The sequence below is a fragment of the Phyllobates terribilis genome, unplaced genomic scaffold (genome assembly GCF_046119375.1).
Source record: "Phyllobates terribilis strain yellow unplaced genomic scaffold, ASM4611937v1 Scaffold_7__3_contigs__length_470593459, whole genome shotgun sequence".
In the NCBI taxonomy this organism is placed as follows: domain Eukaryota; kingdom Metazoa; phylum Chordata; class Amphibia; order Anura; family Dendrobatidae; genus Phyllobates; species Phyllobates terribilis.
Window position 1 is genome coordinate 189,233,749 of NW_027362767.1, and position 1,153,433 is coordinate 190,387,181.

General features: G+C 48.9%; 4 protein-coding genes across 11 annotated transcripts in view; 1 reads left to right on the forward strand and 3 right to left on the reverse strand.

The window, feature by feature from the left end:
* Positions 1–222,491: 222,491 nt before the first annotated feature.
* Positions 222,492–744,064, reverse strand: NHSL2 (NHS like 2). 6 transcript variants are annotated; one of them, XM_073639614.1, is made up of 9 exons: positions 348,909–349,118; positions 348,387–348,435; positions 297,019–297,156; positions 282,095–282,246; positions 280,039–280,234; positions 253,494–253,679; positions 236,835–239,102; positions 223,677–223,806; positions 222,492–223,593 (listed from the first exon to the last, which is right to left on the reverse strand). In XM_073639614.1, the coding sequence occupies exons 1-9, from the start codon at positions 349,101–349,103 to the stop codon at positions 223,281–223,283; spliced, it is 3,627 nt and encodes a 1,208-aa protein (XP_073495715.1). In that variant the 5' UTR covers positions 349,104–349,118; the 3' UTR covers positions 222,492–223,280. The 6 variants fall into 6 exon arrangements, with proteins under 6 accessions (XP_073495715.1, XP_073495714.1, XP_073495717.1 ...); XM_073639613.1 differs by lacking the exons at positions 348,387–348,435; positions 348,909–349,118 and adding an exon at positions 743,800–744,064; XM_073639616.1 differs by lacking the exons at positions 348,387–348,435; positions 348,909–349,118 and adding an exon at positions 644,241–644,325.
* Positions 744,065–918,995: 174,931 nt separating this feature from the next.
* Positions 918,996–1,153,433, reverse strand: part of RPS4X (ribosomal protein S4 X-linked) — a 528,117-nt gene continuing 293,679 nt past the window's right edge. The window contains exons 1-7 of one of the 3 annotated variants that reach the window (XM_073639623.1): positions 927,089–927,170; positions 925,952–926,029; positions 925,619–925,799; positions 924,469–924,566; positions 922,977–923,148; positions 921,534–921,691; positions 918,996–919,133 (exon numbers count right to left, since the gene is read on the reverse strand). In XM_073639623.1, coding sequence (XP_073495724.1) covers positions 919,032–919,133; positions 921,534–921,691; positions 922,977–923,148; positions 924,469–924,566; positions 925,619–925,799; positions 925,952–926,029; positions 927,089–927,091 — 792 coding nt within the window. In that variant the 5' untranslated portion in view covers positions 927,092–927,170 and the 3' untranslated portion in view covers positions 918,996–919,031. Of the gene's footprint in view, positions 919,134–921,533; positions 921,692–922,976; positions 923,149–924,468; positions 924,567–925,618; positions 925,800–925,951; positions 926,030–927,003; positions 927,025–927,088; positions 927,171–1,153,433 lie in introns of those variants that run through there. The other 2 variants (XM_073639624.1, XM_073639625.1) reach the window with 2 other exon arrangements.
* On the forward strand, positions 972,927–992,306 carry BMP15 (bone morphogenetic protein 15). The gene is made up of 2 exons (XM_073637738.1): positions 972,927–973,191; positions 991,438–992,306. Exons 1-2 carry the CDS (start codon positions 973,161–973,163, stop codon positions 992,244–992,246), a joined length of 840 nt encoding a protein of 279 aa, XP_073493839.1. The 5' UTR covers positions 972,927–973,160; the 3' UTR covers positions 992,247–992,306.
* Positions 1,071,915–1,098,333, reverse strand: ERCC6L (ERCC excision repair 6 like, spindle assembly checkpoint helicase). The gene is made up of 3 exons (XM_073639619.1): positions 1,098,136–1,098,333; positions 1,085,933–1,088,504; positions 1,071,915–1,074,501 (listed from the first exon to the last, which is right to left on the reverse strand). Exons 1-3 carry the CDS (start codon positions 1,098,228–1,098,230, stop codon positions 1,073,248–1,073,250), a joined length of 3,921 nt encoding a protein of 1,306 aa, XP_073495720.1. The 5' UTR covers positions 1,098,231–1,098,333; the 3' UTR covers positions 1,071,915–1,073,247.

A 1,153,433-nucleotide genomic window follows, 5' to 3' on the forward strand; every position in this document is an offset into this window, starting at 1 on the left:
CACACAGGGTATAGACTGCTGAGGACAGCGATCCCTGTATGTTTCATAACAGATAAAGTATTATTATGGGCACACAGGTTATAGACTGCTGAGGACAGCGATCCCTGTCTGCCTCATAACAGATAAACTATTATTATGGGCACACAGGTTATAGACTGCTGAGGACAGCGATCCCTGTCTGTCTCATATCAGATAAACTATTATTATGGGCACACAGGTTATAGACTGCTGAGGACAGCGATCCCTGTCTGTCTCATATCAGATAAACTATTATTATAGGCACACAGGTTATAGACTGCTGAGGACAGCGATCCCTGTCTGCCTCATATCAGATAAACTATTATTATGGGCACAGAGGTTACAGACTGCTGAGGACAGCGATCCCTGTCTGTCTCATATCAGATAAACTATTATTATGGGCACACAGGTTATAGACTGCTGAGGACAGTGATCCCTATCTGCCTCATATCAGATAAACTATATTTATGGGCACACAGCTTATAGACTGCTGAGGACAGCGATCCCTGTCTGTCTCATTTAAGATAAACTATTATTATGGGCACACAGGTTATAGACTGCTGAGGACAGCGATCCCTGTCTGTTTCATATCAGATAAAGTATTATTATGGGCACACAGGTTATAGACTGCTGAGGACAGCGATCCCTGTCTGTCCCATATCAGATAAACTTTTATTATGGGCACACAGGTTATAGACTGCTGAGGCAGCGATCCCTGTCTGTCTCATATCAGATAAACTATTATTATGGGCACACAGGTTATAGACTGCTGAGGACAGCGATCCCTGTCTGCCTCATATCAGATAAACTATTATTATGGGCACACAGGTTATAGACTGCTGAGGACAGCTATCCCTGTCTGCCTCATATCAGATAAACTATTATTATGGGCACACAGATTATAGACTGCTGAGGACAGAGATCCCTGTCTGCCTCATATCAGATAAACTATTATTATGGGCACACAGATTATAGACTGCTGAGGACAGGGATCCCTCTCTGCCTCATATCAGATAAACTATTATTATGGGCACACAGGTTAAAGACTGCTGAGGACAGCGATCCCTGTCTTTCTCATATCAGATAAACTATTATTAAGGGCACACAGCTTATAGACTGCTGAGGACAGCGATCCCTGTCTGCCTCATATCAGATAAACTATTATTATGGGCACACAGGTTATAGAGTGCTGAGGACAGCGATCCCTGTCTGTCTCATATCAGATAAACTATTATTATGGGCACACAGGTTATAGACTGCTGAGGATAGCGATCCCTGTCTGCCTCATATCAGATAAACTATTATTATTGGCACACAGGTTAGAGACTGCTGAGGACAGCGATCCCTGTCTGTCTCATATCAGATAAACTATTATTATGGGCACACAGCTTGTAGACTGCTGAGGACAGGGATCCCTGTCTGTCTCATATCAGATAAACTATTATTATGGGCACACAGGTTATAGAATGCTGAGGACAGTGATCCCTGTCTGCCTCATATTAGATAAACTATTATTATGGGCACACAGGTTATAGACTGCTGAGGACAACGATCCCTGTCTGCCTCATATCAGATAAACTATTATTATGGGCACACAGGTTATAGACTACTGAGGACAGCTATCCCTGTCTGCCTCATGTCAGATAAACTATTATTATGGGCACAAAGGTTATAGACTGCTGAGGACAGCGATCCCTGTCTGCCTCATATCAGATAAACTATTATTATGGGCACACAGCTTATAGTCTGCTGAGGACAGCGATCCATGTCTGTCTCATATAAGAGAAACTATTATTAAAGGCACACAGGTTATAGACTACTGAGGACAGCTATCCCTGTCTGCCTCATATCAGATAAACTATTATTATGGGCACACAGGTTATAGACTGCTGAGGACAGTGATCCCTGTCTGTCTCATATCAGATAAACTATTACTATGGGCATACAGGTTATAGACTGCTGAGGACAGCGATCCCTGTCTGCCTCATATCAGATAAACTATTATTATGGGCACACAGATTATAGACTGCTGAGGACAGAGATCCCTGTCTGCCTCATATCAGATAAACTATTATTATGGGCACACAGATTATAGACTGCTGAGGACAGGGATCCCTCTCTGCCTCATATCAGATAAACTATTATTATGGGCACACAGGTTATAGACTGCTGAGGACAGCGATCCCTGTCTTTCTCATATCAGATAAACTATTATTAAGGGCACACAGCTTATAGACTGCTGAGGACAGCGATCCCTGTCTGCCTCATATCAGATAAACTATTATTATGGGCACACAGGTTATAGAGTGCTGAGGACAGCGATCCCTGTCTGCCTCATATCAGATAAACTATTATTATGGGCACACAGGTTATAGACTGCTGAGGACAATGTTCCCTGTCTGCCTCATATCAGATAAACTATTATTATGGGCACACAGGTTATAGACTGCTGAGGACAGCGATCCCTGTCTGCCTCATGTCAGAAAAACTATTATTATGGGCACACAGCTTATAGACTGCTGAGGACAGCGATCCATGTCTGTCTTATATAAGATAAACTATTATTATGGGCACACAGGTTATAGAGTGCTGAGGACAGTGATCCCTGTCTGTCTCATATCAGATAAACTATTATTATGGGCACACAGGTTATAGACTGCTGAGGACCGCGATCCCTGTCTGCCTCATATCAGATAAACTATTATTATGGGCACACAGACTATATACTGCTGAGGACAGTGATCCCTGTCTGTCTCATATCAGATAAACTATTACTATGGGCATACAGGTTATAGACTGCTGAGGACAGCGATCCCTGTCTGCCTCTTGTCAGATAAACTATTATTATGGGCACAAAGGTTATAGACTGCTGAGGACAGCGATCCCTGTCTGCCTCATATCAGATAAACTATTATTATGGGCACACAGGTTATAGACTGCTGAGGACAACGATCCCTGTCTGCCTCATATCAGATAAACTATTATTATGGGCACACAGGTTATAGACTACCGAGGACAGCTATCCCTGTCTGCCTCATGTCAGATAAACTATTATTATGGGCACAAAGGTTATAGACTGCTGAGGACAGCGATCCCTGTCTGCCTCATATCAGATAAACTATTATTATGGGCACACAGCTTATAGACTGCTGAGGACAGCGATCCATGTCTGTCTCATATAAGATAAACTATTATTAAAGGCACACAGGTTATAGACTGCTGAGGACAGTTATCCCTGTCAGCCTCATGTCAGATAAACTATTATTATGGGCACACAGGTTATAGAGTGCTGAGGACAGCGATCCCTGTCTGTCTCATATCAGATAAACTATTATTATGGGCACACAGGTTATAGACTACTGAGGACAGCTATCCCTGTCTGCCTCATGTCAGATAAACTATTATTATGGGCACAAAGGTTATATACTGCTGAGGACAGCGATCCCTGTCTTCCTCATATCAGATAAACTATTATTATGAGCACACAGCTTATAGACTGCTGAGGACAGCGATCCATTTCTGTCTCATATAAGATAAACTATTATTAAAGGCACACAGGTTATAGACTGCTGAGGACAGCTATCCCTGTCAGCCTCATATCAGATAAACTATTATTATGGGCATACAGACTATATACTGCTGAGGACAGTGATCCCTGTCTGTCTCATATCAGATAAACTATTACTATGGGCATACAGGTTATAGACTGCTGAGGACAGCGATCCCTGTCTGCCTCATATCAGATAAACTATTATTATGAGAACACGGGTTATAGACTGCTGAGGACAGTGATCCCTGTCTGCCTCATATCAGATAAACTATTATTATGGGCACACAGGTTATAGACTGCTGAGGTCAACGATCCCTGTCTGCCTCATATCAGGTAAACTATTATTATGGGCATACAGGTTATAGACTACTGAGGACAGCTATCCCTGTCTGCCTCATGTCAGATAAACTATTATTATGGGCACACAGCTTATAGACTGCTGAGGACAACGATCCCTGTCTGTCTCATATCAGATAAACTATTACTATGGGCATACAGGTTATAGACTGCTGAGGACAGCGATCCCTGTCTGCCTCATGTCAGATAAACTATTATTATGGGCACAAAGGTTATAGACTGCTGAGGACAACGATCCCTGTCTGCCTCATATCAGATAAACTATTATTATGGGCACAAAGGTTATAGACTGCTGAGGACAGCGATCCCTGTCTGCCTCATATCAAATAAACTATTATTATGGGCACACAGGTTATAGACTGCTGAGGACAACGATCCCTGTCTGCCTCATATCAGATAAACTATTATTATGGGCACACAGCTTATAGACTGCTGAGGACAGCTATCCCTGTCTGCCTCATGTCAGATAAACTATTATTATGGGCACAAAGGTTATAGACTGCTGAGGACAGCGATCCCTGTCTGCCTCATATCAGATAAACTATTATTATGGGCACACAGGTTATAGACTGCTGAGGACAGCGATCCATGTCTGTCTCATATAAGATAAATTATTATTAAAGGCACACAGCTTATAGACTGCTGAGGACAGCGATCCATGTCTGTCTCATATAAGATAAACTATTATTAAAGGCATACAGGTTATAGACTGCTGAGGACAGCTATCCCTGTTAGCCTCATATCAGATAAACTATTATTATGTCCACACAGACTATATACTGCTGAGGACAGTGATCCCTGTCTGCCTCATATTAGATAAACTATTATTATGGGCACACAGGTTATAGACTGCTGAGGACAGCTATCCCTGTCTGCCTCATGTCAGATAAACTATTATTATGGGCACAAAGGTTATAGACTGCTGAGGACAGCGATCCCTGTCTGCCTCATATCAGATAAACTATTATTATGGGCACACAGGTTATAGACTGCTGAGCACAGCTATCCCTGTCTGCCTCATGTCAGATAAACTATTATTATGGGCACACAGCTTATAGACTGCTGAGGACAGCGATCCATGTCTGTCTCATATAAGATAAACTATTATTAAAGGCACACAGGTTATAGACTGCTGAGGACAGCTATCCCTGTCAGCCTCATATCAGATAAACTATTATTATGGGCACACAGACTATATACTGCTGAGGACAGTGATCCCTGTCTGCCTCATATTAGATAAACTATTATTATGGGCACACAGGTTATAGACTGCTGAGGACAACGATCCCTGTCTGCCTCATATCAGATAAACTATTATTATGGGCACATAGCTTATAGTCTGCTGAGGACAGCGATCCATGTCTGTCTCATATAAGATAAACTATTATTAAAGGCACACAGGTTATAGACTACTGAGGACAGCTATCCCTGTCTGCCTCATATCAGATAAACTATTATTATGGGCACAAAGGTTATAGACTGCTGAGGACAGCGATCCCTGTCTGCCTCATATCAGATAAACTATTATTATGGGCACACAGCTTATAGTCTGCTGAGGACAGCGATCCATGTCTGTCTCATATAAGATAAACTATTATTAAAGGCACACAGGATATAGACTACTGAGGACAGCTATCCCTGTCTGCCTCATATCAGATAAACTATTATTATGGGCACACAGGTTATAGACTGCTGAGGACAGCTATCCCTGTCTGCCTCATATCAGATAAACTATTATTATGGGCACACAGATTATAGACTGCTGAGGACAGAGATCCCTGTCTGCCTCATATCAGATAAACTATTATTATGGGCACACAGGTTATAGACTGCTGAGGACAGCGATCCCTGTCTGTCTCATATCAGATAAACTATTATTATGGGCACACAGGTTATAGGCTGCTGAGGACAGCGATCCCTGTCTGCCTCATATCAGATAAACTATTATTATGGGCACACAGGTTATAGACTGCTGAGGACAGCTATCCCTGTCTGCCTCATATCAGATAAACTATTATTATGGGCACACAGATTATAGACTGCTGAGGACAGAGATCCCTCTCTGCCTCATATCAGATAAACTATTATTATGGGCACACAGGTTATAGACTGCTGAGGACAGCGATCCCTGTCTTTCTCATATCAGATAAACTATTATTAAGGGCACACAGCTTATAGACTGCTGAGGACAGCGATCCCTGTCTGCCTCATATCAGATAAACTATTATTATGGGCACACAGGTTATAGAGTGCTGAGGACAGCGATCCCTGTCTGTCTCATATCAGATAAACTATTATTATGGGCACACAGGTTATAGACTGCTGAGGATAGCGATCCCTGTCTGCCTCATATCAGATAAACTATTATTATGGGCACATAGCTTATAGTCTGCTGAGGACAGCGATCCATGTCTGTCTCATATAAGATAAACTATTATTAAAGGCACACAGGTTATAGACTACTGAGGACAGCTATCCCTGTCTGCCTCATATCAGATAAACTATTATTATGGGCACAAAGGTTATAGACTGCTGAGGACAGCGATCCCTGTCTGCCTCATATCAGATAAACTATTATTATGGGCACACAGCTTATAGTCTGCTGAGGACAGCGATCCATGTCTGTCTCATATAAGATAAACTATTATTAAAGGCACACAGGTTATAGACTACTGAGGACAGCTATCCCTGTCTGCCTCATATCAGATAAACTATTATTATGGGCACACAGGTTATAGACTGCTGAGGACAGCTATCCCTGTCTGCCTCATATCAGATAAACTATTATTATGGGCACACAGATTATAGACTGCTGAGGACAGAGATCCCTGTCTGCCTCATATCAGATAAACTATTATTATGGGCACACAGGTTATAGACTGCTGAGGACAGCGATCCCTGTCTGTCTCATATCAGATAAACTATTATTATGGGCACACAGGTTATAGGCTGCTGAGGACAGCGATCCCTGTCTGCCTCATATCAGATAAACTATTATTATGGGCACACAGGTTATAGACTGCTGAGGACAGCTATCCCTGTCTGCCTCATATCAGATAAACTATTATTATGGGCACACAGATTATAGACTGCTGAGGACAGAGATCCCTCTCTGCCTCATATCAGATAAACTATTATTATGGGCACACAGGTTATAGACTGCTGAGGACAGCGATCCCTGTCTTTCTCATATCAGATAAACTATTATTAAGGGCACACAGCTTATAGACTGCTGAGGACAGCGATCCCTGTCTGCCTCATATCAGATAAACTATTATTATGGGCACACAGGTTATAGAGTGCTGAGGACAGCGATCCCTGTCTGTCTCATATCAGATAAACTATTATTATGGGCACACAGGTTATAGACTGCTGAGGATAGCGATCCCTGTCTGCCTTATATCAGATAAAGTATGATTATTGGCACACAGGTTAGAGACTGCTGAGGACAGCGATCCCTGTCTGTCTCATATCAGATAAACTATTATTATGGGCACACAGCTTGTAGACTGCTGAGGACAGCGATCCCTGTCTGTCTCATATCAGATAAACTATTATTATGGGCACACAGGTTATAGAATGCTGAGGACAGTGATCCCTGTCTGCCTCATATTAGATAAACTATTATTATGGGCACACAGGTTATAGACTGCTGAGGACAACGATCCCTGTCTGCCTCATATCAGATAAACTATTATTATGGGCACACAGGTTATAGACTACTGAGGACAGCTATCCCTGTCTGCCTCATGTCAGATAAACTATTATTATGGGCACAAAGGTTATAGACTGCTGAGGACAGCGATCCCTGTCTGCCTCATGTCAGATAAACTATTATTATGGGCACAAAGGTTATAGACTGCTGAGGACAGCGATCCCTGTCTGCCTCATATCAGATAAACTATTATTATGGGCACACAGCTTATAGTCTGCTGAGGACAGCGATCCATGTCTGTCTCATATAAGATAAACTATTATTAAAGGCACACAGGTTATAGACTACTGAGGACAGCTATCCCTGTCTGCCTCATATCAGATAAACTATTATTATGGGCACACAGGTTATAGACTGCTGAGGACAGTGATCCCTGTCTGTCTCATATCAGATAAACTATTACTAAGGGCATACAGGTTATAGACTGCTGAGGACAGCGATCCCTGTCTGCCTCATATCAGATAAACTATATTTATGGGCACACAGGTTATAGACTGCTGAGGACAATGTTCCCTGTCTGCCTCATATCAGATAAACTATTATTATGGGCACACAGGTTATAGACTGCTGAGGACAGCGATCCCTGTCTGCCTCATGTCAGAAAAACTATTATTATGGGCACACAGCTTATAGACTGCTGAGGACAGCGATCCATGTCTGTCTTATATAAGATAAACTATTATTATGGGCACACAGCTTATAGAGTGCTGAGGACAGTGATCCCTGTCTGTCTCATATCAGATAAACTATTATTATGGGCACACAGGTTATAGACTGCTGAGGACCGCGATCCCTGTCTGCCTCATATCAGATAAACTATTATTATGGGCACACAGACTATATACTGCTGAGGACAGTGATCCCTGTCTGTCTCATATCAGATAAACTATTACTATGGGCATACAGGTTATAGACTGCTGAGGACAGCGATCCCTGTCTGCCTCTTGTCAGATAAACTATTATTATGGGCACAAAGGTTATAGACTGCTGAGGACAGCGATCCCTGTCTGCCTCATATCAGATAAACTATTATTATGGGCACACAGGTTATAGACTGCTGAGGACAACGATCCCTGTCTGCCTCATATCAGATAAACTATTATTATGGGCACACAGGTTATAGACTACCGAGGACAGCTATCCCTGTCTGCCTCATGTCAGATAAACTATTATTATGGGCACAAAGGTTATAGACTGCTGAGGACAGCGATCCCTGTCTGCCTCATATCAGATAAACTATTATTATGGGCACACAGCTTATAGACTGCTGAGGACAGCGATCCATGTCTGTCTCATATAAGATAAACTATTATTAAAGGCACACAGGTTATAGACTGCTGAGGACAGCTATCCCTGTCAGCCTCATGTCAGATAAACTATTATTATGGGCACACAGGTTATAGAGTGCTGAGGACAGCGATCCCTGTCTGTCTCATATCAGATAAACTATTACTATGGGCATACAGGTTATAGACTGCTGAGGACAGCGATCCCTGTCTGCCTCATATCAGATAAACTATTATTATGAGCACACGGGTTATAGACTGCTGAGGACAGCGATCCCTGTCTGCCTCATATCAGATAAACTATTATTATGGGCACACAGGTTATAGACTGCTGAGGTCAACGATCCCTGTCTGCCTCATATCAGATAAACTATTATTATGGGCACACAGGTTATAGACTACTGAGGACAGCTATCCCTGTCTGCCTCATGTCAGATAAACTATTATTATGGGCACACAGCTTATAGACTGCTGAGGACAACGATCCCTGTCTGTCTCATATCAGATAAACTATTACTATGGGCATACAGGTTATAGACTGCTGAGGACAGCGATCCCTGTCTGCCTCATGTCAGATAAACTATTATTATGGGCACAAAGGTTATAGACTGCTGAGGACAGCGATCCCTGTCTGCCTCATATCAAATAAACTATTATTATGGGCACACAGGTTAAACCACTGCTGAGGACAGCGATCCCTGTCTGTCTCATATCAGATAAAGTATTATTATGGGCACACAGGTTAAACGACTGCTGAGGACAGCGATCCCTGTCTGTCTCATATCAGATAAAGTATTATTATGGGTACACAGGTTATAGACTGATGAGGACAGCGATCCCTGTCTGCCTCATATCAGATAAACTATTATTATGGGCACACAGGTTATAGACTGCTGAGGACAGCGATCCCTGTCTGTCTCATATCAGATAAACTATTATTATGGGCACACAGGTTATAGACTGCTGAGGACAGTGATCCCTGTCTGCCTCATATCAGATAAACTATTATTATGGGCACACAGGTTATAGACTGCTGAGGAAAGCGATCCCTGTCTGCCTCATATCAGATAAACTATTACTATGGGCACACAGGTTATAGACTGCTGAGGACAGCGATCCCTGTCTGCCTCATATCAGATAAACTATTATTATGGGCTCACAGGTTATAGACTGCTGAGGACAGCGATCCCTGTCTGCCTCATATCAGATAAACTATTATTATGGACACACAGGTTACAGACTACTGAGGACAGCGATCCCTGTCTGCCTCATATCAGATAAACTATTATTATGGGCACACAGGTTATAGACTGCTGAGGACAGCGATCTCTGTCTGCCTCATATCAGATAAACTATTATTATGGGCACACAGGTTATAGACTGCTGAGGACAGCGATCCTTGTCTGCCTCATATCAGATAAACTATTACTATGGGCATACAGGTTATAGACTGCTCAGGACAGCGATCCCTGTCTGCGTCATATTAGATAAACTATTACTATGGGCATACAGGTTAAAGACTGCTGAGGACAGCGATCCCTGTCTGTCTCTTATCAGATAAACTATTATTATGGGCACACAGGTTATAGACTGCTGAGGACAGCGATCCCTGTCTGCCTCATATCAGATAAACTATTACTATGGGCACACAGGTTATAGACTGCTGAGGACAGCGATCCCTGTCTGCCTCATATCAGATAAACTATTATTATGGGCACACAGGTTATAGACTGCTGAGGACAGCGATCCCTGTCTGCCTCATATCAGATAAACTATTATTATGGGCACACAGTTTATAGACTGCTGAGGACAGCGATCCCTGTCTGCCTCATATCAAATAAACTATTGCTATGGGCATACAGGTTATAGACTGCTCAGGACAGCGATTCCTGTCTGCGTCATATTAGATAAACTATTACTATGGGCATACAGGTTAAATACTGCTGAGGACAGCGATCCCTGTCTGTCTCATATAAGATAAACTATTATTATGGGCACACAGGTTAAACCACTGCTGAGTACAGTGATCCCTGTCTGTCTCATATCAGATAAAGTATTATTATGGGCACACAGGTTAAACGACTGCTGAGGACAGCGATCCCTGTCTGTCTCATATCAGATAAAGTATTATTATGGGTACACAGGTTATAGACTGCTGAGGACAGCGATCCCTGTCTGCCTCATATCAGATAAACTATTATTATGGGCACACAGGTTATAGACTGCTGAGGACAGCGATCCCTGTCTGTCTCATATCAGATAAACTATTATTATGGGCACACAGGTTATAGACTGCTGAGGACAGTGATCCCTGTCTGCCTCATATCAGATAAACTATTATTATGGGCACACAGGTTATAAACTGCTGAGGAAAGCGATCCCTGTCTGCCTCATATCAGGTAAACTATTACTATGGGCACACAGGTTATAGACTGCTGAGGACAGCGATCCCTGTCTGCCTCATATCAGATAAACTATTATTATGGGCACACAGGTTATAGACTGCTGAGGACAGCGATCCCTGTCTGCCTCATATCAGATAAACTATTATTATGGGCACACAAGTTATAAACTGCTGAGGACAGCGATCCCTGTCTGCCTCATATCAGATAAACTGTTACTATGGGCATACAGGTTATAGACTGCTCAGGACAGCGATCCCTGTCTGCGTCATATTAGATAAACTATTACTATGCGCACACAGGTTATAGACTTCTGAGGATAGCGATCCCTGTCTGTCTCATATCAGATAAACTATTATTATGGACACACAGGTTATATACTGCTGAGGACAGCGATCCCTGTCTGTCTCATATCAGATAAACTATTATTATGGGCACACAGGTTATATACTGCTGAGGACAGCGATCCCTGTCTGTCTCATATCAGATAAACTATTATTATGAGGACAGCGATCCCTGTCTGCCTCATATCAAATAAACTATTATTATAGGCATACAGGTTATAGACTGCTGTGGACAGCGATCCCTGTCTGTCTCATAGCAGATAAACTATTATTATGGGCACACAGGTTATAGACTGCTGAGGACAGCGATCCCTGTCTTCCTCATATCAGATAAACTATTACTATGGACATACAGGTTATAGACTGCTGAGGACAGTGATACCTGTCTGCCTCATATCAGATAAACTATTATTATGGGCACACAGGTTATAAACTGCTGAGGACAGCGATCCCTGTCTGCCTCATATCAGATAAACTATTATTATGGGCACACAGGTTATAGACTGCTGAGGACAGCGATCCCTGTCTTCCTCATATCAGATAAACTATTACTATGGACATACAGGTTATAGACTGCTGAGGACAGTGATCCCTGTCTGCCTCATATCAGATAAACTATTATTATGGGCACACAGGTTATAGACTGCTGAGGACAGCGATCCCTGTCTGTCTCATATCAGATAAACTATTATTATGGGCACACAGGTTATAGACTGCTGAGGACAGCGATCCCTGTCTTCCTCATATCAGATAAACTATTACTATGGACATACAGGTTATAGACTGCTGAGGACAGCGATCCCTGTCTGCCTCATATCAGATAAACTCTTACTTTGGGCACACAGGTTATAGACTGCTGAGGACAGCGATCCCTGTCTGCCTCATATCAGATAAACTATTATTATGGGCACACAGGTTATAGACTGCTGAGGACAGCGATCCCTGTCTGCCTCATATCAGATAAACTATTATTATGGGCACACAGGTTACAGACTGCTGAGGACAGCGATCCCTGTCTGTCTCATATCAGATAAACTATTACTATGGGCATACAGGTTATAGACTGCTCAGGACAGTGATCCCTGTCTGCGCATATTAGATAAACTATTACTATGGGCATACAGGTTAAAGACTGCTGAGGACAGCGATCCCTGTCTGTCTCATATCAGATAAACTATTATTATGGGCACACAGGTTATATACTGCTAAGGACAGCGATCCCTGTCTGTCTCATATCAGATAAACTATTATTATGGGCACACAGGTTATATACTGCTGAGGACAGCGATCCCTGTCTGTCTCATATCAGATAAACTATTATTATGGGGACACAGGTTATAGACTGCTGACGACAGTGATCCCTGTCTGCCTCATATCAGATAAACTATTATTATGGGCACACAGGTTATAGACTGCTGAGGAAAGCGATCCCTGTCTGCCTCATATCAGATAAACTATTACTATGGGCACACAGGTTATAGACTGCTGAGGACAGCGATCCCTGTCTGCCTCATATCAGATAAACTATTATTATGGGCTCACAGGTTATAGACTGCTGAGGACAGCGATCCCTGTCTGCCTCATATCAGATAAACTATTATTATGGACACACAGGTTACAGACTACTGAGGACAGCGATCCCTGTCTGCCTCATATCAGATAAACTATTATTATGGGCACACAGGTTATAGACTGCTGAGGACAGCGATCTCTGTCTGCCTCATATCAGATAAACTATTATTATGGGCACACAGGTTATAGACTGCTGAGGACAGCGATCCTTGTCTGCCTCATATCAGATAAACTATTACTATGGGCATACAGGTTATAGACTGCTCAGGGCAGCGATCCCTGTCTGCGTCATATTAGATAAACTATTACTATGGGCATACAGGTTAAAGACTGCTGAGGACAGCGATCCCTCTCTGTCTCATATCAGATAAACTATTATTATGGGCACACAGGTTATAGACTGCTGAGGACAGCGATCCCTGTCTGCCTCATATCAGATAAACTATTACTATGGGCACACAGGTTATAGACTGCTGAGGACAGCGATCCCTGTCTGCCTCATATCAGATAAACTATTATTATGGGCACACAGGTTATAGACTGCTGAGGACAGCGATCCCTGTCTGCCTCATATCAGATAAACTATTATTATGGGCACACAGTTTATAGACTGCTGAGGACAGCGATCCCTGTCTGCCTCATATCAAATAAACTATTGCTATGGGCATACAGGTTATAGACTGCTCAGAACAGCGATTCCTGTCTGCGTCATATTAGATAAACTATTACTATGGGCATACAGGTTAAAGACTGCTGAGGACAGCGATCCCTGTCTGTCTCATATAAGATAAACTATTATTATGGGCACACAGGTTAAACCACTGCTGAGTACAGTGATCCCTGTCTGTCTCATATCAGATAAAGTATTATTATGGGCACACATGTTAAACGACTGCTGAGGACAGCGATCCCTGTCTGTCTCATATCAGATAAAGTATTATTATGGGTACACAGGTTATAGACTGCTGAGGACAGCGATCCCTGTCTGCCTCATATCAGATAAACTATTATTATGGGCACACAGGTTATAGACTGCTGAGGACAGCGATCCCTGTCTGTCTCATATCAGATAAACTATTATTATGGGCACACAGGTTATAGACTGCTGAGGACAGTGATCCCTGTCTGCCTCATATCAGATAAACTATTATTATGGGCACACAGGTTATAAACTGCTGAGGAAAGCGATCCCTGTCTGCCTCATATCAGATAAACTATTACTATGGGCACACAGGTTATAGACTGCTGAGGACAGCGATCCCTGTCTGCCTCATATCAGATAAACTATTATTATGGGCACACAGGTTATAGACTGCTGAGGACAGCGATCCCTGTCTGCCTCATATCAGATAAACTATTATTATGGGCACACAAGTTATAAACTGCTGAGGACAGCCATCCCTGTCTGCCTCATATCAGATAAACTGTTACTATGGGCATACAGGTTATAGACTGCTCAGGACAGCGATCCCTGTCTGCGTCATATTATATAAACTATTACTATGCGCACACAGGTTATAGACTTCTGAGGATAGCGATCCCTGTCTGTCTCATATCAGATAAACTATTATTATGGACACACAGGTTATATACTGCTGAGGACAGCGATCCCTGTCTGTCTCATATCAGATAAACTATTATTATGGGCACACAGGTTATATACTGCTGAGGACAGCGATCCCTGTCTGTCTCATATCAGATAAACTATTATTATGAGGACAGCGATCCCTGTCTGCCTCATATCAAATAAACTATTATTATAGGCATACAGGTTATAGACTGCTGTGGACAGCGATCCCTGTCTGTCTCATATCAGATAAACTATTATTATGGGCACACAGGTTATAGACTGCTGAGGACAGCGATCCCTGTCTTCCTCATATCAGATAAACTATTACTATGGACATACAGGTTATAGACTGCTGAGGACAGTGATACCTGTCTGCCTCATATCAGATAAACTATTATTATGGGCACACAGGTTATAGACTGCTGAGGACAGCGATCCCTGTCTGCCTCATATCAGATAAACTATTATTATGGGCACACAGGTTATAGACTGCTGAGGACAGCGATCCCTGTCTTCCTCATATCAGATAAACTATTACTATGGACATACAGGTTATAGACTGCTGAGGACAGTGATCCCTGTCTGCCTCATATCAGATAAACTATTATTATGGGCACACAGGTTATAGACTGCTGAGGACAGCGATCCCTGTCTTCCTCATATCAGATAAACTATTACTATGGACATACAGGTTATAGACTGCTGAGGACAGCGATCCCTGTCTGCCTCATATCAGATAAACTCTTACTATGGGCACACAGGTTATAGACTGCTGAGGACAGCGATCCCTGTCTGCCTCATATCAGATAAACTATTATTATGGGCTCACAGGTTATAGACTGCTGAGGACAGCGATCCCTGTCTGCCTCATATCAGATAAACTATTACTATGGGCACACAGGTTATAGACTGCTGAGGACAGCGATCCCTGTCTGCCTCATATCAGATAAACTATTATTATGGGCACACAGGTTATAGACTGCTGAGGACAGCGATCTCTGTCTGCCTCATATCAGATAAACTATTATTATGGGCACACAGGTTATAGACTGCTGAGGACAGCGATCCTTGTCTGCCTCATATCAGATAAACTATTACTATGGGCATACAGGTTATAGACTGCTCAGGGCAGCGATCCCTGTCTGCGTCATATTAGATAAACTATTACTATGGGCATACAGGTTAAAGACTGCTGAGGACAGCGATCCCTGTCTGTCTCATATCAGATAAACTATTATTATGGGCACACAGGTTATAGACTGCTGAGGACAGCGATCCCTGTCTGCCTCATATCAGATAAACTATTACTATGGGCACACAGGTTATAGACTGCTGAGGACAGCGATCCCTGTCTGCCTCATATCAGATAAACTATTATTATGGGCACACAGGTTATAGACTGCTGAGGACAGCGATCCCTGTCTGCCTCATATCAGATAAACTATTATTATGGGCACACAGTTTATAGACTGCTGAGGACAGCGATCCCTGTCTGCCTCATATCAAATAAACTATTGCTATGGGCATACAGGTTATAGACTGCTCAGAACAGCGATTCCTGTCTGCGTCATATTAGATAAACTATTACTATGGGCATACAGGTTAAAGACTGCTGAGGACAGCGATCCCTGTCTGTCTCATATAAGATAAACTATTATTATGGGCACACAGGTTAAACCACTGCTGAGTACAGTGATCCCTGTCTGTCTCATATCAGATAAAGTATTATTATGGGCACACATGTTAAACGACTGCTGAGGACAGCGATCCCTGTCTGTCTCATATCAGATAAAGTATTATTATGGGTACACAGGTTATAGACTGCTGAGGACAGCGATCCCTGTCTGCCTCATATCAGATAAACTATTATTATGGGCACACAGGTTATAGACTGCTGAGGACAGCGATCCCTGTCTGTCTCATATCAGATAAACTATTATTATGGGCACACAGGTTATAGACTGCTGAGGACAGTGATCCCTGTCTGCCTCATATCAGATAAACTATTATTATGGGCACACAGGTTATAAACTGCTGAGGAAAGCGATCCCTGTCTGCCTCATATCAGATAAACTATTACTATGGGCACACAGGTTATAGACTGCTGAGGACAGCGATCCCTGTCTGCCTCATATCAGATAAACTATTATTATGGGCACACAGGTTATAGACTGCTGAGGACAGCGATCCCTGTCTGCCTCATATCAGATAAACTATTATTATGGGCACACAAGTTATAAACTGCTGAGGACAGCCATCCCTGTCTGCCTCATATCAGATAAACTGTTACTATGGGCATACAGGTTATAGACTGCTCAGGACAGCGATCCCTGTCTGCGTCATATTATATAAACTATTACTATGCGCACACAGGTTATAGACTTCTGAGGATAGCGATCCCTGTCTGTCTCATATCAGATAAACTATTATTATGGACACACAGGTTATATACTGCTGAGGACAGCGATCCCTGTCTGTCTCATATCAGATAAACTATTATTATGGGCACACAGGTTATATACTGCTGAGGACAGCGATCCCTGTCTGTCTCATATCAGATAAACTATTATTATGAGGACATCGATCCCTGTCTGCCTCATATCAAATAAACTATTATTATAGGCATACAGGTTATAGACTGCTGTGGACAGCGATCCCTGTCTGTCTCATATCAGATAAACTATTATTATGGGCACACAGGTTATAGACTGCTGAGGACAGCGATCCCTGTCTTCCTCATATCAGATAAACTATTACTATGGACATACAGGTTATAGACTGCTGAGGACAGTGATACCTGTCTGCCTCATATCAGATAAACTATTATTATGGGCACACAGGTTATAGACTGCTGAGGACAGCGATCCCTGTCTGCCTCATATCAGATAAACTATTATTATGGGCACACAGGTTATAGACTGCTGAGGACAGCGATCCCTGTCTTCCTCATATCAGATAAACTATTACTATGGACATACAGGTTATAGACTGCTGAGGACAGTGATCCCTGTCTGCCTCATATCAGATAAACTATTATTATGGGCACACAGGTTATAGACTGCTGAGGACAGCGATCCCTGTCTTCCTCATATCAGATAAACTATTACTATGGACATACAGGTTATAGACTGCTGAGGACAGCGATCCCTGTCTGCCTCATATCAGATAAACTCTTACTATGGGCACACAGTTTATAGACTGCTGAGGACAGCGATCCCTGTCTGCCTCATATCAGATAAACTATTATTATGGGCACACAGGTTATAGACTGCTGAGGACAGCGATCCCTGTCTGCCTCATATCAGATAAACTATTATTATGGGCACACAGGTTACAGACTGCTGAGCACAGCGATCCCTGTCTGTCTCATATCAGATAAACTATTACTATGGGCATACAGGTTATAGACTGCTCAGGACAGTGATCCCTGTCTGCGCATATTAGATAAACTATTACTATGGGCATACAGGTTAAAGACTGCTGAGGACAGCGATCCCTGTCTGTCTCATATCAGATAAACTATTATTATGGGCACACAGGTTATATACTGCTAAGGACAGCGATCCCTGTCTGTCTCATATCAGATAAACTATTATTATGGGCACACAGGTTATATACTGCTTAGGACAGCGATCCCTGTCTGTTTCATATCAGATAAACTATTATTATGGGCATACAGGTTATAGAATGCTTTGGACAGCGATCCCTGTCTGCCTCATATCAGATGAACTATTATTATAGGCATACAGGTTATAGACTGCTGTGGACAGCGATCCCTGTCTGTCTCATATCAGATAAACTATTATTATGGGCACACAGGTCATAGACTGCTGAGGCAGCAATCCCTGTCTGTCTCTTATCAGATAAACTATTATTATGGGCACACAGGTTAAAGATTGCTGATGACAGCGATCCCTGTCTGTCTCATATCAGATAAACTATTATTATGGGCACACAGGTTATAGACTGCTGAGGCAGCAATCCCTGTCTGTCTCATATCAGATAAACTATTATTATGGGCATACAGGTTATAGACTGCTGAGGACAGCGATCCCTGTCTGTCTCATATCAGATAAACTATTATTATGGGCACACAGTTTATAGACTGCTGAGGACAGCGTTCACTGTATGTCTCATATCAGATAAACTATTATTATGGGCACACAGGTAATAGACTGCTGAGGACAGCGATCCCTGTCTGCCTCATTTCAGATAAACTATTATTATGGGCACACAGCTTACAGACTGCTGAGGACAGCGATCCCTGTCTGTCTCATATAAGATAAACTATTATTATGGGCACACAGGTTAAACGACTGCTGAGGACAGAGATCCCTGTCTGTCTCATATCAGATAAAGTATTATTATGGGTACACAGGTTATAGCCTGCTGAGGACAGCGATCCCTGTCTGCCTCATCTCAGATAAACTATTATTATGGGCACACAGGTTATAGACTGCTGAGGAAAGCGATCCCTGTCTGTCTCATATCAGATAAACTATTATTATGGGCACACAGGTTATAGACTGCTGAGGCAGCGATCCCTGTCTGTCTCATATCAGATAAACTATAATTATGGGCACACAGGTTATAGACTGCTGAGGACAGCGATCCCTGTCTTCCTCATATCAGATAAACTATTACTATGGACATACAGATTATAGACTGCTGAGGACAGTGATCCCTGTCTGCCTCATATCAGATAAACTATTATTATGGGCACACAGGTTATAGACTGCTGAGGACAGCGATCCCTGTCTGCCTCATATCAGATAAACTATTATTATGGGCACACAGGTTATAGACTGCTGAGGACAGCGATCCCTGTCTGCCTCATATCAGATAAACTATTATTATGGGCACACAGGTTATAGACTGCTGAGGACAGCGATCCCTGTCTGCCTCATATCAGATAAACTATTACTATGGGCATACAGGTTATAGACTGCTCAGGACAGCGATCCCTGTCTGCGTCATATTAGATAAACTATTACTATGGGCATACAGGTTAAAGACTGCTGAGGACAGCGATCGCTGTCTGTCTCATATCAGATAAACTATTATTATGGGCACACAGGTTATATACTGCTGAGGACAGCGATCCCTGTCTGTCTCATATCAGATAAACTATTATTATGGGCACACAGGTTATATACTGCTGAGGACAGCGATCCCTGTCTGTCTCATATCAGATAAACTATTATTATGGGCACACAGGTTATAGACTGCTGAGGACAGCGATCCCTGTCTGCCTCATATCAGATAAACTATTATTATGGGCACACAGCTTATAGACTGCTGAGGACAGCGATCCCTGTCTGCCTCATATCAGAAAAACTATTATTATGGGCACACAGGTTATAGACTGTTGAGGACAGCGATCCCTGTATGTCTCATGTCAGATAAACTATTGTTATAGGCACACAGGTTAAAGATTGCTGATGACAGCGATCCCTGTCTTCCTCATATCAGATAAACTATTACTATGGACATACAGGTTATAGACTGCTGAGGACAGCGATCCCTGTCTGCCTCATATCAGATAAACTCTTACTATGGGCACACAGGTTATAGACTGCTGAGGACAGCGATCCCTGTCTGCCTCATATCAGATAAACTATTATTATGGGCACACAGGTTATAGACTGCTGAGAACAGCGATCCCTGTCTGCCTCATATCAGATAAACTATTATTATGGGCACACAGGTTACAGACTGCTGAGGACAGCGATCCCTGTCTGCCTCATATCAGATAAACTATTACTATGGGCATACAGGTTATAGACTGCTCAGGACAGTGATCCCTGTCTGCGCATATTAGATAAACTATTACTATGGGCATACAGGTTAAAGACTGCTGAGGACAGCGATCCCTGTCTGTCTCATATCAGATAAACTATTATTATGGGCACACAGGTTATATACTGCTAAGGACAGCGATCCCTGTCTGTCTCATATCAGATAAACTGTTATTATGGGCACACAGGTTATATACTGCTGAGGACAGCGATCACTGTCTGTCTCATATCAGATAAACTATTATTATGGGCATACAGGTTATAGACTGCTTTGGACAGCGATCCCTGTCTGCCTCATATCAGATGAACTATTATTATAGGCATACAGGTTATAGACTGCTGTGGATAGCGATCCCTGTCTGTCTCATATCAGATAAACTATTATTATGGGCACACAGGTCATAGACTGCTGAGGCAGCAATCCCTGTCTGTCTCTTATCAGATAAACTATTATTATGGGCACACAGGTTAAAGATTGCTGATGACAGCGATCCCTGTCTGTCTCATATCAGATAAACTATTATTATGGGCACACAGGTTATAGACTGCTGAGGCAGCAATCCCTGTCTGTCTCATATCAGATAAACTATTATTATGGGCATACAGGTTATAGACTGCTGAGGACAGCGATCCCTGTCTGTCTCATATCAGATAAACTATTATTATGGGCACACAGTTTATAGACTGCTGAGGACAGCGTTCACTGTATGTCTCATATCAGATAAACTATTATTATGGGTACACAGGTAATAGACTGCTGAGGACAGCGATCCCTGTCTGCCTCATTTCAGATAAACTATTATTATGGGCACACAGCTTATAGACTGCTGAGGACAGCGATCCCTGTCTGTCTCATATAAGATAAACTATTATTATGGGCACACAGGTTAAACGACTGCTGAGGACAGAGATCCCTGTCTGTCTCATATCAGATAAAGTATTATTATGGGTACACAGGTTATAGCCTGCTGAGGACAGCGATCCCTGTCTGCCTCATCTCAGATAAACTATTATTATGGGCACACAGGTTATAGACTGCTGAGGAAAGCGATCCCTGTCTGTCTCATATCAGATAAACTATTATTATGGGCACACAGGTTATAGACTGCTGAGGCAGCGATCCCTGTCTGTCTCATATCAGATAAACTATAATTATGTTCACACAGGTTATAGACTGCTGTGGACAGCGATCCCTGTCTTCCTCATATCAGATAAACTATTACTATGGACATACAGATTATAGACTGCTGAGGACAGTGATCCCTGTCTGCCTCATATCAGATAAACTATTATTATGGGCACACAGGTTATAGACTGCTGAGGACAGCGATCCCTGTCTGCCTCATATCAGATAAACTATTATTATGGGCACACAGGTTATAGACTGCTGAGGACAGCGATTCCTGTCTGCCTCATATCAGATAAACTATTACTATGGGCACACAGGTTATAGACTGCTGAGGACAGCGATCCCTGTCTGCCTCATATCAGATAAACTATTATTATGGGCACACAGGTTATAGACTGCTGAGGACAGCGATTCCTGTCTGCCTCATATCAGATAAACTATTACTATGGGCACACAGGTTATAGACTGCTGAGGACAGCGATCCTTGTCTGTCTCATATCAGATAAACTATTATTATGGGCACACAGGTTATAGACTGCTGAGGACAGCGATCCCTGTCTTCCTCATATCAGATAAACTATTACTATGGACATACAGATTATAGACTGCTGAGGACAGTGTTCCCTGTCTGCCTCATATCAGATGAACTATTATTATGGGCACACAGGTTATAGACTGCTAAGGACAGCGATCCCTGTCTGCCTCATATCAGATAAACTATTACAATGGGCATACAGGTTATAGACTGCTCAGGACAGCGATCCCTGTCTGCGTCATATTAGATAAACTATTACTATGGGCATACAGGTTAAAGACTGCTGAGGACAGCGATCCCTGTCTGTCTCATATCAGATAAACTATTATTATGGGCACACAGGTTATATACTGCTGAGGACAGCGATCCCTGTCTGTCTCATATCAGATAAACTATTATTATGGGCACACAGGTTATATACTGCTGAGGACAGCGATCCCTGTCTGTCTCATATCAGATAAACTATTATTATGGGCACACAGGTTATAGACTGCTGAGGACAGCGATCCCTGTCTGCCTCATATCAGATAAACAATTATTATGGGCACACAGCTTATAGACTGCTGAGGACAGCGATCCCTGTCTGCCTCATATCAGATAAACTATTATTATGGGCACACAGGTTATAGACTGTTGAGGACAGCGATCCCTGTATGTCTCATATCAGATAAACTATTGTTATAGGCACACAGGTTATATAATGCTGAGGACAGCGATTCCTGTCTGCCTCATATCAGATAAACTATTACTATGGGCACACAGGTTATAGACTGCTGAGGACAGCGATCCTTGTCTGTCTCATATCAGATAAACTATTATTATGGGCACACAGGTTATAGACTGCTGAGGACAGCGATCCCTGTCTTCCTCATATCAGATAAACTATTACTATGGACATACAGATTATAGACTGCTGAGGACAGTGTTCCCTGTCTGCCTCATATCAGATGAACTATTATTATGGGCACACATGTTATAGACTGCTGAGGACAGCGATCCCTGTCTGCCTCATATCAGATAAACTATTATTATGGGCACACAGGTTATAGACTGCTGAGGACAGCGATCCCTGTCTGCCTCATATCAGATAAACTATTATTATGGGCGCACAGGTTATAGACTGCTGAGGACAGCGATCCCTGTCTTCCTCATATCAGATAAACTATTATTATGGGCACACAGGTTATAGACTGCTGAGGACAGCGATCCCTGTCTGCCTCATATCAGATAAACTATTATTATGGGCACACAGGTTATAGACTGCTGAGGACAGCGATCCCTGTCTGCCTCATATCAGATAAACTATTATTATGGGCACACAGGTTATAGACTGCTGAGGACAGCGATCCCTGTCTGCCTCATATCAGATAAACTATTATTATGGGCACACAGGTTATAGACTGCTGAGGACAGCGATCCCTGTCTGCCTCATATCAGATAAACTATTATTATGGGCACACAGGTTATAGACTGCTGAGGACAGCGATCCCTGTCTGGCTCATATCAGATAAACTATTATTATGGGCACACAGGTTATAGACTGCTGAGGACAGCAATCCCTGTCTGCCTCATATCAGATAAACTATTACTATGGGCATACAGGTTATAGACTGCTCAGGACAGCGATCCCTGTCTGCGTCATATTAGATAAACTATTACTATGGGCATACAGGTTAAAGACTGCTGAGGATAGCGATCCCTGTCTGTCTCATATCAGATAAACTATTATTATGGGCACACAGGTTATACAATCCTGAGGACAGCGATCCCTGTCTGTCTCATATCAGATAAACTAATATTATGGGCACACAGGTTATATACTGCTGAGGACAGCGATCCCTGTCTGTCTCATATCAGATAAACTATTATAATGGGCACACAGGTTATAGACTGCTGAGGACAGCGATCCCTGTCTGCCTCTTATCAGATAAATTATTATTATGGGCACACAGCTTATTGACTGCTGAGGACAGCGATCCCTGTCTGCCTCATATCAGATAAACTATTATTATGGGCACACAGGTTATAGACTGTTGAGGACAGCGATCCCTGTCTGCCTCATATCAGATAAACTATTATTATGGGCACACAGGTTATAGACTGCTGAGGACAGCGATCCCTGTCTGCCTCATATCAGATAAACTATTACTATGGGCATACAGGTTATAGACTGCTCAGGACAGCGATCCCTGTCTGCGTCATATTAGATAAACTATTACTATGGGCATACAGGTTAAAGACTGCTGAGGACAGCGATCCCTGTCTGTCTCATATCAGATAAACTATTATTATGGGCACACAGGTTATATACTGCTGAGGACAGCGATCCCTGTCTGTCTCATATCAGATAAACTATTATTATGGGCACACAGGTTATATACTGCTGAGGACAGCGATCCCTGTCTGTCTCATATCAGATAAACTATTATTATGGGCACACAGGTTATAGACTGCTGAGGACAGCGATCCCTGTCTGCCTCATATCAGATAAACTATTATTATGGGCACACAGCTTATAGACTGCTGAGGACAGCGATCCCTGTCTGCCTCATATCAGAAAAACTATTATTATGGGCACACAGGTTATAGACTGTTGAGGACAGCGATCCCTGTATGTCTCATGTCAGATAAACTATTGTTATAGGCACACAAGTTAAAGATTGCTGATGACAGCGATCCCTGTCTTCCTCATATCAGATAAACTATTACTATGGACATACAGGTTATAGACTGCTGAGGACAGCGATCCGTGTCTGCCTCATATCAGATAAACTCTTACTATGGGCACACAGGTTATAGACTGCTGAGGACAGCGATCCCTGTCTGCCTCATATCAGATAAACTATTATTATGGGCACACAGGTTATAGACTGCTGAGAACAGCGATCCCTGTCTGCCTCATATCAGATAAACTATTATTATGGGCACACAGGTTACAGACTGCTGAGGACAGCGATCCCTGTCTGCCTCATATCAGATAAACTATTACTATGGGCATACAGGTTATAGACTGCTCAGGACAGTGATCCCTGTCTGCGCATATTAGATAAACTATTACTATGGGCATACAGGTTAAAGACTGCTGAGGACAGCGATCCCTGTCTGTCTCATATCAGATAAACTATTATTATGGGCACACAGGTTATATACTGCTAAGGACAGCGATCCCTGTCTGTCTCATATCAGATAAACTATTATTATGGACACACAGGTTATATACTGCTGAGGACAGCGATCACTGTCTGTCTCATATCAGATAAACTATTATTATGGGCATACAGGTTATAGACTGCTTTGGACAGCGATCCCTGTCTGCCTCATATCAGATGAACTATTATTATAGGCATGCAGGTTATAGACTGCTGTGGACAGCGATCCCTGTCTGTCTCATATCAGATAAACTATTATTATGGGCACACAGGTCATAGACTGCTGAGGCAGCAATCCCTGTCTGTCTCTTATCAGATAAACTATTATTATGGGCACACAGGTTAAAGATTGCTGATGACAGCGATCCCTGTCTGTCTCATATCAGATAAACTATTATTATGGGCACACAGGTTATAGACTGCTGAGGCAGCAATCCCTGTCTGTCTCATATCAGATAAACTATTATTATGGGCATACAGGTTATAGACTGCTGAGGACAGCGATCCCTGTCTGTCTCATATCAGATAAACTATTATTATGGGCACACAGTTTATAGACTGCTGAGGACAGCGTTCACTGTATGTCTCATATCAGATAAACTATTATTATGGGCACACAGGTAATAGACTGCTGAGGACAGCGATCCCTGTCTGCCTCATTTCAGATAAACTATTATTATGGGCACACAGCTTATAGACTGCTGAGGACAGCGATCCCTGTCTGTCTCATATCAGATAAACTATTATTATGGGCACACAGGTTAAACGACTGCTGAGGACAGAGATCCCTGTCTGTCTCATATCAGATAAAGTATTATTATGGGTACACAGGTTATAGACTGCTGAGGACAGCGATCCCTGTCTGCCTCATCTCAGATAAACTATTATTATGGGCACACAGGTTATAGACTGCTGAGGAAAGCGATCCCTGTCTGTCTCATATCAGATAAACTATTATTATGGGCACACAGGTTATAGACTGCTGAGGCAGCGATCCCTGTCTGTCTCATATCAGATAAACTATAATTATGGGCACACAGGTTATAGACTGCTGAGGACAGCGATCCCTGTCTTCCTCATATCAGATAAACTATTACTATGGACATACAGATTATAGACTGCTGAGGACAGTGATCCCTGTCTGCCTCATATCAGATAAACTATTATTATGGGCACACAGGTTATAGACTGCTGAGGACAGCGATCCCTGTCTGCCTCATATCAGATAAACTATTATTATGGGCACACAGGTTATAGACTGCTGAGGACAGCGATTCCTGTCTGCCTCATATCAGATAAACTATTACTATGGGCACACAGGTTATAGACTGCTGAGGACAGCGATCCCTGTCTGCCTCATATCAGATAAACTATTATTATGGGCACACAGGTTATAGACTGCTGAGGACAGCGATTCCTGTCTGCCTCATATCAGATAAACTATTACTATGGGCACACAGGTTATAGACTGCTGAGGACAGCGATCCTTGTCTGTCTCATATCAGATAAACTATTATTATGGGCACACAGGTTATAGACTGCTGAGGACAGCGATCCCTGTCTTCCTCATATCAGATAAACTATTACTATGGACATACAGATTATAGACTGCTGAGGACAGTGTTCCCTGTCTGCCTCATATCAGATGAACTATTATTATGGGCACACAGGTTATAGACTGCTGAGGACAGCGATCCCTGTCTGCCTCATATCAGATAAACTATTACTATGGGCATACAGGTTATAGACTGCTCAGGACAGCGATCCCTGTCTGCGTCATATTAGATAAACTATTACTATGGGCATACAGGTTAAAGACTGCTGAGGACAGCGATCCCTGTCTGTCTCATATCAGATAAACTATTATTATGGGCACACAGGTTATATACTACTGAGGACAGCGATCCCTGTCTGTCTCATATCAGATAAACTATTATTATGGGCACACAGGTTATAGACTGCTGAGGACAGCGATCCCTGTCTGCCTCATATCAGATAAACAATTATTATGGGCACACAGCTTATAGACTGCTGAGGACAGCGATCCCTGTCTGCCTCATATCAGATAAACTATTATTATGGGCACACAGGTTATAGACTGTTGAGGACAGCGATCCCTGTATGTCTCATATCAGATAAACTATTGTTATAGGCACACAGGTTATATAATGCTGAGGACAGCGATTCCTGTCTGCCTCATATCAGATAAACTATTACTATGGGCACACAGGTTATAGACTGCTGAGGACAGCGATCCTTGTCTGTCTCATATCAGATAAACTATTATTATGGGCACACAGGTTATAGACTGCTGAGGACAGCGATCCCTGTCTTCCTCATATCAGATAAACTATTACTATGGACATACAGATTATAGACTGCTGAGGACAGTGTTCCCTGTCTGCCTCATATCAGATGAACTATTATTATGGGCACACAGGTTATAGACTGCTGAGGACAGCGATCCCTGTCTGCCTCATATCAGATAAACTATTATTATGGGCACACAGGTTATAGACTGCTGAGGACAGCGATCCCTGTCTGCCTCATATCAGATAAACTATTATTATGGGCGCACAGGTTATAGACTGCTGAGGACAGCGATCCCTGTCTGCCTCATATCAGATAAACTATTATTATGGGCTCACAGGTTATAGACTGCTGAGGACAGCGATCCCTGTCTGCCTCATATCAGATAAACTATTATTATGGGCACACAGGTTATAGACTGCTGAGGACAGCGATCCCTGTCTGCCTCATATCAGATAAACTATTATTATGGGCACACAGGTTATAGACTGCTGATTACAGCGATCCCTGTCTGCCTCATATCAGATAAACTATTATTATGGGCACACAGGTTATAGACTGCTGAGGACAGCGATCCCTGTCTGCCTCATATCAGATAAACTATTATTATGGGCACACAGGTTATAGACTGCTGAGGACAGCGATCCCTGTCTGGCTCATATCAGATAAACTATTATTATGGGCACACAGGTTATAGACTGCTGAGGACAGCGATCCCTGTCTGCCTCATATCAGATAAACTATTACTATGGGCATACAGGTTATAGACTGCTCAGGACAGCGATCCCTGTCTGCGTCATATTAGATAAACTATTACTATGGGCATACAGGTTAAAGACTGCTGAGGATAGCGATCCCTGTCTGTCTCATATCAGATAAACTCTTACTATGGGCACACAGGTTATAGACTGCTGAGGACAGCGATCCTTGTCTGTCTCATATCAGATAAACTATTATTATGGGCACACAGGTTATAGACTGCTGAGGACAGCGATCCCTGTCTTCCTCATATCAGATAAACTATTACTATGGACATACAGATTATAGACTGCTGAGGACAGTGTTCCCTGTCTGCCTCATATCAGATGAACTATTATTATGGGCACACAGGTTATAGACTGCTGAGGACAGCGATCCCTGTCTGCCTCATATCAGATAAACTATTATTATGGGCACACAGGTTATAGACTGCTGAGGACAGCGATCCCTGTCTGCCTCATATCAGATAAACTATTATTATGGGCGCACAGGTTATAGACTGCTGAGGACAGCGATCCCTGTCTGCCTCATATCAGATAAACTATTATTATGGGCTCACAGGTTATAGACTGCTGAGGACAGCGATCCCTGTCTGCCTCATATCAGATAAACTATTATTATGGGCACACAGGTTATAGACTGCTGAGGACAGCGATCCCTGTCTGCCTCATATCAGATAAACTATTATTATGGGCACACAGGTTATAGACTGCTGAGGACAGCGATCCCTGTCTGCCTCATATCAGATAAACTATTATTATGGGCACACAGGTTATAGACTGCTGAGGACAGCGATCCCTGTCTGCCTCATATCAGATAAACTATTATTATGGGCACACAGGTTATAGACTGCTGAGGACAGCGATCCCTGTCTGGCTCATATCAGATAAACTATTATTATGGGCACACAGGTTATAGACTGCTGAGGACAGCGATCCCTGTCTGCCTCATATCAGATAAACTATTACTATGGGCATACAGGTTATAGACTGCTCAGGACAGCGATCCCTGTCTGCGTCATATTAGATAAACTATTACTATGGGCATACAGGTTAAAGACTGCTGAGGATAGCGATCCCTGTCTGTCTCATATCAGATAAACTATTATTATGGGCACACAGGTTATACAATCCTGAGGACAGCGATCCCTGTCTGTCTCATATCAGATAAACTAATATTATGGGCACACAGGTTATATACTGCTGAGGACAGCGATCCCTGTCTGTCTCATATCAGATAAACTATTATAATGGGCACACAGGTTATAGACTGCTGAGGACAGCGATCCCTGTCTGCCTCTTATCAGATAAATTATTATTATGGGCACACAGCTTATAGACTGCTGAGGACAGCGATCCCTGTCTGCCTCATATCAGATAAACTATTATTATGGGCACACAGGTTATAGACTGCTGAGGACAGCGATCCCTGTCTGGCTCATATCAGATAAACTATTGTTATGGGCACACAGGTTATAGACTGCTGAGGACAGCGATCCCTGTCTGCCTCATATCAGATAAATTATTACTAAGGGCATACAGGTTATAGACTGCTCAGGACAGCGATCCCTGTCTGCGTCATATTAGATAAACTATTACTATGGGCATACAGGTTAAAGACTGCTGAGGACAGCGATCCCTATCTTTCTCATATCAGATAAACTATTATTATGGGCACACAGGTTATATACTGCTGAGGAAAGCGATCCCTGTCTGTCTCATATCAGATAAACTATTATTATGGGCACACAGGTTATATACTGCTGAGGACAGCGATCCCTGGCTGTCTCATATCAGATATACTATTATTATGGGCACACAGGTTATAGACTGCTGAGGACAGCGATCCCTGTCTGCCTCATATCATATAAATTATTATTATGGGCACACAGCTTATAGACTGCTGAGGACAGCGATCCCTGTCTGCCTCATATCAGATAAACTATTATTATGGACACACAGGTTATAGACTGCTGAGGACAGCGATCCCTGTATGTCTCATATCAGGTAAACTATTATTATGGGCACACAGGTTATAGACTGCTGAGGACAGCGATCCCTGTCTGCCTCATATCAGATAAACTATTACTATGGGCATACAGGTTATAGACTGCTGAGGACAGCGATCCCTGTCTGTCTCATATCAGATAAACTATTATTATGGGCACACAGGTTATATACTCCTGAGGACAGCGATCCCTCTCTGTCTCATATCAGATGAACTATTATTATGGGCACACAGGTTATATACTGCTGAGGACAGCAATTCCTGCCTTTCTCATATCAGTTAAACTATTATTATTGGCCCACAGGTTATAGACTGCTGAGGACAGCGATCCCTGTCTGCCTCATATCAGATAAAGTATTATTATGGGTACACAGATTATATACTGCTCAGGACAGCGATCCCTGTCTGCGTCATATTAGATAAACTATTACTATGGGCATATACGTTAAAGACTGCTGAGGACAGCGATCCCTGTCTGTCTCATATCAGATAAACTATTATTATGGGCACACAGGTTATATACTCCTGAGGACAGCGATCCCTGTCTGTCTCATATCAGATAAACTATTATTATGGGCACACAGGTTATATACTGTTGAGGACAGCGATCCCTATCTGTCTCATATCAGATAAACTATTATTATGGGCACACAGGTTATATACTGCTGAGGACAGCGATCCCTGTCTGTCTCATATCAGATAAACTATTATTATGGGCACACAGGTTATAGACTGCTGAGGACAGCGATCCCTGTCTGCCTCATGTCAGATAAACTATTATTATGGGCACACAGCTTATAGACTGCTGAGGACAGCGATCCCTGTCTGCCTCATATCAGATAAACTATTATTATGGGCACACAGGTTATAGACTGTTGAGGACAGCGATCCCTGTATGTCTCATATCAGATAAACTATTATTATAGGCACACAGGTTATATAATGCTGAGGACAGCGATTCCTGTCTGCCTCATATCAGATAAACTATTACTATGGGCACACAGGTTATAGACTGCTGAGGACAGCGATCCTTGTCTGTCTCATATCAGATAAACTATTATTATGGGCACACAGGTTATAGACTGCTGAGGACAGCGATCCCTGTCTTCCTCATATCAGATAAACTATTACTATGGACATACAGATTATAGACTGCTGAGGACAGTGATCCCTGTCTGCCTCATATCAGATGAACTATTATTATGGGCACACAGGTTATAGACTGCTGAGGACAGCGATTCCTGTCTGCCTCATATCAGATAAACTATTATTATGGGCACACAGGTTATAGACTGCTGAGGACAGCGATCCCTGTCTGCCTCATATCAGATAAACTATTATTATGGGCACACAGGTTATAGACTGCTGAGGACAGCGATCCCTGTCTGCCTCATATCAGATAAACTATTATTATGGGCACACAGGTTATAGACTGCTGAGGACAGCGATCCCTGTCTGCCTCATATCAGATAAACTATTATTATGGGCACACAGGTTATAGACTGCTGAGGACAGCGATCCCTGTCTGCCTCATATCAGATAAACTATTATTATGGGCACACAGGTTATAGACTGCTGAGGACAGCGATCCCTGTCTGTCTCATATCAGATAAACTATTATTATGGGCACACAGGTTATAGACTGCTGAGGACAGCGATCCCTGTCTGCCTCATATCAGATAAACTATTATTATGGGCACACAGGTTATAGACTGCTGAGGACAGTGATCCCTGTCTGCCTCATATCAGATAAACTATTATTATGGGCACACAGGTTATAGACTGCTGAGGACAGCGATCCCTGTCTGTCTCATATCAGATAAACTATTATTATGGGCACTCAGGTTATAGACTGCTGAGGACAGCGATCCCTGTCTGCCTCATATCAGATAAACTATTACTATGGGCATACAGGTTATAGACTGCTCAGGACAGCGATCCCTGTCTGCGTCATATTAGATAAACTATTACTATGGGCATACAGGTTAAAGACTGCTGAGGACAGCGATCGCTGTCTGTCTCATATCAGATAAACTATTATTATGGGCACACAGGTTATATACTGCTGAGGACAGCGATCCCTGTCTGTCTCATGTCAGATAAACTATTATTATGGGCACACAGGTTATATACTGCTGAGAACAGCGATCCCTGTCTGTCTCATATCAGATAAATTATTATTATGGGCACACAGGTTATAGACTGCTGAGGACAGTGATCCCTGTCTGCCTCATATCAGATAAACTATTATTATGGGCACACAGCTTATAGACTGTTGAGGACAGCGATCCCTGTATGTCTCATATCAGATAAACTATTATTATAGGCACACAGGTTATATAATGCTGAGGACAGTGATTCCTGTCTGCCTCATATCAGATAAACTATTCCTATGGGCACACAGGTTATAGACTGCTGAGGACAGCGATCCTTGTCTGTCTCATATCAGATAAACTATTATTATGGGCACACAGGTTATAGACTGCTGAGGACAGCGATCCCTGTCTGCCTCATATCAGATAAACTATTATTATGGGCACACAGGTTATAGACTGCTGAGGACAGCGATTCCTGTCTGCCTCATATCAGATAAACTATTACTATGGGCACACAGGTTATAGACTGCTGAGGACAGCGATCCTTGTCTGTCTCATATCAGATAAACTATTATTATGGGCACACAGGTTATAGACTGCTGAGGACAGCGATCCCTGTCTTCCTCATATCAGATAAACTATTACTATGGACATACAGATTATAGACTGCTGAGGACAGTGTTCCCTGTCTGCCTCATATCAGATGAACTATTATTATGGGCACACAGGTTATAGACTGCTGAGGACAGCGATCCCTGTCTGCCTCATATCAGATAAACTATTACTATGGGCATACAGGTTATAGACTGCTCAGGACAGCGATCCCTGTCTGCGTCATATTAGATAAACTATTACTATGGGCATACAGGTTAAAGACTGCTGAGGACAGCGATCCCTATCTGTCTCATATCAGATAAACTATTATTATGGGCACACAGGTTATATACTACTGAGGACAGCGATCCCTGTCTGTCTCATATCAGATAAACTATTATTATGGGCACACAGGTTATAGACTGCTGAGGACAGCGATCCCTGTCTGCCTCATATCAGATAAACAATTATTATGGGCACACAGCTTATAGACTGCTGAGGACAGCGATCCCTGTCTGCCTCATATCAGATAAACTATTATTATGGGCACACAGGTTATAGACTGTTGAGGACAGCGATCCCTGTATGTCTCATATCAGATAAACTATTGTTATAGGCACACAGGTTATATAATGCTGAGGACAGCGATTCCTGTCTGCCTCATATCAGATAAACTATTACTATGGGCACACAGGTTATAGACTGCTGAGGACAGCGATCCTTGTCTGTCTCATATCAGATAAACTATTATTATGGGCACACAGGTTATAGACTGCTGAGGACAGCGATCCCTGTCTTCCTCATATCAGATAAACTATTACTATGGACATACAGATTATAGACTGCTGAGGACAGTGTTCCCTGTCTGCCTCATATCAGATGAACTATTATTATGGGCACACAGGTTGTAGACTGCTGAGGACAGCGATCCCTGTCTGCCTCATATCAGATAAACTATTATTATGGGCACACAGGTTATAGACTGCTGAGGACAGCGATCCCTGTCTGCCTCATATCAGATAAACTATTATTATGGGCGCACAGGTTATAGACTGCTGAGGACAGCGATCCCTGTCTGCCTCATATCAGATAAACTATTATTATGGGTCACAGGTTATAGACTGCTGAGGACAGCGATCCCTGTCTGCCTCATATCAGATAAACTATTATTATGGGCACACAGGTTATAGACTGCTGAGGACAGCGATCCCTGTCTGCCTCATATCAGATAAACTTTTATTATGGGCACACAGGTTATAGACTGCTGAGGACAGCGATCCCTGTCTGCCTCATATCAGATAAACTATTATTATGGGCACACAGGTTATAGACTGCTGAGGACAGCGATCCCTGTCTGCCTCATATCAGATAAACTATTATTATGGGCACACAGGTTATAGACTGCTGAGGACAGCGATCCCTGTCTGGCTCATATCAGATAAACTATTATTATGGGCACACAGGTTATAGACTGCTGAGGACAGCGATCCCTGTCTGCCTCATATCAGATAAACTATTACTATGGGCATACAGGTTATAGACTGCTCAGGACAGCGATCCCTGTCTGCGTCATATTAGATAAACTATTACTATGGGCATACAGGTTAAAGACTGCTGAGGATAGCGATCCCTGTCTGTCTCATATCAGATAAACTATTATTATGGGCACACAGGTTATACAATCCTGAGGACAGCGATCCCTGTCTGTCTCATATCAGATAAACTAATATTATGGGCACACAGGTTATATACTGCTGAGGACAGCGATCCCTGTCTGTCTCATATCAGATAAACTATTATAATGGGCACACAGGTTATAGACTGCTGAGGACAGCGATCCCTGTCTGCCTCTTATCAGATAAATTATTATTATGGGCACACAGCTTATAGACTGCTGAGGACAGCGATCCCTGTCTGCCTCATATCAGATAAACTATTATTATGGGCACACAGGTTATAGACTGCTGAGGACAGCGATCCCTGTCTGGCTCATATCAGATAAACTATTGTTATGGGCACACAGGTTATAGACTGCTGAGGACAGCGATCCCTGTCTGCCTCATATCAGATAAATTATTACTAAGGGCATACAGGTTATAGACTGCTCAGGACAGCGATCCCTGTCTGCGTCATATTAGATAAACTATTACTATGGGCATACAGGTTAAAGACTGCTGAGGACAGCGATCCCTATCTTTCTCATATCAGATAAACTATTATTATGGGCACACAGGTTATATACTGCTGAGGAAAGCGATCCCTGTCTGTCTCATATCAGATAAACTATTATTATGGGCACACAGGTTATATACTGCTGAGGACAGCGATCCCTGGCTGTCTCATATCAGATATACTATTATTATGGGCACACAGGTTATAGACTGCTGAGGACAGCGATCCCTGTCTGCCTCATATCATATAAATTATTATTATGGGCACACAGCTTATAGACTGCTGAGGACAGCGATCCCTGTCTGCCTCATATCAGATAAACTATTATTATGGACACACAGGTTATAGACTGCTGAGGACAGCGATCCCTGTATGTCTCATATCAGGTAAACTATTATTATGGGCACACAGGTTATAGACTGCTGAGGACAGCGATCCCTGTCTGCCTCATATCAGATAAACTATTACTATGGGCATACAGGTTATAGACTGCTGAGGACAGCGATCCCTGTCTGTCTCATATCAGATAAACTATTATTATGGGCACACAGGTTGTATACTCCTGAGGACAGCGATCCCTCTCTGTCTCATATCAGATAAACTATTATTATGGGCACACAGGTTATATACTGCTGAGGACAGCAATTCCTGCCTTTCTCATATCAGTTAAACTATTATTATGGGCCCACAGGTTATAGACTGCTGAGGACAGCGATCCCTGTCTGCCTCATATCAGATAAAGTATTATTATGGGTACACAGATTATATACTGCTCAGGACAGCGATCCCTGTCTGCGTCATATTAGATAAACTATTACTATGGGCATATACGTTAAAGACTGCTGAGGACAGCGATCCCTGTCTGTCTCATATCAGATAAACTATTATTATGGGCACACAGGTTATATACTCCTGAGGACAGCGATCCCTGTCTGTCTCATATCAGATAAACTATTATTATGGGCACACAGGTTATATACTGTTGAGGACAGCGATCCCTATCTGTCTCATATCAGATAAACTATTATTATGGGCACACAGGTTATATACTGCTGAGGACAGCGATCCCTGTCTGCCTCATGTCAGATAAACTATTATTATGGGCACACAGGTTATAGACTGCTGAGGACAGCGATCCCTGTCTGTCTCATATCAGATAAACTATTATTATGGGCACTCAGGTTATAGACTGCTGAGGACAGCGATCCCTGTCTGCCTCATATCAGATAAACTATTACTATGGGCATACAGGTTATAGACTGCTCAGGACAGCGATCCCTGTCTGCGTCATATTAGATAAACTATTACTATGGGCATACAGGTTAAAGACTGCTGAGGACAGCGATCGCTGTCTGTCTCATATCAGATAAACTATTATTATGGGCACACAGGTTATATACTGCTGAGGACAGCGATCCCTGTCTGTCTCATGTCAGATAAACTATTATTATGGGCACACAGGTTATATACTGCTGAGAACAGCGATCCCTGTCTGTCTCATATCAGATAAATTATTATTATGGGCACACAGGTTATAGACTGCTGAGGACAGTGATCCCTGTCTGCCTCATATCAGATAAACTATTATTATGGGCACACAGCTTATAGACTGTTGAGGACAGCGATCCCTGTATGTCTCATATCAGATAAACTATTATTATAGGCACACAGGTTATATAATGCTGAGGACAGCGATTCCTGTCTGCCTCATATCAGATAAACTATTCCTATGGGCACACAGGTTATAGACTGCTGAGAACAGCGATCCTTGTCTGTCTCATATCAGATAAACTATTATTATGGGCACACAGGTTATAGACTGCTGAGGACAGCGATCCCTGTCTGCCTCATATCAGATAAACTATTATTATGGGCACACAGGTTATAGACTGCTGAGGACAGCGATTCCTGTCTGCCTCATATCAGATAAACTATTACTATGGGCACACAGGTTATAGACTGCTGAGGACAGCGATCGCTGTCTGTCTCATATCAGATAAACTATTATTATGGGCACACAGGTTATATACTGCTGAGGACAGCGATCCCTGTCTGTCTCATGTCAGATAAACTATTATTATGGGCACACAGGTTATATACTGCTGAGAACAGCGATCCCTGTCTGTCTCATATCAGATAAATTATTATTATGGGCACACAGGTTATAGACTGCTGAGGACAGTGATCCCTGTCTGCCTCATATCAGATAAACTATTATTATGGGCACACAGCTTATAGACTGTTGAGGACAGCGATCCCTGTATGTCTCATATCAGATAAACTATTATTATAGGCACACAGGTTATATAATGCTGAGGACAGCGATTCCTGTCTGCCTCATATCAGATAAACTATTCCTATGGGCACACAGGTTATAGACTGCTGAGAACAGCGATCCTTGTCTGTCTCATATCAGATAAACTATTATTATGGGCACACAGGTTATAGACTGCTGAGGACAGCGATCCCTGTCTGCCTCATATCAGATAAACTATTATTATGGGCACACAGGTTATAGACTGCTGAGGACAGCGATTCCTGTCTGCCTCATATCAGATAAACTATTACTATGGGCACACAGGTTATAGACTGCTGAGGACAGCGATCCTTGTCTGTCTCATATCAGATAAACTATTATTATGGGCATACAGGTTATAGACTGCTCAGGACAGCGATCCCTGTCTGCGTCATATTAGATAAACTATTACTATGGGCATACAGGTTAAAGACAGCTGAGGACAGCGATCCCTGTCTGTCTCATATCAGATAAACTATTATTATGGGCACACAGGTTATATACTACTGAGGACAGCGATCCCTGTCTGTCTCATATCAGATAAACTATTATTATGGGCACACAGGTTATAGACTGCTGAGGACAGCGATCCCTGTCTGCCTCATATCAGATAAACAATTATTATGGGCACACAGCTTATAGACTGCTGAGGACAGCGATCCCTGTCTGCCTCATATCAGATAAACTATTATTATGGGCACACAGGTTATAGACTGTTGAGGACAGCGATCCCTGTATGTCTCATATCAGATAAACTATTGTTATAGGCACACAGGTTATATAATGCTGAGGACAGCGATTCCTGTCTGCCTCATATCAGATAAACTATTACTATGGGCACACAGGTTATAGACTGCTGAGGACAGCGATCCTTGTCTGTCTCATATCAGATAAACTATTATTATGGGCACACAGGTTATAGACTGCTGAGGACAGCGATCCCTGTCTTCCTCATATCAGATAAACTATTACTATGGACATACAGATTATAGACTGCTGAGGACAGTGTTCCCTGTCTGCCTCATATCAGATGAACTATTATTATGGGCACACAGGTTATAGACTGCTGAGGACAGCGATCCCTGTCTGCCTCATATCAGATAAACTATTATTATGGGCACACAGGTTATAGACTGCTGAGGACAGCGATCCCTGTCTGCCTCATATCAGATAAACTATTATTATGGGCGCACAGGTTATAGACTGCTGAGGACAGCGATCCCTGTCTGCCTCATATCAGATAAACTATTATTATGGGCTCACAGGTTATAGACTGCTGAGGACAGCGATCCCTGTCTGCCTCATATCAGATAAACTATTATTATGGGCACACAGGTTATAGACTGCTGAGGACAGCGATCCCTGTCTGCCTCATATCAGATAAACTTTTATTATGGGCACACAGGTTATAGACTGCTGAGGACAGCGATCCCTGTCTGCCTCATATCAGATAAACTATTATTATGGGCACACAGGTTATAGACTGCTGAGGACAGCGATCCCTGTCTGCCTCATATCAGTTAAACTATTATTATGGGCACACAGGTTATAGACTGCTGAGGACAGCGATCCCTGTCTGGCTCATATCAGATAAACTATTATTATGGGCACACAGGTTATAGACTGCTGAGGACAGCGATCCCTGTCTGCCTCATATCAGATAAACTATTACTATGGGCATACAGGTTATAGACTGCTCAGGACAGCGATCCCTGTCTGCGTCATATTAGATAAACTATTACTATGGGCATACAGGTTAAAGACTGCTGAGGACAGCGATCCCTATCTTTCTCATATCAGATAAACTATTATTATGGGCACACAGGTTATATACTGCTGAGGAAAGCGATCCCTGTCTGTCTCATATCAGATAAACTATTATTATGGGCACACAGGTTATATACTGCTGAGGACAGCGATCCCTGGCTGTCTCATATCAGATATACTATTATTATGGGCACACAGGTTATAGACTGCTGAGGACAGCGATCCCTGTCTGCCTCATATCATATAAATTATTATTATGGGCACACAGCTTATAGACTGCTGAGGACAGCGATCCCTGTCTGCCTCATATCAGATAAACTATTATTATGGACACACAGGTTATAGACTGCTGAGGACAGCGATCCCTGTATGTCTCATATCAGGTAAACTATTATTATGGGCACACAGGTTATAGACTTCTGAGGACAGCGATCCCTGTCTGCCTCATATCAGATAAACTATTACTATGGGCATACAGGTTATAGACTGCTGAGGACAGCGATCCCTGTCTGTCTCATATCAGATAAACTATTATTATGGGCACACAGGTTATATACTCCTGAGGACAGCGATCCCTCTCTGTCTCATATCAGATAAACTATTATTATGGGCACACAGGTTATATACTGCTGAGGACAGCAATTCCTGCCTTTCTCATATCAGTTAAACTATTATTATGGGCCCACAGGTTATAGACTGCTGAGGACAGCGATCCCTGTCTGCCTCATATCAGATAAAGTATTATTATGGGTACACAGATTATATACTGCTCAGGACAGCGATCCCTGTCTGCGTCATATTAGATAAACTATTACTATGGGCATATACGTTAAAGACTGCTGAGGACAGCGATCCCTGTCTGTCTCATATCAGATAAACTATTATTATGGGCACACAGGTTATATACTCCTGAGGACAGCGATCCCTGTCTGTCTCATATCAGATAAACTATTATTATGGGCACACAGGTTATATACTGTTGAGGACAGCGATCCCTATCTGTCTCATATCAGATAAACTATTATTATGGGCACACAGGTTATATACTGCTGAGGACAGCGATCCCTGTCTGCCTCATGTCAGATAAACTATTATTATGGGCACACAGCTTATAGACTGCTGAGGACAGCGATCCCTGTCTGCCTCATATCAGATAAACTATTATTATGGGCACACAGGTTATAGACTGTTGAGGACAGCGATCCCTGTATGTCTCATATCAGATAAACTATTATTATAGGCACACAGGTTATATAATGCTGAGGACAGCGATTCCTGTCTGCCTCATATCAGATAAACTATTACTATGGGCACACAGGTTATAGACTGCTGAGGACAGCGATCCTTGTCTGTCTCATATCAGATAAACTATTATTATGGGCACACAGGTTATAGACTGCTGAGGACAGCGATCCCTGTCTTCCTCATATCAGATAAACTATTACTATGGACATACAGATTATAGACTGCTGAGGACAGTGATCCCTGTCTGCCTCATATCAGATGAACTATTATTATGGGCACACAGGTTATAGACTGCTGAGGACAGCGATTCCTGTCTGCCTCATATCAGATAAACTATTATTATGGGCACACAGGTTATAGACTGCTGAGGACAGCGATCCCTGTCTGCCTCATATCAGATAAACTATTATTATGGGCACACAGGTTATAGACTGCTGAGGACAGCGATCCCTGTCTGCCTCATATCAGATAAACTATTATTATGGGCACACAGGTTATAGACTGCTGAGGACAGCGATCCCTGTCTTCCTCATATCAGATAAACTATTACTATGGACATACAGATTATAGACTGCTGAGGACAGTGATCCCTGTCTGCCTCATATCAGATGAACTATTATTATGGGCACACAGGTTATAGACTGCTGAGGACAGCGATCCCTGTCTGCCTCATATCAGATAAACTATTATTATGGGCACACAGGTTATAGACTGCTGAGGACAGCGATCCCTGTCTGCCTCATATCAGATAAACTATTATTATGGGCACACAGGTTATAGACTGCTGAGGACAGCGATCCCTGTCTGCCTCATATCAGATAAACTATTATTATGGGCACACAGGTTATAGACTGCTGAGGACAGCGATCCCTGTCTGCCTCATATCAGATAAACTATTATTATGGGCACACAGGTTATAGACTGCTGAGGACAGCGATCCCTGTCTGCCTCATATCAGATAAACTATTATTATGGGCACACAGGTTATAGACTGCTGAGGACAGCGATCCCTGTCTGTCTCATATCAGATAAACTATTATTATGGGCACACAGGTTATAGACTGCTGAGGACAGCGATCCCTGTCTGCCTCATATCAGATAAACTATTATTATGGGCACACAGGTTATAGACTGCTGAGGACAGCGATCCCTGTCTGCCTCATATCAGATAAACTATTACTATGGGCACACAGGTTATAGACTGCTGAGGTCAGCGATCCTTGTCTGTCTTATATCAGATAAACTATTATTATGGGCACACAGGTTATAGACTGCTGAGGACAGCGATCCCTGTCGGTCTCATATTAGATAAACTATTATTATAGGCACACAGCTTATAGACTGCTGAGGCAGCGATCCCTGTCTGTCTCATATCAGATAAACTATTATTATGGGCACACAGGTTATAGACTGCTGAGGACAGCGATCCCTGTCTGTCTCATATCAGATAAACTATTATTATAGGCACACAGGTTATAGACTGCTGAGGACAGCGATCCCTGTCTGTCTCATATCAGATAAACTATTATTATAGGCACACAGGTTATAGACTGCTGAGGATAGAAATCCCTGTCTGCCTCATATCAGATAAACTATTATTTTGGGCACACAGGTTATAGACTGCTGAGGACAGCGATCCCTGTCTGCCTCATATCAGATAAACTATTATCATGGGCACACAGGTTACAGAATGCTGAGGACAGCGATCCCTGTCTGTCTCATATCAGATAAACTATTATCATGGGCACACAGGTTGCAGAATGCTGAGGACAGCGATCCCTGTCTGTCTCATATCAGATAAACTATTATTATGGGCATACAGGTTATAGAATGCTGAGGACAGCGATCCCTGTCTGTCTCATATCAGATAAACTATTATTATAGGCACACAGGTTATAGACTGCTGAGGACAGCGATCCCTGTCTGTCTCATACCAGATAAACTATTATTATAGGCACACAGGTTATAGACTCCTGAAGATAGAAATCCCTGTCTGCCTCATATCAGATAAACTATTATTATGGGCACACAGGTTATAGACTGCTGAGGACAGCGATCCCTGTCTACCTCATATCAGATAAACTATTATCATGGGCACACAGGTTACAGAATGTTGAGGACAGCGATCCCTGTCTGTCTCATATCAGATAAACTATTATTATAGGCACACAGGTTATAGACTGCTGAGGACAGCGATCCCTGTCAGCCTCATATCAGATAAACTATTATTATGGGCACACAGTTTATAGACTGCTGAGGACAGCCATCCCTGTCTTTCTCCTATCAGATAAACTATTATTATGGGCACACAGGTTATAGACTGCTGAGGCAGTGATCCCTGTCTTTCTCATATCAGATAAACTATTATTATGGGCACACAGGTTATAGAATGCTGAGGACAGCGATCCCTGCCTGTCTCATATCAGATAAACTATTATTATGGGCACACAGGTTATAGACTGCTGAGGCAGTGATCCCTGTCTTTCTCATATCAGATAAACTATTATTATGGGCACACAGGTTATAGAATGCTGAGGACAGCGATCCCTGCCTGTCTCATATCAGATAAACTATTATTATAGGCACACAGGTTACAGACTGCTGAGGACAGCGATCCCTGTCTGTCCCATATCAGATAAACTATTACTATGGGCACACAGGTTATAGACTGCTGAGGACAGGGATCCCTGTGTGTCTCATATCAGATAAACTATTATTATGGGCACACAGGTTATAGACTGCTGAGGACAGCGATCCCTGTCTTTCTCATATCAGATAAACTATTATTATGGGCACACAGGTTATAGACTGCTGAGGACAGCGATTCCTGTCTGCCTCATATCAGATAAACTATTACTATGGGCACACAGGTTATAGACTGCTGAGGACAGCGATCCCTGTCTGCCTCATATCAGATAAACTATTACTATGGGCACACAGGTTATAGACGGCGGAGGACAGCGATCCCTGTCTGCCTCATATCAGATAAACTATTACTATGGGCACACAGGTTATAGACTGCTGAGGACAGCGATCCTTGTCTGTCTTATATCAGATAAACTATTATTATGGGCACACAGGTTATAGACTGCTGAGGACAGCGATCCCTGTCTGTCTCATATTAGATAAACTATTATTATAGGCACACAGCTTATAGACTGCTGAGGCAGCGATCCCTGTCTGTCTCATATCAGATAAACTATTATTATGGGCACACAGGTTATAGACTGCTGAGGACAGCGATCCCTGTCTGTCTCATATCAGATAAACTATTATTATAGGCACACAGGTTATAGACTGCTGAGGACAGCGATCCCTGTCTGTCTCATATCAGATAAACTATTATTATAGGCACACAGGTTATAGACTGCTGAGGATAGAAATCCCTGTCTGCCTCATATCAGATAAACTATTATTATGGGCACACAGGTTATAGACTGCTGAGGACAGCGATCCCTGTCTGCCTCATATCAGATAAACTATTATGATGGGCACACAGGTTACAGAATGCTGAGGACAGCGATCCCTGTCTGTCTCATATCAGATAAACTATTATCATGGGCACACAGGTTGCAGAATGCTGAGGACAGCGATCCCTGTCTGTCTCATATCAGATAAACTATTATTATGGGCATACAGGTTATAGAATGCTGAGGACAGCGATCCCTGTCTATCTCATATCAGATAAACTATTATTATAGGCACACAGGTTATAGACTCCTGAGGATAGAAATCCCTGTCTGCCTCATATCAGATAAACTATTATTATGGGCACACAGGTTATAGACTGCTGAGGACAGCGATCCCTGTCTACCTCATATCAGATAAACTATTATCATGGGCACACAGGTTACAGAATGCTGAGGACAGCGATCCCTATCTGTCTCATATCAGATAAACTATTATTATAGGCACACAGGTTATAGACTGCTGAGGACAGCGATCCCTGTCAGCCTCAAATCAGATAAACTATTATTATGGGCACACAGTTTATAGACTGCTGAGGACAGCGATCCCTGTCTTTCTCCTATCAGATAAACTATTATTATGGGCACACAGGTTATAGACTGCTGAGGCAGTGATCCCTGTCTTTCTCATATCAGATAAACTATTATTATGGGCACACAGGTTATAGAATGCTGAGGACAGCGATCCCTGCCTGTCTCATATCAGATAAACTATTATTATAGGCACACAGGTTACAGACTGCTGAGGACAGCGATCCCTGTCTGTCCCATATCAGATAAACTATTACTTTGGGCACACAGGTTATAGACTGCTGAGGACAGCGATCCCTGTGTGTCTCATATCAGATAAACTATTATTATAGGCACACAGGTTATAGACTGCTGAGGATAGCGATCCCTGTCTGCCTCATATCAGATAAACTATTATTATGGGCACACAAGTTATAGACTGCTGAGGAAATCGATCCCTGTCTGTCTCATATCAGATAAACTATTATTATGGCCACAGAGGTTATAGACTGCTGAGGACAGCGATCCCTGTCCGTCTCATATCAGTTAAACTATTATTATGGGCATACAGGTTATAGACTTCTGAGGACAGCGATCCCTGTCTGCCTCATATCAGATAAACTATTATTATGGCCACAGAGGTTATAGACTGCTGAGGATAGCGATCCCTTTCTGTCTCATATCAGATAAACTATTATTATGGTCACACAGGTTACAGACTGCTGAGGACAGTGATCCCTCTCTGCCTCATATCAGTTAAACTATTATTATAGGCACACAAGTTATAGACTGCTGAGGACGGCGATACCTGTCTGTCTCATATCAGATAAACTATTATTATGGCCACAGAGGTTATAGACTGCTGAGGACAGCGATCCCTGTCCGTCTCATATCAGATAAACTATTATTATGGGCACACAGGTAATATAATGCTGAGGACAGCGATCCCTGTCTGTCTCATATCAGATAAACTATTATTATGGGCACAAAGGTTATAGACTGCTGAGGACAGCGATCCCTGTCTGTCTCATATCAGATAAACTATTATTATAGGCACACAGGTTATAGACTGCTGAGGACAGCGATCCCTGTCTGTCTCATATCAGATAAACTATTATTATGGGCAAACAGCTTATTGACTGCTAAGGACAGCAATCCCTGTCTGCCTCATATCAGATAAACTATTATTATGGGCACACAGGTTATAGACTGCTGAGGACAGCGATCCCTGTCTGTCTCATATCAGATAAACTATTATTATGGGCACACAGGTTATAGACTGTTGAGGACAGCGATCCCTGTCTGTCTCATATCAGATAAACTATTATTTTGGGCACACAGGTTATAGACTGCTGAGGACAGCGATCCCTGTCTGTCTCATATCAGATAAACTATTATTATGGGCACACAGGTTATAGACTGCTGAGGACAGCGATCCCTGTCTGTCTCATATCAGATAAACTATTATTATAAGCACACGGATTATAGTCTGCTGAGGACAGTGATCCCTGTCTGCCTCATATCAGATAAACTATCATTATAGACACACAAGTTAGAGACTGCTGAGGACAGCGAACCCTGTCTGTCTCATATCAGATAAACTATTATTATGGCCACAGAGGTTATAGACTGCTGAGGACAGTGAACCCTGTCCGTCTCATATCAGATAAACTATTATCATAGGGACACAGGTTATAGACTGCTGTGGACAGTGATCCCTGTCTGCCTCATATCAGATAAACTATTATTATAGGCACACAAGTTATAGATTGCTGAGGACAGCGATCCCTGTCTGCCTCATATCAGATAAACTATTATTATGGGCACACAGGTAATATACTGCTGAGGACAGCGATCCCTGTCTGTCTCATATCAGATAAACTATTATTATGGGCACACAGGTTATAGACTGCTGAGGACAGCGATCCCTGTCTGTCTCATATCAGATAAACTATTATTATGGGCACACACGTTATAGAATGCTGAGGACAGCGATCCCTGTCTGTCTCATATCACATAAACTATTATTATGGGCACACAGGTTATAGACTGCTGAGGACAGCGATCCCTGTCTGTCTCATATCACATAAACTATTATTATGAACACACAGGTTATAGACGGCTGAGGCAGCGATCCCTGTCTGTCTCATATCAGATAAACTATTATTATAGGCACACAGGTTATAGACTGTTGAGGACAGCGATCCCTGTCTGTCTCATATCAGATAAACTATTATTATGGGCACACACGTTATAGACTGCTGAGGACAGCGATCCCTGTCTGTCTCATATCAGATAAACTATTATTATGGGCACACAGGTTATAGACTGCTGAGGACAGCGATCCCTGTCTGTCTAATATCGGATAAACTATTATTATAGGCACACAGTTTATATACTTCTGAGGACAGCGATCCCTATCTGTCTCATATCAGATAAACTATTATTATGGGCACACAGGTTATAGACTGCTGAGGACAGCGATTCCTGTCTGCATCATATCAGATAAACTATTATTATGGGCAAAAAGGTTATAGACTGCTGAGGACAGTGATCCTTGTCTGTCTCATATCAGATACACTATTATTATGGGCACACAGATTATAGACTGCTGAGGACAGCGATCCCTATCTGTCTCATATCATATAAACTATTATTATGGGCATACAGTTTATAGACTGCTGAGACAGCGATCCCTGTCTGTCTCATATCAGATAAACTATTATTATGGGCATACAGGTTATAGACTGCTGAGGCAGCGATCCCTGTCTGTCTCATATTCGATGAACTATTATTATGGGCACACAGCTTATAGACTGCTGAGGCAGCGATCCCTGTCTGTCTCATATCAGATAAACTATTATTTTGGGCACACAGGTTATAGACTGCTGAGGACAGCGATACCTGTCTGTCTCATATCAGATAAACTATTATCATAGGGTCACAGGTTATAGACTGCTGAGGACAGTGATCCCTGTCTGCCTCATATCAGATAAACTATTATTATACTCACACAAGTTATAGACTGCTGAGGACAGCGATCCCTGTCTGTCTCATATCAGATAAACTATTATTATGGGCACACAGGTTATAGACTGCTGAAGACAGCGATCCCTGTCTGTCTCATATCAGATAAACTATTATTATGGGCACACAGGTAATATACTGCTGAGGACAGCGATCCCTGTCTGTCTCATATCAGATAAACTATTATTATGGCCAGAGATGTTATAGACTGCTGAGGACAGCGATCCCTGTCTGTCTCATATCAGATAAGCTATTATTATGGGCACACACGTTATAGACTGCTGAGGACAGCGATCCCTGTCTGTCTCATATCACATAAACTATTATTATGGGCACACAGGTTATAGACTGCTGAGGACAGCGATCTCTGTCTGTCTCATATCACGTAAACTATTATTATGAGCACACAGGTTATAGACTGTTGAGGACAGCGATCCCTCTCTGTCTCATATCAGATAAACTATTATTATGGGCACACACGTTATAGACTGCTGAGGACAGCGATCCCTGTCTGTCTCATATCAGATAAACTATTATTATGGGCACACAGGTTATAGACTGCTGAGGACAGCGATCCCTGTCTGTCTCATATCAGATAAACTATTATTACAGGCACACAGGTTATATACTTCTGAGGACAGCGATTCCTGTCTGTCTCATATCGGATAAACTATTATTATGGGCACACAGGTTATAGACTGCTGAGGACAGCGATCCTTGTCTGTCTCATATCAGAAAAACTATTATTATGAGCACACAGGTTATAGACTGCTGAGGACAGCGATCCCTATCTGTATCATATCAGATAAACTATTATTATGGGCATACAGTTTATAGACTGCTGAGGCAGCGATCCCTGTCTGTCTCATATCAGATAAACTATTATTATGGGCATACAGGTTATAGAATGCTGAGGCAGCGATCCCTGTCTGTCTCATATCAGATAAACAATTATTATGGCCACACAGGTTATAGACTGCTGAGGCAGTGATCCCTGTCTGTCTCATATCAGATAAACTATTATTATGGGCACACAGGTTATAGACTGCTGAGGACAGCGATCCCTGTCTGTCTCATATCAGATAAACTATTATTATAGGCACACGGATTATAGTCTGCTGAGGACAGTGATCCCTGTCTGCCTCATATCAGATAAACTATCATTATAGACACACAAGTTAGAGACTGCTGAGGACAGCGAACCCTGTCTGTCTCATATCAGATAAACTATTATTATGGCCACAGAGGTTATAGACTGCTGAGGACAGTGAACCCTGTCCGTCTCATATCAGATAAACTATTATCATAGGGACACAGGTTATAGACTGCTGTGGACAGTGATCCCTGTCTGCCTCATATCAGATAAACTATTATTATAGGCACACAAGTTATAGATTGCTGAGGACAGCGATCGCTGTCTGCCTCATATCAGATAAACTATTATTATGGGCACACAGGTAATATACTGCTGAGGACAGCGATCCCTGTCTGTCTCATATCAGATAAACTATTATTATGGGCACACAGGTTATAGACTGCTGAGGACAGCGATCCCTGTCTGTCTCATATCAGATAAACTATTATTATGGGCACACACGTTATAGAATGCTGAGGACAGCGATCCCTGTCTGTCTCATATCACATAAACTATTATTATGGGCACACAGGTTATAGACTGCTGAGGACAGCGATCCCTGTCTGTCTCATATCACATAAACTATTATTATGAACACACAGGTTATAGACGGCTGAGGCAGCGATCCCTGTCTGTCTCATATCAGATAAACTATTATTATAGGCACACAGGTTATAGACTGTTGAGGACAGCGATCCCTGTCTGTCTCATATCAGATAAACTATTATTATGGGCACACACGTTATAGACTGCTGAGGACAGCGATCCCTGTCTGTCTCATATCAGATAAACTATTATTATGGGCACACAGGTTATAGACTGCTGAGGACAGCGATCCCTGTCTGTCTCATATCGGATAAACTATTATTATAGGCACACAGTTTATATACTTCTGAGGACAGCGATCCCTATCTGTCTCATATCAGATAAACTATTATTATGGGCACACAGGTTATAGACTGCTGAGGACAGCGATTCCTGTCTGCATCATATCAGATAAACTATTATTATGGGCAAAAAGGTTATAGACTGCTGAGGACAGTGATCCTTGTCTGTCTCATATCAGATACACTATTATTATGGGCACACAGATTATAGACTGCTGAGGACAGCGATCCCTATCTGTCTCATATCATATAAACTATTATTATGGGCATACAGTTTATAGACTGCTGAGACAGCGATCCCTGTCTGTCTCATATCAGATAAACTATTATTATGGGCATACAGGTTATAGACTGCTGAGGCAGCGATCCCTGTCTGTCTCATATTCGATGAACTATTATTATGGGCACACAGCTTATAGACTGCTGAGGCAGCGATCCCTGTCTGTCTCATATCAGATAAACTATTATTTTGGGCACACAGGTTATAGACTGCTGAGGACAGCGATACCTGTCTGTCTCATATCAGATAAACTATTATCATAGGGTCACAGGTTATAGACTGCTGAGGACAGTGATCCCTGTCTGCCTCATATCAGATAAACTATTATTATACTCACACAAGTTATAGACTGCTGAGGACAGCGATCCCTGTCTGTCTCATATCAGATAAACTATTATTATGGGCACACAGGTTATAGACTGCTGAGGACAGCGATCCCTGTCTGTCTCATATCAGATAAACTATTATTATGGGCACACAGGTAATATACTGCTGAGGACAGCGATCCCTGTCTGTCTCATATCAGATAAACTATTATTATGGCCAGAGATGTTATAGACTGCTGAGGACAGCGATCCCTGTCTGTCTCATATCAGATAAGCTATTATTATGGGCACACACGTTATAGACTGCTGAGGACAGCGATCCCTGTCTGTCTCATATCACATAAACTATTATTATGGGCACACAGGTTATAGACTGCTGAGGACAGCGATCTCTGTCTGTCTCATATCACGTAAACTATTATTATGAGCACACAGGTTATAGACTGTTGAGGACAGCGATCCCTGTCTGTCTCATATCAGATAAACTATTATTATGGGCACACACGTTATAGACTGCTGAGGACAGCGATCCCTGTCTGTCTCATATCAGATAAACTATTATTATGGGCACACAGGTTATAGACTGCTGAGGACAGCGATCCCTGTCTGTCTCATATCAGATAAACTATTATTACAGGCACACAGGTTATATACTGCTGAGGACAGCGATTCCTGTCTGTCTCATATCGGATAAACTATTATTATGGGCACACAGGTTATAGACTGCTGAGGACAGCGATCCTTGTCTGTCTCATATCAGAAAAACTATTATTATGAGCACACAGGTTATAGACTGCTGAGGACAGCGATCCCTATCTGTATCATATCAGATAAACTATTATTATGGGCATACAGTTTATAGACTGCTGAGGCAGCGATCCCTGTCTGTCTCATATCAGATAAACTATTATTATGGGCATACAGGTTATAGAATGCTGAGGCAGCGATCCCTGTCTGTCTCATATCAGATAAACAATTATTATGGGCACACAGGTTATAGACTGCTGAGGCAGTGATCCCTGTCTGTCTCATATCAGATAAACTATTATTATGGGCACACAGGTTATAGACTGCTGAGGACAGCGATCCCTGTCTGTCTCATATCACATAAACTATTATTATGGGCACACAGGTTATAGACTGCTGAGGACAGCGATCTCTGTCTGTCTCATATCACGTAAACTATTATTATGAGCACACAGGTTATAGACTGTTGAGGACAGCGATCCCTGTCTGTCTCATATCAGATAAACTATTATTATGGGCACACACGTTATAGACTGCTGAGGACAGCAATCCCTGTCTGTCTCATATCAGATAAACTATTATTATGGGCACACAGGTTATAGACTGCTGAGGACAGCGATCCCTGTCTGTCTCATATCAGATAAACTATTATTACAGGCACACAGGTTATATACTGCTGAGGACAGCGATCCCTGTCTGTCTCATATCGGATAAACTATTATTATGGGCACACAGGTTATAGACTGCTGAGGACAGCGATCCTTGTCTGTCTCATATCAGAAAAACTATTATTATGGGCACACAGGTTATAGACTGCTGAGGACAGCGATCCCTATCTGTCTCATATCAGATAAACTATTATTATGGGCATACAGTTTATAGACTGCTGAGGCAGCGATCCCTGTCTGTCTCATATCAGATAAACTATTATTATGGGCATACAGGTTATATAATGCTGAGGCAGCGATCCCTGTCTGTATCATATCAGATAAACAATTATTATGGGCAAAGAGGTTATAGACTGCTGAGGCAGTGATCCCTGTCTGTCTCATATCAGATAAACTATTATTATGGGCACACAGGTTATAGACTGCTGAGGACAGCGATCCCTGTCTGTCTCATATCAGATAAACTATTATTATAGGCACACGGATTATAGTCTGCTGAGGACAGTGATCCCTGTCTGCCTCATATCAGATAAACTATCATTATAGACACACAAGTTAGAGACTGCTGAGGACAGCGAACCCTGTCTGTCTCATATCAGATAAACTATTATTATGGCCACAGAGGTTATAGACTGCTGAGGACAGTGAACCCTGTCCGTCTCATATCAGATAAACTATTATCATAGGGACACAGGTTATAGACTGCTGTGGACAGTGATCCCTGTCTGCCTCATATCAGATAAACTATTATTATAGGCACACAAGTTATAGATTGCTGAGGACAGCGATCCCTGTCTGCCTCATATCAGATAAACTATTATTATGGGCACACAGGTAATATACTGCTGAGGATAGCGATCCCTGTCTGTCTCATATCAGATAAATTATTATTATGGGCACACAGGTTATAGACTGCTGAGGACAGGGATCCCTGTCTGTCTCATATCAGATAAACTATTATTATGGGCACACACGTTATAGAATGCTGAGGACAGCGATCCCTGTCTGTCTCATATCACATAAACTATTATTATGGGCACACAGGTTATAGACTGCTGAGGACAGCGATCCCTGTCTGTCTCATATCACATAAACTATTATTATGAACACACAGGTTATAGAAGGCTGAGGCAGCGATCCCTGTCTGTCTCATATCAGATAAACTATTATTATAGGCACACAGGTTATAGACTGTTGAGGACAGCGATCCCTGTCTGTCTCATATCAGATAAACTATTATTATGGGCACACACGTTATAGACTGCTGAGGAAAGCGATCCCTGTCTGTCTCATATCAGATAAACTATTATTATGGGCACACAGGTTATAGACTGCTGAGGACAGCGATCCCTGTCTGTCTCATATCGGATAAACTATTATTATAGGCACACAGTTTATATACTTCTGAGGACAGCGATCCCTATCTGTCTCATATCAGATAAACTATTATTATGGGCACACAGGTTATAGACTGCTGAGGACAGCGATTCCTGTCTGCATCATATCAGATAAACTATTATTATGGGCACACACGTTATAGACTGCTGAGGACAGTGATCCTTGTCTGTCTCATATCAGATACACTATTATTATGGGCACACAGATTATAGACTGCTGAGGACAGCGATCCCTATCTGTCTCATATCAGATAAACTATTATTATGGGCATACAGTTTATAGACTGCTGAGACAGCGATCCCTGTCTGTCTCATATCAGATAAACTATTATTATGGGCATACAGGTTATAGACTGCTGAGGCAGCGATCCCTGTCTGTCTCATATTCGATGAACTATTATTATGGGCACACAGCTTATAGACTGCTGAGGCAGCGATCCCTGCCTGTCTCATATCAGATAAACTATTATTATGGGCTCACAGGTTATAGACTGCTGAGGACAGCGATACCTGTCTGTCTCATATCAGATAAACTATTATCATAGGGTCACAGGTTATAGACTGCTGAGGACAGTGATCCCTGTCTGCCTCATATCAGATAAACTATTATTATAGGCACATAAGTTATAGACTGCTGAGGACAGCGATCCCTGTCTGTCTCATATCAGATAAACTATTATTATGGGCACACAGGTTATAGACTGCTGAGGACAGCGATCCCTGTCTGTCTCATATCAGATAAACTATTATTATGGCCAGAGATGTTATAGACTGCTGAGGACAGTGATCCCTGTCCGTCTCATATCAGATAAACTATTATTATAGGGACACAGGTTATAGACTGCTCAGGACAGCGATCCCTGTCTGTCTCATATCAGATAAACTATTATTATGGGCACACAGGTAATATACTGCTGAGGACAGCGATCCCTGTCTGTCTCATATCAGATAAACTATTATTATGGAAACAGAGGTTATAGACTGCTGAGGACAGCGATCCTTGTCTGTCTCATATCAGATAAACTATTATTATAGGGACACAGGTTATAGACTGCTGAGGACAGTGATCCCTGTCTGCCTCATATCAGATAAACTATTATTATGGGCACACAGGTAATATACTGCTGAGGACAGCGATCCGTGTCTGTCTCATATCAGATAAACTATTATTATGGGCACACAGGTTATAGACTGCTGAGGACAGCGATCTCTGTCTGTCTCATATCACGTAAACTATTATTATGAGCACACAGGTTATAGACTGTTGAGGACAGCGATCCCTGTCTGTCTCATATCAGATAAACTATTAATATGGGCACACACGTTATAGACTGCTGAGGACAGCGATCCCTGTCTGTCTCATATCAGATAAACTATTATTATGGGCACACAGGTTATAGACTGCTGAGGACAGCGATCCCTGTCTGTCTCATATCAGATAAACTATTATTACAGGCACACAGGTTATATACTGCTGAGGACAGCGATCCCTGTCTGTCTCATATCAGATAAACTATTATTATGGGCACACAGGTTATAGACTGCTGAGGACAGCGATCCTTGTCTGTCTCATATCAGAAAAACTATTATTATGGGCACACAGGTTATAGACTGCTGAGGACAGCGATCCCTGTCTGTCTCATATCAGATAAACTATTAATATGGGCACACACGTTATAGACTGCTGAGGACAGCGATCCCTGTCTGTCTCATATCAGATAAACTATTATTATGGGCACACAGGTTATAGACTGCTGAGGACAGCGATCCCTGTCTGTCTCATATCAGATAAACTATTATTATGGGCAGACAGGTTATAGACTGCTTAGGACAGCGATCCCTGTCTGTCTCATATCAGATAAACTATTATTACAGGCACACAGGTTATAGACTGCTGAGGACAGCGATCCCTATCTGTCTCATATCAGATAAACTATTATTATGGGCATACAGTTTATAGACTGCTGAGGCAGCGATCCCTGTCTGTCTCATATCAGAAAAACTATAATTATGGGCATACAGGTTATAGAATGCTGAGGCAGCGATCCCTGTCTGTATCATATCAGATAAACAATTATTATGGGCAAAGAGGTTATAGACTGCTGAGGCAGTGATCCCTGTCTGTCTCATATCAGATAAACTATTATTATGGGCACACAGGTTATAGACTGCTGAGTACAGCGATCCCTGTCTGTCTCATATCAGATAAACTATTATTATAGGCACACATGTTATAGACTGCTGAGGACAGCGATCCCTGTCTGCCTCATAACAGATAAACTATTATTATAGGCACACAGGTTATAGACTGCTGAGGACAGCGATCCCTGTCTGTCTCATATCAGATAAACTATTATTAAGGGCACACAGGTTATAAAGTGCTGAGGACAGCGATACCTGTCTGTTTCATATCAGATAAACTATTATTATGGGCACACAGGTTATATACTGCTGAGGGCAGCGATCCCTGTCTGTCTCATATCAGATAAACTATTATTATAGGCACACAGTTTATAGACTGTTGAGGACAGCGATCCCTGTGTCTCATATCAGATAAACTATTATTATGGGCACACAGGTTATAGACTGCTGAGGCAGCGATCCCTGTCTGTCTCATATCAGATAAACTATTATTATGGGCACACAGCTTATAGACTGCTGAGGCAGCGATCCCTGTCTGTCTCATAACAGATAAACTATTATTATGGGCACACAGGTTATAGACTGCTGAGGCAGCGATCCTGTCTGTCTCATATCAGATAAACTATTATTATGGGCACACAGGTTATAGACTGCTGAGGACAGCGATCCCTGTCTGTCTCATATCAGATAAACTATTATTATGGGCACACAGCTTATAGACTGCTGAGGACAGCGATCCCTGTCTGTCTCATATCAGATAAACAATTATTATGGGCAAAGAGGTTATAGACTGCTGAGGCAGTGATCCCTGTCTGTCTCATATCAGATAAACTATTATTATGGGCACACAGGTTATAGACTGCTGAGTACAGCGATCCCTGTCTGTCTCATATCAGATAAACTATTATTATAGGCACACATGTTATAGACTGCTGAGGACAGCGATCCCTGTCTGCCTCATATCAGATAAACTATTATTATAGGCACACAGGTTATAGACTGCTGAGGACAGCGATCCCTGTCTGTCTCATATCAGATAAACTATTATTAAGGGCACACAGGTTATAAACTGCTGAGGACAGCGATACCTGTCTATTTCATATCAGATAAACTATTATTATGGGACACAGGTTATATACTGCTGAGGGCAGCGATCCCTGTCTGTCTCATATCAGATAAACTATTATTATAGGCACACAGTTTATAGACTGTTGAGGACAGCGATCCCTGTGTGTCTCATATCAGATAAACTATTATTATGGGCACACAGGTTATAGACTGCTGAGGCAGCGATCCCCGTCTGTCTCATATCAGATAAACTAATATTATGGGCACACAGCTTATTGAATGCTGAGGTCAGCGATCCCTGTCTGCCTCATATCAGATAAACTATTATTATGGGCACACAGGTTATAGACTGCTGAGGACAGCGATCCCTGTCTGTCTCATATCAGATAAACTATTATTATAGGCACACAGGTTATATTCTGCTGAGGACAGCGATCCCTGTCTGTCTCATATCAGATAAACTATTATTATAGGCACACAGGTTATATTCTGCTGAGGACAGCGATCCCTGTCTGTCTCATATCAGATAAACTATTATTATGGCCAGAGATGTTATAAACTGCTGAGGACAGTGATCCCTGTCCGTCTCATATCAGATAAACTATTATTATAGGGACACAGGTTATAGACTGCTGAGGACAGCGATCCCTGTCTGTCTCATATCAGATAAACTATTATTATGGGCACACAGGTAATATACTGCTGAGGACAGCGATCCCTGTCTATCTCATATCAGATAAACTATTATTATGGCCACAGAGGTTATAGACTGCTGAGGACAGCGATCCTTGTCTGTCTCATATCAGATAAACTATTATTATAGGGACACAGGTTATAGACTGCTGAGGACAGTGATCCCTGTCTGCCTCATATCAGATAAACTATTATTATGGGCACACAGGTAATATACTGCTGAGGACAGCGATCCTTGTCTGTCTCATATCAGATAAACTATTATTATGGGCACACAGGTTATAGACTGCTGAGGACAGCGATCCCTGTCTGTCTCATATCAGATAAGCTATTATTATGGGCACACACGTTATAGACTGCTGAGGACAGCGATCCCTGTCTGTCTCATATCACATAAACTATTATTATGGGCACACAGGTTATAGACTGCTGAGGACAGCGATCTCTGTCTGTCTCATATCACGTAAACTATTATTATGAGCACACAGGTTATAGACTGTTGAGGACAGCGATCCCTGTCTGTCTCATATCAGATAAACTATTATTATGGGCACACACGTTATAGACTGCTGAGGACAGCGATCCCTGTCTGTCTCATATCAGATAAACTATTATTATGGGCACACAGGTTATAGACTGCTGAGGACAGCGATCCCTGTCTGTCTCATATCAGATAAACTATTATTACAGGCACACAGGTTATATACTGCTGAGGACAGCGATCCCTGTCTGTCTCATATCAGATAAACTATTATTATGGGCACACAGGTTATAGACTGGTGAGGACAGCGATCCTTGTCTGTCTCATATCAGAAAAACTATTATTATGGGCACACAGGTTATAGACTGCTGAGGACAGCGATCCCTATCTGTCTCATATCAGATAAACTATTATTATGGGCATACAGTTTATAGACTGCTGAGGCAGCGATCCCTGTCTGTCTCATATCAGATAAACTATTATTATGGGCATACAGGTTATAGAATGCTGAGGCAGCGATCCCTGTCTGTCTCATATCAGATAAACAATTATTATGGGCAAAGAGGTTATAGACTGCTGAGGCAGTGATCCCTGTCTGTCTCATATCAGATAAACTATTATTATGGGCACACAGGTTATAGACTGCTGAGTACAGCGATCCCTGTCTGTCTCATATCAGATAAACTATTATTATAGGCACACATGTTATAGACTGCTGAAGACAGCGATCCCTGTCTGCCTCATATCAGATAAACTATTATTATAGGCACACAGGTTATAGACTGCTGAGGACAGCGATCCCTGTCTGTCTCATATCAGATAAACTATTATTAAGGGCACACAGGTTATAAACTGCTGAGGGCAGCGATACCTGTCTGTTTCATATCAGATAAACTATTATTATGGGCACACAGGTTATATACTGCTGAGGGCAGCGATCCCTGTCTGTCTCATATCAGATAAACTATTATTATAGGCACACAGTTTATAGACTGTTGAGTACAGCGATCCCTGTGTGTCTCATATCAGATAAACTATTATTATGGGCACACAGGTTATAGACTGCTGAGTCAGCGATCCCTGTCTGTCTCATAACAGATAAACTATTATTTTGGGCACACAGCTTATAGACTGCTGAGGCAGCGATCCCTGTCTGTCTCATATCAGATAAACTATTATTATGGGCACACAGGTTATAGACTGCTGAGGCAGCGATCCCTGTCTGTCTCATATCAGATAAACTATTATTATGGGCACACAGCTTACTGAATGCTGAGGTCAGCGATCCCTGTCTGCCTCATATCAGATTAACTATTATTATGGGCACACAGGTTATAGACTGCTGAGGACAGCGATAGCTGTCTGTCTCATATCAGATAAACTATTATTATAGGCACACAGGTTATATTCTGCTGAGGACAGCGATCCCTGTCTGTCTCATATCAGATAAACTATTATTATAGGCACACAGTTTATATTCTGCTGAGGACAGCGATCCCTGTCTGTCTCATATCAGATAAACTATTATTATGGGCACACAGGTTATAGACTGCTGAGGACAGCGATCCTTGTCTGTCTCATACCAGATAAACTATTATTATGGGCACACAGGTTATAGACTGCTGAGGACAGCGATCCCTGTCTGTCTCATATCAGATAAACTATTATTATAGGCACACAGGTTATAGACTGCTGAGGACAGCGATCCCTGTCTGTCTCATATCAGATAAACTATTATTAATGGCACACAGGTTATAAACTGCTGAGGACAGCGATACCTGTCTATTTCATATCAGATAAACTATTATTATGGGACACAGGTTATATACTGCTGAGGGCAGCGATCCCTGTCTGTCTCATATCAGATAAACTATTATTATAGGCACACAGTTTATAGACTGTTGAGGACAGCGATCCCTGTGTGTCTCATATCAGATAAACTATTATTATGGGCACACAGGTTATAGACTGCTGAGGCAGCGATCCCTGTCTGTCTCATATCAGATAAACTATTATTATGGGCACACAGCTTATTGAATGCTGAGGTCAGCGATCCCTGTCTGCCTCATATCAGATAAACTATTATTATGGGCACACAGGTTATAGACTGCTGAGGACAGCGATCCCTGTCTGTCTCATATCAGATAAACTATTATTATAGGCACACAGGTTATATACTGCTGAGGACAGCGATCCCTGTCTGTCTCATATCAGATAATCTATTATTATAGGCACACAGGTTATATTCTGCTGAGGACAGCGATCCCTGTCTGTCTCATATCAGATAAACTATTATTATGGCCAGAGATGTTATAGACTGCTGAGGACAGTGATCCCTGTCCGTCTCATATCAGATAAACTATTATTATAGGGACACAGGTTATAGACTGCTGAGGACAGCGATCCCTGTCTGTCTCATATCAGATAAACTATTATTATGGGCACACAGGTAATATACTGCTGAGGACAGCGATACCTGTCTATCTCATATCAGATAAACTATTATTATGGCCACAGAGGTTATAGACTGCTGAGGACAGCGATCCTTGTCTGTCTCATATCAGATAAACTATTATTATAGGGACACAGGTTATAGACTGCTGAGGACAGTGATCCCTGTCTGCCTCATATCAGATAAACTATTATTATGGGCACACAGGTAATATACTGCTGAGGACAGCGATCCCTGTCTGTCTCATATCAGATAAACTATTATTATGGGCACACAGGTTATAGACTGCTGAGGACAGTGATCCCTGTCTGTCTCATATCAGATAAGCTATTATTATGGGCACACACGTTATAGACTGCTGAGGACAGCGATCCCTGTCTGTCTCATATCACATAAACTATTATTATGGGCACACAGGTTATAGACTGCTGAGGACAGCGATCTCTGTCTGTCTCATATCACGTAAACTATTATTATGAGCACACAGGTTATAGACTGTTGAAGACAGCGATCCCTGTCTGTCTCATATCAGATAAACTATTATTATGGGCACACACGTTATAGACTGCTGAGGACAGCGATCCCTGTCTGTCTCATATCAGATAAACTATTATTATGGGCACACAGGTTATAGACTGCTGATGACAGCGATCCCTGTCTGTCTCATATCAGATAAACTATTATTACAGGCACACAGGTTATATACTGCTGAGGACAGCGATCCCTGTCTGTCTCATATCAGATAAACTATTATTATGGGCACACAGGTTATAGACTGCTGAGGACAGCGATCCTTGTCTGTCTCATATCAGAAAAACTATTATTATGGGCACACAGGTTATAGACTGCTGAGGACAGCGATCCCTATCTGTCTCATATCAGATAAACTATTATTATGGGCATACAGTTTATAGACTGCTGAGGCAGCGATCCCTGTCTGTCTCATATCAGATAAACTATTATTATGGGCATACAGGTTATAGAATGCTGAGGCAGCGATCCCTGTCTGTCTCATATCAGATAACAATTATTATGGGCAAAGAGGTTATAGACTGCTGAGGCAGTGATCCCTGTCTGTCTCATATCAGATAAACTATTATTATGGGCACACAGGTTATAGACTGCTGAGTACAGCGATCCCTGTCTGTCTCATATCAGATAAACTATTATTATAGGCACACATGTTATAGACTGCTGAAGACAGCGATCCCTGTCTGCCTCATATCAGATAAACTATTATTATAGGCACACAGGTTATAGACTGCTGAGGACAGCGATCCCTGTCTGTCTGATATCAGATAAACTATTATTAAGGGCACACAGGTTATAAACTGCTGAGGGCAGCGATACCTGTCTGTTTCATATCAGATAAACTATTATTATGGGCACACAGGTTATATACTGCTGAGGGCAGCGATCCCTGTCTGTCTCATATCAGATAAACTATTATTATAGGCACACAGTTTATAGACTGTTGAGTACAGCGATCCCTCTGTGTCTCATATCAGATAAACTATTATTATGGGCACACAGGTTATAGACTGCTGAGGCAGCGATCCCTGTCTGTCTCATATCAGATAAACTATTATTATAGGCACACAGGTTATAGACTGCTGAGGACAGCGATCCCTGTCTGTCTCATATCAGATAAACTATTATTAAGGGCACACAGGTTATAAACTGCTGAGGGCAGCGATACCTGTCTGTTTCATATCAGATAAACTATTATTATGGGCACACAGGTTATATACTGCTGAGGGCAGCGATCCCTGTCTGTCTCATATCAGATAAACTATTATTATAGGCACACAGTTTATAGACTGTTGAGTACAGCGATCCCTGTGTGTCTCATATCAGATAAACTATTATTATGGGCACACAGGTTATAGACTGCTGAGTCAGCGATCCCTGTCTGTCTCATATCAGATAAACTATTATTATGGGCACACAGCTTATAGACTGCTGAGGCAGCGATCCCTGTCTGTCTCATATCAGATAAACTATTATTATGGGCACACAGGTTATAGACTGCTGAGGCAGCGATCCCTGTCTGTCTCATATCAGATAAACTATTATTATGGGCACACAGGTTATATACTGCTGAGGGCAGCGATCCCTGTCTGTCTCATATCAGATAAACTATTATTATAGGCACACAGTTTATAGACTGTTGAGGACAGCGATCCCTGTGTGTCTCATATCAGATAAACTTTTATTATGGGCACACAGGTTATAGACTGCTGAGGCAGCGATCCCTGTCTGTCTCATATCAGATAAACTATTATTATGGGCACACAGGTTATAGACTGCTGAGGACAGCGATAGCTGTCTGTCTCATATCAGATAAACTATTATTATAGGCACACAGGTTATATTCTGCTGAGGACAGCGATCCCTGTCTGTCTCATATCAGATAAACTATTATTATAGGCACAGAGTTTATATTCTGCTGAGGACAGCGATCCCTGTCTGTCTCATATCAGATAAACTATTATTATGGGCACACAGGTTATAGACTGCTGAGGACAGCAATCCCTGTCTGCCTCATATCAGATAAACTATTATTATGGGCACACAGCTTATAGACTGCTGAGGACAGCGATCCCAGTCTGTCTTATATCAGATAAACTATTACTATGGGCACACAGGTTATAGACTGCTGAGGACAGCGATCCTTCTCTGTCTCATATCAGATAAACTATTATTATGGGCACACAGGTAATAGACTGCTGAGGACAGCGATCCTTGTCTGTCTCATACCAGATAAACTATTATTATGGGCACACAGGTTATAGACTGCTGAGGACAGCGATCCCTGTCTGTCTCATATCAGATAAACTATTATTATATGCACACAGGTTATATACTGCTGAGGACAGCGATCCCTGTCTGTCTCATATCAGATAAACTATTTTTATGGACACACAGGTTATAGACTGCTGAGGACAGCGATCCCTGTCTGTCTCATATCAGATAAACTATTATTATGGGCACACAGGTTATAGACTGCTGAGGACAGCGATTCCTGTCTGCCTCATATCATATAAACTATTATTATGGGCACACAGGTTATAGACTGCTGAGGACAGCGATCCTTGTCTGTCTCATATCAGATAAACTATTATTATGGGCACAAAGGTTATAGACTGCTGAGGACAGCGATCCCTATCTGTCTCATATCAGATAAACTATTATTATGAGCATACAGGTTATAGACTGCTGAGGCAGCGATCCCTGTCTGTCTCATATCAGATAAACTATTATTATGGGCACACAGGTTATAGATGGCTGAGGACTGCGATGCCTGTCTTCCTCATATCAGATAAACTATTATTATGGGCACACAGGTTATAGACTGCTGAGGATAGCGATCCCTGTCTGTCTCATATCAGATAAACTATTATTAAGGGCACACAACTTATAGACTGGTGAGGACAGCGATCCCTGTCTGTCTCATATCAGATAAACTATTATTATGGGCGCACAGCTTATAGACTGCTGAGGACAGCGATCCCTGTCTGTCTCATATCAGATAAACTATTATTATAGGCACACAGGTTATGTTCTGCTGAGGACAGCGATCCCTGTCTGTCTCATATCAGATAAACTATTATTATGGGCACACAGGTTATAGACTGCTGAGGACAGCGATCCCTGTCTGCCTCATATCAGATAAACTATTATTATGGGCACACAGCTTATAGACTGCTGAGGACAGCGATCCCTGTCTGTCTTATATCAGATAAACTATTACTATGGGCACACAGGTTATAGACTGCTGAGGACAGCGATCCTTGTCTGTCTCATATCAGATAAATTATTATTATGGGCACACAGGTTATAGACTGCTGAGGACAGCGATCCTTGTCTGTCTCATACCAGATAAACTATTATTATGGGCACACAGGTTATAGACTGCTGAGGACAGCGATCCCTGTCTGTCTCATATCAGATAAACTATTATTATGGACACACAGGTTATAGACTGCTGAGGACAGCGATCCCTGTCTGTCTCATATCAGATAAACTATTATTATGGACACACAGGTTATAGACTGCTGAGGACAGCGATCCCTGTCTGTCTCATATCAGATAAACTATTATTATGGGCACACAGGTTATAGACTGCTGAGGAAAGTGATTCCTGTCTGCCTCATATCAGATAAACTATTATTATGGGCACACAGGTTATAGACTGCTGAGGACAGCGATCCTTGTCTGTCTCATATCAGATAAACTATTATTATGGGCACAAAGGTTATAGACTGCTGAGGACAGCGATCCCTATCTGTCTCATATCAGATAAACTATTATTATGAGCATACAGGTTATAGACTGCTGAGGCAGCGATCCCTGTCTGTCTCATATCAGATAAACTATTATTATGGGCACACAGGTTATAGACGGCTGAGGACAGCGATGCCTGTCTTCCTCATATCAGATAAACTATTATTATGGGCACACAGGTTATAGACTGCTGAGTACAGCGATCCCTGTCTGCCTCATATCAGATAAACTATTATTATAGGCACACAGGTTATAGACTGCTGAGGATAGCGATCCCTGTCTGTCTCATATCAGATAAACTATTATTAAGGGCACACAGCTTATAGACTGGTGAGGACAGCGATCCCTGTCTATCTCATATCAGATAAACTATTATTATGGACGCACAGCTTATAGACTGCTGAGGACAGTGATCCCTGTCTGTCTCATATCAGATAAACTATTATTATGGGCACACAACTTATAGACTGCTGAGGCAGCGATCCCTGTCTGTCTCATATCAGATAAACTATTATTATGGGTACACAGCTTATTGATTGCTGAGGACAGCGATCCCTGTCTTTCTCATATCAGATAAACTATTATTATAGGCACACAGGTTATATACTGCTGAGGACAGCGATCCCTGTCTGTCTCATATCAGATAAACTATTATTATGGGCACACAGGTTATAGACTGCTGAGGACAGCGATCCTTGTCTGTCTCATATCAGATAAACTATTATTATGGGCACACAGGTTATAGACTGCTGAGGACAGCGATCCCTGTCTGTCTCATATCAGATAAACTATTATTATGGGCACACAGGTTATAGACGGCTGAGGACAGCGATGCCTGTCTTCCTCATATCAGATAAACTATTATTATGGGCACACAGGTTATAGACTGCTGAGGACAGCGATCCCTGTCTTCCTCATATCAGATAAACTATTATTATAGGCACACAGGTTATAGACTGCTGAGGATAGTGATCCCTGTCTGTCTCATATCAGATAAACTATTATTAAGGGCACACAGCTTATAGACTGGTGAGGACAGCGATCCCTGTCTGTCTCATATCAGATAAACTATTATTATGGGCACACAGCTTATAGACTGCTGAGGCAGCGATCCCTGTCTGTCTCATATCAGATAAACTCTTATTATGGGCACACAGGTTATAGACTGCTGAGGACAGCGATCCCTGTCTGTCTCAGATCAGATAAACTATTATTATAGGCACACAGGTTATAGACTGTTGAGGACAGCGATCCCTGTCTGTCTCATATCAGATAAACAATTATTATAGGCACACAGGTTATAGACTGCTGAGGACAGCGATCCATGTCTGTCTCATATCAGATAAGCTATTATTATGGGCACACAGCTTATAGACTGCTGAGGCAGCGATCCCTGTCTGTCTCATATCAGATAAACTATTATTATAGGCACACAGGTTATAGAATGCTGAGGACAGCGATCCCTGTCTGTCTCATATCAGATAAATTATTACTATGGGCACACAGGTTATAAACTGCTGAGGACAGCGATCCCTGTCTGCCTCATGTCAGATAAACTATTATTATGGGCACACAGCTTTTAGACTGCTGAGGACAGCGATCCCTGTCTGCCTCATATCAGACAAAGTATTATTGTGGGCACTCAGGTTATAGACTGCTGAGGACAGCGATCCCTGTCTGTCTCACATCAGATAAACAATTATTATGGGCACACAGGTTATAGACTGCTGAGGACAGCGATCCCTGTCTGCCTCATGTCAGATAAACTATTATTATGGGCACACAGGTTATAGACTGCTGAGGACAGCGATCCCTGTCTGTCTCATTTCAGATAAACTATTATTATGGGCACACAGGTTATAGACTGCTGACTACAGCGATCCCTGTCTGTCTCATATCAGATAAACTATTATTATGGGCACACAGGTTATAGACTGCTGAGGACAGCGATCCCTGTCTGCCTCATATCAGATAAACTATTATTATGGGCACACAGGCTATAGACTGCTGAGGACAGTGATCCCTGTCTGCCTCATATCAGATAAACTATTATTATGGGCACACAGGCTATAGACTGCTGAGGACAGCGATCCCTGTCTGCCTCATGTCAGATAAACTATTATTATGGGCACATAGCTTATAGACTGCTGAGGACAGCGATCCCTGTCTGTCTCATATCAGATAAACTATTATTATGGGCACACAGGTTATAGACTGCTGAGGACAGCGATCCCTGTCTGCCTCATATCAGATAAACTATTATTATGGGCACACAGGTTATAGACTGCTGAGACCAGCGATCCCTGTCTGTCTCATATCAGATAAACTATTATTATGGGCACACAGGTTATAGACTGCTGAGGACAGCGATCCCTGTCTGCCTCATATCAGATAAACAATTATTATGGGCACACAGGTTATAGGCTGCTGAGGACAGCGATCCCTGTCTGCCTCATGTCAGATAAACTATTATTATGGGCACATAGCTTATAGACTGCTGAGGACAGCGATCCCTGTCTGTCTCACATCAGATAAACTTTTATTATGGGCACACAGGTTATAGACTGCTGAGGACAGCGATCCCTGTCTTTCTCATATCAGATAAACTATTATTATGGGCACACAGGTTATAGACTGCTGAGGACAGCGATCCCTGTCTGCCTCATGTCAGATAAACTATTATTATGGGCACATAGCTTATAGACTGCTGAGGACAGCGATCCCTGTCTGTCTCATATCAGATAAACTATTATTATGGGCACACAGGTTATAGACTGCTGAGGACAGCGATCCCTGTCTGCCTCATATCAGATAAACTATTATTATGGGCACACAGGTTATAGACTGCTGAGACCAGCGATCCCTGTCTGTCTCATATCAGATAAACTATTATTATGGGCACACACGTTATAGACTGCTGAGGACAGCGATCCCTGTCTGCCTCATATCAGATAAACTATTATTATGGGCACACAGGTTATAGACTGCTGAGGACAGCGATCCCTGTCTGCCTCATGTCAGATGAACTATTATTATGGGCACATAGCTTATAGACTGCTGAGGACAGCGATCCCTGTCTGTCTCATATCAGATAAACTATTATTATGGGCACACAGGTTATAGACTGCAGAGGTCAGAGATCCCTGTCTGCCTCATATCAGATAAACTATTATTCTGGGCACACAGGTTATAGACTGCTGAGGACAGTGATCTCTGTCTGTCTCATATCAGATAAACTATTATTATGGGCGCACAGCTTATAGACTGCTGAGGACAGCGATCCCTGTCTGTCTCATATCAGATAAACTATTATTATGGGCACACAGCTTATAGACTGCTGAGGACAGCGATCCCTGTCTGTCTCATATCAGATAAACTATTATTATGGGCACACAGGTTATAGACTGCTGAGGACAGCGATCCCTGTCTGTCTCATATCATATAAACTATTATTACAGTCACACAGGTTATAGACTGCTGAGGACAGCGATCCCTGTCTGTCTCATATCAGATAAACTATTACTATGGGCACACAGGTTATAGACTGCTGAGGACAGCGATCGCTGTCTGTCTCATATCAGATAAGCTATTATTATGGGCACACAGCTTATAGACTGCTGAGGAGAGTGATCCCTGTCTGCCTCATATCAGATAAAGTATTATTATGGGCACACAGGTTATAGACTGCTGAGGACAGCGATCCCTGTCTGTCTCATATCAGATAAACTCTTATTATGGGCACACAGGTTATAGACTGCTGAGTCAGCGATCCCTGTCTGTCTCATATCAGATAAACTATTATTATGGGCACACAGGTTATAGACTGCTGAGGACAGCGATCCCTGTCTGTCTCATATCAGATAAACTATTGTTATAGGCACACAGGTTATAGACTGCTGAGGACAGCGATCCCTGTCTGTCTCATATCAGATAAACTATTATTATGGGCACACAGCTTATAGACTGCTGAGGACAGCGATCCCTGTCTGTCTCATATCAGATAAACTATTATTATGGGCACACAGGTTATAGACGGCTGAGGACAGCGATCCCTGTCTTCCTCGTATCAGATAAACTATTATTATGGGCACACAGGTTATAGACTGCTGAGGACAGCGATCCCTGTCTGTCCCATATCAGATAAACTATTATTATAGGCACACAGGTTAGAGACTGTTGAGGACAGCGATCCCTGTCTGTCTCATATCAGATAAACTATTATTATGGGCACACAGGTTATAGACTGCTGAGGACAGCGATCCCTGTCTGTCTCATATCAGATAAACTATTATTATAGGCACACAGATTATAGACTACAGAGGACAGCGATCCCTGTCTGCCTCATATCAGATAAACTATTATTATCTGCACACAGGTTATAGACTGCTGAGGACAGCGATCCCTGTCTGCCTCATATCAGATAAACTATTATTATGGGCACACGGGTTATAGACTGCTGAGGACAGCCATCCCTGTCTGTCTCATATCAGATAAACTATTATTATGGGCACACAGGTTATAGACTGCTGAGGACAGTGATTCCTGTCTGCCTCATGTCAGATAAACTATTATTATGGGCACACAGGTTATAGACTGCTGAGGACAGCGATCCTTGTCTGTCTCATATCAGATAAACTATTATTATGAGCATACAGGTTATAGACTGCTGAGGCAGCGATCCCTATCTGTCTCATATCAGATAAACTATTATTATGAGCATACAGGTTATAGACTGCTGAGGCAGCGATCCCTGTCTGTCTCATATCAGATAAACTATTATTATGGGCACACAGGTTATAGACGGCTGAGGACAGCGATGCCTGTCTTCCTCATATCAGATAAACTATTATTATGGGCACACAGGTTATAGACTGCTGAGGACAGCGATCCCTGTCTGCCTCATAACAGATAAACTATTATTATAGGCACACAGGTTATAGACTGCTGAGGATAGCGATCCCTGTCTGTTTCATATCAGATAAACTATTATTAAGGGCACATAGCTTATAGACTGGTGAGGACAGCGATCCCTGTCTGTCTCATATCAGATAAACTATTATTATGGGCGCACAGCTTATAGACTGCTGAGGACAGCGATCCCTGTCTGTCTCATATCAGATAAACTATTATTATGGGCGCACAGCTTATAGACTGCTGAGGCAGCGATCCCTGTCTGTCTCATATCAGATAAACTATTATTATGGGCACACAGCTTATTGATTGCTGAGGACAGCGATCCCTGTCTTTCTCATATCAGATAAACTATTATTATAGGCACACAGGTTATATACTGATGAGGACAGCGATCCCTGTCTGTCTCATATCAGATAAACTATTATTATGGACACACAGGTTATAGACTGCTGAGGACAGCGATCACTGTCTGTCTCATATCAGATAAACTATTATTATGGGCACACAGGTTATAGACTGCTGAGGACAGCGATTCCTGTCTGCCTCATATCAGATAAACTATTATTATGGGCACACAGGTTATAGACTGCTGAGGACAGCGATCCTTGTCTGTCTCATATCAGATAAACTATTATTATGGGCACACAGGTTATAGACTGCTGAGGACAGCGATCCCTTTCTGTCTCATATCAGATAAACTATTATTATGGGCATACAGGTTATAGACTGCTGAGGCAGCGATCCCTGTCTGTCTCATATCAGATAAACTATTATTATGGGCACACAGGTTATAGACGGCTGAGGACAGCGATGCCTGTCTTCCTCATATCAGATAAACTATTATTATGGGCACACAGGTTATAGACTGCTGAGGACAGCGATCCCTGTCTTCCTCATATCAGATAAACTATTATTATAGGCACACAGGTTATAGACTGCTGAGGATAGTGATCCCTGTCTGTCTCATATCAGATAAGCTATTATTAAGGGCACACAACTTATAGACTGGTGAGGACAGCGATCCCTGTCTGTCTCATATCAGATAAACTATTATTATGGGCACACAGCTTATAGACTGCTGAGGCAGCGATCCCTGTCTGTCTCATATCAGATAAACTATTATTATGGGCACACAGGTTATAGACTGCTGAGGACAGCGATCCCTGTCTGTCTCAGATCAGATAAACTATTATTATAGGCACACAGGTTATAGACTGTTGAGGACAGCGATCCCTGTCTGTCTCATATCAGATAAACAATTATTATAGGCACACAGGTTATAGACTGCTGAGGACAGCGATCCCTGTCTGTCTCATATCAGATAAGCTATTATTATGGGCACACGGATTATAGACTGCTGAGGACAGCGATCCTGTCTGCCTCATGTCAGATAAACTATTATTATGGGCACACAGCTTTTAGACTGCTGAGGACAGTGATCCCTGTCTGCCTCATATCAGACAAACTATTATTATGGGCACACAGGTTATATACTGCTGAGGACAGCGATCCCTGTCTGTCTCACATCAGATAAACAATTATTATGGGCACACAGGTTATAGACTGCTGAGGACAGCGATCCCTGTCTGCCTCATGTCAGATAAACTATTATTATGGGCACACAGGTTATAGACTGCTGAGGACAGCGATCCCTGTCTGTCTCATTTCAGATAAACTATTATTATGGGCACACAGGTTATAGACTGCTGACTACAGCGATCCCTGTCTGTCTCATATCAGATAAACTATTATTATGGGCACACAGGTTATAGACTGCTGAGGACAGCGATCCCTGTCTGCCTCATATCAGATAAACTATTATTATGGGCACACAGGCTATAGACTGCTGAGGACAGCGATCCCTGTCTGCCTCATGTCAGATAAACTATTATTATGGGCACATAGCTTATAGACTGCTGAGGACAGCGATCCCTGTCTGTCTCATATCAGATAAACTATTATTATGGGCACACAGGTTATAGACTGCTGAGGACAGCGATCCCTGTCTTTCTCATATCAGATAAACTATTATTATGGGCACACAGGTTATAGACTGCTGAGGACAGCGATCCCTGTCTGCCTCATGTCAGATAAACTATTATTATGGGCACATAGCTTATAGACTGCTGAGGACAGCGATCCCTGTCTGTCTCATATCAGATAAACTATTATTATGGGCACAGAGGTTATAGACTGCTGAGGACAGCGATCCCTGTCTGCCTCATATCAGATAAACTATTATTATGGGCACACAGGTTATAGACTGCTGAGACCAGCGATCCCTGTCTGTCTCATATCAGATAAACTATTATTATGGGCACACACGTTATAGACTGCTGAAGACAGCGATCCCTGTCTGCCTCATATCAGATAAACTATTATTATGGGCACACAGGTTATAGACTGCTGAGGACAGCGATCCCTGTCTGCCTCATGTCAGATGAACTATTATTATGGGCACATAGCTTATAGACTGCTGAGGACAGCGATCCCTGTCTGTCTCATATCAGATAAACTATTATTATGGGCACACAGGTTATAGACTGCAGAGGTCAGAGATCCCTGTCTGCCTCATATCAGATAAACTATTATTCTGGGCACACAGGTTATAGACTGCTGAGGACAGTGATCTCTGTCTGTCTCATATCAGATAAACTATTATTATGGGCGCACAGCTTATAGACTGCTGAGGACAGCGATCCCTGTCTGTCTCATATCAGATAAACTATTATTATGGGCACACAGCTTATAGACTGCTGAGGACAGCGATCCCTGTCTGTCTCATATCAGATAAACTATTATTATGGGCACACAGGTTATAGACTGCTGAGGACAGCGATCCCTGTCTGTCTCATATCATATAAACTATTATTATAGTCACACAGGTTATAGACTGCTGAGGACAGCGATCCCTGTCTGTCTCATATCAGATAAAGTATTATTATGGGCACACAGGTTATAGACTGCTGAGGACAGCGATCCCTCTCTGTCTCATATCAGATAAACTCTTATTATGGGCACACAGGTTATAGACTGTTGAGGACAGCGATCCCTGTCTGTCTCATATCAGATAAACTATTGTTATAGGCACACAGGTTATAGACTGCTGAGGACAGCGATCCCTGTCTGTCTCATATCAGATAAACTATTATTATGGGCACACAGCTTATAGACTGCTGAGGACAGCGATCCCTGTCTGTCTCATATCAGATAAACTATTATTATGGGCACACAGGTTATAGACGGCTGAGGACAGCGATCCCTGTCTTCCTCATATCAGATAAACTATTATTATGGGCACACAGGTTATAGACTGCTGAGGACAGCGATCCCTGTCTGTCCCATATCAGATAAACTATTATTATAGGCACACAGGTTATAGACTGTTGAGGACAGCGATCCCTGTCTGTCTCATATCAGATAAACTATTATTATGGGCACACAGGTTATAGACTGCTGAGGACAGCGATCCCTGTCTGTCTCATATCAGATAAACTATTATTATAGGCACACAGGTTATAGACTGCTGAGGACAGCGATCCCTGTCTGCCTCATGTCAGATAAACTATTATTATGGGCACACAGGTTATAGACTGCTGAGGACAGCGATCCCTGTCTGCCTCATATCAGATAAACTATTATTATGGGCACACAGGTTATAGACTGCTGAGGACAGCGATCCCTGTCTGTCTCATATCAGATAAACTATTATTATGGGCACACAGTTTATAGACTGCTGAGGACAGCGATCCCTGTCTGCCTCATGTCAGATAAACTATTATTATGGGCACACAGGTTATATACTGCTGAGGACAGCGATCCCTGTCTGACTCATGTCAGATAAAGTATTATTATGGGCACACAGGTTATAGACTGCTGAGGACAGTGATCCCTGTCTGCCTCATATCAGATAAACTATTATTATAGGCACACAGGTTATAGACTGCTGAGGACAGCGATCCCTGTCTGTCTCATATCAGATAAACTATCCGGCCAGGGGAAGATATCACCAGGATGATTAGCCCTAGAAGCCGGCCTCCGGCCTGGGGAAGATGTGACCAGGATGATTAGCCATAGAAGCTGGCCTCCTGCCAGGGGAAGATGTGACCAGGATGATTAGCCCTGGAAGCCGGCCTCCGGCCTGGGGAAGATGTGACCAGGATGATTAGCCCTAGAGGCCGGCCTCCGGCCAGAGGAAGATATGACCAGGTTGATTAGCCCTAGAAGCCGGCCTCCGGGCAGGGGAAGATGTGACCAGGATGATTAGCCCTAGAAGCCGGCCTCCGGGCAGGGGAAGATGTGACCAGGATGATTAGCCCTAGAAGCCGGCCTCCAGCCAGTGGAAGATGTGACCAGGATGATTAGCCCTAGAGGCTGGCCTCTGGCCAGGGGAAGATGTGACCAGGATGATTAGCCCTAGAGGCTGACCTCTGGCCAGAGGAATATGTGACCATGATGGTTAGCTCTAGGGGGGAAGATGTAACATAGTAACACAATAAAGTAGGTTGAATAAAGACATAGGTCCATCAAGTTCAACTTTCCTCCCCCAATTGTACTTCCTACACTAACACTACACTAACTTACTAACCCTCTGGGACTAGGCCTCACAAATGTATTATTAACATATAAAGTAGCACTCTGCAACGCTAAGTATGCTAACATTAAATATATGAAATGTGAATAGCATTACTGCTCTAAAAAATAGAAATAACTGAGAAATCTTAGCACATAAATTGGCCAATTCATGTGAACCTGGTAGCCACGATAAGGCGATTCTTGATACCAGGACCCTGCCAATGTGAACTCCTCTCTAAGAGACTAAAATCTGTAGAAATTGAAAAACGCCTTACTGTGGCTACGAAAAAAACTGATTGGCACATATATTTTATGTTTCCATACTTACTGTTACACAGTGCTACTTTATTTGTTAGTTATATATGGAGATGGCTACTCTTAGTAAGCACCTGTACACACCAGTTTTCTGTTTTGAATGTGCCAGTCAGTTTTTTCATTTATATACTTTGAGTACTTAGTAATGAAGAGCGAGCACTAAAATGCTCGGGTGCTTGTTGCTCGAGTCGATGTGAGTCAGTGAAAAACTCAAGCATTTTTGTGGCGCCACTCCCCTCCTGGAGGTTTGGAGGGGGCCTAAAATTGGCCAAATCGATGGAAACAGTGCTCAAATGACATGGGAACAGCAACGGGAAGACCCCTGGAAGCATCTCTGACCCCCAGGTCACTGCTGTCAACAACGTTGTCAGAGTATTACACCACTTTGATGGACTCACAATAAAACATACAAAAACTAAACCAAAATGGATTTTCCTGGAAAAAATGTTAAGGAACATCCTTTCCAGGGTAATGACTTGTATGTAAGGCAAAATAAATAGCCAAAACCAAAAATACTCCTCCACACCTTGGGCTATGTTCACACGTAGCGGTTTTGATGCGTTTTTGCACTTTTGCATTGCTTTCAACCAAGACAAATGCATTCACCAGGAAATGTAATTTTAACATTTACAACCTTATCTGGCCATGTGGTATGTGACACATCATCAGACACATCCTGTTTCATTTATGAAGGAGGGACTCTGAAAGTCACAAAGCCTATTTTTACAGGGACATCAGGCGGCCTTTACTATTCATAGAGAGCCATCAGCCGGCTACGCTTTGTTGTTACCATTATTAAGGAGTGGGTCTCCTATACTGTTATTGCGTATGCAGTGACTGCAAGGGCTGCCAAAAATTTGGACGCACCCCAACACCCCTTTGAAGAGACGTACAGTAGGTCCTCATTCAAAAAATGGTTCCCATTATTAAGAAGTGGGTCTCCTATAGTGGTATTGCCCATGCACTAAGTGAAAAACATTTACCCCTGGGGGGTATACATGAACACAGTGGCGTACCACCAATGGCAGCAGGCCACGCGACTGCTATGGGGCCCGTGAGCCGGGGGGGGCCCCATAGTAGTCACCTCCCTTGTGCACCACCCACTCCGCTGTTTGATTGCCGCCGCCGGCACTGTGTTCAGGTGTTGCCGCACGTTGTTATCTTGTAGTAATGACGACAGGGGGGACACTGCACCATTAATTGTGCTTGTGCCCTGTTGAAGGGAGGCCCCGATGGAGGGGGGCCCTGTTGAAGGGAGGCCCCGTGGGGTCCCTTTTGAAGGGAGGCCCCATGGGGGGCCCTGTTGAAGGGAGGCCCCATGGGGGTTCTTGATGAAGGGAGGCCCCGTGGGGGTTCTTGATGAAGGGATGCTGAGAGGGGGGCCCTGATGAAGTGCCAGCAATTAAGCAGCGTTGGCGGAGCGAGGGGTGCAGGAGGGGGGCCCCGATGAAGTGCTGGCAAACACGCCGGAGGTCCTCCCTTCAGAGATGCTGGGGGAGCGGTCTGGGCCCCAACGGCGAGTGGGCCCCTCTGATGGTCCAGAGCCTGTGATAGCCATCAGACACGCCGACGGCCTTGCATAACTGGACCGGACACAGGACAAGGGGCAGGTAAGTGAGGCTTTTTGCCAGATTCTCTATTAAATAGATTTCTAATGTGTCTTGTGTGCATGTCAGTGTGTATGACTGTGTGTGTGTATATATATATATATATATATATATATATATTTATGTCTGTTTTACGTATCTGTGTATGTGCAATTTATGTGTGCATATCTGTGTGCCATGTGCATGTCTGTGTACTGTGTGCGTGCATGTCTGCGTAATGGGTGAGTGCGTGCATGTTTGCGTACTGTGTGTGTGTGCATGTTTATGTACTGTGTGTGGGTGTGTGCATGCATGTCTGCGTACTGTGTGCGTGCATGTCTGCGTTCTGTGTGTGCGCGTGCATGTCTGCATACTGTGTGTGCGCATGCATGTCTGCGTACTGTGTGTGCATGTGCATGTCTGCGTACTGTGTGTGCATGCATGTCTGCGTACTGTGTGTGGGTGTGTGCATGTGTGGGTGCGTGCATGTGTGTGTGCATGCATGTCTGCATACTGTGTGTGTGCGTGCATGTCTGCGTACTGTGTGTGCGCGTGCATGTCTGCATACTGTGTGTGCGCATGCATGTCTGCGTACTGTGTGTGCATGTGCATGTCTGCGTACTGTGTGTGCATGCATGTCTGCGTACTGTGTGTGGGTGTGTGCATGTGTGGGTGCGTGCATGTGTGTGTGCATGCATGTCTGCGTACTGTGTGCGTGCATGTCTGCATACTGTGTGTGTGCGTGCATGTCTGCGTACTGTGTGTGCGCATGCATGTCTGCGTACTGTGTGTGCGCGTGCATGTCTATGTACTGTGTGCGCATGTGCATGTCTGTGTACTGTGTGCGTGCATGTCTGCGTAATGGGTGAGTGCGTGCATGTTTGCGTACTGTGTGTGTGTGCTTGTTTATGTACTGTGTGTGGGTGTGTGCATGTGTGGGTGCGTGCATGTGTGTGTGCGTGCATGTCTGCGTACTGTGTGCGTGCATGTCTGCGTACTGTGTGTGCATGTGCATGTCTGCGCACTGTGTGTGCATGCATGTCTGCGTACTGTGTGTGTGCATGCATGTCTGTGTATTGTGTGTGTGCATGTATGTCTGCGTACTGTGTGTGTGTGTGACTCACCCCCTGGGCCAGTGCTGTAGTGCGGCGCGCGTGCGCGCGGGGAATACCCGGAGCCGGATCCGATGGGGGTAGTAGTCTTCGTGTAGCGGTGACCCGGTCGGCGCCCAGGGTGGTCAAACTAAGTGGCAGTTATTGGTATGATGGTATTAGTGTCCGACTACGCCACCCGTTGAATGCGGTTATCAAACCGCCGCTGCAGGGCAGACCGCTGAGGCCGGTGGTATAGGTGTGCAGCAATGTTGATATAACCCCCAACGGGAGAGGTATGGCCTCAGGGCAGCGGATGTGGGTAATGTTGGGAGTGATGGTGTGGATTAGTGTTGAGCCACCCCCGTAGTGTTCGAGTTCGGTTCGGTTCGTCGAACACCCGTGTGTTCGCCGAACTGTTCGTCGAACTGTTCGTTGGACACCTTCGAACACCGTTAAAACCAATGGCAGGCAAACAAAAACACATAGAAACACATAGAAAACACCTTCAAAGGTGTCCAAAAGCTGACAAACTGCTCAGAAGACATAACTAACACATGAAAAAGTGAAAAGTACATATAGTCATGCGAAAATAAAAGAGGTGGAGGAGTAAAAGGAGGGGGAGACACAGATATAGGCATGTCATGCCCTTCTAAAATCCAAAAAGTGAGAAGCCGACACGGCCAGTCCGCTCCTGCCCGTGCCACCTCCGTGTCGCCGGGTTTGTGCCAGAGCCGCGGTGAACCCTGACGGCCAGCCCCCCTCTCCCAATACTGGTGCCTGTCCGCTGGTGGGTCGAGCGAGCCCCCCTGTGGTGGAGGCAGCTCTAAGCTTTTTAATTTAAATTGTCTCTCTAATTTGAATGAATACACTTTAAATCCATTTACAAGGATCTATTGGAGGGCAAGTCTCATGCCAGCAGCCGCGGTAATTCCAGCTCCAGTAGCGTCCACTAAAGCTGCTGCAGTTAAAAAGCTTTTATAAGGATCGAGCTCGGCTGTCCACCGCAAGGCATCCTACTGCCAGTCCCAGCCCCTATGCCTTGGGGTGCCTCCTGATGCTCTTCACTAAGTATCCCATGGTCCCGAAGCATTTCCTTTGAAAAAATTAAGTGTCTAAACTACAGGTGGTGCAGCTTGCTTAACAGCCGGGATAATCCGCTCACTAGCAGACACTGCTACTAGGCACAAAGTATTTCCTGGGCTAGATGCAGTTAAAAATTTGTAATTAGATACTCTCGTTGGATGCTGAGAAAGCATTCCATAGAGTCTCCTGGCACGCCATATATGATTCTCTTAAAAAGCTTGGGGTAGGGGTCTAGGGGACCCTTTTATAGCCAAAATCACGGCCCTGTATCGCAATACGTCACCTAGGCTGAAGATAAATGGAACTGTAGCACCCTGAGGGCTCGGTTGCTACAGACGTATTGCACCTCACCCAGAGGTGTGATATCTCACTCTCAGGTAAGGATGGAGTGTGGATCAGGACCCGACACCTGCATGCATTACACCACATTGCCGTGGGGCAGGGCGACCAATATGCCCCTGAGATGGGCACGACAGTCCCTGTCCCTGGCTGGAGTGGGGGGAGGGAACACTGAGGAAGGGGAACCCTGTAGTGCAGGAGCAGGGAGGAAGCAGTTCCTGGGTGCATTGAGAAGGGAGTATAAAAGGTGGGCACCATCTTAGTTCAGTGCAGAGAAGTCTGAGCAGAAGTGGCAGGGAGCAGGGGCTCTGCATGAGCTCTGCTCCGGAGGCGGGCCTAGTAACAGAGGCCCAGGCCTGCAAGAGGGAGAAGGAAGGAAGAGGAGCGGAGAAGGCTCCAGGAACGAGGAATGAAGGGATCCCAGGGGTGCGGACGGGCGAGTCGCCACCGCACGCCCGAATCCACCTGCGTGGAGGGGTCAGGCCAAAGGGGGAGACCGGTCCCCGAACTAGTGGAGGCAGGAAACGACCCTCAGCTAGAAACCGGAGGCTCTGACATTTTATGTGGCGCAGCCCCTCGCTACACCCGCTAGGAAGGCACCACATAGGGTCAGGGAAACTGGCGCCAAGTTTACCAAGAGGAGGCCCGAGGCAGCCAGACAGAAGTGTTGGTAAGAAAGGCCAGACAAAGGACACACAAAGGGGGTCCTGTGAAGTGCTCCAAAGTTATCTGGGAGTTGTCTGAGCCCCTCACCTGGTGAGCACAGTACGACGTGGGCAGCCGTTACCTGCAGACGTGGTCTGGATAATAAGAACTGTGAGTAAAGGCCCTGAACTGCATCACTGACTCCGTGTCGTTACTGCTGCTGCCCTTCACCATCACCCCCATCCTCCGCATATACTGCCCTGAGGCTATACTCCTCCCGTGGGGAGTTATGCTACGCTCTGCTGCACCCACAACACCAGCCTCAGTGGTCTGCCCTGTAGCGGCGGTTCACTCTGACCGCAATCCACGGGTGGCGTAGTCGGACATTTAAACATGAAAACCACATAAATAGTTCCGCCACTGGTTTGACCGCCCTGAGCCACGGAACCGGGTCGCCGCCACGAAGACTACAACCACCAGCATCCACCAAAAAGGGTCCGGCTCCGGGTGTCCCAAGGCCCAGGGGGCGCGTCAGAACATTTTCATCACCTTTCACAATCACCAATGGGACAAGGCAGTGATGTCCTCTGTCCCCTTTCTTATACATCCTAGTGACGGAGCACCTGCTCTCATCAATTCGCCATAACCCCAATATTAGGTGGATTGAGGTGGGAGGCACCGAGTACAAGTGCTCTCTATTTGCTGATGATGTCCTAGTATATATCACTCAATCACATATATCCATCCCTGCTGTTATGGCTGAAATAGATCACTTTGTTACATGGTAAAATTTTAAAATCAATGCAGCGAAGTCTGAGGCCCTCGATGTCTCCCTCCCCAAATCCATATAGGATTCCATCCAGTCCAACTTTCCCTTTGCCTGGCCCTCACAGGGTATCAAATACTTAGGAATTCCTATTCATAGAGACCTCTCCCATCTATGTTATCTTAATTTTGGGCCCTTTATTGAACAACTCCATACAGACCACGGTTGGCAAGTTAGAACTGTAAGATTCACTATGTGAACCACTGGTGTTTTGTGGTAAAGCACATGTACACTGCGTTCCAAATTATTATACAAAAAGTGTTTAGGAGTGATAAGGGAAGAATTTGTTTGTTTGTCAGTTAAACTCATTGATGGTGATGTGTGTCAGGGCTCTTTATATCACTGTAAGCAATTGCAGACACCTGTGCTAATTAGTTTGGCAGGTGTGTCCAATGAAAGGCAAGACTACTTAAGAAGGCTCTCTCACATTATTAAGCAGCCTACATTTTCTGCCAAAATGGGAAAGAAAAAGGATGTGTCGGCTGCTGAGAAGCAACAAATTGTGGAGTGTTTAGGTCAAGGCATGACTACAATCAACATTGTGCGATGATCAGGATGAAGTGTCTTGGCAATCAAGAAGTATGTAGCTGATTCACAGTACACACGTGTGCGTGCTGATAAGGGCAAATTGAGGACTCTTTCCTACAGGCAATTACGTCAGGTTGAAAGAGCAGCGGCAAAAAAGCCTTGTCATAGCAGCAGACAAGTTTTTGAAGCTGCTTGTGCCTCCAACGTCCCCCGAACAACAAGATGCAGGGTCCTTCAGAGGTTTGCAGCTGTGCATGCGCCATCCTGTCGACCTCCTCTATCCACTTCACACAAGCAGAAACGGCTCCAGTGGGCCAAACATTACATGAAGACTGATTTCAAAACTGTTTTGTTCACGGATGAGTGCCGTGCAGCGCTCGATGGTCCAGATGGATGGAGTGGAGGATGGCTGGTTGATGGACACCCCACGCAAACACGGCTACAGCGCCAACAAGGAGGAGGTGGAGTAATGTTTTGGGCTGGAATCATGGGGAGAGAGATTGTCGGCCCCTTTAGGATCCCTGAAGGCGCTAAAGATGAACTCCATAATGTATGTGGATTTTCTCAAACAGCACTTCCTGCCATGGTTCAAGAAGAAGAACCGTGTATTTCACAGCAAGATCATTTTTCTGCATGATAATGCACCATCTCATGCTGCACATAAAACATCTGCATCTCTGGCTGATATGGGCATAAAAGGGGACAAACTTATGGTGTGACCCCCATGCTCCCCTGACCTCTACCCCATTCAGAACCTTTGGAGCATCATTAAAAGGAGTGTCTATGATGGCGGGAGGCAGTTCACATCTAAGCAACAGCTCTGGGAGGGTATTCTGTCCTCATGCAAAACAATTGAAGCAGAAACCATCCAAAACCTGACAAATTCAATGGACGAGAGAGTTCAGAAGCTCCTTTCGAACAAGGGGTCCTATGTGAAAATGTAACATCACCTAGAATAAAGTTTTGAGTTGAAAACTGTTTGATTTCAGTTTCTAACAACCTGCTAATGCTTATAATTTCAAAAATGACCATTTTTTTGGTCTTTATTAAAATGAAAAGGTTGATCGAAAAGTTTGGGGGATCTAAGAGTGTGGCAACCCAGTAGTCATGATTACTTCGAATTCTAACAATATGAGGGTCATGCTGCAGGTAGTGCAGCAAGAAGGCACTTATGTGCCTTGCGCATCTCGGAGCCCCAAAATTATTTTCCGGGCTAGATGCAGCTAAAAATTATTTTTAATTTTAAATCTGGTGAAGCTTATTATAGATGGCCTAATAGGATCAGTGCTGCACACTGCTACAAAGCCCAAATTATTTTCCAGTCAAGATACAGATAAACATGATTAGTAATTTGAAAGCTTAAAACGGTTGGTAGGGTGATTTTAACCAATCATCAAGCTTTTACTCTCCCCAGGATGACACAGGGGTAGAAAAGTCGTTTCGGATCCATGATTTGTTCATCTTTATGAACGTGAGTCTGTCTACATTATCAGTGGAGAGCCGCGTGCGCTTATCTGTCAGCACACCACCAGCAGCGCTGAACACACGTTCAGACAGAACGCTGGCTGCGGGGCATGACAAGATCTCCAAGGCGTAAGTGGCTAGCTCCGGCCATTTATCCAGATTGGAAGCCCAAAAAGAGCAAGGGTCCAGTGACACAGTCGTGGCTTCAATGTTTACTTGGAGATACTCCTGTACCATCGTCTCTAGGCGTTGACTATGTGTCAGACTTCTTGTCTCCTGTGGCCTTGCAAAGGATGGGCTAAAAAAGTGGTGAAATGATTCCGCAAAATTGATGTTACCAGCAGATACTGTGGTTCTGTTACGGTTTGAGTGCTGAACACTTGACGGTCCCACGGTTGGCAAGTTGGAACTGTGAGATTCACTACGTGCACCACTGGTATTTTGTGGAAAAGCACATGTAAGATTCTGCAACAGTCTCTGCTGATACTCCTGCATGCGTGCATCCCTTTCTATGGCAGGAATAATTTCTGCAAATTTACTTTTGTACCGGGGATCTAACAGTGTGGCAACCCAGTAGTCAGGATTATTTCTAATTCTCACAATTCGAGGGTCATGTTGCAGGTAGTGCAGCAAGGAGGCACTCATGTGTGTTGCGCATCCAGGAGCACCAAGTCCCTGTTGTGTTGGTGGCGAGGTAGCAATCATGCTTCCTTCCTCTGTCCTCTCCCCCCAACCTCGCACAACAGAAATGTGATCAAGGTCTCCCTCATCTGATGAGTCTTCCATCAGTTCGTCCTCCACTTCTTCCTGGGCTCCTGCACCTTCCTCACTAGTTTGGCTGCTACCATGCGCCCTGGTAAAACCATCTCCCCCACCCTCACATGCCTGCCGCCTTGGTGCTGCCGACCGTCTGGACCTTGCAGATGTTAGCCCTTCCGCATACAACTCCTCCTCCTCTACTTCCTCCACCTCCTCTTGTGCCACCACCTGACTCCGAATTCTGTTTAACATGTGCTCCAGCATGTAAATCACCGGAATAGTCATGCTGATAATGGCATCGTCAGCACTAAACATCTTCGTCGCCATTTCAAAACTGTGCAGAAGGGTGCATAGGTCCCTGATCTAAGACCACTCCTCCAGCGTGATTTGCCCCACCTCTGAATCTCGTTGGCCCAGGCTATACGTCAGAACGTATTGCACCAGGGCTTGTCGGTGCTGCCACAGTCGCTGCAACATGTGCAGAGTTGAATTCCACCGGGTAGGCACATCGCATTTTAGCCGGTGAAGTGGCAGGCCCAACGACTTCTGTAGAGATGTAAGTCGCTGAGCTGCGGGATGCGAACGGCGGAAGTGAGCACACAGCGACCGTGCCCTCTGCAGAAGGCCATCTAGTCTGGGATAGTGGGCTAAAAATTGCTGGACAACCAGGTTCAACACATGAGCCATACAAGGCACGTGTGTGACATTGCCCCGGCGAAGGGCCGCACCCAGGTTTGCAGCATTGTCGCACACGGCCTTCCCTGGTTTCAGGTCCAGTGGAGACAACCATTCATGAAATTGGTTCTCCAGAGCTGACCACAACTCCTCAGCTGTGTGACTCACATTTCCCAGACATTTCAATGTAAAAACCGCCTGATGACGTTGAGCCCTACTGCCAGCATAGTAAGGAGGTGTGCAGGATCCCTTCTGCGCAGTTAGAAAGCTTGTGGCATGACCAGACAGGCTTTGGGTGCAGGTGGAAGACCGAGAGGAGGTTGAGGAGGCAGAAGCAGTGGAGGAACTTTGACATAAAGAGGATTGACGCACAACTCGTGGGGACGGCAAGACTTGGACAGCAGCCCCTTGTCCTGCTGTCACCATAGTTACCCAGTGCCCAGTCAGCGACATGTAACGCCCCTGTCCATGCCTACTCGTCCAAGTGTCTGTGGTGAAATGCACCCTGTCACACACAGAGTTTCTCAAAGAAGCGGTGATGTTGTGTGCGACATGCTGGTGGAGCGCAGGCACACCTTTCTTTGAGAAGTAGTGCCGACTGGGCATCTGGTACTGGGGCACTGCGACGGACATAAGGTCTCGAAAATCCTCTGTGTCCACCAGGTGGAAAGGCAGCATTTCTGTAGCCAAGAGCTTGCAGATGGTGAAATTCAACCTCTTAGCTTTCTCATGGCTAGGAGGAAATGGTCTTTTACTTGTCCACATCTGAGGGACCGAGGGCTGGCTATTGTGCTTAGACGGGGTTGATAAGGGTGTCCCCGGCAAACTGCCGGTCTGTGAGGAAGATGCAGGCGGACATGTTAGGTTGCCTTGATCCAAAGGTGGTGCTATCGATGTCGGACAGCGCTCAACACCAGCTGGTGTTACCACCTCCAAAGAAAATGATGACCTGCCAATCACGCTGGCTGTTGCGGGTAAAGAGGTGGCAGGTCTGCGCCCCAAAACAGGTGTGACTGCTGTCCCCCCAGTCACAGAGGATGAAGAGGCCGCGGATACACAAGATATGGCAGACGGTGATTGGCCCGGCCGGCTAGGCCGCATTGTAGCACACTGAGCTTCCCACTGCAACTTATGCTTCATGTCCATGTGCCGGTTCATGCATGAAGTACTCAAACTATGTATTTTTTGGCCTCTACTTAGCTTTTGCTGACAAATGTTACAGATAACACGAGTTGGGTCATCTTTATCGATCTGAAAAAATGCCCAGGCTATGCAAGGCATAGCACCCATGCGACCTGAAGAGCCACCACGACTTGTGGTGAGAGGCAGAGTTGTGTTTGAGGATGCAGTTGTTGACGTGCTTCCAGTACTACGTCTCTGTCCAGGAAGGCGCAACCTGACCTCGTCGTCACTAGCATCTTCCTCCACCTCCTTTGCTGACCTCATCTCTTGGCTGACTGTGGGTTGACAGTAAGTGGGATCTCCGACCTCATCATCATCACCCTGTGCGTTATCACACCCGTCGTCCTCAGAGCCAACCTGTTCCTGCCCTGACAAAAACTAAAGTTGTCGCTCCAATCAGGTATTTGAGTCTTATCATCGTCTTCCTCATTGTCTCCACCAACAGGAGTTACAGTTTGGGAATGAGGGTCTACATTATGGTCAGAACCTTCTGCGTCTGGTCCTGGATCCGACTCATAAAGATTCTGGGCATCAGTGCAGATCATTTCCTCGTCTGGATTCACAGAAGCGCTGGAGTCGACCTCTGATTCCCAGGCTATAGTATGAGTAAACAGCTCTGCAGACTCAACCATCTGTTCTACCTCATACTCAGACGGGCAGCTGGAGATTTGGGAGCTGTGAGGAAGCAAGTGCGATTTGGGTGACACCTTTGAGGACTGGAGTATTTGTGATGTTGAAGTTGATGTGGAGGAGAGCCCACTTAAAGGAGCACTTGATATCCGTTGAAGCACCTGCTGTTTTTGTGCCTCATCTGGAATTTGTAGCGATTGGCGTGGCCGTAAGAAAGGGATCTTATCACATTGTCCGCTAAAAGAAGTAGACATTTTAGTTTGGCTGGAAGATGGTCTTTCTTCTGCAGATGTTACTGTTGCTTTAACACCTACCCCACGGACACAACCTTTTTTCCCCTTCCCAACACGCCTATTCCCCTTTCCACCAGCAGCAGGCCTTTTTCCACTCATTTTGGTGGTTAACTAATTCACAACTCTGGAGTTGTTTGCACAAAAAAACAATGGATGGTAACCGAGCAGAGCTGAGTGGCCAAACTGTGGTATTAGGCCAAAACTATTGGCTGGGTTAGATGCAGAAAAAAAATATTTTGAATTTGCAACCTGATGGAGGTCAGTATAGATGGACTAATAGAGAAAGTCCGACACACCGCTAGAAGGCCAAATATTTTTTCAGAGGTAGATGCAGAAAAAAATATATTCAGTTTGCAACCTGATGGAGGTCAGTATAGATGGACTAATACAAATAGTCCCACACACAGCTAGAAGCCCAAATATTTTTTCAGAGGTACTGTAGATGCAGATAAAAATTATTTTTAATTTGCAACCTGATGGAGGTCAGTATAGATGGACTAATAGACCAAGTCCCACACACTGCTAGAAGGCCAAATATTTTTTCAGAGCTAGATGCAGAAAAAAATTATATTCAGTTTGCAACCTGATGGAGGTCTGTATAGATGGATTAATAGAACAAGTCCCACACACAGCTAGAAGCCCAATATTTTTTCAGAGCTAGATGCAGAAAAAAATATATTCAGTTTGCAACCTGATGGAGGTCAGTATAGATGGACTAATAGAATGATGCTATGCCCAAAAGATTTTACTTCACTAGGTGCAGTAAAAAAATTGGTATTCTATACACAGGTGGTATATCTTGCAACACAGATAGGCTACTCCACTGACTAACACACTCAGACTAACAAAAAGGATTAGCTTTGCTAGATTCAGCCAAATGCTGTGAAAAAAACTTGCACAGCACTGGCACAGACCTGCCTGGCAAAAACTGATAGGAACTCATGTAACCTAGTCCTGAAAAGGACTCCAATTACAATTAGTCCTGTGTGTGCGAGCATGTCTGCGTACTGTGTGTGTGCATGTCTGGGTACTGTGTGTGTGCGTGCATGTCTGTCTACTGTGTGTGCATGTCTGCGTACTGTGTGTGCATGTATGTCTGCGTATTGTGTGTGCATGTCTGCGTACTGTGTGTGTGCATGTCTGCGTACTGTGTGTGTGTGCATGTCAGCATACTGGTTGTGTTTGCATGTCTGCATACTGGTTGTGTGTGCATGTCTGCATACTGTGTGTGCGTGCATGTCTGCGTACTGTGTGTATGTGCATGTCTGCCTACTGTGTGTATGTGCATGACTGCGTACTGTGTGCGTGCATGTCTGCGTGCTGTGTGTGTGCATGTCTGCGTGCTGTGTGTGTGTATGTCTGCGTACTGTGTGTGTGCATGTCTGCGTACTGGTTGTGTGTGCATGTCTGCGTACTGGTTGTGTGTGCATGTCTGCGTACTGGTTGTGTGTGCATGTCTGCATACTGTGTGTGCGTGCATGTCTGCCTACTGTGTGTATGTGCATGACTGCGTACTGTGTGCGTGCATGTCTGCGTGCTGTGTGTGTGCATGTCTGCGTGCTGTTTGTGTGCATGTCTGCATACTGTGTGTGCGTGCATGCCTGCGTACTGTGTGTGTGCATGTCTGCATACTGTGTGTGTGTGTGCATGTCTGCGTACTGTGTGTGCATGTCTGCGTACTGTGTGTGCATGCCTGCGTACTGTGTGTGTGCATGCCTGCGTACTGTGTGTGCATGTCTGCGTACTGTGCGTGTGCATGTCTGCGTACTGTGTGTGTGCATGTCTGCGTACTGTATGTGCATGTCTGCGTACTGTGTGTGTGCATGTCTGCGTACTGTGTGTGTTCATGTCTGCGTACTGGTTGTGTGTGCATGTCTGCATACTGTGTGTGCGTGCATGTCTGCGTACTGTGTGTATGTGCATGTCTGCGTACTGTGTGTGTGCATGTCTGCGTACTGTGTGTGTGTGCATGTCTGCGTGCTGTGTGTGTACATGTCTGTGTACTGTGTGTGTACATGTCTGCGTAGTGGTTGTGTGTGCATGTCTGCGTACTGGTTGTGTGTGCATGTCTGCATACTGTGTGTGCGTGCATGTCTGCGTACTGTGTGTATGTGCATGACTGCGTACTGTGTGCGTGCATGTCTGCGTGCTGTGTGTGTGCATGTCTGCGTACTGTGTGTGCGTGCATGCCTGCGTACTGTGTGTGTACATGTCTGCGTACTGTGTGTGTGTGCATGTCTGCGTACTGTGTGTGCATGCCTGCGTACTGTGTGTGTGCACGCCTGCGTACTGTGTGTGCATGCCTGCGTACTGTGTGTGTGTGTGCATGTCTGTGTACTGTGTGTCTGTGCATGCCTGAGTACTGTGTGTGTGCATGCCTGCATACTGTGTGTGCATGTCTGCCTACTGTGTGTGGGTGCGTGCGTGTCTGCATACTGTGGATGCATGCGTGTCTGCGTACTGTGTGTGTGCGTGTCTGTGTACTGTGTGTGTGCGTGCATGTGTGCGTACTGTATGTGGGGGCGTGCATGTGTGCGTACTTTGTGTTTGCACTTGTCCATGTGTATGTGGTTAGGTGGACCTTCCCAGTAAGTGCATTGTTGAGGGCATGGGTAATGTTCTGGGACATGTGCTTGTGTAAGGCAGGGATGGCGCACAGGGAGAAATAGTGATGGCTCGGGACAAGGACCGAGGGACGGCCACCGCCATGAGGTTGTGGAAAGCTTCCATCTCCACGAGCCTAAAAGACAACATTTCAAGAACAAGCATTTGAGAAATGTGGCAGTTTAGTACTCTGGACTGTAGGTGGTTGGCTGCGTATTTGCGCTTGCGTTCAAAGGAGTGGGGACAACTGAACACTGCGCTGGGACAAAGACATGGTTGCTGATGGTGGTGGTTGCAAGTGTGCAACGACAGGTGCAGGGCGGAAGACATCTTCGCCTGTGCCCTGGACAGTGGATTGGCGTGCACGCACAACAGCAGAACAGGCATTGTTGTCACCCTCAGACAGTTTCTGGACCCTGCCGTTCGGCCCAACTAGTCTGGTGCTTTGCTGTCATGTGCCTGAGCATGCTGCTGGTGGTCAGGCTGGCAGTTTTGCTGCCCCTGCTGATGCTGGCCTGGCAGATGTTGCATATGGCCTTTTTGGGGTTATCTGCACAGTCTTTAAAAAAGAGACAGATTCTGGAAGACCTAACAGTTGGACTGGCAACTTCCCTCATGTTGGTGTTCCAGGGAACAGTTTCCCGCCTTGTGTCTGTGGCCACCCCACCGCTTGTTCCTGCCTGTTGTGGCGCTACGTCTCCCTTACCCTGTGTGCTGCTGTCCTCGCTATGCATGTCACCTTGCCAGGTTGGGTGAGTGACTTCATCGTCCGACACCTTGTCTTCCACGTACGCACCCTGGGCCTCCGTCTGACTTGCTGGTAATTGTGTCTCATTCATCATCATCCACCTCTTGCGACAGTAATTGCACTTTCCCACTGTCATCTTCGTGTGACCGTGGCTGCTCAAATATTTGGGCATCGCTACATGCGACCTCCTCTTGCCTCGCTTGAAGCGGGCTGAGCGAGAGGCCCAAATCTATAAATGGAAAAGTGAACAGATCTTTGGAGTGTCCAAGTGTGGGATCACTTGTCTCTGGGCACTCGGCATGGTGGGAGGAAGGAGGTTCAGGGTGAGGAATATGTGGTTCAGACTCACAGCTACTGAGACTGGACTGTGTGGAAGACAGGGTGGTGGTTGCAAACTGACTGGAAACATTATCCGCTATCCAACCAACAACCTTTTCACACTGCTCTGGCTTCAATAGTGGTGTTCCGTGGCCCCCTACAAAGTGGGACAGGAAGGCAGGGCGACATGATGTGGGTGCTTGTTGTACTCTCTCAGCAGGCACAATTTCAGCTTGTCCACGGCCTTTGCCTCTGCGTGCACCATCAACATCATGTTCACTTCCCCGTCCTTTGCCATGTGCCTTGCCCATTTTAAATGGAGTACAATATTTGGCACACTTACAAAAATGTCACGATTATTACCGCAGTAATATCGGATCACGTCTGATGGCCACGGTTTTAGGCAGTGGCCTTGTAGTATAGTATTGGTCAGCGACCAAATGTGAATAGGAAGAACAACACACAACTGACAGACTTTAAATGGAGTGTAATATTTGATACGCTCCAAAAAAATGTCACGATTATTACCGCAGTAATATCGGATCACGTCTGATTATGGACAAGTTTCTCTGCTTCCACAATACAGCAATGTGAATAAAATCAACCAGCATTCTGCTAACAAGTATATGGAACAGTTAGAATGGTGTATTATATTGCTTTTTAAGAAAATAATCAGGATTAAGAGCAATAAGAATAATAGTCCTGATATCTAGAGCTATGGATATCTGTAATAGCAGCAGACAGAACGAGCAATGGACCCTATTCTGCTCTATACAGTGTCCACAAACCCTGCCTGCCTAACTCCTGCTATCACCAGGATTAATATATGCAGCTGGATTAGTCCTTAGAAGGACTGTTAGTTTAAATGTGTATGTATATATTGCGGTGGAATACCTATTACCTAACTAAATAAATTGCCAATTCTCTCCCTAGCTCAGCAGCACCTTTCCCTACTTTGTCTGTTTCCGGGGTACACTGTCACGACAATAGGGTCACCAGGTCTTATATAGACCTGATGACGCTATGCGGCCAGCCAATCACTGTAATGCCACAACCAAAATGGCTGTAGCATTTCAGTGAGTGGCAGGCAATCCCCGCATGTTTATTCGCTGAGTGGCCAACGCCAAAAAACATGAAAGAAGTCCAACGATTTGTGGGCTTTGCCAATTTTTACAGATGTTTCATTAAGAATTTTTCAGGTATAATTGCACCGAATTAACAAAGAAAGGCATATTGTTTGTTTGGTCTCCTCAAGCACAAGATGCTTTTTCTTGCCTAAAGACGAAGTTCTCAACAGCTACTATACTAATTCATCCCAATCCTGATCATGCCTTTATTGCCTGGATGCTTCATATGGTGCAATAGGGGCTATACTATCACAAAGAAAAGGAACAAAAGATTTGATACATCTTTGTGCTTATTTCTCCAGAAGTTTGACTGTGTCAGAAAAGAATTATGATGTGGTGAACAAAAAGCTTTTAGCTATCATTGTTGCTTTCAAGAAATGGAGACATCTAGAAGGAGCAGCTCAACAAGTTGTTATTTTAGCTGTCTATCGTAACCTTCAATTTATCAGGTCTGCTAAATGTTTGTCTCACTGCCAAGCTTGTTAGAGTCTTTTTCTTAATCAATTCAACTTTGATATCTCTTACAGACCTGGCTCCCCTAATGGTAAAGCGGATGCTTTATCTAGGATCTTCTCAAAATATCCTTCTACAGCAGTACCACCAACAACAATTCAGTCCAACTTCCTGGGGGTGATCCATAACAAAGACTTGCTGGAAGATATAAGGGAATCATATGAGACAGACCCAATTCTTCTGCATCCACCAGATGATATATCTCCTACCTTTCAAAATAAAGTATAGACTCATAATCATTAAATCTATGTTCCAGAAACTGTGAGACTAAAGGTATTAAAACTGATCCATGACTCCAAGTTAGCAGGACACAAAGGAATTTAAAAAAACACAAGAATTTCTGTCTCGTTTCTTTTGGTGGCCCAATTGCCAAAAAGATGTTAAACTATATGTATCTTCATGTAACATCTGTGCTATGTATAAAGCATCACCAATGCACGTCACTAATGGGATTATTGCAGCCTCTGAAAATTCCATCATGTCCTTGGGGCTTTATATCTATGGACTTTATTGTGGATCTACCAGTTTGAAAGGGAAAGAGTTCAATTAGTGGTGGACCGACTTACCAAAGCAGCACATTTTGTCTCCTGCAATGGTTTACCTTCTGCTAAAGATGCTGCTGATCTTGTAATTGAAAATGTGTTTCGTCTTCATGGGGCCCCAATGGTGCACAATTTCCTCACTTCTATGGAAATTGAAAGCCATCTTCGGAAGATAGGGTAGCTCCAGAACCGGCCCATCTTCTAGGATCTGTATAAACAGAGGATTAACCGACGAAGCTTGAATGTCACTAACTTACCATGCTGAAGTCAGGGCCACCGGGATAATAGTCTTTAATGTGAAGACCCTGAATCCATGGGTTCAAGCGAAGGCTTGTTAGAGTCATAAGTAGCGATGAGCGAGCACTAAAATGTTCGGGTACTCGTTGCTCAGGTCGAGCACATTGGAATACTCGGGTGCTCGACCCGAGCAACGAGGCCAATGTAAGTCTATGGGAAACTCGAGCATTTTTCAGGCGGCCCCCCCGGCGGTCTGCAGAGGGCCTAAAAATTGCCCAAATCGATGGGAACAGTGCTCAAATGACATGGGAATAGCATGGGGAAGACCCCTGGAAGCATTTCTGACTCCCAGGTCACTGCTGTCAACAATGTGGTCAGAGTATTACGCCACTTTTACGGACTCACAATAAAACATATAAAAACGAAACCAAAATGGATTTTCCTGGGAAATATATTAAGGAACATCCTTTCCAGGGTAATGACTTGTATATAAGGCAAAATAAATAACAAAAAGCAAAAATACTCCTCCACACCTTGGGCTATGTTCACACGTAGCGTTTTTGATGCGTTTTTGCACTTTTGCATTGCTTTCAACCAAGACAAATGCATTCACCAGGAAATGTAATTTTAACATTTTACAACCTTATCTGACCATGTGGTGTGTGACACATGCATACAGTGCTGAAAAGACATGGGAACAGCATGGGGAAGACCTCTGGAAGCATCTCTGACTCCCAGGTCACTGCCTAAAAGTGTGCCCATCATAAGTGATCCTTGGCGCATGCAAAGATGCCTCCCGCCATGCACCTGTTGTTGCAGACTTGCAACAATCACCATCCCACATCCTTACGCCCCCTGAAGAAGGTAACGCCGAAACGCGCGTCGGGGTGGACGCGCGGTCCACGTGAGAGTATCCCCACACACAGCCCTCTGCCCAGGTATATGTTCGTACAAAAAATTTTTAGTGGTCACCAATATACTTATATTGCCAAGCACTTAGGCTGAAGGAAATATGATCGCTTGACAAATATGACTTGGGACATATAGTGGAGATCATTGGATGAGGAATGCTGGAGTCTAGGATTATGGACTTTTTGGGTCTCTCATTTTGTGGACCTTGGTGTCCATTGAGTATGATGGAATTTTAGATATGTATGTCTTGCTTTGTCTCTGCCAAATATTTATCTTGTATATCTATTTTCTATTTTTATTATATATTCAATAAAAGTTCATTTTTATGATTAAAACACCTGTTGGGTTGTTCCAATCGCATTTTCTTCTTCGCTGTATGTCCTTGTCCCACTGCAGCATTCAGTTGTCCCTACCCCATTCCTTGGAATGCAAGCGCAAGTATGCAGCCAGCCACCCACCCACCCACCCACAGGCTGCAATACTAAACTGCCAGATTTCTGGGCAGCTCTTTGCACTTGAAATATGGCCTTCTAAGCTCGTGGAGGCGGAAGCTTTTCACAATCTCATGCCGGCGGCGGCCGGGTGTCCATACTCGGTCCCCAGCCGCCACTATATTTCCCGGTATCGTCTCCGCTTTCCACAAGCACGGGTCCCACAACATTACCCGTGCCCTCTCCAGTGCACTTACTGGGAAGGACCGCTTAACCACAAATACGTGGCCAGGGACGGTACGGAGCCAGTCCACAACTTTTTTTGCTGAGAGTTGTATTTAGCTAGGTGAAAGGACTGGCATAGAGGGAAACCGTATCTACCCTGCATGTCATTTCTCACAGGAAGTCCTGTAATTGAGCTTGTTGCAGAAGCAATGGCAGCCCGTCCAACATCAACTCGCACTTGTCAGTGGTGCTTTGACACACACACATCTTTCTTTGTGCATTTCATTTCTTGAATACAGAGTTGGACAATGGCCTGATCTGTAATGCGTTTTGAGAAATAACATGCATAAGCATGGCCGATCCACATTAAAAAAGCAGCCATAGAGTGTCTGGGAACCTTCCCCCACACTTTTCTTAGCCAGGGCTGCTTTTCGGCAGGGTTGGACAAGCCCACCAGAGAACCAGAGACTCCTCCGGCGGGCCATGGCTTCTCCTTCAGGAGAGTTCATAGTGCTGAGGTGAGGCCGTGATGATGATAGAGGCCACCATCTGCTTAGTTTTCTGTTACTTGGAATGCAAGCGCAAGTATGCAGCCAGCCACCCACCCACAGGCCGCAACACTAAACTGCCAGATTTCTGGGCAGCTGCTTGCACTTGAAATATGGCCTTTGAGGCTCATGGAGGCAGAAGCTGTCCACAATCTTATGGCTGCGGCGACCGGGTGTCCATACTCGGTCCCCAGACGCCATTATTTTTCCCGGTATCGTCTCCGCCTTCCACAAGCACGGGTCCCACAACATTACCCGTGCCCTCCCCAGTGCACTTACTGGGAAGGACCGCCTAACCACAAACACGTGGACAGGTGAATGTGACCAGGGATGGTACGGAGCCAGTCCACAACTTTTTTTGCTGAGAGTTGTATTTAGCTCGGTGAAAGGACTGGCATAGAGGGAAACCGTATCTACCCTGCGTGTCATTTCTCCCAGGAAGTCCTCTAAAGCTGCTTGCACTTGAAATGTGGCCTGAACATTACTGCTGGTACTTTAATATGGGAATTTGCTTGCCTCCTACCAGCCTGGAATATTTCCAGCAAACTATAGTACGACGCCATGGTATTAGCACTGCCCCCAGTACCAGTAGCGAAGCCATCCCCAATTTCCTTCTCAGGAATTTTATTTGGTAGACTGAGTGGCTACCCAAATACATTTTCTCACAAAGGAGCTGAAGATAGAGTGGCAGTAGGTGCAAGTTTCTCCAGCCTGTTAGATATTAGAGGGTGAACGGCAGCACATTGGATCAGTGGTTAGCACTGAAGACTTGCAGCGCTGGGATCCTGGGTTCAAATCCCAGCAAGGACAACATCTGCAAGGACTTTGTATGTTCTCCCCATATTTGCATGTGTTTCCTCCTCAGTAAAAAAGCAGCCATAGTGTGTCTGGGAACCTTCCCACACACTTTTCTTAGCCATGACTGCTTCTCAGCAGGGTTGGAGGGTCCCACCAGAGTGGACCCTGGTTTCTCCATCAGGAGAGTTCATGATAGAGCTAACTTTGCAGCTGCTATGGGGCTCTTGAGCGGGTGAGAAAGGTTACCCCTCAGAATCAAGTCCTCTGGTGGGCACAATGTTTTTCAATCTGAAACAGCTTCTCAGTGGGAGTTGTATTTCACCACAGCCATATTCTTTAGCTCGGTGAAAGGACTGGCATAGAGGGAAACCGTATCTACCCCGGCTGTCATTTCTCCGTCACCAGGTTCCGCCCATTGTCACACACGACCATGCCTGGCTGTATGTTCAGAGGTGAGAGCCACAGATCAGGCTGCTGTGTTACAGCTTTCAACAACTCTGCAGCGCTGGGCGGTTTGTCAATTAAGCATTAAGCATGTTATCTTCAGCACAGCCTGTTGCCGCTTGGCCAAGGCAGTGCTGTCAGCTTGTGACTGATGTGGTCATTTCGGAGATGGAGGAGGAGGTGCATGAGCTGAACAATGTGATTACATTGAGGTTAAATTGGTGACGCTGTTTTTATACTAAAGAAAGATCCTATTGTTTTGTTTTTTTATGTTATTTTTTAAGACAAATGCATTCACCGGGAAATGTCATTTTAACATTTTACAACTTTATCTGGCAAGGTACTCCCTTAGCATCTTCCCAAACTTTCCACTCCTAGTGAGAGTACCCCGCGCCTCAGGGCCTGTGCGATGGGAGGGTCTGAGAAAACTCTCCCAGAACTTTGACAGTGTTCCCCTGCCTCTGCTGGATTGAAGTTGTGTCTTTCTCGTCTGTACTCTTTGGTTGTCCAACGAAGTGTGCCCTCTGCCGCCAGCATTTTCAGATGGGAATTTTTTTAATAGTTCCGCAACAAGGGCCTTCTGGTACTGCCCCATTTTTGTACACCTGTCCGCCTCAGGAATAAGAAATATAAAGTTCTCCTTGTAGCGTGGATCTAGAAGTGTCACCAACCAGTAATGACTGTCGCCCAAAATTTTGAGAACGCGAATGTCATGGGAAAAGCAGCGTAACATAAACTCAGCCATGCGTGCCAGACTACTAACAGGCAAGACTTCCGTGTCCTCACCAAGAGGATGACTGATCATGCTCTCCTCCTCCTCCTCTCTGTCCTCTGGCCATCCACGCTGAACAGACGGTATGACAGCTGTGCAGATAGTACCGTCTATAGTGCATGAAACTAGCTCCTGTCCTTCCTCCTCCTCCTCCTCTTCCTCATTGTCATCCAATCCACGTTGGGATAAGATGAGGCTTGGCTGTGTGTAATCACCCCGTATGGTTCCTTGCTCCATCTCATCGTGCTCCGCCTGCAATGCATCCTCTTTGATTGTGAGCAGAGAGCATTTCAGAAGACAGAGAAGCGGGATGGTGACGCTAATTATGGTGTCATCGCCGCTCACCATCTTGGTGGAGTCCTCAAAGTTTTGGAGGATGGTACATATGTCTGACATCCATGTCCACACCTGAGGTCTTATGTGTGGAGTCTGAACTGAATACCGATGGCCTTGTTGATGCTGGTACTCAACAACTGCCCTCTTCTGCTCACAAATCCTTCCCAACATCTGCAGTGTAGAGTTCCAACGCTTGGGGGCATCACCCACCAGTCTGTGAGCCGGAAGCTGCAAACACTGCTGAAACACTGCAAGGGTGGTGAAAGCTGTAGCTGACTTTCTAAAATGGGCACACAGGCAGCGTACTTTAACAAGCAGATCCATCAGCTCCGGGTAGGATTTGAGAAACTGCTGAACCACGAGGTTAAGCGCATGGGCCAGGCATGGTACGTGTGTGAGCTCGCCTCGCCTCAGAGCCGCCACCAGGTTCCGGCAATTGTCACACACGACCATGCCTGGCTGTAGGTTCAGCGGTGTCAGCCACAGATCTGCCTGCTCTTTCAGAGCTGTCCACAACTCTTCAGCATTGTGCGGTTTGTCACCTAAGCTTATTAGCTTCAACACAGCCTGTTGCCGCTTGGCCGAGGCAGTGCTGCAGTGCTTCCAACTTGTGACTGATGTGGTCATTTCGGAGATGGAGGCTGAAGAGGAGGAGGAGGCTGAGGAGGAGAAGGTGCAGGAGCTGTAGACCGTGGGGGCAACCCTGATTGACCTAGGGCCCGCAATCCTTGGCGTCGGGAGGACATGTTCCATTCCAAGATCCGACTGGGTCCCGGCTTCCACTATGTTAACCCAGTGTGCCGTCAGCGAGATGTACCATCTCTGCCCACAAGCACTTGTCCACGTGTCCGTAGTTAGGTGGACTTTACCGGTAACTGCATTGTTGAGAGCACGGCTAATGTTTTGGGACACGTGCTTGTGTAATGCGGGGACGGCACACCGGGAGAAATAGTGGCGGCTGGGGACCGTGTACAGAGGGACGGCCGCCGCCATCAGGTTGCGGAATGCTTCTGTCTCCACGAGCCTAAAAGGCAACATTTCGAGCGCAAGCAGTCGAGAAATGTGAGAATTTAGTAGTGTGGCTTGTGGGGCGTTGGCTGCTTATTTTCACTTGCGTTCCAAGGACTGGGGTATGGACAACTGAACGCTGCGCTGGGACAAGGACATGGACGTGCTTCCTGATGCTGTTACTTGAGAGTGTGCAATGACAGTTGCAGGGCAGGAGGCATCTTCGCATGCACCATGGACAGGGGATTGGCTTGCATGCACAACAGCGGAAGAAGCAATGGTGCCACCCGCAGACACTGTTCCTGGACCCTGGGGTTCGGCCCACAAAGTCAGGTGCTTTGCTGCCATGTGCCTGATCATGCTGGTGGTGGTCAGGCTGGTCGTTTTGCCACCCTTGCTGATGCTAGCCTGGCAGGTGGTACAAATGGCCTTTTTGAGGTTATCAGCAGAGTCTTTAAAAACAACCAGACTCGGGGAGACCTAACAGTTGTACTGGCAACTTCCTTCGTGTTGGTGTTACGGGGAACGGTTGCCTGCCTTCTGTCTGCGGCCACCACACTGCTTCTTCCTGCCTGTTGGGGTGCTCTGCCTCCCTCCCCCTGTGTGCTGCTGTCCTCGCTCTGCATGTCCTCCTGCCAGGTTGGGTCAGTTACTATATCATCCACCACCTCGTCTTCCACTTCCGCACCCCGGTCCTCCTCCTGTTTTTGTGGCAATTGTGTCTCATCATCGTCCACCTCTTGTGACACTTTCCCACCATCGCCTTCATGTGACTGTGGCTGCTCAAATATTTGGGCATCTCTACACGCGATCTCCTCTTGCCCCGCTTCAAGTGGACCCGGCGAGAGGCCTGAATCTATAAATGGAAAAGTGAACAGCTCTTCAGAGTGTCCAAGTGTGGGATCAGTTGTCTCCGGGCACTCGGCATGGTGGGAGGAAGGAGGATCAGGGTGAGGAATATGCGGTCCAGACTCACGGCTACTGATACTTGACCATGTGGAAGACAGGGTGGAGGTGGTGGTGGTGGCTAAGTGACTGGAAGCATTATCCGCTATCCAACCAACAACCTTTTGACACTGCTCTGGGTTCAATAGTGGTGTGCTGCGGTCCCCTAGAAATTGGGACAGGAAGGTCAGGCGAGAAGATGTGGGTGTTTGTTGTGGCATAATTTCGGCTTGCCCACGGCCTTGTCCTCTGCCTCTGCATGCACCATTACCATCACGTCCAGTTCCCCATCCCTTACCACGTGCCTTGCCCATTTTAAATGGAGGACAGTATCTTCCACGCTCACAAAAAATGACTGAGTTTGGAGCGAACTTATATGTGATTCATGTGACGGAGAAAGCACAGTTTTAAATACCTGGCCTGTAGGTAACTATTTTGAACAGCAAACTGCTGTGAATTGCTTCACTGACACACTAAAGGGAATTTTTAATGGAGGCCAGAAATGGGAGTATTTTCTGACAACGTATATGTGATCCGTGTGACGGAGAAAACACGGTTTTGAATAGCTGGATTTCTAGAGCTGTAATATGGAAAGGACCTGGCTGTATTCTGCAGTGCCAACAAGCAAATGGCACAGAAAAACTGTGTTCTCTGGATTGCTTTTTAAGCAAATAATGAGGATTAAAATCCAAAGAAAAGTATTCCTGGCCCCTGAGACCTGGGCCTTTGTATAGAAATATCTAACAGCAGCAGAAGGCAGAACTGGAATGGAGCCTCTTGTGCTATATGCACTGCAGTCTGCTATATACACCACCTGCCTATACACCCTGCTTGATATCTCTGCAGATGGATTAGTCCTCAGAAGGACTGTTTGTTAAGATGGATATGTGTAATGTACGGTTTTTCTCCCTACACTAACTAGAAACAAGCAAATCTCTCCCTGACACAGCAGCAGCTCTCTCTACACTGTCTGATCCGGAGTGACTGTGACGAGCATGGCGGCGCCAGGTCTGATATAGACCTGATGACGCTGTGCGGCCAGCCAATCACTGTAATGCCACAACCAACATGGCTACTGCATTACAGTGCATGGCAGGCAATCCCAGTATGTTCATTGCCTCTGTAAAGAGCGCCAAACATGCAAGGAGGGGACCTGAGTTCCCGCCCGAGCAACCCGGAAATACTCGGTGAGCGTTGAGCATCTCGAGCAGTGAGATGCTCGGGCGAGCACTTAGCAGTAGCGAGCACGCTCGCTCATCACTAGTCGCAAGCACTGGATTCAGATCCCAGATGCCATCTTTGGACTGGAAATGGGCCTAGATCCAAAGCTCACTTTCACATTCCTTGTTTGTTCAATGCAGGTTGGACACTGTTCCAGTAGTCTACGGCTAAAAAGGTCCACTTGCAATTCTTTTCCTGTTTATATGAGGTGCTGTTAAAGATAAAAGGTGAGACTTCGCCATCTGAACTGATTAGACAGTGTCATTAGGGATCTTGGCTGAGTTCCTCCATAATGGTTTATGTAAGCTAAAGCTACTCTGTTGTATGACAAGACCTTTAAATGGTGACCATGTATAGATGAATGGAGCTTTCCTATATACTGCCTAAAGTTTCTTTAGATTAGAGGAACCGGATCTTTAGAGACATCTGAATGGAAGGACTCAAACTGAAAGTCTAAATCCTCATTTTATGACAAGAACTATTCTCAAGAAATTTGATGTTTCATGAGAATTGGAACCTGATTTTATACCTCCTTAAACGCCTATACTACTATATAGCAATCTGGAACTGCAGATTTAATAGCAGATCTTATAGAGTCCATTTCCAATGATCTAACTCTCAGGTTGTAGCAAAACCAGGTAGGACTAGGATAAACAATAGCTTTACAGGTCTTGACTAGGGCACCTGGAGAGCTAAGCACAAGAGCAGGCTAGGCATTCACCTTATTCAGACTGCTGGAAAGCAGAGCAGACTGTATGTGTCTTGGAGCAAATCAGAGACACAGGCCAGACTCCACCTGAGCTGAGTCTGCAAGAATCAGTGGTTGCCCTGGATAAATGCTGTTTTGTTTGATCAAGCTGGGTTAGCTCAGCTGTGTATGAGTAGTCAGAGTCTGTCCTATTTAGTCAGCGCTTGGACAAGACCAGTAATATTATGTTTATGACTTCTGTGCAACCTGTAAAAAGCAATAAAACTGTACTTGTATGTTCCAAACACACAATGGCTGTATGAGTATGAGCATTACGTGATGCCTCCTACCTTTCAGAGTGAAACCCTACAAGATTTATTATTAACCTGCAAAACTAAGGATGCTCTCTTATTTTCACCTGCCTCCAACCGGCATCCCACCGAGCCAGCTCAGCGCCAGCCAGGAATACTGCCACCCTCTGTCTCAAAATAGAGGCTAGGATATTTTTCCCCCTGAATTCGGTAAGCTTGCCATGCACAGTTTACAGTCGCTGAACTGGTTCTGTCAGACATAAACTTAGTTGTGCAACCAGTACCTTTACAAAGAGGGACTATGAGGCACAGGGGCGCTACAAGGCACAGACACTCTATAAAGCACTACTAGGCACAGGGGCATCCTGACCGAGAGACACTATGAGGCCCCATGAGGTATTAACAGGCACTGAAGCACTGTGAGGTACTAACAGGCGCTATACAGCACTATGAATGCACCATGAATGCACCATAAGGCACTATGATATGCTATGAGTCACTATGATATGTTATGCTATGAGGCGCTATGAAGAGTCATGAAGAGCCATGAGGCGCTATGAAGAACCATGAGGCACTATGAAGCGCTATGAGGCACTAAGAAGCACTATGAGATGCTATGCGGCGCTATGATGTGCTATGAAGTGCTATGAGACACTTTGAAGGGCTATGAGAAACTGTGAAGTGCTATAAGGCACTATGATGCATTATGAGGCACTGTGAAGTGCTATGAGGCATTGTGAAGCGCAATGATGTGCTAAGAGGCACTGTGAAGCGCTATGAGGCACTATTCTATGATGTGCCATGAGGCGCTATGAGGCACTATTATGTGCTATGGAGCGCTATGCTATGAGACACTGTGATGTGCTATGAGACACTGTGATGTGCTATGAGACACTATGCTATGATGTGCCATGAGGTGCTAAGAGGCACTATGATGTGCTATGAAGCGCTATGCTACAGTTATATGAAAAAGTTTGGGCACCCCTATTAATCTTAAGCTTAATGTTTTTTAAAAATTGGTGTTTTTGCAACAGCTATTTCAGTTTGATATATGTAATCACTGTTGGACACAGTAATGTTTCTGCCTTGAAATGAGGTTTATTGTACTAACAGAAAATGTGCAATCTGCATTCAAACAAAATTTGACAGGTGCATAAGTATGGGCACCCTTATCATTTTCTTGTTTTAAATACTCCTACCTACTTTTTACTGACTTACTAAAGCACTTTTTTTGGTTTTGTAACCTCATTGAGCTTTGAACTTCATAGCCAGGTGTATGCAATCATGAGAAAAGCTATTTAAAGTGGCCACTTGCAAGTTGTTCTCCTGTTTGAATCTCCTCTGTAGAGTGGCATCATGGGCTCCTCAAAACAACTGTCAAATGATCTGAAAACAAAGATTATTCAACATAGTTGTTCAGGGGAAGGACACAAAAAGCTGTCTCAGAGATTTAACCTGTCAGTTTCCACTGTGAGGAACATAGTAAGGAAATGGAAGAACACAGGGACAGTTCTTGTTAAGGCCAGAAGTGGCAGGCCAAGAAAAACATCAGAAAGGCAGAGAAGAAGAATGGTGAGATCAGTCAAGGACAATCCTCAGACCACCTCCAGAGAGCTGCAGGATCAACTTGCTGCAGATGGTGTCACTGTGCATCGGTCAACTATACAACGCACTTTGCACAAGGAGAAGCTGTATGGGAGAGTGATGCGAAAGAAGCCGTTTCTGCAAGCACGCCACAAACAGTCGGCTGAGGTATGCAAAAGCACATTTGGAGAAGCCTATTTCTTTTTGGAAGAAGGTCCTGTGGACTGATGAAACCATGATTGAGTTGTTTGGTCATACAAAAAGGCGTTATGCATGGCGGCAAAAAAACACAGCATTCCAAGAAAAACACTTGCTACCCACAGTAAAATTTGGTGGAGGTTCCATCATGCTTTGGGGCTGTGTGGCCAATGCCGGCACCGGGAATCTTGTTAAAGTTGAGGGACGCATGGATTCCACTCAGTATCAGCAGATTCTTGACAATAATGTTCAAGAATCAGTGACAAAGTTGAAGTTACGCAGGGGATGGATCTTTCAACAAGACAATGATTCAAAATACCGCTCCAAATCTACTCAGGCATTCATGCAGAGGAACAATTACAATGTTCTGGAATGGCCATCCCAGTCCCCACACCTGAATATCACTGAATATCTGTGGGATCATTTGAAGAGGGCTGTCCATGCTCGGCGACCATCAAACTTAACTGAACTGGAATTGTTTTGTAAAGAGGAATGGTCAAAAATACCTTCATCCAGGATCCAGGAACTCATTAAAAGCTACAGGAAGCGACTAGAGGCTGTTATTTTTGCAAAAGGAGGATCTACTAAATATTAATGTCACTTTTCTGGTGAGGTGCCCATACTTATGCACCTGTCAAATTTAGTTTGAATGCAGATTGCACATTTTCTGTTAGTACAATAAACCTCATTTCAAGGCAGAAACATTACTGTGTCCAACAGTTATTACATATATCAAACTGAAATAGCTGTTGCAAAAACACCAATTTTTATAAAACATTAAGCTTAAGATTAATAGGGGTGCCCAAACTTTTTCATATAACTGTATAAAGTGCTCAGTGCAATAAATGGACAAAATAATCCAATATGATATAAGGATATATATCTGTATCAATATTTTAACAATACAGTTGCCTGGCCACTGAATTTAGATATAATACATGATTAGTAGTATATAGTCATAATTTAACATACAAAGTGCTTAGTGCAAGCAATAGATCAAACAGTCCATGTAAATATCTCCAATAATATAGTAGAAGAATGTACCCCTAGAACAGAGATGGGACAATAAGATATCCTGGACACTAATATGAGTCAACGTCTAGAAGAGGCACATAGAATCATAGAATGGTAGAGTTGGAGGGGACCTCCTGGGTCATCTGGTCCAACCCTCTACTCAAAGCAGTATTCACTAAATCATCTCAGACAGATGTCTGTCCATCCTCTGTTTGAAGACGTCCATTGAAGGGGAACTCACCACCTCTCGTGGCAGCCTGTTCCACTCGTTAATCACCCTAACTGTCAAAAAGTTTTTTCTAATATCTAATCTGTGTCTCCTCCCATTTAGTTTCATCCCATTGCTTCTAGTCTTTCCTTGTGCAAATGAGAATAAAGATGATCCTTCTACAATGTGACAGCCCTTGACATATTTGTAGACAGCTTTTAAGTCTCCTCTCAGTCTTCTTTTTTGCAAGCTAAACATTCTCAAATCCTGTAACTGTTCCTCATAGGACATGGTTTGCAGACCGGTCACCATTCTGGTCGCTCTTCTCTGAACTTGCTCCAGTTTGTCGATGTCTTTTTTAAAATGTGGTGCCCAAAACTGGACGCAGTATTCCAGATGAGGTCTGACCAAAGAGGAGTAAAGTCCGATAATGACTTCACGTGATCTAGACTGTATGCTTCTGTTAATACATCCCAGAATTGTATTTGCCTTTTTTGCTGCTGCATCACACTGTTGACTCATGTTCAGTCTATGATCTATTAGTATACCTAAGTCTTTTTCACATGTACTGTTGCTTAGCTCTATTCCTCCCATTCTGTATATGCTTTTTTCATTTTTATTGCCCAGATCTAGTACTTTGCATTTTTCCCTGTTAAAAAACATTCTGTTAGTTGCTGCCCACTGCTCCAGTTTATTTAGGTCTTTTTGAAGCCTCTCTCTCTCTTCTCTAGTATTAGCTATCCCTCCTAGCTTTGTGTCATCAGCAAATTTAATCAGAGAATTGCACCGATCCCCGACAGCAAGAAAGTCATAACCAGGCACGAGACAGATTTATTAGATTGGTGGGTCCCGGGCAGTACTCCATCCTTACCTGAGAGTGGGGCACCACACCTCTGAGTGATATGCAGTACCTCTGTGGCGACTGAACCTGTAGGGGCGCCACACATGTGTCTGTGCCATCCAATCCAACACATGGGGCTGACGTCATCCACAGACAATCACATGGCACAGACGTCATCAGGAGGTAGTCACACCGTAACTCTGCATGCAAGCTCCCAGCAGCACATAAGAACGCCGCTCTGCCGTACCATAGCAACAAGGGTCACATCACCCAGTTATAACTTCATCTAACAGATGGACATTATATAGGGGACATTACCTTGTATCATTGCATCAGAACATGTTATATAGACATATATAGAGTCACCAGCTTTGGACATGGTGCCAACGATGTGAACTGTACACATATCTGTCCACGAAGACAGCCTTGTAGATGTTAGCATATGTGGGTGCCACATTGGACCCCATGGCTGTTCCCCAACGCTGTAGGAAGTAGTGAAAGGGGTGATAATGATTGTTGACTGACAGCTTAGGATTGTTAAAGAGAAAGGAGCTCCAGTGGATACACAAGCTCAACTGTCCTCAACCAAAACGCTGAATATTCATTATAATGTACATAGATGACTTTATGGATAATTTTTCTGGATTGTCTTATCACAGCTTTATTGTGGTTTTAACATGTTTGTGATTTTCTTTTATTTTTAGGTTGCTCCTATGAGGGTAGTGATTGAAGACAGAGACCATGAGGGCGGTGTCTATTTGGCTTGTTATTATGGAATTTGTTTGTCCCTTATCTGCCTTTCTTTGGCTCCCTCCTCTCTTTTTCCTTATTTTTTTGTGTGTTTAAGTTTTTATTATATCTAGTGATTTATTTGGTATTTACACTTTCTATTATGAAGGGATATGTAATAATTTATTTGCTGTTTCTACCTTAATATACTATATTTCTATGGGATATATCTATGTAACATCATGCCATCTAATTTGGGGGGTGGAGATGCTTCTGATTGTGATGATGTGCACTATATAAACCCGGCATGTTATACCATCTTGTAAGCTTGAAAAAACCCTATGTCAGGTCGAAACGTTGCATCTATGGCGGAATAAAGACGTTTTGGGGATTTTTTCACCTGATTTTGGATGCTGTCTATTTGATTTATTGATGTGTTCTTTCGGAAATCAAAGTGCTCAGAGGTTAACCATGGCATGAATCTAACACTCATCTTCTCTTTATACAGGTTCTGCTGTTAACCCTTGTAAAGCTTAATCATCTTTGCTTTTTACCGTTATAAAAAGTGAATCACTTCTTCGACCTTTGCAAGGTTTAATTAAATTCAGTTGATTGATTGCTTAACAAGTTAAATTTGACCTAAAACGAAGCACAATCTGCAGTATAAATTTAGATACGGCCAAGAGGTTTCCAATCTGCAGAATTTGGCTTAGTGCCATATTTTGTCAAAGTGCACAGCACGTAAACATGGCAGTTAGGGCAGGAGACAGGTAAGAAATGCAAAATATTAACCAGTTCAACACTGGGTCATTTACCCCATTCCTAACCAGGCACATTTTTGTGTTTTTCTTCCATGTGGTATGAGAGCTATAACATTTTTTTCGTTCAGATATTCAAGTATTTTTTTTTGTGTCTTCTTTCATGAAATGTGGGGCTTAATTTGTATGTCACTGTCATATTCTCTTTTTTTTTGCTGATATTGGGCGATATCGGTTGAAAATAAGATTTTTTTTCCCCCATGTTTTTGTTTTAATTGTTTTCATGACCACACAGGACCACTAAAATACATTTAAAAACTTGTTCCCCTTTCTGTAACAATTTTTTTATATATCCGCTACTTTTTTGGACGGTACAGAAGCAGTTAAAAAAACTTGTTTCTTTGTTTCTACTTTACTTGTGCTGCAAAATTTATTTTCCAGATCTATTTGCTTGATCTATGTTCTACCTGCTGTTACCTTTCAAATCTACTGTCCATTCCCACACTCTGCACTCTATCCACATAAATCTCTTCTCCTCCCCTCTTCCATGTACAGCTCACATCCTCTTCTCACACTCAAATTCAACCTCTTCCATTGTAAAAAGCATGAAATGCTCTCACAAATTACTGAGACAACCCTTCACTCTCTGTATTCTTCTAGTCACAGGAGATATCTCTCCTAACTCTGGCTCACTTTGTACTAGTAAATTTAACTACTTTTACGCTGCACTTGTAGTAGAGAGCAACGAACCAAGCAATGAACCAGCAGGAGGATTCTTGCAGGATGTGCCAGAGATGAGGAAAGATTGCCATCTGCTGGCCAGACAAAATCAAGCGAAACCAAGTTATGCTAGAAGAGTTGAAGGGGGAGTAAATTCAGATGCTGGACCTGATCAGGTGACCTCCAGGAAGGGTTTCCTGGATATAAAAGTCCAGTGTGCCAAGACACAGGCAGGTTTGGCACTAGGCTGCAGAGTGGAGCAGACGTGCTCCAGAGGGACAGCAGAGCCCAGCGCGACAGGCTTCAGCCAGAGGCCTGCACTGCAGCAGAGTTGGACATCACCTGCGAGGCTCCAGACTCCTCACAAAAGCACCCTGAGCCCTGTGCATATTGGTCAGAGTCAGGACCTGCGCCCCACACTGAATAAGTTCCTAAGATCCGACGCCACCTGTCAAGAGCCAAGGTCTGGACCCCCTTACCCCAAGCGTGAGACACTACCGTTGACGGTCAAGCCGAGAAGAGCTGAGACAGGAGACACGTGCCAGCAACCGCGAAGGGATTGCACATGTGAACAGAGCCGTCACTTCCAATTCTCACTCTTGGTACCGGGGACAGTTGGGATTAGGATCTCAGGTTGGGTGGGGGCCAGTTGGTGCGTGGAGGCTAAATGGGATCTGATAGACTTTATCCAGAAGAGACTTGCAGCCTAGCGGGAAGAACCGGTGACCCCCCGCTAGGGCCATATAAAGAGAAAGAGAACTCATGTGGTGTCTCCCACGACTGGGTGCATAGGCGGATAATGAGGGCAATCTGGGCTACCGCCCGGGGCCCGGAGCTCCGGGGGAGGGCCCATGGCCAGACTGCCCTCATTATAATGTTATGTGTGCCGCCCGAATGACAATGTAGCAGACATGAACATGCAGCACACTCTGCATGGCCACGTCTGCTCTACACACGCGCAGAGCCCCTGCCCCCTGAGATTCTCAGCCATTGGCTCCTGCACTGCAGCTCCCTGTGATGTTCAATGCTGGCTTCATCCCCTGCTCGGCTTGTGCTGCCTTTCAATACTTCCTGTTCCCTCCTGCTGGCAGCTCCTGGTGATGGTAAGAAGCAAATAGCTGCTTTCTGTTCTGTGAGAGAGTGACTTCGGCATGTCACCCTGTGGGCTGCAGGGTATGTGACCATGGGGGCAGCAGGGTATGTGACCATGGGGGGCCACAGGGTATGCGACCATGGGGGGGCTGCAGGGTATGTGACCATGGGGGGAGCCACAAGGTATATGACCATGGAGGGAGCCACAAGGCATATGACCATGAAGGGGGGGGTATGTGATCATGGGGGGGGCAAAAGGTATGTGACCATGGTGGGTAGCATGGTATGTGACCATGGGGTGCCTGCAGGGTATGTGACCATGTGGGGGCTGCAGGGTATGTGACCATGGGGGGCTGCAGGGTATGTGACCAAGGGGGGGCTGCAGAGTATGTGACCAAGGGGAGGTTGCAGGGTATGTGACCATGGAGGGCTGCAGGGTATGTGACCAAGGGAGGACTGCAGGGTATGTGATCATGGGGGGCTGCAGGGTATGTGACCATGGGGGGCCTGCAAGGTAGGTGACCATGGGGGGTCTGCAGGGTATGTGACCATGGAGGGCCACAGGGTATGTGACCGTGGGGGCTGCTAGTGGCTGCATAGTATATTATCTTGGGGGCTACAGATTAATGATGTCCTGTGGGTTTGGGGGCTGCAAGGAGCTATGTGGGGGCTCATACTATATAGAGGGTTCTTACCGTAGCTATGTAGGGGACTCATACAGTATGTAGGGGGCTATGTTGGGGGCTCATACTGTATATTGGGGGACTGTGTATGTAGGGGACTTTGTGTGGATTCATACTGTATAAAGGGAGTTATGTTGGAGCTCATACTGTATCTATGGGGCTGTGTGAGAGCTGTTACCGTATCTAGGTAGCTATGTAGGGGCTCATATTGTATGTAGGGGGCAGTGTGTGGGTTCATACTGTATATGGGGGGCTGTGTGGGGGCTCATATTGTATGTAGGGGGCTGTGTGGGGGCTCATATTGTATGTATGGGGCTGTGTGGGGGCTCATATTGTATGTAGGGAGCTGTGTGGGGGCTCATATTGTATGTAGGGGGCTGTGTGGGGGCTCATATTGTATGTAGGGAGCTGTGTGGGGGCTCATATTGTATGTAGGGGGCAGTGTGTGGGTTCATACTGTATATGGGGGGCTGTGTGGGGGCTCATAAGCTAAGTACACAAGTGTTCAGGCCCTATAGGGTCTATATATATAGTGTTGTATCTGCTGTTAGATGCAACACATGCGGTATTGCCTGTTTGTTAAGTGTTGTGGTTGTCTAACAGACAAAAACAAAACATGCAGCCGCAGGGACTCGAATATATTATCCGAGCACTACAAGATCCTCGGATAACACCGGGGCGTGCAGGGATAACAAGTCATCTGAGCACATTCGCTCATCACTAATGTCTTTATGAATTGAGTTTTTAAAATAAAGAGAATTTTTTTTTTTTTTATGGTTTACATGTATGAAGGCCCCATAGGTTGATTGCTTTGGTTGTTGATTGAGGGGGCTTTGTGGGGGCTTGTACTTTGTGGGGGCTTGTACTGTATATAGGTTCTGCTCAATATTAAGTGATGCAAATAATATTAAAAATAATTATAATTAATATGTTAATATTGAGCAAAATTAATTTCAGCCTTTTGTTCGGCCTCCACAACAGTCACGGTCTCTCATGTGGCCCCTTCTGAAAATTAATCTCCCACCCCTGCCCTATTATGTATGGCGCTATGTTATATATAGTTCTGTACATAAGGGAAAAATGTGTGCGCCGCGATACGCTCACCGCTATTTCTGTCAGCGGGAGAGGGCCCACGCCTTCTCAACTGCCCGCGCCCTAGCTACTCTTAATCCACCCCTGACAGGGTGCATCACACTTTTGTAAAGAAACTTTACTGTTATTCACTGAAACAGTTTCTCATTGTTATTTCAATTTGCTGTTCATTATCCCTGTTACTAACCCCCTTCTATAATACTTGTTATACATATGTGACGCCCTGCGGCTGCAGGCTGTTACAGAACTTTTGGGTGTTGCACAGATGGATTCTCCCCAGTGGCCTCAATACATGCAGATATCTCCACCCAAGTCCACTAGATGGAGCCCTGTCAGGTATACAGTACAGCCCAAAAGTTTGGACACACCTTCTCATTTAAAGATTTTTCTGTATGTTCATGACTATGAAAATTGTACATTCACACTGAAGGCATCAAAACTATGAATTACCACATGTGGAATTATATACTTAACAAAAAAGTGTGAAACAACTGAAAATATGTCTTATATTCTAGGTTCTTCAAAGTAGCCACCTTTTGCTTTGATGACTGCTTTGCACACTCTTGGCATTCTCTTGATGAGCTTCAAGAGGTAGTCATCGGAAATGGTCTTCCAACAATCTTGAAGGAGTTCCGAGAGATGCTTAGCATTTGTTGGCCCTTTTGCCTTCACTCTGTGGTCCAGCTCACCCCAAACCGTCTCGATTGGGTTCAGGTCTGGTGACTGTGGAGGCCAGGTCATCTGGCGTAGCACCCCATCACTCTCCTTCTTGGTCAAATAGCCCTTACACAGCCTGGAGGTGTGTTTGGGGTCATTGTCCTGTTGAAAAATAAATGATGGTCCAACTAAACGCAAACCGGATGGAATAGCATGCCGCTGCAAGATGCTGTGGTAGCCATGCTGGTTCAGTATGCCTTCAATTTTGAATAAATCCCCAACAGTGTCACCAGCAAAGCCCCCCCACACCATCACACCTCCTCCTCCATGCTTCACGATGGGAACCAGGCATGTAGAGTCCATCAGTTCACCTTTTCTGCGTCGCACAAAGACACGGTGGTTGGAACCAAAGATCTCAAATTTGGACTCATCAGACCAAAGCACAGATTTCCACTGGTCTAATGTCCATTCCTTGTGTTCTTTAGCCCAAACAAGTCTCTTCTGCTTGTTGCCTGTCCTTGGCAGTGGTTTCCTAGCAGCTATTTTACCATGAAGGCCTGCTGCACAAAGTCTCCTCTTAACAGTTGTTGTAGAGATGTGTCTGCTGCTAGAACTCTGTGTGGCATTGACCTGGTCTCTAATCTGAGCTGCTGTTAACCTGCGATTTCTGAGGCTGGTGACTCGGATAAACATATCCTCAGAAGCAAAGGGGACTCTTGGTCTTCCTTTCCTGGGGCGGTCCTCATGTGAGCCAGTTTCTTTGTAGCGCTTGATGGTTTTTGCAACTGCACTTGGGGACACTTTCGAAGTTTGCCCAATTTTTCGGACTGACTGACCTTCATTTCTTAAAGTAATGATGGCCACTCGTTTTTCTTTACTTAGCTGCTTTTTTTGCCATAATACAAATTCTAACAGTCTATTCAGTAGGACTATCAGCTGTGTATCCACCAGACTTCTGCACAACACAACTGATGGTCCCAATCCCATTTATAAGGCAAGAAATCCCACTTATTAAACCTGACAGGGCACACCTGTGAAGTGAAAAACATTTCCGATGACTACCTCTTGAAGCTCATCAAGAGAATGCCACGAGTGTGCAAAGCAGTCATCAAAGCAAAAGGTGACTACTTTGAAGAACCTAGAATATAAGACATATTTTCAGTTGTTTCACACTTTTTTGTTAAGTATATAATTCCACATGTGTTAATTCATAGTTTTGATGCCTTCAGTGTGAATGTACAATTTTCATAGTCATGAAAATACAGAAAAATCTTTAAATGAGGATGTGTGTCCAAACTTTTGGTCTGTACTGTATATATATACTGGGGGGTGGCGTTCAGGAAGTCAGTCAGTGGGAAGCAGTGAGTGTGACAGGATGCTGCAGCACCAGACAAGCTGAAGTCTGTGTGGCTAAAAGCCAGGCTAGGCTGAAGCTGCGGGCTAGTCTGGCCAGTGAGAGCCTAGAGTGGGCTAGAAGGTAAGGAGAAGAGAAGAGCCATGAGGGACAGAGGAACCACAGAGTGTTCGTCCCCTGATGCAAGCCGGGCACCGGGCCCAAGCCTATTGGGATCTCTATGCCCAGTAGGGAATCCTGCATACTGAGGAGGATTTCATATCCCTCAGTCCACCCATGAATACCGCACATTTAGAGGACTAGGTACCACTAAGGCCCCAGCATCCAGGGATCATGGTAACCAGTGGGAAAGCCCTCGCCGCCAAGCAAGACGGGTGAGAGAAACATCAAGGAAGCTAGACCCTGTTCCAGGCAGGTCAGAAGCTCCAGGGAGAGAGACAGGAGGATACAGGCAAGGAGGCCTTAAACCCGCTCACTGGGGAGCAAGTCCAGAAGTGCACACCACCTACAAGTACCCCGGACCGTGCCTGACTACCATCATCAGTAAAAGTACTTAAGCGAACCCCTGTGTGCGGCGTGTCTGTTCTTCCTCTGACCCGGCTGGGTCCCCTCTCTCCTGCATCCCTTCGCACCACCCTGCCCCGGGGGCCCGCTCCACCTGTGGAGAGCAGAAACACCTCAGCTGCCATCCCAACACCCCCGGAGGTCTGAAGCAGCGCTGGTAATCATTACCAGGTAACACAGGTGGCGTCACGAACTGTTTATTTATTTTCTATCCAAGTTCCAATCCCCTTTTTCAAGAGTGACCCCAGGGTACGGGCCCGGGAGCCGACCACCGCGACATCCCCGAAACCAGGCAAAGGCCTGGGTACCGAGTCATCCCCATCCCCGAGTCATACTCTTCCTGGCGTCACGAACAGGATTTCATGCCCGTTGCCACCGGGTACTGTGTGCCTTAAAAGACTGTAACACTTACCGTGGTGAAGATTTCCCACCATTCCAAAGGTTTCCCGCCATTATCCGCCATTTTCCTGTTGACTCGTGGGAAGAAGAGGGGCGTGACCGCGCGAAGTCCAGGCCCCACCTCACGCACTGACGCAGCGTCAGGTCCTGGAAGGAGACCGCCGTGCCAGGAAGCGCACGCCCTGACGTCAGACGCAAGGGGACGCCAGGTCCTGCACCGGGAATTGCTAGTCGAGCAGTTCTCCTCTTCCCGTCCGTGGGACCGCAGCCGGCTCTACAAGCAGGAAGGTAGGCCGCAGTTAACTAGGGGGGCGCAGCGATGGCGGATGATCAGCAGAACGCAGCGATCCTCGACAACACCCCCGCAGGAGTATCTTCGTCCAGTGCTGCTTGGGCAGGAGCAGTCGCCGCACCAGCAGGAGCTGTGGCATGGATCATGCCCTTGGCTGTGCCGTATGCCCTAGATGTTCAGAGGGTGACGGAACTTCTGCAGGAGGACACCCTGACTGAACGGGAGGATGACCAGGACGGGTCACCTACCTCCCATCCCCAGGCGCATCCCAGGAGGGGGCGCCCTTGAGCTACGAGTTCCCCGGTAGCTCTCATGTTAAGTATAAGTTAACCTGAACTTGGAGTCCGTGAACTATGAGCAGTCCCACCATTGTACATAGTTTGCACCTCCTGAGGTGCCCCCTGGTGGTTTTCACAAGACCACCACCACTAAAACCTGCTTGGCGTGGCCAAACCAGTGGTCCTACACCAGTCCTGCAGCTCGCCCAGGACCTTCGTTGGGGGTTTGGAGCAGGTCCCCCACAAGCCAGCTTACCCGGATGAGAGGGACACACCCGAGGAGGGATCTCATCAAAACTGGTCGCTGCAGAAAGTAAAGTTGTGTTGCTGCTAATGTGCGTGTGCTCACTTGTTATAAAAGTATTTTATATATATTAAAAAGAAAGAAAATATTTTCGCTACAGTAAAGCATAAATAATGTTTATTAAATCTGTTATTGCAACGTTCAAGCCAAGTGCCTCCCATAAAGGGAAGAAAAATAGTTATGTTCATAAAATTGTTATTGATATCATTGTAACCTGTTTTAAAAAGAAATTTGTTTCAGTCCGGGAGTACTTACTTTTACTAGGGGGGAATGTGACGCCCTGCGGCTGCAGGCTGTCACAGAACTCCTGGGTTTTGCTCAGATGGATTCTCCCCAGTGGCCTCAATACATGCAGACATCTCCACCCAAGTCCACTAGATGGAGCCCTGTCAGGTATATATATACTGGGGGGTGGAGTTCAGGAAGTCAGTCAGTGGGAAGCAGTGAGTGTGACACGATGCTGCAGCACCAGACAAGCTGAAGTCTGTGTGGCTGAAAGCCAGGCTAGGCCCAAGATGCGGGCTAGTCTGGCCAGTGAGAGCCTAGAGTGGGCTAGAAGGCAAGGATAAGAGAAGAGCCATGAGGGACAGAGGAACCACAGAGGGTTCGTCCCCTGATGCAAGCCGGGCACCGGGCCCAAGCCTATTGGGATCTCTATGCCCAGTAGGGAATCCAGCATACTGAGGAGGATTTCATATCCCTCAGTCGACCCGTGAATACCGCACATTTAGAGGACTAGGTACCACGAAGGCCCCAGCATCCAGGGATCGTGGTAACCAGTGGGAAAGCCCTCGCCGCCAAGCAAGATGGGTGAGAGAAACATCAAGGAAGCTAGACCCTGTTCCAGGCAGGTCGGAAGCTCCAGGGAGAGAGACAGAAGGATATAGGCAAGGAGGCCTTACACCCGCTCACTGGGGAGCAAGTCCAGAAGTGCACACCACCTACAAGTACCCCAGACCGTACCTGACTACCATCATCCGTAAAGGTACTGAAGCGAACCCCTGTGTGCATGTCTATTCTTTCTCTGACCCGGCTGGGTCCCCTCTCTCCTGCATCCCTTCACACCACCCTGCCCCGGGGGCCCGCTCCATCTGTGGGGAGCAGAAACACCTCAGCTGCCATCCCAACACCCCCGGAGGTCTGAAGCAGCGCTGGTAATCATTACCAGGTACCACAGGTGGCGTCATGAACTGTTTATTTATTTTCTATCCAAGTTCCAATAACCTTTTTCAAGAGTGACCCCAGGGTACGGGCCCGGGAGCCGACCACCGCGACATCCCCGAAACCAGGCAAAGGCCCGGGTACCAAGTCGTCCCCATCCCCTGGGCGCGTCACATATAAAGTGGTTATACACTGTGTGCAGAATTATTAGGCAAATGAGTATTTTGATCACATGATGCTTTTTATACATTTTGTCCTACTGCAAGCTGCATAGGCTTGAGAGCCAACTACCAATTAAGTAAATCTGGTGATGTGCATCTCTGTAATGAGGAGGGGTGTTGAATAATGACATCAACACCCTATATAAGGTGTGCTTAATTATTAGACAACTTCCTTTCCTTTGGCAAAATGGGTCAGAAGAGAGATTTGACGGGCTCTGAAAAGTCCAAAATGGTGAGATGTCTTGTAGAGGGATGCAGCAGTCTTGAAATTTCCAAACTTTTGAAGCGTGATCACCGAACAATCAAGTGTTTCATGGCAGATAGCCAACAGGGTCGCAAGAAGCGTGTTGGCCAAAAAAGGCGCAAAATGAATTGAGGAAAATCAAGCGTGAAGTTGCCAAGATGCCATTCGCCACCAGTTTTGCCATATTTCAGAGCTGCAACGTTACTGGAGTATCAAAAAGCACAAGGTGTGCGATACTCAGGGACATGGTCAAGGTAAGGAAGGCTGGAAAATTACCACCTTTGAACAAGAAACATAAGATAAAACGTCAAGAATGGGCCAAGAAATATCTTAAGACTGATTTTTCAAAGGTTTTAAGGACTGATGAAATGAGAGTGACTCTTGATGGGCCAGATGGATGGGCCAAAGGCTGGATCAGTAAAGGGCAGAGAGCTCCACTCCGACTCAGATGCCAGCAAGGTGGAGGTGGGGTACTGGTATGGGCTGGTATCATCAAAGATGAACTTGTGGGACCTTTTCGGGTTGAGGATGGAGTGAAGCTCAACTCCCAGACCTACTGCCAGTTTCTGGAAGACAACTTCTTCAAGCAGTGGTACAGGAAGAAGTCGGTATCGTTCAATAAAAACATGATTTTCATGCAGGACAATGCTCCATCACATGCATCCAACTACTCCACAGCGTGGCTGGCCAGTAAAGGTCTAAAAGAAGAAAAAATAATGACAAGGCCCCCTTGTTCACCTGATCTGAACCCCATAGAGAACCTGTGGTCCATCATAAAATGTGAGATCTACAGGGAGGGAAAACAGTACACCTCTGGGAGCAGTGTCTGGGAGGCTGTGGTGGCTGCTGCACGCAGTGTTGATCGAAAACAGATCAAGCAGCTGACAGAATCTATGGATGGAGGCTGCTGAGTGTCATCATAAAGGAAGGTGGTTATATTCATCACTCATTTTTTGTATTTTGTTTTTGCATGTCAGAAATGTTTATTTCTAAATTGTGTGCACTGATATTGGTTTACCTGGGGAAAATAAACAAGTGAGATGGGATTATATTTGGTTCTTATTAAGTTGCCTAATAATTCTGCACAGTAATAGTTACCTGCACAAACAGATATCCTCCTAAGATAGCCAAATCTAAAAAAAACCCACTCCAACTTCCAAAAATATTAAGCTTTGATATTTATGAGTCTTTTGGGTTGATTGAGAACATAGTTGTTGATCAATAATAAAAATAATCCTCTAAAATACAACTTGCCTAATAATTCTGCACACAGTGTATATATATCCCCAACTGTTCCTGCCTCGTGATCTCTGCGCGTTGCGTTCGGCACCTGTGTTACACACTCAGAAATCCTGCTAATCTCATTAAGATTCATTGCATTCCTTCTCCGGTCTCCTTTACTGTGCCCACTGGAGCTCTTGGTCACTGTGTAACCAACTCCCTTAAAAGAAATCTGTCTGAAGGATCATCCCTTCTTAGCCGTCTACATGGGCATGCAGGTCATAGGAAGCTAAATATAAAGATACCTTGGTGTCTGCAATCTGACGACTTCTTCCAGAGAAAATCAAGTTTGTCACAAATGGAAATGAGCTGTTCAGGACTATGGGCCGGACATAGATCTCCCCAAGAATATGCCTCCAGAACTTAGTAAAAATGAAAGGGGCCGATATCTGATCACTTGCTAGCTAATGTCACATGAATCTCAAATTAATCTCATCATCTAGGATCCTACCTTTCCTGATCTTTGACTCTGCAAATGCTTTTATGGTCGCTCTGATTAATTCTCTTCTGGACTACTGGAAGTTTCTATTAATTGGAAGTTTCTACTAAACTATCCCTTCTCCAATCTATCTTGAATGAAGTAGCCAGAGTAATTTTTTTTGTCCACCTGATACACCTATGCCTCTATTCTATGCCAGTCATTAAACTTGTTGCCCATCCACCAAAGAGTACAATATATATTTAACCATCTCATCTTTCAAAGATCTCCACAGTTCTACGCCGCCCTACCTCTCCTCCATTATCTCTGTCTGCCACCCTACCCACGCTCTCCATTCCACTAATGACCTGAGACTAACATCCTTTATAATCTGAACCTCCTATTCCCGTTTCCAAGACTTCACTCTTGCTGCTCCAGTCCTCTGAAATGCATTACACCAGACAATTCGGTTATTTTCCAGTATCCAAAGATTTAATTGTGCTCTAAAATCACATTTCATTTGACTGACCTATTGTCACTACACTGTTGTTTGATATCCCTAAAGCTAGGGGCACTCTAGCTATCCCTGCTCCCCGGATTACTTCTAATGGAGAAGACGCTGGGGCCACATGCCTTGCTGAGCTCCTAAATCAGACCTTACCTGTCTTCTCCCCCAGCTAGGGAAGTGGGGAGTAGTAGTGTATAAGAATACACAAACCAGACTATCAAGGGAAAACGTACAGGGATCAATGAAAATACCAATCGTACAAATATGCACTCACAAACAACAGAGTGGAGGGAAGGGAAAACCAAATAGGAAAGGATGAGTGTCAGGCAAAATGTATTTTTGTCCTAGTTTTAAAAATGAGAGATGGCTTAAATCTCCACCCCCTGCTTATTTGGAAGGGACATCCATAGAACTCTTCTCTTGCTTTCCCCAAACCTCAGGAATTTTTATACCCACCATAAAAAATCTCAGCCCAAGAGAACAAGCATTCTGGCGTAAACTGGAAATTCCCTCCAAGATTCCATTGTTTAACTGCACAAACTTTTAATGTCAATTTTAATAATGCACATGACTGTCACAAACACCACCAGGAGCCTGGGAAATGGATTCTGAGCTTCTGAGCGTCATAGAGATATCATATTTGATATCCATCTTCATGAATATTGGTGACGGCAAACATGATGTCTCCACCTTGGATGTGAGACCCCCCCACACCAAGATATGAAATCTGAAGGATTTCTATGTCTTATGCACCTGGGAGGGTTCACAAAACCGAGCCCCCGTGTGAGGTAAACACCATGGGTGTCTCCTAAGGTTTTGGCCCCTTACTAAAAACAAGAGCGGCCATTTTAAGTCATTCTTGCCAGGGACGTCAGACGCATGCACACCTCGCTGCGTGGAAGAATCACATCTAATTTCCGGGGAGCCGCCCCCCCCCCCCCCACAGAATCTGAGACCATCACCTCGTGGCGCAGGTTTTGCTATTACTTATCCCTTTTATTTTAATAACTGTTTTATGCATATATGTAAATTGTCTCCTTTATAATATCTTGTATATCTTTTATAAACACTGCCCACTTTTGGGAGTAAATCATTATTATTTACCAGCTTTGTTCTTCTTGTCCTATGTCGAGCAAACACGTTCCTGACCCGCTAATTCACGTTACCTAACGGGCACCCGATCCACCTGTTAAGCGATCGGTGGTGGCAGTATACCAGTATTTATGTGATATTGTGGTTTGAGGGTGGCTGGTCGGAGGTATATATACGTTCCTGGAAGGAACTGGTGGTATATATACGTCCTGTCACATCAAGTGCCACATAAATTAGAGCAGCTGCACCTGTGCTTATCCTCAGTCAATACCGTGCTTGACCAGCAGGATAAGGGGGCGCCAGAGGGCTGCAAGGTCTGACCAAGTGTGTTTTCCTGACAATTGGTGGCAGCGGTGGGATCATAGGAATTAGTGATCTGGTTTGAGCAATCATTCCTCTCACTAAAAACTTGCACGGTTCTTACCTGGACCCTGCACAAAAGTTTTGAAGATCGAACTCAGTGTTTATTAGATCTGAGACAATACTGTATGTGTAGCAGTTACCCCTACCCTTCTTCGTTTTTTCTTTTCTATCTATATTTTAGTGATCATGGTCATCGTTGGGGAGCACTGGTACAGCCAGCAGAAAAAGGACACTCTTATTGAAATATGTATAACCAAAGGCATTGACCCCCTCGGAAAAAACAAAGAACAACTGGCTGCAGCACTGGCGCAACTGGAGATCGAGCAAGCCCGTCTCCAGACCTCAGCAGGGCCAGGGGTCAGCCGAGATATGGACAGTACTGCTGCAGGGGTCCCACCTGTAGATGCACGCCGCGTCATCGACCAGGGCAGCGTGGACCCCTATCTGCAGATGGCTCTACAGCAACTACCTGCAGAGGATCATGAAGGACGGCTGAAAGTAATTCAGCAGCACCAGGAGGCTGAGAGAGCCGAGCGAGCCCAGCGAGAGGACGAGAGAGCCCAGCGAGAGGCCGAGCGAGAGGCCGACAGAGCCCAGCGAGAGGCCCAAGCCCAGAGGGCCCATAAACTGCAGATGGCCCAACTCGGGATCCCAGAATCCACCTCACGGAACGGTGAGACCAACAATGCGACCCTGTTTAAGCCCCGTCCAGAGCATTTTCCTGTGATGGAAAAGGACAGCGACCTCGATACCTTTCTGAGGGGTTTTGAAAAGACTTGCAGACAGTACCAGCTGCCTGAGGGCCAGTGGGCCCGATACTTAACTGCAGGGCTGCGAAGCAAAGCTCTGGATGAGTTTGTGGCTCTTCCTCCGAGCCTCGATGGGAACTATGATGCCATTAAGCAGGCCCTAATCCAGAGGTTCCAACTGACTCCTGAGGTGTACCGTAAAAAGTTCCGGAACCTCCAACGTGGACCGCACGACAGTTACAGCGATGTGGTGCATGGGCTCAGAACCAACTTTGAGCAGTGGATCCAAGGACTGTCAACGACCACCTTTGAGCAGCTAAAGGATCTGATGGTGAAAGACCAGTTCCTGCATCTGTGTCCGACTGAGGTACGGCAGTTCGTGATGGATCGGAAGCCACCAGATGCCAATAAAGCAGCGCAGATCGCAGACACCTACGAGGCCAACCGGAGACCAGAGGTGCGGAAGCCGGTCGTCGACAGCTGGAAAGGGGGTAAGCCATCAACCACCATCCCTGCCCCTGCCAGCCGACCTTCCGGAGGCCTTTTTACCGTTACCAATGCCCGGCCTGCATCTGATGCCCGCAGGTGTTATTACTGCAACCAGACTGGTCATCTCAGCGCCACTTGCCCAGAGAAGCAGAGGAAGAACCCCCCATCCAAGGCCCCAGGGCCTAATGCATCAGTTCTTTTGGTGGGTGGGCCGGTTGGGAGGGCCTGTGAAAACTTGCAGTCTGTCAGGGTGGGGGACACTGTCACTGTAAGCCTCAAGGATACTGGGGCCGAACGAACCCTCATCTGACCCGAACTGGTGTCCACTGAAGAGCTTATTCCGGGAAAGACCCTGACTGTCACCGGGATTGGGGGCGTCTGATGCCCCTTGCCCATGGCCCGGGTTTTTTTTGATTGGGGTGCGGGGAGTGGGGTGAAGGAAGTGGGAGTATCCAAAAACCTACCTGCAAATGTTTTGTTGGGAACTGATTTGGGGAGGATGTTTGCTTATTATGTCCCTGACACCCCTCCTCGATCTGATACGGTTGGTAAGGTTAATGCTGATACTGTGAATGTCAATGCTTTAACTGATGATGATGATGATGTTGATGAGGATGATGATGTATTGGAAGGTACAGGAGAACTCAGCCATGTCACGCTGCGGGGTGATATTGCTGAGGATCCCCTAGCAGGAACAAGTGTCAGTGCTAAGGGTAATGGGGAGAGGCACGGGGACCATGAAGCAGGTGGTGCTGTGCCAGCGGCCAGTGTCACAACAGATGGTGACCTGGCTGATGGTAGCTGCCCCATACGTAGCACTGTGCCTGAGGTAATGGGGGAGGATGGGGAAGTAGTACTCATAGCCGCACAGGCTGATGGGAGGTGTTATTCCCCGGGGAGACAGCCTATATAGCCGCTGTTACCCGCAGTCAGAGTGCCCAGAATGCAAGTAACACCCTGCCTTCTGGACCCTCCTCGGGCAGAGGAATAACAGGATCAGGTATGGACCCAGAGCCGGTCCCAGTGGGTCCCAGTGAGGACGTGGCCTTAACCTCACTTCTGGCTTCCACCAGCCAGGAGTTTCAGGCAGCTCTGCACTCAGATGCTAGCCTGGAGATGTTAAGGGGCCTCGCTGAGATACCCGCCTCCGAGTCGGATAAGGAGAGGGTATTCTGGGACCAAGGGAGGTTGTACCGGGAGACAGTTCCCTGTACACCCCAACAGGAGTGGCTGAGGGAAAGACAGCTGGTCATCCCCTACCAATTCAGGGATGAGTTGTTGCGGATCTCCCATGAAATTCCACTCGCTGGACACTTGGGGGTCAGCAAAACCAAGGCCCGGCTGTCTCACCACTTTTATTGGCCCAAAATGAGGACAGATGTGGTGAACTACTGTCGCTCCTGTACCACATGTCAAAGAGTGGGAAAGTCAGGGCCGGCTCCCAAAGCCCCCCTGATCTCTTTGCCAGTGATAGAGGAGCCTTTCCAGAGGATTGCTGTGGACATTGTGGGACCACTGGCCATACCCAGCAGCTCTGGAAAACGTTTCATCCTTACCATGGTAGACTATGCTACCCAGTATCCGGAGGCAGTTGCCCTGTCCTCAATTAGGGCGGATAAGGTGGCGGACGCCCTCTTGGCCATCTTTTCGTGAGTAGGCTTTCCCAGGGAGATTCTTACCGACCAGGGGGCCCAGTTCATGTCACGCTTAATGGAGGTCCTATGTAAGAAAATGCAGGTGCAGCGTCTGGTATCGAGCGCGTATCATCCCCAAACCAATGGTTTGTGTGAGCGATTCAACGGTACCCTCAAACAGATGTTAAAAATGTTGGTTGAGACCCAGGGACGCGACTGGGAGCGTTACCTCCCACACCTGCTATTTGCTTACAGAGAGGTTCCACAGGCCTCGACGGGGTTCTCCCCCTTTGAGCTCCTGTATGGCAGGCGTGTCCGAGGACCCCTTGGGTTGATAAGGGAATTCTGGGAAGAAGAGCCGAGCTCCCCAGGAGTGTCCATCGTGGAGTATGTCATGCGCTTCCGTGACAAGATGCAGACCTTGACGCAGTTGGTGCATGACAACATGGCGCAAGCCCAGGCTGACCAGAAGCATTGGTACGACCAGAACGCCCGGGAGCGGACCTACCAGGTGGGTCAGAAGGTGTGGGTGCTGGTTCCCGTACCAAAGGACAAGCTTCAGGCGGCCTGGGAAGGCCCATACGTCATTCACCAACAGCTCAACCCGGTCACCTACGTGATCACTCTTGACCACGCGCGGGGTAGGCGGAAGGCTTTTCACATTAATATGATGAAGGCTCATCAAGAAGGTGGAGCCTGCATCCTACAGGTCTGCAGCATGCCCGAGGATGGGGAGGACGACCCCCTCTTGGACATGCTGGCGCAAGCGAAGGCCCTCGGGTCCCTAGAGGATGTAGAGATAAGCACCTTGCTATCCGCAGACCAGAGGTCTCAGATGCGAGCAGTGCTGAAACCCTTCCAAGCAGTGTTCACCAACCTGCCTGGCAGGACTGAAGTGGCGGTCCATGAAGTGGACACCGGGAATCATGCCCCACTCCGGCGGACAGCCTATCGAATCTCCGATGAGGTGCAGCATGTCATGCGCCAGGAGGTCGAGGAGATGCTGAGGTTGGGGGTGATTAAGCAGTCCAAAAGCACGTGGGCCTCACCTGTAGTCCTGGTGCCAAAGAAGGACCGGACCACCCGGTTCTGTGTGGACTACAGGGGGCTCAACGCTATCACAGCCTCTGACGCACAACCAATGCCACGCATTGAGGAGCTGCTGGAGCGGTTAGCCAGCGCGAGCTATCTCTCCATTATGGATCTGACTCGGGGATATTGGCAGATTCCCTTGAGCCCCGGGGTCCAGGAGAAGTCCGCCTTTATCACCCCCTTCTGATTGTATGAATCCACGGTCATGCCTTTTGGCATGAAAAATGCCCCTGCCACGTTCCAGCGAATGGTCAACCACCTGCTCCAGGGACTGGAGAGGTACGCAGTGGCGTACCTGGATGATATTGCCGTCTTCAGTCCCACCTGGGAGGATCACCTCGAGCATCTGCAGCAGATGCTTGGGCGCATTCACCAGGCGGGCTTGACCATTAAGCCAGGAAAGTGCCAGATGGGCATGAACGAGGTCCACTACCTGGGGCACCGGGTAGGTGGGGGTACTCTAAAGCCAGAGCCAGGGAAGGTGGACGCTGTCGTGTCCTGGCCCACCCCCAGGACCAAGAAGCAGGTGCAGTCCTTCTTGGGCACTGCAGGGTACTATAGACGCTTTGTACAAGACTATAGTAGCCTTGCGAAGCCCTTGACAGACCTCACTAGGAGGAGCCTACCCCATTCAGTTAAATGGACAGATGAATGCGAGGTGGCCTTTCGTGCTTTGAAGACTGCCCTGAGCAGATCTCCTGTGCTAAAGGCGGTCGATGGCACACGGCCACTCTTCGTACAGACTGATGCCAGTGAGTTTGGCCTCGGTGCTGTGCTCAGCCAGGTTGACTCGGGGAACCAAGAACACCCCGTGTTGTACTTAAGTTGGAAACTGCTGCCGAGGGAAGAGGCCTATTCCACCATAGAGAAGGAGTGCCTGGCCATTGTATGGGCCCTCAACCGTTTACAGCCTTACTTGTACGGGTGCCCCTTCACTGTCGTGACTGACCACAGCCCCCTGAGTTGGCTGCACACCATGTCCGGTGCCAACGGAAGGTTGTTACGCTGGAGCCTCCCCCCCCAGCAGTACGACTTTACCATTCAACACCGCAAAGGCAGCGAGCATGGCAATGCCGATGAGTTGTCCCGGCGAGGGGAGCCTCCAGAAATAAGCCTGCAGGCGTACCAGAAGGTCCTACCTCCATAGCGCAGTCTAAAAAGGGGGAGGTGTCAGGAAAAATGTATTTTTGTCCTAGTTTTAAAAATGAGAGATGGCTTAAATCTCCACCCCCTGCTCATTTGGGAGGGACATCCATAGAACTCTTCTCTTGCTTTCCCCAAACCTCAGGAATTTTTATACCCGCCATAAAAAATCTCAGCCCAAGAGAACAAGCATTCTGGCGTAAACTGGAAATTCCTTCCAAGATTCCATTGTTTAACTGCACAATTTTAATAATGCACATGACTGTCACAAACACAGGGACCACATTTTTGAGATGTTCACCTTTTTCCAATTGTGATGGTGTGGTTTTCGTGGCTGGGAGACAATCAGGAGCCTGGGAAATGGATTCTGAGCTTCTGAGCATCATAGAGATATCATATTTGATATCCATCTTCATGAATATTGGTGACGGCAAACATGATGTCTCCATCTTGGATGTGGGACCCCCCCACACCAAGATATGAAATCTGAAGGATTTCTATGTCTTATGCAGCTGGGTGGGTTCACCAAACCGAGCCCCCATGTGAGGTAAACACCATGGGTGTCTCCTAAGGTTTTGGCCCCTTACTAAAAACCAGAGCGGCCATTTTAAGTCATTCTTGCCAGTGACGTCAGACGCATGCACACCTCACTGCGTGGAAGAATCACATCTAATTTCCGGGGAGCCGTCCCCCCCACAGAATCTGAGACCATCACCTCGTGGCACAGGTTTTGCTATTACTTATCCCTTTTATTTTAATAACTGGTTATGCATATATGTAATTTGTCTCCTTTATAATATCTTGTATATCTTTTGTAAACACTGCCCACTTTCGGGAGTAAATCATTATTATTTACCAGCTTCGTTCTTCTTGTCCTATGTCGAGCAAACACGTTCCTGACCCGCTAATTCACATTACCTAACGGGTACCCGATCCACCTGTTAAGCGATCGGTGGTGGCAGTATGCCAGTATTTATGTGATATTGTGGTTGAGGGTGGCTGGTCGGAGGTATATATACGTTCCTGGAAGGAACTGGTGGTATATATACGTCCTGTCACATCACGTGCCACAATAGTCGACATATATTAGAGCAGCTGCGCCCGTGCTTATCCTCAGTCAATACCGTGCTTGACCAGCAGGATAAGGGGGCGCCAGAGAGCTGCAAGGTCTGACCAAGTGCGTTTTCCTGACAATGAGGATATGCACACATGCAAATCACCAAGCAACAGACTTTAGAACAACACTCCAAATGCCTTTTCATACATCAAACACCTCCAACTCCAGAACCAGGCAGCATGAAACTAATAATGGCAATCCATGATTGCCGGAGGCGAGTATATCTGGCAGAGGGGAGTGGCCAACAGCTGAGACGCTCAAAGCAGGAAAGCTCCAGAAGCTTTCAACTGAACAGATTAACCCCTAAACTGCTAGCAGAAACCTGCACTGTTTAATATGATGGTGAAGTGCTTCTAATCAGTGCAGGAGTATGTCAAATCAGACACCGCAGTCTTCTGGCCCCTTTCTGTTGCCCAAACCTGTGACAGTACCCTACCTCCTAGGAGAGACCTTAGGAATCTCAGGGCCAGGTCTATCAGGGTGTGTCACGTGAAAAGTCCAGACCAACCTGACCGCATGGACATCAGATACAGGTAGCCAAATTCTCGCTTCAGGACCGTAATCCTTCTAGTGTACCAGATACCGAAGAGACTGATGACCCAAGTGAAAATCAACAAGCTTAGCAATCTGAAACTCCAAATTCCCATCAACGATGACCAAAGATGGAGGTGGTGTTGATGATTCAGAGGACGCCACATATTTTTTGAGTAGAGAGCAGTTAAACACATTATGAATCCTAAAAGTGGGTGGCAAAGCAAGACTTAATGCTACAGGATTGACGATGGCCACAATCTTTAAGGACCAATGAACTTGGGTCCCAGTTCCCAAGAAGGAAGCTTCAACTTAATGTTCCTCAAGGACAAACATACCAAATCACCAACACACAGGTCTGGATCCAGCAAAAGTTTCCGATCGGCCACACTCTTATTTTTGGACCCCATCTTTTTCAATTAATTAAGAACCCCTTGCCACATAGAAGTAATAGATGATGAAAACCGTTCTTCTTCAGGTATTCCTGAAGAATGATTCCTATTAAAAGAGCTGAACTAAGGATGAAACCTGTATGCCCCGAAGAACGGGAACTTAACAGCAGACTCATGCCGACGATTATTCATCGTAAATTCAGCTAGAGGTACGTACAGGTGCATCTCACTAAATTAGAATATCATCAAAGAGTTAATTTATTTCAGTTCTTCAATACAAAAAGTGAACCTCCTATATTATATAGAGTCATTACACACAGAGTGATCTATTATATAGAGTCATTACACACAGAGGGATCTATTATATAGAGTCATTACACACAGAGGGATCTATTATATAGAGTCATTACACACAGAGTGATCTATTATATAGAGTCATTACACACAGTGGGATCTATTATATAGAGTCATTACACACAGAGGGATCTATTATATAGAGTCATTACACACAGAGGGATCTATTATATAGAGTCATTATGTAATGGATCTGGGAGGTGGAACCTCTGAGCTACTATACAAAGGGGGCAGTCCTTGTAAGGAAGCGGTTGGCTCCCAGGGAAGGCGGGCAGGTAGTCATCGCAAGTGACAGGGACAGTCTCTGGGTAGAAGGGCAGGAGGTCACGGCAAGTGACGGGGACAGTCTCTTGACAGGCGGGTGGTCACGGCAAGTGACAGCAGGGTATGAGTTTCTAGACAGGCAGGTGGTCACGGCAAGTGACAGCGGGATAAGAGTCTCTAGACAGGCGGGTGGTCACGGCAAGTGACAGCAGGGAAAGAGTCTCTAGACAGGCAGGTGGTCACGACACGTGATGGCAGAGCCTCCAGGTAGGCTAGCAGGCAGGTAGTAGATGAGCGCTCCCAGGTGAGCGGGCAAGAGTCTCTGGACAGGCAGGTGGTCACGGCACGTGACGGCGGAGCCTCCAGGTAGGCTAGCAGGCAGGTAGCAGATAAGCGCTCCCAGGTGAGCGGGCAAGAGTCTCTGGACAGGCAGGTGGTCACGGCATGTGACGGCGGAGCCTCCAGGTAGGCTAGCAGACAGGTAGCAGGTGAGCGCTCCCAGGTGAGCGAGCAAGAGTCTCTGGACAGGCAGGTGGTCACGGCACGTGACGGCAGAGCCTCCAGGTAGGCTAGCAGGCAGGTAGCAGGTGAGCGCTCCCAGGTGAGCAGGTAGACTGATCCATAGACAGACTGGCAGGGCTGGTAGGCAGACTGTCGGACCGCAGGAATGAAAGCAGATAGATAAGTATCAGGCAGGTATCAAGCAGGAATCTGGCAGGTGACTGGCAGGTAACTGGTAACGGGACCTGAGGGCTGAAGCAGAGTTAAAAGGCTTTGCAACAACATTGCTCGGGCACCTCCATTTTGGAGGAGGTGCCTTATATATGGTGAGGTCCTCCGGCCATTGGCCGGGGACTCCTTAGGACGGCGCGCGCGGCCCCTTTAAGAGAGGGGGAGCGCGCGTGCACCCTAAGCACAGTGGCCGGGAAGCAGTGTGCGCTGCCAGCAGAGCGGGAGGAAGACGCCGGGCACGGAGCGGAGAGGTGAGGGGAACGGCGTCCCTGCCTAGCAGGAGGCAGGGACGCCGACGCTACACTACCCCCCCCCTTTAGGCCCCCCTTTTTTAGGCCAGAATGAAATTTACCAAGGATGAGAGGGGCATGGATGTTCTCCCGGGGCTCCCACGTTCTCTCCTCAGGACCAAACCCCTTCCAATCCACTAGAAAAAAGGTCTTTCCTCTTACCCTTTTGGTGGCCAGAATGTTCTCTACCTCAAACTCGTTTTCAGCAGAAACCGGAGCAGGAGGCGTACCTGTAGACTTGGAAAAAGAGTTAAGTACCACGGGTTTGAGTAGAGATACATGGAAGGAGTTAGGAATCCGCAAGTTGGCTGGGAGTTTCAATTTATAGGCCACCGGGTTGATTTGTTTGATAACTTCCAGTGGGCCGATGAACCGAGGCCCTAACTTGTAGGAAGGAATCTTGAGCCGGACATACTTGGACGAGAGCCAGACTTTATCTCCAGGACGGAATTGTGGAGGATCCAGGCGTTTTTTGTCAGCGTGTTTTTTCATCCGCTCGGACGACCGAAGAAGTGCGGATCGGGTACTCTCCCAAATGGAGGAAAATTCGCTAACGAGAGATTCCGCAGCCGGATTGTCCACCGAGGTGGAGACGGGAAACGGGATCCGAGGATGCTGACTGAACACTACAAAAAACGGGGATTTGGAGGAAGATTCGCTCTCGTGATTATTGTAAGAGAATTCGGCCCATGGTAATAGATCCACCCAGTCCGAATGATGGGCATTAACGAAGTGCCGGAGGTAACTGGTCAGGATCTGATTGATCCGCTCCACTTGACCATTGGACTGTGGGTGGTAAGCGGAGGAGAAGTCCAGGGTGACGTCTAGCAGCTTACATTTGGCTCTCCAGAAGCGTGAGGTGAACTGAACCCCACGATCCGACACGATGTGGAGGGGCAGGCCATGGAGACGGAAGATGTGGCGGATAAAGTCTTTAGCCAGCTCGGGTGCAGACGGGAGACCCGGCAGGGGAATGAAGTGGGCCATCTTGGAAAAGAGGTCAGCGACCACCCAAATGACCGTACAACCGGCAGAGACAGGGAGATCCGTTATAAAGTCCATAGCTATATGCTGCCACGGGGCTGCAGGTACTGGAAGAGGAAGGAGGCGACCGGCTGGCAGGTGTCTCGGAATCTTGTTGCGGGCGCAGGACACACAGGCTGAAACAAAGTCTATTACGTCCTTGTGCAGGGTAGGCCACCAGTAATGCCGGGTAATAAGCTGGAGGGTCTTTTTCTGACCGGCGTGGCCAGCTAGCTTAGACGAGTGACCCCAGTGTAGGACCTTCTCCCGATCAGGTACTGTTACGAACGTCTTACCGGGAGGGAGACGATTTAGATTCACGGGAGCCACCTGCATTACTCTGGCGGGATCAATGATGTGCTTAGGTTCCTCCTCTAGATCAGAGACCAGAAAGGATCGGGACAAGGCGTCAGCTTTGATGTTTTTGTCTGCCGGGCGAAAATGAAGAACGAAATCAAAGCGGGCAAAAAACAAGGACCACCGGGCTTGGCGCGGGTTAAGTCTCTGGGCGCTCTGGAGGTAAGCCAAGTTCTTGTGGTCCGTGTAAATTATTACTGGGTGAAGAGCCCCCTCGAGCAGGTAACGCCACTCCTCCAGTGCCAGCTTAATGGCCAATAACTCTCGGTCTCCTATAGAATAATTGCGCTCAGAAGGGGAGAAGAGTTTGGAGAAGAAGCCGCAAGTTACCATTCTTCCGGAAGGCGACTTTTGGGTAAGTACCGCTCCAGAGGAGGAGGCGTCAGCTTCCAGGAAGAATTGTTTGTTGCCGTCCGGACGATGCAGCACCGGGGCGAAAGAGAAAGCCTGTTTTAAGGAAAGAAAGGCTTCCTCTGCTTCGGCGGCCATTCTCTGGGATTAGCGCCCTTACGGGTGAGCGCAGAGATTGGGGCAGTCCGGGAAGAGAAGTGCGGTATGAAGAGGCGGTAGTAGTTGGCGAAGCCCAGGAACCGCTGAATAGCTTTCAACCCCTCTGGTCGGGGCCACTTCTGGATGGCAGACAGTTTCTCAGGATCCATTCGTAGGCCGGTCTGAGAGATTATGTAGCCCAAAAACGGAAGCGAGGTCTGCTCAAAGAGGCACTTCTCATATTTAGCGTAGAGGTGGTTCTGCCTGAGCCTGAGCAGGACCTGACGAACATCCCTCCGGTGAGTGAGAAGATCCAGAGAGAAGACCAAGATGTCGTCCAGGTACACCACTACGCAGGAGTAGAGAAGGTCCCGGAAGATGTCATTGACCAACTCTTGAAAGACGGCGGGAGCGTTACAGAGACCGAATGGCATTACAAGGTATTCATAGTGGCCGTCCCGGGTGTTGAATGCCGTCTTCCATTCATCCCCCTGACGGATACGGACCAGGTTATACGCCCCACGGAGGTCCAGCTTGGTGAAGATTCTAGCCCCCCTCAGACCGTCAAATAATTCAGGAATGAGCGGAAGGGGGTATTTATTTTTCACCGTGATCTGGTTAAGGCCTCTATAGTCTATACAGGGACGGAGTGAGCCGTCCTTCTTCTTGACGAAGAAGAAGCCTGCTCCCGCCGGGGAGGTAGATTTCCGGATAAATCCCCGGGCCAGATTCGCCTCAATATATTCAGACATGGACCGGGTCTCAGCAGCGGACAAAGGGTAAATACGCCCACGGGGAGGAGTAGCGCCGGGTATCAGGTCGATTGGGCAGTTGTATGGTCTATGAGGGGGTAATGTCTCTGCCTCCTTTTTATTAAAGACGTCCGCATAAGACCAATAGGGAACCGGAAGACCAGGTAGATTGGCTGGGGTAGGAGAAGGACGGACAGGATGGACGGGAACTAGACAATCTTATGGCAGTCCTGTCCCCAGCGAAGGACTTCTCCGGTCTGCCAATCAAGCACCGGTGCATGTTTCTGAAGCCAAGGTAGGCCTAGCAAGAGGGCGTGAGAGAGTCCAGGCAGAACATGAAAGAAGATGCTCTCAGAGTGCAGCATTCCCACCTGCAGAGTTATGGATTCGGTGATGAGTTGGATGGGATGTGGTAAGAGGCCCCCATCCACGGCAGCGACAGATAAGGGTACAGCCAGAGGTTTGGTGGGAATGCGGTATTTCTCTACCAGGGACTGAGAAATGAGATTTCCGGCAGCTCCAGAGTCAAGTTGAGCTAGTTCAAAATAACGGTTCTCCCCGCAGATGATAGAGACCGACAGCAACAGAGATGGAGAGGGTTTACTCTTGTCTAGGACGACCTCTCTGAGCGATCCTAGACACAGGCGTTTCCCGACCTCTCCGGGCAGGAACGGATCCGGTGCTCCTTACTGCCACAGTAGAAGCAGCTCCCCTCGGCACGGCGTAACTCTTGACGGGTTTTGACCATCTTGGTCTGGTCGACCTGCATAGGCTCGGGTGAGTGCGCCTGGGGAGTAACAGAGTCATTACACACAGAGGGATCTATTATATAGAGTCATTACACACAGAGGGATCTATTATATAGAGTCATTACACACAGAGGGATCTATTATATAGAGTCATTACACACAGAGGGATCTATTATATAGAGTCATTACACACAGAGTGATCTATTATATAGAGTCATTACACACAGAGGGATCTATTATATAGAGTCATTACACACGGAGGGATCTATTATATAGAGTCATTACACACAGAGTGATCTATTTCATGTGTTTATTTCTGTTAATGTTGATGATTATGGCTTACAGCCAATGAACACACAACAGTCACTATCTCAGTAAATTAGAATACTTTAGAACAACAGCTTGAAAAATGTTTCTAAAATTTGAAATGTTGGCCTACTAAAATGCATGAATGAATGAAATTACAGCATCAATGCGGCGTGGCATGGAGGCAATCAGCATTTTGGTCAAAATATTAACTAATACCTCATATGATATTTTTGCACTTTTCTATTTGCCAGGGTGCAGCCAGGCCCAGTAATGGTGACCTTGTGAGTTGGGGCCTTTGCACCTCTGCGATAGGGTGCCGGGCATCCTGCCTAATCGAATAATAGGGGCATGCAATAGGATGCTGACCAGGCATGGTGCCGCGAGTGTGTGAACTGCACCCTACTGCAAGTTTCATCTGTGTGCAGCTTTAGTGCTGGGCAGTCGCTCCTTGTTCATCAGCATTCTGCACCTGTGTCACCTCCTTCTAACAAAAGGGGGCCGGCTGCGTCCTTGTGGGGATCTTTCTTGAAACTTTGGCTGGTGAGTACCATTGCCTTTTGCTATTTTCTTATTTACAAATTGCCATAAGGCAAATAAGCCCTAACTATAGGTTCTGTGATTATTAAAAAGGTCGTCTTTATTATCCATTTATTACCTTATCAGTTTGTGCAGTTTAAAATCACAAGTTTGTGTTGGTCCTACCTTGACGCAATTTTCAAATACTGGGTTAAAGCTTTTTGTTAATACGTCTATTAGCCGATCACTTAGGGAAACTCACGGCCAGAGAAGGAGACAGATATTATTGGTATGAAATAACTCCTAATGGACAAACGTCTCACAGTTTCATCATCACTGGCGTCATCATCGGATCGAGGCCACAATGAAAAGTGGGCAGAACCCCAAGGTTTATAGAACACAGGTTAGTGATGTCATACAGGTCCTGCAAAGGAATTCCTCCTTAAATCTAACAACATTGGCAGACACACATGTCAATCACAAAAACAGAGCTCAATAGGTTCACAAGATGATAGGGAGGTTCCTGACCGGTCCAATGCTTCTGTCCGGTCACCATCAGCACCAATGATTGGATTCTTCCAGGTTGAACGTGTTAGTAATGGTCCAATCATTCTTTTGGTGCCAAAATTCACAGAGCCAATAATAAAGTCCTTCCGGGTTAAGCAGAATCTGTATAGTAAATAGCTTGATGTTTAAGGACCTTCCGGTCACATGGTATTAATTGCGCATGCTCATATGTGCTCCAAACATGAAGTAAAAAAAAGGACCTGTTATTTTCTAGCCGCAGTCGTTACACAATTGTGAAGGACCTGTGGCATCACATGATTGCTTCCGCTGCCCTTATTGGTAGATGAATATTACATCACGACAGGACCTTTTAGTCAGCATTATCTATGCTATAGCGATCTTATGACAGGACCTTAGATCACATGATCCGTATCCCTACTGTTACTTATTTTTGTCAATGTTGCTTATTATTAGCATCATTAAACATTATGAAATTGATTTCAATTATACATTAACCATTTTTAATATTAGAATCCAACGTTATGGTTGTTAGATTGCATCAACTAACCTTCACAATTACATAATTAATTTATGGTCCCATAAATAATAATACACAATTTTTACTTATAATATATATTATTGATATATTATATTGATATACATTACATTAGGTCAGTATTTGATTAATGATACATAGGTATATCAACTCAATGGTGGGTCTTCAATGACAAAAAGCGATCGCCTCTACTTATCAATGAAGGCTGTATAAGAAAAGCCCTCATTGAGTCCAATAGGACTCCTAGAGTTCAGGCAGATTATCCATGTAGATTCCTCTTGGAGGGGCAACCTGTCTAGATAGCCTCTTCGTGGACCTAGAGTCATTTGTCTAATTCCCCAAAAACACAAGTTAAGGGGATCTGTAGGGTGTTTAGATCTCATGTGTAATGATAAAGGTGTGTCTACTTTTGTATTTATGGTACTGATGTGTTTGGATATTCTTCGTCTGAACTTCTGACACTTCGCTGCATAAATTATACCTAATAACTGATAACACACTCGCGCTACACTTATTGGAATATATGTAGCTGCTGGCAGTAGGGTAGGCTCTGGATGAACACCTTAATAAACAGACTGCGACCCGCATAGTAAATAATGTGGTCAGGGGTCTCCAAAAGAATTCGGACCCCGTCTCCACATAGCCCACTCAAAACTATATATAAAACTAAAAGAACAACTGAGTGGAATGGCATAGAAAAACTTTATTGTATAAATAGTACATTAAAAAACAATACATCACATTAGTAGTTCTGGCACATAATTAAGACAAGCAGACAAATGGTCACGCATATTGTAAGTGGGTCTCTCCAGAGGGTTCGCCCCTGGGATCAAAAGGTGCATGCTCATACCAGAGCAGGGAGAGGGACACATAGTCAAAACAATCAGAAATCACTCCCATATGGACCATGCGGTCCAAACAAACCCAAAGGTCATATTGCAACTAACTTACCCTGGTGTAAGAGGGCCCCAAACCTGTAAGAGAGCATACAGGGACCGGACACTGGGTGGGATAAGCCTCGACGCACGTTTCGCCGGTGGTGTAGTTTAGCTTTATCAAGAGGCATGAACGCCTATCTAAAGGGAGTGATAATCCCAAGAGGACAGCGCCTCCTTCGAAGCGCGTCGGTTTCTGTGGCCCATTCCAGGTCCTCTAGCTCTCCAACAGTGACGGCACTCTTTTTGAACACCCCCATTCTCCGTGCTCGGTGAGTAGCGGAACTCCGGCTATCAGCTCGCCACCTGATACACACGGTGAGAGGGCACTTTCGGGAGGACGCTCCCGCATTACACCCCAGCAACAGGACCCAATCTTCAACTCAAGTGACGCACCCCTGGGCCTGTGTCGCGCTGCGTTGCGCACGCGGGAGCTTACCCGGAGCCGGATCTGTTGAGGGTTGTAGTCTCGTGGCGGTGACCCGGTCCGTGCCCAGGGAGTCAAACTGAGCGGCGATGTATCAGCGGTAGATGTTGGACGACTACGCCACCCGTTGAGTAAAGCTAAGGAGCTGCTGCTGCAGGGCAGACCGCTGAGGCCGGTGGTAGGATTGTGCAGCGTGATAGTATAACCCCCAACGGGAGGGGTATGGCCTCAGGGCAGCCGACGTGGATGATGGGGGTAGCAGGAACCACTCGGAGATGGTACGGTGTAGTTCAGGGTCTTTACTGGTGACAAAGATAGACCCTCCCGGAGTACTGGCTAGCGATTGGGGCCTGGTCAGTCCTTGAGCAGATGGGATCTCCCCTGGCCAGGCGGAGTTGTAGGCCTCCCAAACTAACTGTACTCTTCTGGCTACCTTGCTAGAGGCGGGTATAAGTAGCCCACGTCCCTGAGTGTACCGTGTGGTGCTCACCCGTATGACCGGTGACTCGGGGCCTTCTAGTAGCTTCCGCTCCACGACGGCGGTGCTGGTCCCATGCGTGTGACCGTGCCTTCGGGTTTCTTGGCCAGAGGACCTGGAATCCCCTGCCTGACGGATTCTGCTGCTGGGTAGGAGTTAGTCCCCACAGCCTCGGACTCCGGGTCCGGTAAGAAATCTTCTCAGTCAGGGCGAGCTCTGCAGCTGCCAGCCCCTGACTCCTTGTAACACTGCTCCCACAGAGCTCCTGATGTTCTGTTCCTATATTTGCTTCTTTTCTCTGTCTCTACTTCTTCTCTACTCACTAACCCTGCCTCAGCCCTAGGTTTATATAGGGGAAGTCCTTCCCCTCCCAGGACTGGGCAGGAGGTGTGGCATGCATAGGATTCCTGACCAAGAGACCTCCCACCTGCTCTCAGACATAACATTGCTGTTACTGTGGAAACCAGATCCCTGGGGTGCCACATTCCCCCCTAGTGAAATTTAGTACTCCGGGACTAAACATATTTTAGAAAAACATAACAAGATATAACAATAACAATACAATAAAGAAACACATAAAGGTGGTCACGGCATGTCCGTAACCGGGTGCAGTCTTTGAAGAAAGCAAGGTGTCCATTTCACCAAAACAGGGAGACGTAACCAGGTAGGGGTCTGTCCTGCCCCGAGTCCTTAGCAGTCTTTAGTCCGTCCTGGGTTACGCTCCAACTATGTACACAGGATTCCCGGTAAATCCACCAAAGACTCCTATAAACAACTAGAAACACATAATTATACACAAGCAACAAGAAAAACAGGTAACCACAAATAAAACAATTTATACACTTCAAGTCCTCCAACGTGCGGGTAACTGGCCTCTAGTGGCCCTAGTGGACCTACGGAGCTGACTGTCTGGCCCTGAACTACAGGGTGTAGGAGCTGTTAAGGGTAAACTGGGCAGCGGTCTACGGGCCCTTTGGCTCACTAGGGATATGGCAGGCTCACTGCAAGCAGAGGGTTGATCCTCCGGGTCTGCTGGTGTGGGGTCTTCTGCCTCCTGGACCGGCTGTTCTTCCAGCTCTACCTGTTGCTCCGTAGGTGCTTGGGATGCTGGTTGGAGGAAGGTGAGTACGGGTACCACAACTGCACCATTGACTTGAGTCCAAGACCGAGGGAAGTCTCCGAGCACAGTACTAACCATATCTTCCCTTTCCTCTACGGGTCGATGGTCTTCTTGTTCCTCTTCAGGGTTCCGTAGCTGTTCAGGACACTTCTTCAGGTGATCCCGGGATACAATGGCTGTGGTCTCCCCTCCGTCTTTACTGATGGTACAGACCTTCGGGTTCTCGTGGCTTGAGGGCTGTACGGTGTACGGGTCCTTCTCCCACTGGTCGTCCAACTTGTGGAGCCGTCTTTTCCTCTTCAAGACCTGCTCTCCGGGCACCAGGGGAACAGCGGGAGCATACTGGTTGTAAGTTTTCTCTTGTCTCTCCCTAGCCTGACAGAGACTTCGCTCCACGCTCTCCTGTATTTTCCGGTACTGCTGCTGCCTCTCTGTGTCCCAGTCTGCTTCTGGTGAAGTGTCCTCGGGTGTCAGGACTCCCATTTCCAGGTCAACAGGTAACTTACCAGGTCTCGCCCTCATTAGGTAAGCCGGGGTACAGTTGGTGGAACCTACCGGGATGTGGTTGTATAGGTCCACCAGATCGGGCAGCTTCTCAGGCCACAGACTGCGTTCTTCCAGGGGCAACGTTTTCAGAAGATCCATTACCACCTGGTTCATTTTCTCACAAAGTCCATTAGTTTGCGGATGATAGGGTGCAGAATTCCTGGAAGACCTCCGCTTCAAAGGCAGGTCCCTGGTCCGTCAGCACTTGGTCCGGGTACCCGTGTGGACGGCAGAAGTGCTGCTGGAAGGCTCTAGCTGCTGTTTGAGCCGTTAAGTCCTTGACGGGGACGACAACCAAGAACCGGGAGTAATGATCCACGATGGTTAACGCGTAGACGTAGCCACTTCTGCTTGGGGTCAGTTTTACATGATCCAAGGCTACCAGTTCCAACGGCTGCCGGGTGACGATGGACTGCAGGGGAGTCTTCTGGCTGGCACGGTCCTTCCTCCTCAGGTTGCACGGGCCACAGTCTCTGCACCACCTCTCGATGGTTCCCCTCATGCCTACCCAATGGAACCGCCCGCGCAGCAGGAACTCCAGCTTCTTCCATCCGAAATGCCCAGCTCCATCGTGGTATGCCTCCATCACCATGGCTGCGTCTCGTCGTGGCACCACTACTTGCCAGATTAGTTCATGCGTCCGGGAGTTAACCATCCTGCGGCACAACTTCCCCTTGTAAAGGAACAGTCTACTCTTTTCTGCCCACAGTTGCTTGGCTTCCTCCGGAGCGTCTGGGTCAAGGCGAGCCTCTGGCTGAGTCAGCATCTCCTTCACCAGCCGGACAGCAGGGTCACTGTCTTGCGTTTCCGCCCAGTTGTAGTGAGGTAAGGGGTTAAGCGTAGCGCCTTGCTTACTCCTTACCCTATGGGAATACTGGATAGTCCCATGACGGTGAAACGCGGGGAGTTCGACTTCTTCCAGTCCCTCTGGATCTTCTCCTACGTCCGGTAGGTTTGGCATCCTGGACAGGGCGTCCGCGTTGGTATTGGAGCGTCCTGCCCGGTATTTGATGGTGAACTCGTAGTTGGACAGGCGGGCCATCCATCTCTGCTCTAGGGCACCGAGTCTTGCCGTGTCCAGGTGTGTCAACGGGTTGTTATCCGTGTACACGACGAACCGGGAAGAAGCGAGGTAGTGCTTAAAGCGTTCGGTGACTGCCCACACCACTGCCAGGAACTCTAGCTTAAATGAGCTGTAATTCTCAGGGTTTCTTTCGGTGGGTCGCAGTTTTCGGCTGGCGTAAGCGATTACTCGCTCTTTCCCCTGCTGGATCTGGGACAGCACGGCTCCTAGCCCGATGTTACTTGCGTCGGTGTAGAGGATAAAGGGCTGGCTGTAATCCGGGTACGCCAGGATTTCATCCCCCGTGAGGGCCATCTTCAGCTGGCGGAAGGACTCTTCTTCCAACTTCTCCCATCTGAAGGGCGGCTTCTGGTTCTTGGCCTTCCGGGACTGGCCTATCAGGAGGTCCTGCATAGGAGCTGCCTTTTTGGTGAAACCGGGGATGAACCTGCGGTAGTAGCCTACCAACCTGAGGAACTGCCGCACTTCCTTTACACTGGAGGGACTTGGCCATTCCTTAATTGCGCTGATCTTATCAGGGTCGGGAGCCACTCCGTCAGCGCTCACCACGTGTCCCAGGTACTGCACCGTTGGTTTCAGGAGGTGACACTTGGAGGGTTTCACCTTTAGGCCGTAGCTTGCCAGAGCTTCGAACACTTCCGCCAGGTGTTTCAGGTGGTCCTCATAAGTCTTAGAATATACGATGACATCGTCCAGGTACAACAGGACCGTCTCGAAGTTTCTGTGGCCCAGACAGCACTCCATTAATCGTTGGAAGGTTCCTGGTGCGTTGCAGAGTCCGAACGGCATGCAGGTAAACTCGCTAAGTCCCATTGGGGTGGTGAATGCGGTCTTCTCCCGGTCCGCCTCTGCTACAGGAACCTGCCAGTACCCACTAGTGAGATCCAAGGTAGAGAAGAAGTTAGCAGATCTTAAAGCAGCCAAAGACTCCTCTATCCTTGGTAAGGGGTACGCATCCTTGTGTGTGATACGGTTGATTTTCCGGTAATCTACACACATCCTCATGGTGTTGTCTTTCTTTTTGACTAAGACTAGTGGAGCTGCCCAGGGGCTACAGCTATCCCTGATCACCCCAGCCTCCTTCATGTCTCTAAGCATCCCCTTGGCGTGTTGGTAGTGTGCAGGGGGTACGGGTCGATACCTCTCTTTTATGGGAGGATGGTCTCCCGTGGGGATGTGGTGTTCTACCCCCTTGACTCGCCCGAAGTCTAACGGGTGTTTACTAAACACTCTCTCGTACTCTTGAACCACCCGATAGACTCCCTGTTTCTGGTGTGAGGGAGTGGAGTCAGTACCCAAATGTAGTTGCTGACACCAGTCCTCCATTGTTTTCTTAGAGCCGTTACCTTCCTCCGGGTGAGATGGAGGCAAGGGTTCCACAGATTGTATAGCATTTTGGTTAATGGTATATAATTTGGCTAGCGTGGCATACCGGGGCAGGTACACTTCCCTCTTCCCGATATTGATTATGCGAACGGGCACCCTCCCATGGCGTACATTAACCACCCCCCGTGCTGTCAAGATGGTGGGCCTACTGTCTGAGTAAACTGGTTCTACCATTGCCTGGTAATCTCTACCTCTCAGACCAATAGCTGCCCGGCACCAAATCATCATTTCACTTTTTGGGGGCATGGCAATAGGGAAAGGGTCACACATTCTTACGCTACCAATCTCACCGCCGGAGAGTTCCACCTGTTGCCGTCGCATCAGTGCCCGGATCTCTTTTTGGAGCACTCGCTGCTCGCCGGAGCTGGCGTTCTTGGCAACCTGCTGTAAAAGGAAAATCACCTCTGCAAGACAATTTTCAATTACATTAGTTCCTAGAGTTATCTTTGGGTGACTCTCGTGTTTGTCAATGTCTACAATGATCAGTCCCTGTGCTGCCAGTTCAACTCTACCAATTTTAATGGTCACCTCTTTAAATCCGATCTGTGGCACGGGCTGACCATTGCTGGCGATGATACTCAAGTCGTCGTCAGGGTAGCGGGTAATATCCGAGTCATTCCAGTACTGCTTGAAGAGCACGTACGGGATGGTGGTGACCTGTGACCCGGTGTCCAGTAGGGCACTCATAGGAATGCCATCCAGTACCACAGGCAAGACTGGACGTCCTCCCACATATTTGTCGCGCCAGTTCGATGGGCCTGATGATCTTTTTCCTAGGGGTTGGCCCTCTACCCTAGGTTGTGCCAGTTTAAAGGACAGTACCTTGCCATATGTCCGGGTTGATTACAGCGGCAGCAGATGGGTCGTCCGTCCTCGTTGTATCGGTCGCTGGGTCTTCCTCTGGCCGGTGGGGTCCTCCTTGGTCGACGCCACGGGATGTCCTCCGGTCCGGATGCCAGCTGGATCTTCCCTGGAGTAGAAACCTGTAAAGACTGCACAGTTCGGGTTAGCGCAGCAACGCTTTTAGCTAGCTCTTGGACCTGATGGTGCAGGTCTGGAGCCGGGTCATTGCTCAAAGCCTGCGCATCAGCTCCCACAGGCCCTGCCGACAAGGGCGCCGCCTCCTGGTGGTAAGTAGTAGTGGGGCGTCTGTGGGTCACAACGCCACCTGGTGCCGGTTCTCGGAGCACCCGGATGGCTCTGTCCTTGAACTGTGCAAATCCCAGATGAGGGTCCTGTAAGGCCATTGCCCGCAACTGGGTTCGGTGGGCATTGCAATATAAACCCTCTATAAATTGTTCAGTCAACAGCCTGTCCTCGTCTCCCACGCCGTCAGGGTCGGTCTGCTTAATGGCTCTCAGGGCCTCTTGTAGGTTCAGGGCATAGTCCCTTATACTCTCATGTGCCCGCTGTTTGCACCCGTAGAATCTAAGCTTGATCTCGGCTGAGGTGCGGGTATCAAAGGTGTCCCTCAGCCGGGTTAGTATCCCTGCGACAGTCCTCCCCCCAGGTGGCCAGGACTTTACCTCCCTTCGGGCTGCCCCAGTTAATTGGGCCACCAGGATGCTCACTTTTTGCTCTTCTGTGAGGGGGTACACCTGGAAGAGGCTATCCAGCTTTTCTCTAAAGTCATGCAGGGTATGTGACTCCCCTGAGTACTGGGGTAGCCAGGCCGCTCCCGGGATATAGGGCATGGTGAAAGGCATGACTGCAGCAGCGATGGCGCTGGCGGGGGTTGAGGCAGTGAAGCTCTCCTCCGTATCCGACATCCTCCTCCCCCCTAGTGGACCGTGGCCTACCTTGCGATGATCCTCTTCCGTAGGCCGCGGCTCCGCAGTAGATCGTCAGGGTTGAGGACCTTCCGTCGCGCTCCTGTGACGTCGGCGTCTGCTGGGCTCCTTCCAGGACCTTACGCGACGTCCGGACGTGAGGCGGGGCTTCAGTTCTCGCGCGCTTTCGGAGTCCACGCCCCTCTTCTTCCCGCGCGACGTCTTCAAGATGGCGTCCAACGGCGGGAAAACTCCACGGAAGGCGGGAAGAAGGCTGAAAATGGCGCCGGATGGCGGGAATCTTCACCGATGGCGGGAAGAAGGCTGAAGATGGTGCCGGATGGCGGGAATCTTCACCACAGGTAAGTTTGAACAGTCTCTTTCAGGCACGCAGTACCCGGTGGTTGCGGGCACGAAATCCTGCCGACTACGCCAAAAGTTGACGCGCCCCTGGGCCTGTGTCGCGCTGCGTTGCGCACGCGGGAGCTTACCCGGAGCCGGATCTGTTGAGGGTTGTAGTCTCGTGGCGGTGACCCGGTCCGTGCCCAGGGAGTCAAACTGAGCGGCGATGTATCAGCGGTAGATGTTGGACGACTACGCCACCCGTTGAGTACAGCTAAGGAGCTGCTGCTGCAGGGCAGACCGCTGAGGCCGGTGGTAGGATTGTGCAGCGTGATAGTATAACCCCCAACGGGAGGGGTATGGCCTCAGGGCAGCCGACGTGGATGATGGGGGTAGCAGGAACCACTCGGAGACGGTACGGTGTAGTTCAGGGTCTTTACTGGTGACAAAGATAGACCCTCCCGGAGTACTGGCTAGCGATTGGGGCCTGGTCAGTCCTTGAGCAGATGGGATCTCCCCTGGCCAGGCGGAGTTGTAGGCCTCCCAAACTAACTGCACTCTTCTGGCTACCTTGCTAGAGGCGGGTATAAGTAGCCCACGTCCCTGAGTGTACCGTGTGGTGCTCACCCGTATGGCCGGTGACTCGGGGCCTTCTAGTAGCTTCCGCTCCACGATGGCGGTGCTGGTCCCATGCGTGTGACCGTGCCTTCGGGTTTCTTGGCCAGAGGACCTGGAATCCCCTGCCTGACGGATTCTGCTGCTGGGTAGGAGTTAGTCCCCACAGCCTCGGACTCCGGGTCCGGTAAGAAATCTTCTCAGTCAGGGCGAGCTCTGCAGCTGCCAGCCCCTGACTCCTTGTAACACTGCTCCCACAGAGCTCCTGATGTTCTTTTCCTATATCTGCTTCTCTTCTCTGTCTCTACTTCTTCTCTACTCACTAACCCTGCCTCAGCCCTAGGTTTATATAGGGGAAGTTCTTCCCCTCCCAGGACTGGGCAGGAGGTGTGGCATGCATAGGATTCCTGACCAAGAGACCTCCCACCTGCTCTCAGACATAACATTGCTGTTACTGTGGAAACCAGATCCCTGGGGTGCCACACAAGCATCACGCAGGAGGAAGGACCAAACCACACAGGTACTCCAGCACTTGGGTTCCACCTAATTTTGATATTTATTACCTTTGACTGTACCAAGTCCTCGGTCTTGTGCTGGTGCTTTGTCCCTGAAGCAAGCTGCCCCCACCCATGTCCTTCTTCCTCCTAGGTATACCCACTCCAACTTTAGCAGGGGTCCACTTGTCAAGAGCCCCACTCTGAATACAGGAGTCTGGACATTTTTTCACCTTGTGAAAAGTGAAAGCAACTTGTGGGCAGCTTTTAATATTCTTAGACGCTGGGGTTCACATTTCTATGCTCTAGATGTAAGCGCGGCAGTACACCCTATTATTATTATAAATTATACCTCTCGATCTGCAATCGATCCTGTCTTTAAGACAAATTTACGACTATTATGTGGGTTAACAAATTCATTAATATCAGATAGGTATTTGCAAAATGTACAGTACGGTAATTGCATGGATGAGAACCTGTTTGTAATTTGTGGAGCCAGTTGGACTTTGGTTGAGATTTAACATCAGATGTAAAATGACTATGAACTAATTGTTCCAGTAAATTTGGACCTCTACGGTAAGTTACCGATGGTGTTATGCCAATCACCTCCTTCAAGTCTGGATCGGCTCTGAGAATTGACCAGAATTTTTTAAGGATATTTACAGCTTCTGTTGCTTGCTTATCATACGTATCAATGAATCTGATTACCGGATTATCTTTTTTCTTTTTCTCTCCTTGATCCAATAAGGTATCTCTATCAGTTGCTTTTGCTCTATTAAATGCCCTGTATAACACTTTTTTTTACTGTATCCCCTTGCTACAAAGTGTTTAAAGAGATTACCTCATTCTCTACCTAAACTTTCGTTGTCCGAACAGTTCCGGCGAGCTCCCAGGTACTGTCCTACAGGTATCCCTGCGTTAAGGGGCGAGGGTGCCAGCTATTCAAGTGAAGAAAGCCGTTTGTGGCCGTGGTTTTCCTGAAAATTTCCGTATGGATACAACCACCGTCCTGAATATATGTATCTTTAAATACAACAAATCAATATTTTTATTCCCAATTTCGTATGTAAAATACATACCAATTTTTTTTCTACTTAGAATCATAATGAAATCAAGGAATAACTGTGCATCACCGTCCCACAGGATAAATACATCGTCAATGTACCTACCCCAAAATAAAATGTGACTTGTGTAAAAAAGGATGAGGATATGCACACAGACGAATCGCCAAGCAACAGTCTTTAGAACAACACTCCAAATGCCTTCACAAACAACAAACACCTCAAACTCTAGAACTAGGCAGCATGAAACTAACACTGGCAATCCCTGATTGCCAGAGGCGAGTATATATAGCAGAGGGGAGTGGCCAACAATGAACTGCTGAGACACTCAAAGCTGGAAAGCTCCAGAGGTTATCAACTGAACAGATTAACCCCTGCACTACCTACAGAAATCTGCACTGTTTAATATGATGGTGAAGTGCTTTTAATCAGTGCAGGAGTACGTGAAATCAGACACCATGGTCTTCTGGCCCCTCTCTGTCAGGGTGAACCTGTGATGCCTATCACCTCACCTCACTAATATATAACTATTTACTTTCTAACTTTTCCCCAAAATCTGGTTCCTTCTATCATCTGTTTCCACACCCTCCATGTACTTCATAGCACTTTGTAAAAATATTTATGCAGATTCCGACAGCTTAATTTGAATGCCTCTATTTATTTTCTCCCCTATTTCCTCAAAAGCATGCGAGCGAGTCCCTCACTCCTCCTGTTTAATTATGTGTTACTAATTGTAAAGTTCTATGGAATATGTAAATAAAATGATTATTCTTAGATGCCTTGAGCCCTGATCCCATGGACATCTGGGTTAGCAGATTGGAGCAGTGGTTTGATATCGGTGTACTATCATAGCCAGCCTCCAGCGTAATGTCCGAGAGAGTATTCAGCATAGCCGGTGGCTTTGTCACACCCAAGCGGACCAGGTTATCCACAACTACTACCATGTTTCCCCAAAAATAAGACTGGGTCTTATATTATTTTTTGCTTCAAAAGATGGGTCAGGGCTTATATTCAGGGGATGTCTTATTTTCTCCATGAAAACAATCTACATTTATTCTAGAACAAAAAAAATCAACATTTATTCAAATATAATCATGTCATCACATACACATGTATATTCACACACTGCACATACAAATATATATACACGCATAAACAATGCACATACATATGTGTATATATATATATATATATATATATATACACACTGTGCATACAGTACAAACCAGCCTGTCCCCTCTTCAATTACTCTAGACTCCGACAGTTAAAGGACCTTTGGTGACTTCATGATGACCGTGATGTCATCCAAAGTCCTGGAGCAGTCTTAACCTTGTAATAGAAATTCTTGGGGCCCCAAAGATAGTGGGGGCCCTGACAAATTGCCCGTCCCCCACAATGCCGGTCTTAGGGCTTAATTTTAGAGTAGGGTTTATATTTCAAGCATACTCCAAAAATCCTAGAAAATTATGCTAGGGCTTATTTTTAGGGAAATACGGTATGGAAGACCTTACATTTATCTAAATAAATCAAGCATGGATGAGTGCCAACTTTCATTCACCTACAGCTGATGCCAATGATTAAATCATCCATATCGTGTGCCTGGCTGACTGGCCATTGTCTGTCTTCTCCCACCCCCTTCTGCTGCCGCCAATGCTCCTGGCCTACACTTAGCAGGGCATCTACTTTCTGTCTATCAGGTCATCTATTAGCTCTGCTGCTGCCGGGGCTGCTGTTACTGATCCTACACTGCCACACATCTCCTTGCCCACCTTCGTCCTAACTCTCTACCATGCGGCTTCTACCGCTGCCACTGTCATTGCACAAACACACATCTCTTGGCCGCACAATCTGTTTTATCATCATAGACTATAGCTAAACAAGAAGCTCACAAAATAGTCCCAATATTTTGAACGGCTTATTGACAACAAGGATAATTTTTGGAAGGTTTGTAATCGTTTCCTCATTTTAGAATAGTAAACCTATTGCGGATCCCAAAAAAGGGATAATTTTTACTTCTAGTTAAGAAGCTATCAAAAAAGCCCAACACATCTAATTTGCTTCCTAAATAAAGGGACAATTTTTGGATGCCTTGTGAAAAAGCATTAGCTCCTTTATTAACCCTTTCGCGCCAGAGCCTGTTTTCGCCTTCGTGACCAGGCCAATTTTTTCAATTCTGACCACTGTCAATTATGAGGTAATGGCTCTGGAACGCTTCAACGGATCCCCCTGATTCTGGGACTGTTTTTTTGTGACATATTGTACTTCATGATTGTGGTAAAATTTCTTCTATATCAATTGGGTTTATTTGTGAAAAAATCAGAAATTTGGCAAAAATTTTGAAAATTTTGCAATTTTCAAACTTTGAATTTTCATGCCCTTAAATAAGAGAGATATGGCACACAAAATAGTTAATAAATAACATTTCCCACATGTCTACTTTACATCAGCACAATTTTGCAACCAACATTTTTTTTTGTGAGGAAGTTCTAAGGCTTTAAAGTTGACCAGCGATTTCTCAGTTTTCCAACAAAATTTACAAAAACATTTTTTTAGGGACCACATCTTATTTGAAGTTACTTTGAGGGGCCTTTATGACAGAAAATACCCAAAAGTGACACCATTCTAAAAACTGCACCCCTAAAGGTGCTCAAACCACATTCAAGAAGTTTATTAACTCTTCTGGTGCTTCACGGGAATTTTTGGAATATGGAAGAAAACAATGAACATTTAACTTTTTTCCACAAAAATGTTGCTTTAGACCCAATTTTCTTTATTTTCACAAGGGTACCAGGAAAAAATGGACTGCACAATTTGTAGTGTAATTTCTCCTGAGCATGCTGATACCCCATATGTGAGGGAAAACCACTGTTTGGGCGCACGGCAGGGTTCGGAAGGGAAGGAGCGCTATTTGACTTTTTGAATGTAAAATTTGTTTGAATAATTAGCGGAGCCCCTGATGTGCCTAAACAGTGGAAACCCCCCACAAGTGACCCCATTTTGGAAACTAGACCCCTTAGGGAACTTATCTAGATGTGTGGTGAGCACCTTGTACCCCCAGGTGCTTCACAGAAGTTTATAATATTGAGCTGTAAAAATAAAATTTTCACATTTTTCCCACAAAAATGTTTTTCATCCCCTAATTTTGCATTATTATAAGGGTAACAGGAGAAATTGCACCATGAAATTCGTTGTGCAATTTATCCTGAGTACGCTGATACCCCATATGTGGGGGGAAAACCACTGCTTTGGTGTACGGCAGGGTTCGGAAGAGAAAGGAGCACTTTGTTGGCTGGGATAGGTTGCAGACAGCATGTCACATTTGAAGAGTCGCTGACATGCCGAAACAGCAGAAACCCCAACAAGTGACCCCATTTTGTAAACTACACCTCTCAAGGAATTCATATAGGGAAGTAGTGAGTATTTTTTAATTTTTTAATTTATACCATTGGGCAGTGAAGAAAACATAATAATATTTTTACCACAAAAAAATGTTTTAGCCTCAGATTTTACATTTTCACACAGGGCAATGGATAAAAATGGTGCCGAAATGTGTCACACAATTTCTTCTAAACGTGACAATACCCCATATGTGGCTGTAGTGTACCGCTTAGCCATTCGGCGAGATCCGGGAGGGACGGAGCGCTATTTGACTCATGGAGAACAAATTATTGTAGAATAGTTTGCGGACTCCATTTATACAGCCCCTAAGTGCTAGAAGAGCAGAACCCCATTTTGGAAATTATACCCCTTTGGGAATTTACCTACATGTGTAGTGACGATTTTGACTCCATGGGTCTTTTCCAGAAACAAGAAGGAGTGGATGTTGCTGAGTGAAAATTTCAAACTGCCATTGAAGTGACCAGTACGCTGTAGTGACCAGTACATTGTAGTGACCAGTATGTTGTAGTGACCAGTACGTTGTGCCCAGCTTGTGCTTCAGGAGACATGCACCTGTAAATTAGGCAAACTCTTATCGCTACAGGAATGCCAAACATGTGGACCCTAAATGTAGTTTAGGCACATTGTGGGGCTCAGAAGGGAGGGAGGCATTTGGATTTGGGAGCACAAAATTTTCTGAATTTCTTTTAGGGGGCAAGGGCCATTTTCCATAGCCTTTCGGCTACCAGTAACTTGGAAGTCCCTTATATTTTTAACAGATAATGGACCTGAGTGGGGACTAGCTTTTTTTGAGGACTGAGATGAAGCTTTTATTGGGAACATTTTCCGTAACATTTATCCGGCGCTCAAGGCTGAGCACTTACATCGGGGTTTCCATCTAAATTTCCAAGTGATATAATTCAGATGAAACCCCTGCAGGATCCATTCATTATAATGAGGCAGCAGAATTACTCTGGACTCCATCTGGCCTCTGTTTAGCAGTGTCCTTTTTTTCAGAAGTGCACAAAACTGTGACCAACCGCACTTTTATGCACGCCTAAAAAAACTGACACCGTGGGATCACAGGCCAGACAGCATCCACAGTGGCCTATATCTGCCTCATTACAGAGAATCTTCCGTCATGGGTTCCATCTGAATCACGTATTTCAGAGATTTACACGGAAACTCTGGTGTAAGTGCTCAGCGCAGAGCACAGGATAAGTGTGAGCAGAGCCTTACTGCGATCTTTAGGAGGCATAATAAACAAATCAGTAGCAGGTGAAGAATTGGTTTTATTTATTTTTTACGCCGTTCCTCGTTCGGTATAAGTGATGAGATTACTTTATTCTTCTGGTCGGTGCGATTACAGAGATACCAGATTTATATCGGGTTTTTATGACTGACAGCTGTCACACACTAAGAGACGCTTTTTTTTGCAAAATCTAGTTTTTGCATCACCATATTTTGAGAGCTATAATTTTTCCATATTTCTGCCGACAGAGTTATGTGGGGGCTTGTTTTTTGCGGGACGAGTTGACATTTTTATTGGTACCATTTTTGAGTATGTGACATCTTTTGATCGCTTTCTACTCCGTTTTTTGGGAGGTAAAATAAACAAAAAACAACAATTCCGGAATTGTTTGTTGAGGGTTTTTTTTATGCCGTTCTGCGTGTGGTAAAATTGATAATGCAGCGTTATTCTTCGGGTCAGTACGTTTACAGCGATACTACACTTATATCTTTTTTTATGTTTTGACACTTTTACACAATAAAACTATTTTATAGAAAAAATAATTTTTTTGCATCACTTTATTCTGAGAGCTATAACTTTTTTATTTTTTGGCTGATGGAGCTGTATGGCGGCTTTTTTTGGGGGGGAACAAGATGATGTTTTCAGCGGTACCATTTTTATTTCCATTTGGCTTTTTTATCGCATTTTATTCCACTTTTTGTTTGGCGGTATGATGAAAAAGCATAATTTTTTGCTCGTTTTTTATTTATTTTTTTTACGGTGTGCACAGAAGGAGTTAATTAGTGTGACAGTTTTATAGATCGGGTTGTTTCAGACGCGGTGATACCAAATATGTGTCTTTTTTTGTGTTTTTGCATAAATATACGGATTTATTGGTTTAATATTTTATTTATTTATTTTTATTTATTTTGTTACTTTTTTAACAGTTTGAAAACATTTTTTAGACTTTTTTTTTACATTTTTACTTAGTCCCCGTATGGGACATTAATTTTTATTTTTCTAATCACTGTTCTCATGCAATGCAATAGACATGTATTGCATTGCATGAGAGCTCGGCTGACTGTGTAAAACTGTCAGTGCATGGCAGACCCGGAGGCGGTCATGGGACCTCCGGCTGCCATGATAATGCCAGGTCCTCTTTGACATCAGGGGGGCCGTTGGAGAGGTAAGTGGACGACCCCCGCTCCTCTCACTAGCTTCTAAATGCCACAATCGCTATAGATCGTGGCATCTAGAAGATAGCAAAGGGTTAACATCATTGGGACGTGATCCAATCAGGTCCTGATGATGTCCCATGTCAGAGCTGTCGCTCTGCACCGCACCCGCAGAGCTTTCAGGAACCTGGGGGTCCTGATCGCTGCGGGACCACCGACTGTTTATAAACGTCGGCGCTGCACAGAGCACAGCAAGCGCCGACGTTTATGTACAGTGGGCGGTCGGGAAGTGGTTAAGCAAAGAAAAAAGCTCTTCAAATTTCTTAAAGAGGGATTCATTTTGTACCACCACATGTGAAAAGCTATGACTTCTTCCGTTTGCACTGCCTGTGTATAACTACCAGCAAAGCAGGCAACTGTCCCAAAAAAGATTCATTTTTGGATTATTTTTACAAATTAACGGGGTTTTCTCACGAACAAAAGTTCATTTTAATCAATGGCCGTGTCTGACCATGTACGGAACATGGTCTGATCATACCACAGCTCCTGAGCAGGGGACGAAGCAAAAGAGTATACAGACATTACAGCAGGTGAGGACACCGGAGAGTATACAGACATTATAGCAGGGGAGGACGCAGGAGAGTATACAGACATTACAGCAGAGGAGGACGCAGGAGAGTATACAGATATTACAGCAGGGGAGGACGCAGGAGAGTATACAGACATTACAGCAGGGGAGGACGCAGGAGAGTATACAGACATTACAGCACGGGAGGACGCAGGAGAGTATACAGACATTACAGCAGAGGAGGACGCAGGAGAGTATACAGACATAACAGCAGGGGAGGACGCAGGAGAGTATACAGACATTACAGCACGGGAGGAGGCAGGAGAGTATACAGACATTACAGCAGGGGAGGACGCAGGAGAGTATACAGACATTACAGCAGGGGAGGACGCAGGAGAGTATACAGACATTACAGCCAGGGGAGGACGCAGGAGAGTATACAGACATTACAGCCAGGGGAGGACGCAGGAGAGCATACAGACATTACAGCAGGAGAGTATATAGACATTTCAGCAGGGGAGGTCGCAGGAGAGTATACAGACATTACAGCAGGGGAGGACGCAGGAGAGTATACAGACATTACAGCAGGAGAGTATACAGACATTACAGCAGGGGAGGACGCAGGAGAGTATACAGACATTATGACTCGCCCCCTGGGCCGTGGGGCACTCGGATCCGGGCAGTAGGGGAACGATGGGAGTAGTGGTGGCAACCCGGTTCCGTGGCTCAGGGTGGTCAGGCCAGTGGTAGTCCGTTATGTGCTATTGATTATGTCCGACTACGCCACCCGTGGATTTGCGATCATTAGGAACCGCCGCTGCAAGGCAGACCGCTGGGGCTGGTGATGTATGCAGCTGGGATGGTGTGACTCCCCACGGGAAGAGTGCCGCCCCAGGGCAGTGTAGTGGATGTTGGGAGTGATGGTAGTGAGAGTCCCAGTGCTGATAGTGCTGGAGGAGCAAGGAGCACACAGACAACAGGTTGCAGTCCAGGGTCTTTACTAGAACAGGTAAACTGACCCACAAACAGTCCTGGCTAGGAGGGGACCTGGATGTCTGAGAGCAACGGGGAAATTGGCCCTGGTCAGGGTGAGGGTGTAGGCCTACCGTGCTTTCTGCGCTCCTTCTGGCTATCTCCTCGTTATAGGGTAACAGCCCACGTTTCCGAGCTTTCCGTATATTCTCGCCTGTATGGCCTGCGACGTGGGTTCCTTTCTGCTCCCAGCCTTGTACGGCTTTACTGGTCCCTTCGGTTGTGGTAGGGCCTCCAGGCTTCTTAGGCCAAGGAATATACAGTCCCTTGCGGACTGGTTCTCTGCTGGGGGATGTAGAATCCTCCCAGCCTCAGACACCAAAGTCTGGTAAAGTAAGTCTTTTATCTGCCAAGACAGGCTCTCTTCGCCTCTTGTCTCTGGCTTGTGGTTCTCCTCCTGCCACACTTCCTCTTAGGTGCTATACAAAACTGTCTGTCCCTGCTCTGCTCTGGGACAAGTCTCAGTCCTGAGACAGGCCTTCAAGTTCTCTCTAACCCTGCCCCCAGTACCAGCTTTTATAGGGGCAGCCAGCCTGGCCTGAGACAGAAGGCATTGCATGCTAATGTTCCCCTGACTAGAGAACCTCCCCCTTGCTCTCAGACACAGCTTTAATACATTTTGTGGCATCCAGGCCAGGGTGACACATTCCCCCCTAGTGAAATTTAGTACTCCGGGACTAAACAGTAAATAAAGAATAACATGCATAACTATAAAACATTAATAGACAGACGACGCACAGATTGAGTTCTTAAGGTCACAGTGTGGCCTGTGACCGGGTGTCCATATCACCAGCACAACGGGGAGCCTTAACCAGGTGGGGGTCTGTCCTACCCCAAGTCCTTTACAGTCTTAGTTCATTCCTGGGTTAGGCTCCAAACGCAGTCCATACAAGGTCCCGGTTATAAAAAGTCCATAACCTTTGAGTCCTTACGGTAGCTGCAAGAAACTGAAACACAGAATTACCAAACATGCATGTAACTTGGCAAACAATTCAACATTTGGCAACAGGGTTATTTACAATTTTAGTGCACCCTATATTCTCCAGCGAGGGGGTATCTGTCCCTTTGTGCTCCTGGTTGACCTCCTTAACCCACTGTCTGGTAGTGGACTGACTTGGCTTTCCCCACTAGCGTTAGGGGTGCAGCTACCAGCTGGGTGTACAGGTAGGGCAGGCAGCTGTCTGCAGGTTCTTTGGCTTACCGCAGGCATGGCAGGCTCACTGTCAGCAGAGGGTTGACTCTCCTGGGCAGCTGGTACAGGCTCTTCTGCCTCTGGAACCGCTTGCTCCTCTTCACCTTCCGGCTCTGGTGTTGGTTGTTGCTGTGCCGGTTGCAGGAAATGCAGGACGGGTACCACTATGGCATCATTTATGCGAGTCCAGGACTGAGGGAACTCTCCGAGAACGGTGCTGATCATTTCTTCCTTGTCCTCTGCGGGTTAAAGGTCACTCTGATCCTCTTCTGCACTACGGAGTTGCTCGGGGCATCTTTTGAGGTGGTCTCTGGAGACGACACTAGTGGTTTCTCCTCCGTCCTTGGTGATTACGCACACCTTTGGGTTGTCGTGGTCAGACTGCAGTACGGTGTAGGGTTCCCTTTCCCACCGGTCGTCCAACTTATGTAGCCTTTTTTTTCGCTTTAGGACTTGCTCACCAGGTTCTAGGGGACCAGCAGGGGCGTGTTGATTGAAGAGTTTTTCTTGCCTCTCTCTCACCTGGGCCAGGCTCTTCTCCACACTCTCCTGTACCTTCTTGTACTGCAGTTGCCTTTCCGTATCCCAGTCCGCATCCGGGGAGGTGTCCTCAGGTATTAGGACTCCCATCTTCAGGTCTACGGTCTGGCTCGCATCAGGTAAGCCGGGGTGCAGTTTGTAGCATTCACCGGGATATTGTTGTATAGGTCTATCAGGTCCGGCAGTTTTTCTGGCCACAGGCTGCGTTCCTCCACGGGCAACGTCTTCAGGAGATCAATGACTATATTGTTCATCTTCTCACACATCCCGTTGGTTTGGGGGTGGTAAGGCGTTGTACGAATCTTCTTACAGCCATAGAGGTTGCAGAACTCCTGGAAGATTTCAGCCTTGAATGCTGGACCCTGGTCTGTCAGGACCTGTTCCGGATACCCGTGTGGACGGCAGAAATATTGCTGGAAGGCTCTGGCCGCTGTTTGGGCTGCCAAGTCCTTTACCGGGACCACCACTAGAAAACGGGAATAGTGGTCCACGATTGTCAGGGCATAGATGTATCCAGACCGGCTTGGAGCCAATTTGACGTGGTCCAGAGCTACCAGCTCAAGAGGCTGCGTGGTGACGATGGGCCTCAAGGGTGTCTTCTGGCTGGCACGGTCCTTCCTCCTTAGGTGACAAGGGCCACAGTCTCTGCACCATTTTTCTACAGCTCCTCTCATGCCGACCCAAAAGAACCTTCCTCTTAGTAGGAACTCCAGTTTCTTCCAACCGAAGTGTCCAGCTCTGTCATGGTAAGCCCCCAGGACCATAGCTGCATCCCGCCTTGGGACCACGACTTGCCAGGTCAGCTCGTGCGTCCGGTGGTTGACAATCCTTCTGCACAACTTGCCTTCGTAGAGGAACAGCTTGCTCTTCTCCTTCCATAGCTGCTTGGCTTCCTCTGGGGCATCTGGATCTAAGCGGGCGTCTTCCCGGGTCAGCAGATCTTTCACCAGGCGGACTGCAGGGTCACTATCTTGGGTCTCGGCCCAGCTGTGGTGAGGTAGGGGATTGATCATCACAGTTGTTAGATCCTCCTCCTTCACGCGGTGAGAGTATTGAGCGGCTCCATACCGGTGAAATGCGGGGAGTTCTACCTCCTCCAGCTCTTCTGGGTCTTCGACACCTTCAGGTAAGTGAGGCATCCTTGATAGGGCGTCCGCGTTGGCATTGGTTTTGCCTGCCTGGTACTTGATCACGAAGTCATAGTTGGAGAGATGGGCCATCCACCGCTGTTCCAGGGCACCCAGTCTTGCATTGTCCAGGTGTGTCAACGGGTTGTTGTCCGTGTACACGGTGAACTTTGCGAAGGCCAGGTAATGCTTGAAGCGTTCGGTCACGGCCCACACCACCGCCAAGAATTCTAGCTTGAAGGAGCTGTAATTCTCCGGGTTCCTCTCGGTGGGCCTCAGCTTCCGGCTGGCGTATGCGATTACCCGTTCTCTGCCCTGTTGGTTTTGGGACAGTACGGCTCCCAGTCCCACATTACTGGCGTCTGTGTGGAGAATGAAAGGCTGGCCATAATCAGGGTAGGCCAGGATCTCATCCCCCGTGAGGGCTATCTTCAACTGGCGGAAGGACTCCTCTTCCGGTTTATCCCACTTGAAGGGTGGCTTTTGACTTCTGGACTTAGACTGTCCAATCAGGAGGTCCTGCATTGGAGCTGCCATCTTGGTAAACCCGGCGATGAATCTTCGGTAGTAGCCTACCAACCCGAGAAACTGTCTCACCTCTTTGATGTTCGAGGGGCTTGGCCAGCTCTTGATTGCCGTGACCTTGTCAGGGTCGGGGGCCACTCCTTCCGCGCTTACCACGTGCCCTAGGTACTGGACCTTTGGTTTCAACAGGTGACACTTCGATGGTTTCACCTTCAGGCCGTAGCCTGCCAGGGCTTCGAACACCTCGGCCAGGTGCTTTAGATGGTCCTCATAGGTTTTCGAATAGACGATCACGTCGTCCAGGTAAAGGAGGACCGTCTCGAAGTTTCGGTGCCCTAGACAGCATTCCATCAGCCGCTAGAAGGTCCCAGGTGTGTTGCAGAGCCCGAAAGGCATACAGTTGAACTCACTCAGTCCCATCGGGGTGGTGAAGGCGGTCTTCTCCTTGTCAGCCTCTGCCACAGGAACCTGCCAGTACCCGCTAGTAAGGTCCAAAGTAGAAAAGAAGTTAGCTGATTTTAGTGCGGCTAAAGACTCCTCTATTCTAGGCAGCGGATATGCGTCTTTGTGGGTGATACGGTTGATTTGTCTATAGTCCACGCACATTCTCATGGTGCCGTCTTTCTTTTTGACCAGAACCAAGGGGGCTGCCCAGGGGCTACAGCTGTCTCTAATGACCCCAGCTTCTTTCATCTCTCTTAGCATGCCCTTTGCGTTCTGGTAGTGTGCAGGGGGTACAGGTCTGTGTCTTTCTTTTATCGGTGGGTGGCTCCCTGTGGGGATGTGATGTTCTATCCCCTTTACTCTGCCGAAGTCCAGCGGGTGCTTACTAAAGACTCTCGTACTCCTGTACCACCCGGTAGACTCCTTGTTTTTGGTGCAGGGGAGTGGAGTCAGCACCCACATGGAGTTTCTGGCACCAGTCCTCCTTTTGTTTCTGGGAGCCATTACCCTCCACCTGTGGAGATGGAGGCAAGGGTTCCACGGCCCTGATAGCTTTGTGTTCGACAACAAACAGTTTGGCGAGTGTAGCGTACCTGGGTAAGTGTACTTCCCTCTTCCCAATGTTGAGGATGCGGACGGGCACCCTCCCATGACGGACATCAACCACCCCCCGGGCTGTCAAAATGGTGGGCCTGCTGTCTGAGTACACGGGTTCTACCATGGCTTGGTAGTCTCTACCTCTCAACCCGATTGCAGTCCGACACCAGATCATCTTTTCACTTTTGGGAGGCATGGAAATGGGGAATGGGTCACTCATTCTTACGCTACCGATCTCACCACCAGACAGTTCTACCTGCTGCCGTCTCATCAGGGCTTTTATCTCCTTGTTGAGGACTCTCTGTTGGCTGGAACTAGCATTCATCGCCACCTGTTGTAGAATTACAATTACCTCTGAAAGACAATTTTCAATTACATTAGTACCCACAGTTATTTTAGGGTGACTTTCACGACGGTCAATGTCCACAATAATTACTCCCTGTGCCGGCAGTTCATCTTTACCAATTTTAATGGTCATCTCCTTGAACCCCATCTGCGGCACGGGTAAGCCATTACTGGCGATGATGCTCAAGTTACTGTCTGGATACCGTGTGATATCAGCATCAGTCCAATACTGCTTAAAAAGTACATAAGGGATAGTGGTTACTTGCGACCCAGTATCCAGCAAGGCGCTCATGGGGATACCGTCCAGCACCACAGGTAAAACCGGGCGCCCCCCAACGTACTTATCACGCCAATTATAAGGGCCTGGTGATCTTATGCCTGGGGGTTGGCCCTCTGCCCCAGGTTGGACCCGTTTAAATTACAGTACCTGGAAATGTGTCCGGGCTGGTTGCATCGACGGCAAATGGGCTGTCCATCCTCTGCGTAGCGGTCTGTGGGCCTCCCTCGGAACGACGGGATCCTCCTCTGTCGACTCCACGGGACATCCTCCGGACTTGAAGCCAGCTCGATGGGTCTTGATGGGTCCACTTGCAACGCCTGGACGGTCCTGGTCAACGCTGCGACGCTCCTGGTCAGCTCCTGGACTTGGTGGTGCAGGTCTTTCGACGGGGCTTGTTTCAGGGCCTGTGCATCGGCCCCCACGGGGTCCATAGAGGAGGGCGCCGCCTCCTGGTGGTAGGTGAGAGCAGGGCGCCGGGGGTTTATAGCGCCACTGGTTGCAGATTCACGGAGCACCCTTATGGCCCTGTCCTAAAATTGGGCAAAGGTCAGGTCGGGGTTCTGAAAGAACATGAGGCGCAGTTGGGCCCTGTGGGCGCTAGACAGCAGACCTTCTATGAATTGTTCTGTTAGCAGCTTATCCATTTCCTGCACACTGCCAGGGTCAGTTTCTTGAATAGCCCTCAAGGCTTCCTGCAGATTTAGGGCATAGTCTCTGATACTGTCCTGTGCCCGCTGCTTACATCCATAGAACCTCATTTTAATCTCAGCGGAGGTACGTGTGTCAAAGGTACCCCGCAGCCGGGCCAGAATACCCTTCACAGTCCTTTTCTCCTCAGTGGGCCATGACTTTACCTCCCTTTGGGCTGCGCCAGTTAACTGCCCTGTCAATATGCTGACCTTCTGTTCCTCTGTCAGGGGGTAAACCTGGAACAAACTGTACAGCCTTTCTTTAAAGTCAGTTAGGGCATGGGGCTCCCCTGAGTATTTGGGCAGCCAGGCCGCTCCAGGGATGTAGGGCAGGGAAAAGGGCATCACCGCTGCTGCAGCTGCGTTGGTGGTAGTGGGCGCCTCTGTGTCCGACATCTTCCTCCCCCCTAGTTAAGCGTGGCCTACCTTCCGACGATTATCTTCTGTAGGCCGCGGCTCCGCTGCTGCTGCTCTGGACGAGGACCTTGCGTCGCGTCCTGATGACATCAGCGTCGCTCTCTCTCCCTTCCAGGACCTTGCGCAGCGTCGGTGCGTGGGGCGGAGCTTCGGGTCTCGCGCGCTTTCGGCGCCCACGCCCCTCTTCTTCCCACGCGGCGTCCTGAAGATGGCGTTCGATGGCGGGAAACAGCTGCGGATGGCGGGAAGACGACAGAAGACGGTGGGAAACGGTCCAAGATGGCGTCTGATGGCGGGAATCGGCTCCGGATGACGGGAAACGACTCCGGACGGCGGGAAACTTCGCCACAGGTATGTTACAAAAGTCTTTTTCAGGCACGCAGTACCCGGTTGTTGCGGGCACGAAATCCTGCCGACTACGCCAAAGCTGACTCGCCCCCTGGGCCGTGGGGCACTCGGATCCGGGCAGTAGGGGAACGATGGGAGTAGTGGTAGCAACCCGGTTCCGTGGCTCAGGGTGGTCAGGCCAGTGGTAGTCCGTTATGTGCTATTGATTATGTCCGACTACGCCACCCGTGGATTTGTGGTCATTAGGAACCGCCGCTGCAAGGCAGACCGCTGGGGCTGGTGATGTATGCAGCTGGGATGGTGTGACTCCCCACGGGAAGAGTGCCGCCCCAGGGCAGTGTAGTGGATGTTGGGAGTGATGGTAGTGAGAGTCCCAGTGCTGATAGTGCTGGAGGAGCAAGGAGCACACAGACAACAGGTTGCAGTCCAGGGTCTTTACTAGAACAGGTAAACTGACCCACAAACAGTCCCGGCTAGGAGGGGACCTGGATGTCTGAGAGCAACGGGGAAATTGGCCCTGGTCAGGGTGAGGGTGTAGGCCTACCGTGCTTTCTGCGCTCCTTCTGGCTATCTCCTCGATATAGGGTAACAGCCCACGTTTCTGAGCTTTCCGTGTATTCTCGCCTGTATGGCCTGCGACGTGGGTTCCTTTCTGCTCCCAGCCTTGTACGGCTTTGCTGGTCCCTTCTGCTGTGGCAGGGCCTCCAGGCTTCTTAGGCCAAGGAATATACAGTCCCTTGCGGACTGGTTCTCTGCTGGGGGGTGTAGAATCCTCCCAGCCTCAGACACCAAAGTCTGGTAAAGTAAGTCTTTTATCTGCCAAGACAGGCTCTCTTCGCCTCTTGTCTCTGGCTTGTCGCTCTCCTCCTGCCACACTTCCTCTTAGGTGCAATACAAAACTGTCTGTCCCTGCTCTGCTCTGGGACAAGTCTCAGTCCTGAGACAGGCCTTCAAGTTCTCTCTAACTCTGCCCTCTGTACCAGCTTTTATAGGGGCAGCTCCCCCTACTGGCCTGAGACAGGAGGCATTGTATGCTAATGTTCCCCTGACTAGAGAACCTCCCCCTTGCTCTCAGATACAGCTTTATTACATTTTGTGGCATCCAGGCCAGGATGACACAATTACAGCAGGGGAGGACGCAGGAGAGTATACAGACATTACAGCCAGGGGAGGAAGCAGGAGAGTATACAGACATTACAGCAGAGGAGGAGGCAGGAGAGTATACAGACATTACAGCAGGGGAGGATGCAGGAGAGTATACAGACATTACAGCAGGGGAGGACGCAGGAGAGTATACAGACATTACAGCAGGGGAGGACGCAGGAGAGTATACAGACATTACAGCAGGGGAGGACGCAGGAGAGTATACAGACATTACAGCAGGGGAGGATGCAGGAGAGTATACAGACATTGCAGCAGGGGAGGACGCAGAAGAGTATACAGACATTACAGCCAGGGGAGGACGCAGGAGAGTATGCAGACATTACAGCCAGGGGAGGATGCAGGAGAGTATACAGACATTACAGCAGGAGAGAATACAGACATTACAGCAGGGGAGGACGCAGGAGAGTATACAGACATTACAGCAGGAGAGGAGGCAGGAGAGTATACAGACATTACAGCAGGGGAGGACGCAGGAGAGTATACAGACATTACAGCAGGGGAGGATGCAGGAGAGTATACAGACATTAAAGCAGGGGAGAACGCAGGAGAGCATACAGACATTACAGCAGAGGAGGAAGCAGGAGAGTATACAGACATTACAGCAGGGTAGGACGCAGAAGAGTATACAGACATTACAGCAGGGGAGGACACAGGAGGGTATACAGACATTACAGCAGAGGAGGACGCAGGAGAGTACACAGACATTACAGCAGGAGAGGACGCAGGAGAGTATACAGACATTACAGCAGGGGAGGACGCAGGAGAGTATACAGACATTACAGCAGGGGAGGACGCAGGAGAGTATACAGACATTACAGCAGGGGAGGACGCAGGAGAGCATACAGACATTACAGCAGGGGAGGACGCAGGAGAGTATACAGACATTACAGCAGGGGAGGGCGCAGGAGAGTATACAGACATTACAGCAGGGTAGGACGCAGGAGAGTGTACAGACATTACAGCAGGAAAGGACACAGTAGAGTATACAGACATTACAGCTGGGGAGGAGGCAGGAGAGTATACAGACATTACAGCCGGGGAGGACACAGGAGAGTATACAGACATTACAGCGGGGGAGGACGCAGGAGAGTATACAGACATTACACAAGGAGAGTATATAGACATTACAGCAGTGGAGGACGCAGGAGAGAATACAGACATTACACCAGGGGAGGACGCAGGAGAGTATACAGACATTACAACAGGAGAGGACGCAGGAGAGTATACAGACATTACAGCAGGGGAGGACGCAGGAGAGTATACAGACATTACAGCAGGGGAGGACGCAGGAGAGTATACAGACATTACAGCAGGGGAGGACGCAGGAGAGTATACAGACATTACAGCAGGGGAGGACGCAGGAGAGTATACAGACATTACAGCATGGGAGGACGCAGGAGAGTATACAGACATTACAGCAGGGGAGGACGCAGGAGAGTATACAGACATTACAGCAGGGGAGGACGCAGGACAGTATACAGACATTACAGCAGGAGAGTATACAGATATTACAGCAGGAGAGGAGGCAGGAGAGTATACAGACATTACAGCAGGGGAGGACGCAGGAGAGTATACAGACATTACAGCAGGAGAGGACGCAGGAGAGTATACAGACAATACAGCAGGGGAGGATGCAGGAGAGTATACAGACAATACAGCAGGAGAGGACGCAGTAGAGTATACAGAAATTACAGCAGGGGAGGACGCAGGAGAGTATACGGACATTACAGCAGGAGAGGACGCAGGAGAGTATACAGACAATACAGCAGGGGAGGATGCAGGAGAGTATACAGACATTACAGCAGGAGAGGACGCAGGAGAGTATACAGACATTACAGCAGGGGAGGACACAGGAGAGTATACAGACAGGACAGCAGGGGAGGACGCAGGAGAGTATACAGACATTACAGCAGGGGAGGACGCAGGAGAGTATACAGACATTACAGCAGGGGAGGACACAGGAGAGTATACAGACATTACAGCAGGTGAGGACACAGGAGAGTATACAGACATTAGAGGAGGGGAGGACGCAGGAGAGTATACAGACATTACAGCAGGGGAGGACGCAGGAGAGTATACAGACATTACAGCCGGGGAGGAAGCAGGAGAGTATACAGACATTAGAGCAGGGGTGGACGCAGGAGAGTATACAGACATTACAGCAGGGGAGGACGCAGGAGAGTATACAGACATTACAGCAGGGGAGGACGTAGGAGAGTATAAAGACATTACAGCATGGGAGGACACAGGAGAGTATACAGACATTACAGCAGGGGAGGATGCAGGAGAGTATACAGACGTTATAGCAGGGTAGGAGGCAGGAGAATATACAGACATTACAGCAGGGGAGGACGCAGGAGAGTATACACACATAACAGCAGGGGAGGACGCAGAAGAGTATACAGATATTTCAGCAGGGGAGGACGCAGGAGAGTATACACACATTGCTGCAGGGAAGGACGCAGAAGAGTATACAGATATTACAGCAGGGGAGGACGCAGGAGAGTATACAGACAGTACAGCACGGGGGGACGCAGAAGAATATACAGACATTACAGCAGGAGAGTATACAGACATTACAGCAGGGGTGGACACAGGAGAGTATACAGACATTACAGCAGAGGAGGACGCAGGAGAGTATACAGACATTACAGCAGGGGATGATGTAGGAGAGTATTCAGACATTACAGCAGGGGAGGACGCAGGAGAGTATACAGACATTACAGCCGGTGAGGACGCAGGAGAGTATACAGACATTACAGCAGGGAAGGACGCAGGAGAGTATACAGACATTACAGCAGGAGAGGACGCAGGAGAGTATACAGACATTACAGCAGGGGAGGACGCAGGAGAGAATACAGTCATTAAAGCAGGGGAGGACGCAGGAGAGTGTACAGACATTACAGCAGGGGAGGAAGCAGGAGAGTATACAGACATTACAGCAGGAGAGGACGCAGGAGAGTATATAGACATTACAGCAGGGGAGGACGCAGGAGAGAATACAGTCATTAAAGCAGGGGAGGACGCAGGAGAGTGTACAGACATTACAGCAGGGGAGGAAGCAGGAGAGTATACAGACATTACAGCAGGGGAGGATGCAGGAGAGTATACAGACATTACAGCAAGAGAGGATGCAGGAGAGTATACAGACATTACAGCAAGAGAGGATGCAGGAGAGTATACAGACATTACTGCAGGGGAGGATGCAGGAGAGAATACAGACATTAAAGCAGGGGAGGACGGAGGAGAGTGTACAGACCTTACAGCAGGGGAGGACGCAGGAGAGTATACAGACATTACAGCAGGAGAGGACGCAGGAGAGTATACAGACATTACAACAGGGGAAGAGGCAGGAGAGAATGCAGACATTACAACAGGGGAGGAGGCAGTAGAGTTTACAGACATTACAGCAGGGGAGGACGCAGGAGAGTATACAGACAATACAGCAGGGGAGGGGGCAGGAGAGTATACAGACATTACATCAGGGGAGGATGCAGGAGAGTATACAGACATTACAACAGGGGAGGACGCAGGAGAGTATACAGACATTACAGCAGGGGACGACGCAGGAGGGTATACAGACATTACAGCAGGGGAGGAAGCAGAGGAATATACAGACATTACAGCAGGGGAGGACGCAGGAGAGTATACAGATATTACAGCAGGGGAGGACGCAGGAGAGTATACAGACATTACGGCAGGGGAGGACGCAGGAGAGTATACAGATATTACAGCAGGGGAGGACGCAGGAGAGTATACAGACATTACAGCAGGGGAGGATGCAGGAGAGTATACAGACATTACAGCAGAGGAGGACGCAGGAGAGTATACAGACATTACAGCAGGGGAGGACGCAGGAGAGTATACAGACATTACACCAGGAGAGGACGCAGGAGAGTATACAGACATTACAGCAGGGGAGGACGCAGGAGAGTATACAGACATTACAGCAGGGGAGGACGCAGGAGAGTATACAGACATTACAGCAGGGGAGGACGCAGGAGAGTATACAGACATTACAGCAGGGGAGGACACAGGAGAGTGTAAAGACATTACAACAGGAGAGGATGCAGGAGAGTATACAGACATTACAGCAGGGGAGGACACAGGAGAGTGTAAAGACATTACAACAGGAGAGGACGCAGGAGAGAATACAGACATTTCAGCAGGGGAGGACGCAGGAGAGTATACAGACATTACAGCTGGGGAGGAGGCAGGAGAGTATACAGACATTACAGCAGGGGAGGACGCAGGACAGTATACAGATATTACAGCAGGAGAGGACACAGGAGATTATACAGACATTACAGCAGGGGAGGACGGAGGAGAGTATACAGACATTACAACAGGGGAGGACGCAGGAGAGTATACAGACATTACAGCAGGGGAGGACGCAGGAGAGTATACAGATATTACAGCAGGTGAGGATGCGGGAGAGTATACAGACATTACAGCAAGTGAGGATGCAGGAGAGTATACAGACATTACAGCAGGTGAGGACTCAGGAGAGTATACAGATATTACAGCAGGGGAGGATGCAGGAGAGTATACAGATATTACAGCAGGGGAGGACGCAGGAGAGTATACAGACATTACAGAAGGGGAGGATGCAGGAGAGTATACAAACATTACAGCAGGGGAGGATGCAGGAGAGTATACAGATATTACAGCAGGGGAGGACACAGGAGAGTATACAAACATTACAGCAGGGGAGGATGCAGGAGAGTATACAGACATTACAGAAGGAGAGTATACAGACATTACAGCAGGGGAGGAGGCAGGAGAGTATACAGACATTACAGCAGGGGAGGACGCAGGAGAGTATACAGACATTACAACAGGGGAGGACGCAGAAGAGTATACAGACATCACAGCAGGAGAGTATACAGATATTACAACAGGGGAGGAAGCAGGAGAGTATACAGACATTACAGCAGGGGAGGATGCAGGAGAGTATACAGACATTACAGCAGGGAGGGACGCAGGAGAGTATACAGACATTACAACAGGGGAGGACGCAGGAGAGTATACAGACATCACAGCAGGAGAGTATGCAGATATTACAACACTGGAGGATGCAGGAGAGTATACAGACATTACAGTAGGGGAGGAGGCAGGAGAGTATACAGACATTACAGCAGGGGAGGACGCAGGAGAGTATACAAACATTACAACAGGGGAGGACGCAGGAGAGTATACAGACATCACAGCAGGAGAGTATACAGATATTACAACAGGGGAGGATGCAGGAGAGTATACAGACATTACAGCAGGGGAGGATGCAGGAGAGTATACAGATATTACTGCAGGGGAGGACGCAGGAGAGTGTACAGACATTACAGCAAGGGAGGACGCAGGAGAGTATACAGACATTACAGCAGGGGAGGACGCAGGAGAGTATACAGACATTACAGCAGGGGAGGACGCAGGAGAATATACAGACATTACAGCAGGGGAGGACGCAGGAGGGTATACAGACATTACAGAAGGGGAGGAAGCAGGAGAGTATACAGACATTACAGCAGGGGAGGACGCAGGAGAGTATACAGACATAACAGCAGGGGAGGACGCAGGAGAGTATACAGACATTACAGCAGGGGAGGGCGCAGGAGAGTATACAGACATTACAGCAGGGGAGGACGCAGGAGAGTATTCAGACATTACAGCAGGGGAGGACGCAGGAGAGTATTCAGACATTACAGCAGGGGAGGACGCAGGAGAGGATACAGACATTACAGCAGGGGAGGACGCAGGAGATTATACAGACGTTACAGCAGAGGATGACACAGGAGAGTATACAGACATTACAGCAGGGGAGGACGCAGGAGAGTATACAGACATTACAGCAGGGGAGGACGCAGGAGAGTATACAGACATTACAGCAGGGGAGGACGCAGGAGAGTATTCTGACATTACAGCAGGGGAGTACGCAGGAGAGTATTCAGACATTACAGCAGGGGAGGACGCAGGAGAGTATACAGACATTATAGCAGGTGAGGACCCAGGAGAGTATACAGACATTACAGCAGGGGAGAACGCAGGAGAGTATACAGACATTACAGCAGGAGATGTCGCAAGAGAGTATACAGACATTACAGCAGAGGAGGGCGCAAGAGAGTATACAGACATTACAGCAGGGGAGGACACAGAAGAGTATACAGACATTACAGCAGGAGAGGACGCAGGAGAGTATACAGACATTACAGCAGGGGAGGACGCAGGAGAGTATACAGACAATACAGCAGGGGAGGACGCAGGAGAGTATACAGACATTACAGCAGGGGAGGACGCAGGAGAGTATACAGACATTACAGCAGGGGGGAACGCAGGAGAGTATACAGACATTACAGCAAGGGAGGACGCAGGAGAGTATACAGACATTACAGCAGGAGAGTATACAGACATTACAGCAGGGGAGGAGGCAGGAGAGTATACAGACATTACAGCAGGGGAGGACGCAGGAGAGTATACAGACATTACAACAGGGAAGGACGCAGAAGAGTATACAGACATTATAGCAGGTGAGGACCCAGGAGAGTATACAGACATTACAGCAGGGGAGAACGCAGGAGAGTATACAGACATTACAGCAGGAGATGTCGCAAGAGAGTATACAGACATTACAGCAGAGGAGGGCGCAAAAGAGTATACAGACATTACAGCAGGGGAGGACACAGAAGAGTATACAGACATTACAGCAGGAGAGGACGCAGGAGAGTATACAGACATTACAGCAGGTGAGGACGCAGGAGAGTATACAGATATTACAGCAGGGGAGGATGCAGGAGAGTATACAGATATTACAGCAGGGGAGGACACAGGAGAGTATACAAACATTACAGCAGGGGAGGATGCAGGAGAGTATACAGACATTACAGCAGGAGAGTATACAGACATTACAGCAGGGGAGGAGGCAGGAGAGTATACAGACATTACAGCAGGGGAGGACGCAGGAGAGTATACAGACATTACAACAGTGGAGGACGCAGAAGAGTATACAGACATCACAGCAGGAGAGTATACAGATATTACAACAGAGGAGTATGCAGGAGAGTATACAGACATTACAGCAGGGGAGGATGAGGGAGAGTATACAGACATTACTGCAGGGGAGGACGCAGGAGAGTGTACAGACATTACAGCAAGGGAGGACGCAGGAGAGTATACAGACATTACAGCAGGGGAGGACGCAGGAGAGTATACAGACATTACAGCAGGGGAGGACGCAGGAGAATATACAGACATTACAGCAGGGGAGGACGCAGGAGAGTATACAGACATTACAGAAGGGGAGGAAGCAGGAGAGTATACAGACATTACAGCAGGGGAGGACGCAGGAGAGTATACAGACATTACAGCAGGGGAGGACGCAGGAGAGTATACAGACATTACAGCAGGGGAGGGCGCAGGAGAGTATACAGACATTACAGCAGGGGAGGACGCAGGAGAGTATTCAGACACTACAGCAGGGGAGGACGCAGGAGAGTATTCAGACTTTACAGCAGGGGAGGACGCAGGAGAGGATACAGACATTACAAGAGGGGAGGACGCAGGAGATTATACAGACGTTACAGCAGAAGAGGACACAGGAGAGTATACAGACATTACAGCAGGGGAGGACGCAGGAGAGTATACAGACATTACAGCAGGGGAGGACGCAGGAGAGTATACAGACATTACAGCAGGGGAGGACGCAGGAGAGTATTCTGACATTACAGCAGGGGAGGACGCAGGAGAGTATTCAGACATTACAGCAGGGGAGGACGAAGGAGAGTATACAGACATTATAGCAGGTGAGGACCCAGGAGAGTAAACAGACATTACAACAGGGGAGAACGCAGGAGAGTATACAGACATTACAGCAGAAGAGGACGCAGGAGAGTATACTGACATTACAGCAGGGGAGGACGCAGGAGAGTATACAGACATTACAGCAGAGGAGGGCGCAAGAGAGTATACAGACATTACAGCAGGGGAGGACGCAGGAGAGTATACTGAGATTACAGCAGGGGAGGACGCAGGAGAGTATTCACACATTACAGCAGGGGAGGACACAGGAGAGTATACAGACATTATAGCAGGTGAGGACCCAGGAGAGTATACAGACATTACAGCAGGGGAGAACGCAGGAGAGTATACAGACATTACAGCAGGAGATGTCGCAAGAGAGTATACAGACATTACAGCAGAGGAGGGCGCAAGAGAGTATACAGACATTACAGCAGGGGAGGACACAGAAGAGTATACAGACATTACAGCAGGAGAGGACGCAGGAGAGTATACAGACATTACAGCAGGGGAGGACGCAGAAGAGTATACAGACAATACAGCAGGGGAGGACGCAGGAGAGTATACAGACATTACAGCAGGGGAGGACGCAGGAGAGTATACAGACAATACAGCAGGGGAGGACGCAGGAGAGTATACAGACATTACAGCAGGGGAGGACGCAGGAGAGTATACAGACATTACAGCAGGGGGGAACGCAGGAGAGTATACAGACATTACAGCAAGGGAGGACGCAGGAGAGTATACAGACATTACAGCAGGGGAGGATGCAGGAGAGTATACAGACATTACAGCAGGGGAGGACGCAGGAGAGTGTAAAGACATTACAACAGGAGAGGATGCAGGAGAGTATACAGACATTACAGCAGGGGAGGATGCAGGAGAGTATACAGACATTACAGCAGGGGAGGACGCAGGAGAGTATGCAGACATTACAGCAGGGAAGGACGCAGGAGAGTATACAGACATTACAGCAGGGGAGGACTCAGGAGAGTATACAGACATTATAGCAGGGGAGGACGCAGGAGAGTTTACATACATTACAGCAGGGGAGGACGCAGGAGAGTATACAGACATTACAGCTGGGGAGGACGCAGGAGAGTATACAGACATTACAGCAGGGGAGGACGCAGGAGAGTATACAGATATTACAGCAGGAGAGGACACAGGAGATTATACAGACATTACAGCAGGGGAGGACGGAGGAGAGTATACAGACATTACAACAGGGGAGGACGCAGGAGAGTATACAGACATTACAGCAGGGGAGGACGCAGGAGAGTATACAGATATTACAGCAGGTGAGGATGCGGGAGAGTATACAGACATTACAGCAAGTGAGGATGCAGGAGAGTATACAGACATTACAGCAGGGGATGACACAGAAGAGTATACAGACATTACAGCAGGAGAGGACGCAGGAGAGTATACAGACATTACAGCAGGGGAGGACGCAGGAGAGTATACAGACAATACAGCAGGGGAGGACGCAGGAGAGTATACAGACATTACAGCAGGGGAGGACGCAGGAGAGTATACAGACAATACAGCAGGGGAGGACGCAGGAGAGTATACAGACATTACAGCAGGGGAGGACGCAGGAGAGTATACAGACATTACAGCAGGGGGGAACGCAGGAGAGTATACAGACATTACAGCAAGGGAGGACGCAGGAGAGTATACAGACATTACAGCAGGAGAGTATACAGACATTACAGCAGGGGAGGAGGCAGGAGAGTATACAGACATTACAGCAGGGGAGGACGCAGGAGAGTATACAGACATTACAACAGGGGAGGACGCAGAAGAGTATACAGACATTATAGCAGGTGAGGACCCAGGAGAGTATACAGACATTACAGCAGGGGAGAACGCAGGAGAGTATACAGACATTACAGCAGGAGATGTCGCAAGAGAGTATACAGACATTACAGCAGAGGAGGGCGCAAGAGAGTATACAGACATTACAGCAGGGGAGGACACAGGAGAGTATACAGACATTACAGCAGGAGAGGACGCAGGAGAGTATACAGACATTACAGCAGGTGAGGACGCAGGAGAGTATACAGATATTACAGCAGGGGAGGATGCAGGAGAGTATACAGATATTACAGCAGGGGAGGACGCAAGAGAGTATACAGACATTACAGAAGGAGAGGATGCAGGAGAGTATACAAACATTACAGCAGGGGAGGATGCAGGAGAGTATACAGATATTACAGCAGGGGAGGACACAGGAGAGTATACAAACATTACAGCAGGGGAGGATGCAGGAGAGTATACAGACATTACAGCAGGAGAGTATACAGACATTACAGCAGGGGAGGAGGCAGGAGAGTATACAGACATTACAGCAGGGGAGGACGCAGGAGAGTATACAGACATTACAACAGGGGAGGACGCAGAAGAGTATACAGACATCACAGCAGGAGAGTATACAGATATTACAACAGGGGAGGATGCAGGAGAGTATACAGACATTACAGCAGGGGAGGATGCAGGAGAGTATACAGACATTACAGCAGGGGAGAACGCAGGAGAGTATACAGACATTACAACAGGGGAGGACGCAGGAGAGTATACAGACATCACAGCAGGAGAGTATGCAGATATTACAACACTGGAGGATGCAGGAGAGTATACAGACATTACAGCAGAGGAGGAGGCAGGAGAGTATACAGACATTACAGCAGGGGAGGACGCAGGAGAGTATACAGACATTACAACAGGGGAGGACGCAGGAGAGTATACAGACATCACAGCAGGAGAGTATACAGATATTACAACAGGGGAGTATGCAGGAGAGTATACAGACATTACAGCAGGGGAGGATGCAGGAGAGTATACAGACATTACTGCAGGGGAGGACGCAGGAGAGTGTACAGACATTACAGCAAGGGAGGATGCAGGAGAGTATACAGACATTACAGCAGGGGAGGACGCAGGAGAGTATACAGACATTACAGCAGGGGAGGACGCAGGAGAGTATTCACACATTACAGCAGGGGAGGACACAGGAGAGTATACAGACATTATAGCAGGTGAGGACCTAGGAGAGTATACAGATATTACAGCAGGGGAGAACGCAGGAGAGTATACAGACATTACAGCAGGAGATGTCGCAAGAGAGTATACAGACATTACAGCAGAGGAGGAGGCAGGAGAGTATACAGACATTACAGCAGGGGAGGAGGCAAGAGAGTATACAGACATTACAGCAGGGGAGGAGGCAAGAGAGTATTCACACATTACAGCAGGGGAGGACGCAGGAGAGTATACAGATATTACAGCAGGGGAGGACGCAGGAGAGTATACAAACATTACAGCAGGGGAGGATGCAGGAGAGTAAACAGATATTACAGCAGAGGAGGAGGCAGGAGAGTATACAGACATTACAGCAGGGGAGGAGGCAAGAGAGTATTCACACATTACAGCAGGGGAGGACGCAGGAGAGTATACAGATATTACAGCAGGGGAGGACGCAGGAGAGTATACAAACATTACAGCAGGGGAGGATGCAGGAGGGTAAACAGATATTACAGCAGGGGAGGATGCAGGAGAGTATACAGACATTACAGCAGGGGAGGAGGCAGGAGAGTATACAGACATTACAGCAGGGGAGGAGGCAAGAGAGTATACAGACATGACAGCAGGGGAGGACGCAGGAGAGTATACAGACATTATAACAGGGGAGAACGCAGGAGAGTATACAGACATCACAGCAGGAGAGTATACAGATATTACAACAGGTGAGGATGCAGGAGAGTATACAGACATTACAGCAGGAGAGGTCGCAAGAGAGTATACAGACATTACAGCAGAGGAGGGCGCAAGAGAGTATACAGACATTACAGCAGGGGAGGACACAGAAGAGTATACAGACATTACAGCAGGGCAGGACGCAGGAGAGTATACAGACATTACAGCAGGGGAGGACGCAGGAGAGTATACAGACAATACAGCAGGGGAGGAAGCAGGAGAGTATACAGACATTACAGCAGGGGAGGACGCAGGAGAGTATACAGACAATACAGCAGGGGAGGACGCAGGAGAGTATACAGACATTACAGCAGGGGAGGACGCAGGAGAGTATACAGACATTACAGAAGGGGAGAACGCAGGAGAGTATACAGACATTACAGCAGGAGATGTCGCAAGAGAGTATACAGACATTACAGCAGAGGAGGGCGCAAAAGAGTATACAGACATTACAGCAGGGGAGGACACAGAAGAGTATACAGACATTACAGCAGGAGAGGACGCAGGAGAGTATACAGACATTACAGCAGGTGAGGACGCAGGAGAGTATACAGATATTACAGCAGGGGAGGATGCAGGAGAGTATACAGATATTACAGCAGGGGAGGACACAGGAGAGTATACAAACATTACAGCAGGGGAGGATGCAGGAGAGTATACAGACATTACAGCAGGAGAGTATACAGACATTACAGCAGGGGAGGAGGCAGGAGAGTATACAGACATTACAGCAGGGGAGGACGCAGGAGAGTATACAGACATTACAACAGTGGAGGACGCAGAAGAGTATACAGACATCACAGCAGGAGAGTATACAGATATTACAACAGAGGAGTATGCAGGAGAGTATACAGACATTACAGCAGGGGAGGATGAGGGAGAGTATACAGACATTACTGCAGGGGAGGACGCAGGAGAGTGTACAGACATTACAGCAAGGGAGGACGCAGGAGAGTATACAGACATTACAGCAGGGGAGGACGCAGGAGAGTATACAGACATTACAGCAGGGGAGGACGCAGGAGAATATACAGACATTACAGCAGGGGAGGACGCAGGAGAGTATACAGACATTACAGAAGGGGAGGAAGCAGGAGAGTATACAGACATTACAGCAGGGGAGGACGCAGGAGAGTATACAGACATTACAGCAGGGGAGGACGCAGGAGAGTATACAGACATTACAGCAGGGGAGGGCGCAGGAGAGTATACAGACATTACAGCAGGGGAGGACGCAGGAGAGTATTCAGACACTACAGCAGGGGAGGACGCAGGAGAGTATTCAGACTTTACAGCAGGGGAGGACGCAGGAGAGGATACAGACATTACAAGAGGGGAGGACGCAGGAGATTATACAGACGTTACAGCAGAAGAGGACACAGGAGAGTATACAGACATTACAGCAGGGGAGGACGCAGGAGAGTATACAGACATTACAGCAGGGGAGGACGCAGGAGAGTATACAGACATTACAGCAGGGGAGGACGCAGGAGAGTATTCTGACATTACAGCAGGGGAGGACGCAGGAGAGTATTCAGACATTACAGCAGGGGAGGACGAAGGAGAGTATACAGACATTATAGCAGGTGAGGACCCAGGAGAGTAAACAGACATTACAACAGGGGAGAACGCAGGAGAGTATACAGACATTACAGCAGAAGAGGACGCAGGAGAGTATACTGACATTACAGCAGGGGAGGACGCAGGAGAGTATACAGACATTACAGCAGAGGAGGGCGCAAGAGAGTATACAGACATTACAGCAGGGGAGGACGCAGGAGAGTATACTGAGATTACAGCAGGGGAGGACGCAGGAGAGTATTCACACATTACAGCAGGGGAGGACACAGGAGAGTATACAGACATTATAGCAGGTGAGGACCCAGGAGAGTATACAGACATTACAGCAGGGGAGAACGCAGGAGAGTATACAGACATTACAGCAGGAGATGTCGCAAGAGAGTATACAGACATTACAGCAGAGGAGGGCGCAAGAGAGTATACAGACATTACAGCAGGGGAGGACACAGAAGAGTATACAGACATTACAGCAGGAGAGGACGCAGGAGAGTATACAGACATTACAGCAGGGGAGGACGCAGAAGAGTATACAGACAATACAGCAGGGGAGGACGCAGGAGAGTATACAGACATTACAGCAGGGGAGGACGCAGGAGAGTATACAGACAATACAGCAGGGGAGGACAAAGGAGAGTATACAGACATTACAGCAGGGGAGGACGCAGGAGAGTATACAGACATTACAGCAGGGGGGAACGCAGGAGAGTATACAGACATTACAGCAAGGGAGGACGCAGGAGAGTATACAGACATTACAGCAGGGGAGGATGCAGGAGAGTATACAGACATTACAGCAGGGGAGGACGCAGGAGAGTGTAAAGACATTACAACAGGAGAGGATGCAGGAGAGTATACAGACATTACAGCAGGGGAGGATGCAGGAGAGTATACAGACATTACAGCAGGGGAGGACGCAGGAGAGTATGCAGACATTACAGCAGGGAAGGACGCAGGAGAGTATACAGACATTACAGCAGGGGAGGACTCAGGAGAGTATACAGACATTATAGCAGGGGAGGACGCAGGAGAGTTTACATACATTACAGCAGGGGAGGACGCAGGAGAGTATACAGACATTACAGCTGGGGAGGACGCAGGAGAGTATACAGACATTACAGCAGGGGAGGACGCAGGAGAGTATACAGATATTACAGCAGGAGAGGACACAGGAGATTATACAGACATTACAGCAGGGGAGGACGGAGGAGAGTATACAGACATTACAACAGGGGAGGACGCAGGAGAGTATACAGACATTACAGCAGGGGAGGACGCAGGAGAGTATACAGATATTACAGCAGGTGAGGATGCGGGAGAGTATACAGACATTACAGCAAGTGAGGATGCAGGAGAGTATACAGACATTACAGCAGGGGATGACACAGAAGAGTATACAGACATTACAGCAGGAGAGGACGCAGGAGAGTATACAGACATTACAGCAGGGGAGGACGCAGGAGAGTATACAGACAATACAGCAGGGGAGGACGCAGGAGAGTATACAGACATTACAGCAGGGGAGGACGCAGGAGAGTATACAGACAATACAGCAGGGGAGGACGCAGGAGAGTATACAGACATTACAGCAGGGGAGGACGCAGGAGAGTATACAGACATTACAGCAGGGGGGAACGCAGGAGAGTATACAGACATTACAGCAAGGGAGGACGCAGGAGAGTATACAGACATTACAGCAGGAGAGTATACAGACATTACAGCAGGGGAGGAGGCAGGAGAGTATACAGACATTACAGCAGGGGAGGACGCAGGAGAGTATACAGACATTACAACAGGGGAGGACGCAGAAGAGTATACAGACATTATAGCAGGTGAGGACCCAGGAGAGTATACAGACATTACAGCAGGGGAGAACGCAGGAGAGTATACAGACATTACAGCAGGAGATGTCGCAAGAGAGTATACAGACATTACAGCAGAGGAGGGCGCAAGAGAGTATACAGACATTACAGCAGGGGAGGACACAGGAGAGTATACAGACATTACAGCAGGAGAGGACGCAGGAGAGTATACAGACATTACAGCAGGTGAGGACGCAGGAGAGTATACAGATATTACAGCAGGGGAGGATGCAGGAGAGTATACAGATATTACAGCAGGGGAGGACGCAAGAGAGTATACAGACATTACAGAAGGGGAGGATGCAGGAGAGTATACAAACATTACAGCAGGGGAGGATGCAGGAGAGTATACAGATATTACAGCAGGGGAGGACACAGGAGAGTATACAAACATTACAGCAGGGGAGGATGCAGGAGAGTATACAGACATTACAGCAGGAGAGTATACAGACATTACAGCAGGGGAGGAGGCAGGAGAGTATACAGACATTACAGCAGGGGAGGACGCAGGAGAGTATACAGACATTACAACAGGGGAGGACGCAGAAGAGTATACAGACATCACAGCAGGAGAGTATACAGATATTACAACAGGGGAGGATGCAGGAGAGTATACAGACATTACAGCAGGGGAGGATGCAGGAGAGTATACAGACATTACAGCAGGGGAGGACGCAGGAGAGTATACAGACATTACAACAGGGGAGGACGCAGGAGAGTATACAGACATCACAGCAGGAGAGTATGCAGATATTACAACACTGGAGGATGCAGGAGAGTATACAGACATTACAGCAGAGGAGGAGGCAGGAGAGTATACAGACATTACAGCAGGGGAGGACGCAGGAGAGTATACAGACATTACAACAGGGGAGGACGCAGGAGAGTATACAGACATCACAGCAGGAGAGTATACAGATATTACAACAGGGGAGTATGCAGGAGAGTATACAGACATTACAGCAGGGGAGGATGCAGGAGAGTATACAGACATTACTGCAGGGGAGGACGCAGGAGAGTGTACAGACATTACAGCAAGGGAGGATGCAGGAGAGTATACAGACATTACAGCAGGGGAGGACGCAGGAGAGTATACAGACATTACAGCAGGGGAGGACGCAGGAGAGTATTCACACATTACAGCAGGGGAGGACACAGGAGAGTATACAGACATTATAGCAGGTGAGGACCTAGGAGAGTATACAGATATTACAGCAGGGGAGAACGCAGGAGAGTATACAGACATTACAGCAGGAGATGTCGCAAGAGAGTATACAGACATTACAGCAGAGGAGGAGGCAGGAGAGTATACAGACATTACAGCAGGGGAGGAGGCAAGAGAGTATACAGACATTACAGCAGGGGAGGAGGCAAGAGAGTATTCACACATTACAGCAGGGGAGGACGCAGGAGAGTATACAGATATTACAGCAGGGGAGGACGCAGGAGAGTATACAAACATTACAGCAGGGGAGGATGCAGGAGAGTAAACAGATATTACAGCAGAGGAGGAGGCAGGAGAGTATACAGACATTACAGCAGGGGAGGAGGCAAGAGAGTATTCACACATTACAGCAGGGGAGGACGCAGGAGAGTATACAGATATTACAGCAGGGGAGGACGCAGGAGAGTATACAAACATTACAGCAGGGGAGGATGCAGGAGGGTAAACAGATATTACAGCAGGGGAGGATGCAGGAGAGTATACAGACATTACAGCAGGGGAGGAGGCAGGAGAGTATACAGACATTACAGCAGGGGAGGAGGCAAGAGAGCATACAGACATGACAGCAGGGGAGGACGCAGGAGAGTATACAGACATTATAACAGGGGAGGACGCAGGAGAGTATACAGACATCACAGCAGGAGAGTATACAGATATTACAACAGGTGAGGATGCAGGAGAGTATACAGACATTACAGCAGGAGAGGTCGCAAGAGAGTATACAGACATTACAGCAGAGGAGGGCGCAAGAGAGTATACAGACATTACAGCAGGGGAGGACACAGAAGAGTATACAGACATTACAGCAGGGCAGGACGCAGGAGAGTATACAGACATTACAGCAGGGGAGGACGCAGGAGAGTATACAGACAATACAGCAGGGGAGGAAGCAGGAGAGTATACAGACATTACAGCAGGGGAGGACGCAGGAGAGTATACAGACAATACAGCAGGGGAGGACGCAGGAGAGTATACAGACATTACAGCAGGGGAGGACGCAGGAGAGTATACAGACATTACAGAAGGGGAGAACGCAGGAGAGTATACAGACATTACAGCAGGAGATGTCGCAAGAGAGTATACAGACATTACAGCAGAGGAGGGCGCAAAAGAGTATACAGACATTACAGCAGGGGAGGACACAGAAGAGTATACAGACATTACAGCAGGAGAGGACGCAGGAGAGTATACAGACATTACAGCAGGTGAGGACGCAGGAGAGTATACAGATATTACAGCAGGGGAGGATGCAGGAGAGTATACAGATATTACAGCAGGGGAGGACACAGGAGAGTATACAAACATTACAGCAGGGGAGGATGCAGGAGAGTATACAGACATTACAGCAGGAGAGTATACAGACATTACAGCAGGGGAGGAGGCAGGAGAGTATACAGACATTACAGCAGGGGAGGACGCAGGAGAGTATACAGACATTACAACAGTGGAGGACGCAGAAGAGTATACAGACATCACAGCAGGAGAGTATACAGATATTACAACAGAGGAGTATGCAGGAGAGTATACAGACATTACAGCAGGGGAGGATGAGGGAGAGTATACAGACATTACTGCAGGGGAGGACGCAGGAGAGTGTACAGACATTACAGCAAGGGAGGACGCAGGAGAGTATACAGACATTACAGCAGGGGAGGACGCAGGAGAGTATACAGACATTACAGCAGGGGAGGACGCAGGAGAATATACAGACATTACAGCAGGGGAGGACGCAGGAGAGTATACAGACATTACAGAAGGGGAGGAAGCAGGAGAGTATACAGACATTACAGCAGGGGAGGACGCAGGAGAGTATACAGACATTACAGCAGGGGAGGACGCAGGAGAGTATACAGACATTACAGCAGGGGAGGGCGCAGGAGAGTATACAGACATTACAGCAGGGGAGGACGCAGGAGAGTATTCAGACACTACAGCAGGGGAGGACGCAGGAGAGTATTCAGACTTTACAGCAGGGGAGGACGCAGGAGAGGATACAGACATTACAAGAGGGGAGGACGCAGGAGATTATACAGACGTTACAGCAGAAGAGGACACAGGAGAGTATACAGACATTACAGCAGGGGAGGACGCAGGAGAGTATACAGACATTACAGCAGGGGAGGACGCAGGAGAGTATACAGACATTACAGCAGGGGAGGACGCAGGAGAGTATTCTGACATTACAGCAGGGGAGGACGCAGGAGAGTATTCAGACATTACAGCAGGGGAGGACGAAGGAGAGTATACAGACATTATAGCAGGTGAGGACCCAGGAGAGTAAACAGACATTACAACAGGGGAGAACGCAGGAGAGTATACAGACATTACAGCAGAAGAGGACGCAGGAGAGTATACTGACATTACAGCAGGGGAGGACGCAGGAGAGTATACAGACATTACAGCAGAGGAGGGCGCAAGAGAGTATACAGACATTACAGCAGGGGAGGACGCAGGAGAGTATACTGAGATTACAGCAGGGGAGGACGCAGGAGAGTATTCACACATTACAGCAGGGGAGGACACAGGAGAGTATACAGACATTATAGCAGGTGAGGACCCAGGAGAGTATACAGACATTACAGCAGGGGAGAACGCAGGAGAGTATACAGACATTACAGCAGGAGATGTCGCAAGAGAGTATACAGACATTACAGCAGAGGAGGGCGCAAGAGAGTATACAGACATTACAGCAGGGGAGGACACAGAAGAGTATACAGACATTACAGCAGGAGAGGACGCAGGAGAGTATACAGACATTACAGCAGGGGAGGACGCAGAAGAGTATACAGACAATACAGCAGGGGAGGACGCAGGAGAGTATACAGACATTACAGCAGGGGAGGACGCAGGAGAGTATACAGACAATACAGCAGGGGAGGACGCAGGAGAGTATACAGACATTACAGCAGGGGAGGACGCAGGAGAGTATACAGACATTACAGCAGGGGGGAACGCAGGAGAGTATACAGACATTACAGCAAGGGAGGACGCAGGAGAGTATACAGACATTACAGCAGGGGAGGATGCAGGAGAGTATACAGACATTACAGCAGGGGAGGACGCAGGAGAGTGTAAAGACATTACAACAGGAGAGGATGCAGGAGAGTATACAGACATTACAGCAGGGGAGGATGCAGGAGAGTATACAGACATTACAGCAGGGGAGGACGCAGGAGAGTATGCAGACATTACAGCAGGGAAGGACGCAGGAGAGTATACAGACATTACAGCAGGGGAGGACTCAGGAGAGTATACAGACATTATAGCAGGGGAGGACGCAGGAGAGTTTACATACATTACAGCAGGGGAGGACGCAGGAGAGTATACAGACATTACAGCTGGGGAGGACGCAGGAGAGTATACAGACATTACAGCAGGGGAGGACGCAGGAGAGTATACAGATATTACAGCAGGAGAGGACACAGGAGATTATACAGACATTACAGCAGGGGAGGACGGAGGAGAGTATACAGACATTACAACAGGGGAGGACGCAGGAGAGTATACAGACATTACAGCAGGGGAGGACGCAGGAGAGTATACAGATATTACAGCAGGTGAGGATGCGGGAGAGTATACAGACATTACAGCAAGTGAGGATGCAGGAGAGTATACAGACATTACAGCAGGGGATGACACAGAAGAGTATACAGACATTACAGCAGGAGAGGACGCAGGAGAGTATACAGACAATACAGCAGGGGAGGACGCAGGAGAGTATACAGACATTACAGCAGGGGAGGACGCAGGAGAGTATACAGACAATACAGCAGGGGAGGACGCAGGAGAGTATACAGACATTACAGCAGGGGAGGACGCAGGAGAGTATACAGACATTACAGCAGGGGGGAACGCAGGAGAGTATACAGACATTACAGCAAGGGAGGACGCAGGAGAGTATACAGACATTACAGCAGGAGAGTATACAGACATTACAGCAGGGGAGGAGGCAGGAGAGTATACAGACATTACAGCAGGGGAGGACGCAGGAGAGTATACAGACATTACAACAGGGGAGGACGCAGAAGAGTATACAGACATTATAGCAGGTGAGGACCCAGGAGAGTATACAGACATTACAGCAGGGGAGAACGCAGGAGAGTATACAGACATTACAGCAGGAGATGTCGCAAGAGAGTATACAGACATTACAGCAGAGGAGGGCGCAAGAGAGTATACAGACATTACAGCAGGGGAGGACACAGGAGAGTATACAGACATTACAGCAGGAGAGGACGCAGGAGAGTATACAGACATTACAGCAGGTGAGGACGCAGGAGAGTATACAGATATTACAGCAGGGGAGGATGCAGGAGAGTATACAGATATTACAGCAGGGGAGGACGCAAGAGAGTATACAGACATTACAGAAGGGGAGGATGCAGGAGAGTATACAAACATTACAGCAGGGGAGGATGCAGGAGAGTATACAGATATTACAGCAGGGGAGGACACAGGAGAGTATACAAACATTACAGCAGGGGAGGATGCAGGAGAGTATACAGACATTACAGCAGGAGAGTATACAGACATTACAGCAGGGGAGGAGGCAGGAGAGTATACAGACATTACAGCAGGGGAGGACGCAGGAGAGTATACAGACATTACAACAGGGGAGGACGCAGAAGAGTATACAGACATCACAGCAGGAGAGTATACAGATATTACAACAGGGGAGGATGCAGGAGAGTATACAGACATTACAGCAGGGGAGGATGCAGGAGAGTATACAGACATTACAGCAGGGGAGGACGCAGGAGAGTATACAGACATTACAACAGGGGAGGACGCAGGAGAGTATACAGACATCACAGCAGGAGAGTATGCAGATATTACAACACTGGAGGATGCAGGAGAGTATACAGACATTACAGCAGAGGAGGAGGCAGGAGAGTATACAGACATTACAGCAGGGGAGGACGCAGGAGAGTATACAGACATTACAACAGGGGAGGACGCAGGAGAGTATACAGACATCACAGCAGGAGAGTATACAGATATTACAACAGGGGAGTATGCAGGAGAGTATACAGACATTACAGCAGGGGAGGATGCAGGAGAGTATACAGACATTACTGCAGGGGAGGACGCAGGAGAGTGTACAGACATTACAGCAAGGGAGGATGCAGGAGAGTATACAGACATTACAGCAGGGGAGGACGCAGGAGAGTATACAGACATTACAGCAGGGGAGGACGCAGGAGAGTATTCACACATTACAGCAGGGGAGGACACAGGAGAGTATACAGACATTATAGCAGGTGAGGACCTAGGAGAGTATACAGATATTACAGCAGGGGAGAACGCAGGAGAGTATACAGACATTACAGCAGGAGATGTCGCAAGAGAGTATACAGACATTACAGCAGAGGAGGAGGCAGGAGAGTATACAGACATTACAGCAGGGGAGGAGGCAAGAGAGTATACAGACATTACAGCAGGGGAGGAGGCAAGAGAGTATTCACACATTACAGCAGGGGAGGACGCAGGAGAGTATACAGATATTACAGCAGGGGAGGACGCAGGAGAGTATACAAACATTACAGCAGGGGAGGATGCAGGAGAGTAAACAGATATTACAGCAGAGGAGGAGGCAGGAGAGTATACAGACATTACAGCAGGGGAGGAGGCAAGAGAGTATTCACACATTACAGCAGGGGAGGACGCAGGAGAGTATACAGATATTACAGCAGGGGAGGACGCAGGAGAGTATACAAACATTACAGCAGGGGAGGATGCAGGAGGGTAAACAGATATTACAGCAGGGGAGGATGCAGGAGAGTATACAGACATTACAGCAGGGGAGGAGGCAGGAGAGTATACAGACATTACAGCAGGGGAGGAGGCAAGAGAGTATACAGACATGACAGCAGGGGAGGACGCAGGAGAGTATACAGACATTATAACAGGGGAGGACGCAGGAGAGTATACAGACATCACAGCAGGAGAGTATACAGATATTACAACAGGTGAGGATGCAGGAGAGTATACAGACATTACAGCAGGAGAGGTCGCAAGAGAGTATACAGACATTACAGCAGAGGAGGGCGCAAGAGAGTATACAGACATTACAGCAGGGGAGGACACAGAAGAGTATACAGACATTACAGCAGGGCAGGACGCAGGAGAGTATACAGACATTACAGCAGGGGAGGACACAGGAGAGTATACAGACAATACAGCAGGGGAGGAAGCAGGAGAGTATACAGACATTACAGCAGGGGAGGACGCAGGAGAGTATACAGACAATACAGCAGGGGAGGACGCAGGAGAGTATACAGACATTACAGCAGGGGAGGACGCAGGAGAGTATACAGACATTACAGAAGGGGAGAACGCAGGAGAGTATACAGACATTACAGCAGGGGAGGACGCAGGAGAGTATACAGACATTACAGCAGGGGAGGACGCAGGAGAGTATACAGACATTACAGCAGGGGAGGACGCAGGAGAGTATACAGACATTACAGCAGGGGAGGACGCAGGAGAGTATACAGACATTACAGCAGGGGAGGACGCAGGAGAGTATACAGACATTACAGCAGGGAAGGAGGCAGGAGAGTATACAGACATTACAGCAGGAGGGGACGCAGGAGAGTATACAGACATTACAGCAGGGGAGGAACCAGGAGAGTATACAGACAGTACAGCAGGGGAGGACGCAGGAGAGTATACAGACATTACAGCAGGAGAGGACGCAGGAGAGTATACAGAGATTACAGCAGGAGCGGATGCAGGAGAGTATACAGACATTACAGCAGAGGAGGACGCAGGAGAGTATACAGACATTACAGCAGGGGAGGACGCAGGAGAGTATACAGACATTACAGCAGGGGAGGACGCAGGAGACTATACAGACATTACAGCAGGGGAGGACGCAGGAGAGTATACAGACATTACAGCAGGGGAGGATGCAGGAGAGTATACAAACATTACAGCAGGGGAGGACGCAGGAGAGTATACAGACATTACAGCAGGGGAGGACGCAGGAGAGTATACAGACATTACAGCAGGGGAGGACGCAGGAGAGTATACAGACATTACAGCAGGGGAGGACGCAGGAGAGTATACAGACATTACAACAGGGGAGGAGGCAGGAGAGTATACAGACATTACAGCAGGGGAGGAACCAGGAGAGTATACAGACATTACAGCAGGGGAGGACGCAGGAGAGTATACAGACATTACAGCAGGGGAGGAGGCAGGAGAGTATACAGACATTACAGCAGGGGAGGGCGCAGGAGAGTATACGGACATTACAGCAGGGGAGGACGCAGGAGAGTATACAGACATTACAGCAGGAGAGGACGCAGGAGAGTATACAGACATTACAGCAGGGGAGGAGGCAGGAGAGTATACAGACATTACAGCAGGGGAGGCTACAGCTCGGGATCACAGAGGATTCATTTTGGGCTGTGTTTGCACTAAAGGGCATCAATACATCCTAGAAGACCTCAGAGTATTATACACGTTGTCATGGCAGTAAGAGACTTTGTAATATTGAGATCTACGGCAAATTTATTCAGTAAAATTAGGCAAACCAGGTGAATTTGATCATCTCTAATATGAACCACATATGTTGGTGATCAGATTCATGGTCAGGCTATAATTTTTGCATTATTGATTAGAAAACTGGCTGCACTATTTAAGTATCCAACAGCTATTCTTTTCGTAACCCCTATAGAAATGTACACATAACTTGTTTGAGAGTGCATGTGTTCTCAATAGGTAAAGTGGAATAAGCCCATGCCAAGCTCTTATCGCTGCGACTGATGTACCTTAAGATGTACCTTGAGAAAAAAAATGGATCAGTCATATTAAAATACAACAAGCCTGACCTATCTTTTAGTTGACATCTGCTGAGAGACTCTACCTACACTTTAGATGGTTGACCAGTCTGTTTATTTTCCATTTAGCTGACATTCCTCTAGTAAGGGGATGTAAGGGGGTGGTGAACAGAAGATGCACCCAGTCAACATCCCACAGCACTTGCAAGTAAATACCTCCATCTGCCGGTTGGACTGGAGAGGCCGGAACTGAAGGGTGGAGAGTGTGTTTCCTGAAGGGAAGAGTTTGAAAGGGACACCTGGTCAGGTGATATCTGTGGCACAGCTGATAAATATAAAAGGCCAGGATGGTGAAGCAGGGCACAGCAGGCATAAAGGTGTGTAATGAAGAGGATGAATAAACAGCGGAGAATGCTCGTCGCCACCTCTAAAGCAGAAGCACCTGAGCGTGATCTGATCCCAGAGCAGTCCAGACTTCGCAGGTCAAGTACCGTAGACCAGAAGCTGATTACCAAATAGAGAGGGATGCATGCCATCTTTAAAGGAAGGTCTGAGTGAACCAGGCCGTTGCTTCTGGCGCAGACCTACGGTACTAACTGAGGAAAGTTGCTAACGTGAATTGGACTCGTCACATACCGGATTGTACCATAGCCCCGGTTGGCCCTGTATGCTGATATTTTGAATCATCTATTTGTATATTGAAGAAGTGGTGACCAGTTGGGATGACACTGACGTTTCCCTGACAGAGAGACTGGGATTAATTAACGTTGCCTTTATACTTCATATCCTACCGGCTGTGTATTGATCCGCCTGTTGATAGTCATCCGGACTGTTTCCTATTCATCTCTTGTCACTGCAAACTCTTTACTTGTTTTGTAAAATAAATCCCCGTTGTGAGTCATCACTGAGTCGCCCTTTAGTGGTTGACCACACAAAATAACGAAAAGAACCTTCAAATGCTAAAATGCATAGCACACACAGTTCTGACAGGAGCTTCCTGAGGGGAAGAGAAAATGAAAGCAGCTCAGGAAGTGAGACATGATGAATAATGCTATTGACCTGCATATATAGGGTTAATCAGCAGGTTGCAAGCGTTAGGAAGATGCCTGGCTGCTGTTCTGAAAGTGCAACGCCCGGGAAAAGGTTTTTTTTTACCAGGAGCACTGCCAGCTTTCAGTCATACAGGCGTGCCAGAGCAGCTACAACTGGCAGTCACAGCACTGAGAGCGGCGGCGGTATATGCGCCCGGGATTGTAACTGACAGTTGGCTCTGCACTGATGCACTGCAGAGCGAGCTGTCAATCAAAGTGCCGGGGGAGGTGCGTTTACAGCTGCGGCTGTGAGCAGTGACTGTAGCCGCGCCGGCACACCTGTATGACTTACAGCCGGTGGCTCCTGAGAGGAGTAAAGTTCATTTTCTCCTGGGTGCCGCGCAGGGTATGTGTGCCCACGATGCAGAAATGAAGCAGAAAATTTCTGCAGCGTTTCTGCATGTAAAAACGCTTGCGGATTTTACACACGTTTTTGCAGCGTTTTTACATGCGGACTTGACTTGCGTTTTTCAAATGCATTGTGACCTCAAATCAGCATGCAAAAACGCACAAATAATGGAAAATTCCGCAGCATGGGCACAGAACATGCAGATTTTCATTGGGGATCATGGGGCACAGATTAACAAGCGTTTTGCAAGCATTTACGCTGCGGAAAATCCGCATCAAAAAAGCTTGAAAAACGCATAGTGGGCACACAGCCTCAGTATAGTTTCCGGGAACCTTCCTAATGTTATTAATCTGCGAGTTAACCCTATTTCTTTAGGTTAATAGCATTATCCGACCTGACAGATTCCCATTAAAGTGATCATGTCGTTTTGCTGTTTGTTGTACTTTGTAAAGCTAACTAGTGACATAACAAAATAAACAACAGTGTATATAATGTAAGGTGGCTAATTGTGGTGTAATCAATGGGAGATATGTGTCACAGGGATGGCTGGTCTCTGTGATGTAGCCCGGAGTGTTTTCTCTAGTGCCCACCTGCACTAAGAGGATTAATTGTTCCACCTGGGACCAGGTTACGGGTAGCTAGGAGAGATGGGAGGGTCCAGCAACCCACATACCTCACCTCTGGGTGTGGTTAACAGCCTATAAAATGGAGGCTGTTGTTTGGCACATGGTCTGTGTGTGTGGAGGGAGAAGGCCTCCTGTGTGTTGTTGTCTCCAGGACACTGGACGCTATCCAGCCTGTGTGACCACAGCCCTGTCCATCCTGAGACTTGATAAAAGGACTGTTATCTTTGTTTTGCCTGCACTAAAGGCTGTTTTGTTTGTATTTTCCTTGCATTTAAAGGAACATGCCTCCTGTTTGCCTCAAACCGCACCTGAGTGAGTACCATCCCTACAATATATATATATATCTTTAGTAAGCCAATACATTTTATTACCTGGATGCAAATTAAAGGCAGTATGAATGAATACATTAATAAGTAGACACAAATTCACATCCTCAAATCTGAAAAACAATCCTGGAGTAAGCGAAGATAAGCCCCTTGAAGTGTCCCCCCCCAGGAACCGGACACGGGGAGACAGTGGCTGAAGAAAGTGTATGACACCCAGCGAGTGCTGACTACCAGCGAGTGCTGACTACTAGCGAGTGCTGACTACTAGCGAGTGCCGACTACCAACGAGTGCCGACTACCAGCGAGTACTGTGCAGGGTTCGGCTCCTACTCGGCTCCATCCGGTGCCATTGCACCAAGCTGATGAATGTGCCTTTCCTGGCGCAGCCGTCTCCCAACTCCTCTCTTCCTGGCCGTTGGAGGCAGTCTCTTAGGCCGTGGATAGGGAGGCCCAGACCTCGTCTTTCGGCGGGCGACGTCGGGTTCCGAGAATTCACTCAGCACCGCAAGCAAGTTCCGACTCTTTTCAGTAGGCTCAGCACTCGGGGCACATCTGTGAGGGATCCGGAGCTCATCCACCAGTGTCCGGCTGTGGCACCTCGCAGGCCTTTGGCTTAGGCCTGCCACGTCTGCTCCTCTCTGCTGCTTGACGCCAAAACCACCTCAGGCTTAGCGCGCTGGCCTCTTATACCCTGGAACTCCTTCCTGGAAGTCACCTGACTGGGTCCAGCATCTAAATCTGCTCCACCAAAATGTTTCCCTTGCACATCTAGGTTCCGCTTGACTGTGCCTGACCAGCAGATGGCAATCTCTCTCCATCTTTGAAGCATCCTGTAAGAATTCTCTTAAAGGCTCTCTTGCCTCTACTACATTCCTCCCTCCTTTTTGTTCGCCAGTCCTCGAGCGAGTGGATTTGTTGCAGGATTGATGTCTCTTTCCAGGCACTGCAAGTTCAGACAGGAGTTGGGCACACTTCTCCAATTGGATCTGAGACCAGATAAACTCTTCTTGAGCATACCAGTTAGGACGAATTCCGGCATTAGCCCGCTCAGTTCTTCGGGGCTCCTCCTATGGAGGTGACTCCGGGATATCCGATAAATCAACCACTGGGAATTGCAAGTCACTTCCCGATTTATTCTGGGTCCCTCTCGGGGTTGGCATTGACGGTTCTGACGGGCCTAACTGCATTGTGGCCCATCCTTCTTCATCTCCCGAGTTTCCTGTATGTGGCACTCAGCCAATTAGTTTGAAGGCCCAACTCCGTTACAGGCCTCTGCTTCAGAAGAGCAAGGTCGCAGCATGTTACGGTGCAACACCCTGGTGCATCCCCTTCGGGCCTAACCTCATAGACTGGGTTGTCTGGGTGAATCTTCTTCACAACACGATATGGTATCGCCTCCCAATGATGGCCCAGTTTACTCCCAAATCGTTTGACCCTTACCAGCACACGGTCTCCTGGCTGGAGCGATCCACCTGAGGTCTACATGCTCTACTTCCTGAAACTTCTGCGCAACCAATCTTCTCACTGTATGAAGCCGGCGCTTGTGTTCTGGAATCCAGGTACTTGGGCTACTGCCTGGGCCGGAGTCTTTTGAGTCTAGCTCTAGTTCAATAATTTCTTGCCCACTCCTTCCAAACAGCAACATGTAAGGGGTGTAGCCAGTAGTCGCATGAACTCGATTATTATACACCCACACCAGCTCGGACACTAATTTGGGCCACTTCATCTTTTTGTCCGCTTCCAGCGTTCGCAACATTTGCAACAGGGTTCTGTTGAAGCGCTCGCATGTGCCGTTCCCTTGAGGGTGGTAGGGCGTTGTTCGGGATGGGTCGATCCCATAGATATGGTATAGTTCATCCATCACTCGTCCTTGGAAGCAGGCCCCCTGGTCAGAATGTATTCGCTTCGGGCTTCCATAAATCCGGATGAAATCCTGACAGATGGCCTTAGCTGCAGCTTCTGCTGTCTGGTCTAGTGTAGGCGTCACCACTGCGAACTTGGTAAAGTGATCAGTCATTACCAAACAGTGTCCGTAACCATTGTATGAAGTTCCGATCATCAGGTAGTCAATCATCAGGACTTCCAAGGGTGCAGAAGTTCAGATGGTCTGAATGGGAGCTCTTTGTTCCGGGGGCTTATTCAACTCACACTGGCAACATGTTCGGCAGACCACTTCGACTTCTTGCCGCAGTTGAGGCCAATACACCAGCCGTTGTAACCACCGAAAGGTCTTCTCAACACCGAAGTGAGCACCTCTTCTATGAGCTTCCTGGGCTAGCTGCGTTACCAGCACTTCTGGAACTACTACTTGGCAGGTAAGATCAAACTCTCGAGGTAACATCAAACTCACATCAAATTCTTCAGCATAGCAAGCCATCCTTCAGGAAGAGCCTCTCCCACTGGCCTAGGATTTGTAAAGTAGTTGGAAGTGAAGTGGCCCTGGCTTTGTGGTTGGGTCTTTGACCCAGTGCGACCCATTCTCTTAGCTTTGCCAGCTCTGGGTCGGATTGTTGCAGAAGTATCCACTCATCTCTTGAGCAGCCCAGAATTTGAGGGCTCCTCTCTGATCTCCTGGGCGTCAACCACGGCAGCGGCGAACTGGCTGAAATCCGGAATCTCGTCGTCTTCGAGCTCCTCATTTCTGTCCCTCTTAGGCACTGTTTGAGTGACCCGGGACAGTACATCTGCCTGAGTGTTCAGGGCCTTGGACCATTGGCGATTTTATACTGGTATTTGGACATTCTTGTGACCCACCTCTGCTCTAACACGCCCAGCTTGGCATTCTCCAAGTGGGCCAAAGGGTTGTTATCTGTCCGCACTTGCACTTCTGACCCCAGCAAGTACTCAGCAAATTTCTCGGTCATGGCCCAAACCAGTGCCAATAGCTCCAGCTTGAACAAACTGTAGTTGTCTGGATTCTTCTCCATATCTCGGAGCGACCTGCTGGCATATGCAATCACCCTCTCTTTTCCTCTTTGCACTTGAGCCAGGACTGCTCCCAGTCCATGCATGCTTCTGTCAGTGAACAACACGAAAGGCTGCGAAAAGTCAGAGTGGGCCTATTAGCTCCATTTTCAATGCTTGGAACACCTCTTCTTGTCATGGGTCCAACTGAATGGGCTGCCGCTTGGCTCCCCCAGCCGTTCCTCTCAGCAATTCATTGAGCGGGACTGCAATATTAGCGAAGTCTTTAATGAATCTGCGGTAGTATCCAGCGAGCCCCAGGAATGCCCTCAGTTCTCTCAGATTGGCGGGTGTGGGCCACTTCTGCATGGCAGCTACTTTTTCCGCAGTGGGGTGCACTCCCGCACTGGACACAGTGTGCCCCAGATATTCAATTTCTCGCTTGAAGAGACGACACTTACAAGGCTTAATTTTCAGGCCGTGCCTCTGAAGCCGTTCTAACACTTGTTCCAGTCGGCGGAGATGATCTTCAAACGTAGCGGAATAGATAATTATATTGTCCAGATATATTAAAGTGGCTTCAAAGTTGAGGTCCCCGAAGCATCTCTCCATGAGTATTTGGAAGGTTCCCGATGCATTTGTGAGCCCGAACGGCATCCGATTGAACTCAAACAAGCCCATAGGGAGGGCAAAAGCTATCTTCGCATGATCCTTCTCAGCTACTGGGACCTGCCAGTAGCCACTGGCCAGGTCGAGGGAAGAGAAGAACTTGGCGCTTCCTAGTGCAGATAGAGACTCTTCAATTAGGGGGAGAGGATAGGAGTCCCGCACTGTACATGCATTCAGCTTCCGATAGTTTACACAAAATCTCAGGGTACCATCCTTCTTCTGGACCAGCACGATAGAAGCTGCCCAAGGACTCTGACTTTCGCGGATCACGCCGTTCCGCAACATGTGGGCCAACAGTTCTTTCACCTCCTGGTACATTTGAGGTGGGATCTGTCGATATCTCTTTCATATGGGAGCAGAATTTCCTGTGGGTATTTTGTGCTGAATGTCCCGAGTGCACCCGAAATCATCTTCATGTTGTGCAAACACTCCCTGATACCACTGTAGAAGTTGTTCGATCTGTCTGACTTGTCCAGCAGAAAACTCAGCAAGATTAGCCTCCATTTTCTCCAAGAGATGGCGCCCAGCCAACGGTTCTCTTCCATTCTCTTGACAGTTGAGGGACACCTCCAGGGTCCATGGCTCTCCTTCCACAGGTGCCAGCCCTATTGCATCAGCTCTAGTAAGGGCCTCTGGCATTATGCAAACTCGCACCACCTCTTGTCGGGGCAACAACTGTAAACTCGTGCCACTTAGATTGATGCAGCGCACGGGCACTCGGCCCTGCCGCACGGTGGCCAGGGTCCGAGCAACCAGGAGTCCAGAGGGCGCATCCTCTCCCTCCATTGGTTCAATTTGAATGTCCACGCCTTCTAAGGACACATGTGCCAGCACCGGTAATGTGAGTGCAGTCTGTTCCAATGGCAGTGTCATTGTGGCTTCGGGCGGTATCGATACCTTACCAAGGTACTGAGTTGTAGCGGGCAATTTTTGAATTTGACTGACCCGCACGGGATGCTGGAATACTCTCTTGTTAGCTGTGTCACAAGTGGAGCGGGTCCAGCTGTTTCTGTTAGAGCCCTCAGCCAGGAACTGTCCGACCTCCTTCAGCACATTCATGCCCAGGGTTACAATGGGCCCATCGCCTGCAGGCTCTGGGGTCCGTACTATCCCTTTCCGACCGAGGTCCTTTCCGTATGCCCGCCATACTACTCCCCCTACTGGGATAGGTAGTTGATTAGCCGTCACGAGTTTAACAGTGGGTTCCTGCCAGGAACAAGCAACTTCAGGAAAGTGACTTTGGAAATACGTCATAGTGGTCACCTGAGACCCAGTGTCCATTAGACAGTGGATCAGCTGCCTATTAATTTCAGCCCAGTCTCGGCCTCTCGGAAGCAATGTCTTCAGAGCTCCCTCTTCCACTCTCTGAAGCTCGAGACCCCACGGTATGCTCCACAACTGTGGGGCATCTTAATTTAACGGCATCTCCCGCCTCAACTTTTCTCGGTTTGAACAGTCTTTGGAGATATGCTCCCTACCGCCGCAGGTCCAACATTCTGGTCCTCGTTCTACCGATAGGTTGGGTACATGATGTGCTGGGGCGTGGTAGGAACGTCTTTCTCTCTCTAGTCTCTGTCCATGTGGGGCAGTATAGTCCATTGGCAAGGGGGCAGCAGTTGTCTTTCTAATAGTGTTCAGTTCACCCCTAATATCTCAAATTTACTGATGTATCTCCCGTATCCAATCAGGCTCTTTGTGAGTGAATCCAGGGGCAATTGCCTCATGACTTCTAACTGTGGCCTTGAGAACAGGAACTTCTTTCTCCGGGACTCTAGCTTCAGCCCCAACCTCCAGGAAGCCCAGATCAGGGCTCAAACGCAGCCGCTCCTTCAAGATCTGCTTCAGGGAAGGGTCTTTCCAGCCAGCAATCAGTTGGTCACGCAACACCTCATCCAATGGTCCCAGTCCTCGGTTCCCATCTCGAGCCTTCTTAGTGATATGAGCCGTCACTTCCTGTAATGCATTAAAATACTGATTTATGGTCTCATTTCCCCCTTGGACCCGCTGAAATAACCATAGGCGCAAGTATCCCAGATCCGTTGTGTCACCGTGCATGTCCTCTAGAATTTTTATCACTTTGTCCAAGGTGTCACGGTCCCCAGGTGGGCGGTACATCACAGTTTGCCGGGCCACTCCATCAAGGGTTAGGAGGGCCAGTTCCGCCTGGGCTAGTGGATCGAGGGGATACATATGTAGCATACTTCTCAGTCTTTCTACCCAGTCCCACAGTGACATGCCATCCCCCGTGAACTTGGGAAGATGGCTGAGAATAGCCCCCAGAGGTATATGGCTGCGGCCGGACCCAGCCACAGACTGAGCTGACTAGCCCAGGGGATGGGGATGACTCGGTACCCGGGCCTTTGCCTTTAGGGATATCGCGGTGGTCGGCTCCCGGGCCCGTACCCTGGGGACACTCTTTAAAAGCGTGGATATGTGTTAATTTTATGAAAGTTCGTGACGCCACCTGTGGCTTCTGGTGAGACTTACCAGTGCTGCGCTGTCCACTGAGGCCGATGATAAGGCAGCTTGATGGTATAGCTCCCCACAGGTGGAGCTAGGCCTCAGGGCAGCGTATGGAGGGGGATGCAGGACAGGCGAGACCCAGCCGGGTCAGAGCAAGAACAGGGACAGACAAGATAGTCACTTCAGTACCTTTTACTGATGGAAATTCAGGCACGTCCCGGAGCACTGTAGGGTGAAGGGTGCATATCAGGATCCTCCCCAATGAACGGGTGTAGGGCCTCCTGTTTCTTGCCTCTGCATAGTAAGTTTCTGACCTGCCTGGAGCTAGGCTTAACTTTGTCTCATTCCTGCGCTGGCTGACCTTGTGGTAGGACCTTTTCTTGGAGTACACGCTCCTCAGCTTGTGGGGCCTATGTGTCTCCTGGCTCTGTTACGTATCAGCACTTTCAGCGTATCAGCACGATCCTGGGACTTGTAGTTCTCCAGGGATTCCGGTTATTCCTTACTGGGTCGTAGAGATCCCGGTAAGCTTTGGACCCGGTGTCCGGTAACTGCTTCGGGGTGAGCTGGTTAAGCTCCTCTGCCCCCTATGTACTATCTCTCCACTCGCCTTCGGCCTACTCGGGCCCTCACTAGGCTATACACACTAACGGCAGCTTGCCGCGCTTCACCGATCTTATGGCGCCGGCACACCTAAGCTCCCTATTCTGAGCTTCAACTGAGTCTGGGCTGTGCTCCACTGCAGACTAACCTCTCTCAGGCTTCTCTACTGCAGGAGCTCCTCAGAGGAACTGCTGAATCACTCTCTGTCGACTGCAGACTAGACCAGACTGAGCTACCTAGCTCCACCTTCCCTTCTTATATATCCCTAACGGGCTCCCTCTGGTGGTCTGAGGCGGAAGGCGGAGATGCATGAATGGTTATGGGGGCCTCTTGTGGAGGAATCCATCAATGCACTCTTCCAGGATCTGTGATACCAAGCGCAGCTGGGCGTCACAGATCCGCCAGCTCTGCGTCTGAATGTTGCATCCTGCCGACTATGCCAAATGTAATGCAGGTGCCGGAATGCAACACACAGACACAAGGTGAGAAAAGTCAGAGATGAATATAAACAGTTTATATATAGATATAACAGGTATTTTGAACAAGGGAATGGCAACAGGGGTAATTAACAGTAATTTGAAATATTAATAAAATGCGAAGTCTCTCAAGGTAGTGTGGTGCACCCAATCATGGGAGTCACCACGTCAGTTCCTTAACTCTGTATATGGCCCTAGCGGGGGTCACCGGTTCTTCCCTCTAGGCCGAAAGTCTTTTCTGGACAAAGCCAATTAAATCACATTTAGCTTCTTCTGCCCCAACTGTTTTCCCCCCAGCCTGAGTACCTAAACCCAACTGTCCCCGGTACCGTGAGTGAACAGTAGAAGTGACTGCCCTGTTCACGTATGCAGCTCCTCTGCTTTCACTGGTGTGACTTTCGTGGCGCAGCCATCTCCCAACTCCTCTCTTCCTGGCCATTGGAGGTAGTCTCTCAAGCCGTGGATAGGGGGGCCCAGACCTCGTCTGTCGGCGAGCGACGTCGGGTTCCGCGAACTCACTCATCACCGCAAGCAGGTTCCAACTCTCCTGAATAGGCACAGCACACGGGGCACATCTGTGAGGGATCCGGAGCTCATCCACCGGTGTCCGGCTGTGGCACCTCGCAGACCTTTGGCTTAGGCCTGCCACGTGGGGCTTCTCAGCACGTAGGGAGCACGTCTGCTCCTCTCTGCTGCTTGGCACCAAAACCACCTCAGGCTTGGCGCGCTGTCCTCTTATACCCAGGAACTCCTTCCTGGAAGTCACATGACTGGGTCCAGCGTCTAAATCTGCTCCCCCTTCAACTTCTCTTGCACATCTTGGTTCCGCTTGACTGTGCCTGGCCAGCAGATGGCAATCTCTTTCCATCTTTGAAGCATCCTGTAAGAATTCTCTTAAAGGCTCTCTTGCCTCTACTACACAGGCATAGAGAAGGTGGAGGTGGGGGCAGGCGGGGACAGATTATAAGGCCGAAAAGGGGAGTGGCCTGGTCTTTCTCTCCTCTCTTCCCGGCATGACTCAAGTCTTACCTGGACCTGGACCATGTCAGCAGAGCAGCTGCTTGAGGCCCTGTGGATTGCGACTACAGATGACCCCTCTGGCTGGCTCAAGTGGCCCGGATCGTCAACATGGGACCTGGAAATCCGGTATCGAGGGTGCTGCGGCCGCGATGCTCCAGGCCACCTGTGAGGTTGTCTCCTGACTGGTCACCGAAGCCCAAACGGCATAGGGAGAGTCCTTCTTTGGGCCACCTTTTAAATCACATTGCCCCCAACCCCTCTGCACGCGAGTACCCTTGCAACCTGCCCACTCCTGCCCAAAACCACTCCTCAAGTTCCCAAGGGTCCCAGGGACCAGATGCAGGGCCCCCCACTACTAAATCACAGAATCGTGCCCAGTCAGCATGGCCCAGAGCCAAAGTAGGGAGGCAGGCCCATGCCAGCAGAGTGAGCAGAGCCTTCGTTGGACGGCGTGGATGCGGCTGGGGGCTGTGGGGCGCCAGAGGCAAGCGGTGCATCGGTGCAGGCCGGGCAGCCGCTCATGCTCGACTAAGAAGGATCAACTCACGACGGAGCAGGCAGCGCGGCGGTATTAGGAAGCCCGCGGTCACGTGGCCAGAAGGACCTGGGGTCACATGACCACGGGAGGGGACACAGGAGCAGGGAGGCCCCACTATGAAAACTTACAGTGGTGGGGCCGGCGCAGTGCTGACCGGGCGTCCTCTTGGGCATGGCTGCGAGCACTTCACTCACAGCACAGCGGGCACAGTGGAGCGTTTAGCGCATGGGTCACAGCAGCGCCCGCGGTCACATGACCAGGAGGACCTGCGGTCACGGGACCGCGTTGAGGGGCCTCACTCATATGGGCCATCACTTCCTGTAATGCATTAACATACTGATTTATGGTCTCATTTTCCCCTTGGACAATTCTAGTAATGGGGAGAGGCCCCATTACTATACAGCACAGCAGCAGCGGCACAGTGGGGGGTGTGGCACACTGGTCGCAGCAGCGCCTGCGGTCATGTGTCCAGGAGGACCTGCCTTTGGGGTGGGGCCTCACATGCAAATCCCCATTACATTACAGTACAGCAGTGGCGGCACAATGGCGGCCGGGTACCCCTTGTTGCCCGATCTGGAAAGTCATATATTCAAGGCGGGGTTCCAGCTTCCAAGGACTGCTGAAGAAACATGGGCGCAGGACACAGGATACCCCCTTACACCTCATAGCCCCTACCAGACAGCGGTCTCTGCGACAGCCGCGCCCATCCCCCTGCCTCCGCAAATTCCAGACCATCAGCAGCACGCAACCCCCTCTCACCACCCCTTATATGGGGTACATAACCCAGGTTTTCCCACCACAATGACCCCCCCTTCCCGCTACCCTGACTCTGACTCCCGGGCTTTCCCGGGGCCCGCCCATGACGATCACCACCAGAGAATCTCGTACCCCCCCCTCCCCAATCAACGGCAGTGAGGGAAGGTGTCATCGCGGCGGGAAGGACAGGATGGCCATGCGACCGGGAAGGACATTGGGAGACCGGGTTGTCGGCCAGCGGGGCGGGACCGCTCGCACGGTCCGGTGAGTATGAATCAGTGTCGTGTCCATGTCCACCTACACTAATGTCACAGGGCTTGGGACACAGTCAGAGGGCAGGAGAGTTAGATCGGGTAACAAGGGGAGGGGGCAACATGGAGGGAACAAGCAGGCAGGACACACTAACTGTCCTAAAAAATCTTGTAGCCTCCCTAGAGACACAAAACCAGCAGCAGGCGCCAGCGCCAGTCTGGGTCACACTGGGAAATGAGGTTAGGATGGGCGAGGGCGTAGCGCTAGAGGAAGGTGATTTACCGCTGGTGGCCAGGACAGAGCAGAACACGAAAGAAAAAGGGGACAGGATTCACCTGGATGACAGGGCACTGGGCGAGGTCTACGTTTGCTACGAGGGTCCCCTGGGGGCGCACTTTAAAAAGGAGGTAAAGGAAAAAATTTGGAGGGATGAGTACGAGGAGATATTCTCCTTAGTGCCATTGGAAAAATTTAATTCAATTAAGAATAGGAACGAAGACAACAAAAAAGTAGACGAGAAAAAACGGAGGTGGCGTCTAATCCCACAAACATTTGCAAGTTGGACACAGGCGTTCCACATCCTAGCAAGTGTCATAGGTGAGAGGGAACCAGAAAATTACAAGGCCCTATTCGGTTACATAGACGCCATTGGGGAAGCATACAGAGTGTACGGGGGGGCCAAACATGGCTTAGATACGACAAACAATTTTGTCAAAGAAAGGCAGTTCGACCAGCAATAAGATGGGACCAGAAGGATATAGGCCTGTGGTTGAGGGTAATGGCCCCGGCTAGGTTCAGGCATTCCTTTCCATGAGGGGCCGGGTCATCTGGCCACTACAGAGCCAAAGGAAAAGATAGGGGACAGGGGCACATGAGCGGACAAAGGTCAGGAGTATGCTGGCAGTTCAACGATAGCCAGTGCAAATATGGAGCCGAATGTAAATACAGGCACGCCTGCTCCTTCTGTAACGGAACATCACACGGGGTGGACAAGTGTTATAGGAAAGGAAGAGGGGGGGGGGCAACTCCCGGCAATTCCCAAATGAACGACGCCGGTGAAGTTAGCAAAAATGCTTCCCTTCCTAAATAGGTTCCCAAACAGGGAAATAGCGCTGCTGCTGGCGGCAGGCTTCGAGGTGGGCTTCAAAATTCCCTGTCGCGGTCGAGGTCCCCATCACCAATAAAAATCTAAAATCAGCCTATCAATATTCGGCGGTAGTTTCAGAGAAGTTAAAAAAAGGAGGTTGCCTTGGGCAGGTTGGCAGGACCATTCAAGGAGTTACCATTAAGAAATATGGTGGTGTTCCCACTCGGGGTTGTTCCTAAAAAAGAACCCAAAAAATTTAGACTAATCTACCATCTTTCATACCCGAGAGGTGGTTCAGTGAGCGACGGCATACCCACTGAACTCAGCTCAGTGGTCTACACTTCCTTTGACAAGGCGTCAGGTGGGTCCAAAAGTTAGGAAAGTGTGAGCTAATGGCCAAGACAGACATTGAGAGGGCGTTCAGATTACAACCGGTACACCCAGACAGTGTCCGGTTGCTGGGTTGTTTTTGGGAGGGGGCATACTCTGTAGATCGCTGCTTGCCCATGGATCATTCCATTTCCTGCTCCCTATTCGAAGCTTTCAGCCAGTTCCTTGAATGGGTTGTAAAAGACGTGTCTGGAGGGGCACCAATTATACATTACCTCGATCATTTCCTGTGCCTCGGTCAAAAAGACTCGCCGCAATGTAAATCCACATTAAACGTTATGCAGTGGGTGGCAGAGTTATTTGTGGTTCCCCTTAGCAATCGAAATAAACGGAAGGCCCAGCCACGCAAATGCGCTTCCTGGGGATTGTCATAGACTCTGAGAAGTGGGAACTGCGGTTACCTGATGATAAAGTATTGGCGTTAAGAGCTGAAGTAGGAAGAGCCAGGCAACTTAAAAAGGTGACTTTGAGGGAGACACAATCGCTATTAGGCAAACTGAATTTTGCATGCACGGTGATGCCCATGGGAAGCATCTTCTCCCGAAGGTTGGAAGGGGCGACGGCGGGTGTAAGGGTCCCACATCACTACATCAGGCTGACAAAAGACCATAGGGAGGACTTGGCGGTGTGGGCGACATTCCTAGAACAATATAACGGACGTTCGTTGATAATGAAGGAAGCGACAGATAATGTTGATTTAGAGCTGTACACGGACGCTGCAGGTAGCACAGGGTTCGGCGCTTACTTCAAAGGCCCATGGTGCATGGGGGTATGGCCCGACGATTGGAAGGAGACAGGGCTAGTAAAAACCATAGCGCTGCTCGAAATCTTCCTAATAATGGTTGCGGTAACATTGTGGGGCCAACAGCTGCGAAACAAACGGATTTGTTTCCGCTGCGACAACATGGGAGTAGTAATGGCAGTTAATAACTTGTCCGCACCAGTGATAAGGGTCTTAAGGCAATTAGTTTTGGAGTGTTTAATGATAAACACCTGTATAACGGCCTCTCACATACCAGGCGAAAAGAACGTGATGGCTGACGCACTTTCTCGCTTTCAGTGGGATTGTTTTCGGTCTGTGGCCCCGGAAGCGGAGAAAAAGGGGCTCAAGTGCCCACAACACTTATGGAAATTGGCATCCACGCAACACAACCCTTAATTAAGTCATCCCTATCCCTTAACACGTGGAAAGCATACCAGGCAGCCTGGGGGCTGTGGGAGGACCGTAAGAGGGAAATAAGTCATGCTTTATCCAAAGACAATCAGGTAGGTTTGTTACTCATATGGTTAAGCGAAGGAGCTCGGGAGGGGTGGTCACCCGCCAAGGTAAGCCGGGTAATGGCGGGCATAGGATTTTGTTTCATGTCCCGGGGACTTAGAGACTTAACAAAGAACCCATTAGAAAAACAGGCGATAAGGGGGTTTTGTCGTAGGCGGGCGCAGAAAGATGGTCGGTGCCCGGTTTTGTTCAAACTTCTGGAACGGTTAGGTAAAGAACTACTGGAGATCTGCAGCTCAGAGTATGAGCTAACACTCTTCCGTCTAGCTTTCTCCTGGGCTTTTTTCGGAGCTCTACCAATTGGCGAGCTCGTAGCCCCATCAAGAAAACAAAATGGGGGGATATTAGTGACGCGCCCCTGGGCCTGTGTCGCGCTGCGTTGCGCACGCGGGAGCTTACCCGGAGCCGGATCTCTTGAGGGTTGTAGTCTCGTGGCGGTGACCCGGTCCGTGCCCAGGGAATCAAACTGAGCGGCGATGTAACAGCGGTAGATGCAGGACGACTACGCCACCCGTTGAATGCAGCTATGAAGCTGCGGCTGCAGGACAGTCCGCTGAGGCCGGTGGATGGATGGTGCAGCGTAGATGGTATAACCCCCAATGGGAGGGGTATGGCCTCAGGGCAGCAGATGTGGATGATGGGGGTAGCAGGAACCACTCAGAGACGGTGCGGTGTAATTCAGGGTCTTTACTGGTAACAACGATAGACCCTCCCGGAGTACTTGCTAGTGAACGGGGCCTGGTCAGTCCTTGAGCAGATGGGATCTCCCCTGGCCAGGCGGAGTTGTAGGCCTCCCAAACTGACTGTACTCTTCTGGCTACCTTGCTAGAAGCGGATATAAGTAGCCCACGTCCCTGAGTGTACCGTGTGGTGCTCACCCGTATGGCCGGTGACTCGGGGCCTTCTAATGGCTTCCGCTCCACGATGGCGGTGCTGGTCCCACGCGTGTGACCGTGCCTTCGGGTTTCTGGGCCTGAGGACCTGAAATCCCCTGCCGGTCGGCTTCTGCTGCTGGGTAAGAGTTAGTCCCCACAGCCTCGGACGCCGGGTCCGGTAAGAAAGCTTCTCAGTCAGGGCGAGCTCTGCAGCTGCCAGCCCCTGACTCGTAGTAGTATTGCTTCTGCTGTTTCTTGTCTCTACTCTCCTTGACTGCCTAACCCTGCTTCAGCCCCGGGTTTATATAGGGGAAGGTCTTCCCCTCCCAAGACTGGGCAGGAGGTGTGGCATGCACAGGATCCCTGACCAAAGGACCTCCCACCTGCTCTCAGACATAACATTACATTACTGTGGGAAACCAGACCCCTGGGGTGCCACATTCCCCCCTAGTGAAATTTAGTACTCCGGGACTAAACATATTTTAGAAAAACATAACAAGATATAACAACAATAATAGTACAATAAGAAGAAACATATAAAGGTGGTCACGGCATGTCCGTAACCGGGTGCAGTCTTTGAAGAAAGCAAGGTGTCCATTTCACCAAAACAGGGAGACGTAACCAGGTAGGGGTCTGTCCTACCCCGAGTCCTTAGCAGTCTCTAGTCCATCCTGGGTTACGCTCCAACTAATTGTACAAGGATTCCCGGTAGATCCACCAAGGATTCCTAAAAATAACTGGAAACACAAAATTATACACAAGCAACAATACACAGATAAACATAAATAAAACAATTTATACACTTCAAATCCTCCAGCGTGCGGGTAACTGGCCTCTAGTGGCCCTAGTGGACCTACGGAGCTGACTGTCTGGCCCTGAACTACAGGGTGTAGGAGCTGTCAAGGGTAAACTGGGCAGCTGTCTACCGGCTCTTTGTCTCACTAGGGGTACGGCAGGCTCACTATAAGCAGAGGGTTGATCCTCCTGTTCTGCTTGTGTGGAGTCTTCTGCCTCCTGGACCGGCTGTTCTTCCAGCTCTACCTGTTGCTCCGTAGGTGCTTGGGATGCTGGTTGGAGGAAGGTGAGTACGGGTACCACAACTGCACCATTGACTTGAGTCCAAGACCGAGGGAAGTCCCCGAGCACAGTACTAACCATATCTTCCCTTTCCTCTACGGGTCGATGGTCTTCTTGTTCCTCTTCAGGGTTCCTCAGTTGTTCGGGACACTTCTTCAGGTGGTCCCGGGATACAATGGCTGTGGTTTCCCCTCCGTCTTTACTGATGGTACAAACCTTCGGGTTCTCGTGGCTTGAGGGCAGTACGGTGTACGGGTCCTTCTCCCACTGGTCGTCCAACTTGTGGAGCCGTCTCTTCCTCTTCAAGACCTGCTCTCCGGGTACCAGGGGAACAGCGGGAGCATACTGGTTGTAAGTTTTCTCTTGTCTTTCCCTAGCCTGACAGAGACTTCGCTCCACGCTCTCCTGTACTCTCCGGTACTGCTGCTGCCTCTCTGTGTCCCAGACTGTTTCTGGTGAAGTGTCCTCGGGTGTCAGGACTCCCATTTCCAGGTCAACAGGTAACTTACCAGGTCTTGCCCTCATTAGGTAAGCCGGGGTACAGTTGGTGGAACCTACCGGGATGTGGTTGTATAGGTCCACCAGATCGGGCAACTTCTCAGGCCACAGACTGCGTTCTTCCAGGGGCAACGTTTTTAGAAGATCCATTACCACCTGGTTCATTTTCTCACAAAGTCCATTAGTTTGTGGATGATAGGGTGTCGTCCTTATCTTCCGGCAGCCATACAGAGTGCAGAATTCTTGGAAGACCTCCGCTTCAAAGGCAGGTCCCTGGTCTGTCAACACTTGGTCCGGGTACCCGTGTGGACGGCAGAAATGCTGCTGGAAGGCTCTAGCTGCTGTTCGAGCTGTTAAGTCCTTGACGGGGACGACAACCAAGAACCGGGAGTAGTGATCCACGATGGTTAGTGCGTAGACGTAGCCACTTCTGCTTGGGGTCAGTTTTACATGATCCAAGGCTACCAGTTCCAACGGTTGCCGGGTGACGATGGACTGCAGGGGAGTCTTCTGGCTGGCACGATCCTTCCTTCTTAGGTTGCACGGGCCACAGTCTCTGCACCACTTCTCAATGGTTCCCCTCATGCCTACCCAGTGGAATCGCTCGCGCAGCAGGAACTCCAGCTTCTTCCACCCGAAGTGTCCAGCTCCGTCGTGGTATGCCTCCATCACCATGGCTGCGTCTCTTCGTGGCACCACTACTTGCCAGAGTAGTTCATGCGTCCGTGAGTTAACCATTCTGCGGCACAACTTACCTTTGTAAAGGAACAGTCGACTCCTCTCTGCCCATAGTTGTTTGGCTTCCTCCGGAGCGTCTGGTTCAAGGCAAGCCTCCGGGCGAGTCAGCATCTCCTTCACCAGTCGGACGGCAGGGTCGCTGTCTTGCGTTTCCGCCCAGTTGTAGTGAGGTAAGGGGTTCAACGTAGCAGCCTGCTTACTCCTTACCCGGTGGGAGTACTGGACAGTCCCATGACGGTGGAACGCAGGGAGTTCAACTTCTTCCAGTCCCTCCGGATCTTCTCCTTCGTCCGGCAGGTTGGGCATCCTGGACAGGGCGTCCGCGTTGGTATTGGAGCGTCCGGCCCGGTATTTGATTGTGAACTCATAGTTGGACAGACGGGCCATCCACCTCTGCTCCAGGGCACCGAGTCTTGCCGTGTCCAGGTGTGTCAACGGGTTGTTATCCGTGTACACGGTGAACCGGGAAGAAGCGAGGTAATGCTTAAAGCGCTCGGTGACTGCCCATACTACGGCCAGGAACTCTAGCTTAAATGAGCTGTAATTCTCGGGATTCCTTTCGGTGGGTCGCAGCTTTCGGCTGGCGTAGGCGATTACTCGTTCCTTCCCCTGCTGGATCTGGGACAGTACGGCTCCTAGCCCGATGTTACTGGCGTCGGTGTAGAGGATAAAGGGCTGGCTATAATCCGGGTACGCCAGGATTTCGTCCCCCGTGAGGGCCATCTTCAGCTGGCGGAAGGACTCTTCTTCCAGCTCCTCCCATTTGAAGGGCGGCTTCTGGTTCTTGGCCTTCCGGGACTGGCCTATCAGGAGGTCCTGCATAGGTGCTGCCTTTTTGGTGAAACCGGGAATAAACCTTCGGTAGTAGCCTACCAACCCGAGGAACTGCCGCACTTCTTTTACGCTGGAGGGGCTTGGCCATTCCTTAATTGCGGTGATCTTATCAGGGTCGGGAGCCACTCCGTCAGCGCTCACCACGTGTACCAGGTACTGCACCTTTGGTTTCAGGAGGTGACACTTGGAGGGTTTCACCTTTAGGCCGTAACTCGCCAGAGCTTCGAACACTTCCGCCAGGTGTTTCAGGTGGTCCTCATACGTCTTGGAATATACGATGACATCGTCCAGGTACAACAGGACCGTCTCGAAGTTTCTGTGGCCCAGACAACACTCCATTAGTCGTTGGAAGGTTCCCGGTGCGTTGCAGAGTCCGAACGGCATGCAGGTGAACTCGCTAAGTCCCATCGGGGTGGTGAATGCGGTCTTCTCCCGGTCCGCCTCTGCTACAGGAACCTGCCAGTACCCGCTAGTGAGATCCAAGGTAGAGAAGAAGTTAGCAGATCTTAAAGCAGCCAATGACTCCTCTATCCTTGGTAAGGGGTACGCATCCTTGTGTGTGATACGATTGATTTTCCGGTAATCTACACACATCCTCATGGTGTTGTCTTTCTTTCGGACTAAGACTAGTGGAGCTGCCCAGGGGCTACAGCTATCCCTGATCACCCCAGCCTCCTTCATGTCTCTAAGCATCCCCTTGGCGTGTTGGTAGTGGGCAGGGGGTACGGGTCGATACCTCTCTTTTATAGGAGGATGGTCTCCCGTGGGGATGTGGTGTTCTACCCCCTTGACTCGCCCGAAGTCTAACGGGTGTTTACTGAACACTCTCTCGTACTCCTGAACCACCCGATAGACTCCTTGTTTCTGGTGTGCGGGAGTGGAGTCAGTACCCAGATGTAGTTGCTGACACCAGTCCTCCATGTTTTTCTTAGAGCCGTTACCTTCCTCCGGGTGAGATGGAGGCAAGGGTTCCACAGATTGTATAGAATTTTGGTTAATGGTATATAATTTGGCTAGCGTGGCATACCGGGGCAGGTACACTTCCCTCTCCCCGATATTTATTATGAGAACGGGCACCCTCCCATGGCGTACATCAACCACCCCCCGTGCTGTCAAAATGGTGGGCCTACTGTCCGAGTAAACTGGTTCTACCATTGTCTGGTAATCTCTACCTCTCAGACCAATAGCTGCCCGGCACCAAATCATCATTTCACTTTTTGGGGGCATGGCAATAGGAAAAGGGTCACACATTCTTACGCTACCAATCTCACCGCCGGAGAGTTCCACCTGTTGCCGTCGCATCAGTGCCCGGATCTCTTTCTGGAGCACCCGCTGCTCGCCGGAGCTGGCGTTCTTGGCAACCTGCTGTAAAAGGAAAATCACCTCTGCAAGACAATTTTCAATTACATTAGTTCCTAGAGTTATTTTTGGGTGACTCTCATGTTTGTCAATATCTACAATGATCAGTCCCTGTGCTGCCAGTTCGACTCTACCGATTTTGATGGTCACCTCTTTAAATCCGATCTGTGGCACGGGCTGGCCATTTCTGGCGATGATACTCAAGTCGTCGTCAGGGTAGCGGGTAATATCCGAGTCATTCCAGTACTGCTTAAAGAGCACGTACGGGATGGTGGTGACCTGTGACCCGGTGTCCAGTAGGGCACTCATGGGAATGCCATCCAGTACCACAGGCAAGACTGGACGTCCTCCCACATATCTGTCGCGCCAGTTCGATGGGCCTGGTGATCTTTTTCCTGGGGGTTGGCCCTCTACCCCAGGTTGTGCCCGTTTAAAGAACAGTACCTTGCCATATGTCCAGGTTGATTGCAGCGGCGACAGATGGGTCGTCCGTCCTCGCTGTATCGGTCACTGGGTCTTCCTCTGGCCGGTGGGGTCCTCCTTGGTCGACGCCACGGGATGTCCTCCGGTCCGGATGCCAGCTGGATCTTCCCTGGGGTGGAAGCCTGTAAAGACTGCACAGTTCGGGTTAGCGCAGCAACGCTCTTAGCTAGCTCTTGGACCTGATGGTGTAGGTCTGGAGCCGGGTCATTGTCCAAAGCCTGCGCATCAGCTCCCACAGGCCCTGCCGACAAGGGCGCCGCCTCCTGGTGGTAAGTGATAGCAGGGCGCTTGTGGGTCACAACGCCACCCGGTGCCGGTTCTCGGAGCACCCGGATGGCTCTGTCCTTGAACTGTGCAAAGCCCAGATGGGGATCCTGTAAGGCCATTGCCCGCAACTGGGTTCGGTGGGTATTACAATACAGTCCCTCTATAAACTGTTCGGTCAACAGCCTGTCCTCGTTTCGCACTCCATCAGGGTCGGTCTGCTTAATGGCCCTCAGGGCCTCTTGTAGGTTTAGTGCATAGTCCCTTATACTCTCATGCGCTCGCTGCTTGCACCCGTAGAATCTAAGCTTAATCTCGGCTGAGGTGCGGGTATCAAAGGTGTCCTTCAGCCGGGTTAGTATCCCTGCGACAGTCTTCCTCCCAGGTGGCCAGGATTTTACTTCCCTTTTGGCTGCCCCGGTTAGTTGGGCCACCAGGATGCTCACTTTTTGCTCTTCTGTGAGGGGGTACACCTGGAAGAGGTTATCCAGCTTTTCTCTAAAGTCATGCAGGGTATGTGACTCCCCTGAGTACTGGGGTAGCCAAGCTGCTCCCGGGATATAGGGCATGGTGAAGGGCATAACTGCAGCAGCGGTAGCGCTGGCGGGGGTTGAGGCAGTGAAGCTCTTCTCCGTATCCGACATCTTCCTCCCCCCTAGTGGACCGTGGCCTACCTTGCGATGATCCTCTTCCGTAGGCCGCGGCTCCGCAGTAGATCGTCAGGGTTGAGGACCTTCCGTCGCGCTCCTGTGACGTCGGCGTCTGCTGGGCTCCTTCCAGGACCTTACGCAACGTCCGGACGTGAGGCGGGGCTTCAGTTCTCGCGCGCTTTCGGAGTCCACGCCCCTCTTCTTCCCGCGCGGCGTCCTCAAGATGGCGTCCAATGGCGGGAAAACTCCACGGATGGCGGGAAGAAGGCAGAAGATGGCGCCGGATGGCGGGAAACTTCACCGATGGCGGGAAGAAGGCTGAAGATGGCGCCGGATGGCGGGAATCTTCACCACAGGTAAGTTTGAAAAGTCTCTTTTTCAGGCACGCAGTACCCGGTGGTTGCGGGCACGAAATCCTGCCGACTACGCCAAAGTTGACGCGCCCCTGGGCCTGTGTCGCGCTGCGTTGCGCACGCGGGAGCTTACCCGGAGCCGGATCTCTTGAGGGTTGTAGTCTCGTGGCGGTGACCCGGTCCGTGCCCAGGGAGTCAAACTGAGCGGCGATGTAACAGCGGTAGATGCAGGACGACTACGCCACCCGTTGAATGCAGCTATGAAGCTGCCGCTGCAGGACAGTCCGCTGAGGCCGGTGGATGGATGGTGCAGCGTAGATGGTATAACCCCCAACGGGAGGGGTATGGCCTCAGGGCAGCAGATGTGGATGATGGGGGTAGCAGGAACCACTCAGAGACGGTGCGGTGTAATTCAGGGTCTTTACTGGTAACAACGATAGACCCTCCCGGAGTACTTGCTAGTGAACGGGGCCTGGTCAGTCCTTGAGCAGATGGGATCTCCCCTGGCCAGGCGGAGTTGTAGGCCTCCCAAACTGACTGTACTCTTCTGGCTACCTTGCTAGAAGCGGATATAAGTAGCCCACGTCCCTGAGTGTACCGTGTGGTGCTCACCCGTATGGCCGGTGACTCGGGGCCTTCTAATGGCTTCCGCTCCACGATGGCGGTGCTGGTCCCACGCGTGTGACCGTGCCTTCGGGTTTCTGGGCCTGAGGACCTGAAATCCCCTGCCGGTCGGCTTCTGCTGCTGGGTAAGAGTTAGTCCCCACAGCCTCGGACGCCGGGTCCGGTAAGAAAGCTTCTCAGTTAGGGCGAGCTCTGCAGCTGCCAGCCCCTGACTCGTAGTAGTATTGCTTCTGCTGTTTCTTGTCTCTACTCTCCTTGACTGCCTAACCCTGCTTCAGCCCCGGGTTTATATAGGGGAAGGTCTTCCCCTCCCAAGACTGGGCAGGAGGTGTGGCATGCACAGGATCCCTGACCAAAGGACCTCCCACCTGCTCTCAGACATAACATTACATTACTGTGGGAAACCAGACCCCTGGGGTGCCACATTAGCAAAGGACGTATTATCAACAAAAGAAGGAGTGGAATTTTGGATAAGGCATTCTAAGAGGGACCAGCTGGGGAAAAGAAAGAAAGTGTGGTTAGGAGTGGTGTAGGGATCAGAAATGTGTCCTGTTAAAACCTTTGAGTGTTTCAAGAAGCTTGGGGGGATCCGAGCGGCCCCCTCTTATGTCACGCAGATAGCAATTCACCAGCATTTTCAGAGAAAGCCTGAAGAAGGTAGGGCTGGATCTGCTCAGTTTTGCCCCCCACTCTTTCACAATAGGGGCTGCCACAGAGGCGGCGGCATGTGGTCTAAGCGCGGAGACCATCAAACGCATAGGTAGGTGGGAATCAAAACGTTTTTTATCATACGTGCGTCCCCAGGCAAAAGTTCACTTGCAATAAATGTGTGTGGGGTGTGGTCGCTGTTTTTTAATAGCGATATTACTTTCCACTTAGGTTTCCAGGGCTCACACAGATATTGGCCCATTCCCACGTTAACCGGGGGCATCACGAGCAGACGTGAGGCGATTCAGAAAGCAACTCGGCATCCCAAGCGACACAGCCACTATCAACGGACACAGAAATTGTATGTCTATTGGGGTCTAGAGGGAAAAGGGGGAGCAGGAGATTACAGGTAGAAACAACATAAGGCCGCACCCCCCCGCCCCTGTTAAATACTGTATAATGGTTCCGCGTGAGGGGGGTCTCAAATACTTAAGGTGTCAAGTACTCTCGCGGTGGTGAGTTTAAGGTCCTTGAAGTTGGTTTCTAAATTGGTATGGGAGTGTCCACAGGACATGGATCCCTCAGTTATACATGCGGCTTGGAGGTCTGGTGATTGGTGAGACTTCGACAAATGGAGATCAAGTCCTGGGTTTGGCGGATTGAGCCCGCTTGGACCATCCCCCCACGGGGCGGGGGAGGGTCCTTGGTGCTCCTGGGCTGGTGATGGGCGGCTGGGAGCAAGTGGAATTGTCATCAGGATCACAAGACCCCTTCTTAGCTTCAAGGACCTTAACGCGTCTTTATGGCTAGGAACACACAATGCTTCTTAACCACGCGTCAATAAAGGCCACTGCGGCCAATTGCATCCAAGCCATGGTGTCTGTCGTTTTTGGGTGGTTATAGGGGGAAGATGACCGACACACCTCAGATTGACGATACCAGCGTCATGCTTTACTCAAAACGTACTGGGATGGGTCAAATATTAAGAGCATTTGGATAAACACAAACTGTATAAATGTTGCCATTACTTTTCTTGGGGCTGCTGCTTTAAATGTAATCCCCGGCCCCCTGTCTGATCCTCTCCTGTCGCCGCCTTCATCCTTTTCCAGCGTCGCTCCCATCGGTCTCTGGCAAAAGAGAGCTGCCTGCAGCTCCAGTGTTTCATGGAGCGGCGCAGAGGACACTTTTCAATACAAGTCTATGAGAGCCTTGTTCTGACCTCGTTCTAACTCTCATAGATTTATATTGAGAATTTTTCACTTCCGGTCAATCAGAAGTTCCGAGCACAAAATGACGAAGGGGGACGGAAGCGGCACTGAAAAAACTATGAAGATGCTGGAGGGTGACCATATGACCATGGGCAGGGGGCTTACAGCTTGCAGGGGGCTTACATTTAAAGCGCCACTCCAGCACTGAAAAAACAAAAACGCTTAAGTGGTGCTTTATATTATAATTTTTAATGCTGCCAGTTGGCAAATGGATGTTCCTGATGTGTGGACACATGGACCTGAGAAATGAGCTGCTTTACCTTCAGGCTTGAGATTTAGCGTACATTTGTCTTTCTTGCTCATTTTATTAGAATGTAAAACTGTATCTGTTAGGCCTCATTCAGACGTCCGTAATTTTTGTTGTACGTGAAAAAAAAAAAAAACAGATAGATTTTCATAAATTTGCTGGATCAGATTTCCATCATTGTTTGCTCATTTTTTTTATCAGTTTTCTCATATGTTATAATAGTGAAGGAGGTTTCCCACCGCTTCTCTTAGACACAGTAGGTGTAAAGCAGCACTCGGATGACTCTTGAACGTGCCGCCTGAATATTTCTGCCATCAGTGTGCTTTATGAATTTTTCACAGAACTATAGTCCTTTTTTAAAGGATACTTGGTGATCAAAAAAACACAGATATTTGAACTGTCACGTAGACTATAATAGGTCCACGTTCTATTTGTGAAAACACAGAGAGAACACTTATGCACAAAGTCAGGGATTATAGTCAGGAGTAGGAATAATATATTATGCCACACAGGTGATAATGAGCATCAATTCGATTGAAACACTGTCGTTATCTAAATCAGAAACAGCTGCGCAGGTGGCTTTAAACTGGGTGAGGAACAGCTAAACTTTGCTACAAAGGTGAGGTTGTAGAAGACAATGTCTAATCACAGGTTAATCTCCATGGCAAGACTGAGCACAGCAACAAGACACAAGGTAGTTATACTGCTAAGCAAAGTATCTCTCAGACAAAGATTTCAGACTGGGATTTCAAGATGTGGTTTTCAAACATATTTGAATAAGTAACAAAGAATGGGAAACGTTCAGGACCGTAGACGCAGTGCTCAGCCAAGGAAACTTAATGTAGCAAATGAAAGACATCTCATTCTCATGTCCCTTTTGGAAGATGTCCAGCAGTGCCATCAACTCAGAACTGCCAGCAACCAATGGGACACAGATACATTCATCTACTGTGCGGAGAAGTCTGGCCGGAAGTGGTCTTCATGGAAGATTTATGGTCAAAAAGTCATACCTTCGACGTGGAAGCAAAATAAAGCTACTCAACTATGCAAAGAAATATAGATATTAGGGTGCAGAAAAATAGCAGCAGATGGTCTGAACTTATGAGCAAAATGATGAAATATTTGGCTGTAACCAAAGGCAGTTTGTTAGATGAAGGACTGGAGAGTGGTACAATAATGAATGTCTGCAGGCAACAGTGAAGCACGATGGAGGCTCCTTGCTAGTTTGGGGCTGTATTTTTGCAAATGGAGTTGGGAATTTAGTCAGGATTAATGGTGTCCTCATTGCTGACAAATACCGGCAGATACTTCTCCATGATATACCACCAGGGAGGCGTCATCTCCAAATTTATTCTGCAGCAGGACAAGAACCCCAATGATAAAACCAATGTCTTCAAACCCTATCTCTGGTCTAAAGAAAAAGGAGTCCTGGAAGTGATGATCCGGCCCGACAGAGCCCTGATCTCAACATCAAGTCTGTCTCAGATTACAAGAAGAGACAAAAAGATTTGCACAAGTGACATCCACAGAAGATCTGGGGTCAGGTATTTAAAATGTTTGGAACAACCTCCTGCCGAGATCCTTCAAAAACTGTGGAAGTACAAGTGAATCTAGAAGAAATGATATTGTTTTGAAAGCAAAGATTATTGGGATTTAGATTTCTCCTTTGTTCATTCATTTTGTGTTTTCTTAATTCATAACAATGATCGATTAGCATTTCTATCAGTGGAAGCACTCTTGCTGTACAGCACTCGTTCCACCGTTGCCTAAGACTTTTGCAGAATATTGTACAAAAAAAAACGAACGTCTCAATGAAGTCTAACTGTGTAAGCTGATGGTAACTTTGGACTAATGGGGTTATCGAGTAGGTAAAATCACTTTATATTTCCTATTAAGATTCAGAGCAGGAATTACCTATCTCAGAGTGGATTGTGGTTACCAAGAGCATCTTTTGCTTACGAGGACCGATCCTGTTCTGCATCACACTGACAAGACATTGAATAGGCACTAGGTAATGCCTAATTTCTCCAGGGAACATGAACACTTACAGTGAGGTTTACCTAAATATTATAGATCGTTGGGTTTTTCCTTGTGATCACCTTGTTGCCAAGCATCAATAATTCCAATTAGGGATTTTCCAAAGCAAATAACACTTTTAACAAAAGTCTTGAATGTCGGGTTTTACTGCAAGTCCAGGTGAAGCACATGAGGCCCAATTCATCATCTGTGGATTTTTTGTAAATCATTTTTTTTTGCCTTGCAATATTCATTGACGTTCTTATTCCAAATTCTTCAAAATGACGCATGTGCTCCATGAATTTTGTGCAAAATAAAAAAATTTCTTTATTTTTATTTTTAACTGGTTTTGTGACTTTTTAGAACAGAAAGTAACACTAAAGTCTAAATTAACTAAAATATCTGGTGTATATAAAATCACTACAGAGGGGGACTAGTGTACATTTGCAACAAATTTTGTGACTTTTTTAAAAAAAATTGCAATTGATGATGGGCTGAAAACATCTGGAAACCACAAACCCTGTCCACAATGGCGAACAAAAAAAAATGAGTGAACACATGTGAAATAGATTTTAAAAAGACGCAAATTAAAATAAGAATAAGACTCAAATGAAAAAACTTCAGAAACCAGACAAAAAAAAAGGTGCAAATGCAATAATGAATCAGGCCCATAGGTTCTTTTTATTGTGCCTCACCTGAACTTGCCTTGATAGGTGCAGTAAACACTTAGGGCACAAACAACCCATGAGAGGCACCTAGTTGTCAGCATTATTCTCAGGGTGTTACACGGCTCGGTCGTTCGTCCATAAGAGGACAAGTGACATCGTCACCTCCGCCTGTTCCATAACATTTCTGTTTCAGTATATACATTTGACTCGCCCCCTGGGCCGTGGGGCACTCGGAACCGGGCAATAGGGCAATAATGGGGGTAGTAGTGGCAACCTGGTCCGTGGCTCAGGGTGGTCAGACCAGTGGCAGTCTCCTATATGTTTTGCAATGTCCGACTACGCCACACGTGGATTGCGGTCAGAGTGAACCGCCGCTGCAGGGCAGACCGCTGAGGCTGGTGTTGTGAGTGCAGCAGGGAATAGTACAACTCCCCACAGGAGGAGTGTAGCCTCAGGGCAGTGAGTGTAGATGGTGGGGGTTGTAGTGCAGGGCGTCCCAGTACTGTTAGTGCTAGCGCGGTAAGAAACACAACGACAACGTGCTGCAGTCCAGGGTCTTTTACTCACAGTTCGTATACTCCAAGTCACTTCTGTACAGGTAATGACTGCCCAAGCCGTGCTGCGTCCACCAGGCGAGGAGCTCGGTCAACCCCCAGGCAATTCAGGAGTATGGCACAGGACTCCCTTCTGTCCTCTCTCTGGCTCGTGCTCCACCAGTGACCAAACTTCTGTCCAGCTGCCGCAGATCTATGCGGGCAAACGTGGGCCCCGTTTCCCGCTATCCTATATGGTGCCTTCCTAGCAGGTTTGGCGGGGGGTTGCACCAATAAATGATCACGACCTCCGGTTCTTGGCTGAGGGATCATTTACCTCCACCAATTTGGGATCCGGTACCCTTATTCTGCCTGACCCTTCACCCGATATCTCGTGGGTTCTTAGGGTCCCTTCTGCCTTCTTGTTTCTGAGCCCTTCTGCTTCTCTGTCACTTCTCCTCCTCTCCTGTTCCTTCTTCTCCTCCTTCCTCGGCCTCTTCTCTAGGCCTACTTCTCCTTCTCCTCTCAGGCTCCGGCCTTCACCCTAGGCCTGCCTTTGAGCAGAGCTCCTACAGAGCCTCCACTCCCTGTCTTCTCCTCTCACTGACTGAACACACTCGTAAGATGGCCCCCACCTTTTTATACTCCTCCTCTGTGTGTGAGCTCAGGTGACCTGCACCCAATGAGCTCCTACCTATGCTCCAGAAACCGTCACCTTCTGCTCCTACATCACTGGGTTCTCTCCCACCTCACCACTCCAGCCAGGGACATGGTCAGATGTGCCTGCATAACTATATAAATGGGAGCACTGTAGAGCTGTCCCCCGGAAATGGGGTGTGTGTGCTGTATGCAGCTAACTGAGCCCTGGTCCATACTCCATCCTTACCCGGGAGTGGAATATCACACCTCTGAAGTGCAATACCCCTGTAGCAACCGAACCCTCGGGGCGCTACACATTCAATGTGCTCTATTTGTCAGAGGTCAAAATAGTGTCCTCCTGACCTCCTCTGACTGGAATATATCAGTATAATACAAAAATGGCCCAGAATACCATAGCTTGGACTATTCTAACCTGCGGTACAGTAAGTTTACCATGCAGTACATGTCTATTGTTTTAACGTGGCATTCTTCGGTGTTGGGCGCCATTGGTTGGCATTCATTAAAAGTATATTTTTTGTGTTTTTCAATAGTTTTTCATGACATCCATTAAACTTTTGCCATTATGGTCTATAGATGATGGTTACATTAAGCCGATGTGTTAGTGGCCACCTTCACCCATAATCTGTTATGGCACGAAATGCTGATGACGTGACTGATATCTGATACCATTACCCCCTGGATATAATGGCAGTATATCTGATACCATTACCCCCTGGATATAATGGCAGTATATCTGATACCATTACCCCCTGGATATAATGGCAGTATATCTGATTCCATTACCCCCTGGATATAATGGCTGTATATCTGATACCATTACCCCCTGGATATAATGGCTGTATATCTGATACCATTAGCCCCTGGATATAATGGCAGTATATATGATACCATTACCCCCTGGATATAATGGCAGTATATCTGATACCATTACCCCCTGGATATCATGGCTGTATATCTGATACCATTACCCCCTGGATATCATGGCTGTATATCTGATACCATTACCCCCTGGATATAATGGCTGTATATCTGATACCATTACCGCCATTATATTATTAGTATTATTATTTATTATTATAGCGCCATTTATTCCATGGCACTTTACATGTGAAAAAGGGGTATGCATAGCACAAACAATTACAATAATCTTGAACAAAATGTGATGGCAACTGGTACAGGAGGAGCAAGGACCCTGCCCCCGAGGGCTCACAGTCTACAAGGGATGGGTGAGGATACAGTAGGTGAGGGTAGAGCTGGTCGTGCAGGGGTATAGTGGAGCGATGGTTAATGCAGGTTGTAGGCTTGTCGGAAGAGGTGGGTCTTCAGGTTCCTTTTGAAGGTTTCCACGGTTGGCGAGAGTCTGATATGTTGGGGTAGAGTTCTAGAGTAGGGGGGATGCACTGGAGAAATCATGTATGCGATTGTGGGAGGAGGAGATGAGAGGGGAGTAGAGAAGGAGATCTTGTGAGGATCGGAGGTTGCGTGCGGGTTTGTACCGGGAGACTGGGTCAGAGATACAGTAGGTACGGAAAGTACTCAGACCCCTTTAAAATTTCACTCTTTGTTTCATTGCTGCCTTTTGGTAAATTCTAAAAAGTTCATTTTTTTCTCATTAATCTGCACCTCATCATAAGCAAGGTAGTTAAAATATAACGTTTATTAGATATATATTAAAATTTCTTTATATAAAAAAACCCCAAAGAGCCATATAATGAACCCTGGGTCTTCTGAATTACCATCAACAGCTTCTAGCTGTATATACATGCAAACCACATCTCAAAATGCCAAGTACCAAGTATATAGAGTTTAAAAAGTCAGCCTCAGTTCATCCAGAACATAGAGGATCATATAATTAAATATTACCCTTACTAGTGTTGGTTGACATTTTTAGTAACAATCATATAGAGATACCATGCATGTGCTCAAAAAGGTGTATAATAGGTCAAGATAATATTCTCCAACCTAGCACATCTATAAATCCTGCGACTCATCTCACAGGAGTGTGCAATACATTATCAATAACCTTAGGTATACAATGAAATCCCACATGCCCTTTAACAAAAAGGTACCATGGACTATACAGTGAAATCCCACATGCCCTTTATTCAAAAAAGGTACCGTGGACCATGTCAGGGAAAATCAACAAAGCCTCACTAAAAGAATCCTTCGGGTTATTGTTGTACAAAGCATAATGAAACAATCTCACCCAATCCTATAGTGCATCATGGCTTGATTCATCCTGGTGTAATGTCATCCTATTATTCAAGGCCAAGGAGTATTGGAGGTATCCTGCTCCCAACGCGTTTCCTCCCAAATAGTTTCATCAGGGGAGACTGAAAACAGAGCTGAGGGTCTCCACCATTACAATCAGCCCTTATCCTCCTCTCAGAAGACCCAGGGTTCCACCTCTCACTTCCTACACGATGTCTCCTTTAAACGGCCGCGCTCACAACGCGCCACTACGTCACATCCGGTCACGTGGGCTGGTATATCCGGTATTTGGACCGCATCCTCCATCCAGGTGGAACGCATACAGCATCTCGCTGACATCACATCTGGTGACGTCCTCCCTATTTCCAGCTACTGGAACGCACATATGCATTAATGAGACGCATCCTGAACACTACACTGGCGCTTCATAGAAACCAAAACCGCCGCTCTGCAAAATCCAGATTAGGAACGGCGGTTTTGGTTTCTATGAAGCGCCAGTGTAGTGTTCAGGATGCACCTCATTAATGCAAATGTAGCACCCTGAGGATTCGGCTGCTACAGGGGTATTGCACCTCAACCCAGAGGTGTGATATTCCACTCCCGGGTAAGGAAGGAGTGTGGAACTGAGCTCGGTAGGCTGCATGCACTACACACACCCCATTTCCGAGGAGCAGACCGACGGTACTCCCACTTAGAAATGTGCAGGTACGACCGAGTCTGTTCCTGGCTGGAGTGGGAGGGGGGGTGGTACATCCCAAGTAGTGTAGGGGCAGATAGGGGGAGCAGCCTGGGTAAAGATAGGAGCTCATTGGGTGCTGGTCACCTGAGCTCACACATAGAGGGTGTATATAAGGTGGGCACCAACTAAGAACAGGGTCAGTTGCAGAGAGAAAGTCAGCGAGCAGAGGAGAAGAGAGACCCAGAGTGAGAGAGGAGAGAGAGAGACCCAGAGGGGGAAACAGAAGAAAAGGACTCCAAGAACCCAACTTAAATCCCCGGGTGAAGAGTCGGCACAGGGTACCGGAACCCAAGCTGGTGGGGGCAAAAACAAACCCCAGCCAGAGACCGGAGACCGTGGGCAGCGTTTGCCACGGTCACCCACCACATCCACCACGAAGGCATACCACGTGGAGGGTCAGGGAACCCAAGGCCAAGGGTCTCCCAACAGAAGGCCCGAGGGAGCTGGACCTGGGTGGATCAATAGTGGGGACGGCCAGAGAAAGGACAGAAGGAGAGCTCAGGGTCACGCTCCGGACTTATTTGGGGGTTGGCTGGATCCAGAACCTGGTGGACGCAGCACGGCTCGGGAGGTCACTCGAAGCTGGAGTGACCAGAACATCAGCAGTGAGTAAACATCCTAAACTGCATAACCCGACTCTGTCTCTGATTGCCGTCTACACTGCATCACCACAACTCCCATCCTCTGCACCTGATCCCCCTGAGGCTATACCCCACCCGTTGGGGGTTATACCATCAATAGCTGCACCTACACCATCAGCCTCAGCGGACCCTGCTGCAGCGGCGGCCACAGTGACCGCAACACAACGGGTGGCGTAGTCGACATTAAGAACTTAATAACATCTGTAGGACTGCCACATACAACTCAGTTTGACACCCTGGGCACGGACCGGGTCACAGCCACTCGGAAGACTACAACTCCCATCTGATCCGGCTCCGGATATTCCCCCTAAAGAATATGGCCCAGGGGGCGCGTCAACTTTGGCGTAGTCGGCAGGATTACGTGCCCGCAACACCCGGGTACTGCGTGCCTGAAGGAAAGTGCAAGTTTACCTCAAGAAGAAGTCTCCTGCCGGTTCCGGAGGGTCCCCGCCATCGGACCCCATCACCAGTCGATTCCCGCCGGTTGTCCGCCATTAACAACTTTTTCCCGCCATCTGCAGAGTTTCCCGCCACTGGGAAGCGATTCCCGCCATTTCCAAAGGTTTCCCGCCTTGGAAGAGCGGACGCCATTATGGGCGTGCCAGAGGGTGGCGAGAGGCCACCTCCCATCGTGGGCCAGGACCGAAAATGGCGCCAAAAGTGGAAACCGCCCCCACCAACAGAGACTGTGATGCTAGAGGTGTCTGTCAGCGTGAAAGAACCGCCCCTGGAGCTGACAGTCACCCAGTGGCCCCGGGACCGCCCTCGAAGTGGGAGGAGACGAAAGAAAAGAACGAAGATGGGTGCCGCCTGGAGGAGTCTGGAGCGAGCGCACCCGGAGGCAGGAAGCCTGGAGAGGAGTAGCGGAGGAGCTTGCCCGGAGATGGCGAGAGAGCAGAGCAGCACCGGCCCGCTGGCCAGGAGCCTGCTGAAAGAAGAGCAGAGCAGCACCGACCCGTTGGTCAGGAGCCTGCTGGAAACCACGACCCCACTAGGCCTAGTGGAGGTCCTTGCACAGCTCCCCCGAGACCGGGAGTGTGCACAGACTGCCCTGGAGGGCCTCGCACGGAGGATGGCCCGGGTACAGCGAGAGACATTGGCGGAGTGGAGCCGAGAGATGGCCCAGCAAACCAAGACCCGGAGCACGCCAGCCAAGATGAGGAGACAGACCGCCTCTGAGGATGGCGCGGGAGGACCCAAGGCCGGAGACGGCGCCGAGAAGGGAGCCGAACGCATGGAGGCAGGTAAAGGGGACGTCTATACCCCAAACCGGGACACCGCTTACCTGCCCCAGCTCCCCGTCGCAGAGCCCGAAAGTCCCCCTGCTGTGCCTGAAAACGCCATGTCACCGACGCAGACTAGGCCCCAACCGGAAGCCGCCGCCGCGACCCCTGTGACGCCATGCGCAACGACCCCGAGCGTGGCAAAACAGGAAGTACCACCAGCCTGGTCGCAAGGCCTAGTACCCCCGGGCGTCGCATCACCAACAGCGCCCCCTACCTCCGCGGAGCCTCCGGTCTGGCCGCAAGGCCAGGTAGCCCAGGGCGCCGCCGTTCTAACGGTGCCCTTCACCTTCCAGGTGCCCCAGGCCTGGCCGCAAGGCCTGGGCAACCCGGGCGCCACCACCACCGCGCCCGTAAAACCAAGGGTGCCGCGTCTGGGAGAGGACTTGTTTGCCCAGCACACGTGGCCGGACGGGCAGCCTTTCATCTGGCCCCAGAAATATTATGAACTGGAGCACCAGAGGAGAGTTGGGGCCATGTGTGCACCCCTGATTCCGGCTCCGAAGCCCGTGATAAGGATCTCGCCCCCGCTTGAAGAGACCCAATTTGAGTGGGACCCCACCGGAGAAGACCTAATGGGGTTCACTCAGGAAACCAGGGCAGCTGCAGCGGAGCGTGCTGAGTGCTGCCGACAGCAGCTCGAGGAGTTTGCGAGGGAGCGGAGAGAGAGGCGGGTCCGGGAACAACAGGCCCAAATAAGGAGCGCCGAGCAGAAGAGCCGAACCAGGAGGGACCCCCGTGCAGCGCACAGTCCCCGCACCACCGGGACTGTAATTAAGTTCAATATGCAGCATGGGTGGGGCTTCATCAGAGACCACAACACCCCCGGCGACGTCTTTGTCACGCGCAGAGATGTGGAGTCCCATCTGCCGGAGGGGCACAGAGGTCGTGACCTTTATATCGGGGACGAGGTCACCTTTACCCGGCACAAGTGTGCCAAAGGACCTTACGCCCTCCATGTGCATCGCCTGACAGAGGAGGAGCTGCGATGTGAGGAGGAAGAGCAAGAGGATCCGGACGGGTCTGAAGCTGAGATCCCCAAAGAAGGAGCAGGAGGAAGACGTTGTTGAGTACAGCGGAGTAGGTGCTGTAAATAGTTACCCGATCGGGGTATAAAGAAACTGTTATTGCTAATATAGTCCCCGTTGGGACCAGCTGAGTGAACTGTTTACCCGTTTACCTTAATCCCACAGGCTGAGGACTGTGAGCAGCCATTCCCTTTCCCTCCTTAACTGGCCGAGGACTGAGAGCGGCCATATCCCTGTATATAGTTGCGCGTCCTAAAGCGCCCCCTACCGGTTTTATAGGAAAACCATTTTTCTAGAAAGACTGTCGCACTTTGCCCGGTCAACAGTTGCCCAGTGACCGAAGGAGGAACAAGAGACGACGAGAATGTTTATTATAAAAAGTTTTATTGATGCTGCTAATTTATATGATGTTTTATATGTTCTATATGTTTATGAAAAAAAAAAAAAAATGTATGTTTGTGGTGTTGTTTATGTCTTACAGCCCGAGGACGTGCTGTGATTTACCAGGGGGGAATGTAGCACCCTGAGGATTCGGCTGCTACAGGGGTATTGCACCTCAACCCAGAGGTGTGATATTCCACTCCCGGGTAAGGATGGAGTGTGGAACTGAGCTCGGTAGGCTGCATGCACTACACACACCCCATTTCCGAGGAGCAGACCGACGGTACTCCCACTTAGAAATGTGCAGGTACGACCGAGTCTGTTCCTGGCTGGAGTGGGAGGGGGGGTGGTACATCCCAAGTAGTGTAGGGGCAGATAGGGGGAGCAGCCTGGGTAAAGATAGGAGCTCATTGGGTGCTGGTCACCTGAGCTCACACATAGAGGGTGTATATAAGGTGGGCACCAACTAAGAACAGGGTCAGTTGCAGAGAGAAAGTCAGCGAGCAGAGGAGAAGAGAGACCCAGAGTGAGAGAGGAGAGAGAGAGACCCAGAGGGGGAAACAGAAGAAAAGGACTCCAAGAACCCAACTTAAATCCCCGGGTGAAGAGTCGGCACAGGGTACCGGAACCCAAGCTGGTGGGGGCAAAAACAAACCCCAGCCAGAGACCGGAGACCGTGGGCAGCGTTTGCCACGGTCACCCACCACATCCACCACGAAGGCATACCACGTGGAGGGTCAGGGAACCCAAGGCCAAGGGTCTCCCAACAGAAGGCCCGAGGGAGCTGGACCTGGGTGGATCAATAGTGGGGACGGCCAGAGAAAGGACAGAAGGAGAGCTCAGGGTCACGCTCCGGACTTATTTGGGGGTTGGCTGGATCCAGAACCTGGTGGACGCAGCACGGCTCGGGAGGTCACTCGAAGCTGGAGTGACCAGAACATCAGCAGTGAGTAAACATCCTAAACTGCATAACCCGACTCTGTCTCTGATTGTCGTCTACACTGCATCACCACAACTCCCATCCTCTGCACCTGATCCCCCTGAGGCTATACCCCACCCGTTGGGGGTTATACCATCAATAGCTGCACCTACACCATCAGCCTCAGCGGACCCTGCTGCAGCGGCGGCCACAGTGACCGCAACACAACGGGTGGCGTAGTCGACATTAAGAACTTAATAACATCTGTAGGACTGCCACATACAACTCAGTTTGACACCCTGGGCACGGACCGGGTCACAGCCACTCGGAAGACTACAACTCCCATCTGATCCGGCTCCGGATATTCCCCCTAAAGAATATGGCCCAGGGGGCGCGTCACATACATGCGTTCCAGTAACCGAAAATAGGGAGGACGTCACCGGATGTGATGTCAGCGAGATGCTCCCATCTCCCTACTGCATCTATGAAGCTCAGCTACAGTGATCTTGGGGTTCTTCTTTACCTCTCTCACCAAGGCTCTTCTCCCACGATTGCTCAGTTTGGCTGGACGGCCAGGTCTAGGAAGACTTCTGGTGGTCCCAAATTTCTTCCATTTAAGGATTATAAAGGCCACTGTGCTCTTAGGAACCTTGAGTAATGCAGAAATTCTTTTGTAACCTTGGTCAGATCTGTGCCTTGCCACAATTCTGTCTCTGAGCTCCTTGGGCAGTTCCTTTGAGCTCATGATTCTCATTTGGTCTGACATGCACTGTGAGCTGTGAGGTCTTATATAGACAGGTGTGTGCCTTTCCAAATCAAGTCCTATCAGTTTAATTAAACACAGCTGGACTCCAATGAAGGAGTAGAACCATCTCAAGAAGGATCACAAGGAAATGGACAGCATGTGACTTAAATATGAGTGTCTGAGCAAAGGGTCTGAATACTTATGACCATGTGATAGTTCAGTTTTTCTTTTTTAATAAATTTGCAAAAATTTCTACATTTCTGTTTTTTTCAGTGAAGATGGGGTGCAGAGTGGACTTTAATGAGAAAAAAATGAACGTTTTAGAATTTACCAAATGGCTGCAATGAAACAAAGAGTGAAAAATTTAAAGGGGTCTGAATACTTTCTGTACCCACTGTATATGGAGGAGACAGGTTGTGAATGGCTTTTTATGCCATGGTTAGGGTTTTGAACTAGAGTCTCTGAGTAATGGGGGGCCAGTGAAGAGATTGGCAGAGAGGAGAAACCGGGGAATAGCGGGGGGACAGGTGGATTAGTCAGGCAGCAGAGTTTAGGATAGATTGGAGGGGTGCGAGAGTGTTAGAGGGGAGGCCACAGAGCAGGAGGTTGCAGTAGTCAAGGCAGGAGATGATGAGGGCATACACTAGTGTTTTTGCAGATTCATGGTTGAGGAATGTGCGGATCCGGGAGATATTTTTGAGTTGGAGTCGGCAGGAAGTGGAAAGGGCTTGGTAATGTGGTTTGAAGGAGAGTTCAGTGTCCAGGGTTACCCCAAGGCAGCAAGCTTGAGGGACTGGGGAGAGTGGGCTGCCATTTACGCTGATAAATAGGTCAGTTGGGGGGGTTGAATGAGATGCCGGAAAGATGATGAATTCTGTTTTGTCCATGTTAAGTTTTAGAAATCTAGCAGAGAAGAAGGATGAGATGGCGGACAGACATTGTGGGATTTTGGTTAGTAAGGAGGAGATATCGGGTCCAGAGAGGTAGATCTGTGTCATCAGCATAGAGGTGATAATGAAAACCATGAGACTCTATGAGCTGTCCCATGCCTAAGGTGTAGATGGAGAAGAGTAGGGGTCCTAGAACTGAACCTTGGGGGACACCGAAAGATAGGGGGGTGAGATGAAGAGGTGGTGTGTGAGTGGGAGACACTGAATGTCAAGTCTGTTAGGTATGAGGAGATCCAGGATAGGGCCAAGTCTGTGATGCCGAGAGATGAGAGAGTCTGAAGTAAGAATGGTCCACTGTGTCGAAGGCAGATGACAGGTCCAGGAGGAGGAGGACAGAGTAGTGTCGCTTGAAATTGGCGGTTAGTACGTCATTGGTGACTTAAGTCAGGGCAGTTTCAGTAGAATGGTGCGGTCGGAAACCAGATTGTAGGCGGTCAAAGAGGGAGCAGGAGGAGAGGTGTGAGGACAGTTCAGAATGGACGTGTTGTTCCAGTAGTTTTGAGGCATAGAGGAGAAGTGATATGGGGCGATAGCTAGTCAGAGAGGATGGGTCAAGGGAGGGATTTTTGAGGATGGGTGTGATCGAGGCATGTTTGAAGCATGAGGGTCAGACACCAGTTGCTAGTGACAGGTTGAAAAGGTGGGCTAGGGTTGGGATAAAGATAGTGGTAATCTTTGGGATGAGGTGGGATGGGATTGGGTCAAGTTCACAGGTGGTGAGGTGTGATTTGGAGAGTAAAGAGGAAAGTTGATCTTCCCTAATAGTGGAGAAGGTGGTTATGGAGGAGGAGGAGGATTGAGTAGGTCTGGGAGGGGCTATGGGGACTTTAGGCAAAAGCTTTGCCTGATGGTGTCAATCTTTTGCTTGAAGAATAAGGCAAAGTCTTCTGCTGAAATAAGAGGAGAGGGAGGAGGCGCTGGGGGATGGAGGAGAGAATTGAAGGTGTTGAATAGCTGTTTAGGGTTGTGAGATGGGGAGGATATGAGAGATGAGAAGTATGTACCCCCTGGATATAATGGCTGTTTATCTGATGCCATTACCCCGTGGATATAATGGCTGTATATTTGATACCATTAACCCCTGGATATAATGGCTGTATATCTGATACCATTATCCCCTGGATATAATGGCTGTTTATCTGATGCCATTACCCCCAGGACATAATGGCTGTATATTTGATACCATTAACCCCTGGATATAATGGCTGTATATCTGATACCATTACCCCCTGGATATAATGGATGTATAACTGATACCATTACCGCCTGGATGATGGATAGTTATCTGTCATAGCTTCCATTTTACATACTGTTAAAATCAGATGTTTCCATACACTATATATAAAGACTCATCTGCATGCTTTTCTCTATATCTGACATGAAATCAGAATAAACCTTTCCCATTTTAGGTTAATTTGGATTACCATAATTTTAATATTTGCCAAATGCCAGAATAATGAGAGAGAGAGAGAATGTTTTAAGGCATTTTTATTACTTACTGCAAAGTGAAAAGTTTACATCCATTTCATTAGTTTTTGGTACCATTGCCCTTAAACTGAATAACTTGGGTCAAACGTTTGGGATCTCCTTCCACAATAGTTGGTCGGAATTTGGGCCGATTCCTCCTAACGAAACTGGTGTAACTGATCCAGGTTTGTAGGTCGTCTTGCTCGCATCTGCCTTTTCAGCTTTGCGTATAAATTTTCAATAGGATTGAGATCAGGGCTTTGTGATGGCCACTCCAAAACATTAACTTTGTTATTCTTAAGCCACTTTGTTACCATTTTGGCAGTATGCTTCGGGTCATTGTCCATTTGGAAGATCCATTTCCGCCCAAGCTTTAACTTCCTGGCTAATGTCTTGAGATGTTGCTTCAGTATTGCCAAATAATCTTCTTTTCTCATAATGCCATCTTTTTTGTGAAGTGCATCAGTTCTTCCTGCAGCAAAACAACCCCACAATATGATGCTGCCATCCCCATATTTCACAGTTGAGATGGTGTTCTTAGGCTTCCAAGCTTTTCCCTTTTTCCTCCAAACGTAACAATGGTCATTATGCCCGAAAAGTTCAATTTTCAGACCACAGTACATGTCTCCATAAATTAAGGTCTTTGTTCCTGTGTGCATTTGCAAACATTAATCTGGCATTTTTTTATGTTTCTTTTGGAGTAATGGCTTCTTCCTGGCAGAGTGACCTTTCATCTCAAGTTGATACAGTACTCGTTTCACTGTGGATATTAACACAATCTTACCAGCTTCCACCATCATCTTCACAAGCTCTTTTGCTTTTGTCCATAATTCTCTTCCTGATATCTTGGCTGATTTCTTTAGACTTTCCCATGATGATACACAAAGCAGCAGTGTGTTTCAGGTGTGCATTAAAATACATTCACAGGTGTTTCTCGAATTAACTAAGATGTTGTAAAAAAAATATATATATATCAGAAGCTTTCAAACACATGACATCATCATATGGGCCATCCAGAATTGTTTAAAGGCATAGTAATCTTAGTATATGTAAACTTTTGACTTTGCAGTAAGTAATAAAAATGCCTTAAAACATTCTCTCTCTCTCATTATTCTGACATTTGGCAAATATTAAAAATTTTGGTAATCCTAATTGATCTAAAACAGGAAACGTTTATTCTGATTTCATGTCAGATATTGAGAAAAACATCCATATGTGTCTTTATATATAGTGGATGTAAACTTCTGGTTTCAACTGTATATATTGGGATTTTTTTATCCCAGGCCATGAGAACAGAACATATTTATACTCTAAGGGATTGATGTAGAAAGTGAAAGCCCGCCATATTACAATGTACCCACATGGGTGGCATTACCAACTTTGAATCAAGTGTCCGGGGAATGATGAAGCGCACGCCATGTTCTTATAATGTCATCCTTTATAGTCCATATCCATACAATACACGCCGTACAGTATATACATGCCCCTCCATGATCATGATATCACCAGCACTATCTCACACTTATGATTGTCAATTCACAGATGATATTATATTCACATCGCTGTCCTGGCAAATGGTTCTGGAACAACGTTGAACGGCCGATGTCGTGGCTCCTGCGTGGGGTAAATGGATAGAGGAACGTGTAATACATGACAATGTTATAGGAGGCGCTCACGGTATCTACATGTCCTGTACATGAGCGCTACCAGGATCGTCATACAAGCTCCGACACGGAATAGTTACAGGCGCATCGCTCGTCCAATATCGCCCACATTATATCCCTTTACTGTATATAGATTAAAAGGCCACTAAATCTAGAGACTGAGCCATGATACAGTGTAACACGCCAGCATGGAAAGGACCACCACTATTAAGATGTATATTAAAGTGAGTAATGGCTACATTCATAGATGCATACAGTATGCCGAGGAAACCCTCATCTCATGACGTTTGGACTTTACTAGATGGCTCCAAAATGTTTCCATCAGGTAATTTTTTTTTTTCAATTTTTAAAATGTTGAATGTGTTTCATAATAAGTCAATAGTACACATGAAAATAAGACACTTTGTAATCTATCTTATCAGAGAAATCTATTTCTTTCTACTCCTGGACTGATCTTTAATTCTCAATCTATTTTCAAAGAATAAAGATTATCCCATTTCTGTGATTTGATATGACAGTTGGTGCTCAGGAAGTTCTATGGAGACCTGTGTTTCTTGTGGAATGTCTGTATCTGTCTCCAGCTTCTCTCCCCTCTTCGCTTTCTTCTCCATAGAATTTTACAAGCACCAACTGTCAACTCTTGAGAAAATCTGTGTTCACTGAATACAGATTTGACACATTTTACCCATGAATTGAGAGTGAAATATCCTGATTATTCTCATAAGATACATTACAAAGTTGCTTATTTTCTCATTGTCCTACTAGTCTATGAGATAAATTGAACATGATGGTTCCTCTTATAAAGTCGGTGACAGTATTGGTAGATTCATAGTAAACTACTGATATTTTGGGTAGATGGATTTCTGCAATTCCAGTCTGTTATGTTCCATAAAACAGAAGGCTGTCGTAGCGCGGTAATAATTGTTCACAATCTCCCGCTTTGAATGGGAGAAATACATAGAAAATAAAATACATACTACAAAATGCAAAGCTCATAGTAATTGCAAAATAATATCTGGATTCCATGCGCAGATTCCTGTACAATTCCGGAAAAAATGTATCGGCGGCGTATCACAAGATGGATTACAAACTGCGCTCTGTTCTTAGTATTTTAGATCCCTTAAGTTAGATTCAGAAAGACCCGGATTTGTTTCCCGTGACGCTGTACAATCAGCTATCAGTTCATGCAATGTGCCAGGCCAGGGGTCCGGGCCAGGGGTCCGGGCCAGGGGTCCAGGCCAGGGGTCCACACATGGTCAGCACGTCCCGGCCCGACCTCCTGGGATGCAGATTTGGCATATTGTCTCATATTCAAGCACAAGTTCTTCCAGACTTTGAGAACATTATCAAGGTAATGTTTTTGTGTTGCCACTTTTTTCTATTTCTGGGGCAAATTCATTAATCACCCTTCTTGCCAAAGGATTTGTGGTTTTCAGCAGCTCGGCGGCCGATGGGCGACTACCCAAGCTGCTTTTGCTGCCTTTCCTTTGGAGAAGAGCCTTAAAGTCTTCATTTTTGCTGGAAGTCCGACATAAGCTCAAGGTGCCGTATGAAGAGTCACTGGCTGAGCTCGGTGAATTTTTCACTGGTGACACGGAGCTTTGTCTGCTACCAAACGAATCTCCGGAGTCTTTCCAACCCAGTAACTTCCTTTTTGATCTGAGAAAAGAAGCAAAGTTCACGTCATCCATATATCAGGAATGGCTGGGACACATTCTGACTTGTAGGACTAGAGCTCATACCTGTGAATGACTGTGAATAAATCCTCGGTGGTCCGGGAACTCACAAACACCTCATCGTCATCCTCAATGATGGAGTCTGCCGTTTTACTTGACACGCATTTGCTTTCTTCTTGCATTTCCAGGTGGTTTCCTATAATACACAGTGGAATGAAGTGTTATACCCGGCAAAGTCAAGCTGTAACCATATAACTATACAGCGTGCGATCTGCGTCAGCAGTGGGGGCCTGCATGCTGCGAAAGACATTGTAGTAGGGTATGGAACCGGGAAAAAAATTCTAAGTGCCTTGAAATAGCAAAAAAAAGTGCAATTCCACAATTTTTTTTTTGGGGGGGGGGGGGGTTCATTTACCATGTTCACTATATGGTAAAACTGACCTGCCATTATGATTCTCCGAGTCAGTATGAGTACGCATATACCAAACATGTAGAGTTGTTTTTTTTTATTTAAGTGGTGATAACAAATTCGGAAATTTGTAAAAAAATATATATATATTTTTTCCTTGTGTTGCCGTTTTCTGAGACCTTTACCTTTTTGTGATTTGGGTTTTGTGATGGATTACTTTTTGCTCTTTTGCGCCCTGAGCTGACGTTTTCACTGATACCATATTGGGGTTTTGATCGCGATGTTGCAGAGGCCAAAAAAAAACATAATTTTGATGTTTTAATTTTTTTTCTAATTGGATTAATTTATTTTAAATTTTGATAGATTTGACTTTTATGAACGCAGAGATACCAAATATGTGTATCTTATTTTTTTAAGGGGGCAAAAGTGGGGTGATTTGAACTTTTGTGATTTTTTTTTTTTTTTTTTATATATTTTTAAAAACACTTTTTTTAATTTATTACTGTATTTAATAGTACACAGGAGATGCCCTGACAGATTTGTAGAGATACTGCAAGGAAGCACGGGCATAGATTGCCAATTCTAGATGTCCTCCTACCCAATAAGACTCAAAGGGGCCCTGAATAAAGAGCAGAAGTGGACACTTCCTCCATGGCAGTTGGATGTAGATCATGCAGATCATCCTTGGAGGTGTCCGTTCCGGGATGGTTTTCCTTTAATAATCTCTTCCTCCACTACATACATCATCATGAGCGTTGACTGGTACCGTGTAGACCCGCTGTCATGTTTTTATCACGGTGCGGAGTCACCTAATCTTCAGTGTCCTCCCAGGACCCGACCTTCAGCTCCCCGTGCACCTCACCCCTATAGATAGCCTCTTACTCCTCTCAGCCCATGATATACACCTTACTGTTTTGAATTTAGGTCCTTCAACAACGTACTAGTGTAAGGGAGCCCTATTATTTTACTTCATTTTTCTTTTTCCACCTGAAAAGATTCCAGCTGAATTGTACAGATTGCGGGGGACACTGAAGGTGGAAGAAGATCTAGGATTTTTTTTACATGACAAAACCTACAATATTAACAGGGGTGTGAAGACTTTTTATATCCAGTGTAGCTGGAGGAATCTCAGAGTGGTTTTTACCAAGCAACATCTGGAATTTGAGGAAATCATGAAAGGTCCTGCTTGGTAACCGAAATCTGCTGGGGTCATTACGTACTGGAGGCTTACTCAGCATACTCAGTGCTTCCTTACTGATGACCGCCGCTTCTGCAAACTTCTGGTCCCCACCGCTTCTTTCCATGGTTTTATGGAGAGCGTTCTGACACTTGTCCCCTCCCCTCCCTTGGTGCCCTCCCTTGGTGGGTTCGGCAATGACATCGGTAATGCCCCAAAGCTGTTGTGTATGTACCTTTAAGATGTAGCAGAGTCAGCAGCCGCCTCATTATGTTTGCACTATGTTCATATTTCCCCTTTGCAGATAATATACAAGATGTTTTACTATATTGAGGTGGTTTAACTATGCATATGTGGCACCCCTGAGGGTTCAGTCGCCACAGAGGTACTGCACCTCACCCAGGGGTGTGGTGTCTCCTTCTCTCAGGTAAGGAAGGAGTGCAGCCTGGAACCCCAACAACCGCATTCAACACTACACTGCTCCAGGCCGGCTGGAAGGGCAAGATGCACAGTGTTTCTGCTGAGCCCTGTCCCTGGCTGGAGTGGGGGGGAACCAAAGAGAGGGGGAACCAGTAGTGGGTGTGGGTGGAAGATGTAGAGTAGGGGAACACTATGATAGAAGGTATATAAAGGGAAGCCATCTTAGGGTGGTAGAACAGAGAGTGAGTGTGATTCAGTGAAAGGAGAGGAGGGGAGCAGAGTCTCTTCAGGAGCTCTGCTCCACAAGTGGGGCCTAGTAATAGAGGCCCAGGAGGGGAGCAGAGGAGGAAGGCTCCGTTAACAGAAGGGATCCCAGGGGGTACGGTGAGTGCAGGATGGCACCCGTACTCCCGAGTCTGCCAAGTGTCAGAGGGAACAGGCCGCAAGAAGGGAACCGGTCACGTCACTGGACCAGGCGTGTTACTCCAGGTCTCGGCTGGAAAATCGGAGGCTTCTGCACTTCCATGGTGCAGTTGCCACAGCCTCACCCTAGTCTCCACGAAAGGCATCAAGTAGGTCCGGGAACTTCAGGTTGCCCAGAGGGACTTCAGAGCACCGGACCGGGACTGTGTGTGGGGAGCGCAGGGCAGAAGGGAGAAGACCCAGCGTGAGAAGTCGGTCTAGTAAGGAACATAAAGAAAGCGGGGTTCCGTCAAGCGCGCCTGATAGACTTTGAGAAAGTGCTGGACCCCTTGTCTGGTAGACGCAGTGCGACGCGGGAGGCTGACACCCGTACAGTGTACCTGAAGAAACTTGAACAGAACTGTGAGTAAAACTCGGATGACTGCACTCCACTGCCTCCGTCAGTTATTTCCACTGCGCCATCTCCCCTACACCACAAGCCCCAGCATCTCCATCATCTTTACTACACTGCCCAGGGGCCCGCTCCACCTGTGAGGAGCCGTTCCAACCCAGCTGCCCTATTAACCGCCACAGAGGTCTGAAGCAGCACTGGTACCTATTACCAGAAACCACAGGTGGCGTCACGAACACTTCCTAAGAACTACAAATCCCATATAAATATTTTCCTTCCCCTTTTTGTTGACCGCCCTGGGCCACGGACCGGGCCACCGCCACTGTGACAGATCCCTTTCTTCAGCGTCTATAGGCCCGGCACCGAGTACCCCATGGCCCTGGGGGCGGGTCACATAAAGTGATGTAGTTATTATGTTCTGCTATCAGGAGATTACTAAAGAGTTAACTATTCAGCCCTGCTTTCCATATATGGCAATGAGGTCACATGGTTAGACCACATCACCAGGTTCTGGGCTTATCACTGAGAGAGAAGGAGACATTTTTAAGGTGTGGTGTTGTCTCTTTGCCTGGAAGCTGAAGGAGCAGGTATGAAGCTCAGAGCTCCTGTGTATGAGCGACCACAACCTCAGCTGCAGTCAGCAGAAGCTAGGACTCAGGAATCACTGCACCATGTATGTATCTGCATTACTATACTGGAGAATAACTCTGCTTACTGAATTGGAATTGAAACTCTGCTAAATGATAGTTTGTCTGGATGTACCTGTGTTTGTATGCAACAAGTAAAGCTTATCAATAGCCTATTGGCCTCTCTGTGTTCTGGACAATCGGGACACTACATACCATCACGGAAACAGAAGTTAATACAGTGCACCCTGGAGGCACAAACTACATTTTCTTTTACTTTAATTCCTGCCGTAGTGAAGTTGTAACGTCCGCACACCGCAGGGTGCGGGATCTATGGTAGAGTAGTGCATCGCTGGCTTTACACATCATCCTATTAACGAGCAGTGGTTGGCGAGGGGATGTGTCTCCCACCTAGCAGAACGTTCCTGATGAAACTGCAGGGGGGAGAGTTCTGCAGCCCCGCCACCTTGGTTTGGGAGCTGGGCCTTGCTATGTCCAATATATATTTGCCACGTATATTGACTGGAATGCCTCTTTGACTCCTTAAAGAAGTTGTCCACAACTTTTTATTATCCCCCCAATGTATTCAGCCGGCACCCATAAGTGTTTTACTAATTACCTCCTGCTGTCCTTCTTGCCTGTGAGCAGCGCTATTGTGGCGCCCCTGAGGGTTCGGTCGCCACAGAGGTATTGCATCTCATTCAGAGGTGTGGTACCTCACTCTCAGGTAAGGAAGGAGTACAGCTCAGGACGCTAACACCTGCATTCACTACACCACATTTCCGGGGGACAGGGCGAGATTGCTCCTACGGGATAGCACAGTCCCTGATCCCTGGCTGGAGTGGGGGGGGGGTCCACCTAGAGAGGGGGAACCATGTAGTGGATGGGGTGTAGGAAGTAGATCCTGGGAGAACTTGAGTAGGAGCAGTATAAAATAGAGACACCATCTTAGATCAGTGTGGAGTTCAGTCAGTCCAGTCAGAGGAGGAAGGTGACAGGAGCAGAGGCTCTGTATGAGCTCTGCTCCAGAGGTGGGCCTAGCCTGTGAGGCCCAGGACTGAAGGAGAGAAGAGAGGAGTGGGAGCAGGAAGGCTCCAGGAACCGAAGGGACCCTAGGGGTACGGGCCGTGCAGAAGGCCACCCGTACTCCCGCTGCTACCAGGAGGTAGAGGGGTCAGGCCAGATAAGGGGAACCGGTCCCTCAACTAGCGGAGAAACAGCAAGGCTCAACTAGAAGCCGGAGGCTGCAGCACTTTATGTACCGTAAGACAAAAGTCGACACCAGTCTCACTAAGAAGGTAGCCACATAGGACCCAGGGGACGGAACACACGTCGCCCACCAAGGCCCGAGTGTACCGGATAGAAGTGTGACTGGGTGTGAGGTACAGGGAGAAGGCCAGAGAAAGGACACACAGAAGGGGGTCCTGCTAAATACTCCAGAGTTACCTGGGGGTCGGCTGAACCCCTCACTGAGTGAGCACAGAACGACGAGGGCCGTTACATGGGTCCCTGTAACAAGAACTGCAACAACTGTGAGTAAAGATCTTGGGACTGCATCACACGGACTCTGTGTTCATTACTGACTCCCTGCACTACAACCACCATCATCCACACACACTGCCCTGAAGCTACACTCTTCCTGTGGGGAGCTATACCACCCTTGCTGCCAAACCACCAGCTTCAGAGGACTGTTCCGCAGCAGCGGCCCCTTTTGCCGCACTCCACAGGTGGCGTAGTCGGACATTATATAACCTATGTACATCTACTACCCTTGGATTGACCGCCCTGGGTCACGGACCGGGTCACCTCCACTGTGACTACAACCCCCAGCGTCTACTGGCCCGGCTCCGGGTACCCCACGGCCCAGGGGGTGCGTCACTATCATTGGCTGATGTCAAGTGAGGCGTGACATCAGTGACGCGGTCCCCGCGGTGGATGCCAGGCTGTGGGTGGGGTTACCCCCCCGCGTCACACCCAGCATCCACCGCTCGCTTTCCTAGTGAATGAGGAGAGGGAGAGCGTGCGGTGGAGCGCGCCCACAGCCCAGCGTCCACCGTGGAACGCAGAAGAGAGACCCCCGGCTGCAGCCAGAACTTGACATGATGTCAGCGGATGTCAGAGCCGGCAGCAGCCGGGGGTCACGTGATGCCTGTCAGCGGCCAGTGATAGCGCCGCTCACAGGCAGAGGAAGGTAATTGCAATAACCCTTATGGGCACCGGCTGAACACATTGGAGGGATAATAAAAAGTAGCAGACAACTCCTTTAAGGACCTGGTTGATTTTTCATTTTTACACTTTCGTTTTTCCCTTCCCTTAACTCCCTTCCCCATAACTTTTTATTTTTCCGTTGACATAGCGGTGTGAGGGGTTATTTTTTGCAGGACAAGTGGCACTTTTGAACTTCACCATCCATTTTATCTTCTGATGCACTGGTGGAAAGAGGGAAAAAATCCAAGTGTTGGAAAATAGCAAAAAAAACAAAACTATTTTGTAATTATTATTATTTTTTAATTATTTATAGCATTTAATTGACAGTAAAACTGACCTGGTAATATGATTCTCCAGGTCAGTACAATTATGGAAATACCAAACATTCATTGTTTTTGTTTTATTTTAGTGATGAAAAAAATTCAGCGATTTGTAAAAAAGAAAAATTTGCTTGTGTCTCCATTTTCCGAGAGCCGTAACGTTTTACATTTTGGGGATCTGGGGCTGTGTGAGGACTTGTTCTTTGTGCTCCGAGCCGATCTTTTTTTGATATCAGTTAGGGGTAGATACAATGTTTTGATCGCCTCTTTATTACATTTTTATCTTGATGCGGCGGCCGAAAAAACGCAATACTGGCATTTTTTTTTCTCATTAATCCGTTTGCCGATTAGATTAGTTTATTTTATATTTTGATAGATCGGACTTTTACGAGCGCAGCGATACCACATTTATTTTTTTAATTTTTAATGAGGAAAAAAGGGGATTATTTGAACTTTTATTTTTTTATATTTATTTCCATATTTTTAAACTTTTTTTTTTTTTACTTTCCACTGTATTTGTCAGTCCCCTGAGTGGACTTGAACCTGCGATCATCTGATCGCTTGTGCTATATACAGCAATGCCACAATATTATCTGGTTTGATAGAAGAGCAGTTAAATGGGCAGTGAGGGGGTTAAATGCCTTTATCTCATTGTGCGCCCCCTAGTGCTGATCGGGGGCACTCTGGCTACAGCCACTACACAAAAACTACTTGGCCACTTACTAAATACTTTTCCAGCACTGAGCACCCATTTTCATCCATCTTATTTTTGTGTTTTGTTAGTGATTTGTTCGCTCATCAGTTCCTTCTCAGGTATCTATTCCATTCAGTGACCGCATCTCAGGGGCCTTGGACCATTGTTCTTTCAGCCAATGGACCAATGGATGTAGATGGAAAGAGTGGACACAGTGGAGCCGTCACCACAGGGGGTCTCACATGCAGTCTCATGTTAAAGTAAATGCTTAAGGGGGAGGGTGTCATCACTTCTGAGCTGGGAGGGGGCTGACCCCAGGGAGGAAAAGAGACACATAGTGAGGAGTGATGTGGAAGGATTGAAGGAAGAGGATGGATGGAGACTTGGAAGGATGGATGGATAAACACGTTACCGTTATGGATTATGTCGTTTGGATTTAAACTTTCTTAAAAGGACTGCGGCAACTGGATACCTGCGCTTTCATCGTTTTATCTGCCGTCTAGAGGATCATGGACTGTGGCTACAGACTATACTGGCTGGAGATACGAAATCTGTGGGCCAACCAAAAGTTTGGAGACAGTGAGTATGGCCTTATACAAAGCCAGTGGAACTACTGAACCCAGATTGGGAACTTGAGGACTGAGAGAATTGTATTTTGGCCATTTACCTGGAATTGCTTTATGGCTGTGATCAATAAAATATTGTTTCATTGTTAACCTGCCTAGGTGATTACTTACAACTCACAACCTCAGATCTTTACACTAGTTTTTATTCCAAATATAATAATCTGAGCAATGATTAGTTAATAATAACAATATTGCAGCCAAAAAAGCATAAGGCCTCGTTCACACTAGTGTATAACTCAGACAAGTGCAAAAATGGTACAAAAATCAGATTGTACTCGGACCAACGTTATTTACTGACGCCGCGCAGATCGGACAGTATGCGAACAGCACACAGACAGTATACGGACAGCACACAGACATCACACTGACAGTATACGGACAGCACACTGACAGCATATGGACAGCACATGGACAGTATACGGACAGCACACTGACAGCATATGGACAGCACATGGACAGTATACGGACAGCACACTGACAGTATATGGACAGCACATGGACAGTATACGGACAGCACACAGAGAGTATACTGACAGCACACGGACAATATACGGACAGCACACTGACAGCACATGGACAGTATACGGACAGCACACTGACAGCATATGGACAGTATATGGACAGCACACTGACAGCATATGGACAGCACATGGACAGTATACGGACAGCACACTGACAGCATATGGACAGCACATGGACAGTATACGGACAGCACACTGACAGCATATGGACAGCACATGGACAGTATACGGACAGCACACTGACAGCATATGGACAGTATACGAACAGCATACTGACAGTATATGGACAGCACATGGACAGTATACGGACAGCACACTGACAGCATATGGACAGCACATGGACAGTATACGGACAGCACACTGACAGCATATGGACAGCACATGCACAGTATACGGACAGCACACTGACAGTATACGGACAGCACATGAACAGTATACGGACAGCACACAGAGAGTATACTGACAGCACACGGACAATATACGGACAGTACATGGACAGCACACGGACAGTACATGGACAGCACACGGACAATATACGGACAGTACACGGACAGCACACGGACAGTACATGGACAGCACACGGACAATATACGGACAGTACACGGACAGCACACGGACAGTATATGGACAGTACACGGACAGTACACGGACAGCACACGGACAGTATATGGACAGCACACGAACAGCATACGGACAGCACATGGACAGTATATGGACAGCACACGGACAGTATACGGACAGCACACGGACAGTATACGGACAGCACACGGACAGTATACGGACAGCACACAGAGAGTATACTGACAGCACACGGACAATATACGGACAGTACACGGACAGCACACGGACAATATACGGACAGTACACGGACAGCACATGGACAGTATATGGACAGCACACGGACAGTACACGGCCAGCACACTGACAGTATATGGACAGCACATGGACAGTATACGGACAGCACAAGGACAGTATACGGACAGTATATGGACAGCACAAGGACAGTATACGGACAGCACACGGACAGTATATGGACAGCACACGGACAGTATATGGACATCACACTGACAGTATACGGACAGCACACGGACAGTATACGGACAGCACATGGACAGTATATGGACAGCACACGGACAGTATACGGACAGCACACGGACAGTATATGGACAGCACACGGACAGTATACGGACAGCACACGGACAGCACACTGACCGTGTATGGACAGCACACGGACAGCACATGGACAGTATACGGACAACACACGGACAGCACATGGACAGTATACGGACAGCACACGGACAGTATACGGACAGCACACGGACATCACACTGACAGTATATGGACAGCACATGGACAGTATACAGACAGCACACTGACAGTATACGGACAGCACACGGACAGTATACGGATAGCACATGGACAGCACATGGACAGTATACGGACAGCACATGGACAGCACACGGACAGTATATGGACAGCACATGGACAGTATACGGACAGCACACTGACAGTATATGGACAGCACACTACCAGTATATGGACAGCACACGGACAGTATACGGACAGCCCACGGACAGTATACGGACAGCACACGGACAGTATACGGACAGCACACGGACAGTATATGGACAGCACACGGACAGTATGCGGACAGGACACGGACAGTATACGGACAGCACACGGACAGTATACGGACAGTATATGGACAGCACACGGACGGTATGCGGACAGGACACGAACAGTATACGGACAGCACACGGACAGTATACGGACAGCCCACGGACAGTATATGGACAGCCCACGGACAGTATATGGACAGCACACGGACAGTATACGGACAGCACACGGACAGTATATGGACAGCACACGGACAGTATACGGACAGCACACGGACAGTATATGGACAGCACACGGACAGTATACGGACAGCACACGGACAGTATGCGGACAGGACACGGACAGTATACAGACAGCCCACGGACAGTATATGGACAGCACACGGACAGTATGCGGACAGCACACGGACAGTATACGGACAGCACACGGACAGTATATGGACAGCACACGGACAGTATGCGGACAGGACACGGACAGTATACAGACAGCCCACGGACAGTATATGGACAGCACACGGACAGTATACGGACAGCACACGGACAGTATACGGACAGCCCACGGACAGTATATGGACAGCACACGGACAGTATACGGACAGCACACGGACAGTATATGGACAGCACACGGACAGTATGCGGACAGGACACTGACAGTATACGGACAGCACACGGACAGTATATGGACAGCACACGGACAGTATACGGACAGCACACGGACAGTATACGGACAGTATATGGACAGCACACGGACAGTATACGGACAGCACACGGACAGCACACGGACAGCACACGGACAGTATACGGACAGCACACGGACAGTATACGGACAGCACACGGACAGCATACGGACAGTATATGGACAGCACACGGACAGTATACGGACAGCACACGGACAGCGTACGGACAGCATACGGACAGCACACGGACAGTATACGGACAGCATACGGACAGCACACGGACAGTATACGGACAGTATATGGACAGCACACGGACGGTATGCGGACAGGACACGAACAGTATACGGACAGCACACGGACAGTATACGGACAGCCCACGGACAGTATATGGACAGCCCACGGACAGTATATGGACAGCACACGGACAGTATACGGACAGCACACGGACAGTATATGGACAGCACACGGACAGTATATGGACAGCACACGGACAGTATACAGACAGCCCACGGACAGTATATGGACAGCACACGGACAGTATGCGGACAGCACACGGACAGTATACGGACAGCACACGGACAGTATATGGACAGCACACGGACAGTATGCGGACAGGACACGGACAGTATACAGACAGCCCACGGACAGTATATGGACAGCACACGGACAGTATACGGACAGCACACGGACAGTATACGGACAGCCCACGGACAGTATATGGACAGCATACGGACAGCACACGGACAGTATATGGACAGCACACGGACAGTATGCGGACAGGACACTGACAGTATACGGACAGCACACGGACAGTATATGGACAGCACACGGACAGTATACGGACAGCACACGGACAGTATACGGACAGTATATGGACAGCACACGGACAGTATACGGACAGCACACGGACAGCACACGGACAGCACACGGACAGTATACGGACAGCACACGGACAGTATACGGACAGTATACGGACAGCACACGGACAGCATACGGACAGTATATGGACAGCACACGGACAGTATACGGACAGTACACGGACAGCATACGGACAGCATACGGACAGCACACGGACAGTATACGGACAGCATACGGACAGCACACGGACAGCACACGGACAGCACATGGATGACAAGTGAGAAAAAATCATCCCACTGTCCTGGATGAGAATGGTAGCCCTCCCTTTGAGAGAATACAAGAGGGGTCTCATGAGAACTCAGACCCCATAAAAAAAAAGGGGTTATTTATTATGGGTTTTCTAGCTTTAACAGTTACGTTGGAAGGGTTATATTTGAGAGTAAGCTGTGCTCCCGCATGAGCGGGTTTCTCTGGCTGTCTTGCCGCCTTTTTTCCTGACATTCTACTTTATGGACTTTATTATATTAAATTATTATTTTTGAGTGATTAATAAAAAGCTTAAGGTGACCCGTAAATAAACGCCACGGCCATTTTATTCCATGAACTTCAGTGTTGTGTATTTATTTTGGCATAAGTGGGTCTTGTGTTACCATGGGACAGATATTTTATACGGCAGTGTGAGAGCCCTTAGCTAACACTGTGCAGGAATAGCAGCTACACTATCATAATGGACTAAACAACTATTCGGACCTTCAATGATACATGCAGGAAGTTAAGTACTTTGATGGAAAATGGACTGCAAATAATTGTTGTGGAGGTAATATTACCAGTGTGAGATGAGGAGAGCGGACTGTCAGTCATTACATGGCTCACACTGGTAACTCCCCATCATTTACAATAATCTCTGGAGGACGATCCTCAGGGAGATCTATGTCCGGCCCATAGATCCTAACAGCTCATTTACATAGAAAGAAAAAAATGGATTTCTCTAGAATAAGGCTATGTGCCCACGTTGCATTTATGAAGCAGAAAATTTCTGCTTCATTTCTGCAAGTCCTCTCCCGGAAAAACGCATGCGGAATTCCGCACGCGTTTATCGCGCATTTTTCGCGCGTTTATCACGCATTTTCCACATGCGGAATTGCCTTGCGTTTTTTATGCATTGGACAAAGGCAATTCTGCATGCGGAAACGCAAAATTAAATGACATGCTGCGGATTTTTGAACGCAGCATAAACGCTGCGGAAAAATCCGCAGCATGGGCATTGACATTGCGGAATGCCATTGGGGACCATGGGGTGCGGATATACATGCGTTTTTCAAGCGTTTACGCTGCGGAAATTCCGCAGCATATACGCTTGAAAAATGCTACGTGGGCACACAGCCTAAGACATCTCTCTACAGTCTACATGCCCCTATACACGGCTTAGGGGGGCTGAACAGACTGTAAGCTCTTTTTCTGCCAGTGTGGGGCCTAGTGAGCACAAGATGCATCCAGGTTGTCAGGTTGGACGCAGTGTACAGAACTAAAGACCGGCCGCCATGGATGACCAGGCTAGATGCAGGACCAGAGCAACGCAAATCCCATTGCTCATTTCTAAGTGTACCTATTTCTTAGATCAACTTTTAATTTTTGTTTTTTTGTTTATTTTTAATATCACAACAATCTATGCACAATAGTAATGATCTCTCAGACCCATACATAACGCTATAGACAGATAGCACTGGATCAGAAACGGATGAAACGCGAGAAATACCGCAAGGGTGGACATACTGTAGCATGGAAATATTCCTTTATGGAGTCCCAGTGCAGCCATAATTCTCCTTCCTCTTAACCTCACATTATAGAAAAATTTATACGAGCCATCAAAATACAGGCAATCTCATTTACCAAGCTTCCAGAGCTGTATCATTGAAGTCAACACAGGCCAATTCTTCCTCTCCGACCCCAAAACTATTGGAGATTTACTTGTAGAAATGCTACTGTAAAGAGAAGTGTTCTAGTTTGTACATGTATATATGTATCTGCATGCTAGCCATGCTTGCAGATACGTATACATGCATATATTGGCCTCACATCTCCCTATGTGTTTCAGTCTGTTTGCTGCTGCTGGGGGGAGGATCAACAGAATGTCCAGCCATGTACTAAAACAGGTTTGGCTGGACATGAACAAAGACCTTAGCCAGTGGGCGGGGAATAATACCTAATTTCCTGTGCTGGACTTAAAACTTCAATCTTTCTTTAGCAATTTTGCTTACCTGTGAAAGTGTCACCTGATACCAAATCTGGCTGAGAAGCGTGAATGACTCCCTCATTACAATATTTCTGGAACTCAATAATATCAGGAAATGAGCTGGCTCCGAATCCCATAGTGACGACAGGAGATAATCTTTGTTCAGAAGAAGATGATGGCATTTGATTTGGAGGTGGTGGACTGGCAACTGGCAAGTGTATCCCACAAGGTTTTTTTGGAATAGGTGGTGGGACCTTTACTCTTTTTTTATCCACATATGTCAAGCTATGAAGAGATATTCTTTCTGAAAATAGTTTTCCCTTGATGAATTCTTCTTCATCTGCACTGTTCTGTGAGAAACTTCTAATTTCTGCTCTTTGAAAGTAACTTTCTGGGGGTGGGGATGGGTCTAAAGAAGGTGGTGTTTCCACACGAGTTTCATATTCATAATTCTTTTTAGGGCGCATTGTTCCAATCACCATGTATGCATCTTGGGGAGATACTTGATCTCTAAGGTATTTTCCAGGTGAAGATGGAGACATGACAGGTGATTCTGGAGTCACAGCAGTAGATCGGTAGGAAAGGCTATTAGGTCTTCTTGACATTGGAGGTTTTTCAGCAACTGGTGGCTTTGACTTTTTTTCTGGCAAAGGAAAAGCCTCATCTGTCAATTCATCAATGTGATCTACAATATCCAACATGTCTTCTGTTTCTGATTTGCTGACAGATCTAAGTCGAATTGAGCGTAGATCAGACTGAGTTACCATTGGCATTATGGGTTGCACTGGGCTTGTTTTCTGATTTTGAGTTTTAGAGCTAAAAGTTGACTCAGATTGGTTTCTGCTAGTCCTCCCCTTATTCTTTGAAGACTTTCTTCCACCAGTCAAATCCAGATGTGTGGGTGGCGTTAGAGGCAAATCAAAAGACTGTCGAAAATTCGGACTTCTATCTATTGGAGAAACAGCAGGAAGAGATGATTTTCTTTCAGGTACCATGGGCCTTACCTTGTTGGTTTGATAAGGAGAGTGCCCTAAAATTAATGATGTTGGTATTGCAGTTGGAGTCTCTGACTGGCTTGAGTAACCACTAGATGGGGACATCAAGCCTGGAGGCTTCCCAGGTGATGACATCTTGGAATCAGTCTCTGTGGAGACCTGGGAAGGAGTTGTGGCCCTCGAATTATATAAAGATGAAAGTGACTCTGAACTCCCTTGTACCCTTTTGCATTCTATCACTGTGGTACCTGTTGCGGTACTAGAGCCAGATAATGTCCTATGCAAGTCGTTGGATCTACAGTCGTTGAAATTCCAGTTCTGATTAAGATGCATGCTTCTTGAAGTGGGCATAGTGGCGTTACCTTGCATTGACGTTTGGACATAGCTATTTCCTTGACTATCATATGCAATGCAGAGGCTTTTAGGTCTTTGGTCCTTTGGCATCGTAGCAATGGGCTGTAATTTTTGACCGGACATATCTTTTATCAAGGAAACACTACGTGCAGGAGGAGAAGGCTTTTTCTTTGGCTTTCTCAGGGAGATACTTCTGGATCTTCTACGCTCTGGGTTGTCGTCAGCTACAGCAGAAACATTTTCGGTACTTGTGCTTTCCTCAGAGCTTCCACTGGGATAGTTAAGAGCATAGTCTCCGCTCCCTCTCCTGTTTTCTGTGTAAGTAATGTCTACTGAAGACATTGAGCCAGAATCTGTGGGCATTGACAGTGACCTTTCTCTGAATGTGCACTCGTTTGAAGATGTTGGCAAAGTTGAAGAGTTAGTCATGTTACTTACTACTGTATGGCTGGGATAAAAAACTGATTTTGATTTCTCTGTCTTTTTTTGTTCAACAGACGGTGATGGAAATGTTCCAGTTGAGCAAGAGCTTACTAAATTGGTCCTTACAGTGTCTTTCCTTATTTTAAAAGAGCCACTTTTAGTAACTCCAGAGGATGCCATGGTTGTGGTGGAACATTTTGCCAGCTCCGCGGAATGGGCCTGTTGCATTTTTACGGGACTAGACGGTGTCATATAGTTGAATAAATTTCCCTGATAATTTCCAGTGTCCTTGGATCCATTACACGGAGCATCAGAATATACCATACTTGCATTATCCATACTGCTTGGCGATTGTAATATATGGCCAAGATCACTGAAAGTCTTTCTTAATGGCAACTGCTGAGGATGAGGTGTTGCTGCTCTTCCTCCTGGGTGTCTCCCATGGGAGGACTCCGATTTTGTAGGTGGAGAGTCTGGTTGAACGGGAGATTGTTCACTGCTTGTCACTCCATTGATATTTCCTATAGAATGGAAAATAATACATCATTTATAATGACTAAAAAAGTAAAACATGATTTTAGATGTGTATTTATCTTTACAAACTAATTAATAACCAACTGACCTAAACTCCATGGATGGAATTTACATAGAAACGACTGCAATGTGTGAACCTAGCCTTATGTCGAAATTCCCATATCAGAATAGCATGCAAAAACTAGACTGAGTTTTATCAATCTGCTGGATCTGATCCTCACTGTTTCTTTTCTTGTGCTCATTATTACCATCAGTGTTTTATCTCATTGAGGTGTTCCAAGCTTCTCCTAGCATTAATCAGTAAAGAAACACAAGGGATTGCATCCATCTGCTCTTCCTTTCTCTGTGGACCTTAGGGTGGGAATGGTGGGGCTGCAAGCCTAACCAGACTAGGGCATGTCAACATTTTCATTTTGCGAATCATTGCTTGACATAAATAGGTGGAAATGGGAAAAGGCCCATAGATTAATATAAGTACAAGTTCTATCAGCAAAAAAACAAACAATTGAGCAACTTAGATGTGTGAATGGAGCCATGTGGGAACATTCAGACATCAGTGACTTTTCGCAAATTTTCAAATTTCGCAAACTTTCAAATTTCGCAAACTTTTCGTGTTTTCATTTTTTCTCCCTTTCCTCCAAGAGCTATAACGTTTTTATTTTTCTGTCCACATAACCCCGTATGAGAGCTTTAGTTTTGCGGGGCAAGTTGTAGTTCTGAATGACTGCAATCATTTTACCACACACAGTGCTCAGAATAAATGAGTACACCCCAACAGATTTGTCAGAAAACTTTTAGTTTCTATGGGAAGCCATACAATAAAATACACCCGTGGGCCATTAATTGCAAACAAAATGTGTTATTATTTTCACTCAAAAAAGTAATTTTCCTAACAAAATCATTCAAGACCATGTTGTAAAAATGAGTACACTCAAACAAAAGTCTTAGAAGCAAAGCTAAAGTTTAGACTGCAAAATTCTAATTAACAAGAATTCAGCCACAGGTAAGTCTAATTTTTCATTACACAGGTGTCAAGCAGGCGCGCGACTATAAAAGGGTGTTAAAGGAAACCCCTTCACATTTCCTGTTATCAGCAATGGCACCACATGGAAGAGAAATGTCACAAGACCTGAGAAAGAAAATAATCATCGCGCCCATCACATAATCGTGGGTCACTGGCATGACAACCCAGGGTCTACAGGAGACCGAGCACTATGCCGATGCGCGTTTCGCGGTAGCTTTTTAAAAAAGCTACCGTCAAACGCGAGTCGAGATCGTGCTCAGTCCCATGCAATATTGATTGACAAAATATGGGTTAGCATCTCAACTAATTTATTATTGATATACATGCTCCTACATTTGTATGCAAAAAAATGATTGGAGGTTACATCCTCCAATCTTTGAATATAAATGAATTATTCCTTTTTTGGTAGAATTTGACTATCTATAATCATGTTACACTATAATTAGGGGTTCATTACCCAGCACTGTCCACTGTGACTGTTCAGGGTGTCTCTCATGCAAGGCAATATTAGGCTGTCGTTCTTTTTTATTGACCTATGTCTATATTTTATAATGTATTTTGCATAATAAAAAGTTAATGTTTTATTGAATTGTATAGTACTCAGTTTTTCTCTTTTTTGTTGATATATATCATTGGAGTTTACAATTATTACTACAGTTACTTTATAATCCAAAGATATACTACATGGAGGATCATAGGTTTCGCTTTATATAAAACCATGTTCCTAACCATATGCAGTAATGATATTCCTGGCGGTACACTATTAATGTTACATGCATTTCTCGTCCCTTCCTTTGTCGTAAAGGCCCAGGAGGGCATCATTTTTTTTTAAACGTTAAAATATTTTACAATTTTGGAATACCAGTTTTAATAGACCAATTTAGCCACTGTGCACCCCACAATAATACTGCATGCTGTTGATGTATGTGAAGCTATATCACATCATAGCAGTTTACTGTTATGATGCATTTTGGTCAAGGGAGGGATAAATGAAAACAAAAAACATTTTAAAATAAATATAAAAAAGGTTAAGGTTTTTACAAATGTTTTAAAAGTCCAATTTTGACAACTGTACACAGCATAACAATACTGTAGGTTGTTACCGGAAATTTCGTTCCTTGCCCATCCAGCAACACAGCTTTTAAGGGTTACTGAATTTTTGTTGCAGGGTTATGGATTTTAACAATAAAAAAATAAATCTATATATATGTATAAAAAAAGGAGCAAAAAAAAAAGTTAAAGGGGTTGTCCACTACTTGGACAACCCATTCTTAATCTAAATGTTTAAGCTGCCACTTCCCTCCTGTGCTGGCGCCATTCCAGCGGTGTCGGCACTCGCTCTCCCCGGGACTCCCGTGCTGTTGTAGTGACACATGACGTCGGCACCCAATTCCGTCAATAACACCTGTTTCTGATCTGCCCCATAGTCCCCTAACCTGGAGTCGTCAGAACAACTTCTGCTAGTTTATTTACTGGTAGAGATGAGCAGTCGGTCTTTCTACTCAGGTGACATGAGCCCCGATGAGACGGAGGTCTTCTGATGTTTCTGCAAGCTGTGGTGGTAGGGGCATTGGCAGTGTTGGTAGCATTCTGAGCCAGGACAACTCTCGAAGGATGAGGCAAGGAGCTCAGATCATTTCCCACAGAGAGGCAACTTTGGATATCTTTACGCGTGTCCACACATCTCCGTGCTTCCACATGCCATCAGCCGTCCAGGTGAGCTGGTCTATTTCTTTTATGGATATCTATACAGTGCTACTGCTGCCAGGGCTGTCACTGCTAGCCCTACACTGCCAGACAACTCCTGTCCTGACCTCTCATACCTTTCTACCCTGCAGTTTTTACGATAGACACTTCCACTGTAAAGCCACGCTCGCCATATAACGTCTGGTTTGCCATTGTGTTTATGTTCCTATACTGTACTGCTACTGCTGTCCCAACACAGAAAGACATTTCCTTGCCTGGCCTGTGCTGCTGTCACTGCCCAGCCGTGCTAGCCATTAATCCCACAGCTGTCCATTGTATTTTACAGTGCTATACTATGCAGCTACTGCTGGGGCTGCCATTGCTGGCCTGTATTACCACAATGCTGGGGCTACCATTGCTGGCCTGTATTACCACAATGCTGGGGCTACCATTGCTGGCCTGTATTACCACAATGCTGGGGCTGCCATTGCTGGCCTGTATTACCACAATGCTGGGGCTGCCATTGCTGGCCTGTATTACCACAATGCTGGGGCTGCCATTGCTGGCCTGTATTACCACAATGCTGGGGCTGCCAGTTGCTGGCCTGTATTACCACAATGCTGGGGCTGCCATTGTTGACCTGTATTACCACAATGCTGGGGCTGCCATTGCTGGCCTGTATTACCACAATGCTGGAGCTGCCTATTGCTGGCCTGTATTACCACAATGCTGGGGCTGCCATTGCTGGCCTGTATTACCACAATGCTGGGGCTGCCATTGTTGACCTGTATTACCACAATGCTGGGGCTGCCATTGCTGGCCTGTATTGCCACAATGCTGGGGCTGCCATTGCTGACCTGTATTACCACAATGCTGGGGCTGCCAGTTGCTGGCCTGTATTACCACAATGCTGGGGCTGCCATTGCTGGCCTGTATTACCACAATGCTGGGGCTACCATTGCTGGCCTGTATTACCACAATGCTGGGGCTGCCATTGCTGGCCTGTATTACCACAATGCTGGGGCTGCCATTGCTGGCCTGTATTACCACAATGCTGGGGCTGCCATTGCTGGCCTGTATTACCACAATGCTGGGGCTGCCAGTTGCTGGCCTGTATTACCACAATGCTGGGGCTGCCATTGTTGACCTGTATTACCACAATGCTGGGGCTGCCATTGCTGGCCTGTATTACCACAATGCTGGAGCTGCCTATTGCTGGCCTGTATTACCACAATGCTGGGGCTGCCATTGCTGGCCTGTATTACCACAATGCTGGGGCTGCCATTGTTGACCTGTATTACCACAATGCTGGGGCTGCCATTGCTGGCCTGTATTGCCACAATGCTGGGGCTGCCATTGCTGACCTGTATTACCACAATGCTGGGGCTGCCAGTTGCTGGCCTGTATTACCACAATGCTGGGGCTGCCATTGCTGGCCTGTATTACCACAATGCTGGGGCTGCCATTGCTGACCTGTATTACCACAATGCTGGGACTACCATTGCTGACCTGTATTACCACAATGCTGGGGCTACCATTGCTGGCCTGTATTACCACAATGCTGGAGCTGCCATTGCTGGCCTGTATTACCACAATGCTGGAGCTGTCATTGCTGACCTGTATTGCCACAATGCTGGGGCTGCCATTGCTGACCTGTATTGCCACAATGCTGGGGCTGCCATTGCTGGCCTGTATTACCACAATGCTGGAGCTGCCATTGCTGACCTGTATTGCCACAATGCTGGGGCTGCACGTTGCTGGCCAGAATTACCACAATGCTGGGGCTGCCATTGCTGGCCTGTATTACCACAATGCTGGGGCTGCCATTGCTGGCCTGTATTGCCACAATGCTGGGGCTGCCTGTTGCTGGCCTGTATTACCACAATGCTGGAGCTGCCATTGCTGACCTGTATTACCACAATGCTGGGGCTGCCATTGCTGGCCTGTATTACCACAATGCTGGGGCTGCCGTTGCTGGCCTGTATTGCCACAATGCTGGGGCTGCCGTTGCTGGCCTGTATTACCACAATGCTGGGGCTGCCGTTGCTGACCTGTATTACCGCAATGCTGGAGCTGCCATTGCTGACCTGTATTACCACAATGCTGGGGCTGCCATTGTTGGCCTGTATTGCCACAATGCTGGGGCTGCCGTTGCTGGCCTGTATTACAACAATGCTGGGGCTGCCGTTGCTGACCTGTATTACCACAATGCTGGAGCTGCCATTGCTGACCTGTATTACCACAATGCTGGGGCTGCCATTGCTGGCCTGTATTACCACAATGCTGAGGCTGCCATTGCTGGCCTGTATTACCACAATGCTGGGGCTGCCATTGCTGACCTGTATTACCACAATGCTGGAGCTGCCATTGCTGGCCTTTATTACCACAATGCTGGCACTGCCATTGCTGGCCTGTATTACGACAATACTGGGGCTGCCATTGCTGGCCTGTATTACCATAATGCTGGGGCTGCCATTGCTGGCCTGTATTGCCACAATGCTAGGGCTGCCATTGCTGGCCTGTATTACCATAATGCTGGGGCTGCCATTGCTGGCCTGTATTGCCACAACGCTGGGGCTGCCATTGCTGGCCTGTATTACCACAATGCTGAGGCTGCCATTGCTGGCCTATATTAACACAATGCTTCGGCTGCCCATTGCTGGCCTGTATAACCACAATGCTGAGGATGCCATTGCTGGCCTATATTACCACAATGCTTGGGCTTCCCATTGCTGGCCTGTATTACCACAATGCTGGGGCTGCCATTGCTGGCCTGTATTACCATAATGCTGGGGCTGCCATTGCTGGCCTATATTACCACAATGCTTGGGCTGCCCATTGCTGGCCTGTATTACCACAATGCTGGGGCTGCCATTGCTGGCCTGTATTACCACAATGCTGAGGCTGCCATTGCTGGCCTGTATTACCACAATGCTGGGGCTGCCATTACTGACCTGTATTACCACAATGCTGAGGCTGCCATTGCTGGCCTGTATTACCACAATGCTGGGGCTGCCATTGCTGGCCTGTATTGCCACAATGCTGGGGCTGCCATTGCTGGCCTGTATTACCACAATGCTGAGGCTGCCATTGCTGGCCTATATTACCACAATGTTTGGGCTGCCCATTGCTGGCCTGTATTACCACAATGCTGGGGCTACCATTGCTGGCCTATATTACCACAATGCTTGGGCTGCCCGTTGCTGGCCTGTATTACCACAATGCTGGGGCTGCCAGTTGCTGGCCTGTATTACCACAATGCTGTGGCTGCCATTGCTGGCCTGTATTACCACAATGCTGAGGCTGCCCGTTGCTGGCCTGTATTGCCACAATGCTGGGGCTGCCATTGCTGACCTGTATTATCACAATGCTGGGGCTGCCATTGCAGGCCTGTATTGCCACAATGCTGGAGCTGCCATTGCTGGCCTGTATTACCACAAAGCTGGGGCTGCCATTGCTGGCCTGTATTACCACAATACTGGGGCTGCCATTGCTGACCTGTATTACCACAACGCTGGGGCTGCCCGTTGCTGGCCTGTATTACCACAACGCTGGGGCTGCCGTTGCTGGCCTGTATTACCACAATGCTGGGGCTGCCATTGCTGGCCTGTATTACTACAATGCTGGGGCTGCCATTGCTGGCCTGTATTACCATAATGCTGGGGCTGCCATTGCTGGCCTGTATTGCCACAATGCTAGGGCTGCCATTGCTGGCCTGTATTACCATAATGCTGGGGCTGCCATTGCTGGCCTGTATTGCCACAATGCTGGGGCTGCCATTGCTGGCCTGTATTACCACAATGCTGAGGCTGCCATTGCTGGCCTATATTACCACAATGCTTGGGCTGCCCATTGCTGGCCTGTATTACCACAATGCAGGGGCTGCCATTGCTGGCCTGTATAACCACAATGCTGAGGCTGCCATTGCTGGCCTATATTACCACAATACTTGGGCTGCCCATTGCTGGCCTGTATTACCACAATGCTGGGGCTGCCATTGCTGGCCTGTATTGCCACAATGCTGGGGCTGCCATTGCTGGCCTGTATTGCCACAATGCTGGGGCTGCCATTGCTGGCCTGTATTACCACAATGCTGAGGCTGCCATTGCTGGCCTATATTACCACAATGCTTGGGCTGCCATTGCTGACCTGTATTATCACAATGCTGGGGCTGCCATTGCAGGCCTGTATTGCCACAATGCTGGAGCTGCCATTGCTGGCCTGTATTACCACAATGCTGGGGCTGCCATTGCTGACCTGTAATACCACAATGCTGGGGCTGCCATTGCTGGCCTGTATTACCACAAAGCTGGGGCTGCCATTGCTGGCCTGTATTACCACAATACTGGGGCTGCCATTGCTGACCTGTATTACCACAACGCTGGGGCTGCCCGTTGCTGGCCTGTATTACCACAACGCTGGGGCTGCCGTTGCTGGCCTGTATTACCACAATGCTGGGGCTGCCATTGCTGGCCTGTATTACTACAATGCTGGGGCTGCCATTGCTGGCCTGTATTACCATAATGCTAGGGCTGCCATTGCTGGCCTGTATTGCCACAATGCTAGGGCTGCCATTGCTGGCCTGTATTACCATAATGCTGGGGCTGCCATTGCTGGCCTGTATTACCACAATGCTGGAGCTGCCATTGCTGGCCTGTATTGCCACAATGCTGGGGCTGCCATTGCTGGCCTGTATTACCACAATGCTGAGGCTGCCATTGCTGGCCTGTATAACCACAATGCTGAGGCTGCCATTGCTGGCCTATATTACCACAATGCTTGGGCTGCCCATTGCTGGCCTGTATTACCACAATGCTGGGGCTGCCATTGCTGGCCTGTATTGCCACAATGCTGGGGCTGCCATTGCTGACCTGTATTACCATAATGCTGGGGCTGCCATTGCTGGCCTGTATTGCCACAATGCTGGGGCTGCCATTGCTGGCCTGTATTACCACAATGCTGAGGCTGCCATTGCTGGCCTATATTACCACAATGCTTGGGCTGCCCATTGCTGGCCTGTATTACCACAATGCTGGGGCTGCCATTGCTGGCCTATATTACCACAATGCTTGGGCTGCCCGTTGCTGGCCTGTATTACCACAATGCTGGGGCTGCCAGTTGCTGGCCTATATTACCACAATGCTGGAGCTGCCATTGCTGGCCTGTATTACCACAATGCTTGGGCTGCCATTGCTGACCTGTATTGCCACAATGCTGGGGCTGCCCGTTGCTGGCCTGTATTACCACAATGCTGGGGCTGCCAGTTGCTGGCCTGTATTACCACAATGCTGTGGCTGCCATTGCTGGCCTGTATTACCACAATGCTGAGGCTGCCCGTTGCTGGCCTGTATTGCCACAATGCTGGGGCTGCCATTGCTGACCTGTATTATCACAATGCTGGGGCTGCCATTGCAGGCCTGTATTGCCACAATGCTGGAGCTGCCATTGCTGGCCTGTATTACCACAATGCTGGGGCTGCCATTGCTGACCTGTAATACCACAATGCTGGGGCTGCCATTTCTGACCTGTGTTACCACAATGCTGGGGCTGCCATTTCTGACCTGTGTTACCACAATGCTGGGGCTGCCATTGCTGGCCTGTATTACCACAATACTGGGGCTGCCCGTTGCTGGCCTGTATTACCACAATGCTGGGGCTGCCATTGCTGGCCTGTATTACCACAATGCTGGGGCTGCCTTTGCTGGTCTGTATTACGACAATGCTGGGGCTGCCATTGCTGGCCTGTATTACCACAATGCTGGGGCTGCCATTGCTGACCTGTATTACCACAATGCTGGAGCTGCCATTGCTTGGCTGTATTACCACAATGCTGGGGCTGCCATTGCTGACCTGTATTACCACAATGCTAGGGCTGCCATTGCTGACCTGTATTACCACAATGCTGGGGCTGCCATTGCTGACCTGTATTACCACAATGCTGGGGCTGCCATTGTTGACCTGTATTACCACAATGCTGGAGCTGCCCATTGCTGACCTGTATTACCACAAAGCTGGGGCTGCCATTGCTGGCCTGTATTACCACAATGCTGGGGCTGCCATTGTTGACCTGTATTACCACAATGCTGGGGCTGCCATTGTTGACCTGTATTACCACAATGCTGGGGCTGCCATTGTTGACCTGTATTACCACAATGCTGGAGCTGCCCATTGCTGACCTGTATTACCACAATGCTGGGGCTGCCATTGCTGACCTGTATTACCACAATGCTGGGGCTGCCGTTGCTGGCCTGTATTACCACAATGCTGGGGCTGCCATTGCTGACCTGTATTACCACAATGCTGGGGCTGCCATTGCTGGCCTGTATTACCACAATGCTGGAGCTGCCCATTGCTGACCTGTATTACCACAATGCTGGGGCTGCCATTGCTGACCTGTATTACCACAATGCTGGGGCTGCCATTGCTGACCTGTATTACCACAATGCTGGGGCTGCCGTTGCTGGCCTGTATTACCACAATGCTGGGGCTGCCATTGCTGACCTGTATTACCACAATGCTGGGGCTGCCATTGCTGGCCTGTATTACCACAATGCTGGGGCTGCCATTGCTGGCCTGTATTACCACAATGCTGGGGCTGCCGTTGCTGGCCTGTATTACCACAATGCTGGGGCTGCCATTGCTGACCTGTATTACCACAATGCTGGGGCTGCCATTGCTGGCCTGTATTACCACAATGCTGGAGCTGCCCATTGCTGACCTGTATTACCACAATGCTGGGGCTGCCATTGCTGACCTGTATTACCACAATGCTGGGGCTGCCATTGCTGACCTGTATTATCACAATGCTGGGGCTGCCGTTGCTGGCCTGTATTACCACAATGCTGGGGCTGCCATTGCTGACCTGTATAACCACAATGCTGGGACTGCCATTGCTGGCCTGTATTACCACAATGCTGGGGCTGCCATTGCTGGCCTGTATTACCACAATGCTGGGGCTGCCATTGCTGACCTGTATTACCACAATGCTGGGGCTGCCCATTGCTGACCTGTATTACCACAATGCTGGGGCTGCCATTGCTGGCCTGTATTACCACAATGCTGGGGCTGCCAGTTGCTGGCCTGTATTACCACAATGCTTGGACTGCCATTGCTGACCTGTATTGCCACAATGCTGGGGCTGCCATTGCTGGCCTGTATTACCACAATGCTGGGGCTGCCATTGCTGGCCTGTATTGCCACAATGCTGGGGCTGCCATTGCTGGCCTGTATTGCCACAATGCTGGGGCTGCCATTGCTGGCCTGTATTACCACAATGCTGAGGCTGCCATTGCTGGCCTATATTACCACAATGCTTGGGCTGCCATTGCTGACCTGTATTGCCACAATGCTGGGGCTGCCCGTTGCTGGCCTGTATTACCACAATGCTGGGGCTGCCAGTTGCTGGCCTGTATTACCACAATGCTGGGGCTGCCATTGCTGGCCTGTATTACCACAATGCTGAGGCTGCCCGTTGCTGGCCTGTATTGCCACAATGCTGGGGCTGCCATTGCTGACCTGTATTATCACAATGCTGGGGCTGCCATTGCAGGCCTGTATTGCCACAATGCTGGAGCTGCCATTGCTGGCCTGTATTACCACAATGCTGGGGCTGCCATTGCTGACCTGTAATACCACAATGCTGGGGCTGCCATTGCTGGCCTGTATTACCACAAAGCTGGGGCTGCCATTGCTGGCCTGTATTACCACAATACTGGGGCTGCCATTGCTGACCTGTATTACCACAACGCTGGGGCTGCCCGTTGCTGGCCTGTATTACCACAACGCTGGGGCTGCCGTTGCTGGCCTGTATTACCACAATGCTGGGGCTGCCATTGCTGGCCTGTATTACTACAATGCTGGGGCTGCCATTGCTGGCCTGTATTACCATAATGCTAGGGCTGCCATTGCTGGCCTGTATTGCCACAATGCTAGGGCTGCCATTGCTGGCCTGTATTACCATAATGCTGGGGCTGCCATTGCTGGCCTGTATTACCACAATGCTGGAGCTGCCATTGCTGGCCTGTATTGCCACAATGCTGGGGCTGCCATTGCTGGCCTGTATTACCACAATGCTGAGGCTGCCATTGCTGGCCTATATTACCACAATGCTTGGGCTGCCCATTGCTGGCCTGTATTACCACAATGCTGGGGCTGCCATTGCTGGCCTGTATAACCACAATGCTGAGGCTGCCATTGCTGGCCTATATTACCACAATGCTTGGGCTGCCCATTGCTGGCCTGTATTACCACAATGCTGGGGCTGCCATTGCTGGCCTGTATTGCCACAATGCTGGGGCTGCCATTGCTGACCTGTATTACCATAATGCTGGGGCTGCCATTGCTGGCCTGTATTGCCACAATGCTGGGGCTGCCATTGCTGGCCTGTATTACCACAATGCTGAGGCTGCCATTGCTGGCCTATATTACCACAATGCTTGGGCTGCCCATTGCTGGCCTGTATTACCACAATGCTGGGGCTGCCATTGCTGGCCTATATTACCACAATGCTTGGGCTGCCCGTTGCTGGCCTGTATTACCACAATGCTGGGGCTGCCAGTTGCTGGCCTATATTACCACAATGCTGGAGCTGCCATTGCTGGCCTGTATTACCACAATGCTTGGGCTGCCATTGCTGACCTGTATTGCCACAATGCTGGGGCTGCCCGTTGCTGGCCTGTATTACCACAATGCTGGGGCTGCCAGTTGCTGGCCTGTATTACCACAATGCTGTGGCTGCCATTGCTGGCCTGTATTACCACAATGCTGAGGCTGCCCGTTGCTGGCCTGTATTGCCACAATGCTGGGGCTGCCATTGCTGACCTGTATTATCACAATGCTGGGGCTGCCATTGCAGGCCTGTATTGCCACAATGCTGGAGCTGCCATTGCTGGCCTGTATTACCACAATGCTGGGGCTGCCATTGCTGACCTGTAATACCACAATGCTGGGGCTGCCATTTCTGACCTGTGTTACCACAATGCTGGGGCTGCCATTTCTGACCTGTGTTACCACAATGCTGGGGCTGCCATTGCTGGCCTGTATTACCACAATACTGGGGCTGCCCGTTGCTGGCCTGTATTACCACAATGCTGGGGCTGCCATTGCTGGCCTGTATTACCACAATGCTGGGGCTGCCTTTGCTGGTCTGTATTACGACAATGCTGGGGCTGCCATTGCTGGCCTGTATTACCACAATGCTGGGGCTGCCATTGCTGACCTGTATTACCACAATGCTGGAGCTGCCATTGCTTGGCTGTATTACCACAATGCTGGGGCTGCCATTGCTGACCTGTATTACCACAATGCTAGGGCTGCCATTGCTGACCTGTATTACCACAATGCTGGGGCTGCCATTGCTGACCTGTATTACCACAATGCTGGGGCTGCCATTGTTGACCTGTATTACCACAATGCTGGAGCTGCCCATTGCTGACCTGTATTACCACAAAGCTGGGGCTGCCATTGCTGGCCTGTATTACCACAATGCTGGGGCTGCCATTGTTGACCTGTATTACCACAATGCTGGGGCTGCCATTGTTGACCTGTATTACCACAATGCTGGGGCTGCCATTGTTGACCTGTATTACCACAATGCTGGAGCTGCCCATTGCTGACCTGTATTACCACAATGCTGGGGCTGCCATTGCTGACCTGTATTACCACAATGCTGGGGCTGCCGTTGCTGGCCTGTATTACCACAATGCTGGGGCTGCCATTGCTGACCTGTATTACCACAATGCTGGGGCTGCCATTGCTGGCCTGTATTACCACAATGCTGGAGCTGCCCATTGCTGACCTGTATTACCACAATGCTGGGGCTGCCATTGCTGACCTGTATTACCACAATGCTGGGGCTGCCATTGCTGACCTGTATTACCACAATGCTGGGGCTGCCGTTGCTGGCCTGTATTACCACAATGCTGGGGCTGCCATTGCTGACCTGTATTACCACAATGCTGGGGCTGCCATTGCTGGCCTGTATTACCACAATGCTGGGGCTGCCATTGCTGGCCTGTATTACCACAATGCTGGGGCTGCCGTTGCTGGCCTGTATTACCACAATGCTGGGGCTGCCATTGCTGACCTGTATTACCACAATGCTGGGGCTGCCATTGCTGGCCTGTATTACCACAATGCTGGAGCTGCCCATTGCTGACCTGTATTACCACAATGCTGGGGCTGCCATTGCTGACCTGTATTACCACAATGCTGGGGCTGCCATTGCTGACCTGTATTATCACAATGCTGGGGCTGCCGTTGCTGGCCTGTATTACCACAATGCTGGGGCTGCCATTGCTGACCTGTATAACCACAATGCTGGGACTGCCATTGCTGGCCTGTATTACCACAATGCTGGGGCTGCCATTGCTGGCCTGTATTACCACAATGCTGGGGCTGCCATTGCTGACCTGTATTACCACAATGCTGGGGCTGCCCATTGCTGACCTGTATTACCACAATGCTGGGGCTGCCATTGCTGGCCTGTATTACCACAATGCTGGGGCTGCCAGTTGCTGGCCTGTATTACCACAATGCTTGGACTGCCATTGCTGACCTGTATTGCCACAATGCTGGGGCTGCCATTGCTGACCTGTATTACCACAATGCTGGGGCTGCCATTGATGACCTGTATTACCACAATGCTGTGGCTGCCATTCCTGACCCTTATTGCCACAATGCTGGGGCTGCCATTCCTGACCTGTATTGCCACAATGCTGGGGCTGCCATTACTGACCTGTATTGCCACAATGCCATGCCCTCTGTTATTTTTGTACTGTTCAGCTTTTGCCACTGCCTCTAGATGCCTACACCTATATCTCCTCTGCTTGTTCAGTGTGTTGTATGGCTATGCGATACGGCTGGTGGGTAACATACTCTCTTCAGGGTACACAAATATGAAACAACTCCAAATATAAGGATATTTCTTACCAGCATGGTGACAAGCCATTGCTTCTTCATTTTGAAAACCGCTAACCTGTTTCTGTTTTTTAAATAAAGGGACAATTTTTGGACGCTTGATAAGCCATTATAATTTTTAAAATATTTTGAGAATAGCAAACCTGTTGCAGATCCCAAAAAGTGAGATTTTTTTAAATTCCTAGTTGAGAAACAGCACACCTGATTCTGCTCCCTAAATAAAGGGATAACTTTTGGACAGCTTGAGAAAAAGCAAAGAAGAAATCTCTTAATTCATCCCAAACATGGATAATTTTTGCCCCCTTTATGACAAAGTCATTGCTCTTTCGGTTTGCACTACCTGTGTATAAAACACCAGCAAGGCCAACATCTGTCCCCGAAAAGGGATATGTTTGGACCAACTACGTAAGTAACCTAAGTAGTCTGATACTGCCATATGCTGTTAAATAGGCTGCTGGTTACCATCTTGTTTTCTCCTAATCAGATAGGTTGATGTTTCTTGAGGCTGTGTTTGCATTAAAAAACTCAAAAAGGGGTTGAATACAGTTTTTTTCAGGCAGTTAGAGTCTTTGCAGTATTAAAATTTTTGGCAAATTTTTCAAACAATTTGCTCATATCTATTCACCCTGCATGATGTAGAGCTACACCACTGTCTGGCCTCACTATTTAATGAAAGCTCCTTTAAATCCTAGCAGTTTTCTTTATAGAAACTATAACAGAATGAATAGGAGTGGGAGGTGTGGGGGCATACCTGATGTGGACTTTTTGGGGGTTGACTCAGAAAGTGCAGATGTCTTATGCTCTTCTTGATCTTGGGTCTGATGATGAGAGAAGCCAATTATAGTCCTTCTTCGTCTCAGGGTTGTCTTCGGGTTCACAGCAGTCTCTGTGTTGAACAGTGAGTGGTGGGAACTTGCATGCTTATCAAATAATTCTCCTGCATGGAAAATAATAAAAAACCCACATCATATATTCCATCTCAACAATGATAAAATAAGACAAAAACCAGAAAATATAAAGCTGCATTGTAAGCAAAGTGAGCACATCCTTGGCCACAGCTACGTCTGCTAATTATGGAACGTCCGGTCATTAAATAGTTTATTAGTAAAATGCACCTGTACCTGCCACCGGCATCTAGGGTCAGCACCGGATTTGTGCTGCTCTTTTATTACCTTCCGGTACTAATCGCAGCCATCGAGAAATCTTTTACTCTATAATATTTGGCACAGGCGTCTTGCACATAGAGACGGAAAAGCAATAAGAAAATTAGATAACGATCTGTGTAATCAAACAATGAAATGTCTAAAAGGGAAATGTCAAGAAAATCCATTTCTAAGAATAGTACTACAAAATCAGAACCGCTGCTGGACTTCATACACACAGATGTTTGTGGTCCAATGAGAACTCAAACTCCTGGAAAGAAGAGATATGTTCTCACATTTATCCATGATTATTCAAGATATACAACTGTCTATTTGCTTCACAGTAAAGATGAAGTTCCAGAGAAACTTGAAATATATCTCTCTGAAGTACAGTTGAAACCAGAAGTTTCCTTCCACTATATAAAAAGACACATCTGCAGGTTTTTCTCAATATCTGACATGAAATCAGAATAAACCTTTCTCGTTTTAGGTCAATTAGGATTACCATCATTTTTTAGATTTGCCAAATGCCAGAATAATGAGAGAGAGAGAAGGATTAAAGGCATTTTTTATTACTTACTGCAAAGTCAAAAGTTTACATACACTAAGATTACTGTGCCTTTAAACAATTCTGGACTAACCGTATGATGATGTCATGTGTTTGGAAGCTTCTGACTACAGTGAAACGAGTACTGTATCAATATAGGCTGAAAGGCCGCTCTGCCAGGAAGAAGCCATTACACCAAAAGAAACAGAAAAAAGCCAGATTAATGTTTGCAAATGCACACAGGAACACAGACCTTAATTTTTGGAGACATATCCTGTGGTCTGGTGAAACTAAAGTTGAACTTTTTGGGCATAGTGACGTTTAGAGGAAAAAGGGAGAAGCTTGGAAGCTTAAGAACACCATCCCAACTGTGAAACATGGGAGTGGCAGCATCATGTTGTGGGGTTGTTTTGCTGCAGGAGGGAATGCTACACTTCACAAAATAGATGTCATCATGATAAAAGAAGATTATGTGGCAATATTGAAGCAACATCTCAAGACATCAGCCAGGAAGTTAAAGCGTGGGCGGAAATGGATCTTCCAAATGGACAATGACCCACAGCATACTGCCAAAATGGTAAAAAGTGGCTTAAGAATAACAAAGTCAATGTTTTGGAGCGGCCATCACAAAGCCCTGATCTCATTCCTATTGAAAATTTTTGGGCAAAGCTGAAAAGGCTGCGAGCGCCGAGCAAGGCGACCTACAAACCTGGATCAGGTACACCAGTCAGGAGGAATCGGCCCAAATTCCACCAACTATTGTGAGAAGCTTGTGGAAGGAGATCCCAAATGTGTGACCCAAGTCATTCAGTGTAAGTGCAATGGGACCAAATACTAATGAAATGGATGGAAATGTTTGACTTTGCAGTAAGTAATAAAAATGCCTTAAAACATTCTCTCTCTCTCATTATTCTGGCATTTGGCAAATATTAAACATTAAGGTATAATCCTAATTGTCCTAAAACGGGAAAGGTTTATTCTGATTTCATGTAAGATATTGAGATGTGTCATTTTGTATAGTGTATGTATACTTCTGGTATCAACTGTATATGACAAATTTCAGAGAAAGCCAAAAATTCTGCGTGCAGATAATGGAACTGAATATTCAAGTAATGAGACACAAAGCGTTTTAAGGAAAAATTGAATTGTATTTGAGATCACTGTACCATACAACCCTGAACAAAATGGTGTCGCGGAAAGAGGAAGCGGGCACTTTGTGAAAGTGGAAGAGGCATGATATTTGACACAGATCTGCCAACATTTTGGGATGAAGCAATCATTACAGCTTGCTATCTTCAAAACAGACCACATTCAGGACTCTAATGCCAATATCTACTGTATAAAAGATGTTTGTTGGACATTTGGACATCAAAACTGCCCTTTTAAATGGTGACATTGAAGAGGACTTGTACTTGACTCAACCTGAGGGTTATATCAAAGAAGGTGAAGAGAATCTCATTTGCAAACTACAAAAATCTCACAGACTATGTGGATGCCTACAGGGCTGATGATTTAAGCGATCGTAAATTTATAAGCGGCTATTTGTTCAAGCTTGGAGAAAGTTCAATTTCTTGGTCTAGCAGAAAACGGGTGTCTGTAGCCTTGTCATCTACAGAAGCAGAGTATGTGTCTGCAGCCGACACAAGTCAAGAAGTAATTTGGTTAAACCAATTTAGGCGATCTTGATAAGCCACCAACTGAACTGATGGTGATTTATTAAGACAACCAAGGATGCATTAAACTTGTATGCAGTGAGAAGATCAATGCGAGAACCAAACACATTGACGTTAAACATCATCACCTGCGTGATTTGATAGAACATGGCAAAATTAAGTTTGTTTATTGTGAGACTGAGCATATGATAGCTGATATTATGACAAAGCCACTTTCAAGAGCCAAATTTGAAGAATTCAGAACCACTATGGGACTAACAGGATAAGTAGTTGTTGACTGGGGGTGTTGGAGTAATGCTTATTATTCTATATATTGCAACAACTACCATTTACTACTGTCTAATAGTGCATGGTTTTCAGTATCCAGCAATAGTGTTATGTTGCCAGTAAAGCACTGTGAAAAAAAAAGAACTAGGAAGTTCCTGCTCACTGTGTGTGGAGCTGGAGCACATTTTACTTTCACTTTGCAAGCTGACAAACAAGATGCTAGGATCCTAAGCTATACGAAATACCAGTTGTAAGTGGTGTTATCTTTGTTCCTGAATAAATATATATTCACTGTTGAATGGCTGGACAGTACAAAGATTAATCTGAATCTGAAGCGGAAGTGATGACTGACAGCAGGGCTGGTGCCAGAGCACAGGAAGCGAAGCAGAAAGGCATAAAACAACATGAAATTTGGCGGAAAAGGAATATGGGCTTATTTAGGGGCATTATCCTTAACCATTTATGGCAAAATCAGCAACTGAGTCAGGGTAAGGGATAACTGGACAAACGATCTATAACAGATCAGTGTGGCTCCGACACCCTGCATCCCCACCAATAAGCTGTTATTCGCTCTGCCAGCAGCTGAATGTAAAGATTGAAGGTAACAGTGGAGAGGCACAGATCTGTCCATAGAAGAGGTGCTGATCTGTAGCTCCTGGCAGCGACTGCAACACAAAGAGCAGAACTCGGCTGTTCAGCTCCGTTCAATGGTGAGATTCAGCTGCTGCTAGAGATTTTAGCTAATCAGTAGGGATGCAAGGTGTTGGACCCCCACTAATCTGATATTGCTGATAAGGATAGGTAAATGATATTATATGAACAGACAGCCCCTTTTATGTGTAGGGCCAGCTTAAATAAGGACAGCTCTCAATGCAGCAGATTTACTGTGGATTATTTGCAAATCAAAGTACAATATAATACACATGAATTGAGTTTAAGAACCCCCATGCACATGCAGTGGAAAACATGAAGGCTTATTCTATACACCATTTTGTTTTTTTAATTGCTTTTTGTATAGGGTGAGGTCCACCTCAAAACTTCCTCTAAACTTTCCATGCATCCCATTCAGATTTAGCCAGACTTTGGCCTCAATCAGACGTCCGTACGTACAACAACAGACTACGTTTTTTCAGTGTTTCAGATCAGATATTCATCGTTTGGTCAGTGTGTCAGTTTTTAAAATGACTCTTATCTATGATTGACTCATATGCAAACAAAAGAATCAAAAAGCTTCTCCCAACCATTGCAATGTAGAAAATGAAGGGTATCTGGACTGCACACAGATGACCCACAGTCTTGTATGGGCAATTTTGGTGTCTTAGACATGTCTCTGTGATTTAGTTGTGGAGAAACAGTCTTGTGAACAGCACCATAGACTCTAATGGGCATTTGTAATTCCATGAAAAATGTTAATTTGCTATGTGGACACAAGGCCGAAGACTGCTAGTTTTATATATATACTTAAGTTGAGATACAGACATCAATTGAGTTGCAGGATTGGAAGGAAATTTATGTTGTGTACTGTAGCAAAGCCAGATAGCGCTGGGTTAGATCCTAGTACTGCAGGTCATGATTGGATGAACCGGATTTGTTTTGGCTAAGAATCAGGACCTGTGTTCACTAGGTGTTTGTCAGTCTGTTGGATGTTGTGCAGAGTCGAGTGCGCTGCTGGTGAGTGGCCAACCAAAATGTGAGCTGTAGCTGGGAGAGAGACATGCCAGAGTCTCTCTCTGAATGTAGACTGCACGGGTCAGCTAGGAGAGCTGAGCAGTCTGTGTGTTGGAGCTGCAGAGTAATGTGTGGAAGCTGCAGCCTGTCCAGTGTGAGCTGTGCATTTAGATGAACACTTCTGTTTGGCGCTGGAAGCTGCTGGAGCTCAGGCTGAAGGGTATACTGAGACTAGTGGGAGCGTACCTCTTCTGTGTATGAAGTTTGCTCTGGGAGAGGACTGTAATCTGTTCAGGTGAGTCCATAATGACATATGTGCTCTGCTACATGAATAGTTATTTGCTGTGATATCTTTGTGCCCATAAGAGGCTATTTTTGGTTTTATGAAAGCAATAAAACTGCATGTTTGGACCAAACCGCATTGCCTGTGTGAATGCTACCTAATGCCTACCTGAGAGTGTGAGAATCCCTACAGTACTCAAACACGCAAAATTAGTAGTTTTCTTGAATAATTTGTAGCAATAATGTATCTTTAAACTGATGTAAAATACATTATACATCTATACAATGTATATGTTGTGTTATGTGTAAGGGACTTTGAATGGCCTTTTCTTTGCAGGTACGGGAGGCTGTGGAGTGGTAACCACGTTGCTCCGACATGTCCCAATGGTTTCAGAACTGCAATCTGTACATTGTAAAAGAAAAGCTGGACAGGACCTCAAGACTCTGTGGCCTAATTTAATCCAATGGGAGGCTGGAGAAAGTGCTGTACGTAATAATGTATAAAAGTCTCAGAGCTGTAATTATTGTAGCCTGGAGCCAGCAGAGACAATTCATACAATATTCATAGAATACGCTTCATATCATGGACCCCGAGAGAACAAATATGATGGTTCTAGTAAACTGTCCGTCAGCTGATATTATCTGAAAGACAGGAAGGTATTTTCATTACATCTGGATTGTGTTTCAGGAAACAGTACAAGTTTCCTAATAATAACTATTTTATGTTTTCTCCTGAAAGAATAACAGGAAAGGTAAAAGAATGCCTAGGTTATGCCGAGTCTCTTCTTTTTGGCCAAAGATCTGTATAATATGTTACATTGGAATATCATGGCTTATTTTCCACATCTGACAGCTTCGCCAATGTTACCTAAAATGACCTTTAAATGAACAAAAAATGGCCCACCTTATAAAGCTGACCAGTCTGCGGTGTCTGGTCAAGAGTGCCAGACCCTTGGCCAGTTTTTGCATACTCATATAGCAAATGTTTTTGAAAAAGGAGAAAAAATGAGTTTTACAGCATAAAGAACATAGTTTTATTAGGTAAGATTTGCAAAATAGCACATACAAAATCATTTCATATAAATCACAATACAGGGGAAATAAGGTGTGTAGTGCCAAGTGTCAGGGTGACACGCGCCTCTTGGGAAAGAGTCTTGCGAAACGCGCGTCGGGGCGCGTCATCCGCATCATCACCAGTGGTGTGGGGGTCCCATTTTCTCCTTTTTCTAAAATAACCTTTGTATATTTAGAAGGTACAAACAGTAGGTATATTTTATAGGATAATAATTTATATCTTACAACTTGTGTTTTTACCATGACACAGACTACTGTAGAGTGTCTCCAGCGAATAGCATTAGGATGGATGTGATTAGCGTACACACAATGTAACACATAAATAGTATATTCTGGGGGAATTACTAGAGACTATTGAACCTTTTGAAGTTTTTTTCCAAAAAAAATCAATTTGCAGTGAAATGATTTGCTGCAAACAACAAATACTGCAAAACCTCCAATTCCTTGAAAAGACACGTGTAATCCTCTGATGTCTCCTAGGACTGTATCCAACCCCTTTTAACCTGTTTAACATAAACACAGCCTTATAAATGTCAAAGTGACCTCACCATAGAAACAGATGGTAACCCGGTAGTAACCAAAAACCCATTCAATAACATAGTCCACGGACAGACTTTTCCTACTTTTTAAAATAAAATAAACACTCTCAAAAAATTATCCCTCATAGTCATTTGTAATCAGGTAGATGGTTCTATACAGAACACAAACTGATGGTGTTGCTGTCAGAGGCAACATCTGTGACAGAGACAAAGTTATATGCAATATATTCCAAAACACCCTCTATTCCTCCCCATAAATACACTTGTCAGAGGAAAATGAGTAGACAAAAAAGAAAAATTCTCAGCTCACCATTGTAGGAAACTCCGACTGAGTTTCATTGCTGAAGCATGGGATACCGTTCCTGCTTAACGTGGAATGAACTTGCACAAAAGATGGAAATCCAGCTTCAGCGGTAAAATATAGGAAAACTTTATTTCATCACTTTAAAAAGTGTTATTGGAAAGAGGATATAACCAAGAGAGTGAGGAAACCGAACGCGCTTCGTACGCTACTTGTGTTCTTAGACTCGGGACAGAGTCTATGTTCTTATATCCTCTTTACAATAACATCTATATAGATGTATAATTACACCATGAAGTATTTTTAAGGTGATGAAATAAAGTTTTCCTATATTTTACCGCTGAAGCTGGATTTCTATCTTTTGTGCAAGAGGAAAATTAAGCCAAATGTGACCTGAGTTTGGTAGAATTACTACCTGGATGGTTGGTTCCAGTGGTAGTACCCAGGGTATCTTTTAGACGTGTGCGCACCTGCCAAGGTGTCTCATGACACGTTGGGGTTTTTATACGGACACATCTTTTCAGTCCTTTTTTTTGTGACACCTATGACTGTCAGCCTATTTTAAAACTTGAATAAACTTCCAAATTGCCTGAAGGTTAAAACCGGAAGCAGTTGAAAATCTGAAGTAGATAAAAGAAGTTGGAAAGACTGCACAGCAAATGTTTTTTACATTTCAGTGCATATGTTTATGTTTTAGTGTTTGCTTAGTGCTTTTTCAGGCAGGTTACAAAGTGAGTCCACCTAAAAAAGATGATGTGTGCACAAACCCTAAGACTTTAGCTAGTGGCTCACACAATCTTGGCTGTGGTATAGGTTTAATTTTTCTTTTAAACTACCCAGGCCATTGCCATTGTTACTTTTTCTTTTTCCCATATATTTATGTGGCTTAGAGAAAACGGATGGTAACGAGTAACCAACAGTCCACTTCATAACAAACTGCACTAACAGTTTTTTTAGGCTACTGAAATTTAAAACCGTCCAAAAATTATCCCTTTTTGTCCGCAGATGCCTGCCTTGCTGGTGGCATCTACCGGTGTAATATTGGATGATTACAACAAGGAAGGCTGCAAAAAATATATTTCTTTTTTTACAACATTTACACTTTGTGAGGTAGTCAGTCGTGTTTATGTTTCTTGAATGTGGATTTTTTTCTTTTGCCTTTAAAAATAAAATTAAGCCAGGAAGCGCACTCTATGACACAAGCCTGGTTTCAAAATTTTTCTAAAGAAGCAAAATTAGGACAGAGGGGTAATAAATCGCCCTCCTTGTTTGCAGTGTGTGAACAATAAAAACCTTCTGTTTTTTAAGTGCTGAATATCTCATATCAATCACTTCACAGTCATACTGAGTCACTATAGCACCTTCCTATACCACTTAAATCTTTGTATAATAATTCACAGACTGACACTACCACTCCCATTCTTAATGTGCTTCAGCATAACGCCACAATCATCAGAATTCGAATCAAAGTCGTTCCGCAGCAGATCCATCTGCTCATCACTGCTTAACACTTAGGCCCCAATTCATGAAGGTATTTACACCACAATTCTAACGTAAAACACTTTCAAAAGATATAAAAGATAATATTCAGCTAATTGCCATCACTATTTTATAATACAATTTATTTTGAATTGCAGTCAAATGTTATATGGATGTTGAGAAATTACAGATCAATAATATTCACGATGGCAAATATATTCAGGACACATTAAATTATGAATTTATATCACCTCGATTTCTGACTAAATGTTAATTTTAGAAACAATTGTGGAAATAGCAGGGAATACTAAATAATGTTTAGTATAAATGGAAGATTTTTATCGTGGTCCCTTTTATCTTCTCGAATAAAATCAATTGATTTAACTCAATGTACAAACAGCGCCCATTGCGGTCCCTTTTAGTTTATCAAAAAAGGGACCGCAATGGGCACTGTTTGCACAGCGAGTTAAACCAATTGATTTTTGGAGTGGTAGGAACATTAATATGTTTTCACATATGAACTTACTTTTTATAACAGTCGCATTTTTTTTTGGGAGTCGTTTCAGTTCCCGAATTCTAATTTTTTGGAAAGAAGAAAAATACCCTTTTGAGGACTTTATGTTCATTTTTAAATCTAAATCAATGTTGTATGGGATTTACATTTGAAATACACAATATTTAAATTAATTTTCTTCATTTGAAAATGTGGGTACATCTTGACGACTACATCCAAAATGGTATACACAGAATGCTTACTTTTACGACCAACCTGTTACTATTGGCAAACTTGGCACCTTCCAACCCTCAAAAACGGAATTTCTGTAGGTTCACATACAAGCCATACCAGATACCAAAAATCAGCATAACAGTCACTAATGTGATAATATGTGACAGAATTCCTGAATGATGACAAATGAGAAATAACATGCCCCATCCTATTCTAATGAATGCTGGAGACAATGAAATTACTTGTGAAGATTGATAATTAACTGTGTGGAATATCAGCGCTTCAGAAATTTGTGTCAGGACTGAAAGACTCCAATGGAGACTGGACTGTACCTTCATCTGTTGTTCCAACAAGACATCTACATAATATGTATAATGGTGGCTAATATAGGAATGAAGTTGACGCACCCCTGGGCCTGTGTCGCACAGCGTTGCGCATGCAGGAGCTTACCCGGAGCCGGATCTGTTGAGGGTTGTAGTCTCGTGGCGGTGACCCGGTCCGTGCCCAGGGAGTCAGACTAAGTGGCATTGTATTAGCGGTAGATGTTGGACGACTACGCCACCCGTTGAATGCAGCGAAGGAGCTGCCGCTGCAGGGCAGACCGCTGAGGCCGGTGGTAGGATTGTGCAGCGTGATAGTGTCACCCCCAACGGGAGGGGTATGGCCTCAGGGCAGCCGACGTGGATGATGGGGGTAGCAGGAATCACTCAGAGACGATGCGGTGTAGTTCAGGGTCTTTACTGGTGATAAAGATAGACCCTCCCGGAGTACTGGCTAGCGATCGGGGCCTGGTCAGTCCTTGAGCAGATGGGATCTCCCCTGGCCAGGCGGAGTTGTAGGCCTCCCAAACTGACTGTACTCTTCTGGCTACCTTGCTAGAGGCGGGTATAAGTAGCCCACGTCCCTGAGTGTACCGTGTGGTGCTCACCCGTATGGCCGGTGACTCGGGGCCTTCTAGTAGCTTCCGCTCCACGACGGCGGTGCTGGTCCCACGCGTGTGACCGTGCCTTCGGGTTTCTTGGCCAGAGGACCTGAAATCCCCTGCCGGTCGGTTTCTGCTGCTGGGTAGGAGTTAGTCCCCACAGCCTCGGACTCCGGGTCCGGTGATAGCTTCCCAGTCAGGGCGAGCTCTGCAGCTGCCAGCCCCTGACTCCTTATAGCACTGCTCCCACAGAGCTCCTGATGTTCTTTTCCTATATCTGCTTCTCTTCTCTGTCTCTACTTCTTCTCTACACACTAACCCTGCCTCAGCCCTAGGTTTATATAGGGGAAGTTCTTCCCCTCCCAGGACTGGGCAGGAGGTGTGGCATGCATAGGATCCCTGACCAAGAGACCTCCCACCTGCTCTCAGACATAACATTGCTGTTACTGTGGAAACCAGACCCCTGGGGTGCCACATTCCCCCCTAGTGAAATTTAGTACTCCGGGACTAAACATATTTTTAGAAAAACATAACAAGGTATAAACAATAATAATACAATAAGAAAAACACATAAAGATGGTTACGGCGTGTCCGCAACCGGGTGCATTTTTGAAGAAAAGCAAGGTGTCCATTTCACCAAAACAGGGAGACGTAACCAGGTAGGGGTCTGTCCTGCCCCGAGTCCTTAACAGTCTTTAGTCCATTCCTAGGTTACGCTCCAACCAATTGTACAAGGATTCCCGGTAAATCCACCAAGGACTCCTAAAAATAACTAGAAACACATAATTATTTACAAGTAACAGACAGGTGACCACAAATAAAACAATTTAAACACTTCAAATCCTCCAACGTGCGGGTAACTGGCCTCTAGTGGCCCTAGTGGACCTACGGAGCTGACTGTCTGGCCCTGAACTACAGGGTGTAGGAGCTGTCAAGGGTAAACTGGGCAGCTGTCTACGGGCTCTTTGGCTCACTAGGGGTACGGCAGGCTCACTATGAGCAGAGGGTTGATCCTCCTGTTCTGCTTGTGTGGAGTCTGCTGCCTCCTGGACCGGCTGCTCTTCCAGCTCTACCTGTTGCTCCGTAGGCACTTGGGATGCTGGTTGGAGGAACGTGAGGACGGGTACCACAACTGCACCATTGACTTGAGTCCAGGACCGAGGGAAGGCTCCGAGCACAGTACTAACCATATCTTCCCTTTCCTCTACGGGTCGAGGGTCTTCTTGCTCTCCTTCTGGGTTCCGTAGCTGTTCGGGACACTTCTTCAGGTGATCCCGGGATACAATGGCTGTGGTTTCCCCTCCGTCTTTACTGATGGTACAGACCTTTGGGTTCTCGTGGCTTGAGGGCAGTACGGTGTACGGGTCCTCCCACTGGTCGTCCAACTTGTGGAGCCGTCTCTTCCTCTTCAAGACCTGCTCTCCGGGTACCAGGGGAACAGCGGGAGCATACTGGTTGTAAGTTTTCTCTTGTCTTTCCCTAGCGAGACAGAGACTTTGCTCCACGCTCTCCTGTACTTTCCGGTACTGCTGCTGCCTCTCTGTGTCCCAGTCTGCTTCCGGTGAAGTGTCCTCGGGTGTCAGGACTCCCATCTCCAGGTCAACAGGTAGCTTACCAGGCCTTGCCCTCATTAGGTAAGCCGGGGTACAGTTGGTGGAACCTACAGGGATGTAGTTGTATAGGTCCACCAGGTCGGGCAGCTTCTCAGGCCACAGACTGCGTTCTTCCAGGGGCAACGTTTTCAGAAGATCCATTACCACCTGGTTCATTTTCTCACAAAGTCCATTAGTTTGCGGATGATAGGGTGTCGTCCTTATCTTCCGGCAGCCATACAGATTGCAAAATTCCTGGAAGACCTCCGCTTCAAAGGCATGTCCCTGGTCCGTCAGCACTTGGTCCGGGTACCCGTGTGGACGGCAGAAGTGCTGCTGGAAGGCTCTAGCTGCTGTTTGAGCTGTTAAGTCCTTAACGGGGACGACAACCAAGAACCGGGAGTAATGATCCACAATGGTTAACGCGTAGACGTAGCCACTTCTGCTTGGGGTCAGTTTTACATGATCCAAGGCTACCAGTTCCAACGGCTGCTTGGTGACGATGGACTGAAGGGGGGTCTTCTGGCTGGCACGGTCCTTCCTTCTTAGGTTGCACGGGCCACAGTCTCTGCACCACCTCTCGATGGTTCCCCTCATGCCTACCCAGTGGAACCGCCCGCGCAGCAGGAACTCCAGCTTCTTCCATCCGAAGTGTCCAGCCCCGTCGTGGTATGCCTCCATCACCATGGCTGCGTCTCTTCGTGGCACCACTACTTGCCAGATTAGTTCATGCGTCCGGGAGTTAACCATTCTGCGGCACAACTTCCCCTTGTAAAGGAACAGTCGACTCTTCTCAGCCCACAGTTGTTTGGCTTCCTCCGGAGCGTCTGGGTCAAGGCGAGCCTCTGGCCGAGTCAGCATCTCCTTCACCAGTCGGACGGCAGGGTCACTGTCTTGTGTTTCCTCCCAGTTGTAGTGAGGCAAGGGGTTAAACGTAGCGGCTTGCTTACTCCTTACCCGATGGGAATACTGGATAGTCCCATGACGGTGGAACGCGGGGAGTTCGACTTCTTCCAGTCCCTCTGGATCTTCTCCTACGTCCGGTAGGTTTGGCATCCTGGACAGGGCGTCCGCGTTGGTATTGGAGCGTCCTGCCCGGTATTTGATTGTGAACTCGTAGTTGGACAGACGGGCCATCCATCTCTGCTCTAGGGCACCGAGTCTTGCCGTGTCCAGGTGTGTCAACGGGTTGTTATCCGTGTACACGGTGAACCGGGAAGAAGCGAGGTAGTGCTTAAAGCGTTCGGTGACTGCCCACACCACTGCCAGGAACTCTAGCTTAAATGAGCTGTAATTCTCAGGGTTTCTTTCGGTGGGTCGCAGTTTTCGACTGGCGTAAGCGATTACTCGTTCTTTCCCCTGCTGGATCTGGGACAGTACGGCTCCTAGCCCAATGTTACTTGCGTCGGTGTAGAGGATAAAGGGCTGGCTGTAATCAGGGTGCGCCAGGATTTCATCCCCCGTGAGGGCCATCTTCAGCTGGCGGAAGGACTCTTCTTCTAACTTCTCCCATTTGAAGGGCGGCTTCTGGTTCTTGGCCTTCCGGGACTGGCCTATCAGGAGGTCCTGCATAGGAGCTGCCTTTTTGGTGAAACCGGGGATGAATCTGCGGTAATAGCCTACCAACCCGAGGAACTGCCGCACTTCCTTTACACTGGAGGGACTTGGCCATTCCTTAATTGCGGTGATCTTATCAGGGTCGGGAGCCACTCCGTCAGCGCTTACCACGTGTCCCAGGTACTGCACCTTTGGTTTTAGGAGGTGACACTTGGAGGGTTTTACCTTTAGGCCATAGTTTGCCAGAGCTTCGAACACTTCCGCCAGGTGTTTCAGGTGGTCCTCATAAGTCTTGGAATATACGATGACATTGTCCAGGTACAACAGGACCGTCTCGAAGTTTCTGTGGCCCAGACAGCACTCCATTAATCGTTGAAAGGTTCCTGGTGCGTTACAGAGTCCGAACGGTATGCAGGTAAACTCGCTAAGTCCCATCGGGGTGGTGAATGCGGTCTTCTCCCGGTCCGCTTCTGCTACAGGAACCTGCCAGTACCCGCTAGTGAGATCCAAGGTAGAGAAGAAGTTAGCAGATCTTAAAGCAGCCAAAGACTCCTCTATCCTTGGTAAGGGGTACGCATCCTTGTGTGTGATACGGTTGATTTTCCGGTAATCTACACACATCCTCATGGTGTTGTCTTTCTTTTTGACTAAGACTAGTGGAGCTGCCCAGGGGCTACAGCTATCCCTGATCACCCCAGCCTCCTTCATGTCCCTAAGCATCCCCTTGGCGTGTTGGTAGTGTGCAGGGGGTACGGGTCGATACCTCTCTTTTATGGGAAGATGGTCTCCCGTGGGGATGTGGTGTTCTACCCCCTTGACTCGCCCGAAGTCTAACGGGTGTTTACTAAACACTCTCTCGTACTCTTGAACCACCCGATAGACTCCCTGTCTCTGGTGTGAGGGAGTGGAGTCAGTACCCAAATGTAGTTGCTGACACCAGTCCTCCATTGTTTCCTTAGAGCCGTTACCTTCCTCCGGGGAAGATGGAGGCAAGGGTTCTACGGACTGTATGGAATTTTGATTGATAGTATACAATTTGGCTAGCGTGGCATACCGGGGCAGGTACACTTCCCTCTTCCCGATATTTATTATGCGAACGGGCACCCTCCCATGGCGTACATTGACCACCCCCCGTGCTGTCAAAATGGTGGGCCTACTGTCTGAGTAAACTGGTTCTACCATTGCCTGGTAATCTCTACCTCTCAGACCAATAGCTGCCCGGCACCAAATCATCATTTCACTTTTTGGGGGCATGGCAATAGGAAAAGGGTCACACATTCTTACGCTACCAATCTCACCACCGGAGAGTTCTATCTGTTGCCGTCGCATCAGTGCCCGGATCTCTTTCTGGAGCACTCGCTGCTGGCCGGAGCTGGCGTTCTTGGCAACCTGCTGTAAAAGGAAAATCACCTCTGCAAGACAATTTTCAATTACATTAGTTCCTAGAGTTATCTTTGGGTGACTCTCGTGCTTGTCAATGTCTACAATGATCAGTCCCTGTGCCGCCAATTCGACTCTACCGATTTTAATGGTCACCTCTTTAAATCCAATCTGTGGCACGGGCTGACCATCGCTGGCGATGATACTCAAGTCGTTGTCAGGGTAGCGGGTGATATCCGAGTCATTCCAGTACTGCTTGAAGAGCACGTACGGGATAGTGGTAACCTGTGACCCGGTGTCCAGTAGGGCACTCATGGGGATGCCATCCAGTACCACAGGCAAGACTGGACGTCCTCCCACATATTTGTCGCGCCAGTTCGATGAGCCTGATGATCTTTTTCCTGGGGTTTGGCCCTCTACCCCAGGTTGTGCCAGTTTAAAGGACAGTACCTTGCCATATGTCCGGGTTGATTGCAGCGGCGGCAGATGGGTTGTCCGTCCTCGTTGTATCGGTCGCTGGGTCTTCCTCTGGCCGGTGGGGTCCTCCTTGGTCGACGCCACGGGATGTCCTCCGGTCCGGATGCCAGCTGGATCTTCCCTGGAGTGGAAACCTGTAAAGACTGCACAGTTCGGGTTAGCGCGGCAACGCTTTTAGCTAGCTCTTGGACCTGATGGTGCAGGTCTGGAGCCGGGTCATTGTTCAAAGCCTGCGCATCAGCTCCCACAGGCCCTGCCGACAAGGGTGCCGCCTCCTGGTGGTAAGTGGTAGTGGGGCGTCTGTGGGTCACAACGCCACCTGGTGCCGGTTCTCGGAGCACCCGGATGGCTCTGTCCTTGAACTGTGCAAATCCCAGATGAGGGTCCTGTAAGGCCATTGCCCGCAACTGGGTTCAGTGGGCATTGCAATATAAACCCTCTATAAATTGTTCAGTCAACAGCCTGTCCTCGTCTCCCACGCCGTCAGGGTCGGTCTGCTTAATGGCTCTCAGGGCCTCTTGTAGGTTCAGGGCATAGTCCCTTATACTCTCGTGTGCTCGCTGCTTGCACCCGTAGAATCTAAGCTTGATCTCGGCTGAGGTGCGGGTATCAAAGGTGTCCCTCAGCCGGGTTAGTATCCCTGCAACAGTCCTCCCCCCAGGTGGCCAGGACTTTACCTCCCTTTGGGCTGCCCCGGTTAATTGGGCCACCAGGATGCTCACTTTTTGCTCTTCTGTGAGGGGATACACCTGGAAGAGGCTATCCAGCTTTTCTCTAAAGTCATGCAGGGTATGTGACTCCCCTGAGTACTGGGGTAGCCAGGCCGCTCCCGGGATATAGGGCATGGTGAAAGGCATGACTGCAGCAGCGGTGGCGCTGGCGGGGGTTGAGGCAGTGAAGCTCTCCTCCGTATCCGACATCTTCCTCCCCCCTAGTGGACCGTGGCCTACCTTACGATGATCCTCTTCCGTAGGCCGCGGCTCCGCAGTGGATCGTCAGGGTTGAGGACCTTCCGTCGCGCTCCTGTGACGTCGGCGTCTGCTGGGCTCCTTCCAGGACCTTACGCAACGTCCGGACGTGAGGCGGGGCTTCAGTTCTCGCGCGCTTTCGGAGTCCACGCCCCTCTTCTTCCCGCGCGGCGTCTTCAAGATGGCGTCCAACGGCGGGAAAACTCCACGGATGGCGGGAAGAAGGCAGAAGATGGCGCCGGATGGCGGGAAAACTTCGCGGATGGCGGGAAGAAGGTAGAAGATGGCGCCGGATGGCGGGAAACCTCCACGGATGGCGGGAATCTTCACCACTGGTAAGTTTGAACAGTCTTTTTCAGGCACGCAGTACCCGGTGGTTGCGGGCACGAGATCCTGCCGACTACGCCAAAAGTTGACGCACCCCTGGGCCTGTGTCGCACAGCGTTGCGCATGCAGGAGCTTACCCGGAGCCGGATCTGTTGAGGGTTGTAGTCTCGTGGCGGTGACCCGGTCCGTGCCCAGGGAGTCAGACTAAGTGGCGTTGTATTAGCGGTAGATGTTGGACGACTACGCCACCCGTTGAATGCAGCGAAGGAGCTGCCGCTGCAGGGCAGACCGCTGAGGCCGGTGGTAGGATTGTGCAGCGTGATAGTATCACCCCCAACGGGAGGGGTATGGCCTCAGGGCAGCCGACGTGGATGATGGGGGTAGCAGGAATCACTCAGAGACGATGCGGTGTAGTTCAGGGTCTTTACTGGTGATAAAGATAGACCCTCCCGGAGTACTGGCTAGCGATCGGGGCATGGTCAGTCCTTGAGCAGATGGGATCTCCCCTGGCCAGGCGGAGTTGTAGGCCTCCCAAACTGACTGTACTCTTCTGGCTACCTTGCTAGAGGCGGGTATAAGTAGCCCACGTCCCTGAGTGTACCGTGTGGTGCTTACCCGTATGGCCGGTGACTCGGGGCCTTCTAGTAGCTTCCGCTCCACGACGGCGGTGCTGGTCCCACGCGTGTGACCGTGCCTTCGGGTTTCTTGGCCGGAGGACCTGAAATCCCCTGCCGGTCGGTTTCTGCTGCTGGGTAGGAGTTAGTCCCCACAGCCTCGGACTCCGGGTCCGGTGATAGCTTCCCAGTCAGGGCGAGCTCTGCAGCTGCCAGCCCCTGACTCCTTATAGCACTGCTCCCACAGAGCTCCTGATGTTCTTTTCCTATATCTGCTTCTCTTCTCTGTCTCTACTTCTTCTCTACACACTAACCCTGCCTCAGCCCTAGGTTTATATAGGGGAAGTTCTTCCCCTCCCAGGACTGGGCAGGAGGTGTGGCATGCATAGGATCCCTGACCAAGAGACCTCCCACCTGCTCTCAGACATAACATTGCTGTTACTGTGGAAACCAGACCCCTGGGGTGCCACATCATTATTAGAGATGATCGAATCGATCCCCTGTGAATTAACCTTGAATCTGAAATACACAGATCATGGCAACTTTGAACAATTTAAAAGCAAACTAAATCATAAATACATAGATAGGGCCTAATTAAGCTAGACAACCAAAAAGGAATTAGACCCCTAAAAATCAACTTTTATTAATATTTCTAAAAGCACATTGGACTTATTATGGAATAATATCAGACATACATCCTATAGGGTGTACACAATATGGAGGGTTGCTCTTTGTTCAAAAATGAAGGGTTTCAGCCAGGAAACAGTGCACAGAGATCTATCAAATCCCTGGTTGTTCCTTCGTCCTGTCCCTTCCTGGCAGCGGAGGTTGGCACCCTAATTTTTACTGCGTGGTGCCCCCGCTCAACCTCGGTATCCCTTATTGCCCTAGTATATCCTATTCTAATTTGAGGACACAATACAGATCATTTGAAAGATAGAAAAAAGTCATTAATGATGAGTGAACCTGCTGGCCCCTGCTCAGTACTCGCCTGACCATCTCACTGCTCAACAAGCTCGGCGAGTATTTCCGGGGCTGCTCGGCGGGAGCTCGGGTCCCCTCCCTGCATGTTTGGTGCTCTTTACAGAGCCAATGAACATGCAGGGATTGCCTGCCACTCACTGTAATGCCGTAGCCATGTTGGTTGTGGCATTACAGTGATTGGCTGGCCGCACAGCGTCATCAGGTCTATATCAGACCGGGCGCCGCCATGCTCCTCACAGTCACTCCGGAATCAGGCAGTGTAGGGAGAGCTGCTACTGAGTGAGAGACAGAATTAGCGGTGTAATAGTTAGATATTATATGAGCCCCATATAATGCTCCACACAGAATAATGGACCCCATATAATGCTCCATACAGAATAATGGACCCCATATATTGCTGCATATAGAATAATGGACCCCATATAATGCTCCATACAGAATAATGGGCCCCATATAATGCTCCATACAGAATAATGGATTCCATATAATGCTCCATACAGAATAATGGGCCCCATATAATGCTCCATACAGAATAATGGACACCATCTAATGCTCCATACAGAATAATGGACCCCATATAATGCTCCTTGCAGAATAATGGGCCTCATATAATGCTCCTTGCAGAATAATGGGCCTCATAAAATGCTCCATACAGAATAATGGACCCCATATATTGCTCCATACAGAATAATGGACCCCATATAATGCTCCATGCTGTATGGGCCCTATAAAATGCTCCATACAGAATAATGGACCGCGCTCACGGGTATCAGAGCGCGCCGGTGTGCCAGACGGTGAGTGGGCCCCCCCGCCTGCTCAGGGCCCCGGCATTTGCCTGGGTGCGCCGGGCGCTGACGCCGGGCCTGGTCATGGCAGTGGAAACTCGTATGTGTGGGAGTTCTTTCGCATGTTGCAGCCAAATTATTCTTAGCTGCAGGCTTTTCTGGAGGAAAATAAGATATGGCCATGATGTCTTGCATAAAGTAGAAGCTACAGCTCTCCGTCACCCCATGATGCAACATCACCCGCCCATTTGGGAAAAGAAAGCTGAACACCAAGCTTCCCGGCAAAAGCTCTGACATCTCAGGAATCGGATGCACATGCTTGGTTTTTTTTTTCCTAACTGAATTTGAGGCCTGCAGCGTTTTTGTAATCTGCAGCAGTCACTTCTTTCAGCTTTTTTTTCACCCATAGAAAGCAATGAAAAAGTGCAAAAGACGATGCAAAAAACACTCAAAAACAGGTTTACTGCATTTTTGCACCATTTTTACCTGTGTTTTTGGCAAATAAATGTAACTTTATTTAACATGCACTGTAGACAAAGCACACAAAAAAACACAGCTAAGAAACGACAGAAAAATGCAGGAATACTCTTGTTTTGAATGCAGTTTTTTAACTGCCAAAAAATACTGTACAAAAATATGCTGCAAAAAAGCTGCATGTGAACATAGCCTAAGAGCTGATAGATTATTAGGGAAATAGCATAGAAAAATAAAGGCACAGTCAGGGCCGGCCTTTGGGGCGTGCCAGCTGTGCAACTGCACAGGGCGCCTCAAACTTGAGAGTGAAGGGGGGCGCTGCGCTGGCTCCCTCCCCGTCGGTATTTTTCTTATGGAAGAGCAGAGAGGGAGCGCCCAGCGTTTCTTCTGTGCTCAGGCGCCGGCGCCCCCTCTCTGCTCTGAAATGTCCGGCCGGGACCCGGGCGCGCTGCACTCTCTCCTCCTCACACACAGGGGCGGAACTACCGCCCGTGCAGCCGGTTCATTGAACGGGGGCCCCGAGGGAGAGGGGGCCCCTTCAGCCTCCAGCAGGGCCGCCATCAGGGCATGACTGCCCTGACTCCAGTATGGGGCCCGGCCGGTAGGGGCCCCCTTGGGGGCCCCCCTCTTGTGTGTCTCTCTCCTCATGGGGCCCCCGGCCCCATGCTAAGCGCCGGGGCCGGAACATCTCTGTCATGATTTCTCTGACTTCCGGTCATGTGACGGCACCGTCACATGACCGGAAGTCAGGAGAACCTGGTGTCATCGATTTGGACGAGGATTCTGCAGGGATCGCATGGGGGTAAGTATAACAAGTTTTTTTTTTTTTTTAAATACAATTTACTAGGAGTGGGGGGAATGGGAGGTGCACATGTGGGGGAGGGGAATGAGAGAGGTGCACATGTGGGGGAGGGGGATGAGAGAGGTGCACATGTGGGGGAGGGGGATGAGAGGTGTGCACATGTGGGGGAGGGGGATGAGAGAGGTGCACATGTGGGGGAGGGGGATGAGAGAGGTGCACATGTGGGGGAGGGGGATGAGAGATGTGCACATGGGGGGGATGAGAGAGGTGCACATGTGGGGGAGGGGGATGAGAGAGGTGCACATGTGGGGGAGGGGGATGAGAGAGGTGCACATGTGGGGGAGTGGGATGAGAGAGGTGCACATGTGGGGGAGGGGGATGAGAGAGGGGCACATGTGGGGGAGGGGGATGAGAGATGTGCACATGGGGGGGTGAGAGCTGCACATGGGGGAATTGGGAGAAAATGAGCTGCACATGGGGGAATTGGGAGTAGGGGGATAATGAGCTGCACATAATGAATGTGGGGTGGGGGACAGTAAATGATGATGGGGTGGGGAGAGCAGGACATGATATAATGAATTGGGGCAGGGGGTGCATGTAAATAATGAATGCGGGGAGCAGGAAGTATAGAGTAGGGGGCGTTGCGGATGCAGGAGTGTAACTGGTAACAAATTGGCGGAAAGAGTAGAGGTTCTAATTAAATTATATATTAAGTGCCTATTTACAGTTAATGGGGGCACCGTGGTGGATTACAATTTATATTTGGAATGGTAGGTTGTATAATAACTAACCATATATTGATGGTGGATACACGTCTGTATTCAGCTGCGTAATGTAGAAGTTGGGGAATGTGCTCTAGATAACTGTGTTATTTTATGCAGAGACGAGTCCTGGCTGGAAGACGTAATGGCGGTCTGTGCTGGATGAAGGAGAAAAGCGTAGCTGAAGGACTTCACCTAGAGACGTCACCAGTGAGTCAGTGTATTACATGTACACTTACACTATATACTATGTACCGGGCTCCTGTGTATAATGTCACTGGTGATCACTGTATTACCTGTACACTGACACTATATACAGAGCTCCTGTGTATAATGTCACTGATGATCACTGTATTACCTGTACACTGACACTATATACAGAGCTCCTGTGTATAATGTCACTGGTGATCACTAGATTACCTGGACACTTACATTATACATACCATGTATAGAGCTCCCGTGCATAATGACACTTATGGTAATATTAGTAATGTGGTGGTAATATTAGTAATGTGGTGGTAATATGTGGTCTGGTCATGGTGTGGCAGTTTTTCCCCCTTCTGTGTGGTATTATTCGGTCACTATGTTGTGGTAATATGTGGTCTGGTCATGGTGTGGCAGTATTCCCTGTATGTGGTATTATTGGTCATTTTTAAAAAAAAATGTATATGACACATTCCCTTAAAGAAAACTAAATAAAAATATATCTAAAAAGAGTATTGGATATTTTAAGAAAATTTTAATAGGTTAGAGTAGGGCCCTGCCAGAAGAGTCTACCTTATCGTGGTGGCGGCTTTAAAACTTTTCAACTTTTGTTGCTTGTTATTACTTGATCATTTGATTAATAAAAAATGCACTTGTTGTTTTCACCTACATGAGTTTAATTTTTTTTCTTTGGGGGGGGGCGCCAAGAGGGATTTCGCACAGGGCGCCATATACCCTAAGGCCGGCCCTGGGCACAGTAAACTCCTCTATTTGTCTGGTTGTACGGTGTGATCCCAGAGGACCTCAGATGTGTAGATAGGAAGGGGACACATCGAAGAACTGTCTCCAGCCGAACATTAAGCTAAATCTGCAGGTCCTATCATGCTTAATGTGACTCTGGCTCAGTTTAGGCAACTTGCAGAAATACTGAAATGTGGGGAAGTAAGAAGCTGTACAGACCATGCTATGGCTATTCTATGTGCATTACGTATAGAGCATTGGCAAGAGCTGTAACATCATAATGGTCCTTACAGTTTTGAGAATGGAAACTGCATCTTGCTTTCACTGACACACAGCAGGTGAAATAAGTATTGGACACGTCACCAATTCTCTAAGTAAATCTATTTGTAAAGGTGCTATTGACATGAAATTCTCAACAGATGTCAATAACAACACATCCAATCCACACAGGCAAAGAAATCACCACCATAGATGTCCAGAAATTATGTGTAATAAAGAGAAATGACACCGGGAAAAGTATTGAACACATGTAGAACGAGAGGAGCAAAAAGCCCTGGAAAGTCCTGGCACCGGCTGAGATCTGTCAGTCATTAGAATGCGATCCGGCCCCTTACTGACCAATAATATCAGCTGGTTCATCTGATGGCCAATAAAAGGGTGTCTCATTACCAAGGGGCCACACAAGAAACATCTCATGATGGATAAAACCAGTAAGCTGTCTCAAGACCTTTGCAACCTTATTGTTGAAAAACATACTGATGACATTGGTTACAGAAGAATTTCTAAACTAATGAAGGTTCAGTGAGCACTTATTTCACACACTGTATCTGTCCAGTGGTGCACAACAGTCCCTAGCTGAGGACTCAGAAGATTTGAGGGGGAAGGGCAGAGTACCAACTAGAAACATTTGCTTCCTGTCATTACTAGGATTATGCTTGCAGCTGCCACCAGAGGAGAACCTTACTTACAAATATGTACAAGTAGAGAGGTTGGTCATTTTCTCTTGTTAGTGCAGCTTTCTCACACACACTGATCAGCACTTCTGTCTGTACAATGGCTGCTGATAGAGAATCATGTGACCAGACCTGTCCATCAGCCTCATTCAGTAGAAACTTAGCTTTACTATGTGTGTTTTACAACTGGAGGAGTTGATGCACAGGCCTAATTACTGCTCCTCCACCAGCAGCCATTGGAGGAGGCATATGAACATGCCTGGTCACTGCTCCTCCACTACCATCAACCATTGGAGGAGGCAGATGGACAGGTCTGGTCACTGCTCCTCCTCCACCAGAAGCCATTGGAGGAGGCAGATGGACAGGTCTGGTCACTCCTCCTCCACCAGAAGCCATTGGAGGAGGCAGATGGACAGGTCTGGTCACTGCTCCTCCACCAGCAGCCATTGGAGGAGGCAGATGGACAGGTCTGGTCACTGCTCCTCCTCCACCAGCAGCCATTGGAGGAGGCAGATGGAGAGGTCTGGTCACTGCTCCTCCTCCACCAGCAGCCATTGGAGGAGGAAGATGGACAGGTCTGGTCACGGCTCCTCCTCCACCAGCAGCCATTGGAGGAGGCAGATGGACAGGTCTGGTCACTGCTCCTCCTCCACCAGCAGCCATTGGAGGAGGAAGATGGACAGGTCTGGTCACTGCTCCTCCTCCACCAGCAGCCATTGTATGGACAGGTCTGGTCACTGCTCCTCCTCCACCAACAGCCATTGGAGGAGGCAGATGGACAGGTCTGGTCACCGCTCCTCCACCAGCAGCCATTGGAGGAGGCAGATGGACATGCCTGGTCACTGCTCCTCCACCACCAGCAACCATTAGAGGAGGCAGATGGACAGGTCTGGTCACTGCTCCTCCTCCACCAGCAGCCATTGGAGGAGGCAGATGGACAGGTCTGGTCACTCCTCCTCCACCAGAAGCCATTGGAGGAGGCAGATGGACAGGTCTGGTCACATACTCCTCCACCAGCAGCCATTGGAAGAGGTAGATGGACAGGTCTGGTCACTGCTCCTGCACCATCAGCCATTGGAGGAGGCAGATGGACAGGTCTGGTCACTGCTCCTCCTGCTCCTCCACCAGCAACCATTGGAGGAGGCAGATGGACAGGTCTGGTCACTGCTCCTCCTGCTCCTCCACCAGCAGCCATTGGAGGAGGCAGATGGACAGGTCTGGTCACTGCTCCTCCACCAGCAGCCATTGGAGGAGGCAGATGGACAGGTCTGGTCACATACTCCTCCACCAGCAGCCATTGGAGGAGGCAGATGGACAGGTCTGGTCACTGCTCCTCCACCAGCAGCCATTGGAGGAGGCAGATGGACAGGTCCGGTCACATACTCCTCCACCAGCAGCCATTGGAGGAGGCAGATGGACAGGTCTGGTCACTGCTCCTCCACCAGCAGCCATTGAAGGAGGCAGATGGACAGGTCCGGTCACATACTCCTCCACCAGCAGCCATTGGAGGAGGCAGATGGACAGGTCTGGTCACATACTTCTCCACCGGCAGTCACTGGAGGAGGCAGATGGACAGGTCTGGTCACATACTCCTCCACCAGCAGCCATTGGAAGAGGTAGATGGACAGGTCTGGTCACTGCTCCTCCACCAGCAGCCATTGGAGGAGGCAGATGGACCGGTCTGGTCACTGCTTCTCCACCAGCAGCCATTGGAGGAGGCAGATGGACAGGTCTGGTCACATACTCCTCCACCAGCAGCCATTGGAGGAGGCAGATGGACAGATCTGGTAACATCCTCCTCCACCAGCAGCCATTGGAGGAGCTGATGGGACAGATCTAATAACATCCTCCTTCACCAGCAGCCATCGGAGGAGGAAGATGGACAGGTCTGGTCACTGCTCCTCCTCCACCAGCAGCCATTGTATGGACAGGTCTGGTCACTGCTCCTCCTCCACCAACAGCCATTGGAGGAGGCAGATGGACAGGTCTGGTCACCGCTCCTCCACCAGCAGCCATTGGAGGAGGCAGATGGACATGCCTGGTCACTGCTCCTCCACCACCAGCAACCATTAGAGGAGGCAGATGGACAGGTCTGGTCACTGCTCCTCCTCCACCAGCAGCCATTGGAGGAGGCAGATGGACAGGTCTGGTCACTACTCCTCCACCAGCAGCCATTGGAAGAGGTAGATGGACAGGTCTGGTCACTGCTCCTGCACCATCAGCCATTGGAGGAGGCAGATGGACAGGTCTGGTCACTGCTCCTCCTGCTCCTCCACCAGCAGCCATTGGAGGAGGCAGATGGACAGGTCTGGTCACTGCTCCTCCTGCTCCTCCACCAGCAGCCATTGGAGGAGGCAGATGGACAGGTCTGGTCACTGCTCCTCCACCAGCAGCCATTGGAGGAGGCAGATGGACAGGTCTGGTCACATACTCCTCCACCAGCAGCCATTGGAGGAGGCAGATGGACAGGTCTGGTCACTGCTCCTCCTGCTCCTCCACCAGCAGCCATTGGAGGAGGCAGATGGACAGGTCTGGTCACTGCTCCTCCTGCTCCTCCACCAGCAGCCATTGGAGGAGGCAGATGGACAGGTCTGGTCACTGCTCCTCCACCAGCAGCCATTGGAGGAGGCAGATGGACAGGTCTGGTCACATACTCCTCCACCAGCAGCCATTGGAGGAGGCAGATGGACAGGTCTGGTCACTGCTCATCCACCAGCAGCCATTGGAGGAGGCAGATGGACAGGTCCAGTCACATACTCCTCCACCAGCAGCCATTGGAGGAGGCAGATGGACAGGTCTGGTCACTGCTCCTCCACCAGCAGCCATTGAAGGAGGCAGATGGACAGGTCCGGTCACATACTCCTCCACCAGCAGCCATTGGAGGAGGCAGATAGACAGGTCTGGTCACATACTTCTCCACCGGCAGTCATTGGAGGAGGCAGATGGACAGGTCTGGTCACATACTCCTCCACCAGCAGCCATTGGAAGAGGTAGATGGACAGGTCTGGTCACTGCTCCTCCACCAGCAGCCATTGGAGGAGGCAGATGGACCGGTCTGGTCACTGCTTCTCCACCAGCAGCCATTGTATGGACAGGTCTGGTCACTGCTTCTCCACCAGCAGCCATTGGAGGAGGCAGATGGACAGGTCTGGTAACATCCTCCTCCACCAGCAGCCATTGGAGGAGGCAGATGGACAGATCTGGTAACATCCTCCTCCACCAGCAGCCATTGGAGGAGCTGATGGGACAGATCTAATAACATCCTCCTCCACCAGCAGCCATCGGAGGAGCTGATGGACAGATCTGATAACGTCCTCCTCCACCAGCAGCCATCTTTTGGACCGAACTGCAGATCAGTTTGTCAGGAAAACTGCACTAACAAGGGAAAGTGGAAAATCCCTTAAATATTGACTTCAGTCAAAACCATATAACTATAAATATAGTGAGGTCTAATCATGGGATTGTAGGGAGAAAGAATTTAAGCTTTAAGTAGCAGATCCCAGGTGTTAATTGACCTGAGGCCAGAGAACTGTTCGTCCATATAGACACCTGCCTACAAGTCCACAGAAGGTAAGTTTCCACCAGACGGTCCCTACCCACATTGTGAACACAGATACTCTCAGAAGAAAGTTCTTGTATATTGGGAGGTTCCTTATACCAGTCAGCCACTTGATTGTTCTACTAACAGTTGTGAAATTCCCATTACAATTCTGAAAGTGAAGGTAAGGCTGATGGTGGTCTATTGGATATTGCTTTCTTTTCTTTGCCATACTTGATGCTTTCGAACAATTTCATCAATCTCACAACCCAAGCAAACTCTTCCCAAAAGTTCCTGGTCATTGCTGGGAGTTTTGGTCTTTTGGGGGGGCCTTTTCTGAGCCAGGGTTAAATATCCTGATTTTGATCTTTAAAATGAAAGCATATATGTTAGCCTTGTGCAAGTCTATTTCTACTCACTCTATCACAAGAAATTTTTTAACAAAAATGGCGGCAGGAAATTGACATAGAACTGTAAAGAGATACATTTTAAATCACTGTGAGATTTTTGTAACATACCAGATACATTAATGGGCACAATATTAGTCTGGATGGAGTTGGACTGATGCCACCGTCTCTCTTCTGGGATAGGAAATGGGAAAGCTTTAATCCAGGCCACCTGCTTATCCGGGGTGGTGGGCAGACTCAGACACGTCTCCCGGGGTCTCACTCCTACACTCGTCGTTTCATCTTCACTTACTCTTCTGTTGGTTGGCTGTTGATATAACACATAAAGTCTTAAAACAAGGGCCAAAATGTAATTGATTTTACGCCAATATCGCACTTAGCTACCATATCTCACAGCTAATAGCCTAGACACCGATCTATCATTACAAAATTATAGATAGAAAAGTTTTAATCCTTTCCCAATTAAAAATAAAGAAATAACAATAATAACAATTATTATTATTATTATTAATAATATTATTATTAATAATAATAAAAACATATATGGTATCTCCGGGTCAGTTAAGGTCTTATCTATCAAATTATAAAATTAATTAACCAAAATGTCAAGAAAATCTAAATGGCAATATTGCAGGGACCAGAGCCAGGGCCGGGACCGGGGCCGGGACCAGAGCCAGGGCCGGGACCGGGGCCGGGACCAGGACCGGGGCCAGGACCAGAGCCAGAGACAGAGCCGGGGCCGGGACCAGAGCCGGGGATGGGGACAGAGCCGGGACCAGAGTCGGGGCCGGGACCAGAGCCTGGGCCAGAGCCGGGGCCGGGACCAGAGCCAGAGACGGGGCCAGAGCCAGGGCTCAGGCCGGAGATGGAGCCGGGGCCGGGACCAGAGCCAGGGCCGGGACCAGAGCCGGGACCGGGGCCAGGACCAGAGCCGGGCCGGGACCAGAGCCGGGGCAGAGCCGGGGCTGGGGACAGAGCCGGGACCAGAGTCGGGGCCGGGACCAGAGCCTGGGCCAGAGCCGGGGCCGGGACCAGAGCCAGAGACGGGGCCAGAGCCAGGGCTGGGGCCGGAGATGGAGCCGGGGCCGGGACCAGCGCCAGGGCCGGGACCAGGGCTGGGACTGGGGCCGGGACCAGAGCCAGGGACAGAGCCGGGGCCGTTACAAGAGCCGGGGCAGAGCCGGGGCTGGGGACAGAGCCGGTACCAGATTCGGGGCCGGGACCAGAGCCGGGACCAGAACCAGGGCAAGAGCCAGGGCCGGGGCCAGAGTCAGGGCAGGGACCAATGCCGGGGCAGAGCAGAGGCCAGAGACAGGGCCGGGACCAGAGCCGGGGCTGGGGCCAGAGCCGGGAGCAGAGTCGGGGCCGGGACCAGAGCCGGGGCCGGGACCAGAACCAGGGCAAGAGCCAGGGCTGGGACCAGAGCCGGGGACGGAGACAGGGCTGGGAGCAGAGCCGGGGACAGAGACAGGGCCGGGACCAGAGCCGGGGCCGGAGACAGGGCCGGGACCAGGGCCGGGGCCGGAGACAGGGCAAGAGCCGGGGCAAGAGCCAGGGCCGGGACCAGAGCCGGGGCCGGGACCAGAGCCGGGGACAGAGCTGGGGCCGGGACCAGAGCCGGAACCAAAGCCAGGGTCAGAGCCAGGGCTAAAGCCAGGGCCGGGGCCAGAGACAGGGCCAGAGACGGGGCCAGGACCAGAGCCGGGGCCAGAGCCAGGACCAGAGCCGGGACCAGAGCCGGGACCAGAGCCGGGACCAGAGTCGGGGCTGGGACCAGATCCAGAGCCGGGACCAGAGCCGGAACCAGAGCAGGAGATTATCACTAGAGGACTAGTCAACCTGTTGTCAGGTGGTCATACATATCCATGAGCTCTGTATAACCCCGCCCCCACCACTGATTGGCAGCTTTCTGCCTATGCACAGTGTACACAGAAAGCAGCCAATCAGTGGTGTGGGCAGGGTTATACCAAACTCAGCAGTCAGAGAAAACTGTGATTTTATCAAAACTACAGCAGCCCAGTAACTGGCAGATCGCTAGAATAAGTGTCCCTGCCCCTACATCATGCAGCTCCAACATAGGGAAGGAAAACCTGCTTTGTTCCCTGTAACACTGCTTAACGTGATCGCACAGCCAATAGGCTATATGGAAACTATTTTGGCTACTTACCAGGTAGACAAACTCCAGCCGTCTGGGTGTACTTCTCGTGGGAGTGTCTGGCGGAAGTGTTGTAGATTGGGACAGAGCAGAGTAGCGGAAAGTCTGACCAGTAACCTTAGTATCTACATAACGGTCTTCAAATTCTTCTGCAAAACAATCCCCTGTAAGATAAGAGCAGCGATACAGATAATTATGGCCTAATACTGTGGGGTTAGTTACTCCGGTCAGTCTGTATTAGTCAGATCCTTCTCTGGGTGCAGCCGCCCGCAGAGCGGCGGGTATCGGCGTCATCAGATCACTCCCCTTTACAATATTGGGAGTTCTCTGCTTCACGCTGATGGCTGGTATCTCGCCTGTCCTACAATCTGTAAGAAGTGTCTTTTGTTTCAGTAAGGGGAGGCAATTGGGTAATTTGTGATAATAGGAACAGCCGGCTCACCCCTATAACTGAGATCCTCGGGGGGAGGCCACTCCTGCTAGACTCCAATAGAAAAAACTCCTCCAGCCGAAAATCCAGGGAACAAATAGAACTTTATTCCAGGGAGATTAAAAGATGAATGACAGCTTCAATTTCATCCAGCAAGGCAATAGAAATTTCTGATTTTAAGGCCCAGTCAGAAACTCATAGGAAATGTATATTACATTGCTGGGTGGAATTTAAGATGTCATTTATCTTTTAATCGCCCTGGAATAAAGATCTATTTTTTCCCTGGATTTTCAGCTGGAGCAGTTTTTTTCTATTGAATTTGGTACTTTGTCCCAATAGACATTGTTTATATATATTTATTAATAGTAATGGATTGGGTCTGGTCACTCTCCGTATATGCACTGCTTTTCCTTACTGAATAATAGTCATTTTACCAAAGTTATACAAGTCTCACAATACTCTTAACAATGAACAGGTCTCTGCTACAGCCATTACTGAAAAAATAAAAGTGAATATCAGAAAGAATTTACTTTATGGGATGTATAACAGCGAGCCATAGGTTTCCTGCTAACATAAGAGTGAACAAACAGAAATGCAGAGGGTCACCAACGCACTTAGGTAAAGAAAATCAGTGTAGAGGACTTCGAGAAACACTAAACCATGGCAAATATTATCACACTCAATTCTATATGTAATGGAAGAACTTTAGATATGTGGGATAAGGAGGCTCAATCTGTAGTCGCTTGGCAGCTCTAAAAATGGGTTTAGTGCTAGTCGCTCCTTTTACCAGGCCTCAGGGGTTGCTCAGGCCTTCACCCTTTAACCCCTGTTAAAGGATCTGGACATAAATAGGTAACCCTAGGGAGGGGCAACAGCATGGCCTGGAGGTTGCAGGCTGGCCAGAGTGGTCAGATCACTGGTCAGAACCAGAAGGCCAGACAAGGTATAAAATCAGAACACAGAAGAACAGTCAGTAAATGGGCCAAGGTCAGAGCAAGAAACTAACAGACAAAACAGGAGCTGAGAAGCAGAAGCAAAACCAGAGGAATAACTGCAGCCAGAGATGCAGATGTGTTATGTGCAGCATGAGACGGGGCATTATCATGCATGAAATGATCTCGATGGTCCAGATGGATGGAGTGGAGGATGGCTGGTTGATGGACTCCCCATGCAAACACGGCTACGGCACTAACAAGGAGGAGGTGGAGTAATGTTTTGGCGCTGGAATCCTGGGGAGAGAGATTGTCGGCCCTTTTAGGATCTCTGAAGGGGTAAAGATGAACTCCATAATGTATGTTGAGTTTCTCAAACAGCACTTCCTTCCATGGTTCAAGAAGAAGAACCGTGCATTCCGCAGCAAGATCATTTTCATGCATGATAATGCCCCGTCTCATGCTGCACATAACACATCTGCATCTCTGGCTGCTATGGGCATAAAAGTGGACAAACTTATGGTGTGGCACCCATGCTCCCCTGACCTCAACCCCATTGATAACCTCTGCAGCATCATCAAAAGGAGTGTCTATGATGGTGGGAGGCAGTTCACATCTAAGCAACAGCTCTGGGAGGGTATTCTGTCCTCATGGAAAACAATTGGAAGCAGAAACCATCCAAAACCTGACAAATTCAATGGACGAGAGAGTTCAGAAGCTCCTTTCGAACAAGGGGTCCTATGTGCAAATGTAACATCACCTAGAATAAAGTTTTGAGTTGAAAACTGTTTGATTTCAGTGTGTAATAACCTGCTAATGCTTATAATTTCAAAAATGACCATTTTTTTGTTCTTTATTAAAATGAAAAGGTTGAAAACTCTGCTGTGCATAATAATTTGGAACATGCATTTTGAGTGCAGTTTGAGTTTTTTATTTTTTAAAAAATATCCTGTTATCATAGACAGTTTGTACAAAAACCTTTCAATTGTACTCTAATAGTTATTTGACTGGAAAATTACAATGACTGCAATTCATATAGGTAATTTGGGAAAATCTGAGAAAATATTATTTGCATAATAATTTGGAACACAGTGTAAATCTGGCAACTCTAAGCAGTAAGCTGGGAGTTCTAGTAGGGTGTGGTGCTGTCCTATTGGTCAAAGCAGGGAACTGAGGACTCCTGATATCACACACACCCATACTGCCAGACTGGTGCCACCATCTACTCCATTAATAGCGCCTGATGACAGAAGCAGATGTCGCAATCTGACCTGCTTCTGGGAAGTCTTGTTGTGGTGGGAGATAATCACAGGGTAGTATTAAATTCCGATGGACTATTCTGGTTTTCTTGTCCCCTCTTTCAAATCGGATTTCATATACTGGACTGTCATCGGCTTTCCTCTTTACGACCACATACACCCTTCCCAGCACGAACAAAGTTTTCCTGGACCGCCTTTCTCACGTACATTCTTGACTAGCACCCGGCTTCCCGGTGCCAATTCTGCTCGCAACGCTCTTTGTACAGTTATAGGCATGTACCCCTTTTGACAGAGCACTCTTCCAGTCTTTCTTCTCGTCAGCTGTTAAAGTGCACAACTTCGACAATAATGTCCGGTTAAAATGTTCCACTTGTCCATTACCCTCTGGGTGATAGGGCGTTGTGTGGGATCTCTGAATTCTACAGTACTTTCCTAGCTTGGCAAAGAGCTGGTTCTCAAATTCTCTTCCTTGGTCATGGTGTAACCTCGTAGGGAACCCAAACCTCAAAGCAAAATCATTGAAGATCTTCTCTGCCGCTGTTCGACCCGATTTATTGGTGGTGGCATATCATAGAATCATAGAATCATAGAATGGTAGAGTTGGAAGGGACCTCCTGGGTCATCTGGTCCAACCCCCTGCTCAAAGCAGGATTCACTAGATCATCTCAGACAGATGTCTGTCCAGCCTCTGTTTGAAGACGTCCATTGAAGGGGAACTCACCACCTCTCGTGGCAGCCTGTTCCACTCATTAATCACCCTAACTGTCAAAAAGTTTTTTCTAATATCTAATCTGTGTCTCCTCCCATTTAGTTTCATCCCATTGCTTCTAGTCTTTCCTTGTGCAAATGAGAATAATGATGATCCTTCTACAATGTGACAGCCCTTGACATATTTGTAGACAGCTATTAAGTCTCCTCTCAGTCTTCTTTTTTGCAAGCTAAACATTCCCAAATCCTGCAACCGTTCCTCATAGGACATATGCTTGAGAAAATCGAGTGAAATGGTCAATCACCACCAAGATGGATTCTTTGTAACCACCCTTGCATGTCTCAAGATGTAAAAAGTCTATTGAAACCATCACAAACGGATACGTAGTTTGGATGTTGCCCATAGGTGCCCGGGTTGATGTGTTGGGACATTTATCTTTCAGACACCCACACTCCCTTATCACGTGCCTCTCAATTTCTCTCTGCATGTACGGTCAGAAGAAACGTTCACGGATCAAATTTGTTGTCCTTTCCACTCCCAGGTGTCCCATGTTTTCATGGAGTTCTTTGAAGACCAACCTACGGAATATTCTGGGTAGTACCAACTGCCGGTTTTGTCCTCCTTTACGATACAGGATGCCGTCTTCACTGAGGTAGAGCTTCGTCCATTCTTAATTAAAACAGATACTGCTGGTGACTCATTGTCTCCCTTCCGTTTACTTGGAAACCGATTTTGGTCCACATAAAGTAGTATTCTACCAATTATCTGATCTTCCCGTTTGCTCTACGGATTTTCCCTTTTGGTAGTTGTTGAATAGATGGCGGGTGATCTTTTTCTCTTGCTTTTATGGTGGTTTCCACCGTCAATGGACACCACAATTGTGTGTCTTCCTCCTGATAAGCTTGTACTGCTTGGGTAGAGCTCTCAATTGCTTCCAAACTGACGAACATTTTTGCATGAACTCCTCAGGCTCTAGTGGGATTCTTGACAATCCATCAGCATCCGCATTGCATTTTCCTGGCCTGTACTTCATGCTGAAATTGAAGTCAGCAAGTTCAGCGACCCATCTCTGACCCGTTGCATTCAGTTTGGCTGTAGTAAGGACATAGGTCAAATGGTTGTTGTCAGTGTATACCTCAAACTCTTTGCTGTAGTAGAGATAATCTCTAAATCGTTCACAGATAGCCCATTTCAATTCCAGGAACTCCAGTTTTCCAGAATGTAGATGGTAATTCTTCTTGGCGTCTGTCAACGTTCTAGAACCGTAACCGATGACTCTCATTTTTCCATCTTGATGCTGATACAGGACAGCTCCCAGTCCAACTTGAGAAGCGTCACAATGAAGAACAAATGGTAAGTTGAAATCAGGATATCCCAAGATGGGTGGTTTTACCAGGTAGTCTACTAGTTCTTCCAATACCTCCTGGTGGTCTGCTGTCCCGAGGATGGGCTGTTGAGACGAAACGACGTTGTTTCTTTTAAGTCCGGTCCTATCCGCGTTCTTCTTTTTCTCCATGGGTGTTGTTGACTCTGTCGTCCCCCCCAAGAGGAGGTATAATGGGAGAAGTTCCGAACGTAAGTAAGACAGTAGGAGAGGAATCCTAATATCTGCCTCAACTCCCCGACGGTAGAGGGCCGCTTGTCTTTTAAGGCCAGTACCGGAGCGATTTCTGCTGGGTCCATGATATATCCTTCTCCGGACACAATTTTCCCTAGAAATCGGACTTGCCTTTTGAACAGTTCACACTTCTTTGGGGTCAACTTAACTCCGTGTTGTTGATACCATTGTAATACGGTCCTCACGTGTTTAACATTCTCCCGGAAGGTTTTGCTGTGTACCACATTGTCATCCAGGTACGGCTGGCAGATATCGTCCCTCAATCCTTCTAAACATGTCTCCATGCTCCTCTGGAATTCTGCTGGAGCTGAACTGAGCCCAAACGGTATGCAAATCTACTCATGTAATCCCCACGGTGTGATGAATGCTGTTAAGGGTCTACTGGACTCTTCGTCAAACCCTTGGTGGTATGCCTTACCCTGATCGAGGACAGAGAACCAGGTGCTTCTTGATAGGCTATCTAGCATAATTTGGATCTTTGGTATCGGGTGTCGATCAGGTACTGACTTTCAGTTTAGTTCCCAGTAATCACAACAGAGTCTCAACGTATTGTCCTTCATCCTAACACAGACAATAGGAGAAGAATACTAAAGACGACTTCGACTTTTGGACCCAACCTCTTGATGAGATCTTGTAAATATTCTTTCACTTTATGATGTAATGGTTTTGGCACAGAAATGTAACTTCTGGTTACTGGGGTCGTGTCTTTGAAATTGATTTTCAAATGCAAAGATGGGATACAGCCTATATCAGAGTCATCTTTGGAGAACGCATGACACTCTTCTCTCAGCATCAGTTTTGCTACCGCTAGATATTCAGTGTTCCAGGGGTACTGGGGTATCCCAGGACCCCGAGGTGGGTTGCCAATTTCCTCTCCTGGGCAACTCCTGTTCCTTGGTGGGGAGACTGAATTCACTGTAGACCCCTGGGCTGGTCTCACACTGGCTGGATATACCGTTTTAACAGTTTTGATGTGACCTAACACAATCTTTGAATCCAGTCTAATTTCGTGTTTCGTAGTATTCATCACCGGTACTGTCACTCGAGCAAACACACCAGTAACTATCGTAAGCACAGTCTCACCTTGAACTAGGCCTTCTGGAAGTTCTGAGGAGTCTTTTGGCACGAACAGTATTTTCTGGACTTTTCTTCTCGGTTCTACCTGGACTCCACACCTCACCCCTACCATTTGGTTTGCAGGGATGATGGCTGGGTGCAAGCCTACCTTGACTTCTTTTAGGTCCATTGTATTCTGTGCTTTCTTTACTCTATGAATAACGTTTTCTGCCACGGCGTTGAGTATGGCGAGCAATGTGGAGATTGCATCCACCCCCAACGCCCCTGTCTTGTGTTTCGTGATGACCTCACTGATTACATTATAACCAAGGATAGGATCCTCTGCCACGTTCTGATCACTGATCACGAGAAAAGGTACCAATAGCTCAATGGTGTTGCTGGTCTTCATGGCCCTGAGTTGGAAAGTCACTTCCACCCAGCCTATGAAAGGGATTTCGGTCTGGTTGACGGTTTTGCCGTGGAGTTCCACTGGTCCCAAGAGTTCTTTTAGTGACCGAAGGCAAGTGTGCGGCAGGTAGTGCCTTCTCCATTCTTCATTTAAAAGTCTCGCTTGGGCTCCTGTGTCCCACAGTACTTTTACTAGAAGTCCATCTTGCTGGCACTGTATAAAGCACCTTTCACTGATTAGGCTGATGAGGCTATCTTTACTGACTGAGGAATCCTCCTCGCAGGAGTACATCATTTGACCTCCGCACTGGGCATTAAGTAACTGATGCCCCTGTCTCCCTTGCAGCTGTTGTAGACGGGAACACACTTGGGGATAGTACTGACGCAGCCGTTTTACCTCACGTGCCGTTCTGGGGTTTGGTGAGATTTGGATTTGCTTCTGGGGCCTCTTCTGTGTCGCGGTTACCAGTTGCCCCACACTGATAACCTCCTGTGTTTTAACCCAAACGACCGTGACCCTTGGCATTTCTTGGCATAATGTCCTTCCTCACCACATCTTAGACAGTGGACACACACCGTACTCTGATTTGATGATTGGCACGCTTCACAAGCCGGGTATCTTCTGTTTTGGAACCCACTCCTGGGTCTGAGGGATACCGGTGCTGGCCTGGAACGAATCAACTTTTTCACCTCAATCAACTCGGCTCGCAGTTCTCCTATTACTTCCTCCCAGTCAGCGCTGGGGGTCCTCTCTTTTGTTGGAGATTTAAGGTTCCCTCTCGGAGGTGGCACTGGAGGGTCTCTATGATGATCTTCGGACTGGCCACTGGGGGTCTCCAACTTCAGCTGACTCATCTTGGTGATTTTAGGAGAAGATCCTTTCTTTAACTTCTGTACGCTCTGACTCTAAACTAGCGGCCTCATTCATTTTTTCAATTAGGACTTCGTCTAAAATGCCAGGATCTTCTAGGTACTGCTTCAGCTGCAACTTGATATCTTTGCTGATTAATCCCATTCCCAATGATCTCAAGAACTTCTTCTAGCATCAAACTTCTCTTCCGCTTTTACATCTCTGGATGCAAACAACAGTCTATCCTTCAGTTCAATTGCTCTGAACAAGAAATTTTGTGGTGATTCATTACTTTTCTGTGAGAGGTTAATGAGTCAGTAGAACAATTCTGAAGTATTCTCTTCTTTATAGTGCCCTTTTAATATCATCTTCAGCTGTGGCAAGATCAATTGACTTTTCATTTCTAGCATACTATGGAGGTTCAGTCCTGGGCTGATCGCTTTCACCACCCCCTCAACGATCTCATCTGGCTGGTAGCCTTTCTGTAAGCCTGCATTGATCTGGTGCAACAAGTTCCTATAAGACAGTCTCTCTTTCTGTTCACACTCTCCAATCTGTCCCAGGATCTTGAATTCTTTCCTTATGGTGATTTGTTGTGTTAGAGAGGACTGTCTCCCTGATTCATCTAACCCAAGCAGGTTAAAGGTCCTATCTGAATCTATCAGAGGTTTTGGTGCAGGGCTGTTGTTAGGGCTTTGAATGGTTCTTTCAATACCTGTAGTTCAGTCTGTGGACGGAGATTCCCGCTTTTGGTAATTGATGAAACTATGTTAGCTCCTGGAGGAACGTCCCCATGACATCTGCAGCTTCTTTCTCCCCCAGCTCATCCATTTTTGCATTAATGTTAGCTAACAGTTGCCTGCGGTTGTGTGCTTTGGAAATCTGTTCTACGGACATCTTTATATGTTCTGTTACTGTTCTCAATTCTTCACAGGTTAACTGAAGAAGCAGCTCACTAATTCTGTCCATTTGTATTTCCACATCCATTGCTGCTAGTGAGTTTTTCTTTAGGGCTGGTCCCCTTTAACTGGTGTAGCAGAGTTGAGTTGAGGTGCTGTGCTGCTGTGTTTTTCCTGACGCTTTTCCTCTTCTCCCTCTACATGCTAATTCCCCCTCAGGACTCCCCGTATGGGTCACCAATGTTACACGCACGCCGCTAGGTTCAGATAGGGGCGGGACAGGTTACATGAATTCTTTGGAATCCTGGGGGAACCGTTACTCAGGGCGACCATAGACCATGTGCTGCAACTTCTCTCAGGCACACAGGGGTATTGACCCACAGGCACAGACACATAGGTTGTTTCACTTGCTGACCAGACACACTTGACAAGAGTCCTCATAAATGGTAGAACAGTAGCATTTAATAAGAAGCCGCACAGCCAGTGCAAGTTAAGCCTTATGAGCAAGAGGCTCCAGTGACAAACAGTACAGCTTCCTTAGCAGCACAGCAGTTCACAGTCTTCCCAGTAGTATAGGACAGCACAGTGAGATGGAGGAGGGGAGAGGGTTTTGCTGAGGGAGATGATCTCTGTGACACCATTTCTTCCAGTCCTTATTTTTCTGCCTGACAATACTCTGCGCTGCTAGTTCAGGAAATCTACCTGACCTGTGCTTAGCTTCACTCCTGACTTGAATCCTTTTCACTTGCAGGGGCACTTCTGTGAGATACAGAACACACACACCACCTTTCTCTTCAGCTCTAGCAAGACAGTAAACAATCCCCCTGGGGCTCTGCTAAAATACTCCCCTTCTCCTGTGACTGTGTTAAACCCTCTAGTTGCTGGATGGTTCTGGAGCACAACACTTCCTGTCTCCTGTGCTTGTGTTACTTTTAATAGTTGCTGAATGCTTTTAAAGCAACAGCCCTACTTCTGCATGCCACATATACCCCTTTTTTCACATGTAAAACGCCATGAAATAAATGACACTATAATAATAAATAATAATAATTATTTTGTATGTTTGTCACACTTACACTACCATTCAAAAGTTTGGGGTCATTTAGAAATTTCATTATTTTTGAAAGAAAAGCACATTTTTTTCAATGAAGCCAACATTAAATGAATCATAAATACACTCTACACATTGTTAATGTGGTAAATGACTATTCTATCTGCAAATGTCTTGTTTTTATTGCAATATCTACATAGGTGTATAGAGGCCCATTTCCAGCAACCACCACTCCAGTGTTTTAATGGTACATTGTGTTTGCTAACTGTGTAAGAAGCTAATGGATGTTTAGAAAACCCTTGCACAAGTATGTTAGCCCAGCTGAAAACGGTTTGACTGATTTGAGAAGCTACAAAATTGACCTTCCTTTGAGCTGGTTGAGAATCTGGAGCATTACATTTGTTTGTTCTATGAAAGTCTCAAAATGGCCAGAAAAAGAGAACTTTCATGTGAAACTCGACAGTCTATTCTTGTTCATAGAAATTAAGGCTATTCCATGCGAGAAATTGCCAAGAAACTGAAGATTTCCTACAACGGTGTGTACTACTGTACTCCCTTCAGAGGAGAGCACAAACAGGCTCTAACCAGAGAATTGGGAGCCCCGCTGCACAACTGAGCAACAAGACAAGGACATTAGATTCTCTAGTTTGAGAAATCGACGCCTCACAGCTCCTCAACTGGCAGCTTCAATAAATAGTACACGCAAAACGCCAGTGTCAACGTCTACAGTGAAGAGGCGACTCCGGGATGCTGGCCTTCAGGGCAAAGTGGCAAAAAAAAGCCATATCTGAGACTGGCTAATAAAAGGAAAAGATTAATATGGGCGAAAGAACACAGACATTGGACATAGGAAGATTGGAAAAAAGTTTTATGGACAGACGAATCAAAGTTTGAGGTGTTTGGATCACACAGAAGAACATTTGTGAGACGCAAAACAACTGAAAAGATGCTAGAAGAGTGCCTGACGCCATCTGTCAAGCATGGTGGAGGTAATGTGATGGTCTGGGGTTGCTTTGGTGCTGGTAAAGTGGGAGATTTGTACAAGGTAAATGGGATTTTGAATAAGGAAGGCTATCACTCCATTTTGCAACGCCATGCCATACCCTGTGGATAGCGCTTGATTGGAGCCAATTTCATCCTACAACAGGACAATGACCCAAAGCACACCTCCAAATTATACATGAACTATTTAGGGAAGAAGCAGGCAGCTGGTATTCTATCTGTAATGGAGTGGCCAGCGCAGTCACCAGATCTCAACCCCATTGAGCTGTTGTGGGAGCAGCTTGATCGTATGGTACACAAAAAGTGCCCATCAAGCCAATCCAACTTGTGGAGGGGCTTCAGGAAGCTTGGGGGGAAATTTCTCAAGATTACCTCAGCAAAATAACAGCTAGAATGCCAAAGATCTGTAATGCTGGAATTGCTGCAAAGGAGCATTCTGTGACGAAAGCAAAGTTTGAAGGAGAAAATTATTCTTTCAAATAAAAAACATTATTTCTAACCTTGTCAATGTCTGGACTATATTTTTTAATCATTTTTCAACTCATTTGATAAATAAAAGTATGAGTTTTCATGGAAAACACAAAATTGTCCGGGTGACCCCAAACTTTTGAACGGTAGTGTAAATGTTTCAGATCACAAAACACATTTAAATATTAGACAAAGATAACACAAGTAAATACAAAGAGCAGTTTTTAAATGAAGGTCTTTAATATTAAGGGAAATAAAAATCCAAACCTACAGGGCCCTGTGTGAAAAGGTGATTGCCCTCATCCCATCTTAAAACATAAATTAACTGTGGTTTATCACATCTTTGGGAAGCGGAGTTCAATTTCCCGAGCCACACACAGGCCTGATTACTGCCACACCTGTTTTCAATCAAGAAATCACTTAAATAGGACCTGCATGACAAAGTGAAGTAGACCAAAAGATACTCAAAAGCTAGACATCATACTGCGATCCAAACAAATTCAGCAACAAATGAGAAAGAAAGTAATTGATATCTATCAGTCTGGAAAAGGTTATAAAGCCATTTCTAAAGCTTAGGGACTCCAACGAACCACAGTGAGAGCCATTATCCACAACTGGCGAAAACACAGAACAGCGGTGAACATTCCCAGGAGTGGCCAGCCGACCAAAATTACCCCAAGAGCCCAGTGATGACTCATCCAAGAGGTGACAAAAGACCCCAAAACAACATCCAAAGAACTGCAGACCTCACTTGCCTCAGTTAAGGTCAATGTTCATGACTCCACCATAAGAATGAGACTGGGCAAAACTGGCATGCATGGCAGAGTTCCAAGATGAAAATCACTGCTAGGCAAAAAGAACATAAGGCTTGTCTCAGTTTTGACAGGAAAACATCTTGATGATCGCCAAGACTTTTGGGAGAATACTCTGTGGACTGACGAGATAAAAAATGAACTTTTTGGAAGGTGTATGTCCCATTACATCTGGCGTGGAAGTAACAGCATTTCAGAAAAGGAACATCATACCAACCGTAAAATGTGATGGTGGTAGTGTGATGTGGTCAGCAGCTGTTTTGCTGCTTCAGGACCTGGAAGACTTGCTGTAATAAATGGAACCATGAATTCTGCTGTCTACCAAAAAATCCTGAAGGAGAATGTCCGGCCATCTGTTTGTGACCTTAAGCTGAAGCGCACTTGGGTTATGCAGTAAGACAATAATCCAAAACGCACCAGTAAGTCCACTTCTGAATGGCTTATGAAAAACAAAATTAAGACTTTGGAGTGGCCTAGTCAAAGTCCTGATCTTAATCCGATTGAGATGCTGTGGCATGACCTTAAAAAGGTGGTTCATGCTCAGAAATCCTCCAATGTGGCTGAATTACAACAATTTTGCAAAGATGAGTGGCCAAAATTCCTCCAGAGCTTTGTAAAAGACCCATTGCAAGTTATCGCATATGCTTGATTGCAGTTGTTGCTTCTAAGGGCCCAACCAGTTATTAGGTTTAGGGGGCAATCACTTTTTCACACAGGGCCCTGTAGGTTTGGATTTCTTTCTCCCTTAATAATAAAGACCTTCATTTAATAACTGCATCTTGTGATTACTTGTGTTATCTTTGTCTAATATTTACATTTGTTTCGTGATCTGAAATATTTTAGTTTGACAAACATGCAAAAGAATAAGAAATCAGGAAGGGGGCAAACACTTTTTCACACCACTATGTGACTTAATCCCTGCTTCACTTCTATAATGTCTTTTCTTCATGGCAGATGACAAAGTGAAACTATAACCTGGTTTATCTGAAAGCCAGCCACCATTATTGTAGGAGAATGTCAATTTTATGGTTTTTATAGAGTCACAGATAAAAAGATCTGCCACCAGCAGTGCTGTGTGAACCAGGGGTCATCAGTACACAAGAGCTGAGGGCTTCAACCCACCACTGACTGACAGCTCTCCCTAGTACTCTGCAGAAATAAAACGCTGTCAATCAATGTTAATGGCCCTCAGTACTCATGAGCTGAGGGCTTCCACACACCACTGATTGACATCTCTAGTACTGTGATGAAGAAAAAAGCTGTCAATCAATGTCAGGGGTGTTATGCGCTTTGCACAGGGACCCAGCAAGACTGGCACCAAACCAGCAAAATGGCAGCCACAGACGCACTTGGCACAAGTTGTCCAGCTAGGCAAGCCTTTGAGGGCCGGGAATACTCTTCACCCTGCTCCCAGTAAATGGCAGGGCGATTTTGGCAGAGCCCTTCACAGGCCCACTGTTGCCGGACAGCTGGCATCTGGTGATGCGGCTGGTGCCTAGTCAAGAATCAGGTGAGTACCTCTGCAAGAACCCCAGAAAGTGAAACCAGAAGGGAAAATGAGAAAAACCCTGAAAAGATAGCAACACTAATGCTAACACCACTCACCACCAAGAACATAGGAACTGCAATAAACAGCCAAGGACTGAGCAGGGAGCAGGATTATATAGCCTGCCTAATGATCAGGTGTTGATTATCTCCCAATCATCCCCAGACAGCCACTCCCTGCTGGATTCAACAGCAGACTGGACAATATCCCACCATTGCTTAGTACCAGACAAAACAGCGTCTTGTGTTGCCTGCAACCGGAGAAGACAGTGTCCCATCTTACCCGGGCCTTCCGCGTCCTCATACATCCTACAACACCAGAACGCTCCACAAGATTGGGACAGTTTCCCTGCATGCATAGTTACGCCTCCTCCAGGGTCAGGACAATGGCGGCACATGCGACCAGAGTAGTGAAGCACCGGACCTGCTCCATTCCCAGGTGGGAGCACAGAACCACGATTGGTAACAAGGGTCCTCGGTACACATGAGCTTCCACCACTGATTGACTTCTCTCTCCCTGGTGCTATGCTGAAGTAGTAATCTATCAATGTGACGTGGGCACGGCGAGTCCTCCGGTCATGAAGGCTGAGGGCTCCACAGCACATGCTCATCATTGAGAGAACTTTTCTCAAGATGAGCTTTTCAGCTATGATTTTATGAAAATTACAACTGCTAAATAAGTCACATACCCCTATAATAATCAGGGTTTATGTCATTTTTTTTTTAAAAAAAGGGCAGAACAAATTTGGTGACAGATCCCCTTTAAGTGACCCCAACACACTGCTGACATCTGTTATTAACTAACACATATGGGAATTTTGCAAAACAGAAATGAGAGAATTTATTATGGCTGTCATTTCATACATCTGTCCTATTATAATGTTAGCTGCAGTAATATATGCCTAATTTATAAAGGCTCTGGTGCCATCGCGGGTCACTGATGGGCTGCTATAACTGCTGAGGACCTCAATGAAAGATTAAATCCCCTTCCTTTTCCCCATTAAAAATAAAGAGAATGAAAAAAATACCGTATGTCGTATTGTTGAGTTCAGAAAAGTCTGATCTATCAAAATATAAAAATAATTAACCCTATCAGTAAACATCATAAATGAAGAAAATTTAAGAGCGCCAAAATCACGTTTTTTTTTTGTCACAAAAAATGCTGTAACAACCGATTAAAACGTCACATCTATCGCAAAATGGCATCAAGAAAAACGTCATTTCGCGCTGCAAAAATTAAGCTGTCACACAGCTCCATTGATGAAAAAAATCTAAATGTTATGAGTCTTGGAAAATGACAACACAACCCCAAATTTTTTTTTCTGCAAGCGTCTGATTTTTTTTTTTTTATCATTAAAATGATAAAAAGAACTGGACAAGACTTGGAATTTTTTCTCCATTTTCCAGTTCACTATGTAGTACAATGAATGGTGTCATTCAAAAGTAAAACTTGTCCCGCAAAATACAAGCCCTCATATGTCTATGTGGACAGAAAAATAAAAGAGGTATGGCTGTGGGAAGAAGGTGAGGAAAAAACGAAAGAATGGAAATTGGCTGCATCGTGAAGGGGTTAAATCTACACGAGCTTAGATTTGTCCAATAATTGACCCAAATATTTGGGATAATTCCCAGTTATTATTGTGTCAGATCGTGGGAAGTTTCAGCTCTTTCATGAAACCTTACCTATTTTTTTAGAAAAAAGCATCAGGAAACAGCAGAAAGCATCAAACTATTACACAGACTTGGCGCTTGTGAAGAATGAGCCAAGATCAGGCACAGGGTCAATCGTATAACTTTTTTAATGTTCCCCCAAGAGTCAACGGATGGAGGAAGAAATGTTGCTACAACAATATATGACTTGTATAAGATGAAAGCTGGTTGCGGGTGGGGACCATACCTTGAAGTAGACTCTGCAGGTTGAGCTCGGCCTCCTGATGAAGCTCCTCTACGCAGGGTGGGCGCTTGGAGGACAGGAATACATTTACAGGCTGCTGTTGCCAGTTACTCAGCTTGGAGTGGTCTAAAGTCGAGGCAGCTACAGGAAGAAGAAAAGATACAGAAATCCGTTATTAGCAGGGCATCACTGTAACATATATCTTTCCATATAGTTTCTATGTAAAGCATTTGTAGACTGCATGGATTTCATGTCCTTCAGGCAGAATGAATTATACAATAATCCTAAAGGTTCACATACTTTTGCCACTCACAGAAATCTGATATTGTATCATGGTTAATCTATCCATGATCCAATATCCAATGTCTGTGAGTGGCAAAACTATGTGAACCTTTAGGATTACTTGATAATTTGAAGGTAAAATAAAAGTCTGATGCAGTCAATCCATGGCATGTCAATCAGGTGTGATTGCGCCTCCTATTTTATTTCGATAACAGGAATGTATTAAAGTCTTATTTTCACAACACATTTGTGGAAGGGCTTCATGGCACAAACAAAGGAGATTGCTAAGGGTCTCAGAAGAAAGATTACTGATGCTCATCAGGCTGGAGAAGGAACAAAACCATCTCCAAAGAGCTTTGTCTCCATCAATCCATAGTCAGACAGATTGTGTGCAAATGGAGCAAATTCAGGACCATTAAGGAATGGCCGAACAACAAAGGTCACTCCAAGATCGAAGGAACAACAAAGGAACTCAAGATAACTTCTAAGTAACTAAATGAGAAGGAACAGCAAAGGAACTCAAGATAACTTCTAAGTAACTAAAGGACCTTACATTAGCTAATGTTAATGGTCATTAGTCCACCATTAAGAGGACATTGAACAACAAAGGTTTACATGGTAGTATTGCAAGGTGACAACAACTGCTCTCCATCTACAGTTTGCTAAAGATTACCTGATCAAACCAGAAGGTTACTAGAACAATGTTTTGTAGCAGAATGAGACCAAAATAATACTTTTTGGTTTAAATAAGAAGTGTTATGTTAGGAGTAAGAAGAACACTGCATTACAGCACAAAAACCTTGTACCACCCATGAAATGTAGTGATGGTAGTATTATGGTTTGGGCCTGCTTTGTTGCTTCTGGGTCAAGATGGCTTTCCATGATGCATAAAACAATGAATCCTATTAGAAAATCCCAAATGAAAATGCTAGAACATCTGTTAGCTTGAACTTCAAGGGAACGACCCAAATCTCACAAGAAATTTTTGAAAAGAATGGTTAAAGGAGAATAATGGTAATGTTTTGAAATGGCCAAGTCAAAGTCCTGACTTTAATCCTATAGGGTGGTTTGCACGTTAATGACCAGGCCAATTTTTACAATTCTGACCACTGTCACTTTATGAGGTAATTACTCTGGAACGCTTCAACGGATCCCCCTGATTCTGAGACTGTTTTTTCGTGACATATTGTACTTCATGATTGTGGTAAAACTTCTTCGATATCACTTGCATTTATTTGTGAAAAAAATGGAAATTTGGTGAAAATTTTGAAAATTTTGCAATTTTAAAAATTTGAATTTTTATGCCCTTAAATCAGAGAGATATGTCACACAAAAGAGTTAATAAATAACATTTCCCACATGTCTACTTTACATCAGCACAATTTTGGAACCAAACTTTTTTTTTTATTAGGGAGCTATAAGGGTTAAAAGTTGACCAGCGATTTCTAATTTTTCCAACAAAATTTACAAAACCATTTTTTTAGGGACCACATCATATTTGAAGTCACTTTGAGGGGTCTTTGTGACAGAAAATAACCAAAAGTGACACCATTCTAAAAACTGCACCCCTCAAGGTGCTCAAAACCACATTCAAGAACTTTATTAACCCTTCAGGTGCTTGACAGGAAAATTTGTTGTGCAGTTCCTCCTGAGCACGCCGATACCCCATATGTGGGGGAAAACCACTGTTTGGGCGCACAGCAGGGCTCAGAAGGGAAGGAGCACCATTTGACTTTTTGAATGTAAAATTTGCTTGAATAATTAAGGGACGCCATGTTGCGTTTGGAGAGCCCCTGATGTGCCTAAACAGTGGAAACCCCCCACAAGTGACACCATTTTGGAAACTAGACCCCTCAGGGAACTTATCTTGATGTGTGGTGAGCACCTTGAACCCCCAGGTGCTTCACATAAGTTTAGAACATTGAGCTGTAAAAATCAAATTTTCACATTTTTCCCACAAAAATGTTTTTCAGCCCCCAATTTTGCATTTTCATAAGGGTAACAGGAGAAATTGCACCATGTAGTTTGTTGTGCAATTTCTCCTGAGTAAGAAGATACCCCATATGTGGGGGAAAAGCACTGTTTGGGTGCACGGCAGGGTTTCGGAAGGGAAGGAGCGTCATTTGACTTTTTGAATGTAAAATTTGCTTGAATACTTAGCAGATGTGCCCCTGATGTGCTTAAACAGTGGAAAACCCCCACAAGTGACACCATTTTGGAAACTAGACCCCTCAGGGAACTTATCTAGATGTGTGCTGAGCACCCTGAATCCCCAAGTGCTTTACAGAAGTTTATAACATGGAGACGTGAAAATAAAAAAAATCAAACTTTTTCCACAAAAATGATGTTTTAGCCCCAATTTTTTTATTTTCACAAGGGTAAGAGGAGAAAATGGACCCCAAAAACTGTTGTGCAATTTCTCCCGAGTACGCCAATACCCCATATGTGGGGAAAATACAGTGTTTGGGCGCACGGCAGAGTTCAGAAGGGAAGGAGCACTGTGTGACTTTTTGAACGCAAAATTGTCTGAAATCGAGAGCGGACGCCATGTCGCGTTTGGAGAGCCCCTGATGTGCCTAAATAGTGGAAACCCCCCACAAGTGACCCCATTTTGGAAACTACACCCCTCAAGGATTTTATAAAGGGGTATAGTGAACATTTTGAACCCAGAAGTACAACACAGAATTTGATAACATTAGGTCATCATATTGAATAAGTTGTCATTAATCTTGAGCGCAAGTGCTCACTACTTGAGTTTGCATCGGGTACTGAGGTATGCACCATGTATCGCGAGTGCTGGAGTGACATGCTCGAGTCCCCGCCTGCATGTTTCACGGTTATTAGACACCCAAAAAAAAACATGCGGGGATCGCTCGTGCATGGCAGGTAATCCCCGCAAGGTTTTTTTGGCCACGAAGCATATGGGGTGGAGACTAGAGCTTGTCACTTGAGCACCCGCGATACTCAGTGCATACCCGAGCACCCAATGCAAACTCAAGTGGTGAGCACTTGCACTCAACACCATATCGTCATCTTTTTTTTTTTCACTTTTGAAAAAAATCCCAACCCTAATACAACCCCAATCCTAACTCTAGCCTAACCCTTGCCCAACCCTAACCCCAACCCTAGCCCGACCCTAACCCTATCCCAACTCTAGACTAACCCTAGCCCAACCCTAACCCAACCCTAGCCCAACCCTAACCCCAACCCTAACCCTAACCCTAGCCCAATCCTAACCCCAACCCTAACCCTAGCCCAACCCCAACCCTAACCCAACCCTAGCCCTAACACAACCTTAACCCTAGAGTTTATTTTTTACGCCGTTCCTCGTGCGGTATAAGTGATTAGATGACTTTATTCTTCGGGTTGGTGCGATTACAGCGATACCAGAATCATATCGGCTTTTTATGATTGACAGCTGTCACACACAAAAAGACGCATTTTTTTGTATAATCTAGTTTTTGCATCGCCATATTTTGAGAGCTATAATTTTTCCATATTTTGGCCGACAGTCATGTTACGGCTTGGTTTTTGCGGGATGAGTTGACGTTGTTATTGGTATTATTTTCAGGCATGTGACATTTCTGATCGCTTTCTATTCCGATTTTTAGGAGGCAGAATAAACGAAAACCAACAACTCAGGAATTGTTTTTATGTTTTTTTTTATTCTGTTCGCGTGTGGTAAAATTGATAAGGCGGCTTTATTCTTCAGGTCAGTACGTTTACAGCGGTATCACATTTATATCGTTTTTCTATGTTTTGGCGCTTTTACACAATAGAAGCTATTTTATAGAAAAAAATATTTTTTTGCATCGCTTTATTCTGAGAGCTATAACTTTTTTACTTTTCAGCTGATGGAGCTGTATGGTGGCTTGTTTTTTGTGGGACAAGATGAAGTTTTCAGCGGTACCATTTTTATTTCCATTTGGCTTTTTGATCGCGTGTTATTCCATTTTTTGTTTGGTGGTATGATGATAAAGCATTGTTTTTTGCTTCGTTTTTTATTTATTTATTTATTTTACATTGTTCACTAAAGGGGTTAACTAGTTGGACAATTTTATAGGTCAGGTCGTTCCGGACGCAGCGATACTAAATATGTGTACTTTTATTGCTTTTTTTCATAACAATATTTATTGATGGGTACATTCTATTTTTATTTTTGGTGGATTATTATTATTATTTTTAAAAAAATATTTTTTTACAAATTTTTTATTTATTTTTTCTCATTTTTTAACACTTTTTGGACTTTTATTCTGTGTCCCACTATGGGACTTTCACTTTTTTTATTCTGATCGCCTGTATAGCACAGGGATGGAGCACCATCCCTGTGCTATGCAGGCTGTCAGCGCTGCAGATGCAGAAGACATATTGGTCATGCACTGCGCATGACCAAAGTATCTTCCTGCTGTCTGGTGATCCGGATGTTGTCATGATGACATCGGCAGACAGCGCTGGAGGCCGGAAGAGGAGGTGAGTATTGCGATCACCTCCCCTTGCCACCGCAATCCTGTGATCGACTTGGATTGCAGCATTGCAGGGGTTAATGTGCCGGGAGTGGTGCGGGAACGCCGCTCCCTGCACATAGAACCGGGTGTCAGCTGTGACTATCAGCTGACACCCGGCGGCGATCGCCCCGCACCGCTTGTGTGCGGGTGCGATCGCCATATGACCTAATAGTACGTCATTGGTCCAATCGGCCCGGGTCACCATGACGTACTATTAGGTCACACGTCAGAAAGGGGTTAACTAATTTTCTTCAATAAAAAATAAAGATTCTAATATGTCTGAATCATTTGTCTGATTTGGTTCTTTATCTACTTGTAGAACTTGTGGGAAAAATCTAATATAGTTTTAACCCCTTCCTGACGTGTCTATTTTCCTTTTTTTCCTCCAAGAGCTATAACTTTTTTATTTTTCTGTTCACATAGCCGTATGGGGTTTGTTTTTTGCAGGACGAGTTGTACTTTTGAATTACATTATTCATTTTATCAAGTTCATTGAACTTGGAAAAAAAAAGTGCAATTCCACAATTTGTTCAATATAAAGTAAAACTGACCTGCCATTATTATCATTCCCCGGGGCAGCACGAGTATGCAAATACAGAACCAAACATGTATATTTTTTTTTTATTTAAGTGGTGAAAAAACGACTCCATTTTTCGTTATCTGGTGCAGGCTGGGGCTTATTTTTCGCGCACTGAGCTGATGTTTTTACTGATACCACTTTGGGATAGATCTGATGTTTTGATCGCCTCTTATTGCATTTTATTGCACCGTTGACACGGCCAAAAAAAATGTAATTCTGGCATTTCGATTTTTTTTCTCATTTTACCGATCAGATTTATATATTCTATATTTTGAAAGATCGGACTTTTACGAACTCAGCAATACCAAATATGTGTATTTTTTATTTCTTTTAATTATTTTATTTTTAAATGGGGAAAAGGGGGGTGATTTGAACTTTTTTTTTTTTTTTTAAATAATTTTTTTTTTCACTTTTTAAGTGTATTTAATAGTCCCTTAGGGGACTTGAAGCTGCAATCATCCGATAGCTTCTGCTATACATAACAGTGCTTCAGCCCTGCTTCAGTCCTGCTCACCATTATTGGTGACGCGCCCCTGGGCCTGTGTCGCGCTGCGTTGCGCACACGGGAGCTTACCCGGAGCCGGATCTGTTGAGGGTTGTAGTCTCGTGGCGGTGACCCGGTCCGTGCCCAGGGAGTCAAACTGAGCGGCGATGTAACAGCGGTAGATGTAGGACGACTACGCCACCCGTTGAATGCAGCTATGGAGCTGCCGCTGCAGGACAGTCCGCTGAGGCCGGTGGATAGATGGTGCAGCGTAGATGGTATAACCCCCAACGGGAGGGGTATGGCCTCAGGGCAGCAGATGGATGATGGGGGTAGCAGGAACCACTCAGAGACGGTGCGGTGTAATTCAGGGTCTTTACTGGTAACAACGATAGACCCTCCCGGAGTACTTGCTAGTGAACGGGGCCTGGTCAGTCCTTGAGCAGATGGGATCTCCCCGGGCCAGGCGGAGTTGTAGGCCTCCCAAACTGACTGTACTCTTCTGGCTACCTTGCTAGAAATGGATATAAGTAGCCCACGTCCCTGAGTGTACCGTGTGGTGCTCACCCGTATGGCCGGTGACTCGGGGCCTTCTAATGGCTTCCGCTCCACGATGGCGGTGCTGGTCCCACGCGTGTGACCGTGCCTTCGGGTTTCTGGGCCTGAGGACCTGAAATCCCCTGCCGGTCGGCTTCTGCTGCTGGGTAAGAGTTAGTCCCCACAGCCTCGGACGCCGGGTCCGGTAAGAAAGCTTCTCAGTCAGGGCGAGCTCTGCAGCTGCCAGCCCCTGACTCGTAGTAGTATTGCTCCCACTGAGCTTCTGCTGTTTCTTCCTGTGACTGTTTCTTGTCTCTACTCTCCTTGACCCCAGGCTCAGGCCCCTGGACAGGGCCTGCCTGTGGAGCAGAGCCCATAGAGCAGCTCTGCTCCCTGTCTTCTCCTCTCAGAACTCCCTACCCTGCCTCAGCCCCAGGTTTATATAGGGGAAGTCCTTCCCCTCCCAAGACTGGGCAGGAGGTGTGGCATGCACAGGATCCCTGACCAAAGGACCTCCCACCTGCTCTCAGACGTAATATCTCTATCACTGTGGCAACCAGACCCCTGGGGTGTCACATTGGCACCCCTTCATTTTTTTTCAGAGACTGAACAATATCTTCAGAAATAAATGGAAATGTACCAAAGTTATATCCTCAGGATTTTTTAATTAGTGATCCAAAGTAATACAACAATAAAACATTGTTTTTCAACTTCCATGTTGCAATTTCAAAGAAGAAACAGAATAAACAGCATGTGCAGCAATAAAGGCCCACCTAATTAATACTTGGTTGCCAACCTAATTAATACTTGGTTGACCACCTAATTAATACTTGGTTGCCCCCCTAATTAATACTTGGTTGAACACCCTTTGGCATTGCTGACGGCCTCCACACGTTTCTTGTAGCCATCTTTAAGCTTCTTGCTCTTCTCAGCTGGAGTTTTCTCCCATCATCCTTTGCAGTTTGTTCAAGCTCTTGAATGTTTGCAGGTTTCTTTTTCCCAATGGCAGATTTCAGTTCACCCCAAAGATTTTCAATGGGGTTGAGGTCAGGACTCATTGCTGGCCATTTTAAAACAGTCCATTTTTTTCTTTTTCAACCATTCCTGTGTACTTTTGGATGTGAGCTTTGGGTCATTTTCTTGCTGGAGGACCCATGATCTTCAACTCAAACCAAGTTTTCTTACACTGGGTAGGACACTTCGCTCTAAAATCTCTTGATAATTCTCTGATTTTATTATTCCTGTGATAAGGTTAAGGCCCTCAGTACTAGATGCAGCTAAGTAACCCCAAAGCATTATGGATCCTCCACCATGCTTAACTGTTGGTAAGGTGTTCTTTTCCTTCATTGCGTCGCCTGTAAACAAACTGTTGCTTTGCATTGCCAAAAAACTCTATTTTTGTTTCATCTGTCCACAGAACATTTTCCCAGAAGGATTGTGGTTTGTCAAGGTACACTTTGCCAAAGATCAGTCTTTCCTTTTTATGTCTTTTTATCAGCAATGGTTTCTTCCTTGGTCTTCGCCCATAAAGCTCTGCTTGGTTTAGTGTGCAGCGTATGGTACTCTTTGAAACCATGACCCCAGACTGTTCCAGGTTGGTCTTCAGGTCTTTGGATGTTTGACATGGTGTTTTTTCCACCATTTGCACCAACCTTTGAAGACATTTCTTGTCAATTTTCCCCTTTCCCCCACGTCCAGGGAAGTTCTTGATGAATCTGACGCGCCCCTGGGCCTGTGTCGCGCTGCGTTGCGCACGCGGGAGCTTACCCGGAGCCGGATCTGTTTAGGGTTGTAGTCTCGTGGCGGTGACCCGGTCCGTGCCCAGGGAGTCAAACTGGACGGCAGTCTGTTAGCGGTAGAAAATGGTTGATGACTACGCCACCCGTTGAATGCAGCCAGGGGGCTGCTGCTGCAGGGCAGACCGCTGAGGCCGGTGGAAGGATGGTGCAGCGTGATAGTATAACCCCCAACGGGAGGGGTATGGCCTCAGGGCAGCCGACGTGGATGATGGGGGTAGCAGGAACCACTCAGAGACGGTATGGTAGCGTTCAGGGTCTTTACTGGTAACAACGATAGACCCTCCCGGAGTACTTGCTAGCGAACGGGGCCTGGTCAGTCCTTGAGCAGATGGGATCTCCCCTGGCCAGGCGTAGTTGTAGGCCTCCCAAGCTGACTGTACTCTTCTGGCTACCTTGCTAGAAGCTGATGTAAGTAGCCCACGTCCCTGAGTGTACCGTGTGGTGCTCACCCGTATGGCCGGTGACTCGGGGCCTTCTAATGGCTTCCGCTCCACGATGGCAGTGCTGGTCCCACGCGTGTGACCGGGCCTTCGGGCTTCTGGGCCAGGGGACCTGAAATCCCCTGCCTGGCGGATTCTGCTGCTGGGTAGAAGTTAGTTCCCACAGCCTCGGACTCCGGGTCCGGTAAAGAATCTTCTTAGTCAGGGCGAGCTCTTTAGCTGCCAGCCCCTGACTCCTTGTGACTCTGCTGCTTCCTATGCTGCTCTTGTCTCTACTGTTCCTGGACTCCCTAACCCTGCCTCAGCCCCGGGTTTATACAGGGGAAGTTCTTCCCCTCCCAAGGCTGGGCAGGAGGTGTGGCATGCACAGGATCCCTGACCAAAGGACCTCCCACCTGCTCTCAGACGTAATATCTCTATCACTGTGACAACCAGACCCCTGGGGTGTCACACTCCCCCCTAGTGAAATTTAGTACTCCGGGACTAAACACTTTTTAGAAAAATATAACAAGGTATATCAAAGAACAATAAAATACAATAAGGAAACACAATAAGATGGTCACGGATGTCCGCAACCGGGTGCAGTCTTTGAAGAAAAGCAAAGGTGTCCATTTCACCAACACAGGGAGACGTAACCAGGTAGGGGTCTGTCCTACCCCGAGTCCTTAACAGTCTCTAGTCCATCCTGGGTTACGCTCCAACTATATACAAAGGATTCCCGGTAAATCCACCGAAGACTCCTAAAAACAACTAGAAACACAAAATTACACACAAGCAACAATAAACAGGTAAACATTGTAAAACAACTTAAACATTTAGATCCTCCAACGTGCGGGTAACTGGCCTCTAGTGGCCCTAGTGGACCTACGGAGCTGACTGTCTGGCCCTGAACTACAGGGTGTAGGAGCTGTCAAGGGTAAACTAGGCAGCTGTCTACCGGCTCTTTGTCTCACTAGGGGTACGGCAGGCTCACTATAAGCAGAGGGTGGATTCTCCTGTTCCGCTTGGGTGGAGTCTTCTGCCTCCTGGACCGGCTGCTCTTCCAGCTCTACCCGTTGCTCCGTAGGTTCTTGGGATGATGGTTGGAGGAAGGTGAGTACGGGTACCACAACTGCACCATTGACTTGAGTCCAAGACCGAGGGAAGTCCCCGAGCACGGTACTAACCATATCTTCCCTTTCTTCCACGGGTCGATGGTCTTCCTGTTCCTCCTCAGGGTTCCTCAGTTGTTCGGGGCACTTCTTCAGGTGGTCCCGGGATACAATGGCTGTGGTTTCCCCTCCGTCTTTACTGATGGTACAGACCTTCGGGTTCTCGTGGCTTGAGGGCAGTACGGTGTACGGGTCCTTCTCCCACTGGTCGTCCAACTTGTGGAGCCGTCTCTTCCTCTTCAAGACCTGCTCTCCGGGTACCAGGGGAACAGCGGGAGCATACTGGTTGTAAGTCTTCTCTTGTCTTTCCCTAGCCTGACAGAGACTTCGCTCCACGCTCTCCTGTACTTTCCGGTACTGCTGCTGCCTCTCTGTGTCCCAGTCTGTTTCTGGTGAAGTGTCCTCGGGCGTCAGGACTCCCATTTCCAGGTCAACAGGTAACTTACCAGGTCTTGCCCTCATTAGGTAAGCCGGGGTACAGTTGGTGGAACCTACCGGGATGTGGTTGTATAGGTCCACCAGATCGGGCAACTTCTCAGGCCACAGACTGCGTTCTTCCAGGGGCAACGTTTTTAGAAGATCCATTACCACCTGGTTCATTTTCTCACAAAGTCCATTAGTTTGCGGATGGTAGGGTGTCGTCCTTATCTTCCGGCAGCCATACAGATTGCAGAATTCCTGGAAGACCTCCGCTTCAAAGGCAGGTCCCTGGTCCGTCAGCACTTGGTCCGGGTACCCGTGTGGACGGCAAAAGTGCTGCTGGAAGGCTCTAGCTGCTGTTCGAGCCGTTAAGTCCTTGACGGGGACGACAACCAGAAACCGGGAGTAATGATCCACGATGGTTAACGCGTAGACGTAGCCACTTCTGCTGGGGGTCAGTTTTACATGATCCAAGGCTACCAGTTCCAACGGTTGCCGGGTGACGATGGACTGCAGGGGAGTCTTCTGGCTGGCCCGGTCCTTCCTTCTCAGATTGCACGGGCCACAGTCTCTGCACCACTTCTCGATGGTTCCCCTCATGCCTACCCAGTGGAACCGCTCACGCAGCAGGAACTCCAGCTTTTTCCACCCGAAGTGTCCAGCTCCGTCGTGGTATGCCTCCATCACCATGGCTGCGTCTCTTCGTGGCACCACTACTTGCCAGAGTAGTTCATGCGTCCTGGAGTTAACCATTCTGCGGCACAACTTCCCCTTGTAAAGGAACAGTCGACTCTTCTCTGCCCATAGTTGTTTGGCTTCCTCTGGAGCGTCTGATTCCAGGCTAGCCTCCGGGCGAGTCAGCATCTCCTTCACCAGTCGGACGGCAGGGTCGCTGTCTTGCGTTTCCGCCCAGTTGTAGTGAGGTAAGGGGTTCAACGTAGCAGCCTGCTTACTCCTTACCCGGTGGGAATACTGGATAGTCCCATGACGGTGGAACGCAGGGAGTTCAACTTCTTCCAGTCCCTCCGGATCTTCTCCTCCGTCCGGCAGGTTGGGCATCCTGGACAGGGCGTCCGCGTTGGTATTGGAGCGCCCTGCCCGGTATTTAATTGTGAACTCGTAGTTGGACAGACGGGCCATCCACCTCTGCTCCAGGGCACCGAGTCTTGCCGTGTCCAGGTGTGTCAGCGGGTTGTTATCTGTGTATACGGTGAACCGGGAAGAAGCGAGGTAATGCTTAAAGCGCTCGGTGACTGCCCATACCACGGCCAGGAACTCTAGCTTAAATGAGCTATAATTCTCGGGATTCCTTTCGGTGGGTCGCAGTTTTCGGCTGGCATAGGCGATTACTCGCTCTTTCCCCTGCTGAATCTGGGACAGTACGGCTCCTAGCCCGACGTTACTGGCGTCGGTGTAGAGGATGAAGGGCTGGCTATAGTCCGGATACGCCAAGATTTCATCCCCCGTGAGGGCCATCTTCAGCTGGCGGAAGGACTCTTCCTCTAGCTCTTCCCATTTGAAGGGCGGCTTCTGGTTCTTGGCCTTCCGGGACTGGCCTATCAGGAGGTCCTGCATAGGCGCCGCCTTTTTGGTGAAACCGGGAATAAACCTTCGGTAGTAGCCTACCAACCCTAGGAACTGCCGCACTTCTTTTACGCTGGAAGGGCTTGGCCATCCTTTGATTGCGGTGATCTTATCGGGGTCGGGAGCCACTCCGTCAGCGCTCACCACGTGTCCCAGGTATTGCACCTTTGGTTTCAGGAGGTGACACTTGGAGGGTTTCACCTTTAGGCCGTAACTCGCCAGAGCTTCGAACACCTCCGCCAGGTGTTTCAGGTGGTCCTCATAAGTTTTGGAGTATACGATGACATCGTCCAGGTACAACAGGACCGTCTCGAAGTTTCTGTGGCCCAGACAGCACTCCATTAATCGTTGGAAGGTTCCTGGGGCGTTGCAGAGTCCGAACGGCATGCAGGTGAACTCGCTAAGTCCCATCGGGGTGGTGAATGCGGTCTTCTCCCGGTCCGCCTCTGCTACAGGAACCTGCCAGTACCCGCTAGTGAGATCCAAGGTAGAGAAGAAGTTAGCAGATCTTAAAGCAGCCAATGACTCCTCTATCCTTGGTAAGGGGTACGCATCCTTGTGTGTGATACGGTTGATTTTCCGGTAATCTACACACATCCTCATGGTGTTGTCTTTCTTTTTGACTAAAACTAGTGGGGCTGCCCAGGGGCTACAGCTATCCCGGATTACCCCAGCCTCCTTCATGTCTCTAAGCATCCCCTTGGCGTGTTGGTAATGTGCAGGGGGTACGGGTCGATACCTCTCTTTTATGGGAGGATGATCTCCCGTGGGGATGCGGTGTTCTACCCCCTTGACTCGCCCGAAGTCTAACGGGTGTTTACTAAACACTCTCTCATACTCTTGAACCACCCGATAGACTCCTTGTTTCTGGTGTGAGGGAGTGGAGTCAGTACCCAGATGTAGTTGCTGACACCAGTCCTCCATGTCTTTCTTAGAGCCGTTACCTTCCTCCGGGTGAGATGGAGGCAAGGGTTCCACAGATTGTATAGAATTTTGATTAGTGGTATATAATTTGGCTAGCGTGGCATACCGGGGCAGGTACACTTCCCTCTCCCCGATATTTATTATGCGAACGGGCACCCTCCCATGGCGTACATTGACCACCCCCCGTGCTGTCAAAATGGTGGGCCTACTGTCTGAGTAAACTGGTTCTACCATTGCCTGGTAATCTCTACCTCTCAGACCAATAGCTGCCCGGCACCAAATCATCATTTCACTTTTTGGGGGCATGGCAATAGGAAAAGGGTCACACATTCTTACGCTACCAATCTCACCGCCGGAGAGTTCCACTTGTTGCCGTTGCATCAGTGCCCGGATCTCTTTCTGGAGCACCCGCTGCTCGCCGGAGCTGGCATTCTTGGCAACCTGCTGTAAAAGGAAAATCACCTCTGCAAGACAATTTTCAATTACATTAGTTCCTAGAGTTATTTTTGGGTGACTCTCATGTTTGTCAATATCTACAATGATCAGTCCCTGTGCGGCCAGTTCGACTCTACCAATTTTGATGGTCACCTCTTTAAATCCGATCTGTGGCACGGGCTGACCATTGCTGGCGATGATACTCAAGTCGTCGTCAGGGTAGCGGGTAATATCCGAGTCATTCCAGTACTGCTTGAAGAGCACGTACGGGATGGTGGTGACCTGTGACCCGGTGTCCAGTAGGGCACTCATGGGAATGCCATCCAGTACCACAGGCAAGACTGGACGTCCTCCCACATATCTGTCGCGCCAGTTCGATGGGCCTGGTGATCTTTTTCCTGGGGGTTGGCCCTCTACCCCAGGTTGTGCCCGTTTAAAGAACAGTACCTTTCCATATGTCCGGGTTGATTGCAGCGGCGGCAGATGGGTCGTCCGTCCTCGCTGTATCGGTCACTGGGTCTTCCTCTGGCCGGTGGGGTCCTCCTTGGTCGACGCCACGGGATGTCCTCCGGTCCGGATGCCAGCTGGATCTTCCCTGGAGTGGAAACCTGTAAAGACTGCACAGTTCGGGTTAGCGCAGCAACGCTTTTAGCTAGCTCTTGGACCTGATGGTGTAGGTCTGGAGCCGGGTCATTGTCCAAAGCCTGCGCATCAGCTCCCACAGGCCCTGCTGACAAGGGCGCCGCCTCCTGGTAGTAAGTGGTAGTGGGGCGTCTGTGGGTCACAACGCCACCTGGTGCCGGTTCTCGGAGCACCCGGATGGCTCTGTCCTTGAACTGTGCAAATTCTAGATGAGGGTCCTGTAAGGCCATTGCCCGCAACTGGGTGCGGTGGGCATTGCAATATAAACCCTCTATAAATTGTTCGGTCAACAGCCTGTCCTCGTTTCCCACTCCATTAGGGTCGGTCTGCTTAATGGCCCTCAGGGCCTCTTGTAGGTTGAGTGCATAGTCCCTTATACTCTCATGCGCTCGCTGCTTGCACCCGTAGAATCTAAGTTTAATCTCGGCTGAGGTGCGGGTATCAAAGGTGTCCTTCAGCCGGGTTAGTATCCCTGCGACAGTCTTCCTCCCAGGTGGCCAGGATTTTACTTCCCTTTTGGCTGCCCCAGTTAGTTGGGCCACCAGGATGCTCACTTTTTGCTCTTCTGTGAGGGGGTACACCTGGAAGAGGCTATCCAGCTTTTCTCTAAAGTCATGCAGGGTATGTGACTCCCCTGAGTACTGGGGTAGCCAAGCTGCTCCTGGGATATAGGGCATGGTGAAGGGCATAACTGCAACAGCGGTAGCGCTGGCGGGGGTTGAGGCAGTGGAGCTCTCCTCCGTATCCGACATCTTCCTCCCCACTAGTGGACCGTGGCCTACCTTGCGATGATCCTGTTCCGTAGGCCGCGGCTCCGCAGTGGATCGTCAGGGTTGAGGACCTTCCGTCGCGCTCCTGTGACGTCGGCGTCTGCTGGGCTCCTTCCAGGACCTTACGCAACGTCCGGACGTGAGGCGAGGCTTCAGTTCTCGCGCGCTTTCGGAGTCCACGCCCCTCTTCTTCCCGCGCGGCGTCCTCAAGATGGCGTCCAATGGCGGGAAAACTCCACGGATGGCGGGAAGAAGGCTGAAGATGGCGCCGGATGGCGGGAAACTTCACCGATGGCGGGAAGAAGGCTGAAGATGGCGCCGGATGGCGGGAATCTTCACCGATGGCGGGAATCTTCACCACTGGTAAGTTTGAACAGTCTTTGCTTTTCAGGCACGCAGTACCCGGTGGTTGCGGGCACGTGATCCTGCCGACTACGCCAAAGTTGACGCGCCCCTGGGCCTGTGTCGCGCTGCGTTGCGCACGCGGGAGCTTACCCGGAGCCGGATCTGTTTAGGGTTGTAGTCTCGTGGCGGTGACCCGGTCCGTGCCCAGGGAGTCAAACTGGACGGCAGTCTGTTAGCGGTAGAAAATGGTTGATGACTACGCCACCCGTTGAATGCAGCCAGGGGGCTGCTGCTGCAGGGCAGACCGCTGAGGCCGGTGGAAGGATGGTGCAGCGTGATAGTATAACCCCCAACGGGAGGGGTATGGCCTCAGGGCAGCCGACGTGGATGATGGGGGTAGCAGGAACCACTCAGAGACGGTATGGTAGCGTTCAGGGTCTTTACTGGTAACAACGATAGACCCTCCCGGAGTACTTGCTAGCGAACGGGGCCTGGTCAGTCCTTGAGCAGATGGGATCTCCCCTGGCCAGGCGTAGTTGTAGGCCTCCCAAGCTGACTGTACTCTTCTGGCTACCTTGCTAGAAGCTGATGTAAGTAGCCCACGTCCCTGAGTGTACCGTGTGGTGCTCACCCGTATGGCCGGTGACTCGGGGCCTTCTAATGGCTTCCGCTCCACGATGGCAGTGCTGGTCCCACGCGTGTGACCGGGCCTTCGGGCTTCTGGGCCAGGGGACCTGAAATCCCCTGCCTGGCGGATTCTGCTGCTGGGTAGAAGTTAGTTCCCACAGCCTCGGACTCCGGGTCCGGTAAAGAATCTTCTTAGTCAGGGCGAGCTCTTTAGCTGCCAGCCCCTGACTCCTTGTGACTCTGCTGCTTCCTATGCTGCTCTTGTCTCTACTCTTCCTGGACTCCCTAACCCTGCCTCAGCCCCGGGTTTATACAGGGGAAGTTCTTCCCCTCCCAAGGCTGGGCAGGAGGTGTGGCATGCACAGGATCCCTGACCAAAGGACCTCCCACCTGCTCTCAGACGTAATATCTCTATCACTGTGACAACCAGACCCCTGGGGTGTCACAAATCCATACATGGCAATCTTCTTAATAACATTGTGCACTGTTGAAACTGGGATACCAAGGTCTTAGGAGGTGGCCTTATACCCTTTGGAAGTCTTGTGTTTGATAACAGTTCTGATGTCCTCAGACAGCTCCTTTGTCTTCACCATTGTGACAAAGGATCAGGGCCTACCATGTGGCTTTTTAAAACAGTGAAGTCATCATTAATTGTCTAATTCATGTCACATGGGCATCAACAATTAATCCAGCCGACATAGGACATATTGGTACGTCATATGTCGATAAGGGGTTAAGCCATGTTGGTGCCAGTCAAGGAACAAGGGTGCAGAAATTGATGAAAAACAAGTTGGGAAGGTACACTGAACTGTTTATCCACACCAGGGGTGCACTAAGTGTCTCTGCTTGGTTACTAAAGTCATTTCTGACACTCACTTTTAGCTACATTTTCTGTGAATGCAGCAGCGCAGAACAGTCAACCATGGTTGGTAATGATCCATAGACCTCTCGCCAAGCCATGCCGCCGCCGTCTGAGCAGCATCACCTTAACAAGTCTCCCTAAAGAAACTTTGTGGATAGCTTGAAAAAATTTTTTTTATTTTAGTGTATTATTCCTTATCAATAACTGTCTTTTAGCTATATCCTAATATCTAAAAGGATTTCTAACAATATAAATAGTAGACATTTCTTAACATTAAGTTACCGAGCAAGTTCTATTTCATAAGGGCATCAGCTGGACTTTGCATGCAAAATGCAAGAATTAACGTGGTGGTCCACCCTTTTTAATTTTATAAAGTCACCGGAGAATGGAATAATCAGGACAAATACCTGTACTTACCTCCCGCCGCTCCTCTGTACACTTCCTGGGTTTCCCTGCCGGTCTCTGTGCTCCATCTTCCAGCAGGTAACCTCTGGTCTCAGCTGTCTTCACTGCAGCAACGCTGGTGGATCCTTGCCTTGTGCAAAATTGTGCTGCGGTTTTCTATTTTATGCCATTCTTGGCACTATATAAAGGGTGGTTGGGGATTTTGGGGGGCCAACCACAGCCCACCATATTTATTATTAATTATTTATAATTTAAGCCAGAAAGAAGCCAAAATGATAGCAGAATTCTAGATTTCACTTTGTGTTGGTAGAAAACCCATGATGCACTAAATGTTTTAGAAATGAAGAAAGGAAATAAAGAGGGAATTTGGAATTGGAGGAACCATGACAGAAAGAGTAAAAAGAAGAACAGTCAGTATTATAACTGTGCGATATGCATTAAATGTAATTTTTTCACCATGAACCAGAGAGTTATCCTAATAGATTTAATAGGTTCAACAAGAAGAGAAAGAGAGCGGGCTTCGTGGGATAAGATGTTTGGAAGGAGGCTACTCACGGATTCCCTGTCGATTCCCCGATAGCTGACTGCTCACTTTGTGGGGTTGTGTACAGGACACTACACTTGTGTGAGTGGTGGAGGCTCGAGATGTTGCTGGAATCCCTCGTTCCAGAATAGTGTGCAAGGTGTGAAATTACGGATGCTGGAGCTTCACTGCTCCTCTGGAATGAAAATCGTGAGATTTTGGAAAGACACAGATGCTTCATTGGTATTATTCTCTTTAGGGATTTTTTAGTTTACGAGGTATTGTTACACATGTGTTCTGTCAGCCATGGTGCCAGTCCTACAGGACAGAGTAACTGTTGTTTCCCCTGTAGGAGCAGCTACTGTCTCATACCCAGATATAAAGTTGTTGCGGACATCAATAGTCACTCCCAAGCTACGACTTGCCTACTTTGGACACATCATGTGAAGACAGCAATCACTGAAGAAGGACATCATGGTCGGAAGGATAGAAGGAACAAGGCGAAGAGGAAGACCAGCAACCTGATGGCCTGATGCAATCAAGATAACGGCAGAGAAGACCCTGGTGGACCCATCTAGACCTTGGTTGACCTATCTAGGCTTGCACCAGATTTATCCTGCTACAGAGCGTTAATCCATCAATTCGCCATGGCTGGAGATTGAGCTGAAGGCCGTTAAGTAATAAATAGTCACTCCTGCCCCTTCACTGCTTTCCTCATCACGTCACGAGACAGCCCTGCCTCACACAGCAGTTTCTTCTAGTTGGGCCAGCGGTGGAGCCTTGTGTTACTGCAGTTGTTGTTCCCCACCCATTTCAGAATCAGTGACGTTCCATCTGAGCAACAATACACTGGATTCAGCATAAAATACAGCAGCTAACAAAGCTCAGTGTCTTTTCTTCCATTAAAACCTTTAAGATGCTGATCTTTGAACCATCGATGATCCCAGACCAGTCACAGCCTCAGGTGACCCATAACACCCTTTTCTCAATGTTACCACTGCAGCCAATCATGTCCTGGCTACTGATTGATGGTCAGTCTATAGAATGATATGGACTGATCGAGTCCTCCCGTTGTGGATTACAACCTCCTACAAGGAGATGGTCGCCTCTTATCCGATGGTTGAGTTTTTCTTTCTGCTGCTTTACTCCTATGGTTTCTTTGCCATATTATGACTAGAAGTATCGTAATACAGAACATGGGGTAATATCAGTGTTTCCGGTAGTCGTGCACTTGGGTCGGTCCCTCTACATTGCTTATTGAGAAACTGTTTCACAATCTTATTTCCTTCCTAAATTAGTTTCCTGAGATCTGAGCAACGGGCAACAGAAAACAATTAGTTCCCCTTTTGCTTGATTAATTTATTACTTAAATATATAGTTATATTTTTACAGCACAACTTACAGTACCGAATACTATACAAGTGACATAATATGGACGCCATACGGCAGACATGGGCAGTGCGTGCGGACGAGAAGGACCGGACCTGTCACTAGCACCAGACATCAGATATCATGGTGGAGTCTGAGCACAGCTGTCTGTTAGGGCTTTGATATTGGATTTGCCGCAGTTGTATTTGGTCCATTGATCAGTAGATTTTAATCGAGAATGTTATTAAATTGTTTTTTTCAGTTCTGTTTTTATCATCTGTCTTTTCTCATATGCAAATAAAAATATATAAAAACATCTGATGGTTTCTCCAGTTTCTTCTAGCAACCTGTGCTCCCGTTTCCTCTACTTCTGACTTCACTTGAACGGATGAGTCCTGTCTATAGAACGGACCCGAGTAGCGCGGGCCTGCTTTTTCATGGACAATATCAGTGTAGAATATACTTGTGTGTGAATAGCGCTATAGAATATAATATTTCCATGAGCTGTAAGTGGGAAAAAACAGACAGCACACGTACGACAAACACTGACGTGCGCGTACACATAAGCTGCTATAATGTCACTACTGAAAAAATATCAGAACATTTAGAAAACCCTATTTTTAACCTCAGATCGCTACGTAGGTTGAAAAACGACTCCGGTCCATCAAGTTCAACTTTCTCCACCAGTTCTGAATTCCCTATATCACGATTATCTATAACCCACAATGCTCTGTACTGAGGAAATCATCCAGTATATAAAGCTGTTATAGTGTCGGCCCCTGTATAAAGCTGTTATAGTGTTGTCCCCTGTATAAAGCTGTTATAGTGTCGGCTCCTGTATAAAGCTGTTATAGTGTCGGCTCCTGTATAAAGCTGTTATAGTGTTGTCCCCTGTATAAAGCTGTTATAGTGTCGGCTCCTGTATAAAGCTGTTATAGTGTCGGCTCCTGTATAAAGCTGTTATAGTGTCGCTCCTGTATAAAGCTGTTATAGTGTCGGCTCCTGTATAAAGCTGTTATAGTGTCGGCCATCTCTACCTCTTGTGGTCGGTATTCTGCAGTCTCTGCTCTGACTGTAGAGAATCCTTTCCTGTTTAGCTGCTGGAATCGCCTTTCTTCCACCGGTAATGAGCCCCCTGGTCCTTAGTGAGGTCTTTGGAAGGAATAAGTCCTGTGCCGTCCTTTGTACTGACCCCACAGATATTATAAATGTAATGAGATCCCCTCTGAGGAGTCGTTATTCTAAGCTAAACAGACTCAACTTTATCAGTCTCTCATCATAGGAGAGGCCTCGGCCCCGTGTATTGTAGGGGGGGGGGCCTCCGGCCCCGCGTAGTGTAGGAGAGGCCTCCGGCCCCGCGTAGTGTAGGAGAGGCCTCCGGCCCCGCGTAGTGTAGGAGAGGCCTCCGGCCCCGCGTAGTGTAGGAGAGGCCTCCGGCCCCACGTAGTGTAGGGGGGGGTCTCCACCCCGCGTAGTGTAGGGGGGGCCGCCTCCACCCCACGTAGTGTAGTGTAGGGGAGGCCTCCAGCCCCGCATAGTGTAGTGTAGGGGGGGCCTCCGCCCCGTGTAATGTAGGAGAGGCCTCCATCCCATGTAATGGAGGAGAGGCCTCCATCCCGTGTAGTGTAGGAGAGGCCTCCGTCCCGTGTAATGCAGGAGAGGCCTCCGTCCCGTGTAATGGAGGAGAGGCCTCCGTCCCGTGTAATGCAGGAGAGGCCTCCGTCCCGTGTAGTATAGGAGAGGCCTCCGTCCCGTGTAATGCAGGAGAGGCCTCCGTCCCGTGTAATGCAGGAGAGGCCTCCGTCCCGTGTAATGCAGGAGAGGCCTCCATCCCGTGTAATGCAGGAGAGGACTCCGTCCCGTGTAATGCAGGAGAGGCCTCCGTCCCGTGTAATGGAGGAGAGGCCTCCGTCCCGTGTAATGTAGGAGAGGCCTCCGTCCCGTGTAATGGAGGAGAGGCCTCCGTCCCGTGTAATATAGGAGAGGCCTCCGTCCCGTGTAATGCAGGAGAGGCCTCCGTCCCGTGTAGTGTAGGAGAGGCCTCCGTCCCATGTAATGCAGGAGAGGCCTCCGTCCCGTGTAGTGTAGGAGAGGCCTCCGTCCCGTGTAGTGTAGGAGAGGTCTCTTTCCCGTGTAATATAGGAGAGGCCTCCATCTCGTATAGTGTAGGAGAGGCCTCCGTCCCGTGTAATGCAGGAGAGGCCTCCGTCCCGTGTAGTGTAGGAGAGGCCTCCGTCCCGTGTAGTGTAGGAGAGGCCTCCGTCCCATGTAGTGTAGGGGAGGCCTCTGTCCCGTGAAATATAGGAGAGGCCTCCGTCCCGTGTAGTGTAGGAGAGGCCTCCGTCCCATGTAATGTAGGAGAGGCCTCCGTCCCGTGTAATGTAGGAGAGGCCTCCGTCCCGTGTAATGTAGGAGAGGCCTCTGTTCCGTGTAATATAGGAGAGGCCTCCATCGCGTGTAGTGTAGGATAGGCCTCCATCCCATGTAATGCAGGAGAGGCCTCCATCCCGTGTAATGCAGGAGAGGCCTCCGTCCCATGTAATGCAGGAGAGGCCTCCGTTTCGTGTAATATAGGACAGGCCTCCGTCCCGTGTAATGGAGGAGAGGCCTCCGTCTCGTGTAATATAGGAGAGGCCTCCATGATGTGTAATTTAGAAGAGGCCTCTGACTCGCCCCCTGGGCCAAGGGGCAACCGGAACCAGGTCTCTGGGGGGTTGCAGTCTCCGTGGCGGCGACCCGGTCCCGTGGCTCAGGGTGGTCAGGCCAATGGCGGTATTTTGTGGGGGTTTTACGGATTAATGTCCTTCTACGCCACCCGTAGAACGCGGTCAGTGCGGACCGCCGCTGCAAGGCAGACCGCTGGGGCTGATGGTGTATGCAGCTTAGATAGTGTGACTCCCCACGGGAAGAGTGCAGCCCCAGGGCAGTGTCGTGGACGGTGGGGGTGATAGTGCAGATAGTCCCAATACTAATAGTGCCAGAGGAGCAAGAAGTCACAGACAACGTGTTGCAATCCAATGTCCTTTACTCACAGTTTGTATTCTCCAGGTCACTCTCGCGAAGCAGTGACCACCCAAGCCGTGCTGTGTCCACCAGGCAGGGGACTTGGTCAACTCCCAGGACTTTCTGGAGTATGTCTCAAAGCTCCTTTCCGTCCTTCCTCCGGCTCATGCCCCACCAGTGACCAAGCTTATGTCCAGCTCCCGCGGGCCTTCTCTTGGGAGGGCTACGTGCCCACGTCCCTGACCCTATATGGTATGCCTTCCTAGCAAGGTGTAGCGAGGGGTCGCACCAAGGGCTGGTCATGACCTCCGGTTTTTGGCTGAAGATGATTTGCTTCCACCAATTTGGGATCCAGCACCCTGTTCTGCCAACCCGTCACCCGCAGTCTCCTGGGTCCTTAGGGTTCTCTCCTCCTTCTCGTTCCTGAGCCTTTCTGTTTCACTTCTTACTTCTGTTCTGGTCTTGTCCCCTTTCCTTTCCACTGTTCCTTCTCCTCTCTCTCTGGCCCCGGCCTCTTCTCAGGCCCGCCTTTGAGCAGAGCTCTTACAGAGCTTCTGCTCCCTGTCTTCTCCACTTCTCCTCACAGACTGCACGAAAGAACGAACGAGCCCAGATCTAAGATGGTGCCCACCTTTTATACCTCCCTTTGACCATGAGCCCAGGTGACTAGCAACCAATGGGCTCCTACCTATGCTCAGGAACCAACCCCTATCTGCCCCTACAGCACTGGGTGTTCCACCCCCCTCCCCACTCCAGCCAGGGACAGATGCTGTTGTGCCTGCACTTCTGTCTAGTGGGAGCACCGTTGAGCTGTCCCTCGGAAATGGGGTGTGTGTGGTGCATGCAGCCTACTGAGCCTTGATCCATACTCCATCCTTACCCGGGAGTGGGATATCACACCTCTGGATGAGGTGCAATACCTCTGTAGCGACCAAGCCCTCGGGGCGCTACACCTCCATCATGTGTAATTTAGGAGAGGCCTCCGTCCCATGTAATAAATGAGAGGCCTCCATCCTGTGTAATATAGGAGAGACCTCCGTCTCGTGTAATATAGGAGAGGCCTCTGTTCCGTGTAATGTAGGAGAGGACTCCGTCCCGTGTAATGTAGGAGAGGCCTCCGTCCCGTGTAGTGTAGGAGAGGCCTCCGTCCCATGTAATAAATGAGAGGCCTCCGTCCCATGTAGTGTAGGAGAGGCCTCCGTCCCGTGTAGTGTAGGAGAGGCCTCCGTCCCGTGTAATGTAGGAGAGGACTCCGTCCCGTGTAATGTAGGAGAGGCCTCCGTCCCGTGTAGTGTAGGAGAGGCCTCCGTCCCGTGTAGTGTAGGAGAGGCCTCCGTCCCGTGTAGTGTAGGAGAAGCCTCCGTCCCGTGTAGTGTAGGAGAAGCCTCCGTCCCGTGTAGTGTAGGAGAGGCCTCCGTCCCGTGTAATGCAGGAGAGGCCTCTGTCCCGTGTAATATAGGAGAGGCCTCCGTCCCGTGTAATGTAGGAGAGGTCTCCATCCCGTGTAATATAGGAGACGCCTCAGTCCCGTGTAATGTAGGAGAGGCCTCCGTCCCGTGTAATGCAGGAGAGGCCTCTGTGTAGTGTAGTGTAGGAGAGGCCTCCGTCCCGTGTAATGCAGGAGAGGCCTCCGTCCCGTGTAATGGAGGAGAGGCCTCCATCCCGTGTAGTGTAGGAGAGGCCTCCGTCCCGTGTAGTGTAGGAGAGGCCTCTGTCTCGTGTAATATAGGAGAGGCCTCTGCCCCGTGTAATGCAGGAGAGGCCTCCGTCCCGTGTAATGGAGGAGAGGCCTCCATCCCGTGTAATGCAGGTGAGGCCTCCGTCCCGTGTAGTGTAGGAGAGGCCTCCGTCCCGTGTAGTGTAGGAGAGGCTTCTGTCTCGTGTAATATAGGAGAGGCCTCTGCCCCGTGTAATGCAGGAGAGGCCTCCATCCCGTGTAATGGAGGAGAGGCTTCCATCCCGTGTAATGCAGGTGAGGCCTCCGTCCCGTGTAGTGTAGGAGAGGCCTTTGTCCCGTGTAATGCAGGAGAGGCCTCCGTCCCGTGTAATGGAGGAGAGGCCTCCGTCCCGTGTAGTGTAGGAGAGGCCTCCGTCCCGTGTAGTGTAGGAGAGGCCTCTGTCCCGTGTAATATAGGAGAGGCCTCCGCCCCGTGTAATGCAGGAGAGGCCTCCGTCCCATGTAATGGAGGAGAGGCCTCCATCCCGTGTAGTGTAGGAGAGGCCTCCGTCACGTGTAGTGTAGGAGAGGCCTCTGTCTCGTGTGATATAGGAGAGGCCTCCGCCCCGTGTAATGCAGGAGAGGCCTCCGTCCCGTGTAATGGAGGAGAGGCCTCCATCCCGTGTAGTGTAGGAGAGGCCTCCGTCCCGTGTAGTGTAGGAGAGGCCTCTGTCTCGTGTAATATAGGAGAGGCCTCCATGATGTGTAATTTAGGATAGGCCTCCATCATGTTTAATTTAGGAGAGGCCTCCGTCCCATGTAATAAAGAAGAGGCCTCCATCCTGTGTAGTGTAGGAGAGGCCTCCGTCCCGTGTAGTGTAGGAGAGGCCTCCGTCTCATGTAATATAGTAGAGGCCTCTGTTCCGTGTAATGCAGGAGAGACCTCTGTCTCGTGTAATATAGGAGAGGCCTCCATCCTGTGTAATATAGGAGAGACCTCCATCCCGTGTAATATAGGAGAGGCCTCCGTCTCGTGAAATATAGGAGAGGCCTCTGTTCCGTGTAATGCAGGAGAGGCCTCCGTCCCATATAGTGTAGGAGAGGCCTCCATCCCATGTAGTGTAGGAGAGGCCTCCGTCCCGTGTAATATAGGAGAGGCCTCCATCCCGTGTAATGTAGGAGAGGCCTCCGTCCCGTGTAATGTAGGAGAGGCCTCCGTCCCATGTAGTGTAGGAGAGGCCTCCGTCCCGTGTAGTGTAGGAGAAGCCTCCATCCCGTGTAGTGTAGGAGAGGCCTCCGTCCCGTGTAATGCAGGAGAGGCCTCCGTCCCGTGTAATATAGAAGAGGACTCCGTCTCGTGTAATGTAGGAGAGGTCTCCGTCCTGTGTAGTGTAGGAGAGGCCTCCGTCCTGTGTAATGCAGGAGAGGCCTCCATCCCGTGTAATGCAGTAGAGGCCTCAGTCCCGTGTAATGCAGGAGAGGCCTCTGTCCCGTGTAATATAGGAGAGGCCTCCGTCCCGTGTAGTGTAGGAGAGGCCTCTGTCCCCTGTAATATAGGAGAGGCCTCCGTCCCATGTAGTGTAGGAGAGGCCTCCGTCCCATGTAATGTAGGAGAGGCCTCCGTCTCGTGTAATGTAGGAGAGGCCTCCATCCCGTGTAGTGTAAGATAGGCCTCCATCCCATGTAATGCAGGAGAGGCCTCCGTCCCGTGTAATGTAGGAGAGGCCTCCATCCCGTGTAGTGTAGGATAGGCCTCCATCCCATGTAATGCAGGAGAGGCCTTCCATCCCGTGTAATAATCTAGTTGCCGCCTTTGAACTGACTGTAACGTCTGAATATCCTTTTTAAAATGTGGAGTCCAAAACTGGATGCCATGTTCCAGATGTGGCCTCATCAGTGATTTATAAAGGGGTAACAAGATGTTGGGATCACAGAATTTTATTTCTCTTTTTACACATCCTAAAATCTTGTTTGCTTTTGCGGCTGCTGCCTGACATTGAGCTGCTGCTCAGTTACTTGTAACCAGAATCCCCCGTCCTTCTCCTGCTCTGTAGTTCCGAGTATCCTCCCATCTAATGTATATGCAGCAATAGGATTACTCCAGCCGTGGTGCATCAGCTCTTGATTCCCTCTTTGAGCCATTTTTATACTAATCCAGTATGCTTTGTTCAGAAAGTCAAATGACTATTTCAGGAGTCACCGATTTGAACATTTTTGTCAACGCAGGATACAATGTTTTGATCCTTGAAAACTCACGAGACCCACCTGGGATTTGGGTGTAACTGTACAGTTTTCTCCGCTGTCACCGGTTCTTCCTCTTTTCTAGGGTATATTCATCCCAGCTCTTTAAATCTAAGCTTAAGTTTTTCAATATGTATTATAACCTGGTAAAGAGCAATTCTCTCACGTGCTATTAGCTGAACTGCCCATGAAAGGTGGAGGAACCAGTTATAAATATGGTAATGATTAGAGGAGGATTTCAAATATATCAGATCTTCAGCAAATTACTGATTGTTAGATTTCTACATCAATATTAACACAAGGAGATTCATTGGAGGAAACAATGTTGCATGGAAGCCTTACATCACCAAGCACAGTGCCAAGCTTTGGAAGGAAAGCTGCCACCACTGGACTCTGGAGCAGTGAAACCGAGGGGGAAATCTTCATGCTTCAGAATATCAAGACATTTTGGGCAACTGTACGCTTCCATCTTTGTGAGAACAGTTTGATGAAGGCCTTTTTCTGTTCCATGTTCCAGAATGGCTGTTCCTCAGTGCATAAAGCCAAGGTAAAAAGTTATAATTGGGTGATTTGTTATGAAAGAAATTGGCTGGCGCGTCAGCCCCAACATACACCTTAGGGTCCAATGAAAATGGAGATTGCTGCGCCAAAGACCCTCTCGTCCAAATCAGTGTCTGACACAAATGCTCTTCCGGATGAAGGGCACAAGTTTTCACAAACAATACAAAATCCTGTGGAAAGCTGGAGGGACCGACTGAAATGAGTGACTGCAGACTTAGAATGGGATAAAGCTCCGGTGGGTGTGATGTGGAGGTTTCCGAGACATAAGTCCTTAGATTTCAACCAGTGGTGATCTAAAGGATGACGAAGACCCCATGACTCCAGTATTGTAGAGACTGTCCTACAACCACCTTCAAATACATCACTTTTGACTCCTGGCCAAAGTCGGCCTTTCTTATAACGAATATAACAATCAATAATCATTTTAGGCTGTAAGAGTTCTTGGAGCTCCAAAGGCCCCTCAGTCCCCTGAAATTGTAATGTTCAGGCATTCCCCTCAGCCACGACCACCAGCTTGGGGGTACGTCCGTCGCCAGAAAACCTTCTCCGTATTACCAACTCCCCAGGGAACCCAACCTGAAGAGTCAAAAAACTGTCAGGCCATTACCAAATTCCAAAAATTAACAATTGGGGGGTGCCATCTACTTGATGTACAACCCACCACCAGAATTTTTCACCAACTCCAAGAACCCGTTTGCACCTCCAAGGTGAAATGACACCAAAAACAACCCTACCTACATCCATTGTTGCTTTGAGAAAATGTAGTTAGTTATTTAATTATTAAAAAAAATATATATATATATATTACAAGGTGGGCGGGTGGGTCCTTTTGCTGTGGTACCCCTGTACTGAAAAAAAAAAATTCCAAGCGCGGTGAAATTGAAAAAAAAAGTGCAATTCCACAGATGTTTTTTTTTTTTTACCACGTTCACTGAATGCTAAAACTGAGCCGCCATCATTATTCTCCAGGTCATTACGAGTTTGTAGACACCAAACATCTATAGGTTCTTTTTTATTTAAATGGAGAAAAAAATACAAAGTTTACTTAAAAAAAAAAAAAATGGCGCCATTTTCCAAGACCTGTAGCGTCTCCAATTTTCGGGATCTTGGGCCGGGTGAGGGCTTATTTTTTGAACGCCGGGCTGATGTTTTTATTGATACCATTTTGGGGTAGATCTGATGTTTTGATCGCCCGTTATTGCATTTTATTGCAATGTTGCGGCGACTAAAAAATGTAATCTTGGTGTTTAGAATTTTTTTCTCGTTACGCCGTTTACCGATCGGATTAATTCTTTTTATATATTGATAGATCGGGCGATTCTGAACGCGGCGATACCAAATATGTCTATGTGGGGTTTATTTTTTATTATTTTATTTTGAATGGGGCGAAAGGGGGGGGATTTAAACTTTTATATTTTTTAAATATTTTTAAAAACATTTTTTTACAATTTTTGCATGCTTCTATAGTCACTATAGGAGACTAGAAGCAGCAATTGTCTGATCACTTCTGCTACATAGAGGCGATGAGCAGATCACCTCTATGCAGCAGAAATTCTCCTATACTATGAGCGCCTACCACTAGGTGACGCTCATAGCGACACTACATGACAACCACAGGGGTCTGCTGCAGACCCAGGGTTGTCATGCCCACCCATCAGTGACCCGCGATCACGTGATGGGGTCATCGATGGGCGGGGTAAGTGACGCGCTTCCGGTGCAGCGATGTTAAATGCCGGTCAGACATTGACAGCGGCATTTAACTGGTTAACAGCCGCGGGTGGATCGCGATTCTACCCGCGGCTGTTGCGGGCACATGTCAGCTGTAAGAATCGGCTTACATGTGTCCGGTTCAGTGCGGGCTCAGCGCCGGAGCCTGCGCTGAACTGGGGGTGACAGCCTGGTGCGTACTAATACGTTCTCCTCCAGGACATCAGTGAGAAACTGAAGAATATTCACTTGTCCACTTTTGTAAAAATACAGTTTATAATAGCATTATACCGTCATGGCCAAAAGTGTTGGCACCCAAGAAATTATTCCAGAAAATGAAATATTTCTCCCAGAAAAGTATTGTAATTAAACGTTTTGTTATACACATGTTTATTTCCTTTGTGTACATTGGAACAACACAAAAAAGAGGAAAAAAAGGCAAATTTTACACTAGATCCCAAAAATGGGCCTGACAAATCTGTTGGCACCTTTCCAAAACTGTGGGTTAATAAATTTGTGTCCAGCATGTGATACTCGTTCAAACTCACCTGTGACAAGTAACAGGTGTGGGCAATGTGAAGATCATACCTGAAACTATATAAAAATGGGAAAAGTCCACTCAGTCTTTGCATTGTGTGCCTGTGTGTGTCACACTAAACATGGAGAACAGAAAGAGAAGAAGAGAACTGTCTGAGGACTTGACAACCAAAATTGTTGAAAACTATCAACAATCTCAAGGTTACAAGTCCATCTCCAGAGAACTTGATGTTCCTTTGTCCACAGGGTGCAACATAATCAAGAAGTTTACAACCCATGGCACTGTTGCTAATCTCCCTGGATGTTGACGGCAGAGAAAAATTGATGAAAGGATAGTCTGGATGATGGACAAGCAGCCCCAATCAAGTTCCAAAGAAATTCAAGCTGTCCTGCAGGCTCAGCATGCATCAGTATCAGCGCAAACCATCGGTCGACAATTGAATGAAATGAAACACTATGGCAGGAGACCTAGGAGGACCCCACTGCTGACACAGAGACATAAAAAAGCTAGACTGTAGCTTGCCAAAATGTACGTGAGTAAGCCACAATCCTTCTGGGGAAGCGTCTTGCGGTAGATGAGACCAAGATAGAGCTTTTTGGTAAAGCACATCGTTCTACTTTTTACCGAAAATGGAATGAGGCCTACAAAGAAAAGAACACAGTACCTACAGTAAAATATGGTGGAGGTTCAAAGATGTTTTGGAGTTGTTTTGCTGCCTCTAGGTTTTGGGTGGCATGACTTTGTGCAAGGCATCATGAAATGTGAAGATTCCCAAAGGATTTTGGGTCGCAATGTAGTGCCCAGTGTCAGAAAGCTGGGTTTGCGTCCAAGGTCATGGGTCTTCCAGCAGGATAGTAACCCCAAACATACTTCAAAAAGCCCCAGAAATGGATGGAAACAAAGCGCTGGAGAGTCCTGAAGTGGCAGCAATGAGTCCGGATCTAAATCACATTGATCACCTGTGGAGGGACCTTAAATTTGCTGTTGGGGGAAGACACCTTCACATATGAGAGACCCGGAGACGATTGTAAGAAGAGTCCAAGATTCCAGCTGAGAGGTGGAAGAAGCTGATGGTTATAGGAAGCGACTGATTGCAGGTAGTTATTCCAAAGGGTGCAAACAAATATTAAGTTGAGGGTGCCAACAATTTTGTCCTCCCCACTTTTGAGTTTTTGTGTGAAATTATATTAAATTTGCCGTCTTTCTCTTCTTTTTTTGTATTGTTCCAAAACACAAAGGAAATGAACATGTATAACGAAACAAGTGTAATTGCAATAATCTGCAATAATTTTCTGGGAGAAATAATTCATTTTCTGGAACAATTTCTATGGTGCCAACACTTTCGGCCATCACTGTACTGGGGAATCAGAATATTGGAAAATTAGAAATTTTTCGAAAGGTAAATGGAAATTATTCTAATTGTTTAGAATATTATTTCAAAGAAGGACAATACTTTACATTTTTGACTTTGAGAGACACTATTATCCAATCTAAACAGGATGAAGGCAGGCGAGGACATACTATTGGTACAACCTGTGCAGCTCCACAGGGGCCCAGTAGATTAGGGGGCCACAGTTATCTTAAAGAGTCACTCCTCCCATCAAAGTTTCTATCCTCTTAACATATTGCAGTCAACATATTATACAGCACTGTGCACTTACAATTGCTCATTTTGCTCTTCTACCCAGATAATTCTTCTCTTTTCTCTGCTCTATGCAGAAACAGGAAGTCTCTGGTCCTTGCAGAAATCATTCCCCTCTTGGACTCCTGACCCAGCTGCTCCCTCCTTCCCCTGCTGCCATAGACTTTTGCAATGACTCATGACTCATACAGGGAAAATTTACATCCTTTTTCTACATAGAGCTTAGAAGGATTCAGCTGGTCAGTGTTTAATCACGTGATATCAAGTGACTGACCATCACTTCCAAAACAGAAAACTGGTGTGTACAGGTGCTTGTAAGGACACGGGGTCAGTGGGTGCTCTCGTCCGCTGGCCCAGCCGCCTTTAGAAACACAACGTGGACCAGGGCTCATCCCCAACTGAACGCCCGAACTCCTCAACCGTGGGCAGAACACTACTCAGACAACACAGGGTGAGGGAATCACAATATTAAGGCTTTATTGGATCCCCAACAACTAACAGCATATAACACATAACCAGCACAGCACAATTTGTAACAGGCAACAGAATCTAACCCTTCCGCTGGCTCACTAGGGTTTTAGATTCTTCGTATCTCACATCTTCCAGGACTATTTACTCCAAACCAGTGGTCCCCTTCTTTTGGCAAGCACCCGCCCAGAAAGAAATAATGCTGGAGTTTGGAACTGAGACAGCACGGCAAAGTCTGTAACCAGGTGACCGAAATGTCCCAAACTGGGTTGCGTCCTAGGCGGTCGTTGTTCTCCCATTCAAATCCGAAGATCCTAAATTAGCTGCCTGTCTTCAAGTTAGTGCACCTGCAGTCGGGACCGACATCCCTAGGCTGAAGGCAGTAGACAAAAAAAATCTCCTGGTCAACTGAACAGTCCTCCTGATATACCCTGAGCCCTCACTGCAGGATACCGGGGACTTCACGATTGGTGGAATAAGACTGTCTTTTCATTGGCTGGATCTCAAGTCCCATATAACCATTTTTGGTCGTATTGCAGTCCAGGCAAGGGAGAGCCACATACTGATTGATATAGTCCTACAATGGAATGCTAGTAGGAGACATTCGGTTTGCAAGTTATGACATTAGAACAATGGTGGCTGAGGCAATTTACATAGAGTCAACAATCCACATGGTAATACAATGGCATTCTAATAGGATTAAATTCCTCTGACCTTACAGAAGAGAGATAATGGCATTACCTAGATTAACATCACCAACATCAACAAGACTCTAGAAACAATGGGTATACAAAATAGTGTCCAGCTAGATTGTAAGAACTTAACGCATGAGTGGCATATGAGTTCGCCACAAAATATCAAATTGTCCGGATAAATAAGAAATCATCCTATGTTGTATATAAAAGGAGTCCATTTCGTCACAGTGCTTATGAAGAGTAGCCATCTCCATATATAACTAACAAATAAAGTGCCACTGTGTACCGCTATAGTATGCAAACATGAAATATATGAAATGTGAATAGCATTACTGATGTACAAAATAGAAATAAAGGAGAAATCTTAGTGCATAAATTGGCCAATTCATGTGAACCTGGTAGCCAAGATAAGGCGATTCTCAGTGCTAGGGAATCCTCTCTTAGATACTAAAGTCTACATGTATATGGGAAGAAAAGATCCTGCTATAATTAAAATTGGCGGAGACTTGGAGGCGGAGTGCTAAGTCAGAAAGCTTATTCATTATCCATAGGGTGGCTGACCTGTCACTCACAACACTGACAGCCTTACACACCCCTGCTATCCATTGGGAAGCTGAGCTGTCACTCACAGCACTGACAGCCTGACACACCCCTGCTATCCATAGGACAGCTGAGCTGTTACTCACAGCACTGACAGCCTGACACACCCCTGCTATCCATAGGACGGCTGAGCTGTCACTCACAGCACTGACAGCCTGACACACCCCTGCTATCCATAAGACGGCTGAGCTGTCAATCACAGCACTGACAGCCTGACACACCCCTGCAATCCATAAGATGACTGAGCTGTCACTCACAGTACTGACAGCCCTACACACCCCTGCTATCTATAGGACGGCTGAGCTGTCACTCGAAGCACTGACATCCTGACACACCCCTGCTATTCATAGCACGGCTGAGCTGTCACTTACAGTACAGACAGCCTGACACACCCCTGCTATCCATAAGACGGCTGAGCTGTCACTCACAGCACTGACAGCCTGATACACCCCTGCTATCTATAGGATGGCTGAGCTGTCACTCACAGCACTGACAGCCTGACACACTCCTGCTATCTATAGGACGGCTGAGCTGTCACTCGAAGCACTGACAGCCTGACACACCCCTGCTATCTATAGGACGGCTGAGCTGTCACTCGAAGCACTGACAGCCTGACACACCCCTGCTATCTATAGGATGGCTGAGCAGTCACTCACAGCACTGACAGCCTGACACCCCCCCGTTATCTATAGGACAGCTGAGCTGTCACTCACAGCACTGACAGCCTGACACACCCCTGCTATCTATAGGACGGCTGAGCTGTCACTCACAGCACTGACAGCCCGACACACCCCTGCTATCTATAGGACGGCTGAGCTGTCACTCACAGCACTGACAGCCTGACACACCCCTGCTATCCATAAGACGGCTGAGCTGTCACTCACAGCACTGACAACCTGACACACCCCTGCTATCTATAGGACGGCTGAGCTGTCACTCACAACACTGACAGCCCAGCACACCCCTGCTATCTATAGGATGGCTGAGCAGTCACTCACAGCACTGACAGCCTGACACACCCCTGCTATCTATAGGACGGCTGAGCTGTCACTCAAAGCACTGACAGCCTGACACACCCCTGCAATCCATAAGATGACTGAGCTGTCACTCACAGTACTCACAGCCCGACACACCCCTGCTATCTATAGGACGGCTGAGCTGTCACTCGAAGCACTGACAGCCTGACACACCCCTGCTATCTATAGGACGGCTGAGCTGCCACTCACAGCACTGACAGCCTGACACACCCCTGCTATCCATAGGATGGCTGAGCTGTCAATCACAGCACTGACAGCCTGACACACCCCTGCTATCCATAAGACGGCTGAGCTGTCACTCACAGCACTGACAGCCTGACACACCCCTGCTATCTATAGGATGGCTGAGCTGTCACTCACAGCACTGACAGCCTGACACACTCCTGCTATCTATAGGACGGCTGAGCTGTCACTCGAAGCACTGATAGCCTGACACACCCCTGCTCTCAATAGGAAGGCTGAGCTGTCACTCACAGCACTGAAAGCCTGACACACCCCTGCTATCCATAGGATGGCTGAGCTGTAACTCACAGCACTGACAGCCTGACACACCCCTGCTATCCATAGGACGGCTGAGCTGTCACTCACAGCACTGACAGCCTGACACACCCCTGCTATCTATAGGACGGCTGAGCTGTCACTCACAGCACTGACAGCCTGACACACCCCTGCAATCTATAGGACGGCTGAGCTGTCACTCACAGCACTGACAGCCCGACACACCCCTGCTATTCATAGGATGGCTGAGCTGTCACTCACAGCACTGACAGCCTGACACACCCCTGATATCTATAGGACGGCTGAGCTGTCACTCACAGCACTGACAGCCTGACACACCCCTGCTATCCATAGGATGGCTGAGCTGTCACTCACAGCACTGACAGCCTGAAACACCCCTGCTATCCATAAGACGGCTGAGCTGTCACTCACAACACTGACAGCCCGACACACCCCTGCTATCTATAGGACGGCTGAGCTGTCACTCACAGCATTGACAGCCTGACACACCCCTGCTATCTATAGGATGGCTGAGCTGTCACTCACAACACTGACAGCCCGACACACCCCTGCTATCTATAGGACGCCTGAGCTGTCACTCACAGCACTGACAGCCTGACACACCCCAGCTATCCATAGGACGGCTGAGCTGTCACTCACAGCATTGACAGCCCAACACACCCCTGCTATCCATAGGACGGCTGAGCTGTCACTCACAGCACTGACAGCCTGACACACCCCTGCTATCTATAGGACGGCTGAGCTGCCACTCACAGCACTGACAGCCTGACACACCCCTGCTATCCATAAGATGGCTGAGCTGTCACTCACAGCACTGACAGCCTGACACAGCCCTGCTATCTATAGGACGGCTGAGCTGTCACTCACAACACTGACAGCCCGACACACCCCTGCTATCTATAGGACGGCTGAGCTGTCACTCACAGCACTGACAGCCTGACACACCCCTGCTATCTATAGGACTGCTGAGCTGTCACTCACAGCACTGACAGCCTGACACACCCCTGCAATCCATAAGATGACGGAGCTGTCACTCACAGTATTGACAGCCTGACACACCCCTGATATTCATAGTATGGCTGAGCTGTCACTCACAGTACAGACAGCCTGACTCACCCCTGCTATCCATAAGACGGCTGAGCTGTCACTCACAGCACTGACAGCCTGACACACCCGTGCTATCTATAGGATGGCTGAGCTGTCACTCACAGCACTGACAGCCTGACACACTCCTGCTATCTATAGGACGGCTGAGCTGTCACTCGAAGCACTGATAGCCTGACACACCCCTGCTATCTATAGGAAGGCTGAGCTGTCACTCACAGCACTGAAAGCCTGACACACCACTGCTATCCATAGGATGGCTGAGCTGTAACTCACAGCACTGACAGCCTGACACACCCCTGCTATCCATAGGACGGCTGAGCTGTCACTCACAGTACTGACAGCCTGACACACCCCTGCTATCTATAGGACGGCTGAGCTGTCACTCACAGCACTGACAGCCTGACACACTCCTGCTATCTATAGGATGGCTGAGTGGTCACTCACAGCACTGACAGGCTGATACACCCCTGCAATTCATAGCACAGCTGAGCTGTCACTCACAGTACAGACAGCCTGACACACAACTGCTATCCATAAGACGGCTGAGCAGTCACTCACAGCACTGACAGCCTGACACCCGCCCGTTATCTATAGGACGGCTGAGCTGTCACTCACAGCACTGACAGCCTGACACACCCCTGCTATCTATAGGATGGCTGAGCTGTCACTCACAGCACTGACAGCCCGACACACCCCTGCTATCTATAGGACGGCTGAGCTGTCACTCACAGCACTGACAGCCCGACACACCCCTGCTATTCATAGGGTATCTGAGCTGTCACTCACAGCACTGACAGCCCGACACACCCCTGCAATCTATAGGACGGCTGAGCTGTCACTCACAGCACTGACAGCCCGACACACCCCTGCTATTCATAGGATGGCTGAGCTGTCACTCACAGCACTGACAGCCTGACACACCCCTGCTATCTATAGGACGGCTGAGCTGTCACTCACAGCACTGACAGCCTGACACACCCCTGCTATCTATAGGATGGCTGAGCTGTCACTCACAGCACTGACAGCCTGACACACCCCTGTTATCTATAGGACGGCTGAGCTGTCACTCACAGCACTGACAACCTGACACACCCGTGCTATCTATAGGATGGCTGAGCTGTCACTCAAAGCACTGACAGCCTGACACACCCCTGCTATCTATAGGATGGCTGAGCTGTCACTCACAGCACTGACAGTCTGACACACCCCTGCTATTTATAGGATGGCTGAGCTGTCACTCACAGCACTGACAGCCTGACACACCCCTGCTATCCATAGGACGGCTGAGCTGTCACTCACACCATCCCTAGTACACAGCGAGTGGTGAAACTGTGACAAAAAGCTATTAAAAGTCAATTATTTAATCACAATTATTGGAGAATTGTTAGAGGAATAATTAGGAGCTTGATGATGAGCTGTGGGTTAGCGGGGTCCTGTAATATCTGTGTGCACCACTAGTTAAAGAAGGTAGGTAAGGGGCACCAAACCTAAATCTTGGCATTGTTTTAGCTTTAGTATGCACAGTAAGGGTGTGTGCGCACTGTTTTTTATAAGCTGAATTTTCCTGCAATAAACGCTTCCGGAAATCGCTGTCAGCGTCTCCTGCAGGGTCTTTCCTGACAGTTTTCCTAACGTCTTTTCAGGCAGCGTTTTTTATTCCCTATTATTAACAGTGAGCGACTTCCAAGTAGAATCCAGCAGAACAATCAGCCGGTCACTTCTTTTAATACCTTTGCGGCTTTTCTTCTAAGGCTTCTGTTTTTATTCGGTGATATGTTCTCACCCCTGGATGGAGTCACTGTGATCTAAGCAGGGCAGTTATGTTATTCCCACTGCTCCGCTAGAATAGCAGTAATAAGCGGTGAGCAGTGGTCCGGCACCTGGCCGTGACATTATCCACTGGATTAAATCGCCAACAAAGCACTGGTTCCTGGACTTGTGCTCACTGGTTATTACAGTGATCTGAGCAAAGCAGTTGCAATGAAGTGACGGCTGTGCTCAGATCATAGTCATTACAGGTGACAGAGGGAAATTATAGCTAGCGCTTAGTGCTGGACTACAATGAATCCGCACTGGCACTCCCCACACCCCAGGGGATTGCCAGTTCACAGATGATATGGTCATAGCATATAAGATGGGGTCAGACTACCACAACAATTTTTTATTGCCTAAGGCTGCTGTATGATAAGAGTTGTACCAGCAAATAATCAGCCTCCAGTGGCTCAGTTAAAAATGTACAAAAAAAAATTACACCATTTCATTTCATAAACTACAAAACTTTTTAGCAAAGTCCAAACAGTAAAAATTAGTGACACATTCGCTTTAAGCCAGATAGCACACAAAGACGTTATTAAGTGACATCTACCATATGCCTAGTTCACGTCTGCATCACTTATCGAATGCCCTTTTATTTTGTTAGGACATTAGACGGCTTAAAGTTTTAGCATCAATGTTGAGGAAATTTACAAAGCTTACTTTTGTAGGGACATATTCAGTTGAGCAGAGACTTTGGTGGGACTAAATAATGGAAACCCCCCAAAAGTGATACCATTTTCAAAAGAGCGCCCCTCAATGTATTCAAAACTACTGTCAGGAAGTTTGTTAACCCTTCCATTTGTTAACTCTTAATGTGCTTCACAGAACGTAATGTAAATTAGAATGAATGGAATGAAAAATTTCATTTTTTCCAATAAAATGTTGCTTCAGCCCCAAATTTATCATTTTCATAAGAGAAATATGACAAAATTGACCACAGAAATTGTTAGCTAATACGCAATTTGCCCTGAATGCAGCAATACCTCATATGTGGTCAAAAGTTACTATTTGAGCACACAGCAGGCTCAGAAAGGAAGGAGCGCTATTTGATTTTTGGAGCGCTAATTTGGCTGGAAAAGATAGCCAACATCTTGTCACATTTGCAGAGCCCCTGAGGAGCCAAAACAGCAGACACTCCCTACAAGTGACCACATTTTGGAAACTATATCTCTCAAGGAATTCAATTAGGAGTGTGTTGCGCATTTTAAACCCACAGGTGCCCTACAGAGCATTATGACATTGGAACAGGGAAAGGAAAATTTATTTTTTTTTCCACTAAAATCTAGCATCAAATGTTTACATTTCACAAGGGGTAATAACAAAAAATGGACGATTCAATTTGGTACCCAATTTCTTCCGAATGCAGGGATACCCCATATATGGAAAAACCTGAGAGTCTGAACTGAAACGTAAATTGATATGCATGCAAAATGTAAATGCATGTTCACATAAGGCCACTGGACAGAGAAAAAACCAAAGACAAGCAAAATACCCAAATAACTGGAAATAAATGGATAAATCGCACAGTGCAAAAATAATAATAAATAATAAATGGTATTTAGCTAACATAATTTTGATCAAAATAATGTAAAAGACATCCCACCACGTCATGGTAACCCTTATGGGACAGTCCTAACTCTAATATTAAAACTTTACCATTTGACAAGTGACATACATATGGATAAGGGCAGAATTAACTAAATACCCTTTATTATTTATTATTATTTTTGCACTGTGCGATTTATCCATTTACTTCCAGTTATTTGGGTATTTTGCTTGTCTTTGGTTTTTCTATACCCCATATATGGTCAAAAACTATGACCTGGGCTTGGACGAGAAGGAGCGCTTCTTGATTTTTGGAGAGCAAATTTGCTGCAAGAGATTGCAGATGTAATATGACATTTCTAGAGCCCCCAGAACAATAGAATGCCACCACCAGAGACAACATTTTGGAATCTAGACCCCTCAAGGAATTCATCCTCAGGTGTCAGTCATAAGCATGCTGAACCCAGAGGTGTTTCACAGAATTGAATAACATTGGTTCAGAAAAATAAAAAATTATATTTTTTCCCCTAGAATACTTTTTTAGCTTCAAATTTTCATTTTCCCAAGTTTTAATAGAAAAAAATGGACCCCAAAATTTGTTATGCAATTTGTCCTTATCTCATGATCAGAAGCTACTGTTTGGACACATGGGAGGGCTGGGAAGGGATGGAGCACAATTTGGTTTTTAGAAGATTTTGTTTTGTTAATATCTTGAGTGCCATTTGCTGAGCCCTTGAGATCCTTGAACAGCAGAATCCAACAAGTGACCACATTTTTGAAACTACATTCCTCGACGAATTGTTGTAGGGGTGCACTGAGTATTTTGACAACATAAGGTGCCTCACACAATGTATTAATGTTAAGATTTTCACATTGCACCTTTAAAAGTTTTTTTTTTACATTTTTACCATTGAAATGTAAAATTAGTCATAAATTTTTCATTTTCGAAAGGGGTAGGTAATAGTGTTGGCATATGCAACAGATTAGGACTTATTATAAGTGAAAGGAGGACTTTATACTAACCAGACAGCAGATGGTGATAGTGTGTAAAGTTATATGCTTGCTGTAATGTGGGGGAGGAAAGCTCTCAATTGTTGGTTGTTCTTACTTCCTGTGTTTTCTTTCTCTTTCCTGAATGTGTTATGTCAGCAGCACACGGACTGTGTGACACTGAATTGTATCTCATGTTTAACCAGTATGAAGTAAAGACTGTTTACTCAAGATATCTTGCTGATTGAAGCTCTCGTAAGTACAGTGGTGACTGTAACTCTGCGACAAATAGGAGAAAATGGATCCCACAGTTTATTATGCAATTTCTAACAAAATTAAAAATGACTTCTGTAGCGCAGATTATGCTGGAAAATGTGGAGCTCCTGAGGTGCTGTCGTGATTCCACCACTCACAGGGTCCTAAGGACGCAGATTTTGCTGGAAAAGTTTATGAACAACATTTGCAGAGACTCTGTGGTTCCAGAACAGTAGAAAAACCCCAATAGCATTTTGGATATTACGCACTGCCATGAATTATTTCTTTTTTGGCCCCACAAGTTTTTTCAAGAAACAAGCATGCAGTGGATGTTGCTTAGTGAAAAAAATTGAAAATATGCTATATTAGTGCCCAACACACTGTGCCGAGCTTGTACTTCTGGAGACACACACCCCGTAAATTGTTAAGTGGGTTCTTCCCACTACACTATTTCCATACATGTGGATGCTAACTACGGTTTAGGCGCACAACGGGGCTGAAGGAAGGCATATAGATTTGGTTACATTTTTCTGCTTGGTGGGGGTGGCATGTTGCTTTTCCAGAGACATAGTGCTACCAGTAATGTGGAATCCCCTTAACATCCTACCGTAGTGGCGTTTCTTGCAGAATCAGATGAAGGTTTTATTGGTGCCATTTTGGGGTACATAATTTGAAGCTAGGTTCACATTTATCCTTTGCTCTATACTGGGCACTTACATCAGGATTTATATCAAAACCCCCAAAAAATGTGGTTCGCACCAGCCCCCCCACAGAACTATTCGTTATTGTAACGGATCTGGGAGGCGGAACCTCTGAGCTACTATACAAGGGGGCGGTCCTTGTAAGGGAGCGGGTGGCGACCAGGCAGGCAGTCACAGCAGGTGACCGGGACAGTCTCTGGAAGAACGGGCAGGAGGTCACGGCAAGTGACCGGGGCAGTCTCTGGATGAACGGGCAGATGGTCACGGCAAGTGACCGGGGCAGTCTCTGGGTAAAGGGTTGGTACGACCTGTGGCGGCTGATGGTAGACGTGAGCTCCCAGGTGAGCAGGCGAGAGTCTCTGGATAAACGGGTGGTCACAGCATGTGACGGCGGAGCCTCCAGGAAGACCAACAGACAGGCGGCAGATGAGCGCTCCCAGGTGAGCGGGCAGAAGTCTCTGGACAGGCGGGTGGTCACAGCACGTGACGGCAGAGCCTCCAGGTAGGCTAGCAGACAGGCAGCAGATGAGCGCTCCCAGGTGAGCGGGCAGGAGTCACTGGACAGGCAGGTGGTCACAGCACGTGACGGCGGAGCCTCCAGGTAGGCTAGCAGGCAGGTAGCAGATGTGCGCTCCCAGGTGAGCGGGCAAGCTGGATCCATAGACAGACTGACAGAAGTTGGAAGGCAGACCGTTCGGACCTCAGGCAAGCAGGCAGGTAGCTGATGTGCGCTCCCAAGTGAGCGGGCAAGCTGGTCCTTAGACAGACTCACAGGAGTTGTAAGGCAGACCGTCGGACCTCAGGCTAGCAGGCAGGTAGCAGAATATCAGGCAGGAATAAGACAGCAAGCTGGCAGGAATCTGGCAGGTATCTGGCAGGTAACTGGCAACGGGACCTGAGGGCTGAAGCAGAGTAGTGAACAGTGCAACAACATTGCTCGGGCACCTCCATTTTGGAGGAGGTGCCTTATATATGGTGAAGTCCTCCGGCCATTGGCCGGGGACTCCTTAGGACGGCGCGCGCGGCCCCTTTAAGAGGGAGGGAGAGCGCGCGCGCCCTAAGCACAGAGGCCGGGAAGGAGCGCGCGCTGCCAGCAGAGCGGGAGGAGGATGCCGGGCACGGAGCAGAGAGGTGAGGGGAACAGCGTCCCTGCCTAGCAGAGGGCAGGGACGCCGGCGCTACAGTACCCCCCCCCCTTTAGGCCCCCCCTTTTTTAGGCCAGACAGAAATTTAGCAAGGATAAGAGGGGCATGGATGTTCTCCCGGGGCTCCCACGTTCTCTCCTCAGGACCAAACCCCTTCCAATCTACTAGAAAAAAGGTCTTTCCTCTTACCCTTTTGGTGGCAAGAATGTTCTCTACCTCAAACTCGTCCTCAGCAGAAACCGGAGCAGGAGGCGTACCTGTAGACTTGGAAAAAGAGTTAAGAACCACAGGTTTGAGGAGAGATACATGGAAGGAGTTAGGGATCCGTAAGTTGGCCGGGAGTTTCAATTTATAGGCCACCGGGTTGATCTGACTGATAACCTCCAGAGGACCGATGAACCGAGGCCCTAACTTGTAAGAAGGTATCTTGAGTCGGACATATTTAGATGAGAGCCAGACTTTATCTCCAGGACGAAATTGTGGAGGATCCAGGCGTTTTTTGTCAGCGTGTCTTTTCATCCGTTCAGACGACTGAAGGAGTGCGGATCGGGTACTCTCCCAAATGGAGGAAAATTTGCTAACGAGAGATTCCGCAGCCGGGTTGTCCACAGAGGTGGAGACAGGAAAAGGAATCCGAGGATGCTGACCGAAGACTACAAAAAACGGGGATTTGGAGGAGGATTCGCTCTCGTGATTGTTATAAGAGAACTCGGCCCATGGTAGGAGATCCACCCAGTCTGAATGATGGGCATTAACGAAGTGCCGGAGGTAACTGGTCAGGTTCTGATTGATCCGCTCCACTTGACCATTGGACTGTGGGTGGTAAGCGGAAGAGAAGTCCAGGGTGACGTCTAGCAGTTTACAAGTGGCTCTCCAGAAGCGTGAGGTGAACTGTACCCCACGATCCGACACGATGTGGAGGGGCAGGCCATGAAGACGAAAGATGTGACGAATAAAGTCTTTAGCTAGCTCAGGTGCAGACGGGAGGCCTGGCAGGGGAACGAAATGAGCCATCTTGGAGAAGCGGTCAGCGACCACCCAAATGACCGTACAACCGGCAGAGACTGGGAGGTCAGTTATAAAGTCCATTGCTATATGCTGCCAGGGGGCAGCAGGTACAGAAAGCGGAAGGAGGCGACCGGCTGGCAGATGTCTCGGAACCTTGTTGCGGGCGCAGGACACACAGGCAGAAACAAAGTCTATTACGTCCTTGTGCAGGGTAGGCCACCAGTAGTGCTGGGTAATAAGCTGGAGGGTCTTTTTCTGACCGGCGTGGCCAGCCAGTTTAGACGAGTGACCCCAGTGAAGGATCTTCTCCCGATCAGGTACTGATACGAACGTCTTTCCAGGAGGGAGACGATTTAGACTCACGGGAGCCACCTGCATTACTCTGGCGGGATCGATGATGTGTTTCGGATCTTCCTCGAGATCAGACACCAGAAAGGATCGAGACAAGGCGTCCGCCTTGACGTTTTTGTCAGCCGGGCGAAAATGAAGAACAAAATCAAAGCGAGCAAAAAACAAGGACCACCGGGCTTGGCGCGGGTTAAGTCTCTGGGCATGCTGGAGGTAAGCCAAGTTCTTGTGGTCAGTGTAAATTATTACCGGGTGAAGAGCCCCCTCGAGCAGGTAACGCCACTCCTCCAATGCCAGTTTGATGGCCAATAACTCTCGGTCTCCTATGGAATAATTGCGCTCTGAGGAGGAGAAGAGTTTAGAGAAGAAGCCGCAAGTTACCATCCTCCCGGAAGATGATTTTTGAGTAAGTACCGCTCCGGCTCCAGAGGAGGAGGCGTCAACTTCCAGGAAGAACTGCTTGTTGCCGTCCGGGCGATGCAGCACCGGGGCGGAAGAGAAGGCCTGTTTTAAGGAAAGAAAGGCCTCCTCTGCTTCGGGTGGCCACTCTTTGGGATTAGTACCCTTACGGGTGAGCGCGGAAATTGGGGCAGTCCGGGAAGAGAAGTGTGGTATGAAGAGGCGGTAGTAGTTGGCGAAGCCCAGGAACCGCTGAATGGCCTTCAATCCCTCCGGTCGAGGCCATTTCTCGATGGCAGACAGTTTCTCTGGATCCATTCGTAGGCCGGTCTGAGAAATAATGTAGCCCAAAAACGGAAGCGAGGTCTGCTCAAAGAGGCACTTCTCGTATTTAGCGAAGAGGTGATTCTGCCTGAGCCTGAGCAGGACCTGACGAACGTCCCTCCGGTGAGTCTGAAGATCCGGAGAGAAGACCAAGATGTCGTCCAGGTACACCAGTACGCAGGAGTAGAGAAGGTCCCGGAAGATGTCATTGACCAACTCTTGAAAGACGGCAGGAGCGTTACAGAGACCAAAGGGCATTACCAGATATTCATAGTGGCCGTCCCGGGTGTTGAATGCCGTCTTCCATTCATCCCCCTGACGGATACGAACCAGGTTGTACGCCCCACGGAGGTCCAGTTTGGTGAAGATTCTAGCCCCCCTCAGACGATCAAATAACTCCGGAATGAGCGGAAGGGGGTACTTATTCTTCACCGTGATCTGGTTAAGGCCTCTATAGTCTATACAGGGACGGAGAGAGCCGTCCTTCTTTTTGACGAAAAAGAAGCCTGCTCCCGCCGGGGAGGTAGATTTCCGGATGAATCCCCTGGCCAGATTCTCCTCAATATATTCGGACATCGACCGGGTCTCAGCAGCGGATAATGGATAAATACGCCCACGGGGAGGAGTAGTACCGGGTAACAGGTCGATAGGGCAGTCATATGGTCTATGAGGGGGTAGTGTCTCTGCCTCCTTTTTATTAAAGACATCAGCATAAGACCAATAAGGAATCGGAAGTCCAGGTAGATTAGCTGGGGTAGGAGAAGGGCGGACGGGATGGACGGGAACCAGACAGGTCTTATGGCAGTCCTGTCCCCAGCGAAGGACTTCTCCGGTCTGCCAGTCAAGCATGGGTGCATGTCTCTGGAGCCAAGGTAGACCTAGCAAGAGGGCGTGAGAGAGTCCAGGCAGAACATGAAAGGAGATACTCTCAGAATGCAGCATTCCCACCTGCAGAGTAATGGATTCGGTGATGAGTTGGATAGGGCGTGGTAAGAGACCCCCATCCACGGCAGCAACAGACAAGGGTACAGCCAGAGGTTTGGTGGGGATGCGGTATTTCTCTACCAGGGACTGTGAAATAAGATTCCCGGCTGCTCCAGAGTCAAGTTGGGCTAGTTCGAAATAACGGTTCTCCCCGCAGACGATTGAGACTGACAGCAGCAGAGATGGAGAGGATTTATTCTTGTCTAGGTCGACCTCTCTGAGCGAACCTAGACACAGGCGTTTCCTGACCTCTCCGGGCAGGCACGGATCCGGTGCTCCTTACTGCCACAGTAGAAGCAGCTCCCCTCGGCACGGCGTAAGTCCTGACGGGTTTTGACCATCTTGGTCTGGTCGACCTGCATAGGCTCAGGAGAGTGTACCTGGGGAGAGACGGAGGAAGTGACGGGTTTCTGAAAAGTAGGAGCTAGACGTGGAAACCTCCTCTCACGGGTGACTTCTTTGGCACGCTCCTGGAACCGTAGGTCAATCCGGGTGGCAAGAGTTATTAGGTCATCGAGAGTGGTAGGAATGTCTCGACCGGCAAGTTCATCTTTAATACGGCCGGACAGACCCACCCAGAAGACAGATACCAGAGCGTCGTTATCCCAGGCCAGCTCCGAGGCAAGGGTACGGAACCGTATGGCATATTGGCCCACGGTGAGACTTCCCTGACGGAGGCGTAGCAGAGATGATGCGGATGAGGTCTTCCGTCCAGGTTCGTCGAAGACTTTCCGGAAAGCCGTGAGAAAGGCAGGCAAGTCGGACACCAGGGGGTCTCCTCTCTCCCATAGAGGATTTAGCCAGGCCAGGGCCTCCCCGGTGAGATGGGACATGATGAAGGCAATTTTGGCCCGGTCGGAGTTAAACTGGTGGGACAGGAGTTCAAAGTGCAGGGTGCACTGATTTATAAAGCCCCGAGCCTGAGCGGAGTCGCCTCCGAAGCGAGGAGGTGCAGAAAGCCGGGGTCCGGGGTAGGATACCATAGTATTGGTGGGCAGCGGAGCTGCCGGATTGCGAGTCATGGCTCTGGCGGTGGTTGCTGGTGGAGCAGTTAGAGTGTCCAGGCGAGTATTGACATTCCGCAGGTGACCCAGGATGGACTCCTGTTGGGACCTCTGACGGGACAGTTCATGACACAGGTCCGAGAGTGAGGGAGCTTGGGTGCCACCGGGTTCCATGGCCCGAGCAAACTGTAACGGATCTGAAGGTTTTATTGGTGCCATTTTGGGGTACATAATTTGAAGCTAGGTTCACATTTATCCTTTGCTCTATACTGGGCACTTACATCAGGATTTATATCAAAACCCCCAAAAAATGTGGTTCGCACCAGCCCCCCCACAGAACTATTCGTTATTGTAACGGATCTGGGAGGCGGAACCTCTGAGCTACTATACAAGGGGGCGGTCCTTGTAAGGGAGCGGGTGGCGACCAGGCAGGCAGTCACAGCAGGTGACCGGGACAGTCTCTGGAAGAACGGGCAGGAGGTCACGGCAAGTGACCGGGGCAGTCTCTGGATGAACGGGCAGATGGTCACGGCAAGTGACCGGGGCAGTCTCTGGGTAAAGGGTTGGTACGACCTGTGGCGGCTGATGGTAGACGTGAGCTCCCAGGTGAGCAGGCGAGAGTCTCTGGATAAACGGGTGGTCACAGCATGTGACGGCGGAGCCTCCAGGAAGACCAACAGACAGGCGGCAGATGAGCGCTCCCAGGTGAGCGGGCAGAAGTCTCTGGACTGGCAGGTGGTCACAGCACGTGACGGCAGAGCCTCCAGGTAGGCTAGCAGACAGGCAGCAGATGAGCGCTCCCAGGTGAGCGGGCAGGAGTCACTGGACAGGCAGGTGGTCACAGCACGTGACGGCGGAGCCTCCAGGTAGGCTAGCAGGCAGGTAGCAGATGTGCGCTCCCAGGTGAGCGGGCAAGCTGGTCCATAGACAGACTGACAGGAGTTGGAAGGCAGACCGTCGGACCTCAGGCAAGCAGGCAGGTAGCTGATGTGCGCTCCCAGGTGAGCGGGCAAGCTGGTCCTTAGACAGACTGACAGGAGTTGTAAGGCAGACCGTCGGACCTCAGACTAGCAGGCAGGTAGCAGAATATCAGGCAGGAATAAGACAGCAAGCTGGCAGGAATCTGGAAGGTATCTGGCAGGTAACTGGCAACGGGACCTGAGGGCTGAAGCAGAGTAGTGAACAGTGCAACAACATTGCTCGGGCACCTCCATTTTGGAGGAGGTGCCATATATATGGTGAAGTCCTCCGGCCATTGGCCGGGGACTCCTTAGGACGGCGCGCGCGGCCCCTTTAAGAGGGAGGCAGAGCGCGCGCGCCCTAAGCACAGTGGCCGGGAAGGAGCGCGCGCTGCCAGCAGAGCGGGAGGAGGATGCCGGGCACGGAGCAGAGAGGTGAGGGGAACAGCGTCCCTGCCTAGCAGAGGGCAGGGACGCCGGCGCTACAGTTATAATGAGGCAGATGTAGTCCCCTTGGAACATTTTCCACTTTCATTCCTGCCTAGACCTGTCAGTTCTGTACCTAGCAGGCCACCGTAGCTGCCAGACCCTGAGACTATCACTTGGCCTTGGGATGTCATGGCAGCACCCCATATTCCCATTGTGATGGTGCTAATGGAGTTAAAAAGGTAGCCCCTCCCTCCTTTACCTGCCCATTGACAGTGGCATTTGGGGGGTTAAATGACTATGATAGGGGGGATGCAGCAGGGTGTCCTCTGTAGTATGCATCTGACACCCTCTCAGCCTGTACCCACTGGGGAGTGTAATATTCCCATTCTACAGCACAGGATGAAGGCGGTGTTGAGGAATAAGACCCTTAAAGTGGTTGTCCGGTTAAAGCAAGTTATCCACTATACACAGGATGGAGGAGAACTTGTTGATCGATGGGTTCAACCGCTGGCAGAACGGTGAACTTGTATCCCCGTCAGAATGGACGCTCAAATGCCGTTCTATTCGTTCTCCCCTTGGTTGACGAGCGCTGTGCTCCGCTTTTTCTGGAAGCCCCACAGAGAATGAATGGAGTGACGTTTGGGGGTCCCGCCATTACTTTGTAATGGGGATAAAAGTTCCCCATCAGAGATAAAATTTACCAGATCTGCCAACTGGTCATAGGTCACAGTGGTGCGACACCAAACCATCGGGAAGTCATCAGCCAACTTAATGATACATGATAACTGGTTTTCACTGGACAACTCCTTCAATGACCGCTGTAAATAGGCGTATTGAAAGGGTTAATATAAGATGCCCCCTCCTGATAATCCAGATTCTGATCACATAATCACTTGGTAACACAGGGAGGTTCTGGGAAAGGCTTCGTCATACAAGCCGAACAGCAAAATTAATGGGAGTGCCGAACCCCTTACTTGCCAGATGACAGTGACTATAACGGGATGCGTCAGATTATTGTCATGCACCCAGGATTTTACCAGACAAAATAGCACAACATGTCAAATGGAGCCTTGACTGCAAATGTGAACATAGCCTTATAGCTTAAATGGTCACTGCCCTCTCCACAAATTATTCACTAATCAATAGTAGATATAGGAAACTTTGTAATTTATCTTATTACAGAACTATACTTCTTTCTCCACTTCTCGCCCCCCAGGCCTCCTGAAGTCATCATTCACTCTTAAAACCCCTAAAATGTGATATGGTCAAACCAGGATGGACCACCAGGTCACCGAGATGGAAAATTACAGCTGCCTATTGAAGTCTATGGAGGGTGACATGGTGAAAAGAGGCACAGGCACTGCCAAATGGGGAGTCTACTTCCTAGTAAGTGGTTATCTCACTGCAGTACTGGATTCACAGCTACGCTGCTAAGTACAACTGTGTAATGTCTTCTGTGTAATGTCCTTCATACAGACACAATAGAAGAGGCCCCTGTTCAATAACAATATATGGGCCCTTTGCAATCCAATAGCTCATAATACACAATGTCATCTACTTTCTAGGTGGATGTGGGGCCCTTCCTCATGGGCCCCTGTGTGGCCGCTCAGGTTGCCCCTGTTCTCTATGCTGCTTCTGATTATGTGCAGCGACAGGACAGCAGGAATCCCTCATGTCTGTGTGTGCTGTGTATGGGAGGATCCACCCACCAGCTGAGAGACAACTGTAGATTAGAGATAGAGCCCGCATGGGGAAAACTGGTGAAAAATGCAGGATACAAGTCATATAATGGCCAGAAAGTGTTATTCCACATGTACACGGACAACAGATTATTCTAAAAAGTCACCTAAAGTGACAGGTGCTCTGTAAGTAACTGTCACGTGATTGATCTCTGATACTTTATTATAGCCGGCGCCTTCTATGCTGTTATTACACCACTGAGCCCAATGTGGTGGAGATGGAGCACGGCTCACTGACAGTCAGATATGTCCTATGTTGGTCAGTCCATATGGGGGCTTCTCTTGCAGGTTATCCACTATATTCTTCAGTACCAGATACCTGGGTGGGCTGCGCACATCTCGCTATTCCACCATTATCCTGGCTCTCAGTTCCCATAACAACCCCAGCTTCTGCATTACGCCCGCATACTCCGGGAGTGCGGATGGGGTGGTTTCTATGTGAACAGAGCACAATGTTTCATTAGCAGCAAATGTACATTTCTTCTAAATAGTGTCATCGTACGGTTAACTATTAAATGTACAGATTTAGGAGCCACGACATCAAATTCTGCAAGCATAGTCTCATCACTTGCATGTTAGACTCCCCTTGTAATTTAAAGGGAACCTGTCACCAGATTTTCCCATATAACCTGCGGCCACCACCTCTCAGCCCCATGTGACAGCAGTCTATAATGCTGCACATAGGACTCCAATTCATCCTGCAAGGCAAAAAAATAGGGTCTGTAGGATCCGATGGGCCTCGCTGGATCCAGTCCGGTGCCTGCTCGCTGGTCCCGGTCCGGTGCCTGCTCGCTGGTCCCGGTCCGGTGCCTGCTCGCTGGTCCCGGTCCGGTGCCTCCTCTTTTCTTGTGATGCCATCCTCCTGCGCAGGCGTACTCCCCTCTGCCGAGAGCAGTCTACAGAGCCCCGACACATGTGCAGAACAGTACGTCTGCGCAGGAGCGCGATGGGGAACACTGTGTGGATGACATAGGATGTGCCATCCACACAAAGCTGAGGAGGATGGCAAAGCAAGAAGAGAGGAGGCACCGGACCAAGACAGCAACTTCCATCGGACCCGACCCCCCAGGTGAGTATAATGAAAGGGTAAATTGGAGTCATATATACAGCATTACAGAATGCCATCACACGGGGCTGAGAGGTGCTGGCCGCAGGTGGCAGGTTCCCTATAATGTTTGCTATGGGAGCCCTGAATAGCTGCTAGCCCATTATATCTGACACAGTGATGAGAACCGTATCATTAGTACAGATCACTAAACCCAAACTAGGGCTGCCGGGGTCCTCTGTGCGGCTTGTGACTAGCTATGTAGGTGCGATGCCATCTGTGCACCACGGCAATGAGGATGCCATGCCGGCCAGGCTAGTGAAAAGGATCCCAGAAGGTAAGAGATTCGCGGCACTCTACTCTGGTGGCCAGACACTGCTGACCTGGACAATGGACCTTAGTCCCTTAGATTGTTCTGCCCATCTCTACCTGACTCACATGTGCTGTCAGAGGGACAGAAGGATCCGACTTTGATACCAGTACTGCCAATCACTTTGCTATCAGGATAAGTAAGTATCTACTAAGTATCTGGCATTGCCTTAATCGCTCAGAACACGTGCAGAGCATGCGCAATGGAGGCCGTGCAGAGCATGTGTGGCGCCCTGCTGCGCATTGGTGCCACAGAACCCAGAAGGGTGCATGTATGGACTTCTCCACAAGAGGCCCTCACACATTCACACACCTCCACCTTACCACCTCAGACCAGCAGAGGGAGCCCGTTAGGGATATATATAGGGAGGGTGGAGCCAGGCTGTTGAGTCTTTAGTTAGGTCAGTTGCCAGACAGACAGAGAGAGTCTGAGAGCGTGCTGACGCTCAGAGAGCAGCGAAGAGGCAGCGCGCTGGCTGCAGTGCTTAGGCGAGCCAAGGCCTACAGCACGTGTGGAGGCCTAGTGAGGTCCTTGAGTGGGCCGAAGGCGAGAGGAGAAGGAAGAAGTAGCGAGGGGGCAGAGGAGCATACCAGGCTCACCCCGAGATATATATACCAGACACCGGGTCCGCGCCTACAGGGACCCTTTATACCCAATAGGAGCCACCGGAACCCCTGGAGGACTACAGGGCCCAGGTTCACCAACCGCTGATTACAGTACCAGAGCTAGGAGTCACGGAGGTCCCAGCGTCCAGGGAGAGTGATCTCCAAAGAGAAGGCCCTACCACCAGGTCAGCAGGTGCAAAGAGAGACAGTAACCAAGCTAGGCCTAGCTCCAGGCAGGTCAGAAGGTTAGAGAATAAAGCAACGGATCAGGAGGCCCTATACCCGCTCACTGGGGAGAGTCCAAAAGTGTGCCCTTCGCCTGGAGTACCCTGGACCGTGCCTGCACCATCACCAGTAAAGGTACTGAAGCTAACTCCCGTGTGAGTGTCCGTCTTTCCTCCGGGACCGTCCTGCCGTCTCTCCCCTGCACCACCATCCATTACACCCCACGCTGCCCTGGAGCTAGCTCTACCTGTGGAGAGCCACACCATCCCTGCTGCTGTAACACCAGCTCCAGAGGACTGCTCCGCAGCGGGGGCTCCCCTAGCCGCAATCCACAGGTGGCGTCACGAACACTTTCCCAAATCCCCTATAACCTATTCCTTGAAGCTCATCAAGAGAATGCCAAGAGTGTGCAAAGCAGTCATCAAAGCAAAAGGTGGCTACTTTGAAGAAGCTAGAATATAAGACATATTTTCAGTTGTTTCACACTTTTTTGTTAAGTATATAATTCCACATGTGTTAATTCATAGTTTTGATGCCTTCAGTGTGAATGTACAATTTTCATAGTCATGAAAATACAGAAAAATCTTTAAATGAGAAGGTGTGTCCAAACCTTTGGTCTGTACTGTATATATATATATATATATATATATATATATATATATAATCAGGATGGAGGACATTAGTACAGAATTTGGGGACATTACCCCTATAACAGTGCGTCATGACCACATTTTTTGCTTCAATTTTTTCCTATTTTCCTCCTCTAAAACCTAGGTGCATCTTATGGTCCAAAAAATATGATACTCAACAAGTGCAGAAAATCTGCAACATCAAAATCTCACCAAATACTCATCGTGTGAACGTAGCCTCAGAGATGTGATCTACTCCAGCTTCATGGACCATAGACAGGACTTGACTCATTGACATGTAATCTTTTCTAGCTATGCTCTGTGATATGTGCAGAGGTCACTGCGCAGGGAGGGAGAGGAGGTGACCAGTGAGTGACAGAAAATAATACCTTACATCGTAATCTTTCCTGTGATGATAATGTAATGACTGCTGAAAAGTGACTCTGTAATGAAAAGAAAATGGGAGCCTAATATTAACTTTAATTTCTGGAGTGAAAATTGCATTGAAAATGTTACGTTTTAATGATTTTTTTTTAAAAAAGTAAATAATATGGAAATAGTAAATTAATATTCCCAAAATGTTTTTTTTTTCAAATATGTTACAATACAAATGCTTGTTTAAAACAATAGTTGTTTTTTTTTAATGATGTTACAATCGATTTAAAACTATGCAGGGGATTTTCAGCTCTGTATCAGAATAAAGGGGTCCTCAACCCAATAAAGATATTTTTTTAAAATGAACCATACGAATATAAATAGGATTTTCTGTGCAAGAAATATTGGCGATAAGTTCTTTGTCGGTGTGCTCAGTACATGGAGCGGTCCGCACATCGATAAAGCAGAACTCCTGGCATTACGTCCCGACCGCTTACACTGAACTTATACACTCACACATCATTCATTATTTACCACTGACCTTCTCATTAGGCTGCGATAATTGACTCCCTAATTGTCTATATGGCGACACTGGTGGAAGATATTGCTGAGCTTCGGTTATTTTACGCCATCGGCTTGCTGTAAAGGAGTGAACGTTCTCCTCATTAGCAGAAGTCCTCCCTTTCTCGAACGCTTTCCCCTCGATCTGACATTTCCTAAACTTGAATACGCTCATTATAACTTACCACAACCCACCGCCCTCACTTAGGGAAGTGGTCGGCCCTGTCTTGGTTATCATAGGGTGAGCTTATTTACTTGTGCTTACTACAGTTGTTTGGTGTGCCATGAGTCATACATACATATAAAGGCATAAATCTTAGATTATTAACACTAAATCTCCAGTATTCGGCCATATATTGTTCAAAAGATCGCAGTGCAATTTAAAAGTGATTTCTGCTACTATCACAAAAAATCCAATACTCTTATATTTATTGCAATTGTCACAAGAATTAAACTTAAGTTGCAAAAAAATGGCAAACTCCTTTCTAAATGTAATAATGATAATGGTTAGGAAACCAGGAATAACCTGCAGGACCGCACACTAACATGTTATGTTATAATGCGCCGGACCAACCGCCCTGTATGATGTGGGAATAGGAACAACAGTATGTGATGTAGGAAACAAGGTGCTTAGCTCTACGGGGTCCGGAGTGATAAATGAGGACGTGACAAGGCTCATGGTCAGAAGAAGGACAAGTCAGACAAAATTTGCGACAGAGTGCTATCAGTCATAGGGAGTGCCTGTCAACAGATTACTGAGGCCATGAGACCTACTCCAGACTGCTGCACCGGTAGAGCCCACATACAGAGGGAGACCATGCTCTGAATGGAGAGAGTGGTTACAGATGGCCCCCTGATAACTACCTGTTGGCAACTTAAATTTAGGTCAGGGCATTCCTCCAATATTGAAGACCCTGGACAAGTGCAGTGTGTCATATCCTAATGTGACCTGAAGTGGTTGTCTCCGCCAGCCTCCCTGCCCTAACAACACCTGGCAATAATGGGTCAAGACAGTGATAAAAACGGTGATATGTAATATAAAGAGGTGCTGAAGATTGGACAGTGTAGAGGCCATAGTTCATAAGACAGGAACAGTGTTGGGGGACAGCCGTAGTACATTAAGGAGAAGAGTGTGACAGTTAAGAGGGAGATGTGTGCTGTATTCATGTACTGATTATGGTTCTGGTACTGTATTCATATATGGATGTGGTGCTGCATTTGTAGCACCCTGAGGATTCGGCTGCTACAGGGGTATTGCACCTCAACCCAGAGGTGTGATATTCCACTCTCGGGTAAGGATGGAGTGTGGAACTGAGCTCGGTAGGCTGCATGCACTACACACATCCCATTTCCGGGGAACAGACCAACGGTACTCCCACTTAGAAATGTGCAGGTACGACCGAGTCTGTTCCTGGCTGGAGTGGGAGGGGGGTGGTACATCCCAAGTAGTGTAGGGGCAGAAAGGGGGAGCAGCCTGGGTAAAGATAGGAGCTCATTGGGTGCTGGTCGCCTGAGCTCACACATAGAGGGTGTATATAAGGTGGGCACCATCAAAGAACAGGGTCAGTCTGTGAGAGGTCAGTCTGTCAGAGTCAGGAAGAGGAGCAGAGCAGACCCAGAGAGAGAGAGAGGAGAAAGCCAGAAAGACCCAGAGGGGGAAACAGAAAAGGAACTCTGAGAACCCAAAGTCCATCAGCGGGTGAAGAGTTGGCAAAAGGGTACCGGAACCCAAGCTGGTGGGGGCAAAAGCACACCCTAGCCAGAGACCGGAGGCCGTGGGCAGTGTCTGCCACGGCCACCCACCACATCCACCCCGAAGGCATACCACGTGGAGGGTCAGGGAACCCAAGGCCAAGGGTCTCCCAACAGAAGGCCCGAGGGAGCTGGACCTAGGTGGATCACTAGTGGGGACGGCCAGAGGAAAGGACAGAAGGAGAGCTCAGGGTCACGCTCCGGACTTGTTTGGGGGTTTGCTGAATCCAGGACCTGGTGGACGCAGCACGGCTCGGGTGGTCACTTGAAGCTGGAGTGACCGGAACATCAGCAGTGAGTAAATACCCTAAACTGCACAACCCGACTCTGTCTTCACTTAACATCTACGCTGCACCACCACAACCCCCATCCTCTGCACCTGACCCCCTGAGGCTATACCCCACCCGTTGGGGGTTATACCATCAAACGCTGCACCTACACCATCAGCCTCAGCGGACCCTGCTGCAGCGGCGGCCATAGTGACCGCAATACAACGGGTGGCGTAGTCGACAATAAAGAACTTAATAACATCTGTAGAACTGCCACATACAACTGAGTTTGACACCCTGGGCACGGACCGGGTCACAGCCACTCGGAAGACTACAACTCCCATCTGATCCGGCTCCGGATATTCCCCCTAAAGAATATGGCCCAGGGGGCGCGTCACATTCATGTACTGTTGGTGGTTGTGTTGCTCAATTCCTGTACTGTAGTGTTTCTGGTGCTGTATTCATGTATGTTCCTTTATTGGTTTTAATAAAGATGTATTGATGTATGCACAGATGTAGTAAACCATAAGTTGTCAGATGAGAAGCTAAATAGCTATTTTAATAAAGTACTGTGCTGTCTGTCAAGTTTAGGATTAGTACATCTGTATTTTTGTTAAGAGCTTTAAAATGTTGCATTTAGTGGTGGTAGGGGTGAAAAATATGGGAACCCTACTTTGGTATGCTGCATAATCTGTGTAGATTTTGTAATCTTGTGTAATATCTACTACAATAATCAAAGTTATCACTCTGTGTTTTTTTTGGTGTTACATAGGACTGCAGTAAAATGTGCTTTTAATTTTGGTTATGATGTAAAAAAAGGGGCTGTGATTTTTAAGTTGTTCTTAAAAATTGGAATCCCAATAAATTGGGTAAATTCTACTGCAAGTGATTCTGTGATGCCAGCCCGCTGGCAAGGTAACTGCAAAGCAGTGAGACACTGTAGTAGTGTAACCACCCAGCCCTGCATCAGAGCTTTGTGGTGTCACCGCCAAGCTTCGAGACTGAAATTGTCATGCTTGCACTTTAATATTGATATGTAACCACTGAAGGGGCTGTCTGGAAAAAGTTTGTCTTATAAGGTTGCAGACATTGAAAATAAACACAGCTATTAATCACCTTTCCCAAGTCCACCGCTGCTTTAGTCTTTTTTTCACAGGCTGCAGCGGTGATGTTAAGACAACAGTGCACTTCACCACTGCAGCCAATCACAGGGCTCAGCGGCTCATGACGTCTGCATTGGTAGAGCCGCTATAGCTACTCACTTATCTGCCTCACTTGGAGTAAATCTGTTTGAGCTAAACCCTACCCTGTCTGTTTCCGTCACTGGTCAGGAGACGCTGCTTTGTGCTAATATGACCACACTGATGACCACACTGATGACCACACTGGTGACCACACTGATGACCACACTGATGACCACACTGATGACCACACTGGTGACAACACTGGTGACCACACTGGTGACAACACTGATGAACACACTGGTGACCACACTGGTGACCACACTGATGACCACACTGATGACCACACTGGTGACCACACTGGTGACCACACTGATGACCACACTGATGACCACACTGGTGACCACACTGGTGACCACACTGGTGAACACACTGGTGACCACACTGATGACCACACTGATGACCACACTGGTGACCACACTGGTGACAACACTGGTGACAACACTGGTGACCACACTGGTGACCACACTGATGACCACACTGGTGACCACACTGATGAACACACTGGTGACAACACTGATGACCACACTGGTGACAACAAGGATGACCACACTGGTGACAACAAGGATGACCACACTGGTGACCACACTGATCAGTCATGCTGTGATTGGTTGCAGTACAGGTGTCAGGACGCCATATTATAGCCTCCGTGTTGTAGCAATGGGGGTCACAGAGCTGTCGGCACAGATGCAGTGGGGGATTTATGCAATGTGTAAATATTTATTTGATATTTTAATAAATTTGGTTGATCTTGATGGACACGGGTCTATCTTCAAGAATAGTAACTATGTTTCCCATATCCCACGGACCTTCACAACTAGAACTGCCCTTATGTCCCTCAATGAAGGGAACAGAATAGTTATTCACAATGACCAATGAGCAGAGCATCAAACGCGGAGCGTTTCCACAACACAACCCCTAATATCTGCTTTCGGGGCCCCTGAGGCCGATACATGTTGAGAACTTCAGTCACATCTGAATTTTCCACATTTTTCACTCAGCATGAAGACTGAATCTGCATCAAATAGCTTACAACTTGCCAGAGAAATTGATTTAGAAATTAGTAAGGTCGTAGCCTCCAGTTACTGAATGGGTCATTAGTAGGGTACTACTGTCCGCCTACTTGGTGCCTACACACAGCACTTTTGGAAAAAGTGCTGCATTCTTAGTAGCATTTTTGCTGTGTGTTTTGTAGAAAAATGTTGCAGTCAGATGTTAACATGGTATCAATACAGCAATACTGAATACAATACACTGGTTTTTAGAGCTTTTTTAGTGCTTTTTTGTATTTTGGGGGTCATTTTTCCCACTCACAACATGCTCATGGTATGAGTTTTTTTCAGGCAGTTTGTAGCATTTTGTGTGCTACAGACATTTTTTTTCTCAGTGAACGCATGAAATAACTAGTATTGCTTTTTCTTTGGCTGATTTCATTGCTTTTCTCACATTACACATTTTTATAAACACCAAAAGTTTTCTTCTAAATGCAGAAGCAGATGAGCCTCTCCCGCTGTCACAATCTATCTTTTCGTAACGTATCCTGTTTTCTTTAGTTACTTGTGTTAGTATCATAACAACCCATCTCTGCTCATAACGTATCTATGAGGCAATGGAAAATAACGTGTGCTGGCACCACAGTGGTGGCGATCGCTCGCAGGATACAGCACTATGGAGGCCATGCTCATCAGGGGATTCGGGACATTCGTGGCCTCTCCATAGAGACCAATAGACCATGCCTCACACTACACTCACTAAACAGTACCAAGATAACAATGGTACTAACCTGACACAGAACAACCTGAAGAGGATAAAACACACACGCCATGTCTGACTGGAAGTTACACCCACTATACAGGGCAGGAGGAGTGGAACTGTGCAGTGTATATATACAGGAGGAGTGGTACTGTGCAGTGTATATATACAGGACAGGAGGAGTGGAACTGTGCAGTCTATACATACAGGGCAGGAGGAGTGGAACTGTGCAGTGTATATATACAGGACAGGAGGAGTGGAACTGTGCAGTCTATACATACAGGGCAGGAGGAGTGGTACTGTGCAGTGTATATATACAGGGCAGGAGGAGTGGTACTGTGCAGTGTATATATACAGGACAGGAGGAGAGGTACTGTGCAGTGTATATATACAGGACAGGAGGAGAGGTACTATGCAGTGTATATATACAGGACAGGAGGAGTGGAACTGTGCAGTCTATACATACAGGGCAGGAGGAGTGGAACTGTGCAGTATATATACAGGGCAGGAGGAGTGGTACTGTGCAGTGTATATATACAGGACAGGAGGAGTGGAACTGTGCAGTCTATACATACAGGGCAGGAGGAGTGGAACTGTGCAGTGTATACATACAGGGCAGGAGGAGTGGTACTGTGCAGTGTATATATACAGGGCAGGAGGAGTGGTACTGTGCAGTGTATATATACAGGACAGGAGGAGAGGTACTGTGCAGTGTATATATACAGGACAGGAGGAGAGGTACTGTGCAGTGTATATATACAGGACAGGAGGAGTGGTACTGTGCAGTGTATATATACAGGACAGGAGGAGTGGAACTGTGCAGTCTATACATACAGGGCAGGAGGAGTGGAACTGTGCAGTGTATACATACAGGGCAGGAGGAGTGGTACTGTGCAGTGTATATATACAGGACAGGAGGAGTGGTACTGTGCAGTGTATATATATACAGGGCAGGAGGAGTGGTACTGTGCAGTGTATATATATACAGGACAGGAGGAGTGGTACTGTGCAGTGTATATATACAGGACAGGAGGAGTGGAACTGTGCAGTCTATACATACAGGGCAGGAGGAGTGGAACTGTGCAGTGTATATATACAGGACAGGAGGAGTGGAACTGTGCAGTCTATACATACAGGGCAGGAGGAGTGGTACTGTGCAGTGTATATATACAGGGCAGGAGGAGTGGTACTGTGCAGTGTATATATACAGGACAGGAGGAGAGGTACTGTGCAGTGTATATATACAGGACAGGAGGAGAGGTACTATGCAGTGTATATATACAGGACAGGAGGAGTGGAACTGTGCAGTCTATACATACAGGGCAGGAGGAGTGGAACTGTGCAGTATATATACAGGGCAGGAGGAGTGGTACTGTGCAGTGTATATATACAGGACAGGAGGAGTGGAACTGTGCAGTCTATACATACAGGGCAGGAGGAGTGGAACTGTGCAGTGTATACATACAGGGCAGGAGGAGTGGTACTGTGCAGTGTATATATACAGGGCAGGAGGAGTGGTACTGTGCAGTGTATATATACAGGACAGGAGGAGAGGTACTGTGCAGTGTATATATACAGGACAGGAGGAGAGGTACTGTGCAGTGTATATATACAGGACAGGAGGAGTGGTACTGTGCAGTGTATATATACAGGACAGGAGGAGTGGAACTGTGCAGTCTATACATACAGGGCAGGAGGAGTGGAACTGTGCAGTGTATACATACAGGGCAGGAGGAGTGGTACTGTGCAGTGTATATATACAGGACAGGAGGAGTGGTACTGTGCAGTGTATATATATACAGGGCAGGAGGAGTGGTACTGTGCAGTGTATATATATACAGGACAGGAGGAGTGGTACTGTGCAGTGTATATATACAGGACAGGAGGAGTGGAACTGTGCAGTCTATACATACAGGGCAGGAGGAGTGGAACTGTGCAGTGTATATATACAGGACAGGAGGAGTGGAACTGTGCAGTCTATACATACAGGGCAGGAGGAGTGGTACTGTGCAGTGTATATATACAGGGCAGGAGGAGTGGTACTGTGCAGTGTATATATACAGGACAGGAGGAGAGGTACTGTGCAGTGTATATATACAGGACAGGAGGAGAGGTACTATGCAGTGTATATATACAGGACAGGAGGAGTGGAACTGTGCAGTCTATACATACAGGGCAGGAGGAGTGGAACTGTGCAGTATATATACAGGGCAGGAGGAGTGGTACTGTGCAGTGTATATATACAGGACAGGAGGAGTGGAACTGTGCAGTCTATACATACAGGGCAGGAGGAGTGGAACTGTGCAGTGTATACATACAGGGCAGGAGGAGTGGTACTGTGCAGTGTATATATACAGGGCAGGAGGAGTGGTACTGTGCAGTGTATATATACAGGACAGGAGGAGAGGTACTGTGCAGTGTATATATACAGGACAGGAGGAGAGGTACTGTGCAGTGTATATATACAGGACAGGAGGAGTGGTACTGTGCAGTGTATATATACAGGACAGGAGGAGTGGAACTGTGCAGTCTATACATACAGGGCAGGAGGAGTGGAACTGTGCAGTGTATACATACAGGGCAGGAGGAGTGGTACTGTGCAGTGTATATATACAGGACAGGAGGAGTGGTACTGTGCAGTGTATATATATACAGGGCAGGAGGAGTGGTACTGTGCAGTGTATATATATACAGGACAGGAGGAGTGGTACTGTGCAGTGTATATATACAGGACAGGAGGAGTGGAACTGTGCAGTCTATACATACAGGGCAGGAGGAGTGGAACTGTGCAGTGTATACATACAGGGCAGGAGGAGTGGTACTGTGCAGTGTATATATACAGGGCAGGAGGAGTGGAACTGTGCAGTGTATATATACAGGGCAGGAGGAGTGGAACTGTGCAGTGTATATATACAGGACAGTAGAAGTTGTACTGTGCAGTGTATATATACAGGACAGGAGGAGAGGTACTGTGCAGTGTATATATACAGGACAGGAGGAGTGGTACTGTGCAGTGTATATATACAGGACAGGAGGAGTGGAACTGTGCAGTGTATACATACAGGGCAGGAGGAGTGGTACTGTGCAGTGTATATATACAGGACAGGAGGAGTGGTACTGTGCAGTGTATATATACAGGACAGGAGGAGTGGAACTGTGCAGTGTATATATATACAGGACAGGAGGAGTGGTGCTGTGCAGTGTATATATACAGGACAGGAGGAGTGGTACTGTGCAAGGTATATATACAGGAGGAGTGGTACTGTGCAGTGTATATATACAGGACAGGAGGAGTGGTACTGTGCAGTATATATATACATACAGGGCAGGAGGAGTGGTACTGTGCAGTGTATATATACAGGACAGGAGGAGTGGTACTGTGCAAGGTATATATACAGGACAGGAGGAGTGGTACTGTGCAGTGTATATATACAGGACAGGAGGAGTGGTACTGTGCAGTGTATATATACAGGACAGGAGGAGTGGTACTGTGCAGTGTACAGTACAGACCAAAAGTTTGGACACACCTTCTCATTTAAAGATTTTTCTGTATTTTCATGACTTTGAAAATTGTACATTCGCACTGAAGGCATCAAAACTATGAATTAACACATGTGGAATTATATACTTAACAAAAAAGTGTGAAACAACTGAAAATATGTCTTATATTCTAGGTTCTTCACAGTAGCCCGCGACCTCCCAGAGGTTTAAAGCCCTCAGAGACGAGGTGGTCAGGTTAGTGCTCCTCCGGGAGGGGATTGAGAAAAGCGCAGGTCCCTTCCTGGAGAGGTTTAAGAACCAGCGGCGGTTCTCAGAAATGAAGGGGTTAAACACCTCAGGAGAACCGCCAGCCGGCGTCCTTAGTGAAGAGGAGGGGGAGGATGAAGAGGTGACTGCAGTTGCTGGAGCCAGTGAGGGGCAGAGCCGGAGTTCCAGTGGTCTCCCTGCAGGGCAAAGGACTCAGACAGCAGAGGCTGAAGTGTCGGGGGAGGAGGAGGAAGGAGGACTGCTGAGGGAGATCCGACTGCTGGAGTCTCCAGTGGACCTGACACGGTTTTCTTTTGGTGAGGACAAACCAGTGGAGGAGACCAAGAGGAGGAAGAGGAAGACCGGAGGAGCCGCACAGGAGGTGGTGAGTTACAAGTATGTACCAATGTCTGATGTTGCGCCTGCCACCTTCTGTGTAAACCCCACCAAACCTAAAGGCACGGGCTCTGCAGTGGGCTCGAGGCAGAGGCAAGGTGGGGAGAGGAGGAGGACGTCCGGCGATGCTGCCATCTGTGCGGGGAACAGTGCAGGGGGCGAGGCTGTGGAGGTACTCACAGTGCCGGACATAGGAAGTTCTGTGGAGTTTCCCTCTCTGCCCTCTGCGGCTAAGCCGGTTATCACCGGGGCTGGGGGGGCAGGGAGGGATGTGAAAAACACCTCTGCGAGGAACACTGGGCACACTGCTGTGACAGGGGGGCAGTGTGCCCCAGCGCCCAAAAAGGACACTAAGACCTCAAAGTCTGTGGGTGCAGGGCGGGCAGAGGTGCCGAGAAAACAGTCTGCCCAGCACAAGGACCAAAATTCTGCAGTAGGGGGGCGGGGCGCTCCAGCAGACGACCTGCAGAAAGCCAGCAGCAACCAAAGGGAAACGGGTGTGGTGCTGCAGGGAAAGGAGTCTCTGGGAGTGCTCCCCTTCCCCGGCCCAGCAGGTGTGAGTGCAGAGACACCAGACACAAAGGAGGAAGGAATGGAGGTGACTGTGGAAGGTGCAGAGAACAGCAGAGGTAATGGGGTGACAAGTAAAGGGAATGGAAATAGTGGTGCAGTGAATGATGGGAGTAATGGTGGAGCAGATGGTGAGAGTAATGGTGGAGCAAATGATGAGAGTAGTAGGAATGGTGGAATTAGTGGTACAGTGAATGATGATGCAGCAAATGGTGGGGGTAGTGGTGCAGTGAATGATGATGTAGCAAATGGTGGGGGTAGTGGTGCAGTGAATGATGATGCAGCAAATGGTGGGGGTAGTGGTGGAATGAATGCTGGGAGTTGTGGGAATGGTGGGAGTTGTGGTGTAGCAAATGTTGGGGGTAGTGGTGTAATGAATGGTGGGAGTAATGGTCCTGCGAATGGTGTGAGTAGTAGTGGAGTGAACGATGGGAGTAATGGTCCTGCGAATGGTGTGAATAGTACTGGAGTGAATGGTGGGAGCAGCACTGGTGTTGGTGGGGGGGAAGTAGGCGCTGGTCCCGCTGCCCCCCCCAGCATTGGCGGGGGCTTCAGCCCAAAGCTATTCAGGAGCAGTCAGTGCTGGGGGTAGTAGTGCGCCCTCGTCTGGTGGCCCTGGGGATGGTGACTTGCAACAGCAGCTCCTGGACGCCCTGAGGAGAGGGGAGAGCTCCATCACTGTAGAGGGGAGGGAGGTTGATCTGTCTTTCTGGATAGAGAGACATGGTCTTTCAGCCTTCCGAGATAGAGGGGCAGAGACTGTCTGGTCTCTGCCGACAACGGGGCAGAGGAGTAACCGTAGGAACGTGGTCCGTCTCCAGTGGGTAAGCAAGGATGCCTGTCCTGATAAGTCGAAGGTGGTTGAGCTCCTGCTGGGGATGGGCTTTGCGGCATATGACATCTTTGCCTTGATCCATCCCTACGGGACCTCCTACTTCGATGTCAGCTTCGTGAGACCGGAGGGCCTTGAGCTTTTCTGGTCTCGCCATGAGCTGGCTCGGAGTCGCCCCGAATGGCATGGTCTCTTTCCCCTGGCAATAACCCGCCAAGATTCAGTCAGGAAAGTGACCGTTTTGACTAGTAACGAATCGCTTTCCTGTATGGACATTACCACCTGGGTGAGTCGATACGGAGAGGTCACCAATATTCCCGAAAATAATCTGGATGACCATGGTATCTGGTCAGGGGCCTGGACCTTCATGGTGAAATTGAAGGTTTCGGGAAACACTGTTACCCATATCCCCTCCTCAACCTTTTTGGGGAGGGATAGGATCTTGATTTTCTACCGGGGGCAGCCTAAGGTCTGTCACAGGTGCGGTAGCCCCACACACTTCAGTGCGCAGTGTACCACCCAGAAATGCGCACTGTGTGGGGACCTCGGTCATCTTGCTGCTGCCTGTCGCAGGATTAGGTGTAACTTGTGTGGTGACCTCGGTCACCCGTTCAGTCGCTGTCCGCGTTCCTTCGCCAATGCGGTCCTGAAAGCGGCGAGTGTGGGACAGGCGCAAGCCGGGACTAATCTTGCCGGTGAAGGGACCAGTAGGGGCAGGGGAGGCAGGGATCCAGTGAGGAGCAAGCTGCCGCCATCCACCATCAGGCGGCAGGAGAAGCGCCGTGGGGACAGGGGGCAGGGAGTAATGTCCCTAAACTCTGACCCAGGTACTTCACTTGCAGCTGAGGATCCTAAAGACAGTGAATTGAGCGAGGAAGTCAAGAGACTTGAAAGGGAAGAGCGAGAGGACGCCACGTCTTCCCAGGAACCCTCTTCTGGTGACAGTCTAGATGAGGGAGAGGGGGAGTGGTCACAGAAAAAGAAAAAGGGTAACAGGAAAACGGCCAGAGGTAGGAGGGGGACCAGGTCTCGAGCTGCCTCTTTGGAGTGCGACCCCTCTGACTCTCTGGCCATGATCCAAGCGCCATTGGAGGGTTCAGCCGCCCCCCCTCTGGTGGATCTCTCCAACCGGTTCGGGGCTCTCCAGGACCTCCCTCTGGAGGGGGGAAGTGGGGACCCGGGGCCGGAGGTTGCGGACAAGGTGGTTGGGGCTCAGGAGATGGCTGGGTCTTCCTCTCGGGGGGCAAATACAAAGCCCTCTGGGGGGACGACTAACCCAGGACCACCAGACGAGGGCAAGAATCTATGTAAGGAGAGAATGGATGAATCTGTTTGTCTTAAGCGCACTAAAAACCCGTCATTATCAGAGGAAGAGGTTGGGACTGTCAGTGGTGGGAAGAAAAAGGCTATCTAATTCAATCAATCATGATGGCGGCACCCACCCCGTTGACGCTGGCAACTATTAATGTTTGCAGCATAAAGTCAGATGCGGCAAGGTACACGGCCTTTCATTTTCTCGGCCAACTTGACGCCGACATTTTGTTTTTGCAGGAGACCAGGTTGACCGATATATCAACCTTGCATAAAGCAAGGCGGGAGTGGAGGCATGGGCCCTCCTACTGGTCTCTTGCGGCCGAGCCGTATAGCGGGGTGGCGGTCCTTTTTAAGACCGCAGCGGTTGAATGCAGACGAGTGATCGAATTAGAAATGGGGAGATGCTTGATCCTAGATGTCTCCATGGGGGGACAAGAGCTTCGGCTCATTAACATCTATGGTTCCCAGTCCAAGTGGGACCGCAAATGTCTCTTCCTGAAGATCAAACCTTTTTTATTTTCGAGTCGGCAGGTGGTCTTCGGAGGGGATTTCAACAATGTCACGAGATCCTGTGATAGAGGAGGTTCCGGAGACCGGCTGGCTTATGACTGCGTCGCGTTAAACAGGATAGTGAGTGAGGCTCGCCTGGTGGATGTCCACATCCGGCACAACCCGGGCGACACGGGATTCACCTTTTTTAGAGGTAGTCAGTGCAGGTCTAGGCTAGATAGGTTTTATTTGAAGGAGGAGGCCGTCTCTTCGCCGTTGTCGGTTGTGGAGGTGGAGTTCTCCGATCACTGTTTGATTATGTTTTCTCTCAACGTTACAGAGACTCCTCGGATGGGAAGAGGCTATTGGAAGCTGAATTCATCACTCCTTGAGGAAGAAGCTGTAAGACGGTCTTTTGAGGAATTCTTTCAGAGCCAGGTACCATTGCTGGGCCTAAGTAACACTAAGTCGGAGTGGTGGGAGATGTTCAAACATCGGGTGGCGAGATTCTTCCGGCAGCTCTCGAACCTCAGAAGCCTGAACAGGGATCGCCTGTATCAGAGCCTGAGGAGGAAACTCGAGCATCTTGTCTCGACTGGAGGTAGCCGCGAGGAGATCTCCAGAGTGAAGTCCTTGCTGAAGAGGTGTCAGTACGATAGGCACGCATCTTTGGTTTTCGAGAGGGACTACGGGAAGTACTGCTCGCCCGACCCTTACAGAAACTGTAAGATGTCAGTGAATAGTAAGATAGTGACGGGGCTGGTGGACAGTACAGGGTCCCTGAGAAGGTCCAGATCAGGGATCTTGGAGGTTGTCAGTTCCTACTACTCGCACCTCTTGGGAAGGAGGGAGCTTGATCGTGACGGGATGTCGGCTTTCCTGGCTGAATCTGTTCTGAGCCAGGGGCTGACCTCTCGCTGGGCGATTTGGCAGAAGCGATCAAAGAAGAGGAAGTGAGACTGGCGATCGATGGGCTTAGGCCCAAAAAGTCGCCAGGTCCGGATGGCTTAACATCCGAGTTCTTTAGGACCTTTAGGGACTCTTTGGTCCCCCTCTTGACTCAGGTGTTTAACGAGTGTCTCTCCTCGGGCACTCTGCCGAGATCATTAAGGAGGTCAGCTTTGATCATTTTGTCAAAGGGTAAGGATCCGTCACGCATTGAGAACTGGCGTCCCATAGCGCTTCTCAATGTGGACAGGAAGATTTTGGCTAAGATACTTTTCAACAGGCTGGTGAAGTTTGCACCCCGGCTCCTTTCGGAGGTTCAGCACTGTTGCGTTCCTGGCCGTAGCACTTTTAGTGCTGTTCTAGGTGTCCGAGAGGCCGTGGAGCAAGGCAGGGCGGGCCTCTGGAAGGGGTTCTTGCTGACCCTGGATCAGGCAAAAGCCTTTGATCGGGTTAACCACGAGTACCTCTGGTCCACTCTTTTGAGGTATGGTCTGCCTGGAGGGTTTGTGGACTGGCTTAAGACCTTGTATACAGGGGCTGAGACTTTCCCTCTGGTGAATGGGTGGATTGGACGACCTTTTGGGGTAGGATCCGGTGTCCGTCAGGGCTGTCCTCTTAGCCCTTTGCTTTACGCGTTTGCGATCGATCCCTTCCTCAGAAGGATCGATTGTAGACCGTTGGCGGGGGTGCGGATGGGCGGGGCGGCGCCGGAGACTATCCTGAGGGTGGTGGCCTACGCGGACGATGTCACCGTCTTTGTTTCTTCGCAAGAGGAGGCAGCAGCGGTGATGTCAGAAGTGGAGCGCTACTCGGAGGCATCCGGGTCCAAGGTCAGCCAGGATAAGTGTGAGAGTCTCTGGCTGGGAGGCGGAGATCCCGGGTTTGATCTTCCGGACACCCTCCCCGAACCCCAAGAACATGCCAAAGTCCTGGGCATCGAATTCGGCCAGGGTGATTACCCCACGAAAAACTGGGAAGGCAGAATCAAAGGTGTCGCCCAAAGAGTGGACCAATGGAGGGGTTGGTCTTTGACCCTGAGGGAAAGGGTTGGCCTGTGCAAAGCTTTCCTGCTCCCCTTGCTAATCTACCTGGGCAGCGTCTGTGTCTTGCCAGAGCCTCTCTGGACACGGGTCTACAGTCTGTTCTTCCAGATGTTATGGGGGAACAGACTGAACCTAGTCAAGCGGGAGGTCACTTACCGCACGAGGAGACTAGGGGGTTTGAATATGGTGAACCCCGTGGTGTTCCTAGTGAACACTTTCTTGAAGGTGAACGTGGCAAACCTCTGGAAAGAGAGGGCTCCTCCGTGGGTATTCTCCTGCAAGGGATGGTTTCAGCCTTTCTTCCAGGAATGGGAGACAGGGGGAAGATTGAAGGATCTTCGCACACCACACGGGCATCTCCCGGCTTATGTTACCCCGGTTCTGAAAATGATCCGCCGGTGGGGTCTGGGAATGTGGGAGGTGAGGTCCCTCCCGAGGAAACTCCTCGATATGAGGGTCTTGCTTTCTCATTTTCAGAGTCCATTGGCCCTCAAAGACTGCCCAAGTCGGGATCTGGAGGTTGGGTTGAGTTTGTTAAATTCTACCAGGATCCCCGAGAAGTACTGGGACTTGACTTGGCGCTGCTTCCATGGTAAGCTGTATGTGAGGGACAATTTGAAGTACAGGAGCTCCGAGGACAGGAATTGCCCCCGTGAGGCTTGTGCTAACGTGCTGGAAAGCATGGAGCACTTCCTGCTTCATTGTCCCTTTAATACAGAGGTGTACAACAGGGTGGGGGCTTCCATTGGTTGGCCGCGGCTGGCTACTCTGTCCTACGCCGGGTGGGCCTATGGAGCGTTCGGAGACCTTGGGAGAAGGGACCGAGACACTTTATTCATAGTCAGCGCAGTGGTGAGGTATTTCACGTGGAACGCACGAGTTTTAGTCTCGACGCAGAGTAAAATCCTCCATGTAGATGAAGTCTGTAGGAACATCCTGACTGGTGAAGGTACGTTCTCTGGAGTATGAAAGACTGGGTGCCCGGAGGGCGGCCCGTCTCTGGAGGGGCTTTTCCTTCAGGGTGCCTTAGTCCGGTAGTACTCCTATATCCTGGTGGTGGGCTGATGTCTTTTCACCCTAGATTTTTGTTTTGTATTTCTGTCTCCTGGATAGAAGGTTTGCCGGCATCGAACTTGAGCCTTGGATGGTGAGTGTGTAGGTTGTGTTCTGTGTATATTGTATATTGTATATAATGTATAATGGGGGTTTTAGTTAGGTTGGGTGGGGGATTTGGGGGGGTTTTCATCGGCGGTGATAAGAGGACTGATCTGGCCTGGTCCAGGCCCCGCCTGGGGAAAAACTTTGGGGCCTGATCCTAGCTCGGAGTAATCCTGAACTTTGTGGCCAGAGCTAGATCAGGGGTGGCGGGATAGTTAGTGTAGGTCTGTGTTTTATATATATATTAAAAATTACAAAAAAAATATAAAATATAAAAAAAAAAAAAAAAAAAATTGTCCATGTCACTATTGTATATATTGTTATTTTTGTTTTTCTGTGGTGTGAATGAGGTGCGGTAAGGGGGTGACTAAGGTCAGGCAGTGGGACCAGTAGGTTAGTGTTAGTTCCCGGTTGTATATACGTTATATTAGGTTTAGTGTTTTATTGTATATAATCTTGTATATAGGATGGTGTTTTATGTGTATATAGGACGGTGTGAGCGTTGTGTGGGATTGTATATAGTAGTATGAATGAAGCTGGGCCGGGGGTTTTATAGGTTTTATAATATTTATTTCCTGTATATATATATATATTCCTGCGGTGATTTATTTTGTTTCTATTTTCTGTGATTTGTCGTCTTGTTTTGTTCTTATGTTCGGTGTCCTGTAATGTATTATTGTTCTGTCATGTACTGTACTTATTCTATCAATAAAAAAAAAGACCTGCAGTGTATATATATACAGGACAGGAGGAGTGGTACTGTGCAGTGTATATATACAGGACAGGAGGAGTGGTACTGTGCAGTGTATATATACAGGACAGGAGGAGTGGTACTGTGCAGTGTATATATACAGGACAGGAGGAGTGGTACTGTGCAGTGTATATATACAGGACAGGAGGAGTGGTACTGTGCAGTGTATATATACAGGAGGAGTGGTACTGTGCAGTGTATATATACAGGACAGGAGGAGTGGTACTGTGCAGTGTATATATACAGGACAGGAGGAGTGGTACTGTGCAGTGTATATATACAGGAGGAGTGGTACTGTGCAGTGTATATATACAGGAGGAGTGGTACTGTGCAGTGTATATATACAGTAGGAGTGGTACTGTGCAGTGTATATATACAGGAGGAGTGGTACTGTGCAGTGTATATATACAGGAGGAGTGGTACTGTGCAGTGTATATATACAGTAGGAGTGGTACTGTGCAGTGTATATATACAGGAGGAGTGGTACTGTGCAGTGTATACAGTAGGTCCATTAGTGGTGATCATTGTACTTCAGTAGCCATAGAAACATCTCATGAAAAGATCGGAAAACTCTGAAGGAGAAAAAAGTGAAATCCACCATTTGTGTCAGTCTCAGAACTTTTGGCCACGACTGCTGTAACGCATTGCAGTATATGGGAATCAAATGATCGCAGCTGGACGTGGGGACCAACAAGATCAGTAACTGAAGAGAAAGGAGGAGAAAAAGAACATTTCAGATCACGTTCCTTTTCCAACAACAATAGTGAATAAAATACAGATGTTTTGTAGTGCCGCATCTATAAAAGCTTGATCTATCAAAATATAAAATTATTAACCATTTACGGTAAACACTGTACAAAAAAAACCCTAAAAACAACAAAATTGCTTTTATTCACCTCCCAATAAAAAAACAATTAAAAGAATATACGTACCCCAAAATGGAGCCAAAAACCTCCAGATCACTCCAAGAGATGGTGTGAATGGATACATAGGGCCCGTGCCAGCATCCGCATCTGCAATCTGTGACCTGGATGAGAGCCCAGCAAACTGCCTCCTACCTGCCAGATCCACCGCTCTTCTTTTGTGTGTCACACTATAATGATGACGTTGTGCCAGGTCAACTAGCAAGGGAGCAGCTAGGGACGCCATTATGCAAGATGCGCTCCGTCCTCTGCGCTAGACTGACAGGTCACTCCCTTCATGTGTGTACAGGGAGAGACCCATCATTCAAGGCCAGCGGGCGGGGAGAAGCTACCGGGCACCCGCCTGTCTGAGTAGTGTACAGGGGAGAAGCTGCCGGGTACCCGCTTGTCTGACTAGTGTACAGAGGAGAAGCTGCTGGGTACCCGCTTGTCTGACTAGTGTACAGAGGAGAAGCTGCCGGGTACCTGCCTGTCTGACTAGTGTACAGAGGAGAAGCTGCCAGGGATCCGCCTGTCTGACTAGTGTACAGAGGAGAAGCTGCCGGGTACCTGCCTGTCTGACTAGTGTACAGGGGAGAAGCTGCCGGGGATCCACCTGTCTGACTAGTGTACAGCGGAGAAGCTGCCGGGGACCCGCCTGTCTGACTAGTGTACAGAGGAGAAGCTGCCGGGTACCTGCCTGTCTGACTAGTGTACAGGGGAGAAGCTGCCAGGGATCCGCCTGTCTGACTAGTGTACAGGGGAGAAGCTGCCGGGTACCTGCCTGTCTGACTAGTGTACAGGGGAGAAGCTGCCGGGGATCCGCCTGTCTGACTAGTGTACAGCGGAGAAGCTGCCGGGGACCCGCCTGTCTGAGCAGTGTACAGATGAGAAGCTGCCGGGGACCCGCCTGTCTGAGCAGTGTACAGAGGAGAAGCTGCCGGGGATCCGCCTGTCTGACTAGTGTACAGGGGAGAAGCTGCCAGGTACCTGCCTGTCTGACTAGTGTACAGGGGAGAAGCTGCCGGGTACCCGCTTGTCTGACTAGTGTACAGAGGAGAAGCTGCCAGGGATCCGCCTGTCTGACTAGTGTACAGGGGAGAAGCTGCCGTTTACCTGCCTGTCTGACTAGTGTACAGTGAAGAAGCTGCCGGGGATCCGCCTATCTGAGTAGTGTACAGAGGAGAAGCTGCTGGGGACCCGTCTGTCTGTGTAGTGTACAGAGGAGAAGCTGCCGTGGATCCGCCTATCTGAGTAGTGTACAGAGGAGAAGCTGCCAGGGATCCGCCTGTCTGAGTAGTGTACAGGGGAGAAGCTGCCGTTTACCTGCCTGTCTGACTAGTGTACAGAGGAGAAGCTGCCGGGTACCTGCCTGTCTGACTAGTGTACAGGGGAGAAGCTGCCAGGGATCCGCCTGTCTGACTAGTGTACAGGGGAGAAGCTGCCGGGTACCTGCCTGTCTGACTAGTGTACAGGGGAGAAGCTGCCGGGGATCCGCCTGTCTGACTAGTGTACAGCGGAGAAGCTGCCGGGGACCCGCCTGTCTGAGCAGTGTACAGATGAGAAGCTGCCGGGGACCCGCCTGTCTGAGCAGTGTACAGAGGAGAAGCTGCCGGGGATCCGCCTGTCTGACTAGTGTACAGGGGAGAAGCTGCCAGGTACCTGCCTGTCTGACTAGTGTACAGGGGAGAAGCTGCCGGGTACCCGCTTGTCTGACTAGTGTACAGAGGAGAAGCTGCCAGGGATCCGCCTGTCTGACTAGTGTACAGGGGAGAAGCTGCCGTTTACCTGCCTGTCTGACTAGTGTACAGTGAAGAAGCTGCCGGGGATCCGCCTATCTGAGTAGTGTACAGAGGAGAAGCTGCTGGGGACCCGTCTGTCTGTGTAGTGTACAGAGGAGAAGCTGCCGTGGATCCGCCTATCTGAGTAGTGTACAGAGGAGAAGCTGCCAGGGATCCGCCTGTCTGAGTAGTGTACAGGGGAGAAGCTGCCGTTTACCTGCCTGTCTGACTAGTGTACAGTGGAGAAGCTGCCGGGGATCCGCCTATCTGAGTAGTGTACAGAGGAGAAGCTGCCGGGGACCCGTCTGTCTGTGTAGTGTACAGAGGAGAAGCTGCCGGGTACCTGCCTGTCTGAGTAGTGTACAGGGGAGAAGCTGCCAGGGATCCGCCTGTCTGAGTAGTGTACAGGGGAGAAGCTGCCGTTTACCTGCCTGTCTGACTAGTGTACAGTGGAGAAGCTGCCGGGGATCCGCCTATCTGAGTAGTGTACAGAGGAGAAGCTGCCGGGGACCCGTCTGTCTGTGTAGTGTACAGAGGAGAAGCTGCCGGGTACCTGCCTGTCTGAGTAGTGTACAGGGGAGAAGCTGCCAGGGATCCGCCTGTCTGACTAGTGTACAGGGGAGAAGCTGCCGTTTACCTGCCTGTCTGACTAGTGTACAGTGGAGAAGCTGCCGGGGATCCGCCTGTCTGAGCAGTGTACAGAGGAGAAGCTGCCTCGGACCCGTCTGTCTGAGTAGTGTACAGAGGAGAAGCTGCCGGGTACCTGCCTGTCTGACTAGTGTACAGGGGAGAAGCTGCCGGGGATACGCCTGTCTGAGCAGTGTACAGAGGAGAAGCTGTCGGGGACCCGTCTGTCTGAGTAGTGTACAGAGGAGAAGCTGCCGGGTACCTGCCTGTCTGACTAGTGTACAGGGGAGAAGCTGCCAAGTACCTGCCTGTCTGACTAGTGTACAGGGGAGAAGCTGCCGGGGATCCGCCTGTCTGACTAGTGTACAGGGGAGAAGCTGCCAGGGATCCGACTGTCTGACTAGTGTACAGGGGAGAAGCTGCCGGGTACCTGCCTGTCTGACTAGTGTACAGGGGAGAAGCTGCCGGGGATCCGCCTGTCTGACTAGTGTACAGGGGAGAAGCTGCGGGGACCCGCCTGTCTGACTAGTGTACAGAGGAGAAGCTGCCGGGGACCCACCTGTCTGACTAGTGTACAAGGGAGAAGCTGCCGGGGATCCGCCTGTCTGACTAGTGTACAGGGGAGCGGCCGGGGATCCGCCTGTCTGACTAGTGTACAGGGGAGAAGCTGCGGGGATCCGCCTGTCTGACTAGTGTACAGGGGAGAAGCTGCCAGGGATCCGCCTGTCTGACTAGTGTACAGGGGAGAAGCTGCCAGGGATCCGCCTGTCTGACTAACTTACAGGGGAGAAGCTGCCGGGGATCCGCCTGTCTGAGCAGTGTACAGAGGAGAAGCTGCCGGGTACCTGCCTGTCTGAGTAGTGTACAGGGGAGAAGCTGCCAGGGATCGGCCTGTCTGACTAGTGTACAGGGGAGAAGCTGCCGGGTACCTGCCTGTCTGACTAGTGTACAGGGGAGAAGCTGCCGGGGATCCGCCTGTCTGAGCAGTGTACAGAGGAGAAGCTGTCGGAGACCCGTCTGTCTGAGTAGTGTACAGAGGAGAAGCTGCCGGGTACCTGCCTGTCTGACTAGTGTACAGGGGAGAAGCTGCCAGGTACCTGCCTGTCTGACTAGTGTACAGGGGAGAAGCTGCCGGGGATCCGCCTGTCTGACTAGTGTACAGGGGAGAAACTGCCAGGGATCCGACTGTCTGACTAGTGTACAGGGGAGAAGCTGCCGGGTACCTGCCTGTCTGACTAGTGTACAGGGGAGAAGCTGCCGGGGATCCGCCTGTCTGACTAGTGTACAGGGGAGAAGCTGCCGGGGACCCGCCTGTCTGACTAGCGTACAGAGGAGAAGCTGACGGGTACCCGCCTGTCTGAGTAGTGTACAGGGGAGAAGCTGCCGGGGATCCGCCTGTCTGACTAGTGTACAGGGGAGCTGCCGGGGATCCGCCAGTCTGACTAGTGTACAGGGGAGAAGCTGCCGGGTACCTGCATGTCTGACTAGCGTACAGGGGAGAAGCTGCCGGGGATCCGCCTGTCTGAGCAGTGTACAGAGGAGAAGCTGCCGGGTACCTGCCTGTCTGAGTAGTGTACAGGGGAGAAGCTGCCAGGGATCCGCCTGTCTGACTAGTGTACAGGGGAGAAGCTGCCGGGTACCTGCCTGTCTGACTAGTGTACAGGGGAGAAGCTGCCGGGGATCCGCCTGTCTGAGCAGTGTACAGAGGAGAAGCTGCCGGGGATCCGTCTGTCTGAGTAGTGTACAGAGGAGAAGCTGCCAGGTACCTGCCTGTCTGACTAGTGTACAGGGGAGAAGCTGCCGGGGATACGCCTGTCTGAGCAGTGTACAGAGGAGAAGCTGCCAGGTACCTGCCTGTCTGACTAGCGTACAGGGGAGAAGCTGCCGGGGATCCGCCTGTCTGAGCAGTGTACAGAGGAGAAGCTGCCGGGTACCTGCCTGTCTGAGTAGTGTACAGGGGAGAAGCTGCCAGGGATCCGCCTGTCTGACTAGTGTACAGGGGAGAAGCTGCCGGGTACCTGCCTGTCTGACTAGTGTACAGGGGAGAAGCTGCCAGGTACCTGCCTGTCTGACTAGTGTACAGGGGAGAAGCTGCCGGGGATCCGCCTGTCTGACTAGTGTACAGGGGAGAAACTGCCAGGGATCCGACTGTCTGACTAGTGTACAGGGGAGAAGCTGCCGGGTACCTGCCTGTCTGACTAGTGTACAGGGGAGAAGCTGCCGGGTACCTGCCTGTCTGACTAGTGTACAGGGGAGAAGCTGCTGGGGATCCGCCTGTCTGACTAGTGTACAGGGGAGAAGCTGCCGGGGACCCGCCTGTCTGACTAGTGTACAGGGGAGAAGCTGCCGGGGACCCGCCTGTCTGACTAGTGTACAGGGGAGCGGCCGGGGATCCGCCTGTCTGACTAGTGTACAGGGGAGAAGCTGCGGGGATCCGCCTGTCTGACTAGTGTACAGGGGAGCGGCTGGGTACCCGCCTGTCTGACTAGTGTACAGAGGAGAAGCTGCCGGGGATCCGCCTGTCTGACTAGTGTACAGGGGAGCGGCTGGGTACCCGCCTGTCTGACTAGTGTACAGGGGAGAAGCTGCCGGGGATCCGCCTGTCTGACTAGTGTACAGAGGAGAAGCTGCCGGGGACCCGCCTGTCTGACTAGTGTACAGGGGAGAAGCTGCCGGGGACCCGCCTGTCTGACTAGTGTACAGGGGAGCGGCCGGGGATCCGCCTGTCTGACTAGTGTACAGGGGAGAAGCTGCGGGGATCCGCCTGTCTGACTAGTGTACAGGGGAGCGGCTGGGTACCCGTCTGTCTGACTAGTGTACAGGGGAGAAGCTGCCGGGGATCCGCCTGTCTGACTAGTGTACAGAGGAGAAGCTGCCGGGGACCCGCCTGTCTGACTAGTGTACAGGGGAGAAGCTGCCGGGGACCCGCCTGTCTGACTAGTGTACAGGGGAGAAGCTGCGGGGATCCGCCTGTCTGACTAGTGTACAGGGGAGCGGCTGGGTACCCGCCTGTCTGACTAGTGTACAGAGGAGAAGCTGCCGGGGATCCGCCTGTCTGACTAGTGTACAGGGGAGCGGCTGGGTACCCGCCTGTCTGACTAGTGTACAGGGGAGAAGCTGCCGGGGATCCGCCTGTCTGACTAGTGTACAGAGGAGAAGCTGCCGGGGACCCGCCTGTCTGACTAGTGTACAGGGGAGAAGCTGCCGGGGACCCGCCTGTCTGACTAGTGTACAGGGGAGCGGCCGGGGATCCGCCTGTCTGACTAGTGTACAGGGGAGAAGCTGCGGGGATCCGCCTGTCTGACTAGTGTACAGGGGAGCGGCTGGGTACCCGCCTGTCTGACTAGTGTACAGAGGAGAAGCTGCCGGGGACCCGCCTGTCTGAGTAGTGTATAGGGGAGAAGCTGCCGGGGACCCGCCTGTCTGACTAGCGTACAGAGGAGAAGCTGCCGGGTACCCGCCTGTCTGAATAGTGTACAGGGGAGAAGCTGCCAGGGATCCGCTTGTCTGACTAGTGTACAGGGGAGAAGCTGCCGGGTACCCGCCTGTCTGACTAGTGTACAGGGAAGAAGCTGCCAGGGATCCGCTTGTCTGACTAGTGTACAGGGGAGAAGCTGCCGGGGACCCGCCTGTCTGACTAGTGTACAGGGGAGAAGCTGCCGGGGACCCACCTGTCTGACTAGTGTACAGGGAAGAAGCTGCCAGGGATCCGCTTGTCTGACTAGTGTACAGGGGAGAAGCTGCCGGGGACCCGCCTGTCTGAGTAGTGTACAGGGGAGAAGCTGCCGGTGACCCGCCTTTCTGAGTAGTGTACAGGGGAGAAGCTGCGGGGACCCGCCTGTCTGAGTAGTGTACAGGGGAGAAGCTGCCGGGGACCCGCCTGTCTGAGTAGTGTACAGGGGAGAAGCTGCCGGGGATCCGCCTTTCTGAGTAGTGTACAGGGGAGAAGCAGCGGGGATCCGCCTGTCTGACTAGTGTACAGGGGAGAAACTGCCAGGGATCCGACTGTCTGACTAGTGTACAGGGGAGAAGCTGCCGGGTACCTGCCTGTCTGACTAGTGTACAGGGGAGAAGCTGCTGGGGATCCGCCTGTCTGACTAGTGTACAGGGGAGAAGCTGCCGGGGACCCGCCTGTCTGACTAGTGTACAGGGGAGAAGCTGCCGGGGACCCGCCTGTCTGACTAGTGTACAGGGGAGCGGCCGGGGATCCGCCTGTCTGACTAGTGTACAGGGGAGAAGCTGCGGGGATCCGCCTGTCTGACTAGTGTACAGGGGAGCGGCTGGGTACCCGCCTGTCTGACTAGTGTACAGAGGAGAAGCTGCCGGGGATCCGCCTGTCTGACTAGTGTACAGGGGAGCGGCTGGGTACCCGCCTGTCTGACTAGTGTACAGGGGAGAAGCTGCCGGGGATCCGCCTGTCTGACTAGTGTACAGAGGAGAAGCTGCCGGGGACCCGCCTGTCTGACTAGTGTACAGGGGAGAAGCTGCCGGGGACCTGCCTGTCTGACTAGTGTACAGGGGAGCGGCCGGGGATCCGCCTGTCTGACTAGTGTACAGGGGAGAAGCTGCGGGGATCCGCCTGTCTGACTAGTGTACAGGGGAGCGGCTGGGTACCCGTCTGTCTGACTAGTGTACAGGGGAGAAGCTGCCGGGGATCCGCCTGTCTGACTAGTGTACAGAGGAGAAGCTGCCGGGGACCCGCCTGTCTGACTAGTGTACAGGGGAGAAGCTGCCGGGGACCCGCCTGTCTGACTAGTGTACAGGGGAGAAGCTGCGGGGATCCGCCTGTCTGACTAGTGTACAGGGGAGCGGCTGGGTACCCGCCTGTCTGACTAGTGTACAGAGGAGAAGCTGCCGGGGATCCGCCTGTCTGACTAGTGTACAGGGGAGCGGCTGGGTACCCGCCTGTCTGACTAGTGTACAGGGGAGAAGCTGCCGGGGATCCGCCTGTCTGACTAGTGTACAGAGGAGAAGCTGCCGGGGACCCGCCTGTCTGACTAGTGTACAGGGGAGAAGCTGCCGGGGACCCGCCTGTCTGACTAGTGTACAGGGGAGCGGCCGGGGATCCGCCTGTCTGACTAGTGTACAGGGGAGAAGCTGCGGGGATCCGCCTGTCTGACTAGTGTACAGGGGAGCAGCTGGGTACCCGCCTGTCTGACTAGTGTACAGAGGAGAAGCTGCCGGGGACCCGCCTGTCTGAGTAGTGTACAGGGGAGAAGCTGCCGGGGACCCGCCTGTCTGACTAGCGTACAGAGGAGAAGCTGCCGGGTACCCGCCTGTCTGAATAGTGTACAGGGGAGAAGCTGCCAGGGATCCGCTTGTCTGACTAGTGTACAGGGGAGAAGGTGCCGGGTACCCGCCTGTCTGACTAGTGTACAGGGAAGAAGCTGCCAGGGATCCGCTTGTCTGACTAGTGTACAGGGGAGAAGCTGCCTTGGACCCGCCTGTCTGACTAGTGTACAGGGGAGAAGCTGCCGGGGACCCACCTGTCTGACTAGTGTACAGGGAAGAAGCTGCCAGGGATCCGCTTGTCTGACTAGTGTACAGGGGAGAAGCTGCCGGGGACCCGCCTGTCTGAGTAGTGTACAGGGGAGAAGCTGCCGGTGACCCGCCTTTCTGAGTAGTGTACAGGGGAGAAGCTGCGGGGACCCGCCTGTCTGAGTAGTGTACAGGGGAGAAGCTGCCGGGGACCCGCCTGTCTGAGTAGTGTACAGGGGAGAAGCTGCCGGGGATCCGCCTTTCTGAGTAGTGTACAGGGGAGAAGCAGCGGGGATCCGCCTTTCTGAGTAGTGTACAGGGGAGAAGCTGCCGGTGACCCGCCTTTCTGAGTAGTGTACAGGGGAGAAGCTGCGGGGACCCGCCTGTCTGAGTAGTGTACAGGGGAGAAGCTGCGGGGACCCGCCTGTCTGAGTAGTGTACAGGGGAGAAGCTGCCAGAGAGGCCACAGTGTGGTCGAACAGGTGTCGAGACCAAAGTAACCATCTTACCCTAAGCTAATACTGACAGGCAAAGTGAAAGAAGGAGAGATGTCCCTCCGTCACACTACATTACATTCTTTTTGTCACCCTTCTGCCTTTGTTACCTTGGTTACTAACACTACAACACACAGCTTTGACCTTGTTTCGTCTCCATTGTCATCAAATTACTTGTACATTTATTCGATCGGTTGCAGGAACAATAATGTCTATGCCCATTTACAGTAGAACATGAAGTGTGTCGGCCATGGAGATGTCGTTACACTGTAACTCTCTAACGGTGTGATGAGAATCTGGACCTGCACAAAGCTGAAAAGGGAAATGTTTTGTGGCCAGTGTGAAAACGAAGATTTCAGGATATTTGTTATATGGTTGGTCACATATAAAGTGTATTTATCTTATAAACATGATTTTAATAACATATTCTCTAGTGATACACAGCCTTAAAGTGGCTCTATACCAGAGCTTTGCTTTAAATCCAATGTGCACATGACGTCTTTTTCAGGCAGATTCCACCAGAAAAATCACTCAGAAGATACTCAAAAGAATGAAGATATTCATTTCTATGTAAGGATGGCTCGCTGTGCAGATGTTCAGGATTTTGAGCGTCTTTTGACCGCTTCAGGTTTCAGAAGATCCAAAGTGGCTAAAATACAAGTGAACTGACCATTCTTCAAGATTACGCTCTGTACCATCCAAAGCACGTCGATGGGAAGGCTCAAAAGATGCCCAGTGTCTTTTTGAGAGTCTTCCTGGTGTTTTCTGGTTTCTTCATTGTTCAATGGAAAAAAAAACAACCAGAACATGCCAGTAAAAAACGATGGAAAAACACTTGAGAAAAACTCAGGCAGTCAAAAATAGTAAAGCAAGGGCTCAGGAAACGACCAAGAAGACGCAAGAAAGATGCCTCAGCAGAGAAAAAAAGCCGACGTGTCCTGAAGCATTTCCCTGTTGGAGTTTGCCCGAGTTTAAAAGACGTTGTGTGTAAATGCCCTAAAGTAAACTTCTGGCACAGGAAACTCCCGGGAACAGAGAGACAGAATCCATGTGGAAAACATCCTACACAACGGACGCAAACCGAGGCAGAAGCATGCTGGAAGCAGGGACAAGACATGGCATACAAGCGCTGGTCCTGTGCACTGGGACAATCAGTATTCTCTTAAGGGTCACATGGCCGTTAATTGTCTCTTGCGAGAGAATTGGGCGATAATCAGAATGTCATCATGAGTGTGATCCCATTCTCACACAGGAAAGAATTGTATCACAGTTGCAGAGAAGATGGAGAACTTAACTTCTCCATCTTCTCCATTGTTTCTGTGCGCGGCAATCGGACTGCACTAGGGTGACATCGGAGTGCAGTCCGGTGTGTCACACGCACCCATAGACTTGTATGGGTGAATGCGATCGGATTCTCGGATGCACTTGCAGCGTGATGCCGAATTGAATGAGAAAATAATCACAGATCTGCACTGCCCCAGAGTATGACACTGGTCTGAGTGCTGTCTGATAAAACATGAGACCGCACTCGGCCGTGTTACACGTCAGTGTGAACGAGCCCTAATGAGAGAAGAAGTAGGCTGCAGACATGAAGCTGCATGAGTCGGCACCAGGCTAACGCCTGTGTATATATAGGGGATGCCGTGGGGTCATACACATATGTACGGGCGCTCCCACAAGCTGAGGGGCTGAGCTACAAGCTACTTTTACATTAAAATGTTTTGCACTTCCCAATGCTTCTCGTCCCTATAATTTATCCTATTACCGCTCATGCATTAGGTTTTCTTACTGTGCCCGGCACATAGAGAGATGACAGTGGCTGCGATCAATAGGAATGACATGACGGCTGGCACAGCTTATGGAGGATGGCATTATAAAAGACGTTCCTATCGCTAGGAAAAAATAAATAAAAAACTGTTTTTTAGACCTACATCACATAGTGTATTTAGTACCAGCTCACATTATAAAAACACTTTTGTGCTAACCGGGTTTTAGTTATATTGTTACTTATATGTAGATATAGACATAGACTAGGCAATGAATTGTCCCCATTGACACCAGGACATTACATTCAGGGCAGAATCTCCTCCTGCTTCACAACCAGGAAATATTTCTTACAAAAACACTTTTAACTTCCTTAAAGTAATTTTTACCATATGGTAACAATGTTATTTTCTGTGGTTTTACACTCTCATTAAAAAGTAACTTTCATTGCGTTTTTCTATTCCCTGCTTCTTTTCTATCTTTCATTGCAAATATGCAATAGCTAATAGTGACAGACGTGGGTTCTCAACGAGGGAATAGTGGCAGACGTGGGTTCTCAACGAGGGACTAGTGGCAGATGTGTGCTCTCAACGAGGGACTAGTGGCAGACGTGGGCTCTCAACGAGGGACTAGTGGCAGATGTGTGCTCTCAACGAGGGAATAGTGGCAGATGTGTGCTCTCAACGAGGGACTAGTGGCAGACGTGGGCTCTCAACAAGGGACTAGTGACAGACGTGGGCCCTCAACGAGGGAATAGTGGCAGATGTGTGCTCTCAACGAGGGACTAGTGGCAGACGTGGGCTCTCAACAAGGGACTAGTGACAGACGTGGGCCCTCAACGAGGGACTAGCGGCAGACATGGGCTCTCAACGAGGGACTAGTGGCAGACGTGGGCTCTCAGTGAGGGTCTAGTGACAGACGTGGGCTCTCCCAACGAGGGTCTAGTGGCAGAAGTGGGCTCTCAGTGAGGGTCTAGTGGCAGACGTGGGCTCTCAAAGAGGGACTAGTGGCAGACGTGGGCTCTCAAAGAGGGACTAGTGGCAGACGTGGACTCTCAGCGAGGGTCTTAGGACTCTAACATAATTAGCTCAAACCTCTGGTCCAAAATACTCCTGATGTCCCGAGAGATAGTGTGGAGCCCCTGAGGGTTCGGTCGCCACAGAGGTACTGCATCTCACCCAGAGGTGTGGTGTCTCACTGTCTACAGCCCGGGACCCTAACACCTGCATCCAACACACCACTCCAGGCAAACAGGGGAGGGCAAGATGTCTCTGGCTCTTGCTGAGCCCTTCCCTTAGCTGGAGTGGGGGCAACCCAGAGAGGGGGAACCACATAGTGGGTGTGGGTGGAGGAAGTAGCTTAGGGGAGCACATGAGAGGGAGGTATAAATTGGGAAGCCATCTTAGTGAGTGAGGTCAGTCAGAGGAGGAGAAGTGAAGGAGCGGAGGCTCTGCAGGAGCTCTGCTCAGGAGGAGGGCCTGGTGAAAGGCCCAGGACTGAAAGGAGAAGAGAGAGAGAAGCAGAAAGGCTTCAGGAATCAGGAAAGGACCCCAGGGGTACGGGCCATGCAGAAGGCCACGCATACGCCCGCATCGGCCAGGCGGAGGAGGAGTCAGGCCATCTAAAGGGAACCGGTCCCTCAACTAGTGGAGGACTTTATGCCCAACAAGAAATCGGAGGCTGCAGTACTTTATGTCCTGTAGCCACAAGTCCACGCCAGTCTCACCGAGAAGGTAGCCATATAGGACCCAGGGGATGGAACAGACGTCGCCCGCCAAGGCCCGCAGGTACCTGATTGGAGATACTAGGTGTGAGGTGCAGGAAGAGGCCCAGAGAGCGAGGACACACAGAAGGGGGTCCTGCTAAGTAGTCCGGTGTTACCTGGGGGTAGACCGAACCCCTCCCTGAGTAAACACAGGACGAAGAGGGCAGTTACATGGATCCCTGTAATCTAGACAGCAACAACTGTGAGTAAAGACCCTGGGACTGCACTTCCTTGTCTCTGTGTTACTTGCTGCGCCATCAACCCCTGCACTACAACGCCCAGCATTACCTACAACATCTACACTGCACAGGAGCTAAGCTCTACCTGTGGAGAGCCACACCATCCCTGCTGCAGTAACACCAGCTCCAGAGGACTGCTCCGCAGCGGCGGCTCCCCTAGCCGCAATCCACAGGTGGTGTCACAAACTTTATACAATCACTATAAATCCCCTATCAATAACCCCTTTTTATTGACCGCCATGGGTCACGGACCGGGTCACCGCCACTGTGACATCCCCCAGCATTTACCGGCCCGGCACCGGGTACCCCACGGCCCAGGGGGCGCGTCAATAGCAAGGAGGTCTTAAAGACATTTGTTGATCTTGAGTCGCAAGATGAATACACACAGGGCCGGCTCCAGGTTATTGTGAGTCCCGGGCGCAAAGTCTCAGTCGCCCCTTTAACACATACATTCATGATGCACAGATACGGCAGAGAAATATATATGAAGTACAATGCAAAGATTTCACTGACTGCTTACATTACATGAGCGGTATCTATTGTAAATTTTACAATAACATATATATATGTATATATATATATATATATATATATATATATATATATATATATAGTATAAAGCATCCCATAGTCCTCCAAATAGTATAATACACTCCCCATAGTCATCCATGTAGTATAATGCACAGATCATAGTCATCTATGTAATATAATGCACTCCCCATAGTCCTCCAGGTAGTATAATGCACAGCCCATAGTCCTCCATGTAGTATAATGCACAGCCCATAGTCATCCATGTAGTATGATGCACAGCCCATAGTCATCCATGTAGTATAATGCACAGTCCATAGTCATCCATGTAGTATAATGCACAGCCCATAGTCATCCATGTAGTATAATGCACAGATCATAGTCCTCCATGTAGTATAATGCACAGCCCATAGTCATCCATGTAGTATAATGCACAGCCCATAGTCCTCCATGTAGTATAATGCACAGCCCATAGTCATCCATGTAGTATAATGCACTCCCCATAGTCATCCATGTAGTATAATGCACAGCCCATAGTCATCCATGTAGTATAATGCACAGCCCATAGTCCTCCATGTAGTATAATGCACAGCCCATAGTCATCCATGTAGTATAATGCACAGCCCATAGTCATCCATGTAGTATAATGTACAGATCATAGTCATCTATGTAATATAATGCACTCCCCATAGTCCTCCAGGTAGTATAATGCACCCCATAGTCATCCATGTAGTATAATGCACAGCCCATAGTCATCCATGTGGTATAATTAACTCCCCATAGTTATCCATGTAGTATAATGCACAGTCCATAGTAATCCATGTAGTATAATGCACAGCCCATAGTCATCCATGTAATATAATGAACAACTCATACTCACCTATGTAGTATAATGCACTCCCCATAGTTATCCATGTAGTATAATGCACAACCTATAGTCATCCATGTAATATAATGAACAGCTCATAGTCATCCATGTAGTATAAATCACAGATCATAGTCATCTATGTAATATAATGCACTCCCCATAGTCCTCCAGGTAGTATAATGCACAGTCCATAGTAATCCATGTAGTATAATGCACAGCCCATAGTCATCCATGTAATATAATGAACAACTCATACTCACCTATGTAGTATAATGCACTCCCCATAGTTATCCATGTAGTATAATGCACAGCCTATAGTCATCCATGTAATATAATGAACAGCTCATAGTCATCTATGTAGTATAATGCACTCCCCATAGTCATCCATGTAGTATAATGCACAGCCTATAGTCATCCATGTAATATAATGAACAGCTCATAGTCATCTATGTAGTATAATGCACCCCATAGTCATCCATGTAGTATAATGTACAGCCCATAGTCATCCATGTAGTATAATGCACAGCCCATAGTCATCCATGTAGTATAATGAACTCCCCATAGTTATCCATGTAGTATAATGCACTCCCCATAGTTATCCATGTAGTATAATGCACAGCCCATATTCATCCATATAGTATACTGCACAGCCTATAGTCATCCATGTAATATAATGCACAGCTGATAGTCATCCATGTAGTATAATGCACTCCCCATATTCATCCATATAGTATAATGCTCTCCCCATAGTCATCCATGTAGTATAATGCACAGCCTATAGTCATCCATGTAATATAATGAACAGCTCATAGTCATCAATGTAGTATAATGCACTCCCCATAGTTATCCATGTAGTATAATGAACAGTCCAAAGTCATCCATTTAGTATAATGCACAGCCTATAGTCATCCATGTAGTATAATGCACAGCCTATAATCATCCATGTAATATAATGAACAGCCCATAGTCATCCATGTAGTATAATGAACAGTCCAAAGTCATCCATTTAGTATAATGCACAGTCCATACTCATCCATGTAGTATAATGCACAGTCCATAGCCATCCATGTAGTATAATGCACAGCCCATAGTTATCCATGTAGTATAATGCACAACCTATAGTCATCCATGTAGTATAATGCACAACCTATAGTCATCCATGTAGTATAATGCACAACCTATAGTTATCCATGTAGTATAATGCACAACCTATAGTCATCCATGTAGTATAATGCACAACCTATAGTTATCCATGTAGTATAATGCACAACCTATAGTTATCCATGTAGTATAATGCACAACCTATAGTCATCCATGTAATATAATGAACAGCTCATAGTCATCCATGTAGTATAATGCACAGCCCATAGTCATCCATGTAGTATAATGAACAGTCCAAAGTCATCCATTTAGTATAATGCACAGCCCATAGTCATCCATGTAGTATAATGCACAGTCCATAGCCATCCATGTAGTATAATGCACAGCCCACAGTTATCAATGTAGTATAATGCACAACCTATAGTCATCCATGTAGTATAATGCACAACCTATAGTCATCCATGTAGTATAATGCACAGCCCATAGTTATCCATGTAGTATAATGCACAACCTATAGTCATCCATGTAGTATAATGCACAACCCATAGTTATTCATGTAGTATAATGCACAACCTATAGTCATCCATGTAGTATAATGCACAACCTATAGTTATCCATGTAGTATAATGCACAACCTATAGTTATCCATGTAGTATAATGCACAACCTATAGTCATCCATGTAGTATAATGCACAACCTATAGTCATCCATGTAGTATAATGCACAACCCATAGTTATCCATGTAGTATAATGCACAACCTATAGTTATCCATGTAGTATAATGCACAACCTATAGTCATCCATGTAATATAATGAACAGCACATAGTCATCTATGTACTGTAGTATAATGCACTCCCCATAGTTATCCATGTAGTATAATGCACAGCCCAAAGTCCTCCATGTAGTATAATGCAACCCATAGTCATCCATGTAGTATAATGCACCCCATAGTCATTCATGTAATATAATGAACAGCTCATAGTCATCCATGTAGTATAATGCACTCCCCATATTCATCCATATAGAATAATGCACTCCCCATAGTCATCCATATAATATAATGCACAGCCTATAGTCATCCATGTAATATAATGAACAGCTCATAGTCATCAATGTAGTATAATGCACTCCCTATAGTTATCCATGTAGTATAATGCACAGTCCATAGTCATCCATTTAGCATAATGCACAGCCCATAGCCATCCATGTAGTATAATGCACAATTCATAGTCATCCATGTAGTATAATGCACAGCCCATAGTCATCCATGAAGTATAATTAACTCCCCATAGTTATCCATGTAGTATAATGCACAGTCCATAGTAATCCATGTAGTATAATGCACAGCCTATAGTCATCCATGTAGTATAATGCACAGCCCATAGTCATCCATGTAATATAATGAACTACTCATACTCATCTATGTAGTATAATGCACTCCCCATAGTCATCCATGTAGTATAATGCACAGCCTATAGTCATCCATGTAATATAATGAACAGCTCATAGTCATCTATGTAGTATAATGCACCCCATAGTCATCCATGTAGTATAATGAACTCCCCATAGTTATCCATGTAGTATAATGCACAGTCCATAGTCATCCATGTAGTATAATGCACAGCCCATAGTCATCCATGTAGTATAATGAACAGCTCATAGTCATCTATGTAGTATAATGCACTCCCCATAGTTATCCATGTAGTATAATGCACAGCCCATAGTCATCCATATAGTATAATGCACAGCCTATAGTCATCCATGTAATATAATGCACAGCTCATAGTCATCCATGTAGTATAATGCACTCCCCATATTCATCCATATAGTATAATGCACTCCCCATAGTCATCCATGTAGTATAATGCACAGCCTATAGTCATCCATGTAATATAATGAACAGCTCATAGTCATCAATGTAGTATAATGCACTCCCCATAGTTATCCATGTAATATAATGCACAGCCCATAGTCATCCATTTAGTATAATGCACAACCCATATTCATCCATGTAGCATAATGCACAGTCCATAGTCATCCATGTAGTATAATGCAGAGCCAATAGTCATCCATGTAGTATATTGCACTCCCCATAGTTATCCATGTAGTATAATGCACAGCCTATAGTCATCCATGTAATATAATGAACAGCTCATAGTCATCTAAGTAGTATAATGTACTCCCCATAGTAATCCATGTAGTATAATGCACAGCCCATAGTCCTCCATGTAGTATAATGCACCCCATAGTCATCCATGTAGTATAATGCACCCCATAGTCATCCATGTAGTATAATGCACAGCTCATAGTCCTCCATGTAGTATAATGCACAGCCTATAGTCATCCATGTAGTATAATGCACAGCCCATAGTCATCCATGTAGTATAATGCACCTCATAGTCATCCATGTAGTATAATGAACTCCCCATAGTTATCCATGTAGTATAATGCACAGTTCATAGTCATCCATATAGTATAATGCACAGCCCATAGTCATCCATGTAATATAATGAACAGCTCATAGTCATCCATGTAGTATAATGCACTCCCCATAGTAATCCATGTAGTGTAATGCACAGCCCATAGTCCTCCATGTAGTATAATGCACCCCATAGTCATTCATGTAGTACAATGCACAGCCCATAGTCATCCATGTAGTATAATGAACTCCCCATAGTTATGCATGTAGTATAATGCACAGTCCATAGTCATCCATGTAGTATAATGCACAGTCCATAGTCATCCATGTAGTATAATGCACTCCCCATAGTCATCCATGTAGTATAATGCACAGCCCATAGTCATCCATGTGGTATAATGCACAGCCCATAGTCATCCATGTAGTATAATGCACTCCATAGTCCTCCATGTAGTATAATGCACCCCATAGTCATCCATGTAGTATAATGCACTCCCCATAGTCACCAGTGTAGTATAATGCACAGTCCATAGTCATCCATATAGTATAATGCACTCCACATAGTTATCCATGTAGTATAATGCACAGTCCATAGTAATCCATGTAGTATAATGCACAGCCCATAGTCATCCATTTAGTATAATGCACAGCCCATAGTCATCCATTTAGTATAATGCACGGTCCATAGTCATCCATGTAGTATAGTGCACAGTCCATAATCATCCACGTAGTATAGTGCACAGTCCATAGTCATCCATACATTATAATGAACAGCTCAGTCATCCATGTAGTATAAAGCACTCCCCATAGTCATCCATGTAGTGAAACGCACAGCCCATAGTCATCCATGTAGTATAATGAACTCCCCATAGTTATCCATGTAGTATAATGCACAGCCCATAGTCATCCATGTAGTATATTGCACCCCATAGTCATCCATGTAGTATAATGCACATGCCATAGTCATCCATGTGGTATAATTAACTCCCCATAGTTATCCATGTAGTATAATGCACAGTCCATAGTAATCCATGTAGTATAATGCACAGCCCATAGTCATCCATGTAATATAATGAACAACTCATACTCACCTATGTAGTATAATGCACTCCCCATAGTTATCCATGTAGTATAATGCACAGCCTATAGTCATCCATGTAATATAATGAACAGCTCATAGTCATCTATGTAGTATAATGCACTCCCCATAGTCATCCATGTAGTATAATGCACAGCCTATAGTCATCCATGTAATATAATGAACAGCTCATAGTCATCTATGTAGTATAATGCACCCCATAGTCATCCATGTAGTATAATGTACAGCCCATAGTCATCCATGTAGTATAATGCACAGCCCATAGTCATCCATGTAGTATAATGAACTCCCCATAGTTATCCATGTAGTATAATGCACTCCCCATAGTTATCCATGTAGTATAATGCACAGCCCATAGTAATCCATATAGTATAATGCACAGCCTATAGTCATCCATGTAATATAATGCACAGCTGATAGTCATCCATGTAGTATAATGCAATCCCCATATTCATCCATATAGTATAATGCACTCCCCCATAGTCATCCATGTAGTATAATGCACAGCCTATAGTCATCCATGTAATATAATGAACAGCTCATAGTCATCCATGTAGTATAATGCACAGCCCATAGTCATCCATGTAGTATAATGAACAGTCCAAAGTCATCCATTTTGTATAATACACAGCCCATAGTCATCCATGTAGTATAATGCACAGTCCATAGCCATCCATGTAGTATAATGCACAGCCCATAGTTATCCATGTAGTATAATGCACAACCTATAGTCATCCATGTAGTATAATGCACAACCTATAGTCATCCATGTAGTATAATGCACAACCTATAGTTATCCATGTAGTATAATGCACAACCTATAGTTATCCATGTAGTATAATGCACAACCTATAGTCATCCATGTAATATAATGAACAGCTCATAGTCATCCATGTGGTATAATGCCCAGCCCATAGTCATCCATGTAGTATAATGAACAGTCCAAAGTCATCCATTTAGTATAATGCACAGCCCATAGTCATCCATGTAGTATAATGCACAGTCCATAGCCATCCATGTAGTATAATGCACAGCCCATAGTTATCCATGTAGTATAATGCACAACCTATAGTCATCCATGTAGTATAATGCACAACCTATAGTCATCCATGTAGTATAATGCACAGCCCATAGTTATCCATGTAGTATAATGCACAACCTATAGTCATCCATGTAGTATAATGCACAACCCATAGTTATCCATGTAGTATAATGCACAACCTATAGTTATCCATGTAGTATAATGCACAACCTATAGTTATCCATGTAGTATAATGCACAACCTATAGTCATCCATGTAATATAATGAACAGCACATAGTCATCTATGTACTGTAGTATAATGCACTCCCCATAGTTATCCATGTAGTATAATGCACAGCCCAAAGTCCTCCATGTAGTATAATGCAACCCATAGTCATCCATGTAGTATAATGCACCCCATAGTCATTCATGTAATATAATGAACAGCTCATAGTCATCCATGTAGTATAATGCACTCCCCATATTCATCCATATAGTATAATGCACTCCCCATAGTCATCCATATAATATAATGCACAGCCTATAGTCATCCATGTAATATAATGAACAGCTCATAGTCATCAATGTAGTATAATGCACTCCCTATAGTTATCCATGTAGTATAATGCACAGTCCATAGTCATCCATGTAGTATAATGCACAGCCCATAGTCATCCATGAAGTATAATTAACTCCCCATAGTTATCCATGTAGTATAATGCACAGTCCATAGTAATCCATGTAGTATAATGCACAGCCTATAGTCATCCATGTAGTATAATGCACAGCCCATAGTCATCCATATAATATAATGAACAACTCATACTCATCTATGTAGTATAATGCACTCCCCATAGTCATCCATGTAGTATAATGCACAGCCTATAGTCATCCATGTAATATAATGAACAGCTCATAGTCATCTATGTAGTATAATGCACCCCATAGTCATCCATGTAGTATAATGCACAGCCCATAGTCATCCATGTAGTATAATGAACTCCCCATAGCTATCCATGTAGTATAATGCACAGTCCATAGTCATCCATGTAGTATAATGCACAGCCCATAGTCATGCATGTAGTATAATGCACAGCCCATAGTCATCCATGTAGTATAATGAACAGCTCATAGTCATCTATGTAGTATAATGCACTCCCCATAGTCATCCATGTAGTATAATGCACAGCCCATAGTCATCCATGTAGTATAATGCACTCCCCATATTCATCCATATAGTATAATGCACTCCCCATAGTCATTCATGTAGTATAATGCACAGCCTATAGTCATCCATGTAATATAATGAACAGCTCATAGTCATCAATGTAGTATAATGCACTCCCCATAGTTATCCATTTAATATAATGTACAGCCCATAGTCATCCATTTAGTATAATGCACAGCCCATATTCATCCATGTAGCATAATGCACAGTCCATAGTCATCCATGTAGTATAATGCACAGCCCATAGTCATCCATGTAGTATATTGCACTCCCCATAGTTATCCATGTAGTATAATGCACAGCCTATAGTCATCCATGTAATATAATGAACAGCTCATAGTCATCTAAGTACTATAATGCACTCCCCATAGTAATCCATGTAGTATAATGCACAGCCCATAGTCATCCATGTAGTATAATGCACCCCATAGTCATCCATGTAGTATAATGCACCCCATAGTCATCCATGTAGTATAATGCACAGCTCATAGTCCTCCATGTAGTATAATGCACAGCCTATAGTCATCCATGTAGTATAATGCACAGCCCATAGTCATCCATGTAGTATAATGCACCTCATAGTCATCCATGTAGTATAATGAACTCCCCATAGTTATCCATGTAGTATAATGCACAGTTCATAGTCATCCATATAGTATAATGCACAGCCCATAGTCATCCATGTAATATAATGAACAGCTCATAGTCATCTATGTAGTATAATGCACTCCCCATAGTCATCCATGTAGTGTAATGCACAGCCCATAGTCCTCCATGTAGTATAATGCACCCCATAGTCATCCATGTAGTATAATGCACAGCCCATAGTCATCCATGTAGTATAATGAACTCCCCATAGTTATGCATGTAGTATAATGCACAGTCCATAGTCATCCATGTAGTATAATGCACAGTCCATAGTCATCCATGTAGTATAATGCACTCCCCATAGTCATCCATGTAGTATAATGCACAGCCCATAGTCATCCATGTAGTATAATGCACAGCCCATAGTCATCCATGTAGTATAATGCACTCCATAGTCCTCCATGTAGTATAATGCACCCCATAGTCATCCATGTAGTATAATGCACTCCCCATAGTCACCAGTGTAGTATAATGCACAGTCCATAGTCATCCATGTAGTATAATGCACAGTCCATAGTCATCCATGTAGTATAATGCACTCCCCATAGTCATCCATGTAGTATAATGCACAGCCCATAGTCATCCATGTAGTATAATGCACAGCCCATAGTCATCCATGTAGTATAATGCACTCCATAGTCCTCCATGTAGTATAATGCACCCCATAGTCATCCATATAGTATAATGCACTCCACATAGTTATCCATGTAGTTTAATGCACAGTCCATAGTAATCCATGTAGTATAATGCACAGCCCATAGTCATCCATTTAGTATAATGCACAGTCCATAGTCATCCATGTAGTATAGTGCACAGTCCATAATCATCCACGTAGTATAGTGCACAGTCCATAGTCATCCATACATTATAATGAACAGCTCATAATCATCCATGTAGTATAATGCACTCCCCATAGTTATCCATGTCGTTTAATGCACAGCCCATAATCAATCATGTAATACAATGAACAGCTCAGTCATCCATGTAGTATAAAGCACTCCCCATAGTCATCCATGTAGTGAAACGCACAGCCCATAGTCATCCATGTAGTATAATGAACTCCCCATAGTTATCCATGTAGTATAATGCACAGCTCATAGTCATCCATGTAGTATATTGCACCCCATAGTCATCCATGTAGTATAATGCACAGCCCATAGTCATCCATGTGGTATAATTAACTCCCCATAGTTATCCATGTAGTATAATGCACAGTCCATAGTAATCCATGTAGTATAATGCACAGCCCATAGTCATCCATGTAATATAATGAACAACTCATACTCACCTATGTAGTATAATGCACTCCCCATAGTTATCCATGTAGTATAATGCACAGCCTATAGTCATCCATGTAATATAATGAACAGCTCATAGTCATCTATGTAGTATAATGCACTACCCATAGTCATCCATGTAGTATAATGCACAGCCCATAGTCATCCATGTAGTATAATGAACTCCCCATAGTTATCCATGTAGTATAATGCACTCCCCATAGTTATCCATGTAGTATAATGAACAGCCCATAGTCACCATATAGTATAATTCACAGCCTATAGTCATCCATGTAATGTAATGAACAGCTCATAGTCATCCATGTAGTATAATGCACTCCCCATATTCATCCATATAGTATAATGCACTCCCCATAGTCATCCATGTAGTATAATGCACAGCCTATAGTCATCCATGTAATATAATGAACAGCTCATAGTCATCAATGTAGTATAATGCACAGCCCATAGTCATCCATGTAGTATAATGCACAGTCCATAGGCATCCATGTAGTATAATGCACAGCCCATAGTCATCCATGTAGAATATTGCACTCCCCATAGTTATCCATGTAGTATAATGCACAACCTATAGTCATCCATGTAATATAATGAACAGCACATAGTCATCTATGTACTGTAGTATAATGCACTCCCCATAGTTATCCATGTAGTATAATGCACTCCCCATATTCATCCATATAATATAATGCACAGCCTATAGTCATCCATGTAATATAATGAACAGCTCATAGTCATCAATGTAGTATAATGCACTCCCTATAGTTATCCATGTAGTATAATGCACAGTCCATAGTAATCCATGTAGTATAATGCACAGCCCATAGTCATCCATGTAATATAATGAACAAGTCATACTCATCTATGTAGTATAATGCACACCCCATAGTCATCCATGTAGTATAATGCACAGCCTATAGTCATCCATGTAATATAATGAACAGCTCATAGTCATCTATGTAGTATAATGCACCCCATAGTCATCCATGTAGTATAATGCACAGCCCATAGTCATCCATGTAGTATAATGAACTCCCCATAGTTATCCATGTAGTATAATGCACAGTCCATAGTCATCCATGTAGTATAATGCACAGCTCATAGTCCTCCATGTAGTATAATGCACAGCCCATAGTCCTCCATGTAGTATAATGCACAGCCCATAGTCATGCATGTAGTATAATGCACAGCCCATAGTCATCCATGTAATATAATGAACAGCTCATAGTCATCTATGTAGTATAATGCACTCCCCATAGTTATCCATGTAGTATAATGCACAGCCCATAGTCATCCATGTAGTATAATGCACAGCCTATAGTCATCCATGTAATATAATGCACAGCTCATAGTCATCCATGTAGTATAATGCACTCCCCATATTCATCCATATAGTATAATGCACTCCCCATAGTCATCCATATAGTATAATGCACAGCCTATAGTCATCCATGTAATATAATGAACAGCTCATAGTCATCAATGTAGTATAATGCACTCCCCATAGTTATCCATGTAATATAATGCACAGCCCATAGTCATCCATTTAGTATAATGTACAGCCCATATTCATCCATGTAGCATAATGCACAGTCCATAGTCATCCATGTAGTATAATGCACAGCCCATAGTCATCCACGTAGTATATTGCACTCCCCATAGTTATCCATGTAGTATAATGCACAGCCTATAGTCATCCATGTAATATAATGAACAGCTCATAGTCATCTAAGTAGTATAATGCACTCCCCATAGTAATCCATGTAGTATAATGCACAGCCCATAGTCCTCCATGTAGTATAATGCACCCCATAGTCATCCATGTAGTATAATGCACCCCTTAGTCATCCATGTAGTATAATGCACAGCTCATAGTCCTCCATGTAGTATAATGCACAGCCTATAGTCATCCATGTAGTATAATGCACAGCCTATAGTCATCCATGTAGTATAATGCACAGCCCATAGTCATCCATGTAGTATAATGCACCTCATAGTCATCCATGTAGTATAATGAACTCCCCATAGTTATCCATGTAGTATAATGCACAGTCCATAGTCATCCATATAGTATAATGCACAGCCCATAGTCATCCATGTAATATAATGAACAGCTCATAGTCATCTATGTAGTATAATGCACTCCCCATAGTCATCCATGTAGTGTAATACACAGCCCATAGTCCTCCTTGTAGTATAATGCACCCCATAGTCATCCATGTAGTATAATGCACAGCCCATAGTCATCCATGTAGTATAATGAACTCCCCATAGTTATGCATGTAGTATAATGCACAGTCCATAGTCATCCATGTAGTATAATGCACAGTCCATAGTCATCCATGTAGTATAATGCACTCCCCATAGTCATCCATGTAGTATAATGCACAGCCCATAGTCATCCATGTAGTATAATGCACAGTCCATAGTCATCCATGTAGTATAATGCACTCCATAGTCCTCCATGTAGTATAATGCACCCCATAGTCATCCATGTAGTATAATGTACTCCCCATAGTCACCAGAGTAGTATAATGCACAGTCCATAGTTATCCATATAGTATAATGCACTCCACATAGTTATCCATGTAGTATAATGCACAGTCCATAGTCATCCATGTAATATAATCCACAGGCCATAGTCATCCATGTAGTATAATGCACAGCCCATAGTCATCCATGAATTATAATGCACAGATCATTGTCCTCCATGTAGTATAATGCACCCCATAGTCATCCATGTAGCATAGTGCACTCCACATAGTCACCCATGTAGTATAATGCACAGTCCATAGTCCTCCATTTAGTATAATGCACAGCCCATAGTCATCCATGTAGTATAATGCACAGTCCATAGTCATCCATGTAGTATATTGCACTCCGCATAGCTATCCATGCAGTATAATGCACAACCTATAGTCATCAATGTAATATAATGAACAGCTCATAGTCATCTATGTACTGTAGTATAATGCACTCCCCATAGTTATCCATGTAGTATAATGCACTCCCCATATTCATCCATATAATATAATGCACAGCCTATAGTCATCCATGTAATATAATGAACAGCTCATAGTCATCAATGTAGTATAATGCACTCCCTATAGTTATCCATGTAGTATAATGCACAGTCCATAGTCATCCATTTAGTATAATGCACAGCCCATAGCCATCCATGTAGTATAATGCACAGTCCATAGTCATCCATGTAGTATAATGCACAGCCCATAGTCATCCATGTAGTATAATTAACTCCCCATAGTTATCCATGTAGTATAATGCACAGTCCATAGTAATCCATGTAGTATAATGCACAGCCCATAGTCATCCATGTAATATAATGAACAACTCATACTCATCTATGTAGTATAATGCACACCCCATAGTCATCCATGTAGTATAATGCACAGCCTATAGTCATCAATGTAGTATAATGAACAGCTCATAGTCATCTATGTAGCATAATGCACCCCATAGTCATCCATGTAGTATAATGCACAGCCCATAGTCATCCATGTAGTATAATGAACTCCCCATAGTTATACATGTAGTATAATGCACAGTCCATAGTCATCCATGTTGTATAATGCACAGCTCATAGTCCTCCATGTAGTATAATGCACAGCCCATAGTCCTCCATGTAGTATAATGCACAGCCCATAGTCATGCATGTAGTATAATGCACAGCCCATAGTCATCCATGTAATATAATGAACAGCTCATAGTCATCTATGTAGTATAATGCACTCCCCATAGTTATCCATGTAGTATAATGCACAGCCCATAGTCATCCATGTAGTATAATGCACAGCCTATAGTCATCCATGTAATATAATGCACAGCCTATAGTCATCCATGTAGTATAATGCACAGCCCATAGTCATCCATGTAGTATAATGCACTCCCCATATTCATCCATATAGTATAATGCACTCCGCATAGTCATCCATATAGTATAATGCACAGCCTATAGTCATCCATGTAATATAATGAACAGCTCATAGTCATCAATGTAGTATAATGCACTCCCCATAGTTATCCATGTAATATAATGCACAGCCCATAGTCATCCATTTAGTATAATGCACAGCCCATATACATCCATGTAGCATAATGCACAGTCCATAGTCATCCATGTAGTATAATGCACAGCCCATAGTCATCCATGTAGTATATTGCACTCCCCATAGTTATCCATGTAGTATAATGCACAGCCTATAGTCATCCATGTAATATAATGAACAGCTCATAGTCATCTAAGTAGTATAATGCACTCCCCATAGTAATCCATGTAGTATAATGCACAGCCCATAGTCCTCCATGTAGTATAATGCACCCCATAGTCATCCATGTAGTATAATGCACAGGTCATAGTTCTCCATGTAGTATAATGCACAGCCTATAGTCATCCATGTAGTATAATGCACAGCCTATAGTCATCCATGTAGTATAATGCACAGCCCATAGTCATCCATGTAGTATAATGCACCTCATAGTCATCCATGTAGTATAATGAACTCCCCATAGTTATCCATGTAGTATAATGCACAGTCCATAGTCATCCATGTAGTATAATGCACTCCCCATAGTCATCCATGTAGTATAATGCACAGCCCATAGTCATCCATGTAGTATAATGCACAGTTCATACACATCCATGTAGTATAATGCACTCCATAGTCCTCCATGTAGTATAATGCACCCCATAGTCATCCATGTAGTATAATGCACTCCCCATAGTCACCAGTGTAATATAATGCACAGTCCATAGTCATCCATATAGTATAATGCACTCCACATAGTTATCCATATAGTATAATGCACAGTCCATAGTAATCCATGTAGTATAATGCACAGCCCATAGTCATCCATTTAGTATAATGCACAGTCCATAGTCATCCATGTAGTATAGTGCACAGTCCATAATCATCCACGTAGTATAGTGCACAGTCCATAGTCATCCATACATTATAATGAACAGCTCATAATCATCCATGTAGTATAATGCACTCCCCATAGTTATCCATGTCGTTTAATGCACAGCCCATAATCAATCATGTAATACAATGAACAGCTCAGTCATCCATGTAGTATAAAGCACTCCCCATAGTCATCCATGTAGTGAAACGCACAGCCCATAGTCATCCATGTAGTATAATGAACTCCCCATAGTTATCCATGTAGTATAATGCACAGCTCATAGTCATCCATGTAGTATATTGCACCCCATAGTCATCCATGTAGTATAATGCACAGCCCATAGTCATCCATGTGGTATAATTAACTCCCCATAGTTATCCATGTAGTATAATGCACAGTCCATAGTAATCCATGTAGTATAATGCACAGCCCATAGTCAACCATGTAATATAATGAACAACTCATACTCACCTATGTAGTATAATGCACTCCCCATAGTTATCCATGTAGTATAATGCACAGCCTATAGTCATCCATGTAATATAATGAACAGCTCATAGTCATCTATGTAGTATAATGCACTACCCATAGTCATCCATGTAGTATAATGCACAGCCCATAGTCATCCATGTAGTATAATGAACTCCCCATAGTTATCCATGTAGTATAATGCACTCCCCATAGTTATCCATGTAGTATAATGAACAGCCCATAGTCACCATATAGTATAATTCACAGCCTATAGTCATCCATGTAATGTAATGAACAGCTCATAGTCATCCATGTAGTATAATGCACTCCCCATATTCATCCATATAGTATAATGCACTCCCCATAGTCATCCATGTAGTATAATGCACAGCCTATAGTCATCCATGTAATATAATGAACAGCTCATAGTCATCAATGTAGTATAATGCACAGCCCATAGTCATCCATGTAGTATAATGCACAGTCCATAGCCATCCATGTAGTATAATGCACAGCCCATAGTCATCCATGTAGAATATTGCACTCCCCATAGTTATCCATGTAGTATAATGCACAACCTATAGTCATCCATGTAATATAATGAACAGCACATAGTCATCTATGTACTGTAGTATAATGCACTCCCCATACTTATCCATGTAGTATAATGCACTCCCCATATTCATCCATATAATATAATGCACAGCCTATAGTCATCCATGTAATATAATGAACAGCTCATAGTCATCAATGTAGTATAATGCACTCCCTATAGTTATCCATGTAGTATAATGCACAGTCCATAGTCATCCATTTAGTATAATGCACAGCCCATAGCCATCCATGTAGTATAATGCACAGTCCATAGTCATCCATGTAGTATAATGCACAGCCCATAGTCATTCATGTAGTATAATTAACTCCCCATAGTTATCCATGTAGTATAATGCACAGTCCATAGTAATCCATGTAGTATAATGCACAGCCCATAGTCATCCATGTAATATAATGAACAACTCATACTCATCTATGTAGTATAATGCACACCCCATAGTCATCCATGTAGTATAATGCACAGCCTATAGTCATCCATGTAATATAATGAACAGCTCATAGTCATCTATGTAGTATAATGCACCCCATAGTCATCCATGTAGTATAATGCACAGCCCATAGTCATCCATGTAGTATAATGCACAGTCCATAGTCATCCATGTAGTATAATGAACTCACCATGGTTATCCATGTAGTATAATGCACAGTCCATAGTCATCCATGTAGTATAATGCACAGCTCATAGTCCTCCATGTAGTATAATGCACAGCCCATAGTCCTCCATGTAGTATAATGCACAGCCCATAGTCATGCATGTAGTATAATGCACAGCCCATAGTCATCCATGTAATATAATGAACAGCTCATAGTCATCTATGTAGTATAATGCACTCCCCATAGTTATCCATGTAGTATAATGCACAGCCCATAGTCATCCATGTAGTATAATGCACAGCCTATAGTCATCCATGTAATATAATGCACAGCTCATAGTCATCCATGTAGTATAATGCACTCCCCATATTCATCCATATAGTATAATGCACTCCCCATAGTCATCCATATAGTATAATGCACAGCCTATAGTCATCCATGTAATATAATGAAAAGCTCATAGTCATCAATGTAGTATAATGCACTCCCCATAGTTATCCATGTAATATAATGCACAGCCCATAGTCATCCATTTAGTATAATGCACAGCCCATATTCATCCATGTAGCATAATGCACAGTCCATAGTCATCCATGTAGTATAATGCACAGCCCATAGTCATCCACGTAGTATATTGCACTCCCCATAGTTATCCATGTAGTATAATGCACAGCCTATAGTCATCCATGTAATATAATGAACAGCTCATAGTCATCTAAGTAGTATAATGCACTCCCCATAGTAATCCATGTAGTATAATGCACAGCCCATAGTCCTCCATGTAGTATAATGCACCCCATAGTCATCCATGTAGTATAATGCACCCCTTAGTCATCCATGTAGTATAATGCACAGCTCATAGTCCTCCATGTAGTATAATGCACAGCCTATAGTCATCCATGTAGTATAATGCACAGCCTATAGTCATCCATGTAGTATAATGCACAGCCCATAGTCATCCATGTAGTATAATGCACCTCATAGTCATCCATGTAGTATAATGAACTCCCCATAGTTATCCATGTAGTATAATGCACAGTCCATAGTCATCCATATAGTATAATGCACAGCCCATAGTCATCCATGTAATATAATGAACAGCTCATAGTCATCTATGTAGTATAATGCACTCCCCATAGTCATCCATGTAGTGTAATGCACAGCCCATAGTCCTCCTTGTAGTATAATGCACCCCATAGTCATCCATGTAGTATAATGCACAGCCCATAGTCATCCATGTAGTATAATGAACTCCCCATAGTTATGCATGTAGTATAATGCACAGTCCATAGTCATCCATGTAGTATAATGCACAGTCCATAGTCATCCATGTAGTATAATGCACTCCCCATAGTCATCCATGTAGTATAATGCACAGCCCATAGTCATCCATGTAGTATAATGCACAGTCCATAGTCATCCATGTAGTATAATGCACTCCATAGTCCTCCATGTAGTATAATGCACCCCATAGTCATCCATGTAGTATAATGTACTCCCCATAGTCACCAGTGTAGTATAATGCACAGTCCATAGTTATGCATATAGTATAATGCACTCCACATAGTTATCCATGTAGTATAATGCACAGTCCATAGTCATCCATGTAATATAATCCACAGGCCATAGTCATCCATGTAGTATAATGCAAAGCCCATAGTCATTCATGAATTATAATGCACAGATCATTGTCCTCCATGTAGTATAATGCACCCCATAGTCATCCATGTAGCATAGTGCACTCCACATAGTCACCCATGTAGTATAATGCACAGTCCATAGTCCTCCATTTAGTATAATGCACAGCCCATAGTCATCCATGTAGTATAATGCACAGTCCATAGTCATCCATGTAGTATATTGCACTCCGCATAGCTATCCATGCAGTATAATGCACAGCCCATAGTCATCAATGTAATATAATGAACAGCTCATAGTCATCTATGTACTGTAGTATAATGCACTCCCCATAGTTATCCATGTAGTATAATGCACTCCCCATATTCATCCATATAATATAATGCACAGCCTATAGTCATCCATGTAATATAATGAACAGCTCATAGTCATCAATGTAGTATAATGCACTCCCTATAGTTATCCATGTAGTATAATGCACAGTCCATAGTCATCCATTTAGTATAATGCACAGCCCATAGCCATCCATGTAGTATAATGCACAGTCCATAGTCATCCATGTAGTATAATGCACAGCCCATAGTCATCCATGTAATATAATGAACAACTCATACTCATCTATGTAGTATAATGCACAGTCCATAATCCTCCATGCAGTATAATGCACAGCCCATAGTCATCCATGTAGTATAATTAACTCCCCATAGTTATCCATGTAGTATAATGCACAGTCCATAGTAATCCATGTAGTATAATGCACAGCCCATAGTCATCCATGTAATATAATGAACAACTCATACTCATCTATGTAGTATAATGCACACCCCATAGTCATCCATGTAGTATAATGCACAGCCTATAGTCATCAATGTAGTATAATGAACAGCTCATAGTTATCTATGTAGTATAATGCACCCCATAGTCATCCATGTAGTATAGTGCACAGCCCATAGTCATCCATGTAGTATAATGAACTCCCCATAGTTATACATGTAGTATAATGCACAGTCCATAGTTATCCATGTTGTATAATGCACAGCTCATAGTCCTCCATGTAGTATAATGCACAGCCCATAGTCCTCCATGTAGTATAATGCACAGCCCATAGTCATGAATGTAGTAAAATGCACAGCCCATAGTCATCCATGTAATATAATGAACAGCTCATAGTCATCTATGTAGTATAATGCACTCCCCATAGTTATCCATGTAGTATAATGCACAGCCCATAGTCATCCATGTAGTATAATGCACAGCCTATAGTCATCCATGTAATATAATGCACAGCCTATAGTCATCCATGTAGTATAATGCACAGCCCATAGTCATCCATGTAGTATAATGCACTCCCCATATTCATCCATATAGTATAATGCACTCACCATAGTCATCCATATAGTATAATGCACAGCCTATAGTCATCCATGTAATATAATGAACAGCTCATAGTCATCAATGTAGTATAATGCACTCCCCATAGTTATCCATGTAATATAATGCACAGCCCATAGTCATCCATTTAGCATAATGCACAGCCCATATTCATCCATGTAGCATAATGCACAGTCCATAGTCATCCATGTAGTATAATGCACAGCCCATAGTCATCCATGTAGTATATTGCACTCCCCATAGTTATCCATGTAGTATAATGCACAGCCTATAGTCATCCATGTAATATAATGAACAGCTCATAGTCATCTAAGTAGTATAATGCACTCCCCATAGTAATCCATGTAGTATAATGCACAGCCCATAGTCCTCCATGTAGTATAATGCACCCCATAGTCATCCATGTAGTATAATGCACAGGTCATAGTTCTCCATGTAGTATAATGCACAGCCTATAGTCATCCATGTAGTATAATGCACAGCCTATAGTCATCCATGTAGTATAATGCACAGCCCATAGTCATCCATGTAGTATAATGCACCTCATAGTCATCCATGTAGTATAATGAACTCCCCATAGTTATCCATGTAGTATAATGCACAGTCCATAGTCATCCATGTAGTATAATGCACAGCCCATAGTCATCCATGTAATATAATGAACAGCTCATAGTCATCCATGTAGTATAATGCACTCCCCATAGTCATCCATGTAGTGTAATGCACAGCCCATAGTCCTCCTTGTAGTATAATGCACCCCATAGTCATCCATGTAGTATGATGCACAGCCCATAGTCATCCATGTAGTATAATGAACTCCCCATAGTTATGCATGTAGTATAATGCATAGTCCATAGTCATCCATGTAGTATAATGCACAGTCCATAGTCATCCATGTAGTATAATGCACTCCCCATAGTCATCCATGTAGTATAATGCACAGCCCATAGTCATCCATGTAGTACAGTCATGGCCAAAAGTTTTGAGAATGACACCAAAATTATATTTTCACATGATCTGCTGGCCTCTGGTTTTTATTAGTGTTTGTCTGATGTTTATATCACATACAGAAATATAATTGCAATCATATTATGAGTACCAATAGGTTATATTGACAGTTAGAATGAGTTAATGCAGCAAGTCAATATTTGCAGTGTTGCCCCTTCTTCTTCAAGACCTCTGTAATTCTCCCTGGCATGCTCTCAATCAACTTTTGGACCAAATCCTGACTGATAGCAGTCCATTCTTGCATAATCAATGCTTGCATTTTGCCAGAATTTGTTGTTTTTTGTTTGTCCACCCGTCTCTTGATGATTGACCACAAGTTCTCAATGGGATTAAGATCTGGGCAGTTTCCAGGCCATGGACCCAAAATCTCTATGTTTTGTTCCATGAGCCATTTTGTTATCACCTTTGCTTTATGGCAAGGTGCTCCATCATGCTGGAAAAGGCATTTTTGGGCGCCAAACTGCTCTTGGACGGTTGGGAGAAGTTGCTCTTGGAGAACATTCTGGTACCATTCTTTATTCATGGCTGTGTTTTTAGGCAAGACTGTGAGTGAGCCGATTCCCTTGGCTGAGAAGCAACCCCAGACATGAATGGTTTCAGGATGCTTTACAGTTGGCATGAGACAAGACTGGTGGTAGCGCTCACCTCTTCTTCTCCGAATAAGCTGTTTTCCAGATGTCCCAAACAATCGAAAAGGGGATTCATCAGAGAAAATGACTTTGCCCCAGTCCTCAGCAGTCCACTCCCTGTACCTTTTGCAGAATATCAGTCGGTCCCTGATGCTTTTTCTGGAGAGAAGTGGCTTCTTTGCTGCCCTCCTTGAAACCAGCCCTTGCTCAAAGAGTCTCTGCCTCACAGTGCGTGCAGAAGCACTCACACCAGCCTGCTGCCATTCCTGAGCAAGCTCGGCACTGCTGGTAGTCCGATCCCGCAGCTGAAACAGTTTTAAGATACGGTCCTGGCGCTTGCTGGTCTTTCTTGGGCGCCCTGGAGCCTTTTTGACAACAATGGAAGCTCTCTCCATGAAGTTCTTGATGATGCGATAGATTGTTGACTGAGGTGCAATCTTTGTAGCTGCGATACTCTTCCCTGTTAGGCCATTTTTGTGCAGTGCAATGATGGCTGCACGTGTTTCTTTAGAGATAACCATGGTTAACTGAAGAGAAACAATGATACCAAGAACCAGCCTCCTTTTAAAGTGTCCAGTGATGTCATTCTTACTTAATCATGACTGATTGATCGCCAGCCCTGTCCTCATCAACACCCACACCTGTGTTAATGGATCAATCACTAAAACGATGTTGGCTGCTCCTTTTAAGGCAGGACTTCAATGATGTTGAAATGTGTTTTGGGGGTTAAAGTTAATTTTCTGGGCAAATATTGACTTTGCAAGTACAGTACTTGCTGTTAAGCTGATCACTCTTTGACATTCAGGAGTATATGCAAATTGCCATTCCAAAAAATGAAGCAGTAAACTTTGGAAAAAATACTATTTGTCTCATTCTCAATACTTTTGGCCATGACTGTATAATGCACAGTCCATGGTCATCCATGTAGTATAATGCACTCCATAGCCCTCCATGTAGTATAATGCACCCCATAGTCATCCATGTAGTATAATGTACTCCCCATAGTCACCAGTGTAGTATAATGCACAGTCCATAGTCATCCATATAGTATAATGCACTCCGCATAGTTATCCATGTAGTATAATGCACAGTCCATAGTCATCCATGTAATATAATCCACAGGCCATAGTCATCCATGTAGTATAATGCACAGCCCATAGTCATCCATGTATTATAATGCACAGATCATTGTCCTCCATGTAGTATAATGCACCCCATAGTCATCCATGTAGCATAGTGCACTCCACATAGTCACCCATGTAGTATAATGCACAGTCCATAGTCCTCCATTTAGTATAATGCACAGCCCATAGTCATCCATGTAGTATAATGCACAGTTCATAGTCATCCATGTAGTATATTGCACTCCGCATAGCTATCCATGCAGTATAATGCACAACCTATAGTCATCAATGTAATATAATGAACAGCTCATAGTCATCTATGTATTGTAGTATAATGCACTCCCCATAGTTATCCATGTAGTATAATGGACAGCCCATAGTCCTCCATGTAGTATAATGCACCCCATAGTCATCCATGTAGTATAATGCACCCCATAGTCATCCATGTAATATAATGAACAGCTCATAGTCATCCATGTAGTATAATGCACTCCCCATAATCATCCATATAGTATAATGCACTCCCCATAGTCATACATGTAGTATAATGCACAGCCTATAGTCATCCATGTAATATAATGAACAGCTCATAGTCATCAATGTAGTATAATGCACTCCCCATAGTTATCCATGAAGTATAATGCACAGTCCATAGTCATCCATTTAGTATAATGCACAGCCCATAGTCATCCATTTAGTATAATGCACAGCCCATAGTAATCCATGTAGTATAATGCACTCCATCGTCCTCCATGTAGTATAATGCACTCCATAGTCCTCCATGTATTATAATGCACCCCATAGTCATCCATGTAGTATAATGCACTCCCCATAGTCACCAGTGTAGTTTAATGCACAGTCCATAGTCATCCATATAGTATAATGAACTCCCCATAGTTATCCATGTAGTATAATGCACAGTCCATAGTCATCCATGTAATATAATCCACAGGCCATAGTCATCCATGTAGTATAATGCGCAGCCCACAGTCATCCCTGTATTATAATGCACAAATCATAGTCCTCCATGTAGTATAATGCACCCCATAGTCATCGATGTAGTATAGTGCACTCCCCATAGCCACCCATGTAGTATAATGCACAGTCCATAGTCCTCCATTTAGTATAATGCACAGCCCATAGTCATCCATGTAGTATAATGCACAGCCCATAGTCATCCATGTAGTATAATGCACAGCCCATAGTCCTCCATGTAGTATAATGCACCCCATAGTCATCCATGTAGTAAAATGCACCCCATAGTCATCCATGTAATATAATGAACAGCTCATAGTCATCCATGTAGTATAATGCACTCCCCATATTCATCCGTATAGTATAATGCACTCCACATAGTTATCCATGTAGTATAATGCACAGCCTATAGTCATCCATGTAATATAATGAACAGCTCATAGTCATCAATGTAGTATAATGCACTCCCCATAGTTATCCATGTAGTATAATGCACAGTCCATAGTCATCCATTTAGTATAATGCACAGCCCATAGTCATCCATGTAGTATAATGCACAGTCCATAGTCATCCATGTAGTATAATGCACAGCCCATAGTCATCCATGTAGTATAATGCACTCCCCATATTCATCCATATAGTATAATGCACTCCCCATAGATATCCATGTAGTATAATGCACAGCCTATAGTCATCCATGTAATATAATGAACAGCTCATAGTCATCTGTGTACTATAATGCACTCCCCATAGTTATCCATGTAGTATAATGCACAGCCCATAGTCATCCATGTAGTATATTGCACCCCATAGTCATCCATGTAGTATAATGCACAGCCCATAGTCATCCATGTGGTATAATTAACTCCCCATAGTTATCCATGTAGTATAATGCACAGTCCATAGTAATCCATGTAGTATAATGCACAGCCCATAGTCATCCATGTAATATAATGAACAACTCATACTCACCTATGCAGTATAATGCACTCCCCATATTCATCCATATAGTATAATGCACTCCCCATAGTTATCCATGTATTATAATGCACAGCCCATAGTCATCCATGTAATATAATGAACAGCTCATAGTCATCAATGTAGTATAATGCACTTCCCATAGTTATCCATGTAGTATAATGCACAGTCCATACTCATCCATGTAGTATAATGCACAGTCCATAGTCATCCATGTAGTATAATGCACAGCCCATAGTCATCCATGTAGTTTAATTAACTCCCCATAGTTATCCATGTAGTATAATGCACAGTCCATAGTAATCCATGTAGTATAATGCACAGCCTATGGTCATCCATGTAATATAATGAACAGCTCATAGTCATCCATGTAATATAATGCACAGTCCATAGTCATCCATGTAGTATAATGCACAGCCCATAGTCATCCATGTAATATAATGCACAGTCCATAGTCATCCATGTAGTATAATGCACAGCCCATAGCCATCCATGTAGTATAATGCACAGCCCATAGTCATCTATGTAGTATAATGCACAGCACATAGTCATCCATGTAATATAATGTACAGCTCATAGTCTTCTATGTAGTATAATGCACCCCATAGTCATCAATGTAGTATAATGCACAGCTCATAGTCATCCATGTAGTATAATGCACAGTCCATAGTCATCCATGTAGTATAATGCACAGCCCATAGTCATCCATGTAGTATAATGTACAGCCCATAGTCATCCATGTAGTATAATGCACAGCCCATAGTCATCCATGTAGTATAATGCACAGCCCATAGTCATCCATGTAGTATAATGCACAGCCCATAGTCATCCATGTAGTATAATACACAGTCCATAGTCATCCATGTAGTATAATGCACAGCCCATAGTCATCCATGTAGTATATTGCACTCCCCATAGTCATCCATGTAGTATAATGCACAACCTATAGTCATCCATGTAATATAATGTACAGCTCATAGTCATCTATGTAGTATAATGAACTCCCCATAGTTATCCATGTAGTATAATGCACCCCATAGTCATCGATGTAGTATTATGCACAGCCCATAGTCATCCATGTAGTATAATGAACTCTCCATAGTTATCCATGTAGTATAATGCACAGCCCATAGTCATCCATGTAGTACAGTCATGGCCAAAAGTTTTGAGAATGACACCAAAATTATATTTTCACATGATCTGCTGGCCTCTGGTTTTTATTAGTGTTTGTCTGATGTTTATATCACATACAGAAATATAATTGCAATCATATTATGAGTACCAATAGGTTATATTGACAGTTAGAATGAGTTAATGCAGCAAGTCAATATTTGCAGTGTTGCCCCTTCTTCTTCAAGACCTCTGTAATTCTCCCTGGCATGCTCTCAATCAACTTTTGGACCAAATCCTGACTGATAGCAGTCCATTCTTGCATAATCAATGCTTGCATTTTGCCAGAATTTGTTGTTTTTTGTTTGTCCACCCGTCTCTTGATGATTGACCACAAGTTCTCAATGGGATTAAGATCTGGGCAGTTTCCAGGCCATGGACCCAAAATCTCTATGTTTTGTTCCATGAGCCATTTTGTTATCACCTTTGCTTTATGGCAAGGTGCTCCATCATGCTGGAAAAGGCATTTTTGGGCGCCAAACTGCTCTTGGACGGTTGGGAGAAGTTGCTCTTGGAGAACATTCTGGTACCATTCTTTATTCATGGCTGTGTTTTTAGGCAAGACTGTGAGTGAGCCGATTCCCTTGGCTGAGAAGCAACCCCAGACATGAATGGTTTCAGGATGCTTTACAGTTGGCATGAGACAAGACTGGTGGTAGCGCTCACCTCTTCTTCTCCGAATAAGCTGTTTTCCAGATGTCCCAAACAATCGAAAAGGGGATTCATCAGAGAAAATGACTTTGCCCCAGTCCTCAGCAGTCCACTCCCTGTACCTTTTGCAGAATATCAGTCGGTCCCTGATGCTTTTTCTGGAGAGAAGTGGCTTCTTTGCTGCCCTCCTTGAAACCAGCCCTTGCTCAAAGAGTCTCTGCCTCACAGTGCGTGCAGAAGCACTCACACCAGCCTGCTGCCATTCCTGAGCAAGCTCGGCACTGCTGGTAGTCCGATCCCGCAGCTGAAACAGTTTTAAGATACGGTCCTGGCGCTTGCTGGTCTTTCTTGGGCGCCCTGGAGCCTTTTTGACAACAATGGAAGCTCTCTCCATGAAGTTCTTGATGATGCGATAGATTGTTGACTGAGGTGCAATCTTTGTAGCTGCGATACTCTTCCCTGTTAGGCCATTTTTGTGCAGTGCAATGATGGCTGCACGTGTTTCTTTAGAGATAACCATGGTTAACTGAAGAGAAACAATGATACCAAGAACCAGCCTCCTTTTAAAGTGTCCAGTGATGTCATTCTTACTTAATCATGACTGATTGATCGCCAGCCCTGTCCTCATCAACACCCACACCTGTGTTAATGGATCAATCACTAAAACGATGTTGGCTGCTCCTTTTAAGGCAGGACTTCAATGATGTTGAAATGTGTTTTGGGGGTTAAAGTTAATTTTCTGGGCAAATATTGACTTTGCAAGTACAGTACTTGCTGTTAAGCTGATCACTCTTTGACATTCAGGAGTATATGCAAATTGCCATTCCAAAAAATGAAGCAGTAAACTTTGGAAAAAATACTATTTGTCTCATTCTCAATACTTTTGGCCATGACTGTATAATGCACAGTCCATGGTCATCCATGTAGTATAATGCACTCCATAGCCCTCCATGTAGTATAATGCACCCCATAGTCATCCATGTAGTATAATGTACTCCCCATAGTCACCAGTGTAGTATAATGCACAGTCCATAGTCATCCATATAGTATAATGCACTCCGCATAGTTATCCATGTAGTATAATGCACAGTCCATAGTCATCCATGTAATATAATCCACAGGCCATAGTCATCCATGTAGTATAATGTACAGCCCATAGTCATCCATGTATTATAATGCACAGATCATTGTCCTCCATGTAGTATAATGCACCCCATAGTCATCCATGTAGCATAGTGCACTCCACATAGTCACCCATGTAGTATAATGCACAGTCCATAGTCCTCCATTTAGTATAATGCACAGCCCATAGTCATCCATGTAGTATAATGCACAGTTCATAGTCATCCATGTAGTATATTGCACTCCGCATAGCTATCCATGCAGTATAATGCACAACCTATAGTCATCAATGTAATATAATGAACAGCTCATAGTCATCTATGTATTGTAGTATAATGCACTCCCCATAGTTATCCATGTAGTATAATGGACAGCCCATAGTCCTCCATGTAGTATAATGCACCCCATAGTCATCCATGTAGTATAATGCACCCCATAGTCATCCATGTAATATAATGAACAGCTCATAGTCATCCATGTAGTATAATGCACTCCCCATAATCATCCATATAGTATAATGCACTCCCCATAGTCATACATGTAGTATAATGCACAGCCTATAGTCATCCATGTAATATAATGAACAGCTCATAGTCATCAATGTAGTATAATGCACTCCCCATAGTTATCCATGAAGTATAATGCACAGTCCATAGTCATCCATTTAGTATAATGCACAGCCCATAGTCATCCATTTAGTATAATGCACAGCCCATAGTAATCCATGTAGTATAATGCACTCCATCGTCCTCCATGTAGTATAATGCACTCCATAGTCCTCCATGTATTATAATGCACCCCATAGTCATCCATGTAGTATAATGCACTCCCCATAGTCACCAGTGTAGTTTAATGCACAGTCCATAGTCATCCATATAGTATAATGAACTCCCCATAGTTATCCATGTAGTATAATGCACAGTCCATAGTCATCCATGTAATATAATCCACAGGACATAGTCATCCATGTAGTATAATGCGCAGCCCACAGTCATCCCTGTATTATAATGCACAAATCATAGTCCTCCATGTAGTATAATGCACCCCATAGTCATCGATGTAGTATAGTGCACTCCCCATAGCCACCCATGTAGTATAATGCACAGTCCATAGTCCTCCATTTAGTATAATGCACAGCCCATAGTCATCCATGTAGTATAATGCACAGCCCATAGTCATCCATGTAGTATAATGCACAGCCCATAGTCCTCCATGTAGTATAATGCACCCCATAGTCATCCATGTAGTAAAATGCACCCCATAGTCATCCATGTAATATAATGAACAGCTCATAGTCATCCATGTAGTATAATGCACTCCCCATATTCATCCGTATAGTATAATGCACTCCACATAGTTATCCATGTAGTATAATGCACAGCATATAGTCATCCATGTAATATAATGAACAGCTCATAGTCATCAATGTAGTATAATGCACTCCCCATAGTTATCCATGTAGTATAATGCACAGTCCATAGTCATCCATTTAGTATAATGCACAGCCCATAGTCATCCATGTAGTATAATGCACAGTCCATAGTCATCCATGTAGTATAATGCACAGCCCATAGTCATCCATGTAGTATAATGCACTCCCCATATTCATCCATATAGTATAATGCACTCCCCATAGATATCCATGTAGTATAATGCACAGCCTATAGTCATCCATGTAATATAATGAACAGCTCATAGTCATCTGTGTACTATAATGCACTCCCCATAGTTATCCATGTAGTATAATGCACAGCCCATAGTCATCCATGTAGTATATTGCACCCCATAGTCATCCATGTAGTATAATGTACAGCCCATAGTCATCCATGTGGTATAATTAACTCCCCATAGTTATCCATGTAGTATAATGCACAGTCCATAGTAATCCATGTAGTATAATGCACAGCCCATAGTCATCCATGTAATATAATGAACAACTCATACTCACCTATGCAGTATAATGCACTCCCCATATTCATCCATATAGTATAATGCACTCCCCATAGTTATCCATGTATTATAATGCACAGCCCATAGTCATCCATGTAATATAATGAACAGCTCATAGTCATCAATGTAGTATAATGCACTTCCCATAGTTATCCATGTAGTATAATGCACAGTCCATACTCATCCATGTAGTATAATGCACAGTCCATAGTCATCCATGTAGTATAATGCACAGCCCATAGTCATCCATGTAGTTTAATTAACTCCCCATAGTTATCCATGTAGTATAATGCACAGTCCATAGTAATCCATGTAGTATAATGCACAGCCTATGGTCATCCATGTAATATAATGAACAGCTCATAGTCATCCATGTAATATAATGCACAGTCCATAGTCATCCATGTAGTATAATGCACAGCCCATAGTCATCCATGTAATATAATGCACAGTCCATAGTCATCCATGTAGTATAATGCACAGCCCATAGCCATCCATGTAGTATAATGCACAGCCCATAGTCATCTATGTAGTATAATGCACAGCACATAGTCATCCATGTAATATAATGTACAGCTCATAGTCTTCTATGTAGTATAATGCACCCCATAGTCATCAATGTAGTATAATGCACAGCTCATAGTCATCCATGTAGTATAATGCACAGTCCATAGTCATCCATGTAGTATAATGCACAGCCCATAGTCATCCATGTAGTATAATGTACAGCCCATAGTCATCCATGTAGTATAATGCACAGCCCATAGTCATCCATGTAGTATAATACACAGTCCATAGTCATCCATGTAGTATAATGCACAGCCCATAGTCATCCATGTAGTATATTGCACTCCCCATAGTCATCCATGTAGTATAATGCACAACCTATAGTCATCCATGTAATATAATGTACAGCTCATAGTCATCTATGTAGTATAATGAACTCCCCATAGTTATCCATGTAGTATAATGCACCCCATAGTCATCGATGTAGTATTATGCACAGCCCATAGTCATCCATGTAGTATAATGAACTCTCCATAGTTATCCATGTAGTATAATGCACAGCCCATAGTCATCCATGTAGTATAATGCACAGACCATAGTCATCAATATAGTATAATGCACTGCCCATAGTCATCCATGTAGAATAATGCACAGCCCATAGTCATCCATGTAGTATAAAGCACAGCCTATAGTCATCCATGTAATATAATGAACAGCTCATAGTCATCCATGTAGTATAATGCACTCCCCATAGTTATCCATGTAGCATAATACACAGCCCATAGTCATCCATTTAGTATAATGCACAGCCCATAGTCATCCATGTAGTATAATGCACAGTCCATAGTCATCCATGTAGTATAATGCACAGCCCATAGTCATCCATGTAGTTTAATTAACTCCCCATATTTATCCATGTAGTATAATGCACAGTCCATAGTAATCCATGTAGTATAATGCACAGTCCATAGTCATCCATGTAGTATAATGCACAGCCCATAGTCATCCATGTAGTTTAATTAACTCCCCATAGTTATCCATGTAGTATAATGCATAGTCCATAGTAATCCATGTAGTATAATGCACAGTCCATAGTCATCTGTGCAGTATAATGCACTCCCCATAGTCATCCATATAATATAATGCACAGCCTATAGTCATCCATGTAATATAATGAACAGCTCATAGTTATCTATGTAGTATAATGAACTCCCCTAGTTATCCATGTAGTATAATGCACAGCCCATAGTCAACAATGTAATATAATGCACAGCCCATAGTCATCCATGTAATATAATGAACAGCTCAAAGTCATCTATGTAGTATAATGCACTCCCCATAGTTATCCATGTGGTATAATGCACAGCCGATAGTCATCCATATAGTATAATGCACAGCCTATAGTCATCCATGTAATATAATGCACAGCCCATAGTCATCCATGTAGTATATTGCACTCCCCATAGTCATCCATGTAGTATAATGCACAGCCTATAGTCATCCATGTAGTATATTGCACTCCCCATAGTCATCCATGTAGTATAATGCACAGCCTATAGTCATCCATGTAATATAATGTACAGCTCATAGTCATCTATGTAGTATAATGCATCCCATAGTCATCCATGTAGTATAATGCACAGCCCATAGTCATCCATGTAGTATAATGAACTCCCCATAGTTATCCATGTAGTATAATGCACAGCCCATAGTCATCCATGTAGTATAATGCACAGCCCATAGTCATCAATGTAGTATAATGCACAGTCCATAGTCATCCATGTAATATAATGAACAGCTCATAGTCATTCATGTAGTATAATGCACTCCCCATAGTTATCCATGTAGTATAATGCACAGCCCATAGTCATCCATGTAGTACAATGCACAGTCCATAGTTATCTATGTAGTATAATGCACAGAACATAGTCATCCATGTAGTATATTGCACTCCCCATAGTTATTCATATAGTATAATGCACAGCCTATAGTCATCCATGTAATATAATGAACAGCTCATAGTCATCTAAGTAGTATAATGCACTCCCCATAGTAATCCAAGTAGTATAATGCACAGCCCATAGTCATTCATGTAGTATAATGCACAGCCCATAGTCATCAATGTAATATAATGCACAGGCCATAGTCATTCATGTAGTATAATGAACAGCTCATAGTCATCTATGTATTATAATGCACAGTCCATATTCATCCATGTAATATAATGCACAGGCCATAGTCATCCATGTAGTATAATGCACAGCCCATAGTCATCCATGTAGTATAATGCACAAATCATAGTCCTCCATATAGTATAATGCACTCCCCATAGTTATCCATGTAATATAATGCACTCCCCATATTCATCCATATAGTATAATGCACTCCCCATAGTTATCCATGTCATATAATGAACAGCTCATAGTCATCAATGTAGTATAATGAACTCCCCATAGTTATCCATGTAATATAATAAACAGTCCATAGTCATCCATTTAGTATAATACACAGTCCATAGTAATCCATGTAATATAATGAACAGCTCATAATCATCTATGTAGTATAATGCACTCCCCATAGTTATCCATGTAGAATAATGCACAGCCCATAGTCATCCATATAGTATCATGCTCAGCCTATAGTCATCCATGTAATAAAATGAACAGCTCATAGTCATCAATGTAGTATAATGCACTCCCCATAGTTATTCATGTAGTATAATGCACAGTCCATAGTCATCCATTTAGTATAATGCACAGTCCATCGTCATCCATGTAGTATAATGTACAGCCCATAGTCATCCATGTAGTATAATGCACAGCCCATAGTCATCCATGTAGTTTAATTAACTCCCCATAGTTATCCATGTAGTATAATGCACAGTCCATAGTAATCCATGTAGTATAATGCACAGCCTATAGTCATCCATGTAATATAATGAACAGCTCATAGTCATCTATGTAGTATAATGCACTCCCCATAGTTATCCATGTAGTATAATGCACAGCCCATAGTCATCCATATAGTATAATGCACAGCCCATAGTCATCCATATAGTATAATGCACAGCCCATAGTCATCCATGTAGTATAATGCACAGTCCATAGTCATCCAGGTAGTATAATGCACTCCCCATAGTTATCCATGTAGTATAATGCACAGCCCATAGTCATCCATATAGTATAATGCACAGCCCATAGTCATCCATATAGTATAATGCACAGCCCATAGTCATTCATATAGTATAATGCACAGCCCATAGTCATCCATGTAGTATAATGCACAGTCCATAGTCATCCAGGTAGTATAATGCACTCCCCATAGTTATCCATGTAGTATAATGCACAGCCCATAGTCATCCATATAGTATAATGCACAGCCTATAGTCATCCATGTAATATAATGCACAGTCCATAGTCATCCATGTAGTATAATGCACTCCCCATAGTTATCCATGTAGTATAATGCATAGCCCATAGTCATCCATGTAGTATAATGCACAGCCCATAGTTATACATGTAATATAATGCACAGCCCATAGTCATCCATGTAGTATAATGCACAGCCCATAGTCATCCATGTAGTATATTGCACATCCTATAGTCATCCATGTAGTATAATGCTCAGCACATAGTCATCCATGTTGTATATTGCATTCCCCATAGTCATCCATGTAGTATAATGCACAACCTATAGTCATCCATGTAGTATAATGCACAGCCTATAGTCATCCATGTAGTATATTGCACTCCCCATAGTCATCCATGTAGTATAATGCACAACCTATAGTCATCCCTGTAATATAATGTACAGCTCATAGTCATCTATGTAGTATAATGCACTCCCCATAGTTATCCATGTAGTATAATGCACAGCCCATAGTCATCGATGTAGTATAATGCACAGCCCATAGTCATCCATGTAGTATAATGAACTCCCCATAGTTATCCATGTAGTGTAATGCACAGCCCATAGTCATCCATGTAGTATAATGCACAGCCCATAGTCATCAATGTAGTATAATGCACAGCCCATAGTCATCCATGTAGTATAATGCACTCCCCATAGTTATCCATGTAGTATAATGCACAGCCCATAGTCATCCATATAGTATAATGCACTGCCCATAGTCATCCATGTAGTATAATGCACAGCCCATAGTCATCCATGTAGTATAATACACAGCCCATAGTCATCCATGTAGTATAATGCACAGCCCATAGTCATCCATGTAATATAATGAACAGCTCATAGTCATCCATGTAGTATAATGCACAGCCCATAGTCATCCATTTAGTATAATGCACAGCCCATAGTCATCCATGTAGTATAATTCACAGTCCATAGTCATCCATGTAGTATAATGCACAGCCCATAGTCTTCCATGTAGTTTAATTAACTCCCCATAGTTATCCATGTAGTATAATGCACAGTCCATAGTAATCCATGTAGTATAATGCACAGCCTATAGTCATCCATGTAATATAATGAACAGCTCATAGTCATCTATGTAGCATAATGCACTCCCCATAGTTATCCATGTAGTATAATGCACAGCCCATAGTCATCCATATAGTATAATGCACAGCCTATAATCATCCATGTTATATAATGAACAGCTCATAGTCATCCATGTAGTATAATGCACTCCCCATAGTTATCCATGTAGTATAATGCACAGCCCATAGTCATCCATGTAGTATAATGCACAGTCCATAGTCATCCATGTAGTATAATGCACAGCCCATAGTCATCCATGTAGTATAATGCACAGCTCATAGTCATCCATGTAGTATAATGTACCCCATAGTCATCCATGTAGTATAATGCACAGCCCAAAGTCATCCATGTAGTATAATGAACTCCCCATAGTTATCCATGTAGTATAATGGACAGCCCATAGTCATCCATGTAATATAATGAACAGCTCATAGTCATCCATGTAGTATAATGCACTCCCCATAGTTATCCATGTAGTATAATGCACAGCCCATAGTCATCCATGTAGTATAATGCACTCCCCATAGTTATCCATGTAGTATAATGCACAGCCCATAGTCATCAATGTAGTATAATGCACAGTCCATAGTCATCCATATAGTATAATGAACAGCCTATAGTCATCCATGTAATATAATGAACAGCTCATAGTCATCCATGTAGTATAATGCACTCCCCATAGTTATCCATGTAGTATAATGCACAGCCCATAGTCATCCATGTAGTATAATTCACAGTCCATAGTCATCCATGTAGTATAATGCACAGCCCATAGTCATCCATGTAGTATATTGCACTCCCCATAATCATCCATGTAGTATAATGCACAGCCTATAGTCATCCATGTAATATAATGTACAGCTCATAGTCTTCTATGTAGTATAATGCACCCCATAGTCATCCATGTAGTATAATGCACAGCCCATAGTCATCCATGTAGTATAATGAACTCCCCATAGTTATCCATGTAGTATAATGGACAGCCCATAGTCATCCATGTAGTATAATGAACTCCCCATAGTTATCCATGTAGTATAATGCACAGCCCATAGTCATCCATGTAGTATAATGAACTCCCCATAGTTATCCATGTAGTATAATGCACAGCCCATAGTCATCCATGTAATATAATGAACAGCTCTTAGTCATCTATGTAGTATAATGCACTCCCCATAGTTATCCATATAGTATAATGCACAGCCTATAGTCATCCATATAGTATAATGCACAGCCTATAGTCATCCATGTAATATAATGAACAGCTCATAGTCATCCATGTAGTATAATGCACTCCCCATAGTTATCCGTGTAGTATAATGCACAGCCCATAGTCATCCATGTAGTATAATGCACTCCCCATAGTTATCCATGTAGTATAATGCATAGCCCATAGTCATCCATGTAGTATAATGCACAGCCCATAGTTATCCATGTAATATAATGCACAGCCCATAGTCATCCATGTAGTATAATGCACAGCCCATAGTCATCCATGTAGTATATTGCACTCCCCATAGTCATCCATGCAGTATATTGCACTCCCCATAGTCATCCATGTAGTATAATGCACAACCTATAGTCATCCCTGTAATATAATGTGCAGCTCATAGTCATCTATGTAGTATAATGCACTCCCCATAGTTATCCATGTAGTATAATGCACCCTATAGTCATCGATGTAGTATAATGCACAGCCCATAGTCATCAATGTAGTATAATGCACAGCCCATAGTCATCAATGTAGTATAATGCACAGCCCATAGTCATCCATGTAATATAATGAACAGCTCATAGTCATCTATGTAGTATAATGCACTCCCCATAGTAATCCATGTAGTATAATGCACAGCCCATAGTCATCCATATAGTATAATGCACTGCCCATAGTCATCCATGTAGTATAATGCACAGCCCATAGTCATCCATGTAGTATAATTCACAGCCCATAGTCATCCATGTAGTATAATGCACAGCCCATAGTCATCCATGTAATATAATGAACAGCTCATAGTCATCCATGTAGTATAATGCACAGTCCATAGTCATCCATTTAGTATAATGCACTCCATAGTCCTCCATGTAGTATAATGCACCCCATAGTCATCCATGTAGTATAATGTACTCCCCATAGTCACCAGTGTAGTATAATGCACAGTCCATAGTTATGCATATAGTATAATGCACTCCACATAGTTATCCATGTAGTATAATGCACAGTCCATAGTCATCCATGTAATATAATCCACAGGCCATAGTCATCCATGTAGTATAATGCACAGCCCATAGTCATTCATGAATTATAATGCACAGATCATTGTCCTCCATGTAGTATAATGCACCCCATAGTCATCCATGTAGCATAGTGAACTCCACATAGTCACCCATGTAGTATAATGCACAGTCCATAGTCCTCCATTTAGTATAATGCACAGCCCATAGTCATCCATTTAGTATAATGCACAGCCCATAGTCATCCATGTAGTATAATTCACAGTCCATAGTCATCCATGTAGTATAATGCACAGCCCATAGTCATCCATGTAGTTTAATTAACTCCCCATAGTTATCCATGTAGTATAATGCACAGCCCATAGTCATCCATATAGTATAATGCACAGCCTATAGTCATCCATGTAATATAATGAACAGCTCATAGTCATCCATGTAGCATAATGCACAGCCTATAGTCATCCATGTAATATAATGAACAGCTCATAGTCATCCATGTAGCATAATGCACAGCCCATAGTCATCCATGTAATATAATGCACAGCCCATAGTCATCCATGTAGTATAATGCACTCCCCATAGTTATCCATGTAGTATAATGCACAGCCCATAGTCATCCATGTAGTATAATGCACAGTCCATAGTCATCCATGTAGTATAATGCACAGCCCATAGTCATCCATGTAGTATAATGCACAGCTCAAAGTCATCCATGTAATATAATGCACAGCTCATAGTCATCCATGTAGTATAATGTACCCCATAGTCATCCATGTAGTATAATACACAGCTCATAGTCATCCATGTAGTATAATGTACCCCATAGTCATCCATGTAGTATAATGCACAGCCCATAGTCATCCATGTAGTATAATGAACTCCCCATAGTTATCCATGTAGTATAATGGACAGCCCATAGTCATCCATGTAATATAATGAACAGCTCATAGTCATCCATGTAGTATAATGCACAGCTCATAGTCATCCATGTAATATAATGCACAGCTCATAGTCATCCATGTAGTATAATGTACCCCATAGTCATCCATGTAGTATAATGCACAGCTCATAGTCATCCATGTAGTATAATGTACCCCATAGTCATCCATGTAGTATAATGCACAGCCCATAGTCATCCATGTAGTATAATGCACTCCACATAGTTATCCATGTAGTATAATGCACAGCCCATAGTCATCAATGTAGTATAATGCACAGTCCATAGTCATCCATATAGTATAATGCACAGCCTATAGTCATCCATGTAATATAATGAACAGCTCTTAGTCATCCATGTAGTATAATGCACTCCCCATACTTATCCATGTAGTATAATGCACAGCCCATAGTCATCCATGTAGTATAATGCACAGTCCATAGTTATCCATGTAGTATAATGCACAGCCCATAGTCATCCATTTAGTATATTGCACTCCCCATAATCATTCATGTAGTATAATGCACAGCCTATAGTCATCCATGTAGTATAATGTACAGCTCATAGTCTTCTATGTAGTATAATGCACCCCATAGTCATCCATGTAGTATAATGCACAGCCCATAGTCATCCATGTAGTATAATGAACTCCCCATAGTTATCCATGTAGTATAATGGACAGCCCATAGTCATCCATGTAGTATAATACACAGCCCATAGTCATCCATGTAATATAATGAACAGCTCTTAGTCATCTATGTAGTATAATGCACTCCCCATAGTTATCCATGTAGTATAATGCACAGTCCATAGTCATCCATGTAGTATAATGAACAGCTCTTAGTCATCTATGTAGTATAATGCACTCCCCATAGTTATCCATGTAGTATAATGCACAGTCCATAGTCATCCATGTAATATAATTAACAGCTCTTAGTCATCTATGTAATATAATGCACTCCCCATAGTTATCCATGTAGTATAATGCACAGCCCATAGTCATCCATGTAGTATAATGTACAGCCCATAGTCATCCATGTAATATAATGAACAGCTCTTAGTCATCTATGTAGTATAATGCACTCCCCATAGTTATCCATGTAGTATGATGCACAGCACATAGTCATCCATGTAGTATAATGTACAGCCCATAGTCATCCATGTAATATAATGAACAGCTCATAGTCATCTATGTAGTATAATGCACTCCCCATAGTTATCCATGTAGTATAATGCACAGCCTATAGTCATCGATGTAGTATAATGCACAGTCCATAGTTATCTATGTAGTATAATGCACAGTCCATAGTCCTCCATGTAGTATAATGCACCCCATAGTCATCCATGTAATATAATTAACAGCTCATAGTCATCTATGTAGCATAATGCACCCCATAGTCATCCATGTAGTATAACCCACAGCCCATAGTCATCCATGTAGTATAATGAACTCCCCATAGTTATCCATGTAGTATAATGCACAGCCCATAGTCCTCCATGTAGTATAATGCACCCCATAGTCATCCATGTAGTATAATGCACCCCATAGTCATCCATGTAGTATAATGAACTTCCCATAGTTATCCATGTAGTATAATGCACAGTCCATAGTCATCCATATAGTATAATCCACAGCCCATAGTCATCCATGTAATATAATGAACAGCTCATAGTCATCTATGTATTATAATGCACTCCCCATAGTCATCCACGTAGTATAATGCACAGTCCATAGTTATCTATGTAGTATAATGCACAGCCCATAGTCATCCATTTAGTATAATGCACAGCTCATAGTCATCCATGTAGTATATTGCACTCCCCATAGTTATCCATGTAGTATAATGCACAGCCCATAGTCATCCATGTAGTATAATGAACAGCTCATAGTCATCTAAGTAGTATAATGCACTCCCCATAGTTATCCATGTAGTATAATGCACAGCCCATAGTCATCCATTTAGTATAATGCACAGCTCATAGTCATCCATGTAGTATAATGCACAGTCCATAGTTGTCTATGTAGTATAATGCACAGTCAATAGTCATCCATGTAGTATATTGCACTCCCCATAGTTATCCATGTAGTATAATGCACAGCCTATAGTTATCCATGTAATATAATGAACAGCTCATAGTCATCCATGTAGTATATTGCACTCCCCATAGTCATCCATGTATTATAATGCACCCCATAGTCATCCATGTAGTATAATGCACCCCATAGTCATCCATGTAGTATAATGAACTCCCCATAGTTATCCATGTAGTATAATGCACAGTCCATAGTCATTCGTATAGTATAATGCACAGCCCATAGTCATCCATGTAATATAATGAACAGCTCATAGTTATCTATGTAGTATAATGCACTCCCCATAGTCATCCATGTAGTATAATGCACAGCCCATAGTCATCCATATAGTATAATGCACAGCTCATAGTCCTCCATGTAGTATAATGCATCCCATAGTCATCCATGTAGTATAACCCACAGCCCATAGTCATCCATGTAGTATAATGCACAGCCCATAGTCATCCATGTAGTTTAATTAACTTCCCATAGTTATCCATGTAGTATAATGCACAGTCCATAGTAATCCATGTAATATAATGCACAGCCTATAGTCATCCATGTAATATAATGAACAGCTCATAGTCATCTATGTAGCATAATGCACCCCATAGTCATCCATGTAGTATGATGCACTCCCCATAGTTATCCATGTAGTATTATGCACAGCCCATAGTCATCCATATAGTATAATGCACAGCCTATAGTCATCCATGTAATATAATGAACAGCTCATAGTCATCCATGTAGTATAATGCACTCCCCATAGTTATCCATGTAGTATAATGCACAGCCCATAGTCATCCATGTAGTATAATGCACAGTCCATAGTCATCCATGTAGTATAATGCACAGCCCATAGTCATCCATGTAGTATAATGCACAGCTCATAGTCATCCATGTAGCATAATGTACCCCATAGTCATCCATGTAGTATAATGCACAGCCCATAGTCATCCATGTAATATAATGAACAGCTCATAGTCATCCATGTAGTATAATGCACTCCCCATAGTTATCCATGTAGTATAATGCACAGCCCATAGTCATCCATGTAGTATAATGCACAGTCCATAGTCATCCATGTAGTATAATGCACAGCCCATAGTCATCCATGTAGTATATTGCACTCCCCATAGTCATCCATGTAGTATAATGCACAGCCCATAGTCATCCATGTAGTATAATGAACTCCCCATAGTTATCCATGTAGTATAATGGACAGCCCATAGTCATCCATGTAGTATAATACACAGCCCATAGTCATCCATGTAATATAATGAACAGCTCTTAGTCATCTATATAGTATAATGCACTCCCCATAGTTATCCATGTAGTATAATGCACAGCCCATAGTCATCCATGTAATGTAATGAACAGCTCATAGTCATCTATGTAGTATAATGCACTCCCCATAGTTATCCATGTAGTATAATGCACAGCCTATAGTCATCCATATAGTATAATGCACAGCCTATAGTCATCCATGTAATATAATGAACAGCTCATAGTCATCCATGTAGTATAATGCACAGCCCATAGTCATCCATTTACTATAATGCACAGCCCATAGTCATCCATGTAGTATAATGCACAGTCCATAGTTATCCATGTAGTATAATGCACAGCCCATAGTCATCCATGTAGTATATTGCACTCCCCATAGTTATCCATGTAGTATAATGCACAGCCCATAGTCATCCATGTAGTATATTGCACTCCCCATAGTTATCCATGTAGTATAATGCACAGCCCATAGTCATCCATTTAGTATAATGCACTCCCCATAGTAATCCATGTAGTATAATGCACAGCTCATAGTCATCCATGTAATATAATGCACAGCCCATAGTCCTCCATATAGTATAATGCACAGCCCATAGTCATCCATGTAATATAATGCACAGCTCATAGTCATCCATGTAATATAATGCACAGCCCATAGTCCTCCATATAGTATAATGCACAGCCCATAGTCATCCATGTACTCCCCTTCCCTACGCTATTCCGACTTGCAGTGTCCTCTCCTGGAGTCGGCAGCTGACGTCACTGCCATGCGCCCCCTCTCACATGCACGGTGATGTCAGCTGCTGGCCTCTGATTGGCCAGCTGTGTGTTTTGCCACAGGTGTCTCCCGTTTGTCCAGAGCCCCGGCACTTACCCAGGTGTGCCATGTGGTGACCGCGGCCCTAAATACACATCTACAGCTGCTGATAGCAGTTCTTACGTGGTACGATCTGGGGTGGGTGTGGATCGACCATTGCTCACAGTGCCTATGGCCAGCCAGGAGCTTTGTAACGATGCCCATTGCTGCCATCTTGATACTCTGTGGCCTGTGGCTGTAGTGAGAAGAGAAAAATTACCAGAGGATGAGACTTTGTGTAGTGTGTGAACGCAGCGGAGGATTTTACACCGCTGCTTACCTTTGGTGATACATACATGGGTTTTAGTCCTATAAGAGGCTAAAAATGTAAAATAAGTTAAAAACTAAAAAATTAAAAGTGCAAATCATATTTGGTATTTCAACACCTTTAAAAAGTCCGATATAACCTACATTACCTTACATAACCTGTAAAGCCATAAGGAAAAAAAATCCTTATTCCAGAATTACTTTCTTTTGGTCATTGCAGCTCTAATAAAAAAAAGGAATGAAAAGAGATTGAAAAGTCATATGAAAATGGTATCAATAAAAATGTCAAGGTACCCTGCAAAAACAACCTCAACAGAAAAACAAAAATAGTTATAGAACTGACGACACAAGCCACATGTTATTATAAGATTCACAATTCCTTCTAAGAATAAAGCGATACAAGCTCGGTGTCTCAGCCATCAGTCTGCCCTGATGAAGCAGCACTTTACTCCACACTGTGATACTTCAAGGGAAGTTGTTATGTCCCCAAATGGTATTAAGCAGCAGATATGGGGTTAATCTGCAGGTTAGTAGTGTTATAATGCTGTCCGGTCGCTGGACTGAATATGCGGTTACCGGGAGAAAATGAACTTTGTTCCTCCCAGGAGCCGCCGGCTTTCAGTCATAGAGGCGGGCACAGAGCAGCTACAGTCACCACTCACAGCAGTGTAAGCACGCCCGGCACTTCGATGGACAGCTCACCTTGCAGTGCATCTATGCACAGCCAACTGTCAATCAAAGCGCTTACAATCGCCGCTCACTGTATCTAGCAGGGACTGTAGACGCTCTGTGCTCGCCTCTATGACTGATAGTCCGAGGCATCTGGGCAGAATAAAGTTCATTTTCTCCCTGTAGCCGCACTTTCAGTACAGTGGTTGAACATGATTGTAACGCTATTAACCTGCAGATTAACCCTATATCTGCAGGTTAATAGAATTTGAGGACTTGATAGGCTTCCTTTAAAGGAAAAGAAATGTACAGCTCTTGGAAGAAAGTGAGGAAGAAATGGGAATGAGAGTGCAAAACCAAAATTAGGGGCGCAACTGAGAAGTAACAGAGCAGCACCCCTCTAGTCTGACTGACATCCCACCGGCCAGGAGCCATCACAAGCCACCTCCAGCACACAGGTATGTTAGCTGGTGCAACTGTGATGTCTCGCTATCCTGTGTCAGCGCAGATCAGAGTGCCCTGCACCAGATCCCTGCACCAGATCCCTGCACTAGATCCCTGCACCAGATGGCGAGCATCACTTAGTTATTTTTTACACCTCCAAGCCCCTGAGGAACTTTTCTTTTTTGCTCAGCCATATAATGCCTTGTAGTAATACAGGAGCTATTGTGGATCTGTCTGGCGGATCTTGCCCCGCTGTGTAGGGCTGCGTGTGTAGAATATGCGCTGATCCCCATCGCAATCACAAGACGTCACTTGCTGCGCTGACAATGTCCTGCTCTCAGCAATGGTGGGCGCGTCCTTGCACCAGAGACCATGCTGTGCACAATCACCACCTCTTGTCACCTTCCTACTGATTGCCTCCTATAGTCCCTGATGGTCCAAGTATATTTTAACAAAGCGTCCAAAGATCTAAAGATGTAAAGTGTTTACTTGTCAGATACATTCTCAGAATTAACACAATACCCACCCCCCCGGCATCTCTCCCGGTATCCATGGAAACTGCAGGCGGAATACAGGCCCACTTATATCTGTACAGACTGTAAAAACATGTCTCTCCTCGCAGCACATCGCTGGTGCCGAGAGCAAGGAGTAATTACAATCTGCGCTCCAATAACTTCACACCGCCAAGCACTGCACAGACCGTACCCCACAGACCGCACAGACGGAACCGCACAGACCCTACCCCACAGACCGCACCGACTGCACTGCACCGCACAGACCCTACCCCACAGACCGCACAGACGGAACCGCACAGACCCTACCCCACAGACCGCACCGACTGCACTGCACCGCACAGACCCTACCCCACAGACCGCACCGACTGCACTGCACCGCACAGACCCTACCCCACAGACCGCACCGACTGCACTGCACCGCACAGACCGCCACCGAGAAAAGGGCCCATCCCAAACAGTGAGACCCTACGAGACAAAGTCTGGTGTTGTCTGTGTCCTGCAGGAGACACAAGCCTCATATTCACGTCAGTCACTGCAGTGATGCACGCGGTGTCAGAAAAATATTAAGAAAATATTAAAAATTTCCCCCAGACCCCTCTTCATTCCCCCCCTCCCCTGTAGAATTTGTCAAAGGAGAAGAGCTGACACTTTGGCCAGTGGCATCTATGCAAATTAACACACAAAGAGAGGAAGAAAATGCTAGCAGTAAGGGTGCTACCAACCCAATTAAAATGCGAGGGCAGTTTCCACTGGCGCAGGCCTGCGATAATTTACACCTGAGCAAGGAGGAAAGCTTGTTTAGGCTTCAAACACACTCCCAATATTCCCAGAGCTTCAAAGGGAATTCAACAGACATCTTTACTCGGGCTGGCGCCGATACGGAATATGGAATATCTCAAGTTCCATACGCCCGATAATAATGGGACCTATATTTTTAGTGGCAGGGTCAGCCAAGGAACAATATGCTTACTTTTCTGTAGCTATGAGCCCCTTCGGGGAGCTGTGGCGCAATAGTGCCAGAATAATGGATCGCAGCTATGCCATGTGTAGTCTCTATGGAAAGGTAAATTCATAATAAAAAATATGGTATCACTTTCAGGCTTCTGCAATCAACCGGTGAAGAGTTATCGAAGAAGTTAGAGTTTTTAATAAAAGCATGAAGGGTGGAGCCCAGCCCACATGATGTCAGCACAATTGGCGTGTGGGCGGCTCCCCTCTTCGGCATAAAAGATACAACTGAAGATTGATCCATATTCATTGCCTGGGGTGTATAGAGACTATAAGCAAAGGATCACGTTCTATAACGTTCAAATCAAATTGGGGAGCCCTTCCTCCAGCTATACTGAGTCGTCTCTGCGAACTTCATAGTACGTTTCTTCTTTAATCATTATTTTTTTGTGTAACTGCATATGTACTGTACTGGGGTGCAGAGTTTACTTTAATGAGAGAAAAAAAATAACTTTTTAGAATTTACCAAATGGCTGCAATGAAACAAAGAGTGAAAATTTAAAGGGGTCTGAACACTTTACGTACCCAAAATCTTTGTATATTTTTCCTAAACACTGCCTAGTGATGCACGTGGCATTAATGGTCACGTCAGTCACCGCAGTGATGCACGCAGCATTAATGGTCACGTCAGTCACCGTAGTGATGCACACGGCATTAGTGGTCTCGTCAGTCACTGCAGTGATGCACGCGGCATTAATGGTCTCGTCAGTCACTGCAGTGATACACGTGGCATTAATGGTCCCGTCAGTCACTGCAGTGATGCACGCGGCATTAATGGTCTCGTCAGTCACTGCAGTGATGCACACGGCATTAATGGTCTCGTCAGTCACTGCAGTGATGCACGCGGCATTAATGGTCACGTCAGTCACCGTAGTGATGCACGCGGCATTAATGGTCTCGTCAGTCACTGCAGTGATGCACGCGGCATTAATGGTCACGTCAGTCACCGTAGTGATGCACGCGGCATTAATGGTCACGTCAGTCACCGTAGTGATGCACGCGGCATTAATGGTCACGTCAGTCACCGCAGTGATGCACGCGGCATTAATGGTCACGTCAGTCACCGTAGTGATGCACGCGGCATTAATGGTCACGTCAGTCACCGCAGTGATGCACGCGGCATTAATGGTCACGTCAGTCACCGTAGTGATGCACGCGGCATTAATGGTCTCGTCAGTCACTGCAGTGATGCACGCGGCATTAATGGTCACGTCAGTCACCGTAGTGATGCACGCGGCATTAATGGTCACGTCAGTCACCGTAGTGATGCACGCGGCATTAATGGTCACGTCAGTCACCGTAGTGATGCACGCGGCATTAATGGTCACGTCAGTCACCGTAGTGATGCACGCGGCATTAATGGTCACGTCAGTCACCGTAGTGATGCACGCGGCATTAATGGTCACGTCAGTCACTGTAGTGATGCACGCGGCATTAATGGTCACGTCAGTCACCATAGTGATACACGCGGCATTAATGGTCACGTCAGTCACTGCAGTGATACACGCGGCATTAATGGTCACATCAGTCACTGCAGTGATACACGCGGCATTAATGGTCCCGTCAGTCACCGTAGTGATGCACGCGGCATTAATGGTCACGTCAGTCACTGCAGTGATACACGCGGCATTAATGGTCACGTCAGTCACCGTAGTGATACACACGGCATTAATGGTCCCGTCAGTCACTGCAGTGATACACGCGGCATTAATGGTCCCGTCAGTCACCGTAGTGATACACGTGGCATTAATGGTCCCGTCAGTCACTGCAGTGATACACGCGGCATTAATGGTCACGTCAGTCACCGTAGTGATACACGCGGCATTAATGGTCCCGTCAGTCACTGCAGTGATACATGCGGCATTAATGGTCCCGTCAGTCACCGTAGTGATGCACGCGGCATTAATGGTCACGTCAGTCACCATAGTGATACACGCGGCATTAATGGTCACGTCAGTCACTGCAGTGATACACGCGGCATTAATGGTCCCGTCAGTCACCGTAGTGATGCACGCGGCATTAATGGTCACGTCAGTCACCATAGTGATACACGCGGCATTAATGGTCACGTCAGTCACTGCAGTGATACACGCGGCATTAATGGTCCCGTCAGTCACTGCAGTGATGCACGCGGCATTAATGGTCACGTCAGTCACTGCAGTGATACACGCGGCATTAATGGTCACGTCAGTCACCGTAGTGATGCACGCGGCATTAATGGTCACGTCAGTCACCGTAGTGATACACGCGGCATTAATGGTCACGTCAGTCACTGCAGTGATACACGCGGCATTAATGGTCCCGTCAGTCACTGCAGTGATACACGCGGCATTAATGGTCCCGTCAGTCACTGCAGTGATACACGCGGCATTAATGGTCCCGTCAGTGGACACCAGAGACCGATTACATTATTTGAATTTGTGTAATACAAATATTTGTTTCTGATAAATAAGGTAAAAGCCTGAAAGCCCAATTAAATAGAAGACTCTTCTGCCACGCCATCCTGGCACCCAGTGTGCTGTAGGATACAGATGCATTGTTAGGGTTTGTGTACATGATGTCTTTTTCACATGGGTACTCTCAGGAATCAACTTAAAAAGCACTTAAAAATAATAAAAAGAATGAATATATGCATAGAAATGTCAAAACAATCTGTTGTACATACAGTGCTCAGAATAAATGAGTACTCCCCAACAGATTTGTCAGAAAACCGTTAGTTTCCTTTCATATTCAACATTTCCTTTGAGATAATACCATACTACAAAATATACCCACAAATGCCGGCCAAGGATTGCAAATAAGGTTTGTAATTTTGCAAAGCAAAAAATGTAATTTTCTTAACAAATTCATTCAAAACCATGTTGCAAAAATTAGAACACCCAAATTAAAGTCTTAGAAGCAAAGCTAAAGTTTAGACTGCAAAATTCTAATTAACAAGAATTCAACCTCAGGTAAATCTAATTATTAATTATCCTGATGTCCTGCAGACGGGGGACTATAGAAAGGATGCTACTTCTCAAAGAAAACCCCTTCCCATTTCATGCTGTCAGCAATGGCACCACGTGGAAGAGAAATGTCACAAGACCTGAGGAAGAAAATGATTTCTTTACACAAGAAAGGTGAAGACTACAAGACGATCACCTAAACTTTACTTAGCAGTCAGATACTGGAGCAAAAAAGATAGAAAGATGGAAAAGCCAACAACTCTCAGTGACATCCAAGCTGATCACAGAAGTTATTACCTAAATAGGAGCGTCTTCTAATAAGAAGGGTTAAAGTAACTCAACATGCAGGATCAGTGGAATCAGCTAAAGAAGAACCAAACCAGGGTGAGAGTTTCCCGTGGCACAATTCGGTGTACACTGCAGAGGAATGGCAGCATGGGTGTTGTCCTAAAGCCCATGCCCAGAAAAACTGAATACAATTTGTCAGGGCCGATGCTGAAAAATATGAAGACTACTGCGACTTTATACTCTGAAGTGATAAGACCAAAATAAATGTTATGGGAACTGATGGCCTCAAATCAGTATGGCATCACAACGGTGAGGAGTACAAAGAAGAATGCCTGGTGCCTACAGTGACACATGGTGGTGGCAGTGTAGGGGGCACATGAGCTGCTGGTGTTGGGGGGCACATGGGCTGCCGGTGTCAAGGAGTACATGAGCTGCTGGTGTCGGGGGGCACATGAGCTGCTGGTGTCAAGGAGTACATGAGCTGCTGGTGTCGGGGGGCACATGAGCTGCTGGTGTCGGGGGACACATGAGCTGCTGGTGTCGGGGGGCACATGGGCTGCCGGTGTCAAGGAGTACATGAGCTGCTGGTGTCAGGGGGCACATGAGCTGCTGGTGTCAGGGGGCACATGAGCTGCTGGTGTCAAGGAGTACATGAGCTGCCGGTGTCAGGGGGCACATGAGCTGCTGGTGTCAAGGAGTACATGAGCTGCTGGTGTCGGGGGGCACATGAGCTGCTGGTGTCGGGGGGCACATGGGCTGCCGGTGTCAGGGGGCACATGAGCTGCCGGTGTCAGGGGGCACATGAGCTGCTGGTGTCAGGGGGCACATGAGCTGCCGGTGTCAAGGAGCACATGAGCTGCTGGTGTCGGGGACACATGAGCTGCTGGTGTCGGGGACACATGGGCTGCCGGTGTCAAGGAGTACATGAGCTGCTGGTGTCGGGGGGCACATGGGCTGCCGGTGTCAGGGGGCACATGGGCTGCCGGTGTCAAGGAGTACATGAGCTGCCGGTGTCAGGGGGCACATGAGCTGCCAGTGTCAAGGAGCACATGAGCTGCTGGTGTCGGGGGCACATGAGCTGCTGGTGTCAGGGGGGCACATGGGCTGCCGGTGTCAAGGAGTACATGAGCTGCTGGTGTCAGGGGGCACATGAGCTGCTGGTGTCAGGGGGCACATGAGCTGCTGGTGTCAGGGGGCACATGGGCTGCCGGTGTCAAGGAGCACATGAGCTGCTGGTGTCAGGGGGCACATGAGCTGCTGGTGTCAGGGGGCACATGAGCTGCTGGTGTCAGGGGGCACATGGGCTGCCGGTGTCAAGGAGTACATGAGCTGCTGGTGTCAGGGGGCACATGAGCTGCCGGTGTCAAGGAGCACATGAGCTGCTGGTGTCAGGGGGCACATGAGCTGCTGGTGTCAGGGGGCACATGAGCTGCTGGTTTCAGGGGGCACATGGGCTGCCGGTGTCAAGGAGTACATGAGCTGCTGGTGTCAGGGGGCACATGAGCTGCCGGTGTCAGGGGGCACATGGGCTGCCGGTGTCAAGGAGCACATGAGCTGCTGGTGTCGAGGGTGGCACATGAGCTGCTGGTATCGGGGGCACATGAGCTGCTGGTGTCAGGGGGCACATGAGCTGCTGGTGTCAGGGGGCACATGAGCTGCTGGTGTCGGGGGTGGCACATGAGCTGCTGGTGTCGGGGGCACATGAGCTGCTGGTGTCAGGGGGCACATGAGCTGCCGGTGTCAAGGAGCACATGAGCTGCTGGTGTCAAGGAGCACATGAGCTGCCGGTGTCAAGGAGTACATGAGCTGCTGGTGTCAGGGGGCACATGAGCTGCTGGTTTCAGGGGGCACATGGGCTGCCGGTGTCAAGGAGTACATGAGCTGCTGGTGTCAGGGGGCACATGAGCTGCCGGTGTCAGGGGGCACATGGGCTGCCGGTGTCAAGGAGCACATGAGCTGCTGGTGTCGAGGGTGGCACATGAGCTGCTGGTATCGGGGGCACATGAGCTGCTGGTGTCAGGGGGCACATGAGCTGCTGGTGTCAGGGGGCACATGAGCTGCTGGTGTTGGGGGGCACATGGGCTGCTGGTGTTGGGGGGCACATGGGCTGCCGGTGTCAAGGAGTACATGAGCTGCTGGTGTCGGGGGGCACATGAGCTGCTGGTGTCAAGGAGTACATGAGCTGCTGGTGTCGGGGGGCACATGAGCTGCTGGTGTCGGGGGACACATGAGCTGCTGGTGTCGGGGGGCACATGGGCTGCCGGTGTCAAGGAGTACATGAGCTGCTGGTGTCAGGGGGCACATGAGCTGCTGGTGTCAGGGGGCACATGAGCTGCTGGTGTCAAGGAGTACATGAGCTGCCGGTGTCAGGGGGCACATGAGCTGCTGGTGTCAAGGAGTACATGAGCTGCTGGTGTCGGGGGGCACATGAGCTGCTGGTGTCGGGGGGCACATGGGCTGCCGGTGTCAGGGGGCACATGAGCTGCCGGTGTCAGGGGGCACATGAGCTGCTGGTGTCAGGGGGCACATGAGCTGCCGGTGTCAAGGAGCACATGAGCTGCTGGTGTCGGGGACACATGAGCTGCTGGTGTCGGGGACACATGGGCTGCCGGTGTCAAGGAGTACATGAGCTGCTGGTGTCGGGGGGCACATGGGCTGCCGGTGTCAGGGGGCACATGGGCTGCCGGTGTCAAGGAGTACATGAGCTGCCGGTGTCAGGGGGCACATGAGCTGCCAGTGTCAAGGAGCACATGAGCTGCTGGTGTCGGGGGCACATGAGCTGCTGGTGTCAGGGGGGCACATGGGCTGCCGGTGTCAAGGAGTACATGAGCTGCTGGTGTCAGGGGGCACATGAGCTGCTGGTGTCAGGGGGCACATGAGCTGCTGGTGTCAGGGGGCACATGGGCTGCCGGTGTCAAGGAGCACATGAGCTGCTGGTGTCAGGGGGCACATGAGCTGCTGGTGTCAGGGGGCACATGAGCTGCTGGTGTCAGGGGGCACATGAGCTGCTGGTGTCAGGGGGCACATGAGCTGCTGGTTTCAGGGGGCACATGGGCTGCCGGTGTCAAGGAGTACATGAGCTGCTGGTGTCAGGGGGCACATGAGCTGCCGGTGTCAGGGGGCACATGGGCTGCCGGTGTCAAGGAGCACATGAGCTGCTGGTGTCGAGGGTGGCACATGAGCTGCTGGTATCGGGGGCACATGAGCTGCTGGTGTCAGGGGGCACATGAGCTGCTGGTGTCAGGGGGCACATGAGCTGCTGGTGTCGGGGGTGGCACATGAGCTGCTGGTGTCGGGGGCACATGAGCTGCTGGTGTCAGGGGGCACATGAGCTGCCGGTGTCAAGGAGCACATGAGCTGCTGGTGTCAAGGAGCACATGAGCTGCCGGTGTCAAGGAGTACATGAGCTGCTGGTGTCAGGGGGCACATGAGCTGCTGGTTTCAGGGGGCACATGGGCTGCCGGTGTCAAGGAGTACATGAGCTGCTGGTGTCAGGGGGCACATGAGCTGCCGGTGTCAGGGGGCACATGGGCTGCCGGTGTCAAGGAGCACATGAGCTGCTGGTGTCGAGGGTGGCACATGAGCTGCTGGTATCGGGGGCACATGAGCTGCTGGTGTCAGGGGGCACATGAGCTGCTGGTGTCAGGGGGCACATGAGCTGCTGGTGTCGGGGGTGGCACATGAGCTGCTGGTGTCGGGGGCACATGAGCTGCTGGTGTCAGGGGGCACATGGGCTGCCGGTGTCAAGGAGCACATGAGCTGCTGGTGTCGGGGGTGGCACATGAGCTGCTGGTGTCGGGGGCACATGAGCTGCTGGTGTCAGGGGGCACATGAGCTGCCGGTGTCAAGGAGCACATGAGCTGCCGGTGTCAAGGTGCACATGAGCTGCCGGTGTTGGGAGCTACATGTCATTGATGGAATCATGAATTTACAGATGTTATGCTCTATAGAGACAGAGAAGATGCCGCCATCACTCCTTGCCCTTGGTAGACGTGCACTTTTCCAAAATGACCATGATCCAGAACACACATCTAAGGCCACTGTTGCATTTCTGAAGAAGAACAGGGTGAAAGTGATTCAGTGGCCAAGTGTCTCTGGATCTGAGCCCAAGGGAACACCTATGGGGAGTTCTGAAGAGACAAGTTGTCATCATCACTCTCCATCCAGCATCAAGGTCTAGAAGAGCTTGTTGTAGAAAAATGGAAAAAAAAGATAGCTGCTGCAATAAGTCGCCAACTTGTTCATTCCAGGCCAAGAAGACTTGATGCTGTCTTTAAAAATCATGGAAGTCATACAAAATACTAGATGTAGTTGTTTTTAATGTGGGGTGTACTTATTTTTGCATCAACTAGTTTGAGTGAAACTGAAGATTTTGTAATGAACGTTATATTATTAACCTTCCTTTCATGTTATGGGTTTAAAAATGTTCTATGAAACTGAATTGTCCAAATTTTGAAAATTGTTCTTGTGCTCAGTGAGATATTGGTTAAGATCTTACTCTTCTAAGAGGGTGTACTCATTTATGCTGAGCACTGTATGTTCTGCCTTTTGCAGATTCTTTTAACCACTTTAGGCTTCGAAAGCCGTGATGCAGCTAAAAAAAAGTGCATTGACCATTCTTCAGGCTTCTGTTGGAAGTATACGATGGAAACGCTCCCTAGAAATATGAGGAATATGCCATCACTGTGTTTGGGGAGATTGTGACTGCGGGGGTCGTGGGGGGGCACTAAAATTACATTTCTATCACGGACAGAATATATAAATAATGTTTGAAAGAACGTGAACATTTCAGAAGTGTCTGATGTCTATTAAAGGGGTTATTCGGGCTGAAATGAAAAGTCTTCAGTCACTTTATGTGACTACTGCGTGCCGAATCATAACAGTGTGCAATGTGCACTCTGTATGCCGCCGTGTGACTGGGCGGTCAGATTACTACATGTATGTGACTAGTGGTCTCATGCCAATTAGATTGTCTTCTGCTTTACTCAAAAGAAGAGACCGGAGAGAGATATACAGCAGCCTACTTGGCACATGAGCAGGATAATGCGTGCGGAGCAGAGTACAGGGGAACAGTGGCAGCGTGCACACCGCATACTGTCATGATTCAGCAGCCTGCTGTCACACAGTTACTACAGTCTTTCCATTTCAGCCCGGACAGCCTGATAGCCGGAAATGAATTTACCCCAAGGTTTCCTGCATTGTTTAAAGGGAACCTGTAGTTAGGAATTAGACCCCCAAACTGCTGCCAACCTGGTATTATTTATTATTATAGCGCCATTTATTCCATGGCTTTACATGTGAAAAGAGTATTGAGGATGGTAACAGGTTCCCACTGATCTTCTTTTGTGTATTGTCATGTTGTAGGAAAATAAGAAATAAAATAAACTTGAAGGCGGTGTCATCCCAAACCCTTTATCCGGTGACGGGGCTGGAATGGGTCGGTAGCCCTTCTCGTTTGGTTCACATCCCCCAGGCTAGGCACATCATCACACCGGCACATTAGCCGCCCTGACATTGATCTGTCCTTGTCCTTTTCAGCACAGCAGCAGATGTGGAGCTGGGCTGCCAGACATGATCAGCTGCACATTACACAGGATATAAAGGAGAGACAGCTAAACCAGCAGAAAGTAAAGGGATAATGGCAGGTAAGTGTCACAGGCGGACTAACACAAAAAGCCTGTCCCGGAGGACAGGAGGTCACAGAACTAGAACATTCTGCTTCCTGAATGAGATAAGACAGTGCACTTAGGTATTTTCCAGAATTTTATTGTTTTCAGCTAATACACATTTCCATAAGTAACGCAATCCCGGTAACTGCGCTGCCTTCACAGTCGTCTGCGCGCTGCATTAATGGAGTACAACTGTGGATCACAGGCACATTTTCTTTAGGAATGTGATAAAATAAGCAAATAAGAGGAATAATAGAGCAGCAGACATGAATGTGCCGGACCGTCGGCCCTGCTCGTACACGTGTGCGCCTGGTCCTGGGGTCGCATGTAAGGCGTCCAGTCCCAGGCTGCATTACTGACAGCAGCTTCTTCCATCTAATTCGTGTAACCTCATCTTCGTCATTTGCAGCACACGAGCCAATCAGGAGAGGAGAGGAGACGTTGCTGCTATGGTAACAATACAAGACTGCATCTGAATTCACTGTTCGCACTACAATGTCCCACAGCTCAGGATGTGACAGCGCAGGAGGTCTATGTGTCTGCAGCCCCACAGTGATATATACAATGCTATATACCGTGCAACAGCATGGATCCAATGTGCATGACGAGTACAGGTGATGCCCTGAGCCACAGGCAGAGGGCGCTATTCAAACGGCCACCACTGCTCACCCAGGAAAGCCATGATTCTGCTCAAGTCTACACACTGTAATCTTATAGGAGCAGCTTTTGTAAATGGATCAAACACCTGGATTTCAGCAGCTTTTGGAATTAGAAGTCCAACTTACGCCTCAATCACACGTCAGTATCTCCGGTATATGTGGTGACAGTTAACACACGTACCGGAGACATTGACACACGTATACCCATTCACATGAATTGGGTCTGTGCACATGTCAGTGTGTTTCCACGGTCCGTGTGTCTGTGTGCTCCACACGTTGACGTGTCAGTTTTTTTCCCGCTACAAAATGTCCCGCACTGATGACACCTGGATGACATCGGTGTGTGATCAGTGTGACACGGACCGGCGTCTGTGAATCATTGTACAGTTAGCGTTTCCAAGAGCCGGGTGCTGAACGCTGCCCTCATCATTGTCCCCTAAAATAAGCACCAGCAGGGACAATGATGAGAGTAGCATTCTGCTCCCGCAGTGTGTGTGTGATCAGTGTGACATGGACCGGCGTCTGGGAATCAGTGTACAGTTAGCGTTGTTCCCAAGCACCGGGTGCTGAACGCTGCCCTCATCATTGTCCCATGAAATAAGCACAAGCAGGTACAATGATGACAGTAGTATTCTGCTCCCACAGTGCCGTGGTGTAAAAATAAGAATAAAATAAAATCCTTATACTCACCTGTCCAAAGTGTCCCCCACTGTAATCCTCTGACCGCTCAGCAGAGGAGTCGGGGGACTGACTCGCTCCAGCGAGCGGCCCTGGAGCTGCGCTGAGGTCTGTGAGTGAGAGGACACCGCTCGCTGAACGCAGCCCCGGAGATCGCTCACTGCAGCGAGTCATTCTCCCCGGCTCCTCGGCGTGAGAAGTCAAATGGGTTACAGCGGGGGACACGCAGGACAGGTGAGTATAAGGATTTTTTTATTTTATTCTTATTTTTACACCAGGACATAGCGGGAGCAGAATACTACTCTTATCATTGTGCCCTGCTGGCGCTGATCGCAGAGGACAATGATGAGGGCAGCATTCAGCACCCGGCACTTGGGAACGGCGCGAACTGTACACTGACTCCCAAGCGCCGGTACGTGTGATCCTGATGCAGCCCACGGGTGGCACATGGCTGCCACACAGGTACGCACAGACACGGATAGGTCTGGTACTGGTTTTTCCAGAACCGTAAATATCAGGATGTGTGAAACGGCCTTAAGCCTCATTCAGACATCCGTGTTTTTCACACATGCAAAAGATATAATCAGTGTTAGGTCAGTGTTTCAGTGTTCAGGCGGTTTCACACCTTAGAATATTTCCGGTACGAGAGATATCCGTGTCCATGTGCATCTGTGTAGCACACGTGTGCCGCATCAGGATCACATGTATCGGCATTTGGGAATCAGCGGTACAGTTAGCGCTGTTCCCAAGCACCAGGTGTTGAATGCTGCCCTCATCATTGTCCCTTGCTCGTGCTGTGATCAGCACTAGCAAGGGACAATGTGGGGAGTAGTAGTCTGCTCCCGCAGTGTCCATGTGTAAAAATAAGAATTAAATCCTAAAATCCTTATACTCACCTGTCCGGAGATGTCCCCTGCTGTAATCCTCTGACCCCTGACGCTGAGGAGCCGGGGGAATGACTAGCTCCAGCGAGCGGGCCCAGGAGCTGAGCTCAGGAGTGGTGACCTGTCACTCAGTGAGATCCGCTCAGTGCGGTCAGAGGATTACAACACTGACAGCACTTGGACACAGTGATGCACAGATACAGCAGGGGCGGACATATCATTGGTGCCGCCGCACAGGGGCTCAAGAGGTACAAGGGCCACATCCAGCTCCAGAGCAGGTGGGATTGTGCATTGTGATGAGATGCTGGGCTGTAAAGGGCCCATATATTGTTCTTGCATAGGCAGCTCTTCTGACTGTGTCATGGACACACAGTCCACAAAAAAACACGAACATCTGAACAGCCCCATGGAGTATAATGGGTACGTGTTGTATCGATGAAAACATGGACAGAACATGTATGTGCAACAAGAACGTCTGAATAAGGCCTTAGAGGGTTACAGGGTTACTGACAATACTAAATGGACTATACTAATGGCCACTGATGGCTTAGACATCCTTGATCCCAGATATAAAATTGATTGCAGAGGAGACACAGATCGAAGAGGCCCCTGTGCAAGAACTGTATATGGGCCTTTCGCAGTTCAAAAATATGTCTGTGACGAAAGCGATTTGCTGGTTATGGAGGCCTCTTGGCCCTGTGTGGCTGCCCTGGCATGTCCACCCCTGATTGAAGGAGCATTACTGGGGCATTATATTACCGGGGCATTATATAAGTGGGTCATTATATTACAGGGGCGTTATATAAGTGGGGCATTATATTACAGGGGTGTTCTATAAGTGGGGCATTATATAAGTGGGGCATTATATTACAGGGGAGTTCTATTACAGGGGAGTTCTATAAGTGGGACATTATATAAGTGGGACATTATATAAGTGGGGCATTATATAAGTGGGGCATTATATTACAGGGGAGTTCTACTACTGGGGCGTTCTATTACAAGGGAGTTCTATAAGTGGGGCATTATATAAGTGGGGCATTATATAAGTGGGGCATTATATTACTGGGGCATTATGTAAGTAGCGCATTATATTTCTGGGGCATTGCATTACTGGGGCATTATCTTACTTTGGCATTATATAAGTGGGGCATTATATAAGTGGGGCATTATATTGCTGGGGCATCATATTGCTGGGGCATCATTGCTGGGGCATTATTACTGGGGCATTATATTAAAGGGGCATTATATTACTAGGGCATTATTAATAGGGCATTATGTAAGTGGAGCATTACATTGCTGGGGCATTATTAATAGGGCATTATGTAAGTGGGGCATTATATTACTGGGGCATTATTAATAGGGCATTATGTAAGTGGGGCATTATATTACTGGGGCATTATTAATAGGGCATTATGTAAGTGGGGCATTATATTACTGGGGCATTATTAATAGGGCATTATGTAAGTGGGGCATTATATTGCTGGGGCATTATATTACTAGGACATTATTAATAGGGCATTATGTAAGTGGGGCATTATATTACTGGGGCATTATTAATAGGGCATTATGTAAGTGGGGCATTATATTACTGGGGCATTATTAATAGGGCATTATGTAAGTGGGGCATTATATTGCTGGGGCATTATATTACTAGGACATTATTAATAGGGCATTATGTAAGTGGGGCATTATATTACTGGGGCATTATTAATAGGGCATTATGTAAGTGGGGCATTATATTACTGGGGCATTATTAATAGGGCATTATGTAAGTGGGGCATTATATTGCTGGGGCATTATATTACTAGGACATTATTAATAGGGCATTATGTAAGTGGGGCATTACATTGCTGGGGCATTGTATGGTACATTATTAGAAGGAATAACAGAGAATTGATTTTTTCCTCTTATGACATTAATGTGCCTCACATTAGTATTCAGGCACTTTTAAGTGAAACAGAGATTTGCTATCAAAGACACATGAACCCTAGTCATGTCTTAAAACAAATAACATTCTGATTATTGGTAAACCAACAAATCTTTTTCCCACATATTCACAAGTCATGGTGTGAACAGAGCCAAGTTCAGAGTCATATTAGATTAGACCTGTAGCAAAAACAACCGACCCCAGCAAAGGTTCAGTGGAAAAATCCATCACTGCTTTTAGTTCAGTAATGTGGAGACGCCGGTGAGAAGCTTGAAGCGTCGCTATGGCAACAGCAGCCACCAGGCTTCTCCTCCACATCAGTGATGTCATTGTACATGAGGGACACATGTCCGCCCACCTCTCCCACGTCCATGTGCTTACATGCAAGCAATGCTGCTCACACTGGCCGACAAGGACCTCACTGCACAGGGTCACAGTATGGAGGCGCAATATCACTGCGCATTAAGATCAATGACTACAATCGTCCCCCATATGTCACTGGATACATAATATTAGCTAGCCTTCAGAAGCAGCAAGTTATACAACTCTACCCATCATCTCCACCATCACCGTCCTCCCATAGATATACAGTAGGACCAGGCTCGGACTGGCCCACTGCAGAACAGATGAATTCCCTGGTGGGCCCCTCTGCAGGACTGACCTCCACACACACATACATGAGCAGTGTTTGGCACAGTACACACAATGCAACATGTACAAACAAGGGCAACATCTCATTCATTTAACAAACTACTCAGTTCAATAATATATCGAAGCATAGATCAATTTATGAGCAAGGGTCAGACATTATTGCATGTAGCTAAATGGTGGCCCTCAGAATCATTGTCACTGGTGGGCCCTTGACACCCCAGTCTGACACCGAGTACGACTATATTACATCTCTAGTCTCCTAAAACACAACTGTAATCAGTGACTGAATATCAAGAAACCCCCCCCGGTCCAGGAATCCGCAACTCAACAGCATTGACTTCAATGGGCAATTTCTAGGACTAGAAGGTACAGGTATAACTCTGCCCCCAACTCTGCACAGGGCAGGAACAAACACTTCTTGTTTTTGGGGTCTAGTCGTCTCAATATTAAATATGAGTATAAAAGCATATACGGATATCCCAACCTTTCTAGTATAAATGACCATACCTGCATCTCAGCAGTGTAGGACATTACAGACCTGTAGTCTTCTAGGTTTCAGTATAAATGACCATACCTGCATCTCAGCAGTGTAGGACATTACAGACCTGTAGTCTTCTAGGTTTCAGTATAAATGACCATACCTGCATCTCAGCAGTGTAGGACATTACAGACCTGTAGTCTTCTAGGTTTCAGTATAAATGACCATACCTGCATCTCAGTAGTGTAGGACATTACAGACCTGTAGTCTTCTAGGTTTCAGTATAAATGACCATACCTGCATCTCAGCAGTATAGGACATTACTGACCTGTAGTCTTCTAGGTTTTGGTATCAATGCCCATACCTGCATCTCAGCAGTGTAGAACATTACAGACCTGTAGTCTACTAGGTTTCGGTATAAATGACCATACCTGCATCTCAGCAGTGTAGGACATTACAGACCTGTAGTCTTCTAGGTTTCGGTATAAATGACCATACCTGCATCTCAGCAGTGTAGGACATTACAGACTTGTAGTCTTCTAGGTTTTGGTATAAATGACCATACCTGTATCTCAGCAGTGTAGGACATTACAGACCTGTAGTCTTCAAGATTTCGGTATAAATGACCATACCTGCATCTCAGTAGTGTAGGACATTACTGACCTGTAGTCTTCACGATTTCGGTGTAAATGACCATACCTGCATCTCAGTAGTGTAGGACATTACTGACCTGTAGTCTTCTAGGTTTTGGTATCAATGCCCATACCTGTATCTCAGCAGTGTAGAACATTACAGACCTGTAGTCTACTAGGTTTTGGTATAAATGACCATACCTGCATCTCAGCAGTGTAGGACATTACTGACCTGTAGTCTTCTAGGTTTTGGTATCAATGCCCATACCTGTATCTCAGCAGTGTAGAACATTACAGACCTGTAGTCTACTAGGTTTCGGTATAAATGACCATACCTGCATCTCAGCAGTGTAGGACATTACAGACCTGTAGTCTTCTAGGTTTCGGTATAAATGACCATACCTGCATCTCAGCAGTGTAGGACATTACAGACTTGTAGTCTTCTAGGTTTTGGTATAAATGACCATACCTGTATCTCAGCAGTGTAGGACATTACAGACCTGTAGTCTTCTAGGTTTCGGTATAAATGACCATACCTGCATCTCAGCAGTGTAGGACATTACAGACCTGTAGTCTTCTAGGTTTCGGTATAAATGACCATACCTGCATCTCAGTAGTGTAGGACATTACAGACCTGTAGTCTTCAAGATTTCGGTATAAATGACCATACCTGCATCTCAGTAGTGTAGGACATTACTGACCTGTAGTCTTCACGATTTCGGTGTAAATGACCATACCTGCATCTCAGTAGTGTAGGACATTACAGACCTGTAGTCTTCTAGGTTTTGGTATAAATGACCATACCTGCATCTCAGTAGTGTAGGACATTACAGACCTGTAGTCTTCTAGATTTTGGTATAAATGACCATACCTGCATCTCAGTAGTGTAGGACATTACAGACCTGTAGTCTTCTAGGTTTCGGTATAAATGACCATACCTGCATCTCAGCAGTGTAGGACATTACAGACCTGTAGTCTTCTAGGTTTCGGTATAAATGACCATACCTGCATCTCAGTAGTGTAGGACATTACAGACCTGTAGTCTTCAAGATTTCGGTATAAATGACCATACCTGCATCTCAGTAGTGTAGGACATTACTGACCTGTAGTCTTCACGATTTCGGTGTAAATGACCATACCTGCATCTCAGTAGTGTAGGACATTACAGACCTGTAGTCTTCTAGGTTTTGGTATAAATGACCATACCTGCATCTCAGTAGTGTAGGACATTACAGACCTGTAGTCTTCTAGATTTTGGTATAAATGACCATACCTGCATCTCAGTAGTGTAGGACATTACAGACCTGTAGTCTTCTAGGTTTCAGTATAAATGACCATACCAGCATCTCAGCAGTGTAGGTCATTACTGACCTGTAGTCTTCTAGGTTTTGGTATAAATGACCATACCTGCATCTCAGCAGTATAGGACATTACTGACCTGTAGTCTTCTAGGTTTTGGTATAAATGACCATACCTGCATCTCAGTAGTGTAGGACATTACTGACCTGTAGTCTTCTAGGTTTTGGTATAAATGACCATACCTGCATCTCAGTAGTGTAGGACATTACAGACCTGTAGTCTTCTAGGTTTCGGTATAAATGACCATACCTGCATCTCAGTAGTGTAGGACATTACAGACCTGTAGTCTTCTAGGTTTCGGTATAAATGACCATACCTGCATCTCAGCAGTGTAGGACATTACAGACCTGTAGTCTTCTAGGTTTCGGTATAAATGACCATACCTGTATCTCAGCAGTGTAGGACATTACAGACCTGTAGTCTTCTAGGTTTCGGTATAAATGACCATACCTGCATCTCAGCAGTATAGGACATTACTGACCTGTAGTCTTCTAGGTTTCGGTATAAATGTCCATACCTGCATCTCAGCAGTGTAGAACATTACAGACCTGTAGTCTACTAGGTTTCAGTATAAATGACCATACCTGCATCTCAGCAGTGTAGGACATTACAGACCTTAAGTCTTCTAGGTTTTGGTATAAATGACCATACCTGCATCTCAGCAGTGTAGGACATTACAGACCTGTAGTCTTCTAGGTTTCGGTATAAATGACCATACCTGCATCTCAGTAGTGTAGGACATTACTGACCTGTAGTCTTCAAGGTTTCGGTATAAATGACCATACCTGCATCTCAGTAGTGTAGGACATTACAGACCTGTAGTCTTCTAGGTTTCAGTATAAATGACCATACCTGCATCTCAGCAGTATAGGACATTACTGACCTGTAGTCTTCTAGGTTTCGGTATAAATGACCATACCTGCATCTCAGCAGTATAGGACATTACTGACCTGTAGTCTTCTAGGTTTCAGTATAAATGACCATACCTGCATCTCAGTAGTGTAGGACATTACAGACCTGTAGTCTTCTAGGTTTCAGTATAAATGACCATACCTGCATCTCAGCAGTGTAGGACATTACAGACCTGTAGTCTTCTAGGTTTCAGTATAAATGACCATACCTGCATCTCAGCAGTATAGGACATTACTGACCTGTAGTCTTCTAGGTTTCGGTATAAATGACCATACCTGCACCTCAGCAGTGTAGGACATTACAGACCTGTAGTCTTCTAGGTTTCAGTATAAATGACCATACCTGCATCTCAGTAGTGTAGGACATTACAGACCTGTAGTCTTCTAGGTTTCAGTATAAATGACCATACCTGCACCTCAGCAGTGTAGGACATTACAGACCTGTAGTCTTCTAGGTTTCGGTATAAATGACCATACCTGCATCTCAGTAGTGTAGGACATTACAGACCTGTAGTCTTCTAGGTTTTGGTATAAATGACCATACCTGCATCTCAGTAGTGTAGGACATTACAGACCTGTAGTCTTCTAGGTTTCAGTATAAATGACCATACCTGCACCTCAGCAGTGTAGGACATTACAGACCTGTAGTCTTCTAGGTTTCGGTATAAATGACCATACCTGCATCTCAGTAGTGTAGGACATTACAGACCTGTAGTCTTCTAGGTTTCGGTATAAATGACCATACCTGCATCTCAGTAGTGTAGGACATTACAGACCTGTAGTCTTCTAGGTTTTGGTATAAATGACCATACCTGCATCTCAGTAGTGCAGAACATTACAGACCTGTAGTCTTTTAGATTTTGGTATAAATGACCATACCTGCATCTCAGTAGTGTAGGACATTACAGACTCGTCTTTTAGATTTCGGTATAAATGACCATACCTGCATCTCAGTAGTGTAGGACATTACAGACTCGTCTTTTAGATTTCGGTATAAATGACCATACCTGCATCTCAGTAGTGTAGAACATTACAGACCTGTAGTCTTTTAGATTTTGGTATAAATGACCATACCTGCATCTCAGTAGTGTAGGACATTACAGACTCGTCTTTTAGATTTCGGTATAAATGACCATACCTGCATCTCAGTAGTGTAGGACATTACAGACTCGTCTTTTAGATTTCGGTATAAATGCCCCTTACCTTTGCCACGTGTGATGCTTGTTAATGCTTTATCCATGCTGTATGTCACCTATGAAATCCAAAACTCCTGTAATGTGCCAGATCCCGAGGTTTTCCCACTGCTCCCGTCTCCTGCTCTTCTTTCAAACTGATTTTTGTTTCCAAAGATAGATCCCAAAAGGAGGACCGTGACAGGAAGGACAGCTGTAGACGCCTCACCCTCCTGAGCTTAGTGACAATGGATAGATTCGTTCATGTCACACAAAATAAAGGAAAATGAGGGTCTCCAATAAATAAAACATTGAGGACTGATTACGCTGATCATCAGCTACACGGATCGTACAAGTAAGAAATGAACGGCTGTGCTACACCCTTATTTCGTGTGACTGTGGCCATTTGTCAGATGCAGCCGGTCCATCCATGGATGGTGCAGAACTCCTGAAGAGCCAGGCCTTGGTGGAGCTCAGACATCAGGAGATGCTGGAGGCAGAGAAGATGTCCTCTGTCTGTACAGGACTTAGTGTGACTGTCTCCTGAACATTACTCCTGCTTTGTGACAGGAGCGAGGGATATTTCAGTCTTACAGAGAAAATGTGGGGGGAGGAGAGGAAGGGAGCAGGAACTTGGTGTTTTATTAAACGTCTCTCCCCAACTATTGTTTCCCCCACCCTATGTTTCCTTCCTTCACATAACGTAGTGTTTTCCTCCAGTGCGAGAAAGCCTCAAGCAGGGCTCAGCTTCACTATATGTTTCCATATGATCAGGATATTATAAAAAGACGGATTTCCTAATGATGTGGAAAAAAAGAGTTTCATGTTGCATATAGTATCTGGTGGTGTATCGTACAGCCACGAAAGTATCAGCGCAATCGTGGAATGACCAATGGGTCCAATACCGTTCATGAAAATATACAACATGATAACGATTAGTGGCCGAGGCGGATCATCAACTCTGACCGTGTGTAGGATCTGTCAGTGGGATAACGGGGGTGAAGTCTCGGGGCGTCCACCCTCGGCACACGCAGCCATCGGCTGTTTGGTCAGCCCCTTACGGTTAAGTTCCCACGATGAGTTTTTGGTGAGTTCATGAGCCCGGCATCTTACAGATCCAGCAAAGTGAACGGGATTTACAGAAATCTCATGTAAGTGACCTGCTGAAGGCCACAACATGTCACATTCTCTTCCGGTATTGGAGCTTTAACTGCACATTTTTACCATAGAATTGCTTTAGTTGCAGAAAAATCCCCAGGTAAAAAAAACGCATATGTATTTTTAGTGCGGAAATGCATGTATCGGCACATGACTATCAATAAAGTATTGTCAATGCCAAATACCAGGATGTATTAAAAGCATAGTAACTTTATAACATGACGATCAACAAGAGATAAACCAGGTCCTAACAGCGGCGAAACGCGCGTCGAGGCTTTTTCTAACCCTACGTCCTATCCCTGCACCACCTTTTGCAGGTCTGGGGTCCCTCTCTATCCAGGTGAGTCTGGTGCAACATGATTTTTAGGACTTTTGGGAGTATACAACCCACATGGGAGTGATTCCTAATTTTTTCAACTACATGTCCCTCTCCCTGTCTTAATTTTAGCACCATGTCCTGACCCTCGGGGTGAACCTTCTGTTTAGACCTATTTGTATGCAATGTGAGGAATTATATGTCCGCTTGTCCTATCTATAGGTCATTGTTACTAAAGTGATGTACTGTCTTTTAATATTTATACAATAAAGTTTTTCCATGCCATTCTACTCAGCTGTTCTCCCAATTTCTAAGAGGAAAAAACTGCAGCGTCAAAAACACAATGAAAAAAACAATGAAAAAAACGCAAGTAACCTAAATGATGCAGAAAGTTTCCGGCATCAAGAGCTCACCCAAAGCTCATGGTGGGCACGTGGCCTTACACCAAGCACAGCCTGTTATAAAGAGCAGACCCGTATTGTATGGTGCAGTGGGAATAATCGCGGAAAGGTGGCAATCAGCTCCTTGTAACATGTGCTTGGTGGGGGCCGCCAGACGCCACTGACCTATCGGAGGAAAAGCCCACCCCTCGAAGAGAAGCATGTAGCTCTCTGAATCCCACCTGTGACGACACAGCTTTTCTCCTTAATTATGCCAGAAAAATTCAGCAAGCCAGGAGCCATATGCTTTGTGTTCTTCTTTGGTTGATTAACACAGACTATTGTTTGAATAATCCTGAATGTAGACAACTTATTGTCTGCAAATCTTTCAAGATAGGGTCATGGAGCAATACTGTTTGATAATAAGCTGATTACGTATTATACTAGCCAAGGGAGTTGTTGACTTGCCGAGCAATGGAGGAAAAACTGTGCAAGTTGATTAAATGCTCAAACAATGAGACATGAGCTCTTTCCATCATCATCCCTGAAACTTGACCTTTGAATGATGGCTGAAAGGACAACTGTGATCTATATAAAGGGGGTCTCTGCCTCTATTCGGTGTCATTCTACAGCATGTCAGCTAAGGGGACTTCGGCCCCAGCTGGAGGAATACAAATCAGTTCCATTGACCATTGCTGCAACCTCAGAGACGGCTTTAAAAATCCAGGTTGGGACAGTCAGGTCACCTGGCCCCAGACCTCACTGGTCTCAGCTAGTTTCCTAAACTTGTCATTACCTCCTCACTGTGCTGGCCCGCCAAAAGCTGGGGCCACTGGTGGGGGTAGTTGGCTCTGGAAGCCCCGAAATCGCAGCTACTCTATTCTTGGCAGGCCAGCGGAAGGGTGAGGACTCTGTAATTTACACCATCTTGGGTATTAGCTGGGACTGTTCTGTTTATTGTCCACTTTGTGGTTCAATTAACTATTTCCACGCTGTTCTACCCTCACCCTGTGTTGTCTGAGCAGTGTTCTGCCCACAGGAGACCCCGGGTCTTCACACCACCTTACAGACACTATTTCAGTGATATGTGGAATATTTTCTCAGAACCAAATGATGGTGCAATCTAAAGAATCCCGGAGAACAATCCTTCTCCTGCGCTCTGGTGTTTCCCATGGCAGAATCCGGAGGATATCTGCAGCCGAGTGTGAACAGTCACCGAGCAGCGCCATCATTCCAGCCTCATTAACACAACCATTTGGGATTGTAAACCGTTTGCTTTCTATCACACTTTCAAAACTGCCAGAACACATTCCAGTGCTTCATTATATATAATTAATGACGCTTCGTTAATTAACCGCCTCATTTGCTCATAGGTGAAAATAAACATTTAGCTCCACAATTGTTCTATAAAGCCGCAGTTACTAATAAACCTGGCATCTATACGACGTATACATGGATTATATATACCCAGCTGTCCCAGTGCCAGACCGGCAGTATTCGGTTACGTCCCCATAATCACTTTCTGGGGAGCTTTTGAAGCTTCACCTTTTTGTGGCGCCAAAAAATGCAGTATCTTAAGCTATGTTCACATGCGGCCGTTTTTTGCTACAGAAGTGGTGACGTGTTTCTATTACACTTTTCCTCTGGTTGTTCCTCTCCTAGTTTGGGCTTACAAATACTGATGTAAAATACTGACCAAATACTGAGTGTGTGAACGTGGCCTTATGCTTCTTTCCCGCATTGAGCCTTTAGTGAGGTTTTGATGTTGCAGGTTTTCCGCACCCTTTAAGTAAATTAGGTCACTTGTGTTTTTTTCATTGCGTTTTTATCGTGTTTTTGATGCTGTATTTTTTTTGTCTCTTGTCGGTGTCATGTTTTAAATAAAGTCGCTTTGCTTTTGACACTTTCTGCATCAAAAATATCAGAAAAACGCTGTGAACAATGCAGCAAAAACGCTGAAAAAAAGGGGTTTTTGAATGCAATGTGTTTATGGCCAGAGAACAGGTGGTCTCTAGGTCCGAGCCACAAGGTGACTAGTCAGGCAGGCGGTCCCTGGTGGCTCCTATGGAGTGATGGTATCCCCCTGCGTGTGCATCTAGACGATGTGGAGAACACGCCAGGGACCGGCCTTTCCCACTGGTTTGCCGAGGACCATTATATGAAATATAATGATGACAAATCTATGGTGAGACTATAGTGAACGTATCAGCACACTGGAACTGATACTGGGGTAGGAATACAACGTTATAAAAATTCAGGGTCTCTGCTCCTCTGTAATGTCCAGTGGTGCCGTCATGTCCGTCAGCCCTAGCATCGAGCCCTGTTATTCAGCTGCACCTGCAGGGGCGTAACGACCATGTTCACAGCGGTCACCTCGGCGAAAAGGCCAAGCAGGTGAGAGTCCTCGGACACACAGCCATATGAAGTGTATTGCGGCGCACAGACGCATCAGGTCTGTGCACGACAATACACGCAGCCGGCCAATCAGAGCCCAGCAGCTGACGTCTGTGTGCACGTGACAGGTCGCATGGCAGTGACGTCATATGGACCCATCGCACGCTGAAGTCAGCTGCCGGCTTCACAAAGGAACGAAGGGAAGGTGAGTATTTTTTTTTTTTACATCAGTGACCATACTAGTACGTGGATGACTGTGGGCTGTGCATCATACTACATGGATGACTATGGGCTGTGCATCATACTACATGGATGACTATGGGCTGTGCATCATACTACATGGATGACTATGGGCTGTGCATTATACTACATGGATGACTATGGGCTGTGCATCATACTACATGGATGACTATGGGCTGTGCATCATACTACATGGATGACTATGGGCTGTGCATCATACTACATGGATGACTATGGGCTGTGCATTATACTACATGGATGACTATGGGGAGTGCATTATACTACATGGATGACTATGAGCTGTGCAGTATATTACATGGATGACTATGGGCTGTGCAATATATTACATGGATGACTATGTGCTGTGCATTATACTACATGGATGACTATGGGGAGTGCAATATACTACATGCATGACTATGGGGAGTGCGTTATACTACATGGATGACTATGGGGTGCATTACACTACATGGATCACTATGGGCTGTGCATTATACTACATGGATGACTATGGACTGTGCATTATACTACATGGATGACTATGGGCTGTGCATTATATTACATGGATGACTATGAGCTGTGCATTATACTACATGGAAGACTGTGGGCTGTGCATTATACTACATGGATGACTATGGGCTGTGTATTATACTACATGGATGACTATGGGCTGTGCATTATACTACATGGAAGACTGTGGGCTGTGCATTATACTACATGGATGAATATGTGCTGTGCATTATACTACATGGATGACTATGGGCTGTGCATTATACTACATGGATGACTATGTGCTGTGCATTACACTACATGGATGACTATGGGCTGTGCATTATACTACATGGATGACTGTGCTGTGCATTACACTACATGGATGACTATGGGCTGTGCATTATACTACATGGATGACTATGTGCTGTGCATTATACTACATGGATGACTATGGGCTGTACATTATATTACATGGATGACTATGGGCTGTGCATTATACTACATGGAATGACTATGGGCTGTGCATTATACTACGTGGATGACTATGGGCTGTGCATTATACTACATGGATGACTATAGGGTGTGCATTATACTACATGGATGACTATAGGGTGTGCATTATAATACATGGATGACTATGGGCTGTGCATTATACTACATGGATGACTATGTGCTGTGCATTATACTACATGGATGACTATGTGCTGTGCATTATACTACGTGGATGACTATGGGCTGTGCATTATACTACATGGATGACTATAGGGTGTGCATTATACTACATGGATGACTATGGGCTGTACATTATACTACATGGATGACTATGTGCTGTGCATTATACTACGTGGATGACTATGGGCTGTACATTATACTACATGGATGACTATGGGCTGTACATTATACTACATGGAGGACTATGGGCTGTACATTATACTACATGGATGACTATGGGCTGTACATTATACTACATGGATGACTATGTGCTGTGCATTATACTACGTGGATGACTATGGGCTGTGCATTATACTACATGGATGACTATAGGGTGTGCATTATACTACATGGATGACTATAGGGTGTGCATTATAATACATGGATGACTATGGGCTGTGCATTATACTACATGGATGACTATGTGCTGTGCATTATACTACATGGATGACTATGTGCTGTGCATTATACTACATGGATGACTATAGGCTGTGCATTATACTACATGGATGACTATGTGCTGTGCATTATACTACATGGATGACTATGGGCTGTGCATTATACTACATGGATGACTATAGGCTGTGCATTATACTACATGGATGACTATGTGCTGTGCATTATACTACATGGATGACTATGGACTGTGCATTATACTACGTGGATGACTATGGGCTGTGCATTATACTACATGGATGACTATGGGCTGTGCATTATACTACATGGATGACTATAGGCTGTGCATCATACTACATGGATGACTATGGGCTGTGTAATATACTACATGGATGACTATGGGCTGTGTAATATACTACATGGATGACTATGGGCTGTGCATTATACTACATGGATGACTATGGACTGTGCATTATACTACGTGGATGACTATGGGCTGTGCATTATACTACATGGATGACTATGGGCTGTGCATTATACTACGTGGATGACTATGGGCTGTGTAATATACTACATGGATGACTATGGGCTGTGCATCATACTACATGGATGACTATAGGCTGTGCATTATACTACATGGATGACTATGTGCTGTGCATTATACTACATGGATGACTATGTGCTGTGCATTATTGTAACATACCTGGCGGCGTCCTTGCATGGTGGTCCATCTCCCACTGTGCAAGAGGGCGCACTTGATCTCCTGTCCAGAATGTCTCTCTGGCTTCCCTCCATGCTGTCTGTTTGTGTCTGTTTCTGCTGCTTAAGGGCGGCGCCCGATCACTTCCTGCCTTTTGTACCTGCTGTGGGTCACACCCCTTGTGCGTCCTCAGCCTATTGCTGTCTGTCACTTGGTATATAGCTCAGCAGCTCCCTTCTATTCCTGCCTGAGCATAGTGTTTCCTTCAGTGTGTGCTTGCACTCTGAAGGTGCCAGGTCCCGTCTCTTGTCTCCTGCTTTTTGTATCAGTTCCCGTGTCTGAACTGAGTCCTGTATGTCTCCTGCTTTGCGGTATCAGCTCCCGTGTCTGAACTGTGTCCTGTATGTCTCCTGCTTTGCGGTTTCAGCTCCCGTGTCTGAACTGAGTCCTGTATGTCTCCTGCTTTGCGGTTTCAGCTCCCGTGTCTGAACTGAGTCCTGTATGTCTCCTGCTTTGCGGTATCAGCTCCCGTGTCTGAACTGTGTCCTTTTTGTGTTCTCTGGTCTGTCCTGTCTGAACACGCTCCTTGCCTGTTCGTTCCGCCTTTTAGTGGCCGATTTCCTAGACCCGCTCCTGCGTCTGGTCTGTCCTGTCTGAACACGCTCCTTGCCTGTTCGTTCCGCCTCTCTGGGGGCCGTATTCCCAGACCCGCTCCTGTATCCCTCTGCAGTGTCGGTCTCCTCCGTACACTCAGTTCCAGTCTGAACTCTCTCCTGTCCTTTACCTGTTTTGCCTCTATGTCCGTTCCCTTCCTTTTTCTGCAGAGTCTGAACTCGTACCTAACTCCTGCTTGTTGTCTCTGCAAGTACTGTGTGAGTATCTGGCTCTGTCTTTCCCTTCCTGTCTGTTCCGTGTGAACAGAGCCCTGTCCTCCCTGCTCAGCCTTGTCTGCACTCTAGCTGTGCTTGCCTGTAACCCTCTGCCTGTATTGTTCCTGAGTCCCGGTGTGTACTGGGTCCTATCCCGTCTGTGTTCCTACCTGCTAGTGCCTCCCTGTCTGCACTCTAGCTGTGCTTGCCTTTACCCCCCTGCCTGCATACCCGCCTGCCTGCATACCAGTTGTGCCTGCCTATACCCACCAGTCTGTGTGCCAGCCTACCAGCCTGTTCCTGTATTCCCCTGTGTGGGTCAACAGCCGTGTCCGGGGTCTGTCCTGGAGTAGCACCTGGTCCCTCTGCTCGGTTCCTCCTTGGTGCACTGGCGTCGTATGCCGTCGTGCGACCCTGGTCGGATCGGGTGAATACTTAGTCACGCCCCTCCAGGCATTCACTCTCCGGCACGGTCCAGTGGAATCACTACAATCACACGCACACGCCGCTTAGCCCGGGCGTGTGCATAACAGCATGCTCAGGCCATGGTTCCCGTTGAGCCCCACGGCCTTCGCTCTTTGAGAAGTTTTTCCAGCGAATACATGCATTAAAATAAAATAAATAAATTTTTTTCCCCCTTTAGCTGAGTTCCAGGCGAGTTACGCACCCGTCCAGATGGATCTATCAGCCCTCGTTCCTGCGGATCCGCCACGTTACTATGGGGATCCAAGACAGTGTCGTGCATTTGTGGAGCAATGCATGCTACACTTTAAGGCCTACCCTCTCTATTTTCCTTCCGATTGGGCTAAAGTGGCCTTTATGATTGACTACCTAGCGGGTGATGCCTTGAAATGGGTCACCCCCCTATGGGAAGCATGGGATCCTGTCATCCTTGACCTGCAGGCCTTCCTGGTGGCCTTTCGTATGGTCTTCGAGGACCCTAACTCTGAAGCCCCTGCTGAAGCTTCACTTCCCAATATCCCGGAGCAGCCCCGACGGGTAATGTGTGTGGGTAGCGCAATAGTCCTCCAGCCCAATGAGACTACTGCCCACCCAGAATCCTCACAGGGTGACTACGCTTTCCGGAATACTTCTCTCAACCTCAAGAGGCAGTCCAGACGTGCTAGACTTAGAGGCAAGCCGTCACGCCAGGGTCTGTCCTCCCTGAGACCTCCTGACCCCAACCTTGAAGTCCCTACTGAAGCTTCATCTCCCTGTATCCCGGAGAAACCCCAAAGGGTAATGTGCGTGGGTAGTGCACCAGTTCTCCTGGCCGAAGAGACTTCTGCCCATCCAGACTCCACACAGGAGAACTTCCTGCACCCGGCATCAGATGCTTCTTTCTCTTTAACCGGTGTGCATGTCCAAGGATGCTCCAAAGCTGTGGTTACCTCAGAGTCTGTGCACCTCTACTACCTGGCGGAGGATCCCCTGTTGCCTCCTGAACCCTCCGGGATACCACTCGATGACAAATGGAGAGAGACTTCTCTACACCCGGTACTCAATACTTTGTCCGCTTCGTCCTGTGAGCCTGACAATGGGTACCCCAAAGTGGTAGTTACCTCCGAGTCTCTACACCCCTCCGACCAGGCGGAGGATCTCCAGTTGTCTCCTGAACCCTTCGGGGTGCTACCTGGTAGCGAAAGGACAGAGACTCTCCTATACTCTGTACCTGATACCTCGCTCGCTTCGTCCAGTGAGTCCAACTTAGTGTACTCCGAAGCAGAGGTTACTCCTGAGTCTCTACACCCCTCCGACCAGGCGGAGGACCTCCAGTTGTGTTCAGAATCCTTCGGGGTGCCACCTGGTGGTGAATGGACAGAGACTTTCCTATATCCTGGATCTGATACCTCGCTTGCTTCGTCCAGTGAGTCCGACCTAGTGTACTCTGAAGCAGAGGTTACCCGTGAGTCTCTACACCCCTCTGACCAGGCGGAGGACCGCCAGCTGTCTCCAGAACCCTTCGGGGTGCCACCTGGTGGTGAATGGACAGAGACTTTCCTATACTCGGTACCCGATACCTCGCCTGCTTCCTCCAGTGAGTCCGACCTAGTGTACTCTGAAGCAGAGGTTACCCGTGAGTCTCTACACCCCTCTGACCAGGCGGAGGACCGCCAGCTGTCTCCAGAACCCTTCGGGGTGCCACCTGGTGGTGAATGGACAGAGACTTTCCTATACTCGGTACCCGATACCTCGCCTGCTTCCTCCAGTGAGTCCGACCTAGTGTACTCTGAAGCAGTTGTTTTCTCTGAGCCTCTGCACTCTTCTGACCCGGCGGAGGACCTCCAGTTGTTTCCTGAATCCTCCGGGATACCACCAGATAACAAAGAGACAGTGACTTTTCCTCATTATGTACGTGATAACCCGTCTATTTCTTCCTGTGAGCTTGACAAGATGTACCTCGAAGCAGAGATTACCCTTAAGTCTCTGTCCCCCTCCAACCCAGTGAACGACTGGCCCTCGAATTCCCTGCGGAAGATTCTGGCAGGCCTGAAGAAGAGGGGGCGTAAGGGGGGAGGTACTGTAACATACCTGGCGGCGTCCTTGCATGGTGGTCCATCTCCCACTGTGCAAGAGGGCGCACTTGATCTCCTGTCCAGAATGTCTCTCTGGCTTCCCTCCATGCTGTCTGTTTGTGTCTGTTTCTGCTGCTTAAGGGCGGCGCCCGATCACTTCCTGCCTTTTGTACCTGCTGTGGGTCACACCCCTTGTGCGTCCTCAGCCTATTGCTGTCTGTCACTTGGTATATAGCTCAGCAGCTCCCTTCTATTCCTGCCTGAGCATAGTGTTTCCTTCAGTGTGTGCTTGCACTCTGAAGGTGCCAGGTCCCGTCTCTTGTCTCCTGCTTTTTGTATCAGTTCCCGTGTCTGAACTGAGTCCTGTATGTCTCCTGCTTTGCGGTATCAGCTCCCGTGTCTGAACTGTGTCCTGTATGTCTCCTGCTTTGCGGTATCAGCTCCCGTGTCTGAACTGAGTCCTGTATGTCTCCTGCTTTGCGGTTTCAGCTCCCGTGTCTGAACTGAGTCCTGTATGTCTCCTGCTTTGCGGTATCAGCTCCCGTGTCTGAACTGTGTCCTTTTTGTGTTCTCTGGTCTGTCCTGTCTGAACACGCTCCTTGCCTGTTCGTTCCGCCTTTTAGTGGCCGATTTCCTAGACCCGCTCCTGCGTCTGGTCTGTCCTGTCTGAACACGCTCCTTGCCTGTTCGTTCCGCCTCTCTGGGGGCCGTATTCCCAGACCCGCTCCTGTATCCCTCTGCAGTGTCGGTCTCCTCCGTACACTCAGTTCCAGTCTGAACTCTCTCCTGTCCTTTACCTGTTTTGCCTCTATGTCCGTTCCCTTCCTTTTTCTGCAGAGTCTGAACTCGTACCTAACTCCTGCTTGTTGTCTCTGCAAGTACTGTGTGAGTATCTGGCTCTGTCTTTCCCTTCCTGTCTGTTCCGTGTGAACAGAGCCCTGTCCTCCCTGCTCAGCCTTGTCTGCACTCTAGCTGTGCTTGCCTGTAACCCTCTGCCTGTATTGTTCCTGAGTCCCGGTGTGTACTGGGTCCTATCCCGTCTGTGTTCCTACCTGCTAGTGCCTCCCTGTCTGCACTCTAGCTGTGCTTGCCTTTACCCCCCTGCCTGCATACCCGCCTGCCTGCATACCAGTCGTGCCTGCCTATACCCACCAGTCTGTGTGCCAGCCTACCAGCCTGTTCCTGTATTCCCCTGTGTGGGTCAACAGCCGTGTCCGGGGTCTGTCCTGGAGTAGCACCTGGTCCCTCTGCTCGGTTCCTCCTTGGTGCACTGGCGTCGTATGCCGTCGTGCGACCCTGGTCGGATCGGGTGAATACTTAGTCACGCCCCTCCAGGCATTCACTCTCCGGCACGGTCCAGTGGAATCACTACAATCACACGCACACGCCGCTTAGCCCGGGCGTGTGCATAACAATTATACTACGTGGATGACTATGGGCTGTGCATTATACTACATGGATGACTATAGGCTGTGCATTATACTACATGGATGACTATGGACTGTGCATTATACTACATGTATGACTATGGGGAGTGCATTATACTACATGGATGACTATGGGGAGTGCATTATACCACATGGATGAATATGGGGTGCAATATACTACATGGATGACTATGGGCTGTGCATTATACTACATGGATGACTATGGGGAGTGCATTATACTACATGGATGACTATGGGGAGTGCATTATACTACATGGATGAATATGGGGTTCAATATACTACATGGATGACTATGGGCTGTGCATTATACTACATGGATGACTATGGGCTGTGCATTATACTACATGTATGACTATGGGCTGTGCATTATAATACATGTATGACTATGGGCTGTGCATTATAATACATGGATGACTATGGGCTGTGCATTATACTACATGGATGACTATGGGCTGTGCATTATACTACATGGATGACTATGGGGAGTGCATTATACTACATGGATGAATATGGAGTGCATTATACTACATGGATAACTATGGGGAGTTCATTATACTACATGGATGACTATGGGCTGTGCATTATACTACATGGATGACTATGGGCTGTGCATTATACTACATGGATGACTATGGGCTGTGCATTACACTACATGGATGACTATGGGGAGAGCAATATACTACATGGATGACTATGGGCTGTGCATTATAATACATGGATGACTATAGGCTGTGCAATATACTACATGGATGACTATGGGCTGTGCATTATACTACATGGATGAATATAGAGTGCATTATACTACATGGATAACTATGGGGAGTTCATTATACTACATGGATGACTATGGGCTGTGCATTATACTACATGGATGACTATGGGCTGTGCATTATACTACATGGATGTCTATGGGCTGTGCATTATACTACATGGATGACTATGGGGAGTGCATTATACCACATGGATGACTATGGGCTGTGCATTATAATACATGGATGACTATGGGCTGTGCATTATACTACATGGATGACTATGGGGAGTGCATTATACTACATGGATAACTATGGGCTGTGCATTATAATACATGGATGACTATGGGCTGTGCATTATACTACATGGATGACTATGGGGTGCATTATACTACATGGATGACTATGGGGAGTGCATTATACTACATGGATAACTATGGGCTGTGCATTATAATACATGGATGACTATGGGCTGTGCATTATACTACATGGATGACTATGGGGTGCATTATACTACATGGATGACTATGGGGAGTGCATTATACTACATGGATAACTATGGGCTGTGCATTATAATACATGGATGACTATGGGCTGTGCATTATACTACATGGATGACTATGGGGAGTGCATTATACTACATGGATGACTATAAGCTGTGCATTATACTACATGGATGACTATAGGCTGTGCATTATACTACATGGATGACTATGGGCTGTGCATTATACTACATGGATGACTATGGGCTGTGCATTATACTACATGGATGACTATGGGCTGTGCATTATACTACATGGATGACTATGGGCTGTGCATTATACTACATGGATGACTATAGGCTGTGCATTATACTACATGGATGACTATGGGCTGTGCATTATACTACATGGATGACTATGGGCTGTGCATTATACTACATGGATGACTATGGGCTGTACATTATACTACATGGATGACTATGGGCTGTGCATTATACTACATGGATGACTATGGGCTGTGCATTATACTACATGGATGACTATGGACTGTGCATTATACTACATGGATGACTATAGGCTGTGCATTATACTACATGGATGACTATAGGCTGTGCATTATACTACATGGATGACTATGGGCTGTGCATTATACTACATGGATGACTATGGGGAGTGCATTATACTACATGGATGAATATGGGGTTCAATATACTACATGGATGACTATGGGCTGTGCATTATACTACATGGATGACTATGGGCTGTGCATTATACTACATGTATGACTATGGGCTGTGCATGATAATACATGTATGACTATGGGCTGTGCATTATAATACATGGATGACTATGGGCTGTGCATTATACTACATGGATGACTATGGGCTGTGCATTATACTACATGGATGACTATGGGGAGTGCATTATACTACATGGATGAATATGGAGTGCATTATACTACATGGATAACTATGGGGAGTTCATTATACTACATGGATGACTATGGGCTGTGCATTATACTACATGGATGACTATGGGCTGTGCATTATACTACATGGATGACTATGGGCTGTGCATTGCACTACATGGATGACTATGGGGAGAGCAATATACTACATGGATGACTATGGGCTGTGCATTATAATACATGGATGACTATAGGCTGTGCAATATACTACATGGATGACTATGGGCTGTGCATTATACTACATGGATGAATATAGAGTGCATTATACTACATGGATAACTATGGGGAGTTCATTATACTACATGGATGACTATGGGCTGTGCATTATACTACATGGATGACTATGGGCTGTGCATTATACTACATGGATGTCTATGGGCTGTGCATTATACTACATGGATGACTATGGGGAGTGCATTATACCACATGGATGACTATGGGCTGTGCATTATAATACATGGATGACTATGGGCTGTGCATTATACTACATGGATGACTATGGGGAGTGCATTATACTACATGGATAACTATGGGCTGTGCATTATAATACATGGATGACTATGGGCTGTGCATTATACTACATGGATGACTATGGGGTGCATTATACTACATGGATGACTATGGGGAGTGCATTATACTACATGGATAACTATGGGCTGTGCATTATAATACATGGATGACTATGGGCTGTGCATTATACTACATGGATGACTATGGGGTGCATTATACTACATGGATGACTATGGGGAGTGCATTATACTACATGGATAACTATGGGATGTGCATTATAATACATGGATGACTATGGGCTGTGCATTATACTACATGGATGACTATGGGGAGTGCATTATACTACATGGATGACTATAAGCTGTGCATTATACTACATGGATGACTATAGGCTGTGCATTATACTACATGGATGACTATGGGCTGTGCATTATACTACATGGATGACTATGGGCTGTGCATTATACTACATGGATGACTATGGGCTGTGCATTATACTACATGGATGACTATGGGCTGTGCATTATACTACATGGATGACTATAGGCTGTGCATTATACTACATGGATGACTATGGGCTGTGCATTATACTACATGGATGACTATGGGCTGTGCATTATACTACATGGATGACTATGGGCTGTACATTATACTACATGGATGACTATGGGCTGTGCATTATACTACATGGATGACTATGGGCTGTGCATTATACTACATGGATGACTATGGGCTGTGCATTATACTACATGGATGACTATGGACTGTGCATTATACTACATGGATGACTATGGGCTGTACATAATACTACATGGATGACTATGTGCTGTACATTATACTACATGGATGACTAAGGGCTGTGCATTATACCACATTGATGACTATAGGCTGTGCATTATACTACATGGAGGACTATGGAGTGCATTATACTACATGGATGACTATGGACTGTGCATTACGCTACATGGATGACTATGGGCTGTGCATTATACTACATGGATGACTATGGGGAGTGCACTATACTACATGGATGACTATGGGCTGTGCATTATACTACATGGATGACTATGGGCTGAGCATTATACTGCATGGATGACTATGGGCTGTACATTATACAACATGGATGACTGTGGGCTGTACATTATACTACATGGATGACTATGGGCTGTGCATTATACTATATGGATGACTATGGGCTGTGCATTATACTACATGGATGACTATGTGCTGTGCATTATACTACATGGATGACTATGTGCTGTGCATTATACTACATGGATGACTATGTGCTGTGCATTATACTACATGGATGACTATGAGCTGTGCATTATACTAAATGGATGACTATGGGATGTGCATTATACTACATGTATGACTATGGGATGTGCATAATACTACATGGATGACTATGGGCTGTGCATTATACTACATGTATGAGTATGGGCTGTGCATTATACTACATGGATGACTATGGGCTGTGTATTATACTACATGGATGACTATGGGCTGTGCATTATACTACATGGATGACTATGGGCTGTGCATTATACTACATGGATGACTATGGGCTGTGCATTATACTACATGGAGGACTATGGGCTGTGCATTATACTACATGGATGACTATGGGCTGTGCATTATACTACATGGATGACTATGGGCTGTGCATTATACTACATGGATGACTATGGGCTGTGCATTATACTACATGGATGACTATGGGCTGTGCATTATACTACATGGATGACTGTGGGCTGTACATTATACTACATGGAGGACAATGGGCTGCGCATTATACTACATGGATGACTATGGGCTGTGCATTATACTACATGGATGACTATGGGCTGTGCATTATACTACATGGATGACTATGGGCTGTACATTATACCACATGGATGACTATGGGCTGTGCATTATACTACATGGATGACTATGGGCTGTGCATTATACTACATGGATGACTATGGGCTGTGCATTATACTACATGGATGACTATGGGCTGTGCATTATACTACATGGATGACTATGGGCTGCGCATTATACTACATGGATGACTATGGGGAGTGCATTATACTACATGGATGACTATGTGCTGTGCATTATACTACATGGATGACTATGGGCTGTGCATTATACTACATGGATGACTATGGGCTGTGCATTATATTATATGGATGATTATGGGGAGTGCAATATACTACATGGATAACTATGGGCTGCGCATTTTACTACATGGATGACTATGGGCTGTGCAATATACTACATGGATGACTATGGGCTGTGCATTATACTACATGGATGACTGTGGGCTGTACATTATACCACATGGATGACTATGGACTGTGAATTATATTACATGGATGATTATGGGGAGTGCAATATACTGCATGGATAACTAAGGGCAGTGCATTATACTACATGGATGACTATGGGCTGTGCATTATACTACATGGATGACTATAGGCTGTGCATTATACTAAATGGATGACTATGGGATGTGCATTATACTACATGTATGACTATGGGATGTGCATAATACTACATGGATGACTATGGGCTGTGCATTATACTACATGTATGAGTATGGGCTGTGCATTATACTACATGGATGACTATGGGCTGTGCATTATACTACATGGATGACTATGGGCTGTGCATGATACTACATGGATGACTATGAGCTGTGCATTATACTACATGGATGACTATGAACTGTGCATTATACTACATGGATGACTACATGGATGACTATGGGCTGTACATTATACCACATGGATGACTATGGGCTGTACATTATACTACATGGAGGACTATGGGCTGTGCATTATACTACATAAAGGACTATGGGCTGCGCATTATACTACATGGATGACTATGGGCTGTACATTATACTACATGGATGACTATGGGCTGTGCATTATACTACATGGATGACTATGTGCTGTGCATTATACTACATGGATGACTATGGGCTGTGCATTATACTACATGGATGATTATCGGCTGCACATTATACTACATGGATGACTATGGGGAGTGCATTATACTACATGGATGACTATGTGCTGTGCATTATACTACATGGATGACTATGGGCTGCGCATTATACTACATGGATGACTATGGGGAGTGCATTATACTACATGGATGACTATGTGCTGTGCATTATACTACATGGATGACTATGGGCTGTGCATTATACTACATGGATGACTATGGACTGTGCATTATACTACAGGGATGACTATGTGCTGTGCATTATATTATATGGATGATTATGGGGAGTGCAATATACTACATGGATAACTATGGGCTGCGCATTTTACTACATGGATGACTATGGGCTGTGCAATATACTACATGGATGACTATGGGCTGTGCATTATACTACATGGATGACTGTGGGCTGTACATTATACCACATGGATGACTAAGGACTGTGAATTATATTACATGGATGATTATGGGGAGTGCAATATACTGCATGGATAACTAAGGGCAGTGCATTATACTACATGGATGACTATGAGCTGTGCATTATACTACATGGATGACTATGAACTGTGCACTATACTACATGGATGACTATGGGGTGCATTACACTACATGGATGACTGTGGGCTGTACATTATACCACATGGATGACTATGGGCTGTGCATTATACTACATGGATGTCTGTGGGCTGTGCATTATACTACATGGATGACTATGGGGTGCATTATACTACATGGATGACTGTGGGCTGTACATTATACTACATGGATGACTATGGGCTGTGCATTATACTACATGGATGACTATGGGCTGTGCATTATACTACATGGATGACTGTGGGCTGTACATTATACTACATGGATGACTATGGACTGTGCATTATACTATATGGATGACTATGGGCTGTGCATTATACTACATGGAGGACTATGGGCTGCGCATTATACTACATGGAGGACTATGGGCTGCGCATTATACTACATGGAGGACTATGGGCTGCGCATTATACTACATGGAGGACTATGGGCTGTGCAGTATACTACATGGATGACTATGGGCTGTGCATTATACTACATGGAGGACTATGGGCTGTGCATTATTCTACATGGATGATTATGGACTGTGCATTATACTACATGGAGGACTATGGGCTGCGCATTATACCACATGGATGACTATGAACTGTGCATTATACTACATGGATGACTATGAGCTGTGCATTATACTACATGGATGACTATGAACTGTGCATTATACTACATGGATGACTATGGGGTGCATTATACTACATGGATGACTGTGGGCTGTACATTATACTACATGGATGACTATGGACTGTGCATTATACTATATGGATGACTATGGGCTGTGAATTATACTACATGGAGGACTATGGGCTGCGCATTATACTACATGGAGGACTATGGGCTGCGCATTATACTACATGGAGGACTATGGGCTGCGCATTATACTACATGGAGGACTATGGGCTGTGCAGTATACTACATGGATGACTATGGGCTGTGCATTATACTACATGGAGGACTATGGGCTGTGCATTATTCTACATGGATGATTATGGACTGTGCATTATACTACATGGAGGACTATGGGCTGCGCATTATACTACATGGATGACTATGGGCTGCGCATTATACTACATGGATGACTATGGGCTGTGCATTATACTACATGGATGTCTGTGGGCTGTACATTATACCACATGGATGACTATGAACTGTGCATTATACTACAGGGATGACTATGGGCTGTGCATTATACTACATGGATGACTATGGGCTGTGCATTATACTACATGGATGACTATGGACTGTGCATTATACTACATGGATGATTATGGACTGTGCATTATATTATATGGATGATTATGGGGAGTGCAATATACTACATGGATGACTATGTGCTGTGCATTTTACTACATGGATGACTATGGGCTGTGCATTATACTACATGAATGACTATGGACTGTGCATTATATTACATCGATGATTATGGGGAGTGCAATATACTACATGGATGACTATGGGCTGTGCATTATACTACATGGATGACTATGGACTGTGCATTATATTACATCGATGATTATGGGGAGTGCAATATACTACATGGATGACTATGGGCTGTGCATTATACTACATGGATGACTATGGGCTGTGCATTATACTACATGGATGACTATGGGCTGTGCATTATACTAAATGGATGAATATGGGCTGTGCATTATACTAAAAGGATGACTATGGGCTGTGCATTATACTACATGGCTGACTATGAGATGTGCATTATACTACATGGATGACTATGGGCTGTGCATTATACTACATGGATGACTATGGGCTGTGCATTATACTACATGGATGACTGTGGGCTGTACATTATACTACATGGAGGACTATGGGCTGCGCATTATACTACATGGATGACTATGGGCTGTACATTATACCACATGGATGACTATGGGCTGTACATTATACTACATGGAGGACTATGGGCTGTGCATTATACTACATAAAGGACTATGGGCTGTGCATTATTCTACATGGATGATTATGGGCTGTACATTATACTACATGGATGACTATGGGCTGTACATTATACTACATGGATGACTATGGGCTGTACATTATATTACATGGATGGCTATGGGGAGTGCAATATACTACATGGATAACTATGGGCTGTGCATTATATTACATGGATGGCTATGGGGAGTGCAATATACTACATGGATGACTATGGGCTGTGCATTATACTACATGGATGACTATGGGGAGTGCAATATACTACATGGATGACTATGGGCTGTGCATTATACTACATGAATGACTGTGGGCTGTACATTATACTACATGGATGACTATGGGCTGTGCATTATTCTACATGGATGATTATGGGCTGTACATTATACTACATGGATGACTATGGGCTGTACATTATACTACATGGATGACTAAGGGGAGAGCAATATACTACATGGATAACTATGGGCTGTGCATTATACTACATGGATGGCTATGGGGAGTGCAATATACTACATGGATGACTATGGGCTGTGCATTATACTACATGGATGACTATGGGGAGTGCAATATACTACATGGATGACTATGGGCTGTGCATTATACTACATGGATGACTATGGGCTGTGCATTATACTACATGGATGACTATGGGCTGTACATTATACTACATGGATGATTATGGGCTTTGCATTTGACTATGGGCTGTACATTATACTACATGGATGACTATGGGGAGTGCAATATACTACATGGATGACTATGGGGAGTCCAATATACTACATGAATGACTATGGGCTGTGCATTATACTACATGGATGACTATGGGCTGTACATTATACTACATGGATGATTATGGGCTGTACATTATACTACATGGATGACTATGGGCTGTGCATTGTACTACATGGATGACTATGGGCTGTACATTATACTACATGGATGACTATGGGCTGTACATTATACTACATGGATGATTATGGGCTGTACATTATACTACATGGATGACTATGGGCTGTGCATTGTACTACATGGATGACTATGGGCTGTGCATTATACTACATGGATGACTATGGGCTGTGCATTATACTACATGGATGAGTATGGGCTGTAAATTATGCTACATGGATGATTATGGGCTGTGCATTTGACTAAGGGCTGTACATTATACTACATGGATGACTATGGGCTGTGCATTGTACTACATGGATGACTATGGGCTGTGAATTATACTACATGGATGACTATGGGCTGTGCATTATACTACATGGATGACTATGGACTGTGCATTATACTACATGGATGAGTATGGGCTGTACATTATACTACATGGATGACTATGGGCTGTACATTATACTACATGAATGACTATGGGGAGTGCTATATACTACATGGTTGACTATGGGCTGTGCATTATACTATATGGATGACTATGGGGAGTGCAATATACTACATGTATGACTATGGGCTGTACATTATACTACATGGATAACTATGGGGTGTGCAATATACTACATGGATGACTATGGGCTGTGCATTATACTACATGGATGACTATGGGGAGTGCAATATACTACATGGATGACTAATGGCTGTGCAATATACTACATGGATGACTATGGGCTGTGCATTATACTACATGGATGACTATGGGGAGTGCAATATACTACATGGATGACTAATGGCTGTGCAGTATACTACATGGATGACTATGGGCTGTGCAGTATATTACATGGATGACTCTGGGATGTGCAGTATACTACATGGATGACTATGGGCTGTGCATTATACTACATGGAGGACTATGGGCTGTACATTATACTACATGGATGACTATGGGCTGTACATTATACTACATGGAGGACTATGGGCTGTACATTATACTACATGGATGACTATGTGCTGTGCATTATACTACATGGATGACTATGGGGAGTGCTATATACTACATGGATGACTATGGACTGTGCATTATACTACATGGATGACTATGGGCTGTACATTATACTACATGGATGACTATGGACTGTGCATTATACTACATGGATGACTATGGGGAGTGCTATATACTACATGGATGACTATGGACTGTGCATTATACTACATGGATGACTATGGGGAGTGCAATATACTACATGTATGACTATGGGCTGTGCATTATACTACATGGATGACTATGGGGAGTGCAATATACTACATGGATGACTATGGGCTGTGCATTATACTATATGGATGACTATAGGCTGTGCATTATACTACATGGATGACTATGGGCTGTGCATTATACTACATGGATGACTATGGGCTGTGCATTATACTACATGGATGACTATGGGCTGTGCATTATACTACATGAATGACTATAGGTTGTGCATTATACTACATGGATGACTATGGGATGTGCAGTATACTACATGGATGACTATGGGCTGTGCATTATACTACATGGATGACTATGGGCTGTACATTATACTACATGGATGACTATGGGCTGTACATTATACTACATGGAGGACCATGGGCTGTGCAGTATACTACATGGATGACTATGGGCTGTGCAGTATATTACATGGATGGCTATGGGCTGTGTAGTATATTACGTGGATGACTATGGGATGTGCAGTATACTACATGGATGACTATGGGCTGTGCATTATACTACATGGAGGACTATGGGCTGTACATTATACTACATGGATGACTATGGGCTGTACATTATACTACATGGATGACTATGTGCTGTGCATTGTACTACATGGATGACTATGGGGAGTGCTATATACTACATGGATGACTATGGGCTGTACATTATACTACATGGATGACTATGGGCTGTGCATTATACTACATGGATGACTATGGGCTGTACATTATACTACATGGATGACTATGGACTGTGCATTATACTACATGGATGACTATGGGCTGTGCATTATACTACATGGATGACTATGGGGAGTGCTATATACTACATGGATGACTATGGACTGTGCATTATACTACATGGATGACTATGGGCTGTGCATTATACTACATGGATGACTATGGGGAGTGCAATATACTACATGGATGAGTATGGGCTGTACATTGTACTACATGGATGACTATGGACTGTGCATTATACTACATGGATGACTATGGGCTGTGCATTATACTACATGGATGACTATGGGGAGTGCTATATACTACATGGATGAGTATGGGCTGTACATTATACTACATGGATGACTATGGACTGTGCATTATACTACATGGATGACTATGGGCTGCGCATTATACTATATGGATGACTATGGGGAGTGCAATATACTACATGTATGACTATGGGCTGTGCATTATACTACATGGATGACTATGGGCTGTGCATTATACTACATGGATGACTATGGGCTGTGCAGTATACTACATGGAGGACTATGGGCTGTACATTATACTACATGGATGACTATGGACTGTGCATTATACTACATGGATGACTATGGGGAGTGCAATATACTACATGGATGACTATGGGGTGTGCAATATACTACATGGATGACTAATGGCTGTGCATTATACTACATGGATGACTATGGGCTGCGCATCATACTACATGGATGACTATGGGCTGTGCATCATACTACATGGATGACTATGGGCTGTGCATTATACTACATGGATGACTATGGGCTGTGCATTATACTACATGGATGACTATGGGCTGTGCATTATACTACATGGATGACTATGGGCTGTGCATTATACTATATGGATGACTATAGGCTGTGCATTATACTTTATGGATGACTATGGGCTGTGCATTATACTATATAAATGACTATGTGCTGTTCATTATACTATATAGAGGACTATGGGATGTGCATTATACTTTATGGATGATTAATTGGTGCATTATATTATATGGATGACTATGGGGCTGCATTATACTTTATGGATGACTATTGGATGCATTATACTTCTCATATGGAGCCCCATGACTTCTATGTTCGCCCCTGGTGAGCATAATGGTTTATTATTTTTATATACTGTATATACATTAAAGAACAGCGGCAGAATGGGGGCTATATACAAAGATGGGGAATATATATACCAGGATGGGGTCTGGGGTAAAGGATATATAGCAGAATGGGCAATATATATACCAGGATAGGGCATATACATATAGTGTGGGGAAAAAAAGTATTTAGTTAGCCACCAATTGTGCAAGTTCTCCCACTTAAAAAGATGAGGTCGGCCTGTAAGTGACATCATAGGTCGACCTCAACTATGAGAGACAAAATGAGAAAACAAATCCGGAAAATCACATTCTCTGATTTGGAAAGATTTTTTTTTTCAGATTTTGGTGGAAAATAAGTATTTGGTCAATTACAAAAGTTCATCTTAATACTTTGTTATATATCCTTTTTTGGCAATGACAGAGGTGAAACGTTTGCTGTAAGTCTTCACAAGGTTGGCACACACTGTTGCTGGTATGTTGGCCCATTCCTCCATGCAGATCTCCTCTAGAGCAGTGATGTTTTGGGGCTGTCGCTGGGCAACACGGACTTTCAACTCCATCCAAAGGTTTTCTATAGGGTTTAGACCTGGAGACTGGCTAGGCCACTCCAGGACCTTGAAATGCTTCTTACGAAGCCACTTCATTGCCCTGGCGGTGTGCTTGGGATCATTTTCATGCTGAAAGACCCAGCCACGTTTCATCTTCAATGCTCTTGCTGATGGAAGGAGGTTTGGACTCAAAATATCACGATACAAGACCCTATTCATTCTTTCAGTTGTCCTGGTCCCTTGGCAGAGAAACAGCCCCAAAGCATGATGTTGCCACCCCCATGCTTCACAGTAGGTATGGTGTTCTGTGAATGCAACTCAGCATTCTTTCTCCTCCAAACACGACAAGTTGTGTTTCTACCAAACAGTTCTACTTTGGTTTCATCTGACCATATGACATTCTCCCAATGCTCTTCTGGATCATCCAAATGCTCTCTAGCACACTTCAGATGGGCCCGGACATGTAATGGCTTAAGCAGGGGGACACCTCTGGCACTGCAGGATCTGAGTCCCTGGCGGCGTAGTGTGTTACTGATGGTAGCCTGTGTAACGTTGGTCCCAGCTCTCTGCAAGTCATTCACTAGGTCCCCCTAGGGTGAGGTCTTGTGTGGAGCCCCAGATCGAGGGAGATTATCAGTGGTCTTGTATGTCTTCCATTTTCTAATTATTGCTCCCGCAGTTGATGTCTTCACACCAAGCTGCTCGCCTATTGCAGATTCAGTCTTCCCAGCCTGGTGCAGGGCTACAGTGTTGTTTCTGGTGTCCTTCGACAGCTCTTTGGTCTTCACCATAGTAGAGTTTGGAGTGTGACTGTTTGAGGCTGCAGACAGGTGTCTTTTATACTGATAACAAGTTTAAACTGGTGCCAGTACTACAGGTAATGAGTGGAGGACAGAGGAGCCAGTACTACAGGTAATGAGTGGAGGACAGAGGAGCCAGTACTACAGGTAATGAGTGGAGGACAGAGGAGCCAGTACTACAGGTAATGAGTGGAGGACAGAGGAGCCAGTACTACAGGTAATGAGTGGAGGACAGAGGAGCCAGTACTACAGGTAATGAGTGGAGGACAGAGGAGCCAGTACTACAGGTAATGAGTGGAGGACAGAGGAGCCAGTACTACAGGTAATGAGTGGAGGACAGAGGAGCCAGTACTACAGGTAATGAGTGGAGGACAGAGGAGTCAGTGCTACAGGTAATTAGTGGAGGACAGAGGAGCCAGTGCTACAGGTAATGAGTGGAGGACAGAGGAGCCAGTGCTACAGGTAATGAGTGGAGGACAGAGGAGCCAGTGCTACAGGTAATGAGTGGAGGACAGAGGAGCCAGTACTACAGGTAATGAGTGGAGGACAGAGGAGCCAGTACTACAGGTAATGAGAGGAGGACAGAGGAGCCAGTACTACAGGTAATGAGTGGAGGACAGAGGAGCCAGTACTACAGGTAATGAGTGGAGGACAGAGGAGCCAGTACTACAGGTAATGAGTGGAGGACAGAGGAGCCAGTACTACAGGTAATGAGAGGAGGACAGAGGAGCCAGTACTACAGGTAATGAGTGGAGGACAGAGGAGCCAGTGCTACAGGTAATGAGTGGAGGACAGAGGAGCCAGTACTGCAGGTAATGAGTGGAGGACAGAGGAGCCAGTACTACAGGTAATGAGTGGAGGACAGAGGAGCCAGTACTACAGGTAATGAGTGGAGGACAGAGGAGCCAGTGCTACAGGTAATGAGTGGAGGACAGAGGAGCCAGTGCTACAGGTAATGAGTGGAGGACAGAGGAGCCAGTGCTACAGGTAATGAGTGGAGGACAGAGGAGCCAGTGCTACAGGTAATGAGTGGAGGACAGAGGAGCCAGTACTACAGGTAATGAGTGGAGGACAGAGGAGCCAGTACTACAGGTAATGAGAGGAGGACAGAGGAGCCAGTACTACAGGTAATGAGTGGAGGACAGAGGAGCCAGTACTACAGGTAATGAGTGGAGGACAGAGGAGCCAGTACTACAGGTAATGAGTGGAGGACAGAGGAGCCAGTACTACAGGTAATGAGAGGAGGACAGAGGAGCCAGTACTACAGGTAATGAGTGGAGGACAGAGGAGCCAGTGCTACAGGTAATGAGTGGAGGACAGAGGAGCCAGTACTGCAGGTAATGAGTGGAGGACAGAGGAGCCAGTACTGCAGGTAATGAGTGGAGGACAGAGGAGCCAGTACTGCAGGTAATGAGTGGAGGACAGAGGAGCCAGTACTGCAGGTAATGAGTGGAGGACAGAGGAGCCAGTACTGCAGGTAATGAGTGGAGGACAGAGGAGCCAGTACTACAGGTAATGAGTGGAGGACAGAGGAGCCAGTACTACAGGTAATGAGTGGAGGACAGAGGAGCCAGTGCTACAGGTAATGAGTGGAGGACAGAGGAGCCAGTACTGCAGGTAATGAGTGGAGGACAGAGGAGCCAGTACTACAGGTAATGAGTGGAGGACAGAGGAGCCAGTACTACAGGTAATGAGTGGATGACAGAGGAGCCAGTACTGCAGGTAATGAGAGGAGGACAGAGGAGCCAGTACTACAGGTAATGAGAGGAGGACAGAGGAGCCAGTACTGCAGGTAATGAGAGGAGGACAGAGGAGCCAGTACTACAGGTAATGAGTGGAGGACAGAGGAGCCAGTACTACAGGTAATGAGTGGAGGACAGAGGAGCCAGTACTACAGGTAATGAGTGGAGGACAGAGGAGCCAGTACTACAGGTAATGAGAGGAGGACAGAGGAGCCAGTACTACAGGTAATGAGAGGAGGACAGAGGAGCCAGTACTACAGGTAATGAGTGGAGGACAGAGGAGCCAGTACTGCAGGTAATGAGAGGAGGACAGAGGAGCCAGTGCTACAGGTAATGAGAGGAGGACAGAGGAGCCAGTACTGCAGGTAATGAGAGGAGGACAGAGGAGCCAGTACTGCAGGTAATGAGAGGAGGACAGAGGAGCCAGTACTGCAGGTAATGAGAGGAGGACAGAGGAGCCAGTACTACAGGTAATGAGAGGAGGACAGAGGAGCCAGTACTGCAGGTAATGAGTGGAGGACAGAGGAGCCAGTACTACAGGTAATGAGTGGAGGACAGAGGAGCCAGTAGTACAGGTAATGAGCGGAGGACAGAGGAGCCAGTACTACAGGTAATGAGCGGAGGACAGAGGAGCCAGTACTACAGGTAATGAGCGGAGGACAGAGGAGCCAGTACTACAGGTAATGAGTGGAGGACAGAGGAGCCAGTACTACAGGTAATGAGTGGAGGACAGAGGAGCCAGTACTGCAGGTAATGAGTGGAGGACAGAGGAGCCAGTACTACAGGTAATGAGTGGAGGACAGAGGAGCCAGTACTACAGGTAATGAGTGCAGGACAGAGGAGCCAGTACTACAGGTAATGAGCGGAGGACAGAGGAGCCAGTACTACAGGTAATGAGTGGAGGACAGAGGAGCCAGTACTACAGGTAATGAGTGGAGGACAGAGGAGCCAGTGCTACAGGTAATGAGTGGAGGACAGAGGAGCCAGTACTACAGGTAATGAGTGGAGGACAGAGGAGCCAGTACTACAGGTAATGAGTGCAGGACAGAGGAGCCAGTACTACAGGTAATGAGTGGAGGACAGAGGAGTCAGTACTACAGGTAATGAGTGGAGGACAGAGGAGCCAGTACTGCAGGTAATGAGTGGAGGACAGAGGAGCCAGTACTACAGGTAATGAGTGGAGGACAGAGGAGTCAGTACTACAGGTAATGAGAGGAGGACAGAGGAGCCAGTACTGCAGGTAATGAGAGGAGGACAGAGGAGCCAGTACTGCAGGTAATGAGAGGAGGACAGAGGAGCCAGTACTGCAGGTAATGAGAGGAGGACAGAGGAGCCAGTACTACAGGTAATGAGAGGAGGACAGAGGAGCCAGTACTGCAGGTAATGAGTGGAGGACAGAGGAGCCAGTACTACAGGTAATGAGTGGAGGACAGAGGAGCCAGTAGTACAGGTAATGAGCGGAGGACAGAGGAGCCAGTACTACAGGTAATGAGCGGAGGACAGAGGAGCCAGTACTACAGGTAATGAGCGGAGGACAGAGGAGCCAGTACTACAGGTAATGAGTGGAGGACAGAGGAGCCAGTACTACAGGTAATGAGTGGAGGACAGAGGAGCCAGTACTGCAGGTAATGAGTGGAGGACAGAGGAGCCAGTACTACAGGTAATGAGTGGAGGACAGAGGAGCCAGTACTACAGGTAATGAGTGGAGGACAGAGGAGCCAGTACTACAGGTAATGAGTGCAGGACAGAGGAGCCAGTACTACAGGTAATGAGCGGAGGACAGAGGAGCCAGTACTACAGGTAATGAGTGGAGGACAGAGGAGCCAGTACTACAGGTAATGAGTGGAGGACAGAGGAGCCAGTGCTACAGGTAATGAGTGGAGGACAGAGGAGCCAGTACTACAGGTAATGAGTGGAGGACAGAGGAGCCAGTACTACAGGTAATGAGTGCAGGACAGAGGAGCCAGTACTACAGGTAATGAGCGGAGGACAGAGGAGCCAGTACTACAGGTAATGAGCGGAGGACAGAGGAGCCAGTGCTACAGGTAATGAGTGGAGGACAGAGGAGCCAGTACTACAGGTAATGAGTGGAGGACAGAGGAGCCAGTACTACAGGTAATGAGTGCAGGACAGAGGAGCCAGTACTACAGGTAATGAGCGGAGGACAGAGGAGCCAGTACTACAGGTAATGAGTGGAGGACAGAGGAGCCAGTGCTACAGGTAATGAGTGGAGGACAGAGGAGCCAGTGCTACAGGTAATGAGTGCAGGACAGAGGAGCCAGTACTACAGGTAATGAGCGGAGGACAGAGGAGCCAGTACTACAGGTAATGAGTGGAGGACAGAGGAGCGAGTGCTACAGGTAATGAGTGGAGGACAGAGGAGCCAGTACTACAGGTAATGAGTGGAGGACAGAGGAGCGAGTGCTACAGGTAATGAGTGGAGGACAGAGGAGCCAGTACTACAGGTAATGAGTGGAGGACAGAGGAGCCAGTGCTACAGGTAATGAGTGGAGGACAGAGGAGCCAGTACTGCAGGTAATGAGTGGAGGACAGAGGAGCCTCTTAAAGAAGAAGTTACAGGTCTGTGAGAGCCAGAAATCTTGCTTGTTTGTAATTGAGCAAATACTTATTTTCCACCAAAGTTTGAAAAAAAATTCTTTTCAAATCAGACAATGTGATTTTCAGGATTTGTTTCTCATTTTGTCTCTCATAGTCGAGGTCGACCTATGATGTCAATTACAGGCCTCTTGCATCTTTTTAAGTGGGAGAACTTTTGGTGGCTGACTAAATACTTTTTTGCCGTACTGTACATATAAAATGTATTCAGGATGTGGGGGGCCCAGGTCCAAATCTTGCTCCGGTGCCCATCGGACTCTAGTCACGCCACTGCAGACCTGCGCATACTATACTATGGAAGCAGCAAGACCTTATGTGTCACTGAGCACTCACTGATATAATAAAGTAATCCCTGCTTGTGAGAGATGATTATTATTAGATGTCATTTTCACACAATTTCGTTTAGGTTTGGTGCTTATGAATTTTGTATACTATCTCATCACTACTTATCTGTTATAAAACTAAGGCCCAGATTCATCATTTGGAGGGGGGGGATTTAAGTAACTTTCCCTTTTCTTCAAAATGGCACACTCGATTCATGAATTTGGCACAAAGTTAAAAATGGTCTTTTTTTCTGTCTTGAACTCTTTCTTTGCAATTTTTTGATACCAAATGTGGCACGTTTCTAAAAATTGCACCAAAATACTGGCATACTCAAAAATACAGCAGGGGAACTGCTATGTTATGTTTTAAAAAGTCGCAGTTGAAGAATTAGGCAAAAACATCTGAAATCAATAAACTCCGCAAACAAAGCGAAAACTAAGAAAACAGGGGGAGCACATGTAAAATAGGCATAGAAAAGGTGCAAATGGAATAATACATTGGGTGCAAACAAGAATAGCACAAAACACTCAAAAAAAGTCGCAAATGCATAGCTGAATCAGGGCAGATACTTCAGACACCAGTAAGGAGCACTAGATACTGTACATTACCATTGAGCTCTATTGTGGCTGTATAATGTACATTACCATTGAGCTCTATTGTGGCTGTATACTGTACATTACCATTGAGCTCTATTGTGGCTGTATACTGTACATTACCATTGAGCTCTGTTGTGGCTGTATAATGTACATTACCATTGAGCTCTATTGCGGCTGTATACTGTACATTACCATTGAGCTCTATTGTGGCTGTATACTGTACATTACCATTGAGCTCTATTGTGGCTGTATACTGTACATTACCATTGAGCTCTATTGCGGCTGTATACTGTACATTACCATTGAGCTCTATTGTGGCTGTATACTGTACATTACCATTGAGCTCTATTGCGGCTGTATACTGTACATTACCATGGAGCTCTATTGTGGCTGTATACTGTACATTACCATTGAGCTCTATTGCGGCTGTATACTGTACATTACCATTGAGCTCTATTGCGGCTGTATACTGTACATTACCATGGAGCTCTATAGCGGCTGTATACTGTAGATTATCATTGAGCTCTATTGTGGCTGTATACTGTACATTACCATTGAGCTCTATTGCGGCTGTATACTGTACATTACCATTGAGCTCTATTGCGGCTGTATACTGTACATTACTATTGAGCTCTATTGCGGCTGTATACTGTACATTACCATGGAGCTCTATTGCGGCTGTATACTGTAGATTATCATTGAGCTCTATTGTGGCTGTATACTGTACATTACCATTGAGCTCTATTGTGGCTGTATTCTGTACATTACCATTGAGCTCTATTGCGGCTGTATACTGTACATTACCATTGAGCTCTATTGTGGCTGTATTCTGTACATTACCATTGAGCTCTATTGCGGCTGTATACTGTACATTACCATTGAGCTCTATTGTGGCTGTATACTGTACATTACCATTGAGCTCTATTGCAGCTGTATACTGTACATTACCATGGAGCTCTATTGCGGCTGTATACTGTACATTACTATTGAGCTCTATGCCGGCTGTATCAATTCATTTGTAGTGCGCTCCCTCATTCACGGCTAACAAAATAGAGGAGAACATTGTAGGAGACCAAGGATTTTAGCTAGCCCAACATGGGAAGAAACCATTTTTTTAGAATAAATCAATTAGAATCTGGCATGAAACAAAGGAAGCCAATTTGTAAAATAAAGAAATAGATTAAAACAAAAAATGCCGCCAACAGACTTTAGAACTACATATGCCTAACACATAAGGACTTTATCACAATCCGCAATTAAATCCTGCTGAAGAATCCAGAATTTGCAGACAGACCTGTGTGGCATCACCAAACAATTATCCTTCCTCCAGCATTATGCAGTTTATATTTCATTGTGATGTCCATTTGGAAAGATCAGCAGACCGGTACTGCTGCGAGTATATACCACTGGAGTTTGCAATGCTGGTTAAAAGAGAACCAGACGTGGTGGAGCTCAACTGTGCTGCCATACAACCTTCAAAATGATGAGAAGAGAAGAAAATTAAGTGGCACTCACCACTAGCGCAATAGTTTGTGTTATTTTATTCCAAGAACACATGGGAATCCAGAGTGAAGACACACAGACTGGGCTGCAGCGGTTTCACGTCTAATTATGCTTCATCTGGCGCTGACCAGATCATTACCATGTGATCTTGGAATAAAAAGCACAAAATTATGTGCTAGTGGTGAGTGCCGCTTATTTCTCTTCTTACATTGTTACATTGTTTTTCAATCATCTTATTTTCACCTGATTTCCAGCATGTTTTATATATATATATATATATATATATATTAACCTCACTTATATCTATACAGTGTGGTGCATTCTTTTATTAGTTTTCCATTATTTGGTGTGTGATTAGTGCACAGGTCTCATATCTGACCACCAGCATCCAGTGTATACTATTTCTATCTTGTGTTTTTGGAGAGCTATGTTGGGTGTTTTTGTCAGTAAAACCTTTATTACTGCCAGATACCATACAGCCAATGTTTAGAGTTCGAGCGAGGGAAGATGCAGGGTGGCCAGACAATTATATGACAATGTCATATTACATACTATTATACAGTACTTTACCACCATTGTTGGAAAACAGCACGCAGAACCATTGGGATTTCGCAATGGAACCCTCTGTACAGGACAGCTAAGTACAGTGGAAAAGAATTCGACAGGTATGGAAAAAATATTGCAATGTAAGAATGTTTTAAAAAATCAAAGTGTTAATAAAAATAAACTATCAATTAGTAAAATGCAAAGTGAATGGACTGGGGAGGCTTAAAGCTGGGTAAGAAACAGTCCAAATCTGCTACACAGGTGAGGTTATAGAAGACAGTTTCAAGTCGCAGATCATACACAACGACAAGCTTAAGCAAATCAACAATACATAGGGTAGTTATAGCGCATCAGCAAGGTCTCTCCCAGGAAAATATTTCAAAGCACCCTGGGCTTTCATTATGTGCTTTTCAAGCTCTTTTAAAACCCACCAAGAAATGGACAACATTGAGGACTGTAGACACAGTAGTTGGCCAAGGGAAATTAGTGTAAAAGATGAAAGATACATCATAAATCTTAAGATGTCCAGCAGTGCCATCAGCTCAGACCTGGCAGTAATCAGTAGGATTCAGCTACAACCATCTACTTCATGGAGAAGTCTGGCCAGACGTGGTCTTCATGAAAGAACTGCGGCCAAAAACCATACCTACATCAAAGAAAAAAGGCTAAATGACTCAACTACAACTCAACTCAAAAACATGGGAACTCTGTTGCAGAAAAATGGCAGGAGGTTCTCTGAACTGAGGAGTCAACATTTGAAATATGTCGATGCCAAATATGTAAAAGAAAAATGAGCATATAAATAACATAACAGACTTGGTCCTGCTCTGCCCCATCTACATCGAGTGCAGCTTACACTAGGTGAGGCTTTAATATTAGAGAATAGGACTGTCCCGATTTGGGTACACCTTGTTGTGGTGGGATGGCTCTTATGCCATGTTTTTTTTTTTTAATGAAAAACAGTGTTTACTAACTCCCCTGTGTTATTTATATGCATGATTGTTCTTTACTTACTTACAGCAGGGTATATATTCATTTTGTTTCTATCTTATGTTTTGTCTGTTTAGTGGCCAGTGTGAACATGCTCTTATACTTTGCATGTATACCAACTTATCCTCCGGCTCATTTCTTTAGATTAAACATGTAGAAGGCTTCTTGTTGTAATGAGTGTCCTGGAGGTGATGATCCGGAGCCCTGATCTCACATCATCTGTCTGGGATCACATTGTAGCGCTGGCGTCCCTGCCCTCTGCTAGGCAGGGACGCTGCTCCCCTCACCGCTCTGCTCCGTGCCCGGCGTCCTCTCCCCGCTCTGCTGTCAGCGCGCGCTCCTGCCCGGCGTCCTCTCCCCGCTCTGCTGTCAGCGCGCGCTCCGTCCCGGCGTCCTCCTCCTGCTCTGCTCTCGGCGCGCGCTCCTTCCCGGCCCCTGTGCTTAGGGCGCGCGCGCGCGCGCTCCCCTCCTCTTAAAGGGGCCGCGCGCGCCGCCCTAAAGAGTCCCCGGCCAATGGCCGGAGGACTTCATCATATAAAAGGCACCTCCTCCAAAATGGAGGTGCCCGAGCAATGTTGTTTGCACCTGTGTCTCACCTGTGCTTCAGCCCTCAGGTCCCGTTGCCAGTTACCTGCCAGTTACCTGCCAGTTACCTGCCTGATTCCTGCCAGTTACCTGCCTGATTCCTGCCTGAATACTTGTTACCTGTCTGCCAGTCTGAGGTCCGACGGTCTGCCTTACTACTCCTGTCAGTCTGTCTAAGGACCTGCCTGCCCGCTCACCTGGGAGCGCATATCAGCTACCTGCCTGCTTGCCTGAGGTCCGACGGTCTGCTTTACTACTCCGGTCAGTCTGTCTATGGACCAGCTTGCCCGCTCACCTGGGAGCGCTTCTTCGTTACCTGCCTGCTTGCCAGCCCGGAGGCTCCGTTGTCACGTGCTGTGACCACCAGCTATCTCAGAGACTCTTGCCCGCTCACCTGGGAGCGCATCTCCGTTACCTGCCTGCTTGCCAGCCCGGAGGTCCCGTTGTCACGTGCGGTGACCACCAGCTATTCCAGAGACTCTTGCCCGCTCACCTGGGAGCGCTTCTCCGTTACCTGCCTGCCTGCCAACCCGGAGGCTCCGCCGTCACGTGCCGTGACCACCTGCTATTCCAGAGACTCTCGCTTGCTCACCTGGGAGCACCCATCTACCATCTGCCTGCTAGCCTACCCGGAGGCTCTGCCATCACAGGTCGTACCTACCCCTTACCCAGAGACTGCCCTGATCACTTGCCGTATCTCCCTGTCCGTTCACCCAGAGACTGCCCTGATCACTTGCCGTATCTCCCTGTCCATTCATCCAGAGACTGCCACCCGCTCCCTTACAAGGGCCGCCCCCTTGTATAGTAGCTCAGAGGTTCCGCCTCCCGGACCCGTTACAGTTTGCTCGGGCCATGGAACCCGGTGGCACCCAAGCTCCCTCGCTCTCGGACCTCTGTCTTGAACTGTCCCGTCAGAGGTCCCAACAGGAGACCATCCTGGGTCACCTGCGGAATGTTAATACTCGCCTGAACACTCTGTCTGATCCACCAACAACCTCCGCCAGTACCATGGTATCCTTTTCCGGACCCCGGCTCTCTGCACCTCCTCGCTTCGGAGGCGACTCCGTCCTGGCTCGGGGCTTCATAAATCAGTGCACCCTGCATTTTGAACTATTATCCCACCAGTTTAACTCCGACCGAGCCAAAATTGCCTTTATCATGTCCCATCTCACCGGGGAGGCCCTGGCCTGGCTAAATCCTCTATGGGAGAGAGGAGATCCCCTGGTGTCCGACTTGCCTGCCTTTCTCATGGCTTTCCGGAAAGCCTTCGACGAACCCGGACGGAGGACCTCATCCGCATCTTCTCTGCTTCGCCTCCGTCAGGGAAGCCTCACCGTGGGCCAATATGCCATACGGTTCCGTACCCTTGCCTCGGAGCTGGCCTGGGATAACGAAGCCCTGGTATCCGTCTTCTGGGAGGGTCTGTCCGGCCGTATTAAAGATGAACTTGCTGGTCGGGACATTCCTACCACTCTCGATGATCTAATAACCCTTGCCACCCGGATTGACCTACGGTTCCAGGAGCGTGCCAAAGAGGTCACCCGTGAGAGAAGGATTCCACGTCTAGCTCCTACTTTCCAGGAACCCGTCATTCCTTCCGTTTCTCCACAGGTACACTCTCCTGAGCCTATGCAGGTCGACCAGACCAAGATGGTCAAATCCCGTCAGGATTTCCGCCGTGCCGAGGGGAGCTGCTTCTACTGTGGCAGTAAGGAGCATCTGATCCGTGCCTGCCCGGAGAGGTCGGGGGAACGCCTGTATCTAGGTTCACTCAGAGGGGTCGATCTAGACAAAAATAAATCCTCTCCATCCCTGCTGTTGTCAGTCTCAATCATCTGCGGGGAGAATCGTTATTCCGAACTAGCCCAACTTGACTCTGGAGCAGCCGGAAATCTTATTTCACAGTCCCTGGTGGAGAAATTCCGCATCCCCACCAAACCTCTGGCTGTACCCTTGTCTGTTGTTGCCGTGGATGGGGGCCTCTTACCTCGCCCCATCCAATTCATCACCGAATCCATTACTCTGCAGGTGGGAATGCTGCATTCAGAGAGTATCTCCTTTCACGTTCTGCCTGGTCTCCCTCACGCCCTCTTGCTAGGTCTGCCTTGGCTCCAGAGACATGCACCCGTGCTTGACTGGCAAACCGGAGAAGTCCTTCACTGGGGACAGGCCTGTCATAAAACCTGCCTGGTTCCCGTCCATTCCGTCCGTCCCTCTCCTATCCCAGCTAATCTACCTGGACTTCCGATTCCTTATTGGTCTAGTGCTGATGTCTTTGTTAAGGAGGAGGCAGAGACATCACCACCTCATAGACCATGTGACTGCCCCATCGATCCCGCCAGAGTAATGCAGGTGGCTCCCGTGAGTCTAAATTGTCTCCCTCCTGGTAAGACGTTCGTATCGGTACCTGATCGGGAGAGAATCCTACACTGGGGTCATTCGTCTAAACTAGCTGACCACGCCGGTCGGAAAAAGACCCTCCAGCTTATTACCCGACACTACTGGTGGCCTAACCTGCACAAGGATGTTATGGACTTTGTTTCTGCCTGTGTGTCCTGCGCCCGCAACAAAGTTCCGAGACACCTGTCGGCCGGCCGCCTTCTTCCTCTGCCAGTACCTGCTGCCCCCTGGCAGCATTTAGCGATGGACCCTCCTCAATTCCGTCCTGGGGATAAAGTCTGGCTCTCGTCCAAATATGTCCGACTCAAGATCCCTTCCTATAAGTTAGGGTCTCGGTTCATCGGCCCACTGGTGGTCATCGGTCAGATCAACCCGGTAACCTATAAATTGAAACTCCCGGCCAACTTACGGATCCCTAACTCCTTCCATGTATCTCTCCTCAAACCTGTGGTACTTAACTCTTTTTCTAAGTCTACAGGTACGCCTCCTGCTCTGGTTTCTGCTGAGGACAAGTTTGAGGTAGAGAACATTCTTGCCAGCAAAAGGGTAAGAGGAAAGACCTTTTTTCTGGTAGATTGGAGGGGGTTTGGTCCTGAGGAGAGAACGTGGGAGCCCCGGGAGAACATCCATGCCCCTCTCATCCTAGCTAAATTTCTGTCTGGCCTAAAAAAGGGGGGGCCTAAAGGGGGGGGTACTGTAGCGCTGGCGTCCCTGCCCTCTGCTAGGCAGGGACGCTGCTCCCCTCACCGCTCTGCTCCGTGCCCGGCGTCCTCTCCCCGCTCTGCTGTCAGCGCGCGCTCCTGCCCGGCGTCCTCTCCCCGCTCTGCTGTCAGCGCGCGCTCCGTCCCGGCGTCCTCCTCCTGCTCTGCTCTCGGCGCGCGCGCGCGCGCTCCCCTCCTCTTAAAGGGGCCGCGCGCGCCGCCCTAAAGAGTCCCCGGCCAATGGCCGGAGGACTTCATCATATAAAAGGCACCTCCTCCAAAATGGAGGTGCCCGAGCAATGTTGTTTGCACCTGTGTCTCACCTGTGCTTCAGCCCTCAGGTCCCGTTGCCAGTTACCTGCCAGTTACCTGCCAGTTACCTGCCTGATTCCTGCCAGTTACCTGCCTGATTCCTGCCTGAATACTTGTTACCTGTCTGCCAGTCTGAGGTCCGACGGTCTGCCTTACTACTCCTGTCAGTCTGTCTAAGGACCTGCCTGCCCGCTCACCTGGGAGCGCATATCAGCTACCTGCCTGCTTGCCTGAGGTCCGACGGTCTGCTTTACTACTCCGGTCAGTCTGTCTATGGACCAGCTTGCCCGCTCACCTGGGAGCGCTTCTCCGTTACCTGCCTGCTTGCCAGCCCGGAGGCTCCGTTGTCACGTGCTGTGACCACCAGCTATCTCAGAGACTCTTGCCCGCTCACCTGGGAGCGCATCTCCGTTACCTGCCTGCTTGCCAGCCCGGAGGTCCCGTTGTCACGTGCGGTGACCACCAGCTATTCCAGAGACTCTTGCCCGCTCACCTGGGAGCGCTTCTCCGTTACCTGCCTGCCTGCCAACCCGGAGGCTCCGCCGTCACGTGCCGTGACCACCTGCTATTCCAGAGACTCTCGCTTGCTCACCTGGGAGCACCCATCTACCATCTGCCTGCTAGCCTACCCGGAGGCTCTGCCATCACAGGTCGTACCTACCCCTTACCCAGAGACTGCCCTGATCACTTGCCGTATCTCCCTGTCCGTTCACCCAGAGACTGCCCTGATCACTTGCCGTATCTCCCTGTCCATTCATCCAGAGACTGCCACCCGCTCCCTTACAAGGGCCGCCCCCTTGTATAGTAGCTCAGAGGTTCCGCCTCCCGGACCCGTTACACACATCAAGAGACCAAGGGATCTGCACAAGCCTCATACACAGAAGATCTGGGCTCAGTCCTCCAAGATGTCTGGACCCATGTCTGGCATTACAGAAGGATCTGCACAAGCCTCATACACAGAAGATCTGGGCTCAGTCCTCCAAGATGTCTGGACCCATGTCTGGCATTACAGGAGGATCTGCACAAGCCTCATACACAGAAGATCTGGGCTCAGTCCTCCAAGATGTCTGGAACGACATCCAGCTGAGATCCTACAACATCTGAGAGTGAGAACCGAGAAGAAGTGACAATGTTTTGAAGACATGGTGGTCCCACCAAATATTGATGAGATTTACATTTCTCCATTGTTCATTCACTTTGCATTTTGTTAATTGATAATTAATACTTCTATGTATCTCCGCGAACACTTCATTCTCTGCCTCTTATTCTCATCCCTGTCCTCGCCTAGCATCCTCCCACTCCATAATCGAATATGTATCCTAGCAACTAACAGGGAAAACTTTATTGAACTGGCAGAAGACAAGCAGGGAGAATTTAACCACTTAGTGTGAGATGTAATGACGCAGGAAGAGCGTTCACCCCATTCTCTATTAGGATGGTAATCTGTGGCTAGTGCTCAGATCACTATCAGTCACACACTGTCTGCCACCATACAGGACCTAGATTCAGGTTGTGGATCTATCAACAATTACTGGAAACGGCCTACCCTGCAACCAATGCACGATTATTAACATCTAGAAGAACCTGCCTTTCAAACTGGAAACCAAAATTTGTCTCCTGTTAAAGATGACTTGTTACTTCTCAAAAAATAAAGTTAAAGCCCCTGTAATAATCCCTGAGCTCCCCTGATTCTGACGCGTTTTTCCATTTTGCGCTGCGTCGCTCCATTGCAGAGATATTCATGTTTGCTGCTTTTGGGTCGCAGTATGTGAAATCTCTGCTTGCAGCCAGCTGGGCGTTTCTTCAGAGTGCTCTTTGGGGGTATGCACTTTTACCCCTCTCTCCTAGACGATGCCAATCACTGTTTGGCAGCTGATCTAGCAGTCTCCGACGCTGCCGGGCTGGTCAGGTGACCTGTGAGTCTTCTAACCTCCCAGCATTCCCGGCTCCTGCTTTCATTAGCCCGGCTGGTACGATGTCATCATTGCAGCGTGTTGCACACACATGGTGCACCAACGAAAGAAGACAACACTGCTGGGAGGTACGGAGATTCGCAGGCCTCCCGGTCAGCGATCACAGTCCAGTGACAGATGGACCCAAGTCCTGAGAATCCTTTCTCCAATCTCTAGTCCCAAATGTTACGCAATGAAAAGATGAGGTTCGGGAAATAAAAGATTTTGAAAATTGTTGATACAAGAAACAAAGGAATAGAGGAAAATACTAAATGTGTTAGCAATGGGATGGTGTGAGAAGCAAAAAGACTCATCTCTACAGCTAGCCCAGTAACATTCTGTACTCCACATGTGGCGCCCTGCTGCGCATTGGTGCCACAGATCCCAGAGGGGTGCATGGACGGATTCCTCCACAAGAGGCCCTCATAGCATTCACAAACCTCCACACCTCCACCTTCCACCTCACACCAGCAGAGGGAGCCCGTTAGGGATATAAAAAGGGAAGGTGGAGCTAGGCAGTGGAGTCTACAGTCTGCTGCAGCCAGAGAGGTTGTCAGGTCAGTTCAGACTCAGTGAGCTCAGATTAGTGAGCCTAGGGCATGCCGACGCCAAAAGAGCGGCGAAGCGCAGTGTGCCTGCTGCAGTGTGAAGCCTAGTGAGGGCCCCGAGCGTGGCCGAAGGCGAGTGGAAAAAGAGCAACATAGGGGGCAGAGGAGCTTAACCAGCTCACCCCAAAACCATTTATCGGACACCAGGTCCACGCCTACAAGGGGCCTATATCCCCAGCAGGAATAACCGGAACCCCTGGCGAACTATATGTCCCAGGAACACCAAAAAGCTGACTGTTATACCAGGGTCAGGAGTCAAGGAGGCCTAAGAGACCAGGGAGTGTAATCTCCAACAGAAGGGCCTACCGCCAGGTCAGCAGGTGCAAGACAGAGACCAAGTTAGGCCTAGCTCCAGGCAGGTCAGAAACTTATCGAGGAAAGGCAAGAAACAGGAGGCCCTACACCCGCTCACTGGGGAGAGTCCTGATATGCACCCTGCACCCTGAAGTACCCTGGACCGTGCCAGAAACACCACCAGTAAAGGTACTGAAGTGAACTGTTGTGTGTGTGACTATTCTTCCTCTGACCCGGCTGGGTCCCCTCTGTCCTGCATCCCTACAGCTATGCTGCCCTGAGCCCATGCTCCACCTGTGGGGAGCCGCACCAACTAAGCTGCCTGAACACCAGCCTCAGAGGACTGTCGCAGCGCTGGTGATCCTCACCAGACACCACAGGTGGCGTCACGAACATTCCCCTATCCCAGATAACTACCCCCTTCTTTTAAGAGTGACCCCAGGGTACGGGCCCGGGAGCCGACCACCGCGACATCCCCCAAGATCAGGCAACAACAAGGCCCGGGCGCCGAGTCGTCCCCATCCCCTGGGCGTGTCACACACAGCAGACATTTTTTTATTCTCTCCCACTTATTTTCTTGGCGCTTCTGGGGTAGGGAAGATCGATTGAGCAGTAATCACATTTGTGATATCTTAAGTCTTTAAAGTGTGAATTTTTTGATAAAAATAATAATAATAATAAAAAAAACCTTCTTGATGCTTAGAATTCTATATTGGGTACATACCATTATTTAATATGTTCATATAGCTAACTGTTCTGCCATAATAATGACATGAAACAAAAGATGTCTGCTTCTTATTTCTGGTGCAATCAGATTAGTTCCTGTTGAAGCGAATACTACACGTTTTGTAATGAGGCCAGATTGCTTAATTAAAAAAATCTACTGATTATGGAAGCATCGTACAGAGCTTGGCTCATTAAAATATCAAATACATGGTACCCAATTAATATCTCCCAGCGCCTCTAAACGCCCCAAGCTGCAATGTATGAGCATTGAGAGAAGCTAGGAAGCACGTCGCCACAGGTATGTAAATCGCACGTGACGACCACTCGAACTGTCAAACATTGCTGAATCCTAACAGTGGGTATTGCACACTGCTCAGATTCCCAATATTAGACACCATCACTAGTCTGATAACTGCTCTTGGAAGCCCACTAAATCCAACTACAAGAGCAAGGCTAGGTCACGAGAAGAACTTGCTGACAAAGAACCCAGAACTGATAGTTTTTGAGCAAACATGCTTAAAGTCACTTCATAGTTGTCAAGGATGACAGCTGTCACATTCGCATCAACACATATCTACTATATATAGAGAGTGCACAGGTGTTTTTGCAGCTTTTGAAACTGCATTTAACACCTTCTAGTTTGGCTAGGACTTACATACAGTTCCTGGGAAAACTTAAAAAGTATTTACAACTGTGCATACAATAACATAATTAACATGTAAATTGTGTGTGCTTAATGATGTTTACACAGGGCCGCCATCCGGAGAGTACAGCTGGTACTTCAGAACGGGACACCATAGCTTCTATAAAAAAAACAACTGAGGTCCGGCCACTTTCCGCAGAGCAGGAACTGATGGAGGAGTAGAGTGGACCTTCTGACGTACAAGACTAGCGGTTATTAAGAGGACAGAACCTTCCTGTTACTCCGGCCACTCGCTCGCTTCTAAGCGCCGTCCTACTCGCCGTGTGTGTCGCTCTGCTCCATCCAGTACCTGACCATCGCTCTGAGTCACCTTGTGCTGGTTGTAAGTCATGGGAGAACATGGCCGAACTCTGCAGGAATTTACATCCACCCTGTCCTTCAGAGATTTGCCTCCTCGGCCTACCCCCTGCGAGCAGGTGATATATCAGGCAACTCCACACTCCATTCTTTGCCTGAACGTTGGTTCCTAGTCAGCTAGCACCTTGTTTAAGCATAGATCCAGATTTTGTCTCAGTTATGTACCCGGCCTGTTTAACCGCTCAGTATGACTTCTCCATCCCTGATTCCGGCTTTGTATTGTGAACCCGTGCTGCCTGCCCCGACCTCAGACCGTCTGACTACGCTTCTGTCTCGCCCTCCTGTACCTCATACCCACTCCACTCTGGTCAGCTGCTGCAGTCCTGGGGACTACAGTGGTACCTGGTGTCTACTGGCGGCCCCACCTATCCTCACCATCACAGGGTGTAATGGAGACCAGATACACACCTAGTCACACCCCTCCAAGGTACGCCCGGCCGTGGCACAGTGGGTCTGTGGCGCCCCTGAGGGTTCAGTCGCCACAGAGATACTGCACCTCACCCAGAGGTGTGGTGTCTCCCTTCACTCAGGTAAGATGGGAGTGCTACACTGAACCCCAAACACCTGCATCCAACACTACACTGCTCCAGGCCAGCTGGAGGGGCAACATGCAGAGCGCAGCTGCTGAGCCCTGTCCCTGGCTGGAGTGGGGGGAACCCAAAGGAGAGGGGGAACCAGTAGTGGGTGTGGGAGGAGGAAGTAGATTGGAGGAGCACTGTTAGAAGGAGGGATATAATGGGAAGCCATCTTAGGGTGGCAGATCAGTTAGTGAGGACAGTTCAGAAGAACAGTCCGGGAGCAAAGGCTCAGCAGGAGCTCTGCTCCACAATTAGGGCCTGGTGTGAGAGGCCCCGGAGGGGAGCAGGGAGTAGGCTCCATTCTAAGAAGGGATCCCAGGGGTACGGCACGTGCAGAACGGCACCCATACACCTCCCGCATCTGGGGGTTGCTGCACTCTAATCTTCAGGGGGTCAGGTTGGTCCCGGATGCGACGTACTGGAAGGACTTCAGCATACCCGAGCGGGATAGAGAGTGGGCAGCGCAGGGCAGCAGGGAGAAGGACCAAGAGTGAAGACGGTCAAAGTAGGAACACGAGAAAGAGGGGTTCTGCCAAGCATTCCTAAATTTCATGAGGAAGGACTGAACCCCTGCCCGATGAACGCAGCGCGACGTGGGAGGCCTTCACCTGTAAAGTGCACTTGTGGATTGCTTAAAGAACTGTGAGTAAAATCTTGGACGACCGCACTGAATTGCCTCTGTCTATTCCTTTGCCGGCGCCATTTCCCCTCTCTGCACTACAATGCCCAGCGCACCCTCCATCTACCTACACTGCCCTGAGGCCCGCTCCACATGTGGGGAGCCGTACCATCTTTAGCTGCCCCGACATCTGCCTCAGAGGACTGGTGCAGCGCTGGTGATCCTCACCAGACACCACAGGTGGCGTCACGAACTGTCTGAACTTTTCCATTATAATATCCCCTTTTTGCACTGACCGCCCCGGGCCAGCCACCGTGATATTCCCCAAAGGCAGCCATAAGGCCCGGCTGCCGGGTGCCCCGCGGCCCTGGGGGCGAGTCAGGTCCACACCCACCAGCATTACACTTTCTCCCACCAACGCAGGTGTAGCGCCCCGAGGGTTCGGCCGCTACAGGGGTATTGCACCTCTGCCAGAGGTGTTATATTCCTCTCCCGGGTAAGGATGGAGTGTGGACTAGGGCTCGGTAGGCTGCATGCATCACACACACCCCATTTCCGGGGGACAGCTCAACGGTGCTCCCATTAGACAGTAATGCAGGCACGACAGACCATGTCCCTGGCTGGAGTGGGGAGGGGGGAGGAATACCCAGTGATGTAGGAGCAGGAGGGGACGGTTTCTGGGCATAGGTAGGAGCTCATTGGTTGCAAGTCACCTGGGCTTATACACTAGAGGGAGGTATATAAGGTGGGCACCATCTTAGTTCTGGGTCAGTTCAGAGAAGAAGTCAGTGGAGTGAGAGAAGGAGTTCAGCCAGAGAGGGCTGACGGGGAGCCGTGGCTCGGTCTGGGCCCAGCTCCACGGGGCAGGCCTAGGGTGAAGGCCAGAGCCAGCAGAAAGGAACAGAAACAGAAAGGAACAGCAAAGAAAGAGAAGTACCCAAAGTGTAGAAGGGCCCAGAGACACGAAGGCAGAAGGAACCCTAAGGACCCAGGAGATTACGGGCGACGGGTTGGCAGAACAGGGTACCGGATCCCAAGTTGGTGGAGGCGACTAATCCTTAACCAAGAACCGGAGGTCGTGGCCATCTCTTGGTGCGACCCCTCGCTACACCTACTAGAAAGGCATACCACATTGGGTCAGGGAGGTGAGCACGAAGCGCTCCCATGAGAAGGCCCGCGGGAGCTGGACAGACGTAGTGTCACTGGTGGGGCACGACCAGAGAAAGGAATAGAAGGGAGACCTGTGCCACACTCTGGAATTGCCTGGGGGCTGACTGAGCCCCCGCACCTGGTGGACGCAGCACGGCTTGGGCAGTCATTGTCGGCGGAGTGACTTGGAATATAAAGAACTGTGAGTAAAGAACTTGAACTGCAACCCCACGTCTCTGTGCTTCATCGCCGCACCAGCACTACTAGTGCTGGGACGCCCGTGCACCACCACTCCCATCATCCACATTCCCTGCCCTGAGGTCATACTCTTCCCGTGGGGAGTTATCCCATCTTTAGCTGCACACACCACACCGGCCTCAGCGGACTGCCTTGCAGCGGCGGTACACCCCGACCGCAATCCACGGGTGGCGTAGTCGGACATTAAACCACAAAAACCCTAAAAAGACTGCCACTGGTTTGACCGCCCTGAGCCACGGACAGGGTCACCGCCACGCGGAGACTACAACCCCCAGCATCCCACAAAAGGCCCGGTTCCGGGTTCCCCATGCGGCCCAGGGGGCAAGTCACAGGCAGCTCTGCTGGCAGTGTAAATGGAAGCCGAGATGGAGGAGGAGAGGAGAGAGATGTCTGCTGACAGCGGAGCAGGTCTGCCGGCAGTGTAAATGGAAGCCGAGATGGAGGAGGAGAGGGGAGAGATGTCTGCTGACAGAGCGGAGCAGGTCTGCCGGCAGTGTAAATGGAAGCCGAGATGGAGGAGGAGAGGGGAGAGATGTCTGCTGACAGAGCGGAGCAGGTCTGCCGGCAGAGTAAATGGAAGCCGAGATGGAGGAGGAGAGGGGAGAGATGTCTGCTGACAGAGCGGAGCAGGTCTGCCGGCAGAGTAAATGGAAGCCGAGATGGAGGAGGAGAGGGGAGAGATGTCTGCTGACAGAGCGGAGCAGGTCTGCCGGCAGTGTAAATGGAAGCCGAGATGGAGGAGGAGAGGGGAGAGATGTCTGCTGCCGGCAGTGTAAATGGAAGCCGAGATGGAGGAGGAGAGGAGAGAGATGTCTGCTGACAGAGCGGAGCAGGTCTGCCGGCAGTGTAAATGGAAGCCGAGATGGAGGAGGAGAGGAGAGAGATGTCTGCTGACAGAGCGGAGCAGGTCTGCCGGCAGTATAAATGGAAGCCGAGATGGAGGAGGAGAGGAGAGAGATGTCTGCTGACAGAGCGGAGCAGCTCTGCTGGCAGTGTAAATGGAAGCCGAGATGGAGGAGGAGAGGGGAGAGATGTCTGCTGACAGAGCGGAGCAGGTCTGCCGGCAGTGTAAATGGAAGCCGAGATGGAGGAGGAGAGAGAAGAGATGTCTGCCGGCAGTGTAAATGGAAGCCGAGATGGAGGAGGAGAGGGGAGAGATGTCTGCTGACAGAGCGTAGCAGGTCTGCCGGCAGTGTAAATGGAAGCCGAGATGGAGGAGGAGAGGGGAGAGATGTCTGCTGACAGAGCGGAGCAGGTCTGCCGGCAGTATAAATGGAAGCCGAGATGGAAGAGGAGAGGGGAGAGATGTCTGCTGACAGAGCGGAGCAGGTCTGCCGGCAGTATAAATGGAAGCAGAGCTGGAGGAGGAGAGGGGAGAGATGTCTGCTGACAGAGCGGAGCAGGTCTGCCGGCAGTGTAAATGGAAGCAGAGCTGGAGGAGGAGAGGGGAGAGATGTCTGCTGACAGAGCGGAGCAGGTCTGCCGGCAGTGTAAATGGAAGCCGAGATGGAGGAGGAGAGGGGAGAGATGTCTGCTGACAGAGCGGAGCAGGTCTGCCGGCAGTAAATGGAAGCCGATATGGAGGAGGAGAGGGGAGAGATGTCTGCTGACAGAGCGGAGCAGGTCTGCCGGCAGTGTAAATGGAAGCCGAGATGGAGGAGGAGAGGGGAGAGATGTTTGCTGACAGAGCGGAGCAGGTCTGCCGGCAGTGTAAATGGAAGCAGAGATGGAGGAGGAGAGGGGGGAGATGTCTGCTGACAGAGCGGAGCAGGTCTGCCGGCAGTGTAAATGGAAGCCGAGATGGAGGAGGAGAGGGGAGAGATGTCTGCTGACAGAGCGGAGCAGGTCTGCCGGCAGTATAAATGGAAGCCGAGATGGAAGAGGAGAGGGGAGAGATGTCTGCTGACAGAGCGGAGCAGGTCTGCCGGCAGTATAAATGGAAGCCGATATGGAGGAGGAGAGGGGAGAGATGTCTGCTGACAGAGCGGAGCAGGTCTGCCGGCAGTGTAAATGGAAGCAGAGCTGGAGGAGGAGAGGGGAGAGATGTCTGCTGACAGTGCGGAGCAGGTCTGCCGGCAGTATAAAAGGAAGCCGAGATGGAGGAGGAGAGGAGAGAGATGTCTGCTGACAGAGCGGAGCAGGTCTGCCGGCAGTGTAAATGGAAGCCGAGATGGAGGAGGAGAGGGGAGAGATGTCTGCTGACAGAGCGGAGCAGGTCTGCCGGCAGAGTAAATGGAAGCCGAGATGGAAGAGGAGAGGGGAGAGATGTCTGCTGACAGAGCGGAGCAGGTCTGCCGGCAGTATAAATGGAAGCAGAGCTGGAGGAGGAGAGGGGAGAGATGTCTGCTGACAGAGCGGAGCAGGTCTGCCGGCAGTGTAAATGGAAGCAGAGCTGGAGGAGGAGAGGGGAGAGATGTCTGCTGACAGAGCGGAGCAGGTCTGCCGGCAGTGTAAATGGAAGCCGAGATGGAGGAGGAGAGGGGAGAGATGTCTGCTGACAGAGCGGAGCAGGTCTGCCGGCAGTGTAAATGGAAGCAGAGCTGGAGGAGGAGAGGGGAGAGATGTCTGCTGACAGAGCGGAGCAGGTCTGCCGGCAGTGTAAATGGAAGCCGAGATGGAGGAGGAGAGGGGAGAGATGTCTGCTGACAGAGCGGAGCAGGTCTGCCGGCAGTAAATGGAAGCCGATATGGAGGAGGAGAGGGGAGAGATGTCTGCTGACAGAGCGGAGCAGGTCTGCCGGCAGTGTAAATGGAAGCCGAGATGGAGGAGGAGAGGAGAGAGATGTCTGCTGACAGAGCGGAGCAGGTCTGCCGGCAGTGTAAATGGAAGCAGAGATGGATGAGGAGAGGGGGGAGATGTCTGCTGACAGAGCGGAGCAGGTCTGCCGGCAGTGTAAATGGAAGCCGAGATGGAGGAGGCGAGGGGAGAGATGTCTGCTGACAGAGCGGAGCAGGTCTGCCGGCAGTGTAAATGGAAGCAGAGCTGGAGGAGGCGAGGGGAGAGATGTCTGCTGACAGTGCGGAGCAGGTCTGCCGGCAGTGTAAATGGAAGCAGAGCTGGAGGAGGAGAGGGGAGAGATGTCTGCTGACAGAGCGGAGCAGGTCTGCCGGCAGTGTAAATGGAAGCCGAGATGGAGGAGGAGAGGGGAGAGATGTCTGCTGACAGAGAGGAGCAGGTCTGCCGGCAGTAAATGGAAGCCGAGATGGAGGAGGAGAGAGGAGAGATGTCTGCTGACAGAGCGGAGCAGGTCTGCCGGCAGTGTAAATGGAAGCCGAGATGGAGGAGGAGAGGGGAGAGATGTCTGCTGACAGAGCGGAGCAGGTCTGCCGGCAGTGTAAATGGAAGCAGAGATGGAGGAGGAGAGGGGAGAGATGTCTGCTGACAGAGCGGAGCAGGTCTGCCGGCAGTGTAAATGGAAGCCGAGATGGAGGAGGAGAGGGGAGAGATGTCTGCTGACAGAGCGGAGCAGGTCTGCCGGCAGTATAAATGGAAGCCGAGATGGAGGAGGAGAGGGGAGAGATGTCTGCTGCCGGCAGTGTAAATGGAAGCCGAGATGGAGGAGGAGAGGAGAGAGATGTCTGCTGACAGAGCGGAGCAGGTCTGCCGGCAGTGTAAATGGAAGCCGAGATGGAGGAGGAGAGGAGAGAGATGTCTGCTGACAGAGCGGAGCAGGTCTGCCGGCAGTATAAATGGAAGCCGAGATGGAGGAGGAGAGGAGAGAGATGTCTGCTGACAGAGCGGAGCAGCTCTGCTGGCAGTGTAAATGGAAGCCAAGATGGAGGAGGAGAGGGGAGAGATGTCTGCTGACAGAGCGGAGCAGCTCTGCTGGCAGTGTAAATGGAAGCCGAGATGGAGGAGGAGAGGGGAGAGATGTCTGCTGACAGAGCGGAGCAGGTCTGCCGGCAGTGTAAATGGAAGCCGAGATGGAGGAGGAGAGAGAAGAGATGTCTGCTGACAGCGGAGCAGGTCTGCCGGCAGTGTAAATGGAAGCCGAGATGGAGGAGGAGAGGGGAGAGATGTCTGCTGACAGAGCGGAGCAGGTCTGCCGGCAGTGTAAATGGAAGCCGAGATGGAGGAGGAGAGGGGAGAGATGTCTGCAGACAGAGCGGAGCAGGTCTGCCGGCAGTATAAATGGAAGCCGAGATGGAAGAGGAGAGGGGAGAGATGTCTGCTGACAGAGCGGAGCAGGTCTGCCGGCAGTATAAATGGAAGCAGAGCTGGAGGAGGAGAGGGGAGAGATGTCTGCTGACAGAGCGGAGCAGGTCTGCCGGCAGTGTAAATGGAAGCAGAGCTGGAGGAGGAGAGGGGAGAGATGTCTGCTGACAGAGCGGAGCAGGTCTGCCGGCAGTGTAAATGGAAGCCGAGATGGAGGAGGAGAGGGGAGAGATGTCTGCTGACAGAGCGGAGCAGGTCTGCCGGCAGTAAATGGAAGCCGAGATGGAGGAGGAGAGGGGAGAGATGTCTGCTGACAGAGCGGAGCAGGTCTGCCGGCAGTGTAAATGGAAGCCGAGATGGAGGAGGAGAGGGGAGAGATGTCTGCTGACAGAGCGGAGCAGGTCTGCCGGCAGTGTAAATGGAAGCAGAGATGGAGGAGGAGAGGGGGGAGATGTCTGCTGACAGAGCGGAGCAGGTCTGCCGGCAGTGTAAATGGAAGCCGAGATGGAGGAGGAGAGGGGAGAGATGTCTGCTGACAGAGCGGAGCAGGTCTGCCGGCAGTATAAATGGAAGCCGAGATGGAAGAGGAGAGGGGAGAGATGTCTGCTGACAGAGCGGAGCAGGTCTGCCGGCAGTATAAATGGAAGCCGATATGGAGGAGGAGAGGAGAGAGATGTCTGCTGACAGAGCGGAGCAGGTCTGCCGGCAGTGTAAATGGAAGCCGAGATGGAGGAGGAGAGGAGAGAGATGTCTGCTGACAGAGCGGAGCAGGTCTGCCGGCAGTGTAAATGGAAGCCGAGATGGAGGAGGAGAGGAGAGAGATGTCTGCTGACAGAGCGGAGCAGGTCTGCCGGCAGTATAAATGGAAGCCGAGATGGAGGAGGAGAGGAGAGAGATGTCTGCTGACAGAGCGGAGCAGCTCTGCTGGCAGTGTAAATGGAAGCCAAGATGGAGGAGGAGAGGGGAGAGATGTCTGCTGACAGAGCGGAGCAGCTCTGCTGGCAGTGTAAATGGAAGCCGAGATGGAGGAGGAGAGGGGAGAGATGTCTGCTGACAGAGCGGAGCAGGTCTGCCGGCAGTGTAAATGGAAGCCGAGATGGAGGAGGAGAGAGAAGAGATGTCTGCTGACAGCGGAGCAGGTCTGCCGGCAGTGTAAATGGAAGCCGAGATGGAGGAGGAGAGGGGAGAGATGTCTGCTGACAGAGCGGAGCAGGTCTGCCGGCAGTGTAAATGGAAGCCGAGATGGAGGAGGAGAGGGGAGAGATGTCTGCTGACAGAGCGGAGCAGGTCTGCCGGCAGTATAAATGGAAGCCGAGATGGAAGAGGAGAGGGGAGAGATGTCTGCTGACAGAGCGGAGCAGGTCTGCCGGCAGTATAAATGGAAGCAGAGCTGGAGGAGGAGAGGGGAGAGATGTCTGCTGACAGAGCGGAGCAGGTCTGCCGGCAGTGTAAATGGAAGCAGAGCTGGAGGAGGAGAGGGGAGAGATGTCTGCTGACAGAGCGGAGCAGGTCTGCCGGCAGTGTAAATGGAAGCCGAGATGGAGGAGGAGAGGGGAGAGATGTCTGCTGACAGAGCGGAGCAGGTCTGCCGGCAGTAAATGGAAGCCGAGATGGAGGAGGAGAGGGGAGAGATGTCTGCTGACAGAGCGGAGCAGGTCTGCCGGCAGTGTAAATGGAAGCCGAGATGGAGGAGGAGAGGGGAGAGATGTCTGCTGACAGAGCGGAGCAGGTCTGCCGGCAGTGTAAATGGAAGCAGAGATGGAGGAGGAGAGGGGGGAGATGTCTGCTGACAGAGCGGAGCAGGTCTGCCGGCAGTGTAAATGGAAGCCGAGATGGAGGAGGAGAGGGGAGAGATGTCTGCTGACAGAGCGGAGCAGGTCTGCCGGCAGTATAAATGGAAGCCGAGATGGAAGAGGAGAGGGGAGAGATGTCTGCTGACAGAGCGGAGCAGGTCTGCCGGCAGTATAAATGGAAGCCGATATGGAGGAGGAGAGGGGAGAGATGTCTGCTGACAGAGCGGAGCAGGTCTGCCGGCAGTGTAAATGGAAGCAGAGCTGGAGGAGGAGAGGGGAGAGATGTCTGCTGACAGTGCGGAGCAGGTCTGCCGGCAGTATAAATGGAAGCCGAGATGGAGGAGGAGAGGAGAGAGATGTCTGCTGACAGAGCGGAGCAGGTCTGCCGGCAGTGTAAATGGAAGCCGAGATGGAGGAGGAGAGGGGAGAGATGTCTGCTGACAGAGCGGAGCAGGTCTGCCGGCAGAGTAAATGGAAGCCGAGATGGAAGAGGAGAGGGGAGAGATGTCTGCTGACAGAGCGGAGCAGGTCTGCCGGCAGTATAAATGGAAGCAGAGCTGGAGGAGGAGAGGGGAGAGATGTCTGCTGACAGAGTGGAGCAGGTCTGCCGGCAGTGTAAATGGAAGCAGAGCTGGAGGAGGAGAGGGGAGAGATGTCTGCTGACAGAGCGGAGCAGGTCTGCCGGCAGTGTAAATGGAAGCCGAGATGGAGGAGGAGAGGGGAGAGATTTCTGCTGACAGAGCGGAGCAGGTCTGCCGGCAGTAAATGGAAGCCGATATGGAGGAGGAGAGGGGAGAGATGTCTGCTGACAGAGCGGAGCAGGTCTGCCGGCAGTGTAAATGGAAGCCGAGATGGAGGAGGAGAGGGGAGAGATGTTTGCTGACAGAGCGGAGCAGGTCTGCCGGCAGTGTAAATGGAAGCAGAGATGGAGGAGGAGAGGGGGGAGATGTCTGCTGACAGAGCGGAGCAGGTCTGCCGGCAGTGTAAATGGAAGCAGAGCTGGAGGAGGCGAGTGGAGAGATGTCTGCTGACAGTGCGGAGCAGGTCTGCCGGCAGTGTAAATGGAAGCAGAGCTGGAGGAGGAGAGGGGAGAGATGTCTGCTGACAGAGCGGAGCAGGTCTGCCGGCAGTGTAAATGGAAGCCGAGATGGAGGAGGAGAGGGGAGAGATGTCTGCTGACAGAGCGGAGCAGGTCTGCCGGCAGTAAATGGAAGCCGAGATGGAGGAGGAGAGGGGAGAGATGTCTGCTGACAGAGCGGAGCAGGTCTGCCGGCAGTGTAAATGGAAGCCGAGATGGAGGAGGAGAGGGGAGAGATGTCTGCTGACAGAGCGGAGCAGGTCTGCCGGCAGTGTAAATGGAAGCAGAGATGGAGGAGGAGAGGGGAGAGATGTCTGCTGACAGAGCGGAGCAGGTCTGCCGGCAGTGTAAATGGAAGCCGAGATGGAGGAGGAGAGGGGAGAGATGTCTGCTGACAGAGCGGAGCAGGTCTGCCGGCAGTGTAAATGGAAGCCGAGATGGAGGAGGAGAGGGGAGAGATGTCTGCTGACAGAGCGGAGCAGGTCTGCCGGCAGTAAATGGAAGCCGAGATGGAGGAGGAGAGGGGAGAGATGTCTGCTGACAGAGCGGAGCAGGTCTGCCGGCAGTGTAAATGGAAGCCGAGATGGAGGAGGAGAGGGGAGAGATGTCTGCTGACAGAGCGGAGCAGGTCTGCCGGCAGTGTAAATGGAAGCAGAGATGGAGGAGGAGAGGGGAGAGATGTCTGCTGACAGAGCGGAGCAGGTCTGCCGGCAGTGTAAATGGAAGCCGAGATGGAGGAGGAGAGGGGAGAGATGTCTGCTGACAGAGCGGAGCAGGTCTGCCGGCAGTATAAATGGAAGCCGAGATGGAGGAGGAGAGGGGAGAGATGTCTGCTGACAGAGCGGAGCAGGTCTGCCGGCAGTGTAAATGGAAGCCGAGTTGGAGGAGGAGAGGGGAGAGATGTCTGCTGCCGGCAGTGTAAATGGAAGCCGAGTTGGAGGAGGAGAGGAGAGAGATGTCTGCTGACAGAGCGGAGCAGGTCTGCCGGCAATGTAAATGGAAGCCGAGATGGAGGAGGAGAGGGGAGAGATGTCTGCTGACAGAGCAGAGCAGGTCTGCCGGCAGTGTAAATGGAAGCAGAGCTGGAGGAGGAGAGGGGAGAGATGTCTGCTGACAGAGCGGAGCAGGTCTGCCGGCAGTGTAAATGGAAGCCGAGATGGAGGAGGAGAGGGGAAAGATGTCTGCTGACAGAGCGGAGCAGGTCTGCCGGCAGTGTAAATGGAAGCCGAGATGGAGGAGGAGAAGGGAGAGATGTCTGCTGACAGTGGAGCACGTCTGCCGGCAGTGTAAATGGAAGCCGAGATGGAGGATGAGAGGGGAGAGCTATCTGCTGACAGAGCGGAGCAGGTCTGCCGGCAGTATAAATGGAAGTCGAGATGGAGGAGGAGAAGGGAGAGATGTCTGCTGACAGCGGAGCAGGTCTGCCGGCAGTGTAAATGGAAGCCGAGATGGAAGAGGAGAGGGGAGAGATGTCTGCTGACAGTGCGGAGCAGGTCTGCCGGCAGTGTAAATGGAAGCAGAGCTGGAGGAGGAGAGGGGAGAGATGTCTGCTGACAGAGCGGAGCAGGTCTGCCGGCAGTGTAAATGGAAGCAGAGATGGAGGAGGAGAGGAGAGAGATGTCTGCTGACAGAGCGGAGCAGGTCTGCCGGCAGTGTAAATGGAAGCCGAGATGGAGGAGGAGAGGGGAGAGATGTCTGCTGACAGTGCGGAGCAGGTCTGCCGGCAGTGTAAATGGAAGCCGAGATGGAGGAGGAGAGGGGAGAGATGTCTGCTGACAGTGCGGAGCAGGTCTGCCGGCAGTGTAAATGGAAGCCGAGATGGAGGAGGAGAGGGGGGAGATGTCTGCTGACAGTGCGGAGCAGGTCTGCCGGCAGTGTAAATGGAAGCCGAGACGGAGGAGGAGAGGAGAGAGATGTCTGCTGACAGAGCGGAGCAGGTCTGCCGGCAGTATAAATGGAAGCCGAGATGGAGGAGGAGAGGGGAGAGATGTCTGCTGACAGCGGAGCAGGTCTGCCGGCAGTGTAAATGGAAGCCGAGATGGAGGAGGAGAGGAGAGAGATGTCTGCTGACAGTGCGGAGCAGGTCTGCCGGCAGTGTAAATGGAAGCAGAGCTGGAGGAGGAGAGGGGAGAGATGTCTGCTGACAGAGCGGAGCAGGTCTGCCGGCAGTGTAAATGGAAGCAGAGCTGGAGGAGGAGAGGGGAGAGATGTCTGCTGACAGAGCGGAGCAGGTCTGCCGGCAGTGTAAATGGAAGCAGAGATGGAGGAGGAGAGGAGAGAGATGTCTGCTGACAGCGGAGCAGGTCTGCCGGCAGTGTAAATGGAAGCAGAGATGGAGGAGGAGAGGAGAGAGATGTCTGCTGACAGAGCGGAGCAGGTCTGCCGGCAGTGTAAATGGAAGCCGAGATGGAGGAAGAGAGGGGAGAGATGTCTGCTGACAGTGCGGAGCAGGTCTGCCGGCAGTGTAAATGGAAGCCGAGATGGAGGAGGAGAGGGGAGAGATATCTGCTGACAGAGCGGAGCAGGTCTGCCGGCAGTGTAAATGGAAGCCGAGATGGAGGAGGAGAGGGGAGAGATATCTGCTGACAGAGCGGAGCAGGTCTGCCGGCAGTGTAAATGGAAGCAGAGATGGAGGAGGAGAGGAGAGAGATGTCTGCTGACAGCGGAGCAGGTCTGCCGGCAGTGTAAATGGAAGCAGAGATGGAGGAGGAGAGGAGAGAGATGTCTGCTGACAGAGCGGAGCAGGTCTGCCGGCAGTGCAAATGGAAGCCGAGATGGAGGAGGAGAGGGGAGAGATGTCTGCTGACAGTGCGGAGCAGGTCTGCCGGCAGTGTAAATGGAAGCCGAGATGGAGGAGGAGAGGGGAGAGATGTCTGCTGACAGTGCGGAGCAGGTCTGCCGGCAGTGTAAATGGAAGCCGAGATGGAGGAGGAGAGGAGAGAGATGTCTGCTGACAGAGCGGAGCAGGTCTGCCGGCAGTATAAATGGAAGCCGAGATGGAAGAGGAGAGGGGAGAGATGTCTGCTGACAGAGCGGAGCAGGTCTGCCGGCAGTATAAATGGAAGCAGAGATGGAGGAGGAGAGGAGAGAGATGTCTGCTGACAGAGCGGAGCAGGTCTGCCGGCAGTGTAAATGGAAGCCGAGATGGAGGAGGAGAGGAGAGAGATGTCTGCTGACAGAGCGGAGCAGGTCTGCCGCCAGTATAAATGGAAGCAGAGATGGAGGAGGAGAGGAGAGAGATGTCTGCTGACAGAGCGGAGCAGGTCTGCCGGCAGTGTAAATGGAAGCCGAGATGGAGGAGGAGAGGAGAGAGATGTCTGCTGACAGGGCGGAGCAGGTCTGCCGGCAGTGTAAATGGAAGCCGAGATGGAGGAGGAGAGGGGAGAGATGTCTGCTGACAGAGCGGAGCAGGTCTGCCGGCAGTGTAAATGGAAGCCGAGATGGAGGAGGAGAGGGGAGAGATGTCTGCTGACAGAGCGGAGCAGGTCTGCCGGCAGTGTAAATGGAAGCCGAGATGGAGGAGAGGGGAGAGATGTCTGCTGACAGAGCGGAGCAGGTCTGCCGGCAGTAAATGGAAGCCAAGATGGAGGAGGAGAGGGGAGAGATGTCTGCTGACAGAGCGGAGCAGGTCTGCCGGCAGTGTAAATGGAAGCCGAGAAGGAGGAGGAGAGGGGAGAGATGTCTGCTGACAGAGCGGAGCAGGTCTGCCGGCAGTGTAAATGGAAGCAGAGATGGAGGAGGAGAGGGGAGAGATGTCTGCTGACAGAGCGGAGCAGGTCTGCCGGCAGTATAAATGGAAGCCGAGATGGAGGAGGAGAGGGGAGAGATGTCTGCTGACAGAGCGGAGCAGGTCTGCCGGCAGTGTAAATGGAAGCAGAGCTGGAGGAGGAGAGGGGAGAGATGTCTGCTGACAGAGCGGAGCAGGTCTGCCGGCAGTGTAAATGGAAGCCGAGATGGAGGAGGAGAGGGGAGAGATGTCTGCTGACAGAGCGGAGCATGTCTGCCGGCAGTGTAAATGGAAGCCGAGATGGAGGAGGAGAGGGGAGAGATGTCTGCTGACAGAGCGGAGCAGGTCTGCCGGCAGTGTAAATGGAAGCAGAGCTGGAGGAGGAGAGGGGAGAGATGTCTGCTGACAGAGCGGAGCAGGTCTGCCGGCAGTGTAAATGGAAGCCGAGATGGAGGAGGAGAGGGGAGAGATGTCTGCTGACAGAGCGGAGCAGGTCTGCCGGCAGTGTAAATGGAAGCCGAGATGGAGGAGGAGAGGGGAGAGATGTCTGCTGACAGAGCGGAGCAGGTCTGCCGGCAGTGTAAATGGAAGCCGAGATGGAGGAGGAGAGGGGAGAGATGTCTGCTGACAGAGCGGAGCAGGTCTGCCGGCAGTGTAAATGGAAGCAAAGCTGGAGGAGGAGAGGGGGGAGATGTCTGCTGACAGAGCGGAGCAGGTCTGCCGGCAGTGTAAATGGAAGCCGAGATGGAGGAGGAGAGGGGAGAGATGTCTTCTGACAGAGCGGAGCAGGTCTGCCGGCAGTGTAAATGGAAGCAGAGCTGAAGGAGGAGAGGGGGGAGATGTCTGCTGACAGAGCGGAGCAGGTCTGCCGGCAGTGTAAATGGAAGCCGAGATGGAGGAGGAGAGGAGAGAGATGTCTGCTGACAGTGCGCAGCAGGTCTGCCGGCAGTGTAAATGGAAGCCGAGATGGAGGAGGAGAGGGGAGAGATGTCTGCTGACAGAGCGGAGCAGGTCTGCCGGCAGTGTAAATGGAAGCCGAGATGGAAGAAGAGAGGGGAGAGATGTCTGCTGACAGAGCGGAGCAGGTCTGCCGGCAGTGTAAATGGAAGCCGAGATGGAGGAGGAGAGGGGAGAGATGTCTGCTGACAGAGCGGAGCAGGTCTGCCGGCAGTGTAAATGGAAGCAGAGCTGGAGGAGGAGAGGGGAGAGATGTCTGCTGACAGAGCGGAGCAGGTCTGCCGGCAGTGTAAATGGAAGCAAAGCTGGAGGAGGAGAGGGGAGAGATGTCTGCTGACAGAGCGGAGCAGGTCTGCCGGCAGTGTAAATGGAAACTGAGATGGAGGAGGAGAGGGGAGAGATGTCTGCTGACAGAGCGGAGCAGGTCTGCCGGCAGTGTAAATGGAAGCAGAGATGGAGGAGGAGAGGGGAGAGATGTCTGCTGACAGAGCAGAGCAGGTCTGCCGGCAGTGTAAATGGAAGCAGAGCTGGAGGAGGAGAGGGGAGAGATGTCTGCTGACAGAGCGGAGCAGGTCTGCCGGCAGTGTAAATGGAAGCAGAGCTGAAGGAGGAGAGGGGGGAGATGTCTGCTGACAGAGCGGAGCAGGTCTGCCGGCAGTGTAAATGGAAGCCGAGATGGAGGAGGAGAGGAGAGAGATGTCTGCTGACAGTGCGCAGCAGGTCTGCCGGCAGTGTAAATGGAAGCCGAGATGGAGGAGGAGAGGGGAGAGATGTCTGCTGACAGAGCGGAGCAGGTCTGCCGGCAGTGTAAATGGAAGCAGAGCTGGAGGAGGAGAGGGGAGAGATGTCTGCTGACAGAGCGGAGCAGGTCTGCCGGCAGTGTAAATGGAAGCCGAGATGGAAGAAGAGAGGGGAGAGATGTCTGCTGACAGAGCGGAGCAGGTCTGCCGGCAGTGTAAATGGAAGCCGAGATGGAGGAGGAGAGGGGAGAGATGTCTGCTGACAGAGCGGAGCAGGTCTGCCGGCAGTGTAAATGGAAGCAAAGCTGGAGGAGGAGAGGGGAGAGATGTCTGCTGACAGAGCGGAGCAGGTCTGCCGGCAGTGTAAATGGAAGCCGAGATGGAGGAGGAGAGGGGAGAGATGTCTGCTGACAGAGCGGAGCAGGTCTGCCGGCAGTGTAAATGGAAGCAGAGATGGAGGAGGAGAGGGGAGAGATGTCTGCTGACAGAGCGGAGCAGGTCTGCCGGCAGTGTAAATGGAAGCCGAGATGGAGGAGGAGAGGGGAGAGATGTCTGCTGACAGAGCGGAGCAGGTCTGCCGGCAGTGTAAATGGAAGCCGAGATGGAAGAGGAGAGGGGAGAGATGTCTGCTGACAGAGCGGAGCAGGTCTGCCGGCAGTGTAAATGGAAGCAAAGCTGGAGGAGGAGAGGAGAGAGATGTCTGCTGACAGAGCGGAGCAGGTCTGCCGGCAGTGTAAATGGAAGCCGAGATGGAAGAGGAGAGGGGAGAGATGTCTGCTGACAGAGCGGAGCAGGTCTGCCGGCAGTATAAATGGAAGCAAAGCTGGAGGAGGAGAGGGGAGAGATGTCTGCTGACAGAGCGGAGCAGGTCTGCCGGCAGTGTAAATGGAAGCCGAGATGGAGGAGGAGAGGGGAGAGATGTCTGCTGACAGAGCGGAGCAGGTCTGCCGGCAGTGTAAATGGAAGCAGAGATGGAGGAGGAGAGGGGAGAGATGTCTGCTGACAGAGCGGAGCAGGTCTGCCGGCAGTGTAAATGGAAGCCGAGATGGAGGAAGAGAGAGGAGAGATGTCTGCTGACAGAGAGGAGTGGACAGCAGCTGAAGGCTGAGTTCTGCTCCTGCACACTGCATTGAAATGTTATTGTTTTTTAGCACTTGTAGGTCCCGAAATGGTCGATGATGAAGACCCGGCTTTCCTGCATAAACGTGCCTCCCTCACAGGAGGTGATGCCATGCCTGGAAGCAAGGAGGGGTCCCCTAATCAGGTTTACCAGCATATAACACTTTGCTGGCTCCAGACCAGCAAGGGGAGCTCCTCCCCTTTACAATGGAATCTGGAGGCGGGGTTAGTTAGAGTTAGTGAGAGGAGTTGGAGACAGGACAGCGACGAGGAAGGACCTGGGGAGTGGAGCTGCACGGCAGTTCACCCCAGAGAGGAGCGTAGAAGAACCGGACACCGGAGTCCGAGGTTGTGGGGCACTGAAGACCGAGCAGCAGAAACCGGAGGGCAGGAGACTGCAGGTCTCCTGGCCCCATCAGACGCCCGGAGGCTCAGCAGCACGATAGGGCCCAGCACCGCCACGTGGGAGCGACACTCCAGGAAGGCCCGAGCTGCCTGCCATACGGGTGAGCACAAAGACGTTTTACTCAGGGACGAGGGCCGCAGCACAGCTATAAGCAGCAGGGCCAAAGAGATTAGCGCAAAGGGAAGGCCTACAACTTCACCTGGCGAGGTGGATCCGCAACTTGCTCCCAGGCTGCCCGGACCTCTACTACCAGCTAGTACCCGTGCCCCGGTCTGCTTAACCACCGCAAGTAAATGTGGCCCAGGGCCTCTGGGAGGATTCTTGCAGGGTGCTTCAAAGATGGAGAGAGATTGCCATCTGCTGGTCAGGCACAGTCATGCGGAACCGAGATGTACAAGAGAGGTTGAAGGGGGAGCAGATTTAGATGCTGGACCTGGTCAGGTGACTTCCAGGAAGGAGTTCCAAGGTACAAGAGGCCAGCGTGCCAAGCCTGAGGGGTTTTTGGCGCCAAGCAGCAGAGAGGAGCAGACGTGCTCCCTGCGTGTTGAGAAGCCCCGCGTGGCAGGTCTAAGCCGGAGGCCTGCGAGGTGCCACAGCCGAGCACCAGTGAATGAGCTCCAGATCCCTCACAGATGTGACTCGAGTGCTGTACCTACTGAGGAGAGTTGGAACCTGCTTGCGGTGCTGAGTGAGTTTGCAGAACCCGATGTCGCCCGCCGACAGACGAGGTCTGGACCCCCCTATCCACGGCTTGAGAGACTGCCTCCAGCGGCCAGGAAGAGAGGAGTTGAGAGACTGCTGAGCCAGGAAAGTCACGCCAGCGAAAGCAGAAGAGATGCATACGTGGACAGGGCCGTCACTTCTACTGTTCACTCACGGTACCGGGGACAGTTGGGTTTAGGTACTCAGGTTGGGAAGGGAGCAGTTGGGGCGGAAGAAGCTCAACGTGATCTAATTGATTTTGTCCGGAAAAGACTTGCGGCCTAGCGGGAATAACCGGTGACCCCCGCTAGGGCCATATACAGAGATAAAGAACTGACGTGGTGACTCCCCTGACTGGGTGCACCACATTACTTTGAGAGACTTCGTATTTTGCTAATATTTAAAATTACCGTTCAATACCCTTGTTGTTATCCTCTTGTTCAGAATACCTGTTTTATAAATACATAAACTGTTTATAATTATCTCCGACTTTCCTCGCCTTGTGTCTCTGTGCGTTGCATTCCGGCACCTGCATTACATAAACATAAGAGGAAACCTCCATTAAGTTGTGGACTGGTCATTATCTGCGCCATCACCTGCACTACACTGCACCAACAACATCTACCCTATAGAATCACTACATCCTGCCCTGGGGCTAAGCTCTGCCTGTGGAGAGCTGAACCAACTCTGCTGCGTCACCATCAGCTCCAGTGGATCTGCACCGCAGCGGCGGCTCCATATAGCCGCATACCACAGGTGGCGTCACGAACATTATTTCTATAAAAACTTCATTCCCCTTTTACTTTTCCCCTTTTATTGACCGCCCTGGGTCACGGATCGGGTCACTGCCACTGTGACATCCCCCAGCATCGACCGGCCCGGCACTGAGTACCCCACGGCCCAGGGGGCGCGTCACTTGGAGTGTACGTATACATAGTACTGGTCAAACCGCTTGTCTTTTAAGTCAGAGAGACCATTCATTCTGCTTCCTCCATAAGTTGGAGGCTGAAGTCCAGAGCACTTGTTGGCTGCTTTGTTTTCTCTTTATGGCACCTCTAACAACACGGATATTTCAATGTTTTTTTTTTTTTTACTGATGAAGGATACAGTATTTGAAAACTTCTGACAGTGTGAGGCTGAGACACCTTTCCAGGTATCAAGAAATCTTGATGTAAATATTGCGGCAATACTGCCCGTCAATCCTAGTTGCTGTACTATTATTATTATTATGTACTAGTACTATCTGGCTATCATCAGGGTATTTGGCGTCAGTAGAGGATGATTTTATAATGTCGTGTGTGGAGTGTGATGTTGGTGGGTAAGTATTATGTGCTCCACTCCACTTTTTGCATTGATTTTTTTTTGCGTTACTGGGGGTGTTTTATACTGCCTTCCTGTGAATCACTAACCTTATATTTAGTTGTTAGCCACAGTTTTTTAGAACTGCTTCACATCTATAGAAAAACCAAGGACAAGCAAAATACCCAAGTAACTGGAAGTAAATGGATAGATCGCACAGTGCAAAAATAATAATAAATAATGAAGGGTATTTAGTTAATATAATTTTGATCAAAATAATGTAAAAGCCATCCCACCACGTCACGGTAACCCTTATGGGACAGTCCTAACTCTAATATTAAAACCTTACCATTTGTCAAGTGACGTACATATGGATAAGGGCAGAGAGACTGACCCCGTAGTAGAAGCATAGACCTGGGGCAGAATGAACATTTCAGCTCAGACAAAGGTCTATGCTTCTACTAGGGGGTCAGTCTCTCTGCCCTTATGTGAACATGCATTTACATTTTGCATGCACATCAATTTATGTTTCAGTTCAGACCTCTATTTTTTTAGGTTTTAGTCTGCATGAGGAGATTTAAATTCATTAAAATTAGCTAAGTTTTCCCTCACCATCTCTTACATATTACATGGAGTAGGTGAGTGTGTATAACATAATTAAGGATAACTTAATACTGTATGGGGACAGAACAAGTCGATCAGTAATCACTCTGTCCCCACCATTCTTAGTTGGTCTCTGTAAAGAAGCCGGTCAACAAGCGCAGACCACCTTTTATATAGATGGTGTGAAATTGGATTGTGTAAATGATGGTGCATTATGATAGCATTTGGATCCCACTTTTAATTTTTGCCTAAGGCCATACTTCTTTAAAACTGGCCATCACAGTGCCCCCCACACACAGTATGGTGCCCCCATAGTACAGGCCCCACACACAGTATGATTCTTTTAGTGTTACATATTTTCTGTCTAAGGGTTAGATCGTGGTAGATTGGTGTACTCGTCTGCTCATAGCGGTAGACACAGGAATGTGGTCTTTTTATATTTTCCACTGGTTTATTTAGGTACAGCATAAACCAGGGCAGGGTTAGTAACTTAAACACGGCCTGTCTGGCATAACAGGGAAAACAAAAGATAATGTGTAGCACAGTCCATTTAGTTGCAGGAATCCGCCCGCACAGGGTACAACAACAGGGTTCAGTACAGTTTAACACAAACACTTCCCTGGAGTGGAGATATGATGAACAGCCTCCCATCTGCTCTACAGCTGTTCACATAAAACCTAGCCCATTAAAAATATATATATGCACGCACACATACATTATATATATATATATATATATATATATATATATATATATATATATAAAATTAAGATTTTGCATACCTGTTTTACTACACCAATTTATCAACGGCATACACTACAGCAATACTGACGGCTTTTCTGCATCTTTTTTTCCATGCGTGCAACTACTGTACCTAGCAACTTGGCTTTTTAGTGGTATATATTTTTTTGTCAAAGGGGGTGAGAATTTAAACCAAAAAGTTATATTAAAAAAAAAAGGCTAACATTTTGCATAATTGTTTTACTAGTACAATTTGGCAACCATACACCCCACAACAATATTGTGGAGTGTTGCCGCATTTGGATGTTGTCTACATGCCTTTATTTTCTCTGAAAGGGGCTATCATCTCAATGAACCAAGACTACCTGTACAATGATATTGTACAGACTTTAGCACCGTGTTGGAAGGGGAAAAAGTGTTGACTGAAACTTCTATCACTGTTACTGATGATGATCTGGGAAGTAGAAAGCACGGAGGCTGAACAGAAGAAGGAAGGGACTGAACTGCACAAATTTAGGTTGACCATGTATAAGAAACGTGCAGCGTGTGAGCGACACATTCTGGTACGTTCAATCATGCCTGTCTGTATATGGAGAGGGCTTGGGAGCTAAGCCCACACCATACCTGGCTGATGCTGAGTGTGTCATACAGTCAACATCTGACGGTAGCAGCAGTGATGGAGGCTCAGCTGTTAACCCTTTAAATGCCATTGTCAAACTCATGATTTTTTTTTATATACTGGGTTTTATCTTCATACTATGGTATAGCATTAAATAGAATAAGCGGTCGTATGATCGTAGGTTCAAGTGCCTCAAAGAGACTAAACAAAATGCTTTTAAAAATATATGTAAATATGACAATTTCAATCATCCATCATTTCTCACTTAAAAATAGAGAAATAAAAAATGAAAAAAAAAAATAAACATATTTGATATCTCTACTTTTGGAAAAGTTTGATTTATCACAATACAAAATAGAATAACCAGTACGGTAAAATCCAAAAGAAAAACATATATGAAAAGCGAGAATTGTGTTTTTTTGGTCACTGAAAATCCAACAAAAAATGCATTAAGAAGCGTGAACCAGTCCCCACAACAGCACCAGCAAAGGAAATGGAGACACAAATCAAATTATTCTTTACAAATTTTCACCAGTTTGGTCTTTCCTCAATAATACTGAGCCGAAGAATGATCTTTCAAGGTTACTTCTACAACGAACACCATAAAACCAAACCCAAAACACAAAGGCGGACTTCAGGTCGTTTTACCATTGCGCCCCACTTGGGATTATTTTTCTATTTTCCAAACTAAAAACTTTGTATTTAACCATTCGGTCTCCATAGGACAGCAAAATTGTACTAAAATAAGATCATTAAAAACAAAGTCTTCATAACAATTGATGGTGTATTATACATATGTAAAAGGCTTCAGACATTTTCAGAATTTGGGCATCTAGATGTAGGTTATGTAATGTGGATGCATTTACAAAATGTCATTATTATTGGATTCTAAATAATGACACATTTATTTTCACGTTCTGTAAAACAGCAATATTCTAGTCATTTACTACCAAACACAAGAATGTGTTTTAGTGCATGTTCACACCGTATTGCAATTTTTTTGCAGCAATTTTGCAAACTTTTTGTAAAATTCCTACAGTTTTATGGCAGAAAAAAATCCACAATTGAAACACATTGTGTGAACATATCCTTACAAGTCTCAATGCCACGTTACTGAGTGCTGAGAGATTAGGTAACATCTAGCAGACCATTATAATGATCTCGGCTGGCTGGGGTGGATCCCATTAAGCACATATAGCCACAATACTAAGGTAACCATGATCTAGGGATACGAGCAGGAGCATTTATAAATCTCTCTTGTCACACAGAGAGGACAGACTGTCCGTGCAGAGGTGTAACAATCGTGGTCGCAGAGGGTGCGACCAGGCACATGCAGAAGGGGGACCCGCAGACCCAAGTCTGACGACTCACATTCAGCTGAAATGCATTGTGGTGCAGAGACTGGCCGGATCCCAGGATGTGGGACATATATAAGAGGATGGGGCACATATCTACCAGGGTGGAGGACATATGTACCAGGATGGGGGACATATATACCAGGGTGGGGGACATATATAAGAGGATGGGGCACATATCTACCAGGGTGGGGGACATATGTACCAGGATGGAGGACATATATACCAGGGTGGGGGACTTACATACAAGGATGTAAAACATATATATACCAGGATGGGGGACATATATACCAGGGTGGGGGTCATATATACCAGGGTGGGAGACATATATACCATGGTGGGGGACATATATCCCAGGGCGGGGGACATATATCCCAGGATGGGGGTCATATATCCTAGGGTGGGGGTCATATATCCCAGGGTGGGGGTCATATATCCTAGGGTGGGGGGGCATATATATCAGGATGGGGGGCATATATACCAGGATGGGGGACATATATACCAGGATGGGAGACATATATACCAGGGTGGGGGGCATATATACCAGGATGGGGGACATATATACCAGGATGGGGGACATATATACCAGGGTGGGGGTCATATATACCAGGGTGGGAGACATATATACCATGGTGGGGGTCATATATCCCATGGTAGGGGTCATATATCCCAGGATGGGGGTCATATATCCTAGGGTGGGGGGGCATATATATCAGGATGGGGGGCATATATACCAGGATGGGGAACATATATACCAGGATGGGAGACATATATACCAGGGTGGGAGGCATATATCGCAGGGTAGGGGTCATATATCCCAGGATGGGGGTCATATATCCTAGGGTGGGGGGGCATATATATCAGGATGGGGGGCATATATACCAGGATGGGGGACATATATACCAGGATGGGAGACATATATACCAGGGTGGGAGACATATATACCAGGGTGGGAGGCATATATACCAGGGTGGGAGGCATATATACCAGGGTGGGGGTCATATATACCAGGATGGGAGACATATATACCAGGATGGGGGTCATATATACCAGGATGGGAGACATATATACCAGGGTGGGGGTCATATATACCAAGATGGGAGACATATATACCAGGGTGGGAGACATATATACCAGGGTGGGGGTCATATATACCAGGGTGCGAGACATATATATGCCAGGGTGGGTTATATATATGCCAGGATGGGAGACATATATACCAGGATGGGAGACATATATACCAGGATGGGAGACATATATACCAGGATGGGGGTCATATATACCAGGATGGGAGACATATATACCAGGATGGGGGTCATATATACCAGGATGGGAGCCATATATACCAGGGTGGGAGACATATATACCAGGGTGGGAGACATATATACCAGGGTGGGAGACATATATACCAGGGTGGGAGACATATATACCAGGATGTGGGACATATATACTAGTGTGGGGGATATATATACCAGGATGGGAGACATATATACCAGGATGGGGGTCATATATACCAGGATGGGAGACATATATACCAGGATAGGAGACATATATACCAGGATGGGGGACATATATACCAGGATGTGGAACATATATACCAGGGTGGGGGATATATATACCAGGATGTGGAACATATATACCAGGGTGGGGGATATATATACCAGGATGGGGGACATATATACCAGGATGGGGGTCATATATATCAGGATGGGGGACATATATACCAGGATGGGGGTCATATATACCAGGATGGGAGACATATATACCAGGATGGGGGTCATATATACCAGGATGGGAGCCATATATACCAGGGTGGGAGACATATATACCAGGGTGGGAGACATATATACCAGGGTGGGAGACATATATACCAGGGTGGGAGACATATATACCAGGATGTGGGACATATATACTAGTGTGGGGGATATATATACCAGGATGGGAGACATATATACCAGGATGGGGGTCATATATACCAGGATGGGAGACATATATACCAGGATAGGAGACATATATACCAGGATGGGGGACATATATACCAGGATGTGGAACATATATACCAGGGTGGGGGATATATATACCAGGATGTGGAACATATATACCAGGGTGGGGGATATATATACCAGGATGGGGGACATATATACCAGGATGGGGGTCATATATATCAGGATGGGGGACATATATACAGGGAAGGGGCACAGGATGATGGAGAACATAAATCCTTGAAAGTGGCCTAGGGTGGGGAACATTACTAATGGGGGAGATGGGACTACACGTATGTCCTTATAGGATTTAGAACACTACAAGGGCCCATATATCTGACCAACATGCAAGGGGGGAGGTAAGCAGGCTTTATTATGAGTAATAAAGAGCTGGATACAGATGTAAGTGAAGGGAGACTCAAGTTGCACCTGGGATTACTCTACTATTGGGTAAAGGCAGGAGCACTGTAATCAGGGCCGGCTCCAGGTTTTTCTGGGCCCTGGGTGAAAGAGTCTCAGTGGCCCCTTTAACACATACCACAATTCATGATGCACAGATACGGCGGAGAAATATATATATATAGTACAATGCAAATATTTCACTTCTTACATTACATGAGCGATATCTATTGTAAATTCCACAATAGCTCAGAAACCAACGAATCGCTCCACACAGAATACTGGCCCCCATATAAGGCTCCATACGGAATACTGGCCCCCATATAAGGCCCCATACGGAATACTGGCCCCCATATAAGGCCCCATATGGAATACTGGCCTCCATATAAGGCTCCATACGGAATACTGGCCTCAATATAACGCTCCATACGGAATACTGGCCCCCATATAAGGCTCCATACGGAATACTGGCCCCCATATAAGGCCCCATACGGAATACTGGCCCCCATATAAGGCCCCATATGGAATACTGGCCTCCATATAAGGCTCCATACGGAATACTGGCCTCAATATAACGCTCCATACGGAATACTGGCCCCCATATAAGGCTCCATACGGAATACTGGCCCCCATATAAGGCCCCATACGGAATACTGGCCCCCATATAAGGCCCCATATGGAATACTGGCCTCCATATAAGGCTCCATACGGAATACTGGCCCCCATATAAGGCCCCATACGGAATACTGGCCCCCATATAGGGCTCCATACAGAATACTGGCCTCCATATAAGGCTCCATACGGAATACTGGCCTCCATATAAGGCTCCATACGGAATACTGGCCCCCATATAGGGCTCCATACAGAATACTGGCCCCCATATAACGCTCCATACAGGATACTGGTCCCCTTATAAAGCTCCATACAGGATACTGGCCCCCATATAACGCTCCATACAGGATACTGGTCCCCTTATAAAACTCCATACAGGATACTGGCCCCCATATAACGCTCCATACAGGATACTGGCCCCCATATAATGCTGCATGCAGGCTGTTACCCCCCACATAATGCCCCATACAGGCTGTCCCCCCTTATAATGCTCCATGCAGGCTGTTACCCCCCACATAATGCCCCATACAGGCTGTCCCCCCTTATAATGCTCCATGCAGGCTGTTACCCCCCACATAATGCCCCATACAGGCTGTCCCCCCCTTATAATGCTCCATGCAGGCTGTTCCCCCCACATAATGCACTATGCAGGCTGTCCCCCCCCCCTTATAATGCCCCATGCAGGATGTCACTCCCCCCCCTTTATAATGCACCATGCAGGATGCCACCCCCCCCCCCCTTTATAATGCACCATGCAGGATGCCACCCCCCCTCTTTATAATGCCCCATGCAGGATGCCACCCCCCCCCTCTTTATAATGCCCCATGCAGGATGCCACCCCCCCTCTTTATAATGCCCCATGCAGGATGTCACCCCCCCTCTTTATAATGCCCCATGCAGGATGTCACCCCCCCCCTCTTTATAATGCCCCATGCAGGATGCCACCCCCCCCTTTATAATGCACCATGCAGGATGCCACCCCCCATGCAGGATGCCACCCCCCCCCTTTATAATGCACCATGCAGGATGCCACCCCCCCCTCTCTTTATAATGCCCCATGCAGGATGCCACCCCCCCCTCTTTATAATGCCCCATGCAGGATGTCACCCCCCCCTCTTTATAATGCCCCATGCAGGCTGCCACCCCCCCCCCCCTTTATAATGCACCATGCAGGATGCCACCCCCCATGCAGGATGCCACCCCCCCCTTATAATGCACCATGCAGGATGCCACCCCCCCCTCTCTTTATAATGCCCCATGCAGGATGCCATTCCCCCCCCCTCTTTATAATGCCCCATGCAGGATGTCACCCCCTATCTTTATAATGCACCATGCAGGATGCCACCCCCCCTCTTTATAATGCCCCATGCAGGATGCCACCCCCCCTCTTTATAATGCCCCATGCAGGATGCCACCCCCCCCCCTTTATAATGCACCATGCAGGATGTCACCCCCCCCTCTTTATAATGCCCCATGCAGGGGGGGGGGTGGCATCCTGCATGGGGCATTATAAAGAGGGGGGGGGATGGCATCCTGCATGGTGCATTATAAAGGGGGGGGGTGGCATCCTGCATGGGGCATTATAAAGGGGGGGGGGTGGCATCCTGCATGGGGCATTATAAAGAGGGGGGGTGGCATCCTGCATGGGGCATTATAAAGGGGGGGTGTGGGCGGGATTATACACAGAAAGCTGCCAATCAGTGGTGTGGGCGGGATTATACACAGAAAGCTGGCAGTCAGTGGTGTGGGCGGGGTTATACACAGAAAGCTGCCAATCAGTGGTGTGGGCGGGATTATACACAGAAAGCTGCCAATCAGTGGTGTGGGCGGGGTTATACACAGAAAGCTGCCAATCAGTGGTATGGGTGGGATTATACACAGAAAGCTGACAATCAGTGGTGTGGGCGGGGTTATACACAGGAAGCTGCCAATCAGTGGTGTGGGCGGGGTTATACACAGGAAGCTGCCAATCAGTGGTGTGGGCGGGGTTATACACAGGAAGCTGCCAATCAGTGGTGTGGGCGGGGTTATGCACAGGAAGCTGCCAATCAGTGGTGTGGGTGGGGTTATACACAGGAAGCTGCCAATCAGTGGTGTGGGCGGGGTTATAAACAGGAAGCTGCCAATCAGTGGTGTGGGCGGGATTATACAGAGCTCAGCATTTAGAGAACTGGGAGGTCTGCAGCAAGTAGCCCAGTGTCACATCACAGAAATCAGGGTTTCTTCCCCTGCCTTGTGCTGCACTCTGATGGAGAACTGCTGTGTAAGTGGTGGGATGTACAACTGCTGCTCTTACTGTGCAACTATTGTTTAGAAAAGCTGCAAATAATGTGTAAATTGGTTCCTCTATGGTCCTTGTTCTCAGGTATTGTCCTGAGGTAGAAAACATTTTGATCCTATAGGTTCCAGCATTGTCAATGGATCAGTTCCTTCTTAATATTAAGCTGCGATGCCTCTGCCACCTACTAGCAGCGGCGCGCTGTTCATATTCGTGTACGGCCCCCATTTTGATTCTATATGTTCACTGGGGGCATTGTGGTGAGTCGGACATAGTGTGCGGCCCCTGGTGTGCTGGGGGCATTGTGGTGAGTCGGACATAGTGTGCGGCCCCTGGTGCGCTGAGGGCATTGTGGTGACGGTGACATAGTGTGCGGCCCCTGGTGCGCTGGGGGCATTGTGGTGAGCGTGACATAGTGTACGGTCCCTGGTTCGCTGGGGGCATTGTGGTGAGCGTGACATAGTGTACGGTCCCTGGTTCGCTGGGGGCATTGTGGTGAGCGTGACATAGTGTACGGTCCCTGGTTCGCTGGGGGCATTGTGGTGAGCGTGACATAGTGTACGGTCCCTGGTTCGCTGTGGTGAGTGGGACATAGTGTATGGACCCTGGTGCGCTGTGGTGAGTGGGACATAGTGTACGGCCCCTGGTGTGCTGGGGGCATTGTGGTGAGCGTGACATAGTGTACGGTCCCTGGTGTGCTGGGGGCATTGTGGTGAGCGTGACATAGTGTGCGGCCCCTGGTTCGCTCGGGGCATTGTGGTGAGCGTGACATAGTGTGTGGCCCCTGGTGCGCTGGGGGCATTGTGGTGAGCGTGACATAGTGTACGGTCCCTGGTTCGCTGGGGGCATTGTGGTGAGCGTGACATAGTGTACGGTCCCTGGTTCGCTGGGGGCATTGTGGTGAGCGTGACATAGTGTACGGCCCCTGGTGTGCTGGGGGCATTGTGGTGAGCGTGACATAGTGTACGGCTCCTGGTGTGCTGGGGGCATTGTGGTGAGCGTGACATAGTGTGCGGCCCCTGGTGCGCTGGGGGCATTGTGGTGAGCGTGACATAGTTTACGGTCCCTGGTTCGCTGGGGGCATTGTGGTGAGCGTGACATAGTGTACGGCCCCTGGAGTGCTGGGGGCATTGTGGTGAGGGTGACATAGTGTACGGCCCCTGGAGTGCTGGGGGCATTGTGGTGACGGTGACATAGTGTGCGGCCCCTGGTGCACTGGGGGCACTGTGGTGAGTCGGACATAGTGTACGGCCCCTGGTGCGCTGGGGGCACTGTGGTGACTCGGTCATAGTGTACGGCCCCTGGTGCGCTGTGGTGAGTGGGACATAGTGTACGGCCACTGGTGCACTGGGGGCATTGTGGTGATGGTGACATAGTGTATGGCCCCTGGTGCGCTGGGGGCATTGTGGTGACATAGTGTACGGCCCCTGGTGCGCTGGGGGCATTGTGGTGAGTGGGACATAGTGTGCGGCCCCTGGTGCGCTGGGGGCATTGTGGTGAGCGTGACATAGTTTACGGTCCCTGGTTCGCTGGGGGCATTGTGGTGAGCGTGACATAGTGTACGGCCCCTGGAGTGCTGGGGGCATTGTGGTGAGGGTGACATAGTGTACGGCCCCTGGAGTGCTGGGGGCATTGTGGTGACGGTGACATAGTGTGCGGCCCCTGGTGCACTGGGGGCACTGTGGTGAGTCGGACATAGTGTACGGCCCCTGGTGCGCTGGGGGCACTGTGGTGACTCGGTCATAGTGTACGGCCCCTGGTGCGCTGTGGTGAGTGGGACATAGTGTACGGCCACTGGTGCACTGGGGGCATTGTGGTGATGGTGACATAGTGTATGGCCCCTGGTTCGCTGGGGGCATTGTGGTGACATAGTGTACGGCCCCTGGTGCGCTGGGGGCATTGTGGTGAGTGGGACATAGTGTGCGGCCCCTGGTTCGCTGGGGGCATTGTGGTGACGGTGACATAGTGTGCGGCCCCTGGTGCGCTGGAGGCATTGTGGTGACGGTGACATAGTGTGCGGCCCCTGGTGCGCTGGAGGCATTGTGGTGACGGTGACATAGTGTGCGGCCCCTGGTGCGCTGGGGGCACTGTGGTGAGTGGGACATAGTGTACGGCCCCTGGTGCGCTGGGGGCATTGTGGTGAGCGTGACATAGTGTGCGGCCCCTGGTGCGCTGGGGGCACTGTGGTGAGTGGGACATAGTGTGCGGCCCCTGGTGCGCTGGGGGCATTGTGGTGACGGTGACATAGTGTGCGGCCCCTGGTGCGCTGGGGGCATTGTGGTGACGGTGACATAGTGTACGGCCCCTGGTGCGCTGGGGGCATTGTGGTGAGCGTGACATAGTGTGCGGCCCCTGGTGCGCTGGGGGCATTGTGGTGAGTGGGACATAGTGTGCGGCCCCTGGTGCGCTGGGGGCATTGTGGTGACATAGTGTACGGCCCCTGGTGCGCTGGGGGCATTGTGGTGAGTGGGACATAGTGTGCGGCCCCTGGTGCGCTGAGGGCATTGTGGTGACGGTGACATAGTGTGCGGCCCCTGGTTCGCTGGGGGCATTGTGGTGAGCGTGACATAGTGTACGGTCCCTGGTTCGCTGGGGGCATTGTGGTGAGCGTGACATAGTGTACGGTCCCTGGTTCGCTGGGGGCATTGTGGTGAGCGTGACATAGTGTACGGTCCCTGGTTCGCTGGGGGCATTGTGGTGAGCGTGACATAGTGTACGGTCCCTGGTTCGCTGTGGTGAGTGGGACATAGTGTATGGACCCTGGTGCGCTGTGGTGAGTGGGACATAGTGTACGGCCCCTGGTGTGCTGGGGGCATTGTGGTGAGCGTGACATAGTGTACGGTCCCTGGTGTGCTGGGGGCATTGTGGTGAGCGTGACATAGTGTGCGGCCCCTGGTTCGCTCGGGGCATTGTGGTGAGCGTGACATAGTGTGTGGCCCCTGGTGCGCTGGGGGCATTGTGGTGAGCGTGACATAGTGTACGGTCCCTGGTTCGCTGGGGGCATTGTGGTGAGCGTGACATAGTGTACGGTCCCTGGTTCGCTGGGGGCATTGTGGTGAGCGTGACATAGTGTGCGGCCCCTGGTGCGCTGGGGGCATTGTGGTGACATAGTGTACGGCCCCTGGTGCGCTGGGGGCATTGTGGTGAGTGGGACATAGTGTGCGGCCCCTGGTTCGCTGGGGGCATTGTGGTGACGGTGACATAGTGTGCGGCCCCTGGTGCGCTGGAGGCATTGTGGTGACGGTGACATAGTGTGCGGCCCCTGGTGCGCTGGAGGCATTGTGGTGACGGTGACATAGTGTGCGGCCCCTGGTGCGCTGGAGGCATTGTGGTGACGGTGACATAGTGTGCGGCCCCTGGTGCGCTGGAGGCATTGTGGTGACGGTGACATAGTGTGCGGCCCCTGGTGCGCTGGGGGCATTGTGGTGAGTGGGACATAGTGTGCGGCCCCTGGTGCGCTGGGGGCATTGTGGTGAGTGGGACATAGTGTACGGCCCCTGGTGCGCTGGGGGCATTGTGGTGAGTGGGACATAGTGTACGGCCCCTGGTGCGCTGGGGGCATTGTGGTGAGTGGGACATAGTGTGCGGCCCCTGGTGCGCTGGGGGCATTGTGGTGAGTGGGACATAGTGTACGGCCCCTGGTGCGCTGGGGGCATTGTGGTGAGTGGGACATAGTGTGCAGCTTTATACGTTGCGGCACCATTGTCCTCAGAGCCGGGCTACGATCCTCCTGCACAATGGATGAACATAGTGTTACTCTGTAGAACAGATGTTAGATGTTATAGCGCTGAGCATCTGGACGGCAGCTGGGGCGTCACAATGTGTATGAGAATACGCTTCTCACCACTCGGAGGGCGGAGGACGCTGCAGCGTTACACTGAGCAATATGTTTACACTCATGGTAGAAAGTAGAAGTAAACAAAAGTTTGGAGCGCGTCCATCCAGTGACCTAATCCGCAGCACTGGAAGCCGGGGCCGCATCTCAGGACGTGATATTATTACTACACTGACACTAGATAATTCTGCATTACACATAAAGTCATCAAAAGGATCAAAACAACTAAAGGGCGTTCACAAGAAGTAAAGCAATTCATAGCAAAATCACTGCTGCGAGTGCTGCAAATGGCCATGACATTTCCTTTAAGCTTAATAAAGTGTATTTGTCACCAGGTTTTTGCCACCTAATCTGAGAATTCCAAGAGGTTCCCAGCAGCTTCACCCTACCCCGCTCCCTTTGACTGACAGGTATCTCTCTATACACTCTCTATACAATCATGGACGAAAGTTTTGGCCCTTGAAATTGTTCCAGAAAATGAAGTATTTCTCCAAAAACATTCTCACAATTACACACATTTTGTTATACACATGTTTATTTCCTTTGTGTGAATTGGAACAACACAAAAAAAATAGAAAAAAAGGCAAATTGGACAAAACCACAAAAATAGGCCGAACAAAATTGTTGGCACCTTTCTAAAATTGTGGGTAAACAACATTGTTTCAAGCATAGTGAAGCTCGTTCAGAATCACCTGTGGCAAGTAACATGTATGGGCAATATGAAAATCACACCTGAAACCAGTTAAAAAGGGGGAAAGACAATGCAATCTTTGCATTATGTGCCTGTGTGTGCCACACTAAGCATGGAGAACAGAAAGAGGAGAAGAGAACTGTCTAAGAACTTGAGAACCAACATTGTTGAACAATATCAACAATATCAAGGTTACAAGGCCATCTCCAGAGATCTTGATGTTCCTTTGTCCACGATGCACAACATAATCAAGAAGGTTACAACCCATGGCACTGTAGATAATCTCCCTGGACGTGGACAGGAGAGAAAATCTGATGAAAGGTTACAACAAAGGATAGTCCAGATGGTGGATAAGCAGCACCAATCAAGGTCTAAACAAATTCAAGCTGTCCTGCAGGCTCAGGGTGCATCAGTGTCAGCACAAACTATCGGTCGACATGTGAATGAAATGAAACGCTATATCAGGAGACCCAGGAGGACCCCACTGCTGACACAGATACATAAAAAAGCTACACTGCCGTTTGCGAAAATGTACGTGAGTAAGCCAAAATCCTTCTGTGGAAGCGTCTTGTAGACAGATGAGACCAGGATAGAGTTTTTTGGTAAAGCACATCATTCTACTGTTTATCGAAAACGGAAAGAGGCCTATAAAGAAAAGAACACAGTACCTACAGTCAGATATGGTGGAGGGTCAAAGATGTTTTGAAGTTGTTTTGCTGCCTCTGGCACTGGGTGCCTTGACTGTGCACAAGGCATCATGAAATCTGAAGATTACCAATGCATTTTGGTCCCTGTGTAGTGCCCAGTGTCAAAAAGTTGGTTTTGCATCCTAGGTCATGGGTCTTCCAGCAGGATAATGACCCCAAACATACTTCAAGAAGCCCCAGAAATGGATGGAAACAAAGCGCTGGAGAGTCCTGAAGTGGCTGCAATGAGTCCGGATCTAAATCCCATTGATCACCAGTGGAGAGATCTTACAATTACTGTTGGGAGAAGACGTCTTCACATATGAGAGACCCGGAGCAGATTGTAAGAAGAGTCCAAGATCCCAGCTGAGAGGTGGAAGAAGCTGATGGTTATAGGAAGCGATTGATTGCTGTTATTTATTCCAAAGGGTGCAAGCAAATATTAAGTTGAGGGTGCCAACAATTTTGGCGGGCCCATTTGTTTGTGTGAAATTATGTTCAATTTGCCTTTTTTTCTGTTGTTCCAAGACACACAAAGGAAATAAACGTGTATAACAAAACATATGGAATTGTGATAATGTTCTGGGAGGAATACTTCATTTTCTGGAACAATTTCAAGGATGCCAACACTTTTGGCTATGACTGTGTATCTATACATGCTCCGTCGTGTATGTGTGCATCTTCTGAAGTGTAGCTTTTAAGTGCATATTACATATATACTAGCAATGTCCCAGCAGCAAACTATGGGGCCCATGGGTCGGGGGACACACAGTGCCAGTGCAGTTTGTGCTTTAAACTGTTAGAAATACTCACCTCTCCTTGTTCGTCAGCAGCTCTGATCTCTTCTGCGTCTACTGACACTGTGTGACGTATCAGGGCAGATGAAATCACTACAGCGCCCTCTGCTGAGCAGTGCAGAGTCAGAAGACGCTAAACAGACAGGACCTGTGGACAACGGGGAATGAGGAGATGTAAGTATTTGATTATTTATTTTTTATGTATGGAGCATTATATGGGTCTATTATTCTTTTTGGAGCATTATATGGGGCCCATTATACTGTATGGAACATTATATGGGGTCCATTATTCGTATGGAGCATTACATGGGGTCCATTATTCTGTATGGAGCATTATATGGGGTCCATTATTCTGTATGGAGCATTATATGGGGTCCATTATTCTGTATGGAGCATTATATGGGGTCCATTATTCTGTATGGAGCATTATATGGGGTCCATTATTCCTTATGGAGCATTATATGGGGCCCATTATTCTGTATGTAGCATTACATGGGGTCCATTATTCGGTATGGAGCATTACATGGGGTCCATTATTCTGTATGGAGCATTATATGGGGCCCATTATTGTATATGGAGCATTATATGGGGTCCATTATTCTGTATGGAGCATTATATGGGTCCCATTATTCTGTATGGCGCATTATATGGGGTCCATTATTCTGTATGGAGCATTATATGGGGCCCATTATTCTGTATGGAGCATTATATGGGGCCCATTACTGTATATGGAGCATTATATGGGGCCCATTATTGTATATGGAGCATTATATGGGGTCCATTATTCTGTATGGAGCATTATATATAGCTATTTTTTCTATATGGAGCATTATATGAGGCCTATTATTCTGTATGGAGCATAATACGGGGTCCATTATTGTGTATGGAGTAAATATTAATGCTTTGCTTTGATTATTATTGACAATTTATATATCTTTGATAACTTAATATTTTTTTAAATTCGCTGTATAAGTGTTATTCATGAAAGCAATAACACAGGGCGATGTCTTTGATATAGAGGTGTCTTAGTGTTAAAGGAGTTGTCCACTACTTTTTAAAATGCCCCCAATGTATTCAACCTGTGGAGAGAAGTGTTTTTTGTAAATCCCTTGGTTATACTTTATTGCCTGTGGGGGGCGCTATTGCTGACCGCTCACAGGCATCACTTGACCCCCGGCTGCAGCCGGCTCTGGCTTCCGCTGAAGTCACGTCCCCGCGGTGGGTGCTGGGCTGTGGGTGGGTTTCCCCGCGCGTCACTGACTCACGCCTCACTGTAAGCTTTCTCTCTTACAGAAGGCATAGGAAAGCTGAATACAGCCAGAATTCAAGGACGACTCTGTTATTCCCAATTAAAATACTTTCTTTCCCCAATTAAAATATCTTCTCCGGTGGGTGATGTAAAGCCTGTGCAGTCACCCCCTTTTCATATCTCTATGGTTGTAATAAAGACTTGTGACTGGGCACCTGAGAGCAGACAAGCCCGCACACTGACACTGTCCTGACACTGTGTGCCCTTGTCTCCTATCAACTCTCTGATTTGATCTAAACTGGCAAACGTGTGAAATCTTTTGAGTTTCTCCTAAAACTTTCCATACAGGTTTCCACTTCATTACACTGTGTGTGTGTGTGTATATATGTATATGTACTGTTGTGCTCAGGAGTTTGCATGCCCCGACGGAGTTTTTCCTTTCTTGGCCTCGTTTCGGAGAATGGTGACAGGGGGACTTTTTCTCCCCTCGTGGTTGTTGTTTGGGTGAAGCCATTTGTTGTGGCGCTATTGTGTTTTCTCTGTTTGAATCTGGGTGACCCTGATCAAAAGTTCACATACCCTGGTGATTTTGGCCTGATAACATGCACATAATTTGACACAAATGGGTTTGAATGGCTACTAAAGGTAACATCCTCACCTGTGACCTGTTTGCTAGTAATCAGTGTGTGTGCATAAAAGCTGAGTAAGTTTCTGGGATCCAGACAGACTCTTGCATCTTTCATCCAGCCACTGACGTTTCTGGATTGTGAGTCATGGGGAAAGCAAAAGAATTGTTAACGGATCTACGGAAAAAGGTAGTTGAACTCTATAATACAGGAAAGGGATACAAAAAGATATCCAAGGAATTGATGATGCCAGTCAGCAGCGTTCAAACTGTGATTAACAAATGGAAAATCAGGGGCTCTGTAAAAACCAAACCACGGTCAGGTAGACCAACAAAAATTTCGGCCACAACTGCCAGAAAATTTGTTCGGGATTCAGAGAAAAACCCACAAATAACATCAGCTGAAATTCAGGACTCTCTGAGAACTAGCGGTGTGGCTGTTTCAAGATGCACAATAAGGAGGCACTTGAAGAAAAATGGGCAGCATGGTCGAGTCGCCAGAAGAAAGCCATTACTGGGCAAATGCCACAAAGTATCTTGCTTACAATATGCCAAACCGCACAGAGACAAGTCTCAAAACTTCTGGAGCAAGGTAATTTGGAGTGATGAAACCAAAATTAAACTTTTTGGCCACAACCATAAACGTTACATTTGGAGAAAGGTCAACAAGGCCTATGCTGAAAGGAACACCATTCCTACAGTAAAGCATGGAGGTGGATTGCTGATGTTTTGGGGATATGTGAGCTACAAAGGCACAGGAAACTTGGTAAAAGTTGAACTAAAGATGAATGCAGCACGTTATCAGCAAATACTGGAGGCAAATTTGCACTCATCAGCCCGGAAGCTGCGCATGGGATGTACTTGGACGTTCCAAGATGACAACGATCCAAAACACAAGGCCAAGTCGACCTGTCATTGGCTACAGCAGAACAAAGTGAAGGTTCTGGAGTGGCCATCTCAGTCTCCTGACCTCAATATCATTGAGCCATTCTGGGGAGATCTCAAGCGCGCAGTTCATGCTAGACAGCCCAGGAATTTACAGGAACTGGAGGCTTTTTGCCAAGAAGAATGGGCAGCTTTACCATCTGAGAAAATAATGAGCCTCATCCACAACTACCACAAAAGATTTCAAGCTGTCATTGATGTTAGAGGGGGCAATACACGGTATTAACAACTGGGGTTTGTGGGCTTTTGATCGGGGTCTTTTGGATGTTTTTGGTTGTCATTGGGATTTGGAGGGAGAGATCACGGTAGTTTGGCAGTGGATGGCTTCTCCTAACCGGTGGCCATGAGTGGAGGAAGGTTTTTTTTGTTGTCATTCGTGTTCTCTGAGACGGGGCCAGGAGGGAAGGGGTTCTGCCGGGGTGTGTGAACTTTTGAGCACAACGGTACATTATATATCCCACCAAGGACAACATCTGCAAGGAGTTTGTATGTTCTCCCCGTGTTTGCGTGGGTTTCCTCCGGGTTCTCCGGTTTCCTCACACATTTCAAAGACATACTGAAAGGAAATGTAGATTGTGAGCCCCAATGGGGACAGTGCCGATAATGTCTGTAAATTATCTGAATTATAAAGCACTGCGGAATATGTTGGCGCTATATAAATAAAGATTATTATTATTATTATTATTATTATTATTATATGGAGTCCACTATTCTGTACGGAGCATATATGGGATCCATTATTCTATATGGAGCATTATATGGGGTCCATTATTCTGTATGGAGCATTATATGGGGCTCTTTATTCTGTATGGAGCATTATATGGGGTCCATTATTTTGTATGGAGCATTGCATGAGGCCCATTATTCTTCTAATACTAAGTATTTGCTTAGTATTACAAGTAAGTGACATTGTTGGAAATAGGGGCTCTGTCTCTACATCACGCTGCTCTCAGATTTGGTGGCTACATCCTGCTGACAGATTCCCTTTAATGCTGTGACCTACAACTTGCCTCAACCACAATTTACAAGGTGTAAAAAATCTGATATTTTTTTGAGACTTGTGTGTCGAGATTGTTGATCAGCGCTCATTAGAGGCAAATTGTAAAAACAATGTTTCAATTTATTTGTTATCAAAAATCATCTGTCCTACTGCATTGACTAGACTACTCATTGCCTAGGTTACTGGCCACCTCTACCGTCTAGCAGTAGTGGCCGGGCTCTCAAGGGAGGAGCACAGCTCTGAGCACACTCTCTTCTATAGAGCTCGGCTGCAGCCAGCTTTAGGCCTCTCTCACAACGTCAGTGTGTACGGTATATGTGGTGACAGTTTCCACATGGACCGGACACTGACACATGTAGACACATTCAAATGAATTGGGTCTGCGCACATGTCAGTGTTTCCACGGTCCGTGTGTCCATGTGCTCCACACGCTGATATGTCCGTTTTTTTGCAGATGCACAGTCCGCAAAACATCCCACACGGATGACATCGGTGTGTGATCAGTGTGACACATACCGGCGCCTGGGAATCAGTGTACAGTTAGTGCTGTTCCCAAGCGCCGGGTGCTGAACACTGCTCTCATCATTATTCCTTGCTCGCGCTGCGATCAGCACCAGTAGGGACAATGATGAGGGTAGTAGTGTCTGCTCCCGCAGTGTCCCTGTGTAAAAATAAGAATTAAAATAATAAAATCCATATACTCACGTGTCCAGAGATGTCCCCCACTGTAATCCTCTGACCGCTGATGCCGAGGAGCCGAGGAAAATGAGCCACTCCGGAGCTAAGCTCAGTGAGTGACAGGACACTGCTCCTGAGCTCAGCGCAGTTCGCTCACTGAAGCGGCTCATTCTCCCCAGCTCCTCGGCATCAGCGGTCAGAGGATATACAGTGGGCGACACTTAGGACAGGTGAGTATAAGGATATTATTATTTTATTCTTATTTTTACACCAGGACACTGCGGGAGCAGACACTACTACCATCATCATTGTCCCTGCTGGTGCTGATCACAGCATAATGATGAGAGCAGTGTTCAGCACCCGGCGCTTGGGAACAGCACTAACTGTACACTGATTACCAGACGCCGGTCCTTATGATCCTGATGCGGCATACAGACTGCACACGTGTGATACACATGGACACACGGGACATGGATATCTCCGGTACGGGTTTTTCCGGTACCGTAAATATCCGGACGTGTGAAACCAGCCTTAGTGTAACTGCACTCCCAGATGCTGCTGACGCAAAGCTGCCCCTGCTTGCAACTCTGAAGAACACCCAGTTCTGGCCAGTGGGCAATAATGCTGCAGACCCCAACTGTCAATCAAGCAGAAGCCCGACACCCCAGCGAGCAGAAGCCGGGGAGCAATGCCCTCCTGAGGAATGATGGTGGGAATAAAGATTCCTAGTGGTCAGAAACCACTAAATTCATCCTGCCACAGACCTTCTGATGTGCATGGAAGCCGCCCAGTCTCCCCCATCCTTATAGATGAGGACGGGCAGGTTAAACACTGGATACTTGTCCTCAGAGGAGTCTAGCAGCGGCTCTACCTTCTGCACATTAAGAACACATGAGCACACGTTGTAAGGGGAACCTTAAATTGGGTAATCCCACCCAGACTACCCCGGATCCTCAGGAGATGACACTTTAATGGAGGTAAAGTAAAGCCGATCACCAGAAGACACTTCAGTGAATGGCATTAATGAGCTGTGTGCCAACTAACAACAAGACGGGCACCGCACGCTGTAAACCAATGTGCTTCTTCATCTTAAAGGGGTGTTCCAGCCTGAAACTACATGTCTTCAGTCACTCTATGTAACTGAAGACTGCCACACTTTCCTGTATTCCTTGTGCGGTGGCGGTCACTGAACCATATATACTTGCGGTCACATGCCGACTAGACTCATCCAGCTTCCCAATAGAACAGAATTGTGAGAAGCAGGATGAGACTAGTTAGCACAGGACCACAAGTGAGCAAATAGCATATATATGGTCACCTGACAGCCCAGCCGCATTGGGAATCGTGAGAGTGGGCACACGGCACACTGTCACAGTTCAGCCGTCTGCAGCTACATAGAGTGACTGCAGACTTTTCACTTCAGTCTGGACATCCCCTTGAACTCGCAGACTTTCAGATCTTTGTTATGATGATGATCAATGTAAGAAACCGTTTAGTTTGTGTGCCCGATGTGCCCACTGTTCCCCGATGTGCCCTTCTATGCCATTGAAAACGTGCACACTGAGCTGAGAATGGGGGTTGGGTGGGAGGATTTGATGTTTGAAAACAGAAATATAAGATCTACAGGCATGGCTAGAAAACGAGACCAATTCACCAATAAGGAGTGACAGGAGGTGACAGTGCCTATAGAAACTATACCATTGTTGTCCTTGTTCATTGCAATGTCACATTTTTAACATATAGTCAAGTTGCTAGTGGCCCCAGTATTAGCGGAGGCCTCAGTATTAGAGGAGACCCCAGTGGCCCCAGTATTAGCAGAAGCCCCAGTATTAGAGGAGGCTCCAGTGGCCCCAGTATTAGAGGAGACCCCAGTGGCCCCAGTATTAGAGGATGTCCCAGTGGCCCCAGTATTAGAGGAGGCTCCAGTGGCCCCAGTATTAGCGGAGGCCCCAGTATTAGAGGAGGCTCCAGTGGCCCCAGTATTAGAGGATGTCCCAGTGGCCCCAGTATTAGAGGAGACCCCAGTGGCCCCAGTATTAGAGGAGACCCCAGCATTAGCAGAAGCCCCAGTATTAGAGGATGTCCCAGTGGCCCCAGTATTAGAGGAGGCTCCAGTGGCCCCAGTATTAGCGGAGGCCCCAGTATTAGAGGCTCCAGTGGCCCCAGTATTAGAGGAGGCCTCAGTGGCCCCAGTATTAGAGGAGGCTCCAGTGGCCCCAGTATTAGAAGAAGTCCCAGTGGCCCCAGTATTAGAGGAGGCCCCAGTATTAGAGGAGGCTCCAGTGGCCCCAGTATTAGAGGAGGCCCCAGTATTAGAGGAGGTCCCAGTGGCCCCAGTATTAGCGGAGGCCCCAGTATTAGCGAAGGCCCCAGTATTAGAGGAGGCCCCAGTACTACAGGAGGCCCCAGTGGCCCCAGTACTACAGGAGGCCCCTGTGGCCCCAGTATTACAGGAGGCCCCAGTGGCCCCAGTTTTCCAGACATTTTACAGCCAGGGAGGAAGCAGGAGAGTATACAGACATTACAGCAGGGGAGGACGCAGGAGAGTATACAGACATTACAGCAGGGGAGGACGCAGGAGAGTATACAGACATTACAGCAGGGGAGGACGCAGGAGAGTATACAGACATTACAGCAGGGGAGGACGCAGGAGAGTATACAGACATTACAGCAGGGGAGGACGCAGGAGAGTATACAGACATTACAGCAGGGGAGGACGCAGGAGAGTATACAGACATTACAGCAGGGGAGGACGCAGGAGAGTATACAGACATTACAGCAGGGGAGGACGCAGGAGAGTATACAGACATTACAGCAGGGGAGGACGCAGGAGAGTATACAGACATTACAGCAGGGGAGGACGCAGGAGAGTATACAGACATTACAGCAGGGGAGGACGCAGGAGAGTATACAGACATTACAGCAGGGGAGGACGCAGGAGAGTATACAGACATTACAGCAGGGGAGGACGCAGGAGAGTATACATATATTACAGCAGGAGAGGACGCAGGAGAGTATACAGACATTACAGCAGGGGAGGATGCAGGAGAGTATACAGACATTACAGCAGGGGAGGACGCAGGAGAGTATACAGACATTACAGCAGGGGAGGACGCAGGAGAGTATACAGACATGTACTCTCCTGCGTCCTCCCCTGCTGTAATGTCTGTATACTCTCCTGCGTCCTCTCCTGCTGTAATGTCTGTATACTCTCCTGCGCCCTCTCCTGCTGTAATGTCTGTATACTCTCCTGCACCCTCTCCTGCTCTAATGTCTGTATACTCTCCTGCGTCCTCTCCTGCTGTAATGTCTGTATACTCTCCTGCGCCCTCCCCTGCTGTCCTATCTGTATACTCTCCTGCGCCCTCCCCCGCTGTCCTATCTGTATATTCTCCTGCGTCCTCTCCTGCTGTAATGTCTGTATACTCTCCTGTGTCCTCTCCTGCTGTAATGTCTGTATACTCTCCTGTGTCCTCTCCTGCTGTAATATCTGTATACTCTCCTGCTGTAATGTCTGTATACTCTCCTGCTTCCTCCCCTGCTGTAATGTCTGTATACTCTCCTGCGTCCTCCCCTGCTGTAATGTCTGTATACTCTCCTGCTTCCTCCCCTGCTGTAATGTCTGTATACTCTCCTGCATCCTCCCCTGCTGTAATGTCTGTATACTCTTTTGCTTCCTCCCCTGATGTAATGTCTGTATACTCTTTTGCTTCCTCCCCTGCCCAGGAGATGTGGTATGATCAGACCATGTCCCTGTACGGTCAGACACGGCCATTACACAGTACACAGCAGGGGACATTTATAAGATTATCTCAGCACGGGAACATTTTATTTAATCACATCCAATTGTGGAAGTTATTATTATTCCAAAATCTATTGATAAAAATGTACTTTTATTCGTGGGAAAACCCCTTTAACATATGAATAGCAAGTCTGCATAGCAATGCATATGTTCTTGTTTTGAGCGTTTAGTTAGCTCTTTTTCAGGGGGTTTTCGGAGGGGAAGATATTTTGATCAGATTCCTTAATAGGGCTGACAGGTCCAGCAGAAGACGGCTGTCTGAAGCTAATTGGAGACAATCACCTTTTGTTACAGACAATCCTATAAGAATTGATGCCCTCCTGTATATAGATGGTCGGCTCGGACAATATTGTGCAGTAATGGACCCATGGCAGACAGATATAGAATGAAGCAATGGATCTACAGAATGTGCAAACGTTTCATAGCACAGCTACAATATTGGACCACATTCAGACATTCAGAAAGAGCAGTTTTTGATTACTCTTTTAGCTTCTGTTGTTTGGGGTTTTTTGCCAAGCGAGGGGTAAGGGGAGAGTGTCCGTATCAGAGCTTGTAAGAGAGGCCGCCACGGCGTCTTACTGCTTCCATGGAGCCTTCTCGTACAGACTGGATCTACAAAGTTTAGCAAAGTTCACATACACCTAGTGCTGTCCGTGAAAAAGACTGACAGCGCACGGACAATTGTTATTCAGTCGGGCTGTTCAGATGACGCTTTGTTTAAAAAAAAAAAAAAACTGCAGCGCTCATTAGTCATCTCCGTATTTCAGATAAGGCTCATCCATTCAGATTCTTATGGATACATTGCAGTTCTTTCACAGAGGAGACTGTATTAGTTCTTGTAAGTGTTACTTGCTGCAATGTCTATAACCAATGGCATACGGATGACTGTGCAGATGGAAAATCGCCCTGTTCTCTGGATGAAAGACGTAGGACTTTTTATACGTTCGTGTGCGCTTAGCCTTAAGCCTCTTTCACATGTCAGTATTTCCGGAACGTGCTGTGACAGTTTCCACACATACTGGAGACATTGACACACGCAGACCCACGGTTTCCACGGACCGTGTGTCCATGTGCTCCACACGCTGACATTTTTTACGGATGCACGGTCCACAAAATGTCTCAGGCTGAACAGACACGGATGACATCCATGTGTGATCAGTGTGACCTATACTGGTGCCTGGGAATCAGTGTACAGTTTGCGCTGTTCCCATGCGCCGGGTGCTGAACGCTGCCCTCATCCTTGTCCCTTGCTTGCATTGTGATCAGTGCGAGCAGGGGACAATGTTAGGAGTAGTAGTATCTGGTCCCACAGTGTCCTTGTGTAAAAATAAGAATAAAATAGGGCAATATGTTGTGGGGGGGAGGGACAGAATAGGGACTGGGTCCCTTCTTTGGTTGGGTTGTTTTATTTGTTTCGCTGTTGTGTTACAAAAAAAGTTTTAACAATAAAAAAATATTTGATTTAAAAAGAAAAAAATAAGAATACAATAATAAAATCCTTATACTCCCCTGTCCTAAATATCCCCCGCCGTAATCCTTTGATCGCTGACGCCGAGGAGCTTGGGGAAATGAGCTGCTCCAGCAAGCGGGCCCTGCAGTGAGCAGAGCTCACTGAGTGACAGGACACCGCTCCTGAGCTCAGTGCAGCTTCGGGGCCCTCTTGCTGGAGTGCCTCATTCTCCCCGGCTCCTCGGCATCAGCGGTCAGAGGATTACAGCGGGGGACATCTCCAGACAGGTAAGTATAAGGATTTTATTCTTATTTTTACATATAGACACTGTGGGAGCAGACTACTACTCCCAATAGTGTCCCTTGCTCATGCTGATCACAGCGCGAGCAAGGGACAATGATGATGGCAGCGTTCAGCACTTTGCACTTGGAAACGGCGCAAACTGTACCGCTGAGTCCCAGGCGCCGGGCCGTGTGCTCTTGATGTGGCACATAGTTGCCACACGTGTGCCACTCAAGAGGAACACGGACACACAGACACGGATATCTCTGATACAAGTTTTTCCGGTACTGGAAATATCTGGACGTGTGAAGCCGCCCTTAGAGATACACTGTATAATCGGTAACAGAAATTTCTTTACCTATGTTGTAATCAATTGACCATTTTCAGTTTCCCTTCATGCAGTATCTCCTCGGATTAGTTGCACTTTAGTTTGCTGTACTTGGATTTTCTCTGGCCACAATGCAATGAATCACACATTTTGGCTAACTTACGAATCGCCAAGCGAAATGATATAATCTGACGCTCTGTAACCCAGAAGTTTCTCTTTAGTGTTTAGAGGGAAAGAATGGGGGTGATAGAGCTGGAGGTGGGCACCTGGGGTCTCCGCAGATGACACCTAGCGTCTCCGCAGATGGCCCCACACCCGCCTGGCACATTATTAGGGGATGAGATGTGGAGGAGATGCAGCCTGTTATGGTATCAGATGTTCACACATATGACATATTTACAATCTCTTCCCACACAAGCGTCTATATAATCCCCTGGTGGTGCCCACACGGGGTGTAGGGTGGGGATACACAACATGGAGGAGACGTTACCTGTTGCCGGCTGCATTCTGTGCTGCTGCTGCTGCTTCTTGCTCCTCTGTTTTTGCGGTGAGTTCCCCATCATTCTGCAGCAGGATCTGGTCCTCTCCTTCCTCGTCTTCTTCACTCTCTCGCTCTCCCTCCAGGTATTGACATCACCTCTGTCTGTCTGCAGGCTTCACCATCTCTCCCTCCCTCTCCGCTCTTTCCTGCCCTCCAATCGCTTTTCCCTCTATCTCTTTTCTGTGTCACGTTCTTTACCTTCCTTTCGCCCTCTCCCTCTCGCCCATTATGTCTGCCTTCCTGTCGTCTTTATTTTCTGCTATTCCCTGCGCTGAGCTTCGCCATCCATATGTTTGACTTGTCAGTCACGTTTCACCTTGTGACAGCCACCTGCCCGGTCTCACACCCGCTGTCTCAGCCCCGGCTGGTGGCCCTCGGCTTCTTCCTTGCACCTTGCTGTGGCCTTGCTGTACAGAGGACAGGCCACCAGCAGAGGTCCATTCACACTGCCCTGTGTATGTGGTACGGTTATCTCACCGCCTCCTCTGTACAGACGTGTGCTGCCCCCTCCTCACATCAGCACTGCATGCTGCCCCCTCCTCACATCAGCACTGCATGCTGCCCCCTCCTCACATCAGCACTGCATGCTGCCCCCTCCTCCCGGCCCCTCTATCTGCACAGCAGAGCGCACGCATCACTAATGCCCCTCACATCATTGTCCCTACGCTGGGCCGTCCGTGCTCGCCTGCCTCATCTCTCCTCTCCCCTATGGATGGTCTTATACTTATTCTTCCCTGTCTGTTTTCGCCTCTGCCGCAGGGATGTGCCTTAGTGATGCTGATGTGAGCAGAGTTGGAGATGCGGTCTGCTGCTTGCCTCTGCCTCCCCGCTATACTCTTCCTTTCCTCTCTCCTCCCCTTACAGCAGGAAAGCTTTACATCACCCAGTAATGGAATTGCAGGTAGCATCGGGCACTCGCACCTTGCCTGGATTTGCGGAGTTAAAGGTCTCACGTATATCAGTACAGTAGTGAGATTTTCCTGAGAAACACCTTTATATATATTAGTGAACTGAATAAAGAACCATTCTGTTATAATCCTCAATATTTTACCTGTAGAAATATTTTGGGAATATTTTGCAGGGGATTTTAAATAATCCGCGATTCCTCAGACCGCACCTTACAGACATATAGAGGGCAGCCTGTATTCTGCTGCCGGGCCTAGAGGGAACCTGCGCGTCTCAGCACAGCTGAGGGATTATTGGAACCAGAGATGAGCGGATCAGGCAATACTATAGTCATGGCCAAAAGTTTTGAGAATGACACCAAAATTCTATTTTCACATGATCTGCTGGCCTCTGGTTTTTATTAGTGTTTGTCTGATGTTTCTATCACATACAGAAATATAATTGCAACCATATTATGAGGACCAATAGGTTATATTGACAGTTAGAATGAGTTAATGCAGCAAGTCAATATTTGCAGTGTTGCCCCTTCTTCTTCAAGACCTCTGTAATTCTCCCTGGCATGCTCTCAATCAACTTTTGGACCAAATCCTGAATGATAGCAGTCCATTCTTGCATAATCAATGCTTGCATTTTGCCAGAACTTGTTGGTTTTTGTTTGTCCACCCGTCTCTTGATGATTGACCACAAGTTCTCAATGGGATTAAGATCTGGGGAGTTTCCAGGCCATGGACCCAAAATCTCTATGTTTTCTTCCATGAGCCATTTAGTTATCACCTTTGCTTTATGGCAAGGTGCTCCATCATGCTGGAAAAGGCATTGTTGGGCGCCAAACTGCTCTTGGACGGTTGGGAGAAGTTGCTCTTGGAGGACATTCTGGTACCATTCTTTATTCATGGCTGTGTTTTTAGGCAAGACTGTGAGTGAGCCGATTCCCTTGGCTGTGAAGCAACCCCACACATGAATGGTTTCAGGATGCTTTACAGTTGGCATGAGACAAGACTGGTGGTAGCGCTCACCTCTTCTTCTCCGAGTAAGCTGTTTTCCAGATGTCCCAAACAATCGAAAAGGGGATTCATCAGAGAAAATGACTTTGCCCCAGTCCTCAGCAGTCCACTCCCGGTACCTTTTGCAGAATATCAGTCGGTCCCTGATGTTTTTTCTGGAGAGAAATGGCTTCTTTGCTGCCCTCCTTGAAACCAGCCCTTGCTCAAAGAGTCTCCGCCTCACAGTGCGTGCAGAAGCACTCACACCAGCCTGCTGCCATTCCTGAGCAAGCTCGGCACTGCTGGTAGTCCCATCCCGCAGCTGAAACAGTTTTAAGATACGGTCCTGGCGCTTGCTGGTCTTTCTTGGGCGCCCTGGAGCCTTTTTGACAACAATGGAAGCTCTCTCCTTGAAGTTCTTGATGATGCGATAGATTGTTGACTGAGGTGCAATCTTTGTAGCTGCGATACTCTTCCCTGTTAGGCCATTTTTGTGCAGTGCAATGATGGCTGCACGTGTTTCTTTAGAGATAACCATGGTTAACTGAAGAGAAACAATGATACTAAGAACCAGCCTCCTTTTAAAGTGTCCAGTGATGTCATTCTTACTTAATCATGACTGATTGATCGCCAGACCCGTCCTCATCAACACCCACACCTGTGTTAATGGATCAATCACTAAAACGATGTTAGCTGCTCCTTTTAAGGCAGGACTGCAATGATGTTGAAATGTGTTTTGGGGGTTAAAGTTAATTTTCTGGGCAAATATTGACTTTGCAAGTACAGTAATTGCTGTTAAGCTGATCACTCTTTGACATTCAGGAGTATATGCAAATTGCCATTACAAATAATGAAGCAGTAAACTTTGGAAAAATTACTATTTGTCTCATTCTCAATACTTTTGGCCATGACTGTACACAGATTTTCCTGGGAAATTTTATTTGCAGAGAAGTTATTGTTCTTGAATGTAATGTCCCTTATTGTGGTCTGAGGTCCCTCTCCAGACTCCAGAGGATGATAAACGCAAGGTGTAAAAAATAAAGAGAATCCTTATACTGACCTCACCATTCACCTCTCCAGCACCGCCACTCCTCTCCGGCATTGCTCACCTCTCCGGCACCACCGCTCACGTCTCCGGCACCGCCGCTCCTCTCCGGCATTGCTCACCTCTCCGGCACCGCCGCTCACGTCTCCGGCACCACCGCTCCTCTCCGGCACCTGTGCCTTCAAAACGGCATCAATTCTTCTCATCACCTGCACACAGTTATTAAAGGAAATCTGTATGGAAGTTGCTCAAAATATTTTGGAGGACTAACCACAAGTCTTCTGTGTAGGAATCTTGTGCAAATCCTTCTGCCTCTCTCTGTAACCCCAGAGTTGATGGTGTGAGATCAGGGATCTTTGGGACCGGATAATCACCTCTAGAACTCCTTGTTCTTCTTTATGCTGAAGACATAATGACATTAATGACTTTGGCTGGATGTTGGGGTCGTTGTCCTTCTGTAGAATAAATTTGGAGTCAGGCGCCTCCATGATGGTATTTCATGATGGGTAAGCATCAGCCAGTATTTCTCAGCATTGAGGACACCAAAAAACAGGCAATGTTGAGGACCATACACACATGGTCAAAATTGTTGGTATCCCTCGTTTAATGAAAGAAGAACCCACAATGGTCACAGAAATAACTTGAATCTGACAAAAGTAATAATAAATTAAAAATCTATGAAAATGGACAAATGAAAGTCAGACATTGCTTTTCTGCTTCCACAGAATTAAAAAAAAAAAATTAAACTCATGAAATAGGTCTGGACAGAAATTATGGTACCCCTGAAAATAATGTGACAAAGGGACATGTTAAATCAAGTTGTGACCACTAATTATCATCACAGGTGTCTACAATCTTGTAATCAGTCAGTGGGCCTGTATATAGGGCTACAGATACTCACTGTGCCTGTATATAGGGCTACAGATACTCACTGTGCTGTATATAGAGCTACAGATACTCACTGTGCTGTATATAGAGCTACAGATACTCACTGTGCCTGTATATAGAGCTACAGATACTCACTGTGCCTGTATATAGAGCTACAGATACTCACTGTGCTGTATATAGAGCTACAGATACTCACTGTGCCTGTATATAGAGCTACAGATACTCACTGTGCTGTATATAGGACTACAGATACTCACTGTGCTGTATATAGAGCTACAGATACTCACTGTGCTGTATATAGGACTACAGATACTCACTGTGCTGTATATAGAGCTACAGATACTCACTGTGCCTGTATATAGAGCTACAGATACTCACTGTGCCTGTATATAGGGCTACAGATACTCACTGTGCTGTATATAGGACTACAGATACTCACTGTGCTGTATATAGGGCTGCAGATACTCACTGTGCCTGTATATAGAGCTACAGATACTCACTGTGCCTGTATATAGAGCTACAGATACTCACTGTGCCTGTATATAGGGCTGCAGATACTCACTGTGCTGTATATAGGGCTGCAGATACTCACTGTGCTGTATATAGGGCTGCAGATACTCACTGTGCTGTATATAGAGCTACAGATACTCACTGTGCTGTATATAGAGCTACAGATACTCACTGTGCTGTATATAGAGCTACAGATACTCACTGTGCCTGTATATAGGGCTGCAGATACTCACTGTGCCTGTATATAGGGCTGCAGATACTCACTGTGCTGTATATAGGGCTACAGATACTCACTGTGCCTGTATATAGAGCTACAGATACTCACTGTGCCTGTATATAGGGCTGCAGATACTCACTGTGCTGTATATAGGGCTGCAGATACTCACTGTGCTGTATATAGGGCTACAGATACTCACTGTGCCTGTATATAGAGCTACAGATACTCACTGTGCCTGTATATAGAGCTACAGATACTCACTGTGCTGTATATAGAGCTACAGATACTCACTGTGCTGTATATAGAGCTACAGATACTCACTGTGCTGTATATAGAGCTACAGATACTCACTGTGCCTGTATATAGGACTACAGATACTCACTGTGCCTGTATATAGAGCTACAGATACTCACTGTGCCTGTATATAGAGCTACAGATACTCACTGTGCTGTATATAGGGCTACAGATACTCACTGTGCTGTATATAGGGCTACAGATACTCACTGTGCTGTATATAGAGCTACAGATACTCACTGTGCTGTATATAGAGCTACAGATACTCACTGTGCTGTATATAGGGCTACAGATACTCACTGTGCTGTATATAGAGCTACAGATACTCACTGTGCTGTATATAGAGCTACAGATACTCACTGTGCCTGTATATAGGGCTACAGATACTCACTGTGCTGTATATAGAGCTACAGATACTCACTGTGCTGTATATAGAGCTACAGATACTCACTGTGCTGTATATAGAGCTACAGATACTCACTGTGCTGTATATAGGGCTACAGATACTCATTGTGCCTGTATATAGAGCTACAGATACTCACTGTGCTGTATATAGAGCTACAGATACTCACTGTGCTGTATATAGAGCTACAGATACTCACTGTGCCTGTATATAGAGCTACAGATACTCACTGTGCCTGTATATAGAGCTACAGATACTCACTGTGCCTGTATATAGAGCTACAGATACTCACTGTGCCTGTATATAGAGCTACAGATACTCACTGTGCCTGTATATAGAGCTACAGATACTCACTGTGCTGTATATAGAGCTACAGATACTCACTGTGCTGTATATAGGGCTACAGATACTCACTGTGCTGTATATAGGGCTACAGATACTCACTGTGCCTGTATATAGGGCTACAGATACTCACTGTGCCTGTATATAGGGCTACAGATACTCACTGTGCCTGTATATAGGGCTACAGATACTCACTGTGCCTGTATATAGGGCTACAGATACTCACTGTGCTGTATATAGGGCTACAGATACTCACTGTGCTTTTTGGTGACATGGTGTGTACCACACTCAACATGGACCAGAGGAAGCAAAGGAAAGAGTTGTCTCAGGAGATTAGAAAGAAAATTATAGACAAGCATGTTAAAGGTAAAGGTTATAAGACCATCTCCAAGCAGCTTAATGTTCCTGTGACTACAGCTGCACTTATTATTCAGAAATTTAAGATCCATGGGACTGTAGCCAACCTCCCTGGACGTGGCCGCAGGAGGATAATTGATGACAAATCAAAGAGACGGATAATATGAATGGTAACAAAAGAACCCAGGATAACTTCTAAAGAGATTAAAGGTGAACTTCAAGCTCGAGAAACATCAGTGTCAGATCGAACCATCCTTCATTGTTTGATTCAAAGTGGACTTCATGGGAGACTACCAAGGAGAACACCATTGTTGAAAAAGAATCATAAAAATGCCAGACTGGAATTTGACAAACTACATGTTGACAAGCCACAAAGCTTCTGGGAGAATGTCCTATGGACAGATGAGACAAAAATGGAAGTTTTTGGCAAGGCACATCAGCTCTATGTTCACAGAAGGAAAAATGAAGCATATCAAGAAAAGAACACTGTCCCTACTGTGAGACATGGTGGAGGCTCTGTTATGTTCTGGGGCTGCTTTGCTGCATCTGGCACAGGATGTCTTGAATATGTGCAGGGTACAATGAAATCTCAAGACTATCAAGGGATTCTAGAGAGAAATCTGCTGCCCAGTGTCAGAAAGCTTGGTCTCATGGGTCTTGCAACAGGATAATGACCCAAAACACACAGCTAAAAACACCCAAGAATGGCTAAGAGGAAAACATTGGACTATTCTGAAGTGGCTTCTGTGAGCCCTGACCTAAATCCTATTGAGCATCTTTGGAAAGCGCTGAAACATGTCATCTGGAAAAGGCAACCTTCAAACACGAGACAACTGGAGCAGTTTGCTCATGAGGAGTAGAGATGAGCGTTGTTCTACTCGAACTGTTCGCCAATCTCAAATTCGAGCTGTTTTGGGCGGTGTTCGAGCCGTTCGGCGAACACGAACGATTTGAGAAAAATTCGGCTGTTCGAGGTTATGTTCGATAACTGTTCGTGCACCAAAATCATAACTGGATTTTTTCTCAGTAATGATGAAAATTAATGTTAATACGCAGTTTGAGTGTACAGCGGGGCGGGGGGAGGGGCAGGGGATGGATCTCTGCAGGAACAATGAAGATCTCCATTTTTTTTTTCTCTTTCCCGCATTTACAGTGGGGAGGTGCAATCTGTCAGCCTATCAGCAGCGCACACACGGAGCGAAGTGCTTTTTTTCACACAAGCAAGGGCATGTGTCATTGGCAGTGTATGTCACATGTCCTTGCCCTATAAGACCAAGCCATTTTCCCCGTCGCCACCATTTTCTCACTGCTGCAGCTGCGTGTTAGACGGCACCGCTGTTGCTGTGTGCGCTATACCTTGTTAATTTCAAGCCAATTTTCGCACAAATATACAGATAGCTTGGGAGTAGGGAATAGTTGTGATTGCAGTCCTTTTAAGGACTAGGTTACAGCATTTCCTACGACTTTTATCAGGCAGGTCTGTGCTCTTAAATAGATAGATTGTGGGAGTAAAGACTAATTGTAATTGCAGTCCTTTTCAGGGCTAGGTTACATCAGTTCCTATCAGTTTTTGCCAGGCAGGTCTGTGCCAGTGCTGTGCAAGTTTTTTTCACAGCATTTGGCTGAATCTAGCAAAGCTAATCCTTTTTGGCCTATTGCAGAGTGTGTTAGTCAGTGGAGTAGCCTATCTGTGTTGCAAGATATACCACCTGTGTATAGAATACCAATTTTTTTACTGCACCTAGTGAAGTAAAATCTTTTGGGCATAGCATCATTCTATTAGTCCATCTATACTGACCTCCATCAGGTTGCAAATTGAATATAATTTTTATCTGCATCTAGCTCTGAAAAAATATTTGGGCTTCTAGCTGTGTGTGGGACTTGTTGTATTAGTCCATCTATACTGACCTCCATCAGGTTGCAAACTGAATATATATTTTTTCTGCATCTACCTCTGAAAAAATATTTGGGCTTCTAGCTGTGTGTGGGACTTGTTCTATTAGTCCATCTATACTGACCTCCATCAGGTTGCAAATTGAATATAATTTTTTTCTGCATCTAACCCAGCCAATAGTTTTGGCCTAATACCACAGTTTGGCCACTCAGCTCTGCTCGGTTCCCATCCATTGTTTTTTTGTGCAAACAACTCCAGAGTTGTGAATTAGTTAACCACCAAAATGAGTGGAAAAAGGCCTGCTGCTGGTGGAAAGGGGAATAGGCGTGTTGGGAAGGGGAAAAAAGGTTGTGTCCGTGGGGTAGGTGTTAAAGCAACAGTAACATCTGCAGAAGAAAGACCATCTTCCAGCCAAACTAAAATGTCTACTTCTTTTAGCGGACAATGTGATACGATCCCTTTCTTACGGCCACGCCAATCGCTACAAATTCCAGATGAGGCACAAAAACAGCAGGTGGTTCAACGGATATCAAGTGCTCCTTTAAGTGGGCTCTCCTCCACATCAACTTCAACATCACAAATACTCCAGTCCTCAAAGGTGTCACCCCAATCGCACTTGCTTCCTCACAGCTCCCAAATCTCCAGCTGCCCGTCTGAGTATGAGGTAGAACAGATGGTTGAGTCTGCAGAGCTGTTTACTCATACTATAGCCTGGGAATCAGAGGTCGACTCCAGCGCTTCTGTGAATCCAGACGAGGAAATGATCTGCACTGATGCCCAGAATCTTTGAGTCGGATCCAGGACCAGACGCAGAAGGTTCTGACCATAATGTAGACCCTCATTCCCAAACTGTAACTCCTGTTGGTGGAGACAATGAGGAAGACGATGATGAGACTCAAATACCTGATTGGAGCGACAACTTTAGTTTTTTGTCAGGGCAGGAACAGGTTGGCTCTGAGGACGACGGGTGTAATAACGCACAGGGTGATAATGATGAGGTTGGAGATCCCACTTACTGTCAACCCACAGTCAGCCAAGAGATGAGGTCAGCAGAGGAGGTGGAGGAAGATGCTAGTGACGACGAGGTCAGGTTGCGCCTTCCTGGACAGAGACGTAGTACTGGAAGCACGTCAACAACTGCATCCTCAAACACAACTCTGCCTCTCACCACAAGTCGTGGTGGCTCTTCAGGTCGCATGGGTGCTAAGCCTTGCATAGCCTGGGCATTTTTTCAGATCGATAAAGATGACCCAACTCGTGTTATCTGTAACATTTGTCAGCAAAAGCTAAGTAGAGGCCAAAAAATACATAGTTTGAGTACTTCATGCATGAACCGGCACATGGACATGAAGCATAAGTTGCAGTGGGAAGCTCAGTGTGCTACAATGCGGCCTAGCCGGCCGGGCCAACCACCGTCTGCCATATCTTGTGCATCCGCGGCCTCTTCATCCTCTGTGACTGGGGGGACAGCAGTCACACCTGTTTTGGGGCGCAGACCTGCCACCTCTTTACCCGCAACAGCCAGCGTGATTGGCAGGTCATCATTTTCTTTGGAGGTGGTAACACCAGCTGGTGTTGAGCGCTGTCCGACATCGATAGCACCACCTTTGGATCAAGGCAACCTAACATGTCCGCCTGCATCTTCCTCACAGACCGGCAGTTTGCCGGGGACACCCTTATCAACCCCGTCTAAGCACAATAGCCAGCCCTCGGTCCCTCAGATGTGGACAAGTAAAAGACCATTTCCTCCTAGCCATGAGAAAGCTAAGAGGTTGAATTTCACCATCTGCAAGCTCTTGGCTACAGAAATGCTGCCTTTCCACCTGGTGGACACAGAGGATTTTCGAGACCTTATGTCCGTCGCAGTGCCCCAGTACCAGATGCCCAGTCGGCACTACTTCTCAAAGAAAGGTGTGCCTGCGCTCCACCAGCATGTCGCACACAACATCACCGCTTCTTTGAGAAACTCTGTGTGTGACAGGGTGCATTTCACCACAGACACTTGGACGAGTAGGCATGGACAGGGGCGTTACATGTCGCTGACTGGGCACAGGGTAACTATGGTGACAGCAGGACAAGGGGCTGCTGTCCAAGTCTTGCCGGCCCCACGAGTTGTGCGTCAATCCTCTTTATGTCAAAGTTCCTCCACTGCTTCTGCCTCCTCAACCTCCTCTCGGTCTTCCACCTGCACCCAAAGCCTGTCTGGTCATGCCACAAGCTTTCTAACTGCGCAGAAGGGATCCTGCACACCTCCTTACTATGCTGGCAGTAGGGCTCAACGTCATCAGGCGGTTTTTACTTTGAAATGTCTGGGAAATGTGAGTCACACAGCTGAGGAGTTGTGGTCAGCTCTGGAGAACCAATTTCATGAATGGTTGTCTCCACTGGACCTGAAACCAGGGAAGGCCGTGTGCGACAATGCTGCAAACCTGGGTGCGGCCCTTCGCCGGGGCAATGTCACACACGTGCCTTGTTTGGCTCACGTGTTGAACCTGGTTGTCCAGCAATTTTTAGCCCACTATCCCAGACTAGATGGCCTTCTGCAGAGGGCATGGTCGCTGTGTGCTCACTTCCGCCGTTCGCATCCCGCAGCTCAGCGACTTACATCTCTACAGAAGTCGTTGGGCCTGCCACTTCACCGGCTAAAATGCGATGTGCCTACCCGGTGGAATTCAACTCTGCACATGTTGCAGCGACTGTGGCAGCACCGACAAGCCCTGGTGCAATACGTTCTGACGTATAACCTGGGCCAACGAGATCCAGAGGTGGGGCAAATCACGCTGGAGGAGTGGTCTCAGATCAGGGACCTATGCACCCTTCTGCACAGTTTTGAAATGGCGACGAAGATGTTTAGTGCTGACGATGCCATTATCAGCATGACTATTCCGCTGATTTACATGCTGGAGCACATGTTAAACAGAATTCGGAGTCAGGTGGTGGCACAAGAGGAGGTGGAGGAAGTAGAGGAGGAGGAGTTGTATGCGGAAGGGCTAACATCTGCAAGGTCCAGACGGTCGGCAGCACCAGGGCGGCAGGCATGTGAGGGTGGGGGAGATGGTTTTACCAGGGCGCATGGTAGCAGCCAAACTAGTGAGGAAGGTGCAGGAGCCCAGGAAGAAGTGGAGGACGAACTGATGGAAGACTCATCAGATGAGGGAGACCTTGATCACATTTCTGTTGTGCGAGGTTGGGGGGAGAGGACAGAGGAAGGAAGCATGATTGTTACCTCACCACCAACACAACAGGGACTTGGTGCTCCTGGATGCGCAACACACATGAGTGCCTTCTTGCTGCACTACCTGCAACATGACCCTCGAATTGTGAGAATTAGAAATAATCCTGACTACTGGGTTGCCACACTGTTAGATCCCCGGTACAAAAGTAAATTTGCAGAAATTATTCCTGCCATAGAAAGGGATGCACGCATGCAGGAGTATCAGCAGAGACTGTTGCAGAATCTTACATGTGCTTTTCCACAAAACACCAGTGGTGCACGTAGTGAATCTCACAGTTCCAACTTGCCAACCGTGGGACCGTCAAGTGTTCAGCACTCAAACCGTAACAGAACCACAGTATCTGCTGGTAACATCAATTTTGGGGAATCATTTCACCACTTTTTTAGCCCATCCTTTGCAATGCCACAGGAGACAAGAAGTCTGACACATAGTCAACGCCTAGAGACGATGGTACAGGAGTATCTCCAAGTAAACATTGAAGCCATGACTGTGTCACTGGACCCTTGCTCTTTTTGGGCTTCCAATCTGGATAAATGGCCGGAGCTAGCCACTTACGCCTTGGAGATCTTGTCATGCCCCGCAGCCAGCGTTCTGTCTGAACGTGTGTTCAGCGCTGCTGGTGGTGTGCTGACAGATAAGCGCACGCGGCTCTCCACTGATAATGTAGACAGACTCCCGTTCATAAAGATGAACAAATCATGGATCCGAAATGACTTTTCTACCCCTGTGTCATCCTGGGGAGAGTAAAAGCTTGATGATTGGTTAAAATCACCCTACCAACCGTTTTAAGCTTTCAAATTACTAATCATGTTTATCTGTATCTTGGCTGGAAAATAATTTGGGCTTTGTAGCAGTGTGCAGCACTGATCCTATTAGGCCATCTATACTAAGCTCCACCAGATTTAAAATTAATAATAATTTTTAGCTGCATCTAGTCCGGAAAATAATTTTGGGGCTCCGAGATGCGCAAGACTCATAAGTGCCTTCTTGCTGCACTACCTGCAGCATGACCCTCATATTGTCAGAATTCGAAGTAATCATGACTACTGGGTTGCCACACTCTTAGATCCCCCAAACTTTTCGATCAACCTTTTCATTTTAATAAAGACCAAAAAAATGGTCATTTTTGAAATTATAAGCATTAGCAGGTTATTAGAATCTGAAATCAAACAGTTTTCAACTCAAAACTTTATTCTAGGTGATGTTACATTTTCACATAGGACCCCTTGTTCGAAAGGAGCTTCTGAACTCTCTCGTCCATTGAATTTGTCAGGTTTTGGATGGTTTCTGCTTCAATCGTTTTGCATGAGGACAGAATACCCTCCCAGAGCTGTTGCTTAGATGTGAACTGCCTCCCGCCATCATAGACACTCCTTTTGATGATGCTCCAGAGGTTCTGAATGGGGTAGAGGTCAGGGGAGCATGGGGGTCACACCATAAGTTTGTCCCCTTTTATGCCCATATCAGCCAGAGATGCAGATGTGTTATGTGCAGCATGAGACGGTGCATTATCATGCAAAAAAATGATCTTGCTGTGAAATACACGGTTCTTCTTCTTGAACCATGGCAGGAAGTGCTGTTTGAGAAAATCCACATACATTATGGAGTTCATCTTTAGCGCCTTCAGGGATCCTAAAGGGGCCGACAATCTCTCTCCCCATGATTCCAGCCCAAAACATTACTCCACCTCCTCCTTGTTGGCGCTGTAGCCGTGTTTGCGTGGGGTGTCCATCAACCAGCCATCCTCCACTCCATCCATCTGGACCATCGAGCGCTGCACGGCACTCATCCGTGAACAAAACCGTTTCGAAATCAGTCTTCATGTAATGTTTGGCCCACTGGAGCCGTTTCTGCTTGTGTGAAGTGGATAGAGGAGGTCGACAGGATGGCGTATGCACAGCTGCAAACCTCTGAAGGACCCTGCATCTTGTTGTTCGGGGGACGTTGGAGGCACAAGCAGCTTCAAAAACTTGTCTGCTGCTATGACAAGGCTTTTTTGCCGCTGCTCTTTTAACCTGACGTAATTGCCTGTAGGAAAGAGTCCTCAATTTGCCCTTATCAGCACGCACACGTGTGTACTGTGAATCAGCTACATACTTCTTGATTGCCAAGACACTTCATCCTGATCATCGCACAATGTTGATTGTAGTCATGCCTTGACCTAAACACTCCACAATTTGTTGCTTCTCAGCAGCCGACACATCCTTTTTCTTTCCCATTTTGGCAGAAAATGTAGGCTGCTTAATAATGTGAGACAGCCTTCTTAAGTAGTCTTACCTTTCATTGGACACACCTGCCAAACTAATTAGCACAGGTGTCTGCAATTGCTTACAGTGATATAAAGAGCCCTGACACACATCATCATCAATGAGTTTAACTGACAAACAAACAAATTCTTCCCTTATCACTCCTAAACACTTTTTGCATAATAATTTGGAACACAGTGTACATGTGCTTTTCCACAAAACACCAGCGGTTCACGTAGTGAATCTTACAGTTCTAACTTGCCAACCGTGGTTTGTATGGAGTTGTTCAATAAAGGGCCCAAAATTAAGATAACATAGATGGGAGAGGTCTCTATGAATAGGAATTCCTAAGTATTTGATACCCTGTGAGGGCCAGGCAAAGGGAAAGTTGGACTGGATGGAATCCTATATGGATTTGGGGAGGGAGACATCGAGGGCCTCAGACTTCGCTGCATTGATTTTAAAATTTGACCATGTAACAAAGTGATCTATTTCAGCCATAACAGCATGGATGGATATATGTGATTGAGTGATATATACTAGGACATCATCAGCAAATAGAGAGCACTTGTACTCTGTGCCTCCCACCTCAATCCACCTAATATTGGGGTTATGGCGAATTGATGAGAGCAGGTGCTCCGTCACTAGGATGTATAACAGAGGGGACAGAGGACATCCCTGCCTTGTCCCATTGGTGATTGTGAAAGGTGATGAAAATGTTCTGATGCACCCCCTGGGCCTTGGGACACCCGGAGCCGGACCCTTTTTGGTGGATGCTGGTGATTGTAGTCTTCGTGGCGGCGACCCGGTTCCATGGCTCAGGGCGGTCAAACCAGTGGCGGAACTATTTATGTGGTTTTGATGTTTAAATGTCCGACTACGCCACCCGTGGATTGCGGTCAGAGTGAACCGCCGCTCCAGGGCAGACCGCTGAGGCTGGTGTTGTGGGTGCAGCAGAGCGTAGCATAACTCCCCACGGGAGGAGTATAGCCTCAGGGCAGTGTATGCGGAGGATGGGGGTGATGGTGCAGGGCAGCAGCAGTAACGACACGGAGTCAGTGATGCAGTCCAGGGCCTTTACTCACAGTTCTTATTATCCAGACCACGTCTGCAGGTAACGGCTGCCCACGTCGTACTGTGCTCACCAGGTGAGGGGCTCAGACAACTCCCAGATAACTTTGGAGCGCTTCACAGGACCCCCTTTGTGTGTCCTTTGTCTGGCCTTTCTTACCAACCCTTCTGTCCGGCTGCCTCGGGCCTCCTCTTGGTAAACTTGGCGCCAGTTTCCCTGACCCTATGTGGTGCCTTCCTAGCGGGTGTAGCGAGGGGCTGCGCCACATAAAATGTCAGAGCCTCCGGTTTCTAGCTGAGGGTCGTTTCCTGCCTCCACTAGTTTCGGGGACCGGTCTCCCCCTTTGGCCTGACCCCTCCACGCAGGTGGATTCGGGCGTGCGGTGGCGACTCGCCCGTCCGCACCCCTGGGATCCCTTCATTCCTCGTTCCTGGAGCCTTCTCCGCTCCTCTTCCTTCCTTCTCCCTCTTCCAGGCCTGGGCCTCTGTTACTAGGCCCGCCTCCGGAGCAGAGCTCATGCAGAGCCCCTGCTCCCTGTCACTTCTGCTCAGACTTCTCTGCACTGAACTAAGATGGTGCCCACCTTTTATACTCCCTTCTCAATGCACCCAGGAACTGCTTCCTCCCTGCTCCTGCACTACAGGGTTCCCCTTCCTCGGTGTTCCCTCCCCCCACTCCAGCCAGGGACAGGGACTGTCGTGCCCATCTCAGAGGCATATTGGTCGCCCTGCCCCACGGCAATGTGGTGTAATGCATGCAGGTGTCGGGTCCTGATCCACACTCCATCCTTACCTGAGAGTGAGATATCACACCTCTGGGTGAGGTGCAATACGTCTGTAGCAACCGAGCCCTCAGGGTGCTACAGTTCCATTTATCTTCAGCCTAGGTGACGTATTGTGATACAGGGCCGTGATTTTGGCTATAAAAGGGTCCCCTAGACCCCTACCCCAAGCTTTTTAAGAGAATCATATATGGCGTGCCTGGAGACTCTATGGAATGCTTTCTCAGCATCCAACGAGAGTATCTAATTACAAATTTTTAACTGCATCTAGCCCAGGAAATACTTTGTGCCTAGTAGCAGTGTCTGCTAGTCAGCGGATTATCCCGGCTGTTAAGCAAGCTACACCACCTGTAGTTTGGACACTTAATTTTTTCAAAGGAAATGCTTCGGGACCACGGGATACTCAGTGAAGAGCATCAGGAGGCACCCCAAGGCATAGGGGCTGGGACTGGCAGTAGGATGCCTTGCGGTGGACAGCCGAGCTCGATCCTTATAAAAGCTTTTTAACTGCAGCAGCTTTAGTGGACGCTACTGGAGCTGGAATTACGCGGCTGCTGGCATGAGACTTGCCCTCCAATAGATCCTTGTAAATGGATTTAAAGTGTATTCATTCAAATTAGAGAGACAATTTAAATTAAAAAGCTTAGAGCTGCCTCCACCACAGGGGGGCTCGCTCGACCCACCAGCGGACAGGCACCAGTATTGGGAGAGGGGGGCTGGCCGTCAGGGTTCACCGCGGCTCTGGCACAAACCCGGCGACACGGAGGTGGCACGGGCAGGAGCGGACTGAACGTGTCGGCTTCTCACTTTTTTGGATTTTAGAAGGGCATGACATGCCTATATCTGTGTCTCCCCCTCCTTTTACTCCTCCACCTCTTTTCTTTTCGCATGACTATATGTACTTGTCACTTTTCCATGTGTTAGTTGGGTCTTCAGAGCAGTTTGTCAGCTTTTGGACACCTTTGAAGGGGTTTTCTATGTGTTTCTATGTGTTTTTGTTTGCCTGCCATTGGTTTTAACGGTGTTCGAAGGTGTTCGACGAACAGTTCGGCGAACACACGGGTGTTCGACGAACCGAACCGAACTCGAACACTACGGGGGTGGCTCAACACTAATGAGGAGTCTCCAAAATACCTGTCAAGAGGCGCAGAAGTGTCATTGACAGTTACAGGAATGGTTTGATTGCAGTGATTGCCTCAAAAGGTTCAACAAAATATTAAGTTAAGAAGAACCATCATTTCTGTCCAGGCCAATTTCATTAGTTTAATTTTTTTTTTTAATTCTTTGGATCAGGGTTGAAAACCAGTGTCTGACTTTCATTTGTTCATTTTCATAGATTTTTAAATTTATTATTACTTTTGTCAGATTCAAGTTATTTCTGTGTCCATTGTGGGTTTTTCTTTCATTAAACGAGGGGTACCAACAATTTTGACCACGTGTGTAGATGCAGTGGTCGGCCAAGGAAACTGCAGCAGATGGAATCCACATCATGGTTACTTCCATGTGAAATGAGAAGATATCCAGCAGTGCCATAAGCTCAGAACTGGCAGCAACCAGCAGGACAGCTGGTCGGCAGCATTTTTCTCAGGAGTGGGAGACAAAACCAGGTGAGGAACTATCAGAGAAAAAGTATAATAGAAACAAGTCACCAATTCTGCATTTATCACCCACTCCTGGTTTTAGCTCCCACTCCTGAGAATAAATTCGGACCAAATACTGATAGTGGGGCCATGGCCTAAGATTGGGGCTACATTCAGCAAATGGAGTTGGGTATTTGCTCAAGATTAATAAGGTTTTCAATGCTGATAAATACAGGCAGATACATATACATCATGTAATACCATTAGAGAGGCATCTGATTGGCTCCAGATTTATTCCACAGCAGAACAACGACCCCAAACATAAAGCGAAGGTCATTAAAAAAACATCTTCAGTCTAAATTAGGAAAAGGAGTCCTGGAGGTGATGATCCGGCCCCACAGAGCCCTGATCTCAACATCATTGAGTCTGTCTGGCATCACTTAAAGAGATGGAAGGTTTTGCCAGAAAATCTGTGGATAGTTCTCCAAAATGTTTGGCACAACCCCCCAAGCCAGTTTCTTCAAAGATTGTGTGCAAATGTGCGTAGAAGAATTGAATTAGCAATTATTGATTTTATTTAGATTTATCTTGTGTACATTCACTTAGCAATTTGTTAAGAATAAAAATATTTTATTATTTATTTTTATTCTTTAAAACATTCTTACATAGCTGCATTTTTCCTACATCTGCCTGAATATTATATATATATATAGATATATGCATGCATATGGTGAGTTTAGCTGTACAACACATACAACACTCATGTTGTGGACTCCTACACTTTCCAGCTATTTAATTAACATGAACATGCCTTTTAATTGCCTTTCTTACCCCGTAGTAATGCTCCAGATTGTCATGCCAGTGACTCGCACAGGTGGTAAGCCTCATCCTACTCATTGAGATCACCGCTCTGCTCTCCCCAGTCTCGGGCTGTCTCAATGAGCTAACGCTTACAGCATTTCCAACACTGCTGCATTCTCCTGCTGCTAGTGAGTCTCCACCTGGCTATAGGGAGGCACAGCCAGATTCTGAAGGAAATTAACCCCACTGTGCTACGCAGAGGTTAGCTTCCCTGGCCTATCCCCAAGCAGTAGAGGGTTTATTAGGCGGCTCCTCCCATCACTCCTCGCTGGATCTAAGGTTCTAGTTCAGTTTCTGTCTAGTTTCTCTTCTATTTTCTCCTGTTTTTTGACCCAGCTAGGTTGCTCGTTTATTCTGATTTCTCTTTTCCTGACCGCAGCTACATATATTGCACCTGTGCTGCCTGCCCTGACCTTGGATTGTCTGATCGCATCTTTGCCTTCATGCACCTGTACCTTGTACCGTGTCTCTGACCCTCCAGTCAGCTGCTGCAGATCCGGGACTGGCCTGGAGTGGCATCTGGTGTCTACCGGTGGCCCAGGCTATTTTCACCATCAGAGGTCCTAGTGATTACCAGGTAGACACTTAGTCATGCTCCTACAGGGTAAGCCTGGCCGGTGGCGCAGTGGGTCTACACCCACCAGCGGTACACTGATTCAGAGTTAGAAATTTTTTAAGAAGGGGCTTTTTTTTTAAATAAAAGTCATGTATAAAATACAGCAACAGCTCTGAAAATGTTTAATTGCAATTTCAAATGATTAGACCTGTAGCTATTTTATATTATGCGACCAGTTACATGGGAAACATGTTGCTTCTCCTGTGTGGCCATAAGCAGCTGTCCGATGCTGTAACACATCTGCCAATGGAAGAATTGTGTCATCGCGGCTTTTGCTGTCCGTGGGAGCTGTTTATTAAATGAAAACCCGGCTCAAGTGAAGGGCACAAGCTTGTGATCCCAGCAAACTTTTAAATATTTTCATATGTTGAACTATCTAATTTTAGATGTTTTTTTCCCACATACTCTGTAATTAAATAATCCCCTGTAGCCCAGTAAGCGGCCCATAATAACTTTTAATTATTTTATTTTCTAAACCATTTATTGCAAGAAAACTGAACAGAAAAAGCAGATAATTTCAATTGCCTAAATTGCTAACTCTAATTCCAAGCCTAAAAGCACTGTCCATGTCTGGCAGTTTGTTGGGGACTAAGGGCACGCGCTCAGTCATAAGTCGCTGTAGGGGACTAAGGGCACACGCTCAGTCATAAGTCGTTGTAGGGGACTAAGGGCACATGATTAGTCATAAGTCGCTGTAGGGGACTAAGGGCACACGCTCAGTCATAAGTCGCTGTAGGCGACTAAGGGCACACGCTCAGTCATAAGTCGCTGTGTAACGCCTCTACTCAGAAAGCCCGTGTTTTACCCTGGGTGTTGGGGGACTCGGTGTCGGGCCCTGCATTGAAGAGATGGGATGCAGCCGTGGCCTGGGCCCGACCCGTGCTCAGGGCCGTCACATTAGAAAGAGATGGTGTGGGCTATTCCGGGTTGAGTGGCTGATTAACGACTACGCCACCTGTGGTGTCTGGTGAAGGGCCACCAGCGCCGCTACAGTCCGCTGAGGCCCGGTGTCATGACGGCTAGAGTTCTCACTGCTCCCCACAGGCAGAGCAGGGCCTCAGGGCAGGCAAGGCAGGATGAAGGGGGGTAGCAGTAGCGCTGGGAGTACGGGGACCGCGTCGCGTGGTATGGTGCGTAATGAACAGTCCGGAGGCCAAAGGGGTGTACTTCCAAGGCTTTACTCACTCAGAGATGTTAGCGGGAAGGCGACTCCCTGCTCCTCGCGGAGTCCTGCGGCTACCAGGGACGGGGGTCCGACTACCTCCGAGGAAGTCCAGTGTTCGGTAGCGACCCTACACCAGAGTGTTCCTGCACTACAGACTTCACCCTTTCCCGTCTGTGCGTGTGTGGATAGGCCGGGTCTCCCTCTGAGCTCCTCTCAGGTGTAGGGCTCGGGTGGCAATTCCTCTCCATCCGACGCCCGGTGGGATCCTCAGGGCCTAACCAGGCTTTCCCGTCCTGGACGTAGAGTACAAGGTCGGGTGTTGGGGGCCGGTACCCCTCTTGCAGCAGGAATCCCTCTGAATAGATCAGGTAGGCGAGGACAGGTGGCGTACTCCGCTCCATCTGCATCCTCCCCGGGACCCATTTGCTAGGGAGCCACACTCTAGAGCTCCCGAGCCTTCTTGATCCTGGTCCTTGGCCGGGTTGAGACATTCCTTGTCTGCAACATACCTCTCGTCCCATGGGCAGGGTACGAGGGCTGTGTCCCTTGCCGGTGCAGGCCCACACAGGATCTGCGCTCCCGGAGGGAAGTCACATTAACACACAGTACATGACAGCACACAGCAACCAAAAGAACCACCAGAAGAACCAACCAAAAAGGACCAAGATCAAAGATGGCATTCTATTAAATATGAAATTTGAAGTGTCACTCACTAGTTGTTCCTCCACCCACACCCACTAACTGGTTCCTACCACTTTCTGTTCCCCAGTCTCCCTGTAACCAGGGGAGCAGCACCTAGTGCATACTAGCTCCCTCTGGTGGAGAAATGTGGTGTTGGATGCAAAAGGCTAGATCACTACCATCACACTGGGCTTACCTCAGAGGAGGAACACCACACTCCATTGAAGAAGTGCAGCATTCCTGTGGCGGTCGAACCCTCAGGGGCGCCACAGCTGTAGGGGACTAAGGGCACACGCTCAGTCATAAGTCGCTGTAGGGGACTAAGGGCACACGCTCAGTCATAAGTCGCTGTAGGGGACTAAGGGCACACGCTCAGTCATAAGTCACTGTAGGGGACTAAGGGCACACGCTCAGTCATAAGTCGCTGTAGGGGACTAAGGGCACACGCTCAGTCATAAGTCGCTGTAGGGGACTAAGGGCACACGCTCAGTCATAAGTCGCTGTAGGGGACTAAGGGCACGCGCTCAGTCATAAGTCACTGTAGGGGACTAAGGGCAGAATCTCAGTCATAAGTCGCTGTAGGGGACTAAGGGCACACGCTTAGTCATAAGTCGCTGTAGGGGACTAAGGGCACAGGCTCAGTCATAAGTCGCTGTAGGGGACTAAGGGCACGCGCTCAGTCATAAGTCACTGTAGGGGACTAAGGGCAGAATCTCAGTCATAAGTCGCTGTAGGGGACTAAGGGCACATGCTCAGTCATAAGTCGCTGTAGGGGACTAAGGGCACACGCTCAGTCATAAGTCGCTGTAGGGGACTAAGGGCACATGCTCAGTCATAAGTCGCTGTAGGGGACTAAGGGCACAGGCTCAGTCATAAGTCGCTGTAGGGGACTAAGGGCACAGGCTCAGTCATAAGTCGCTGTAGGGGACTAAGGGCACACGCTCAGTCATAAGTCGCTGTAGGGGACTAAGGGCACACGCTCAGTCATAAGTCGCTGTAGGGGACTAAGGGCACACGCTCAGTCATAAGTCGCTGTAGGGGACTAAGGGCACATGCTCAGTCATAAGTCGCTGTAGGGGACTAAGGGCACGCGCTCAGTCATAAGTCGCTGTAGGGGACTAAGGGCACACGCTCAGTCATAAGTCGCTGTAGGGGACTAAGGGCACACGCTCAGTCATAAGTCGCTGTAGGGGACTAAGGGCACACGCTCAGTCATAAGTCGCTGTAGGGGACTAAGGGCACACGCTCAGTCATAAGTCGCTGTAGGGGACTAAGGGCACGCGCTCAGTCATAAGTCACTGTAGGGGACTAAGGGCAGAATCTCAGTCATAAGTCGCTGTAGGGGACTAAGGGCACACGCTCAGTCATAAGTCGCTGTAGGGGACTAAGGGCACACGCTCAGTCATAAGTCACTGTAGGGGACTAAGGGCAGAATCTCAGTCATAAGTCGCTGTAGGGGACTAAGGGCACACGCTTAGTCATAAGTCGCTGTAGGGGACTAAGGGCACAGGCTCAGTCATAAGTCGCTGTAGGGGACTAAGGGCACGCGCTCAGTCATAAGTCACTGTAGGGGACTAAGGGCAGAATCTCAGTCATAAGTCGCTGTAGGGGACTAAGGGCACACGCTCAGTCATAAGTCGCTGTAGGGGACTAAGGGCACACGCTCAGTCATAAGTCGCTGTAGGGGACTAAGGGCACAGGCTCAGTCATAAGTCGCTGTAGGGGACTAAGGGCACACGCTCAGTCATAAGTCGCTGTAGGGGACTAAGGGCACATGCTCAGTCATAAGTCGCTGTAGGGGACTAAGGGCACACGCTCAGTCATAAGTCGCTGTAGGGGACTAAGGGCACACGCTCAGTCATAAGTCGCTGTAGGGGACTAAGGGCACACGCTCAGTCATAAGTCACTGTAGGGGACTAAGGGCACACGCTCAGTCATAAGTCGCTGTAGGGGACTAAGGGCACGCGCTCAGTCATAAGTCACTGTAGGGGACTAAGGGCAGAATCTCAGTCATAAGTCGCTGTAGGGGACTAAGGGCACACGCTCAGTCATAAGTCGCTGTAGGGGACTAAGGGCACACGCTCAGTCATAAGTCACTGTAGGGGACTAAGGGCAGAATCTCAGTCATAAGTCGCTGTAGGGGACTAAGGGCACACGCTTAGTCATAAGTCGCTGTAGGGGACTAAGGGCACAGGCTCAGTCATAAGTCGCTGTAGGGGACTAAGGGCACGCGCTCAATCATAAGTCACTGTAGGGGACTAAGGGCAGAATCTCAGTCATAAGTCGCTGTAGGGGACTAAGGGCACACGCTCAGTCATAAGTCGCTGTAGGGGACTAAGGGCACACGCTCAGTCATAAGTCGCTGTAGGGGACTAAGGGCACACGCTCAGTCATAAGTCGCTGTAGGGGACTAAGGGCACACGCTCAGTCATAAGTCGCTGTAGGGGACTAAGGGCACACGCTCAGTCATAAGTCGCTGTAGGGGACTAAGGGCACACGCTCAGTCATAAGTCGCTGTAGGGGACTAAGGGCACACGCTCAGTCATAAGTCGCTGTAGGGGACTAAGGGCACACGCTCAGTCATAAGTCGCTGTAGGGGACTAAGGGCACACGCTCAGTCATAAGTCGCTGTAGGGGACTAAGGGCACACGCTCAGTCATAAGTCGCTGTAGGGGACTAAGGGCACACGCTCAGTCATAAGTCGCTGTAGGGGACTAAGGGCACACGCTCAGTCATAAGTCGCTGTAGGGGACTAAGGGCACACGCTCAGTCATAAGTCACTGTAGGGGACTAAGGGCACACGCTCAGTCATAAGTCGCTGTAGGGGACTAAGGGCACACGCTCAGTCATTAGTTGCTGTAGGGGACTAAGGGCACACCTTCAGTCATAAGTCGCTGTAGGGGACTAAGGGCACACGCTCAGTCATAAGTCGCTTTAGAGGACTAAGGGCACACGCTCAGTCATAAGTCGCTGTAGGGGACTAAGGGCACATGCTCAGTCATAAGTCGCTGTAGGGGACTAAGGGCACACGCTCAGTCATAAGTCGCTGTAGGGGACTAAGGGCACACGCTCAGTCATTAGTTGCTGTAGGGGACTAAGGGCACACGCTCAGTCATAAGTCGCTGTAGGGGACTAAGGGCACACGCTCAGTCATAAGTCGCTGTAGGGGACTAAGGGCACACGCTCAGTCATTAGTTGCTGTAGGGGACTAAGGGCACACCTTCAGTCATAAGTCGCTGTAGGGGACTAAGGGCACACGCTCAGTCATAAGTCGCTTTAGAGGACTAAGGGCACACGCTCAGTCATAAGTCGCTGTAGGGGACTAAGGGCACATGCTCAGTCATAAGTCGCTGTAGGGGACTAAGGGCACACGCTCAGTCATAAGTCGCTGTAGGGGACTAAGGGCACACGCTCAGTCATTAGTTGCTGTAGGGGACTAAGGGCACACGCTCAGTCATAAGTCGCTGTAGGGGACTAAGGGCACACGCTCAGTCATAAGTCGCTGTAGGGGACTAAGGGCACACGCTCAGTCATTAGTTGCTGTAGGGGACTAAGGGCACACGCTCAGTCATAAGTCACTGTAGGGGACTAAGGGCACACGCTCAGTCATAAGTCGCTGTAGGGGACTAAGGGCACACGCTCAGTCATTAGTTGCTGTAGGGGACTAAGGGCACACCTTCAGTCATAAGTCGCTGTAGGGGACTAAGGGCACACGCTCAGTCATAAGTCGCTGTAGGGGACTAAGGGCACACGCTCAGTCATAAGTCGCTGTAGGGGACTAAGGGCACACGCTCAGTCATAAGTCGCTGTAGGGGACTAAGGGCACACGCTCAGTCATAAGTCGCTGTAGGGGACTAAGGGCACATGCTCAGTCATAAGTCGCTGTAGGGGACTAAGGGCACACGCTCAGTCATAAGTCGCTGTAGGGGACTAAGGGCACACGCTCAGTCATAAGTCGCTGTAGGGGACTAAGGGCACACGCTCAGTCATAAGTCACTGTAGGGGACTAAGGGCACACGCTCAGTCATAAGTCGCTGTAGGGGACTAAGGGCACACGCTCAGTCATTAGTTGCTGTAGAGGACTAAGGGCACACCTTCAGTCATAAGTCGCTGTAGGGGACTAAGGGCACACGCTCAGTCATAAGTCGCTTTAGAGGACTAAGGGCACACGCTCAGTCATAAGTCGCTGTAGGGGACTAAGGGCACATGCTCAGTCATAAGTCGCTGTAGGGGACTAAGGGCACACGCTCAGTCATAAGTCGCTGTAGGGGACTAAGGGCACACGCTCAGTCATTAGTTGCTGTAGGGGACTAAGGGCACACGCTCAGTCATAAGTCGCTGTAGGGGACTAAGGGCACACGCTCAGTCATAAGTCACTGTAGGGGACTAAGGGCACACGCTCAGTCATAAGTCGCTGTAGGGGACTAAGGGCACACGCTCAGTCATTAGTTGCTGTAGGGGACTAAGGGCACACCTTCAGTCATAAGTCGCTGTAGGGGACTAAGGGCACACGCTCAGTCATAAGTCGCTTTAGAGGACTAAGGGCACACGCTCAGTCATAAGTCGCTGTAGGGGACTAAGGGCACACGCTCAGCCATAAGTCGCTGTAGGTGACTAAGGGCACACGCTCAGCCATAAGTCGTTGTAGGGGACTAAGGGCATATGCTCAGTCATAATTCGTCGTATGGGACTAAAGGCACATGCTCAGTCATGTGTCCTTGTATGGGACTAAGGGCACACGCTCAGCCATAAGTCATTGTGGGGGACTTAGGACACATGCTTAGTCATAAGTCGTTGTAAGGGACTTAGGGCACATGCTCAGTCATGTGTTGTTGTAGGGGACCAAGGGCACATGCTCAGTCATAAGTCATTGTAGGGGGACCAAGGGCAAAAGCTCGGTCATAAGTGTTGTAAGGGACTAATTCTAGTTAATTATGCATGTGTGTCACGCTGGCCTGGATGCCACAAGTGTAATTAAAGCTGTGTCTGAGAGCAAGGGGGAGGTTCTCTAGTCAGGGGAACATTAGCATGCAGTACCTCCTGTCTCAGGCCAGTAGGGGGAGCTGGCTGCCCCTATAAAAGCTGGTGCTGGGGGCAGGGTTAGAGAGAACTTGATGGCCTGTCTCAGCACTGAGACTTGTCCCAGAGCAGAGCAGGGACAGACAGTTTTGTATTGCACCTAAGAGGAAGTGTGGCAGGAGGAGAGCCACAAGCCAGAGACAAGAGGCGAAGCAAGCCTGTCTTAGCAGATAAGAGACTGACTTTACCAGACTTTGGTGTCTGAGGCTGGGAGGATTCTACATCCTCCAGCAGAGAACCAGTCCGCAAGGGACTGTATATTCCTTGGCCTAAGAAGCCTGGAGGCCCTGCCACAACCGAAGGGACCAGTAAAGCCGTACAAGGCTGGGAGCAGAAAGGAACCCACGTCGCAGGCCATACAGGCGAGAATACACGGAAAGCTTGGAAACGTGGGCTGTTACCCTATAACGAGGAGATAGCCAGAAGGAGCGCAGAAAGCACGGTAGGCCTACACCCTCACCCTGACCAGGGCCAATTTCCCCGTTGCTCTCAGACATCCAGGTCCCCTCCTAGCTGGGACTGTTTATGGGTCAGTTTACCTGTTTCAGTAAAGACCCTGGACTGCAACCTATTGTCTGTGTGCTCCTTCGCGCCTCCAGCACTACCGGTACTGGGACTCTCACCACCATCACTCCCACCATCCACTACACTGCCCTGGGGCCGCACTCTTCCCGTGGGGAGTCACACCATCCCAGCTGCACACCTCATCAGCCCCAGCGGTCTGCCTTGCAGCGGCGGTACCTAATGACCGCAAATCCACGGGTGGCATAGTCGGACATTATCAATAGCACATAACAGACTACCACTGGTCTGACCACCCTGAGCCACGGAACCGGGTTGCCACTACTACTCCCATCGTTCCCTATTGCCCGGATCCGAGTGCCCCACGGCCCAGGGGGCGAGTCACATGAATACTGTGATACTGTGTCTTTAGATTTGGCAGCAGGGACCATCTGAAACGCAGTTGGATTCTTGATTATGCTAGGTGCCCTTTGATTAGGATCTGGTCTATAGAATAGTGGTTTTTATACATTATAGTGTACCTGGGCTTGTGATCCCTTCTTATTGGAAAAGGGATGTGTTCCTCCCCATTGTCTACCGGGGGTGGATTTGGTCTATATACATTTCCTTGGACCCAATTGGGCATGGTGACCTTTTTGTACAACACCACTCATTTTGTATTCATAGCCATATATATATTTTTTGTTTTCTCCCTCTTTATCTTTGTATCTCCCTTCTCTACCTTCTATTTGTGCAGTGTCCTCTTATACCTACCTTATTGGGGTTATAATCCACCGGGGAGCCTGCGCTCCACAACGTTGAAACACATTCACCACCCCCTGGCGGTGTGTACCAATCATGGTGCGCATTGATCATCTGCGTCACTTCCGGCCAGAGGTGACGTTTATTGCGTTCCACTGCTGCTAGGCGGTGGAGCGCATTCGGAGTTTTTAAAGAATGGATGCGTGACCCACCGTTAACTAAGGCGGTCCGCGCTCCCATTAGTTGTGGTACCACCATGTATTTTTAATCAATTTAACAACATATCCTACAGCTGGCTTTGTTCCTGGCCCGTGCATAAAAGGACATTTCACCACACTTGTGGATTACCCCTGACGAAGCTGCCAGTGGGCGATGACACGCGTAGGGTGACGGCAGCAGGTAATCTACACTGTTTCTTCATTTGCACACTCTTCTATGCATATGTCATTGTGGGGTCAGTGTTACTTTTGACCTTCACAAGCACTATTGTCAATTTTGTGGTGTATTTAACGCTCACCTGCTGACACATGTTTGGGGTAATATTACCCTTGCATGGAATTATAGGTTTTAAATGTTTTTAATCTATTCATGTGTGGTTGTATTGTCCTTGCTCGATTACTGATCAATAAAATTTGCAAATATTTTTCGTTATCTTGGGTGTGCTCGGCTTTCCTTGCCTGTGGCTTTCTCTTTTTAGGCTGTGTGCCCACGATGCGTATTTGGTGCGTTTTTTGGTGCATATTTGCAGCGCGTAAATGCTCCAGAAACGCATTGCATACCTTATCCCATGATTTCCTATGACATTCTGCAATTTCTGTGCACATGGGCAGGATTTCTTCTGCGCAGATTTTACTCGCAGAAAAAATCCGGACGACCAATTCTTGTGCGTTTCTGCATGTGTATTTACCTATACAATGCATTGGAAAAACGCATGGCAAATACACATGCCAATAAGCGTCAAATACGCATGTAAAAACCGCACGCGTTTTTCTGCCAAAGAGATGCAGAAATGCTCAGGAAAATTTCTGCTTCATTTCTGCATCGTGGGCACTAAGCCTTATACTACATGTGTTTCACAGGCTACTTGTCGCACCCCTTATATACTTCCATTCTGAGCTGCGCCTCCTGTATTCTTTGTTTCACAATGTTTCTTCATATGGGAAATGTAAGATTTTTTGCTTCCTCTTCAGCCTATTTGATGGCTCTACTTTCATTGACAGAAGAACATGCTGTGCTATTCGCTGACATATTTATCCCATGAAAACCTAATCGGACATTACAGTAAATCTCGGGGATTACATGTACAAGAGAAACAGAAAGGGGTCATGAATATGATGCACACAAAAGGCTTTACACAACTACTAAGGGACAAAAACAACTAAAAAAAATGTAAACACACAATGTGCGTCTGCCGGAATAGTGCACCCCCTGCACGGACCACCTCACATGTGCAGCACCAAGGAGCTACATACAGGACAGAGCTCTGAAGCTTCTGGAACAAACGCCTCTAGGCAGTCAGCCAATGACTGCAGCTCTAACAGTCACATGAGAGTGGGAGGAGCTAAATCCTGTGAGGTAGTTAAGAATTGAGGTGGCAGTTGGAGGTCAGACATTTTGTGAGAGGAATGAGAAGAGGAAGCCATTTTGTAAGAGGAGGAGTTTCCTCCCCCTGACTGCTGAGTCAAAAAAGGATAAGGGGAGCTGACAGCCTTCATATTAGGAAGATTCCTATTGTACCTCTAGGAGGAGGAATTACCTCAGGGCAGAAACAGAGCACAGCGCTGAGGAAGAAATAGTCAGATTAGATGAAACAAGTGTCCACAGAGATCGGGGGTCTGCAGGTAGGAGCCGATCCTCCCCTGTGAGGGTAAACCTGGACACCAATCCCTACTGTGTGTAAAGAATTATCTGCCCCTTTATCATTACTACATTATTACTACTACTACCACCACCACCATCATCCTTTGCTTAGAGGCAGCTACTGTACAAACCTTATATTGTGGAACTTTGTGTGCGGGTAATTTCTGAGGGAAAGAGGCTCATCGTGACAGAAAGCTCGGCCACCATGAGGCACATTATACCCTGCCAGGAGTACAATCCTCTGCCCAACACCACATGAGGTTACCACAAAAAGTGGCGTCACAAACCTTTTATGCATTGAAGATTGAGTTAATATATACTGAGGATGATAAAGGAAGCTGAAGAGAAAATTACCTCAGAAAGTGTCAGTCTTTACTGCTGTGAAGAATTTGTACTGCACCATGTTAAATATTAATTACAGATATTCATTTTATTCTTAATTCTGAGTTCTGTACATAAGATTGCATCAGCCATAGTTTCTAGCTGACATGCGCTGTTTGTGTATTTTTGGTTCAGCACCATAATTAGAAGAACAGGTGCCATATAACCGGCTATAAAAGCCCATGTGGCAGAATAGGGGGTCTCGTGCCATTCCACAGGACACAGGATGAGGGTCCGTGTGTAAACCAGCAGCTGACGTAGGCCCAGGAAACACGTTCTTTACCCGGACACACGTGCAGGATCCAAGGGAAAGATGGGTGAATCTCAACAATTAAGCTAATTATGGACAAATGGACAATCACTCTGTAATTATCTAATTATTGTATGTACCTGCTGCAATCTGATTCTTTTTAATGGACAATCCAAGAATAAATCAATACATTTTTTATAAGAAAATCTTGATATTGATACTTTGCGAAGTCCTCGATAGAGAAAAATAATACAGGAAGAAGACACACCACAGCTGTTGTTGGACATGATCTGATTTGATTGTAATAGTCTGTGATTTAAACTGTGTTTTCCAAGTGTTTGCACAGATATCTTGTATATGATTCCGTTGCTCTACAGCGATAAGCAACTGAAGTTGAAATATCCCTATCACATGTAAAGCACCATGGAATAAATGGCGCTATAATAATAAATAATGATAATAATTTTCTCCGCTGAACCCCAACAAAGAGGGGAGAGACACACGGCAGCCGGAAAGGTAAGAGGAATTACTGCATTATACATACAGGGTTGTAAACGCGTCTTCAGAGGAGGAGGGTGAAGGGACTAGCCCATCAACTCCTATGGCTCAAGCAATGTCATTAACAATGCCTTATTACTTTGGGGCACAGTGGAGAACCCCACACGTTAAAGGACTTTAAAGAGAAAATGCAGGCAATGTTCAGCCCTGAGTAAAAGGTGGAGATATTGATTGGTCAGCTAGGGGGCGCTGCACTAAGGGAAGTTAAATCTTGGCCTCCCAGTCCGGAACAGATACTAGACAGGTTAGGACTGAGTTACATTTGAAACCTGAACCCTGTCAGAGTTAAAGATGAGACTCTTTGGGAATAGACAACAGTCCCATGAATCTTTAAAAGAGTTTGCCCTTAGTTTACAGGAAGCCTGGTGTGCCCTTAACCAAGCTGATCCCTGAAGCTATTAATGCTGATCAAATTTTAAAGGAACTATTTATTGAGGGAGTAATGTCTGATACTACCTCGTTACAATTGAGAATGCTGGCACTGCAACACCCTTATAGCGATTTTCTGTATCTTAAAAAGTCTGCCATAAAAGTACTGGATCCAGGCACACCACCCAGACCTGTGCCAGTCCATACAGAACTTGTTGATGCATATATCAAAGTCCAAAGGATAAAGGGTTGAATGACCAAGAAACTGCTGTTTGTCTGTGCCAAACCTGGTGTTGTTCAGTGCGCTCCCCAACAGGTACAAGACCCTACTGAAGAGATTCGTAGTCAAATTGCAGAAATAACCAAAAGTCATGCACTCCTATGCAAAGAAGGAATTGAAGAACCCAGTCCCTGGTCAAGAAGAGCATCCTTGCTTTATGCAGAATTTGCCACCCGACAGCCCTTGGAACAACTACTACAGGACAGGTAGAAGACCTACTGACAGATTTGAATCCTTAGGTCAGATGATTTGCAACCGTAGTGGTCACATAAAAAGAGAATGTTGGTCTTTAAACCATAATTTCTTGAGGCCAAGTACCAACCCTCGGGAGAAGAATGCATAGGTCGACATGATCCTGACTGGGACCTGAAATACCTTAGCAATCGCCCTATCATTCCGATCACAATATATGGTATCCCTTTTCCAGCACTACTTGACACTGGCTCGCAAGTTACCAACATCCAGCTACCACAATATAAGCATTACTGGAAAACAGACCAGGTAGCAAAAATCACCTCCGCTGACCTCAACATTATAGCTAGTAACGGATAATCTGTTCCTCAAGTGGGCTACTGGACAGCTACTTTTAAAATTGGCAGAACTGAGTAACCTGACCAGGGCCTAATTGTAGTCGATACAGGAGAAGACTTTTTCCCTCCTGTAGTTATTTTGACAAAGTGATTGAAGGCATGATCTATGCACTTAGTGCTGCATCCCTCATGAAGAACAGAACCATTCAGAAAACGCTTCGCATACTCGTTAGTCATCAGAAATTCACTAGTTCAAGAGGGGAGATTGGCCCTGCTAGGATTATGGACTCCATGGCTGTAGTCCTGAAACCTCGTACAGAAACTATGGTGTGGTGCAAAACCAAGATGGGTCTACAGGGTCAGGACTATGAAGTCCTAGTCAAACCAAATGACCACAAAGGTGATACAGTCATCATAGCTGCAAGATGTTTGGCTATTGGAACTCAAGGTCGAGTACCGATGCGTCTCATAAATTGCGGGGACCAAGCCTTGACCCTGCGTAAATATACTACTGTAGCCAAAGTGAGTAGACTCAATTATTAAGATATTGTCCCAGTGTCCCAATGCTCTATCCAAATAAAACCTTCCCCAAGTCTAGAAACTAAAAAGGAGTGGTGGCATGAACTCGACTTTGGCATTGAAGAGACCCCCCTTGTGCAAAAAGATGGAGCACTTAGAGTTGCCAAAGAATACCAACATATATTCAGCAAGTTTGCCTTTGACTTCGGGAAAGTCCGTACAATCACACACCCCATTTCCACTGTTTCCCATCCTCCAATCAATGAGAAGTACCGACCTATACCTCCATCCATGTACCAGCCAGGAAAAAAGATGATACAAGAAATGAAAGATACTGATGTGACTAAGGACAGTCGCAGTCCCTGGGCCACACCAATTGTTCTTGTCAAAAATGAGGATGGATGTATTTGTTTTTGTGTGGATTATCGCAAACTTAACCTTACCCACAAAGATGCATACCCCCTGCCTAGAATACAAGAATCAATGGCTGCCATGAAATCAGCAGCTTATTTCTCCACCCTAGATCTCACCAACGAGTACTGGCAAGTAACAATGACCCCAGAGGACCAAGAGAAGACTGCATTCACTACCCCCATGTTTTTTTTTTATTTAATTGCATGCCCTTCGGCCTGTGCAATGACCCGGGAACCTTCCAGAGACTCATGGAATGCTACTTGGGTCAACAGAATTTTGAAACTGTGCAACTGTATTTAAATGATTTAGTCATCTAGTCCAAAACCTACAAAGTACATCTCCAACATCTTGCTGAGGTCTTTGAAGTTTTAGCCAACCATGTCCTGAAAGTCAAACCGTATAAGTGCCATCTACTAAAACCCATGGTCCAATACATAGGGCACATAGTTAGTGCAGAAGGAGTTATTCCGGATTCTGAGAAGATTGCTGTGGTAAAAGACTGGCCTATCCCAACTACCATTAAAGAAGTCTGCAGTTTTTTCAGATTTGTCAGATACTACAGAAGATTCATCAAGAACTGTACTCGGATTGCTGTCCCTTTACAAGAGCTCCTAAAAGGATAACCATGCCGGAAGACGTACGAAAGCCCCTCCATTTAGTGGACTCCAGAACTAGAACAGTCCTTCCAAGAACTTAATATGAAGTTAACTGAAGCCCTGATCCTTGCTTATTCGGACTACAATGTCCCCTTCCACCGGTATACAGATGCCAGCCTATGGGACTAGGTGCAATGCTAGCCCAGGTCCAAGATGACAAAGAAAGAGTTATAGCTTATGCCAGCAGATCCCTCCGGTCAACCGAAAAAAAATGATCAGAATTACAGTTAGTTTAAGTTGGAATTCCTTGCATTAGTGTGGGCCGTCACTGAAAAATGTAAGTATTACTTGATTGCAACCCCCTTCATCGCTTTCACTGACAATAATAACCCATTGTCCCAGTTATAGATTGCCAAAGTTGGAGCCCTTGAGCAGAGGTGGGCCTCCCGACTGGCCAACTACCAATTTACCCTCAAGTACCGAGCAGGCCGATCAAATGGCAATGCCAATGCTGATGCTCTGCCAAGGTTGCCCACAAACAGAAACACCCCATTATGACAACGACGTCTGGGAAGAAGTAGAAATGCCCACCTTCTACTCCTATGTCACCAAACAGAATGTGCGGAGAGTCCAAAATAGCAGAGTTTCAGAGCCTAGCCCCAGATCCACGATGAGCCACGATTGGGCCGAAATCCAGAAGGAGAGCAGAACTTTCAGAACCCTACGGAAGTTGCTAAAATCTAGACCCCCAAAACTACCCCTGGGCTACAGACAATCTGACCCAGAACTTTGTCGATTATGGCGACAGAAAAAACTTCTGCAGTTCCACAAAGGAGGGCTTGTTCAACGCACTGTGAACTCCCACACTCACGAGAGAGTGTTTCAAGTAGTTGTACCCAGACAAGATGCTAGCCTCATCCTAGAGGCCTATCACAACCAATCAGGACACTTTGGCTGCCAAAAGACTGAGATGACCATCAGAGAACGGATCTATTGGATAGGAATGCAACAAGACATTGAGAAATGGTCCAGAGAATGGATTTCTTGTACTCTAAGTAGCCGAGAAGGTATGGAACAAAGAGTGCCGCTGCATCCCATTGAAACTCACCATCCTCTGGAGCTTGTTGCTCTTGACCATGTGAAACTACAAACTAGCCGTATTGGATACCTCTATGTTCTGGCCATTGTCGACCACTACACTAAATTTGTTGTGGCTGTGCCCGTCAGAGATCAGACTGCCCGGACCACTGCCATGATATTTTGGAAACATTTTGTGAGGCCTTATGGATACCCCGAGCAGATCCTTCAAGTATTTTAATATATGCAAACTGGTCCATGATTCCTGGTATGCAGTAAATAGGTCCGGCACCATAGTAAGAGAAACATGCCCATATCATGATGCTTGCACCACCATGCTTCACTGTCCTTAGAGTGTACTATGGCTTGAATGCAGAGTTTGGGGGGTCGTCTGATGAACTGTTTGCGGCCTTTGGGCCCAAAAAGAACAATTTTACTTTCATCTGTCCACAAAATATTTCTCCATTTCTCTTTAGGCCAGTTGATGTGTTCTTTGGCAAATTGTATCCGCTTCAGTACATGTCTTTTTCTTAACAGTGGGACTTTGCGGGGACTTCTTGCTAACAGATTAGCTTCACACAGGCGTCTTCTAACTGTCACAGTACTGACAGGTATAAAAAAATATATAGATATAAAAAATAGATATAAAAAATAGTCGGCACTCCGTAGTCCTTGTTAGTAATTGGTAGTGCACGTGGAGAGATAGATTGCAAGCAAAGTAGAAAGATCCCGGCACTCACGTGTATACGATCAATTCATTTATTACACATGTAGGAAAACTACAACAAAACATTTCAGCCCCTTGCAGGCTTTTGGCAATCGTATATACGTGAGTGACGGGATCTTTCTACTTTGCTTACAGTCCTCACAGGTAACTTGAGACTGTCTGTGATCATCCTGGAGCTGATCATTGGTGAGCCTTTATCATTCTCGCTATTCTTTGATCCATTCGAATGGTAGTCTTCCATTTTCTTCCACATCTCTCTGGTTTTGCTTTCCATTGTAAAGCATTGGAGATCATTTTAGCTGAACAGCTGATCATTGTCTGTACGTCTTTATAAGTTTTACCCTCTACAATCATTCAATCATTTTTTTTAATCAAAGTATGCTGTTCTTCTGAACAATGTCTCGAACGACCCATATTTCTCAGGCTTTCAAGGAGAAATGCATGTACAACATGTGCTGGCTTCACCCTTAAATAAGGGCCACCTGATTCGCATCTGTTTCTTCGCAGAATGATTGACCTCACTAATTGAACGCAACACTGCTATTATTTTGAACGCATCCCCTTTCAATTATTCAAATACAAAGACTTAAAAACCTGCAGATCATGAATGCGGAGTCTGGTCATTTTCTTACAATCTACTGCACCAACTGGTAAATTGTTTGACATATGGTGATATAATTCATACCATAAACAGTGATTAATCTGGTTAGTCATATTGGACTGCTAGTATTTTGAACACTACTGTAAGGATGAGATGGAATTTTCAGAAGCTGCAATAATTCCATTGGTGATGTTTTATACATAGCACAGATGTTACAGGAAGGTACATATAGTTTAACATCTTTTTGGCAATTGGGTCACCAAAAGAAACGAGACAGAAATTCTTGTGTTTTTTTTAATTCCTTTGTGTCCTGCTAACTTTGTAACATAGTTTTTTTAACATAGTCTTCCTTCAACCTTAAAAACTAAGTCCATCTAGTTCAGCCCATAGCCTAACATGTTGATCCAGAGGAAGGCAAAAAAAAACCCATGTGGCAAACACTAAGCTCCACATTGGGGAAAAAAATTCCTTCCCGACTCCATACGACAATCAGACTAGTTCCCTGGATCAACGCCCTATCAAGGAATCTAGTATATATAACCTGTAATATTATACTTTTCTAGAAAGGCATCCAGGCCCTTCTTAAATGTTAGTAGTGAATCCCTCATTACAACATCATGCGGCAGAGAGCTCCATAGTCTCACTGCTCTTACAGTAAAGAATCCGCGTCTGTGATTATGATTAAACCTTCTTTCCTCCAGACGTAGAAGATGCCCCCTTGTCCCCGTCTCAGAGTAAAAAGATCAGTAGAAAGGTCTTTGTACTGTCCCCTCATATACTTGTACATAGTAATAAGATCCCCCCTAAGCCTTCGTTTTTCTACAGTAAATAACCCCAAGTGTAATAACCTGTCTTGGTATTGCAGACCCCCCAGCCCTCTAATAACCTGTCTTGGTATTGCAGACCCCCCATCCTCTAATAACCTGTCTTGGTATTGCAGACCCCCCAGTCCTCTAATAGCCTGTCTTGGTATTGCAGACCCCCCAGCCCTCTAATAACCTGTCTTGGTATTGCAGACCCCCCAGTCCTCTAATAACCTGTCTTGGTATTGCAGACCCCCCAGCCCTCTAATAGCCTGTCTTGGTATTGCAGACCCCCCAGCCCTCTAATAACCTGTCTTGGTATTGCAGACCCCCCAGTCCTCTAATAAACTGTCTTGGTATTGCAGACCCCCCAGCCCTCTAATAACCTTGGTCGCTCTTCTCTGCACCCGCTCTAGTTCAGCTATGTCTTTCTTATACACCAGAGACCAGAACTGTACACAGTATTCTAAGTGTGGTCGCACTAATGACTTGTATAGAGGTAAAATTATCTTCTCTTCATCAGCATCTATTTAATGCATCCTATTATTTTATTTGCCTTTGCAGCAGCTGCCTGACACTGGCCACTAAACGTGAGCTTGTTGTCCACCAATACACCCAGGTCTTTTTCAGTTACAGTTTTGCCCAGTGTTTTACAATTAAGCATATAATTATACATTTTATTTCCTCTGCCCAAGTGCATTACCTTACATTTATCCCATTAAAGCTCATTTGCCATTTATCAGCCCAAGCTTCTAGATTACATAGATCCTCCTGTAATATAAAATTGTCCTGCTCTGTATTGATTACCCTGCAGAGTTTAGTGTCATCTGCAAATATTGAAATTTTACTCTGTATGCCCCCTACTAGGTCATTAATAAATATGTTAAAAAGAAGAGAGCCCAATACTGACCCCTGTGGTACCCCATTGTTAACTGAGACCCAGTCTGAGTGTTTTCTATTAATAATCACCCTTTGTTTCCTATCACTGAGCCAATTCTTAACCCACTTACATATATTTTCCCCTATCCCCATTGTTCTCATTTTATGTATCAACCTTTTGTGTGGAACCGTATCAAAAGCTTTTGAAAAGTCCATATACACAACATCCACTGCATTTCCTTTGTCCAGTCCGGAACTTTCCTCCTCATAAAAACTGATCAGATTAGTTTGACAGGAATGGTCCCTCGTAAACCCATGTTGATATTGGGTCATGAAGTTATTCTTCTTCAGATACTCTAGTATAGCATCTCTTAGGAAACCCTCCAGGATTTTACCCACAGTAGAGGTTAAGCTTACTGGCCTAGAATTTCCGAGTCCAGTTTTTGTCCCCTTTTTGAATATTGGCACCACATTTGCTATACTCCAGTCCTGGGGTACAGACCCTGTTATTATGGAATCTTTAAAGATTAAAAATAATGGTCTATCTATGACGTTACTATGACGTTGTAGCCCATCCGGGCCCGGGGATTTGTCACCTTTAGTGATTTTTAGACGGCGCCGTACTTCCTGCTGGGTTAAGCAAGTGACATTTAATGGAGAATTTTTGTCATCACTGATCTTGTTTTCTGTCATGCGATTTTCTTGTGTAAATACGGTAGAAAAAAAAATCATTTAGCATATAGGCTTTTTCCTCATCCACATCCACCATTTCACCCAGACTAATTTTAAGGGGGCCAACACTATCATTGTTTCGTTTTTTACAATTTATGTAGTTAAAGAATATTTTGGGTTTATTTTTACTTTCTCTGGCAATGATTCTCTCTACCTCAAGCTTTGCTGCCTTGATTTGGTTTTTACAGAATTTATTTAATTTTCTGTATTTATTTAATGCCTCATCACTACCTATTTGCTTTAGTTCTATAAATGTTTTCTTTTTGTCACTTATTGCGCCCCTTACAGCTCTATTTAGCCATAGTGGTTTCCTCCTATTTCTAGCCTGTTTATTCCCATAGGGTATACAGTATATTGTGCACAGGTCCTATTCAGGATGCTAATAAATGTCTCCCATTTGCTTTGTGTAGCTTTATGTCTCAGGATATCGTCCCAGTTTATTGCACTAAGATCATCTCTCAACCGTTGGAAATTTGCCTTCCTGAAGTTTAGTGTCCTTGTAACCCCGCTACTACACATCTTATTAAAGGTTACATGAAAACGTATTATTTTGTGATCACTATTACCCAAGTGACCCCCAACTCGTATATTTGATAAGCGGTCTGGCCTATTGGTTAATATTAGGTCTAGCAGTGCCCCCCTTCTTGTTGGGTCCTGAACCAGTTGTGAAAGGTAATTGTCTCTCATAGTTGTCAAAAACCTATTACCTTTGCTTGAACTCCAGGTTTCTGTTCCCCAATGTATTTCAGGGTAGTTGAAGTCCCCCATAATAATGACTTCTCCTTGAGTCGCTGCTTCATCTATTTCTTTATGAGGATATTCTCCGCTGCTTACATTATTTTTGGAGACTTATAACAAACCCCTATCAGTAATTTATTATTTTTCCCCCCTCCCCTTATCTCCACCCACAAGGACTCTATATTTTCATTAGATTCACATATATTCTCACGCAAGATGGGTTTTAAGGATGATTTTACATATAAACACACCCTCCTCTCGCTTCTTTGTATGGTCATTTCTGAACAGACTATAGCCCTGTAAATTAACTTCCCAGTCATGGCTCTCATCCAGCCATGTCTCAGATATCCCCACCATGTCATAATTATTTTCCAACAAAATTAATTCTAATTCCTCCATTTTGTTGGTGAGGCTTCTGGCATTAGTGTACATGCATTTTATGTATCTCTCTGTACCTCTATTGGGATGAATTAGTATAGGAGCTGTGGTGAACTTCGTCTTCAGGCAAGAAAAAGCATCTTGTGCTTGAGGAGACCAAACAAACGATATGCCGATATTTGTTAATTTGGTGATTGGGGTGAAATTATACCTCAAAAATTCTTATGAAAGGTCTGTAAAAATTGGCAAAACCCACAAATTGTTGGTCTTCTTTCACTTTTTTTTGGCGTTGGCCACTCAGTGGTAGCTTGAATCTTGCTACAGTCCATTTGCAATGCTTCAGTAGAGATTATATAGCCACAGAACTGGATCTCTGTTTGATGAAACTCACATTCTCCAGCTTAATATAAAGATGGTGGGTTCTTAGACGCTCTAGCACAGTTTTCACATGATTCTGATGCTCTTCTGCAGAATTAGAAAGATTAGTATATCATCCAGATACATGACTACAAATTGATCAAGCAAGTCTCTGAAATGTCATTAACGAAATGCTGAAGCATTGAAGGAGCATTGCACAGTCCAAATGACATGACTAAGTACTCCTAGTGTTCATAACGTGATCTGAATGCCATTTTCCATTCATCACCTGGTCTAACACGAACCAAGTTGTATGGCCCTCGAAGATCCAGTTTTGTGAACAACTTTGCATGACAAACTCCGCCCAGCAACTCAGAGATCAAAGGCAGAGGGTAACAATTCTTACAGTAATTTTATTCAGTTCTCTGTAATCTGCACAGGGCCTTAAGGAACCATCTTTCTTTTTGACAAAAAATATAGGCGAACCTGATGGTGATGAAGATGGACGAATAAACCCTTTGGCTACATTTTCACCGATGTATTCCTTGAGTGGTTTTAATTCCTGCTCTGCCTGTGGGTAAATGCTTCTAAAGGATTCCAGGCAATAGATCAATTGGACAATCATACGGCTGATGAGGAGGGAGTTTGTCTGCATTTTTCATGTCACCTACATCAGCAAATTCCTTATATAGATGGTGGTTTAGAAGATTGTTCAGGATCCTTTACAACTTCTTAATTTGGTGAAGCCTGTGGGGAGTGGACAGTAGATGGAAAAGACACTTCTTTGGTTTCCCAATTGATTGTGGGATTTTGAGTCTGTAGCCATGGCAACCCTAGGATTATTGGAAAATGTGGAAAAGACATTAGTAAGAAGGATAAGACCTCATGGTGATTAGGTTCTAGAACTATCTCTAAAGGTTCAGTCTCTTGATTCACTGGTCCCGAATTTAGTGGAGATCCGTCAACGGTTTCCATGATAATACATGAAAGTCTGTTTTGAATTTTTCCCCCATGTTCCTTTGCGAAAGAGATGTCCAAAAATTTCCGTTTGCTCCTGAATCAACCATGGCAGATGTGGAAATCCATTGAGAATCAATTTGAAACTGGATAGAAAGGAAGCAATGAGAGTCCTTGTTTTCTTTTTTAATGTTGGGTGCAATAGAAGAAATTGAATGGATGACAGCATTCACTGGAGGAGCGGGTTCAGACAAGACTGACTCGGAAAAGTTGGGATTCGTTACCACTGCCACTGTTTTACGTAGTCGAGAAGGACAATGGACGAGAAAGTATTCAGTCTTGCCACACTAAAAACACTGATTTTCCCAAAGTCTCCGTTCTTTTCTCTCAGCACTTTCACGTTTTAACAGGCTGTCGACCTGCATGGTTTCAACTTCAGATATGTGAGGACTTTTTATCTCAAAGTCTCTAGGACTGATGGTTGAAGCAGGTGGAGAGTGATTATTGCTGCGGGACCAGTTTGAATTCCACTTTTCCAATCTTCTCTCTGATAATTGGTTGTCAATACGAATAAAATGGAGAATGAACTCATCAAAATTTGTGGGAGCATTGGCCCGGACTAGTTCATCCTTCAGTGCGCTGGAGAGTCCATTCTTCAAAAAAGATAATTTTGCATCATTATTCCATTCGGTATCAATCACCCACTGTCTGAATTCTGTGGCGTACTCCACAGCAGAGTGCTTACCCTGACGTGGTGCCATCAGTATAGCTGAAGCTGTTGCACAACGATTAGGGTCATCAAACACCTGGCTAATGGCTGCTAGGAAAGCCTCCAGATCATTAAGTTGATCATGATGAGTTTCAATAAGGGGGCTGGCCCAAGCCAATGCTATATGTGTCAGTAGCATAATGATAAACAATACTTTTGATATGTCAATATGTAAGTAAGCAGGGTGTGCACCAAAGTACAATCTGCACTGGTTGAGGAATCCACGAAATTTCACACGGTCTCCACCAAACCTGAAAGGTGTGAGTGGAAGGGTGGGTGGAGGGGCCAAAGCAATAGGTTGATGTTGTAACTGAAGGATTTGTTCAGACTTCAGTGCAATCTTATTGCTTAGAACGTGCACAATATTCTGTAGATCCTGTGTAGCTTGTCCCAAAATGTGAGCGTTATGAGATGTCTGATTTTCAAATGCTGTGTATTTTGTTTTTAGTGTTTGCATAGCTGCATAGATTTCAGTAAGCAAACAGTTCATCTTAGTCACACGCACCTCCAATTTTCCTCCCTCGGCAGCATCCATGATGAAGGTTTGAGTATCCTGTTACGATACTGGCATAATACTGCTGGAAACCAGTGGCCGAAGGAGCACATGCAGGAACAGCAAGTGGTAGTAGATGCGCTTTGAGTTAGCAAGGAGTTGTAGGAAACAATCCGTAGAAGAATGAGAACAGTCTGGGTAAGAATATTCAGGAGCTGGAGACAGAAACTAGGCTAATAGCTAGATACGTTACTCAAGCAATGAGTGAGAGTTCTGTGTGTTTTTAAGTAGGCCCAAACAGGAAACAAGATGGATTCCATAAATTCAGAATCTGCCATCTTGGAAAAGGGCAATTGTAGAACACAACAGCAGCCTCCAGTGGTAAGGAGTGAAACTGCATCACAATTATTAAAGTGAACAATAGCAGCCACTAGTGGTCTACGAGGGGTGTCCATAATAGGACTAACTCCTATCCTCCAGTGTCCACTTGAGGTAAACTCCTAGATGGTGAGAGTGTCAACCCAAAACCATATGGTGATAATGGGAAAATCAGATACATAAGCTGATGAAGCCACCTTAGAGGTGGTGATACACTTGGGGTCTTCAACTCCTCCTTGAAAATTGGTCCCTCTCATTTTCAGGTTCTCTCTATTTATTCTTATGTGCTCACAGTTTTGTGACTCGGCATATATTGATATATTATATTGATATATGATCATTTGGATGTTCTTGTATTGTCTTATAGCTACAGGCTTTATGGAGTTCTATCACCTTCTATTATGTTATTATCACTTATCATACATATTTTTTTCACATCAATAGAGGTTGATTTTTGTAAACATAGACAGAGCCTGTTTACATAGTATCTTCTCATTAGCTGTAGCCTTATAGCATTTACCATCCAGCATTTGCTGTTGTATCTGATAATAGTCCTGTTTATTCGGGATTACACATGCGGAGTGGTGGTGCAGGTTCTGGGGTGCGGGGTTGAGAGGACAACGGCCGTTTTGCGCGAGTCCTGCGCTTCGGTAGTGGACCCGTTGAAGCGCAGGACTCGCAGAACGGCATAAAAAATTTTGTTCATTCTGCCTCCCAAAAATCAGAATAGAAAGCGATCAAAATATGTCATGTGCTCGAAAATGATACCAATACAAACATCAACTCGTCCCACAAAAAACAAGCCCTCACATGACTCTGTCGGCCGAAATATGGAAAAATTATAGCTGTAAAAATTTGGCAATGCATAAACTAGTTTATGCAAAAAAAGTGTCTATTAGTTTGTGACAGCTGCCAAACATAAAAACCTGATATGAATCTGGTATCACTGTAATCACACAGACCCGAAGAATAAAGTCACCTAATCTATTAACCGCACGAGGAGCAGCGAAAAAATATACAAAACCCATTCACCTGCTGTTATTTTTTTTTCATTCTGCCTCTCAAAAATCGCAGTATGACTCGGCTTACATTTATCCTGCGCTCTTCACTGAGCACTTACACCGGGGTTTCCGTGTAAATCTCTGAAATACATGGCAGAAGATTTCCTATAATGAGGCAGATGGATGCACAGTGGACACTGTCTGACCTGTGGTCCAGCGGTGTCCGTCTTTTTGGGCGCGCATAAAAGCACCGTCGGCCACAATTTTGTGCACTTCTGAAAGGAAGAACAACACTGAACAGAGGCCAGACTGAGTCGAGATTAACTCTGCTGCCTCATTATAGTTAATAGACAGGTTGGGCCCGTCATCTGAATTACGTCATTCGGAGATTTAGATGGAAACCCTGATATAAGTGCTCAGCGTAGAGCGCAGGATAAATGTGATCCAAAATGTTATGTAAAATGTTTCCAATAAAAGCTTAAACTCAATCCACAGTAAAAAAAAAAAAAGCAAGTCCCCACTCAGGTCCGTCATCTGTTATCGGAAATATAGAAGGCTCCCACCTTACTGGTAGCACAAAGGCTCTGGAAAAGCGCTATGGCTCCTCACCCCCCAAAGGAAATTCAGCGAATTCTGTGCTCCCAAATCAAATGCCCCTCTCTCTTCTGACCCCAGACTGCCTATACCATATTTAGTGTCCACATGTTTGACATTTCTGTAGCAATGAGAGCCCATTTAATTTACGGGTGCATGTCTCCAGAAGCATGAGCTGGACATAATGAAAATCTGAGTCCAGGAGGCAAATAGCGCTCCGTCCCTCCCGAGTCTCGCCATATGGCTAAGCAGTCCTGCACAGCCACATATGGGGTATTTGTAGCAGAAATTGTGGGCCAAATTTTGGTGCCATTTTTACCCATTTCCCGTGTGAAATTGTAAAATCTGGGGCTAAAACAAAATGTTTGTGGTAAAAATTTAATTATTTTCTTCACTGCCCAATGGTATAAAATTCTGTGACACACCTATGGTGTCAATATGATCATTGCACCCTTAGATGAAGTCATTGAAAAATGGGGTCACTTATGAGGGTTTCTGCTGTTCTGGCTCCTCAGGGGAACTGCCAATCTGACATGGCACCCTCAAACCATTCCAGCGAAATCTGAACTCCAATTTGGCGCTTCTTTCTTTCTGAGCTTTGCACTGTGCCTCAAAAGTAGTTTTTTCCCCACATGCAGGGGTCCATTGTCTCCTGCTATCCTTGTGAAAATGAAAAAAATGTGGGACTAAAACAAATTATTGTGGGGGAAAAAATGTTTTCTTCATTTTCACAATTCACCAATGTAAAATTCTGTGACACACCTGTGGGTTCAAGGTGCTCACCACACATCTAAATTCCTTGAGGGGTCTAGTTTCCAAAATGGGGTCACTTGTTGGGGGTTTCCACTGTTTAGGCACATCAGGGGCTCTCCAAATGTGACATGACACCCGCAGATCATTCCATCAAAGTCTGCATTCCAAAATGTCACTCCATCCTTTCCGAGCACTGCCATAAACAGCGGTTTCCCCCACATATGGTGTATCCGCATACTCAGGAGAAATTGCACAACACATTTTGGGGTCCATTTTCCCCTGCTACCCTTGTGACAATAAAAAAAATTGGGGCTAAAAGAACATTTTTGTGGGAAAAATTTGATTTTTTTTTTATTTGCAAGGTTATAAACTTCTGTGAAGCAACTGGGGGTTCAAGGTGCTCACCACACATCTATATAAATTCCTTGAGCGTTCTAGTTTCCAAAATTGGGTCACTTGTGGAGGGTTTCACTGTTTTGGCACATCAGGGGCTCTGCAGGTGCGACATGGCATTCGTTATCTATTCCAGACAATTTTGCACTCTAATATTCAAATGGTGCGCTTTTCTTTCCAAGCCCTGCTGTCTGCCCAAACGGTGGTTTCCAGCACATATGGGGTATCGGCATTCTCAGAAGAAATTTCACAACAAGTTTTGTGGTCCATTTTCTCCTGTTACCCTTGTGAAAATGCAAAATTTAGGGCTAAAACCACATTTTTGTGAGAAAAACATGATTTTTCATTTTCTCGGCTAAATGTTATAAAATTCTATGAAGCAACTTGAGGGTTCAAGGTGCTTACCACACATCTACATAAATTCCTTGAGAGGTCCAGTTTTCAAAATGGTGTCTTGTGGGGAGTTTCCACTGTTTAGGCAAATCAGGGGCTCTTCAAACGCGACATGGCATCCGCTCTAGATTCCAACCATTTTTGCATTCAAAAAGTCAAACAGAGCACCTTCCCTTCCGAACCCTGCCATGTGCTCAAACAGTAGTTTTCCTCCACATATGGGATATTGGCGTACTCAGGAGAAATTTCACAACAAATTTTGTGGTCCATTTTCTCTGGCTACCCTTGTGAAAAAAAAAATTGGAGCTAAAAGTAAAATTGTTGTGAAAAAAAGTGAAATGTTCATTTTTTTCCCTTTTACATTACTTTAATTCCTGTGAAGCACCTGAAGGGTTAATAAACTTCTTGAATACAGTTTGAGAACTTCGAGTGGTGCAGTTTTTAGAATGGTGTCACTTTTGGGTATTTCCTGTCAAATAGGCCCTCAAAGTTACTAAAAAAAATGGTTTTGTAAATTTTGTTGGAAAAAATTGTAAAATTTGGCCTGGTCAAGAAGGTGAAAACAGGCTTGGGGGGTGAAGGGGTTAAGGGACATCTGTCAGTAGGACACAAATCTGAATGAGAAACTGCCTTTAGAGCTTATCTTAAATTAAAGGGGTTGTTACCAGGGTGATGATGGATCCTGCGCTCTCGCTCTCGCAATCACACACAGCTCTGCAGTGAGAATAGAACTAACACATACAGCAGAGCTAACGGAACAGCAGAGCTAACACAGTACAACAGAAGGGAACTTTGAGAGGATAACTGCTGCTGCAAATGTGTTTATAATGAGACAAAGTGCTTGCTTCTCTGCAGCAGAGCTGTGCCTAATCTTAACCAAACCAGTATAGCAGAGTTGATCCTTGTCTCATTACAAACACATCTGCAGTTGTCTTCTCATAGTGCTTCAACATACATCTGTCACGCCAGATGTGGGAAAGACTTAGTGCAACATAAAAGGGAAGCGGGAAAGGGAGCCCAGACTCTAGGGAAAGGGAGAGTGGAGACCTCCTAGTCTGGTCTAGTGTCACCCTGTCTCAACTATCGACCCTATATTGGCTCTTAACCAATCGCCGTACGCGTTCCTCACCCTGTTTTTCCCTGGCGTTAGGCTCAGGCTAGGGAAGGGAGGAGATGAGCACTAGTCGATCTCCACTGAACTCTAAAGACAAAAAGGAAGGACAAACAGGGGAAATCGCTTAGGTTTTAGACGACTCCAGACAAATGTGCACACGGCCTCAAACACCAGAGAGGAGTAAGTACTGCTCTTGTTAAACTGGGTACTCTATGAGAAACACGTATAGGACTTATCTGTGATACAATGATCTATGCTGCGTGCTGTGCTAGTTCATAAGAAGTGAAGACATCCCAAGTGACCTGAGCTGTGGAGACGCCCAGAGAAAAAACTCTGAATATGGAGGTTAAAAACCAGTCATGAGGAACTACAGAGATGTCACGTGTGTTTAATGAGTTTACATGCACAAAGATGTCCATAGCCTTGAGGTCAAACAGGACTGGCTCCAGATGTGTGATAACGCTTACGTGACATTGAACCCCCATCCCCCTTCACTCGCCATCGGGGCCCGGCCGTTCCCCCAGCATCTGTGCAGGACCGCCGGCGCTGCTTGATTGCTGGCACTTCATCAGACATAGCTGCGCGCAGTGCACTGTGCGGCTGTGTCTGGTAGTAATGAGACGGCAGGGTCGGCACTGCACCTTTAATTAAGCTTGTGTCACCCCAGCCGCGTCATTACTACCAGACACTGACAACAGCGCACTGCGCGCAGCTATGTCTGATGAAGTGCCGGCAATCAAGCAGCGCCAGAGGTCCTGCACAAACGCTGGGAACGGCCCGGCCCCCCTGATGGTCCAGGGCCATATCTGTGATGGCCATCAAACACACGCCAGCGGCCTGTATGTATTGGCATATCTGTGTATGTTTGTGTATCTGCGTGTTTGCGTATTGTATGTGTTCATATCTGTGTACTATGTGCATGAGTGTATGTGCCGTGCATGTCTGCGTGTCGCGTGTGCGTGCATATCTGCGTACCGCATGTGTGCGTGCATATCTGCGTACCGCGTGTGTGCGCATGTCTGCGTACCGTGTGTGTGCGTGCATATCTGCGTACCGTGTGTGTGCGTGCATATCTGCGTACCGCATGTGTGCGTGCATATCTGCGTACCGCGTGTGTGTTCATGTCTGCGTACCGTGTCTGTGCGCATGTCTGCGTACCGTGTGTGTGCATGCATATCTGCGTACCGCGTGTGTGCGCATGTCTGCGTACCGTGTGTGAGCGCGCATATCTGCATACCGCATGTGTGCGCGCATATCTGCGTACCGCGTGTGTGTTCATGTCTGCGTACCGTGTGTGTGCGCGCATATCTGCATACCGCGTGTGTGCGCACATATCTGCGTACCGCGTGGGTGTTCATGCCTGTGTACCGTGTGTGTGCGCATGTCTGCGTACCGCGTGTGTGCGTGCGTCTGCTTACCGCGTGTGTGCGCGCATGTCTGCATATGTGAAGGATGCGGGGACAGCCTGGGCTCTGTGTCGTATACCTATATTTCTCTGCCGTATTTGTGCATCATAAATGTATGTGTTAAAGGGGCCCACAAAAGCCTGGAGCCGGTCCTGGGCCCAATAACCAGGGACCTTCCCAGCCTGATAATATACTGTAAGCCCACAGCTGTCTACTTTACCTTGGCTGGTTATCAAAAATAGGGGGGAACCCACTTTATTTTTTTCATTAATTTATTAGCTTAATACATGTACAGTAAGCAACACATGCAATGCACATATCTCATGGATATCTACCTACCCATCAACCCCATATCTATCTACCTATATATCTATAATCTTTTGCACATTTTTAAACACATAAAAATCTGTAAATTTGTGAATGGAATATATTACGATAAGTGTCACATGGATGACACACTGATGCCATCTGCGTGCTGAACATATTTACATGGACCCATAGACTTGTATTGGCCTTTGTCATCTGTGCTGCCGGAATACAACGGACATGTGAAGAACACCATAGAATTTAATAGGTACGCGTGGATACATGTCTCCGGAACGTGTAAAAACAGATGCTACAAATCCCGGAGACACGTACACGTGAAGGGGGCCTAGGGGGTATTTACAATGCACAATTATTGGTGATAGGAACATTGATTTCATGATAATCTTGTAGTCAAAACAGGCTGCAATCGCGCGATGAAGCAAAATCACTGGTTGAAATGATCTTTTGATTTGCATAAAACATCATTGTTCTCGGCAGCACATTGTCCTGTGTATATAGGATCTGCGCTTCCGAGAAGAATGATAGCCTATGATCGATTGCAGATTGTCCGGGGCACATCTGGTGGGCTCCATCTGGGTTTCTGGTCAGCGGTCTTTTTTTTTGCAGTGTATGTGGACCATTGGTTTGGAGCCTCAGTCTCTAGTTCCAGCCATTTTAATACCACCCAGTACCAGGTATTCGGAATAGGCCGGTGCTCTGGGATTCTTCTTACCACAGGTCTGAGCTAAAAACTACAGTACTGATGGGATCAGAGCTTTTAAAGGGTTATTCCCAAAATATGAAGTTCTCATTTCCATAAACTTGAGGAAAGTTTCTGATTGTTGCAGAGCCCCATACTGGATAGTGAGCATGCTCGAGCCTTGCTCCAGTCATTCTCTATGGTCTTTCTCCCGCATTCCCATATATCATGACTGAAGAGGAGGTTGAGCACGTGCACTTCCCTCAATTCAAGAAGGGGTTCTGCACAGTCCGCTTCTGGGGTTCCAGAGGCTCAATCTCGGGATCACGGGGGATCCCACAGGTCGGACACCACTGCGATCAGCAAGTTATACCTCATCCTATGGATAGTGTGTAAGGGTGTGTGGACGCCTGCACACGCTCCGCATCTCTTCCTGATAAAACATGTGTAGTGTATAGTATGCATATAATTGTGAAATATTGAGAATGTGTGTTAATGTATTGTGACAAAATAATATAGGGAAAGAATAGAGTATAAGTATAGGAATAAGATAAGTTTAGCTAAGTACAGGGGTTCAGTTGATGACAGGGGGCACTGTAGTGTGAGGAATAGGTAGAAGTTGCAGTTGTTGGGTCCAGGGGTTTTCCCATTTGGGAGAGGGGGTGAAGTTATAAGTAGAAGGAGTACTTCCTAGTTTAGTAAGATAGAGGAATATAGTTGAATTAGTTGGAACATTTAAGCATGTGCAGGAGGGATAACTGAGAATAGTGGAGAAGTTCAGGGCCATTTGGCTGAAGGTCAGCAGATATGCAGCGAGAAGAGAGGACACAGGAGAAGCAGACTAGGCCTAGAGCCTGACAAAGTGCGAGGAGCACACTGAAGGGTAGAAAGTACAGTATGTGGATGTCCGCCACTTTGTAAACAGCAGAATAGTGGGTCAGGAAGCATGAAAACTGTACTGGAAGAGGAAGGCATTATAGAGACTGAGGTAACAGAAAATGCAGGGAAGGCTCTGGATGAGCAACACAACATGGGCTGTACTGTATCTGCTATGGAAACTGTGACTGCTGTATCATAATATGCTGTAACCAGAAATGAACTGGAAGGAACAAGAGTCTGTGCTTGATTGTCTGCATCTGAGGTTGGATCTCTGTGAGTGTTATCCGGGTGTGGGAGCACAGCAGCCGCCCCTCGTCACAACTACCACCCTGTACCAAGTGAATGAATAGTGATTCCCAAAATATAAAGCTAGCAGTTACCTGGATAATATCCAAATGGAGAAATCTACATAATAAGTGGGATCCATGACTGGAAGCACATAAGGCTACAATAACACAACCGTATATTTGGTCCGAAAGCTGTTCAGATGATGGTTTATCAGACAAATGTCCGTGTGATAGGATCGCAGCACTCTGTGTGTGACGGGCGCTCTGTGTGTGACGAGCGCTATGTGTGACGGACGCTGTGTGTGATGGACGCTATGTGTGATGGACGCTATGTGTCATGTACCTCTATGTGTGATATACTGTATGCTATGTGTAGCGCCCCGAGGGTTCGGTCGCTACAGAGGTATTGCATCTCACCCAGAGGTGTGATATCTCACTTCCAGGTAAGGATGGAGTGTGGATCAGGACCCGAAACCTGCATGCATTACACCACATTTCCGGGGGACAGGGCGACAATGCTCCCGGGTGTGAGCACAACTGCCCCTGTCCCTGGCTGGAGTGGGGGAAGGGAACACCTAGAAAGGAGGAACCCGGTAGTGTGTGGGTGGGGAGAGTAGATCCCGGGTGCACTATATAGAGGAGTATATATGGTGGGCACCATCTTAGAGACAGTGTTCAGTCAGGGAGTAGGAGCCTGGGAGCAGAGGCTCTGCATGGGCTCTGCTCCGCAGGCAGGCCAAGTCTTAAGGCCTGGGCATGGAGGAGAAGAAAGGAAAGGAGAGAAACGGAGGAGACTCCAGGAGTGGAGTGAAGGGACCCTAGGGGTGCGGACCGGCCAGCCGCCACCATACGCCCGCCGCTACCAGAGTAGGGGAGTCAGGCCAAGAAAGGGAACTGGATCCCTCATCTAGTGGAGGAGAGCAACTACCCTCAGCTAGTAACCGGAGGCCGGGACATTGGATGTGTTACGGCTCCTCACTACACCCGTTAGGAAGGCACCATATAGGGCCCAGGGAAACGGAACATACGGTTGCCCGCCAAGGCCCGAGGCAGCTGGACAGAAACGTGGTCAATTGTGGGGTACGACGGGCCAGAGAAAGGACACACGACGGGGGGTCCTGAAAAGCATTCCAAAGGTACCTGGGAGTTGGCCGAGCCCCTCACCTGGTGAGCACAGTACGACGGGGGCTGCCATTACCTGCAGAAGTGGCTTGGAGTGTAAAACTGTGAGTAAAGACCCTGAACTGCATCACTGGACTCTGAGTCATTACTGCTGCTCCCGCGCACCATCACTCCCACCATCTGCACTCACTGCCCTGAGGCTATACTCCTCCCGTGGGGAGTTATACTACCCTCTGCTGCGCACACATCAGCCTCAGCGGTCTGCCCCGCAGCGGCGGTTCTCAGTGACCGCAATCCACGGGTGGCGTAGTCAGACATTTAAACCTTAAAAACCAAATAAACAGATCCGCCACTGGTTTGACCACCCTGAGCCACGGGACCGGGTCGCCGCGATGGAGACTACAACCCCCAGCATTACACAGAGACCCGGCTCCAGGTATTCCCCCACACACGGCCCAGGGGGCACGTCATATGTGTGACAGGATCGTACCATGCACTAGTCTATTCCCTAAGAATGTTCTCCTTTCTCATACACAAATGTCCGTCAGTCAGAAGTCGCCCTGATGTCCCCGGAAGAGCTGTACATCTCAGCAAAGTGGGGCCGAACCTCCAGGTAGTGGGATGCCAGCCTGCAGAGCGGACCCCACAACCCTCCGCAGCTGCTGTTACAGTGAATGAGCGAAATCTTAACTCATTCCAGCAACCCAGGACCGCCGCATTGTATTTAGGCTGCTTCCAGACGCAGCGGCCGGCGATATCATGGCGGCGGGGAGACAGTCAGAGCGGCGGGGAGACAGTCAGAGCGGCGGGGAGACAGCGTGTGTACTGTATTTGCACCACTCACAATTGCCACCTCACAAAGCCAGTGACTCGCAGCGGCTCCGGGGCATGCGCACAGTAAATGAAGCTGTTGGTTACACCCAGAGTCAGTGCGCATGTGCGGGGAGCTGCTCGTCACTGCGCAAGCGGAGGATTAGGGTATGTGCAGACGGTCAGGAGCCGCATGCGGCCCGACACGACGGAATAGCCGCGTGGCTTCCACTCATTATGCAAATGAGCTGGGCCATGGAGACTATGGAGAAAGCCCGGACCCGCAAGAGAAATTGACATGCTACGGTCTGAAAGATGCTCCACATGTCCGTGTCCGCGGGTGAGCCGCAGGAGCACAGAGACGCATAGTGGACATGGGATTTGTAGAAATGACATCCACTGCTGTAACATCTGGACGCTGCATAAGCACGCAGTGGTAGACCCGCAGCGGCTCTGACCGTGTGCACACAGCCTTACAGAGGAGACGCCCGTGAGGTCAGGCCAGTGCTGCCGATAAAAGATGATGAGCCTGTGACTGACACCAACGGAAGCCCACCCTATGACGGAAACACAAGGTAGAATAACATCTACGAAGTGATTTTTTGGAATGGATACTGCGCAGTTTTGCCTGAAAACAACATGTTAGTGCTCCACATTGCATCACTAACACCACACTGAATAGTGAATAATAGTTAATAGTGAAAAACGACGGGACAGGTTCCCAAAATATGATTTTTTTTTTTTTTACATTTTGGAAAAATGTGTGAAAATTGTCAGCAAAAGTGTTAAATGAGCCAAAGCCTGTGCCATAGCGTGCATAACCTCGTCTCACACACACAATATCACTGCATACATTATATAGGATATTAATCATAGTTTATCCACTGAATACATTTAGTTCACTTGCATTTCACAGATGTTCAGAGATTCCTGTGAATATACAAGTCAGCAAAGCAGATGTTCAATGCTCGGATGAGCGCAGGTTGTCAGTCCGGGCATTGCCATATGGCAAATAACTCAATAACTTCTGCTCTACTTTATGGTGGAAACAATATCACAGGGTGAGGACCCCCCTCAATTATTAGTTGCTGTACTGCCTCTTCTCGCCAGGTCTAGGTCTGCGAGCAGCGGAATCCTTGCACACTGAGCCAGCACCGTGTGACTGTGACCACTGGGTCCCTCACTGTCCCTTATAATAACATTGGGTTTTCTCCATCCCTCTCCACACTGGCCTCCGTCAGGGATACAGGCACGTCTGGTATAAATGCCTCTGCTGCATATATCCGCTTATATTCCGCCTTCTGTATAACACATCTGCTCCTCCTCACTGGAGTTACACAGCCACTTCCCAAGTCCCCTATTGTTCTCCTAGAACTCGCTGCCATGGCTGTAGGTGATGTACCTACCTTCTACCAATGTGGGCGGCTCGGACCATCAGAAGTGTCTGTAGCACCCTGTCCTGCGGTCCAGGACAGTGCATTAGTCCCTGCAGAGAGGGAGGGGAGCATGAATGTCTGAGGCTGGACAAAACTTTCTTCCTCCCTGCTCCTATCCCTAAACTCAATCCAGATTCTTCTCCCCCTCGCAGCGGTCGGTCCCCCACCCTTCTCCAGGCGCAGTTTAACCCATGTGCTGCTATAAAAACATTCCCAAGTGCAAGTTCTCTTTGTGATTTGCAGCTGGCACCTCTGAGCATTACCTCGGCCATCTGTGTCCATTACCTCTCTATTTTATTTTTCTTATTTGCACATATTTCGCTTTCTTACTTTATTACCTCCCTGCTTCCCATCTTCTATATATTATTGTGCTACCCCCATCTTCTATATATTATTGTGCTACCCCCATCATCTATATATTATTGTGCTACCCCCATCTTCTATATATTATTGTGCTACCCCCATCTTCTATATATTATTGTGCTACCCCCATCATCTATATATTATTGTGCTACCCCCATCTTCTATATATTATTGTGCTACCCCCATCTTCTATATATTATTGTGCTACCCCCATCTTCTATATATTATTGTGCTACCCCCATCATCTATATATTATTGTGCTACCCCCATATTCTATATATTATTGTGTTACCCCCATCTTCTATATATTATTGTGTTACCCCCATCTTCTATATATTATTGTGCTACCCCCATCTTCTATATATTATTGTGTTACCCCCATCTTCTATATATTATTGTGCTACCCCCATCTTCTATATATTATTGTGTTACCCCCATCTTCTATATATTATTGTGCTACCCCCATCTTCTATATATTATTGTGCTACCCCCATCTTCTATATATTATTGTGCTACCCCCATCATCTATATATTATTGTGCTACCCCCATCTTCTATATATTATTGTTCTACCCCCATCTTCTATATATTATTGTGCTACCCCCATCTTCTATATATTATTGTGCTACCCCCATCTTCTATATATTATTGTGCTACCCCCATCATCTATATATTATTGTGCTACCCCCATATTCTATATATTATTGTGTTACCCCCGTCTTCTATATATTATTGTGCTACCCCCATCTTCTATATATTATTGTGTTACCCCCATCTTCTATATATTATTGTGCTACCCCCATCTTCTATATATTATTGTGCTACCCCCATCATCTATATATTATTGTGCTACCCCCATCATCTATATATTATTGTGCTACCCCCATCTTCTATATATTATTGTGTTACCCCCATCTTCTATATATTATTGTGCTACCCCCATCATCTATATATTATTGTGTTACCCCCATCTTCTATATATTATTGTGCTACCCCCATCTTCTATATATTATTGTGCTACCCCCATCTTCTATATATTATTGTGTTACCCCCATCTTCTATATATTATTGTGCTACCCCCATCTTCTATATATTATTGTGCTACCCCCATCTTCTATATATTATTGTGTTACCCCCATCTTCTATATATTATTGTGCTACCCCCATCATCTATATATTATTGTGCTACCCCCATCTTCTATATATTATTGTGTTACCCCCATCTTCTATATATTATTGTGCTACCCCCATCTTCTATATATTATTGTGTTACCCCCATCTTCTATATATTATTGTGTTACCCCCATCTTCTATATATTATTGTGCTACCCCCATCTTCTATATATTATTGTGCTACCCCCATCTTCTATATATTATTGTGTTACCCCCATCTTCTATATATTATTGTGCTACCCCCATCATCTATATATTATTGTGCTACCCCCATCTTCTATATATTATTGTGTTACCCCCATCTTCTATATATTATTGTGCTACCCCCATCTTCTATATATTATTGTGCTACCCCCATCTTCTATATATTATTCTGCTACCCCCATCTTCTATATATTATTGTGCTACCCCCATCTTCTATATATTATTGTGCTACCCCCATCTTCTATATATTACTGTGTTACCCCCATCTTCTATATATTATTGTGCTACCCCCATCTTCTATCTATTATTGTGTTACAAAGGTAGCACTAAACAATGTGGGCACCCCGCTAATATGCAACTCTGAAACAGAGGTGGGGTGTCTCCACAATTGAGTTCTTGCCTTATTGCCCCCAGCTGCAAAAATAAATACGATTGCTGCATACAAGTGATGGGGGCTCCAGCGTTCTGCTCCCAAGTGCTCCATGCTAACTGTGCTCATAAATGCGATTGCATATGTCGTCCAGAAGGTCGATGTTGGTCAGGGTGAGCACGAGCAACCTGGATCAGCTCTTCTTTATTCTCATGGCTTGATGCACAGAGATGGCTTCCCTGTCTATCTGATCTAATATTGGAGATACCAGATGTGCTGAGGTAAGAAGAGGCTGCTCACACCGCTGTCCACCCTGTCTATCTGATCTAATACTGGAGACACCAGGAGTGCTGAGGTAAGAAGATGCTGCTCACACTGCTGTCCTCCCTGTATATCTGATCTAATACTGGAGACACCAGGAGTGCTGAAGTAAGAAGAGGTTGCTCACACTGCTGTCCACCCTGTCTATCTGATCTAATACTGGAGACACCAGGAGTGCTGAGGTAAGAAGAGGCTGCTCCCACTGCTGTCCACCCTGTCTATCTGATCTAATACTGGAGATACCAGGAGTGCTGAGGTAAGAAGAGGCTGCTCAAACTGCTGTCCACCCTGTATATCTGATCTAATACTGGAGACACCAGGAGTGCTGAGGTAAGAAGACGCCATTCACACTGCTGTCCTCCCTGTCTATCTGATCTAATACTGGAGACACCAGGAGTGCTGAGGTAAGAAGACGCCGTTCACACTGCTGTCCTCCCTGTCTATCTGATCTAATACTGGAGACACCAGGAGTGCTGAGGTAAGAAGACGTCGTTCACACTGCTGTCCTCCCTGTATATCTGATCTAATACTGGAGACACCAGGAGTGCTGAGATAAGAAGAGGCCGTTCACACTGCTGTCCTCCCTGTATATCTGATCTAATACTGGAGACACCAGGAGTGCTGAGGTAAGAAGACGCCGTTCACACTGCTGCCCTCCCTGTCTATCTGATCTAATAGTGGAGATACCAGGAGTGCTGAGGTAAGAAGAGACTGCTCACACTACTGTCCACCCTGTATATCTGATCTAATACTGGAGACACCAGGAGTGCTGAGGTAAGAAGATGCTGCTCACACTGCTGTCCACCCTGTATATCTGATCTAATACTGGAGACACCAGGAGTGCTGAGGTAAGAAGACGCCATTCACACTGCTGCCCTCCCTGTCTATCTGATCTAATATTGGAGATACCAGATGTACTGAGGTAAGAAGAGGCTGCTCACACTACTGTCCACCCTGTATATCTGATCTAATACTGGAGACACCAGGAGTGCTGAGGTAAGAAGAGGCTACTCACACTACTGTCCTCCCTGTATATCTGATCTAATACTGGAGACACCAGGAGTGCTGAGGTAAGAAGACGCCGTTCACACTGCTGCCCTCCCTGTCTATCTGATCTAATATTGGAGATACCAGATGTACTGAGGTAAGAAGAGGCTGCTCACACTACTATCCACCCTGTATATCTGATCTAATATTGGAGACACCAGGAGTGCTGAGGTAAGAAGACACCGTTCACACTGCTGTCCTCCCTGTCTATCTGATCTAATACTGGAGACACCAGGAGTGCTGAGGTAAGAAGAGGCTGCTCCCACTGCTGTCCTCCCTGTCTATGTGATCTAATACTGGAGACACCAGGAGTGCTGAGGTAAGAAGAGGCTGCCCACACTGCTGTCCTCCCTGTCTATCTGATCTAATACTGGAGACACCAGGAGTGCTGAGGTAAGAAGAGGCTGCTCACACTGCTGTCCTCCCTGTATATCTGATCTAATGCTGGAGACGCCAGGAGTGCTGAGGTAAGAAGAGGCTGCTCCCACTGCTGTCCACCCTGTCTATCTGATCTAATACTGGAGACACCAGGAGTGCTGAGGTAAGAAGAGGCTGCTCACACTGCTGTCCACCCTGTATATCTGATCTAATACTGGAGACACCAGGAGTGCTGAGGTAAGAAGATGCCATTCACACTGCTGTCCTCCCTGTCTATCTGATCTAATACTGGAGACACCAGGAGTGCTGAGGTAAGAAGAGGCTGCTCACACTGCTGTCCTCCCTGTCTATCTGATCTAATACTGGAGACACCAGGAGTGCTGAGGTAAGAAGACGCCTTTCACACTGCTGTCCTCCCTGTCTATCTGATCTAATAGTGGAGACACCAGGAGTGCTGAGGTAAGAAGAGGCTGCTCCCACTGCTGTCCACCCTGTCTATCTGATCTAATACTGGAGACACCAGGAGTGCTGAGGTAAGAAGACGCCGTTCACACTGCTGTCCTCCCTGTATATCTGATCTAATACTGGAGACACCAGGAGTGCTGAGGTAAGAAGACGCCATTCACACTGCTGCCCTCCCTGTCTATCTGATCTAATATTGGAGATACCAGATGTACTGAGGTAAGAAGAGGCTGCTCACACTGCTGTCCACCCTGTATATCTGATCTAATACTGGAGACACCAAGCGTGCTGAGGTAAGAAGATGCTGCTCACACTGCTGTCCACCCTGTCTATCTGATTTAATACTGGAGATAGCAGAGGTGATGAGGAAGGAAGAGGCTGCTTACACTGCTGCACATCCTGTCTATCGGATCTAATGCTGGAGATAGCAGAAGTGATGAGGGAGGAAGAGACTGCTCACACTGCTGTCCTCCCTGTCTATCTGATCTAATACTGGAGATACCAGGAGTGCTGCGGTAAGAAGAGACTGCTCACACTACTGTCCACCCTGTATATCTGATCTAATACTGGAGACACCAGGAGTGCTGAGGTAAGAAGATGCTGCTCACACTGCTGTCCACCCTGTATATCTGATCTAATACTGGAGACACCAGGAGTGCTGAGGTAAGAAGAGGCTACTCACACTACTGTCCTCCCTGTATATCTGATCCAATACTGGAGACACCAGGAGTGCTAAGGTAAGAAGACGCCGTTCACACTGCTGCCCTCCCTGTCTATCTGATCTAATATTGGAGATACCAGATGTACTGAGGTAAGAAGAGGCTGCTCACACTACTGTCCACCCTGTATATCTGATCTAATACTGGAGACACCAGGAGTGCTGAGGTAAGAAGAGGCTACTCACACTAATGTCCTCCCTGTATATCTGATCTAATACTGGAGACACCAGGAGTGCTGAGGTAAGAAGATGCCGTTCACACTGCTGCCCTCCCTGTCTATCTGATCTAATATTGGAGATACCAGATGTACTGAGGTAAGAAGAGGCTGCTCCCACTGCTGTCCTCCCTGTCTATCTGATCTAATACTGGAGACACCAGGAGTGCTGAGGTAAGAAGAGGCTGCCCACACTGCTGTCCTCCCTGTCTATCTGATCTAATACTGGAGACACCAGGAGTGCTGAGGTAAGAAAAGGCTGCTCACACTGCTGTCCTCCCTGTATATCTGATCTAATACTGGAGACACCAGGAGTGCTGAGGTAAGAAGAGGCTGCTCCCACTGCTGTCCACCCTGTCTATCTGATCTAATACTGGAGACACCAGGAGTGCTGAGGTAAGAAGAGGCTGCTCACACTGCTGTCCACCCTGTATATCTGATCTAATACTGGAGACACCAGGAGTGCTGAGGTAAGAAGATGCCATTCACACTGCTGTCCTCCCTGTCTATCTGATCTAATACTGGAGACACCAGGAGTGCTGAGGTAAGAAGAGGCTGCTCACACTGCTGTCCTCCCTGTCTATCTGATCTAATACTGGAGACACCAGGAGTGCTGAGGTAAGAAGACGCCTTTCACACTGCTGTCCTCCCTGTCTATCTGATCTAATAGTGGAGACACCAGGAGTGCTGAGGTAAGAAGAGGCTGCTCCCACTGCTGTCCACCCTGTCTATCTGATCTAATACTGGAGACACCAGGAGTGCTGAGGTAAGAAGACGTCGTTCACACTGCTGTCCTCCCTGTATATCTGATCTAATACTGGAGACACCAGGAGTGCTGAGGTAAGAAGACGCCGTTCACACTGCTGTCCTCCCTGTATATCTGATCTAATACTGGAGACACCAGGAGTGCTGAGGTAAGAAGACGCCGTTCACACTGCTGCCCTCCCTGTCTATCTGATCTAATATTGGAGATACCAGATGTACTGAGGTAAGAAGAGGCTGCTCACACTACTGTCCACCCTGTATATCTGATCTAATACTGGAGACACCAAGCGTGCTGAGGTAAGAAGATGCTGCTCACACTGCTGTCCACCCTATCTATCTGATTTAATACTGGAGATAGCAGAGGTGATGAGGAAGGAAGAGGCTGCTTACACTGCTGCACATCCTGTCTATCGGATCTAATGCTGGAGATAGCAGAAGTGATGAGGGAGGAAGAGACTGCTCACACTGCTGTCCTCCCTGTCTATCTGATCTAATACTGGAGATACCAGGAGTGCTGCGGTAAGAAGAGACTGCTCACACTGCTGTCCTCCCTGTCTATCTGATCTAATACTGAAGATACCAGGAGTGCTGAGGTAAGAAGAAACTGCTCACACTGCTGTCCATTGCTGAAATAACATTGTTTTGAATATTTTTAAGCTTTACTTCAAAAAGAAAACGGTATATATATCGTTAATAGCACCTTTAGAAAGACAGCGGGTGAAATAAATATTGAACACGTCACCAATTTTCTAAGTAAATATATTTCCAAAGCGGCTATGGAGATGAAATTCTCACCAGATGTTGGTAACAGCCCACCCAATCCACACATGTGAAAAGAAAAGAAAGGGCGCATGTGTGGACTCACAGGGCTATTTGCTTAATTTAAAAAGTGCCAGTACACTCACCTGTGAAGGTTGTGTACGTCTACACAACCAAGATTAAGCGTGTAATTAATGAGGCTCCGGGTCACCTCTATTTGTAGTACCGTCCTAATCCACACAGGCATAGAAATCATCCATATATGTCCATATAATTAAGTTATGTGTAATAATGAGAAATGGGTAAAACCAGTGAGCGGTCTCAAGACCTTCGCAACCTTATTGTTGCCAAACTTACTGATAGCATTGGTTACAAAAGAATTTCTGAACTACTGAAGGTTCCATTGAGCACTGCTGGGGGCATAATCCAGAAGTGGAAAGAACATAATTTCACCATAAATTGGCCTCGACCAGGTGCTCCCTGCAAGATATCAGACACAGGAGTGAAAAGAATTATCAGAAGAGTTGTGTCACGCTGGGTATGGGGGGAACCCAACATATAACGACAGAAACTGCGTGCCCTACAAGTAGGGAAAGGGGGAGTGGAGACCCCTAAACAGCTCAAATGACAAACACCGACTCCCCTATGGACCCTACATAGGTTCTGCACCTATCGCCGAGCAGAAAACCTGGCCCTAGCTGACCCTAAAGTTAGGCCCTAGGTAGGGAGGGGGAGGGGTGAGCACTAGTCAGCCCCATTGCAAACTAAAGTACACACAAGGGAAACAAACAAGGGAATACACTTAGCTTCAAGATGACACTGGAGGAAACACGGCAACAATCCACAAAGGAACGCCAAGAAAATTCTAGCCGACTACTAGAATTCCAGGCCTGAATAGAATTAGAACAATCTGTCACCAGGCACTCTCTGGAGAAACTGAGTGTATTTAAGGATACAGCAAGGGCGTGCTAATTAGCAGCAGAAGGTGAGGATTACCGCTGGGTCCTAAAGGCATAATCCCCAAGCAAGGTGAAGATCACCACTGGGTCCTAAAGGGAGGGGGATCATGAAAAGATCAGGAAGATGTTTGCAAGGCCAAATGCAGCGAACTTCTACAGCCGGACCCTGTATGACTGTCTGTGACACCCGTGATAAGCTGTCCAAGAGCCAAGGATCCCTCGTGGAGAGCTACAGAAATACCTGTAATCAACAGGTACAATTGCTTCAAATAAAACTATAAGTAATGCACTTAACCTCCATGGCCTGTACGCATGCTCACCACACAACCTCCATGGCCTGTACGCACGCTCACCACACAACCTCCATGACCTGTACGCTCGCTCACTGCACAACTTCCATGGCCTGTACGCACGCTCACCACACAACCTCCATGGCCAGTACGCACGCTCACCACACAACCTCCATGGCCAGTACGCACGCTCACCACACAACCTCCATGGCCAGTACGCACGCTCACCACACAACCTCCATGGCCAGTACGCACGCTCACCACACAACCTCCATGGCCAGTACGCACGCTCACCACACAACCTCCATGGCCAGTACGCACTCTCACCACACAACCTCCATGGCCAGTACGCACGCTCACCACACAACCTCCATGGTCAGTACGCACGCTCACCACACAACCTCCATGGCCAGTACCCACGCTCACCACACAACCTCCATGGCCAGTATGCACGCTCACCACACAACCTCCATGGCCAGTACGCACGCTCACCACACAACCTCCATGGCCAGTACGCACGCTCACCACACAACCTCCATGGCCAGTACGCACGCTCACCACACAACCTCCATGGCCAGTACGCACTCTCACCACACAACCTCCATGGCCAGTACGCACGCTCACCACACAACCTCCATGGTCAGTACGCACGCTCACCACACAACCTCCATGGCCAGTACCCACGCTCACCACACAACCTCCATGGCCAGTACGCACGCTCACCACACAACCTCCATGGCCAGTACGCACGCTCACCACACAACCTCCATGGCCAGTACGCACGCTCACCACACAACCTCCATGGCCAGTATGCACGCTCATCACACACTCCATGGCCTGTACGCACGCTCACCACACAACCTCCATGGCCTGTACGCACGCACGCTCACCACACAACCTCCATGGCCTGTGTGCATGCTCATCACACAACCTCCATGGCCTGTATGCACGCTCAACACACAACCTCCATGGCCTGTACGCACGCACGCTGACCAAACAACCTCCAGGGCCTGTAAGCATGCTCATCACACAACCTCCATAGCCTGTATGCATGCTGACCAAACAACCTCCAGGGCCTGTATGCACACTCACAACACAACCTCCATGGCCTGTATGCACGCTCATCACACAACCTCCATGGCCTGTATGCACGCTCATCACACAACCTCCATGGCCTGTACGCACGCACGCTCACCACACAACCTCCATGGCCTGTATGCATGCTCATCACACAACCTCCATGGCCTGTATGCATGCTCACCACACCACCTCCAGGGCCTGTATGCACGCTCACCACACAACCTCCAGGGCCTGTATGCACGCTCACCATGCAACCTCCATGGCCTGTATGCATGCTCATCACACCACCTCCAGGGCCTGTATGCACGCTCACCACACAACCTCCAGGGCCTGTATGCACGCTCACCACACAACCTCCATGGCCTGTATGCACGCTCACCACACCACCTCCAGGGCCTGTATGCACGCTCATCACACAACCTCCAGGGCCTGTATGCACGCTCACCACACAACCTCCAGGGCCTGTATGCACGCTCACCACACAACCTCCAGGGCCTGTATGCATGCTCATCACACAACCTCCCCTGCTGCGTAAAAAGCATATTCAAGCACATCTACAATTTGCTCAACAACATTTAGACAAGCCTGTGAAATACTAAGAGAATATAGTCTGGTCAGACGAGACCAAAATTTAACTTTTTGGATGCCATATTACACAGTGTTTGGAGGCCAAAAGGCAACTGCATATCACCTCAAAACACCATACCAACAGTGAGTGTGGAGGTGGGAACATCATGGTGTGGGGCAGTTTTCAGAATAGGGCACTGGCAAACGTCATATAATTGAAGGAAGGATGAATGGACAAATGTACTGAGACATTCATGATAAGAAAAAAAAAAATCAGTTGCCTTCTACCAGATGATGAAGATGAAATGAGGGTGGACATTTCAGCAATTCAATGATCTCTGTGGATTGGATGGTTTCTTACTAACATCTGGTGAGCATTTCATGTCAATAGCTCCTTTAGAAATAGATTTACTTAGAATATTGGTGGCGTGCTCAATACTTATTTCTCCCGCTGTGTGTAGGGAACCTTGAGTTACTTGTAACGCTGTACAAGCAGTCCAGTATTTTCCAGGGGCAAATTTTTTAAGTCACTAAATTAATGAAAAAAATGATATCAATGGTATCTTCGTATTCGTACTGACCTGGAGAATCACTTTGTCAGGTTATTTATTCTTTACATTTAGGGACGTAAAAATAAAAGAGAGTGGAGGATGCGTTATCTTCACCACTGGATTTTTTTGTCATTCTTCTATAGTCTATATGGTAAAATGTAAGGTCTCATTCAAAACTACAATTCATTCTGCAAAAAAAAAAAGCCATCATGTCTATGTCAGGCTCTTCTTAAATGGAATTGCAAGATGCATGCTGGGTGTCATGTCTGCAATATACAGATACAAAGACAAAGAGCTGCCTGCCTATATCCACAATCAGTGCATGCAGGGCATCTCCTCTGTGTAAAGTGTGCATGTGTCTGCTTCCCCAGACCATTAAAGGAACTATTTTATCCGGAACTATTTTCTTTTTTACTGACAGGTGGGTAGTTGCGGAGTCTTCTGCCGGCTGCATCATTTCACCTCACAGAGCAGCTCTACCTCTTCTGCTCTGCTCTGGGGCGTGACTGCCGATGTCGTGATGATTGACCGCTGGCTCCCTGTAGTTAGTCAGCGGGGAGCCAACTGTCAATCATCAGTCAACAGAGCAAAGCGGAAGAGAAGCCGCTGCCCTGTCCACGTCACATCACCGGAAGTCACTGAATCACCGGATGGAGCAGTCTGTGACCGCTCTGAGCCAGCAAAAAGCAAAAGATGGCGCTGGGAAGAACAGGCAGGTAGGTAGCCCATAAGAAATGATAAAATACTCCGGGATAACCCCTTTATCAGCTGCTGATGGACTGTGACTGCAGACGAGTCAGTTCCAGCAGACTGGATTGGATTCATGGAGAAAGTTTTTGTTTTTTCTCCATCTTATGAGCTGCACTGCGTGTTTTACATCTGCAACATGTCTATTCCTATTACAGGTACATATGTGCAGATTACATAACATGCCGAAAATCCACAGGTAAAAGCACACGTGTCATCAAAAAATAAATGTGGTGTCTCCAGAATCGTACTGACCCATAGATTAAAGGTAACACTTTATCTAAGCAGCAAGGAAATAGCGGAACATTTTAAATATCAAAAAACATCAGAACTGCTGTTTGTTTTAGTTTTTTCTATTTCTGATCATGAAGCGTTAATAAAGTTAGGAAATAAGGTATGTGTACCCCAAAAAGCTGGCGGTGACAAAAACAACTCCTGATAAAGAAGCCTTCATATAATCACGTGGAGTAAAAAATTATACACTATGGCTCCTGGAATGTGACAAGGAAAAAATTGTTTTGATGAATAAACCTTACAATCAAAAGTGTTTCCATGTCCCTCTGGTACACCGACCCAGCGGCTGCAGGCAGGACACAAGAGCTTTCAGCCCCTCACTGGGCGGCTTACAGCGCACCGCTCAGTCACACCGCCGGCCTTCATCACCGTAGCGGCCCCATACCACCCACAGTACAGTCTGTCCTTGATCTTTTGTAGCCCACCTGACCTATGCGCTCGTCACCACCCTTTAGGCGATACATCACGGTCTCAGGCGTCGGCTTCTGCTCGACCCCTTCCCTCGCGGCTCCATCACTCTGCCACCTCCTGATTTTGCACAATAGACAGAGACTGAGCGCTATATACTTTACGATAAACATCCGATGATTCAGAATAGCTGACCTGTAAATAATTGATGCCAATTCTTCTTTATAAATTCTACTAGGTATTGAGCCCATTCTAGGCCCGAGTGGCGAACATTATTGGTATATGGTCTCCCATCCTGGTATTTGTGCTGCCCCCATCCTGGTATTTGTGCTGACCCCATCCTGTTCCTCCATCCTGTTATGTGGTGCCCTCATCCCCAATCCTGGTATGCATGGCACCCCTCACCCCCAATCCTGGTATGCATGGTACCCCATCCCTCACCCCCAATCCTGTGTGCGTGGCCCCCTCATCCCGCCCCAATCCTGGTGTGCATGACCCCCTCATCCCCCCTCAATCCTGGTGTGTGTGACCCCCTCACCCTCCCACAATCCTGGTGTCGTGGCCCTCTCATCCCCCCAATCCTGGTGTGCATGACTCCCTCATCCCCCCTCAATCCTGGTAAGCGTGGCCCCCTCAATCCTGGTATGTGTGGCACCCCTCACCCCCTCAATCCTGGTATGTGTGGCACCCCTCACCCCCTCAATCCTGGTATGCGTGTCCATCTCATCCCCTCAATCCTGGTATGTGTGGCCCCCCTCAATCCTGGTGTGCGTAGCTCCCTCAGCCCCCCTCAATCCTGGTGTGCGTGGCTCCCTCATCCCTCAATACTGGTGTGCGTGTCCATCTCATCCCCTCAATCCTGGTATGTGTGGCCCCCCTCAATCCTGGTGTGCGTGGCCCCATCACCCCCCCAATCCTGGTGTGCGTGGCCCCCTCATCCCTCAATACTGGTGTCCATGGCCCCCTCATCCCCCCAATCCTGGTGTGCGTGGCCCCCTCATCCCTCAATACTGGTGTCCGTGGCCCCCTCATCCCCCCCCAATCCTGGTGTGCGTGGCCCCCTCATCCCTCAATACTGGTCTGCGTGGCCCCCTCACCCCCCCCCAATCCTGGTGTGCGTGGCCCCCTCATCCCTCAATACTGGTGTCCGTGGCCCCCTCATCCCCCTCAATCTTGGTGTGCGTGGTCCCCTCATCCCTCAATACTGGTCTGCGTGGCCCCCTCATCCCTCCCCAATCCTGGTGTGCGTGGCTCCCTCATCCCTCAATACTGATATGTGTGGTACCCCTCACCCCCTTCAAGCTGCACACATACAAAAAAAAATAAACAGTTATACTCACCTCTCTTCCCTGTGCTCCAGCGCTGTGTCCTGTTCTGCCGGAGGTCGGGGGGGGGGAGTTCAGCACCGGAGTACGTGTGTGCCCATACAAATGTGTCTTCAGTAAAATGGCACCAGATAGCTCTATGTGCATGCTCCGATTCCAACGCCTTCACTCCTGCCCCGGTCTCCGGGCAGAAGAGAGGCGCCGCAGCAACTCTCCTCCCGGTCAGGTAAGTATGGCGCCAGAGATCGCAGTATGCGTTCAGTGTCTACACATACCGCGATCTCCGGCGCCATACACTCCTCTTACCTGTAACGGCTGCATGCCTGCTTCTGTCTGGAGCCAGACTGCGTGTCGTGCATGAGCAGTCTATAGAGGCTTCAGACAGAGGGACGCTTGGCCGATTATATTATAGATTGTTGATACATCAGGTTGTCACTTATGAGTGCTAGCCATGTTTTTCACCTACTGCACTCGTGCCTCTGAAAATCTATAATAATAATAGCAATAATAATTTTTATTTATATAGCGCCAACATATTCCGCAGCACTTTACAATTAAGCGGGGACATGTACAGACAATAAATTCAATACAAGGTAAGACAGTGAACAGTTACATTAGGAGTAAGGTCCCTGCTCACAAGCTGCAATCTACAAGTCTTTGGAGCTGTTCACATGTGAAATTATTTCTTCACACTGAGTGGTTGGCACAAAAAGAATGGAAACTTGTCTGATATCGATCCGAGCCTTGGATCAAACTCACCAAAGTCTATCGGTCTGTGAAAAACAATTGACAGCTCTCTTTGCCATCTGTATTCTTTGTTTTTCACTGTTTGATAGGAGAAGCCTGAGAAACAGCCATTTTGTTTTCTTTTTCATCCAAGAAAAAAATTTGACCAAACTCTGATGGTAAAAACTGACACTCTGACCAAACTCTGTGTTACGCTCACGCCCGGACTGACTGGCGTGAGCGTGATTAGTGATCCCACTGTACCATGAACCGAGGAGTGCCTGGAGGGGCGTAACTAACTATCAACCCGATCCGACCAAGGTCGCACGGCGGCTCAGTCAACTCCGTGAACCAGGGAGGAACCGAGCAGAGGGCCTAGATGTTACTCCAGGTCAGACCCCGGTCACAGCTGTTGACCCACTCCGGGGAATGCAGGAACAGGCATATTGACTGGTGGGTACTGGCAGGCACGGCTGGTATGTAGACAGGTGGATATTGACAGGCACGGCTTGTATGCAGACAGGTGGGCACTGGCAGGCACGGCTGACATGCAGACAGGCGGGTACTGGGAAGTAGGAGCGTAGGGAGGATAGGGACCAGTACAGACTGGGATACAAGAACAGAGCCGCAGGTGCGGCAGACAAGCAAAGCGGAGCAAAAGCTGCAGACGCGGTGAACTAGCAAAGCAGAGCAAAACCCGCAGATGCAGTGAACTAGCAAAGCAGAGCAAAACCACGGGTGCGGTGAACTAGCAGAGCAAAGCAAAACCCGCAGATGCGGTAGACAGGACAGGGCTCTGTTCACATGGAACAGACTGAGAACACAAGAAGATAGCTGGAACACAAGAGTTAGATACAGAGGCAGGGAAACAGAATGAGCAGAACCATATACACACAAGGTACTTGCAATGAAGTAAAGAGTGGACACAAAACTCACAAACAGAAGTACAGAAACAACAAGTTGGATTTAGGTGCAGGTTCAGATACTGCAGGAAAAAGGGAAGATACAGACATAGAGACAAACAAGTAATGGACTAGGACACTGTTCAGACAGGGCCTGAACCAGGAACAAGATACAGGAACGAGACTGGGAACTCAGCCCCCAGGGTGGCAGAAACTGACTAGAAGTCACAGGTACAGATAGCGGCCCTGGGTACTCAGCCCCCAGGGTGGCAAAAACAGACTAGAGTCAGGACAGGACCTGGCAACTCAGTTGCAAAGACAAACTGAGTGAAAGTGTTGTTCAGGCACCTCCTACTGGGTGGAGGGGGTTTAAGTATCCAGTGACTCACAGCAATAGGCTGGGGACGCATTAGGACTGTGCACACAGTAGCTATAAGAAACAAGCAGAAAGCCGCGCTGACGCCCTAAGCAACAGACAAGAGACATGGACAGAGCAGGAACTGAAACAAAGAGTGCAGCATGGACTGACAGGTAAGATTGCGGTCTTGCATGGTGGGAGGTGGTGCACTATGCAAGCACGCCGCCAGGGATGTTACACTCTGATGGTAAAAACTGACACTCTGACCAAACTCTGATGGTAAAAACTGACACTCTGACCAAACTCTGATGGTAAAAACTGACACTCTGACCAAACTCTGATGGTAAAAACTGACACTCTGACCAAACTCTGATGGTAAAAACTGACACTCTGACCAAACTCTGACACACTGATTCTGATCAAAAATACTGAAGAAACTGAGTGATCAAGCAATCAAATCAACAAATTAGGTAAAAAGTAGAAAAAAAACAAGTTTTTTAAAAAAATAAAATTGGAATCATTCACCTTTTTCCCAGTTAATAATAAAGAAATGTAAAAAATAAAAAAAATTAACATATTTGGTATCTCTGTATCCAGAATAGTCTGAGCTATCAAAATCTAAAATTAATTAAGCTGATCACTAAATGCTTTAAAGAGGAGGAAAAAAACCTCTACAACTGCGCTATTACGATTGCTGTAAAAGCGGAAAAAAATGCAGTAGGAAGCGATCAAAACACCAGCCAACCACATAAAAACAAGCCCCCACTCATCTTCATTGATGGAAATATAACAAAAACTATGGGTCTTTGAAAATGGTGACACAAGTTAAAATTTTATAAAAAAAAAAATAATTATTTTTTAAGTTAATAAAATAGTAAAAAAAACTATACGTGTTTATTATCTCAATATTTGTACTGACCTAGAGAATTATGGTCCCAGGTCATTTTTACTTCAAAATTAACGCTGTAAAAATAAAATCCAAAAAACAATAGCGGAATTGCATTTCTTTTTCACCATTGCACTTGGAATTTTTTTGCCATTTTCCCTTACTCTACTTGGTAAAATAAATGATGTCATTTAAAACTACAGACTGTCCCGCAAAAAAATAAGCCCTGATATGGCTATGTCGTGCATAAATAAAAAAAAGTTATGGCTATTTTAAAAAAAGGAGAGAAAAAATAAAAATGCAAAAGCGATAATTGGCTTCGGAGGGAAGGAGTTAAGTTTAAGGGAATAGACATTTCTGTGCTCTATAGTTGACTTCAATTGTGATAATGAACATTAGATAATATTAATGAGGCAGGAAACCAACTGGAAATGTCCTATCTGCAGTGCCCCCTTGTGGTAAACATTAAAATCTCAGTTACGATTTGTCGCTGAGGCTCATTCCCCATGGAGTGTGGAGTTACCCGACAATCACAGCTTCCACTTTAATTTTTGATAAAACGGACAGTTACAGCGCAGTGATACCACAAATGTTTATTTAATACATACAGTACAGACCAAAAGTTTGGACACACCTTCTCATTTAAAGATTTTTCTGTATTTTCACAACTATGAAAATTGTACATTCACACTGAAGGCATCAAAACTATGAATTACCACATGTGGAATTATATACTTAACAAAAAAGTGTGAAACAACTGAAAATATGTCTTATATTCTAGGTTCTTCAAAGTAGCCACCTTTTGCTTTGATGACTGCTTTGCACACTCTTGGCATTCTCTTGATGAGCTTCAAGAGGTAGTCACCGGAAATGGTTTTCACTTCACAGGTGTGCCCTATCAGGTTTAATAAGTGGGATTTCTTGCCTTATAAATGGGGTTGGGACCATCAGTTGTGTTGTGCAGAAGTCTGGTGGATACACAGCTGATAGTCCTACTGAATAGACTGTTAGAATTTGTATTATGGCAAAAAAAGCAGCTAAGTAAAGAAAAATGAGTGGCCATCATTACTTTAAGAAATGAAGGTCAGTCAGTCCGAAAAATTGGGAAAACTTTGAAAGTGTCCCCAAGTGCAGTTGCAAAAAGATCTTTGGTTCCAACCACCGTGTCTTTGTGCGACGCAGAAAAGGTGAACGGATGGACTCTACATGCCTGGTTCCCACCGTGAAGCATGGAGGAGGAGGTGTGATGGTGTGGGAGTGCTTTGCTGGTGACAACCCCATTTATAAGGCAAGAAATCCCACTTATTAAACCTGACAGGGCACACCTGTGAAGTGAAGACCATTTCCGGTGACTACCTCTTGAAGCTCATCAAGAGAATGCCAAGAGTGTGCAAAGCAGTCATCAAAGCAAAAGGTGGCTACTTTGAAGACCCTAGAATATAAGACATATTTTCAGTTGTTTCACACTTTTTTGTTAAGTATATAATTCCACATGTGGTAATTCATAGTTTTGATGCCTTCAGTGTGAATGTACAATTTTCATAGTCATGAAAATACAGAAAAATCTTTAAATGAGAAGGTGTGTCCAAACTTTTGGTCTGTACTGTATATATATATATAATGCCAATGGCTGAAGCTGTGGAAGATTCAATGTTAACCCCGTTACGTTTCACAAACCTCAAGGAGGACAACCAGAATGTTGCGGTACAGGTGACAAGATGTGGATCCCGAGCTTCTGCCCATGATGTGGAAGTAGATCTGGTAGGATGAGAAATCTCCCCAACATTGGACTGAAGCATCAATAGTCTCGTATAAAAATTTGTTGCTTCATTTGAAATAAATTACACTCTGCAAATGTCGATCTGTTCAGACCCTTCATGAAGTCTTCTGAGTAAGGAGACCGATCCGTTATTCCTACTGAGAACCTGCAAGACCCCAAACATCTCCTGCTGCAGATCCTGGAAATGTGAGTCATCACCCGAGAGATTGCACTGATGGATGTTGGTAATGGCCACAGGACTCTGACTCCTGAATGCACTGAGACAGGTGGAGAATAATTAAGATGTGCTATGTTTCTAAAGTTAAGGGGACAACTTGAGATAAGTGGGGTTGAAAAGAAATCAGAGTTTCTGGGAAAAAAGGAGAGACATTCATGTGGAACCAAAGACTTATTAGGAAGAAGCAATCTATCATCTAGATAATGAATAACACACAATTTCCAAGCCATAGACAGTTATGGCAACAATGGCTACTTTGTCACCACCCCTGAGCTGGTGATAATGTAAGGGTGGTGGAGGTGATGTTCTGCTCCCTGACACTCCAAGGGGTTAAATGTATTTTTATATTAACGTATGTTTCTGAAAGTAAAACCCTCTGGGGCTGCAGTTTAGCATAGAGAGGGTTAACTGTAACGGCTGGCCCACATTGGGGAGGAGGAACTGAAAGTTAGTGCCAAGTTCAGTAAGTGACAGTTCAGTTGAGTGAAGTAAGGAGAATACAGGGATCAAAAGTGACATTGTACACAGAAGCTCTGTATATAGTGTACAGTGTACAGATAATACAGTGATCACCAGTGACATTATACACAGGAGCTCTGTACATAGTGTACAGGTAATACAGGGAGCATCACTGACATTATACACATTAGCTCTATATATAGTGTCAGTGTACAGGTAATACAGAGATCACCAGTGACATTATACACAGGAGCTCTGTATATAGTGTACAGGTAATACAGCGATCACCAGTGACATTATAGACAGGAGCTCTGTATATAGTGTATAGTGTACAAGTAATACAGTGATCACCAGTGACATTATACACAGGAGCTCTGTATATAGTGTACAGGTAATACAGTGATCACAGGTGACATTATACACAGGAGCTCTGTATATAGTGTCAGTGTACAGGTAATACAGTGATCACCAGTGACATTATACAGAGGAGCTCTGTATATAGTATATAGTATACAGGTAATACAATGATCACCAGTGACATTAAACACAGGAGCTCTGTGTATAGTGTATAGTGTACAGGTAATACAGGGATCACCAGTGACATTATACACAGGAGCTCTGTATATAGTGCCAGTGTACAGGTAATACAGTGATCACCAGTGACATTATACACAGGAGCTATGTTTATAGTGTACAGGTAATGCAGTGATCACCAGTGACATTATACACAGGAGCTCTGTATATACTGTCAGTGTACAGGTAATACAGGGATCACCAGTGACATTATACACAGGAGCTCTGTATATAGTGTACAGGTAATACAGGGAGCATCACTGACATTATACACAGGAGCTCAGTATATAGTGTACAGGTAATACAGTGATCACCAGTGACATTATACACAGGAGCTCTGTATATAGTGTACAGGAAATACAGCGATCACCAGTGACATTATACACAGGAGCTCTGTATATAATGTATAGTGTACAGGTAATACAGTGATCACCAGTGACATTATACACAGGAGCTCTGTATATGGTGTTTTTGTACAGGTAATACAGTGATCACCAGTGACATTATATACAGGAGCTCTGTATATAGTGTATAGTGTACAGGTAATACAGTGATCACCAGTGACATTATACACAGGAGCTCTGTATATAGTGTCAGTGTATAGGTAATACAGTGATCACCAGTGACATTATACATAGGAGCTCTGTATATTGAGTCAGTGTACAGGTAATACAGGGATCACCAGTGACATTATAAACAGGAGCTCTGTATATAGTGTACAGGTAATACAGTCATCACCAGTGACATTATACACAGGAGCTCTGTATATAGTGTACTGGTAATACAGGGAGCACCAGTGACATTATACACAGGAGCTCTGTATATAGTGTCAGTGTACAGGTAATACAGTGATCACCAATGACATTATACACAGGAGCTCTCTATATAGTGTACAGGTAATACAGTGATCACCAGTGACATTATACACAGGAGCTCTGAATATAGTGTTCAGATAATACAGTGATCACCAGTGACATTATAGACAGGAGCTCTGTATATAGTGTACAGGTAAAACAGGGATCAAAAGTGACATTATACACAGGAGCTCTGTATATAGTGTACAGGTAATACAGGGATCAAAAGTGACATTATACACAGGAGCTCTGTATATAGTGTACAGGTAATACAGTGATCACCAGTGACATTATACACAGGAGCTTTGTATATAGTGTACAGGTAATACAGTGCTCACCAGTGACATTATACACAGGAGCTCTCTATGTAGTGTATAGTGTACAGGTAATACAGTGTTCACCAGTGACATTATACACAGGAGCTCTGTATATAGTGTACAGGTAATACAGGGATCACCAGTGACATTTTACACAGGAGCTCTGTATATAGTGTACAGGTAATACAGTGCTCACCAGTGACATTATACACAGGAGCTCTGTATATAGTGTTCAGGTATTACAGAGATCACCAGTGACATTATACACAGGAGCTCTGTATATAGTGTCAGTGTACAGGTAATACAGTGATCACCAGTGACATCATACACAGGAACTCTGTATATAGTGTACAGGTAATACAGCGATCACCAGTGACATTATACACAGGAGCTCTGTATATAGTGTATAGTGAAGAGGTAATACAGTGATCACCAGTGACATTATATACAGGAGCTCTGTATATAGTGTCAGTGTACAGTTAATACAGTGATCACCAGTGACATTATACACAGGAGCTCTGTATATAGTGTACAGGTAATACAGTGATCACCAGTGACATTATATACAGGAGCTCTGTATATAGTGTATAGTGTACAGGTAATACAGTGATCACCAGTGACATTATACACAGGAGCTCTGCATATAGTGTCAGTGTATAGGTAATACAGTGATCACCAGTGACATTATCCATAGGAGCTCTGTATATAGAGTCAGTGTACAGGTAATACAGGGATCACCAGTGACATTATACACAGGAGCTCTGTATATAGTGTACAGGTAATACAGTGATCACCAGTGACATTATACACAGGAGCTCTGTGTATAGTGTACTGGTAATACAGGGAGCACCAGTGACATTATACACAGGAGCTCTGTATATAGTGTCAGTGTACAGGTAATACAGTGATCACCAATGACATTATACACAGGAGCTCTGTATATAGTGTATAGTGTACAGGTAATACAGTGATCACCAGTGACATTATACACAGGAGCTCTGAATATAGTGTACAGGTAATACAGTGATCACCAGTGACATTATACACAGGAGCTCTGTATATAGTGTACAGATAATACAGGGATCAAAAGTGACATTATAAACAGAAGCTTTGTATATAGTGTACAGGTAATACAGTGATCACCAGTGACATTATACACAGGAGCTCTCTATGTAGTGTATAGCGTACAGGTAATACAGTGTTCACCAGTAACATTATACACAGGAGTTCTGTATATAGTGTACAGGTAATACAGGGATCAAAAGTGACATTATATACAGGAGCTCTGCATATAGTGTACAGGTAATACAGGGATCACCAGTGACATTTTACACAGGAGCTCTGTATATATTGTACAGATAATACAGTGCTCATCAGTGACATTATACACAGGAGCTCTGTATATAGTGTACAGGTATTACAGAGATCACCAGTGACATTATACACAGGAGCTCTGTATATAGTGTCAGTGTACAGGTAATACAGTGATCACCAGTGACATTATACACAGGAGCTCTGTATATAGTGTATAGTGTACAGGTAATACAGTGATCACCAGTGACATTATATACAGGAGCTCTGTATATAGTGTCAGTGTACAGTTAATACAGTGATCACCAGTGACATTATACACAGGAGCTCTGTATATAGTGTACAGGTAATACAGTGATCACCAGTGACATTATATACAGGAGCTCTGTATATAGTGTATAGTGTACAGGTAATACAGTGATCACCAGTGACATTATACACAGGAGCTCTGTATATAGTGTCAGTGTATAGGTAATACAGTGATCACCAGTGACATTATACATAGGAGCTCTGTATATTGAGTCAGTGTACAGGTAATACAGGGATCACCAGTGACATTATAAACAGGAGCTCTGTATATAGTGTACAGGTAATACAGTCATCACCAGTGACATTATACACAGGAGCTCTGTATATAGTGTACTGGTAATACAGGGAGCACCAGTGACATTATACACAGGAGCTCTGTATATAGTGTCAGTGTACAGGTAATACAGTGATCACCAATGACATTATACACAGGAGCTCTCTATATAGTGTATAGTGTACAGGTAATACAGTGATCACCAGTGACATTATACACAGGAGCTCTGAATATAGTGTTCAGATAATACAGTGATCACCAGTGACATTATAGACAGGAGCTCTGTATATAGTGTACAGGTAAAACAGGGATCAAAAGTGACATTATACACAGGAGCTCTGTATATAGTGTACAGGTAATACAGGGATCAAAAGTGACATTATACACAGGAGCGCTGTATATAGTGTACAGGTAATACAGTGATCACCAGTGACATTATACACAGGAGCTTTGTATATAGTGTACAGGTAATACAGTGCTCACCAGTGACATTATACACAGGAGCTCTCTATGTAGTGTATAGTGTACAGGTAATACAGTGTTCACCAGTGACATTATACACAGGAGCTCTGTATATAGTGTACAGGTAATACAGGGATCCTCAGTGACATTTTACACAGGAGCTCTGTATATAGTGTACAGGTAATACAGTGCTCACCAGTGACATTATACACAGGAGCTCTGTATATAGTGTTCAGGTATTACAGAGATCACCAGTGACATTATACACAGGAGCTCTGTATATAGTGTCAGTGTACAGGTAATACAGTGATCACCAGTGACATCATACACAGGAACTCTGTATATAGTGTACAGGTAATACAGCGATCACCAGTGACATTATACACAGGAGCTCTGTATATAGTGTATAGTGAAGAGGTAATACAGTGATCACCAGTGACATTATATACAGGAGCTCTGTATATAGTGTCAGTGTACAGTTAATACAGTGATCACCAGTGACATTATACACAGGAGCTCTGTATATAGTGTACAGGTAATACAGTGATCACCAGTGACATTATATACAGGAGCTCTGTATATAGTGTATAGTGTACAGGTAATACAGTGATCACCAGTGACATTATACACAGGAGCTCTGCATATAGTGTCAGTGTATAGGTAATACAGTGATCACCAGTGACATTATCCATAGGAGCTCTGTATATAGAGTCAGTGTACAGGTAATACAGGGATCACCAGTGACATTATACACAGGAGCTCTGTATATAGTGTACAGGTAATACAGTGATCACCAGTGACATTATACACAGGAGCTCTGTGTATAGTGTACTGGTAATACAGGGAGCACCAGTGACATTATACACAGGAGCTCTGTATATAGTGTCAGTGTACAGGTAATACAGTGATCACCAATGACATTATACACAGGAGCTCTGTATATAGTGTATAGTGTACAGGTAATACAGTGATCACCAGTGACATTATACACAGGAGCTCTGAATATAGTGTACAGGTAATACAGTGATCACCAGTGACATTATACACAGGAGCTCTGTATATAGTGTACAGATAATACAGGGATCAAAAGTGACATTATAAACAGAAGCTTTGTATATAGTGTACAGGTAATACAGTGATCACCAGTGACATTATACACAGGAGCTCTCTATGTAGTGTATAGCGTACAGGTAATACAATGTTCACCAGTAACATTATACACAGGAGTTCTGTATATAGTGTACAGGTAATACAGGGATCAAAAGTGACATTATATACAGGAGCTCTGCATATAGTGTACAGGTAATACAGGGATCACCAGTGACATTTTACACAGGAGCTCTGTATATATTGTACAGATAATACAGTGCTCACCAGTGACATTATACACAGGAGCTCTGTATATAGTGTACAGGTATTACAGAGATCACCAGTGACATTATACACAGGAGCTCTGTATATAGTGTAAGTGTACAGGTAATACAGTGATCACCAGTGACATTATACACAGGAGCTCTGTATATAGTGTATAGTGTACAGGTAATACAGTGATCACCAGTGACATTATATACAGGAGCTCTGTATATAGTGTCAGTGTACAGTTAATACAGTGATCACCAGTGACATTATACACAGGAGCTCTGTATATAGTGTACAGGTAGTACAGTGATCACCAGTGACATTATGTACAGGAGCTCTGTATATAGTGTATAGTGTACAGGTAATACAGTGATCACCAGTGACATTATACACAGGAGCTCTGTATATAGTGTCAGTGTATAGGTAATACAGTGATCACCAGTGACATTATACATAGGAGCTCTGTATATAGAGTCAGTGTACAGGTAATACAGGGATCACCAGTGACATTATACACAGTAGCTCTGTATATAGTATACAGGTAATACAGTGATCACCAGTGACATTATACACAGGAGCTCTGTATATAGTGTACTGGTAATACAGGGAGCACCAGTGACATTATACACAGGAGCTCTGTATATAGTGTCAGTGTACAGGTAATACAGTGATCACCAATGACATTATACACAGGAGCTCTGTATATAGTGTATAGTGTACAGGTAATACAGTGATCACCAGTGATATTATACACAGGAGCTCTGAATATAGTGTACAGGTAATACAGTGATCACCAGTGACATTATACACAGGAGCTCTGTATATAGTGTACAGGTAAAACAGGGATCAAAAGTGACATTATATACAGGAGCTCTGTATATAGTGTACAGGTAATACAGGGATCACCAGTGACATTTTACACAGGAGCTCTGTATATAGTGTACAGGTAATACATTGCTCACCAGTGACATTATACACAGGAGCTCTGTATATAGTGTACAGGTAATACAGGGATCAAAAGTGACATTATAAACAGGAGCTTTGTATATAGTGTACAGGTAATACAGTGATCACCAGTGACATTATTCACAGGAGCTTTGTATATAGTGTACAGGTAATACAGTGCTCACCAGTGACATTATACACAGGAGCTCTCTATGTAGTGTATAGTGTACAGGTAATACAGTGTTCACCAGTGACATACACAGGAGCTCTGTATATAGTGTACAGGCAATAAAGGGATCAAAAGTGACATTATATACAGGAGCTCTGCATATAGTGTACAGGTAATACAGGGATCACCAGTGACATTTTACACAGGAGCTCTGTATATAGTGTACAGGTATTACAGAGATCACCAGTGACATTATACACAGGAGCTCTGTATATAGTGTCAGTGTACAGGTAATACAGTGATCACCAGTGGCATTATATACAGGAGCTCTGTATATAGTGTCAGTGTACAGTTAATACAGTGATCACCAGTGACATTATACACAGGAGCTCTGTATATAGTGTACAGGTAATACAGGAATCACCAGTGACATTATACACAGGAGCTCTGTATATAGTGTATAGTGTACAGGTAATACAGGGATCACCAGTGACATTATACACAGGAGCTCTGTATATAGTTTACAGGTAATACAGTGATCGCTAGTGACATTATACACAGGAGCTCTGTATATAGAGTATAGTGTACAGGTAATACAGTGCTCACCAGTGACATTATACACAGGAGCTCTGTATATAGTGTACAGGTATTACAGAGATCACCAGTGACATTATACACAGGAGCTCTGTATATAGTGTCAGTGTACAGGTAATACAGTGATCACCAGTGGCATTATATACAGGAGCTCTGTATATAGTGTCAGTGTACAGTTAATACAGTGATCACCAGTGACATTATACACAGGAGCTCTGTATATAGTGTACAGGTAATACAGGGATCACCAGTGACATTATACACAGGAGCTCTGTATATAGTGTATAGTGTACAGGTAATACAGGGATCACCAGTGACATTATACACAGGAGCTCTGTATATAGTTTACAGGTAATACAGTGATCGCTAGTGACATTATACACAGGAGCTCTGTATATAGAGTATAGTGTACAGGTAATACAGGGATCACCAGTGACGTTATACACAGAAACTCTGTATATAGTGTCAGTGTACAGGTAATACAGTGATCACCAGTGACATTATACACAGGAGCTCTGTATATAGTGTATAGTGTACAGGTAATACAGTGATCACCAGTGACATTATACACAGGAGCTCTGTATATAGTGTACAGGTAATACAGTGATCACCAGTGGCATTATACACAGGAGCTCTTTATATAGTGTACAGATAATACAGTGATCACCAGTGACATTGTACACAGGAGCTCTGTATATAGTGTAAGTGTACAGGTAATACAGGGATCACCAGTGACATTATACACAGGAGCTCTGTATATAGTGTCAGTGTACAGGTAATACAGGGATAACTAGTGACATTATACACAGGGGCTTTGTATATAGTGTACAGGTAATACAGTAATCACCAGTGACATTATACACAGGAGCTCTGAATATAGTATATAGTGTACAGGTAATACAGTGATCACCAGTGATATACACAGGAGCTCTGTAGATAGTGTCAGAGTACAGGTAATACAGGGATCACCGGTGACATTATACACAGGAGCTCTGTATATAGTGTCAGTGTACAGGTAATACAGTAATCACCAGTGACATTATACACAGGAGCTCTGTATATAGTGTATAGTGTACAGATAATACAGTGATCCCCAGTGACATTATACACAGGAGCTCTGTATATAGTATATAGTGTACAGGTAATACAGCCAGGTAATACAGGGATCACAAGTGACATTATACACAGGAGCTCTGTATATAGTGTACAGTCTACAGGTAATACAGTGATCACCAGTGACATTATACACAGGAGCTCTGTATATAGTGTCAGTGTACAGGTAATACAGTGATCACCAGTGACGTTATACACATGAGCTCTGTATATAGTGTATAGTGTACAGGTAATACAGTGATCACCAGTGACATTATCTACAGGAGCTCTGTATATAGTGTGTAGTGTACAGGTAATACAGTGATCACCAGTGACATTATACACAGGAACTCTATATATAGTGTATAGTATACAGGTAATACAGTGATCACCAGTGACATTATACACAGGAGCTCTGTACATAGTATATAGTGTCAGTGTACAGGTAATACAGTGATCACCAGTGACATTATACACAGGAGCTCTGTACATAGTATATAGTGTCAGTGTACAGGTAATACAGGGATCACCAGTGACATTATACACAGGAGCTCTGTATATAGTGTATAGTGTACAGGTAATACAGTGATCACCAGTGACATTATACACAGGAGCTCTGTATATAGTGTCAGTGTACAGGTAATAGAGTGATCACCAGTGACATTATACACAGGAGCTCTGTACATAGTATATAGTGTCAGTGTACAGGTAATACAGTGATCACCAGTGACATTATACACAGGAGCTCTGTACATAGTATATAGTGTCAGTGTACAGGTAATACAGGGATCACCAGTGACATTATACACAGGAGCTCTGTATATAGTGTATAGTGTACAGGTAATACAGTGATCACCAGTGACATTATACACAGGAGCTCTGTATATAGTGTCAGTGTACAGGTAATACAGTGATCACCAGTGACATTATACACAGGAGCTCTGTACATAGTATATAGTGTCCGTGTACAGGTAATACAGTAATCACCAGTGACATTATACACAGGAGCTCTGTACATAGTATATAGTGTCAATGTATAGGTAACACACTGACTCACCAATGACGTCTCTAGTTGAAGTCCTTCATCTTCACTTTTCATCTTCATCCAGAGCAGACTGTCATCACTTCTTCCAGCCAGGACTCGTCTCTAAAGAAAATAACACACAGTTATCTAGAGCTTATTCCCCAACTTCTACGCTACGCAGATGAATACAGATGTGCACCCACAATTAATATATAATTAGTTATACAACACCCTATTCCAAATATAAATTGTAATCTACCACTGTGTCCCCCACTAACTATAAATAGCCATTTTCCCCACCTAATAAATATATTAATTAATAAGAACCTGTACTCTTTCCCTCAATTCATTACCAGTCACACTCCATCATCCTCAACGCCCCCTCTCCCAATTCATTATATTTACATGCCCCCGTCGCCCAAATTCATTTTGTAAGTCCTCTCTCTCCCACCCCCACTTCTTCATCATTTGCTCTCCCCACCCCAATTCATCATTATTTGCACTCCCCCACCCTCAATTCATTATTTGGTCTCCCCATCCCCTACTCCCAATTAATTTGCTCTCCCCACCCCACATTAGTCATTTGCTCTCCCCCCTCCACTCCTAATTCATCATTAGCTCTCCCCACCCCCCACTCCCAGTTCATTATTTGCTCTCCCCACCCCCCACTCCCAGGTCATTATTTGCTCTCCCCACCCTCATTTCATCATATGCTCTCCCCATCCCCCACTTCCAGTTTATCATATGCTCTCCTCACCCCCCACTCCATCATATGCTCTCCCCATCCCCCACTTCCAGTTCATCATATGCTCTCCCCATCCCCCACTCCCAGTTCATCATGTGCTCTCCCCACCCCCCACTCCCAGTTCATCATATGCTCTCCCCACCACCCACTCCCAGTTCATCATGTGCTCTCCCCAACCCCCACTCCCAGTTCATCATGTGCTCTCCCCGTCCCGCACTCCCAGTTCGTCATGTACTCTCCACACCCCCCACTCCCAGTTCATGTGCTCTACCCATCCCCCCACTCCCAGTTCATCATGTGCTCTCCCCATCACCCACTCCCAGTTCATCATGTGCTCTCCCCACCCCCCACTCCCAGTTCATCATGTGCTCTCCCCACCCCCCACTCCCAGTTCATCATGTGCTCTCCCCATCCCCTACTCCTAGTTCATCATGTGGTGTCCCCACACCCCCCACCCCAAAAAGTTTTTCATAGTTACACCTCATACGATCTCCTGCAGGTGCATCTCCACTTCTGGACTGGCATCCTGGCGCTCGATGGCGGCGAGTACGCAATGACGTCATCGTGTAAGCACGGTCTCCAGCGCGTCACAGAAGAAGCGGAGGGACTCCGTTGGAGCTGCACGGCCATTCGGCTGTGTGAGCTCCAAGGCTGAAGCTCCCTAAGCTGAGATGTATGCGGCCGGCGGCAGTACGCCAACACGCGATACCCCTTTACTGATGTTCACCGGGCCCCATACAGCAGTAAGGGCAGTAATGCCCTGATGGCGGCCTTGTATAGGCTGCTAGGGACAACATGAGCCTGTTACTCGGGGCAGTGGATTGACAGAGAGCCCTTCCATGCAAATCCATCTGCCAGCCTGGTAACCTCAAGATGGATGTCCGGGCCCTTGGGCGCACTCAGACTGTGAAGCTGAAGTGAAAGATGGACTCAAACTCTCAGAGGCAAAGAGTGATGGCATCTGGGTGCACTGCAAGTAGTGGAGAAGAATTCCTAGTGCTAGAGAAGTTAGCAAGAGGGATGTTCTTCCCATACCGAGAACCAGGGCTGAAGTTATGTCCGGTACCTGTGGGAAAGACTGTAACCCGTTGGGCCATATCCTATATGCCTGATTGTACAGACTACAAGCTGCCAAGTAAAAGCTTGATTGTTTTTACGAATCTCATGTGCCTTGGATTGTTTGCTGCAAAGGCTCTAGAAGAGGAAAGCCTGGAGCCAGTGGAGGCCAGATGTAAGTGTGCACCCCGCACACAGCAGGACACCGGGACACGTTTTGTCTGTAGAGTGCCAGAGCAAGCAGGAACAGTAGCTCGCCCACAACAACCTCGCTCAGGCACCTTACAATAATCCTGAGATGAGAGCTCTGGATTGGTATAGAAATATTCCCTGGAATAACATCAATCCTGAAAAATGTCCGTCTTTCTTTGAAATGTGTGAATGAGCAACTGGGCTTCGAAAAAGGTCAAAATTGACCTCAAGTCCATAGGCTGCCAGATGGCAGTAGCACAATTATTGTTACAGTTTAGTGTTGAGCGAGCACTAAAATGCTCGGGTGCTCGAAGCTCGGGCCGAGCTCACTGTGATACTCGGGTGCTCGACCCGAGCAACGAGCCCAATGTTAGTCTATGGGAGACTCGAGCATTTTTGCGGCGGCTCCCCCGGCAGTCTTTTAAAAGCCTAACAAGTGCCCAAAACGATAGTGACAGTGCTCAAATGACATGGGGACAGCATGGGGATCGCCCCAGGAAGCATTTCTGACCCCCAGGTCACTGCTGTCAACAACGTGGTCAGAGGTATTAAGCCACTTTTAAGGGCTCAAAATAAAACATTCAAAAACGAAAGTGAAACTGCTTTCCTGTGAAATATGTTAAGGATAGTGTTGAGCGATACCTTCCGATATCAGGAAATATCGTATTGGATTGGATCGGACCGATACCCAAAAAGTATCGGATATCGCTGATTCCGATACCGGAAACCAATGCAAGTCAATGGGACACAAATATCGGAATGAAAATAAACCCTTTCTTTCCTTGTAGGTTAATTCTACATGAAGTAAAACAACTAAGAATAATGTAGAATGTATTACGCGAAAAGCCGGCAATTCATCAGCGGCATACACCGATACCCGACAATTTACAACAGAAAGAATAGAGCATCACACATAGATTAGATAGATAGAAACATGTCAGTCACATATATAAGAAGTACAGTGACAGTGTTGGTTACTGTACTTGTCATTTAGTGTAAAGGATTTATTTAAAAAAATAACAGTGTTTTCATGCACCGTCTCTTTAAAAAAGCCGGCTGGCAATTCATCATCGGTACGCGACAATTTATAACAGACAGAATAGAGCATCACACATAGATTAGATAGATAGAAACATGTCAGTCACATATATATGAAGTACAGTGACAGTGTTGGTTACTGTACTTGTCATTTAGTGTTAAAATAAAGGATTTATTTTAAAAAAAATTGGCGTGGGGTTCCCCATAATTTTAGTCTCTAGCGGAGGTTAAGCAGACGGCTGGGGCAGATGTTTGAAGCCTGGGAAGGGGGTAATACCCACGGAGCTTCCCAGGCTACTAATGTAGCACCCTGAGGATTCGGCTGCTACAGGGGTATTGCACCTCAACCCAGAGGTGTGGTATTCCACTCCCGGGTAAGGATGGAGTGTGGGACTGAGCTCAGTAGGCTGCATGCACTACATACATCCCATTTCCGGGGGACAGAACAACGGTACTCCCACTAAGTAAATGTGCAGGTACGACAGCGTCTGTCCCTGGCTGGAGTGGGAGGGGGGTGGAACATCCCAGTAGTGTAGGGGCAGATAGGGGGAGTACTCTGGGTAAAGCTAGGAGCTCATTGGGTGCTGGTCACCTGGGCTCACACATAGAGGGAGTATATAAGGTGGGCACCATCTTAGATCAGGGTTCAGTTCAGGCAGGAGGAGAAGAGGAGGGGAGCTCAGCCAGGAGGGCTGACAGGGAGCTGTGGCTCCGGCTGGGCCCAGCTCCAGAGCAAGGCCTGCAGAGAGAGAGGAGTAAGAAGGACCCAGAGAGAAAGACAGAGGGAACCCCAAGAACCCAGAAACAGACCAGAAAGGGTGAAGGGTTGGCGGACACGGGTACCGGAACCCGAACTGGTGGAGGCCACTAATCCTCAGCCAGGAACCGGAGGTCGTGGTCAAGATTTGCCACGACCCTCACCAAATCCACCAGAAAGGCACACCAAGCATAGGGTCAGGGAACCCAGAGGAGGTTTGACCACCAAGAGACCCGAGGGAGCCGGCCAAAGGTGGAACCCTGGTGGGAACGGCCAGGAGGAAGAGAGAGAGACAGGGAAGCTCAGGACCATGCTCCGGACTGCCTGGGGGTTAGCCGAGTCCAGGACCTGGTGGACGCAGCACGGCTCGGGTGGTCACTCAAGGCCAGAGTGACTAAAGCAACATCAGTGAGTAAAAACCCTGAAACTGCATCTCCTGACTCTGCCTCTCCTTCCTGCATCATCACAACCCCCATCATCCACACCTGCTGCCCTGAGGCCATACCCCTCCCGTTGGGGGTTATACCATCACTGCTGCACATATACCACCGGCCTCAGCGGACTGCTCTGCAGCGGCGGCTTCAAAGCCGCATTCAACGGGTGGCGTAGTCGACATCCAAGTTAACATCTATTGTCATAGACTGCCACTTAGTTTGACACCCTGGGCACGGACCGGGTCACCGCCACAAGGACTACTACCCCCATACAGATCCGGCTCCGGGTATCCCCTGAACATGGCCCAGGGGGCGCGTCAACTTTGGCGTAGTCGGCAGGATAACGTGCCCGCAACCACCGGGTACTGCGTGCCTGAAGAAAAGTTCGCATTTACCTCAAAAAGAAGTCTCCCGCCGATTCCGGAGGGTCCCCGCCATCGGACGCCATCTCGGATCGGTTCCCGCCGTTTGCCCGCCATCTGCGGTCTTTTCCCGCCGTCCACAGAGTTTCCCGCCATTGGGAAGCGGTTCCCGCCATCTGAGAAGATTTCCCGCCTTGGCAGAGCGGACGCCATTATGGGCGTGCCAGAGGGTGGCAAGAGGCCACCTCCCATCGTGGGCCAGGACCAAGAATGGCGCCAAAAACGAAGACCGCCCCCACCAGCAGAGACTGTGATGCTTGAGATGTCCATCAGCGTGAGGGAACTGCCCCTGGAGCTGACAATCACCAAGTTGCCCCGGAACCACCCTGAATGGGGGCGGGGAGAGAACAAAGGAGAGAAGATGGGTGCAGCCTGGAGGAGTCTGTAGAAGCCGTACCCGGAGATGGAGGGAGAGGCAGGCAGCACCGACCCAGTGGTCAGGAGCCTGTTGCAAGCGACAACCCCAGAAGGCCTGGTGGAGATCCTGGCGCAGCTCCCCAGAGATCGGGAGCATGCACGGACCGCACTGGAGGGCTTGGCTCAGAGGATGGCCCGAGTGCAGCGAGACGTACTGGCCGCATGGAGCAGAGAGACGGCCCAGCAGGCTGGAACCCGCCAGCGAAGCACACCACCCGCAACGAGGAGCACGCCTGCCCCTGAAGAGGATGCAGAAGGGACGGAGGCCGGAGACGACGCCACAGAGGGAGCTGAAGATACGGAGGCAAGTAAAGGGGACGTCACTACCCCAAGCCCGGCCACCGTAAGCCTACCCCCGCTCCCCGTCGCAGAGCCCGAAATCCCACCGATCGTGCCCGTTGCCGCTCCGCTACCGCTCCAGACTAGGCCTCAAGCAGGAGCCGCGGCCACGCCTCTTGTGACGTCACGCGCCTCAATCCTGAGCGCGGCCAAGCAGGAGACGCCACCGGCCTGGTCGCAAGGCCGAGTGCCCCCGGGCGCCGCAGTACCAACAGCGCCCTCTACCTCTGCCGAGCCACCGGCCTGGTCGCAAAGTCAAGTACACCCGGGCGCCGCCGTCTTCACGGTGCCCTTCACCTTCAGGGTGCCCCAGGCCTGGTCGCAAGGCCTGGTGAACCCGGGCGCCGCCACCACCACCGCGCCCTCAACTTTCACAGTGCCGCACCTGGGTGAGGACTTGTTGGCCCAGCATACTTGCCCGGATGGGCAGCCCTTTGTGTGGCCGCCGGAGTTCGTCAATCCCCGACTCCGGAGGGAACGGCCTCTGGATGAGCCCCTGATCCCGGCTCCGGCGCCCGCCAAGATCACCCCACTCTCGTTAGAGGAGGCGCAGTTCGCGTGGGACCCCACTGGAGAAGACCTCATCGGGTTCACCCAAGAGACCCGGGCGGCCGCAGCCCAGCGTGCAGAGTGCTGCCGGCAGCAGTTAGAGGTCTTTGACAGAGAGAGGAAAGAGAGACGAGTCCGCGAGGAGCGGCTGCAAGTAAAGAGTGCAGAACAAAAGAGCCGGACCCGAAGGAACCCCCGTGCAGCCCACGGTCCCCGTGCCACCGGGACTGTAATTAAATTCCAACTGCAGCACGGTTGGGGCTTCATCAGAGATCATCACACCCCCGGCGACGTCTTCGTGACCAGAAGAGATGTCGAGTCCCACCTACCGGAGGGACACAGAGGTCGTGACCTGTACCTGGGTGACGAGGTCACCTTTACCCGGCACCAATGTGCCAAAGGACCCTATGCCCTTCATGTACACCGGCTGACAGAGAAAGAGCTGCGGTGTGAGGAGGAACAAGAGGACCCGGACGGGTCTGAAGCCTACCCTCAGGAAGGAGCAGGAGGGCATCATCACCATTAAGAGGTGAACTGAAACTGTATATAGTTACCCGTAAGGGTATATGCCATATGAGTTCCCCGTTGGGACCAGTGAACTGTTCCAGTGTGTCCCATCTCCCCACAGGCTGAGGACTGTGAACAGCCATTCCTTTTCCCCACTGGCCGAGGACTGAGAGCGGCCACCTCCCCTTGTATATAGTTGCGCTTTCTAAGGCGCCCCCTACTGGTTTTATAGGAAACTGTTGTTCTTGAACTGACTGTTGCACTTCTACCTGGTCACAAGCGCACAGTGGCCAGTAACTCAAAGAACATTATTATGAAAGAGTTTTATATGAAAGAAAAAGTTTATCTTGTTTAAATCTGATAATGTTTAATGTTTGATATGTTCTTGTATGTTTTGAAAAAAAATTGTATGTTTTTGGATATTTTATTCTTTTACAGCCCGAGGACGTGCTGTGATTTACCAGGGGGGAATGTAGCACCCTGAGGATTCGGCTGCTACAGGGGTATTGCACCTCAACCCAGAGGTGTGGTATTCCACTCCCGGGTAAGGATGGAGTGTGGGACTGAGCTCAGTAGGCTGCATGCACTACATACATCCCATTTCCGGGGGACAGAACAACGGTAATCCCACTAAGTAAATGTGCAGGTACGACAGCGTCTGTCCCTGGCTGGAGTGGGAGGGGGGTGGAACATCCCAGTAGTGTAGGGGCAGATAGGGGGAGTACTCTGGGTAAAGCTAGGAGCTCATTGGGTGCTGGTCACCTGGGCTCACACATAGAGGGAGTATATAAGGTGGGCACCATCTTAGATCAGGGTTCAGTTCAGGCAGGAGGAGAAGAGGAGGGGAGCTCAGCCAGGAGGGCTGACAGGGAGCTGTGGCTCCGGCTGGGCCCAGCTCCAGAGCAAGGCCTGCAGAGAGAGAGGAGTAAGAAGGACCCAGAGAGAAAGACAGAGGGAAAGAGGGAACCCCAAGAACCCAGAAACAGACCAGAAAGGGTGAAGGGTTGGCGGACACGGGTACCGGAACCCGAACTGGTGGAGCCCACTAATCCTCAGCCAGGAACCGGAGGTCGTGGTCAAGATTTGCCACGACCCTCACCAAATCCACCAGAAAGGCACACCAAGCATAGGGTCAGGGAACCCAGAGGAGGTTTGACCACCAAGAGACCCGAGGGAGCCGGCCAAAGGTGGATCCCTGGTGGGAACGGCCAGGAGGAAGAGAGAGAGACAGGGAAGCTCAGGACCATGCTCCGGACTGCCTGGGGGTTAGCCGAGTCCAGGACCTGGTGGACGCAGCACGGCTCGGGTGGTCACTCAAGGCCAGAGTGACTAAAGCAACATCAGTGAGTAAAAACCCTGAAACTGCATCTCCTGACTCTGCCTCTCCTTCCTGCATCATCACAACCCCCATCATCCACACCTGCTGCCCTGAGGCCATACCCCTCCCGTTGGGGGTTATACCATCACTGCTGCACATATACCACCGGCCTCAGCGGACTGCTCTGCAGCGGCGGCTTCAAAGCCGCATTCAACGGGTGGCGTAGTCGACATCCAAGTTAACATCTATTGTCATAGACTGCCACTTAGTTTGACACCCTGGGCACGGACTGGGTCACCGCCACAAGGACTACTACCCCCATACAGATCCGGCTCCGGGTATCCCCTGAACATGGCCCAGGGGGCGCGTCACTAATATCAGCCCCCAGCTGAATACCTAGCCTTTACTAGCTATTAAAATGGGGGACCCCCAAAAAAATGACGTGGGGTCCCCCCTATTTTAATAGCTAGCAAAGGCTAGGCAGACAGCTGGGGGCTGATATTAATAGCCCAGGAAGGGTGCCATGAATATTGGCCCCCTCCCAGGCTAGAAACACCAGCCGTCAGCCGCCCCAGAAATGGCGCATCTATAGGATACGCCAATTCTGGCACTTAGCCTCGCTCTTCCCACTGCCCTGTAGCGGTGGCAGTGGGGTAATAGGGCTGGGGTTGATGTCAGCTTATAATGCCAGCTGACATCAAGCCCAGGTTAGTAATGGAGAGGCGTCTATAAGACACCCCCATTACTAACCCCATAGTCAAAGTTAAAAAAAAGCACAAACACCCAGAATAAAGTCCTTTAATTGAAATAAACACACAATTCTTTATTGTTCTAAATTAAACCATACTTACCATCACGCCCATTCCAGCTGAAGCCAACGATCTCCTGCAATAAAAGAAAAATAATAAAGCAACCTCATCCTTACCTTTCCATGGTTCCCACGACAGCTTCAGCTCTGCTACATCGAGATGACAGGCTGGACCACAGCAGAACGCTGCCATCCAGCCTGTCATCCCGCAGACACTGAGAAGCGCAGGCATGCTTGCGCTCCTCAGTGTCTCTCTGTGACGGCATCCAGATGAGCCGAGTTCATGTCCAATGAACTCAGCTGACCTCATGCACGTCACTGACAGCGTGGGAGAATTCTCCTGCACTCAGCGCTTCAGCGTGAGAATTTTCCCACGCTGTCAGTGACGTGCATGAGGTGGGCTGAGTTCATTGGACATGACCTCACCTCATTCACGTCACTGACAGCGTGGGAAAATTCTCACGCTGAAGCGCTGAGTGCAGGAGAATTCTCCCACGCTGTCAGTGACGAGCATGAGGTGAGCCGAGTTCATTGGACATGACCTCGGCTCATCTTTATGCCGTCACAGAGAGACACTGAGGAGCGCAAGCATGCCTGCGCTTCTCAGTGTCTGCGGGATGACAGGCTGGATGGCAGCGTTCTGCTGCGATCCAGCATGTCATATCAATGTAGCAGAGCTGGAGCTGTCCTGGGAACCATGGAAAGGTAAGGATGAGGTTGCTTTATTATTTTTCTTTTATTGCAGGAGATCGTTGGCTTCTGCTGGAATGGGCGTGATGGTAAGTATGGTTTAATTTAGAACAATAAAGAATTGTGTGTTTATTTCAATTAAAGGACTTTATTCTGGGTGTTGTGTTTTTTTTAAATACTTTACTAGAAATTCATGGCGGTCATGTCTAATATTGGCGTGACCCCATGAATTTCGGGCTTAGGGCCAGCTGATAATGCCAAGCTGGCCTTAACCCCTTTATTACCCAGTGAGCCACCGCACCAGGGCCCTGGATGAGTTGGGTACAGCGCCAGAATATGGTGCTTCTATGGTGGCTGCGGACTGCAATTTGCAGCGGGTGGGGCCCAGAAAGCTTGGGCCTCCCTGCGCTGCAGATTCCAGCCCCCAGCTGCCTAGTTGTACCTGGCTGGACACAAAAATAGGACGAAGCCCCACGTATTTTTTTTTTTAATTATTTCATGAAATTCATGAAATAATAAAGAAAAAAAGGGCTTCCCTATATTGTTGTGTCCGGCCAGGTACAAATAGGCAGTTGGTGGTTTGGGGCAGCCCGGTCCTGCCTGCTGTACCTGACTGGACACAAATATAGGACGAAGCCCCACATCAATTTTTTTTTAATTATTTCATGAATTTCATGAAATAATTTAAAAAAAAAATACATGGGGCTTCGCGCTATTTGTGTGTCCAGCCAGGTACAACTAGGCAGCTGGGGGCTGGAATCCGCAGCGCAGGGAGGCCCAAGCTTTCTGCCCCCCCCCCCCCGGTGCAAATTGCAGTCCGCAGCCACCCCGGAAAATGGCGCGTTCATGGAAGCTGGATGCTGTACCTGGCTGGCATACAAAAATATGGCAAAGCCCACGTCAAAATTTTTGGGAAAAATTAATTAAAAAATAAATAATAATTTAGGGACTGCATCTTTATTAACTCAAGTGTCATTTAGTGTTAAAATAAAGGATTTATTTAAAAAAAATTGGCGTGGGATCCCCCATAATTTTAGGCTCTAGCGGAGGTTAAGCAGACGGCTGGGGCAGATGTTTGAAGCCTGGGAAGGGGTAATACCCACGGAGCTTCCCAGACTACTAATATCAGCCCCTAGCTGAATACCTAGCCTTTACTAGCTATTAAAATGGGGGACCCCCCCAAAAAAATGACGTGGGGTACCCCCTATTTAATAGCTAGCAAAGGCTAGGCAGATAGCTGGGGGCTGATATTAATAGCCCAGGAAGGGTGCCATGAATATTGGGCCCCTCCCAGGCTAGAAACAGGAGCCCTCAGCCGCCCCAGAAATGGCGCATCCATAGGATGCGCCAATTCTGGCACTTAGCCTCGCTCTTCCACGCTGCCCTGGTGCGGTGGCAGTGGGGTAATAGGGTTGGGGTTCATGTCAGCGCCAGCTGCCATGAAGCCCAGGTTAGTAATAATGGGCGTCTATAAGACACCCCCATTACTAACCTACAAAGTGTTAAAAAGAAAAAACACACTACACCCAGGAAAAAAATAATTTATTTGAAATAAAACACACCATTTTATTTTATTTAATTCTTAGTTTACTAAAAAAAAATAGTTACCTGTCCACGTTCCTGCGCTGATCTCCCATGCACAGCTGTCACATCTGGAGATGGTGACAGCTGTGCATGGCTGCTGTAAGCTCACACTGCCGGGAACACGTCCGCTCCCGGCAGCGGGAGCCCCTGACTGAGGTCACCGGAGTGCATTCAGGCAGCGCAGCTCCGGTGACCTCCTTTACGGCACTGCTGAACTGTGGGAATTTCTCACGATACAGCAGGGCCATAAAGCAGCTAACCGGAGCAGCGCTGCCTGAACTCCGGCGAACCCTTACGGCCCCGTCATTCTAGCGGCGGCAGCGGTTCAGAGCGGTCACATTCTATGTGGCTGCTCTAAACTGGAGATCATCGTGGGACACTCATGGACTACTACGGAGGGGTAAGGATAAGGTTGTGGTTTATTATTTTATATTTTATTACAGGAGATCGATGGCTTCGGGGAATTAGGTGTCTAGGTGAGTATAGGTGTAGTTTTTTATTTTTTACTTTATTTTAGGTGGCGATCGGCGGGGACAGGTAATGTATAAACTAATTTATTGTAGGCAACCACTGGCCACCAATGACATGTATTTACAATTTATTGGGGACACAGTAGGGCAATTTATATAGCAGGATCAGGCTGATGGGAACTACTGCTCCCATCGAGCAGATCCTGCTGGCACGAGTGGACGGGGGACAGACATAGGCCGATGGGAGTAGTAGTGTCACATCGGCCTATGTCTGCCTGCACGCACACACCCGCAGACATCGCACAGACACCGCACACATCGCACAGACACCACGCACACCAGCACACACTCGCAGACATCGCACAGACACCGCGCACACACCCACAGACATCGCACAGACACCGCGCACACACCCGCAGACATCGCAGACACCGTGCACACCCGCACACACTCGCAGACATCGCACAGACACCGCACACACTCGCAGACATCGCACAGACACCGCGCACACTCGCAGACATCGCACAGACACCGCGCACCCCCTCAGACATCGCACAGACACCGCACACACTCGCAGACATCGCACAGACACCGCACACACCCGCAGACATCGCACAGACACCCACACACACCAATCATGACGGGCTGATCGTCTGGGAGGTGACACTGTGCGGCCAGCCAATCATTGTAATTCCCACAAACAACATGGCTGCGGCATTACAGTGTGTGGCTGGCAATCCCTGCATGTTCATTGGCTCTGTAAAGAGCGGCAAACGTGCAGGGAGGGGACCCGAGCTCCCGCCCGAGTAACCAGGAAATGCTCGGTGCTCGCCGAACATCCCGAGTAGCGTGATGCTCAGGCGAGTACCGAGCAGTATCGAGCATGTTCGCTCAACACTATTTACAATCTATTCCTACCAGGAGTCTTCTTTTTTCAGCCCTGGAAACAGTATTTTCCATATTGATGATAAACCAGAGAACAACCTGTCTGGGGGGAGAAAAGTAGAGAGTAACCTCCTGAAGTATGATGCCCACACACCACACGGTACAATGTCCCTACATACGACAAAAACACAGGATGATGCCCCCTCACACACAGTACGAAGCCCCCCCCACACACAGTATAATGCCACAACACACCCACACAGAGTATGATGCCCCCCACACAGTATAATGCCACAACACACACACAGTATAATGCCACAATACACACACAGTATCATACCCCCCATACAAACACACACAGTATGTCAAAACCCACACACAGTATGATGCCCCCACACACAGTATGAAGCCTCCCTCACTCACAGCATGATGTCCCCTCATACACACCACACACAGTATGATGTCCCCACATACACAACACACACACAGTATCATGCCCCCCACACTATGCACAGTATGAAGCTCCCCATACAAACACACACAGTATGTCAAAACACACAGTATGATGCCCCCCACACTACGCACAGTATGAAGCTCCCCATACAAACACACACAGTATGATGTCCCCTCATACACACCACACACAGTATGATGTCCCCACATACACAACACACACACAGTATCATGCCCCCCACACTATGCACAGTATGAAGCTCCCCATGCAAACACACACAGTATGTCAAAACACACAGTATGATGCCCCCCACACTACGCACAGTATGAAGCTCCCCATACAAACACACACACTATGTCAAAACACACAGTATGATGCCCCCCACACACAGCATAATGCCACCACACAAACAGTATGAAGTCTCCACCTACACACCACACACACATTATGATGTCCCCACATACACACCACACAGTATGATGCCCCCACACACAGTATGAAGCCCCCTCACACACAACATAATGCGACAACACACACAGTATGATGTCCCCACATACATACCACACACAGTATGATGCCCCCCACACACAGAATGAAGCCCCCCACACACAGTATGAAGCCCCACTCACACACAGCATAATGCCACCACACACAGTATGATGTCCCCACATACACACCACACACACAGTATGATGTCCCCACATACAGCATAATGCCACCACACACACAGTATGATGTCCCCACATACACACCACACACAATATGAAGCCCCCTCACAGACAGCATAATGCCACCACACACACAGTATGATGTCCCCACATACACACTGTAGCGCCGGCGTCCCTGCCCTCTGCTAGGCAGGGACGCTGTTCCCCTCACCTCTCTGCTCCGTGCCCGGCGTCCTCCTCCCGCTCTGCTGGCAGCGCGCGCTCCTTCCCGGCCACTGTGCTTAGGGCGCGCGCGCGCGCTCTCCCTCCCTCTTAAAGGGGCCGCGCGCGCCGTCCTAAGGAGTCCCCGGCCAATGGCCGGAGGACTTCACCATATATAAGGCACCTCCTCCAAAATGGAGGTGCCCGAGCAATGTTGTTGCACTGTTCACTACTCTGCTTCAGCCCTCAGGTCCCGTTGCCAGTTACCTGCCAGATACCTGCCAGAATCCTGCCAGCTTGCTGTCTTATTCCTGCCTGATATTCTGCTACCTGCCTGCTAGCCTGAGGTCCGACGGTCTGCCTTACTACTCCTGTCAGTCTGTCTAAGGACCAGCTTGCCCGCTCACCTGGGAGCGCACATCTGCTACCTGCCTGCTAGCCTACCTGGAGGCTCTGCCGTCACGTGCTGTGACCACCTGCCTGTCCAGTGACTCCTGCCCGCTCACCTGGGAGCGCTCATCTGCTGCCTGTCTGCTAGCCTACCTGGAGGATCCGCCGTCACAAGCTGTGACCACCTGCCTGTCCAGTGACTCCTGCCCGCTCACCTGGGAGCGCTCATCTGCTGCCTGTCTGCTAGCCTACCTGGAGGCTCTGCCGTCACGTGCTGTGACCACCTGCCTGTCCAGTGACTCCTGCCCGCTCACCTGGGAGCGCTCATCTGCTGTCTGTCTGCTAGCCTACCTGGAGGCTCTGCCGTCACGTGCTGTGACCACCCGCCTGTCCAGAGACTTCTGCCCGCTCACCTGGGAGCGCTCATCTGCCGCCTGTCTGTTGGACTTCCTGGAGGCTCCGCCGTCACATGCTGTGACCACCCGTTTATCCAGAGACTCTCGCCTGCTCACCTGGGAGCTCACGTCTACCATCAGCCGCCACAGGTCGTACCAACCCTTTACCCAGAGACTGCCCCGGTCACTTGCCGTGACCATCTGCCCGTTCACCCAGAGACTGTCCCAGTCACTTGCCGTGACCATCTGCCCGTTCACCCAGAGACTGCCCCGGTCACTTGCCGTGACCATCTGCCCGTTCATCCAGCGACTGCCCCGGTCACTTGCCGTGACCTCCTGCCCGTTCTCCTAGAGACTGTCCCGGTCACCTGCTGTGACTGCCTGCCTGGTCGCCACCCGCTCCCTTACAAGGACCGCCCCCTTGTATAGTAGCTCAGAGGTTCCGCCTCCCAGACCCGTTACAGTTTGCTCGGGCCATGGAACCCGGTGGCACCCAAGCTCCCTCGCTCTCGGACCTGTGTCATGAACTGTCCCGTCAGAGGTCCATCCTGGGTCACCTGCGGAATGTCAATTCTCGCCTGGACACTCTGACTGCTCCGCCAGCAACCTCCGCCAGTGCCATGACTCGCAATCCGGCAGCTCCGCTGTCCACTAATACCATGGTATCCTACCCCGGACCCCGGCTTTCTGCACCTCCTCGCTTCGGAGGCGACTCCGCCCAGGCTCGGGGCTTCATAAATCAGTGCACCCTGCACTTTGAACTCCTGTCCCACCAGTTTAACTCCGACCGGGCCAAAATTGCCTTCATCATGTCCCATCTCACCGGGGAGGCCCTGGCCTGGCTAAATCCTCTATGGGAGAGAGGAGACCCCCTGGTGTCCGACTTGCCTGCCTTTCTCATGGCTTTCCGGAAAGTCTTCGACGAACCCGGACGGAAGTCCTCATCCGCATCATCACTGCTACGCCTCCGTCAGGGAAGTCTCACCGTGGGCCAATATGCCATACGGTTCCGTACCCTTGCCTCGGAGCTGGCCTGGGATAACGACGCTCTGGTATCCGTCTTCTGGGAGGGTCTGTCCGGCCGTATTAAAGATGAACTTGCCGGTCGGGACATTCCTACCACTCTCGATGACCTAATAACTCTTGCCACCCGGATTGACCTACGGTTCCAGGAGCGTGCCAAAGAGGTCACCCGTGAGAGGAGGTTTCCACGTCTAGCTCCTACTTTTCAGAAATCCGTCTCTCCCCAGGTACACTCTCCTGAGCCTATGCAGGTCGACCAGACCAAGATGGTCAAAACCCGTCAGGACTTACGCCATGCCGAGGGGAGCTGCTTCTACTGTGGCAGTAAGGAGCACCGGATCCGTGCCTGCCCGGAGAGGTCGGGAAACGCCTGTGTCTAGGTTCGCTCAGAGAGGTCGACCTAGACAAGAATAAATCCTCTCCATCTCTGCTGCTGTCAGTCTCAATTGTCTGCGGGGAGAACCGTTATTTCGAACTAGCCCAACTTGACTCTGGAGCAGCCGGGAATCTTATTTCACAGTCCCTGGTAGAGAAATACCGCATCCCCACCAAACCTCTGGCTGTACCCTTGTCTGTTGCTGCCGTGGATGGGGGTCTCTTACCACGCCCCATCCAACTCATCACCGAATCCATTACTCTGCAGGTGGGAATGCTGCATTCTGAGAGTATCTCCTTTCATGTTCTGCCTGGACTCTCTCACGCCCTCTTGCTAGGTCTACCTTGGCTCCAGAGACATGCACCCGTGCTTGACTGGCAGACCGGAGAAGTCCTTCGCTGGGGACAGGACTGCCATAAGACCTGTCTGGTTCCCGTCCATCCCGTCCGTCCTTCTCCTACCCCAGCTAATCTACCTGGACTTCCGATTCCTTATTGGTCTTATGCTGATGTCTTTAATAAAAAGGAGGCAGAGACACTACCGGGCGTATTTATCCATTATCCGCTGCTGAGACCCGGTCGATGTCCGAATATATTGAGGAGAATCTGGCCAGGGGATTCATCCGGAAATCTACCTCCCCGGCGGGAGCAGGCTTCTTTTTCGTCAAAAAGAAGGACGGTTCTCTCCGTCCCTGTATAGACTATAGAGGCCTTAACCAGATCACGGTGAAGAATAAGTACCCCCTTCCGCTCATTCCGGAGTTATTTGATCGTCTGAGGGGGGCTAGAATCTTCACCAAACTGGACCTCCGTGGGGCGTACAACCTGGTTCGTATCCGTCAGGGGGATGAATGGAAGACGGCATTCAACACCCGGGACGGCCACTATGAATATCTGGTAATGCCCTTTGGTCTCTGTAACGCTCCTGCCGTCTTTCAAGAGTTGGTCAATGACATCTTCCGGGACCTTCTCTACTCCTGCGTAGTGGTGTACCTGGACGACATCTTGGTCTTCTCTCCGGATCTCCAGACTCACCGGAGGGACGTTCGTCAGGTCCTGCTCAGGCTCAGGCAGAATCACCTCTTCGCTAAATACGAGAAGTGCCTCTTTGAGCAGACCTCGCTTCCGTTTTTGGGCTACATTATTTCTCAGACCGGCCTACGAATGGATCCAGAGAAACTGTCTGCCATCGAGAAATGGCCTCGACCGGAGGGGTTGAAGGCCATTCAGCGGTTCCTGGGCTTCGCCAACTACTACCGCCTCTTCATACCGCACTTCTCTTCCCGGACTGCCCCAATTTCCGCGCTCACCCGTAAGGGTACTAATCCCAAAGAGTGGCCGCCCGAAGCAGAGGAGGCCTTTCTTTCCTTAAAACAGGCCTTCTCTTCCGCCCCGGTGCTGCATCGCCCGGACGGCAACAAGCAGTTCTTCCTGGAAGTTGACGCCTCCTCCTCTGGAGCCGGAGCGGAACTTACTCAAAAATCATCTTCCGGGAGGATGGTAACTTGCGGCTTCTTCTCTAAACTCTTCTCCTCCTCAGAGCGCAATTATTCCATAGGAGACCGAGAGTTATTGGCCATCAAACTGGCATTGGAGGAGTGGCGTTACTTGCTCGAGGGGGCTCTTCACCCGGTAATAATGTACACTGACCACAAGAACTTGGCTTACCTCCAGCATGCCCAGAGACTTAACCCGCGCCAAGCCCGGTGGTCCTTGTTTTTTGCTCGCTTTGATTTTGTTCTTCATTTTCGCCCGGCTGACAAAAACGTCAAGGCGGACGCCTTGTCTCGATCCTTTCTGGTGTCTGATCTCGAGGAAGATCCGAAACACATCATCGATCCCGCCAGAGTAATGCAGGTGGCTCCCGTGAGTCTAAATCGTCTCCCTCCCGGAAAGACGTTCGTATCAGTACCTGATCGGGAGAAGATCCTTCACTGGGGTCACTCGTCTAAACTGGCTGGCCACGCCGGTCAGAAAAAGACCCTCCAGCTTATTACCCGGCACTACTGGTGGCCTACCCTGCACAAGGACGTAATAGACTTTGTTTCTGCCTGTGTGTCCTGCGCCCGCAACAAGGTTCCGAGACATCTGCCAGCCGGTCGCCTCCTTCCGCTTTCTGTACCTGCTGCCCCCTGGCAGCATATAGCAATGGACTTTATAACTGACCTCCCAGTCTCTGCCGGTTGTACGGTCATTTGGGTGGTCGCTGACCGCTTCTCCAAGATGGCTCATTTCGTTCCCCTGCCAGGCCTCCCGTCTGCACCCGAGCTAGCGAAAGACTTTATTCGTCACATCTTTCGTCTTCATGGCCTGCCCCTCCACATCGTGTCGGATCGTGGGGTACAGTTCACCTCTCGTTTCTGGAGAGCCACTTGTAAACTGCTAGACGTCACCCTGGACTTCTCTTCCGCTTACCACCCACAGTCCAATGGTCAAGTGGAGCGGATCAATCAGAACCTGACCAGTTACCTCCGGCACTTCGTTAATGCCCATCATTCAGACTGGGTGGATCTCCTACCATGGGCCGAGTTCTCTTATAACAATCACGAGAGCGAATCCTCCTCCAAATCCCCGTTTTTTGTAGTCTTCGGTCAGCATCCTCGGATTCCTTTTCCTGTCTCCACCTCTGTGGACAACCCGGCTGCGGAATCTCTCGTTAGCAAATTTTCCTCCATTTGGGAGAGTACCCGATCCGCACTCCTTCAGTCGTCCGAACGGATGAAAAGACATGCTGACAAAAAACGCCTGGATCCTCCACAATTTCGTCCTGGAGATAAAGTCTGGCTCTCATCTAAATATGTCCGACTCAAGATACCTTCTTACAAGTTAGGGCCTCGGTTCATCGGTCCTCTGGAGGTCATCAGTCAGATCAACCCGGTGGCCTATAAATTAAAACTCCCGGCCAACTTACGGATCCCTAACTCCTTCCATGTATCTCTCCTCAAACCTGTGGTACTTAACTCTTTTTCCAAGTCTACAGGTACGCCTCCTGCTCCGGTTTCTGCTGAGGACGAGTTTGAGGTAGAGAACATTCTTGCCACCAAAAGGGTAAGAGGAAAGACCTTTTTTCTAGTAGATTGGAAGGGGTTTGGTCCTGAGGAGAGAACGTGGGAGCCCCGGGAGAACATCCATGCCCCGCTCATCCTTGCTAAATTTCTGTCTGGCCTAAAAAAGGGGGGGCCTAAAGGGGGGGGTACTGTAGCGCCAGCGTCCCTGCCCTCTGCTAGGCAGGGACGCTGTTCCCCTCACCTCTCTGCTCCGTGCCCGGCGTCCTCCACCCGCTCTGCTGGCAGCGCGCGCTCCTTCCCGGCCACTGTGCTTAGGGCGCGCGCGCGCGCTCTCCCTCCCTCTTAAAGGGGCCGCGCGCGCCGTCCTAAGGAGTCCCCGGCCAATGGCCGGAGGACTTCACCATATATAAGGCACCTCCTCCAATGTTGTTGCACTGTTCACTACTCTGCTTCAGCCCTCAGGTCCCGTTGCCAGTTACCTGCCAGCAATGTTGTTGCACTGTTCACTACTCTGCTTCAGCCCTCAGGTCCCGTTGCCAGTTACCTGCCAGATACCTGCCAGATTCCTGCCAGCTTGCTGTCTTATTCCTGCCTGATATTCTGCTACCTGCCTGCTAGCCTGAGGTCCGAAGGTCTGCCTTACTACTCCTGTCAGTCTGTCTAAGGACCAGCTTGCCCGCTCACCTGGGAGCGCACATCTGCTACCTGCCTGCTAGCCTACCTGGAGGCTCTGCCGTCACGTGCTGTGACCACCTGCTTGTCCAGTGACTCCTGCCCGCTCACCTGGGAGCGCTCATCTGCTGTCTGTCTGCTAGCCTACCTGGAGGCTCTGCCGTCACGTGCTGTGACCACCCGCCTGTCCAGAGACTTCTGCCCGCTCACCTGGGAGCGCTCATCTGCCGCCTGTCTGTTGGTCTTCCTGGAGGCTCCGCCGTCACATGCTGTGACCACCCGTTTATCCAGAGACTCTCGCCTGCTCACCTGGGAGCTCACGTCTACCATCAGCCGCCACAGGTCGTACCAACCCTTTACCCAGAGACTGCCCCGGTCACTTGCCGTGACCATCTGCCCGTTCACCCAGAGACTGCCCCGGTCACTTGCCGTGACCATCTGCCCGTTCACCCAGAGACTGCCCCGGTCACTTGCCGTGACCATCTGCCCGTTCATCCAGCGACTGCCCCGGTCACTTGCCGTGACCTCCTGCCCGTTCTCCTAGAGACTGTCCCGGTCACCTGCTGTGACTGCCTGCCTGGTCGCCACCCGCTCCCTTACAAGGACCGCCCCCTTGTATAGTAGCTCAGAGGTTCCGCCTCCCAGACCCGTTACACACACCACACACAGTATGATGTCCCCACATACACACCACACACAGTATGATGTCCCCACATACACACCACACACAGTATGATGTCCCCACATACACACCACACACAGTATGATGTTCCCACATACACACCACACACACAGTATGATGTCCCCACATACACACCACACACACAGTATGATGTTCCCACATACACACCACACACACAGTATGATGTCCCCACATACACACCACACACAGTATGATGTCCCCACATACACACCACACACACAGTATCATGCCCCCCACACTATGCACAGTATGAAGCTCCCCATACAAACACACACAGTATGTCAAAACACACAGTATGATGCCCCCCACACTACGCACAGTATGAAGCTCCCCATACAAACACACACAGTATGATGTCCCCTCATACACACCACACACAGTATGATGTCCCCACATACACAACACACACACAGTATCATGCCCCCCACACTATGCACAGTATGAAGCTCCCCATACAAACACACACAGTATGTCAAAACACACAGTATGATGCCCCCCACACTACGCACAATATGAAGCTCCCCATACAAACACACACAGTATGTCAAAACACACAGTATCATGCCCCCCACACTATGCACAGTATGAAGCTCCCCATACAAACACACACAGTATGTCAAAACACACAGTATGATGCCCCCACACACAGCATAATGCCACCACACACACAGTATGATGTCCCCACATACACACCACACACAGTATGATGTTCCCACATACACACCACACACAGTATGAAGCCCCCGCACACAAAGCATAATGCCACCACACACACAGTATGATGTCCCCACATACACACCACACACAGTATGATGTCCCCACATACACACCACACACAGTATGATGTCCCCACATACACACCACACACAGTATGATGTCCCCACATACACACCACACACACAGTATGATGTCTCAACATACACACCACACACACAGTATGATGTCCCCACATATACACCACACACAGTATTATGTCCACACATGCATACCACACACAGTATGATGTCCCCACATACACACCACACACACAATATGATGTCCCCACATACACACACAGTATGATGTCCCCACATACACACCACACACAGTATGATGTCCCCACATACACACCACACACAGTATGATGTCCCCACATACATACCACACACAGTATGATGTCCCCACATACACACCACACACACAGTATGATGTCCCCACATACACACCACACACGCAGTATGATGTCCCCACATACACACCACACACAGTATGATGTCCCCACATACACACCACACACAGTATGATGTTCCCACATACACACCACACACACAGTATGAAGCCCCCTCACACACGGAATAATGCCACCACACACAAAGTATTATGTCCCCACATACACACCACACAGAGTATGATGTCCTCACATACACACCACACACACAGTATGATGTCCCCACATACACACCACACACACACAGTATGAAGTCCCCACATACACACCACACACAGTGTGATGTCCCCACATACACACCACACACAGTATGATTTCCCCACATACACGCCACACACAGTATGATGTCCCCACATACACACCACACACAGTATGATGTCCCCACATACACACCACACACACAGAACAGTATGATGTCCCCACATACACACCACACACGCAGTATGATGTCCCCACATACACACCACACACGCAGTATGATGTCCCCACATACACACCACGCACAGTATGATGTCCCCACATACACACCACACACAGTATGATGTCCACACATACACACCACACACAGTATGATGTCCCCACATACACACCACACACACAGTATGATGTCCCCACATACACACCACACACGCAGTATGATGTCCCCACATACACACCACACACGCAGTATGATGTCCCCACATACACACCACACACAGTATGATGTCCCCACATACACACCACACACAGTATGATGTCCCCACATACACACCACACACAGTATGATGTCCCCACATACACACCACGCACAGTATGATGTCCCCACATACACACCACACACACAGTATGATGTCCCCACATACACACCACGTACAGTATGATGTCCCCACATACACACCACACACACAGTATGATGTCCCCACATACACACCACACACAATATGATGTCCCCACATACACACCACACACAGTATGATGTCCCCACATACACACCACACACACAGTGTGATGTCCCCATATACACACCACACACACAGTATGATGTCCCCACATACACACCACACACAGTATGATGTCCTCACATACACACCACACACACTATGATGTCCCCACATACATACTACACACAGTATGATGTCCCCACATACACACCACACACAGTATGATGTCCCCACATACACACCACACACACAGTATGATGTCCCCACATACACACCACACACACAGTATGATGTCCCCACATACACACCACACACACAGTATGATGTCCCCACATACACACCACACACACAGTATGATGTCCCCACATACACACCACACACACAGCACAGTATGATGTCCCCACATACACACCACACACACAGTATGATGTCCCCACATACACACCACACACACAGCACAGTATGATGTCCCCACATACACACCACACACGCAGTATGATGTCCCCACATACACACCACACACGCAGTATGATGTCCCCACATACACACCACGCACAGTATGATGTCCCCACATACACACCACACACAGTATGATGTCCCCACATACACACCACACACAGTATGATGTCCCCACATACACACCACACACACAGCACAGTATGATGTCCCCACATACACACCACACACGCAGTATGATGTCCCCACATACACATCACACACGCAGTATGATGTCCCCACATACACACCACGCACAGTATGATGTCCCCACATACACACCACACACAGTATGATGTCCACACATACACACCACACACAGTATGATGTCCCCACATACACACCACACACACACAGTATGAAGTCCCCACATACACACCACACACAGTGTGATGTCCCCACATACATACTACACACAGTATCATGTCCCCACATACACGCCACACACAGTATGATTTCCCCATATACACACCACACACAGTATGATGTCCCCACATACACGCCACACACAGTATGATGTCCCCACATACACACCACACACAGTATGATGTCCCCACATACACACCACACACACAGAACAGTATGATGTCCCCACATACACACCACACACGCAGTATGATGTCCCCACATACACACCACACACGCAGTATGATGTCCCCACATACACACCACGCACAGTATGATGTCCCCACATACACACCACACACAGTATGATGTCCACACATACACACCACACACAGTATGATGTCCCCACATACACACCACACACACAGTATGATGTCCCCACATACACACCACACACGCAGTATGATGTCCCCACATACACACCACACACGCAGTATGATGTCCCCACATACACACCACACACAGTATGATGTCCCCACATACACACCACACACAGTATGATGTCCCCACATACACACCACACACAGTATGATGTCCCCACATACACACCACGCACAGTATGATGTCCCCACATACACACCACACACACAGTATGATGTCCCCACATACACACCACGTACAGTATGATGTCCCCACATACACACCACACACACAGTATGATGTCCCCACATACACACCACACACAGTATGATGTCCCCACATACACACCACACACAGTATGATGTCCCCACATACACACCACACACACAGTGTGATGTCCCCATATACACACCACACACACAGTATGATGTCCCCACATACACACCACACACAGTATGATGTCCTCACATACACACCACACACAGTATGATGTCCCCACATACATACTACACACAGTATGATGTCCCCACATACACACCACACACAGTATGATGTCCCCACATACACACCACACACACAGTATGATGTCCCCACATACACACCACACACACAGTATGATGTCCCCACATACACACCACACACACAGTATGATGTCCCCACATACACACCACACACACAGTATGATGTCCCCACATGCACACCACACACAGTATGATGTCCCCACATACACACCACACACACAGCACAGTATGATGTCCCCACATACACACCACACACGCAGTATGATGTCCCCACATACACACCACACACGCAGTATGATGTCCCCACATACACACCACGCACAGTATGATGTCCCCACATACACACCACACACAGTATGATGTCCCCACATACACACCACACACGCAGTATGATGTCCCCACATACACATCACACACGCAGTATGATGTCCCCACATACACACCACGCACAGTATGATGTCCCCACATACACACCACACACAGTATGATGTCCACACATACACACCACACACAGTATGATGTCCCCACATACACACCACACACACAGTATGATGTCCCCACATACACACCACACACGCAGTATGATGTCCCCACATACACACCACACACGCAGTATGATGTCCCCACATACACACCACACACAGTATGATGTCCCCACATACACACCACACACAGTATGATGTCCCCACATACACACCACACACAGTATGATGTCCCCACATACACACCACACACGCAGTATGATGTCCCCACATACACACCACACACGCAGTATGATGTCCCCACATACACACCACACACAGTATGATGTCCCCACATACACACCACACACAGTATGATGTCCCCACATACACACCACACACAGTATGATGTCCCCACATACACACCACACACACAGTATGATGTCCCCACATACACACCACGCACAGTATGATGTCCCCACATACACACCACACACACAGTATGATGTCCCCACATACACACCACACACAGTATGATGTCCCCACATACACACCACAAACAGTATGATGTCCCCACATACACACCACACACACAGTATGATGTCCCCACATACACACCACGCACAGTATGATGTCCCCACATACACACCACACACACAGTATGATGTCCCCACATACACACCACACACAGTATGATGTCCCCACATACACACCACACACAGTATGAAGCCCCCACATACACACCACACACAGTATGATGTCCCCACATACACACAACACACACAGTATGATGTCCCCACATACACACCACACACAGTATGATGTCCCCACATACACACCACACACAGTATGATGTCCCCACATACACACCACACACACAGTGTGATGTCCCCACATACACACCACACACACAGTGTGATGTCCCCACATACACACCACACACACAGTATGATGTCCCCACATACACACCACACACAGTATGATGTCCCCACATACACACCACACACACAGTGTGATGTCCCCACATACACACCACACACACAGTGTGATGTCCCCACATACACACCACACACAGTATGATGTCCTCACATACACACCACACACAGTATGATGTCCCCACATACATACTACACACAGTATGATGTCCCCACATACACACCACACACAGTATGATGTCCCCACATACACACCACACACACAGTATGATGTCCCCACATACACACCACACACACAGTATGATGTCCCCACATACACACCACACACACAGTATGATGTCCCCACATACACACCACACACACAGTATGATGTCCCCACATACACACCACACACAGTATGATGTCCCCACATACACACCACACACACAGCACAGTATGATGTCCCCACATACACACCACACACGCAGTATGATGTCCCCACATACACACCACACACGCAGTATGATGTCCCCACATACACACCACGCAAAGTATGATGTCCCCACATACACACCACACACAGTATGATGTCCACACATACACACCACACACAGTATGATGTCCCCACATACACACCACACACACAGTATGATGTCCCCACATACACACCACACACGCAGTATGATGTCCCCACATACACACCACACACGCAGTATGATGTCCCCACATACACACCACACACAGTATGATGTCCCCACATACACACCACACACAGTATGATGTCCTGATGTCCCCACATACACACCACACACAGTATGATGTCCCCACATACACACCACACACAGTATGATGTCCCCACATACACACCACGCACAGTATGATGTCCCCACATACACACCACGCACAGTATGATGTCCCCACATACACACCACACACACAGTATGATGTCCCCACATACACACCACACACACAGTATGATGTCCCCACATACACACCACACACAGTATGATGTCCCCACATACACACCACACACAGTGTGATGTCCCCACATACACACCACACACACAGTGTGATGTCCCCACATACACACCACACACACAGTATGATGTCCCCACATACACACCACACACAGTATGATGTCCCCACATACACACCACACACAGTATGATGTCCCCACATACATACTACACACAGTATGATGTCCCCACATACACACCACACACAGTATGATGTCCCCACATACACACCACACACACAGTATGATGTCCCCACATACACACCACACACACAGTATGATGTCCCCACATGCACACCACACACACAGTATGATGTCCCCACATACACACCACACACAGTATGATGTCCCCACATACACACCACACACAGTATGATGTCCCCACATACACACCACGCACAGTATGATGTCCCCACATACACACCACACACAGTATGAAGCCCCCACATACACACCACACACAGTATGATGTCCCCACATACACACCACACACACAGTATGATGTCCCCACATACACACCACACACACAGTATGATGTCCCCACATACACACCACACACAGTATGATGTCCCCACATACACACCACACACACAGTGTGATGTCCCCACATACACACCACACACACAGTGTGATGTCCCCACATACACACCACACACAGTATGATGTCCTCACATACACACCACACACAGTATGATGTCCCCACATACATACTACACACAGTATGATGTCCCCACATACACACCACACACAGTATGATGTCCCCACATACACACCACACACACAGTATGATGTCCCCACATACACACCACACACACAGTATGATGTCCCCACATACACACCACACACACAGTATGATGTCCCCACATACACACCACACACACAGTATGATGTCCCCACATACACACCACACACAGTATGATGTCCCCACATACACACCACACACACAGCACAGTATGATGTCCCCACATACACACCACACACGCAGTATGATGTCCCCACATACACACCACACACGCAGTATGATGTCCCCACATACACACCACGCAAAGTATGATGTCCCCACATACACACCACACACAGTATGATGTCCACACATACACACCACACACAGTATGATGTCCCCACATACACACCACACACACAGTATGATGTCCCCACATACACACCACACACGCAGTATGATGTCCCCACATACACACCACACACGCAGTATGATGTCCCCACATACACACCACACACAGTATGATGTCCCCACATACACACCACACACAGTATGATGTCCTGATGTCCCCACATACACACCACACACAGTATGATGTCCCCACATACACACCACACACAGTATGATGTCCCCACATACACACCACGCACAGTATGATGTCCCCACATACACACCACGCACAGTATGATGTCCCCACATACACACCACACACACAGTATGATGTCCCCACATACACACCACACACACAGTATGATGTCCCCACATACACACCACACACACAGTATGATGTCCCCACATACACACCACACACAGTGTGATGTCCCCACATACACACCACACACACAGTGTGATGTCCCCACATACACACCACACACACAGTATGATGTCCCCACATACACACCACACACAGTATGATGTCCCCACATACACACCACACACAGTATGATGTCCCCACATACATACTACACACAGTATGATGTCCCCACATACACACCACACACAGTATGATGTCCCCACATACACACCACACACACAGTATGATGTCCCCACATACACACCACACACACAGTATGATGTCCCCACATGCACACCACACACACAGTATGATGTCCCCACATACACACCACACACAGTATGATGTCCCCACATACACACCACACACAGTATGATGTCCCCACATACACACCACGCACAGTATGATGTCCCCACATACACACCACACACAGTATGAAGCCCCCACATACACACCACACACAGTATGATGTCCCCACATACACACCACACACACAGTATGATGTCCCCACATACACACCACACACAGTATGATGTCCCCACATACACACCACACACAGTATGAAGCCCCCACATACACACCACACACAGTATGATGTCCCCACATACACACCACGCACAGTATGATGTCCCCACATACACACCACACACACAGTATGATGTCCCCACATACACACCACACACACAGTATGATGTCCCCACATACACACCACACACACAGTATGATGTCCCCACATACACACCACACACACAGTATGATGTCCCCACATACACACCACACACAGTATGATGTCCCCACATACACACCACACACACAGCACAGTATGATGTCGCCACATACACACCACACACGCAGTATGATGTCCCCACATACACACCACACACGCAGTATGATGTCCCCACATACACACCACGCACAGTATGATGTCCCCACATACACGCCACACACAGTATGATGTCCCCACATACACACCACACACAGTATGATGTCCCCACATACACACCACACACACAGCACAGTATGATGTCCCCACATACACACCACACACGCAGTATGATGTCCCCACATACACATCACACACGCAGTATGATGTCCCCACATACACACCACGCACAGTATGATGTCCCCACATACACACCACACACAGTATGATGTCCACACATACACACCACACACAGTATGATGTCCCCACATACACACCACACACACAGTATGATGTCCCCACATACACACCACACACGCAGTATGATGTCCCCACATACACACCACACACGCAGTATGATGTCCCCACATACACACCACACACAGTATGATGTCCCCACATACACACCACACACAGTATGATGTCCCCACATACACACCACACACAGTATGATGTCCCCACATACACACCACGCACAGTATGATGTCCCCACATACACACCACACACACAGTATGATGTCCCCACATACACACCACGCACAGTATGATGTCCCCACATACACACCACACACAGTATGATGTCCCCACATACACACCACACACAGTATGATGTCCCCACATACACACCACACACAGTATGAAGCCCCCACATACACACCACACACAGTATGATGTCCCCACATACACACAACACACACAGTATGATGTCCCCACATACACACCACACACAGTATGATGTCCCCACATACACACCACACACAGTATGATGTCCCCACATACACACCACACACACAGTGTGATGTCCCCACATACACACCACACACACAGTGTGATGTCCCCACATACACACCACACACACAGTATGATGTCCCCACATACACACCACACACAGTATGATGTCCCCACATACACACCACACACACAGTGTGATGTCCCCACATACACACCACACACACAGTGTGATGTCCCCACATACACACCACACACAGTATGATGTCCTCACATACACACCACACACAGTATGATGTCCCCACATACATACTACACACAGTATGATGTCCCCACATACACACCACACACAGTATGATGTCCCCACATACACACCACACACACAGTATTATGTCCCCACATACACACCACACACACAGTATGATGTCCCCACATACACACCACACACACAGTATGATGTCCCCACATACACACCACACACACAGTATGATGTCCCCACATACACACCACACACAGTATGATGTCCCCACATACACACCACACACACAGCACAGTATGATGTCCCCACATACACACCACACACGCAGTATGATGTCCCCACATACACACCACACACGCAGTATGATGTCCCCACATACACACCACGCACAGTATGATGTCCCCACATACACACCACACACAGTATGATGTCCACACATACACACCACACACAGTATGATGTCCCCACATACACACCACACACACAGTATGATGTCCCCACATACACACCACACACGCAGTATGATGTCCCCACATACACACCACACACGCAGTATGATGTCCCCACATACACACCACACACAGTATGATGTCCCCACATACACACCACACACAGTATGATGTCCTGATGTCCCCACATACACACCACACACAGTATGATGTCCCCACATACACACCACACACAGTATGATGTCCCCACATACACACCACACACAGTATGAAGCCCCCACATACACACCACACACAGTATGAAGCCCCCACATACACACCACACACACAGTATGATGTCCCCACATACACACCACACACAGTATGAAGCCCCCACATACACACCACACACAGTATGAAGCCCCCACATACACACCACACACAGTATGAAGCCCCCACATACACACCACACACACAGTATGATGTCCCCACATACACACCACACACACAGTATGATGTCCCCACATACACACCACACACAGTATGATGTCCCCACATACACACCACACACAGTATGATGTCCCCACATACACACCACACACAGTATGAAGCCCCCACATACACACCACACACAGTATGATGTCCCCACATACACACCACACACAGTATGATGTCCCCACATACACACCACACACACACTTTCCTGTCACATCACTGATCCTGGATTATTGCATGTCCTGCCAGTCATGTGACATTCTTGAAGGTCCTGACAAGATGTTCAGGCTCCAGCTAAGCAGAATGGTGAAGCCATGCCCTGTCGGCTCCCTGCTGCACCATCACATTCAGGGGTGTCTGTTTCCTGAGGACACAGATGCAGTTGAAGTTGAGACATACCCCTGACCCCTCAGGACACTGGGACAGCTCCCCACATTTGGGGTTGTCCTGCTGGATGCGGGATGGTTGGGAGCTGTGCAGTAGTTGCTGGATGATACATCTGCTGCCTTTTTACATGCCTGGTGAGGTGCAAAAACTGTTTAAAACCTTTAAAAAACATATTAATTTTATTTCATTAGAGACGGAATCTCGACGCCATTTAAGTTAGTAAGTAGCCGGAATGTGATCACAATTGTTTTCATTAATATAGTTTTGTAACCTTTAAAGTGAAATGGTTTCCATGTTCGCGTAGCCCCAGCTAAGGGCAGTATAGAGTAGTGACAAACAGCTGATTCTGGTTCTCGGCCTCCATGTTGGAGGCTTCATCAGGAGCCTCCATTGTAGATTCTGTCAAAAAGGATGGAAGCAGTAGTGCAGCATGCCAGGTGGCAAACCTGACGAACCCCATCATGGTCATGTCATGGACATTATTTACATTTTACTGTCTCTAGAACCTGACATAGACATAACTAACAATGCAGATGGAAGCCCACCCTCGATTATTTCTAGCGGCAGCACAAGTTGAGCTTATTGGTGCATATTGGTGTAACTGAGCTGCGGCTTTCATGGCCCACCTGTCACTGATATACAGTATATTGATTTATTTTACTCACTTATATAGTGCCATTAATTCCACAGTGCTGTACAGATATCATCATCACTGTCCCCATTGGGGCTCACAATCTACATTCCCTATCAGTATTAGGAGTGTGGGTGGAAACCAGAGAACCCGGAGGAAACCCACCCAAACTCGGGGAGAACATATGAACTCCTTGCAGATGTTGTACTTGGTGTGATTTGAACCCAGGACCGCAGCGCTGCAAGGCTAGAGTGCTAACCACTGAGCCAGCATGTGCTAACCACTGAGCCACCATACTGTGCTAACCACTGAGCCACCGTGTTGCCCATAGAGAGAAAGCTGTCAATTAGCAGTGTGTGACATGCAAGGTGTGGGAAAGACTAAGTGCAACACGAAGGGAAGAGGGGAAGGGACCGCAGACAATAGGGAAAGGGGAGTGGAGACCCCTAGACAGATCTAATAACACCCTGCCTACCCTACTGTCCTACCTATATTGGTTCCACACCAATCGCCGAGCATGACCCTAAACCCTGTATATACTTAGAGCTAGGCCCCAGATAAGGAGGGGGAGGGGTGAGCACTGGTCAGGCCCCACTACAAACTAAAGACAACAAGGTACACAAACAAAGGGGATTAACTTAGCTTGAGCAGACACCAGAGGAGTAACGCCAACTGTCCTCCCAAGGGCACCAGAGAAGAAGCTAGCCGACTGCTATAGCGCCAAGATTTGGGCCGTGCCACTTCCAACCAAAAAACACACAACATACAGAAACATTCTTACAGTTTCATAGTTTGTAAGGTTGAAGGTTCACATAATTCCATTGAGTTCAAGCTATAGTCTAACATGCTGATCCAGAAAAAGGCAAAAACTCCATGGGGCAGATAGTAGTAGGTTCATATTAGGGGAAAAAATCCTTTCTGACTTCATTCAGCAATCAGACAGTCTCTCTGGATCTACGTCCCATCACAGAATCCAGTGCCCATAACCTGTAATATATTTATCAAGAAAGGCGTCCAGACCCTCCTTTTACTTTTGCAGTGAATCAACCATTATAACATCATGTAGCAGAAAGTTTCACAGTCTCACTGCTCTTACAGTAAAGAATCCACAGTCTCACTGCTCTTACTGTAAAGAATCCATAGTCTCACTGCTCTTACAGTAAAGAATCCATAGTCTCACTGATATAACAATATAGAATCCACAGTCTCACTGATCTAACAGTAAAGAATCCACAGTCTCACTGATCTAACAGTATAGAATCCATACTCTCACTGCTTTTACAGTAAAGAATTCATAGTCTCACTGATCTAACAGTATAGAATCCATAGTCTCACTGCTCTAACAGTAAAAAATCCATAATCTCACTGCTCTTACAGTAAAGAATCCACAGTCTCACTGCTCTTACTGTAAAGAATCCACAGTCTTACTGCTCTTACTGTAAAGAATCCACAGTCTTACTGATCTAACAGTATAAAATCCACAGTCTCACTGATCTAACAGTAAAGAATCCATAGTCTCACTGCTCTTACAGTATAGAATCCAGTCTCACTGCTCTTACAGTATAGAATCCACAGTCTCACTGCTCTTACTGTAAAGAATCCACAGCCTCACTGCTCTTACAGTAAAACATCCATAGTATCACTGCTCTTACAGTAAAAAATCCATAGTCTCACTGCTCGTACAGTAAAGAATCCATAGTCTCACTGCTCTTACAGTATAGAATCCAGAGTCTCACTGCTCTTACAGTAAAGAATCCATAATCTCACTGCTCTAACAGTATAGAACCCACAGTCTCACTGCTCTTACTGTAAAGAATCCAGTCTCACTGATCTAACAGTATAGAATCCATAGTCTCACTGCTCTTACAGTATAGAATCCACAGTCTCACTGCTCCTACAGTAAAGAATCCATAGTCTCACTGCTCTAACAATATAGAATCCAGAGTCTCACTGCTCTTACTGTAAAGAATCCACAATCTCACTGCTCTTACTGTAAAGAATCCACAGTCTCACTGCTCTTACTGTAAAGAATCCACAGTCTCACTGCTCTTACAGTAAAGAATCCAGAATTTCACTGCTCTTACAGTAAAGAATCCACAGTCTCACTGCTCTTACTGTAAAGAATCCACAGTCTCACTGCTCTAACAGTAAAGAATCCACAGTCTCACTGATCTAACAGTAAAGAATTCATAGTATCACTGTTCCAACAGTATAGAATCCATAGTCTCACTGCTCTCACAGTAAAGAATCCACAGTCTCACTGCTCTTACAGTAAAGAATCCACAGTCTCACTGCTCTAACAGTAAAAAATCCATAGTCTCACTGCTCTTACAGTAAAGAATCCATAATCTCACTGCTCTAACAGTATAGAATCCACAGTCTCACTGCTCTTACAGTATAGAATCCATAATCTCACTGCTCTAACAGTATAGAATCCACAGTCTCACTGCTCTTACAGTAAAGAATCCACAGTCTCACTGCTCTTACAGTAAAGAATCCACAGTCTCACTGCTCTAACAGTATAGAATCCATACTCTCACTGCTTTTACAGTAAAGAATTCATAGTCTCACTGCTCTAACAGTAAAAAATCCATAATCTCACTGCTCTTACAGTAAAGAATCCACAGTCTTACTGATCTAACAGTATAAAATCCACAGTCTCACTGATCTAACAGTAAAGAATCCATAGTCTCACTGCTCTTACAGTATAGAATCCAGTCTCACTGCTCTTACAGTATAGAATCCACAGTCTCACTGCTCTTACTGTAAAGAATCCACAGCCTCACTGCTCTTACAGTAAAAAATCCATAGTATCACTGCTCTTACAGTAAAAAATCCATAGTCTCACTGCTCGTACAGTAAAGAATCCATAGTCTCACTGCTCTTACAGTATAGAATCCAGAGTCTCACTGCTCTTACAGTAAAGAATCCATAATCTCACTGCTCTAACAGTATAGAACCCACAGTCTCACTGCTCTTACTGTAAAGAATCCAGTCTCACTGATCTAACAGTATAGAATCCATAGTCTCGCTGCTCTTACAGTATAGAATCCACAGTCTCACTGCTCCTACAGTAAAGAATCCATAGTCTCACTGCTCTAACAATATAGAATCCAGAGTCTCACTGCTCTTACTGTAAAGAATCCACAATCTCACTGCTCTTACTGTAAAGAATCCACAGTCTCACTGCTCTTACTGTAAAGAATCCACAGTCTCACTGCTCTTACAGTAAAGAATCCAGAATTTCACTGCTCTTACAGTAAATAATCCACAGTCTCACTGCTCTTACTGTAAAGAATCCACAGTCTCACTGCTCTAACAGTAAAGAATCCACAGTCTCACTGCTCTAACAGTAAAGAATTCATAGTATCACTGTTCCAACAGTATAGAATCCATAGTCTCACTGCTCTCACAGTAAAGAATCCACAGTCTCACTGCTCTTACAGTAAAGAATCCACAGTCTCACTGCTCTAACAGTAAAAAATCCATAGTCTCACTGCTCTTACAGTAAAGAATCCATAATCTCACTGCTCTAACAGTATAGAATCCACAGTCTCACTGCTCTAACAATATAGAATCCACAGTCTCGCTGCTCTAACAGTATAGAATCCACAGTCTCACTGCTCTTACAGTATAGAATCCACAGTCTCACTGCTCTTACAGTAAAGAATCCACAGTCTCACTGCTCTAACAGTATAGAATCCACAGTCTCACTGCTCTTACAGTAAAGAATCCATAATCTCACTGCTCTAACAGTATAGAATCCATAGTCTCACTGCTCTTACAGTAAAGAATCCATAATCTCACTGCTCTAACAGTATAGAATCCACAGTCTCACTGCTCTAACAATATAGAATCCATAATCTCACTGCTCTAACAGTATAGAATCCACAGTCTCGCTGCTCTAACAGTATAGAATCCACAGTCTCACTGCTCTAACAATATAGAATCCACAGTCTCACTGCTCTAACAGTATAGAATCCACAGTCTCACTGCTCTAACAGTATAGAATCCACAGTCTCACTGCTCTTACAGTATAGAATCCACAGTCTCACTGCTCTAACAGTATAGAATCCATAATCTCACTGCTCTTACAGTAAAGAATAAGAAAAGTATCTGATTCTTGAAAACAGAAGCACTTGACTGTATCTTGACAAAGCCCTGAAGTCACCATGAAATCCCCACTGTATGGCAGACCCTCACTGTCCTGCAGCAGTGCCCGACCTCTAATGCTGCACGTGAGGCTGAAGAGACATGGAACCTGCACAGCGGCGGCTGAGTTACAGGGGGAAACTCTTCCATAAAATATTTAGCTTGTATGTGTTTGTTGTTTCTGTGTAAAAGTTACTAAATAAAGATAAATATGACATTAATGCACGACAGGATGAGGTGTGATATGGACCCCAATACAAAATCTGCAAGCCGGCCCCACCTACAATGTGCCACTATGCCTCCTCTTCACCTTCTTTAGCTGTTCCCTCTGATACCTGCTGTCAATTATTTATTTTCAATCAGACGACATAATAATAATAATAATAATAATAGCATTTTATTACATTTCAGGGGATAGAAGTAGAATTAGCACTGTCTCTATTTTTCCTACCAGAGCAAGAAGTGAGAAACTAAAAACTCAATTTGGGTTTATTATTTCAAGCCCAAAAGCATAAAGCGCTGACAGGAGAAGCAGAAAGAAAGCCCGGAGTGGACAGTACCAGTAACGCCAGAGGTTCTGCTGCGCCCCGAGACCACTGCGCTTATCATGGATATATCATCATCACATTAATTCTCACACCAGTCTGCACAGAACTATGGGGCAGGGGCTGCGCATTAGGGGCCGTGTTACATTTTATCATTTAGACACAAAGAATCCAGAAGATGATGATGAGGAGTGAGATGCAACCAGCGGTGCCGTGTATCCATCACATGCAATCCTAAGCACAGCCACAATCCGCATCCGGCTCCCGGGATGAGATTGGTAATTACATGGTTAATGATGTCTGGAAGTTATAAGAAGTGAGATTCGAATCCAGGGAGGCTACATAACGAACCCTGGACCTTCAGATGTGGAACTGATGGAGATAGATGAGATGACGCTCAGTGATTAATAATGAATAGAAAATCAATGTTTACCTGCGGATTCTTGTGTTATTTGCTCTTTGTAGAATATGAGAACAGTGAGATGTAAGATTCCCAGAGACATTAATCAGGCGTAGAAGTAGTGCGACGACGCGGAGATGGTGCACGGGAAACAGGAGTCTGAGGTCCTGAATAAACTTGCTTTGTGTCTTTATGGACTGCACATGTCTGATCCAACCAATACATTCAGTGTCTTGTGTTCTAGGCTTTCCGCCAGAAAATCTGGAAGGAAGGGCAGTATTATATCAAATATTTCTGTACTTGTTAGAGAAGATACAGATATGGGAGCTGCTTAGTAGGAAAACAATCACATCCTTTTTTCCAGAAATTAAGAACATAAAAAAAAAAATTAAGCCCAATTAAGAATACTGAACTATTACGTGCATTGGCAATAGCTACGACTGCAGATAACAGACATTTTATTTTATTTAAGGGAACTTGTCAGGTGAATCATGCTGCACAATTGCAGGCAGTTTGGATCAGAGTCCGGCTGCCCAAACTGTGGCGCCCTGCTGCGCGTTGGTGCCACAGTACCCAAAAGGGTACATGGATGGACTTCTCCACAAGAGGCCCTCACACATTCACACACCTCCACCTTACCACCTCAGACCAGCAGAGGGAGCCCGTTAGGGATATATATAGGGAGGGTGGAGCCAGGCAGCTCAATTCAGTTGTAGTTTAGTCTTTAGTCAGACAGAGAGAGTTGAGAGCGTGCTGACGCTCAGAGAGCAGCGAAGAGGCAGCACGCTGGCTGTCGTGCTTAGGCGAGCCAAGGCCTACAGCACGTGTGAGGGCCTTGAGTGTGGCCAAAGGCAAGAGGAGAAGGAAGAAGTAGCGAGGAGGCAGAGGAGCATACCAGGCTCACCCCGAGATATATACCGGACACCGGGTCCGCGCCTACGGGGACCCTTTATACCCAGTAGGGACCACCGGTTTACCAAACACTGACTACAGTACCAGGGCTAGGAGTCACGGAGGCCCCAGCGTCCAGGGAGAGTGATCTCCAAAAGAAGGCCCTACCACGAGGTCAGCAGGTGCAAGGAGAGAAACAGTAACCAAGCTAGGCCTAGTTCCAGGCAGGCCAGAGGCTTAGCGAGTGAAGCCAAGGATCAGGAGGCCCTATACCCGCTCACTGGGGAGAGTCCAAAAGTGCGCCCTTCGCCCGGAGTACCCTGGACCGTGCCTGCATCATCACCAGTAAAGGTACTGAAGCTTACCCCCGTGTGAGTGTCCGTCTTACCTCCGGGACCGTCCTGCCGTCTCTCCCCAGCATCCACCATCTACCACTACACTGCCCTGAGGCCCGCAACACTTGTGGGGAGCCGCTCCATCACAAGCTGCCCTAACATCTGCCTCAGAGGACTGCTCCGCAGCGGCGGCTCCCTTTAGCCGCATACCACGACTGCTTTTGATTGACCGCCCTGGGTCACGAACCGGGCCAGCCACCGTGATATTCCCCCCATACCGGCATCCATAAGAGGCCCGGCTGCCGAGTACCCCACGGCCCAGGGGGCGCGTCAAAACCGCAGGCAGTATGGATCAGAGTCCGGCTGCACAATCGAAGGCAGTATGGATCAGAGTCCGGCTGCACAATAGCAGGCAGTATGGATCGGAGCCCGGCTGCACAATCGCAGGCAGTATGGATCAGAGCCCGGCAGCACAATCGCAGGCAGTATGGATCAGAGTCCGGCTGCACAATCGCAGGCAGTATGGATCAGAGCCCGGCAGCACAATCGCAGGCAGTATGGATCGGAGCCCGGCAGCACAATCGCAGGCAGTATGGATTGGAGCCCTGCTGCACAATCGCAAGCAGTATGGATCAGAGCCCGGCAGCATAATAGCAGGCAGTATGGATCGGAGCCCGGCTGCACAATCGCAGGAAGTATGGATCAGAGCTGGGCAGCACAATCGCAGGCAGTATGGATCAGAGTCCGGCTGCACAATTGTAGGCAGTATGGATCAGAGCCCGGCAGCACAATCGCAGGCAGTATGGATCGGAGCCCGGCAGCACAATCGCAGGCAGTATGGATCGGAGTCCGGCTGCACAATCGCAGGCAGTATGGATCAGAGCCCGGCAGCACAATCGCAGGCAGTATGGATCGGAGCCCGGCTGCACAATCGCAGGCAGTATGGATCGGAGCCCGGCAGCACAATCACAGGCAGTATGGATCGGAGTCCGGCTGCACAATCGCATGCAGTATGGATCAGAGCCCAGCAGCACAATCGCAGGCAGTATGGATCAGAGCCCGGCAGCACAATCGCAGGCAGTATGGATCGGAGCCCGGCTGCACAATCGCAGGCAGTATGGATCGGAGCCCGGCAGCACAATCGCAGGCAGTATGGATCGGAGTCCGGCTGCACAATCGCAGGCAGTATGGATCAGAGCCCGGCAGCACAATCGCAGGCAGTATGGATCGGAGCCCGGCTGCACAATCGCAGGCAGTATGGATCGGAGCCCGGCAGCACAATCGCAGGCAGTATGGATCGGAGTCCGGCTGCACAATCGCATGCAGTATGGATCAGAGCCCGGCAGCACAATCGCAGGCAGTATGGATCAGAGCCCGGCAGCACAATCGCAGGCAGTATGGATCAGAGTCCGGATGCACAATCGCATGCAGTATGGATCAGAGCCCGGCAGCACAATCGCAGGCAGTATGGATCAGAGCCCGGCAGCACAATCGCAGGCAGTATGGATCAGAGTCCGGATGCACAATCGCAGGCAGTATGGATCAGAGCCCGGCAGCACAATCGCAGGCAGTATGGATCAGAGCCCGGCAGCACAACCGCAGTCAGGTATATTATCCTCTGAAATGATAGTTTGAGGATCTGGACAGGGACCATAGCCAGAGGCCAGACTAGTCTTGCTCTGCCCCCAGCCGGATCATCCCAGAGCCGCTGTAACTGATTGACTGGTCACTATGCACACGAGGGAGACACCTGTCAATCACGTGCCGCAGTGCTTGGAGTAACTTGGAGGCAGAGCAGGACTCTTCTCGTCTTTGGCTGGATCTTCAAAATATACTTTCTCTGAAATGCTGGAACGTTTTTATGACATGTGCTGTTATAACATACCGTCCCCCCTTTTTGGGTATTTCATTATTTTTTGTACATAACATTGATTTGCCTGATATATGTGGTTACCACAGGTTTATGTTTTTTTTTAAAAGAATACCTAAAATATTTTTTTTCTATGGTTTTATTTGTATTTTATGATTTCTCCCACAATTGTTGTGATTTTAATAACTGTTTAGAATTACAATGTTAATCATATATAACATTACTTTCCTTCATGTCTGGTGTATTTGGTCCTATGCAGTCAGTCGTGTCTGCCCTTGCTGTAGCCCGGTCCTCTCCATACTGTAGCCCAGTCCTCGCCATACTGTAGCCCAGTCCTCGCCATACTGTAGCCCAGTCCTCGCCATACTGTAGCCCCGTCCTCTCCATACTGTAGCCCAGTCCTCTCCATACTGTAGCCCAGTCCTCTCCATACTGTAGCCCAGTCCTCGCCATACTGTAGCCCCGTCCTCTCCATACTGTAGCCCCGTCCTCTCCATACTGTAGCCCCGTCCTCTCCATACTGTAGCCCGGTCCTCTCCATACTGTAGCCCAGTCCTCGCCATACTGTAGCCCAGTCCTCGCCATACTGTAGCCCAGTCCTCTCCATACTGTAGCCCCGTCCTCTCCATACTGTAGCCCAGTCCTCGCCATACTGTAGCCCCGTCCTCTCCATACTGTAGCCCCGTCCTCTCCATACTGTAGCCCAGTCCTCTCCATACTGTAGCCCGGTCCTCTCCATACTGTAGCCCAGTCCTCTCCATACTGTAGCCCGGTCCTCTCCATACTGTAGCCCAGTCCTCTCCATGCTGTAGCCCAGTCCTCGCCATACTGTAGCCCAGTCCTCTCCATACTGTAGCCCAGTCCTCTCCATGCTGTAGCCCAGTCCTCTCCATACTGTAGCCCAGTCCTCTCCATACTGTAGCCCAGTCCTCGCCATACTGTAGCCCAGTCCTCTCCATACTGTAGCCCGGTCCTCTCCATACTGTAGCCCAGTCCTCTCCATACTGTAGCCCAGTCCTCTCCATACTGTAGCCCAGTCCTCGCCATACTGTAGCCCAGTCCTCTCCATACTGTAGCCCAGTCCTCTCCATACTGTAGCCCAGTCCTCGCCATACTGTAGCCCTGTCCTCGCCATACTGTAGCCCAGTCCTCTCCATACTGTAGCCCAGTCCTCGCCATACTGTAGCCCAGTCCTCGCCATACTGTAGCCCAGTCCTCTCCATACTGTAGCCCCGTCCTCTCCATACTGTAGCCCAGTCCTCTCCATACTGTAGCTCAGTCCTCGCCATACTGTAGCCCAGTCCTCTCCATACTGTAGCCCAGTCCTCTCCATACTGTAGCCCAGTCCTCTCCATACTGTAGCCCAGTCCTCGCCATACTGTAGCCCAGTCCTCTCCATACTGTAGCCCCGTCCTCTCCATACTGTAGCCCAGTCCTCTCCATACTGTAGCCCAGTCCTCGCCATACTGTAGCCCAGTCCTCGCCATACTGTAGCCCTGTCCTCGCCATACTGTAGCCCAGTCCTCTCCATACTGTAGCCCAGTCCTCGCCATACTGTAGCCCTGTCCTCGCCATACTGTAGCCCAGTCCTCTCCATACTGTAGCCCAGTCCTCGCCATACTGTAGCCCAGTCCTCGCCATACTGTAGCCCAGTCCTCTCCATACTGTAGCTCAGTCCTCGCCATACTGTAGCCCAGTCCTCTCCATACTGTAGCCCAGTCCTTTCCATACTGTAGCCCAGTCCTCGCCATACTGTAGCCCGGTCCTCTCCATACTGTAGCCCAGTCCTCTCCATGCTGTAGCCCAGTCCTCTCCATACTGTAGCCCAGTCCTCTCCATACTGTAGCCCAGTCCTCGCCATACTGTAGCCCAGTCCTCTCCATACTGTAGCCCAGTCCTCGCCATACTGTAGCCCAGTCCTCTCCATACTGTAGCCCAGTCCTCTCCATACTGTAGCCCAGTCCTCTCCATACTGTAGCCCAGTCCTCGCCATACTGTAGCCCGGTCCTCTCCATACTGTAGCCCAGTCCTCTCCATGCTGTAGCCCAGTCCTCGCCATACTGTAGCCCAGTCATCTCCATACTGTAGCCCAGTCCTCTCCATACTGTAGCCCAGTCCTCTCCATACTGTAGCCCAGTCCTCTCCATACTGTAGCCCAGTCCTCGCCATACTGTAGCCCGGTCCTCTCCATACTGTAGCCCAGTCCTCTCCATACTGTAGCCCAGTCCTCGCCATACTGTAGCCCGGTCCTCTCCATACTGTAGCCCAGTCCTCTCCATGCTGTAGCCCAGTCCTCTCCATACTGTAGCCCAGTCCTCTCCATACTGTAGCCCAGTCCTCTCCATACTGTAGCCCAGTCCTCGCCATACTGTAGCCCAGTCCTCGCCATACTGTAGCCCTGTCCTCGCCATACTGTAGCCCAGTCCTCTCCATACTGTAGCCCAGTCCTCGCCATACTGTAGCCCTGTCCTCGCCATACTGTAGCCCAGTCCTCTCCATACTGTAGCCCAGTCCTCGCCATACTGTAGCCCAGTCCTCGCCATACTGTAGCCCAGTCCTCTCCATACTGTAGCTCAGTCCTCGCCATACTGTAGCCCAGTCCTCTCCATACTGTAGCCCAGTCCTCTCCATACTGTAGCCCAGTCCTCGCCATACTGTAGCCCAGTCCTCGCCATACTGTAGCCCAGTCCTCTCCATACTGTAGCCCAGTCCTCTCCATACTGTAGCTCAGCCCTCGCCATACTGTAGCCCAGTCCTCTCCATACTGTAGCCCAGTCCTCGCCATACTGTAGCCCTGTCCTCGCCATACTGTAGCCCAGTCCTCGCCATACTGTAGCCCAGTCCTCTCCATACTGTAGCCCAGTCCTCTCCATACTGTAGCCCAGTCCTCTCCATACTGTAGCCCAGTCCTCGCCATACTGTAGCCCCGTCCTCTCCATACTGTAGCCCCGTCCTCTCCATACTGTAGCCCCGTCCTCTCCATACTGTAGCCCGGTCCTCTCCATACTATAGCCCAGTCCTCGCCATACTGTAGCCCAGTCCTCGCCATACTGTAGCCCAGTCCTCTCCATACTGTAGCCCAGTCCTCTCCATACTGTAGCCCCGTCCTCTCCATACTGTAGCCCAGTCCTCGCCATACTGTAGCCCCGTCCTCTCCATACTGTAGCCCCGTCCTCTCCATACTGTAGCCCCGTCCTCTCCATACTGTAGCCCAGTCCTCTCCATACTGTAGCCCGGTCCTCTCCATACTGTAGCCCAGTCCTCTCCATACTGTAGCCCGGTCCTCTCCATACTGTAGCCCAGTCCTCTCCATGCTGTAGCCCAGTCCTCGCCATACTGTAGCCCAGTCCTCTCCATACTGTAGCCCAGTCCTCTCCATGCTGTAGCCCAGTCCTCTCCATACTGTAGCCCAGTCCTCTCCATACTGTAGCCCAGTCCTCGCCATACTGTAGCCCAGTCCTCTCCATACTGTAGCCCGGTCCTCTCCATACTGTAGCCCAGTCCTCTCCATACTGTAGCCCAGTCCTCTCCATACTGTAGCCCAATCCTCGCCATACTGTAGCCCAGTCCTCTCCATACTGTAGCCCAGTCCTCTCCATACTGTAGCCCAGTCCTCGCCATACTGTAGCCCTGTCCTCGCCATACTGTAGCCCAGTCCTCTCCATACTGTAGCCCAGTCCTCGCCATACTGTAGCCCAGTCCTCGCCATACTGTAGCCCAGTCCTCTCCATACTGTAGCCCCGTCCTCTCCATACTGTAGCCCAGTCCTCTCCATACTGTAGCTCAGTCCTCGCCATACTGTAGCCCAGTCCTCTCCATACTGTAGCCCAGTCCTCTCCATACTGTAGCCCAGTCCTCTCCATACTGTAGCCCAGTCCTCGCCATACTGTAGCCCAGTCCTCTCCATACTGTAGCCCCGTCCTCTCCATACTGTAGCCCAGTCCTCTCCATACTGTAGCCCAGTCCTCGCCATACTGTAGCCCAGTCCTCGCAATACTGTAGCCCTGTCCTCGCCATACTGTAGCCCAGTCCTCTCCATACTGTAGCCCAGTCCTCGCCATACTGTAGCCCTGTCCTCGCCATACTGTAGCCCAGTCCTCTCCATACTGTAGCCCAGTCCTCGCCATACTGTAGCCCAGTCCTCGCCATACTGTAGCCCAGTCCTCTCCATACTGTAGCTCAGTCCTCGCCATACTGTAGCCCAGTCCTCTCCATACTGTAGCCCAGTCCTCTCCATACTGTAGCCCAGTCCTCGCCATACTGTAGCCCGGTCCTCTCCATACTGTAGCCCAGTCCTCTCCATGCTGTAGCCCAGTCCTCTCCATACTGTAGCCCAGTCCTCTCCATACTGTAGCCCAGTCCTCGCCATACTGTAGCCCAGTCCTCTCCATACTGTAGCCCAGTCCTCGCCATACTGTAGCCCAGTCCTCTCCATACTGTAGCCCAGTCCTCTCCATACTGTAGCCCAGTCCTCGCCATACTGTAGCCCGGTCCTCTCCATACTGTAGCCCAGTCCTCTCCATGCTGTAGCCCAGTCCTCGCCATACTGTAGCCCAGTCATCTCCATACTGTAGCCCAGTCCTCTCCATACTGTAGCCCAGTCCTCTCCATACTGTAGCCCAGTCCTCGCCATACTGTAGCCCGGTCCTCTCCATACTGTATCCCAGTCCTCTCCATACTGTAGCCCAGTCCTCGCCATACTGTAGCCCGGTCCTCTCCATACTGTAGCCCAGTCCTCTCCATGCTGTAGCCCAGTCCTCTCCATACTGTAGCCCAGTCCTCTCCATACTGTAGCCCAGTCCTCTCCATACTGTAGCCCAGTCCTCGCCATACTGTAGCCCAGTCCTCGCCATACTGTAGCCCAGTCCTCGCCATACTGTAGCCCTGTCCTCGCCATACTGTAGCCCAGTCCTCTCCATACTGTAGCCCAGTCCTCGCCATACTGTAGCCCTGTCCTCGCCATACTGTAGCCCAGTCCTCTCCATACTGTAGCCCAGTCCTCGCCATACTGTAGCCCAGTCCTCGCCATACTGTAGCCCAGTCCTCTCCATACTGTAGCTCAGTCCTCGCCATACTGTAGCCCAGTCCTCTCCATACTGTAGCCCAGTCCTCTCCATACTGTAGCCCAGTCCTCGCCATACTGTAGCCCAGTCCTCGCCATACTGTAGCCCAGTCCTCTCCATACTGTAGCCCAGTCCTCTCCATACTGTAGCTCAGCCCTCGCCATACTGTAGCCCAGTCCTCTCCATACTGTAGCCCAGTCCTCGCCATACTGTAGCCCTGTCCTCGCCATACTGTAGCCCAGTCCTCGCCATACTGTAGCCCAGTCCTCTCCATACTGTAGCCCAGTCCTCTCCATACTGTAGCCCACTGCTCTCCACACTGTAGCCCAGTCCTCTCCATACTGTAGCCCTGTCCTCGCCACACTGTAGCCCTGTCCTCGCCACACTGTAGCCCAGTCCTCTCCATACTGTAGCTCAGTCCTCTCCATACTGTAGCCCAGTCATCGCCATACTGTAGCCCAGTCTTCTCCATACTGTAGCCCAGTCATCGCCATACTGTAGCCCAGTCCTCGCCATACTGTAGCCCTGTCCTCTCCATACTGTAGCCCGGTCCTCTCCATACTGTAGCCCGGTCCTCGCCATACTGTAGCCCGGTCCACGCCATACCGTAGCCCGGTCCTCGCCATACCGTAGCCCAGTCCTCGCCATACTGTAGCCCTGTCCTCGCCATACTGTAGACCTGTCCTCTCCATACTGTAGCCCGGTCCTCTCCATACTGTAGCCCGGTCCTCTCCATACTGTAGCCCGGTCCTCTCCATACTGTAGCCCAGTCCTCGCCATACTGTAGCCCAGTCCTCGCCATACTGTACCCCAGTCCTCTCCATACAGTAGCCCAGTCCTCTCCATACTGTAGCCCGGTCCTCTCCATACTGTAGCCCGGTCCTCTCCATACTGTAGCCCAGTCCTCTCCATACTGTAGCCCAGTCATCGCCATGCTGTAGCCCAGTCATCGCCATGCTGTAGCCCAGTCCTCTCCATGCTGTAGCCCAGTCATCTCCATGCTGTAGCCCGGTCCTCGCCATGCTGTAGCCCGGTCCTCTCCATACTGTTGCCCGGTCCTCTCCATACTGTTGCCCGGTCCTCTCCATACTGTAGCCCGGTCCTCTCCATACTGTAGCCCAGTCCTCTCCATATTGTAGCCCAGTCATCGCCATACTGTAACCCAGTCCTCGCCATACTGTAGCCCAGTCCTCGCCATACTGTAGCACAGTCCTCTCCATACTGTAGCCCAGTCCTCTCCATACTGTAGCCCAGTCATCGCCATACTGCAGCCCAGTCATCGCCATACTGTAGCCCAGTCTTCTCCATACTGTAGCCCAGTCTTCTCCATACTGTAGCCCAGTCCTCTCCATACTGTAGCCCAGTCCTCGCCATACTGTAGCTCAGTCCTCGCCATACTGTAGCCCAGTCCTCACCATACTGTAGCCCAGTCCTCACCATACTGTAGCCCAGTCCTCTCCATACTGTAGCCCAGTCCTCTCCATACTGTAGCCCAGTCCTCGCCACACTGTAGCCCTGTCCTCGCCACACTGTAGCCCAGTCCTCTCCACACTGTAGCCCAGTCCTCGCCATACTGTAGCCCAGTCCTCGCCATACTGTAGCCCAGTCCTCGCCATACTGTAGCCCAGTCCTCGCCATACTGTAGCTCAGTCCTCTCTTTACTGTAGCCCAGTCCTTGCCATACTGTAGCTCAGTCCTCTCCATACTGTAGCCCAGTCCTCTCCATTCTGTAGCCCAGTCCTCTCCATACTGTAGCCCTGTCCTCGCCATACTGTAGCCCAGTCCTCGCCATACTGTAGCCCAGTCCTCTCCATACTGTAGCCCGGTCCTCTCCATACTGTAGCCCGGTCCTCTCCATACTGTAGCCCGGTCCTCTCCATACTGTAGCCCGGTCCTCGCCATACTGTAGCCCGGTCCTCGCCATACTGTAGCCCGGTCCTCTCCATACTGTAGCCCGGTCCTCTCCATGCTGTAGCCCGGTCCTCTCCATGCTGTAGCCCGGTCCTCGCCATGCTGTAGCCCGGTCCTCGCCATGCTGTAGCCCAGTCCTCTCCATGCTGTAGCCCTGTCCTCTCCATGCTGTAGCCCGGTCCTCTCCATACTGTAGCCCGGTCCTCGCCATACTGTAGCCCGGTCCTCGCCATACTGTAGCCCTGTCCTCGCCATACTGTAGCCCAGTCCTCGCCATACTGTAGCCCAGTCCTCTCCATACTGTAGCCCAGTCCTCTCCATACTGTAGCCCAGTCCTCGCCATACTGTAGCCCAGTCCTCTCCATACTGTAGCCCAGTCCTCGCCATACTGTACCCCAGTCCTCTCCATACTGTAGCCCAGTCCTCGCCATACTGTACCCCAGTCCTCTCCATACTGTAGCCCAGTCCTCGCCATACTGTAGCCCAGTCCTCGCCATACTGTAGCCCAGTCCTCGCCATACTGTAGCTCAGTCCTCGCCATACTGTAGCCCAGTCCTCTCCATACTGTAGCCCTGTCCTCGCCATACTGTAGCCCAGTCCTCTCCATACTGTAGCCCAGTCCTCTCCATAATGTAGCCCAGTCCTCTCCATACTGTAGCCCAGTCCTCTCCATACTGTAGCCCAGTCCTCGCCATACTGTAGCCCAGTCCTCTCCATACTGTAGCCCCGTCCTCTCCATACTGTAGCCCAGTCCTCTCCATACTGTAGCCCAGTCCTCGCCATACTGTAGCCCAGTCCTCGCCATACTGTAGCCCAGTCCTTTCCATACTGTAGCCCAGTCCTCTCCATACTGTAGCCCAGTCCTCGCCATACTGTAGCTCAGTCCTCGCCATACTGTAGCCCAGTCCTCTCCATACTGTAGCCCAGTCCTCTCCATACTGTAGCCCAGTTCTCGTGATACTGTAGCCCAGTCCTCGCCATACTGTAGCCCTGTCCTCGCCATACTGTAGCCCAGTCCTCGCCATACTGTAGCCCAGTCCTCTCCATACTGTAGCCCAGTCCTCTCCATACTGTAGCCCACTGTTCTCCACACTGTAGCCCAGTCCTCTCCATACTGTAGCCCTGTCCTCGCCACACTGTAGCCCTGTCCTCGCCACACTGTAGCCCAGTCCTCTCCATACTGTAGCTCAGTCCTCTCCATACTGTAGCCCAGTCATCGCCATACTGTAGCCCAGTCTTCTCCATACTGTAGCCCAGTCCTCGCCATACTGTAGCCCAGTCCTCGCCATACTGTAGCCCTGTCCTCTCCATACTGTAGCCCGGTCCTCTACATACTGTAGCCCAGTCCTCGCCATACTGTAGCCCTGTCCTCGCCATACTGTAGCCCGGTCCTCTCCATACTGTAGCCCAGTCCTCGCCATACTGTAGCCCAGTCCTCGCCATACTGTAGCCCAGTCCTCGCCATACTGTAGCCCGGTCCTCGCCATACTGTAGCCCGGTCCTCTCCATACTGTAGCCCAGTCCTCGCCATACTGTAGCCCAGTCCTCGCCATACTGTAGCCCAGTCCTCGCCATACTGTAGCCCTGTCCTCTCCATACTGTAGCCCGGTCCTCTCCATACTGTAGCCCGGTCCTCTCCATACTGTAGCCCGGTCCTCTCCATACTGTAGCCCGGTCCTCGCCATACTGTAGCCCGGTCCACGCCATACTGTAGCCCGGTCCTCGCCATACTGTAGCTCGGTCCTCTCCATACTGTAGCCCAGTCATCGCCATACTGTAGCCCAGTCATCGACATACTGTAGCCCAGTCATCGCCATGCTGTAGCCCAGTCCTCTCCATGCTGTAGCCCGGTCCTCGCCATGCTGTAGCCCGGTCCTCTCCATGCTGTAGCCCGGTCCTCTCCATGCTGTAGCCCGGTCCTCTCCATACTGTAGCCCGGTCCTCTCCATGCTGTAGCCCGGTCCTCTCCATGCTGTAGCCCAGTCCTCGCCATACTGTAGCACAGTCCTCTCCATACTGTAGCCCAGTCCTCTCCATACTGTAGCCCAGTCATCGCCATACTGTTGCCCGGTCCTCGCCATACTGTAGCCCGGTCCACGCCATACTGTAGCCCGGTCCACGCCATACTGTAGCCCGGTCCTCTCCATACTGTAGCCCGGTCCTCGCCATACTGTAGCCCGGTCCTCTCCATACTGTAGCCCAGTCCTCTCCATACTGTAGCCCAGTCCTCGCCATACTGTAGTCCAGTCATCGCCATACTGTAGCCCAGTCCTCGCCATACTGTAGCCCAGTCCTCGCCATACTGTAGCCCAGTCCTCTCCATACTGTAGCCCAGTCCTCTCCATACTGTAGCCCAGTCCTCGCCATACTGTAGCCCAGTCCTCTCCATACTGTAGCCCAGTCCTCTCCATACTGTAGCCCAGTCCTCGCCATACTGTAGCCCAGTCCTCGCCATACTGTAGCCCCGTCCTCTCCATACTGTAGCCCAGTCCTCTCCATACTGTAGCCCAGTCCTCTCCATACTGTAGCCCAGTCCTCTCCATACTGTAGCCCAGTCCTCGCCATACTGTAGCCCCGTCCTCTCCATACTGTAGCCCCGTCCTCTCCATACTGTAGCCCCGTCCTCTCCATACTGTAGCCCGGTCCTCTCCATACTGTAGCCCAGTCCTCGCCATACTGTAGCCCAGTCCTCGCCATACTGTAGCCCAGTCCTCTCCATACTGTAGCCCCGTCCTCTCCATACTGTAGCCCAGTCCTCGCCATACTGTAGCCCCGTCCTCTCCATACTGTAGCCCCGTCCTCTCCATACTGTAGCCCCGTCCTCTCCATACTGTAGCCCAGTCCTCTCCATACTGTAGCCCGGTCCTCTCCATACTGTAGCCCAGTCCTCTCCATACTGTAGCCCGGTCCTCTCCATACTGTAGCCCAGTCCTCTCCATGCTGTAGCCCAGTCCTCGCCATACTGTAGCCCAGTCCTCTCCATACTGTAGCCCAGTCCTCTCCATGCTGTAGCCCAGTCCTCTCCATACTGTAGCCCAGTCCTCTCCATACTGTAGCCCAGTCCTCGCCATACTGTAGCCCAGTCCTCTCCATACTGTAGCCCGGTCCTCTCCATACTGTAGCCCAGTCCTCTCCATACTGTAGCCCAGTCCTCTCCATACTGTAGCCCAGTCCTCGCCATACTGTAGCCCAGTCCTCTCCATACTGTAGCCCAGTCCTCTCCATACTGTAGCCCAGTCCTCGCCATACTGTAGCCCTGTCCTCGCCATACTGTAGCCCAGTCCTCTCCATACTGTAGCCCAGTCCTCGCCATACTGTAGCCCAGTCCTCGCCATACTGTAGCCCAGTCCTCTCCATACTGTAGCCCCGTCCTCTCCATACTGTAGCCCAGTCCTCTCCATACTGTAGCTCAGTCCTCGCCATACTGTAGCCCAGTCCTCTCCATACTGTAGCCCAGTCCTCTCCATACTGTAGCCCAGTCCTCTCCATACTGTAGCCCAGTCCTCGCCATACTGTAGCCCAGTCCTCTCCATACTGTAGCCCCGTCCTCTCCATACTGTAGCCCAGTCCTCTCCATACTGTAGCCCAGTCCTCGCCATACTGTAGCCCAGTCCTCGCCATACTGTAGCCCTGTCCTCGCCATACTGTAGCCCAGTCCTCTCCATACTGTAGCCCAGTCCTCGCCATACTGTAGCCCTGTCCTCGCCATACTGTAGCCCAGTCCTCTCCATACTGTAGCCCAGTCCTCGCCATACTGTAGCCCAGTCCTCGCCATACTGTAGCCCAGTCCTCTCCATACTGTAGCTCAGTCCTCGCCATACTGTAGCCCAGTCCTCTCCATACTGTAGCCCAGTCCTTTCCATACTGTAGCCCAGTCCTCGCCATACTGTAGCCCGGTCCTCTCCATACTGTAGCCCAGTCCTCTCCATGCTGTAGCCCAGTCCTCTCCATACTGTAGCCCAGTCCTCTCCATACTGTAGCCCAGTCCTCGCCATACTGTAGCCCAGTCCTCTCCATACTGTAGCCCAGTCCTCGCCATACTGTAGCCCAGTCCTCTCCATACTGTAGCCCAGTCCTCTCCATACTGTAGCCCAGTCCTCTCCATACTGTAGCCCAGTCCTCGCCATACTGTAGCCCGGTCCTCTCCATACTGTAGCCCAGTCCTCTCCATGCTGTAGCCCAGTCCTCGCCATACTGTAGCCCAGTCATCTCCATACTGTAGCCCAGTCCTCTCCATACTGTAGCCCAGTCCTCTCCATACTGTAGCCCAGTCCTCTCCATACTGTAGCCCAGTCCTCGCCATACTGTAGCCCGGTCCTCTCCATACTGTAGCCCAGTCCTCTCCATACTGTAGCCCAGTCCTCGCCATACTGTAGCCCGGTCCTCTCCATACTGTAGCCCAGTCCTCTCCATGCTGTAGCCCAGTCCTCTCCATACTGTAGCCCAGTCCTCTCCATACTGTAGCCCAGTCCTCTCCATACTGTAGCCCAGTCCTCGCCATACTGTAGCCCAGTCCTCGCCATACTGTAGCCCTGTCCTCGCCATACTGTAGCCCAGTCCTCTCCATACTGTAGCCCAGTCCTCGCCATACTGTAGCCCTGTCCTCGCCATACTGTAGCCCAGTCCTCTCCATACTGTAGCCCAGTCCTCGCCATACTGTAGCCCAGTCCTCGCCATACTGTAGCCCAGTCCTCTCCATACTGTAGCTCAGTCCTCGCCATACTGTAGCCCAGTCCTCTCCATACTGTAGCCCAGTCCTCTCCATACTGTAGCCCAGTCCTCGCCATACTGTAGCCCAGTCCTCGCCATACTGTAGCCCAGTCCTCTCCATACTGTAGCCCAGTCCTCTCCATACTGTAGCTCAGCCCTCGCCATACTGTAGCCCAGTCCTCTCCATACTGTAGCCCAGTCCTCGCCATACTGTAGCCCTGTCCTCGCCATACTGTAGCCCAGTCCTCGCCATACTGTAGCCCAGTCCTCTCCATACTGTAGCCCAGTCCTCTCCATACTGTAGCCCAGTCCTCTCCATACTGTAGCCCAGTCCTCGCCATACTGTAGCCCCGTCCTCTCCATACTGTAGCCCCGTCCTCTCCATACTGTAGCCCCGTCCTCTCCATACTGTAGCCCGGTCCTCTCCATACTATAGCCCAGTCCTCGCCATACTGTAGCCCAGTCCTCGCCATACTGTAGCCCAGTCCTCTCCATACTGTAGCCCAGTCCTCTCCATACTGTAGCCCCGTCCTCTCCATACTGTAGCCCAGTCCTCGCCATACTGTAGCCCCGTCCTCTCCATACTGTAGCCCCGTCCTCTCCATACTGTAGCCCCGTCCTCTCCATACTGTAGCCCAGTCCTCTCCATACTGTAGCCCGGTCCTCTCCATACTGTAGCCCAGTCCTCTCCATACTGTAGCCCGGTCCTCTCCATACTGTAGCCCAGTCCTCTCCATGCTGTAGCCCAGTCCTCGCCATACTGTAGCCCAGTCCTCTCCATACTGTAGCCCAGTCCTCTCCATGCTGTAGCCCAGTCCTCTCCATACTGTAGCCCAGTCCTCTCCATACTGTAGCCCAGTCCTCGCCATACTGTAGCCCAGTCCTCTCCATACTGTAGCCCGGTCCTCTCCATACTGTAGCCCAGTCCTCTCCATACTGTAGCCCAGTCCTCTCCATACTGTAGCCCAATCCTCGCCATACTGTAGCCCAGTCCTCTCCATACTGTAGCCCAGTCCTCTCCATACTGTAGCCCAGTCCTCGCCATACTGTAGCCCTGTCCTCGCCATACTGTAGCCCAGTCCTCTCCATACTGTAGCCCAGTCCTCGCCATACTGTAGCCCAGTCCTCGCCATACTGTAGCCCAGTCCTCTCCATACTGTAGCCCCGTCCTCTCCATACTGTAGCCCAGTCCTCTCCATACTGTAGCTCAGTCCTCGCCATACTGTAGCCCAGTCCTCTCCATACTGTAGCCCAGTCCTCTCCATACTGTAGCCCAGTCCTCTCCATACTGTAGCCCAGTCCTCGCCATACTGTAGCCCAGTCCTCTCCATACTGTAGCCCCGTCCTCTCCATACTGTAGCCCAGTCCTCTCCATACTGTAGCCCAGTCCTCGCCATACTGTAGCCCAGTCCTCGCAATACTGTAGCCCTGTCCTCGCCATACTGTAGCCCAGTCCTCTCCATACTGTAGCCCAGTCCTCGCCATACTGTAGCCCTGTCCTCGCCATACTGTAGCCCAGTCCTCTCCATACTGTAGCCCAGTCCTCGCCATACTGTAGCCCAGTCCTCGCCATACTGTAGCCCAGTCCTCTCCATACTGTAGCTCAGTCCTCGCCATACTGTAGCCCAGTCCTCTCCATACTGTAGCCCAGTCCTCTCCATACTGTAGCCCAGTCCTCGCCATACTGTAGCCCGGTCCTCTCCATACTGTAGCCCAGTCCTCTCCATGCTGTAGCCCAGTCCTCTCCATACTGTAGCCCAGTCCTCTCCATACTGTAGCCCAGTCCTCGCCATACTGTAGCCCAGTCCTCTCCATACTGTAGCCCAGTCCTCGCCATACTGTAGCCCAGTCCTCTCCATACTGTAGCCCAGTCCTCTCCATACTGTAGCCCAGTCCTCTCCATACTGTAGCCCAGTCCTCGCCATACTGTAGCCCGGTCCTCTCCATACTGTAGCCCAGTCCTCTCCATGCTGTAGCCCAGTCCTCGCCATACTGTAGCCCAGTCATCTCCATACTGTAGCCCAGTCCTCTCCATACTGTAGCCCAGTCCTCTCCATACTGTAGCCCAGTCCTCGCCATACTGTAGCCCGGTCCTCTCCATACTGTATCCCAGTCCTCTCCATACTGTAGCCCAGTCCTCGCCATACTGTAGCCCGGTCCTCTCCATACTGTAGCCCAGTCCTCTCCATGCTGTAGCCCAGTCCTCTCCATACTGTAGCCCAGTCCTCTCCATACTGTAGCCCAGTCCTCTCCATACTGTAGCCCAGTCCTCGCCATACTGTAGCCCAGTCCTCGCCATACTGTAGCCCAGTCCTCGCCATACTGTAGCCCTGTCCTCGCCATACTGTAGCCCAGTCCTCTCCATACTGTAGCCCAGTCCTCGCCATACTGTAGCCCTGTCCTCGCCATACTGTAGCCCAGTCCTCTCCATACTGTAGCCCAGTCCTCGCCATACTGTAGCCCAGTCCTCGCCATACTGTAGCCCAGTCCTCTCCATACTGTAGCTCAGTCCTCGCCATACTGTAGCCCAGTCCTCTCCATACTGTAGCCCAGTCCTCTCCATACTGTAGCCCAGTCCTCGCCATACTGTAGCCCAGTCCTCGCCATACTGTAGCCCAGTCCTCTCCATACTGTAGCCCAGTCCTCTCCATACTGTAGCTCAGCCCTCGCCATACTGTAGCCCAGTCCTCTCCATACTGTAGCCCAGTCCTCGCCATACTGTAGCCCTGTCCTCGCCATACTGTAGCCCAGTCCTCGCCATACTGTAGCCCAGTCCTCTCCATACTGTAGCCCAGTCCTCTCCATACTGTAGCCCACTGCTCTCCACACTGTAGCCCAGTCCTCTCCATACTGTAGCCCTGTCCTCGCCACACTGTAGCCCTGTCCTCGCCACACTGTAGCCCAGTCCTCTCCATACTGTAGCTCAGTCCTCTCCATACTGTAGCCCAGTCATCGCCATACTGTAGCCCAGTCTTCTCCATACTGTAGCCCAGTCATCGCCATACTGTAGCCCAGTCCTCGCCATACTGTAGCCCTGTCCTCTCCATACTGTAGCCCGGTCCTCTCCATACTGTAGCCCGGTCCTCGCCATACTGTAGCCCGGTCCACGCCATACCGTAGCCCGGTCCTCGCCATACCGTAGCCCAGTCCTCGCCATACTGTAGCCCTGTCCTCGCCATACTGTAGACCTGTCCTCTCCATACTGTAGCCCGGTCCTCTCCATACTGTAGCCCGGTCCTCTCCATACTGTAGCCCGGTCCTCTCCATACTGTAGCCCAGTCCTCGCCATACTGTAGCCCAGTCCTCGCCATACTGTACCCCAGTCCTCTCCATACAGTAGCCCAGTCCTCTCCATACTGTAGCCCGGTCCTCTCCATACTGTAGCCCGGTCCTCTCCATACTGTAGCCCAGTCCTCTCCATACTGTAGCCCAGTCATCGCCATGCTGTAGCCCAGTCATCGCCATGCTGTAGCCCAGTCCTCTCCATGCTGTAGCCCAGTCATCTCCATGCTGTAGCCCGGTCCTCGCCATGCTGTAGCCCGGTCCTCTCCATACTGTTGCCCGGTCCTCTCCATACTGTTGCCCGGTCCTCTCCATACTGTAGCCCGGTCCTCTCCATACTGTAGCCCAGTCCTCTCCATATTGTAGCCCAGTCATCGCCATACTGTAACCCAGTCCTCGCCATACTGTAGCCCAGTCCTCGCCATACTGTAGCACAGTCCTCTCCATACTGTAGCCCAGTCCTCTCCATACTGTAGCCCAGTCATCGCCATACTGCAGCCCAGTCATCGCCATACTGTAGCCCAGTCTTCTCCATACTGTAGCCCAGTCTTCTCCATACTGTAGCCCAGTCCTCTCCATACTGTAGCCCAGTCCTCGCCATACTGTAGCTCAGTCCTCGCCATACTGTAGCCCAGTCCTCACCATACTGTAGCCCAGTCCTCACCATACTGTAGCCCAGTCCTCTCCATACTGTAGCCCAGTCCTTTCCATACTGTAGCCCAGTCCTCGCCACACTGTAGCCCTGTCCTCGCCACACTGTAGCCCAGTCCTCTCCACACTGTAGCCCAGTCCTCGCCATACTGTAGCCCAGTCCTCGCCATACTGTAGCCCAGTCCTCGCCATACTGTAGCCCAGTCCTCGCCATACTGTAGCTCAGTCCTCTCTTTACTGTAGCCCAGTCCTTGCCATACTGTAGCTCAGTCCTCTCCATACTGTAGCCCAGTCCTCTCCATTCTGTAGCCCAGTCCTCTCCATACTGTAGCCCTGTCCTCGCCATACTGTAGCCCAGTCCTCGCCATACTGTAGCCCAGTCCTCTCCATACTGTAGCCCGGTCCTCTCCATACTGTAGCCCGGTCCTCTCCATACTGTAGCCCGGTCCTCTCCATACTGTAGCCCGGTCCTCGCCATACTGTAGCCCGGTCCTCGCCATACTGTAGCCCGGTCCTCTCCATACTGTAGCCCGGTCCTCTCCATGCTGTAGCCCGGTCCTCTCCATGCTGTAGCCCGGTCCTCGCCATGCTGTAGCCCGGTCCTCGCCATGCTGTAGCCCAGTCCTCTCCATGCTGTAGCCCTGTCCTCTCCATGCTGTAGCCCGGTCCTCTCCATACTGTAGCCCGGTCCTCGCCATACTGTAGCCCGGTCCTCGCCATACTGTAGCCCTGTCCTCGCCATACTGTAGCCCAGTCCTCGCCATACTGTAGCCCAGTCCTCTCCATACTGTAGCCCAGTCCTCTCCATACTGTAGCCCAGTCCTCGCCATACTGTAGCCCAGTCCTCTCCATACTGTAGCCCAGTCCTCGCCATACTGTACCCCAGTCCTCTCCATACTGTAGCCCAGTCCTCGCCATACTGTACCCCAGTCCTCTCCATACTGTAGCCCAGTCCTCGCCATACTGTAGCCCAGTCCTCGCCATACTGTAGCCCAGTCCTCGCCATACTGTAGCCCAGTCCTCGCCATACTGTAGCTCAGTCCTCGCCATACTGTAGCCCAGTCCTCTCCATACTGTAGCCCTGTCCTCGCCATACTGTAGCCCAGTCCTCTCCATACTGTAGCCCAGTCCTCTCCATAATGTAGCCCAGTCCTCTCCATACTGTAGCCCAGTCCTCTCCATACTGTAGCCCAGTCCTCGCCATACTGTAGCCCAGTCCTCTCCATACTGTAGCCCCGTCCTCTCCATACTGTAGCCCAGTCCTCTCCATACTGTAGCCCAGTCCTCGCCATACTGTAGCCCAGTCCTCGCCATACTGTAGCCCAGTCCTTTCCATACTGTAGCCCAGTCCTCTCCATACTGTAGCCCAGTCCTCGCCATACTGTAGCTCAGTCCTCGCCATACTGTAGCCCAGTCCTCTCCATACTGTAGCCCAGTCCTCTCCATACTGTAGCCCAGTTCTCGTCATACTGTAGCCCAGTCCTCGCCATACTGTAGCCCTGTCCTCGCCATACTGTAGCCCAGTCCTCGCCATACTGTAGCCCAGTCCTCTCCATACTGTAGCCCAGTCCTCTCCATACTGTAGCCCACTGTTCTCCACACTGTAGCCCAGTCCTCTCCATACTGTAGCCCTGTCCTCGCCACACTGTAGCCCTGTCCTCGCCACACTGTAGCCCAGTCCTCTCCATACTGTAGCTCAGTCCTCTCCATACTGTAGCCCAGTCATCGCCATACTGTAGCCCAGTCTTCTCCATACTGTAGCCCAGTCCTCGCCATACTGTAGCCCAGTCCTCGCCATACTGTAGCCCTGTCCTCTCCATACTGTAGCCCGGTCCTCTCCATACTGTAGCCCAGTCCTCGCCATACTGTAGCCCTGTCCTCGCCATACTGTAGCCCGGTCCTCTCCATACTGTAGCCCAGTCCTCGCCATACTGTAGCCCAGTCCTCGCCATACTGTAGCCCAGTCCTCGCCATACTGTAGCCCGGTCCTCGCCATACTGTAGCCCGGTCCTCTCCATACTGTAGCCCAGTCCTCGCCATACTGTAGCCCAGTCCTCGCCATACTGTAGCCCAGTCCTCGCCATACTGTAGCCCTGTCCTCTCCATACTGTAGCCCGGTCCTCTCCATACTGTAGCCCGGTCCTCTCCATACTGTAGCCCGGTCCTCTCCATACTGTAGCCCGGTCCTCGCCATACTGTAGCCCGGTCCACGCCATACTGTAGCCCGGTCCTCGCCATACTGTAGCTCGGTCCTCTCCATACTGTAGCCCAGTCATCGCCATACTGTAGCCCAGTCATCGACATACTGTAGCCCAGTCATCGCCATGCTGTAGCCCAGTCCTCTCCATGCTGTAGCCCGGTCCTCGCCATGCTGTAGCCCGGTCCTCTCCATGCTGTAGCCCGGTCCTCTCCATGCTGTAGCCCGGTCCTCTCCATACTGTAGCCCGGTCCTCTCCATGCTGTAGCCCGGTCCTCTCCATGCTGTAGCCCAGTCCTCGCCATACTGTAGCACAGTCCTCTCCATACTGTAGCCCAGTCCTCTCCATACTGTAGCCCAGTCATCGCCATACTGTTGCCCGGTCCTCGCCATACTGTAGCCCGGTCCACGCCATACTGTAGCCCGGTCCACGCCATACTGTAGCCCGGTCCTCTCCATACTGTAGCCCGGTCCTCGCCATACTGTAGCCCGGTCCTCTCCATACTGTAGCCCAGTCCTCTCCATACTGTAGCCCAGTCCTCGCCATACTGTAGTCCAGTCATCGCCATACTGTAGCCCAGTCCTCGCCATACTGTAGCCCAGTCCTCGCCATACTGTAGCCCAGTCCTCTCCATACTGTAGCCCAGTCCTCTCCATACTGTAGCCCAGTCCTCGCCATACTGTAGCACAGTCCTCTCCATACTGTAGCCCAGTCCTCTCCATACTGTAGCCCAGTCATCGCCATACTGTAGCCCAGTCTTCGCCATACTGTAGCCCAGTCCTCGCCATACTGTAGCCCAGTCCTCGCCATACTGTAGCCCAGGCCTCGCCATACTGTAGCCCAGTCCTCTCCATACTGTAGCCCAGTCCTCGCCATACTGTAGCCCAGTCCTCGCCATACTGTAGCCCTGTCCTCGCCATACTGTAGCCCGGTCCTCTCCATACTGTAGCCCAGTCCTCGCCATACTGTAGCCCAGTCCTCGCCATACTGTAGCCCAGTCCTCGCCATACTGTAGCCCGGTCCTCGCCATACTGTAGCCCGGTCCTCTCCATACTGTAGCCCAGTCCTCGCCATACTGTAGCCCAGTCCTCGCCATACTGTAGCCCAGTCCTCGCCATACTGTAGCCCTGTCCTCTCCATACTGTAGCCCGGTCCTCTCCATACTGTAGCCCGGTCCTCTCCATACTGTAGCCCGGTCCTCTCCATACTGTAGCCCGGTCCTCGCCATACTGTAGCCCGGTCCACGCCATACTGTAGCCCGGTCCTCGCCATACTGTAGCTCGGTCCTCTCCATACTGTAGCCCAGTCATCGCCATACTGTAGCCCAGTCATCGACATACTGTAGCCCAGTCATCGCCATGCTGTAGCCCAGTCCTCTCCATGCTGTAGCCCGGTCCTCGCCATGCTGTAGCCCGGTCCTCTCCATGCTGTAGCCCGGTCCTCTCCATGCTGTAGCCCGGTCCTCTCCATACTGTAGCCCGGTCCTCTCCATGCTGTAGCCCGGTCCTCTCCATGCTGTAGCCCAGTCCTCGCCATACTGTAGCACAGTCCTCTCCATACTGTAGCCCAGTCCTCTCCATACTGTAGCCCAGTCATCGCCATACTGTTGCCCGGTCCTCGCCATACTGTAGCCCGGTCCACGCCATACTGTAGCCCGGTCCACGCCATACTGTAGCCCGGTCCTCTCCATACTGTAGCCCGGTCCTCGCCATACTGTAGCCCGGTCCTCTCCATACTGTAGCCCAGTCCTCTCCATACTGTAGCCCAGTCCTCGCCATACTGTAGTCCAGTCATCGCCATACTGTAGCCCAGTCCTCGCCATACTGTAGCCCAGTCCTCGCCATACTGTAGCCCAGTCCTCTCCATACTGTAGCCCAGTCCTCTCCATACTGTAGCCCAGTCCTCGCCATACTGTAGCACAGTCCTCTCCATACTGTAGCCCAGTACTCTCCATACTGTAGCCCAGTCATCGCCATACTGTAGCCCAGTCTTCGCCATACTGTAGCCCAGTCCTCGCCATACTGTAGCCCAGTCCTCGCCATACTGTAGCCCAGGCCTCGCCATACTGTAGCCCAGTCCTCTCCATACTGTAGCCCAGTCCTCGCCATACTGTAGCCCAGTCCTCGCCATACTGTAGCCCAGTCCTCGCCATACTGTAGCCCTGTCCTCGCCATACTGTAGCCCAGTCCTCGCCATACTGTAGCCCAGTCCTCTCCATACTGTAGACCTGTCCTCGCCATACTGTAGCCCAGTACTCTCCATACTGTAGCCCAGTCCTCTCCATTCTGTAGCACAGTCCTCGCCATACTGTACCCCAGTCCTCTCCATACAGTAGCCCAGTCCTCTCCATACTGTAGCCCGGTCCTCTCCATACTGTAGCCCGGTCCTCTCCATACTGTAGCCCGGTCCTTTGCATACTGTAGCCCAGTCCTCTCCATACTGTAGCCCAGTCATCGCCATGCTGTAGCCCAGTCATCGCCATGCTGTAGCCCAGTCCTCTCCATGCTGTAGCCCGGTCCTCGCCATGCTGTAGCCCGGTCCTCTCCATACTGTTGCCCGGTCCTCTCCATACTGTAGCCCGGTCCTCTCCATACTGTAGCCCAGTCCTCTCCATACTGTAGCCCAGTCATCGCCATACTGTAGCCCAGTCCTCGCCATACTGTAGCCCAGTCCTCGCCATACTGTAGCACAGTCCTCTCCATACTGTAGCCCAGTCCTCTCCATACTGTAGCCCAGTCATCGCCATACTGTAGCCCAGTCATCGCCATACTGTAGCCCAGTCTTCTCCATACTGTAGCCCAGTCTTCTCCATACTGTAGCCCAGTCCTCTCCATACTGTAGCCCAGTCCTCGCCATACTGTAGCCCAGTCCTCGCCCTACTGTAGCCCAGTCCTCGCCATACTGTAGCCAAGTCCTCTCCATACTGTAGCCCAGTCCTCTCCATACTGTAGCCCAGTCCTCGCCACACTGTAGCCCTGTCCTCGCCACACTGTAGCCCAGTCCTCTCCACACTGTAGCCCAGTCCTCGCCATACTGTAGCCCAGTCCTCGCCATACTGTAGCCCAGTCCTCGCCATACTGTAGCCCAGTCCTCGCCATACTGTAGCTCAGTCCTCTCCTTACTGTAGCCCAGTCCTCGCCATACTGTAGCTCAGTCCTCTCCATACTGTAACCCAGTCCTCTCCATTCTGTAGCCCAGTCCTCTCCATACTGTAGCCCTGTCCTCGCCATACTGTAGCCCAGTCCTCGCCATACTGTAGCCCAGTCCTCGCCATACTGTAGCCCAGTCCTCTCCATACTGTAGCCCAGTCCTCTCCATACTGTAGCCCGGTCCTCTCCATACTGTAGCCCGGTCCTCTCCATACTGTAGCCCGGTCCTCGCCATACTGTAGCCCGGTCCTCGCCATACTGTAGCCCGGTCCTCTCCATACTGTAGCCCGGTCCTCTCCATACTGTAGCCCGGTCCTCTCCATGCTGTAGCCCGGTCCTCGCCATGCTGTAGCCCAGTCCTCGCCATGCTGTAGCCCAGTCCTCTCCATGCTGTAGCCCTGTCCTCTCCATGCTGTAGCCCGGTCCTCTCCATACTGTAGCCCGGTCCTCGCCATACTGTAGCCCTGTCCTCGCCATACTGTAGCCCAGTCCTCGTCATACTGTAGCCCAGTCCTCTCCATACTGTAGCCCAGTCCTCTCCATACTGTAGCTCAGTCCTCGCCATACTGTAGCCCAGTCCTCTCCATACTGTAGCCCAGTCCTCGCCATACTGTAGCCCAGTCCTCTCCATACTGTAGCCCAGTCCTCGCCATACTGTACCCCAGTCCTCTCCATACTGTAGCCCAGTCCTCGCCATACTGTAGCCCAGTCCTCGCCATACTGTAGCCCAGTCCTCGCCATACTGTAGCCCTGTCCTCGCCATACTGTAGCCCAGTCCTCGCCATACTGTAGCCCTGTCCTCGCCATACTGTAGCCCAGTCCTCGCCATACTGTAGCCCAGTCCTCTCCATACTGTAGCCCAGTCCTCGCCATACTGTAGCCCAGTCCTCGCCATACTGTAGCCCAGTCCTCTCCATACTGTAGCCCAGTCTTCTCTATACTGTAGCCCAGTCCTCGCCATACTGTAGCCCAGTCCTCTCCATACTATAGCCCTGTCCTCGCCATACTGTCGCCCAGTCCTCGCCATACCGTAGCCCAGTCCTCGCCATACTGTAGCCCTGTCCTCGCCATACTGTAGCCCAGTCCTCGCCATACTGTAGCCCAGTCCTCTCCATACTTAGACCAGTCCTCGCCATACTGTAGCCCTGTCCTCGCCATACTGTAGCCCATTCCTTTCCATACAGTAGCTCCGTCCTCTCCATACTGTAGACCTTTCCTCGCCATACTGTTGCCCAGTCCTCGCCATACTGTAGCCCAGTCCTCGCCATACTGTAGCCCAGTGCTCTCCATACTGTAGCCCAGTCCTCGCCATACTGTAGCCCTGTCCTCGCCATACTGTAGCCCAGTCCTCGCCATACTGTAGCCCAGTCCTCTCCATACTTAGACCAGTCCTCGCCATACTGTAGCCCTGTCCTCGCCATACTGTAGCCCATTCCTTTCCATACAGTAGCTCCGTCCTCTCCATACTGTAGACCTTTCCTCGCCATACTGTTGCCCAGTCCTCGCCATACTGTAGCCCAGTCCTCGCCATACTGTAGCCCAGTGCTCTCCATACTGTAGCCCAGTCCTCGCCATACTGTAGCCCAGTCATCTCCATACTGTAGCCCAGTGCTCTCCGTACTGTAGCCCAGTCCTCGCCATACTGTAGCCCAGTCCTCTCCATACTGTACCCCAGTCCTCGCCATACTGTAGCCCAGTCCACGCCATACTGTTACCCAGTCCTCGCCATACTGTAGCCTAGTCCTCGCCATACTGTAGCCTAGTCCACGCCATACTGTAGCCCAGTCCTGTCCATACTGTAGCCCAGTCCTCGCCATACTGTAGCCCAGTCCTCTCCATACTGTAGCCCAGTCCTCGCCATACTGTAGCCCAGTCCTAGCCATACTGTAGCCCAGTCCTCTCCATACTGTAGTTCGGTCCTCGCCATACTGTAGCCCAGTCCTCGCCATACTGTAGCCCAGTGCTTTCCATACTGTAGCCCAGTCCTCGACATACTGTAGCCCAGTCCTCTCCCTACTGTAGCCCAGTCCTTGTCATACTGTAGCCCAGTCCTCTCCATACTGTAGCCCTGTCCTCGCCATACTGTAGCCCAGTTCTCATCATACTGTAGCCCAGTCCTCGACATACTGTAGCCCAGTCCTCTCCATACTGTAGCCCTGTCCTCGCCATACTGTAGCCCAGTCCTCGTCATACTGTAGCCCAGTCCTCGCCATACTGTAGCCCTATCTTTGCCATACTGTAGCCCAGTCCTCGCCATACTGTAGCCCAGTCCTCGCCATACTGTAGCCCAGTCCTCTCCATACTGTAGCCCAGTCCTCGCCATATTGTAGCCCAGTCCTCTCCATACTGTAGCCCAGTCCTCTCCATACTGTAGCCCAGTCCTCGCCATACTGTAGCCCAGTCCTCTCCATACTGTAGCCCAGTCCTCGCCATACTGTAGCCCAGTCCTCGCCATACTGTAGCCCAGTCCTCTCCATACTGTAGTTCGGTCCTCGCCATACTGTAGCCCAGTCCTCACCATACTGTAGCCCTGTGCTCTCCATACTGTAGCCCAGTCCTCGACATACTGTAGCCCAGTCCTCTCCCTACTGTAGCCCAGTCCTTGTCATACTGTAGCCCAGTCCTCTCCATACTGTAGCCCTGTCCTCGCCATACTGTAGCCCAGTTCTCATCATACTGTAGCCCAGTCCTCGACATACTGTAGCCCAGTCCTCTCCATACTGTAGCCCTGTCCTCGCCATACTGTAGCCCAGTCCTCGTCATACTGTAGCCCAGTCCTCGCCATACTGTAGCCCTATCTTTGCCATACTGTAGCCCAGTCCTCGCCATACTGTAGCCCAGTCCTCGCCATACTGTAGCCCAGTCCTCTCCATACTGTAGCCCAGTCCTCGCCATATTGTAGCCCAGTCCTCTCCATACTGTAGCCCAGTCCTCTCCATACTGTAGCCCAGTCCTCTCCATTACTGTAGCCCTGTCCTGGCCATACTGTAGCCCAGTCCTCTCCATACTGTAGCCCTGTCCTCGCCATACTGTAGCCCAGTCCTCGTCATACTGTAGCCCAGTCCTCGCCATGCTGTAGCCCAGTCCTCGCCATGCTGTAGCCCAGTCCTCGTCATGCTGTAGCCCAGTCCTCATCATGCTGTAGCCCAGTCCTCGCCATGCTGTAGCCCAGTCCTCTCCATACTGTAGCCCAGTCCTCTCCATACTGTAGCCCAGTCCTCGCCATACTGTAGCCCAGTCCTCGCCATACTGTAGCCCAGTCCTCGCCATACTGTAGCCCAGTCCTCGTCATGCTGTAGCCCAGTCCTCGTCATGCTGTAGCCCAGTCCTCGCCATGCTGTAGCCTAGTCCACGCCATACTGTAGCCCAGTCCTGTCCATACTGTAGCCCAGTCCTCGCCATACTGTAGCCCAGTCCTCTCCATACTGTAGCCCAGTCCTCGCCATACTGTAGCCCAGTCCTAGCCATACTGTAGCCCAGTCCTCTCCATACTGTAGTTCGGTCCTCGCCATACTGTAGCCCAGTCCTCGCCATACTGTAGCCCAGTGCTTTCCATACTGTAGCCCAGTCCTCGACATACTGTAGCCCAGTCCTCTCCCTACTGTAGCCCAGTCCTTGTCATACTGTAGCCCAGTCCTCTCCATACTGTAGCCCTGTCCTCGCCATACTGTAGCCCAGTTCTCATCATACTGTAGCCCAGTCCTCGACATACTGTAGCCCAGTCCTCTCCATACTGTAGCCCTGTCCTCGCCATACTGTAGCCCAGTCCTCGTCATACTGTAGCCCAGTCCTCGCCATACTGTAGCCCTATCTTTGCCATACTGTAGCCCAGTCCTCGCCATACTGTAGCCCAGTCCTCGCCATACTGTAGCCCAGTCCTCTCCATACTGTAGCCCAGTCCTCGCCATATTGTAGCCCAGTCCTCTCCATACTGTAGCCCAGTCCTCTCCATACTGTAGCCCAGTCCTCGCCATACTGTAGCCCAGTCCTCTCCATACTGTAGCCCAGTCCTCGCCATACTGTAGCCCAGTCCTCGCCATACTGTAGCCCAGTCCTCTCCATACTGTAGTTCGGTCCTCGCCATACTGTAGCCCAGTCCTCGCCATACTGTAGCCCAGTGCTCTCCATACTGTAGCCCAGTCCTCGACATACTGTAGCCCAGTCCTCTCCCTACTGTAGCCCAGTCCTTGTCATACTGTAGCCCAGTCCTCTCCATACTGTAGCCCTGTCCTCGCCATACTGTAGCCCAGTTCTCATCATACTGTAGCCCAGTCCTCGACATACTGTAGCCCAGTCCTCTCCATACTGTAGCCCTGTCCTCGCCATACTGTAGCCCAGTCCTCGTCATACTGTAGCCCAGTCCTCGCCATACTGTAGCCCTATCTTTGCCATACTGTAGCCCAGTCCTCGCCATACTGTAGCCCAGTCCTCGCCATACTGTAGCCCAGTCCTCTCCATACTGTAGCCCAGTCCTCGCCATATTGTAGCCCAGTCCTCTCCATACTGTAGCCCAGTCCTCTCCATACTGTAGCCCAGTCCTCTCCATTACTGTAGCCCTGTCCTGGCCATACTGTAGCCCAGTCCTCTCCATACTGTAGCCCTGTCCTCGCCATACTGTAGCCCAGTCCTCGTCATACTGTAGCCCAGTCCTCGCCATGCTGTAGCCCAGTCCTCGCCATGCTGTAGCCCAGTCCTCGTCATGCTGTAGCCCAGTCCTCATCATGCTGTAGCCCAGTCCTCGCCATGCTGTAGCCCAGTCCTCTCCATACTGTAGCCCAGTCCTCTCCATACTGTAGCCCAGTCCTCGCCATACTGTAGCCCAGTCCTCGCCATACTGTAGCCCAGTCCTCGCCATACTGTAGCCCAGTCCTCGTCATGCTGTAGCCCAGTCCTCGTCATGCTGTAGCCCAGTCCTCGCCATGCTGTATCCCAGTCATCGCCATGCTGTAGCCCAGTCCTCGCCATACTGTAGCCCAGTCCTCTCCATGCTGTAGCCCAGTCCTCGCCATGCTGTAGCCCAGTCCTCTCCATGCTGTAGCCCAGTCCTCTCCATGCTGTAGCCCTGTCCTCTCCATACTGTAGCCCTGTCCTCTCCATACTGTAGCGCAGTCCTCTCCATACTGTAGCGCAGTCCTCGCCATACTGTAGCCCAGTCCTCGCCATGCTGTAGCCCAGTCCTCGCCATGCTGTAGCCCAGTCCTCGCCATGCTGTATTCCAGTCCTCTCCATGCTGTAGCCCAGTCCTCTCCATGCTGTAGCCCCATCCTCTCCATACTGTAGCCCCGTCCTCACCATACTGTAGCCCAGTCCTCGCCATACTGTAGCCCAGTCCTTGCCATACTGTAGCCCAGTCCTCTCCATACTGTAGCGCAGTCCTCTCCATACTGTAGCCCAGTCCTCTCCATACTGTAGCCCAGTCCTCGCCATGCTGTAGCCCAGTCCTCTCCATACTGTAGCCCCGTCCTCTCCATACTGTAGCCCAGTCCTCTCCATACTGTAGCCCAGTCCTCGCCATACTGTAGCCCAGTCCTCTCCATACTGTAGCCCAGTCCTCGCCATACTGTAGCCCAGTCCTCGCCATACTGTAGCCCAGTCCTCTCCATACTGTAGTTCGGTCCTCGCCATACTGTAGCCCAGTCCTCGCCATACTGTAGCCCAGTGCTCTCCATACTGTAGCCCAGTCCTCGACATACTGTAGCCCAGTCCTCTCCCTACTGTAGCCCAGTCCTTGTCATACTGTAGCCCAGTCCTCTCCATACTGTAGCCCTGTCCTCGCCATACTGTAGCCCAGTTCTCATCATACTGTAGCCCAGTCCTCGACATACTGTAGCCCAGTCCTCTCCATACTGTAGCCCTGTCCTCGCCATACTGTAGCCCAGTCCTCGTCATACTGTAGCCCAGTCCTCGCCATACTGTAGCCCTATCTTTGCCATACTGTAGCCCAGTCCTCGCCATACTTTAGCCCAGTCCTCGCCATACTGTAGCCCAGTCCTCTCCATACTGTAGCCCAGTCCTCGCCATATTGTAGCTTAGTCCTCTCCATACTGTAGCCCAGTCCTCTCCATACTGTAGCCCAGTCCTCTCCATACTGTAGCCCAGTCCTCTCCATTACTGTAGCCCTGTCCTGGCCATACTGTAGCCCAGTCCTCTCCATACTGTAGCCCTGTCCTCGCCATACTGTAGCCCAGTCCTCGTCATACTGTAGCCCAGTCCTCGCCATGCTGTAGCCCAGTCCTCGCCATGCTGTAGCCCAGTCCTCGTCATGCTGTAGCCCAGTCCTCGTCATGCTGTAGCCCAGTCCTCGCCATGCTGTAGCCCAGTCCTCTCCATACTGTAGCCCAGTCCTCTCCATACTGTAGCCCAGTCCTCGCCATACTGTAGCCCAGTCCTCGCCATACTGTAGCCCAGTCCTCGTCATGCTGTAGCCCAGTCCTCGTCATGCTGTAGCCCAGTCCTCGCCATGCTGTATCCCAGTCCTCGCCATGCTGTAGCCCAGTCCTCGCCATACTGTAGCCCAGTCCTCTCCATGCTGTAGCCCAGTCCTCGCCATGCTGTAGCCCAGTCCTCTCCATGCTGTAGCCCAGTCCTCTCCATGCTGTAGCCCTGTCCTCTCCATACTGTAGCCCTGTCCTCTCCATACTGTAGCGCAGTCCTCTCCATACTGTAGCGCAGTCCTCGCCATACTGTAGCCCAGTCCTCGCCATGCTGTAGCCCAGTCCTCGCCATGCTGTAGCCCAGTCCTCGCCATGCTGTAGTCCAGTCCTCTCCATGCTGTAGCCCAGTCCTCTCCATGCTGTAGCCCCGTCCTCTCCATACTGTAGCCCCGTCCTCACCATACTGTAGCCCAGTCCTCGCCATACTGTAGCCCAGTCCTTGCCATACTGTAGCCCAGTCCTCTCCATACTGTAGCGCAGTCCTCTCCATACTGTAGCCCAGTCCTCTCCATACTGTAGCCCAGTCCTCGCCATGCTGTAGCCCAGTCCTCTCCATACTGTAGCCCCGTCCTCTCCATACTGTAGCCCAGTCCTCACCATATTGTAGCCCAGTCCTCGCCATACTGTAGCCCGGTCCTCTCCATACTGTAGCCCGGTCCTCGCCACACTGTAGCCCAGTCCTCTCCATACTGTAGCCCAGTCCTCTCCATACTGTAGCCCAGTCCTCGCCATGCTGTAGCCCAGTCCTCTCCATACTGTAGCCCCGTCCTCTCCATACTGTAGCCCAGTCCTCACCATATTGTAGCCCAGTCCTCGCCATACTGTAGCCCCGTCCTCTCCATACTGTAGCCCAGTCCTCTCCATACTGTAGCCCCGTCCTCTCCATACTGTAGCCTAGTCCTCACCATACTGTAGCCCAGTCCTCGCCATACTGTAGCCCAGTCCTTGCCATACTGTACTCCCGTGTTCTAAGGCTTCTTTCATTTACTTAATGTTGATTGCTGTGTCGTTCTTGCCTTTATTCTCCCGTTATCATTCTGAGCATCTCCTCCGTGTCATCCATTGTTCAGCACAGGTCAGCTTCTGTCTGGTGATCTCGCCCTCCAGGGTCAATTCTGTACAGTTCATGCAAGTCAAAACATCATTTTTATCTTTCTGTAACAAACATAACATATTATACACAATATAATGTCAGATTTATAATGCTTCAGAGGTTGGATCAAGCGATCTTACACGAAAGTTGTCTCAGGCTGCAAAAATAGGACAAACCAGCATTTTATTGGGGAACACAATCACAATGCGTTAAGCCCCCCTCCAGAGGGTTTTTATTTTATTGCTAATATACGTTCCCTGCCCCCAGGATTATACTCACCAGCAGCAGTCTTGCTCTGCTATCAGCATCGCTCCGCTCATCTTCCGCAGGTTGTGCTCTTCCGGATTCCTCCAGTGTTTGCTGAGCTCGGAAGTCACTGCTCAATGTAAGTCTATGAGGCCAGAACCAGGCCAGAACCAGGCGCATAGACGTACATCGAGAGCCCATGACTGTTACCTGCCGGTCAGGAGCTGTGGTCACAAGATGGGGGATCAGGACCAGAGTCAGGATGAGCTATAAGACCAGGGGAAGGGAACGTACACCCTCCACCCAGCAATCTAGATCCCGGCCACTTACTTTATATACACTGCTCAATATAAAGGGAACACAAACACACAATGTAACGCCAGGTCAATCACACTTCTGTGAGATCATCCTGTCCAGTTGTGAATCAATGTCTCCTGCTGCTGTGCGAATGGAACAGACAACAGGTAGAAATGATCAGCAATTAGCAATAAAGGAGCGGTTCGGGGGTGGTGACCACAAACCATTTCTCTTTTCTCCTCCATTCTGTCTGTTTTGGACACTTTTGTGCTTTGTCATTGCTCTCACCCCTAGAGGTACAGCAGCATGAGGCGATGTCTACAACCCACAGAAGTTGCTCAGGTAGTGCAGCTCATCCAAGCCCAACACCGTGCAGGGCAATTTGGCATTTGCCAGAGAACACCAAATGAGCAGATTCCACATTGGCACACTCTGGTCTTCATGGATGAGGGCAGGTTCACACTGAGCAGATGTGACAGACGTGAGAGAGTCTGGAGACGCCGTGGAGAACGTTCTGCTTCAACATCCTCCAGCATGACCGGATTGGCAGTGGGTCAGTAATGGTGTGTGGAGGCACACCCCTCTATATGCTAGCTGGAGGTACCCTGATTGCCATTAGGTACCGAGATGAGATCCTCAGACCCCTTGTGAGACCATATGCTGGTACGGTTGGCCCTGGGTTCCTCCTAATGCAGGACAATGCCAGACCTCAGGTGGCTGGAGTGTGTCAGAAGTTCCTGCAAGATGAAGGCATTGAAGCTATGGACTGGCCGCCTGTTCCCCAGACCTGAATCCGATTGAGCACATCTGGGACATCATGTCTCGCTCCATCCACCAACGTCACGTTGCACCACAGACTGTCCAGGAGTTGGTGGATGCTTTAGTCCAGGTCTGGGAGAAGATCCCACAGGAGACCATCCGCAACCTCATCAGGAGCATGCCCAGGCATTGTAGGGAGGTCATACAGGCACGTGGAGGCCACACACAATACTCAGCCTCATCAGGAGCATGCCCAGGCGTTGTAGGGAGGTCATACAGGCACATGGAGGCCACACACAATACTCAGCCTCATCAGGAGCATGCCCAGGCGTTGTAGGGAGGTCATACAGGCACATGGAGGCCACACACAATACGCAGCCTCATCAGGAGCATGCCCAGGCGTTGTAGGGAGGTCAGGAGGTCATACAGGCACGTGGAGGCCACACACAATACTCAGCCTCATCAGGAGCATGCCCAGGCGTTGTAGGGAGGTCATACAGGCACGTGGAGGCCACACACAATACTCAGCCTCATCAGGAGCATGCCCAGGCGTTGTAGGGAGGTCATACAGGCACGTGGAGGCCACACACAATACTGAGCCTCATCAGAAGCATGCCCAGGCGTTGTAGGGAGGTCATACAGGCACGTGGAGGCCACACACAATACTCAGCCTTATCGGGAGCATGCCCAGGCGTTGTAGGGAGGTCATACAGGCACGTGGAGGCCACACACAATGCTCAGCCTCATCAGGAGCATGCCCAGGCGTTGTAGGGAGGTCACACAGGCACGTGGAAGCCACACACAATACTCAGCCTCATCAGGAGCATGCCCAGGCGTTGTAGGGAGGTCATACAGGCACGTGGAGGCCACACACAATACTCAGCCTCATCAGGATCATGCCCAGGCATTGTAGGGAGGTCATACAGGCACGTGGAGGCCACACACAATAATCAGCCTCATCAGGAGCATGCCCAGGCGTTGTAGGGAGGTCATACAGGCACGTGGAGGCCACACACAATATTCAGCCTCATCAGGAGCATGCCCAGGCATTGTAGGGAGGTCATACAGGCACGTGGAGGCCACACACAATACTCAGCCTCATCAGGTGCATGCCCAGGTGTTGTAGGGAGGTCATACAGGCACGTGGAGGCCACACACAATACTCAGCCTCATCAGGAGCATGCCCAGGCGTTGTAGGGAGGTCATACAGGCACGTGAAGGCCACACACAATACTCAGCCTCATCAGGAGCATGCCAAGGTATTGTAGGGAGGTCATACAGGCACATGGAGGCCACACACAATACTCAGCCTCATCAGTAGCATGCCCAGGCGTTGTAGGGAGGTCATACAGGCACGTGGAGGCCACACACAATACTCAGCCTCATCAGGAGCATGCCCTTGCATTGTAGGGAGGTCATACAGGCACGTGGAGGCCACACACAATATTCAGCCTCATCAGGAGCATGCCCAGGCATTGTAGGGAGGTCATACAGGCACGTGGAGGCCACACACAATATTCAGCCTCATCAGAAGCATGCCCAGGCATTGTAGGGAGGTCATACAGGCACGTTGAGGCCACACACAATACTCAGCCTCATCAGGTGCATGCCCAGGCGTTGTAGGGAGGTCATACAGGCACGTGGAGGCCACACACAATACTCAGCCTCATCAGGAGCATGCCCAGGCATTGTAGGGAGGTCATACAGGCATGTGGAGGCCACACACTATACTGAGCCTCATCAGGAGCATGCCCAGGCGTTGTAGGGAGGTCATACAGGCACGTGGAGGCCACACACAATACTCAGCCTCATCAGGAGCATGCCCAGGCGTTGTAGGGAGGTCATACAGGCATATGGAGGCCACACACAATACTCAGCCTCATCAGGAGCATGCCCAGGCGTTGTAGGGAGGTCATACAGGCATATGAAGGCCACACACAATACTCAGCCTCATCAGGAGCATGCCCAGGTGTTGTAGGGAGGTCATACAGGCATATGGAGGCCACACACAATACTGAGCCTCATCAGGAGCATGCCCAGGCGTTGTAGGGAGGTCATACAGGCACATGGAGACGACACACAATACTGAGCCTCATCAGGAGCATGCCCAGGCGTTGTAGGGAGGTCATACAGGCACGTGGAGGCCACACACAATACTCAGCCTCATCAGGAGCATGCCCAGGCGTTGTAGGGAGGTCATACAGACACGTGGAGGCCACACACAATACTCAGCCTCATCAGGAGCATGCCCAGGCGTTGTAGGGAGGTCATACAGGTACGTGGAGGCCACACACAATACTGAGCCTCATCAGGAGCATGCCCAGGCGTTGTAGGGAGGTCATACAGACACGTGGAGGCCACACACTATACTCAGCCTCATCAGGAGCATGCCCAGGCGTTGTAGGGAGGTCATACAGGTACGTGGAGGCTACACACAATACTGAGCCTCATCAGGAGCATGCCCAGGCGTTGTAGGGAGGTCATACAGACACATGGAGACGACACACAATACTGAGCCTCATCAGGAGCATGCCCAGGCGTTGTAGGGAGGTCATACAGACACGTGGAGGCCACACACTATACTCAGCCTCATCAGGAGCATGCCCAGGCGTTGTAGGGAGGTCATACAGACACGTGGAGGCCACACACAATACTCAGCCTCATCAGGAGCATGCCCAGGCGTTGTAGGGAGGTCATACAGGCACGTGGAGGCCACACACAATACTCAGCCTCATCAGGAGCATGCCCAGGCGTTGTAGGGAGGTCATACAGGCACGTGGAGGCCACACACAATACTGAGCAGCATTTCCTTCTCTTGAGGCATTTCCAATGAAGTTGGATCAGCCTGTAATTTGATTTTCCACTTTGATTTCGAGTATCAATCCAAATCCAGACCTCAATGGGATATTGTGATTTACATTGATAATTTTTATGTTTTATTGCTCTCAACGCTCCACTATGTAATGAATAAAGATTTGCAACTGGAATATTTCATTCACTGACATCTATTGATGTGGTATTTTAGTGTTCCCTTTATTTTTTTGAGCAGTTTATATACACACACATACAGTCCTGCTGATCGCTATTGGCACCATGAAGTGTAAGGACATAATGTGGAATATCTCCTGAAATAGATGAATCAAGTGAAACAGTTTTTTGTATAGAGACTCATGTTAAATACAAAAGAGCAAATGATAAATAATAATTTACAACAAAAAACAATGGGAGGGAAAAATATAAAACCCTAAAGCTGCTGTCACTGGTATCGGCACCTTTACATTAATTTAGTATGGAAACAGATTTTGACTCACCTGTGGTAAATCATAAAAGTGATTAATTGTCGATGCCCATGTGACATGAATTAGTCAATGAATGATGACTTCAGTGTTTTAAAAAGCCACATGGTAGGCCCTGATCCTTTGTCATAATGGCGAAGACAAAGGAGCTGTCTGAGGACATCAGAACTGCTATTATCAAACACAAGACTTCCAAAGGGTATAAGGCCATCTCCAAAGACCTTGGTGTCCCAGTTTCAACAGTGCGCAATGTTATTAAAAAGTTTGCCAAGTATGGAATCATCAAGAACTTCCCTGGACGTGGGGGAAAGGGGAAAATTGACAACAAATGTTTTCAAAAGTTGGTGCAAATGGTGGAAAAACACCATGTCAAACATCCAAAGACCTGAAGGCCAACCTGGAACACTCTGGAGCCATGGTTTCAAAGAGTACCATACGCTGCACACTAAACCTAGCAAAGCTTTATAGGCAAATGATAAGGAAAAAATCAGTGCTGAAGAAAAGACATGAAAAGGAAAGACTGATCTTTGCCAAAGAGTACCTTGACAAACCACAATCCTTCTGGGAATATGTTCTGTGGACAGATGGAACAAAAATAGAGCTTTTTAACAATGCAGAGCAACAGTTTGTTTACAGACGGCACAATGAAGCTTATAAGGAAAAGAACACCTTACCAACAGTTAAGCATAGTGGACGATCCATAATGCTGTGGAGTTCCTTTGCTACATCCGGTACTGGAGGCCTTGACCGTATCATAGGAATCATAAATTCAGATAATTATCAAGAGATTTTAGAGAGAAATGTCCTACCCAATGTAAGAAAATTTGGTTTGATTCGAAGATCATGGGTCCTCCAGCAAGACAATGACCCAAAGCACACATCCAAAAGTACACAGGAATGGCTGAAAAAGAAAAAATGGACTGTTTTAAAATGGCCAGCAATGAGTCCCGACCTCAATCCCATTGAAAATCTTTGGGGTGAGCTGAAATCTGCCATTGGGAAAAAGAAACCTGCAAACATTCAAGAGCCTGAACAAACTGCAAAGGAAGATGGGAGAAAACTGCAGCTGAGAAGAGCAAGAAGCTTATAGATGGCTACAAGAAACGTGTGGAGACTGTCAGGAATGCCAAAGAGAGTGTGCAACCAAGTATTAATTAGGGGGACAAACAAGTATTAATTGGGGGACCACCAAGTATTAATTAGGTGGGCCTTTATAGCCGCACATGCTGGTTATTCTGTTTCTTCTTTGAAATTGCAACATGGAAGTTGAAAAACTATGTTTTATTGTTGTGTTACTTTGGACCACTAATTATAAAATCCTGAGGATATAACTTTGGTACATTTCCATTTATTTCTGAAGATATTGTACAGTCTATGAAAAAATGAAGGGGTGCCAATAATGGTGAGCAGGACTGTACATACACAGAGCCTTGGAAAAGTCTTCATATCCCATGTCCTTTTCCACACGTTCTCACATTACACCCACAAACTTAAATGTATTTTATTGGGATTTTATGTGATGCCAACACAAAGTAGCAAGTTTTTGTGAAGTGTATAATTTCTTCAACACATCACAAATACTTGTTCCTTTGTGTTGGTGTAAGAAGGAAGACTTGCCTAGGGACACGTGCGGAGCTCCGGCGCCAGAACTGCCAGGGTCCTGCCCAGTGTTGCCAGGGGACGGGATTAAGAGTGCACGGGGGACTTCCTGGACAGTGCTGGGGGACAGAGGAGAGGGACGGAAGAGAGGAAGTCAGGTGTCTGGGCTCGCGCAAAAGAGACAGTTGGTTGTGGAGAGCAGACCGGCAGTTGGGGAGAAACAGTCTGACCTGCCGACAACGAGGGAGAGACGTGCTGCCCTGTCCTCGGTGAAATAGAGACGTGCCTACCTGTCTGCGGTGACGGACGAACGGGTGGCACAGCTTTCCGCAAAAACAAAGGACGTGCGGTCTGTACCGGGCCTGCAGAAAGTGATCGTTCAGTTACCTGCATCATCACAGTTTTCCAGACATCTGACGGTGACCTACGGGTGAGGACACACCCGGGATTAGTGATCCTAACGCAGTTTGATGTACGCCGGAGGAGCTTGCTACGGCTCTTAAAGGAGTCGTGACTGCTGTCATGTGGTCAAAAGGACTGGGGGCCCAGTGGGTGAGACCCGAGACCGCCCACTGCCGCCAGAAGACGGACACCCTCCGGAGTGAGTGTCTGAAGACGGACGTAGTTATCGCTAAAGGACAGATAAGTGCAAGCCTCCAGTAGTCTACCTTCTCTTATTCAGTCTGAACTTTTGGGACTGCGCCGTATTGTTCATCCTTTCCGTGTTATAGTTAAACCACAATCGTTTATTGTCCGATTTTACTGTTTTATTGTTGTGTTACTTAAATTTACACTCCCTGCGTGGAGAAACCAAATCCTGAATTAAACCTCAGCCATACTCTCTGCGTGCAGCATCCGAGCCTTATAACATTGGTATCACATAAAATCCCAATAAAATACATTTAAGTTTGTGGGTGTAATGTGAGAACATGTGGAAAAGTTCACAAGGTATGACTAGTTTTCAAGGCAGTGTAAAAAAAAACAACTGACCAGCACCTCAGTACAGAATACAACAAGTGTGAACAGGTGCAAGTGCGACGCCCTGCGGCTGCAGGCTGTCACAGAACTCCTGGGTTTTGCACAGATGGATTCTCCCCAGTGGCCTCAATACATGCAGACACCTCCACCCAAGTCCACTAGATGGAGCCCTGTCAGGTATATATATATATACTGGGGGGTGGAGTTCAGGAAGTCAGTCAGTGGGAAGCAGTGAGTGTGACACGATGCTGCAGCACCAGACAAGCTGAAGTCTGTGTGGCTGAAAGCCAGGCTAGGCCCAAGCTGTGGGCTAGTCTGGCCAGTGAGAGCCTAGAGTGGGCTAGAAGGCAAGGATAAGAGAAGAGCCATGAGGGACAGAGGAACCACAGAGGGTTCGTCCCCTGTTGCAAGCCGGGCACCGGGCCCGAGCCTATTGGGATCTCTATGCCCAGTAGGGAATCCGGCATACTGAGGAGGATTTCATATCCCTCAGTCCACCCATGAATACCGCATATTCAGAGGACTAGGTACCACGAAGGCCCCAGCGTCCAGGGATCGTGGTAACCGTGGGAAAGCCCTCGCCGCCAAGCAAGACGGGTGAGAGAAACATCGAGGGAGCTAGACCCTGTTCCAGTCAGGTCAGAAGCTCCAGGGAAAGAGACAGGAAGATACAGAAAGGAGGCCTTACATCCGCTCACTGGGGAGCAAGTCCAGAAGTGCACACCACCTACAAGTACCCCGGACCGTACCTGAGTACCTGACTACCATCATCAGTAAAGGTACTGAAGCGAACCCCTGTGTGCGTGTCTGTTCTTCCTCTGACCCGACTGGGTCCCCTCTCTCCTGCATCCCTTCACACCATCCCTGCCCCGGGGACCCGCTCCACCTGTGGGGAGCAGAAACACCTCAACTGCCATCCCAACACCCCCGGAGGTCTGAAGCAGCGCTGATAATCATTACCAGGTATCACAGGTGGCGTCACAAACTGTTTATTTATTTTTATCCAAGTTTCAATCCCCTTTTTCAAGAGTGACCCCAGGGTACGGGCCCAGGAGCCGACCACCACGACATCCCCAAACCAGGTAAAGGCCCAGGTACAGAGTCGTCCCCATCCCCTGGGCGCGTCATACTCTTCTTGGCGTCATGAACAGGATTGCGTGCCCGTTGCCACCGGGTACCGTGCGCCTTAAAGAACTGTGTTGCATACCGTGGTGAAGTTTTCCCGCCAAATGCCGCTGTTTCCCGCCATTGTCCGCCATTTTCGAGCCGTCGCGTGGGAAGAAGAGGGGCGTAACCGCAGGAAGAAGAGGGGCGTGACTGCTAGAAGTGCGCGAAGCTCAAGCCCCGCCTCACGCACTGACGCAGCGTCAGGTCCTGGAAGGAGACCGCAGTGCCAGGAAGCTCACGCCCTGAAGTCAGGCGCAAGGGGATGCCAGGTACTGCACCGGGAACAGCTAGTCGAGCAGTTCTCCTCTTCCTGTCTGGGGGACCGCAGCCGGCTCTACAAGCAGGAAGGTAGGTCACAGTTAACTAGGTGGGCGCAGCGATGGCGGATGATCAGCAGAATGCCGCGGCCCTCGACACCGCCCCCACAGGAGTATCTTCGTCCGGTGCTGCTCGGGCAGGAGCAGTCGCCGCACCAGCAGGAGCTGTGGCACAGATGGTGCCCATGGTTCTACAGCATGCCCTAAATGTTCAGAGGGTGAGGGAACTGTTGGAACAGGACACCCTGACTGAACGGGAGGATGACCAGGATGGGTCGCCTACCTCCCATCCCCAGGCGCATCCTAGGAGGGGGCGCCCTTGAGCTACGAGTTCCCCGGTAGCTCTCATGTTAAGTATAAGTTAACCTGAACTTGGAGTCCGTGAACTATGAGCGGTCCCACCATTGTACATAGTTTGCACATCCTGAGGTGCCCCCTGGTGGTTTTCACAAGACCACCACCACTAAAACCTGCTTGGCGTGGCCAAACCAGTGGTCCTACACCAGTCCTGCAGCCCGCCCAGGACCTTCGTTGGGGATTTGGAGCAGGTCCCCCACAAGCCAGCTCACCTGGATGAGAAGGACACACCCGAGGAGGGATCTCATCAAAACTGACCGTTGCAGAAAGTAAAGTTGTGTTGCTGCTAATGTGCGTGTGCCCAATTGTTATAAAAGTATTTTATATATATTAAAAAGAAAGAAAATCTTTTTGTTACAGTAAAGCATAAATAATGTTTATTAAATCTGTTATTGCAACGTTCAAGCTACGTGGCTCCAATAAAGGGAAGAAAAGTTGTAATGTTTAAAAATATGCTATCCTTGTGTTACCTGTTATACAAAAATTTGTTTCAGTCCGGGAGTACTGACTTTTACTAGGGGAAATGAGACGCCCTGTGACTCCAGGATGTCACAGAACTCCTGGGTGTTGCACAGATGGATTCTCCCCAGTGGCCTCAATACATGCAGACACCTCCACCCAAGTCCACTAGATGGAGCCCTGTCAGGTATATATATACTGGGGGGTGGAGTTCAGGAAGTCAGTCAGTGGGAAGCAGTGAGTGTGACACGATGCTGCAGCACCAGACAAGCTGAGGTCTGTGTGGTTGAAATCCAGGCTAGGCCCAAGCTGCGGGCTAGTCTGGCCAGTGAGAGCCTAGAGTGGGCTAGAAGGCAAGGAGAAGAGAAGAGCCATGAGGGACAGAGGAACCACAGAGGGTTCGTCCCCTGATGCAAGCCGGGCACCGGGCCCAAGCCTATTGGGATCTCTATGCCCAGTAGGGAATCCGGCATACTGAGGAGGATTTCATATCCCTCAGTCCACCCATGAATACCGCACATTCAGAGGACTAGGTACCACGAAGGGCCCAGCATCCAGGGATCGTGGTAACCGTGGGAAAGCCCTTGCCGCCAAGCAAGACGGGTGAGAGAAGCATCGAGGGAGCTAGACCCTGTTCCAGGCAGGTCAGAAGCTCCAGGGAGAGAGACAGGAAGATACAGAAAGGAGGCCTTACACCCGCTCACTGGGGAGCAAGACCAGAAGTGCACACCCCCTACAAGTACCCCGGACTGTACCTGACTACCATCATCAGTAAAGGTACTGAAGCGAACCCCTGTGTGCATGTCTGTTCTTCCTCTGACCCGGCTGGGTCCCCTCTCTCCTTCATCCCTTCACACCACCCTGCCCCGGGGGCCCGCTCCACCTGTGGGGAGCAGAAACACCTCAGCTGCCATCCCAACACCCCCGGAGGTCTGAAGCAGCGCTGGTAATCATTACCAGGTACCACAGGTGGCGTCACAAACTGTTTATTTATTTTTATCCAAGTTTCAATCCCCTTTTTCAAGAGTGACCCCAGGGTACGGGCCCAGGAGCCGACCACCGCAACATCCCCAGACCAGGTAAAGGCCCAGGTACAGAGTCGTCCCCATCCCCTGGGCGCGTCACAAGCTGCTATGCAACGCTGCTGCTGGCGTCCGCACATGGCTCTCCTTCCCCCTCCATGCAGGGATGTTGACACACTCCCAACTGCTGCCACATTGTTACCTCCCCGTCGCTCAGGGTGTCCCTTGGCGTGCTCCCTGCTTCCCTGGTTTAGTTCTTGACAGTGCGCCTAAGGCGCGCACATGCTGTCCTGTTCTTAAAGGGCCAGTGCACACCTGCAAGATGGCCCCCAACCAATAGCTAGGAGGCATCGGGTATAAGAGGTACCCTCCCCAATAGGGAGAGGCCATAGCAACGTGTTTCATTACAGTGTTAATAGTGCAACTAGTGAGTTGTTAGGTCCCCTCCATGGTCCTTGCATAGCCATTCTGGATCCCATAGTCCCTAATCTTTGTGCAGCCAGGACCTGAACATCATCCCCTGGTCCATGTGTGGCCAGTGCCTGAAAGTCATCCTCTGGTCCATGTGTGGCCAGTGCCTGAAACTCAAACCCCTTGTCCCAGTGCCTGAACCTGCTTCCCTGGTCCTAGTTTGTCCAGCCCGAACAGTGAAGCCGCTCTGATGGTACCTGAATATCCAAGTCCTGTGTGTCTGAACGTGTGCCTATCTGAGTATTCTGTGTATCCAGACTGTCCTATGAGTTTCCGAATCAGCCCGGTCTGAGACTCTGTGTCAGTAACTCCTCTACTCGTAGATCCTGAACCTAGTAGCCTGAACGGAGCCCGAGTCCTATCAGTGTCTGCGTACCTGACCCCTGGGGTCAGCAGCTGCAGTAACGGGGACTGCCTAGAAGTGGTACCTGGCCGCTACCTGCAGCCAAGTCTGACTCCACCATCAGGAGCTCCAGTGAAGAGCAGGTAGCCGTTTTACTGTGCACCTCCGAGGCAGACCCGGCCCCACAGCACAGTGGGTCCACGTAGCTCGTGCGCCACCTGCGTGCATAACATGATAGGGCTGCGTAATATACAGACAAAATAATCCAGTCGCCTCTGTGAAATGTCTGCAAACACTGAATATATGAGAGTTGGACTGCATTACTGATATGGAATACGTCTATAAAATGAAGGTACTTAGCGCATAAATTGGCTGATTCATGAGAGCCCATCAGCCATGACAAGACTTACTTTTTCTTTGATGGGACCCTAAACCTAACATTTATCAAATAGGTCTCTCCCTACAGTGGTATTTATGGTTGTCGTTCACCAATTCAATTATCGGACCCCCTTTGGCAAACGTATATCACCTCAAGTGTCCTCCCGTATAATACATCTCTGGGCCGCCTCTCCTTATTCCCTCCCCCATTGTGGGTTTTGTCCACCATTACATTTCTTGCTGGTGATGGTATCCCGAATAATCCTGACTGAAGCAAATGCAGATTGTAGAATTGATTGTGTCTTTGTTATAAAAAGCTCAAAATGTTTTCATTGGAGAAAGCCATATAAAAATGCATCGAGAAGAAGCGTCCCAGGGTAAAAGCCTACAAATGTAGAGGGCAGGTAAGGCCCAGCACGAATTAAAACAGCCTGAGGCTGATGGGAGGAGAAGAAGGCAGTCACCACCTCAAAAACCTGACCAACATCTCCAAACAGAACAAAGCAAGTGTGAACAGGTGCAAGCGGCTGTACAGTAACTCCATATTAGTCATAATATACAGAGAGAGGTATGACTGATAAATATAAGGTTTATTCCATATATCAACAATGCAATCCAAATCTCATACCGTCAATGTTTGCATATATCTTATCGCTAGCAGAGGGCTGCTGTATTCTTCTGTTTGTGTACACTGCTCAACAAGGAAAAGCTTTGGAATTACCGAAATCACAGGATGGAGTATGAGTGTCATAAGCACAACATTTCCACACTTAACACACCTCAGCAGCCATCAGTGGGGTAACTAATGGTCGTCTGAGGAATGTCCTGCTCACTGAATGCACTTATACAAATCATCAAGATCTGCTGCCGGCAGCTCCTGTGTAATCACCGACCAATGACGTCCCCGATGTGCTCAATAGAGAAGTCCGGAGACGCTGCCAGCAGCTCCTGTGTAATCACCGACCAATGACGACCCCGATGTGCTCAATAGAGAAGTCCGGAGACGCTGCCGGCAGCTCCTGTGTAATCACCGACCAATAACGACCCCGATGTGCTCAATAGAGAAGTCCGGATACGCTGCCGGCAGCTCCTGTGTAATCACCGACCAATAACGACCCCGATGTGCTCAATAGAGAAGTCCAGAGACGCTGCCGGCAGCTCCTGTGCGATCACTGAACAATGACGTCCCCGATGTGCTCAATAGAGACAAGTCCAGAGACGCTGCCGGCAGCTCCTGTGTGATCACCGACCAATGACGTCCCCGATGTGCTCAATAGAGAAGTCCGGAGACGCTGCCGGTAGCTCCTGTGTAATCACTGACCTATCACGACCCCGATGTGCTCAATAGAGAAGTCCGGAGACGCTGCCGGCAGCTCCTGTGTAATCACTGACCAATAATGACCCCGATGTGCTCAATAGAGACAAGTCCAGAGACGCTGTCGGTAGCTCCTGTGTAATCACTGACCAATCACGACCCCGATGTGCTCAATAGAGAAGTCCGGAGACGCTCCCGGCAGCTCCTGTGTAATCACTGACCAATAACGACCCCGATGTCCTCAATAGAGACAAGTCCAGAGACGCTGCCGGCAGCTCCTGTGTAATCACTGACCAATAACGACCCCGATGTGCTCAATAGAGACAAGTCCAGAGACGCTGCCGGCAGCTCCTGTGTGATCACTGATCAATGACGACCCCGATGTGCTCGATGGAGACAAGTCCTGAGACGCTGCCGGCAGCTCCTGTGTGATCACTGATCAATGACGACCCCGATGTGCCCGATTGAGACAAGTCCGGAGACGCTGCTGGCAGCTCCTGTGTGATCACTTACCAATGACGACTTCGATGTGCTCGATGGAGACAAGTCCGGAGACGCTGCTGACAGGTCCTGTGTAATCACCGACCAATGACGTCCCCGATGTACTCGATGGAGATGTGGCGCCCCTGAGGGTTCGGTCGCCACAGAGGTACTGCATGTCACCCAGAGGTGTGGTGTCTCACTCTCAGGTAAGGAAGGAGTACAGCTCAGGACCCTAACACTACATCCACTACACCACATTTTTCGGGGGACAGGGCGGGATTGCTCCTACGGGAGAGCACAGTCCCTGATCCCTGGCTGGAGTGGGGAGGAACCACTTAGAGATGGGGAACTATGTAGTGGATGGGAGGAGGACCAAGATCCTGGGAGCACATTAGTAGGAAGAATAAAAGTAAGGAACCATCTTAGTTCAGTGAGGAGTGAAGAGGAGGAAAGTGACAGGAGCAGAGGCTCTGCACGAGCTCTGCTCCAGAGGCGGGCCTAGTCAGGAGGCCTGAGCCTGAAGGAGAAGAGAGGCAAGGGGAGCAGGAAGGCTCCAGGACAGGAACCGAAGGGACCCCAGAGGTACGGGTCGTGCAGCCGCCACCCGTACGCCCGCCGCTGCCAGGAGGTAGGGGGGTCAGGCCAGAAGAAGGGAACCGGGTCCCTCAACCAGCAGAGACTACAAGGCTCAACTGGGAACCCGGAGGCTGCAGCACTTCAAGTACAGCAGGCCGTCCACACCAGCCACCAGGAAGGTAGCCATATAGGGCCAGGGGACCGAACACACGTTGCCCGCTAAGGCCCAAGGACACTGGACAAAGGTGCCGCTAGGTGTGAGGTACGAGGAAAGAGGCCAGAAAGGACACATAGAAGCGGGTCCTGAAAAATACTCCGGAGTTACCTGAGGGTCGACCGAGCCCCGCACTGCGTGAGCACAGGATGCCGTGGGCTCTTACACTGGCCCTGTAAGTGGAACTGTTTAAACCGTGAGTAAAGGATCTGGGACTGCATCGTGTGGACTCTATGATTATTCTTGCACCGCGACACCTTGCACCATCACCACCATCATCCCTACACGCTGCCCTGAAGCTACACTCCGCCTGTGGGGAGTCACATCACCTTGCTGCACGTACCACCAGCTTCAGCGGACTGCTACGCAGCGGCGGTTACCAATGACCGCAATGCACAGGTGGCGTAGTCGGACATTGATATTAGTGCACATAGACTACTACCCTGGTTTGGTCGCCCTAGGTCACGGACCGGGTCACCACCACGGTGACTACAACCCCCAGCATCTACAGGCCCAGCTCCGGGTATCCCCACGGCCCAGGGGGCGCGTCAGAGACAAATCCGGAGACGCTGCTGACAGCTCCTGTGTAATCACTGACCAATGACGTCCCCGATGTGCTCGATGGAGACAAGTCCGGAGACGCTGCCGGCAGCTCCTGTGTGATCACCGACCAATGACGTCCCCGATGTGCTCAATAGAGACAAGTCCAGTGATGCTGCTGACAGCTCCTGTGTGATCACCGACCAATGACGTCCTCAATGTACTCGATGGAGACAAGTCCAGAGACGCTGCTGACAGCTCCTGTGTGATCACCGACCACTGACGTCCTCAATGTGCTCGATGGAGACAAGTCCAGAGACGCTGCCGCAGCTCCTGTGTGATCACCGACCAATGACGTCCTCGATGTGCTCGATGGGTGCTCGATGGAGACAAGTCTAGAGACGCTGCTGACAGCTCCTGTGTGATCACTGACCAAGGACGTCCTCAATGTGCTCGATGGAGACAAGTCCAGAGACGCTGCCGCACCTCCTGTGTGATCACCGACCAATGATGTCCCCGATGTGCTCGATGGAGACAAGTCCGGAGACGCTGCTGACAGGTCCTGTGTAACCACCGACCAATGATGTCCCCGATGTGCTAGATGGAGACAAGTCCGGAGACGCTGCCAGCAGCTCCTGTGTGATCACCGACCAATGACGTCCCCGATGTGCTCAATGGGGACAAGACCAGAGATGCTGCTGGCAGCTCCTGTGTAATCACCAACCGATGACGTCCCCGATGTGCTCAATAGAGACAAGTCCAGAGACGCTGCTGACAGCTCCTGTGTGATCACCGACCAATGACGTCCCCGATGTGCTCGATGTAAACAAGTCCAGAGACGCTGCCGGCAGCTCCTGTGTGATCACCGACCAATGACGTCCCCGATGTGCTCGATAGAGACAAGTCCAGAGATGCTGCCGCAGCTCCTGTGTGATCACCGACCAATGACGTCCCCGATGTGCTCGATAGAGACAAGTCCGGAGACGCTGCCAGCAGCTCCTGTGTGATCACCGACCAATGACGTCCCCGATGTGCTCAATGGAGACAAGTCCAGAGACGCTGCCGCAGCTCCTGTGTGATCACCGACCAATGACGTCCCCGATGTGCTCAATAGAGACAAGTCCGGAGACGTTGCCGGCAGCTCCTGTGTAATCACCGTCCAATGACGTGCCCGATGTAGACAAGTCCAGAGACGTTTCCGGCAGCTCCTGTGTGATCACCGACCAATGACGTCCCCGATGTGCTCGATAGAGACAAGTCCAGAGACGCTGCCGCAGCTCCTGTGTGATCACCGACCAATGACGTCCCCGATGTAGACAAGTCCAGAGACGTTTCCGGCAGCTCCTGTGTGATCACCGACCAATGACGTCCCCGATGTGCTCGATAGAGACAAGTCCAGAGACGCTGCCGCAGCTCCTGTGTGATCACCGACCAATGACGTCCCCGATGTGCTCGATAGAGACAAGTCCGGAGACGCTGCCAGCAGCTCCTGTGTGATCACCGACCAATGACGTCCCCGATGTGCTCAATGGAGACAAGTCCAGAGACGCTGCTGGCAGCTCCTGTGTGATCACCGACCAATGACGTCCCCGATGTGCTCGATAGAGACAAGTCCAGAGACGCTGCCGCAGCTCCTTTGTGATCACCGACGAATGACGTCCTCAATGTGCTCAATGGAGACAAGTCCAGAGACGCTGCCGCAGCTCCTGTGTGATCACCGACCAATGACGTCCCTGATGTGCTCGATAGAGACAAGTCCAGAGATGCTGCCGCAGCTCCTGTGTCATCACCGACCAATGACGTCCTCAATGTGCTCAATGAAGACAAGTCCAGAGACGCTGCCAGCAGCTCCTGTGTAATCACCGACCAATGACGTCCTCAATGTGCTCGATGAAGACAAGTCCAGAGACGCTGCCGCAGCTCCTGTGTGATCACCGACCAATGACGTCCCCGATGTAGACAAGTCCAGAGACGTTTCCGGCAGCTCCTGTGTGATCACCGACCAATGACGTCCCCGATGTGCTCGATAGAGACAAGTCCAGAGACGCTGCCGCAGCTCCTGTGTGATCACCGACCAATGACGTCCCCGATGTGCTCGATAGAGACAAGTCCGGAGACGCTGCCAGCAGCTCCTGTGTGATCACCGACCAATGACGTCCCCGATGTGCTCAATGGAGACAAGTCCAGAGACGCTGCTGGCAGCTCCTGTGTGATCACCGACCAATGACGTCCCCGATGTGCTCGATAGAGACAAGTCCAGAGACGCTGCCGCAGCTCCTTTGTGATCACCGACGAATGACGTCCTCAATGTGCTCAATGGAGACAAGTCCAGAGACGCTGCCGCAGCTCCTGTGTGATCACCGACCAATGACGTCCCCGATGTGCTCGATAGAGACAAGTCCAGAGATGCTGCCGCAGCTCCTGTGTCATCACCGACCAATGACGTCCTCAATGTGCTCAATGAAGACAAGTCCAGAGACGCTGCCAGCAGCTCCTGTGTAATCACCGACCAATGACGTCCTCAATGTGCTCGATGAAGACAAGTCCAGAGACGCTGCCAGCAGCTCCTGTGTGATCACCGACCAATGACGTCCCCGATGTGCTCGATAGAGACAAGTCCAGAGACGCTGCAGGTTATGGTAACATGATTAGACCATGCAAGCAGCTCACAGTAGCACAAGCAATATTTGGCCTGTTGTCATGTTGAAACACAGTTCTTGGGAAATGGCCATATTATTGGTTCTATGGCCAAATCAATGTAATTCCAAGCTGTTGCTGCACCTGGAAGAAAGACAAGTGGCCTGGGAACATTATGGGAGTAGGACTGGTGTGATGTGGAGGCCTCTTTGTGATGAGGACAATGTGGTCTACAGACCAATTCTCTCTGTAGGTTTCTATAGGAAAAAAAACACACAAAAATGCACAGTTCACACGTGAGATCAGGAAATCATGGTCACTCTTCTTGAATTGTTAAACACAACACTTCAAGGTGGGACCCCCGGGCTAAAGTGGAGGAGGGTCAGTGTTGCAGATTTGGATAGCGGGATCATGGAAGTGTCACCAATTAGACAAATATTATTGTAGTTGAAATATTGCCAAAAAGTTAATCTTACTCGCAATGTTACAGTCACACATTTGTTTCAGTTTTCACATCCATCAAAAATGAACTATTTGTCTCACAAGTGATTTGTTTCAAATTAGATCATTTTCTTACTCTTTTTTAAAAACTGAAGGAGGGAAACTCTCTGAACTACTTTTTTTATCCTTTGACTCATCAATGAAACATGGAAGAAACATGAATGGAAAACTGAAGAAAATAGAAAAGGACATGATCTGCATTCACCCATCTATGCTCAAAGGCCATTAGTTGTGCAAATAAGGGGATAGATAGAGGAGAGTGAGACTGCAGGGGGTCAATGAGGATTTAGGGGGGCTGGGGCATGCAGGGAAAGTAGGGAGCTGAGTAGGAGTAATAAATGTGCTAACAGTATTAAGGGCGAGGGTAATGAACGCATCGCTACCTTTCCTAATACTCTGCTGATTGGTTACTTTTTCCTATTTTTTTCTTCTCCAAGACAAATTACAGGTGCTTCTCACAAAATTAGAATATCAAAAAGTTAATTTATTTCAGCTCTTCAATACAAAAAATGAAAGTGATCTATTACATAGAGTCATTACACACAGAGGGATCTATTATATAGAGTCATTACACACAGAGGGATCTATTATATAGAGTCATTACACACAGAGGGATCTATTATATAGTCATTACACACAGAGGGATCTATTATATAAAGTCATTACACACAGAGTGATCTATTACATAGAGTCATTACACACAGAGGGATCTATTATATAGAGTCATTACACACAGAGGGATCTATTATATAGAGTCATTACACACATAGGGATCTATTATATAGAGTCATTACACACAGAGGGATCTATTATATAGAGTCATTACACACAGAGGGATCTATTATATATAGAGTCATTACAAGCAGAGGGATCTATTATATAGAGTCATTACACACAGAGGGGTCTATTATATAGAGTCATTACACACAGAGGGATCTATTATATATAGAGTCATTACAAGCAGAGGGATCTATTATATAGAGTCATTACACACAGAGGGATCTATTATATATAGATGCATTACAAGCAGAGGGATCTATTATATAGAGTCATTACATGCAGAGGGATCTATTATATAGAGTCATTACACACAGAGGGATCTATTATATAGAGTAATTACACACAGAGGGATCTATTATATAGAGTCATTACACACAGAGGGATCTATTATATAGAGTCATTACATACAGAGGGATCTATTATATAGAGTCATTACACACAGAGGGATCTACTATAGAGTCATTACACATAGAGGGATCTATTATATAGAGTCATTACACACAGAGCGATCTATTATATATAGAGTCATTACAAGCAGAGGGATCTATTATATGGAGTCATTACACACAGAGGGATCTATTATATAGAGTCATTGCACACAGAGGGATCTATTATATAGAGTCATTACACACAGAGCGATCTATTATATATAGAGTCATTACAAGCAGAGGGATCTATTATATATAGAGTCATTACACACAGAGGGATCTATTATATAGAGTCATTACACACAGAGGGATCTATTATATAGTTATTACACACAGAGGGGTCTATTATATAGAGTCATTACACACAGAGGAATCTATTATATAGAGGGATCTATTATATAGAGTCATTACACACAGAGGGATCTATTATATAGAGTCATTACAAGCAGAGGGATCTATTATATATAGAGTCATTACACACAGAGGGATTTATTATATAGAGTCATTACAAGCAGAGGGATCTATTATATGGAGTCATTACACACAGAGGGATCTATTATATGGAGTCATTACACACAGAGGTATCTATTCTATAGAGCAGACTTGGGCAAAGTGCGGCCCGCGGGCCACATTCGGCCCTCTGGCTGTTCCAGTCCGGCCTGTGGACCAAGACTGCCAAGGGGCTGATAACAGTGGCCCACAGGCCGCACTATGCCCTTCCCAGCTCACACACATGCCGTCACTGCCCGCCGTCACTGCCCGCCCACACGCCGTCACCGCTGTCTCAATCCGCGGTCTCAATCCGCGGTCTCAATCCGCTGTGAATGCATTGGTGGAGGAGGGGCCGCTACCTCGCTCTTCCATCAATCAGCATTAGAAACAGCTGACGCGATGGCGTCAGCCTGTGCACTGCGGAGAGTCAGTGCTTCTCAGACAGGAGCGCCAGGGGAACAGGGAGTGAGGTAAGTATATGCTGGACATAGGGGGGGCTTTAATGATGGACACAGGGGGGGCACTCTCATGCTGGACGAAGGGGGGGCTTTAATGCTGGACACAGGGGGGGTACTCTCAGGCTGAACACAGAGGGGCTCTCATGCTGGACACAGGGGGGGGCTCTCATGCTGGACACAGAGGGGCTCTCATGCTGGACACAGAGGGGCTCTCTCATGCTGGACACAGAGGGGCTCTCTCATGCTGGACACAGAGGGGCTCTCATGCTGGACACAGGAGGGGCTGTCATGCTGGACACAGGAGGGGCTGTCATGCTGGACACAGAGGGGCTCTCTCATGCTGGACACAGAGGGGCTCTCATGCTGGACACAGGGGGCTGTCATGCTGGACACTGGGGAGGGCTGTCAGGCTGGACACTGGGGAGGGCTGTCATGCTGGAGACACTGGGGGGCTCTCATGCTGGACAATAAGGAGGGCTGTCATGCTGGACACAGGGGTGCTCTCATACTGGAAACTGGGGGGCTTTAATGCTGGGCACTGGGAGGCTTTAATGCTGGACACTAAGGAGGGCTGTCATACTGGAAACTAGGGAGGACTGTCATGCTGGACACTGGGGAGGCTCTTGGGCTCTCATACTGGACATGAGGGGGCTGTGTGAGGCTCATGCTGGACATGAGGGGGCTGTGTGAGGCTCATGCTGGACATGAGGGGGCTGTGTGAGGCTCATGCTGGACATGAGGGGGCTGTGTGGGGCTCATGCTGGCCACGGGGGGGGCTGTGTGGGGCTCATGCTGGACATGGGGGGGCTGTGTGAGGCTCATGCTGGACATGGGGGGGCTGTGTGGGGCTCATGCTGGACATGGGGGGGCTGTGTGGGGCTCATGCTGGACACAGTGGGGCTGTGTGGGGATCATGCAGGACACGGGTTGCTTGTGTGGGGCTCATGCTGAACATGGGGGGGCTGTGTGGGGCTCATGCTGGCCTTGTGGGGCTGTGTGGGACTCATAATGGACATGGGGGGCTGTGTAGGGCTCATGCTGTATATAGAGAGGCTGTGTGGGGGCTCAAGCTGTATATAGGGGGATGTCAGCACACTTAATTCTGCTCAATATTAAGTTACACAATTCATATTTATGTAATCATTAATAATAATAATTAGAATTAATATGTTAATATTAATATTGAGCAGAATTAATTTCAGCCTATTGGTTCGGCCCTCCACAACAGTCACAGTCTCTCATGTGGCCCCTCGGGAAAATTAATTGCCCACCCCTGCTATAGAGTCATTACACACAGAGGGATCTATTATATAGAGTCATTACACACAGAGTAATCTATTATATAGAGTCATTACACCCAGAGGGATCTATTATATAGAGTCATTACACACAGAGGGATCTATTATATAGAGTCATTACACACAGAGGGATCTATTATATAGAGTCATTACACACAGAGGGATCTATTATATAGAGTCATTACACAAAGAGTGATCTATTATATAGAGTCATCACACAGAGAGATCTATTATATAGAGTCATTACACACAGGGATCTATTATATAGATTCATTACACACAGACTTATCTATTATATAGAGTCATTACACACAGAGGGATCTATTATATAGAGTCATTACACACAGAGGGATGTATTATATAGAGTCATTACACACAGAGCGATCTATTATATAGAGTCATTACACACAGAGGGGTCTATTATATAGAGTCATTACACGCAGAGGGATCTATTATATAGAGTCATTACACACAGAGTGATTTATTATATAGCGTCATTACACACAGAGTGATCTATTATATAGAGTCATTACACACAGAGGGATCTATTATATAGAGTCATTACACACAGAGGGATCTATTATATAGAGTCATTACACACAGAGTGATTTATTATATAGCGTCATTACACACAGAGGGATCTATTATATAGAGTCATTACACGCAGAGGGATCTATTATATAGAGTCATTACACGCAGAGGGATCTATTATATAGAGTCATTACACGCAGAGGGATCTATTATATAGAGTCATTACACACAGAGGGATCTATTATATAGAGTCATTACACACAGAGGGATCTATTATATAGAGTCATTACACACAGAAGGATCTATTATATAGAGCCATTACACACAGAGGGATCTATTATATAGAGTCATTACACACAGAGTGATCTATTATATAGAGTCATTACACACAGAGGGATCTATTATATAGAGTTATTACACACAGAGGGATCTATTATATAGAGTCATTACACACAGAGGGATCTATTATATAGAGTCATTACGCACAGAGCGATCTATTATACAGAGTCATTACACACAGAAGGATCTATTATATAGAGTCATTACACACAGAGGGATCTATTATATAGAGTAATTACACACAAAGGGATCTATTATATAGAGTCATTACACACAGAGGGATCTATTATATAGAGTCATTACACACAGAGGGATCTATTATATAGAGTTATTACACACAGAGGGATCTATTATATAGAGAGTCATTACAAGCAGAGGGATCTATTATATAGAGTCATTACACGCAGAGGGATCTATTATATAGAGTCATTACACACAGAGGGATCTATTATATAGAGTCATTACACACAGAGGGATCTATTATATAGAGTCATTACACACAGAGGGATCTATTATATAAAGTCATTACACCCAGAGGGACCTATTATATAGAGTCATTACACACAGAGGGATCTATTATATAGAGTCATTACACACAGAGCGATCTATTATATATAGAGTCATTACAAGCAGAGGGATCTATTATATGGAGTCATTACACACAGAGGGATCTATTATATAGAGTCATTACACACAGAGGGATCTATTATATAGAGTCATTACACACAGAGCGATCTATTATATATAGAGTCATTACAAGCAGAGGGATCTATTATATGGAGTCATTACACACAGAGCGATCTATTATATAGAGTCATTACAAGCAGAGGGATCTATTATATAGAGTCATTACACACAGAGCGATCTATTATATAGAGTCATTACACACAGAGGGGTCTATTATATAGAGTCATTACACGCAGAGGGATCTATTATATAGAGTCATTACACACAGAGTGATTTATTATATAGCGTCATTACACACAGAGTGATCTATTATATAGAGTCATTACACACAGAGGGATCTATTATATAGAGTCATTACACACAGAGGGATCTATTATATAGAGTCATTACACACAGAGTGATTTATTATATAGCGTCATTACACACAGAGGGATCTATTATATAGAGTCATTACACGCAGAGGGATCTATTATATAGAGTCATTACACGCAGAGGGATCTATTATATAGAGTCATTACACGCAGAGGGATCTATTATATAGAGTCATTACACACAGAGGGATCTATTATATACAGCCATTACACACAGAGGGATCTATTATATAGAGTCATTACACGCAGAGGGATCTATTATATAGAGTCATTACACACAGAGGGATCTAATATACAGAGTCATTACGCACAGAGCGATCTATTATACAGAGTCATTACACACAGAAGGATCTATTATATAGAGTCATTACACACAGAGCGATCTATTATATAGAGTCATTACACACAGAGCGATCTATTATATATAGCGTCATTACAAGCAGAGGGATCTATTATATGGAGTCATTACACACAGAGGGATCTATTATATAGAGTCATTACACACAGAGGGATCTATTCTATAGAGTCATTACACACAGAGGGATCTATTCTATAGAGTCATTACACACAGAGGGATCTATTATATAGAGTCATTACACCCAGAGGGATCTATTATATAGAGTCATTACACAAAGAGGGATCTATTATATAGAGTCATTACACACAGAGGGATCTATTATGTAGAGTCATTACACGCAGAGGGATCTATTATATAGAGTCATTACACGCAGAGGGATCTATTATATAGAGTCATTACACGCAGAGGGATCTATTATATAGAGTCATTACACGCAGAGGGATCTATTATATAGAGTCATTACACGCAGAGGGATCTATTATATAGAGTCATTACACACAGAGGGATCTATTATATAGAGTCATTACACACAGAGGGATCTATTATATAGAGTCATTACACGCAGAGGGATCTATTATATAGAGTCATTACACGCAGAGGGATCTATTATTTAGAGTCATTACACACAGAGGGATCTATTATATAGAGCAGGGTTCCCCAACTCCAGTCCTCAAGGCCCACCAACAGGTCATGTTTTCAGGATTTCCTTAGTATTGCACAGGTGATGGAATTATTGCCTGTGCAGGTGATGCAATTATCACCTGTGTAATACTAAGGAAATCCTGAAAACATGACCTGTTGGTGGGCCTTGAGGACTGGAGTTGGGGAACCCTGATATAGAGTCATTACACACAGAGGGATCTATTATATAGAGTCATTACACACAGAAGGATCTATTATATAGAGTCATTACACACAGAGGGATCTATTATATAGAGTCATTACACACAGAGGGATCTATTATATAGAGTCATTACACACAGAGGGATCTATTATATAGAGTCATTACGCACAGAGCGATCTATTATACAGAGTCATTACACACAGAAGGATCTATTATATAGAGTCATTACACACAGAGGGATCTATTATATAGAGTAATTACACACAGAGGGATCTATTATATAGAGTCATTACACACAGAGGGATCTATTATATAGAGTCATTACACACAGAGGGATCTATTATATAGAGTCATTACACCCAGAGGGATCTATTATATAGAGTCATTACACACAGAGGGATCTATTATATAGAGTCATTACACACAGAGGGATCTATTATATAGAGTCATTACACACAGAGGGATCTATTATATAGAGTCATTACACGCAGAGGGATCTATTATATAGAGTCATTACACGCAGAGGGATCTATTATATAGAGTCATTACACACAGAGGGATCTATTATATAGAGTCATTACACACAGAGGGATCTATTATATAGAGTCATTGCACACAGAGGGATCTATTCTATAGAGTCATTACACACAGAGGGATCTATTATATAGAGTCACTACACACAGAGGGATCTATTATATACAGTCATTACACGCAGAGTGATCTATTATATAGAGTCATTACACACAGAGTGATTTATTAGATAGAGTCATTACACACAGAGGGATCTATTATATAGAGTCATTACACCCAGAGGGATCTATTCTATAGAGTCATTACACACAGAGTGATCTATTATATAGAGTCATTACACACAGAGGGATCTATTATATAGAGTCATTACAGACAGAGGGATCTATTATATAGAGTCATTACACACAGAGTGATTTATTATATAGAGTCATTACACACAGAGGGATCTATTATATAAAGTCATTACACCCAGAGGGATCTATTATATAGAGTCATTACACACAGAGGGATCTATTATATAGAGCCATTACACACAGAGTGATCTATTATATAGAGTCATTACACACAGAGGGATCTATTATATAGAGTCATTACACACAGAGGGATCTATTATATAGAGTCATTACACAGAGGGATCTATTATATAGAGTCATTACACACAGAGGGATCTATTATATAGAGTCATTACACACAGAGGGATCTATTATATAGAGTCATTACACACAGAGGGATCTATTATATAGAGTCATTACACACAGAGTGATTTATTATATAGCGTCATTACACACAGAGTGATCTATTATATAGCGTCATTACACACAGAGGGATCTATTATATAGAGTCATTACAAACAGAGGGATCTATTATATAGAGTCATTACACACAGAGGGATCTATTATATAGAGTCATTACACACAGAGGGATCTATTCTATAGAGTCATTACACACAGAGTGATCTATTATATAGAGTCATTACACACAGAGCGATCTATTATATAGAGTCATTACACACAGAGTGATTTATTATATAGCGTCATTACACACAGAGGGATCTATTATATAGAGTCATTACACACAGATGGATCTAGTATATAGAGTCATTACACACAGAGTGATCTATTATATAGAGTCATTACACACAGAGGGATCTATTATATAGAGTCATTACACACAGAGGGATCTATTATATAGAGTCATTACACACAGAGTGATCTATTATATAGAGTCATTACACACAGAGGGATCTATTATATAGAGTCATTACACACAGAGGGATCTATTATATAGAGTCATTACACACAGAGTGATTTATTATATAGCGTCTTTACACACAGAGTGATCTATTATATAGAGTCATTACACACAGAGGGATCTATTATATAGAGTCATTACACACAGAGGGATCTATTATATAAAGTCATTACACACAGAGTGATTTATTATATAGCGTCATTACACACAGAGTGATCTATTATATAGCGTCATTACACACAGAGGGATCTATTATATAGAGTCATTACACACAGAGGGATCTATTATATAGAGTCATTACACACAGAGTGATTTATTATATAGCGTCTTTACACACAGAGGGATCTATTATATAAAGTCATTACACACAGAGGGATCTGTTATATAGAGTCATTACATACAGAGGGATCTATTATATAGAGTCATTACACACAGAGGGATCTATTATATAGTCATTACACACAGAGGGATCTATTATATAGTCATTACACGCAGAGGGATCTATTATATAGAGTCATTACACACAGAGGGATCTGTTATATAGAGTCATTACACACAGAGGGATCTATTATATAGAGTCATTACACACAGAGGGATCTATTATATAGAGTCATTACACACAGAGGGATCTATTATATAGAGTCATTACACACAGAGTGATTTATTATATAGCGTCTTTACACACAGAGGGATCTATTATATAAAGTCATTACACACAGAGGGATCTATTATATAAAGTCATTACACACAGAGGGATCTATTATATAGAGTCATTACACGCAGAGGGATCTATTATATAGAGTCATTACACACAGAGTGATTTATTATATAGCGTCATTACACACAGAGTGATCTATTATATAGAGTCATTACACACAGAGGGATCTATTATATAGAGTCATTACACACAGAGGGATCTATTATATAGAGTCATTACACACAGAGTGATTTATTATATAGCGTCATTACACACAGAGTGATCTATTATATAGAGTCATTACACACAGAGGGATCTATTATATAGAGTCATTACACACAGAGGGATCTATTATATAGAGTCATTACACACAGAGTGATTTATTATATAGCGTCATTACACACAGAATGATCTATTATATAGCGTCATTACACACAGAGGGATCTATTATATAGAGTCATTACACACAGAGGGATCTATTATATAGAGTCATTACACACAGAGTGATTTATTATATAGCGTCTTTACACACAGAGGGATCTATTATATAGAGTCATTACACACAGAGGGATCTATTATATAGAGTCATTACACACAGAGTGATTTATTATATAGCGTCATTACACACAGAGGGATCTATTATATAGTCATTACACACAGAGGGATCTATTATATAGAGTCATTACACACAGAGGGATCTGTTATATAGAGTCATTACACACAGAGGGATCTATTATATAGAGTCATTACACACAGAGGGATCTATTATATAGAGTCATTACACACAGAGGGATCTGTTATATAGAGTCATTACACACAGAGGGATCTATTATATAGAGTCATTACACACAGAGGGATCTATTATATAGAGTCATTACACACAGAGGGATCTATTATATAGAGTCATTACACACAGAGTGATTTATTATATAGCGTCTTTACACACAGAGGGATCTATTATATAAAGTCATTACACACAGAGGGATCTATTATATAAAGTCATTACACACAGAGGGATCTATTATATAGAGTCATTACACGCAGAGGGATCTATTATATAGAGTCATTACACACAGAGTGATTTATTATATAGCGTCATTACACACAGAGTGATCTATTATATAGAGTCATTACACACAGAGGGATCTATTATATAGAGTCATTACACACAGAGGGATCTATTATATAGAGTCATTACACACAGAGTGATTTATTATATAGCGTCATTACACACAGAGTGATCTATTATATAGAGTCATTACACACAGAGGGATCTATTATATAGAGTCATTACACACAGAGGGATCTATTATATAGAGTCATTACACACAGAGTGATTTATTATATAGCGTCATTACACACAGAGTGATCTATTATATAGCGTCATTACACACAGAGGGATCTATTATATAGAGTCATTACACACAGAGGGATCTATTACATAGAGTCATTACACACAGAGGGATCTGTTATATAGAGTCATTACATACAGAGGGATCTATTATATAGAGTCATTACACACAGAGGGATCTATTATATAGTCATTATACACAGAGGGATCTACTATATAGAGTCATTACACACAGAGGGATCTGTTATATAGAGTCATTACACACAGAGGGATCTATTATATAGAGTCATTACACACAGAGGGATCTATTATATAGAGTCATTACACACAGAGGGATCTATTATATAGAGTCATTACACACAGAGTGATTTATTATATAGAGTCATTACACACAGAGGGATCTATTATATAAAGTCATTACACACAGAGGGATCTATTATATAAAGTCATTACACACAGAGGGATCTATTATATAAAGTCATTACACACAGAGGGATCTATTATATAGAGTCATTTCTAGAGATGAGCGTTGTTCTACTCGAACTGTTCGCCAATCTCAAATTCGAGCTGTTTTGGGCGATGTTCGAGCCGTTCGGCGAACACGAGCAATTTGAGAAAAATTCGGCTGTTCGAGGTTATGTTCGATAACTGTTCATGCACCAAAATCATAACTGGATTTTTTCTCAGTAATGATGAAAATTAATGTTAATACGCAGTTTGAGTGTACAGCGGGGCGGGGGGAGGGGCAGGGGATGGATCTCTGCAGGAACAATGAAGATCTCCATTTTTTTTTCTCTTTCCCGCATTTGCAGTGGGGAGGTGCAATCTGTCAGCCTATCAGCAGCGCACACACGGAGCGAAGTGCTTTTTTTCACACAAGCAAGGGCATGTGTCATTAGCAGTGTATGTCACATGTCCTTGCCCTATAAGACCAAGCCATTTTCCCCGTCGCCACCATTTTCTCACTGCTGCAGCTGCATGTTAGACGGCACCGCTGTTGCTGTGTGCGCTATACCTTGTTAATTTCAAGCCAATTTTCGCACAAATCTACAGATAGCTTGGGAGTAGGGAATAGTTGTGATTGCAGTCCTTTTAAGGACTAGGTTACAGCATTTCCTACGACTTTTATCAGGCAGGTCTGTGCTCTTAAATAGATAGGTTGTGGGAGTAAAGACTAATTGTAATTGCAGTCCTTTTCAGGACTAAGTTACATCAGTTCCTATCAGTTTTTGCCAGGCAGGTCTGTGCCAGTGCTGTGCAAGGTTTTTTCACAGCATTTGGCTGAATCTAGCAAAGCTAATCCTTTTTGGCCTATTGCAGAGTGTGTTAGTCAGTGGAGTAGCCTATCTGTGTTGCAAGATATACCACCTGTGTATAGAATACCAATTTTTTTACTGCACCTAGTGAAGTAAAACCTTTTGGGCATAGCATCATTCTATTAGTCCATCTATACTGACCTCCATCAGGTTGCAAATTAAAAATAATTTTTATCTGCATCTAGCTCTGAAAAAATATTTGGGCTTCTAGCTGTGTGTGGGAATTTCTCTATTAGTCCATCTATACTGACCTCCATCAGGTTGCAAACTGAATATAATTTTTTTCTGCATCTAGCTCTGAAAAAATATTTGGCCTTCTAGCAGTGTGTGGGACTTTCTCTATTAGTCCATCTATACTGACCTCCATCAGGTTGCAAACTGAATATATTTTTTTTCTGCATCTAGCTCTGAAAAAATATTTGGGCTTCTAGCAGTGTGTGGGACTTGTTGTATTAGTCCATCTATACTGACCTCCATCAGGTTGCAAATCGAATATAATTTTTTTCTGCATCTAACCCAGCCAATAGTTTTGGCCTAATACCACAGTTTGGCCACTCAGCTCTGCTCGGTTCCCATCCATTGTTTTTTTGTGCAAACAACTCCAGAGTTGTGAATTAGTTAACCACCAAAATGAGTGGAAAAAGGCCTGCTGCTGGTGGAAAGGGGAATAGGCGTGTTGGGAAGGGGAAAAAAGGTTGTGTCCGTGGGGTAGGTGTTAAAGCAACAGTAACATCTGCAGAAGAAAGACCATCTTCCAGCCAAACTAAAATGTCTACTTCTTTTAGCGGACAATGTGATAAGATCCCTTTCTTACGGCCACGCCAATCGCTACAAATTCCAGATGAGGCACAAAAACAGCAGGTGCTTCAACGGATATCAAGTGCTCCTTTAAGTGGGCTCTCCTCCACATCAACTTCAACATCACAAATACTCCAGTCCTCAAAGGTGTCACCCAAATCGCACTTGCTTCCTCACAGCTCCCAAATCTCCAGCTGCCCGTCTGAGTATGAGGTAGAACAGATGGTTGAGTCTGCAGAGCTGTTTACTCATACTATAGCCTGGGAATCAGAGGTCAACTCCAGCGCTTCTGTGAATCCAGACGAGGAAATGATCTGCACTGATGCCCAGAATCTTTATGAGTTGGATCCAGGACCAGACGCAGAAGGTTCTGACCATAATGTAGACCCTCATTCCCAAACTGTAACTCCTGTTGGTGGAGACAATGAGGAAGACGATGATAAGACTCAAATACCTGATTGGAGCGACAACTTTAGTTTTTTGTCATGGCAGGAACAGGTTGGCTCTGAGGACGACGGGTGTGATAACGCACAGGGTGATGATGATGAGGTTGGAGATCCCACTTACTGTCAACCCACAGTCAGCCAAGAGGTGAGGTCAGCAGAGGAGGTGGAGGAAGATGCTAGTGACGACGAGGTCAGGTTGCGCCTTCCTGTACAGAGACGTAGTACTGGAAGCACGTCAACAACTGCATCCTCAAACACAACTCTGCCTCTCACCACAAGTCGTGGTGGCTCTTCAGGTCGCATAGGTGCTAAGCCTTGCATAGCCTGGGCATTTTTTCAGATCGATAAAGATGACCCAACTCGTGTTATCTGTAACATTTGTCAGCAAAAGCTAAGTAGAGGCCAAAAAATACATAGTTTGAGTACTTCATGCATGAACCGGCACATGGACATGAAGCATAAGTTGCAGTGGGAAGCTCAGTGTGCTACAATGCGGCCTAGCCGGCCGGGCCAATCACCGTCTACCATATCTTGTGCATCCGCGGCCTCTTCATCCTCTGTGACTGGGGGGACAGCAGTCACACCTGTTTTGGGGCGCAGACCTGCCACCTCTTTACCCGCAACAGCCAGCGTGATTGGCAGGTCATCATTTTCTTTGGAGGTGGTAACACCAGCTGGTGTTGAGCGCTGTCCGACATCGATAGCACCACCTTTGGATCAAGGCAACCTAACATGTCCGCCTGCATCTTCCTCACAGACCGGCAGTTTGCCGAGGACACCCTTATCAACCCCGTCTAAGCACAATAGCCAGCCCTCGGTCCCTCAGATGTGGACAAGTAAAAGACCATTTCCTCCTAGCCATGAGAAAGCTAAGAGGTTGAATTTCACCATCTGCAAGCTCTTGGCTACAGAAATGCTGCCTTTCCGCCTGGTGGACACAGAGGATTTTCGAGACCTTATGTCCGTCGCAGTGCCCCAGTACCAGATGCCCAGTCGGAACTACTTCTCAAAGAAAGGTGTGCCTGCGCTCCACCAGCATGTCACACACAACATCACCGCTTCTTTGAGAAACTCTGTGTGTGACAGGGTGCATTTCACCACAGACACTTGGACGAGTAGGCATGGACAGGGGCGTTACATGTCGCTGACTGGGCACTGGGTAACTATGGTGACAGCAGGACAAGGGGCTGCTGTCCAAGTCTTGCCTCCCCACGAGTTGTGCGTCAATCCTCTTTATGTCAAAGTTCCTCCACTGCTTCTGCCTCCTCAACCTCCTCTCGGTCTTCCACCTGCACCCAAAGCCTGTCTGGTCATGCCACAAGCTTTCTAACTGCGCAGAAGGGATCCTGCACACCTCCTTACTATGCTGGCAGTAGGGCTCAACGTCATCAGGCGGTTTTTACTTTGAAATGTCTGGGAAATGTGAGTCACACAGCTGAGGAGTTGTGGTCAGCTCTGGAGAACCAATTTCATGAATGGTTGTCTCCACTGGACCTGAAACCAGGGAAGGCCGTGTGCAACAATGCTGCAAACCTGGGTGCGGCCCTTCGCCGGGGCAATGTCACACACGTGCCTTGTATGGCTCACGTGTTGAACCTGGTTGTCCAGCAATTTTTAGCCCACTATCCCAGACTAGATGGCCTTCTGCAGAGGGCACGGTCGCTGTGTGCTCACTTCCGCCGTTCGCATCCCGCAGCTCAGCGACTTACATCTCTACAGAAGTCGTTGGGCCTGCCACTTCACCGGCTAAAATGCGATGTGCCTACCCGGTGGAATTCAACTCTGCACATGTTGCAGCGACTGTGGCAGCACCGACAAGCCCTGGTGCAATACGTTCTGACGTATAGCCTGGGCCAACGAGATCCAGAGGTGGGGCAAATCACGCTGGAGGAGTGGTCTCAGATCAGGGACCTATGCACCCTTCTGCACAGTTTTGAAATGGCGACGAAGATGTTTAGTGCTGACGATGCCATTATCAGCATGACTATTCCGGTGATTTACATGCTGGAGCACATGTTAAACAGAATTCGGAGTCAGGTGGTGGCACAAGAGGAGGTGGAGGAAGTAGAGGAGGAGGAGTTGTAACATCTGCAAGGTCCAGACGGTCGGCAGCACCAAGGCGGCAGGCATGTGAGGGTGGGGGAGATGGTTTTACCAGGGCGCATGGTAGCAGCCAAACTAGTGAGGAAGGTGCAGGAGCCCAGGAAGAAGTGGAGGACGAACTGATGGAAGACTCATCAGATGAGGGAGACCTTGATCACATTTCTGTTGTGCGAGGTTGGAGGGAGAGGACAGAGGAAGGAAGCAGGATTGTTACCTCGCCACCAACACAACAGGGACTTGGTGCTCCTGGATGCGCAACACACATGAGTGCCTTCTTGCTGCACTACCTGCAACATGACCCTCGAATTGTGAGAATTAGAAATAATCCTGACTACTGGGTTGCCACACTGTTAGATCCCCGGTACAAAAGTAAATTTGCAGAAATTATTCCTGCCATAGAAAGGGATGCACGCATGCAGGAGTATCAGCAGAGACTGTTGCAGAATCTTACATGTGCTTTTCCACAAAACACCAGTGGTGCACGTAGTGAATCTCACAGTTCCAACTTGCCAACCGTGGGACCGTCAAGTGTTCAGCACTCAAACCGTAACAGAACCACAGTATCTGCTGGTAACATCAATTTTGCGGAATCATATCACCACTTTTTTAGCCCATCCTTTGCAAGGCCACAGGAGACAAGAAGTCTGACACATAGTCAACGCCTAGAGACGATGGTACAGGAGTATCTCCAAGTAAACATTGAAGCCATGACTGTGTCACTGGACCCTTGCTCTTTTTGGGCTTCCAATCTGGATAAATGGCCGGAGCTAGCCACTTACGCCTTGGAGATCTTGTCATGCCCCGCAGCCAGCGTTCTCTCTGAACGTGTGTTCAGCGCTGCTGGTGGTGTGCTGACAGATAAGCGCACGCGGCTCTCCACTGATAATGTAGACAGACTCACGTTCATAAAGATGAACAAATCATGGATCCAAAACGACTTTTCTACCCCTGTGTCATCCTGGGGAGAGTAAAAGCTTGATGATTGGTTAAAATCCCCCTACCAACCGTTTTAAGCTTTCAAATTACTAATCATGTTTATCTGTATCTTGGCTGGAAAATAATTTGGGCTTTGTAGCAGTGTGCAGCACTGATTCTATTAGGCCATCTATAATAAGCTCCACCAGATTTAAAATTACTAATCATGTTTATCTGTATCTTGACTGGAAAATAATTTGGGCTTTGTAGCAGTGTGCAGCACTGATCCTATTAGGCCATCTATACTAAGCTCCACCAGATTTAAAATTAATAATAATTTTTAGCTGCATCTAGCCCGGAAAATAATTTTGGGGCTCCGAGATGCGCAAGACACATAAGTGCCTTCTTGCTGCACTACCTGCAACATGACCCTCATATTGTCAGAATTCGAAGTAATCATGACTACTGGGTTGCCACACTCTTAGATCCCCCAAACTTTTCGATCAACCTTTTCATTTTAATAAAGACCAAAAAAATGGTCATTTTTGAAATTATAAGCATTAGCAGGTTACTATAAACTGAAATCAAACAGTTTTCAACTCAAAACTTTATTCTAGGTGATGTTACATTTTCACATAGGACCCCTTGTTCGAAAGGAGCTTCTGAACTCTCTCGTCCATTGAATTTGTCAGGTTTTGGATGGTTTCTGCTTCAATTGTTTTGCATGAGGACAGAATACCCTCCCAGAGCTGTTGCTTAGATGTGAACTGCCTCCCGCCATCATAGATACTCCTTTTGATGATGCTCCAGAGGTTCTGAATGGGGTAGAGGTCAGGGGAGCATGGGGGTCACACCATAAGTTTGTCCCCTTTTATGCCCATATCAGCCAGAGATGCAGATGTTTTATGTGCAGCATGAGATGATGCATTATCATGCATGAAATGATCTTGCTGTGAAATACACGGTTCTTCTTCTTGAACCATGGCAGGAAGTGCTGTTTGAGAAAATCCACATACATTATGGAGTTCATCTTTAGCGCCTTCAGGGATCCTAAAGGGGCCGACAATCTCTCTCCCCATGATTCCAGCCCAAAACATTACTCCACCTCCTCCTTGTTGGCGCTGTAGCCGTGTTTGCGTGGGGTGTCCATCAACCAGCCATCCTCCACTCCATCCATCTGGACCATCGAGCGCTGCACGGCACTCATCCGTGAACTAAACAGTTTTGAAATCAGTCTTCATGTAATGTTTGGCCCACTGGAGCCGTTTCTGCTTGTGTGAAGTGGATAGAGGAGGTCGACAGGATGGCGTATGCACAGCTGCAAACCTCTGAAGGACCCTGCATCTTGTTGTTCGGGGGACGTTGGAGGCACCAGCAGCTTCAAAAACTTGTCTGCTGCTATGACAAGGCTTTTTTGCCGCTGCTCTTTTAACCTGACGTAATTGCCTGTAGGAAAGAGTCCTCAATTTGCCCTTATCAGCACGCACACGTGTGTACTGTGAATCAGCTACATACTTCTTGATTGCCAAGACACTTCATCCTGATCATCGCACAATGTTGATTGTAGTCATGCCTTGACCTAAACACTCCACAATTTGTTGCTTCTCAGCAGCCGACACATCCTTTTTCTTTCCCATTTTGGCAGAAAATGTAGGCTGCTTAATAATGTGAGACAGCCTTCTTAAGTAGTCTTGCCTTTCATTGGACACACCTGCCAAACTAATTAGCACAGGTGTCTGCAATTGCTTACAGTGATATAAAGAGCCCTGACACACATCACCATCAATGAGTTTAACTGACAAACAAACAAATTCTTCCCTTATCACTCCTAAACACTTTTTGCATAATAATTTGGAACGCAGTGTACATGTGCTTTTCCACAAAACACCAGTGGTTCACGTAGTGAATCTTACAGTTCTAACTTGCCAACCGTGGTCTGTATGGAGTTGTTCAATAAAGGGCCCAAAATTAAGATAACATAGATGGGAGAGGTCTCTATGAATAGGAATTCCTAAGTATTTGATACCCTGTGAGGGCCAGGCAAAGGGAAAGTTGGACTGGATGGAATCCTATATGGATTTGGGGAGGGAGACATCGAGGGCCTCAGACTTCGCTGCATTGATTTTAAAATTTGACCATGTAACAAAGTGATCTATTTCAGCCATAACAGCATGGATGGATATATGTGATTGAGTGATATATACTAGGACATCATCAGCAAATAGAGAGCACTTGTACTCGGTGCCTCCCACCTCAATCCACCTAATATTGGGGTTATGGCGAATTGATGAGAGCAGGTGCTCCGTCACTAGGATGTATAAGAGAGGGGACAGAGGACATCCCTGCTTTGTCCCATTGGTGATTGTGAAAGGTGATGAAAATGTTCTGACGCACCCCCTGGGCCTTGGGACACCCGGAGCCGGACCCTTTTTGGTGGATGCTGGTGGTTGTAGTCTTCGTGGCGGCGATCTGGTTCCGTGGCTCAGGGCGGTCAAACCAGTGGCGGAACTATTTATGTGGTTTTGATGTTTAAATGTCCGACTACGCCACCCGTGGATTGCGGTCAGAGTGAACCGCCGCTACAGGGCAGACCGCTGAGGCTGGTGTTGTGGGTGCAGCAGAGCGTAGTATAACTCCCCACGGGAGGAGTATAGCCTCAGGGCAGTGTATGCGGAGGATGGGGGTGATGGTGCAGGGCAGCAGCAGTAACGACACGGAGTCAGTGATGCAGTTCAGGGCCTTTACTCACAGTTCTTATTATCCAGACCACGTCTGCAGGTAACGGCTGCCCACGTCGTACTGTGCTCACCAGGTGAGGGGCTCAGACAACTCCCAGATAACTTTGGAGCGCTTCACAGGACCCCCTTTGTGTGTCCTTTGTCTGGCCTTTCTTACCAACCCTTCTGTCCGGCTGCCTCGGGCCTCCTCTTAGTAAACTTGGCGCCAGTTTCCCTGACCCTATGTGGTGCCTTCCTAGCGGGTGTAGCGAGGGGCTGCGCCACATAAAATGTCAGAGCCTCCGGTTTCTAGCTGAGGGTCGTTTCCTGCCTCCACTAGTTCGGGGACCGGTCTCCCCCTTTGGCCTGACCCCTCCACGCAGGTGGATTCGGGCGTGCGGTGGCGACTCGCCCGTCCGCACCCCTGGGATCCCTTCATTCCTCGTTCCTGGAGCCTTCTCCGCTCCTCTTCCTTCCTTCTCCCTCTTGCAGGCCTGGGCTTCTGTTACTAGGCCCGCCTCCGGAGCAGAGCTCATGCAGAGCCCCTGCTCCCTGCCACTTCTGCTCAGACTTCTCTGCACTGAACTAAGATGGTGCCCACCTTTTATACTCCCTTCTCAATGCACCCAGGAACTGCTTCCTCCCTGCTCCTGCACTACAGGGTTCCCCTTCCTCAGTGTTCCCTCCCCCCACTCCAGCCAGGGACAGGGACTGTCGTGCCCATCTCAGAGGCATATTGGTCGCCCTGCCCCACGGCAATGTGGTGTAATGCATGCAGGTGTCGGGTCCTGATCCACACTCCATCCTTACCTGAGAGTGAGATATCACACCTCTTGGTGAGGTGCAATACCTCTGTAGCGACCGAACCCTCAGGGTGCTACAGTTCCATTTATCTTCAGCCTAGGTGACGTATTGTGATACAGGGCCGTGATTTTGGCTATAAAAGGGTCCCCTAGACCCCTACCCCAAGCTTTTTAAGAGAATCATATATGGCGTGCCTGGAGACTCTATGGAATGCTTTCTCAGCATCCAACGAGAGTATCTAATTACAAATTTTTAACTGCATCTAGCCCAGGAAATACTTTGTGCCTAGTAGCAGTGTCTGCTAGTCAGCGGATTATCCCGGCTGTTAAGCAAGCTACACCACCTGTAGTTTAGACACTTAATTTTTTCAAAGGAAATGCTTCGGGACCATGGGATACTTAGTGAAGAGCATCAGGAGGCACCCCAAGGCATAGGGGCTGGGACTGGCAGTAGGATGCCTTGCGGTGGACAGCCGAGCTCGATCCTTATAAAAGCTTTTTAACTGCAGCAGCTTTAGTGGACGCTACTGGAGCTGGAATTACCGCGGCTGCTGGCATGAGACTTGCCCTCCAATAGATCCTTGTAAATGGATTTAAAGTGTATTCATTCAAATTAGAGAGACAATTTAAATTAAAAAGCTTAGAGCTGCCTCCACCACAGGGGGGCTCGCTCGACCCACCAGCGGACAGGCACCAGTATTGGGAGAGGGGGGCTGGCCGTCAGGGTTCACCGCGGCTCTGGCACAAACCCGGCGACACGGAGGTGGCACGGGCAGGAGCGGACTGGCCGTCTCGGCTTCTCACTTTTTGGATTTTAGAAGGGCATGACATGCCTATATCTGTGTCTCCCCCTCCTTTTACTCCTCCACCTCTTTTCTTTTCGCATGACTATATGTACTTGTCACTTTTCCATGTGTTAGTTGCGTCTTCAGAGCAGTTTGTCAGCTTTTGGACACCTTTGAAGGTGTTTTCTATGTGTTTCTATGTGTTTTTGTTTGCCTGCCATTGGTTTTAACGGTGTTCGAAGGTGTTCGACGAACAGTTCGGCGAACACACGGGTGTTCGACGAACCGAACCGAACTCGAACACTACGGGGGTGGCTCAACACTAGTCATTACACACAGAGTGATCTATTATATAGAGTCATTACAGACAGAGGGATCTATTATATAGAGTCATTACACGCAGAGGGATCTATTATATACAGTCATTACACACAGAGTGATCTATTATATAGAGTCATTACACGCAGAGGGATCTATTATATACAGTCATTACACACAGAGTGATCTATTATATAGAGTCATTACACGCAGAGGGATCTATTATATAGAGTCATTACACACAGAGGGATCTATTATACAGAGTCATTACACACAGAGGGATCTATTATATAGAGTCATTACACAAAGAGGGATCTATTATATAGAGTCATTACACACAGAGGGATCTATTATATAGTCATTACACACAGAGTGATCTATTATATAGAGTCATTACACACAGAGGGATCTATTATATAGAGTCATTACACACAGAGGGATCTATTATATAGTCATTACACACAGAGCGATCTATTATATAGAGTCATTACACACAGAGCGATCTATTATATAGAGTCATTACACACAGAGGGATCTATTCTATAGAGTCATTACACACAGAGGGATCTATTCTATAGAGTCATTACACACAGAGGGATCTATTATATAGTCATTACACACAGAGTGATCTATTATATAGAGTCATTACACACAGAGTGATTTATTATATAGAGTCATTACACACAGAAGGATCTATTATATAAAGTCATTACACACAGAGTGATCTATTATATAGAGTCATTACACACAGAGTGATCTATTATATAGAGTCATTACACACAGAGGGATCTATTATATAGAGTCATTACACACAGAGTGATCTATTATATAGAGTCATTACACACAGAGGGATCTATTATATAGAGTCATTACACACAGAGGGATCTATTATATAGACTCATTATACACAGAGCGATCTGTTATATAGAGTCATTACACACAGAGGGATCTATTATATAGACTCATTACACACAGAGGGATCTATTATATAGACTCATTACACACAGAGGGATCTATTATATAGAGTCATTACACACAGAGGGATCTATTATATAGAGTCATTACACACAGAGGGATCTATTATATAGAGTCATTACACACAGAGGGATCTATTATATAGAGTCATTACACACAGAGGGATCTACTATAGAGTCATTACACACAGAGGGATCTATTATATAGACTCATTACACACAGAGGGATCTATTATATAGACTCATTACACACAGAGCGATCTGTTATATAGAGTCATTACACACAGAGGGATCTGTTATATAGAGTCATTACACACAGAGCGATCTATTATATAGAGTCATTACACACAGAGTGATCTATTATATAGAGTCATTACACACAGAGGGATCTATTATATAGAGTCATTGCACACAGAGTGATCTATTATATAGAGTCATTACACACAGAGGGATCTATTATATAGAGTCATTACACAGAGGGATCTATTATATAGAGTCATTACACACAGAGGGATCTATTATATAGAGTCATTGCACACAGAGTGATCTATTATATAGAGTCATTACACACAGAGGGATCTATTATATAGAGTCATTACACAGAGGGATCTATTATATAGAGTCATTACACACAGAGGGATCTATTATATAGACTCATTACACACAGAGCGATCTGTTATATAGAGTCATATACACAGGCAGGCATGGGGGTCTTGCCTGCCTGTTGAAACTCATCTGTGTCTGGGCTTCAAAGAAGATATTTGCTCTATCCAGCAGTACTGAGGTATTACAGTATATAGCACAAGCGATCAGACGAACGCAGGTTCAGGTCACCTAAGGGGGCTAATAAATACAGAAAAAAAAGTAAAAAAACAAACAAACAAGTTTTAAAAAACGTAAAAAAAATTAAAATCATCCCCCATTTCCCTATTAAAAATATAGATATTCCAAAATGGAAAAAAAAATACATATATGCGATAACACCGCATCCATAAAGATCTAATCTATTAATGTATAAACTTAAAGCACCTCTCCAGCATTTCTTTTTTAGTGCAGTGCTGGAGTGGTGCCCGCAATCTGTTCCCTGCCCTGTCTTAGGCCACATGCACACGTTGAGTATTTGGTGAGCTTTTTACATCAGCAGGGTCGGTCTGGGCTGGCGGGATACCCTGAATTTTCCCGGTGGGCCCCGCTCCCTGCTGCAGAGTAGAGGGGGGAGAAGAGAGCAAAAAAAAAATCCTGCGGTTTTAAGAGGCACAGTGTATGCAGGGACGCGTGCACGCAGCGTTCATTACCTGAACCACCGCGGTGCACGTCCCTGTGAAGCAGCTGAAGCTGCGCGTCTCCCTTCGCCGGCCGGTGTATGATGTCATCGTCATGCGCCTTCTGTGAAGGAGGCGCGCAACTCAGGAGACGGAGGACACCGCACGGGAGCGCAGGAAGGTAACAGAGGTGTGTGTGTGTGTTTTGTGTGTGTGCCCCTGGCTGGACACACAAGGGGTTAGCCGACTGGACACACAAGGGGGTAGCAGGGCTGGACACACAAGGGGTTAGCTGACTGGACACAAAAGGGGGGGTCCTGGCTGGACACACAGGGGGGGAACCCTGGCTGGACACACAAGGGGGGCCCAGCTGGACACAAAAGGGGGGTCCTGTCTGGACACACAAGGGGGGGCCCAGCTGGACACAAAAGGGGGGTCCTGTCTGGACACACAAGGGGGGAACCCTGGCTGGACACACAAGGGGGGGCCCAGCTGGACACACGAGGGGGAACCCTGGCTGGACACATGAAGGGGGGCCAAGCTGGACACACGAGGGGGGGCCAAGCTGGACACATGAGGTGGGAGCCCTGGCTGGATACACAAGGGGGGTCCTGGCTGGACACGCAAGGGGGAACCCTGGCTGGACACACAAGGGAGGGCCCGGCTGGACACACAAGAGGGGGGCCTTGGCTGGACACACAAGGGGAGGTCCTGGCTGATCACACAAGGGGGAGCCCTGGCTGGACACACAAGGGGGGGCCCTGGATGGACACACAAGGGGGGGCCCTGGCTGGACCCAGGCAAAGGGGAGTGGGCAGGATGGGTATATGGGGGGCAGGCTGGACACATGGAGGCCAGGATGGATATATGGGGGGCAGGCTGGACACATGGAGGTCAGGATGGATATATGGGGGGGCATGCTGGACACATGGAGGCCAGGACGGATATATGGGGGGGCAGGCTGGACACATGGAGGCCAGGATGGATATATGGGGGGGCAGGCTGGACTCATGGAGGCGAGGATGGATATATGGGGGGGCTGGACTCATGGAGGCCAGGATGGATATATGGGGGGCAGGCTGGACATATGGAGGACAGGATGGATATATGGGGGGGGCAGGTTGGACACATGGAGGCCAGGATGGATATATGGGGGGGGGCAGGCTGGATACATGGAGGCCAGGATGGATATATGGGGGGGCAGGCTGGACACATGGAGGCCAGGATGGATATGTAGGGGGAGCAGGCTGGACACATGGAGGCCAGGATGGATATATGGATGGGGCAGGCTGGACACATGGAGTCCAGGATGGATATATGGGGGGGCAGGATGGATATATGGGGGGTGTCAGGATGGATATATGCAGGAGGGAAGGGCAGGATGGATATATGGGGGGGAGGCTGGACACATAGAGTCCAGGATGGATATATGGGGGAGCAGGCTGGAAACATGGAGGCAAGGATGGATATGTGGGGGGGGGAGCAGGCTGGCCACATGGGGGCTAGGATGGGTATATGGGAGGGAGCAGGCTTGATACACGTGTGCTAGGATAAATATATGGAGGGGTCACACTGGGCAAATGGGGGCCAGAAGGGATATATGCAGGGGGGTGTCAGGATGGATACATGGAGTCCAGGATAGATATATGGGGGTGCAGGCTGGAAACATGGAGGCAAGGATGGATATGTGGGGGGGGGGCAGGCTGGCCACATGGGGGGCTAGGATGGATATATGGGGGGGGCAGGTTCGATACATGTGGGCTAGGATAAATATATGGAGAGGCCATCCTGGACGTATGGGGGCCAGAAGGGACAAGGGACTTAATTACTGTTTGGGAGCCAGATTGAGGAACATACTTTATTAGTTTATGGTGCCAGTGGGGAACATTATTACTTTAGATTCCAATTATTATTATTACATTATTACTTCTGTAATATAATTTACTTTTTAGGAAATTGTTTTCCATGGGATGGGACGAAAGAGGGGTCCTGTTACTGTGCTGGATGGCACTATGTTGCTTTTTTTCTTCAACTGGTGTAGTGTAAAAGTCGGGGGGAAAGTGGGAATATTCTCTAGAAGAGATCAGTTATTGATAACTGTGTGTTATTTTCTGCAGAGATGATTCCTGGCTGGAAGAAGTGATGGCTGTCTGTGCCAGATGAAGGACTTCCCCTAGAGACGTCACTGGTGAGTCAGTGTATTACATGTACACTTACACTACACACGTGGTCAATATTGTTGGTAGCCCTCGTTTCATGAAAGAAAAACCCACAATGGTCACAGAAATAACTTGAATCTGATAAATTACAAATTTTTGAAAATGAACAAATGAAAGTCAGACATTGCTTTTCTGCTTCCACAGAATAAAAAAAAAAATTAACCTCATGAAATCGGCCTGGACAGAAATGATGGTTCTTCTTAACTTAATATTTTGTTGAACCTTTTGAGGCAATCACTGCAATCAGACGATTCCTGTAACTGTCAATGAGACTTCTGCACCTCTCCACAGGTATTTTGGCCGACTCCTCATGAGCAAACTGCTCCAGTTGTCTCGTGTGTGAAGGTTGCCTTTTCCAGACTCCATGTTTCAGCGCTTTCCAAAGATGCTCAATAGGATTTAGGTCAGGGCTCATAGAAGCCACTTCAGAAAAGTCCAATGTTTTCCTCTTAGCCATTCTTGGGTCATTATCTTGTTGCAAGACCCATGACCTGCGTCTGAGACCAGGCTTTCTGACACTGGGCAGCACATTTCTCTCTAGAATCCCTTGATAGTCTTGAGATTTCATTGTACCCTGCACAGATTCAAGACACCCTGTGCCAGATGCAGCAAAGCAGCCCCAGAACATAACAGAGCCTCCTCCATGTTTCACAGTAGGGACAGTGTTCTTTTCTTGATATGCTTCATTTTTCCGTCTGTGAACATAGAGCTGATGTGCCTTGCCAAAAACTTCCATTTTTGTCTCCTCTGTCCATAGTACATTCTCCCAGAAGCTTTGTGGCATGTCAACATGTAGTTTGGCAAATTCCAGACTGGCTTTTTTATTTTTTATTTTTTTCAACAATGGTGTTCTCCTTAGTCGTCTCCCATGAAGTCCACTTTGGATCAAACAATGATGGATGGTGCGATCTGACACTGATGTTCCTTGAGCTTGAAGTTCACCTTTAATCTCTTTAGAAGTTTTCCTGGACTCTTCTGTTACCATTCATATTATCCGTCTCTTTGATTTGTCATCAATTTTCCTTTTGCGGCCACGTCCAGGGAGGTTGGCTACAGTCCCATGGATCTTAAGTTTCTGAATAATATGTGACACTGCAGTCACAGGAACATCAAGCTGCTTGGAGATGGTCTTATAACCTTTAACTTTAACATGCTTGTCTATAATTTTCTTTCTAATCTCCTGAGACAACTCTTTCCTTTGCTTCCTCTGGTCCATGTTGCGTGTGGTACACACCATGTCACCAAACCTCACAGTGAGTATCTGTAGCCCTATATACAGCACAGTGAGTATCTGTAGTCCTATATACAGGCCCACTGACTGATTACAAGATTGTAGACACCTGTGATACTAATTAGTGGACACAACTTGATTTAACATGTCCCTTTTGTCACATTATTTTCAGGGATCCCATCATTTCTTGCCAGGCCTATTTCATGAGTTTAATTTTTTTTAAAATTCTGTGGAAGCAGAAAAGCAATGTCTGACTTCATTTTTCATTTTCATAGATTTTTAATTTATTATTACTTTTGTCAGATTCAAGTAATTTCTGTGACCATTGTGGGTTTTTCTTTCATTAAACGAGGGATACCAACAATTCTGACCACGTGTGTATATAGTATATACAGAGCTCCTGTGTATGTCACTGGTGATCACTGTATTACGTATACACTATATACAGAGCTTCTGTGTATAATGTCACTGGTAACCACTGTATTACCTGTACACTATATACAGAGCTGCTGTTTATAATGTCACTGGTGATCACTGCGTTCCCTGTACACTGACACTATATACAGAGCTCCTGTGTATAATGTCGCTGGTGGTAATAACAGTGTTGTTAGTATTGTGGTTTGTATTCATGATCAGTATTGTAGTATTTGGTCACTTTGGGGTGGTAATATGTGGTCTGGTCATGGTGTGGCCGTATTTGTTCCTTGTATGTGGTATTATTCGGTCACTATGTGGTGGTAATATGTGATCTAGTCATGGTGTGGCGATATTTGTCCCTTTTGTATGTGGTATTATTGGTGTTGATATAGTGAACTGTGTTGTGTATGGCGGTCATTTTGTTCTTGCTGATATTAACCAGGAAAATATTTTTTTCCATTAGGCCACAGCCCCACCATTAGTATTTGGTTAGTATTTTTTCTCAGGAGTCGCTGCCAAAACAAGTAATGGGTGATAAATGCAGAATTGGTGACTTGTTTCTATTCTACCTTTTCTCTGATTGTTCCTCACCTGGTTTTGGCTCCCACTCCTGAGAAAAAATACTGACCGAATACTGACCAAATACTGATAGTGGGGCCATGGCCTTAGAGATTAAATACTTGGAGCAGAGCGTCAGAGATGCACTTACAGGGGTTCCCTGGTGAAAACAAGTAATCACCTCTCCACAGGATCAGTGATGATATTGATTGGTGGGGGTCTGACTGCTGGGACACAATCGGCAGAGTGTGGAGCTTTTCTCCCCATTAGACTGGAGCTCATGTGAGATGCGACCACTGATCCATTCATTCCCTCAGTGACTGTGAGCGCTGCTCTTTTTTGGAAGCCCCAAAGAGAATGAATAGAGCTGCGGTCAGACGTCCCACCTGCCGCTGCATTTTAAAATGGGGATAAGTGTCCTGTCAGGGATGAAACTTCCCCATTCTTCCGATAGGTGCATTTTCCAATGTTCGGACCCAAACGATCAATAAGTGATCACCGATCCTGTGGATCCCATGGATTGGTGATAACTTGTTTTAACCAAAGAAGCCCTTTAATGCAAACTACCGTAATGGTACATCCCAGTTAGTGTCGCCCAGTAGATGTGCAGGAGCCGCCAGTCAATGCTCCACTATAACAGGGAGAGCGGATAACAGATATTTGCATATGGCTGTAGGTGGGCCCCTAGAGTCAGTTCTCCCTGTGGGCCCCAGACACCCCAGTCCGACCCTGTACATCAGTATTTGTAACCAAAGTCAGGAGTAGATGATAAATACAGAAGTGGTGACTAGTGATGAGCGAGCATACTCACAAGTACTCGGTACTCACCCAACCATCTCAGTACTCGAGATGCTCGGTGCTCGCTGAGTATTTCCGGGGTTGCTCGGCGGATGCTCGGGTCTCCTCCCTGCATGTTTGGCGCACTTTACAGAGTCAATGAACATGCGGGGATTGTCTGGCATGCACTGTAATGCAGTAGCCATGGTGGTTGTGGCATTATAGTGATTGGCTGGCCGCACAGCGTCATCAGGTGTATATCAGACCTGGCGCTGCCATGCTCGTCACAGTCACTCCAGATCAGACAGTGTAGGGAGAGGTACTGCTGAGCTAGGGAGAGATTTGCTTGTGTATTAGGTAGTGTAGGGAGAAAAACCGTACATTACACATATCCATCTTAACAAACAGTCCTTCTGAGGACTTATCCATCTGCAGAGATATCAGGCAGGCAGAATATATAGGCAGGCTGTGTATATAGCAGACGGCAGTGCATATAGCACGAGAGGCTCCATTCCAATTCTGCCTTCTGCTGTTGTTAGATATTTCTATACAAAGGCCCAGGTCTCAGGGGCCAGGAATACTTTTCTTTGGATCTTAATCCTCATTATTTGCTTAAAAAGTAATCCAGAGAAGACCGTTGTTCTGTGCCATTTGCTTTTTGGCACTGCAGAATACAGCCAGGTCCTTTCCATATTACAGCGCTAGAAATCTAGCTACTTAAAACTGTGCTTTGTCCATCACACGGATCACATATACAACCCCTGGCCGTTGTCGTGTTTCAGCAGCGTTTGCAGCTTCCGGCACACCGACTGGTGTGTGATGTCCCCATGCATTGGAACTCTACACTGCAGATGTTGGGAAGGATTTGTGAGCAGAAGAGGGCAGTTTTTGAGTACCAGCATCAACAAGGCCGTCGGTATTCAGTTCAGACTCCACACATAAGACCTCAGGAGTGCACATGGATGTCAGACATATGTACCATCCTCCAAAACTTTGAGGACTCCACCAAGATGGTGAGCGGCGATGAAGCCATAATTAGCGTCACCATCCCGCTTCTCTGTCTTCTGAAACGCTCTCTGCTCACAATCAAAGAGGATGCATTGCAGGCGGAGCACGATGAGATGGAGCAAGGACCAATACATGGTGATTACACACAGCCAAGCCTCATCTCATCCCGACGTGGATTGGGGGACAATGAGGAAGAGGAGGAGGAGGAAGAACAGGAGCTAGTTTCATGCGCTACAAAAGGTACTACCTGAACAACTGTCATAACGTTTGTTCAGCGTGGATGGCCAGAGGACAGAGAGGAAGAGGAGGAGGAGAGCATGGTCAGTCATCCTCTTGGTGAGGACACGGAAGTCTTGCCTGTTAGTAGTCTGGCACACATGGCTGAGTTTATGTTACACTGCCTTTCCCATGACCCTTGTGTTCTCAAAATTTTGGGTGACAGTCATTACTGGTTGGTGACACTTCTAGATCCACGCTACAAGGAGAACTTTCTATCCCTTATTCCTGAGGCGGACAGGTCTACAAAAATGGGGCAGTACCAGAAGGCCCTTGTTGCGGAACTATTAAAAAAATTCCCATCTGAAAACGCTGGCGGCAGAGGGCACAGTTCGTTGGACAACCAAGGAGTATAGGCGAGAGAGACACAACTCCAATCCAGCAGAGGCAGGGGAACACTGTCAAAGTTCTGGGAGAGTTTTCTCAGCCTTCCCATCGCACAGGCCCTGAGGTGTGGGGTACTCTCACAAGGAGTGCAAAGTTTTGGAAGATGCTGAGGGAGTACCTTGCCGACCGTACCAACGTCCTCCGTGATACCTCTGTGCCTTATAATTATTGGGTATCCAAGCTGGATACGTGGAATGAACTGGCTCTCTACGCCTTGGAGGTCCTGGCCTGCCCTGCCGCTAGCATTTTATCAGAGCGGGTTTTTAGTGCTTCTGGTGGAATTATAACTGATAAGCGCATCCGCCTGTCAACTGAAAATGCTGACAGGCTGACTCTTATAAAAATAAACAAGGGCTGGATTGGGCCAGACTTCTCAACACCACCGAATGATAGCAGCGTAAGATAAACTCAAATCCAGTGTCTATTTTTGGAAGGTGTATTCCCATGCACCTCTTCACACCCACACATGGGTATACGCTTCCTGATTTGGGCTATTTGCTCTTGTCCTGCTCCTTCTCCTCATCCTTATCCTCCACCCCCATATCACCAGGGTGACCGTGGTCCGTGATGCAACACTCACATAATTTTTTTAAAGGGTGTTTATGATGCCCATAAAAAAATTTTTTATACAGTATGTTCATGTATACCCCCCAGGGGTAAATGTTTGTCAGCCCACACACTTAGTGCATGGGCATCACAAGTATGAGGCCCGCTCCTTTCTAATGGGAACATCTTTTATGAGGCCCTCCTCCACGTCTCTTCCAAGGGGCATTGGAGTGCCTCCCAATTTTGGGCAGCCTTTGCATTCACTGCATAGGCAAACACAATGGGAGACCCACTTCCTAATAATGGGAACATTGTTTTCAGGAGGCCCTCTGACCTCCACATCTCTTCCAAGGGGCATTGGGGTGCATCCAAATTTTGGGCAGCCCTGCCACTCACTGCATATGCAATAACAGTATAGGAGACCCACTCTTTAGTAATGGGAACAATAAAACATAGCCAGATGATGGCTCTCTAACAACAGTGAGTGCCGACTGCTGGCCCTTTAAGAATAGTAAAGGCCGCCTGATGGCCCTATAAAAATAGGCTTTGTGACTTTCAGAGTCCCTTCATCATTAATGAAACAGGATGTGTCTGATGATGTGTCACACACCACATGGCCAGATAAGGTTGTAAAATGTTAAAATGACATTTCCCAGTGAATGCATTTGTCACGGTTGAAAGCAATGCAAAAGTGCAAAAACGCATCAAAATTGCTACGTGTGAACATAGCCCAAGGTGTGGAGGAGGATTTTTGTTTTTAATTATTTATTTTGCCTTATATACAAGTCATTACCCTGGAAAGGATGTTCCTTAACATATTTCCCAGGAAAATCCATTATGGTTTCGTTTTTGTATGTTTTATTGTGAGTCGGTAAAAGTGGCGTAATACTCTGACCACATTGTTGACAGCAGTGACCTGGGAGTCAGAGATGCTTCCAGGGATCTTCCTCATGCTGTTCCCATGTCATTTGAGCACTGTTCCCATCGATTTGGGCAATTTTTAGGCCCTCTGCAGACCGCCGGGGGGAGCCGCCTGAAAAATGCTCGAGTTTCCCATAGACTTACATTGGGCTCGTTGCTCGGGTCGAGCGCCCGGGTATTCCAATGTGCTCGACCCGAGCAACGAGCACCCGAGCATTTTAGTGCTCGCCCATCACTAGTATCTGACACTATATGGTCACAGCATGGCGGTAATATCAGTCTTTTCAATCGAGTTTTTTTTATTTAGTAACAGCTTAATGCATTTCAGTCATGCAGTGGTATTTGTATGGCGGTGTTATGTAGAGGCAATGGTCATATTATAATATGATGTACTCATGGTGTAGTGGTGATGGTAGAGGACATTGTGTAGCTGTATATTTTTGGGCTTTGTAAAGTAGTAATTTTGGTAATATTGGTCTTTGCATTGTGTACAACGCAACAGTGGTATACTCTAATTATATATGTTCTAGATGGAGGCCCAATGCTATCGCATCGGGAGGGTGGTAATGTCACGCCGTGCTGCTGCGCTCTGCCTGCTCATGCCGCTCTGCTCTGCCTGCTCATGCCGCTCTGCTGTGCTCTGCCATGCTGCGCTGCCTGCTGACGCCGCTTGACTCCGCTCTGCTCCTTTTCCCTGTTCCTGTATCCCGTCTTCTCAGACCAGTCATTCAGTATAATGAGGCCATGTTGTATCAGGATCTGGTGCGTCGGTAAGCTCGGCATTATACAGGTGCAGAGCGGAGTTTGTCATTTGGTTCTGTGACATCGATCTTATAGTACAGAGGTTGTCTGCTGCAATTCTGCCTGAGGAATCCCTGACATTAGATAGGGCTGTCAGTGAATCATTCGGCTGATCCCGGCGGTGGCGTGTGCGGCGTGTTCGCGACGAACTTGATGGACCATTTGTCTATGTTCAGCCTTATTAACTATGTAACAATATGTAACTGTGATTAAATGGCAACAGAGAGACCCCGCAGAATCCCACCACCACCACCAATGTGAAGATATGGCAACAGAGAGACCCCGCAGAATCCCACCACCACCACCAATGTGAAGATATGGCAACAGAGAGACCCCGCAGAATCCCAACGCTGCCACCAATGTGAAGATATGGCAACAGAGAGACCCCGCAGAATCCCAACGCTGCCACCAATGTGAAGAAATGGCAACAGAGAGACCCCGCAGAATCCCAACGCTGCCACCAATGTGAAGATATGGCAGCAGAGAGACCCCGCAGAATCCCAACGCTGCCACCAATGTGAAGAAATGGCAACAGAGAGACCCCGCAGAATCCCACCGCTGCCACCAATGTGAAGAAATGGCAACAGAGAGACCCCGCAGAATCCCACCGCTGCCACCAATGTGAAGAAATGGCAACAGAGAGACCCTGCAGAATCCCACCGCTGCCACCAATGTGAAGAAATGGCAACAGAGAGACCCTGCAGAATCCCACCGCTGCCACCAATGTGATGAAATGGCAACAGAGAGACCCCACAGAATCCCACCACCACCACCAATGTGATGAAATGGCAGCAGAGAGACCCCGCAGAATCCCACCGCTGCCACCAATGTGAAGAAATGGCAACAGAGAGACCCCACAGAATCCCACCACCACCACCAATGTGATGAAATGGCAGCAGAGAGACCCCGCAGAATCCCACCACCACCACCAATGTGATGAAATGGCAGCAGAGAGACCCCGCAGAATCCCACCGCTGCCACCAATGTGAAGAAATGGCAACAGAGAGACTCCGCAGAATCCCACCACCACCACCAATGTGAAGAAATGGCAGCAGAGAGACCCCGCAGAATCCCACCACCACCACCAATGTGATGAAATGGCAGCAGAGAGACCCCGCAGAATCCCATCACCACCACCAATGTGATGAAATGGCAGCAGAGAGACCCCGCAGAATCCCACCACCACCACCAATGTGATGAAATGGCAGCAGAGAGACCCCGCAGAATCCCACCACCACCACCAATGTGATGAAATGGCAGCAGAGAGACCCCGCAGAATCCCACCACCACCACCAATGTGAAGAAATGGCAACAGAGAGACCCCGCAGAATCCCACCGCTGCCCCCACTTTTGATGGACCCACACCCCGCCACTTGCCTGACGTCACTATTACATCAGAAGGATCACCAATGTAAATAAGTAGAGAGATAGGGGCGTAATAGCGCTGTTATCCAACAACAACCAAGTAGGTAAAAGAAAATGTGCTCACCTTTATAAGTTGTGTAATGCACAAATCATGTAAGAATTTGTAGCAAAGGGCTGCAGCCAGCACAGAATCCCTAGGGATCTTGTAAGGTTGTCTGTAAAAGGATGAAGTTGGTGCCGGGAATAAAAAACGCGCTCCTCCGTGGTGAAGAAATTTGACGAGAGATTGTATATATTTAACAATCTTGTAGTTTATTTCTAAGAGCTACGATTACTACGCGTTTCGTGGACGTCCCGTCCACTTCCTCAGGTACATAGCTGAGGAGCACTGTTTTAATTCCCGGCACCAACTTCATCCTTTTACAGACAACCTTTGCACCAACGTGACATTTCGCACCCTCTCGAGGACGCGTAAGGTCAGACTGATACAGTTCTACACAGACACCACACTGGTACAGAAAGGCACAAGGGAATGAGAAGAGGTGGCCCACTCCGTCAATGACGTGGCACCACACTCACTCACGCCCCTGACAGGCTGAAAGGCTCCTTCTCTAGCTCCAGTGAAGCAGAACCTTGTCAGCCTGGTAGAGCTGCCACCAGTTTCTTTTAGATATAACGGGCTAGAAACCCGCCGATTTATATCTGGCTAGAAACCCGCCCAATAGCGTGTTCGTTGGACCGAACAACAGACGTGAGAGATCGTGGATCGAGATAAAAGAGCAGCCCAAGGTTAAATTATATGTGGCACCCTGCTACCACAGGTACCACAGGACCCAAAAGGGTGCATGGATGGACTTCTCCACAAGAGGCCCTCATTACATAACAGACACCTCCACCCTTTCACCTCATACCACCAGAGGGAGCCTGTTAGGGATATATATATACTGGAGGGTGGAGTTAGGCGGTCAGTGTGTGTGCTGGCACAGAGATCAGTGGAGAAGCAGCATGTGAGCTGCTGGGCTGAGGACCAGCCAGGGCCTAAAGCACGTGCTGAAGCCCTGGGGGCCTAGAGCGGGGCCGGAGGCAAGGAGAAGAGTGAGAGGAGTTATGGGGGCAGAGGAGCATCTTAGGCTTACCCCAGAACACAAGTCGGACACCGGGTCCGCGCCTACGGGGTCCTCAACGCCCAGTAGGAATAACCGGTATACCAGGTGGATTCTAAACCCCTGGTCAAGCTGAAGCTACAATCATTTAAAGAACTAGGAACCACGAAGGCCCCAGCGTCCAGGGATAGTGGTAGCCTGAAGAAAGTTCTTACCACCAAGCATGCAGGTGAAGAGAGTGAAAGAGTACAGAAGCTAGGCCTAGTTTCAGGCTGGTCAGAAACTTCAGAGAGAGAGGAAGAAACGGATCAGGAGGCCTTATACCTGCTCACTGTGGAGAGTCCAGAAGTGCACCCTTCCTATCAAGTACCCTGGACCGTACCTGCCATCTACACTAGTAAAGGTACTGAAGCGAACCCCCTGTGTGCGTGTCTGTTATTCTCCTCTGGCGCGGCTGGGCCACCTCTCACCTGCATCCCTTTCATCAACCCTGCCCCGGGGGCCCGCTCCACCTGTGGGGAGCAGAAACACCACAGCTGCCATCCCATCACTCCCAGAGGTCTGCAGCAGCGCTGGTACCCATTACCAGAAACCAAACGAGACAAAATTGTTAACAAAACCCCCCTTTTAAAGAGTGACCCCAGGGTACGGGCCCGGGAGCCGACCGCCGTGACATCCCAAGAAGGTAAAGGCCTGGATACCGAGTTTCCCCCATATCCCCCTGGGCGAGTCATATATATTTAATCGCCTTAGGGGCGCACTAGACATTACACTATATACATAAGGATTATACATACACAATGGTCAGAGTTGCAAACACAATAGTATGGGTACAAAAGATATAAAGCAGTTATTAAGAGTCAGATACCAGTCAGATTGACGACCTGTCTTTCGAGGGAAGAGCTACCACATGGGAGGCTTATGGGCCCTCTCTTTATTGCCGGACTTCTTCCACACAACATGGCCTCCCCAGGAAATAAAGACACTGGGCTCTAGCTGCAGGCACTCTTAACCTCTCTGGGTCACTCCCACAACAGCCCCCTGGTTGGACTTAAATCTCCACCCCTGTTCTTTCCTGGGAAAAACTCCCAAAAACTACAATGAGCTATACCTCCTTAATGGACGGTCCTAGAGAGCCGGCTCTGGTGTCATCGGACCCAGCTGGGCCCCTGCTACACGTGGATACGAAGCACCGGGGCCGAGGGGCCCCTGCAAAGCTGTGCCGTGTATCTCCTTTTCCCTAAGCGCTGGACTGTGCTGAAAGCTAGGGAGACATACCCCATTCTCTTGGGTTTCCAAAAGTCTAGTTGGTTTATCACTGGGATGTATCATATTACTATAACTCGGTGTTGAATTATAATATCTTACACAAAAGGCCGATTGGCCTGGGGGGGGGGGGGGGTCTGCCTGTGCAGTTCACAGCTGCTGGGAGGTATGTCACTCCCTGCCTCTCAGTCCCCTCCCCTGCTGCTGAAGTGTCTAATTCAGATTTGCATTTGTAGACCTCTATAACTCCTGCCAAACAGTGCACAATGATTGACATGGAATTATCTTGAATATTCTTCACAGTAACTATTAATTATAGTTCTTCTAAGAAATCTATCAGTATTTTATTATTTCGAACCTGCAGCCTCCATCCTTCCTCACATCTACCTTAACGGTGCCGGCTTAGTGAGCAACAAGCTGCTTTTAGGCTATGTGCCCACGATGCAGAAATGCTGCAGATTTTTTTCCGCATCTCCCTGCCAGGAAAAAACGCATGCGGATTTTACATGCTGATTGTACATGCGGATTGTACATGCGGATTGTACATGCGGATTGTACATGCGGATTGTACATGCGGATTGTACATGCGGATTTTACATGCTGATTTTACATGCTGATTGTACATGCGGATTGTACATGCGGATTTTACATGCGGATTTTACATGCTGATTTTACATGCTGATTGTACATGCTGATTATACATGCTGATTGTACATGCGGATTGTACATGCGGATTGTACATGCGGATTGTACATGCGGATTGTACATGCGTTTTTCCTGCCAGGTAGAAGCGTTTGTCAAGCGTTCTTCACTTGCATTTCCGCATGTGGGTTGACAAGCAATTTTAGCATCACTTGGAAAGTGCTTGACAACTTGGTCACACTATATAAATCCATGCAAACAGCATATGTTCATGTGAAGCACCACTTGGGGTGATAAACTTCCTGGATTCAGTTTTCAATACTTTCGGGTGTACAGTTTTTAAAATAGGGTCTTGTTGGGGGATTTCTGACATATAGACTTGTTTCTTATCTTACTTTAAAAGCGAATTAGTCCCTAAAAAATAGGTTTTGTAAATTTTGTTGGAAAGATTAAATATTGCTGCTAAACTTAGAAGCCTTCAAATGTCCCAGCAAAAATAAAAAATAGATGATGACGAAGTAGAGAAGTGGTAAATGTTATTTCTCATTTTATGTGTTTTTGTGAAATTATTGTTTAAAAAGGTATAAAAACTCAAGGTTCAAAAATTGCTAATTTTTCTAAAATTAGTTTATTTTTATAAACACAAATCAAATCGACTTAAATTTAACACAAACATGAAGCACAATGTGTTATGAAAAAAGCACCAAAATGCCAGAATCACTGGGATCCATTGAAGCTCCAGAGATATCACCACATAATGTGACAACCAGGATGGGGTAACGCAACAGCTTTGTGGAATGGACATTATTCTGTTGATAGGAAAGAAAATCTGGATCGAGATGTTTCCTACAAGCACTGCTTGTTTTGGAATCCGACCACATGAATCGGGAAACTGAATGTTTTGACATGTCCTTTTCCCATGCCTTGTCCTGGCTGGTTGCCTGCTTGAAAGGACAAATACTGATACTACAAAGGAGACCTAGAATTAGAGGGTTTATCCAGGACTTTTTTTTTTTACTACAGCCCTAACAGCTAACAGGCAGGTAGTTGCCATCTAACTGCCTGTTCTGCCCAGCACCAGGCGGTCATTGACCGATCCTGCCAGTGATGTCAACAGAGCAGCTCTCCCTCTTCCAGCCTGCTCTGTCAACAGAGCGACTGCCCACGTCATGCTGATTGACAGCCAGCTCCCCACAGCTGGGCAGCACGGTGGTTCAGTGGTTAGCACTGTTGCTTTGCAGCTTTGGGGTCCTGGGTTAAAATCCCACCAAGGACAACATCTGGAAGGAGTTTGTATGTTCTCTGGGTGTTTCATGGGTTTCTTCCGGGTTCCTCCCACACTCCAAAGACTGATAGGGAACTTAGGTTGTCAACCCTTGGGGACAGTGATGACAATACCTGTAAAGCGCTGTGGAATATGATAGCGCTATATAAGTAACCATAATAAATATATGTTTACAAGGCAATAATAGTTACTTACAGCAGTGGTCAGTGTGAAAACTCGGACTAGTCTGTGGCCATGTAACCCCATACTCCACAAGTTGCGATGCACTGAGTGTCTTCACACCTTTCTATTATAGCCAGCATTTTTCAGCAATTTATGCTACAGTAGCTGTGGGATCAGTCTGGTTAGTTTACGTCCCCGTATGAATCACTAAAGAGGCCACCATGACCGTAGTGAAAGTGCATAAGTTGTCTTTGCTGGATAATGAATTTCTAGGCTGTAACTTCTGCGCATACAGCTACTCTGAACGATTAATCCTTGTGACAGTCACAAAGATTGTTACCATATTTCTAACACGTAAAACTCAAGAACCAACAATTAACGTGACACAGGCACCTCTGATTGGCGGCAATGTCATGAAACACGCAATATTATTCAATGTACCTGTTAATGGGTTTAATGTTATAACGGATGAATGTGGATATACCGGCCGTCCCCGGGTTACAAACTAGATACGTTCTATAACTTTGTTCATAAACCGGATAAGTATGCAAGGTAGAACAGGGCCAGCAAAAAACTAATACGGTATCGTCTTTGGGCGCGCTGCATCTACAGCTTCTTCACGGCCAGGACTCAAAGGCTGATGTTGTGACCTTGTAAGGGGGAAGACTGGGGTGTAAGTACTTTCAAAACAAGGGATCCGGAACTGCTGGGGCCATGCCTCTTGTTGAAGGGGGAAGACAGACTACGAGACAGGAGTCAAGTGACCGGGAAGCTGGGGTGTGTCCAGAGAGAGAGCTGAGGAGTCAGGTGACAGGGAAGCTGGGGTGTGTCCAGAGAGAGAGAGCTGAGGAGTCAGGTGACAGGGAAGCTGGGGTGTGTCCAGAGAGAGAGAGCTGAGGAGTCAGGTGACAGGGAAGCTGGGGTGTGTCCAGAGAGAGAGCTGAGGAGTCAGGTGACAGGGAAGCTGGGGTGTGTCCAGAGAGAGAGAGCTGAGGAGTCAGGTGACCGGGGAGCTGGGTGCGTGTCTAGGAAGAGGAAGAAAAAGGAGTTTTTGCGCGGGAAAAGCGGCAGTGGACAGTGGGAGTCAAGCCCGACTAGAGGGAGAAGAGACGCAGGGTCCGTGGAGCCGAGCAAGTGAGGTGCACTGCTATGGACTAAGGGCTCAGCGGGTCAAACCGGAGACCGACCGCTGCCGCCAGAAGACGGAGCATTGTTTAGGTGGGGAATCCGGAAGAAAGCAACACCGGCACCAGCCGGCAACTGCCTTGTGAGGAGCAAGAGTCAGCTAAGTGAAAAAACTGCCGATTACAACCATGTTGACTCTGCTACATCTAGCCCAACTGTGGATTGTCAGTTATAGCATATTACCTGCTACTTCCCTTGTTGTCCCCATATATTCCCTGTTACTCCCTGCGTGGAGATTGACCCTGTTACAGTAAATCCCCCTTGTTATTTAACCCTGTACTGGCTGCTCTGTGTTTCTGTGTCACTGCATCTAAAGTACCTGTGTTACAACCTTATGATGCGCAGTGTCTTCTGGGGCCTACACATGGCTGTAAGTCTTGGAGGTGCAGTACGAGACAGCAGAAAGAAGAACAGACATCTAGCAGCGGTGTTTCCGGAGAGGGGAATATCATTTATTTTTTTATTTATCCAATACTCAATTCTCCGGCCGCCTCACCGCTCGCAGTTTGGACCTCTTATTTCCGTTGTCTGGTGCTCGGCGTCTAGGACCTCTTTTCTGTAGGCCAGGGCTTCTGGCTGCACCCAGGCCTTGGAGGTTTGCAAAGTCACAACCTTATGACATGTACTGACCTCCGAGGCCTGGATGTGATGAGGCCTGGATGTGACGGAAGTCTTGGAGATACGACAGTGGAAAGAAGAGGGCTGGACGGTGAGCAGTGGGACAGCCAGAAGGGGGAGTATATTTTTTTATTTTATTTTTAACCAATACCCACCTCGCCGTTCAGTCCTCTTCTTTCCATTGGCGGGCACACCACCTCTCCGGCCTCTTCACTATAGGCCAGGGCTTCCGGCTGCATCCAGGCTGAGTTTAATGCATGTGGCAGTGACAATGCAATCTTGAGATTCGTAGTGAGCTCCTACCTGGAGCTGGGAGCCTGGCTTATAGTAAAGAGGCTATAGATGTGGGGCATGATGGCAGAAAGAAGAGGAGCAGACAGAGGCGGAGAGGTCAGCAGTGAGGTGAGTATATTAGATTTCTGGAGGAGGCATTTTTAACATCTGATGTTTGTAACTAGAGGTCATACAAAGTCAGATGTTCATAATTCGGGGACTTCCTGTAAAGAACTTTAATCACAAGGAGGTAATTAAGACAGTCTTCTATGAGGCAACAGTTAAACTCGAACAGAGGTAAAACAGTTGGGTCTTGTGACATTTGGGTGTACTCCTTACAAACAAAAAGCCTCACTGCTCCCCTCTGTCGAGGTATTGCTCACCACTCTAAATGTGGCTCTCTTGTGCAGGTGTGCTGGCGTCCTCCACCTGGGACAAATCTCATAACTGCAGTTCAGGCTGGAGTTTTGATGCTCCTCTATCTGATGCAATGTAACAGCTAGCGCTTCCTCACCCCTACTTCTAGCTAGCCCTGACTCCAGTGTTCTCAGCTCATCTTCCTCCAGTAACTGCAGTATTTGTATGACAGTATCCTGACCTCAGAAAGACCCCTTTTTATACTCTTTAAGAAGCTACAAATAGCGTGAGGATGGACGCCGGGCTGACCCCACACTCATGACCCGGCCGTTTGACCAGCTATATAGGGCAAAGCGCTCGCCTTCTGGCGATACCTCAGACCGTTAACCTGCTAACCAGTGACACTATGCATGAAGCATCATGTATCCCAGCTATTTGTCATCACTCACACAACTCTATGAGGCATGATATCCTCTAGCCTCACATCTGGATCATCTCACATCTGGATCAGATCTGCTGCATCACAAACATAACACAAATTACATTAGTCACACATCATGTAGTATAAGTTTGATAACCAGATGGTATTTCCACAGTCACAGGATACTAGTGGGGTTATATCATCTCAAAGCTTCTACATGAAGCAGTCTATTACACCCTCATCTTGGTAGCAGAGTTTGGCTAATTCTCACCCAGTTTTAAGCCTCCTACACAGCTGTTTCTGTTTTAGTGAATAACTATTTTAACTTACCTATAATTGATTACTCATAGACGACTACAATCCTACATAACCCTTGACTGTGTGTAAGTGTACCCAGAAGAATTGTTGTTTTGAAGGGAAAAGGTGCTCGCAGCAAGTACTGATGGGATTTACATTTCGCTCTTGCTCATTTACTTTGCATTTTGTTAATTGATAAAAAATAAACTATGAAAACTTCTATTCTAAAAGCTTCTTACTCTGCAGCATTTTTCCACACCTGCCTATATTTGCATATTACAATATATTATAGGGTGATTGTGACGATACAGCCTGAAATCTTAATAAAAAAGACATTTAGATTTGTTGATCCAAGAGAAATACCCTGTTATCTTTGTGTATTTGTGTCTGGTCAATAAGAACAGACCAGTATTTGTATAACCCTGAATGTTGAATTCTATTCTTTTGGAAACAATCATGTTTACTATGCTAATGACAAATTGTAGATTAGCTAAAACAATGATAGCTGAGCCCTGCACATTTACCTCTGACATGTGACTAATGACCTTTGACCTGTGGATGTGTACTTAAAAAAAGGAGATGTACTTCTGTAGCAGTCAGACTTGGGACAGAAAATCAAGGAACATCAGAAAGACTTTAGAAGAAGAATGAGAGACATCCTCCAGGACAGCAGATGGATTGCATGGCATCCAAAGAGACACAGATTTGAATTCTATATGATTCTATCCTTAGGGTACCGGCCCTGACTGGAAAGATACAGATCTGCTCATTAACCATCAGAGAGACATGGATACATTTTGGGGAGTCCAGGAGAGGATGAAGAAGTCGCCTGGCCCCATGGATATGTTGTTTTGAGGTTGCTAGGAGGGACCCACCGTTCACCTAGAACCCATGGAGACATTTGGAGCTGCTGGGTCGCCGGGCCCCATGGAAACTCTTGGAGAGGCCAGATTTGGACCCTCGGGTCTCCTGGTCTTGTACCTCGATGGACTGCTGTGGAATAGGACGGCGGTATAGAAGCAGCGCATAATAAATAAGATATGGACTTCACTGTCTCAGCAAGGTACTTTATTGCAGTAGTTTATTGCCCAGTTCACAGCGCATGAGGCCACAGTACAGGAGATTGTGCTCTGTGTCTGACCCTGTGTCCCATAGTCTGGGGCTGCCGGTCTTTGGGGTAAGTGCCGCGCTCTGACACTTACACATCAGCAAATGAAACGGTAGCCTCCAGTGGCTAAAGTAAAAAAAATATTACAACAGTTCAATGAATGCGCTAAAAAAAAAAAACAACAAATTCCAAATATTTAAAAAAATAAATTTTATGACACGATTCTTTTAAAAACTCAGGATGCCGGTCAAATTTTGGCCTGGGGTGTAAGCACAAAGCACTGACCCATGAGAGCCGCGGCCCACCCTTAGGCTGGGGTCTCATCTAGCACGGAGTAGGCAGCGTGTGTCCGAGAGGCGACTACCAAAAACTTATCATAGAACTCTCAGACTCTTTCTGCTGCATCATTAGATGCCCAAACGGAGGCACTGTGAGAGCAACGCTCAACAACCCAAGGACTAGTGTATGAATAATACTGAGCCAATAAGCGATCTCACCTGTCAGAGCCGCCCATGGACAATGGCATCTGCTGACCCACAAGGGCTTCTCTCCAGGGAATAGCATGGAGAGGCGTACTGATGTGTGGGTGCATCTCACAGATGATGATGCGGCTGCAGATGGTTTATTCCTGCAAGCCTCCTCTATAAACAATATCATTCTGCAGTACCCCATTCCTTTCAGACTCATCTATATACAATGCAACCCTGCAGTCCACCAATCCTCTCAGCCTCCTCTTCTTCACTCCTCTCAGCCATCTATATACAGCCCCATCCTGCAGTACACCACTCCTCTCAGCCCCTATATATACAGCCCCATCCTGCAGTACACCACTCCTCTCAGCCATCTATATACAGCCCCATCCTGCAGTACACCACTCCTCTCAGCCCCTTTATATACGGCCCCATACTGAAGTACACCACTCCTCTCAGCCATCTATATACATCCCCATCCTACAGTACATCAGTCCTCTCAGCCCCTTTATATATAGCCCCATCCTGCAGTAAATCACTCCTCTCAGCCATCGATATACAATACCATCCTGCAGTACATCACTCCTCTCAGCCATCTATATACAGCCCCATCCTGCAGTACACCACTCCTCTCAGCCATCTATATACAGCCCCATCCTGCAGTACATCACTCCTCTCAGCCCCTTTATATACAGCCCCATCCTGCAGTACACCACTCCTCTCAGCCATCTATATACATTCCCATCCTGCAGTACATCACTCCTCTCAGCCATCTATATACAGCCCCATCCTGCAGTACACCACTCCTCTCAGCTATCTATATACATTCCCATCCTGCAGTACATCACTCCTCTCAGCCATCTATATACAGCCCCATCCTGCAGTACACCACTCCTCTCAGCCATCTATATACATCCCCATCCTGCAGTACATCACTCCTCTCAGCCCCTTTATATACAGCCCCATCCTGCAGTACACCACTCCTCTCAGCCATCTATATACATTCCCATCCTGCAGTACATCACTCCTCTCAGCCATCTATATACAGCCCCATCCTGCAGTACACCACTCCTCTCAGCCATCTATATACATCTCCATCCTGCAGTACATCACTCCTCTCAGCCCCTTTATATACAGCCCCATCCTGCAGTAAATCACTGCTCTCAGCCATCTATATACAATACCATCCTGCAGTACATCACTCCTCTCAGCAATCTATATACAGCCCCATCCTGCAGTAAATCACTCCTCTCAGCCATCTATATACACTAATCCGCTCAGCCTCCTCTACATACACCAATATCATGTACTTCACTTCTCTCAGCCATCTATATACTGCCCCATTCTGCAGTAAATCACTTCTCTCAGCCCCTTTATATACAGTCACATCCTGCAGTACATCACTCCTCTCAGCCCCTTTATATACAATCCCATCCCACAGTACCTTAGTCCTTTCAGCCCCTTTATATACAGCCCTATCCTGCAGTACATCAGTGCTCTCAGCCCCTTTATATACAGCCCCATCTTGCAGTACATCAGTGCTCTTAGCCTCTTTATATACAGCCCCATTCTGCAGTACATCAGTCCTCTCAGCCCCTTTATATACAGCTTCATCCTGCAGTACATCAGTGCTCTCAGCCCCATCCTGCAGTACATCAGTGCTCTCAGCCCCATCCTGCAGTACATCAGTGCTCTCAGCCCCTTTATACACAGCTTCATCCTGCAGTACATCAGTCCTCTCAGCCCCATCCTGCAGTACATCACTCCTCTCAGCCCCATCCTGCAGTACATCAGTCCTCTCAGCCCCATCCTGCAGTACATCAGTCCTCTCAGCCCCATCCTGCAGTACATCAGTCCTCTCAGCCCCATCCTGCAGTACATCAGTCCTCTCAGCCCCATCCTGCAGTACATCAGTCCTCTCAGCCCATTTATATACAGCCCCATCCTGCAGTACATCAGTGCTCTCAGCCCCTTTATATACAGCCCCATCCTGCAGTACATCAGTGCTCTCAGCCCCTTTATATACAGTGGGGAAAAAAAGTATTTAGTCAGCCACCAATTGTGCAAGTTCTCCCACTTTAAAAGATGAGGTTGGCCTGTAATTAACATTATAGGTCGACCTCAACTATGAGAGACAAAATGAGAAAACAAATCCTGAAAATCACATTCTCTGATTTAGAAATAATTTTTTTTCAAATTTTGGTGGAAAATACGTATTTGGTCAATTACAAAAGTTCATCTTAATACTTTGTTATATATCCTTTGTTGGCAATGACAGAGGTGAAACGTTTGCTGTAAGTCTTCACAAGGTTGGCACACACTGTTGCTGGTATGTTGGCCCATTCCTCCATGCAGATCTCCTCTAGAGCAGTGATGTTTTGGGGCTGTCGCTGGGCAACACGGACTTTCAACTCCCTCCAAAGGTTTTCTATAGGGTTTAGATCTGGAGACTGGCTAGGCCACGCCAGAACCTTGAAATGCTTCATACGAAGCCACTTCATTGCCCTGGCGGTGTGCTTGGGATCATTTTCATGCTGAAAGACCCAGCCACGTTTCATCTTCAATGCCCTTGCTGATGGAAAGAGGTTTGCACTCAAAATCTCACGATACAAGGCCCCATTCATTCTTTCATGTATAGGGATCAGTCGTCCTGGTCCGTTGGTTGAGAAACAGCCCCAAAGCATGATGTTGCCACCCCCATGCTTCACAGTAGGTATGGTGTTCTTTGGATGCAACTCAGCATTCTTTCTCCTCCAAACACGACAAGTTGTGTTTCCACCAAACAGTTCTACTTTGTTTTCATCTGACCATATAATATTCTCCCAATATTCTTCTGGATCATCCAAATGCTCTCTAGCAAACTTCAGATGGGCCCGGACATGTAATGGCTTAAGCAGGGGGACACGTCTCGCACTGCAGGATCTGAGTCCCTGGCGGCGTAGTGTTTTACTGATGGTAACCTGTGTAATGTTGGTCCCAGCTCTCTGCAGGTCATTCACTAGATCCCCCCGTGTGGTTCTGGGATTTTTGCTCATCGTTCTTGAGATCATTTTGACCCCACAGGGTGAGATCTTGTGTGGAGCCCCAGATCGAGGGAGATTATCAGTGGTCTTGTATGTCTTCCATTTTCTAATTATTGCTCCCGCAGTTGATTTCTTCACACCAAGCTGCTCGCCTATTGCAGATTCAGTCTTCCCAGCCTGGTGCAGGGCTGCAATTTTGTTTCTGGTGTCCTTCGACAGCTCTTTGGTCTTCACCATAGTGGAGTTTGGAGTGTAAGGCTATGTGCCCACGTTGCATTTATGAAGCAGAAAATTTCTGCTGCATAAATGCAAGTCCTCTCCCGGAAAAACGCATGCGGAATTCCGCACGCGTTAATCGCGCATTTTTCGCGCGTTTATCACGCGTTTTCCACATGCGGAATTGCCTTGCGTTTTTTATGCATTGGACAAAGGCAATTCCGCTTGCGGAAACGCAAAATTAAATGACATGCTGCGGATTTTTGAACGCGGCATAAACGCTGCGGAAAAATCCGCAGCATGTGCATAGAACTTGCGGAATCCCATTGGGGACCATGGGGGGCGGATATACATGCGTTTTTCAAGCGTTTACGCTGCGGAAATTCCGCAGCATATACGCTTGAAAAATGCTACGTGGGCACACAGCCTGACTGCTTGAGGTTGCAGACAGGTGTCTTTTATACTGCTAACAAGTTCAAACAGGTGCCAGTACTACAGGTAATGAGTGGAGGACAGAGGAGCCAGTACTACAGGTAATGAGTGGAGGACAGAGGAGCCAGTACTACAGGTAATGAGTGGAGGACAGAGGAGCCAGTACTACAGGTAATGAGTGGAGGACAGAGGAGCCAGTACTACAGGTAATGAGTGGAGGACAGAGGAGCCAGTACTACAGGTAATGAGTGGAGGACAGAGGAGCCAGTACTACAGGTAATGAGTGGAGGACAGAGGAGCCAGTACTACAGGTAATGAGTGGAGGACAGAGGAGCCAGTACTACAGGTAATGAGTGGAGGACAGAGGAGCCAGTGCTACAGGTAATGAGTGGAGGACAGAGGAGCCAGTACTACAGGTAATGAGTGGAGGACAGAGGAGCCAGTACTACAGGTAATGAGTGGAGGACAGAGGAGCCAGTACTACAGGTAATGAGTGGAGGACAGAGGAGCCAGTACTACAGGTAATGAGTGGAGGACAGAGGAGCCAGTACTACAGGTAATGAGTGGAGGACAGAGGAGCCAGTACTACAGGTAATGAGTGGAGGACAGAGGAGCCAGTACTACAGGTAATGAGTGGAGGACAGAGGAGCCAGTACTACAGGTAATGAGTGGAGGACAGAGGAGCCAGTACTACAGGTAATGAGTGGAGGACAGAGGAGCCAGTACTACAGGTAATGAGTGGAGGACAGAGGAGCCAGTACTACAGGTAATGAGTGGAGGACAGAGGAGCCAGTACTACAGGTAATGAGTGGAGGACAGAGGAGCCAGTGCTACAGGTAATGAGTGGAGGACAGAGGAGCCAGTACTACAGGTAATGAGTGGAGGACAGAGGAGCCAGTACTACAGGTAATGAGTGGAGGACAGAGGAGCCAGTACTACAGGTAATGAGTGGAGGACAGAGGAGCCAGTACTACAGGTAATGAGTGGAGGACAGAGGAGCCAGTACTACAGGTAATGAGTGGAGGACAGAGGAGCCAGTGCTACAGGTAATGAGTGGAGGACAGAGGAGCCAGTACTACAGGTAATGAGTGGAGGACAGAGGAGCCAGTACTACAGGTAATGAGTGGAGGACAGAGGAGCCAGTACTACAGGTAATGAGTGGAGGACAGAGGAGCCAGTACTGCAGGTAATGAGTGGAGGACAGAGGAGCCAGTACTACAGGTAATGAGTGGAGGACAGAGGAGCCAGTACTACAGGTAATGAGTGGAGGACAGAGGAGCCAGTACTACAGGTAATGAGTGGAGGACAGAGGAGCCAGTACTACAGGTAATGAGTGGAGGACAGAGGAGCCAGTACTACAGGTAATGAGTGGAGGACAGAGGAGCCAGTACTACAGGTAATGAGTGGAGGACAGAGGAGCCAGTACTACAGGTAATGAGTGGAGGACAGAGGAGCCAGTACTACAGGTAATGAGTGGAGGACAGAGGAGCCAGTGCTACAGGTAATGAGTGGAGGACAGAGGAGCCAGTACTACAGGTAATTAGTTGAGGACAGAGGAGCCTCTTAAAGAAGAAGTTACAGGTCTGTGAGAGCCAGAAATCTTGCTTGTTTGTAATTGACCAAATACTTATTTTCCACCAAAATTTGAAAAAAAAAATTCTTTCCAAATCAGACAATGTGATTTTCAGGATTTGTTTTCTCATTTTGTCTCTCATAGTTGAGGTCGACCTATGATGTCAATTACAGGCCTCTCTCATCTTTTTAAGTGGGAGAACTTGCACAATTGGTGGCTGACTAAATACTTTTTTCCCCCACTGTACAGCTTCATCATGCAGCACATCAGTCCTCTCAGCCCCATCCTGCAGTACATCAGTTCCCTCAGCCCCATCCTGCAGTACATCACTCCTCTCAGCCCCATCCTGCAGTACATCAGTCCTCTCAGCCCATTTATATACAGCCCCATCCTGCAGTACATCAGTTCTCTCAGCCCCATCCTGCAGTACATCACTCCTCTCAGCCCCATCCTGCAGTATATCACTCCTCTCAGCCCCACCTTGCAGTACATCACTCCTCTCAGCCCCATCCTGCATGACATCACTCCTCTCAGCCCCATCCTGCAGTACATCAGTCCTCTCAGCCCCATCCTGCAGTACATCAGTCCTCTCAGCCCATTTATATACAGCCCCATCCTGCAGTACATCAGTTCTCTCAGCCCCATCCTGCAGTACATCACTCCTCTCAGCCCCATCCTGCAGTATATCACTCCTCTCAGCCCCACCTTGCAGTACATCACTCCTCTCAGCCCCATCCTGCATGACATCACTCCTCTCAGCCCCATCCTGCAGCACATCACTCCTCTCAGCCCCATCCTGCAGTACATCACTCCTCTCAGCCCCATCCTGCAGCACATCACTCCTCTCAGCCCCATCCTGCAGCACATCACTCCTCTCAGCCCCATCCTGCAGTAAATCAGTCCTCTCAGCCCCATCCTGCAGTACATCACTCCTCTCAGCCCATTTATATACAGTCCCATCCTGCAGTACATCAGTCCTCTCAGTCCCATCCTGCAGTACATCAGTGCTCTCAGCCCCATCCTGCAGTACATCAGTCCTCTCAGCGCCTTTATATACAGCCCCATCCTGCAGTATATCAGTCCTCTCAGCCCCATCCTGCAGTACATCAGTGCTCTCAGCGCCTTTATATACAGCCCCATCCTGCAGTATATCAGTCCTCTCAGCCCCATCCTGCAGTACATCAGTGCTCTCAGCGCCTTTATATACAGCCCCATCCTGCAGTATATCAGTCCTCTCAGCCCCATCCTGCAGTACATCAGTGCTCTCAGCGCCTTTATATACAGCCCCATCCTGCAGTATATCAGTCCTCTCAGCCCCATCCTGCAGTACATCAGTGCTCTCAGCGCCTTTATATACAGCCCCATCCTGCAGTATATCACTCCTCTCAGCACCTCTGAAGCACCCAACAGATGGAGGATCTAAATGCTGAAATAAGTACTTAGGGCCACCCAGCGAGGTTGTACTGTGCTTTAAATAATTTTCTCCTGCATAACAATGTGAAAGATGCATTATTATAGCAGATCAGTATGTTGTTACGTGCTCTTCCCAAGATGCAAAATGCAAGTTTTCTCAAAGAGGAAAGCTCAGTTGTAAATAGAAGTAAAATGGACATTCACTGTATTAACCCTACCAGCTATTATACTATTAAAGCTCAACAGCATAAGGTGTAGTTAGATATCAAATATTGAAAACATGTATTTTAGTTGTACCCAAAAAGGACCATAACAACCCATCATCAAAAAGATGCACAACTGACATCTATAAATATTATAATCATATAAGCAAAGAATTATAAAATTACATGAAAAAAGGGAAACAAAAACCAGAAGAGCAAACAATGCACGATGTGCGGGTGTGTAAGGCAGAATAGATGTTTCTTTACACGCCCTCATATCAGGTATTTTACACTTGCAATTTGTTTCCTTTTTCATGTAATGTTATGAATGTATGTGGTGTGATTAAATAAAGTATTTATAAATATCAGTTGTGATAGGTTGTTATACGGTATGGTTGGTCTACCTCCCATGGATAAACAGAATTTGTTCTGATACATCATTGTTATCTTAGCAATGTCTTTAGAGCAAGAAAAATAAAATGGAAACCAATGGTGAATCTTAGACATCCCCAGAGAAGACGTCAGTGACTGACAGATACTTGCCGACGCTCTACAAGCAACCCGGCAGACGGCGGCCGACGTCACACCTTCTCGCCTCTGCGGTGAATGCGAATGATCCATTTTACACGAAGATATCTGCTCACCTTGATGGAGGCTGCGGCTCCTCGCTGCCGGGCCCTTCTCACCGATAGGGAAAAGTCTCCAGTAAGCTGCCCCTGTCTGGCGGTGAAGTTCTGAAATTCTCCTACTGAACAGCACCATCTCCTCTTCCAGCTCCTCGAAGATTGATAGTGATAAGAGACTTAAGTCCGATAGCTGAAGTAGTAAAGTAAGAAGGCTGCGGAGGCAAATATCCTTATATTCCCTTACGGGAAGACGGCGACCTGGGAACATTGTAAGGCATCTCCCGGCTGTCAAGTCTTCAGACGTTGGGTCTTCTGTGCTGTAGCTCCATGGCAGAGGAGATCTATGGCAGGCTTGCAAACATCTCTGCCCGCTAAGGTTTAGCACCATCCCAAGGCCCTTTACACTAAGTGACTGTGCGCCAACATCTGTGGACTGGATTCTCTCCAACGTTAACCGTGAAGCAAACTGCGGTCCTGCCCATGGGGAATGAGGCCGGACTGATCTTTTATAAAATGGCATCAGAATGTTTAGAAATCTGCAGATATAATCAAGAAATCAGGGATATGCTCCCAAAGACAAATGGTTGAAATGAGAAATTAGTGTGTCTAAGTCAAGGAACATCAACTCCAACTATAACTCTCCAAAAGTGTGTCCAGGCGATCCTACTCAGAGACTCCAACTATAACTCTCCAAAAGTGTGTCCAGGCGATCCTACTCAGAGACTCCAACTATAACTCTCCAAAAGTGTGTCCAGGCGATCCTACTCAGAGACTCCAACTATAACTCTCCAAAAGTGTGTCCAGGCGATCCTACTCAGAGACTCCAACTATAACTCTCCAAAAGTGTGTCCAGGCGATCCTACTCAGAGACTCCAACTATAACTCTCCAAAAGTGTGTCCAGGCGATCCTACTCAGAGACTCCAACTATAACTCTCCAAAAGTGTGTCCAGGCGATCCTACTCAGAGACTCCAACTATAACTCTCCAAAAGTGTGTCCAGGCGATCCTACTCAGAGACAGACGCCCAGGTCTGAGGGAATTTACTGACTTTTCTCCATACAACAGAAATCTCTTCTGATATCGTCACAGCAAGAACAGCTGTATATATAAGACAGCACATGAGCTGGGAAGAGATGGAGACGCCGAATCTCAACACATGAGCAACTCCCAAGTGGTCTGAACTCCACCACCCCATCCCAACATAGGAAGAGCGCAAAGCCAGCCCCACCATGAGAATCCTGGAGGTGACATAGGAGGATCCGCAGAAGACATTCCTGAGGGTACACCCCATGGGGGTCACACAGCATGCAACTCTGCTGGCCAGAAGCAAAGCACCATGTCATCTCCCTGGATGAGCCAGGAAAACCGCCTCAAACTGCGATAAATCTGGCCAAGAAAAGCATGTTCTCAAGCAGGGGTTGCTGTTGTTTTTTGTTTTTTTGCAGAAATCTCTGCAACTGAAATATTGTGCCATTCATTTGTATAGAGTTGTTTCTGCAGCATGGATTTCTAAAAACCTTATGTGCTCGACCAAGAAACATCTAACTGCATCGTGTGAATGGGATGTTTAAAAAAAACAGATCAGAATGTAACAAACAGACGCTGTAATATATCATCTGACAATAGAAAAAAACAACTGTACACTTGCTTGGTATTGTCGGATTTGTTCTAAACTAAATCATTTTATAGCACAATAAACAGTGCAAAAAACGCAATCACATTCTTGCCCTACAAAAAAAAATAATAATAAAACCTGAGATAATGGCATTAAAAAATATATAAAAATAAAGTAAATTCACAGCACAAGAAAGGCAAGGATTTATGTTATAGACTTCACATGCCACCAAGGAAGAAGCAGGAAGAGAGGGAGCCAGGATCTGAGCACCGGCAGAGGCAGGAGAATATACATTGTACAGCTTATACTATTTATTCCCATGGTGTAAAGCAAATGTGTCTCAGGAAATGACCTATCAAATCAGGCTTTTATTTAGGAGAGTACAAAATAAATAAAAAACATTTTTATATATTTTTCATATTGCCTTAAAAAACCTTGCAATTTGCACACTAATCAATAGGCCGAATATTAGACTCCTACTATTCTTCACAAGCGCTTTAGCCTGACAACGTGCAGCTGACAGCTCGCTGCAGAGTGCCCATGCTCTCGCTGCAGAGTGCCCATGCTCTCGCTGCACAGTGCCCATGCTCTCGCTGCACAGTGCCCATGCTCTCGCTGCACAGTGCCCATGCTCTCACTGCACAGTGCTCATGCTCTCGCTGCACAGTGCCCATGCTCTCGCTGCAGAGTGCTCATGCTCTCGCTGCAGAGTGCCCATGATCTCGCTGCAGAGTGCACATGCTCTCGTAGCAGAGTGCTCATGATCTCGCTGCAGAGTGCCCATGCTCTCACTGCACAGTGCCCATGCTCTCGCTGCTGAGTGCTCATGCTGTCGCTGCAGAGTGCCCATGCTCTCGCTGCAGAGTGCCTTTGCTCTCGCTGCAGAGTGCTCATGCTGTCGCTGCAGAGTGCCCATGCTCTCGCTGCAGAGTGCCTTTGCTCTCGCTGCAGAGTGCCCATGATCTCGCTGCAGAGTGCACATGCTCTCGCTGCAGAATGCTCATGCTCTTGCTGCAGAGTGCTCATGCTCGCTCTGGCAGATGCTGGTAGACCCTCATCCAGCAGGAAGTAACTTGCTGCCTGAAAAGGACTGACTGTCAGAAATCCGACATGCCAGACCCTTTTATCCTCTGACATCTGTCAGGAGTCCCCTATACACATTACTGTCGGCAGATTCCTCATATTGGCAGACTGTAGTCTAAAGTAATAAACTGATTCGGACCCCATTTGTTTGAGTAGAGGCATTATCTAAGAAGGCTCTAAACTTGCTGAAAGTCATTTTGAATGGAGTGGGAGGAGGTGAACTGTGACATCACTTATTAACCATGTGTTGTCTGTCATTGAAAGCCTGTCTGATGGTGAGACTGCTGAAAAGTCATCTGTACAGACCAGTAAGGCTGTGCTCAGAAGTTCAGAATTTGGTCAGTATTTTACATCAGTATTTGTAAGGAGAGAGAGAGGTAGAGAGCAGCAGAGAAGGGTCGGGAGAGGAAGAGGGAGAGAGAGATGCTCGATTCAAGTACCGAACACTAATATAGACGGCTAACTGCTCTGTTCATCAAAGCGCCCATCCAACATCCCATATATCCATCCAACATCCCATATATCCATCCAACATCTCATATATCCATCCAACATCCAATATATCCATCCAACATCCCATATATCCATCCAACATCCCATATATCCATCCAACATCTCATATATCCATCCAACATCCCATATATCCATCCAACATCCCATATATCCATCCAACATCCCATATATCCATCCAACATCCCATATATCCATCCAACATCCCATATATCCATCCAACATCTCATATATCCATCCAACATCCCATATATCCATCCAACATCCCGTATATCCATCCAACATCTCATATATCCATCCAACATCTCATATATCCATCCAACATCCCATATATCCATCCAACATCTCATATATCCATCCAACATCCCATATATCCATCCAACATCCCATATATCCATCCAACATCCCATATATCCATCCAACATCCCATATATCCATCCAACATCCCGTATATCCTGCCACCTCACACTAATACACTGCTCGAATCTGTCCTTCCTATAACCCGGAGTCAATGAAAAGCTTGCTACATGCCCCAGGACCGGACAGGCTATCTGCCTAAGCGGGAAAATGCCCGCTGGGCTGCAGCGCTGAGCTATAAAGTGGGCCGCCAGCCCTGGTTTTCACCCACAGAGTCAGCCACCTCTCAAGTCTGTGCCGCACTCGGCCTCCTATCGCGTCTGTGCCGCACTCGGCCTCCTATCGCGTCTGTGCCGCACTCGGCCTCCTATCGCGTCTGTGCCGCACTCGGCCTCCTATCGCGTCTGTGCCGCACTCGGCCTCCTATCGCGTCTGTGCCGCACTCCGCCTCCTATCGTGTCTGTGCCGCACTCGGCCTCCTATCGCGTCTGTGCCGCACTCGGCCTCCTATCGCGTCTGTGCCGCACTCGGCCTCCTATCGCGTCTGTGCCGCACTCCGCCTCCTATCGTGTCTGTGCCGCACTCGGCCTCCTATCGCGTCTGTGCCGCACTCCGCCTCCTATCGTGTCTGTGCCGCACTCGGCCTCCTATCGCGTCTGTGCCGCACTCCGCCTCCTATCGCGTCTGTGCCGCACTCCGCCTCCTATCGTGTGTATGCCGGTGTCTCGTATCTTATGTTATGTATACAGTATAATATAGCATATACAGTGGGGAGAATAAGGATTTGATACGCTGCCGATTTTGCAGTTTTCCCATCTACAATGAATGGAGAGGTCTGTAATGTTCATCGTAGGTCACTTCACCTGTGAGAGACAGAATCTAACAATAAAATCCAGAAAATAACATTGTAGGATTCTTACATGTAAATTGCCTTTTCAGAGAAAGAATACTTGAACTCTATAGCGCCACCTATTGGAAGCAGCAATCCTACAAGTCACAATCAACCCTTTGAAGAAGTTGTCCAGTACTTTATATTAACCCCCCAATGTATCCCCCCGGGGCCCCTAAGACTTTTTGTAATTACCTTCCGTTGCAGATAATGCATGTGAGCGGCCAGTGATAGCGCCGCTGACATGCCGTATATGCAAGGTAAGGTACATTGGGGGGGTAATATAAAGTACTGGACAACCCCTTTAACGAGTTCTGCAATATGACTTAGGATAAAAGCCAAATCAGAATCTCAATTTGCAGACACAGTGTTTCGGGCTGTTGGCTCTCCTCAGTGCAAAGTATGAGAACTGATTTTTCTCTGAAGAGGCAATTTGCATATTAAATTTCCCAGAGGAGCATTGCACGGCGAATAAGCCTCCTTACCTTGATGTGCCAGTGACGCGCCCCTGGGCCTGTGTCGCGCAGCGTTGCGCACGCGGGAGCTTACCCGGAGCCGGATCTGTTGAGGGTTGTAGTCTCGTGGCGGTGATCCGGTCCGTGCCCAGGGAGTCAGACTAAGTGGCGCTGTATTAGCGGTAGATGTTGGACGACTACGCCACCCGTTGAGTACAGCTAAGGAGCTGCTGCTGCAGGGCAGACCGCTGAGGCCGGTGGAAGGATGGTGCAGCGTGATAGTATAACCCCCAACGGGAGGGGTATGGCCTCAGGGCAGCCGACGTGGATGATGGGGGTAGCAGGAACCACTCAGAGACGGTACGGTGTAGTTCAGGGTCTTTACTGGTGACAAAGATAGACCCTCCCGGAGTACTGGCTAGTGATTGGGGCCTGGTCAGTCCTTGAGCAGATGGGACCTCCCCTGGCCAGGCGGAGTTGTAGGCCTCCCAAACTAACGATACTCTTCTGGCTACCTTGCTAGAGGCGGGTATAAGTAGCCCACGTCCCTGAGTGTACCGTGTGGTGCTCACCCGTATGGCCGGTGACTCGGGGCCTTCTAGGAGCTTTTGCTCCACGACGGCGGTGCTGGTCCCACGCGTGTGACCGTGCCTTCGGGTTTCTGGGCCAGAGGACCTGCAATCCCCTGCCGGTCGGTTTCTGCTGCTGGATAGGAGCTAGTCCCCACAGCCTCGGACTCCGGGTCCGGTGATAACTTCTCAGTCAGGGCGAGCTCTGCAGCTGCCAGCCCCTGACTCCTTGTAGCACTGCTCCCACAGAGCTCCTGTTGTTTCTTCCTATGCTGCTTCTCTTCTCTACTTCTTCTCTACTCACTAACCCTGCCTCAGCCCTAGGTTTATATAGGGGAAGTTCTTCCCCTCCCAGGACTGGGCAGGAGGTGTGGCATGCATAGGATCCCTGACCAAGAGACCTCCCACCTGCTCTCAGACGTAATATCTCTATCACTGTGGCAACCAGACCCCTGGGGTGTCACATTCCCCCCTAGTGAAATTTAGTACTCCGGGACTAAACATATTTTTAGAAAAACATAACAAGGTATAAACAATAATAATACAATAAGAAAAACACATAAAGATGGTTACGGCGTGTCCGCAACCGGGTGCAGTTTTGAAGAAAACAAAGGTGTCCATTTCACCAAAACAGGGAGACGTAACCAGGTAGGGGTCTGTCCTGCCCCGAGTCCTTATCAGTCTTTTAGTCCATCCTGGGTTACGCTCCAACTAATTGTACAAGGATTCCCGGTAAATCCACCAAGGACTCCTAAAAATAACTAGAAACACATAATTATTTACAAGCAACAAGAAAAACAGGTAACCACAAATAAAACAATTTATACATTTCAAATCCTCCAACGTGCGGGTAACTGGCCTCTAGTGGCCCTAGTGGACCTACGGAGCTGACTGTCTAGCCCTGAACTACAGGGTGTAGGAGCTGTCAAGGGTAAACTGGGCAGCTGTCTACCGGCTCTTTGGCTCACTAGGGGTATGGCAGGCTCACTATAAGCAGAGGGTTGATCCTCCTGTTCTGCTTGTGTGGAGTCTTCTGCCTCCTGGACCGGCTGCTCTTCCAGCTCTACCTGTTGCTCCGTAGGTGCTTGGGATGCTGGTTGGAGGAAGGTGAGTACGGGTACCACAACTGCGCCATTGACTTGAGTCCAAGACCGAGGGAAGTCTCCGAGCACAGTACTAACCATGTCTTCCCTTTCCTCTACGGGTCGAGGGTCTTCTTGATCCTCTTCAGGGTTCCGTAGCTGTTCGGGACACTTCTTCAGGTGATCCCGGGATACAATGGTTGTGGTTTCCCCTCCGTCTTTACTGATGGTACAGACCTTTGGGTTGTCGTGGCTTGAGGGCAGTACGATGTACAGGTCCTTCTCCCACTGGTCGTCCAACTTGTGGAGCCGCCTTTTCCTCTTCAAGACCTGCTCTCCGGGTACCAGGGGAACAGCGGGAGCATACTGGTTGTAAGTTTTCTCTTGTCTTTCCCTAGCTTGACAGAGACTTCGCTCCACGCTCTCCTGTACTTTCCGGTACTGCTGCTGCCTCTCTGTGTCCCAGTCTGCTTCTGGTGAAGTGTCCTCGGGTGTCAGGACTCCCATCTCCAGGTCAACAGGTAGCTTACCAGGCCTTGCCCTCATCAGGTAAGCCGGGGTACATTTGGTGGAACCTACCGGGATGTGGTTGTATAGGTCCACCAGATCGGGCAGCTTCTCAGGCCACAGACTGCGTTCTTCCAGGGGCAACGTTTTCAGAAGATCCATTACCACCTGGTTCATTTTCTCACAAAGTCCATTAGTTTGCGGATGATAGGGTGTCGTCCTTATCTTCCGGCAGCCATACAGATTGCAGAATTCCTGGAAGACCTCCGCTTCAAAGGCAGGTCCCTGGTCCGTCAGCACTTGGTCCGGGTACCCGTGTGGACGGCAGAAGTGCTGCTGGAAGGCTCTAGCTGCTGTTCGAGCTGTTAAGTCCTTGACGGGGACGACAACCAAGAACCGGGAGTAGTGATCCACGATGGTTAGTGCGTAAACGTAGCCACTTCTGCTTGGGGTCAATTTTACATGATCCAAGGCTACCAGTTCCAACGGCTGCCGGGTGACGATGGACTGCAGGGGAGTCTTCTGGCTGGCACGGTCCTTCCTTCTTAGGTTGCACGGGCCACAGTCTCTGCACCACCTCTCGATGGTTCCCCTCATGCCTACCCAGTGGAACCGCCCGCGCAGCAGGAACTCCAGCTTCTTCCATCCGAAGTGTCCAGCCCCGTCGTGGTATGCCTCCATCACCATGGCTGCATCTCTCCGTGGCACCACTACTTGCCAGATTAGTTCATGCGTCCGGGAGTTAACCATTCTGCGGCACAACTTCCCCTTGTGTAGGAACAGTCGACTCTTCTCAGCCCACAGTTGCTTGGCTTCCTCCGGAGCGTCTGGGTCAAGGCGAGCCTCTGGCCGAGTCAGCATCTCCTTCACCAGTCGGACGGCAGGGTCACTGTCTTGCGTTTCCTCTCAGTTGTAGTGAGGCAAGGGGTTAAACGTAGCGGCTTGCTTACTCCTTACCCGATGGGAATACTGGATAGTCCCATGACGGTGGAACGCGGGGAGTTCAACTTCTTCCAGTCCCTCTGGATCTTCTCCTACGTCCGGTAGGTTTGGCATCCTGGACAGGGCGTCCGCGTTGGTATTGGAGCGTCCTGCCCGGTATTTGATTGTGAACTCGTAGTTGGACAGACGAGCCATCCATCTCTGCTCTAGGGCACCGAGTCTTGCCGTGTCCAGGTGTGTCAACGGGTTGTTATCCGTGTACACGGTGAACCGGGAAGAAGCGAGGTAGTGCTTAAAGCGTTCGGTGACTGCCCACACCACTGCCAGGAACTCTAGCTTAAATGAGCTGTAATTCTCAGGGTTTCTCTCGGTGGGTCGCAGTTTTCGGCTGGCGTAAGCGATTACTCGTTCTTTCCCCTGCTGGATCTGGGACAGCACGGCTCCTAGCCCGATGTTACTTGCGTCGGTGTAGAGGATAAAGGGCTGGCTGTAATCAGGGTACGCCAGGATTTCATCCCCCGTGAGGGCCATCTTCAGCTGGCGGAAGGACTCTTCTTCTAACTTCTCCCATCTGAAGGGTGGCTTCTGGTTCTTGGCCTTCCGGGACTGGCCTATCAGGAGGTCCTGCATAGGAGCTGCCTTTTTGGTGAAACCGGGGATGAATCTGCGGTAATAGCCTACCAACCCGAGGAACTGCCGCACTTCCTTTACACTGGAGGGACTTGGCCATTCCTTAATTGCGGTGATCTTATCAGGGTCGGGAGCCACTCCATCAGCGCTCACCACGTGTCCCAGGTACTGCACCTTTGGTTTCAGGAGGTGACACTTGGAGGGTTTCACCTTTAGGCCGTAGCTTGCCAGAGCTTCGAACACTTCCGCCAGGTGTTTCAGGTGGTCCTCATACGTCTTGGAATATACGATGACATCGTCCAGGTACAACAAGACCGTCTCGAAGTTTCTGTGGCCCAGACAGCACTCCATTAATCGTTGGAAGGTTCCTGGTGCGTTGCAGAGTCCGAACGGCATGCAGGTAAACTCGCTAAGTTCCATCGGGGTGGTGAATGCGGTCTTCTCCCGGTCCGCCTCTGCTACAGGAACCTGCCAGTACCCACTAGTGAGATCCAAGGTAGAGAAGAAGTTAGCAGATCTTAAAGCAGCCAAAGACTCCTCTATCCTTGGTAAGGGGTACGCATCCTTGTGTGTGATACGGTTGATTTTCCGGTAATCTACACACATCCTCATGGTGTTGTCTTTCTTTTTGACTAAGACTAGTGGAGCTGCCCAGGGGCTACAGCTATCCCTGATCACCCCAGCCTCCTTCATGTCTCTAAGCATCCCCTTGGCGTGTTGGTAGTGTGCAGGGGGTACGGGTCGATACCTCTCTTTTATGGGAGGATGATCTCCCGTGGGGATGTGGTGTTCTACCCCCTTGACTCGCCCGAAGTCTAACGGGTGTTTACTAAACACTCTCTCGTACTCTTGAACCACCCGATAGACTCCCTGTTTCTGGTGTGAGGGAGTGGAGTCAGTACCCAAATGTAGTTGCTGACACCAGTCCTCCATTGTTTTCTTAGAGCCGTTACCTTCCTCCGGGGAAGATGGAGGCAAGGGTTCTACGGACTGTATGGAATCTTGATTGATGGTATACAATTTGGCTAGCGTGGCATACCGGGGCAGGTACACTTCCCTCTTCCCGATATTTATTATGCGAACGGGCACCCTCCCATGGCGTACATTGACCACCCCCCGTGCTGTCAAAATGGTGGGCCTACTGTCTGAGTAAACTGGTTCTACCATTGCCTGGTAATCTCTACCTCTCAGACCAATAGCTGCCCGGCACCAAATCATCATTTCACTTTTCGGGGGCATGGCAATAGGGAAAGGGTCACACATTCGCACGCTACCAATCTCACCACCGGAGAGTTCTAGCTGTTGCCGTCGCATCAGTGCCCGGATCTCTTTCTGGAGCACTCGCTGCTGGCCGGAGCTGGCGTTCTTGGCAACCTGCTGTAAAAGGAAAATCACCTCTGCAAGACAATTTTCAATTACATTAGTTCCTAGAGTTATCTTTGGGTGACTCTCGTGTTTGTCAATGTCTACAATGATCAGTCCCTGTGCTGCCAATTCGACTCTACCGATTTTAATGGTCACCTCTTTAAATCCAATCTGTGGCACGGGCTGACCATTGCTGGCGATGATACTCAAGTCGTCGTCAGGGTAGCGGGTGATATCCGAGTCATTCCAGTACTGCTTGAAGAGCACGTACGGGATGGTGGTGACCTGTGACCCGGTGTCCAGTAGGGCACTCATAGGAATGCCATCCAGTACCACGGGTAAGACTGGACGTCCTCCCACATATTTGTCGCGCCAGTTCGATGGGCCTGGTGATCTTTTTCCTGGGGGTTGGCCCTCTACCCCAGGTTGTGCCAGTTTAAAGGACAGTACCTTGCCATATGTCCGGGTTGATTGCAGCGGCGGCAGATGGGTCGTCCGTCCTCGTTGTATCGGTCACTGGGTCTTCCTCTGGCCGGTGGGGTCCTCCGTGGTCGACGCCACGGGATGTCCTCCGGTCCGGATGCCAGCTGGATCTTCCCTGGAGTGGAAACCTGTAAAGACTGCACAGTTCGGGTTAGCGCAGCAACGCTTTTAGCTAGCTCTTGGACCTGATGGTGCAGGTCTGGAGCCGGGTCATTGTTCAAAGCCTGCGCATCAGCTCCCACAGGCCCTGCCGACAAGGGCGCCGCCTCCTGGTGGTAAGTGGTAGTGGGGCGTCTGTGGGTCACAACGCCACCTGGTGCCGGTTCTCGAAGCACCCGGATGGCTCTGTCCTTGAACTGTGCAAATCCCAGATGAGGGTCCTGTAAGGCCATTGCCCGCAACTGGGTTCGGTGGGCATTGCAATATAAACCCTCTATAAATTGTTCAGTCAACAGCCTGTCCTCGTCTCCCACGCCGTCAGGGTCGGTCTGCTTAATGGCTCTCAGGGCCTCTTGTAGGTTCAGGGCATAGTCCCTTATACTCTCATGTGCCCGCTGTTTGCACCCGTAGAATCTAAGCTTGATCTCGGCTGAGGTGCGGGTATCAAAGGTGTCCCTCAGCCGGGTTAGTATCCCTGCGACAGTCCTCCCCCCAGGTGGCCAGGACTTTACCTCCCTTTGGGCTGCCCCGGTTAATTGGGCCACCAGGATGCTCACTTTTTGCTCCTCTGTGAGGGGGTACACCTGGAAGAGGCTATCCAGCTTTTCTCTAAAGTCATGCAGGGTATGTGACTCCCCTGAGTACTGGGGTAGCCAGGCTGCCCCCGGGATATAGGGCATGGTGAAAGGCATGACCGCAACAGCGGTGGCGCTGGCGGGGGTTGAAGCGGTGAAGCTCTCCTCCGTATCCGACATCCTTCTCCCCCCTAGTGGACCGTGGCCTACCTTGCGATGATCCTCTTCCGTAGGCCGCGGCTCCGCAGTGGATCGTCAGGGTTGAGGACCTTCCATCGCGCTCCTGTGACGTCAGCGTCTGCTGGGCTCCTTCCAGGACCTTACGCAACGTCCGGACGTGAGGCGGGGCTTCAGTTCTCGCGCGCTTTCGGAGTCCACGCCCCTCTTCTTCCCGCGCGGCGTCTTCAAGATGGCGTCCAATGGCGGGAAAACTCCACGTGTGGCGGGAAGAAGGCTGAAGATGGCGCCGGATGGCGGGAAAACTCCACCGATGGCGGGGAGGAAGCGGAAGATGGCGCCGGATGGCGGGAATCTTCACCACAGGTAAGTTTGAACAGTCTTTTTCAGGCACGCAGTACCCGGTGGTTGCGGGCACGAGATCCTGCCGACTACACCAAAAGTTGACGCGCCCCTGGGCCTGTGTCGCGCAGCGTTGCGCACGCGGGAGCTTACCCGGAGCCGGATCTGTTGAGGGTTGTAGTCTCGTGGCGGTGATCCGGTCCGTGCCCAGGGAGTCAGACTAAGTGGCGCTGTATCAGCGGTAGATGTTGGACGACTACGCCACCCGCTGAGTACAGCTAAGGAGCTGCTGCTGCAGGGCAGACCGCTGAGGCCGGTGGTAGGATTGTGCAGCGTGATAGTATAACCCCCAACGGGAGGGGTATGGCCTCAGGGCAGCCGACGTGGATGATGGAGGTAGCAGGAACCACTCGGAGACGGTACGGTGTAGTTCAGGGTCTTTACTGGTGACAAAGATAGACCCTCCCGGAGTACTGGCTAGTGATTGGGGCCTGGTCAGTCCTTGAGCAGATGGGACCTCCCCTGGCCAGGCGGAGTTGTAGGCCTCCCAAACTAACGATACTCTTCTGGCTACCTTGCTAGAGGCGGGTATAAGTAGCCCACGTCCCTGAGTGTACCGTGTGGTGCTCACCCGTATGGCCGGTGACTCGGGGCCTTCTAGTAGCTTTCGCTCCACGACGGCGGTGCTGGTCCCACGCGTGTGACCGTGCCTTCGGGTTTCTGGGCCAGAGGACCTGCAATCCCCTGCCAGTCGGTTTCTGCTGCTGGATAGGAGTTAGTCCCCACAGCCTCGGACTCCGGGTCCGGTGATAACTTCTCAGTCAGGGCGAGCTCTGCAGCTGCCAGCCCCTGACTCCTTGTAGCACTGCTCCCACAGAGCTCCTGTTGTTTCTTCCTATGCTGCTTCTCTTCTCTACTTCTTCTCTACTCACTAACCCTGCCTCAGCCCTAGGTTTATATAGGGGAAGTTCCTCCCCTCCCAGGACTGGGCAGGAGGTGTGGCATGCATAGGATCCCTGACCAAGAGACCTCCCACCTGCTCTCAGACGTAATATCTCTATCACTGTGGCAACCAGACCCCTGGAGTGTCACACCAGAGCCTATGATTTTTACTTAATAAATCTGCATTTTATTTCATGAAATAAGTATTTGATACAATAGATAAACAGAACTTAATATTAGGTGCAGAAACCTTTGTTACAATTACAGAGGTCAGACTGTTCCTTTAGATCTTGACCAAATTTGCAGACACAGCAGCAGGGATTTTGGTCCCCTCCTCCATACAGATCTTCTCCAGATCTTTCAGGTTTCGGGGCTGTCACTGGGCAACATTGAGTTTCAGCCCCAGCCAAAGATTTCCTATTGGGTTCAGGTCTGGAGACTGGCTAGACCACTACAGGACCTTTAAATGCTTCTTAAGGAGCCACTCCATAGTTGCCCTGGCTGTGTGTTTCGGGTCATTGTCATGCTGGAAGACCCAGCCACAACGCATCTTCAATGCTGTTACTGAGGGAAAAAGGTTGTTGGCCAAAATCTCACGATACATGACCCCATCCATCCTCCCTTCAATACTGTGCAGTTGTCCTGACCCCTTTGCAGAAAAGCACCCCCAAAGTTTGGTGTTTCCCCCACCATGCATCACAGTTGGGATGGTGTTCTTGGGGTTGTACTCATACTTCTTCTTCCTCTAAACACGGCGAATGGAGTTGATACGAAAAAGTTTTATTTTGGTCTCATCTGACCACATGACCTTCTCCCATGCCTCCTCTGAATCATGTAGATGGTCATTAGCTAACTTCAAATGGGCCTGAACATGTGCTGGTGTGAGGAGGGGGACCTTGCATGCCCTGCAGGATTTTAATCCATGACGGCGTACTGTGTTACTAACGGTAATGTTTGAGACTGTGGTCCCAGCTCTCTTCATTTCATTGATCAGGTCCTTCCATGATTCTCCCATGTAGTTCTGGGCTGATTCCTGACCTTTCTCAGAATCATCCTTACCACATGAGGTGAGATCTTGCATGGAGCCCCAGACCGAGGAAGATTGACAGTCATCTTGTGTTTCTTCCATTTTCTAATAATTGTGCCAACAGTTGTTGCTTTCTCACCAAGCTGCTTGCCTATTGTCCTGTAGCCAATCCCAGCCTTGTGCAGGTCTACAATGTTGTCCCTGGTGTCCTTAGACAGCTCTTTGGTCTTGGCCATGGTGGGGAGGTTGGAGTGTAATTGATTGTGTGGACTGGTGTCTTTTATACAAGTCACAAGTGACATGTACCAACAATAAAAATTACAGACCTCTATTCTTTGTAGGTGGGAAAACTTGCAAAATCAGCAGTGTATCAAATACTTATTTTCCCCACTGTTATCTATATACTGTATATACACAGCACCATATATTTATATAGTATGTGTGACATGCAGAAGTAGTGCTGTTGCAGAGTGTGACATGCAGAAGTAGTGCTGTTGCAGAGTGTGACATGCAGAAGTAGTGCTGTTGCAGAGGTGACATGCAGAAGTAGTGCTGTTGCAGAGGTGACATGCAGAAGTAGTGCTGTTGCAGAGGTGACATGCAGAAGTAGTGCTGTTGCAGTGGTGACATGCAGAAGTAGTCCTGTTGCAGAGTGTGACATGCAGAAGTAGTGCTGTTGCAGAGTGTGACATGCAGAAGTAGTGCTGTTGCAGAGTGAGACATGCAGAAGTAGTGCTGTTCCAGGGTGACATGCAGAAGTAGTGCTGTTCCAGGGTGACATGCAGAAGTAGTGCTGTTGCAGAGTGAGACATGCAGAAGTAGTGCTGTTGCAGAGTGAGACATGCAGAAGTAGTGCTGTTCCAGGGTGACATGCAGAAGTAGTGCTGTTCCAGGGTGACATGCAGAAGTAGTGCTGTTCCAGTGTGACATGCAGAAGTAGTGCTGTTCCAGTGTGACATGCAGAAGTAGTGCTGTTCCAGTGTGACATGCAGAAGTAGTGCTGTTGCAGAGTGTGACATGCAGAAGTAGTGCTGTTGCAGAGTGTGACATGCAGAAGTAGTGCTGTTGCAGAGTGTGACATGCAGAAGTAGTGCTGTTGCAGAGTGTGACAGGCAGAAGTAGTGCTGTTGCAGAGTGTGACATGCAGAAGTAGTGCTGTTGCAGAGTGTGACATGCAGAAGTAGTGCTGTTGCAGAGTGTGACATGCAGAAGTAGTGCTGTTGCAGAGTGTGACATGCAGAAGTAGTCCTGTTGCAGAGTGTGACATGCAGAAGTAGTCCTGTTGCAGAGTGAGACATGCAGAAGTAGTCCTGTTGCAGAGTGAGACATGCAGAAGTAGAGCTGTTGCAGAGTGAGACATGCAGAAGTAGTGCTGTTCCAGTGTGACATGCAGAAGTAGTGCTGTTCCAGGGTGACATGCAGAAGTAGTGCTGTTCCAGGGTGACATGCAGAAGTAGTGCTGTTGCAGAGTGACATGCAGAAGTAGTGCTGTTGCAGAGTGTGACATGCAGAAGTAGTGCTGTTGCAGAGTGTGACATGCAGAAGTAGTGCTGTTGCAGAGTGTGACATGCAGAAGTAGTGCTGTCGCAGAGTGTGACATGCAGAAGTAGTGCTGTTGCAGAGTGTGACATGCAGAAGTAGTGCTGTTGCAGAGTGTGACATGCGGAAGTAGTGCTGTTGCAGAGGTGACATGCGGAAGTAGTGCTGTTGCAGAGGTGACATGCAGAAGTAGTGCTGTTGCAGAGTGTGACATGCAGAAGTAGTGCTGTTGCAGAGTGTGACATGCAGAAGTAGTGCTGTTGCAGAGTGTGACATGCAGAAGTAGTGCTGTTGCAGAGTGTGACATGCAGAAGTAGTGCTGTTGCAGAGTGTGACATGCAGAAGTAGTGCTGTTGCAGAGTGTGACATGCAGAAGTAGTGCTGTTGCAGAGTGTGACAGGCAGAAGTAGTGCTGTTGCAGAGTGTGACATGCAGAAGTAGTGCTGTTGCAGAGTGTGACATGCAGAAGTAGTGCTGTTGCAGAGTGTGACATGCAGAAGTAGTGCTGTTGCAGAGTATGACATGCAGAAGTAGTGCTGTTGCAGAGGTGACATGCAGAAGTAGTGCTGTAGCTTCAAAAGCATTTAGCAACTATTAGAAGTAACACAAGCACAGGAGACTGGAAGTGTTGTGCTCCAGAAGCATCCAACAACTAGAGGGGTTAACACAGTCACAGGAGAAGGGGAGTGTTTTAGCAGAGCCCCAGGGGGATTGTGGGGAAGTTGTTTACTGTCTGGCTGGAGCCAAAGAGAAAGGTGGCTTATGATCTATATCTCACAGAAGGCAAGGGAAGAGAATTCAGGTCAAGAGGGAAGCTAAACAAAGGTCAGTTAAGGCCCCGTCTCACATAGCGAGATCGCTGATGACTCACGGTTTTGGTGACGCAACAGCGACCTCACCAGCGATGTCGATATGTGTGAAACTTTGCAGCGATCAGGCCTCTGCTGTGAGGTCGCTGATCGCTGCAAAGTGTCCTGGACCATTTTTTGGTCCTTGCCCTCCCGCTGGTCAGCACACATCGCTGTCACTATGTATAGAGGGGAAAGCTCGCCCCAGCACACACTGTGCTCTCAGCTCCTGCATGGTCATTATATATAGAGGGGAAAAGCTCGTCCCAGCACACACTGTACTCTCAGCTCCTGCATGGTCATTATGTGTAGAGGGGAAAAGCTCGACCCAGCACACACTGTGCTCTCAGCTCATGCAGGGTCACTATGTGTAGAGGGGAAAGCTCGCCTTAGCACACACTGTGCTCTCAGCTCCTGCAGGGTCAGTATGTGTAGAGAGGAAAGCTCGCCCTAGCACACACTGTGCTCTCAACTCCTGCAAGGTCATTATGTATAGAGGGGAAAGCTTACCCCAGCACACACTGTGCTCTAAGCTCCTGCAGGGTCAGTATGTGTATAGAGGGGACAGCTTGCCCCAGCACACACTGTGCTCTCAGCTCCTGCAGTGTCAGTATCTGTAGAGGGGAAAGCTCGCCCCAGCACACACTGTGCTCTCAGCTCCTGCAGTGTCAGCATGCGTAGAGGGGAAAGCTCGTCCCAGCACACACTGTGCTCTCAGCTCCTGCAGGGTCAGAATGTATAGAGGGGAAAGCTCGCCCCAGCACACACTGTGCTCTCAGCTCCTGCAGTGTCAGCATGCGTAGAGGAGAAAGCTCGTCCCAGCACACACTGTGCTCTCAGCTCCTGCAGGGTCATTATGTATAGAGGGGAAAGCTCGCCCCAGCACACACTGTGCTCTCAGCTTCTGCAGTGTCAGCATGTGTAGAGGGGAAAGCTCGCCCCAGTACACACTGTGCTCTCAGCTCCTGCAGGGTCAGTATGTGTAGAGGGGAACGCTCGCCCCAGCACACACTGTGCTCTCAGCTCCTGCAGTGTCAGCATGTGTAGAGGGGAAAGCTCGTCCCAGCAGACACTGTGCTCTCAGCTTCCGCAGTGTCAGTATGTGTAAAGGGGAAAGCTCGTCCCAGCACACACTGTGCTCTCAGCTCCTGCAGTGTCAGAATGTGTAGAGGGGAAAGCTCGCCCCAGCACACACTGTGCTCTCAGCTCCTGCAGTGTCAGCATGCGTAGAGGGGAAAGCTCGTCCCAGCACACACTGAGCTCTCAGCTCCTGCAGGGTCAGTATGTGTAGAGGGGAAAGCTCGTCCCAGCACACACTGTGCTCTCAGCTCCTGCAGTGTCAGCATGCGTAGAGGGTAAAGCTCGCCCCAGCACACACTGTGCTCTCAGCTCCTGCAGTGCCACTATGTGTAGAGGGGAAAGCTCGTCCCAGCACACACTGTGCTCTGAGCTTCTGCAGGGTCAGAATGTGTAGAGGGGAAAGCTCGCCCCAGCACACACTGTGCTCTCAGCTCCTGTAGGGTCAGCATGCGTAGAGGGGAAAGCTCGCCCCAGCACACACTGTGCTCTCAGCTGCTGCAGTGTCAGTATGTATAGAGGGGAAAGCTCGCCCCAGCACACACTGAGCTCTCAGCTGCTGCAGTGTCAGTATGTGTAGAGGGGAAAGTTCATCCCAGCACACACTGTGCTCTGAGCTCCTGCAGGGTCAGAATGTGTAGAGGGGAAAGCTCGCCCCAGCACACACTGTGCTCTCACCTCCTGCAGTGTCAGCATGCGTAGAGGGGAAAGCTCGTCCCAGCGCACACTGTGCTCTCCGCTCCTGCAGGGTCATTATGTATAGAGGGGAAAGCTTGCCCCAGCACACACTGTGCTCTCAGCTCCTGCAGGGTCAGAATGTGTAGAGAGGAAAGCTCGCCCCAGCACACACTGTGCTCTCCGCTCCTGCAGGGTCATTATATATAGAGGGGAAAGCTCGCCCCAGCACACACTGTGCTCTCAGCTCCTGCAGTGTCAGTATGTGTAGAGGGGAAAGCTCGCCCCAGCACACACTGTGCTCTCAGCTCCTGCAGTGTCAGCATGCGTAGAGGGGAAAGCTCGTGACAGCACACACTGTGCTCTCAGCTCTTGCAGGGTCAGAATGTGTAGAGAAGAAAGCTCGCCCCAGCACACACTGTGCTCTCAGCTCCTGCAGGGTCATTATGTATAGAGGGGAAAGCTCGCCCCAGCACACACTGTGCTCTCAGCTCCTACAGGGTCATTATGTATAGAGGAGAAAGCTCGTCCCAGCACACACTGTGCTCTCAGCTCCTGCAGGGTCAGAATGTGTAGATAGGAAAGCTCGCCCCAGCACACACTGTGCTCTCAGCTCCTGCAGGGTCATTATGTATAGAGGGGAAAGCTCGTCCCAGCACACACTGTGCTCTCAGCTCCTGCAGGGTCAGAATGTGTAGAGAGGAAAGCTCGCCCCAGCACACACTGTGCTCTCAGCTCCTGCAGGGTCATTAAGTATAGAGGGGAAAGCTCGCCCCAGCACACACTGTGCTCTCTGCTCCTGCAGTGTCAGTATGCGTAGAGGGGAAAGCTCGTCCCAGCACACACTGTGCTCTCAGCTCCTGCAGGGTCATTATGTATATAGGGGAAAGCTCACCCCAGCACACACTGTGCTCTCAGCTCCTGCAGTGTCAGTATGTGTAGAGGGGAAAGCTCGCCCCAGCACACACTGTGCTCTCAGTTCCTGCAGTGTCAGTATGTGTAGAGGGGAAAGCTCGCCCCAGCACACACTGTGCTCTCAGCTCCTGCTGTGTCAGTATGTGTAGAGGGGAAAGCTCGTCCCAGCACACACTGTGCTCTCAGCTCCTGCAGTGTCAGTATCTGTAGAGGGGAAAGCTCACTCCAGTACACACTGTGCTCTCAGCTCCTGCAGGGTCAGTATGTGTAGAGGGGAAAGCTCGTCCTAGCACACACTGTGCTCTCAGCTCCTGTAGGGTCTACATGTGTAGAGGGGAAAGCTCGCCCCAGCTCACACTGTGCTCTCAGCTCCTCCAGTGTCAGTATGTGTAGAGGGGAAAGCTCGACCCAGCACACACTGTGCTCTCAGCTCCTGCAGGGTCATTATGTATATAGGGGAAAGCTCGTCCCAGCACGCACTGTGCTCTCAGCTCCTGCAGTGTCAGCATGCGTAGAGGGGAAAGCTCGCCCCAGTACACACTGTGCTCTCAGCTCCTGCAGGGTCAGTATGTGTAGAGGGGAAAGCTTGTCCCAGCACATACTGTGCTCTCAGCTCCTGTAAAGTCAGTATGTGTAGAGGGGAACGCTCACCCCAGCACATACTGTGCTCTCAGCTCCTGCAGTGTCAGCATGAGTAGAGGGGAACGCTCGTCCAAGCACACACTGTGCTCTCAGCTCCTGCAGTGTCAGAATGTGTAGAGGGGAAAGCTCGCCCCAGCACACACTGTGCTCTCAGCTCCTGCAGTGTCAGTATGTGTAGAGGGGAAAGCTCGCCCCAGCACACTGTGCTCTCAGCTCCTGCAGGGTCAGAATGTGTAGATAGGAAAGCTCGCCCTAGCACACACTGTGCTCTCAGCTCCTGCAGTGTCATTATGTATAGAGGGGAAAGCTCGCCCCAGCACACACTGTGCTCTCAGCTCCTGCAGTGTCAGCATGCGTAGAGGGGAAAGCTCGTCCCAGCACACACTGTGCTCTCAGCTCCTGCAGCGTCAGCATGCGTAAAGGGGAACGCTCGCCCCAGCACACACTGTGCTCTCAGCTCCTGCAGGGTCATTATGTATATAGGGGAAAGCTCGCCCCAGCACACACTGTGCTCTCAGCTCCTGCAGGGTCATTATGTATATAGGGGAAAGCTCGCCCCAGCACACACTGTGCTCTCAGCTCCTGCAGGGTCATTATGTATATAGGGGAAAGCTCGTCCCAGCACACACTGTGCTCTCAGCTCCTGTAGGGTCAGCATGCGTAGAGGGGAACGCTCGCCCCAGCACACACTGTGCTCTCAGCTCCTGCCGGGTCATTATGTATATAGGGGAAAGCTCGCCCCAGCACACACTGTGCTCTCAGCTCCTGCAGGGTCATTAAGTATATAGGGGAAAGCTCGCCCCAGCACACACTGTGCTCTCAGCTCCTGCAGGGTCATTATGTATATAGGGGAAAGCTCGCCCCAGCACACACTGAGCTCTCAGCTCCTGTAGGGTCAGCATGCGTAGAGGGTAAAGCTTGTCCCAGCACATACTGTGCTCTCAGCTCCTGCAGGGTCATTATGTATAGAGGGGAAAGCTCGTCCCAGCACACACTGTGCTCTCAGCTCCTGCAGGGTCAGCATGCGTAGAGGGGAAAGCTCGTCCCAGCACACACTGAGCTCTCAGCTCCTGCAGGGTCAGTATGTGTAGAGGGGAAAGCTCGTCCCAGCACACACTGTGCTCTCAGCTCCTGCAGTGTCAGCATGCGTAGAGGGTAAAGCTCGCCCCAGCACACACTGTGCTCTCAGCTCCTGCAGTGCCACTATGTGTAGAGGGGAAAGCTCGTCCCAGCACACACTGTGCTCTGAGCTTCTGCAGGGTCAGAATGTGTAGAGGGGAAAGCTCGCCCCAGCACACACTGTGCTCTCAGCTCCTGTAGGGTCAGCATGCGTAGAGGGGAAAGCTCGCCCCAGCACACACTGAGCTCTCAGCTGCTGCAGTGTCAGTATGTGTAGAGGGGAAAGTTCATCCCAGCACACACTGTGCTCTGAGCTCCTGCAGGGTCAGAATGTGTAGAGGGGAAAGCTCGCCCCAGCACACACTGTGCTCTCACCTCCTGCAGTGTCAGCATGCGTAGAGGGGAAAGCTCGTCCCAGCGCACACTGTGCTCTCCGCTCCTGCAGGGTCATTATGTATAGAGGGGAAAGCTCGCCCCAGCACACACTGTGCTCTCAGCTCCTGCAGTGTCAGTATGTGTAGAGGGGAAAGCTCGCCCCAGCACACACTATGCTCTCAGCTCCTGCAGGGTCATTATATATAGAGGGGAAAGCTCGCCCCAGCACACACTGTGCTCTCAGCTCCTGCAGGGTCAGAATGTGTAGAGGGGAAAGCTCGCCCCAGCACACACTGTGCTCTCACCTCCTGCAGTGTCAGCATGCGTAGAGGGGAAAGCTCGTCCCAGCGCACACTGTGCTCTCCGCTCCTGCAGGGTCATTATGTATAGAGGGGAAAGCTCGCCCCAGCACACACTGTGCTCTCAGCTCCTGCAGGGTCAGAATGTGTAGAGAGGAAAGCTCGCCCCAGCACACACTGTGCTCTCCGCTCCTGCAGGGTCATTATATATAGAGGGGAAAGCTCGCCCCAGCACACACTGTGCTCTCAGCTCCTGCAGTGTCAGTATGTGTAGAGGGGAAAGCTCGCCCCAGCACACACTGTGCTCTCAGCTCCTGCAGTGTCAGCATGCGTAGAGGGGAAAGCTCGTGACAGCACACACTGTGCTCTCAGCTCTTGCAGGGTCAGAATGTGTAGAGAAGAAAGCTCGCCCCAGCACACACTGTGCTCTCAGCTCCTGCAGGGTCATTATGTATAGAGGGGAAAGCTCGCCCCAGCACACACTGTGCTCTCAGCTCCTACAGGGTCATTATGTATAGAGGAGAAAGCTCGTCCCAGCACACACTGTGCTCTCAGCTCCTGCAGGGTCAGAATGTGTAGATAGGAAAGCTCGCCCCAGCACACACTGTGCTCTCAGCTCCTGCAGGGTCATTATGTATAGAGGGGAAAGCTCGTCCCAGCACACACTGTGCTCTCAGCTCCTGCAGGGTCAGAATGTGTAGAGAGGAAAGCTCGCCCCAGCACACACTGTGCTCTCAGCTCCTGCAGGGTCATTAAGTATAGAGGGGAAAGCTCGCCCCAGCACACACTGTGCTCTCTGCTCCTGCAGTGTCAGTATGCGTAGAGGGGAAAGCTCGTCCCAGCACACACTGTGCTCTCAGCTCCTGCAGGGTCATTATGTATATAGGGGAAAGCTCACCCCAGCACACACTGTGCTCTCAGCTCCTGCAGTGTCAGTATGTGTAGAGGGGAAAGCTCGCCCCAGCACACACTGTGCTCTCAGTTCCTGCAGTGTCAGTATGTGTAGAGGGGAAAGCTCGCCCCAGCACACACTGTGCTCTCAGCTCCTGCTGTGTCAGTATGTGTAGAGGGGAAAGCTCGTCCCAGCACACACTGTGCTCTCAGCTCCTGCAGTGTCAGTATCTGTAGAGGGGAAAGCTCACTCCAGTACACACTGTTCTCTCAGCTCCTGCAGGGTCAGTATGTGTAGAGGGGAAAGCTCGTCCTAGCACACACTGTGCTCTCAGCTCCTGTAGGGTCTACATGTGTAGAGGGGAAAGCTCGCCCCAGCTCACACTGTGCTCTCAGCTCCTCCAGTGTCAGTATGTGTAGAGGGGAAAGCTCGACCCAGCACACACTGTGCTCTCAGCTCCTGCAGGGTCATTATGTATATAGGGGAAAGCTCGTCCCAGCACGCACTGTGCTCTCAGCTCCTGCAGTGTCAGCATGCGTAGAGGGGAAAGCTCGCCCCAGTACACACTGTGCTCTCAGCTCCTGCAGGGTCAGTATGTGTAGAGGGGAAAGCTTGTCCCAGCACATACTGTGCTCTCAGCTCCTGTAAAGTCAGTATGTGTAGAGGGGAACGCTCACCCCAGCACATACTGTGCTCTCAGCTCCTGCAGTGTCAGCATGAGTAGAGGGGAACGCTCGTCCAAGCACACACTGTGCTCTCAGCTCCTGCAGTGTCAGAATGTGTAGAGGGGAAAGCTCGCCCCAGCACACACTGTGCTCTCAGCTCCTGCAGTGTCAGTATGTGTAGAGGGGAAAGCTCGCCCCAGCACACTGTGCTCTCAGCTCCTGCAGGGTCAGAATGTGTAGATAGGAAAGCTCGCCCTAGCACACACTGTGCTCTCAGCTCCTGCAGTGTCATTATGTATAGAGGGGAAAGCTCGCCCCAGCACACACTGTGCTCTCAGCTCCTGCAGTGTCAGCATGCGTAGAGGGGAAAGCTCGTCCCAGCACACACTGTGCTCTCAGCTCCTGCAGCGTCAGCATGCGTAAAGGGGAACGCTCGCCCCAGCACACACTGTGCTCTCAGCTCCTGCAGGGTCATTATGTATATAGGGGAAAGCTCGCCCCAGCAGACACTGTGCTCTCAGCTCCTGCAGGGTCATTATGTATATAGGGGAAAGCTCGCCCCAGCACACACTGTGCTCTCAGCTCCTGCAGGGTCATTATGTATATAGGGGAAAGCTCGTCCCAGCACACACTGTGCTCTCAGCTCCTGTAGGGTCAGCATGCGTAGAGGGGAACGCTCGCCCCAGCACACACTGTGCTCTCAGCTCCTGCCGGGTCATTATGTATATAGGGGAAAGCTCGCCCCAGCACACACTGTGCTCTCAGCTCCTGCAGGGTCATTAAGTATATAGGGGAAAGCTCGCCCCAGCACACACTGTGCTCTCAGCTCCTGCAGGGTCATTATGTATATAGGGGAAAGCTCGCCCCAGCACACACTGAGCTCTCAGCTCCTGTAGGGTCAGCATGCGTAGAGGGTAAAGCTTGTCCCAGCACATACTGTGCTCTCAGCTCCTGCAGGGTCATTATGTATAGAGGGGAAAGCTCGTCCCAGCACACACTGTGCTCTCAGCTCCTGCAGGGTCAGCATGCGTAGAGGGGAAAGCTCGCCCCAGCACACAGTGTGCTCTCAGCTCCTGCAGTGTGAGTATGTGTAGAGGGGAAAGCTCGCCCCAGCTCACACTGTGCTCTCAGCTCCTGCAGGGTCAGTATGTGCAGAGGGGAAAGCTCGCCCCAGCACACACTGTGCTCTCAGCTCCTGTAGGGTCAGTATATGTAGAGGGGAAAGCTCGCCCCAGTACACACTGTGCTCTCAGCTCCTGCAGTGTCACTATGTATATAGGGGAAAGCTCGCCCCAGCACGCACTGTGCTCTCAGCTCCTGCAGGGTCATTATGTATATAGGGGAAAGCTCGCCCCAGCACACACTGAGCTCTCAGCTCCTGTAGGGTCAGCATGCATAGAGGGTAAAGCTCGTCCCAGCACATACTGTGCTCTCAGCTCCTGCAGGGTCATTATGTGTAGAGGGGAAAGCTCGTCCCAGCACACACTGTGCTCTCAGCTCCTGCAGGGTCAGCATGCGTAGAGGGGAAAGCTCGCCCCAGCACACAGTGTGCTCTCAGCTCCTGCAGTGTCAGTATGTGTAGAGGGGAAAGCTCGCCCCAGCTCACACTGTGCTCTCAGCTCCTGCAGGGTCAGTATGTGCAGAGAGGAAAGCTCGCCCCAGTACACACTGTGCTCTCAGCTCCTGCAGGGTCAGTATATGTAGAGGGGAAAGCTCGCCCCAGCACACACTGTGCTCTCAGCTCCTGCAGTGTCAGTATGTGTAGAGGGGAAAGCTCGTCCCAGCACACACTGTGCTCTCAGCTCCGGGAGGGTCATTATGTATATAGGGGAAAGCTCACCCCAGCACACACTGTGCTCTCAGCTCCTGCAGTGTCAGTATGTGTAGAGGGGAAAGCTCGCCCCAGCACACACTGTGCTCTCAGTTCCTGCAGTGTCAGTATGTGTAGAGGGGAAAGCTCGCCCCAGCACACACTGTGCTCTCAGCTCCTGCTGTGTCAGTATGTGTAGAGGGGAAAGCTCGTCCCAGCACACACTGTGCTCTCAGCTCCTGCAGTGTCAGTATCTGTAGAGGGGAAAGCTCACTCCAGTACACACTGTGCTCTCAGCTCCTGCAGGGTCAGTATGTGTAGAGGGGAAAGCTCGTCCTAGCACACACTGTGCTCTCAGCTCCTGTAGGGTCTATATGTGTAGAGGGGAAAGCTCGCCCCAGCTCACACTGTGCTCTCAGCTCCTGCAGTGTCAGTATGTGTAGAGGGGAAAGCTCGCCCCAGCACACACTGTGCTCTCAGCTCCTGCAGGGTCAGTATGTGTAGAGGGGAAAGCTCGCCCCAGTACACACTGAGCTCTCAGCTCCTGTAAGGTCAGCATGCGTAGAGGGGAACGCTCGCCCCAGCACACACTGTGCTCTCAGCTCCTGCAGGGTCATTATGTATATAGGGGAAAGCTCGTCCCAGCACGCACTGTGCTCTCAGCTACTGCAGTGTCAGCATGCGTAGAGGGGAAAGCTCGCCCCAGTACACACTGTGCTCTCAGCTCCTGCAGGGTCAGTATGTGTAAAGGGGAAAGCTTGTCCCAGCACATACTGTGCTCTCAGCTCCTGTAAAGTCAGTATGTGTAGAGGGGAACGCTCACCCCAGCACATACTGTGCTCTCAGCTCCTGCAGTGTCAGCATGAGTAGAGGGGAACGCTCGTCCCAGCACACACTGTGCTCTCAGCTCCTGCAGTGTCAGAATGTGTAGAGGGGAAAGCTCGCCCCAGCACACTGTGCTCTCAGCTCCTGCAGGGTCAGAATGTGTAGATAGGAAAGCTCGCCCTAGCACACACTGTGCTCTCAGCTCCTGCAGTGTCATTATGTATAGAGGGGAAAGCTCGCCCCAGCACACACTGTGCTCTCAGCTCCTGCAGTGTCAGCATGCGTAGAGGGGAAAGCTCGTCCCAGCACACACTGTGCTCTCAGCTCCTGCAGGGTCAGAATGTGTAGAGAGGAAAGCTCGCCCCAGCACACACTGTGCTCTCAGCTCCTGCAGGGTCATTATGTATAGAAGGGAAAGCTCGCCCCAGCACACTGTGCTCTCAGCTCCTGCAGTGTCAGTATGCGTAGAGGGGAAAGCTCGCCCCAGCACACACTGAGCTCTCAGCTCCTGTAGGGTCAGCATGCGTAGAGGGGAACGCTCGCACCAGCACACACTGTGCTCTCAGCTCCTGCAGGGTCATTATGTATATAGGGGAAAGCTCGCCCCAGCACACACTGTGCTCTCAGCTCCTGCAATGTCATTATGTATATAGGGGAAAGCTTGCCCCAGCACACACTGTGCTCTCAGCTCCTGCAGGGTCATTATGTATATAGGGGAAAGCTTGCCCCAGCACACACTGAGCTCTCAGCTCCTGTAGGGTCAGCATGCGTAGAGGGTAAAGCTCGTCCCAGCACATACTGTGCTCTCAGCTCCTGCAGGGTCATTATGTATAGAGGGGAAAGCTCGTCCCAGCACACACTGTGCTCTCAGCTCCTGCAGGGTCAGCATGCGTAGAGGGGAAAGCTCGCCCCAGTACACACTGTGCTCTCAGCTCCTGCAGGGTCAGTATGTGTAGAGGGGAACGCTCGCCCCAGCACACACTGTGCTCTCAGCTCCTGCAGTGTCAGCATGTGTAGAGGGGAAAGCTCATCCCAGCAGACACTGTGCTCTCAGTTTCCGCAGTGTCAGTATGTGTAAAGGGGAAAGCTCGTCCCAGCACACACTGTGCTCTCAGCTCCTGCAGTGTCAGAATGTGTAGAGGGGAAAGCTCGCCCCAGCACACACTGTGCTCTCAGCTCCTGCAGTGTCAGTATGTGTAGAGGGGAAAGCTCGCCCCAGCACACACTGTGCTCTCAGCTCCTGCAGTGTCAGTATGTGTAGAGGGGAAAGCTCGCCCCAGCACACACTGTGCTCTCAGCTCCTGCAGTGTCAGCATGCGTAGAGGGGAAAGCTCGTGACAGCACACACTGTGTTCTCAGCTCTAGCAGGGTCAGAATGTGTAGAGAAGAAAGCTCGCCCCAGCACACACTGTGCTCTCAGCTCCTGCAGGGTCATTATGTATAGAGGGGAAAGCTCGCCCCAGCACACACTGTGCTCTCAGCTCCTGCAGGGTCATTATGTATAGAGGGGAAAGCTCGTCCCAGCACACACTGTGCTCTCAGCTCCTGCAGGGTCAGAATGTGTAGAGAGGAAAGCTCGCCCCAGCACACACTGTGCTCTCAGCTCCTGCAGGGTCATTATGTATAGAGGGGAAAGCTCGCCCCAGCACACACTGTGCTCTCAGCTCCTGCAGTGTCAGTATGCGTAGAGGGGAAAGCTCGTCCCAGCACACACTGTGCTCTCATCTCCGGCAGGGTCATTATGTATATAGGGGAAAGCTCACCCCAGCACACACTGTGCTCTCAGCTCCTGCAGTGTCAGTATGTGTAGAGGGGAAAGCTCGCCCCAGCACACACTGTGCTCTCAGTTCCTGCAGTGTCAGTATGTGTAGAGGGGAAAGCTCGCCCCAGCACACATTGTGCTCTCAGCTCCTGCTGTGTCAGTATGTGTAGAGGGGAAAGCTCGTCCCAGCACACACTGTGCTCTCAGCTCCTGCAGTGTCAGTATCTGTAGAGGGGAAAGCTCACTCCAGTACACACTGTGCTCTCAGCTCCTGCAGGGTCAGTATGTGTAGAGGGGAAAGCTCGTCCTAGCACACACTGTGCTCTCAGCTCCTGTAGGGTCTATATGTGTAGAGGGGAAAGCTCGCCCCAGCTCACACTGTGCTCTCAGCTCCTGCAGTGTCAGTATGTGTAGAGGGGAAAGCTCGCCCCAGCACACACTGTGCTCTCAGCTCCTGCAGGGTCAGTATGTGTAGAGGGGAAAGCTCGCCCCAGTACACACTGAGCTCTCAGCTCCTGTAGGGTCAGCATGCGTAGAGGGGAACGCTCGCCCCAGCATACACTGTGCTCTCAGCTCCTGCAGGGTCATTATGTATATAGGGGAAAGCTCGTCCCAGCACGCACTGTGCTCTCAGCTCCTGCAGTGTCAGCATGCGTAGAGGGGAAAGCTCGCCCCAGTACACACTGTGCTCTCAGCTCCTGCAGGGTCAGTATGTGTAGAGGGGAAAGCTTGTCCCAGCACATACTGTGCTCTCAGCTCCTGTAAAGTCAGTATGTGTAGAGGGGAACGCTCACCCCAGCACATACTGTGCTCTCAGCTCCTGCAGTGTCAGAATGTGTAGAGGGGAAAGCTCGCCCCAGCACACTGTGCTCTCAGCTCCTGCAGGGTCAGAATGTGTAGATAGGAAAGCTCGCCCTAGCACACACTGTGCTCTCAGCTCCTGCAGTGTCATTATGTATAGAGGGGAAAGCTCGCCCCAGCACACACTGTGCTCTCAGCTCCTGCAGTGTCAGCATGCGTGGAGGGGAAAGTTCGTCCCAGCACACACTGTGCTCTCAGCTCCTGCAGTGTCAGTATGCGTAGAGGGGAAAGCTCGCCCCAGCACACACTGTGCTCTCAGCTCCTGCAGTGTCAGTATGCGTAGAGGGGAAAGCTCGCCCCAGCACACACTGTGCTCTCAGCTCCTGCAGGGTCAGCATGCGTAGAGGGGAACGCTCGCCCCAGCACACACTGTCCTCTCAGCTCCTGCAGGGTCATTATGTATATAGGGGAAAGCTCGCCCCAGCACACACTGTGCTCTCAGCTCCTGCAGGGTCATTATGTATATAGGGGAAAGCTCGCCCCAGCACACACTGAGCTCTCAGCTCCTGTAGGGTCAGCATGCGTAGAGGGTAAAGCTTGTCCCAGCACATACTGTGCTCTCAGCTCCTCCAGGGTCATTATGTATAGAGGGGAAAGCTCGTCCCAGCACACACTGTGCTCTCAGCTCCTGTAGGGTCAGCATGCGTAGAGGGGAACGCTCGCCCCAGCACACACTGTGCTCTCAGCTCCTGCAGGGTCATTATGTATATAGGGGAAATCTCGCCCCAGCACACACTGTGCTCTCAGCTCCTGCAGGGTCATTATGTATATAGGGGAAAGCTCGCCCCAGCACACACTGTGCTCTCAGCTCCTGCAGGGTCATTATGTATATAGGGGAAAGCTCGCCCCAGCACACACTGAGCTCTCAGCTCCTGTAGGGTCAGCATGCGTAGAGGGTAAAGCTTGTCCCAGCACATACTGTGCTCTCAGCTCCTGCAGGGTCATTATGTATAGAGGGGAAAGCTCGTCCCAGCACACACTGTGCTCTCAGCTCCTGCAGGGTCAGCATGCGTAGAGGGGAAAGCTCGCCCCAGCACACAGTTTACTCTCAGCTCCTGCAGTGTGAGTATGTGTAGAGGGGAAAGCTCGCCCCAGCAAACACTGTGCTCTCAGCTCCTGTAGGGTCAGTATATGTAGAGGGGAAAGCTCGCCCCAGTACACACTGTGTTCTCAGCTCCTGCAGTGTCACTATGTATATAGGGGAAAGCTCGCCCCAGCACGCACTGTGCTCTCAGCTCCTGCAGGGTCATTATGTATATAGGGGAAAGCTCGCCCCAGCACACACTGAGCTCTCAGCTTCTGTAGGGTCAGCATGCGTAGAGGGTAAAGCTCGTCCCAGCACATACTGTGCTCTCAGCTCCTGCAGGGTCATTATGTATAGAGGGGAAAGCTCGTCCCAGCACACACTGTGCTCTCAGCTCCTGCAGGGTCAGCATGCGTAGAGGGGAAAGCTCGCCCCAGCACACACTGTGCTCTCAGCTCCTGCAGGGTCAGTATGTGCAGAGGGGAAAGCTCGCCCCAGCACACACTGTGCTCTCAGCTCCTGCAGGGTCAGTATATGTAGAGGGGAAAGCTCGCCCCAGCACACACTGTGCTCTCAGCTCCTGCAGTGTCAGTATGTGTAGAGGGGAAAGCTGGTCCCAGCACACACTGTGCTCTCAGCTCATGCAGGGTCAGCATGTGTAGAGAGGAAAGCTAACCCCAGCACACACTGTGCTCTCAGCTCCTGCAGTGTCAGTATATGTAGAGGTGACAGCTCGCCCCAGCACACACTGTGCTCTCAGCTCCTGCAGTGTCAGAATGCGTAGAGGGGAAAGCTCGCCCCAGTACACACTGTGCTCTCAGCTCCTGCAGGGTCAGTATGTGTAGAGGGGAATGCTTGCCCCAGCACACACTGTGCTCTCAGCTCCTGTAGGGTCAGTGTGTGTAGAGTGGAACGCTCGCCCCAGCACACACTGTGCTCTCAGCTCCTGCAGTGTCAGAATGTGTAGAGGGGAAAGCTCGCCCCAGCACACACTGTGCTCTCAGCTCCTGCAGTGTCAGCATGCGTAGAGGGGAAAGCTCGTCCCAGCACACACTGAGCTCTCAGCTCCTGCAGGGTCAGTATGTGTAGAGGGGAAAGCTCGTCCCAGCACACACTGTGCTCTCAGCTCCTGCAGTGTCAACATGCGTAGAGGGTAAAGCTCGCCCCAGCACACACTGTGCTCTCAGCTCCTGCAGTGCCACTATGTGTAGAGGGGAAAGCTCGTCCCAGCTCACACTGTGCTCTGAGCTTCTGCAGGGTCAGAATGTGTAGAGGGGAAAGCTCGCCCCAGCACACACTGTGCTCTCAGCTCCTGTAGGGTCAGCATGCGTAGAGGGGAAAGCTCGCCCCAGCACACACTGTGCTCTCAGCTGCTGCAGTGTCAGTATGTATAGAGGGGAAAGCTCGCCCCAGCACACACTGAGCTCTCAGCTGCTGCAGTGTCAGTATGTGTAGAGGGGAAAGTTCATCCCAGCACACACTGTGCTCTGAGCTCCTGCAGGGTCAGAATGTGTAGAGGGGAAAGCTCGCCCCAGCACACACTGTGCTCTCACCTCCTTCAGTGTCAGCATGCGTAGAGGGGAAAGCTCGTCCCAGCGCACACTGTGCTCTCCGCTCCTGCAGGGTCATTATGTATAGAGGGGAAAGCTTGCCCCAGCACACACTGTGCTCTCAGCTCCTGCAGTGTCAGCATGCGTAGAGGGGAAAGCTCGTGACAGCACACACTGTGCTCTCAGCTCTTGCAGGGTCAGAATGTGTAGAGAAGAAAGCTCGCCCCAGCACACACTGTGCTCTCAGCTCCTGCAGGGTCATTATGTATAGAGGGGAAAGCTCGCCCCAGCATACACTGTGCTCTCAGCTCCTACAGGGTCATTATGTATAGAGGAGAAAGCTCGTCCCAGCACACACTGTGCTCTCAGCTCCTGCAGGGTCAGAATGTGTAGATAGGAAAGCTCGCCCCAGCACACACTGTGCTCTCAGCTCCTGCAGGGTCATTATGTATAGAGGGGAAAGCTCGTCCCAGCACACACTGTGCTCTCAGCTCCTGCAGGGTCAGCATGCGTAGAGGGGAAAGCTCGCCCCAGCACACACTGTGCTCTCAGCTCCTGCAGGGTCAGTATGTGCAGAGGGGAAAGCTCGCCCCAGCACACACTGTGCTCTCAGCTCCTGCAGGGTCAGTATATGTAGAGGGGAAAGCTCGCCCCAGCACACACTGTGCTCTCAGCTCCTGCAGTGTCAGTATGTGTAGAGGGGAAAGCTGGTCCCAGCACACACTGTGCTCTCAGCTCATGCAGGGTCAGCATGTGTAGAGAGGAAAGCTAACCCCAGCACACACTGTGCTCTCAGCTCCTGCAGTGTCAGTATATGTAGAGGTGACAGCTCGCCCCAGCACACACTGTGCTCTCAGCTCCTGCAGTGTCAGAATGCGTAGAGGGGAAAGCTCGCCCCAGTACACACTGTGCTCTCAGCTCCTGCAGGGTCAGTATGTGTAGAGGGGAATGCTTGCCCCAGCACACACTGTGCTCTCAGCTCCTGTAGTGTCAGTGTGTGTAGAGTGGAACGCTCGCCCCAGCACACACTGTGCTCTCAGCTCCTGCAGTGTCAGAATGTGTAGAGGGGAAAGCTCGCCCCAGCACACACTGTGCTCTCAGCTCCTGCAGTGTCAGCATGCGTAGAGGGGAAAGCTCGTCCCAGCACACACTGAGCTCTCAGCTCCTGCAGGGTCAGTATGTGTAGAGGGGAAAGCTCGTCCCAGCACACACTGTGCTCTCAGCTCCTGCAGTGTCAACATGCGTAGAGGGTAAAGCTCGCCCCAGCACACACTGTGCTCTCAGCTCCTGCAGTGCCACTATGTGTAGAGGGGAAAGCTCGTCCCAGCTCACACTGTGCTCTGAGCTTCTGCAGGGTCAGAATGTGTAGAGGGGAAAGCTCGCCCCAGCACACACTGTGCTCTCAGCTCCTGTAGGGTCAGCATGCGTAGAGGGGAAAGCTCGCCCCAGCACACACTGTGCTCTCAGCTGCTGCAGTGTCAGTATGTATAGAGGGGAAAGCTCGCCCCAGCACACACTGAGCTCTCAGCTGCTGCAGTGTCAGTATGTGTAGAGGGGAAAGTTCATCCCAGCACACACTGTGCTCTGAGCTCCTGCAGGGTCAGAATGTGTAGAGGGGAAAGCTCGCCCCAGCACACACTGTGCTCTCACCTCCTTCAGTGTCAGCATGCGTAGAGGGGAAAGCTCGTCCCAGCGCACACTGTGCTCTCCGCTCCTGCAGGGTCATTATGTATAGAGGGGAAAGCTTGCCCCAGCACACACTGTGCTCTCAGCTCCTGCAGTGTCAGCATGCGTAGAGGGGAAAGCTCGTGACAGCACACACTGTGCTCTCAGCTCTTGCAGGGTCAGAATGTGTAGAGAAGAAAGCTCGCCCCAGCACACACTGTGCTCTCAGCTCCTGCAGGGTCATTATGTATAGAGGGGAAAGCTCGCCCCAGCATACACTGTGCTCTCAGCTCCTACAGGGTCATTATGTATAGAGGAGAAAGCTCGTCCCAGCACACACTGTGCTCTCAGCTCCTGCACGGTCAGAATGTGTAGATAGGAAAGCTCGCCCCAGCACACACTGTGCTCTCAGCTCCTGCAGGGTCATTATGTATAGAGGGGAAAGCTCGTCCCAGCACACACTGTGCTCTCAGCTCCTGCACGGTCAGAATGTGTAGAGAGGAAAGCTCGCCCCAGCACACACTGTGCTCTCAGCTCCTGCAGGGTCATTAAGTATAGAGGGGAAAGCTCGCCCCAGCACACACTGTGCTCTCTGCTCCTGCAGTGTCAGTATGCGTAGAGGGGAAAGCTCGTCCCAGCACACACTGTGCTCTCAGCTCCTGCAGGGTCATTATGTATATAGGGGAAAGCTCACCCCAGCACACACTGTGCTCTCAGCTCCTGCAGTGTCAGTATGTGTAGAGGGGAAAGCTCGCCCCAGCACACACTGTGCTCTCAGTTCCTGCAGTTTCAGTATGTGTAGAGGGGAAAGCTCGCCCCAGCACACACTGTGCTCTCAGCTCCTGCTGTGTCAGTATGTGTAGAGGGGAAAGCTCGTCCCAGCACACACTGTGCTCTCAGCTCCTACAGTGTCAGTATCTGTAGAGGGGAAAGCTCACTCCAGTACACACTGTGCTCTCAGCTCCTGCAGGGTCAGTATGTGTAGAGGGGAAAGCTCGTCCTAGCACACACTGTGTTCTCAGCTCCTGTAGGGTCTATATGTGTAGAGGGGAAAGCTCGCCCCAGCTCACACTGTGCTCTCAGCTCCTGCAGTGTCAGTATGTGTAGAGGGGAAAGCTCGACCCAGCACACACTGTGCTCTCAGCTCCTGCAGGGTCAGTATGTGTAGAGGGGAAAGCTCGCCTCAGTACACACTGAGCTCTCAGCTCCTGTAGGGTCTACATGTGTAGAGGGGAAAGCTCGCCCCAGCTCACACTGTGCTCTCAGCTCCTCCAGTGTCAGTATGTGTAGAGGGGAAAGCTCGACCCAGCACACACTGTGCTCTCAGCTCCTGCAGGGTCATTATGTATATAGGGGAAAGCTCGTCCCAGCACGCACTGTGCTCTCAGCTCCTGCAGTGTCAGCATGCGTAGAGGGGAAAGCTCGCAACAGTACACACTGTGCTCTCAGCTCCTGCAGGGTCAGTGTGTGTAGAGGGGAAAGCTTGTCCCAGCACATACTGTGCTCTCAGCTCCTGTAAAGTCAGTATGTGTAGAGGGGAACGCTCACCCCAGCACATACTGTGCTCTCAGCTCCTGCAGTGTCAGCATGAGTAGAGGGGAACGCTCGTCCAAGCACACACTGTGCTCTCAGCTCCTGCAGTGTCAGAATGTGTAGAGGGGAAAGCTCGCCCCAGCACACACTGTGCTCTCAGCTCCTGCAGTGTCAGTATGTGTAGAGGGGAAAGCTCGCCCCAGCACACTGTGCTCTCAGCTCCTGCAGGGTCAGAATGTGTAGATAGGAAAGCTCGCCCTAGCACACACTGTGCTCTCAGCTCCTGCAGTGTCATTATGTATAGAGGGGAAAGCTCGCCCCAGCACACACTGTGCTCTCAGCTCCTGCAGTGTCAGCATGCGTAGAGGGGAAAGCTCGTCCCAGCACACACTGTGCTCTCAGCTCCTGCAGCGTCAGCATGCGTAAAGGGGAACGCTCGCCCCAGCACACACTGTGCTCTCAGCTCCTGCAGGGTCATTATGTATATAGGGGAAAGCTCGCCCCAGCACACACTGTGCTCTCAGCTCCTGCAGGGTCATTATGTATATAGGGGAAAGCTCGCCCCAGCACACACTGTGCTCTCAGCTCCTGCAGGGTCATTATGTATATAGGGGAAAGCTCGTCCCAGCACACACTGTGCTCTCAGCTCCTGTAGGGTCAGCATGCGTAGAGGGGAGCGCTCGCCCCAGCACACACTGTGCTCTCAGCTCCTGCCGGGTCATTATGTATATAGGGGAAAGCTCGCCCCAGCACACACTGTGCTCTCAGCTCCTGCAGGGTCATTAAGTATATAGGGGAAAGCTCGCCCCAGCACACACTGTGCTCTCAGCTCCTGCAGGGTCATTATGTATATAGGGGAAAGCTCGCCCCAGCACACACTGAGCTCTCAGCTCCTGTAGGGTCAGCATGCGTAGAGGGTAAAGCTTGTCCCAGCACATACTGTGCTCTCAGCTCCTGCAGGGTCATTATGTATAGAGGGGAAAGCTCGTCCCAGCACACACTGTGCTCTCAGCTCCTGCAGGGTCAGCATGCGTAGAGGGGAAAGCTCGTCCCAGCACACACTGAGCTCTCAGCTCCTGCAGGGTCAGTATGTGTAGAGGGGAAAGCTCGTCCCAGCACACACTGTGCTCTCAGCTCCTGCAGTGTCAGCATGCGTAGAGGGTAAAGCTCGCCCCAGCACACACTGTGCTCTCAGCTCCTGCAGTGCCACTATGTGTAGAGGGGAAAGCTCGTCCCAGCACACACTGTGCTCTGAGCTTCTGCAGGGTCAGAATGTGTAGAGGGGAAAGCTCGCCCCAGCACACACTGTGCTCTCAGCTCCTGTAGGGTCAGCATGCGTAGAGGGGAAAGCTCGCCCCAGCACACACTGAGCTCTCAGCTGCTGCAGTGTCAGTATGTGTAGAGGGGAAAGTTCATCCCAGCACACACTGTGCTCTGAGCTCCTGCAGGGTCAGAAAGTGTAGAGGGGAAAGCTCGCCCCAGCACACACTGTGCTCTCACCTCCTGCAGTGTCAGCATGCGTAGAGGGGAAAGCTCGTCCCAGCGCACACTGTGCTCTCCGCTCCTGCAGGGTCATTATGTATAGAGGGGAAAGCTCGCCCCAGCACACACTGTGCTCTCAGCTCCTGCAGTGTCAGTATGTGTAGAGGGGAAAGCTCGCCCCAGCACACACTGTGCTCTCAGCTCCTGCAGGATCATTATATATAGAGGGGAAAGCTCGCCCCAGCACACACTGTGCTCTCAGCTCCTGCAGGGTCAGAATGTGTAGAGGGGAAAGCTCGCCCCAGCACACACTGTGCTCTCACCTCCTGCAGTGTCAGCATGCGTAGAGGGGAAAGCTCGTCCCAGCGCACACTGTGCTCTCCGCTCCTGCAGGGTCATTATGTATAGAGGGGAAAGCTCGCCCCAGCACACACTGTGCTCTCAGCTCCTGCAGGGTCAGAATGTGTAGAGAGGAAAGCTCGCCCCAGCACACACTGTGCTCTCCGCTCCTGCAGGGTCATTATATATAGAGGGGAAAGCTCGCCCCAGCACACACTGTGCTCTCAGCTCCTGCAGTGTCAGTATGTGTAGAGGGGAAAGCTCGCCCCAGCACACACTGTGCTCTCAGCTCCTGCAGTGTCAGCATGCGTAGAGGGGAAAGCTCGTGACAGCACACACTGTGCTCTCAGCTCTTGCAGGGTCAGAATGTGTAGAGAAGAAAGCTCGCCCCAGCACACACTGTGCTCTCAGCTCCTGCAGGGTCATTATGTATAGAGGGGAAAGCTCGCCCCAGCACACACTGTGCTCTCAGCTCCTACAGGGTCATTATGTATAGAGGAGAAAGCTCGTCCCAGCACACACTGTGCTCTCAGCTCCTGCAGGGTCAGAATGTGTAGATAGGAAAGCTCGCCCCAGCACACACTGTGCTCTCAGCTCCTGCAGGGTCATTATGTATAGAGGGGAAAGCTCGTCCCAGCACACACTGTGCTCTCAGCTCCTGCAGGGTCAGAATGTGTAGAGAGGAAAGCTCGCCCCAGCACACACTGTGCTCTCAGCTCCTGCAGGGTCATTAAGTATAGAGGGGAAAGCTCGCCCCAGCACACACTGTGCTCTCTGCTCCTGCAGTGTCAGTATGCGTAGAGGGGAAAGCTCGTCCCAGCACACACTGTGCTCTCAGCTCCTGCAGGGTCATTATGTATATAGGGGAAAGCTCACCCCAGCACACACTGTGCTCTCAGCTCCTGCAGTGTCAGTATGTGTAGAGGGGAAAGCTCGCCCCAGCACACACTGTGCTCTCAGTTCCTGCAGTGTCAGTATGTGTAGAGGGGAAAGCTCGCCCCAGCACACACTGTGCTCTCAGCTCCTGCTGTGTCAGTATGTGTAGAGGGGAAAGCTCGTCCCAGCACACACTGTGCTCTCAGCTCCTGCAGTGTCAGTATCTGTAGAGGGGAAAGCTCACTCCAGTACACACTGTGCTCTCAGCTCCTGCAGGGTCAGTATGTGTAGAGGGGAAAGCTCGTCCTAGCACACACTGTGCTCTCAGCTCCTGTAGGGTCTACATGTGTAGAGGGGAAAGCTCGCCCCAGCTCACACTGTGCTCTCAGCTCCTCCAGTGTCAGTATGTGTAGAGGGGAAAGCTCGACCCAGCACACACTGTGCTCTCAGCTCCTGCAGGGTCATTATGTATATAGGGGAAAGCTCGTCCCAGCACGCACTGTGCTCTCAGCTCCTGCAGTGTCAGCATGCGTAGAGGGGAAAGCTCGCCCCAGTACACACTGTGCTCTCAGCTCCTGCAGGGTCAGTATGTGTAGAGGGGAAAGCTTGTCCCAGCACATACTGTGCTCTCAGCTCCTGTAAAGTCAGTATGTGTAGAGGGGAACGCTCACCCCAGCACATACTGTGCTCTCAGCTCCTGCAGTGTCAGCATGAGTAGAGGGGAACGCTCGTCCAAGCACACACTGTGCTCTCAGCTCCTGCAGTGTCAGAATGTGTAGAGGGGAAAGCTCGCCCCAGCACACACTGTGCTCTCAGCTCCTGCAGTGTCAGTATGTGTAGAGGGGAAAGCTCGCCCCAGCACACTGTGCTCTCAGCTCCTGCAGGGTCAGAATGTTTAGATAGGAAAGCTCGCCCTAGCACACACTGTGCTCTCAGCTCCTGCAGTGTCATTATGTATAGAGGGGAAAGCTCGCCCCAGCACACACTGTGCTCTCAGCTCCTGCAGTGTCAGCATGCGTAGAGGGGAAAGCTCGTCCCAGCACACACTGTGCTCTCAGCTCCTGCAGCGTCAGCATGCGTAAAGGGGAACGCTCGCCCCAGCACACACTGTGCTCTCAGCTCCTGCAGGGTCATTATGTATATAGGGGAAAGCTCGCCCCAGCACACACTGTGCTCTCAGCTCCTGCAGGGTCATTATGTATATAGGGGAAAGCTCGCCCCAGCACACACTGTGCTCTCAGCTCCTGCAGGGTCATTATGTATATAGGGGAAAGCTCGTCCCAGCACACACTGTGCTCTCAGCTCCTGTAGGGTCAGCATGCGTAGAGGGGAACGCTCGCCCCAGCACACACTGTGCTCTCAGCTCCTGCCGGGTCATTATGTATATAGGGGAAAGCTCGCCCCAGCACACACTGTGCTCTCAGCTCCTGCAGGGTCATTAAGTATATAGGGGAAAGCTCGCCCCAGCACACACTGTGCTCTCAGCTCCTGCAGGGTCATTATGTATATAGGGGAAAGCTCGCCCCAGCACACACTGAGCTCTCACCTCCTGTAGGGTCAGCATGCGTAGAGGGTAAAGCTTGTCCCAGCACATACTGTGCTCTCAGCTCCTGCAGGGTCATTATGTATAGAGGGGAAAGCTCGTCCCAGCACACACTGTGCTCTCAGCTCCTGCAGGGTCAGCATGCGTAGAGGGGAAAGCTCGCCCCAGCACACAGTGTGCTCTCAGCTCCTGCAGTGTGAGTATGTGTAGAGGGGAAAGCTCGCCCCAGCTCACACTGTGCTCTCAGCTCCTGCAGGGTCAGTATGTGCAGAGGGGAAAGCTCGCCCCAGCACACACTGTGCTCTCAGCTCCTGTAGGGTCAGTATATGTAGAGGGGAAAGCTCGCCCCAGTACACACTGTGCTCTCAGCTCCTGCAGTGTCACTATGTATATAGGGGAAAGCTCGCCCCAGCATGCACTGTGCTCTCAGCTCCTGCAGGGTCATTATGTATATAGGGGAAAGCTCGCCCCAGCACACACTGAGCTCTCAGCTCCTGTAGGGTCAGCATGCATAGAGGGTAAAGCTCGTCCCAGCACATACTGTGCTCTCAGCTCCTGCAGGGTCATTATGTGTAGAGGGGAAAGCTCGTCCCAGCACACACTGTGCTCTCAGCTCCTGCAGGGTCAGCATGCGTAGAGGGGAAAGCTCGCCCCAGCACACAGTGTGCTCTCAGCTCCTGCAGTGTCAGTATGTGTAGAGGGGAAAGCTCGCCCCAGCTCACACTGTGCTCTCAGCTCCTGCAGGGTCAGTATGTGCAGAGAGGAAAGCTCGCCCCAGTACACACTGTGCTCTCAGCTCCTGCAGGGTCAGTATATGTAGAGGGGAAAGCTCGCCCCAGCACACACTGTGCTCTCAGCTCCTGCAGTGTCAGTATGTGTAGAGGGGAAAGCTCGTCCCAGCACACAGTGTGCTCTCAGCTCCGGCAGGGTCATTATGTATATAGGGGAAAGCTCACCCCAGCACACACTGTGCTCTCAGCTCCTGCAGTGTCAGTATGTGTAGAGGGGAAAGCTCGCCCCAGCACACACTGTGCTCTCAGTTCCTGCAGTGTCAGTATGTGTAGAGGGGAAAGCTCGCCCCAGCACACACTGTGCTCTCAGCTCCTGCTGTGTCAGTATGTGTAGAGGGGAAAGCTCGTCCCAGCACACACTGTGCTCTCAGCTCCTGCAGTGTCAGTATCTGTAGAGGGGAAAGCTCACTCCAGTACACACTGTGCTCTCAGCTCCTGCAGGGTCAGTATGTGTAGAGGGTAAAGCTCGTCCTAGCACACACTGTGCTCTCAGCTCCTGTAAGGTCTATATGTGTAGAGGGGAAAGCTCGCCCCAGCTCACACTGTGCTCTCAGCTCCTGCAGTGTCAGTATGTGTAGAGGGGAAAGCTCGCCCCAGCACACACTGTGCTCTCAGCTCCTGCAGGGTCAGTATGTGTAGAGGGGAAAGCTCGCCCCAGTACACACTGAGCTCTCAGCTCCTGTAAGGTCAGCATGCGTAGAGGGGAACGCTCGCCCCAGCACACACTGTGCTCTCAGCTCCTGCAGGGTCATTATGTATATAGGGGAAAGCTCGTCCCAGCACGCACTGTGCTCTCAGCTCCTGCAGTGTCAGCATGCGTAGAGGGGAAAGCTCGCCCCAGTACACACTGTGCTCTCAGCTCCTGCAGGGTCAGTATGTGTAAAGGGGAAAGCTTGTCCCAGCACATACTGTGCTCTCAGCTCCTGTAAAGTCAGTATGTGTAGAGGGGAACGCTCACCCCAGCACATACTGTGCTCTCAGCTCCTGCAGTGTCAGCATGAGTAGAGGGGAACGCTCGTCCCAGCACACACTGTGCTCTCAGCTCCTGCAGTGTCAGAATGTGTAGAGGGGAAAGCTCGCCCCAGCACACTGTGCTCTCAGCTCCTGCAGGGTCAGAATGTGTAGATAGGAAATCTCGCCCTAGCACACACTGTGCTCTCAGCTCCTGCAGTGTCATTATGTATAGAGGGGAAAGCTCGCCCCAGCACACACTGTGCTCTCAGCTCCTGCAGTGTCAGCATGCGTAGAGGGGAAAGCTCGTCCCAGCACACACTGTGCTCTCAGCTCCTTCAGGGTCAGAATGTGTAGAGAGGAAAGCTCGACCCAGCACACACTGTGCTCTCAGCTCCTGCAGGGTCATTATGTATAGAGGGGAAAGCTCGCCCCAGCACACTGTGCTCTCAGCTCCTGCAGTGTCAGTATGCGTAGAGGGGAAAGCTCGCCCCAGCACACACTGAGCTCTCAGCTCCTGTAGGGTCAGCATGCGTAGAGGGGAACGCTTGCACCAGCACACACTGTGCTCTCAGCTCCTGCAGGGTCATTATGTATATAGGGGAAAGCTCGCCCCAGCACACACTGTGCTCTCAGCTCCTGCAATGTCATTATGTATATAGGGGAAAGCTTGCCCCAGCACACACTGTGCTCTCAGCTCCTGCAGGGTCATTATGTATATAGGGGAAAGCTTGCCCCAGCACACACTGAGCTCTCAGCTCCTGTAGGGTCAGCATGCGTAGAGGGTAAAGCTCGTCCCAGCACATACTGTGCTCTCAGCTCCTGCAGGGTCATTATGTATAGAGGGGAAAGCTCGTCCCAGCACACACTGTGCTCTCAGCTCCTGCAGGGTCAGCATGCGTAGAGGGGAAAGCTCGCCCCAGTACACACTGTGCTCTCAGCTCCTGCAGGGTCAGTATGTGTAGAGGGGAACGCTCGCCCCAGCACACACTGTGCTCTCAGCTCCTGCAGTGTCAGCATGTGTAGAGGGGAAAGCTCATCCCAGCAGACACTGTGCTCTCAGTTTCCGCAGTGTCAGTATGTGTAAAGGGGAAAGCTCGTCCCAGCACACACTGTGCTCTCAGCTCCTGCAGTGTCAGAATGTGTAGAGGGGAAAGCTCGCCCCAGCACACACTGTGCTCTCAGCTCCTGCAGTGTCAGTATGTGTAGAGGGGAAAGCTCGCCCCAGCACACACTGTGCTCTCAGCTCCTGCAGTGTCAGTATGTGTAGAGGGGAAAGCTCGCCCCAGCACACACTGTGCTCTCAGCTCCTGCAGTGTCAGCATGCGTAGAGGGGAAAGCTCGTGACAGCACACACTGTGTTCTCAGCTCTAGCAGGGTCAGAATGTGTAGAGAAGAAAGCTCGCCCCAGCACACACTGTGCTCTCAGCTCCTGCAGGGTCATTATGTATAGAGGGGAAAGCTCGCCCCAGCACACACTGTGCTCTCAGCTCCTGCAGGGTCATTATGTATAGAGGGGAAAGCTCGTCCCAGCACACACTGTGCTCTCAGCTCCTGCAGGGTCAGAATGTGTAGAGAGGAAAGCTCGCCCCAGCACACACTGTGCTCTCAGCTCCTGCAGGGTCATTATGTATAGTGGGGAAAGCTCGCCCCAGCACACACTGTGCTCTCAGCTCCTGCAGTGTCAGTATGCGTAGAGGGGAAAGCTCGTCCCAGCACACACTGTGCTCTCATCTCCGGCAGGGTCATTATGTATATAGGGGAAAGCTCACCCCAGCACACACTGTGCTCTCAGCTCCTGCAGTGTCAGTATGTGTAGAGGGGAAAGCTCGCCCCAGCACACACTGTGCTCTCAGTTCCTGCAGTGTCAGTATGTGTAGAGGGGAAAGCTCGCCCCAGCACACATTGTGCTCTCAGCTCCTGCTGTGTCAGTATGTGTAGAGGGGAAAGCTCGTCCCAGCACACACTGTGCTCTCAGCTCCTGCAGTGTCAGTATCTGTAGAGGGGAAAGCTCACTCCAGTACACACTGTGCTCTCAGCTCCTGCAGGGTCAGTATGTGTAGAGGGGAAAGCTCGTCCTAGCACACACTGTGCTCTCAGCTCCTGTAGGGTCTATATGTGTAGAGGGGAACGCTCGCCCCAGCTCACACTGTGCTCTCAGCTCCTGCAGTGTCAGTATGTGTAGAGGGGAAAGCTCGCCCCAGCACACACTGTGCTCTCAGCTCCTGCAGGGTCAGTATGTGTAGAGGGGAAAGCTCGCCCCAGTACACACTGAGCTCTCAGCTCCTGTAGGGTCAGCATGCGTAGAGGGGAACGCTCGCCCCAGCATACACTGTGCTCTCAGCTCCTGCAGGGTCATTATGTATATAGGGGAAAGCTCGTCCCAGCACGCACTGTGCTCTCAGCTCCTGCAGTGTCAGCATGCGTAGAGGGGAAAGCTCGCCCCAGTACACACTGTGCTCTCAGCTCCTGCAGGGTCAGTATGTGTAGAGGGGAAAGCTTGTCCCAGCACATACTGTGCTCTCAGCTCCTGTAAAGTCAGTATGTGTAGAGGGGAACGCTCACCCCAGCACATACTGTGCTCTCAGCTCCTGCAGTGTCAGAATGTGTAGAGGGGAAAGCTCGCCCCAGCACACTGTGCTCTCAGCTCCTGCAGGGTCAGAATGTGTAGATAGGAAAGCTCGCCCTAGCACACACTGTGCTCTCAGCTCCTGCAGTGTCATTATGTATAGAGGGGAAAGCTCGCCCCAGCACACACTGTGCTCTCAGCTCCTGCAGTGTCAGCATGCGTGGAGGGGAAAGTTCGTCCCAGCACACACTGTGCTCTCAGCTCCTGCAGTGTCAGTATGCGTAGAGGGGAAAGCTCGCCCCAGCACACACTGTGCTCTCAGCTCCTGCAGTGTCAGTATGCGTAGAGGGGAAAGCTCGCCCCAGCACACACTGTGCTCTCAGCTCCTGCAGGGTCAGCATGCGTAGAGGGGAACGCTCGCCCCAGCACACACTGTCCTCTCAGCTCCTGCAGGGTCATTATGTATATAGGGGAAAGCTCGCCCCAGCACACACTGTGCTCTCAGCTCCTGCAGGGTCATTATGTATATAGGGGAAAGCTCGCCCCAGCACACACTGAGCTCTCAGCTCCTGTAGGGTCAGCATGCGTAGAGGGTAAAGCTTGTCCCAGCACATACTGTGCTCTCAGCTCCTCCAGGGTCATTATGTATAGAGGGGAAAGCTCGTCCCAGCACACACTGTGCTCTCAGCTCCTGTAGGGTCAGCATGCGTAGAGGGGAACGCTCGCCCCAGCACACACTGTGCTCTCAGCTCCTGCAGGGTCATTATGTATATAGGGGAAATCTCGCCCCAGCACACACTGTGCTCTCAGCTCCTGCAGGGTCATTATGTATATAGGGGAAAGCTCGCCCCAGCACACACTGTGCTCTCAGCTCCTGCAGGGTCATTATGTATATAGGGGAAAGCTCGCCCCAGCACACACTGAGCTCTCAGCTCCTGTAGGGTCAGCATGCGTAGAGGGTAAAGCTTGTCCCAGCACATACTGTGCTCTCAGCTCCTGCAGGGTCATTATGTATAGAGGGGAAAGCTCGTCCCAGCACACACTGTGCTCTCAGCTCCTGCAGGGTCAGCATGCGTAGAGGGGAAAGCTCGCCCCAGCACACAGTTTACTCTCAGCTCCTGCAGTGTGAGTATATGTAGAGGGGAAAGCTCGCCCCAGTACACACTGTGTTCTCAGCTCCTGCAGTGTCACTATGTATATAGGGGAAAGCTCGCCCCAGCACGCACTGTGCTCTCAGCTCCTGCAGGGTCATTATGTATATAGGGGAAAGCTCGCCCCAGCACACACTGAGCTCTCAGCTTCTGTAGGGTCAGCATGCGTAGAGGGTAAAGCTCGTCCCAGCACATACTGTGCTCTCAGCTCCTGCAGGGTCATTATGTATAGAGGGGAAAGCTCGTCCCAGCACACACTGTGCTCTCAGCTCCTGCAGGGTCAGCATGCGTAGAGGGGAAAGCTCGCCCCAGCACACACTGTGCTCTCAGCTCCTGCAGGGTCAGTATGTGCAGAGGGGAAAGCTCGCCCCAGCACACACTGTGCTCTCAGCTCCTGCAGGGTCAGTATATGTAGAGGGGAAAGCTCGCCCCAGCACACACTGTGCTCTCAGCTCCTGCAGTGTCAGTATGTGTAGAGGGGAAAGCTGGTCCCAGCACACACTGTGCTCTCAGCTCATGCAGGGTCAGCATGTGTAGAGAGGAAAGCTAACCCCAGCACACACTGTGCTCTCAGCTCCTGCAGTGTCAGTATATGTAGAGGTGACAGCTCGCCCCAGCACACACTGTGCTCTCAGCTCCTGCAGTGTCAGAATGCGTAGAGGGGAAAGCTCGCCCCAGTACACACTGTGCTCTCAGCTCCTGCAGGGTCAGTATGTGTAGAGGGGAATGCTTGCCCCAGCACACACTGTGCTCTCAGCTCCTGCAGTGTCAGAATGTGTAGAGGGGAAAGCTCGCCCCAGCACACACTGTGCTCTCAGCTCCTGCAGTGTCAGCATGCGTAGAGGGGAAAGCTCGTCCCAGCACACACTGAGCTCTCAGCTCCTGCAGGGTCAGTATGTGTAGAGGGGAAAGCTCGTCCCAGCACACACTGTGCTCTCAGCTCCTGCAGTGTCAACATGCGTAGAGGGTAAAGCTCGCCCCAGCACACACTGTGCTCTCAGCTCCTGCAGTGCCACTATGTGTAGAGGGGAAAGCTCGTCCCAGCTCACACTGTGCTCTGAGCTTCTGCAGGGTCAGAATGTGTAGAGGGGAAAGCTCGCCCCAGCACACACTGTGCTCTCAGCTCCTGTAGGGTCAGCATGCGTAGAGGGGAAAGCTCGCCCCAGCACACACTGTGCTCTCAGCTGCTGCAGTGTCAGTATGTATAGAGGGGAAAGCTCGCCCCAGCACACACTGAGCTCTCAGCTGCTGCAGTGTCAGTATGTGTAGAGGGGAAAGTTCATCCCAGCACACACTGTGCTCTGAGCTCCTGCAGGGTCAGAATGTGTAGAGGGGAAAGCTCGCCCCAGCACACACTGTGCTCTCACCTCCTTCAGTGTCAGCATGCGTAGAGGGGAAAGCTCGTCCCAGCGCACACTGTGCTCTCCGCTCCTGCAGGGTCATTATGTATAGAGGGGAAAGCTTGCCCCAGCACACACTGTGCTCTCAGCTCCTGCAGTGTCAGTATGTGTATAGAGGGGAAAGCTCGCTCCAGCACACACTGTGCTCTCAGCTCCTGCAGTGTCAGCATGCGTAGAGGGGAAAGCTCGTGACAGCACACACTGTGCTCTCAGCTCTTGCAGGGTCAGAATGTGTAGAGAAGAAAGCTCGCCCCAGCACACACTGTGCTCTCAGCTCCTGCAGGGTCATTATGTATAGAGGGGAAAGCTCGCCCCAGCACACACTGTGCTCTCAGCTCCTACAGGGTCATTATGTATAGAGGAGAAAGCTCGTCCCAGCACACACTGTGCTCTCAGCTCCTGCAGGGTCAGAATGTGTAGATAGGAAAGCTCGCCCCAGCACACACTGTGCTCTCAGCTCCTGCAGGGTCATTATGTATAGAGGGGAAAGCTCGTCCCAGCACACACTGTGCTCTCAGCTCCTGCACGGTCAGAATGTGTAGAGAGGAAAGCTCGCCCCAGCACACACTGTGCTCTCAGCTCCTGCAGGGTCATTAAGTATAGAGGGGAAAGCTCGCCCCAGCACACACTGTGCTCTCTGCTCCTGCAGTGTCAGTATGCGTAGAGGGGAAAGCTCGTCCCAGCACACACTGTGCTCTCAGCTCCTGCAGGGTCATTATGTATATAGGGGAAAGCTCACCCCAGCACACACTGTGCTCTCAGCTCCTGCAGTGTCAGTATGTGTAGAGGGGAAAGCTCGCCCCAGCACACACTGTGCTCTCAGTTCCTGCAGTGTCAGTATGTGTAGAGGGGAAAGCTCGCCCCAGCACACACTGTGCTCTCAGCTCCTGCTGTGTCAGTATGTGTAGAGGGGAAAGCTCGTCCCAGCACACACTGTGCTCTCAGCTCCTGCAGTGTCAGTATCTGTAGAGGGGAAAGCTCACTCCAGTACACACTGTGCTCTCAGCTCCTGCAGGGTCAGTATGTGTAGAGGGGAAAGCTCGTCCTAGCACACACTGTGTTCTCAGCTCCTGTAGGGTCTATATGTGTAGAGGGGAAAGCTCGCCCCAGCTCACACTGTGCTCTCAGCTCCTGCAGTGTCAGTATGTGTAGAGGGGAAAGCTCGACCCAGCACACACTGTGCTCTCAGCTCCTGCAGGGTCAGTATGTGTAGAGGGGAAAGCTCGCCTCAGTACACACTGAGCTCTCAGCTCCTGTAAGGTCAGCATGCGTAGAGGGGAACGCTCGCCCCAGCACACACTGTGCTCTCAGCTCCTGCAGGGTCATTATGTATATAGGGGAAAGCTCGTCCCAGCACGCACTGTGCTCTCAGCTCCTGCAGTGTCAGCATGCGTAGAGGGGAAAGCTCGCCCCAGTACACACTGTGCTCTCAGCTCCTGCAGGGTCAGTATGTGTAGAGGGGAAAGCTTGTCCCAGCACATACTGTGCTCTCAGCTCCTGTAAAGTCAGTATGTGTAGAGGGGAACGCTCACCCCAGCACATACTGTGCTCTCAGCTCCTGCAGTGTCAGCATGAGTAGAGGGGAATGCTCGTCCAAGCACACACTGTGCTCTCAGCTCCTGCAGTGTCAGAATGTGTAGAGGGGAAAGCTCGCCCCAGCACACTGTGCTCTCAGCTCCTGCAGTGTCAGTATGTGTAGAGGGGAAAGCTCGCCCCAGCACACTGTGCTCTCAGCTCCTGCAGGGTCAGAATGTGTAGATAGGAAAGCTCGCCCTAGCACACACTGTGCTCTCAGCTCCTGCAGTGTCATTATGTATAGAGGGGAAAGCTCGCCCCAGCACACACTGTGCTCTCAGCTCCTGCAGTGTCAGCATGCGTAGAGGGGAAAGCTCGTCCCAGCACACACTGTGCTCTCAGCTCCTGCAGGGTCAGCATGCGTAAAGGGGAACGCTCGCCCCAGCACACACTGTGCTCTCAGCTCCTGCAGGGTCATTATGTATATAGGGGAAAGCTCGCCCCAGCACACACTGTGCTCTCAGCTCCTGCAGGGTCATTATGTATATAGGGGAAAGCTCGCCCCAGCACACACTGTGCTCTCAGCTCCTGCAGGGTCATTATGTATATAGGGGAAAGCTCGCCCCAGCACACACTGAGCTCTCAGCTCCTGTAGGGTCAGCATGGGTAGAGGGTAAAGCTTGTCCCAGCACATACTGTGCTCTCAGCTCCTGCAGGGTCATTATGTATAGAGGGTAAAGCTCGTCCCAGCACACACTGTGCTCTCAGCTCCTGTAGGGTCAGCATGCGTAGAGGGGAACGCTCGCCCCAGCACACACTGTGCTCTCAGCTCCTGCAGGGTCATTATGTATATAGGGGAAAGCTCGCCCCAGCACACACTGAGCTCTCAGCTCCTGCAGGGTCAGCATGCGTAGAGGGGAAAGCTCGCCCCAGCACACAGTGTGCTCTCAGCTCCTGCAGTGTGAGTATGTGTAGAGGGGAAAGCTCGCCCCAGCTCACACTGTGCTCTCAGCTCCTGCAGGGTCAGTATGTGCAGAGGGGAAAGCTCGCCCCAGCAAACACTGTGCTCTCAGCTCCTGTAGGGTCAGTATATGTAGAGGGGAAAGCTCGCCCCAGTACACACTGTGCTCTCAGCTCCTGCAGTGTCACTATGTATATAGGGGAAAGCTCGCCCCAGCACGCACTGTGCTCTCAGCTCCAGCAGGGTCATTATGTATATAGGGGAAAGCTCGCTCCAGCACACACTGAGCTCTCAGCTCCTGTAGGGTCAGCATGCGTAGAGGGTAAAGCTCGTCCCAGCACATACTGTGCTCTCAGCTCCTGCAGGGTCAGCATGCGTAGAGGGGAAAGCTCGCCCCAGCAAACAGTGTGCTCTCAGCTCCTGCAGTGTCAGTATGTGTAGAGGGGAAAGCTCGCCCCAGCTCACACTGTGCTCTCAGCTCCTGCAGGGTCAGTATGTGCAGAGGGGAAAGCTCGCCCCAGTACACACTGTGCTCTCAGCTCCTGCAGGGTCAGTATATGTAGAGGGGAAAGCTCGCCCCAGCACACACTGTGCTCTCAGCTCCTGCAGTGTCAGTATGTGTAGAGGGGAAAGCTCGTCCCAGCACACACTGTGCTCTCAGCTCCGGCAGGGTCATTATGTATATAGGGGAAAGCTCACCCCAGCACACACTGTGCTCTCAGCTCCTGCAGTGTCAGTATGTGTAGAGGGGAAAGCTCGCCCCAGCACACACTGTGCTCTCAGTTCCTGCAGTGTCAGTATGTGTAGAGGGGAAAGCTCGCCCCAGCACACACTGTGCTCTCAGCTCCTGCTGTGTCAGTATGTGTAGAGGGGAAAGCTCGTCCCAGCACACACTGTGCTCTCAGCTCCTGCAGTGTCAGTATCTGTAGAGGGGAAAGCTCACTCCAGTACACACTGTGCTCTCAGCTCCTGCAGGGTCAGTATGTGTAGAGGGGAAAGCTCGTCCTAGCACACACTGTGCTCTCAGCTCCTGTAGGGTCTATATGTGTAGAGGGGAAAGCTCGCCCCAGCTCACACTGTGCTCTCAGCTCCTGCAGTGTCAGTATGTGTAGAGGGGAAAGCTCGCCCCAGCACACACTGTGCTCTCAGCTCCTGCAGGGTCAGTATGTGTAGAGGGGAAAGCTCGCCCCAGTACACACTGAGCTCTCAGCTCCAGTAAGGTCAGCATGCGTAGAGGGGAACGCTCGCCCCAGCACACACTGTGCTCTCAGCTCCTGCAGGGTCATTATGTATATAGGGGAAAGCTCGTCCCAGCACGCACTGTGCTCTCAGCTCCTGCAGTGTCAGCATGCGTAGAGGGGAAAGCTCGCCCCAGTACACACTGTGCTCTCAGCTCCTGCAGGGTCAGTATGTGTAGAGGGGAAAGCTTGTCCCAGCACATACTGTGCTCTCAGCTCCTGTAAAGTCAGTATGTGTAGAGGGGAACGCTCACCCCAGCACATACTGTGCTCTCAGCTCCTGCAGTGTCAGCATGAGTAGATGGGAACGCTCGTCCCAGCACACACTGTGCTCTCAGCTCCTGCAGTGTCAGAATGTGTAGAGGGGAAAGCTCGCCCCAGCACACTGTGCTCTCAGCTCCTGCAGGGTCAGAATGTGTAGATAGGAAAGCTCGCCCTAGCACACACTGTGCTCTCAGCTCCTGCAGTGTCATAATGTATAGAGGGGAAAGCTCGCCCCAGCACACACTGTGCTCTCAGCTCCTGCAGTGTCAGCAGGCGTAGAGGGGAAAGCTCGTCCCAGCACACACTGTGCTCTCAGCTCCTGCAGGGTCAGAATGTGTAGAGAGGAAAGCTCGCCCCAGCACACACTGTACTCTCAGCTCCTGCAGTGTCATTATGTATAGAGGGGAAAGCTCGCCACAGCACACACTGTGCTCTCAGCTCCTGCAGTGTCAGCAGGCGTAGAGGGGAAAGCTCGTCCCAGCACACACTGTGCTCTCAGCTCCTGCAGGGTCAGAATGTGTAGAGAGGAAAGCTCGCCCCAGCACACACTGTGCTCTCAGCTCCTGCAGGGTCATTATGTATAGAGGGGAAAGCTCGCCCCAGCACACATTGTGCTCTCAGCTCCTGCAGTGTCAGTATGCGTAGAGGGGAAAGCTCGCCCCAGCACACTGTGCTCTCAGCTCCTGCAGTGTCAGTATGCGTAGAGGGGAAAGCTCGCCCCAGCACGCACTGAGCTCTCAGCTCCTGTAGGGTCAGCATGCGTAGAGGGAAACGCTCGCACCAGCACACACTGTGCTCTCAGCTCCTGCAGGGTCATTATGTATATAGGGGAAAGCTCGCCCCAGCACACACTGTGCTCTCAGCTCCTGCAATGTCATTATGTATATAGGGGAAAGCTCGCCCCAGCACACACTGTGCTCTCAGCTCCTGCAGGGTCATTATGTATATAGGGGAAAGCTTGCCCCAGCACACACTGAGCTCTCAGCTCCTGTAGGGTCAGCATGCGTAGAGGGTAAAGCTCGTCCCAGCACATACTGTGCTCTCAGCTCCTGCAGGGTCATTATGTATAGAGGGGAAAGCTCGTCCCAGCACACACTGTGCTCTCAGCTCCTGCAGGGTCAGCATGCGTAGAGGGGAAAGCTCGCCCCAGTACACACTGTGCTCTCAGCTCCTGCAGGGTCAGTATGTGTAGAGGGGAATGCTCGCCCCAGCACACACTGTGCTCTCAGCTCCTGCAGTGTCAGCATGTGTAGAGGGGAAAGCTCATCCCAGCAGACACTGTGCTCTCAGTTTCCGCAGGGTCAGTATGTGTAAAGGGGAAAGCTCGTCCCAGCACACACTGTGCTCTCAGCTCCTGCAGTGTGAGAATGTGTAGAGGGGAAAGCTCGCCCTAGCACACACTGTGCTCTCGACTCCTGCAGGGTCATTATGTATATAGGGGAAAGCTCGCCCCAGCACACACTGTGCTCTCAGCTCCTGCAGTGTCAGTATGTGTAGAGGGGAAAGCTCGCCCCAGCACACACTGTGCTCTCAGCTCCTGCAGTGTCAGCATGCGTAGAGGGGAAAGCTCGTGACAGCACACACTGTGCTCTCAGCTCTAGCAGGGTCAGAATGTGTAGAGAAGAAAGCTCGCCCCAGCACACACTGTGCTCTCAGCTCCTGCAGGGTCATTATGTATAGAGGGGAAAGCTCGCCCCAGCACACACTGTGCTCTCAGCTCCTACAGGGTCATTATGTATAGAGGAGAAATCTCGTCCCAGCACACACTGTGCTCTCAGCTCCTGCAGGGTCAGAATGTGTAGATAGGAAAGCTCGCCGCAGCACACACTGTGCTCTCAGCTCCTGCAGGGTCATTATGTATAGAGGGGAAAGCTCGTCCCAGCACACACTGTGCTCTCAGCTCCTGCAGGGTCAGAATGTGTAGAGAGGAAAGCTCGCCCCAGCACACACTGTGCTCTCAGCTCCTGCAGGGTCATTATGTATAGAGGGGAAAGCTCGCCCCAGCACACACTGTGCTCTCAGCTCCTGCAGTGTCAGTATGCGTAGAGGGGAAAGCTCGTCCCAGCACACACTGTGCTCTCAGCTCCGGCAGGGTCATTATGTATATAGGGGAAAGCTCACCCCAGCACACACTGTGCTCTCAGCTCCTGCAGTGTCAGTATGTGTAGAGGGGAAAGCTCGCCCCAGCACACACTGTGCTCTCAGTTCCTGCAGTGTCAGTATGTGTAGAGGGGAAAGCTCGTCCCAGCACACATTGTGCTCTCAGCTCCTGCTGTGTCAGTATGTGTAGAGGGGAAAGCTCGTCCCAGCACACACTGTGCTCTCAGCTCCTGCAGTGTCAGTATCTGTAGAGGGGAAAGCTCACTCCAGTACACACTGTGCTCTCAGCTCCTGCAGGGTCAGTATGTGTAGAGGGGAAAGCTCGTCCTAGCACACACTGTGCTCTCAGCTCCTGTAGGGTCTATATGTGTAGAGGGGAAAGCTCGCCCCAGCTCACACTGTGCTCTCAGCTCCTGCAGTGTCAGTATGTGTAGAGGGGAAAGCTCGCCTCAGCACACACTGTGCTCTCAGCTCCTGCAGGGTCAGTATGTGTAGAGGGGAAAGCTCGCCCCAGTACACACTGAGCTCTCAGCTCCTGTATGGTCAGCATGCGTAGAGGGGAACGCTCGCCCCAGCACACACTGTGCTCTCAGCTCCTGCAGGGTCATTATGTATATAGGGGAAAGCTCGTCCCAGCACGCACTGTGCTCTCAGCTCCTGCAGTGTCAGCATGCGTAGAGGGGAAAGCTCGCCCCAGCACACACTGTGCTCTCAGCTCCTACAGGGTCATTATGTATAGAGGAGAAATCTCGTCCCAGCACACACTGTGCTCTCAGCTCCTGCAGGGTCAGAATGTGTAGATAGGAAAGCTCGCCGCAGCACACACTGTGCTCTCAGCTCCTGCAGGGTCATTATGTATAGAGGGGAAAGCTCGTCCCAGCACACACTGTGCTCTCAGCTCCTGCAGGGTCAGATTGTGTAGAGAGGAAAGCTCGCCCCAGCACACACTGTGCTCTCAGCTCCTGCAGGGTCATTATGTATAGAGGGGAAAGCTCGCCCCAGCACACACTGTGCTCTCAGCTCCTGCAGTGTCAGTATGCGTAGAGGGGAAAGCTCGTCCCAGCACACACTGTGCTCTCAGCTCCGGCAGGGTCATTATGTATATAGGGGAAAGCTCACCCCAGCACACACTGTGCTCTCAGCTCCTGCAGTGTCAGTATGTGTAGAGGGGAATGCTCGCCCCAGCACACACTGTGCTCTCAGTTCCTGCAGTGTCAGTATGTGTAGAGGGGAAAGCTCGCCCCAGCACACATTGTGCTCTCAGCTCCTGCTGTGTCAGTATGTGTAGAGGGGAAAGCTCGTCCCAGCACACACTGTGCTCTCAGCTCCTGCAGTGTCAGTATCTGTAGAGGGGAAAGCTCACTCCAGTACACACTGTGCTCTCAGCTCCTGCAGGGTCAGTATGTGTAGAGGGGAAAGCTCGTCCTAGCACACACTGTGCTCTCAGCTCCTGTAGGGTCTATATGTGTAGAGGGGAAAGCTCGCCCCAGCTCACACTGTGCTCTCAGCTCCTGCAGTGTCAGTATGTGTAGAGGGGAAAGCTCGCCCCAGCACACACTGTGCTTTCAGCTCCTGCAGGGTCAGTATGTGTAGAGGGGAAAGCTCGCCCCAGTACACACTGAGCTCTCAGCTCCTGTAGGGTCAGCATGCGTAGAGGGGAACGCTCGCCCCAGCACACACTGTGCTCTCAGCTCCTGCAGGGTCATTATGTATATAGGGAAAAGCTCGTCCCAGCACGCACTGTGCTCTCAGCTCCTGCAGTGTCAGCATGCGTAGAGGGGAAAGCTCGCCCCAGTACACACTGTGCTCTCAGCTCCTGCAGGGTCAGTATGTGTAGAGGGGAAAGCTTGTCCCAGCACATACTGTGCTCTCAGCTCCTGTAAAGTCAGTATGTGTAGAGGGGAACGCTCACCCCAGCACATACTGTGCTCTCAGCTCCTGCAGTGTCAGCATGAGTAGAGGGGAACGCTCGTCCCAGCACACACTGTGCTCTCAGCTCCTGCAGTGTCAGAATGTGTAGAGGGGAAAGCTCGCCCCAGCACACTGTGCTCTCAGCTCCTGCAGGGTCAGAATGTGTAGATAGGAAAGCTCGCCCTAGCACACACTGTGCTCTCAGCTCCTGCAGAGTCATTATGTATAGAGGGGAAAGCTCGCCCCAGCACACACTGTGCTCTCAGCTCCTGCAGTGTCAGCATGCGTAGAGGGGAAAGTTCGTCCCAGCACACACTGTGCTCTCAGCTCCTGCAGTGTCATTATGTATAGAGGGGAAAGCTCGCCCCAGCACACACTGTGCTCTCAGCTCCTGCAGTGTCAGCATGCGTAGAGGGGAAAGATCGTCCCAGCACACACTGTGCTCTCAGCTCCTGCAGTGTCAGTATGCGTAGAGGGGAAAGCTCGCCCCAGCACACACTGTGCTCTCAGCTCCTGCAGTGTCAGTATGCGTAGAGGGGAAAGCTCGCCCCAGCACACACTGTGCTCTCAGCTCCTGCAGGGTCAGCATGCGTAGAGGGGAACGCTCGCCCCAGCACACACTGTGCTCTCAGCTACTGCAGGGTCATTATGTATATAGGGGAAAGCTCGCCCCAGCACACACTGTGCTCTCAGCTCCTGCAGGGTCATTATGTATATAGGGGAAAGCTCGCCCCAGCACACACTGTGCTCTCAGCTCCTGCAGGGTCATTATGTATATAGGGGAAAGCTCGCCCCAGCACACACTGAGCTCTCAGCTCCTGTAGGGTCAGCATGCGTAGAGGGTAAAGCTTGTCCCAGCACATACTGTGCTCTCAGCTCCTGCAGGGTCATTATGTATAGAGGGGAAAGCTCGTCCCAACACACAGTGTGCTCTCAGCTCCTGTAGGGTCAGCATGCGTAGAGGGGAACGCTCGCCCCAGCACACACTGTGCTCTCAGCTCCTGCAGGGTCATTATGTATATAGGGGAAATCTCGCCCCAGCACACACTGTGCTCTCAGCTCCTGCAGGGTCATTATGTATATAGGGGAAAGCTCGCCCCACCACACACTGTGCTCTCAGCTCCTGCAGGGTCATTATGTATATAGGGGAAAGCTCGCCCCAGCACACACTGAGCTCTCAGCTCCTGTAGGGTCAGCATGCGTAGAGAGTAAAGCTTGTCCCAGCACATACTGTGCTCTCAGCTCCTGCAGGGTCATTATGTATAGAGGGGAAAGCTCGTCCCAGCACACACTGTGCTCTCAGCTCCTGCAGGGTCAGCATGCGTAGAGGGGAAAGCTCGCCCCAGCACACAGTTTACTCTCAGCTCCTGCAGTGTGAGTATGTGTAGAGGGGAAAGCTCGCCCCAGCTCACACTGTGCTCTCAGCTCCTGCAGGGTCAGTATGTGCAGAGGGGAAAGCTCGCCCCAGCACACACTGTGCTCTCAGCTCCTGTAGGGTCAGTATATGTAGAGGGGAAAGCTCGCCCCAGTACACACTGTGTTCTCAGCTCCCGCAGTGTCACTATGTATATAGGGGAAAGCTCGCCCCAGCATGCACTGTGCTCTCAGCTCCTGCAGGGTCATTATGTATATAGGGGAAAGCTCGCCCCAGCACAAACTGAGCTCTCAGCTTCTGTAGGGTCAGCATGCGTAGAGGGTAAAGCTCGTCCCAGCACATACTGTGCTCTCAGCTCCTGCAGGGTCATTATGTATAGAGGGGAAAGCTCGTCCCAGCACACACTGTGCTCTCAGCTCCTGCAGGGTCAGCATGCGTAGAGGGGAAAGCTCGCCCCAGCACACACTGTGCTCTCAGCTCCTGCAGGGTCAGTATGTGCAGAGGGGAAAGCTCGCCCCAGCACACACTGTGCTCTCAGCTCCTGCAGGGTCAGTATATGTAGAGGGGAAAGCTCGCCCCAGCACACACTGTGCTCTCAGCTCCTGCAGTGTCAGTATGTGTAGAGGGGAAAGCTCGTCCCAGCACACACTGTGCTCTCAGCTCATGCAGGGTCAGCATGTGTAGAGAGGAAAGCTAACCCCAGCACACACTGTGCTCTCAGCTCCTGCAGTGTCAGTATATGTAGAGGTGACAGCTCGCCCCAGCACACACTGTGCTCTCAGCTCCTGCAGTGTCAGAATGCGTAGAGGGGAAAGCTCGCCCCAGTACACACTGTGCTCTCAGCTCCTGCAGGGTCAGTATGTGTAGAGGGGAATGCTTGCCCCAGCACACACTGTGCTCTCAGCTCCTGTAGGGTCAGTGTGTGTAGAGTGGAACGCTCGTCCCAGCACACACTGTGCTCTCAGCTCCTGCAGTGTCAGCATGCGTAGAGGGGAAAGCTCGTCCCAGCACACACTGTGCTCTCAGCTCCCGCAGTGTCAGTATGTGTAGAGGGGAAAGCTCGTCCCAGCACACACTGTGCTCTCAGCTCCTGCAGTGTTAGAATGTGTAGAGGGGAAAGCTCGCCCCAGCACACTGTGCTCTCAGGTCCGGCAGGGTCAGTATGTGTAGAGGGGAAAGCTCGCCCCAGCACACACTGTGCTCTCAGCTTCTGCAGGGTCAGTATGTGTAGAAGGGAAAGCTCGCCCCAGCACACACTGTGCTCTCAGCTGCTGCAGTGTCAGTATGTATAGAGGGGAAAGCTCGTCCCAGCACACACTGTGCTCTCAGCTCCTGCAGGGTCAGAATGTGTAGAGGGGAAAGCTCGCCCCAGCCCACTCTGTGCTCTCAGCTCCTGCAGTGTCAGTATGTGTAGAGGGGAAAGCTCGCCCCAGCACACACTGTGCTCTCAGCTCCTGCAGTGTCAGCATGCGTAGAGGGGAAAGCTCGTCCCAGCACACACTGTGCTCTCAGCTCATGCAGGGTCAGAATGTGTAGAGAGGAAAGCTCGACCTAGCACACACTGTGCTCTCAGCTTCTGCAGGGTCATTATGTATAGCGGGGAAAGATCGCCCCAGCACACACTGTGCTCTCAGCTCCTGCAGTGTCAGCATGCGTAGAGGGGAAAGCTCGTCCCAGCACAAACTGTGCTCTCAGCTCCTGCAGGGTCATTATGTATAGAGGGGAAAGCTCGTCCCAGCACACACTGTGCTCTCAGCTCCTGCAGTGTCAGCATGCGTAGAGGGTAAAGCTCGTCCCAGCACAAACTGTGCTCTCAGCTCCTGAAGGGTCATTATGTATAGAGGGGAAAGCTCGTCCCAGCACACACTGTGCTCTCAGCTCCTGCAGTGTCAGCATGCGTAGAGGAGAAAGCTCGCCCCAGCACACACTGTGCTCTCAGCTCCTGCAGTGTCAGTATGTGTAGAGGAGAAAGCTCGCCCCAGCACACACTGTGCTCTCAGCTTCTGCAGGGTCAGGATGTGTAGAGGGGAAAGCTCGCCCCAGCACACACTGTGCTCTCAGCTCCTGCAGTGTCAGTATGTGTAGAGGGGAAAGCTCGCCCCAGCACACACTGTACTCTCAGCTGCTGCAGTGTCAGTATGTATAGAATGGAAAGCTCGCCCCAGCACACACTGTGCTCTCAGCTCCTGCAGTGTCAGCACGCGTAGAGGGGAAAGCTCGTCCCAGCACACACTGCGCTCTCAGCTCCTGCAGGGTCAGAATGTGTAGAGAGGAAAGCTCGCCCTAGCACACACTGTGCTCTCAGCTCCTGCAGGGTCATTATGTATAGAGGGGAAAGCTAGCCCCAGCACACACTGTGCTCTCAGCTCCTGCAGTGTCAGTATGTGTAGAGGGGAAAGCTCGCCCCAGCACACACTGTGCTCTCAGCTCCTGCAGTGTCAGCATGCGTAGAGGGGAAAGCTCGTCCCAGCACACACTGTGCTCTTAGCTCCTGCAGGGTCAGAATGTGTAGAGAGGAAAGCTCGCCCCAGCACACACTGTGCTCTCAGCTCCTGCAGGGTCATTATGTATAGTGGGGAAAGCTCGTCCCAGCACACACTCTGCTCTCAGCTCCTGCAGGGTCAGAATGTGTAGAGAGGAAAGCTCGCCCCAGCACACACTGTGCTCTCAGCTCCTGCAGGGTCATTATGTATAGAGGGTAAAGCTCGTCCCAGAACAAACTGTGCTCTCAGCTCCTGCAGGGTCATTATGTATAGAGGGGAAAGCTCGTCCCAGCACACACTGTGCTCTCAGCTCCTGCAGTGTCAGCATGCGTAGAGGGGAAAGCTCGCCCCAGCACACACTGTGCTCTCAGCTCTTGCAGTGTCAGTATGTGTAGAGGGGAAAGCTCGCCCCAGCACACACTGTGCTCTCAGCTTCTGCAGGGTCAGTATGTGTAGAGGGGAAAGCTCGCCCCAGCACACACTGTGCTCCCAGCTCCTGCAGTGTCAGTATGTGTAGAGGGGAAAGCTCGCCCCAGCACACACTGTGCTCTCAGCTCCTACAATGTCAGTATGTGTAGAGGGGAAAGCTCGTCCCAGCAAACACTGTGCTCTCAGCTCCTGTAGAGTCAGTATGTGTAGAGGGGAAAGCTCGCCCCAGCACACACTGTGCTCTCAGCTCCTGCAGTGTCAGTATCTGTAGAGGGGAAAGCTTGCTCCAGTACACACTGTGCTCTCAGCTCCTGCAGGGTCAGTATGTGTAGAGGGGAAAGCTCGTCCCAGCACACACTGTGCTCTCAGCTCCTGTAGGGTCAGTATGTGTAGAGAGGAAAGCTCGCCCCAGCACACACTGTGCTCTCAGCTCCTGCAGGGTCAGTATCTGTAGAGTTGACAGCACGCCCCAGCACACACTGTGCTCTCAGCTCCTGTAGTGTCACTATGTGTAGAGGGGAAAGCTCGCCCCAGCACACACTGTGCTCTCAGCTCCTGCAGTGTCAGTATCTGTAGAGGGGAAAGCTCGCTCCAGTACACACTGTGCTCTCAGCTCCTGCAGGGTCAGTATGTGTAGAGGGGAAAGCTCGCCCCAGCACACACTGTGCTCTCAGTCCTGCAGTGTCAGTATCTGTAGAGGGGAAAGCTCGCTCCAGTACACACTGTGCTCTCAGCTCCTGCAGGGTCAGTATGTGTAGAGGGGAAAGCTCATCCCAGCACACACTGTGCTCTCAGCTCCTGTAGGGTCAGCATGCGTAGAGGGGAAAGCTCGCCCCAGCACACACTGTGCTCTCAGCTCCTCTAGGGTCATTATTTATAGAGGGGAAAACTCGCCCCAGCACACACTGTGCTCTCAGCTCCTGCAGTGTCAGCATGCGTAAAGGGGAAAGCTCGTCCCAGCATACACTGTGCTCTCAGCTCCTCCAGGGTCATTATGCATAGAGGGGAAAGCTCGTCCCAGCACACACTGTGCTCTCAGTTCCTGCAGTGTCAGTATGTGTAGAGGGGAAAGCTCGCTCCAGTACACACTGTGCTCTCAGCTCCTGCAGGGTCAGTATGTGTAGAGGGGAAAGCTCCTCCCAGCACACACTGAGGTCTCAGCTCCTGCAGGGTCAGTATGTGTATAGAGGGGAAAGCTCGCCCCAGCACACACTGTGCTCTCAGCTCCTGCAGGGTCAGTATGTGTATATAGGGGAAAGCTCGCCCCAGCACACACTGTGCTCTCAGCTCCTGCAGTGTCACTATGTGTAGAGGGGAAAGCTCGCCCCAGCACACTCTGTGCTCTCAGCTCCTGTAGGGTCAGCATGCGTAGAGGGGAAAGCTCGCCCCAGCACACACTGTGCTCTCAGCTCCTCTAGGGTCATTATTTATAGAGGGGAAAACTCGCCCCAGCACACACTGTGCTCTCAGCTCCTGCAGTGTCAGCATGCGTAAAGGGGAAAGCTCGTCCCAGCATACACTGTGCTCTCAGCTCCTCCAGGGTCATTATGCATAGAGGGGAAAGCTCGTCCCAGCACACACTGTGCTCTCAGTTCCTGCAGTGTCAGTATGTGTAGAGGGGAAAGCTCGCTCCAGTACACACTGTGCTCTCAGCTCCTGCAGGGTCAGTATGTGTAGAGGGGAAAGCTCGCCCCAGCACACACTGAGGTCTCAGCTCCTGCAGGGTCAGTATGTGTATAGAGGGGAAAGCTCGCCCCAGCACACACTGTGCTCTCAGCTCCTGCAGGGTCAGTATGTGTATATAGGGGAAAGCTCGCCCCAGCACACACTGTGCTCTCAGCTCCTGCAGTGTCACTATGTGTAGAGGGGAAAGCTCGCCCCAGCACACTCTGTGCTCTCAGCTCCTGTAGGGTCAGCATGCGTAGAGGGGAAAGCTCGCCCCAGCACACACTGTGCTCTCAGCTCCTGCAGGGTCAGTATGTCTTGAGGGGAAAGCTCGTCCCAGCACACACTGTGCTCTCAGCTCCTGTAGGGTCAGCATGCGTAGAGGGGAAAGCTCGCCCCAGCACACACTGTGCTCTCAGCTCCTGTAGGGTCATTATGTATAGAGGGGAAAGCTCGCCCCAGCACACACTGTGCTCTCAGCTCCTGCAGGGTCATTATGTGTATAGAGGGGAAAGCTCGTCCCAGCACACACTGTGCTCTCAGCTCCTGCAGTGTCAGTATGTGTAGAGGGGAAAGCTCGTCCCAGCACACACTATGCTCTCAGCTCCTGCAGTGTCAGTATCTGTAGAGGGGAAAGCTCGCTCCAGTACACACTGTGCTCTCAGCTCCTACAGGGTCAGTATGTGTAGAGGGGAAAGCTCGTCCCAGCACACACTGTGCCCTCAGCTCCTGTAGGGTCAGTATGTGTAGAGGGGAAAGCTCGCCCCAGCACACACTGTGCTCTCAGCTCCTGCAGGGTCAGTATGTGTAGAGGGGAAAGCTCGCACCAGCACACACTGTGCTCTAAGCTCCTGCAGTGTCAGTATGTGTAGATTCGAAAGCTCGCCCCAGTACACACTGAGCTCTCAGCTCCTGCAGGGTCAGTATGTGTATAGAGGGGACAGCTCGCCCCAGCACACACTGTGCTCTCAGCTCCTGCAGGGTCAGTATGCGTAGAGGGGAAAGCTCGTCCCAGCACACATTGTGCTCTCAGCTCCTGCAGTGTCAGTATGTGTAGAGGGGAAAGCTCGTCCCAGCACACACTGTGCTCTCAGCTCCTGCAGGGTCAGTATGCGTAGAGGGGAAAGCTCGTCCCAGCACACATTGTGCTCTCAGCTCCTGCAGTGTCAGTATGTGTAGAGGGGAAAGCTCGTCCCAGTACACACTGTGCTCTCAGCTCCTGCAGGGTCAGTATGTGTAGAGGGGAAAGCTCGCTCCAGTACACACTGTGCTCTCAGCTCCTGCAGTGTCAGTATGTGTATAGAGGGGACAGCTCGCCCCAGCACACACTGTGCTCTCAGCTCCTGCAGGGTCAGTATGTGTAGAGGGGAAAGCTCGTCCCAGCACACGCTGTGCTCTCAGCTCCTGCAGTGTCAGTATGTGTAGAGGGGAACGCTCTTCCCAGCACACACTGTGCTCTCAGCTCCTGCAGTGTCAGTATGTGTAGAGGGGAAAGCTCGCCCCAGCAAACACTGTGCTCTCAGCTTCTGCAGTGTCAGTATGTATAGAGGGGAAAGCTCGTCCCAGCACACACTGTGCTCTCAGCTACTGCAGTGTCAGCATGTGTAGAGGGGAAAGCTCGCCCCAGCACACACTATGCTCTCAGCTTCTGCAGGGTCAGTATGTGTAGAGGGGAAAGCTCGTCCCAGCACACACTGTGCTCTCAGCTCCTGCAGTGTCAGTATGTGTAGAGGGGAAAGCTCGTCCCAGCACACACTGTGCTATCAGCTCCTGCAGTGTCAGTATGTGTATAGAGGGGACAGCTCGCCCCAGCACACACTGTGCTCTCAGCTCCTGCAGTGTCAGCATGCGTAGAGGGGAAAGCTCGTCCCAGCACACACTGCGCTCTCAGCTCCTGCAGGGTCAGAATGTGTAGAGAGGAAAGCTCGCCCTAGCACACACTGTGCTCTCAGCTCCTGCAGGGTCATTATGTATAGAGGGGAAAGCTCGCCCCAGCACACACTGTGTTCTCAGCTCCTGCAGGGTCAGTATCTGTAGAGGGGAAAGCTCGCTCCAGTACACACTGTGCTCTCAGCTCCTGCAGGGTCAGTATGTGTAGAGGGGAAAGCTCATCCCAGCACACACTGTGCTCTCAGCTCCTGTAGGGTCAGCATGCGTAGAGGGGAAAGCTCGCCCCAGCACACACTGTGCTCTCAGCTCCTCTAGGGTCATTATTTATAGAGGGGAAAACTCGCCCCAGCACACACTGTGCTCTCAGCTCCTGCAGTGTCAGCATGCGTAAAGGGGAAAGCTCGTCCCAGCATACACTGTGCTCTCAGCTCCTCCAGGGTCATTATGTATAGAGGGGAAAGCTCGTCCCAGCACACACTGTGCTCTCAGTTCCTGCAGTGTCAGTATGTGTAGAGGGGAAAGCTCGCTCCAGTACACACTGTGCTCTCAGCTCCTGCAGGGTCAGTATGTGTAGAGGGGACAGCTCGTCCCAGCACACACTGTGCTCTCAGCTCCTGCAGGGTCAGTATGTGTAGAGGGGAAAGCTCGCCCCAGCACACACTGAGGTCTCAGCTCCTGCAGGGTCAGTATGTGTATAGAGGGGAAAGCTCGCCCCAGCACACTGTGCTCTCAGCTCCTGCAGGGTCACTATGTGTAGAGGGGAAAGCTCGCCCCAGCACACATTGTGCTCTCAGCTCCTGCAGTGTCAGTATATGTAGAGGGGAAAGATCGCTCCAGTACACACTGTGCTCTCAGCTCCTGCAGGGTCAGTATGTCTTGAGGGGAAAGCTCGTCCCAGCACACACTGTGCTCTCAGCTCCTGTAGGGTCAGCATGCGTAGAGGGGAAAGCTCGCCCCAGCACACACTGTGCTCTCAGCTCCTGTAGGGTCATTATGTATAGAGGGGAAAGCTCGCCCCAGCACACACTGTGCTCTCAGATCCTGCAGGGTCATTATGTGTATAGAGGGGAAAGCTTGTCCCAGCACACACTGTGCTCTCAGCTCCTGCAGTGTCAGTATGTGTAGAGGGGAAAGCTCGTCCCAGCACACACTATGCTCTCAGCTCCTGCAGTGTCAGTATCTGTAGAGGGGAAAGCTCGCTCCAGTACACACTGTGCTCTCAGCTCCTTCAGCGTCAGTATGTGTAGAGGGGAAAGCTCGTCCCAGCACACACTGTGCCCTCAGCTCCTGTAGGGTCAGTATGTGTAGAGGGGAAAGCTCACACCAGCTCACACTGTGCTCTCAGCTCCTGCAGGGTCAGTATGTGTAGAGGGGAAAGCTCGCACCAGCACACACTGTGCTCTAAGCTCCTGCAGTGTCAGTATGTGTAGATTGGAAAGCTCGCCCCAGTACACACTGAGCTCTCAGCTCCTGCAGGGTCAGTATGTGTATAGAGGGGACAGCTCGCCCCAGCACACACTGTGCTCTCAGCTCCTGCAGGTCAGTATGCGTAGAGGGGAAAGCTCGTCCCAGCACACATTGTGCTCTCAGCTCCTGCAGTGTCAGTATGTGTAGAGGGGAAAGCTCGTCCCAGCACACACTGTGCTCTCAGCTCCTGCAGGGTCAGTATGTGTATAGAGGGGACAGCTCGCCCCAGCACACACTGTGCTCTCAGCTCCTGCAGGGTCAGTATGTGTAGAGGGGAAAGCTCGTCCCAGCACACGCTGTGCTCTCAGCTCCTGCAGTGTCAGTATGTGTAGAGGGGAACGCTCTCCCCAGCACACACTGTGCTCTCAGCTCCTGCAGTGTCAGTATGTGTAGAGGGGAAAGCTCGCCCCAGCAAACACTGTGCTCTCAGCTTCTGCAGTGTCAGTATGTATAGAGGGGAAAGCTCGTCCCAGCACACACTGTGCTCTCAGCTACTGCAGTGTCAGCATGCGTAGAGGGGAAAGCTCGCCCCAGCACACACTATGCTCTCAGCTTCTGCAGGGTCAGTATGTGTAGAGGGGAAAGCTCGTCCCAGCACACACTGTGCTCTCAGCTCCTGCAGTGTCAGTATGTGTATAGAGGGGACAGCTCGCCCCAGCACACACTGTGCTCTCAGCTCCTGCAGGGTCATTATGTGTAGTGGGGAAAGCTCGTCCCAGCACACACTGTGCTCTCAGCTCCTGCAGTGTCAGTATGTGTAGAGGGGAACGCTCGCCCCAGCACACACTGTGCTCTCAGCTCCTGCAGTGTCAGTATGTGTAGAGTGGAAAGCTCGCCCCAGCAAACACTGTGCTCTCAGCTCCTGCAGTGTCAGTATGTGTAGAGGGGAAAGCTCGTCCCAGCACACACTGTGCTCTCAGCTCCAGCAGTGTCAGTATGTGTAGAGGGGAAAGCTCGCCCCAGCAAACACTGTGCTCTCAGCTCCTGCAGTGTCAGTATGTGTAGAGGGGAAAGCTCGCCCCAGCACACACTGTGCTCTCAGCTCCTGCAGTGTCAGTATCTGTAGAGGGGAAAGCTCGCTCCAGTACACACTGTGCTCTCAGCTCCTGCAGGGTCAGTATGTGTAGAGGGGAAAGCTCGCCCCAGCACACATTGTGCTCTCAGTCCTGCAGGGTCAGTATGTGTAGAGGGGAAAGCTCGCCCCAGCACACACTGTGCTCTCAGCTCCTGCAGTGTCAGCATGCGTAGAGGGGAAAGATCGTCCCAGCACACACTGTGCTCTCAGCTCCTGCAGGGTCATTATGTATAGAGGGGAAAGCTCGTCGCAGTACACACTGTGCTCTCAGCTCCTGCAGGGTCAGTATGTGTAGAGGGGAAAGCTTGTCCCAGCACACACTGTGCTCTCAGCTCCTGTAGGGTCAGTATGTGTAGAGGGGAAAGCTCGCCCCAGCACACACTGTGCTCTCAGCTCCTGCAGTGTCAGCATGCGTAGAGGAGAAAGCTCGTCCCAGCACACACTGCGCTCTCAGCTCCTGCAGGGTCAGAATGTGTAGAGAGGAAAGCTTGCCCCAGCACACACTGTGCTCTCAGCTCCTGCAGAGACATTATGTATAGTGGGGAAAGCTCGTCCCAGCACACACTGTGCTCTCAGCTCCTGCAGTGTCAGCATGCGTAGAGGGGAAAGCTAGTCCCAACACACACTGTGCTCTCAGCTTCTGCAGGGTCATTATGTATAGAGGGGAAAGCTCGCCCCAGCACACACTGTGCTCTCAGCTCCTGCAGTGTCAGCATGCGTAGAGGGGAAAGCTCGTCCCAGCACACACTGTGCTCTCAGCTCCTGCAGGGTCATTATGTATAGAGGGGAAAGCTCGTCCCAGCACACACTGTGCTCTCAGCTCCTGCAGTGTCAGTATGTGTAGAGAGGAAAGCTCGCCCCAGCATACACTATGCTCTCAGCTTCTGCAGGGTCAGTATGTGTAGAGGGGAAAGCTCGCCCCAGCACACACTGTGCTCTCAGCTACTACAGTGTCAGTATGTGTAGAGGGGAAAGCTAGTCCCAACACACACTGTGCTCTCAGCTTCTGCAGGGTCATTATGTATAGAGGGGAAAGCTCGCCCCAGCACACACTGTGCTTTCAGCTCCTGCAGGGTCAGTATGTGTAGAGGGGAAAGCTCGCCCCAGCACCCACTGTGCTCTCAGCTCCTGGAGGGTCAGTATGTGTAGAGGGGAAAGCTCGTTCCAGCACACACTGTGCTCTCAGCTCCTGCAGTGTCAGCATTAGAGATGAGCGTTGTTCTACTCGAACTGTTCGCCAATCTCAAATTCGAGCTGTTTTGGGCGGTGTTCGAGCCGTTCGGCGAACACGAACAATTTGAGAAAAATTCGGCTGTTCGAGGTTATGTTCGATAACTGTTCGTGCACCAAAATCATAACTGGATTTTTTCTCAGTAATGATGAAAATTAATGTTAATCCGCAGTTTGAGTGTACAGCGGGGCGGGGGGAGGGGCAGGGGATGGATCTCTGCAGGAATAATGAAGATCTCCATTTTTTTTTCTCTTTCCCGCATTTGCAGTGGGGAGGTGCAATCTGTCAGCCTATCAGCAGCGCACACACGGAGCGAAGTGCTTTTTTTCACACAAGCAAGGGCATGTGTCATTGGCAGTGTATGTCACATGTCCTTGCCCTATAAGACCCAGCCATTTTCCCCGTCGCCACCATTTTCTCACTGCTGCAGCTGCGTGTTAGACGGCACCGCTGTTGCTGTGTGCGCTATACCTTGTTAATTTCAAGCCAATTTTCGCACAAATCTACAGATAGCTTGGGAGTAGGGAATAGTTGTGATTGCAGTCCTTTTAAGGACTAGGTTACAGCATTTCCTACGACTTTTATCAGGCAGGTCTGTGCTCTTAAATAGATAGATTGTGGGAGTAAAGACTAATTGTAATTGCAGTCCTTTTCAGGGCTAGGTTACATCAGTTCCTATCAGTTTTTGCCAGGCAGGTCTGTGCCAGTGCTGTGCAAGTTTTTTCACAGCATTTGGCTGAATCTAGCAAAGCTAATCCTTTTTGGCCTATTGCAGAGTGTGTTAGTCAGTGGAGTAGCCTATCTGTGCTGCAAGATATACCACCTGTGTATAGAATACCAATTTTTTTACTGCACCTAGTGAAGTAAAATCTTTTGGGCATAGCATCATTCTATTAGTCCATCTATACTGACCTCCATCAGGTTGCAAATTGAATATAATTTTTTTCTGCATCTAACCCAGCCAATAGTTTTGGCCTAATACCACAGTTTGGCCACTCAGCTCTGCTCGGTTCCCATCCATTGTTTTTTTGTGCAAACAACTCCAGAGTTGTGAATTAGTTAACCACCAAAATGAGTGGAAAAAGGCCTGCTGCTGGTGGAAAGGGGAATAGGCGTGTTGGGAAGGGGAAAAAAGGTTGTGTCCGTGGGGTAGGTGCAGAAGAAAGACCATCTTCCAGCCAAACTAAAATGTCTACTTCTTTTAGCGGACAATGTGATAAGATCCCTTTCTTACGGCCACGCCAATCGCTACAAATTCCAGATGAGGCACAAAAACAGCAGGTGCTTCAACGGATATCAAGTGCTCCTTTAAGTGGGCTCTCCTCCACATCAACTTCAACATCACAAATACTCCAGTCCTCAGAGGTGTCACCCCAATCGCACTTGCTTCCTCACAGCTCCCAAATCTCCAGCTGCCCGTCTGAGTATGAGGTAGAACAGATGGTTGAGTCTGCAGAGCTGTTTACTCATACTATAGCCTGGGAATCAGAGGTCGACTCCAGCGCTTCTGTGAATCCAGACGAGGAAATGATCTGCACTGATGCCCAGAATCTTTATGAGTCGGATCCAGGACCAGACGCAGAAGGTTCTGACCATAATGTAGACCCTCATTCCCAAACTGTAACTCCTGTTGGTGGAGACAATGAGGAAGACGATGATAAGACTCAAATACCTGATTGGAGCGACAACTTTAGTTTTTTGTCAGGGCAGGAACAGGTTGGCTCTGAGGACGACGGGTGTGATAACACACAGGGTGATGATGATGAGGTCGGAGATCCCACTTACTGTCAACCCACAGTCAGCCAAGAGATGAGGTCAGCAGAGGAGGTGGAGGAAGATGCTAGTGACGACGAGGTCAGGTTGCGCCTTCCTGGACAGAGACGTAGTACTGGAAGCACGTCAACAACTGCATCCGCAAACACAACTCTGCCTCTCACCACAAGTCGTGGTGGCTCTTCAGGTCGTATAGGTGCTAAGCCTTGCATAGCCTGGGCATTTTTTCAGATCGATAAAGATGACCCAACTCGTGTTATCTGTAACATTTGTCAGCAAAAGCTAAGTAGAGGCCAAAAAATACATAGTTTGAGTACTTCATGCATGAACCGGCACATGGACATGAAGCATAAGTTGCAGTGGGAAGCTCAGTGTGCTGCAATGCGGCCTAGCCGGCCGGGCCAACCACCGTCTGCCATATCTTGTGCATCCGCGGCCTCTTCATCCTCTGTGACTGGGGGGACAGCAGTCACACCTGTTTTGGGGCGCAGACCTGCCACCTCTTTACCCGCAACAGCCAGCGTGATTGGCAGGTCATCATTTTCTTTGGAGGTGGTAACACCAGCTGGTGTTGAGCGCTGTCCGACATCGATAGCACCACCTTTGGATCAAGGCAACCTAACATGTCCGCCTGCATCTTCCTCACAGATCGGCAGTTTGCCATGGACACCCTTATCAACCCCGTCTAAGCACAATAGCCAGCCCTCGGTCCCTCAGATGTGGACAAGTAAAAGACCATTTCCTCCTAGCCATGAGAAAGCTAAGAGGTTGAATTTCACCATCTGCAAGCTCTTGGCTACAGAAATGCTGCCTTTCCGCCTGGTGGACACAGAGGATTTTCGAGACCTTATGTCCGTCGCAGTGCCCCAGTACCAGATGCCCAGTCGGCACTACTTCTCAAAGAAAGGTGTGCCTGCGCTCTACCAGCATGTCGCTGGGAGCTGTGGTCAGCTCTGGAGAACCAGTTTCATGAATGGTTGTCTCCACTGGACCTGAAACCAGGGAAGGCCGTGTGCGACAATGCTGCAAACCTGGGTGCGGCCCTTCGCCGGGGCAATGTCACACACGTGCCTTGCATTGCTCACGTGTTGAACCTGGTTGTCCAGCAATTTTTAGCCCACTATCCCAGACTAGATGGCCTTCTGCAGAGGGCACGGTCGCTGTGTGCTCACTTCCGCCGTTTGCATCCCGCAGCTCAGCGACTTACATCTCTACAGAAGTCGTTGGGCCTGCCACTTCACCGGCTAAAATGCGATGTGCCTACCCGGTGGAATTCAACTCTGCACATGTTGCAGCGACTGTGGCAGCACCGACAAGCCCTGGTGCAATACGTTCTGACGTATAGCCTGGGCCAACGAGATTCAGAGGTGGGGCAAATCACGCTGGAGGAGTGGTCTCAGATCAGGGACCTATGCACCCTTCTGCACAGTTTTGAAATGGCGACGAAGATGTTTAGTGCTGACGATGCCATTATCAGCATGACTATTCCGGTGATTTACATGCTGGAGCACATGTTAAACAGAATTCGGAGTCAGGTGGTGGCACAAGAGGAGGTGGAGGAAGTAGAGGAGGAGGAGTTGTATGCGGAAGGGCTAACATCTGCAAGGTCCAGACGGTCGGCAGCACCAAGGCGGCAGGCATGTGAGGGTGGGGGAGATGGTTTTACCAGGGCGCATGGTAGCAGCCAAACTAGTGAGGAAGGTGCAGGAGCCCAGGAAGAAGTGGAGGACGAACTGATGGAAGACTCATCAGATGAGGGAGACCTTGATCACATTTCTGTTGTGCGAGGTTGGGGGGAGAGGACAGAGGAAGGAAGCATGATTGTTACCTCGCCACCAACACAACAGAGACTTGGTGCTCCTGGATGCGCAACACACATGAGTGCCTTCTTGCTGCACTACCTGCAACATGACCCTCGAATTGTGAGAATTAGAAATAATCCTGACTACTGGGTTGCCACACTGTTAGATCCCCGGTACAAAAGTAAATTTGCAGAAATTATTCCTGCCATAGAAAGGGATGCACGCATGCAGGAGTATCAGCAGAGACTGTTGCAGAATCTTACATGTGCTTTTCCACAAAACACCAGTGGTGCACGTAGTGAATCTCACAGTTCCAACTTGCCAACCGTGGGACCGTCAAGTGTTCAGCACTCAAACCGTAACAGAACCACAGTATCTGCTGGTAACATCAATTTTTTGGAATCATTTCACCACTTTTTTAGCCCATCCTTTGCAAGGCCACAGGAGACAAGAAGTCTGACACATAGTCAACGCCTAGAGACGATGGTACAGGAGTATCTCCAAGTAAACATTGAAGCCACGACTGTGTCACTGGACCCTTGCTCTTTTTGGGCTTCCAATCTGGATAAATGGCCGGAGCTAGCCACTTACGCCTTGGAGATCTTGTCATGCCCCGCAGCCAGCGTTCTGTCTGAACGTGTGTTCAGCGCTGCTGGTGGTGTGCTGACAGATAAGCGCACGCAGCTCTCCACTGATAATGTAGACAGACTCACGTTCATAAAGATGAACAAATCATGGATCCGAAACGACTTTTCTACCCCTGTGTCATCCTGGGGAGAGTAAAAGCTTGATGATTGGTTAAAATCACCCTACCAACCGTTTTAAGCTTTCAAATTACTAATCATGTTTATCTGTATCTTGACTGGAAAATAATTTGGGCTTTGTAGCAGTGTGCAGCACTGATCCTATTAGGCCATCTATAATAAGCTCCACCAGATTTAAAATTAAAAATAATTTTTAGCTGCATCTAGCCCGGAAAATAATTTTGGGGCTCCGAGATGCGCAAGACACATAAGTGCCTTCTTGCTGCACTACCTGCAGCATGACCCTCATATTGTCAGAATTCGAAGTAATCATGACTACTGGGTTGCCACACTCTTAGATCCCCCAAACTTTTCGATCAACCTTTTCATTTTAATAAAGACCAAAAAAATGGTCATTTTTGAAATTATAAGCATTAGCAGGTTACTATAAACTGAAATCAAACAGTTTTCAACTCAAAACTTTATTCTAGGTGATGTTACATTTTCACATAGGACCCCTTGTTCGAAAGGAGTTTCTGAACTCTCTCGTCCTTTGAATTTGTCAGGTTTTGGATGGTTTCTGCTTCAATTGTTTTGCATGAGGACAGAATACCCTCCCAGAGCTGTTGCTTAGATGTGAACTGCCTCCCGCCATCATAGACACTCCTTTTAATGATGCTCCAAAGGTTCTGAATGGGGTAGAGGTCAGGGGAGCATGGGGGTCACACCATAAGTTTGTCCCCTTTTATGCCCATATCAGCCAGAGATGCAGATGTTTTATGTGCAGCATGAGATGGTGCATTATCATGCAGAAAAATGATCTTGCTGTGAAATACACGGTTCTTCTTCTTGAACCATGGCAGGAAGTGCTGTTTGAGAAAATCCACATACATTATGGAATTCATCTTTAGCGCCTTCAGGGATCCTAAAGGGGCCGACAATCTCTCTCCCCATGATTCCAGCCCAAAACATTACTCCACCTCCTCCTTGTTGGCGCTGTAGCCGTGTTTGCGTGGGGTGTCCATCAACCAGCCATCCTCCACTCCATCCATCTGGACCATCGAGCGCTGCACGGCACTCATCCGTGAACAAAACAGTTTTGAAATCAGTCTTCATGTAATGTTTGGCCCACTGGAGCCGTTTCTGCTTGTGTGAAGTGGATAGAGGAGGTCAACAGGATGGCGTATGCACAGCTGCAAACCTCTGAAGGACCCTGCATCTTGTTGTTCGGGGGACGTTGGAGGCACAAGCAGCTTCAAAAACTTGTCTGCTGCTATGACAAGGCTTTTTTGCCGCTGCTCTTTCAACCTGACGTAATTGCCTGTAGGAAAGAGTCCTCAATTTGCCCTTATCAGCACGCACACGTGTGTACTGTGAATCAGCTACATACTTCTTGATTGCCAAGACACTTCATCCTGATCATCGCACAATGTTGATTGTAGTCATGCCTTGACCTAAACACTCCACAATTTGTTGCTTCTCAGCAGCCGACACATCCTTTTTCTTTCCCATTTTGGCAGAAAATGTAGGCTGCTTAATAATGTGAGAGAGCCTTCTTAAGTAGTCTTGCCTTTCATTGGACACACCTGCCAAACTAATTAGCACAGGTGTCTGCAATTGCTTACAGTGATATAAAGAGCCCTGACACACATCACCATCAATGAGTTTAACTGACAAACAAACAAATTCTTCCCTTATCACTCCTAAACACTTTTTGTATAATAATTTGGAACGCAGTGTACATGTGCTTTTCCACAAAACACCAGCGGTTCACGTAGTGAATCTTACAGTTCTAACTTGCCAACCGTGGTCTGTATGGAGTTGTTCAATAAAGGGCCCAAAATTAAGATAACATAGATGGGAGAGGTCTCTATGAATAGGAATTCCTAAGTATTTGATACCCTGTGAGGGCCAGGCAAAGGGAAAGTTGGACTGGATGGAATCCTATATGGATTTGGGGAGGGAGACATCGAGGGCCTCAGACTTCGCTGCATTGATTTTAAAATTTGACCATGTAACAAAGTGATCTATTTCAGCCATAACAGCAGGGATGGATATATGTGATTGAGTGATATATACTAGGACATCATCAGCAAATAGAGAGCACTTGTACTCGGTGCCTCCCACCTCAATCCACCTAATATTGGGGTTATGGCGAATTGATGAGAGCAGGTGCTCCGTCACTAGGATGTATAAGAGAGGGGACAGAGGACATCCCTGCCTTGTCCCATTGGTGATTGTGAAAGGTGATGAAAATGTTCTGACGCGCCCCCTGGGCCTTGGGACACCCGGAGCCGGACCCTTTTTGGTGGATGCTGGTGGTTGTAGTCTTCGTGGCGGCGACCCGGTTCCGTGGCTCAGGGCGGTCAAACCAGTGTCGGAACTATTTATGTGGTTTTGATGTTTAAATGTCCGACTACGCCACCCGTGGATTGCGGTCAGAGTGAACCGCCGCTACAGGGCAGACCGCTGAGGCTGGTGTTGTGGGTGCAGCAGAGCGTAGTATAACTCCCCACGGGAGGAGTATAGCCTCAGGGCAGTGTATGCGGAGGATGGGGGTGATGGTGCAGGGCAGCAGCAGTAACGACACGGAGTCAGTGATGCAGTCCAGGGCCTTTACTCACAGTTCTTATTATCCAGACCACGTCTGCAGGTAACGGCTGCCCACGTCGTACTGTGCTCACCAGGTGAGGGGCTCAGACAACTCCCAGATAACTTTGGAGCGCTTCACAGGACCCCCTTTGTGTGTCCTTTGTCTGGCCTTTCTTACCAACACTTCTGTCCGGCTGCCTCGGGCCTCCTCTTGGTAAACTTGGCGCCAGTTTCCCTGACCCTATGTGGTGCCTTCCTAGCGGGTGTAGCGAGGGGCTGCGCCACATAAAATGTCAGAGCCTCCGGTTTCTAGCTGAGGGTCGTTTCCTGCCTCCACTAGTTCGGGGACCGGTCTCCCCCTTTGGCCTGACCCCTCCACGCAGGTGGATTCGGGCGTGCGGTGGCGACTCGCCCGTCCGCACCCCTGGGATCCCTTCATTCCTCGTTCCTGGAGCCTTCTCCGCTCCTCTTCCTTCCTTCTCCCTCTTGCAGGCCTGGGCCTCTGTTACTAGGCCCGCCTCCGGAGCAGAGCTCATACAGAGCCCCTGCTCCCTGCCACTTCTGCTCAGACTTCTCTGCACTGAACTAAGATGGTGCCCACCTTTTATACTCCCTTCTCAATGCACCCAGGAACTGCTTCCTCCCTGCTCCTGCACTACAGGGTTCCCCTTCCTCAGTGTTCCCTCCCCCCACTCCAGCCAGGGACAGGGACTGTCGTGCCCATCTCAGGGGCATATTGGTCGCCCTGCCCCACGGCAATGTGGTGTAATGCATGCAGGTGTCGGGTCCTGATCCACACTCCATCCTTACCTGAGAGTGAGATATCACACCTCTGGGTGAGGTGCAATACGTCTGTAGCAACCGAGCCCTCAGGGTGCTACAGTTCCATTTATCTTCAGCCTAGGTGACGTATTGCGATACAGGGCCGTGATTTTGGCTATAAAAGGGTCCCCTAGACCCCTACCCCAAGCTTTTTAAGAGAATCATATATGGCGTGCCAGGAGACTCTATGGAATGCTTTCTCAGCATCCAACGAGAGTATCTAATTACAAATTTTTAACTGCATCTAGCCCAGGAAATACTTTGTGCCTAGTAGCAGTGTCTGCTAGTCAGCGGATTATCCCGGCTGTTAAGCAAGCTACACCACCTGTAGTTTAGACACTTAATTTTTTCAAAGGAAATGCTTCGGGACCATGGGATACTTAGTGAAGAGCATCAGGAGGCACCCCAAGGCATAGGGGCTGGGACTGGCAGTAGGATGCCTTGCGGTGGACAGCCGAGCTCGATCCTTATAGAAGCTTTTTAACTGCAGCAGCTTTAGTGGACGCTACTGGAGCTGGAATTACGTGGCTGCTGGCATGAGACTTGCCCTCCAATAGATCCTTGTAAATGGATTTAAAGTGTATTCATTCAAATTAGAGAGACAATTTAAATTAAAAAGCTTAGAGCTGCCTCCACCACAAGGGGGCTCGCTCGACCCACCAGCGGACAGGCACCAGTATTGGGAGAGGGGGGCTGGCCGTCAGGGTCCACCGCGGCTCTGGCACAAACCCGGCGACACGGAGGTGGCACGGGCAGGAGCGGACTGGCCGTGTCGGCTTCTCACTTTTTTGGATTTTAGAAGGGCATGACATGCCTATATCTGTGTCTCCCCCTCCTTTTACTCCTCCACCTCTTTTCTTTTCGCATGACTATATGTACTTGTCACTTTTCCATGTGTTAGTTGTGTCTTCTGAGCAGTTTGTCAGCTTTTGGACACCTTTGAAGGTGTTTTCTATGTGTTTCTATGTGTTTTTGTTTGCCTGCCATTGGTTTTAACGGTGTTCGAAGGTGTTCGACGAACAGTCCGACGAACAGTTCGGCGAACACACGGGTGTTCGACGAACCGAACCGAACTCGAACACTACGGGGGTGGCTCAACACTAGTCAGCATGCGTAGAGGGGAAAGCTCGTCCCAGCACAAACTGTGCTCTCAGCTCCTGAAGGGTCATTATGTATAGAGGGGAAAGCTCGTCCCAGCACACACTGTGCTCTCAGCTCCTGCAGTGTCAGCATGCGTAGAGGGGAAAGCTCGCCCCAGCACACACTGTGCTCTCAGCTCCTGCAGTGTCAGTATGTGTAGAGGAGAAAGCTCGCCCCAGCACACACTGTGCTCTCAGCTTCTGCAGGGTCAGTATGTGTAGAGGGGAAAGCTCGCCCCAGCACACACTGTGCTCTCAGCTCCTGCAGTGTCAGTATGTGTAGAGGGGAAAGCTCGCCCCAGCACACACTGTACTCTCAGCTGCTGCAGTGTCAGTATGTATAGAATGGAAAGCTCGCCCCAGCACACACTGTGCTCTCAGCTCCTGCAGTGTCAGTATGTAGAGAGGGGAAAGCTCATCCCAGCACACACTGTGCTCTCAGCTCCTGCAGGGTCAGAATGTGTAGAGGGGAAAGCTCGCCCCAGCCCACACTGTGCTCTCAGCTCCTGCAGTGTCAGCATGCGTAGAGGGGGAAGCTCGTCCCAGCACACACTGCGCTCTCAGCTCCTGCAGTGTGAGTATGTGTAGAGGGGAAAGCTCGCCCTAGCACACACTGTGCTCTCAGCTGCTGTAGTGTCAGTATGTATAGAGGGGAAAGCTCGCCCCAGCACACACTGTGCTCTCAGCTGCTGCAGTGTCAGTATGTATAGAGGGGAAAGCTCGTCCCAGCACACACTGTGCTCTCAGCTCCTGCAGGGTCAGAATGTGTAGAGGGGAAAGCTCGCCCCAGCCCACACTGTGCTCTCAGCTCCTGCAGTGTCAGTATGTGTAGAGGGGAAAGCTCGCCCCAGCACACACTGTGCTCTCAGCTCCTGCAGTGTCAGCATGCGTAGAGGGGAAAGCTCGTCCCAGCACACACTGTGCTCTCAGCTCATGCAGGGTCAGAATGTGTAGAGAGGAAAGCTCGCCCTAGCACACACTGTGCTCTCAGCTCCTGCAGGGTCATTATGTATAGTGGGGAAAGCTCGCCCCAGCACACACTGTGCTCTTAGCTCCTGCAGGGTCAGTATGTGTAGAGGGGAAAGCTCGCCCCAGCACACTGTGCTCTCAGCTCCTGCAGTGTCAGCATGCGTAGAGGGGAAAGCTCGTCCCAGCACACACTGTGCTCTCAGCTCCTGCAGGGTCAGAATGTGTAGAGAGGAAAGCTCGCCCCAGCACACACTGTGCTCTCAGCTCCTGCAGGGTCATTATGTATAGTGGGGAAAGCTCGTCGCAGCACACACTGTGCTCTCAGCTCCTGCAGTGTCAGCATGCGTAGAGGGGAAAGCTCGTCCCAGCACACACTGTGCTCTCAGCTCCTGCAGGGTCAGAATGTGTAGAGAGGAAAGCTCGCCCCAGCACACACTGTGCTCTCAGCTCCTGCAGGGTCATTATGTATAGAGGGGAAAGCTCGTCCCAGCACAAACTGTGCTCTCAGCTCCTGCAGGGTCAGTATGTGTATATAGGGGAAAGCTCGCCCCAGCACACACTGTGCTCTCAGCTCCTGCAGTGTCAGTATCTGTAGAGGGGAAAGCTCGTTTCAGCACACACTGTGCTCTCAGCTCCTGCAGTGTCACTATGTGTAGAGGGGAAAGCTCGCCCCAGCACACATTGTGCTCTCAGCTCCTGCAGTGTCAGTATATGTAGAGGGGAAAGTTCGCTCCAGTACACACTGTGCTCTCAGCTCCTGCAGTGTCAGCATGCGTCGAGGGGAAAGCTCGTCCCTGCACAAACTGTGCTCTCAGCTCCTGCAGGGTCATTATATATAGAGGGGAAAGCTCGTCCCAGCACACACTGTGCTCTCAGCTCCTGCAGTGTCAGCATGCGTAGAGGGGAAAGCTCGCCCCAGCACACACTGTGCTCTCAGCTCCTGCAGTGTCAGTATGTGTAGAGGGGAAAGCTCGCCCCAGCACACACTGTGCTCTCAGCTTCTGCAGGGTCAGTATGTGTAGAGGGGAAAGCTCGCCCCAGCACACACTGTGCTCTCAGCTCCTGCAGGGTCACTATGTGTAGAGGGGAAAGGTCGTTCCAGCACACACTGTGCTCTCAGCTCCTGCAGTGTCAGTATGTGTAGAGGGGAAAGCTCGCCCCAGCACACACTGTTCTCTCATCTCCTGCAGTGTCAGTATGAGTATAGAGGGGACAGCTCGCCCCAGCACACACTGTGCTCTCAGCTCCTGCAGGGTCAGTATGTGTATAGAGGGGACAGCTCAACCCAACACACACTGTGCTCTCAGCTCCTGCAGTGTCAGTGACTCACCCCCTGGGCCAGTGCTGTAGTGCGGCGCACGTGCGCGCGGGGGATACCCGGAGCCGGATCCGATGGGGGTAGTAGTCTTCGTGTGGCGGTGACTCGATCCGCGCCCAGGGTGGTCAAACTAAGTGGCAGTTATTGGTATGATGGTATTAGTGTCCGACTACGCCACCCGTTGAATGCGGTTATGAAACCGCCGCTGCAGGGCAGACCGCTGAGGCCGGTGGTATAGGTGTGCAGCAATGTTGATATAACCCCCAACGGAAGAGGTATGGCCTCAGGGCAGCGGATGTGGGTGATGTTGGGTGTGATGGTGTGGATGTCCCAGCACTAACGGTGCGACAAGGAAGCACGGAGACGCGAGGGTACAGTTCAGGGCCTTTACTGATGGTACAAGGCAAATTCCCCCGGGAGTACTGGCTAGTAGTTGGGGCCTGGTTAGTCTGCGAGTAAGCCGGAGTTCCCCTGGCCAGGTGGAGTTGTAGGCCTTCCCGTTAGTCTGTACCCTTCCTGGCTACCCTGCTTTCGGCGGTTACAAGTAGCCCACGTCCCTGGGTATACCGTGTGGTGCTCACCCGTATGGCTGGTGACCTGGGGCCTCCTGTTAGCCTCCGCTCCGGGATGGCGGTGCTGGTCCCTTCGTTGTGACTGAGCGTCCGGGCTTTTATGGCCAGAGGACCTGGAATCCCCTGCCGGATGGATTCTGCTGCTGGGTATATCTTAGTCCCCACAGCCTCGGACTCCTGTGTCCGGTTTTAGTACCTTCTCCCAGGGCGAGCTCTGCACAGCTCCAGCCCCTGGCGCTTCTCCTTGGCTCCTACAGAGCTCCTGATGTCTATCTGTCCCTGTTTCTGCGTGTCCAGACCAGACTCCGTCTCTGTCTGGAACTCCTCTCTCTAACCCTGCCTCAGCCCCAGTTTATGTAGGGGAAGTTCTTCCCCTCCCAGGACTGGGCAGGAGGTGTGGCATGCTTAGGATTCCTACCCAGGAGACCTCCCACCTGCTCACAGACGTAATACTGCTATTACTGTGGAAACCAGACCCCTGGGGTGCCACATTCCCCCCTAGTGAAATTTAGTACTCCCGGACTAAACATATATTTTTTTTTTTTTCTAAACATAACAGGGTATAAACAATAACAATTAAATACATGAGATGGTCACGGCGTGTCCGTAACCGGGAAGCAATAAGGGTGTCCATTTCACCAAAGAACAGGGAGCCGTAACCAGGTAGGGGTCTGTCCTGCCCCGAGTCTTTAACAGTCTTTAGTCCATTCCTGGGTTACGCTCCAAACATATTTACAACAGAGTTCCGGTTACTCACTGTCCATAACCTGTCAGTCCATATAAAGAAATCTGTAACTGAAAAACATAATTAGCAACGGCTACAACAAAACAGGTAAACATAAAATAGTTAAAGCAATTAGCCAACTTAGATTCTCCAACGTACGGGCATCTGGCCTCTGGTAACCCTAGTGGACCTACGGAGCTCACTAACTGGTCCTGCACTACAGGGTGTAGGAGGTGTTATGGGCAGGCTGGGCAGCTTTCTGCGCACTCTTTGGCTCACTAGGGGCACGGCAGGCTCACTACTAGCAGAGGGTTGATCCTCCTGTACTGCTGGTGTGGACTCTTCTGCCTCTTGGGCCGGCTGCTTTTCCAGCTCTACTGGTTCCTCTGTAGGCACTTGCGGGGCTGGCTGGAGAAAGGTGAGGACGGGTACCACGACAGCACCGTTTACTTGTGTCCAAGACCGGGGGAAGTCTCCGAGTACAGTCCTGATCATTTCTTCCCTTTCCTCTGCGGGTCGAGGGTTTTCTTGATCTTCTTCTTCAGGGTTTTGCAGCTGCTCGGGACACTTCTTCAGGTGGTCTCTGGAGACAACGGCTGTGGTTTCTCCTCCATCCTTACTGATCACGCAAATCTTTGGGTTCTCATGGCTTGATGGCAGTACGGTGTACGGGTCCTTCTCCCACTGGTCGTCCAACTTGTGGAGCCGTCTTTTCCTCTTCAAGACCTGCTCTCCAGGTACCAGGGGAACAGCGGGAGCATACTGATTATAAGCCCTCTCTTGCCTTTCTCTAGCTTGAGACAGACTTCGCTCCACGCTCTCCTGCACTTTCCGATACTGCTGCTGCCGTCCTGTATCCCAGTCTGCCTCTGCCGAGGTGTCCTCGGGCGTCAGGACTCCCATATCCAGGTCGATAGGCAGCTTACCAGACCTCGCTCTCATTAGGTAAGCCGGGGTACAGTTGGTAGAACCTACAGGGATGTGGTTGTATAGGTCCACCAGATCAGGCAGCTTCTCAGGCCACAGACTGCGTTCTTCCAGGGGCAATGTTTTCAGGAGGTCTATCACCACCTGGTTCATCTTCTCGCAGAGTCCATTAGTTTGTGGGTGATAGGGCGTTGTTCTTATCTTCGTGCAGCCATACAGGTTGCAGAACTCCTGGAAGACTTCCGCTTCGAAGGCTGGCCCTTGGTCTGTCAGCACTTGGTCTGGGTACCCGTGTGGACGGCAGAAGTGCTGCTGGAAGGCTCTAGCTGCTGTTTGAGCCGTTAAGTCCTTGACCGGGACCACCACCAGGAACCGGGAGTAATGATCTACGATTGTGAGGGCGTAGACATACCCAGATCTGCTTGGAGCCAGTTTCACATGGTCCAGGGCTACCAGTTCCAGTGGCTGTCGGGTGATGATGGGCTGCAAGGGAGTCTTCTGGCTGGCACGGTCCTTCCTTCTTAGGTGGCACGGTCCACAGTCTCTGCACCACCTCTCGATGGCTCCTCTCATGCCTACCCAGTAGAACCGTTCACGCAACAAGAACTCCAGCTTCTTCCACCCGAAATGTCCTGCTCCGTTGTGGTACGCCTCCAGAATCATAGCCGCGTCTCGTCTGGGGACCACTACCTGCCAGGTCAACTCATGTGTTCGAGAGTTAACCATTCTCCGGCACAACTTCTCCCTGTAGAGGAACAGCCTACTTTTCTCCTTCCACAGTTGCTTAGTCTCTTCTGGGGCGTCTGGGTCCAGACTGGCATCGGCTTGGGTCAGCATTTCCTTCACCAGACGGACTGCAGGATCACTGTCTTGCGTCTCCGCCCAGTTGTAGTGGGGCAAGGGATTGAACGTCGCGGAGCGCCTGTCCTTCACACGGTGGGAATACAGGGTAATCCCATGACGGTGGAACGCAGGGAGCTCAACTTCTTCCAGATCTTCTGGATCTTCCCCTACGTCCGGTAAGTTCGGCATTCTAGACAGGGCATCCGCGTTGGCATTTGAGCGTCCTGCCCGGTATTTGATGGTGAATTCAAAGTTGGACAGGCGAGCCATCCATCTCTGTTCCAGAGCACCGAGCCTTGCAGTGTCCAGGTGTGTCAACGGGTTGTTATCCGTGTACACGATGAATTTGGAGGAGGCAAGGTAATGCTTGAAACGTTCGGTCACTGCCCACACTACTGCCAGGAACTCCAGCTTGAATGAGCTATAATTCTCAGGGTTCCTCTCGGTGGGTCGTAGCTTTCGGCTAGCGTAAGCGATTACTCGTTCTTTTCCTTGCTGGATCTGGGACAGCACGGCTCCTAGCCCGATGTTACTTGCGTCCGTGTGGAGGATAAAGGGCTGGCTGTAGTCTGGATATGCCAGGATTTCATCCCCCGTGAGGGCCATCTTCAGCTGGCAAAAGGACTCCTCTTCCAGCTTTTCCCACCTGAAGGGTGGCTTCTGGTTTTTGGCTTTTCGAGATTGACCTATCAGGAGGTCCTGCATAGGGGCTGCCATTTTGGTGAAACCGGGAATGAATCTTCGGTAGTAGCCTACCAACCCGAGGAACTGCCGCACTTCCTTTATGCTGGAGGGTCTTGGCCAGTCCTTAATCACGGTGATCTTATCGGGGTCAGGAGCCACTCCGTCAGCACTCACCACGTGTCCCAGGTATTGCACCTTTGGTTTCAGGAGGTGACACTTGGAGGGTTTCACCTTTAGGCCGTAGTTTGCCAGAGCTTCGAACACTTCTGCCAGGTGTTTCAGGTGGTCCTCGTAGGTCTTGGAATAGACGATGACATCGTCCAGGTATAACAGGACCGTCTCGAAGTTCCGGTGTCCCAGACAACATTCCATCAACCGTTGGAAGGTTCCTGGTGCGTTGCAGAGCCCGAACGGCATACAGTTAAATTCGCTGAGACCCATCGGGGTGGTGAATGCGGTCTTCTCTCGGTCTGCCTCTGCTACAGGAACCTGCCAGTACCCGCTAGTGAGATCCAAAGTAGAGAAGAAGTTAGCAGATTTTAATGCAGCTAAGGACTCTTCTATCCTTGGTAACGGGTACGCATCTTTGTGTGTGATACGGTTGACCTTCCTGTAGTCTACACACATTCTCATAGTGTTGTCCTTCTTTTTCACTAAGACTAGTGGAGCTGCCCAGGGGCTACAGCTGTCCCTGATTACCCCAGCCTCCTTCATGTCTCTAAGCATCCCCTTGGCGTGTTGGTAGTGTGCAGGGGGTACGGGTCGGTATCTCTCCTTTATGGGAGGATGGTCTACCGTGGGGATGTGGTGTTCTACCCCCTTTACTCGCCCGAAGTCTAACGGGTGTTTACTAAACACTCTCTCGTACTCTTGAACCACCCGATAGACTCCCTGTTTCTGGTGTGAGGGAGTGGAGTCAGTACCCAGATGTAGTTGCTGACACCAGTCCTCCATTGGTTTCTTAGAGCCGTTACCTTCCTCTGGTTGAGATGGAGGCAAGGGTTCCACGGCCTGTACAGAATTCTGGTTTATGGTGAACAATTTAGCTAGCGTGGCATACCGGGGCAGGTACACTTCTCTCTCACCGATATCTATGATGCGAACGGGCACCCTCCCATGGCGTACATCGACCACCCCCCGTGCTGTCAAAATGGTGGGCCTACTGTCTGAGTAGACGGGTTCTACCATTGCCTGGTAATCCCTACCTCTTAGACCAATAGCTGCCCGGCACAAAATCATCATCTCACTTTTTGGGGGCATGGCAATAGGGAACGGGTCACACATTCTCACGCTACCTATCTCACCACCAGATAGTTCCACCTGTTGCCGCTTCATCAGCGCCCGGATCTCTTTTTGGAGCACACGCTGCTGGCCGGAACTGGCGTTCTTGGCAACCTGCTGTAAAATGAGAATCACCTCTGCAAGACAATTTTCAATTACATTGGTTCCCAGGGTGATTCTAGGGTGACTCTCATGACGGTCTATGTCCACTATAATCAGTCCTTGTGCCGCCAGTTCGACTTTACCGATTTTAATGGTCACCTCCTTGAATCCCACCTGCGGCACGGGTTGACCATTGCTGGCGATGATACTCAGGTCGTCGTCTGGGTAGCGGGTTATGTCCGAATCATTCCAGTACTGCTTGAAGAGCACGTACGGGATGGTGGTGACCTGTGACCCAGTGTCTAGTAAGGCACTCATAGGAATGCCATCCAGTACCACAGGCAAGATTGGACGTCCCCCTACGTATTTATCACGCCAGTTTGATGGGCCTGATGGTCTTATGCCTGGGGGTTGGCCCTCTACCCCAGGTTGTGCCCGTTTAAATGACAGTACCTTGCCACATGTCCAGGTTGATTGCAGCGGCGGCAAATAGGTCGTCCGTCCTCGTTGTATCGATCGCTGGGTCTTCCTCTGGCCGGTGGGGTCCTCCTTGGTCGGCGCCACGGGATGTCCTCCGGTCCGGATGCCAGCTCGATCTTCCCTGCAGTAGAAACCTGTAAACACTGCACAGTTCGGGTTAGCGCGGCAACGCTTTTAGTTAGCTCTTGGACCTGATGGTGCAGGTCTGTAGCCGGGTCACTGTTTAAAGCCTGCGCATCAACTCCCACAGGCCCTGCAGACAAGGGCGCCGTCTCCTGGTGATAAGTGATAGCAGGGCGCCTGTGGGTCACAGCGCCACCTGGTGCCGGTTCTCGGAGCACCCGGATGGCTCTGTCCTTGAACTGTGCAAGTCCAGGTCAGGGTCCTGTAAGGCCATTGCCCGCAACTGGGTTCGGTGGGCATTGCACAGTAGACCCTCAATGAATTGTTCAGTCAACAGCTTATCTTCATTTCCCACGCTGTCAGGGTCTGCTTAATGGCTCTCAGGGCCTCTTGTAGGTTTAGAGCATAGTCTCTTATACTCTCATGTGCCCGTTGTTTGCACCCATAAAATCTTAGTTTTATTTCGGCTGAGGTGCGGGTGTCAAATGTGTCTTTCAGCCGGGTTAGTATCCCTGCGACAGTCCTTCCCCCAGGTGGCCAGGACTTTACCTCCCTTTGGGCTGCCCCCGTTAATTGAGCCACCAGGATGCTCACTTTTTGCTCTTCTGTGAGGGGGTACACCTGGAAGAGGCTATCCAGCCTTTCTCTGAAGTCATTTAGGGTATGTGACTCCCCTGAGTACTGGGGTAGCCAGGCTGCCCCCGGGATATAGGGCATGGCGAAAGGCATGACCGCAGCAGCGGTGGCGCTGGCGGCGGCTGTGGCGGTGAAGCTCTCCTCCATATCCGACATCCTCCTCCCCCCTAGTGGACCGTGGCCTACCTTGCGATGATCCTCTTCCGTAGGCCGCGGCTCCGCAGTGGATTGTCAGGGTTGAGGACCTTCCGTCGCGCTCCTGTGACGTCGGCGTCTGCTGGGCTCCTTCCAGGACCTTACGCAACGTCCGGACGTGAGGCGGGGCTTCAGTTCTCGCGGGCTTTCGGAGTCCACGCCCCTCTTCTTCCCGCGCAGCGCCCTCAGGATGGCGTCCAATGGCGGGAAAACTCCACGGATGGCGGGAAGAAGGCAGAAGATGGCGTCGGATGGCGGGAATCTGCTCCAGATGGCGGGAAACTACTCCGGACGGCGGGAAACTTCACCACAGGTAAGTATAAAAGTCTCTTTTTTCAGGCACGCAGTACCCGGTGGTTGCGGGCACGTAATCCTGCCGACTACGCCAAAGTTGACTCACCCCCTGGGCCAGTGCTTTAGTGCGGCGCGCGTGCGCGCGGGGGATACCCGGAGCCGGATCCGATGGGGGTAGTATTCTTCGTGTGGCGGTGACCCGGTCCGCGCCCAGGGTGGTCAAACTAAGTGGCAGTTATTGGTATGATGGTATTAGTGTCCGACTACGCCACCCGTTGAATGCGGTTATGAAACCGCCGCTGCAGGGCAGACCGCTGAGGCCGGTGGTATAGGTGTGCAGCAATGTTGATATAACCCCCAACGGGAGAGGTATGGCCTCAGGGCAGCGGATGTGGGTGATGTTGGGAGTGATGGTGTGGATGTCCCAGCACTAACGGTGCGACAAGGAAGCACGGAGACGCGAGGGTACAGTTCAGGGCCTTTACTGATGGTACAAGGCAAATTCCCCCGGGAGTACTGGCTAGTAGTTGGGGCCTGGTTAGTCTGCGAGTAAGCCGGAGTTCCCCTGGCCAGGTGGAGTTGTAGGCCTTCCCGTTAGTCTGTACCCTTCCTGGCTACCCTGCTTTCGGCGGTTACAAGTAGCCCACGTCCCTGGGTATACCGTGTGGTGCTCACCCGTATGGCTGGTGACCTGGGGCCTCCTGTTAGCCTCCGCTCCGGGATGGCGGTGCTGGTCCCTTCGTTGTGACCGTGCCTCCGGGCTTTTATGGCCAGAGGACCTGGAATCCCCTGCCGGATGGATTCTGCTGCTGGGTATATCTTAGTCCCCACAGCCTCGGACTCCTGTGTCCGGTTTTAGTACCTTCTCCCAGGGCGAGCTCTGCACAGCTCCAGCCCCTGGCGCTTCTCCTTGGCTCCTACAGAGCTCCTGATGTCTATCTGTCCCTGTTTCTGCGTGTCCAGACCAGACTCCGTCTCTGTCTGGAACTCCTTTCCCTAACCCTGCCTCAGCCCCAGTTTATGTAGGGGAAGTTCTTCCCCTCCCAGGACTGGGCAGGAGGTGTGGCATGCTTAGGATTCCTGCCCAGGAGACCTCCCACCTGCTCACAGACGTAATACTGCTATTACTGTGGAAACCAGACCCCTGGGGTGCCACATCAGTAGCTGTAGAGGGGAAAGCTTGCTCCAGTACACACTGTGCTCTCAGCTCCTGTAGGGTCAGTATGTGTAGAGAGGAAAGCTCGCCCCAGCACACACTGTGCTCTCAGCTCCTGCAGTGTCAGCATGCGTAAAGGGGAAAGCTCGTCCCAGCATACACTGTGCTCTCAGCTCCTGCAGTGTCAGTATCTGTAGAGGGGAAAGCTCGCTCCAGTACACACTGTGCTCTCAGCTCCTGCAGGGTCAGTATGTGTAGAGGGGAAAGCTCGTCCCAGCACACACTGTGCTCTCAGCTCCTGCAGGGTCAGTATGTGTAAAGGGGAAAGCTCGCCCCAGCACACACTGAGCTCTCAGCTCCTGCAGGGTTAGTATGTGTATAGAGGGGAAAGCTCGCCCCAGTACACACTGTGCTCTCAGCTCCTGCAGTGTCAGTATGTGTAGAGGGGAAAGCTCGCCCCAGCACACACTGTGCTCTCAGCTCCTGCAGGGTCAGTATGTCTTGAGGGGAAAGCTCGTCCCAGCACACACTGTGCTCTCAGCTCCTGTAGGGTCAGCATGCGTAGAGGGGAAAGCTCGCCCCAGCACACACTGTGCTCTCAGCTCCTGTAGGGTCATTATGTATAGAGGGGAAAGCTCACCCCAGCACACACTGTGCTCTCAGCTCCTGCAGTGTCAGCATGCGTAAAGGGGAAAGCTCGCCCCAGCACACACTGTGCTCTCAGCTCCTGCAGGGTCAGTATGTGTATATAGGGGAAAGCTCGCCCCAGTACACACTGTGCTCTCAGCTCCTGCAGTGTCAGTATGTGTAGAGGGGAAAGCTTGCCCCAGCACACACTATGCTCTCAGCTCCTGCAGGGTCAGTATGTCTTGAGGGGAAAGCTCGTCCCAGCACACACTGTGCTCTCAGCTCCTGTTGGGTCAGCATGCGTAGAGGGGAAAGCTCGCCCCAGCACACACTGTGCTCTCAGCTCCTGCAGGGTCAGTATGTGTATATAGGGGAAAGCTCGCCCCAGCACACACTGTGCTCTCAGCTCCTGCAGGGTATGTGTAGAGGGGAAAGCTCACCCCAGCACACACTGTGCTCTCAGCTCCTGCAGGGTCAGTATGTGTATATAGGGGAAAGCTCGCCCCAGCACACATTGTGCTCTCAGCTCCTGCAGTGTCAGTATATAAGAAAAACGAGAACCACCGAATGATAGGTCCAATAGGGCAAAGGATACATATAAGACTTTTATTATCGTAACGGCAACATGTGGCACTACATGCAAAAGGAAAAACCGCATAGCAGTGACCAAACACAAATAGAAATCATATAATGAAAGTTACATAGTGTACTGTATTAACACATATAAATAGTAGTACAACAGGTATGCATATCAGATAAATGTTAAAGCTCCATTTGACATATGGTGAATACCACCTAGGAGACCAGGAACAGAGACAGACATCAAGTCATCTTATAAATATAAAGGTACCATGTACATCATCTTCACTCCCATTCCTTTTTCCTTTTTGCTTCACATCCCCCCTCTTCCCCCTTCCCCCCCCTTGTTTTTCTTTTCTTTCACATCGTCACTATTTAGCTTCAGCATATATTCACCTGTTTTGTTTCACTTTCACCTACTTTGCACTATTCATTCAATTTATTTTCATTTCCTTCTCACAGTCACATTCATATCTTTATCCATTTAATTATATTTTGTAATCTCACGTCCATCTGTATGTACATACAGGGACATTATTTTCACTGATATGTTCTCCATGTTCACCTATGTGCATTGGTTTGCACCGTAATATATTTAGGCACTTGCCCTTCACATTCTTCATCCTCACATTTCCTTCTTTCGTGCTGTTTTACTTACCTTTTGTTTAATTTCCATTGTGTATTCTTATTATCCTTTCTATTTTCCTTATGGATTCTATATACCCCATGACTGCGATGTAAATGGTCTCATGTTCCCCCTCCATTCTTAATTCGCTGAGTATACAATACGATAATCTCTATGTGAAGCGTGCCGGTTACTGTGTGTATCCAGTTACTATGGGGACCTGGTTGGCGTGGCGCGCATGCTCAGTCCGTGTTCCGGGGAGCTGTGATGCGTGCGTCTCTAGGTGTCAGGTCACTCGGGTCTTTTGACCCGACGTCAGCTGATGCATGACGCGGCGCTCGCGGCTTCCGGTTCCTCCGGGCTACGCATGCGCACACTACGAACGCCTCTTACTACATTCATCAGCATAACAACTGGGTGCACGTGTTTCCACGCGATTGCGCCATGAGGTCACATTAATTATGTATGCCCCGGATTCCATTGGTTACACTTACCTTTATATACGTGGTGGTTCAGTTGGACGGTACCCCCTGACGAAGGACTTGCTGTCCGAAACGCGCGTCGCGGTTTGCCGCATGTGCCATCCACATAAGCTGCTGTAGACACAGGTATACTATTTTCCATTTTACTGACTATATGCTGTCACCTATTTATTTAATATTGACCGTCTAGATACACTTGATATGGATATGGATATGGTCACAATGATGATGTACATGGTACCTTTATATTTATAAGATGGCTTGATGTCTGTCTCTGTTCCTGGTCTCCTAGGTGGTATTCACCATATGTCAAATGGAGCTTTAACATTTATCTGATATGCATACCTGTTGTACTACTATTTATATGTGTTAATACAGTACACTATGTAACTTTCATTATATGATTTCTATTTGTGTTTGGTCACTGCTATGCGGTTTTTCCTTTTGCATGTAGTGCCACATGTTGCCGTTACGATAATAAAAGTCTTATATGTATCCTTTGCCCTATTGGACCTATCATTCAGTGGTTCTCGTTTTTCTTATGTTTGTTACCGAATGGTCTGCCATTTCCTATTGGTCCATACATTAAAGCACTTGATATAGGTTAGACCAGGCCAACCTACAGGTGATAGTATGGTCTGTGTCCCGTGCTTCTTAGTTCAGTGATTTTTGTCTTCCAGTGTCAGTATATGTAGAGGGGAAACTCGCTCCAGTACACACTGTGCTCTCAGCTCCTGCAGGGTCAGTATGTCTTGAGGGAAACTCGTCCCAGCACACACTGTGCTCTCAGCTCCTGTAGGGTCAGCATGCGTAGAGGGGAAAGCTCGCACCAGCACACACTGTGCTCTCAGCTCCTGTAGGGTCAGCATGCGTAGAGGGGAAAGCTCGCCCCAGCACACACTGTGCTCTCAGCTCCTGCAGTGTCAGCATGCGTAAAGGGGAAAGCTCGTCCCAGCATACACTGTGCTCTCAGCTCTTGCAGGGTCATTATGTGTATAGAGGGAAAAGCTCATCCCAGCACACACTGTGCTCTCAGCTCCTGCAGTGTCAGTATGTGTAGAGGGGAAAGCTCGTCCCAGCACACACTATGCTCTCAGCTCCTGCAGTGTCAGTATCTGTAGAGGGGAAAGCTCGCTCCAGTACACACTGTGCTCTCAGCTCCTACAGGGTCAGTATGTGTAGAGGGGAAAGCTCGTCCCAGCACACACTGTGCCCTCAGCTCCTGTAGGGTCAGTATGTGTAGATGGGAAAGCTCACACCAGCTCACACTGTGCTCTCAGCTCCTGCAGGGTCAGTATGTATAGAGGGGACAGCTCGCCCCAGCACACACTGTGCTCTCAGCTCCTGCAGTGTCAGTATGTGTAGAGGGGAAAGCTCGTCCCAGCACACACTGTGCTCTCAGCTCCAGCAGTGTCAGTATGTGTAGAGGGGAAAGCTCGCCCCAGCAAACACTGTGCTCTCAGCTCCTGCAGTGTCAGTATGTGTAGAGGGGAAAGCTCGCCCCAGCACACACTGTGCTCTCAGCTCCTGCAGTGTCAGCATGCGTAAAGGGGAAAGCTCGTCCCAGCACACACTGTGCTCTCAGCTCCTGCAGGGTCATTATGTATAGAGGGGAAAGTTCGACCCAGCACACACTGTGCTCTCAGCTCCTGCAGTGTCAGTATCTGTAGAGGGGAAAGGTCGCTCCAGTACACACTGTGCTCTCAGCTTCTGCAGGGTCAGTATGTGTATAGAGGGGAAAGCACGCTCCAGTACACACTGTGCTCTCAGCTTCTGCAGGGTCATTATGTGTATAGAGGGGAAAGCTCGCCCCAGCAAACACTGTGCTCTCAGCTCCTGCAGTGTCAGTATGTGTAGAGAGGAAAGCTCGTCCCAGCACACACTGTGCTCTCAGCTCCTGCAGTGTCAGTATGTGTAGAGGGGAAAGCTCGCCCCAGCAAACACTGTGCTCTCAGCTCCTGCAGGGTCAGTATGTGTAGAGGGGAAAGCTCTTCCCAGCTCACACTGTGCTCTCAGCTCCTGCAGTGTCAGTATGTGTAGAGGGGAAAGCTCGTCCCAGCACACACTGTGCTCTCAGCTCCTGCAGGGTCAGTATGTGTAGAGTGGAAAGCTCGTCCCAGCACACACTGTGCTCTCAGCTCCTGCAGTGTCACTATATGTAGAGTGGAAAGCTCGTCCCAGCACACACTGTGCTCTCAGCTCCTGCAGGGTCATTATGTATATAGGGGAAAGCTCGCCGCAGCACACACTGTGCTCTCAGCTCCTGCAGTGTCAGCAGGCGTAGAGAGGAAAGCTCGTCCCAGCACACATTGTGCTCTCAGCTCCTGCAGGGTCATTATGTATAGAGGGGAAAGCTCGTCCCAGCACACACTGTGCTCTCAGCTCCTGCAGTGTCAGCATGCGTAGAGGGGAAAGCTCGCCCCAGTACACATTGTGCTCTCAGCTCCTGCAGGGTCAATATGTGTAAAGGGGAAAGCTTGTGCCAGCACATACTGTGCTCTCAGCTCCTGCAGGGTCATTATGTATAGAGGGGAAAGCTCGCCCCAGCACACACTGTGCTCTCAGCTCCTGCCGTGTCAGCATGCGTAGAGGGGAACGCTCGTCCCAGCACACACTGTGCTCTCAGCTCCTGCAGTGTCAGAATGTGTAGAGGGGAAAGCTCACCCCAGCACACACTGTGCTCTCAGCTCCTGCAGTGTCAGTATGTGTAGAGAGGAAAGCTCGCCCCAGCACACACTGTGCTCTCAGCTCCTGCAGAGTCAGAATGTGTCGAGGGGAAAGCTCGCCTCAGCACACACTGTGCTCTCAGCTCCTGCAGGGTCAGAATGTGTAGAGAGGAAAGCTCGCCCTAGCACACACTGTGCTCTCAGCTCCTGCAGGGTCATTATGTATAGAGGGGAAAGCTCGCCCCAGCACACACTGTGCTCTCAGCTCCTGCAGTGTCAGTATGTGTAGAGGGGAAAGCTTGCCCCAGCACACACTGTGCTCTCAGCTCCTGCAGGGTCAGAATGTGTAGAGGGGAAAGCTCGCCCCAGCACACACTGTGCTCTCAGCTCCTGCAGGGTCAGCATGCGTAGAGGGGAAAGCTCGTCCCAGCACACACTGTGCTCTCAGCTCATGCAGGGTCAGAATGTGTAGAGAGGAAAGCTCGCCCTAGCACACACTGTGCTCTCAGCTTCTGCAGGGTCATTATGTATAGCGGGGAAAGATCGCCCCAGCACACACTGTGCTCTTAGCTCCTGCAGGGTCAGTATGTGTAGAGGGGAAAGCTCGCCCCAGCACACTGTGCTCTCAGCTCCTGCAGTGTCAGCATGCGTAGAGGGGAAAGCTCGTCCCAGCACACACTGTGCTCTCAGCTCCTGCAGGGTCAGAATGTGTAGAGAGGAAAGCTTGCCCCAGCACACACTGTGCTCTCAGCTCCTGCAGGGTCATTATGTATAGTGGGGAAAGCTCATCCCAGCACACACTGTGCACTCAGCTCCTGCAGTGTCAGCATGCGTAGAGGGGAAAGCTCGTCCCAGCCCACACTGTGCTCTCAGCTCCTGCAGGGTCAGAATGTGAAGAGAGGAAAGCTCGCCCCAGCACACACTGTGCTCTCAGCTCCTGCAGGGTCACTATGTGTAGAGGGGAAAGGTCGTTCCAACACACACTGTTCTCTCATCTCCTGCAGTGTCAGTATGCGTAGAGGGGAAAGCTCGTCCCAGCACACACTGTGCTCTCAGCTCCTGCAGTGTCAGTATGTGTAAGGGGAAAGCTCGTCCCAGCACACACTGTGCTCTCAGCTCCTGCAGGGTCAGTATGTGTATAGAGGGGACAGCTCGCCCCATCACACACTGTGCTCTCAGCTCCTGCAGGGTCAGTATGTGTAAAGGGGAAAGCTCGTCCCAGCACACGCTGTGCTCTCAGCTCCTTCAGTGTCAGTATCTGTAGAGGGGAACGCTCGCCCCAGCACACACTGTGCTCTCAGCTCCTGCAGTGTCAGTATGTGTAGAGGGGAAAGCTCGCCCCAGCAAACACTGTGCTCTCAGCTACTGCAGTGTCAGCATGCGTAGAGGGGAAAGCTCGCCCCAGCACACACTGTGCTCTCAGCTCCTGCAGTGTCAGTATGTGTAGAGGGGAAAGCTCGCCCCAGCACACACTATGCTCTCAGTTTCTGCAGGGTCAGTATGTGTAGAGGGGAAAGCTCGTCCCAGCATACACTGTGCTCTCAGCTCCTGCAGTGTCAGTATGTGTAGAGGGGAAAGCTCGTCCCAGCACACACTGTGCTCTCATCTCCTGCAGTGTCAGTATGTGTATAGAGGGGACAGCTCGCCCCAGCACACACTGTGCTCTCAGCTCCTGCAGGGTCAGTATGTGTAGAGGGGAAAGCTCGTCCCAGCACACACTGTGCTCTCAGCTCCTGCAGTGTCAGTATGTGTATAGAGGGGAAAGCTCGCTCCAGTACACACTGTGCTCTCAGCTTCTGCAGGGTCAGTATGTGTATAGAGGGGAAAGCTCGCTCCAGTACACACTGTGCTCTCAGCTTCTGCAGGGTCATTATGTGTATAGAGGGGAAAGCTCGCCCCAGCAAACACTGTGCTCTCAGCTCCTGCAGTGTCAGTATGTGTAGAGGGGAAAGCTTGTCCCAGCACACACTGTGCTCTCAGCTCCTGCAGTGTCAGTATGTGTAGAGGGGAAAGCTCGCCCCAGCAAACACTGTGCTCTCAGCTCCTGCAGGGTCAGTATGTGTAGAGGGGAAAGCTCGTCCCAGCTCACACTGTGCTCTCAGCTCCTGCAGTGTCAGTATGTGTAGAGGGGAAAGCTCGTCCCAGCACACATTGTGCTCTCAGCTCCTGCAGTGTCAGCAGGCGTAGAGAGGAAAGCTCGTCCCAGCACACATTGTGCTCTCAGCTCCTGTAGGGTCATTATTTATAGAGGGGAAAGCTCGTCCCAGCACACACTGTGCTCTCAGCTCCTGCAGTGTCAGCATGCGTAAAGGGGTAAGCTCGTCCCAGCATACACTGTGCTCTCAGCTTCTCCAGGGTCATTATGTATAGAGGGGAAAGCTCGTCCCAGCACACACTGTGCTCTCAGCTCCTGCAGTGTCAGTATCTGTAGAGGGGAAAGCTCGCTCCAGTACACACTGTGCTCTCAGCTCCTGCAGGGTCAGTATGTGTAGAGGGGAAAGCTCGTCCCAGCACACACTGTGCTCTCAGCTCCTGCAGGGTCAGTATGTTTAGAGGGGAAAGCTCGTCCCAGCACACACTGTGCTCTCAGCTCCTGCAGGGTCAGTATGTGTAGAGGGGAAAGCTCGCCCCAGCACACACTGAGCTCTCAGCTCCTGCAGGGTCAGTATGTGTATAGAGGGGAAAGCTCGCCCCAGCACACACTGTGCTCTCAGCTCCTGCAGGGTCAGTATGTGTATATAGGGGAAAGCTCGCCCCAGCACACACTGTGCTCTCAGCTCCTGCAGTGTCACTATGTGTTGAGGGGAAAGCTCGCCCCAGCACACACTGTGCTCTCAGCTCCTGCAGTGTCAGTATATGTAGAGGGGAAAGCTCGCTCCAGTACACACTGTGCTCTCAGCTCCTGCAGGGTCAGTATGTCTTGAGGGGAAAGCTCGTCCCAGCACACACTGTGCTCTCAGCTCCTGTAGGGTCATTATGCATAGAGGGGAAAGCTCGCCCCAGCACACACTGTGCTCTCAGCTCCTGCAGTGTCAGCATGCGTAAAGGGGAGAGCTCGTCCCAGCACACACTGTGCTCTCAGCTCCTGCAGGGTCATTATGTGTATAGAGGGGAAAGCTCGTCCCAGCACACACTATGCTCTCAGCTCCTGCAGTGTCAGTATGTGTAGAGGGGAAAGCTCGCTCCAGTACACACTGTGCTCTCAGCTCCTGCAGGGTCAGTATGTGTAGAGGGGAAAGTTCGTCCCAGCACACACTGTGCCCTCAGCTCCTGTAGGGTCAGTATGTGTAGAGGGGAAAGCTCACACCAGCTCACACTGCTCTCAGCTCCTGCAGGGTCAGTATGTGTAGAGGGGAAAGCTCGCCCCAGCACACACTGTGCTCTAAGCTCCTGCAGGGTCAGTATGTGTAGATTGGAAAGCTCGCCCCAGCACACACTGTGCTCTCAGCTCCTGCAGGGTCAGTATGTGTATAGAGGGGACAGCTCGCCCCAGCACACACTGTGCTCTCAGCTCCTGCAGGGTCAGTACGTGTAGAGGGGAAAGCTCGTCCCAGCACACGCTGTGCTCTCAGCTCCTGCAGTGTCAGTACGTGTAGAGGGGAAAGCTCGCCCCAGCAAACACTGTGCTCTCAGCTCCTGCAGTGTCAGTATATGTATAGAGGGGAAAGCTCGTCCCAGCACACACTGTGCTCTCAGCTACTGCAGTGTCAGCATGCGTAGAGGGGAAAGCTCGTCCCAGCACACACTGTGCTCTCAGCTACTGCAGTGTCAGCATGCGTAGAGGGGAAAGCTCGCCCCAGCACACACTGTGCTCTCAGCTCCTGCAGTGTCAGTATGCGTAGAGGGGAAAGCTCGTCCCAGCACACACTGTGCTCTCAGCTACTGCAGTGTCAGCATGCGTAGAGGGGAAAGCTCGCCCCAGCACACACTATGCTCTCAGTTTCTGCAGGGTCAGTATGTGTAGAGGGGAAAGCTCGTCCCAGCACACACTATGCTCTCAGTTTCTGCAGGGTCAGTATGTGTAGAGGGGAAAGCTCGTCCCAGCACACACTGTGCTCTCAGCTCCTGCAGTGTCAGTATGTGTAGAGGGGAAAGCTCGTCCCAGCACACACTGTGCTCTCAGCTCCTGCAGGGTCACTATGTGTAGAGGGGAAAGCTCGCTGTAATGCACACGCCCGGACTGACTGGCGTGTGCGTGTTTATGTAGTGATTCCACTGTGCCATGAACCGGAGAGTGCCTGGAGGGGCGTAACTAAGTATCTGCCCGATCCGACCAAGGTCGCACGACGGCATGCGACGCCAGTGCACCAGGGAGGAACCGAGCAGAGGAACCAGGGTCTACTCCAGGTCAGACTCCGGACACGGCTGTTGATCCACACCGGGGAATACAGGAACAGGCAGACTAGAGCACAGGCTGGGTAGGGTCCAGTACAGACTGGGAGACAAATTCGAAAACCGCAGCCGCGGCGGACAGAGCTGAACAAAGCGAAAACCGCAGCCGCGGCGGACAGAGCTGAGCAAAGCGAAAACCGCAGCCGCGGCGGACAGAGCTGAGCAAAGCGAAAACCGCAGCCGCGGCGGACAGAGCTGAGCAAAGCGAAAACCGCAGCCGCGGCGGACAGAGCTGAGCAAAGCGAAAACCGCAGCCGCGGCGGACAGAGCTGAGCAAAGCGAAAACCGCAGCCGCGGCGGACAGAGCTGAGCAAAGCGAAAACCGCAGCCGCGGCGGACAGAGCTGAGCAAAGCGAAAACCGCAGCCGCGGCGGACAGAGCTGAGCAAAGCGAAAACCGCAGCCGCGGCGGACAGAGCTGAGCAAAGCGGAAACCGCAGCCGCGGCGGACAGAGCTGAGCAAAGCGAAAACCGCAGCCGCGGCGGACAGAGCTGAGCAAAGCGAAAACCGCAGCCGCGGCGGACAGAGCTGAGCAAAGCGAAAACCGCAGCCGCGGCGGACAGAGCTGAGCAAAGCGAAAACCGCAGCCGCGGCGGACAGAGCTGAGCAAAGCGAAAACCGCAGCCGCGGCGGACAGAGCTGAGCAAAGCGAAAACCGCAGCCGCGGCGGACAGAGCTGAGCAAAGCGAAAACCGCAGCCGCGGCGGACAGAGCTGAGCAAAGCGAAAACCGCAGCCGCGGCGGACAGAGCTGAGCAAAGCGAAAACCGCAGCCGCGGCGGACAGAGCTGAGCAAAGCGAAAACCGCAGCCGCGGCGGACAGAGCTGAGCAAAGCGAAAACCGCAGCCGCGGCGGACAGAGCTGAGCAAAGCGAAAACCGCAGCCGCGGCGGACAGAGCAGAGCAAAGCGAAAACCGCAGCCGCGGCGGACAGAGCAGAGCAAAGCGAAAACCGCAGCCGCGGCGGACAGAGCAGAGCAAAGCGAAAACCGCAGCCGCGGCGGACAGAGCAGAGCAAAGCGAAAACCGCAGCCGCGGCGGACAGAGCAGAGCAAAGCGAAAACCGCAGCCGCGGCGGACAGAGCAGAGCAAAGCGAAAACCGCAGCCGCGGCGGACAGAGCAGAGCAAAGCGAAAACCGCAGCCGCGGCGGACAGAGCAGAGCAAAGCGAAAACCGCAGCCGCGGCGGACAGAGCAGAGCAAAGCGAAAACCGCAGCCGCGGCGGACAGAGCAGAGCAAAGCGAAAACCGCAGCCGCGGCGGACAGAGCAGAGCAAAGCGAAAACCGCAGCCGCGGCGGACAGAGCAGAGCAAAGCGAAAACCGCAGCCGCGGCGGACAGAGCAGAGCAAAGCGAAAACCGCAGCCGCGGCGGACAGAGCAGAGCAAAGCGAAAACCGCAGCCGCGGCGGACAGAGCAGAGCAAAGCGAAAACCGCAGCCGCGGCGGACAGAGCAGAGCAAAGCGAAAACCGCAGCCGCGGCGGACAGAGCAGAGCAAAGCGAAAACCGCAGCCGCGGCGGACAGAGCAGAGCAAAGCGAAAACCGCAGCCGCGGCGGACAGAGCAGAGCAAAGCGAAAACCGCAGCCGCGGCGGACAGAGCAGAGCAAAGCGAAAACCGCAGCCGCGGCGGACAGAGCAGAGCAAAGCGAAAACCGCAGCCGCGGCGGACAGAGCAGAGCAAAGCGAAAACCGCAGCCGCGGCGGACAGAGCAGAGCAAAGCGAAAACCGCAGCCGCGGCGGACAGAGCAGAGCAAAGCGAAAACCGCAGCCGCGGCGGACAGAGCAGAGCAAAGCGAAAACCGCAGCCGCGGCGGACAGAGCAGAGCAAAGCGAAAACCGCAGCCGCGGCGGACAGAGCAGAGCAAAGCGAAAACCGCAGCCGCGGCGGACAGAGCAGAGCAAAGCGAAAACCGCAGCCGCGGCGGACAGAGCAGAGCAAAGCGAAAACCGCAGCCGCGGCGGACAGAGCAGAGCAAAGCGAAAACCGCAGCCGCGGCGGACAGAGCAGAGCAAAGCGAAAACCGCAGCCGCGGCGGACAGAGCAGAGCAAAGCGAAAACCGCAGCCGCGGCGGACAGAGCAGAGCAAAGCGAAAACCGCAGCCGCGGCGGACAGAGCAGAGCAAAGCGAAAACCGCAGCCGCGGCGGACAGAGCAGAGCAAAGCGAAAACCGCAGCCGCGGCGGACAGAGCAGAGCAAAGCGAAGCGAAAACCGCAGACGCGGCGGACAGAGCAGAGCAAAGCGAAAACCGCAGACGCGGCGGACAGAGCAGAGCAAAGCGAAAACCGCAGACGCGGCGGACAGAGCAGAGCAAAGCGAAAACCGCAGACGCGGCGGACAGAGCAGAGCAAAGCGAAAACCGCAGACGCGGCGGACAGAGCAAAGCGAAAACCGCAGACGCGGCGGACAGGGCACTGTTCACACGGAACAGACTAGAAGGGAAAGGCAGAACCAGATACCCACAGGGTACTTGCAGAGAAGTAGCGAGTGGACCACAAACTCACAAACGGAAGTACAGTGACAACGAGCAGGAGTTAGGTACGAGTTCAGACTCTGCAGAAAAAGGAATGGAACAGACATAGAGTAAAAACAGGTAAAAGATAGGAGAGAGTTCAGACTGGAACTGAGTGTACGGAGGAGACCGACACTGCAGCGGGATACAGGAGCGGGTCTGGGAATACGGCCCCCAGAGAGGCAGGACGAACAGGCAAGGAGCGTGTTCAGACTGGCCTGGAAATACAGCCTCCAGGAAGGCAGAACGAACAGGCAAGGAACGAGTACAGACTGCAGGTTAAGGTACACAGATAGGACACAGTACAGACACGGGAACTGATACCGCAAGGCAGGAGACAGACAGGACTCAGTTCAGACACGGGAACTGATACCGCAAGGCAGGAGACATAGACAGGACTCAGTTCAGACACGGGAACTAATACCACAAGGGAGGAGACAAAGAACGGGACCTGGCACCTTCAGAGTGCAAGCACACACTGAATGAAACACTATGCTCAGGCAGGGGTTGATTGCCGCAGCTGGGTTATATACCAGTTGACAGACATCAATAGGCTGAGGACGCACAAGGGGTGTGACCCACAGCAGGTACAAAAAGCAGGAAGTGATCGGGCGCCGCCCTTAAGCAGCAGAAACAGACACAAACAGACAGCATGGAGGGAAGCCAGAGAGACATTCTGGACAGGAGATCAAGTGCGCGCTCTTGCACAGTGGGAGATGGACTACTATGCAAGGACGCCGCCAGGTATGTTACACTCGCCCCAGCACACACTGTGCTCTCAGCTCCTGCAGGGTCAGTATGTGTAGAGGGGAAAGCTCGCCCCAGCACACACTGTGCTCTAAGCTCCTGCAGTGTCACTATGTGTAGAGGGGAAAGCTCGCCCCAGCACACACTGTGCTCTCAGCTCCTGCAGGGTCACTATGTGTAGAGGGGAAAGTTCGCCCCAGCACACACTGTGCTCTCAGCTCCTGCAGGGTATGTGTAGAGAGGAAAGCTCGCCCCAGCACACACTGTGCTCTCAGCTCCTGCAGGGTCAGTATATGTAGAGGGGAAAGCTCGCCCCAGCACACACTGTGCTCTCAGTCCTGCAGAGTCAGTATGTGTAGAGGGGAAAGCTCGCCCCAGCACACTGTGCTCTCAGCTCCTGCAGGGTTACTATGTGTAGAGGGGAAAGCTCGCCCCAACACACACTGTGCTCTCAGCTCCTGCAGGGTCACTATGTGTAGAGGGGAAAACTCGCCCCAGCACACACTGTGCTCTAAGCTCCTGCATTGTCACTATGTGTAGAGGGGAAAGCTCGCTCCAGTACACACTGTGCTCTCAGTTCCTGCAGGGTCAGTATGTGTAGAGGGGAAAGCTCGCTCCAGTACACACCGTGCTCTCAGCTCCTGCAGTGTCAGTATGTGTATAGAGGGTACAGCTCACCCCAGCACACACTGTGCTCTCAGCTCCTGCAGGGTCAGTATATGTAGAGGGGAAAGCTCGCCCCAGCACACACTGTGCTCTCAGTCCTGCAGGGTCAGTATATGTAGAGGGGAAAGCTCGCCCCAGCACACACTGTGCTCTCAGTCCTGCAGGGTCAGAATGTGTAGAGGGGAAAGCTCGCCCCAGCACACACTGTGCTCTCAGCTCCTGCAGGGTCACTATGTGTAGAGGCGAAAGCTCGCCCCAGCACACACTGTGCTCTCAGCTCCTGCAGGATTAGTATATGTAGAGGTGACAGCTCGCCCCAGCACACACTGTGCTCTCAGCTCCTGCAGTGTCAGTATGTGTAGAGGGGAAAGCTCGCCCCAGCACACACGGTGCTCTCAGCTCCTGCAGGGTCACTATGTGTAGAGGGGAAAGCTCGCCCCAGCACACACTGTGCTCTCAGCTCCTGCAGGGTATGTGTAGAGAGGAAAGCTCGCCCCAGCACACACTGTGCTCTCAGCTCCTGCAGGGTCAGTATATGTAGAGGGGAAAGCTCGCCCAGCACACACTGTGCTCTCAGCTCCTGCAGGGTCACTATGTGTAGAGGCGAAAGCTCGCCCCAGCAAACACTGTGCTCTCAGCTCCTGCAGGGTCACTATGTGTAGAGGGGAAAGCTCGCCCCAGCACACACTGTGCTCTAAGCTCCTGCAGTGTCACTATGTGTAGAGGGGAAAGCTCGCTCCAGTACACACTGTGCTCTCAGCTCCTGCAGGGTCAGTATGTGTAGAGGGGAAAGCTCGCTCCAGTACACACCGTGCTCTCAGCTCCTGCAGTGTCAGTATGTGTATAGAGGGTACAGCTCGCCCCAGCACACACTGTGCTCCCAGCTCCTGTGCTGTCAGTATCTGTAGAGGGGAAAGCTCGCCCCAGCACACACTGTGCTCTCAGCTCCTGCAGGGTCAGTATATGTAGAGGGGAAAGCTCGCCCCAGTACACACTGTGCTCTCAGCTGCTGCAGTGTCTGTATGTGTAGAGGGGAAAGCTCGTCCCAGCACACACTGTGCTCTCAGCTCCTGCAGGGTCAGTATGTGTAGAGGGGAAAGCTCGCCCCAGCACACACTGTGCTCTCAGCTCCTGCAGTGTCAGTATGTGTAGAGGGGAAAGCTCGCCCCAGCACACACTGTGCTCTCAGCTCCTGCAGGGTATGTGTAGAGAGGAAAGCTCGCCCCAGCACACACTGTGCTCTCAGCTCCTGCAGGGTCAGTATATGTAGAGGGGAAAGCTCGCCCCAGCACACACTGTGCTCTCAGTCCTGCAGTGTCAGTATGTGTAGAGGGGAAAGCTCGACCCAGCACACACTGTGCTCTCAGCTCCTGCAGTGTCAGTATGTGTAGAGGGGAAAGCTCGCCCCAGCACACACTGTGCTCTCAGCTCCTGCAGTGTCAGTATGTGTAGAGGGGAAAGCTCGCCCCAGCACACACTGTGCTCTCAGCTCCTGCAGGGTCAGTATGTGTAGAGGGGAAAGCTCGCCCCAGCACACACTGTGCTCTAAGCTCCTGCAGTGTCACTATGTGTAGAGGGGAAAGCTCGCTCCAGTACACACTGTGCTCTCAGCTCCTGCAGGGTCAGTATGTGTAGAGGGGAAAGCTCGCTCCAGTACACACCGTGCTCTCAGCTCCTGCAGTGTCAGTATGTGTATAGAGGGTACAGCTCGCCCCAGCACACACTGTGCTCCCAGCTCCTGTGGTGTCAGTATCTGTAGAGGGGAAAGCTCGCTCCAGCACCCACTGTGCTCTCAGCTCCTGCAGGGTCAGTATATGTACAGGGGAAAGCTCGCCCCAGTACACACTGTGCTCTCAGCTGCTGCAGTGTCTGTATGTGTAGAGGGGAAAGCTCGTCCCAGCACACACTGTGCTCTCAGCTCCTGCAGGGTCAGTATGTGTAGAGGGGAAAGCTCGCCCCAGCACACACTGTGCTCTCAGCTCCTGCAGTGTCAGTATGTGTAGAGGGGAAAGCTCGCCCCAGCACACACTGTGCTCTCAGCTCCTGCAGGGTATGTGTAGAGAGGAAAGCTCGCCCCAGCACACACTGTGCTCTCAGCTCCTGCAGGGTCAGTATATGTAGAGGGGAAAGCTCGCCCCAGCACACACTGTGCTCTCAGTCCTGCAGTGTCAGTATGTGTAGAGGGGAAAGCTCGCCCCAGCACACACTGTGCTCTCAGCTCCTGCAGTGTCAGTATGTGTAGAGGGGAAAGCTCGCCCCAGCACACACTGTGCTCTCAGCTCCTGCAGGGTCAGTATGTGTAGAGGGGAAAGCTCGCCCCAGCACACATTGTGCTCTCAGCTCCTGCAGTGTCAGTATGTGTAGAGGGGAAAGCTCGCCCCAGCACACACTGTGCTCTCAGCTCCTGCAGTGTCAGTATGTGTAGAGGGGAAAGCTCGCCCCAGCACACACTGTGCTCTCAGCTCCTGCAGGGTCAGTATGTGTAGAGGGGAAAGCTCGTCCCAGCACACACTGTGCTCTCAGCTCCTGTAGGGTCAGCATGCGTAGAGGGGAATGCTCGCCCCAGCACACACTGTGCTCTCAGCTCCCTCAGTGTCAGCATGCGTAGAGGGGAACGCTCGCCCCAGCACACACTGTGCTCTCAGCTCCCGCAGTGTCAGTATGTGTAGAGGGGAAAGCTCGTCCCAGCACACACTGTGCTCTCAGCTCCTGTAGGGTCAGTATGTGTAGAGGGGAAAGCTCGCCCCAGCACACACTGTGCTCTCAGCTCCTGCAGGGTCAGCATGCGTAGAGGGGAAAGCTCGTCCCAGCACACACTGTGCTTTCAGCTCCTGCAGGGTCACTATGTGTAGAGGGGAAAGCTCGCCCCAGCACACACTGTGCTCTCAGCTCCTGCAGGGTTAGTATATGTAGAGGTGACAGCTCGCCCCAGCACACACTGTGCTCTCAGCTCCTGCAGTGTCAGTATGTGTAGAGGGGAAAGCTCGCCCCAGCACACACGGTGCTCTCAGCTCCTGCAGGGTCAGTATGTGTAGAGGGGAACGCTCGCCCCAGCACACACTGTGCTCTCAGCTCCTGCAGGGTCACTATGTGTAGAGGGGAAAGCGCGTCCCAGCACACACTGTGCTCTAAGCTCCTGCAGTGTCACTATGTGTAGAGGGGAAAGCTCGCTCCAGTACACACTGTGCTCTCAGCTCCTGTAGGGTGAGAATGTGTAGAGAGCAAAGCTTGCCCCAGCACACACTGTGCTCTCAGCTCCGGCAGTGTCAGTATGTGTAGAGGGGAAAGCTCGCCCCAGCACACACTGTGCTCTCAGCTCCTGCAGGGTCAGTATGTGTAGATTGGAAAGCTCGCCCCAGTACACACTGTGCTCTCAGCTGCTGCAGTGTCAGTATGTGTAGAGGGGAAAGCTCGTCCCAGCACACACTGTGCTCTCAGCTCCTGCAGGGTCAGTATGTGTAGAGGGGAAAGTTCGCCCCAGCACACACTGTGCTCTCAGCTCCTGCAGGGTCACTATGTGTAGAGGGGAAAGCTCGCCCCAGCACACACTGTGCTCTCAGCTCCTGCAGGGTCACTATGTGTAGAGGGGAAAGCTCGCCCCAGCACACACTGTGCTCTCAGCTCCTGCAGGGTATGTGTAGAGAGGAAAGCTCGCCCCAGCACACACTGTGCTCTCAGCTCCTGCAGGGTCAGTATATGTAGAGGGGAAAGCTCGCTCCAGCACACACTGTGCTCTCAGCTCCTGCAGGGTCAGTATGTGTAGAGGTGACAGCTCGCCCCAGCACACACTGTGCTCTCAGCTCCTGCAGTGTCAGTATGTGTAGAGGGGAAAGCTCGCCCCAGCACACACTGTGCTCTCAACTCCTGCAGGGTCAGTATGTGTAGAGGGGAAAGCTCGCCCCAGCACACACTGTGCTCTCAGCTCCTGCAGTGTCAGTATGTGTAGAGGGGAATGCTCGCCCCAGCACACACTGTGCTCTCAGCTCCTGCAGGGTCACTATGTGTAGAGGGGAAAGCTCGCCCCAGCACACACTGTGCTCTCAGCTCCTGCAGGGTCAGTATGTGTAGAGGGGAAAGCTCGCCCCAGCACACACTGTGCTCTAAGCTCCTGCAGGGTCAGTATGTGTAGACGGGAAAGCTCGCTCCAGTACACACTGTGCTCTCAGCTCCTGCAGTGTCAGTATGTGTAGAGGGGAAAGCTCGCCCCAGTACACACTGAGCTCTCAGCTCCTGCAGGGTCAGTATGTGTAGAGGGTACAGCTCGCCCCAGCACACACTGTGCTCTCAGCTCCTGCAGTGTCAGTATCTGTAGAGGGGAAAGCTCGCCCCAGCACACACTGTGCTCTCAGCTCTTGCAGTGTCAGTATGTGTTGAGGGGAAAGCTCGCCCCAGCACACACTGTGCTCTCAGCTCCTGCAGGGTCAGTATGTGTAGAGGGGAAAGCTCGCCCCAGTACACACTGTGCTCTCAGCTGCTGCAGTGTCAGTATGTGTAGAGGGGAAAGCTCGTACCAGCACACACTGTGCTCTCAGCTCCTGCAGGGTCAGTATGTGTAGAGGGGAAAGCTCGCCCCAGCACACACTGTGCTCTCAGCTCCTGTAGGGTCAGCATGCGTAGAGGGGAATGCTCGCCCCAGCACACACTGTGCTCTCAGCTCCCTCAGTGTCAGCATGCGTAGAGGGGAACGCTCGCCCCAGCACACACTGTGCTCTCAGCTGCCGCAGTGTCAGTATGTGTAGAGGGGAAAGCTCGTCCCAGCACACACTGTGCTCTCAGCTCCTGTAGGGTCAGTATGTGTAGAGGGGAAAGCTCGCCCCAGCACACACTGTGCTCTCAGCTCCTGCAGGGTCAGCATGCGTAGAGGGGAAAGCTCGTCCCAGCACACACTGTGCTTTCAGCTCCTGCAGGGTCACTATGTGTAGAGGGGAAAGCTCGCCCCAGCACACACTGTGCTCTCAGCTCCTGCAGGGTTAGTATATGTAGAGGTGACAGCTCGCCCCAGCACACACTGTGCTCTCAGCTCCTGCAGTGTCAGTATGTGTAGAGGGGAAAGCTCGCCCCAGCACACATGGTGCTCTCAGCTCCTGCAGGGTCAGTATGTGTAGAGGGGAACGCTCGCCCCAGCACACACTGTGCTCTCAGCTCCTGCAGGGTCACTATGTGTAGAGGGGAAAGTGCGTCCCAGCACACACTGTGCTCTAAGCTCCTGCAGTGTCACTATGTGTAGAGGGGAAAGCTCGCTCCAGTACACACTGTGCTCTCAGCTCCTGCAGGGTCAGTATGTGTAGAGTGGACAGCTCGCCTCAGCACACACTGTCCTCTCAGCTCCTGCAGTGTCAGTATCTGTAGAGGGGACAGCTCGCCCCAGCACACACTGTGCTCTCAGCTCCGGCAGTGTCAGTATGTGTAGAGGGGAAAGCTCGCCCCAGCACACACTGTGCTCTCAGCTCCTGCAGGGTCAGTATGTGTAGAGTGGAAAGCTCGCCCCAGTACACACTGTGCTCTCAGCTGCTGCAGTGTCAGTATGTGTAGAGGGGAAAGCTCATCCCAGCACACACTGTGCTCTCAGCTCCTGCAGGGTCAGTATGTGTAGAGGGGAAAGCTCGCCCCAGCACACACTGTGCTCTCAGCTCCTGCAGGGTCACTATGTGTAGAGGGGAAAGCTCGCCCCAGCACACACTGTGCTCTCAGCTCCTGCAGGGTCACTATGTGTAGAGGGGAAAGCTCGCCCCAGCACACACTGTGCTCTCAGCTCCTGCAGGGTATGTGTAGAGAGGAAAGCTCGCCCCAGCACACACTGTGCTCTCAGCTCCTGCAGGGTCAGTATCTGTAGAGGGGAAAGCTCGCCCCAGCACACACTGTGCTCTCAGCTCCTGCAGGGTCAGTATGTGTAGAGGGGAAAGCTCGCTCCAGCACACACTGTGCTCTCAGCTCCTGCAGGGTCAGTATGTGTAGAGGTGACAGCTCGCCCCAGCACACACTGTGCTCTCAGCTCCTGCAGTGTCAGTATGTGTAGAGGGGAAAGCTCGCCCCAGCACACACTGTGCTCTCAGCTCTTGCAGTGTCAGTATGTGTTGAGGGGAAAGCTCGCCCCAGCACACACTGTGCTCTCAGCTCCTGCAGGGTCAGTATGTGTAGAGGGGAAAGCTCGCCCCAGTACACACTGTGCTCTCAGCTGCTGCAGTGTCAGTATGTGTAGAGGGGAAAGCTCGTACCAGCACACACTGTGCTCTCAGCTCCTGCAGGGTCAGTATGTGTAGAGGGAAAAGCTCGCCCCAGCACACACTGTGCTCTCAGCTCCTGCAGGGTCACTATGTGTAGAGGGGAAAGCTCGCCCCACCACACACTGTGCTCTCAGCTCCTGCAGGGTATGTGTAGAGGGGAAAGCTCGCCCCAGCACACACTGTGCTCTCAGCTCCTGCAGTGTCAGTATGTGTAGAGGGGAAAGCTCGCCCCAGCACACACTGTGCTCTCAGCTCCTGCAGGGTCAGTATGTGTAGAGGGGAAAGCTCGCCCCAGCACACACTGTGCTCTAAGCTCCTGCAGGGTCAGTATGTGTAGAGGGGAAAGCTCGCTCCAGTACACACTGTGCTCTCAGCTCCTGCAGTGTCAGTATGTGTAGAGGGGAAAGCTCGCCCCAGTACACACTGAGCTCTCAGCTCCTGCAGGGTCAGTATGTGTAGAGGGTACAGCTCGCCCCAGCACACACTGTGCTCTCAGCTCCTGCAGTGTCAGTATCTGTAGAGGGGAAAGCTCGCCCCAGCACACACTGTGCTCTCAGCTCTTGCAGTGTCAGTATGTGTTGAGGGGAAAGCTCGCCCCAGCACACACTGTGCTCTCAGCTCCTGCAGGGTCTGTATGTGTAGAGGGGAAAGCTCGCCCCAGTACACACTGTGCTCTCAGCTGCTGCAGTGTCAGTATGTGTAGAGGGGAAAGCTCGTACCAGCACACACTGTGCTCTCAGCTCCTGCAGGGTCAGTATGTGTAGAGGGAAAAGCTCGCCCCAGCACACACTGTGCTCTCAGCTCCTGCAGGGTCACTATGTGTAGAGGGGAAAGCTCGCCCCACCACACACTGTGCTCTCAGCTCCTGCAGGGTATATGTAGAGGGGAAAGCTCGCCCCAGCACACACTGTGCTCTCAGCTCCTGCAGTGTCAGTATGTGTAGAGGGGAAAGCTCACCCCAGCACACACTGTGCTCTCAGCTCCTGCAGTGTCAGTATGTGTAGAGGGGAAAGCTCGCCCCAGCACACACTGTGCTCTCAGTCCTGCAGTGTCAGTATGTGTAGAGGGGAAAGCTCGCCCCAGCACACACTGTGCTCTCTGCTCCTGCAGGGTCAGTATGTGTAGAGGGGAAAGCTCGCCCCAGCACACATTGTGCTCTCAGCTCCTGCAGGGTCAGTATGTGTAGAGGGGAAAGCTCGCTCCATCACACACTGTGCTCTCAGCTCCTGCAGGGTCAGTATGTGTAGAGGGGAAAGCTCGTCCCAGCACACACTGTGCTCTCAGCTCCTGTAGGGTCAACATGCGTAGAGGGGAATGCTCGCCCCAGCACACACTGTACTCTCAGCTCCTGCAGGGTCAGCATGCGTAGAGGGGAACGCTCGACCCAGCACACACTGTGCTCTCAGCTCCCGCAGTGTCAGCATGCGTAGAGGGGAACGCTCGCCCCAGCACACACTGTACTCTCAGCTCCCGCAGTGTCAGTATGTGTAGAGGGGAAAGCTCGTCCCAGCACACACTGTGCTCTCAGCTCCTGCAGGGTCAGTATGTGTAGAGGGGAAAGCTCGTCCCAGCACACACTGTGCTCTCAGCTCCTGTAGGGTCAGTATGTGTAGAGGGGAAAGCTCGCCCCAGCACACACTGTGCTCTCAGCTCCTGCAGGGTCAGTATGTGTAGAGGGGAAAGCTCGTCCCAGCACACACTTTGCTCTCAGCTCCTGCAATGTCAATATGTATTGAGGGGAAAGCTCGCCCCAGCACACACTGTGCTCTCAGCTCCTGCAGGGTCAGTATGTGTAGAGGGGAAAGCTCGTCCCAGCACACACTGTGCTCTCAGCTCCTGCAGGGTCAGTATGTGTAGAGGGGAAAGCTCGCCCCAGCACACACTGTGCTCTCAGCTCCTGCAGGGTCAGTATGTGTAGAGGGGAAAGCTCGTCCCAGCACACACTGTGCTCTCAGCTCCTGCAGGGTCAGTATGTGTAGAGGGGAAAGCTCGCCCCAGCACACACTGTGCTCTCAGCTCCTGCAGGGTCACTATGTGTAGAGGGGAAAGCTCGCCCCAGCACACACTGTGCTCTCAGTCCTGCAGTGTCAGTATGTGTAGAGGGGAAAGCTCGCCCCAGCACACACTGTGCTCTCCGCTCCTGCAGGGTCAGTATGTGTAGAGGGGAAAGCTCGCCCCAGCACACAATGTGCTCTCAGCTCCTGCAGGGTCAGTATGTGTAGAGGGGAAAGCTCGCTCCAGCACACACTGTGCTCTCAGCTCCTGCAGGGTCAGTATGTGTAGAGGGGAAAGCTCGTCCCAGCACACACTGTGCTCTCAGCTCCTGTAGGGTATGTGTAGAGAGGAAAGCTCGCCCCAGCACACACTGTGCTCTCAGCTCCTGCAGTGTCAGTATGTGTAGAGGGGAAAGCTCGCACCAGCACACACTGTGCTCTCAGCTCCTGCAGTGTCAGTATGTGTAGAGGGGAAAGCTCGCCCCAGCACACACTGTGCTCTAAGCTCCTGCAGGGTCAGTATATGTAGAGGTGACAGCTCGCCCCAGCACACACTGTGCTCTCAGCTCCTGCAGTGTCACTATGTGTAGAGGGGAAAGCTCGCTCCAGTACACACTGTGCTCTCAGCTCCTGCAGGGTCAGTATGTGTAGAGGGGAAAGCTCGCTCCAGTACACACTGTGCTCTCAGCTCCTGCAGTGTCAGTATGTGTATAGAGGGTACAGCTCGCCCCAGTACACACTGTGCTCTCAGCTCCTGCAGGGTCATTATGTATATAGGGGAAAGCTCGTCCCAGCACACACTGTGCTCTCAGCTCCTGCAGTGTCAGTATCTGTAGAGGGGACAGCTCGCCCCAGCACTCACTGCTCTCAGCTCCTGCAGTGTCAGTATATGTAGAGGGGAAAGCTCGCTCCAGTACACACTGTGCTCTCAGCTCCTGCAGGGTATGTGTAGAGAGGAAAGCTCGCCCCAGCACACACTGTGCTCTCAGCTCCTGCAGGGTCAGTATCTGTAGAGGGGAAAGCTCGCCCCAGCACACGCTGTGCTCTCAGCTCCTGCAGGGTCAGTATGTGTAGAGGGGAAAGCTCGCTCCAGCACACACTGTACTCTCAGCTCCTGCAGGGTCAGTATGTGTAGAGGTGACAGCTCGCCCCAGCACACACTGTGCTCTCAGCTCCTGCAGTGTCAGTATGTGTAGAGGGGAAAGCTCGCCCCAGCACACACTGTGCTCTCAGCTCCTGCAGGGTCAGTATGTGTAGAGGGGAAAGCTCGCCCCAGCACACACTGTGCTCTCAGCTCCTGCAGTGTCAGTATGTGTAGAGGGGAATGCTCGCCCCAGCACACACTGTGCTCTCAGCTCCTGCAGAGTCACTATGTGTAGAGGGGAAAGCTCGCCCCAGCACACACTGTGCTCTAAGCTCCTGCAGGGTCAGTATGTGTAGAGGGGAAAGCTCGCTCCAGTACACACTGTGCTCTCAGCTCCTGCAGTGTCAGTATGTGTAGAGGGGAAAGCTCGCCCCAGCACACACTGTGCTCTCAGCTCCTGCAGGGTATGTGTAGAGAGGAAAGCTCGCCCCAGCACACACTGTGCTCTCAGCTCCTGCAGGGTCAGTATCTGTAGAGGGGAAAGCTCGCCCCAGCACACACTGTGCTCTCAGCTCCTGCAGGGTCAGTATGTGTAGAGGGGAAAGCTCGCTCCAGCACACACTGTGCTCTCAGCTCCTGCAGGGTCAGTATGTGTAGAGGTGACAGCTCGCCCCAGCACACACTGTGCTCTCAGCTCCTGCAGTGTCAGTATGTGTAGAGGGGAAAGCTCGCCCCAGCACACACTGTGCTCTCAGCTCCTGCAGGGTCAGTATGTGTAGAGGGGAAAGCTCGCCCCAGCACACACTGTGCTCTCAGCTCCTGCAGTGTCAGTATGTGTAGAGGGGAATGCTCGCCCCAGCACACACTGTGCTCTCAGCTCCTGCAGGGTCACTATGTGTAGAGGGGAAAGCTCGCCCCAGCACACACTGTGCTCTCAGCTCCTGCAGGGTCAGTATGTGTAGAGGGGAAAGCTCGCCCCAGCACACACTGTGCTCTAAGCTCCTGCAGGGTCAGTATGTGTAGAGGGGAAAGCTCGCTCCAGTACACACTGTGCTCTCAGCTCCTGCAGTGTCAGTATGTGTAGAGGGGAAAGCTCGCCCCAGTACACACTGAGCTCTCAGCTCCTGCAGGGTCAGTATGTGTAGAGGGTACAGCTCGCCCCAGCACACACTGTGCTCTCAGCTCCTGCAGTGTCAGTATCTGTAGAGGGGAAAGCTCGCCCCAGCACACACTGTGCTCTCAGCTCTTGCAGTGTCAGTATGTGTTGAGGGGAAAGCTCGCCCCAGCACACACTGTGCTCTCAGCTCCTGCAGGGTCAGTATGTGTAGAGGGGAAAGCTCGCCCCAGTACACACTCTGCTCTCAGCTGCTGCAGTGTCAGTATGTGTAGAGGGGAAAGCTCGTACCAGCACACACTGTGCTCTCAGCTCCTGCAGGGTCAGTATGTGTAGAGGGGAAAGCTCGCCCCAGCACACACTGTGCTCTCAGCTCCTGCAGGGTCACTATGTGTAGAGGGGAAAGCTCGCCCCACCACACACTGTGCACTCAGCTCCTGCAGGGTATGTGTAGAGGGGAAAGCTCGCCCCAGCACACACTGTGCTCTCAGCTCCTTCAGGGTCAGTATAAGTAGAGGGGAAAGCTCGCCCCAGCACACACTGTGCTCTCAGTCCTGCAGTGTCAGTATGTGTAGAGGGGAAAGCTCGCCCCAGCACACACTGTGCTCTCTGCTCCTGCAGGGTCAGTATGTGTAGAGGGGAAAGCTCGCCCCAGCACACATTGTGCTCTCAGCTCCCGCAGTGTCAGTATGTGTAGAGGGGAAAGCTCGTCCCAGCACACACTGTGCTCTCAGCTCCTGTAGGGTCAGTATGTGTAGAGGGGAAAGCTCGCCCCAGCACACACTGTGCTCTCAGCTCCTGCAGGGTCAGCATGCGTAGAGGGGAAAGCTCGTCCCAGCACACACTTTGCTCTCAGCTCCTGCAATGTCAGTATGTGTTGAGGGGAAAGCTCGCCCCAGCACACACTGTGCTCTCAGCTCCTGCAGGGTCAGTATGTGTAGAGGGGAAAGCTCGTGCCAGCACACACTGTGCTCTCAGCTCCTGCAGGGTCAGTATGTGTAGAGGGGAAAGCTCGCCCCAGCACACACTGTGCTCTCAGCTCCTGCAGGGTCAGTATGTGTAGAGGGGAAAGCTCGTCCCAGCACACACTGTGCTCTCAGCTCCTGCAGGGTCAGTATGTGTAGAGGGGAAAGCTCGCCCCAGCACACACTGTGCTCTCAGCTCCTGCAGGGTCACTATGTGTAGAGGGGAAAGCTCGCCCCAGCACACACTGTGCTCTCAGTCCTGCAGTGTCAGTATGTGTAGAGGGGAAAGCTCGCCCCAGCACACACTGTGCTCTCCGCTCCTGCAGGGTCAGTATGTGTAGAGGGGAAAGCTCGCCACAGCACACATTGTGCTCTCAGCTCCTGCAGGGTCAGTATGTGTAGAGGGGAAAGCTCGCTCCAGCACACACTGTGCTCTCAGCTCCTGCAGGGTCAGTATGTGTAGAGGGGAAAGCTCGTCCCAGCACACACTGTGCTCTCAGCTCCTGTAGGGTATGTGTAGAGAGGAAAGCTCGCCCCAGCACACACTGTGCTCTCAGCTCCTGCAGTGTCAGTATGTGTAGAGGGGAAAGCTCGCACCAGCACACACTGTGCTCTCAGCTCCTGCAGTGTCAGTATGTGTAGAGGGGAAAGCTCGCCCCAGCACACACTGTGCTCTAAGCTCCTGCAGGGTCAGTATATGTAGAGGTGACAGCTCGCCCCAGCACACACTGTGCTCTCAGCTCCTGCAGTGTCAGTATGTGTAGAGGAGAAAGCTCGCCCCAGCACACACTGTGCTCTCAGCTCCTGCAGGGTCAGTATGTGTAGAGGGGAACGCTCGCCCCAGCATACACTGTGCTCTCAGCTCCTGCAGGGTCAGTATGTGTAGAGGGGAAAGCTAGCCCCAGCACACACTGTGCTCTAAGCTCCTGCAGTGTCACTATGTGTAGAGGGGAAAGCTCGCTCCAGTACACACTGTGCTCTCAGCTCCTGCAGGGTCAGTATGTGTAGAGGGGAAAGCTCGCTCCAGTACACACTGTGCTCTCAGCTCCTGCAGTGTCAGTATGTGTATAGAGGGTACAGCTCGCCCCAGTACACACTGTGCTCTCAGCTCCTGCAGGGTCATTATGTATATAGGGGAAAGCTCGTCCCAGCACACACTGTGCTGTCAGCTCCTGCAGTGTCAGTATCTGTAGAGGGGACAGCTCGCCCCAGCACTCACTGCTCTCAGCTCCTGCAGTGTCAGTATATGTAGAGGGGAAAGCTCGCTCCAGTACACACTGTGCTCTCAGCTCCTGCAGGGTCACTATGTGTAGAGGGGAAAGCTCGCCCCAGCACACACTGTGCTCTCTGCTCCTGCAGGGTCACTATGTGTAGAGGGGAAAGCTCGCCCCAGCACACACTGTGCTCTCAGCTCCTGCAGGGTATGTGTAGAGAGGAAAGCTCGCCCCAGCACACACTGTGCTCTCAGCTCCTGCAGGGTCAGTATCTGTAGAGGGGAAAGCTCGCCCCAGCACACACTGTGCTCTCAGCTCCTGCAGGGTCAGTATGTGTAGAGGGGAAAGCTCGCTCCAGCACACACTGTGCTCTCAGCTCCTGCAGGGTCAGTATGTGTAGAGGTGACAGCTCGCCCCAGCACACACTGTGCTCTCAGCTCCTGCAGTGTCAGTATGTGTAGAGGGGAAAGCTCGCCCCAGCACACACTGTGCTCTCAGCTCCTGCAGGGTCAGTATGTGTAGAGGGGAAAGCTCGCCCCAGCACACACTGTGCTCTCAGCTCCTGCAGTGTCAGTATGTGTAGAGGGGAATGCTCGCCCCAGCACACACTGTGCTCTCAGCTCCTGCAGAGTCACTATGTGTAGAGGGGAAAGCTCGCCCCAGCACACACTGTGCTCTCAGATCCTGCAGGGTCAGTATGTGTAGAGGGGAAAGCTCGCCCCAGCACACAGTGTGCTCTAAGCTCCTGCAGGGTCAGTATGTGTAGAGGGGAAAGCTCGCTCCAGTACACACTGTGCTCTCAGCTCCTGCAGTGTCAGTATGTGTAGAGGGGAAAGCTCGCCCCAGTACACACTGAGCTCTCAGCTCCTGCAGGGTCAGTATGTGTAGAGGGTACAGCTCGCCCCAGCACACACTGTGCTCTCAGCTCCTGCAGTGTCAGTATCTGTAGAGGGGAAAGCTCGCCCCAGCACACACTGTGCTCTCAGCTCTTGCAGTGTCAGTATGTGTTGAGGGGAAAGCTCGCCCCAGCACACACTGTGCTCTCAGCTCCTGCAGTGTCAGTATGTGTAGAGGGGAAAGCTCGCCCCAGTACACACTGTGCTCTCAGCTGCTGCAGTGTCAGTATGTGTAGAGGGGAAAGCTCGTACCAGCACACACTGTGCTCTCAGCTCCTGCAGGGTATGTGTAGAGGGGAAAGCTCGCCCCAGCACACACTGTGCTCTCAGCTCCTGCAGGGTCACTATGTGTAGAGGGGAAAGCTCGTCCCAGCACACACTGTGCTCTCAGTCCTGCAGTGTCAGTATGTGTAGAGGGGAAAGCTTGCCCCAGCACACACTGTGCTCTCCGCTCCTGCAGGGTCAGTATGTGTAGAGGGGAAAGCTCGCCCCAGCACACATTGTGCTCTCAGCTCCTGCAGGGTCAGTATGTGTAGAGGGGAAAGCTCGCTCCAGCACACACTGTGCTCTCAGCTCCTGCAGGGTCAGTATGTGTAGAGGGGAAAGCTCGTCCCAGCACACACTGTGCTCTCAGCTCCTGTAGGGTCAGCATGCGTAGAGGGGAATGCTCGCCCCAGCACACACTGTACTCTCAGCTCCTGCAGGGTCAGCATGCGTAGAGGGGAACGCTCGACCCAGCACACACTGTGCTCTCAGCTCCCGCAGTGTCAGCATGCGTAGAGGGGAACGCTCGCCCCAGCACACACTGTACTCTCAGCTCCCGCAGTGTCAGTAAGTGTAGAGGGGAAAGCTCATCCCAGCACACACTGTGCTCTCAGCTCCTGTAGGGTCAGTATGTGTAGAGGGGAAAGCTCGCCCCAGCACACACTGTGCTCTCAGCTCCTGCAGGGTCAGCATGCGTAGAGGGGAAAGCTCGTCCCAGCACACACTTTGCTCTCAGCTCCTGCAGTGTCAGTATGTGTTGAGGGGAAAGCTCGCCCCAGCACACACTGTGCTCTCAGCTCCTGCAGGGTCAGTATGTGTAGAGGGGAAAGCTCGTCCCAGCATACACTGTGCTTTCAGCTCCTGCAGGGTCAGTATGTGTAGAGGGGAAAGCTCGCCCCAGCACACACTGTGCTCTCAGCTCCTGCAGGGTCAGTATGTGTAGAGGGGAAAGCTCGTCCCAGCACACACTGTGCTCTCAGCTCCTGCAGGGTCAGTATGTGTAGAGGGGAAAGCTCGCCCCAGCACACACTGTGCTCTCAGCTCCTGCAGGGTCACTATGTGTAGAGGGGAAAGCTCGCCCCAGCACACACTGTGCTCTCAGTCCTGCAGTGTCAGTATGTGTAGAGGGGAAAGCTCGCCCCAGCACACACTGTGCTCTCCGCTCCTGCAGGGTCAGTATGTGTAGAGGGGAAAGCTCGCCCCAGCACACATTGTGCTCTCAGCTCCTGCAGGGTCAGTATGTGTAGAGGGGAAAGCTCGCTCCAGCACACACTGTGCTCTCAGCTCCTGCAGGGTCAGTATGTGTAGAGGGGAAAGCTCGTCCCAGCACACACTGTGCTCTCAGCTCCTGTAGGGTATGTGTAGAGAGGAAAGCTCGCCCCAGCACACATTGTGCTCTCAGCTCCTGCAGGGTCAGTATGTGTAGAGGGGAAAGCTCGTCCCAGCACACACAGTGCTCTGAGCTCCTGTAGGGTATGTGTAGAGAGGAAAGCTCGCCCCAGCACACACTGTGCTCTCAGCTCCTGCAGGGTATGTGTAGAGAGGAAAGCTCGCCCCAGCACACACTGTGCTCTCAGCTCCTGCAGGGTCAGTATATGTTGAGGGGAAAGCTCGCCCCAGCACACACTGTGCTCTCAGCTCCTGCAGGGTCAGTATGTGTAGAGGGGAAAGCTCGTCCCAGCACACACTGTGCTTTCAGCTCCTGCAGGGTCAGTATGTGTAGAGGGGAAAGCTCGCCCCAGCACACACTGTGCTCTCAGCTCCTGCAGGGTCAGTATGTGTAGAGGGGAAAGCTCGTCCCAGCACACACTGTGCTCTCAGCTCCTGCAGGGTCAGTATGTGTAGAGGGGAAAGCTCGCCCCAGCACACACTGTGCTCTCAGCTCCTGCAGGGTCACTATGTGTAGAGGGGAAAGCTCGCCCCAGCACACACTGTGCTCTCAGTCCTGCAGTGTCAGTATGTGTAGAGGGGAAATCTCGCCCCAGCACACACTGTGCTCTCCGTTCCTGCAGGGTCAGTATGTGTAGAGGGGAAAGCTCGCCCCAGCACACATTGTGCTCTCAGCTCCTGCAGGGTCAGTATGTGTAGAGGGGAAAGCTCGCTCCAGCACACACTGTGCTCTCAGCTCCTGCAGGGTCAGTATGTGTAGAGGGGAAAGCTCGTCCCAGCACACACTGTGCTCTCAGCTCCAGTAGGGTATGTGTAGAGAGGAAAGCTCGCCCCAGCACACACTGTGCTCTCAGCTCCTGCAGGGTCAGTATATGTAGAGGGGAAAGCTCGCCCCAGCACACACTGTGCTCTCAGTCCTGCAGGGTCAGTATATGTAGAGGGGAAAGCTCGCCCCAGCACACACTGTGCTCTAACTCCTGCAGTGTCAGTATGTGTAGAGGGGAAAGCTCGCCCCAGCACACACTGTGCTCTCAGCTCCTGCAGGGTCACTATGTGTAGAGGGGAAAGCTCGCCCCAGCACACACTGTGCTCTCAGCTCCTGCAGGGTCAGTATGTGTAGAGGGGAAAGCTCGCCCCAGTACACACTGTGCTCTCAGCTGCTGCAGTGTCAGAATGTGTTGAGGGGAAAGCTCGTCCCAGCACACACTGTGCTCTCAGCTCCTGCAGTGTCAGTATGTGTAGAGGGGAAAGCTCGCCCCAGCACACACTGTGCTTTCAGCTCCTGCAGTGTCAGTATGTGTAGAGGGGAAAGCTCGCCCCAGGACACACTGTGCTCTCAGCTCCTGCAGGGTCAGTATATGTAGAGGGGAAAGCTCGCCCCAGCACACACTGTGCTCTCAGTCCTGCAGTGTCAGTATGTGTAGAGGGGAAAGCTCGCCCCAGCACACACTGTGCTCTCAGCTCCTGCAGTGTCAGTATGTGTAGAGGGGAAAGCTCGCCCCAGCACACACTGTGCTCTCAGCTCCTGCAGGGTCAGTATGTGTAGAGGGGAAAGCTCGCCCCAGCACACATTGTGCTCTCAGCTCCTGCAGTGTCAGTATGTGTAGAGGGGAAAGCTCGCCCCAGGACACACTGTGCTCTCAGCTCCTGCAGGGTATGTGTAGAGAGGAAAGCTCGCCCCAGCACACACTGTGCTCTCAGTCCTGCAGGGTCAGAATGTGTAGAGGGGAAAGCTCGCCCCAGCACACACTGTGCTCTCAGCTCCTGCAGGGTCACTATGTGTAGAGGCGAAAGCTCGCCCCAGCACACACTGTGGTCTCAGCTCCTGCAGGGTCACTATGTGTAGAGGGGAAAGCTCGCCCCAGCACACACTGTGCTCTAAGCTCCTGCAGTGTCACTATGTGTAGAGGGGAAAGCTCGCTCCAGTACACACTGTGCTCTCAGCTCCTGCAGGGTCAGTATGTGTAGAGGGGAAAGCTCGCTCCAGTACACACCGTGCTCTCAGCTCCTGCAGTGTCAGTATGTGTATAGAGGGTACAGCTCGCCCCAGCACACACTGTGCTCCCAGCTCCTGTGGTGTCAGTATCTGTAGAGGGGAAAGCTCGCCCCAGCACACACTGTGCTCTCAGCTCCTGCAGTGTCAGTATGTGTAGAGGGGAAAGCTCGCCCCAGCACACACGGTGCTCTCAGCTCCTGCAGGGTCAGTATATGTAGAGGGGAAAGCTCGCCCCAGCACACACTGTGCTCTCAGTCCTGCAGGGTCAGTATATGTAGAGGGGAAAGCTCGCCCCAGCACACACTGTGCTCTCAGTCCTGCAGGGTCAGTATATGTAGAGGGGAAAGCTCGCCCCAGCACACACTGTGCTCTCAGTCCTGCAGGGTCAGAATGTGTAGAGGGGAAAGCTCGCCCCAGCACACACTGTGCTCTCAGCTCCTGCAGGGTCACTATGTGTAGAGGCGAAAGCTCGCCCCAGCACACACTGTGCTCTCAGCTCCTGCAGGGTCACTATGTGTAGAGGGGAAAGCTCGCCCCAGCACACACTGTGCTCTAAGCTCCTGCAGTGTCACTATGTGTAGAGGAGAAAGCTCGCTCCAGTACACACTGTGCTCTCAGCTCCTGCAGGGTCAGTATGTGTAGAGGGGAAAGCTCGCTCCAGTACACACCGTGCTCTCAGCTCCTGCAGTGTCAGTATGTGTATAGAGGGTACAGCTCGCCCCAGCACACACTGTGCTCCCAGCTCCTGTGGTGTCAGTATCTGTAGAGGGGAAAGCTCGCCCCAGCACACACTGTGCTCTCAGCTCCTGCAGTGTCAGTATGTGTAGAGGGGAAAGCTCGCCCCAGCACACACTGTGCTCTCAGCTCCTGCAGGGTCAGTATATGTAGAGGGGAAAGCTCGCCCCAGTACACAATGTGCTCTCAGCTGCTGCAGTGTCTGTATGTGTAGAGGGGAAAGCTCGTCCCAGCACACACTGTGCTCTCAGCTCCTGCAGGGTCAGTATGTGTAGAGGGGAAAGCTCGCCCCAGCACACACTGTTCTCTCAGCTCCTGCAGTGTCAGTATGTGTAGAGGGGAAAGCTCGCCCCAGCACACACTGTGCTCTCAGCTCCTGCAGGGTATGTGTAGAGAGGAAAGCTCGCCCCAGCACACACTGTGCTCTCAGCTCCTGCAGGGTCAGTATATGTAGAGGGGAAAGCTCGCCCCAGCACACACTGTGCTCTCAGTCCTGCAGTGTCAGTATGTGTAGAGGGGAAAGCTCGCCCCAGCACACACTGTGCTCTCAGCTCCTGCAGTGTCAGTATGTGTAGAGGGGAAAGCTCGCCCCAGCACACACTGTGCTCTCAGCTCCTGCAGGGTCAGTATGTGTAGAGGGGAAAGCTCGTCCCAGTACACACTGTGCTCTCAGCTCCTGTAGGGTCAGCATGCGTAGAGGGGAATGCTCGCCCCAGCACACACTGTGCTCTCAGCTCCCTCAGTGTCAGCATGCGTAGAGGGGAACGCTCGCCCCAGCACACACTGTGCTCTCAGCTCCCGCAGTGTCAGTATGTGTAGAGGGGAAAGCTCTTCCCAGCACACACTGTGCTCTCAGCTCCTGTAGGGTCAGTTTGTGTAGAGGGGAAAGCTCGCCCCAGCACACACTGTGCTCTCAGCTCCTGCAGGGTCAGCATGCGTAGAGGGGAAAGCTCGTCCCAGCACACACTGTGCTTTCAGCTCCTGCAGGGTCACTATGTGTAGAGGGGAAAGCTCGCCCCAGCACACACTGTGCTCTCAGCTCCTGCAGGGTTAGTATATGTAGAGGTGACAGCTCGCCCCAGCACACACTGTGCTCTCAGCTCCTGCAGTGTCAGTATGTGTAGAGGGGAAAGCTCGCCCCACCACACACGGTGCTCTCAGCTCCTGCAGGGTCAGTATGTGTAGAGGGGAACGCTCGCCCCAGCACACACTGTGCTCTCAGCTCCTGCAGGGTCACTATGTGTAGAGGGGAAAGCGCGTCCCAGCACACACTGTGCTCTAAGCTCCTGCAGTGTCACTATGTGTAGAGGGGAAAGCTCGCTCCAGTACACACTGTGCTCTCAGCTCCTGCAGGGTCAGTATGTGTAGAGGGGACAGCTCGGCTCAGCACACACTGTGCTCTCAGCTCCTGCAGTGTCAGTATCTGTAGAGGGGACAGCTCGCCCCAGCACACACTGTGCTCTCAGCTCCTGTAGGGTGAGAATGTGTAGAGAGCAAAGCGTGCCCCAGCACACACTGTGCTCTCAGCTCCGGCAGTGTCAGTATGTGTAGAGGGGAAAGCTCGCCCCAGCACACACTGTGCTCTCAGCTCCTGCAGTGTCAGTATGTGTAGAAGGGAAAGCTCGTCCCAGCACACACTGTGCTCTCAGCTCCTGCAGGGTCAGTATGTGTAGAGGGGAAAGCTCGCCCAAGCACACACTGTGCTCTCAGCTCCTGCAGGGTCACTATGTGTAGAGGGGAAAGCTCGACCCAGCACACACTGTGCTCTCAGCTCCTGCAGGGTCACTGTGTGTAGAGGGGAAAGCTCGCCCCAGCACACACTGTGCTCTCAGCTCCTGCAGGGTATGTGTAGAGAGGAAAGCTCGCCCCAGCACACACTGTGCTCTCAGCTCCTGCAGGGTCAGTATCTGTAGAGGGGAAAGCTCGCCCCAGCACACACTGTGCTCTCAGCTCCTGCAGGGTCAGTATGTGTAGAGGGGAAAGCTCGCTCCAGCACACACTGTGCTCTCTGCTCCTGCAGGGTCAGTATGTGTAGAGGTGACAGCTCGCCCCAGCACACACTGTGCTCTCAGCTCCTGCAGTGTCAGTATGTGTAGAGGGGAAAGCTCGCCCCAGCACACACTGTGCTCTCAGCTCCTGCAGGGTCAGTATGTGTAGAGGGGAAAGCTCGCCCCAGCACACACTGTGCTCTCAGCTCCTGCAGTGTCAGTATGTCTAGAGGGGAATGCTCGCCCCAGCACACACTGTGCTCTCAGCTCCTGCAGGGTCACTATGTGTAGAGGGGAAAGCTCGCCCCAGCACACACTGTGCTCTCAGCTCCTGCAGGGTCAGTATGTGTAGAAGGGAAAGCTCGCCCCAGCACACACTGTGCTCTAAGCTCCTGCAGGGTCAGTATGTGTAGAGGGGAAAGCTCGCTCCAGTACACACTGTGCTCTCAGCTCCTGCAGTGTCAGTATGTGTAGAGGGGAAAGCTCGCCCCAGTACACACTGAGCTCTCAGCTCCTGCAGGGTCAGTATGTGTAGAGGGTACAGCTCGCCCCAGCACACACTGTGCTCTCAGCTCCTGCAGTGTCAGTATCTGTAGAGGGGAAAGCTCGCCCCAGCACACACTGTGCTCTCAGCTCTTGCAGTGTCAGTATGTGTTGAGGGGAAAGCTCGCCCCAGCACACACTGTGCTCTCAGCTCCTGCAGGGTCAGTATGTGTAGAGGGGAAAGCTCGCCCCAGTACACACTGTGCTCTCAGCTGCTGCAGTGTCAGTATGTGTAGAGGGGAAAGCTCGTACCAGCACACACTGTGCTCTCAGCTCCTGCAGGGTCAGTATGTGTAGAGGGGAAAGCTCGCCCCAGCACACACTGTGCTCTCAGCTCCTGCAGGGTCACTATGTGTAGAGGGGAAAGCTCGCCCCAGCACACACTGTGCTCTCAGCTCCTGCAGGGTATGTGTAGAGGGGAAAGCTCGCCCCACCACACACTGTGCTCTCAGCTCCTGCAGGGTATGTGTAGAGGGGAAAGCTCGCCCCAGCACACACTGTGCTCTCAGCTCCTGCAGGGTCAGTATATGTAGAGGGGAAAGCTCGCCCCAGCACACACTGTGCTCTCAGTGCTGCAGTGTCAGTATGTGTAGAGGGGAAAGCTCGCCCCAGCACACACTGTGCTCTCCGCTCCTGCAGGGTCAGTATGTGTAGAGGGGAAAGCTCGCCCCAGCACACATTGTGCTCTCAGCTCCTGCAGGGTCAGTATGTGTAGAGGGGAAAGCTCGCTCCAGCACACACTGTGCTCTCAGCTCCTGCAGGGTCAGTATGTGTAGAGGGGAAAGCTCGTCCCAGCACACACTGTGCTCTCAGCTCCTGTAGGGTCAGCATGCGTAGAGGGGAATGCTCGCCCCAGCACACACTGTACTCTCAGCTCCTGCAGGGTCAGCATGTGTAGAGGGGAACGCTCGACCCAGCACACACTGTGCTCTCAGCTCCCGCAGTGTCAGCATGCGTAGAGGGGAACGCTCGTCCCAGCACACACTGTGCTCTCATCTCCTGCAGTGTCAGTATGTGTAGAGGGGAAAGCTCGTCCCAGCACACACTGTGCTCTCAGCTCCTGTAGGGTCAGTATGTGTAGAGGGGAAAGCTCGCCCCAGCACACACTGTGCTCTCAGCTCCTGCAGGGTCAGCATGCGTAGAGGGGAAAGCTCGTCCCAGCACACACTTTGCTCTCAGCTCCTGCAGTGTCAGTATGTGTTGAGGGGAAAGCTCGCCCCAGCACACACTGTGCTCTCAGCTCCTGCAGGGTCAGTATGTGTAGAGGGGAAAGCTCGTCCCAGCACACACTGTGCTCTCAGCTCCTGCAGGGTCAGTATGTGTAGAGGGGAAAGCTCGCCCCAGCACACACTGTGCTCTCAGCTCCTGCAGGGTCAGTATGTGTAGAGGGGAAAGCTCGTCCCAGCACACACTGTGCTCTCAGCTCCTGCAGGGTCAGTATGTGTAGAGGGGAAAGCTCGCCCCAGCACACACTGTGCTCTCAGCTCCTGCAGGGTCACTATGTGTAGAGGGGAAAGCTCGCCCCAGCACACACTGTGCTCTCAGTCCTGCAGTGTCAGTATGTGTAGAGGGGAAAGCTCGCCCCAGCACACACTGTGCTCTCCGCTCCTGCAGGGTCAGTATGTGTAGAGGGGAAAGCTCGCCCCAGCACACATTGTGCTCTCAGCTCCTGCAGGGTCAGTATGTGTAGAGGGGAAAGCTCGCTCCAGCACACACTGTGCTCTCAGCTCCTGCAGGGTCAGTATGTGTAGAGGGGAAAGCTCGTCCCAGCACACACTGTGCTCTCAGCTCCTGTAGGGTATGTGTAGAGAGGAAAGCTCGCCCCAGCACACACTGTGCTCTCAGCTCCTGCAGTGTCAGTATGTGTAGAGGGGAAAGCTCGCCCCAGCACACACTGTGCTCTCAGCTCCTGCAGTGTCAGTATGTGTAGAGGGGAAAGCTCGCCCCAGCACACACTGTGCTCTAAGCTCCTGCAGGGTCAGTATGTGTAGAGGGGAAAGCTCGCCGCAGCACACACTGTGCTCTCAGCTCCTGCAGTGTCAGTATATGTAGAGGTGACAGCTCGCCCCAGCACACACTGTGCTCTCAGCTCCTGCAGTGTCAGTATGTGTAGAGGGGAAAGCTCGCCGCAGCACACACTGTGCTCTCAGCTCCTGCAGGGTCAGTATGTGTAGAGGGGAACGCTCGCCCCAGCATACACTGTGCTCTCAGCTCCTGCAGGGTCAGTATGTGTAGAGGGGAAAGCTAGCCCCAGCACACACTGTGCTCTAAGCTCCTGCAGTGTAACTATGTGTAGAGGGGAAAGCTCGCTCCAGTACACACTGTGCTCTCAGCTCCTGCAGGGTCAGTATGTGTAGAGGGGAAAGCTCGCTCCAGTACACACTGTGCTCTCAGCTCCTGCAGTGTCAGTATGTGTATAGAGGGTACAGCTCGCCCCAGTACACACTGTGCTCTCAGCTCCTGCAGGGTCATTATGTATATAGGGGAAAGCTCGTCCCAGCACACACTGTGCTCTCAGCTCCTGCAGTGTCAGTATATGTAGAGGGGAAAGCTCGCTCCAGTACACACTGTGCTCTCAGCTCCTGCAGGGTCAGTATGTGTAGAGGGGAAAGCTCGCCCCAGCACACAATGTGCTCTCAGCTCCTGCAGGGTCAGTATGTGTAGAGGGGAACGCTCGCCCCAGCACACACTGTGCTCTCAGCTCCTGCAGTGTCAGTATGTGTAGAGGGGAAAGCTCGCCCCAGCACACACTGTGCACTCAGCTCCTGCAGGGTCAGTATGTGTAGAGGGGAACGCTCGCCCCAGCACACACTGTGCTCTCAGCTCCTGCAGTGTCAGTATGTGTAGAGGGGAACACTCGCCCCAGCACACACTGTGCTCTCAGCTCCTGCAGGGTCACTATGTGTAGAGGGGAAAGCTCATCCCAGCACACACTGTGCTCTCAGCTCCTGCAGTGTCAGTATGTGTATAGAGGGTACAGCTCGCCCCAGCACACACTGTGCTCTCAGCTTCTGCAGTGTCAGTATGTGTAGAGGGGAAAGCTCGCCCCAGTACACACTGTGCTCTCAGCTGCTGCAGTGTCAGTATGTGTAGAGGGGAAAGCTCGTCCCAGCACACACTGTGCTCTCAGCTCCTGCAGGGTCAGTATGTATAGAGGGTAAAGCTCGCCCCAGCACACACTGTGCTCTCAGCTCCTGCAGGGTCACTATGTGTAGAGGGGAAAGCTCGCCCCAGCACACACTGTGCTCTCAGCTCCTGCAGGGTATGTGTAGAGAGGAAAGCTCGCCCCAGCACACACTGTGCTCTCAGCTCCTGCAGGGTCAGTATATGTAGAGGGGAAAGCTCGCCCCAGCACACACTGTGCTCTCAGTCCTGCAGTGTCAGTATGCGTAGAGGGGAAAGCTCGCCCCAGCACACACTGTGCTCTCAGCTCCTGCAGGGTCAGTATGTGTAGAGGGGAAAGCTCGCCCCAGCACACATTGTGCTCTCAGCTCCTGCAGGGTCAGTATGTGTAGAGGGGAAAGCTCGCTCCAGCACACACTGTGCTCTCAGCTCCTGCAGGGTCAGTATGTGTAGAGGGGAAAGCTCGTCCCAGCACACACTGTGCTCTCAGCTCCTGTAGGGACAGCATGCGTAGAGGGGAATGCTCGCCCCAGCACACACTGTACTCTCAGCTCCTGCAGGGTCAGCATGCGTAGAGGGGAACGCTCGACCCAGCACACACTGTGCTCTCAGCTCCCGCAGTGTCAGTATGTGTAGAGGGGAAAGCTCGTACCAGCACACAGTGTGCTCTCAGCTCCTGTAGGGTCAGTATGTGTAGAGGGGAAAGCTCGCCCCAGCACACACTGTGCTCTCAGCTCCTGCAGGGTCAGCATGCGTAGAGGGGAAAGCTCGTCCCAGCACACACTGTGCTTTCAGCTCCTGCAGGGTCACTATGTGTAGAGGGGAAAGCTCGCCACAGCACACACTGTGCTCTCAGCTCCTGCAGGGTCAGTATATGTAGAGGTGACAGCTCGCCCCAGCACACACTGTGCTCTCAGCTCCTGCAGGGTCAGTATGTGTAGAGGGGAACGCTCGCCCCAGCATACACTGTGCTCTCAGCTCCTGCAGGGTCAGTATGTGTAGAGGGGAAAGCTTGTCCCAGCACACACTGTGCTCTCAGCTCCTGCAGGGTCAGTATGTGTAGAGGGGAACGCTCGCCCCAGCATACACTGTGCTCTCAGCTCCTGCAGGGTCATTATGTATATAGGGGAAAGCTCGTCCCAGCACACACTGTGCTCTCAGCTCCTGCAGTGTCAGTATCTGTAGAGGGGACAGCTCGCCCCAGCACACACTGCTCTCACCTCCTGCAGTGTCAGTATATGTAGAGGGGAAAGCTCGCTCCAGTACACACTGTGCTCTCAGCTCCTGCAGGGTCAGTAAGTGTAGAGGGGAAAGCTCGCTCCAGCACACACTGTGCTCTCAGCTCCTGCAGGGTCAGTATGTGTAGAGGGGAAAGCTCGCCCCAGCACACACTGTGCTCTCAGCTCCTGCAGGGTCAGTATGTGTAGAGGGGAACGCTCGCCCCAGCACACACTGTGCTCTCAGCTCCTGCAGTGTCAGTATGTGTAGAGGGGAAAGCTCGCCCCAGCACACACTGTGCTCTCAGCTCCTTCAGGGTCAGTATGTGTAGAGGGGAACGCTCGCCCCAGCACACACTGTGCTCTCAGCTCCTGCAGTGTCAGTATGTGTAGAGGGGAACGCTCGCCCCAGCACACACTGTGCTCTCAGCTCCTGCAGGGTCACTATGTGTAGAGGGGAAAGCTCGTCCCAGCACACACTGTGCTCTCAGCTCCTGCAGGGTCAGTATGTGTAGAGGGGAAAGCTCGCCCCAGCACACACTGTGCTCTAAGCTCCTGCAGTGTCACTATGTGTAGAAGGGAAAGCTCGCTCCAGTACACACTGTGCTCTCAGCTCCTGCAGGGTCAGTATGTGTAGAGGGGAAAGCTCGCTCCAGTACACACTGTGCTCTCAGCTCCTGCAGTGTCAGTATGTGTATAGAGGGTACAGCTCGCCCCAGCACACACTGTGCTCTCAGCTCCTGCAGGGTCAGTATGTGTAGAGGGTAAAGCTCGCCCCAGCACACACTGTGCTCTCAGCTCCTGCAGGGTCACTATGTGTAGAGGGGAAAGCTCGCCCCAGCACACACTGTGCTCTCAGCTCCTGCAGGGTCAGTATATGTAGAGGGGAAAGCTCGCCCCAGCACACACTGTGCTCTCAGCTCCTGTAGGGTCAGTATGTGTAGAGGGGAAAGCTCGCCCCAGCACACATTGTGCTCTCAGCTCCTGCAGGGTCAGTATGTGTAGAGGGGAAAGCTCGCTCCAGCACACACTGTGCTCTCAGCTCCTGCAGGGTCAGTATGTGTAGAGGGGAAAGCTCGTCCCAGCACACACTGTACTCTCAGCTCCTGCAGGGTCAGCATGCGTAGAGGGGAACGCTCGACCCAGCACACACTGTGCTCTCAGCTCCCGCAGTGTCAGCATGCGTAGAGGGGAACGCTCGACCCAGCACACACTGTGCTCTCAGCTCCCGCAGTGTCAGTATGTGTAGAGGGGAAAGCTCGTACCAGCACACAGTGTGCTCTCAGCTCCTGTAGGGTCAGTATGTGTAGAGGAGAAAGATCGCCCCAGCACACACTGTGCTCTCAGCTCCTGCAGGGTCAGCATGCGTAGAGGGGAAAGCTCGTCCCAGCACACACTGTGCTTTCAGCTCCTGCAGGGTCACTATGTGTAGAGGGGAAAGCTCGCCCCAGCACACACTGTGCTCTCAGCTCCTGCAGGGTCAGAATATGTAGAGGTGACAGCTCGCCCCAGCACACACTGTGCTCTCAGCTCCTGCAGGGTCAGTATGTGTAGAGGGGAACGCTCGCCCCAGTATACACTGTGCTCTCAGCTCCTGCAGGGTCAGTATGTATAGAGGGGAAAGCTTGTCCCAGCACACACTGTGCTCAGCTCCTGCAGGGTCAGTATGTGTAGAGGGGAACGCTCGCCCCAGCATACACTGTGCTCTCAGCTCCTGCAGGGTCAGTATGTGTAGAGGGGAAAGCTTGTCCCAGCACACACTGTGCTCTCAGTTCCTGCAGGGTCAGTATGTGTAGAGGGGAAAGCTAGCCCCAGCATACACTGTGCTCTAAGCTCCTGCAGTGTCACTATGTGTAGAGGGGAAAGCTCGCTCCAGTACACACTGTGCTCTCAGCTCCTGCAGGGTCAGTATGTGTAGAGGGGAAAGCTCGTCCCAGCACACACTGTACTCTCAGCTCCTGCAGGGTCAGCATGCGTAGAGGGGAACGCTCGACCCAGCACACACTGTGCTCTCAGCTCCCGCAGTGTCAGTATGCGTAGAGGGGAACGCTCGACCCAGCACACACTGTGCTCTCAGCTCCCGCAGTGTCAGTATGTGTAGAGGGGAAAGCTCGTACCAGCACACAGTGTGCTCTCAGCTCCTGTAGGGTCAGTATGTGTAGAGGGGAAAGCTCGACCCAGCACACACTCTGCTCTCAGCTCCTGCAGGGTCAGCATGCGTAGAGGGGAAAGCTCGTCCCAGCACACACTGTGCTTTCAGCTCCTGCAGGGTCACTATGTGTAGAGGGGAAAGCTCGCCCCAGCACACACTGTGCTCTCAGCTCCTGCAGGGTCAGAATATGTAGAGGTGACAGCTCGCCCCAGCACACACTGTGCTCTCAGCTCCTGCAGGGTCAGTATGTGTAGAGGGGAACGCTCGCCCCAGTATACACTGTGCTCTCAGCTCCTGCAGGGTCAGTATGTGTAGAGGGGAAAGCTTGTCCCAGCACACACTGTGCTCTCAGCTCCTGCAGGGTCAGTATGTGTAGAGGGGAACGCTCGCCCCAGCATACACTGTGCTCTCAGCTCCTGCAGGGTCAGTATGTGTAGAGGGGAAAGCTTGTCCCAGCACACACTGTGCTCTCAGTTCCTGCAGGGTCAGTATGCGTAGAGGGGAAAGCTCGCTCCAGCACACACTGTGCTCTCAGCTCCTGCAGGGTCAGTATGTGTAGAGGGGAAAGCTCGCTCCAGTACTCACTGTGCTCTCAGCTCCTGCAGTGTCAGTATGTGTAGAGGGGAAAGCTCGCTCCAGTACACACTGTGCTCTCAGCTCCTGCAGTGTCACTATGTGTAGAGGGGAAAGCTCGCTCCAGTACACACTGTGCTCTCAGCTCCTGCAGGGTCAGTATGTGTAGAGGGGAAAGCTCGCTCCAGTACACACTGTGCTCTCAGCTCCTGCAGGGTCAGTATGTGTAGAGGGGAAAGCTCGCTCCAGTACACACTGTGCTCTCAGCTCCTGCAGGGTCAGTATGTGTAGAGGGGAAAGCTCGCTCCAGTACACACTGTGCTCTCAGCTCCTGCAGTGTCACTATGTGTAGAGGGGAAAGCTCGCTCCAGTACACACTGTGCTCTCAGCTCCTGCAGGGTCAGTATGTGTAGAGGGGAAAGCTCGCCCCAGCACACACTGTGCTCTCAGCTCCTGCAGTGTCAGTATGTGTAGAGGGGAAAGCTCTTCCCAGCACACACTGTGCTCTCAGCTCCTGCAGTGTCAGTATCTGTAGAGGGGAAAGCTCGCCCCAGCATACACTGTGCTCTCAGCTCCTGCAGGGTCAGTAAAAGTAGATGGGAAAGCTCGCCCAGCACACACTGTGCTCTCAGCTCCTGCAGGGTCATTATGTATATAGGGGAAAGCTCGTCCCAGCACACACTGTGCTCTCAGCTCCTGCAGTGTCAGTATCTGTAGAGGGGACAGCTCGCCCCAGCACACACTGGGCTCTCAGCTCCTGCAGTGTCAGTATCTGTAGAGGGGAAAGCTCGCTCCAGTACACACTGTGCTCTCAGCTCCTGTAGTGTCAGTATCTGTAGAGGGGACAGCTCGCCCCAGCACACACTGTGCTCTCAGCTACTGTAGTGTCAGTATGTGTAGAGGGGAAAGCTCGCTCCAGTACACACTGTGCTCTCAGCTCCTGCAGGGTCAGAATATGTAGAGGTGACAGCTCGCCCCAGCACACACTGTGCTCTCAGCTCCTGCAGGGTCAGTATGTGTAGAGGGGAACGCTCGCTCCAGTACACACTGTGCTCTCAGCTCCTGCAGGGTCAGAATATGTAGAGGTGACAGCTCGCCCCAGCACACACTCTGCTCTCAGCTCCTGCAGGGTCAGTATGTGTAGAGGGGAAAGCTTGTCCCAGCACACACTGTGCTCTCAGCTCCTGCAGGGTCAGTATGTGTAGAGGGGAACGCTCGCCCCAGCATACACTGTGCTCTCAGCTCCTGCAGGGTCAGTATGTGTAGAGGGGAAAGCTTGTCCCAGCACACACTGTGCTCTCAGTTCCTGCAGGGTCAGTATGTGTAGAGGGGAAAGCTAGCCCCAGCATACACTGTGCTCTAAGCTCCTGCAGTGTCACTATGTGTAGAGGGGAAAGCTCGCTCCAGTACACACTGTGCTCTCAGCTCCTGCAGGGTCAGTATGTGTAGAGGGGAAAGCTCGCTCCAGTACACACTGTGCTCTCAGCTCCTGCAGTGTCAGTATGTGTATAGAGGGTACAGCTCGCCCCAGCACACACTGTGCTCTCAGCTCCTGCAGTGTCAGTATGTGTAGAGGGGAAAGCTCTTCCCAGCACACAGTGTGCTCTCAGCTCCTGCAGTGTCAGTATCTGTAGAGGGGAAAGCTCGCCCCAGCACACACTGTGCTCTCAGCTCCTGCAGGGTCAGTAAGAGTAGATGGGAAAGCTCGCCCAGCACACACTGTGCTCTCAGCTCCTGCAGGGTCATTATGTATATAGGGGAAAGCTCGTCCCAGCACACACTGTGCTCTCAGCTCCTGCAGTGTCAGTATCTGTAGAGGGGACAGCTCGCCCCAGCACACACTGGGCTCTCAGCTCCTGCAGTGTCAGTATCTGCAGAGGGGAAAGCTCGCTCCAGTACACACTGTGCTCTCAGCTCCTGTAGTGTCAGTATCTGTAGAGGGGACAGCTCGCCCCAGCACACACTGTGCTCTCAGCTCCTGCAGTGTCAGTATGTGTAGAGGGGAATGCTCGCCCCAGCACACACTGTGCTCTCAGCTCCTGCAGGGTCACTATGTGTAGAGGGGAAAGCTCGCCCCAGCACACACTGTGCTCTCAGCTCCTGCAGGGTCAGTATGTGTAGAGGGGAAAGCTCGCCCCAGCACACACTGTGCTCTAAGCTCCTGCAGGGTCAGTATGTGTAGAGGGGAAAGCTCGCTCCAGTACACACTGTGCTCTCAGCTCCTGCAGTGTCAGTATGTGTAGAGGGGAAAGCTCGCCCCAGTACACACTGAGCTCTCAGCTCCTGCAGGGTCAGTATGTGTAGAGGGTACAGCTCGCCCCAGCACACACTGTGCTCTCAGCTCCTGCAGTGTCAGTATCTGTAGAGGGGAAAGCTCGCCCCAGCACACACTGTGCTCTCAGCTCTTGCAGTGTCAGTATGTGTTGAGGGGAAAGCTCGCCCCAGCACACACTGTGCTCTCAGCTCCTGCAGGGTCAGTATGTGTAGAGGGGAAAGCTCGCCCCAGTACACACTGTGCTCTCAGCTGCTGCAGTGTCAGTATGTGTAGAGGGGAAAGCTCGTACCAGCACACACTGTGCTCTCAGCTCCTGCAGGGTCAGTATGTGTAGAGGGGAAAGCTCGCCCCAGCACACACTGTGCTCTCAGCTCCTGCAGGGTCACTATGTGTAGAGGGGAAAGCTCGCCCCACCACACACTGTGCTCTCAGCTCCTGCAGGGTATGTGTAGAGGGGAAAGCTCGCCCCAGCACACACTGTGCTCTCAGCTCCTGCAGGGTCAGTATAAGTAGAGGGGAAAGCTCGCCCCAGCACACACTGTGCTCTCAGTCCTGCAGTGTCAGTATGTGTAGAGGGGAAAGCTCGCCCCAGCACACACTGTGCTCTCTGCTCCTGCAGGGTCAGTATGTGTAGAGGGGAAAGCTCGCCCCAGCACACATTGTGCTCTCAGCTCCTGCAGGGTCAGTATGTGTAGAGGGGAAAGCTCGCTCCAGCACACACTGTGCTCTCAGCTCCTGCAGGGTCAGTATGTGTAGAGGGGAAAGCTCGTCCCAGCACACACTGTGCTCTCAGCTCCTGTAGGGTCAGCATGCGTAGAGGGGAATGCTCGCCCCAGCACACACTGTACTCTCAGCTCCTGCAGAGTCAGCATGCGTAGAGGGGAACGCTCGACCCAGCACACACTGTGCTCTCAGCTCCCGCAGTGTCAGCATGCGTAGAGGGGAACGCTCGCCCCAGCACACACTGTACTCTCAGCTCCCGCAGTGTCAGTATGTGTAGAGGGGAAAGCTCGTCCCAGCACACACTGTGCTCTCAGCTCCTGTAGGGTCAGTATGTGTAGAGGGGAAAGCTCGCCCCAGCACACACTGTGCTCTCAGCTCCTGCAGGGTCAGCATGCGTAGAGGGGAAAGCTCGTCCCAGCACACACTTTGCTCTCAGCTCCTGCAATGTCAGTATGTGTTGAGGGGAAAGCTCGCCCCAGCACACACTGTGCTCTCAGCTCCTGCAGGGTCAGTATGTGTAGAGGGGAAAGCTCGTCCCAGCACACACTGTGCTCTCAGCTCCTGCAGGGTCAGTATGTGTAGAGGGGAAAGCTCGCCCCAGCACACACTGTGTTCTCAGCTCCTGCAGGGTCAGTATGTGTAGAGGGGAAAGCTCGTCCTAGCACACACTGTGCTCTCAGCTCCTGCAGGGTCAGTATGTGTAGAGGGGAAAGCTCGCCCCAGCACACACTGTGCTCTCAGCTTCTGCAGGGTCACTATGTGTAGAGGGGAAAGCTCGCCCCAGCACACACTGTGCTCTCAGTCCTGCAGTGTCAGTATGTGTAGAGGGGAAAGCTCGCCCCAGCACACACTGTGCTCTCCGCTCCTGCAGGGTCAGTATGTGTAGAGGGGAAAGCTCGCCCCAGCACACAATGTGCTCTCAGCTCCTGCAGGGTCAGTATGTGTAGAGGGGAAAGCTCGCTCCAGCACACACTGTGCTCTCAGCTCCTGCAGGGTCAGTATGTGTAGAGGGGAAAGCTCGTCCCAGCACACACTGTGCTCTCAGCTCCTGTAGGGTATGTGTAGAGAGGAAAGCTCGCCCCAGCACACACTGTGCTCTCAGCTCCTGCAGTGTCAGTATGTGTAGAGGGGAAAGCTCGCACCAGCACACACTGTGCTCTCAGCTCCTGCAGTGTCAGTATGTGTAGAGGGGAAAGCTCGCCCCAGCACACACTGTGCTCTAAGCTCCTGCAGGGTCAGTATATGTAGAGGTGACAGCTCGCCCCAGCACACACTGTGCTCTCAGCTCCTGCAGTGTCAGTATGTGTAGAGGGGAAAGCTCGCCCCAGCACACACTGTGCTCTCAGCTCCTGCAGGGTCAGTATGTGTAGAGGGGAACGCTCGCCCCAGCATACACTGTGCTCTCAGCTCCTGCAGGGTCAGTATGTGTAGAGGGGAAAGCTAGCCCCAGCACACACTGTGCTCTAAGCTCCTGCAGTGTCACTATGTGTAGAGGGGAAAGCTCGCTCCAGTACACACTGTGCTCTCAGCTCCTGCAGGGTCAGTATGTGTAGAGGGGAAAGCTCGCTCCAGTACACACTGTGCTCTCAGCTCCTGCAGTGTCAGTATGTGTATAGAGGGTACAGCTCGCCCCAGTACACACTGTGCTCTCAGCTCCTGCAGGGTCATTATGTATATAGGGGACAGCTCGTCCCAGCACACACTGTGCTCTCAGCTCCTGCAGTGTCAGTATCTGTAGAGGGGACAGCTCGCCCCAGCACTCACTGCTCTCAGCTCCTGCAGTGTCAGTATATGTAGAGGGGAAAGCTCGCTCCAGTACACACTGTGCTCTCAGCTCCTGCAGGGTCACTATGTGTAGAGGGGAAAGCTCGCCCCAGCACACACTGTGCTCTCTGCTCCTGCAGGGTCACTATGTGTAGAGGGGAAAGCTCGCCCCAGCACACACTGTGCTCTCAGCTCCTGCAGGGTATGTGTAGAGAGGAAAGCTCGCCCCAGCACACACTGTGCTCTCAGCTCCGGCAGGGTCAGTATCTGTAGAGGGGAAAGCTCGCCCCAGCACACACTGTGATCTCAGCTCCTGCAGGGTCAGTATGTGTAGAGGGGAAAGCTCGCTCCAGCACACACTGTACTCTCAGCTCCTGCAGGGTCAGTATGTGTAGAGGTGACAGCTCGCCCCAGCACACACTGTGCTCTCAGCTCCTGCAGTGTCAGTATGTGTAGAGGGGAAAGCTCGTACCAGCACACACTGTGCTCTCAGCTCCTGCAGGGTCAGTATGTGTAGAGGGGAAAGCTCGCCCCAGCACACACTGTGCTCTCAGCTCCTGCAGTGTCAGTATGTGTAGAGGGGAATGCTCGCCCCAGCACACACTGTGCTCTCAGCTCCTGCAGAGTCACTATGTGTAGAGGGGAAAGCTCGCCCCAGCACACACTGTGCTCTAAGCTCCTGCAGGGTCAGTATGTGTAGAGGGGAAAGCTCGCTCCAGTACACACTGTGCTCTCAGCTCCTGCAGTGTCAGTATGTGTAGAGGGGAAAGCTCGCCCCAGCACACACTGTGCTCTCAGCTCCTGCAGGGTATGTGTAGAGAGGAAAGCTCGCCCCAGCACACACTGTGCTCTCAGCTCCTGCAGGGTCAGTATCTGTAGAGGGGAAAGCTCGCCCCAGCACACACTGTGCTCTCAGCTCCTGCAGGGTCAGTATGTGTAGAGGGGAAAGCTCGCTCCAGCACACACTGTGCTCTCAGCTCCTGCAGGGTCAGTATGTGTAGAGGTGACAGCTCGCCCCAGCACACACTGTGCTCTCAGCTCCTGCAGTGTCAGTATGTGTAGAGGGGAAAGCTCGCCCCAGCACACACTGTGCTCTCAGCTCCTGCAGGGTCAGTATGTGTAGAGGGGAAAGCTCGCCCCAGCACACACTGTGCTCTCAGCTCCTGCAGTGTCAGTATGTGTAGAGGGGAATGCTCGCCCCAGCACACACTGTGCTCTCAGCTCCTGCAGGGTCACTATGTGTAGAGGGGAAAGCTCGCCCCAGCACACACTGTGCTCTCAGCTCCTGCAGGGTCAATATGTGTAGAGGGGAAAGCTCGCCCCAGCACACACTGTGCTCTAAGCTCCTGCAGGGTCAGTATGTGTAGAGGGGAAAGCTCGCTCCAGTACACACTGTGCTCTCAGCTCCTGCAGTGTCAGTATGTGTAGAGGGGAAAGCTCGCCCCAGTACACACTGAGCTCTCAGCTCCTGCAGGGTCAGTATGTGTAGAGGGTACAGCTCGCCCCAGCACACACTGTGCTCTCAGCTCCTGCAGTGTCAGTATCTGTAGAGGGGAAAGCTCGCCCCAGCACACACTGTGCTCTCAGCTCCTGCAGTGTCAGTATGTGTAGAGGGGAAAGCTCGCCCCAGTACACACTGAGCTCTCAGCTCCTGCAGGGTCAGTATGTGTAGAGGGTACAGCTCGCCCCAGCACACACTGTGCTCTCAGCTCCTGCAGGGTCAGTATGTGTAGAGGGTACAGCTCGCCCCAGCACACACTGTGCTCTCAGCTCCTGCAGTGTCAGTATCTGTAGAGGGGAAAGCTCGCCCCAGCACACACTGTGCTCTCAGCTCTTGCAGTGTCAGTATGTGTTGAGGGGAAAGCTCGCCCCAGCACACACTGTGCTCTCAGCTCCTGCAGGGTCAGTATGTGTAGAGGGGAAAGCTCGCCCCAGTACACACTCTGCTCTCAGCTGCTGCAGTGTCAGTATGTGTAGAGGGGAAAGCTCGTACCAGCACACACTGTGCTCTCAGCTCCTGCAGGGTCAGTATGTGTAGAGGGGAAAGCTCGCCCCAGCACACACTGTGCTCTCAGCTCCTGCAGGGTCACTATGTGTAGAGGGGAAAGCTCGCCCCACCACACACTGTGCTCTCAGCTCCTGCAGGGTCAGTATAAGTAGAGGGGAAAGCTCGCCCCAGCACACACTGTGCTCTCAGTACTGCAGTGTCAGTATGTGTAGAGGGGAAAGCTCGCCCCAGCACACACTGTGCTCTCTGCTCCTGCAGGGTCAGTATGTGTAGAGGGGAAAGCTCGCCCCAGCACACATTGTGCTCTCAGCTCCTGCAGGGTCAGTATGTGTAGAGGGGAAAGCTCGCTCCAGCACACACTGTGCTCTCAGCTCCTGCAGGGTCAGTATGTGTAGAGGGGAAAGCTCGTCCCAGCACACACTGTGCTCTCAGCTCCTGTAGGGTCAGCATGCGTAGAGGGGAATGCTCGCCCCAGCACACACTGTACTCTCAGCTCCTGCAGGGTCAGCATGCGTAGAGGGGAACGCTCGACCCAGCACACACTGTGCTCTCAGCTCCCGCAGTGTCAGCATGCGTAGAGGGGAACGCTCGCCCCAGCACACACTGTACTCTCAGCTCCCGCAGTGTCAGTATGTGTAGAGGGGAAAGCTCGTCCCAGCACACACTGTGCTCTCAGCTCCTGTAGGGTCAGTATGTGTAGAGGGGAAAGCTCGCCCCAGCACACACTGTGCTCTCAGCTCCTGCAGGGTCAGCATGCGTAGAGGGGAAAGCTCGTCCAAGCACACACTTTGCTCTCAGCTCCTGCAATGTCAGTATGTGTTGAGGGGAAAGCTCGCCCCAGCACACACTGTGCTCTCAGCTCCTGCAGGGTCAGTATGTGTAGAGGGGAAAGCTCGTCCCAGCACACACTGTGCTTTCAGCTCCTGCAGGGTCAGTATGTGTAGAGGGGAAAGCTCGCCCCAGCACACACTGTGCTCTCAGCTCCTGCAGGGTCAGTATGTGTAGAGGGGAAAGCTCGTCCCAGCACACACTGTGCTCTCAGCTCCTGCAGGGTCAGTATGTGTAGAGGGGAAAGCTCGCCCCAGCACACACTGTGCTCTCAGCTCCTGCAGGGTCACTATGTGTAGAGGGGAAAGCTCGCCCCAGCACACACTGTGCTCTCAGTCCTGCAGTGTCAGTATGTGTAGAGGGGAAAGCTCGCCCCAGCACACACTGTGCTCTCCGCTCCTGCAGGGTCAGTATGTGTAGAGGGGAAAGCTCGCCCCAGCACACATTGTGCTCTCAGCTCCTGCAGGGTCAGTATGTGTAGAGGGGAAAGCTCGCTCCAGCACACACTGTGCTCTCAGCTCCTGCAGGGTCAGTATGTGTAGAGGGGAAAGCTCGTCCCAGCACACACTGTGCTCTCAGCTCCTGTAGGGTATGTGTAGAGAGGAAAGCTCGCCCCAGCACACACTGTGCTCTCAGCTCATGCAGGGTATGTGTAGAGAGGAAAGCTCGCCCCAGCACACACTGTGCTCTCAGCTCCTGCAGGGTCAGTATATGTAGAGGGGAAAGCTCGCCCCAGCACACACTGTGCTCTCAGTCCTGCAGGGTCAGTATATGTAGAGGGGAAAGCTCGCCCCAGCACACACTGTGCTCTAAGTCCTGCAGTGTCAGTATGTGTAGAGGGGAAAGCTCGCCCCAGCACACACTGTGCTCTCAGCTCCTGCAGGGTCACTATGTGTAGAGGGGAAAGCTCGCCCCAGCACACACTGTGCTCTCAGCTCCTGCAGGGTCAGTATGTGTAGAGGGGAAAGCTCGCCCCAGTACACACTGTGCTCTCAGCTGCTGCAGTGTCAGAATCTGTTGAGGGGAAAGCTCGTCCCAGCACACACTGTGCTCTCAGCTCCTGCAGTGTCAGTATGTGTAGAGGGGAAAGCTCGCCCCAGCACACACTGTGCTTTCAGCTCCTGCAGTGTCAGTATGTGTAGAGGGGAAAGCTCGCCCCAGCACACACTGTGCTCTCAGCTCCTGCAGGGTATGTGTAGAGAGGAAAGCTCGCCCCAGCACACACTGTGCTCTCAGCTCCTGCAGGGTCAGTATATGTAGAGGGGAAAGCTCGCCCCAGCACACACTGTGCTCTCAGTCCTGCAGTGTCAGTATGTGTAGAGGGGAAAGCTCGCCCCAGCACACACTGTGCTCTCAGCTCCTGCAGTGTCAGTATGTGTAGAGGGGAAAGCTCGCCCCAGCACACACTGTGCTCTCAGCTCCTGCAGGGTCAGTATGTGTAGAGGGGAAAGCTCGCCCCAGCACACATTGTGCTCTCAGCTCCTGCAGTGTCAGTATGTGTAGAGGGGAAAGCTCGCTCCACCACACACTGTGCTCTCAGCTCCTGCAGGGTCAGTATCTGTAGAGGGGAAAGCTCGCCCCAGCACACACTGTGCTCTCAGCTCCTGCAGGGTCAGTATGTGTAGAGGGGAAAGCTCGTCCCAGCACACACTGTGCTCTCAGCTCCTGTAGGGTCAGCATGCGTAGCGGGGAATGCTCGCCCCAGCACACACTGTACTCTCAGCTCCTGCAGGGTCAGCATGCGTAGAGGGGAACGCTCGACCCAGCACACACTGTGCTCTCAGCTCCCTCAGTGTCAGCTTCCGTAGAGGGGAACGCTCGCCCCAGCACACACTGTGCTCTCAGCTCCTGTAGGGTCAGTATGTGTAGAGGGGAAAGCTCGCCCCAGCACACACTGTGCTCTCAGCTCCTGCAGGGTCAGCATGCGTAGAGGGGAAAGCTCGTCCCAGCACACACTGTGCTTTCAGCTCCTGCAGGGTCACTATGTGTAGAGGGGAAAGCTCGCCCCAGCACACACTGTGCTCTCAGCTCCTACAGGGTTAGTATATGTAGAGGTGACAGCTCGCCCCAGCACACACTGTGCTCTCAGCTCCTGCAGTGTCAGTATGTGTAGAGGGGAAAGCTCGCCCCAGCACACACGGTGCTCTCAGCTCCTGCAGGGTCACTATGTGTAGAGGGGAAAGCTCGCCCCAGCACACACTGTGCTCTCAGCTCCTGCAGGGTTAGTATATGTAGAGGTGACAGCTCGCCCCAGCATACACTGTGCTCTCAGTCCTGCAGTGTCAGCATGTGTAGAGGGGAAAGCTCGCCCCAGCACACACTGTGCTCTCAGCTCCTGCAGTGTCAGTATGTGTAGAGGGGAAAGCTCGCCCCAGCACACACGGTGCTCTCAGCTCCTGCAGGGTCACTATGTGTAGAGGGGAAAGCTCGCCCCAGCACACACTGTGCTCTCAGCTCCTGCAGGGTATGTGTAGAGAGGAAAGCTCGCCCCAGCACACACTGTGCTCTCAGCTCCTGCAGGGTCAGTATATGTAGAGGGGAAAGCTCGCCCCAGCACACACTGTGCTCTCAGTCCTGCAGGGTCAGTATATGTAGAGGGGAAAGCTCGCCCCAGCACACACTGTGCTCTCAGTCCTGCAGGGTCAGAATGTGTAGAGGGGAAAGCTCGCCCCAGCACACACTGTGCTCTCAGCTCCTGCAGGGTCACTATGTGTAGAGGCGAAAGCTCGCCCCAGCACACACTGTGCTCTCAGCTCCTGCAGGGTCACTATGTGTAGAAGGGAAAGCTCGCCCCAGCACACACTGTGCTCTAAGCTCCTGCAGTGTCACTATGTGTAGAGGGGAAAGCTCGCTCCAGTACACACTGTGCTCTCAGCTCCTGCAGGGTCAGTATGTGTAGAGGGGAAAGCTCGCTCCAGTACACACCGTGCTCTCAGCTCCTGCAGTGTCAGTATGTGTATAGAGGGTACAGCTCGCCCCAGCACACACTGTGCTCCCAGCTCCTGTGGTGTCAGTATCTGTAGAGGGGAAAGCTCGCCCCAGCACACACTGTGCTCTCAGCTCCTGCAGTGTCAGTATGTGTAGAGGGGAAAGCTCGCCCCAGCACACACTGTGCTCTCAGCTCCTGCAGGGTCAGTATATGTAGAGGGGAAAGCTCGTCCCAGTACACACTGTGCTCTCAGCTGCTGCAGTGTCTGTATGTGTAGAGGGGAAAGCTCGTCCCAGCACACACTGTGCTCTCAGCTCCTGCAGGGTCAGTATGTGTAGAGGGGAAAGCTCGCCCCAGCACACACTGTGCTCTCAGCTCCTGCAGTGTCAGTATGTGTAGAGGGGAAAGCTCGCCCCAGCACACACTGTGCTCTCAGCTCCTGCAGGGTATGTGTAGAGAGGAAAGCTCGCCCCAGCACACACTGTGCTCTCAGCTCCTGCAGGGTCAGTATATGTAGAGGGGAAAGCTCGCCCCAGCACACACTGTGCTCTCAGTCCTGCAGTGTCAGTATGTGTAGAGGGGAAAGCTCGCCCCAGCACACACTGTGCTCTCAGCTCCTGCAGTGTCAGTATGTGTAGAGGGGAAAGCTCGCCCCAGCACACACTGTGCTCTCAGCTCCTGCAGGGTCAGTATGTGTAGAGGGGAAAGCTCGTCCCAGTACACACTGTGCTCTCAGCTCCTGTAGGGTCAGCATGCGTAGAGGGGAATGCTCGCCCCAGCACACACTGTGCTCTCAGCTCCCTCAGTGTCAGCATGCGTAGAGGGGAACGCTCGCCCCAGCACACACTGTGCTCTCAGCTCCCGCAGTGTCAGTATGTGTAGAGGGGAAAGCTCGTCCCAGCACACACTGTGCTCTCAACTCCTGTAGGGTCAGTTTGTGTAGAGGGGAAAGCTCGCCCCAGCACACACTGTGCTCTCAGCTCCTGCAGGGTCAGCATTCGTAGAGGGGAAAGCTCGTCCCAGCACACACTGTGCTTTCAGCTCCTGCAGGGTCACTATGTGTAGAGGGGAAAGCTCGCCCCAGCACACACTGTGCTCTCAGCTCCTGCAGGGTTAGTATATGTAGAGGTGACAGCTCGCCCCAGCACACACTGTGCTCTCAGCTCCTGCAGTGTCAGTATGTGTAGAGGGGAAAGCTCGCCCCAGCACACACGGTGCTCTCAGCTCCTGCAGGGTCAGTATGTGTAGAGGGGAACGCTCGCCCCAGCACACACTGTGCTCTCAGCTCCTGCAGGGTCACTATGTGTAGAGGGGAAAGCGCGTCCCAGCACACACTGTGCTCTAAGCTCCTGCAGTGTCACTATGTGTAGAGGGGAAAGCTCGCTCCAGTACACACTGTGCTCTCAGCTCCTGCAGGGTCAATATGTGTAGAGGGGACAGCTCGCCTCAGCACACACTGTGCTCTCAGCTCCTGCAGTGTCAGTATCTGTAGAGGGGACAGCTCGCCCCAGCACACACTGTGCTCTCAGCTCCTGTAGGGTGAGAATGTGTAGAGAGCAAAGCTTGCCCCAGCACACACTGTGCTCTCAGCTCCGGCAGTGTCAGTATGTGTAGAGGGGAAAGCTCGCCCCAGCACACACTGTGCTCTCAGCTCCTGCAGGGTCAGTATGTGTAGAGTGGAAAGCTCGCCCCAGTACACACTGTGCTCTCAGCTGCTGCAGTGTCAGTATGTGTAGAGGGGAAAGCTCGTCCCAGCACACACTGTGCTCTCAGCTCCTGCAGGGTCAGTATGTGTAGAGGGGAAAGCTCGCCCCAGCACACACTGTGCTCTCAGCTCCTGCAGGGTCACTATGTGTAGAGGGGAAATCTCGACCCAGCACACACTGTGCTCTCAGCTCCTGCAGGGTCACTATGTGTAGAGGGGAAAGCTCGCCCCAGCACACACTGTGCTCTCAGCTCCTGCAGGGTCACTATGTGTAGAGGGGAAAGCTCGCCCCAGCACACACTGTGCTCTCAGCTCCTGCAGGGTATGTGTAGAGATGAAAGCTCGCCCCAGCACACACTGTGCTCTCAGCTCCTGCAGGGTCAGTATGTGTAGAGGGGAAAGCTCGCTCCAGCACACACTGTGCTCTCAGCTCCTGCAGGGTCAGTATGTGTAGAGGTGACAGCTCGCCCCAGCACACACTGTGCTCTCAGCTCCTGCAGTGTCAGTATGTGTAGAGGGGAAAGCTCGCCCCAGCACACACTGTGCTCTCAGCTCCTGCAGGGTCAGTATGTGTAGAGGGGAAAGCTCGCCCCAGCACACACTGTGCTCTCAGCTCCTGCAGTGTCAGTATGTGTAGAGGGGAATGCTCGCCCCAGCACACACTGTGCTCTCAGCTCCTGCAGGGTCACTATGTGTAGAGGGGAAAGCTCGCCCCAGCACACACTGTGCTCTCAGCTCCTGCAGGGTCAGTATGTGTAGAGGGGAAAGCTCGCCCCAGCACACACTGTGCTCTAAGCTCCTGCAGGGTCAGTATGTGTAGAGGGGAAAGCTCGCTCCAGTACACACTGTGCTCTCAGCTCCTGCAGTGTCAGTATGTGTAGAGGGGAAAGCTCGCCCCAGTACACACTGAGCTCTCAGCTCCTGCAGGGTCAGTATGTGTAGAGGGTACAGCTCGCCCCAGCACACACTGTGCTCTCAGCTCCTGCAGTGTCAGTATCTGTAGAGGGGAAAGCTCGCCCCAGCACACACTGTGCTCTCAGCTCTTGCAGTGTCAGTATGTGTTGAGGGGAAAGCTCGCCCCAGCACACACTGTGCTCTCAGCTCCTGCAGGGTCAGTATGTGTAGAGGGGAAAGCTCGCCCCAGTACACACTGTGCTCTCAGCTGCTGCAGTGTCAGTATGTGTAGAGGGGAAAGCTCGTACCAGCACACACTGTGCTCTCAGCTCCTGCAGGGTCAGTATGTGTAGAGGGGAAAGCTCGCCCCAGCACACACTGTGCTCTCAGCTCCTGCAGGGTCACTATGTGTAGAGGGGAAAGCTCGCCCCAGCACACACTGTGCTCTCAGCTCCTGCAGGGTCACTATGTGTAGAGGGGAAAGCTCGCCCCACCACACACTGTGCTCTCAGCTCCTGCAGGGTATGTGTAGAGGGGAAAGCTCGCCCCAGCACACACTGTGCTCTCAGCTCCTGCAGGGTCAGTATATGTAGAGGGGAAAGCTCGCCCCAGCACACACTGTGCTCTCAGTCCTGCAGTGTCAGTATGTGTAGAGGGGAAAGCTCGCCCCAGCACACACTGTGCTCTCCGCTCCTGCAGGGTCAGTATGTGTAGAGGGGAAAGCTCGCCCCAGCACACATTGTGCTCTCAGCTCCTGCAGGGTCAGTATGTGTAGAGGGGAAAGCTCGCTCCAGCACACACTGTGCTCTCAGCTCCTGCAGGGTCAGTATGTGTAGAGGGGAAAGCTCGTCCCAGCACACACTGTGCTCTCAGCTCCTGTAAGGTCAGCATGCGTAGAGGGGAATGCTCGCCCCAGCACACACTGTACTCTCAGCTCCTGCAGGGTCAGCATGTGTAGAGGGGAACGCTCGACCCAGCACACACTGTGCTCTCAGCTCCCGCAGTGTCAGCATGCGTAGAGGGGAACGCTCGCCCCAGCACACACTGTGCTCTCAGCTCCTGCAGTGTCAGTATGTGTAGAGGGGAAAGCTCGTCCCAGCACACACTGTGCTCTCAGCTCCTGTAGGGTCAGTATGTGTAGAGGGGAAAGCTCGCCCCAGCACACACTGTGCTCTCAGCTCCTGCAGGGTCAGCATGCGTAGAGGGGAAAGCTCGTCCCAGCACACACTGTGCTCTAAGCTCCTGCAGTGTCAGTATGTGTAGAGGGGAAAGCTCGCCCCAGCACACACTTTGCTCTCAGCTCCTGTAGGGTCAGTATGTGTAGAGGGGAAAGCTCGTCCCAGCACACACTGTGCTCTCAGCTCCTGTAGGGTCAGTATGTGTAGAGGGGAAAGCTCGCCCCAGCACACACTGTGCTCTAAGCTCCTGCAGTGTCAGTATGTGTAGAGGGGAAAGCTCGTCCCAGCACACACTGTGCTCTCAGCTCCTGTAGGGTCAGTATGTGTAGAGGGGAAAGCTCGCCCCAGCACACACTGTGCTCTAAGCTCCTGCAGTGTCAGAATGTGTAGAGGGGAAAGCTCGCCCCAGCACACACTTTGCTCTCAGCTCCTGCAGTGTCAGTATGTGTTGAGGGGAAAGCTTGCCCCAGCACACACAGTGCTCTGAGCTCCTGCAGGGTCAGTATGTGTAGAGGGGAAAGCTCGTCCCAGCACACACTGTGCTCTCAGCTCCTGCAGGGTCAGTATGTGTAGAGGGGAAAGCTCGCCCCAGCACACACTGTGCTCTCAGCTCCTGCAGGGTCAGTATGTGTAGAGGGGAAAGCTCGTCCCAGCACACACTGTGCTCTCAGCTCCTGCAGGGTCAGTATGTGTAGAGGGGAAAGCTCGCCCCAGCACACACTGTGCTCTCAGCTCCTGCAGGGTCACTATGTGTAGAGGGGAAAGCTCGCCCCAGCACACACTGTGCTCTCAGTCCTGCAGTGTCAGTATGTGTAGAGGGGAAAGCTCGCCCCAGCACACACTGTGCTCTCCGCTCCTGCAGGGTCAGTATGTGTAGAGGGGAAAGCTCGCCCCAGCACACATTGTGCTCTCAGCTCCTGCAGGGTCAGTATGTGTAGAGGGGAAAGCTCGCTCCAGCACACACTGTGCTCTCAGCTCCTGCAGGGTCAGTATGTGTAGAGGGGAAAGCTCGTCCCAGCACACACTGTGCTCTCAGCTCCTGTAGGGTATGTGTAGAGAGGAAAGCTCACCCCAGCACACACTGTGCTCTCAGCTCCTGCAGTGTCAGTATGTGTAGAGGGGAAAGCTCGCCCCAGCACACACTGTGCTCTCAGCTCCTGCAGTGTCAGTATGTGTAGAGGGGAAAGCTCGCCCCAGCACACACTGTGCTCTAAGCTCCTGCAGGGTCAGTATATGTAGAGGTGACAGCTCGCCCCAGCACACACTGTGCTCTCAGCTCCTGCAGTGTCAGTATGTGTAGAGGGGAAAGCTCGCCCCAGCACACACTGTGCTCTCAGCTCCTGCAGGGTCAGTATGTGTAGAGGGGAACGCTCGCCCCAGCATACACTGTGCTCTCAGCTCCTGCAGGGTCAGTATGTGTAGAGGGGAAAGCTAGCCCCAGCACACACTGTGCTCTAAGCTCCTGCAGTGTAACTATGTGTAGAGGGGAAAGCTCGCTCCAGTACACACTGTGCTCTCAGCTCCTGCAGGGTCAGTATGTGTAGAGGGTAAAGCTCGCTCCAGTACACACTGTGCTCTCAGCTCCTGCAGTGTCAGTATGTGTATAGAGGGTACAGCTCGCCCCAGTACACACTGTGCTCTCAGCTCCTGCAGGGTCATTATGTATATAGGGGAAAGCTCGTCCCAGCACACACTGTGCTCTCAGCTCCTGCAGTGTCAGTATATGTAGAGGGGAAAGCTCGCTCCAGTACACACTGTGCTCTCAGCTCCTGCAGGGTCAGTAAGTGTAGAGGGGAAAGCTCGCTCCAGCACACACTGTGCTCTCAGCTCCTGCAGGGTCAGTATGTGTAGAGGGGAAAGCTCGCCCCAGCACACAATGTGCTCTCAGCTCCTGCAGGGTCAGTATGTGTAGAGGGGAACGCTCGCCCCAGCACACACTGTGCTCTCAGCTCCTGCAGTGTCAGTATGTGTAGAGGGGAAAGCTCGCCCCAGCACACACTGTGCACTCAGCTCCTGCAGGGTCAGTATGTGTAGAGGGGAACGCTCGCCCCAGCACACACTGTGCTCTCAGCTCCTGCAGTGTCAGTATGTGTAGAGGGGAACACTCGCCCCAGCACACACTGTGCTCTCAGCTCCTGCAGGGTCACTATGTGTAGAGGGGAAAGCTCATCCCAGCACACACTGTGCTCTCAGCTCCTGCAGTGTCAGTATGTGTATAGAGGGTACAGCTCGCCCCAGCACACACTGTGCTCTCAGCTCCTGCAGTGTCAGTATGTGTAGAGGGGAAAGCTCGCCCCAGTACACACTGTGCTCTCAGCTGCTGCAGTGTCAGTATGTGTAGAGGGGAAAGCTCGTCCCAGCACACACTGTGCTCTCAGCTCCTGCAGGGTCAGTATGTGTAGAGGGTAAAGCTCGCCCCAGCACACACTGTGCTCTCAGCTCCTGCAGGGTCACTATGTGTAGAGGGGAAAGCTCGCCCCAGCACACACTGTGCTCTCAGCTCCTGCAGGGTATGTGTAGAGAGGAAAGCTCGCCCCAGCACACACTGTGCTCTCAGCTCCTGCAGGGTCAGTATATGTAGAGGGGAAAGCTCGCCCCAGCACACACTGTGCTCTCAGTCCTGCAGTGTCAGTATGCGTAGAGGGGAAAGCTCGCCCCAGCACACACTGTGCTCTCAGCTCCTGCAGGGTCAGTATGTGTAGAGGGGAAAGCTCGCCCCAGCACACATTGTGCTCTCAGCTCCTGCAGGGTCAGTATGTGTAGAGGGGAAAGCTCGCTCCAGCACACACTGTGCTCTCAGCTCCTGCAGGGTCAGTATGTGTAGAGGGGAAAGCTGGTCCCAGCACACACTGTGCTCTCAGCTCCTGTAGGGCAGCATGCGTAGAGGGGAATGCTCGCCCCAGCACACACTGTACTCTCAGCTCCTGCAGGGTCAGCATGCGTAGAGGGGAACGCTCGACCCAGCACACACTGTGCTCTCAGCTTCCGCAGTGTCAGTATGTTTAGAGGGGAAAGCTCGTCCCAGCACACAGTGTGCTCTCAGCTCCTGTAGGGTCAGTATGTGTAGAGGGGAAAGCTCGCCCCAGCACACACTGTGCTCTCAGCTCCTGCAGGGTCAGCATGCGTAGAGGGGAAAGCTCGTCCCAGCACACACTGTGCTTTCAGCTCCTGCAGGGTCACTATGTGTAGAGGGGAAAGCTCGCCCCAGCACACACTGTGCTCTCAGCTCCTGCAGGGTCAGTATATGTAGAGGTGACAGCTCGCCCCAGCACACACTGTGCTCTCAGCTCCTGCAGGGTCAGTATGTGTAGAGGGGAACGCTCGCCCCAGCATACACTGTGCTCTCAGCTCCTGCAGGGTCAGTATGTGTAGAGGGGAAAGCTTGTCCCAGCACACACTGTGCTCTCAGCTCCTGCAGGGTCAGTATGTGTAGAGGGGAACGCTCGCCCCAGCATACACTGTGCTCTCAGCTCCTGCAGGGTCATTATGTATATAGGGGAAAGCTCGTCCCAGCACACACTGTGCTCTCAGCTCCTGCAGTGTCAATATCTGTAGAGGGGACAGCTCGCCCCAGCACACACTGCTCTCACCTCCTGCAGTGTCAGTATATGTAGAGGGGAAAGCTCGCTCCAGTACACACTGTGCTCTCAGCTCCTGCAGGGTCAGTAAGTGTAGAGGGGAAAGCTCACTCCAGCACACACTGTGCTCTCAGCTCCTGCAGGGTCAGTATGTGTAGAGGGGAAAGCTCGCCCCAGCACACACTGTGCTCTCAGCTCCTGCAGGGTCAGTATGTGTAGAGGGGAACGCTCGCCCCAGCACACACTGTGCTCTCAGCTCCTGCAGTGTCAGTATGTGTAGAGGGGAAAGCTCGCCCCAGCACACACTGTGCTCTCAGCTCCTTCAGGGTCAGTATGTGTAGAGGGGAACGCTCGCCCCAGCACACACTGTGCTCTCAGCTCCTGCAGTGTCAGTATGTGTAGAGGGGAACGCTCGCCCCAGCACACACTGTGCTCTCAGCTCCTGCAGGGTCACTATGTGTAGAGGGGAAAGCTCGTCCCAGCACACACTGTGCTCTCAGCTCCTGCAGGGTCAGTATGTGTAGAGGGGAAAGCTCGCCCCAGCACACACTGTGCTCTAAGCTCCTGCAGTGTCACTATGTGTAGAAGGGAAAGCTCGCTCCAGTACACACTGTGCTCTCAGCTCCTGCAGGGTCAGTATGTGTAGAGGGGAAAGCTCGCTCCAGTACACACTGTGCTCTCAGCTCCTGCAGTGTCAGTATGTGTATAGAGGGTACAGCTCGCCCCAGCACACACTGTGCTCTCAGCTCCTGCAGGGTCAGTATGTGTAGAGGGTAAAGCTCGCCCCAGCACACACTGTGCTCTCAGCTCCTACAGGGTCACTATGTGTAGAAGGGAAAGCTCGCCCCAGCACACACTGTGCTCTCAGCTCCTGCAGGGTCACTATGTGTAGAGGGGAAAGCTCGCCCCAGCACACACTGTGCTCTCAGCTCCTGCAGGGTCAGTATATGTAGAGGGGAAAGCTCACCCCAGCACACACTGTGCTCTCAGCTCCTGTAGGGTCAGTGTGTGTAGAGGGGAAAGCTCGCCCCAGCACACATTGTGCTCTCAGCTCCTGCAGGGTCAGTATGTGTAGAGGGGAAAGCTCGCTCCAGCACACACTGTGCTCTCAGCTCCTGCAGGGTCAGTATGTGTAGAGGGGAAAGCTCGTCCCAGCACACACTGTACTCTCAGCTCCTGCAGGGTCAGCATGCGTAGAGGGGAACGCTCGACCCAGCACACACTGTGCTCTCAGCTCCCGCAGTGTCAGCATGCGTAGAGGGGAACGCTCGACCCAGCACACACTGTGCTCTCAGCTCCCGCAGTGTCAGTATGTGTAGAGGGGAAAGCTCGTACCAGCACACAGTGTGCTCTCAGCTCCTGTAGGGTCAGTATGTGTAGAGGGGAAAGCTCGCCCCAGCACACACTGTGCTCTCAGCTCCTGCAGGGTCAGCATGCGTAGAGGGGAAAGCTCGTCCCAGCACACACTGTGCTTTCAGCTCCTGCAGGGTCACTATGTGTAGAGGGGAAAGCTCGCCCCAGCACACACTGTGCTCTCAGCTCCTGCAGGGTCAGAATATGTAGAGGTGACAGCTCGCCCCAGCACACACTGTGCTCTCAGCTCCTGCAGGGTCAGTATGTGTAGAGGGGAACGCTCGCCCCAGTATACACTGTGCTCTCAGCTCCTGCAGGGTCAGTATGTGTAGAGGGGAAAGCTTGTCCCAGCACACACTGTGCTCTCAGCTCCTGCAGGGTCAGTATGTGTAGAGGGGAACGCTCGCCCCAGCATACACTGTGCTCTCAGCTCCTGCAGGGTCAGTATGTGTAGAGGGGAAAGCTTGTCCCAGCACACACTGTGCTCTCAGTTCCTGCAGGGTCAGTATGTGTAGAGGGGAAAGCTCGCCCCAGCACACACTGTGCTCTCAGTTCCTGCAGGGTCAGTATGTGTAGAGGGGAAAGCTCGCCCCAGCATACACTGTGCTCTAAGCTCCTGCAGTGTCACTATGTGTAGAGGGGAAAGCTCGCTCCAGTACACACTGTGCTCTCAGCTCCTGCAGGGTCAGTATGTGTAGAGGGGAAAGCTCGTCCCAGCACACACTGTACTCTCAGCTCCTGCAGGGTCAGCATGCGTAGAGGGGAACGCTCGACCCAGCACACACTGTGCTCTCAGCTCCCGCAGTGTCAGCATGCGTAGAGGGGAACGCTCGACCCAGCACACACTGTGCTCTCAGCTCCCGCAGTGTCAGTATGTGTAGAGGGGAAAGCTCGTACCAGCACAGAGTGTGCTCTCAGCTCCTGTAGGGTCAGTATGTGTAGAGGGGAAAGCTCGACCCAGCACACACTCTGCTCTCAGCTCCTGCAGGGTCAGCATGCGTAGAGGGGAAAGCTAGTCCCAGCACACACTGTGCTTTCAGCTCCTGCAGGGTCACTATGTGTAGAGGGGAAAGCTCGCCCCAGCACACACTGTGCTCTCAGCTCCTGCAGGGTCAGTATGTGTAGAGGGGAACGCTCGCCCAGTATACACTGTGCTCTCAGCTCCTGCAGGGTCAGTATGTGTAGAGGGGAAAGCTTGTCCCAGCACACACTGTGCTCTCAGCTCCTGCAGGGTCAGTATGTGTAGAGGGGAACGCTCGCCCCAGCATACACTGTGCTCTCAGCTCCTGCAGGGTCAGTATGTGTAGAGGGGAAAGCTAGCCCCAGCATACACTGTGCTCTAAGCTCCTGCAGTGTCACTATGTGTAGAGGGGAAAGCTCGCTCCAGTACACACTGTGCTCTCAGCTCCTGCAGGGTCAGTATGTGTAGAGGGGAAAGCTCGCTCCAGTACACACTGTGCTCTCAGCTCCTGCAGTGTCAGTATGTGTATAGAGGGTACAGCTCGCCCCAGCACACACTGTGCTCTCAGCTCCTGCAGTGTCAGTATGTGTAGAGGGGAAAGCTCTTCCCAGCACACACTGTGCTCTCAGCTCCTGCAGTGTCAGTATCTGTAGAGGGGAAAGCTCGCCCCAGCACACACTGTGCTCTCAGCTCCTGCAGGGTCAGTAAGAGTAGATGGGAAAGCTCGCCCAGCACACACTGTGCTCTCAGCTCCTGCAGGGTCATTATGTATATAGGGGAAAGCTCGTCCCAGCACACACTGTGCTCTCAGCTCCTGCAGTGTCAGTATCTGTAGAGGGGACAGCTCGCCCCAGCACACGCTGGGCTCTCAGCTCCTGCAGTGTCAGTATCTGTAGAGGGGAAAGCTCGCTCCAGTACACACTGTGCTCTCAGCTCCTGTAGTGTCAGTATCTGTAGAGGGGACAGCTCGCCCCAGCACACACTGTGCTCTCAGCTACTGTAGTGTCAGTATGTGTAGAGGGGAAAGCTCGCTTCAGCACACACTGTGCTCTCAGCTCCTGTAGGGTCAGTATGTGTAGAGGGGAAAGCTCATCCCAGCACACACTGTGCTCTCAGCTCCTGCAGTGTCACTATGTGTAGAGGGGAAAGCTCGCCCCAGCACACACTGTGCTCTCAGCTCCTGCAGTGTCACTATGTGTAGAGGGGAAAGCTCGTCCCAGCACACAGTGTGCTCTCAGCTCCTGTAGGGTCAGTATGTGTAGAGGGGAAAGCTCGCCCCAGCACACACTGTGCTCTCAGCTCCTGCAGGGTCAGCATGCGTAGAGGGGAAAGCTCGTCCCAGCACACACTGTGCTTTCAGCTCCTGCAGGGTCACTATGTGTAGAGGGGAAAGCTCGCCCCAGCACACACTGTGCTCTCAGCTCCTGCAGGGTCAGTATATGTAGAGGTGACAGCTCGCCCCAGCACACACTGTGCTCTCAGCTCCTGCAGGGTCAGTATGTGTAGAGGGGAACGCTCGCCCCAGCATACACTGTGCTCTCAGCTCCTGCAGGGTCAGTATGTGTAGAGGGGAAAGCTTGTCCCAGCACACACTGTGCTCTCAGCTCCTGCAGGGTCAGTATGTGTAGAGGGGAACGCTCGCCCCAGCATACACTGTGCTCTCAGCTCCTGCAGGGTCATTATGTATATAGGGGAAAGCTCGTCCCAGCACACACTGTGCTCTCAGCTCCTGCAGTGTCAGTATCTGTAGAGGGGACAGCTCGCCCCAGCACACACTGCTCTCACCTCCTGCAGTGTCAGTATATGTAGAGGGGAAAGCTCGCTCCAGTACACACTGTGCTCTCAGCTCCTGCAGGGTCAGTAAGTGTAGAGGGGAAAGCTCGCTCCAGCACACACTGTGCTCTCAGCTCCTGCAGGGTCAGTATGTGTAGAGGGGAACGCTCGCCCCAGCACACACTGTGCTCTCAGCTCCTGCAGTGTCAGTATGTGTAGAGGGGAAAGCTCGCCCCAGCACACACTGTGCTCTCAGCTCCTGCAGGGTCAGTATGTGTAGAGGGGAACGCTCGCCCCAGCACACACTGTGCTCTCAGCTCCTGCAGTGTCAGTATGTGTAGAGGGGAACGCTCGCCCCAGCACACACTGTGCTCTCAGCTCCTGCAGGGTCACTATGTGTAGAGGGGAAAGCTCGTCCCAGCACACACTGTGCTCTCAGCTCCTGCAGGGTCAGTATGTGTAGAGGGGAAAGCTCGCCCCAGCACACACTGTGCTCTAAGCTCCTGCAGTGTCACTATGTGTAGAAGGGAAAGTTCGCTCCAGTACACACTGTGCTCTCAGCTCCTGCAGGGTCAGTATGTGTAGAGGGGAAAGCTCGCTCCAGTACACACTGTGCTCTCAGCTCCTGCAGTGTCAGTATGTGTATAGAGGGTACAGCTCGCCCCAGCACACACTGTGCTCTCAGCTCCTGCAGGGTCAGTATGTGTAGAGGGTAAAGCTCGCCCCAGCACACACTGTGCTCTCAGCTCCTGCAGGGTCACTATGTGTAGAGGGGAAAGCTCGCCCCAGCACACACTGTGCTCTCAGCTCCTGCAGGGTCACTATGTGTAGAGGGGAAAGCTCGCCCCAGCACACACTGTGCTCTCAGCTCCTGCAGGGTCAGTATATGTAGAGGGGAAAGCTCGCCCCAGCACACACTGTGCTCTCAGCTCCTGTAGGGTCAGTATGTGTAGAGGGGAAAGCTCGCCCCAGCACACATTGTGCTCTCAGCTCCTGCAGGGTCAGTATGTGTAGAGGGGAACGCTCGCCCCAGCATACACTGTGCTCTCAGCTCCTGCAGGGTCATTATGTATATAGGGGAAAGCTCGTCCCAGCACACACTGTGCTCTCAGCTCCTGCAGTGTCAATATCTGTAGAGGGGACAGCTCGCCCCAGCACACACTGCTCTCACCTCCTGCAGTGTCAGTATATGTAGAGGGGAAAGCTCGCTCCAGTACACACTGTGCTCTCAGCTCCTGCAGGGTCAGTAAGTGTAGAGGGGAAAGCTCACTCCAGCACACACTGTGCTCTCAGCTCCTGCAGGGTCAGTATGTGTAGAGGGGAAAGCTCGCCCCAGCACACACTGTGCTCTCAGCTCCTGCAGGGTCAGTATGTGTAGAGGGGAACGCTCGCCCCAGCACACACTGTGCTCTCAGCTCCTGCAGTGTCAGTATGTGTAGAGGGGAAAGCTCGCCCCAGCACACACTGTGCTCTCAGCTCCTTCAGGGTCAGTATGTGTAGAGGGGAACGCTCGCCCCAGCACACACTGTGCTCTCAGCTCCTGCAGTGTCAGTATGTGTAGAGGGGAACGCTCGCCCCAGCACACACTGTGCTCTCAGCTCCTGCAGGGTCACTATGTGTAGAGGGGAAAGCTCGTCCCAGCACACACTGTGCTCTCAGCTCCTGCAGGGTCAGTATGTGTAGAGGGGAAAGCTCGCCCCAGCACACACTGTGCTCTAAGCTCCTGCAGTGTCACTATGTGTAGAAGGGAAAGCTCGCTCCAGTACACACTGTGCTCTCAGCTCCTGCAGGGTCAGTATGTGTAGAGGGGAAAGCTCGCTCCAGTACACACTGTGCTCTCAGCTCCTGCAGTGTCAGTATGTGTATAGAGGGTACAGCTCGCCCCAGCACACACTGTGCTCTCAGCTCCTGCAGGGTCAGTATGTGTAGAGGGTAAAGCTCGCCCCAGCACACACTGTGCTCTCAGCTCCTACAGGGTCACTATGTGTAGAAGGGAAAGCTCGCCCCAGCACACACTGTGCTCTCAGCTCCTGCAGGGTCACTATGTGTAGAGGGGAAAGCTCGCCCCAGCACACACTGTGCTCTCAGCTCCTGCAGGGTCAGTATATGTAGAGGGGAAAGCTCACCCCAGCACACACTGTGCTCTCAGCTCCTGTAGGGTCAGTGTGTGTAGAGGGGAAAGCTCGCCCCAGCACACATTGTGCTCTCAGCTCCTGCAGGGTCAGTATGTGTAGAGGGGAAAGCTCGCTCCAGCACACACTGTGCTCTCAGCTCCTGCAGGGTCAGTATGTGTAGAGGGGAAAGCTCGTCCCAGCACACACTGTACTCTCAGCTCCTGCAGGGTCAGCATGCGTAGAGGGGAACGCTCGACCCAGCACACACTGTGCTCTCAGCTCCCGCAGTGTCAGCATGCGTAGAGGGGAACGCTCGACCCAGCACACACTGTGCTCTCAGCTCCCGCAGTGTCAGTATGTGTAGAGGGGAAAGCTCGTACCAGCACACAGTGTGCTCTCAGCTCCTGTAGGGTCAGTATGTGTAGAGGGGAAAGCTCGCCCCAGCACACACTGTGCTCTCAGCTCCTGCAGGGTCAGCATGCGTAGAGGGGAAAGCTCGTCCCAGCACACACTGTGCTTTCAGCTCCTGCAGGGTCACTATGTGTAGAGGGGAAAGCTCGCCCCAGCACACACTGTGCTCTCAGCTCCTGCAGGGTCAGAATATGTAGAGGTGACAGCTCGCCCCAGCACACACTGTGCTCTCAGCTCCTGCAGGGTCAGTATGTGTAGAGGGGAACGCTCGCCCCAGTATACACTGTGCTCTCAGCTCCTGCAGGGTCAGTATGTGTAGAGGGGAAAGCTTGTCCCAGCACACACTGTGCTCTCAGCTCCTGCAGGGTCAGTATGTGTAGAGGGGAACGCTCGCCCCAGCATACACTGTGCTCTCAGCTCCTGCAGGGTCAGTATGTGTAGAGGGGAAAGCTTGTCCCAGCACACACTGTGCTCTCAGTTCCTGCAGGGTCAGTATGTGTAGAGGGGAAAGCTCGCCCCAGCACACACTGTGCTCTCAGTTCCTGCAGGGTCAGTATGTGTAGAGGGGAAAGCTCGCCCCAGCATACACTGTGCTCTAAGCTCCTGCAGTGTCACTATGTGTAGAGGGGAAAGCTCGCTCCAGTACACACTGTGCTCTCAGCTCCTGCAGGGTCAGTATGTGTAGAGGGGAAAGCTCGTCCCAGCACACACTGTACTCTCAGCTCCTGCAGGGTCAGCATGCGTAGAGGGGAACGCTCGACCCAGCACACACTGTGCTCTCAGCTCCCGCAGTGTCAGCATGCGTAGAGGGGAACGCTCGACCCAGCACACACTGTGCTCTCAGCTCCCGCAGTGTCAGTATGTGTAGAGGGGAAAGCTCGTACCAGCACAGAGTGTGCTCTCAGCTCCTGTAGGGTCAGTATGTGTAGAGGGGAAAGCTCGACCCAGCACACACTCTGCTCTCAGCTCCTGCAGGGTCAGCATGCGTAGAGGGGAAAGCTAGTCCCAGCACACACTGTGCTTTCAGCTCCTGCAGGGTCACTATGTGTAGAGGGGAAAGCTCGCCCCAGCACACACTGTGCTCTCAGCTCCTGCAGGGTCAGTATGTGTAGAGGGGAACGCTCGCCCCAGTATACACTGTGCTCTCAGCTCCTGCAGGGTCAGTATGTGTAGAGGGGAAAGCTTGTCCCAGCACACACTGTGCTCTCAGCTCCTGCAGGGTCAGTATGTGTAGAGGGGAACGCTCGCCCCAGCATACACTGTGCTCTCAGCTCCTGCAGGGTCAGTATGTGTAGAGGGGAAAGCTAGCCCCAGCATACACTGTGCTCTAAGCTCCTGCAGTGTCACTATGTGTAGAGGGGAAAGCTCGCTCCAGTACACACTGTGCTCTCAGCTCCTGCAGGGTCAGTATGTGTAGAGGGGAAAGCTCGCTCCAGTACACACTGTGCTCTCAGCTCCTGCAGTGTCAGTATGTGTATAGAGGGTACAGCTCGCCCCAGCACACACTGTGCTCTCAGCTCCTGCAGTGTCAGTATGTGTAGAGGGGAAAGCTCTTCCCAGCACACACTGTGCTCTCAGCTCCTGCAGTGTCAGTATCTGTAGAGGGGAAAGCTCGCCCCAGCACACACTGTGCTCTCAGCTCCTGCAGGGTCAGTAAGAGTAGATGGGAAAGCTCGCCCAGCACACACTGTGCTCTCAGCTCCTGCAGGGTCATTATGTATATAGGGGAAAGCTCGTCCCAGCACACACTGTGCTCTCAGCTCCTGCAGTGTCAGTATCTGTAGAGGGGACAGCTCGCCCCAGCACACACTGGGCTCTCAGCTCCTGCAGTGTCAGTATCTGTAGAGGGGAAAGCTCGCTCCAGTACACACTGTGCTCTCAGCTCCTGTAGTGTCAGTATCTGTAGAGGGGACAGCTCGCCCCAGCACACACTGTGCTCTCAGCTACTGTAGTGTCAGTATGTGTAGAGGGGAAAGCTCGCTTCAGCACACACTGTGCTCTCAGCTCCTGTAGGGTCAGTATGTGTAGAGGGGAAAGCTCATCCCAGCACACACTGTGCTCTCAGCTCCTGCAGTGTCACTATGTGTAGAGGGGAAAGCTCGCCCCAGCACACACTGTGCTCTCAGCTCCTGCAGTGTCACTATGTGTAGAGGGGAAAGCTCGTCCCAGCACACAGTGTGCTCTCAGCTCCTGTAGGGTCAGTATGTGTAGAGGGGAAAGCTCGCCCCAGCACACACTGTGCTCTCAGCTCCTGCAGGGTCAGCATGCGTAGAGGGGAAAGCTCGTCCCAGCACACACTGTGCTTTCAGCTCCTGCAGGGTCACTATGTGTAGAGGGGAAAGCTCGCCCCAGCACACACTGTGCTCTCAGCTCCTGCAGGGTCAGTATATGTAGAGGTGACAGCTCGCCCCAGCACACACTGTGCTCTCAGCTCCTGCAGGGTCAGTATGTGTAGAGGGGAACGCTCGCCCCAGCATACACTGTGCTCTCAGCTCCTGCAGGGTCAGTATGTGTAGAGGGGAAAGCTTGTCCCAGCACACACTGTGCTCTCAGCTCCTGCAGGGTCAGTATGTGTAGAGGGGAACGCTCGCCCCAGCATACACTGTGCTCTCAGCTCCTGCAGGGTCATTATGTATATAGGGGAAAGCTCGTCCCAGCACACACTGTGCTCTCAGCTCCTGCAGTGTCAGTATCTGTAGAGGGGACAGCTCGCCCCAGCACACACTGCTCTCACCTCCTGCAGTGTCAGTATATGTAGAGGGGAAAGCTCGCTCCAGTACACACTGTGCTCTCAGCTCCTGCAGGGTCAGTAAGTGTAGAGGGGAAAGCTCGCTCCAGCACACACTGTGCTCTCAGCTCCTGCAGGGTCAGTATGTGTAGAGGGGAACGCTCGCCCCAGCACACACTGTGCTCTCAGCTCCTGCAGTGTCAGTATGTGTAGAGGGGAAAGCTCGCCCCAGCACACACTGTGCTCTCAGCTCCTGCAGGGTCAGTATGTGTAGAGGGGAACGCTCGCCCCAGCACACACTGTGCTCTCAGCTCCTGCAGTGTCAGTATGTGTAGAGGGGAACGCTCGCCCCAGCACACACTGTGCTCTCAGCTCCTGCAGGGTCACTATGTGTAGAGGGGAAAGCTCGTCCCAGCACACACTGTGCTCTCAGCTCCTGCAGGGTCAGTATGTGTAGAGGGGAAAGCTCGCCCCAGCACACACTGTGCTCTAAGCTCCTGCAGTGTCACTATGTGTAGAAGGGAAAGTTCGCTCCAGTACACACTGTGCTCTCAGCTCCTGCAGGGTCAGTATGTGTAGAGGGGAAAGCTCGCTCCAGTACACACTGTGCTCTCAGCTCCTGCAGTGTCAGTATGTGTATAGAGGGTACAGCTCGCCCCAGCACACACTGTGCTCTCAGCTCCTGCAGGGTCAGTATGTGTAGAGGGTAAAGCTCGCCCCAGCACACACTGTGCTCTCAGCTCCTGCAGGGTCACTATGTGTAGAGGGGAAAGCTCGCCCCAGCACACACTGTGCTCTCAGCTCCTGCAGGGTCACTATGTGTAGAGGGGAAAGCTCGCCCCAGCACACACTGTGCTCTCAGCTCCTGCAGGGTCAGTATATGTAGAGGGGAAAGCTCGCCCCAGCACACACTGTGCTCTCAGCTCCTGTAGGGTCAGTATGTGTAGAGGGGAAAGCTCGCCCCAGCACACATTGTGCTCTCAGCTCCTGCAGGGTCAGTATGTGTAGAGGGGAAAGCTCGCTCCAGCACACACTGTGCTCTCAGCTCCTGCAGGGTCAGTATGTGTAGAGGGGAAAGCTCGTCCCAGCACACACTGTACTCTCAGCTCCTGCAGGGTCAGCATGCGTAGAGGGGAACGCTCGACCCAGCACACACTGTGCTCTCAGCTCCCGCAGTGTCAGCATGCGTAGAGGGGAACGCTCGACCCAGCACACACTGTGCTCTCAGCTCCCGCAGTGTCAGTATGTGTAGAGGGGAAAGCTCGTACCAGCACACAGTGTGCTCTCAGCTCCTGTAGGGTCAGTATGTGTAGAGGGGAAAGCTCGCCCCAGCACACACTGTGCTCTCAGCTCCTGCAGGGTCAGCATGCGTAGAGGGGAAAGCTCGTCCCAGCACACACTGTGCTTTCAGCTCCTGCAGGGTCACTATGTGTAGAGGGGAAAGCTCGCCCCAGCACACACTGTGCTCTCAGCTCCTGCAGGGTCAGAATATGTAGAGGTGACAGCTCGCCCCAGCACACACTGTGCTCTCAGCTCCTGCAGGGTCAGTATGTGTAGAGGGGAAAGCTTGTCCCAGCACACACTGTGCTCTCAGCTCCTGCAGGGTCAGTATGTGTAGAGGGGAAAGCTTGTCCCAGCACACACTGTGCTCTCAGCTCCTGCAGTGTCAGTATGTGTAGAGGGGACCGCTCGCCCCAGTATACACTGTGCTCTCAGCTCCTGCAGGGTCAGTATGTGTAGAGGGGAAAGCTTGTCCCAGCACACACTGTGCTCTCAGCTCCTGCAGGGTCAGTATGTGTAGAGGGGAACGCTCGCCCCAGCATACACTGTGCTCTCAGCTCCTGCAGGGTCAGTATGTGTAGAGGGGAAAGCTTGTCCCAGCACACACTGTGCTCTCAGTTCCTGCAGGGTCAGTATGTGTAGAGGGGAAAGCTAGCCCCAGCATACACTGTGCTCTAAGCTCCTGCAGTGTCACTATGTGTAGAGGGGAAAGCTCGCTCCAGTAAACACTGTGCTCTCAGCTCCTGCAGGGTCAGTATGTGTAGAGGGGAAAGCTCGTCCCAGCACACACTGTACTCTCAGCTCCTGCAGGGTCAGCATGCGTAGAGGGGAACGCTCGACCCAGCACACACTGTGCTCTCAGCTCCCGCAGTGTCAGCATGCGTAGAGGGGAACGCTCGACCCAGCAAACACTGTGCTCTCAGCTCCCGCAGTGTCAGTATGTGTAGAGGGGAAAGCTCGTACCAGCACACAGTGTGCTCTCAGCTCCTGTAGGGTCAGTATGTGTAGAGGGGAAAGCTCGACCCAGCACACACTCTGCTCTCAGCTCCTGCAGGGTCAGCATGCGTAGAGGGGAAAGCTCGTCCCAGCACACACTGTGCTTTCAGCTCCTGCAGGGTCACTATGTGTAGAGGGGAAAGCTCGCCCCAGCACACACTGTGCTCTCAGCTCCTGCAGGGTCAGAATATGTAGAGGTGACAGCTCGCCCCAGCACACACTGTGCTCTCAGCTCCTGCAGGGTCAGTATGTGTAGAGGGGAACGCTCGCCCCAGTATACACTGTGCTCTCAGCTCCTGCAGGGTCAGTATGTGTAGAGGGGAAAGCTTGTCCCAGCACACACTGTGCTCTCAGCTCCTGCAGGGTCAGTATGTGTAGAGGGGAACGCTCGCCCCAGCATACACTGTGCTCTCAGCTCCTGCAGGGTCAGTATGTGTAGAGGGGAAAGCTTGTCCCAGCACACACTGTGCTCTCAGTTCCTGCAGGGTCAGTATGTGTAGAGGGGAAAGCTAGCCCCAGCATACACTGTGCTCTAAGCTCCTGCAGTGTCACTATGTGCAGAGGGGAAAGCTCGCTCCAGTACACACTGTGCTCTCAGCTCCTGCAGGGTCAGTATGTGTAGAGGGGAAAGCTCGCTCCAGTACACACTGTGCTCTCAGCTCCTGCAGTGTCAGTATGTGTATAGAGGGTACAGCTCGCCCCAGCACACACTGTGCTCTCAGCTCCTGCAGTGTCAGTATGTGTAGAGGGGAAAGCTCTTCCCAGCACACACTGTGCTCTCAGCTCCTGCAGTGTCAGTATGTGTAGAGGGGAAAGCTCTTCCCAGCACACACTGTGCTCTCAGCTCCTGCAGGGTCAGTAAGAGTAGATGGGAAAGCTCGCCCAGCACACACTGTGCTCTCAGCTCCTGCAGGGTCATTATGTATATAGGGGAAAGCTCGTCCCAGCACACACTGTGCTCTCAGCTCCTGCAGTGTCAGTATCTGTAGAGGGGACAGCTCGCCCCAGCACACACTGGGCTCTCAGCTCCTGCAGTGTCAGTATCTGTAGAGGGGAAAGCTCGCTCCAGTACACACTGTGCTCTCAACTCCTGTAGTGTCAGTATCTGTAGAGGGGACAGCTCGCCCCAGCACACACTGTGCTCTCAGCTACTGTAGTATTAGTATGTGTAGAGGGGAAAGCTCGCTTCAGCACACACTGTGCTCTCAGCTCCTGTAGGGTCAGTATGTGTAGAGGGGAAAGCACATCCCAGCACACACTGTGCTCTCAGCTCCTGCAGTGTCACTATGTGTAGAGGGGAAAGCTCGCCCCAGCACACACTGTGCTCTCAGCTCCTGCAGGGTCAGTATGTGTAGAGGGGAAAGCTTGTCCCAGCACACACTGTGCTCTCAGCTCCTGCAGTGTCAGTATGTGTAGAGGGGACCGCTCGCCCCAGTATACACTGTGCTCTCAGCTCCTGCAGGGTCAGTATGTGTAGAGGGGAAAGCTTGTCCCAGCACACACTGTGCTCTCAGCTCCTGCAGGGTCAGTATGTGTAGAGGGGAACGCTCGCCCCAGCATACACTGTGCTCTCAGCTCCTGCAGGGTCAGTATGTGTAGAGGGGAAAGCTTGTCCCAGCACACACTGTGCTCTCAGTTCCTGCAGGGTCAGTATGTGTAGAGGGGAAAGCTAGCCCCAGCATACACTGTGCTCTAAGCTCCTGCAGTGTCAGCATGCGTAGAGGGGAACGCTCGACCCAGCAAACACTGTGCTCTCAGCTCCCGCAGTGTCAGTATGTGTAGAGGGGAAAGCTCGTACCAGCACACAGTGTGCTCTCAGCTCCTGTAGGGTCAGTATGTGTAGAGGGGAAAGCTCGACCCAGCACACACTGTACTCTCAGCTCCTGCAGGGTCAGCATGCGTAGAGGGGAACGCTCGACCCAGCACACACTGTGCTCTCAGCTCCCGCAGTGTCAGCATGCGTAGAGGGGAACGCTCGACCCAGCAAACACTGTGCTCTCAGCTCCCGCAGTGTCAGTATGTGTAGAGGGGAAAGCTCGTACCAGCACACAGTGTGCTCTCAGCTCCTGTAGGGTCAGTATGTGTAGAGGGGAAAGCTCGACCCAGCACACACTCTGCTCTCAGCTCCTGCAGGGTCAGCATGCGTAGAGGGGAAAGCTCGTCCCAGCACACACTGTGCTTTCAGCTCCTGCAGGGTCACTATGTGTAGAGGGGAAAGCTCGCCCCAGCACACACTGTGCTCTCAGCTCCTGCAGGGTCAGAATATGTAGAGGTGACAGCTCGCCCCAGCACACACTGTGCTCTCAGCTCCTGCAGGGTCAGTATGTGTAGAGGGGAACGCTCGCCCCAGTATACACTGTGCTCTCAGCTCCTGCAGGGTCAGTATGTGTAGAGGGGAAAGCTTGTCCCAGCACACACTGTGCTCTCAGCTCCTGCAGGGTCAGTATGTGTAGAGGGGAACGCTCGCCCCAGCATACACTGTGCTCTCAGCTCCTGCAGGGTCAGTATGTGTAGAGGGGAAAGCTTGTCCCAGCACACACTGTGCTCTCAGTTCCTGCAGGGTCAGTATGTGTAGAGGGGAAAGCTAGCCCCAGCATACACTGTGCTCTAAGCTCCTGCAGTGTCACTATGTGCAGAGGGGAAAGCTCGCTCCAGTACACACTGTGCTCTCAGCTCCTGCAGGGTCAGTATGTGTAGAGGGGAAAGCTCGCTCCAGTACACACTGTGCTCTCAGCTCCTGCAGTGTCAGTATGTGTATAGAGGGTACAGCTCGCCCCAGCACACACTGTGCTCTCAGCTCCTGCAGTGTCAGTATGTGTAGAGGGGAAAGCTCTTCCCAGCACACACTGTGCTCTCAGCTCCTGCAGTGTCAGTATGTGTAGAGGGGAAAGCTCTTCCCAGCACACACTGTGCTCTCAGCTCCTGCAGGGTCAGTAAGAGTAGATGGGAAAGCTCGCCCAGCACACACTGTGCTCTCAGCTCCTGCAGGGTCATTATGTATATAGGGGAAAGCTCGTCCCAGCACACACTGTGCTCTCAGCTCCTGCAGTGTCAGTATCTGTAGAGGGGACAGCTCGCCCCAGCACACACTGGGCTCTCAGCTCCTGCAGTGTCAGTATCTGTAGAGGGGAAAGCTCGCTCCAGTACACACTGTGCTCTCAACTCCTGTAGTGTCAGTATCTGTAGAGGGGACAGCTCGCCCCAGCACACACTGTGCTCTCAGCTACTGTAGTATTAGTATGTGTAGAGGGGAAAGCTCGCTTCAGCACACACTGTGCTCTCAGCTCCTGTAGGGTCAGTATGTGTAGAGGGGAAAGCACATCCCAGCACACACTGTGCTCTCAGCTCCTGCAGTGTCACTATGTGTAGAGGGGAAAGCTCGCCCCAGCACACACTGTGCTCTCAGCTCCTGCAGTGTCACTATGTGTAGAGGGGAAAGCTCGCTCCAGCACACACTGTGCTCTCAGCTCCTGCAGTGTCACTATGTGTAGAGGGGAAAGCTCGCTCCAGCACACACTGTGCTCTCAGCTCCTGCAGTGTCACTATGTGTAGAGGGGAAAGCTCTCTCCAGCACACACTGTGCTCTCAGCTCCTGCAGTGTCAGTATGTGTAGATGGGAAAGCTCGCCCCAGCACACACTGTGCTCTCAGCTCCTGCAGGGTCAGTGTGTGAAGAGGGGAAAGCTCGCCCCAGCACACACTGTGCTCTAAGCTCCTGCAGTGTCAGTATGTGTAGAGGGGAAAGCTCGCCCCAGCACACACTGTGCTCTCAGCTCCTGCAGGGTCAGTATGTGTAGAGGGGAAAGCTCGCCCCAGCACACATTGTGCTCTCAGCTTCTGCAGGGTCAGTATGTGTAGAGGGGAAAGCTAACTTCAGCACACACTGTGCTCTCAGCTCCTGCAGGGTCAGTAAGTGTAGAGGGGAAAGCTCGCTCCAGCACACACTGTGCTCTCAGCTCCTGCAGGGGCAGTATGTGTAGAGGGGAAAGCTCGCCCCAGCACATACTGTGCTCTCAGCTCCTGCAGGGTCAGTATGTGTAGAGGGGAACGCTCGCCCCAGCACACACTGTGCTCTCAGCTCCTGCAGGGTCAGTATGTGTAGAGGGGAAAGCTCGCCCCAGCACACACTGTACTCTCAGCTCCTGCAGGGTCAGTATGTGTAGAGGGGAACGCTCGCCCCAGCACACACTGTGCTCTCAGCTCCTGCAGGGTCAGTATGTGTAGAGGGGAACGCTCGCCCCAGCACACACTGTGCTCTCAGCTCCTGCAGGGTCACTATGTGTAGAGGGGAAAGCTCGTCCCAGCACACACTGTGCTCTCAGCTCCTGCAGGGTCAGTATGTGTAGAGGGGAAAGCTCGCTCCAGTACACACTGTGCTCTCAGCTCCTGCAGTGTCAGTATGTGTATAGAGGGTACAGCTCGCCCCAGCACACACTGTGCTCTCAGCTCCTGCAGTGTCAGTATCTGTAGAAGGGAAATCTCGCCCCAGCGCACACTGTGCTCTCAGCTCCTGCAGGGTCAGTATGTGTATAGAGGGTACAGTTCGCCCCAGCCCACACTGTGCTCTCAGCTCCTGCAGTGTCACTATGTGTAGAGGGGAAAGCTCGTCCCAGCTCACACTGTGCTCTCAGCTCCTGCAGTGTCAGTATGTGTAGAGGGGAAAGCTCGCCCCAGCACACAATGTGCTCTCAGCTCCTGCAGTGTCAGTATGTGTAGAGGGGAAAGCTCGCCCCAGCACACACTGTGCTCTCAGCTCCTGCAGGGTCAGTATGTGTAGAGGGGAAAGCTCGCCCCAGCCCACACTGTGCTCTCAGCTCCTGCAGGGTCAGTATGTGTAGAGGGGAAAGCTCGCTCCAGCACACACTGTGCTCTCAGCTCCTGCAGTGTCAGCATGTGTAGAGAGGAAAGCTCGCCCCAGCACACACTGTGCTCTCAGCTCCTGTAGTGTCAGCATGTGTAGAGGGGAAAGCTCGCCCCAGCACACACTGTGCTCTCAGCTCCTGCAGTGTCAGTATGTGTAGAGGGGAAAGCTCGCCCCAGCACACACTGTGCTCTCAGCTCCTGCAGGGTCAGTATGTGTAGAGGGGAAAGCTCGCCCCAGCACACACTGTGCTCTCAGCTCCTGCAGGGTCAGTATGTGTAGAGGGGAACGCTCGCCCCAGCACACACTGTGCTCTCAGCTCCTGCAGGGTCACTATGTGTAGAGGGGAAAGCTCGCCCCAGCACACACTGTGCTCTCAGCTCCTGCAGGGTCAGTATGTGTAGAGGGGAAAGCTCGCCCCAGCACACACTGTGCTCTCAGTTCCTGCAGGGTCAGTATCTGTAGAGGGGAACGCTCGCCCCAGCACACACTGTGCTCTCAGCTCCTGCAGGGTCAGTATGTGTAGAGGGGAAAGCTCGCCCCAGCTCACACTGTGCTCTCAGCTCCTGCAGGGTCAGGATGTGTAGAGGGGAAAGCTCGCCCCAGCACACACTGTGCTCTCAGCTCCTGCAGTGTCAGTATGTGTAGAGGGGAAAGCTCGCCCCAGCACACACTGTGCTCTCAGTTCCTGCAGGGTCAGTATGTGTAGAGGGGAAAGCTCGCTCCAGTACACACTGTGCTCTCAGCTCCTGCAGTGTCAGTATGTGTATAGAGGGTACAACTCGCCCCAGCACACACTGTGCTCTCAGCTCCTGCAGTATCAGTATCTGTAGAGGGGAAAGCTCGCCCCAGCACACACTGTGCTCTCAGCTCCTGCAGTGTCAGTATGTGTAGAGGGGAAAGCTCGTCCCAGCACACATTGTGCTCTCAGCTCCTGCAGTGTCAGTATCTGTAGAGGGGAAAGCTCGCCCCAGCACACACTGTGCTCTCAGCTCCTGCAGGGTCAGTAAGAGTAGATGGGAAAGCTCGCCCAGCACAAACTGTGCTCTCAGCTCCTGCAGGGTCATTATGTATATAGGGGAAAGCTCGTACTAGCAAACACTGTGCTCTCAGCTCCTGCAGAGTCAGTATATGTAGAGGGGAAAGCTCGCTCCAGTACACACTGTGCTCTCAGCTCCTGTAGTGTCAGTATCTGTAGAGGGGAAAGCTCGCCCCAGCACACACTGTGCTCTCAGCTCCTGTAGTGTCAGTATGTGTAGAGGGGAAAGCTCGCTCCAGCACACACTGTGCTCTCAGCTCCTGTAGGGTCAGTATGTGTAGAGGGGAAAGCTCATGCCAGCACACACTGTGCTCTCAGCTCCTGCAGTGTCACTATGTGTAGAGGGGAAAGCTCTCCCCAGCACACACTGTGCTCTCAGCTCCTGCAGTGTCAGTATGTGTAGAGGGGAAAGCTCGCTCCAGCACACACTGTGCTCTCAGCTCCTGCAGGGTCAGTATGTGTAGAGGAGAAAGCTCGCCCCAGCACACACTGTGCTCTCAGCTCCTGCAGTGTCAGTATGTGTAGAGGGGAAAGCTCGCCCCAGCACACACTGTGCTCTCAGCTCCTGCAGGGTCAGTATATGTAGAGGGGAAAGTTCGCCCCAGCCCACACTGTGCTCTCAGCTTCTGCAGGGTCAGTATGTGTAGAGGGGAAAGTTCGCCCCAGCCCACACTGTGCTCTCAGCTCCTGCAGTGTCACTATGTGTAGAGTGGAAAGCTCGTCCCAGCTCACACTGTGCTCTCAGCTCCTGCAGTGTCAGTATGTGTAGAGGGGAAAGCTCGCCCCAGCACACACTGTGCTCTCAGCTCCTGCAGTGTCAGTATGTGTAGAGGGGAAAGCTCGCCCCAGCACACACTGTGCTCTCAGCTCCTGCAGTGTCAGTATGTGTAGAGGGGAAAGCTCGCCCCAGCCCACACTGTGCTCTCAGCTCCTGCAGGGTCAGTATGTGTAGAGGGGAAAGCTCGCTCCAGCACACACTGTGCTCTCAGCTCCTGCAGTGTCAGCATGTGTAGAGAGGAAAGCTCGCCCCAGCACACACTGTGCTCTCAGCTCCTGCAGTGTCAGCATGTGTAGAGGGGAAAGCTCGCCCCAGCACACACTGTGCTCTCAGCTCCTGCAGTGTCAGTATGTGTAGAGGGGAAAGCTCGCCCCAGCACACACTGTGCTCTCAGCTCCTGCAGGGTCAATATGTGTAGAGGGGAAAGCTCGCCCCAGCACACACTGTGCTCTCAGCTCCTGCAGTGTCACTATGTGTAGAGGGGAAAGCTCGCCCCAGCACACACTGTGCTCTCAGCTCCTGCAGGGTCAGTATGTGTAGAGGGGAAAGCTCGTCCCAGCACACACTGAGCTCTCAGCTCCTGTAGGGTCAGAATGTGTAGAGAGGAAAGCTCGCTCCAGCACACACTGTGCTCTCAGCTCCTGCAGTGTCAGTATGTGTAGAGAGGAAAGCTCGCTCCAGCACACATTGTGCTCTCAGCTCCTGCAGTCTCACTATGTGTAGAGGTGAAAGCTCGTCCCAGCACACACTGAGCTCTCAGCTCCTGTAGGGTCAGAATGTGTAGAGAGGAAAGCTCGCTCCAGCACACACAGTGCTCTCAGCTCCTGCAGTGTCACTATGTGTAGAGGGGAAAGCTCGCCCCAGCACACACTGTGCTCTCAGCTCCTGCAGGGTCACTATGTGTAGAGGGGAACGCTCGACCCAGCACACACTGTGCTCTCAGCTCCTGCAGGGTCAGTATGTGTAGAGGGGAACGCTCGACCCAGCACACACTGTGCTCTCAGCTCCTGTAGAGTCAGTATGTGTAGAGGGGAAAGCTCGCTCCAGTACACACTGTGCTCTCAGCTCCTGCAGTGTCAGTATGTGTATAGAGGGTACAGCTCGCCCCAGCACACACTGTGCTCTCAGCTCCTGCAGGGTCAGTATGTGTAGAGGGTAAAGCTCGCCCCAGCACACACTGTGCTCTCAGATCCTGCAGGGTCACTATGTGTAGAGGGGAAAGCTCGCCCCAGCACACACTGTGCTCTCAGCTCCTGCAGTGTCAGCATGTGTAGAGGGGAAAGCTCGCCCCAGCACACACTGTGCTCTCAGCTCCTGCAGTGTCAGTATGTGTAGAGGGGAAAGCTCGCCCCAGCACACACTGTGCTCTCAGCTCCTGCAGGGTCAGTATGTGTAGAGGGGAAAGCTCGCCCCAGCACACACTGTGCTCTCAGCTCCTGCAGTGTCACTATGTGTAGAGGGGAAAGCTCGCCCCAGCACACACTGTGCTCTCAGCTCCTGCAGGGTCAGTATGTGTAGAGGGGAAAGCTCGTCCCAGCACACACTGAGCTCTCAGCTCCTGTAGGGTCAGAATGTGTAGAGAGGAAAGCTCGCTCCAGCACACACTGTGCTCTCAGCTCCTGCAGTGTCAGTATGTGTAGAGAGGAAAGCTCGCTCCAGCACACACTGTGCTCTCAGCTCCTGCAGTGTCACTATGTGTAGAGGGGAAAGCTCGTCCCAGCACACACTGAGCTCTCAGCTCCTGTAGGGTCAGAATGTGTAGAGAGGAAAGCTCGCTCCAGCACACACAGTGCTCTCAGCTCCTGCAGTGTCACTATGTGTAGAGGGGAAAGCTCGCCCCAGCACACACTGTGCTCTCAGCTCCTGCAGGGTCAGTATGTGTAGAGGGGAACGCTCGACCCAGCACACACTGTGCTCTCAGCTCCCGCAGGGTCAGTATGTGTAGAGGGGAAAGCTCGTCCCAGCACACAGTGTGCTCTCAGCTCCTGTAGAGTCAGTATGTGTAGAGGGGAAAGCTCGCTCCAGTACACACTGTGCTCTCAGCTCCTGCAGTGTCAGTATGTGTATAGAGGGTACAGCTCGCCCCAGCACACACTGTGCTCTCAGCTCCTGCAGGGTCAGTATGTGTAGAGGGTAAAGCTCGCCCCAGCACACACTGTGCTCTCAGATCCTGCAGGGTCACTATGTGTAGAGGGGAAAGCTCGCCCCAGCACACACTGTGCTCTCAGCTCCTGCAGGGTATGTGTAGAGAGGAAAGCTCGCCCCAGCACACACTGTGCTCTCAGCTCCTGCAGGGTCAGTATATGTAGAGGGGAAAGCTCGCCCCAGCACACATTGTGCTCTCAGCTCCTGCAGGGTCAGTATGTGTAGAGGGGAAAGCTCGCTCCAGCACACACTGTGCTCTCAGCTCCTGCAGGGTCAGCATGCGTAGAGGGGAAAGCTCGTCCCAGCACACACTGTACTCTCAGCTCCTGCAGGGTCAGCATGCGTAGAGGGGAAGGCTCGACCCAGCACACACTGTGCTTTCAGCTCCTGCAGGGTCAGTATGTGTAGAGGGGAACGCTCGCCCCAGCACACACTGTGCTCTCAGCTCCTGCAGGGTCACTATGTGTAGAAGGGAAAGCTCGTCCCAGCACACACTGTGCTCTCAGCTCCTGCAGGGTCAGTATGTGTAGAGGGGAAAGCTCGCTCCAGTACACACTGTGCTCTCAGCTCCTGCAGGGTCAGTATCTGTAGAAGGGAAATCTCGCCCCAGCGCACACTGTGCTCTCAGCTCCTGCAGGGTCAGTATGTGTAGAGGGGAAAGCTCGCCCCAGCACACACTGTGCTCTCAGCTCCTGCAGGGTCAGTATGTGTAGAGGGGAAAGTTCGCCCCAGCCCACACTGTGCTCTCAGCTCCTGCAGTGTCACTATGTGTAGAGGGGAAAGCTCGTCCCAGCTCACACTGTGCTCTCAGCTCCTGCAGTGTCAGTATGTGTAGAGGGGAAAGCTCGCCCCAGCACACACTGTGCTCTCAGCTCCTGCAGTGTCAGTATGTGTAGAGGGGAAAGCTCGCCCCAGCACACACTGTGCTCTCAGCTCCTGCAGGGTCAGTATGTGTAGAGGGGAAAGCTCGCCCCAGCCCACACTGTGCTCTCAGCTCCTGCAGGGTCAGTATGTGTACAGGGGAAAGCTCGCTCCAGCACACACTGTGCTCTCAGCTCCTGCAGTGTCAGCATGTGTAGAGAGGAAAGCTCGCCCCAGCACACACTGTGCTCTCAGCTCCTGCAGTGTCAGCATGTGTAGAGGGGAAAGCTCGCCCCAGCACACACTGTGCTCTCAGCTCCTGCAGTGTCAGTATGTGTAGAGGGGAAAGCTCGCCCCAGCACACACTGTGCTCTCAGCTCCTGCAGGGTCAGTATGTGTAGAGGGGAAAGCTCGCCCCAGCACACACTGTGCTCTCAGCTCCTGCAGGGTCAGTATGTGTAGAGGGGAACGCTCGCCCCAGCACACACTGTGCTCTCAGCTCCTGCAGGGTCAGGATGTGTAGAGGGGAAAGCTCGCCCCAGCACACACTGTGCTCTCAGCTCCTGCAGTGTCAGTATGTGTAGAGGGGAAAGCTCGCCCCAGCACACACTGTGCTCTCAGTTCCTGCAGGGTCAGTATGTGTAGAGGGGAAAGCTCGCTCCAGTACACACTGTGCTCTCAGCTCCTGCAGTGTCAGTATGTGTATAGAGGGTACAACTCGCCCCAGCACACACTGTGCTCTCAGCTCCTGCAGTATCAGTATCTGTAGAGGGGAAAGCTCGCCCCAGCACACACTGTGCTCTCAGCTCCTGCAGTGTCAGTATGTGTAGAGGGGAAAGCTCGTCCCAGCACACATTGTGCTCTCAGCTCCTGCAGTGTCAGTATCTGTAGAGGGGAAAGCTCGCCCCAGCACACACTGTGCTCTCAGCTCCTGCAGGGTCAGTAAGAGTAGATGGGAAAGCTCGCCCAGCACAAACTGTGCTCTCAGCTCCTGCAGGGTCATTATGTATATAGGGGAAAGCTCGTACTAGCAAACACTGTGCTCTCAGCTCCTGCAGAGTCAGTATATGTAGAGGGGAAAGCTCGCTCCAGTACACACTGTGCTCTCAGCTCCTGTAGTGTCAGTATCTGTAGAGGGGAAAGCTCGCCCCAGCACACACTGTGCTCTCAGCTCCTGTAGTGTCAGTATGTGTAGAGGGGAAAGCTCGCTCCAGCACACACTGTGCTCTCAGCTCCTGTAGGGTCAGTATGTGTAGAGGGGAAAGCTCATGCCAGCACACACTGTGCTCTCAGCTCCTGCAGTGTCACTATGTGTAGAGGGGAAAGCTCTCCCCAGCACACACTGTGCTCTCAGCTCCTGCAGTGTCAGTATGTGTAGAGGGGAAAGCTCGCTCCAGCACACACTGTGCTCTCAGCTCCTGCAGGGTCAGTATGTGTAGAGGAGAAAGCTCGCCCCAGCACACACTGTGCTCTCAGCTCCTGCAGTGTCAGTATGTGTAGAGGGGAAAGCTCGCCCCAGCACACACTGTGCTCTCAGCTCCTGCAGGGTCAGTATATGTAGAGGGGAAAGTTCGCCCCAGCCCACACTGTGCTCTCAGCTTCTGCAGGGTCAGTATGTGTAGAGGGGAAAGTTCGCCCCAGCCCACACTGTGCTCTCAGCTCCTGCAGTGTCACTATGTGTAGAGTGGAAAGCTCGTCCCAGCTCACACTGTGCTCTCAGCTCCTGCAGTGTCAGTATGTGTAGAGGGGAAAGCTCGCCCCAGCACACACTGTGCTCTCAGCTCCTGCAGTGTCAGTATGTGTAGAGGGGAAAGCTCGCCCCAGCACACACTGTGCTCTCAGCTCCTGCAGTGTCAGTATGTGTAGAGGGGAAAGCTCGCCCCAGCCCACACTGTGCTCTCAGCTCCTGCAGGGTCAGTATGTGTAGAGGGGAAAGCTCGCTCCAGCACACACTGTGCTCTCAGCTCCTGCAGTGTCAGCATGTGTAGAGAGGAAAGCTCGCCCCAGCACACACTGTGCTCTCAGCTCCTGCAGTGTCAGCATGTGTAGAGGGGAAAGCTCGCCCCAGCACACACTGTGCTCTCAGCTCCTGCAGTGTCAGTATGTGTAGAGGGGAAAGCTCGCCCCAGCACACACTGTGCTCTCAGCTCCTGCAGGGTCAATATGTGTAGAGGGGAAAGCTCGCCCCAGCACACACTGTGCTCTCAGCTCCTGCAGTGTCACTATGTGTAGAGGGGAAAGCTCGCCCCAGCACACACTGTGCTCTCAGCTCCTGCAGGGTCAGTATGTGTAGAGGGGAAAGCTCGTCCCAGCACACACTGAGCTCTCAGCTCCTGTAGGGTCAGAATGTGTAGAGAGGAAAGCTCGCTCCAGCACACACTGTGCTCTCAGCTCCTGCAGTGTCAGTATGTGTAGAGAGGAAAGCTCGCTCCAGCACACATTGTGCTCTCAGCTCCTGCAGTCTCACTATGTGTAGAGGTGAAAGCTCGTCCCAGCACACACTGAGCTCTCAGCTCCTGTAGGGTCAGAATGTGTAGAGAGGAAAGCTCGCTCCAGCACACACAGTGCTCTCAGCTCCTGCAGTGTCACTATGTGTAGAGGGGAAAGCTCGCCCCAGCACACACTGTGCTCTCAGCTCCTGCAGGGTCACTATGTGTAGAGGGGAACGCTCGACCCAGCACACACTGTGCTCTCAGCTCCTGCAGGGTCAGTATGTGTAGAGGGGAACGCTCGACCCAGCACACACTGTGCTCTCAGCTCCTGTAGAGTCAGTATGTGTAGAGGGGAAAGCTCGCTCCAGTACACACTGTGCTCTCAGCTCCTGCAGTGTCAGTATGTGTATAGAGGGTACAGCTCGCCCCAGCACACACTGTGCTCTCAGCTCCTGCAGGGTCAGTATGTGTAGAGGGTAAAGCTCGCCCCAGCACACACTGTGCTCTCAGATCCTGCAGGGTCACTATGTGTAGAGGGGAAAGCTCGCCCCAGCACACACTGTGCTCTCAGCTCCTGCAGTGTCAGCATGTGTAGAGGGGAAAGCTCGCCCCAGCACACACTGTGCTCTCAGCTCCTGCAGTGTCAGTATGTGTAGAGGGGAAAGCTCGCCCCAGCACACACTGTGCTCTCAGCTCCTGCAGGGTCAGTATGTGTAGAGGGGAAAGCTCGCCCCAGCACACACTGTGCTCTCAGCTCCTGCAGTGTCACTATGTGTAGAGGGGAAAGCTCGCCCCAGCACACACTGTGCTCTCAGCTCCTGCAGGGTCAGTATGTGTAGAGGGGAAAGCTCGTCCCAGCACACACTGAGCTCTCAGCTCCTGTAGGGTCAGAATGTGTAGAGAGGAAAGCTCGCTCCAGCACACACTGTGCTCTCAGCTCCTGCAGTGTCAGTATGTGTAGAGAGGAAAGCTCGCTCCAGCACACACTGTGCTCTCAGCTCCTGCAGTGTCACTATGTGTAGAGGGGAAAGCTCGTCCCAGCACACACTGAGCTCTCAGCTCCTGTAGGGTCAGAATGTGTAGAGAGGAAAGCTCGCTCCAGCACACACAGTGCTCTCAGCTCCTGCAGTGTCACTATGTGTAGAGGGGAAAGCTCGCCCCAGCACACACTGTGCTCTCAGCTCCTGCAGGGTCAGTATGTGTAGAGGGGAACGCTCGACCCAGCACACACTGTGCTCTCAGCTCCCGCAGGGTCAGTATGTGTAGAGGGGAAAGCTCGTCCCAGCACACAGTGTGCTCTCAGCTCCTGTAGAGTCAGTATGTGTAGAGGGGAAAGCTCGCTCCAGTACACACTGTGCTCTCAGCTCCTGCAGTGTCAGTATGTGTATAGAGGGTACAGCTCGCCCCAGCACACACTGTGCTCTCAGCTCCTGCAGGGTCAGTATGTGTAGAGGGTAAAGCTCGCCCCAGCACACACTGTGCTCTCAGATCCTGCAGGGTCACTATGTGTAGAGGGGAAAGCTCGCCCCAGCACACACTGTGCTCTCAGCTCCTGCAGGGTATGTGTAGAGAGGAAAGCTCGCCCCAGCACACACTGTGCTCTCAGCTCCTGCAGGGTCAGTATATGTAGAGGGGAAAGCTCGCCCCAGCACACATTGTGCTCTCAGCTCCTGCAGGGTCAGTATGTGTAGAGGGGAAAGCTCGCTCCAGCACACACTGTGCTCTCAGCTCCTGCAGGGTCAGCATGCGTAGAGGGGAAAGCTCGTCCCAGCACACACTGTACTCTCAGCTCCTGCAGGGTCAGCATGCGTAGAGGGGAAGGCTCGACCCAGCACACACTGTGCTTTCAGCTCCTGCAGGGTCAGTATGTGTAGAGGGGAACGCTCGCCCCAGCACACACTGTGCTCTCAGCTCCTGCAGGGTCACTATGTGTAGAAGGGAAAGCTCGTCCCAGCACACACTGTGCTCTCAGCTCCTGCAGGGTCAGTATGTGTAGAGGGGAAAGCTCGCTCCAGTACACACTGTGCTCTCAGCTCCTGCAGGGTCAGTATCTGTAGAAGGGAAATCTCGCCCCAGCGCACACTGTGCTCTCAGCTCCTGCAGGGTCAGTATGTGTAGAGGGGAAAGCTCGCCCCAGCACACACTGTGCTCTCAGCTCCTGCAGGGTCAGTATGTGTAGAGGGGAAAGTTCGCCCCAGCCCACACTGTGCTCTCAGCTCCTGCAGTGTCACTATGTGTAGAGGGGAAAGCTCGTCCCAGCTCACACTGTGCTCTCAGCTCCTGCAGTGTCAGTATGTGTAGAGGGGAAAGCTCGCCCCAGCACACACTGTGCTCTCAGCTCCTGCAGTGTCAGTATGTGTAGAGGGGAAAGCTCGCCCCAGCACACACTGTGCTCTCAGCTCCTGCAGGGTCAGTATGTGTAGAGGGGAAAGCTCGCCCCAGCCCACACTGTGCTCTCAGCTCCTGCAGGGTCAGTATGTGTACAGGGGAAAGCTCGCTCCAGCACACACTGTGCTCTCAGCTCCTGCAGTGTCAGCATGTGTAGAGAGGAAAGCTCGCCCCAGCACACACTGTGCTCTCAGCTCCTGCAGTGTCAGCATGTGTAGAGGGGAAAGCTCGCCCCAGCACACACTGTGCTCTCAGCTCCTGCAGTGTCAGTATGTGTAGAGGGGAAAGCTCGCCCCAGCACACACTGTGCTCTCAGCTCCTGCAGGGTCAGTATGTGTAGAGGGGAAAGCTCGCCCCAGCACACACTGTGCTCTCAGCTCCTGCAGGGTCAGTATGTGTAGAGGGGAACGCTCGCCCCAGCACACACTGTGCTCTCAGCTCCTGCAGGGTCACTATGTGTAGAGGGGAAAGCTCGCCCCAGCACACACTGTGCTCTCAGCTCCTGCAGGGTCAGTATATGTAGAGGTGACAGCTCGCCCCAGCACACACTGTGCTCTCAGCTCCTGCAGGGTCAGTATGTGTAGAGGGGAAAGCTCGCCCCAGCACACACTGAGCTCTCAGCTCCTGTAGGGTCAGAATGTGTAGAGAGGAAAGCTCGCTCCAGCACACACTGTGCTCTCAGCTCCTGCAGGGTCAGTATCTGTAGAGGGGAACGCTCGCCCCAGCACACACTGTGCTCTCAGCTCCTGCAGGGTCAGTATGTGTAGAGGGGAAAGCTCGCCCCAGCTCACACTGTGCTCTCAGCTCCTGCAGGGTCAGGATGTGTAGAGGGGAAAGCTCGCCCCAGCACACACTGTGCTCTCAGCTCCTGCAGTGTCAGTATGTGTAGAGGGGAAAGCTCGCCCCAGCACACACTGTGCTCTCAGTTCCTGCAGGGTCAGTATGTGTAGAGGGGAAAGCTCGCTCCAGTACACACTGTGCTCTCAGCTCCTGCAGTGTCAGTATGTGTATAGAGGGTACAACTCGCCCCAGCACACACTGTGCTCTCAGCTCCTGCAGTATCAGTATCTGTAGAGGGGAAAGCTCGCCCCAGCACACACTGTGCTCTCAGCTCCTGCAGTGTCAGTATGTGTAGAGGGGAAAGCTCGTCCCAGCACACATTGTGCTCTCAGCTCCTGCAGTGTCAGTATCTGTAGAGGGGAAAGCTCGCCCCAGCACACACTGTGCTCTCAGCTCCTGCAGGGTCAGTAAGAGTAGATGGGAAAGCTCGCCCAGCACAAACTGTGCTCTCAGCTCCTGCAGGGTCATTATGTATATAGGGGAAAGCTCGTCCTAGCAAACACTGTGCTCTCAGCTCCTGCAGGGTCAGTATATGTAGAGGGGAAAGCTCGCTCCAGTACACACTGTGCTCTCAGCTACTGTAGTGTCAGTATCTGTAGAGGGGAAAGCTCGCCCCAGCACACACTGTGCTCTCAGCTCCTGTAGAGTCAGTATGTGTAGAGGGGAAAGCTCATGCCAGCACACACTGTGCTCTCAGCTCCTGCAGTGTCACTATGTGTAGAGGGGAAAGCTCGCTCCAGCACACACTGTGCTCTCAGCTCCTGCAGGGTCAGTATGTGTAGAGGAGAAAGCTCGCCCCAGCACACACTGTGCTCTCAGCTCCTGCAGTGTCAGTATGTGTAGAGGGGAAAGCTCGCCCCAGCACACACTGTGCTCTCAGCTCCTGCAGGGTCAGTATATGTAGAGGGGAAAGTTCGCCCCAGCCCACACTGTGCTCTCAGCTCCTGCAGGGTCAGTATGTGTAGAGGGGAAAGTTCGCCCCAGCACACACTGTGCTCTCAGCTCCTGCAGTGTCACTATGTGTAGAGGGGAAAGCTCGCCCCAGCCCACACTGTGCTCTCAGCTCCTGCAGTGTCACTATGTGTAGAGGGGAAAGCTCGTCCCAGCTCACACTGTGCTCTCAGCTCCTGCAGTGTCAGTATGTGTAGAGGGGAAAGCTCGCCCCAGCACACACTGTGCTCTCAGCTCCTGCAGTGTCAGTATGTGTAGAGGGGAAAGCTCGCCCCAGCACACACTGTGCTCTCAGCTCCTGCAGGGTCAGTATGTGTAGAGGGGAAAGCTCGCCCCAGCCCACACTGTGCTCTCAGCTCCTGCAGGGTCAGTATGTGTAGAGGGGAAAGCTCGCTCCAGCACACACTGTGCTCTCAGCTCCTGCAGTGTCAGCATGTGTAGAGAGGAAAGCTCGCCCCAGCACACACTGTGCTCTCAGCTCCTGCAGTGTCAGCATTTGTAGAGGGGAAAGCTCGCCCCAGCACACACTGTGCTCTCAGCTCCTGCAGGGTCAGTATGTGTAGAGGGGAAAGCTCGCCCCAGCACACACTGTGCTCTCAGCTCCTGCAGGGTCAGTATGTGTAGAGGGGAAAGCTCGTCCCAGCACACACTGAGCTCTCAGCTCCTGTAGGGTCAGAATGTGTAGAGAGGAAAGCTCGCTCCAGCACACACTGTGCTCTCAGCTCCTGCAGTGTCACTATGTGTAGAGGGGAAAGCTCGCCCCAGCACACACTGTGCTCTCAGCTCCTGCAGGGTCAGTATGTGTAGAGGGGAACGCTCGACCCAGCACACACTGTGCTCTCAGCTCCCGCAGGGTCAGTATGTGTAGAGGGGAAAGCTCGTCCCAGCACACAGTGTGCTCTCAGCTCCTGTAGAGTCAGTATGTGTAGAGGGGAAAGCTCGCTCCAGTACACACTGTGCTCTCAGCTCCTGCAGTGTCAGTATGTGTATAGAGGGTACAGCTCGCCCCAGCACACACTGTGCTCTCAGCTCCTGCAGGGTCAGTATGTGTAGAGGGTAAAGCTCGCCCCAGCACACACTGTGCTCTCAGATCCTGCAGGGTCACTATGTGTAGAGGGGAAAGCTCGCCCCAGCACACACTGTGCTCTCAGCTCCTGCAGTGTCAGCATGTGTAGAGGGGAAAGCTCGCCCCAGCACACACTGTGCTCTCAGCTCCTGCAGTGTCAGTATGTGTAGAGGGGAAAGCTCGCCCCAGCACACACTGTGCTCTCAGCTCCTGCAGTGTCAGTATGTGTAGAGGGGAAAGCTCGCCCCAGCACACACTGTGCTCTCAGCTCCTGCAGGGTCAGTATGTGTAGAGGGGAAAGCTCGCCCCAGCACACACTGTGCTCTCAGCTCCTGCAGTGTCACTATGTGTAGAGGGGAAAGCTCGCCCCAGCACACACTGTGCTCTCAGCTCCTGCAGGGTCAGTATGTGTAGAGGGGAAAGCTCGTCCCAGCACACACTGAGCTCTCAGCTCCTGTAGGGTCAGAATGTGTAGAGAGGAAAGCTCGCTCCAGCACACACTGTGCTCTCAGCTCCTGCAGTGTCAGTATGTGTAGAGAGGAAAGCTCGCTCCAGCACACACTGTGCTCTCAGCTCCTGCAGTCTCACTATGTGTAGAGGGGAAAGCTCGTCCCAGCACACACTGAGCTCTCAGCTCCTGTAGGGTCAGAATGTGTAGAGAGGAAAGCTCGCTCCAGCACACACTGTGCTCTCAGCTCCTGCAGTGTCACTATGTGTAGAGGGGAAAGCTCGCCCCAGCACACACTGTGCTCTCAGCTCCTGCAGGGTCAGTATGTGTAGAGGGGAACGCTCGACCCAGCACACACTGTGCTCTCAGCTCCCGCAGGGTCAGTATGTGTAGAGGGGAAAGCTCGTCCCAGCACACAGTGTGCTCTCAGCTCCTGTAGAGTCAGTATGTGTAGAGGGGAAAGCTCGCTCCAGTACACACTGTGCTCTCAGCTCCTGCAGTGTCAGTATGTGTATAGAGGGTACAGCTCGCCCCAGCACACACTGTGCTCTCAGCTCCTGCAGGGTCAGTATGTGTAGAGGGTAAAGCTCGCCCCAGCACACACTGTGCTCTCAGATCCTGCAGGGTCACTATGTGTAGAGGGGAAAGCTCGCCCCAGCACACACTGTGCTCTCAGCTCCTGCAGGGTATGTGTAGAGAGGAAAGCTCGCCCCAGCACACACTGTGCTCTCAGCTCCTGCAGGGTCAGTATATGTAGAGGGGAAAGCTCGCCCCAGCACACATTGTGCTCTCAGCTCCTGCAGGGTCAGTATATGTAGAGGGGAAAGCTCGCCCCAGCACACACTGTGCTCTCAGCTCCTGCAGGGTCAGTATGTGTAGAGGGGAAAGCTCGCTCCAGCACACACTGTGCTCTCAGCTCCTGCAGGGTCAGCATGCGTAGAGGGGAAAGCTCGTCCCAGCACACACTGTACTCTCAGCTCCTGCAGGGTCAGCATGCGTAGAGGGGAAGGCTCGACCCAGCACACACTGTGCTTTCAGCTCCTGCAGGGTCAGTATGTGTAGAGGGGAACGCTCGCCCCAGCACACACTGTGCTCTCAGCTCCTGCAGTGTCTGTATGTGTAGAGGGGAAAGCTCGCCCCAGCACACACTGTGCTCTCAGCTCCTGCAGGGTCAGTATCTGTAGAAGGGAAATCTCGCCCCAGCGCACACTGTGCTCTCAGCTCCTGCAGGGTCAGTATGTGTAGAGGGGAAAGCTCGCCCCAGCACACACTGTGCTCTCAGCTCCTGCAGGGTCAGTATGTGTAGAGGGGAAAGCTCGTCCCAGCACACACTGTACTCTTAGCTCCTGCAGGGTCAGCATGCGTAGAGGGGAACGCTCGACCAAGCACACACTGTGCTCTCAGCTCCCGCAGGGTCAGTATGTGTAGAGGGGAAAGCTCGCTCCAGTACACACTGTGCTCTCAGCTCCTGCAGTGTCAGTATGTGTATAGAGGGTACAGCTCGCCCCAGCACACACTGTGCTCTCAGCTCCTGCAGTATCAGTATCTGTAGAGGGGAAAGCTCGCCCCAGCACACATTGTGCTCTCAGCTCCTGCAGGGTCAGTAAGAGTAGATGGGAAAGCTCGCCCAGCACACACTGTGCTCTCAGCTCCTGCAGTGTCAGTATGTGAATAGAGGGTAAAGCTCGCCCCAGCACACACTGTGCTCTCAGCTCCTGCAGTGTCAGTATGTGAATAGAGGGTAAAGCTCGCCCCAGCACACACTGTGCTCTCAGCTCCTGCAGGGTCACTATGTGTAGAGGGGAAAGCTCGCCCCAGCACACACTGTGCTCTCAGCTCCTGCAGGGTCAGTATATGTAGAGGTGAAAGCTCGCCCCAGCACACACTGTGCTCTCAGCTCCTGCAGGGTCAGTATGTGTAGAGGGGAAAGCTCGCCCCAGCACACATTGTGCTCTCAGCTCCTGCAGGGTCAGTATGTGTAGAGGGGAAAGCTCGCTCCAGCACACACTGTGCTTTCAGCTCCTGCAGGGTCAGTATGTGTAGAGGGGAACGCTCGCCCCAGCACACACTGTGCTCTCAGCTCCTACAGTGTCACTATGTATAGAGGGGAACGCTCGCCCCAGCACACACTGTGCTCTCAGCTCCTGCAGGGTCAGTATGTGTAGAGGGGAAAGCTCGCTCCAGTACACACTGTACTCTCAGCTCCTGCAGGGTCAGCATGCGTAGAGGGGAACGCTCGACCCAGCACACACTGTGCTCTCAGCTCCCACAGTGTCAGCATGCGTAGAGGGGAAAGCTCGTCCCAGCATACACTGTGCTCTCAGCTCCTGCAGGGTCAGTATGTGTAGAGGGGAAAGCTCGTCCCAGCACACACTGTGCTCTCAGCTCCTGCAGGGTCAGCATGCGTAGAGGGGAAAGCTCGTCCCAGCACACACTGAGCTCTCAGCTCCTGTAGGGTCAGAATGTGTAGAGAGGAAAGCTCGCCCCAGGACACACTGTGCTCTCAGCTCCTGCAGGGTCAGTATGTGAATAGAGGGTAAAGCTCGCCCCAGCACACACTGTGCTCTCAGCTCCTGCAGGGTCACTATGTGTAGAGGGGAAAGCTCGCCCCAGCACACACTGTGCTCTCAGCTCCTGCAGGGTCAGTATATGTAGAGGTGAAAGCTCGCCCCAGCACACACTGTGCTCTCAGCTCCTGCAGTGTCAGTATGTGTAGAGGGGAAAGCTCGCCCCAGCACACATTGTGCTCTCAGCTCCTGCAGGGTCAGTATGTGTAGAGGGGAAAGCTCGCCCCAGCACACACTGTGCTCTCAGCTCCTGCAGGGTCAGTATGTGTAGAGGGGAAAGCTCGCTCCAGTACACACTGTGCTCTCAGCTCCTGCAGGGTCAGTATATGTAGAGGTGAAAGCTCGCCCCAGCACACACTGTGCTCTCAGCTCCTGCAGGGTCAGTATGTGTAGAGGGGAAAGCTCGCTCCAGTACACACTGTGCTCTCAGCTCCCGCAGTGTCAGTATAAGGGCAGGGAGTTTAGATGTCCCAATGCTCCAAAACAAGTGCTGATAATCAGCATATAGTGTTAGAGAATGGTTATAGAGGGGGCAGCGAGGACCCTCATTACACGGTGTAATAGAACTCAGTGAATAGTTCTATGGATGAAGAGCAGTCATTGGATATTAGATGAAGATCTGGAGTGCGATGTCAGCGCTGGGAATGACACTAACTGGTTAATAGCAGCAATCTGCACTCTGCTCGGAGCATGACAGGCAGGTGCTGACAGAGGGGGTTCAACACCCCGTGACTGGGGAGGGGGGGTCCGACACCTGCTGCATACATAGAGGGGGAGTAAATGAGAAAAAAAATGTAGTTTTGTGATAGTTTAATATCAGATGAAGTTATGAGGCCCCTGCGCGCCCCCATCTTCTCCTCCCAGCGCGCCCCCTATACACCGCACAGAAGACAATGGGCAGGCATCAGGTGTCAGAAGGTTTATTTCATCAGGCCTGCGCTCATCCGCTGGACTGTTTGGCCGCCAGTCTCTTGTCGCGCTCCTCAGCGATCGTCAGGCGGATTCCCTTTCCACGTGGTAATGACACCCAGGGCTTGTTACCCTGCAAAACAACAACGTCAGGTTTACATGGAAGAGTCCCAGAGCCCCCCGCAGATATCACCCGTGTGTATGGAGGTCCGCAGCAGGACAGTGTGTGCCAGTGATCCCGCCAATATCCCTCCCAGCATCGCCCCTCACCCCGGGGGGCCGCCCGCAGCCTGCACTCGCAGCTCTGTATAGGTGCTTATACTTCATTAGCGATTCTTTTTGTAAATACAGATTGTGATTGGAGGATAAAGTTTCCAGAATGTTTGCGATTCTCCAGTTTTGGTTTTTCTCTCCCCAGAGTTATAACTATTTTTCGGTCTTTATGGCCGTGTCAGGGCTGTTTTTTGCGGGACGAGTCGTGCTTTTGAACATCTTCAGTTATTTTACCATATTGTACATTGGAAAATAAGAAAAAGATTCCAACTGTGGTGAAATTGCAAAAAAAAAAAAAAAAAGTGTAATTCCAGTGTTTTTTGTGTTTTTTTTATTTGTCGTCATGTTGAATATAGGGTACAATATGCTTCCCCAGATCAGTACGAGTGCAAAGATACCAAACATGGAGTTTTTGTTTTTTTTTATTTAAAAAAAATAAATAAATTGTTGAAAAAATTATTCACCACTTAAAAAAAAAAAAAAATAATAAAATTGACATTTGTCACTATTTTCTGACCCCCATAACTTTTCCATTTTGGGGGATCTGGGGCCGGGTGAGGGCTTATATTTTGTGGCCTGAGCTGACGTTTTTTATTGATACAATTTTGATCGCCTTATTGCAATGACAAAAAAATAAATAAATAAATCTTGCGTTTAAATTTTTTTTTTTCATTACGCTGTTTACCAATATGAATAATTTACTTTATTTTGATAGATCCGGCGTTTCTGAACGCAGCGATACCAAATATGTGTATTTTTTAAGTTGTTTTGTCTTTAATCAGGTAAGAGAGGGATGGTTTGAACTTGTGTTTTTCTTTTATATTCTTTAACTCAGTTTTTGGTTTATTCGTAGTACCTTAGGCCATGTACACACTAGGCACTTTTTCAGCTTTTTTTTTCTGCAGCAAAACCTGCTGTCTTAGCATTAAAGAAGCAGCATCAAAAATGCAGTTTTTGCTGTGTTTTTCAGGATCCCCAAAGTGCAGCTTGAACACAGGTCACCAATGCAAGACATGTTCATGAAAAATACACATTACAAATGTCAGCGGGGGAGGTGAATTGGTCTGGAATAGTTTACTTAACACATTGGCAGAGCATTGAGTTTATAGGACACTTTACTGTCACACCTTGGTCTGCCATTGACTTTCTCAGGCATTTGTTCAATTTCACACCTTGGTCGGCCAATGGTTACATTAAACACATCACTAATTTTATTAAGCTGTACTAATCTAGACTGCCATCATCCCAGGTGACCAAGACAAGATGGTAAACTTGACAAAAATAATGGGCTTCACATACTGCTGTACTTGCTTTTTTTTTTCACTAAAAACGCAGAAAAACTTTCACACTAGGGAGTTTTTTTCAGCGTTTTTTGCACCACTCATTGCTATCAATGGGTGAAAAATGCTGAAGAAAAACTGAAAGTGACATGCTGTATTGTGCAAAACAACATGCAAAAGGACAAAACACTGAGGACAAAAAAAAACAAGCTGTGCGCATGAGATATCTGTAAGATCAAGACTTTGCTGGTACTGTAAAATCCAGCTAAAAAAAAAAAAACACTGAAAAAAACAGTGTGAACATAGCCTTAGGAGACTTGAAGCAGCTCCATCCGATCACCTGCGCTATACACAGCGACACTATGTGTAAAAAAAATACCATGTTATATGAACGCTGGCCATGAGGTGGCGCTCACAGGAGATTTACAACAGGCAGGGGGGTCTTCTACAGACCCCAGCTGGCATGACAACCCATCAGTGACAAGCTTCCTGTCTGCGCATGTTAAATGCATTTGTCAGTGATTGACAGCAGCATGTAGGTGGTCAACAGCAGCGGGTGTTAGAGGCAGGTGGTGCCTGATTAAATCAGCCATTAAGTGCAGGGAAAGGTGTGTGAGCCGAAACACAGGCCATTACTGGAGAGAAAAAAAACACTGTAAAATTACAGCGGAAAATACGTCACAAACAGCAATGAAAAATGTGAAAACGGCGCAAAAAACAACAGTCAGAAAAGCAACAAAACGCTTGAGGGAAAAACCCTGTTCGGTTTCCTGACTGGTCTACTGCACAAAGTAACAAGAACAAACGTATTTCCCATCTAGTAGGGTCTGACACCCGGGACTATGGCAGGAACATGCGGATTACTGGGACTTTGTTACTGATCACATCACTATGGAACTGGCTATTACACAACACCAAAAAACACACAACTAGTTATGCGACGGGGCAGGGGGGCGACGGCTTCACCTATCACAACTTACTTTGCCAATGACGAAAATGTTGGACAACCTAGTGGCAAAGCTGTTCCCATTGGCGTCCTTCACGTGCACCACATCAAAGGAGCCCGGGTGCCGCTCCCGGTGGGTGATGACTCCCACCCGGCCCAAGTTAGCACCTCCGGTCACCATGCACAGGTTACCTGTAACAGAAAGTCAGGAGCTCAGAATACAAGTGTGCACTGCGTCACAGGAGGAAGCTCGCTGTTATACAGCTTAATGACCAAGGCTTTCTCTGCACTTTCCTTGCCTTCTATCAAAAGCAGCACGGTGGCTCAGTGGTTAGCACTGTACGGTGGCTCAGTGGTTAGCACTATTTTCTCCTTTTATGAGCCACCATCTTCCCTCCTGACAGATTGCAGGCTCGCTGTACTGGAGGTTACACCAACTATTATACTCTATGGAAAGGGGAGACTGAGGAACAGAGTGAGAAAACAAGACATTGTGCAGACGCTTCCTTCTGCCTGCCCAGAGCTGGGTTCACATCTACACTGCTCACTACCTGCGCGATAAGTAATGATAGCAGGAATCCCTGTGCTGCGTATGGGACCGATCGGAGCAGAGAATTTCTTCCCACCAGCTCAGAGTCAATAGCAAATTAGATTTAGAGCCCGCAGAGGGTAAAACTGGTGAAGAAGCCGGATAATGGCCGACGCTAGCGGTACTTATGTACACACGACAGCTTATTCTGGAGAGATACTGGTAAGTACAAATACCCTGCAAGTAAGAAGACAAGTCGTAGAGCTCAACCACGAGACTCATGCTGACAAGTAGTAAACCTACTGCAGTGTGAATGAGGACCGCCACACCGCTCAGCGAGCGCCGGGCTCGCACCTCACACGCACCGCTCAGCGAGCGCCGGGCTCGCACCTCACACGCACCGCTCAGCGAGCGCCGGGCTCGCACCTCACACGCACCGCTCAGCGAGCGCCGGGCTCGCACCTCACACGCACCGCTCAGCGAGCGCCGGGCTCGCACCTCACACGCACCGCTCAGCGAGCGCCGGGCTCGCACCTCACACGCACCGCTCAGCGAGCGCCGGGCTCGCACCTCACACGCACCGCTCAGCGAGCGCCGGGCTCGCACCTCACACGCACCGCTCAGCGAGCGCCGGGCTCGCACCTCACACGCACCGCTCCGCGAGCGCCGGGCTCGCACCTCACACGCACCGCTCCGCGAGCGCCGGGCTCGTACCTCACACGCACTGCTCTTCGGTTTACATTACACCACCAGAAAATTGGCGCATTTCTTTCTTTTTGCCACTTTTACCAAGTTTCTAGTGAGGTACCAGCATCTGTTTTTTTTGGCAGAGACCAGTAATACATTATTCCAAATTGATTGACACCTCCACTCATAACACCGCCACCACATGCTGGAGAATAGCAGTAAATGTGGGCGATAGCTGCGCCGTCAGCGCCGCACACTTACCAGTATCAAACTTGATGAATTCTGTGATTTTGCCAGTTTCCAGGTTAATCTGAACACTGTCATTGACCTTAATGAGGGGGTCTGGGTAACGGATGGTGCGGGCGTCATGGGTCACCAGGTGAGGGATTCCCTTTGTTCCCATCCAGATCTTCCTCACTTTGCACAGCTTGTACTGGAGAAGGTAAGGAACGTTAGTACAGTCATTAGTACGGTCACACACGCCAGAGCAGGAAATACAACAGCGATATATACACCCTACAAGAACACTGCGCAACCTGAAGAGACTCCAGGAGGAGCGGCAGAATGGGCGGGGAGCGTCATCACACCGGGCATCACCAGGACATCCGCCATCAACACTGAGCAGCGCTGCTCCCCACCACACGCCAGAGCCGGCCCCGCGCCCCCCACAACACGCCAGAGCCGGCCCCATAGCAAGTGTTGTATATTTCCCCACTATGAGCCTCTTTGGGCAATCAGGATGGTAGTGGTGCTGCAGCTCAACAAGCAGCATGAAAACAAGGCACGAGAAGAAAGAGCCGCACTCGCCATCCCTTATATGAAACTATTAAACCTCTTTATTCCATCAGTCTTGTGGACGTGTGCGGCAGGCAGAGGGATGAGGAGCGCCCTTCTATGGCACCAGTCCATGAGCGCTCCTCATCCCTCTGCCTGCCGCACACGTCCACAAGACTGATGGAATAAAGAGGTTTAATAGTTTCATATAAGGGATGGCGAGTGCGGCTCTTTCTTCTCGTGCCTTGTTTTAACAACATGGACTTAGCACAATTAACGGATGAGCTGCTCCATTCCCAGACTTCAGGCTGCGGTTTCTGTGGCTTGTGCCGGTGTCAGCAGAGCACACAACATACAGCCATGTTGCCAGCAGTCAGGCTGCGGTTTCCGTGGCTTGTGCAGTGTCATACGGCCATGCTGCCAGCAGTCAGGCTGCGGTTTCCGTGGCTTGTGCCGTGTCATACGGCCATGTTGCCAGCAGTCAGGCTGCGGTTTCCGTGGCTTGTGCCGTGTCATACAGCCATGTTGCCAGCAGTCAGGCTGCGGTTTCCGTGGCTTGTGCCGTGTCATACGGCCATGTTGCCAGCGGTCAGGCTGCGGTTACGTGGCTTGTGCCGTGTCATACGGCCAGGTTGCCAGCAGTCAGGCTGCGGTTACGTGGCTTGTGCCATGTCATACGGCCATGTTGCCAGCAGTCAGGCTGCAGTTTCCGTGGCTTGTGCCGTGTCATACGGCCAGGTTGCCAGCAGTCAGGCTGCGGTTACGTGGCTTGTGCCGTGTCATACGGCCATGTTGCCAGCAGTCAGGCTGCGGTTTCCGTGGCTTGTGCAGTGTCATACGGCCATGTTGCCAGCAGTCAGGCTGCGGTTTCCGTGGCTTGTGCCGTGTCATACGGCCATGTTGCCAGCAGTCAGGCTGCGGTTTCCGTGGCTTGTGCAGTGTCATACGGCAATGTTGCCAGCAGTCAGGCGAGCCTTACCTTTGCCTCTTCAGCTGTGATCCGGTGCACTGCGAATCTCCCCTTGGTGTCATACACCAGACGGAAGTGCTCACCAGTTTTTTCAATGCTGATGACATCTGTAAGACAAGAGGAGGATGAATCTTATTTGTATTTCGGATTAACCCTTAAAGGGTTGTCCGGGCAAAATAAGAAAAAAGCTGCCAGAAGATTGGAGCTGTAAATAGCCAATAAAAAAACAAGGCGACTCCATGGTGTGTGCCGACGCAGGAAGAGGAGGCGTTATCCATCAGCCCAGTGATTGGCTGTGTCAGTCAGGTGACTGGAGCAGCGTGGCATCGCATGTTTTTCAGATTCACCTAACTGCTGCAGCCAATCACAGGCCGCAGCGGTCCAGCGATTCCTCTTCCCGGGTCAGCACACACACAGAACGGCCTGCACTGGATCCAAGTGGGCGCCAGTAGGGGACTTTTTTGTACAGCTCCAAACCCGTGGGGAATATTTTTTATTTTTGCCCAGACAACCACTATAAGACATCCTGTTACACCCCAATGAAACGGCACTGTACACAGCATCAACGGCTGATCACTCAACACAATAGATTGTAGTTCATAAAGGACAAAGGTAAGTTGTGCACAGATCTCCACAATGTGGACCGGGAAGGAAAGCAAGTACAGTCTCAGAGAGGGCAGAGAACACCCTACAGAAAAGAAGGGTTAGGTCCAGGATAGAAGCTGTGCTGACTTATGAAATTATTGGAGGATGGAAATGAAAGGTGACCACAAACATGTAAAGATATTTTTTATCCATGTCCAAGCTTTCTGTTGCCTTTAGGACACAAGTGCCCGAATCACCTGCTAGTTACAAGGGCACACAAGCTCCACAGAAGACCACCCCATCTCCTCCAGTGCTGTGAAGAGCACAGACCAGAGCTGCATGTGTGAATACCTGGACCCCCCAACATGACTAGCAGATGGATCCCACATGGCCTCCGCTCCCTTCATTGTCTGTGGGATGGAACGGAGCACCACCATCTACCAAGTACAGGTGTCCACCATCGGACAAAACGTCACGTGTTCTAACACACAGCATCTCGCTCTGAAGCAAGAAAACTACAAGAAACACAAACTGCGCAGCCTCCGGCCGCCATTACTGCACCGTCTGAACTCACCCATGAACCCCGCGGGGTACGTGATGTCGGTGCGGACCTTGCCATCAATCTTGATGAAGCGCTGCATACAAATCTTCTTCACCTCATCTCCGGTCAGGGCGTACTTCAGTCTGTTCCTAAGGAAGATGATGAGGGGCAGACACTCCCTGAGCTTGTGGGGGCCGGTGGACGGACGTGGCGCCTGTAGGATGATGAGGTCAGTGATTACAAGACGACAGACAGTGCGGCTGCACAGACTGCATGAGATCTGCAGAAGGACAGCATGCTGGAGGCCGGCAACCTGGGAGCTGTAGTTCTCCAGCACCATTAGGTCACTACACCATAGACACTCACAAAGACACCAGTCAGCTTATCCAGCATCCAGTGCTTGGGGGCCGCCACGCGCTTCAAATGCTTCTTGGGTCCGCGAGCCTAAGGAAGAATGGAAAAGGAGGATCAGCACAGGTATGGAGCGCCCCCCACAGGTCACCGCAGAGACCCCGATACAAGGATCAGCACACAGGTATGGAGCGCCCCCCACAGAGACCCGGATACAAGGATCAGCACACAGGTATGGAGCGCCCCCCACAGGTCACCGCAGAGACCCCGATACAAGGATCAGCACACACGGGTATGTATGGAGCTCCCCCCGCAGAGACCCCCAATACAAGGATCAGCACACACGGGTATGTATGGAGCTCCCCCCGCAGAGACCCCCAATACAAGGATCAGCACACACGGGTATGTATGGAGCTCCCCCCGCAGAGACCCCCAATACAAGGATCAGCACACACGGGTATGTATGGAGCTCCCCCCGCAGAGACCCCCAATACAAGGATCAGCACACATGGGTATGTATGGAGCTCCCCCCGCAGAGACCCCCAATACAAGGAGCAGCACACACGGGTATGTATGGAGCTCCCCCCGCAGAGACCCCCAATACAAGGATCAGCACACACGGGTATGTATGGAGCTCCCCCCACAGAGACCCCCAATACAAGGATCAGCACACACGGGTATGTATGGAGCTCCCCCCACAGAGACCCCCAATACAAGGATCAGCACACACGGGTATGTATGGAGCTCCCCCCACAGAGACCCCCAATACAAGGAGCAGCACACACGGGTATGTATGGAGCTCCCCCCACAGAGACCCCCAATACAAGGAGCAGCACACACGGGTATGTATGGAGCCCCCCACAGGTCACACACGGGTATGTATGGAGCCCCCCACAGGTCACACACGGGTATGTATGGAGCATACATACGACTACACCGGCTCAGGCCTGGTCACACCGCTGCGCCTCAGTAATGGCGGACCGGACACCATCACTATAACGCTTCGGAAGAGGACACCGCGGCCAATAGAGGTCTGGGCCGGGCGGCGCCGGCGGGTACATCGTTACCATGGGGGAAAGGGCTGAGGGAGCGCGGCCGGGACAGAGGATGGGGCTGGATACAGGATCAGGGACAGCAAGGAACGATTCCTACCATGGCTGCGTCTGCAAAGGAAAGGACCTCCTTCTTCCGGGGCGGGCGGGATAACACTGCGCCAGAGAGGGCGAGCGAGGAGAGACAATACTTCCGTACGGCATAGCGGCCTCTACTGGTACGGAGTGATACTGCACCACATGGCTCCGCTCCTGAAGGTTGGGGGGTTGCAGTAGCTTCGGCGTTGTTGAGGTGGCAGCGGGGTCATGGCAGGCTGTAGCTTTCTTGAAGAGATGGGTTTTCAGGTTCGGTCTGAAGGATCCGGATGTGGTGGATAATCGGATGTATTGAGGCACAGAATTCCAGAGGACGGGGTATATTCGGGAGAAATCTTGGAGGCGATGGCGTGAAGAACGGATAAGTGTGGAGGAGAGAAGGAGGTCGTGGGAGGACCGGAGGTTACGTGAGGGAATATATCGGGAGATTAGTTCAGAGATGTACGGAGGAGAGAGGTTATGGATGGCTTTGTAGGTCACTGTTACTAGTTTGAACTGGATACGCTGGGGGAATGGGAGCCAGTGAAGGGATTTGCAGAGGGGGATAGCAGAGGAGTAGCGAGGAGAGAGATGAACAAGTCGTGCTGCAGAGTTAAAGATGGACTGGAGGGGTGCGAGAGTGCTAGCAGGTAGGCCACAGAGGAGGATGTTGCAGTAGTCGAGGTGGGAGATGATGAGGGCATGCACAAGCAGTTTACTAGATTGAGGGTTGAGAAATGTGCCCACGATGCAGAAATGCTCCGGATTTTTTCCTGAGCATTTCTGCATCTCTCTGGCAGAAAAAACACATGCGGATTGTACATGCGGATTGTGCATGCGGATTGTGCATGCGGATCGTGCATGCGGATCGTACATGCATATTGTACATGCGGATTGTACATGCGGATTGTGCATGTGGATTGTACGTGCGGATCGTGCATGCGGATTGTACATGCATATTGTACGTGCGGATTGTACATGCAGATTGTACATGCGGATTGTGCATGCGGATTGTACGTGCGGATTGTACGTGCATATTGTGCATGCGGATTGTACGTGCGGATTGTACGTGCGGATTGTGCATGCATATTGTACATGCGGATTGTGCATGCATATTGTACATGCGGATTGTACATGCGGATTGTGCATGCATATTGTACATGCGGATTGTGCATGCATATTGTACGTGCGGATTGTACATGCGGATTGTACATGCGGATTGTGCATGTGGATTGTACGTGCGGATCGTGCGTGCGGATTGTACATGCATATTGTACGTGCGGATTGTACGTGCATATTGTACATGCGGATTGTGCATGCGGATTGTACATGCGGATTGTGCATGCGGATTGTGCGTGCGGATTGTGCGTGCGGATCGTGCGTGCAGATCGTACATGCGGATCGTACATGCGGATTGTACATGTGGATTGTACGTGCGGGTTGTACGTGCGGATTGTACATGCGGGTTGTACATGCGGATTGTACATGCACATGCGGATTGTGCATATGGATCGTGCGTGCGGGTCGTACATGCTGATTGTACATGCGGATTGTACATGCGTTTTTCCTGCCAGGGACATGCGGATGTGAAGCGTTCTTCACTTGCATTTCCGCATGCGGGTTGACAAGCGATTTTAGCATCACTTGGAAAGTGCTTGACAACTTGGTCACACTATATAAATCCATGCAACCGGCATATATAGTGTGACCGAAAGAATGGTAAAAAATAAATCTATACTTACCTTCTGATGTTCCCCGCAGTCTTGTTTCGCTCCGTCCTGGTTGCCAGCAGCTCGTGGTACACTGAAGGACCTGCCGTCACATGACTAAATGACGTCAGCGCAGGTCCTTCAGTCCACCGCGAGCTGCCAGCAAGTGAAGACAAGGAGACCGGGGGCCACAGAAGGCAAGTGTAATGTATATTTTTTATTTTATTCTTTTTTTTACCGGTACTATGGTACCCGGGTCCAGAGGAGAGTCTCCTGTCCTCCACACCCGGGTACCATCCGCACATTGAAACGCTTGGATTCTGCATGTACAGATGCAGTGATGCGGATTCCATGCTTTCCAATGCAAGTCAATGGCGGCGAAAACGCAGCTCTTCCACAAAATAATTGGTAATGCTGCGGATTTTTCCGTAATGATAATCCGCAGCGGAAATCTCCGCAGCATGTGCACAGCACAGCGGATTATCATTGGGGAACATGGCAGACCTTCTAGCATGCATTTTTTAAGCGTTTTTTAAGCGTTTTTGCCACTGCGGAAACACTTAAAAAGCGCATCGTGGACACACAGCCAAAAGGACGGATTCTGGAAATATTTTTGAGCTGGAGGCGACAGGAGGTGGCAAGAACTTGGATGTGGGGTTTGAAGGACAGGGCAGCGTCAAGGGTTACTCCGAGGCAGCGGATTGTCGGTACAGCGGAAAGAGTGATGTCATTTATTGTGATAGAAAGATCAGGTGGGGAAGATAATGAGTTCAGTTTTGTCCACATTGAGCTTGAGGTAGCGGGAGAAGGAGGAGGATATGGCTGCTAGACATGCTGGGATTCTGGACAGCAGAGAAGTGACATCTGGGCCAGAGAGGTAGACCTGGATGTCATCAGCGTACAGATGGTACTGGAAGCCATGGGATTTTATGAGCTGTCCCAGGCAAAGGGTATAGATGGAGAAGAGTAGGGGTCCTAGGACAGAGCCTTGAGGGACTCCAACAGAGAGGGGGCGGGGTGAGGAGGTAGTGTGGGAGTGGGAGACGCTAAATGTGCGGTTAGAAAGGTATGAGGAGATCCAGGATAGCGCAAGGTCTTTGACACCAAAGGAAGAGAGGATCTGTAGTAGGAGGCAGTGGTCAACTGTGTTGAAGGCAGAGGACAGGTGTAGAAGGAGGAGTATGGAGAATTGTCTGTTAGCTTTGGCTGTGAGCAGGTCATTGGTGATTTTGGTAAGGGCAGTTTCGGTGGAATGGTGGGGGCGGAAGCCGGATTGTCGGTTGTCGAAGAGAGAGTTAGATGAGAAGTGAGAGGAAAGTTCAGAATGAACGTGTCGCTCAAGGAGTTTGGAGTCAAATGGGAGTAGCGATATGGGGCGGTAGCTGGGTAGTATGTTAATGTTTTTTGTTACTAGATATGATGCTGCAGTAACTTAGTTCGGCCACTAGAGGTCACCATTCAGTTTTTTGTTTGAGGATATTCTGTCATGGCATCCGCTCTGAGCGCTCACAAAGAGGACAGTGTACTGTGTAAATGTTGTGTTGATACAAGTGATTAATCGTGTAAATATATCTGAATCAAGGGGAAAACTGGGTACCCGGAATCTTTTGTAATTTAGGTGGGATGCGGGTGTAAGATTGTATTCTTGAGAGAACCACGGGTCACGGTAGAACTACGGGTGGGCCCTGTACCGGATGAGGGTGGGAGTGGTACAGTCTGGGGGTAGTCCTTCTCCTGTCCGTGAAGCGGGATCTCTCAGGCTGCATGAATTGTATCTTGTGGTTTTTTTGGCTGTCGTGGCCCATTCTTTGTTTGGAAGTGAAATACTGTTATTTATTGCAAGTTATAAAAAGAAGTTTGTTTGGTTCCATATCGTGATCGGAGTCATTTTTAGCAGCGCCGCCGTATCTCATCCTCACACACGTACGACTGGCGTTACGGTCGTTACAGCTGGACGAGGCGGTTGGGGCGAGGCTTTTTGAGGATGGGTGTGATTGTGGCGTGTTTGAAGGCAGAGGGTGTCAGTGGAATTTTCTTCCTTACCAATTAGAAATCGTCCGCACCTGAATTCATAAGATAATCTGTTATTTATTGATCATGCAGCATGGAGACAGAATGAAAGCCAACAAATCATTAGATCAATCATAATGTCTGCCCTCATTCCATTCCATAATAAAGACGTGTCATAATAATACAATTATCAGAAGACGAAATGCCGCTGTTATGTGAAGGTCGGATAGTCTGTAACTTCTAATTATTTCATTATAACGAGTGCGGGATGGCATATAGGGTCTACATGAAAGCTTCTGTGTATCAGATTCCTTCCGTCAGCGTATGACACATTGGCTCGGTGAGTATTCTATATCGTGACTCGTATATAGCTTCTATATACTTCATTTGTTATTTCATTCTAACGGCATGACTCTTCTTACATATTTCATGTCCCTGCCGCTGGTTTTTATGGTCTGCACCCAGTACTACTGATATTTGAAGTAACAATTGAATGTATTGCACTCTTATATGGGTGTCATGCTTTGTTGGTTTTTGTTATCTTGGTCATGATGGATTCTGGTGGTGTGGATAAGTGGACCCTCCTGGGATTAATGATATATGCTGTTTCCGAGCTTTGCGTCTTGCGTTCCTATTACTGGTCTAACTGCAGAAATTATTATTTATTATTATAGCGCCATTTATTCCATGGCTCTTTACATAGCACAAACAATTACAATAAATTTTGAACAATACAAGTCGGTGACTGGTCCAAGAGGAGCGAGGACCCTGCCCGCGAGGGCTCACAGTCTACAGGGGATGGGCGAGGATACAGTAGGTGAGGGTAGAGCTGGTCATGCAGCGGTATGGTGGCGCGAGGACCCTGCCCGCGAGGGCTCACAATCTACAAGGGATGGGTGAGGATACAGTAGGTGAGGGTAGAGCTGGTCGTGCAGCGGTATGGTGGAGCGAGGACCCTGCCCGCGAGGGCTCACAGTCTACAAGGGATGGGTGAGGATACAGTAGGTGAGGGTAGAGCTGGTCGTGCAGCGGTATGGTGGAGCGAGGACCCTGCCCGCGAGGGCTCACAGTCTACAGGGGATGGGTGAGGATACAGTAGGTGAGGGTAGAGCTGGTCGTGCAGGGGTATGGTGGAGCGAGGACCCTGCCCGGGAGGGCTCACAGTCTACAAGGGATGGGTGAGGATACAGTAGGTGAGGGTAGAGCTGGTCGTGCAGCGGTATGGTGGAGCGAGGACCCTGCCCGGGAGGGCTCACAGTCTACAAGGGATGGGTGAGGATACAGTAGGTGAGGGTAGAGCTGGTCGTGCAGCGGTATGGTGGAGCGAGGACCCTGCCCGCGAGGGCTCACAGTCTACAAGGGATGGGTGAGGATACAGTAGGTGAGGGTAGAGCTGGTCGTGCAGGGGTATGGTGGAGCGAGGACCCTGCCCGGGAGGGCTCACAGTCTACAAGGGATGGGTGAGGATACAGTAGGTGAGGGTAGAGCTGGTCGTGCAGCGGTATGGTGGAGCGAGGACCCTGCCCGCGAGGGCTCACAGTCTACAGGGGATGGGTGAGGATACAGTAGGTGAGGATAGAGCTGGTCATGCAGCGGTATGGTGGAGCGAGGACCCTGCCCGCAAGGGCTCACAGTCTACAGGGGATGGGTGAGGATACAGTAGGTGAGGATAGAGCTGGTCATGCAGGGGTATGGTGGAGAGAGGACCCTGCCCGCGAGGGCTCACAATCTACAGGGGATGGGTGAGGATACAGTAGGTGAGGATAGAGCTGGTCATGCAGGGGTATGGTGGAGCGAGGACCCTGCCCGCGAGGGCTCACAATCTACAGGGGATGGGTGAGGATACAGTAAGTGAGGGTAGAGCTGGTCATGCAGGGGTATGGTGGAGCGAGGACCCTGCCCGCGAGGGCTCACAATCTACAGGGGATGGGTGAGGATACAGTAAGTCAGGGTAGAGCTGGTCATGCAGGGGTATGGTGGAGCGAGGACCCTGCCCGCGAGGGCTCACAGTCTACAGGGGATGGGTGAGGATGCAGTAGGTGAGGATAGAGCTGGTCATGCAGGCGTATGGTGGAGCGAGGACCCTGCCCGCGAGAGCTCACAGTCTACAGGGGATGGGTGAGGATACAGTAGGTGAGGATAGAGCTGATCGTGCAGCGGTATGGTGGAGCGAGGACCCTGCCCGCGAGGGCTCACAGTCTACAGGGGATGGGTGAGGATAGAGCTGGTCATGCAGCGGTATGGTGGAGCGAGGACCCTGCCCGCGAGGGCTCACAGTCTACAGGGGATGGGTGAGGATGCAGTAGGTGAGGATAGAGCTGGTCATGCTGGCGTATGGTGGAGAGAGGACCCTGCCTGCGAGGGCTCACAGTCTACAGGGGATGGGTGAGGATACAGTAGGTGAGGATAGAGCTGGTCGTGCAGCGGTATGGTGGAGCGAGGACCCTGCCCACGAGGGCTCCCAGTCTACAGGGGATGGGTGAGGATACAGTAGGTTAGGATAGAGCTGGTCATGCAGTGGTATGGTGGAGAGAGGACCCTGCCCGCGAGGGCTCACAGTCTACAGGGGATGGGTGAGGATACAGTAGGTGAGGGTAGAGGAGGTCATGCAGCAGTATGGTGGAGCGAGGACCCTGCCCGCGAGGGCTCACAGTCTACAGGGGATGGGTGAGGATACAGTAGGTGAGGATAGAGCTGGTCATGCAGGGGTATGGTGGAGAGAGGACCCTGCCCGCGAGGGCTCACAGTCTACAGGGGATGGGTGAGGATACAGTAAGTCAGGGTAGAGCTGGTCATGCAGCGGTATGGTGGAGCGAGGACCCTGCCCGCGAGGGCTCACAGTCTACAGGGGATGGGTGAGGATGCAGTAGGTGAGGATAGAGCTGGTCATGCAGGCGTATGGTGGAGCGAGGACCCTGCCCGCGAGAGCTCACAGTCTACAGGGGATGGGTGAGGATACAGTAGGTGAGGATAGAGCTGATCGTGCAGCGGTATGGTGGAGCGAGGACCCTGCCCGCGAGGGCTCACAGTCTACAGGGGATGGGTGAGGATAGAGCTGGTCATGCAGCGGTATGGTGGAGCGAGGACCCTGCCCGCGAGGGCTCACAGTCTACAGGGGATGGGTGAGGATGCAGTAGGTGAGGATAGAGCTGGTCATGCTGGCGTATGGTGGAGAGAGGACCCTGCCTGCGAGGGCTCACGGTCTACAGGGGATGGGTGAGGATACAGTAGGTGAGGATAGAGCTGGTCGTGCAGCGGTATGGTGGAGCGAGGACCCTGCCCACGAGGGCTCACAGTCTACAGGGGATGGGTGAGGATACAGTAGGTGAGGATAGAGCTGGTCATGCAGCGGTATGGTGGAGAGAGGACCCTGCCTGCGAGGGCTCACAGTCTACAGGGGATGGGTGAGGATACAGTAGGTGAGGATAGAGCTGGTCGTGCAGCGGTATGGTGGAGCGAGGACCCTGCCCACGAGGGCTCACAGTCTACAGGGGATGGGTGAGGATACAGTAGGTGAGGATATAGCTGGTCATGCAGTGGTATGGTGGAGCGAGGACCCTGCCCGCGAGGGCTCACAGTCTACAGGGGATGGGTGAGGATACAGTAGGTGAGGATAGAGGAGGTCATGCAGGGGTATGGAGGAGCGAGGACCCTGTCCACAAGGGCTCCCAGTCTACAGGGGATGGGTGAGGATACAGTAGGTGAGGATAGAGCTGGTCATGCAGTGGTATGGTGGAGAGAGGACCCTGCCCGCGAGGGCTCACAGTCTACAGGGGATGGGTGAGGATACAGTAGGTGAGGGTAGAGGAGGTCATGCAGCAGTATGGTGGAGCGAGGACCCTGCCCGCGAGGGCTCACAGTCTACAGGGGATGGGTGAGGATACAGTAGGTGAGGATAGAGCTGGTCATGCAGGGATATGGTGGAGAGAGGACCCTGCCCGCGAGGGCTCACAGTCTACAAGGGATGGGTGAGGATACAGTAGGTGAGGATAGAGCTGGTCATGCAGCGGTATGGTGGAGAGAGGACCCTGCCCGCGAGGGCTCACAATCTACAGGGGATGGGTGAGGATAGAGGAGGTCATGCAGGGGTATGGAGGAGCGAGGACCCTGTCCACAAGGGCTCCCAGTCTACAGGGGATGGGTGAGGATACAGTAGGTTAGGATAGAGCTGGTCATGCAGTGGTATGGTGGAGAGAGGACCCTGCCCGCGAGGGCTCACAGTCTACAGGGGATGGGTGAGGATACAGTAGGTGAGGGTAGAGGAGGTCATGCAGCAGTATGGTGGAGCGAGGACCCTGCCCGCGAGGGCTCACAGTCTACAGGGGATGGGTGAGGATACAGTAGGTGAGGATAGAGCTGGTCATGCAGGGGTATGGTGGAGAGAGGACCCTGCCCGCGAGGGCTCACAGTCTACAAGGGATGGGTGAGGATACAGTAGGTGAGGATAGAGCTGGTCATGCAGCGGTATGGTGGAGAGAGGACCCTGCCCGCGAGGGCTCACAATCTACAGGGGATGGGTGAGGATACAGTAGGTGAGGATAGAGCTGGTCATGCAGCGGTATGGTGGAGAGAGGACCCTGCCCGCGAGGGCTCACAATCTACAGGGGATGGGTGAGGATACAGTAGGTGAGGATAGAGCTGGTCATGCAGCGGTATGGTGGAGCGAGGATCCTGCCCACGAGGGCTCACAATCTACAGGGGATGGGTGAGGCTACAGTAGGTGAGGATAGAGGAGGTCATGCAGCGGTATGGTGGAGAGAGGACCCTGCCCGCGAGGGCTCACAGTCTACAGGGGATGGGTGAGGCTGCAGTAGGTGAGGATAGAGGAGGTCATGCAGCGGTATGGTGGAGCGAGGACCCTGCCCGCGAGGGCTCACAGTCTACAGGGGATGGGTGAGGCTACAGTAGGTGAGGATAGAGGAGGTCATGCAGCGGTATGGTGGAGCGGTGGTTACTGCAGGTTGTAGGCTTGTGTCACGAAAACAACACCCACTCTTGGGTCAGACCTTGCAGCTCTCTGGCGCCTCCTTATCCTGCTGGTCAAACACGGTATTGACCGAGGATAAGCACGGGTGCAGCTGCTCTAATTTATGTCGACTATTGCGGCACGTGATGTGACAGGACGTATATATACCACCAGTTCCTTCCAAGAACGTATATATACCTCCGACCAGCCACCCTCAAACCACAATATCACATAAATACTGGTATACTGCCACCACCGATCGCTTAACAGGTGGATCGGGTACCCGTTAGGTAACGTGAATTAGCGGGTGAGGAACGTGTCTGCTCGACATAGGACAAGAAGAACGAAACTGGTAAATAATAATGATTTACTCCCAAAAGGGGGGCAGTGTTTACAAAATATATACAAGATATTATTAAGGAGACAATTTACATATATACATAAACAGTTATTAAAATAAAAGGGATAAGTAATAGCAAACCCTGCTTCACAAGGTGATGGTCTCAGATTCTGTGGGAGGGACGGCTCCCCGGGAATTAGAGGTGATTCTTCCACGCAGCGTGGTGTGCGTGTGTCTGACGTCCCTGAGAAGAATGACTTGGAAAATGGCCGTTCTGGTTTTTACTAACGGGCCAAACGATTAGGAAACACCCATTTTGTTCACCTCACAAGGGGGCTCGGCTTTGCGAGCCCACCCAGCTGCAGAAGACCTAAAAATCCTTCAGATTTCATATCTTGGTGTGGGGGGGTCCCACATCCAAGAGGGAGACATCATCTTGACCGTCACCACTATTCATGAAGATTGATATCAAATATGAAATCGCTATGACGCTCAGAAGCTCAGAATCCATTATCCCAGTTCCCGGTTATTTCTCAGTTATGCAAGATATACTATTATAATGGGAAAAATGTGAGCATTCCAAAAATGTGGTCCCTGTGTTTGTGACAGTCCTGTGCGTTATTAAAATTGACATTAAACGTTTGTCCAGCTAAACAATAGAATTGGAGGGAGAGACCAGTTCAAACTAGACGCTGCTCTGCACTGAGGGTTTACGACGCTAAGAAAAATTCTTAGGGTGGGGGCTAGCACTGCAGTTCTATGTCTTACAAATGGACAGGGGTGAAAATTTAAGACAGCTTTCATTTTTTAAAACTGGGACCAAAAATACATTTTGCCTGACACCTCCCCCTTTTAGACTGCGCTATGGAGGTAGGACCTTCTGGTACTCCTCCAAGCGTATGTCTGGAGGCTCCCCTCGCCGGGACAACCCATCGGCATTGCCATGCTCGCTGCCTTTGCGGTGTTGAACGGTAAAGTCGTACTGCTGGAGGGTGAGGCTCCAGCGTAACAACCTTCCGTTGGCACCGGACATGGTGTGCAGCCAACTCAGGGGGTTGTGGTCAGTCACGACAGTGAAGGGTCGCCCGTACAAGTAAGGCTGTAAGCGGTTGAGGGCCCATACAATGGCCAGGCACTCCTTCTCTATGGTGGAATAGGCCACTTGCCTCGGCAGCAGTTTCCGGCTTAGGTACAACACGGGGTGTTCTTGGTTCCCCGAGTCGACCTGGCTGAGTACAGCACCGAGGCCAAATTCACTGGTGTCGGTGTGTACTAAGAGTGGTCGTGTGTCGTCGACCGCCTTTAGTACAGGAGAGCTGCTCAGGGCAGTCTTCAAAGCCCGGAAGGCCACCTCGCATTCATCTGTCCATTTGACTGAATGGGGTAGGCTCCTACTGGTGAGATCTGTCAAGGACTTCGCAAGGCTACTATAGTTTTGTACAAAGCGTCTATAGTACCCTGCGGTGCCCAAGAAGGACTGCACCTGCTTCTTGGTCCTGGGGGTGGGCCAGGACACGATAGCGTCCACCTTTCCAGGCTCTGGCTTCAGAGTACCCCCACCTACCCGGTGCCCCAGGTAGTGGACCTCGTTCATGCCCATCTGGCACTTTCCCGGCTTGATGGTCAAGCCCGCCTGGTGAATGCCCCCGAGCACTTGCTGCAGATGCTCGAGGTGATCCTCTCAGGTGGGACTGAAGATGGCAATGTCATCCAGGTATGCCACTGCGTACCTCTCCAGTCCCTGGAGCAGGTGGTTGACCATTCGCTGGAAAGTGGCAGGGGCATTTTTCATGCCAAAAGGCATGACCGTGGATTCATACAATCCGAAGGGGGTGATAAAGGCGGACTTCTCCTGGGCCCCGGGGCTCAAGGGAATCTGCCAATATCCCCGACTCAAATCCATAATGGACAGATAGCTCGCACTGGCTAACTGCTCCAGCAGCTCCTCAATGCGTGGCATTGGTTGTGCATCAGAGGCTGTGATAGCGTTGAGCCCCCTGTAGTCCACACAGAACCGGGTGGTCCAGTCCTTTTTTGGCACCAGGACTACAGGTGAGGCCCAAGCGCTCTTGGACCGCTTAATCACCCCCAGCTTCAGCATCTCCTCGACCTCCTGGCGCATGACATGCTGCACCTCGTCGGAGATTCGATAGGCTGTCCGCCGGAGTGGGGCATGATTCCCGGTGTCTACTTCATGGACCGCCGCCTCAGTCCTGCCAGGCATGTTGGTGAACACTGCTTGGAAGGGTTTCAGCACTGCTCGCAGCTGAGACCTCTGGTCTGCGGATAGCAAGGCGCTTATCTCTACATCCTCTAGGGACCCGCTGGCCTTCGCTTGGGCGAGCATGTCCAAGAGGGGGTCATCCTCCCCATCCTCGGGCAGGTTGCAGACCGGTAGGACGCAGGTTCCACGTTCTTGATGAGCCTTCATCATATTAACGTGAAACGCCTTCCGCCTACCCCGCTCGTGGTCAAGTGTGATCACGTAGGTGACCGGGTTGAGCTGTTGGTGAATGACGTACGGGCCTTCCCAGGCCGCCTGAAGCTTGTCCTTTGGTACGGGGACCAGCACCCACACCTTCTGACCCACCTGGTAGGTCCGTTCTCGGGCGTTCTGGTCGTACCAATGCTTCTGGTCAGCCTGGGCTTGCGCCATGTTGTCATGCACCAACTGCGTCAAGGTCTGCATCTTGTCACGGAAGCGCATGACATACTCCACGATGGACACTCCTGGGGAGCTCGGCTCTTCTTCCCAGAATTCCCTTATCAACCCAAGGGGCCCTCGGACACGCCTGCCATACAGGAGCTCAAAGGGGGAGAACCCCGTCGAGGCCTGTGGAACCTCTCTGTAAGCAAATAACAGGTGTGGGAGGTAACGCTCCCAGTCGCGACCCTGGGTTTCAACCAGCATTTTTAACATCTGTTTGAGGGTACCGTTGAATCGCTCACACAAACCATTGGTCTGTGGGTGATACGCGCTCGATACCAAATGCTGCACCTGCATTTTCTTACATACGGCCTCCATTAAGCGTGACATGAACTGGGTCCCCTGGTCGGTAAGCATCTCCCTGGGAACTCCTACTCGCGAAAAGATGGCCAAGAGGGCGTCCGCACCTTATCCGCCCTAATTGAGGACAGGGCTACTGCCTCCGGATACCGGGTAGCATAGTCTACAACGGTAAGGATGAAATGTTTTCCAGAGCTGCTGGGTATGGCCAGTGGTCCCACAATGTCCACAGCAATCCTCTGGAAAGGCTCCTCTATCACTGGCAAAGAGATCAGGGGGGCTTTGGGGGCCGGCCCTGACTTTCCCACTCTTTGACACGTGGTACAGGAGCGACAGTAGTTCACCACATCTGTCCTCATTTTGGGCCAATAAAAGTGATGAGACAGCTGGGCCTTGGTTTTGCTGACCCACAAGTGTCCAGCGAGTGGAATTTCATGGGCGATCCGCAACAACTCATACCTGAATTGGTAGGGGACGAACAGCTGTCTTTCCCTCAGCCACTCCTGTTGGGGTGTACAGGGAACTGTCTCCCGGTACAACCTCCCTTGGTCCCAGAATACCCTCTCCTTATCCGATTCGGAGGTGGGCTTCTCAGCGAGGCTCCTTAACGTCTCTAGGCTAGCATCAGTGCAGAGCTGCCTGAAACTCCTGGCTGGAGGAAGCCAGAAGTGAGGTTAAGGCCATGTCCTCACTGGGACCCTCTGGGACCGGCTCTGGGTCCATACCTGATTCAGTTATTCCTCTGTCCGAGGAGGGTCCAGAAGGCAGGGTGTTACTTGCGTTCTGGGCACTCTGACTGCGGGTAACAGCGGCTATATAGGCCGTCTCCCCGGGGAATAACACCGTCTCATTAGCCTGCAAGGCCATGAGAACTACTTCTCCATCATCCTCCATTACCTCAGGCAGTGCTACGTATGGGACAGCGACTATCAGCCAGGTCACCTTCTGTTGTGACACTGGTCACTGGCACAGCACCACCTGCTTCATGGTCCCCGTGCCTCTCCCCATTACCCTTGGCACTGACCTTTGCTCCTGCTAGGGGATCCTCAGCAACATCACCCCGCAGAGTGACATGGCTGAGTTCTCCTGCACCTTCCAATACAACATCATCATCATCATCATCAGGTAAAGCATTGACATTCCCATTATTAGCATTAACCTTACCAACCGTATCAGATCTGGGAGGAGGGTCAGGGGCATAATAAGCAAACATCCTCCCCAAATCAGTTCCCAACAAAACATTTGCAGGTAGGTTTGCAGATATTCCCACTTCCTTCACCCCACTCCCCGCACCCCAATCAATAAAAACCCGAGCCATGGGCAAGGGGCATCGGACGCCCCCAATCCCGGTGACAGTCAGGGTCTTTCCCGGAATAAGCTCTTCAGCGGACACCAGTTCGGGTCGGATGAGGGTTCGTTCGGCCCCAGTGTCCTTGAGGCCTACAGTGAGAGTGTCCCCCACCCTGACAGACTGCAAGTTTTCACAGGCCCTCCCAACCGGCCCACCCACCAAAAGAACTGATGCCTTAGGCCCTGGGACCTTGGATGGGGGGTTCTTCCTCTGCTTCTCTGGGCAAGTGGCGCTGAGATGACCAGTCTGGTTGCAGAAATAACACCTGCGGGCATCAGATGCAGGCCGGGCATTGCTAACGGGAAAAAGGCCTCCGGAAGGTCGGCTGGCAGGGGCAGGGATGGTGGTTGATGGCTTACCCCTTTTCCAGCTGGCGACGACCGGCTTCCGCACCTCTGGTCTCCGGTTGGCCTCGTAGGTGTCTGCGATCTGCTCTGCTTTATTGGAATCTGGTGGCTTCCGATCCATCATGAACTGCCGTACCTCAGTCGGACACAGATGCAGGAACTGGTCTTTCACCATCAAGTCCTTTAGCTGCTCAAAGGTGGTCGCTGACAGTCCTTGGATCGACTGCTCAAAGTTGGTTCGGAGCCCGTCTACCACGTCGCTGTAGGTGTCATGTGGTCCACGTTGGAGGGCTCTGAACTTTTTCCGGTAAACCTCCGGAGTTAGCTGATACTTTTTTATCAGGGCCTGCTTGACGGCCTCATAGTCTCCATCTTGCTGTCGAGGGAGGGAAGCAAACACCTCCAAAGCTTTTCCTCGGAGTCCTGGGATTAAATATTTTGCCCACTCGTCTGTTGGCAGCTGATACTGCCTGCAGGCCTTTTCAAAACCTCGCAGAAATGTGTCCAAGTCCCCATCCTTTTCCATCACAGGGAAGTGCTCAGGACGAGGTTTAAAGCTGCTGGCACTGTTGGACTCACGGGTCTTCGTAGAGGGCGACTCCTTCTGAATCCAGGCTAGCTCCAGCTGGTGTTGTCGGTCAGCTTGTCGCTCAGCAGCCTCTCGGTCAGCTTGGGCTTGTCGCTCAGCAGCCTCTCAGTCAGCTTGGGCTTGTCGCTCAGCAGCCTCTTGCTCCTGGAATCTCAGGATCAGCTGCAGTCGTCCATCACGATCGTCTGCGGCGAGCTCCTCCAAGGCCATCTGCAGGTGGGGGTCCACACTACCCTGGTTGCGGGTATGGCTGGCAATCACAGGTGGGACCCCTGCAGCAGCACCATCCGGGCCTTGGCTGGCCGCCCCATCATCAGGGCTCTGCTGTCGGACGGGCTCTGCAGCACCTTGTAACAGTTCAGCAATCATTTGGGCCTTGTTTTTGCCCGTGGGGGTCAATCTGCCTCAGCTCACAGAGGGCAGTGAGAGTGGTCTTTGTCTGCTGGCTGTACCAGTGCTCCCCAACGATGACCATGATCACCAAAATAAAAATAGAAAAGAAAAAACGAAGAAGGGTAGGGGTAACTGCTACACATACAGTATTGTCTCAGATCTAATAAACACTGAGTTCGATCTTCCAAAACTTTTGTGCAAGTTTTTAGTGAGAGGAATGATTGCTCAAACCCGCTCACTAATGTCCTATGATCCCACCGCTTGCCACCAATTTGTCACGAAAACAACACCCACTCTTGGGTCAGACCTTGCAGCTCTCTGGCGCCCCCTTATCCTGCTGGTCAAACACGGTATTGACCGAGGATAAGCACGGGTGCAGCTGCTCTAATTTATGTCGACTATTGCGGCACGTGATGTGACAGGACGTATATATACCACCAGTTCCTTCCAAGAACGTATATATACCTCCGACCAGCCACCCTCAAACCACAATATCACATAAATACTGGTATACTGCCACCACCGATCGCTTAACAGGTGGATCGGGTACCCGTTAGGTAACGTGAATTAGCGGGTGAGGAACGTGTCTGCTCGACATAGGACAAGAAGAACGAAACTGGTAAATAATAATGATTTACTCCCAAAAGGGGGGCAGTGTTTACAAAATATATACAAGATATTATAAAGGAGACAATTTACATATATGCATAAACAGTTATTAAAATAAAAGGGATAAGTAATAGCAAAACCTGCTTCACAAGGTGATGGTCTCAGATTCTGTGGGGGGGACGGCTCCCCGGGAATTAGAGGTGATTCTTCCACGCAGCATGGTGTGCGTGCGTCTGACGTCCCTGAGAAGAATGACTTGGAAAATGGCCGTTCTGGTTTTTACTAACGGGCCAAACGATTAGGAAATACCCATTTTGTTCACCTCACAAGGGGGGTCGGCTTTGCGAGCCCACCCAGCTGCAGAAGACATAAAAATCCTTCAGATTTCATATCTTGGTGTGGGGGGGTCCCACATCCAAGAGGGAGACATCATCTTGACCGTCACCACTATTCATGAAGATTGATATCAAATATGAAATCGCTATGACGCTCAGAAGCTCAGAATCCATTATCCCAGTTCCCGGTCGTTTCTCAGTTATGCAAGATATACTATTAAAATGGGAAAAATGTGAGCATTCCAAAAATGTGGTCCCTGTGTTTGTGACAGTCCTGTGCGTTATTAAAATTGACATTAAACGTTTGTCCAGCTAAACAATAGAATTGGAGGGAGAGACCAGTTCAAACTAGACGCTGCTCTGCGCTGACGGTTTACGACGCTAATAAAAATTCTTAGGGTGGGGGCCAGCACTGCAGTTCTATGTCTTACAAATGGACAGGGGTGGAAATTTAAGACAGCTTTCATTTTTTAAAACTGGGACCAAAAATACATTTTGCCTGACAGCTTGTCAGAAGAGGTGGGTCTTCAGGCTCCTTTTGAAGGTTTCCACGGTTGGTGAGAGTCTGATATGTTGGGGTAGGGGGGATGCACGGGAGAAATCTTGTATGCGATTATGGGAGGAGGAGATAAGAGGGGAGTAGAGCAGGAAATCTTGTGAGGATCGGAGGTTGCGTGCAGGTATGTACCGGGAGACTAGGTCACAGATATATATGTCATGGTTGTATGCCATGGTTAGGGTTTTGAACTGGAGTCTCTGGGTAATGGGGAGCCAGTGAAGAGATTGACAGAGAGGAGAGGCCGGGGAATAGCGGGGGGACAAGTGGATTAGTCGAGCAGCAGAGTTTAGGATAGATTGGAGGGGTGCGAGAGTGTTGGAAGGGAGGCCACAGAGCAGGAGGTTGCAGTAGTCAAGGCGGGAGATGATGAGGGCATGCACTAGTGTTTTTGCAGATTCGTGGTTGAGGAATGTGCGGATCCCGGAGATGCTTTTGAGTTGGAGTCGGCAGGAAGTGGAAAGGGCTTGGATATGTGGTTTGAAGGACCGATCAGAGTCCAGGGTTACCCCAAGGCAGCGAGCTTGCAGGACTCGGAAGAGTGGGCTGCCATTAGCTATGATGGACAGTTCAGATGGGGGGGTTGAGTGAGATGGGGAAAGATGATGAATTCAGTGTTATCCATGTTAAGTTTTAGAAATCTGGCAGAAAAGAAGGATGAAATAGCGGACAGACATTGTGGGATCCTGGTTAGTAAGGAGGTGATATCGGGTCCAGAGAGGTAGATCTGTGTGTCATCAGCATAGAGGTGATAATGAAAGCCATGAGATTCTATGAGCTGTCTCAGGCCTAAGGTGTAGATGGAGAAGAGTACGGGTCCTAGAACTGAACCTTGGGGGACACAGACAGATAGGGGGTGAGATGAGGAGGTGGTGTGTGAGTGGGAGACACTGAATGTCCGGTCTGTTAGGTATGAGGAGATTCAGGATAGGGCCAAGTCTGTGATGCCGAGAGATGAGAGAGTCTGTAGTAAGAGAGAATGGTCCACTGTGTGAAAGGCAGATGACAGGTCCAGGAAAAGGAGGACAGGTCCAGGAGGAGGAGGACAGAGTAGTGTCGCTTAGATTTGGTGGTCAGTAGGTTGTTGGTGACTTTAGTCAGGGCAGTTTCAGTGGAGTGATGTGGTCGGAAACCAGATTGTAGGCGGTCGAAGAGGGAGCAGGAGGAGAGGTGGGAGGAGAGTTCAGAATGGACTTGTTGTTCCAGTAGTTTTGAGGCGCAAGGGAAAAGTGATATGGGGCGATAACTAGACAGAGAGGATGGGTCAAGGGAGGGCTTTTTGAGGATGGGTGTGATCGAGGCATATTTGAAGCATGAGGTGAAGACACCAGTTATTAGTGACAGGTTGAAGAGGTGGGTTAGGGTTGGGATGAAGACTGTGGTGAGGTTAAGGATAAGGTGGGATGGAATTGGGTCAAGTTCGCAGGTGGTGAGTGTGATTTGGAGAGTAAAGAGGAAACTTGATCATCCGTAATGGTGGAGAAGCTGGTTTTTGAGGAGGACGGTTGAGTAGTTATGAGGAGGGGCTGTGGGGACTTTAGGCCAAAACTTTATCTGATGGTGTCAATCTTCTGCTTGAAGAATGAGGCAAAGTCCTCTGCTGAGATGAGAGGAGAGGGAGGAGGCGCTGGGGGACGGAGGAGAGAATTGAAAGTGTTAAATAGCTGTTTAGGGTTGTGAGACAGAGAGGATATGAGAGATGAGGAGTAGTTTTGCTGCAGTGAGTGTGGACTTGAAGGTAGTGAGGGACTGTTTGAATGCGATGAAGTGCTCGTTGGAGTGAGACGTTTTCCATTTCCGCTCAGCAACCCTGGAGTCCCTTCGCAGTTCTTTAGTCAGGTTGGTGTGCCAGGGTTGCCTGTTGAGTGGCAAGCTGTGGTATGTGTGAGGGGGATGAACGATAGAGGATTGTGAGAGGGAGGAGGGATTCAGAGAGTGAGTGTAGGTCAAGGTGTTTGAGATTTCTGCAAGGGTGTGCAAGTTTGTGGAGTGGGGATTGTGGCCCTGGAGAGGGGAGAGAATGTAAGTAGGTTGTGGTCAGACAGAGGGAGAGGAGAGTTAGAGAGGTTAGATAGGGAACAGAGGCGTGTGAAGATGAGGTCCAGTGTGTGGCCGTCTTTGTGGGTGGCTGCGGAAGACCATTGAGCAAGGCCGAAGGAGGAAGTGAGGGATAGAAGCTTAGAGACAGACGAGTGGGAAGTGTCAATGGGGATGTTGAAGTCACTCATGATGATAGTGGGGATGTCAGCGGAAAAGAAATGAAGCAGCCTGGAGGTGAAATGGTCAAAAAAATTGGTGGCTGGTCCTGGGGGCGGTAAATGATGGCCAGTTGGAGGGGGAGTAGATGCGCACAGAATGCACGTCAAAAGAGGGGAGAGTAGTGGTGGGTGGCCATGGGATTTGTGAGAAGGAGCAGTTATCTGACAGGAGAAAACCTACTCCTCCACCATGCTTGCCACTGGGGTGGGGGTGTGGGAAAGATGGAATCCACCATACGAAAGTGCAGCTGGAGAGGCTGTTAGAGGGGTGAGCCAGGTTTCAGTGATGGCGAGGAAGGAAAGTTTGTTAGTAATGAAAAGATCATGGATGTAGGAAAGTTTGTTGCAGACGGAGCGAGCGTTCCATAGAGCTCCTGTTACTGTGACTGGGGAAGCGGGGGCTGGGTGGATGGGTATAAGGTTAGAAGGGTTACGAGAGTTTGTGACAGATCGTAGATGGAAGTGACTGTGGGGATGTGGCGAGGAGGGCCGGGATGTGGAGAGATGTCGCCGGCAGTGTGGAGGAGCAGAGAAAGTGTTAGTAGGTGGGAGCAGGAGAGGGCATGAGGGGGCTGTCTATGTTTGTAGAAATCTGTGTTTTCCCCGTCACATCAAATAAGGGGATCAAATTTATCATCTTTCCAATTGCTTTTCTTTATTTTAGCGATGGTGGAATATTTGATTAATTTCCTTAGTAACAGATAGCATTATAACAATTATCATGTCTGATTTTTTATTCCCCTAACAAAGTTATTTTTTTATGTAGCTGTATAGAACAGTTTATTTCATTATTTATTGATTCCTTTTGGCTAATATATTAGGCGATTGAATATACTGCAATAACTGCTCCGATATTATATTTCAGTAATATTGGCTAAGATCTGCCACTATTGTACCTTCAGCATTATTATCAATTATGTCCACATTTTAGCTTTGTGTATTATGTTCACACAGCTGCATTTATCTGGTTTACTTGCTTGTTGGCACTGCAGAATACAGCCAGATCCTTTCCATATTACAGCGATTAAATTCCAGAAATTTGTAGTGAACGTGGAAAATATTGGCCTCCATTTCCATTTTGTTGCAATGTGTCGGTCAAGCTATTCACACTAGGTCTCTGTGTAGAATAGTATTAGTAAACTACAGGCCTGCTATTTAAAACCGTGGTTCTCTGTCTGAGGTATCACATATAACTGCTTGTTCGCAGAATACAACCAGATTTTTTTACTTTTATTCACATTACTGTATTGTGGAAGCAGAGGAACTTTTTTCAATGATCAGACGCAGAATACAGAAATTTTGTAGAGTGTGCCAAATATTCCACTCCTTTTAAAGTCAGCCACTTGTGTTTTGTTGAACTGATTGACACTTGGTTGCTGACAAATACCATACTATTATTCTGCGTGCCCACTATGCATTTTTCAAACTTTTTTGCCGCGGAATTTCCGCAGCAAAAAAGCTTGGTAATACATGCTCCATGGTCCCCAATGATAATCCTTATGTGCTGTGCACATGCTGCGGAAATTTCCACTACAGATTATCATTGCGTAAAAATACGCAGCATGTCCATTAATTTTGCTGACACGCAGCGTAATTACCACCATTGACTTGCATTGAGACTCTCCTCCAGACCCAGGTACCATAGAACCTGTTAAAAAAAGAATTAAAAGTAAAAAATAAAGATTATACTTACCTTCCGATTTTTTATTTTTCATTCTTATTCTTTTTTTTTTTAACTATTACTTGGTCACACTATATATGCCGGTTGCCGGTTGCATGGATTTATATAGTGTGAACAAGTTGTCAAGCACTTTTCCAAGTGATGCTAAATGTGCTTGATAACTCGCATGCAGAAATGCTGCAAAAACGCTTGACAAACGCTTCTACCTGGCGGGAAAAACGCATGTACAATCCACATGCATTTTCCCTGCCAGGGAGAAGCGGAAAAAATATGCAGCATTTTTGCATCGTGAGCACTTAGCCTTAGGCGACTGCCTGAAACCAAGGCCATCAAACGTGATTCCATATGACTGCCCTAATAATCCAGCAATCATTGTGAGCGTGTCAAATAATACACTCCATTTAAAGTTTTGCAGTTGTGGGTTCAAACGTAGTCACAGTTGGTCGCTGACAAATAGCATATCTGTGAACAATGTTGTCAGAGTATTACGTCACTTTTACGGACTGACAAAAAAAAAACATACAAAAAACAAGCTAAAATGTAAAAAAGTTAATAAACATTCTTTCCAGGGTAATGACTTGTAAATAAGGCCAAAGAAATAAAAGAAAATAAAGTTATGGACTGTGGAAGACATTTATGCGACCAGAATGAACACTCATCTGTAGATGGTGATGATACCACCTAGCAGCACCTGTCCCTATTGTAAATGCATCTGACAGTTATATCGATAGGGAATAAAATAGATTTTACATTTTTTTGGGGCAGCACCAGCAGCACGCAGTATAAGGCAATAATACCTGGCTGGATCGGTATAATACGCTATCCATACTGCGATACCTCACCCGTAAAAGAATTTCAGATAAGACAGTTAATATTATAGAATTTAGAATCTATTAGAATTGTCCTTCCCATTATTAAGGAGTGAGTCTCCTATACTGTTATTGCATATGCAACAATTTCAAGGACTGCCAAAAATTAGGACGCACTCCAATACACATTTGAAGAGATGTAAAATAAATAAAAATAAAAACACAGTTGAATCTTTCTTTAGTACAAAAACCAGAGTTGCCAATGTAACCTCAATGTAATCACATTGTTCAGCTCCTGCACCTCCTCCTCCTCCTGTTCGGCCTCCATCTCTGAAATGACCACATCAGTCACAAGCTGACAGCACTGCCTTGGCCAAGCGGCAACAGGCTATGCTGAAGATAATATGCTTAAAGAGAATCTGTCACCACTTTGGAGTTATCAGACCTCTACTATGGGCATACAGGGTATAGAAAAGTAAATCTATACATACAGTACAGACCAAAAGTTTGGACACACCTTCTCATTTAAAGATTTTTCTGTATTTTCATGACTATGAAAATTGTACATTCACACTGAAGGCATCAAAACTATGAATTAACACATGTGGAATTATATACTTAATAAAAAAGTGTGAAACAACTGAAAATATGTCTTATATTCTAGGTTCTTCAAAGTAGCCACCTTTTGCTTTGATGACTGCTTTGCACACTCTTGGCATTCTCTTTATGAGCTTCAAGAGGTAGTCACCGGAAATGGTCTTCCAACAATCTTGACGGAGTTCCCAGAGATGCTTGTCACTTGTTGGCCCTTTTGCCTTCACTCTGCGGTCCAGCTCGATTGAGTTCAGGTCTGGTGAATGTGGAGGCCAGGTCATCTGGCGTAGCACCCCATCACTCTCCTTCTTGGTCAAATAGCCCTTACACAGCCTGTTTGGGATCATTGTCCTGTTGAAAAATAAATGATGGTCCAACTAAACGCAAACTGGATGGAATAGCATGCCGCTGCAAGATGCTGTGGTAGCCATGCTGCAATGTTGATTTCCAACGCAAAGTCATATCGCACACCAGTCGGTGAGCTGGAAGCTGCAAACGCTGCTGAAGCCCTGCCAGGGTGGTGGAAGCTATAGCTGACTTTCTGAAATGGGCACACGGCATACTTTCACAAGCCGCTCTGACAGAACCGGGTCGATTTTGAGAAACCGCAGAACCACTAAGTTGAGCACATGGGCCAGCATGGTACGTGTACGAGCTTGCCTAGCTTCAGAGCTGCCACCAGGTTCTCTGATACAGCTTTCAACAACTCAACAATGGTGTGTGGTTTGTCGCCTAAGCATACAATCCTTCTTATTGTTATTGGCACACTGTAAAATAAATACTTCTTTCTGTATTTTTTCTCTATCGAGGACTTCTCAAAGTATCAATATCAAGATATTCTTATAAAAAAATGTATCTATTTATTCTTGGGTTGTCCATTAAAAAGAATTATTGAAGAAGGTACATACAATAATTAGTTACAAAGTGATTGTCCATTTGTCCATAATTAGCTTAATTGTTAAGATTCACCCATCTTTCCCTGGGATTCTGGATGGTAGATTGCATCTGTCTGTGTCCGGCACGTGTGTCCGGATGACACCATGTGTCTGGGTAAAGAACGTGTTTCCTGGGCCTACATCAGCAGCTGGTTTACACACAGACCCTCGTCCTGTGGAATGGCAAGAGCCCCCCCCCTCCCCCCTGTCTCTAACATGGGTTTTTATAGACTGGTCATATGGCACCTGTCCTTCTAATTATGGTTTTGAACCAAAGATACACAAATAGCACGTCAGCTAAAAACCCTAACACGATGGCTGATGCAATCTTATGTAATGTATGGTACAGAATTCAGAATAAAGAATAAAATGAATATCCGTAATTAATATTTAACACACACACAAAGTTTAAGTAAATAATCTGGAATATGTCCTGAAAAAATCAATCAAATGATGGAGATGGAGGCTGAAGAGGAGGAGGAGGTGGTTCAGGAGCTGTAGAATGTATGGGCAACCCTGATTGACCTAGGGCCCCCAATCCTCTGTGTCGGGAGGACGTGTTCTGTCCCAGGGTCCCACTGGGTCCCGGCTTCCAGAATATTAACCCAGTGGAATGCGTCAGTGAGATGCACCGTCCCTGGCCACATTCACTTGTCCACGTGTTTGTAGTTAGGCGATCCTTCCCACTTAAGCGCACTGGGGAGGGCACGGGTAATGTTCTGGGACCCGCGCTTGTGGAAGGCGGAGACGATACTGGAAGAAATAGTGGCGGCTGGGGACCGAGTATGAACATGGCCATGAGGTTGTGGAAAGCTTCCGCCTCCACGAGCCTAAAAGGCAACATTTCAAGTGCAAACAGCTGTCCAGAAATGTGGCAGTTTAGTATTGCGGCCTGTGGGTGGGTGGCTAGCTGCATACATTCCAAGGACTGTGGTAGGGACAACTGAACGCTGTAAAGGTACAAGGATGTGGACGGTGATGGTTGCAAGTCCGCAATGACAGGTGCAGGGCGGGAGGCATCTTTGCTTGCGCCATGGGCAGGGGATTGGCGTGCACGCACAATAGCAGAAGAGGCAGTGGTGTCACCCGCAGACACTGTTTCTGGACCTTGGCTTTCAGCCCACCTAGTTGTGTGCTTTGCTGTCATGTGCCTGAGCATGCTGGTGGTGGTCAGGCTGGTAGTTTTGCCACCCCTGCTGATGCTGGCCTGGCAGATGTTACAAATGGCCTTTTTGGGGTTATCTGGACAGTCTTTAAAAAGAGCCAGACTTGGGAAGACCTGACAGTTGTACTGGCAACTTACGCCTTGTTGGTGTTCCGGGGAGCAGTTGCACGCCTTGTGTCTGTGGCCACCACACTGCTTGTTCCTGCCTGTTGTGGTGCTCTGCCTCCCTTCCCCTGTGTGCTGCTGTCCTCGCTCTGCATGTCCCCTTGCCAGGTTGGGTCAGTGACTTCATCATCCACCGCTTCGTCTTCCACTTCCGCACCCTGGTCCTCCTCCTGACTTTCTGTCCATTGTGTCTAATCATTATCCACCTCTTGCAACAGTAATTGCACTTTCCCACCGTCACCTTCAGGTCACCATGGCTGCTCAAATCGCTACATGCGATCTTCTGTTGCCTTGCTTGAAGCTGGCCAGTCGAAAGGCCTGAATCTATCGATGGAAAAGTGAACAGCTCTTGGGGTAACCCTGGACTCTTTTCTCTCCTTCAAACCACATATCCAAGCTCTTTCCACTTCTGAGCGGACCGAGCGAGAGGCCAGAATCTATAAATGGAAAGATGAACAAAACAGCTCTTCCGGGTGTCCAAGTGTGGGATCAGTTGTCTCAGGGCACTTGGAATGATGGGTGGAAGAAGGATTAGGGTGAGGAAGACGCCGACTCCAAGTAAAAAATATCTCCTGGATCCGCACATTCCTCAACCACAAATCTACAAAAACACTAGTGCACGCCCCCATCATCTCCCTTCTCAACGACTGCAACCTCCTGCTCTGTGGCCTCCACTTTACCACTCTCGCATTCCTCCAATCTATCCTAAACTCTGTTGCCCGACTAATCCACCTGTCCCCCCGCTATTCCCCGGCCTCTCCTCAATCCCTTCACTGGCTCCCCATTGCTCAGAGACTCCAGTTCAAAACCCTAACCATGGCATACAAAGCCATCCACAACCGGTCTCCTCCATACATCTGTGACCTAGTCTTCCAGTACATACCAGCACACAACCTCCGATCCTCACAACATCTCCTTTTCTACTCCCCTCTTATCTCCTCTTCCCACAATCGCATACAAGATTTCTCCCGTGCATCCCCCCTACTCTAGAACTCTCTACCCCAACATATCAGACTCTCGCCTACCGTGGAAACCTTCAAAAAGAGCCTGAAGACCCACCTCTTCCGACAAGCCTACAACCTGCAGTAACCACCGCTCCACCATACCGCTGCACGACCAGCTCTACCCTCACCTACTGTACCCTCACCCATCCCTTGTAGACTGTGAGCCCTCGCGGGCAGGGTCCTCTCCTCTCCTGTACCAGTCGCTGTCACATTTTTGTTCAAGATTATTGTAATTGTTTTTGCTATGAATACCCCTTTTTCACATGTAAAGTGCCATGGAATAAATGGTGATAAAGTAATAATAATAATATGGTCCAGACTCACATCTACTGAGACTAGACCATGTGGAACACAGGGAGGTGGCGGCGGTGGCAAACTGACTGGAAGCATTATCCTCTATCCAACTAACAACCTTTTCACACTGCTCTGGGTTCAATAGTGATGTTCCGCTGCCCCCTAGCAATTGGGACAGGAAGGTAGTTCGATATAAAGTGGGTGTTTGTTGTGCTTCCTCAGCAGGCACAGTTTCATCTTGCCCACGGCCTCTGCGTGCACTATCACCATCACGTCCACTTCCCCGTCCCTTGACACACACCTTGCCCATTTTAAATGGAGTTTAATATTTGTCACATTGTCAAAAATGTCTGTATTATTACCGCAGTAAAGTTAAGTTCACACGATGCGTTTTTGATGCGTTTTTGCGGCGGTTTCCGCTGCGAAAGCGCTTATTAATAGGTCTGCCAGGTATAGCAATGCAATATTCGCATTGCAGTAAAAACCGCAGCATGACCATTGTTTGGGCGTTTCCGCCGCGAATTTGTGCCCATTGACTTGCATTGAATGCTGCATTTCAATGAAAGCCAATGGGTGCGAATTCGCTCCAGAAACGCGCTTCGGGTAGTACCCAGGTCGGGAGAGGAGGACTACATCTCCTCTCATCCGACCGTCTCTCTCACTGATAACAGCGAGAGCGGCGTGGATGGGAGGAGCAGTAGTCTTCTCTGCCGTGCCTGCTGTAAAAAAAAAAAAAAAAGTAGAAATAAACCTCTATATTCACCTGTCCGGCGGCCCCCGGTGGTGATCCTTTCCTCCCGGCGGCCGGCAGTATACTGCGCGGAGCGGGCTTATAGACGCCCTCCATTACTAACCTGGGCTTCAAGTCAGCCGCCAATACAAGGCTGACGTGAACCCCAACCCCATTACCCCACTCGCCACCGCTACAGGGCAGTGGAAAGAGCGGAGGCTAAGTGCCAGATTTGGCGCATCTTATGGATGTGCCATTTCTGGGACTGCTGAGGGGTGATATTAATAGCTGCGGAGGGGGCTAGTATCCATAGCCCCTTCCCTGGTTATTATCAGCCCACAGCTGTCTAGTTTAGCCTTTGCTGGTTAGATTTAATAGGGGGACCACATGTCAATTTTTTTCTGGGGTCCCCCTGTAATCTAGCCAGTAAAAACAAAACGGCTGTGGGCTGATATTAATAGCCAGGGAACATTGTTGGCTAATGGCCCCTTCCCCAGCTACTAATATCAGCCCACAGTGGTCTGCTTTCCCTCTGCTGGTTATAAAAATTATGCGGGAGCCCACGCCATTTTTTTTTTAAATTTTAGGCTCTGTGCCCACGATCCAAACATAGTAGTGCTTTGGACATATTTTTTGCTGCATCCAAAACATTACATTCTATTGAACGCAGGTAAATCCACATGTGTTCACTGAACCATGCGGATTTACCACATTCTATACATTCTAGTTGTCAAATTTCTGTTGTGGAGACTAGCGACTCTGCAAGAGAATTTGACATGCTGCGGTCCTGAAAGACATGCCGCATGTCAGTGTCCACGGGTGATTCGCAGCCTCTGATGCACGCATAGTGGACATGGGATTTCTAGAGATCCCATCCACTATGCTGTAACATCTGGATGCTGCTGGTTTGACGCTGTATAAACACGCAGCGTCAAACCTGCAGCAGCTCCTGATCGTGACCATATACCCAAACTCACCCGCAGCATGTCAATTTCTGTAGCGGACACGCTAGTCTCCGCAGCAGATTTTGATCAATTGAAGTGTCATTATATGCGGTGGATTTACATGTACCGACAACAAAAGTGCGGCATTAGAACACCGCGTTTTGGACGCAACAAAAATATTCTGCGTCCAAAGCGCTGATTTTTGCTGTCCATGGGGACATAGTGGCTAACAAACCAACTGTGAGAAGTTATTTATGACCAGGGAAAATGGCACCTTCCCAGGCTAAAAATACCAGCTCACAGCAGCAGCCGCATAAATTACATGAATAGAAATGCTAATGACGATTGGGTGAATGGGACTAGCTAACACCTAGCTCTTTTGTTTGGTGATGTCAAGGTGTCAATCAGACCTTTTCATTACCAAACTTAATTAAAGTAAATAGTTAAATAAAGACACAGAGCAAACACTTTATTTGAAATACAACAGACCCATTATTTAATCATTCAAATTAACCAATATACTAACCCCAGTTCTGATGGTAATCCAAGGTTTAAGCAATGTCCCACCAAATAACTTTATTTAGCTCCAAAAAGCATTCATTGACGTACAAAAACACTTAAAAAACGCGTCAAAAATGCATGTAAAATCCGCACACGTTTTTCCTTCCAAGGAGATGCAGAAACGCTCAGGAAATTTCTGCTTCAAATACGCATCGTGTGATCATAGCCTAATATAGGATCACGTCTGATGAAATGGCCACAGTTTTATTCAGTGACCTGGGAGTCAGAGATACTTCCAGGGGTCTTCCCCATGCTGTTACCATGTCATTTGAGCACTGTTCCCATCGATTTGGGCAATTTTTAGGCCCTCTGCAGACCGCCGGGGGGACTGCCAGAAAAATGCTTGAGTTTCCCATAGACTTACATTGGGCTCGTTGCTCGGACCGAGCACCCGAGTATTCCAATGTGCTCGACCCGAGCATCGAGTACCCGAGCATTTTAGTGCTCGCTCATCACTAGTGAGCTGATTACTCCTTGGTCTATATGTTGACTCTTCCCATAGCTTAACATCAATGAGGAAAATCCACATGTGAAAAAAAAAAAAATCGTTGCCTCTCATTTGCATAATGAGGGCGGAAGTGGTGTGGCTGTTCTGCAGTGCCAGGGCCGCAGGCAGCTCCAGATCATGGGCACACACCCTTAGGCTATCTTCACACGTTACGTTTCTTTTGCTGCGTTTTTTAATGCAAATTTTAAGGTGCGTTTTACAGTACCTTGCTGGAAATCTCATGCACACACATTATTTTTTCTTGCTGACTGATTTGGAAAACTGCTGCGTTTTTTGCAAAATGCAGCATGTCACTTTCAGCGTCTTTGAAGCGTTTTTTTCACCCATGGTGTTTTGTTTTTTTTCTCTGTACTTGTTTTTTTTGTTTTAAATAAATAATTAGGAAAAAAAACGGTGTGGGATCCCCTGTAATTTTCATAAAAAGCTGAGGGAAAGCCGATCGTTGGGGGCTGAAGTTAATAATGTGGGAAAGGGGCCATTACCCTAAATGTGCCCAGACTATTAATATCACCTGACAGCTATTTGCTTAGCCTTTACTGATTAGTTTATGGGGGAATCACAGAAAAAAAATGACGTAGTGTCCCTGCTATAATTTCTAACCAGCAAAGGCTAGGCAGACAGCTGCAGGCTGATATTAATAGGCTAGGAAGGGGCAATGGATACTGGCCCCCTCCCAGACTAAGAACATCAGCCCTTAGCCGCCCCAGAAATGGAGCATCCATAAAATTCACCAAATCTGGCGCTTGGCCTCTCTCTTACCACTTCCCCTGGTGCGGTGGTGAGTGGGGTAATAGTTGTGGGGTTGATGTCAGCTTTGTAATGTCAGCTGACATCAAGCCCAGGGGTTAGTAATGGAGCGGCATCTATAAGACACCCCCATTACTAACCCCATAGACAAATGTAATACACACAGAAAATATCCTTTACCTGGAATAAACACCCCCACCCTGTTTTACCCATTTATTACTGTAAAACAAAAAATAATAAAACACCATATTGCTCACCTGTCCGCCGATAATCCATTTGTCCCGCGACGAGCCCAACTCTGCTACATGTGGATGCATAGCAGAGCGCTGAGCTTGGGACGCATCTTCAGTGACGAGCGGTGACGTCATTGAGGTTACCGCCGGTCACAGGAAGCTCCGCTCAGTGTATCCTTGATGCACGGCTGAATGGTCACATCATGGCACCGCTCAGCTATGTACCAGATGTAGCTGAGTTAAGCTCGTCGTGGGACAAATGGATTGTCGTCAGGTGAGGAATATATTGTTTTATTCTTTATTTTACAGTAATAAATGCTTAAAAGAGGGGGAGAATGTATTTCAAATAAAAGAGTTACTCTGTGTGTCTATTACTTTTGATTACGGATTTAGTAAGGGGGGACTTGCTCCATTACTAACCCCTGGGCTTGATGTCTGCAGTCATAAAACAGCTGACATCAAGCCCACAACTATTACCCCACTTCCGCCGCACCAGAGAAAGTGGGAAGAGCGGACGCTAAGCACCAGATTTAGCGCAATTTCTGGGGCAGCTGAGGGCTGATTTTCTTAGTTTGGGAGGGGGCCAATATCCATGGCCCCTTCCTAGCCCATTAATATCAGCCCGCAGCTGTCTGCCTAGCCTATGCTGGTTAGAAAGTATAGGGGGGCCCCCATAAAATAACCAGTAAACGTTAAGCAAAGAGCTGAGAGCTGTTATCAATAGCTTATAATTGTCAGCAGTAATAAGTCGCAAGGGATGGACAGGCTCCATGTTCCAAATCACTGAGAAAAAATATGGGCGGTTATACAGGAAGTTGCATCATTTTTTTCTCTTGGGGGCAATAAACTTTATCAGCATGCACAAGAGACAAATGTACAAGAAAAATGCAGCAAAACCTGCATTTTTGACGCTGCTTCTTTTCAGCCAAGAGTGAAGGTTTGCCTGCGGAAAAAAACACAGCAAAAACGCAACTTTTGAACATAGCCTTATCTCCAGACTTCTTCCCTTCCCCCAGCAGCTGATATCGTCTTCTGGGCAATTTCTGACTGATGGCCGCCCGTTCTTGTCTCATCAGTTCTCGGAGTTATCACAATTTCTGGGTTTTTGTTTGTCGCTTTTTGAGGATTGACCGCAGGTTCTCAACGAGATGAGATCTGGGAAGTTTCCTGGCCATGGACCCAAAATGTCAATATTTTGCTCACCAACCCACTTAGTTATCACTTTACCTTGTAACCTTGTCTCCATCATGGGAAAAAAAAGCATCACCCCCACATTGCTCCTTGATGATGGGAGAAGATGTTCTCAGAGGATGATTAAATTGCGTTCTTTATTCATGGCCGTGATCTTAGGAAAATTGTGAGTGAGCCCCTCCATGGATGAGAAGCCCCCACACATTGTGAGTGAGCCCCTCCATGGATGAGAAGCCTCCACACATGGTGAGTGATCCCCTCGATGGGTGAGAAGCCTCCACACATTGTGAGTGACCCCCTCCATGGATGAGAAGACCCCACACATTGTGAGTGACCTCCTCCATGGATGAGAAGCCCCCACACATTGTGAGTGATCTTCTCCATGGATGAGAAGCCCCCACCCATTGTGAGTGATCCCCCTCCATGGATGAGAAGCCCCCACACATTGTGAGTGATCCCCTCCATGGATGAGAAGCCCCCACACATTGTGAGTGATCCCCTCCATGGATGAGAAGCCGCCGCACATTGTGAGTGAGCCCCTCCATGGATGAGAAGCCTCCACATATCGTGAGTGATCCCCTCCATGGATGAGAAGCCCCCACACATTGTGAGTGAGCCCCTCCATGGATGAGAAGCCCCCACACATTGTGAGTGAGCCCCTCCATGGATTAGAAGCCTCCACACATGATGAGTGATCCCCTCGATGGGTGAGAAGCCCCCACACATTGTCAGTGACCCCCTCCATGATGAGAAGCCCCCACACATTGTGAGTGAGCCCCTCCATGGATGAGAAGCCTCCACACATGGTGAGTGATCCCCTCCATGGGTGAGAAGCCTCCACACATTGTGAGTGACCTCCTCCATGGATGAGAAGCCCCCACACATTGTGAGTGACCTCCTCCATGGATGAGAAGCCCCCACACATTGTGAGTGATCTCCTCCATGGATGAGAAGCCCCCACCCATTGTGAGTGATCCCCCTCCATGGATGAGAAGCCCCCGCACATTGTGAGTGATCCCCTCCATGGATGAGAAGCCCCCACACATTGTGAGTGAGCCCCTCCATGGATGAGAAGCCTCCACACATGGTGAGTGATCCCCTCGATGGGTGAGAAGTCTCCACACATTGTGAGTGACCTCCTCCATGGATGAGAAGCCCCCACCCATTGTGAGTGATCCCCCTCCATGGATGAGAAGCCCCTGCACATTGTGAGTGATCCCCTCCATGGATGAGAAGCCCCCACACATTGTGAGTGATCCCCTCCATGGATGAGAAGCCCCCACACATTGTGAGTGAGCCCCTCCATGGATGAGAAGCCTCCACACATGGTGAGTGATCCCCTCGATGGGTGAGAAGTCTCCACACATTGTGAGTGACCTCCTCCATGGATGAGAAGCCCCCACACATTGTGAGTGACCTCCTCCATGGATGAGAAGCCCCCACACATTGTGAGTGATCTCCTCCATGGATGACAAGCCCCCACCCATTGTGAGTGATCCCCCTCCATGGATGAGAAGCCCCCACACATTGTGAGTGATCCCCTCCATGGATGAGAAGCCCCCACACATTGTGAGTGATCCCCTCCATGGATGAGAAGCCGCCGCACATTGTGAGTGAGCCCCTCCATGGATGAGAAGCCTCCACATATCGTGAGTGATCCCCTCCATGGATGAGAAGCCCCCACACATTGTGAGTGAGCCCCTCCATGGATGAGAAGCCCCCACACATTGTGAGTGATCCCCCTCCATGGATGAGAAGCCCCCACACATTGTGAGTGAGCCCCTCCATGGATGATAAGCCCCCATACATTGTGAGTGATCCCCTCCATGGATGAGAAGACCCCACACATGGTGAGTGACCCCCTCCATGAATGAGAAGCCCCCACACATTGTGAGTGATCCCCCTCCATGGATGAGAAGCCTCCACACATGATGAGTGATCCCCTCCATGGATGAGAAGCCGCCGCACATTGTGAGTGAGCCCCTCCATGGATGAGAAGCCTCCACATATCGTGAGTGATCCCCTCCATGGATGAGAAGCCCCCACACATTGTGAGTGAGCCCCTCCATGGATGAGAAGCCCCCACACATTGTGAGTGAGCCCCTCCATGGATTAGAAGCCTCCACACATGATGAGTGATCCCCTCGATGGGTGAGAAGCCCCCACACATTGTCAGTGACCCCCTCCATGATGAGAAGCCCCCACACATTGTGAGTGAGCCCCTCCATGGATGAGAAGCCTCCACACATGGTGAGTGATCCCCTCGATGGGTGAGAAGCCTCCACACATTGTGAGTGACCTCCTCCATGGATGAGAAGCCCCCACACATTGTGAGTGACCTCCTCCATGGATGAGAAGCCCCCACACATTGTGAGTGATCTCCTCCATGGATGAGAAGCCCCCACCCATTGTGAGTGATCCCCCTCCATGGATGAGAAGCCCCTGCACATTGTGAGTGATCCCCTCCATGGATGAGAAGCCCCCACACATTGTGAGTGATCCCCTCCATGGATGAGAAGCCCCCACACATTGTGAGTGAGCCCCTCCATGGATGAGAAGCCTCCACACATGGTGAGTGATCCCCTCGATGGGTGAGAAGTCTCCACACATTGTGAGTGACCTCCTCCATGGATGAGAAGCCCCCACCCATTGTGAGTGATCCCCCTCCATGGATGAGAAGCCCCTGCACATTGTGAGTGATCCCCTCCATGGATGAGAAGCCCCCACACATTGTGAGTGATCCCCTCCATGGATGAGAAGCCCCCACACATTGTGAGTGAGCCCCTCCATGGATGAGAAGCCTCCACACATGGTGAGTGATCCCCTCGATGGGTGAGAAGTCTCCACACATTGTGAGTGACCTCCTCCATGGATGAGAAGCCCCCACACATTGTGAGTGACCTCCTCCATGGATGAGAAGCCCCCACACATTGTGAGTGATCTCCTCCATGGATGACAAGCCCCCACCCATTGTGAGTGATCCCCCTCCATGGATGAGAAGCCCCCACACATTATGAGTGATCCCCTCCATGGATGAGAAGCCCCCCCACATTGTGAGTGATCCCCTCCATGGATGAGAAGCCGCCGCACATTGTGAGTGAGCCCCTCCATGGATGAGAAGCCTCCACATATCGTGAGTGATCCCCTCCATGGATGAGAAGCCCCCACACATTGTGAGTGAGCCCCTCCATGGATGAGAAGCCCCCACACATTGTGAGTGATCCCCCTCCATGGATGAGAAGCCCCCACACATTGTGAGTGAGCCCCTCCATGGATGATAAGCCCCCATACATTGTGAGTGATCCCCTCCATGGATGAGAAGACCCCACACATGGTGAATGAGCCCCTCCATGAATGAGAAGCCCCCACACATTGTGAGTGATCCCCCTCCATGGATGAGAAGCCTCCACACATGATGAGTGATCCCCTCGATGGGTGAGAAGCCCCCACACATTGTGAGTGACCCCCTCCATGAATGAGAAGCCCCCACACATTGTGAGTGAGCCGCTCCATGTATAAGAAGCCCCCACACATTGTGAGTGAGCCCCTCCATGGATGAGAAGCCCCCACCCATTGTGAGTGAGCCGCTCCATGTATAAGAAGCCCCCACACATTGTGAGTGACCCTCTCCATGGATGAGAAGACACCACACATTGTGAGTTATCCCCTCCATGGAAGAGTTATTTTCTATGATGAAGCCCCCATAAGACTGTTTGGGACATCTGGATGGTTTTTACTTTAAACCCCTTTACAGCCTGCGCCGTATTAGTACGCACAGGCTGTAACCCCTGGTTCAGTGCGGGCTCCGGCGCTGAGCCCGCACTGAACCAGGCACATGTCAGCTGATTATTACAGCTGACATGTGCCCACAACAGCCGCGGGTAAAATCGCAATCCACCCGCGGCTGTTACCATGTTAAATGCCGCTGTCAATCTCTGACAGTGGCATTTAGCAGCGCCGCAACGGAAGCGCGTCACCCCACCCATCGGTGACCCCGTCACGTGATAGAGGGTCACTGATGGGTGGTCATGACAACCCTGGGTCTGCAGCAGACTCCAGTGGTTGTCATGATCTGGTCGCTATGAGCGCCACCTAGTGGTTGGCGCTCATAGTACAGGAGCATTTCTACTACATATAGGCGATCTACTCGTCCCCTGTATGTAGCAGAGGCGATCGGACAGTTGCTGCTTCTAGTCTCCCATGGAGACTATACAAGTAAGCAAAAAGTGTAAAAAAAATGTTTTTAAAAATATTTAAAAAATTAAAAAAATATAAAAGTTTAAATCCCCCCCCTTTCGCCCCATTCAAAATAAAATAATAACAAAAAAAACCCACATACACATATTTGGTATCGCCGCGTTCAGAATCGCCCGATCTATCAATATAAAAAAAAGAATTAATCCGATCGGTAAACGGCGTAACGAGAAAAAAATTCTAAACGCCAGAATTACGTTTTTTGGTCGCCGCAACATTGCAATAAAATGCAATAATGGGCGATCAAAACATTGTATATACCCCAAAATGGTATCAATAAAAACGTCAGCTCGGTGCGCAAAAAATAAGCCCTCACCCGGCCCCAGATCCCGAAAAATGGAGACGCTACGGGTCTTAGAAAATGGCGCTATTTTTTTTTTACCAAATTTTGGAATTTTTTTTCACCACTTAAATGAAATAATAATGGCAGGTCAGTTTTAGCATTCAGTGAGCGTGATAAAAAAATGAAAAAAAACATCTGTGGTATTGCACTTTTTTTGCAATTTCACCGCACTTGAAATTTTTTTCCCATTTTCTCGTACACGATATGGTAAAACTAGTAATGGCGTTGAAAAGTACAACTCGTCCCGCAAAAAATAAGCCCTTACACGGCCATATTGTCCAAAAAATAAAAACGCTATGGCTCCGGGAACAAGGGGAGCAAAAAACGAGAATGCAAGAATGGAAAATCCCAAGGTCGTGAAGGGGTTAAGAAGAGTGGAACTCAGAAGCTGTTACATATGTAACAAAACTGAATCCAGTGGTTCATACCATCTACATAGCCGCTGAGCTCAGTGATTGGCTGCAGCGGTGAAGTGAGCTGTTGATATGATGTCACACCAGTGAGACAAGCCCCGGCAGAGAGCCAGTGCTGGGCCTGGGAGGCGACCACCCGCACGTTTGGGATCCGCTATTCTTACAGTGGAAACCCCGTAACACAATCTCCAGCAGTAAATGCCAGCGGCTGGAGTGCTGCTGGGAAGACCCCAGTACGGACCCCAGTCAGGATCCCAGTACGGACCCCATTCTGAACCCCAGTACAGATCCCAGTCTGTACCCCAGTACGGACCCCAGTCAGGATCCCAGTACGGACCCCATTCTGGACCCCAGTACGGACCCTAGTACAGACCCCAGTCTGTACCCCAGTACGGACCCCAGTCAGGATCCCAGTACAGACCCCAGTCTGTACCCCAGTATGGATCCCAGTACGGACCCCAGTCAGGATCCCAGTACAGATCCCAGTCTGTACCCCAGTACCGACCCCAGTCAGGATCCCATTACAGACCCCAGTCTGTACCCCAGTACGGACCCCAGTCAGGATCCCAGTACGGACCCCATTCTGGACCCCAGTATGGACCCCAGTACAGATCCCAGTCTGTACCCCAGTACGGATCCCATTCTGGACCCCAGTACGGACCCTAGTACAGACCCCAGTCAGGATCCCAGTACAGACCCCATTCTGGACCCCAGTACAGATCCCAGTCTGTACCCCAGTACAAACCCCAGTCAGGATCCCAGTACGGACCCTATTCTGTACCCCAGTACGGACCCTAGTACAGACCCCAGTCTGTACCCCAGTACGGACCCCAGTCAGGATCCCAGTACGGACCCCATTCTGTACCCCAGTACAGATCCAAGTCTGTACCCCAGTACGGACCCCAGTCAGGATCCCAGTACGGACCCCATTCTGGACCCCAGTACAGATCCCAGTCTGTACCCCAGTACAAACCCCAGTCAGGATCCCAGTACGGACCCTATTCTGTACCCCAGTACGGACCCTAGTACAGACCCCAGTCTGTACCCCAGTACGGACCCCAGTCAGGATCCCAGTACGGACCCCAGTACAGACTGTACCCCAGTACGGACCCCAGTCCGTGTTTCCAGTACCCCGGTGACTCGAGAATATTCTCATTCTTTGGACTTACAGAAGTTATAAGGGAAATGTATAACAATTGTCATTTACTTCTCTCGTACCTATAGCCCACTCTGCAGAATTAGATCAGAAAAAAACAAAAAGTTGTCATCTAATGTGAACTGTCTTTTGGTTTTTTTTAAGGCATTTTTTATTTTTATTTGGTGTGGATCTGAATGGGTTAAATGGGCCGGCCTTGTGATCAGCGCGCAGGCTGATTTTATATAAGGTAGGAGCAGGCAGCGCTCTCCTCACCATGTCATACCTGGGCCGGTACCTGCACGGCCTCGGCTTTCTAAAATAACTTGTTGCAAGGAGATAAAACAAGTCCCTTCCTACCAAGCAGCTCAACTCCAAAGGGTCTCCACACTTCCTCCATAGGGGCATTAGCTGAGCCCTACTCCTCCCATTTTAAGTAATGGCTGCACCTGGGTGAGAAAATGTTGATCCTGCCAGGCAGAGTCTTCCCTTCCACTCATGACCCTGCAAAGACCTGCTCGCTGTATCCCCTCCATGACACGGCCGCACCATAGACTGCTGCCATGATGCTCGCATCTCAAATCCTGCTGCTCCTCTGGCTGGTTTTGGTGGTCTCGCCCCCTGGTAGAGGGATGAATGGATTAAGCGCTATCATGAGGTCTCATTCTTTGCCATTGATTCGTACATTGATGGACCATGGGCCTCTGAAGTCTCACAATGCAGCGAAACACGAGCTGAGTGTTCAGCATCTGCGCTTCATGCTACAATTGTACAAGAGGTCTGCAGATGGCGATGGAAGACCGCGAGCCGCCAGGCCGGCAGGAGCCGCCGTCAGACTTGTAAGGCCTGTCAGTCAGGAGCCTTCTATTACAGGTGAGGACTGGATGAAGTTGTGTAAGACCTCATTCACATTACTGCTGCTTTATGTCTCTGCTTTATGTTCTGTGTATTGGACCGTAAAATGCGAAGTCCATGGATTCTTCATTACATCTCTACTTGATGATGTTTCAGATATTTTTTATTTTTTGTTAAAGGGAAATGAAAATGTTCTGAATTTTATGCCCCAGAAATCCCCGGTCTGCCCACCCCGGTCTGCCCACCCCGGTCTGCCCACCCCGGTCTGCCCACCCCGGTCTGCCCACCCCGGTCTGCCCACCCCGGTCTGCCCACCCCGGTCTGCCCACCCCGGTCTGCCCACCCCGGTCTGCCCACCCCGGTCTCTCCATCCTTTGCACCTTCTCCTTACACTTCTGCCTAGACCTGCTTTATACTTACTGATTTTTACTAGGAATATTTTGTCGATGATATTATGTCCTTGGTTTATGTAGAGGGATTTCAGAAACTAGGTGCGGCCACAGCCGGGTTTCCTTCAGGTTTTCCAAGGCAATTGTGAAGCCAAAGCCTGGTGTGGACCATAGAGGAAAGAAAGTGTAAGACTCTGTTCACATGCAGCATTTTTTGGTGCGGCTTACATGTGATTTATGTACATGTTTAATAACGTTACTTTTATTCACCAAAAAATGCAGCTAAATCTGTTTGCTGTGTTTTCTGCAGCATATTTGCTCCTTGTCATTGCTTTCTATGACTGAAAAAAACGCTGCAAGAATTGACACGCTGCAGTTCTCAAATTCAGTGTGTGATTTTTGAAATATCACAGCTTTTCTTGGTACTGTGAAAACATCATTTTAGTTGCATAAAAAAAAAATGCTGCATGTGAACCTAGCCTGAGGCCAGGTCCAGACAGAGAAGCTAATGCTTGGGCCAGTCAAGTCTGCAAATTTCAGCCGTAGCCGTCTGTGTGCATGCTTGCAGGTTGGCCGGGTGCAGGAGCTGCTATTTACATGCACTCGTCTGTTCTGTAAATTATCCCAAGTCATTTATGCTGCAGTTTTTTCCCCTGCAGACTGTGGGTCCATGTGCACGTTTGGTTATGATGGCTGTGTGAGCGCTCAATGTCCGGTCCGTGGCGCGCGGTTGGTTATGATGTCCGGTCCGTGGCGCGCGGTTGGTTATGATGGCTGTGTGAGCGCTCAATGTCTGGTCCGTGGTGCACGTTTGGCTGTGTGAGCGCTCAATGTCCTGTCCGTTTTGCCCGTTTGGTTATGGTGGCTGTGTGAGCGCTCCATGTCTGGTCCGTGGTGCACGTTTGGCTGTGTGAGCGCTCAATGTCCTGTCCGTTTTGCCCGTTTGGTTATGGTGGCTGTGTGAGCACTCCATGTCCGGTCTGTGGTGCACGGTTGGTTATGATGGCTGTGTGAGCGCTCAGTGTCCTGTCCGTTTTGCCCGTTTGGTTATGGTGGCTGTGTGAGCGCTCCATGTCTGGTCCGTGGTGCACGTTTGGCTGGGTGAGCGCTCAATGTCCTGTCCGTTTTGCCCATTTGGTTATGGTGGCTGTGTGAGCGCTCCATGTCTGGTCCGTGGTGCACGTTTGGCTGTGTGAGCGCTCAATGTCCTGTCCGTTTTGCCCGTTTGGTTATGGTGGCTGTGTGAGCGCTCCATGTCTGGTCCGTGGTGCACGTTTGGCTGTGTGAGCGCTCAATGTCCTGTCCGTTTTGCCCATTTGGTTATGGTGGCTGTGTGAGCACTCCATGTCCGGTCTGTGGTGCACGGTTGGTTATGATGGCTGTGTGAGCGCTCAGTGTCCTGTCCGTTTTGCCCGTTTGGTTATGGTGGCTGTGTGAGCGCTCCATGTCTGGTCCGTGGTGCACGTTTGGCTGGGTGAGCGCTCAATGTCCTGTCCGTTTTGCCCATTTGGTTATGGTGGCTGTGTGAGCGCTCCATGTCTGGTCCGTGGTGCACGTTTGGCTGTGTGAGCGCTCAATGTCCTGTCCGTTTTGCCCATTTGGTTATGATGGCTGTGTGAGCACTCCATGTCCGGTCTGTGGTGCATGGTTGGTTATGATGGCTGTGTGAGCACTCCATGTCCGGTCTGTGGTGCACGGTTGGTTATGATGGCTGTGTGAGCGCTCCATGTCTGGTCCGTGGTGCACGTTTGGCTGGGTGAGCGCTCAATGTCCTGTCCGTTTTGCCCATTTGGTTATGGTGGCTGTGTGAGCGCTCCATGTCTGGTCCGTGGTGCACGTTTGGCTGTGTGAGCGCTCAATGTCCTGTCCATTTTGCCCGTTTGGTTATGGTGGCTGTGTGAGCGCTCCATGTCTGGTCCGTGGTGCACGTTTGGCTGTGTGAGCGCTCAATGTCCTGTCCGTTTTGCCCGTTTGGTTATGGTGGCTGTGTGAGCACTCCATGTCCGGTCTGTGGTGCACGGTTGGTTATGATGGCTGTGTGAGCGCTCAGTGTCCTGTCCGTTTTGCCCGTTTGGTTATGGTGGCTGTGTGAGCGCTCCATGTCTGGTCCGTGGTGCACGTTTGGCTGGGTGAGCGCTCAATGTCCTGTCCGTTTTGCCCATTTGGTTATGGTGGCTGTGTGAGCACTCCATGTCCGGTCTGTGGTGCACGGTTGGTTATGATGGCTGTGTGAGCGCTCAGTGTCCTGTCCGTTTTGTTATGGTGGCTGTGTGAGCGCTCCATGTCTGGTCCGTGGTGCACGTTTGGCTGGGTGAGCGCTCAATGTCCTGTCCGTTTTGCCCGTTTGGTTATGGTGGCTGTGTGAGCGCTCCATGTCCGGTCTGTGGTGCAATTTTGGTTATGATGGCTGTGTGAGCGCTCCATGTCCGGTCTGTGGTGCACGTTTGGTTATGATGGCTGTGTGAGTGCTCCATGTCCCGTCCGTTTTGCCTGTTTGGTTATGGTGGCTGTGTGAGCGCTCCATGTCCCGTCCGTTTTGCCCGTTTGGTTATGATGGCTGTGTGAGCGCTCCATATCCGGTCCGTGGTGCACTTTTGGCTGTGTGAGCGCTCCATGTCCTGTCCGTTTTGCCCGTTTGGTTATGGTGGCTGTGTGAGCGCTCCATGTCCGGTCCATGGTGCACGTTTGGCTATGATAGACATGTGAGCCCTCCATGTCCGGTCTGTGGTGCACGGTTGGTTATGATGGCTGTGTGAGCGCTCCATGTCCCGTCCGTTTTGCCCGTTTGGTTATGGTGGCTATGTAAGCGCTCCATGTCCAGTCCGTGGTGCACATTTGGCTATGATGGCTGTGTGAGCGCTCCATGTCCCGTCCGTTTTGCCCGTTTGGTTATGATGGCTGTGTGAGCGCTCCATGTCCGGTCTGTGGTGCACGTTTGGTTATGATGGCTGTGTGAGCGCTCCATGTCTGGTCCGTGGTGCACGTTTGGCTGTGTGAGCGCTCCATGTCCTGTCTGTTTTGCCCGTTTTGTTATGGTGGCTGTGTGAGCGCTCCATGTCTGGTCCGTGGTGCACGTTTCCCTGTGTGAGCGCTCCCATGTCCCGTCCGTTTTGCCCGTTTGGTTATGATGGCTGTGTGAGCGCTCCATGTCTGGTCCGTGGTGCACGTTTGGCTGTGTGAGCGCTCCATGTCCTGTCTGTTTTGCCCGTTTTGTTATGGTGGCTGTGTGAGCGCTCCATGTCTGGTCCGTGGTGCACGTTTCCCTGTGTGAGCGCTCCCATGTCCCGTCCGTTTTGCCCGTTTGGTTATGGTGGCTGTGTGAGCGCTCCATGTCCAGTCTGTGGTGCACGTTTGGCTGTGTGAGCGCTCCATGTTCCGTCCGTTTTGCCCGTTTGGTTATGGTGGCTGTGTGAGCGCTCCATGTCCGGTCTGTGGTGCACGGTTAGTTATGATGGATGTGTGAGCGCTCCATGTCCGGTCTGTGGTGCACGTTTGGTTATGATGGATGTGTGAGCGCTCCATGTCCGGTCTGTGGTGCACGTTTGGTTATGATGGATGTGTGAGCGCTCCATGTCCGGTCTGTGGTGAACGTTTGGTTATGATGGATGTGTGAGCGCTCCATGTCCGGTCTGTGGTGCACGTTTGGTTATGATGGATGTGTGAGCGCTCCATGTCCGATCCCTGGTGCACGTTTGGTTATGATGATGTGAGAGTGGTCTGTGGTGCACGGTTGGTTATGATGGATGTGTGAGCGCTCCATGTCCGGTCTGTGGTGCACGTTTGGTTATGATGGATGTGTGAGCGCTCCATGTCCGATCCCTGGTGCACGTTTGGTTATGATGATGTGTGAGTGGTCTGTGGTGCACGGTTGGTTATGATGGATGTGTGAACGCTCCATGTCCGGTCTGTGGTGCACGTTTGGTTATGATGGATGTGTGAGCGCTGTATGTCCGGTCCGTGGTGCACATGTCCGTGTAATGTGCTGGTTTGAATGATTAGATGCTGCTCCTTTTAGTTTTTTCGTTCCTGTCTGTATCACGTGTTTGTTTTTATTTCCAATTATTGTTGGTTTGCAATATGAGGTTTTTTTTGGGTTTTTTTCAAGTGAAATGTGGAAAAAAGAAAAAAAGTTTCAAGTGTAAGAACCGCACAGAATATAATGCATCCGCAAACCCTGACCATTCACAGGAAAGCTGCTGATCCGATGCGTAATGTAGATGTGACTGGGGGTCGTGTTCACATGGACTGTTATTTTTTTGTTCCATCCATGTGATGATCTGTTTTTCATCTGTGATGGCCTTTTTATTTTTTTTTTCCACATCCTTTTTTCTGGTCAGCAAAATAAAAATCTAATTGATAATCAATTGGTTAATAGCCCGGAGGATAGATGGATCAGCGGTAGGAGTCTGACTTGCCAGACCCTTCTCTACATTTGACTGTTGACTGATCTAATGTGTAATTTAACTTTTACGAATCTAAGAAAATGGTGACAGAAACTAAGTTCGACGTCCTGAAGACCTGATGTGATGGGTAGCAGGCGCTGAAATAAGTCACGGGATGCGGCAGAGCACCGCAGGTGTGCTGTGCCACCCAGAAGCACTTGCTTTATTTCAGTCCTGGATTTCTACCACCAAGGCATAGTTAATCCACATGAAAGCCCCTGTGCACACATGCATAGATTGAGGTATAGATATCTCATGACCAGTTTTTTTTAACCCCTTCCCAATGTGGGCAATTCAGTTTTTGCGTTTATTTTTTTTCTCCTTCCAAGATCTATAACTTTATTTTCCCATTCTCATAGATGTATAAGGTCTTGTATTTTGCGGGACGAGTTGTACTTTTAAATGACCCCATTTGGCGTACTAGATAATGGGATAAAAATCCCAAGTGCGGTGAAATTGCCAATAAAAAAAATCACAATTCTGACTGTTTTTTTGGGAATTGATGTTACGGTGTACATAGTGAAGTGAGAGCAACCTGGCAGTATGACTACAGTATGATTATGCTTTTACCAAAGTTGTCCTGGTTTTTTTTTGGTTTTTTTTCTTTAAATATCTTTGAGGAGAAAAAAAAAGTTTTTTAAAAAAAAAAAAATAATAATTTTTGACACCATTTCCAGACACATTCATTTTTCAGTCAATGGAGCTGTGTGAGGGCTTATTTTTTGTAGGGCGAGATAATGTTTATTTTCATAACGTTTTGGGGCAGATTTTTTTTTTTTTCCCATTTGCAATGTTTACTGATCAGGTTAATTAAAACACTACTCCACTTTTTTTCTGCTTTCAGTGCTGGAGTGGCGCTACTAATGTAAGTTACCTCATCTGTTTTGCCAACTTTTTAACACTAAGGTACAGATACGGCTTTAAAGAAGGCAACCACTCGCGATATAACAACATTCTATTTATAATAGCTCATTTAAAAGATACTATGCCTTTAATTTTGTATTTTATGATATTGCATACACTTTCCTATATTTTAACATACAAAGGTGTTAAGTACATATACTCACATCATCACCAAGGAGCTTTTTAAACTTCATCAGTCTAGAATATCAGAGAAGCAATTTCACCAAGACAGAGAAATCCCTGGAAATATCACAACACTGCATGGGCGTCCCACTTATGCAGGTATTACAACACTGTACACGTACAGTACAGACCAAAAGTTTGGACACACCTTCTCATTTAAAGATTTTTCTGTATTTTCATGACTATGAAAATTGTACATTCACACTGAAGGCATCAAAACTATGAATTAACACATGTGGAATTATATACCTAACAAAAAAGTGTGAAACAACTGAAAATATGTCTTATGTTCTAGGTTCTTCAAAGTAGCCACCTTTTGCTTTGATGACTGCTTTGCACACTCTTGGCATTCTCTTGATGAGCTTCAAGAGGTAGTCACCGGAAATGGTCTTCACTTCACAGGTGTGCCCTGTCAGGTTTAATAAGTGGGATTTCTTGCCTTATAAATGGGGTTGGGACCATCAGTTGTGTCGTGCAGAAGTCTGGTGGATACACAGCTGATAGTCCTACTGAATAGACTGTTAGAATTTGTATTATGGCAAGAAAAAAGCAGCTAAATAAAGAAAAACGAGTGGCCATCATTACTTTAAGAAATGAAGGTCAGTCAGTCCGAAAAATTGGGCAAACTTTGAATGTGTCTCCAAGTGCAGTTGCAAAAACCATCAAGCACTACAAAGACACTGGCTCACATGAGGACCGCCCCAGAAAAGGAAGACCAAGAGTCACCCCTGCTTCTGAGGATAAGTTTATCCGAGTCACCAGCCTCAGAAATCGCAGGTTAACAGCAGCTCAGATTAGAGACCAGGTCAATGCCACACAGAGTTCTAGCAGCAGACACTTCTCTACAACAACTGTTAAGAGGAGACTTTGTGCAGCAGGCCTTCATGGTAAAATAGCTGCTAGGAAACCACTGCTAAGGACAGGCAGCAAGCAGAAGAGACTTGTTTGGGCTAAAGAACAGAAGGAATGGACATTAGACCAGTGGAAATCTGTGCTTTGGTCTGATGAGTCCAAATTTGAGATCTTTGGTTCCAACCACCGTGTCTTTGTGCAACGCAGAAAAGGTGAACGGATGGACTCTAAATGCCTGGTTCCCACCGTGAAGCATGGAGGAGGAGGTGTGATGGTGTGGGGAAGCTTTGCTGGTGACACTGTTGGGGATTTATTCAAAATTGAAAGCATACTGAACCAGCATGGCTACCACAGCATCTTGCAGAGGCATGCTATTCCATCCGGTTTGCGTTTAGTTAGACCATCATTTATTTTTCAACAGGACAATGACCCTAAACACACCTCCTGGCTGTGTAAGGGCTATTTGACCAAGAAGGAGAGTGATGGGGGGCTACGCCAGATGACCTGGCCTCCACAGTCACCAGACCAGAACCCAATCAAGATGGTTTGGGGTGAGCTGGACAGCAGAGTGAAGGCAAAAGGGCCAACAAGTGCTAAGCATCTCTGGGAACTCCTTCAAGATTGTTGGAAGACCATTTCTGGTGACTACCTCTTGAAGCTCATCAAGAGAATGCCAAGAGTGTGCAAAGCAGTTATCAAAGCAAAAGGTGGCTACTTTGAAGAACCTAGAATATAAGACATATTTTCAGTTGTTTCACACTTTTTTGTTAAGTATATAATTCCACATGTGGTAATTCATAGTTTTGATGCCTTCGGTGTGAATGTACAATTTTCAAAGTCATGAAAATACAGAAAAATCTTTAAATGAGAAGGTGTGTCCAAACTTTTGGTCTGTACTGTATAAGTACAGGTACACAGCTTCTGCTTCTGTCTTAGTCCTGTTTCTCTGGTGTTGTATAGTGATCTGCACTATGTAGCAAATAGTTCACCTTTAATCTTCAGTTGCCAGCCTTTGGGATTAAATGAATCAGAGATACAAGGCAAGCATTAGACAATGGGGGCAATAAGCCCACACAATTCAAAAGCTCTTAGCGATCACATAAGTCAACAGCAAACAAAGGTTAAACAAATCTCCATGTTTTACAATAACAATAAACACTGTGAGTAGACAGTTCTCAAGATTTTGTCATCATGAACATTGTCTGTGTGTAAAGGTCAGGCAATGTTATAATGAGCAATGTCAATCTGTAAATGTATGACCAAGAATGCTGGTCTGCCATGGTTTGAATGCATTCTGTATATTTCAATATGGACTCAAAATATCCATTTTTATGTTCACACTACACTCATCCTTGCCTGATACTTAACTGTCGCTGTCTTCAGCTGTTCCTGGCACCACTTTGGTTCCGATCTGCCATCTTGTAACTGCGACTTCTGAATGACCAAAAGTCAGAGGTAACAGTCACCAGCTTTGTGTAAGTCTGAGTCTCGTTCTGACCTTATTCTCCCTCTCGTAGACTTGCATTGAGCAGGGACCATGGGCGCCCAGCAAACACTGGAGCGATCCAGCAGGTTACAATCTACTACAGACCGAGCGTAGCGTCCCCAAGAACAGATGAAGACTGCAGAGGCAGGGAACTTATATTAGTGGCACCACTCCACCGGTAAAAGAAGAAAAAAAACACTGGAGAGTGGCTTTAATTTTATATATTGATAGATTGGACTTTTATGGATGCAGCGATACCACATACGTGTATTTCTTTAATATCTATTTCCCCAGGATGTCCCTCATGACAGCACGACCGGAGGTTGTCCTTCTTATCGTCTAGGGACAGTAAATACATGAGGTTAAAAGCCCCACCCCGACTTTCCAACACACCCTCAGTGCTTTTCCTTTCTCTAGCAGGACAGACGCAGAGAGGTGCACATCGGCTCAAAGATGCCTACCCGGGAGCCTAGTGGGATCGGTGGGGGACGACACATCTCTCCCCTTCTTGTTGTCAAGAAACTCCGGGCTGAAACCTCACTAAAGAGGTCCCTCAGCCCATCAGTAAAGCGGCATGTTGCTCCTGACACCGCCGCTTCCCTCTCAGGAGGGCTCTCTGTGACACGCTACATTCCCCTGCAAGCTTCCTTCATTGAGCGCGCGGTGTGCGCTCCATCAGAGGGCGCACTTCCGGTCTGGACGCATGATGATGCGGATGCATTTCAGGCTGGAACGCATTTCCGGTTTCGAGGGGAACCTCTGATCCGATCAGCGCAGCGTGCGTTCCACTGTGGAACGCAGGAAGTCCTAAATGGCGGCCTCCATGTACCACCTGGAGCAAGGTAAGAGCCTATAAAAGGGTACTTATCCTCTCTGTGTCCTCTTCTACTAACATGGATTCCAATCAGGCACAATTGGAGTAGTCCCTGGGCCGTGTGAGTTAGCACCAGAGGGTCCCTGCTAGTCTCCCTAGTATTACATAGGAGAATTTTAATTATTAAATATCCCAATCTCTTTAAAAAAAAATTTTTTTAGGAGAGTAGCACCTTAGGATCAAATACATCTTACCGTAAAAAGCCAAAGAGATGCCCTACATGTAATATCCAGCTACTAGAAGCGCATAAAAAACAGCTTTGCGCTGAATGTATAGCTAAAGTCCTCAAGGAGGAACAATCCACCCTTATGGCTGACAAGTGGTCGATGATCCGTGAAGAAGTCTAAAGTACACTCTCCAGCCTTATGCTGCCGCAGACTGTTCAGGAACCATCCCACCATAAAAGAGCCAGATGGGAAATGGAGGAAGAAATTTATGATTCTGATCAGGGTCTAGACACCGGAGATATATCCCCACAGACCCCTTCGGAGGACCGGAAGAGATCTCTTCTCATCCGAAAATACGGATGAATTAATAAGCGCATTAAGGAATACTATGGGAGTTGATGATACTCGGGCCCCACAAACCATACAAGATGAAATGTTCGGGGGACTAAGAATTCAGAGGAAGAGGGTGTTCCCAGTTAATGAACACACAAAATCCATGATCCTAGAGGAATGGGAGGACGCAGAGAAACGTCTGACCATTCCGAGGGAATTCGGGGCCAAGCTTCCCTTTAACCCGGAGGAGATCAAGAGTTGGGACGAAGTCCCGAAGATTGACATCACTATGGCCAGAGTGGCGAAGAAGACCTTGATTCCTTTTGATGATTCATTGTGCCTTAGAGATGCCTTGGATAGAAAAGCTGATGGGCTCCTAAGGAGACGTTGTGAAGCCTCAGCCGTGTTAATCAAAACTAATATAGCCGCAACTTCGGTAGCCAGGTCCATGTCTTTCTGGATAAATGAACTGTCCTCACTAATAAAATCGAATACATCCAGGGAGGTCATCCTTTATTCCCTTCCCATGCTAAAATCAGTTACCCTGTTTAACTTGCACTGGCTGTGCGGCTTAAGTCTTATGAGCAACAGGCTCCAGTGACAAACTGTACAGTTTCCTTAGCAGCACAGCAGTTCAGTCTTCACAGCATTACAGGACAGCACAGTTAATTAATGCACCTTTGCATTAGAACACAGCATTCTTTACTGCACAGTGAGATGTAGGAGGTGGGGAGAGTTTGCTGAGGGAGATGATCCCTGTGACACCATTTCTTCTAGTTCTGATCTTTCTGCCTGACAATACTCTGCACTGCTAGTTCAGGAACTCTACCTGACCTGTGCTTAGCTTCACTCCTGACTTGAATCCTTTTCACTTGCAGGGGCGCTTCTGTCAGATGCAGAACACACACACCACCGTTCTCTTCGGCTCCAGCCCGACAGTAAACAACTTCCCCACAATCCCTCTGGGGCTCTGCTAAAACACTCCGCTTCTCCTGTGACTGTGTTAACCCCTCTAGTTGCTAGATGCTTCTGGAGCATAACACTTCCTGTCTCATGTGCTTCTGTTACTGCTAATATTTGCTGAATGATTTTAAAGCAACAGCACTACTTCTGCCTGTCACACTCTGCAACAGCACTACTTCTGCATGTCACACTCTGCAACAGCACTACTTCTGCATGTCACACTCTGCAACAGCACTACTTCTGCATGTCACACTCTGCAACAGCACTACTTCTGCATGTCACACTCTGCAACAGCACTACTTCTGCATGTCACACTCTGCAACAGCACTACTAGTTGGTTGTCCTTTCCACTCCCAGGTGTCCCATGTTTTCATGGAGTTCTTTGAAGACCAACCGACTGAATACTCTGGGTAGTACCAACTGCCGGTTTTGTCCTCCTTTACGATACAGGATACCGTCTTTAAGGAGGTAGAGCTTCGTTCATTCTTTAACTAAAACAGATACTGCTGGTGACTCATTGTCTCTCTCCTGTTTACTTGGAAAACGATTTTGGTCCACATAAAGTAATATTCTACCAATTATCTGATCTTCCCGTTGTGCTCTACGGTTTTTCCCTTTTGGTAGTTGTTGAATAGACTGGGGGTGATCTTGTTCTCCAGCTTTTATGGTGGTTTCCACCGTCAACTGACACCACAATGGTGTCTTCCTCCTGATAAGCTTGTACTGCTTGGGTAGTGCTCTCAATTGCTTCCAGACTGACTTCCTCCAAGCATTCTTGCATGAACTCCTCAGGCTCTAGTGGCATTCTTGACAATCCATCAGCATCCGTATTCCATTTTCCTGGCCTGTACTTGATGCTGAAATTGAAGTCAGCTAGTTTAGCGACCCATCTCTGACCCATTGCATTCAGTTTGGCTGTAGTAAGGACATAGGTCAAATGGTTGTCAGTGTATACCTCAGACTCTTTGCTGTAGTAGAGATAATCTCTAAATCGTTCACAGGTAGCCCATTTCAATCCCAGGAACTCCAGTTTTCCAGAATGTAGATGGTAATTCTTCTCGGCGTCTGTCAACGTTCTAGAACTGTAACCGATGACTCTCATTTTTCCATCTTGATGCTGATACAGGACAGCTCCCAGTCCAACTTGAGAAGCGTCACAATGAAGGACAAATGGTAAATTGAAATCAGGATATCCCAAGATGGGTGGTTTTACCAGGTAGTCTACTAGTTCTTCAAATACCTCCTGGTGGTCTGCTGTCCCGAGGATGGGCTGTTGGGACGAAGCCGCGTTGTTTCTTTTAAGCCCGGTCCTACCCGCGTTTTTCTTTTTCTCCGTGGGTGTTGTTGTCTGTCACCCCCCACCCTCCCTCCCCCATGAGGAGGTTTAGTGGGGCGGCAATCCTCCAAGTTCCAAACGTAAGTACGATAGTAGGAGAGGAATCCTAAGATATGCCTCAACTCCCCACAGTAGAGGGCCTCATGTCTTTTAAGGCCAGTATCGGACCGATTTCTGCTGGGTCTATGGTATATCCTTCTCCGGACCCAATTTTCCCTAGAAATTGGACTTGCCTTTTGAACAGTTCACACTTCTTTGGGCACAACTTAACTCTGTGTTGTTGATACCATTGTAATACGGTCCTCACGTGTTCAACATGCTCCCGGAAGGTTTTGCTGTGTACCACATTGTTATCCAAGTACGGCTGGCAGATATCGTCCCTCAATCCTTCTAAACAGGTCTCCATGCTCCTCTGGAATTCTGCTGGAGCTGAACTGAGCCCAAACGGTATGCAGATCCACTCATATAACCCCCACAGTGTGATGAATGCTGTCAAGGGTCTACTGGACTCTTCGACAAACCCTTGGTGGTATGCCTTACCCTGATCGAGGACAGAGAACCAGGTACTTCCTGATAGGCTATCCAGCATTTCTTGTATCTTTGGTATCGAGTGCTGAACAGGTACTGACTTTCGGTTTAGTTCCCGGTAATCACAGCAGAGTCTCAAAGTACCGTTCTTCTTCCTAACACAAACAATAGTAGAGGAATAAGACAAATTTGACTTTTGGACCCAACCTCTGTTGATTAGGTCTTGTAAATACTCTTTCACTTCGCAGTATAATGGTTTTGGCACAGACATGTAACTTCTGGTTACTGGGGTTCGTGTCTTTCAAATTGATTTTCAACTGCAACGATGGGATACAGCCTATATCAGAGTCATCTTTGGAGAATGCATGACACTTTTCTCTCAGCATCTGTTTCGCTATCGCTCGATCTTAAGCACATAAGTGTTCCAGGGGTAGTGGGGGATCCCAGGACTCCGAGGTGGGTCGTGCAATTTCTTCCACTGGGCAACTCCTATTCCATGGTGGGGAGACTGAATTCACTGCAGACCCCTGGGCAGGTCTCACACTGGCTGGCTGGATATACCGTTTTAACGGTTTCAATGTGACGTAGTGTTCATCACCGGTACTGTCACTCAAACAAACCCACCAGTAGGAATTGTAAGCACACTCTCATCTTGAACTAGGCCTTCTGGAGTTTTTGGCATGAACAGTCTTTTCTGGACTTTTCTTACCGCTTCTACCCAGACTCCACACCTCACCCCAACAATTTGGTTTGCAGAGATAATGGCTGAGCGCCAGCTTACCTTGACTTTTTAGGTCCATTGTATTCTGTGCTTTCTTTACAGTATAAATCCCATTTTCCGTCATGGCGTTGGGTATGGCAAGTGATGTGGCAATTGTATTCACCACCAGCGTCCCTGACTTGTTTCGTGATGACCTCACTGATTACATTATAACCCAGGATAGGATCCTCTGCCACGTTCTGGTCACGAGAAAAGGTACCAAAAGCTCAATGGTGTTGCTGTTCTTCGTGGCCCTCAGTTGGAAAATCAATTCCACCCAGCCTATGAAAGGGATTCCGGTCTGGTTGATTGCTTTGCAGTGGAGTTCCACTGGTCCTAAGAGTTCTTTTAGCAACCGAAGGCAGGTATGTGGCAGGTAGCGCCTTCTCCATTCTTCATTTAAAAGGCTTCCTTGGGCCCCTGTGTTCCACCAGTGCTTTTGCCAGGAGTCCATCTAGTTGGCACTGTATAAAGCACCTTTCACTGATGAGGCTATCTTCACTGCCTGAGGAATCCACCTCCACAGTCCTCCCAGGAGTACATCATTTGACCTCCGCACTGGGCATTAAGTAACTGATGCCCCTGTCTCTCTTGCAGCTGTTGTAGACGGGAACACACTTGGGGATAGTACTGATGCAGCCGTTTTATGTCCTGCACTGTTCTGGGGTTTGGTAAGATTTGGATTTGCTTCTGGGGCCTCCTCCGTGTCACAGTTACCAGTCGCCCCACACTGGCAACCTCCTGTCTTTTAACCCAAACTACCGTGACCGTTGGCATTCCTTGGCATAATGTCCTTCACCACATCTTAGACAGTGGACACACACCGTACTCTGATTTTGATGAAAGACACTCTTCACGAGCCGGGTATCTTCTGTTTTGGAACTCACTCCTGGGTCTGAAGGATACCAGTTCTGGCCTGGAACAAATCAACTTTTTCACCTCAATCAACTCTGCTCGCAGTTCTCCTATTATTTCCCCCTAGTCAGCGCTGGCGGTCCTCTCTTTTGTTGGTGTTTTAAGGTTCCCTCTCGGAGGTGGCACTGGAGGATCTCCATGTTGATCTTCTGACTGGCCACCTGGGGTCTCCAACTTGAGCTGATTCATCTTGGTGATTTTAGGAGCAGAGCCTTTCTTTAACTTCTGTTCGCTCTCTGACTCCAAACTAGCGCCCTCATTCTATTTTTCAATTAGGACTTTGTCTAGAATTCCAGGATCTTCTAGGTACTGTTTCAAGCTGCAACTTGATGTCTTTGCTGATTAACTCCGTTCCCAATGATCTCCAGAACTCCTTCTGGACTAGTCCAGCTTCAAACTTCTCTTCCGCTTCTACATCTCTGGATGCAAACAGTCTACAACAAGAAACTTTGGGGTGATTCATTATTTTTCTGTGAGAGGTTAATGAGTCGGTGGAACAATTCTGAAGTATGCTCTTCTTTATAGTGCCCCTTTAAAATCATCTTTAGCTGTGGCAAGGTCAATTGACTTTTCATTTCTAGCATACTACGGTGGTGCAGTCCTGGGCTGATCGCTTTTACCACCCCCTCAACTATCTCATCTGACTGGTAGCCTTTCTGTAAGCCTGCATCGATCTGGTGCAACAAGTTCATATAAGACAGTCTTTCTGTTCACGTTCTCCAATCTGTCCCAGGATCTTGAATTCTTTACTTATGGTGATTTGTGGTGGTAGAGAGGACTGTCTTCCTGATTTATCTAAGCCGAGCAGGTTAAAAGGTCCTGTCTGAGTCTATCACCCATTCAGAGGTTTTGGTCGATTCCTGCAGGGCTTTTGTTAGGGCTTTGAATTGTTCTTTCAATTCATAGAATCGTAGAATGGTAGAGTTGGAAGGGACCTCCTGGGTCATCTGGTCCAACCCCCTGCTCAAAGCAGGATTCACTAAATCATCCCAGACAGATGTCTGTCCAGCCTCTGTTTGAAGACGTGGTGAGTTCCCCTTCAATGGACCTCTCGTGGCCGCCTGTTCCACTCATTGATCACCCTAACTGTCAAAGTTTTTTCTAATATCTAATCTGTGTCTCCTCACATTCTGTTTCATCCCATTGCTTCTAGTCTTTCCTTGTGCAAATGAGAATAAAGATGATCCTTCTACAATGTGACAGCCCTTGAGATATTTGTAGACGGCTATTAAGTCCTCCTCTCAGTCTTCTTTTTTGCAAGCTAGACATTCCCAAATCCTGTAACTGTTCCTCATAGGACATGGTTTGCAGACCGGTCACCATTCTGGTTGCTCTTCTCTGAACTTGCTCCAGTTTGTTGATGTGTTTTTTTAAAATGTGGTGCCCAAAACTGGACGCAGTATTCCAGATGAGGTCTGACCAAAGAGGAGTAAAGTCCGATAATGACTTCACGTGATCTAGACTGTATGCTTCTGTTAATACATCCCAGAATTGTTTTTGCCTTTTTTGCTGCTGCATCACACTGTTGACTCATGTGCAGTCTGTGATCTATTAGTATACCGAAGTCTTTTTCACATGTACTGTTGCTTAGCTCTATTCCTCCCATTCTGTAAATGTTTTTTCATTTTTATTGCCCAGATGTAGTACTTTGCATTTTTCCCTGTTATAAACCATTCTGTTAGTTACTGCCCACTGCTCCAGTTTATTTAGGTCTTTTTGAATCCTCTCTCTTCTCTAGTATTAGCTATCCCTCCTAGCTTTGTGTCATCAGCAAATTTAATCAGTTTACCCCCAATTCCATCATCTAAATCATTGATAAAGATGTTGAACAATACAGGTCCCAGGACAGAGCCCTGTGGTACCCCACTTGAGACATTCATCCAACTGGATGTGAAGCCATTTACGACCACTCTTTGAGTCCGATCACTAAGCCAGTTATGAATCCACCTAACAGTTGCCTTGTCCATTCCATACTTGGTAATTTTTTCAATAAGGATGTTGTGAGATACTTTGTCAAATGCTTTGCTGAAGTCAAGATATACTATATCTACATCATTTCCCTGATCCACCCAGTCAGTGATTCTGTCATAGAAGGAAATGAAGTTAGTCTGACATGACTTGTTAGTTACAAACCCATGCTGACTCTGGTTAATCACTTCATTCTTATCCAGGTACTTGCATACATACATGTTGTTTAATAATTTGTTCAAAGATCTTTCCTGGTATAGAAGTCAGACTCACCGGCCTATAGTTCCCTGGGTCCACCTTCTTCCCCTTTTTGAAGATAGGAACAACATTTGCTCTTCTCCAGTCTTCTGGGACTTCTGTTCTCCAAGAATTTTCAAAGATTATGGAGAGTGGTTCTAAAATTTCTTCTACGATCTCCTTCAGTACTCTGGGGTGTAATTCATCTGGACCTGGAGACTTGAACTCATTTATGTTAGCTAAATATTCCCTCACAATCTTTCTGTTTACAGATAATTCCTGTAGTTCTGTCTGGGGACGAAGATTCCCGCTTTTGGTAATTGGTGCCGCCCCTCCATCCTCCAACTTCAACCTGGTTTGAAACTGTGTTAGCTCCTGGAGGAATGTCCCCATGACGTCTTCAGCTTCTTTCTCCCCCAGCTCATCCATTTTTGCATTAATGGCAGCTAACAGTTGCCTGCGGTTGTGTGCTTTAGAAATCTGTTCTTCTGACATCTTTAGATGTTCTGCTACTGTTCTCAATTCTTCACAGGTTAACTGAAGAAGCAGCTCACTAATTCTGTCCATTTGTATTTCCACATTCATTGCTGCTAGTGAGTTTTCTTTAGGGCTGGTCCCGTTTAACTGGTGTAGTTGAGGTGCTGTGCTGCTGTGTTTTTCCAGACACTTTTCCTCTTCTCCCTCTACATGCAAATTCCCGCTCAGGACTCCCCGTATGGGCCACCAACGTTACACGCACACTGCTAGGTTCAGATAGGGCGAGACAGGTTAAATGAATTCTTTGGAATCCTGGGGGAACCATTACTCAGGACGACCATAGACCATGTGCTTCAGCTTCTCTCAGGCACAGACACATAGGTTATTTCACTTGCTGACCAGACACACTTGACAAGAGTCCTCATATAAACGGTAGAACAGTAGCATTTAACAAGAAGCCGCACAGCCAGTGCAAGTTAAGTCTTATGAGCAACAGGCTCCAGTGACAAACAGTACAGTTTCCTTAGCAGCACAGCAGTTCACAGTCTTCCCAGTAGTACAGGACAGCACAGTTCTAATGCAAAGGCACATTAATGAACACGGCATTCTTTACTGCACAGTCAGATGAAGGAGGGGGGGGGGGGTTGCTGAGGGAGATGATCTCTGTGACACCATTTCTTCCAGTCCTTATCTTTCTGCCTGACAATACTCTGCACTGCTAGTTCAAAAACTCTACCTGACCTGTGCTTAGCTTCACTATTGACTTGAATCCTTTTCACTTGCAGGGGCGCTTCTGTGAGATAAAGAACACACACACCACCTTTCTTTTTGGCTCCAGCCAGACAGTATACAACTTCCCCACAATTCCCCTGGGGCTCTGCTAAAACACTACCCTTCTCTTGTGACTGTTAACCCCTCTAGTTGCTGGATGCTTCTGGAGCACAACACTTCCTGTGTCCTGTGCTTCTGTTACTGCTAATATTTTCTGAATGCTTTTAAAGCAACAACACTACTTTTGCATGCCACAAACCCAAGAAATATCATTCCTTTTGTAGGCCTCGAGCATCCCAGAACCAGGATTAGAGGAAAAGGTAAATCGGGGAGATGGAGTTATCCCAAAGGAGGCAAGGGTAAATCCACTCTATTTACCTCAGACCCATCGGAAAGACCCTGGCGCCATGGGGGGTAGAAAGCAGACTCCGGTTCTGTACCAATGGTTGGCAGGCCATTACAGAGAATCCATGGATTTTGAGAACAGTGGGAATGGGCTACAGAATAGAGTTCGCCCATCCCCCACCATATCAATATCGTCTTTCTATCCCTCAGTCTCCAGGTGCCTCAGACTCTGGAAAGATAGCAAGGATCTATTAAAAACCAGCGTAGTCATACCAGTACCACCTTTAGAGATGGGACAGGGACACTACTCTTTTTTTTCAATAACAAAAACCTCGGGAAAATTCAGCACAATTTATAAATTTAAAACCCATAAATCGGAGCATAAAATACAAAGAATTCAAAATGGAGAACGATCATTCCATTAATAAAAAGGAGCTCTGTAATGGGTACAGTAGACTTGACAGACGCATATTACCATGTGCCCATTCATCCGGCCTCTCATGCATTCCTAAGATTTGCACTAAGAAACCAGGGAAAGATTCATCACTTCCAGTTCCAGTGTCTGCCATTCGGCCTGTCCTCGGCACCTCGTGTCTTCACTAAGTTAATGATGGAGGTAGCAGACTTAAGAAAGGTATAATCATCATACCATATCTGGACGATCTACTTCTGGTAGCAGACTCCATACCGCTGCTCAACCAACATTTATCCCAGACCATTCAAATGTTAAAAAACCTAGGTTGGTGCATAAACTAGGAAAAATCCAAACTACGTCCAGAAATGTAGAAGGTGTTTCTAGGGGTCCTCCTAGACTCGCATCTGGGAAAGTCCTCCCTTCCTATAGGCAAGCTAAAAGACGTCCGCAACAGAATCTGTCTGTTCCGAAGGAGAACAGTGACAGTAAGATACGCCATAAGGATTCTAGGACTCATGAAATCTTGCATACCAAGTGTTTGATGGGCCCAAGCACACTCAAGAGATCTACAACAAGCAGTCCTGCAAAGCTGGAACAAGGTACCATCGGGTCTAGACAAAGGAATGAACATTTCCACAAATTTAAAGTCTTCCCTAACCTGGTGGACATCTCCAAGCAATCGCTGAAGGGGAATATCCTGGACTCAATCCCTGTATATACGCATTACTACGGATGCCAGCCAACTAGGTTGGGGTGCGGAAGTGGAAGGTCAGTACGTTCAAGGTATTTGGGCCTCCTTGTTGCCGAATAAACGAGACTGCTGTTTCTTGGGTCCAAGAGGACAGCTACTATAGGACCTAGCTGGACAAATATTTCAGTGGGCAGAGATAAGTCCCCAACATATCGGCAGTCCACCTCAAGGGGACAGACACCTTAGTAGCAGACTTCCTCAGCAGAAAGACAGTCTGGTCATCCAAGTGGGAACTGAATCAGAAAGTATTTCACCCACTTGCCCAACCCTGGGGCATCCCATTGATAGATCTGTTTGCCACTCACAAGAATACGAAGGTAGAGAATTTTTTTTTCCATAAATCCAGAGGATCATCCCGACGGCGTGGATGCATTATCCCAGGACTGGGGAGAAGGCCTGCTATATGCATTCTCACCCTTTCCACTGAGTTCCAGAGTCCTGAGAAAAATTCAGATGGACGGGGCTACAGTGATGCTGATAGTCCTTTGGTGGCCCAAAAGAAGCTGGTTCCCGTTGCTAAGCCACATAGCTATAGAAGAACCATTTTTTTTCTCCCGGTGAGACACGACCTTAGAGGACCTTGGTATATAGCGCATCATAACATACTTTTCTTATGCCTGACAGTGTGGATCCTGAAAGGCTGATCCTAAATGCTAAGGGTCTGTCAGATAGGGTAATATCCACCATGCAAGCCAGTCGAAAACCAGTTCTTTCTGCCATCTACACCAAGGTATGTAGGAAATATTGTTCTCATGTTGGGGGGCCCTGGGGAACCTCCTCCCAGCTGGACATTCCAAAAATTCTTTAGTTTCTTCAGTTAGGTTTCGAGAAGGGCTTAAGACCCAGCACTCTCGGGGTACAGATCTCAGCGCATTTCTAGATTACCCTATACCAGACCATCCATGGGTAGCAAATTTGCGAAACCTGTTGCTAGGTTAAAACGTTCAGTAAGGTAGTTGGTACCTCCAAGGGACCTAAACCTGGTTTTACGAGCCTTATGTAAGAGCCCCTTCGAACCTCTGGAAGAAACCAGTATAAAGTTACTCTCCATGAAGACTGCTTTTCTGGTAGCTGTAACCTCAGCAAAACGAGTGGGAAAAATCCAGGCTCTGTCAACAGACCCTGGATGACCAAATAATCTTCAAACTCGACCCATCCTTTCTACCCAAAGTAATATCCCAAGCAAACTTGAATCAGGAAATTATCTTGCCGTCTTTCTGTCAACACCGAAAGAACTAGAAAGAGATACTGTTCCATACACTTGACGTCAGAAGATCAGTGATGCGGTATGTGGAAATCACGAGACTATAGAGACAGGACTCGAACCTTTTCATTCAGCATTCGGGGAAAAAACAGGGGCAAAAAAAGCCTCAAGAATAACCCTAGCCAGATGGATTACCACTATTATTTCCATGGCGTATGTTTCAGAAGAGCCTCCACCGGACATTAAGGCACATTCCACTAGAGCAGTCTCCGCTTCTTGGAGCATCCATAGACTAGATCTGTAGGGCTGCAACATGGGCCAATATAAACACTTTCTGTAGACATTATAAACTGGACATAACGTCTACCCAGCAATTAACCTACGGAAGGAAAGTCCTTCAGGCTATAGTCCTACCCTAAAATATTCCATTTGGTTTGGTATTTCTCCGGTTATGCTGTCGTGAGGGACGTCCTGGGGAAATTAGTAATTAGTCCTACCGGTAACTATATTTCCAGGAGACGATCGACAGCAATATTACGTTCCGTCCCCAAATTCCTTGGGTGTATGTGCAACCCATAACATTTGTGTAAGAGTTCAATAAAGCAGACTAAATTCATCCATCCTGGTGTGGTGGAAGGGGGGCTTTTATGTTTCCTGTCCCTAGAGGATAAGGACAGCCTCCGGTCGTGCTGTCATGATGGACTCCTGGAAATATAATTACCGGTAGGACTAATTCCTAATATATATATATATATATATATATATATATATTTTAAACTTCATTAGTCCCTTAAGGGGACTTGAACCTATGATTGTTTGATCACTTGTGCTATATACTGTAATACCTCAGTACTACTGTATATAGCAAAGTCTTCTTTGAAGCCCAGACACGGCTGAGTTGAGTTTCAGCAGAGCTCTGTGATGGCGGGCATGGGGGATCTTCAAGCGGTCATAGCGACCCATTAGAGCCCTGCAAACATGTCGCAGGGCGGCCGATGGGCACTTAGAATGTGGGTACATAGTAAGAGACTGGACAACACCTTTAACAGTCTTCAGTCTCTGAGTGCAGACTTCTGAATCCGCACAGCTGTGCATCACCTGCATGTGTATGATTTCCATAATTTCATGCACGTTCAGACTAGACGTGTGTGGTATCTCTCAATACAGGTCTAGTTGGAATGTGGCCGGAAGCATAGCGTTCACATACTTGTCACATGACCGGCTGCTCTTACCGTCAACAGCGGACAATCCTCACACTGTTTGATGCACGCTGTGAGGATTCAGATGATTCAAGTCACTATACTGCAGACTGTTAAAGGGGTTGTTCAGTCTTTTACGATGTATCTGCATAGGGGCCTGTCATTCTAAGCGCCCATCGGCCCTTTGATGTGCTTGTGGGGCTCTACTGGGTCGCTATGACAGCTGGGGGCTGTTGAAGACCCTCTTGCCTGCCATCACAGAGCTCTGTTCAAACTCTCTGAAAGAAGACTTTTGCTATATATACAGCAGTACTGAGGTAATAGTATATAGCACAAGCCATCAGACAATGAGTGACTGCAGACTTTTAGCAAACGGCTGAACAACCCCTACATGTGGACTGAGCCTGCACTGCACTCACGAGTTATCGGCCGGGTATAGTGCGGGCTCAGCCTGTGAGTCAACACCATGGACCCGCTCCCGACTTGCACCGTACATGTTTTGTGCAGGATAAGTTAGTGTTTTTGTTGGTAACATTTTGGGGTATATAACATTTTTTGGTCTCTTTCAGTATAAGGTGGGATCACACTTATCCTGCACTCTACGCTGAGCACTTACCTTGGAGTTTCTGTGTAAATCCCAACAATAATGCGATTCAGACGCCCGGGGGAACCACCCACCATAATGAGGCAGATGGAGACACTTTGGGCTCCGTTTGGCATCTGCTCCGGTGGTCTCCTTGTTTTTCGGCATGCACAGATCTAAAGTCGCCCACACTTGGAACATGGAAACCCCGGTGAGCGCACAGGATAAATGTGAGCCGAGCCGTGTTATGATTTTTGGGAGGCTGCATGAGCAAATGCAGTAGTATAAGAGCAGTTCTTATTTTTTTGCTCCGTTCCTCATGCGGTAAGTTATAAGGCGGATTTATTCGTGGGCTGGTGCGATTACAGCGATACTAGATTTATAGGTTTTGCTGCTGTCACAGTAAAACTGCCCTTTTATAAATAATAAAAATAAATACATTTTTTGCTGCCATATTCTGACAGCTGTAACATTCAGTTTTTGTGTCAGTGATGAAAAAGCGACAATTTTGATGTTTTATTTTTTTACGGTGTTCACCGTATGGAATAAATAACGTGACCGTTTTATAGTTATAGTCTTTTTCCACATTTTTATTTAACTTTTTAACTTTTTTTACTTAGTCCCACTGTGGGACCCTTTCATTGTTGTTAGCATGCTGAGGTGGGGTCGCTATACACTTAATCATTGGTGCTGCGAAAAAGCGGCGCTGAGGATTAAAGTTCCTTAATGACCGCTATAAAAAGACGTAAGGTGATAAGGACTGGTGTTCACACATATTACATGCTACCATAAATCCACACACTCACTCATACAGGCGCATCTCACAAAATTAGAATATCACCAAAAAGTTTTTATTTCAGTTCAATACAAAAAGTCAAACTCGTATATTAGAGTCATTACACACAGAGGGATCTATTATATAGAGTCATTACACACAGAGGGATCTATTATATAGAGTCATTACACACAGAGGGATCTATTATATAGAGTCATTACACACAGAGTGATCTATTATATAGAGTCATTATACACAGAGGGATCTATTATATAGAGTCATTATACACAGAGGGATCTATTATATAGAGTCATTACACACAGAGGGATCTATTATATAGAGTCATTACACACAGAGGGATCTATTATATAGAGTCATTACACACATAGGGATCTATTATATAGAGCCATTACACACACAGGGATCTATTATATAGAGTCATTACACACAGAGGGATCTATTATATAGAGCCATTACACACAGGGATCTATTATATAGAGTCATTACACACAGAAGGATCTATAATATAGTCATTACACGCAGAGCGATCTATTATATATAGTCATTACACGCAGAGGGATCTATTATATAGAGTCATTACACACAGAGGGATCTATTATATAGTCATTACACACAGAGGGATCTATTATATAGAGCCATTACACACAGAGGGATCTATTATATAGAGCCATTACACACACAGGGATCTATTATATAGAGTCATTACACACAGAAGGATCTATTATATAGTCATTACACGCAGAGCGATCTATTATATAGAGCCATTACACAGAGAGAGATCTATTATATAGAGTCATTACACACAGAGGGATCTATTATATAGAGCCATTACACACATAGGGATGTATTATATAGAGTCATTACACACAGAGGGATCTATTATATAGTCATTACACACAGAGGGATCTATTATATAGAGTCATTACACACAGAGGGATCTATTATATAGTCATTACACACAGAGGGATCTATTATAGAGTCATTACACACAGAGGGATCTATTATATAGTCATTACACACAGAGGGATCTATTATATAGAGTCATTACACGCAGAGGGATCTATTATATAGTCATTACACGCAGAGGGATCTATTATATAGTCACTACACGCAGAGGGATCTATTATATAGTCATTACACGCAGAGGGATCTATTATATAGTCATTACACGCAGAGGGATCTATTATATAGTCATTACACGCAGAGGGATCTATTATAGAGCCATTACACACAGAGGGATCTATTATATAGAGCCATTACACGCAGAAGGATCTATTATATAGAGCCATTACACGCAGAAGGATCTATTATATAGAGCCATTACACGCAGAGCGATCTATTATATAGAGCCATTACACGCAGAGCGATCTATTATATAGAGCCATTACACGCAGAGCGATCTATTATATAGAGCCATTACACGCAGAGCGATCTATTATATAGAGCCATTACACGCAGAGCGATCTATTATATAGAGCCATTACACGCAGAGCGATCTATTATATAGAGCCATTACACGCAGAGCGATCTATTATATAGAGTCATTACACGCAGAGCGATCTATTATATAGAGTCATTACACGCAGAGCGATCTATTATATAGAGTCATTACACGCAGAGCGATCTATTATATAGAGTCATTACACGCAGAGGGATCTATTATAGAGTCATTACACGCAGAGGGATCTATTATAGAGTCATTACACGCAGAGGGATCTATTATAGAGTCATTACACGCAGAGGGATCTATTATAGTCATTACACGCAGAGGGATCTATTAGTCATTACACGCAGAGGGATCTATTATAGAGTCATTACACGCAGAGGGATCTATTATAGAGTCATTACACGCAGAGGGATCTATTATATAGAGTCATTACACGCAGAGGGATCTATTATATAGAGTCATTACACGCAGAGGGATCTATTATATAGAGTCATTACACGCAGAGGGATCTATTATATAGAGTCATTACACGCAGAGGGATCTATTAGTCATTACACGCAGAGGGATCTATTAGTCATTACACGCAGAGGGATCTATTAGTCATTACACGCAGAGGGATCTATTAGTCATTACACGCAGAGGGATCTATTAGTCATTACACGCAGAGGGATCTATTAGTCATTACACGCAGAGGGATCTGTTAGTCACTACACGCAGAGGGATCTATTATATAGTCACTACACGCAGAGGGATCTATTATATAGTCACTACACGCAGAGGGATCTATTATAGAGTCACTACACGCAGAGGGATCTATTATAGAGTCACTGCACGCAGAGGGATCTATTATATAGAGTCACTGCACGCAGAGGGATCTATTATATAGAGTCACTGCACGCAGAGGGATCTATTATATAGAGTCACTGCACGCAGAGGGATCTATTATATAGAGTCACTGCACGCAGAGGGATCTATTATATAGAGTCACTGCACGCAGAGGGATCTATTATATAGAGTCACTGCACGCAGAGGGATCTATTATATAGAGTCACTGCACGCAGAGGGATCTATTATATAGAGTCACTGCACGCAGAGGGATCTATTATATAGTCACTGCACGCAGAGGGATCTATTATATAGAGTCACTGCACGCAGAGGGATCTATTATATAGAGTCACTGCACGCAGAGGGATCTATTATATAGAGTCACTGCACGCAGAGGGATCTATTATATAGAGTCATTGCACGCAGAGGGATCTATTATATAGAGTCATTACACGCAGAGGGATCTATTATATAGAGTCATTACACGCAGAGGGATCTATTATATAGAGTCATTACACGCAGAGGGATCTATTTCACGGGTTTATTTCTGTTAATGTTGATGATTACGGCTTACAGCCAATGAAAACACAAGTCATTATCTCCGTAAATTAGAATACTTTATAACAGCTTGAAAAATGTTTTTAAAATCCAAAATGTCTGTTCAGTAAATGCCTCAATACTTGGTCGGGCTCCTTGTGCATCAATTACTGCATCAATGCGGCATGGAGGGATCAGCCTGTGGCATGGAGGCGATCAGCCTGTGGCATGGAGGCGATCAGCCTGTGGCATGGAGGGATCAGCCTGTGGCACTGCTGAGGTGTTATGGAAGCCCAGGTGGCTTTGATAGCAGCCTTCAGCTCGTCTGCATTGTGGGGTCTGGGGTCTCATCTTCCTCTTGACAATACCCCATAGATTCTCTATAATAGATTCTCTATGGGGTTAAGGTCAGGCGAGTTTGCTGCCAATCAAGCACAGTGATACTGTTGTGTGTAAACCAGGTATTGGTACTTTTGGCAGTGTGGACAGGGGCCAAGTCCTGCTGTAGAATGACATTTCCATCTCCATAAAGCTTGTCGGCAGAGGGAAGCATGAAGGGCTGTAAATTGTCCTGGTCGACGGCTGCGCTGACTTTGGTCTTGATAAAACACAGTGGACCTACACCAGCAGATTACGTGGCTCCCCAAACCATCACAGATTGTGGAGACTGCACACTAGACCTCCAGCAGCTTGGATTGTGGCCTCTCCACTCTTCCTCCAGACTCTGGGATCTTGTGGAGTGTGTCAATGATTGCCGTCTGGACATCTGTCAAGTCAGCAGTCTTCTCCTTGATTGTGGAGCCTACTGAAACAGACGAAGGTACCTTTTTACGAAGCCTTTGCAGGTGTTTTTTGTTAATTATTTTAATTTACTGAGATAATAACTTTTGTGTTTTCATTTGGCTGTAAGCCATAATCATCAACATTAACAGAAATACTTGAAATAATCACTCGGTTTGTAATGACTCTATATAATGTGAGTTTCACTTTTTGTATTGAGGAACTGAAATTAACTTTTTGATATTGTAATTTTCTGAGAAGCACCTCTATGTAGATATGAAGTATGCTGCAAAAAAAATGCATGGTAACCTTCAGTTTCTATTGGTAAGTATATATGACCCGTAAACTATCATCATGACATCTCTTCCAACACTACCAATAACCACATCTTTTTTCTGCATGCTTGATATGTAATATATGTATGACTCTGCTGCGTTTGGGTATGTATGACTCTATCGCCCATAAGTCAACATATGAAGGGGTGATTGTTCAGTGGTTTGGGATGGTGTAAAAGATGACGGCATGGTAAACCACCAACAGGGCCTATAAGGGTCTACATCCCCACTGTGCTTTTTAGTTGTGTTATTCTGTTTTGCACCAGCACTAGGCACTTTATTCATATATTTTTGGTCCTCTTCAAGTCTGTTCAGTCTGAGCCGGATCCTTACGATAAGAATAATATACCATGCAGCAAAGCTCTGATTTTGCTGTTTTTGCTTCCCGTGGTTTGGGCAGTATGAATTGCGTGACTGGTTCCCTTGAAGATCACAAACGTTACTGTCTAACACAGATCCGCGCCATTGCTGTACTAGGAGATTTAGAAATTGTAAGAATTCATATTTTTCCTGCTGTGAAGCAACATGTTTTAATTTTTCAGAAAAGAAATGGAGAATACAAAATCTTAAATTTCTCTTGCATAACATAACCGCAGAGGAGCTGATGAAGGCGACTGTGATGTATCCGCGCACTATGCATTTTGGAGAAGGTTATTACACATGCAAGGTGGATCTTCTGCCAAGTGCCAGCCACTTCTCCAAGACCAGAGATTTACCTGGAGTTTGGCTGTGGGCCGAGACTGATGTCACTTTTCACATCAAATCTGTACTGGAGGCTGCAAACCAAACTTTACGTGTCCAACTCGTATGCCAGAGTATTGGGAAACGCAACGCAAGATCTCTGGCTGCTTCGACCTCCCACATCCCTTTCTTACTTATTGACTTCAGCCCAAAATTCCAGAATCGGTCCACTGAGAGAATTTTAACTGCATTTTCCAAAAAGACTGCGCCTCGTGTGTTGAGAAGGAAACCGCGTCAAGTGGGGAGTATTGGCATTAAGCTTCCAAAACTTGGCAACCAAAGCGAACAACCCAAAAATCATTGCTCCCTCCATCCATTCTGGGTTAGTTTTCATCAGCTAGGATGGGATCACTGGATTATTGCACCACACAGGTACAACCCTGGATACTGCAAAGGAGACTGCCCGAGACTTCTTCATTCGGGGTACAATGCGCCCAACCATGCCATTATCCAGAACTTTATTAATCAGATGGTTGATGGAAATGTCCCACGTCCTTCTTGTGTCCCGTACTCCTATGGTCCAATCAGTGTCCTCATGATTGAGCCTGGAGGGAATATCCTGTATAAAGAGTATGAGAATATGATTGCAGAATCCTGCACCTGTCGGTAGGAGAACAGGGACTGTTCCTAAAAGGCAGGAGACCATCAAGCACTTTATGACGCGAATTGAAAATGTGTGTAAATATTTGTGTGTTATTTAAGCTTATAGATGTGACTAACGAGCAGGTCTTTTTCTATAGTTGTACGACTTTATTCCTCTCCCACCCAAAATGAAAATAAAACTTTTTTCACTTTTTGTAATTCTATGTATAGATTTTAGAGGTTGAGATGCTGAACCCCTTCCCCGAGATAGTGTATGATGGTGAGCTTCCTAAAAAGCAGACTTCATATGCATGAACAGTGGGGATCATGTCCATTTTTAATAAAAAAATAAATAAACTGCGATTGATATATGTGCATGTTCACACATACAGGTTCTAGAGGATGATTGTTTTATTTAAAAAAAAAAAAAAAAAAAAAGTTTAATTCATTTATGCAAGTTTATTTACTGGGGCATGAACCAGATGCCGGCTGTGCGATAGTAACCATTCATTCGAAATTGCTGCCGCGTGTCAGAAATCACATGTAAATGCTGCTATGTGTGGCTGACTAGTCCGAGCCAATTTCTTCCCACCTGGATCCAGAGAACTGACTAGTCTTCTCCCTACGTGTGTACAAAAGGAGAAAGCAGGTAAGGGATTGGGGTGGGTTGGGCAACCTGAGACCGTCTCTGGCTGGCTCTATAGTATGTGTACTCTGAAACGCCCACGATTCAAGCAGCATGACTGATGATGGGTTCTCTTTGAAGGGTCCACTTTGTCGCTGTTTGACACTATGTTCCCCTTTGTCACAGTTTTCTCCGCGTCTTTGCTGCTCAATCACAGAGTGAGCCTGTGATTGTGGACCTGCAAGTTCAGAGCTTGGCTGTTCACTGTGAAGTCCTTTCTATTAAACAGATTTATCGGATCTTTTCCTGTTCATTACATTATAAGTGCTGTGATTTCAGAAAACAAAGCTTAGAAGTCTCCTTAAATATTTATAACCTCTTATGTAAAATAAATGAAATAACATAAAGCCAAGTGCTCTGTAATAAGTGGGCTGTCCCTGATTCCTGCTTCTGTCTTGCTGCCTGTGTAGTTCATTCCTTTGCTTCTGCACATTGGAGACACATGGGAACTTGGAGGAAAAGCAATAACTGTCCTTGGGTTTATATAATGGATATAGTTTAGTGCTGCTAGCAGATATATGCATCAATCACTGATAATGTGTGTGCGTCGGCAGCTGACGTGTGCGTCGGCAGCTGACGTGTGCGTCGGCAGCTGACGTGTGCGTCGGCAGCTGTTACTGCCTCCTGCCTCCACTTCCGAGAGACAGGGAAAATGGAGAAGGAATTTTAATTGGCGGTTTGTTTTGCACAGTACAGTGAGCAGTGCCTGCATTTGTAAGGAGGTGTCCTGCTCGTATGAGGCATGTAGGGTAAAGACAAGAAAAAAAAGTTTTTGAGACCTGCAACATTTTTTTTTTTCTCATCAACGGAGCTATCTGAGAGATTGCTTTTTTTGTGTGATGTTCAAAAAAACTGCAATTCTTGCACACTTTGATTTTTTTTTTCTCTGAACTGCATTTACCATACAAGTTAATTTTATATTCTGATCAGAACTTTACAGACGCAGTGATGCCAAATGTGTGTTTTAATTCTTTACATTTATTTTTAATGGAGGAAAATGGCAGCGGGGGAGGGGTTGATAATTATATTAAAAATATATATTTGCTGCCCCTTCTTATACTATATACTGCAATATATGTATTTGAGTATATAGTGTAAATCGTGCTCTATGGAGCGCAGCCCGTGGCTGAGCTTCATAAAAGAACAAGGTTGGCATCCATGGGGGGCCCTAAGCTGCCATATAAACCTATAGGTTCCCCACGATCGCATAGCGCAGAGCTTGCATGTTTGCACTCTCGCAACTGCTCCATTTGTTAGCGATTGAGAGCAGCATCTAAATGATTAACAGCAGCGATTAGAGCAAGAACTGGCCGCTGTTGGAGGCACATGAAGGATATTCCCGTCCTTGGGCACTGGTGTTATAAGCCGTGTCTGTGGTTTCTTCTGTCTCCCAGATTTGCATTTATTTTACTCAATAGAAAGAAGCTGCAACAAAAAAACAGGAATCTGGATGTGGTGATACCTAAACGTGGCTGGCCACGTACTGAATAGATCCCTTGTTAGGTCAGTTGTAATACTGATGAATGATTCCAATACAGAAGTGGATAACCTATAAACCTGACAACTGTGCTGAAATCCTACTACGGTCACGTCCATCCAGGTGACACCGGTACGGATGGTCTTCCCTTCAGTGATCCGAGAGATCGGTCTTTATAGATTAGCCAGAAAATGGCCACTCCTATTCCATGTCCGAGACCAGTGGCGCATGCACCGTATAGAAGTATTGGTGGGTGAGTAGTTTTGGGGGGCACTGGGGGCTTATATTTCTCACTGTTTTTGGGGAAAAAAATGGGATTTTGTGATTCATGATTTTAAAGGGGAGTTCTGTGATTAATGACTATTAGTTCCGGCTTTACTATTGCAAAACTAAATTGAAAAAAAAAAAAGTTACAGACTCTCTGCCACTAGCCCACTGTCTGTGTTGACCGGTCAAAGCAGCATGAAAATATTTGCTTCATTGCACCTTCCACTAACCCCCCACGTCTCAATGGAAATTGTGGCATGTCAATGGTTCCAATAGCAATCTGAAACCTAACGATCTCAAGGTCTGCAAGCTATGGAAGCTTATTAGGCCCGGTCACAGTAAATAGGTACTCGTTTTTCACGCCTCGGCACGTTTCATGTAATTTAGGGTCCCGGCTGTGTGTGCTCATTACCTGTAGACTGTATGGTGCCTCTATATCGGGCAGGCCAGGACCAGATGTTAGAGAATGAATTGAGGGAGGCCAAAGTCCAATATTAAACTTCTCTTTACTGAATATGAGCTTACTTAGAACTATGTACATCAGATAGTAGGTATGTTTCATCACAAAGGGGTCTCTTGCATTGAACAGGCACGGGCACGTCTCAATTACATTTAATAACACTTCATTTCTCTTGATCTTCACCCTTTTGCTTCTCATGACAGACTATTATGGGAGACTTTGTCTTCTCCTGTCAGGGCCACAAAGGGGAAGACAAAGGGTTGAGGGGTAATGCTACGGCTTCTCCCAGCTACTCTGTTCTCATCTGATTAATGAGGACCCCACTGCTTGGGGTATGTCGGTAAGTCTCCTCACTAGAACCTTGAAAGTCCACTGTTCTCCATAGGAGTTAGTCCCAATATGGCGACCATTGCTTCCTTTCAATACACACAATTGAGTTTCCTTTCACTGTAGACAACATTCACTAAAGTCCTGCTGATACAATCCCTCCTCTTTCAATCCCCTTTAAGTGGGCCTTCTACTTCCCCTGGGTTAAGTTCTGTACCGATTAGGTGGCCTCTCTGGCCTGGGCTACAATCTGTCAAATCTCTGCTTCAGTTGTAAGGTGCCCCAGCGAGGTAGTCATGGGCGAGCTGTAGCCCCCTCTCGCTCTGGCACCCTGCAGACAATAAGTGTCCTCCCTCTGATGTGTGGCTGTGTATGTGGTGCGCTCCACTTACTTCAGACCATCCGATCGCAGCTGCCTCCAGGCATTTCTCTTCTGGGACCAGGGCAGCAATAAATTCAGAGGACACGAGGTTCTTAACCATAACTTGGACTTTACTTGGGGAAGAGGAATATGTATAATATTTACAGGCAGATATAACAGATGAGGCCCGACAGGTTGTCATCTCCCTCACAGGCGTTGGCAACATCTTCAGCCCTGGTTCCCTCTTTAAGTGAAGCATCTCTGTGACTCTAATCTCTAGCCCAAAGAGAATCTTCAATATCAACAGTGTATCTGGATCCTATATCTCCCCCACGTCTTAGCCTGTAGTCCTATCTTCCTCTGCTGCCTGCAGACTGAAAGTGCCCCGGGTCCTCAATACCTCCGTTGAGTTTCTCTGGCTAGCTAACAGGACTCTTGCATAGGGAGATCGTCACACTGGTTATCCCACTGTCTGGGGTACAGAGTTCCTGTGTACCCTAGCAGCCACCATATAATCAGGCTGCCCGTACTGTTCACTGTCCCAACTCTTTCTGACTTGTTCTGGAAAACTCACCACAGGTTTCCTAGAGTGCCCACCCTCTGTGGGCTGTCATCACAACCATTAACCCCATCACTGTCTGCAATACTGCGGCAGACCCAGCCTGGCATCTGCACCCGGGACAGTGGCATCTTGTGGCTGGTTACCAATACTACAGCCCACAAGGAATTATATCAGAAACAAGCTTTATAAACACTCGATGTTTGATCATGGCACTACGTTCCCCCCTCTACTCTACTGACTGGACCACTGCAACTAACCCATTAGCTTGGCCTAAAAACAGTTCAGAGTTTTCGGTTTCCACATAAGGCAAATGAAGGTGATCCTGGGTGATAAGGGGCTGTGAAAGTTCCTACCTTCGTATCCTTGATGTGATGCAGACAGGACCATTACATCTATGCTCCGTGTCCGTAGACTTGAATGTAAACTACGGCAGCGTTTCAATCCAAATCTTGGTTGATTAGAGCCCGGATCCAGCACTATACTTGTAGGTACAATGTAGTAACTTCGCTGAAGTCGCTGACACAGGTTGTTGTTGTTGTTGTTGGGGTGTGTGTGTGTTCAAGATTACAAGTACAATAAGTAACAGACATTGGCCAGCGGGTGGCAGCATAGAAAATGATTAACAATAATAACTAGCTGAAGACAAACAATGCAAACTCGCACAATTACACAAACTGAACTGCCTAATCAGCAATCAAATCTGGGAGACCGCACACAGAGAGGTCAAACTCCGGGAGCATTCTCTTTTAACTACATCAGTGCCGAAGGAAGGCTACGTCCTTCCCCACTATTAAACAGTTATGACTTCACATTTTCTTGGTTGTTAGGACGTATTATCTGATGTCCTTGTTGCACAGCTTCTGGATACCCACAGTTGCGGTAGAAACTTCACAGAGGAGATTACATGGGATAAAAAAATTTTACTTCTCAGAACATGAGGTTAAGGAAAAAACGCACAGTCACACAGTACTGCACCATGAAGTAAGATCAAAACAAAGTACAAGAGACTTTTTTTCTTTTACAATACAGTAAACGAGGAAACTTTACACAACATCGCCATCTACTGTCAGATCAGCATAAAATCCTCCTTCACACAAACAAAGGTCCACAACTGTTGGTATATGCAACAGTCCTGTGGTCCTCTCTTCACACACAACGCACTATAACATGTCGTTCTGCCAACTGTCAGACTTGGGTCTGTCTCTACTAAACACTGGGTCATATCTCACTCACTATTAAAAAATGTGTCCTGTTTTCCCACACAGCCCCTCCCATTCTGGGCTAGTCCCAACTGTTAACTCTATATATTCCCAACTAAGTGCATGTGTGTGGTAATCTCATGTGGTGTATATGCTCCTCACAGTATACAATGTGTCTCGTTGTGGCCAGTTTTCTGTCAGGAGAAGAGTCCTTCTCTTCTCAAATTACACACCCACATGAAACTCCACAATATAATGTTTTTCCACTAAATGCCTCCGGGTAGAGGGTGATGATGGTGGTAGTAGTCTGTGCACCCGAGCCCCAGTCATCAAGAAGCCTTAAGAACATAAACAGAAGTCTCTTTACTGAGGATAATGGGGCAAATTCTTATTGGGCGTGTTGGCTGAGATAAGTCAGCCGAGTGATCAAGCTGTTTGACCAACAGCCATCTAACTTGTATGGCGCGCCTTACAGGTATACAGTGACTTGCGAAAGAATTCACCCCCCCCTTGTCATTTTGTTTTTTTGCTACCTCACAGCCTAGAATTTCACTCTCTTTGAGGGTTTGCATCAGTTCATGTAAAGAACATGCCAACAACTGAACATTTTGTTTTATTTTTGTTGTGAAGCAAACTACTAGGACAAAATAACTGAAAACTTCAGTGTGCATAACTTTTCACTCCCCCCCTAAAATCACTTTGTAGAGCCTCATTTGCGGCAATTACAGCTGCAGTTGCTTTGGATGAGTCGCTATATTGCTTTCCACATATGGTCACTGGGATTTTTGCCCATCCCTGAAGGCAAAACTGCTCCAGTTCCTTCAGGTTAGATGGTTTCCTCTGGTGAACAGCAATCTTCAGGTCTGACCACAGATTCTACATCGGATTAAGGTCTGGACTGTGACTCGGCCGCTTCAGAACATTTACACATTCCCCTTTAAACCACTCGAGCGTTTATTTAGCAGAATGTTTTTTGTCATTGTGTTAGAAGGTGAACCTCCGTCCCAGTCTCAAATCACTGACAAACAGGTTTTGGTCAAGAACATCCCTGTATTTCGCACCATCCATCTTCACCTCGACTCGGACCATTTTCCTTGCCCTGCTGCCGAAAAACATTCCCACAGCATGATGCTGCCCCCACCATGTTTCACTGTGGGGATGGTGTTCTTGGGGGCGATGAGCTGTGTTGATTGTGCGCCAGGCATAGCATTTACCTTGGTGGCTAAAAAGTTAAATTTTTGGCCTCATCTGACCACGGCACATTCCTCCACACATTTGGGGAGTCTCCCACATGTCTTTTGGTAAACTCAAAATTAACCTTACAATTTTTGTGTCAAAGTAAAGGCTTTTTTTCAGCCCGCTCTTCCATAAAGGCCAAATCTTATGGAGTGTACGGCTTATTGTGATCGTATGGACAGATACTCCAGTCTGTGCTTGGGAACTCTGCAGTTCCTTCAGGGTTATTTTTAGTCTCTGTGCTGCCTCTCTGATTAATGCCCTCCTTGCCCAGGCTGAGAGTTTTAGTGGGCGCCCTCTTGGCAGGTTTGTTGTGGTACCTTGTTCTTTATATTTGATATGGATTTGATGGCCCTCTGGGGATCAACAGAGGTTGGGATATATATATTTTATAACCCAACCCTGACTTGTACTTCTCAACAACTTTGTCCCAGCCTTGTTTGGAGATCTCCTTTGTCTTCATGGTGTTTGGTTAGTGGTGCCTCTTGCTTAATGGTGTTGCAGCCTCTGTGGCGTTTTCAGAAAAGGCAAAGTGTACAGTGGGTACAGAAAGTATTCAGATCCCTTTAAAATTTTTCACTTTTTGTTTCATTGCAGCCATTTGGTAAACTCTAAAAAGTTCATGGTTTTTCTCATTAAAGTACACTCTGCACCCCATCTTGACTGAAAGAAAACAAATGTAGAAATGTTTGCAAATTTATTAAAAAAGAAAAACTGAAATCTCACATGGTCATAAGTATTCAGACCCTTTGCTCAGTATTGAGTAGAAGCCCCCTTTTGAGCTAGTACAGCCATGAGTCTTCTTGGGAATGGTTTTTCACACCTGGATTTGGGGATCCTCTGCCATTCTTCCTTGCAGATCCTCTCCAGTTCCGTCAGGTTGGATGGTGAACGTTGGTGGACAGCCATTTTCAGGTCTCTCCAGAGATGCTCAATTGGGTTTAGGTCAGGGCTCTGGCTGGGCCAGTCAAGAATGGTCACAGAGTTGTTCTGAAGCCACTCCGTTGTTATTTTAGCTGTGTGCTTAGGGTCATTGTCTTGTTGGAAGGTGAACCTTTGGCCAAGTCTGAAGTCCAGAGCACTCTGGAAGAGATTTTTATCTAGTATATCTCTGTACTTGGCCGCATTCAGGTTTCTTTCAATTATTTCCAGTCGTCCTGTCCCTGCAGCTGAAAAACACCCCCATAGCATAATGCTGCCACCACCATGTTTCACTGTTGGGATTGTATTGGGCAGGTGATGAGCAGTGCCTGGTTTTCTCCACACACACCGCTTAGAATTATCACCAAAAAGTTCTATCTTCGTCTCATCAGACCAGAGAATCTTATTTCTCATAGTCTGGGAGTCCTTCATGTGTTTTTGAGCAAACTCTATGCGGGCTTTCATATGTCTTGCACTGAGGAGAGGCTTCCGTCGGGTCACTCTGCCATAAAGGCCCGACTGGTGAAGGGCTGCAGTGATAGTTGACTTTGTGGAACTTTCCCCCATCTCCCTACTGCATATCTGGAGCTCAGCCACAGTGATCTTGGGGTTCTTCTTTACCTCTCTCACCAAGACTCTTCTCCCACGATTGCTCAGTTTGGCAGGATGGCCAGGTCTACGAAGACTTCTGGTGGTCCTAAACTTCTTCCATTTAAGGATTATGGAGGCCACTGTGCTCTTAGGAACCTTGAGTAATGCAGAAATTCTTTTGCAACCTTGGCCAGATCTGTGCCGTGCCACAATTGTCTCTGAGCTCCTTGGGCAGTTCCTTTGAGCTCATGATTCTCATTTGGTCTGACATGCACTGTGAGCTGTGAGGTCTTATATAGACAGGTGTGTGCCTTTCCAAATCAAGTCCTATCAGTTTAAACACAACTGGACTCCAATGAAGGAGTAGAACCATCTCAAGGAGGATCACAAGGAAATGGACAACATGTGACTTAATAAATGAGTGTCTGAGCAAAGGGTCTGAATACTTATGACCATGTGATATTTCAGTTTTTCCCCTTCTCCCATGACAGCACCACCTGAGAGAGGGTATCCGCCCACCAAGGACAGGAACCTACTGAATAAAAAGGCGGTACCTCTCCTCCGCATCAGTTTTTTGGTTCCTGTCCCTGATGGGAGCCTCACCAGGAACCTGGGAGTCGTCAGCAGGGGCCCTTAAACCGGCAGTAGCAGCGACCTGCACTGCTAGATCTATGATGATCTGGCTTCAACAATTGGAAGACCAGATCAGGGGGAATGTGTCCAGGGAGAAAATTCTATCAGACCTTCCTCTTGTGCAGGGAGCGGCTGCATTCCTGGCAGATGCATCGGCAGATTCAGTTAGGCTGGCTGCCCGGTCTGCAAACCTCTCTAATGCAGCCCGTAGGGCGCTATGGCTCAAGAGCTGGCCAGGAGATGTGCAGTCAAAGTCTAAACTGTGCTCAATCCCTTGTGAGGGGGACTTCTTGTTCGGCAAAGGTCTAGATGACATCCTAGATAAAGCCGCAGACAAAAAACATGGATTTCCCACGGTGTCTGGTTCCCGATTTAACAGTTCCTTTCGGAAGAGAAAATACAGCCGCAGTAAAGCTCCCAGAGACCAAGGTAGCTGGAAAGACCGAAAGCCGTATAGCAGAGGCTTCATGTTTGGGGGTCCCTCCTCCGAGAATAAAAAAGCACCTAAGTGACAGTTCCCCCCAGGTGGGAGGAAGATTGTCCCACTTCCTGCCTGCGTGGAAGAAAATTTCATCCAATTCTTGGATCTTAGGGATAATCAGGAGGGGGCTCACACTAGAGTTCAAGAGCAGGCCCAAGAACACTGTCAAAATATCAGCCCCCAGAGGTTTAGTGGAACAGATAGCCTTACAGCAGGAAGTTCTCTCTCTGCTCAGGAAAGGAGTTCTGGTGGAAACACCTGCACCCGAGCAAGGAAGAGGATTCTATTCGACCCTCTTCCTAATAAAGAAGCCGGACGGCTCCTTCAGGACCATTGCGAACTTAAAGAGACTGAACGACCATTTAATCTACAGGCCTTTCAAGATGGAAACAATAAAATCAGCCATAAAGATGTTATTTCCGGACTGTTTTATGTGCGTCCTCGATCTGAAGGACGCCTACTACCACGTCCCGATTTTACCAGATCATCAACAGTTTCTAAGAGTAGCTGTACAATTCGGCAGGCACGTAAGGCATTTTCAGTTCGCAGCTCTTCCCTTTGGCATTTCCATGGCGCCGAGAGTCTTCACAAAAATCATTCTGGAGGTCACAGCGCACTTGAGGGAAAGAGATATTTTAGTCATCCCTTATCTGGACGACTTCTTAGTAGTGGGCAGATCAAGTCAACTCTGTGCTCTAGCCCTGGCGGACGTCATGGCCAGTCTAAGACGCCTAGGTTGGCTGTTAAATCTGGAGAAGTCAAGGCTGGAACCAAAGAGGGTTCAGTCTTTCCTGGGTCTCATTCTGGACTCTGAAAACCAAACCTGTCTTCTGCCAGAGGAAAAGAAACTGAAGATCAGATCCCTAACATCTCAGATTGTCAGCAATCCGACCATCACCCTGAGGAGTGCAATGTCTCTGTTGGGTACAATGACGTCTTGCATTCCGGCGGTTCAGTGGGCCCAGCACCATTCCAGGTGTCTTCAACAGGAGATTCTGGCAGCGGACAGGCGGCTCAAAGGTCGCCTGAATGGGAAAATATCTCTTCCAGATGTTGTGATCAACTCCCTTGACTGGTGGACATCTCCGGTCAACCTATCTTTGGGGGTTCCTTGGACCTTCCAGGTGTCGGATACAATTACAACAGACGCAAGTGCGGAAGGTTGGGGAGCTCACCTAAGGGATCGTTCTGTACAAGGCCTCTGGTCGGACAGCGAGACAAGCCTCTCTTCCAACATGAAAGAGCTGTTGGCAGCCAGAAACGCGCTAAAAGAATTCAGTTCTGTTCTTCAGGGTCCTCACGTCAGGATAATGTCTGACAACAGATCAACAGTCGCCTACATCAACCATCAGGGGGGTACCAGGTCTCTCCCTCTGATGTTAATAGCGGATCAGATCTTCAGGTTTGCCGAGAGTCGGCTGGTTACGCTCTCGGCACTGCATATAAAAGGGGAAGAGAACATAAAGGCCGATTTCTTGAGTCGTCACATCTTGAAACAAGGAGAGTGGGAGTTGAATCCAGCCGTTTTTCAGCAGATTGTGGATCGGTGGGGACAGCCCCAGATAGATCTATTTGCAAACAGACACAATCGGAAGACCGAAACCTTTTGCTCCCTGAATCCAAAAGAGGGGGCGTTTGCGGTGGACGCGCTGCAGATTCAGTGGGATTTCACTCTAGCTTATGCCTTTCCCCCTTTAGTACTGATCCCTACTATCCTGAGGAAGATCCGAGAGGAACGGGCGAGGGTTATATTGATCGCCCCGTTCTGGCCCAAGAGACCATGGTTCACTTGGATGAAGAGAATGTCCCAAGCAGATCCATGGGTTCTTCCGGACATCCCGGATCTCCTCAGGCAGGGCCCAGTCTGTCATCCCCAAAGAGCGGGCCTGCATTTGACGGCTTGGATTTTGAGAGGTCGCTATTGACGCAAAGGGGGTTTTCTCCAGATCTTGTTACTACCCTTCTAGCAAGTAGAAAGCCGATAACAACTAGAATCTATGGTAGAACCTGGGCTAAGTTCTTGTCTACCTCGGGTCAGTCTGCCAAAGGGAGGGTTCCTATTGAGGCCATACTAGAATTCCTCCAGAAGGGGTTAAACATGGGACTAGCCACCAGTACTCTTAAGGTACAGGTATCTGCTCTGGGGGCACTGTATAATTATGACTTGGCAGCAAATAGATGGATCATTAGATTTATTAAAGCCTGTCATAGATCCAGACCTATTCCTGTTCCAAGAATGCCTCCTTGGGACCTTAATTTAGTTCTGGAAGCATTAACCAAACCTCCCTTCGAGCCCTTAGAGAAGGTTTCAGAAAAAATCTTAACTTTAAAGACTGCGCTATTGGTGGCCCTGACATCAGCTCGTAGAGTCAGTGACTTACACGCACTATCCGTTAACCATCCATTCACTCAAGTATGTATGGATAGAGTAATCTTAAGACCAGACCCGGCCTATCTTCCAAAGGTAGCCTCCAAGTTCCATAGGACTCAAGTAATCACTCTCCCTTCCTTCTATCCTAATCCTAGGGATTCTGAGGAATATAAGCTTCACACCTTAGATGTTAGGAGGGTGTTAGTCCAGTATTTGGAAGTGACAAAAGCCTGGAGAAAGAGTGACGCTTTATTTATATCCTTTCAGGGGGCTAGGAAAGGACTTAAGGTTACAAGGGGGACCATAGCTAGATGGGTCAGGGATACTATTACCTTAGCCTACTCTTCTAGCAATCTGCCGGTTCCTGAGAACCTGAAGGCCCATTCCACCAGAGCGGTAGCTGCTTCCTGGGCTGAGAAGGCGGATGTGCCCATCGACATTATATGTAAGGCGGCAACTTGGTCATCCCCTGCTACATTTTACAAACATTACCGTCTTGACCTTTCCTCTTCTACTGATCTGTCCTTTGGTAGAAGGGTGTTGCAAGCGGTGATCCCTCCCTCTGGTATTTAATCTCTATAAATCTCTCAGGTGGTGCTGTCATGGGAGAAGGGGAAAAGATCCTAGTTACTTACCGGTAACGGGATTTTACAGAGCCCATGACAGCACCCTATTAATTCCCTCCCCTTTATCACTGTGGTGTGCACTTTTTTTAAGGTGTTTAGTACATATGTTGAGGTGGTGGTTATGTATTAACCTGTCTTCGGAGGCCCTCTCATGCTCTGAAACAAAAAACTGATGCGGAGGAGAGGTACCGCCTTTTTATTCAGTAGGTTCCTGTCCTTGGTGGGCGGATGCCCTCTCTCAGGTGGTGCTGTCATGGGCTCTGTAAAATCCCGTTACCGGTAAGTAACTAGGATCTTTTCTTTTGTAATAAATTTGCAAAAATTTCTACATTTCCAGGTTTTTTTTTCAGTCAGGATTGGGTGCAGAGTGGACATTAATGAGAAAAACAATGAACTTTTTAGAATTTACCAAATGGCTGCAATGAAACAAAGAGTGAAAAATTTAACAGGGTGTGAATACTTTCCGTACCCACTTTATATACTGACAGACATGTGACACTTAGATTGCACACAGGGGAATTCATTCACTAAACATGGGACTTATGAAGGGAATTGCTTGCACCAGAAATTTTTAGGGACTTCATAGCAAAAAGGGTGAATACATATGCACATGCATTATTTGATTCCATAAATGTAATTTATGCCTTCAGTGAGGAAATAATTATTTGATCCCTTGCTGTTTTTGTAAGTTTGCCCTCTGACAAAGACATGAACAGTCTATAATTTTAAAGGTAGGTTAATTTTAACATTGAGAGTTAGAATATCCAAAAAAAAAAAAAAAGTAATCAAGAATCACATTGTATAAATTAGATACATGTATTTGCATTTTGTAGTGAGAAATAAGTATTTGATCCCTCTGGCAAACGACACTTAAAACTTGGTGGCAAAACCCTTGTTGGCAAGCACAGCAGTCAGACGTTGTTTGTAGTTGATGATGAGGGTTGCGCACATGTCAGGAGGAGTTTTGGTCCACTCCTCTTTGCAGATCATCTCTAAACCATTAAGATTTTGAGGCTGTCGCTTGGCAACTCGGAGCTTCGACTCCCTCCATAAGTTTTCTATGGGATTAAGGTCTGGAGACTGGCTAGGCCACTCCATGACCTTACTGTGCTTCTTTTTGAGCCACTCCTTTGCTGTCTTGGCTCTATGTTTTGGGTCATTGTCTTGCTGGAAGACCCAGCCATGACCCATCTTCAATGCTCTTACTGAGGGAAGGAGGTTGTTGGCCAAAATCTCGCGATACATGACCCCATCCATCTTCCCTTCAGTACGGTGCAGTCGTCTTGTCCCCTTTGCAGAAAAGCACCCCAAAGTATAATGTTTCCCCACCATGCTTCACGGTTGGGATGATGTTCTTAGGGTTGTACTCATCCTTCTTCCTCCAAACACGGCGAGTTGAGTTAATGCCAAAGAGCTCAATTTTTGTCTCATCTGAGCACAGCACCTTCTCCCAATAACTCACAGAATCATCCATGTGTTCATTGGCAAACTTCAGACGGGCCTGCACATGTGCCTTCTTGAGCAGGGGGACCTTGCGGGCACTGCAGGATTTAAACCTTTAAGGCGTAATGTGTTACTAATGGTTTCCTTGGTGACTATGGTCCCAGCTGCCTTGAGATCATTAACAAGTTCCCCCCCACCGTGTAGTTTTAGGCTGATCTCTCACCTTCATGATCAAGGATAACCCACGAGGTGAGATTTTGCTTAGTGCCCCAGATCGATGTCGATTGACAGTCATTTTGTATTTCTTCCATTTTCTTACCATTGCACCAACAGTGTTTCCTTCTTACCCAGCATCTTACTTATGGTTTTATAGCCCATTCCAGCTTTCCTTAGAACGCTCTTTGGTCTTGCCCATGTTGTATAGGTTAGAGTCTGACTGAGTCTGTGGGCAAGAGTCTTTTATACAGATGACTATGTAAGACAGCCATCTATAATGCAGGTAAAGAGATGATTAGGAGCGTCTAACTGATCTGTAGGAGCTAGAACTCATAATGGTTTGTAGGGGATCAAATACTTATTTCTCCCTGCAAAATGCAAATACATTTATCTAATTTATACAATGATTTTCTTGTTTTTTTTTGGATATTCTATCTCTCAATGTTAAAATTAACCGACCCTTAAAATTATAGACTGTTCATGTCTTTGTCAGTGGGCAAACTTACAAAAACAGCAAGGGATCAAATACTTATTTCCTTCAATGTATATTTTTCTCACTTCATTTCACCAACTTAGCCTGATGCATCAGCACTAAATAGCTAAGTGCCCACGATGCGCAAAAACGCTTGAAAAATGCATAGTGGGCACGCAGCCTTACACACAAATCGGATTACAAAAATATTTACACACAGGTTGTAATGTAACAAAATGGGTAAAAAGCCAAGTAAATACTTTCACAAGCCACTGTACACATACTGCAATGCAGTAGTATTACAGTATATCATATACAGTGGCATGTAAAAGTTTGGGCACCCCTGGTCAAAATTACGGTTATTGTGAACAGTTAAGTAAGATGAAGATGAAATGATCTCTAAAAGGCCTAAAGTTAAACATCTTTTATGTTTTAAAAATTACATAAAGGAAAATGGGCCGATGCAAAAGTTTGAGTACCCTGCATGGTTAGTACCTAGTTGTGCCTCCTTTTGCAAGTATCACCGCTTGTAAACGCTTTTTGTAGCCAGACGAAGAGTTTTTCAATATTGTTTGAGGGATTTTCCTCCGTTCTTCCTTGGAGAATTCCTCCAGTTCTGTGAGATTCCTGGGGCGTCTTGCATCCTCTGCTATTTTGAGGTCTAGCCACAGATTTTCAATGATGTTCAGATCAGGGGACTGTAAGGGCCATTGTAAAACCTTCAACTGGCGCCTTTTGAGGTTGTCTATTTGGACGTTTAGGACCATTATCCATCTGTAGAAGCCATCGTCTTTTCAACTTCAGCATTTTACAGATGGTGTTATGTTTGCATCAGTAATTTGTTGAAATTTCATTGAATCCATTCTTCCCTCCACCCGTGAAATGTTCCCCGTGCCACTGGTTGCAACACAACCCCAAAGCGTGATTGATTCATGACCGGAGCATTTTCCGTTTTTGCGTTTGTTTTTTGCTCCTCTTCTTCCCAGAGCCATAGCCTTTTTATTTTTCGGTCAATATGGACATGTGAGGGCTTATTTTTTGCGGGATGAGTTGTACTTTTAAACACAATTACTAGTTTTATCATAATATGTACTGGAAAATGGGAAAAAAATCGCAAGTGTGGTGAAATTGCAAAAAAAAAAATGTAATTTCAGTTTTTTTGTTTGTTTTTTTTCCACGTTCACTGGATGCTAAAACTAACCTGGCATTATGATTCTCCAGGTCATTACGAGTTCGTAGACACCAAACATGTATAGGTTCTTTTTTATTTAAATGGTGAAAAAGATCCAAAGTTTTTTTTTTTTTGTTTTTTTTAAAGCAAAGCGCCACTTTCTGAGACCTGTAGCGTCTCCATTTTTTGGGATTTGGCGCCCGGTAGGGGCTTATTTTTTGCACGCCGGGCTGAGGTTTTTATTGATACCATTTTGGGGTAGATCCGATGTTTTGATCGCCCATTATTGTACTTTATTGCAATGTTGCGGCAACTAAAAAAACGTAATTCTGATGTTTGGAATTTTTTTTATCGTTATGCTGTTTACCGATAGGATTAATTCTTTTTTATATATTGATAGATCGGGCGATTCTGAACACGACGATACCAAATATGTGTATGTGGGTTTTGTTTGTTTTTTATTTTGAAGGGGGGCGATTTAAACTTTTATATATTTTTAAAACATGTTTTTACACTTTCTGCATGCTTCTATAGTCTCCATAGGAGAGACTAGAAGCAGCACTTTTCTGATCGCCTCTGCTACATAGAGGTGATGAACAGATCGCCCATATGAAGCAGAAATGCTCCTGTGCTATGAGCGCCGACCACTAGGTGGCGCTCATAGCAATCTTTACATGACACGTAGCAAAAGAATGAGGGGTCGCTCACTGTTTTGTAGTGGGTGCTCAGAAGAAAAAAGGTGTACACTCTGTATCAAGAAAACTTCGGCACTCCAATAGTTATGCTTGAAAAAATTATAAATTTTATTTACATATGCCCCTTGTTACACAGAACAGGGTATGAGCCCAAAGTAAAGGAAAACAGACCAACGTTTCGACCTTTAGGGCGGTCTTTCTCAGGGTCATCACAGTTTGAGAAAGCTGTCTCACTCGGAGTTTAGAGAGCTGGAGGTATCCTGTGCCTGGGGTGAGAGTGGATAAGGCTGCACGTGACGTGACATCACGTGCAGCCTTATCCACTCTCACCCCAGGCACAGGATACCTCCAGCTCTCTAAACTCCGAGTGAGACAGCTTTCTCAAACTGTGATGACCCTGAGAAAGACCGCCCTAAAGGTCGAAACGTTGGTCTGTTTTCCTTTACTTTGGGCTCATACCCTGTTCTGTGTAACAAGGGGCATATGTAAATAAAATTTATAATTTTTTCAAGCATAACTATTGGAGTGCCGAAGTTTTCTTGATACACAATCTTTACATGACAACCACTGGGATCTGCTGCAGACCCCAGGTTGCCATGCCCACCCATCAGTGACCCACGATCACGTCACGGGGTCACCGATGGGCGGGGTAAGTGACGCACTTCCGGCCCTGCTCTGTTAAATGCCGCTGTCAGAGATTGACAGCGGCATTTAACTGGTTAACAGCCACGGATGGATCGTGATTTCACCCACGGCTGATGCGGGGACATGTCCGCTGTAAGAATCGGCTTACATGTGCCTGGTTCAGTGCGGGCTCAGATGTTCATTTGCACTTCTGACACTGAATTTTATGGTGAGGATGCAGGAGAGGTTTTCTTCTGATGACTCTTCCATGAAGGCCATATTTGTGCAGGTGTCTCTGAACAGTAGAACAATGTACCACAACTCCAGAGTCTGTTAAATATTTCTGAAGGTCTTTTGCAGTTAAGCAGGGTTCTGATTCTCTAGCAATCCTATAAGCGGCTCACTGAATTTAGCTTGGTCTTCCAGACCTTATTTTGACCTCCACTGTTCTTGGTAACTGCCATTTCTTAATTATTTTTCGAACTGAGGAAAGGGCAAAGCGTTTTCAAGTTGCCATCTTCTTATAGCCTTCTCCTGCTTTGTGGCCTCCACCATTTTCATTGTCAGAGCTTGGCGGCTGCTTAGAAGAACCCATGGCTGGTTTTGGCACAAGGTTAGAGGAGGCTGGGTTTTTTTAAAGCTGGGAAATTGGCATCATCGGCCTTTCTAACGATGATGGTGAACAAGCCATAACCCTAACGGGCTAATTAAGGTCTGAAACCTTGGTCAAAGTTATCCGAACACACAAATCTCCATGGGTGCACAGACTTTTGCATTGGCCCATTTTCCTTTTTGTCATTTTTAAAATGTAAAAAATGACTATTTTTTTGCCTGAAATACAAAGGAAATGTCATCTTTGGGCCTTTTTTTTTAGAGATCATTTCATCTACAGCTTGCTTAACTGTTCACAAGAAGTCACTTTTACCAGGGGTACCCAAACTTTTACATGCCACTGTAAGTGATCAAAGTCTTGAATGTTAAAGTCCCTCTGTGGGACTAAGTGAAAAAAAAGCTAATAAAAGTAAAAAAAAAAAAAAAAAAAAATGTAAAAAAAAATAAATAAAAAAAATAAGAGAGCCATGTGAATTGACCCTTTTCCCTTTATAAGATCTTTTATTGTAAAAACAAAAAAAAAAAAACAAAAAACAAAGTATCCTGGTGTCTGATAACCAAACTTCCATAATGAGCTTATTCCTCTCAATGAACTTCATTTAATAAAAAAAGAAAACACAATTGCTGTTTTGTTACTTAAAAAAATGGAATGAAAAGTAATTAGTCACACGTACCAATAAACCTGCTCTCATACTTTGCACTGATGAGGGGCGACATCCCAAAATAGTGTCTACAAATTGAGATTCTGGTTCGGTACCTAAGTCGTATTGCAAGGCTCGTTTAAAGGGTCGATATTGACTTATAGGATCACTGCTTCCAATAGGTGGCGCTATAGAGTTCTAGTCCTCTTCACCACTGAAGAGACAATTTACATATTAAATAAACCATTCCCGCAAAGTCCACAGTCTAAATCGGCCATTTTTTCCTTTCCGAGCTCAGCCATGCACCCAAACAATAGTTGCTCACCACATATGGGGTATTTGTGTGCAGGAGTAATTGCAGAACAAGTTTTAGGGTACGTTTTCTACTGGTACACTTGTGAGAATAAAAAGTTTGAGGCTAAAACATTGTTGTGGAAAAATTACAATTTTTCATTAGCATAGCCCAATTTTTTAACGTTTTGCGAGGCATCTGTGGGTTCAATAGGTTCCTCCCACCCCTAGATAAATGCTTTCAGGGGGTGTACTTTACAAAGGGGGTCTGCTCTTGTGAGACCTCAGGAAATCTGCAAACACGACAGGGCGGGCACAGTCTATTCACCCCAAATTAGCACTGCAAGCGTTATAGGTGCTCCTTCCCTCCCGAGCCTCCTCCAAAAAGAGCCTGCGCTATAAAAATGACCACCACAAGCAAATGATGGGAGCCGACACCCCCGTGAGGGCTTTTAAATTCTTTGTGGAGTTCTGTGGTCGTAACTCCGCCCACCTGAGCCAAACTCCGCTCACTCATTGATTTTAATTGGTTCATAGCAAGGGGGTGGAGTTTTAGCCTCATCGACATAGTCTTAAATGTGTTCACCTAGGAACTATTAATCGATCATAAAATCCAATATGAAAATTATACAATAAATATTAAAATGGAGAACCTGAAAATTAACCAATCCACCCAGCAAGAGCGATGATCCCATTAATGAAACATCCCGACTAGATTGTATATATAAAGGAGAGTGAGGGTGTAATAGAAAATATTTAAAAAAAATCTCTCTCTCTCCCTCCAAACCCCTTTTCCCCACTCCCCCTTTACTATTTGTCAAAGGAGAAAGAGCTCACAATCTAAGGATCGGTTTCTATGCAAATGGCAGTACATACAAGAAGTGGCAAACTCAATTATCCAGGCTAATTACCATACCAAATGGAGAGACATAGGTGATGAATAGACACCTGAGTAAACGAGGAAACAACTCATTAAGGCTTCAAAGGGAATCTACCTCCCTTCGTACAATAGCCAGGACATTCTCATTTGCACATGTGTTGAATCTCCAGTCTCTTAGGCACCGAAATGAGATATGAAATATCGGAAGTTGTATAATTCCAATTGTGATAGGACACATATTTATAGCGGCAGTGTTAACTAAGGAACAATATGAACATTTTTCCGTATCTATGCGCCTTCCCAGTGAGCTGTAATGTAAGAACACAAAGATAACGGACAGCAGTCAGGTCATGTGTGGTCGCTAAGTAAAGGTAAAATCGCATTGAGAAATATGGCATCCCTTGCTGCCTTCTGCGATCAACCAGCGAGGAGTTATCGCAGAAACTAGAAATTAGAAGTTTAATAAAACCATGAAGGGCTGAGACCAGCCCACGTGAGGTTATCGCAGGGGAGTGTGTGGGCAGGGCCCCACTTCGGCATTAAAGATCAAGCCGAATATTGATTTATACTCGTGCTGGGAGACATAGGCGGATTATAATGAGGACGATCTGGCCTACCGCCCGGGGCCCTAAGCTCCGTGGGGGGCCCATGGCCAGATCACCCTCATTATAATGTTTTCTGCAGGGGCAGGGGGACCGCACTGTACCATTAGACGCTGGCTGGCCCCATCAGGGAGACAGACATGCCCCCTGCAAGCTGTGTGCTGTGTCTCCAGGACTAAGGTCACACAGCGGCGCCTGGAGCTGCTTCTCTTCAGCCTGCCGGAGAGGAGCTCGTGCAGCAGTGGATGGCGGTAAATAGTAAATACGAGGTCGGGCCTAGGGCAGGATGTCTGGAGTCACAGTGAGAAGGGTGCTGCGGGACTCTGTTCCCCTCCTGATCAGTTCACAGGGATCCCTTAGTGTCAGGTCGGCGGCCGCTCTGCTGGGCCCTGTATGACTTATGGCCGGAGTCTGACATTTGCTGCAGATCAGGTCACTCTGGGTCATCGGCTCCAGCATCACCAGATCTGCAGGAAAATTCAGTCTTGCAATAAATCACACTGAGCCCCAGCAGAGATCACAGACATCAGCAGACAGGATCCTGCACTGACTGATCAACCATGAACCTACAGGACATCACATACTATATCCATATATGATATGTGAGGTCCTGTGTGCAGGTCCAGGTGTGATCAGTACAGTGTATATCCCTGTACATAATATATCACAGACGGTATACAGATTACTGTACGGTATACTGTGGTACAGACGTCAGATGGGATATAACAATGTGTAAAGTATATAACGTCTAATGTCTGTATCACAGTATTTCGTACTAGCTATTGAACCTGTTCTACACCCGGGTGGCGGTTTTTTTTTATTGGTATATGCTCTGCCATCCTGGCCCCATATCCTGGTATATGCTTCCCCGTCCTGGTATATGCACCCTTGTCCTGGTATATGCTTCCCAATCCTGGTCCATGCTCCCCTATCCTGGGATATGCTCCCCCATCCTGGTCCCCTATCCTGGTATATGCTCCCCCATCCTCATCCATGCTTCCCCCCCATCCTAGTATATGTTCCCCCCTCACCCTGGTCCATGCTCCCCATGTCCGCATAGCGCAATATCCAGCTTCATTTGAATGAATACAAATGTGTAGAGTGTATTCAACAAAATGGTGCCAAAGTACGCGCATTTTGTCGAAGACACTGTTCATATTTGTCTTCACTAAAATAGTGCTGGAAATCGCAGTACTCCTCCCCCGGCCTCTCCAGAGATGACAGGACTGAACAGGTCTGTGTTTATGGTGCTGGAGATCGCGGTATGCGCTCAGTGCGTATGCATACCTCGATCTCCGGTACCATACACTCCTCATCCTTGTCTGGGATGTGTCTTTCTGTCTGTGGCCGGACTGTGCAGGTATTGCGCTTGCGCAGTCTATAGAGGCTTCTGACAGAAGGACACATCCCTGATTATACTATAGATACCAGTCATGTATTGTCAGGGGTGGATTAAGAGTAGCAAGGGCCCCGGGCAGTTTAGAAGGCGCGGCCCCCCCCCACCTGATTTATCATGTGACATGTCACATGATCCCCTGTGATAGTTCACGTGAAATTAATTTGGCACAATATTAATTATAATATTTTTTTTTAGGCTGTGTGCCCACTATGCAATTTTTAAGCGTTTCCGCAGCAGCAATTCCGCTGCACAAACGCTTAAAAAACGCTTGGTAGAAGGTCTGCCATGTTCCCCAATGATAATCCACATGTGCTGTGCACATGCTGCGGAAATTTCCGCTGCGGATTATCATTGTGGAAAAAAACGCAGCATTACCAATTATTTTTCGGAAGCGCGGCGTTTTCGCCGCCATTGACTTGCATTAGACCGCATGGAATCCGCATCACTGCATCTGTACATGCAGAATCCAAGCGTTTCAATGTGCGGATGGTACCCGGGTGTGGAGGACAGGAGACTCTCCTCCGGACCCGGGTACCATAGAAACTGTAAAAAAAGAATAAAATAAAAAATAAATATTATACTTACCTTCTGATGGCCCCCGGTGTCTTTATCCGATGCGTCCTGGCTTGCCGGCAGCTCGCGATGGTCTGAAAAGGACCTGTGGTGACGTCATTTAGTCATGTGACGGGCCACGTGACCGCTGACGGCGGCAGGTCATCAGAAGGTAAGTATATATTTTTTATTTTTTACCATTCTTTTACGGTCACACTAAGCACTTTCCAAGTGATGCTAAAATTGCTTGTCAACCCGCATGCGGAAATGCAAGTGAAGAACGCTTCACATCCACATGTCCCTGGCAGGAAAAACGCATGTAAAATCCGCATTTACAATCCGCATGTAAAATCCACATGCGTTTTATCTGCCATGGAGATGCAGAAACGCTCAAAAAAAATCCGGAACATTTCTGTATCGTGGGCACATACAATTAATGTAAGGCTATGACACGTAGCCATCTATACACAGCGGGAGGCCACACGGTGCCATCTATACACAGTGGGAGGCCGCACGTAGCCATCTATACACAGCGGGGGGCCGCACGGCGCCATCTATACACAGCAGGGGGCCGCACGTAGCCATTTATACACAGCAGGAGGCCGCACATAGCCATCTATACACAGCAGGGGGCCGCACGGCGCCATCTATACACAGCAGGGGGCCGCACGGCGCCATCTATACACAGCAGGGGGCCGCACGGCGCCATCTATACACAGCAGGGGGCCGCACGGCGCCATCTATACACAGCGGGGGGCCGCACGTAGCCATCTATACACAGCAGGCGGCCGCACGGCGCCATCTATACACAGCGGGGGCCGCACGGCGCCATCTATACACAGCGGGGGGCCGCACGGCGCCATCTATACACAGCGGGGGGCCGCACGGCGCCATCTATACACAGCGGGGGGCCGCACGGCGCCATCTATACACAGCGGGGGGCCGCACGGCGCCATCTATACACAGCGGGGGGCCGCACGGCGCCATCTATACACAGCGGGGGGCCGCACGGCGCCATCTATACACAGCGGGGGGCCGCACGGCGCCATCTATACACAGCAGGGGGCCGCACGGCGCCATCTATACACAGCAGGGGGCCGCACGGCGCCCCCCCAGAGACAGCAGGAGGCCGCACGGTGCCAACTATACACAGCGGGGGGCCGCACGGCGCCCCCCCCAGAGACAGCAGGAGGCCGCACGGTGCCAACTATACTCAGCAGGAGGCCGAACGCAGTCACGCACAGACACAAGCATATACAGACATATACATACACGCATAAACACATCTGAAACACAAAAATACATATAAACAGACATCACACAATGATATCTGCCTGCACACACACACACATACATACACATACACACATACATACACATACACACACAGACTCACCATCCCCCGGCTCCATTCCTCCTGTCTGCTCTGACTTCTCCGTTGCAGCAGTGCAGGCCGGGCGCGCACTACGTGACGTCACAGCTAGGAGACACGGCCGCGCACAGGGCCGTGTCTCCTAGCAGTGACGCAGCCGGGCCAGCACAGGGAAGTTAACTGCTGTAGTGCTGGCCCGGCCGATGAAGAAGTAGCGGCCGTGCGCCGCTGCTGGGGGTGTGGTCCGGGGCCCCCCCTTCCACCACTGCTACCGGTATGTGCCGCGGCGGCCCGCACATATAATGAGGGCAATCCGGCATTAGACACCCCGCCCGGAGCCGTGGGCCCCCTGCAGGCTCGGGGTCCCGGGCGGTAGCCCGGATTGCCCTCATTATAATCCGCCTATGTGTATTGTCATATAAACTATACAGGGCCATACCTAGAGGAATCAGGGGGGGCATGTGACCTGGGTACAGCCGTCAGGGGGTGCCTTCGAGCCACCTCATGCGGTGGTCAGAGGTGTCTCCCAGGTAGCTGCATTTTGCATTCGACCATTATCTGAGCTGGCTGTGGAACCAACAGTCGATCAGAGAAGGGAGCTATGTACGGGATCATACTGTATATAGGAAGCTATGTGGGGCTCATACTGTATATAGGGAGCTATGTGCAGGCTCATACTGTATATAGGGAGCTATGTGGGTGCTCATACTGTATATAGGGAGCTATGTGGGTGCTCATACTGTATATAGGGAGCGATGTGGGGCTCATACTGTATATAGGAAGCTATGTACGGGCTCATATTGTATATAGGGAGCTATGTACGGGCTCATATTGTATATAGGGAGCTATGTACGAGCTCATATTGTATATAGGGAGCTATGTACGGGCTCATAGTATATACAGTCATATGAAAAACCCCTATTAATCTTAAGCTTAATGTTTTATAAAAATTGGTGTTTTTGCAACAGCTATTTCAGTTTGATATATGTAATAACTGTTGGACACAGTAATGTTTCTGCCTTGAAATGTGGTTTATTGTACTAACAGAAAATGTGCAATCTGCATTCAAACAAAATTTGACAGGTGCATAAGTATGGGCACCCTTATCATTTTCTTGTTTTAAATACTCCTACCTACTTTTTACTGACTTGCTAAAGCACTTTTTTTGGTTTTGTAACCTCATTGAGCTTTGAACTTCATAGCCAGGTGTATGCAATCATGAGAAAAGCTACTTAAAGTGGCCACTTTGCAAGTTGTTCTCCTGTTTGAATTTCCTCTGTAGAGTGGCATCATGGGCTCCTCAAAAAAAACTGTCAAATGATCTGAAAACAAAGATTATTCAACATAGTTGTTCAGGGGAAGGATACAAAAAGCTGGCTCAGAGATTTAACCTGTCAGTTTCCACTGTGAGAAACATAGTAAGGAAATGGAAGAACACAGTGACAGTTCTTGTTAAGGCCAGAAGTGGCAGGCCAAGAAAAACATCAGAAAGGCAGAGGAGAAGAATGGTGAGATCAGTCAAGAACAATCCTCAGACCACCTCCAGAGAGCTGCAGCATCAACTTGCTGCAGATGGTGTCACTGTGCATCGGTCAACTATACAACGCACTTTGCACAAGGAGAAGCTGTATGGGAGAGTGATGCGAAAGAAGCAGTTTCTGCAAGCATGCCACAAACAGAGTCCGCTGAGGTATGCAAAAGCACATTTGGAGAAGCCAATTTCTTTTTGGAAGAAGGTCCTGTGGACAGATGAAACCAAGACTGAGTTTTTTGGTCGTACAAAAAGGCGTTATGCATGGTGGCAAAAAAAAACACAGCACTCCAAGAAAAACACTTGCTACCCACAGTAAAATTTGGTGGAGGTTCCATCATGCTTTGGGGTTGTGTGGTCAATGCTAGCACTGGGAATCTTGTTAAAGTTGAGGGACACATGGATTCCACTCAGTATCAGCATATTCTTGACAATAATGTTCAAGAATCAGTGATAAAGTTGAAGTTACGCAGTGGATGGATCTTTCAGCAAGACAATGATCCAAAACACCGCTCCAAATCTACTCAGGCATTCATGCAGAGGAACAATTACAATGTTCTGGAATGGCCATCCCAGTCCCCAGACCTGAATATCATTGAACATCTGTGGGATCATTTGAAGAGGGCTGTCCATGCTCAGTGACCATCAAACTTAACTGAACTGGAATTGTTTTGTAAAGAGGAATGGTCAAAAATACCTTCATCCAGGATCCAGGAAATCATTAAAAGCTACAGGAAGCGACTAGAGGCTGTTATTTTTGCGAAAGGAGGATCTACTAAATATTAATGTCACTTTTCTGGTGAGGTGCCCATACTTATGCACCTGTCAAATTTTGTTTGAATACAGATTGCACATTTTCTGTTAGTACAATAAACCTCATTTCAAGGCAGAAACATTACTGTGTCCAACAGTTATTACATATATCAAACTGAAATAGCTGTTGCAAAAACACCAATTTTTATAAAACATTAAGCTTAAGATTAATAGGGGTGCCCAAACTTTTTCATATGACTGTAGGGAGCTATGTGGGTGCTCATACTGTATATAGGGAGCTATGTGGGTGCTCATACTGTATATAGGGAGCTATGTACGAGCTCATATTGTATATAGGGAGCTATGTGGGTGCTAATACTGTATATAGGGAGCTATGTACGAGCTCATATTGTATATAGGGAGCTATCTACGGGCTCATATTATATATAGGGAGCTATGTACGGGCTCATTGTATATAGGGAGCTATGTGGGTGCTCATACTGTATATAGGGAGCTATGTGGGTGCTCATACTGTATATAGGGAGCTATGTACGAGCTCATACTGTATATAGGGAGCTATGTGGGTGCTCATACTGTATATAGGGAGCTATGTGCAGGCTCATACTGTATATAGGGAGCTATGTGGGTGCTCATACTGTATATAGGGAGCTATGTGGGTGCTCATACTGTATATAGGGAGCGATGTGGGGCTCATACTGTATATAGGAAGCTATGTACGGGCTCATATTGTATATAGGGAGCTATGTACGGGCTCATATTGTATATAGGGAGTTATGTACGGGCTCATAGTATATAGGGAGCTATGTGGGTGCTCATACTGTATATAGGGAGCTATGTGGGTGCTCATACTGTATATAGGGAGCTATGTACGAGCTCATATTGTATATAGGGAGCTATGTACGAGCTCATATTGTATATAGGGAGTTATGTACGGGCTCATAGTATATAGGGAGCTATGTGGGTGCTCATACTGTATATAGGGAGCTATGTGGGTGCTCATACTGTATATAGGGAGCTATGTACGAGCTCATATTGTATATAGGGAGCTATGTGGGTGCTAATACTGTATATAGGAAGCTATGTACGAGCTCATATTGTATATAGGGAGCTATGTACGGGCTCATATTATATATAGGGAGCTATGTACGGGCTCATTGTATATAGGGAGCTATGTGGGTGCTCATACTGTATATAGGGAGCTATGTGGGTGCTCATACTGTATATAGGGAGCTATGTACGAGCTCATATTGTATATAGGGAGCTATGTGGGTGCTCATACTGTATATAGGAAGCTATGTAAGAGTTCATATTGTATATAGGGAGCTATATACTGGCTCATATTGTATATAGGGAGCTATGTACGAGCTCATATTGTATATAGGGAGCTATGTGGGTGCTCATATTGTATATAGGGAGCTATGTACGAGCTCATATTGTATATAGGGAGCTATGTGGGTGCTCATATTGTATATAGGGAGCTATGTACGAGCTCATATTGTATATAGGGAGCTATGTGGGTGCTCATACTGTATATAGGAAGCTATCTACGAGCTCATATTGTATATAGGGAGCTATGTGGGGGCTCATATTGTATCTAGGAGCTATGTGGGGGCTCATACTGTATCTAGGAGCTATGTGTGGGGCTCATACTGTATCTAGGGAGCTATGTGGGGGCTCATACTGTATCTAGGGAGCTATGTGTGGGGCTCATACTGTATCTAGGGAGTTATGTGGGGGCTCATTCTGTATATAGGGGGATGTCAGCATACCTAATTCTGCTCAATATTAAGTCATACAATTAATATATTTTTTTTATTATTTTGTTAATATTTTTAATATTGAGCAGAATTAATTTTAGCCTATTGGTTCGGCTTCCACAACAGTCACGGTCTCTCATGTGGCCCCTCGAGGAAATTAATCTCCCACCGCTGCTCTACTATATATAGCGCTATGTTATGTATTGGGCTGTGTACATAATGGAAAAATATTCCATCATTTTCCGTCTACAGATGTGACCAAAGAATCTGTGTGTTAGATCATGAAACTGGTCATGTGACTATCAAAGGGGATCATGTGACATGTCACGTGATACATCGGGTACCTGTGGGGGTGGGGGGCACACCTTCTAAACTGCCCGGGGCCCTGACTACTCTTAATCCACCCCTGCTGGGAGATACATATTTGTGTTAGCACGGGTCCCGTTCCATAACAGCCAGAATTGGAGTGCTTCCCTCCAGCTAAACTGAATCATCTCTGCGATCGGTCTAGTAAGTTTCTTCTGTTAATCCCTTTTATTTTCTGTAACTGTATACTCTGTATTGTTCTGTCCCCTTTGTACAATCTTTTGTATATTTTTTCATAAACACTGCCTCCCTTTGGATTAAATAAAAAATGTAATAGTTCTGTTTCTTCAGTTCCATAATGGTTCCTCCCCCGAAGCCATATATGCTATCAGAAAGCAGGCGTCCAATTAGGTCTGTATTGGATTTTATATCTTTTAAAAAATTAAACTGATTGGTGGTGGCAGCGAATAATCTTATTGGGTTATCGCGAAGCTGGCAGTGATCGTACAGGAGCATATACACATATTCCATGCGCTGGAATTCAGAGGTGTTTACGCCATACGCTCACTACTCGCTTGCCGATAGCTACGTAGTGAGTAATCTGGATCGTGCGTGTGCGAATCCCTGACAAATTGGTGACAGTGGTGGGATATTGTATGATCCTGCGGTGTCGCCCTGACAGAGGGATCTTCACTCTTTTGCTCAGTTGTGAATGACACAGAGCCAGGAACATCACTCTTTATCTTCAAGATTCATCCCGCTTTTTTAGGATTAACCAATAGGAAACCTACAAAAAGACCACCAAGACCAACAGCTGGAAACCGGCTTGAACCTGCTGATAACTCACAGCTGACCAAATGACCTTTTGACCCTAGTAGGTTAAAACGTGACTTAACAATCACCATTACAGGAACATAACTGCAAAAAACAAACCCCATGAAATTAAGCAGGGTTTGTGTTAGCAGGAGACCCCCATTCTATCCTGGGTTCAGGCCGAGGCCTTACAGGAGCCAGTACAAATCTCCTGCACCTCCCTCCAAAAAGAGGCAGCTGTGGTCACTGGGGATTTACTACGTACAGAGGAAAGGTCTCATCTATCCTTACACAGAAGCCTCTCTTCTCTGGGCACGTGCTGGGACTTCTCTTCTCTGATTGGACAGTGCAGTGGGCGGTCTGAAGAAGTGCCAGTGACGCGCCCCTGGGCCTGTGTCGCGCTGCGTTGCGCACGCGGGAGCTTACCCGGAGCCGGATCTCTTGAGGGTTGTAGTCTCGTGGCGGCGACCCGGTCCGCGCCCAGGGAGTCAAACTGAGCGGCGATGTACTAGCAGTAGATGGTTGGTGACTACGCCACCCGTTGAATGCAGCTATGGAGCTGCCGCTGCAGGGCAGACCGCTGAGGCCGGTGGAAGGATGGTGCAGCGTGGATGGTATAACCCCCAACGGGAGGGGTATGGCCTCAGGGCAGCCGACGTGGATGATGGGGGTAGCAGGAACCACTCAGAGACGGTGCGGTGTAGTTCAGGGTCTTTACTGGTGACAAAGATAGACCCTCCCGGAGTACTTGCTAGTGATAGGGGCCTGGTCAGTCCTTGAGCAGATGGGATCTCCCCTGGCCAGGCGGAGTTGTAGGCCTTCCCAACTAACTGTACTCTTCTGGCTACCTTGCTAGAGGCGGGAATAAGTAGCCCACGTCCCTGAGTGTACCGTGTGGTGCTCACCCGTATGGCCGGTGACTCGGGGCCTTCTAATGGCTTCCGCTCCACGATGGCGGTGCTGGTCCCACGCGTGTGACCGTGCCTTCGGGCTTCTGGGCCAGAGGACCTGAAATCCTCTGCCGGACGGTTTCTGCTGCTGGGTAGGAGTTAGTCCCCACAGCCTCGGACTCCGGGTCCGGTAAGAAATCTTCTCAGTCAGGGCGAGCTCTGTAGCTGCCAGCCCCTGACTCGTTGTAACACTGCTCCCCACAGAGCTCCTGATGTTTCTTGCTATGCTGCTTCTCTTCTCTACTCTTGTTCTGTCTTCTTTCTCACTAACTCTGCCTCAGCCCCGGGTTTATATAGGGGAAGTCCTTCCCCTCCCAAGACTGGGCAGGAGGTCTGGCATGCACAGGATCCCTGACCAAAGGACCTCCCACCTGCTCTCAGACGTAATATCTCTATCACTGTGGCAACCAGACCCCTGGGGTGTCACATTCCCCCCTAGTGAAATTTAGTACTCCGGGACTAAACATATTTTTTTTTTAGAAAAACATAACAAGGTATAACAATGACAATACAATAAGAAAAACACATAAGATGGTTACGGCGTGTCCGCAACTGGGTGCAGTTTTGAAAAGCAAGGTGTCCATTTCACCAAAACAGGGAGACGTAACCAGGTAGGGGCCTGTCCTGCCCCGAGTCCTTAACAGTCTTTAGTCCATCCTGGGTTACGCTCCAACTATGTACAAGGATTCCCGGTAAATCCACCAAGGACTCCTAAAAAGAACTAGAAACACAAAATTATACACAAGCAACTATAAACAAGTAAACATTATAAGATAGCTTAAACATTTAGATCCTCCAACGTGCGGGTAGCTGGCCTCTAGTGGCCCTAGTGGACCTACGGAGCTGACTGTCTGGCCCTGAACTACAGGGTGTAGGAGCTGCCAAGGGTAAACTGGGCAGCTGTCCATGGGCCCTCTGGCTCACTAGGGGTATGGCATGCTCACTATAAGCAGAGGGTTGATTTTCCGGGTCTGCTTGTGTAGAGTCTTCTGCCTCCTGGACCGGCTGTTCTTCCAGCTCTACCGGTTGCTCCGTAGGTTCTTGGGATGATGGTTGGAGGAAGGTGAGTACGGGTACCACAACTGCACCATTGACTTGAGTCCAAGACCGAGGGAAGTCCCCGAGCACGGTACTAACCATATCTTCCCTTTCCTCTACGGGTCGATGGTCTTCTTGTTCCTCTTCAGGGTTCCTCAGTTGTTCGGGACACTTCTTCAGGTGGTACCGGGATACAATGGCTGTGGTTTCCCCTCCGTCTTTACTGATGGTACAGACCTTCGGGTTTTCGTGGCTTGAGGGCAGTACGGTGTACGGGTCCTTCTCCCACTGGTCGTCCAACTTGTGGAGCCGTCTCTTCCTCTTCAAGACCTGCTCTCCGGGTACCAGGGGAACAGCGGGAGCATACTGGTTGTAAGTTTTCTCTTGTCTTTCCCTAGCCTGACAGAGACTTCGCTCCACGCTCTCCTGTACTCTCCGGTACTGCTGCTGCCTCTCTGTGTCCCAGTCTGTTTCTGGTGAAGTGTCCTCGGGTGTCAGGACTCCCATTTCCAGGTCAACAGGTAACTTACCAGGTCTTGCCCTCATTAGGTAAGCCGGGGTACAGTTGGTGGAACCTACCGGGATGTGGTTGTATAGGTCCACCAGATCGGGCAACTTTTCAGGCCACAGACTGCGTTCTTCCAGGGGCAATGTTTTTAGAAGATCCATTACCACCTGGTTCATTTTTTCACAAAGTCCATTAGTCTGCGGATGGTAGGGTGTCGTCCTTATCTTCCGGCAGCCATACAGATTGCAGAATTCCTGGAAGACCTCCGCTTCAAAGGCAGGTCCCTGGTCCGTCAGCACTTGGTCCGGGTACCCGTGTGGACGGCAAAAGTGCTGCTGGAAGGCTCTAGCTGCTGTTTGAGCCGTTAAGTCCTTGACGGGGACGACAACCAGAAACCGGGAGTAATGATCCACGATGGTTAACGCGTAGACGTAGCCACTTCTGCTTGGGGTCAGTTTTACATGATCCAAGGCTACCAGTTCCAACGGTTGCCGGGTGACGATGGACTGCAGGGGAGTCTTCTGGCTGGCGCGGTCCTTCCTTCTCAGGTTGCACGGGCCACAGTCTCTGCACCACTTCTCAATGGTTCCCCTCATGCCTACCCAGTGGAATCGCTCGCGCAGCAGGAACTCCAGCTTCTTCCACCCGAAGTGTCCAGCCCCGTCGTGGTATGCCTCCATCACCATGGCTGCGTCTCTTCGTGGCACCACTACTTGCCAGAGTAATTCATGCGTCTGGGAGTTAACCATTCTGCGGCACAACTTCCCTTTGTAAAGGAACAGTCGACTCTTCTCTGCCCATAGTTGTTTGGCTTCCTCCGGAGCGTCTGGTTCAAGGCGAGCCTCCGGCCGAGTCAGCATCTCCTTCACCAGTCGGACGGCAGGGTCGCTGTCTTGCGTTTCCGCCCAGTTGTAGTGAGGTAAGGGGTTCAACGTAGCAGCCTGCTTACTCCTTACCCGGTGGGAATACTGGATAGTCCCATGATGGTGGAACGCAGGGAGTTCAATTTCTTCCAGTCCCTCCGGATCTTCTCCTTCGTCCGGCAGGTTGGGCATCCTGGACAGGGCGTCCGCGTTAGTATTGGAGCGCCCTGCCCGGTATTTGATTATGAACTCGTAGTTGGACAGACGGGCCATCCACCTCTGCTCCAGGGCACCGAGTCTTGCCGTGTCCAGGTGTGTCAACGGGTTGTTATCCGTGTACACGGTGAACCGGGAAGAAGCAAGGTAATGCTTAAAGCGCTCAGTGACTGCCCATACCACGGCCAGGAACTCTAGCTTAAATGAGCTATAATTCTCGGGGTTCCTTTCGGTGGGTCGCAGTTTTCGGCTGGCGTAGGCGATTACTCGTTCTTTCCCCTGCTGGATCTGGGACAGTACGGCTCCTAGCCCGATGTTACTGGCGTCGGTGTAGAGGATGAAGGGCTGGCTATAATCCGGGTACGCCAAGATTTCATCCCCCGTGAGGGCCATCTTCAGCTGGCGGAAGGACTCTTCTTCTAGCTCTTCCCATTTGAAGGGCGGCTTCTGGTTCTTGGCCTTCCGGGACTGGCCTATCAGGAGGTCCTGCATAGGCGCTGCCTTTTTGGTGAAACCGGGAATAAACCTTCGGTAGTAGCCTACCAACCCGAGGAACTGCCGCACTTCTTTTACGCTGGAGGGGCTTGGCCATCCCTTAATTGCGGTGATCTTATCGGGGTCGGGAGCCACTCCGTCAGCGCTCACCACGTGTCCCAGGTACTGCACCTTTGGTTTCAGGAGGTGACACTTGGAGGGTTTCACCTTTAGGCCGTAACTCGCCAGAGCTTCGAACACCTCCGCCAGGTGTTTCAGGTGGTCCTCATAAGTTTTGGAGTATACGATGACATCGTCCAGGTACAACAGGACCGTCTCGAAGTTTCTGTGGCCCAGACAGCACTCCATTAATCGGAAGGTTCCTGGGGCGTTGCAGAGTCCGAACGGCATGCAGGTGAACTCACTAAGTCCCATCGGGGTGGTGAATGCGGTCTTCTCCCGGTCCGCCTCTGCTACAGGAACCTGCCAGTACCCGCTAGTGAGATCCAAGGTAGAGAAGAAGTTAGCAGATCTTAAAGCAGCCAATGACTCCTCTATCCTTGGTAAGGGGTACGCATCCTTGTGTGTGATACGGTTGATTTTCCGGTAATCTACACACATCCTCATGGTGTTGTCTTTCTTTTTGACTAAAACTAGCGGGGCTGCCCAGGGGCTACAGCTATCCCGGATTACCCCAGCCTCCTTCATGTCTCTAAGCATCCCCTTGGCATGTTGGTAATGTGCAGGGGGTACGGGTCGATACCTCTCTTTTATGGGAGGATGATCTCCCGTGGGGATGCGGTGTTCTACCCCCTTGACTCGCCCGAAGTCTAACGGGTGTTTACTAAACACTCTCTCATACTCTTGAACCACCCGGTAGACTCCCTGTTTCTGGTGGGAGGGAGTGGAGTCAGTTCCCAAGTGTAGTTGCTGACACCAATCCTCCATTACTTTCTTAGAGCCGTTACCTTCCTCCGGGTGAGATGGAGGCAAGGGTTCCACAGACTGTATAGAGTTTTGGTTGATGGTATATAATTTTGCTAGCGTGGCATACCGGGGCAGGTACACTTCCCTCTCCCCGATATTGATTATGCGAACGGGCACCCTCCCATGGCGTACATTGACCACCCCCCGTGCTGTCAAAATGGTGGGCCTACTGTCTGAGTAAACTGGTTCTACCATTGCCTGGTAATCTCTACCTCTCAGACCAATAGCTGCCCGGCACCAAATCATCATTTCGCTTTTTGGGGGCATGGCAATAGGGAAAGGGTCACACATTCTTACGCTACCAATCTCACCGCCGGAGAGTTCCACCTGTTGCCGTCGCATCAGTGCCCGGATCTCTTTCTGGAGCACTCGCTGCTCGCCGGAGCTGGCGTTCTTGGCAACCTGCTGTAGAAGGAAAATCACCTCTGCAAGACAATTCTCAATTACATTAGTTCCTAGAGTTATTTTTGGGTGGCTCTCATGTTTGTCAATGTCTACAATGATCAGTCCCTGTGCTGCCAGTTCGACTCTACCGATTTTGATGGTCACCTCTTTAAATCCGATCTGTGGCACGGGCTGGCCATTGCTGGCGATGATACTCAAGTCGTCGTCAGGGTAGCGGGTAATATCCGAGTCATTCCAGTACTGCTTAAAGAGCACGTACGGGATAGTGGTGACCTGTGACCCGGTGTCCAGTAGGGCACTCATGGGAATGCCATCCAGTACCACAGGCAAGACTGGACGTCCTCCCACATATCTGTCGCGCCAGTTCGATGGGCCTGGTGATCTTTTTCCTGGGGGTTGGCCCTCTACCCCAGGTTGTGCCCGTTTAAAGAACAGTACCTTTCCATATGTCCGGGTTGATTGCAGCGGCGGCAGATGGGTCGTCCGTCCTCGCTGTATCGGTCACTGGGTCTTCCTCTGGCCGGTGGGGTCCTCCTTGGTCGACGCCACGGGATGTCCTCCGGTCCGGATGCCAGCTGGATCTTCCCTGGGGTGGAAACCTGTAAAGACTGCACAGTTCGGGTTAGCGCAGCAACGCTCTTAGCTAGCTCTTGGACCTGATGGCGTAGGTCTGGAGCCGGGTCATTGTCCAAAGCCTGCGCATCAGCTCCCACAGGCCCTGCCGACAAGGGCGCCGCCTCCTGGTGGTAAGTGATAGCTGGGCGCCTGTGGGTCACAACGCCACCCGGTGCCGGTTCTCGGAGCACCCGGATGGCTCTGTCCTTGAACTGTGCAAAGTCCAGATGGGGATCCTGTAAGGCCATTGCCCGCAACTGGGTTCGGTGGGCATTGCAATGTAAACCCTCTATAAATTGTTCAGTCAACAGCCTGTCCTCGTTTCCCACCCCATCAGGGTCGGTCTGCTTTATGGCCCTCAGGGCCTCTTGTAGGTTTAGTGCATAGTCCCTTATACTCTCATGCGCTCGCTGCTTGCACCCGTAGAATCTAAGCTTAATCTCGGCTGAGGTGCGGGTATCAAAGGTGTCCTTCAGCCGGGTTAGTATCCCTGCGACAGTCTTCCTCCCAGGTGGCCAGGACTTTACTTCCCTTTTGGCTGCCCCGGTTAGTTGGGCCACCAGGATGCTCACTTTTTGCTCTTCTGTGAGGGGGTACACCTGGAAGAGGCTATCCAGCTTTTCTCTAAAGTCATGCAGGGTATGTGACTCCCCTGAGTACTGGGGTAGCCAAGCTGCTCCCGGGATATAGGGCATGGTGAAGGGCATAACTGCAGCAGCGGTAGCGCTGGCGGGGGTTGAGGCAGTGAAGCTCTCCTCCGTATCCGACATCTTCCTCCCCCCTAGTGGACCGTGGCCTACCTTGCGATGATCCTGTTCCGTAGGCCGCGGCTCCGCAGTGGATCGTCAGGGTTGAGGACCTTCCGTCGCGCTCCTGTGACGTCGGCGTCTGCTGGGCTCCTTCCAGGACCTTACGCAACGTCCGGACGTGAGGCGGGGCTTCAGTTCTCGCGCGCTTTCGGAGTCCACGCCCCTCTTCTTCCCGCGCGGCGTCCTCAAGATGGCGTCCAATGGCGGGAAAACTCCACGGATGGCGGGAAGAAGGTCGAAGATGGCGCCGGATGGCGGGAAAACTTCGCGGATGGCGGGAAGAAGGTAGAAGATGGCGCCAGATGGCGGGAAACCTCCACGGATAGCGGGAATCTTCACCACTGGTAAGTTTGAACAGTCTTTGCTTTTCAGGCACGCAGTACCCGGTGGTTGCGGGCACGAAATCCTGCCGACTACGCCAAAGTTGACGCGCCCCTGGGCCTGTGTCGCGCTGCGTTGCGCACGCGGGAGCTTACCCGGAGCCGGATCTCTTGAGGGTTGTAGTCTCGTGGCGGCGACCCGGTCCGCGCCCAGGGAGTCAAACTGAGCGGCGATGTACTAGCAGTAGATGGTTGGTGACTACGCCACCCGTTGAATGCAGCTATGGAGCTGCCGCTGCAGGGCAGACCGCTGAGGCCGGTGGAAGGATGGTGCAGCGTGGATGGTATAACCCCCAACGGGAGGGGTATGGCCTCAGGGCAGCCGACGTGGATGATGGGGGTAGCAGGAACCACTCAGAGACGGTGCGGTGTAGTTCAGGGTCTTTACTGGTGACAAAGATAGACCCTCCCGGAGTACTTGCTAGTGATAGGGGCCTGGTCAGTCCTTGAGCAGATGGGATCTCCCCTGGCCAGGCGGAGTTGTAGGCCTTCCCAACTAACTGTACTCTTCTGGCTACCTTGCTAGAGGCGGGAATAAGTAGCCCACGTCCCTGAGTGTACCGTGTGGTGCTCACCCGTATGGCCGGTGACTCGGGGCCTTCTAATGGCTTCCGCTCCACGATGGCGGTGCTGGTCCCACGCGTGTGACCGTGCCTTCGGGCTTCTGGGCCAGAGGACCTGAAATCCTCTGCCGGACGGTTTCTGCTGCTGGGTAGGAGTTAGTCCCCACAGCCTCGGACTCCGGGTCCGGTAAGAAATCTTCTCAGTCAGGGCGAGCTCTGTAGCTGCCAGCCCCTGACTCGTTGTAACACTGCTCCCCACAGAGCTCCTGATGTTTCTTGCTATGCTGCTTCTCTTCTCTACTCTTGTTCTGTCTTCTTTCTCACTAACTCTGCCTCAGCCCCGGGTTTATATAGGGGAAGTCCTTCCCCTCCCAAGACTGGGCAGGAGGTGTGGCATGCACAGGATCCCTGACCAAAGGACCTCCCACCTGCTCTCAGACGTAATATCTCTATCACTGTGGCAACCAGACCCCTGGGGTGTCACACCAGCAAGTAGCGTTACATTCACTGTGCACAGGGCACTTGTTAGTCTCTGACGCAGCTCCTCCAGACTGCAGGCCGGGGGTGGGAGGGCCGCCTTCCTCAAGGGCCAAATGTTATCAGCCTGCAGGTATTTCCCTGCAGGCCAAATGTGATGAACCCGTGGGCCCAATGTGATAAAACCAAGGGCCAAATGTAATAAACCCGAGGGCCAAATGTGATAAGCCCACAGACCAAATGTGATAAGCCCACAGACCAAATGTGATAAGCCCACGAGCCAGAGTTTGACACGTGATCTACAGCAGTGATTTTCAACCAGTGTGCCGCGACATATGGTCGGGTGTGCCGCGGGGAAAGTTCCCCAAACTATGGTGCCCCCTGTGTTTTGTTTCCCGGCAATGCGCTCGATGCGCAGTCGCGCCTTCTTACAATGTAGGAGACGTGTACAATAACACATGCGCAAGCTTTGAACCTTGCGCGACTTAATGACGTCACCGAGGCCGGCGCGTCATCCTGAGAGCGGAGAGACTCTCGCATTTGCCCGCCGCCAAGGTAATGCCCGCCAATAATGCTGACTATATGAGCTTTTGCCTGAGTATATGAACTGTTGGCAGAATACTCAGCATATGAGCTGGTACTTTTAGTACTCCAGCAGTATACTGCATATAACAATGAGAAATGTAAAATGAGAAATACTATAGTCATGAGGCTGGAGTACTACAAGTACCAGCTCATATGCTGAGTATATGAGTTGACACTTGTACTCTGGCCTCATGGCCATAGTACTTCTCATTGTACCCCTTTATATTGCAGTATATGAGCCACATAATAATCAGCACCATATACTGTGGCGCTGTACAGTGCACATCACCACAGTGTATGATGCTGATAATCATGTGCTCATATACCTGGGACTGTATTAATGAGGTTACATGGGATTGAATATATGAGGGGGTTATCCTTTTTTATTTCACCTTTTTAAAATAAATAATTTATTGAAAGGACCTCTGCCAGGCATATTTCACTCTTGAGGGCTAAAAAAGTAGCTCTTGTGGTGGTAAGAAGCTGATTTAAAACCCCCAAGAGTGAACTCCGTGAGAGTTGTATGTATGGAATAATAAATGATATTAGTACCGTTCTTCAGCAGTCATGTCCTGCTTGAATTGACTCTAGTGGCGTAGCACTTGGCAGCCGGCTCTATTCTACTTATAGAGAAAGCTGAGTGCTACGTCACTAGTGTCAATTCAAGCAGGAAATGCAGACCGTAGTAATAGAAGTTATTATCACACACATACAGCTCTCGCGAAGTTCACTCTTGGGGGGTTTAAATCAGCTTCTTGTCACCACGAGAGCTACTTTTTAAGCCCTCAGGAATGAAATATGCCTAGCAGAGGTCCTTTAAGTGTGGCAGATAATGTAATACTCTTCTATTTTAGTGTGTGGCTGCGCACACTATCTCAGCAGTGATGGAGAAGTATTTGAGAATGGAAAAGGCAAATGCCGAACAGGACCCTGGACACAATTCTAACCCAAATGAAGTCCCTAGTATGAGAGTTCGACAAAAGAAAAAAGACAAGACGGTGAGCTCAAGGCAATACAGTGAAAGCTATCTTTCATTTGGATTTACTTCCACTGGGGATGCGACAGCACCAACACCACTGTGCTTGGTGTGCGGTGAGAAGCTTTCCAATAGCGCTATGGTGCCAAGCAAACTTAAACGCCATCTCCAAACGAAACACCCTTCCGTTCAAAATAAACCGATGGAGTATTTTGTACGCTTACGTACAAACAATGAGAAAGGGGCAACTTTTTTGAGAAAAAGCACAAAGGTAAATGAGAGAGCCCTCAAAGCTAGCTACCTTGTTGCTGAACTCATAGCTAAATCAAAAAAGTCCCACACTGTGGCAGAAACATTAATACTACCAGCTTGTAAAGCTATTGTAAATGAGATGCTTGGCCCTGAAGCAGCTAAAGAGATAGCTAAAGTGCCTCTCTCTGATAACACAATTGCCAGACGGATTGATGACTTGTCTGCGGACATTGAAACAGTTGTTTTGGAAAAGGTGCGCATCAGGAAGAAATTTGCTTTGCAATTTGATGAGTCGACGGATATCAGTGGACATTGTCAGTTGTTGGCCAATGTGCGTTTTGTGGATGGTGAAGCCATTAGAGAAAACTTCCTATTTTGCAAGGCACTGACAGAAAAATCAACAGGAGAGGCAATATTCCAAGCCACATCGGAATATCTTGATAAAAGTGGACTTACATGGGAAAACTGCACAGGTGTCTGCACTGAGAGAGCCGCAGCCATGGTCGGGCGCATCAAAGGCTTTGTAAGTAGGGTTAAAGAAAGGAACCCAGATGTTCTTGCTACCCACTGTTTCTTGCACCGTGAGGCCCTCGTTGCAAAGACCTTACCAGCAGATCTAGCTCCTGTGTTGGATGATGTTGTGCGCATAGTGAACTTTGTGAAGACGCGACCTTTGAGATGTCGCTTATTTGCGTCTTTGTGTACAGAAATGGGAGCAGAACATAAAATCTTATTGCTCCACATGGAGGTCAGGTGGCTGTCACGCGGCAAAGTGCTGGCCCATGTGTATGAGTTGCGAGAGGAACTTAAAATATTTCTTACAAGCGAGAGGTCTGATTATTCAAAGCTGCTTGCAAGTGATGAGTGGTGTGCAAAGCTGGCATACCTGGCTGATATATTTCAATATCTGAATGAACTAAACACACGGATGCAAGGTCGAAATGAAAACCTGCTTACAAGCACTGATAAAATGAACGGATTCCGTTTAAAGGTGCAGCTCTGGCAACAACATGTGCAGGGTGGCAACCTTCAGATGTTCCCACTCACCGAGAAACTGCATGATGACAATACTGCTGCAATGTGCGAAGCGATTGGCAGACATTTGAAAACTCTTGAGGAGAAGTTATCGTTCTATTTCTCTTCAGCCTTCACAGAATGCCTTGACTGGGTTAGGGACCCATACAGCTCATTATCCGTTGCTGGAAAGGACATGACTTTAAAGGAGCAAGAGGAACTCGTTGAACTGAAGCAAGATCGCGGTTTAAAGCTAAAGTGTGCTGATCTTCCTTTGGACAGTTTTTGGTTATCTGTTGCCAAGGAGTTCCCCATTCTGGCCAACAAAGCTATTTTGACATTGCTCCCATTTTCAACCACATATCTATGTGAGCTGGGCTTCTCAAGCTTGACTGCGATAAAAACTAAAAACAGGGAGAAACTGAGAACTGTTGAGGAAGAGCTTCGTGTGTGTCTTTCCACCATTCCTGCCAGGATATCCCTTTTGTGTTTATCGAAACAGGCCCAGGTTTCACACTGAGTGAGTAAAATAAATTTAGAATCTATATTATTAACTATATGTATAATATGACTGTTTTAGTGTCATTTTGTGCTATTTTGGTTGGTGGTGTGCCCCAGGATTTTCTAAGTATAAAAAGTGTGCCGCGGCTCAAAAAAGGTTGAAAATCACTGATCTACAGTATAGATGCAAATTATTAAAATTGGTGTAATCCCCAAGGAAACGTACAGAGAACTGTGGGTGTAAGTGCTTACATACATATAGTCCTTGCATCTTTTGTATGAAGGCTCTAAGGATCTACAATGGTGGCTTAGAAATAAATCATTACATATGGAACCAAGGCATGCACATGTAGGAGTGGTGGAGATGATGTTCCACTCTCTGACACCCTAAGTAGTTAAATGTATTTTATAGTAATGTATGATGTCTGAAAATAAAACCCCCTGGGGCTGCAGTATGGCCTAGACAGGATTAACTGTAAGGGCCAGCCCAGATATGGGAGGGGGAGTGTCAAGTTCAGTTAGGAGAAGTAAGGAGGAGTGATAGCAGTGGTCATATGCATGAGCCTGTTACTCGGGGCAGTGATTTGCCATATAACCCTTTCGTGCAAATCCGTCTGTCAGCCTGGGCACCAAGACAGGGGCGGACCTACCGCCAGCGGAGCAGGTGCAACTGCACCAGGGCCCGGCAGTGCAGGGGGGCCCTTGCCGGGCAGCTGATAATGAGGGCAATCTGGCCTGCTTCTCTGAGCTCCAGGCTCCGGGGGGCCCATGGCCAGATTGCCCTCATCATATGCAGTGGGCAGGGAGCAATCCCTGCAGCTCCGATGCCATCTGGAGGAATATGGCAGCAGAGCTGCAGGAATCCATCCTCGCCTCTCCTTCCTGGCTGCCTAGCGCTTCCTCCCTGACACAGGCCTGTGCTGCTTGATAACGTTATCATGCAGCATGGGCCTGTGTGTCAGAGAGAAAGTTACCAGAGACGAGGAGGATGCTGCAGGGGAGCGAGCTGAGGTAAGTTGTGTTTTTTATTTTTTTAACTGAACCTGGGGAAGCTGGGGAGAGGAACATGAGAATGAAGGGGACTGGGGAGAGCAATGAATGGAGTCTGGGGAGAGCAATGAATGGAGTCTGGGGAGAGCAATGAGGGGAGGCTGGGGAGAGCAATGAGGGGAGGCTGGGTGTTATGATCTGCAACATGTACTAAGGAAAGATAAGGGAAAACTGTCCCTACAGTAAGACTAAGCTGAATCCCTACGATGTAGCGGGCTGCCTGTTCCTAGCGAACAGACCCTCCTTAGTCCTTGGCTAGTCTGAACGAAGACCTATAGCATTAAGGGAGGGGTCCCTAAAAGAACTAAGGACTGGGACAAAAATGAGACACCTCCTAAACAGAGAAGTTGTTGCAGAACACAAAAAGACAAACTGACAAAAAGTACTAGAGGTCCCAGAAGGACCAAGCGAACTGACAGAGAAAGGCACCGAAGCACCAGGCTAGAGAAACAGTCAAACACTGATGTGCAGCACAGCCTCCCGCCAACATAGACACTCCTTTTGATGATTCTCCAGAGGTTCTCAATGGGGTTGAGGTCAGGGGAGCATGGGTGCCACACCATAAGTTTGTCCCCTTTTATGCCCATAGCAGCCAGAGATGCAGATGTGTTATGTGCAGCATGAGACGGGGCATTATCATGCATGAAATGATCTCGATGGTCCAGATGGATGGAGTGGAGGATGGCTGGTTGATGGACACCCCACGCAAACACGGCTACGGCGCTAACAAGGAGGAGGTGGAGTAATGTTTTGGGCTGGAATCATGGGGAGAGAGATTGTCCGCCCCTTTAGGATCCCTGAAGGGGTAAAGATGAACTCCATAATGTATGTTGAGTTCCTCAAACAGCACTTCCTGCCATGGTTCAAGAAGAAGAACCGTGTATTCCACAGCAAGATAATTTCATGCATGATAATGCACCGTCTCATGCTGCACATAACACATCTGCATCTCTGGCTGCTATGGGCATAAAAGTGGACAATCTTATGGTGTGGCCCCCATGCTCCCCTGACCTCAACCCCATTGAGAACCTCTGGAGCATCATCAAAAGGAGTGTCTATGATGGCGGGAGGCAGTTCACATCTAAGCAACAGCTCTGGGAGGGTATTCTGTCCTCGTGCAAAACAATTGAAGCAGAAACCATCCAAAACCTGACAAATTCAATGGACGAGAGAGTTCAGAAGCTCCTTTCGAACAAGGGGTCCTATGTGCAAATGTAACATCACCTAGAATAAAGTTTGGAGTTGAAAACTGTTTGATTTCATTGTGTAATAACCTGCTAATGCTTATAATTTCAAAAATGACCATTTTTTTGTTCTTTATTAAAATGAAAAGGTTGGAAACTCTGCTGTGCATAATAATTGGGAACATGCATTTTGAGTGCAGTTTGAGTTTTTTATTTTTTTAAAAATATACTGTTATCATAGGCAGTTTGTACAAAAACCTTTCACTTGTACTCTAATAGTTATTTGACTGGGAAATTACAATGACTGCAATTCATATAGGTAATTTGGGAAAATCTGAGAAAATATTATTTGCATAATAATTTGGAACACCGTGTACATTTCAATACATTGATAACAATCAATTGCAATCACAGAAATAGGTGATGACAAAGGTTTGGATTTCAATTTAAGGTTTTCCAAAAACCCTTTATCAATCACATTAAGTGTTGAACCACAATCCACAAATACCTGAAATTCAATCAAATCTCCCTGCAGAGTAGTACACCCAGAAAGAAACACTCCTGCAGAGCGTAAACAAGCTATACGGGCGTAACTGACCTTTTTTTTTCTTTACTTAAACAATGTTCACAATACTTAATCAAATGGTCAGCTTTACCACAATAAAGACACAAATCCCTCGGCGAACCTCACGTGTTGCTGAAGCTGGGCCACCTCCAGAGACAATCCCTGCAGGCATTGAGCCTGGACGGACACCATATTGATCCCCGAATTTCTTTCCTTTTAGTTTTTTGGGCTGGACTTACTGTTATGATCTGCAACATGTACTAAGGAAAGACCGGGGAAAGCTGTCCCTACAGTAAGACTAAGCTGAATCCCTATGATGTAGCGGGCTGCCTGTTCCTAGCAAACCGACCCGCCTTACTCCTCGGCTAGTCTGAACGAAGACCTATAGCATAACGGGAGGGGTCCCTAAAAGAACTAAGGACTGGGACAAAAATGGGACACCTCCTAAACAGAGAAGTTGTTGCAGAACACAAAAAGACAAACTGACAAAAAGGTACTAGAGGTCCCAGGAGGACCAAGCGAACTGTCAGAGATAGGTACCGAAGCACCTGGCTGGAGAAACAGTCAAACACTGAAGTCCAGCACAGCCAAATGGGCAGAGCTGGAATATAAAGGCAGATAGTCACGTGACCGCAAAACACAAGATGGAAAAAACAAGCAGGAGGGTTCTAACACTGGAGAGAGCAATGAGGTGAGTCTGCGGAGAGCAATGAGAAGAGGCTGGGGAGAGCAATGAGGGGAGGCTGGGGAGAGCAATGAGAAGAGGCTGGGGAGAGCAATGAGAAGAGGCTGGGGAGAGCAATGAGAGGAGGCTGGAGAGAGCAATGAGGGGAAGCTGGGGAGAGCAATGAGGGGAGGCTGGGGAGAGCAATGAGGGGAGGCTGGGGAGAGCAATGAGAAGAGGCTGGGGAGAGCAATGAGAGGAGGCTGGAGAGAGCAATGAGAGAAGGCTGGAGAGAGCAATGAGGGGAAGCTGGGGAGAGCAATGAGGGGAGGCTGGGGAGAGCAATGAGGGGAGGCTGGGGAGAGCAACGAGAGGAGGCTGGGGAAAGCAACGAGGGGAGGCTGGGGAGAGCAACGAGGGGAGGCTGGGGAGAGCAATGAGAGGAGGCTGGGGAGAGCAATGAGAGGAGGCTGGGGAAAGCAATGAGGGGAGACTGGGAAAAGCAATGAAAGGAGTCTGGGGAGAGCAATGTGGGAGAGCAATGAGGGGAGGCTAGGTAGAGCAATGCTGGGGAGAGCAATGCTAGGGCTGTGGGGAGCAATGATGGGGCTAGGGAGAGCAATGATGGGGAGAGCAATGATGAGGATGTGGATAGGGAGAGCAATGATGGGATGGTGGGGAATGGGAGAGCAATGGTGATGATGGGGGTGCTGGGAGAGAGCAATGATGGAGGTGCTGTGAGAGATCAATGACAGGCGTGGTGGGAAAGAGCAATGATGGAGGTGCTGTGAGAGATCAATGACAGGCGTGGTGGGAAAGAGCAATGATGGAGGTGCTGTGAGAGAGCAATGACGGGGGTGGTGGGAGAGAGCAATGATGGAGGTGCTGGGAGAGAGCAATGATGGAGGTGCTGAGACAGAGCAATGATGGGGGTGCTGGGAGAGAGTCATGATGGTGTGCTGGGACAGAGCAATGATGGGGTGCTGGGAGAGAGCAATGATGGGGGTCTCTTTGCTTGTACTGTAAAGCCTTGTATATTTTCCGTGTTCACATAGCCTTACAGTTAATTGGGGAGAGTCACAGAGATGAATAATTTATATTATTGGCCGGTGCAGATTATAGTTAATGGGGGACACAGTGCTGCTTATCACTTTATATTTTGATTGGTGTGTGGCTAATAGTATATTAATGGTGGGGTACATATCTGTATTCAGGGGCGCAGTGCGGGTGAAACACAAGTATATATACAATATATGTGACCTTGTTATTTTCTAGGCTGGAGATCATCGTGACAAGACGAGTCGTGGCTGGGAGATGTCGACATGAAGGTCTGACCAGACGGAGAAGAAGCAGCAGAAACCGCCTCTGATCAGATGAGACGTCAGCGGTAAGTGCCTGGATGTAGATATTATTCTGTATCTGCACTGTGTGACTTGGAGCGATAATGTTATCTGTAAAATCCCTTAAGCCACATTCTCACATTTGTGTGAAATGTCCGTGTGCTGCCAGATCTTTTTATCGAATGGTCCATGGACTCCTAGAGTTTTATAGATCCATTCACACATCCATGAAAATCACGGATCTGAGAATGAGATCTAAGAGGGTCAGAGAATGTCCTGTTCTGATCCGATTTTGAGGATAAACATAGGACATGCTCAATGCGTCAGTAAAACAGGGCAGCACACCGACACTGCACACAGATGCAGGAATGTAGCCTTATTATGTATAGCACAGTCCCTTAGTATATAGTGTACTCACTTATTATGTATAGCATACTCTCTTAGTATATAGTGTACTCACTTATTATGTATAGCATACTCTCTTAGTATATAGTGTACTCACTTATTATGTATAGCATACTCTCTTAGTATATAGTGTACTCACTTATCATGTATAGCGCCATCCTTAGTTACATTGTTTCCTCTTTTATTATGTATAACACCGTCCCTTATTACCTACCATCCTCTCTAGTTATATATGGAGCCGTCTCTTATTATATAGCTTCCTCTGCTGTTATGTACAGTGTTGTCCCTTACATAGCGTATTCTTGTTATTTTTGTCAGTCACAGCACCCTCTCTTTATTACATAGTCCTCTCTTGTTAGATAGAAAACGACTGCTGATAGAGCAGCCGGTGACCAGAAGACCAGTCCATCACCTCCTCCATTAGAAAAGAAGCTTTCCCATGCTCCATCAGCCGTCATTGCATTATATATCTAACAAGAGAGGACGATATGTAATAAAGAACAGGGTGCTATAGATAATCCAATATGTAAGGGACGGTGCTGTACATAACAAGAGAGGGCACTGTGTAATAAGGGACTGCAATATACATAATAAAGGAGGCTATGTAAGAGGTATATATGTGTGTGTGGCTATATATACATCTGTAGCTTTGTCGCCATAAAAGGTGGGGGGCCTAGACACATTTCTTGCACAGGGGCCCCAATCAGTCAGTGTCCGCCCCTGGACCAAGAGATGGACGTCAGGGCCTTTGGGCGCAATAAGCCTGTGGTGCTGCAGGGAAAGAAGGACACAGACTCTCAGAGGCGGAAAGTAATGGAATCCGGTGCACTGTCTGTCCGGTATCTGTGGGAAAGACTGTAACCTGTTGTGCCCTATCCTACATGCTCCATTGTGATGGCCATATACTGCAAAGTAAAAGCTTGACTGTTTTAACATATTCGGTGTCCCCTGGATTGTGTGCAGCAATCCATACAGCAGCACACCGGGAGCGGGACACTATTCTCCTGTAGGGCGCCAGAGTGTGCAGAAGCCACAACTACCTCGCTCAGCCACCTTACACATATATGGGGGAGCGTGATCCATCCGCAGCTCGGATAATTATACCTTGCTTCTGTGCCCTTGACCTATGACCTCTAATCATGTAAATATTACAATAAAGTGAGTATTTCTATTACATTTTGCTTGTTGTAGTCATTTTTATAGCTTTATATGTGCAGTATCCAAGCACATATGGGGTACCGATGTATTCAGGAGAAATCACATTTTCTTCTATTACTCTTGTTAAAATGAAAAATAGGAGAAGGCAACATTTTTTGTAGAAGCACCTGAAGGGAAAACAAACTTCCTGAATGCAGTTTTGTAAACGAGGCTTTGTTTTGGGGGGTTTCTAACATACAGACCTAAAATTTACTTCAAAAGTGACGTGGAACCTAAAAAATAGGTTTCGTAAATTTTGAAAAAAATAAAAAGAAACAAGAGCTGTATGGTCCCCAGCCGGCAAATAAATGTATTTTTCTCTGAAACTGCACAGTGTTCAATAGTAACACCCACTTGTAAGAGATGATGGAAGCCGTGTTTGATTCCTGCTGCCCATGGATTGTGGCCATAAAATACAGATGGTAGGACCGTACCTGGAGCCTGGACAGTAGCACATGTCCCATGGACACACACTGTATTGTGCAGCACCGTATTCGTCCCTAGAAGTAAGACTTGTAACGCTGGATGCAATGAAACTTCTGGTTTGAATTTTGTGGAAAAAAGATTCGAATGAAATAGTCTGCCCAGGGAGGTCAGCATGTGGCTAAGATCACATCTTGTATGTGCAACATGAACTATACACAGACACAGTCAAGTACATTGTGCTTATCACCCATATGCCAAGAAACATGAAAAAAAACTCTTGAGAAAGCCAGCAACTTCAGCGGTGAAACGCGCGTCGGCGCTCTGTTTCTGCCGGGATTCTATCTTCTGCGATCCCCCACATTCTCCCCCATCACACTTAGTGGTAAGTAGTGCCTACTTGATCTATACGATGCAGTATTGACCTATATTATTTCATGATTGGCACTCTAGTCTTTAACTGGCCTCATACTTTTCAGCTCTGCTGCAATAAATACTACTGGGGGATATATGTTAGGGTGATGCAATTTTTCTTCCCAGCACACTGCATTTTTTTCTTATTAAGATATAAACTTTGTGATTAAATATTTCAATGAATGTTTACATATGTATTAAATAAATGATAAATAAAAAATCTATTTTATGCCATATATACTCGTTGTTCCTCCAGGTTTTTAACCATGTGAACTTAGCCTAAGACCAACCCCTGATAAGACCGTGAGACTGAAGTGTGTAGTGTATGGAATAGATTAGTCAATCAAATTCCCAATGACTGATTGAGCACACAAGCTGCAAACAAACGTAAGTACAGTATATACTGTATCTGTATCCACTAAGGCTTAAAATTCCACAAGCCGCAATTCCAATAGTGCTATTCAACATTCAGAAGATGTGATGGGATCTGTATCAGTGGTTGCCACCATGGTGGCTTCATGGAACAATTTCTCAGTTTTTACAAATCTGTCACATTGCACTGCATCCCATAACCTGGAGGGGAGACCAGGACGTGATGACCCGGACGTGGTGATCCGGACGTCGAGACCCGGACGTCGAGACCCGGACGTGGTGATCCGGACGTGATGACCCGGACGTTGAGACCCGGACGTGGTGATCCGGACATCAAGACCCGGACGTGGTGACCCGGACGTGATGACCCGGACGTGATGACCCGGACGTGGTGATCCGGACGTGATGACCCGGACGTGGTGATCCGGACGTGATGACCCGGACGTGGTGATCCGGACGTGATGACCCGGACGTGGTGATCCGGACGTGATGACCCGGACGTGGTGACCCGGACGTTGAGACCCGGACGTGGTGATCCGGACATCGAGACCCGGACGTGGTGACCCGGACGTCCTGCTGGAGTCTTTTCTATAATCATTTCTTTGCTATGCCTCCTCTCTGCTGAACCATCCAAATTTAGTCGGAATTTACGATTAAGCAGATACGAAAGCGTTAAACATATTCTCTTCATACATATGGCAGTGCGAGTCAGTGTTCTTCTACTCTTTATAAATCTATATCTTCTATGCATATGTAGAGATGGACAATCATCCTTCATGGCTGAATGCATTAACATTTAAAGTGCAGATTTAATAACCGCCATAGTCGGGATAAGTAGGTTTCATTCCACGTATCTGATGCTTTATTTGCTTTCTAATATCTGTACAAGTATGAAATGTGGCCAGTGAAACGCAGGAAATAACACTATCCTACTACATTTATGGCCATTACTAGACATGAGCCAATGTTTTGAAATTCCAATTTGCCAACTTTGATGATTTTTTCCCAAAATTTTCACTTTAGACAAATTTGGCACAAATCTCAATGCTGCAAAGCCTCTAATTGCTTGGAAAATACACGTATAACACTCTGAGGTCTCCTAGGGCTTTATTGAACCCCTCTTTGAGCTTTTTTATTTTATTTATTTAGTTTACTCACTTATATAACACCATTAATTCCACAGCGCTGTACAGACATCATCATCGCTGCCCCCATCGGGGCTCACAATCCAGATTCCCTATCAGTATGTCTTTAGAGTGTGGCAGGAAACCAGCTCTTTAGCACGAACACAGCGTTATTAATATCCAAGTGACCTCAGCATATCTAACCTGGTGAAAATGGCTGGTAATCAGTGGTAAACGGCTGCCCATTTAACAACACTGCAGTAACAAACTTTTTAGGTTACTTAAATTGTAAAATAGCTCCAAAAATGATCCTTTGTCGTGGCATAGGCTTGCCTTGCTCCTGTTTATACAGAGGTGGGGCGAACATAAAACACAGTACTCCACAATTAGGGATAATTTTTGCAATACCCCATGTAAAAAAAATGCCACAAAGAGCTTTGTTATTTGATAAATGAAGAAATTATTTTTTTCACAAGCCAATCAAGTTATCCCTTTATTTAGGGAGTGGAAACAGGTGTTGTGTGTATATATATATATATATATATATATATATATATATATATATATATATAATAACATCCTTATCGTGATACATAAGGGACTACTCTGACCTGCTGTCGAGACTGGAGGATTTGTGCATCAACAAAGATGTACTATTGGCCTCAATCGACGTAGAGGTACTTTACCCCATTATGTACGGGTTAGAGCTACTGAATTCTATCTGCGCTCTAGAGGTACACATATGGCCCCACACAATGAATTTGTCAGAGACTTGTTAATTTTTGTATTGACGCATAACTATTTCCTTTTCGACGGCAGGTCAGGGGCACGGCTATCGGAGCCCTTGTAATCCCTCGTATGCCAATTTGCTCCTGGGCTGGTGGGAGGACACCATAGTGTTTGGTGATGAGAGTTCGCCTTGGTGGTGCTCCCAGATATTCTGTGGGGCGCTACATGTAACATCCCTGGCGGCGTGCTTGCATAGTGCACCACCTCCCACCATGCAAGACCACAATCTTACCCATCACTCCAGCCTGAAAACCTTGCTCCAGTTCATGCTGTGTGCATGTCTCTTGTCTGACTGCTTAGGGCGGCGGCCCGGTTACTTCCTGATTCTTATAGCAGCTGTGGGCGCACCCCTAATGCGTCTCCAGCCTATTGCTGTGAGTCACTGGATATTTAAACCCCCTCCACCCAGAGGGAGGTGCCTGAGCAACACTATCTGTGTGCTCCTTGCCTCTGAAGTTGCCAGGTCTTGTCCTGTATCTAGTCTGTTTCTGCCACCCTAGGGGCTGCATACCCAGGCCTGTTATCTCTGACTTCTAGTCTGTTTCTGCCACCCTGGGGGCTGCATACCCAGGCCTGTTATCTCTGACTTCTAGTCTGTTTCTGCCACCCTGGGGGCTGCATACCCAGGCCTGTTATCTCTGACTTCTAGTCCATTTCCGCCACCCTGGGGGCTGTATACCCAGGCTCATTCCTGTATCTTATTGCAGTGTCAGTTCCTGTCTGAACTGTCTCCTAGCCTGTTACCTGTTTGTCTCTATGTCTGTACCCTCCCTTTTCCTGCAGTGTCTGAACATGCACCTAACTCCAACTCGTTGTCTCTGTACTTCTGTTTGTGAGTTTTGTGTCCACTCGCTACTTCATTGTAAGTACCTTGTGTGTATCTGGTTCTGCTTGTCCCTTTTCCCTTCCTCCGTATCTACCTCCTGTGTTCTAGCCATCTTCCTATCTGTCCTCTCTGCCTGCACCGCCAGCCCTGTTCTGCTCTGCTTGCTCACCACACCGGCGGTTTTGCTCTCCTCTGCCTTGCCCACCGCTCCGGCGGTTCCTCTCTGCTCTGCCTTGCCCACCACTCCGGCGGTTCCTCTCTGCTCTGCCTTGTTCACCGCACCTGCGGTTTCGCTCTGCTCTGCCTTGTCCACCGCTCCAGCGGTTTCGCTCTGCTCTGCCTTGTCCACCGCTCCTGCGGTTTCGTTCTGCTCTGCCTTGCCCACCGCTCCGGCGGTTCCTCTCTGCTCTGCCTTGCCCACCGCTCAGGCGGTTCCTCTCTGCTCTGCCTTGTCAACTGCACATGCGGTTTCGCTCTGCTCTGCCTTGTCCACCACTCCGACGGCTTCGCTCTGCTCTGCCTTGTCAACCACACCTGCGGTTTCGTTCTGCTCTGTTTGCTCACCGCGCCAGCAGTTTCTTTGTGCTCTGCCTTGCCCACCGCTCCGGCGGTTCCTCTCTGCTCTGCCTTGTCCTCCACTCCGGCGGTTTCGCTTTACTCTGCTTGTCTACCGCATCTGCGACTCTGTTCCTGTCTCCCAGTCTGTACTGGACCTTATCCAGCCTGTGCTTCAACCTGCTAGTACCTACCTGTCTGCACTCCAACCGTGCTTGCCAGTATCTCCCTGTCTGCACTCCAGCCGTGCTTGCCAGTACCCACCTGTCTGCATACCAGCTGTGCTTGCCAGTACCCACCTGTCTGCATACCAGCCGTGCTTACCAGTACCCACCTGTCTGCATACCAACCGTGCCTGCCAATACCCACCTGCCTGTATGCCAGTCTAACCTGCCTGTTCCTGCATTCCCCGGTGTGGGTCAACAGCTGTGACCGGGGTCTGACCTGGAGTAGCACCTGTTCCTTCTGCTCGGTTCCTCCTTGGTTCACGGAGTCAACTGAGCCGCCGTGCGACCTTGGTCGGATCGGGTTGATACTTAGTTACGCCCCTCCAGGCACTCCTCAGTTCATGGTACAGTGGGATCACTAATCACGCTCACGCCATTCAGTCCGGGCGTGAGCGTAACACTACATTGATGACAATCTGGTCCTCCGGTCTGGTGACGAAGAATCTTTCACCAGATTTGTTGATGTGCTCAATATCAACAATATAGACCTGAGCTTTACATCAGAATGTAACTTCCTCTCAATTAACGTTTTGGATATTAACATTTTCAAGGATGCTAACGGACATATACAAACTCAGATATACCACAAGCCCACCTCGACGAATAATCTATTAAGGTGGGACAGTCATCATCCCCTGGGCCTTAGGAGGGGGATCCCCAAGGGACAATATCTGCGGGTACGCCATAACTGTTCTACACCTCAGAGCTTTCACTATCAGGCTAGACAGTTGAGAGACAGATTTCCTGAGAGAGACTACCCCAAAAAGATATTAAATGAGGGGTTTCGCCATGCAGCTGCGTGCAGTAGGACTACTTTATTAAAGCCCAAAACAAGAGACCCTGGGGATCCCTCTCTTAGGGTGATAGGGAACTTTGACTGTTTCACCGAGGTGAGATCTATACTTGGCTGACACAGAAATGACACACCTTCTACCCGCCAATCCAGCCATAACGTTTAGGAGAGGCAGATCAATTAGAGACCAGTTGGTGCATAGCACCTATAAACCTCCAAAAAAGATTGGCACATGGTTGGATACAAGAAATAACGGAACCTTTGGTTGTGGTGGCTGTAGTTTTTGTAAGTTTATTAAGGTTGGGAATGTTTTCTGTAGCTCAAGTGCAGGTATGAGCTACACTAGCAGACATTTCGCTAATTGTAAGACAGGGGTTATCTATCTATTCCAGTGCATGTGCTCATATGACTGTGGCGCCCCTGAGGGTTCAGTCGCCACAGAGGTACGGCATCTCACCCAGAGGTGTGGTATCTCACTCTCAGGTAAAGAAGGAGTACAGCTCAGGACCCTAACACCTGCATCCAACACATTCCATACCAGTGGGGGCATGGCGAGATTGCTCCTAAGGGAGAGCACAGTCCCTGGTTCCTAGCTGAAGGGTGGAACCATGTAGTGGGTGTGGGTGGAGGAAATAGTTTAGGGGAGAACTTCAGTAGGTGTATAAAAAGAGAAGCCATCTTGAGTTCAGTCAGTTCAGTCTACAGTGAGAGGAGTTGGGAGCAGGAGCTCTGCAGGAGCTCTGCTCAGGTGGAGGGCGTGAGGAGAGGCCCCGGACTGAAGAGAGAAGGAGAGGAGCAGGAAAGGCTCCAGGAACAAGGAAGGGACCCCAGGGGTACGGGCAGTGCTGGAGGCCACCCGTACGCCCGAATCTACCAGGAGGTGGAGGGGTCAGGCCACACAAAGGGGACAGGTCCCTCAACTAGCGGAGGACTTTATGTCTCAACTAGAAACCGGAGGCTACAGTATTTTAAGTCCTGCAGCCAACAGTCCATATCAGTCTCACCAAGAAGGTAGCCATAGAGGACCCAGGGGACGGAACAGACGTCACCCGACAAGGCCCGCGGATACCGGATTGGGACACTAGGTATGAGGTGCAGGGAGACGGCCAGAGAGAGAGAGAACACACAGAAGGGGGTCCTGCTAAGTACTCCGGAGATATCTGAGGGTTGGTTGAACCCCTCCCTGAGTAAGCGCAGCACGACGAGGGACGTTACACTGGTACCTGTAACTTGGACTGCAACAACCGTGAGTGAAGACCCTGAAGACTGCACCCCACTGTCTCTGTAATGATTATCTGCGCCATCACCCCTGCACTACAACACCCAGTATCACCTATAGCATCTACAACATCTCTACGCTGCCCTGGAGCTAAGCTCTACCTGTGGAGAGCTGAACCAACTCTGCTGCACTAAACATCAGCTCCAGAGGATCTGCACCGCAGCGGCGGCCCCATATAGACGCATACCACAGGTGGCGTCACGAACTCTATACAAAAACTATAAATCCCCTGTAAAAAGATCCCCTTTTGATTGACCGCCCTGGGTCAGGGACCGGGTCACCGCCACTGTGACATCTCCCCAGCACCGACCGGCCCGGCACCGAGTACCCCACGGCCCAGGGGGCGCGGCACGACTACATAGGAAAAACAAAAAGGGAGTTGAGGAGAATAGGGATCATATTGGTGACATTAGGAACAAGAGGGATTCACCAATTGCTAGGCACATTATAAACCAACATCAGGACAATGTAGATTTACGTTTTCAGTGATTGAAGTTGTTTATCCATCTATTAGAAGAGGAGATTGGAATTGTAGAATCCTCCAGAAAGAGCTAAGATGGATATACAGGATGGATTCAGTCCAGCCCGAGGGGTTAAATGAGCAACTCCACTTTGGATGCTATGTATAATCTCGCATAAAATATGGACCGATAGCTAGTGACTATGTCTAGGACACACTGGCCCTAATGGACGTGGTCTTCTTTCTTTGAAATCAGGTGACCCTATTGTTGTGCTCATGAGTATAATGTAATTCAATTAAGATCCCATCTGTAGATATTTATCTGCCTTTCCTTTCTCTTAATGATTAAATCTATGTTCAAATTGAGAATGATATTTATAATAGAGAGTAATAAGTATTATGGCATAGAGCTGCAAATGGATATTGTATTGAAAATTTGCCTCTTATGGGTAGCTCTAGATCCCATATGCGGGGCTGGGTTATTGATGCCTTGTTTGAGATGGGTTTTCTTGCCTTCCTGCTGACCTGTAGCCACATTATGGTACGCATGACCGCGCACCTCCGGAGTGCTCCGTTGCGTGCTTCCGGTCATGCGCGATTGTTGAAACACATTGCCGAGCTTCCGGTCGTGCGTGGTTGCAACACACGATTGCGCACTTGTGGAACAGATGATTACTCATTTCCGGTCATATGTAATAGGTGGAATGCATGGCCGCAATTCTGGTCATGCCCAGTTGCTTTGACAGCCATACATGGGTAAGCACGAGCTGTGGAGCGCACGATGGTGGATGTGCTTCCGGTTCATTATAGGGGGCCAGCTCCGCTAAAAGGAGCAGAAACAGTACCAGACTTTCTATCTTTTACATATGTATATGTGGTTGGGAATTAGTTGGTGTGTACTGTTGTGCGGCTTTGTGGATAGAGGCAGCCTGAGACATATGATTTTTCATCTATCTATGCTGTATATGTATTACTCTGTGCGGTTTTAAAAAGCAGTTAGGCTGGCTTCCTTTGGAGGGTCAAAAGGGCCAGCCGCCGAGGAGTGGGGGCGCCACTGCTCAGGAATTAGGATGCCAGCCTCCGCTGTCAGGTAGGGCTGTTATTAGGTGATATAACAGGGACACATTCCCCTACTAAGCCGCAGGGCATCTACCTCCCAATCCGGTTTATGCATTGATATGCATCTATTTTGTGCTTGACCACCACGGTCTGCTATATATTGTCTACCACCTTGCCCTACTATTAAGCAAACAGAGCTTTATTATTGCACCTAGAGCTTACAGCATTAAGCATTTTATGTCCCTATTTAGAAGTAGGACCTAACAGGGAAAGAAGGGACAGCTGCCGAGGAGCGGGGGTGCCACTGGCGTAGGTTTCTAGGGTGCCAACCTCCGCTGTAGGGCAGGTGTGAGTAGTAGTTTTATGTTAGGGACAGTATTTAGTTTACCACTGTTTGGTATCACTTGGGTGTTTAGTTGTTTTTTCTATTCAGTGTATTTTAATAAAAGTGTTTTTATAATATCTTGGTAAAAGTACAGCAAAAAACGGTGATTGTTTGCACCAGGTGCCCACAGCTGATTGGGACAAATACCTGTGGACTAGTTTAACTGGCTGGGCACGGGTTGCTGTCCGGTCACTTGGGCCTCAGGACTGCCTGGACTATTCAGGATACCCTTTTGGCCCTTTTTTTACCATTACCTCCAAGAGATATCGCACCACGTTCTGGACTTTGTCTCGCCAGGTGGTCTCCTATGTAGAATTTGTCAGTCAACTCTGACGGCACTGCAACCCTTGGCTCAATGGTTGGGCTGCCCACTCTGCTGATGCCCTCCGGAACATGATTGTACTTGAGCAACTAATGGAGAAAATGGCCCCAGAAATATGAGAGTGGGTAGCCGTCCGGAAACCCGAAACCCCAGAGCTAGCAGCTCAATTGGCCGACGAATTTACACCCAATCAACCCCACTGGAGACTCGATATGCCCACTGATCACAGGAAACCCCTCAAACAAGGATTCGGGCAGGCCCGAGCCATTCAGACAGGACTATCCTGCTACCAAGCAGAAACCCCACCAGGACAAAGGTTTACAAACAGGACCTGTGATTTGCAAAACCCATGGCACTGTTATACATGTGGGAACCTTGGACACATGGAAAAAGATTGTTTACAGGACCATAGACCCATGCCTGGAGCCGGTCTGCCGGCCTATCCAGTCAACGTCTGCCAAGATGAGTCTTCAGAGTCTGAGGCATATTACCCCCAGGGTACACCCACAGCAGATGAAGTGATATACCCTGTCCACACTATATGGCAGATTGACCACTGTAAGACAGCTAACCTCCATTGTCACATCCAGACAAAGTCGGTCTCATACAAGCCTAGGAACTCTAGAACCCTGGGTCTCCCATCACCCTGGTTAGCACAGATATTGTCCCCCCAGAACATCATTTACCAGACCGCCAAGTGGCCATCTCCCAGGCTGGGCGTCAGCACTCGGGGAATGGGCACATTTACGTGGGTGTAGCACCCCGAGGGCTCGGTTGCTACAGAGGTATTGCATCTCAACCAGATGTGCAATATCTCACTTCCAGGTAAGGATGGAGTGTGGATCAGGACCCCCACACCTGCATGCATTACAACACATTTCCGGGGGGCAGGGCGACCGACATGCTCCAAGTAGAGCACGACAGTCCCTGTCCCGGGCTGGAGTGGGGGGAGGGAACACCGAGGAAGGGGGAACCCTGTAGTGCAGGAGCAGGGAGGAAGCAGTTCCTGGGTGCACCTAGAGGGAGGTATAAAAGGTGGGCACCATCTTAGATCAGTGCTCAGAGTGAGAGGAGAAGACAGGGAGCAGAACCTCTGCATGGGCTCTGCTCCGCAGGCAGGCCTAAGAGAGAGGCCGGAGCCTGGAGGAAGCAGAAGGAAGGAGAAGGAAGGAAGAGGAGCGGAGGAGGTTCCAGGAACAAGGAACGAAGGGACCCCAGGGGTGTGGACCGGTGAGTAGCCATCGCACGCCCGAATCTACCTGCGTAGAAGGGTCAGGCCAAAGGGGGAGACCGGTCCCCGAAACTAGTGGAGGCAGGGATCTACCCTTAGCTAGAAACTGGAAGCTGTGACATTTCATGTGGCGCAGCCCCTCGCTACACTAGCTAGGAAGGCACCATATAGGGTCAGGGAAACTGGCGCCAAGTTTACCAAGAGAAGGCCTGAGGCAGCCGGACAGAAGCAAGGTCACTGGCGGGGAATGACAGGCCAGAGAAAGGACATACAAAGGGGGTCCTGTGAAACACTCCGGAGATACCTGGGAGACGGCCGAGCCCCTCACCTGGTGAGCACAGTACGACGTGGGCAGCCGTTACCTGCAGAAGAGGTCTGGATAATAAGAACTGTGAGCAAAGGCCCTGGACTGCATCACTGACTCTGTGTCGTCACTGCTACCCCTGCACCATCACCCCTATCCTCCGCATACACTGCCCTGAGGCTACACTCCTCCCGTGGGGAGTTGTATTACACTCTGCTGCACCCACAACACCAGCCTCAGCGGTCTGCCCTGCAGCGACAGTTCATCCTGACCGCAATCCACGGGTGGCGTAGTCGGACATTTAATATCATAAAAACCACATAAATAGACCGCCATTTGAGTTGACCACCCTGAGCCACGGGACCGGGTCCCCGCCACACGAGGACTACACCCCCCAGCTTCCGCAACGGGTCCGGTTCCGGGTATCCCCACACACACACGGCCCAGGGGGGCGCGTCATGGGCAATTTTCCAGCCGATATATAAGAAAAGGAGTTGGAGGAGTTGTTCCATGGATAGGGGTGGATCCTTACCATCAAGCTGAAGAATTCTGGAAGAGGTGGAGCACACAGTTTGTCTTCATCAGCTTCCAGGATGCGGAGGATGCCGTGTTTGGATGCAATAAATATACAAATTTGTTTCTCGTCGGTTACGTGTAGCGTTTCCCAGGTCAAATCGGAGACCAGGGAAAGGATATGGAGGTCCTCGCAGGAGGAACGGACCCCTGTTCCAGTGAACTGAATACAGAGTCCTCGTCTCAGAGTTTCCTCCATTGGGAAGTAGGCAGGATCTGAAAGATATTATGAGAGAAGCTGGAAGTGTCTGCTATGCTGACGAGGATGGAATGAGGATTGTGGAGTTTATTTGCAAAGAAGATATGGAATATATTACACGCACGCCGCTAGGATCAGATAGGGGTGAGATCGGTTACATGAATTTGTTGTTGGAATCCTAGGGGAACCGTTACTCAGGGCGACCATATACCATGTGCTGCAGCTTCTCTCAGGCACACAGGGGTATTGACCCTCAGACACAGGCACATAGTTTGTTTCACTTGCTGACCAAACACACTTGACAAGAGTCCTCATAAACGGTAGAATAGTAGCATTTAACAAGAAGCCGCACAGCCAGTGCAAGTTAAGTCTTATGAGCAACAGGCTCCAGTGACAAACAGTACAGTTTCCTTAGCAGCACAGCAGTTCACAGTCTTCCCAGTAGTACAGGACAGCACAGTTCTAATGCAAAGGCACATTAATGAACACGGCATTCTTTACAGCACAGTGAGATGGAGGGGGGGGGTTCTGAAGGAGATGATCCCTGTGACTTCCAGTCCTTATCTTTCTGCCTGACAATACTGTGCACTGCTAGTTCAGGAACTCTAACTGACCTGTGCTTAGCTTCACTCCTGACTTGAATCCTTTTCACTTGCAGGGACGCTTCTGTGAGATACAGAACACACACACTACCTGACGCGCCCCCAGGTCAATGGGGTACTCGGCAGCTGGGCCTATGGATGATGGTGGGGGATATCACGGTGGCTGGCCCGGTCCGTGGCCCAGGGCGGTCAACCAAAAAGGGGGTATTGTAACTTGGATAAAAATAAATAAATAGTTTGTGACGCCACCTGTGGTACCTGGAAAGATTTACCAGCGCTGCTGCAGACCTCCGGGCATATGCATATGCAGGCATATGCACACAACTTCTAAATAGTGTTAAGCGTGCATGCTCAACACTACTCGGTACTCGCCCGAGCATCTCACTACGCGGGATGTTCGGCGAGCACCGAGCATTTCCGGGTTACTCGGGTGGGAGCTCAGGTCTCTGCCCTGCACGTTTGGCGCTCTTTACAGAGCCAATGAACATGCAGGGATTTCCAGCCAGTCACTGTAATGCCGTAGCCATGTTGTTTGTGGGCATTACAGTGATTGGCTGGCCGCACAGCGTCACCTCGAGTATTTAAAACCGGGCGCCGCCATCTTGGACACAGACGCTCCAGATCAGAAAGTGTAGGGACAGCGCTGCTGAGTTAGGGAGAGATTTATAGTGCGAAATAGGTGGTGTAGGGTCTGTAAAGGCTGCCTGATCAAACAAACAGTCCTTCTCTGGACTAATATCCATCCCAGATATCAGGCAGGCAGGCAGGCAGGCTGTATAGGAGACGCAGTGGTTATACCAGCAAACGCTGCATTACAGTCCTGTGTGCTGCTCCTGCTGCTCAAATTGCTGGACTTATCCCCCCGTCTCAGGGGCAAGGAAAAATCCTTTTTTTTTCATCTAAATCCTGTATTTTTTTTTCCTCAGTCAGACTGTACAAATACCCGTCTTATTAACCTTTTGGTATTTACCTCCCCCCCCCAAAAAAAAAATAAAAATTGAGTGCGTCTGTGACTGTTCAGACACAAATATATCTGTTTAAAAGATTCTAGTTTAGGCCAGAGAACTATAACTGTGGTTTTCCTCTTCCACGGTTCTAATCTACTTTTTATTACCCTTTTGCCATTGATAGTGCGAGTGTAAGCTATTTTACTTCATTTACAATGGGCAAGGCGTGTGGCAAGGGACGTGGAAGTGGACGTTCTGGACATGGTTCGTGCAGAGGACGAGGCCGTGGCCAAGGTGAAAATGTGCCACAACCAACAGCCACATCTTCTCGCTCCCACTTCTTGACAGAATTACTAGGGAAGCACAAAACAACACCACTATTGCGAACTGATCAGTGTGAACAGGTTATTAATTGGATAGCAGATAATACTTCCAGTTACCTGGGCACCACCACCTCCGGTCTGTCTTTCAAAGGGTCAAGTTTTAGTAGCCGTGAGTCTCAACCGTATACTCCTACTCACCCTGATGCTCCTTCCTCCCACCATGCCGAGTGTCGTCAGACAGCAACTGAGCCCACACTTGGACACTCTGAAGAGCTGTTCACTGGTCCATTTCCAGATTTGTGCCCCTCGCCTGCTCCGCTTGAAGTGGTGGAAGAGGAGATCCCATTTAGCGATGGCCAAATATTTGAACAGCCACGGCCACAGGAAGTCAACGCTGGCAATTTGTCACAAGAGGTGGACGATGACGAGACACAATTGCCACGAAGTGAGGAGGAGGATCGTGGTGCGCAAGTGGAAGAGGAGGAGGTGGTGGATGATCTAGTAACTGACCCAACGTGGCAGGAGGACATGCAGAGTGAGGCCAGCAGCACACAGGGGAAGGGAGGCAGAGAACCCCACCAACAAGCAGGAAGAAGCAGTGTGGTGGCCGCACACAGACGGCAGGCAACAGTTCCCTGTAACACCAACACGAGGGACGTTGCCAGAACAAGCGGTAGGTCTTCCAGAGTCTGGAATTTTTTAAAGACTCTGCTGATAACCCCAAAAGGCCATTTGTACCACCTGCCATGCCAGAATCAGCAGGGGTGACAAAACTACCAGCCTGACCACCACCAGCATGATCAGGCACATGTCAGCAAAGCACCCGACTTTGTGGGGCGAACCACAGGGTCCACGACCAGTGTCTGGGGGTGTCACCACTGTTTCTTCAGCTGTTGTGCGTGTAAGAGAACCCCCTGTTGTGCGTGCAAGGCAATCCCCTGTCCATACTCCATGCAAAGATGCCCCCTCCTCTCAGTCTTTACTTGTTATGGCACTTTCTCAAGAAACCGCATCAACGTCCACGTACCACCGCAGCGTTCAATTGTCCATATCCCAGACCTTTGAACAAAAGCGAAAATTTGCAGTCAACGCCCCACAGGCCACAGTCCTAAATTTGCAGATTTCATGACTGCTTGCGTTGGAAATGCTGCCTTTTAGGCTGGTGGAGACGAAATCCTTCCGCAACCTTATGGCGGTGACCGTCCCTCGGTACTCTGTCCCCAGATGACACTATTTTGCCCGGTGTGCCATCCCCGCACTACACAAGCACGTGTCCCAAAACATCTGCCGTGCCCTCAACAACGCAGTTACTGGGAGAGTCCACCTGACAACGGACACATGGACAAGTGCTTGTGGCCAGGGACGGTACATCTCCCTGACGGCACGTTGGGTAAACATAGTGGAAGCCGGGACCCAGTCGGACCTTGGGACGGAACACATCCTCCCCACACCGAGGATTGCGGGCCCTATGTCAGTCAGAGTTGCCCCCACAGTGTACAGCTCCTGCGCATCATCCTCCTCCTCATGTTCAGAATCCATCTCAGATATCACCACATCAGTCACAAGCTGGAAGCACTGCAGTACTGCCTCAGCCAAGCGGCAACAGGCTGTGCTGAAACTCATAAGCTTAGGTGATAAACCTCACACTGCTTGTGAGTTGTGGACAGCTGTGAAAGAGCAGGCAGATCTGTGGCTGAGACCGCTGAACCTACATCCAGGCATGGTCTTGTGTGACAATGGCCGTAACATGGTGGCGGTTCTGAGGAAAGGCGAGATCACACACGTACCATGCCTGGCTCATGTGCTTAACCTCGTGGTTCAGGGGTTTCTTAAATCGTACCCCGTGTTGCCAGATCTGCTCGTTAAAGTACGCCGCCTGTCAGCTCATTTTCGGAAGTCGGCTACAGCTTCCGCTGCCCTTGCTGTGTTGCAGCAGCGTTTGCAGCTTCCAGCACACCGACTGGTGTGTGATGTCCCCACACGTTGGAACTCTACCCTCCACATGTTGCAAAGGATTTGTGAGCAGAAGAGAGCAATTGTTGAGTACCAGCTGCAACAAGGCCGTCGATATTCAGGTCAGACTCCACACAAGACCTCAGGAGTGGACCTGGATGTCTGACATATGTACCATCTTGACAAACTTTGAGGAGTCCACCAAGATGGTGAGTGGCGATGACGCCATCATTAGCGTCAGCATCCCACTTGTCTGTCTTTTGCAACGCTCTCTGCAGAGAATTAAAGAGGAGGCATTGCAGCCAGAGTATGATGAGATGGATCAAGAAGCCGTAACGGGCGATTACACACAGCCCAGCCTCATCTCATCCCAACGTGCATTGGGGGGCAATGAGGGAGAGGATGAGGAGGAGGAGGAAGAACAGGAGCTGGTATAATGCGCTGTAGACGGTAGTACCTGTACAACTGTCATACCGTTGGTTCAGCGTGGGTGGCCTGAGGACAGGGGGGAGGAGGAGGAGGAGGAGGAGGAGGAGGAGGAGGAGAGCATGGTCAGTCATCATCTTGGTGAGGACATGGAAGTCTTGCCCGTTACCAGTCTGGCACGCATGGCTGACTTTATGTTACGCTGCCTTAACCATGACCCTCGCGTTGTCAAAATGTTGGGTGACAGTCATTACTGGTTAGTGACACTTTTAGACCCCCGCTACAAGGAGAACTTTCACTCTCTTATTCCTGAGGTGGAGAGGTCTACAAAAATGGGGCAGTACCAGAAGGCCCTTGCTGCAGAACTCTTAAAAAAATTCCCATCTGAACACTCTAGCGGCAGAGGTCACAGTTTGTTGACCAACCAAGGTGTACAGGCGAGAGAGACGCAACTCCAATCCAGCAGAGGCAGGGGAACACTGTCAACTTTCTGGGACAGTTTTCTGAGACCCGCCCAGCTTACAGGCCCTGAGGCGTGGGGTACTCTCACAAGGAGTGAGGAAGTACCTTGCCGACCGTACCAGCGTCTTCCGTGATTCCTCTGTGCCTTTTAATTATTGGGTATCCAAGCTGGACACTTGGAATGAACTCGCTCTGTACGCCTTGGAGGTCCTGGCCTGCCCTGCTGCTAGCGTGCTATCAGAGCGTGTCTTTAGTGCCGCTGGGGGAATTATAACTGATAAGCGCACTCGCCTGTCAACTGACAATGCTGACAAGCTGACCCTTATCAAAATGAACAAAGGCTGGATTGGGCCAGACTTATCATCACCACCAAATGACAGCAGAGTAACAAAGTCAAATCCACTGTGTTATTTCGGGAGGTGAATTCCCATGCACCGCTTTACACCCACACATGGGTATATGCTTCCTCATTTCGGCTGTATTTTGCTCTTCTCCTTATCCTCAGCCTCCACCACCACTATACCACCAGGGTGACCATGGTCTGTGTTGCCAGCATTGCAAGATCCTCCGTCCTAATTTTTGGCAGCTTTTGCTTGGAAGGCATAGGCAAGGACTATGGGAGACCCACTCCCCAATAATGGGAATAATGTTTTGAATATGCTGTACTGCATGGCTCTTGTTTGACAGCATTGCAAGTTCCTCCGTCCTAATTTTTGGCAGCTTTTGCTTGGAAGGCATAGGCAAAGACTATGGGAGACCCACTCCCCAATAATGGTAATAATGTTTTGAATATGCTGTACTGCATGGCTCTTGTTTGCCAGCATTGCAAGTTCCTCCGTCCTAAATTTTGGCAGCTTTTTCTTGGAAGGCATAGGCAAAGACTATGGGAGACCCACTCCCCATTAATGGGAATAATGTTTTTAATATGCTGTACTGCATGACTCTTGTAAGGGGCATGAAAACCGTCTTGTTAAGTTACTGTGACCTCCACGTCTCTTTCAAGGGGCATTAAAACCGTCTTGTTAAGCTACTGTGACCTCCACCACTCTTCCAAGGGGCATTGATATTGTCTTTTTATTCCACTGCGACCTCCACCACTCTTCCAAGGGGCATAAAAACCGTCTTGTTAAGCTACTGTGACCTCCACCACTCTTCCAAGTGGCATTAAAACCGTCTTGTTAAGCTACTGTGACCTCCACCACTCTTCCAGGGGGCATTTATATTGTCTTTTTATTCCACTGCGACCTCAACCACTCTTCCAAGGGGCATTAAAACTGTCTTGTTAAGCTACTGCGACCTCCACCACTCTTCCAGGGGGCATTAAAACCGTATTGTTAAGCTACTGCGACCTCCACCACTCTTCCAAGGGGCATTAAAACCGTCTTGTTAAACCACTCTGAACGCCACGTCTCTTCCAAGAGGCATTAAAACCGTCTTGTTAAGCTACTGTGACCTCCACCACTCTTCCAAGGGACATTAAAACCGTCTTGTTAAGCTACTGTGACCTCCACCACTCTTCCAAGTTGCATTAAAACCATCTTGTTAAACCACTCTGAACTCCACGTCTCTTCCATGGGGCATTAAAACCGTCTTGTTAAGCTACTGTGAGCTCCATCACTCTTCCAAGGGGCATTAAAACCGTCTTGTTAAACCACTCTGAACTCCATAGCTCTTCCAAGGTGCATTGAAATGTTGTTTTTAATTACCTCTAACCTCCAAGACTCTCATAACGGGCATTGCAGTTCCTCATAATTTTTGGAAAGCCTTCCATTCACTGCTTAAGCCAACAGTGTACAGGAGACCCAGTTGCTATAAATGAAAAAACGGTTTAGTTAAGGCCCTCTGACCTCCATGTCACTTCCAAGGTGCATTGGAGTGCCTCGAAATTTTTGATAGGCATTGAACTCACTGTATGCCCTATAACTGTGTAGCAGAACCGCTCCTTTTTGTACAGAAACATATCCTACAAGACATGAGTGGTTGACTGGCCTGATATTGATGTGAATGGTCCCTGTTCCTCCTGCTCTTTCTCCTTTGCCACCACCTCATCCATCATTCATCACCTGAAGCTTTGTTTTAACGGGAGTCATATAACTGGGATAGTAGCAGGAAAACATCCAGCAATCCTCGCAGGAGGTAGGATATGCGCCAAAACGCTGACCACCTCAGGCCTAGCCGCTACTACATACATGCGCTTTCATTCCAAGGAACAGAAAGCTAAGGAGATGGATGGCCTCATGATCAGGAATAATTTACTCGTTGTGTAGGAGGTCGACCGCTGCTGCTGTCTACCTTCTGAACTTTGTGTTGAAGCCTGATTGACCCAGGACCCGCAATCCTCTATGTCTGGAGGAAGTGTTGCATCCCAGTGTCCAACTGTGCCCCGGCTTCCACAATATTAACCCAGTGTGAAGGCATCAGTGAGATGGACCATCCCTGGCCACATTCACTTGTTCACGTGTTTGTGGTTAGGCTGTCCTTCCCACTAAATGCACTGGGGAGGGCACAGGTAATGTTTTGGTATGCGCGCTTGTGTATAAGGTTACCGGGACAAATAGGGGCGGCTGGGGACAGAGTATGGACACCCGACCGCCCCCTGGTGGCTGTGGACCGAGTGTGGACACCCGGCCGCCGGGCAGCTGGAGACTGAGTATGGATACCAGGCCGCCGACGCAGCCATGACGTGGTGGCCAGATTCCGCCTCCACAAGCCTAAAAGGCCTAATTTCAAGTGCAAGCAAGCAAGCAGTATGGTATTGCAGCCTGGGGGTGGGTGGGTGGTTGGATGCATACTTGCGCTTGCATTGCAAGCAATGGGGGAGGTACAATTGAACACTGCCCTGGGACAAGGACTTGCACGGGGATAGTTGCAAGTCTGCATCTTCTGATGCGGCAAGGATGACTTATGATGGGCACACTTTTAGGTAGTGACTTGGGTGTCAGAGATGCTTCCAGGGGTCTTCCCCATGCTGTTCCCATGTCTTTTCAGCACTGTATGCATGTGTCACACAGCACATGGCCAGATAAGGTTGTAAAATGTTAAAATGACATTTCCCGGTGAATGCATTTGTCACGGTTGAAAGCAATACAAAAGTGCAAAAACGCATAAAAAATGCTACTTGTGAACATAGCCCAAGGTGTGGAGGAATATTTTTTTTTGGGTTATTTATTTTACCTTATACACAAGTCTTTACCCTGGAAAGGAACTTCCTTAACATATTTCACAGGAAAGCAGTTTTAGTTTTGTTTTTGAACGTTTTATTATGAGCCCGTAAAAGTGGCTTAATACCTCTGACCACGTTGTTGACAGCAGTGACCTGGGGGTCAGAAATGCTTCCTGGGGCGATCTTCATGCTGTCCCCATGTCATTTGAGCACTGTCACTATCGTTTTGGGCACTTTTTAGGCTTTCTACAGACTGCCGGGGGTGCCACCGCAAAAATGCTGGGGTCTCCCCTAGACTAACATTGGGCTTGTTGCTCGGGTCGAGCACCCGAGTATCACGGCAAGCTTGGCCCGAGCTTCGAGCACCCAAGCATTTTAGTGCTCGCTCATCACTAATCAGCAATAATAAAAATGGTAATAATACATTTGTGAGGCCAAGTCCAAGTAAGTTAGTGTGTTAGTGTAGGGAGTAAAAGTGGGGTAGGAAGAATGAATGGGATGGACCTAGGTCTTTATTCAACCTATGTTACTAAGTGGTTGGGCATCAGTGCACTCTTCCACTTGTGGGGCAGAGCTAGGTGGATAGGCCACAGAACCACAGCCAGTGAAGACATCAAAAAGCTGAAGTGACTGTATGACACGGGGCTCGGACCTGATTTGCAAGGGGGTGAGGTGGACGACAAAGCAAAGGAACTGGAGCCTCTCTCAACCATCCAATCTAAAGCCTCAACATTCGTCCAGCGGTAATCGTGTCTACGTAATTACACAGACCGTCCCGTCGCCTGCGTGCACCAGAGGAAGGCGTTTAATTTGGGGGCGTAGAAGGTACAGAATGATCATGTCCTCTCCCTGCAGCAGCTACACCATCAGCATCATGGCCACGTCCCCTATTTGATGCTCTCCTCATTCTTTGCACCCCAAAAAAGTGTTAAGTATTACATGGCCTGTATACAGAGAGAGGCCAGCAGATTATTATACTGCCGGTATGCAGCGTGCCCTCACAGAGCCTGTTTTCAGAGTACCCCAACAAGGCTGATTTGCAGAGTACCCCAATGAAGCTGTTTTGTTGAGTACCCACCCCCCCAAAAAAAAACAAAAAAAAACACAAAAACAGTGTTGACCACCTCCTCCTCCACTTGGACCTCCGCCTCCCTGGTTCAAAATTATGATTTTTTTTTTAATCAATGTTATTTTAAGCCATTTTCCTATCCACATTTGTTTTGCAGGGCAATTGTTTGCTCTAATTCCCATTTTGCTTCCTTTTTCAGCCCCCCAGCCCTTACTATGACCATTTTACAGCACAAAACTTCAGGTCCCTATTGATTTCAATGGAGTTCGGGTTCAAGTTCAGATTTTGGTTCGGGTACCCGAACCAAACTTTAGACTACAGTTGGGTCGAATCCGAACATTCATGGGTCCACTCATCCCTACCCAGCAGTGCACAGCTTTGCAGGCAGGAGCATAAAGTTCCGATCTGAGCATGTGCACAAAGAGGAGGTCGCATTCAATAGTAAGCATAGGCTTCGCTGATTATACTTTTTTCTTTTTAAATAAGTACCTCACTCTGTGTGTGGCCTCCTGTTTTGAGCTGTTCACTGTTGAGGGGTCTATTGAGAGTTTGGTGGGGATCTCAGGCCGCAGACCCCCATCAACCTTTAAAGTGGCTGCCAAATTTAAAGAAAAAAAACATATTCAAAGTTTAGTTACTATTGAAACATTGTTTCTTAAAGCCTTTCCCTTTGTTCTGACTGTATATGCATTGCTGAGGTCCATTATCAACGTCTCGTCATTATGTACAGTGCCATCTCTTTGGACTTCAGATGCTTAAAGATATAGTTTTTGACCTTTTTTGATAGATTCTATGAAGGAGGCTTTTTTCATTTGAAAATAGTAGAAGAAAATTAATCTTGAGCTGCTCCCAAAAGACTAGAGAGCCGATACATTGCTCCTCAAATATTTGAAGGATTTAGCGGATTCTATTGGTGTGAAGTAGAATGACGCAGATTTAGGATTAAGAAAAGTGAAGTAACTGCTTGTAGAGACCATTTATGACTCAACCTGCTTTTGAAGAAAGAGATACTCCGGGAAGGTCGTTTTCTAACAGAACCAACCATGGTTTCCATAACTGGATCGCTGAGTCTCCTTCTCCTTCTTCTGTGCAACTCACAGGTAAGTCATCTGCATCATAATGTTAATTCTGGAGCTTTTTTCTCGGATTTTCAGAGCTTCAATAGATAGTTGTAAACGTAGCATTCAATAGATTATCTACCTAAATCCTCCTAGGACAATCAAATGCTATTGAGGTGGTATGGATCCGTTATCGCTAGTGGATAGAATGAAGGAAGGCGTTTCGGTAAATTATAAATGTTACTCTTTACCCAGACTTGGTAAATAAAGCACAGACCATCAAAAGTCCTGTGCAACCTACAAGAAGACCCCAGGGGAACCTAGTGTTACAAGGTTACTAATCACCAACTCAGATTTTAAAATGCTTTTAGTTCCCTTCCAACCTGTGCCACAGCTGATGGTGTAGGAGATCTAAACCATGGACCTATTGTAATCTTTTCTGTATTTAGAGAGATTGTGAAAGCTAGAATGTAACGCATTTACTTCTTTGGGGGCAGATGACCAATTGTCTCTGTGTTCTTTCAAAGGCCACCTCAGTGTACCAAGGACTGTCTTCTAGCAGATACTTTCATACGGAAAAAACAAACTGGCCCTTAGCTTCACTTTTCAGGGGTCCTAGAATGACCCCATTTTGGAGGACTGTTGGAAACAAGCCAATAAGAGCCTATTGCCAGCAGGGACTAGAATGCACCACACGGGTCTGCAGGTATGAAGAGATACATAACGCTGCTAACACTGATATAGTAAGATCTCTACTAATAATGCATCATGTATGTGTCTTTCAGAAAAGGGCAGTGTTCTTACCTTCTGCACAACTGGTGAGAAGTGATGATATTCCTAGAGAAGCCAAGAAGATCATCCTGTAGTACTCCAGATACACATATATATATGGAGAGCAGAACGGTTAGAATTATTTCAGTTGCTATATTCATTTCCATATATTTCACCTTCGTTGTGTTATTTTAGCACTTGAGAATTTTGTCAATTAATAAAGATGTGATCTTATGGAGGTGTTTTTTTGTGAAGGTGTTTTGTAGATGTAGACATAGGCAGTATGCTTCGACTAGACTCACATTGAAGGCCTGTGTATAAAAATTCTTTACCGGCATATGTATGTGTAGTTTATATAAAAAAAAAAAAATAAAAAAAAAAATCACTTTGTTGCAAAGTTGCATTAACGTTTTTATGGAGTGGTCAAACAAAGACCTCTGAGAACAGATGAGTAGGCCTCGAAATCATTCTATTAACCGGTTCAGGACCGCCCACTGTACATAAACGTCAGCGCTGCCCGGGCTCTGTGCAGCGCCGACGTTTAAAAACGGTGGGTGGTCCCGCAGCGCTCAGGACCCCCAGGGTCCTGCTAGCGCTGCGGTACCGGTTCAGAGCGATAGCTCTGACATGTGGCATCATGGGGACCTGAATGGATCAGGTCCCCATGATGTTAACCTGTTCCTATCTTCTAGATGCTGCGATCCATAGCGATCGCGGCATTTAAAAGATAGCAACAGCTGGTGGTCGGCGATCGGGACCCCCCCACATACCTCAGGAGCGGCGGGGATCCCGGTGCTGTGACCTCTGACATCATTGAGACCTGATTGGCTCAGGTCTCGATGATGTCAGCGTCACACCAGCCAATCAGAGAGATCACCAGGGAAGTTTGTTTTAGCAACAAACTTTCCCGGGTGATCTGCCTGATAAATACACTGTTTCTCCTCCGATCTCAGTGAGAGAGCAGAGGAGAAACAGTGTGACAAGAGCTGTGTCAGCCTTGCCACTGTGAAAGTAAAAAAAATAAAATAAAAAAGAAAGAATTAGGGTTAGTGAGTCTGTCAGATCAGTCCAGTCAGATCAGTCCAGTCAGATCAGTCCAGTCAGATCAATCCAGTCAGATCAATCCAGTCAGATCAATCCAGTCAGATCAGTCAGTCCTGTCAGATCTGTCAGTCAGTCAGTCCTGTCAGTCCTGTCAGGTCAGTCAGTCCTGTCAGATCAGTCAGTCCTGTCAGGTCAGTCAGTCCTGTCAGATCAGTCAGTCCCGTCCGTTCAGTCTGGTCAAAAAATCTAAAAATAAAATGGCCCGTCAGACTTATACCGCAGAGGAGGTGTATGCCCTGCTGTGTTCTGACACTGATGACAGCGCAATCTCAGATGGAGATGTGGATTTTGAGGGCTTTAGTAGCGGCGACACTGAGAGCCCAGAAATGAGCAGTGATTCTGTTCCATCCTCAAGCCCAAGGACCAGTACAACAATAGGGGCAAATAGCGCTACTGGAGAAACGTCTCCAAATCAGGGAACACTGCCCAGTACAAGCGCTGTCCCTGCTACTAGTGAATTGGCGCACGCCAGTGTACAAGGGGCGTTGCCACATGATCTAGCATTTCCCAGATGGGAGGCTTCGGATTCGGCTGCTCCATTCAGCCCTGATTTCAACGCCATTCCTGGTATAAATGTGGAGGTGGAAGATTTTGGACCAATTCATTTTTTTAATTTGTTTTTTACAGACAGCTTGCTAGAGCATATTGTCGTGCAAACAAATTTATATGCATCCCAATTCATAAGCCAGAATCCCCGATCTTACTATGCTAGGGCAAATTTATGGACACCAACTAATGTCCCGGAAATAAAAACATTTTTAGGACTTACATTTGCCATGGGGCTTGTTAAAAAACCGAGCATTCGATCCTACTGGTCCAACCACCCTGTTCAAGCCACCCCTATGTTTTCAGTCATTCTGCCTAGGACCCGTTATGAAATGCTCATGCGGTTTTGGCATTTTAACGACAATAGTCAATGCCTGACCAGAAATGCCCCAGAACATGACAGGTTATATAAAATTAGACCCATCATTGAAAATTTGTCAGAAAAATTCTTAAGCCTCTACACCCCAACACAAAATATTTCTATAGATGAGTCCCTTGTAAAATTCAAAGGAAGACTGCACCTCAAGCAATTTATCCCATCTAAAAGGGCAAGGTTTGGAATAAAGATCTATAAAATGTGCGAAAGTTCAACCGGATACACATCCGCTTTCCGCATATATGAGGGGAAAGCTAGCCAACTAAACCCACCAGGATGCCCTACTTATCTGGGGACATCTGGAAAAATTGTTTGGGAGCTGATAAGTCCATTTTTTCAAAAAGGCTACAATCTATATGTGGACAATTATTACACCAGCATACCCCTATTTAAAAGTCTGGTTGAACACAACATCGGGGCTTGTGGGACCATCCGTAAAAACAGTCAGGGGTTTCCACAACCATTGGTCAACCAAAAGTTCCAAAAGGGGCAGTCAGGGGCTGTACGCAACGGAGAGCTGCTTGCCCTGAAATATAGGGATAAGAGGGATATTTTTGTCCTCAGCTCGATCCACACAGATGCCACAAGGGCCACTGTAGAACTAGGATCCACCACTCCGAAGCAAAAACCTGTGTCAGTCATTGACTACAACAAACACATGGGGGGTGTGGACCTTGCAGACCAGGTTCTACAGCCATACCAGGTATCAAGAAAGTCCTATACCTGGTATAAAAAGTTGGTTATCTATTTGTTTCAGGTGGCCACATACAATTCTTTTGTGTTGTACAAAAAAGCAGGAAATTCAGATCCTTTTCTTGATTATCAAGAAAAGGTCATTGAAAATCTTGTCTTTCAAAGTGTTAGCCCCGCTCATCCATTAGAATCTGAGGATGTGAAAAGACTCACTGAGCGACATTTTATTGCACTTATTCCAGCAACGGAAACAAGAAGGAACCCCCAGAAAAGATGTCGTGTATGTACTAAGAGAGGAATGAGGCGTGATACCCGCTACTATTGCCCACAATGCCCATCATTGCCAGCCTTATGCGTCACTGACTGCTTTAAAATCTACCACACAGAACCACGTTTTTAAACAGTAAAAATGTATCCCAATTTGTCATTCAAACATTTGGTTCATTTAGTGAATGACACATTCGAGTAGAGCTCACTTAATTTCCAGGGGGGGGTTCTCCAGAATCTAAACCTTCCATTGCGTGCTTGTTTCTGGAAATCATCCATCGAGTTAAAATGGTCACTAAACCCATAGATGAATTCCCAGAGGGGTGTCATTTCCAAAATGGGGTCACTTCAGGGGGGATTCTTTAGCTCTGGTACTCTGAAAAGTGCCAGAACAGCATAATATCCCCTGAAGTGACCCCATTATGGAAATGACACCTCTGTGGGAATTCATCTATGGGTTTAGTGACCATTTACCTACTTATTTTCCCACCACTAGATTAATTTATACAGAGGAGTAGATTGTAAAATTCGGTCACTTGTTGTGGGTTTCCTCTGTTTAGGCACCTCAGGGGCTCTCCAAATGCAACATGGCGTCCGCTATCCATTCCAGTCAAATTTCCATTCTAAAAGTCAAATGGCGCTCCTTACCTTCCGAGCCATGCCGTGCGCCCAAACAGTGGCTTTGCACCACATATGGGGTATCAGCGTGCTCAGGAGAAATTGCACAACACATTTTGGGGTCCATTTTTTCTGGCTGCCCTTGTGAAAATTAAAAATTTGAGGCTAAAGTAGCAGTTTTGTGAAAAAAAGTTAAATGTTCATTGTTTTCTTCCACATTCCAAAAATTCCTGTGAAGCACCTGAAGGGTTAATAAACTTCTTGAATGTGGTTTTGAGCACCTTGAGGGGTGCAGTTTTTAGAATGGTATCACTTTTGGGTATTTTCTGTCATAAAGGCTCCTCAAAGTCACTTCAAATAAGATGTGGTCCCTAAAAAAATGTTTTTGTAAATTTTGTTGTAAAAATGAGAAATCGCTGGTCAACTTTTAACCCTTATAGCTTCCTAACAGAAAAAAATTTTGGTTCCAAAATTGTGCTGATGTGAAGTAGACATGTGGGAAATGTTATTCATTAACTATTTTGTGTGACATATCTCTCTGATTAAAGGGCATGAAAATTCAAAGTTTGAAAATTGCAAAATTTTCAAAATTTTCGCCAAATTTCCGATTTTTTCACAAATAAACGCAAGTGATATCGAAGAAATTTTACCACTATCATGAAGTACAATATGTCACAAAAAAACAATCTCAGAATCAGGGGGATCCGTTGAAGCGTTCCAGAGTAATTACCTCATAAAGTGACAGTGGTCAGAATTGAAAAAATTGGCCCAGTCACGAAGGCAAAAACAGGCTCTGGCGCGAAGTGGACCAGTCAAACACCCACCTTGCTGGTTTGAATTCATCAGTCACCATCAGTGCAATTATCATGGTGGCTAACTGGTCAGCGTATCCCATTACAGAGGTTGGCCACTACTCTTTCATTGATGGCCACCCCCAATAGCAAATCATGGAAAGATTTTCGGGTGGTGTTGGGTAATTCCTCGAGTGCTCTGTACTTGAATCAAGCAGGTCGGACAGTCGGACGGGCAGGTCTCGAGTACTGAGTTTAATGGAAGTCGATGGGAAACTCGAGCATTTTTACGGCTGGCATGAACAGGAGGGTTGGGGAGGCAGGAAAATCGCTGAAATGGATGGAACCAGCGCTCAGCTGCCAGTCAAGCAGATATATTCACTGCTCCCCACGTCCACTTCTCGCAACCGGGTCAGTGATAGTAGAAAAATCCTCACAGGCGCAGAGAGGTGGGCCGGATTATCCTCTGCTTCCAGAGGACAGTGTGTTGAGCATCGCGACCAAGGGTCTTCTATAAACCCAATGACTCTATACGGCCGGCCAATCACAGTAATGCCAGTAGCCAATATGGCTACGGTATTACTGTGTATCGCAAGCAATCTCTGCATGTTTATTGGCTGTCTAACAGCCGCAGAATATGCGGGACAGGGACTTGAGCATGGTGCTCAAGCACCCGCGATATTTGATCGAGTAACAAGCATGCCAGAGAACCCCGATGCCTGATCAAGTAACAAGCGTGCCTGAGCACCCCGATGCCTGATCAAGTAACAAGCGTGCCTGAGCACCCCGATGCCTGATCAAGTAACAAGCGTGCCTGAGCACCCCGATGCCTGATCAAGTAACAAGCGTGCCTGAGCACCCCGATGCCTGATCAAGTAACAAGCGTGCCTGAGCACCCAGATGCCTGATCAAGTAACAAGCGTGCCTGAGCACCCAGATGCCTGATCAAGTAACAAGCGTGCTTCAGCACCGAGATGCTTGATCAAGTAACAAGCGTGCCTGAGCACCCCGATGCCTGATCAAGTAACAAGCGTGCTTCAGCACCGAGATGCTTGATCAAGTAACAAGCGTGCCTGAGCACCCCGATGCCTGATCAAGTAACAAGCGTGCCTGAGCACCCCGATACTTGATCGAGTAACAAGCTGTCTGACCACCCCGATGCTCGATCGAGTAACAAGTGTACCTGAGCACCCCGATGCTCGATCGAGTAACAAGCGTGCCTGAGCACCCCGATGCCTGATCAAGTAACAAGCGTGCCTGAGCACCCCGATGCCTGATCAAGTAACAAGCGTGCCTGAGCACCCCGATGCCTGATCAAGTAACAAGCGTGCCTGAGCACCCCGATGCTCGATCGAGTGTTGAGCAGTGGTGAGCATGTTCGCTCATCACGAGTACAAAATAATCACAGGCTGGAAATATCCATTTAAAACTCCAAAGTCGATCTCTGAAGAAATAAATCTGCCATCATCAGCTTCAAACTATCAGAAACTCTGATGCTATTAAAAATAATTGGAATATTTGGTGCGTTAACATAATTACAGTATTATTTTTAGTTAGCCATGACTTCTACACCATTGACAGGTGAGGAAAATGGCATTACCTTGTTACTGTAGCACATGCTAAAGGATGGGACATAAACAGGTGCATCTCACTAAATTAGAATATCATCAAAGTGAATTTATTTCAGTTCTTCAATACAAAAAGTGAAACTCCTATATTATATAAAGTCATTACACACAGAGGGATCTATTATATAGAGTCATTACACACAGAGGGATCTATTATATAGAGTCATTACACACAGAGGGATCTATTATATAGAGTCATTACACGCAGAGGGATCTATTATATAGTCATTACACACAGAGGGATCTATTATATAGTCATTACACACAGAGGGATCTATTATATAGAGTCATTACACACAGAGGGATCTATTATATAGAGTCATTACACACAGAGGGCTCTATTATATAGAGTCATTACACGCAGAGGGATCTATTATATAGTCATTACACACAGAGGGATCTATTATATAGTCATTACACACAGAGGGATCTATTATATAGAGTCATTACACACAGAGGGATCTATTATATAGAGTCATTACACACAGAGGGATCTATTATATAGAGTCATTACACACAGAGGGATCTATTATATAGAGTCATTACACACAGAGGGCTCTATTATATAGAGTCATTACACGCAGAGGGATCTATTATATAGTCATTACACACAGAGGGATCTATTATATAGTCATTACACACAGAGGGATCTATTATATAGTCATTACACACAGAGGGATCTATTATATAGAGTAATTACACACAGTGATCTATTCTATAGAGTCATTACATGCAGAGGGATCTATTATATAGAGCCATTACACACAGAGGGATCTATTATATAGAGTTGTCAGCAAAATGTATTTTTGTCCGAGTTTTAAAAATGAGAGATGTCCTAAATTTCCACCCCCCTGTCTATTTGTAAGACATAGGACTCACTGTAGCTTCCCCCAACCCTCAGGAATTTTTATGACGCCATAAAACCTCAGCCCAGAGCAAGTATACTGGTATACCCTGGATCTTTCCCTCCAAAAATCCTATTGTTTAAAAGTTTGTACAGTTAATGTAGAATTTAATAAGGCACATGACTGTCACAAACACAGGGACCACATTTTTTGGAATGCTCACCCTTTCCCATTATAATAGTATATCTTGCATAATTGAGAAACGACCAGGAACTGGGGAAATGGATTCTGAGCTTCTGAGCATCATAGAGATTTCATATTTGATATCAATCTTCATGAATAGTGGTGACGGCAAACATGATGTCTCCATCTTGGATGTGGGACCCCCCCCCCCCACCAAGATATGAAATCTGAAGGATTTTTAGGTCTTCTGCAGGTGGGTGGGTTCACAAAGCAGAGCCCCCGTGTGAGGTAAACAACAGGGGCGTCTCCTAAGGTTTGGCCCTTTGATAAAAACCAGAACGGCCATTTTCCAAGTCATTCTTGCCAGGGACGTCAGACGCATGCCCTACACGCTGCGTGGAAGAATCACATCTAATTTCCGGGGAGCCGCCCCCCCCACAGAATCTGAGACCATCACCTCGTGGCACAGGTTTTGCTATTACTTATCCCTTTTATTTTAATAACTGTTTTATGCATATATGTAAATTGTCTCTTTTATAATATCTTGTATATCTTTTGTAAACACTGCCCCCTTTCGGGAGTAAATCATTACTATTTACCAGCTTCGTTCTTCTTGTCCTATGTTGAGCAAACACGTTCCTCACCCGCTAATTCACGTTACCTAAAGGGTACCCGATCCACCCGTTAAGAGATCGGTGGTGGCAGTATACCAGTATTTATGTGATATTGTGGTTTGAGGGTGGCTGGTCGGAGGTATATATACGTTCCTGGAAGGAACTGGTGGTATATATACGTCCTGTCACATCACGTGCCATAATAGTCGACATAAATTAGAGAAGCTGCACCCGTGCTTATCCTCGGTCAATACCGTGTTTGACCAGCAGGATAAGGGGGCGCCAGAAAGCTGCAAGGTCTGACCCAAAAGTGGTCATTTCCTGACAAGAGTCATTACACACAGAGCGATCTATTATATATAGAGTCATTACACACAGAGCGATCTATTATATATAGAGTCATTACACACAGAGGGATCTATTCTATAGAGTCATTACACACAGAGGGATCTATTCTATAGAGTCATTACACACAGAGGGATCTATTCTATAGTCATTACACACAGAGGGATCTATTATATAGAGTCATTACACACAGAGGGATCTATTATAGAGTCATTACACACAGAGGGATCTATTATATAGAGTCATTACACACAGAGGGATCTATTATATAGAGTCATTACACACAGAGGGATCTATTTCACGTGTTTATTTCTGTTAATGTTGAGGATTATGGCTATTATGTAATGTCTGTATACTCTCCAGCATCCTCCCCTGCTGTAATGTCTGTATACTCTCCTGCGTCCTCCCCTGCTGTAATGTCTGTATACTCTCCTGCGTCCTCCCCTGCTGTAATGTCTGTATACTCTCCAGCATCCTCCCCTGCTGTAATGTCTGTATACTCTCCTGCGTCCTCCCCTGCTGTAATGTCTGTATACTCTCCTGCCTCCTCCCCTGCTGTAATGTCTGTATACTCTCCTGCGTCCTCCCCTGCTGTAATGTCTGTATACTCCCCTGCTGTAATGTCTGTATACTCTCCTGCGTCCTCCCCTGCTGTAATGTCTGTATACTCTCCTGCGTCCTCCCCTGCTGTAATGTCTGTATATTCTCCTGCGTCCTCCTCTGCTGTAATGTCTGTATACTCTCCTGCTGTAATGTCTGTATACTCTCCTGCTGTAATGTCTGTATACTCTCCTGCGTCCTCCCCTGCTGTAATGTCTGTATACTCTCCTGCGTCCTCCCCTGCTGTAATGTCTGTATACTCTCCTGCGTCCTCTCCTGCTGTAATGTCTGTATACTCTCCTGCGTCCTCCTCTGCTGTAATGTCTGTATACTCTCCTGCGTCCTCCCCTGCTGTAATGTCTGTATACTCTCCTGCGTCCTCCCCTGCTGTAATGTCTGTATACTCTCCTGCGTCCTCCCCTGCTGTAATGTCTATATACTCTCCTGCTTCCTCCCCTGCTGTAATGTCTGTATACTCTCCTGCGTCCTCCCCTGCTGTAATGTCTGTATACTCTCCTGCGTCCTCCCCTGCTGTAATGTCTGTATACTCTCCTGCGTCCTCCCCTGCTGTAATGTCTGTATACTCTCCTGCGTCCTCCCCTGCTGTAATGTCTGTATACTCTCCAGCATCCTCCCCTGCTGTAATGTCTGTATACTCTCCTGCGTCCTCCCCTGCTGTAATGTCTGTATACTCTCCTGCCTCCTCCCCTGCTGTAATGTCTGTATACTCTCCTGCGTCCTCCCCTGCTGTAATGTCTGTATACTCCCCTGCTGTAATGTCTGTATACTCTCCTGCGTCCTCCCCTGCTGTAATGTCTGTATACTCTCCTGCGTCCTCCCCTGCTGTAATGTCTGTATATTCTCCTGCGTCCTCCTCTGCTGTAATGTCTGTATACTCTCCTGCTGTAATGTCTGTATACTCTCCTGCTGTAATGTCTGTATACTCTCCTGCTGTAATGTCTGTATACTCTCCTGCGTCCTCCCCTGCTGTAATGTCTGTATACTCTCCTGCGTCCTCTCCTGCTGTAATGTCTGTATACTCTCCTGCGTCCTCCTCTGCTGTAATGTCTGTATACTCTCCTGCGTCCTCCCCTGCTGTAATGTCTGTATACTCTCCTGCGTCCTCCCCTGCTGTAATGTCTGTATACTCTCCTGCGTCCTCCCCTGCTGTAATGTCTGTATACTCTCCTGCGTCCTCCCCTGCTGTAATGTCTATATACTCTCCTGCTTCCTCCCCTGCTGTAATGTCTGTATACTCTCCTGCGTCCTCCCCTGCTGTAATGTCTGTATACTCTCCTGCGTCCTCCCCTGCTGTAATGTCTGTATACTCTCCTGCGTCCTCCCCTGCTGTAATGCCTGTATACTCTCCTGCGTCCTCCCCGGCTGTAATGTCTGTATACTCTCCTGCGTCCTCCTCTGCTGTAATGTCTGTATACTCTCCTGCTGTATAGTCTGTATACTCTCCTGCTTCCTCCCCTGCAGCTCAGGTTTTATATCCACTTTCATGTCCAAGTTTGCTTGAAAATAAAATGGCTTTCATATGACGCTGTACAGACTTTTTTCACTAAAAACACAGAAAAAACTGATGGTGTGTTTTTAAGCATTTTGTTTTCTATTGGTGAAAAGACGCTGCAAATGTGTGAATGAGATTTCTGAAATCTCAGTATTTGATGATTCTGTAAAAAAGCTTTTTACACTGCATAGATCTAAAGCAGCCGCAAAAACGCAATGTGTGAGCATAACCTTACACCATCACACTCAGAACTGTACAGGCTTTCACCCTGTATGTCACAAGAATATCTTTGTTAATATTTTACCCATGGGGAATAATGCAACATTTTGAAAAGAATTTCCAAAAATCATTTTTGTAAAATTAAAAAAACGTTCACATGTGCCTCCCACGCTCCTAACCACATCAGTACCAAAACTCATACTTCAATAAATAACTATATGAAGAGCGTCAATGTAAAAATCTCACATTCAGATCGACTCAGCCTGCGGTCTGACAGTGCAGGGTCTAGGTTTTCCAAAAAAAATATAAAAATGTTTCATGACTTGTCCTGACCTTAAACCAGGGAAATCATTCGATAAATCTGTAGCGGATGCAGTGGAAGGTTTTTACAATAGTGATGACGCGAGCTGAATTATACCGGGCAAGAAAGATTGTGTGTCTATGAAAGTGAACGGTAAGAAAACTCCTGTCCAAAATAGGCTGCTTCTTGCCAAATTGAAAGAGACATATGAATTAAAAAAAAAAAAAAATTCAACTTTTGCCAAAATTGGATTTTTAAAATGTGCTGACCTGCGACCCGAGAAGCGTCTCCCGGCTGGTGGCCGTGGGGCGACCCGAGAAGCGTCTCCCGGCTGGTGGCCGTGGGGCGACCCGAGAAGCGTCTCCCGGCTGGTGGCCGTGGGGCGACCCGAGAAGCGTCTCCCGGCTGGTGGCCGTGGGGCGACCCGAGAAGCGTCTCCCGGCTGGTGGCCGTGGGGCGACCCGAGAAGCGTCTCCCGGCTGGTGGCCGTGGGGCGACCCGAGAAGCGTCTCCCAGCTGGTGGCCGTGGGGCGACTTGTGAGTATGATCGGCCATGGATGACATAACTGGTGACATGACCTGTGAGTGCGATCGGCACTGGTGGCTGCCGGCTAATGAACTCTCCAAAGAGTATGGTGATGAAGAAGTGACTTCTCTGCACCTTCTGGTCCATCACTGTCCTTTCGGTATCCAAGAAAAACCAGACATTATTAAAGTAACCAAAAATCAGATATTACTCAGGTGGAGCCAAACCCCAGACCAGCCGGACATACTCACACAAGAAAACGGCCATTGTTAGTAAGATCTTGTGGCAAGATAACATTTCACTCAGTAGAAGGGACAAATGGATGATAAAAGCTCAGTGTAAAGACTATTAATTGTTTAAGACTAGCTCATATTTATTTTATAGCTTGATTTAACTACTGTACTATTCGGTTTAAAAACTTGAAAAAGGACATGTCTAGTGACGGAATAAACATTTTTTTTACATGTATGTTTAAAAAGGTGTTAAACATTGATTCTTTTAATTTAGCATTAAACATATATGACTAGGATGAAACTGTATTTAGAAAATCAAGAGAAAATCAACTTTAATCCCTGAACAAATGTAACCAAGATCACAAGTGACACACATGCATTTTTTGAAAAATATGATCCTATGGAGATCCAACTTTAATCCCAGTAAAAAATGTGAAAAATTTATAACAGTTTTCCCGAAATCACCTATCAAAACGACTCCCCAAAAACAAAATAACAGTCTTGTGACATTAAATTAGAGCCTGTACAATTCTGAACAAAATGCTGCCTCTCCCATCTCTATTTTAATACTTGCTCGAGATATGATAAAAAATGTAAAGTCATAAAAGCCCAGAATTCAGGCCTTCAAAACTTTAGAAATAGTTTTTTTTATATATAACTAATGCAGGTTAAAATTCAAAACTTATAAATTTTTATTTTGCTAAAGTAGCACTTCAGAAAACACCAAAGAAATAAATATCCAGATTTGGATCACTTGACCCAGATGTGGAGACATAAAGCTGGTGACAAATATACAAGAAAGCTGTATGAGATGATCTCAAAGAAAGAATATTTCAATGAGAAAGGTGCAATGGGATCCACTAGACATCACACTGTGCCCAGAAGGACAGAAGAAGCAACGTTTCGGCCTTACCAGTCGAGCTGAAGAAGGACCCATCTAGTGTAAGGGTTGAGATGTTGCGGCCTGTACGCACTTCCATGAGTATTAAACGAAAACCAATACATTAGCAATGTACAAAAATGAATACATTGATGCAAATAAAGCTTCAAAAAAAAGTTTCTGAATTTATTAATGTCAAATTCTAAAGCACGGCACAGACTCCATTAATTAAGTCTAGTGTTGCCTTTACCGATAACAAGATATTGTGAACCCTAAGATAGCTGTCTGTACAAACTCAAAGTAATCATCATAACTTCAGGGTCTCCTGATTTAATATCAAGTGCCTTCAAGAAACAGTCTAACGCTTCCTTTACATGTCCACCATCTTTATACTCCTTGCCACGTTTCACCAGTACAGAGTAGAGGTCTTCTTGACTAGGTTCTTTGGATTGATTCATTTTTATTTCTGGAGCCATGTAATCAACTTGCTCATCAGAAATCAGTTCCACTTCACCAGTAGACTCATCAGATAGTTCTTCGCTAGAAGACGATTTTTCCACAAAGCTATCTGGTTCATCATAGCTCTCTCCTTGTGAGGGTACACTGTCCTCCAAGGCAAGTGTTTCTCCAGCTGGCTCTTCTGTCTTCTCCTGCTCCTCTTCATCAGCTTCCTGAGCGTCATTAGCTAGCATTTCTTCTTCCTCCCCTTGGTCACTGTCTTCATCCTCTCGGTCATAAATATTTTCTTGAATATCTGTTGCTTCTTCTACAGCTACGTGAACTAGAGACCTTCTTGAAGCAATAGACCTACGCCTTCCTAGACTGCTTCTCTGAACCAACAACTTATCAGACAAACGTTTCTCTAACTTTGGAGTTGAGGCGCTCAACAATTTGACAGAAGGGCTGTTGAAAGGGGAGAACAGCACCTCGTTCTCATCATTTACGAACAGTGAACTTTCTACCTCGCTTTCAGAGTCAATTCTCCTAGTGACTTTACGACGGGTAGAGAAAACCTCTTCATCACTCTCCTCTGAATCAAATATAACAACATCAGTCTTACTATTTTCCTGACAAGAGTTTAGTATATCCATTTCATTCTGAAAGGTTTGTGGAAGGTCAGGACCTTCACATCTGTGCTCTGGATTCTCCATGTCTACACTTCTTCCAAGCTCCATGGAATGTTCTAAGCTGTTGCCTTCTTGGCTCATGTTCTCAGTAGAGTCATTGAGTACTAGTAGAGCGTCTGTCACTGGAGCGACAGAGGTTTCCATAAAACTCTGCATTTCATGCACTGAAAGTTTATCATTCTCCATCGAATCTTCTAGAACTAGGTTGAAGTCACACTGCAGTTGCGACTTTGATAAAGACAAGTTGGTGCCTTTTAGACTTACATTATTACCTATAACGCATGACTGTTCAAGCTCTGTTGCCTTGAAGATACAAGTTTGCAAACTGTTTGGACTTTTCTTAATGTCTGAACTGTCAGCTGTTGCAGAACATCCATTTAATGGAGAACTTCCTGCTCCCTATAAAAAAAAGACAAAAAAATCATGTAGTTGGAAAACCTGTTTAAATGAGTAAAATGTAAACATCCATAACGATAATGTTATAAAACACGAATACAAGGATCCGGTCGGCTGAATTTCAGAGGCTGATCATTGTTGTTCCCCCTGAAGAGAAGTCTGGGAAGTCTGCGAGCGGCTCTCAGAGAGCGGAGCAGTGCTCGGCCAAGTGTTCAGTCTACGCGAGAGTCAGGCAAGACGCCTGGCCACAAAACGATTGGACGGCTGACCGCTCTCTGTTTGGGGGGTATAAAGGGGCTGTTCAGTGAAAACAAGTCACCAAATATCCATAAGAAAGGTGGCAGCTTGCTGATCGGTGGGTATCTGACTGCTGGGATCTGCAAGAACGGGGAACTTTTATCTCCATTATAAAAACGGAGCATCTGCTGGAGGAAGCAGAGGTCATCGCTTGGCCCCATAGGGAAAGAATGGACGGCAGATCAAGCATGCACACTGCTGCACTATCCTAACAGGGTAAAAGCTCGCTGTCCTGCCAATCATGGTGCGCGCCCAACCAATCAAGTTATCAGCTATCCGCAGGAACTGGTTTTCACTGGACATCCGCTTTCTCTCTATGCTGCTTGGAAGCATTGTACTAGTACAAATTGTGATAAACTAGGAACGAGAGGCCAGCAGTCAGGAACTGGCCCCGACGCCGATACCCAGCTGCCGGCCGAAGGGCAGAAGTCTGGAAAAGTAAGCGTCAACATTGGAAATATTGAAACTTTACATAAACTTGATGTATGTGTCATTAAAAGTGTAAAAACTTAGGAAATATTTATAATTGTACTTCCATAATCATAGAAACATTGGACTAAAAGATCAGAAAACACCGGAGCAGCAAAATGAAAACCAGCATGTCTCAATTATTGCCCACGGCGGAAAAGAAAAAAGTCACTAGTAGGCATCCGCTCTATAATGAATCTTTGCTGTTATGATGATACCATCATGGAAGTTCATAGTAGACTTTCGATTATATATATATATATATATATATATATATATATATATATCCCTTGAACATGAGCCGTGTATGAGGGAGTTGGAGTCGGAGGTTTGGCTTACCAACTCCACAGCCCTAGTCATATCCAAGGTGTCTGCAATGCCCTACATGAGGTGATTGGTTATATCAATCTGAAGGACTATACTGGATTTCTAAATGGAGACATTTGATAATATTACATTTTTTTTTTATACAAAATTTCTGAATTTTTTTTCCCTACTTCAATAAAAAGAACCTTTACATGTTTGGTATGTGCATGCTCATACTGACCTGAAGGAACATAATGGGAGGTCAGTTTTACTATACAGAGAACAGGATAAATAAAATACATGGAACTGCACTTTTTTTTTGCAATTTTACAGCAGTTGGAATTCTTTTTCCCCCATTTTCCAGTACGCTATACAGTAAAATGAATCAATGACGTTATTCAAAACTACAACTCATCTCGCAAAAAAACAAACAGTTGCGGGTGCAGAAAACCCAAGCCCTCGAACAGCCCCAACCAACAATATTACAGATCTAGGAAGATGGCGGTAAGGGATTTTTCACTCTCAATTTCGTGGCAATTGAGTTTTTTTTCCCCCCTCTCACTCTCCAGTAAATCATATGACTAAATGAAGGGAGTTATTCAAACGTATAACTCATCCTATAAAAAAACCAAGCCCCATAAAGCTACGTGACAGGAAAAATAAGGAGTGCGCAAACACGAGGGGGCGTGGGGGTGTTCAATCACAAAAGGTTTCAGCAAGATAGAAGGACGCTTGTTCATCAGCATTTTGCCAATGGGATTATAAATTTATAAACCATTATTATAAACCAGGAATATAAGCTCGAGGGAGATAATTGACATATTTCTGGTGCATTCTGGGAAGAGTCAAGTGTCTCCACGAGTCTGAAGATCTCTGGGTGTAGCGGGATCGAGCTGCTTGAAGGGAATCGTCAAACCAGGAATTGAATCCTTACGTTTTTTCTACAGAAATGTGAGTTGTTGAACAGGGGAAGAATCCTGCATAGATAGTTTGCATATTCCAGTGCATTCTGGGATAAGAGGTACTCGAGGGACAGCGGATTTTGGCTGTTGCAGTGGAAAGGAGGAATATTGGAAAACAGTGAATTTTGGCACAAACTTCACTGCTTTGACATCATATAAACATTAACATCACAGAAGAGTCCAGGAGCCATTTGGTGAGCTGCATATCCTGCTACATGGTCACAGATTTACCAGGGGAAAAGCCAAACTTCACATGCCAGAAATGCAGCTTGTGTCCCTCTCGGAGGAAAAGTTGAAAAGTCTAGAAGAGAAAATAGCTACATTGAAAATTATTAAGGAAAGTGAGGAATTCTTAGAGCAGAAGTATCTCTCTTCAGAATACAGAAAGAAGAAATGTATAGTGCATCTGAAGAAACAGAGGAATGGAAGCATGGGACCCGGAGAAGCCGGAGGATCAGGAGGCAGTCCGCACCGTACTGCTCAGGAACCAGGCTCTCACGCAGGAGAACCATGAAGAAATACATCAAGATAAGACTTTGCCCACAATGAATAACCTTGTAAGCCCTCAGAATCCTCCTGGATGGAGAAAGAAGAAACGGAGAGTGGTGGTCATGGGGGATTCCCTGTTAAGAGGAACAGAGGCCGCTATCTGCAGACCAGGCAAAACCTCAAGAGAAATGTGCTGTCTTCCAGGAGCAAAAATTACAGATGTGTCTGACAGGATATCAAGACTCTTCAGACCTACAGATCACTACCCATTCCTGCTAATACATGTGGGGACAAATGACACCGCAAGAAAGGACCTGGAAACCATCTGCAGTGACTTTGAAGACTTAGGCAAGAAAGTGAAAAAACTGGGGAGCGCAGGTGGTCTTCTCATCCATCCTCCCAGTGGATGGCCATGGAACAATGAGGTGGAATAAGATTCTACAGGTGAACAACTGGCTACATCCATGGTGCCGTCAGCAAGGATTCGGATTTCTGGATCACGGAGTGAATTACCTATATGATGGACTACCTGCTAGAGATGGGGTGCACCTTACGAAGACTGGGAAACACATTTTGTAGTCGCCTTGCTACACTCATCAGGAGAGCTTTATACCAGAACAATGTGGGAAGGAAAGCAAAAGGCCAGGGAAAGTCATACAGCTGACAAATACTATTGAGATCTCTGCTACTGGAAGTGGAAAAGAAGAACAAAGACAAAAAAGTCAGAATAATAAAAGATATAAGAGAAACCAATCACTAACCAATATGTTTCTAAACAAATGCAAAAAGCTTGGACAACAAAGAAGGAGAATGGGAGCTACTAACGCAGGACAAGAAATATGAGGTCATCGGAATCCCTGAAACTTGGTGGGACGACACACGATTGGAATACAAGGCTAAAGCCCCCGTCTCACATAGCGAGATCGCTAGCGAGATGGCTGCTGTGTCATGGTTTTCGTGACGCAACAGCGACCTCACCAGCGATGTCGCTATGTGTGACACTTGGCAGCGATCAGGCCCCTGCTGTGAGGTCGCTGATCGCTGCAAAGTGTCCTGGAACATTTTTTGGTCGTTGCTCTCCCGCTGGTCAGCACACATCGCTGTGTGTGACCAGCGGGAGCAGCGATCAGGCTGGTAACTATGGTAAACATCGGGTTACTAGGGGCACACGCGCACCTAGTAACCCGTTATTTATCATGGTTACGAGCCTGCTAAAGTGAGCGATAACCTCCCGCTCACTGTAGCAGAGTGGTAACCATGATAAACAACGGGTTACTAGGAGTGCGTGTGCCCCTAGTAACCCGATGTTTACCATAGTTACCAGCCTGCTCCTGCTTCAGCAGGCTGGTAACCAGGAGCAGGACATGTGGAAAGATTCTTTCCACGATGTCGCTGCTCCCCTGATCGCTGGTGAGCCTGCCTGTTTGACAGCTCACCAGCGACCACATAGCGACGCAGCAACGATCCCTGACAGGTCGTATCGTTTTCGGGATCGTTGCAGCGTCGCTAAGTGTGACGGGGCCTTAAAAAGGATACAACTTATCTGCAAGAGACAGACTTGATAAACGAGGAGGAGGTGTCGCATTGTACAGTCATATGAAAAAGTTTGGGCACCCCTATTAATCTTAAGCTTAATGTTTTATAAAAATTGGTGTTTTTGCAACAGCTATTTCAGTTTGATATATGTAATAACTGTTGGACACAGTAATGTTTCTGCCTTGAAATGAGGTTTATTGTACTAACAGAAAATGTGCAATCTGCATTCAAACAAAATTTGACAGGTGCATAAGTATGGGCACCTCACCAGAAAAGTGACATTAATATTTAGTAGATCCTCCTTTTGCAAAAATAACAGCCTCTAGTCGCTTCCTGTAGCTTTTAATGAGTTCCTGGATGCTGGATGAAGGTATTTTTGACCATTCCTCTTTACAAAACAATTCCAGTTCAGTTAAGTTTGATGGTCGCCGAGCATGGACAGCCCTCTTCAAATGATCCCACAGATGTTCAATGATATTCAGGTCTGGGGACTGGGATGGCCATTCCAGAACATTATAATTGTTCCTCTGCATGAATGCCTGAGTAGATTTGGAGCGGTGTTTTGGATCATTGTCTTGCTGAAAGATCCATCCCCTGCGTAACTTCAACTTTGTCACTGATTCTTGAACACTATTGCCAAGAATCTGCTGATACTGAGTGGAATCCATGCGTCCCTCAACTTTAACAAGATTCCCAGTGCCGGCATTGACCACACAGCCCCAAAGCATGATGGAACCTCCACCAAATTTTACTGTGGGTAGCAAGTGTTTTTCTTGGAATGCTGTGTTTTTTTGCCACCATGCATAATGCCTTTTTGTATGACCAAACAACTCAATCTTGGTTTCATCAGTCCACAGGACCTTCTTCCAAAAAGAAATAGGCTTCTTCAAATGTGCTTTTGCATACCTCAGCCGACTCTGTTTGTGCGTACTTGCAGAAACGGCTTCTTTCGCATCACTCTCCCATACAGCTTCTCCTTGTGCAAAGTGCGTTGTATAGTTGACCGATGCACAGTGACACCATCTGCAGCAAGTTGATGCTGCAGCTCTCTGGAGGTGGTCTGAGGATTGTCCTTGACTGATCTCACCATTCTTCTTCTCTGCCTTTCTGATGTTTTTCTTGTCCTGACACTTCTGGCCTTAACAAGAACTGTCCCTATGTTCTTCCATTTCCTTACTATGTTCCTCACAGTGGAAACTGACAGGTTAAATCTCTGAGACAGCTTTTTGTATCCTTCCCCTGAACAACTATGTTGAATAATCTTTGTTTTCAGATCATTTGACAGTTGTTTTGAGGAGCCCATGATGCCACTCTTCAGAGGAGATTCAAACAGGAGAACAACTTGCAAGTGGCCACTTTAAGTAGCTTTTCTCATGATTGCATACACCTGGCTTTAAAGTTCAAAGCTCAATGAGGTTACAAAACCAAAAACAGTGCTTTAGTAAGTCAGTAAAAAGTAGGCAGGAGTATTTAAAACAAGAAAATGATAAGGGTGCCCATACTTATGCACCGGTCAAATTTTGTTTGAATGCAGATTGCACATTTTCTGTTAGCACAATAAACCTCATTTCAAGGCAGAAACATTACTGTGTCCAACAGTTATTACATATATCAAACTGAAATAGCTGTTGCAAAAACACCAATTTTTATAAAACATTAAGCTTAAGATTAATAGGGGTGCCCAAACTTTTTCATATGACTGTATGTTAGAAAAGCGAATATCTGCACAGAGATCCAAGCTTCAGAGACTGGTAGTAGTGTTGGGACAATTTGTTCGGCATTTCATCTGCGTGACAGTGTGGAAAATCAGGGATATTCATAGGCGGAGCCGATTTTTTGGCGCGAACAATCCGGAACCCCGAACACGAACCCGAATTTGAAATGCCGAACAAATTCCCTAAACACTAACTGGGAGTTCTGTGGAAACGGTCTGGATAAGAATACAAGGAGAGAACAACGGAAAGGACATCATTGTAGGTATTTACTACAGGCCACCTGGGCAAGCTGAAGATATGGATGAGATCTATGTATCAAATGACCAAATTCTACAAAAAGTATTACATAGTGATCATGGGAGATTTAAACTATCCAGACATTTGTTGGGAATCTCTCTCAGCCAAAAATAACAGGTCAGGAAAATTCTTATCCTCTCTTGCTGACAACTTTATCTTCCGAAAAGGTAGAAGAGAGAACAAGGCGATCTGCTACCTTGGATCCAATTCTTACCAACAGGGAAGAAATGGTTGAGGAGGTAAGGGTGGCTTGGACCCTATGAGGCAGCGATCATGCTATCATACAATTTTGGATAACTAGAGGAGGAAGACCTGTGAAGAGTCAGACTATAAAGGTTGGACTTCAGAAAGGCAGATTTTAAAAAGGGACTCGGAAAGTGGATAGGAGGGATCCAATGGCTGAATATCCTAAAGGACAGAAATGTCTAGGAAGGATGGGAAATTTTGAAAAAAATTAGATTCTCAAAAGAACAATTGTTAACAATCTCTAAAAGAGGGAAGACTATAAAGCATTTAAGGAAAGCAGGATGGATGAACACAGTACTTAAAAATGTTTTTCAAAGAAAAAGGCATATATAAAGAAAAATATAATGCTGTCTGCAGAACCTGCAGGGCACGTATCAGATTAGCTAAAGCGGATAATGAATTAAGACTTACAAGATATGTCAGAAGCAATAAGAAAGGATTTTCGGGGTATATCAAAAGTAAAAGAAAAGTCAAAAGGTGCCATAGGTTTTTTACAGGATGAAAATTGTAAAGTGGTAAAAAATAATGCTGAGAAGAATGAATTTTTAAATTCCTATTTTACTTCTGTGTCCCCTAAGAAAGCAAATGTAACATCAACTGATCTTCACTGTACTATTGAAGGAATAGAAGAATCCACGCTATCTATAAACAGAGAGGGTGAGGGAATACTTAGCCAACATGAATGAATTCAAGTGCCCAGTTCCAGATGAATTACATCCTAGGGTACTGAAAGAAATTATTGAACCATTCTCCATAATCTTTGAAAATTCTTGGAGAACAGGAGAAGTCCAAGAAGACTGGAAAAGGGTGAATATTGTCCCCATCTTCAAAAAGGGAAAGAAAGTGTACCCAGGGAACTATAGGCCGGTGAGCCTTACTTCTATACCAGGAAAGATCTTTGAACAAATTATTAAACATCATGTATGCAAGTACATTTATGAGAATGGAGTGATTAACCAGAGTCAGCATGGGTTTGTAACTAATAAGTCATGTCAGAATCACTGACTGGGTGGATCAGGGAAACGCAACAGATATACACTGCTCAAAAAAATAAAGGGAACACTTAAAACAACAGAAGATAACTCCAAGTAAATCAAACTTCTGTGAAATCAAACTATCTACTTAGGAAGCAACACTGATTGACAATCAATTTCACATGCTGTTGTGCAAATGGAATAGACAATAGATGGAAATTATTGGCAATTATCAAGACACCCTCAATAAAAGGAGTGGTTCTGCAGGTGGGTACCACAGACCACATCTCAGGACCAATGCTTTCTGGCTGATGTTTTGGTCACTTTTGAATGTTGGTTGTGCTTTCACACTCGTGGTAGCATGAGACGGACTCTACAACCCACAGAAGTTGCTCAGCTAGTGCAGCTCATCCAGGATAGCACATCAATGCGAGCTGTGGCAAGAAGGTTTGCCGTGTCTGTCAGTGTAGTGTCCAGAGGCTGGAGGCGCTAGCAGGAGACAGGCCAGTACACAAGGAGACGTGGAGGGGGCTGTAGGAGGGCAACAACCCAGCAGCATGACAGCTACCTCCGCCTTTGTGCAAGGAGGAACACTGCCAGAGTCCTCCAGCAGGCCACAAATGTGCATGTGTCTGCACAAACGGTTAGAAACTGACTCCATGAGGGTGGCATAAGGGCCCTAAAACCACAGATGGGGGTTGCGCTCACAGCCCAACACCGTGCAGGACGCTTGGCATTTGCCACAGAACACCAGGATTGGCAAAGTAGCCACTGGCGCCCTGTGCTCTTCACAGATGAAAGCAGGTTCACACTGAGCACGTGTAACAGACGTAACAAAGTCTGGAGACGCCGTGGAGAGCGATCTGCTGCCTGCAACATCCTTCAGCATGACCAGTTTGGCAGTGGGTCAGTAATGGTGTGGGGTGGCATTTCTTTGCAGGGCCGCACAGCCCTCCATGTGCTCGCCAGAGGTAGCCTGACTGCCATTAGGTACCGAGATGAGATCATATGCTGGTGCGTTTGGCCATGGGTTCCTCCTAATGCAGGACAATGCCAGACCTCATGTGGCTGGAGTGTGTCAGCAGTTCCTGCAAGATGAAGGCATTGAAGCTATGGACTGGCCGCCCGTTCCCCAGACTTGAATCTGATTGAGCACATCTGGGACATCATGTCTCGCTCCATCAACCAACATCACGTTGCACCACAGACTGTCCAGGAGTTGGCGGATGCTTTAGTCCAGGTCTGGGAGGAGATCCCACAGGAGACCATCCGCAACCTCATCAGGAGCATGCCCAGGCATTGTAGGGAGGTCATACCGGCACGTGGAGGCCACACACAATACTGAGCCTCATCAGGAGCATGCCCAGGCATTGTAGGGAGGTCATACAGGCACGTGGAGGCCACACACAATACTCAGCCTCATCAGGAGCATGCCCAGGCGTTGTAGGGAGGTCATACAGGCACATGGAGGCCACACACAATACTGAGCCTCATCAGGAGCATGCCCAGGCGTTGTAGGGAGGTCATACAGGCACGTGGAGGCCACACACAATACTGAGCCTCATCAGGAGCATGCCCAGGCATTGTAAGGAGGTCATACAGGCACGTGGAGGACACACACAATACTGAGCCTCATCAGGAGCATGCCCAGGCGTTGTAGGGAGGTCATACAGGCACGTGGAGGCCACACACACAATACTCTGCCTCATTAGTAGCATGCCCAGGCATTGTAGGGGGGGGTCATACAGGCACGTGGAGGCCACACACAATACTCAGCCTCATCAGGAGCATGCCCAGGCGTTGTACGGAGGCCATACAGGCACGTGGAGGTCACACACAATACTCAGCCTCATCAGGAGCATGTCCAGGCATTGTAGGGAGGTCATACAGGTACGTGGAGGCCACACACAATACTCCGCCTCATCAGGAGCATGCCCAGGCGTTGTACGGAGGCCATACAGGCACGTGGAGGTCACACACAATACTCAGCCTCATCAGGAGCATGCCCAGGCGTTGTACGGAGGCCATACAGGCACGTGGAGGTCACACACAATACTCAGCCTCATCAGGAGCATGCCCAGGCGTTGTAGGGAGGTCATACAGGCACGTGGAGGCCACACACACAATACTCAGCCTCATCAGGAGCATGCCCAGGCGTTGTAGGGAGGCCATACAGGCACGTGGAGGCCACACACAATACTCAGCCTCATCAGGAGCATGCCCAGGCGTTGTAGGGAGGTCATACAGGCACGTGGAGGCCACACACAATACTCAGCCTCATCAGGAGCATGCCCAGGCGTTGTAGGGAGGTCATACAGGCACGTGGAGGCCACACACAATACTCAGCCTCACCAGGAGCATGCCCAGGCGTTGTAGGGAGGTCATACAGACACGTGGAGGCCACACACAATACTCCGCCTCATCAGGAGCATGCCCAGGCGTTGTAGGGAGGTCATACAGGCACGTGGAGGCCACACACAATACTGAGCCTCATCAGGAGCATGCCCAGGCGTTGTAGGGAGGTCATACAGGCACGTGGAGGCCACACACAATACTCAGCCTCATTGTGACTTGTTTTAAGGACATTACATCAAAGTTGGATCAGCCTGTAGTGTGTTTTTCCACTTTAATTTTGGGGGTGACTCCAAATCCAGGCCTCCATTGGTTAATAAATCTGATTTCTATTGATGATTTTTGTGTGATTTTGTTGTCAGCACATTCAGCTTTCTACAGAACAAAGTATTCAATGAGAAGATTTCATCCATTCAGATCTAGGAGGGGGTATTGGAGTGTTCCCTTTATTTTTTTGAACAGTGTAGTATATCTTGACTTCAGCAAAGTATCTCACACCATCCTTATTGAAAAAATAACCAACTTTGGAATGGACAAGGAACTGTTAGGTGGATTCATAATTGGCTTAGGACCCAAAGAGTGGTCATAAATGGTTACACATCCAGTTAGAAAAATGTGTAAAATGGGCTCTGTCCTGGGCCTTGTGGTTTTCAACATCTTTATCAATGATTTAGATAAAGGAATCGAGGGTAAACGGATTAAATTTGCTTATGACTCAAAGCTAGGAGGGATAGCTAATACTAGAGAAGACATGATTTAAAAAGATCTAAACGAACTAGAACTGCGGGCAGCAACTAACAGAAGGTTTAACAAGGAGAAATGCAAAGACCTACATCTCCTCAAGAAAAATGAAAAAAAAAACACACACACACACACACACACACACACACACAATGGGAGGAATAGATCTTAGCAACTGAACATGAGTCAACAGTGTGATGCAGCAGCAAAAAAAGCAAACAATTCTGGGTTGCATTAACAGAAGCATACAGTCTAGATCACATGAAGTAATTATCCCCCTGTACACCTCTTTGGTCAGACCTCATCTGGTGTTCTGGGCACCACATCTTAAAAAAGACATGAAGAAACTGGAGCAAGTTCAGAGAAGAGCGACCAGAATGGTGACCTATCTTACAAACAAGGTCCTATGAGGAACGGTTAAAGGATCTGGCAATGTTTAGCTTGCAAAAGAGAAGACTTAATCGTGGTCTATCTCAAGGGATGTCACACTGTAAGATTGATCAGCTTGATTCTCGTTTGCACATGGAAATACTAGAAGCAATGGGATGAAACTGAAAGGGAGAAGATACAGATTAGATATTAGAAAAAACTTTTTGACAGTGAAGGTGATAAATGAGTGGAACAGGCAGCCATGAGAGGTGGCGAGTTCTCCTTCAATCAGAGGCTGAACAGACATCTGTCTGAGATGGTTTAGTGAGCCCTGCATTGAGCAGGGGGTTGGACACGAGGACCCTGCAGGTCCCCTCCATCTCTAACTTTCTAGGATTCTATAACTTACAGAGACTAGATTTATAGGTTCCCCTTATTTTTTATATGCAGCGTACTACTACGAGCCGGCAATCTTTCAGCCTGGCTCATCTCTACATCATATTATCTCCCTCTCTCTCGATATCCATCTACATTTACATAAAGCATGAGAGAACAGTACAGATGTATGACTATCAATTAATCTTTAGTATCCATTCCATAACAGTCATTAAATGTGCATGTAGTAAAGCTAGTTAGATTAGGTTTCATGATTGTCTCTCTGAGCGTTACATTTTTGACTTACCATGCTGGAAGACAATGCTTTTGTAAATGGTATCGGAGCTGCGTCATCGTCTTCTTCACTGGAATCTTCCTCTGGTATCAGGTTGGTTGTCTGGTTCCCTCTCTTTTTTAGAAATTCACTTTTAAATGAAGTCTGGAGAAGATTCTCTTGGAAAGACCCATCATGAACCAAACTGGTTAGGTGACCGCTTTTATTATAAGAGGGAGCAGGAGGTGGTTCCTCATCTCCACTGGAGTCTTTAATGATTATACTACTTATGTGAGCAGTGAAGTCATCATGCGGTTCCTTTTTAAATGAAACAGTGGGAAGAACTTCTTCTTCATCAGAATCTTCTATTAGTAGACTGGTCATTTGACAACTTACATTTGCAATCTCCTGCTCCGTAAGATCTACAATCTCAGGGGGAGAGGCTGTTTTTTTAAGACTAGGAAGACTTCTTTGTTTAGGTTTTTCAGGGAACACGTTGGGTCTAAGCCACGTTCCTTCTGAACCCTTTAATTGCTCATTCAGTTGAGACTCCATCTGGACCAGTTCATGAGCCTTCTGAACCCTTTCTTGAATGTACTGCCCTTCTTGTTCAGTTTCATATTCATTGTCCTCATCTTGGGAAGAAACTTCGTGTGTATAGATTAGGTCATGGTCAGAGATTCCAAAAATTGGTAAAGTATGCAAATAAGCGATGTGTTCATCTAGATGTGTGTCAGTTTTCCTCTGAGAGGAATGCATATTTTGAAGCTGAATCTGAGTGGAAGAGGTTTGGGTGTTTTCCAGAGAAAACAGCTCTTTTAATTCCTGCTTTGAGAAGTAACGGAAGGGGTTTTTCTTGTCACCGGTTGTTTGTCTTATTAAGGAGTCTTTGAAGATTTGCCTCCTATATATTTTCTCCTCCACTGTGCCGCAGGTTATAAGTCGATAGATGACTACATTTGCTTCCTGCCCTATTCTATAAGCTCTGTCAACCGCTTGCGCATCAGTAGCCGGATTCCAGCTCGGGTCAAAAATCACCACCCGGTCGGCTGAAGTTAGTGTCAGTCCAACGCCGCCGACCTGGGTGGTTAGCAGCAATACAGAGTACCTCTGGTTGGTCTGAAACATACTAATTCTTTTCTCTCGATCTAAAAGAGAAACCGTGCCATCAATGCGCATGATCTGAAAGCCTTGGTTATTCAAGATGCGATCGATCATATCAAGCATTTTTCTCGACTGGGAAAAAACAAGAGTTCGATGACCTTCTTCTTTGAGTTTATTGAGGAGCGCAATCAAAAGAACAAGTTTTCCAGACTCCTCTATAAGAACTTTGTCGGAAAGGTGATCAAACTTTGTAACGGCTTCGATGTAATGCTCTTCTGTGCCATCTCCCTCCAATCCAAGCTGGACGCAGGCTCGTGCGGACAGAAGTCTTGGATGATCACAGAGCTTCTTCAGAATGTTTAGTTCTGCTAGAGGAGACCTAGTGGTCATCAGCAATTCCTTGATTTGATCCAACGATATAAACTTTCGATATACCTCTTCCTGAATAGATGATAAATAGACCCATATTATAAAATCGTTCTTTCTCGTAAGAGACGGCATTGTGCATAATTTAGCATTTGACTCGATGGCTGCCTGTTGCCCAGAAACCTTTTTATGCTGAACGTCATTCTTTGTCCTCCTGAGAAAATAGGGCTGAATTATTTTCATCAGGTTTTCGGATATCTTTAAACCAAGAGCTTTTTCACCTGGTGTGGCATCTTTCTCTCTAGCCCTTGTTATTGGATTTTCATACTCCATTTTAAAAGTCTTTGCCGTTCCCAGGAGTGTTCCTTGACAAGCAAAATCATACAAAGCCCACATCTCCCGTAGGTTGTTCTGGATCGGTGTGCCCGTTAGAAGAATACGATTCCTAGCTGGAATCGCATAACAAGATTTGGCAGTCTTTGTCGATGAGGATTTAATTTTATGCGCCTCATCTAAAATGATGTAATCCCAGACAAAATCTCTTCCATTGTATGCAGAGAGCTGCTGCCAATTATTAATTAACATTTGGTAGGTGGTAATGAGAACCCCACCCTTTCTCTGGATTTTCTGTAGATTTCTGGTTCTCTCCTTTTTGCTAGTGCCATGAAATTCATTTACTCTCATGCCTGGAGTCCACTTTTCAAACTCTTTCACCCAGTTACTGATTAGTGTTGTCGGCATTATCAATAATACATTATTAGTCAATTCAGCGTCAAACATTCCAGAAAGAAAGGCAATAACCTGGATGGTCTTTCCAAGGCCCATGTCATCTGCCAAGATACCGCCTTTTCTTCCGTCCCTGTGAAGGCTGTACAAAAATGCAACACCTTCCTTTTGGTGTTCAAATAGTTTACCGCATAGTTCTTTATAGAGCATCAGCCCGCTCCCCAACACATCGAGAAACTCGTCGTCGTCTTCTTCATTTTGGAGATGGAGCTGTTGGAGGGCCTCTTCCAGCTTGGCAATGCGACCTTTTAGCTTGTCACTGGGATGTATGTTGTCGGCTTTTTGGAAATATTCTATTGACTTCAGTAAGTTTCCATGCTTAGCTTCTTGCTTTGCTTTTTGAACATATCTGAGAAAAAAAAAAAAGGTGAGTCAACATAGTTGTGAATTTTTGCCCTGTTCCTACAACAGATTTAGAAGCCAAAATGCCGGATATCAACAAATGATAAATGTCACTAACTACCTCATTACCAGAAGTAGCGGCACCAGGAGTGTGAACGACCATTTAAATTGACAAGTGATATTCGTGGTTCTGATGGATTACACCCGTACACGTTATTCTGTATATGTTCAATTTTTTTTTGTACAATGGAAAACAAAACCAGACCGCACTTGGATGACATCTGAGTAAAGTCAGAGTTTCATGAACTGATATAATGGGAAAGGTGAGGAAACTTTTTTTGCCTCTCCATCTTCGACAAAAATTGGGTCCCACTCTGATCAAAGTCTGATTAGCAATTGTACCATTATTCTTGGATCAAGTTGTGTGTAACGACGAAATACAAGAGTAAACAGGTCCATGGATTCAACAGCACAGAGAATGAGGACTTAACCAAGTTATTTGATTAACACGGATATGTGTCAGCTAAAGCACAATATCAAAGTGTAAAGCTAACAATAGAAATACAGTAAATTCTATAATAATACAGCAACCTCTACTACACCGAGTATTACACAATTCTATTCACGCACTATTGTTCCATGGTTACAAGTGAAAGACTTATTGTCAGGGGGGTCTTGGAGCTAATACTTTGAGCAGAAGTGATACACAGTACTAATGGGCCCGTCACTGTAGTCACTCGCTCTCTCAGGCAATACAAATGGCCGTATAGGCCCTAACAGGAGCCTACGATACTAAGCTGGTAGGCCGCAAATCCCTCATCAGTCACACTGCACACCCATGAAGCACGGCCCTAGCCCCCTTTGTACCGTATGTGTACACCGGAAGTTACAGCTCACACAAACGTCCCTCTCCTGCAGCCTAATCGGCTCCCTCTGCCCTGTTTCTGAGCAATAATGGCAGCTATAACTCAACTTCGCTGCACCACGCGTCTGTCCTGCTACAGGTCCAGGTACCAACCCCCTCCCCTTCTCTGCCCTACAGGGCTTTTTTATAAATTACTGCACCAGAGCTGTCACCTGACTGACTGGGTGCCTACTCCTATCTCTTGCCCTCAGGAACCACGAACCTTCGTCCTACAGTTCCTGCTGATGCAGTTCTTGCTACTTTCTCTTGTCCTACAACACTTGATCAGCAGATGGTGGTGCCTGCTTGCCGACACCATTAGGCCTCAAACTGTGGAAATCAGGGCTGTGGAGTCGGTAAGCCAAACCTCCGATGCCTCAATTTACATGACACCGACTCCCTCATACACAGCTCATGCTGTAAGTGATAAATTAACCGCAGCACAAATTCATCTCAGCTAAAAGTCTGGACCCTTAGATCAGGAATAGGACATTTTATAACTTGCCCAAATTCCAGCCCTATGCCATTTTTTGAGCGCTAGTGTCTTATACCTTTTTCACATTTATGTCTGCCCCGGACCGACATTTCAACACAAGCCTTGACCTGCTATCCGTTTTCTGGTCGTGTGATCCGGAGCTGGGCATGACAAGACGTCTCCTGAGATATAGCCTGGCGAACAGGTTATTTCTGCGTGTGTCACAGCTGTGACATTTGCAGGTGTCGAAACAATGAATGAAACGCCGAGCACGACAAAATACTCGAGCACCCGAGCGTGCTTGCCAAAAGGGTTAATGAGGCATACCTGATCATCACTAGTCTGTACGGTAATTCTTTTCAGAGTTTGCCACCAACAGGAAATACTCTAGATAGATTATAATGATGTCTTGCTTCCGTAGATAGGCGACAATTTCTGAAATCAATTTTGTGAAGACCTTCATGCCGATGCCAGCCCGAAGAGAAAACACTGAAACTGAAAGTGGCAGATCTTTCCCTGGACTCTTATTGCAAACCGAAGAAAATCGGAACTTGACAGCATGCGTTTTTAGGTCTAGAGTGCACATGACAGTGTTTTTGTATAATAAGGGGACGGTAGTTCTTATAGATTCCATCCTGAATCTCTTGTACTTTATCCAACGATTTAACGGCTTTAAATATATTATGCTGCGTGATGCACTGGAGGGCTCTTTGATTGTGAACAGGCTTGAATAGTGACCCCGACCCACTTCCAACTGTGGAACCTGCACTATTACCCCTGATCTCAGCAGATCTCTCTGTACGCATAGGGAAACTTATTGCATGGGAGTGAGGATCTGTTCTAATAAACCTTTCGGGTGGCAAACAGACAAACTCCAACACATATCCTTGGGATATGGTTTTTAAGGTCCACTGATCCTGGGTTACAGTTTCTTGCAAACTGCTTGAGTCGCCCTCCTAGGCATGTGGCGTCATTGCCTCTTAGAATCTGTACTGGCACCAAAAAGGGGAGCTCTCTCTCTACCTCCAACTACATGACTTCCCCTTCCCTCGATAATCCTACTTTTTTGATGGACAGGATCTCTGAAAGGGCTGGAATTTTTTAACTCTGTCCTTGGGGAAACTCCTTTTTCTCTTATCCGAGACCTTTTCTAGAATGTCATCTAATATTAGCCCAAAAACTCTCAAACTTGAAAAAGGAATGGAACAGAGTTTATTTATGGACTAAATATCCCCCGACCACGTCTTCATCCAAATAACCCGACGGGCTGCATTAGACAAAGAATTATTTCTGGCTGTAAACCTGACAGATTTGGCAGAGGCATCCGCCATAAAGCCTGTGGCCAACTTTAATAATGGGAGAGACCCTAAAATGTCCTCTAGGAGACTTAGCTCTTATGTGTTCTTCCAATTGGTCGATCCATAGATGAATGGACCTGAAGTAGAGGCTATATTCGCCTTCATGGTTGCCGATGAGGCTTCCCATGTTCTTTAGCAGGCCATCAGCCTTTCTGCCCATGGGGTCCTTGAAGCTTGAGGAGTTTTCAAAAGGGAATCAATGTCTTCATGGCTACTTTAGCCACCAGGACACAATGATCTTTGGAATCTCTTCCCAGGTCTTTATCTCTTCTGGTTCAAATAGAAGCTGGAGTCTGAAATCATGAGGTATTAACAGTCTTTTTTCTGCCTCTTCCCATTCTTCCAAAATCATGGCCCGAATATGATTATTTACTGGGAAGACTATGCCTCTTGGACCTCAGGCCCCCGAACATCTCATCTTGGACGAATTGGGATTTCTGTTTCTTCCACCTGCATAGTGCTCCTGACGGCTCTTAAAGCCCCCGTCTCAAATAGCGAGATCGCTGCTGTGTCACGGTTTTGGTGACGCAACAGCGACCTCGCTATGTGTGACACTTTGCAACGATCTGGCCCCTGCTGTGAGGTCGCTGATCGCTGCAAAGTGTCCTGGACCATTTTTTGGTCATTGCCCTCCCGCTGGTCAGCACAAATCGCTGTGTGTGACCAGCGGGAGCAGCGATCAGGCTGGTAACCATGATTAACATCGGGTTACTAGGAGCACACGCGCACTTAGTAACCCGCTGTTTATCATGGTTACGAGCCTGCTAAAGTGAGCGGTAACCATGATAAACAACGGGTTACTAGGTGCGCGTGTGCCCCTAGTAACCCGCTGTTTATCATGGTTACCAGCCTGCTCCTGCTTCAGCAGGCTGGTAACCAGGAGCAGGACATCGTGGAAAGATTCTTTCCACAATGTCGCTGCTCCCCTGATCGTTGGTGAGCCTGCCTGTTTGACAGCTCACCAGCGACCACATAGCGACGCAGCAACGATCCCTGACAGGTCGTATCGTTGTCGGGATCGCTGCAGCGTCGCTAAGTGTGACGGGGCATAAACAGCCTGTTGGTGTCATCTGAAGAGAGAGATATCTCTTGCCCACCTCTGGGGCTTCAGGCGCAATCTTCCCTTCTTCCTCCTGATGTGAAGAAAGACCTGCCTTCTTTAGAGCTCAGCTCCATCTCCCAACTTGGTCTTTTGGCACAGGGACCGGGTTGGGGAGTAGGTGCAGGTACAAGATTAGATATAGAGGCCTGAACCTCCTCTCTAATCATGGACCTCATATCAGATTCATATCAGTAGATTTTTCTTCCCTAATGATTTTTAAGGTGCAACTTTCACATAGGTGTTTACCGCAAGACTCCGTTTTATTACTGCAAATAGCTAATATTCAGGTTTTCTCTGAAGCCTTCCCTTTACCGAGTACAGATACCAATAAGACAGGCACTGTTATGTCCTAGATTTTAACATAATATGAGGATATTTAGTCCCTAGTTTATCCCAGAAAACTGCCCCCATTTTGTGCCACTCAAGTACCAGGGACTGTTCCATAGGGGCCTCAGAGCGACCCGTGTTCTCCATTTCTGCAGCTGACAGCGCTGCCCACAAAGACAAAAAGGTGACCTATTATATCACCTTGTCTTCCATCTCAATCGTCTTGCGTTCTACCCTGGAACGCACGCCGGGACCCGGAAGTGTGTGCTGTATGCACATCCCAGTGACGTCACCAGAAGTGCGCCTCACTTCCACACTGCGCTCTCCAGGAAGAGCGGTGTCTCTCTACATGGCTGAGGAACCCCCCCCCCCCCCCTTCGAGGTGTGTTGGCGCCAAACCGCACCCCCACAACCACACATACACGCACCCCACCGCTCAACCATACATACACGCACCCCCTCAACCACATACACGCAGCCACCAGCACCCCCACAACCACACATACACGCACGCCGCCACCAGTACCCCACCAACCACACATACAGGCACGACGCCACCAGTACCCCACCAACCACACATACACGCACCCCGCAGCCACCAGCACCCCACCAACCACACATACACGCACGAAGCCACCAGTACCCCACCAACCACACATACACGCACGAAGCCACCAGTACCCCACCAACCACACATACACGCACCCCGCCGCCACCAGCACCCCCCAACCACACATACACGCACCCCCTCAACCACATACACGCAGCCACCAGCACCCCCACAACCACACATACACGCACGCCGCCACCAGTACCCCACCAACCACACACCCCGCCACCAGCACCCCCACATATACGCACCACGCCACCACCAGCACCCCGCCACAGTACCCCACCAACCACATATATACGCACCCCGCCGCCACCAGCACCCCCCAACCACACATACACGCACCCCGCCGCCACAGTACCCCACCAACCACATATATACGCACCCCGCCGCCACCAGCACCCCCCAACCACACATACACGGACCCCGCCGCCACAGTACCCCACCAACCACATATATACGCACCACGCCGCCACCAGCACCCCCAACCACACATACACGCACCCCGCCGCCACAGTACCCCACCAACCACATATATACGCACCCCGCCGCCACCAGCACCCCCCAACCACACACACACCCCGCCGCAGTACCCCACCAACCACATATATACGCACCCCACAGCCACCAGCACCCCACCAACCACACACACCCCGCTGCCACAGTACCCCACCAACCACATATATACGCACCCCACAGCCACCAGTACCCCACCAACCACACACACACCCCGCCGCCAGCACCCCCCAACCACACATACACGCACCCCGCCGCCACAGTACCCCACCAACCACATATATACGCACCCCACAGCCACCAGCACCCCCCAACCACACACACACCCCGCCGCAGTACCCCACCAACCACATATATACGCACCCCGCCGCCACCAGCACCTCCCAACCACACATACACGCACCCCGCCGCCACAGTACCCCACCAACCACATATATACGCACCCCACAGCCACCAGCACCCCCCAACCACACACACACCCCACCAACCACATATATACGCACCCCGCCGCCACCAGCACCCCCCAACCACACATAAACCCCGCCGCCACAGTACCCCACCAACCACATATACGCACCCCACAGCCACCAGTACCCCACCAACCACACACACACGCACCCCGCCGCCACCAGTACCCCACCAACCACACATACACGCACGACGCCACCAGTACCCCACCAACCACACATACACGCACGAAGCCACCAGTACCCCACCAACCACACATACACGCACGAAGCCACCAGTACCCCACCAACCACACATACACGCACCCCGCAGCCACCAGCACCCCACCAACCACACATACACGCACCCCACCAACCACACATACACGCACGACGCCACCAGTACCCCACCAACCACACATACACGCACGAAGCCACCAGTACCCCACCAACCACACATACACGCACCCCGCCGCCACCAGCACCCCCCAACCACACATACACGCACCCCCTCAACCACATACACGCAGCCACCAGCACCCCCACAACCACACATACACGCACGCCGCCACCAGTACCCCACCAACCACACACACGCACCCCGCCACCAGCACCCACATATATACGCACCCCGCCGACACCAGCACCCCCCAACTACACATACACGGACCCCGCCGCCACAGTACCCCACCAACCACATATACGCTCCCCGCCGCCACCAGCACCCCCCAACCACACATACACGCACCCCGCCGCCACAGTACCCCACCAACCACATATACGCACCACGCCACCACCAGCACCCCGCCGCCACAGTACCCCACCAACCACATATATACGCACCCCGCCGCCACCAGCACCCCCCAACCACAGTACCCCACCAACCACATATATACGCACCCCGCCGCCACCAGCACCCCCCAACCACACATACACGGACCCCGCCGCCACAGTACCCCACCAACCACATATATACGCACCACGCCGCCACCAGCACCCCCAACCACACATACACGCACCCCACCGCCACAGTACCCCACCAACCACATATATACGCACCCCGCCGCCACCAGCACCCCCCAACCACACACACACCCCGCCGCAGTACCCCACCAACCACATATATACGCACCCCACAGCCACCAGCACCCCACCAACCACACCCCGCTGCCACAGTACCCCACCAACCACATATATACGCACCCCACAGCCACCAGTACCCCACCAACCACACACACACCCCGCCGCCAGCACCCCCCAACCACACATACACGCACCCCGCCGCCACAGTACCCCACCAACCACATATATACGCACCCCACAGCCACCAGCACCCCCCAACCACACACACACCCCGCCGCAGTACCCCACCAACCACATATATACGCACCCCGCCGCCACCAGCACCCCCCAACCACACATAAACCCCGCCGCCACAGTACCCCACCAACCACATATACGCACCCCACAGCCACCAGTACCCCACCAACCACACACACACGCACCCCGCCGCCACCAGTACCCCACCAACCACACATACACGCACGACGCCACCAGTACCCCACCAACCACACATACACGCACGAAGCCACCAGTACCCCACCAACCACACATACACGCACGAAGCCACCAGTACCCCACCAACCACACATACACGCACCCCGCAGCCACCAGCACCCCACCAACCACACATACACGCACGACGCCACCAGTATCCCACCAACCACACATACACGCACGAAGCCACCAGTACCCCACCAACCACACATACACGCACCCCGCCGCCACCAGCACCCCCCAACCACACATACACGCACCCCCTCAACCACATACACGCAGCCACCAGCACCCCCACAACCACACATACACGCACGCCGCCACCAGTACCCCACCAACCACACACACGCACCCCGCCACCAGCACCCACATATATACGCACCCCGCCGACACCAGCACCCCCCAACTACACATACACGGACCCCGCCGCCACAGTACCCCACCAACCACATATACGCTCCCCGCCGCCACCAGCACCCCCCAACCACACATACACGCACCCCGCCGCCACAGTACCCCACCAACCACATATACGCACCACGCCACCACCACACCCCGCCGCCACAGTACCCCACCAACCACATATATACGCACCCCGCCGCCACCAGCACCCCCGAACCACACATACACGCACCCCGCCGCCACAGTACCCCACCAACCACATATATACGCACCCCGCCGCCACCAGCACCCCCCAACCACACATACACGGACCCCGCCGCCACAGTACCCCACCAACCACATATATACGCACCACGCCGCCACCAGCACCCCCAACCACACATACACGCACCCCACCGCCACAGTACCCCACCAACCACATATATACGCACCCCGCCGCCACCAGCACCCCCCAACCACACACACACCCCGCCGCAGTACCCCACCAACCACATATATACGCACCCCACAGCCACCAGCACCCCACCAACCACACACACCCCGCTGCCACAGTACCCCACCAACCACATATATACGCACCCCACAGCCACCAGTACCCCACCAACCACACACACACCCCGCCGCCAGCACCCCCCAACCACACATACACGCACCCCGCCGCCACAGTACCCCACCAACCACATATATACGCACCCCGCCGCCACCAGCACCTCCCAACCACACATACACGCACCCCGCCGCCACAGTACCCCACCAACCACATATATACGCACCCCGCCGCCACCAGCACCCCCCAACCACACATACACGCACCCCGCCGCCACAGTACCCCACCAACCACATATATACGCACCCCACAGCCACCAGCACCCCCCAACCACACATACACGCACCCCGCCGCCACCAGTACCACACCAACCACACATACAAGCACCCCACCGCCGCCAGCACCACCACGAAACCACACATGCCAGCACCCCCCCCAACCACACATACACGCACCCCGCCGCCACCAGCACCCCCCCAACCACACGCACCCTGCCGCCACCAGCACCCCCCCAACCATACATACACGCACCTTGCCGCCACCAGTACCACACCAGCCACACATACACGCACCTTGCCGCCACCAGTACCACACCAACCACACATGCCAGCACCCCGCCGCCACCAGTACCACACCAACCACACATGCCAGCACCCCCACGAAACCACACATGCCAGCACCCCCCAACCACACACGCACCCCCCCCAACAGCACCCCCCCAACCACACGCACCCCCCCAACCACACACCCTGCCACCACCAGAACCCCCCCAACCACACGCACCCCGCCGCCACCAGTACCCCACCAACCACACATACAAGCACCCCACCAACCACACATACAAGCACCCCGCCAACCACACATACAAGCCCTCACCAGCCCCCCACCCCAAAACACTCACGCACCCCGCCAGCCCCCCCAAAACACTCACGCACCCCACCAGCCCCCCCAAAACACTCACGCACCCCACCAGCCCCCCAAAACACTCACGCACCCCGCCAGCCCCCCCAAAACACTCACACACCCCGCCAGCCCCCCCCAAACACTCACGCACCCCGCCAGCCCCCCCCAAAACACTCACACACCCCGCCAGCCCCCCCCAAACACTCACGCACCCCGCCAGCCCCCCCCAAACACTCACGCACCCCGCCAGCCCCCCCAAAACACTCACGCACCCCGCCAGCCCCCCCAAAACACTCACGCACCCCGCCAGCCCCCCCCCCCCCAAACACTCACGCACCCCGCCAGCCCCCCCCAAACCTCAACCACACATACACGCACGGCAGAGACCCCCTCAGAGGCCGGCAGAATACCGGGTACCATGGAGTCAGCAGCTCCGAGTCCCGGGCGGATCAGCAGCGACAGCCATTATCCCGGGGGCGACCACCGCTTACCGCTCATACTCCTCTGTCAGCTCTGGCTCCTCTGTGACCCGGGACACGATACTGAAGTCGTCGGAAGATCGGGGCCTCGTGTCCGCGGACTCCATGGTGACAGGGGCCGCCACCGAACTGAGCGCCGCCGCCGCCGAGAATTCAAAACCTCTTCCCAGAAGGCACTGCGGGGGGCGGGGCTAACACGTCCGGGTCTCCTCTCCCTCTGTATGTACCGCGCTACAACTCTGTGCCAATGTAATGCGCCTGCGCGTGCTCCTAAGCACTGGACTGAGCTATCATCCTATGTACGGCCCTATATACACTGTATGCGGCCCTATATACACTCTATACAGCCCTATATACACTGTGTACAGCCCTATATACACTGTGTACAGCTCTATATACACTGTACAGCCCTATACACACTGTGTACAGCCCTATATACACTCTACAGCCCTATATACACTGTGTACAGCTCTATATACACTGTGTACAGCCCTATATACACTCTGTACAGCCCTATATACACTGTGTACAGCTCTATATACACTGTACAGCCCTATATACACTGTACAGCCCTATATACACTGTATGCGGCCCTATATACACTGTATGCGGCCCTATATACTGTGTACAGCCCTATATACACTGTGTACGGCCCTATATATACTGTGTACAGCCCTATATACACTCTGTACAGCCCTATATACACTGTGTACAGCTCTATATACACTGTACAGCCCTATATACACTGTATGCGGCCCTATATACACTGTATGCGGCCCTATATACTGTGTACAGCCCTATATACACTGTGTACGGCCCTATATATACTGTGTACAGCCCTATATACACTCTGTACAGCCCTATATACACTGTGTACAGCTCTATATACACTGTACAGCCCTATATACACTGTATGCGGCCCTATATACACTGTATGCGGCCCTATATACTGTGTACAGCCCTATATACACTGTGTACGGCCCTATATACACTGTGTACAGCCCTATATACACTGTGTGCAGCCCTATATACACTGTACAGGCCTATATACACTGTGTGCAGCCCTATATACACTGTGTACAGGCCTATATACACTGTACAGCCCTATATACACTGTATGCGGCCCTATATACACTGTACAGCCCTATATACACTGTGTGCAGCCCTATATACACTGTACAGCCCTATATACACTGTGTGCAGCCCTATATACACTGTGTACAGCCCTATATACACTCTGTACAGCCCTATACACACTGTGTACAGCCCTATATACACTCTGTACAGCCCTATATACACTGTGTACAGCTCTATATACACTGTACAGCCCTATATACACTATATGCGGCCCTACATACACTGTATGCGGCCCTATATACTGTGTACAGCCCTATATACACTGTGTACGGCCCTATATACACTGTGTACAGCTCTATATACACTGTGTACGGCCCTATATACACTGTGTACAGCCCTATATACACTGTGTGCAGCCCTATATACACTGTGTACAGGCCTATATACACTGTACAGCCCTATATACACTGTATGCGGCCCTATATACACTGTACAGCCCTATATACACTGTGTGCAGCCCTATATACACTGTGTACAGCTCTATATACACTGTATGCGGCCCTATATACACTGTACAGCCCTATATACACTGTGTACAGCCCTATATACACTCTGTACAGCTCTATATACACTGTGTACGGCCCTATATACACTGTGTACAGCCCTATATACACTGTACAGCCCTATATACACTGTGTACAGCCCTATATACACTCTGTACAGCTCTATATACACTGTGTACGGCCCTATATACACTGTGTACAGTCCTATATACACTCTGTACAGCTATATATACACTGTGTACGGCCCTATATACACTGTGTACAGCCCTATATACACTGTACAGCCCTATATACACTGTGTACAGCACTATATACACTGTGTGCGGCCCTATGTACACTGTATGCGGCCCTATATACACTGTACAGCCCTATATACACTGTGTGCAGCCCTATATACACTGTGTGCAGCCCTATATACACTGTACAGCCCTATATACACTGTGTACGGCCCTATATACACTGTGTACAGCCCTATATACACTCTGTACAGCTCTATATACACTGTGTACGGCCCTATATACACTGTGTACAGCCCTATATACACTGTATGCGGCCCTATATACACTGTACAGCCCTATATACACTGTGTACAGCCCTATATACACTCTGTACAGCTCTATATACACTGTGTAGGGCCCTATATACACTATGTACAGCCCTATATACACTGTGTACAGGCCTATATGCACTGTGTACAGCCCTATATACATTGTGTACGGCCCTATATACACTGTGTACAGCCCTATATACACTGTACAGCCCTATATACACTGTGTACAGCCCTATATACACTGTGTACGGCACTATATACACTGTGTACAGCCCTATATACACTGTGTACAGCCCTATATACACTGTGTACGGCCCTATATACACTGTGTACAGCCCTATATACACTGTGTACGGCCCTATATACACTGTGTACGGCCCTATATACACTGTGTACGGCCCTATATACACTGTGTGCAGCTCTATATACACTCTGTACAGCTCTATATACACTGTGTACGGCCCTATATACACTGTGTACAGCCCTATATACACTGTACAGCCCTATATACACTGTGTACAGCCCTATATACACTGTGTACGGCCCTATATACACTGTGTACGGCCCTATATACACTGTGTACGGCCCTATATACACTGTGTGCAGCTCTATATACACTCTGTACAGCTATATATACACTGTGTACGGCCCTATATACACTGTGTACAGCCCTATATACACTGTATGCGGCCCTATATACACTGTACAGCCCTATATACACTGTGTACAGCCCTATATACACTCTGTACAGCTCTATATACACTCTATGCGGCCCTATATACACTGTACAGCCCTATATACACTGTGTACAGCCCTATATACACTCTGTACAGCTCTATATACACTGTGTACGGCCCTATATACACTGTGTACAGCCCTATATACACTGTACAGCCCTATATACACTGTGTACAGCACTATATACACTGTGTGTGGCCCTATGTACACTGTATGCGGCCCTATATACACTGTACAGCCCTATATACACTGTGTGCAGCCCTATATACACTGTGTGCAGCCCTATATACACTGTACAGCCCTATATACACTGTGTACAGCCCTATATACACTCTGTACAGCTCTATATACACTGTGTACGGCCCTATATACACTGTGTACAGCCCTATATACACTGTACAGCCCTATATACACTGTGTACAGCCCTATATACACTTTGTACAGCTCTATATACACTGTGTACGGCCCTATATACACTGTGTACAGCCCTATATACACTCTGTACAGCTCTATATACACTGTGTACGGCCCTATATACACTGTGTACAGCCCTATATACACTGTATGCGGCCCTATATACACTGTACAGCCCTATATACACTGTGTACAGCCCTATATACACTCTGTACAGCTCTATATACACTGTGTAGGGCCCTATATACACTGTGTACAGGCCTATATGCACTGTGTACAGCCCTATATACACTGTGTACAGCCCTATATACACTGTACAGCCCTATATACACTGTGTACAGCCCTATATACACTGTGTACGGCCCTATATACACTGTGTACGGCCCTATATACACTGTGTACGGCCCTATATACACTGTGTGCAGCTCTATATACACTGTGTGCGGCCCTATATACACTGTGTACAGCCCTATATACACTGTGTACAGCCCTATATACACTGTGTACGGCCCTATATACACTGTGTACAGCCCTATATACACTGTGTACGGCCCTATATACACTGTGTACGGCCCTATATACACTGTGTGCAGCTCTATATACACTGTGTACGGCCCTATATACACTGTACTGCCCTATATACACTGTGTACGGCCCTATATACACTGTACTGCCCTATTTACACTGTGTACAGCACTATATACACTGTGTTCAGCCCTATATACACTATACAGCCCTATACACACTGTGTACTGCCCTATATACACTGTACTGCCCTATATACACTGTGTACAGCACTATATACACTGTGTACAGCCCTATATACACTGTGTACAGCTCTAGATACACTGTATGCGGCCCTATATACACTGTGTACAGCCCTATATACACTGTGTACAGCCCTATATACACTGTATGCGGCCCTATATACACTGTGTACAGCTCTATATACACTGTATGCGGCCCTATATACACTCTGTACAGCCCTATATACACTGTGTGCAGCCCTATATACACTGTGTACGGCCCTATATACACTGTGTACAGCCCTATATACACTGTGTACAGCCCTATATACACTATACAGCCCTATATACACTGTGTACAGCTCTATATACACTGTATGCGGCCCTATATACACTGTGTACAGCTCTATATACACTGTGTACGGCCCTATATACACTGTGTACAGCCCTATATACACTGTACAGCCCTATATACACTGTGTACAGCCCTATATACACTGTGTACGGCCCTATATACACTGTAAAGCCCTATATACACTGTGTACAGCTCTATATACACTGTGTACAGCCCTATATACACTGTGTACGGCCCTATATACACTGTACAGCCCTATATACACTGTATGCGGCCCTATATACACTGTTTACGGCCCTAAATACACTGTGTACGGCCCTATATACACTGTGTACGGCTCTATATACACTGTACGGCCCTATATACACCGTGTGCGGCTCTATATACACTGTGTACGGCTCTATATACACTGTGTACGGCCCTATATACACTGTGTACAGCCCTATATACACTGTGTATGGCCCTATATACACTGTGTACAGCCCTATATACACTGTATGCGGCCCTATATACACTCTGTACAGCCCTATATACACTGTACAGCCCTATATACACTGTATGCGGCCCTATATATACTGTGTACGGCCCTATATACACTGTGTACGGCCCTATATATACTGTGTACGGCCCTATATACACTGTGTACAGCACTATATACACTGTGTACGGCCCTATATACACTGTGTACAGCCCTATATACACTTTGTACAGCTCTATATACACTGTGTACGGCCCTATATACACTGTGTACAGCCCTATATACACTCTGTACAGCTCTATATACACTGTGTATGGCCCTATATACACTGTGTACAGCCCTATATACACTGTATGCTGCCCTATATACACTGTACAGCCCTATATACACTGTGTACAGCCCTATATATACTCTGTACAGCTCTATATACACTGTGTACGGCCCTATATACACTATGTACAGCCCTATATACACTGTGTACAGGCCTATATGCACTGTGTACAGCCCTATATACATTGTGTATGGCCCTATATACACTGTGTACAGCCCTATATACACTGTACAGCCCTATATACACTGTGTACAGCCCTATATACACTGTGTACGGCACTATATACACTGTGTACAGCCCTATATACACTGTGTACAGCCCTATATACACTGTGTACGGCCCTATATACACTGTGTACGGCTCTATATACACTGTACGGCCCTATATACACCGTGTGCGGCTCTATATACACTGTGTACGGCTCTATATACACTGTGTACGGCCCTATATACACTGTGTACAGCCCTATATACACTGTGTATGGCCCTATATACACTGTGTACAGCCCTATATACACTGTATGCGGCCCTATATACACTCTGTACAGCCCTATATACACTGTACAGCCCTATATACACTGTATGCGGCCCTATATACACTCTGTACGGCCCTATATACACTGTGTACGGCCCTATATATACTGTGTACGGCCCTATATACACTGTGTACAGCACTATATACACTGTGTACGGCCCTATATACACTGTGTACAGCCCTATATACACTTTGTACAGCTCTATATACACTGTGTACGGCCCTATATACACTGTGTACAGCCCTATATACACTCTGTACAGCTCTATATACACTGTGTATGGCCCTATATACACTGTGTACAGCCCTATATACACTGTATGCGGCCCTATATACACTGTACAGCCCTATATACACTGTGTACAGCCCGATATACACTCTGTACAGCTCTATATACACTGTGTACGGCCCTATATACACTATGTACAGCCCTATATACACTGTGTACAGGCCTATATGCACTGTGTACAGCCCTATATACATTGTGTACGGCCCTATATACAGTGTGTACAGCCCTATATACACTGTACAGCCCTATATACACTGTGTACGGCCCTATATACACTGTGTACGGCACTATATACACTGTGTACAGCCCTATATACACTGTGTACAGCCCTATATACACTGTGTACGGCCCTATATACACTGTGTACAGCCCTATATACACTGTGTACGGCCCTATATACACTGTGTACGGCCCTATATACACTGTGTGCAGCTCTATATACACTGTGTGCGGCCCTATATACACTGTGTACAGCCCTATATACACTGTGTACAGCCCTATATACACTGTGTACGGCCCTATATACACTGTGTACAGCCCTATATACACTGTGTACGGCCCTATATACACTGTGTACGGCCCTATATACACAGTGTGCAGCTCTATATACACTGTGTACGGCCCTATATACACTGTACTGCCCTATATACACTGTGTACGGCCCTATATACACTGTACTGCCCTATATACACTGTGTACAGCACTATATACACTGTGTACAGCCCTATATACACTATACAGCCCTATACACACTGTGTACTGCCCTATATACACTGTACTGCCCTATATACACTGTGTACAGCACTATATACACTGTGTACAGCCCTATATACACTATACAGCCCTATATACACTGTGTACAGCTCTATATACACTGTATGCGGCCCTATATACACTGTGTACAGCTCTATATACACTGTATGCGGCCCTATATACACTCTGTACAGCCCTATATACTCTGTGTGCAGCCCTATATACACTGTCTACGGCCCTATATACACTGTGTACAGCCCTATATACACTGTGTACGGCCCTATATACACTATACAGCCCTATATACACTGTGTACAGCTCTATATACACTGTATGCGGCCCTATATACACTGTGTACAGCTCTATATACACTGTGTACGGCCCTATATACACTGTGTACAGCCCTATATACACTGTACAGCCCTATATACACTGTGTACAGCCCTATATACACTGTGTACAGCCCTATATACACTGTGTACGGCCCTATATACACTGTGTACGGCCCTATATACACTGTAAAGCCCCATATACACTGTGTACAGCTCTATATACACTGTGTACAGCCCTATATACACTGTGTACGGCCCTATATACACTGTGTACAGCCCTATATACACTGTACAGCCCTATATACACTGTATGCGGCCCTATATACACTGTTTACGGCCCTAAATACACTGTGTACAGCTCTATATACACTGTACGGCCCTATGTACACCGTGTGCGGCTCTATATACACTGTGTACGGCTCTATATACACTGTGTACGGCCCTATATACACTGTGTACAGCCCTATATACACTGTGTATGGCCCTATATACACTGTGTACAGCCCTATATACACTGTATGTGGCCCTATATACACTCTGTACAGCACTATATACACTGTACAGCCCTATATACACTGTATGCGGCCCTATATATACTGTGTACGGCCCTATATACACTGTGTACGGCCCTATATATACTGTGTACGGCCCTATATACACTGTGTACAGCACTATATACACTGTGTACGGCCCTATATACACTGTGTACAGCCCTATATACACTGTACAGCCATATATACACTGTGTACAGCTCTATATACACTGTGTACAGCCCTATATACACTGTGTACCGCCTTATATACACTATACAGCCCTATATACACTGTATGCGGCCCTATATACACTGTGTATGGCCCTATATACACTGTGTGCGGCTCTATATACACTGTGTACAGCCCTATATACACTCTGTACAGCCCTATATACACTGTGTGCAGCCCTATATACACTGTACAGCCCTATATACATTGTGTACAGCCCTATATACACTGTGTACAGCACTATATACACTGTGTACTGCCCTATATACACTGTGTGCGGCCCTATATACACTGTGTACAGCTCTATATACACTGTGTACGGCCCTATATACACTGTGTGCAGCCCTATATACACTGTGTACACTACTATAAACACTGTGTACGGCACTATATACACTGTGTACAGCCCTATATACACTGTGTGCAGCTCTATATACACTATGTGCGGCTCTATATACACTGTGTACAGCCCTATATACACTGTGTACGCACTATATACACTCTGTACGGCTCTATATACACTGTGTACGGCACTATATACACTGTGACCAGCCCTATATACACTGTGTACGCACTATATACACTCTGTACGGCCCTATATACACTGTGTACTGCCCTATATACACTGTGTACTGCCCTATATACACTGTGTACGGCCCTATATACACTGTGTACAGGCCTATATAGACTGTGTATGGACCTATATACACTGTGTATGGACCTATATACACTGTGTGCAGCCTATATACACTGTGTACAGCCCTATATACACTGTGTACGGCACTATATACTCTGTGTACGGCACTATATACACTGTATACAGCCCTATATACACTGTGTACAGGCCTATATACACTGTGTATGGCCCTATATACACTGTGTACGGCCCTATATACACTGTACAGCCCTATATACACTGTGTACGGCCCTATATACACTGTGTACGGCCCTATATACACTGTGTGCAGCTCTATATACACTGTGTGCGGCCCTATATACACTGTGTACAGCCCTATATACACTGTGTACAGCCCTATATACACTGTGTACGGCCCTATATACACTGTGTACAGCCCTATATACACTGTGTACGGCCCTATATACACTGTGTACGGCCCTATATACACAGTGTGCAGCTCTATATACACTGTGTACGGCCCTATATACACTGTACTGCCCTATATACACTGTGTACAGCACTATATACACTGTGTACAGCCCTATATACACTATACAGCCCTATACACACTGTGTACTGCCCTATATACACTGTACTGCCCTATATACACTGTGTACAGCACTATATACACTGTGTACAGCCCTATATACACTATACAGCCCTATATACACTGTGTACAGCTCTATATACACTGTATGCGGCCCTATATACACTGTGTACAGCTCTATATACACTGTATGCGGCCCTATATACACTCTGTACAGCCCTATATACTCTGTGTGCAGCCCTATATACACTGTGTACGGCCCTATATACACTGTGTACAGCCCTATATACACTGTGTACGGCCCTATATACACTATACAGCCCTATATACACTGTGTACAGCTCTATATACACTGTATGCGGCCCTATATACACTGTGTACAGCTCTATATACACTGTGTACGGCCCTATATACACTGTGTACAGCCCTATATACACTGTACAGCCCTATATACACTGTGTACAGCCCTATATACACTGTGTACGGCCCTATATACACTGTGTACGGCCCTATATACACTGTAAAGCCCTATATACACTGTGTACAGCTCTATATACACTGTGTACAGCCCTATATACACTGTGTACGGCCCTATATACACTGTGTACAGCCCTATATACACTGTACAGCCCTATATACACTGTATGCGGCCCTATATACACTGTTTACGGCCCTAAATACACTGTGTACAGCTCTATATACACTGTACGGCCCTATATACACCGTGTGCGGCTCTATATACACTGTGTACGGCTCTATATACACTGTGTACGGCCCTATATACACTGTGTACAGCCCTATATACACTGTGTATGGCCCTATATACACTGTGTACAGCCCTATATACACTGTATGCGGCCCTATATACACTCTGTACAGCCCTATATACACTGTACAGCCCTATATACACTGTATGCGGCCCTATATATACTGTGTACGGCCCTATATACACTGTGTACGGCCCTATATATACTGTGTACGGCCCTATATACACTGTGTACAGCACTATATACACTGTGTACGGCCCTATATACACTGTGTACAGCCCTATATACACTGTACAGCCCTATATACACTGTGTACAGCTCTATATACACTGTGTACAGCCCTATATACACTGTGTACCGCCTTATATACACTGTACAGCCCTATATACACTGTATGCGGCCCTATATACACTGTGTATGGCCCTATATACACTGTGTACAGCACTATATACACTGTGTGCGGCCCTATATACACTGTGTGCGGCTCTATATACACTGTGTACAGCCCTATATACACTCTGTACAGCCCTATATACACTGTGTGCAGCCCTATATACACTGTACAGCCCTATATACATTGTGTACAGCCCTATATACACTGTGTACAGCACTATATACACTGTGTACTGCCCTATATACACTGTGTGCGGCCCTATATACACTGTGTACAGCTCTATATACACTGTGTACGGCCCTATATACACTGTGTGCAGCCCTATATACACTGTGTACACTACTATAAACACTGTGTACAGCCCTATATACACTGTGTACAGCCCTATATACACTGTGTACGACCCTATATACACTGTGTACGGCACTATATACAATGTGTACAGCCCTATATACACTGTGTGCAGCTCTATATACACTATGTGCGGCTCTATATACACTGTGTACAGCCCTATATACACTGTGTACGCACTATATACACTCTGTACGGCTCTATATACACTGTGTACGGCACTATATACACTGTGACCAGCCCTATATACACTGTGTACGCACTATATACACTCTGTACGGCCCTATATACACTGTGTACTGCCCTATATACACTGTGTACTGCCCTATATACACTGTGTACGGCCCTATATACACTGTGTACAGGCCTATATAGACTGTGTATGGACCTATATACACTGTGTATGGACCTATATACACTGTGTGCAGCCTATATACACTGTGTACAGCCCTATATACACTGTGTACGGCACTATATACTCTGTGTACGGCACTATATACACTGTATACAGCCCTATATACACTGTGTACAGGCCTATATACACTGTGTATGGCCCTATATACACTGTGTACGGCCCTATATACACTGTGTGCATGTGACGGGGTATGCGGCAGAGCAAGAAGAGACCACCGGACTAAGAACGATCCAACGGGGTTTATTAAGGCAGGCAGCATACCAAATCAAAAATCCATGTTATTCCTAAGGTTCATAATAAGTCCACAATCACCAACGGGCGTGAGGTCTTGCCGCAGCTAAGAGACCCGACTCTTCTTCCTCCAGAGATCTCCCAACACAACACTGGTCACGCATAAGTCCATTGTCTTGGGCTACCGGGAACAGCCCAAGGGTAGGGGAGGAGAGGTTTCCCCCCTCCTAGTCGATGGTTTAGTCCATGGCATGGCTCCGATGTGTCTATAAAGATGTGTACTGTGAGTTCTCGCCCTGCTTAAGAGAACAATGGGGAGTCCTCTAGCGGTGTTGACACAAGCCCAAGTTAAATTATGGTTGAGGAACAAAGATCTGGGAAAGAGCATGGGTATTTACATCACATCATGACATTTTATACAGAAATGCAGGACAGGGAAAACTATGTACCATGACAATTCCTTCCCCTCCAATTTTGTGTACGTACGAGGGACCTCTACAGGTCGCTTGTTAAGTACACACAGGCAGGACTGACCGGACTCAGGGCTCCTCCTGCCTGGACAGTCCATCTGCATTTTGGTGTTGGCTCCCTCTTCTATACTGTATGGTAAAGTTATAGGGTTGCAGAGCCAGGCTCCATCGTAGTAAGCGTCCATTGTCCCCAGAAGCTCTGTTCAGCCAGGTGATGGGATTGTGATCAGTAACCACAGAGAATTCTCGTCCATACAGATACGGCTTTAGTTTCCGGAGGGCCCACACTATAGCCAGACATTCTTTTTCCACAGTTGCATAGGCCACTTCCCGGTCCAGCAGTTTCCTGCTGAGGTAGGCGACGGGGTGCTCGTCCCCCGCTGCATTCACCTGGCTGAGTACAGCTCCCAATCCATAAGCAGAGGCGTCCGTATGCACAATGAATCGCCTCTTGTAGTCCGGAGCAGCCAGAACAGGGTCACAGACCAGGGCGTCCTTCAGCCGGTTAAAAGCCTCCTCACAGGCTGGAGTCCAGATTACCAGCCTGGGCATCGTTTTCTTGGTCAGGTCGGTAAGAGACTTGGCCACAGTGCTAAAATGAGAAACAAATTTTCGGTAGTAGCTGGCAGTGCCCAAAAAAGCCATAACTTGTTTCTTAGTTTGGGGTACAGGCCAGTCTCTAATAGCCTGGACTTTTGCAGGTTCTGGACGGAGCTTCCCTCCCCCTACTCTATGCCCTAGGTACTGGACTTCACCCATCCCCAATTGACATTTATCGGGTCTAATGGTTAGGCCGGCTGCAAGAATCCGGTCAAGAACAACTGTTACTTGATTCCGATGCTCCTCCCACGTCTGGCTGAAGATGGCGATATCATCTAAGTAGGCACAAGCAAAGTCCCCACATCCCCGGAGGATCTGATCTACCATTCTCTGGAAGGTTGCCGGGGCATTTTTCATTCCAAAAGGCATGCTTAGAAATTCATACAGACCAAAGGGGGTTATAAAAGCGGACCGTCCTCTCCATCCCTTCCTCCGTCAGAGGAATTTGCCAGTATCCTTTACTGAGATCTAAGGTAGTGACATATCGGGATCCAGCCATTCGGTCTAGAAGTTCGTCAATACAGGGCATTGGGTAAGGATCACTGACAGTATGGTCATTAAGTCGTCTGTAGTCCACACAAAATCGAGTACTCCCATCCTTCTTTGGTACTAATGCGACACCCCAGGGGTCTGGTTGCCGCAGTAATAGAGATATTATGTCTGAGAGCAAGTGGGAGGTTTCTCTGCTCAGGATCCCTAAGCATGCAACACGGTCCGCCCAGACCTGGGAGGGGAGGAATCTGCCCTTTTAAACTGGGTCTGGGGCGGGATTAGAGCAGTCAGAGCCTGGAGAGGGAAAGGAAGAACTAGGAGCTCTGTAGGAGCAGTAGCAGAAGTCCAGGGGCTGGAGCTGTGCAGAGCTCGCCCTGGGAGAAGGTACTAAAGCCGGACACAGGAGTCCGAGGCTGTGGGGACTGATATACCCAGCAGCAGAAACCAGCCGGCAGGGGATTCCAGGTCCTCTGACCATAGAAGCCCGGAGGCTCAGTCACAAAGAAGGGACCAGCGCCGCCATCCAGGAGCGGAGGCTAACAGAAGGCCCCAAGTCACCAGCCATACGGGTGAGCACCACACGGTATACTCAGGGACGTGGGCTACTTGTAACCGCTGACAGCAAGGTAGCCAGGAAGAGTGCAGATTAACGGGGAGGCCTACAACTCCACCTGGCCAGGGGAACTCCTGCTTGCTCGCAGACTGACCAGGCCCCTTTTACTAGCCAGTACTCCCGGGAGGGTCTGCCTTGTACCATCAGTAAAGACCCTGAACTGCACCTCACGTCTCTGTGATTCCTTGCCGCTCCTGCACCATTAGCACTGGGACCCTCACACCATCACTCCCATCATCTTCCACATTAGCTGCCCTGAGGCAATACTTCTCCCGTGGGGAGTCATCCCATACTCAGCTGCGCAAACAACATCAGCCTCAGCGGTCTGCAGCGCAGCGGCGGTCCCCACTGACCGCAATCCACGGGTGGCGTAGTCGGACACTTATTACAATACAAATAGACTGCCACTGGTTTGACCACCCTGGGCACGGACCGGGTCACCGCCACGGAGAACTACAACCCCCAGCGATCCGGCTCCGGGTATTCCCCCTGCACAGCAGCAGCAGCACAGGCCCAGGGGGCGCGTCAACTTTGGCGTAGTCGGCAGGATTTCGTGCCCGCAACCACCGGTACTGCGTGTCTGAAAAAGAGACTTTTATACTTACCTGTGGTGAAGTTTCCCGCCGTCCGGAGTCGTTTCCCGCCATCCGGAGCCGATTCCCGCCATCAGACGCCATCTTGGACCGTTTCCCGCCGTCTTCTGCCTTCTTCCCGCCATCCGCAGCTGCTTCCCGCCTTCGGACGCCATCTTCGGGACGCCGCACGGGAAGAAGAGGGGCGTGGACGCCGAAAGCGCGCGAGATCCGAAGCTCCGCCCCACGCTCTGACGCTGCGCAAGGTCCTGGAAGGGAGGAAGAGCGACGCTGACGTCATCGGAGCGTGACGCCAGGTCCTCAACCCCGACGATCGACTGCGGAGCCGCGGCCTACGGAAGAAGAGCATCACAAGGTAGGCCACAGTCCACTAGGGGGGAGGAGGATGCCGGATACCGAGGGGAGCTCCACTGCCACAGGCACCGCCAGCGCAACCGCTGCAGCAGTCATGCCATTCACCATGCCCTATATCCCGGGGGCAACCTGGCCACCCCACTACTCAGGGGAGTCACATACTCTAAATGACTTTAGAGAAAGACTGGATAGCCTCTTCCAGGTATACCCCCTCACAGAAGAGCAAAAAGTGAGCATCCTGGTGGCCCAATTAATCGGGGCAGCCCAAAGGGAGGTAAAGTCCTGGCCACCTGGGAGGAAGAGGACTGTCAGAGAGATACTAGCCCGGCTGAAAGACACGTTTGACACCCGCACCTCAGCCGAAATAAAACTAAGATTTTATGGGTGCAAACAACGGGCAAATGAGAGTATAAGAGACTATGCTCTAAACCTACAAGAGGCCCTGAGAGCCATTAAGCAGGCAGACCCTGACAGCGTGGGAAATGAAGATAAGCTGTTGACCGAACAATTCATTGAGGGTCTACTGTGCAATGCCCACCGAACCCAGTTGCGGGCAATGGCCTTACAGGACCCTGACCTGGACTTTGCACAGTTCAAGGACAGAGCCATCCGGGTGCTCCTAGAACCGGCACCAGGTGGCGCTGTGACCCACAGGCGCCCTGCTATCACTTACCACCAGGGGACGGCGCCCTTGTCTGCAGAGCCTGTGGGAGCTGATGCGCAGGCTTTAAACAGTGACCCGGCTACAGACCTGCACCATCAGGTCCAAGAGCTGACTAAGAGCGTTGCCGCGCTAACCAGAACTGTGCAGTCTTTACAGGTCTCTTCTCCAGGAAAGATCCAGCTGGCATCCGGACCGGAGGACGTCCCGTGGCGCCGACTGAGGAGGACCCCACCGGCCAGAGGAAGACCCAGCGACAGATACAACGAGGATGGACGACCCATCTGCCGCCGCTGCAATCAACCCGGACATGTGGCAAGGTACTGTCATTTAAACAGGCACAACCTGGGGTAGAGGGCCAACCCCCAGGCATAAGACCATTAGGCCCATCAAACTGGCGTGATAAATACGTAGGGGGACGTCCAATCTTGCCTGTGGTACTGGATGGCATTCCTATGAGTGCCCTACTAGACACTGGGTCACAGGTGACCACCATCCCGTACGTGCTCTTTAAACAGTACTGGAATGACTCGGACATAACCCGCTACCCAGATGACGACCTGAGTATCATCGCCAGCAATGGTCAGCCCGTGCCGCAGGTGGGATTCAAAGAGGTGACCATTAAGATCGGTAAAGTCGAACTGGCGGCACAAGGACTGATAATAGTGGACATAGACCGTCATGAGAGTCACCCTAGAATAACCTTGGGAACTAATGTGATTGAAAATTGTCTTGCAGAGGTGATTCTCATTTTACAGCAGGTTGCCAAGAACGCCAGTTCCGGCCAGCAGCGTGTGCTCCAAAAAGAGATCCGGGCACTGATGAAGCGGCAACAGGTGGAACTATCTGGTGGTGAGATAGGTAGCGTGAGAATGTGTGACCCGTTCCCTATTGCCATGCCCCCAAAAAGTGAGATGATGATTTGGTGCCGGGCAGCTATTGGTCTAAGAGGTAGAGACTACCAAGCAATGGTAGAACCCGTCTACTCAGACAGTAGGCCCACCATTTTGACAGCACGGGGGGTGGTCGATGTACGCCATGGGAGGGTGCCCGTTCGCATCATAAATATCGGGGAGAGAGAAGTACACCTGCCTCGGTATGCCACGCTAGCCAAATTGTTCACCATCAACCAGAACTCTGTACAGGCCGTGGAACCCTTGCCTCCATCTCAACCAGAGGAAGGTAACGGCTCTAAGAAACCAATGGAGGACTGGTGTCAGCAACTGCATTTGGGTACTGACTCCACTCCCTCACACCAGAAACAGGGAGTCTATCGGGTGGTTCGAGAGTACGAGAGAGTGTTTAGCAAACACCCGCTAGACTTCAGGCGAGTAAAGGGGGTAGCACACCACATCCCCACGGGAGACCATCCTCCCATAAAGGAGAGATACCGACCCGTACCCCCGGCACACTACCAACACGCCAAGGGGATGCTTAGAGACATGAAGGAGGCTGGGGTAATCAGTGACAGCTGTAGCCCCTGGGCAGCTCCACTAGTCTTAGTGAAAAAGAAAGACAACACCATGAGAATGTGTGTAGACTACAGGAAGGTCAACCGTATCACACACAAAGATGCGTACCCGTTACCAAGGATAGAAGAGTCCTTAGCTGCATTAAAATCTGCTAACTTCTTCTCTACTTTGGATCTCACTAGCGGGTACTGGCAGGTTCCTGTAGCAGAGGCGGACCGGGAGAAGACCGCATTCACCACCCCGATGGGTCTCAGCGAATTTAACTGTATGCCGTTCGGGCTCTGCAACGCACCAGGAACCTTCCAACGGTTGATGGAATGCTGTCTGGGACACCGGAACTTCGAGACGGTCCTGTTATACCTGGACGATGTCATCGTCTATTCCAAGACCTACGAGGACCACCTGAAACACCTGGCAGAAGTGTTCGAAGCTCTGGCGAATTACGGCCTAAAGGTGAAACCCTCCAAGTGTCACCTCCTGAAACCAAAGGTTCAGTACCTGGGACACGTGGTGAGTGCTGACGGAGTGGCTCCCGACCCTGATAAGATCACTGTGATTAAGGACTGGCCAAGACCCTCCAGCATAAAGGAAGTGCGGCAGTTCCTCGGGTTGGTAGGCTACTACCGAAGATTCATTCCCGGTTTCACCAAAATGGCAGCCCCTATGCAGGACCTCCTGATAGGTCAATCGCGGAAAGCCAAATACCAGAAGCCGCCCTTCAGTTGGGAAAAGCTGAAAGAGGAGTCCTTCTGCCAGCTGAAGATGGCCCTCACGGGGGATGAAATCCTGGCATATCCAGACTACAGCCAGCCCTTTATCCTCCACACGGACGCAAGCAACATCGGGCTAGGAGCCGTACTGTCCCAGATCCAGCAGGGGAAAGAACGGGTAATCGCTTACGCCAGCCGAAAGCTACGGCCCACGGAGAGGAACCCTGAGAATTATAGCTCATTCAAGCTGGAGTTCCTGGCAGTAGTGTGGGCAGTGACCGAACGTTTCAAGCATTACCTTGCCTCCTCCAAATTCACCGTGTACACGGATAACAACCCGTTGACACACTTGGACACTGCAAGGCTCGGTGCCCTGGAACAGAGATGGATGGCCCGCCTGTCCAACTTTGAATTCACCATCAAATACCGGGCAGGACGATCAAATGCCATCGCGGATGCCCTGTCTAGAATGCCGAACTTACCGGACGTAGGGGAAGATCCAGAAGATCTGGAAGAAGTTGAGCTCCCTGCGTTCCACCGTCATGGGATTACCCTGTATTCCCACCGTGTGAGGGACAGGCGCTCCGTGACATTCAATCCCTTGCCCCACTACAACTGGGCGGAGACGCAAGACAGTGATCCCGCAGTCCATTTGGTGAAGGAAATGCTGACCCAAGCCGATGCCTGTCTTGACCCAGACGCTCCGGAGGAGACTAAGCAACTGTGGAAGGAGAAAAGTAAGCTGTTCCTCTACAGGGAGAAGCTGTGCCGGAGAATGGTTAACTCTCGAACACATGAGTTGACCTGGCAGGTAGTGGTCCCAAGACGAGACGCGGCTATGGTTCTGGAGGCATACCACAACGGAGCAGGACACTTCGGATGGAAGAAGCTGGAGTTCTTGTTGCGTGAACGGTTCTACTGGGTAGGCATGAGAGGAGCCATCGAGAGGTGGTGCAGAGACTGTGGCCCGTGCCACCTGAGAAGAAAGGACCGTGCCAGCCAGAAGACTCCCTTGCAGCCCATCATCACCAGACAGCCACTGGAACTGGTAGCCCTGGACCATGTGAAACTGGCTCCAAGCAGATCTGGGTATGTCTACGCCCTCACAATCGTAGATCATTACTCCCGGTTCCTGGTGGTGGTCCCGGTCAAGGACTTAACGGCTCAAACAGCAGCTAGAGCCTTCCAGCAGCACTTCTGCCGTCCACACGGGTACCCGGACCAAGTGTTGACAGACCAAGGACCAGCCTTCGAAGCGGAGGTCTTCCAGGAGTTCTGCAACCTGTATGGCTGCAAGAAGATAAGAACAACGCCCTATCACCCTCAAACCAATGGACTCTGCGAGAAGATGAACCAGGTGGTGATAGATCTGCTAAAAACGTTGCCCCTGGAAGAACGCAGTCTGTGGCCTGAGAAACTGCCCGATCTGGTGGACCTGTATAACCACATCCCTGTAGGTTCCACCAACTGTACCCCGGCTTACCTAATGAGAGCAAGACCTGGTAAGCTGCCTATTGACCTGGATATGGGAGTCCTGACGCCTGAGGACACCTCGCCAGAGGCAGACTGGGATACAGAACGGCAGCAGCAGTATCGGAAAGTACAGGAGAGCGTCGAGCGAAGTCTGTCTCAAGCTAGAGAAAGGCAAGAGAAGGCTTATAACCAGTATGCTCCCGCTGTTCCCCTGGTACCTGGAGAGCAGGTCTTGAAGAGGAAGAGGCGGCTCCACAAGTTGGACGACCAGTGGGGGAAGGACCCGTACACTGTACTGCCATCAAGCCATGAGAACCCAAAAATCTGCGTAATCAGTAAGGATGGAGGAGAAACCACAGCCATTGTCTCCAGAGACCACCTGAAGAAGTGTCCCGAGCAGCTGCAAAGCCCTGAAGAAGATCAAGAAAACCCTCAACCCGCAGAGGAAAGGGAAGAAATGATCAGTACCGTACTCGGAGGCTTCCCCCGGTCTTGGACACAAGTAAACGGCGCTGTCGTGGTACCCGTCCTCACCTTTCTCCAGCCAGCCCCGCAAGTGCCTACAGAGGAACCGGTAGAGCTGGAAGAGCAGCCGGCCCAAGAGGCAGAAGAGTCCACACCAGCAGTACAGGAGGATCAACCCTCTGCTAGTAGTGAGCCTGCTGTGCCCCTAGTGAGCCAAAGAGTGCGCAGAAAGCTGCCAAGCTTGCCCATAACACCTCCTACACCCTGTAGTGCAGAACCAATTAGTGAGCTCCGTAGGTCCACTAGAGTCACTAGAGGTCAGATGCCCGCTCGCTGGAGAATCTAAACCAATGCACTGTAAAGTTGACTGTTTATTGAAAAATGTTTATGGTTTATGTTTGTTGCCTGTTACTAATTATGTTTCTCAGTTACCCTGCAGATTTATTTGGACTAACAGGTTATGGACGCTGGATAACCGGAACAGTATTGTAGATAGTTGCACCTTGGTGCCTCTTGTGAAGACGGCCGCAGAAGAGAAAACCTGTCTGGCGTGGCCTACTTGCGGCCCAAAGTAGTTAGTCTACCCTTGCAGCCACGCCCAAGGACAACGCAAGGGGTTTGCTTTGGACAGGTCCCCTATTCTGTGCCAAGACTTCGCCTTGTTGGGTGACATGGACACCCCCTTTGTTTCATAAACTTCACCTTGGGTGATATGGACACCCGGTCACGGAAACGCCGTGACCTCTACAGACTAAAGCTTCTTGTAAATATGTTGTCTTATTATTGTTATACCTTGTATTTATGTTTCTTCAAAAATGTGTTTAGTCCCGGAGTACTAAAATTTACTAGGGGGGAATGCGACACCCCAGGGGTCTGGTTGCCGCAGTAATAGAGATATTATGTCTGAGAGCAAGTGGGAGGTTTCTCTGCTCAGGATCCCTAAGCATGCAACACGGTCCGCCCAGACCTGGGAGGGGAGGAATCTGCCCTTTTAAACTGGGTCTGGGGCGGGATTAGAGCAGTCAGAGCCTGGAGAGGGAAAGGAAGAACTAGGAGCTCTGTAGGAGCAGTAGCAGAAGTCCAGGGGCTGGAGCTGAGCAGAGTTCGCCCTGGACGAAGATACTAAAGCCGGACACAGGAGTCCGAGGCTGTGGGGACTGATATACCCAGCAGCAGAAACCAGCCGGCAGGGGATTCCAGGTCCTCTGGCCATAGAAGCCCGGAGGCTCAGTCACAAAGAAGGGACCAGCGCCGCCATCCAGGAGCGGAGGCTAACAGAAGGCCCCAAGTCACCAGCCATACGGGTGAGCACCACACGGTATACTCAGGGACGTGGGCTACTTGTAACCGCTGACAGCAAGGTAGCCAGGAAGAGTGCAGATAAACGGGGAGGCCTACAACTCCACCTGGCCAGGGGAACTCCTGCTTGCTCGCAGACTGACCAGGCCCCTTATACTAGCCAGTACTCCCGGGAGGGTCTGCCTTGTACCATCAGTAAAGACCCTGAACTGCACCTCACGTCTCTGTGATTCCTTGCCGCTCCTGCACCATTAGCACTGGGACCCTCACACCATCACTCCCATCATCTTCCACATTAGCTGCCCTGAGGCAATACTTCTCCCGTGGGGAGTCATCCCATACTCAGCTGCGCAAACAACATCAGCCTCAGCGGTCTGCAGCGCAGCGGCGGTCCCCACTGACCGCAATCCACAGGTGGCGTAGTCGGACACTTATTACAATACAAATAGACTGCCACTGGTTTGACCACCCTGGGCACGGACCGGGTCACCGCCACGGAGAACTACAACCCCCAGCGATCCGGCTCCGGGTATTCCCCCTGCACAGCAGCAGCAGCACAGGCCCAGGGGGCGCGTCACTAACACCACAGGAGAGGCCCAAGGGCTATGAGAGGCCTGGTTTACCCCCAGCTGTAACATCTCCTCCAGTTCGTGCTGCATGGTGTTTCAAACTGATTCAGGTACGCGGTAAGGAGCCTGTTGTATGGGACGGATACCCTGAGTGTCTACATGATGTTGGGTGACGGTGGTTCGACCTGGTTGAGATGAGAAAGCAGCCCGTCTCTGTTGAAGCACTCCCAGCATCTGGTCTTTCTGTAAGGGGTCCAGGTGATCTCCCAGAGGAACCTGTTCCACAGTGGACAGGGCTCTCGTGGCTTCCACGAGATCCGGTAAGGAGTCCTCTTCCTCTGGACCGTCTTCTGAAGCTAGCCGACAGCTTGCTATCATTGGAAGGTTCCGGTCGTGGTATTCCTTAATCATATTCACATGGACAGTCTTTTGTCTTAGTCCCTGATCATCTAGAGCAAGAAGGTAATTGGTGTCATTTAGTTTCTTGAGAACCCGGAAGGGACCCTCCCACGTGGTCTGCAGTTTATTTTGTGGATGGGGAATAATCATTAAGACCGGTTGTCCTTCTACAAACTCCCGATAGCGTGCTTTACGGTCATACCAGGTCTTCTGTCGGGTTTGAGCCATATGCACATGACTCTGGGCGAAACTAGCAAGTTGAGCCAGGGTTTCTCGCAGCTTTAGGACATAAGGGACAACAGGGGCTCCTGTATCTTCAACTTGCCCCGCCCAGCATTCATTGAGCAGAGTTAAGGGTCCTCGGACCTTTCTTCCATAGAGGAGTTCAAAGGGAGAAAACCCGGTGGACTCCTGAGGAACTTCCCGATAGGCAAACAAGAGATGGGGTAGGTACTTCTCCCAGTCTGAATCTCTGTCCGTGAAGGCCCTCAGCATATTCTTCAGAGTGCCGTTAAATCGTTCACAAAGTCCATTTGTTTGTGGATGATACGGTGTCGTTCGAATCGCTCGTACTCCACAGGTGCGCCACAGACACTGGACTAGTTCTGACATGAACTGGGAGCCTTGGTCCGACAAGATCTCACTGGGAAATCCTACTCTGGTGAAAATGGTAATCAGGGCCTCGGCCACCTTGGCTGCAGAAATACTGGACAAGGCCACAGCTTCCGGATATCGGGTGGCGTAGTCCACAACAGTGAGAATGTACTGCTTTCCTGATCTACTTGGCTTAGCTAGAGGCCCAATGATATCGACAGCTACTCTTTGAAATGGCTCTTCTATGATAGGGAGTGGTTGCAGAGGGGCCTTTGGGTGATCTCCGGGTCGCCCTCTACGCTGACATATATCGCAAGTTCAGCAGAAATGCGCCACTGCCTGAGAAATCCCTGGCCAATAGAAGGTTTGAGTCAATCGTCTCTCGGTGCAGGTTTTGCCTTGATGGCCAGCAGTAGGGATATCATGAGCAAGGTGTAGTAGGGGAATCCTGTATTTCTGAGGAACAATCATCTGTTTGTTACAAGTCCAGGGCTTATCTGGGGAGGCAGCATTGGTAACCCTATACAAAAGTCCATTTTCTCGGATAATCCTTTCCCTGTTCTCCCCTAACTGCCCTGTCTCAGCTGAGGTCGAAACTGAACTCTATCCCAGGTATCACTTACATTGTCCCCACAAGAAGAATCACTCACCGGCGGTGTCGGCGGTTCTGGTGGCCTCATTTCCATGGATGAGTTGTATGCGTCCCCATCTGCTGCTCTCTTGGCTTGACTTCTGGTTACCGCACCGACGAAGTGGCAATGCAGATGTCCCACATCATTTCCTAAAAGAACGTCTGCGGGGAGGCCGCTCATCACACCGACCACGCATTGTTTGGCCCCAAAGCCATAATCCAGGGTCACCCTCGCTCTTGGAATATATCTCTGGGTGCCTCCAGCCAATTCAATGGCAATTCCTGGTCCCTTTTGAATTGCTTCTGGCTGAAGTACGTGGGGATCGGCTATGGTGAGAAAAGTCCCAGTGTCACGGAAGCCGACAACCTTTTGGCCATCCAGCATGACCTCCTGTAGATGTTTGTGCTGACGGTCAGAAGAACAGGTGGCTGGGGCTCGCACCCCATAGACTCCTGGTATGGGAGCCAGGGTATCGGAGTCACTTGGCAAGTCGTCAGGGACTGAATCCAGCTCTTCTCCTGGTGAGGGTGTCTGTAGATAATGAACCGGCAAAGGCGGTCTGTAGCTGTCCTGCCTCCGAACATCTGGACATTGGAATTGTAGATGCCCAGGCTGCCCACATCTATAACATCTGCGCTCTGGGACTCTTCCTCCACGTCGTAGTCCCGAAGGCGGAGCAGGAGTAATGTGAGGCACTGTCACACGAAGGTCACCGTGAGTGGATGGTTTATTGGGATGGTGAGTATGGGAGGCCGAAGGACCAGGGGCCACCATCGTCGGGGGGCTGGTAGTTCTTTTCTCACTGAGTAGTAATTTTTTCCATTGAGGCTTGATGGTGAGAGCCTCATCCGCTAGAGCTGCAGCTTCCTCCACTGTGGCTGGTCTCCTTTCACGCACCCATTCTCGGATCTCAGCGGGACACTTGAAGTAAAACTGCTCTTTCAAGATGACCTGGAGGAATGCCCCCCAAGTTAAGGCCTCCTCTCCCTCCAGCCAGCGATGACATATTTGTTTGAGTCTGCGGGCATACATCTTGAAGGACACCTCCTCATCACAGGCCAAAGTACGAAACTGGGTCTTATAAGTGTCTGGGGTCACAGCGTAGTGTTCCAGAATAGTCCGTTTAATGTCTGCATACTCACAGTTCCCACGAGGGTCCATAGCTCTATAGGCTGCGGCAGCTCCACCCTCTAAGAGCCCCACCAGATGTCGGACTCGCTCCCTTTCTGGGACTTCCATTAATCGACACTGAAGCTCAAAGTCCTGGAAGAAGCCCTCAATGTCACCTTCAGCCTCCTGGAATGGCTTGAAATCTTTGCGGGACACTCTGGGGAGTTCCCTCATGGTGGGTGCTGGGGTTACAGTCTGTCTGGCGCTTCTAGCTGCTTCCAAAGCTATCTGCCTCTCCAGCTATGCCATCTCCTTAGCTCCTCGCATGACCTCCATCTTATAGTCTATGGAGACCTCCTCTCCCATCATTGCCATCTCCTCCTCGTACCACACAGCCCACTGACTTTTTTGGGTATTTACCTCTGCCTGTCGCCTTTCCTCCATTGGCCGTGGAGGTGCTTCCTCAGCGTCCTCTTGCAGGCGAACTTCTTCCAAAGCCTCAGTTAGCTGCTCCTTTAAGAGTCCCTTGTAGCTGACCCCCAGTTCACGGGCCTTTGTTTGTAAGCTCACCACAGTCCAGTTCTTGTACTCTGAGGCTCTGGTTCCAGCAGTTGATGGGCCGTTGTCCTCCATTCCTTCTGCTCTGATCCCACCACTGCCAACCAGTTTGTGATGGGGTATGCGGCAGAGCAAGAAGAGACCACCGGACTAAGAACGATCCAACGGGGTTTATTAAGGCAGGCAGTATATCAAATCAAAAATCCATGTTATTCCTAAGGTTCATAATAAGTCCACAATCACCGACGGGCGTGAGGTCTTGCTGCAGCTAAGAGCCCCCACACTTCTTCCTCCAGAGATCTCCCAACACAACACTGGTCACGCATAAGTCCATTGTCTTGGGCTACCGGGAACAGCCCAAGGGTAGGGGAGGAGAGGTTTCCCCCCTCCTAGTCGATGGTTTAGTCCATGGCATGGCTCCGATGTGTCTATAAAGATGTGTACTGTGAGTTCTCCCCCTGCTTAAGAGAACAATGGGGAGTCCTCTAGCGGTGTTGACACAAGCCCAAGTTAAATTATGGTTGAGGAACAAAGATCTGGGAAAGAGCATGGGTATTTACATCACATCATGACATTTTATACAGAAATGCAGGACAGGGAAAACTATGTACCATGACAGTGCAGCCCTATATACACTGTGTACGGCCCTATATACACTGTGTGCGGCCCTATATACACTGTGTACGGCCCTATATACACTGTGTATGGCCCTATATACACTGTGTACAGCCCTATATACACTGTGTATGGCCCTATATACACTGTGTGTGGCCCTATATACACTGTGTACGGCCCTGTATACACTGTGTACGGCCCTATATACACTGGGTGCGGCCCTATATACACTGTGTGCGGCCCTATATACACTGTGTACACTACTATATACACTGTGTACAGCCCTATATACACTGTGTACAGCCCTATATACACTGTGTACAGCACTATATACACTGTGTACAGCCCTATATACACTGTGTATGGCCCTATATACACCGTGTGTGGCCCTATATACACTGTGTACGGCCCTGTATACACTGTGTACGGCCCTATATACACTGGGTGCGGCCCTATATACACTGTGTGCGGCCCTATATACACTGTGTACACTACTATATACACTGTGTACAGCCCTATATACACTGTGTACAGCCCTATATACACTGTGTACAACCCTATATACACTGTGTACGGCTCTATATACACTGTGTGCGGCCCTATATACACTGTGTGCGGCCCTATATACACTGTGTACAGCCCTATATACACTGTGTACAGCCCTATATACACTGTGTACGCACTATATACACTGTGTACAGCACTATATACACTGTGTACGGCCCTATATACACTGTGTGCGGCCCTATATACACTGTGTGCGGCCCTATATACACTGTGTACAACCCTATATACACTGTGTACGGATCTATATACACTGTGTGCGGCCCTATATACACTGTGTGCGCCCCTATATACACTGTATGCGGCCCTATATACACTGTGTACAGCCCTATATACACTGTGTACAGCCCTATATACACTGTGTACGCACTATATACACTGTGTACAGCACTATATACACTGTGTACGGCCCTATATACACTGTGTGCGGCCCTATATACACTGTGTGCGGCCCTATATACACTGTGTACGGCCCTATATACACTGTGTACACTACTATATGCACTGTGTACAGCCCTATATACACTGTGTTCAGCCCTATATACACTGTGTACAACCCTATATACACTGTGTACGCACTATATACACTGTGTACAGCACTATATACACTGTGTACGGCCCTATATACACTGTGTGCGGCCCTATATACACTGTGTGCACACTGTATACACCAGGGGTCTCAAACACGTGGCCCAAGGGCCGCATGCAGCCCCTGGGGCTGCTTAATGCGGCCCGCAGGCACTGGAGCCCCAGTAATGATTGCAGCCTGGTCCTGAGGGCCACAGAAGTCAGTGATTCTTTTCAGTTGAATGTTGTACAAGTTAGGGACCACCATAAGCCATTACTACAAGATGGGGACCAGGATGGGCACATTACTACAAGATGGGGACCAGGATGGGCGCATTACTACAAGATGAGGACCAGGATGAGGCACATTACTACAAGATGGGGACCAGGATGGGCGCATTACTACAAGATGGGGACCAGGATGAGCACATTACTACAAGATGGGGACCAGGATGAGGCACATTACTACAAGATGGGGACCAGGATGGGCGCATTACTACAAGATGGGGACCAGGATGAGCCCATTACTACAAGATGGGGACGAGGATGGGCACATTACTACAAGATGGGGACGAGGATGAGCACATCACTACAAGATGGGGACGAGGATGAGCACATTACTACAAGATGGGGCCGAGGATGGGCACATTACTACAAGATGGGGACGAGGATGAGCACATTACTACAAGATGGGGACCCGGATGGGCACATTACTACAAGATGGGGCCGAGGATGGGCACATTAACACAAGATGGGGCCGAGGATGGGCACATTACTACAAGATGGGGACGAGGATGGGCACATTACTACAAGATGGGGACGAGGATGGGCACATTACTACAAGATGGGGACGAGGATGGGCACATTACTACAAGATGGGGACCAGGATGGGCACATTACTACAAGATGGGGAGCAGGATGGGCGCATTACTACAAGATGGGGACCAGGATGGGCACATTACTACAAGATGGGGACCAGGATGGGCGCATTACTACAAGATGGGGACCAGGATGGGCACATTACTACAAGATGGGGACGAGGATGGGCACATTACTACAAGATGGGGACGAGGATGGGCACATTACTACAAGATGGGGACCAGGATGGGCACATTACTACAAGATGGGGAGCAGGATGGGCGCATTACTACAAGATGGGGACCAGGATGGGCACATTACTACAAGATGGGGACCAGGATGGGCGCATTACTACAAGATGGGGACCAGGATGGGCACATTACTACAAGATGGGGACGAGGATGGGCACATTACTACAAGATGGGGACGAGGATGAGCACATCACTACAAGATGGGGACGAGGATGAGCACATTACTACAAGATGGGGACGAGGATGAGCACATTACTACAAGATGGGGACCCAGATGGGCACATTACTACAAGATGGGGCCGAGGATGGGCACATTAACACAAGATGGGGACGCGGATAGGCACATTACTACAAGATGGGGACGAGGATGGGCACATTACTACAAGATGGGGACGAGGATGGGCACATTACTACAAGATGGGGACCAGGATGGGCACATTACTACAAGATCGGGACCAGGATGGGCACATTACTACAAGATGGGGAGCAGGATGGGCGCATTACTACAAGATCGGGACCAGGATGGGCACATTACTACAAGATGGGGAGCAGGATGGGCGCATTACTACAAGATGGGGAGCGGGATGGGCGCATTACTACAAGATGGGTCAGAGGATGGGCACATTACTACAAGATCACAGTTTGCCGGGCCTCCCCATCAAGGGTTAGGAGGGCCAGTTCCACTTGGGCTGGGGGATCGAGGGGATACATACGTAGGATACTTCTCAGTCTTTCCACCCAGTCCCACAGTGACATGCCATCCCCCGTGAATTTGGGAAGATGATTGAGCATAGCCCCCAGGGGTATATGGCTCCGGCCGGACCCAGCCTCAGACTGATCTGACATCTCTGTGTCTGAATGTTGCATCCTGCCGACTACACCAAATGTAATGCAGGTGCCGGAATGCAACACACAGACACAAGGCAAGGACAGTCAGGGAGGATTATAAACAGTTTATGTATATATAAAACAGGTATTTTGAATAAGAGGATAACAACAAGGGTATTGAATGGTAATTTGAAATATTAGCAAAATACGAAGTCTCTCAAAGTAATATGGTGCACCCAGTCAGGGGAGTCACCACGTCAGTTCTTTATCTCTTTATATGGCCCTAGCGGGGGTCACCGGTTATTCCCGCTAGGCCGCAAGTCTTTTCCGGACAAAATCAATTAAAGCAAGTTTAGCTTCTTCCGCCCCAACTGTTCCCCTCCCAACCTGAGTACCTAAACCCAATTGGCCCCGGTACCGTGAGTGAACAGTAGAAGTGACGGCCCTGTCCACGTATGCATCTCTTCTGCTTTCACTGGCGTGACTTTCCTGGCTCAGCAGTCTCTCAACTCCTCTCTTCCTGGCTGTTGGAGGCAGTCTCTCAAGCTGTGGATAGGGGGGTCCAGACCTCGATGGTCGGCGGGTGATGTCAGGTTCCGCAAACTCACTCAGCACCGCAAGCAGGTTCCGACTCTCTTCAGTAGGTACAGCACTCGGGTCACATCTGTGAGGGATCCGGAGCTCATCCACCGGCGCCCGGCTGTGGCACCTCGCAGGCCTCCGGCTTAGGCCTGCCACGCGGGGACTCTCAGCATGCAGGAAGCACGTCTGCTCCTCTCTGCTGCTTGGCGCCAAAACTCCTCAGGCTTGGTGCGCTGGCCTCTTATCTCCAGGAACTCCTTCCTGGAAGTCACCTGACCGGGTCCAGTGTCTAAATCTGCTCTCCCTTCAACTTCTCTTGTATATCTTAGTTCCGCTTGACTGTGTCTGGCCAGCAGATGGCAGTCTCTCTCCATCTTTGAAGCATCATGTAAGAGTTCTCTTAAAGGCTCTCTCGCCTTCACTACACCTGGAAGGGACCCTCCCATGTTGTCTGCAGTTTATTTTGCCGATGGGGAACAATCATTAAGACCTGTTGTCCTTCTGCAAACTCCCGATAGCGTGCTTTGCGGTCATACCAAGTCTTCTGCCTGGTTTGAGCCATCCGCACATGATCCTGAGCAAAACTAGCAAGTTGAGCAAGGGTTTCCAGAAGCTTCAGGACGTATGGAACAATAGGGGTTCCTGTATCTTCAACTTGCCCCTCCCAATATTCTTTTAGCAGGGTTAAAGGTCCTCTGACCTTTCTTCCATAGAGAAGCTCAAAGAGGGAAAACCCAGTGGACTCCTGGGGGACTTCCCGATAAGCGAACAGGAGATGGGGTAGGTACTTCTCCCTGTCTGAATCCCTGCCAGTGAAGGCCCTTAGCATAATCTTCAAAGTGCTGTTGAATCGTTCACAAAGTCCATTTGTTTGAGGATGATAAGGTGTCGTTCGTATCGCTCGTACTCCACAAGTGCGCCACAGACACTGTACCAGCTCCGACATGAACTGTGAGCCTTGGCCTGACAGAATCTCACTTGTGAATCCTACTCTGGTGAAAATGGTAACCAGGACCTCAGCCACCTTGGCTGCAGAAATACTTGACAAGGCCACAGCTTCTGGATATCGGGTGGCATAGTCCACAACAGCAAGAATGTACTGCTTTCTAGATTTACTTGGTTTAGCCAGGTGTCCAATGATATCGACAGCTACTCTTTGAAAGGGTTCTTCTATTATAGGGAGCGGTTGCAAGGGTGTCTTTGGGTGATCTCCTGGTCGCCCTCTACGCTGACATACAGTATGTCACACGTTCGGCAAAAATGCACCACGGCCTGAGAAATCCCAGGCCAGTAGAAAATTTGAGTCAATTGTGCGGGTGCGGGTTTTCCCTTGATGGCCAGCAGTAGGAATGTCATGAGCAAGGTGTAATAGGGAGACTCTGTATTTCTGAGGGACAATCAGCTGTTTGCTGTAAGTCCAGGGTTTGTCTAGGGAGTCAGGGTTGGTAACCCGATATAGAAGTCCATTTTCTCTGATAATTTTGTTCCCCATTTTCCCCTAACTGTCCTATTTCAACCCGAGTTCTAAAACTAGCTAGGGTGGGGTCAGTCTCTACCTCTTGTCTAAACTGAACTTTATCCCAAATGACACTCATATGATCCCCACAAGAAGAGTCACTCACCAGCCATGACGGCTGTTCTGCTGGCATTACTTCCATTGCCGTGGTGAACACGTCCACATCTGTTGCTCTCTTGGCTTGACTTCGAGTTACCGCACCGACAAAGTCACATTGAAGATTCCCCACGTCGTTTCCTAAAAGAACGTCTGCAGGATGGCCGCTCATCACACCAATCATGCATTGTTTTGCCCCAAAGCCATAATCCAGGGTCACACTCGCTCTTGGAATATATCTCTGAGTATCTGTCTGGAGCTTCTAGCTGCTTCCACCATGAGCTGCCTCTCCTTAGCTGTGTGGATGGCCTCCCTATTATCTTCTATGGTGGCCTCATCTCCAAGCAATGCCATCTCCTCCTCATACCACACAACCCACTGACTTTTTTGGGTTTTTACCTCCAGCTCCCGTCTTTCCTCCCCTTGCTGTGGAAATCCTTCCTCGGTGCCATCATGCAGGCAAGCTTCTTCCAAAGCCTCAATTAATTGCTCCTTGGACAGTCCTTTGTAGCCGACTCCTACTTCACGGGCCTTTGTTTGTAGGCTCAACACAGTCCAGTTCCTGTATCCTGAGGTTCTGGTTCCAGATGCTGATTGGCCGCTGTCCTCCATTCCTTCTGCTCTGATCCCACGGCTGCCAACCAGTTTGTGACAGGGTGTGCGACACAGCAGGAAGGGACACCAGGCTGATGATCAATCCAATGAGATTTATTGAGGCAGGGAAAATAGAACATCAAATATCAAGATTGTTCCTTGGAGTCCACAATGAGTCCACGCCAAAAGGGAATAGTTCCGGGGGCGCCATTCGGCAATCCGACGCCAGGGAAAAGCTAGAAATAATCCTGGGATGAGTTCGATGGATCCAACAGATGAGGGACACAACACAATCCCACATGGCAGCTTCTAACCATCCACACACGTGCACAGGGTCGGACTGGGGTGTTTGGGGTCCACAGGGAGAACTGACTCTATGTTAGGAGGGCGTTTGCAGACAACTTTATCTTAATGGAACGCAACCGACCCCGGGGTCCGCAATGTAGCCTGGTGGACTGCTGCCCAACACTTTCCTGGTGGAAAGGAAAGCGACAACTAAACTGATAACCCGTCCGTGTCAACAGCACACCAGACCAGGTAAAGCGATACACTCTATCTCCGTTAACTGCACGGAGGGAGAGCGACTGGCGACGCACCTACCAACTATCTTAGCCCTTCGTGTTAATACACACGGAAGGGTAAGACGGTTCGCACAATCTCCAAGAACCGCAGGGAGACATGCGACCGTGGGAGAAGCAGTAGCCCTGTCTTCGATACAGGCGCTACGCTATAGGAGTTGGCGCTAGTATAACGGTTCACACAATCTCCAAGAACCGCAGGGAGACGTGTGACCATGGGAGAAGCAGTAGCCCTGTCTTCGATACAGGCGCTACGCTATAGGAGTTGGCACTAGCGTGCAGGTGTGATTCCCGCCGGGTATTCGTGCACTCAGCCGGCGTGCTACCGGACTGAGCAGACCCGCTCTATATGGCTCACAGGCGGTACAGGGAGAACGGCTACTGCAGACGGCTCGGGGTGTAAGGCGAACCCCCTGGTCAGAGCCTGTCTGCAAGGTGAAGCTACCTGCCTACTTTTTCTAGCCTGCCTCTATGGAGCTAACCTGCGTAACTAAAGCTATGGCTCTTCGAGGAGCCCAAGAGCAAGCGTGTACACCACAAACAGCCAGCTCAAATGATCTGAGCGCGTCGCCATCTTTGTGGGCGGGCCTTTTAAAGACTAAGCCCTGCCCACCGACGCGCCATTGGTGACTTTACCCGTGAACCAATCAGGCGGTGCCAGGTCACCGGGTCAGGAGGGTGTCAACCCGCCAATCATGATCCGCCAGGTCACGGACATGCTCAGTGCGGCAAATCCTGGACTTAGATTCCACAAGCCCTGTCTCCCTCTGCAACCCAGGCTTAACATTGCTAGGCACAACTACCTGGGAGACAAACAGGGCTCGCGGACCAGCTAGGCGTTGGGGCTGATGGTGATGCTGAGCAGCATCAACCCTGGCTGGACTGAGATGGGAGACCACAGAAGGTCCTGAACCCATTTTGAATCTAGTACCAGACTGAAGCCTAAAACTCTAGGGGCCCACCTACAGCCATATGCAAATATCTGTTATCTGCTATCCCTGTTATAGTGGAGCATTGACTGGTATCTACTGTGCAACACTAACTGGGATGTACAATTTGTAGTTTGCATTAAAGAGCTTCTTTGGTTAAAACATGTTATCACCGATCCATGGGCTCCACAGAATAGGTGATAATATTGATCGTTTGGGTCCAAACATTGGAAAATGCACCTATCGGAAGAATGGGGACGTTTTATCCCTGACAGAACACTTATCCCCATTTTAAAATGCAGCGGCAGGTGGGACATCTGACCGCAGCTCTATTCATTCTCTTTGGGGCTTCCAAAAAAGAGCAGCGCTCACAGTCACTGAGGGAATGAATGGATCAGTGGTCGCATCTCACATGAGCTCCAGTCTAATGGGGAGAAAAGCTCCACACTCTGCCGGTGTGTCCCAGCAGTCAGACCCCCACCAATCAATATTATCACTGATCCTGTGGAGAGGTGATTACTTGTTTTCACCAGAGAACCCCTGTAAGTGCATCTCTGCCGCTCTGCTCCAAGTATTTAATCTCTAAGGCCACGGCCCCACTATCAGTATTTGGTCAGTATCCGGTCAGTATTTTTTTCTCAGGAGTGGGAGCCAAAACCAGGTGAGGAACAATCAGAGAAAAGGTATAATAGAAACAAGTCACCAATTCTGCATTTATCACCCACTCCTTGTTTTGGCAGCGACTCCTGAGAAAAAATACTAACCAAATACTAATGGTGGGGCTGTGGCCTAATGGAAAAAAAATCTTTTCCTAGTTAATATCAGCAAGAACAAAATGACTGCCATACACAACACAGTTCACTATATCAACACCAATAATACCACATACAAAAGGGACAAATATCGCCACACCATGACTAGATCACATATTACCACCACATAGTGACCGAATAATACCACATACAAGGAACAAATATGGCCACACCATGACCAGACCACATATTACCACCCCAAAGTGACCAAATACTACAATACTGATCATGAAAACAAACCACAATACTAACAACACTGTTAATACCACCAGCGACATTATACACAGGAGCTCTGTATATAGTGTATAGTGTACAGGTAATACAGGGATCACTAGTGACATTATAAACAGGAGCTCTGTATATAGTGTCAGTGTACAGATAACATAGTGATCACCAGTGACATTATAAACAGCAGCTCTGTATATATTGTACAGGTAATACAGTGATTAACAGTGACATTATAAACAGCAGCTCTGTATATAGTGTACAGGTAATACAGAGATCACCAGTGACATTATAAACAGCAGCTCTGTATATAGTGTACAGGTAATACAGGGATCACCAGTGACATTATACACAGAAGTTCTGTATATAGTGTATACGTAATACAGTGATCACCAGTGACATACACAGGAGCTCTGTATATAGTGTACAGGTAATACAGTGATCACCAGTGACATTATACACAGGAGCTCTGCATATAGTGTACAGGTAATATAGTGATCACCAGTGACATTATACACAGGAGCTCTGTATATAGTGTCAGTGTACAGGTAATACAGGGATAACCAGTGACATTATACACAGGAGCTCTGTATGTAGTGTATAGTGTACAGGTAATACAGTGATCACCAGTGACATTATACACAGGAGCTCTGTATATAGTGTCAGTGTACAGGTAATATAGTGATCACCAGTGACATTATACACAGGAGCTCTGTATATATTGTCAGTGTACAGGTAATATAGTGATCACCAGTGACATTATAAACAGCAGCTCTGTATATAGTGTCAGTGTACAGGTAATACAGTGATCACCAGTGACATTATACACAGGAGCTCTGTATATAGTGTACAGGTAATATAGTGATCGCCAGTGACATTATACACAGGAGCTCTGTATATAGTGTTAGTGTACAGGTAATACAGGGATCACCAGTGACATTATACACAGGAGCTCTGTATATAGTGTATAGTGTACAGGTAATACAGTGATCACCAGTTACATTATACACAGGAGCTCTGTATATAGTGTCAGTGTACAAGTAATACAGTGATCACCAGTGACATTATACACAGGAGCTCTGTATATAGTGTCAGTGTACAGGTAATACAGTGATCACCAGTGACATTATACACAGGAGCACTGTATATAGTGTATAGTAACATAGTAACATAGTTTTTAAGGTTGAAGGAAGACTAAGTCCATCTAGTTCAACCCATAGCCTAACTTGTTGATCCAGACGAAGGCAAAAAAAACCCATGTGGCAAACACTAAGCTCCACATTGGGGAAAAAAATTCCTTCCCGACTCCATACGACAATCAGACTAGTTCCCTGGATCAACGCCCTATCAAGGAATCTAGTATTTATAACCTGTAATATTATACTTTTCAAGAAAGGCATCCAGGCCCTTCATAAATTTTAACAGTGAATCACTCATTACAACATCATGCGACAGAGAGCTCCATAGTCTCACTGCTCTTACAGTAAAGAATCCCCGTCTGTGATTATGATTAAACCTTCTTTCCTCCAGACGTAGAAGATGCCCCCTTGTCCCCGTCTCAGGCCTCAGAGTAAAAAGATCAGTAAAAAGGTCTTTGTACTGTCCCCTCATATACTTGTACATAGTAATAAGATCACCCCTAAGCCTTTGTTTTTCCAAACTAAATAACCCCAAGTGTAATAACCTGTCTTGGTATTGCAGACCCCCCAGTCCTCTAATAACCTGTCTTGGTATTGCAGACCCCCCAGTCCTTTAATAACCTGTCTTGGTATTGCAGACCCCCCAGTCCTCTAATAACCTGTCTTGGTATTGCAGACCCCCCAGTCCTCTAATAACCTGTCTTGGTATTGCAGACCCTCCAGTCCTCTAATAACCTTGGTCGCTCTTCTCTGCACCCGCTCTAGTTCAGCTATGTCTTTCTTATACACCGGAGACCAGAACTGTACACAGTATTCTAAGTGTGGTCGCACTAATGACTTGTATAGAGGTAAAATTATCTTCTCCTCATGAGCATCTATGCCTCTTTTAATGCATCCCATCATTTTATTTGCCTTTGCAGCAGCTGCCTGACACTGGCCACTAAATGTGAGCTTGTCGTCCACCAATACACCCAGGTCTTTTTTAGTGACAGTTTTGCCCAGTGTTTTACAATTAAGCATATAATTATACATTTTATTTCCTCTGCCCAAGTACATTACCTTACATTTATCCCCATTAAAGCTCATTTGCCATTTATCAGCCCAAGCTTCTAGTTTACATAGATCCTCCTGTAATATAAAATTGTCCTCCTCTGTATTGATTACCCTGCAGAGTTTAGTGTCATCTGCAAATATTGAAATATTACTCTGTATGCCCCCTACAAGGTCATTAATAAATATGCTAAAAAGAAGGGGGCCCAATACTGACCCCTGTGGTACCCCACTGTTAACTGAGACCCAGTCTGAGTGTGTTCCATTAATAACCACCCTTTGTTTCCTATCACTGAGCCAATTCTTAACCCACATACATATATTTTCCCCTATCCCCATTGTTCTCATTTTATGTATCAACCTTTTGTGTGGAACCGTATCAAAAGCTTTTGAAAAGTCGATATACACAACATCCACTGCATTTCCTTGGTCCAGTCCAGAACTTGCCTCCTCATAAAAGCTGATCAGATTAGTCTGACAGGAACGGTCCCTCGTAAACCCATGTTGATATTGGGTCATGAGGGTCTTCTTCTTCAGATACTCTATTATAGCATCTCTTAGGAAACCCTCCAGGATTTTACCCACAGTAGAGGTTAAGCTTACTGGCCTATAATTTCCAGGTTCGGTTTTTGTCCCCTTTTTGAATATTGGCAGCACATTTGCTATACGCCAGTCCTGGGGTACAGACCCTGTTATTATGGAATCTTTAAAGATTAAAAATAATGGTCTATCTATGACGTTACTTAATTCCTGCAGTACTCGCGGGTGTATCCCATCCGGGCCCGGGGATTTGTCAACTTTAGTGATTTTTAGACACCGCCGTACTTCCTGCTGGGTGAAGCAAGTGACATTTAATGGAGAATTTTTGTTATCACTGATCTTGTTTTCTGTCATGCGATTTTCTTGTGTAAATACGATTGAAAAAAAATCATTTAGCATATTGGCTTTTTCCTCATCCTCATCCATCATTTCACCCAGACTATTTTTAAGGGGGCCAACAATATAATTTTTTAGTTTTTTACTATTTATGTAGTTAAAGAATATTTTGGGGTTATTTTTACTTTCTCTGGCAATGATTCTCTCTGCCTCAATCTTTGCTGCCTTGATTTGTTTTTTACAGAATTTATTTAATTTCCTATATTTATTTAATGCCTCATCACGACCTACTTGCTTTAGTTCTCTAAATGCTTTCTTTTTGTCTCTTATTGCGCCCCTTACAGCTCTATTTAGCCATAGTGGTTTCCTCCTATTTATAGCATGTTTATTCCTAAGGGGTATATATTGTGCACAGCTCCTATTCAGGATGTTAATAAATGTCTCCTATTTGCTTTGTGTAGCTTTATGTCTGAGGATATCGTCCCAGTTTATTGCACTAAGATCATCTCTTAACCGTTGGAAATTTGCCTTCCTGAAGTTTAGTGTCCTTGTAACCCCTCTACTATACATCTTATCAAAGGTTACATGAAAACGTATTATTTTGTCATCACTATTACCCAAGTGACCCCCAACTCGTATATTTGATATGCGGTCTGGCCTATTGGTTAATATTAGGTCTAGCAGTGCCCCCCTTCTTGTTGGGTCCTGAACCAGTTGTGAAAGGTAATTGTCTCTCATAGTAGTCAAAAACCTATTTCCTTTGCTTGAACTACATGTTTCTGTCCCCCAATGTATTTCAGGGTAGTTGAAGTCTCCCATAATAATGACTTCTCCTTGAGTCGCTGCTTCATCTATTTGCTTTACGAGGATATTCTCCGCTACTTCCATTATTTTTGGAGACTTATACAGGTAATACAGTGATCACCAGTGACATTATACACAAGAGCTCTGTATATCGTGTCAGTGTACAGATAATACAGTGATCAGCAGTGACATTATGCACAGGAGCTCTGTATATAGTGTCAGTGTACAGGTAATACAGTGATCACCAGTGACATTATACACAGGAGCTCTGTATACAGTGTCAGTGTACAGGTAATACAGTGATCACCAGTGACATTTTACACAGGAGCTCTGTATATAGTGTCAGTGTACAGGTAATACAGGGATCACCAGTGACATTATACACAGAAGCTCTGTATATAGTGTATACGTAATACAGTGATCATCAGTGACATACACAGGAGCTCTGTATATACTATATACACACGTGGTCAGAATTGTTGGTACCCCTCGTTTAATGAAAGAAAAACCCACAATGGTCACAGAAATAACTTGAATCTGACAAAAGTAATAATAAATTAAAAATCTATGAAAATTAACAAATGAAAGTCAGACATTGCTTTTCACAGAATAAAAAAAAATTAAACTCATGAAATCGGCCTGGAAAGAAATTATGGTACCCCTGAAAATAATGTGACAAAAGGGACATGTTAAATCAAGTTGTGTCCACTAATTAGCATCACAGGTGTCTACAATCTTGTAATCAGTCAGTGGCCTGTATATAGGGCTACAGATACTCACTGTGTTGTTTGGTGACATGGTGTGTACCACACTCAACATGGACCAGAGAAAGCAAAGGAAAAAGTTGTCTCAGGAGATTAGAAAGAAAATTATAGAAAAGCATGTTAAAGGTAAAGGTTATAAGACCATCTCCAAGCTGGTTTATGTTCCTGTGACTACAGGTGCACATATTATTCAGAAATTTAAGATCCATGGGACTGTAGCCAACCTCCCTGGACGTGGCCGCAAGAGGAAAATTGATGACAAATCAAAGAGAAGGATAATATGAATTGTAACAAAAGAGCTCAGGATAACTTCTAAAGAGATTAAAGGTGAACTTCAAGCTCAAGGAACATCAGTGTCAGATTGTACTATCCATCGTTGTTTTATCCAAAGTGGACTTCATGGGAGACGACCAAGGAGAACACCAAAAAAGCCAGACTGAAATTTGCCAAACTACATGTTGACATGCCACAAAGCTTCTGGGGAGAATGTACTATGGACAGATGAGACAAAAATGGAAGTTTTTGGCAGGGCACATCAGCTCTATGTTCACAGATGGAAAAATGAAGCATATCATGAAAAGAACACTTGTCCCTACTGTGAAACATGGTGGGGGCTCTGTTATGTTCTGGGGCTGCTCTGCTGCATCTGGCACAGGGTTTGTTGAATCTGTGCAGGGTACAATGAAATCTCAAGACTATCAAGGGATTCTAGAGAGAAATGTGCTGCCCAGTGTCAGAAAGCCTGGTCTCAGTCGCAGGTCATGGGTCTTGCAACAGGATAATGACCCAAGAATGGCTAAGAGGAAAACATTGGACTATTCTGAAGTGGCCTTCTATGAGCCCTGACCTAAATCCTATTGAGCAGCTTTGGAAAGCGCTGAAACATGTCATCTGGAAAAGGCAACCTTCACACACGAGACAACTGGAGCAGTTTGCTCATGAGGAGTCGGCCAAAATACCTGTCAAGAGGCGCAGAAGTCTCATTGACAGTTACAGGAATCGTTTGATTGCAGTGATTGCCTCAACAGGTTCAACAAAATATTAAGTTAAGAAGAACCATCATTTCTGTCCAGGCCGATTTCATAAGTTTAATTTTTTTTTTAATTCTGTGGAAGCAGAAAAGCAATGTCTGACTTTCATTTGTTCATTTTCATAGATTTTAATTTATCAGATTCAAGTTATTTCTGTGACCATTGTGGGTTTTTCTTTCATGAAACGAGGGCTACCAACAATTTTGACCACGTGTGTAGTGTAAGTGTACATGTAATACACTGACTCACCAGTGACGTCTCTAGGTGAAGTCCTTCATCTTCGCTTTTCTTCATCTGGCACAGACAGCCATCACTTCTTCCAGCCAGGAATCATCTCTGCAGAAAATAACACACAGTTATCAATAACTTATCTCTTCTAGAGAATATTCTCACTTTCCCCCCCCGACTTCTACACTACACCAGTTGAAGTAAAAAAGCAACATAGTGCCATCCAGCACAGTAACAGGAGCCCCCTTTTGTCCCATCCTATGGAAAACAATTTCCTAAAAAGTAAACTATATTACAGAAGTAATAATGTAATAATAATAATTGGAATCTAAAGTAATAATGTTCCCCACTGGCACCATAAACTAATAAAGTATGTTCCTCAACCTGGCCCCCAAACAGTAATTAAGTCCCTTGTCCAGCCAGGCACCCCCATATGTCCCTTCTGGCCCCCATATGTCCAGGGTGGCCTCTCCATATATTTATACTAGCCCACGTGTATCGAGCCTGCCCCCCCCATGTATCCATCCTGCCCCCCTCCCCTGCATAAATCCATCCTGACACCCCCTGCATATATCCCTTCTGGCCCCCATTTGTCCAGTGTGACCCCTCCATATATTTATCCTAGCACACATGTATCAAGCCTGCCCCCTCCCATATACCCATCCTAGCCCCCCATGTGGATAGCCTGCCCCCCCCCCCATATCCATCCTTGCCTCCATGTTTCCAGCCTGCCCCCCTACATATCCATCCTGGACTCCATGTTTCCAGCCTGCCCCCCCCATATATCCATCCTGGACTCCATATGTCCAGCCTGCCCCCCTACATATCCATCCTGGCCTCCATGTGTTCAGCCTCCCCCCCATATATCCATCCTGCCCTTCCCCCCTACATATATCCATCCTGTCAGGCAAAATGTATTTTTGTCCGAGTTTTAAAAATGAGAGATGTCCTAAATTTCCACCCCCCTGTCCATTTGTAAGACATAGGACTCACTGTAGCTTCCCCCAACCCTCAGGAATTTTTATGACGCCATAAAACCTCAGCCCAGAGCAAGTATACTGGTATAACCTGGATCTTTCCCTCCAAAAATCCTATTGTTTAAAAGTTCGTACAGTTAATGTAGAATTTAATAAGGCACATGACTGTCACAAACCCAGGGACCACATTTTTGGAATGCTCACCTTTTTACGGTTACAATGGTATATCTTGCATGGCTGGGAAACCGCCAGAAACGCGGGAAATGGTTTCTTAGCTTCTGAGCGTCATAGAGATATCATATTTGATAGCTATCCGCATGAATATTAGTGACGGCAAACATGATGTCTCCATCTTGGATGTGGGACCCCCTCACACCAAGATATGAAAGATGGAGGATTTTTAGGTCTTATGCAGCTGGGTGGGTTCACAAAACCGAGGTCCCGTGTGAGGTAAGCGATATGGGTGTCTCCTGGTGTTTTGGCCCCGTACTAAAAACCAGAACTGCCATAAACCAGCAGATTCTTGCCAGGGACGTCAGACGCATGCCCTACACGCTGCGTGGAAGAATCACATCTAATTTCCGGGGAGCCGCCCCCCCCCCAGAGAATCTGAGACCATCACCACGTGGTGCAGGTTTCGCTATTACTTATCCCTTTTATTTTAATAACTGTTTTATGCATATATGTAAATTGTCTCTTTTATAATATCTTGTATATCTTTTGTAAACACTGCCCCCCTTTTGGGAGTAAATCATTATTATTTACCAGTTTCGTTCTTCTTGTCCTATGTCGAGCAAACACGTTCCTCACCCGCTAATTCACGTTACCTACCAGGTACCCGATCCACCTGTTAAGCGATCGGTGGTGGCAGTATACCAGTATTTATGTGATATTGTGGTTTGAGGGTGGCTGGTCGGAGGTATATATACGTTCCTGGAAGGAACTGGTGATATATATACGTCCTGTCACATCACGTGCCGCAATAGTCGACATAAATTAGAGCAGCTGCACCCGTGCTTATCCTCGGTCAATACCGTGTTTGACCAGCAGGATAAGGGGGTGCCAGAGAGCTGCAAGGTCTGACCCAAAAGTGGGTGTTGTTTCGTGACACATCCTGACACCCCCCATATATCCATCCTGCCCCCCATATATCCATCCTGGACTCCATGTGTCCAGCTTGCCCCCCTACATAACCATCCTGGCCTCCATGTGTCCAGCCTGCCCCACCCATATATCCATCCTGGCCTCCATGTGTCCAGCCTGCCGCATCCATATATCCATCCTGGCCTCCATGTGTCCAGCCTACTCCCCCTACATAACCATCCTAGCCTCCATGTGTCCAGCCTGCACCCTCATATATCCATCCTGCTCTTCCCCCCTGCATATATCCATCCTGACATCCCCCATATATCCAGCGTGCTTCTCCATATATTTATGCTAGCCCACATGTATCGAGCCTGCCCCCCCCCACATATCCATCCTGGCCTCCATGTGTCCAGCCTGCCCCACCCATATATCCATCCTGGCCCCCATGTGTCCAGTCTGCCCCACCCATATATCTATCCTGGCCTCCATGTGTCCAGCCTGCCCCCTCATATATCCATCCTGCCCTTCCCTCCTGCATATATCCATCCTGACATCCCCCATATATCCAGCGTGCCCCTCCATATATTTATGCCAGCCCACGTGTATCGAGCCTGCCCCCCCACATATTCATCCTAGCCCCCCATGTGTCCAACCTGTCCCCCCCCAATATATCCATCCTGGCCTCCATGTGTTCAGTCTCCCCCCCCATATATCCATCCTGGCCTCCATGTGTTCAGCCTGCCCCCCCATAGATTCATCCTGGCCCCCATGTGTCCAGCCTGCCCCCTCCCATATATCCATCCTGGCCTCCATGAGTCCCACCTGCCCCCCCATATATCCATCCTGACCTCCATGTGTCCACCCTGCCCCCCCATATATCCGTCCTGGCCTCCATGTGTCCAGCATGCCCCCCCATATATCCATCCTGACCTCCATATGTCCAGCCTGCCCCCCATATATCCATCCTGGCCTCCATGTGTCCAGCCTGCCCCCCATATACCCATCCTGCCCCCCCCTTTGCCTGTGTCCAGCCAGGGTTCCCCCTTGTGTGTCCAGCCAGGGCCCCCCTTGTGTGTCCATCCAGGGCCCCCCCCTTGTGTGTGCACCCAGGGCCCCTCCCCCTTGTGTGTGCAGCCAGGCCCCCCCCTTGTGTGTCCAGCCAAGGTTCCGCCTTGTGTGTCCAGCCAGGGCCCCCCTTGTGTATCCAGCCAGGGCTTCCGCCTCGTGTATCCAGCCAGGGCTCCCCCCTCGTGTGTCCAGCTTGGACCCCCCTCGTGTGTCCAGCCAGGGTTCCCCCTTGTGTGTCCAGCCTGGGTTCCCCCTCCTGTGTCCATCCAGGTCCCCCCCTTGTGTGTCCAGCTGGGCCCCCTTGGGTGTCTAGCCAGGGTTCCCCCTTGTGTGTCCAGCCAGGGTTCCACCTTGTGTGTCCAGCCAGGGCCCCCCCTTGTGTGTCCAGGTGGGCCCCCTCTTGTGTGTCCAGCCAGGGTTCCTCCTTGTGTGTCCAGCCAGGGTTCCCCCCTTGTGTGTCCAGCCAGGACCCCCCCCTTTTGTGTCCAGTCGGCTCCCCCCTTGTGTGTCCTGCCAGGCTACCCCCTTGTGTGTCCAGCTGGGCCCCCCTTGTGTGTCCAGCCAGGGTTCCCCCCTTGTGTGTCCATCCAGGACCCCCCCTTTTGTGTCCAGTCGGCTCCCCCCTTGTGTGTCCAGCCAGGCTACCCCCTTGTGTGTCTGTTCAGCTGGGCCCCCCCTTGTGTGTCCAGCCAGGGGCCCAGACCATTACATACACACACACACACAACTCTTACCTCCCTGTGCTCCCGTGCGGTGTCCTCCTTCTCCGGCAGCTGAGTTGCGCGCCTCCTTTACAGCAGGCACATGACGATGACGTCATACGCCGGCCGGCGAAGGGAGACGTGCAGCTTCAGCTGCTTCACTGGAATGTGCGCCGCGGTGGTTCAGGTAATGAACGCCGAGTGCGCGCGTCCCTGCATACACTGTGCCTGCGCTTTTAAAGGGCCCATGCCCCTTAAAACCGAAGGATTTTTTTTTTGCTCTCTTCTCCCCCCTCTCCTCTGCAGCAGGGGGCGGGGCCCACCGGGAAAATTCCTGGTATCCCGCCAGCCCAGTCCGACCCTGCACGGGCAGCACGATCTCGCCTCAGCATAAGATCCTATCCCTTTTCACGGCAGCACACAAGTAACTGGCCAAAGCCATGTGTCTATTGTTCTGTGTCCTGGGATCAGGCCATCGATGGGGGAGGGGTCCCACCTATTTTGAACATGTGGCTACCTTGAGAAGTTTCCAGAAGCTACAGGCTTATTTTGGATGAGTCCTATGCTGAAAAGAACAAAGACAGAATCCCCCACTAGATGTTGACCCAGACCTGATTACATTGCAGTCCATGAACACAGGCCGGGAGAGGGACACGCTGTTTCAGTCATGATCCTGCAAATAATTTTTCTTAACATTTCTTACAGGAAAATCCATTTTAGCTTTGTTTTTGTATGTTTTATTGTCAGTCCGTAAAAGTGGCGTAATACTCTAAGAGCATTGTTCACAGATATGCTACAACATACACCTGCCAGACTTTAAATAGTGTTACGAGTCCGGGTGGTGGAACCTCTGTGCTTCGGTGCAAAGAGGGACCAGAGGGGCGTAACTAAGTACCTACTCGGCCCGACCAAGGTCGCACAGCGGCTCAATCGACTCCGTGAACCAGGGAGGGACCGAGCAGGGGGACCAGGTGTGAGAGCAGGTGACTCCCACGGGTCAGATGGCAGGAACTGACCGGTACAGAGGATGAGCATGGCAGGCAGGCTGGCAGGTGGTCCAGGTAGATAAGCAGGCTAGTTCAGCAGATAGCCAGACGGGTGCTCTGGGTAGGCAAGCTGGTGGGCACGACAGGTAACAGACAGGTGATTCAAGGTAAGCAGGCTGGCGGGCAGAACTATAGACAGGCTGGCGGGCTGGACTGTAGACACACTAGCGAGCAGGACTGACAGGCAGCAGGACCTAAGGGCTGAAGCAAGTGTTAGCACACAGAACAACAACCTTGCACAGGCACCTCCATTTTGGAGGAGGTGCCTTATATAGGGGCAGTCCTCCGGTCATTGGCCAAAGACTCTATAGGACGGCTCGCGGCCCCTTCAAGAGGGAGGGAAAGCCCTAAGCACAGAGCCCGGGAAGCTGCACGCGGTGCGCGCCACAGCGGCAGGGGACCTGGACCACGGTAGGAGGCAGAGACACCGATGCTGCAAATAGAGTGTAATATCTGACACGCTCCCAAAAATTTCTGGATTATTACAGCACCAATATGGGATCACGTCTGATGATCACGGTTTTACACAGTGCTCTAAAAGTATGGTATTAGTCAGTGACCAAGTGTGAATAGGTTCAACAAAACACAGCTGGCTGACTTTAAATGGAGTGGAATATTTACATAGTAACATCGTTTTTAAGGTTGAAGGAAGACTAAGTCCATCTAGTTCACCCCCATAGCCTAGCATGTTGATCCAGAGGAAGGCAAAAAAAACCATGTGGCAAACACTAAGCTCCATATTGGGGAAAAAAACTCCTTCCTGACTCCATACGACAATAAGACTAGTTCCTTGGATCAACGCCCTATCAAGGAATCTAGTATTTATAACCTGTAATATTATACTTTTCAAGAAAGGCATCCAGGCCCTTCTTAAATTTTAATAGTGAATCCCTCATTACAACATCATGCGGCAGAGAGCTCCATAGTCTCACTGCTCTTACAGTAAAGAATCCGCGTCTGTGATTATGATTAAACCTTCTTTCCTCCAGACGTAGAAGATGCCCCCTTGTCCCCGTCTCTGGCCTCAGGGTAAAAAGATCAGTAGAAAGGTCTTTGTACTGTCCCCTCATATACTTGTACATAGTAATAAGATCCCCCCTAAGCCTTCGTTTTTCCACAGTAAATAACCCCAAGTGTAATAACCTGTCTTGGTATTGCAGACCCCCCAGTCCTCTAATAACCTGTCTTGGTATTGCAGACCCCCCAGTCCTCTAATAACCTGTCTTTGTATTGCAGACCCCCCAGTCCTCTAATAACCTGTCCTGGTATTGCAGACCCCCCGTCCTCTAATAACCTGTCTTGGTATTGCAGACCCCCCAGTCCTCTAATAACCTGTCTTGGTATTGCAGACCCCCCAGTCCTCTAATAACCTGTCTTGTTATTACAGACCCCCCAGTCCTCTAATAACCTGTCTTGGTATTGCAGACCCCCCAGTCCTCTAATAGCTTGTCTTGGTATTGCAGACCCCCCAGTCCTCTAATAACCTGTCTTGGTATTGCAGACCCCCCAGTCCTCTAATAACCTGTCTTGGTATTGCAGACCCCCCGTCCTCTAATAACCTGTCTTGGTATTGCAGACCCCCCCAGTCCTCTAATAACCTGTCTTGGTATTGCAGACCCTCCAGTCCTCTAATAACCTTGGTCGCTCTTCTCTGCACCCGCTCTAGTTCAGCTATGTCTTTCTTATACACCGGAGACCAGAACTGTACACAGTATTCTAAGTGTGGTCGCACTAGTGACTTGTATAGAGGTAAAATTATCTTCTCCTCATGAGCATTTATGCCTCTTTTAATGCATCCCATTATTTTATTTGCCTTTGCAGCAGCTGCCTGACACTGGCCACTAAACGTGAGCTTGTCGTCCACCAATACACCCAGGTCTTCTTCAGTTACAGTTTTGCCCAGTGTTTTACAATTAAGCATATAATTATACATTTTATTTCCTCTGCCCAAGTGCATTACCTTACATTTATCCCCATTAAAGCTCATTTGCCATTTATCAGCCCAAGCTTCTAGTTTACATAGATCCTCCTGTAATATAAAATTGTCCTCCTCTGTATTGATTACCCTGCAGAGTTTAGTGTCATCTGCAAATATTGAAATACTACTCTGTATGCCCCCTACAAGGTTATTAATAAATATGTTAAAAAGAAGGGGGCCCAATACTGACCCCTGTGGTACCCCACTGTTAACTGAGACCCAGTCTGAGTGTTTTCCATTAATAACCACCCTTTGTTTCCTATCACTGAGCCAATTCTTAACCCACATACATATATTTTCCCCTATCCCCATTGTTCTCATTTTATGTATCAACCTTTTGTGTGGAACCGTATCAAAAGCTTTTGAAAAGTCCATATACACAACATCCACTGCATCTCCTTGGTCCAGTCCGGAACTTGCCTCCTCATAAAAGCTGATCAGATTAGTCTGACAGGAACGGTCCCTCGTAAACCCATGTTGATATTGGGTCATGAGGGTCTTCTTCTTCAGATACTCTAGTATAGCATCTCTCAGGAAACCCTCCAGGATTTTACCCACAGTAGAGGTTAAGCTTACCGGCCTATAATTTCCAAGTTCGGTTTTTGTCCCCTTTTTGAATATTGGCACCACATTTGCTATACGCCAGTCCTGGGGCACAGACCCTGTTATTATGGAATCTTTAAAGATTAAAAATAATGGTCTATCTATGACGTTACTTAATTCCTGCATTACTCGCGGGTGTATCCCATCCGGGGTCCACAAAATGTCTGTATTATTACCGCAGTAATATGGGATCACGTGTGATCATGGAAAAGTTTCTCTGCTTCCACATTACAGTAATGCGAATATAATCAAAAAAATCTGGCTGTATTTTGCTAACAAGCAAATGGAGCAGTATAATCAGGATTAAGAGCAAAAAAAAAATAGCCCGGATATGTAGGGCTATGGATATCTGTAACAGGAGCAGCAGATTGATCGTGCAATGGACCCTATTGTGCAGTATACGCATCCACAAACTCTGCCTGCCTAACTCCTGCTATCACCAGTAATATATGCAGCTGGATTAGTCCTAGGAAGGACTGTTACATCACATGAATATATATGTATACACTGCTCAAAACATAAAGGGAACACTTAAACAACAGAATATAACTTCAAGTAAATCAAACTTCTGTGAAATCAAACTGTCCACTTAGGAAGCAACACTGATTGACAATCAATTAATCAATTTCACATGCTGTTGTGCGAATGGAATAGACAATAGATGGAAATTATTGCCAATTATCAAGACCCCCTCAATAAAGGAGTGGTTCTGCAGGTGGGGACCACAGACCACATCTCGGTACCAATACTTTCTGGCTGATATTTTGGTCACTTTTGAATGTTGGTTGTGCTTTCACAGTCGAGGTAGCATCAGACGGACTCTACAACCCACAGAAGTTGCTCAGGTAGTGCAGCTCATCCAGGATGGCACATCAATGCGAGCTGTGGCAAGAAGGTTTGCTGTGTCTGTCAGCGTAGTGTCCAGAGGCTGGAGGCGCTACCAGGACACAGGCCAGTACACCAGGAGACGTGGAGGGGTCCATAGGAGGGCAACAACCCAGCAGCATGACCGCTACCTCCGCCTTTGTGCAAGGAGGAACAGGAGGAGCACTGCCAGAGCCCTGCAAAATGACCTCCAGCAGGCCACAAATGTGCATACGTCTGCACAAACAGTTAGAAACCGACTCCGTGAGGGTGGTATGAAGGCCCGACGTCCACAGATGGGGGTGGTGCTCACAGCACAACACCGTGCAGGACGCTTGGCATTTGCCACAGAACACCAGGATTGGCAAAGTCGCCACTGGCGCCCTGTGCTATTCACAGATGAAAGCAGGTTCACACTGAGCACGTGTGACAGACGTGACAGAGTCTGGAGATGCCATGGAGAGCGATCTGCTGCCTGCAACATCCTTCAGCATGACCAGTTTGGCAGTGGGTCAGTAATGGTGTGGGGTGGTGTAGCATCGGCGTCCCTGCCTCCTGCTAGGCAGGGACGCTGTTCCCCTCACCTCTCCGCTCCGTGCCCGGCGTCTTCCTCCCGGCCTGCTGGCAGCGCGCGCTGCTTCCCGGCCACGGTGCTTAGGGCGTGCGCGCGCGCGCTCCCCCTCTCTTAAAGGGGCCGCGCGCACCGTCCTAAGGAGTCCCCGGCCAATGGCCGGAGGACTTCACCATATATAAGGCACCTCCTCCAAAATGGAGGTGCCCGAGCAATGTTGTTGCAAAGCCTTCACTCTGCTTCAGCCCTCAGGTCCCGTTACCAGTTACCTGCCAGTCACCTGCCAGATTCCTGCCTGTTACCTGCCAGTCACCTGCCAGCTTCCTGCTTGTTACCTGCCAGTCACCTGCCAGATTCCTGCCTGTTACCTGCCAGTCACCTGCCAGATTCCTGCTTGATACCTGCCTGATATCCGCTTACCTGCTTGCAAACCTGCGGTCCGACGGTCTGCCTTCCGACACCTGTCAGTCTGTCTATGGACCAGCCTGCCCGCTCACCTGGGAGCGCTCATCTGCTACCTGCCTGCTAGCCTACCTGGAGGCTCCGCTGTAACTTGCCGTGACCACCTGCCTGTCCAGAGACTCTTGCCCGCTCACCTGGGAGCGCTCACCTGCTACCTGTCTGCTAGCCTACCTGGAGGCTCTGCCGTCACTTGCCGTGACCACCTGCCTGTCCAGAGACTCTTGCCTGCTCACCTGGGAGCGCTCACCTGCTACCTGTCTGCTAGCCTACCTGGAGGCTCTGCCGTCACTTGCCGTGACCACCTGCCCGTCCAGAGACCTGTCCTTCAATTCCTAAACGAAAGGAGACTCTATTAACTCCTAGTAGCTTGTAGTTGGATAAGCAAGGGGTGCATTTGTTGCCAATCTGCTGTTCCCGCTTTGTTCTGACAGCAGAGGCGGTGCTAGAGAGCAAAGCCAAGAAAATTTTTGTGTTTGTTGACAGTGGAGCTGGAGTCAGCATGATTGATGCTCGGTTTGTGAAAAAACTCACGGTCTTGCTTGCTGTGCTTTAGCTAAACCTATTTCCATCTTCGCCATCGACTTGGCGCCACTTGCACAGAAAGCATTTACTCACATTGTATGAAATGTAAAACTGAGGATGGGGTCGGTTCATTGTGAAATAATCCCTTGCTTTGTCCTGTACAGTCTTCCCACCCCAATTGTTTTGGGTCTTCCCTGGCTGGTGAAACATAATCCGTTGGTGGATTGGCAAACCGGGGAGATTATTGAATGGGGAGATTACTGCCATGAGAACTGTCTAGATATTTCCCTTGCTATTGTCGCTATGAAAATATTACCTGCTTTTCTGTCTGGTTTTGAGGACGTTTTTTCTGAAAGGGGGGATCAGGGTTTGCCTCCTCATTGTGCATATGACTGTACCAGAGTTTCCCCCCCACCCAGCCTGTTTTCATGGACCATACTGGACTCAGGCCTATATTAGCATTTTCTGCCCTGCATCTAGTGGGGGCCGGTGTGTCTTTGTTCCTCTCTGCTGGGGGCTTCCCTTAAATACACAACTCTGCAGACCTGCTGGAGTCTGGAGTTATAGAAGATTCTTCATTCTTTGAGTTACTTGTAGTACATGTTTAGGGGGTTGGGGTGTGAGTATCTCTGCCCAACCTGGGGGCTGATCCCAAGAGAAGGAGAACAATAAGCTACATGTTTTTTAGTTAGTTGATGCTGTGCTGTGTGAAGCGCTAGGATCTGTTGCTGAGGCCAGATCCTAGTGCCCTGTATGGACTATTGGAGATCCGTTGGACTATTGGAGATTGGAGATCAGTTGCCACTTGGGATTGTGATGTTTTGCTACCCTGCTGGATTTGAGGACTTAGTCTGAGACTGTTGTTGCATTGTACTTGGCGTCGGATTACCGGGTGGCGCCCCCGAATTTGTCCCTTTCTGTGTTACTGACTCTAATGAACCATAGCTACGTTTGGTGTTATATTCTCCTAGTCCCAATAAAAGTTGTGGGATTGTTCATCGGCCTGCTGTCTCTGCCTGCTCCGTCTCGCACAATGACTGTCCTAATAACCTGACCCCCGGAGTTAAACTACCGAAGTCCAGACTGTATAATCTTTCTGGCCCCGAGAGACAAGCCATGAAGGTTTTCATTGCGGAAAGTCTGGAGAAGGGACATTTCAGACCCTCATCTTCGCCCATGGCCGCAGGGTTATTCTTTGTGAAGAAAACAGATGGCTGTCTACGTCCCTGTTTAGATTTTCGGGAATTAAATCTAATTACCATCCGAAATCCATGCCCTCTTCCTCTGATTCTAGATTTGTTCAGCTCGGTTGTAGGAGCTAAGGTATTCGCCAAGTTGGATTTAATGGGAGCCTACAATCTGGTTAGAATATGAGAGGGGGATTGTGACGATACAACGTAAAATCTTAATTACCAGACGATTCTATTTGTTAATCCTAGAGAAATACATTATTGTGTTTATTAGAGATTGCTGGCTGTGTTTTATTAATGTTCTGCTTGCTCGTCAGTTTATGTACATTAATTTAACTTGTAAAGTGTTGAGCATCCCACTAACTTCATTAGTATCTCAGGAGCCTCTAACCATTGTTTAAAAATCGTCTAGGCCCATTGTGTAAGTGTTGAAAGAAGATCTGGCAGAGCCTTCACCACAGAGAGTCTCACATGTAGACCCAGGTGATGTGGTCGACGTGAGAAAGATACCTCCACTAATGCACACTTAGCTTTTGGGGGAGGAGGGTTAGAGCAGTTCTGCCATTCTGGGGGCTGAACCCAGAGAAGCAGATGATCATGTGTTTTTGTAGCAGTGAGACTTGAGAAAGAATCAAGGAGAGTCAGAAATACTTTACAAGGAGAATGAGAGACATCCTTCAGGGGAGAAGATGGATTGCATGACATCCAAAGGGACACAGATTTGAATTCTATATGATTCTAGCCTATGGGTATCGGCCCTGACTGGAAAGATAAGGATCTGCTCCATTTGACCATCAAAGAAACATGGATACATTTTGGGGAGACCAGGGCGGGAGGAGGAAGTCACCTGGCCCCATGGATATGTTGTTTGGGGTTGCCAGGAGGGACCCACTGGTAGCCTGGAACTCATGGAGACAGTCGGAGAAGCCAGATTGTGACCCGCTGGTCATCTGGCCCCATGGAAAGTCTCGGAGAGGACAGGGTGGGACCCTCGGGTCTCCTGGTCTTGTACCTCTATTTACTGCTAGCTTCCTAAGCTTGCAGCTACCTTTTCTCTGCGGGGGCCCGCCAGAAACGGGGGGCCACTGGTTGAGGTAGTCGGCCCTGGAAGTCTCCAAAGTCACAGCTGTTCTATCATAGGCAGGTGGAGAAGGGAGGGTGAGACTGTGTAATGTACCATCTTGGGTATTTGCTGGGACTGTTCTATGTGTTTATTGTCCACTTTGTGGTTCAATAAAGTATTGGCACGCTGTTTTACCCTCACCCTGTGTTGTCTAAGTAGCGTTATGCCCACGGAAGACCGCGGGTCTTCACACCCCCTTTTCCCTATCTAGGTCCAAGCGCTAAGGAAATACAGGGATAGGTTCCTGTGCGACAATTGATGCTGAATAATATAGGGATGGTAGGGGTAGACAGGGAATTGCAGATCAGCCTAGGAGGTCTCCACTTCCCCCTTTCCCTAGTGTCTGGGCTCCCTTCCCCTCATCCCTTCATGTCGCACTTTGTTTTTCCTACACTATGTGTGACAGTCAATCACTGTAATGCCACAACCAACACGGCTATGGCATTAAAGTGCGTGGCAGGCAATCCCTGCATGTTAACTGGCTGTCTAAAGAGTGGCAAACATGCAGTGCCGAGACTCAAGCTCCCGCCCGAGAATCCCGGAAGTACTCGCCGAGTGCTGATCATGTCGAGAAGTGAGATACTCGGGCGAGTATGGTGCAGTGACGAGCACACTCGCTCATCACTAGTAGTAATATTTTGGGGCCGAACAGCCTTGTCATCCGTGTTTGGGGCAATGGCTGCGTCTCTTACATGCAGAATCTTTTCAGCACAACCTCTGACGTGGAGAGGTTTCAGTCCCGGAATCAGTTTTAGTATGGCCAGAGATCATCCCCCAGGTGGTTTGGCAAGGTAACAACAATGCAGATGGAAAAAGCCAGATGAACTGTTAACACTTCGAGTTCTCAATTTATTCGTTCACGTTCAGGTGTGGTGGTTTGTCATCTCCAGTTAGAAGGGGACAGCTCAAGACTCCTTGACGGTTCTTCAGGATGGATTTGAACAGGCCGTGTTTTTGCTGGGTGGTGATCGCCGCTCTGTGTAGGTATGCAGGCTCTCCTCCATGGTGGAATGGAAATAACGGATTGATGTGGGTGCAGTCTCGAAGGCGGACATTATCGTCTGGAGTCGGGTGCTAGGATATCGCTTCCAAGCACAATGATTATAAGGTTATGTTTTAGTCCACAGCTCCACTATCAGTATCTGGTCAGTATTCGGTCAGTATTTTTTCTCAGCAGTGGGAACCAAAACCAGGTGAGGAACAATCAGAGAAAAGGTATAATAGAAAGAAGTCACCAATTCTGTATTTATCACCCACTCCTGAGAAAAAATACTGACTGAATACTGACCAAATACTGATAGTGGGGCCGTGGCCTAAATAAGGAAAAAGTATGCTTTCTATATACTTCAATAAATGCTGAGACCGACTTTCATGCAGCAAAGTCGGATAGTTCTGCTGCTTTATTTCGGGGTTGTGGGGTGGGTCGCCACACTTTCCATGTTTTGTCACATCCCAGCAGTCTTTATAACACGTGGTAAACACACCAGACTTGTGCCTTTTTTATACGCGGTGTGGTTCACATTCACATTGTGCGGTATATTTCGGAGTTGTCTGGAGAAGGGATGACTAATCTCATAGCTTGCTGGAATTTCACTTCAATAAAACCCTCCTGGTTATTATCCACAAGTGTCTGGAGTAACAGGGCGCCCAGTCCAGAATAGTCAGTGGGTTCTCCTCTTACTTGCAGACTTCTTGCAGTCCCCTCTTAGTGAGCTTGCACAGTAGTTCTGTCTCTTACACCAGCTCAGTTATACCACTGCCCTCCAGTCACAGCTCTATTATCTGTGCACGTATAGATGCATGAGGCTTTTCTGTGTGGGATTTTCTCCAGTGATTTCTCATGAAGTGTTGAGCAGTAATTCTTGTGTCGGTGCTGTACAGAAATCCTGTAGCACATGGTGCAGCTCCACCCTCTGGTGACGTGCGTCAGTACCCACTTCATACACGTACTCCAGCCCATAGACTCAGGTCAGCCTGCAGCTCAGCGGTTACTTCTTCAGACTCCCAGAACTTCTAATTCTGCAAACCCCTTTGGGGTTCGAAGCCCGCGGGCGCTACCTGGCCTTTACTTTTTTTTTTCCCCACTCTGTTACTTTTCATACTACACCTATTTTTACTATGCTGAAGTTGGTCACTTATTCGTCCAGCTTCTTATTCTGAGCTGAAGTTGCTTTCTTATTCAACAGTTTCTTATTCACAAAAAATATCTTGTTCTGTTTTCTACTTGAAAATGAGCAATTATAATAATAACAATAATAATTTTTATTCATATAGAGCCAACATATTCCGCAGCACTTTACAATTAAGCGGGGACATGTACAGACAATAAATTCAATGCAAGGTAAGACAGTGTAAACAGCTACATCAGGAGCGAGGTTTTCTACAAGGAAATGGGGGGACACAATAGGTGAGAAGTGCTTGTTATTTCAGGTCAGGCAATTATAATAAATAGGGATTTTCATATAAGGCTGCATAATCCGGTCATCAGCCTGTGCAAAAGCCTGTGCAGCATAAGTGCAATAATCAAGTATCGAGTGCATGGAGGGTGTGTAGACAGATGAATAGTAGGGAGCAGATTCAGAATAATATTTAGAAGGAGGGAACAGGGGAGAGTTAGTTTACTGGATATTTGAGGTGGTAGGCTTGTTTAAAGAGATGGGTTTTTAAAGCGCGCTTGAAGACATCGGGGCTAGGCATCAGTCAGATTGTCTGGGGTAGAGCATTCCAGAGAACTGGCGCAGCACGAGGGAAGTCTTGGAGACGGAGGTGCGAGGTTCGGATTATGGGGGATGTTAGTCTTAGGTCATTTGTAGAACGGAGGGCACGTGTAGGGCAATAGAGATGAGAGAGGAGATATAAGGCGGTGCAGAACTGTGGAGAGCTTTGTGGGTGAGAGCGATGAGTTTATATTGGACCCTGGAGCGAATGGGCAACCAGTGTAATGACTGCACAAGGTGGAGGCATCGGTGAAGCGGCTGGACAGAAATACGACCCTGGCTGCCGCATTCAGGACGGATTGGAGAGGAGAAAGATTGATAAGAGGGAGACTGATCAGAAGAGAGTTGCAGGAGTCCAGACGAGAGTGAATAAGAGCGACAGTAAGAGTTTTAGCAGTTTCAATGGTGAGAAAAGATCGGATTCTGGAGATGTTTTTAAGGTGCAGATGACAAGAGCGAGTGAGTGATCGGATATAGGGAATAAAGGAAAGGTTAGTGTCGAATATGACCCCAAGGCAGCGGGCGTGCTGATTGGGAGTTATGGTTGAACCCTCCAAGGTAATTTCGATGTTAGGTAGAGTTGGGTTAGGAGAGGGGAGAAACACAAGAAGTTCAGTTTTGGAGAGATTCAGTTAAGATAGAGGGAAGACATGTTAGAGACAGCAGACAGACAATCCTTGGTATTTTGTATTAGGGTAGGGGTGATGTCAGGGGAAGAAGTGTATAATTGGGTGTCGTCAGCATAGAGATGATACTGGAACCCAAATCTGCTGATTGTTTGTCCAATAGGGGCAGTTTATAGAGAGAAGAGGAGGGGGCCTAGGACTGAGCCCTGCGGAACCCCGATAGTAAGGGGACGAGGAGAGGAAGAGGAGCCAGCAAAAGATACAGAGAAGGAGCTGTCAGAGAGGTAGGAGGAGAACCAGGAGAGAACAGTGTCCTTGAGGCCTATAGAGTGGAGCATAGTAAGGAGGATCTGGTGATCCACAGTGTAAAAATGTGGCAGAGAGATCCAGGAAAATCAGCAGAGAGATCCAGGAGAATCAGCAGAGAGATCCAGTAGAATCAGCAGAGAGATCCAGGAGATCAGCAGGGAGCAGTGACCTTTGGGTTTAGCTGTTAGTAG

Coding starts and splice junctions, on each gene's coding strand:
- NHSL2 (XM_073639613.1), bottom strand. CDS start 744,049: ATGTTCCCAGGTCGCCGTCTTCCCGTAAGGGAATATAAGGATATTTGC. Junction 297,157..743,799: donor GAGCCGCAGCCTCCATCAAG/GTGAGCAGATAT, acceptor TTCTTCCTGTAG/CTGCCTCGACTTTAGACCAC. Junction 282,247..297,018: donor CCTGCAGAGTCTACTTCAAG/GTATGGTCCCCA, acceptor CTTATCTTACAG/GGGATTGTTTTGCAGAAGAA.
- BMP15 (XM_073637738.1), top strand. CDS start 973,161: ATGGCGGCCTCCATGTACCACCTGGAGCAAG. Junction 973,192..991,437: donor CATGTACCACCTGGAGCAAG/GTAAGAGCCTAT, acceptor TTAATTTTTCAG/AAAAGAAATGGAGAATACAA.
- ERCC6L (XM_073639619.1), bottom strand. CDS start 1,098,230: ATGGAGTCCGCGGACACGAGGCCCCGATCTTCCGACGACTTCAGTATC. Junction 1,088,505..1,098,135: donor CTGACAGAGGAGTATGAGCG/GTAAGCGGTGGT, acceptor TTTTTTTCTCAG/ATATGTTCAAAAAGCAAAGC. Junction 1,074,502..1,085,932: donor AAGCATTGTCTTCCAGCATG/GTAAGTCAAAAA, acceptor TTTTTTTTATAG/GGAGCAGGAAGTTCTCCATT.